We start from the raw sequence: 851515 nt of genomic DNA, 5'->3' as shown, positions 1-851515 counted from the left end.
AACAGATGATGCAAAACTTGGAAGTATTGTGAACTGTGAGAAGGGTAGTGTAGAACCTCAAAAGGAATGGGAGGCCAGGTGGCTGATGAAATTTAATGCAGAGAAGCATAAAGTGCTTCATTTTAGTAGGAGAACATATAGAGATAACATAAAATACAGGGTACAGTTCTAAAGGGGGTGCAGGAGTAGAGGGATCTGGGTGTATCTGTGCAGAAATCATTAAAGGTGGCAAGACAGGTTGAGAGTGTGCTTAATAAAGTATAGAGATAGGCTAGCGAGTGGGCCACATGAGTGGCCTTCCTTCATCTCAGTGGGCTGCAAGATTGAAATTAGGCATGTGCACTAACCATGACCCCATGAATAAGATTAATACACGCTGAATATTTCATAACAAGTTATAGAAAATGTTTCCATGGCTTCCTTCAGATTTAGAAGCTGTTGAACACATGGGGCAGAACCTACCTAAAATTTTGCTACATGAGAGGAATGGTGTGTTTCATAATGTCTCTTAAAATTGTTTTTTTTGCAACTGATATCACCTCTTTACAAATTAAGCAAAATGACCTCCCTTTCTGTTCAATAACAAAATAATCCAGCTCCCAACTCTCTTTTACCATTCTGCCCTTGTCATTGATTTTCCTCTTTTTGACCACTTCTTCTTCCTCTGTACTTTTTGATTTTGCACTTGATTCTCCTTTATCATGCCACGTCAACACAAAGTGATCCATTATATAATTTGGGGCAAATTAAATTACTGGCAAGAGTAACATAAGAAAGTGCAACCTCCCACGTCCATTGTGTCATAACTAAGACGGTCTCCCAGGATAAGGTAATTTTGCCAATAGCACTTGCGTACCTAGAATTTGCGGGGCATGCCAATTAAACTGTAGCAGTGCTTTGATTGGACGCAGAGGAAGTACATGGCTCTCACAGTCAATGTTGTGCACAATCAGCATGCACCTCATTTCATGTGCCTTGCTTTGCATGCATATCACTTTAGTAATACCGGTAGGAAAAAAACGATGTGGACAGAAACCAGCGAAATCCGGCAACCCTCTGCGTAGGCAACGGTCAACAAAATGTCTTGCAGGCAGCACTCAGAACCCTGATGGACCGCATGCAGCCTATGGGCCGCAGGTCACCCACCACTGGTATACAGTATCCTGCGCTTTATTACTAGGAACATAAAGTTCAAGGACGAGGAAGTTATGTTAAACTTGTATCGAATACTGGTTTGGTCTCAACTGGAGTATGCGTCCGGTTCTCAGTGCCACACTTTAGGATGAATGTGAAGGCATTAAAGACAATACAGAAAAGATTCGTGAGAATGATTCCAGGGGTGAGGAAATTCAGTTACATAGATATATTGGAGAAGTTGGACCTGTTTTCCTTGGAGAAGAGAAGGTGGAAAGGAGATTTAATAGAGATATTCAAAATCATGAGGGGCTGAACTGAGTAGATAGGGAGAAACTGTTCCCATTGGTGGAAGGATCAAATAAGAGGGCACAGATTTAGGTAATTGGCAAAAGAAGTAATGGCACCATGAGGAAAACCTTTTTTACATTGTGAGCTGTTAGGATCTGGAATGTACTGTCTGAGAGTGTGGTGGAGTTCAACTGAGCCATTCAAGAGAGACTTGAATTATTACCTGAAAAGGAAGAATGTGCAGGGATACGGGGAGAAGGCAGGTGAGTGGTACTAAGTGAATTACTCCTTTGGAGAGCCAGCATAGACAGGATGCACCAAATAGCCTCCTTCTGTGCCATAACCAGTCTGTGATTCTGCCATAATTGATAACAGAAATATTCATGGAACATCCTCCTCCTGTTCATTGCTTAATTCACAAGTGGATGCAGCTGAACTGTAGAAATTTGACCTGATTGATTGGTTGTGGAATCACTTAGCTCAGTCTATAGCATGCTGCTTCTGCACTTTCATATATAAGTATTCCTGTGTGGCTTCACCAGATTGGCACCTTATTTTCAGATATACCTAGTGTGGCTTCTTTCAGATTCTTCCACATTTTCCATTGAAATTGTTTTGATCATGTTGGATAGTTGGTGAAGGAGGGGTGAGGGATGTGCAAGGCTACAAGATTACCGATTGTGGTGGTAAGCAATTCTGCTGCTATTAATAGGCAACAGCATCTCTTGATGTTAAATCTCTTCTTAATCTATCCCACTTGGCAAATTGGTACTACCAAATGGCACAATGGAGTGTGTCCTCACTGTGAAGACAGGACATGGTTTTCACAATGACTGTGTTGTTGTCACTCTTAACAGTGCTGTCATGGACAGGAAGATTGATGACTGTGGTAATCTGAGGTGCAATACGCCTTTAAGAGAATATGAGCTGATTGACCACATGACTGTATTACCCAATGGCTGTGTAGCAATGGCTACAATGTGAATCAGTAGTTTAGATTAGGGTCTGGTTTGAGAAGCACGCATTGTGTTAGAGCTCTGTTACTTGTGTAAATAAACAGCATGTGCTTCATTTTATATTGGTCTCTGTGTCTGCCGTATATTGTTTGCCAACTCACCCACTGGTAGATAGGCGTGCAGTCGTATTTGCAAGCAAGTCACACACGGAACATAACAACTGGCGATGAGAAAAAACATGACCAGGTCAACGAGGCAAAGAAAGCTGTGAAAATTCCACTGCATTGAATCAGCCATGCTTTGCAGGGCAATTGTAAGTACAGCCCTCATAGCCATCGAAGTTATTTCCCTCCAGTATACCACAGTTTGGCCGTATCGAACCATTTTATCAGACCATCGATGACTGGTCACATTATATTGCATTCTTCTTTTTGACCAGCGACATATCAGAGGAGGAGAAGAGGCAAGCGATCCTTTTGTCGACATATGGCAGTAAAACATACGGCCTAATTCGTAGTCTAACGGCACCCAACGCCCCATATTCCAAGAGCTTTGATGGGTTGGTAAATCTTGTGAAAAGCCACTTTCATTCGAAATCCTCGATAACAATGTAACGTTTTAAATTTAATTCAAGGTGTCACGCCCCTGGAGAGCCAGTCACTTGCTATGTAGCAGACTTCAAACAACTGACAGAGCACCATGAGTTCGGGACATCGATTAACGACATGTTAAGAGACCAATTGGTATGTGGAATTAACAAATACGCTATTCAAAAAAGATTGTTGTCAGAAACAAATTTAGACTTCAGCAAGGCGCTGGAGTTGGCATCCGCAATGGAAAGCGCAGTCAGGGATTCAAAAGCAATCAAGGGAGTACAACATGGAGCCGTCCATCGTGCCAGGAGGGAAGCACAGGTTAGAAATGACACAGAAACACTGGGCTCCGCAGAAAGGTGGGAAACAAGCACCATTAACAGATCAGCAAAAAGCAATGGTTTAACAGAGAAAACCCACATTAGTAATGGCAGAAATGGAACTATACAGTCTGCAAACGAACAACAATTTAAAAGAATCAAGTGTTTCTACTGCCATCGTAATGGGCACATTATGCGATATTGTAGAGACAAATTGACACAAAATTTTAAACAAAAAGGTAGAAATCGTGAAATCCACATAATCGAGGAACCAGAAGAAACAGTCAGATATTTATTCACTGCACAACAGTAAAAATGGGTAAAACAGAGCCAATCTTCGTGACAGTGGACGTCAACAGAAAATCCATCCGAATGGAAGTTGATATAGGGGCATCCATGACAGTTACAGGGGAACATACGTTCAAATATCTGAATGGAGGGGGTCACTCACTAAATCTGGAAAATTCAGATGCTAAATTAAAGACGTATACTGGAGAAGACATATGAGTAAGAGGTATATGCAAGATTCCAGTACAGTATGGAAGCTAGTCTGTTAATTTACCCCTATAGTGGTAGCAGTGGGGGGTCCAAGCCTATTTGCTTGGAACTGGCTTAAAGAAATAAAGTTGGAGTGGACCGAGATTTTTCAACTCAGAATGAAAGATCTACAAGAATTATTACAGAAATTTGCCTCTGTGTTCAGGGAAGAGCTTGGAAAGATTCAGGGATTGCAAGCTAAAATCCACGCGGATCCCAGGGCAACCCCCAGATACTTGAAGGCGAGGCCAGTCCCTTATGCATTACGAGAGAATGTTGATGTTGAATTAGACAGGCTAGAAAGTTGGGAGTCTTACAACCTGTACAATTTTCTGGGCAACACCCATAGTTGCAATACTAAAGCCTGACCAGAGTGTGCGAATATGCAGGGACTACAAGTTGACCGTTAACAAAGTGGCCAGACTTGACAGGCATCCTATACCGTAAATTGGTGAATTGTATTCCAAGCTGGCAGGAGGAACCGCATATACAAAACTCGACATGAGTCATGCTTACCAGCAAGTCGAGCTAAATTCCCTCTCGGGATTTTGTGACTTTCGACACACATAGGGGGTTATACCATTATGCCAGATTAACCTTTGGAGTCTCATCGGCTTGTGCTATTTTCCAACGGACTATGGAAAATTTACTTCAAGGTCTACCCATGTGGTGTTTATCTCAATGATGTCCTAGTAACAGGATTAACTGATGAAGAACACCTGGCTAACCTGGAAGAGGTATTGAAGCATTTCCCACAAGCCAGAGTGTGTTTGAAAAGAGAAAAATGTATCTTCCAAGCAAAAGAAGTGGTTTACCTGGGTAATAGGGTCAACGTGCAGGGCCTTCACCCAGTAGAAGACAAGGTGAGAGCTATTCATAAGGCACCAGCACCGAAAAACGCCATAAAACTCAAATCCTTCTTGGGAATGGATAACTACTATGGCCATTTTCTCCCAAATTTGTCAACAGTACTGGCTCCATTATATGGGTTACTCAAGAAAAACCACAGGTAGACTTGGCAAGCTCCACAACAAAAGGCTTTTACTACAGTAAAGCAGTTGCTACATTCATCGGCCCTGTTGGTACATTTCGACCCAAAGAAAGAATTCATTTTGACCTGCGATGCATCCCCTTACAGAGTAGCGGCAGTACTTTCCCACTGGATGGTGGATGGCTCCGAATGGTCCATTAGTTACGTTTCAAGAACACTCAGTGTGGCAGAATGAAGATATAAATAGACAAGGTTTATCCGTTGTCTTTGGCGTTAAGAAGTTCCACCAATACATCCATGGTCGCCACTTCACCATTGTATCTGATCACAAGCCACTACTAGGCTTGTTTGGGAAAGACAAGGCAATACCCCCAATTGCCTTGGCACGCATTCAATGGTGGGCACTGATTCTAGCTGCTTATCCACCGGCTGGGGAGCCAGATTGCAATGCCAATGCACTGAGCCGATTACCTCTAAAAGACAGCAATGTAAACATCCCCATTCCTCTAGAACTTATCTTGTTGTTAAGCTTTCTGGATTCGTCATCAGTACATGCCAAACAAATAGGAGAGTGGACAAACCACGATCCAATTTTGTCTCACATCAGGGAACAAGTCTTGCAGGGACGAGATGAAGTCGGACGAAATGAAGACCAATTTTAATAAGAGATATGGGCTCATCTGCCAGGATGGCGTCTTACTGTGGGGAGCAAGAGTCATTGTGTCTCCCAGAGGAAGGCAGCCATTATTGACCAAATTGCCTAGTGCTCACTCCGGTATCCCTAGAATGAAAATGTTGGTGTGCAGCTGCCACCTGGCAGGTGGCCAGGATGGACACAGAAATCGAAAATTTGGTCAATAGCTGCATGCAGTGCCAACAGATGCAGAAATTGCCCCCTTCTGCTCCACTGCATCCCTGGGAATGGCCAGGAAGGCCTTCAGTCCACCTCCACATTGACTATGTGGGGCCTTTTTTGGGCACAATGTTCCTCTTGATTATAGATGCTCACTCGGAGTGGATGGATGTATATGAAGTGAGATCACCCACATTTGACAGATGGTGTCAGTTTTGCGATACATGGGTTACCAGAGATAATAGTGTCTGATAATGGAATGCCATTCACCAGTGGGGAATTCCAAAGATTTACAAGTCAAATTGGTATAACACCACACCATATACCACCCTGCTGAGAGGGCAGTCCAGACCTTCAAGCTGGAATGAAAATACTGGATGGAGACTCTGTTACAACTAGATTATCACGTTTCCTACTCAGCTATAAGACTACATCACACATGACCACCAGTATTGCCCCCACAGAGTTATTAATGAAGAGACGCCTCAGGACAAGTTTGAGTCGCATATGGTCAAATTTAGGGGAAGTGTAGAGAGAAGTCAGGAAGCCCAGAGAATTGGACACAATTACCACAGCTGTGAAAGAAACTTCACTATTGGAGACACAGGTTTTGCAAAGAACTTTGGAGATGGGCCCAGATGGCTATCAGGTGAAGTTAGTGCTGTGACAGGACCCCTGTCCTATCACATATCAGGCAAAAGTTGGATAATTAGGAGACACATAGATCACCTCAGAAAAAGAGAAACAGATCTACAAGAAAGGATATGCCAAGCATTCCTGTTGGCAGATACACCACATGTAGAAGGAACTCCCTTTGATTTAGAAGTATCTGTAGGATCGTTGAGCCTGAGAGATTCAAAGAGACAAACTCACCAGGCTGCTACTGGAGAGCCTAGTGGATAGATGGCTCCTGAGAGGGTGGCCTCAGGTAAACCATCCAAAGTCGTAGAACTATGATGTTTGACACATTTGAAGAAGCCTCCAGAGAGACTGAATTTGTAAATAGTTTATTTATGTAAATAGTTGATATATTGTAAAGATTGTTAATTGTACTTTCGAATAAAGGGGGAGGGATGTGGTAATCTGAGGTGCAATACACCTTTAAGACAATTTGAGCTGATTGACCACATGACTATATTACCCAATGGCCATGTAGTGCAGGCTACAATGTTAATCAGTAGTTTAGAATAGGATCTGGTTTGAGAAGCACTCATTGTGTTAGTGCTCTGATACTTGTGTAATAAACAGCATGTGCTTCACCTTATACTGGCCTCTACGTCTGCAGTATATTCTTTGCCAACTCACTCACCAGAAGATAGGCGTACAACTGTATTCGCAAGCAAAGCAACCCAACAGAAGGAACATAACAATGAGCATGAGGTCAAGTAAATTATCCTGTTGTTTTGAGTCTCTCACTACCTACCACAGGCTCAGTCTGACAGCCTGGTTAATGTTAGTGCTACCATACTACCCTTAGTGATGGGCATTCAAGTTCCCCACCAAGAGTGCATTCTGTGCCTTTTCTACCCTCAGTGCTTCTTCCAAGTGGTAATCAACATGAAGAGGTACTGATTCATCAGCTGGGGGAGGTCAGTAGGTGGTAATCAGCAGAACATTTCCTTGCCCATTTGACCTGAAGACTTGAGCCTTAATGGGCCAGTGTTGAAAATTCCCTGGCAATCACCACAACCCCTGCACCCCCAACAACTGCAGCCCCATATCTGCTGGGTTTGTCTTGCAAGTGGAACAGGACATACACAATGATGGTTGTTGGAGGAATCTAGAAGATTGGTTGATAAGAATGATTCTTTAAGTATGAATGACAATGTCAGGATGTTGCTTCACTATTGTGAGATGGCTGTCCTAACTTTGGCACCAGTCCCCAAATGTTAGTATGGAAAACTTTGCAGGGTTGATTGAGCTGGGCATGTCTTTGACACAGGATTCAGGAAAATCAGTCAGGATTTTCGTATCTCTGTTTTGCATTGTTCACCTTCATTGCTCTCCATTTCTCTCCTGGTGTTTGACAAGGTGTTTACTAAAACCGCTTTCACAGCCATATTTCCTTCCTCAATGACTGTCTCCGTTTCCGACTTGCCCCACATGGATTTCAACTGAAACTCCATCCCTCATGTTTCGAACCCACCCAGGATTACAGGTATCTCCGGGACATACAACGCTCCTCGGACTGCTGTTCTCGTCGCATTCTGAGATCCGCACTCAGTGCCATGCACCGCCATATGAACACACTTGATCTCTCCCTCCAGCAGCACCACTGCACCCTTTTTCAAAGCTGCACGTGCCCCCAGTTTAATTTTATTCTTCATCTCATCCGACGCCTCAACAAGAAACTTTGTCTCTTTCTTTCAGGTGCAAAGGAACGCAAGCTCCAACAACTCATCGACACCAACACCCATTCAGGATCCTCCACCCCTGCCTGTCCCTCTGTCCCCATTCCGTCTTCCAATCCCAGCCCCGGCCGTGTATTCACCATACCCCCTAACTTTCCCCTCTCTGACGCTGAATGTTCAGTGCTCAGCAAAGGACTTAGTTTCATACCCTTACGCCCTCATCTCAATGAATTTCGGGCTCGGCATGTTGCTGAACTCTTCTTCCGCCGCCTGCATGTCCATGCTCACTTCTTTGGGCAGGAGTCCTCTCCCCATTCAACGGATCCTTTTACCCACCTCCAATATTCTCCCTCCACCTGGACCTCTCCCTCTGGATTCTTACCTTCTCTTGATCTTTCCATTGAGAACTAATGTCGGCGTGACATTAGTCGTCTCAATTTCTCTGCTCCTCTCACCCACTCTAACCTGTCTATCTCTGAACTTGCTGCACTCCGTTCTGTCAGGTCCAACCCTGACATTGTCATCAAACCCACTGACAAGGGTGGTGCTGTTGTTGTCTGGCACACTGACCTCTACCGCGCAGAGGCTGAGCGCCAACTCGCAGACACTTCCTCCTACCTCCCCCTGGACCATGACCTCACCACTGAACATCAAGCCATTGTTTCCAGGACTGTTACTAATCTCATCTCCTTTGCAGATCTTCCTTCCACAGCTTCCAATCTGATAGTCTCCCAACCTTGGGCGGCCCGCTTCTACCTCCTACCCAAAATCCACAAACAGGACTGTCCCGGCAGACTGATCATGTCAGCCTGTTCCTGCCCCACGGAACTCCATTCTCTCTCCCTTTGTCCAGTCCCTTCCCACCTACATCCATGATTCCTCTGATACCCTACATCGTTTCAACAATTTCCAGTTCCCTGGCCCCAACCGCCTCCTTTTCACCATGGACGTCCAATCCCTCTACACCTCCATCCCCCACTGGGATGGTCTGATGGCTCTCTGCTTCTTCCTCGAACAGAGGCCCGAACAATCCCCAACCACCACTACTCTCCTCCGTCTGGCTGAACTTGCTCTCACATTGAACAATTTCTCCTTAAACTCGTCTCACTTCCTCCAAATAAAAGGTGTGGTTATGGGTACCCGCATGGGCCCCAGCTATGCCTGTCTCTTTATGGGGTATGTGGAACATTCCTTGTTCCAGTCCTGCTCCGGCCCCCTCTCACAACTCTTTCTCCGGTACATCGATGATTACTTTGGTGCTCCTTCACGCTCTTGTCTGGACCTGGAAAAATTTATTAATTTTGCTTCCAATTTCCACCCCTCCATCATTTTCACATGGTGCATCTCTGACACTTCCCTTCCTTGACCTCTCTGTCTCAATTTCTGGTGATAGACTGTCCACCAATATCCATTACAAGCCTACCGACTCCCACAGCTACCTCGACTACAGCTCCTCACACCCCGTTTCCTGTAAGGACTCCATCACATTCTCTCAATTCCTTCGCCTCCGTTGCATCTGTTCTGATGATGCCACTTTCAAAAAATGTTCCCCTGACATGTCCTCCTTCTTCCTTAACCGAGGTTTTCCACCCACGGTGGTTGACAGTGCCCTCAACCGTGTCCGGCCCATCTCCCGCGCATCCGCCCTCACAGAATCATCTTAGGGTCCCCTTTGTCCTCACTTATCACCCCACCAGCTTTCACATTCAAAGGATCATCCTCCGCCATTTCCTCCAATTCCTGCATGATGCCACCACCAAACACATCTTCCTTTCACCCCCCAACAGAAGGTGCAACACCTGCCCCCTTACTTCCCCTCTCCTCACTGTCCAAGGGCCCAAACACTCCTTTCAAGTGAAGTAGTATTTCACTTGCACTTCCCTCAACTTAGTCTACTGCATTTATTGTTCCCAATGCGGTTTCCTTTACATTGGAGAGACCAAACACAGACTGGGTGACCGCTTTGCCGAACACCTTCGGTCTGTCCGTAAGTATTACCCAGACCTCCATGTCACTTGCCATTTCAACACTCCACCCTTCTCTCATGCCCACATGTCCGTCCTTGGCTTGCTGCATTGTTCCAGTGAAGCTCAACGCAAACTGGAGGAACAGCACCTCATCTTCCGACTAGGCGCTTTACAGCCTTCCAGACTGAATATTGAGTTCAACAATTTTAGATCATGAGCTCCCTCCTCCAACCCCACCCCATTTCCGATCCTCCCCCTCCTTTTTGTTTTTTCCAATAATTTATATAGGTTTTTCTTTTCCCACCTACTTCCATTATTTTTAAGTGTATTTCCATCCGTTGTTTTATCTCTACCTTTTAGCTTATTTCAATCTCTTCCCCCCACCCCACCCCCAATAGGGCTATCTGTACCTCGCTTGTCCTGCTTTCTATCCTTAATTAGCACATTCCTTTAGATAATATCACCACCTTCAACACCTCTTTGTCCTTTTGTCTGTGACATCTTTTGGTTATCTCCACCTATCACTGGCCTTCTATCCAGCTCTTCTTGTCCCATCCCGCCCCCCCAAACCAGATTATATTTCACCTCTCTTCTATTTTTACTTAGTTCTGTTGGAATCGAAACGTTAACTGTGCTCCTATCCACAGATGCTGCCAGACCTGCTGAGTTTTTCCAGGTATTTTTGTTTTTGTTATGTCTTTGTCACATCCTGATTCAATACTTAGGGCACAGGCAAGTGGTCAGTCTGGTTTTATTTATTTTTTGTTTCTTTCAAGTAGTTTGATACAGCTGAATGACTTGCTAGACCGGTTCAGCTGTGAGTCAACTATGTTGGTGTGGAACTGGAGTCACATAGAGGCCTGACCAGGTAAGGATAACATCTTTCCTTCCCTAACCAGTTGCTGGGCCCAATGTTGTATATGGAAAACAATATTTAAAAAATTACTGAAACTATCGGACTATTGCTGAAGTTTCTTCTTTACCATTACCATTGAAATGTTTAAAAGGTTTTTGTGGCAAATACTTTGCAATTGTTTGATTTCCTACCCCAGCTGCCTTAGTGCCACAATTGAAACTCTCCAACATCTGTGCTTTTTTGGAAGAAGAATAACAGAGGAATGCCAGGTAGGTCAGCCTGCATCCCTACCATGAAAGTGTACAGACAAAAGTGCACATACATCCATTTGTACAAAGAATAGTGCCTGTGGAAGTTTCAATTCACCAGGTAAAGCATTACAAGGTTATGCTATGTACTGACCATGACAGGCATGACCTGCCATTGACTGTGTAAACCAAGTGTTTATGCATTGGGAATATTTCAAGCTGCCAATGAGGATGTTATGAATGTTAACCAATCAGCTGTGCATAGATGTATGAAGCAGGTCACAGCTGAATTGTTTGCTTGAGTATCACATCTCATTTCCCCCATGAAAAATAGACAGTAGCATGATAAGACTCTGCAATGTTACAGACTGGCCAGCTTCCTAAAAGTGCAGGGGATTGTGGTTCTCAAGGATTCTATTTTTGCAGTGTTCATCACTTCTACAACCATCAGCACCAGATTGTGCAAGTAAAAGCTTGCTTTTTTGTGACAGCTGTCACATTGCCTTTCATTTTAGGTCCACGGTTTCACCAATACTGATCATGAAAACAAGTCTCAGGAATGTTCCTTGGGGATTAAGACTAGCCTCTACAACCACAGCTTACGATATCTCTGTGGCAACTGTGGATTCCAGCTGACTGCAGACATGACAAGGTGCATGCATCCACCAGCGTCATCGAGCACAATATTTGCATGCCAAAGCAGCAATTCAGGTGGTTGGATCAATCTGATGGTTACCTGCAATAATGCCCAACAAGAGGTTCTAGGATTGTTGCTAGCTATTGGGGAAGTAGGCCCCACGAGCAGCATGGAAGTCAGGGACTTGGAACAACCTGAAGATCCAGTAGAAGAGAAACATTAAATCCTCCATTGGCACAGAATTTGTGCATTGCCTCCTCCAACAGGCAAACTTCCAATCAGAAACATTTCTAATGCTTGCACTTCAACTATTATAATGAGGTTGACCTCAGAAATTGTAATGGTGTCAGCCTCCAGGATGCTGTCCTGATGCAAATTACAGGTTAGGCACAGTCGGTCAAAAAATCTAAATTCCAGTCAAAGATTCAGCATTCCCAATTTTAATTGCTTTACTATTGGTGGCCATGCCTTTAGCTGTCCAGACCAAAAGCTCTGGAATTTACTCCCTAAAATTGTTCAACTCCCTACTACCTTTAAGACTCACCTTAAAACTCACCTCTTTGACTAAACTTTAGCCATCTGCCATATTTTTTACTTATGTGGTTGAGTATCAAACTTAGTTTTATAATGCTCTGTGAAGCACCATGGGATTTTTTAGTGTGATAAAGGTGCTATATAAATATAAGTTGTTATTGTTAAATAATTCAGCAAACGTAAAAATTGAACTCATCTACTCCAATGGTATGTCAGTTTGCGAATATTAACATTCCACCTAAAGCGGGTTCAGCCACAACATCTTTGTTTTGGGTTTAATTGATTTCTGAACAAGGCAGAGATAAAAACAAAGAAAATCCATCCAAATAGCCATGCCTCATTTAATATGTTAGATCTAACGCTCCCTAAAATTATGAAAGATAATTAGATAAATGTCTCTGTTCTAAATAATATGAAGTGGCAAAGCTTTTGTTTGTTAAATAGTAAGTTTTGTGGCACACTTATTTTTTTCTCATTTATGGGATGTGGGAACCATTGGAAAGGCCAGCATTCATTGCCTATTCCTAATTACCCTTGAACTGACCTTGCTAGGTCATTTCAGAGGGTAGTTAAGAGTCAGCCAAATTGTTGTGGGTATGGAGTCATATGTAGGCTGGATCAGGTAATAATGGCAGATTTCCTTCCCTAAAGGACATTAGTGAATTAGATGGGTTTTTACAGCAATCAATCATAGTTGCTTAATATTGCAGATTTATTAATTTAAATGCACCAGTTGGCATTTGAACCTATATCTCTAGAGCAGTAGCCTGGGTCTCAGGGTGACTAGTCCAGCAATATTACCACTTCGCCACCATCTCCCCATAATGATGGTGTCGGTTGAAGTTCAACATTCTTAGGTAATGTTAACCAAATTAAACCCTGTTCCAATAAATCACAGGCTAATAATTTAACTATTATATCAGTAAGGTTCTTTATGTCAGTTATGTCTTTATAGATTTCTTTATAGACCTCAGCTTTAAATTCTAGAACATAGTTGGTAAAATGCTTTGAAACATTTTTACTTAAATTTGTTCAAAAACTTCTCATTTGTTTGTTTAGTGCTGCAGCAGGTAGCTATCAGATTAGTTATGGCTCAATTCAGAACTTGAGCGAAGACAAGGATGATCAAAGCCCATTTGGCCCTGTTATGGGACCATGCCCTTTTCTTTTTGAAAATATGACTTTACAACTTCAACTGATTGGAAATTCTGCAATTTGAACTGAGACAGAACAAACTGCTTAAAAATGCAAGGCCACATTCCAAGGTGAAGGTCAGAAACCAACTAATCACCCTCAGGAGAGCGTGAAGAGAGAGTCACTTCTTATAATCCAGACATCCACCGAAACTTGTAACTATCTAATGAAGAGACGTTAAAAATGCAAAATATTGGATATTGAAACAATGACTACCACAGACAGACCCATGCAAAACCTCTTGGAAATACACAATGAGTTAAGTATTTCAAGGCAAGGCTGCCAGCCACCAAAGAGAGATTGCAAGTGACACCAGTAGTGTTCAGAAAGTCTTCAGCAAAGGAAACAAGCTGGGGACTACCCACTCTCTCCAACTCTCTTTTGGAATAAGTGTGTCACCCGGTTTGAGAAGCCAACTCTACCAGAAATGCACCAGTAAACCAATATCTCATAATAATTGCAATATTTTCTACATCTGACCATTTCCAAGAAACCAGCTAACCTAAATTGGCCGCAACATTTAAAGTCTACACCTCAAGGGCAATCAAAGGACACTTAACTGTAAATTCTTTTCTCTTTTTTATTGGATTCTAATTCCACTTGTTTCTGATATATGTGTGTGTGTGTGCCCTCATGACTACATGAGGGCCGCATGCTTGACATCACGTATTTATTATTTTTCTCAGGTTTAGTGGTAATTAAGTTTGATCTTTCCTTGACTCAAGAAAACCTTGTTTAATTGGCTCCATATTGTTTACAGCTTAAATAGTTAAATATATTCTGACTTGGAAATGACATATCCTCATGAAAAAGAAACTTAAACCTTTGTTGTGACCAACCGAGGAGATTGAATAGAGGGGAGCCAGTTCACCCCTTCTCACCTGGTGATAATAGGCCCATAGATGATCATTCCTCTTCCATCTTAACTCCTATCACAATATCTAAAACCTCAATATTTTTTCCCTATATTCCAAACATTTGTCACACTTCAAGTAAGGAAGTTCTTCCTTACATCTTTTAAAAATTACTTTTCATTAACTTCCATTTACATTCTCTCGTGCTACCTTCTGGACTTGCTTTGAGGCTGTAGTCTGATACAATATTTTATATTATTTCCATTATGTCAGAAAAGGCCACTTCTCATTAATTCCTTGTATTGCTCTCCGCCAATATTGTCCTTCATCCTTCCAATCCCACATTTTTCTATATCTACTTCTCCACCAAGTCACTACAATGGCACTTCCAAATTCTCAACCATCTGGTCTTTGGACCTCCATTCACTGCAACATTTCTGCAACTATCAACCTGCTCAATTACATCCTCACCTCCACCTTTGATCCCCTTTTCTTCATTAAACCCATTACTCTTTCACTCTGGCTGTTCCCTCTGGTATGGCCCTCAACTCCACTCAAGTCCAAGGAATGCAGACATTAATGTTTGTAGTGGACAACTGATTTATCAATTCTCTGACAGATCCGGCTGGACCACATAAAATACTAAGGGGTCCTGTTCTCCCTGCCAAACCACTCACTATTCTAGGATCACCCTGGAATGCAAAGATAACCCCAGCTTCTCTTCGCCACTACATATTATTTATGGCTCCTCCTCCTCAAGTACTGTCCTCCTTCTTCAAATCTGTTGTCATTTCCCCTCTCCTCGCAAAACCCAACTTTGATTCCTCTGTCTTTCAAAACTCCTACCCATCATCAATCTCTCTTTCCTCACCTCTCAATTTCACGCCCGCCTTTCCCGCAGCTCCATGTTTCAAACTTCCAGTTAGATTTCCATTTCTGCCACAATATTGAAACAACCCTTATTAAAGTCATAAATTACATACCATGTGATTGGGACTGTGGTAAACTATCCCTCCTCAGTCTTCTTGACCTGTCTGTAGCCTTTGGTGCAGTTGACCACACCATCCTCCTCCAATATCTCTCCTCCATTCTCCAGTTTCCCTCATCTGGTTCCATTCTTATCCATCCAACCTTGTCCAGAGTGTGAAGGAATCTGGTCACGAGGGTGCAAAAGATTAAAAAGAGTTCAATCTTCCTATGAAGGCTTAAAAAGTTAAAAGAGTTCATCTTTCTAAAACTGCATTTTCCTTAGCAAAGAGATCCCTTCTCTTATCTCATCTTCCCAAGCATACTATATGGGGGACATAACTCCAAAAGTCATGAGAGCTTACTGAAGGATAGCTTTTGATAAGGTAGTTTTCTGCTGACAGCCCAGAACAACAGTCAACTGAATTGTGACAAACTGAGCAAATCCAAACCACAGTCAATTGAATTGTGGCTAAATCACATACCTTGAAATCACATTAAGAGGAATTGTGAAAAAATGAACATCATAAGGCTTGCAGCTTACAAATATATGGCATAATTGGAAATTAAAGGGAGACCAGCCTTGGTTAAAATTGGGGTACAATAGCTATATTTGGAAATAAGCTAGAAGAACAGAGTAAATACTGGAAGTTTGCATTGGGTTTTTAGACTTGCTGGATTCCCTTCAGCATCTCCCAGCAAAGATATGGCCAATAGAGCAGGGAAATGATGATCCTCCTTTTAACTGAGTCAGAGGCATCTCACTAACTCTATTGTCTTCTACTTACTTGGGGATTTAAGCTAAACGTTACTTTAGTAATTAATGATATCCTACTTAAACGTTTTACTGTAACAATATTTGAATTTAAAAATTGGATTCTCTACCAGAAATAAGATTTTTGTATCATGTCCTAACAGTTGTTAATGTTGCAAATGATGGCCTTATCATGCAAATGTGAATTGCATGTTTTGTTATTCAATACATTTCTAGCTTAGAATTTATATAGTCTCATAGAGCATGATTTTCTGGCCCCGCCCACTGCCGGGATTGTCTGGTCCTGTCAAAGCCTCCCACAGCAGGTCCCGCCACGACGAGGCTGGACTATCCCGGCATAGTCTTCTGTATCACAAACTCAAAAATTCCATCTCTGTACACTCTTTGATGAAGAGGTACATTACTGAGGAGAGATCCCTGGACCCTTGCAATATCTGGAATGTTATATTCTGGCTGGAACTTGTTTAAAAAGCTAGCTGGAGGATGGTAATATTCTCAATTTGTTCCTTTCCATTGGGGACACTTAGACTAGATCTTCAGACTTATTCAGTGTCTTTAGGATTTGGCTTCATTAAGTTAAGAGTGAATATCTAAGAAGTATGCCTGATCTGGGATAGTCCCAAAGGGGCTAGAATTATAATGCAATACAAGAGAATCACTTACAATAGCTTCTCCTACGCCTTTAACTCTGGAGTCCCCCAAGGATCTATTTTTGGCCCCCTTCTGTTTTTCATCTACAAGGTTGGCCCTCCATGACATCATCCAGAAACACAACACCAGGTTCCAAATATACAATTATGGCACCCAGCTCTATCTCACCACCACCTATCTCAACCCCTCCATTGTCTTTGATTTGTCACACTGTTTGTTGAACCTCCAGTACTGGATAAGCAGAAATTTTCTCCAACTAAATATCAGGAAGACCACAATCTTTGTCTATCACATTACATGAAAAAAATGTGAGCCTGAGAGGGCCATTTGGCCCTTCGAGCCTGCACCTTCGTTCAATAAGATCATGGCTGATCTTCTATCTCAACTCCACCTTCCTATACTATTCCCATTTTCCTTAATTCCTTAGTAACCAGGCATCTACTGACCTCTGTCTTGAATACACTAAATGACTGAGCACCCACAGTTCTCTGGGATGGTGATTTACAACCCTATTGAGTAAGAGCCGCACGATCAACGAGGGGAGACTTTGGCCCGAGTGAGACAGAGACCAGGTGAGTATATTTGGTTCAAAGTAGGAATTTAACTGATAAACCTTTTTCAAGTTCAATTTTGGAGTAAGAGTCAGATTCTGTCCTGGAACTAACAACCCAGAATTGACAGCCTTTAAGTTAAGTAGCTTAGTTAAACAGGCAACTGTCTTAGTGGTAGTTAACTGTCAATCACCTGAAAGCCCTTTGCCTGAAAAGGGCCTAAATTAGGTGTTGATAATTGTAGCGGGAAGCTAGATTAGAGAGTGACTCATCACATATCTAAAAAAGAAAGGGATTTTTTAAGTGCACAATCCGTAAGAGGCGATCAGTGAGGGGAGACTTCAGCTTGAGTGAGACAGAGACAGAGACCAAGTGAGTATATTTGGGAATTTGGTTCAAAGTGGGAATTCAGTGCATGGGGGAAAGATGTACATTAGGTAAGGTTTACTGTAAGAAGTGCAACTTAGAATTGATGCTGGGAATTGGGTAATTAAGGGAGTTAGGGATGGAAAGGAAAGAGGTGCTCCTTTGCTTTCTGCTTTCCACCTTTCTCAGCAAGTGGTTGTGCTCTGGTACAGGAGAAGAAGCTAGTTATTTGGTGAGTATCTGGTAAGTGACTAAGGTTTATTCTATTCCTAAGGTTCAAAATAGTCTAGCAACTGGTGGTAAGGTTAATAAAATATATAAAAAAAGTAAAATCTAATAAATCAAATAAAATAATTAAATAGTTAATTAGAACACATTAAGGATGTCAGAACAGGTGATGTGTCACAGCTGCAGCATGTGGGTACCCCTGGATGTCAGTTTGCTCCAGGGAAAACATGTCTGCTGTAAGTTTTTGAAGGTTGAGCATCTTTGGCTCAGAGTTTATGAACTGGAAGCTGAACTACAGACACTGTGACACATCAGGGAGGGGGAATATTACCTGGATTCTTTGTATCAGGAAGTAGTCACACCTCTTATGACACGGTCTTCTGATTTGGTCAGTGGTCAGGGACAGGAGAGTATGACTGCGAGTGAGGCAGGTAAGGGGACTCAGAGGGCAGGAGTGCAGGAGACTCAGTCCTTGCAATTGTCCAACAGATTTCAGGTTTTTTTGCCTTGTTTGGATGAGAGTGAGGGCTGCTGGGTGGATGAGCTAATTGGCCATGGCATCATGGTACAAGAAGCTATTCAAGTTGGGGAGAGAAAAAAGGAATGTAGTGGTAGTAGGAGATAGTATAGTCAGGGATTGACACCATTCTCTGCAGCAAAGAGCGTGAGCCCAGTCGGCTGTGTTGCCTGCCCAGTGCCAGGGTTTGGGACATCTTGAGCTCGGGGCTAGAGATCAACTTGCAGTGGGAGGCGGAGGACCCAGTTGTAGTCCACATAGGTACTAATGTCATAGGCAGGAGGAGGTTCTGCATATATGACCACCTAGGCACCAAATTAAGAAGCAGAAACCTAAAGGTCATAACCTCTGGATTATTAACTGAACCTAGGCAAATTGGCATAGGACAAATCAGGTTAGGGAGATGCATCTGTGGGTCAAGGACTGGTGAGGGAAAAGTGGGTTCTGGTTAGTGGGGCACTGGCACCGGTACTGGAGAAAGTGGGATCTGTACTGTTGGGACAGTCTATGCTCAAACTGTGCTGAGACCAGTGTTCTTGTGAGCCACATAACTAGGGAAGTAGAGAGGGTTTTAAGCAAATAGTGGGGGCAAGGGATCAAATTTGGGAAAATGTGGTAAATCAAAGAGCAGAGACAAGGCAAAAGAAAAAGGTAGTTTTACAGGAAATGAAAAACAGATCGTGACAGGAAGGGGTAGTGAGTACAAATCTAACAGTAAATCAACAGATGAAACTAGAGTTTATAAAAAGAATAAAAGGACCAAACTAAAAGCTGTATATCTGAATGCACATAGCATTCGAATCAAAACAGATGAACTGACCACACATATTGAAATAAATTATTATGATTTGATAGCCATTACGGGGACATGGTTGCAGGAGGACATGGATTGGGATCTGAATATTGAAGGGTACAGAGTATTTAGGAAGAACAGGAAGTGTGGAAAAGGTGGAGGAGGTTATTGATTTAGCACAGTTGTGAGGGATGACCTAAGTTCAGGAAACCAGGATGTGGAAATGGTTTGGGCAGAGATGAGAAACGGTAAAGGCAAGAAGTCACTTGTGGGAGTTGTGTACAGGCCCCTGAACAGTAACCACATGATAGGATGAAGCATAAAGGATGAAATAATTGGAGCTTGTCAGAAAGATAATCATGGGAGATTTTAATTTACATATAGATTGGAAAAGTCAGCTGGGCAAATGTAGCCTAGATGAGGAATACATTAAATGTTTTCGGGATAGTTTCTTAGAACAGCATGTTCTGGAGCCAGCCAGAGAGCAGGCTATATTAGAGCTGGTATTGTGCAATGAGATGGGTGTACTTAATGATCTCATAGTGAAGACGCCCCTAGGTAGCAGCAACCATAATATGATTGAATTTTACATTCAGTTTGAGGGACAGAGGAGTGGGTCTCAGACTATGTTTTTAAATTTAAATAAGGACAATTGAGGGCACGAAAGCTGAGCTGGCTAAAATGAATTGGAAAATTAGGTTAAGGGATAGGTCAATAGAGATGCAGTGGCTAATATTTAAAGGGATATTTCAGAATGCACAGAGTAGATACATTCCAACAAGTAAGAAAAAATCCAAGGGATGGACACACCATCTATGGGTAACTAGAAAGGTTAAAGATAATATCAAACTTAAAGAAAAAACATATAATTATGCAAAGACAGGTGACAGGTCAGAAGATTGGACAGCATATAAGGAACAGCAAAGATTGACTAAAAGACCAATAAGGAGGGAAAAATTAGCGTATGAGAGAAAGCTAGCCTGAAATATAAAACCAGTTTTTATAAATATTCAAAAAAGAAAAGAGTTAACAAAGTGAGCGATGGTCCTATAGAAAGTGAATCTGGAGAATTGATAATGGAAAGCAAGGAGTTGGCAGATAAATTGAACAGTATTTTGCATCAGTTTTCACTATGGAGGATACAAGTAACATTCCAGAAGCAGCTATAAACCAGGAAATAGAAGTGGGGGAGGAAGCCAGGAAAATTACAGTCAACAGAGGAGTGGAATGAGTAAATTGTTGGAGCTATGGGCTGACAAGAGCCTGGATCCTGATGGACTTCATCCTAGAATCTTAAAAGAAGTGTCTGGTGAGATAGTTGATGCATTGGTTTTAATTTTCCAAAACTCCCTAGATTCAGGGAAGGTCCCATTAGATTGGAAGATAACAAGTGCAACTCCATTATTCAAAAAAGGAGGGAGAGAGAAAGTGGAAAACTACAGGCTAGTTAGCTTAACATCTGTCGTAGGGAAAATGTTAGAAGCTATTATTAAAGAAGTTATAGCAGGGCACTTGGATAAGCTCAAGGTCATCAGGCAGAGTCGACATGGTTTTGTTAAAGGGAAATTCTGCTTTACCAACTTATTGGAGTTCTTTGAGGAGGTAACATTTGTTGTGGTTAAAGGGTGACCGGTGAATGTACTGTACTTAGATTTTCAGAAGGCATGTGATAAAGTGCAACATCAAGGTTATTGCAGAAAATAAAAGCTCATGGTATAGGAGTAACATATTGGCATAGAAGATTGGCTAGCTAACAGGAAACAAAGTAGGCATAAATGGGTCTTTTCCAGGTTGGCAAGATGTAAGAAGTGGTGTGCCACAGGGATCAGTGCTGGGACCTCAACTGTTTGCAATTTATATAAATGACTTGGATGAAGGGATGGTTGCCAAATTTGCTGATGACACAAAGATAGGTAGGAAAGTAAGTTGTGAAGAGGATGTAAGGAGGCTACAAACTGACATAAATGAATTAAGTGAGTGGGCAAAGATCTGGCAAATTAACTACAAAGTGGGAAAATGTGAAATTGCCCATTTGGCAGAAAGGATAAAAGAGAAGCATATTATGTCAATTGTGAGAGATTGCAGAGCCCTAAAGTGCAGAGGGATCTGGGTGTCCTAGTGCATGAATCACAAAAGGCTAGTATGCAAGTACAGCAAGTAATTAGGAAAGCTAATAGAATGTTGTCATTTATTGTGAGGGGAATTGAATACAAAAGTAGGGAGGTTGTACAGGGCCCTAATGAGACAACATTTGGAGTACTCTGTACAATATTGGTCACCTTATTTAAGGAAGGATGTGAATGCATTTGGAAGCAGTTCAGAGAAGGTTTACCAGACTAACTCCTGGAATTGGTGGGTTGTCTTATGAGGAAAGGTTTGACAGACTAGGCTTGTATTCGCTGGACTTTGGAAGAGTAAGAGTTGATTGAAACATATAAGATCCTGAGGGCTCTTGACAGGGTGGATCTAGAGTGGATGTTTCCTCATGTGGGGGAATCTAGAACTGTTTAAAAATAAGGGGTCACCCTTTTAAAACAGAGATGAGGTGAAATTTTTTCACTCATCGGTTTGAGAGTCTTCGGGCAGAATCTTCAGGTTGGCGAGTGGGGGTGGGGCCTGCTCGCCAACATGCAAAATTATGCGGGGTGATGTCGGGTGGAACTCCCGACGTCACCCCACGTCATTTCCATTTTCAGGTTGGCTGGGTCGCGTCTGAGTCAGCTGCGCACCCGCCGACCTGTCAAAGGCCTATTGAGGCCTTTGAAAAAGTAATTAAGGTCGTTAATGGACCTGCCCGTTCAACCTTAAGGTTGGTGGGCAGGCCAGGAGTCCTGGCAGGCTTAGAAAAAAGTGTGAAACCTCATCCATGGGGGGATGAGGTTTCATGAGGGTGTTTAAATTTTTATCGCATCTTTCAATAAAAGTTATGGACATTTCCCAACTCATGTGACAGTGTCACATGAGGGGACATGGCAGGGAAATCTTTTAAAACTCTTCATTTAAAATTTAAAATCTGAGCCAATCTACCTGAGGCATCACTTAGCTTCAGGGAGATCTGTGTGCTCTTTTGCGCACGTGTGAAAGAGCGCACTCCCGGCTGAGGGAATACCCCCCCACCTTCAACACCTCCACCCACAGAGTCCCAGGATCACAGAATGACCCAGGCTACAGGAAAGTAATGTGGAGGTAGCAAGGGCAGGGGGTGGCTCTCAGTGGGGCCCCCTTCCTGATGGCGAGTCCGTTGATCAGAGGCATTCAAACTAGCACCCCCAACCTCCACCCCCCCCCCCCCCCCCCCCCCCCCCCCCCCCCCCCCCCCCCCCCCCCCCCCCCCCCCACCACCACCACCACCACCACCACCACCACCACCACCACCACCCGCAGGTATGACAAGCTGGCTGCACATTTTTACATGTTGAGTAGATGCATGTTGACAGGCCTACCCACTGTGGGTTAACACGAGCAGCAGTGGGATGAGGTCCTTAAGTGGTCATTAATGGCCTTGAGCCTCAATAATCAGCAGGGTGGGAAGGTTGGCCATGGGCCTTCCTGCCCACAATTTAATTCTGATGGAGGTGAGAAGATGGCAGAGTTTCGGATCACCCCCATTACATGCCCTTTCCACCTCCAAGCTCATCACCAGCAAGGGCACAAGATCCACCCTCTGTATTTACCTTGTCAAGTCCCTTAAGAATTTTTTACATTTCAATTAGATCACCTCTCATTTCCCTAAACTCTGGGGAATATAGGCCTAGTCTATTTAAACCCTCCTCAAAGGACAATCCCCTCATTCCAGGAACTGGCCTATTGAACCATTGTTGCACTGCCTCCAAGGCATGCATGTCCTTCCTTAAGCCACCTACTACAATCCTCTCCTTGGCCATTGTCTAAGGCTAAACTAGATTACTTGCAGCCTGATTACTAATGTCTTGTTTGATGCCTAGATGAGCTTCTGTTCTCATATCCACTCCATTACTAAGAATGTCTGCATCCAGCTCCACAATATGTCCTATCTCTGCCTCTACCTAAGCTCATCTGCTGTTGAAGCCATGCCTTTGTTACCTCTTGACTTAATTAATCTAACACACTCCTAACTGACCACCCGTATTCCACCCTCTGAAAACTTGAGCTCATCCAAAAGTTGCCTGTCTCTTTACTTGCACCAAGCCTCATTCATTTATCACCCCAGTGTTCGCTGACCTACATTGGCCCTTGTTCTAGCCACACCTCAATTTTAAAATTCTTATCCTTGTTTTCAAATCCCTCAATAGCTTCACCTCTCCCTATGTCTGTAATCTCCTTCAGTTTTACAGTCCTCCAAAATGTCCTTCAATTCTGGCCACTTAAGTATTCTTGATTTTCATTGCTTGACCATTGGCAGCCATGTCCTTAAGTGCCAAGGCCCCAAGCTTTGAAATTCCCTAAACTTATCCCTGTCTCTACCTTACTCTCTTTCTTGAAAACACTCCTTACAAACTACCTCTATCACCAATTTGTCCCTGTGAAGTGCCTTGGGATATTGTGCTAAGTTAAAGGTGCTATATAAATACAAATAATGTAAAATACCTACTTCATCAATCTTTTCTTATGGCCTGAATTTTCGGCTCGGCAAGCGGGGGTGGGGCCCGCTCGCCGAGGCGTAAAATGACACGTAGTGATGTCGGGTGGGCATCCCAACGTCACTGCGCGTCATTTAGATTTTCAGTTTGGCGGGCATGCAGCTGAGTCGGCTGCATGCCCGCTGAACTGTCAAAGGCCTATTAAGGCCATTTAAAAATCAATTAAAGTAATAAGCTGAGCTACTCGTCCAGTCTTAAAGTTGGCGGGCAGGCAAAGAGCCCAGGCAGCCTTCACATTTTTCATGGAACCTCATCCACAGGCAGGGTGAGGTTTCATGAAAGGTTTATAAATTAAATAAATGTTTTCATTAATTTTCATTGACATGTCCCAGCTTATGGGACACTGTCGCATGACACAGCAAATCCTAAAATTTTTTCTTTTCTTTATTTAAATTTTTGAAACTTAAATTAATTGGGAGATTTCTGAGCTCTGTGGCCCACCCACGTAAAATGGCGGCGCAGACCCGATCAGGTTCATGCCTGCCCCCACTCACCCCTGCACAAACCCCTGAAGGGGGGGAAAATTCTCCCCTATATGTTAAATTAACTACTGTGCATGCTGGAAATCAGAAATGCTAGAAAATGCACAGCATGTTAGGTAGTAGCTATGGAGAAAGAAACAGGGTTAAGGGGCTGGATTTTATGTGCCTCCTCTGGGTGTGTTTTCGGTGGGGGGTGTGCATATAAAATTGGGCAGTTGCCAAGCCCACCACCCTCCCACCCACCCCCAAGTTTACCCCCATAACACGGTAGGTGAGCGGGCGCCAAAATCAGCAGCCCACCTGCTATATGTAAATAAATAATTAAGAGTCAATTGAACTTGTAAACAAGCCAATTGACCTTGAAAATACGCCATTAATATGGTTGGCATGGGTAGATGGGCATGAGTAGGAAGGCTGTTTTTTTAAAAAGGTTTTTAAAAGGGTGGAAAAGAAGGGGCTACATGATCTTCAGGAGTGTCCTTTGCCCTTCCTTCCTACCTACTTACACTCCAAAACCCACCTCCCCACCCCCCTCCCTAAGCTGTCCAAACTCTCCCCACCCAATACCCCACTCCAAGGACCATTGAGCCTTCCTTTTGGGACTGCTTGCAGTCCTGGCAGTACCCATGAATGAGCTCTTGCCGCTGCCAGGACTGCTGGAGCTGCTGGCCAATCTGATTGGCCAGCAGCATCCGAGGGCGGGACTTCCTCCCCATGAAAGGAGGACATCCCACTGTGAGCCAATTTAGCCTCCCCAATTATGTATTATGGCTGCAGGGTGAGTAGGCTTCCGACTGACTTTTGTCCCTCCCCCCCATAAAATGCAGCCCAACATTTCATGTCAATGACCTTTGATCAGAACTAGAAGATATCAGAGATAACAGATTTTAAGCACATATAGACCCAAGGAATAGGACGGGTGTAATGAGCAAAAGGGGAGGTATGTGATCGGGAAGCTGAAGACTCTGATCCAGTGACAATAAAAGAACAGTGATATGCATTCTATATGCTGCAGCCACTGTGTTGAGGGTGGAGGGATGGACTTCAAACCTAATGGAAGAGGTCCTGATCAAGTGTCCTGAATGGTGTTGAGCTTCTTGTTTGTTGTTGCAGCTGCACATATCCTACCTGTCAGTGAGTACACTATCACAATCATGACTTGAGTCTTGTTGATGGTGGAGAAGATTTGAGAGGTCAGGAGGTAAGCTATTCATTACAGAATACCCAGACCTGAATTTTTGCTGAGCCAGAAGGGCTTCACACTTTAGCCAAAATGGTGCTGGAGCACGGAAAACAGAAATCCCGCCCCCAAACCCCACACCCACCATGTTTGCTGGGAGGAGGTGATTTAGCAGGACTTATTTTGCCCATCCACAGTTCATGGAGGCAGGTGCATATTTAAAAATGCAGCTGCCTTCAAACAGGAGCAATTTTGGTTTTGAAGTTTCAGAAACATGACTCATGAGCTTTAGATACTTGACGAAAATGACTATCTACCAGAGTTCTTTGCAGAGGCCAGGTACCCCTTTAGGAGAGGCCATGTACCCCTTTTGGATATGAACATATGAAATGGAACAGAAGTAGGCCATTCGGCATCTTGAGCCTGCTCCACTATTCAATAAGATCATTACTAATTAGTTTGTGTTTCGATTTTCCACATTCCCATCTACCTCCAATAACCTTTGGTTCCTTGCCTAACAAGAATCTATCTACCTCTGCCTTAAAAATATTCAATGGATTGTTAAGAGTAGACAAGAATGTGTGTAAAAAGTGGATAAGCTCTGTGGAACTGTCAAGCTGTCAAGTCATTTAAATCTCTTGCCCTTTGAATTTTGGGGAAGAAAAACAGCCAGCCTGGAGTTGAAAAAAATCAGTGCTTGCAAAATTTCACTTGATGTTTGTTGACAAAAGCCTGAGCGCTATTATTATAGTATTATTTCTGCCCGAGTGCTTTCACACCTATCATTATCACAGTGCGGGCCCTTTAAGTTCACAGTTTGATTCACAGTTTCAAGTGGTTATAAAGAGATTAGCTGGGGCTATGAATACAAATGTGTGTTTTTATATTGGATTAAGTACTTGGAGGAAATGTTTGTTGTTGTAAGGGATTAAGTACTTGAAGGTATTCAAATACACTGAATGGGTTTTTATCAATAATAGTGTTTTTGAATATAGTAAAGTCTTTTAACTTTATTTCATCTCACCATGGCTCCTAAGGTCTGCCCATGGTGAATGGAGGGTGTAAGGGCAAAGGGTGGCGAGTGGGGTCATAAGTTGGTATGAATTTGGCATACACACTATAAAGGGATATGGGGATGAATGGAGGGTCATGGGTTGGTTTATTGGCATTAAGTTGGCATGGAGGATATGAGGGGCCATGCGGGTGGATAGAGGGGCATAGGTTGGCATGGAGGGGCCAAGGGGGATGGGTGGGGGACGTCAGGTGGCATGAGTTGGTATGGGTGGGGTATGGAGAGTGTGTGGGGGTGAGGGAGTGTGAAGGGTAAGAGCTTGAGGGTTTTTGGGTTCATTGTTTTTTTTTGCAACTGGGGCAAAGTTGCACAGCACCAAGGTGGCCCTTTTAACCAGCCTGCCTTGGCACTCGGCAGTCCCTGTGGCTGCATCTGAACATTTTCTGGGGGCAGTAAGCCCAACACCAGTTAGCACCCATCTTCCCACGCCCCCACTTCCCAAAACAAAAATCCAGAATCCCGACTCTGCACTTCTAACTCAGGAGCACAAATTCAGGCCCCAATTTCTACCTTGATCTTTTAGCCATGTTGTTTATATAACTCATGTAATTTAGCTTCAGATTAGTGGTAGATCGCTCTGGCCCCCACTCATCCAATTCACGCCCCCAATTAAATTCAGGCTATTGAGTCCAGTCCATAAATTAGTGTTAAATAATTGCAGTGTAAAATGAGCCCACCCATGCAATATAACCAGCTAAAGTCTCCATATTTCATACATGACTCATTAGAAAGCATAGTAAGTGCTAATTATATGGTTCAATTTCTTCTTATCAGCATTGTGTAGCAATTCTAAGTTATTAATTTACTTCTGAATGACACTATTATGATTTACACTAATTTGTTCTATAAGAAGAATTTGTTGACTAAAAGGAAAATATCTGCTGAAGTATTGGAAATTCATCTTCATTTATTCTATAGCATTTGCTCGGTCTTACATTTCCTGTATGTATTTCCTGTACTTACAATGGTGCTCTGTAATTTAAATTTGAGCCTGTAATCTAGCATCTGTGTTGCTGATTGCTGGAATGATGTTTCAGCTTCAGTCTCCAACATTGGTTAACTTGAGTTTAGTGGCCAGAAATTCAGTATCAAGATCATCGCTGTAAGATCTTTCATTCACTACTACATGAAATATTAATCATACTGACATTTGAAGAAGTTTTCATAAACTTAATTTTCATTGGACTGCCTGTAAAATTGTCTTTAAATTCCTAAGATTTCATCCATCACTATAAACAAAATTGATATAACATCATAATTATAATAGAATCACAGAACTTTAAAGTGATTGAATTTGATTTGAGCAAGTTGTTTCATAATTTGGTAATATTGAATCTTAATTTATGTTCACAATAAAATGATTAAAATTATGCTATAACGATATCTTATTCATGTGGAGGAAAATATGTTATTTGGTAGTTTAGTTAGAAAAGGTTAAGTGAAGTTAATCTTATATGCAAGTCAGTGGCTGTTAATTTTTATTTTTAAAACATTTTACTGTTATATGAAATTTGTCCACTTAAGCTTTATAGATAGGCATTTTATCAATTACAATTGAGAGTGAACCAAGTGACTTTGAAATGCTTCTAAAATCTGGAATAAATGAAAAGATGAGAGTAACAATGAAAACAATAATCATTAGTACATTCTTTGTTAATATGCATCATGAGGTTATCACTTTAGTATACATGGTGTGAAACTTGTTTTTGAAAGATGTGAATTACAATACACAATACTTAAATGAAATAAACAGCCTTAATAATGTCACATTCAGAGTAAATTTACATAAGCCATTTGTATGCATGAGACATGGTAGCAATTAGTGAACAAATTTATTTAATTGGAGAAAAATTAAAGATACTCTACAATTTAAGCAAGCCCTAAAGATGGCTCCTGTTTAGAAATGCTGGAATTGCCCAAGGAAATTGACATAAAAATCTCTGAAGCGTAGGAGATATTTTTCCTTTTGATAGTATTTTCTTGCCTCCATGTGATGCATTCGCAGCATTACAAAAATAATCACTGATGGAGCCTTGAATGTTTCACCCAATAAATAATGAACAAGGGAAATATGCATATATTGAGATAAATACTAAAGAAACACTAGAGGGCTTACTCACCCCATTACAGTGAAGACATGCTGCACTGCTTTTGAAGTTGGGTCAATAATTCTAATCCAAGTCATTTGTAGCCCAATAAGACCACCGTGTGGTAATACATATTAAAATATGTGATCTGATATGCTGAAAGGTCTAATTTCCAACTAATTTAAGAGTTTTTAGTAATAATAATTACTGCAGGATTCTTTAAGAGAATGTTTGGCTCAAGCAACCCAAGTAAATATCCTAAAGGTTGAATGAAATTAACTTACTGTATTTATATTTGTGTAACATTCACAAAAGCAATTCTAATAGTAGCAGGAAACCATTTTATAATTATAAATGAACAAAATATGAATATTTTATAGTCAGTGTGTATTTTGACTTGCTACCTTATCTTTTTTAATTAACTTTCTTCAGATTTGTGAATGTTGTAAGTGAGTTAACTGACGAAATAGAGCACTTGTCTCCATTCATTTGCAGACTAAACAAGTGTCATACTTACAAATATATGACTCTGAGTGTCCAACTTATACTTTATTGTATAAGGAACAAAAGATCAACATGTTTATTTAAAACTCCTCTGCCAACTATTGAACACCTCTTAGATGAATTCAGTTTGTTTTTACTTAGCACCAGTAACAGTAACACTGCTGCTGGTTTGATGCACATTTTTAGTTTAACTTATTACAATTTATGTTAATTCTGGTAATCTCAATTTTATGTCCTTGAAAAAAATCTGATGCATCAGCTGTTTTAACTTGGTAGAAATTAATCCAAGCTGGTAAACTGTGCACTCCATATGTGTTTGAATATATATTTTACAAGTTGGAGTTAGAGCAGTGTGTAATCTAGCCATCAGTCTAATTGCAGTAAATAAAATGTGCATATCCTGAGATCGATTAGAGGGCATCTATCCCTGCAGATTAGCAGTTCCCCGTAGTTGGGCAGCAGGAAATAAATGTTTTTCTCATCTCTTTATACTTGTAACATGCTGAAGTGTGATGTTCAAAGAATGTCAGATTACATAGCATATATATATAGCAAATGTATATATATATTTGATAAATTCTTTTAGCATGACTGAGGGGTTATCTCAGTTGGCTTGATGGCTAGAGTGTGGTCCAGAATAACACCAACAATGCGGGGTCCGATCCCCATTCTGGCTAAGGTAGACTTATTTTGCTCCATCTGCCCCTCCCCATTTTTTCAACGGCATAAGGCCCATCATATTTCTACCTCTCTCCAGTTCCAAAGAAGAGTCATATTGGATTTGAAACATGAACTATGTTTCTCTCTCCACAGATGCTGCCAGGCCTGCTGAGTTTTTCCAACATTTCCTGGGTTTTTTCAGATTTCCAGCATCCACAGTATTTGCTTTTATTACCACAAATGAGATAATTTGATTGTTCTTTTAGTAATGTTGGTTAAGATATAAATATTGGCCAAAGTTGGCGAAAAGCCATTTCTTCACATTGGATCAGCTCCAGCTCTAGTTGTCTACTGCATGTACACGTTAATTTTTGATGGTTGAGCAGCCTTTTTCTGGAGGCACATGCAAGGCATTCAGATGATAAAAATTGTCAGAGCACCCACCCAGCCAGCCCTATGGCTAGTAAATATCTCTTCTTGTGTGAGTGTAATTCATTGCAGCATGCATGACAATGGTACAAGCTCAAGGCCGTTATTTTAGGTTTTAGATGCCATAGTGCACACTCATTCTGCACTGTGCAAAAATTGTGAGATTTGTTTGGATGTTTTGCAAGGTATGCCTGTGAGAGTTCTGCATTTTTATTATTGCAACATGCAGTATTCCTCAATGTTGATAAAGTATGCAAATATGTGTACACTTACTTTAGCATTCCCCCTCATTCCAATAAACTTTTTCCTTATTTGAATCCAGGACCTACCAAACTTGGAAGCTTCATTCATTCTGTCTGTTACCTTCATCCTTGCAGTCAGTACCTTTGCCTTAACTTGAGGGTGGCCTTTTGCTCCACAGAGGAAAATTCTAGTTTGTTGCACTTCCTGCAATAAAACCTTGAATGCCTCTTTAAATCCGTTCTTGGGATGTGAGCATAATTGGCAAGACCAGCATTTATTGCCTGTCTCTAATTGCCCTTGAACAGGTGCTGGTGAGCCACCTTTTTAAACTGCTGCAGTCCATATGTTGTAAGTACACCAAAAGTGTTGCATGGGAGGGAGTTCCAAGATTTCGATCCTGCGACAGTGAAGGAATAGCAATATAGGCAATATATAGCGTGTAACTTGGCAGGAAACTTGCAGGTGGTGATATTCCCATGCATTGCTGCCATTGCTCATCCAGGAGGTAGAGGTTGGAAAATGCTATCAAAGGAGCCTTGGCAAAGTGCTGCAGCATATCTTATAGATTGTGCACACTTTTGCCACTGCGTGCAATGATGGAGTGAACATTTAAGGTGATAGATAGGCTGCCGATCATGTGGGCTGTGTTGGCTTGGATGCTGATGCGTTTCTTGACTGTTTTTGGAGCTGCACTCATCCAGGCAAGTGGAAAGGAGGCAGGGTGGGAGAGGGTAGTTGTTGTAGTATTAGGCCATTCAGGACTGTAAGGGTTAATGTGGGGAAACAGTACTGCCTACATTATGATGTAGAGAGTCACTTGGGAGAAGTAGTGTAGAAGGGAGTCTGATAGAAGTTGGCATGGATATAGTACCTAGGCAGGACTGTATCCTATATATATGTACATAGCTGTGTGTTATTAATAAACAGTTATTGTTCAAACATGCAAGCCTCACGACCTCTTCATGGGACAACATACAACCTTACATCATGGTGGCAGCACAGGAAGAACCCCAAAATCCCTTAGGATGAAATAGTAAAGAAATTGCTGTCTGACCTGAGAGTAGTGTGCCTAACTTGAAGACCTCGAATACACAGCTGGAGATTGAAGCTCCATTACAGCCTTGGAGGCTGAAGGGCAGAGGAAAGATCCAGTATGCAGTGTAAGAGGACTCCACCAGAGCACATGGAGGTTCGTTACTAGACCTAATTGAAAGCAGAGTTAAAAGACCTAGCCAGATTGCGAAGGGGTGAGAAAACTCCCCAAAAAAAAGCTGAAATAAGCTTTTAAATTTGGAACAAAAATCAGGAAGCACTAGAAAACCAATTGTCTCAATGAGCGTGGCTTGAAGAACGCTGCAGCCCAGATCCAGACTATAACACATGCACTATAACACATGGTGACCATGCAAATGAAAAAAAATTAAAGAGATGTCAGAGCTAAAGGTTGGGTTCAGTTTGATTCTCCAAGCCTCAGAAAGCAGTGAGCTGGTCAAAACGATTCATTCAAAAGATTTTCTGCAGAATTGCTGAAGTTTAAAACAGTCCATACCACAAAGGGAGCCCATCAAATCCTAACAAATGTGGGAAGAGAAAAAAACAATTGCTGCAGTGCCATTTGAAAAAAAAATTAAAGCTGTATTCTCCTGTGCTGAACACAGCCATGGATGGTAAATCAACACTGCCAGACCAATTAAGGCAGATGAAAAAGCCAGACCAGGTGCAAAATTGGGCATTATGGAGAAGAAGATTTTTAAGACATACGATAACATCAGGTTTGAATAAAAAAACCGAAGCTGAACAAGTGAATACGCTATTCAGCAGGTCCAATAGCTGATGGTATAATTGCTAGGCAAGGAATAAATGAATTTTCCGTTAACTTTGAAGAGGTCATGAAGCCCTTTGACACCTACTTTAACCTAAGAAACAATAAGATTTTGGAGCAAGCAAAATTTAAGAGAGTCCAAAAGCTCAGGGAACCAGTAGATTCTTTCATAAATGAGGTATACAGATTGGTTGAAGGCTGTGACTTTATGACAGAGCTCGTAGAGACTGAGTAGTGGTGGGAGTGGCTGATGATACTCTTTCAGATGCACTCCAATTTAAAGAAGTTCTGACTTTGGAGAAAGCCACCCAAATTGTCAAACAATCGGAAGTCCGCCAGCAAAACCGATCCACTTTGCATGGCGAAGTTAAACCGAGGTGCAGAGCAACCCCAACAGTCCAGCTCATACAGCCACAAAAGGGCAAAGAGACTCCAGGTCAAGAAAATCAATACCCAAGCAAGACACAAAATGGTGGCAGACCATGTCAGTGCTGTGACGCCAAAAGACCTCACAGGCGCAAGCAGTGTCCAACAATTATTGTGCAATGCTTTCACTGCAACTGCCTGGGACACTTTGAAAAGATGTGTAAGTCAAAAATCTTGAGACATTCAGAGGATCCCAAACGAGTCCATAAGATAGATGAGCCACACCAAGAAGTCCAAAAATGCTTCTTGGGAGAAATTAAGGATCCCAGATTCACATTTTGGGATACTGACATATCTGTAAATGGTCACCTCACGAATTTCGAGTTAGGCACAGGAGCCAGTATGACGGTTCTGTTGGATCAGGAACTGTGGCTAAAAGATGTCTGGCTACAGATGACAGACACACCACTGTATGGTCCTGGAGAAATCCAACTACCAGTCATAGGCATGATTCAAGAGCTGTTCCAGTATGGCAACAAGCAAATAATTGTCTTCCACAATCAACCCTTTTCATTCCTGAGCAGAGATGCCTGTGTTGCTCTCAGCTTCTTTTAAAATGGCAAAAAATGGCAAAACAACCACTGTAGCCAACTATGCTGAATTGGAGACTCATGAAAGATCCAGCAATGCTGCTGGTTTTGACTGGGACTTCAGTTCAGAATTGCCTTCACTCTTTTCAGAGTGCAGCTCCTTTGTGAACGGCAGAAAACACTCTTCTTTGGTCAGATCAGCCAAACCTCCAGATCAGCCAAACCTCCAACATACTTAAAACAGAAGATAGAGAGGAGAAGGAGCAGCAGCAGAATGTTGAGCCTGACCTTCAGAGTCAAATAGTTGCTGTCACAGAACCAGAAAAAACTACAGCAAAGAAGCTGGAGCTTCAAGCTCACACACACAACATGAAGTCATTCTGGAATAAGAGAGAAGCAACCACCAACTCACCAAGGCAAAACTCAGGGAGGTACAAGTGCATATGAAGAAACAAAATGCAGCATTAAAAGCCAAACTGCAGATTGAGTTCAAGAATAAGGAACATATGGACATAGGGAGGTAAACCTTCACTTCCAGGAAGAACATGGTGAATCCCCATGAAAAATAAAACCTGAGTCCAGTCTACGAATGAACAGAGCAAACTTTCCCTCCAGAGGGAGATTGATAAGCCAAGCAAGGAAGACAGGTTGTCGATAAACAAAATTACAACACTAAGGAGCACAAGAAGCGATCCTGATGTTGACACCTGAGTATTTGAAACATCAAGTACTACAACTTCAACTCCAGACCAACAAAGTCAGCCCAAAGCAGATGAGACTACCACTGCTCCAAACTTGAAAAGAACAAGAGCTGGAAGAGTCGCAAAGCCTCCTGGCCATGTGAATCTGTAAAGTCAAAGACTTGGAGGGAGAAGGGGTAGGGTGTAAATATTATTGTAAATACATTTGTGTATCGACTTGGGGGGAGGTGTAGTATTAGGATGTTCGGGACTGTAAGAGTTAATGTGGGACTGGGGAAATAGTACCACCCACATTATGATGCAGAGAGTCACATGGGTGTAGTAGTGAGTCTGGTAGAAGTCAGTATGGTGATAGCACCTATTCAGGGCTGTATCCCGTATATAAGTATATAGTTATGTGTTTTTAATGAACAGTTATTGTTCAACCATACAAGGCTCTAGGCCCCCTTATGAGACAACATACAACCTTACAACAGGTGTCCCTGAAGGTAGGCCCTATTGTTGGGGGATGAAGATAATCACTGCGGTCATGTCCTGTTGTAGCAGTTGGAGGCGAAGCGCTCACTGTGGTCAGGGCTATTTGTGGGTGAGAGGTGTTCACGATGGTTAGGCTCCATTGTCAGGGTTGGGAGGTGCTCACTGAGTGCAGGCCCCATTGTGAGGGGTGGTGGGGGAGGTGCTCACTGAGGGCAGGTCCCATTGACGGGATGGGTTTTGCTGAGGGCAGGCGGCACCCTTGCCACCCGGGGTTCTTCTATGGGCCATGGAGTTCCCAATAAGGAGGGCCTCCCTGCCTCCTTCCCAGAGCCCTGCCCTCAGTGACAGGCCCCTGCACCATTGGAGACTGGATAAAGCCCTTAATTGGCCACTTAAATGGCTCAGTTGTGCTCCCAGTGGGTGGCTCGTCTGCTACCTTTCCCACCACTGGCAAAATGACTCTGTCCCCAATGCCTTCCCAAGCAATTTTGGCAGCCTTCCAATTGCCCAGGCAATCTCCAAGGGAATGCTAAAACTCAGCCCATAAGGTGTTAGGGCTTAATTGCATTTACATTGCAGAAGTCTTTTGAACTATAATAATAGATTTCAGTTGAATAAACAACAATACTTCAAAAGGTTTACCAGCTTTTTATTGCATGTTGCAGAGCTGCCCAGTAGCTCTTACAGAAGATTTCTTGTAAACATTACTGAAAATGTAATTTCTCCCAAATGCATGCCAGTAATGATTTTCTTGGTTCAATGGGTATTGATATTAGGCAAGGGTACAGGCTTTAAAAGATTTCTACATTGCAACATTGGATACACTTCAAAAGTATGTCATTGGAGCGGAGGTAGTGGCGTAGTAGTGTTGTTGCTGGACTAGTAATCCACAGACGCAGCGTAATGCTTTGGGGACCTGGGTTCAAATCCACGCATAGCAGATGGTGAAATTTGAATTTAATAAAAATCTGGAAATAAAAGTCTAATGATGACGAGGAAACCATTGTTGTAAAAACCCATCTGATTCACTAATGCCCTTTAGGGAAGGAAATCTGCTGTCTAGCCTATGTGTGACTCCAGCAATGTGGATGACTCTTAACTGCCCTCTGAAATTGCCTAGCAAACCACAGTTGTATCAAATTGCTAAAAAGCCTCAAAGGAACGAAACTGGACAGACCACCTGACATTGACCTAGGCACTGAAAATGGCAAACCCAGTCCTGTCAACCCTGCTTACTAACATCAGGGGGCCCGTGGGCTTGTGGGAGACCTGCCTCACAGACTAGTTAAGCAACAGCTTGACATAGTCATACTCATGGAATCATAACTGTCCTTGGATATGTCCTGTCCCACCAGCAGGACAGATCCAGCAGAGGTGGTGGCACAGTGGTGTACAGTCAGGAGGGAGTTGCCCTGGGAGTCCTCAACATCGACTCTGGACCCCATGAAGTCTCATAGCATCAGGTCAAACATGGGCAAGGAAACTTCCTGCTGATTACCACATACTGCCACCCCCTGCTCTCAGCCAATGATTCAGTACTCCTCTACTTGGAGTGGGCACTGAGGTGGGGTGGAGATTGTACTCTGGGTGGGGGATTTCAATGTCCAACACCAAGAGTGGCTCGGTAGCACCACTACTGAATGAGCTGTTCGAGTTCTAATGGACATAGTTAGACTGGGTCTGCAACAGGTGGTGAGGGAAAAACAAAGTTGATCTCATCCTCACTAACCCGTCTGCCACAGATGCATCTGTCCGTGACAGTGTCTATAGGAGTGTCCACCACACAGTCCTTGTGGTGACGCAATCCTGTCTTCACATTGAGGATACCCTCCATCGTGTTGTGTGGCACTACCACTGTGTTAAATAGGATAGATTTCGAACAGATCTAACAACTCACGATTGGACAACCATGAGGTGCTGTGGGCCATTGGCAGCAGCAGAATTGTATTCAAACACAATCTGCAACCTCATGGCCTGGCATGTCCCCCACTCAACCATTACCATCAAGCCAGAGGATCAACCCTGGTTCAGTGAAGAGTGCAGGAGGGCATGCCAGAAGCAGCACCAGGCATACCTAACAATGAGGTGTCAACCAAGTGAAGCTATAATACAGGATTATTTGCATGCCAAACAGCATAAGCAGCAAGTGATAGACAGAGCTAAGCAGTTCCACAACCAATGGATCAGATCTAAGCTCTGCAGTCCTGCCACATTCAATCGTGAATGGTGGTGGACAATTAACAGCTCACTGGAGGAGGAGGCTCCACGAATATCCCCATCCTCAATGATGGGGGAGCCCAGCACATCGGCGCAAAAGATAAGGCTGAAGTACTTGCTACAATCTTCAGCCAGAAATGCCAAGTGGATGATCCATCTCAGCCTCCTCCAGAGGTCCGCAGCATTGCAGATGCCAGTCTTCAGCCAATTTGATTCACTCCATCTGATACCAAGAACCAGCTGAAGGCACTGGACACTGCAAAGGCTATGGGCCCTTACAATATTCCAGCAATAGGACTGAAGACCTGTGCTCTAGAACTTGCCATGCCCCTAGCCAAGCTGTTCTAGTACAGCTACAAGACTGGCATCTACCCAACAATGTGAAAAATTGCCCAGGTATGTCCTGTACACAAGGCAGGACAAATCCAACCCAACCAATTACTGCCCCATCAGCCTACTCTTGAACATCAGCAAAGTAGTGGAAGGGGTCACTATCAAGCAGCACTTGCTTAGCAATAATGTGTTCACTGATGCTCAGTTTGGGTTCAGCCAGGGCCATATCAGCTCCTGACCTCATTACAGCCGTGGTTCAAACATGGACAAAAGAGCTGAACTCCTGAGGTGAGGTAAGAGTGACTGTCCTTGACATCAATGCCGCATTTGACCGAGTGTCGCCTCAAGGAGCCCTAGTAAAACTGGGGTCAATGGAAAACTCTCCACTGGTTGGAGTCATATCGAGCACAGAGTGGGTTTTGCTAGTTGGAAGTCAGTCATCTCAGCTCCAGGACATCACTGCAGGAGTTCCTCAGTGTAGTGTCCTCGGCCCAACCACCTTCAGCTGCTTCACCAATGACCTTCCTTCCATCATAAGGTCAGAAATGGGGATGTTCGCTGATGATTGCACAATATTCAGCACCATTTGCTACTCTTCAAATACTGAAGCAGCCCATGTGCAAATGCAGCAAGACCTGGACAATATCTAGGCTTGGGCTGACAAGTGGCAAGTAACATTCATGCCACACAAGTGTTAGGCATTGACCACCTCCAACAAGAGAGAATCTAGCCATCGCCGCTTGATGTTCAATGCCATTACCATCTCTGAATTCCCCATTATCAACATCCTAGGGGTTACCATTGACCAGAAAGTGAACTGTACTAGCCATATAAATACTGTGGCTACAAGAGCAGGTCAGAGGCTAGGAATCCTGCAGCGAGTAACTCACCTCCTGACTCCCTAAAACTTGTCCACAATCTACAAGGCAAAATCAGGAGTGGGATGAAATACTCTCCCCTTGCCTGGATGAGTGCAGCTCCAACAACACTCAAGAAGCTTGACATCATCCAGGACAAATCAGCCCGCTTGATTGGCACCCCATCCACAAACATTCACTCCCTCCACCACCAACGCACAGTAGCAGCAGCGTGTACCATCTACAAGATGCACAGCAGAAACTCACCAAGGCTTCTTAGACAGCACTTTCCAAACTCACAACCACTACCATCTAGAAGGACAAGGATACATGGGAACGCCACCACCTGGAAGTTCCCCTCCAAGCCACTCACCATCCTGACTTGGAAATATATCGCTGTTCCTTCATTGTCGCTGGGTCAAAATCCTGGGTCTCCCTCCTTAACAGCTCTGTAGGCCCACCTACACCACACGGACTGTAGCCATTTGAGAAGGCAGCTCACCACCACCTTCTCAAGGGCAATTAGGGATGGGCAATAAATGCTGGCCAAGCCAGAGAAGCCCACATTCCTTGAATGAATAAAAAAAATTGTCTGTGAAGCACTGTGGACTTTCTAGAGATTGTGAAAGGCACTGCTTAAATGCAAGTATTTCTTTCTTTATACCAAGATCTCTCAAGAAACACCATAAGAGAGAAAAAGAAACACAAATAAATTCAAAAATCTTTATACCTTATCAGCTGTGTTAAATTACATTAAGATTTCAAGAAGTTTCTGTCCATGCCTTCACCCCGAATTTTTTTAGCTTCTTTAGATCATTATTTCGGGAATACCCTGTACTATATTAGAAATATCACTGATTATATATCGACAGAGGAGCGGAGTTGACCTATCTCTACATATCAGTTTTCATCTGTATTTAAAATTTAAGCAAATTACAGTGAATATGAAATTCATGTTTATTTTGGTCAGAATAAGATTTGAATAAATCTTTTGTGGCCTTGTGTCTCTCAAGGAAGCAGTATCATAGGCCAGAATTTTCCAGCCCCATTGGCGTTGGGTGGGGAAGGAAAATAAGGCAAGAAGGCCAAAAATCAGTTTTACGCCATCATGAAACCAGTGTGCAATCATCTGCTCCACCCATTAATGGTGGGCCACGTTTCCTGCCGCTGCACATCAGTAACGTCATTTTAATGTATTTTATTTGCATCTAATTATAAGCCCTGCTCGCATGAATCGTTCCCCTACACTGGATCATCTGGACACATCAGCATAATTGCATGCCGACATGTTTCACAACTGTACATAAGTGATGTGCACCTGGCAACCTGCACTTCCAGGGGATCTCGGAGATGAGTGTACACAACCTTGCACAGCACTCACGAGCATCATCCATAGGACATCAAGGATGATGTGCCGCATATTCAGTCAGGGGAGGGCACAGACAAGTCGCTTTTTCCTGGCTGGCTTTCAGTGCGGTGTTGGGGCAAGGGCTCCAGTCCGGGTCTGGCAGAGGGGTGGAGGGGGTGAGGGCAAGGCAGCACAGATTGAAGGAAGTACACAAGCGCATGCTGGGTTTTGGGGGGGGGTTGCGGGTGTATGGTGAGAGAAGCAGCCACATGTCTGCCTGTCAAAAGTGCACATTCTTCCGCAGCTGAGACCATTCAGCTGCAGCTCCATTGACATGCAAGGCCTCTGTAGCTTTTATGCCCACTTAAGCAAAACAAAAGCATGAAAGTGCCACCAAATGCTCCAGAACTTTTCATTCTTTGGATGCAGATTACAAATTAATGTAGAGTTTATGGGAACAATTGGCTGATTTGGCAAGCTGTAGAATCCCCTTGTGAAAGATGGCCATTTCACAGTCACTGGTGGAGATGCTCACAGCCCCTTATAATGTCTTTATTAAGGTTTGGACCAGTATCCATCGAGGTTCAAGCTAACAGTGTAGTCTTGCAGTGCGGGTTAGGAGAATGCCTGTGCCTGAGCATGCAGTCCAGTGGCCGAAGCTGCCGCCAATCAGTCAGGTGGAGTGGGTGTGTTTTCGGATAGCCAATGAGTGCACTACACTCTGACAATCTAAGTGGTGGCCAGCACTCTCCTGCATGCATAAAGGGGCCTTCAGACTTAACCAAGAGAGGTTCTGAGGACACATATGCTAAACTTCTCTTTGATCCTGCAGGAGCAGAACATTAGGATCATGGAGCTTGGTGATTTAGCAGTATGCCTCATGGCTAACAAGAAGCAGAGAAGAAGAAGAGTATGGCAGAGGCACCTTGGTTGGCAAAGGGAGGAGCACCTCCCTCAAGATGAAGTGGCGGCAGGGTCTGCTGCAAACACAACTAAAGATCTACAGAGAGCCATCGCTCGTAGGTGCCTCGATAGACCCAGGGTCTAAAGACAGCACTTGTCATTCCTGCAGGTGATTGAGAACCAGTGTCAACAAAGACTGCTAATGTCTAGGGAACTGGTTGATCATATATGCCATCTGCTGCTGGATATGGTGCCATGGTGACATGGAGGCCAGTGGCCGTGAAAGTGACCACAGTGCTCAATTTATTCGCCAGTGGCTCCTTGCAGGGCTCCACAGGTGACCTGTGCATGATCTTGCAAGCCTCCATGCACAACTGTATCCAGGAGGTCATGGACATCATCTTTGCGAAGGCACAGAACTTTGTGCAATTCGCCCAGGATCAGGAAAGCCAGGAAGCAAGAGCGATGGGATTTGTGTAGATCTTTGGTTTTCCACAGGTGCAGGGTGCCATCTTCTGCACTCACATAGCACTTAGATCTTGATGGCAACAGGCAGACAACTACGTCAACTGCAAGAGCTTCCACTCACTGAATGTTTAGCTGACATGCAACCACCACAAATGCATCCTACAGGTCTTTGCACAATCCCAGGGAGCGTCCAAGACTTCTACATCCTTGGCAGGCCACAGATCCCTGACATCATCCAGGCTACCCATATAGGACTTGGCTGATGACACCTGTACGGCAGCCTCAGACTGCCGCACAGCAGCGGTATAATGAGCCTCGTGCCATGACCCAGACAAGCAAAAGATAGGCATTTTGAAAATGAGGTTCCGGTGCCTCAACAGATCCAGTGGAGCACTGCAATACAGTCCGCCAAGGGTATCATGGATCATTGTAGCTTGCTGAGTGCTGCACAACCTGGCGCTGCAACAGGGGGAGGACCTGGCTGAGGAGGGGTTGGAAGAGCTGCGTATCTCCTCCAATGAGGGAAATGTTGAAGGGGATGACTCAAAGACGAGTTTACTGGAAATGAGACTATTGCACTGGCCAGGCGAGGCAGGCATGCTCGGGAGGCCCTCATGGCCACAAGAGGATGATGAGATGCAGTGAGGACAGTCCTGACATCCTCACCTTGCACCTGGGAACATTTGACTCCTGTGCAGCTGATGGTGGCACACAGACCCTCAGTGCTCAGGCAGAGACCCCAATAGTCGCTAGATTCCAAGATGATGGCGATATGCAGTGAGGATGCTCCATAGATCTTCACATAACCTCTGAGAATACCTGAGTCCTGTCTGACTGAGGGTAGTTCATTTTTGCTCTGTGATCAGAGTCATATCATAGAGACACAGCTGTGAAACTTTAAATGCACCTGATCCTTTGTCAGCCTTCAGCACCTGTCTCCTTCAGGAGTACAGCATCACTGGTCATAGATGCTGAAGAAATGGGGGCCAGCCCCACCTCAAGCACAGACAGAATGACGAAACTCTGTGACACCTCCCATGACATTCTGACAGCAATGGCAAGCACCATTCAGGTGCAAGCATCACTAATGTGTCCCATGAATGTGAAGCCAGACCATCACTTTGCTCTGAAGGTTACACACTGCATAGGGAAGAGGCTCTGGACTGAGACATCTGCCCTTATCTTGTGTAGGAATCAAGATTTCACATCTGAGTGACATGAACACTGCTCATCAGGACAAGCAGCCATAGGCAAGGAGACATTCTTGGGAGTTTATTTGCAATAGTGAACATTAATACAGGTGATTAACACCTCTACCCAGGCTGTGCTTGCCTTGTTGCCGTCCGGTGGCAGAGGCCCCCAATGGGAGGCCCTCTACGGAGGTGTCCTCCCCCTTTCTATCGGGGACCTGGGTTGGAGGGTGTTGCATGCGGCAGTCCCTTATAATCGTAGAATGCATACGTTCACGGACTCCCAGGACACCTGCCCTTTTTGTGGTCTTGTGGAGTCCATGGACCATGCTTACGTAGGGCGTGGTAGGCTGCACTCCCTTTTTAGGTATTTGAAAAACCTTTTATTAATGTTTTGTTTGCACTTCAGCGCCACGCTCCTGATCTATGGACACCCGGTGCGGAATGGGGTCGGGAAGGAGGAGGACCTCCTCGTGAACCTGCTCCTGGGCCTGGCCAAGTTGGCTATTAACAGGTCCAGGCAGCGGGCGATCGACGGGGGAGTCCAGCCCGATTGTTTGTCCCTCTTCCGCGGCTACGTTCGCGGCCGGTTGTCCCTGGAGATGGAGCACACGGTGTCTGCTGACACTCTCGAGGCCTTGCGTACTCAGTGGGCACCGCGGGGACTGGGGTGTTTTATTGACCCCTTTGATCATATTTTGGTTTAAAGTTTGTAAGTTTCCTTTAAACTTTGTTCTTGGTTCTACAGCTGAGCTGAATTAGGGGCTGTGCTTGATTTATCCTAATTTTGTTAATTTAGTTTAATTGTTTTGACTCAAAGAGTTACATCTTCTTAACCTTCCTAACCCTATAGCCACATCTTGGTGCTCCCCCCAACATCCACAGCGGAGGTGGAGGCAGCCTGCTGACTGCTACACCCTGTTGGTGATGACTTTGGCAAGTCTCTTCTAGAGGGCCAAGACCTGGAGGGCCCTGGCCTGCTTCCAGGATCCTGCTGTGTGGCCATGGCACCCTGTTTGCCCAGTGGAGCTGAGCTGCTGGGGTCACAGGAAAGGGGGGGGGATTCAGATGGGCTGGACACTCCCGGAGTCACCTGGATGGATGGCCCAGGGACATGCACCTGCTGGTCCTCCTCTCTACGGGTGGCTGACTTCTTGAGGAGAAGGGGAAGCTGGAGTGAGAGCGAGCCATCCCACAACCCTCTCACTTTGACACTGTTGGAGGCCAACTATGACATCAGTAATGGAGTTCAGCCCACGCAGCAGTGCAGGACGGATGCCCTGGACCAATGTCTCCATGGCAGCCACCATCCTACCAGTGTTGACCTCGATGCATTGGCATGCGGGCGCTTCACCTCAGACTGAAGACAATGAACTCTTCCATCGTGCCTTACAATCTGAGGAGTGCAGAGGACATCCCTTACTGATGTTCCCGAGCTTGCCTTTGCAGCTGCAGCAACTGAGGTATGACCGAGTACAGAGGCTCATCACCTGACTCAGACTCAGCAGGTTTCTGGCCTCCAGGAGGCCTCGAAGTGTCGGAAACCTGTGAAGTCCTTGCTGCCGCTTGCAATGGATCAGACAGTGTGAAATGCTCACCAGATTGTGGCCCTGAGTCTACTCTAGAACTAGGTTCCAGTGAGGTTTGTGTCTGCGCTAGTGGAGGGTGTAGGTAAACACTGTGACGGGTCTTCAATTATCAGATTCTTCTTCTGAAGTGTCTTCAGGGGTGAGTCAAAGACCTGGAGCATGGACCCCCTTGGCTGCTTCCCAGATGTGCCTGCAAAGGTAAGGAGAGATAATTAGTGCATGGCAGGGGAGTGCGAACAGGGGAACTGACTCATAGCATGGTTGTCTGATGGATGTTGCGCTGCTGGTGCTCACTTGGTTGAGCACTGTTAGCCTTACCATCAGCACAGGAATGGTCCAGATCATTACCGGCCAGCTGGATGACTCTATTTTCAAAGTCTATAAGGACTTTCATTTCAGGCATTCCTCCATCAGTCTGCTGCCTCTCCCTTTCGTTGTGCGCCAGCTTGTCCTGCATGAATACAGATGGAGTGTGTGTAATCAGGACATATGCCAGATCAGATGATCAGGATCCCTGGCTTGTGTGAGTAGTGAGTGATGCCATGGATGGGATGAGGACACAATCCACAGGGCAGATGAAGGTGTGTGCGAAAGTGAATGGTAATAGCTCTTGATCTGGCAGTGAGTGAGATCCCTGTAGATGTCTGATGGGATTGTGAGTGCGAGTTGAGAGTAGTTAGAAGAAGGGCTTACCCTGGTGGAACGGAGGAGATCATTCATCCTCTTTCAGCATTGGGTGGCTGTCCTCTTTTGCAGGGCTTTGGCACTGACCACTGCTGCCACTGCCTTGCTGGATTGGTGACCTTGCTTGCTCGTCTGACCCCAGAGCAGGGGGAGAGCCTCCTCGGCTTTCACGGTGAGCCTGCACTGTGTCCAGTAGGTGCCTGAGGGAGGCTAAATGTGGGGAAAGTGTATTTCCTCCCTTTGGCAGCCATGACTTTTCAGCAGCTTCCAATCCCTTAGAGAGTGCTAGTTCTGTGCAGGGGCACTCTTTAAATATAGCGCCCATTTTACTGATGACCTGAGGGGAAGGCGGGGTGTGCAAATCAGAGGCGAGAGAAAGCCAACTGGTGATTCCTTAGCAACTAAGCTATCATGCTTTCTTCTTCATTACAGGACTACCCCTCACACAACAACAGGTGTTACACCTGTGGAGTTATTGTTGAAACGCCATCTCAGGACAAGATTGTGATTAATAATGCCAAATTTAGAGGGAAAAGTGGAAAGGAGTCAGGGAAGCCTGAAAACCAGACACGACTGGCATAGTTGTGAGAGGAAATTTACCGTGGGAGAGCCAGTATATGTGAAAAATATCAGGGAAGGTCCAAAGTCGTTACCGGATGAAATTAAGTGCGGTGGCTGGATCTCTATCTCACCAAATGAAGGCAGAAGGCTGGATCATCCGTAAACATTTGGACCATTTAAGGAAGAGAGAGACAAATCATCAAGAAATGGTTCCACCAGTGACCATGACTGAATCTGCACTTTCTGTTGAAGATGCTCAACCCAGGACTGACAAGTCTGATGTTCCTGTAGGAGTTACAGAACTGCAAGTGCCCACCGAAGCACCTGATGTTCAGGCAACTCTGGAAAAAGAAGTTCCTGACAAAGAATCTGAAGTTATGGAGCTGCGACGTTCCACATGTACCAGGAAACCACCTGAAAGGCTGAACTTGTAAAATTCCTTACCCAGTGTAAATATTATGTTGTCTTGAAAAAGTAGTAATTATGGGTTTTATTTAGTGTAATGTACCTTTAAGAATAATATTTGTTAGGGAAGATCACATGATCTGTACTAACCAATAGGGGAGTAGAGTGGGCTATCTCCGCAGTCAGTGTAGAGACAGATTTGGAGTTAAAAGCACATGTGTAGTTGCTGCTGAGTATATTGTAAATAAACATACTGGGCAGAATTTTGCCCTTGGCAGGCGGGCTCAGTGGGGGCAGGCAGGACAGTTGGGGAGCCGACTGCCGCCCATGATCAGGGCCAGAAGGCAATTTCATGCTGGGCAGGCCAATTATGGCCTGCCCAGCATGAAAGGCAGCTGGGGAACCTTGGAGAAGGGGCAGGCCGGGGGTGGTGGTGGGGGGGGGCCAAGGGCCTGATGTCCGCCGGGTGCAATGGAGACATCGTGGCCAATTCAAAAGCAGCATAGGCAGCCCCAGGGAGGCACCCTGCATTGGAGTTGCAGCAGCGACATGGCTGTGATCCAGAAAGAAGAATCCATGCGCGTGGTGAGGTCGGCGGGGCAGTCGGCCCCGTATTTCACTGACGAGTGCCTGGCGACCCTCCTGGAGGAGGTGGCTGCCAGGAGGGACACCCTTTGTTCCCAGAGATGAGAGGAGGAGGCCACTGCACCTCACCAAGAAGGCATGGGAGGAGTTGGCATCTTGGGTGAGCAGCCACGACATGGTGAGCCGCACATGGGTGCAGTGCCGGAAGCGTTTCAATGATATGCTGCGCTCAGGAAGGGTGAGTACCGTGTTGGCATGGGTCAGCATGGAGAATAGTTAACCATTCCCCCATGGACCTCAGAGGTGTTAGAGTCTGAGTGCCACCTGTCAATGATGCCAGGGTTGGCCCAGGGGTTGAGCCCTGGCTGCTTGGACTGAGTGCCTTGTGGCTCGAGGGCCACGAATTGGATGTGGCATGTGAGGTATTCAGGTGGGATTGGCCTGGTTGCAATGGCACTGCTGGTGCCAGTGGACTAACCAGTGCTCCTGTATCCTTTCAGGAGAAGACATCCAATAAAAATATCAGGAGGTTGCGGACTGGCGGGGGACCCCCACACCTCCTCATCCTCACTCGCTATGAGCAGGAGGCCTTGGATCTCAAGAGGTGGCATGTACCTCGATCAACCAGCCACGGTCAGGTTGGTTGTCAGACAAAGGTAAGAGTGCAGTGCACAGAGGTGAGAATTTCAGACTGTGCAACCATACTACTGTAGTCTCATTGATGTGAGCCTTGAACCTGGAATCCCCATTGATCATCGAAAGACGAGGGCACCATGAAGCTGATCTCCATTGTCTCACCAGGGTGCCTGGCATGTATAGTGACAGTGTGATGTTATTGTTCTTCCTTACATTCACCCACAGACATTCACACTGAGGACGCTGAAGGACCCACCCCTGACCCCGGAGGACCACTATGCTCCCCATGCGCCTGCGTCATACCCGCTCTGTCATGCAGGCACCAGCGCAGATGCCAGCATCTCGGGTGGGCATTAGATCGCCATCTAGTATCTTGGTGCATGTTGGTGAGGGCATTTCACATTCGATGTCCAGGCTGAGGCAGAGAGTGCCCAGGGCGCCGGCAGTAGGAGGACTGCTGGAGACCAGGACAATGCTCAGCTGAAGACTGATGATGGGCCTCTGGAGTTGTCCATTAGGCAGCAGATGCTGGAAGACCAGCAGAGCATGCGGGAAGATCTGGCAGAGATACATGAGGGTATACGTGCCATGGTATCTGTGATGGAGGAGTTGCTGCAGAGCATGACCACTGTGTTGACCCTCATAGCCGAGCGCACTGCCTCCTCCATGGAGAGAGTTGTGACTCATGGAGAGGCTGTTCCAGGGCCAGAATGAGGGGTTCCTGGGGATGCACTCAGACCTCTAAGCCCACACACAGGCAATGGCCTCATGTCCGTGTGTAAGATGGATGGGGCACCCTATATCCCAGCTAGGTGCCCGTCCATAAAAGGTGAGCAGGGAACTCCCAGGGTGACCTCACGTTGGTGCACGAGCTGCCTGTCGTCTCTGTGAGCTCCTCTCCGGGCACTCCAGATGATGGCAGGAGCTCCTCCACCCCTCTGCCAGTGACCATGGCATCTGATGAGGCTGTGGTGACTGGGGAGATGTCAGCCGTGGCACTGGACACTCCCTCCCAGGCGGGGCCAGTACAGCCTCCACGGGCCAGAGGACGACTGCCAAGGTCATCAAGACCAACAAGTCAGCAGAGTCAACACGCTGTCTCCAACGCCAGTGCCAGCAAGGGGGGAGCACCTAGATGTAGCACCCGCTACATGTAAATGTAAAGCATCTTAAGCACGAGATGTGCTTATCACATGTGGTATTTTGTTCCTCCATTTTGCTTTGAGATTTTTAATGGTGACAGATAACACCGGTTAATGTTTAGTTCAGCAGTCTGTCACATGCAACATTAAATGAGACTTAATTTTTTTGCTATTGGCCTGAATATGCTTCATTTGTTCTGTAGGTGTAGGGTCGGCCATTATGTAATGATGGATGTGTGTCTCTTGAAACTTTATTGCACAGGCACTGAGTGTATGTTGGGGGCCAAGGAAATGCTCCTCCCTGGAATCAAGCATGGAGGCTGCAGCTCTGATATGTGATGGTGGTTCCTATTTAGTAGCCTAGCTAAAGGAGCATTGGATCAAAGTGTCCTGGCTGTCCCTGCCTCCCTGGAGGTTACTCAGGTTTGCCTCCACGCCCTCAGCACTCACCTCCCCCTGCTTGTCCTCGGACTCACTACTGGACTCATCATCTGTGGCCTGTGGAGCTGCCTCAAGATCCTCTTCCTCCAGTGGGTCCCCCCTTGCCAGTGCCAGATTGTGGAGAGCACAGCATGCCGCCACTATTTGTGACACCTGCTCTGAGGGGTATTGCAGTGTGCCCCCGGACGGTCCAAGCATCGAAAGCGTATCTTGAGAAGACCAATGGTCCTCTCTACCACTGCCCTTGTGTCTCCTGTTGTACCGCTGCTCAGCCTCTGTTCTTGGGTGGCAGAGAGGCGTCATGAGCCACCTTTTCGGGGAATAGCGCTTGTCACCCAGCAGCCATCCATCCAGTCGGGCTGGAGCACTGAAGAGCCTTGGCACCTGAGAGTGTCTCAGAATGTAAGCATCATGGGAGCTGTCAGGGTATCTTGCACAGACTTGCTGAATCTGCATCTTGTGATCACACAGTATCTGCTCGTTCATGGAGTGGAATCCCTTCCTGTTGATGAAGGCACCCTGCTGACCTGCTGGCACCTTGATGGCCACATGTGCAGTCCACGGCATCTGGATGTGGGGGAACCCAGTAATCGCTACGAAGCCTCTGGCTCTGCCTGGCTGGCCTCGTCCATGCGGAAATGAATGAATGTTAATACCTGCCTGAACAGAGCTATCACCACTTTGGCGCAACTGTGGACAGCTGATTGGGACACTCCACACAGATCCCCCCACTGACCGCTGGAAAGAGTCGGAGGCATAGAAGTTGAGGGCCACTGTGACCTTCAGAGCCACTGGCATGAGGTGTCCACTCACACAGTCAGAGCTCATCTCAGGCCTGATCCTTTGACAAATGGAGCTAACGGTCTCCCTGGAGAGGCGGAGCCTCCTTTGGTATCGCACCTCAGACATATTGAGGTAACTGCATCACTGCCTGTAAACCCTGGCAACAGGATAGTGTCATCATCTGCGACTCCTTGCACCTTGGATTTCCTGCTGACCTTGCCCCCCACTGTGCCTGCGCCTCTCCGACCACTGGTCCCTCCCCTGGAAGCTGCATTGGGACACCTAGCCTCCTCGTCCTTCTGCCCCTCTCTTCCTCTTCAGAGGAGGTGCCTCCAGCAGAGACCACCATCCCCATTACCAGGTTTATTGAAGGCCGTCTGATACTTGGAAGTGTCCCCATAGTCTAAATCCTCCGGGGGGCTGGAAGACAAGAATGAGTCCGAAAGTGAAGCCTAGAAATGTTTAGAATGAAGCTCTGAAGTGAGATGAAGATGTTCAGTTCATATAAGCAACCAGCAGCACGCGATCTCTAAAACTCCTCATTGTTCACATTGACAATGCTGCTTCTTATCCCGCCCATGGATGAGCTTTTGAGAATTGTGGCCTGCCCGCCTGCCCGTGCATCAGCTGAAAAATCACATAAAATCGGCAACAATTGGTGTGTCAAGGGCCTTAACTGGCCTCTTAATTAATGACAGGTGCACCTCTGTCTCTGCTATGCACCTGCCAAGCGAAATATCACGAAAGTGCACATGATGTCAGGACACTTGGCTGACATCAATGGGTGTTATTTCACGTTTGAGGGGGTCGGGCACACACCCACCTGCCAAGTGAAAAATTCTGCCCAGTGTTCCCATTCAAGAAGTGTCTGCAGATCAACTCAATTACATATAGGCAACTTGGCCACCCTACAACAGCTACCTTCATTCCAACTTTTGTCAGTATAGCTGGATTATTTTCGACTTTCAATTCTACAAGCTTATTAATGCAAATTGCACATCCTCTTCACTATTTCTATAGATCTACTTTCACCTTCCTCTAAGAATAAAGGCAAAATATTTATTAACATCTCTAAATGTTTCGAAATAGTTCCACCCTTTGGCTAATCCATTTACTTATAAAAAGCCCATTTTTTTCCTTTACATTGATTATCTGTTTCATACTCCCTGTTCGCTTTCTTAATTTTCCCTTTTGGTTCCTTTCTATGCTTATTATATTTTGCATGGTTTTCTTCTGTATGATCTTCCCTATATTTATCATACGTCTCTTTTGAGAACATTAATTTTGCCCTAACTTCTCTTAATTATTCATGGAACCTCAGCCTTTGACACACTCTTTTAATACCAGTCAAAATATATTTAACCAGTATCATAATGATCCTCTATTTAAATATCTCCCATGGTAGGTCTGCTATTTGAAATGCCATTTTTTCCAGCCAATTAATCTGTGTGGGGCCTCCTTTCATTCAACTGAGCTAATTTATAGTTCAACGCCTTTATCTTAAATGCCACACTTTCTTTATCGATTTTCAATGTAAACCTTATTATAGTCTCTATCTGTCATGTTGTCCTTCCATCAAATGACTTACATGTCCTACTTCCTTACCCAGCGCCATATCTAGCACTGCAACCTTCCTTGTTGAAAATATACAATTCTGCAAAGGAACATATCCACTATACCATACAGTATCCAGCAATCTAAAGACCAACATGGAAAATAATTTGAGTCATTTACCAATATTTAAATGTCTAATTTTACGCTTGGAAACTAGTAAACCAAAATCAAACAGTTACTAGGTTTAGTGCTCCTTTAACTTCATTTTACCCGGGGCATCGTATTGTTCACTAGGGAAGACCTAAGATAATCACTTTTCTTGGGAAAGAATTTTTTTTAGAAAACACCACCACTCCCACAGAGGGATCTCGCAGTGTGAGAATATCTATCTTTGGTGCCTCATTATTAGGGCTGTTCTTGAAATTGTTCCATCTCTTTGACTTGTATGGGGTTTGGGATACTTCCCTTCATCATTTTCTACCATCTCAGGTGCATATTTACTGATAGACTTTAGAATATCAAGTTTGCATAATTACCATGTTTTAGTTTGAATTTCCCCTGTGACCTGGTTAGTATGCATAGAAATTGCTGTGCACATTTTCCACATATTGTAATGTGTTCTATTTACCATTTCAAATCCAATGTGCACCTAAATCTGCACCTGCAGATATGGACAGAAAAGGAAATTTTAAAGTTTAACCTCTGATTTATCAAATATGCAACATTAATAATCCATCTCTGGGGAAAATATTCCTTTGTTTTATTTATTACAGTAGTATAGCATTGCAATATTGCAGAATATGTTGATACATTTGATATTTTTATTGTACAAATATATTTCATATTATAAGTTACAAAACAAAAGTTCGAGGTGAGATTTAGTGATATTAAGCTCATAGATGGAATTTTTAAATAATTAAATACTTAAGAATATACTGTGCTGTTCATTTCCAAACGGATGCTTACATTTTATCCGAATTTTGCTTCTGCAGACGATGGAATGAGAGACCTGGGTTCAATTCCAGCTTCAGCTGTCATTCATACTTAAACTTCCTCCAGATGGCAAGTTGTTGATCTCAGCTGTTATCCTGAGAAGAGGCAAGGTAGCTAGCTGACAAAAGAGGGAAAAATCAGCAGGGGTGCAACCTTGGCTTATACTTCAACATCCCCACTGACTAGCCACAGAGTGACACTGGCAGATGTCATGTAAATGATGGTAGTTGTCTGTGATCACCTCAATCAAATGCATGTGCATGTCCATGGAGACCATGAAGTGAAAGATCCTAGGAATGAAATCATATTCAAGTAGTCATATCAGTTAATTTAGACAACGTTAAAACTGCTGAATCACTGCATTTATTTGTACACAACCAGTGATGTTTCACCAACCCCTTAAAAGCATGATACTAATAACTGGAAGAACATATAAGGGTCGATTTCAACTCTGCTTGCCCTGTGAAAGATGGGCGAGAGGGCAGTTAAAATGGCCCATGGGACTTAACTGCACTGACCCAGTTGCCTTCTTAATCTTCTCTGAGCAAGTGAGTGTGACGGCCATCAATAACAGCGAGGTCCACTTTTAAATATGCAGATTGTCTTTCAATAATGTTATCAGAGCTTAATAGCATTTTAATTGCAGGTCTGGTTAGGGCTAAAAATAAAAAAACTGCGGATGCTGGAAATCCAAAACAAAAACAGAATTACCTGGAAAAACTCAGCAGGTCTGGCAGCATCGGCGGAGAAGAAAAGAGTTGACGTTTCGAGTCCTCATGACCCTTCAACAGAATTGAGTGAATATTAGGAGAGGGGTGAAATATAAGCTGGTTTAAGGTGGCGGTTAGGGCTGTTGGATTTTGTCATTGCGACCGGGTCCCACTGACAGGCTTGAAAGCAAAGGGCAACCCTGCTTTGGCAGCCTTTCGATCCCAGGACTGCATCTTGTCATTAATATTTTGGACTTCTCCTGGACACAACGGCTTGTATTGTATGGGGGGACCATGGCAAGGGAAGATGGGGGGTAGTGAAGTGCCCATCATCTTTCTGCAGCCATGCCATCTTGCCAGTGGCAGAGGGAAGGCGGAGGATGGCTCTCCACCCAAAGACCAATTGAACCACTTAAGTAGCCAAAGGAGGGAGGGGGCTCTTCCCATCACCACTGGCATTTTACCAATGGTGGGGGTGGAGGCCCTCTCCCACATTGGGAAACCACCTGGTAAACCCTGGTGGCTGGCCAGCGAGCTCTGGAGGGGGACCCTCCTCCTTGGGCACCCTTTAGTCCATGGAAGGGGCCACCTGCTGCCAATGGATGCCCACATGGCAATGACACTGCCTGCCCTCACCAATGCCCCCCACCCCCTCACTGGGGCCTGCCTGACAAGCCTCAGTGTCCTCAGACCCAACCTACCGGGTTGTGATGGCACCATCCATCCATCCATGGCATCCTCTTCTTCCAGGTGCAGTCCCAGAAATGCCCACTGCCCCAGTAGCAGTGCTGAGCTGCCACCCTCCAATTGGCTTGTGGGACCAGGAGGAGAAGGAAAGTTCCTTTGAGTCCAACAATGATATTTTAGGTCTTCAGTGCCTTGATCCTGCCCCCTCACAGATGTCCTCTTGGTCTCTTACCCCATGATATCCCATTCCTGCCCAGCAGCCAAATGCCATTTTCTGGTGGGATCCTAACAGGGTTTTTGCAGATGTGGCTGAGGAATTAAATCTCCGAAGCCATCATGCTGAAAAAATACAGACAGTTTCCTGTACACCTCCACTTCCGCCCAAACGACACCTGCCCCAAGTTTAAAACAGGCCTACAATATTCCATACACCTGTGCTGTTTCATTGCAGGATTGATTTTATGTCAAATTGCATTTGTTTGAAAACCTCATCCAGAAGGTGGTGCCACAGGCTTTTCACTGACTACAGGGCTGCATCATTCATGGAAGCTTGCACATCATTTTCAGGCACTGGACAGAATAATCCTCAAGCACTAAACCTATAAAACTATAAGTATTTTTTTATATTAAAAATTTCCCAGCTAATGAAAGTTTGATTATATTGAATAACCGAAGCTCACAGCTTGCTATCTGTCTGTGGTAAATAAGAATTTATCAATGTGTTATTCTAATTCTGAGTGTAATTTGGTATTGTTTTCTTGCCATGTCCTGCCAATGTAGAAAGGAACACTGATCCCAATAGACATAGCTATCATTCTGCACTGTTTTCAGCTGTGTTGAGAGGAATCTGTTTTCAGGCTGACTACAGTGTTCACATGAATGATTTTGTTGTTTCTGAGTTTTGTTGCATTATGACATTTTGGAATCTCAATTCAAAGTATACCTTCAGAGCTTTATTTCTCAAGTACTAAGCACAAGAATTTCATTGAGTTCATTTACTGCAATATGGTTTTTCTAAAGGCTACACCCAATTTATCTTCAGTTCTTGTCTGTAGTGCCTTTTCTGCTGATTAACTGAACAGAGACTGAGCAATTTGTCATTAATTAGCCTGATGAAGCACAAAGAAGTGAGCTGGACTGTAAATTTCTCTTCAGGCAAAAGACAAAAAATTGCAAATAAGAACAGCTTCCTGTGCCTGCCAAAGTGATGACACTGTGAATGCAAATTAGCATAAGCTATGCTGACAACTGAGCTATTTCTGTCTCTACATTATGGCTGCTAGGCACACCAGCTTTAGGATGGCTACAGCTGCACTGTGAAGATCTGATATTAATCCTGAAGTAGTAAGGGAAAGATAGAGCATGCAGGGTGGAAAGAATTTAGTGGCAAAACGGTAAAAAGAAATATTGATATTTACTGGTGCAAATGTAATATGAATTCCTCAAACAAAAAGCATTTTAGATCAACACCCTCAATGTCACCATATACACCAATTGTTTATTGAATGAATTGTGCAGGCTTTTCACATAAATAAGGGAACCACCATATCCTCTGACCTTAGTTCAGTTACACTGTTAATTATATAAGCTTAATGCTTTTGTGAACATTCATTCCCTGGTATTCATTGCATAGCACCTCCTTACCCAGAAGAGGCTAGCCTAGGTGCCTGCACACAATTATCCCCATCTGTTCACAGTTTTCCCCTGTGATGTAGGCTGATAGCATCATCTGTCATTCTCTGAGAATGGTGCCCTCCAACTAGTCACAAAGCAATACAACTGGCAAACGTACCACTCTCATTGCCAAAGACTGTGATCTTCTTGTTGCCAAGTCTTGTCTTTCACACCATTCTCTAAGTTTTTCTACAAATGATCTCAATTTTTGAATCACTTTGTCAATTCATGATTTTTTATGGGGCTTTTAATTTTTGAAAAGTGTTTGACACAAACACTCTCACCTTTCGAACTTTTTGCTATAGTGGTTTACACCAATGCAGACATTCAACATCAAACACTGGCCAGGCTCCTAAGATCTCTGCAAATCAATAAGGTTTGCATTTATATCAATAGTAATAATATCAACAATAGTCTTTCCTTTTACCCTGCTGGATATAATACATATGTCTGGCTCTTCGTCAGGCTGCAATACTTGCCTGACTTTCAGTTAGATGGGTCACCGAGAGAATATATCACTGCCCTCTTTGGGAAAGGCATACTGGTACAATTTGAACTTATTCCCAACATCTTTCTCAAGCTCACCACTAAAGGTAGCTTCCACAAGTTACTTGATGTTTTCTACAATCAGAAATTCAGAAACTTAACCTTATCATTCAATTTATGGAACAGTGTGTTGCATGGAAAATAACTACTTTTATTGTTGACTTGCTGTTGGAATAATAAGTACAGATTTTTGTGACTGGAAGTATATTGGTAGCTTCTGACGTGGCAGTTAATAATGCTGCAATATATACTTTGAGGATCAGTCTGAAGTGAGAGAAGACAGCGTACTTTAAGGAATCTAGCAAGGTAAAGCTACCCAAGTGTATTCAGTAGATTGCCCAGGATTGCATGCCACAAAGCATTTCTTGTGAACTTGTTCCACATTAACTAATTGCTCAGGTCAGGTCCTCACAAAGTTTTGCAGTTCTTCCATTACATCAAATGTAACACTATATTTCAGCAGAATATATGTTCATGTGCAACATAGAAACTTGACACACTTACAACTTTAAAAAAACATCACATATCAGATCATCATAATGCAATGAAGCTGCATGTTGTGCGGTCAGTTACTCACTCAAGTGGCAGATACCGTCGCTGTCGTCATGAACGTTGAATTTTGAAATGTCCTTTTAAATCCAAAGTGAAAGAATTTGTGAAAGGGTGTAATTGGAATTCCTAGAAAACGCTCCAGCTAGGAGAAGTGTACATGTGACTTCAGGTTGCTATGGGGATAAGAGTTGAGAAGGGATGAGGTGTTGAATTACCTTTTTAGCATCTCTCACAGAAACTTGCAGAACTTAGCTACTGCTGAGAAGAGGGGAGAAGAGAATTGGAAATCTTCCAGGAACAGGTCTTCTCTGTTCTGTAGGAAATGGCGGAGGAGCAGATGTAAAACACTCTATGGGAAAAACAATATTACCAGAGCTAACTAAAATGTTTTAAGGGGTCGGATAAGGGAATCTCTGGAATTCTGGATCATCAGGACTATCGTGACCTGAGGGAGAGGGGGATTCGTTGAGGTGTGCTTTGCTGGTGATAATCATATCCGGGAAAATTTGGGACGGAGTGGAACGATTATTGATGAACACTGGAAGTTTCAACCTGGTGTGGTGGGGAGAGGTGAATCTCTGCTGGAGAGCTAGGAATGACTTTGAGACTGTCCCTTTAATGTTAAATATCTGCCAAAAGTGTGATGTAGAGTAAAAACATTTGGTAAGGCATCTTTTGGTTGTTTGTTAGTTAATGTGAAACTTAACTATTTCTTTAGTTTGATATATCATTTCCCTTTTAATTAATGTTTGATCTAGGTTCATTTTTATTTGTTTGTTACAATAAAAGTCTTAAAAAGTGAAATTTTGTCCTTTGGTTATTTCCATTGACATTGTAGTGATTCTGTTCATTTAAAAAGTTATTGGTCTCTATGAGAATCGTAACACTGTCTAAGTTACAATATGTGAAAAATATTTCTCTGCACAATAAGATGTTACATAATGCAGATGCTAACTGGAGCAGAGCTCAGAAGTCAAAACCCTCGATTTCCCTGAAGACAGCATATAAGTGCCTCATATATAAGGGCCAGGAAAAGGTGGGGAAATTTAAAACAGCAGGCTTTTTACAAGCTTTGATAATACCATCCGGCTCTTATGTCTCCCTTCTCACTCACTCCCACTCAAGTGTACACACAACTACAGAAACATCATGTACAATTAAGTGTCTTATAATGCAAGTTATAGTTGAAGATATATTTTGGAGCCAGGACTCTAACATTTGTTCCTTTTCTTTCATTGTAGGCCTACAAGTGGCTAGTTATGCCAGAAGAAAACAGCAACATATAGCACCCTGCATCATCCTTGCCAAAATCAACAAGCAACAGCAGAGCTACACATTTCACAGAGGCTAAAATGAGTGATTTTAAGGATCTAGCAAAGAATCATCTCCAAACAATTTCAAAAATACTTATTTTTAATAATTATGGAAGCATTGAAAATTTTGGAATAAGACAATCTGTACCAAAAAGGCACTGTTAATTTGGAACAGAATAAATCCTGTTGGCCTTTAAGAGCTCTGTTGTACATGGAGCTTCCCTTGATCCCATTCTAAATGAAATTTGAAAGCAAACAGTGCAACTCTGGTATAAAAGCCAGGAAATTGTGGCAGGTATGCATTTGAATATGTTTAGATGAATTGTGAGACCTTAATGAGCCTTTGAAATAAAATATACGGTAATACTTTGGCAAACAAATGCAGCTGTCTAAACTGTTTAGAAAATTGTAGGTTTAAGAAATTAGATGTAAAACGTGCCTAAGACTCATTTGCACAAATTTACAATCCCTTAATGTCCATTTTGAATCTGCATAACTGCATAATAATCTATGTTCTTGTGTCTGAGCCAGCAAGTTGACCTTTAACTAACATGCAACTTTCATTTTGAGTGTGACATTTTCTTAAAGCTATTAAATTAAAAGAGAAAAGGGTGAGAAAGAGAAGCAATTGAATAATTCTTTTTTGGCACAATCTTATCATGCCAACTCACAGGAAGGAGAGGATCATACAAGAAGGAGATGCACGCCAAGGCATTTGTACATTGAAATCAGAGATGTTGTGACAGAACTATGCAATTAATGCAACAAGATCTTGAAACCATACTAAGGACAGGGACAGCTCTATTATTGGCTATCAGGGTGACAGCTACAATACAGTTTATGCCAAAATTGTATTCTAAGCATCAGCAGAGAATACATGATGAATCTCCAAAGCTTCAGTGTGCAGCGGCATCATGCAGGTGACAAATGTATTTTCTTGGTTTGACCATGGATGGGTTCTGGAGGACTAAGACTATCCATGGAACCCCTGGCTTATGACTACTTTAGCATACTAAGGTACAAGAAGAGATTAGGAATGTAAGGAAACACACACAACTATCAGCTGCAGCAGATCATTAGATGTTAAAACAAAGGTTCAGGTGACTCAATGCTGTCAGGGAAATTCTGATGTGTAACTCAGTTATCCCCAATTATTGTAGTCAGCCTTGTTTTATAAAACCTTGCCCATTAAATGTTCATTTTGGCATGGATCAATGAGAAAAAGAGAGGCAACCTCAAGTGAAGGGCAGAAGAGGATCCCAATCAAGAGCCAAAATAGATTTCAGGAGAACCAGCTATTTAACCAGAAGTCTGAAAGCAGGCTCTACTATACAACTTGACTTGAGAGCCAATACTATCCAATAAAGAGCAGTGATTTATACAATATTTAATACTTTCACATAACAAATAAACCCTACCATTGCATTCAACTTAACTTCAAGACTGATGGATAGTTCTCTTGTTCTCCATAAGTAGAGAGAAGTTGAACAATAATAAAATCAGATGGATCACCCTGCAAAGATCTAAGCAACAGGAATAAAGTCAACCCTGCAAAGACCTTCTCACTAACATCTGGGACTTATGCCAAAATTGAGAGAGGTACATATGGACACAGACTGCTTCAGTGTCTGAGGAGTTGTGAATGCTACTGAACAATTATTGGTGACCATCTGCACTTCTGACCTTATGGAGGGAAGGTCATTGATGAAGTGGTTGAAGAGACTGGACCAGTGAGATCATAAGAAATAGAAACAGGAGTAGGCCATTCAGCCCATTGAGCCTGTTCCACCATCAATCAGATCATGGCTGATCTTAGAATTGGGATGCTTTTTGTGTCTTCTACTGTGAGTACTGATACATGTACAATCCCCTGAGTTACTCCTGCAGCGATGTCCTGGGGCTGAGATGATTGACCTCCAACAACCAGTCATTTTCCTTTGCCTGAGGTATGACTCCAACCACTGGAGAGTTTTCCCTGATTCCCATTAACAAATTTTGCTGGGGCTCCTTGATGCAACACTCAGTCAAATGCTGTCTTGATGCTTGGAGCAGTCACTCTTACTTCACCTCTAGAATTCTGTTCTTTCATCCACTTTTGGACCTCCAATGCTGTAATGAGGGCAAAAGCCAAATGGCCCTGATAGATTCCAAAATGAGCATTGGTGAACAGGTTATTGTTGTGTAAGTGGCACTTGAAAGCACTGTAGACAACAGCTTTCATCACTTTGTTAGTGATCACGGGTAGTCTGATGGGAAGGCAATTGGCCAGATTGAATTTGTACTGCTTTTGATGGACAGGACATAAATGGTTAATATCCCATATTGCTGTGTAGGTGTCAGTGTTGTAGCTGCCTTGATACAGCTTGGTTAGGGGCGCTCTAGTTCTGGAACACAAGTCCTCAGTACTACTACCTAGGATATTGCTAGGGCCCACAGACTTTGCTATATCCAGTGTCTTCAGTTGTTTCTTGATATCTCAAAGAATGAATCAAATTGGCTGAAGACTGGCATCTGTGATTTTGGGGACCTCAGGAGGAGGTCAAGAGGGATCGTCCACTCAGCACTTCTGGCTGAAGATGGTTGCAAATGCTTCAGTCTGATCTTTTATACTGGCATGCTGGTTTACCCCATCACTGAGGGTGGAGATTATTTGTGGAATCTCCTCCCCCATTTAGTTGTTTAATTGTCTACCACCATTCATGACTAGATGTGGCAGAACTAGAACTTTGATCTGATCCATTGATTATGGGATCTTAATCTCTGTCTATTGCATGCTGCTTTTGCTATTCAGCATACATGTAGTCCTGTGTTGTAGCTTAGCAGGTTGGCACCCCATTTTTACGTATGCATTGTACTGCTCGTGCCATGCTCTTCTACACTCTGTATTGAACAAGTGTGGATCCCCTGGCTTGATGATAATGGTAGGGTGAGGGATATGCTGGGCCATGAGGTTACAGATTGTGGTTGAATACAATTCTACAGCTCCGGATGGTTCACATCGCCCTCTGGAATGCCTAGTTTTGAGCTGCTAGATTTGTTCTGAATCTATCCTGTTTGGCATCCCATTTAACACGGTGGTAGTGCAATGCAGCACAATGGACGGTATCCTCGGTGTGAAGATAGGACTTTATCTCCACAAGGACTGTGCAGTGGTCATTCCTATCAATAATGTCATGGACAATGCATTTTTCTCAGGTAAACAGGTGAGGCCTAGATCAAGTAGCGTTTTCCATCTTGTTGGTTCTCTCACCACCTGCCACAGGCCCAGTTTGGCAGCTATGTCCTTCAAGACTCTGCCAGCTCTGTCAGTAGTGGTGCTACCAAGATGCTCTTGTTGATGGACATTGAAGTCTCCTACCCAGAGGACATTCTGTGCTCTGCTACCCTTCAATGCTTCTTCCAAGTGGTGTTCAACATGGAGAAGCATGATTCATCAGCTGAGGCAGCATGATAGGTCGTAATCAGCAAGAGGTTTCCTTGCCCATGTTTGACCTGATGCCATGAGACTTCATGGGTTCCAGAGTCAATGTTGAAAACTCCCAGGGCAACTCCCTTCCGACTGTAAACCACTGTGCTGCTACCTCTGCTGTGTCTGTCTTGCTGGTGGTCTAGCATATACTCAGGAATGGTGATGGAGGAGCCTGGGACATTGGTTGTAAGGTATGATTTGCTGAGTATAACTATGTTAGGCTGTTGCTTGATTAATCTGTGGGACAGCTCTCCAAATTTTGCCACAAGTCCCCAGATGCTAGTAATGAGGGATTTGTAGGGTTGACTGGGCTGAGTGTGCTGTTGTTGCTTTCAGAACATTCGTTGATGTTGGGTCCATTCAGTTTTATTCTTTGTTGACTTTTCTGTAGTGGTTTGGTAAAACTGAGTGGCTTGCTAGACCATTTCAGGGGGCAGTTAAGAGTGAACCATATTGCTGTGGATCTGGAGACACATGTAGGCCAGATAAGATAAGACCAGCAGATTTCCTTCCCTAAAGTGAACCATGACATCAAAATTTGGCCTTGTTGTCAATAGTCATGCTCTATTTTGTCATAGGGCTCAGGTACACCTGGCACAGTTCACTGCCATAGTAAGAAGCCAACATTACTGCTGCTAGGATACTGGGCACTGACCTGCATAATTCGCTGCATGTAGTCATACATCAGCTGAATATTTAGGGGGGAAATCTCTTTTATTTGCCTCAGAATTCACATTCATTGCCCTCAAAGTGATGTGTGTGCAGTCATTGGCACGCTGCAACATAGGAAAGCCTGAAGTCCGAGTTAAACCATGTCTTGTTTTTCTCTGTTAAGAGAGAATGAACTGTATTCGATTCTGTTGGAATACAGAGCCTTAGTGACCTCTCTTACGCAACGGTGCATGTCAATTTGGGAAATGTTGTAAATATCACCTTCCCCAGCCTGGAAGCAGGCTGACACATAAACATTAATGACCAGTCACCTTCATAGCCCCTGACAATGGCATCCACACCTTGCTCTGAGTTAGTGTTTATGGCTGCAGTAGGTGGCAGGTTTCAATGAGGACTGCCTTAGTGAAGTGAGGACATCTGACATATCCGGGATACCCTGCTCCACTCCTCCATCACCCCCTGCTCTTCAACCCCCACCTACGGCACCTCCCCATGCATACACAAAAGATGCAACACCTGCCCCTTCACTTCCTCTCTCCTCACTGTCCAAGGGCCCAAACACTCCTTTCAAGTGAAGCAGCATTTCACTTGCATTTCCCTCAACTTAGTCTACTGCATTCGTTGCTCCCAATGTGGTCTCCTCTACATTGGAGAGACCAAACGTAAACTGGGCGACCGCTTTGCAGAACACCTGCGGTCTGTCCGCAAGAATGACCCAAATCTCCCTGTCACTTGCCATTTTAACACTCCACCCTGCTCTCTTGCCTACATGTCTGTCCTTGGCTTGCTGCATTGTTCCAGTGAAGCTCAATGCAAACTGGAGGAACAGCACCTCATCTTCCGACTAGGCACTTTACAGCCTTCTGGACTGAATATTGAATTCAACAAATTTAGATCTTGAACTCCCTCCTCCATCCCCACTCCCTTTCCGTTTCTTCCCCCTCCCTTTTGTTTTTTCCAATAATTCATATAGATTTTTCTTTTCCCACCTATTTCCATTATTTTTAAATCTATACCTTTTATGCCCTTTTAGTCGTATTTCACCCCACCCCCACTGGAGCTGTACCTTGCGTGTCCTGCCATCCATTCTTAATTCTTTTAGATAATATCACCACCTTCAACACCTCTTTGTTCTTTTGTCTGTGACATCTTTTGATTATCTGCTCCTAACACTGCTTGCTTGTCCCTACATCCACACCCCCCTACTTCTCTCCCCCCACCCCCTCCCCCCACCTTAAACCAGCTTATATTTCACCCCTTCCCTATTTTTACTCAGTTCTGTTGAAGGGTCATTAGGACTCAAAACGTCAACTTTATTCTTCTCCGCCGATGCTGCCAGACCTGCTGAGTTTTTCCAGGTAATTCTATTTTTGTTTTGGATTTCCAGCATCCACAGTTTTTTGTTTTTATTTTTATATTTTTACATCTGACATATTGTTCCTCGCGAGGTTCAGGTAGGAGAATTGCTTCCTAAACACCCTGGTTTGATATAGCCTCCTGTGGAGAGCATTCCTCTTCCTCCTCTCTGTCCCAGCAACTTATCTTGTTTTTGTGTTGCCTTTGCTCATTCTCCCTGTCATATGGTCCAAAGGGAATGAAAACTACTGCACCCATGTCTGGGAGTAAGTGGTTTGTTCATTAGCCTTGATGTCAGAACAAGACCTTCAACACCTGCCACAAAACTCACTGTAGATCTTCACAACTTCAAAAGAACTCTAGAAACCACCAAACACTAATCATCAGAAGAGCCAGTAGAAATCAATTAGCAACTAACCTATAAGTGGTTCATAATCTCTTTACATAGCACTTATAGGGCAAGGGGGCTAAATGCATGTTCAGCTGAGTGTGTTTAAAAAACAGCATTAGCTGGAACACTGAGCTTTGAAATGAAAGCTAAGCACTGACTGAAACTATGCTGCTTACTTTGCATATTTCCAGCAGATACTCCCTACACGAGTAATAATAGCCTCACCAAAACGTCATCGAATGTAATTCACATCAAAAGTGGCTGTGCAGGCCATGGATGCCATTCTGGAGCCAAAATGCACTCACTGCGCAAAAAACAGCACTAAGGAGCTGAATTATGTGGCCAGAATCTTTCGTGTGTACTTGAAAGGGCAGGCAGGACCTCAGTTTAAGATAAAAACAAAAAAACTGCGGATGCTGGAAATCCAAAACAAAAACAGAATTACCTGGAAAAAGTCAGCTTCTATCACTGCTTCTATCACTGCTTGTTTGTCCCTACAACCACACCACCCCCCCTCCACTTCTCTCTCTCTCTCTCCGCGCCCCCCCACACACCTTAAACCAGCTTATATTTCAACTCTTTCTTGGACTCGAACTCAAGTTCTGTCAAAGGGTCATGAAGACTCGAAACGTCAACTCTTTTCTTCTCCGCTGATGCTGCCAGACCTGCTGAGTTTTTCCAGGTAATTCTGTTTTTGTCCTCAATTTAAGATCTAATTTGAAAGGCAGCACATTCATCAGTGCACAACTAATGTGTCAGCCTAGACAATGTGCCTCCTAACTCAAATGCAATAGTGCTACCACTGGATCAAGGCTACCACCCTTCAATTTATGCTTTCTATTATAACCATTCCATGCCCAAACATCAAGATTTTGTTGTTAACTAGTTTTACACTTTTTATTATTTTTGGTGCACGCTTCAAGCCATTTTCAGTAACAGTGAGATCTGTGCAGATGATGAGGTACTTTGTTAGTTGCCTGTAGGTTTTGATTAAGCTTTAATCACTTTTTGTAAGCATACATTTAGCTCTTTTCAACTCGATTTCCCCTGTTATTCATGACTCCGGGACCTATACCCACCCTGCCAGTGAGCATACAGGTCATCTGCTTCCTGGCCACTCACAAACTTTCTTGAAGCCTCCTGGAACCACTGTGACAGTTGCTTGGAGATGACTTGCTATCTAATTTCCCTCCCCCATAAAGAAGTGACTGGCATTGATTTGCATGGCAACAGACCTGCGATTAACAAACGTTGCAGAGCGGTAAATCAATGGCACAATCTCATGTCTCATAATTCTGCTGTGCTGCATGTTGGAGTTATACCAGCATGCCAGCCTGTGCATTATTATTTTTGAGATAGTTGGTTATTCATAGGGCTGGAGCAGAACATTAGGTGCCTTGTTTCATATTTTGTAGATTTCCCACAGAGCAAGTTGCTTTTAGCTGTGGGCAGTAAACACTTACATTCAGAGACTGAAACCATATAAATTGATACATGCATAATATTAAGGAAGCATATGCCTCATAATTATATATGTTGCACTTACAGATGGTACAGAAAGCATTGAATTCATCTGTTTTGTACAGAAAAAAGACTTACATTTATGTAGAGCCTTTGAAAACCTCAGGACATCCCAAAGCATGTTATAGCTAAATAAAGTAGCTTTGAAGTATAGTTTGCACCGCCCTGCCCCCCACCCCCGGCCCTCCCAAGATGGTGCAATGTCGAGCTAATTTCCCAGCAAAGTTTTGCTGGTGTTGGTTCTAGAGGGTGTCTATATCATTGATTTTTTTTCAGTATGTGATGGATGGTGTGCTCTCTATCCTGGATGACTCCTTTTCTTTTCTGTAGAAGCATACTTTGTATTCTGCTCAAAATGGTTATATAGTACTGGATGAGGTATTAGTATAATTAATAAGTACACTTGGTTTGTGAGTTTCCAAATGATTTCATGAATATTTATTTTATAACTCAAAGGCTTGCTAGATCAAGATGCTTTTGGAATAAAATATTAAAATGACTACACTACTAAATGTAGAGTGTTCCAGTATCTTTAGCCGCTGTGCAGTTCGCCATGCTGTTTTCTATTGCTGACAAGTGTTGTTTCTAACAGAGCTCCCAGATAGTAAGTGTTATTGTGCTGTAAGTGTTGAAATAAAGCTCAAACTAATCAGTCTGAGGAAGATAAGTGATAACTTTCCCAACCTGGCAGCGATACAAGTGGATAAATCAACAGAAGTTCCTGCAAAGATCTGCTACCAATTTTTCAAAATTCTCCCTCGGCATTTGGGCATCACTGGCAAGGTGGCATTCATTGCCCAAGGTTGTGGTGGGCCACCTTCTTGATGCAGTCTGTGGTTGTAATTGTTTTGATACAACTGAGTCACTCACTTGGCTAGTTGAGAGGGTAGTTAAGAGTCAACCACATCGCAGTGGGACTGAAGTCGCATAAAGGCCAGACCGGGTAAAATCAACACACTAGTGAGCTAGCTGGGTTTTTACAACAACTCGACAGCGTGATAGTCACTCTTACTACTTCACCAGCTTTTTTTATTTTTAGATTTTTTTAAAAACTCAAATCAAATTCTCAACTGAGGTGGGACTTTACTCCATTCAACTACTAGTTAGTTTCTGGATTGCAGGGCCTGTAAGACAATTATGACACTACCATACTCTGAAAATCAGTTGGCATAGGAGTGGGAGGGAGTGGTGGGAGAATGAGAAACCTGTAACTAAATAAAACTATTGGCATGATTGGACCATGGAAAACACTTTTATTTCAATTTCATTAACCTCATCCTTTACATAAAACATCATGGGGATTATCTTTGCCAGGAGATGAAAACAGACACTAAATAGGTTCTGTGCTTGACACCAGCCTGTTTGAAAGTCTGGATTTAGCAGACAATTTTGGACCTAATTGCTCATTATCATAATTTGAACTTGCCTGGAGCTGCTAACTAAAAACCAACATGTTTAGCAATCAAATACTGACTAGATGCAATTTTTATGAAGCATTATATGGGAGGGTATAACCATTTCCCATGAAAGTGTGCAATGCTCTGGCTGGCACACAGTAGCATGTTGCAGGGTTGTGCAAATGACCAAGGGGGAGAACACATAGGTTCTTGGATACAGCACTGGGGGTGGGATTGGAAGAGGGATGTTTTGTGCCAACATTGGAATAGGACACCTCCTCACTCAGCTTGTCATCCTGTCTATCTCTCTTGCAGCAACTGATGCTGCTCAGTCTGGCCTCAAGTCCTCATCTCATTCCTCGTTCAGACCAAGAGGACCCTTAGCAAGATGCTTGACCAAACATTCAATGTAACTCCTGTAAGATGTCCAAGAAGGTAGAGTGGCACCGCAGTTATCCTTTCTAGGTGAAATCCTCAAAGAATTGCTGCAATAAGTTTTGCTCAGTTCTGGGTAGACTTTGTTATGAATGTGAGGTTTTAGAACATGGTTATGCTTTGGACTGTCTTTTTAAACTTAAGGTAAAGAAGAATGCCCTGAAAAAGAAGGGAGTGTGGTGTTCTGTTGGACTCTGTCTAGCAACAGACCAGGACCAGAAGTTTTTGCCCGGTGTGCGGGCATGCGCCCGACACGCTCGAGACTAAAATGACACGCGATGGCAATGGGCGAGTGTCCCGACATCTTCGCACACTCACGCGATATTTCGGTCAGCGGGCACACACGGGAGTTGGCAGCATGCCTTCCAACAATTAAGCATATTAAGACCCTTAATCAATTAATTGAGTAGAATTTTTCGCTGTCCATCCAACCATTCAGTTAGCAGGCAGGCGAAAAAGCCAAGCGACCTTTGCATTTTTAGCGAAATCTCATCCACGGGTTTGACTGGTGATTAAAAAAAGAACAAACTTTTTACACTCCTATTTGACATGTCCCTGCTCATGTGACAGAGTCACATGAGGCGACATGTTTTCATTATTTTATATAGCTTTATTTTTATTGTTAAAAGTCTTCAGCTCCCTAAGGCAGCTCTGTGCCCCAGGGAGCTTTTACTGCATGCACACATGCGTTTGCATGAACTTCAGCGCTCGCACTCCTCCCGACTCCACCCTGGCAGCACTGAGCATTGCAGCGGCGTTTCACGCTGGTTGGCCGTTAATTGGCTAGCCAGCGTAAAATCATGGATGGGGCCGATTGCGGACGGCGGTGGGCTTCGCAACCATTCCAAGGCCTGCCAGTCATGCCTGCCCAGCGAGGGCAAAAATTCTGCCCTATATGGTAGTTACCATGGGGACAGGGGCCCCAGGTCAAGTCTTACTGAAACCTAAGTGCCATATTTCACACCTGAAGACAGAGAGGCAGCCGTTTTTACTTTGTACAGGCTTACAGACTCCCAAGCAGTCTGATTTTTAAAAATCTGGACACAGAGAGAGAGTCCCAGAGAGAGAGAGAGAGAGAGAGAGATAGGAGGGCAACAGCTGTTGTGAGCAGCAGGGAAAGCTGTGCTATGTTAGCTACCAGGCAGAAGGTTGGTGAAAATTTGTCCTCTGGTTGAAGAAAGCAACCTGCAGAGATTTAGGGACATGGAAGACTATTTTGGTGAGGTCAGTAGGAGGAATCACCAGAGTGGGCCTTGTTGCTGCAAGTTGGTACAGAGATTTTCAGAAGACAAAAAGAAACAACTTTTGACTTATGACTCAGTGAAACGTTGGAAGCTGGGAATAACTTTGGACTGTATCGCCTAAAGACTGCAACTCTCTGGCGGATGTGCTATAAAGCAAAAATGTGACATGGGGTTTTCAAGTGTATTAAAACACGAATAAGCAATTTTTTCCCCCGTAGTTTAGAGTATTAGTTGCCTACTAAGTAATGTTTATCTGATGTTGATGTTATGATTGAATATCTGGAGAACTGGAGAAAAGCACTGCAAGACTGGGGGGATGAAGATCAGTAGACCAAAGGCCCAATTTATAGACTGCCGGTTAGACCCTAGAGAAGAGGTTCAGAGAGAAAGTGTAAAGATTATGGGCAAAGACTTGGAGAAAGGGAGTAACTTTAAGCATCTGGGGTCAGTGGAGGTAGAAGCTGGAAGTATACACATGGAAAATGAGCAATGGATTTGATCTAGTTGGAGTTTTTGGAAGAAGTGCAATTGGGTATTTTTTTTCTTCATTAATGGGATGAGGGCATCGCTGGATAGGCCAGCATTTTTTGCCCATCCCTAATTTCCCTTGAGAAGTTAGCGGTGAGCTGCCTTCTTGTACCGCTAGTCCAGTTCAGTTTCTGGTCAATGATAACCTCGACATGTTGATTATGGGGGTTTCAGTGATAGTAATGCCATTGAATGTCAAGGGGTGATTCTTTCTTGTTGGAGATGGTCATTGCCTGACACGTGTGTGTGGCGCAAATGTTACTTGCCACTTGTCAGCCAAAGCCTGGATATTGTCTAGGTCTTGCTGTATTTAGACATGGACTGCTTCAGTATCTGAGGGGTCATGAATGGTGCTGAATATTGTGCAATCTTCAGCGAACATCCCCACTCCTGACCTTATTATGGAAGGAAGGTCATTGGCGAAGCAGCTGAAGGTGGTTGGGCCAAGGACACTACCCTGAGGAATTCCTGCAGTGGTGTCCTAGTACTGAGATGATTGGCCTCCAACAACCACAACCATCTTCCTTTGTGCTGGATATGACTCCAACTAGCGGAGAGTTTTCCCCCTGATTCCCATTGACTCAATGTTAGGATTCCCTAATGCCACACTCGGTCAAATTCTGCCTTGCTGTCAAGGCCAGCCACTCTCACCTCACTTCTGGAGTTCAGCTCTTTCATACATGTTTGAACCAAGACTGTAATGGAGCTGAGTGACACTGCTGGAACCCAAACTGAGCATCAGTGAGCAGGTTATTGCCATTTGATAGTATGGTTGATGGCCCCTTCCATCACTTTACTGATGATCGAGAGTAGATTACTGGGGCAGTAATTGGACAGGTTAGATTTGTCCTGCTTTTTTTGTACAGGACATACCTGGGCAACTTTCTACATTTCCTGGTAGATGCAAGTATTGTAGCTGTACTGGAACAGCTTGGCTAGGGGTGCAGCGAGTTCTGGAGTACAAGTCTTCAGTAATATTGCCGGAATATTGTCAGGGCCCATAGTCTGTGCAGTATCCAGTGCCTTCAGTATAAGGCACCAGGCATACCTAAAAATGATGTGTCAACCTGGTGAAGCTGCCACACAGGTCTACTTGTGTGCCAAACAGCAAGCGATAGACAGAGCTAAGCGATTCCACAACCAACGGATCAGATCTAAGCTCTGCAGTCCTGCCACATCCAGTCGTGATGGTGGTGGACAATTAAACAACTCACTGGAAGAGAAGGTTCCACAAATATCCCCATCCTCAATGAAGGAGGAGCCCAGCACATCAGTGCAAAAGAAAAGGCTGAAGCAATTGCAACAATTTTCAGCCAGAAGTGACAAGTGGATGATCCATCTCGGCGTCCTCCAAAGGTCCCCAGCATAGCAGTGTTCAGTCAATTCGATTCACTCAATCAACCTAAATTGAAAGGAATAAAAATTACAGAAGCATGAAATGTACATTGAAGTGCAGCCTTAATGCACGAATCAAGTAAGAAAGATAGTTCCAGCCTACACTTCCCTTTGTTACCAACCCCAGATTCCCTTCATTTACTTCCGCAGTCAGGTAATGAGCTGGAGGACAATTGGTCGATCATTTACTTCCCAACTGAAAGATCATAAATTCAAATTCCAGGGTTTCAGTAGCCAACATGACATTGGCTGTCCCAATTTCTCTGCTCTCTTCACTCATTCTAACCTGTCTCCCTCTGAACTTGTGCACTCTGTTCCCTCAAGTCCAACCCTAACATTGTCCTTAAACTTGCGACAAGGCGGTGCTGTTGTTGTCAGGCGCACTGACCCCTACCAAGCAGAGATCTAATGCCAAATCTGGCACTTCCTCCTACCTCCTCCTGGACCACCAAACATAAAGCCATCATTTCCAGGATTGTCACTGACTTCATAATCCCCAACCTCATAGCCCCCACCACGAACAGCCCACTCATAGCTCCTTCCCAAAATCCACAAAAAGGACAGCCCTATAAACCCATCATTTGAGTCTATTCCTGCCCATTGAGCTGATTCCTTCTTATCTCAATGCTACGTTTTCAACCCTTGTTCAGTTCCTTCCCACCTACATCCATGAATCTTCAGATGCCCTCTGCCATTTTGACAGGTTCCAGCTTTCTGGTACTGTCTTTTTTTTCACCATGGGTGTCCAATCCCTCTATACCTCCATCCCACACCATGACAGCTCTCCACTTCTTCCTTGAATTGAGGCCCAACCAGTCCCTGTCCACCATCACCCTCCTCCACTTGGCTGAACTTGTTCTCACATTGAAAATGCTTTCTTTCAATTCATTTCCTCCACATAAAAGGAGTTGCTGTGGGTACCTGCATGGGTCCTAGCTATTCCTGCCTTTTTCTGAGATATGTGGAACATTCTCTGTTCAGGCTCCCTCCACACCTCTTATTCCAGTACATCGATGACTGTATCAGTGTTTTGCATCCAATTTACACCTTCACATGGCCCATTTCTCTTCCCTTCCTTAATTTTTTTGTCTCCACTTCTACGGATAGGCTATCAAGCAATATTCCATCTAAGCCCACTGACTCCCACAGCTATCTTGACTACACTTCCTCACAGTCCTCTTCCTGTAAGGACTCTATCCCATTCTCCCAATTTATCTATCTTCACTGCATCAGTTTGGATAATTCAACCTTCCATACTAGTGCATTTGTTATCATTTCCTTTTTCTTCAGCCAAGGATTCTACCATAACCCCCAGCACAATGGTTGTTAGGGGCCTTGACTATGTCCATTCTATTCCATGCACTTCTGCTGTCACCCCTTCCCCTCCCCAGCAGAACTATGATAAGATTCCTCTTGTCCTCACCTTCCACCCACCAGCCTCCTATCCAACAGATCATCGTCCACCATTTCAGTGCCCCCGCCCCATTTTGTGTCGTGTTCCTTTGCTGGTTTGGTATTTTGTCTCACTTCTTTCTTAATTCATTTACTTTGCCACTTACATCTGCTGTAGGCACATATTTTGTTTCTTAACTTGTCCCATTACCATTCCCTTTGGCTTTGCACCAGGAAATGTTTTGTTATTTAATCTGTCCTGCCCTCGACTCTATCACAGACTTGCCCTTTTGCTCTTCTTTTCACCCTCCCACCCTTTCACTTACTCAAGATCTATCACATTTCTATTATCAATTCTGATGAAAGGTCACAGGCTTTAAATATTAACTCGGTTTCTCTCTCCACAGATACTGCCTGATCCATCAAAAATGACTGTATTTTCATACCTAATCCTTCTTCTCACTTCTGACCACCAACTCACCTCACACTTACCTCTGATTTACAAGTTGCAGATGGTGTAAGAGATTATCTCTTACTTTCCCCTCCATCTCACACTACAGCCTTAGCCATTGTTCCTTTCACTTTTCAGACAGCCAAAAAGTACAAATTGGCTATTTGGTGTGGGAACAGCATTAGGACAGTGATCTCATTTTATGCTTTAGCCACCAGCTCAGATACTGGCACTATATATGATTTAGAAGACAGCTTAGACGCAGGATCCCCATATGGTGAGACACTGGACACAAGTAACCTGTAGCCAGGACAGGGAGCCAGGGCAGCGCAGGTGGCAGTTTGCCAGAGGGTGAGGTTCCACCTGGGTTCTGCTGCAGAGGGCTCAGATGACCACCTTGTTGGGGCAGGACACAGAAGTAGGCTGATAGGTATGCAGAATTAAATGTGTGGTGCATTGGCAAGTCTGCCAGAAAGCTTGTGGTCAATATAAATGAGTTAAAATGTCCATACAGCAATGCGCACAGTATCCGTAATAAAATAGGGAAGCTGAAGGCAATCATACATTGGGAGAAATTCATTTGTAGGGATTACTGAGACATGGCTACAGAAAAATCAGGACTGGGAATTAAACACTGCAGGGTATATTGAGACAAAAAAGAGGGAGAAGGGGTGGTAGAGTAGCTGCAGTTATTAGGGATAACATAACGGCAGTAGAAAAAGGGGCATAGCTAACAGCAAGAAAAAGAAAGAATCCATATAAACAGAGATAAAACATAATAAAGGATCAATCATACTAATGGTGTAGTCTACAGACCCCTGAATTGTGGAAGGGAGGTGGAGGAAGAAATATGCAGACAAATTAGGGAAATCTGTAAAAAGACAGAATAATGATCAAGGGGGATCTCAATCACCCCAATATTAATTGGAGAGAAGAGGTATGTGAAGGGGATAAGGGAATGGGGTTCCTAAAATAGGTACAGGAATCCTTTCTAACTTAATATGTAAAGTTCAAAAAGGCAAGATTCACTACTGGATCTAGAATGAGCCGGAACAGGTAACAGAAGTAAAAGTACATGAATAGCTAGACAATAGTGACCATAATGTAATAAGCTTTAACATGAAGATAGAGAAGGCCATGAGTATGATTTTAAAAAAAAGGTAAATAAATTGGAGAAAAGCTGATCTTGAGGGACTGAGGATATAACTTGGAAAAATAAAATGGCAACAATATTGGAAAACAACAATGTTGAACAATGGAAAACATTTAAAATAGCATTCAACAGTGTGCAGGAAAAATATATTTCACTAAAAGGAGATAACGAATTAACATTAGTGCAACTCCATGGATAAATAAAGATATAAGGGAATAATTGAGTGTTAGGTAAGAGGCATACATGAAGTATATAGGCATCAGAGGAGGGAATGATCAGAGAGAATATGAAGAGGTTTGGAGAAAAGTCAAAACAAATTAGGAAGGCAAAGGGGAACAATGAAATTAAATTATCAAAGAACATAAAACAAAGTAGTAAAATATTTTACAGCCACATCATAAAAAGGGAAGGCAAGATGGAAACAGGACTATTAAGGGATATTAGGATAATACCACAGGGAACAATAGAGAATGACAGAAACATTCAATAATTAATTTCCTTCACTATTTGCCAGGGAGATAGGACAGGAAGACATGACATTGATGAGATGAGCAATGAGATAGGTACATTTAAAATTAGAGAGGGGCAGTATTGAATAAACTAATCAAACTCAAGGCCCTGATCCAAATTTATTGCATCTGCGTATTTTAAAGGAATCCTGAGACGAGATGGCAGAGACATTACTATACGTGTTTAATAATTCACTAGAAAAAGATGTAGTGCTAAAAGACTAGAGGATAGCTAATATAATTCCTATATTTAAGAAGGGGGACAGAACATGTCCAGGGAATTCTAGATCACTCAGCTTAATTTTGGTGGTAGGAAAAATAACGAAATCCCTACAAAAGGAGAGAATAGAAAAATATCTCAAAACTAAAAATATAATAATGAATAGTCAGTATTGATTTTAAAAGGGAAAATCTTGCTTGATCAACCTTTTTGATGTTCTTTGAGAAGGTAACAGGAAGTGTGGACAATAGTAATGTAGTAGATGTAATTTACCTGGATTTTCAAAAGGCCTCTTTTAGCTCTCTAATAGACTAATCAATAACGTCAGAAAATATGGAATCAAGGGACAAGTGGGGGAATGTATTGCTAGTTGGCTTCAAGACAAAAAACAGTGAGTGGAGGTAAAGGGCAGTTATTCAGAGTGGGAGAAGGTGGGAAGTAGTGTTCGATAAGGATCCATGCTGGGACCACTGCTATTCACAATTTACATGAATGATTTAGACTGTGGAATTAAAACCAAAATTTCTAAATTTGTGAATGATACCAAATTGGGGACGATAGTCCATACTAAGGAGAACTGTAACAAATTAAAGGAGGACGTTAATAAACTTGCAGAATGGGAAAATAATTGGCAAATTAAGTTTAATGAGGATAAATGTGAGGTAGTACATTTTGTTAGGAAGAATAGGTGGTCACTTATTACTTGGAAGATGCAAGCCTAGGTGGGGAAAGGAACAAAGGGAACTTGGGTACAAATACACCAATCACTAAAAGTTGTGCCACGGATTGTCAAGGCCTTAAAATAAAAACAAGCATTAGACTTTATTTCTAGAGGCATAGAATTGAAAAATAGGGAAATTATGCTAAGCTTGTATTGAACCTAAGTTGCGCCACGTTTAGAGTACTGTATGTAGTTCTTGTTGCCATATTATAAAAAGAATATAGAAGAACGAAGGGTGCAGAAAAAATTTACAAGGGTGAAACTTCAGGAAAGGATTGACAAACTGGTTCTCTATTCTTTTGTAAAAAGAAGGCTGAGGGATGACCAAATAGAGGTCTTTAAAATTATGAATGATTTGGATATGGTGGATAAAGGGAGAACTCTTGTGGGCAACAGCATAACTGGAGGCCAATATAAGATAGTGACCATGAAATCCAACAGGGGATTCAGAAGAAACTTCTTTACCCAAAGAGCGGTGAGAATGTGAAACTCTCTATCATTGGAAGTGGTTGAAGTGAATAGTATAGATGCATTTGAGGGGAAGCTGGGCAAGCAAATGAGGGAGAAGGGAATGGAGGGTTATGATAATAGATTTACTGAGGAATGATAGGAGAGGGCTTGAGTGGAGCATAAATGCTAGCATGGATTGATTGGGCTGAATGGTCTGTTTCTGTGCCGTACATCCTATGCAATCTTATGTGAAGGAGCATGGAGGAGTCTGGAATCAACTTGATACTGGGCTTGCACAGCTTGGAGACCAAAATTTTAAGGACTGAAGTGGTGAACAACACCATGAGCACATTTGTAAACATAACTATGATGCAATGTCTGATGACCAATATCCTGACTTCCATACAGCACAAACAACTTCCATCCAAAGTCGGCGTGCTGTAGTAGAAGTTCAGACTCCTGTCATCATGGCTGTGGATTATAGTGTGCAAAGGGGCTTGCAGGGTATCAGAGCAGTTCAGTGATCTTTCTTTCAACAGATTGGCAAAGGTAGTCTGGAGGATGAGTTCAAAGATTGTATTCAGACTGTTTCTTAGAACAATACTTTCTGGAACCAACCAGGGAACAGGCTATATTAGGCCTGGTAATGTGTAATGAAACAGGAAAAATTAATAACCTCTTAGTAAAAGATGCTCTGGCAAGAGCAATGATAACAGATTTTACATTCAGTTTGAGGGTGAGAAATGTGGACCTAAAACTCATCTAAAGACAATTACAAGGCTATGACAAGAGATGACAATAATGGACCAGGAAAATAGTGCAAAAGATGAGACAGTAGAGAAGCAATGGAATGTTTATAAAGGGATAATTCACAACTCTCAACAAAGATATATTCCACTGATAAAAAAAACTACTGAGAAAGTTAGCCACAGATGTGCATCCAAGGAAGTTAAGGGTGATACCAACTTGGAAAAAAATGGCTTGTAATGCTGCAAAGGTTAGCAGTAGACAGAAGGTTGGATAGTCCTTTAGAAACCAACAAAGGATGACTAAAATATAAAGAGCGAAACATTACAGTATGAGAGAAAATTAGTAAGAAGTATGAAAACAGTAAAAGCTTCTGCAAGCATATAAAAAAGAAAACAGTATTCAAAGTGAGCATTGGTCCCTTAGAGGTTGAGAATGAGGACTTAATAAAGGGAAACAAAGAAATGGCAGAGGCTTTGAACATGTGTTTTGTGTCTATCTTCCCAGTAGAAGACACAAGAACCATCCAGGAATAAGAGAAAAATCAAGAGGCAAAAGGGATCGAGGAACTTAAAACAATCACTATCACTAGAGAAAAAGAGAAAACTAATGGAACTAAAGGCTGATAAGACCCCTTGACTTGAATCCTGACTTGAATCCTAGGGTCTTAAAGGAGGCAGCTGCAGAGATAGTGGATGTATTGGGTTGTAAACTTCCAGAATTTCTAGAATTAGGCCCCAACCGCGATTTCACGCTAGCTGGCCAATTAATGGTCAGTTAGCGTGAAACGTGCACTGAAATGCTAAGTGCTGCTGGGGTAGGGGCAGGAAGAAGGTGGGCACTGACCGAACTGAGGGTGTGGGTGAGCGCTTCTAGATGGATCCCTGAAGGCAGGTAGTTTCCCCAGGGAGCTGCAGACCTCTACAGAATAAAGGAAATGACAAAAATGCTGTAAAATATGCCCATGCGGCATAATCAAGCACCTGAAAGCACATCTAAAAAAAACAGACCCCAGTTATCTCTTTTTATTTTATTTCCCCACGGAGATTTCATCCCACCCTGGACCGAGGTGTAGCAAAAATATGAATGATGCCTGGGAGAATGGCCCGTCCGCCAAGCATACATGTGGACGGGCCATGTAAAATCGCTGTTAATGGCGTCATTAATGAACTTAATTGCCCCCTCTTAATTGTTGAGGGCCGTGCTACCAACTGCTGTGCGTGCCCACTGAGCAAAATATCGCATCAGTGCGCAAAGATGTTAGGATGTTCACCTAAGGTCATCTCGTGCTATTTCACATCCATTTGTGTCGGGTGTGCATCCGCCCGCCCGCAGGATGTAAAATTCTAGCTTATGTACTTAAAATTAAATAAGGGCAATTATGAGGGCATGAAAGCTGAGCTGGCTAAAGCGAATTGGCAAATTAGGTTAAGGGAAATGTCAATAGAGATGCAATGGCTAATATTTAAGGGGATATTTCAGAATGCACAGAATAGATACATTCCAACGAGTAAGAAAAAGTCCAAGGGATGGACACACCATCCATGGTTAACTAGAAAGGTTAAGGATAATATCAAACTTAAAGGAAAAATATATAATTGTGCAAAGGTAGCTGGAAGGCCAGAAGATTGGACAGAATATAAGGAGTAGCAAAGGATGATTATAAGATTAATAAGGAAGGAAAAATTAGAGTATGAGAGAGAGTCAGCCAGAAGTATAAAAACAGATAGTAAGAGTTTCTATAAATATTTTTTAAAAAAACAAGTTAACAGTGAACATTGGTCCTATAGAAAGTGAGCCTGGAAAATTGAAAATGGAAAATAAGGAAATGGCAGATATTCTGTATCAGTCTTCACTATAAATGATACAAGTAACATCCCAGAAGCAGCCATAAATCAGGAAATGGAAGGGAGGGAGGAACTCAGGAAAATTACAATCATCAGAGAAGTGATACTGAGTAAATTGTTAGAGCTGCAGGCTCAGAGGTGCCTGGGCCCTGATGGACTTCATACTAGGGTCTTAAAAGAAATGGCTAGTGAGATAGTTGATGCATTGATTTTAATTTTCCAAAACTCCCTAGATTCGGGGAAGATCCCTTGGATTGGGAGATGGCGAATGTAACTAAATTATTCAAAAAGGGAGTGAGACAAAAAGTGGGAAACTACAGGCCAATTAGCTTAACATCTATCATAGGGAAAATGTTAGAAGCTATTATTAAAGCAGGGCACTTGGATAAGCTCAAGATCATCAGGCAGAGTCAACATGGTTTTATAAAAGGGAAATCATGTTTAACCAGCTTATTGGAGTTCTTTGAGAAGTAACATTTGCTGTGGATAAAGGGAAACCTGTGGATGTACTTACTTAGATTTCCAGAAGGCATTTTATGAAGTTCCCCATCAAAGGTTATTGTGGAAAATAAAAGCTCATGGCAGGACTGTCGCATGAGGGGAAATTGGTTCGACTGGGCCTGTATTCACTAGAGTTTGGAAGAATGAGAGGGGCTCTGATTGAAACATATAAAATTCTAACAGGGCCAGACAGACTGGATGCAGGGAGGATGTTTCCCCTGGTTGGGGAGTCTAGAACCAGGGGCCACAGTCTCAGGCTACAGGGCAAGCCATTTAGGACAGAGATGGAGAAAGAGTTCTTCACTCAGAGGCTGGTCAATCTGTGGAATTCTCTACCACAGAAGGCTGTGGAGGCCGGGTCATTGAGTACATACATGAAAGAAATTGGTAAATTTTTGGATATTAGGGGCATCAAGGGGTATGGAGAGAAAGCAGGAATATGGTGTTGAAGTAGAGGATCAACCATGATCATATTGAATGGCAGAGCAGGCTTGAAGGGCTGAATGGCCTATCCCTGCTCCTAGTTTCTATGTTTCTAGCTAACAGGAAGCTGAGAGTAGGCATAAATGGGTCTTTTTCAGGTTGGCAATGTGTAACGAGTGGTGTGTGACAGGGATCAGTGCTGGCACCTTAACCGTTTACAATTTATATAAATGACTTGGAGGAAGAGATGGATGGGATGGTTGCCAAATTTGTTAATGACACAGAGAGATAGGAAAGTAAGTTGTGAAGAGGGCATAACGAGGCCACAAAAAGATATGGACAGGTTAAGCAAGTGGGCAAAGATCTAGCAAATGGAGTATAATGTGGGAAAATGTGAAATTGTTGATTTTGGCAGGAATAATAAAAGCAAAGCATATTATCTAAATGGTGAGAGGTTACAGAGCTCTGAGATGCAGGGGGATCTAGGTGTCGCAAAAGGCTAATATGCAGATACAACAAGTAATTAGGAAAGCTAATAGAATGTTTATTGTGAGGGGAATTGAATACAAAAGTAGAGAGGTTATGCTTCAGTTATACAGAGCACTAGTGAGACCACATCTGCAGTACTGTGTACTGTATTGGTCACCTTCTCAGAGGGTTGAGAGTCTTTGGAACTCTCTTCCTGAAATGGTGGTGGAAGCAGAGTCTTTGAATATTTTTAAGGCAGTGGTGGGTAGATTCTTGGTAAGAAAGAAGGTGAAAGGTTATCGGGGGTAGGCGGGATGCAGTTTTAAGGTTACTATCAGGTCAGCCATGATCTAATTAGATGGCAGAGCAGGCTCGAGGGGCTGAATGGCCTATTCCTGCTCCTTGTTTGTATGTTCCTTGCGGAAGCTGGCCATGGACCAATCAATGGTGGAGGCATTTACAGCCCGTTTCAATGCCAACATTCAGGTTTGGACCAGTCTCCCCCATGGTTCAAGCTAACAGCGCAGGCTTACAATGTGGGTTAGGGGAATGCCTGCACCTGAGCTGAAAGCACAGCATGCAGGCCAATGGCTAAAGCTGCGTCCAATCAGTCAGGTGGAGTGGGGTGGAGGTGCTTGGGATTTCTGGCAACCATGCAACGCACTAAAATCTGGCCATCCAAGAGCTGGCCAGCACTCTCCGGAATGCTTTAAGGGGCCTCCAGGCTTAATTAAGAGTGGTCCTTGGTACACCCAAACTAATCCACATGTCTCTCTCTTTCAGCCTGCAGGAGGAGTTTATCAGGAGCATGAAGCCTGGTGAGCTAGCTGTATGCCTCATGGCTTACAGAGAGCAGAGACAAAGGAGGAGAGCAACGGAGATGCTTGGCCGGGCAGAGGGAGGAGCAGCACCCTCAGGAAAAAGGAACGGCCGGGACTCCACTGAAGAGCCACAGCGAACCGAAGCTGGTCGACGCTTAGCTAGACACAGGGTCTATAGATGCCGCCTTTCATTCCTGCAGATGACTGAGAACCAGTGTCACCGAAGACTCCGCATGTCCAGGGAACTGGTCAGTCACATGTGCCACCTGCTGCAGGATTTGGTGCCACGGGGGCATGGAGGGTATCCACTGCTAGTGGCCGTGAAAGTGACCGTGGCGCTCAATTTTTATGCCAGTGGCTCCTTTCAGGGCTCCATGGGTGTCCCCTGTGGGATTTTGCAAGCCTCCACCCACAAAAGCATCTATAAAGCCACCGACGCCGTCTTCGTGAAGGCATACAACTTTGCACACTTTACCCAGGATCAGGAAAGCCAGGAAGCAAAGGCACTCAGATCTCCGTGACAATAAGCGATCCATTATGTCAACCGCAAAGGCTTCCACTTGCTGAATGTGCAGCTGGTGTGCAACCACCACAAACGCATCCTGCAGGTCTGCACAAGGTTTCTAGGGAGTGTCCATGACTCCTACATTCTCAGCCAGTCACAGATCCCTGACGTCTTCCAGGGTCCACAGAGGCTGCAGGTTTGGGTCCTTGGTGACAAGGGCTACCCACAGAGGACGTGATTGATGACACCCATGTGGCTGCCTCAGACTGCAGCAGAGCGAAGGTACAATGAGTCTCATGCTGCAACTCGCCCCTTGTTGGAGCAGACCATCAGGATGTTGAAAATGAGGTTCTGTTGCCTGGACCAGTTTGGTGGAGCCCTGCAATACAGTCCCCAAAGGGTGTCACGCATCATCATCGTCTGCTGCGCCCTTCATAACCTGGTGCTGCCGCAGGGAGAGGAGCTGGCTGAGGAGAAGATGGAGGAGCTGCATGTCTCCTCCAATGAGGAGGATGTCGACAGGGATGAGGGTGAGGGAGTCCTCGAGGGCGAGGATGATGGCGATGAGGCCATCGCACTGGCCAGATGAGGCAGTGGCGTTTGGGAGGCCCTCATAGCTACTAGATTCGTTGAGGGTGATGACGATATACAATGAGGAGATAATGTCGATCCTCACTTTGCATCTGTGAACTTTTGGCCCCTGTCTGGCTGATGGCCACGCACATACCCTCTGTGATAAGGCTCCTGTCATGGAGATGTAGCAGATGCCCATATAACCTACATTCCAGGAGAATGATGACAACATGCAATGGGGACACTCCATAGATCCTCACACAGCTTACATGAATGTCTGACTCCTGTCTGGCTGATGGCAGCTCGCTTGCGCTCTGTGAACAGGATCATATCATGGAAATGCAATGGGAAAACTTTAACTTCTCCTGGTCCTATGGCATCCTTTGTGAGCTGAACCCTTCAGGAGCACACCGTCACTGGACACAGATGCTGATGAGATGGGGACCAGCCGCATCTCAAAGATGCTGGGAGAACACAGAGAGAATGACCACCGGCCCAGGACATTCTGGCAGCAATGATAAGCCCCATCGAGATGCAGGCATGACCATTGTAACCAGTGTCAGTGAAAGCAACCATCAGTTTGCTGGGAAGGTTGCATAAAGCACAGGGAACAGGCCCTGGACTGAGACACCTGTCTTGATCTTGCTCAAGGACCAAGGTTTCACATCTGAGTGACACAAACACTGCTTGTCAGAACAAGGCAAGGAGGCATTCTTGAGAGTTTATTAACAAAGTGAACATTAGGTACAAGTGATTAACACCAGTGCCCAGGCTGTGAAACTACATCTTCTTAACCTTTCTAACCCTGCCACTACGTCTTGGTGTTCCCCAGGCATCCATAGCAGAGGTGGAGGCAGCTTGCTGACTGATACACCCTGTCTGTGATTACCTTGCTGGGTGTCCTCGGCAGGGCCAAGAACTGGAGGGCCCCGGCCTGCTTTCAGTGTCCTGTTGTGGGGCAGTGGCACCCTCCTCGGTCTGTGGAGCTAGATTTGCTGAGGTCACAGGAAGAGGGGATTCGGATGGGCCGGACACTCCCGGAGTAACCTGGATGGATGGCCCCGGGGTGAGCACCAGATTATCCTCCTTACTATGGGTGCCCGAGGGCCCCTGGCTGACGCCTTGAGGAAAAGGGGAAGCTGGAGTGAGATCGAGCTGCCCCACATTTCTCTGGCATTGACACCGTTGGAGGCCAGCTATGGCACCAGTGATGGAGTTCAGCCCACGCAGCAGTACAGGACCGATGTCCTGGACCAAAGTCTCTATGGCAGCCACCATCCTACCAGTGTTGACTTCTGTGCATTGACATGCAGTATTCTCACCTTAGACTGAAGGCAGATGGACTCCTCCATCATGCCTTGTAATCTGAGGAGTGCAGCAGACATCCCTTCCTAACTTGATTTTGCAGCTCCAGCAACTGAGGTATGACTGAGTCTAGAGGCTCCTCATCTGACTAGGACTCAGTAGATTTCTGGTCTCCAGAAGTCTTCCAGGTGTCGGAAACCTGGGAAGTCCCTGCCACCACCTGCTGTGGATCAGAAAGTGCAATGTGCTCATCAGATTGTGACCTTGAGGCTACTCTAAAACTAGGTTCCACCGAGGTGTGTGTCTCTGCACTTGTGGAGGGTGTGAGTGAGCGCTGTGACAGGTCTTCAATGAGGGTTTCAGCAGATTCCTCTTCTAAGGTGTCTTTGGGGCTTGAGTTGAGAACCTGTGTTGTGGACTTCCTCAGCTGTTTCCCAGATGTGCCTGCGAAAGCAAGGAGAGATAATTAGTGCATGGCAGTGGCCTGTGAAATAGGACACATCACTCACAGCATGGCTATCTGATGGATGTTGCACTGCTTGATCCTTACTTGGTTGAGCACGGCTGACCTCACTGTCAGCACAGGAACGGTCCAGATCTTCGCCGGCCAGCTGGATGGCTCTATTTCCAAAGTCCGTGAGAACCTTGATTTCAGGCAATCCTCTACCAGTCTGCAACATCTCCTTTTTGTTGTGTGCCAGCTTGTCCTGCATGAACACAGATGGAGAAAATGTAAGCAGGGTGCCTGCCAGGCCAGCTGATAAGGATGCCTGGCATGTGTGTGTGGTGAGTGGTGCCATGTACGGGATGAGGACAATAAAAGTGTGTGTGAGAAAGTAAATGGTGATGATCCTTGAACTGGCAGTGACTGAGATCCCTGTGGATGTGTAATGTGTTTGTGAGTGTGTGAATTGAGAGCGATGAGGAGAGTAGCTTACCCTGGTGGAATGGGGGAGATCATTCATCCTCTTTCGGCACTGAGTGCCTGTCCTCTTTTATAGGCCGTTGGCACTGACCACCACTGCAACCACCTCACAAGCCAGATTGGTGATGTTGCTGCCCTTCCTGCGGCCAGACTGGAGGCAGAGGACCTCACGACGGGCCTCCACGACATCCACAAGGCATGTCAGGGATGGGTTGCTGAATCAGGGAGCTGCAGTCTTCTTTCCTTTTGGAGCCATGTCTTCTTTGCATCAGTCCTGGGCTGGAAGCACTGAGAGGTGTGCACATGGCTGCACTTTAAATATGGCGCCCAGCATGAGGAAATGGCGAGGTGAAGGCGTTGTGGCGAATTGGAGGCCACCTGCCAGCGAAACAGCGTGTTTCCCCAGAATGCATGATTAATGAGACGGGATTGGGATGATAGCCATTGCGGCCAGTGGGTAAAACATTCTCTTTTCCGTCTGCCACCACACATTGCAAGTCTGGGACAATTCCACCCTTGAGAGTATTGTGAGCAATATTCCTTCCTACTTGCAGTGGAACCGGTTCAGAGAAGGCTCACTAGGCTGATTCCTGGAAAAAAAGGGATTGTCTTATGAGGGAAGGCTGAGCAGGTTGGGCCTGTACTTGGAGTTTAGATGAATGAGAGATGATCTTATTGAAACATAAGATTCTGAGGGGGCTTGATAGTGTAGATGCTGAGAGGATGTTTCCCGTCATGGGGAATCTGGAACTAGGGGGCATAGTTTAAAAATAACAGGTCTTCCATTTAAGACTGAGATGAGCAGAATTTGTTTTCTCTCAGATGGTCGTTAGTCTTTGAAATTCTCTTCCGCAGAGAGCAGTGGAGGCTGGACCATTGAATATAATCAAGGCCAAGTTAGATAGATTCTTGATTAACATGGGAGTCAAAGGTTATGGAAGGCAGGCGGGACAGTCGAGTTAAGGCCACTATCAGATCAGCCATGATCTTACTGAATGGCGGACAGGCTCGAGGGGGCCAAAATGGCCCACTCATGCTCCTATATCTCATGTTCTTAAGTACTGCGGAGGCTATTTTGGATCTCTGAGGCATTTAGTTACAATGTGCAGGCATACCACAAATCAAAAGCCATCCTATTGCTTTCCATTCCATTCCAATATCCCATTCTATTACAAAAGAAAGCTATATGAATGTGTGCAGACACAGGCTATTTTGACAACACTGAGCCGTTATTTATTTGCTTTAAGACTGTGAAAATTGAAGATATACAGATTTTACAAAATGCACTCCCTAAGTTTCCATTTCATTCCAATCAATTGCCATCTTCCTTCGACAAAACTTGTCGCAGCAGCAATGAACTGCAAGAAAACAAAATAAGCCAAAGCAAGTGTTTTTGCCACAGGTACACATCACTGAAATGAAACAAAGGAGATTAGCCTTTTTGAGTGCAGAATGGGCAGAATTATACGTTCCACAGATGGGCACGTGCCCGACCTGAACGGGCATAAAATCGCGCGAGATGACATCAGGCGAGTGTCCCGGCGTCATTGCGCACTCGCGCAATATTTCGCTCGGCGGGCACGTGTGGCAGTCAAAAGCATGCCCTTAATTAGCAATTAAGCCCATTAACGGCACAATTGTCAGCGATTTTTCGTAGCCCATCCAACCTTATCATTGGTGGACAGGCCAATCGGCCAGGCGGCCTACACATGTTTGATGAAACCTCATCTAAGGGTGAGGTGAAATCGCTGTTCGGAAACAGAATAAAAAGAAATATCTGGGGACAGCATTATTATGAGATATGCTTTCAGGTGCTTGATTGTGCTGCATGGACATTTTTTGCAGCTTTTATGTGCTTTATTTTATTATTTGCAGGTCTGCAGCTCCCTGAGGCAGCTGTCAGCCTTCAGGGAGCTGAGTGGAAAGGCTCACCTACGCCCACAGTGATGTCTTTGCCCACCCTCTTCCTGCCCCCACCCCAGCAGCGCTGAGCTTTTCAGTGCATGTTTCACACTGGCTGGCCGTTAATTGGCCAGCCAGCGTGAAATCGCAGTATGGGGGCCAATCGCATACGGGGGGGGGGCCCATTGCCTGACTGCTCCCTGACCCACCGATTGCACATGCTCGCCAAGGGAAAAATTCAGGCCAATGTCTTTTGAAACTTGGATGTTTGTTAACTGCTGAAAATGTTTTTCATTTTGCCATTCCTAAAACATGCATCTGGTCAATCCAAAAACTGCTTTAGCTTATAAATTAATAAGACACATTGACCCAGATATGTGGAATTCAAGACCTCTGGACAGACGAAGCAGCTTGATAAAACTTTTATTCAAATCTAAAATGAAAAACTTTCTCCTTGATAAATACTCTTAGTAATAATAAAGTAGCAAATATCTGACCATTGGTCTCTTATATCATTCACATTCTTTATACTATTAAGAACTTGCCATTTTATTAAGTTTTAGCATCACAAAATTTAACAGCCTCTTTAATATTCATGATATTAATATTATACCGCATCCTACGTTAATAAAATTTGTGATCCCAATATTAACCATTGCACTAAGGCTCATATTTATTAAAAGTTTTTTTTAAAGAATTCAGAGTCCTAAGACATGTCCTTTTCATCACATACTGAACCTAGAAACATTAAAAGCAAATTCCCTGGCTTGGCTTGTTACAGTTTTTAAATTTATTTAACCAGTCAATTTTGTGAGCAGAAACACATAAATTAAGATACAAAAATCTAATCATTACTGCCCTTGGAGATGGTATTATATTAAGGATGATTTTCATTAGTCACATTTTAATATGGAGTATAGTATGCAGATGATTGGGGGGAAATTGGAGTTCTGATTCCTAATGAACAAAAATTAAAATATTCATTAAATTCATCAAGTGAAAAGGACTTAAAAATTGATGAAGTGTTCCTAGATAATTTGAAACAAAAGGTGGCATGAAGCATCATGTAAAGGGTAGAAACTTTGTAAAGAGTATAAACTTTGTGAAGGGTGGAAACTTTGCCCATTCATCAAAGCAAGTACTAGTAGCCTATGAAGGAGCAGAAAGTATGTGGCTCCTACTCAGGGACAGCAAATTCATGAGCAGAAAATAATAAGAAAGAATTAACTTGAATATTTATAAACTGTCTTTCAACAACTTCAGGATATCCTAAAAAAGTTATAGGCCAGTAAATTTGTTTTTGTGCAGTCGCTGGAAACTACGGCTTTGAGTCAGAATATTGTGGGTTCAAGTCCCATTCCAGACTCTTGCTGAGGCTCCCAAACAGTGCTGAGGGATTGCTGTACTGTTGGAGGTGTGATCTTTTGAATGAGATCTTAAAATGAGGTCTCATTTGCTCTCAGATGGATGCAAAAGTTGCCATAGCACTATTTCGAAGAAGGACAGACCCTTAAGCACCATAATGAAAAACAGGACTCACATATCACCCCACCAGCTTCCGCATTCAAAGGATCATCCTCTGCCATTTCCACCAACTCCAGCATGATGCCACCACCAAACACATCTTCCCTTCACCCCCCCGGCGGCATTCCGCAGGGATTGTTCCCTCCGGGACATCTGGTCCACTCCTCCATCACCCCTTATATCTCAACCCCATCCCATGGCACCTTCCCATGCAACCACAGAAGGTGTAACACCTGCCCCTTCACTTCCCCTCTTCTCACTGTCCAAGGGCCCAAACACTCATTTCAAGTGAAGCAGCACTTTCACTTGCACTTCCCTCAATTTAGTCTACTGCATTCATTGCTTCCAATGCGGTTTCCTCTACATTGGAGAGACCAAACGCAGACTGGGTGACCGCTTTGCTTCAGTCTGTCCATAAGCATTACCCAGACCTCCCCGTCGCTTGCCATTTCAACACTCCACCCAGCTCTCATGCCCACATGTCCGTCCTTGGCCTGCTGCATTGTTCCAGTGAAGCTCAACGCAAACTGGAGGAACAGCACCTCATCTTCCGATTAGGCACTTTACAGCCTTCTGGTCTGAATATTGAGTTCAACAATTTTAGATCATGAACTCTCTCCTCCATCCCCACCCCCTTTCCGATTCCGCCCCCCCCTTTTTTCCAATAATTTATATAGATTTTTCTTTTCCCGCCTATTTCCATAATTTTTATATATATTTCCATCCATTGTTTTATCTCTACCTTTTAGCCTTTTTCGATTCCTTCACCCCACCCCACCCCCACTAGGGCTATCTGTACATTGCTTGTCCTGCTTTCTACCCTTAATTAGCACATTCCTTAGATAATACCACCACCTTCAACACCTCTTTGTCCTTTTGTATGTGACATCTTTTGGTTATCTCCACCTATCACTGGCCCTTTATCCAGCTCTACTCGTCCCACCACCTACCACCGCCCCCCCACCCCCCATCCCCAATCTTAAACCAGCTTATATTTCACCTCTCTTATATTTTACCTTAGTTCTGTTGAAGGGTCATTCGGACTCGAAACATTAACTGTGTTCATCTCCGCAGATGCTGCCAGACCTGCTGAGTTTTCCCAGGTATTTTTGTTCTTGTTTTGGATTTCCAGCATCCGCAGTTTTTTGCTTTTATATTATCTCAATGCTGTTTATGGGATGTTGCTGGGTACAAATTAGCTGCCTACATTACAGCAAGTGACTACACTTCAAAAAAAACTACTAAAAGGCCATAAAGCACTTTGGGGCATCCAGGGATGGTGATTCAACTTGATAAATGCAAATTACTTTTTTTGTAGGTAAATGCAAAAGCCAATTTGTTTGCAGAAGTTTCACAAATACCTAAAGAGATAAATGACAGCAGGATACTTTGTCAGGATATTCTTTACTGTTCTTATGTCTACCAGAACAGGAAGATTTAATAGTTTAATTTAGTTTAATATCTTATCCAAAAGATAGCACCTCTCTCAATCCAGCATCACAAGGCTCATTATGTGAATATGTACCTGCAAGCCGTACATGAGTAGTCAATATTTATATCCCATGCAGGAGCAGCAAATATAGTCCCGACAACTTATTGTTATAGAAGCAATTTACTTGCTACAAGCAGTACAGTGTAAAGCCAATACAAAAACAAAAATAAAAATACCTGGAAAAACTCAGCAGGTCTGACAGCATCTGCGGAGAGGAACACAGTTAACGTTTCAAGTCCGTATGACTCTTCATAATAACAACCGATCACCAAGTTTGAGACCAAGCAAACCTAAAATACTAACATATTTTCATCTTCATACATCCAATTATAGCCAGATCATGTTTTTGGATGTATGCTCCAGTCTACACGTATGGCTCAGCTCTTGTAACACATGTGGTTCCAGTGATTCTTTTAGATATTTTAATTCACTATATCTTTGCTTGTGTGACCATGAGATTTCAATTTAACTTGGAAAAGTTTATCACATGCAGTACATAAAAATGAATATCGAACAGAGGAGAGGGTGTTGTGAAGCAATCTGTAAATTGGCTAGTAGTGGGGGTTAACAAGGTACAAAGAATTTATTGAACTGCTCAAAATAGCCAGCCCACTTAATACATTTAAAGTGCTGCCTATGTAATTGATTTCTGTGGTAATGAGAAACGGTGAATGCTATTTGTCCAATATAGGTAGTTGCCTGTGATAAGCATGGGGACCCTGAGTTATATGTAAAGACAGTAACTATCTATAAACCATGTACAAGCAGTAAACACCTACATTAGATGCAGAAGAAACAAGTAACTATGGAGTCAATCTGTGCTATAAGGCACTAATGATTTGCCAGGGTTAAGATTGGGTCTTTCACTGAAACATCAGTTAAGCCCACATTAATGCAAAATATTATCATGGTAAAGAAGTTGAAGCCACTGCTAGGAATAGCCACCCAGAGACCCATTAAACAGCTGATTGTGACTTAAAATGGTGGCTCGTGCATATTTTTCAATATTCTGTTGTGGCATGTTAGCATCAATGGCAAGACCAGCTCATCCTTAATTGCTCTTTAGGTGATGGTAAGCTGCCTTCTTGAATTGTGTTGCATGGCTTTTTTTTTATTCATTCACAGGATGTGGGCTTCGCTGGCTGGGCCAGCATTTATTGCCCATCCCTAGTTGCCCTTGAGAAGATGGTGGTGAGCTGCCTTCTTGGGCCGCTGCAGTCCACATGATGTAGGTACACCCACAGTGCTGTAAGGAAGGAAGTTCCAGAATTTTAACCCAGCGACAGTGAAGGAAGAGTGATATATTTCCAAGTCAGGATGGTGAGTGACTTGGAGGGGAACTTCCAGGTGGTGGTGTTCTCATCTATCTGCTGCCCTTGTCTACATGGTAGTGGTTGTGGATTTCAAAGATGTTGTCTAAGTAGCCTTGCTGAATTCCTGCAATGCATCTTGTAGATGGTACACACTGCTGCTACTGTGTGTCGGTGGTGGAGGGAGTGAACGTTTGTGGATGTGGTGCCAATCAAGTGGGCTGCTTTCTCCTGGACGATATCAAGCTTCTTGAGTGTTGTGGGAGCTGCACTCATCCAGGCAAGTGGGGAGTATCCCATCACACTCCTGACTTGTGCCTTGTGGATGGTGGTCAGGCTCTGGGGAGTCAGGTGGTGAGTTATTCATCGCAGGATTCCTAGCCTCTGACCTGCACTTGTATTATCAGTATTTATATGGCTAGTCCAGTTCAGTTTCTGGTCAATGGCAACACCCTGGATGTTGATAGTGGGGGATTCAGTGATGGTAATGCCATGGAACGTCAAGGGGCAATGATTAGATTCTCTCTTGTTGGAGATGGTCATTGCCTGGGCCTTGTGTAGAGCGAATGTTACTTGCCGCTTGTCAGCCCAAGCCTGGATATTATCCAGGTCTTGCTGCATTTGGACATGGACTGCTTCAGTATCTGAGGAGTCGCGGATGGTGCTGAACTTCGTGCAATCATCAGCGAACTTCCCCACTTCTGACCTTATGGTGGAAGAAAGGTCATTGATGAAGCAACTGAAGATGGTTGGGCCAAGGACACTACCCTGAGGAACTCCTACAGTGATGTCCTGGAGCTGAGGTGACAGACCTCCAAACAACCATCTTCCTTTGTGCTAGGTATGACCCCAACCAGTGGGTAGTATTCCCCCTGATTCCCATTGATTCCAATTGTGCTAGGGCTCCTTGATGCCACACTCTGTTAAATGTGGCCTTGATGTCAAGGGCAGTCACTCTCACTTCACGTCGGGAGTTCAGCTCTTTTATCCATGTTTGAATCAAGGCTGTAATGAAGTTATGAGCTGAATGGCCCTGGCGGAACCCAAATTGGGCATCAGTGAGCAGGTTATTGCTAAGCAAGTGCCGCTTGATGACCCCTTCCATTAATTTACTGATGATCGAGTAGACTGATGGGGCAGTAATTGGCCGGGTTGGAGTTGTCCTACTTTTTGTATCTGGGCAATTTTCCACATAGCCAGGTAAATGCCAGTGTTGTAGCTGTACTGGAACAGCTTGGCTAGGGGTGCAGCAAGTTCTGAAGCACAGGTCTTCAGTACTATTGTCGGAATATTGTCAGGGCCAAAAGCCTTTTCAGTATCCAATGCCTTCAACTGTTTGTTGTTGTTGTTGTAGAGTTGTGGAGACTGGATCGCTGAAAGGGAGACTGGATCACTGAAAGTTTTTAAAGAGGAGGTAGGTAGATTTTTGAAATATCAGGAAGTTGAGGGCTATGAGGAGCTGGCATGAAAGAGGAATTGAGGCCTGGGGCAGATCAGCCGTGATCTTGTTGAATGGCAGGGCAGACTTGAGGGGCTGAATGGCCTACTCCTGCTCTTATTTCTTATGTTTCTTGATATCATGTGGAGTGAATCGAATTGGCTGAAGACTGGCATCTGTGATGCTGGGGACCACCGGAGGAGGCCGAGATGGATCCATCCACTGGCACTTCTGGCTGAAGATTGTTGCAAATGCTTCAGTCTTACCTTTTACACTAATGTGCTGGGCTCCTCCATCATTCAGGATGGGGATATTTGTGGAGCCTCCTCCTCCAGTGAGTTGTTTAATTGTCCACCACCATTCACGACTGGATGTGGCAGGACTGCAGAGCTTAGATCTGATCCGTTGGTTGCAGGGTCGCTTAGCTCTGCCTATCATTTCCTGTTTATGCTGTTTGGCACATGAGTAGTCCTGTTTTATAGCTTCATCAGGTTGATACCTTATTTTTTTTAGGTATGCCTGTTGCTGCTCCTGGCATGCTCTCCTGCACTCTCCATTGAACCAGGATTGATCCCCTGGATTGATGGTAATGGTAGAGTGGAGGATATGCCGGGCCATGAGGATGCAGATTGTGTTCGAGTACAATTCTGCTGCTGCTGCTGCTGATGGCCCACAGCACCTCATGGATGCCCAGTTTTGAGTTGCAGGATCTGTTCGAAATCTATCCCATTTAGCATGGTGGTAGTGCCACACAACACGATGGAGGGTATCCTCATTGTGAAAGCGGGACATCATCTCCACAATGACTGTGTGGTGGTCATTTCTACCGATACCGACAGATGCATTTGTGGCAGGTAGGTTGGTGAGGACGAGGTCAAGTATGTTTTTCCCTCTTGTTGGTTCCCTCACCACCTGCTGCAGACCCAGTTTAGCGGCTATGTCATTTAGGATTCAGCCAACTTGGTCAATGGTGGTGCTACCGAGCCACTCTTGGTGATGGACATTGAAGTCCCCCAGCCAGAGTGCATTCTGTGCCTTTGCCACCTCATCCACCAAGTGACGTTCAACATGGAGGAGCACTCATTCATCAGCTGAGGGAGGGTGGTACGTGGTAATTATCAGCAGGTTTTCTTGCCCATGTTTGACCTGATGCCATGAGACTTCATGGGGTCTGGAGTCAATGTTGAGGACTCCCAGGACAACTCTTTCCCAATTGTATACCACTGTGCTGCCAACTCTGCTGATGGGACAGGACAAAGCCAGTGACGGTAGTGTCTAGGACATTAACTGTAGGGTGTGACTCTGTGAAGATGACTATGTCAAGCTGATGCTTGACTAGTCCGTGAGGCAGCTCTCCCAATTTTGGCACTAGCACCAGATGTTAGTAAGGAAGGCTTTGCGGGTTGACAGGGCTGAGTTTACTGTTGCCATTTCTAGTGCCTAGGTCAATGCCGGGTGGTCTGTCCAGACTTTGTAGCTGTTTGATACAGCTTGCTATGCCATTTCAGAGGGCATTTAAGAGTCAACCACATTGCTGTGGGTCTGGAGTCACATGTGGGTCAGACTGGGTAGGAAGGCAGATTTCCTTCCCTAAAGGGAACCAGATGGATTTTTACAACAATCAACAATGGTTTCATGGTCATCCTTAGACTTTTCATTTCAGATTTTTATTGAATTCAAATTCCACCATCTGCCGTAGCCAGACTCAAACCCAGGTCCCCAGAGCATTACTGTAGTTTCTGGATTACTAATCCAGCAACAATACCACTACACCATCATCTCGTTTTGGTGGCTAATGCTTCAACTAATGCGCTCTTCTAATAGTGATCAGTTGTTTGGGAGTAAGCACAGAATTGATGTTGATTTCAAAAGTTACTGCAAGAGCTATTCACCTTTCACTATACATTGCTGCTGGAACTGTGAAGGTCTTTGAAACATATTGGCAGGCTGTGTGGACACTCTGTCAATACTTCACCAATACTTCAGCAATATTCATTCTAGAAATTCTCCGAGTACTTCACCGAAAAGGAATAAGTGCTGTGCTACTCCTTGTTATACATCTAAAAACAGTCCACAAGAGAAACTGAGTGCTTGATCTTGGCCATCATGTGACGGGTCCTACATGTCTGAACTAGAAATAGGACGAGGACATGAGGCCAAGCTGGACACCACCAATTGCTGCAGGAGAGAGGGACAGACAGGTGAGTCAGGTAAGATTATGTCCCTCCCTCCCACTGGTACAAACATCCCTCCTCCATCCACAAGGACATCCAATGCCACATCTGAGAGCTTTTCTGCCCTTTCCCTTGACCCCTGAGGCATCCTGCAATGGGCCATTGTGTGTCAGTCGAAGCATTCCACGCCATCAGTGGAATGTGGAAATAGGTTTGAGATGCCGATATACAGTGCTCCACGAAAATTAGGTCTCATCAGCACTTGAGTGCTAAATCTCCAGGTTTCTGGTTTAGCATCTCCTGGCAGGTTCGAATTATGGTAACCAACAGTTAGGATCAAAACTGTCTGCTGCATCTGGACTTTCAAACAGGCATGTCTTATTAGCAAAGAACCCATTTAGCACCTATTTTCATTTTTAATCATAACATAAGAACATAAAAACAAGAAGCAGGAGTAGGCAAGTCAGCCCCTCGAGCCTACCCCGCCATTCAATTCGATCATGGCTGATCTCATTTTGGCCTCAACTCCAATTCCCCCCCCTCTCCCCATAATCTTTCAACCCCTTACTAATTAAAAATCTATCTCCTCCTTAAATTTATTCAGCGTCCCGACATCCACTGCACTATGAGGTACTGAATTCCACAGATTCACGACCCTTTGAGAAACGTAATTCCTCCTCATCTTTGATTTAAATCTACCACCCCTTAGCCTAAAACTATGGCTTCTCATTCTAGAATGCCCCACAAGGAGAAACAATCCACTCCACGCCTACTTTGTCTATCCCTTTTAGCATCTTATATACCTCAATTAGATCTCCTCTCATCCTTCTAAACTCTAGCAAGTACAGACCTAAACTGCTCAATCTCTCCTCATAAGACAAGCCCCGCATCTCTGAAATCAATCCAGTGAACCTCCTCTGAACCACCTCCAATGCAACTACATCCTTCCTCAATGGGGCCAAAACTGTGCACAGTACCCCAGATGCAGTCCCACCAATGCCTTGTACAGTTGCAACACTTTCCTATTTTTATACTCTATTCCTTTAGCAATAAATGCCAAAATTCCATTTGCCTTCCTTATTACCTGCTGTACCTGCATTCTAGCTTTCAGCGATTCATGTACAAGGAAGCCCAGATCCCTCTGCACTGAAGTATTCTGAAGTTTCTCTCTATTTAAATAATAAATCGCCTTTTTATTCTTCCAACCAAAATGGATAACTTCACACTTATCCATATTAAACTCCATCTGCCAAATTTTGGCCCATTCACCTAACTTATCTGTTTCCATTTGTAAATTTCTTATTTCTTCATTGCAACTTACTTTCCCACCTATTTTGGTGTCATCTGCAAATTGTAAATAGTTGGAGCCCAAGTACCGAATCCTGTGCACCCTACTAGTTACAGCTTGCTAGCCAGAAAAAGACCCATTTATCCTGATTCTCTGCTTTCTGTTGGTTAGCCAATCCTCTATCCAAGCTAATAAAATACCCCTAACTCCGTGTGATCTTATCTTGTGTATTAATCTTTTGTGCAGCACCTTATCAAAGGCCTTCTGGAAGTCCAAATATACTACATCTACAGGATCCCCATTATCAACTTTGCTTGTCACATCTTCAAAGAATTCTAGCAAATTAGTCAAACACGATTTATTCTTCATAAAACCATGCTGATTCTGATGGGTTGTATTTTGACTTTCCAAATGACCCATTACTACTTCCTTAATAATGGATTCCAACAATTTCCCAATGACAGACGTTAAACTAAGTTGTCTATAGGGCATTATATTAGCATTTTTCCAATCCACTGGAACCTTTCCAGAATCCAGGCAATTTTGGAATATTATAGCCAATGCATCCACTACCTCCACTGCCACTTCCTTTAAGACCCTGGGATATAGGCCATCAGGTCCTAGGGACTTGTCACCCTTTGATCCCAATAGTTTGCTCAGTGTTTTTTCTCTAGTGATGGTGATTGTTCTAAGTTCCTCTTTCTCTATACCCTCTCCACCAACTATGGTGCTAGTGTTCTCCACTGTGAAAACTGAGGCAAAATATTGATTAAGTGTCTCTGCCATTTCTGCGTTCCCCACTATTAACTCCCCAGTCTCATCCTCCAAGGGTTAACTAACCTGTATTCCATTGTGGAACAATGAGTACATACATTAAGTCCCCATTTAACATTGTTTCCAGCATCAGTTAATTCTCATTTAGTGTCATAAGTTTTGTTTTAACATTGTTTCATGCCGGTCTGACGTAGGGCCGTTATTGGCGCTATTTTGGTGTGGCTTCTCCCTCCCTGACCAATCCCCTCGCTGCAGCACCCCTTTCAGCCTCTCCTTCACTTTGAGTGAGAGCTCTGGAGATGATTGGCACGGGGCAGGAAGAGCACTTCAACTGGAAGAAACTACCTGTTGCATTGAGTTTGGGAACCTGCTGAAGGGGAATGAAGTACAAAGGGTCTGTCGCATTATAACTGAGAGAAACACAGAAATAAAGAACGAGTGGCATTGACACACAACTTCCTTCCAGGTTAGCAAATTGCTTCTGTAAACTAATTCACTGCTCCAGAGTTGGAGCTTGGAGTTGGTTGGCTGCTGAGTATTTGTGGCTGTGAGATGCTGGGCTACAGGTTCCTGAGGGGATGTCAGGGTATCGTTGCTGCCGCCATCCTTCACTGTAGCTACAGGTGGGTCAGTACTTGCAGCACCAGCAGGTTATTCTCAGGGAGGGAGAGCAATGCCACTGCTAACAGCCTTCTCAGCTCAGCTCCATTCTTACTCTCAGCTCTCCCTTTCCACCCCCACCTGGGTTTTAAAGACACTGGGAGTGGCTCCCATGTGCATAGTGTGGGCAGGGGTGGATTAACTGAGGCTTAACTGAGCTCTGAAGAAGAGTCACACGGATTCAAAATGTTAACTCTGTCTTTCTCTCCACAGATGCTGTCAGACCTGCTGAGTTTTTCCAGCATTTTCTGTTTTTGTTGCAGATTTCCAGCATCCGCAGCATTTTGCTTTTAACTGAGGCTTGCTGCCCTGCTGGCTTTACTGTGGCGAAAAGGAGTCGTCTCCCAGCCCGGCCTCGCAAACATATTCAATCCATTGATGACTAAATTGTCTCATTGTTGGGATCAGGGATCTGTTGTCAGGAGGTTTCTGATCAAAAAGGGGTGACGCTGACCACAAATCCACTTGAGAACTTGCCTCACCATAAGTCGAAGCTGCTCCTCCTGCCTCTCACTGCTCATCAGCTGAGCCTGCACTCACAGGCACTGTTCAGGAGAGAGAAGCAGCGAGCAGCAGGTCCGGCAAGAGAAAGGATCAGTGAGAGGGCGAGTCAGGGAGCTGGAGAGGCCACAAGTCGGGGAGTCAGCAGCAAGAGGGTGGGTTAGGGAGCTGGAGAGGCTGCAAGTCGGAGGGTTGGTGAGATGAAGGATACACAATGGCCAGAGATCAGGATGTGTGGCAGGCGGGAGTTTCGGGAAGCAGGGTTGGCGGCGAGCAGCATCAGCAGCAAACAGGAGGTAAGTAGAAAGTTACCATATTTCTTACATATTTTTAGATTTATTTTATTTTACAAGTTATTTCATTTAGCAATACAGGAATTTAGCAATGTAAAGTATTTTGACTTACATGGTATAATGTTTTACTTTTTCCTGATAAGGTCCACAGAACCTTGTCACAGCTTTTACGTTCGTTTTAATTGGAAGACGTGATTCGCTTAAAGTTGTTTTGCTTGAAGGTGCGATTTTGAGGAATGCATCTACAACTCTAAGTGGGAACTTACTGTAAATCCACACAGGAGCAACAGTTAGTGACATTAATAGAAAATGCTGGAAAAACTCAGCAGGTCTAGCAGCATCTGTGGGGATAGAAACAGAGTTAATGAAGGGTCATATGGACTCAAAACGTTAACTGTTTCTCTCTCCACAGTTGCTGCTAGGCCTGCTGAGTTTTTCCAGCATTTTCTGTTTTTGTTTCAGAATTCCAGCATCCGCTAAATTAAATGCAGAAGCAGCAAGTAATGACATTAGGGTGCCCATTGGTGGAGCTCAAGAATACTGGACAGTCCCCTGCCGACCCCAATGCATACATGCAAAAATGATTAACAATCGAAGGTCAATTCCCAACATCAAGTAAACAAATCACAACCTGGGAATTTGAAGAACATAAGAACATAAATAGAAGCAGGAGTAGGCCATTTGGCCCCTCGAGCCTGCTCTGCCATGCAAAAAGGTCATGGGTGATCTGATTGTGGCTTTAACTGCACTTTCCTGCCTATCCCCCAAGACACTTGACTCACTTGTCAATCAAAAATCCATCTAATTCAATCTGAGAGAAGAAATTCATCATCTCCACCTTAAGTTAGATATTACTTTATTTTTAAACTGTGCACCCTAGTTCTAGATTCCCCCACAATAGGAAACATCTTCTCAGTATCTACCCTGTCAAGCCCCCTCAGGATGTTATGTTTCAATGAGATCACCTCTGATTCTTCTAAACTCCAGTGTCCACAGGGCCAACCTGCACAATCTTTCCTCATTAGATAAATCCCTCATCCTAGGAATTAGCCTAGCGAATCTTCTCTGAACTGCTTCTAATGCAAGTATGTCCCTCCTTAAGTAAGGTGACCAAAGCTGTACACAGTACTCTGGGTGCAGTCTCAACTGTATACAACTGTATAGTTGTAGTAAGGCCTCCCTACTTTTATACTCCAATTCCCTTGTAATAAAGGCCAACATTCTTTTGCCTTCCTAATTATTTGTTGTACTTGCATGCTGACTTTTTGTGATTCATGTAAGAGGACACCCAGATTACTGCAGCATTCTGTAGTCTCCCTCTCCATTTAAGTAATATTCTGCTTTTCTATTCTTTCTGCCAAAATGGACCTCACATTTATCTATTTAATACTCCATCTGCCAAATTTTTGCCTGATTCATGTAACCTATCTTTATCCCTTTGCATGCTCTTTGTATCCTCCTCATAATTTACTTTCTTACCTTTCTTTGTGCCATTAGCAAATTTGGCTACAATACAGTTGGTCTCTTCATCCAAATCATCAATATAGATCATAAATAGTTGAGGCCCCAATGCTGATCCCTATTTGTTAGTTTGCCATCCTAAAAAGGACCTATTTATCCCAGTTCTCTGTTTCTGGTAGTTAACCAGTCCTCTATCCATGTTAATATATCACCCCCAACACCATAAAGTCTTACTGTGTGCAAGAATGTTTTATGTGGCACCTTATCAAATGCCTTTTAGAAATACAAATACACATATAATGGTTCGCCTTTATCCACCCTGCTTTTTACATTCTCACTGAACTCTAATAAATTTGCCAAACCTGGTTTCCCTTTCACAAAACTATGTTGACTCTGCCTGATAGTATTATGATTTTCTAAATGTCCTGCTACTACCTTTTCAATAACGGATTCTAGCATTTTCCCAACTACAGAAGGTGGGGAATATGTAGGGAAATTGATTTTTCATTATTAGTTTTAGTTTAGATTACACATAATTGAAGTATATTATTAGATTAGCCTAATATATTATTCTATTTAAACTGTAACCAGTGGAGGACTTTTGTATCTCAGTATCATGCGACTCTGTTTAGCTTCGCTTGACAGAGAAGTGCACCACAAGACTTTAGACACACTGATGAATTAATTACAAAACAGCCACAAAGAGAAGAACATCACCTAGCAAATGTCCCCTAAAAACAGTCAATGATTGGGGTTTGATTTAATTAGGAACTGGCACCAATTAAGCAAAATCTGAAACAATGATCTCAAGGTATTATTCATGAGGGCATGACAGCATACTTCCCCTTTACTAACCAAATGGGCAAGGAAGATACAAAACATCCTTTTATCTTAGCAAGAAGTCATAACAGTAGCAGAAACAAACTATAATGAGGAGGGTGGTCCTATAAGTAAGTGGCATTTTTAAGGAACCAACCAAGGGATAGTGGGAAGTAACATCAGTTAATGACCACCCTTGAGGACCAATCACAGATTGATCATGTGCCTCTTAAGCCAATTAGAAAATTGCAATAGCATCATCACTGATCATGCTGTGGATTGTGGCTTGGAAAGGGTTAATAAGCAGCAGCTTTCAGTGACCAAGGTGCGCTGAATTTGAACCTGAAGACTTGTCAACTGACAGCAGAAGACCAGAGGACTCTACAAAGAGAGAGAGAGAGAGAAGACCCACATCACCCCGTGCCCTGGGCTGAATTGGAAAGCAAGAGGCGCATTGAGCCAGTAAAATCGTTGCCTGGTTTGTTAAGTGTAACTTTTGTTGCTTAATAAATGTTTCCGGAGTTACATCACTAAATTGTCTCCTATTGTCCGAATGGTTAAAGTCTCAAAAGAACAAATTAATATTGAGTAAGTGGATATGGAAGTTAAATACCTCCCAAACACCTTATCAAATGCCTTTTAAAAATACAAATGCACATATAATTATTCCCCTTTATCCACCCTGTTTGTTGCTTTCTTGAAAAACTCTAATAAATTTTCCAAACCTGATTTCCCTTTCACAAAACTATGTTGACTCTGCCTGATAGTATTATGATTTTCTAAATGTCCTGCTACTACCTTTTCAATAACGGATTCTAGCATTTTCCCAATGATAGATGTTAGACTAACTGGCCTATTGTTTCCTGCTTTTGGTCTCTCTCCGCTCTTGAACAGAGGTGTTACATTTGCGGCTTTCCAATCTGCTGGGACCTTCCAGAATCTAGGGAATTTTGGAAGATTACAACCAATGCATTATCTCTGCAACCACTTCTTTTAAGACCCTAGCATACAGACCATCAGATCAAAGGGACTTGTCAGCCTTAAGTTCCATAAGTTTTCCCATTACTTTTTCTGTAATGATTATGATTGCTTTAAGTTCCTCCCGCCCTTTTGCCCCTTGTTTCTCTACTATTCTTGGGATTTTTTTTGTGTCTTCTATGGTGAAGGCTGATACAAAATACTTGTTCAAAGTCTCTGCTGTTTCCTCATTTCCCATCATTAATGTCCCAGTTTCACCCTCCATGGGACCTGCGCTCATTTTGGCTACTCTTTTTCTTTTTATACACCTGTAGAAGATTTTGATTTTGAAGATTTTGGATAGTGTAGCGAGTGAACATGAGAAGAAAGGACTGAGCATAAATTGTAAGAAAACAAAATGTCTAGTAGGTTCGAAAAAGAAAATCATACTGGAATGCAAGATCACAGTGAAGAATGAAAAGGTGAAACAGGTAGACAAATCTTGTTACCTAGGAAGTATGTTAACATTGATGGAAAGCATGACCAACATATAAGATGAAGGATTGGAATGACCAAAGATGCATTTCAAAAAATTAAAAAGATATGATCAACTCAAAATTAGCCATGAAAACAATGCTAAGAATATTACGTCACACCAACTTAGACATAAGGAAGTGAGTGTTGGAAAATCAGTGAAGTAAAGTAGAGAAGACTGCAGTGGTTCAAGAAGGCAGCTCACCATCACCTTCTCAAGGACAATTAGAGATGGGCAATAAAAGTGCTGGCCTAGCCAGCAATGCCCATTTCCTGTGAAAGGATTAAAAGAAAGAATTGAGTTCAAAGAATTGTGATTTTTGAGGCGAATAGTGAAGATATCTTGGACAAGTCACACTACTAATGAAGAGGTGCTCGTAAAAGAACTCTGTTGACCAAGATCAGTAAAAGGCAATTGGAATTTCTGGGCAGGTAATAAGAAAGCATGATTTAGAAAGTCTGATGCAGATTGGGAAAGAGCGATGGTAAAAGAGATCAAGGTAGACAAAGAACAATCTTTTTAAAGACCCTCGCAAACTGTATGAATATATCATCAATGAAGATGAAGCACACCTCAAGAGCAAGATTAACATGGATGTCCATGGTCACCTATACCCTTTTAGGGCATAGTACCTGAAGAGAGAACAGAGAAGCTTTTACCATGTGTTTTTATATTTCTTGCTAGTTTTCTCTCATACACCAATTTCTGCCTCTTTATTTATATAGCCCTAGAATACATTAAATATGTATTTGCATGGAGAATGCTAAGTCTTTATGAAAAACTGCCCTTAGCTTGAAAATTCAGCACACATTTTTTGAAGGTCACTGTACTTTCTTAGTCAAAGGTTTGTCATTAATTGTTGTAAGTTTACAGTACAAAATGCATTAAACATGAAGAGCATAAACTATATCTTGTACAGTCCTATTTGTCACGGGAGTGATGTGCTGGATTCATCAAAGGCTGTTGAAAGAAAGTTCCCGGCTGTTTTGTTGATCACGAATACACATAAATGAGGAGTTTTCTACACCTTACCTGAAAACGCATCATTCACAGAAGGTGCAAATGTATAAAGAACTGTGATAAGTGCTCAGCATTAGGATCAACACTGCATGAATGAAGGTTCTGTCATCCCCCAGGTACACTTTGTCCAGACACTCAATTTTTCTTTAAAAACTTCACAAACATGGACTCCTTCAAATTTCTTAGCCGCTGAATCAAATTTATTTTGAACTCTTTGCAGAACTAAGAACAATTTACTTAAATAAAAGCAAAATATTGCAAATGCTGGAAATATGAAACAAAAACAGAAAATGCTGGGAAAAAGCAGCAGGTCTGACAGTATTTGTGGAGAGACGAACAGTTAACGTTTTGAGTCCATGTGACTCATCTTCAGAACTAAAGAGAAGTAAAAATGCAATGAAATTTATACTGTTTAAGTGGGGTGGAGCAGGTGAAGCTGGATAGAAGGCCAGCGGTAGGTGGGGGCAAAGAAGAGATTGACAAAGATGTCATGAACAAAAGGATAAAGGGGTGTTAATGGTAGTGGTACTGGCTAAAGGAGGTGCTGATGGTGGCATTAAGGTAAGAAAGCAGAATGCAATAGGGCAAGGGTAAGCACTCTGGAAAGAACAACATGAACAAGTGACAGGTAGTCCTTGTGGGGGTGGGGTGAGGGGAGGGGACGGTGGTGAGGAAAAAAGATCGAAAATAGGATAAAAGGTGGGGATAAAACAATGAATAAATGAATAAAAATGAAAATAAATAAAAGTGGATAAAAAATAAAAATTAAAAATGAATATTGAAAAAAGGGGGTAAAAAAGGGGTAAGGATAGAGGAGAGAGTTCATGGTCTGAAGTTGTTGAACTCAATATTAAGTCCAGAAGGCTGTAAAGTGCCTAATCGGAAGATGAGGTGCTGTTCCTCCAGTTTGCGTCAGGCTTCACAGGAACACTGCAGCAGGCCAAGGACAGACATGTGGGCATGAGAGCAGGATGGTGTGTTGAAATGTCAAGTGACAGGAAGGTCTGGGTCATGTTTGCGGACAGTCCAAAAGTGTTCCACAAAGTGGTCACCAAGTCTGCATTTGGTCTCTCTAATGTAGAGGAGACCGCATTGGGAGCAGTGAATGCAGTAGACCAAATTGAAGGAGGTGCAAGTGAAGCACTGCTTCACCTGAAAGGAGTGTTTGGGCCCTTGGACAGTGAGGAGGGAGGAGGTAAAGGGGCAGGTGTTGCACCTTCTGCGATTGCATGGGAACGTGCCGTGGGAAAGGGATGAGGTATTGGGGGTGATGGAGGAGTGGACCAGTGTGTCCTGGAGGGAATGGGCCCGATGGAATGCCGACAGTGGGCGTGAGGGGAAGATATGTTTGGTGGCGGCATCATGCTGGAGTTGGCGGAAATGGCAGAGGATGATCCTTTGAATGCAAAGGTTGGTGGGGTGAAGAGTGAGGACAAGGGGGTCCCTATCATGGTTCTGGTAAGGAGAGGAAGGCATGAGGGCAGAGGTAGATGAGTTGGACACGGTTGAGGGCCCTATCAACCACAATGGAAGGGAAGCCTCGATTAAAGAAGAAGGAAGATATGTCAGAAGTGCCGTTTTGGAAAGTGGCATCATCAGAACAGATGCGGAAGAGGCGAAGGAACTGAGAGAATGGGATGGTGTCCTTACAGGAAGCAGGGTGTGAGAAGCTGTAGTCGAGGTAGCTGTGGGAGTCGGTGGGCTTGTAATGAATTTGGTGGACAGTCTATCACCAGAAATTGAGAGAGAGATATCAAGGAAGGGTAGGGATCTCAGAGATGGGCCATGTGAAGGTGATGGAGAGGTGGAAATTGGAAGCAAAATTGATAAATTTTTCCAGGTCCAGACGAGAGTATGAAGCTGCACCAAAACAGTCATTGATGTACCAAAAAATGAGTTGTGGGAGGGGGCCTGATCAGGACTGGAACAAGGAGTGTTCTACATAGCCCATAAAGAGACAGGCATAACTGGGGCCCATGCGGGTACCCATAGCCACAGCTTTTATCTGGAGGAAGTGAGACAAGTTAAAGGAGAAATTGTTCAGTGAGAGAGCAAGTTCAACCAGATGGAGGAGTGTGCTGGTGGATGGGGATTGTTTGGGCCTCTGTTCAAGGAAGAAGCGGAGAGCCCTCGTATCATCCTGGTGGGGGGTGGAGGTGTGGAGGGATTGGACGTTCATGGTGAGGAAGAGGTGGTTAGGGCCAGGGAACTGGAAATTGTTGATATGACAATTTACTGCTGTTTTAGAGTTTACAGCATTGGAAGAAAAGCTACTTGCAGAGTACAATTGTATTTCGTCAGGAAGCAAATAGTCTGCCTATGGAAGACAATATGGAAGTTAGAAGATCTTCACACAGACCTTCCTTCTCTCTGCAGTGTGAATTTCAAAATAAAAAATACTGGAGATAAAGGTGCCGAATATCAGACAGTGGATGAGCCAGCTGAAAACCTCACTGTCTGGTCAAACTAGGTGGATGGCCACCCTAACTACAGTCGATACAGGAGCAGCAAGTAACTACATTCTATGCTCTGTTATCGTTGTTGTGGATCTTATATGAGATTGACTTTAGTCAGGATTTATAGATACTGCTGGAGACAAGGCTGTTGGGTAAACTTTAGCTTTTGTTAAACATTCTACTAACTTTGTACAGTACAAGGCTTAGCACGAGGCTCTACATAGAATGATCTCTCAGCATACTGATGGCATGTGATCTTACATCACTGATGATATAGACTGTCTATTTACATATTTAGCATCAACCCTTTATAATACACATGTAGGAGCAACAGGTAACTGCATTCCATAGAACAACACCAACACCTTGTGTGAACAACAGTCTGCGTGATATAGCACCTTTCATGTTGGTAAACAACCCAAGGCGCTTTCAGGGTCAGTGATCAAACAAAATTTGATGCCGACTAATTGAAGACATTAGGATAGCTGACCAATATGATTAGTTAGAGATGGTGATTTTAAGGAACATCTTAAATGAGAGGGAGATATGTAGAGTTTTAGGGAAGGACTTCCAGATCTTAAGGGACTTCCTGATCTTAAGGCCCAGGCTGCTATTAACAATGGTTGAGCAAAGACACATGGTGATGCACAGGAGGCCAGAATTGGAGTGCAAAAATCTGAAGGCTTGTAGGGCTGGATGACATTATAAAGAGATGGAGGGATGAGGCCATGAGCAATTTGAAAACCAGGCTGAAAATTTTAAAATCTGGTCATTGCCAGACCGGGATCCAATGTAGCTCAGGAAGTGCAGGGCAATGAGTTAAAGAGGCTTGGTGAGAGTTAGGTGAGCATATGTTTAGGTACATCATTGGCTGTAAAGTGCTTTGATATCTTCTGAGATTGAGACAGGTGCTTGATAAATGCAAGCCTTTCTCCACCGACGCTGCCAGACCTGCTGAGTTTTTCCAGGTAATTCTGTTTTTGTTTTGGATTTCCAACATCCGCAGTTTTTTTCATTTTTTTGTTTTTATTTCTTTCTTTCTATTGGATGTAAATTGTGGTTTTCATACGGGCAGTTTCAGAAATGTGGCAGGGGTGGAAACTTAATTGGTGCAGTTCAAACATTGAGCTGTGAGAAAGATGGGCACAGATATGAGAGGCAACAACATCTTCAAGCATAAAAACAGAAAATGCTGGAAAAACTCAGCAGGTCTGGCAGCATCTGTGGAGAGAGAAACAGAGTTAACATTTCAAGTCCATGTGGCTCTTCAGCATTTTCTGTTTTTATTTCAGATTTCCAGCATCCACAGTATATTGCTTTTAACATGTGGAAGGACTTGGAGAGGAAAGGGAGACTGGATTTGGTATGGTAGTTTGCAAGGACAGACAGGTCAAGCATGGATTTTTTTCAGATGGGGGATGAGGATGGCAGATTTGAATGAGAGGGAACTATTGAAATATCAGCTAATAAAGGGGGCCCAGAAGAGAAGTCTGGTGGTCAGCAGTTTGGTGGGAATAGCATTGAGGGAACAAGTGGTGGGTCTCATGGATAAGATGACGATGAGATGTGAATTAGGAGAGAAACGAGGAAGATTAGAAAGATTAGCCACTGCATACGTGGCTGATGACACCAGTGAGGCAACTTCAGAGTGAGGCAGAGGAGTGCTACAATCAAGCTTATGCATCCAACAGCCATCATCGAGCATAACATTGGGCTTCTTAAAATGCACTTCACTGACTTGATTAGACTGGAGGGGCTCTGCAATACCCAGAGGGTGTCGCTAATAATAGTGGTCTGCTGGGCAGTGCACAACTTGGGGCTGCAACATAGGCAGGCATTGCAAGGGGAAGAGCATGAGGAAAATCAGCCTTTATCAGATGAAGTGAATGTTGGAGAATAAGGAGGAGACTATAAATCCAAATGAACCTTTCATGGATGCCATGGCCATGGAGAGACGTGCAAGAGATGCCTGGTACAACCTGATCTACACAAGGTTCACACAACAATGACACATCTGCATGACTATTGCTCCATCATGTGACCTCTATTGCCTTCCTGGGTGTAGACCTAACCCTGCCGTCCTCCCTTGCTGAGTTAACTCTAAATTTGCATTCTCTACTATCTAGAATAGAATAGGGAGTGGAGTTTCATCTCACAAACTCACTAGTGAATGCTGGTATCAAGGACATCTTGGAGGCACATGGACATTGATGTTAAATCCTGCTTGCCCAATTATTCTGATCCAGCACAATTGGTCAAGTGCTTTGAATGTATCAGCACCTGTCTTATTTATAGCCGCTGAGAGTTAAGTGGACCAATATCCTCTAGAGTGCATAAATGGGGTTGCAGCTGTGACTGCATTTAAAGCCATGTCCCTCAGGATGATCATCGCAAAAATAACAATTCACAGAACATTTAATAAAGACTGCATAAAAACTCAACATATCTCATTCAGGAATAATGTCTGCATCCCTATCTCCTGTCTCGCAATCTCATTGTGAGAAACATGGGACAAGTCCCAAAAAGTCTCAATAAATATGAATGATCACAGAAAATAAATTATATTGTGTATATTTTAACAACTGAGACCAACATGGAAAAATCACCTGTGCCACTTTAGTGCTCATGCTTCTTTCAATTTTCTTTTTCTATCACTATGTCCAGGTGCTACCCCGGCATCAGCAGCTGAGGTGGAGACAGTCTGCTCAGTGTCATGCTTGTTGTCTTGGGTGACCATAGCGGGCGTCCTCTGGTGTCATGAGGCCTTAAAGGCTCCCACCTACTGGGGGTCTCCTGCACAGGTGCAGGGGCATTCTCCTTGGCCTTGCTGGTTGGAGCTTTTGCGATCAATGGTGGAAGGGATACAGATAAGGTGTTATTAACCCTTTAGCTCTTCTAAGCTGAAGGCTTCAGGGCAGCTGGCCTGTGCTCCTCCTCCAACAGTGCCTGTGATAGCACCTCCCTGTCATTCTGAGGGGAGGGGGCTCCTGGTGGTGCTTCATCCCCCTCTCGCCCAGCCAGAGTTGCACTGAGCCCATGGCTAGAGTGATGGAATACAGTTTATACGGATCGAATGCTTGACCTGCGTCTCCACCGCAGTCACTATCCTCTCATGGACGAAGCCATGCTTCATATGCCTGGGACATGGCAGAACTCATAGCTAGCATGAATTCTTCCATACCCCGCACAAAGCTGCACATAATCCCTGGCATTGCTACCATTTGCCTAGCCACTGCTGCATGTCCAGCAGGCTTCTTATGGCTGCAACCAGAGGCCTCTCATCAGCGTGAGGCTCAGCAGGGCCCTAATCACCAGCAATTCTCCACTCATCTGGGGACCCAGCTGTCACATCCTCTCTCACCTGCTGGGACATGTCTGTGGTGTGCTCACCAGATTATGCTCCCAACTCCACATGTGGCCTCTCCGTGGACCGTGTGGGTGTAACTGTGTTGGCGGAAGTGAATGATGAGGCACATTTTTTTAAAATGCATTCACAGGATGTGGGCTTCACTGGCTGGGCCAGCATTTATTGCCCATCCTCATTGCCATGAGAAGGTGGTGGTGAGCTGCCTTCTTGAACTGCTGCAGTCTGTGTGGTGTAGGTACACCCACAGTGCTGTTAGGAAGGGAGACCCAGCAACAGTAAAGGAACAGCAATGTATTTCCAAGTCAGGCTGGTGGGTGAGTTGGAGGGGAACCTCCAGGTGGTGGTTTTCCCATCTATCTGCTGCCCTTGTCCTTCTAGATGGTAATGGTCATGGGTTTGGAAGATGCTGTCTAAGGAGTCTTGGTGAATTCCTGCAGTGCATCTTGTAGATGGTACACACTACTGCTACTGTGCGTCGATAGAGGGAGTGAATGTTTGTGGGTGTGGTGCCAATCAAGCAGATTGCTTTGTCCTGGACAGTGTCCAGCTTCTTGAATGTTATGGGAGCTGCATTCATCCAGGCAAATGGGGAGTATTCCATCACACTCCTGACTTGTGCCTTGTAGATGGTGGACAGGCTCTGGGGAATCAGGAGGTGAGTTACTCGTCGCACGATTCCTAGCCTCTGACCTGCAAATGTAGCCACAGTATTTATTTGGCCAGTCCAGTTCAGTTTTTGGTCAATGGTAACCCCCAGGATGTTGATAGTGGGGGATTCAGTGATGGTAATGCCATTGAACATCAAAGGGTGATGGTTGGTTTCTCACTTGTTGGAGATGGTCATTGCCTGACACTTATGCTGTGTGAATGTTACTTGCCACTTGTCAGCACAAGCCTGGATATTGTCCAGGTCTTGAAGCATTTTGGACATGGACTGCTTCAGTATCTGAGGAGTCACGGATGGTGCTGAACTTTGTGCAATCATCAGTGAACATCCCCACTTCTGATGGAAGGTCATTGATGTAGCATCTGAAGATGGTTGGGCCCAGGACACTATGAGGAGCTCCTGCAATGATGTCCTGGAGCTGAGATGACTGACCTCCAACAATCAAAACCATCTTCCTTTGTGCTGGGTATGACTCCAACCAGCAGAGAGCTTTCCCCCTGATCCCCATTGACTCCAGTTTTGCTTGAGCTCCTTGATGCCACACTCAATCAAATGCTGCCTTGGTGTCAAGGGCAGTCACTCTCACCTCACCTTGAGAGTTCAGCTCTTTTGTCCATGTTTGAACCAAGGCTGTAACCCAAACCGGGCGTCAGTGAGCAGGTTATTTCTAAGCAAGTGCCGCTTGATAGCACTGTTGATGACCCCTTCCATTACTTTACTGATGTTCGAGAGTAGACTGATGGAGAGCTAATTGGCTGGGTTGGATTTGTCCTGCGTTTTGTGTACAGGGCACACCTGGACAATTTTCCACATAGCCGGGTAGATGCTAGTATTGTAGATGTACTGGAACAGCTTGGCTAGGGACGCGGCATAACGCTGCATCCTCTGGGGCACTGGCAACTTTGTCCCTTGAGGCGGGGTCTTCTGGCTCTTGTCTTGGTTGTGGTCTGGTCCTTGGATGTTGATGATCTATAGTGGAGAACAGAAAGAATTACATCACAGTTTGAGTGTTTCACATTTATCACGTCCAATCTATGTGTCCATATGCCAGCAGTAGGATGGTTGCCTCCTCCTCTTTACTCCTGGCCGGTTCAGCCTCACCGCCTGCCACCGATCTCGCTCCCTTCTCACCAGCGATCTCCATTGTCTCCTCGTCGCCGTCTGTGAGGAACCTCAAGTCTGGAACTCCTCCTCCTGTGTCTCCTCTCCCAGAAATTGTCATACAGGACAAGCAGACTCTCAAAGTGGAGAGTTAGCGACATGTCAAGTGACACTTAACCTTTGTCTGCCTGCATCCCCATCATAAACACTGACCTGTCATTCATATTTTGTTTCCAAGCGCACACAAAAAGCAAACTTCCAAATGCTTTCGCCTCAATTTCCATGCGCACTAAGGTTTATCACACACTCACTCTTCTAGCAGAGCTGCCCAATCGCACATATAGATTATTGATGGTCACACAAGAGATTCCTTTTGAATTTGCAATGCTGGCACTTACCCTTGTGGATCAGAGCAGGTTGTTGACCCATTTCCTGCACTGGACCCAGGTTTGGTGCATGACCCGATGATTGCTCACCTCCTCTGCAGACCTCCTCGGTCTGGCGGGAAGGCCAGAGAACACACAGTGACACATCGGTGAACTGCAGGGTGGGTCTGCTCATCTGTCATCATCTTTTCAAAGAATATGGCACTCACAAGCACTGGATCATACTGGCAGTGATGCACAGCTTCCCTGTTTGAATAGGAGCCTCTCTAATAGGCCACCCAATAGATGCAACATTGTCAACAGTTGGCGGGTTTCACCAATGAAAAGCCTCCTCATGCCACTAAATCGCACATGTTTTACATGCATACCACTGGCGCTTAGAATTTTCATTATAATCATCTGGGAAAAGGCAAAAAAAGAGAAAGTGGAAGTGGTGCTCAGTTCCGGTTATGATGTCAGGAACGACAGGCTGTTGACCAAATGTCAGCCATTGTATACTTTTCCAAATATTTTTTAGCTGTCATGGACTGAATTTTATTTTTCATTTTAGCACATTACTGGGGAAAATATACTGTGGGGAAAAAATTGTAGAGTTTTATTTATTTTTGTACTCAGTTTGAAATAAAAATTTGGAGAAGTGAATTTCTCTAAAATTTCACTTTTGTTGCACTAAAGCAGAAGCCAGTTAAAAATCTTTACTGTTATGGGTGGATTCTTTTCAGTTGAAGTGTTAACCTTCTTAAAGTAAATAGTTAGTTTTTATTAACATATTAGCTAGTCATTTTGATTAAACTTGCTAAGTGCCCGTATGCTGTTCACCACAGCTTAATTTTAAGGCCTTGAAGAATAATGAATGTTCAAGAACAATTGCAAGTTTCAAGCTTATAATTGTCATCTGATCATGGAAAATTGAATAAGCAAACACCAGTGTTTTAGGCCAGCTGGATTTTGGGTTTACCAAATACAAGTGGTTTGAGGTGACACATGGGAGAAGTTCCCAGCCTGTCATCTTCGGGGGTGGGGGGGCGGGAATGAAGGTGCATTTCACAGAAAGATTCCAAAACCACCAAAAACAAAAAAAATGAATGGCAACAAAATAATGGCAACATGGTATATAATATTCTAAGTCATTCCTTCTAGTTCATGCAGATATAAACAAAGGGCAGAATTTTGTCCATGTCGGGCAGGCTCAGTGGGGGCAGTCGGGAAACCGACAGCCGCCCACGATCGGGGACAGACTGCAATTTCACGCTGAGTGGGCCAATTAAGGCCCACCCAGCATGAAACGTGAGCGGCAGTGCTCAGCGCTGTCTGTGCGGGTCGGGGAGGAGAGAATGGGGGGGAGAGAGCATGCGGGGCGAGTGCGAATTTCACGCATGCACGCAATTGCATGCTTGAGAATCTCCCTGAGGCACAGAGCTGCCTCAGGGAGATGAAGAGTGTTAAAAAAATTAATAAATGAAAAATGTAATAAAACATGTCCCCTATGTGACTCTGTCACATGAGTAGGGACATGTTAGTAATTAAATTAAAATTTAATTAAATTTTAAGTTCTTTATTTCACTTTTATTTGCTTTAGGAAGCCTCATCCCAACCATGGACGAGGTTTCCTAAAAGGTGCAAAGGCCACTTGGCCTTTTCGCCTGCCTGCAAGGTTGGGCAGGCAGCGGAATATTTTGTTCAATTATCTTTTTAATGGCTTTAACAGGCCTTCTAATTGTCGGCAGGCACGCTGCTGACTCCAGCGCATGCCCGAAGAAATATTGCACAATTGCGCATTGATGTCGGGACACTCGCCTGCCATCAACAGGCGGCATCTTACACTTGAGCGGGTGGGATGTGTGCCTGCCCGCCGAGTTAAAATTTTTGCCCATTGTTTAATGTAACCAAGGAACAAAAATATAGAAAGTAGGCAGCTGAAATTACTGTGCAGTATTAGTTGAGAAAAGAAGTGAGCAGGATATACTGTTATTGGTCCCATGGAGACCAATTAAAAAGAACCAAATTTACTGAATGAGCCCAACAAGAAAACCAACAGACAGGATTTTACTTTTTATAACTTTTACTTTAACAATCAAAACAAAATCAATATAAATTAAATGTAATTCACTGTCTACATAGATTATAAACTGCACCTTAAATAGTAGATACAATAAAGATGGATCTCATGGACTCACTGCGTAGTCCACTTACAATTTATAGCACCAATTTCAGCCACAAAGTCTTTCAAATCTCTGAACTTCCTCCAATAGAATTCCAGCGCTTTTCCTCAAGAATTCAGCCACTGATTCTGATTCCACAGCAACTCCCAACCAACCCGAGTTGCATGGGCATTGCCATCACCAAAACTTCTGCAGATCCTCCTCATCTCTGTTCATGACAGCTTTGATGTTGTGGATCCACTAGAATCACCTTTATCTGAACCTTCAGTAACAACCCTGTGAACTGTATGGCTAGTTCTGGTCAATCAGTTCCTTTAAAGATAACTGAAGTAGTGACAGTAACCTTATTTTTCCTCATCTCTGCTCCTAGATCCAGCCTTCGTACTCACCTTTCTCCAACTGCACCACAATCTCTCCCGAACCTGATCATGTGGGCCAGTTTTTGCACCGCACCACAAGTCATCGCTCCTAGCCTGCCATGTCCCACCATCAGAGTCTGATTGCTTGATCCCCTAAACACGCTGTTAAGCCTGGGACAGGGACCGGTGCAGGTGGTGCTGCTGCTCTCTCTGGCCGAACTCCAGCTGCACACTGCCCCTGCCTCCGCACATCCGTGCTTCTCACCTCCACCCAACGGCTCACACCAACCCCACACACAATAACATTGGACACTATCACAATACACTATTTAATCTCGGCCCGAGATCATATATTTTGAATAACTTTCCTTCATAATTCTATAAATGTCTGGCAATGACATCTACACAATAGAAAACTTAGCTATCTATATTTTATTACAATTTCTAATGATCAATTAGATAACGATGTGAATAATTGCTCTTCCTCATGTTCTAATTTTGCATGCCTTAGTAAATGTAGTACATAGAACCTCAATGCCAAAGGAACTGTCAATAGCTACTCCTTGAAGGAATGCAGAAAAGTTGATTAAGCATCATGTGATTGAACTGGTTGTTTGCTAAACCACATAGCCAGGTTGTTTTCACATTAGCACTTTGCATTATTACAATTATGATTTCACATAGTCTGTGATCAAATACATAGTTTTGAAGATTGTTTACAAATGAGTTAACCTACCTCTAGCAGTTCCTCAGAAACTTTGAAATGACTACGCATTTTTACTGCAAAAAATTGAAGTCTCTAAGTTTACTTGACAGATCAGAATTTTCAATTGCATTTTACTTGTTTGAGAAACCCTCCTTTCAAGATGATATACATGATTAATATTACAACCATAAGCATACCTTCCCCAGGGACCAAGGACTCTTCTTGTTTATCTTGTCCACTGAAATGATGGACAGGTCTTAAAAGAGAAAAATCAAAGCTTTAAATCCTTCCACAGGTCAAATGCATCCACCTTCTTAAATATAGTATGAGTTTATTTTAATTAATGAATAAAAACTCTGTACCTGCTACTTGATTTAAAAAAGAGCATCAACTCACCAAAGTGTAAGCCCAATTTCCTTAGAGAACTTATAATGGCTACCCATAGTGAACATGAGGAGCTTTGTTAGTAGTACAGTAAGGGCTAAATCCTAAAATCACGTGCTCTTTGAATGAATCAGTCATATATTTTGAATAAACGTTAGTTAGAATCATATTAGTGTGATAGTGCTCAGAGTGAAAGAATTGTGAAGTGATATTGACTTCAAGAGTTCTCAGCTATCTTTTCTCCAGATATGGCCATTGTTATAGTAGATAGCAAGCAAATATTTTCAGTGTAGCTAAAAATGTACATAAAAACACAGAGGACAGGGTAAGTCCATTGCTACAAATACTACAAAATCTTCTATTCCACATAAATTTTTGCTGTTTATTCAGTTTCTCCTTGAATTTTCAAACATCATCAATACTCCCCTAGCAGTATTCCATATTTGCACTAATCTTTGTTGTAGGTTAAAACTTTTAAACTGCCTGTTCACTTTTTTTCTTCTGTGCCCGAGTCTGTATCTCCATATGAGAAATAATTCGAGCCTATACTCAAGACACAGCATTAAGGTTTCTGAGTAACATGGTATAAATAGTCTAAAAGAAATCTGACGGCTAACAAAACAAAAATGCATATAACACTATTTCTCAGATCTTTAAAGGCAAATCTTAGCTTTGACAATAAGGAGAAACAATAAATATTAATAAGCTCAGCCTTTGTATTATAAATATCTTCACCAGTTTCTAGGATATTGTCCTTTCCACTATATACTGAGTCATTTCAAGGACATTAAAAGCAGAAATAATTAACCATCGCATATTTTGAAACTTAAATCATTTTACTGGTAGTTTGTTAAACTTGTTTATGCAAAGCATGAATCTAATGGGCCATAACACACTTTTGGTAGAGTATATCATTTAGGAGATAATTTAAATTTTCAATTACTTGGAATTCAGGCAAGATTCAGAAAGAAAGGTTTCTGAATTAGAATCTGGAACATTGACATTTATGAGGTTCCAAAGTGCAATGCATAAATTGGATACATCTCCATAATTCTGTTCTCCATGTAAGCAAGGTTACAGATGCAATGGAAGCTTGCGAAATCTGATTCATGTTGTTTTGCATGCTGCATGTTGGGTTTGAGTACATAAATCTCCTCCTATGTTACTGAACTTATTTAAAGTAAGGTGGGTTTCTTAAAGGGTTATTATTTAAACATGCAACAACCAAAAATCTTACTTTATTTCACTGGGCTATCAATCCCTTTGACTTTGAAAAATGAGAATTTGGCAAGTGTCATTAAGCAATCTTATCCTAAAGTCTTAATTGGTTGTCTGGAGCAATAAGATCTGAACGTGAAGTGGATCTGTCCTTCAGCTATTATTCCCTACCTATTATGTGAAGGATAAAATTGTCTTGAGTATTGTAACAAATGAAGCTTGGATGGAGATGGGGGAGACACTATTCCTTCTCTCTCCAAATCAAGAAGCCTTTCAAAAAGAATATAAACAGAATAAAACGTAAATGAATGAAAATCTTTAAAACTCCCTTCTCTTGTTAAGGACAAGGAAAGGCATACCAAAACAGTTTTATACAGGAGGAAATAATTAAGTGTTCCACCCTATTGCAAACATCTGAAACTATCATTATTGAAACAATTAAATTTACCATACATTAGATATAATAATGACCAAATGAGAATGTTAGATTTAACCTCAAAAAATTGTCACACCAAATCAAATATAAGGCACAGGTCAAATGCGGCTTGCTAAAATAGGAACTGGTGCAACCCCTCCATCCCAGTATGCCATATATAAATAGTAACATATTCTATTTTCCCTTTTGATTCTTTATGGGACTAGAAGATGGTCCACTATTTGATAAAATTACTTTGTGATACTGCCCAGCTAAGAATTTCTCAGACTACTTTCAATGGGCCTTCATATAAAGGGTCACATTTAAATTAAAATCCTGTAGCAGTATATTGTCTGTGTAAACACTCTGCAAATGATTTGCTAATCTCATCAATGAATTCTCGGTTCATCTATAATTTCTCACCTTTGCGAAATAGCATGTCATTTTCCCAAAGTGTTTTTGTCTTCTTTTGAAAATGAAGGAATCTTTGGAATCCTTGGCAATATTAAGAAGTATCGGGATCTGTGTGCAGGTAAACAATCCAGTAAAATCTGTATTAGGAAGAACATTTTTTTCTTCCTTTTTTCAGTAATTCCTATGATCCAGAGTTGCTTCTACCAGGGCCTGTTTTCAAAGTCTTCACATGAGTACATTTATTTTGTTGTCCAGCATGGAAAATCTCTGTAAAACTGTTTTCTCTGTTCTACCTCTGATGGATCAATGTACTGCAGTTGTAAAACCACTTGAGGAAAGGTCAAAAATCTAACCTGTATGAACTTATTTCATTTGAGGGCCTTAACTAATTGTATTCAGAGGGTTTTGGAGGTCTTTGTACATGAATCTCAGCAAGTTAGCATGCAGGTACTGAGAGCAATTAGGAAGTCAAATGGTATATTAGCTTTTATTGCAAGGGAGTTGCAAGAGGAAAGAAGTCTGGCTACAATTGTCTAGCACTTTGGTGAGGCCACAGCTAGAGTTGTGTGTACAGTTTTGGTCTCCTCACCTAAAGAAGGTATACTTGCCTTAGGAAGGGTGCAACTAAGGTTCACTAAATTGATTCTTGGAATGAGGGGGCTGTCCTGTGAGGAGAGAACAAGTAGAATGGGCCTATATTCTCAGAAATTTGGAAGAATGAGAGGTGATCTCATTGAAATGCATAACATTCTTAGAGGGGTTGGCAGGCTAGATACGGGGTGCCTGTTTCCCTTGGCTAGAAAGTCTAGAACCAGGAGGTATACTTTCAGGATATGGGGTTGGTTACTTAGGACTGAGATGAGGAAAAATTTCTTCACACAGTGAATTGGAAATCTTTGGAATTCTCTACCCTAGAAGGCTGTGAGTGCTAAGCCAATAAATATCTTCAAATTGAGATCAATAGATTTGTGATCACTAAGGGAGATGAGGGATATGAGGTTGGGTTGGGAAAGTAGAATTGATGTAAAAGTTCAGCCATGTTTTTATTGAATGATAGAGCAGGCATGATGGGTTATAAGTCTTACTACTGCTCCTATTTCTTGCCAAGGTTTCCCTTTAACTACGACATACATGAGTCAGCTTTAGTTTTGGCGCAATCTTCTTTGGACTATTTTGATCATGACATCCTTGTGGGGACAAGAGGAGCATTTGCCTCCTCTGACTACATATTGGGAATTAAATGGAGTCTAAAAATAGGGGAAGTGCTGTAAAAACATAATTATGGTACTGCTCTTTCCATATCTGACATAGCAATTCAAGTTAAAAACTGACTAGTAATTTCTTAGTGCAAAAATATTATGGTGGAATTTTCCTGATATCTTTAACAAATTGCTTTTGGAGTCCAACATCAGCCAGGTTGATCTTGCATCGATTTCTGCTTGATCTTCTATCACTTGATGAAAAAAATCTGTTTCAGAGATACCCTGAAAGAACACTCATTTAATAAAGTGTATATGAACATGCTGTAGTTTGAGGAAGTCTGCTATTTCTAACAAGCACTTTTGGTGCTGACATGAAACCAAAATGGAAAAAAAAATGTTCTCGTACATTGTCAAAACCCTTTGAAGGTTATGTACTAAATGCACAAAGCCTTTGGCTAATAGCCAGTCTCTTAATCACATTGGTTTGGGGAGGTTGATCTGAGGGGCGAGAGAGGCACCGTAATTGGCAGAAGCAAGGGTGAAGGCTTCCATGAGGGACGGGTGAAGAGCACTCCAGCTCCTTCTGGTACAGGTTATCAAATGCACTTAGCTTCTGGAGTCGGTAGCTCTCACTATCATAATGCTGCCTGACTTTCCAAGCGTTGGGAAGCTCAGCTGGCAACTGTTAAATTTAAATCAGGCTCATAATTGCACTGAGGACCCTGGTTTAAATATGTTCATGAATTGCCTTCTCTTGGACAGACCAAGCTGTCCCTCCACCTTAAAATTGGCAGCAGATATGCATGCATTGGGGTTGGTGCTGTGTTTACCTTTATTTAGGATTAACCACTACCCCCACCCCATCTCTTCTTACCTGGCACGGGAGCCAGGAGTTGGAGCCATTTGTTCTTCCCAGTCTTAGTAGCTGGGGTTTGACTTTTTAATACTTCTATAACTTAAGTGATGCCACTTAACTATAACTCATTCCCAAAAGCTTTCCATTGAATTGTGGCCAAAATATTCTTAAATGTGACCTGAATATTCACATTCCTTTTTTGGTGAGCAAGATAAATCTGGAAATAAATGTTATTCAAGTTTATTCATCTCTTTCCCATTATTTATATGTCAGTTTCTAATGTTAACTCTGCTGCATCTATAGATAACTTGCCCAGTAGTAATGGGTCTCTGATAGTTCAAAACACATTATAGATCAACCTGATTTACCAACAGATTATCTACAATACAACCAGATTTAGTTCCCTTGCACCTGATTGACTGAAAAACATGAGTCCTGAAATTCTGATATATTACTAGGGAAAACTTTCTGGGAAGTAGCTGGCAGTATTTTGGGAGGAAAGAGGATCTACCTATTTTATCCCCATTTAGGTTCTACTCCAAATTTGGTCAGTAATGAGATGAGGGAGGCTAGATGTGCTCACTCTAGCAAGAGTGCAGTCATGCAAATGATAGGTTTAGGCGAAAATGACATAATTGGTTCTATATTCCATATTTATTGCGCCAAGAACCACTCAGCTGACTATAAAACAGAGAGCTTAGAACATCCACTGATGAAGGCTGATGCTGGAATGTTAAAAATGGATTGCTATGTTTCAGTATGCTGTTGGATAGGTCTTTCTGTCAAAAAGATTTGCTCTTTATTTCTGAGGTGCTTAGCTTTATTTAGAAGTCTCACTAGAAACTGTTTCCTGTTTGGTGAATTTTCCTAAAATGAAAGAGAAGGTTACAGTATGGCTGCTAACTGAGATTCCATCTTTATGGCACATACTTTGGAGGAGGAACAATAGAAAAGTCAAGCTCATACAGCAGCACTGTAGGAGGTTAGACCAAACATAGATAGCTCGCTCCAGGGTGTTCAAGCTCAGAAGATCTCCCTTGAATATATCACTGCAGTAAAGCATAAAGAGTCTGTAGATCAGCCGAAAAGACCCAGAAGAGCTTTGCTGCATCCTACAGGGAGATCTTCAAATTTCAACATAAACAAAGTGCGTGTTAAAATGAAAATTTAGAATAATTTGGAATAAAGTTTTAACACATCTGCACGACTATTCCTCCCTAGATAGGCCAGTTAGGCCAAATTGCTTTTTTTAGTGCTATAAATTCTGTGTAACTTACTTAGTGTGGGATTATATCTATTAAAATAATCATTACGTTTATGTTTAACTAATAAACTCTTTTAAAGCAATGCTATTGCTTATTTCATTTAATCCCGCTGAGCCCCAGTTGGTACAGCATGCTTTTGAGGATTGAACAATTTGTTGGGTGGGAGCATAGCCGTTGTTAAGAGACTGCAACGGTTAAGATTTAACAGTGGGCTTCACTTAAAGCAGAGCCAGTAGTTAAGTCATGGCACAGCCATTTTAACTATGTATCCACCCCATTTTGAGTGGGCAAGATGGGCTAACATTCTCCGAAAATATTTCTGTTTCAGCTGGCATGTGTCACATATAGTTGTTACATCTTGTTGCGACTAATCAAAAGTCGTTTCTTTTTTTTTAAAAAAGGGTAATGATGGGGTGGGGGGAAATGCACAACTCTTGGGGTACACATTTAATTAGCAGGGTGAGTTTGGTTCTGTAGTTCTGCTTCTGAAAAGTCTACCATCAGTGGGAACCAGGGAAATTCATTAGTGCGGCAGGCTTTGAATGGGGTGTACCACTGCCAGAGAAATAGGAAGAAGAACAGCAGCAAAGTCTGAAGCAACAGCATCTTTGGCCGGGAAGGGGTCAGTAACTGCCAGGGCTCCCAGATTCTCAGGTGGATCTCTAGAGGTGTTGCCTGCCAAAACGAGGACTCAAGATTATTCCTCGTTCCGGATTTTACATTTCTGACCTCTAGAGATAAGAGTGCTACCAACTGAGACAATCTGGTACACTCAAAATAGTGACAATATCTATTGTGTTTTCTAAGAAGATTTTCCTTTGCACAAGCAGAGCTAATCAAAAACAATCAAGATGTGAATTAATTAAGAATTTTTGATAACCCAATTTCAGAAAAATTCAGTCAAAATGTTGGCTTTCAGAAAAGGGAAAAATATTTGACAATCTGAATTCTTTGATCCAAGAGTAAAATAAAACTTAATGCATTAATAAATAAGTATACATTGATAACGCTTTATCTTTGAAAGAGGAAAAAATGTTCAACATTTTCTGTTTGAGCTGAACTTCTATGCAACGTTGTGTAGTAAAACCAACTAACATGGAGACAGTGTCACTATTTTGAGTGACACTACACAATGCACTGGATTAATGGAGCAATAACGGTGTTCCCAATGACAGGATGCAAGCTAGATCTCATCGTAAACACCCACAGCACTTAGATTAGAACACTTCTGGGGAAGGGAGGAGATGGCGTTGGGGGGAAATATAATTAATATTCTTTTAAATAGGGTTGAGTTGTCTTGTTCAAAAAAAGAAGTTGTATTTATATTTTACAGCCTCAGGATGTCCCAAGCACCTCACAGCAAATGATGTACTTTTTGATATATAGGGCGGAATCGTCCCAGATTCGCACAAAGTGCAGTAGTGGGCAGGAAAAAGGGCATTTTATTTGTCAGCAGCAATGGCGGGTTTTTGCACCGCATCGTCCCGTTCCCAGCACTGTTAATAATGCATTCATGGGAAATACTCCAGATTGCTGGCAGGCGGGCTCAGATTTGCCCACCGTGCTGTGGCCTCAGATTTTTCTCGCTCCAGGCGCCATACTTAAAGCCTTCTTCATGTCAACAGACCAGGGCTACTGCAGGCAACCGATGGCCCCGAAAGCAAGAAGACAGCAGCCCCCAAATTTAATGACGCCTCTCTGGGGCACCTAGTGGAAGCAGTGGAAAGCCACTGCAATATCCTCTGCTCCCGCTCTGGTCTGGGAGGCATTGGCAGTGGCAGTCAGCACTACTGGAGCACAGAGGGGGTCAGCCATCCAAATGCAGGATGAGGATGAATGCTCTCATCTGTTCTGCAGGGTAAGTCAATCACCTCATCACTCTCAGCTCATACATTCGCAACCCATCACACATCCACAGGGCTCTCACATCTCAAGTGACAACATCACTAACTCATACACACCTTCACTTCTCCATCAGGATCATATCCTCTGGAGCTCGTGTCCTCATCCAGTCCATGGCTCCATTCACCACACAAACATTCCATGCATTTTGCTCACACACTCTCTCGATCTGTTTTCATGCAGGAGAAGCTGGCTCAGAGCAGCAGGGAGGGGTCTCAGACCAGAAGTGGAGTGGGCTATATTAGGCCCCTCATTCACTTTGAAGAATGCCTTTGTGCTGACTGGTGAGGACATGGACCATGCCTCCAGTGACGGTGAGGTCGGCAGTGAACACCCATGTGAGGATCCTGCACCACATCATCCATCTCTCAATGCAACTGTGAGTGCTCCCTCTCCTGCTTTTGATGCTGCTTCGCTGCACTAATTATCTCTACGTTGGTTCACAGGAGCTCTACCAAGCAACCGATGGCCTCAGCCAACCTGTCCCTCAGCTCCATCTAGTCCTCACCTCCAGCCAAGAGGACATCTCCTCCATTGAAGGGCTGGAAATAAGCAGCCTGAGAGACACATCGCAGCGCTTACCCACACCCTCCACCAACACAGACACACAAACCCCGGTGGGACCTAGATCTAGAGCAGGCTCGGGTTCACAATTTGGTGGTCACCACGCGGACATGTGTCTGCAGCAGGAGGAGGCAGATTCAGCCAAGTTCCCTGGCACTCGGAGGGCTGCTGGGGAAGAAGCATCTGTGAGAGCTGAGTCAGAAGACGAGACTCTGGATTCAGCCTTCCAACTAATCGTGGAGAGTCAGCAGAAAGAGGGGGAACATCACGCAGAGCTGTTTGCAGCCCTCAACACAAGTTGGAGGAGTGTGTCCACCTGCTCTCTGATGAAGTGGTGCCCACATGTGCACATAAGGAGGTCTCCATGGGAAGGATGGTGGATGCCATAGAAATACTGGCCCAGCAGAATGCAGAGATGTGCGCAGACCTGCATTTCATCATCGTTGCCATGGGTGAGTTCCTGCAGGGTCTCTTTGACATCACTTCAGGTGCTCCTTCCCCTCAAGGAGTCAGGCCGGGGCCCTTGGGCACCCGAAGGGAGGAGCAGCAGCAGCTAGGCACTCCTGGGTCATCCACTCAGGAATCTCAGAGGTCACCTGCTCCCTCCAAGTCCCCTTTGTCTGTGATTCCCCTCAACATCATCCTCTGTCACAGCGGAGGGCACAGCTGGACCACAGGATGACAGCCAAAGCAAGCCAGGACCCTCAAGGCCTCGGCTCTCCAGGGAATGCACGCCAAAGTCATCAAAGGCAACAGGGCCAACCATTGCAGAAGCTGTCTTCAGCCCTGTTGCGGGTGTCAGGGCAGCACCTAGAACAAATGGTAGGCCTAGAAAAGTTAAGAAATTCTGATCACGTGGTTGCATGGATGAATACATTTTATCACTTTATAATCTGAAAATACATTCATTTTCACTGAATACTGTGCCTCAAACACAAGCAGCTGAGATGCACATAGCCAGACCAAGAGTGATTCTGGAGGGAGAAGTGTGTGTGTGGCTGGGCCTTTCGGAGTCTTGTGCAAGCATTCTCCCGTGCACGCAAAGCCTTCATCCATCACACTCATCTCACTGCCCTGAGCATTTTCAATGCTGCCTACTGGGGTCCTCTTTCAGTTGTCCATCTGATTCTCAGGATAAAGAACTGTAGCTATGAGGGTAAATTGGAGAAGTTGGGACTCTGTTTCTTGGAGAAAAGAAGGCTGAGAGGAGACTTGACAGAGTATTCAAGATCATGAGAGGTATGGACAGGGTAAATAGTGAGAAATTGTTCCCATTCAAGAGAACATCAAGAACTCGAGGGCACAGATTCAAAATAATTGACAAAAGGAGTAAATGTGATGCGAGGAAAAACATTTTCACCCGGGGGTGGTTGGAATCTGGAACAAACTTCCTAAGAGGGTGGAGGAGGCAGGTTCGATCGAGATATTCGAATGGGAATTGGATTGCTATTTGAAAAGAGAGAATGTGCAAGGTTACGGGGATTAAGGCAAGGGAGTGGGACTAGGTGGAATGCTCTTTCAGACAGCCATTGCAGACTGGATGGGCTGAATGGTCACCTTCTGCACAGTGATACTGTGATCTGAGTTGACCTGCATCTCCACCCACCCACTGATGACACTCTCATGCAGTCCAACACGAGACTTTGCTCACTTTTGATTTGAAAACCATGATTGTAGTCAAATTTTTGCTCAACTCCCCTGTCCTTGCCCTTCCCCTAATCAACCATTTTCTTTCTCCCATTACTGTTGACCCCCCTGGCATCACCTTCCACCTCTCCAATGTTAGCTACCAACCGAAACCTTGTCTTTCCAGGATGTTCAGGTGAATGTGCACATTCCCTGCCTTCCTGAGAATCACAACCCCATCCACATTAACCTCCCCTACCTCCTCCTTCCCATACCTAGGGTCTGTATCTGCCTCCAAGTCCCCACCAACCCCCTTGCCATCCCTTCTGCCGCTACCAATGTGCCCTCACCTTCCCACCCTTCCAGTTCACTCTGCCCTCTCATACTCACCACTCCCTCCTACCATGCTCACCCTCACTTTGCTTCACACAAGGCAGTCATTGACTCCACAAACCCCTCCCTTGCACATTCACCTGGACATGCCCTGCCCCTTATTTCTTCCTTCACCCTTACTCCCTCCTCCACCTGGACACCTTCACACTCTCTCCTCCCCCCGAACACCTACCCCTCTCCGAACTCCCTTCTTCCCCCAGGTACCTTCCCCCCTCCACCGAACTCCTTCCCTTACGCCGTATTCCCCTCTTGTACTTACCTCCGCACTTGCCGCATTCTCCCCCATCACACCCTCCTCCCCCAGCCCAAAATCACCCCTCCCGATAACCTTGTTCCTCCCGCCATCCTTACATCCCCAACTTCACCCCATCCCCCCCAACCTCACCCCCACTGAGATCTACCCCCACCCCCCCCCCCCCGCCCTGCCCCCACCCCCCACCCCCACCCCCACGCCACAACCTCACCCCTCTCCCCTGGACACCTTTGCCCATCCCTGCCAACCTCAGCAACCACCCCCGTCACACCCCAGTCAAACCTAGACCTTCCTCTCCCACCCCCCCAGTACACCTTCCTCTCCCACTCACATCCGGACCTTCTCCTTCCATCCCTCACTGATCATCCGTGGCAGCCCATGGCCAAGAACATGATGTTCTAAAGCAGATCTGAAACATCAGCGGAGACCTCCCACCTTCCGTGAGCTGCTTCGCGGTGGAGTCACGTCCATGAGAATCCACTCAGTATGTGATGCATTTGTTCCTCCAGGATCCAGTTGCTGTTGGGCTACAGCATCTTCTGCGCCTCAGAGTTCCGCAACAGGGTTGTAAAATTCCACCCATTGTGGAAGAATTGTGATGCATTATTGAAGGAGTTTGCTAACTTATTGGATTTTCAAGGGACCGGTGCTGGATCCTGTGATATGGAGGTCAGAGGAGTTGCTTGGTCTGTCAAGAAGGGAAGACAACTTAAGTAATGGAGATTCTAGTTACAGTTCCGCTTGGCCTGCAGCATTGTATAGAAATGGGGCACAGGCAGCAGAGAGAGGAAGCAGTGCGTAGAGAGATTAGGAGAGAGCTCTCAATAGAAGGCTGCCCCACCAATAAATGCTGGCCTAGCCAGAGATACCCACATCCCATGAACGAATAAAAAAAGCTTCTCCTACCTCAACCTCAGCCAAGAGCAGTGTATGAGGTGCGTGTATTTCAACAAGGAAGCGGTGGCTGAACTGTGCCATCTCCAACAACCTGACCTGCAGCTGCACAGCAGGTTGAGATAGCGTTGCCAATGGCAGCCAAGAAATTTAGGGCACCATGCCCTAATTTTTTACACCAGTGGATCCTTCCAGGCAGGAGCAGCTGGCATCACAACCTCTCACAATTTGCTGTCCTTCGCTGCATTACGGAGGTGACAGAGGCCTTGTAGGAGAGACAGCTTTAACATCTACTCACTGATCAGAGAGAAGCAGGAGAAAAGAGCCTGTGGATTTGACAGGCTGACGGTGATACAGGGTGCAATCGTCTGTACGCAAGTGGCTCTGAGAGCCCCACGTCAATGTTTCATAGGGGCAAAGTCCAGTTGGTGTGCACCCATGACCAGTAGATCCTCTTGGTGAATGTCTGCTATTCTGGCGGCAGGCACAACACCATCATCCTGCGGCAGTCAGTCACATATTTAAGCTATCATAAGGAACCAGGGGATGGCTGTTGGGTGACAAAGGGATATTCACCCCAGAACCTACTAATGATTCCCCTCTACCACCTAACCAAGCAAAGAAACCAGATCTATAATGAGAACCTTGCAGGAACATTGTGGAGCAAACTATGAGTGTCCTGAAGCAACAGTTCTGCTGCCTACACCATTCAGGAGGCACCGTTAAGTATTCACCATAGCGTGACACCAAGATCACAGTGGTCTGCTGCATCTTCCACAATCTTGCTCTCATGAGGATGCAACGCTTGCCACTAGACCTTTGGAAGGTACCTTGGGAGGAGGAGGAGGGGCAAGAGGATGAGGAAGTGGAGGCATGCAGGTGGCATTTAGGACCCTATTGCTCTAAACTGATTGCCCAGATACTGATACCCCAGTTACCCTAAGACATCATCCTAACATCACAGTTGCTCCACCTTTCAATACATCTACTACTGACCATCACACGTCCTCTTGGCCAGAATCCTGAAATAGAAGCCACCAACAAAATAAACATTGTAATAACAACTTTATCCAACAACCCTTCCAACAGTACGCACAAAACTGAACTATTCACCATTGTGCATTTCTTTAGTGTATGTTTTGCCTTTACTTCAAGGCAGTCCTACACTAGAGTCTGCAGCATGGTTGATGGCCTTCACAGGAGGAGATTACAGATGGCCATGCAGGTGATTTTGAGCAACTCTGGGCCTTGTTGGCCAGGTCTCAGGGCTGAATGTGTGCCAGAAGTCTTCCCTGACTGGCTAAAAGGCAACAGAAAGGGCAATGGCGGAGTGACAGTGGGGGTGCAGGACTGCTGACATCCCGAGTGAGGATGGAGTCACTGCTGCTCTCTACCCTTTCTCATCACACACCATCTCTTCCCATCCACCCCTACAACTGATGTATCCACAGCAATTGTAGTAATTTGCTACAATACAGATTGCTGAACTGCTGTTTGAACCTTTGAGCACCGAGATCCATAGCCATGATGAAGGCAATCTATGACTTATGGAAACCAGCATGGATCTCATTACCTCAGGCTGAGATAACCGGCAGCACTCAGGTTTTGGGTGTCTTCTGCCTATGCTGCAGTGGAAACTGAGACATTGGTTGACCAGATGCTGCATCACAGGTGGGTTAGCAAGTGCTGTCTTGGAGTCGGTCATCACTTCCATGTTGGAAAGAATTGACTCCGACCTCTGTGTGAAGTCCTGTGCCGAGTTGGAGACATACAGCTCCATGATCCTTGACAGTCTGAAGAAGCTGTCTGGAAGACCAGCCAATGCAGCAAGCATCTTGTCCTGCATGCCCAATGTTCTCCTCTATGCCACCCAATTGAAGTCTTCATCTGAGTCCTCTGCAGCAGAGCTCATCTGTGACCTCACTCACTGGGGAGCTGGCACATAACTATCCCTTTGCCCTGAAGCTCACACATGTCTGGTGACTCACCACATGCTGATCATATCTCTATACTACTCTCTATTTGAGCTGCAGAGGACTCAGATGAAGACTTCAACAGGGTGGCATAGAGGAGACTGTCAGATCAAGTGACATTGCTTCGTCCTCAGATGTCAGCTGTGATCCTTCATCAAGAAGCTGCACTGCTGGTCAGTTGATAGTTCTTGGTTACCTGAAAACATAAATGCAAAAGGGATGAAGTGAGGAATGAAAATAGGGAGGAAAGCAAGAGGTCCATGGCTTCACCACCTCCTGCTCACATATCATATCAGACAGCAATATGAAAGTGGGCTGAGAAAAGCGATAAGGCAAGGACAGACCATCATCCTGAATGTTCATGGTGATCAGGTGCAATGGCCTGAGTCCCCATGATGCAGAGCATCATCTTTTCCAGAGGGCTCAAGTGATGCCTGTCCCCCATTGGTTGTGCGCCAGTACCTGCAGCTATGGCCAGCTGGTCTTGCAAGAGAGAAGAAAGATTATCATTGAGTGTGTTACACCCAGTTTGGGTGATGTGCCTATCATAGTTGAATAGCTGGGAGCTATATAGCAGCAGTGAGAGATGGGTTTGAGGTTGACAGCATTGGCAGGTGTATGAGGATGAGATCGAGTATCCAATTTCTGATCGCTACAGACTGCTGATAGGTGAATGATGGGGGTGTGTTGTATTGAGCAGCTTGAGATGTTGGTGGAGCAGTGGGCAGAAGACGTCATCTGAAAATGCATTCACTGACCTTGACTATCTGTGTGAGGTCATTGTACTTCTTCTGGCACTGCAATCAGGTTCTCGGGCCACAGTCCTGGAATTGACCTCCCTGGCCAACTTGCATCAATTCCTTTCTCAGGGGTGTGCCTTGAGGGCCTCCTGGGCCCCAGCAGAAACAGGCCATCTCTCCTTCTTTCCACTTCTTACATTAATACCTCCAGTGCCACATCAGAAAATCTGGGACCCCTCTCTGCTGATTCAATTTTCTGTGCTTTTGCTTCTATCCAAGTCTTCCACAGACAGTCTGCAGCAGCCGCTGTCCAATGAGTGCAACTTCCCTTTAAGAGGTACAGGCTGACTGACTGCTATTCACGCATGTGCTGGAGCCCCCTTTAAGCATGCAGTCTGTCAACAGCATGTTCCACGCTGGACTGCCTGCTGAAATCATTTAGACGAGGAGAAACACAAAGTTTATGTGCTGCCTGCCTCAATGTGACAGGGAGCCATGTGATTGTGCATTGCTATCCCCGCACTCAAAAATGGACTGTGATGAATTTTTCTCCCTAAGTGACTAATTTCTTAGAAACTCATGATATTGGGACATTAATTTCCAGAAGGCACACGCATAGAAATCAACTCAATGCCAGGAACATTTAAACATTACAAAGCTGTATTTTTGAAATGGCATTAAAAACATGTTCCATTTTTATGTTCTTCCAGAATATTTTTACTGATGAAATCTCAGAACCTGGTTTCTTTTTTCTGATGGGCTGATGTTAATGGCGAGCTGTAGCCTGATGATTTCAACCTTCGTGTTTTTCCAGCAGCCAACAGTACTTTAACCAATGCATCCAGATCACTGCACAGCTATATTTTTGCTCTAATGCTATGAACATTATTTTAACAAACTTCATGTAACGACTCTGCATTTGGCTTGATGCTTAGCAAGTCAGCATCCTGCAGCTTCGCGTTTGATCGGACCTCTGCAAGCGTGTATTCTTGGAGAATATTTCCATTCTCAAAAACAGTAACCAGGAGATCCTAAAGACAAGTAAAATAATTGTGTTAGTTATTTACAAGGCTACATTAACATTTTCTCTACAATTTAAAACTTATGCCCTAACTCTAGGGAAATTCTAACAATTTCAACTTGTATTATAATCTTGGAATCATTCCATTACTTTGTCGTTAAAAGAGTTTTCAGCTCCCAATGTGTAGTTTAGATGTTATTCAAACATAAATAACGCATCTGCATTACAGAAATGCTTAAGAGTGAACCTTTTCAAGCAAGTATCAAATGTGCCAAATTCAGGAAGTGGACACTTCAATCGCCAAGCAACCCTAATGGTACAACAAGCTGTTCAGTTGACATTTACAACTGAGTATGCTGAGAAAGCAAAACAGATTAAAGGGATGAACGTATTTCTCCTACAAGAGACTGAGGTCATCAGAGTTCAGTTAGCCTGGTGTCAGGCGCACTGCTTATCTTGAATACTGTGTCATGAGAATTCTGTATACTATAGCTTTTTACTAGCTTACCAGTGTGTTGTTTCATTATACTGCCTTCTACAACAAAAGACATTGGTTTTCTTTTGGTGGCTTTGCATTACCTTTTAAAACTTAGGACAGAAGTCTCCCAAGGGTGTGTCCAAAGTTGTACAGAGCACCTCAAACAGTAAAGTTTGAAAGTCACTCCTATATAAAGCTGAACTTTGTATATATTGTGCTGTACTTGACCCTGAAAGCTGACTCTTTTTGTTTTCATGAATGATTGATCAGATTTGAGCTATCCCTGCGGATAATCAGATTCATCTAGAAAATGCTGCCAAATTTCACCGTCAAAGAGTTGCAGCTGTTAATCTCGGTTATAGGCACATAAACCTTTCTCTTTCTTTTACTTTGCTTATCCCTCCTCTTCCCCTCGAGTTTGGTCGCCTTTTCAAAAGAAAGGATACAAGAATGAAAGTCGTTAGTTGCCCATACCTCCTCCGGATTCCCCTTCCCTTCTTGTATTGTTTCAATGATTCCTTCTGGATTTCTCCTCAGAGTTAGCTGGCCCCTCTTTGAACCTTTGATAGGATCGGTTACTGGCTGTTTATAGACATCCAGCTAATGATAACACACACAAGTCGTTAAATGCTGAACCAAGGGCAGGTGTTGCTGATTGTCACTTTTGTAAAGCACACACGATTAGTGAATAAGCAAAACATATAAAATCGCCACCCTTCATTGTTCTTTAAAAACAGAATTGTTCACAAACAGCAAATATGGCTCATAAAAATAACACTTGCTAATTGATTAATTACATGTGCAGACATAGGAATTAATGGTGATCTTCTGACCTATGACATCTATCACTGACAGAATTTGGGGGAGTGGGGAAAGGAAAATTGGGCTGCTGGTGCTTCTGCCCAGCTCCTGGTGAACTGGTACTCAATGGCAGTTGCACTCTGGACGTACCCCTTGTGAATTTCACTTGTTTCAATTTTGATCATGAGCCTAAAACAGCACTCAGCAAACATTCTAAGGAAGCTAGTGTTTTTTCCCTGCTGATTAGATAGACTTTCCTGCCCCAGTACTTTGACTCATGCTTGGCCTAAATAGCCAAGTGGTTATGGTACTGGGTTTGTAACCCCCAGATCAAGAGTTCAAATCTCACAATGGCAAACTATGAAACAATGTAACTTCATCTGAAACAGATGGAAACAGGTTTACTCAAAAGAGTATCAAGAGTTCAAATCTTACAATGGTAAACTATGAAACAATGTAACTTCATCTGAAACAGATGGAAACGTGTTTGTGCTCAAAAGAGTTACTTTGACTCATGAAAGACCGATGTTAAAAGGGGAAGTGCAATTCCCATTTTAAATAATCTACAAATATGCCAAACCAAACAACAGTATTCTCTAATGAAAACATGTGCATGTCAACTACTAACTCGAAATGTAAGCAGCATTGTGATTTTACACAATAAATGGTAGGATACTGAAAAACTTAGAGGAATCGCGGGACCTTGGAGTGCATGTTGAGAGATCCCGGAAGGTGTGGGATAGGTAGAGAAGGTATTCAAGAACCATAGGAGGTACCTGCCCTTATTAGCCAAGATATAGGATAAAAAAGCTGGAACTGTACTGGTTAGGCCACAGCCAGAGTATGACATGCAGTTCTGGCCACCATATTCTCAGAAAAATGTGACTGCACTAGAGAGGGTACAGCAGAGATTCATGTTCCCAGGATGTGGAGAATTCTAGTTCCGAGGAAAGACTGGATAAGGTAGATTTGTTTTTTTTGGAATAGAGGAGGCATAGGGGTAATCTATTTGAAGTATATAAAATTATGAGGGGTCTAGATAGAATGGATAGGCCTTATTCATCCTGGTTGAGAGAGGGCATAGATTTAGGGTTAGAGGTAGGAGGTTTAGAGGGGATTCAAAGGGAATGCTTTTCACCCAGAAGATGGTGGTGAAACGGAACTCACTATCTGAATAGGATGGTGGAGGCAGAATCCCTCATAACATTAAAAAAATACTTGAACATGCACTTGAAGTAACCTACAAGGCTACGGACCAAGAGCTGAAAAGTTGGATTAGGCTGGATGGATACTTGTTGGCTGGAGCACACACACGGTGTGTCAAATAGTCTCTCTCTGTCCTGTGAATCTCTATAAGTCTATAATTCTAAGTCTATTCATATAGAAAGCTTTGAAGTTATTCAAGGCAATCAAAATGTCTTTATGACAAAAACAAAAATACTTGGAAAAGATCAGCAGGTCTGACAACATCTGCAGACAGGAATACAGTTGACGTTTCGAGTCCGTATGACCCTTCATCAGAACTAAGGAAATAGAGAAATGGGTGAAATATAAGCTGGTAGAAGGGGGTGGACAGGTAGAGCTTGATAGGGGGCCAGTGATAGGTGGAGGCAAAGAAGAGATTGCCAAAGATGTCATAGACAAAAGGACAAAGGGGTGTTGACGGTGGTGATATTATCTAAGGAATGTGCTAATGGGGACATTAAGGGTAGCAAGCAGGACAAGCTGGTGGCAGATGGTCCTAGTGGGGTGGGGTAGGGGGGAGGGGGGAAGGGATTGAAATAGGCTAAAAGGTGGAGATAAAACAATAGATCGAAATAAATTTCAAAATAGGTGGGAAAAGAAAAATATATTTGTAAAAAAAATTATAAATTATATATCTCCACCTTTTAGCGTATTTCGATCCCTTCCCCCTTCCCCCCATCCCACCCCCACTAGGGCCATCTGCCACTAGCTTGTCCTGCTTGCTACCCTTAATGTCCCCATTAGCACATTCCTTAGATAATATCACCACCATCAACACCCCTTTGTCCTTTTGTCTATGACATCTTTGGCAATCTCTTTTTTGCCTCCACCTATCACTGGCCCCCTATCAAGCTCTACCTGTCCCACCCCCCTCTACCAGCTTATCTTTCACTCCATTTCTCTATTTTCTTAGTTCTGATGAAGGGTCGTACGGACTCGAAACGTCAACTGTTCTCCTCTCCGCAGATGCTGTCAGACCTGCTGAGTTTTTCCAGGCATTTTTGTTTTTGTTCTAGATTTCCAGCACCCGCAGTTTTTTGCTTTTGTCTTTATGACAAGTATATGCAAATATAAATGTAAACCAAAAGGTGCAATTTTTGAATCATCTTCAAACCATAAATCAAACATGCTTTTTCAGTCCTTCAACATCATTTTAAAACATCCACTTTGTGATGATTGTGTAATTAAAGGGCAAAGTGGAACACCAGAGCCCACCATGGTTTCAATGCCATTTATGAAAGATTGCTGAAATGGGAACAAGACCTGCTGGAAGGGAGCCTTGCCCATTGGAAATGCACAATTAAAATACATCCACACGTTGTCCATGACTTTCTGACCATAAAATTGAATGATCGGACAATCACATGCAGTGCATGCCTAATTTCCAGTCTGCACTGCATAATCTTGTAAAATTATGTTAAAAACCCCAATATATTTTAAATATACTGGTGAACTGGAAAACATATCCACGCATCAAAAGTAATCAAAACTTGGTGAAATGTATGATAGTTATTAAGGTGACAGATGTATATTCAATGAGGTAGCACAATTTGTGGGGGTGTAAAAATAAGGCATAACTTTTTTTTCCACTCTCTGTATAATCAGAAGGCAGTTGGCTGATATTTTCTTGTAATACCCATTCACATTCTTAAAGTCTTGGTATGCCACCAACTGTATTCCTTATTTGAGATTTTCTTATTATTTGTAACTCAAGCCAGTAAGCATTTTTACCCCTTTTCCACTTAGTTCAACATAACTACATTTGAAAGAGCAATTCAGTGTATCTCTGTTGAGCTTTTGCAGAAGAGCACCACCACATCCAAAAATAATATTTTCTGTACTCCAGTGTTCATTTTTAAGAGCTGTTAGGATCTGGAAGACAAAATTAAATTCCTGATTTTAGTAAACTTTTACAGTAAACTTTTATGGATGAAGTTCAATTATGAATCTAATAAAATACTGAATAGAAAAATCCATGTACTTTTTCCATGGAAAGAAGATTTATTGCATCTCCTTGAAAGACTCGGATGAAAGATGGTAGTAGCTTATAGCCCTGAAGGTTCAAGGTACTTCCAAAGACTTCTTCTAGAATTCTTATGACCTGCAGGTTATGAGAAAACATATTCATTGCTTATTCTTTGCTGAATAATATCTTAAGACATCAAACTGTGGCCTTTTTAATTTTAAAGATCGACATAAAACCTGTGCATCACCTCTGCTAGATCATCAACGCTCATAAATGTTAATTAAGTTAATAATTTAGGCATGACAATAGCAGTAGCTGGCTATGTAAAAAGCTTTGCATTGTTTACATGGTTACACAAAAGTATTCTGATAATGGTCTGTATTAAGCTATTCATCATGCTTACCTGCATGGACCATCCAAGAATAAGGTGACCTATCCCTGTCCAGATTACCTACAGGATTTCCCAATCAAAAGATCAATTCCTGCATAAAAGGAGCATGTCATGTGGTGATTGAGTGATGCTTATATGCTTGGGTTCAAATTCAGCCCAAAGAAGAAAGGAGACGAAGCCTTATCATTGTACCAGCTCTGGACACCCCAAATTTTTATTTAAAAAAACATTGTTGAGATGTGAACATTGTGGGAAAAGCTGACGGCAAAGCTGACATTTAGTGCCTACTCCTAAAGTCACCGGCGGGTTAGCTACTTTGGCGTGGGACTGGAGTCACGTAGAGGCCAGATCAAGGAAGAACAACAGGTTTGCTTTCCTCAAGCACATTAGTGAACTGGTTGGATTTTTACCACAATCTAAGGGTTTCACTGTCATTGAAACTGAATTTTTAATTCCAAATATTTTTTGAAAATGTATTTAAGTTTTCAAATTACCCTGGTGAGGTTTGAACTCATATTCTGTAGATTATTAGACCCGTCTTCTGGGTTACCAGTCCAGTAATATAACCACGACACTATCATACCCAAAAAAAGGCTGAGTAGTCTAAACCCAATTCCTAGACAGTATGAGGCTAGATCATGAAAATACTGCCAATTGGGTGTATATTGATCATCTAAAGGAGTTGAGGTATGGAATAAAAGTTATATTAGTGTAGTAAAGGTGCTTTTCTGAGATCGAGTCTGAGATATATTGTTGGAGTAGAGCAGAGGGAATTTTATTGCTTGATGTCCAAAATGGAAAATGTTCCATTCCCCAGCACTAATCACACCTGGACAATCACAAACAAGAAGAATATTGCTTGGGGATGAGTAGGATAATTCCGCTGCAACATCTTGCTCTTCTTTAAGAAGTCAAACAAAGTCTTTAAAATCTCTCTTGCCTTGCAGAGGATCATGGAAAGTTACATCCCAAATCCTGTATTTCAGGCAGTGAAAATATCAAAGAAGCATTCAACTGACACTATAGTGTGATTATCTGAATAAATGCAACTGTGATTCACAAGCTTTTTGATCAGGAGCTGCAAATCATTTGCTCACCCAGCAGCAGCAAAGCTTTTACTATGTTCCTATGCACACCACTAAAGGGTTTTGTCAGATCTATTCGTTCAAAAACAAAAGCACAGCATACAACAATGCAATGTAATATATGCAGCCATGAACTGAAAGACACCCGCTTTAAAAAAAATCACCAACACAGCAAGAAAGAAAAGGAATACTTGCAACAAATTTTATTTGTTTGGCCAGTAACTGAAGCACATAAGGTCACAACGTCCCATATGACCAGCAATTATAATCTTTTATTATGCAAATATCATTATGTTGGTTAAATGCACCTTAAAATTATACAGATAGTCAATTTTTAACTACAAGACCATTTCTCCCCATTCCCAGCCCCCTGCGACATAATTCCCTCAGTCAGCATTACAGAATCTAGCATGTGGACATCTCCACACACTCTGCCAAATTTTGACTAATATTCCAGGAGCTGCAGCAACTGTGTCTCACCTAAGCTAGTTTTCTCTCTCTCTATACAATGGGTGTAATTGTCCCAGATTTGCACTAAGTTTGGTAGCGGGCCCGCTGGCCGCAATGGCGGATTTTCACGCCGTATCGTCCCAAACCCGCCACATTAGTTATGCATTCCCGGGAAACACACTGTTTCCATGATGGGCAGGCTCTCGTTCGCTTGTCACGCCATCACCCCGCTGCTTCATTGCTCCAGGCACCATATTTAAAGTCTAGCCATGTGCACGTATCTCAGTGCTTCCAGCCCACAATTACTACGGGGAAGCTGTCCGCAAAAGGAAAAAAGACTGCAGCCCTCAGGTTTAATGACGCATCACTGGAATGCATTCTGGACGTGGAGGCCCGTCGTGAAGTCCTCTACCCCTGCTCTAGCCGCAGGACTGCCAGTGGAATCACCAATACGGCATGACAGGGGGTGGCCAGCACCAATGCCTGCAAAAGAGGACAGCCACTCAGTGCCGCTACAGGATGAATGGTCTCATCCGTACCGCCAGAGTAACTCACTCTTCTCATCACTCTCAATTCACACACTCACAAACACATCACACATCCACAGGGATCTCACATCTCAAGAGACAACAACACTAAGTCTCACACACACCCTCACATCTCCATCAGCCTCATACTCTCTCCAGCTTGCGCACTCATCCTGTCCATGGTTCTGCTCACCACAAAAACATTCCACACAGTGCCATGTGTCCTGCTCACAATCTCTCCAACTGTTTTCGTGCAGGAGAAGCTGGCTCACAACAGGAGGGCGAGTTCTCAGACCGGGGGTGGAGTGGCCCACATTAGGCCCTTCATTCACTTTGAGGAGCGTGCTATCATGCTGATTGGAGAAGGTGTGATCCGTTCCTGTGGCGATGGTGAGGTCAGTGGCGAACACCCATGTGAGGATCCTGCACCACATCCTCCCTCCCTCCCTCAACTCAACTGTGAATGTTCTCTCTCCTGCTTTTGACTCTGCTGCCATGCCCCATTATCTCTACTTCGGTTCACAGGAAGCTGCGCCAAGAGACCGACACCTACAGCCAGCCAGTCCCTCAGCTCCATCCAGGTCCTCACCTCCAATCAAGAGGACACCCCCTCCATTGAAGAGCTGGAAATAAGCAGCATGGAAGCAGCGCTTACCCACACCCTCTACCAGCGCAAAGACACACAGCTCGGTGGGACCTAGATCTGGAGCAGGCTCAGGTTCACAATCTGGTGGTCACTGCGTGTAGGAGGCTGGTTCAGCCGAGCTCCCTGGCACTCGAAGGACTGCTGGGGAGGAGGCACCAATGATGTCCAAGTCAGATGATGACCCTCTGGATTTGGCCTTCCAATTCATCCTGCAGAGTCAGCAGAAGCCAGGGGAACATTACACAGAGCTGTTGAAAACCCTCAACAGAGTGGCAGTGAGTTGGAGGAGTGTGTCCGCCTGCTCTCTGATGAAGTGGTGCCCACATAGGCATGTATGGAGATCTCCATGAGGAGGATGGCAGGCACCATGGAGACCTTGGTCCAGCAGAACACAGAGATGTGTGCAGGCCTGCACTCCATCGCAGCAGTCATGGGTGAGTTCCTAGCAACGCGAGGGGGAAATGGGGCACCTTGTCGTCCCTCCAGGTGCTCCTTCCCCTCAATCAGTCAGGCCAGGGCCCCCAGGCACCTGAAGGGAGAAGGAGCGGCAGCTGGGCACACCTGGTCCATCCACTCAGGAATCTCAGAGGCTGTCCTCTACCTCCGAGTCCCCTTTGCTTGTGAGCCCCTCAACCTCATCCTCTGTCACCCAAGGGAGCAACTGGCCGACGAGTGATTCTGGAGAGAGAAGTGTGTGCGTGGGGCAGGGCCTTTTGGAGCCTTGTGCAAGCACTCTCCCACACACACACACACACACACACACACACACACACACACACACACACACACGGATCCTTCACGTATCACACTCACCGCAATGTCCTGAGCATTTCCAATGCTGCCTGCTGGGGTTCAATTTCATTTGTCCATCTGAGCTGACCTGCATCTCTGCCCACTCACTGATCACACCCCCATATGGCATCTGATCTCACTCAGCACGACTGTTGTTTTACTTTCACTTTGGCCAGCATGGTCTGGATTCGCTTTTTCATAAACTCCCCCATCTTTTCCCTTCCCCCAGTCACCCATTTCCTTTCCCTAATCACAGTCAACCCCCCCCGGCATCACCTCCCACCTCCCTTGTGGCCTACCAGTCACAACCCTTTTCCTTCAGGGATGTCCAAGTGAATGTGCACATTCCCTTCCTTCTCGCAAATCCCACCACCATCCACATTAATCTCTGCAATCTCCTCCTTCCCCACCCCCCCAGGGTCCGTGTCTGCCTCCGAGTGCCCACCAACCACTCTCGCCATCACTTTCAAATGCTACTGAAGCCCCACTCTCCCACCCTACCGGCTCACTCTGCCCTTGGTCATTCTCACTTTCCTTCATACCACATTCAGTTCGCTCCCCAGGAGGCAGACATGGACTTATCAGACCCCTCTCTTGCACGTTCACCTGCACAACGCTCCCCCTCCAGAGCCCTTCCCCATTTTGTGCCTCTGCATCCCCGAGAACTCCTTCCCCACAGAACCATTTCTCCCCTCCTTAGTCCTCCTACCCACCCCCGGAAGTCCTTCCCCACCACCCCCCCCCCCCCCCCGCTTTCCCCTCCCCCATCCTGACTTCTCCCTCCACTCTTACTTTTTCTGCCACCCTTGGGCCTTCCCCAATCCTGACTCCTTTCTCCAGCCTTACCTCTTCCTCCAGTCTCACTTCTTCCTCCAGCCTTACTCCCTCCCCTCTCCACACTCCCTACCCCCAGGCTCCCTCCCCTATCCACACTCTTTCCTCCAGCCTTACTCCCTCCCCTCTCCAAAATCCTTCCTCCCCCACCCCCAGACTCCCTGCCCTCTTCACATTCCTTCCTCCCCCCCAGACTCCCGCCCCTCTCTCCACACTCCCCCTTACACCTGCCTCCCCATTTGCCGTCTTCTTCCCAATTACCCCCTCCTCCCCCGTTCTCTCTCTCAACCTCATCCCCCTTCATTTCCCCATTCCGAACCTCGACCCCCACCCGCCCCCCCCACCCCCCCGCCCCGGACACCTTCATTCTCCTGTTCCCAACCTCATCCCACGGCCACCTCTTCCTCTCCCATCTCCCCAACCATCATCCGTTGTGAGCATCAAAGGTGACTTTCCAACTTCCCTGCGCTGCTTCGCAGCTGAGCCATGTCCATGAGAATCCATCCAGCATGCAATGGACGTTCCTCCAGTGTGCTGTTGCTGTTGGGCTGCAGCATCTTCTGCTCCTCGGATGTTTGCTATGTGAGCAAGGTGCTGAGTCCCGACTTCTGCACGTCACATTTGTCAAGATATGTTACACTGGTGTGTTTGCCCGCCGACCTGGGCAGACGGTCCAGCGGGCGACGGGGATGATTCCGGCGGGCTGGCCTTATAATGATATGCTGATGTATTACAATGAGGTTCCTGACGTTCGATGGCCGAGAACGCGGCTCACCATTAGCGGACTGAGCAGATGAACGCAAACTGGTTTCACGCCGTCATGAAACCGATCACATCATATTGTCTGCTCACACCACAGAACGTGCCCGACGCCAGCAGGCATGGAAAGTCCTGGCTAATATCTCTGACCTGCCTAGACAACCAGACCATGGCAGTAGACTTTGGGGTGGTCCATGAATGTCTGTCATGGTCGCAAAGATCTCTGAAGTACAGGATCAATTTAATAAATTCAATAAATTCAAATCTTCTGGAGAAAAATATAGTAAAATGATAAAATATACATGTAGTTAGATGTGATAATCTAAACTATTCAAAACAACTTCTAAATGTACCAAATAGTAAATCTCTTCATGCTTGTCTTTAACATAAGTTTTACCTCCAGTTCTGCATTTCCCTGAGTAACATAAGTGACATGTACTAAATAATGCCATCTAATTAATGCTATAAAGAGGTGATTTCATTTTGCCAATATGCAACAATGTGTTCACTCTGACGTACATTCACTGACTGAACTGGACATAACTGTAGTTGTAGACAGGTTATATCTACCTACAACAGGAGTTTACTGACTTGAAACGTTGAGCTTGTACCAGTAGCAGCACATTTAATACACATGCTTACCTATATTAGAATCTGGGCTGTTACTTCCAGCATTTGTACGGGAACAATATTCCAAATGCAGAAATATAAGTCTGGTCGAAAAATCACAGTCGTTATAATGGCATAAATTCCTTAATACTAGTCTCTAAAGTACCTTCATAATGGTCTCTACAGGATCCCCTGAATCAGGTCGTATAATCACCATTGAATCCTCGTTCCTTTGCTCAACACAATCTCTGAGATCATCTCCCCAGATTTGCCTACAGGCGTTGAAAATGTCATAACTGTCACAGACTATTGAAATAGGAGAGGATGGAAATTGTCTGAGCATATATTCAAATGCATCCTTTTCTCGACTCCTTCCCCAAGAGATGATAGTACTGTGAAAGTAAAAAATTGGATGTAAGTGTCTTAAAAGAACAAACATAAATTGTTTAAAACATGTAAATAAACAAGGTCCAACTGTGAACAGATGTGTCTTTACTGTTAGGAACAGTGATTATCCTGATCAACTGAAAAGGTAACTTGTGCCAATATAATACCACTTCATGATAACAAGGGAAGTTTACGGCCATATAAAGTTGTCACTGGATTCAAAAATACAAAATCAAAGCAAGCAAAATATTCTTTATGCCCCTCCACAAAGGCAGGCAGGAGCCCCATGAATACATGTAAATTAGGCCCCTCCAACGCAGTTTTAACAGAAAATTATGCCAAATGTGCAACTCACCAGTGAAATATAACGGAATTGGTCTTTCAGAGCTATTGAAGTCATATTTCAAGGGGCATTTATTGATCAGAGCATGCGCGTATCATTGTGCACTTTTTATTACCAGGATTATTAGCTTCCAGAATGCTTCCTTCTGATTTTTGCTTTTGCCTTATTTGCCCTCAGTAAGCTCCATCTGCTTAACATCAATGCTATTATTGCCAGATTGTTTTGGATGTTGGAAGAGGTTGGACAAGATGAGCAGCTGCCACCTCAACAACCAGCACCAATAGCAGCTGTGCCCATCGCAAGACAGCAGTTAAGGAAGACTGCCCACAGGCTGGTTGATCTGATGTTGACTTCAACTCATACCTGTTCCCCATGACCCTTGGCCCACCTATAGATCAAGAATCTGTCTATCTCAACCTTGAATATATTCACCGACTTAGCCTCCACAGCTCTTTGGGCTAGAGAATTCCGAAGATTCATGACTCTCTGGAAGAAGAAATTCCTCCTGATCTTTGTTTTAAATGGGAGATCCCTTATTCTGAAAATATATTCCCTAGTTCTCAATCCCTGCCCAAGGGGAATCATCCCCTCAGCATCTACCCTGTCAAGCCCCCTCAGAATGTTATATGTTTCAATAAGATCACCTCTCATTCTTCTAAACTCCAATAAGTATAGGCCCAACCTGCTCAAACTTTCCTCAAGACAACCTTTTCATCCCAGGAATCAACCTAGTGAATCTTCTCTGAACTACCTCCAATGTATGTACATCCTTCCTTAAATAAGCTGACCAAAACTAGAGCAGCATTCTAGGTGTGGTCTTATTAAAGCTCTAAACAGTGGTAACAAAACTTCCCTACATTGATATTCCATCATCCTTTCAATAAAGGCCAACATTCCATTTAGCATCCTAATTACTCGTTCTACCCGTATGCGAACATTTTGTATTTCATGTATGAAGATACTCCAATCCCTGTGTACTACTGAATATATCGCCATTCCTTCACTATCATTGGGTCAAAATCTTTTTTATATATTCATTCATGGGATATGGGCTTTGCTGCTGGGCCAGTATTTATTGCCCATCCCTAGATGCCCTTGAGAATTTGGTGGTGAGCTGCCTTCTTGAACCCTGCAGTCCATGTACTGTAGGTACACCCACAATGCTGTTAGGAAGGGAGTTCCAGGATTTTGACGCAGCGACAGTGAAGGAATGGCAATATATTTCCAAGTCAGAATGGTGAGTGACTTGAAGGGGAACTTCCAGGTGGTGGTGATCCCATCTATCTGCTGCCTTTGTCCTTCCAGTAGTGGTTGTGGGTTTGGAAGGTGGTGTCTAAGAAGCCTTGGTGAATTCCTGCAGTAGATGTTACACACTGCTGCTACTGTGCATCGGTGGTGGAGGGAGTAAATGTTTATAGATGTGGCGCCAATCAAGCGGACTACTTTGTCCTGGACGGTGTCCAGCTTCTTCAGTGTTGTGGAAGCTGCACTCAACCAGGCAAGTGGGGAATATTCCATCACACTCCTGACTTGTGCCTTGCAGATGATGGACAGGCTCTGGGGACTCAGGAGGTGAGTTACTCATCACAGGATTCCTAGCCTCTGACCTGCTGTTGTATTATCAGTATTTATATGGCTAGTCCAGTTCAGTTTCTGGTCAATGGTAACGCCCAGGATGTTGATAGTGGGGGATTCAGTAATGGTTATGCCATTGAATGTCAAGGGGTGATGGTTAGATTCTCTGTTGTTGGAGATGGTCATTGCCTGGCACTTATGTGGTGCGAATGTTACTTGCCACTTGTCAGCCTAAGCCTGGATATTGTCCAGGTCTTGCTGCATTTGGACACGGGCTGCTTCAGCATCTGAGGCGTTGAGAATGGTGCTGAACATTGTGCAATCATCAGCGAACATCCCCACTTCTGACCTTATGATGGAAGGAATGTCACTGATGAAGCAGCTGAAGATGGTTGGGGTGAGGACACCACCCTGAGGAACTCCTGCAGTAATATCCTGGAGCTGAGATGACTGACCTCCAACAACCACAACCATCTTTCTTTGTGCTAGGTGTGACTCCAACCAGTGGAGAGTTTTCCCCCTGGTTCCCATAGACTCCAGTTTTGTTAGGGCTCCTTGATGTCACACTTGGTTAAATGCGGCCTTGATGTCAAGGGCAGTCATTCTCACCTCACCTCGGGAGTTCAGCTCCTTTGTCCATGTTTGAACCAAGATTGTAATGAGGTCAGTAGCTGAGTGGCCCTGGCAGAACCCAAACTGGGCATCAGTGAGCAGGCTTTGCTAAGCAAGTGCCGCTTTATAGCACTGTTGATGACTCCTTCTTTACTTTACTGGTGACCATGACTGATGGGGCAGTAATTGGCCGGATTGAATTTGTCCTGCTTTTTGTGTACAGGACATACCTGGGCAATTTTCCACATTGCTGGGTAGATGCCAGTGTTGTAGCTGTACTGGAACAGCTTGGCTAGGGGTGTAGCAAGCTCTGGAGCACAAGACTTCAATACTATTGCCAAAACATTGTCAGGACCCATAGCCTTTGCAGTACCCAGTGTCTTCAGCTGTTTCTTGATATCATGTGGAGTGAATTGAATTGGCTGGAGACTGGCACCTGTGATGCTGGGGACTTCCAGAGGAGGCCAAGGTGGGTCATTCTGGAACTTCCTTCCTAACAGGACTGTGGGTGTATCTACACCCGATGGACTGCAGTGGTTCAAGAAGGTAGCTTATCACCACCTTCTCAGGGGAAATCAGGCATTGGCAATAAATGCTGGCCCAGCCATTGATGCCAACATCCCATGAATGATTTTTTTTAAATCTGTAGTCTCTCTCCATTTAAATAATAATTTGCTTTTCTCCTCTCCAATTTTTTCACATTATACTCCACCTGCCAAATTTTTGCCCACTTAGTTAACCTAATTATATCCTTTTGCAGATGCTTGGTGTCTTCCTCACAACTTGCTTTCCTACCTATCTTTGTATAGCTTGTTTGGCTACAATACAGTCGGTCCCTTCATCCAAGTCACTAATATATATGGTAAATAGTTGATGCCCGGCAAAGATCCCTATGTCACCCCAGTAGTAATAGCTTGCCATCTTGAAAATGATCTATTTATCCCAAATCTGTGTTTGGTGTTAGTTAGCCAATCTTCTAACCATGCTAACATACTAATCCCAACAATGAGCTCCTATCTTGTGCAGTAACCTTTCATATAACGTCTAATTGAATACCTTTTGGAAATCCTAATACACTGCATCATAAGACCATAAGATCATAAGACATAGGAGCAGAAATTAGGCCAATTGGCCCATTGAGTCTGCTCCGCCATTCAATCATGGCTGAGAAGTTTCTCAACCCCATTCTCCCACCTTCTCCCCGTAACCTTTGATCCCTTTACCAATCAAGAACCTATCTATCTTGGTCTTAAATACACTGGTTCCCCTTTATCCACTCTGCTCATTATATCCTCAAAGAACCCTCATAAATGTGTCATATGCGATTTCCCTTCTGTAAAACTATGTTGACTTTGCTTGATTGTATAATGATTTTTAAAAATGTCCTGCTGCCTTAATAATAGATTCCAGCATTTTCCTAATGATTGATGTTAGGCTAAATGGTCTATAGTTTCCTACTTTCTGTCTCCCTGCTTTTTTGAATAGGGGCATAATATTTGCCATTTTCAGATCCACTGGGGCCTTTCAAAATCCAAGAAACTTTGGAAGATTGCATCCAATATGTCTGTGGCAATATACAGTAATATACAGTGAGGAGGCAGTAGCCCTGATAACATCAATCCCGGACTCCAGGAAGTCACATGGCATCAGGCCAAACACGAGGAAGGAAACCTCCTGCTAATTACCACCTACCACAACTCCTTCAGCTGATGAATCAGTGCTCCTCAAATTGCACACCACTTGGAAGAGGGTAGCAAGGATGGAGAATGTAATGTATACTGGGTAGGGGACTTCAATATCCAGAGTGGCTCAGTAACACCATTACGGACTGAGCTGACTGAGTCCAGAAGGACATAGCTGCTAGGCTGAGCCTGTGGCAGTTGGTGAGAAAACCAAAAATAGAGGGAAAAACCTACTTGATCTTGTCCTCACCAATCTACAAGTCACTGATGCATCTGTCCATGACAGTATTGGTAAAAGTGACTCCAAACCTTGTGGAGATGAAGTCCTGGTTTCACAGTGAGGATACCCTCCATCGTGTTGTGTGGTACTATCCCTGTGCTAAATGGAATAGACTCAGAACATATATAGCAGCTCAAAATTTGTGCATCATAAGGCACTCAGAGCCATCAGAAACAACAGAATTGACCTGGCATATCACTCACTCTACTATTATCATTAAACCAAGGAATCAACCGTGGGTCATTGAAAAGTGTAAGAGGGCATGCCAGGAGCAGCACGAGGCGTATCTAAAAATGAGGTGCTGACCTGATGAAGCTGAAACATAGGACTTCTACATGCAAGCTAAACAGTGGAAGCAGCACATGACAGACAGAACTAGGTGATCCCACAATCGTCAGATCAGATCAAGGCTCTGTAGTCCTACCGTATCCTGTCGTGAATGGTGGTGGACAATTACACAAATAATTGGAGGAGAAGGTTCCGTGAACATTCCATTCTGAATGATGGCAAAGCCCGATACATCAGGGCAAAAGTCAAGGCTGAAGCTTTTGCAACTGCCTTCGACCAGAAGTCCCGAGTGGATGATCCATCTTAGTCTCCTCCTGAGATCCCAAACATCACAAATGCCAGTGTACAGACAATTTGATGTGATCCACTTCAAACCAAGAAACAGCTGAGCACACTTGATACTGCAAAGGCTATGGGCCCTGACAACATCCCAGCAATAGAACTGAAGATTTATGCTCTCAAACTAGTTGCGCCCCTAGCCAAGCTGTTCCAGTGCAGCTCCAACACTGGCATTCCAACAATATGGAAAATTACCCAGATGTATCCTGCACACAAAGAAGTAGGACAAATCCGATATGGCCAATTACTGCCCTATCAGTCTACTCTCAATCGTCAGCATAGCGATGGAAGGTGTCATTGAGTGTGCTATCAAGCACTGCTCACTGATGTTCAGTTTGGGCTCTGCCAGGACCACTCGGCTCTAGACCACATCATAGCCTTGGTTCCAACATGGGCAAAAGAGCTAAATTCCGGAGGTAAGGTGAGTGTGATTGCCCTTGACATCATTGCAGCATTTGATTCAGTGTGGCATTAAGGACCCCTAGCAAAATTGAAGCCAATGGGTCAAGGGGAAAACTCTCCACTGGCTGGTGTCATAATTAGCACAAAGGAAGAGGGTTGTGGTTGTTGGAGGCCAATCATCTCAGCCCTAGAATATTACTACAGGAGTTCCTCAAGGCAGTGTACAAGGCCCAACCATATTCAGCTGCTTGATCAACAAGGTCAGGAGTGGAGGAATTTTTTATGATTGCACAATGTTCAGTATTGCTGAAATTGGTATTTTTGCGAAATGTCCTGATAAGTGCAAGGCGAAAAGCTTAGAAATGTTCTTTTGTAACTTCTCCAACAATGAAGCATCTGTGTCTGCATGCAGCAACACCTGGTCAATATTCAGGTTTGGGCTGATAAGTGGCAGGAAACGTTCATGTCACACAGCACCAGGTAATGACAATGTCCAACAAGAGAGAATCTAACTCCCTCTCTTTGACTTTCAACTGCATTACCATCAACATCCTGGGGGTTACAATTGACCAGAAAATTAACATTGGACAGGATGTTTTGGATGGTGAAGTTTCCGCCCCACCACCCGGAGAGTCAGTGGGGAGCACATCCCTACTGGCTGCCCTGTAGCCATTTGGCATTAATTGTTTGGATATGGGATTTCCACCCTCACTTGAGAGGAAGTCCTGTTTCAAAGAGCTGCCAGCCAATCAGCAGCACCAGTAGACGCAGTGGCTAGGACTGGGACTACAAGCAGTCCCCAGATTCAAAGTCCTGGAGTCCAGGACCAGGTAAGTGCAGGTGGTCTCAAGATAGGGTGGGGAGATTAGGCCTGGGGAGGTGGGGAGATGGGGTTGGATGACTTGATGGAGAGGTCAGGCAGGGAGGAAGCGCAAGTGGGCCCAGACCTTTGGGGGCGGGGTGGGGGGTGGGGGGGGGTGCGCGACATAATGCCTGATGTTGAAAGGAGGCTGCTGAGGGGATGCACCCAGCACCCTTCCTGCTCAACACCAGAACAGTGTGACTAGCCAGGCTTCCCCCAGCTCCTAATCTCTTCCCACCAGCCTGAAAATTGGAAACAGCCCATAAGTGCTAATTAATTGCCCATTTAAGGGTCTCAACTGGAGCAAGGGTTGGCAAGCCAGCCTAGGCCTTGCCCATTCCACCATAAAATTGCATACAGGTCGGGACGTGCAGGAGACCAGTGAGAAGACCATCTGGGAAATTTTATGGGCACCCCCCCCCACCCCGCCTGCACGTTCACCAGAGGGGACTGTAAAGTTGTGCCAATTAAGACAACTTCTAAGTCAATGACAGGCTGATAATGTAGACTCGATCCGTTATAAACTATACTGCAGAACAAAATGACAAATAAAATGTGCGAATTTAATTCCCAAAATAATAATTGTCCTCCATTCAATTTCCACCTATACTGCCTAATGTCTAGGGTGTTTTCCAAACTCGCCTGTGAAGTGCATTCCTCATGGTCTCAGCAAAGCTAGCAGAGTGCAGCTGTTCCTTCTTTGAACGTATTTGAGATGCTCAAAGGCCACTGACTTCAACTAAAAACTGACTTCAACTAAAAACTAGCTGAAAATTTCAGAGTTCCACCTTGGTGTTTTTAAATTTTCAGGTACAAATGGGTGGCTTTTGCAGGACACTAATTGTACCAGGGCTATGTGCCATAACCAGAGGCACGGAAAGAGATTTACTGGAGAGAGTTCATAAAACTGCCAAAGAAATTTTTAATTTGTGAGGGACTAAGACCTCACACTCTAAACTTTTATAAAATATATATAGACATCATCATTGCTATTTCATAATTTTCTTTAAAAACTGAACAAAGGCCCTTAAAATGGCTGAATCTTTGTCTGTCTGTCTGTCTGTGACCCCAAACAAAAGAAACCACTTAGCAGTTTTACACCTCTTTTCACACCTTATTATCTCTGAGGTGCCACCAGTGACCAACTGTGGACTGCACAATCCCACTTCAAAGGGAGCTATACAAAGGGCTTCTGCATTTAATAACCCAGGCTGGCAGATGGAGACTGATGGTCTGCTAAGACAAAAGACCCCACATCTTTTCTTTCAATTCGTAATGATGAAGACCTTTAGCAATGTTTGAAACCCCGCCACTTCCCAAACGATGGATACACATCCTTTGTTGGAAACCGGGTAGAGAGGTGGGGGTCATGTAACATAGGGTCTGGCTTGTTGAACAAGTTAATATAGCCTTGCTGAGCTGAATAGCTCATTCTGTTCTTTATCATCTGACTCGCAGCCTCACAGAAAAGGAGCTCTGCCTAGGTGGAATACCTGGCCCCATCGACACTGCTTCTGCTGGAAATTCTGTACCACCACCGACAAGACTGATTCATCGCTACGTGTTTATTTCATCGTGTGAAGTCAGCATGTGAACAAGTGAATTATACAGCATTGGCTTTCAACCCACCGACCTCCATGAAGGAATACCTCATTGGACTTTGATTCTGGACTCTGGAACCCACATGAAAATATTTATTTTCTCTGTGGTATCTGTATGACAGAACCTTCTCTCTATCCCTCTTTTTACTGTACGAATGCGAGGGGTTGACATTGTGACTCTCCTTTCCGTGTTTTGGGTGTGTGCAAATAAACTAACCCTTTGAATTCACCTATCTCGAGTTTGCTGTAGAGTTATAAATAAAAAATTGGTTCACACCAAAACCAAGGGGTTAAGAAATACGCCACCACTTATAAAGGGGAAACAAATCAAAAACACCTTTCTGTTTACGGACTGGTGGTGTGAGGAGAAATTAGTGCTGTTTAAATTAGACCCCATCCTGTCCGTACAAATTTTAATTCTTACAGTGCTAGGAGGAAGAAAGTACTTCTACTGGGCCCATAAAAAATCTTCTGTCGCAGAACTGCTGCTCTGAGGGAACAGCTCGCCACTTGGAAGCCTGACCTGCTACCTGACACAGTGTGGAAACCAGCCAATGTCTCAACAGCGGGCTGATTTGGGGCAATTCTATGGCTGCTGCAGCTCACTGCCAGCATTTTTATGAGGTCCGGACCTCAAAATACAAGTCTCCTTTGTGTACAACAGTGAAACTCATCGACACCAACACCCATCTAGGACCCTCCACCCCTGCCTGTCCCTCCATCCCCACCCTTTCTTCCAATCCCAACCCCAGCCGTGTATTCATTATACCCCTTGACCTTCCCCTCTCCGATGCTGAACGTTCAGTGCTCAGCAAAGGACTTAGTTTCATACCCTTACGCCCTCACCTCAATGAATTTCGGGCTCGGCATGATACTGAACTCTTCTTCCGCCGTCTTCGTCTCCGGGCTCACTTCTTTGGGCAGGAGTCCTCTCCCAGTTCAACGGATCCTTTTACCCATCTCCAATATTCTCCCTCCACCTGGACCCCTCCCTCTGGATTCTTACCTTCTCTCGATCTTTTCATTGAGAACTGTCGGCGCGACATTAGTCATCTCAATTTCTCTGCTCCTCTCACCCATTCTAACCTGTCTCTCTCTGAACTTACTGCACTCCATTCTCTCAGGTCCAACCCTGACATTGTCATCAAACCCGCTGACAAGGGTGGTGCTGTTGTTGTCTGGCGCACTGACCTCTACCTCGCGGAGGCTGAGCGTCAACTCGCAGACACTTCCTCCTACCTCTCCCTGGACCATGACCCCACCACTGAACATCAAGCCATTGTTTCCAGGACTGTCACTGACCTCATCTCCTCTGGGGATCTCCCTCCCACAGCTTCCAACCTGATAGTCGCCCAACCTCGGACGGCCCGCTTCTATCTCCTACCCAAAATCCACAAACAGAACTGCCCCGGTAGACCGATCGTCTCAGCTTGCTCCTGCCCCACAGAACTCATTTCTCGTTATCTTGACTCCCTTCTCTCTCCCCTTGCCCAGTCCCTTCCCACCTACATCCGTGATTCCTCTGACACCTTACGTCACATCAACAATTTCCAGTTCCCTGGCCCCTACCGCTTCTTCTTCACAATGGACGTCCAATCCCTCTACACCTCCATCCCCTACCAGGATGGTCTGAGGGCCCTTAGCTTCTTCCTCGAACAGAGGCCCGAACAATCCCCATCCACCACTACTCTCCTCCGTCTGGCTGAACTTGTTCTCACGCTGAACAATTTCTCCTTCGACTCCTCTCACTTCCTCCAAATAAAAGGTGTGGCTATGGGTACCCGCATGGGCCCCAGCTATGCCTGTCTCTTTATGGGGTATGTGGAACATTCCTTGTTGCAGTCCTACTCCGGCCCCCTTCCACAACTCTTTCTCCGGTACATCGATGATTACTTCGGTGCCGCTTCATGCTCTCATCAGGACTTGGAAAAATTTATTAATTTTGCTTCCAAACTCCACCCCTCCATCATTTTCACGTGGTCCATCTCTGACACTTCCCTTCCCTTCCTTGACCTCTCTGTCTCAATCTCTGGTGATAGACTGTCCACCAATATCCATTACAAACCCACTGACTCCCACAGCTATCTCGACTACAGCTCCTCACACCCCGCTTCCTGTAAGGACTCCATCCCATTCTCTCAGTTCCTTCGCCTCCGTCGCATCTGTTCCGATGATGCTACATTCAAAAACAGTTCCTCTGACATGTCCTCCTTCTTCCTTAACCGAGGTTTTCCACCCACGGTCGTTGACAGGGCCCTCAACCGTGTCCGGCCCATCTCCCGCGCATCCGCCCTCACGCCTTCTCCTCCCTCCCAGAAACATGATAGGGTCCCCCTTGTCCTCACTTATCACCCCACCAGCCTCCGCATTCAAAGGATCATCCTCCGCCATTTCCGCCAACTCCAGCATGATGCCACCACCAAACACATCTTCCCTTCACCTCCCTTATCGGCATTCCGTAGGGATCGCTCCCTCCGGGACACCCTGGTCCACTCCTCCATCACCCCCTACTCCTCAACCCCCTCCTATGGCACAACCCCATGCCCACGCAAAAGATGCAACACCTGCCCCTTCACTTCCTCTCTCCTCACCGTCCAAGGACCCAAACACTCCTTTCAAGTGAAGCAGCATTTCACTTGCGTTTCCCCCAACTTAGTCTACTGCATTCGTTGCTCCCAATGTGGTCTCCTCTACATTGGAGAGACCAAACGTAAACTGGGCGACCGCTTTGCAGAACACCTGTGGTCTGTCCACAAGAATGACCCAAACCTCCCTGTCGCTTGCCATTTTAACACTCCACCCTGCTCTCTTGCCCACATGTCTGTCCTTGGCTTGCTGCATTGTTCCAGTGAAGCCCAATGCAAACTGGAGGAACAACACCTCATCTTCCGACTAGGGACTTTACAGCCTTCCAGACTGAATATTGAATTCAACAACTTTAGGTCGTGAGCTCCCTCCCCCATCCCCACCCCCTTTCTGTTTCCCCCTTCCTTTTTTTTCCAATAAATTATAAAGATTTTCCTTTTCCCACCTATTTCCATTATAAAAAAAACCCCACTAGAGCTATACCTTGAGTGCCCTACCATCCATTCTTAATTAGCACATTCGTTTAGATAATATCACCAACTTTAACTTTAACACCTATGTGTTCTATTGTACTATTGTCGTTGACATCTTTTGATGATCTGCTTCTATCACTGCTTGTTTGTCCCTACAACCACACCACCCCCCTCCACCTCTCTGTCTCTCTATCTCTCCGCTCCCCACACACACACCTTAAACCAGCTTATATTTCAGCTCTTTCTTGGACTCGAACTCAAGTTCTGTCGAAAGGTCATGAGGACTCGAAACGTCAACTCTTTTCTTCTCCGCCGATGCTGCCAGACCTGCTGAGTTTTTCCAGGTAATTCTGTTTTTGTTTTGGATTTCCAGCATCCGCAGTTTTTTTGTTTTTAACCCACAAAGAGGGTTCATTAAATGAATTAGCAGGAAGTGTATTTTTTGCCAGTACTGTTTCAGGGAAACATACTCATCGGGGCAAGAGGAAAGCATTTCAAATAATATTATGGGGCCTTTAATGTGCACCAAATCACCAGAACGGGCAATTGGTTACAACCTTATTAACCAGTTAGTTCCACCAACAATCAGTACTCCCAGAGCAGCATTGTTAAATTATATGATTAAATCTGTGATGGACTTGAACCTACAATCTTTTGACTCAAAAGCAACAGTGCTACCAACTGAGCCACACTCAAAATTACAAGATTGATGACAGTTTACAGCAATCGAATTATCAGCAAATTCCTGCAATGATAATTTATGAAACAACTTTCACTTCAAAAAACTAATGTGATTTTGCACAGCAGTGTTACATTTAGTAGTACAGCCAGTTACAAATGGTGATTATTTATGGCAATTTACAAGAAATAATTATTAATCACCAGATGTAAATTCTGATAATAATGTTACAAAATATACATTTTAAGAAAAGTTATTGGTTTATTTATTAAGTTCATGGCCCTTTCCTTAAACCAGACGGGTGCCAAGTTCAGTGCCTGAAAGGAACATAGTTCAATTGTTCAAATAATTTAACAATGCTGCTCTGGGAGTACTGATTGTTGGTGGCACTAACTGGTTAATAAGATTGTAACCAATTGCCCGTTCTGGTGATTTGGTGCACATTAAAGGCCCCATACACTTGGCCTAAATAGCCAAGTGGTTATGGTACTGGGTTTGTAACCCTAAGATCAAGAGTTCAAATCTTACAATGCCAAACTATGAAACAATGTAACTTCATCTGAATAGGAACAGATGGAAACGTGTTTGTACTCAAAAGAGTTAAAGGCCCCATAATATTATTTGAAATGCTTTGTTATTGGAATCTGGCCTTTTAGGAAAAGTCACTAGGACAGTGGTAAGATGATACAAACAAACACAGGATACAGATAAATTAAAGATCTAAACAGACACGTCAGATGTCATGCAGTTGAGCTCATTGTCAATGTATTAATTGCAGTGATATGCAAGGTATAATAAAATTGCATTAAAAAGATTATCAGTTACATCTGCACCTTGCAATGAACACATGGAATTAATTCAAAGCACACAATCATACTTTACCTACAGTGAAACAATTCAAAAATAGTTTGCAATAACAGAAGTCATAACTATCAGATAACGTTGTTAAGATCCTGCACCAGAACACCAAATGTTTGGTACGATCCGTTTAGGAACCAGTAGCTTTTTGTTGAAGTAGACAAAATTTAAGGTCCAAGACACTTGCTAAGAGAATGAGGCCACACGATTCGACGAGTTTAGAACAAGTAAAAATAATCTTTACAAGTTCAGAAAGAAAAACAGTTACATTTTCTATCTTATATTCTATCATTCAGGGTTAATATGAGATACATGTGAATTAACAGGCAAACTGTAGTTGAAGACACCACACTGCACAATAAATGGCAGATGTGGCCAAAACAGATTCAAGAACCCACCCTGACATCAATAAACATTGCAAGTAAACCAATCCCTTTGAAACTCTGTCTCTCTCATGAGGGATTCCAGTTTTCAATATCAAAGGTCTCACCTTGGAATTCTCTCTAAAGGTTGCTCCAACTCGGACGGCCTCAATGACAGCTCACCTTGCAGGGTTTCAATCTTGTCTCTCAAGACTTCATTCCCCTGGATTCCCGAGTCTGCACTCCAGCACCAACTCACAGGCACAACTTCAGCTTAGTCCCGGGACATCGCTGCAGGAGTTCCTCAGGGTAGTGTCCTAGGCCCAACACTCTTCAGCTGTTTCATCAATGACATTCCCTCCATCATAACATCAGAAGTGATGACTGCACAATGTTCAGCACCATTTGCGACTCCCCAGATACTGAAGCAGTCCCTGTCCATACATAGCAAGATCTGAACAATATTCAGGCTTGGACTGATAAGTGACAAATAACATTTGCACCACACAAGTGCCAGGCGATGACAATCTCCAACAAGAGAAAATTTAAACATCGCCTCTTGACGTACAATGGCATTACCATCACTGAATCCCCCACTATCAACTTTGACCAGAAACTGAACTGGACCAACCATATAAATAGTGTGGCTACAAGAGCAGGTCAAAAGTTGGAAATTCTGCAAAGAGTAACTCACCTCCTGACTCCTTGAAGCCTATCCACCATCGACAAGGCACAAGTCAGGAGTGTGATGGAATACTCTCCATTTGCATGGATGAGTGCAGTACCAAGCATACTCAAGAAGCTAGACATCATCCAGGACAAAGCAGCCTGCTTATTTGGCGTCCCAAGCATCATCTTAAACATTCACTCCCTCCACCACTGATGCACAGTGGCAACAGTGTGTATCATCTACCAGATGCACTAGAGCAGCTCACCTAGGCTCCTTTGACAGCACCTTCCAAACCCACGACCTCTACCAACTTGAAGGACAAAGGCAGCAGATGCATGGGAATGCCACCACCTGCAAGTTCCCCTTCCAAGCCACTCGCCATCCTGACTTGGAACTATATCGCCATTCCTCCATTGTCGCTGGATCAAAATCCTGGAACTCTCTCTCTGACAGTACTGTGGGTGTTCCTACAATACATGGACTGCAGCGGTTCAAGAAGTAAACTCACCACCACCTTCTCAAAGGAAATTAGGGTAATAAATGCTGGCCTAGTTGGAGATGTCCACATCCCACAAATGAATAAAAAAAGCTCTTCAGCTGTGCTGAGCAGAATACTACTGCTCTAAATGGGTAGCTTCACCCTTATGGCCTGCAGCACAGAATCACCAACCTTCTGTTGCCTTCTTACATTATCAGGTCTTCTTCTGAGCCCCTATTATTTTAAGTGTGCCAACCACAGCCCTTTTTCTGCTTGGACCCTCTTACTCTGCTCCTTTATCTTCTTAATTAGAACCTCTCCCTGTCCCCTGCCTGGGACTCCTCTGGATTATGGCGTTCTGCTCCCGGTCACTTTATCTAGCTTTCACGCTGTTTCTTTTTCTTTCCTTCAGGCAGGCACACTGCTGTCAGGGTGGCTGAGCCCTTTAACTGCTGGAATATGCATGCATCGCCTGCTCCTGAAGTCCGTGCAGGCACAGAAACCCCTGTTGGGATTTGCAGTTCCCAGCCGCTAAATTAAGTTTGGACCTCACAACAATGTGTACACAAGCAGGTTAGTGCCTAATGTATGTTAAGGGAATTAATTAGTTGCAAGCACTTGGTTAAAACATTTTTCTATCCACATATGCTTACAGCAGATTCATCAGCTCATATTGCAAAGTGCATAAATAATCCCCATTTCAGGACCCGCTGAACAATCTGCCCTTTAATGCTCATTACCTGTGTTCTGCTGCTGGGATTGAAAATCCAGCCATTTGGCAGCTGTAAAACTGTTGAGCCATCAAGAGCCCTGCCACTGTGTTCGTGCTTTGGAAATTTACCAGATGGGCCGCACCCCCGAGAGCTGCAGACTGGAAGGAAAAGTGAAACAACAAATTAAAACTAATAACAAAAACCAATCAGGACCTGCTCAAAGAGTCAGGGACACTTGCACAGCTTTTCTAAACCTTTACCATTCACATTGTTTTCAGTATCAACTAGAATCATAGGGTTAAATTTCAACTTCTAAAAACCCAAACTCTGGCGGTGGGTTAGTTATTTAAATATTATAAGGAGATTGAGAACCTCACATTCAACCTGTTTACGTGGTATCACAGAATGGAATCACTAAGTGGTTACAGCACAGAACGAGGCCATTCAGGCATTTGTTTCCATCCTGGCTCTGTGCAAGAGCAAATCAGCTATTCCTGGGGCAGCATCTTCCGGTCAGCGAGTGGGGGCAGGGCCCGCTTGCCGATGTGTAAAATGACACGGGGATATGACGGGCGTGAGTCCCAACATCACCCTGCGTCATTTAGATTCTCAGATCAGCTGGCACACAGCCACCTGCCGAACTATCAATGGCTTATTAAGGCCATTAAAAAACTGATTAAGATGATTATTGGATCTGCCCGTCCAACCTTAAGGTTGGCGGGCAGGCCAGGAGCCCAGGCAGGCTTTGGAAAAAACATGAAACCTCATCCAAGGGCAGAATGAGGTTTCATGAGGGTATTTAAATATTTAATGAAATATTTCAATAAAAGGTATGGACATGTCCCAACTCATGTGACACTGTCACATCAGGGGACATGGCAGGGAAATTTTTTTATCACCTTTATTTAAAATTTTCAATTGGAGCTGAACTCCGAGGCAGTACTTGGCCTCAGGGAGATCTGTGTGCTCTTTCATGCACAAGCGTGAAACAGCGCACTCCTGGCTGAGGAAATCTCCCCCCTCTCGCACAGGGAGCACACAATGCTTCCTGGTGGACTTAACGCTGGGCGGGCCGATCAGAAGGCCACCCGCCCGCTCCTGCACTTTTCCCCCGACGGGGAAAATGTTGCCCCAAGTTCCCGCCCTTTCCCCATAGCCCAGCAATTTTTCTCCCTTTAGTTGTTTATCTAATTCCCTTTTGAAAGCCGTGAATAAATCTGCCTCCACTCAGGCAATGCATTCCAAATCCTAACCACTCACTGCATAAATATGTTTTTCCTCATGTCGCCATTGCTTCTTTTGCCAATCACCTTAAATCGGTGCCCTCTGGTTCTCAATTGTATGACCAATGGGAACAATTTCTCTCTACCAACTCTATCTAGACCCCTCACAATTTTGAAAACCTCCATCAAATCTCCTCTGAACCCTCCCTTTAAGAAGAAAAAAAAACATCTTCTCCAATTTACTGTAACTGAAGTCTCTCATCTCTAGAAACATTCTCATAAAGAAAGGTTCACCGTAACATTTGTGTTTTTGAACTCTATGTGTCTATCTAGAAAGCTCAGGATCCCATATGCCTTTTTCACTACTTTCTAAACCTGTCCTACCACCTTCAATGATTTGTGTACATATACCCTAGGTGTCTCCACTCCTGCACTTTTAGAATTGTACCCTGCAGGAAAGATGAAGGGTTTGAGAAAACACCCATATTGCATGTGAACTTGCTGAGAATTTGGAGATACTGGCACACATTGAATCAGATCTAGTCTACATTCAGAGAAAGCGGAAGCAGTTCACATATGAAGCAGATGAGAAGCCTATTCAGAGCCCCAAGGAAAAATTCAAAGTGAACTTTTATTTTGCACTTCTTGACACAGGAATACAATTGGTTGAATAAAGATTTGTACAGATGCATCAAATTAGTGCTGCATTTGGCTTCCTCCATGATGTTCAGTTTACAGAGCAGCACATCAAAGCAGATTGTGGAACATTGCTTGAAGCTAGAGTAGGCTTTAAAACCTGGGGACTCCAAAGGTGCTTCAGATTTGTGCAATGAATTGCGAGCCATTGCAAGACGAGTTCCAAAGTGTGCATCACTACATGATGTATTAAACTTTGTATGCAAAAATAAGCTGAGAGATGGTGTCCCTAGCACTTTTATTGCTCTCTGCATCCTCTTGGCATTCCCTGTTTCTGTGGCCAGTGGTGAGCAAAGCTTTTCCAAGTCAAAGTTGATCAAAATATACCTTAGTCCTCAATGATGCAAAAAAGGCTTGCTGCGCTATCCACCTTGTCAACAGAACATGCAATTGCTCAAAATATTGACCTGAAGGAACCGGTTTCTACATTTGCTAAACTGAAAGCGTGGAAAGGTAAATTCTAAATCTTGAACAACTTCCATGAAAACACATAGTGCAGTATCATGTCATCTGAGCCAATATTATACATTAATGCATTGTGCCCAGAGGGTGGTTGGAGTCTGGAACAAACTTCCTGAACGGGTGGTGGAGACAGGTTCAATCAAAGTATTCAAAAGGGAATTGAATTGCTATCTGAAAAGAATGAATTTGCAAGGTTACGGGGATAAGGCAGGGGACTGGGACTGTTCTTCAGCAAGCCAGTGCAGACTCAATAGGCTGAATGGCTTTCTTCTGCACTGTAAAGATTCTGTGATATATCCTGTGAAAAGTGTAGAACAATGGGAGTGTTACGTACAATCGATATCATAATACAGTTTTTCTTGTAAAATAAACCTGTAATTTATTTATAAACACAGAATATGAATATTTATTCATACTAAACTAATGCAGAATAGTTAATTAATGTTGGGCATGCACGCGGAGTGGAATGGGTGGTGCCACCGGTTGAATTGCTGGTTCCCTGAGTTTTCACATTTTCAATTCAAACCATTCAGAAAGGAGAGCACCTGGGTGATGATCTCATGATGCGGATTGAGGTCTCGCTAGACATGCGGGAGTGGAGTGCACAAATTTAACTGGCGCCGAGGCCAAAGAAGCTGAGAAGCAGAGAGGCTTATGGGAAGATGAGGTCGGAGTGAGGGCAGCCATCAATAACCACTACCCAACATTTTGACAAGTTTTAGCAGTTCCGTGAGAGTAGTTCAATTTTACTGTATTCATTTTCAAAAGTTAATTGTGGGGCGGGGAAGATGGGGGGGTATGCACCAGACTGAAATGTTCACCTAGGGCAGCAAATACCCTTGAACTAGCCCTGCCCCCATATACCCCCAGGTTCCACTATTCCTGCACGTTTAGAATTGTACCTTTCATCTTTAATGCCTCTCCTTGTTGTTTCTACCAAAATGAGTCACTTCACAATTCTCTGCAGTAAAATACATATACCACATCTCTGCCCATTCCACCAATCTATGTCCTCTTGAAGCCTATCACTATCCTCTTCACAATTAATAATACTTACAAGTTTTGTATCATCTGCAAATTTTGGAATTGTACCCTGCACGCTCAAGTCTGGTTCATTAATACAAATAAAGTAAACCAGTGGTCCTAATATTGACCCCTGGGGAACACCACTTTATATCTTCCTCTAGTTGAGGAAAAAAAAATTGCCACTAGTCTCTGTTTCCTGTCACTTAGTCAACTTTGTATTCATCCTTTTATTCCATTGATTTTAACTTTGCCGACAAGCCTGTTATTTGGCACTCATCAAATGTCTTTTGGAAGGCCATGGCCAAAATTTTCCGTTTGGTGGGTGGGCAGAGCAGGAGCAGACGCGGACCGACCAGCGCTCGCAATCGGGGCCGCGCCACTATTTTTTGTGTGGGCAGGGCAATTAAGGCTCACCCAATGCTTTTCCGACTCCCATGGGTAGCGGGAGTGTGCGGGCGACAGCGGGCATGCACAGAATACTGGGTCCAATAGCGACCGGCAGTCTATTTAAAAGAAGGCCTGGCAGCCTCCTGTAGGCTGCTCACAATGGCCACCTCGAGATCCAACTGCAGGGGGTCTGCTGACCAAGGCAGTCTGGAGGGAACAGCAGAGGAGCATGGCAGGCTGCAGGGTCTGCCACAGGAGCAGGGCAGGCTGCAGGGTAGGCCAGCAGGGGGGGGGGGGGGGGGGGGGGGGGGGGGGGGCGCCAATGTGCCCCTTGCTTTCCTGATGATTGCCTTGCTGCTCTCCTCGAGGAGGTGGCAGCACAGCGGGACGTGTTGGTCCCCCAGGATGGGAGGAGGAGGCCCCATCCCACATGACTAAACGTGCATGGGAGGAGGTGGTGGAGGTGGTGAGCTCCCGCGACGTGGTGGGGCGCACCTGGATCCAATGCCGTAAGCGCTTCAATGATTTGTTGCACTCTGGAAGGATGAGTACCATGTTGGCATTGGGCATTTAACCCAGTAGGTAGCCTTAGCCTTTGAGGGCACCCCCCCCCCCACGCCCCCCCACCCCCCACAAGTCTTACTGTCGTGACTGCATTGAATCATGTTGGCCATTTCTCGTACACTGGGTGGGCATGCAGATTGTGCCCATGCTTACATCAGCCTGAGCGGTTCATAAGATGATGAGTTCTCCCCCGCATCATGTATTGCTCTTAGTCGCACAAGAGTAGTCTGGGGGCAACCTGCAGGTGATGCAGCTAGGTGCATACTCAGAACTCCAACACATGTCCTATTCAAGGTGATGAGATTGTAGAAGGGAAGCCTCAAGGTCTCATGGCCAAGAGCCATCAGCTGCCCTCGACGCTACACGGAGTTGCGCCTCCTTGCTATGGGAACAAAGGCCGTATGTTTCCTAAAGTGATGGACGCAGAATGTGTCCAAGGTGGCCGTTTGGGGGTGTTGGGAGCAGGTGTACTATCTTTGTGTGGCTGATCAGCAGTAGCATGGAGAGGATGCACTGGAGGTCTGATATGGGCCACTGTGGTTGGGGTGCGGCATGCGCGTGCAGAGTCCATGTGTGATTAGCTACAATGAATGGTCTTCTCTGTTTTTCAGGAGAAAAGTGCTCACAATGCACGTGAGCGTTTGCGGACTGGAGGTGGCCAGGCCCAGCTGATGATTTTAAGCCGCATCGAGCAGGAGGCCCTGGAGCTTAAGAGGCGCCATACACCCAGGTCCATTGGTGTCAGTGAGGCTGGGGTGGAGCGGCCAGGTATTTGAGGTCAACACTGACATCTGCTCTGTCTTCCCACCATCCATAGCACTGATGATGAATCGTTATTGTTGCAACATTGCTCATTCACAGACTGATAGAGTCAGAGGTGTGGGTCATTGACAAAGGTCCGTCGTCCCTTCGAAGATGCGCGTTTCAAGTACCTTCCAAAGTGTTCTTATCCCATTTCCAGCCATATCCCCATGGCCTTGTAAACTGCACATCCAAATAGTTATTACATGTTAGGTGGGTTTCTATGTCCACTACCCTTTCAGGCAGTGCGTCCCACATTAATGTGTGCAAAAGTTGCTCATCACCTCACCTGTCAGCCTCATGCCCCTTACCTTAAATCAATGCCACCAGGTTACTCATCCCTCTGCCAAGGGGAAAAGTTCCTTTCTGTCAAACCTATCTATGCCCCTCATTATGTTACAAAGCTCAATATTGTCACCCCTCAATCTCCTCTGCTCCAGGGGAAATATCCCCAGTCTATGCTATGTGTCCTCATAACTCAAACTCTCCAGCCCAGCGTGCATCCTGGTCAACAACCTCTGCACTCTCTCCACTCCAATCACATCTCTCCCGTGAAACGCATATCACAACTGCACGCAGAACTATAGCTGTGGCCTAGGCAGCGTTTTCTGCACTTGCAACATGACCTCCCTGTTCCTATATTCTATTCCTCAGCTAATAAAGGCAAGTCTGACATTTACTTTTTTAAACACCTTATGTACCTGTTCCGCTACTTAATGGGCCTGTCGACATGCCCAGCAAAGTCCCTTTGATCCTCCTGACTTTCCACAGTCCCACCATTCCTCGTGTATTCCCATACCTTTTTTCTCCTGCCCAAGTGCATCACCTCACACTTATCCACATAACATTCCATTTGGCATTCCTTAGGCCATCTGACCAGCCTGTCTGTTTCCGCCTATAATGTTAAGGTCTCCTCCTGACTATTTGCCACCCCACCAATATTCATCTCCATAGGTTCTGGAAGGTTGAGCGCATAATGAACCGGGGGAAAGGGATGAAGTGTGTCACTGTGTGCACGCTAACTGATCCACTGTCCTTGTTAATTTCAGCATCATCAGAGCATGGCCGCCAGGAGGAACTGCAGATGCCCCCTCTCACACCTGAGGGCCCTCAGCTGTCACCCGTGTCACACCATTTCTGCGAGGCAGGCACCAGCGCAGATATTAGCGCATCTGTGGGCATTGCAACATCGGCTAGTGTCCCGGGGCACAGTGGTGAGGGCACTTCACAACTGCTGGAGGAGCTGGTAGAGACAGAGTATCGATGGCGCCAGCAATCAGAGGACTGCAGGGGACCAGGCACATGCTGAATTGGGGCGTGATGATGTGCCTCTGGAGTCATCCATGACGCAGCAGCTGCAGGAAATGCGCCCAGGTGTGCGGGAACATCTGGGAGTGTTGCATGAGACTATGCTTCACTTGGTGTCTGTGGTGGTGGAGTCCAAGCAGAGCATCACCGATGCAGTGAGCCTCATGGCAGAGCGTCATGCTTCCTCCATGGAGAAAGTGGCAACTCTCGTGGAGAGGGGCTTCTAGGAGAACAAGCAGCTCGGACCTGCAAGGCCTCACAGTGCCAGTGGCACAGCATGTCATTGCCAATGTGGGAGATGGTGTGGGCTTCAAGCTTCCCAGCTCGTTGCCATCCATTGACGGTGAGCAGGAGCGTCTGGGGCGACCTTATGTCGGCGGAGCAGCTGCCTGGCGTATCTGCAGGCTCGGTGCTAAGGATGAGGGCAACAGCTGCTTCGCCCCTCTCCCAGTGACTGCTTCATCAGGTAAGGCTGCGACAACTGGGGAGATGCCAGCTGTGGACCTGGCAGCTCCTTCCCAGGCAGGGCCAGCACAGGCTCCATGGACCAGAGGACGACCTCCAAGGTCATCAAGGCCAACAGGACAGCAGAGTCAGCAGGCTGTCTCAGATGCCACTCCAAGCAATGGGGCGGCACCAAGACATAGCACCCGTAAACGTAAGCATAAGGCACCTTAGGCACACCACAGGTTTCTCACTGGTGCTTTTGTGTTGGCTCTGGATTAGGGAATTTTTATTTGTTTATGCTTGTAAAACATTTTGGTTTGATTCTGTGTGACCTTATGATGGTGAAAATTAAAACCAGATGTGTTACAATGGCTGAGGGTGGCTCCTTTGTTCTGCATTTGTATGTTTTACATAAATATCCTGAGTGTTTGAGTGAACATTGAGGTTTATGTCCAAATCCCTTAGTTGCAGCTGATGAAGTGGCAGATGTAGCACTTAAGTGCCGACTATGGAAGTGCCAGTCAAGGCTGGTCCTCCTGATCCATTTTTGTGGAGCTGGCTGAAGGTTCACTGGATTAAAGTGTCCCTGGTATCCCTGCCTCCTTGGTGTAGTCCCAGTTCAACGTTTAGCCCTCATCATTCCTCTGTGCTTCCTCATCCTCAGAATCAGTGCTGGACTCATCGTGTGCAGCCGCATCCACTGCATCAATGTCTTTATCATCCACTGCATCCCCCCTTTCCCATGCAAGATTGTGGAGAGCGCAGCATGCAACCACTATCACCGACACATGATCTGGGGGGTACTGGAGTGCGCCCCCTGAGCAGTCCAGGCACCGGAAGCGCATCGTGAGAAGACCGATGGCTCTCTCCACCACAGTCCTTGTGGTGCCATGGCTCCTATTGTACCGATGCTCAGCTTCTGTTCTTGGATGGCAGAGAGGTGTCATGAGCCACCTTTGCAGGGGTAGCCCTCATCACCCAGCAGCCATCCATCAAGCCGAGCCGGAGCACTGAAGAGCCCTGGCACCTGGGAGTCTCTGAGGATGTAAGTGTCATGGGAGCTGCCTGGGTACCTTGCACAGACTTGTAGAATCTGCATCCTGTGATCACACACTATCTGCATGTTCATGGAGTGGAAGCCCTTCCTGTTGACGAAGGCACCGGGCTCACCTGCTGGTGCCTTGATGGCCACATGTGTGCAGTCAATAGCACCCTGGACGTGGGGAAAGCCAGCAATGGCCGTGAAGCTGGCTTGCCTGGTCCTAGTGGAAGTGGATGAAGGTCAATGCCCGCCTGAATAGCACGTCTGTAACCTGCTTGACACAAGTGTGGACAGCTGATTGGGAGACACCGCAAAGATCATCCACTGAGCCCTGGAAGGAGCCAGAGACATAGAAGTTGAGGGCAACTGTGACCTTCAGAGCCTTTGGCATGGGATGTCCGCCCACACAGTTAGGAGAAATCTCAGGGCTAATCATCTGACAGATGTAGTTGACTGTCTCCCTTGTCAGTCGGAGCATCCTTCGGCACTGCACCTCAGTCACACTGAGGGAGCTGCTTCGCTGCCTGTATACCCTGGCAGCAGGATAGTGACGCCTTCGGCGGCCCCTTCCACCTTGGACTATCTCTTGGCCCTGCACCCCTTGTGCCTGCGCCTGTACTCCCAAAGGTGGTTTCCCTGGAGGCTGATTGTGCACTCCTGGCCTCCTCCTTATACTAACCCTCCCTTCCTCCTCAGAGGAGCTGCCTCCTGTGGACATATCAGAACCCATATCCAGGCTGAAGGGAGGCCTCTGGAAAGCCGTAGGCCTTTTAATGATTACTGACTACAGAGTGCTGAACTGAAGGTTCAGGGTACATAGAAAGCTGCTGGAATTCGTTCTGAACTGCTACAGATCACACAGGCACTTTCTGCAATAAGTACTCACAGACTAGATTGATAACCCCACTGAGCCCTCTTATTCCGCCTGTGGATGAGTTTTATTAAGAAGTCTCTAACCCGCCTGCCCATTGCGCCGACCCAAAGATCGCACAAGTGCCTGAAAATCACCGTCGATTGCCGATTTAAGGGCCTTAACTAGCCCATTAATTAATGGCGGGTGCGCGTTGAACTTCATCGCCCGCCCACCAGGTGAAATATCGTGATGGCGGCAGTGGCGTCGGGACACTCGCCCGATGTCACCACGCGTCATTTTACAAGCTGACGTGCAGGGCTCGCACCCCACCCCCTCCCCCACACACACACACACACCCCCCACACACACACACACACACACACACACACACACACACACACACGTTAAGCAGAAAATTCTGCCCCATGTCCACCGCATCAATCACACTACTCCCTTCCACCCTCTCTGTCACCTCAGCAATACTTAAATATAGGTTACTTAAAGCAAGCCTGCATCTCTGCAAGGCAAGCTGCATTCTGGCTGCAGCAGGCGCTGAACAGGTTAAAGAAGAGTTTGAGCAGACAGAGAAGTGAAAATGGTGCAACAAACAAAAGAATGTGCTCCAGCAATCTCTGGTGCAGCACTAGAGGGCTTGCTGAAGGTGGACCAGAGGAGAGAGGTCCTCTTCCCTCAGGCAGCCACAAAGCTACCAGACAGACACAGTGGCAGCAGGTAGCCCTTGAGGTCAATGCCAACAGACTAGCTATATCACATGGATGGCAATGGCTCAAGAAGGCAGCTCACCACCACCTTTTCAAGGATAATTAAGGATGGGCAACAAATGCTGACCCTGCCAGCAACACTCACATTTCATGAAAGAATAAAAGGTTTCCTTGATCATGTTTGGCCTACTGTCATGAGACTTCATGGGGTCCAGTGTCAATGTTGAGGACTCCCTGGGCCAAACCCTCCTGTCTGTATAATATTGTGCCTCCACTTTTCATGGGCCTGTCCTGCTGGTGGGTCAGGACATGCACAGAGATGGTGATTGGGACATTGGCTGTAATGTATGATTCGGTGAGTATGACTATGTTAGGCTATTAGTGACAAGGACTTTGCAGTGTTGACTAGACAGGATGTGCCTTTGTCATTTCCAGTGCCTAAATTGATGCCATGTGGTCTGCCTAGTTTCACTCTTATTCAACATTTCTATCACTGACAAAACAGAGTGGTTTCCTTGACAATTTCAGAACATAGTTACTAATCAATCACATTGCTGAGGGCCTGAAGTCAGATGTAGGTCAGATTGGGTGAAGATAGCTGATTTCCTCCCTTGAAGGACATTAGTGAACTACTAATTAGGCTGGCTTTTATGACAATCTGGTAATTTCATGATCATTGCTTTGTATTTGAGTCGAGCTTTGTATTCTGGGGCAGAATTTTATGGTCCCAGGCAGCAGGTAAGCAGGCTTGGGAGGCCTGTAAAATTCCCATAAAATTGCCCAGGAGACCTTCCCACTGTTCTCCCAATACTGAACTGTCCGCAATTTTATGTGGCACAGACGAGGCCTAGGGCGGCCTACCTACCCTCACCCCAATTGAGGCCCTTAAGTAGCTAATTATTAGCCCCTTACTGCCTGGCCTCAAGTTCAAAGGCTGGGTGGAAGCTCACCCTGCTCTGGCTTCAGGTAGGAAGGGGGTGCTGCCTCTCTCAAGGGCACCTGGACCATCCCCCACTCCCCCCAAGTTGCTCCCTGCCTCACCAGTGTTTTCATCAAGACCCCAACCCCTTTCTCCCCATAGCCCTGCCATAAGACCGCCCCATACTTACCTGGTCCTGGACTTAGAATCTGGGGACTGCTTGTAGACCCAGCCCTAGACATTGCTGCTGGGACTACAGAGCTGCCGGCTAATCAGATTGGCTGCAACTCTCCAAGGTAGGTCTTGCAGAAGTGAGAGGCAGAATCCCCTTCTCCAGCCAATTACTGCTGGGAAGCTGCTGTGATCGGTGGGGATGTGTTTTGTGCTGACTCTTCAGGTTGCAAGACAGGAAACTTCACTATTCGACAAATCCTGCCCCAGATTCACTCACTTTTCCAGAACCACTTCATCCTATTTAGGGTGTGGGGAGTCGGAGCCTATTCCAACAGGCAATGGGCGCTAAGCAGGGTACACCCAGGATGGGACACTAATCCATCACATGCACACACACAAACACACACAGTGGGGGACAATTTACCGTAGCCAATTCACCTAGCCAGTATGGCTTTGGACGGTGAGCAGAAACCAGAGCACCCGGAGAAAACCCATACAGACACGGGGAGAATATGCAAACTCCACAGGTACCTGAGGTCAGGATCGAACCCAGGAATCTGGAGTTGTGAGGCAGCAGCGCTAACCACTGCTCCACCCTCCTGCCCCAGATTTATTAATTGAATTTAAATTACCTGGCATTAGCCCAAGCCTTTGGATTACTAGTCCAGTAACACTATCACTTTGCTAATGTTCATTACTTTGCTAATTTGAACCTACCTGACCCAAGCCAACCCTGTGTTACAGTTTGCTCCTTAATAGAACTTTTGTAGCTGACATGAAAGAATAAGACAAGGTCATGCTTTACATACTTTGGGCCAAACTTTTAAATGGTGTTAATCATTTGACTTCAGTGAACATTACAGATGCACAATTTTCCTTTTCTTCACCCTGCTCCCCCCTCCCCCCACCCCAGCCCTCTTCTGCCTGGCATCCCCCCATCCCCCACCTTGTCCATGCAGCACAGACTAACTAATGTAACTGGATCATGCTGAGTGACATGAAGCTCTTTATCTGATCAATGGATAGTGATATAAACAGAACTGAGCTGTAGCAGCAGTGACCTTTTCTTTAATGACATGCTAAATGACTTTGCCAGTTTCATTTGCTATACCCACAGGTGCTAAATTGGCTGAAGGACACAGCCAGAGTTATACACCAGGGTAGGTAACAGTTTCCCATTTTAATATCAAATTATTGTCAGTTTCATTAATCCTAAATTAAACTGAAATAATTCCAAGTTGATTAACACCATATTCACACATAACTAATTCCAATAACAGCTACACTGACATTGGATCATGAGTAGAGCTAAAACAGTATGAGTCTGCAATTAATAGACTGATCTTTCTGACTGTGTTGCTTCATCCAAAAGTTCAGAGCACAGGCCTGGGTGCAAGGCCTATAGTCCAGGACTCCACTTAGGTTGAGACGAAACAAACAAGGGAAACTGGGAAGTTGTGAATTTGGGCTTTTAAAGCCTAAAATTTAGAAGGAAGGAAAGACAGAGAGCCAAGAATTTCCTCATGTTTTGGGGAAGAATGATCAAGGAGTGGATTGTGTACACGAAACTTGAACTCAAACCAGGAGGGGGAAGGTTATGCAAGGCTGCTAACCTGAAGCTCAAAAAGAATAAAATTTAAATGAAATCAACAAAATTGTGAAAACTAGAAAAAGGAAGAGAGAACTTGGGGGTTACAGTAAGGGATCGATTGTCTCATTGATCACTTGCTATTGTATCCTGTCCAGGAGTGGAACAGAAGGGCCTGGAATTTCATCCGCAAGTTGGGTGCGCAGATTCAGGAGAATTCCCAGCTTCACAACCTGACTTTAAAAAATGTCTACCCACAAGTCAGATTTTTGGTCTGGCTGTGGGAGCTCCTGAAAGGTTGGTCGCCCATATAACTTCCTGTTTCTCGGAGGAGATGTCACTGGATAGAAATTGCAGCTGCAGTGACTGTAGCAGGAGAGCCCGCACATTCCTGGATTCAATGCAGTAGAAGTTCAGAGACCTGCTGCGTTCTGGCAAAGTGAGTAGCTTGGCTCATCCACACAGAAGACCAAGGAAATGGTCACATCTGCATGCTGTAGCTAAGATGGGAGAACTGGCACAAACCTCTGCTTCAGCAATGAGGCTTGTATATGCAAGCAGCTCATGTAGGTGCACAAAGAACACATGAATGAGCACCGAGATGCACAGACACATATTTCTGCTTGCACAATATATCTGGCTAACACAAATTCATATTGTTGTTCAGGTTTAAAAGGGTGAAGAACACCAAGGAGATGGCCCAGATTGGGAATGGATCAGCCTGTCTGAGAACAATTCGCTCAGTTGAACACATGGCCATGGAGATTGTCAAGATTCCTGAGCAGCTATCTGCTGGTGACGGTGAATCACCATTATCAGGTAATAAAGGTAACATTAAAAGTACCTTGGTGCATGGTGGTAATGGAGGAGATCATGCTGTCACTTCACTGAGCACAAAGGGACCTTGGCATGAGTGGGAGTGCAACAATGGGGTTGAGTCATAAGGGTGCAAAGCATGCTTTCACAACGTGAAGGGCCATACCTAAATATCTCATTTTTCTGTCTCGCACAGGTCCCAGATCTGCTCGCTCACCTCCCTCTGGGCCACCTCATCCCTCATACATCAGGAAGACGAAGAGATGTCCAAGGACGTGGTGTCACATCTCACTAGCCCACACTTCGCGTGCAGTTGATGGCACAGGGTGAAGGGCAGAGCAACAGAGTGCAGGAGGAGGTGTCAGGTGCGCACAGTCCGCATCAGAGAGAGAAAAGTCACAATGATGGACAGGAATATGGAGTCTCAGGAATTGCCTTTTGGGGCACAGTATTTGTCCAGTCAGATGCAGTTGCCTGGACATCCAGCAGAGTTTCCCATGGCAGTGGGAGCTCTTGGACTGTGAATTGAGGAGTCCATCACCATCACGAGATCCACATTGTCCTGGGGGCTTAACCACATGAGCTCTGACCATGAAAGATTGGCCACTCTCATGGAGAGACACATGCAGCAAAACTCAGAATGGATGCAAGGGCAATGTCTCAGCTAGGAAAGGGTGCATGCCTCCCTCAGCAGCCTGAGATCAGTCTGGCCAGGAGTATGATTGCTGACATCCATGAGGAGCTGCATACCATTAACAGGGCAGTCAAAATATTGGCACAGTGGCTGCTGGAATGGACAACTGCTCTCCACCAGCAGCCAGCCCCATCAACCCCACCTGAAGGTCATTGAGGGTGAAGATACCACAAGTTTCTCATTTTCTTCCACCTAACCACCCTCTCCATCAGAGCCCTCATCTGCTCCACAGATGCCAGTGACCACAGATGCCCATCCAAAGCTGCTGAAGCTGCAGTCTGAAAAGAGGACCCCAACAGGTGCCTGCACGACAAGGTAAACAACCACGCTCCTCATAGACTGAGAAGTGAGCAGCCTGCCTCCACTTCCTCCAAGGCAATAAGGGGGAAACTTCGTAGAAGTGTGCCTGAGTGCAAGGTACCGTCTCACCTGGAGCATTAATGGGATCGCCATGGTTGCACTTTTCACATCGCATATATCACATTTGAGCACTTCTTGAATATATTAACTTACACATGTACATGACTTGGTGTGTGTTTGTACACTACAGAGCTCTAAAAGAATGGTAAAATTATGAAGAGGGTTCTTACCAATAATAAGGGCAGCATACTGAGGTGCATCTTGACATGACATCAACAGGAGCAAGGTCGCAACTGATTTGTGATCTATTTAAGGGTTTCTTCCTTCTCTGCTGTATCACAAGAATCCAAAGGTAAAAGGCTCAAGCACATACAAGATGTTCCATGTATCTTTTATTATCCATCCAAGCTTGACTTTAAGGGAGGCTCAATGATCAGGCTCCAAGAAGAGATGCTGGGCAGCAGGTGCATCTCAAGCATGAGTGCCTGTTCCAAGGATTCATCCACATGGCAGTGTTACACATTGATCTAGGTGTAAGCAATTAGCTCGAGAGACCATGTATGCTCCAGGTAATATTGCTTGTTCACTGTCCTAACAACTTTGGCTGCATTTGCCTTCCATAGATATATGGAAGCCAGGAATGTTGCATGTGGTGCCTGCTTCAGAAACTGGAACATTGGCCAGAATGGGTGGTGCACAAGTTCTTTCAAAGAGCTGATGCTGCACAGTTAGGGGCTCATCATGCGTGATTTGCCTTATCTGCATGCTTGCTGGAACATTAAACCTTATATATGCTGATAGGATTGTAAGTATTAAGTCGTGCCACTCTCAGCATTGTAGACATGGTTTGATTAGGAACAAGGTGGTGGCTTTGGCATCTCATTTACAGGCACAGGCACTCATGTGACGGAGCCAGGTTGTGAAGGACTTATTACAATGTATGTTTGCAATACAATGAGGCCCATGGTTATGATGGTGAGGGTTGAACGTGACTGAGTCAAACTCATTGATGCTGATTCTCTCCATTGTCGGGGATTGGTAATCCTTGAATAATTGTGGTATCAATGTACAAGATTCTTTAGGTGGAAGTTGCTCACCAGGAACTGGATAATAGCAATTGTGAGATCTGAGGACTATATGATAATCTATTTTGCACAAGCACTTGCTTGGCAATGATTCCTCCTGCAGGTCAGCCCTGGCTCCATGTCCATGCCACATAGCTGCTCGTCCACTGGCAGCCTCCTCATCCAGTTTGGAATCATCAAAATGGACAGGGGCTTCCACACCTCCTCCTCAACTTCCTCCTCCTCAGAGGTTGGAGCTCTGCTCACAACCTCATTGTCATTGATTTGGAAGCCCCTACACTGCGCAATGTTGTGCAGCATGCAGCACACCATTACTATTCTCAATACCCATGCTGTGGCATATTGCAGAGCTCCACCTGAGCAATCGAGGCACTTGAAGAGCACTTTTAAAATGCCAATGGTCTGCTCAATTGTACTCCTTGTGATGACATGGCTGCTGTTATAGTTGCCCTCTCTGTTTGCGGGCTCCTAAGGGAGTCACTAGCCAGGTTCTTAAGGGATAGCCCTTGTCCCCTAGAAATCAACCACACACCTGCATGGTTTGCTGAAATAGCTGAGGGTATTGGGAACCACTTAGTATGAAGGAGTTGTGGCAGGGAACCTTGCACACACTTGAAGGAAGACCTTGTTGTGGTCACAAGGCCCGGACATGAAGTGAGCGTAAGGACTTTCATTGATGCAAGTGTCCGCACGCTGAGCTGGGGCCTTTATAGCAACATGGGTGCAATCAATAATACCCTGCGCCTGAGGGAAGCCTGTTAATTGGGCAAAGGCCATGGCTCTCTGCATCCGAGTTAGCAAAGCAACAGAGAAATTAATGTGATTCCCCCAGACAAGCAAACAGGGCATTAGTTACAGCCTTAATGCAGCTATGTGCTGTTGGGATATACCGCACAGTTCTTGTTATGATCCCTGGAAGGAGCACGAGGCAAAAAAATTGAGAGCTAATATTACCTTTACAGACACTGGTAGACATGGGTGTTGATGGAGTGTAGCTCGAGTTGTTCCTGGACCATGCAACATATGCCTGCACCACCTCACGGCTTAACCGTAGTCACCTTTGGCATTGGTTCTCTGTCATATTGAGGTATGATGTCCTAGGTCTGTACATCCTTCCCACAGGGTAATACCTGCTTGACCTGCCTCTCCTTCCTGGTGCACATGCAGCAGCCTTTTCCTCTGCCCTCTGGCTGTTAACGTTGACTGGCTTCTACAGCATCTATTGGGTGAAGATGGGTGCCATGCCCATCTTCTATCTTCCTTCCCACAAAAAGATATGCGCCCTTCTCCAGCACGAAGTTTTTCTGGGCACCTGGGTGCACAAGTCAGTGATAGCAAACATAATTGCCCTGTGAGACACCAGCCTCACCCTCCTATTCCCTTGGTTTACAGCGAAATAGTTGGTATTGAGTTTGTGCCAATTCTGGGGCAATGAAGACAAGTTTCAAGCTAATTCCACAGGGGTACCTGCACCTCACCAAAGGGGTACCCTGGCTATCCAAAGTAGTGCACAAAGTTCAGACCTGCTCTTACACTTTGGTTCCACATTTCTAGCCTACCAAGGCAGCTGATGATTTAAATGGTCAGCTGTCTCAGTGAAACATGCATGCCCGAATCACACCTCGCCCGCACAAAAATGGGAAATGCCATGTTTGTGGGTGAGACTTGCGATTTCCAGACTCATCTGCCGTTTTCTCCACATCAGAGGTTCTCTGTCATGGAGAACATCCAGGTCAAGGTGTGAGAATAGGTTCCCAAATATGGAATCAGCATTCCTATGTTGGATGGACTTGGGTGTTGAAGAGAGTTGTACTGAGATAGCATATTGTCATGAAGACCGATTAATGGATACCTTTGTCACTGAAGCTGTTACTAAAACAGCCATTGTAATTCTGTTGACAATATTGGCATTAGTTGAACTAAATTGAAGAGTACCAAATGCTGGAGTGAATATGTAGGAAGACAATGAATGCGAATGCAATTTCTGTAGTATCACTGGGGGTGGCATAACAGAGGCCTAACACTACCTTGCTCGGGCATGCAATGTTGCCAGTTGTTCCCAGTGTGGACCGCAGGGCAGAGCCTCTTCAAAAAGTCCTATTTGCACAGGAAGATTGTGAAGCAGCTCAATCTTGATATCAGTCAGCCCAACGACACTAAATAAACAAAAATCTTTCTTCTTCTGTGTAGCAGAATTCTTCTGCGACCGTGTCCTCCAGTAAGTGAACTCTCCTTGATCCCCAGCCTGGCTGCAGCCTATTTATGCCCACATGTCGTACCATGTGCTGACCCCAGCTCTATACTAGCCTTCAAGCAGCACAGTAACAGTATCTGAGCTAGTGGCTGAGAGTGTCAGGTTAAGTGAAAGGAGCCCTTCATTCGTGCTTTGCTGAATAGCCAGCAATTCTTACATGTCAAAAGCAGGAACTGAGAAGGAGAAGGTTAGGGTAAGGTGAGGAGCACGAGGTCGTGATCATATAACCTGAAGCTTGCTCATCTTGCTGGATAGCAGGATGACAGTGAACTGGAAGTTGAGCAGGGGCATAAGGTAGGAACATACTGTCATCCTACACATTCTCAGTGACACCGGATGACACGGGTTCACTGCCATCCCCATGATGCTGATAGCTATCTCCTCCACCAATTCCATTCTGATAGTTTCTACTGCCTGTTGCCTTACCCTGCAAAAGAAAGAGCAGATTGTCAGTGATTGTGTAGTGTTGTGTTTGGGTAATTTGTCTGCCATAGCTGAATAGCTGGAGCTATATGGAGTCAGTGAGAGATGAAGTTGACAGCATTGGTGAAATATTTGGAAATGAGTCCTGTGTGCTAGCGATTGTTGATGGGCGAGTGATGAGGGTGCATTGAGCAATACGAGAGGCTAATGGTTTGGAGGATATAAGATGTCATGTGAAGATACTTTCACTGAGCTTGAACACCCGCGTGAGGTCATTAGATTCTTGCGGTGTTGCTGTCAGGTCTTCGGTTCTAAATGCCTTCCCAGCCATCTGCACCCACTCCTCTTTGATGGGCCTTGAGATCCTCCTGGCATCCCACAGAGCCATGTTGTCTCTCCTCCTGCCCAGCTCCTCCACATATGTCTCCAGCACCACATCAGTCATCGTGAAATCCTCTCTTTGCCCTGTGTTTAATTTTCCATCATTTAAATTCTAATGTTATTCAATGCTGCTTCTCTTTAAGATGAACAGCCAGCCTTTAAGAAGAGCAGGCTGGCTGCATCACATGGTATCTGCACAATGCTGCTTGGCTCCCCTGCTGAGTGCAGATATATCCACCAACATGAAGGAGGAGGAAGCAATGCAGGACCCTCTTGATTACATGCTACAATTATGCAGATGAAGTGAGGGCATCAAATTTGCCTGCTGCCCACCTCGGGTGGAACTAGCATGAGAGGGCTAAGTGCTCAAAATCTGCCCAAAAGCACACAAATGTCTAGCCAGTTATTTTTATACTCCTCTGATTGTCATGTCATTGAAAAGAAATGCTTGCAGGAAGAAGCTAATACTTGAATAACCAAATGGAAAGGACATTAGGCAGTGTTTATGACAAGCTGGGTATCCACCGGTGCCAACTTTTAAACCACAAATACTGGTATAGAGGCACCCAATTTCCACTAGAAAATCAAGTGTCAGTAAATCATTATGATGTTCTTGCCAGCTTATACAGTAAGATGACAAAGAGAAAAAGGGGGAAAAGTTACAGTTTATTCCATTTATTTCCTACACATTATGATAGTGTCGCAGTAGTTTCTGAAGTACAAATGTGACAAACTGACACACCTTCAGAAAACAAATCTATAACTTGTTTAAATGAAGGCCTGGATTGCTTTACCCGACTGTCTTGCAGACAGGTTCTAAGCAATTTTCATTAGCTACAAGGTGGAATAGAGTTTAACTTCATCTGACAGCTGTTGACCCACTAACTGCTATAAGTCATATTAGTCCAACATTAGGTTGCTTAGAAATAAGTTTGTTTGCCTGCAGTGAATTCTGTACTTGACTTCTAAGGGATGGAACAACAGCACCATAATCTCAAGTGAGAGGTGAAAGTCATAACAAATCAAAAATTTCAGGCAGAACTCAGGAATAGTCCAAATAAAATAGCAAACGCTGGATCTGTTGCAAAAAAAAAGCTAATGTATCTGATTTATTGAAAATAGAGATCATTATGTTGTAGGAGAAACACAAGGTCACATGTGAACCACGACAGGCTGAAAACAGCATAACACATGCAGTAGCCAGATTAGTCCCATGGTGAAAGAAAAATCCTTAGCTGGTGAAGGATACCTGAAGAACATACCCGTCAATTGACCTTCAGTCAGTGAGAGTCACAAACTGCAACCAGCAAATGATGACCAACTTCTCTAACCATACAGAGATGGCAAGGTTGAAAGTGCTGTCAAATGAGTCTATGTGAAGGTTAGTTTGAAACACAAAGTAAATATCTGTGAGCAAAAATTATCATGCTATTGTTAGATAATCTTCCATGGCAATCCAAATAGGATGTCAAGAACAAGTTAGTCATAAATGAAGTGATGTTGCGAGGTGGCAGAAAAATTCGACCAGAGTTCACAGATGTAACTCAGGTTCCATTTTTATAGCCATATATTTTATTCTTATAGTGGAAACTACCTGTGCAAATGAAGTAGGTGGTAAGGACACCTGCCTAAAACCAGCAGGGTTCTTCTTTAAATGTGGTGATTGGCATTTGAGGAAGTCATTGGGCCCACACTGCAAATTTAACTGACAGCCTGCGCTGGGAAGCTGTTACACTAACATTGCATGGCAGTAAAACTGCAAAGAGAATGCAGGGCCAGAAAAGGCCCAAATAGATAACGTTATTTTTAAAACTTTTCACAAGAAAAATTTATGGTTCCCCTGTTCAAGGCTTATCCGGTTTCCCAATGGAATTCCCTCCTGAAACTCAGTACCTGTAACTTACCCGAGTGTCAGCTATCATTCAATGGATTCCCACTACCCTGTCCTTTCCCCGTAGCCCTGCAGTTTTTGTTTCTATTCAGATAATTATTCAATTCCCTTTTGAAAGCCTCAATTGAATCTGCCTCCACCAAACTCTCAGGCAGTCCATTTCAGATCCTAACAACTTGATGCGTAAAAAAAAACTTATCCTCATGTCACCTTTGGTTCTTTTGCCATTCACCTTAAATTGGTGCTCTGATTCTCAACCCTTCTGCCAATGAAAACAATTTCTCCCTATCTATTCTGCCCAGATCCCTCATGGTTTTGAATACTTCTATGAAATCTCCTCTTAACCTTCTTGTAGTGATCTGATATGTAATATACCTTTAAGACAAGTATTGTAATGTAAGGTCACATGATCTTAATATCCAATAACAGAGTAGCACGAGCTACCTGTTATGTGGGACAGTCTTGAGTTAGTCACTGAGGAGTAAAGACAGAGTTTTATGTTGTGAGTATACAAGTATTGCTGCTGAGTTTAGTTTGTAAATAAACTGCATGTGTTTATTCTAACAACATCCCCTGATGTTCTCTGTCCCTGTACCAACTCAGTCACCCTGAAATAAGCATTTAGCCCCAATAGCCAAGGGCACTGGATCCAACACTTCTCTTCTGAGGAGACCGGCCTCAGCTTCTCCAGTTTATTCACATAACTGAAGTCACCTATCCCTCAAAACATTCTCACAAATCTTTCCAGCATTCCTCTAGAATAATTGTGAAAGCTTTAGAAAGTGTGCTGCCCAGAATTGGACACAATACTCCAGTTGAGGACAAACCAGTGTTTTATAAAAGGTTCACCTAATTTTCTTGCTTTTGTCCTCATATGGACAGGTTTTTGGATTGGAACCCCAAGGTCAGGGTCAAATGGAAGCCACAGCCCCACATTTTGTGGGAAACAGTCATCCGGCAGTAACTTTTCCCGAATTGGCCAACTAGTGAACATAGGGCAGGCTGGACAGTTTTCCCTGCCAATCTTGGATTCTGATTTACCAGGGCCAGATTGGTCTTACCTTACTGGAATTGGACCCCAAATTTATTACTTTTACTTTGGATTGCTCTTGTCCTTTTTCATAGACAACCCAAATCTTATTATACCATGAACACCATCCCTAAATTTTTCCCTGTTGATATGTACATTTCATTGAACTTGAACATTTCATTCCCCAGAACCAGATCAAGCAATACCTCATTCTTCATTGGACTGGAAACATATGGATCTAGAAAATCTTCCTGAACACATTTCAGAAACTCTTCCCCTTCTGTCCTTTACACTACTACTATCCCACACTACATCAGAAAAAGAAAGACTTGCATTTATATAGCACTTTTCAAGAATACCGGATGTCTCAAAGTGCTTTACGCCAATTAAGTTCTTTTCTGAAGTGTAGTCAATATAGTAATGTAGGAAACAGATTAGGATAATTTAATTCTCCCATTATAACTACTCTATAGCTTTTGCACTTCTGTGATTTCCTCACAAATTTGTTCCTCTATATCTTTCTCATTGGTTGGTAGCTTATAGAGCATAGCAGTGTAATGATACCTCTATTGTTTCTTAGTTTGAACCAAATACATGCAGATCTTGACCCCTCTAGAACGTGTATTCTCTCCAGCACTGTAATATTCCCCATAATCAATAATGCCACCCCCTCTCTCCTTTCTCGCTTTCCTGAACACTTTGTATCCAGGGATATGAAACATCCTGTCTGTGAAAACCAGGTCTCGGTATTATTTTAAGCTTTTTCAGATCCATGCATGGAGTTTTTGTCAGCCAGTATATAATGATCTTATTGACCAATAACATAGTTCCATTGTGATCTAAAATCATATATGAGCATTTTCTCTAACATCTTGATCCGAATAACGTTCATTATTCAGGGAGGTGGTGGCTTAGTGGTATTGTCAGTGGACTAGTGATCCAAGGTAATGCTCTGGGTCTGCCACGGCAGATGTGGAGTTTTATTTCACAAAAATCTGGAATGAAAAATCTAATGGTGACCATGAAACCATTGTCAATTGTTGTAAAAACCCATCTGGTTCACTAATATCCTTTAGGGAAGGAAATCTGCCATCCTTACCTGTTCTGACCTACATGTGACTATAGAATCACAGCAATGTGGTTGACTTTTAAATGCCCTCTGACCAAGGCAATTAGGGATTAGACAATAAATGCTGGCCTAGCCAGAGATACCCACATCCCATGAACAATTTTTAAAAAAATGGATAGACACATATACTGGAGATTAACTTTATTGGGGTCTGTATGAACAGTCCATTCATAAGGATGTGCATTAACCTTCTGCAGGAAGTTCACTCCCTCAAATACAAAAATCAACACACTCAAAGATTAAGATAGAGTGCTGCTTTATTTATTGATAAACATTGATATTTATGACTAAAGGTACTTTCAGGGTCATGAGATGCAAAGCTTCAAGCTTCAGTTGTTTTAATGTGTCAGCTTATGACTGGGTGCATGATCCAAAGAAATAGGCATCCAACCTTGTAAAGCAGGCATTTAATTGCCAGTGTAGGATCTGACATTCTCACCCGGATAGGTCATTCAATCCATCAGGCTTAGACAACTGTTCATTAACTTCTGAAAATAAGTCTCCATCGTTTTCACCGGGATGCACTTTATTACAACACTTAAATGGACAATTAACTTACAAAATTAATACACCTAAAAAAGGTAAACAAGCTGACAGCTACTTCATCAAAAAGGAATTAATTTCCTCCATGTATTAGGACTCTTTGTGGCAGAGAGAAGATACAATGGAAGAAATACAATTGAAACACTTAAAAGACAACTGATACCATTATCTTTAGAAGCAAGCCATTCTGAAAAATGTTAGAATTTATAGGAAGCAAAGGAAATAGAAGCCATATTTAGCCCAAGTAGATGAGGGAGTGTTTCTGATTCTGCATCCAGGCACAGCCACAACCAAAATAATTAGATATGTAAGGGACTAAGACCTCACACTGTATAATTTTAGATATCACCATGGATTTTTCTAAACTTTTAAAAACTGAACAAAGACCCTTAAAATAGCTGAAACTGTGTCTTTGACTCCTGAAGAGAAGAAGCCACTTTGCAGTTTTGTAAATCTCATGTTTCATTATGTCAGAGGAGCTACGAACCATCATCTGGGGACAGCACAGCCCAGCTTCAAAGAGATCTAAACAAAGGCCATCTGCATTTAATAATGCAGGCTGGCCAAAAGGAGATGGACCGTCTGCTAAGACAAAGGCTCCTCAACCTTTCTTTCACTTCCTTATGGCTAAGACTCTTTGGAATCCAGACAATGGATACACATCCTTTGTCAAAGATGGTACTGAGTTGAAAGTCATGTGACATGGGCCTCTGGCTTGTGGAACCAGTAATATTGCCTTGCTGAACTGCAAAGCTTAGCCAGCTATTTACCATCTGACTGGCAGACTCACAGAAAAGGAGCTCTGCCCAGGTTGAACACCTGGCCCCATCTACACTGCTTCTGTTGGAACTTCTGTACCATCACCTACAAGACTGATTCATTTCTACGTGCCTATCTCACCGTGTGAAGTCAACACTACATAGAAGTGAATTCTATGACATCGCTTTTTCAGCCCACTGACCTTCATGAAGGAATACTTCACTGTGCTATGATTCTGGACTGTGGAACCCACGTGGACCAATATTTATTTTCTCTGTGGTCTCTGTACTGTAAATTCTTCTTTTCTCTCTCCCTCTCTTTACTGTCTGAGTGTGGAGGTGACATTGTGACCCTCCTCCTTCATTGTGTGTAAATAGACTAACCTCTTGAGTTCATCCAGTCTCAAGTTTGCTGCAGGGTTATTAATAGAAAAATGTATTGCACCAAAACCGAGGGGTTAGGAAATATGCCACTACATAAAAAGAGGGAAACAAATCAAAACATCTTTCAGTTTACGGATGGGTGGTTAGAAGAGAAATTAGTGTTGTTTAAATTAATACCCCTTCTGTCCATAATGGTGCATTTCTGTAAAGGACTTCATCCAGTTGTCCCTCTATTTTAAATTGACTAAAGAATAATCAGGTTGATTTGCTCCAATAATCCCATTTTTTTTTAAATATTCTGTGGATCTAGTTTCTCCAAGATACTGGAGGCAAATCAAAGAAAATCAACCTTCATTAGTAAGCACAACACTGTCATTTTCACTGGAACTTTCTATCTTATAAACTAAATTCCTGCATTGTAGAAGCAAATCCTTTGACTCAGGTCAATACAGAATCACAGAATCTTTACAGTGCAGAAGGAGGCCATTTGGCCCATTGAGTCTGCACTGGCTCCCTGAAAGAGCATCCCACCTAGTCCCACTCCCCTGCCTTATCCCTATAACTTTGTACATTCTCTCTTTTCAGATAGTAATCCAATTCCTTTTTGAATACCTTGATTGAACCTGCCTCCACCACCCTCTCAGGAAGTTTGTTCCAGACTCTAATCACCCTCTGTATTCTCTCCAATGCCTTCACACCCTTCCTCAAGTACAGTGCCCAAAACTGGACGCAGTACTCCAGATAAGGCTTAATTAGTGTCTTATACAAATTCAACATCACCTCCTTACCCTTGTACTCAATGGCCCTATTAATATGGCCTAAGATACTATATGCTTTATTAACTGCTCTCAACATGTCCTGCAATATTCGATGACTTATGTACATAAACACTGAGGTCCCACTATTCCTGCACCTCCCTTAGAGTTTTTTCCCTTTATTTTATACTGTCCCTCCATGTTCTTCCTGCCAAAATGAATCACCTCACACTTGTGCATTGAACCTCATCAGCCACTTGTCTGCCCAATCCACCGTGTCCTTTTGAAGTTCACTACTATCCTCACAGTTTACAACATTTCCAATCTTCATATCGTCTGCAAATTTTGAAATCATGCCCTGAATACCTTAGTCTAGGTCATTAATATATATCAGAAATGCAAGGGTCCCAACACTGACCCCTGAGGAACTCTACTACAAACCTTCCTCCAATCTGAAAAACAGCCATTTATCTCTACTCTCTGTTTCCTGTCACTCAGCCAATTTCTTATCCAAGTGCCTACTTTCCATTTTATTCCATGAGCTAGAATTTTGCGCACAAGTGTTATGTGGCACTGTATCAAATGCCTTTTGAAAATCCATATACACCACATCAATAGCATTGCCCTTATCAACCTTCTCTGTTACCTCCTCAAAAAATTCCAGCAAGTTAGTTAAACATGATTTTCCCTGAATGAATGGCTTTCCTTAATTATCCTGCACTTGTCTAAGCATTGATTTAGTCCCAAACCATAGTTTCTATATGTTTCCCTAGCACTGAAGTTGCTGGCTTTATCTTTGCACTCCTTTTTGAACAAGGTTGTGACATTCACAATTCTACAATCATCTGGCAACATCCCTCTGTCTAAAGAAAATTGGAAGATTATCACTAGTGCCTCCACAATTTCCACTCACTTCCCTCAGTACACTTGGATGCATTTCATCTGGTCCTGGTGCTTTATCAATTTTAAGTAAAGATAGCTTTTCTAACACCACCTCCTTTTCAATTGTAAGTTCTTCTCGTGTACCAGTTACCTCATCTCTCACCTCGGCATGGATAACATCCTCTTCCTTTGTAAAGAAAGATACAAAATGCTTGTTTAATACATCTGCTATTTTTCCTGCCACCATGTGCAAATCTCCTTTTTTATTCCTAATTGGCCCTACTTTCTTTTACCACCCTTTTTTATTTATATACTTTGAGGACTTTGGGATTTCCTCTTATATTAGCTTTTTATGCTCTCTCCTTGCTTTTCTTATTGGTTTTTCCACTTCCCCTCTGGTCCTGATTCTCCATATTCAGCTTGATTCTCCATTGTATTTTCTACCTGACATCTGTTGTATACACACTTCTTCTTTTTCATTTTCACCTCTACCTCTCTTGTCATCCAGGATGCTCTCGATTTATCTGTCCTACCTTTCCCCTTCAAGGGAATATACCTTGACATTGCCTGAAAGTGGCCCATTGCTCAGTCTTTTCTGCCAGCATTAGATTCCAACTCACTCGACTCGGATGCATTCTCATCCCTATAGCTATGGAATTCTCTACCACGGATTGCTGTGGAGGCCAAGTCAGAAGAAGGAAATGGATAGATTTCTGGACTCTAAAGGCATCAAGAGGTATGGGGAGAGCACGGGAGTACGGCGTTGAGATATAGGATAAGCCATGATCATAATGAATGGTGGAGCAGCCTGGAAAGGCCGAATGACCCACTCCTGCTCCTATTTTCTGTGTTTCTATACTCATTCAAGTTGGCTTTCCCCTAATTAATTATTCCTGCTCCGGATTGCTCCTTTTCCTTCTCCATGGCCAACCTAAATCTTATAATAAAATGGTCATGTCCCCTAAGTGCTCTCCCACTGATATTTGATCCACTTGGGCCAACTCATTCCCCAGAACCAGGTCCAACTGTGCCTTCCCTCTCATTGGATTGGAAACATTCTGCAGCAGAAAATTATCTTGAATGCTTTCTAGGAGCTCTCGCCCCTCTTGTACCTTTCAACTATTCCTATCCCAGTCCATATTTGTATAATTGAAGTTCCCCCATTATAATTGCTCTATGATTCTTGCACCTCTCTGTAACTTCTTTGCAAATTTGTTTCTCTACATCCCTTCCACTAGCTGTTGGTCTATGTACTACACTGATCAATGTTATTGTTCCTTTTTCATTCCTTACCTATAGCCAGAGATTCCTTCTGTGACCCCTCTGGAACATTGTCTCTCTCCAGTATTGTAATGGCATCTTTAATCAAAACTGCTACGCACCCACCCCCCCACCCAACTTTTCTTCCTTTCCTGTATCTCCTAAACACCTTGTACTCATGAATATTTAACACCCAGTCCTGCCCTTCTTTGAGCCAGGTCTCTCTGTTATAGCAATAATATCAGAATTCCATTTGTCAACTTGTGCCTGCGGTTCACCAGTCTTATTAACCGTACTCCATACATTCACATACATGCACATTAACCCTGATTTAGGCTGTTTTTACTTACCCCCTTACTCTGACCCCATCTAAGGACTTACTATTGTCTACTCTAACTATATCAAAGTCTCCAAGTATCTTATTTACCTTGATACTACTCTGATATATCCTCCTTATCAGTTAATACTTCTCTATTTCTCACTGCCAGTTTCTCTCCTCTCCAATTTGAATTTACCCTCAGGTTCCCATTGCCCTGCCAATCTAGTTTAAACCCTCCCCAACAGTACTAGCAAACCTACCTGCGAGGACATCAGTCCCAGTCATTTTAAGGTGCAACCTGTCCTCCTTGTATAGGTCCCACCGTCCTCCTTGTATAGGTCCCATCTGCCCCTGAACCGGTCCCAATGCCTCCCAAATCTCAGGCCTTCCTTCGTACTCCATTTCTCCAGCCATGTGTTGAACTGTTCAGTCTTCCTCTTCTTATGCTCACTAGCATGTGGCACTGGGAGTAACCCTGAGATTACTGCTTGAGGTCCTGCTTTTTACTTCCCTTCCTAACTCTACAAAATTTGTTTTCAGGACCTTATCCCTTTTCCTACCTACATCATTGGTCCCAATGTGGACCACTTTCCCCCAAAAGAATGTGCTGCAGCCACTCTGTGACATCCTTGATCCTGGCACCAGGATGCAACATACAATTCTGGAGTCACGTCTACGGCCACAATACCACCTGTCTGTTCCCCGAATTATGGAATCCCCTAACACTTCCACTCTTCCTCCACCCCTACCATACAGCTGAGCCACCTGTGATGCCAGGAACTTGGCTCTTGCTTCAGTCCTCCAAGGAACTATCTGCCCCACCAATATCCAAAATGGAAAAATGATTAGAGAGCGAGAGAATATCAGGGGATTCCTTCACTATCTTAGATATGCCAGTCATTACCTTTTCCCTCTCTGCCTGTGTTCTTATTAGCTGCAGTGTGACTACCTCTATAAACATGCTATCTAGGTAATCCCCAACATTGTGGATATGTCTGAGTGATTCTACCTGCCACTCAAGCTCAAGTTTCTGCATCTGGTGACACTTCCTGCCGATGTGTCTTTGTGCCTGCATGACTTCCCACATCCCACAAGATGCACATTCCACATGGCCGAGCGGCATTGACATACCATAAACTTTGTATAAAATGTTAACTATAGTATGGTATAATATAATAACTCACCTGTTACTTACCAATCATCTCCTCTGTGCCAAGTCCGGAAAGGCCTATACTTACCAACCAACTTACGGGCCTCTTGTGACATTACTTTTAGATATTTTTTTCTCCATTCGCATCGTTTTCAGATTCCTGAATGCCTCCTCACTTGCGCCTTTTTCAGATTTCTGACTGCCTCCCCACTTGCGCCTTTTTCAGATTTCTGACTGCCTCCCTACTTGTGCCTTTTTCAGATTTCTGACTGCCTCCCCACTTGTGCCTTTTTCAGATTTCTGACTGCCTCCCCACTCACTCCGTTTTCAGATTCCCAACTGTCTGTCCTCTCCAAAATAAGTTATTGAAGCAATTATGGTCTGACACAATTGGGTAGCAGCACAAATTCCCTTGCATACAAAAACATAGGGCTGGATTTTACAGGGCAAAGAAAAGTTGGTCAGCAGCTGAAGCACCAAAAAAAGCCAGACCCACAACCAGTGGGCTAAACTGGACGAGAGTGGAAATTCCATCCTTCAGTGGGAGGAAGACCATACCCCGCCCACAAGAAGTGCCAGCCAATCTGATTGGGTAATGGCTGCCAGAGACAGACAAATCCCAGGCTTTTAGGGCAGGAGGGATCCATGAGTTCAGGACAGTCGGGGGAAGGAAGAACTGTCTTGGAGGGCAGGCGGAGAGGAATGAAGAGGGGTGACCCTGATGCACACAGAGCACCCCCCAGAATGATGTGTCACCTATTCCTTCCTGCCCTTTTTCAACCTGGCCATGTACTGCCCACTCCTGCCTGATAGCCTACACGATAATACAGTTGGCGCTATGTAATGTCCCAGTCAAATAGCAACAAGCTCAAATGACCTTTAATTACTTAGTTAAATACGGCAGGCGGGTTGCTGATTTCAGCACCCGCCCACCTAGCGTATATGGGAGACAGGTTGGGGGTGGGCAGGAAGGTGGTGCGCTAAGCACCCTTTGTATTTTATTTCCCCCCAACTGACAAAAATATGCCTGGGGTGGTGAAGGGAAGGGGCATAAAATTCAGCCGATGGAAACAGTGAAACCAACTAATTTGAACAAATTATCCAAATAAAATCTACCAAAAACTGCCCCATTTGATTGAAACACCTCCAAGTTCATGTTTGCTATATTTACTGCCCAGACATTATTGCCATCATGCACATCGGAATGGTTTATTGGGTCATCCCAAATCAAAATTACATGATAAAATACCAAAGACAATTATACCCAACGTTGAAATGAAATGTAAAATAGTACCTCTTGTGAAGAGACTCCCCTGTAACCAAAGTCATGAAATTTGAACTCCAGACCATCCAGACTTCCTGATGTTTTGTGTAAGAATAGAGCTAGAATCTTCTTGAATTCCCTGGATATGGTAGCAACAGTGATAGGATACCAGACCTGAACCAGCATGGTCTGTTGAGAGAAAGCATATAGATTTATTTTTGTTAAATTATTACTGGAGAAAGCTTGAGCCTTAATGGAGTCTATTTAGCTCATTTTAACTCACAGATTTTCAAAGTCAGAACTCCACTACTTGTTTTAGGGCCAGTGATGTTAAACATTCGTGAAGCTTCCAATGGATAGTGCAGAGAGAATGATGGTGGAAAATGGAGCAAGTATTAGTTGTGTCCACTCCCTTACAGCCCAACGTCAAAAATGCAGGTGGGATAGCATTAGCCACTGGAGTTCCTACTTGCCTTACCTCTCATGGTCCCAATATACAGTGTGCCTACAAGAGGCTGAAATTAGGTCTACAAAAATAATTCAGGTAAATTTTATGACCTGGAACACTGAAGAAACACAGATTCTTCCACTTTTGAAACTGATTTCCAGTCTTCACTAAAATTTCTAACTTGACCTGTTGCCTCTGCCTCCGAGGGCTTGTCCAATACCATATTTTCCCAAATGCCACCCCAATGTGGGGTTAGGGTGGGGGGGGGGGTGAAGGTGCAAAACAACTGTACCAATCCAGGTGCAGACACCTGATAACAAATGCCAATGACCTGCTCCCTAGAATTCTCACAGGATCAGGCATCAAGGTTTAATGATAAACAGTGAAAACAAACCTCAATGTAGTTTGTCAACCAAAAGCATTTGGGATCCGTATTCTCTACTGTAAAAAGGACATTCCCACGAGGAATGATGCTTCCTTCGGGAATGGCTTTAATACGAACAGGTAAATATCCATTGTGTTTCTGAAATAAAAGAAGATTTCAAGGCATATTCAGATAACATGTTTCAGTTTAAGAAGGATCATATTGTACTACTCTGAAGAAACATCATAAGGACTAGAAACTCTGTTTCTCTCTTCAAAGATGCTGCCAGACCTGCTGAGTTTTTATAGGATTTTCTGTTTTTATTTCAGATTTCCAGCATCCGCAGTATTTTGCTTTTATTTCATAGTGTAGTGCATTTCATTATATTTTCTAGTAGTACGACGTTCTATTTCACTCAATGGGACGTGAAAACCGCCTTAATAGGTGGTGCACAAATGCACTGTGGGAGCAAACTGTAGGCTATAATTTCAGATATAGAAAAAGCAAGATTGAAGAAAGACAAGAAGTCAATCTAAATCAATTGTACAAACAATAAAAATAATGAAAAAAATTTCACATATTTTTGTACACTTCAAAAAACATTTTTTTCAACCACTGAAAGTTTCCACCCGACTTAGGCATATGAGTAGGCCATTAAGCTCCTACAGAACATCAATGTGCTCCAGTGCATGGGTAATATGTTTTAAAATCAAGTCCCAAAATTACATCAAGTAGGGTCATTGTTAACTCCTAGGATGCATCTTTGACAGAGTGGAAAAGGTTCAGTACAAGGTCTGGATTATACGGAATAATACAAGCACAGCTGTTACTGCTGAGAGATCATTTAAACCCCAAAACAATAATCCCCTATTTAACAATGGCAACCCAAACTCAAGGTGCACATCTATTGATTGGTATTCAAGCATGAAATCACATTATTAAAAAGTGACATACCTGTAATTACAGTTTAACTGTGAAACTAATACATAATGATTTTGGTAAAAAAAATTCTGCATCATGAATTTCATATACTCAGGGTTCATCTAAATGAAATTGTTTGCACACACTAATAATTTTTCTAAAGGGATAGTTTTCTACCGTTATAATGTATCGCCATCCTTCCTCGTGAAAAACAGACTGCTTGAAATGAAGCTCATAGATTTGTTTGGCTTGTTGAATTTTTTCCTCTGTCACAACTGAACCTGTAGATTTATCAACAAGATAAAATGGTAATATATCAGGGCAAGACCCTTATGGTGGAAGGTCTTCCAAGAGACAGTTACCCTCAGTACAAAGTGGTAATTCAATGAATACCAGAATGAATCCATTCATCAGCGCAAATTGAAACAGTTAGGTACTGATTGTACTCCCCTAGCCATATGGGGCACAAATCAAAATTGTGCTCCTCTTGCACCAGCCAATTGTTAAAAGACAAAATAAAAACTTCAACATTTAGGCAAAAGAAAATTAAATGCTAAAATATGGTCAACAGTGTAAACTGCAATCTACTTCAGTCATATTGCTGCTTAACATGGTCATTCCATATATGCAAGAGGGGACCCAGGGACGGCAATACATTCACTTTACCCTCCCAAGTCCCTGGAACTATTTGTAGCAATTGAAAATGGAAATGAGGCTGTAATGGTCATAGGATTGCAGGCGATCATGATATTAGATTATTGAATGCCAGTAGAAAGTAGATTGGTTATTGTGGCAGCGACAAGCTGCAACTGTACTTTGTAGATGAAACTCAGATTATGCAAAGGCTTGGTCATTTCTTAACTCACTGGAAATGATGCAAGAATAGGTACAAATGAAACTCATACATAATTTCTATTTCTATTCCACAAGATCACTGGTAAAATCTAGCAAATATCTGGGGAGGATATTCAGGAGTTATTCTGCTGCCATAACTGACCTGGGTTGCAAAAGTGTCTAATTTCATGATTAATATGTTTTCAAAGTATAACTTTTAGTTTGGGGATTGAAGTTTTAAATGTAACATAATGGAAGCACCTGGTTTGGCAAGAAGCTGGTAAACAGACCCAAGATAATTGCCATTCAAAGGATGGTCCATGTTTACTTAAAGAGGTCAAGGGTGGAAGTGTGAAAACATTAAACAATGGGTCACCCCTCTCTGAGTTTCTTCATAGAGATGTCTACGGTTGTCTCCATAATTATTCATGTGTGTCTCAGGATCAAAGTAAGGTTTAAAAGCAACGGGTAAATAAAGGAAGATCTTAAAGTATCCATATACTTTTCAGATTGAAGGACAGATTTGAAGTTGGAGGTAATGGGTTTGAATTTCTACCTGGAACATCTGAGGTATATCACACTGCCATGGGAGTAGGTTGCATGGAGGTACGTTTTGGGTTTATCTGTGTGTTTTCCCATAGAAAATGTTAAGTCAGCTCAAAAGCAGTTTTGAAACAGAAAGTTTATGTCTGTAGCTAGAACAGCTTGGAAACAGGCAATTGAAGCCAGAGAGCAGCTTTCAGAAACAGAGAGAAAGAATTTGCCAGAAGTGGTAGACTAGAATCAAAAGGGCTATCAGAAATCAGGGGTATTTCAATTGGAGTCACTAAGCAAAGGGGAAGTGAGGCCCATGCTTGAGGTGGTGTGTTCACAATCATGAGGTGCTCAAGGAGAGTTGAAAGGTCGCTTAGCTGGATGCTGGTGTAAGGACCTCAAGAAATCTCATACCTTGGAGAATAGCAGCAACACTGAGGAGAATCAAAGTCAATTCCTGAGAGCTGTGGGACGCTTTGGTTTAATTCCATGAGAAGAGGAACCCTCAAGATCCTGTGAAGAATAGGGGCACGCCTGGATAGAAATGAAAGTAGAACAGGCTGTGTCCTGTTGAGATTTTCGGACTTAAAGAGCAAGTGTTTACAAAATATAGTCTCAAGTTAGAAATACTTGCTCTGTTTGACTTGTCAAATGTGAAACCTTGTAGTGTAATTCTTTCAGTTAATAACTGGGAATTTCTTTTTAAAGGTTAATGATCTCTCTCGAGATTATAATTCCTGAAAAAAGAAAAGAGACCCACATCCTAGACCCACTGAAAACGATAGTGGGGGAGCAGGCTGAACAAGAGTACAACAAATAAGTGAAAGGAATAAGATTCAGAAAAAAAATTACAATTCAGGAAATATTTTTTACAATGTCAGCAGACAGCACTTTACAAAACAAAAACAAAATGCTGAAGATACTCAGCAGCTCAGGCAGCATCTGTGGAGGAAAAAGAAAGTTAATGGGTAGAATTTAATCAAGCCTGTTGTGATAGGAAACATAGCGGTCGGGTCCATTTAATCATCTCCTGGCAGTGGCAAAAATTCCCGCAATTAAGTTGTTAGTGGAAACAGGTCAATGTGGGGAAAATTGCCTATTGGTGGCGTGATGTTAATTAGGCTCATCACTGAGTCAATTGACACCAATTATTTCTGAACCCACCAGGATTTATTGGTGGCTCAGAGATTAAATGCCAGTGGCATGGCTTTCCTGTGCCTCCCAAAGGCTGCCAGGCAAAGACATTCCCTGGTGCTTTCTTCAGGGAAGGGGCCAGGTCTTTTTCAAAGAGACTTCGTGCCCGATTGAGGGTTAAAGCATCACGAAGGGTGGGCAGCTGGAGAAAGCCACCTCTGCCCTTGCCTGAAACCCCCAAAGAAAGCGATGCCCCTGCCCTTGCCTTCAACTCCCAGTGGCGCTGCTGGCAATGGAGAGCTGCCAGCCTGTAATTGGCTGGCAGTCTGAGAGGTGAAATTTCCACCGCCGGTATCCAAAATCCTGGGGTACGACCAACACCAGACAGTTGGGTCTCCCCCACAGAAGCAATGCATGTTCCCCATCGGTTCTCCAACAGGTAGTCAGGATCAGCATTAGGAACGTTAAATCCTGCCCAATGTTTCAGGTCTGTGACTTTTCATCAAATCTCACAGACCTGAAATGTTAACTGTCTCTCTCCCCACAGATATTACATTTCCTGCTTTTATTTCAAATTTCCAGCATCTGTGGTATTTTGCCTTAACCTTTTAACAAAAGCCTTGTGGCAGACAGGAAGTTTGAATTGCTGGTATAGTATGAGGCCTTTTAAAAGGAATCTGCAGCATAGCTAAATTTCTAGGATGATTTTCATTGAATTCGGCCTAGTTAAGGGTGTGTCCTACTGCATCCTGCCTCCCAGCTAGCATATAAAAATACAAATAAGATCAGAGGTTGTACTAAATTGTGATTGGTCTACTCAGTTGTTTTCAGTCTTGATTTTTTTCTTTAAATCCCTGGTCAACAAATATTTTACCTGATAAATATTTCTTCAGGATATACTGTAATCCAAAGAACACAACTTCTTTGAACTCATCATCTTTTCCTTTACGGCATTCAAAATAAGAGTAGATTTTACAGGTGTCTGGTGGATACTGTTTGAAATGAGTAACCTGAGAAAACAAAAGAAGACCTTTAGTGTCAAAGAGTTAATTAATAGTTTTAAGTTTCAAATTAAAATCTTCCCACCTCAAAAGTAAACATTAGAAAGGCAGCACGATCATCTCCCACAAGTTTTTTAAAAGATCAAGGTGTCATAGTGCAAGGATGGAGAGAAGAGAAAGCCAGTGAAAAAAGGAGCAGAGAGAAAAAGAGAGCAGAAGAAAAAGCAAGAGAGAGCAGAGGTGTGAGTGAAGCAAGAGAAAGTAAAAAAAAGTATTTGTGTAGAACAGCCGTACTACACGGTTAGACAGACAATTACGAAAGATCAACTATATCAGTTCTGATCAAAAATCAAACTATGATCCCCCTATTGTTATCTAGCACTGGCTACAAAGAACCATTTAATAGGCAGACCCTATATTAATATTAATATGAAAACATGGCATGAGTATAATCTGACAACTGTAAAAATCAAGATCATGATTCTATTTGCTGCATGATCGAACAATTCCAGTCGCTGACATTCTGAAAGCTTCCACTGGCAGCAAGAAAGCCCACTAGTTTCAAGCAATACAGTTCGCTAATATGTAAATTTGGGTCCTATGATGGCCAAGTCACCTATGGCTAAATTTTCAATTTCCCAACTGACCAACCCTTCATCCTTTATGTACTGTGAGATTTCTGTAGCCATTGATTTGTTCAAACACCCCATAATTTCCACCGTTGTTGCTTATTAGGTATTTTAACACCTATACTCTCTCCCATTCTGTTCCTATCCCCTATGGTCCCTTTGCTTCAAGTCTAGAGGCTGCAGTTGAGCATATCTGAACTACAACTCGCTGACCTTGAATGAAATTTCGCCAGGCGATCAGGAAAAGGCAGAAAATACACAAAGCTTATTTTTTAAATTATTTTTGTGTGGCCAAGAGGAGCAAAGATGCTGATCCAGGTTGCACAAAAATAATGTAGACAACATCATTTTTAACAGTAAAAGCAATTCTGGACAGTAAATCCCCTCCAAGTCAGGCATGATCACAACTTGGACAAATATTGTCATTCCTTCAAATATAGTTGGTCAAAATCATGGATCCCCCTATCTTACAGCAGTGTGAGAGTGCTTTCATATGGAGCGGTTTAAGGAGAAAAAGGCCCACCAGCACTTTCTCAGGAGTGACCAGGGATGGGCAATAAATGTCAGCATTGTCAGCAATACCCATATCCTGAGAATGAATTAAAAATACTACAATACTTTAAAAAAAATTAAGGTACTTCCAGAATGATAAAATAATGTTGTGCTACAAAATACAGCTGCCAAAATGGCAATAATAGAGGGCATGAAACTAAAATGTCAGAGGTTGTAAATATTTTCAAGCAATAATATTACCAGGATAGACCATTGATTGCTAATGGGTAAAATCTTTGCCCTCACAATTTTAAGAGATAAAAGAGATCCAAGCTAGTCAAGCGTAGCATAGCTTTGTAATAACCACCTGTTTTTTTTTGTACAATCAATAGTGAAAATTGCCCTGAAAAGGAAGCATAATCTTTAATCTAAGGTTACCTTTACACTGCAAGTGAAGTAATATGACAAAATGACTGCTTCACAACACTAAAAAGTGATACTTAACTTTGAAGTTAAGGCCCAGCTTGACTCCAGAGAAATGCAGAGGGAGGCTATCTTCCTCTTTATTCCACTTTCCAACAGTCAGGTTGGGTCTCGACTTTAGATTCACAGTACCGCTGCACCAAAACTGCAGTTTTTTTTTGTTCTTGGAGCATGGATTGGCAAGACCACACTTATCGCACATGCAAATACAACTACAACTTATACTGTGCAACTTGTTTCTCCTGTTAAAAGGTAACGAAATGATCCTACCCCTTCAGGAATAAGTTAGAAGTAATTTTACACTGCTGACAGTTAAACAACTGCTCTCCAGACAATGAGATTTTAAGATAAATATTTGAGGAATTTGCCACAAAAACCGTTGAATTGTGCAGTATTCTTTTAACTTTAACTGAGGGACCCCACGGCATGGCGTTATTGCTTCGAATTTACATAAATGATTCGGCTTCAGAATTTCAATGCAAGTTAGTTAAATTTGGCTGAGATGAGGGGAAATTTCTCTACTCACAGGGTGCTGAATCTTTGGAATTCTCCACCCCAGAGGGCCGTGGAAACTCAGTCATTGAGTACGTTTAAGATAGAGATTGATAGATTTTTGATGAACAATAACATAAAGGGTTATGGGGATAGTGTGGGTAAAAGGCATTGAAGTGTTCGATCAGCCTTGATCGCATTGAATGGTAATGGAGGCTCTATGGGCTAAATGGCCTTTTTCTGTTCCTATGAAGAGGGTATTCATAGTTTAAGAGGAAAGCAAAACAAGTTCTCAAATGCAACTTTCAAAAACAAATGTAATTTTCTTTAAACCAATAAGAGTAATTTGAGTGAAAAGGAAATATTTCTGTAAAGAAAAAGAAAAACTTGCAATTATATAATGCTTTTCAAACTGCCAGGCATCGGAGTACTTCCAGCCAATGAAGTAGAGTTAAAAGCAAAAAACCGCGGATGCTGGAAATCCAAAACAAAAACAAAAATAAAAATACCTGGAAAAACTCAGCTGGTCTGACAGCATCCGCAGAGAGGAATACAATTAATGTTTCGAGTCCATATGACTCCTCAACAGAACTAAGGAAAAATAGAAGAGAGGTGAAATATAAGCTCGTTTAAGGGGAGGGGTGGGACAGGTAGAGCTGGATAGAGGGCCAGTGATAGGTGGAGATAGCCAAAAGATGTCATAGACAAAAGGACGAAGAGGTGTTGATGGTGGTAATATTAGCTAAGAAATGTGGGGACATTAAGGGTAGAAAACAGGACGAGCAAGGTACAGATAGCCCTAGTGGGGATGGGGTGGAGGGAAGGGATCGAAATAGGCTAAAAGATAAAACAATGCATGGAAATACATTTAAAAATAATGGAAATAGGTGGGAAAAGAAAACTATATATAAATTATTGAAAAAAAGGGGGATCGGAAAGGGGGTGCGAATGGAGGAGAGAGTTCATGATCTAAAGTTGTTGAACTCAATATTCAGTCCGGAAGGCTGTAAAGTGCCTAGTCAGAAGATGAGGTGCTGTTCCTCCAGTTTGCGTTGAGCTTCACTGGAACACTGCAGTAGGCCAAGGATGGACATGTGGGCATGAGAGCAGGGTGGTGTGTTGAAATGGCAAGCGACAGGGAGGTCTGGGCTATGCTTGCGGACAGGCCGACGGTGTTCCGCAAAGCAGTCACCCAGTCTGCGTTTGGTCCCTCCAATGTAGAGGAAACTGCATTGGGAGCAACAAATGCAGTAGATTAAATTGAGGGAAGTGCAAGTGAAATGCTGCTTCACTTGAAAGAAGTGTTTGGGCCCTTGGACGGTGAGGAGGGGGGAAGTAAAGGGGCAGGTGTTGCACCTTCTACAATTGCATGGGAAGGTGCTGTGGGAGGGGGTTGAGGTGTAGAGGGTGATGGAGGAGTGGACCAGGGTGTCCCGGAGGGAACGATCCCTGTGGAATGCCGCCGACAGGGGTGGGGGGGATGAAGGGAAGATGTGTTTGGTGGTGGCATCATGCTGGAGTTGGTGGAAATGGTGGAGGATGATCCTTTGAATGCGGAGGCTGGTGGGGTGATAAGTGAGGACAAGAGGGACCCTATCATTGTTCTGGGAGGGAGAGGAAGGTGCGAGGGTGGATGCGCGTGAGATGGGCCGGACACGGTTGAGGTCCCTGTCAACCACCTTGGGTGGAAAACTTTGGTTAAGGAAGAAGGAAGATATGTCAGAGGAACTGTTTTTGAAAGTGGCATCATCAGAATAGATGCGACGGAGGCGAAGGAATTGAGAGAATGTGATGGAGTCCTTACAGGAAACGGGGTGTGAAGAGCTGTAGTTGAGGTAGCTGTGGGAGTTGGTAGGCTTGTAATGGATATTGGTGGACAGTCTATCACCAGAAATTGAGACAGAGAGGTATAATGAAGTAGAGTTGTTTTTTTAAAAAACCTGTATATATTGTGTATATGAGCAACAAATGTTAAATTGGACTTTATCAGTACTAATGACATGCAAACATTTTTGCACGATTGCACTCATAATTTTTCATTCATCCTAGGCAGTTTCAAACACCTGCTGAACCACAAAAATGGCTATATAGATTCCAAATTGACAAACTGGTACTGATCATACTCTGAACCATCATTTTGAGCAATGCTCGAGATAAGGCAGCAGCACTCTCCTATTCACCAGCCCACTGGTCTTTGTGTTTCAGCAACAAATGCTTCAAGGCACAGATATACCATAGCCATTTTTCATCCTGTCATTCCAGCTCACCTGGGGAGAAACAGGGCTAGCGGTGTTCCCCCAGGAACTGCCATAGATTACCACCTGTAACTTCTCTGAACTACTCCCAGTCTTCATTGGATGTACAGTACTCAGATGCCTGGTCGTTTGAAAAGCGTTATATAACCATATGGATTTTAAATCAATACTGTATCCTAGTCAAGAAACATTTGTTTAAAAGTGTCAGTCAAGATTAAAATAACCAACACATGTTTAGATCCAGCACATTTTGTGTGCTTACACTTAAGAGTTAGCAGCCATAAATAGTAGAGCTTCTGCATAGAAAATGTAAGCAATTCCCCAGCTGTTCTATTCCAGTTGCAGTCACTGCCTGTGATGGATGTATGAAGTATCACTATTGCTCATTGCATGGCTGCAGCCTGATCAACCCCCACTTCGCCTTAATCCCTGACCCCAGGACAGAGGTAATAAACAGACGGACAATCAGCAGCTGACGCCCGGCTCCGTACCCAGTGCCTGGTCCCCGGGAACTAGCGGTGACACCGGCCTTTCACTGTACCTTGTAGGAATCAGTGGCCAACAAGATGTTGAAGGCGAAGGGAGCAGCAACGGTGGGGGCTTCAGCCATCGCCCTCGCCCCCGCAGCACTGAACTCTGGCTCTCTCTGGCAGACTGGGTAAGTGTCAGCTCAGGCTGGAACAGAGCCTGTCCAAGTCCAACGTCAACCCTGATGTAGCGTCACAGCCCAGGGCGGAGCCGTGACAGAAATGAGCGTAATCCCGGAGTGCCTGCTCCCCAGGGGTGGGGGTGGAGTGCGGTGGGGAGGGGGAAGAGACACGGAGTGATCCCGGAATGCCGGCTCCCCAGCTGGGAGGAGTGATCCCGGAGTGCCGGCTCCCCGGGGGGTGGGGGGGGGGGGCTGGTGGGGAGGGGGAAGAGACCCGGAATAATGATCCCAGAGTGCCGGCTCCCTTGTGGGAGACCCGGAGTGATCCCGGAGTGCCGGCTTCCCGGGAGGGGGGTGGGGGTGGGGGACGGAGAAGAGACCTGGAATAATGATCCCAGAGTGCCAGCTCCTCGGCTGGGCGACCCGGAGTGCCAGCTCCCCGGGGGAGGGGAGACCCGGAGTGATCCTGGAGTGCCGGCTCCCCGGGGGAGGGGAAACCCGGAGTGATCCCCGAGTGCCGGCTCCCCGGGGAGGGGAGACCCGGAGCGATCCCCGAGTGCCGGTACTTGTGTTGAAACTGCTGTGCGGGATGCGAATTTTACTTTGCCAGCTGATTTGGTATTGGACAGTTTTTCTTTACCCTGATTGGTTTGTTTTTCAGTGCCCTGATTGGCCATTCAGTCAGACTGTTTTGATTGGCTAATCCGGGATTCCAGGGACGCGCTCAGTTTGAACGCGCTTTCGTGATGCGCGGGGCCTAATGAAGGTGAAGAAGAAATTGGTGTGAAAAACTCCATTTACCCCGAACTGTATCAGATCAGAAAATGTGCTCGAGGAAAAAATCTCTCTGAAGAGGAAGGCGAGATGCTTGTGAAATAATCAGGGGTAATGTAATTTTATAGATCACACGGGGTTTTTTTGGTGCATACTGGGGCTGAGGTAATTTATAGGAGGTGCTGCGGGTAGTTCACAGGATTTACTGGGGGATAGTTCACAGGATTTACTGGGGGATAGTTCACTGGAGTTACTGGGGGATAGTTCACTGGAGTTACTGGGGGATAGTTCACTGAAGTTACTGGGGGATAGTTCACTGGAGTTACTGGGGGATAGTTCACTGGAGTTACTGGGGGATAGTTCACTGGAGTTACTGTGGGGGCAGTTCACTGGAGTTACTGGGGGATAGTTCACTGGAGTTACTGGGGGATAGTTCACTGGAGTTATTGTGGGGGCAGTTCACTGGAGTTACTGGGGGATAGTTCACGAGTTACTGGGGGATAGTTCACTGGAGTTACTGTGGGGGCAGTTCACTGGAGTTACTGGGGGATAGTTCACTGGAGTTACTGGGGGATAGTTCACAGGATTTACTGGGGGGCTAGTTCACTGGATTTACTGGGGGATAGTTCACTGGAGTTACTGGGGGATAGTTCACTGGAGTTACTGGGGGATAGTTCACTGGAGTTACTGGGGGGGCAGTTCACTGGAGTTACTGGGGGCGAGTTACTGGGGGGCGGTTCACTGGAGTTACTGGGGGGCAGTTCACTGGGGTTACTGGGGGGGGTAGTTCACTGGGGTTACTGGGGGGTGCAGTTCACTGGGGAGCAGTTCAGTGGAGTTACTGGGGGGCATTTCAGTGGAGTTACTGGGGGGCGTTTCAGTGGAGTTACTGGGGGGCATTTCAGTGGAGTTACTGGGGGGGCATTTCAGTGGAGTTACTGGGGGGGCATTTCAGTGGAGTTACTGGGGGGGCATTTCAGTGGAGTTACTAGGGGGGGTAGTTCACTGGAGTTACTTGGGGATAGTTCACTGGAGTTACTTGGGGGGGGGGGCGTAATTCACTGGTGTTACTCGGGGGGTATTTCATTGGAGCTACCGGTGGGTTATTTCACTGGAGTTACCAGGGGGGTATTTCACAAGAGTTACCGGGGGTAGTTCACAAGACTTACTGGGGATGTAGTTCAAAGGAGTTACTGGGGCAAAGCATGGCGATAAGGAGTGCACCAATACCAAATTTTACATCTGTGACATGCGGAAGGTACTGACACTTTTGTACCGTTCATGCAGAACTATTGTTAGGTATCACTCTGTTATTTAAATGTGGGTAATTATTTTTGTCCTATGCTTTTTAGTCAACTTCTCAGAATATAGTAGATTTGCCACATTTGGAGTTCTTGAGATGGTGAGCCTGTTGTCAATCAATTAGAAAAAGTTTACTTGTGACACTTCCATGAGGGTAAATTTTTGCCAATCTCTGCTCTTGATGTGCCATCTCAGATTGTGGGGCTGTGCATTGGAGAAATTGGCAAAGAGCCATTTTCATTCCAATTTTCCTGTTAACAAATCAATTAGATTCGTTACAGATGGAGCTGGAGAGTTTTGTCTGGAGATCAACTACATTTGTTCCTTACAAGTAATTATTTCAATAAATTAGTTTTGTTTATAGGTATCAGTTGCAAAGGAACGAGCACATTTTTACAAGCCTTAGACCTTGGCTTTGAATCTAGTGCAGAATGATTGGGTTATGGGTGCCTCTTTCTGGTAGAAAATATCTTAAGTGAAATAAGTTGCTTCTTAAATACAACTACTAGGTTAGGGAGATTTTCCTTTAATTTAGGAATAGCATCCGTTTCATATCATGGAATTTGCTGGCTGCATTTTCTGCTGTTCCAGAAGCAATCCTAAGCGGAGAAAATTCAGACCAAGCTGAAGGGAAATGCCAGAGCCTCAGCCTGCCATTTTCAATTTATTATTTGGATTGCTGTTCCTGAACCTAGAAATGGGGGCCAATACTGACTGGTTGTATGATGCAAAGCCCTGGAAGCCACAGCAAAAGTCTCCAATTAAAACAATGGAAAGGACAAGGCAGACATGATTTTTATATCACTGCTGTTGTTGTAATGTTCCTTTAAGGGATAGCCAACATGCCATCACTTTAAGGGAAGCATGTCATGTGATTCAGCCTCAGTTTCATTTCGGCTTGGAGCAGAACACAGACACTCTGCAGCTCTGATGTCTGCAAGCTTTCTATCCATGTATATATGTTCACGTGTCTAGAATTAATAAATGAACCTGCAACAGGTTTGCACAATCCCTTATGAGCAATTGGTGTCTTTTTTATCATTATAAAAACACATGACATGGTGTGTAGCAGTGGTTCCTTCCAAACGGCTTACAGGTACGACATGGTGAATGGTTTTAAATTATGTTACATGTTTTGGTCAGACCACAATGGAGGCGAAGTGTCATAGCGTGTGGACAGTGTAGCGTGCTGCCTGTGCAGCAAAGCTTTGAAGACACAGTGCCAGGACAGTGTTCAAATAAAAAGCTGGTAAGCAGACTAATTCCCCTTGGTGAGTAGGCCAAGACATCAAGAGGGCCAGCACCGGGTTAGTTCAGTCGAGAAAGGCGAGTGACCAGAGTGAGGGAGAGTCAAACAAAAAAACCCAACAAAAAAGTCATAAAAATTGGGCCAGAGAAGGTTGCGATTATAATGGGCAGAGCTTCGGAAAAGCATGCAAAAGCGGCTACAGCGACACTCGTTCCAGATACTATTGGAGAAGGAAGGTCAAAGGCATATTGTCAAAACGTCCACTAAATTCCCCAGTTTAAAGAGGAATGAAAATGACCTACTTATACAAACTTAAAATGTTTAAACAGAGTACAGAGTTATGGTTTCTTGATTCAAGTGTAAATGAACAAGAAAAGCAAGCCACAAAAATTTGCCTAGCAATTGAGAACAAAGGCCTACATGGGCTGAATACTACAGGATTAACAGCAGAAGATCTAACGGATCCCTAAAAGATATGGACATTGGAAGACTGGTTCAGTATGAGATTAAACTTCTATATTCATCAACTAGAGTTCATGTCATTATAAGGGACAGCAACATGCCATCAGTTTAAGGCATATTACAACAACAGTGTGGCTATGAGTGTCCTCAAATTAAATAGGAGACAAACTTGGGTAATAAGTCACCTAATCAGTCGCCCAATTAGTTTGGAGTTCCATTTAGCCAGCTGGTTTTTCACATGATGTGTAATGCAAATACTAAACTCTTATGTAACTGTGCACGAATGTTTCCACTTTTACATGAATTAAAATGCCATTTTAAATTAACTCAGTCTACACATGATATTTAATACAAAATAAGAAATGTTGCTAACTACACTATGGTTCATTTTTGTGTGATTTATCGCAAGGTTACAGTGGATTCTCCGAACCACCTCTGTCTGTCTTTATGTAAGACAAGATTGTGCACAATCAATGGGAGAGGCTCCAGGCCGGGAGTAGAGAGCTGGACATCAAGATCCTCACTCCATTCGAAAGCCATACGTTGGAGCCTGTGGGAGAGGACGTGGCTGAAGCAACCCCATGGAGACAGCGATGTTCTACTGGTTTACCTTCCCAGAAGAAGGTGTAACCACCACCTTGTTCCTTGAGCTGGCCTTCCCCTGCCCACTGGGTCTCACTTGGGGTGGCAATGTCAATGTTGAAACGTCTGAGCTCCCAGACAATGCTAGCAGTACACCCTTCTGGTCAGCCACTGTTGGGGTTGTCCATGAGGGTCCTTACGTTCCAGGTCCTGAACTTCATTTTAAGGGTGGGTGGAAGATGCCTGTGTGTGAGTTCTTTTAACATGGGTTGGCTGTTGCACACCTTCTACCACAGGGGCTTGACGGAGCAAGGCCTTAATCCAGTGGCAAAGGGGTCCAGGACGACTGTAGACCAGGCTACGCCCCGGGATCAAAATATAGTGAGCACAGCACACAATCTGTTCCACAGCAGGTGGAGACAGGGACAGCCAAGGTCACCGGCACTTGGAATCTGCTGAAGTTGAGTCTGATGATGAGCCTCTGGACTCGGTCCTCAATCGGTTGGTGGAGCTGCAAAGACAATCACAGGAACATCAGGAAGGGATGTCTGGAGTACTCAGATAGCAAGGGAGAATGGGAGGAGTCAGTCGGCCTTCGGTCTGAGGTGATAGCACTGGCATGCTGACGCACCGAGGTCAACACTGACAGAATTATGGCTGCCATGGAGACCTTGGTCCAGGACGTCGGTCCTGCACTGCTGCACGGGCTGACATCGCTGACGCTGTAATTAGCTTCCTACAGTGTCAACATGAGAAGGGTGCAGGGCAGCTCGATTTCACTCCAGCTTTTCCTTCTCCTTGAGGAGTCAGCCAGGGGTCTTCGGGCATCCATTGGGAGGAGTACCGGCAGCTCGACACCCCAGGCCATCCACCCTGGTGACTCTGGAAAAGTCCAGTCGATCCAAATCCCCTCTTCCCTGTGACTCCATCATCTCCAGATCCACTGGCCGAGGTGGGTGCACCTGGCCCTCAGCAAAATACCCAAAGCAGGCCAGGGTCTTCCAGGTATCGGCCGTCCAGAGAACACCGGCCAAGGTCACTACAGACAGAGTATAGCAGTCAGCAGGCTGCCTCCATCTGCACTATGGATGTCAGGGGATCACCAAGATGTAGTGGCAGGGTTAAGAAAATGTAACTCTTTTAGAGTTAAAACAATTAAACTAAATTAACAAAATGAGGGACAAATCAAGCACAGCCCCTAATTCAGGTCAGCTGTAAACTAAAGACAAAGTTTAAAGGAAACTTACAAACTTTAAACCAAAATGTGATTAAGGGGGTCAATAAAGCACCCCAGTCCCCATGGTGCCCACCGAGCACCGAAGGCCTCAAGAGTGCCGGCAGACACCGCGTGCTCCCTCTCCAAAGACACCCGGCCGCGAACGTAGCCGCGGAAGAGGGACAAACAATCGGGCAGGATTCCCCCGTCGATCGCCCACTGCCTGGACCTGTTAATGGCCAATTTGGCCAGGCCCAGGAGCAGGTTCACGAGGAGGTCCCCCTCCTTCCCGACCCCCTTCTGCACCAGGTGGAAAATGTAACTCTTTCGAGTTAAAACAATCAAACCAAATTAACAAAATTGGGATAAATCAGGCACAGCCCCTAATTCAGGTCAGCTGTAGAACTAAGAACAAAGTTTAAAGGAAACTTACAAACTTTAAATTAAAATGTGATTAAAGGGGTCGATAAAGCACCCCAGTCCCCGCGGTGCCCACCGGGCACGGAAGGCCTCGAGTGTGCCGGCAGACACCGCATGCTCCCTCTCCAAGGATACCTGGCAGTGAATGTAGCCGCGGAAGAGGGATAAACAATCAGGCGGGACTCCCCCTTCGATCGCCCGCTGTCTGGACCTGTTCATGGCCAACTTGGCCAGGCCCAGGAGCAGGTTCACGAGGAGGTCCTCCTCCTTCCCGACCCCCTTCCGCACCGGGTGGAAAATGTAGTTGAACCACATGGGCACATGTGTTAATCACTTGTACATAATGTTCACTATTTTAAATAAACTCCCAAGAATGTCTCCTTGCCTATGGCACCTTGTTATGATGAGTGGTATTCGTGTCATTCAGATGTGAAACCTTCGATCCTGCAAAAGATAAAGGCAAGTATCTCAGTCCAGGGTGTCTTCCCTGTGCAGTGTGTAGCCTTCAAAGCAAAGTGACGGTCTGGCTTCAAACTCATTGGACACATCAGTAATGCCTGCCCCTCGATAATGCTTGTCATTGCTGCCAGAATGTCATGGGCAGATGTCGCAGAGTTCCGTCTTTCTCTCTGTGTGCTCTCAGCATCTTTTGAAGTGGGGCTGGCCCCACATCTCTTCAGCATCTGTGTCTGGTGACGGTGTGCTCCTGAAGGGGTCAGATGCTGAAGGCTGACAAAGATCAGGTGCTTTTAAAGTTTCACGGCTGCTTCTCCAAGATATGACTCTGATCATAGAATGCAAGCGAACTGCCGTCAGACACACAGGATTCAGACATTCACAGAGGCTATGTGAAGATCTATGGAGCGTCCTCACTGCATGTCATCATTAGTCACCTGGAATCTTGCGATCAATAGGGCCCCCACTGCGTCTCCATGACATGAGCCTGAGCACTGAGGGTATGTGTGCTGCCATCAGCCGCGCAGGAGTCAAACGTTCACAGATGCAAGGTGAGGATGTCAGGACTGTCTTCACTGCAATTCGTCATTATTCTCCACGAATTTTGCAACTTTTAGGGTATCACAAATGCACCTGCCTCGTCTGGCCAGTGCGATGGCCTCATCACTGGCATCCTTGCCTTTGAGGACCTCGTCACCCTCACACATTTCGACGTCCTCCTCATCAGAGGAGATGTGCAGCTCTTCCATCTCCTCCTCAGACAGGCCCTCCCCCTGTTGCAGCACCAGATTTTGTAGCGCATAGCAAGCTACTATGATGCACGATATAATCTGGGGACTGTATTGCAGGGCTCCACCAGACCTGTTCAGGCACTGGAACCTCATTTTCAATATACCAATTGTTTGCTCCACTAAAGTCCAGGTTGTGACAGGCATCTCTCTACTGTAGACTAAGGCCGCAGCATGGGAGTCATCAGCCACATCCTCTGGGTAGCCCTTGTCTCCGAGGAGCCAACCCTGCAGCCTCTGTTGACTCTGGAAGATACCAGGGATCTGAGACCTGCTGAGGATGTAGGAGTCATGGACGCTCCTGAGAATCATACTCAGACCTGCAGGATGTGTTCGTTGTGGTCACACACTGGCAGAGCATTCAGCGTGTGGAAGCCCTTCCGTTGATGTATTTAACTGCTTGTTGCCACAGAGATCTAAGTGCCACATGAGTACAGTCGATGGCACCCTGCACCTGTGGAAAACCAGAGATCGCTGCAAATCCCAGCACTTTTGCTTCCTGGCTTGCCTGATCCTAGTTGAAATGCATAAAGTTTTGTGTCTTCACGAAGATGGTGTCCCTTGTGGGTGGAGGCTTGCGAGATCTCGAACAAGTCGCCTGTGGAGCTCTGGAAGAAGCCACTGCCATAAAAATTGATTGAGATGTCATCCTCACTAGAGAACATAGTTGTTCTACATTGGTTCTACTTGTTCACCCTAGCCTATCACGTTGTGTGAAGCAGAGGTATGGCACTAAGCTCAGGTCTTGCATCCTGGCATCCATCAAGCCAGAGATCTCCCAAGCCTTGGATTCGATTCACTGTTAGATGACATTCATGCATCTGCTGATGCCAAGGCTCCCTGCACTGCTGCTTCCTTCTTCTGGGAGCGCTGGACCATTTCATCTTCGCCTAACAACACCAGACTATAACTCCCCTCCTTCACGCACACAACAGGTGTCTTTCCTATTCCGTATCCAAGCAGGCTGATCAGATAAGCATTTTCTTAGAAAATGTTCTTAGTAATTTTCTGATAGATCAAGACCGCCAATACATGGCTAAAGTTCATAAGATAGCTGCTGCTTTGGATGATAATGAAAATGGTAGCATCATTGGCACTTGTTTAGAAGAGAAGGGGATAAGGAACCTCCTGAGGTCTCATTGGCATCAACTGCACCCTGTGTACAGATCCGTCAGTCACCCTACTTGACACATTCTTTGAGCATCATGCTATTTGGGTGACTATGCACAATGGAGCCACTGGCAACATGATCCATACTTCCACAGCTATGAAACTTGGTGTCCCAGTCAGGAGTTTATCCCAATCTGCTCACTGGGCTGATGATTCATTGCCCTTACATGTTGTTGGTGAAACACTTTTCTCTCTGTCCAGAGACCATCACAACCTTACCTTTGAAGGCCTGGTCATGGAGAACTTTGATGTTGAGGTATTTGCAGGTACTCTGTTCATGGAAACCAATAGTGTGTCAATTCGACTGGTCAAACCCCTCGTTCTAGTAGGTGACTCTGCTGCCTAAGTTTATGGATCTATCTCATCCTTCCTCTAGCCCATGCAGAGTGAAATGAGCCCATGTCCTTGGCACTCCCTGAAGGTCGTCAACAATCTGGTGAGGGGGTTTCATTGAGATGACACCACCTGATGATCTTGCAGGCCTCAGGCCTTTGCAGACCTTTGTAATTGAACCATCCTCTCTCCCTTCAGGACCAAAGTGCAACAAGCCACTTAACACTTGGCCTCCACCACATATTTTGACTGGCTTTGCTGACAAGATTTCCATTGTGAATCTCTCTGTTGAACTGCAAGTCCTGTCTTGTTGTGAAAATTTTGCTTGGATAAAACCTGTCTTCACCCCCAGCAACCAAGATTCCCAGCCTTTTCAGGATGACATGACACAGCCACTTACCAAGCAACGCAAATATAAGCACCATCAACTGTTTTCAGAATCTGTTCCTGTGGATCTGGATCACATTCTGCCTCAGCACACATATTCTCAATTCCACATGCTCCTTCAGGAATATGATGACCTCCAGCATTCTCAGGTTACATTGGCAAGGCTGGACTCTTCAAAGCTAGTATCAACATGGGACCTGTACATCCTCCATAACAGAAGGGTTGCCTTCCCCAGTATGCCAAGGACAAACGTGCTGAGCTGCAATGAAAATTTGATGGCCTTGGAGTCTTTGCTTGGCTTGAAGATATGGGGAATCACTGTGAAGCACCTTACTCATCATTTCTCATGAAGTCAGATGAGGACTTTTGACTTGTCACAGCATTTGCCAATATTGGAGGCTATAGTAAGTCACAGCCTTCACTCATGCCAGATGTTGACTCAACCTTACCCAAGATTGCCCAGTACACATCATTGCAACAGACCTAACCAACACCTTTTACCAGATTCCATTAGCACAATCTTCCATGAAGTACTGTGGAGTTGTCACACCCTACAAAGTTGTTTGTGTATACACTTGATCTGCTGCAGGCATGGCTGGATCTGAAACTGCCCATGAGGAATTGACATGCCTTGTCCTAGGTGATCGTTTAGTGGAGGGCATAGTCGCCAAACCTGCAGATATCCACTACTGCGGTGGTAACAGTCCTGAAGAACTCACGACATGCACTGCATGATCTGTCACGATGTGACCTGTGCCTATCTGCCCCTAAAACTATTATCTACCCTAGGACTGTAACTATTCTGGGATAGATTTGGTCCCAGGGCACCTTGCAAGCTAGCCCACACCATGTGATCACCTTCTCTACCTGGTGTCCACCAGAGAAGGCTTCTGGCATGAGATCTTCTATCGATGCCTACAAGATGCTTTCAAAAGTCCTTCCTCAGCGTGCCTCTTACACAGCCCCCTTGGATGTTGCTGCTGCCGATCATCAGTCCAATGAAAGGATCAAGTGGACGGATGATTTCTGCACAAACTTTCATTTGGCACAATCTGCTCTTTCATCCACTAAAACCTTTACCCTTCCCCATCCAGATGATCAACTCTGGCTTGTCACAAAAGCTTGGCATTGCATCCACCCAGTATATGACCTGTGGCAACAAACTCAAACTTGTCGGGTTTTTTTCAGTGCCAAACTGCGTGGTTGTCAAATTGCCTAGTTGCCTTGTGAAATTGAAGCTCTGTCCATCACAGCTTCAATCAAGTACTTCAGCCCATATTGTGCGTTCCAAGAATCATCCTTGTTTCTTCACAGACAGCAAATCTTGAGTGCAGGCCTTTGAGAAACTGTGCAGGGGAGAATTTTCTGCCAGTCCTTGCGTCACTATCTTCCTTTCCATAGTCAGTTGGTACCACACCTCCGTCAGACACCTAGCTGGATCTGGTAATATCCCATCAGATTTTGCAAGCCACAATGCACCTGACTATGAGGACCCCATGTGCCAAGTCTGTTCCTTCATACACCAGACATCAGATTCCACTGTTCACCAGATATTCATTGATGATATTATGTTGGGCTCCATAAGACTCCCTATCACCAGCAGGTCAGCATGCCTAGTTATCCAGTCTGCACGTCCTTTCCTCATCGCAAGCATGCCCAACTATTGCAAGGCACTTGCCCTTCAAAGATGCTTACTAACATTTGTGATGTCAAACGCTACCACCGGATCACTACCATTGCATGAGATGGTTTGCTTGTTGTTCAGCACAGTGAGCCCCTTACCCCCTCCAGGGAATACATTTATCATTTCACATGATGTTTTGGCAGGTCTTATCACTGTTCTCCACCTATGTTTTGGTCATTGGACATGTCATTAGGGGCAACAAGGGGTGTGGAGAGAACGCAGGAATATGGCGTTGAGATAGAGGATCAACCATAATCATATTGAATGGCGGAGCAGGCTTGAAGGACCGAATGGCCTACTCCTGCTCCTAGTTTCTATGTAAAGGCAGTCAATAATAAGCCGATGTTCAATTCCTAACCTATGCTAAATCAACTGATCTCAGAAGGCATTGCTATAAGAATGATACAATGGGCCTCGGGTCCTTGACTATGGAACATAAATTCAGCCAGAATTAGGTTCTCTCTCTAGAAGAACTAGGTTCTCTTTCCTAGTATCGGTGCCTTGGTATACCAACGTCTGCATTTTTAGCGAGCTTCTTTTGAGGGGTATATTGAATGCTTCTGTGGTGAGAAGCAAATATCTGATTGTGTGATTTTCATGTCATGAGAAAACAACGAGCCAGAGCTAATTGTCTTTTCACAAAACAAAGTTCTTTCCTTCTATATCAGAGTCTGACCAACAAACTACTTGACAGTGCATCAGCACATTTCTCCAAATCTCCAGGATTAGACAACTGAGTTTTTACCGATTAGAATGATGTTACATCCTTTTAATGTTTAACAATCATTTTTGTGTTAACAATGCTACAATGAGATGGGAGAGGGAATAAATCAAACACACAAGCTGCCTGTTCCACCAACCAGGGGGTGCCAGTTTTGTACATTGGACTTGTATTTGATTATCTTATATTATTCAGACAGCTGGAAGGTAATGCATCATTCAGAATTTACAATTATGGCTATAGAAGTGACTTTCTGCTTTTTTCACTATAAAATCATCCACCATTCTCTCCTCAAGTCACTCCTCATGGGCAGCCACTTTTTCTACTTGCCATGACTGACTTCCCTAAGTTGATATTTCTGGAACAAGTATTCACTATAAGTAAACACGATTGAATTCAAAATTCTGACAGAGGTTCATTGACCTGAAATGTTAACTCTATTTCACTCTCCACAGGTGATGTCTGGTTTATTGAGTTTTTCCAGCCTTTTCTGTTTTAATTCAGATTTATAGCATTTGCAGTTGTTTGCTTTTGTTTTCACTATTGAAAATTTATTTACCAAGGCAATGTACTCAGGATACCAACTCTTCTTCCTGCTTCTCACCTTGTTATATGATCACCTGATTCCAATCGTTACCATCTATCTGCTAATGGGATGACCTCTCCCTGAATATGCCTTTTTTAAGAAATAGAGATAGTTTAAGTAAGTTATATTGGTATCTGTGGCTGTCAGGAATACGTTTTAGCTTTAAAGTTTAAGTTTGATTTGTATTTCTGTATTTGTGTTTTAAGAGAGAGCCAAGTTGAGTTTTAGTTTCACTTTAAAAAGTGCCTGCATTTCAAATGAGCGTTTACGACTGTAATAGAAGTTAAGCGAACACAAGAGTATAAAACTGAGCTGTTGCCCAGCAACAGGAGTCCAGAGAGGCAGGTCCCTCCCACCGACATATACAAAAGAAACTAGAAACAGTTTTTAAGTTCAATTTTGCAGACAGCTGCCAGACAGAAGCAGCCTAGAAGGGGCAGATAGCCAGTCCCAAGCTAAAGTTGGTTGAAAGTAGCTGCCAGAGAGTGACTGGAGAAAAGGGGACAGACAGCAAGTCTCAAGCTAAACAAAAGTCCTTGAATCCAGGGGAGTGGAACAGGAGAAAGTCCCAAGAAGACCTTCTAGTCAAAGGAAGGACGGCAAAAAGATCCTGTTAAGTGAAATTAAGAGTGAAGGGCAGAGAAAGGCTTCAAGCTTAAATCTCCAAGCTGCAGGAAGCAGAGCCAAAATAATAAAGGCTTGTGAGAAGTTAGACGGTCCAAAGAGGCAACTAAAGGTCTGTAACTCCTTGCTATGGGCATGTGAAGCAGTGGTGTGCTGTTGGCGGCTGAGTCAGTGAGAGAGAGTACGTGGAAGAAAGCTTGAATGCATCGGAGAGGAACATCGGAAGAAGAGTTCGAAACCCTGGAGGTGAACCCTTGCAGAAGGTATCTGAGAGAAAATATCAGTTTGGGAGAGGATTCCAAGGTGAGTTCTTGGAGAGTGGAGATTGGAAACCCTCATGTGAAAGACAGAGTTCAGGGAATCTGGTTGGCTCATGGTGTGACAAACATTTGGGGAGAGTTGGAGGAGAGATCCATAGCATCTGGTTGAGGTGGCAACTGTCACTTGGTTTCAGAGTCTGGTGTGTTTGATCACAGGTTGCCAATTGGTTTACATGGACTGTACTTACTATGAACATTAGAGCATAAGATAGCTTTTGTAATTTGTGTTATCCTTACAAACCTGTATGTATCTGTGAAGGTATAGTTGTGGGTGAAGGAGTATTGTAATACAGTTCATCTTTTCTTGTTTCATAAATGTTTTATGCTCTTGTTAAAAGTTCATTAGCTGATTCCGGTGACTCTGTTCAGTAGCCCCTCTCCACATATGTAAACAAACAAATAAAAGTTAGGATCTATCCAGCTGGGTTCCACCCTGGGATCAGGTTTGCCCAGTGATAACCTCAGCTAGGGATCATAACACATTCCAGATATCCCTCTGTATGTGATAGAGTATATTCTGCTGTACCTCAAGTTTAGTAACTTTTAGCTGAGTGAATAACTAGGCAATTTTTGCAAGCATGCTGCTCCCACCATCCTTAAGATTACAACTGCCATTGTAAACCTATTAAACTACATTTAGCTTTTGTTGCAATCATATAACATTTTAAGGCAACCACCCCCCCGTAGTGTCTCCCTCTGCTCTTGTGCTCCTCTTGCTAATCTACTGCACACTAGGCAGCATACACCAACTACTACATAACTCCTCAGCATGAAAAGAAATTAAAATTTCTCATTTATCATTCAAAGCTTCAAGCCAAGTGTTCCTTCAGTGCCGAATTGGACCATACTCCTCCCTTTTAAATGTGTCATTTTTTTTCTATTAGAATAAAGGGTAGTCATCATTTTTTTTAATTGCATGGAGAGGTTAGTTGGAAAACAATTTGTCTAACTCCTTACCCCAGGTAATCTGTCAATCTAATTTAGGGCAGGAGATCATCATTCTGTCATTTTATCCCAGGCTCCAAATCAAGATTACAGCATCAACTTCATTACATAGGCACGTGTCAGTGTTCCATGCCAAATAAAGGAACAGTTTTGCAAATCTTTATAAACAGTTATTTCCTGTGGTATTTCCTGTGCTGCCACATGGAACACTTCTCCCAACCTCAATGGTCCGGATTTTGCGATTACTGACAGAGAGATGGCACTCACTGTTCATTTTGCTTACAGCTGCCCACAGACATTTTTTGACTTTTATGTAGTATTTCACAATAATTAGAGAACCATTTCAGTGCAGCGCCTTCTACAAGGGATCTGGGACCTGTGTGAACAGGACAGTCAACAGCATTTCAGTTTAATCAATCAGATTGAAAAATCCTCACAGTCATGCAGAGCCGAAGCCAAGAAGTATAAATAGAATATTTAATTCAATGCAAAATCATATACAGAAAGCAAAGTAATGAGAGAGAAAGAAACATGGGATTAAGAGGAAAAAAAGAGACAGGAAAAATGTTTACTTTTTAAAATCTCTAACAATAATTAAAATCTGAACAAATGAGACTCCAAGCTTATACACATCAATTTTCACTGCCAGGGAGGTGGTTTGACAGTAATTAAAACATCATCAATGTTCCCTCTAAGTTGCATGGCTGACAGGCCATGTAGCAATCTGAAACTCCCCTTGCAGGCCGCTCACAAATCAGCTCCTTTAAATTAACAGGGCCGCACATTTAAAGAAATTGCCCCCACACTTGAGAAAAAGAATTACAGGGAACATTGCTTATCACAAAATTTAAAATTCAATTACACTTGAATGAATGAGCTCTAACTTTTCCTTGTATGTTTAGTGGGTGCCTAGTCGGTAAGACACACCTTTCACGTATTTTAAAGTCAAAGGTCACGGTGAGATACCAGTGTAGTGAAGCTTGTGGAGGAGCAAGGCAAATCAGCCAACAATTTCCTGATATCTGCATTTCATTGCGCATGTGCGGACTCTGGAAGTTGTTGTCCAACATAAGGCATAACAATGACTGTGATAATGTGTCCATTCTTCTCACCACAAAATTCAGGCCATAAAATCTGGTTGCTTCCCAAAACTTGATTGTTTGGTATATCTGCCTGCTCAGTCAGGGTTGAAGTACAATGTCACAAATGTCTGACCTCCTACATGTTGCTGCTTCAATATGCTGCTGCTCCTGTGTGTGGAGATTGTAGAATGAAGAGAGACAACATATTAGTTACCTTCTTATGATCTTAATTTCTCAGAGCATTCGCCATTCAACGCACTCCCTCCTTTCATCTCTGCAGGCTTTGATGAAGGTTTCTATCTAGAATTCAAGGTGCATCATCCAGTTAGATAATGTAGCCATAAGTCAAAGTGAATGGACAGCACAGACACATGGCCTTTTACAAAGGACAAACCAGTCGGTCGTATGTTAACAATGAGGCTTGTGACATCACATTTTGCATATTGAGCATAAACTGCTTGATCAATAAGATTAAGATAGATTCCTGCAGTACGTAGAGAATATTTGCATTCAAAGAATGAATGCAGGTAATTGTTAAATAGGGTACAATGGAAGAAATAAATTCCGTCATCCAAATAGCCTTCAAAACAAGGAGAATTATCTACAAGCCCATTAGTGATGAAAATCACCCAGTTGGGTGGGACTGCACTCAACTGGTTCCATTCTTATCTATCTAATCGTAGCCAGGGGAGGTCTTGTGGCACAGTGGGTAGCGTCCCTACCTCTGAGCCAGAAGCTTCGGCTTTGAGTCCTACTCCAGGACTTGATGGCCACAAAAGGTGCATTCATAATGTGGCCAAAAAGGTTAATTGTTAACCTTTCAACACACTGATGGCAGGCAGTAAGAGCGGGAGAGACTCCTGGTCACCTTGGTGTGGAGTGGAACTCCTCAACCTCTATCCTCTCAATTCAACAACCTGTTCCAGGAAAACGAAGCTACACAAAACAGACATAAGTATGTGCTTCTTCTGCCTCATGTATCTCTAGACCACAGGAAATTTTCCAAGTCTAAGGGCAGAATCATCGCAGATTTGCACTAAGAGCAGAGGTGGGCAGAAAAAAGGACATTTAACTTGCCGGCCGTATTGATGGCTATTTGTGCTGTATCAGCTCATTCCCACCTCATTAATTATGCAGCAACAGGAAACATTCCATCTCGCTGGTGGACGGTCTTTGATTTGCCTGCCATGCTGTTATCTCGCCACTTCCTCACGCAGGGCACCATATTTAAACTGCAGCTGCGTGCACACTTCTCAAAGCTTGCAGCCAGGAGGGCACTGGTGAAGACATGGTCCCAAAATCCTAGAAGAGTTCAGTGACATATCCCTGGGACGGCTTCTGGACACCATGGAGGCCCTCTGCGGTGTCCTCTACCACTGCTCTGGCCGCAGGAGGGCCATCAGTCTCGACTCCAACTTGAGAGCTGGTGGCATTGGTGGTCAGTGACAATGCTGCACACAAGAGGTCGGCCATCCAGTGCAGAAAACAGATGAACAATTTCATCCGTGCTGCCAGGGTAAGACAACCATCTTATCACCCTAAATTCACACACTCAAGGCCATCACACATTCGCTGGCATCTCCCTCACTGCCAGCTCAAGTGACGTCACCACTCACTTTCTCACACCCTCACATCTCCATCTGGCCTCATCTCCTCTGGAGACTGCCTCCTCAGGCTTCATCATCTTGAAGTCACTTGCACAGATTAACATGTGCCCCCACTTTCCCCAGTACAGCCCTTGACCTGCAGCCTCTGCCCTTGCTTGAGGCCACTTCTCCCCTTCCCCAAGCAAGCCCTAGCCCTGCAGCTGTTGAAAAGCCACCATGGCTAGTTTCTTAGGTAGATAACTGTCCATGAGCCCCCTGAAAAGTGATGTGGTGCTACCTGTGAAGCCTGGTGCTAATGACCGTGAGTGCTGCCCAAAGAAATGTGGACAAACAACCTCGAAGTCCCGAGCAAAGTGCAGCTCACCAGGTGCACGCCGCTTATGTACAGCTGTGAAACATGTTGGCGTGCAATCACACTGACATGCCCAGATGATCCAGTGTGTTCGGATGATTCTGGCAAGCAGGGCTTATAATGAAATGCAGATATATTAAAACGACATTCACAACGTCTGGCAGCAAGAAACACAGCCCATCTTTAACAGGCAGAGCTGATGATCGCAAATTGGTTTCACGACGTCATGAAAGTGATTTTTGGCCTTCCCACCATATTGTCCGCTCGTGCACGCCATGACGTCCGACATCCAACTGGGATGGAAAATTCTAGCCTCAGTCCAATAATAACCAGAGACTTACCTGAAATGACTTTGCTTCCTGCTCCAGCATTGTTACCTCTGGTGACCCCCAAGAATCTATCCTTGGCTCCTCACATTTCTCATCCGCATGATGCCTTTCAGAGACATCACTGCAAAACACTGCGTCAGTTTTCACATGTATGCGGAGAACACACAGCTGTGCCTCATCACAACCTTTCAATTCCTCCACTGTCTCTAAATGGTTGGAAAGCTTGTCCAACATCCAGTATTGGGTGAGCAAAAATTTCTTCCAATTGAATATTGGGAAGAAAGGAGTTATTTTCTACAAACTCTGCTCCTTAGCCAGCAACTCCATCGCCCCTCCAGTCTGAGGCTGAACCAGACTGCCCACAAATGTGGTTTCATATTTGACCTTGAGCTGAGCTTCCAACTACACGTCCACACCATCACTAACATTGTCTATTTCTATCACTGCACTATTGTTCAACTGGAATGCAACCTCAACGAAGTGCTGGATGTTTGGTGAGTTGAGGGAGCTCGGTGAGGGAAGCACCCCTTTGCTTTTTCTAACCTTTTCACCCAGTAGGATTGGTTCTTGCTCTACTACAGGGAACAGATTAGCTGTTTGGCAAGTAACTGGTCAATAGTTAAGGTCTGTTCTTAGTGCTTTGTGTTAGGGACAGTGTGTTAATAGCTTTGGACACAGGAGTTAAGGTAGATCCCTTAAAAAAAACTAAAACTTTAAAATTAAAATAAAACAAAATAATTAAACACCTAAAACACAGATGTGTAGTTAAGAAATGTGACTTTTAGTTGTCAGTGCTCCTAGCATTTAATAAGCAAAGTAAATTGTAGCATACATAGTAATTACTTTAATTAAGAAAGTAATTAAATTAACTGAATATCTTAAGTAACAATGGCAGGACAGGTGTTATGTTGCAGCTTTGCAGTGTAGGAACTTTTGGACGCCAAGGCAATCCAGGACAAACATGTCTGCAGAAAGTGTAAGCAGCTATAGGATTTCCAGATCAGGATTATTGATCTGGAAGCTGAACTGCAAACACTGCACAAAACATAAGGGAGGGGAGAAATATCTGAACATTTTATTCCAGAAGATGGTCACACCTCTTAGAATAGAGTCATCTGTTTTAGTTAGCGGTGAGGGACAGGAGAATATTACCATGAGTGAGGCGGGTAAAGGAACTGAGCAGACAGTAGTGGGGGAGCCTCAGACCTTGTAATAGTCAAATAGATTTGAAGTGCTCCCAATCTGTGGACGAAAGCAAGGTCTGCAAGCTGGATGAGCAGGCTCATCATGGCACCATGGTACAGGAAGCTGTTCAAGCAGGAGGAGCAAACAGGAATGTAGTCGCAGTAGGGGACAATATAGTGAGGGGGATTGACACTGTTCCCTGAAGCTAAGAATGAGAGTCCAGAAGGCTGCGTTGCCTGCCCAGGGTTTGAGACATTTGTTCAGGGCTGGAGAGGAACTTACAGAGGAAAGGGGAGGATCCAGTTGTCATGGTACATGTAGATACCACCGACACAGGCAGGACAAGGAAAGAGGTTCTGCATAGTCAGTATGAAGAGCTAGGCACCACATTAAGAAGCAGAACCTAAAGGTGATAATATCTGGATTATTACCTGAGCCGCGTGCAAATTGGCATAGGGCAAATAAGATTAGGGAAATGATTGTGTGGCTCAAAGACTGATGTGGGAGAAGTAGGTTCTGGTTCATGGGGCACTGGCATCAGTACTAGGGAAGACGGGGCTGTACCTCTGGGACGGCCTACACCTGAACCATGCTGGGACCAGTGTTCTAGTGAGCTGCTTATCCAGGGAAGTAGAGTGGGCTGCAAACTAAACAAGGCAAGGGTTGAGGGATCAAGCTTGGGTAGATGTAGCAAATCAAGGAGTAGAGTCAAGGCAGGAGAGCAAAATAGTAAATGAGGGTCAGAGAATGGCAGCAAGGGACAGAGAGAAAAAAACCTATCAACACATCAACAGTCAAGACTAGATGTTACAAGGAACAAAAAGACAAAACTAAACGATCTGAATGCACGTGGCATTCACAATAAAGTAAGTGAATTGATAGCACACATTGAAGTAAATAAATATGATCTGATAGCCATTACGGAGACATGGCTGCAGGATGACAAGGATTGAGTCCTGAAAATTGAGGGGTGTATGACCTCAAGGAGAATAGGAACCTGGATAAAGGTGGAGGGGTAGCACTGTTAATCAAGGATGGTATTGGCGCAATAGTTAGAGATTACCTTGGTTCAGGAGTTCCGGATGTAGAATCAGTTTGGGTGGATATGAGGAATAGTAGGGGAAAGAAGTTACTAGTGGGAGTGGTGTACAGGCCCCCTAACAGTAACACAATGTAGGACAGAGTATTCAAGAAGAAATTGGGTGCAGGTGACAAAGGAACGGTAACAATCATGGGTGATTTTAATCTACATATAAATTGAAATAATTAGATTGGCAGCAGTAGCCTGCATGAGGAGTTCATAGAATGCTTTCAAGATAATTTCTTAGAGCAGCACATTCTGGAACCAACCAGAGAGCAGGTTATTTTAGATTTGGTATTGCGTAATGTGACAGGATCAATTAATGACTTCAGAGTAAAGGCACCCCTAGGTAACAGCTACCACAATATGATTGAATTTTATATCCAGTTTGAAAGGGAAAAGAATCAGTCTAAGACTAGTATCTTAAACTTAAATACTGGCAACTAGTTGGGCATGAAAGCTGAGCTAGCTGAAGTGAACTGGGATACTAGGCTAGAGGATAGATCAATAGAGCAGCAGTGGCAGACATTTAAGGGAATATTTCAGAATACTCAGAATAAGTATATTCTTACTATGAAGAAAATTCTAAGGGGAGGACCCACCATCTCTGGTTAACTAATGAAGTTAAGGAAAGCATCAAACTTAAGGAAAAAGCATATAACTGCACAAAGATGAGTGACAGGTCAGATGATTGGTCAGAATTTAAAGAATGGCAGAGAATGATTAAAAGGTTAATCAGGAGAAATAAATTAGATTATGAGAGGAAGCTAGATAGAAATATAAAAACGGATAGCACGAGTTTCTACAAGCATTTTAAAAGGAAAAGAGTAAATAAAGTGAGTGTTGGTCCTCTAGAGAGTGACAATGGAGAGTTAACAGTAGATAATAAGGAAATGGTGGATGAAATGAACAAATATTTTGCTTCAGTCTTCACTATAGATGATACAAAAAATATTCCAGTAATAGCTGTAAATCAGGATGAGGAAGGGAGAGAGGAACTTGGTGAAATTGCAATCATTAAGAAAGCAGTATTGAACAAACTGACGGAGCTGCGAGCTAACACGAGTCCAGGTCTTGATGGACTTCATCCTAGTTTCTTAAAAGTGATAGCTAATGAGTTAGTAGATGAGTTGGTGTTAATTTTCCAAAATTCATTAGATTCTGGAAAGATTCCATCAGACTGGGGAAGTGTGAGGTCATGCACTTTGGTAGGAAGAATAGAGGCATAGACTATTTTCTAAATGGGGAGAGAATTCAGAAATCTGGAGTGCAAAGGGACTTAACTTGCAGGTTGAGTCGGTAGTTAGGAAGGCAAATGCAATGTTGGCATTTATTTTGAGAGGACTAGAATATAAAAGCAGGGATGTGCTGCTGAGGCTTTATAAGGCTCTGGTCAGACCTCATTTAGAATATTGTGAGCAATTTTGGGCCCCATATCTCAGGAAGAATGTTCTGGCCCTGGAGAGGGTCCAGAGGAGGTTCATGAGAACAATCCCAGGAATGAAAGGCTTAATATATGAGGAACGTTTGAGGACTCTGTGTCTATACTCGATGGAGTTTAGAAGGATGAGGGTGGATCTGATTGAAACTTACAGAATACTGAAAGGCCTGGATAGAGTGGACGTGGGGAAGAGGTTTCCATTAGTAGGAGAGACTAGGACCCAAGGGCACAGCCTCAGAGTAAAGGGAAGACTTTTTAGAACAGAGATGAGGAGAAACTTCTTTAGCCAGAGGGTGGTGAATCTATGGAATTCATTGCCACAGAAGGCTGTGGAGCAGGTCATTGAGTGTATTTAAGACCGAGATAGATAGGTTCTTGATTGGTAAGGGGATCAAAGGTTACGGGGAGAAGGCAGGAGAATGGAGTTGAGAAACTTATCAGCCATGTTTGAATGGTGGAGCAGACTCGATGGGCTGAATGGCCTAATTTCTGCTCCTATGTCTTATGGACTTATGGACTGGAAAGTAGCAAATATAACCACTATTCAAGAAGGGAGGGAGGCAGAAAGCAGGAAACTACAGGCCTGTTAGCTTGACACCTGTCATGGGGAAGGTGTTAGAGTCAATCATTAAGGAGGTTATAGCTGGGCACTTAGAAAACTCAAGGTAATTGGGGGAATCAGCATGGTTTTAAGAAAGGGAAATCATGTTTAACCAATTTATTGGAGTTCTTTGAAGGAGTAACATGCGCTGTGGATAAAGGGAAGCCTATAGACGTACTATACTTGGAATTCCAGAAGGCATTTGAAAAGGTGTAAGTTATTGCGGAATATAAAAGTTCATGGTGTAGGGGGTAACATACTAGCATGGATTGAAGATTGGCTGCTGGTAGAAAATAGAGTATGCATAAATGGGTCTTTGTCTGATTGGCAGGATGTGATGAACAGAGTCCTGCAGGGGTCGGTGCTGGGGCTTCAACTTTTTACAATTTATATCAATGAATTGGAATCGGGAACAAAGGCACTGTAGCTAAATTTGCAGATGACACAAAGGTAAGTAGGAAAGTGTTGTGAGGAGGACATAGGAGGTTGCAAACGGATATAGATAGGTTGAGTGGGTGAGAAAAAATCTGGCACATGGGTATAATGTGAGAGAATGTGAAGTTGTTCACTTTGGCAGGAAGAATAAAAAAGCAAGAGTATTACTTAAATGGAGAATGACTGCAGAATTCCAAGGTGCAGAGGGATCTAGGTATTCTAGTATGAGTTACAAAAAGTTAGTATGCAGATACAGCAAGTAATTAAGAAGGCAAATGGGATGCTATCCTTTGTTATGAGAGGAATTGAATATAAAAGTAAGGATGTTATGCTTCAATTATACAGGGCATTTGTGAGACCACATCTTGAATACTGTGTGCAGTTTTGGTCTCCTTATTTAAGAAAGGACATAAATGCATTAGAGATGGGTCAGATGAGATTTACTAGATTGATACCTGGAATGAGTGGATTGTCTTATGAGGAAAGGTTGGACAGACTGGGCTTGTTTCCGCTGGAGCTTAGAAGAGTGAGGGGTGACTTGATTGAAGTATACAAGATCCTGAATGGTGGTTGTGGAAAGGACATTTCCTCTTGTGGGTGAATCCAGAACTAGGGGGCACTGTTTTAAAATTAGTGGTCACCCTTTTATGACAGAGATGAAGAGAATTTTTTTTTCTCTGAGAGTGTTGTGCGAATTTGAAACTTTCTGCCTCAGAAGGCAGTGGAGGCAGGGTAATTGAACATTTTTAAGGCAGATAGTCAAGGGAATCAAAGGTTATCGGGGGTAGATGGGAATGTGGAACTCAAAACAAACATATCCATGATCTTATTGAATGAAGAGCAGGCTCGAGGGGCTGAATGGCCTACTTCTGCTCCTATTTCGTATGTTCATATGTAACTCTGTTACTTGCTCAGCTCATCAACTAAAACTCTCATTCATATCTTTGTTACCTCAAGACTAATCTATTCCAATATATTGCTGCCTGACCTTCTACATTCTACCCTATGTAAATTTGAGGTCATCCAAAACTCTGCTGTCCTTGTCTTAACTTACACCAACTTTCGTTCCCCCTGTGGTCACTGATCTACGTGGCTCCCAGTTAAGCAACACCTTGATTTTAAAATTCTAATCTTTGTTCTCAATTCCCTCCAAAGCCTCACCCTTTCCTTTCTCTGTAATTTCCTTCAGCCCCACAATTCTCCAAGATATGTACTCCTCTAATTCTGGATTGTTAAGAATTCTCAATTTTAATTGCTCCATCATTGGTGGCTGTGCCTTCAGCTGCCAAGGCCCCAGGCTGTGGAATTCCTTCTATAAACCTGTTTGCCACTCTACTTCTCCTTCCTCCTTAAAATCTACCGATTTCACCAAGCTTTTGGAAAACCAGATGGGACTGGTTCCGTTGTGCCCAAGTAACTTGCTCTGATTGCTGACAACAAGCTTAACTAGCAGACTTATTTTACAGTGTTTAACAAGACAATAAGACATTATGTAGGGGAAGAATCCGCTTGGCTGGTGGAATTTATTCTGTACAGTGTACCATATACAACTATTATCATGGCCTCCAACTGACCAAATCCAAAATTCCTGAGGAAGGAACATATACATTGAATAGAAACATAGAACCATAGAATGGTTACAGCACAGAAAGAGGCCATTTGATCCTTCATGTGTGTGCCAGCTTTCTTCAAGAGCAATTCAACTCGTCCTACTTCCCTGCCTTTTCCCCATAGCCATGCAATTTGTTCTCTTAAGCCACTATTTAATCTACCTCCAACACACTCTCAGGCAATGCATCAAGATCTTAAAAATGTTTTTCCTAATCCATTTCACTATTTTGCCATTCACCTTAACTCAATGTCCAATGGTTCTCAACCCTTGCACCAATGGGAAGTTTCTCACTCTCAGTTCTCCAGACCCCTTATGATTTTGAATACCTCTATCAAACCTCCTGTCAACTTTTTCTTCTATAAGGAGAAAAGCCCCAACTTCCTTCAGAATGGCTGTGGCCTTAACCTGGAGGAAATTGAGAGATTTGTCTTTCAATTGGCTTTCCTGAGTCATAGGAGAATCATTAATGCAATGGCAGGATTTGGTTCTCTTCATTATCCTTTTCAGGCTAGAATCATCTGGATTTTAGGCTGTATTTTGAACACAGCAAAATGCCCTATCGATGTAACAAACATAAGCCTGTCTCTATCCTCTCTTGTTGGGCTTCACTGCTATTTTTCCTTCGCTTGATTAAGCCATTTACTTATTAAATGTTATCTTTGGATCATCTTATCTTGTAGCTCTCTTCAGGTCTGTCATATTCTTCTCAATACTGTTCTAGGACTTGTGTATACTATAGAAAACATTAATCCTGCCTGCCAATATAGGTATGCTGTTGCCTATAGTCTTCTGGGGATGGTGACTCGGAATGCCAAACCATCACAATCTTTTTACACTCACATCATTTTTCCACTCCTATGTTAAAATGGTAAATCTAGACTCTAAAATGCTAACTGCATTGTTGTTGGGAGCAAATCAAGCTTTTCCATATTCTAAGGTGAATGACGAAAAGATAATGGGCAGGATTTTTAGCTTGGCGGGTGTATATTTGAGAAATGCCAGAAACAACTTTATGTTATTAAGGTTAAGGGAACTTAAAAACAAATCAATGAACTTTAACTGATTAACTTTATGTGCACTAAACTGACAGATGTTACTGCTGGTAAATAAAGCACTTCTTTCAAGGTAACTATGGTTCTTCTAGATCAGTTATAGTGTGTGGCGAAGGATGTGGGTGGGATGGAGAAGCATATGGTGAAACACTTTTATTGTTTCTTACTTCCTCTTAGTATCCTCTTCTCTAGTGCATCCATGTTTTTTTGAAGATGTAAGTGTGAATTTCTCAATAGGAAGTATTACTACTGTTGGCAGGAATCAGATAACGCAGGCCAGCAAATTGGGTGGCCATGATCTTGCCCAGTTGCTACTTAACATATGCAACAATATTTCCAGTAGGGCTTTCTGCTTGTTATATTCAGCATTGTTTTTTCGCACAAACTTCATCGTGGATGTACTCTGCACGCTATTGAAAGCTAAAACAGGACCCCGAAAATTTCCAATTTTTAATGCAAGTTGCACCGAGCTGTTAGAATCCAGGGCTAAAGGAAAGCAGCTGATTAAACTTCTAGTTTAAAGGACCTGGGAAAGAATTGAGAATCCATCTCCTTCTGAGTTCACATATGAACCTGAACATCATTGCTAGGGTGGACTACTGGGTACAATGTATCTTCAACAATGAGTGAAATGGAATTAAATAAGCTCCTTTTGTTTGTCACCAAATTCCCTTGAGTTATCTCCAAGAACCTGATACACACTATTGATAACAGCGACTCATTGAATGGACACTTCCAATGAAGGTTCAACAATCACACTCAACATTTTCTCCTTATCTACCAGGAGTCCATATGCAATGCAAGAAATTTGTAGGAACCTCAATGGATTATGTGAAACTGACTCCCATCTGTGGTTAGTCATTACAAATTGTTTAATGGTTTAGACTTCTAGTAATGCAAGTGGGTTACATTCTGGAGACAGCTTATTTTATTAATAAAACATTTAACGTTTGTGAATGTGGTCTCAGTCTTAATAGGCAGTGATCAAATTAAATCTCACACAGTCCATTTTAGCTCAGTCCAGTAAGCCACAGTCTTCATCTATATTAAAAACCACTTATCAAAAAAATTAAAGAAAAACTTTCAAAACAGAATCATTGCCATGTATATTTCTTCTCATTTCATTTTACTAAGGGTGAAAACTATGAAAACAAAATTGGTTGATGCTAAATATTGCATATTAAACCCCAAACTTGATGACCAAAGAGTACATTCATGCCTAGTATCAGAACCTTTAACTGATCTTTGATTCTTAGTGATTGAATGTCCACATGTTCTCCCCTAATCATCCACTTTAAACTTGGCAGCTCAGTGTTTATATTTTTGCTCTGGGTTTTCTATGGATCCTGTGAATTTACAGTGGATGATGGGAAGAACCCCAACAGAGGTTAATGGTTCTAGAGACACCAAGCCATATACTTTCAGTGTGTGCACTTAATCCCCCAACCCCGATTCCCTGGATGGAATTGGTAAAAATATGAAAGCAGACCCCTACTCACTTTAAATTAATCTACTTTCAGTTTAACCATGGCAGGTTTGGGAAAATCTGAGTTACCCACTGTGGAGAAACGGGTCAAATATTTTAATATTTAAATGAAGCTCAGTTCCTCAGATTTTGACAACTATTTGAATTTTATGACTGGGCAGAGTTGCTCAGGGTTTGGAAAACCCAGCAGTTGAAGGTAGGCAGGAACTGTCAGATCTAATAGATAATTGCTTGTGAACCAGGAGGAACACATGTGCTTCCCCTCAGACCTACATGCAAATGTTCTGCCAACCTGTCTTTCAACTCACAATCAACCAACCCAACCCATGATCTCTAAGCTGTGAATTCTCCCCTGCATGCTCTCTCCCTCCCTCCTTACTGCTGTGCCCCTCCCCCCACCCCATCACCAACCACAGATCTTCTTCAATGGGAGATGATCCCGATTGTGGCCTTCTAACACAGGATTTCCCACCTGGCAGCTAAACAGCCTTTAATCTGACTGGCTGCCGGGCAGAAAATGGAAAAAAAAAAGTCTAAGCAGGCCCTGATCTTAATTGCGCAGAACCTCCACTTTCACAGTATTTCCAGGTTTCCTGGCCACAGGCATGTATTCCCACCCCCTGTATAAATATCAGGGCCAAAGTTTCAGTGAGTGAAACATATGTTCATGAATAACAGTTGTTAATTCTATTATCCTCCAGAACATTTTGACACAAATGGGTGCATCAGCGTCAGAAGTGAGTTACAGGCAATAATGATATGCTATCAAATAATGAAAAATAATGTCACAGCATTTGAGGCAGTAATGACAGCGAAACTGTCAGTATTCGCCACCATTACTCCTCTGAAACTGAGCAACTTCTGGGATCTGCACATGTACATTTAAACTCAGAAATCCAGAAGCTGCCATCAGTGATTCTACACATCTCCAGAAATGCACTGTTAAGATTGCCCAGTCTGCAATTAATTAGAAAACACTGATCTGATGAGAACTTGCCTTTTTACCTTGTTTAACAAGGTGTAATTGAGTTCTTATTGATGTACTAAGTTCATAATTATTCCTGAAGAACTTCTCTGGCCTTGAAATTTGATAATTTTATATTTGTGGAATGTCAAATTTCTCTGTTATGATAAAACATCCACATTTTTTAAGTAGAATGTAATTAAAAGTGAAGGGTATTAGTACTTTTACTTTGTGGTTTGCTGACAGTGAGAAGATTTTGCTGTGATTGGAGGCTTACCATGCTTGGTGGCACCATTGCTGTTAGATGGCTGGAGATTCCCTTGACTTAGTGTCAAATTCAAACTGACATCAGGAAAGGGGATATCCATAACAAAGAGATCACTAGATCTTTGTGGGCAGCTTTCTTCAAGTTAATGACAAGCACTGTTGCTTTGCAGCTGACCATGAAATCTGGGCCAATAACAGAAATCACATATAAAGTAAGAATACCTCTGAATAAAGGCAACTTCCTGATGAGCAATTGTCACTGTATTCTTGTATAACAGATAGGAATGTATGATGTTGACAGAAAGCTGCAGAAACAGTGATGGGCAATGAACAAAAAGTACGTCACAAAAGTTGCACCATTTCAAGTGTTACCAGAAAGTGTATGATATGCTACTGAGTTACACACAGCTGCATGTATCTGCCATGCACTTAGGTAATGGCAAATGCTTCAAAGCCACACTTCATATAATTCTCAAAATTGAATAGGAGCAGAAATAATGTTGTGACAAACAATAACCACACCCTGATACCAGAATATCTTAGATATACCAACTGATTTCTGTTCATTGACCAAATTAGTAGGAGGTGGTTATATTTGTTAAACATCTCAGATAAGTACTAACAAAATATAAAGTGCTGGAACTCTTCAGTGACCATTTGTGGTACCTGGAATTTAGTTCCACAAATGCATGCAAGCCAAAGGAATTGGTGCACTTTTAAGCGCTGCTGAAATAAAACAATTACCACTTTGATTTACAAAGCATTTCTCAACTAATTCATTACTTTTGAAATGCAGTCACTGTTATGCAGGCAAGCAGCAGCCAATCTCTGCTTAGCCAGGTTCTAAGATCAATAAATGAGACAATTAACCAATTAACTTATTTAGAGTATTCATTACGATATAAGTATTGGACAGGACACTGGGAGAACTGAGAGTGTTCTTGGAATAGTGCTTTGAGATAATTTTGATTCGCCTGAGCAGGCAGATGGTGCCTCAGCTTGACATTTCATCCTAAAGATGACACCTCTGACAATACAGCACTCCCTTAGCATTGTACTAAATTATCAGCAGATTGTCTGCTTAATTCCTTTATCATGAGCTGGAACCCATTATTGGCCGATGCAGAAATCTGAGTTCTTGGATTTCATGAGATGCAGAAATCTTAGTTTCAGCTAAGCTAGTAAGCAAGAGTAAAATTGTAATAGAAAAATATATGCTTTTCATCTACAATAATATCATTATTCTGAGCCTTGTTCCTATCCAAAAATAAGTTAATGAAAAACAAGATTTCTGATTAATTTTTTTAAGACTTTCCAAAGGACAACCATCACAAATTCATGCCTAATTGCAGAAGGTGGCAATAAATATGTCTGGAGGAGGTTTGGGCAAACTTTGTCAGGGCTGTTCTCACTCCACCACTGTAACATCAGCGGACATCAGCAGTTTAGCACAAACTCATTTAGACACAGAAATTTGTTGAAGTTAAGTCCACAGGGCAGGAATAACTCTCAGTACTGCCATTTCTCAAAAAGATTGCAGCAAAATTACACTCCACCTGCATCTGGATTACCTTTTGAATTGACAGAAAAGGGGATGTCATTGACCCTTTTTATGAGAAAAAGCAAAATATAGCCCAAAGGACTAAACCACTAAGGAATAACTCAAAAAATTGCCAACTATTGATATCAGTCTATATTTTCATTTATTAGAGAGGGGAAAACAATTCACAAAATCACACAGAAGAGGCCCTTTGGCCCATTGAGTCTGCACCGACACGTGAGAAACAACTGACCTACCTACCTAATCCCATTTACCAGCACTTGGTCCATAGTTTTAAATGTTGTGACATGCCAAGTATCTCCACCACCCTCCCAGGCAGTGCATTCCAGACCGTCACCACCCTCTGGGTAAAAAAGTTTTTCCTCAGATCCCCCCTAAACCTCCTGCCCCTCACCTTGAACTTATGTCCCCTTGTGACTGACCCTTCAACAAAGGGGAACAGCTGCTCCCTATCCACCGTGTCCATGCCCCTTATAATCATGACCTTGATCAGGTCACCCTTCAGTCTTCTCTGCTCCAATGAAAACAACACAAGTCTATCCAACCTCTCTTCATAGCTTAAAAGTTTCATCCCAGGCAACATCCTGGTGAATCTCCTCTGCACCCCCTCCAGTACAATCACATCCTTCCTATAATGTGGCGACCAGAACCGCACACAGTACTCCAGCTGTGGCCTCACCAAGGTTCTATACAACTCCAGCATGACCTCCCTACTTTTGTAATCTATGCCTCGATTGATAAAGGCAAGTGTCCCATATGCCTTTTTCACTATCCCACTAACATGCCTGTCCGCCTTCAGAGATCTATGGACACACATGCCAAGGTCCCTTTGTTTCTCAGAACTTCCTAGTGTCATGCCATTCATTGAATACTTCCTTGTCAAATTATTCCTTCCAAAGTGTATCACCTTATGCTTTTCAGGGTTAAATTCCATTAGCTACTTATCTGCTCATTTGACCACCCCGTCTGTATCTTCCTGTAGCCCAAGACACTCAATTTCACCGTTAACCATCCGTCCAATCTTTGTGTCATCTGCAAACTTACTAATCCGACCCCCCCACATTGTTAACTATGTCGTTTATATAAATGACAAATAATAGGGGACCGAGCACAGATCCCTGTGGTATGCCACTGGACACTGGCTTCCAGTCATTAAAGCATCCTTCTGTCTTCACCCTCTGTCTCCTACAACTAAGCCAATTTTGAATCCACTTTATCAAATTACCCTGTATCCCATGTGCATTTGCCTTCTTTATAAGTCTCCCATGTGGGACCTTGTCAAAGTCTTTGCTCAAATCCATATGAACTACGTCAACTGCACTACTCTCATCTACACACCTGGTCACCTCCTCAAAAAATTCAATCAAATTTGTTAGGCATGACCTCCCTCTGACAAAGCCATGCTGACTATCCCTGATCAAACCTTGCCTCTCCAAGTGGAGATAGATTCTCTCCTTCAGTATTTTCTCCAATAGTTTCCCTACCACTGACGTGAGACTCACTAACCTGTAGTTCATTGGCTTATCTCTACAACCCTTCTTAAATAGCGGAACCACATTAGCTGTTCTCTAGTCCTCTAGCACCTGCCCCGTGGCCAGTGAGGAATTAAAAATTTGAGTCAGAGCCCCTGCGATCTCCTCCCTTGCCTCTCTCAGCAAGTCTGGGACACAAATCATCTGGACCTGGAGATTTGTCCACTCTTAAGCCTGCCAACACCTCCAATACCTTGTCACTCCCTATATCAATTTGCTTAAGAACGTTGCAGTCTCAACTCCCCAAGTTTAATACCTTCGTCCTCATTCTCTTGGGTGAAGATGGACGTGAAGTATTCATTCAACAATCTAGTGATGTCCTCTGGCTCCACCCGTAGATTGCCCCCTTGATCCCTTATGGGCCCTACTCTTTCCCAGGTTATCCTTTTTCCATTGATATACTTATGGAATATCCTGGGATTTTCCCTACGTTTACTAACCAGAGCTTTTTCATCTCCCCTCTTTGCTCTCCTAATTGCTTTCTTAAGCTCCACCCTGCACTTTCTATACTCCACTAATGCCTCCGCTGATTTGCTTCCCTTGTACCTGCTAAAAGCCTCTCTTTTCCTTCTCATTGTAACCTGAATATCTCTGGTCATCCATGGTTCTCTGGGCTTGTTACTCCTTCCTATCACCCTAGAGGGAGCATGTTGAGCCTGTATCCTCCCCATTTCCTTTATGAATGCCCCCTACTGCTCCTCTGTAGATTTCCCCACAAGTAGCTGTTCCCAGTCTACCTTGGCCAGATCCTGCCTTATTTTACTAAAATCCACTCTCCCCCAATCCAAAACATTTTTTTTCAACTTGTCGATTTCTTTGTCCATAACAAACTTAAAATGTACCATGTTGTGGTCGCTATTACTGAAATGCTCACCCACCACCACCATAGCCACCTGTCCAGCTTCATTCCCCAGAATTAGGTCCAGTACTGTGCCATCCCTTGTTGGACCCTCTACATATTGACCTAAAAAGTTCTCCTGTACATATTTCAAGAAATCCACTCCATCCAAGCCCTTAACACTATGTCTATCCCAATTAATGTTGGGAAAGTTGAAATCACCTAATAGAATTACCCTATAGTTATTGTTTTTGCACACCTCCACAAATTGTGTGCATATTTGCTCCTTAATTTTCCGCTGACTATCTGGGGGTCTATAATAAACACCTAACAATGTGGCTGCCCCTTTTTTATTCCTAAGCTCTATCCACAAAGCTTCATTCAATGCCACCTTCAAGATATCATCCCTCCTTACTGCAATAACAGACTCCTTAACTAATAATGCAATGCCTCCTCCTCTTTTACCCCCTCCCCTGTCTCACCTGAAGGTTCCATACCCGGAATGTTGACCTGCCAATCCTGCCTCTCCCTCAACCATGTCTCAGTGATGGCTACTATTGATTTCACAAAATTTAAAGCAGGTATCAAATATGGGGCAGTTTTTCATCTTCCCATTGGAGAGGAAAGTATGGTGAAAGTAAGGGAGCATAGCCTGCTGTGGTGCCAGTAGTCACTGTGATATTGCCAATGATACAGGTCAGTCATGTTATCAGTAGTTCCTCTGCATTTAAATTGGGGTCCCATCTTACAAGTAGAAACCAATCTTCAATTTTATCTTGGAAAAAAAGTCGAAGCCACTGAGAATTTGACCTGCACATGAAGCTGACTGGCCATTTGCAGCATTATTTAAAGGGACCATGATATGACAGTTTTTGAATCACTGGACATTATTGGAATCTCACCAAGGAATAATGCTTTAGAAAGTTCCAATTCTGCTACTAGGCTGTTCCTGCAAATTCCAAACTTGGAATTCACAATGCGAGGCAGCTATGCCTCTGACGACTGCTTCTGGATGATGATGCTGCACAGCGATGTCTGGATACTATTCTGATATTCTGAAATGGAAGGCGATGACAACTTGCAACATTTTCACCTCCAGTTCGTCCCAAGCTGCAGCAGGTGACATGGCACACGTCAGTCAGTCAGCCGTTCCCTTCTGCTTCAAGAAGGTGATAGATGCCACTTTCCAAAGTGCTAGCACATACTTCAAGTTCACCTCGAACAGCAGGAGACAACTGGAGAGGCCGTTAGACTGTGAAATCATAGTACGATTCACCCAAGTGCATGAATTATAGATTGCAGACATATTGCCATTTGGACCATGAGTCAGTGGTATTCAGGACAGAAAGGAGTATTATTACTGGCACACATAATTGATTACATCAAATAAATGAAATCACTTTCACTGTAGGAAATTATTCCTCTTAATTGGTCTTTGCACATAAAATATTCACTTGAAAGTTACATAAGATATTGATTGACCTCGTACAGAATTAGAAGGAAGACCATGGATTAGCTAGCATTAAAAGTGAAATAATTTACAATGTTTGTTGCAACATATTTTGTCACACTTTTATGTCAACTGTTTCTAGTAGAAATTTTACATTGACATTTATAATGGAAACATCTAAGAAAACTTCTCACACAGTCTAACCACTGGGTTTATTTGTGCCATTTGTGAACAGCTTCACAGAGTCTCTAAGAAAACTTTAAGTCTTTGTCCATCATTTTGTTTCTTTTTATTTATTCATTTACAGGATTTGGGATTGCCTATCCCTAACTGCCCTTGAGAACATGGTGGTGAGCTGCCTTCTTGGATTGCTGAAGTCCCTGTGATGTAGGTACACCCACAGTGCTGTTTGGGAAGGAGTTCCAAGATTTTGACCAAGTGACAGTGAAAGAACGGCAATATATTTCCAAGTCAGGATGGTGAGTGGCGTGGAAGGGAACTACCAGGTAGTGGTGTTCCTGTGTACCTGCTGCCCTGGCTCTTCTAGATGGCAGTGGTTGTGAGTTTGGAAGGTGCTGCCTAAGGAACCTTGGCAAGTTTCTGCAGTGTATCTTGTAGATGGTACACACTGCTGCCACTGTTTATCAGTGGTGGAGGGAGTAAATGTTTGTGGATGTGGTGCCAATCAAGCAGGCTGCTTTGAGCTGGATGATGTCAAGCTTCTTGACTCTTGTTGGAGCTGCACTCATCCAGGCAAGTGGAGAGTATCCCATCACACTCCTAACTTGTGCCTTGGAGATGGTGGACAGGCTTTGGGGAGTCAGGAAGTGACTTACTTGCTGTAGGATTCCTAGCCTCTAACCTGCTCTTGTAACCACAGTATTTAAAAATATAAAAACAAAAAAACTGCGATAAAAACAAAAAAACTGCGGATGCTGGAAATCCAAAACAAAAACAGAATTACCTGGAAAAACTCAGCAGGTCTGGCAGCATCGGCGGAGAAGAAAAGAGTTGACGTTTCGAGTCCTCATGACCCTTCGACAGAACTTGAGTTCGAGTCCAAGAAAGAGTTGAAATATAAGTTGGTTTAAGGTGTGTGTGTGGGGGGCGGAGAGATAGAGAGAGAGAGAGAGGTGGAGGGGGGTGGGTGTGGTTATAGGGACAAACAAGCAGTGATAGAAGCAGATCATCAAAAGATGTCAACGACAATAGTACAATAGAACACATAGGTGTTAAAGTTAAAGTTGTTGATATTATCTAAACGAATGTGCTAATTAAGAATGGATGGTAGGGCACTCAAGGTATAGCTCTAGTGGGGTTTTTTTTTTAAATAATGGAAATAGGTGGGAAAAGGAAAATCTTTATAATTTATTGTAAATAAAAAAGGAAGGGGGAAACAGAAAGGGGGTGGGGATGGGGGAGGGAGCTCACGACCTAAAGTTGTTGAATTCAATATTCAGTCCGGATGGCTGTAAAGTGCCTAGTCGGAAGATGAGGTGTTGTTCCTCCAGTTTGCGTTGGGCTTCACTGGAACAATGCAGCAAGCCAAGGACAGACATGTGGGCAAGAGAGCAGGGTGGAGTGTTAAAATGGCAAGCGACAGGGAGGTTTGGGTCATTCTTGCGGACAGACCGCAGGTGTTCTGCAAAGCGGTCGCCCAGTTTACGTTTGGTCTCTCCAATGTAGAGGAGACCACATTGGGAGCAACGAATGCAGTAGACTAAGTTGGGGGAAATGCAAGTGAAATGCTGCTTCACTTGAAAGGAGTGTTTGGGTCCTTGGACAGTGAGGAGAGAGGAAGTGAAGGGGCAGGTGTTGCATCTTTTGCGTGGGCATGGGGTGGTGCCATAGGAGGGGGTTGAGGAGTAGGGGGTGATGGAGGAGTGGACCAGGGTGTCCCGGAGGGAGCGATCCCTACGGAATGCCGATAAGGGGGGTGAAGAGAAGATGTGTTTGGTGGTGGCATCATGCTGGAGTTGGCGGAAATGGCGGAGGATGATCCTTTGAATGCGGAGACTGGTGGGGTGATAAGTGAGGACAAGGGGGACCTTATCATGTTTCTGGGAGGGAGGAGAAGGCGTGAGGGTGGATGCGCGGGAGATGGGCCGGACACGGTTGAGGGCCCTGTCAACGACCGTGGGTGGAAAACCTCGGTTAAGGAAGAAGGAGGACATGTCAGAGGAACTGTTTTTGAATGTAGCATCATCGGAACAGATGCGACGGAGGCGAAGGAACTGAGAGAATGGGATGGAGTCCTTACAGGAAGCGGGGTGTGAGGAGCTGTAGTCGAGAGAGCTGTGGGAGTCGGTGGGTTTGTAATGGATATTGGTGGACATTCTATCACCAGAGATTGAGACAGAGAGGTCAAGGAAGGGAAGGGAAGTGTCAGAGATGGACCACGTGAAAATGATGGAGGGGCGGAGATTGGAAGCAAAATTAATAAATTTTTCCAAGTCCTGACGAGAGCATGAAGCGGCACCGAAGTAATCATCGATGTACTGGAGAAAGAGTTGTGGAAGGGGGCCGGAGTAGGACTGCAACAAGGAATGTTCCACATACCCCATAAAGAGACAGGCATAGCTGGGGCCCATGCGGGTACTCATAGCCACACCTTTTATTTGGAGGAAGTGAGAGGAGTTGAAAGAGAAATTGTTCAGCGTGAGAACAAGTTCAGCCAGACGGAGGAGAGTAGTGGTGGATGGGGATTGTTCGGGCCTCTGTTCGAGGAAGAAGCTAAGGGCCCTCAGACCATCCTGGTAGGGGATGGAGGTGTAGAGGGATTGGACGTCCATGGTGAAGAGGAAGCGGTTGGGGCCAGGAAACTGGAAATTGTTGATGTGACGTAAGGTGTCAGAGGAATCACGGATGTAGGTGGGAAGGGACTGGACAAGGGGAGAGAGAAGGGAGTCAAGATAACGAGAAATGAGTTCTGTGGGGCAGGAGCAAGCTGAGACGATCGGTCTACCGGGGCAGTTCTGTTTGTGGATTTTGGGTAGGAGATAGAAGCGGGCCGTCCGAGGTTGGGCGACTATCAGGTTGGAAGCTGTGGGAGGGAGATCCCCAGAGGAGATGAGGTCAGTGACAGTCCTGGAAACAATGGCTTGATGTTCAGTGGTGGGGTCATGGTCCAGGGAGAGGTAGGAGGAAGTGTCTGCGAGTTGACGCTCAGCCTCCGCGAGGTAGAGGTCAGTGCGCCAGACAACAACAGCACCACCCTTGTCAGCGGGTTTGATGACAATGTCAGGGTTGGACCTGAGAGAATGGAGTGCAGTAAGTTCAGAGAGAGACAGGTTAGAATGGGTGAGAGGAGCAGAGAAATTGAGACGACTAATGTCGCGCCGACAGTTCTCAATGAAAAGATCGAGAGAAGGTAAGAATCCAGAGGGAGGGGTCCAGGTGGAGGGAGAATATTGGAGATGGGTAAAAGGATCCGTTGAACTGGGAGAGGACTCCTGCCCAAAGAAGTGAGCCCGGAGACGAAGATGGCGGAAGAAGAGTTCAGTATCATGCTGAGCCCGAAATTTATATGGCTGGTCCAGTTCAGTGTTTGGTCAATGGTAACCTCAGGATGTTGATAGTGGGGGATTCAGCGATGGTAATGCTGTTGGATGTCAAGGGGCGATGGTCCGATTCTCTCTTGTTGGGGATGGTCATTGCCTGGCACTTGTGGTGCAAATGTTACTTGCCACTTGTCAGTCCAAGCCTGGATATTGTCCAGGGCTTGTTTCATTGGACATGGACTGCTTCTCCCTCTGGTATATTTATATTTCAAGTTTATCTTGTTTATTTCTCAGTTAGTTTCTGAAATTTATGCAGTCTGTCAGCCTGTAGTCTGTTTGCTCCCCTTTTTAATTAAAACTTTGATGGGAACTGGAATGGGCCAATGGAATAGGCCTTATGCCTCTGCCACTATCCAGTTCTATCATGGCTAATCTGATGCTCAGCTTTATTTACCTGTCTTTGTCCCAAATCTCTTGGTACCCTTAGATAAAGGCATAAGAACATAAGAAATAGGAGCTGAAATAGGCTATTTGGCCAATCTTCTACATCAACTCCACCTTCCCACACTATCCCCCTATCCTATCATTCCCTTAAATCTATTGATCTCAATCTTGAAAAGCCTCGACAATTGAATATCCACAGCTCTTTGGGGTAGATAATTCCAAAGATTCACAGCCTTTTGAGTGAAGAAATTTTACTTCATCTCGGTCCTAAATGTCTGACCCTTATTCTGAAGCTGTGACATTGTGTTCTAGATTCCCCAGCCAGGGTAAACATTTTCTCTACCTTATACATCTTATATACCTCAATTAGCTCTCCTCTCATCCTTCTAAACTCTAGGGAGTATAGGCCTAAACTGCCTAATATCACCTCATAAGACAAGCCCCACATCTCTGGAATCAATCAAGTGAACCTCCTCTGAACCGCCTTCAATGCAACTACATCCTTCCTCAAGTAAGGAGACCAAAACTGTGCACAGTACTCCAGGTGCGGTCTCACCAATGCCTTGTACAGTTGCGACAACACTTCCCTATTTTTATACTCTTCCTTTAGCAATAAATGCCAAAATTCCATTTGCCTTCCTTATTACCTGCTATACCTGCATACTAGCTTTCAGCAATTCATGCATGAGGACACCCAGATCCCTCTGCACTGAAGCATCCTGAAGTTTTACTCCATTTAGATAATAAGTCGCCTTTATATTCTTCCGACCAAAATGGATAACCTCACACTTATCCATGTTAAACTCCATCTGCCAGATTTTGGCCCATTGACCTAATCTGTCCATATTCGTTTGTAAATTTCTTATTTCTTCTTGCAACTTACTTTCTCACCTATTTTGGTGTCATCTGCAAATTTAGCTATAGTACCTTCTATCCTTGAATCCAAGTCATTAATCTAGATTGTAAATAGTTGGGGCCCAAGGACTGAACCCTGTGTCACCCCACTAGTTAAAGCTTGTCATCTAGAAAAAGACCGAGTTATCATATGGAAGGAGAGGAATTTCTCAGAGTATTTTGTCCCTCAATGGCCCTGAGTTTTCCTTTGTTTATTTACCTCTCCCAGGAGATTACTGTGGGTGGATGGGAAGTGTCTAGTCATGATGTTCTAAGACATCATGAGTGGGGTAGGTTTGGTGGACCAACTGGTCAATTCCTGCCCATTGTTTTTGTATTTTTGTATAGTCTTTTTGTTCACTTTTTTCATACCTGTACACTAAATCCTATTGTTCTTCCACAGCTCCTAGCCTCTCAATGTAAAGAAAATATTCAGATTCCTCTTTTTCAGATCCAAAGTTGATGACCTCACTCTTCCTCACATTGAACTCCATCTGTCATATATTCTCCTATTCACTTAGTCTGTCTGTCCCTTTGTAACTTCCCGCTCCTATCCATGCAACTTTCTGTGTGTCTTATCTTAGTGCCATTTGCAAGTTTGGATGTACAACTTGATTTCTTCATTAATATATATAGTGAAAAGTTGGGGCCCATTACAGATTCCTGGAGAAACATCACCTTGCCAATCAGAGAATTAACCCTTTATTTCTACTCACTATCTCCTACCTCCCAACTAGCCAATGACCAAGATTAACTCTAATTCCATAGGCTCTCATTTTTGTCAATAATATTTTGATTGGAATCTTATTAAATGCCTTCTGAAGGTTCGTATGGCCAACATCTATAAACAATCCCCTATCCATCATATTAGTGGCCTCTTCAAAAAAACGTAACTAAATTAATCCGATATGACTTAGCCCTCACAAACTGATGCTACTCTTTGAGCAGCTGATATTTGTCCAAGTGATCAGTCATTCTGTCTCTGATGATAGATAATTGATAGCTCTGTAGTTAGCTGGTTTCTCCCTCCTTCCTTTCTTAAATAATGGAGTGACATTTGCAATTATCCAATCCAAAGGCACAATTCCTGAGTCTAGAAAACTTTGTAAAATTGTGACAAATGCACCTGCAATTTCCCTAATACATCTTTCACTACTCTGGGTCAAGGCCTAGATATTTGTCTATCTTAACTCGTATTATTTTCTGCAGTACCATTTTTTTACTTAAACTTTTCAATTTGGATTTTATTTAAATCAGAATTTTTCCTCCACCCCTAATTGTTGTTGTCTTGTTGTCAACAGTTCTTCACATCTTGAACAACAGAAATGATCACAACAGAGAATTCAGCAAAAAGTTCGAAAAGCCTTTGCTTGTAAATTAATCCAACTGTCAACACCAGTCTCAGTTCCCCTAGCATAGACTTTCTTGTCCTCAACCAGTGGAACCAATTGCTTGTAACAAATCTTGCCCTTGTGCTATGGCCATAGTGGCTGGATCAGAGTTCTTTGAGGAAAATCTCTGACACCACCATGTTAGGAGGAGGCACAATGCAGTGAAATACTGCAAAAATAAATCTACGTATTCTCTTATCTAGAACATGAGGACTAGACACTGTAAGGTAACTATAAACATCTTTAAACCCCATTCATAAGCTTGTGCTCAAATGTTTGGTTCTTTACCATTGTCGCATTTCACTGTAGAGGAGCATATTAACCTTCTTCCAGGAAACCCACAAATTCTAGCACTTTGTCCCAACACCCACTTGCTGATATTTGGCTCCAAAATCTCCTCCCACTGAACATTATGCTCAACACCTAAAGCCCCTTCCCCTTTGGAGCATAATTTTCAATACTTCTATACTTCCCCGATTCAATGTTGACACTCCTCCCCTTCTGGTGATAATTTTCAATCCCGCCCATCCCAAATTCTCACCGAGCATCATGAATCCCCCATCCCAGTGAGCACTGATTCCATAGAGCATCATTTTCCCCACCCAGCTCAGCTCAGTGAGTAGCTTGCCCAGCATCCAAAACTCATATCAATGGGTTTCTAAATATTCTGCAGTTAACAAATTAATTTGAACGGGTTCTAAAGAAGAGTTAAATATATTTACTCATCTTTCCTTGCACGGTGCCTGATTTTTCCCTGTACCACAGAAGCAGAGAACAAGAGGAGGAGGAAGGGATAGGAGGGGATGCAGATGGTAGAGGAGAAGAGGGAAGGGAAGTGGAGGCACAGAGGAAGAAGAATTAGGAGGAGGAGGAGAAGTGGGGAGAGAGAAGGGCTATAAGATGGAAGGAAGGAGAGGAATGTTGGAAGGAGAGAGATGAGGTAGCGGGGGTTTGGAGGGCATGGTGCAAGAGCAATGTTAAAATTATCCTGTTCCTTACCTCCCCCTTCATAAAACTGCAACTAATTCAACAGGAGCACCACTTTTCTGCAAGAATATCTGAAGCAGCTGTAGATTCTTGAGTGTCCACAGTTGGAAGGCCAGAATGATAAGAATGTTGAACTGGAAGCTGCATAAGGTTGTGGCAGGGGCTTTCTTGAGGGAGGTGACAAAGACAATCAGTGCTATTCCCACTTGTTCAAGAACTGCCACATTGTGTTGGATGAAGTGCAATTTTAGCTAAAGTAGGCACAGATACTAGTATCAATACACATCTACCATTCATATTGCCTTCTTACTTAGCATACTCTTTCTCTTTTAGGTAAACTCTGGCTCGAATCTTCCAAAGAGCAGCAATCACTGTCAGATTGCCATTCCACTCCTACTTTTCTGTGCCACACTGAAGCTCCGCATTTCTGATCGGAACTTCTGGTCCTGGCTTCTTCGGAAACGCAGAATGCATTTCCAACTTATTCCTCATACTGCTGGATTGTTGGGGAAAGACAAGCCATGCCCCTTTTTATGGCACTGGCTGCCACATTCTGAAATGTGTTAACTAACACACTGAAAAGCTGGGACACTTAAACAGCTTTGTGAGTTAGTGTATGGGTGAATGTGTAGGTAGGTAATGGTAGGTGAGGTAAGAGGGTAGGGTGGGTGAGGTAAGTGGGAAAGGGGGTATGATGTGCGAGGTAAGGGTATGGAGGTGTCAGTTGTATAGGTAGCCAAGAGTTATATTAGGATTTTTCTATTTAATGTTTCCTGGGTAACTATCCAGTTAAGTCAAAACCGTCCAAAGTCTCCGACTGTAACTCAGAGTTGGAGATTTCTTGGAGGGTCCTGGGGAGCAGGGGAATTGCTGATTGGAAATTCAAATTTCACAGGCAATTCCCATGGAATCAGCGTACTGGGACTTCTGAGGGGTCCCATTGTGCATCTTGGGGAGGTATGTCCGGTCTCTGGCAATCTGGAGACCAGATGATCTGGGCCATTACTGTAAAGAGAATATTCTCAAAAGACTCAAGTACCATCCTTAACCAACAGCCACTTTGTCAACTCACATAGTTGATTACAAACCTCTCTGCCGATCTTTAAGTGCAATTCACTTAAAAGGGTCAACGCACCTGTCTTCAATATTTCTTGAATGCTCATGTCGGATAAAGGCCCACATCATTCACATGCTTTTAACATTCAGTTCCCTCCCATCAAAGGAGAAGCTAGTCCACATTGATTAAATGAAACACACAGCTGTGGACAAAGAGTGCTATCTCTCAAAACTATGAGTCTGCAGTAGAGGACATCATAAGCCGACAGACAAAAGAGTCTGTGGGAAATGCTGAGGTTGGAGATGGGTGATAACTAATGCTAACAAAAGCTGGGAAATATTTATCATAGATAGTCTCAGGTTTTTAAATTCGTTCTCTACACCTGGCTATCATTTGCAAGGCTGGCATTTGTTCCAGCAGTGCACTGTTATTATGTATATAGAAGTGGCATAAGTTCTAAGGCACTACTAAAGAACTGTCTTATTTGTGAATAATTAGCTATCTAGAATCAGGGACTTGCTCATGATCTCCATTAATTAAAATGCTCCTGGGCTCAATTATTGCTTTCTTGAGAATATGACAAAATAGGTTATGAAGTACTTTGATAATACTTCGGACAGCCACAAACTTATTTTCAGTTTTTACAGTCCCAGCCATATCCTGATAGTCAATTACATTCAAGTATTGAGGAAATCCTAAATTATTGTGGAAACTGATTCTACTGAAACATCATATCAAACTAGGATTTTTTAAAACAATGTTATGTGTTGTATCATGGAGTATGTTTCTGATAATGAAATACGCATAATTTTTCATCTCTATATATATGTCTCCCTGCTTTGCTTGGGCTAATGTGACAATGTAAGGTGGAACATAATTACAAAAATAAAAGTTTTTCACCATTACATGGAGCTTTTCTGAGAATTGTGATGTTTAGAATTAACTTTTGACATTACAGCCATAATTTGTTGATGACAGAATCTTTCAAAGTGGTTCTTGATATGTTAACAGGTTTCCCTGTTCTTTTGATTGCCTGGCTGACCATGCTATCAGACCATCTTTTCTATAAAACTAGACCTGCAAACAAGTGCTTGGATAGAATGGGGTCAATTTTTCAATTAACGAGGGCATTGAGGAACATAATGGAAAGTTAGTCATGCTATGTTTCTCTGCAGAACTGATTATGATCTGTTTCATATCAGCCCAATTGATATCTGCATCTTTTAGTGCTTGGATCCAACGGCTAGAGCATAATATGTCTTAGGTTTCAACATGTTGCTTTAGACCACACAAAAATTACTGCTAGTCATACAGCTAAACCTTCCACTTGGGATCCCTTTGAATATAATCTTTGATACAGATCAATATTGAAGTAATTGAATTAGACATGGTGCCCCCATCTTAGCTGTTTACAATGATGAAGTACATCAGATCATAGCATTTGAACAAGAAAACAGGGTGAAAAATCATAGTGTCCTTTTTAAAGTGTGCATTGTTGGCAATCAGACTGACAGGTGCAAGAATTTCCTCTCTGAAACAGGTGAAAGTATAGAAAACAAATGGAAATTATGCAAAAAAGACACAATAACATCTACTGTATCACTTCTTTACAGTAACATTGAGCATATTACAGTTTTGGAAGAACAACTATAAATTGTGCATTGAGTTGCTAGGCTGTGCCTTGAGGTTAAAAGGTTGCAGTTTGATGATAAAACAGTTTTAGGAGATGTTGTCAGTTACTTTAATATTTTTGAATCACTTGAGCGCAGTGAATTATTAGGCTAGCTTTATGGTTGTAGTTTTCAGTTGCCAGCACCTTTGTTATTGCGCTTTTCCGCCATATATCTTTATTGTTAATTCAATTTTGAGGACCAAAGAAACCCAAAATGTCTGGTCAAAACATTAATATAATCTATTGCATGCAGAGCCCATGAGATTGATACCTAATAATACTCACAATCGACTCATCGGGTCTTGTAAGCATGACATCTTGACTGCTTACGCTAGCCTTGGCAAGACTAGGTAAAAGTCCCTAAGGGGATCCAGTGTGCTGTATCTTTATAGGGTTAATTGCATCTATCTAACCTGATATTACTACATAAACATGTCCCATCTAAGTGCGATTAGTACATAAATAGGTTTACCTGAAGACACTATGGCTTTTCTGCTCCCTTCCTGCATTTGAAAATATGCATTATTGCTCTTCTTTGTTCATTGTCCTCATACATGAGTGATCACGGAAGTCAGACATGGCCATCGCTTATGTATCTCTCTATTTATTAGAGAGAGAGAGATCTATTCATTCCTTACACTTCCTTTTAGGCACAGTGGGTACTCCCTTTGTAATCTTATTGTAAATGCTATTTGAAGGAAGGAAGATGGTGAGGAAGAACTTTTGAACACCAAGGAAATGAAACACTTTTGTAGGAGGCTGTGATGAAGGTTGGCTCTAAGTTAAGTTATAGCATGTTGCCTAACTTATTGATGGCTTCTTTTATCACATACAGTTAAGGAATTGAATCAACTGAAGGTAGGAGTGCGTCAGTCTGTACAATGGGATGTGAGGGCATCAGCGGGCATATGCTGTGTGTTTCTGGCACTGCCTTTCTCCATTCCTCCACTTCAACTGCTTCCAAAAGGCAATGATAATGGGAATTGCCAATGAGAACTCATTGCTGCCTTTTTAGAATGAGGGTGAAGCCCCCACAGCAGAAGGCGTGAAGGTAGATGATAAGTCAACCGTCAACCACATATTTGCATCATCCCTAAGACTGCCCTATTTCCATCTCCGTAACATTACCTGAATCTGCCCTTACCTCAGCTCATCTGCTATTAAAACCCTCATTTATGCCTTTGTTATCTCTAGACTTGACTATTTCAATGCTAAATCTGGTCTGCTTGCCACAATCTACCTTGCAGGAACTTGAAGTCATCCGAAACTCAGCTGCCCATGTCCTTACTCGCACAAAATCCTGGTCACCTATCATCCCTGTGCTCGCTGACCTACAATGGCTCCCGATCATGCTACATCTTGATTTTACAATTCCCATCCAATTGTTTTCACATTCTTCCACGGCCTTGGCCCTCTTCATCTTTGTAATTTCCTCTGGCCCCAGAACCTTCAAAGATATCTGTGCTCCTCTAATTTCGAACTCTTGGGATGGAATTTTCCATGCCCATTGACGTCGGGTGTGCTCAGCGGTGTGAGCGGACAATATGGCAAGAAGGTCAGAAATCAGTTTCAAGACGTCGTGAAACCAGTTTGCAATTGTCCACTCAGCCCTTCAATAGCAGGCCATGTTTCCCGCCATTGGATGTCAGGATCTACATTGTAATACATCTGCATATCATTATAAGGCCAGCCTGCTGGAATCAACCCCTACCCATCCACTGGATCGTCCACCCACGCCCAATCACATTGATGTGTTTCCCAACAGCATACATAAGGCATGCGCTTGGCATGCTGAACTTTGAAGGGAACTTGGAGGTGAATGCACAGTAATGTTGCGCAGCACTCACCCAGGTCACCTGTTGGACCTCAAGGTTGAGACACGTTGGAGTGGGGTGGGGGGGGGGGGGGGGGAAGGCCTATGGTTGTGGTGCATTGGAGTGGGGTGGGCAAGGCTGCTCTGTGGTTGAAGGTAGTGCACAAGCAGGTGTGGGGTGGGGGGGGAGGGAAACAGACACGCGTTAGGGAAATCTTGTGCAAAGTGATCATCCTTCCACAGCTGAGACAGTTCAGACGCAGCCACATTGACATATGTGGAGTTGGGTCTGTAACTTATTTGCCCACTCAAGCAATGCAGAGGCATCAAAGTGCCACCAAGTGCTCCAGAGCTTTTCACACTCGGGCACAGACTGCATTTTAATGAGCATTTTAGTGGACTGCAGAACAGTTGAATGACTGGGCACGTTGTACAATCTTCTTGCTAAATCTGGCCACGGATCAGTCACTCGTGGAGGAGCTCATGGCCCCTTGCAATGTCATAATCCTGGTTTGGACCATCCTCCACCATGGTTCAAGCTAACCGTGCAGCCTTGCATTGCGGGTTAGGAGAATGCCTGCTCCTGACTCGAGAGCACAGCATGCAGTCCAATGGGCAAAGTTGCTGCCAATCGGTCAGATGGAATGGGGTGGAGGTGAGTAGGGTTTCAAGTAGCCATGCAGCACAATAAACTTGGCCATCTAAGTGGTGGCCAGCACTCTCTGGGATGCATTAAGGGGAATTCAGACTTAACCAAAAGAGGTTCTTCGAACATCCATGCTAACGCATGCGTCTCTCTCTATCAACCAGCAGGAAGAGTACATCAGGAGCATGGAGCCTGGTGAACTAGCTGCATGCCTCTTGGCATACAGAGAATGAAGATGACAGACAAGAGAGCAACGGAGGACCCTGCCTGTGTGGAGGGAGGAGCACCCTCAGGAAGAAGAGACGGCTGGGTCTTCCGCACATGTCACCGAAGAGCCACAGTGAGCCATTGCTGGTTGATGCCTAGCTAGACCCATGGTCTAAAGATGCTAGCTTTCATTCCTGCAGATGACCAAGAACCAGTGTCACCAAAGATTGTGCATATCTAGGGAACTGGTTAGTCACATCTGCCAGCTACTGCAGGATTTGGCGCCGCAGGGACATGGAGGGCATCCACTGCCAGTGGCCGAGGAAGTAATAGCAGCACTCAATTTTTACACCAGTGGCTTCTTTCAGGGCTCTACAGGTGACCTCTGTGGGATCTCACAAGCTGCCACCCACAAATGTATCCACGAGATCACTGATGCCATCTTCACGAGGGCATACAGCTTTGTGCATTTCACCCAGGACCAGGAGAACCAGGATGCAAGAGCAATTCGATTTGCCCATATCTCGGGTTTCCCACATGTGCAGGGTACGATCAACTGCATTCACGTGGTGCTCAGATCTCCACCGCAACAAGCAGTCAACTTTGTCAACCACAAGAGCTTCCATTCACTGCATGTGCAGCTGGTGTGTGACCACCATAAACGCATCCTGCAGGTCTGCGCACGGTTTCCAGGGAGTGTCCAAGACTCCTACATTCTCAGTCGGTCACAGATGCCTGATGGTTTCCAGGGTCCACAGAGGCTGCAGGGAAGGCTCCTCAGGGAGATAGGCTGCCCATAGAGGATGCGGCTGATGACACCTGTGCGGTGGCCTCAGGCTACGGCAGAGCGAAAGTATAATGAGGCTCATGGTGCAACCGGCAACTTGGTGGAGCAAACCATCGGGATGCTGAAAATGAGATTCCAGTACCTCGACCAGTCTGGTGGAGCCCTGCAATACAGTCCACAGAGAGTGTCATGCATCGTCGTTGTCTGCTGCGCCCTTTGCAGCACCAGGTTGTAACGGGGAGAGGAGCTGCCTGAGGAGAAGATGGAGGAGCCGGAGGTCTCCTCCAATGAGGAGAATGTTGATGGTAATGAGGGTGAGGAGGTCCTCGAAGGTGACGATAATGGGGGATGAGGCCCTCGCACTGGCTAGACAAGGCAGGCGCGCTCGGGAGGCCCTCATAGCTGCCAGATTTGTGGAGGATGATGATGACGTGCAGTAAGGAGACACCATAAGATCCGCACATTGCATCTATGAACATTTGACTCCAGCCTGGCTTATGGCAACTCACATACCCTGATAAAGCTCCTGTCATGGAGATGCAGTGGAGGCCCTAATAGTCACTTGATTGCAGGAAGGTGATGATGACATGCAGATGCGGACACTCAATAGATCTTTACATAGCCACTGAGAATGTCTGACTCGGCCGTGAAACTTTAAATACACCTAATCCTTTGTCTGTCTTTAGCACCTGATCCCTTCAGGAGCACAGCGTCACTGAAGAGGTGTGGGCCAGCCCCACCTTAAAGTTGATGAGAGCACTCAGAGAGAATGACGGTACTCTGATGTCTACCCATGATATTCTGGCAGCAATGGCAAACACCATCAAGGTTCAAGCGTCCAAGGAGTGTTAGGCCAGACCATAACTTTGGTCTGAAGGCTGAACAAAGCACAGGGAAGAGGCCCTGGACTGAGACACCTGCCTTTTATCTTGTGCAGTAAGGTTTCCTGAGTGACAAGAACAATGCGATTCAGAACAAGGAGCTATAGGCAAGGAAACATTGTTGAAAGTTTATTTACAATAGTGAACATTATGTACAAGTGATTAACACCCGTGCCCAGGCTGTGTAACTACATCTTCTTAACCTTCTTAACCCTGTCTCTATGTCTTGGTGCTCTCCGGACATCCACAGCAGAGGAGGAGCCTGCTAACTGCTGCACCCTGTCTGTGATGACCTTGATGGGTGTCCTCTGGAGGGCTGGGACCTGGAGGGCCCCGGCCTGCTTTTGCGGTCCTGCAATGTGGCAGTGGCACCCTCCTTGAGCTGTGGAGCTGGAGCTGCTGATGTCACAGGAATAGGGGATTCAGATGGGCTGGACACTCCCAGAGTCACCTGGGTGGATGGCTCTGGAGAATGCACCTGCTGATCCTCCTCCTTATGGGTGCCGGAGATCCCCTGGCTGACTCCTTGAGGAGAGGGGGTAGCTGGAGTGAGATTGCGCTCTCCCACAACCCTCTCGTGTACACACTGTTGGAGGCCAACTATGGCATCAGTGATGGAGTTCAGCCTGAGCAGCAGTGCAGGGGTGACGTCCTGGACCAAGGTCTCCATGGTGACCACCATGCTACCAGTGTTGACCTCGGTGCGTTGCATTGCCAGCGCTATCACCTCAGCCTGAAGGCGTATGGACTCCTCCATTGTGCCTTACAATCTGAGGAGGGCAGTGGACATCCCTTCCTGATGTTCCCGAGCTTGCCTTTGCAGCTCCAGCAACTGAGACATGACCAAGTCCGGAGGTTTGTCACCTGACTCAGACTCAGCAACTTTCTGGCCTCCAGCAGTCCTCCAAGTGCTGGGGACCTGGGAAATCCCTGCTGCCTCCTGCTGTGGATCAGATAGTGCGTTGTGCTCACCAGATTGTGATCCCAAGGCTGCTGTAAAGCTAGGTCCCACTGAGGTGCAAGCCTCTATGCTGGTGGAGAATGTGGGTGAGCACTGTGTCAGAAGTTTCTTCAGGGCATGCTTAGAGGCCCTGTGTTGTGGACTCTGTTGGCTGTTTCCCAGGTTTGCCTGCGAAAGCAAGGGGAGATAATCAGTACATGGCAGTGGCCTATGAAACAGGACACATCACTCACAGCATAGTTGTCTAATTGATGTTCCACTGCTGGATCCTCAGTTGGTCGAGCACCGCTGACCTCACTGTTAACACAGGACCGGTCCAGATCCTCACCAGCCAGCTGGATGGCTCTGTTTTCAAATTCCTTGAGGAGCTTGATTTCAGGTATTCCGCCAACGGACTGCGACCTCTTCCTATTGTTGTACGCCAGCTTGTCCTGCACGAATAGAGATGGAGAAAGTGTGAGCAGGACGTCTGCCAGGCCAGATGATAAGTTCAGTGGTCCCATGGACAGGATGAGGACAGTGTGTGAGAGAGTGAATGGTGATGCCCCTTGAACTGGCAGTGAGTGAGGGCCCTGTGGATATGTGATGGGTCTGTGAGTGTGAACTGAGAGTGATGAGAAGAGTGATTTATCCTGGAGGAACAGAGGAGGTCATTCATCCTTTTGTGGCATTGGGTGGCTGTCCTCTTTTGCAGGGCATTGGCACTGACCACCGTCTCCCAAGCCGGATTGGTGATGTTGCTTCCCCTCCTACGGTAAAAGCGGGGTTGAGGACATCACGGCGAGCCTCTATGGCATCCAAAAGGCGCTCGAGGTTCGCGTCATTAAACCTTGGGGCCACAATCTTTTTGCCATTCGGGGCCACATCTTCCGTGCAGCAGTCCTGGGCTGGAAGCACTGAGAGGTGTGCATGCGGCCGCACTTTAAATATGGTGCACAGCATGATGAAGAGGTGAAATGATGGCATGGCAGGCGAATGAGAGCCTGCCCGCCATCAAAATGGCGTGTTTCCCAGGAATGCATAATTAATGGGATGATACAGCGTAAGAAGCCGCTATTGCGGCCGGCAGGTAAGACATCATTTTCCCTGCCCGCTCCTGCACTTAGTGCAAATCTGGGACGATTCCATCCTTGATTTTAATTGCTGCACCATTGATGACTGTGCCATTAGCTTCCTAGGCCCTAATCTCTTAACTTAATTCTTTCTTGCACCTCTCTACCTTTCTTTCCTTGGTTAACAGCCCTGTGGGTGTATCTATACCACATGGACTGTCGCGGTTCAAGAAGGCAGCTCACTATCACCTTCTCGAGGGCAGTTAGGGATGGTCAATAAATGTTGGCCTATTCAGCAACACCCATATCTCATGAAAGAATAACAAAAACACTCCTGAAAATCTACTTCTTTGACCATGCTTGTAGACATCTATCTATGTGTCTTTATCTAGCTCAGCATAAAAGTTTGCTTTATAACACTCTTGTGAACTGCTTTGGGACATTTTATGACCGTAGAGGTGCTTTTTAATATAAGTTGTTGTTGTTCTTACTCAGTATAACTGACAGAATCTTCTGGATTTAGATTTTTAAAAATTCATTTACAGGATGTAGGCATCGCTGGCTGGGCCAGCATTTATTGCCCTTAAGAAGGTGGTGGTGAGCTGCCTTCTTGAACTGCTGCAGTCCCTGTGGTGTGGGTACACACACACAGTGCTATTAGGGAGGGAATTTCAGGATTTTGACCCAGCGACAGTGAAGGAATGGCGATATATTTCCAAGTCAGGATGGTAAGTGACTTGGAGGGGAACTTCCAGGTGGTGGTGTTCTCATCTATCTGCTGCCCTTGTCCTTCTAGATGGTAGGGGTCGTGGGTTTGGAACCCAAGTGCCTGCCTAAGGAGTCTTGGTGGGTTTCTACAGTGCATTTTGTAGATGGTACGCACTGCTGCTACTGTTCATCAGTGGTGATGGGAATGAAGGTTTAAGGTGGCGGATGGGGTGCCAATCAAACGGGCTGCTTTGTCAAGCTTCTTGAGTGTTGTTGGAGCTGCAGTCATCCAGGCAAGTGGAGAGTATTCCATCACACTCTTGACATGTGCCTTGTAAATGGTGGACAGGCTTTGGGGAGTCAGGAGATGAGTTACTCGCCACAGGATTCCTAGTCTCTGACCAGCCACAGTATTTATGTTTCTAGTCCAGTTCAGTCTCTGGTCAATGGTAACCCCAGGATGTTGATGGTGGGGTTTCAGCGATGGCAATGCCATTGAATGTCAAAGGGTGATGGTTAGATTCTCTCTTGTTGGAGATGTCATTGTCTGGCACTTGTGTGGCACAAATGTTAATTGCCACTTGTCAGCACAAGCCTGGATATTTTGCAGGTCTTGCTGCATTTGGACATGGACTGCTTCAGTATCTCAGGAGTTGCGAATGGTGTTGAGCATTGTGCAATCATCGGTGAACCTTCCCACTTCTGACCTTATGGTGGAAGGAAGGTCATTGATGAAGCAGCTGAAGATGGTTGGGCTGAGGGCACTACCCTGAGGAGCTCTTGCAGTGATGTTCTGAAGCTGAGATGATTGACCTACAACAACCACAATCATCTTCCTTTGTGCTAGTATGACTCCAAACAGCAGAGCATTTTCCCACTGATTCCCATTGACTCCAGTTTTGCGAGAGCTCCTTGATGCCACACTCGGTCAAATGCTGCCTTGATGTCAAGGGCAGTCAGTCACCTCAGGGGTTCAGCACTTTTGTCCATTTTTGAACCAAGGCTGTAATGAGGTCAGGAGCTGAGACATCTTGTTGGGCACCAGACATGGTGGTGGCTGGCTGGATGCCAGCCATCTTATATAGCTGGTGACAAAATGAAAGGTGCAATCCATACCACAGAGCTTGCTAGATCTTTGCGGGCAGCTGTCTTGGAGATCAGCAGTGAGCATCGTCACTTCATCGCTGACTGCAAATCCGGGTCATAACTTCCTGATGATATCTTCGCCTCATTTAATGATAGCTGAACATTTTAGAGTGAGCACTTCCATCATGGGCCAGGATGCTGGTGGAAAATTGGGCAAGGGCAAACACCAATAGTGATCTGGCATAACTCCCTGCTCCATCCTCCTGCCAGGATATAACCTGAAAATTATGCAGAAAAGCAAGTCCAAAGTATTCAAAACTAAGAATACTATGTTGAAACACAAATTTCTTAATATCTTAATGCGCTACGAAAATTGCTTTTACATTTTATGAATGGGTCTGTAAAATTATTTGCACTGCCTGTCTTATTATTACTTTGCAGCAGGGGGAGTAGAGGGTAGAATTCCGGTGAGAACTACTTTTAGAGTGAAAGTAATCCACTCAAATGTTGGGTTGTTTTATGTGAAACATTTAACAATTGTGTCTCTAAGCACGTAGAAAACCTGCGGAATTTAAATCATATGAAAGGATGTTCGGGAAGCGATGCCCCGTGATTGGAATGAAGATTCCAGTAGAAAATCCGCCTGTGTGCACATATTCATATGAATCCTAACAAGTGCTGTGTATTTGTGTACTATATAGTGTTATATTGTGTCATATGGTTACGGAATGCTCCAAACTTAACTTCTTGATGTGGGTATTTTGTTTCCGAGAATGACTGAATTCACACAATCTACTTTCACCCTCTGTTTACAAAATTACAGATCCTTTTTAAACAAAATGAATTATCCCAACAGTCAGGAAATTATTTTTGTTTATTTCCTTTTTCTTTGTGAACTGTATCATATTTATAAATTAACAGTTTAAATAAAGTGGGGATTGAATTTCAATTACACCAATTTCCAATGAAACTATTTATTTTACTGTTCCAGTTCAATACTTTGACATGAGATATATCCCTCCTCGGGTACAGTGCATGTGAAATGTTGTTACATATTGTGAGTCGAATCAGATCTTTAAGCGAATCATCTTTGCAGTTAATACATGTTCTCTTCTGTGACTGACCTAATTATTTTTTTTCGCTTTTAGCTGCGTTGCAGACCTGTAGCAGGAAGTGGTGGCTATCGATCACATTTTATTGACAGAATCCGGCAGGCAGAAAGGGATTGTGGATGAATAAAGCCTCGATCCTGAGCTTTGCACATCCCTAATACCTTCTGTCGGTGAGAGGAGAGTTAAATCACAAAAACGTAAGCAATCGGCTTCCTGCCTGCTGACAATCCGTGCAAAGCACAGGAGAGCTCGCTTCCTCTCTTGCCTGTATTTACTCGCACACGGTGTCTGCAGTTGCTGTTCCTCTGCTCTATTCTGTGTTTGAGTGTGTGAGTGAGAGAGTGTGCAGGTAACGCACCACGATGTTGGACCCATCGTCTAGTGAGGAGGAATCGGAGGAGATAGTAGAGGAGGAGAGCAAGGAGGTGCAGGCTCCGGCCCCGGGCAGCCGGTTGTCCCCGAGCAGGACCAGCGAGAGCAGCGGGGGTTTGCAACCCAGCAGCCGGAGCAGCAGCATTCGACCGTCCAGCCCCAGCCCATCGGTGGTGAGTGAGAAAGAGAAAGAGGAGCTCGAGAGGCTGCAGAAGGAAGAGGAAGAGAGAAAGAGAAAGCTTCAGTTGTACGTTTTTGTGATGAGATGCATCGCCTACCCATTCAATGCCAAACAGCCCACAGACATGGCGAGGAGGCAGCAAAAGGTAAGTCAGCCTAGGAGGATGAAAAATCCCTGTCTCAAAGCATTAGCAACCTTTCTAGTCACAAGGGGCACCGATCTTCTGCAACAGCTTTTAACCTCGTGTTAAAAATGCAAGCAGTTTTTGACATTGCTGATGCCTTAGATCTGTCGTCGGAGATGCTGGAAACTGATCGATCTGAGTGCTTATTTTGCTTCTCACTGCGGTAACAGTCCTCATCCAGTTACAGGGCGCCCAGAGGAGCCAGTCTGCAGAGAAGCACTTTATTGCACTTGCGCCCTTTAAATAGAACCAATAATTAGCAGTTCAAGGTGACTTCTTAATGATGGCGGGGAAGCTAAGCCAACTTTGTGGTTGCTTTTGGCTTTATGGCTCGGTTTCAGAAATTGTAATCAAGCTAAACTCTGCCCAGCTAATGCAAAAACTTGATTTCAAACGCATCGTTATGACAAGATCTGTGAATTGCCCTTTGTTCTCAGAGATGCGCACATTTTATCATTGCCCAGCAGCACATACTGGCATGTCGAGTAAAACAATGCCATTAAATAACCCACGTCGCAAATCGACCGTGGCTCTATCTGCTCATTTTTAGGAACTCTATCGCAATAGACAAATAATCATACCTGCACTCTGATGTGGAACATGGGGCGTCATCATTCTCATGTATTGATCACTGTCACCGCCAAGTGGCGCTCACAATGGTCATTACTTACAACGCAACATTTCAAATTCAACACTGGTAATAGCTGTATCGAACTCAAATATATTACTTTCAGCCGCAATATATAGATTAAAGAATATGTTAATACAATTAGAACACTTCATAGTTTATGGACCTGCACTAGCTTGTCACCGTGTAATTATAGACTGCATACCGTAGTTGTTACTACAGATCATTTCATCCTACCCTGGGATAACGACCTACTTGTACTGCATACAGTATTTAATGTCCCTACTGGCACAGTTGTCATCTGGACTTGTCTGATTTGCTTTAGGAAATATTATGCCTGTTCTTTGCAATTTGGCTTAGACCCTTATCTCGAAAAGTGCAGAACTGAAAAAGCTTTACTCTTGCTGGGTGAATTTCAGTGTTCCACACTTAATACGCAAAGAAATTGTAAGCAGTTATTTTAGATGTTACTTGGGTAAGCCACATCTTGTACCATATGATGAATTATTTTGCAGGAAGGTAATTTAGTGTAAAACTTCACTAATCTAAAAGGCTTGAACAATAAATTGGTAAAGTCACTGTAAATCCCAAGCTCTGAATAAATAATGTGCCAATTTATTGTTTGGGTAAAAAAGTAATATTGATACACTTGACATTTGTGTAAATCTCTTGTAAATTAGATTGTTGTAGATCTGCAAAACAAGCCTTTAACTATTTTGTCAAAACATCAAACTAAGTTACAATGGAACATAATTTAAAGATCAAAGGAATCTTGGTCTGTTTTGGTGGAGAGATTAAATGTATGTCTTACACTCTAGCAATTATGTCCGAAATATAACCATCACTTATTAGGCTTCACAAATTGCAGTGTGTTGCCAAAGAGTTATAACACTGCTAGGAAGAACAGAGAAATCATTTATATACATAACTTATAAGTGGATAACCTAATATAATACCACCCCAATTCCTTCCAATAAAGGGAAAATCCACACCTATCGTAAAAGATAAAGGTCAATATTATAGAACTTCTATCCATCAAACATCTGTGTTCATTTCAGCTTGTATTCTGGTGTTCACAAATATATTTTCTTCTTTCTCATTTGCACCCGATATGTTTATCTACTGTTACTCAATTCCTCCAGTGCCATTGTAGTTAAATAACAGCTCCATCCCATTTTCAATTTAATAAATAAAATGACTTCTCCCTTATCCATACTGTAAGTCTGTATCTGATTTCAAAACAGCAGAGGAAGCTTGAATTGAATTTGGGAGGGGGTGAAAGGAGAACTAGAAACACCCAACAATAGCAGCTGATAGCAATGCAGTGATAAAGCATTGTTGCTGGGAATGTCACCTTTTGCTTGGAGAGAAATTCGAGGAAGAAAATAATTTAGCATAACACTACACCACCCCTCGCCCCTTTATTCACTTTTCACCCCAAACGGTGTCAGAATTTTTTGTCTTGATCTACAAATTTTAAATTTATTAATGATTGGTAATGAGTGGTGAAAACTATTGTTCTTTGGAGGTTGTTAATCAACAATTAAATACGTTTGTTGTATAAGTACGAAGCAGTTTGAATTGAATGATGCAAGATGCAGAAATTCAGGTTTAATTCTACATGACCCGTAGAATTACTAATAGTGCAGAAACATAATTTATGCCCTTGGTGAATTAAGCTGTTGGAGCACCCAGCAATAAGGTTTCATTTTATAAGATTTCTTGGATGTAGAATTTACTTCTGCTTTTTTTTTTATCAATTGCTGGTTACTTATTGATGGACTATAATGACAACATCACAAATGTCTTAATATGCACTGTGACTATCTTTTATGCATCTGACAATTATCATCTACAATAATGGTGATTAGGGCCTAAAATGAGTGAAAGTTAATATATCACAGCTTTGATCATGCATTGGACAGTATGTATACAGACAATATCTTCTCTAGGTACTAATACTGGCAGTAACATTTACTACCAAGGAGGTGGAATAAGATAATTCAAGGCAGGTCCATGCAATTGCTCATCCTTGTTCCATTGTTCCAGTTTTAAAGTGATACTGGAGAGAGGGCCAACTGGAGCTTAATCTCAGCTTTCTAGTATCAGCAAGTTTAAAAATAAGATTCTCTTCCCTTTGGCAGAGCTGGTATGGGTACCGTAACATAGTGGTTATATTACTGGACAAATAATCTAGAGATAAAAACAAAAAACTGCGGATGCTCGAAATCCAAATAATCTAGAGACCTGGATTAATGACCTGGAGATGAGATCAAATCCCTCCATGCACAGGGTGTACCTACACCACAGGGACTGCAACAGTTCAAGAAGGCAGCTCACCACCACCTTCTCGAGCAATTGGGGATGGGCAAAAAATGCTGGCCCAGCCAGTGACACCCACATCCCGTAAATGTATAAAGAAATGAGAGCCGGAGAATTTAATTTCAGTTTTTTAAATAAAGTCTGGAATAAAAAGCTACCTTCCTTTGTTAAATACCACATGCAAAAAAATAAAGGACCACGTTGAAAAAATTGACTGGCTGCTCACAAGAACAGTTTAGAGGGAACATTGAGTACCAGTAATGGTGACCATGAAATTACTAGATTGTCATTTATTTTTTTAAAATGGTTTACATCATAATGTCCTTTGAAGAAGAAATCTGCTGTCCTTACCCAATCTGGACCAAATGTGAGTCCAGACTCTCAGCTATTTTGTTGGGTCTCATATGCCCCCTGAAATGGCTAGCAAACCACTCAGTTGTGTAGGGATAGGAAATAAATGCTGGCCTTGCCAACAATGCCCACGTCCCTGAATGAATTTTTTTTTAAAAGTCCTCTCCTTTACTGGGGTAAATATATTTTAATTTTTTTAACAGGATTCCATGAAAGTTGGTCTAAACATTGTAAAAATACCTCTGAATATGCATTTGTTTATTATAGTAGATGGGTTATGCCAGAAAATTAACATTCATTATACCTCATTGAGAGAAAAGTCTAGACTAGATGTTCTAGAAAATAAGAAACCCCAGCAAGTGACATTGAAGCAGCCAACTCATTTTGGATAAAAACAAAAAACTGCGGATGCTGGAAATTCATAACAAAAACAGAATTACCTGGAAAAACTCAGCAGGTCTGGCAGCATCGGCGGAGAAGAGAAGAGTTGACGTTTCAAGTCCTCATGACCCTTCAACAGAAAAGATCTGTTCTGTTGAAGGGTCATGAGGACTCGAAACATCAACTCTTTTCTTCTCCGCCGATGCTGCCAGACCTGCTGAGTTTTTCCAGGTAATTCTGTTTTTGTTTTCAACTCATTTTGGAGTTCATTTGAGTGTCATAATCTGCTTAATTTTCAGTGAAATTTAACAATGATGCCTGAACTCATTGGCTAAATTATTTCTTGGCAATAACTGTCGGTTGTCTTATAAAAATATGCACAGTATATATACTCAAATTATTCTTTGACTTAACTGTACTATATTTAAATACAACACATCTTGGTATGTGTTGCATCCACATTATATTTATTCTGTTTCTTGTTGTCTTTATTCATGTTCTTCCTTCGCATCTCATTCTCCTTTTATTTTCTCGTCCTGCTTAAAATTCTCTGGATCTTTTCTCCTCAGTATCCATTCAGAAACTGAATCCTGCAATTGAAACAGATCAGGTTGCCCAACATCATACCTGAATCACTGGTCACTTCCATACAACATTTGCTGAAGACAGGACAAAAACTTACTTCTAATCAAGTGACCTGAAACACATTTAATTGTAACAATTACACATGTTACAGTGCTTTCTTGGAAATTAAAGGACTTGTTGAGGTTTGATTGTAATACGTAAACTTAAGGACATGCGCACATTATTCCAATGATAATTCATTGCTTTGCATTTTTCACCTTCCATTTAAATGCATTTAACAAAGTTTTAGCTCAACAGTAGTAGAAACTGCTTGCATTATATAACACCTTCAATGCATTGGAAAAAAATGTCCTGAGGTGCTTCACAGAAGCATAAAAACAAAGTGCTGAACCATTGAAGGAAATATTGGGAGGGGTGATCTAAAGTATGATTAAGGAAGTGGTTTTTAAGGGGATTTTATGAAAGAAATAGAGAACATGGTGAGGTTTAGGGCGAAGATTCCAGAGTGGGATCCTAGAGAGTTGAAGACATAGGCATCAATGATGGGGTAGAGTTTATGGAGGTGTAAAAGAGGCTAGAATCAGAGGAAGAGGGTTTGGAGTGGTGAATTAGAGCAGCTTAAAGAGATGGGAAAAGCTGTGAAGGAATTTAAACATCAGAATGAGAATTTTAAATTTGAGAGATCAATGGATTGGGAACCATTGCATTTTTGTTAGAGACTTGGTGTGGGATAAATTATAGTCAACAGAATTTTGGATAAACTGAAGTTTACAGAGGTTGGAGGATGGAAGGCAAACCATGAGAGCATTAGAATAGTGACAAAGAAGTGGATAAGGGTTTCCACAACATACAAACTGCTGTGAGTGTGTCTTATTGGTCTTTGTAATAAAAGGGTTGGAAGCTCAGCTTGGAGTTGAATAGGAAGCTGAGGTTACTGTCTGGTTCAACGAGAGACTGTGACCAGGAGGAGGATGACATTGCAGTTGATGTTGAGAGTATAGACTTTGTACGAGGTTTACTTTGGTCTTACCAACGTTTAGCTGCAGGAATTTGCTTTCAATTATTTTTGTTCCTTTTACCTATCACAGCTCTTCTGAGAATGCAAAGTAGAAAAAAAAATGGATATTCAGTACAATCCTTAGCTCTTCTGAGATTCCACGTTCATCTGCAAGATATTTCCTCCATTAAATGCTAAGAGAAACTTCCAATGCACCAGCAATAAAAACTGCCAAATTTAGGAGTCCAGAATGATATACAATAGAATTGTATAAAAGTTGAACTATTTATCACGTACTTTTGGTAGAATATAGTTTTCTCTGTTCACTTTTTAGCAAAAAACATACTTTTACTCATAAAATTGCCTACTTTCTCTCTCCCTCCCACTTAGATTTCTGCAGATCGACCCATCTGTAAGGTTCAGGGATATCTTAAGGGAAAAAAACACTGTTAGCTGATAATACAATGGCTTGCTATGCACTCGTCTGCTCACAAAGTATCTCCGTGGCAACATGAATCACATAGGCCTCGTATCCAGGTAGAAATGCTAATTAGCTATCCTTTAGATCCCGAACTCCGTCCTATCTTGAAATTAAATGGACAATTTAAAGTATAACTGTCTATAAAACCTGACATTCCTCATACCTCCCAATGAGACTTGGAGATGAACAGTTTACCCAGAATAATCACAGATGCCCCTGCCTTTGTCCACAGTTGTGAACATTCTTCCCAGTAAATCAATCTTGGCCTTGCTGTCCTCAAAACAACCTAGCCACCCAGGCTTGTTGTTAAGCAGGATTTGGAGCAGATCACATGAGCACTTTAATACTCCATTTTATGTTTAAAAAACAGTCTCAAAACATAATAAACTTAAACTTTGTAACAAAGGAGACATTAGGTAAGCTGATAAACTTAGTCAAAGAGATAGGTATTAATGAGTGCCTTAAAGGAGGACAGTGAGGTAGAGAGGTGCTGAGGTGTAGGGGAAATTCCAAAACTTGGGGCCTAGGCAGCTAAAGGCACAGCCACCAGTAGTAGAGTGATTTAAAATTAGGAATACTCAAGAGGCAAGAGTTAGATGAGCACAAATATCTCGAGGCTAGGCAAGATTACAGAAATGGAAGGGCATCGTTCTAAACTTTTATAAACTTAATTTATCATATGAATTTATGCAGTTTAAAATAAGCATAATTAGTTTTATGAACAAATGAAACCTGTGCATGTTTATAAAGATGTAATCTAAAGTATTGAGATAATGATGTAAAACTTTGAATGAAAGATGATCCATAATTAATCTGAAATCTTGCATTTGTTTCCTTTTTATAAAGACATGATGTTCTGATCTAGAAGAGGTAGGGTGAGAGCGTTGATTCAATTCTGATCAGTTTTGTGCTAACTGCAGATTTCAGTGCACCTTATGTCCTTGATGTGCAATCATATTCACACACTAATATTAACTTGTGACATCCAGAAATGAATCAGGAAAAAATATGTAATCAATTGCTGTGAATCATTTGAAATTAAGATTTCAACAAATTTAGCATGAATCATGAAATAGATTAAAATACATTTGTTTGTGAAGTTTTCTTTATTTTACATTGAATATAAAGTGGACAAAAAATTTATTAACAGGCAGACTACTTTGAACTTCAGAAAAGCCATAGGAGGTTATACCAACACTATTTTTGGCTACTGTGGACACAGTGCTCACAGAAAAGCATTAGTTTAGCTCTGGGAAAGGAAAACAAGAAAAATCCATGTTTCTGGTAAATGGTGTCAGAAGCTGCATATCGCACACTCCTGCTTTTGAGCCTTAAGAGTGTTGCTACTTGACATGTCTCAGTAGAACTGTGCCAGCTGCCCACAGTTCAGTTACTTTCTATGGTCGACTAGAGCAGTCAAATATCTCAGCACTACATTTTGTCATCCATAAATAATTTGCATAAAACAGTATTAGAAAACATACTTGGACGTTACATTTTACCCAACTTGTAGTGATTGAAAGATAGAGTTAAAATTAAATTTATTCTTTTAGAAGATTTCCTATCGTTTTTAAACATAGATGAAGAGCTCAGCCCAATAATGCAGAGTATCACCAAGGTTGAAAAGCATGAAATAAAAAGATGATGCAACCCAGAAATTCAAGAATTTCTGAAATTATTAAAAAAGTTCTTGGAATTGAGGCAAACAGAATTAGGCTTTTTATTAAATATTCTTTTTCTCATTTTGACTTGTTCCCCAGTGCTTAACAATGCTACTATTTTGATATTGCTGTTCCATTCATAACATACTAGAAATAAAAGCCAGGTTAGCAATTGCCATATATATAGTCAGCTTGCTTTATTGGTGTGTATATTTTTGATTTTGTTTGAGACCAGTAACTTTTTTTTACAAATGTCTGAAATCCCAGTTATTTACTGAAGGAATGAAGCCACAAGAATCCACTGTTTAAAACAAAACTTTTAATATGAGTCAAACAAATGACAAACACTAAATACTTATCTTGGGTAACCGCCTAAACTCTAAAACGCAGAATTAACATAAGTTAAACATGAATTAATAGGCAAATTGTGGTCGATTATAAATGACACTAAATGGCAGATTCAACTAAGACAGATCTTATGAATTGGCTTGACAGTCCCTTCAACATATGTCATCAATCCCAGTCACAAAAAGTCCTTTTAAAGTTCTGGCTTTCTCACATAGAAGCTCCTCTTCTAGGATTTAACCTGGTCCCCAGCTGACAGCAATGCACAGCCAACCCAAGTTCCACAGGCATGGTCTTCACCAAGAATGGCACACGTTTGCAGAACCTCAACTCTGTTTACGATGGTCTGAATGGTGTAGATCCACCAATCTTATCTTTAGGTAACAGAAATAGCTGCAACAACTGTATATTTGCCTACTCTCAGTTTCTAGATCTAGCCTCCATTGTCTTCAGCCTGCCTGTAATGCACCACTGGGATCATCGTCTGAATTGTGATGGCTTTGTGCCCTTTCATGTGATTTCAACCAGTTTAGGTCTCCCAGGAGTTTTGGTTTCCAATCTTGGTTTCAGTCTTCGTTTCATTAAGAACTGGAAGGCTCAGTTCCTTTCTCGGTTTCACTTTTCAATTTCCATTTTCAGTTAGGGTCTGTCTCAGAAAATACAAGCTTTGAAATAACAGATTCCTTCACAATATAGAAGACCTTTAGCATATTTAGATGTAGTACTGTCTATCTGTTCAGTAAAAGTGATTCATCGTGACTAAGTACCATATCATGAATGGTTTGATTGATGTCGAACTGTCCTGTCGTCATAATAGTATTTAATTAATCATGCATATTGAATAGGTGTGCCACTGATATACAGATTATAAACACCATGGGGAGCATGATATTTCTGGTTATTTGACTGTTCTGCGGTGTAGAAATATTAATGATCAGCCAAGAAACAACTGACATCAAAATAAATGTATTGAATTTGTGTAATACACTCAAATTTGGGGTTTTGGTATAAAAGAAGTGGCATTTCATTTGTCTCCATAATTAATTCAGGTGGAGTTGCTTTTGAAGGATTCTTCCTTATAGGTTCTGCCATATGTCAATACTGCAGCTTTTAGTGTTATCCTTGTTAAAATATTCAAAATGGTACACTTTCTCATAAGGCAAGGATCCCATGACTTCTGTTTGAACTTTACTATGTGTGTATTTGGTGTAGCATTGAGTGAGGACTGGATTTTGCTTACAGCAGTGAAGTAACTGCACTTGCTGCTGGCTCCAAAGAAAGCAATCCACAATCAACGTTTCATTTAATTTTTTTTTGGAATGCGTGGGTGATTTATTTATGTGAATGCCCCCCTTAAATTTTTTTCATGTGGCAGTGCGCATATGGTACCTTAGAGGCTGACTTGTGCGTAGCCTGCATGGAGCTTTCGGCTTGCTACATGGCTGCACAGCTTACGGGGAACATTGCCCACAAAGATCTAGCGCACTGTGTGGCATAGACTTCCACTTTCTCGACAGCAGTTTAAATCTGGTGTCAAACCAAGGGGATCTCTTGGTCTCCAGCAGCAGTGATGTTAGTAAGTAGCCGATAACATTGAGGTATTCTCACAGGCAGAAAATTAGGAAGTTAAATACACTGCATCCCTTCACTTTTAATTTAAATTTTCACATAGCAAAATAAATGATTGACTGGTTAAGATATAAGCTAAAATGTTATAAACACATTTTAAAAACATTTATAAATAGGTGGAATTTTTTTATAATGGAAAAAATTGAAGTTCAATAAATATAATGGCTTTTCGGGTGCAATGTGTGTGTGTAACAGTAATTTTGACATTAGATGCTGCAAAAACTCAGCTACAACTCATTCAACACCATGTAACAGTTTCAAGGATTTTTACAGTGAGACCACATGTATAATAGTGAAATGTTCATCAATTTGATTGTTTTGGGATTGTTTTCTGTGGGAACTTCAATATGCATTCTCTGGAGGAGCGTAGAATCACTGACAGCAACTTATGGATTTTCACATTATTTTGCGCATGTATGGCTCCCATCATTTTCAGTGGAGTAAATATGGTGAATGCTGACCATTTCATTGCCATTGCCACCACTAAATCCAGGCCATAGAATTTAGAACATGGAACCAGGTCTTGGAAACTTCATGTTCAGCAGTTTGATGTTTTACTTTTTTTACCTGTGAACAATACAATATTTAATGTATCACATTAATGTGCCTTCCAAGTTCCTTCTAATATAGATTTTTTTCATTAATGTTTGAAACAAAGAATTAAAACACACTTTTAGCTTTGGCTATAAACCCGTGTAATTCTACAGTGTGCTTTGAATACTGATACAGAGATCATGTTTATTTTATATTCATTCATGTGATGTGGGAGTTGCTGGCAAGGCCAACATTTATTGCCCATCCCTTATTGCCCTTGAGAAGGTGGTGGTGAGCCCCCTCTTGGATACAACTGAGTGGCTTGCCAGGCCATTTCAGAGGGCAGTTAACCACATTGCTGCAGTTCTGGATTCACACATAGGCCACACCTATCTTTACAAAATCAAAATACTGCAGATGCTGGAAATCTGAAATAAAAACAGAAAATGCTGGAAAAGCTCAGCAGGTCTGGCAGCATCTGTGGAGAGAGAGAGAGAGTAGCAGAGTTAATGTTTCAAGTCCATATGACTGAGTTTTTCCAGCATTTTTGGTCTTTTTTACAAAATTCTGGCAGTTTCATGGACACCATTATTGATACTGCATCTCATTGCAGATTTATTTAATTAGTTAAACTGCAGCTGCCATAGTGGGATTTGAATTCATGTCTCCAGATCAGTAACCCTTGTTTCTGAATTATTAGTCCATTGTGAGCGATGTGCTATCATACTCCATGTGATAGACAGCTTTATCTTTTTTTGACATCGTCACTGCTTTACAGGACTGCATTTATTAAATAACAGTATTTTCCTTAATTCTGTAGTGTAGCTAGCAGAGAGAGTAGCCTGAAAGTGTGTTCTTGTGGATTACTTACAGCTGTTTCCTTTTGTTATCAGACAGCTAATTCAGACTTGCATAATTCATAATTACAAGGTGTTTGCACTTGATGATAAAATAAACTGATGTTTAATTTACAGTTTCATGCAGGATTTATTGGGCTCCCCAGATACACAAATAGCTATGTTAATTGAGAGCTGCAGCACCAATGTAACTCTGTTGCCACTTTTAAAAAGTTGTTTGTCTTTTGAAGCATTATGTTAGAAATGGGGTTTGCATTGAAGGCATGTGTTTGTTGGTGTTTCTCTTGAGTAGATTAGTCTGAAACTGCAAAGGATGATTCTTTTACAGCATGCCAAAAACTGATGACTGTTCTGCAGAGAAGCAAGCAAGACATGTCTTTTGTTTCTATTTTTGAATATGACAGCTATTTTGTCTGTTAGTGAATTCATTTTATTGTCCATACACAAATACATGGTGCGTGTATATGTTGCACATTAATATATGAAGAAGCGTGATTTGACTCAATGTGCAGAATTCAGGTGACTACTAAAAATGAAACTCCTTGCTTCGTTGTTTGCAAAAGTAGCAGATGTGTTTCCTGATAACTGCAATCAGGATTTGAAGTCCTAGGCCATGTCTGCATTTACATCAATTAAACCTCAATGTTAGTTAAGATATCTGCTGGATAGTATAGGGTATATATTTGTTTTGTATAGTTGAGAAGGAATAGTGCATAAAAAGATTTGAAAGAACTTCCACAATTTTTATACAGCTTAATATCAGACAAAATTGTAACAAAAATAAAATCTAGCACAGTTATATAGTGCTGGCCGTGTCAAGTGACACTGGCGATCTGACTCCAATTCTTTTTCCGCACAAAGCTAGAATAATAAATTATAGAATATAAATTAGGATTTCCTTTCAAAGAAAGAATATTTAAATTAGGTGCAGCCAAATTGAGAACTTATTTAGAAAATTAGGACTTCCCATTTAACACTAGAAAATAAATCAGATGTTTTAAAAGGAGGGGTAGGCAGTTAGTGAAGTTTGGGCTAAAGTGGGGATTGCTCTAAATAGTTATTAGCTGTTTGTGTTTTGTTTTAAATTGTAATAAATTAGAAATGGTCAAGTTGGTAAAAGCAAGAGAGAGAAATTGTATGCTGATTAAAATCCACAAATCTTAAACATAATGGGCTAGGAATCTCATGAATATTCCTAATGTAGCTACAAATATACAAAATAAATTTTGAAACACAAAACCATCAGAGTTTCTTTTGACACGCCTTGTTTTCATCAATCTATGTGAAATCTGGATTGCATGTTCTCCATTCTCTTATTTCCTATGTTATTTATCTCTCATATCCCTTCTCTTAATGTCTTTCACATTCCCTCCCCATCCGTAATTTACTCTTTTTTATTTTTGCGCTCTCTCGTTCCCTCAATCATGCTTCTTTCCCTGCCCCTCTATTTTATTCCCTCTGTTCCTTCTCTTTCATTCTTTCTCTCTCTCTCCTTGTCTCACTTAATTTTGTTGTTTATAAGTTATAATTTTAGGTATATACCCACACAATAAACACCTGAAAAATCATAATCTGTCTTTTCTCTTTACCAATATTGACACATCTTCAGCTTTAATTTAAAAAAAAATGTTTTTAGAAATGCAACCTTGAATTTAGGACCCTAATTTCATTGGGATGTTGTGACGTATCTGAATATGGTACGACATCCCCAGCATTAAGCAGTAAATATATTACAGTTAGTTCAAATCATATATGTTCCCTGGTCTAGAACTGTAGAAAATCTCAAGGCTGGAAGACATTGTGGATCCATGTAATCTCTTTTCCTTCTGTCCTACGTCACATTCAATAATGGCCTGAATTTTGCGGTCGAATTAACAATGAGGCCATAAGCACTCAATTATATGGAGTAAATCGGACAGCAACTTCCTGAATTCTCACATGCCCAGTTAAACACAGAAACTGGGAATTTATCATGCGAGTGGCCATACTTCTCTCAGAAGCTCTTCTATACCAATATCTCGCCCAGAGATTCGGCATTCAAATACATGGAGTACTTGAATTTGCAGAACTTACATGATAGATACACACTAAACATACCAGGAAATGTTAAAACTTATTCATTAGTGTAAATTAATTTTTAATGGCTTGTTAAGTCTTAATTACTAACAAACATCTCTTGGGCACAGAAAAATAACTTTTACAAGTGTGGATTCTCATTACTTCTGCTTTTAATTTTTTTTTAATAAATATAAAATCTTAAACATATTTTGCATTTCTTTTACCTTGGTCATTCTTCTCTCTTTCGCTTTCTGTACACAGTTTAACATTGAATTTAATATTCTAACTTACACTTTGGTTTAGACTCTGTATGACTCAGTAAGGTTTCTTCAATCTGATGGGTAAAGGAGACATCCTGTTAGTTGTTCACATAGGTCTCAGATTCCCTGTTTAGATTGCTGCCCTCTAATGCAAGTTCCAGCATAATAGCCCACAGAAAATCTAGACATGTGTGAGTGGAATGAATGACCAGCGCCCTGGCTGTAAAATCTGGAACATTATGTTTCTCTTCAAGCTACTAATTCAATTTTTCCGTGAAGAGAACTGAACGACTGGCTCCTACAACCTTCCATTGGTAAACTATAGTAATCACCTTTTCTAATGTTTGTCTCTGTAAACTTGAGTTACCCAAAATCCTGCTGTCCATATGTTGATTGCATCAAATCCTGTTCAGCCATTACCTACATTGACTCCTGGTCCAACAGCACCTCAACTTTAAAATTTTTAACCTGGTTTTCAAATCCCTCTGTGGCCTTGGCCCTCCCTATCTCCGTAAGTTCTTCCAGTTCTATAACCCACTGAGGTTTCTGCACTCCTTCAATTCCTGCCTCTTGTGTAATGCTGATTTTAATTGCTTGAGCATTGGTGGCTGTGCCTTTAATTGCCTAGGTCCCAAACTTTGGAAGTTCCTCCCTAAGTTTCTCTACCTCTCTCCTTGCTTTTAAGATGTTCCTTAAAAGCTTAAACTTTGATCAGGACTTTGGACACTTGCCCTAATAACATCTTATCAAATTTTGTTTGATGTTGCTTCTGTGAAGTGTTTTGGAATGTTTTACTATGTTAAAGGCTCTAATTCGTGCACGTTGCTGTTGTCCTGCCAGAATCTACCACATTTCAACTTGTAATCCTATCCCCTTGTTCTTGTTTTATTTCAATTCAGCTTAACTGATCCTCTATATCCCTGAGTCTTATTAATTTTAAAATCTGGAACATATCCCTCCATAATCTTCTGCTTTTCAACATAGAGAAAGAATATTGTTATGACAAATTGCAGATTTTCTTATTCTGTACTTTTAAACATCAGAAATGAGTGCATAGCCAGGGTAGCTCATAAAACATTGAGTCAAACTTGAGTCACAGAAGAGCCACACAAAGTTCACAAGATGCCGTCTGCCAGCCCTAATAAAGATTAACAAGGCACGCGCACCCTTCTTTGGCAAAAAGAAAGCCATTCTCATTCAGTGCAAAGCTGTGTTAACAAGATAAATGGTGCAAAGTAAACGCAGACCTTGTAGAATCATACAGCACAGAAAGATGATAGTCAGCCCATTATGTCTGTGTCTCTTTGAAAAGCTATCCAATTAGTCCTACTTCCCTGCTCTCCACCATAGCCCTGAAAATTTCTCCTTTTCAAGAGATTATCTAATTCCCTTTAGCAAATTCATAACTGTACTAACGACAATTGCCTATGTAGCTGAAGGTGAAGTACATTGAAATCTTCTGGGAACTGAATCATTTACTAACTTCAACATATTTATCGTCAATCAGTTTAACTGAGCTATACCTATTTGAGGTTGTTGAACATTGATTAGAATTAGTGCCTTGGGCATATTTGTATTCACATTTTGAAATGTTAAGCTTTAAGCCACAGGAAATCAAAAGCAATTTATTGACCAGGCACATACAGAACCATACTGCTGGCTTGTTAAATGCCTTTCAAAACTATGATTATCTAAGCAACAGTTCTCAGTTGATATAACTACCTGAACAGCCAGCATCCAAAAGAGAGAACTTTTTAGCTGTTTAGTTTATTGATCAGCCTTCCACCAATAGTTTTGCATAATTACATCCTAACTTGTCACTGATATTTGTTACATAAATAAGACGATTCTTCTTTTCAATTTGTAATATTTCAGTCATAAATTACTTTTTTTTCATTGTTATGTTTTCCCCTCCCCTCCTAACAGCATTGATTCCCTGCTGGAGTAGTTTCTTTGTGTACCTAGACAATGACCAATGAAACTGCTCTAAATGACATTTCTTACCAAGTGGCCCAATGCAGGTATTGTGCCCTCCTATTGATTGTCAAATACCAATTGTAGACACTAGCTGGCTTAAATGATGGGATTGCTATTTGTGGAATTTAAGGCTATATTTCAACAAGGTAAATAGCAGCAGCAACAACTTACATTAAAAGGTGCTATGTGTATATATAAGAAAATGTCCCAAGGTGCTTCACAGGTACCTTTTATAAAGCAAGATTTGACACTGAGCCACATAATGCATTATTAGGTTAGATGACCAAAAGCTTGGTCAAAAAGATCGGTTTTTAAGGAGAGTCTTAAAGGAAGGAAGGCTGTGTGACAGAGGATTCGGAAGGGACATCTGGAGCTTAGGGCTTAGGTAGTTGAATGTATGGCCATCAGTGGTCGAACAACTAAAGTTGAAGATACTCAAGAGGCCAAATTTAAATGAGCGCAGATATGAGGGTTGTGGGACTGGAGAAAATTAGCGATAGGGGAGGGTGAGGCCTTGGAAGGGCTTGAAAACCACAATCAAAATTTTGATTGACTAGGGAGCCAATGTAGGTCAGTGAGCACAGGCATGATAAATGATAGGATTTGTTGCAGTAAGGATTCATGGGTGGTCTTTATTTCAGAAAGCAAGTGATGAAGGATAGAACTGAAACCAATCTTTATATTTATTTACAGTTACACATTACACCTCCTAACCCAATTTAGTCTGTGTCTATTTATGAATGTCCAGTTAATGCACCCCATTTGCATACAATTAAACGCAATTAATATATTATTAACAGGGGCAGCAGAGCTTTGGATGTTCTTAAGTTTATGGAGTGTAGCATGTTGGGAGGCCAGCCAGGTGTTGGAATAGTCAGGTCTAGAGGTCACAAAGGCATGATTGAGCATTTCAGCAGCAGATAGACAAGGGATGAAGTCAGGTGAAGTTGCAGAGATGGAAATGGGTGCACTTAGTGAAGGTGCAGATAGAAGCCTAGCTCCGGTCAAATATGACACCAAGGTTGCAAACAGCTGGTTTAATCTTAGTCTTCAGTGAGAGGAATGAAATCAGTAGCTAGAGAATGGATTTTGGAACGGGGGCCAATGACAGTGGTTTCAGTTTTGCACATATTTAATTGGAGGAAATTTCTGCTCATCCAGTACTGGGTGTTGATTTAAGCAGCCTGATAATTTAGCAGTGGAAGAGTGGATAGTGTGATGGTGATGAGATAGAGCTGGGCACCATCAGTGTACATGTGAAAGTTAATGCTGCTTTTGGATAATGTTGCTGACGGGCAGCATTTACAATTAAACACCATTAATATATAATTAACGGGCAGCAGGGTTTTGGATGTTAATTTTATGGAGCTTAGCTGGACCTCAGAAATATCATTAGTGTTGAACCTCTTTTTTGCAGTGGATTACTTGATCCTTGGTGAATGATATGCACATTTTGTTGAATAGATCTGTGTGGTTTCAATTAAACATGGGAAGGGGCATGAATGGATCCCTGGGAGATACCAGAGGTAATGGCGCAGGAGCGGAATGCGAAACCATTGCAAGTGATACTCTGGCTATTGTTAGATAAGAATGGAAACAGTTGAGAGCAATCCTATTGAATTACAGTGCAGAGATGTTGGAGGAGGGTGGTATAGTCAACCTTGTCAAAGTCTGCCACAGATTGAGAAGGATGAAGAGAGATTATTTACCATTGTCACAGCTAAATAGTGAGTTTGGTAATAGCTGTTTTGATACTGTTTTGAACTCCAGAGATGAGGTGAAGTGACTGCCCTTGACACCAAGGCAGCATTTGAATGAACCTGGCATCAGGAGCCATAGAAGTCAATGAGAATTGGGGGAGAACTCTCCACTGGTTGGAGCCATATTAGCACAAAAGATGAAATTACTTGGAAAAACTCAGCAGGTCTGGCAGCATCGGTGGAGAAGAAAAGAGTTGACGTTTCGAGTCCTCATGACCCTTCGACAGAACTTGACTTCAAGTTCTGTCGAAGGGTCATGAGGACTCGAAACGTCAACTCTTTTCTTCTCCGCCGATGTTGCCAGACCTGCTGAGTTTTTCCAGGTAATTCTGTTTTTGTTTTGGATTTCCAGCATCCGCAGTTTTTTTGTTTTTAGCACAAAAGATGATGGTTGTGGTTGTTGGAGGAAAATCATCTCAGTCCCAGGACATCACTGCAAGAGTTTGTCAGGGTCATGGCCTAGGCCCAACCATCTTCAGCTGCTTCATTAGTGATCTTCCTTCCATCATAAGGTCAGAAGTGAGGATGTTCACTAATGATTGCATAATGTTAGCACCATTCGCGACTCGTCAGATGCCGAAGCACTCTGTGTCCATGTGCAACAAGACCTGGACGACATTCAGACTTTGGGTTGAAAAGTGGCAAGTAACATTTGTGCTGCACAAGTATCAGACAATTCCCATCTCCAACAAGAGAGAATCTAACCACTCCCCTTGACATTCAGTGGCACTGCTATGCTGAATCCTTCACTATCAACATTCTGGGGGTTATCATTGACCAGAAACTGAACTGGACTGACCATATAAATACTGTGGCTACAAGAGCAGTTCAGAGGCTAGGAATCTGCATTGAGTAACTCACCTCCTAACTCTCCAAAGCCAGTCCATCTTCAAGAAGGCACAAATCAGGAGTGTGATGGAATACCCTCCGCTTATCTGGATGACAGCTCCAACAACACTCAAGGAGCTTGTCAATATCCAGGACAAAACAGCCCACTTGATTTCCACCACCTTCAGCATTCACACTGTCCACCACTGATGCACAATAGCAGCAGTGTGTACCATTTACAAGTCTCCTTCAACCGAACCTTCCTAATCCATGAGGGGCCATTTGGCCCCTCAAGCCTGCCCTGCCATTCAATAAGATCATGGCTGATCTTCCCCAGGCCTCAACCCCTCGTTGTGTCAGCTCCTCATAGCCCTCCACTCCCTGATATTTCAAAAATCTATCTACCTCCTCTTCAAATACTTCCAGTGACCTAGTAATCCCAGAATTCTCTGGGGTAGAGAATTCCAGACATTCACTAACCCCTGGGAGAAGAAATTCCTTCGCATCTCAGTTTTAAATGAATGTCCCCTTATTCCGTAACTATGTCCCCTAGTTTGAGATTCCCCCACTAATGGAAACATCTTCTCAACATCTACCCTGTCAAGCCCCCTCAGAATCTTGTACATTTCAATAAGATCACCCCTCATGAATAAAAGCCTAACCTGTTCAGTCTTTCTTGATAAGTCAACCCCTTCATCCCAGGAATCAGCCTAGCAAATTTCTTTTGAACTGCCTCCAACGCCAGCATGTCCTTTCTTAAATACGGGGTCTAAAACTGTACGCAGTACTCCAGGTGTGGGCTTACCAACGCCCTACACAGTTGTAACAAGACTTCCCTATTTTTAAACTCCAACCCCCTAGCAATACAGGCCAAAATTTCCATTTGCCTTCATAATTACTTGCTGCACCTGTATGCTAACATTTTGTATTTCATGCACAAGAACACCCAGATTTCTCTGTGCTGCACTATTTTGGAGTCTCTCTCCATTTAAATAATAATCTGCCTTTTGATTCTTCCTACCAAAAATACATGACCTCACACTTTCCTACATTAAACTCCTCTGCCAAGTTTTTGTCCACTCACTCCACCTATCCCCTTGTAGATTCCTTATGTCCTCATCACAACATACCCTCCCACTTATTATTGCATCATCAGCAAATTTGGATACATTACACTCTGCCCCCTCCTCCAAGTCATTAATAAAGATAATAAGTAATTAAGGCCCTAGGACTGATACTTGTGGCACTCCATTAGTTACATCTTTCCAACCTGAAAAAGACCCATTAACCCTGACTCTGTCTTCTGTGTGTTAACCAATCCTCAATCCATGCTGATATGTTACCCCCAATACTGTGAGCACCTATCTTGTGCAATAGCCTTTTATGTGGCACCTTATCGAATGCCTTCTGGAAATCCAAATATACTACATCTACCAGTTCCCCTTTATCAACTCTGCTTATTATATCCTCAAAGAACTCTAGCAAATTTGTCAAATATGATTTCCCTTTTACAAAACCATGTTGACTCTTTGTTTGCATCTCAATCTTATTGACAAAGAAGTCCATAAACAGCTTGCACCTATTTTTGAAAGTGAAGTGGAGGAGACAGAGAGGATATTAAGTGTTTGGTTCACGCTGGAGAAAATAATCTAGGGGTTATCTTTTCCTTCCAGGCTGATCCTGGTATAGTGAGCAGTTTTAGCAGGTGAGAGCTGAACCTGACTGTGCTTTATGTGGCCCAGCCAGATCCAGTATTTAATGACTAAAACAGGCATCTTATCCATTCAAGACCGCACCTTTAAGTCCGTGGGGTGCAGTGGTGAGGGCTGTACAGAGTGATTGGCCTTGTAACAACCTAGATAGCCTCATTATATGTGTTACTAGGAGTAACTGGATGAAGCATGCACCATTCATAATATACCCAGTTGGATTTGGTGATGAAAAGGAAGAAACCGAAAGACATTCGTAAATTATTTTTGAGGCCAGGAGGCCTCCTCAGGAGGAGTGGGATGTTTTTGCAAGAATATCAGTCCATGCTGCACCACTTTCCCCACTCCCCATCCCCATTGTTGCAATCACCGCCTCGCTGAGCCAGCCTCTGGGCTGCCTGCTAATGCCTACAGAATGCTGAATGGGGTATGAAGATGGCTAGGGAAGACAGCTCCCAGAATTTGGATCCGAGGACCTGGCAGCAGTGCCACAAGAAGACTAATAACTTCACACGGATGGTTGAGGTCAGTGAATACTCTTCATGTGACATTTCCAGGCAGCACCCTGTCATTGCCAAGGATGGAAGAATCTGCCTCCAAGCTGGCAGAGGGCATCATGCAGAGCTTGCCTTCTGTGCAGCATTTTCTCCATCTTTGCGTCAAACTGCAGACCCAGAGGTACTGCCATTGCTCCGTCCATACCTTTTTCAACCTCTGTGTACAGGTCACCAAATCCTTTGTCCTCCCTTTTGAATATGCAGCAACACTCTCTGCCAAATTCAGGAACACACAACACATCCAGAAATACTTCAGAATACTTTCACACTTTGCAGTAGCAGAAGTTCTTTATCTTATTGCAAGTTGGGTGCCTGGCCCCTGAAATATCATTAGTGCTGGACCTCTCTTTTGCAGTGGATTACTTGATCTTTGGTGAATGATATGCACATTTGGACAATGGATGTCACATCAGTCAGTACGACTGTATAAGATCAGGATAGCGCCTACTCAGTTCTGCTGCATGCACGGAACATATGTGTGAATGCCCTTCTTAAGATGGAGTGCTGACCAGGCTGTGCTGGAAATGGCACACTTCCCCAGGAGTGGGATGTACTTTCCTATAGCTGGGGGAGGTGACACTACGGAAATGAATTCTGTATCTGAGGCAAGCATCTCATTATCTTTGATGTATTTAGCTCTCCTATTAAATTTGGATCTGTTCAGGATGTGCCCACAATTATACCAACACTATCCTGACTCCGTTTCGGTGAACATTCATTCAGACCGAAATGGTCTTAATGGAGGAAAGCTGAATTGTTAGGTTAGATCTTTGATTAGTCTGTTAATCCTGTAGTGAATACAATGTTGTAATTCAGGAGGGTATAGGTTTCCTTCTTCCTTTTGTTGCCGCGGTGGAGGCAATGGAATTTGTGTTCCTAGCTGGTGTTTTAGGTTGTTATGGAATCATTAGCTGGTGAATATAACCATGATAAAGTAACAGCTTTATCATACTGCAGAATTAACATGCTCACTGCTTTATAGTTGGCACAGTGGGAGAATCTTGCCACCCATAGTCAATGCATAGGAAATAAAACATGTATCAATGAGAAGATGAGAAACATCTGGAAATTAGACACTGGGATTGCTGCAGTCATGAATACTACTACGTCGTTGATGACAGTTGTAAAATTTAGCCCCATTTGCTTTAACTTAAAGAAGCTGCTCTTGAAAAAGAAAAACATTTAGCGACCAGCTTAGTAATTTTCATAGTGCCATTTATATGTGGATAAATAAATGATCTATATTTTATCAAACTCCTGAGCTTGATCCATCTGTTTCATTTCAGTTGGAACACCCCTTTCATTAGGTAGGCAAAATTAATGATATCTTATAATGGATAATAGTGTTAAGTTTGTGACCAGTTCTGATGTTTTATCTCCACGATTGGTGCATTACATTGTTTAATATATTAAAATATAGAAAATATTTGCATAATTTATAGACTATACATTGGCTTTCACAATGTTTCACCGTTTAAATGTGATATTGTTAATTTTGTGATATACTACCATAGGTGTGCTTTTGTGTAATTGATTTTCTATGATCATGTCGTCTTTTTGTTCTTTAACGAGAAAACTTGGCCATAAAAAAGTGGTAAATTGTATGATTCTAAAACAAATCTGTTTTGAAAATAAAATTAGTGATGTTTGGCAACAGAAAGATAGCAATTTGTCTTGAAGCCATGGTGTTGAGTAATATGTGTGCTAACTTTATATAATTATAAAATAGGCATACGGATCATGTTGACTTGAATGTTTGTTTATTTTTACAATTTTATTTCTTTCTGAATCCATGCAGTATTGCTGCTTTGTTTGAACTGTGCCAGTACAACAACAATTTGTTGGTTGGTTGACTGTATACTCTTAGATGAATAGACTTGTTCTACCAGTGCTGAGTAATGAGCTGGTGGAAGACCTCTACAAAGGCATTACCAAATTAATGTGTGGTGAAAGCTGCTAATGGATGAGGCAGTTTGCCAGTATTTTGTAATTTTCAGCCTCTGTCCTCCTTTAGTGCATACATTAACCTCTAAATGCTTCTATTTCTTGCTGATATGCAATGTTAGGACAATTCAATAATAACCTATTCTGAGTACTGTAGTTTAATTTGTACAGTACAGAATGAACTTCCTATTAGTATGTTTTGATCCTATTTCTAAAAATAGAAACAACTGCAGGCAGTGCATTTAATTACCTCAGCACCAGTAATTACAGTAACTGGATCTGTTTCAATACAGTATTAGTTACCTTTTGACAGTCTTCACAGAGATCTAATGGAGCAGCATAATGCATGATGATTTGTAACAGTTCCTGTTCATTTTAAGTGCGTCAGCATGAGTTGTGTCTATTCATAGTGCATTGAATTAACAGTATATACTGTGCTACAATTGAGCTTTATAAGATTATGTTTTGGGATTGTGTCTTTAACTTAAGGTAAAATGAAGGGGGTCATTTGAAGTGTACCTGACAGCAAGCGTAGATGGTTTAATTATTAGAAATTAAAGGGAACCCAGACTGTTTTGCTGGGATGAAGGTGCTTGGTGTTTATGCAGCAACCTGTGTACTAGCAGTGGGATAGACTGTGAAAGTCTCAGAAACGTGTTCATAATTTGGGGTTGTAAACAATTGTGCTTCAAACTGTCCATTTAGTTCCAAGGTGAAAAAAGTTGCACTCTCGAGGATAGCTAATTAGCATCTCTACGTGGATACAAGACCCATATGATTCATGTTGCCGTGATGATGCATTTTGAGATGGGAAGGGTGCAGAGGAGGTCATTGTGATATTGGGTTACAGGCTTTCCTAAAATATCACTGGACATTATAGACAGAGTCCAAGCGAGAGAGAGAGAGAGCTAAAGCTAGAGCCCAGTTGTGTCTATAGTTCACCATGCTGAAATGCAGGTAGAAGCTTGTGCTCCGATTGAAAAGTCCAAATTTGTGAGGAGTTGAAATGAAACTGGAGGATTCACCTAGCTTTAGCTGGAGGGAGACACTCCCAGTAATACATTCACTGTGAAGGACAGTTCTGAGATTAAAAGTTACTAGGCTGAGAAAGGAGAAGAGCAGAAGTAAGCCTCTGGAGCTAAGAATCATTTTGGACTGATTCTGGGAAACTTGAATGTCTATTTAAAGAACAGTGTAACATATAGGACAGTGTAACATGTGAAGTGCGTTCTTTCAGTTGTGCTAAAAATAGGAAGGAGGGATATTCCATTCTGTGCTTTTTAAAGTATAAGTTGCTTATGAAGATAGTGTTTAGTTAATAGTTGTTAGTCCTTTGTTGCAGCAAATGTCTTAAATCATGAAATCTTCTCATGGCATCCTTTCAGCCATTAACAGGATGTTCAGATTTTTTCGTTATCGGTCATAACAGTTCAGTTAATTTGATGTTTTATTTTATTTTTTAAAAAAAAGCAAGCTCTTAAATACTTTGTTATGAATAATCTAGTTCATAACATAAAAGCAGGAGTAGGCCATTCAGTGCCTTGAGCTTGCTCTGACATTCAATTAGATCATGGTGATCAACACCTTTTTCCCCTATTTCCCCATACCTCTTGATATTTTTACTATCAAGAAATACGTCAATCTCTGCTTTGAACATATTCAAAGACTGAGCCTCCAGAGCCCTCTAACGTGGAAAATTCCAATGATTTACCACCTTCTGAAGGGAGAAATTCCTCTCATCTTAGTCCTAAATGGCCTACCTCTTACTCTGAGACTCCGTCCCCTGGTTCTAGACACGCCTCCTTCCAACCATGCCTCTCCCCAGACAGGGAAACATCCTTCCTGCTTGTACCTTGTCAAACCTTGTAAGAGTGTTTTACTTAGATAATGTTTGGTTCTGGGAAGCTTATTGTGTGAAAGTAGGGTAACTAAAATGACTGGGCTTTAGAGATTGCCAGAGCACTTAAAGGAAAATGGCAGTTCAGACGATTACTCATCTTTATTAAATAGTTATAATAGAAGATTTGGAGCCATAAAACAGCAGGTGGGCTTACTTAGCTGGAGATGTGATGTCTACGCTGCTTGCAAAGAAGTGCGGTCCAGAGAGATGTTTTGTTATACAAGTTACAGCTAAATTAGTTTAAAAGCTTTCAATGGATCCTGAAAAGCTACATTGTCATGGAAATGGGTGGAACTTAAAGTTCTGCAGTTTCAATTTACCTGTGTGTTTGCTAGGAAAGATGTTGATTGCAGTTTGGACCTCATGTTTGCATCTCGTAGAGAAGTTCTGGGAGCTGTGAGCAGGCTCCAGGCATTGAGGGCTCAGCAAAGTCCTGGGGAGCTGAGAGAGTGGCGGAAGGTCATTGGTACCGTGCCAGGCAGTTGGTGTTCAGAAGCCCTGGGTGCCATTTATAACTTGGTGCAGCTGGGAGACTGCAGTTCAGAGAAATTTGGGCAGTGCCAGCTTATCGAAGCTAGAAGTTTGCAAAAGAGTTGGAATTCTAATGGTAATTAGAGGCGGGAGTGCAGCTTTGTGAATTCCAGAGTCAGGCGGAGAGATTGAATCATCAGGGGGTGAGCAGTCATTGAGGTATTCTGAATCGGAATGGTTTTTGAGGGAATTCAAAGGCTAGATCTCCCAAAGTGAAGAGTTGAAATCCATCATGAGGGAGACAGAGTTTTAACGAGATATTCTGACTCTGTGGTCACTGACATCTGGTGGGTGGGTTGCTGAGAAATCCTTGGGGTCTCCCTTGGTCACATCTGCCATTTGATGTGCAATGTGGGTGTGTTCCACTGCAATTTACATGTTAATTCACATTTACCTCATGTTAATTCTGAATGTTAGATATAAGATAGATAGATATTGTAGATTGTTTTACTTTTCTAATTTGTATAGTAAAGTTTATTTTGTTTGTTTAAAACAATGGAATTTTGTGGCTTTATTCTCCCAATGGGTAAACTGAGATTTCAGGCTTTGTCTACGTTAAACAAAAGATTACTGATCCCTAACCAGATCATAACAACTTGGATGGTTGAACCCTTTGGTTGTATGAGGCACATCCACTTGAGCTTAATAGCAGGTTAACAAACTTCTCTCCACAGGAATATGTATGGGGCTACTTTGATAAATTAATCTTCTTTGATCCCATTTTCTAGTGGTAATACCGCAGTGCTACATCTGAAATCTCATCTGGAATGCTTACAACCTAATTGCAACCTGATTAGAAAACTTTTCAGGGGTGCACTAGAGATGAGCAAAAATCCTAGTGACATCTAACGTATATTGTTGATTTTTCTTAATGTTGACAGGCTGTCTAATTTGGCCATTGTGGAACTCATATTTATACTATCCATTGGAATGCCACCTATCCATTGACAATTGGTTATTTGAATATGATGAACATGTGTTGGGAACCATTAGCCAACTAATTGAAAATTAAGCTCATAATCCAAAATTGATGCTCGAATGTTTAATACAACCTTGACCTACAGTCCAGTATTGACCTTGTTGAAATATGCAGTTGTTTGTTTGTAGTGAAAAGCTATCTTTACAAACCTTTTAATCTTGGATTATTTTTATGCAGTGCTCATGTCTTGTGTAGCATCTGGCAGAGATACTTTTAATTTTTTGGTTTTACATTAAAAAGGCAGCTTATTTTTCTCAATTCTGGCTGGATACAAAATTCACCAATTTCAGAAAAATGGGCCTGTGGTCTTGACACTACCCTCCATTGCTGATAAATGGACAGCTAGAAAGTAATCCAGTTTGAAAATTAAATGGTAATTGATTTTCCCTCCCCAAATTAAATCTTTGAGGTGATTTAAGCCTCTGTATTGAAGTGTATAAATATAGTCAAAGGTTAGCAAATAGAATGACTTCATACTGTTGTGTTTGGACCCTTTACCACTGGTGAATGATGTCTCATCAAACCAGTCTGTATTCAAATAATATTTAACTGCATTACAGACATATTAGAAACTTTAAATATGGAAGAATACAATTCAACCACATAGCTGTTTAAGTCAGAAGGAGGCGAAATAGTGAAGTGTTCAGACAAGTTGGAGGGTGGGAGGAGTCAGCAGTGGATTTTAACCCTCCCTGGCTGACGATATCTGGGTGGGCGAGCGTTTAAAATCCATTGGGTGACTATGTCCTACCTGGATCCTATTGTTGCCAATTTTTACTTGGATTTCTAGGTGGATGGCTAACCCACTGCGCAAAGCTACTGGAGTCCTTATTTAAATATGCAGACTGGGGATTCAACAATGTCATTTACTCCAGCCTGAGTGATGATGGTTTGTCGATAGAGTTCAGAAGCAGGAGAGGCCATTTATGGTATTTTTCACTTTTTCCCTTTGTGGATCCATGAGATGCAGGATTGCAACTCTGGACCTGGCAAGGAATGTTAAGCGCTTCTCTGCCCCAGACTCCACCCTATTGCAGGATGCCCCCATAACCCTCATTCCCACACTTGCTGGAATGTTGGAGGCAAATGGACGGTTAAAATCGCTTTGACCACATTCTGTCTTGCACAGGCAGCAAACTAACTGACTCCCGCAGGTTCTCACTTGGAGTTAAAACCATCCTGTCATGTCATCCATTCAGCATTTGTATTGCTTTGGCTTATATTGTGGTGTGGAATGAAATCTAAAAGGATGGTACAAAATGTGCCTTTCTTTATTCAATGCACTGTATGTTTATAACAATATCTAAGTGTTGTACACTATCATCCAATTCAGAAACATTCAAAAATAAGTTTTTGTAGTATGAATATAATTATTATTGTAAACTAATTCACATTGTTGAGTGCTAATAGAAAAGTGAAATACTGCAGATGCTGGAAACCCAAAATAAAAAAAGACAATATTGGAAATATGTGGGGGGTCAGGCAGCAACTGTGGAGAGAGAAATGGAGTAAATGAGCTAAATTTTGTCAGAATGTAAGTGGTCCCGCCACCAAGACTAAAAGCACTGGTGGGTGGCAGGACCTGGGGCTCTGTTTTACCAGTGGCAGCCAATTAACAGGCTGTCACTGGGATGTCATCCAATTGAGTATGATGGTGGTCCTCCTCCACTGTTGAGGCTGCAAGACAAGGAAGAGGGCGCCTCCATGGTCAGGCTCCTTCAAAGACAAGCTAAGTATGGGTCTTGGGAAGGACACTGGAGGATGGAATTTGGAAGTAAAGTTCATCAAATTTTCCATTTCAGGGTGAGAACAGGAAATGGTCTTGGCTTAATCCCCTTATGCCCAGAGCTCAATGAATCTTGAGTTCGGCATGTTGCCGAACTCTTCTTCCATCGTCTTCACCTCTCACCTACTTCTTTGGCCAAAAGTCCTCTCCCCACTTGGTGGGCCCTTTAACCCATTTCCAGTATTCTCCCTCCACCTGGACCTCTCTCTCTCTCTGGCCTCTTGCCTTCCCTAGCTCTTTTCATGAGAACTGCTGGCATAACATTGGATGTCTCAATTTCTCTGCTCCCCTCACTCACTCTACCTGTCTCCCTCTGTACTTGCTGCACTCCATTCCTGTAAGTCCAACCCTAAAATTGCTATCAAAATAACTGGCAAGAGTGGTGGTCTTGCTGTTTGACCTCTACCTTCCCCTACTTCCCATTGGACCATGACCCCACTCGTGAACATTAAGCCATCATCTCCAGGACTGTCACTGACCTCCTGTTCTCTGGAAATCTTTCCTCATAGACTCCAACCATGAACCGCCCGCTTGTATCGCCTTCCCAAACAGGGCTGCCCTAGTAGACCCATCATTTCAGCCTGTTCAGCCCCACTGAACTGATTTCATCCTAGCTCTTTATTTTTCTTCCCATCTACACTGGGACTCTCCCAACATTCTCCACTTTTAATAATTTCTAGTTTCTTGTCCCTAACCATCTTCTTTTCACTATGAATGTTCAGTATCTCTACATTTCCATCCCCCACCTTGATGGTCTGCCAGCTCTCCACTTTTTATCCTTGAGGGAAGACTCTTCCAGGCCCATCCACCAATACCTTCCGCCACCTAACTGAATTTGTTCGCATATTGAACAACTTGCCTTTCAACTCCGCTCATTTCCTTCAAATAAAAGGTGTTGCTATGAGTATCTATGTGAGTCCCAGCAATGCCTTTTATGGGATATATGGAACATTCTTTATGTCATTTCTACTCGGGTACATGCCCTCGCCTTTTTCTGGTACATCGATGGCTGTATTGATGCCATTTCCTGCTCCCGTCTTGACCTATAAAATTTCAAAGACTTTGCTTTCAAGTTCTACTCTTCTCTCAACTTCCCATGGTTCATTTCCAGCTCTTCCTTCCCTTCCTTGGCTTTTCTCTCTTCATTTCTAGGGATAGGGTATCAACAAATATTCACTATAAGCCCGCTGATTCCCTCAGCTATCTTGACTACACTTCTTCACGCCCTACTTCCTGCTCAGAACCTATTTCATATTCCCAGTTTCTCCATCTCATCTGTTCTGACAATGCAACTTTCCATACCAGCACTTCAGATATTTTGTTTTTCTTTAACCGAGGATTCACTCCACCATGGTTGACAGATTGTACAACCGTTGCTGTCCCATTTCCCTCACTTATTCTGCTCTCACTCTTTCACCTCCCTCCCAGAACTGGAGTAGGGTTCTCCTTGTCCTTACCTTGCATCCCCACACCCACCGCCATTTCCGCCACTCCATGTTATCACCATCAAACACATCTTCCCCTCCCTTTTAGCATTCCAAGGGGACCATTCTCTTCCCGATACACTCCATAATCACCTCAACACCCTCTCCCTTACCCATGACTCCTGCAATTGCATGGCAAGCTGGTGCAACAGCTGTTCTTTAACACCATTCTTCACTGTACGTCCTCAAACACTCCTTCAAGGTGAAACAGCAATTTACTCCCTTCAATTTGATCTAATTTTAATTTTATCCAATCGTAGCCAGCGTATCTCTTACAATAGCCTTTCTTCCTGCTCCTGCACCATTATCTATGGTGTTCCCCCAGGCTGCCCCTCAATGACATCATCTGAAAGCACAGTGTCCGTTTTCACAAGTACACTTAGGACATCCAATTCTACTTCACCACCACCTCTCTCAACTTCTTCATTGTTGTTAAATTATCGGATTCCTGATCTGACATCCAGTACCGGATGAATAGAAATTTCCTCCAATTAAATATTAGGAAGGTTGAAGACGTTGTTTTTGGTACCCTCTCTAACTCTGTCCTCTGCCCTTCTCTGTCCTCGATATTCCAATGATGTTTAATGAAGCTCAACACAAGCTTGAGGAATAACACCTCATCTTTCGATTTGGCTCTCTGCAACCTTCTGAATTCAACATTGAGTTCAATAATTTCAGACCATAACCACTGCACCCATTATGTTTCCTTTTCCTTTGCAGGTTTTTGTTTTACTGTCTTGATTTTCTCTTTCTTTGCTTTCACAAGATAGCTGATGATCATTCTGTCATTCACGCCTTCTCAAGAAACATCTTGTGTTTCTTTACTTGTCCAATTACCACCCTTTTTGGCCTTGCATTGCCAACTCTTTTTGTCATTTAAGTCTTCTGCCTTCACTTGTATTCCTTTCCAACCCTTCCTCCCTTTCTCCTTTTCTCTTGCTTAAAACCCTTCTACATTTCTACCTTTTTCTCAGTTCTGATGAAAGGCCATTGACATTAAATGTTGACCCTATGACTTTCTCCACTGATACTTCCAGATCTGCTGAGTCATTCCAGTAATTTCTCTTTTTATTTCATGCCATTGATCATCTTGGGCTGACTCATCAGACATAAATTTTCAAAATTAAAGGGACAATGAAACCAATATTGGCCGAACAACTTGAGTTTGCAAAAGTTTGTTTGTACTCAATTCATTGTTCAATTGATGTGGTAAAATCTATGTAAGGAATGATAATTTGTGCAGAGCTGGAATTTCTAAATGATTGTCTAAGTTATTATTTTGAAGGCCTTTTGACTCTTACGGATCCGAAGCAAATATTATCAAAGATTTTGCAGGACCTGTGTCTTTGATTTGCAAATAATTGTTTAAAGGTCTGGCAAATGACACTCAAAGTGAGATGCTGTTTTTAAAAAAAAATCACTTTTCAGACAAGGGAGCTCAAATGAATGATGGGATATTAGTGAATTAGTAAACCTTTGGGCGGAATCATCCCAGATTAGCACTAAGTGGGGTAGCGGACATGAACAAAGACATTTTACCCACCAGCTGCAAAGTGGATTTTCACATCGTACTGTCTCCTTCCCACAGCATATAAACTACACAGTCACAGGAAACATGCCTGATCGCTGGCAGGTGGCCTCCGATTGGCCTGCCACGCCATGACTTCATCGTTTCCTCACGCCGGGCGCCATATTTAAAATGCAGCTGTGTGCACGCTTGCAGCCCAGGACTTCTCCAGTCAAGACATGGCCCCAAAAGCCAGATTGCTGCCCCCCCCCCCCCCACACCACCACCAGCACCACCACCCCAGGAAGAGAGAAACACAGTCTGTCACTGACGGGCAAAGCGGACAATCGCAAACTGGTTTCACGATGCCATGAAACTGCCTTCTCGCCATATTGTCCACTCGCGCCTGCCATGAGCCTGCTGCCAACGGGACAGGACGATTCTACCCTTTCACTTTTTTGTTTGCAAATAACAATTACAAAGTCTCTGTATTTTAATAATAATAGTGATTTTACAATACATGGCACAGCTTGTCAAATGGTGTATAGTTGGAAGTGCCTTTTGGATGATCTAAGTAGTTTTTGCTGGTATCAGCATTATGAAGATATTGATTTATCGTAAAAACCCAATTAATTCACTGCTGTCACTTAGGCTCAAAGATCTGCAGTCCTTAACCCAATCCGGTTGAAATGTGACTCCAGTCTGATACCTACATGGTTGAAGCTTAACTGCCCTCTGAATTAATCAAGCAAGCCACTCAGTTGAGACAAAGCACTATCTAGCTGTTGTCCTGGACAGAAAGTATGTGCTCTCTTTACTGCCTGTGATCAGTATATTTGGTGTAGAAAGAGGTGTGTGTTTTCTCACTCCTTGGAGTGTTTATTTCAAGTAAATTCAGCAGCAATCTTTTGAGAGATTAAAAATAAAGGTGATTATTTATTCTCACAGCCCCAAATTAAACACTGCATCAGACACATTTGTTCATTTTCTCTCTTTTTTTCACCTCTCTCGTTCTCTCTCCTTTTTTCTCTCTCTCTCACACACTCTCTCATGCACGCATGACACAGATAAAGATTGTGCACCTTCACAGATTACAGGTATTTCAGTCTCTGGTTTACGGTCTCCAGTCTCCTGTTTGGCAAGGCTGTAGTTGCCTGGATGGTTTTAATGACTTCAAGTTGAAGCAAGGGTCTTGTAAAGTGAAGCGTTCAGGTTGTGAGGTTTCTTGTCAAATAGCTAGGAGGTTGGTTCTGAGGTGAACTTGAAACTGATACAGGTTGGGGGCAAGGAGTCACTCCCTCTGTTGGGATCTCCTGCTTTCAAGATATTGTTGTTAGCTGAAAAGGTAGCTAGTTCATGATCTGGCTTTCTGACGAATTGACAAGTGATGACTGATTGCAGGCAGCTCTTAGCTGATTTTTAAAAGCTGACAAAAACATGGCTGCCCTCAAGTGGCTTTTACAAGTTCAAGCCCATATCCAAACAAGAGTGGTATTTCTGTTCCCATCCTGTGTTGTGGGTTAACATCTGAGGTTTTGAAGCAGTCATCATGGTACAATGGGACATAATAGGGGCCATTCACTTCCATCTGCCACCCACTGCGTTTCGATCTTTTTTTTTGTCCAGTTTGACACATGACGAGAGGCAGTCTTGTAACTCCAGAGCCTTTTGTGTTGGCCTATCCTTAAACAAAAGGATGTATGAATTCCCCAGATGGCTGTGGATGTTCATATTTAATTAGATATTCGACCGTGACTTGCTATCTCTGTAGCTCAAATGTCAACGGTCACAAGATTTGTAGCAGTCATTTTAATAGCTTGCTTGTGTCCAGTTTTTAGAAGTATTCTACTGAAAGTTCATAATATACTGGGCATGATATAGTTCGAGCAGACAGCCCACCACTACCTCAGGGCAACTTTGGAATGAATGTCATTGCCGTGAAATGTTAACCCTGTTTCTCTCTCTCCATGGATGCTGCCAGATCTGAGTATTTCTGGCATTTGCTGTTTTTTTTTTCAGTTTTCCAGCATCTAAAGTATTTTGCTTTTGTAACAAATTGCCAGCGATGCCACATTCCAAGAATGATTTTTTTAAAATCCAAACAAAATAAAACATTGCAGATCCTGGAACTCTGAAACAAAAGCAGAAAATACTGAACCACTTAGCAAGTCATTCAGAACAGGTGAAGAAAGAAAAACTTTTGTTCTGATGGGCTATAACAATATTTTCTCTCTCTTCGCAGATACTGTGTGACTGAGTATTTTTGATTTTGTTTCTATGTAAATCTGAAATTCTGATTGTTGCTCAAGCACTAGTTTTTCATGGTTAGGTTTCCAGATGATGGAATTTGAACTCAATAGAAATCTGGAATTAAAAGTCTAATTGTCTAATCCAATGTTGATTGTTGTAAAAACCTATCTAGTTCACTTTAGGCAAGGAAATCAGCTGTCCTTATCTGGCCTACATATGGCTCCAGACGCACTGCAATGTGATTGACTGTTAAATGCCCTCTGAAATGACCTAACAAGCCACTCTGTATCAATCTGCTAAAAATTCAGCAAATAGGAATGGAACCAGATGGACCACCCAGCCTCGACCTAGGCACTGGAAACAACAATGGCAAACTCAGCCCTGTTGTCTCTGCAAAGTCCTCCTTACGAACATCTGGGGGCTTGTGCCAAAATTAGGGGAGCTGTTCCACAGACTGGTCAAGCAACAGACTGACATAGTCATACTCATGGAATCATACCTTATAGATAATGTCAGACACCAGACACCACCATTGCTATCCTTGGGCATGTCCTGTCCCACCAACAGGACAGACCCAGCAGAGGTGGCGGCACAGTGGTATACAATTGGGAGGGAGTTGCCCTTGAAATCCTCGACATCGACTCCAGACCCCAGGAGGAAGCACTGAGGGTGCATCCTTTTCTACATAAATGCAAATTATTGATATGTACATGCTCATGCTCCAACTTTACTTACACTTTGTATTGTATATAGAGAGCCAACCGACTCCAAAAGGAAAGTTTTACTGGTACCCTTCATTTCCAAATTTTACTGATTTTTCCTTTCTGGTCTGTAGCTGATATTTTGAAAACATTTGTAGTATCGGTATCGCTGTGCCAACACCACCATTGAATTTGAATAATGGCCGTGTCCAAAAAGAGAAGCACATAGAGCTCAGATTATTTTGATTGATGTGAAGTCTGTTATAGAGGGAAATAGCAGTTTAGAAATGCAACCCAAGCAAATTCGAGCAAGGATCTAGTTTTATTCTACATTCTTTCATTCCCGCCCATAAAAAGTTAGCACTGGATTATGGAATACTTTCCTATTATAGACACCCAGCAAAAAGTAGTTCCATACTGGCTACAGTACATTCAGATGCAAAGTCACGTGCCCTTCAATCATACTGATATTCTGGGTGCTGTTTTCAGGTTGTAATATTTCCATTTTCTTGCCATCCTGGTGGAATCTCTTTCGTGAAACTTCCAATAAAGGGCAAGCTGCCTGAATTGTGGTAAATCTCAAAAGTTTAAAAACACCAGCTACAGTGGGATGGGCTCTCCGTATACAGTACAAAATGTAAGTAAAGCTGGAGCATGAGCATGTACGTATCAATAATTCACATTTATGCAGAAAAAGATTCAGTATGTTTCATAGAGGTGCAACCAAAGAAAAACCTAGCCAAAGAAGGAACCATTGGATAGATGACTAAAAATTTGGAGTTGAAATTGGTCTAGGGCATAATGCAAAACAGGCAATAGCAAATCAGCAGCCTGTTTTACACCCTGCCTGAATTCTCATTTCTCTGTTTGCATAATTGCTGAAGACCAATTTCATTCCCAGTTCATTAACTTGGCTCACCCATTCCCCAACATAAATGTTTTCTATTTGCCCCTCATGCATGAGGGAGAAATTAATGCTTCATTATTAAAAAAATTTTGTTAAAAGTAATTTGGACTGAAAAGTAATAACAGTGTAAGCTAATGGTCATCGATAAAGCCTATGACATTCAAAAATGTTTCATTCTCTAAGATATAATTTGAAATGATTCAGTTTGAATTCATTTTGTTTGGTACTAATGTGAACATCTGAAATAACCACGACTATGTTCTTGTCAGCTGAGTATCTCATCAAATTCCCTGTGGAAGAAGCAGTCTGTGCTTTTAGTACACTATCTGTTTTAGAAGGTTAGATGTCTCAATGCTCAAGTTATCTCTATCTTGTACATGTGGAAGCCATAATTACACAAATGAATGGTAATCATCTAGCTGGTTGAATCACTGGATCAAGCCATTGTATTATTTGAAGATCAGGAAAAACTGCTTTGTCATAAAATATTTTTTAAAAAGCCCTGATTACATCCCCGTCCACTTGGTGGGAATGGTACGTGTTGGGGGTGGAGGGAAGGGATTAAAATTGTGTGTGATATTAGCTACATTGCATCCAAAACATTCATGCCAGTCACACTTTTAACAGATGATTTATTTTTCCTTAATTTGACGCTAGGTGAGTGTGGGTCCAATTTAAACGTAAAAGTCACATTCCACTGACATTATCCAAACTCTTGTCAATTTCGGGTTAAAATGAGGCAAATCCCTGCCAGTCTATAATGTTTCAGCAAAACTGGTGGAACTCTTGAAGGTGTATATATAAAAAAAATTGTTGTGGTTAGCTTCCCTCGTGTGTAGGTTATAATTGTCATCAGGGCACTGCACCACCAGCCAGCAGCATTTGTGAATAAGAAAGGTTTCCTCTTCATCGATATGCAGCCAGTGGCCAAATACAGAAAAATCATCTGAGGTAGCTATGGATGTACCACAATGCATTTATTGTGAGCCAGTCTACCAACCATGATATTTGCCAATGTGACAAAATGGTTGCTACAGGTCCAGGGATACTCCTCACTGGTGTGGCTGCTGATTTGTCCAACTCCAGATGCCCCAGAGTTGGCCTGTTTGATTTCCTGTTTTGGTGAAGTGTTAGTCAATGACCTATTTTGCTTGGTGGGTTTCCCCATTTTGACTGCAACAATGCCAAGTGGAGATCTGCTTGTATTTTCTTAGTCTTTTCTGCTTTTCTGAAGGGATAGTAGAGATATATGGCTTCCACAAGGAATTAATTGCCAGGAGAAGCTACAGAAATCTGAACACTATCTTTAAGTTAATGATTTAAAAGGTAGAACCTTAAAACCACGAAGATTATATACAAACACAACTTGCGGCACCTGATCAATGAAACAAAATTTTCTCACTAGTCATTGAGATGCTTTTTTTTAAATGGCAATTACACATTCCATAGCTGGATCAACAAATGTTTGACATTTCTACCAGTTGAGTGGATTGTTATCTACTTGAGAAGGTCTGAGGGATCAGTGCTGCATAGGTGTTGTGATTGACTGATATTTTGCATTACCATGAATAGCATTTAACTTATGTGCATTCCCATGATTTTGTAGAAGTTCACTAATTTCAACAAAATGCAGCCATTTTTCCCATTTTCTGAGGAAACACAAGCTTTGGTCTTTACCACAGAATAGCAGTGGGAGAGGGAAATATGGGAAATCTGGCAAAGAGTAAAAGGGTGGAATCATCCGTGCCCTGCTGGCGTTGGGTGCGCTCAGTGGCGTGAGCGGACAATGTGGCGAGAGAGCCAAAAATCAGTTTCACGATGTCATGTGCGATGTCGCGATCATCCGCTCAGCCCATCGATGGCAGGCTGCATTTCCTGCCATTGATGTCAGGAACCTCCATTGCAATACATCTGCTTATCGTTATAAGGCTAGCCCACCAGACTCATCCCCACCCCACAACCAATGCAGGATCGTCCACCCCTGTCGACGTGATTGTATGTCGACATGTTTCACAACTGCACATTAATGGCGTGCACTTGGCAAGCTGCTCTTCGCTTGGGATTTTGAGGTTTGCTTGCCTATCTTGCTTTCGGCAGCACTTGCAGTCATCAGTGCCAGGCTTTGCAGACAGCACCATTGCACTTTTAGGGGGGCTCATTGGCAGGTCTCTACCTACCAGGCCAACCATAAAGCGAGGGTGGCTTTTCAATGGCTGCAGGGCTAGGGCTTGCTTGGGGAAGGGGGTGAAGTGGCCTCAGGCAAGGGAAGAGGCTGCAAGGTGAGGGCTGTACTGAGAAAGGGGTGTATCCCAGGGTTTGTGTGGAAATCTGTGCGTGGCCTCAAAATGATGAGGGCTGAGGAGGCAGTCTCCAGAGCAGATGAGGCCAGATGGGGGTGTGTCCGTGCGTGCATGTTGTCCTTTGAGCTAGCGGTGAGTGAGATGCCAGTGACTGATGGCCTTGAGTGTGAGTTCAGACTGATGAGATGGTTGCCTTACCCTTGACAGTATGGATGAGATCATTTATCCTCCATCTGCATTGTTTGGCCAACCTCTTCTGTGCAGCATTGGCACTGATCACCACTGTCATCGCCCACCAAGCCAGAGTGGTAATGTTGCTGCCCCTCCCGCAGCCAGAGCAGGGATAGAGGACATCACGGCAGGCCTTCACGGTGTCCAAAAGGCGCTCAAGGGACACTTCACTAAAGCAGGGGCCTGCAGTCTCCTTGACTTTTGGGGCCATGGCTTATTTACAGCAGCCTTGGGCTGGAAGCATTGAGAGGTGTTTGTGTGGCTGTACTTTAAATGTGGTGCCTGGCGTGATGAAGCAGCAGTCAGACCGCCTGCCATAGAAACAGCATGTTTCCTGGGAATGCATGATTATAGCAGCGGGCTTGGGGTGATACGGCATGAGATGCCGCCATTGCGGCTGGTGGGTAAAACATCGTTTTACCCGCCTGCTATCACACTTAGTGCAAATCTGGAACGATTCCACCCAAAGATTACCATAGCTCAGGAATACGGCAGAAGAAAGATAGCTGGACCCTAGGGGCATGAACCACCTCGCTGGCTGTATACTTATAGCTCCAGCCAAAATCACCTCTGCTCTCAGTAGCTCTGGTGCAGCCAATCTCCATTACCAGCACCTGCATGAGAGAAAATGGGTGTAGTAGTTAAGATCTAAAGTTGATGAACTCAATGTTGAGTCCAGAAGGCTGTAAAATGTTTAACAGAGAAATGTGGTGCTGTTCCTTGTGCTTGCATTGGGCTTTGGTAGAGCTATGTAGGAGGCCAAGGACAGTGTGGGAGTTGGGTGGAGAATTAAAGACACAAGCAACCGAAAGCTCAGGGTCATACTTGTGGACTGAACAAAGGAGTCCAGCAAATAGATTACTCAGTCTGCATTTGGTCTCAACAGTGAAGACAACCACGTTGTGAGTAATGTATACAGTTAATTTGGAAGATGTACAAGTAAATCACTGTTTCATGCAAAAGAGTGTTTGGGGCACCAGACTGGGAAGGAAGGAAATGAAAGGCAGGTGTTGAATTCCTTGTACTTGCATGAGCAGGTGCTGAAGGAAGTGTAGTGGTTATTAGTGGTTATGGAAGAGTGGATCAGGATGTCATGGAGGAAACAATCCCCCAGATGGGAAGAGGAGAATGGTGGTAGAATTTCCTGTCAATGGTGGAAATGGCAGAGGAGGATCTGTTGGATGAAAAGGGAGGATCTTATCAAAGTTATGGGAGGGAGGGAAAGCAGTCAGGGCATAGACATTGGAAATAGGACAGACACAGTCAAAGGCCCTGTCAGTCATGGTGGAGGGGAACCTTCAGCTGAGGAGAAAGGAAGACATTTCAGAAGCTGTGGTGTGGGATGTGACATTGTCAGAATAGATACGATGAAGTAACTGATTAAAATGGAAGAGCCCTATTGGGAAGTGGGGTGGGATTATAATTGAAGTGGGTGGATTGTTAGCAACATTGGTAGACCACCTATCCCCAAAAATTGAGTTAGAGGAAGCCTGGAAAGGAATCTACAAAGACCGTGGTACATAAGGCACCTGTCATGGTGCATAATACAGAATGGATTACAAAGGGGGTATGGCACCATACTGGAGCCAGAGGTAATGCCCCTATTCTACCATTTCTAATTGATTTATTTAGAGTTTCTACTGTCTTAATTTGATTCTTTATATGTGACTTAGAATACATACCATAATATATATATATATATATATATATATGATGAATGTCATTAGGGCTTCCTATATCATTCACTTTCCTACCTATTAGTCATCTTAAAATTATACTCTTGGAAGGTTACCCTAGTGCCATAATATTGTGTTGCTTAGCTATTAGAAGATTGTCATTACTTAATGGCACTGCGTAAGCAAAAGAAAGTGATGTGTGTGCAAATGTGAAAGACCAAAAGACTTGACATATGATGAGAGAGTCGAGCCAAATTGTGTTTCAAATCTAATTTGGAAATTACAATCAATTTGTCAGAATTCATTATACAATTAAAATGTCTGTCACATGCTTAAAGCTTGTACACTCCTCAGTCAAAAGACATTTTATTGGCTTGCTTCTGTTTTTCTATATATATTCCTACATGGAAGAGTTAAAACTAATTCTTTATACCTGTCACTTGTTCTTGTGAAGTATTTGATGATTGAAAAGGATATTAAATGGGGAATAATGGATAGCCAGAAGTGATTACAAAACAACAGTGTCATTGAAGGACTCAGTTGATGTTGTAAACCCACAGATGAAATTACAGCTTTGAATTCATGCCCATATCTCCATTATTTTTCTAATGCACTGCCAGATCATCCATGGCATTGCACACAATAAGTGAGAGGACATGATGGTGGATTTTAACTGTCCCAGTCAGCTGCCCAGCAGAGCAGGTGGGCCAGCTGCCTAAGTTTCTTCAGGTGGGAGATCTGGTATGTTTCAAGGACCAGGTCTCATTAAAAGTGCTACTGAAAAGCTGCAAATTATGAATGGGCAGCCTGCTGCAATTATGGTAGTAACTGTGGTGGAGCCCAGGGTGGAAGTGGCCCATGTTGTTCTTGCACATTTTTGCGCAGAGCGCAGTAGGCCATCAAATTACATTAGGATTCTATGTATATCACAGGATGATGATTTGCATAGTTTAATAAGGCTCCTACTCGTCCAGCTGGGCTGTTTGGCTAACCAGTGCAAAAATTGGGTGGTAAATTCATAACTTCCATTTTAACTGCCCAATGTCCACTCTTGCTGAGCGAGACAGAGATTTTTAACTCCCTCTTTTAATATATTGGAAGCATTATACAAGTTGCATGCACTTCTCCAACACAACATCAATGTATAAACGAACAAGCTACTTTATTCTCATAGTAAAATAAGTTGGAAGTCATTTACCCCCCAGAATTGATTCCCCTAAATTGGTGCAGTCCATGGTTGAATCCTGGGTGAGTTTGTAATGAAGGCTAGTAACACTGCAGTTCCAGGTTTCCAGCTTTTATATTCACAATACACTTAAGTTAGAATAAGAGTTATTAAGCTATAGCTTTGCCAGAGTCAGATGAGATAGATGGTATTGAGGAGTTTGAGCCTGAAGAATGTGAAGAGTTTCAATAATGCAGCTGGGACATTATGCAGTGTTTTTGTTTTGATACAGTATCTGCTTTTGAGCGTAAAACCACTGGGAGATTTTGACACCTCAATCACCCATCCTTCTTGGGAGCGGGTGTACTATATCCTATGGGCATGTATTTGTATGATTACAACATAGGGGTAATGGAGGAATAGAAACTGCACAGTCAAGTAATGTACTCCATCTCCAAAACAATATACAGACAATGCAGGGCATATGAGATTCTTAGTGAGGGGATGTGTATAAGAAGCATGCACCATCAAATAGGAAGGAGGGGATTTCTGCCACATGCTGCATGAGGACCTGAATTTCTGGCTATAACTGGCTTTACCCTTCACTTTCATGGTACAGGAACATTTCAGGCAGGCTTGGTCAGATGACTGAGGGACCTCATAGGAGAGCTTGGGAACACATTACCTTTGACATTCTAGCAGGGCAGCAGCGAGACAAGGTCAGCAAGTTTCAGGGAGGTGTTGACTTTCCTGCTGTTAGGGTGCAGCAGATGACTCCTACATAAAGTTCCCTCAATCAGAAGGGCTTCCACCCACTGAATGTACAGGTTGTGTGTGACAACAGGCAAAGGATCCTACACATTAGTGCGAAATGTGCTGAAAGTTATCACAGTGTAATCATCCTTTAAAATCATGTCATTGGATCGCTTGTGGATAACTAAGCCTGCTGCCTCTTTGCATGGATAATGACTCAACTAAGATTAGCCAGAATAACAGCAGTGAAACACTACTACAAGGCATTTACTTCCACAATAATTCTCAGTGATTCATGTGTGTTAGAAGTGGACCTTTATTGCCACAGTAGGGTGAGAGGCTCTCTACAGTACTCCAGCTTGTGCATCATGCCAGGTTGTAGCCTTTAGAGGCCTGCACAACTTTTGCCAAACGAAATGTCCTGAACTTAGACTTGCAGGGAATGCTGCCTGGGTTCTTTGGAGGCAGAAGCACATAGAGGAGAGTATATCATAAAAGTTCAGAGTAACTGCTCCTAGTGGAATCCAAATAAAGCACATCACTGAAAAGTTTTCTATTTTCGCTCACTCTGCCTTTTACACCAGAGCTTTGCCATCTTCATTCTCCAAATTCAAACTAAAGGACTAATCCTTCAATGTATTCACTTTAGACATGAGAACAAATCTGTCTTCTTTGTTCCTTATGAATAACAAACATATGTTCAAATTCTGCTTTAATATAACAAAGCCTAAAGCGAATACAAGCCAACCTATTCTTTCCCACATTGTGCTTCTTTCTTTCTTTCATATATTTTTTGCTGCTGCTAGCTGCAAGAGATTGTTGGTTGGTCATGTTCTATAAAGAATCATGGAATGAAGATTGTCTTCCTCTCATGATAGCTCGCTTCTGTAAGTGAGCCATTCTGGGCTGCACCTCCACAGCTTATTGCACTACCATTATTTTTGGAGGGCGAAAAGTGAGCTGGTGTTCTGGTCAAGCCATTGAACGTTTTCTGCTACTGATCTACTGTCCTTGGCACTAATTCCACCTCTCTCTACATTGCACAAGTGTCTGCCATAGACACCCAAAACTCAATCTCTCCTGTATTCTATTTCATCTTGCATGATTTGCAGTTTGGACATAATGAAGTTGTGGTACCTTTCTCTTCCATGATGTCTTCTTTGCCTCCCTCCTCCAGGTTGTCCTAAAATCACACAGTCAAAGAAAGTCAATCTAGCTGACAGTCGGCTCGGAATGAAGCATAACTCCTTGTGATTCTGTTGCTCCCCCAAGCTGCTGCTGTAAACTTCAACAAGAACAAGCTTTTTAAAGGCTGCACTCTAATTTCTGTACACCCCAATTTACTACTTCAATGTGAATTTAATATCAATCAAGATTCCAAAGTCTGTCCAAGTTTAATTGCCTGGTAAATTCATCTCTAGACCACATGTGGAACTCATTTTTCTATTGCCAATGCAGTTCACAGTGTGGAAGTTTGTTTTCTATCTTTCTCTCACATGCGCATGCACACATACACATGTATATAAATAAATTTGTATATGTGGATCACAAGCCTTATTTGGATGAAAGTGTAAGAGGCGCACAGTCAGTGAGGGGAGACTTCTGCCTGAGTGAGACAGAGACCAAGTGAATATATTTGGGTCAAAAGTGGGAACTCAACTGGTAAATCTTTTTCAAGTTCAATTTTAAAGAAAGTGTCAGATTCTGACCTAGAACTAGCAGCCTTTAAGTAGGTTAAATAGCCTGGTTAAACAGGCAACTCAGTTAACTGTCCATCACCTGAAAGCCCTTGCCCGAATAGATGTTGATTACTGTAGCAGGAAGCTAAACTAGAGAGTGACTTATCTATATAAGGGATTTTTAAAACGCACAGTCTGTAAGAAGTGCATGGTTTGTGAAAGGAGACTTCACCTGAGTGAGACAGAGACCTGGTGAGTATATTTAGGAATTTCATTCAAAGTGAAATTCAGTGCATAGGGGGAAGGGGGTGCTTTAGATAAAGGTTACTGCAAGAAGTGAAGTGTGCTGTGTGGGGAGTTTGGGGAAAGGTGGAGGAAGTGCTTTTTTTCTTCTCTTTTTCAGTCTCCAGTATTTGATTTTCACTATGGTGCATCAGAAGGAGCAGGTAAACCAGAAACTGGCATCATTAGTTTTATCAGTATTATAAGGTTACTGGCAATCTATTTGGGAGGTGTAAGTTTATTAATTATAATTAATTAGAAATTATTAACACACATTGGAGATGGCAGGGGAGGATGTGCAAGCTTCTAGATACTGGTGTGATCTAGGGCAAACATGTCTGCAGTAAGTGTTTGCAGCTGCAGGAACTTCACTCCGAATTATTGAGCTGGAGGCTGAGCTGCAGACACTGTGGCATATCAAGGATAGGGAACACTTTTATTACAGGAGGTGGTCACACCCCTTAGGATAGAGTCTTCTGATTTGGTCAGGGGCAGGAGGGTGTGACTGAAAGTGAGGCAGGTAAGGGGACCCAGAGGGCAGGAGTGCAGGAGCCTCAGCCCAACAAGTTTGAGATTTTTTTCACCTTGTTTGGATGAGGGTGGGGCCTGCAGGGTGGATGAGCTAACTGGCCATGGCACCATTGTACAGGAAACCATTCAAGTGGGGTGAGAAAAAAGGAATGTAGTGGTCGCAGGAGATAGTGTAGTCAGAGGGATTGACACTGCTCTCTGGAGCAAAGAGTGAGAGTCCAGATGGCTGTGTTGCCTGCCTGGTGCCATGGTTTGGGACATTGCTCGGGGCTGGAGAGGAACTTGCAGTGGAGTGGGAGGTCCCAATAGTCGTGGTCCATGTTGATACTAATGACATTGGCAGGACAAAGAGGAGGTTCTGCACAGTCAGTATGAGGAGCTTGACACCAAATTAAGAAGCAGAACCTCAAAGGTCATAATCTCTGGATTATTACCTGAGCCACGTGCAAATTGGCACAAAACAAATCAGATTAGGGGGATAAATGTGTGGCTCAAAGCCTGATGTGGGAGAAGGGGGTTCTAGTTCATCGGGCGCTGGCACTAATACTGGTACCAAATGGGAAAGTGGGATCTGTACCATTAGGACGGTCTACATCTGAACCGTGCTTGGACCGGTTTTCTTGCAAGCCACATAACTAGGGAAATAGAGAAGGGTTTAAATTAAGTAGTGGAGGCAAGGGTACAAATTTGGGAAGGTGTGGTAAATCAAAGAGTAGAGACAGAGCAAAAGAGAAAAGTATTATTATGGGAAATGAAAAACAGGAAGTGAGTACAAATCTAACAGTAAATCAACAGATGAGACTAAAGATAATAAAATGATAAAACTAAAGGCTTTGTATCTGAATGCACGAAGCATTTGAAACAAAACAGAGGAACTGAGAGCGCACACAGGACTAAATAAGTACAATTTGGTAGCCATTGCAGGGATATGGCTGCAGGAGGACATGAATTGGAACCTGAACATTAAAGGGTATAGGACATTTAGGAAGGACAGGGAGTGAGGAAAAGTTGGAGGGGTGGCTCTGTTAGTTAATGATGATATCTCAGTCACAGAATTGTTATGGTATAGAAGGAGGCCATTCGGCCCATCATGTCTACACTGGCTCTCTGAGCATTTTAACTTAGTGCCAATCTCATGCCTTTTACCCGTAACACTGCACGTTGTGTTCTATTTAAATAATCATCTAATGTCCTCTTGCATGTCTCAAATGAACCTGCCTTCACCACACTTCCAGGCAGTGCATTCCAAACCCTAACTACTCGCTGTGTGAAATTAGCTGTGGTATTAGCACAATATAGTGGGGTGACTCAAGTTCAAAAAACCAGGATGTGGAAATAGTTTGGTTAGAGATGAGAAATGGTGAAGGCAAGAAGTCACTTGGGGGAGTCGTGTACAGGCCCCCTACTAGTAACCACATGATGGGATGGAGCATAAAGGAAGAAATAATGGGAGCTTGTCAGAAAGGCATGATGATAATCATGGGAGATTTTAATCTACATATAGATGGAAAAAGTCATATGGGCAAAGGTAGCCTAGATCAGGAGTCCATAGAATGGGGATAGCTTCGTAGAACAGCATGTTCTGGAGCCAACCAGGCAGCAGGCTATACTAGACTCGGTATTGTGCAATGAGATAGGATTAATGAATGATCTCGTAGTGAAGGCACCCCTAGGTAGTAGCGACCATAATATGATTGAATTTTACATTTAGTTTGAGGGACAAGGGAGTGGGTCCAAGAGTATGTTTTTAAACTTCAATAAGGGCAATTATGAGGGCATGAAAGCAGAACTGGCTAAAGTGAATTGGAAAATTAGGTTAAGGGATAGTTCAATAGAGATGCATTGGCAAACATTTAAGGGGATATTTCAGAATACACAGAATCGATACATTCAAACGAGGGACGGACACACCATCCATGGCTAACTAGAAAGGTTAAAGATAGCATCAAACTTAAATATATAACTGTGCAAAGATAAGTGGAAGGTGAGAACATTGGACAGAATATAAGGAACAACAAAAGATAAATAAGGAGGGAAAAATTAGAGTACAAGAGAAAGTTAGCCAGAAATATAAAGACAGATAGTAAGAGTTTTTATAAATATTTTAAAAAGAAATGAGTTAACAAAGTGAACATTGGTCCTATAGAAAATGAATCTGGAGAATTGCTGAATTGCACAGGTATCTTGCATCAGTCTTCACTATAGAGCATACAAGTAACATCCCAGAAGCAGCTGCAAGTAAAGAAATGGAAGGGAGGGAGGAACTCAGGAAAATTACGATCACCAGAGAAGTGGTACTGAGTAAATTGTTGGAGCTGCAGTCTGACAAATGCCCAGGTCCTGATGGTCTTCATCCTAGGGTCTTAAAAGAAGTGGCTAGTGAGATAGTTGATGCATTGGCTTTAATTTTCCAAAACTCCCTAGATTCATGGAAGGTCCCATTAGATTGGAAAATAGCAAATGTAGCTCCATTATTCAAAAAGGGAGGGTGACAGAATTGGGAAATTACAGACCAATCAGCTTAGCATCTACAAAGGAAAATGTTAGAAGCTATTATTACAGCAGGGCACTTGGATAAGTTCAAGGTAATCAGGAAGAGTCAACATGGCTTTTTGAAAGGGAAATCATGTTTAACCAACTTATTGGAGTTCTTTGAGGAAGTAATGTGTTGTGGATGAAGGGAAACTGGTGGATATACTGTACTTAGGTTTCTAGGCAGCATTTTGATAAAGTGCTGCATCAAAGGTTATTGTGGGAAATAAAAGCTCATGATATAGGGAATAACCTATTGACAATGTTAGAGCATTGGCTGGCTAACAGGAAGCAGAGAGTAGACATAAATGGATCTTTTTCAGGTTGGCAAGATGTAATAAATGGTGTGCAACAAGGATCACTGCTGGGACCTCAACTGTTTACAATTTATATAAATGACTTGGATGAAGGGATTGATGGCATGGTTGCCAAATTTGCTGATGACATACAGTTAGGTAGGAAAGTAAGTTGTGAAGAGCACATAAGGAGGCTACAGAAGGATGTAGCTAGGTTAAGTGAGTGGGCAAAGATCTGGGAAATGGAGTATACTGTGGGAAAATATGAAATTGTCCATTTTTGCAGGAAGACTAAAAGAGAAGCATATTATCTAAATGGTGAGAGATTACAGAGCTCCAAGATGCAGAGGAACCTGGATGTCTTAGTGCATGAATTCCAAAAGGCTAGTATTCAGATACAGTGAGTAACTGGAAAGCTAATAGCGAGGGCAATTGAATACAAAAATAGGGAGGTAATGCTTCAGGTATACAGGCCACTCGTGAGAACACATCAAGGGTACTGTGTACAGTATTGGTCACCTTATTTAAGGAAGGATATAAATGCGTTGGAAGCAATTCAGAGAAGACTAATCCCTGTAATGGGTGGATTGTCTTATGAGGAAAGATTGGACAAGCTAGACTTGTATCTGCTGGAGTTTAGAAGAGTAAGAGGTGACTTGATTGAAACATAAAAGATCCTGAGGGGTCTTGACAGGGTGGATGCGGAAAGAATCTAGAACTAGAGGTCACTGTTTAAAAATAAGAGGTCGCCCATTTAAAACGGAGATGCGGTGAAATTTTTTGCATCATGAGTCTTTAGAACTCTCTCTTCCTGAAAAGGCGGCGGAAGCAGAGTCTTTGAATATTTTTAAGGCAGAGGTGGATAGACTCTTGGGTTGGAATCATCTCAGTTTGCACCAAGCGCAGTAGTGGGCAGGTTACCCACCAACCGCAATGGTGGCTTTTCCATGCCGTATCGTCCCAAACCCACCGCATTAACTATGCATTCCTGGGAAATACGCCATTTCTGTGGCGGATGAGCTCTCATTTGCCCATCATGCCATCACCTCGCCGCTTCACACCGGGTGCCATATTTAAAGTCCTGCTGTGCGCACATCAATGCTTCCAGCTCAGGACTGCTGCACAGAAGACATGGCCCTGCAGCCCCCAGGTTCAATGATGCAACCCTTGAGCACCTTTTGGACACAGTGGAGGCCAGCCATGATGCCCTCTACCCCCTGCTCTCGCTGCAGGATGGGCAGCAACCTCACTAATCGACTTGGGATATGGTGCCAGCAGTAGGCTGCTGCAGGGGCCTCCCAGGTATTCGGTGCTCAGAGGACTGCTGCAGGCCAGAAATTTGCTGAGCCCAAGTCAAATGACAAGCCTCTGGGCTCGATCTTGTCACAGTTGCTGGAGCTGCAAAGGCAAGCTTGGGAATATCAGGAAGGGATGTCCGCTGCACTCCTCAGATTACAAGGCACAACGGAGGAGTCTGTCTGCCTTCAGTCTGAGGTGATAGCACCGGCATGCCAATGCACCAAGGGAGGTCAACACTGGTAGGATGGCGGCCGCCATTGAGACCTTGGTCCACAATGTCGCTCCTGCACTGCTGCGTGGGCTCAAATCCATCACTGATGCCATAGTTGGCCTCTTAACAGTGTACGTGATAGGGGTGAGGGCAGCTCAATCTCACTCCAGCTACCCCTTCTTAGTCAGCCAGGCGCCCTTGGACACCCATATGGAGGAGGATCAGCAGGTGTACCCCCTGGGGACATTCATCCAGATAATTCCAGGAGTGTCCGAATGTCCTCTTCCTGTGACCTCATCAATTCCAGCTCCACAGGCTGAGAGGGATGCCACTGCCACACAGCAGGACCCCGAAGGTAGGTCGGGGCCCTCCAGGTCTCGGCTTCCAGAGGACGTTTGCCAAGGTCATCACAGACATGCATAGCAGTCAGCAGGCTGCCTCCACCTCCACTGTGGATGTCCGGGGAGCACCAAGACGTAGCGGCAGAGTTAGGAAGACTAAGAAGATGTAATTCTTATAGAGTCAAAACAATTAAACTAAATTAACAAAATTGGGATAAATCAGGCACAGCCCCTAATTCAGGTCAGCTGTAAAACCAAGAACAAAGTTTAAAGGAAACTTACAACTTTAAACCAAAATGTGACAAAAGGGGTCAATAAAGCACCCCAGTCCCCGCGGAAGGCCTCAAGAGTGCCAGCAGACACCGCATGCTCCCTCTCTAAAGACACCCGGCCGCGAACGTAGCCGCGGAAGAGGGATAAACAATCGGACGGGACTCCCCTGTCGATCGCCCGCTGCCTGGACCTGTTAATGGCCAACTTGGCCAGGCCCAGGAGCAGGTTCACGAGGAGGTCCTCCTCCTTCCCGACCCCCTTCCGCACCGGGTGGTTAAGAATATGTAGTTGCACAGTCAGGGCATGGGTGTTAATCACTTGTACATAATGTTCACTATTGTCTATAAACTCCCAAGAATGTTTCCCTGCCAATGGCTCCTTGTTTTAATGAGCAGTGTTCATGTCACTCAGATATGAAACCTTCCTGCATGAGATAAAGGCAGGTGTCTCAGTCCTGGACCTTGCCTGTGCTTTGTGCAGCCTTCAGACCAAAGTAATGGTCTGGCCTCGCACTCACTGGACTTTGGTGGTGCTTGACATTGCTCCCAGAATGTTGTGGGCAGGCATCACAGAGTTCCATCACTCTCTCTGTGTGCTCTCAGCACCTTTTTTAAGGTTGGTCTGGCCCCCATCTCTTCAGCACCTGTGACCAGTGACATGCTCCTGAAGGGGACAGGTGCTGAAGGCGGACAAAAGGTCAGGTGCATTTAAAGTTTCATGGCTGTGTCTCCATGATATGACCCTGGTCAGAGAGCACAGAGAGCTGCCCTCGACCAGACGGGAGTCAGATATTCTCAGGCTATGTGAAGATCCATGGAGTGTCCTCACTGCATGTCGTCTTCATCCTCCTGTAATCGAGTGACTATTAGGGCTTCTACTGCATCTTCATGACAGGAGCATTATCACAGAGGGTATGTGCATTGCTATAAGCCAGACTGGAGTCAAACATTCACAGGTGCAAGGTGAGGTCCTATGGTGTCTCCTCACTGCATGTCGTCATCTTCCTCTACAAATCTAGCAGCTACGAGGGCCTCCCGAGCACTCCTGCCTCGTCTGGCCAGTGCAAGGGCCTCATCCCCATCATCACCACCTTAAATGACCTCCTCACCCTCGTGCAACCTTCTCATCAGATGAGGCCTCCAGCTCCTCTATCTCCTCCTCAGCCAGCTCCACCCCCCTCGAAGTGCCAGGTTGTAAAGGGTGCAGCAGGTGATGACGATGCATGACACCCTCTGCACCCTCTGTGGATTATATTGCAAGGCTCCACCAGACCAGTCCAAGTACTGGAACCTCATTTTCAGCATCCCGATGGTCTGCTCCACCAAGTTGCGAGTTGCATCATGAGCCTCATTATACCTTTGCTCTGCTGCAGCCTGAGGCCGCCACATGGGTGAGGAGCCATCACTGCTGCTTCTGTGGACCCTGGAAGATGTCAGGGATCTGTGACCGACTGAGAATGTAGGAAATGTGCACACTCCCTTGAAACCTTCTGCAAGATGCATTTGTCATGGTCGCACACCAGCTGCACATTCAGCGAATGGAATTCCTTGCGGTTGACTGCGTGTTGCGAGGGAAATCTGAGCGCCATGTGAGTGCAGTCAATTGCACACTGCACTTGTGGGAAACCCGAGATCAGGGGTAAATGCCATCGCTCTTGCATCCTGTCTGTCCTAGTCCCAGTTGAAATGCATAAAGTTGTGTGCCTTTGGGAAGATGGCATCCATGACCTCATGGTTGCAATAGTGGATGGAGGCTTGTGGTATCCCACAGAGGTCACCTGTGGAGCCCTGAAAGGGGCCACTGGCATAGAAATTGAGCTCTGCGGCCACTGGCAGTGGATGCCCTTCATGTCCCCTTGGCGCCAAATTCTGCAGCAGCTGGCAGATGTGTCTGACCAGTTTCCTAGACACTGGTTCTCGATCATCGGCAGGAACGAAAGGCGGCCTCTATAGCTCCTGGGTCTCGCTAGGTGCCGACCAGCGACGACTCGCTGTGGCTCTTGGGCGGCATGTGCGGGAGTTCCAGCCACCCCTTCTTCCAGAGGATGCTGCTGCTCCCTTTGCGCAGCCAGATGCCTCAGTCGCTCTCTTCTCCATCGCCTTCTCTCTCTCTAAGCCATCAGGCATACAGCTAGGCTCTATGATCTTGATGATGTAGTCCTGCAGGATAAAAGAGAGAGACATGTGGGTTAGCATGGGTGTTCTAAGAACCTGTCTTAGTTAAGTCTGAAAGTGCCTTAATGCATCCAGGAGAGTGCTGGCCACTACTTGGATGGCCAGAGATTAGTGCATGACATGGCTACCCAAAACCCTATCCACCGCCCCACTCCACCTGACCAATTGGTGGCAGCTTTGCCCATTGGACTGTATGCTGTGCCCTCAGCTCAGGCGCAGGCATTCTCCTAACCCAGGCTGCAAGGCTGCACTGTTAGCTTGAACTGTGGGGGAGACTGATCCAAACCAGGATGCTGACATTGCAAGGGGCTGTGAGCGCCTCTGCCAGTGACTGCTCCATGGCCAGCTTTAGCAAGGAGATTGGGCACGTTGTACAATCATCCAACTGATCTGCGATCCACTAAAACACTGATTAGTTTGCAGTCTATCTGCGCCCAAGGGATGAAAAGCTTTGGAGCACTTGGTAACACTTTCTTGCCTCTGCGTTGCTTGAGTGGGCAGAGAAGTTAGAGACCCGACTTCAACCATATCAATGTGATTATGCCCGAACTGTTTCAGTTGCAGAGGAATGGTCACTTTTTATGCAAGGGTTCCCTAATGCATGGCTGCTTCCCTCGCGCCACTCCCATCCTGCACTTGCTTGTGTGCTACCTTCCACCACAGGGCAGCCCTAACCCTAACCCCCTGCCACTCCCCCCACCCAAGTCGCCTCAACCTTGAAGTGCAACTGGCATCCCAGGCTAGCGCTCTGCAACGTTACTGTGCATTCACCTCTGAGTTCCCCTCAAAGTGCAGCCTGCCAGGTGCACGTCTTTTATATGCTGTTGTGAAACACGTCAGTGTGATTGTGGATGGATGATCTGGCAGGGCAGTGGAGGGGGGGTGGTGGGTAAGAGCTAGGGCTGGACTTATAATAATGTGCAGATGTATTACAATGTGGTTCCTGACATCCGATGGTGGGAAACGTGGCCCGCCATCAACAAGCAGAGCGGATGATTGCAAACTGGTTTCACCACGTAGTGAAACCAATTTTTTTTTTGGCCTTCTCACCATACTGTCCGCTCATGCCACCGAACATGCCTGATGCCAGCGGGCACAGACAATTCTGCCCTTGGGAAGCAAGAGGGCTATTGGGGGTAGACTGGATGCAGCTTTGAGGTTACTATCAGATCAGCCATGATCTTATTAAATGGCAGGGCAGGCTCGAGGGGCCAAATGGCCTCTTGTTGCTCCATGTTTGTATGTCCGGCATCATTATTTTAAGCTACCTTTTTCATAGAAACTTTCAATGGTAGATGTTGATATGTAAACTCTTTTTAAAGATATAATTATTGCCTTCACCTTCATGGCTTGTTGATGAAGCAATGAAATCACTGAAAATTATTTTTGGAAAATAAAGTTTGTCTGCAAATCTTTTTCCCAATCCACAATAAAACTTTAAACCTAAAAATGAAACTTTATTTCACAATAGCTATCAAAATGTACTGCAGAATTATTTGTATCATTAATAGCTTCATCAACATGCTTACCCCACAGGGTAGGTCAGTCTCAAAAGTTTAGATTTGACTGGATATTGTTACCTCAAACCAGTTGGGAATAGTTTATATTTATTAGATTCAGACCTTATTACTCAGACTTGTTCCAAAGTTGTGGCCTGGATTTTGCAGTCAGTTATGAAGCAATGGCATTCGCCACTTACTTTTAAGGAAGCTTTGAAAAAAAATCTAGTCATCTCTGGGGTATGGGGAGATGGTGGTTTAGAGGTAATGTCACTGAACTAGTAATTCTGGAGCCTAGGCTAATGCTCTGGGGACATGGGTTCAAATCCAAACATGGCAGCTGCTGGAACTTAAATTCAGTTAATAGAAATCTGGAATTAAAAAAAGGCTAATGCCAGTAATGGTGGCCATGAAATGATTGGATTGTCATAAAAGTCCACCTGGTTCACTAATGTCCTTTAGGAAAGGAAATCTGCCATCCTTACCTGGTCTGGCCTACATGTGACACCAACTCTAACTCTTAATCACCCTCTGAAATGGCCCAGCAAACTACTCAGTTCAAGGGCTATCAGGGATGAGCAACAAATGCTGACCCTTCCAGCAACACCCACATCCCATGAAAGAATACATTTTAAAAAAAAAATCCCCCTTTCAAGATGGAAGTTTAAATCTTACGCAAGGTCAAGGGGATGCCTTGCCATGCAGCAGGAGTGATGGCTATTTATGCTGCTTGGTGATAATCATATTGCAGTATTCTCACAGACAGCAAACCAGGAAGTTAAAAACACTTAAAATCCTTCAAAGCAAAATAAATGTGGAACTATATTAAGAAACTTAAAAATATAAACAGACTTTTTAAGAAGAAAAAGTTTTTAAAATTGTTTTTTTTTTAAACTTCGAAAAAATTTGTCATTCTATAAATAGAAAATTAGTTTTTCTGGTGAGGGTGTTTAACAGTAATAAAGAAGTCAGTACGTCTCATTCAGCAAGCTTTAATGTTTTGAGGCTTTTTACAGCAAGACTAGCAACGTAGAAGTGAAGATTTTTGTCAATTCATTAATGCAATGGAGATTGCAATCTGTGGGAATCCCTACAATGCATCATGTGGAAGAGCATGGATGCACTGACAACAACTTCTGGATTTCTGCATTATTCTCTGAACAATTGAGCTAAGTTGCTGTCAGTTTCAGTGGAGTAATAATGATGGCAAACACTGACAATTATGCCATCATTATCACAACAAAATCTGGGCCTATATGTAAATTAATGTTACTTAATAGTATTATAAAGGAAGCTATAATTCAAGACACAAAGTTAAAATACAAGGTTTACATGTATAATGTAGCAAATAAAACGTTGAGATACAATCTGTTAATAATACAAGGTTCCGCGATGATTAAACTTGCAGCGATCTGAGCAGGTACAGGTCTACTTTAAGAAATGTTCTAACATTCTGTGTTTTAGACCCACCTTTTATATAGACTAATCACTCATTATATTATTGGAAGTCTGACGTCCAATTTTCTGCCTGCATATAGATTAATTTCAGTATTTCCCAACCCAAACAGCCTCCTAGCTACTCCCTCTCATTCCACAATTAGCAGAAAAAGTTAACCATTGGTTCCAAAACTATGATCCCATAAACATAAGTTAACTACAGGAGACAGTGTGTATGTATGTATGTATGTATGTAGGTTTATTAAAGACTGTTCACAAACTGGTGCAATAACAACTACGCATCTAAAATCCCTATTCCAAAGAAAAGCCTGCATAAAGTACTATTCACGCACAAGTTAGAGTTTTCTCCCTTCTGTGCTTTGAGTATATACTTTAAGCATATCCTGATTTTATGATTTGACAGATAGGAAAATCTTTACTCCAGCATACAGTTTTGGTTGGAAATTAGCTCCAGGAGAGAAATTAAAATGATCACTGCAGCTGATATCATAGCATACTGCACCACTGGCATTATTGATCATTTAAACACCACCTCTTTCAGATTGGTGATTTTAATTTGCATTGTATTCCCTTTCTTGATCCCCTGCTTTGCATACTATCTGAACCCTTTGCTATGCCTTGTTGCTTGGTTCCGCTGCTGTGGTCCACTCTTTATCTCCCTGTTTCCTAGATCCATCGTGTAGTTGTATGCTCCACACTTGTTCTCAGCTCAACTCTGCGATTATCCTGAGTTGCCCCACCTATGCTGCTTCTTGCTTCTTGCTGCATAGCTGCCCCTGCTATAAGCCATTCCCACCTCAGGATGACATCAGTTTAAACATAACAACCATCTCTAGAACCCAGGCTACGCATGATATGGGAGATCAGTCACTGTATAAATAAAAATGTTATTTAGGAATTATGTTGTTAATTTTTAAAAGCCATTTTCATTGTTTTATGTCATAAGTTAACGACGGTGGGTGTTCTCAACATTATGGTGGTATTGAAAGTGTAAGTGCTTTGAATATAATAACTCGATATAAATTTATGTTACCAGGGTGATCCAAAGCAAAAATAAGGATCCCAACATTGGAACCATACAAAAATAGAAACTTTTTAAAAGTTCTTTGTTAAATATACCAAGCACCTTTTTGTAAAAACGAAAGCAAGATGCTGAACCCAGAAAAATAATTAAAATATCAGTTAAAAATGAGCTGGAAAACGCTTGCCATTGATTGTGGCTGCATGCAGTCTGCAAAAAGGCGGCACTCTGAATTCATCAATTAATGTCAAAACTGAGAAGAAGATTGCCAAAAAAGATTTCCTTTTAAACAAATTCTGCCTCTATAAATTATAAATGGTCTACTAGAAGTTCCCATCCACTAAGGCATTAGCAATCCCTCACTGGTTGATTTCTAAGGAAATAAAAATCAGAAGGGATGTAAAATGGGTGAATTACTCGCTCCCATTTTCCACTATTGCACAAAATCAAGATTCACCCCTCTGTTCTTTCGCCCACCCTCCAACTCTGACACAAAAAGTGTTCTTGGTTTTGATTCATGCAACATCACAGGAGATCAGCTAGTATCTTAAAAATTTATCCTACTCAATTACATTTTGCCATATAAAGGCTGACCTTAATCCCCCACTTCCCCTGGATTAGCTCAGTTGGCTAGATGGCTAGCATGTGGTTCAGAATAACGCCAACAGCACAGGTTCGATTCCTGTTCTAGTCGAGTGGAAGGCAATGGCAAACCACCACTGACAAAAACTGCCAAGATAATAAGCTCGGGATCAAGAATCATCAGACAATGAGCCAAGGACCTCTGTTGAGGAAAAGAACACATGAATGAAGAAATTAATCTAACCCTCCTCTGTCCCTCCTGATGGTAATGGGGTGCATGGAGTGGGCTTTAAATCGCTGCAGTGTGGTATTCATTTTCTCCACGTTCCCTACAGCATGTTAACAGGCACATTTTGGGTAGCCTATGTGGATCCTTGTCCTAGGCAGGGGAGGGCTTCATAGATATGCAAACATCGGAGTCTGATGATGTCATTAAGACTCAGTTTGACATTGTGACACAGGTGTATCCTTACCTTGCTCCAGATCTGGTGTCGCAAACTGTCATTAGATGGGTATAGAAAGGCAGACATACTGAGGAGAATTGGCTTAGCAGCTTCAGCAGTGAAAGATCAGGACATAATTTGGATTTAAAAGAAGGGGAAAACCCAACAAAAGCACAGATTAATCAGATCTGACCACTCTAATGCTTCTGTCTATATCCAAAACGTGGTTTCTGCTTAAGCAAGACCTCAAGAGATTAGCTATGCTGAGAATTAAATAATATGATTTTAGCTGCAACACACACATAACAAGAAGAACTTGAGAGGATTGATTTCATCATGGAATGTATTACCCATCTCAAAGACAACAACCCTATAAAGCAGACATGGGGATTGGAATTGATGTCAGGAAAAGAAGGGACACCAATCTGCTCTAGAGACAAAAATAGAAAGGCAGGAGAAGGAAAAAGAGCAACATGAACCACCAGTGTTCCTAGCTGCCAGAGCTCTTCAATGGAATCTCATCTAAGAGTGCTTCACCTGAACCAGCTCTCCCACCTCCAATCCATCAAAAGTTCCACAATCCTTATCACCACTGTCCTTATTACCAATTGCCTCCTTTCAGTCCAGCCTTTTGGGGCTTTCTCTCGTTTTATTACAAATATTAACACCAACACAAATTCTAGATCTTTTTAAAGTTCAAGAACGTCATTTAATCTGTGCCAAATATTTAATGATAATGATTAAGAATCAAACTCTGCAACCCCTTAGTACTTGCCTTCTGTGCTCATTTCTATTCTAGTATTTCAGTGAACTATTTTAGTATTTCCCCAGTGACTGCAGCTTGGGAGATGGAAAGTTGCAAAGCTTCCATTTTGGACACATCAAGGCCTTTATTTGGTGACCCTGACCAGCTTTGACCTTGAAAGCTTGGTTGTAGACTGCAGTATTTCTGCAAGGACCAGGGCAGTTTGTCACAGCTAGCTCTATAGCAATACTAAGAGGCCTGGCAGAGTGAGTGGTGTAGACCATCCTGAGAGAGGACATCAGGTGCCTCTCCCATGAAGCTATGGATACTCTCCTAGTGCTGCAACTCCGCTCTATGCAAGAACAGAGTACAGGAGGGATGTGATGCTCTGGAAGACCCTGCCAACACTGGCCTCCAAAGCCAACATAGCAGCCATCTGAGCTTCCATAGCAGTATTGTGCGTTACAACTCGGATAGCCAGGGAGTGAAGGATAGAACTGGAGCTGAGTCTTTGTACACTTTCAAGCCTTCATTTGCAGAGATACACATTACATATTATGCACCTCCTATTCAACCACCTGAGCACAGGTGAGTCCCCAGGTAATACCCACAACCTGAGTAAAGTTAAACACCCAATAAATATACAGTTAACAGAGTAAGCTGTTATAGAAGCTTTCAGAGCAGGCTCCCTCATGGTGGGTGCCACTGCCATGTTCATAAAGTGCACCACTGGCCCCATGTTGTAGAAAATGATAGCCATACTCTGTTCAAAACTCCAATACAACTTTGAGCTGCATTTCTTCATGCTTTGAACTCGCTGACAGGCTGCCTGGTTCACTTAGTAATTACTGGTGGATTCCCATCAGCTTTTTTCAGTAAACTGAGCCCTCAAAGTTAGCATCAGAGTCAGCAGCAGCAGTGGATTTATGATCTCGCTCTTTAGTAAACTGGCACCTTTTAGGATTCAATCCCTTGCTCTAGCTTGTGCACACTTGTGGCAGGTAATTCACTTCTAACCCACCTTACAAAGTATTTGTGGTGCCAGTCTCTTTGCAACTCCCTGTTGGGAGCACAGCGTTATTGGATTTACCGATATATTCAATATTTGTGATTTGTTCAGTGGGGCCTAGTGCTTGTCATAATATGCATAGATATTGAAAAAAGAAACATGCTGTCTAAGCTTTTCGTTTTGCAATCATCAGGACAGATGCAAGAATACCAATTTTTTTTGGTTAAAATATTATTACAGTACTCCCCCATGAACTTTTTCTGCATATGTTGTGCATAGTGTAGCATAAGCTGGCGTATGTTTCAAAAACTTAACACATTTCAGGATGGAGAGATCATATTTGTGACATTAGTTCAACTCCTTGATGTGTTGACATTTTATCACACTCCACAGCTTCTGTCTCTTGTAGCCCATTGTGTTTTTAAGTATCTTTATTCCCCTCCTTGGATAAAAACAAACCAGAAGGATCGTAGAAACATAGAAAATAGGAGCAGGGGTAGGCCATTCGGCCCTTGGAGCCTGCTCCGCCATTCATTATGAACAAGGCTGATCATCCAATTCAGTAGCCTGCTGCCACTTTCTCCCCATATCCTTTGATCCCTTTTGCCCCAAAAGCTATATCTAACTCCTTGAAAACATACAATTTTTTGGACTCAACTACTTTCTGTGGTAATGAATTCCACAGGCTCACCACTCTCCGGGTGAAGAAATTTCTCCTCATCTCAGTCCTAAATGGTCTATCCCGTATCCTCAGACTGTGATCCCTGGTTCTGGACTCCCCCACCATTGGGAACATCCTTCCTGCATCTACCCTGTCCAGTCCTGTTAGAATTTTATAGGTCTCTGAGATCCCTCCCTCATTTTTCTGAACTCCAGCGAATATAATCCTAACCGACTCAATCTGTCCTCATATATCAGTCCCGCTATCCAAGGAATAATTCTGGTAAACCTTTGCTGCACTCCCTCTATAGCAAGAACATCCTCCGATAAGGAGTCCAAAACTACACACAATATTCCAGGTATAGTATCACCAAGGCCCTGCATAATAGTAGCAAGACACCCCTGCTCCTGTACTCAAATCCTCTCGCTATGAAGGCCAACACACCATGTGCCTTCTTTACTGCCTGCTGCACCTGCATGCTTACCTTCAGCGACTGGTGTACGAGGACACCCAGGTCACATTGCACATTCCCCTCTCTCAATTTATAGCCATTCAGATAATAATCTGCCTTCCTGTTTTTGCTAGTAAAGTGGATAATCTCTCATTTATCTGCTTTATACTGCATCTGCCTAGCATTTGCCCACTCATTCAGCTTGTCCAAATCACACTGAAGCATCTCTACATCCTCCTCACAGCTCACCCTCCCACCTAGCTTTGTGTCATCTGCAAATTTGGAGATATTACATTTAGTTCCCTCATCTAAATCATTAATATATTGTGAATAGCTGGGATCCCAGCACCGATCCCTATGGTACCCCACTAGTCACTGCCTGCCATTTGGAAAAAGACCTGTTTATTCCTATTCTTTGTTTCCGGTCTGCCAACCAGTTTTCTATCCATTTCAATATACTACCCCAAATCCAATGCGCTTTAATTTTACACGCTAATCTCTTATGTAGGACTTTGTCGAAAGCCTTCTGAAAGTCTAAATAAACCACATCCACTGGCTTGCCCTCATCAACTCTACTAGTTACATCCTCAAAGAATTCCAATAGATTTGTTAAGCATAATTTCCCTTTCGTAAATCCATGCTGATTCTGTCCGATTCTGCCACTGTTTTCCAAGTGCTCAGCTACTAAATCTTTTATAATGGACTCTAGAATTTTCCCCACTGCATGCCAGATCAGTAGGAAAATGCTTAAGACACTGTCATGTCTTTTTTGCTGTGTATGGAAAAATAATTTGAACATATCAGTTACCTGCTTTGAACAGTTACTATTGCACCCACAAAAATAATACATTGTAATACCCTCAGTAAAATGTATCATTTTGTGGCTATTCAGATTGTTTGTTCACTTCCATATGTTCTTTTGTTTTATGGAAAGAAAAAGTTAACAGATGGATAAGTCTTGCCCCTATTTCTGGCAGATTCCATTTTTGTCAGCAGGGTAAGAGGTAGGGGTGGGGGTATGAATCACACAGGCGGGAAGCTCTAACTCAGCAGGGCCATTTGAAATTGGTGCTACGTCAAATGGACCCTATTTTTACTGTTCCAAGGGTTTTAACAAAGTGTGAATCACAAATTTATGGAGGAGAAGTAATTACTCTTAAAGACAGATAAAGTCTGTTTAGGTGTCATTATCTGAAGCTATCTAAATACTCACCTGTTTAAAAATGAGAAAAAACAGTCTGTAGCTTTCATTTGGGGTAAAAAGAAAGGACAACTGCTGCAGAAGTATATTGATTGACAGGCCATCTGGTGTAGTTTAGCAAAAACTATTAGCCATCTGTTCCTGCAGTTTTGATAGCCTTCATTGTTGACATGTGAAAGGGGCTGTACTACTGCTGTGTCCATTGAGTCTTTGGCTGACTTTCAAAAGCTCAAAAACCACTTAACTCAGCAGGTAGATGAGTTCAAATTTTGATAGTTTAAAAAGGCTATTAAAGGATTGGTTGTCTTTGATGTGGTTACAGCATTTCAAATCAAGGACCTTTCTTCAGAATTCTGTTATAAAAGTTCTAGGAGCAATTTATAAATTATCCAAGTGTATCAACAAAAGTCAGACCTCTTAAGGGGATGTTTTGAACAATACTCTGACTAAGCTTAAATTTACATTTCACATGAAGAGAAACTGTTTACATAATTTTTTACACTGAGGTATTTATTGATGTATGTGAAAGAACCTCTAATCTGCTAACAGGTCTCGAACAGAGCCACGGGTTAGAAGCATTACATGCTGCTAAATGACTGAAGCTATTTGTTAAACTTGCAACCATTATCCATTAACGGTTACAACCATGCGTGTGAGCTCAGAATCTATTGAATAAATTGGTTAATGGTCAAATTTGTGAATGTTTTGGAAATTAATATTTTTGTCATAAAACTGTCAGAAGGCTTGGCAGTAACTTCCTCAGCGGCTGCTTTATAATGTATGCATATGGTTATCTGGTATTTGAGTATTTAGTTACAGAAATAATTATTTGTTAATTGGCAACATTTAGATTAGATGGTGGAGCATGAAATGTGGTGCAAATGTTGCACCTTCATGAAGACTTGCATGACTGGGGAAGGAAGGGGATCAGGTCAGAGATTACATGTGATCCGCATCCAAGTTTTATGATATTCACCATATGTTAAGATGTTTAAAATGTCCGATAGTCATCATGTTTGCTAAGTGCATTCAAAATAATGGTGTTTACCATGTTATTGCATGTAGTGACCAGAGCAATTTTCCCTGCCCCCATGTTGTTTTTGTTTTCTCGTGATATGGCAATGGTAAACCATGATAATTATGGTAAATGTATAGGAAAATGGCTTAAACATTCGCAATATAGTTATTTTACTACACAGAAAATATATTCATGGAAGAAGACAGAGTTCATGTAATGCTAAAATATATCATGATTAACAGTGTACTGAGATACTTTTAAGCTTCATTCAAGTTGTGTACTAAAATTAAACTGCAGTGTGCCTTTGTTCTGTTTAATCAGATTTCTCATCAGCTTTCTTACAGCATTTTATTCTGGGAGGAAAAGAAGGTTAAAAGATAGTTTGCACAGTGCTATTACATTTTTCTCATTATTTGACACTTGATAACTGAAGTACAGTTCTCAGCAGCAGTGACACATTGTGGACTGTCATGAGACCAAATTTATAGTACAAGTAGTAATTGGTTCTCCTGGATGCCAATATTGATATTACCTCTTTATTAGTTCCAATAAGTTAGGTATCTATTCATATGTTGGGCTACACTCACCATAAAAAAACTAAATTATTTCTTTCTTTGGTGCTGAGGTAGTGGAAACAAAACTATTCTTGTTTTGGGAATTCAATGGCACAATAGGCAATATCTATGTTTTTTCATCCTAGGACTCCAGGTTTCAATCCACCTGAGGCTGGTGGGATAAAAATCTGCTTTCCCTGTCACTTGGACAGGTCCTGTGTGAAATGAATTTGGGAATACTCAACCCAGTCCCCAAGGAGCGCATAAAACTAATTAATAATTAGGGGGACATACATGAATTTCCATGTATGCAGACATAATTCCAGGTTGGTATGTTGCCTCCATGTTGCAAAGGTCAAGGATATGATTGAGTGGCTGCAGAGCATTCAAAAGGGAGAGGGTCAACAGCCAGGGATTGTTATCCAAATTGGTATAAACAACATGGATAGAAAGGGGGATGAGGTTCTGCAGGCAGATTTAGAGCTAGGAAAGAAGCAAGACCTAATTTCTAGATTACTCCTGGTGTCACACGCTAGTAAGTACAGAAAAAGAAGGATGGTGCGACAGAATGCATGGTTGGAGAAGTGGTACAGGCGGGGATGGCTTTTGATTCCTGGGGCATTGGAATGGGTTTTGGGGGAAGTATGCAGTCGAATGTGTTGAACAGGGTCAAGATCAATATTGTCGTGGGGTGGTTCACTAGAGAGGATTCAAACCAGCTTGGCAGGGGGGTGGGTTGGGAACCTGAGTGTTATGTTTTTTACCCCAAAACATGAAGAAACGAGACTCATGATTTCTGTTAGTGTAGGAGCATTTATTCAAAGGCAGCCTGCGTGCTTTCTGAGCATGTGCAGCAGCTGCTCTCTGTTGACATTCTAGAGGACTGTGCCCTCTAGGTTGGCTGAGAATATAGTGAGCAGCTTCACAAATGCAACATATTTTTCCCTAGAAGACTAAGGAGCCTATTTTGAATAAACCTAGTTATTTCCTAGAATCCAGATATTCAAAATTAGTCCATTTCTTTCCTAAGTACAATATGGAGGTCTCTTATGACAGTGCCAAGATTGACAAAGTCGTGGTTGTGGTTCAGTGCAATCATCTTGATGAGGTAGATGCTCAACATTGTGATCGCTAATTAGAAAAGAAAATGTATCCTCATATTTGCAATTGTCAAGTTCTCTAGATCTGCTTGCGACCAAGTGTCACATTCCAATTCATGTTATCATCCAAGAGATAAGCATTGGTACCAGGGGTCTGTTTGATCTGCTTAGGTTGTTTAGAGATAACTTGAGCTTGTGGTTACGATTCAGTCATGTGATGTGAGCCCAATTTGACTGCAAATTGTGGTTTCCTTGCAAGCATTTGCTTGTCGGAGCTTTGCCCTGTTGCATCTCCATTTCTTCTGCTTTTGCTCTGACGTTCATGTTGGATAGCAGTGACCGCTAAAGAATAGGCAGACTTGTGCAAATATTATGACCAATCATAAATTCAGCTGGTGTCTTACTGATCAGAGAGTGTGGTGTGGATCACCTATGTGTGGAGTTGGATATGAATGGATTGTTCAAACCTTTTCCTCCCTGATATACTAGTTCTCAGACTGTCCTTGATCACTGTGTTGAAACATTCAACGCCACCATTCAATCGTGGGTTGTATTGCAATGCCAGATGGTGGTCATTTCTGTAGCTTGCTAGGAACTCTGTGTACTCACTGGAAACAAACTGTGATCCGCTGTCCATAGCAATAGTCTCCGGCAAATCCCATTTTGTAAATAACCAGTCTAAAACGTAAATGACCACAAGTGGTGGTTATTGAATTTGTTGTGGCACTTTACGGTCACTTGTTGTACAGATCACGAACAACAAGCAAAAGATGTTGATTGCTAGGGACTGCTTTTACTTCTCTGAAAATATCAACTTTGTTGCCATGGATTTGTTGGCCTTGGGGTTAGTCGTAAGGGTCACCAGACTGTTTCACAGGATCGTTGTTTCATCTGAACAACATCCATGTGTCCTTTATGTGTAAGATGTAATACATGTTGTTGCGCTTTCAGGATAACCGCTCGAATTCCATGTGCAATACAATTGTCATCTAACAATGAGTTCAATGCATAACCTGTAGTATGGGACCAGTTCTTCCTTTATTTTGCAAGGCCTGTCTGTTTTTAAGCGCTGGCTTACTTTCTGCAATATGTTGTCTGCCACCGATTGTGCCTTCAAATCCTCTCCCATCACAAGATTCTCAGTCCTTTACGAAATCACCCACCATTACATAGTTGTCAATGTCGCCAGTAGCTTCACTAACACTGTCTGTGATAGTAGTGCGGCTAAGCATGTCAGCTACTCAGTTGCTTGAACCTGTGAGATACTCAATCTTGAAGTTGTACTGATGAAGATGATCAGACCATCTGTAGCTGTGTAGAGTTCGATGATGTAACTAACAATGTAGTCAGCACTTGGTGATCAGTGCAGAGAGTGAACTTTCTAGTATAGGGATACATGTGCCAATGTTCACAAGTGTAGATACAGGTTCGTGCTCCCCACTCTCCAGTGGAGTATTTGCATTCTGTTTCCAACAATGGGTGTGACACAGACGTGGTCAGTCATGCGATTCCTTCAATGTACTTTGAGAGTACAGCCCCTATTGTGTTTCTTGACACGATTGTTGTAACATATATTTCTGCAGGTGGGTTTAAATGCGCAAGGACTGGCGGAGATGCTGTCTTCACTTTTAACATACCAAGCGCTGTTTGCTGTCCATTTCCAGAGTTTATCTTTGTGCAGTAGCTTTTGAAGAGGCTCCTCAATTTCCGCATACTAGGGCACAAATTTTGTTAGAAGTTGGTTGTACAATGGAACAATGTTCATGTTAGATGGGGTCGGAAATGCATGAAAGACTCTGACGTAGCCTTGTGTAGGCTTTACACCAGCCACTGTCACTTTGAATCTGTCAGAATATGCAAATGTGCATTTGGCCTTATTGAGTGCCAAATTGTGTCATTTGAGTCGTGTAAGCACTGCTGATAACCACTGATTGTGTTCTGCTTTATCCCTGCCATGGACGATGACATTGCCTGGAAGGTTGAGCGTCCCTTCACCATCTGATAAGACTGAAGAAGCGATCTTCTGGGGCACACTAGGTGCTAAATTCAGTCCGTAGGACGTTCTGCAGTACTGAAATGCACCTTTTATGAGTAATAAAAGCTGTAGGATGTCAGCTTCACTCCGCTAGTGATATCTGAAGACAACTACATTACATGAGCTTCATGAAGACTGGACTTATGAAATGATGCCAATAGTTCTTGGATTGTAGAGAGCGGGTACTTGTTCAGAACGACTGCTTTGTTGACAGACTTAACACAGTCTTAATCTTGGTTCATTCTTGCATTGCATAATGCCTAGGTTTGACACCATGGGAATAAACCGATTCACTCAATGATAGCTTCTGCTTCAAGTCATTTCACATTTCGGCTCCTATGACACTTGGGCATGGATTGCAAGATGGCAACCATTCAAATTTTGAAAAACTGGCAGAATTGATGTATTAACATGAGAAACATGACATGCCAATCACCCCAAATCTGATGAAGAAGGAAGGATAATGTTGTGCGTAGTCCATGTCATCAATCATGTTAATGCGTCCTCCAGTGGTGTCTGCAAATTTGAAGCTAAGCTTATCAAACAGATTTACCACCCATAATATGAACTTGTCTAGGTTGACATTTTTGTAATACTGTGATATTTCCCAAAACGGGAATAATCGAGTCATAAGCTTGAAAAGTGTCTGAAGGTCTGAAGAAGGGTCGTACGGATTTGAAATGTTAACTCTGTTTCTCTCTCCACTGATGCTGCTAGATCTGCTGAGTTTTTCCAGCATTTTTTGTTTTTGTTTCAGAATTCCAGCTTCTGCAGAATTTTGCTCTTTATCTTGAAAAGTGTCTGTTGCAGGAGTGAAAGAAGGTTATGAAAAAATAACAACGGTGGAATTTATTGCTCAATGTGGATACATTCACATCCACACCAGTGAGGAATGACCCTGAAATGCCCACGATCTCAATTGTGCAAACTTTAAAATGGCCCCAGTGCATAGGACTGTGTACTTTACTGTCTGCGATAGTATACACAGCGTATTTTGCTCTCGGGAATAGGTTTCTCCATGGAACAGATTGGTGAAGTTGTCGTCTTTGACTGCATGCCTTTGTGAAGCGATTCATCTTTGAGCATGAGTTGGATCTTTCCCCTGGTGCTAGAAGTGGTGTTGTGAATCCATGGGCAGCTCCACAATTTTGATGTATTTTTGAGAGTATCTGTCCATGATGGGGCACGTGTTGATGAGACTGCTGAGGTCTCTTTGTAACATTTGCATTTGAGCTGTTTGGGAAAGCGGTGCCTGCGACCGTGAGCTTGAGGGTGCAGTTATGTGTAACATCTTCAAATCCAACATGGTGGAATCAATTTGGGCGCCGAAGGTTGTGACCTTTTCCAAAGTCAAAACCGTCACCCTCCATGAGTTGGCATTCACTAATTCATGGGATTGAAATTTTTTTAATTAGTTAGGCACAGATTAGTTCATTAGTTAGTGTGCCAAATTTGCATGTCAACTGGCACAATACTGTATATATTGTTTGGTGGTTCACCACTTTCTGGCACCTTTAGCCAATGTGTATAGTTAAATCATCCCACTTTTCTCCAGGCCAAAGTATTTCTTGAGTTTTAGTGCTATATGTCATGTATTAGCTGTGTGAATATATGTTAGCCCTCTGCTTTGAGGCAATGCACAAGTATTGCCTTCTTGTGGGGTCACTGCTAAACCCATAGCCGTAGTAAGCAATTAGGTTTTTGAAGCCTGATATCCATCTGTCCCACGGAATTGGCAGAGCCCCATGATAGTCTACCACTGGGACTGGTAGATTTAAATTACTTGCCATCCTCTATTGCCAGATGCTAGTTTTTGTACCCCAAAATGTGAAGAAACTAATCTCACGAGTTGTGTGTGTGAAAGTTTTTATTCTGGTTGGCTGCGCACAGCCAGCATGTGTGGCAGCTCCTCTAGGGTTACATTCCAGGGGACTGCACCCTCTAGGTTGGCTGACAGAATAGTGAGCAGTCTCACAAACATAACAGTGAGCATTGATGTAGAAGGGACAGTAGCAAAGCTGGAAATGGAAGGCAGAAAATTAGTAAGCGAATGTAGAAAGCAGAGGAAACAAAAACTAGAAATGGACAACAAAGCAGTTTGGCGGGTATTTGGCAGAAGCATATACTTCAATGCAAGAATTCTGGTAAATAAGCCAGATGAGCTGAGGACATTGATCGATACTTGGATTTATGATATCATAGCTATTACTGAAACATGACCTAAAGAAGGGAAGGAATGGCAGCTCAACATCCCAGCTTACAGGATTTTTGGACAAGATAGAGAAGAGTATTAAAAATTAAAAGTTTTAATGACCATAATTCAATTAGATTTAGCACATCTATGAAAAAGAAGATAAATAGGCCAGGAGTAAAAGTTCTCAATTAGAGAAAGGCCAATTTTACTAAGCTCAGATGTGATTTAGCAAACGCTGACTGGAAACAGCTATTTGAAGGTAAATCAGTGTCAGAACAGTGGGAGGCATACAAAGAGGAGCTAGTGAAGGTTCAGAAAGGGTGGGACTCCCAAATCTAGACCCCCAAATCTAGACCCCCCAACCTGGATGCCAAGGAGCACACACAATAGGATAAGGGAAAAAGGGAAAGTTTATGTCAGATACTGAAAGCTCAATACTGCAGAAAGCCTTGAGTATGTAAAGTGCAGGGGTGAAATTAAAGAGGAATTAGGAAAGCAAAGAGAGGGCATGAAAAAATATTGACAAGTAAAATCAACGAAAATCCAAAGATGTTTCCGAAATACACAAAGAGCAAATGATTACTAAGGAAAGAATAGGGCCTGGTAGCGAGTCAAAAGGTAACTTGTATGAGGGATGCTAATGAATATTTTGTACCTGGTTTCACAAAAGAGGGGAGATGGAGACATTATAGTTAAGGAGGAGAAGTGGGAAATATTGGGGGTGTGAGGAGCATAGTGAAAGAAGAAATATTAAGTGATTTAGAAACTTTGAAGGTAGATAAATCACCAGGCCCAGATGAAGGGTAGGTCATGTTGGACTAATCCAGTTGAGTCCTTTGAGGAGATCACTAGCATGGTGGATTGTGAAATGGTATGGATGTTGTCTAGATGGACTTCCAGAAACGTTTTTGATAAGGCTTCACAATGGAGTTGGTATTCCCCAGCATTTATGGCAGGTATATTAGTATTAACAAAATTAGCTCAATAAAAGCAGTGGATGGTAAAACCAAAAGGTTTTGAATAAAAGCAGTATCATTAACCAGTTGGTTTCTAGCTACCTTGTTCACATAGGAGTCATCAACCTCCAGGGCTGTTACAAGAAGCAAAGGAGAAAATAGTGAAGGCTCTGGCCATTTTCCAATCCACTATCTATCTCTACAGGTGCATTGCAGGAGAACTGCTAATGTTGTACCATTGTTTAAAAAATGGAGGAAGAGATAAATGGAGGTATTACAGGCCAGTCAGTCTAACCTCCGTGGTGGCCAAATTAGGAACATAGGATCATAGAACTTAGGAGTAGGCCAAAAACAAAAATACCTGGAAAAACTCGGCAGGTCTGACAGCATCTGCGGAGAGGGATTCAGTTAACGTTTCGAGTCCGAATGACCCTTCATCAGAACTAAAGAAAAATAGAAAAGAGGTGAAATATAAGCTGGTTTAAGGAGTGGTTGGGACAGGTGGAGCTGGATAGAGGGCCAGTGATAGGTGGAGATAGCCAAAAGATGTCATAGACAAAAGGACAAAGAGGTGTTGACGGTGGTGATATTAGCTAAGAAATGTGCTAATGGTGACATTAAGGGTAGAAAGCAGGACGAGCAAGGGACAGATAGCCCTAGTGGGGTGGGGTGGGGGAGGATTGAAATAGGCTAAAAGGTAGAGATACAACAATGGATGGAAATATATTTAAAAATAATGGAAATAGGTGGGAAAATTAAAAATTATATAAATTATTGGAAAAAGGGGGGTCGGAAAGGGGGTGGGGATGGAGAAGACAGTTCATGATCTAAAGTTTTTGAACTCGATATTCAGTCCGGAAGGCTGTAAAGTGCCTAGTTGGAAGATGAAGTGCTGTTCCTCCAGTTTGTGTTGAGCTTCACTGGAACATTGCAGCAGGCCAAGGATGGACAGACATGTGGGCATGAGACCACCCTGCTCTTATTGAATATTGGACTGAATATTGAGTTCAACAACTTTAGATCATGAACTCTCCCCTCCATCCCCACCCCCTTTCCGATCCCCCCTTTTCCAATAATTTATATATTTTCTTTTCCCACCCAGTTGTGTGCAGGAGGAAATCTAATTTTTTTCCTCTATTTAAAATGGGGAACCTGACCTCAGCAGGGGTAGATGTGTGTTTTGCACACTAGGCATACCTGTCACAAAAAAAGCCAGAGAAAAATGCCACAGGGTCAGGAATGAGGAGGAAAATTGAATTTCCTACAAAAAAACCTAAGTGTGGCCATTCGCGCACCCAAAAAAGTGCCTTCACACCCAGGTGAAAATTCAACCCCATGTCTCTCATATACCAACCAATTATCAACTAATGCCACACTTGCAACACCTTGGGTTCTCACCTCTGCAAATATAGTCCCCATACTTACGTTTATTATAACTTAGAGAAAATGGTGCTTTCCATTTTCTACTTCCATTTAAGTCAATTACAAAGGCACTGCTTAAGTGCAATGCCTATTTTGGGCAATTCAAAAAGCTTTTCACACCTCATTAAAATGCAATTGCCTTAATTATTTAATCCACTACTTAATCATTTTAAAAGCTTCAATGATTTCAGGCCAATTGAAGTGTTTCTCAAATGTCTAAGTTTGCACTGTTAAGAATTCATCTGAAGAGTTGAGTGCATCAATACTGCAATGCTGCTGTTTCTATCAGAAGTCTAGTGAAATAGACGGGATCACACAAATATGCCAGCCATAACTCAGGCTGCAAGATTTTTGTCTTTAAAAGTACTGTGTCCCTCTCCTCTTTAGGATGTTGATGATTCCTATGTGAACAAGGTAGCTAGAAACCAAACTGGTTAATGATACTGCTTTTATTCAAAACCTTTTGGTTTTACCATCCACTGCTTTTATTGAGCTAATTTTGTTAATACTAATATACCTGCCATAAATGCTGGGGAATACCAACTCCATTGTGAAGCCTTATCAAAAACGTTTCTGGAAGTCCATCTAGACAACATCCATAACCATTTCACAATCCACCATGCTAGTGATCTCCTCAAAAGACTCAACTGGATTAGTCCAACATGACCTACCCTTCATAAATTGATGCTACTGTCTTTGATCAACTGATATTTGTCCAAGTGATCAGTCATTCTGTTTCTGATGATCGATTCTAGTAATCTTCTCATAATTGACACTAAACAATCAGGTCCATAATTTTCCAGCCTCCCTCTTAAAATGCAAAGCGCACTCCATTACTTATTAACCCACAGGCATAGTTCCTGAGTCTAGGGAGCTTTGAAAACTTATGACTAATGCACCTGCTAGTTCCTACATTACATAAGAACACAAGAACTAGGAGTAGGCAATTCAGCCCCTCGAGCCTGCCCCACCATTCAATACGATCATGGCTGATCTCATTTCGGCCTCAACTCCAATTTCCCGCCCTCTCCCCATAACCTTTCAACCCATTACTAGTTAAAAATCTATCTCCTCCTTAAATTTATTCAGCGTCCCAGCATCCACTGCACTCTGAGGGAGTGAATTCCACAGATTCATGACCCTTTGAGAAAAGTAATTCCTCCTCATCTCTGATTTAAATCTACCACCCCTTAGCCTAAAACTATGGCCTTCCATTCTAGAATGCCCCACATGGGGAAACATCTGCTCCACGTCTATTTTGTTTATCCCCTTTGGCATCTTATATACCTTAATTAGATCTCCTCTCATCCTTCCAAACTCACCTATTTCTTTTCATATCTATTTGTGGAAACTATCAGTTCCTGGAGATTTGTCTCTCTTCAGTCTCATTGTTTTCTCTATTACTATTTTTTAAAACTTACATTAAATCCATTAAGTCCCCCACTCATCTTATTTTAGGTCCCCTTGTATCTCTGGTATTTTGTCCTCCTCCTTCATATGTGAATGTGTAGAGTTCACACGCCCAAATTTGGTGGATTGGCGCACTAACTAGTGAACTACTAATAAAGAATATTTTCCAATAATTGAAAAAAATTCCAAACTTGGATACCCAATTAGCCACCTGTGGTTAGTGGCTAATTTACTAAGCAACCCTGGTAGAGCTTAGTCAAGACTGCCAAGTGGGAAAGTATCTTGGTAAGTAGATGTTTTTGGCTTTTATGTCCTTTTCAGCAGAAAATGGATATTAACTCTGGGGATAGATCATTTTTCAATTTTTACCACAAGGTATCAACATCAGACAATTCCAAGTCTGATATTACATCAGTTACATTGTTTTTACAGGACAGAAGCAGGCCATTCAGTCCAATCAATCCATTCCGTTGTTTATGCTCCACTCAAGTCTCCTCCTATCTTTTCTCATCAAAATCTACCATAATAATGCTCTATTCCCATTTCCCTCATATGCTTGTCTAGCTTCTCCTTAAATGCATCTATAATTTTTGCTTCAACCTCTCCCTGTGGTAGCAATTTCCACATTCTTACCACCCTTTAGTTAAAGAAGTTTCTTCTGAATTCCCTATTGGATTTCTTGGTGACTCTTATATTGATGGTCTCTAGTTATGCTCTTCCCCACAAAAGGAAATATTCTCTCTATACCCACATATCAAAACTGTTCTGAAATTTTAAAGGTCTCTATTAGTTCACCCAACACCAATTAGCCAATCTTTCCCCTTAGTTAAATTTCTCCTTTCCTGACATCATCCTGCTCCATAGCCTCTCTAGTACGATCGGATCCTTCCTGTAATGCTGTGACTAAAACTGTGTGCAGTACCCTTGCCACAGCCTACCTTGCTCTTACATTCTCTCAGCTAATAAAGGAAAGCATCCCATATGCCTTCTCAATCATGTTATCTAACTGTCCTGCTACCTTCAGAGATCTGCAGACATACAATTCAAGGTCCTTCCATTCCTCTACACTTTTCAGAAACCTACCAGTTATCGTGCATTCCCTTGATATAAAATATCCTATCAGCCTGTGTGTTTTTTATTCTTTCGTGGGATGTGGGCGTCGCTGGCTAAGGCAGCATTTATTGCCTGTGTTGTCATCGCTTCTACTGTGATTTAAATGCCTCTGGCTGATTAAAAGAAATTGGTTTTGTCAGTTGAAAAAAATCTACACTTAAAACAAATCTAACCACCTGCTCCCTTTCATTGAATGACAGGCGCTCTGCTTTGAAATTAAAATGAGCCCCTGATCTTCTTTCCTTCCCGGAGAATCATTAATTGTTTGGACAGCTGTGGCCATTATCGATGCTTGACTGAATTACAAGTGCTAATGGGTTTCAGCAGAGTAGGTGTTCCATTCATCCATGAATGAATGGCAGTTTCAAACAGCTGTAATAACAGATTGCACCTTTTGTGTATTTGGATTGTTGACACAAATTAATAGGATTACAAATATTGCAAGGGTTTTTTTTCACATGGCAGAATGCAATTTTTTTTCTCAGAATCAATGATATGGAGGCTTTTATGAGAAGTTTATTTTTTCCCCCAAGGAATGTATTTTCCATTGATATTGCATGGAATTGGAAGGTAGTGCTTGCTGGGTGAGTGGTAGTGGAGGATTCATGGGGACATAGTGGTGGCATGGGTGATCTGAGGGGGAACATTATCTGGCGTGAGGGTGGATGGGGGTGAGAGAGGTGAGGTGTAAGTTTTAGGGGGGCTTTAAATGGCGTTGGAAGCTGGGAAACTGTGTTGGAGAACCAAGGCAGGCCTTCTAACCGGCCTGCCTCCACACCCACACTCCTAAAGTTCTCCAATCCAGCTCGCAAATGCACTGTGAACCTAACCCTGGTATGAAAAGACAAAAATGGCATGTGAAGTCGCACATGGGCCCAGTGTGCGGTTTCTGAACCACGGGTGTGCACAGGTCAGATTTTCCCAAGCCCAGGGGAAAATTCAGCCCATGGTGTAGTGATTAAAGAGTTAGTTCTCTGGTGGGATGTGACAAGTGGGATCTGTGCCCAGGGACCTGTACTCAGCTTTTCATTATATATGTGTGGTAGAAGGAATAGAGAGTTATACATCCAAGTTTGCAGACGACACTAAGTTAGGAGGTGCACTGAGTTGTGTGGATGGGAGGAGGAAGTCATACACAGACTAATTGAATGGGCAGATCTATGGTAGCTGGAATGCAAAAGTAGGGAAGTGTAAGGCCATCCACTTCGAATGTGAAAAAGACATCTAAATATTTTAACAGTGTAGACTGGAAGTTCCAGAGGAAATGTAAGTGTCTTGTACAAAGATCATTTAAAAGTCCATGCACAGCACACTAGGTAAACAAAAATGTTAATGGAATATCGGCTTTTATCTCGAGGGGATTGGAATGTAAAAGTGAGGAAATCATCCTTCAGTTATGCAGAGGCTTACACACTCCACATTTGGAATACTGTGCTCAATTTTGGACACTGAATCTGAGAATAGATAAATTGCTCTTGGTAGCTGTATACACAGATTCACCAAAATGTAACCATAATGACGTAAGGTGTTAAATTATGAGGACAGGTTGCATGAATTTAGCTGCATTCCTTTGGAGCAATGTGAACTGATGCAATTCAGATATTTAAAACCTTCAAATATACATGTTGAAAAAACACTTTGAAGCACAGTTTTTGAAATGATTATGTTTCTAAAATCCCAGTAGTTGTTAAAGCCATTTTAAATACTTTCCATCTCCCCCTCGAGAGGCACAGCTGGATAATGTCATCACAATAGGTCACAGGTCAAATTTGGGTCAATCTGCAAATCGATGGTGAAGACAGGGAAAGTACATTCTGATATGATTTATCAACTTCAAAAGGTTAATTTTCAGAGTGGAAAGACACTTGTGTCGTTATTTTGAAATAGTGGGTTCCTCAGTGGTTGATACTGCAGGGTCTATAATTTTTTGATTAATGTGTTAGGTTGTTTATCTGCCGACAAGAAAGTGCAGCAGTCTAAAGTAACCAGCAGCATTACAAATAACTCAGTACAAAAGAATGCCACACCTGTGATTGCTTGACTGTGCAATCAGTGAGAGATTGAGCAGGAGACACATGTTTCCTGCAGAAAATGAGGGAGAAACAGAAGGGCCTGTATATTGAGGTCTGTTTAATAGATTTGGTACCATCAAGTTTTCAACCAGTTCTCTCTAGTATGAACCTGCATGGCAAGAGGAAATTCAGACAGGGTGAAGTAGGATTTCTTTATATGATGTCACTGTTGAAATATTTCCAATTGCTTTGGGAGTGATTGTTATTGCAGTGCTGCATTACTCAAGCATGAAGGAGAAACTGAAAACATTACGCTATATTTACAGTGATGAACTATGGGGATATTAACACTCCAGTTTTAAAAAAATCAAAATGTTTAGTTCCAATTATTTAGCTGAGACAGGCAAACACCCTACCTCAGGGGAAAAGTACAAGAAAACACAAGGCAAGACTGGGATTTGAGCTCTGCTCTAATGCTTTAGTTAAGAATGATATCAGAAATAACAACTTGCATTTATATTGCATCTTAGCATTAATGTCACTGATGACTTTGAATCCTTAGTTATATAAAAGGAATTGTATACCTGATCCACCTGAGGAAAAGGATGGCCCAGTGAGGAAGTTAGTTAATCAATTTTTGGTGGTGGTGATCAGTTTGGGGCTCTCTGTCCTTTTCAAATGCAATTTCATCCACATTATGCCCTGAATTGAAAAAAACTGCAGAAGAATAAGTATGCTGTCAAAATTGCAGTTATTGACAGAATATATTAGCCTGTGGAGAAGACCTAATGATGATTCCAGAGGCCTAAAGCATTGCAGGTTTGAATGAAAAGGCCCAGTGGATTATCAGTATGATTTGCTTAGAGAGAATGCCACCAAAAATAGATTTAAAGCAAAACTTTTTGTATAGCAGTATTGCTGTAGCACTTTCCTGCCCCTTCAACCTGATTGGTATTTAAGATTTTGATGTTTATGCCTAGTTATTTATTCTTCTTGTTTGTCTTTTCCAGATAAATAAGCAGCAACTGCAGACAGTTAAAGATCGCTTCCAGACTTTCCTGAATGGAGAAACACAGATAGTGGCAGATGAGGCCTTTATCAATGCTGTGCAAAGCTATTTTGAGGTAAGATAATTTTTCTTGTAATATTTTGAATGTAAGTTAATTGCTCAAATCCTACGATATGAGAAGAGTCCTCTGACTCAACTTACATTGCTGATGCACATCAGAACCCTGAGGAAGTCTTGATGTGCGCACATTCGCGATGCTTACGTGGAAAACCTACCCTGCCTGGATTGCCCATGATTCCAACTGCAGTGGGATCAGATGGCCAGAACCATGGAGACTTGGGCTGTTTGCGCTATACTTACCCTGCTTTTCACGCAGATTTACTTAGAGCTTTTCATAGCAGGAATAAAACCAGTGAAACTCTAAGTAAATTAGCTGGAGTGTCAAAGCACTCCAGCACCCATCCTGGCAATTTTAACCCCCACTCCCAACACTGTTCAGTCCACACCACTTGCCCCAGCAATGCTCACCTACCTCCCAACAATGTGGCTGCTCCCCCCATCCCCCTGAGGTCACAGGATACTTGGACTGTAAATGGAAAGATGAAGGAACGATTGTGCTTTAAACACTGCTTCAGCCTCAGCATGCTGAACTTTCAAAGGGCCAGTGAACAAGTGCTTAACTGGGTACTCGTTTGAGAAAGTGTTGCCCAGATCGCCTGCAAAATCACTGTGGATTAGGTCATCTTACATGTGGCGGTATAGTAAGAGGGATCCCCACTACCTGTCCATCAATGCATTTGGTACTGTGGAGACAAGGAAGAGGGGCAATAATGTCACAAAGAGCCAGGAAACTGAATGCAGTGTGTGGTCAGCTGACCCAGCCATCCATGTGTGCTTTGCACATCCCTCCTGACAATGTTGACCCCCCCCCCCCCCCCCCCCCCCCGGCTGTTCTAGCAGTGTTTACCCTCCTTCCTGGCAACGTACAACCCCTGCACCCCTGAACAATGTTTACCTCCCCCGCACCCCTTACATTGCTCACATACTCCAGACCTGGACAGTGCTCACCCCCTCCCACACCCCCTCTCCCAGCTCACCTCCCGGAATCCCTGGCTCCTGTCCAGCTGATGTTGGAAGAGGCAGCATTGTCAGGGTGGTTGAGGATTTTTGTGGAGTGATGGGGTGAACACTTTCGGGTTGAGAGAGCTGGTGAATATTGTTGGTGGGGGGATGAACATTATCTGAGGTTGAGCGAGGGGTGCATAAACATTGCCAGGGATGAGAAAGGGAGATTAAGCACTGAGGTTGTGAGAAGGGGGTGAACATTTTCGGGAGTTGAGGGAGGGGGTGAACACTGTCGAGGATGAGAGGGGAGTGAACACTGTGTCGGGGCTGAGGGAAGGAGGGTAAATATTATTGGGGATGAGGGAGGGGGGGAACCTTATCAGGGAGTTGAGGGTGGGGAGACGAACACTGTCAGGGATGAGAGAGGGAGTGAACATTGTCAGGGGGTGGGGCAGTTAGCACTGTCAGTGTAGTGTGGGGTTGCCGTCTCCATTTTAAAACATTGTAAATCAATGAACCAAAGACAGACCTTAAGGCTATGCTGAAATTATGTCTGACAGTTTGCCTCCCAACTGTGTTCATCCCTGCATCCCTGCTGGAGCTGGCATCAGAAGATGTGAAGGCTCCAGTATAAAATGGTAAGTGGGCAGTTTAAGTCTCAGTCAGTGTTGGATACACCCTCACCAACACTGACTGGAAGATCTGGGCCTATGTTTCTTTCAGCTCAGTTATTGCTCACTGATTTTAAAAAGCAATAATTAGACATTGCTTAATGCCATAATTTGGACATTTATCTAGGAAGTATAAATTTTATCCTCCAGATTTGAACACCCTTGAGAGATATCGCTCACTTATTGTTGTTTTATTAAAACATCACTGATACAATAGGGAACATATAGTAAAATCTTCATTATCCAGCATGTGTGGGGAATGGGTGATATCGATTAATCAAAAATGCCATTTAACAAAGAGTTCCATTTACTAATGGAATATAGCACAATGCTTGTTTCAGGAACTAAAATACAAGTACTCAGGAAGTAAAGAACAGTATTATTTTTACTTCTAATCTTCAGTACATTAAAACATAAAGTATAAAATAATACAGTATACAGATGGGTTACGGATAATTTCAGAATTGTTTCTGGTTAGTAAAGTGATGATTCGTATTAGGGGAACTTCAGAGAGCCCAGTTAGAGAATTCTGGTTGGTAGAGTGTTGGACAGCAAAGTTTACTGTATGTCCTTTTTAATGTTGTGATGTTCACTATTGCATCACATGCCAGAAGGCCACAATAAGGAGAATTTAAATGTACCAATGAAATCAGCCTGCCTCTTTATTGAATTCAGCAGTCACATAGATTTTAAAGCAAAGTATTTAAATAATGAATTGCCATCAGTGAATAAGTGTTTCTGTTATGTATATTTACTCAGTCTTTAATTAAGGAAAAGGAATGTTCTCCAAAGCAGGCTGATGGACCTGGCAGGGATAAATGCACAGGCAGCGAGTCAAACAATAAAACTCACCAAAACGGCCAACGACCTAATGACAACTTCAGGTCCATTTCTGCCACTAATTGTTCCAGACTCTTTAGTTTATCCTCACAAATTATTCACATTGCTGTTTCACGCGCTCTCTCTCTCTCTGTTCTCCCTGTATCTTCCATCCCTTTGTCAGTTACTTTCTCTCATTTTGTCTGGAACATTCACTCTGCAATAACATTCTCAAGGCTCCATTTCCCATTCAATCTATCCTAACATCCTGCGCCTGCATTCTGTTCACCAACTATATGTTTAATGATTCTAATCTCACTGTTAATTTGTTCAATATCTGTGGATAGGCCAAACATACATTTCTTTTATAGTTAGGAATTAATTTTACTTTAAAAAGTTATTTATTTGATTGAGGAATGCATTGTGTATATACAGTATTTCAACTTAAAATGTTGTCTTCTCTGACAATGAATGTCCAGAAGAACCCAACTCCAGTTTATACATTAGTTCTTAGGGGACAATCTGATTTGCTTACCATTGTTCCGCTTGAAGTTGCACTTTTCAGCAACGTGACTATGAAGTTAAGTGAGGAATTACTGGTTAAGGGTGCCATTAACAATTCTGTTACATTACAATTACTGAGCTCTGATTATCCACCTACTTTAAATGTGCAATTTAACTATATCAAGGTAGAAACCTATTATTAGTATCTTCATTGTCAGAAATTTCTAATTGCACTTTTAACTCTTGTTGTCATTCTCTCCTTTTCTCTCTGAATGCCTCTTACATAATTTCTTTAATTGATATTTCTATATCTCTGTTTGTCTGTCTCTTGTTCTTGTACTCTGTCTTTGAGTCTTTGCTAAATTACCTTTTTGTTCCTCAAACTTTTTTTATTTATCTCTTTCCTCTCTATATATCTCTCCTGTGTTTCTCATCATACACTTTTCTCTCGCAGAGCTCTGGAATCTAAGGATTCAGCCCTATAATATTGTAGAAGTGATCTTGTCTTGACCTGGCTCTGTGGGCCACAGTGCTTGTTTTGTTGAGCTTGCTGATGTACTTCAGCCTCAGGTACAAACCTGTAGTTCCAACCTCCAGAGATTTTGCTTTAACCCCTTATTTTTCCTTAGGAGGGAATGAACAGAAAGGCTGGAGCCAGGATAAGCAATTGAGGAGGCAGGCCTTACCGAAGCAGGGTCAAGAGGGTGTAAAAGGGGAGAGTGGTCTGCTTGGGTCTGAGAGCTGAGTGAGTGGGCAAATGCATGGCAGATGCAGTATAATGTGGATAAATGTGAGGTTATCCACTTTGGTAGCAAAAACAGGAAGGCAGATTATTATCTGAAAGGCTACAAATTGAGAGAGGGGAATGTGCAATGACAGCTGGGTGTCCTCGTACACCAGTCGCTGAAGGTAAGCATACAGGTGCAGCAGGCGGTAAAGAAGGCAAATGGTATGTTGGCCTTCATAGCGAGAGGATTCGGGTACAGGAGCAGGAATGTCTTGCTACAATTATGCAGGGCCTTGGTGAGACCACACCTGGAATATTGTGTGCAGTTTTGGTCTCCTTTTCTGAGGAAGGATGTTCTTGCTATAGAGGGAGTGCGGCAAAGGTTTACCTGACTAATTCCTGGGACGGCGGGACTAACATATGAAGAGAGATTGAGCCGGTTAGGATTATATTCGCTAGAGTTCAGAAGAATGAGGAGGGGAATCTCATGGAAACCTATATAATTCAAACAGGACTAGACAGGGTAGATGCAGGAAGGATGTTCCTGATGGTGGGGGAGTCCAGAACCAGGGTCACAGTCTGAGGATACAGGAGAGACCATTTAGAACTGAGATGAGGAGAAATTTCTTCAGCCAGAGAGTGGTGAACCTGTGGAATTCACTACCACAGGAAGTAGTTGAGGCCAAAACATTATATGTTTTCAAGAAGGAGTTAGATATAACTCTTGGGGTGAAAGGGATCAAAGGATATGGGGAGAAAGCAGGAACAGGCTATTGAGTTGGATGATCAGCCATGATCATAATGAATGGCGGAGCAGGCTCGAAGGGCCGAATGGCCTACTCCTATTTTCTATGTTTCTATGAGAGGGACGAGTTGGGAACTCAGTGAGTGGGAGTAAACTAGAGAGCTGAAACTTGATTGGTTCCTGGAAAGAGGAAGATGCTGGAGCCATTTTGGTTCTAAAATATGGTACCAATGTATGAAGCTGAGAAATGGCACATGTGCAGCGTCCCTACTTGCATGAAGTCAAGTTCCAATGCAAGTATCATTAGAAAAATGACAGTTGCTTTGTTTTTTAATGTGACTGATTCCTCAAAGCTCCAGCATTTTATAAAATAGACCTCATGAAAATATTTTTCTGTGATGTTTGTAATGAAATAGTCTTTTGGTGGTACAGAACTGGCGTATTGCTGAAAAAAGAGACATGCTGAAGCTTTTCGTTTTGCGCTCATCAGGATACTTCGCAAGAATGCTAATATAAGGGGAAAACAAACTGACTTGTTCCTCAGGGCAGTACCTTGACCAATCAGGGTCAAGCTGCCTGGTTTAAATGTCAAACAATACTCGGCAGTTAATTGTCAGTCACCACCACTAGTGCATTCTCCATGGCAACGCCTCTCCCAATAAGAGTCCACTTGCCAACCAATCAGCACTCTCTTCTCATACAGTATAAGTTGCTGTTTTCTCCTTATATTGGTATTCTTGCGAAGTGCCCTGTTGAGTGCAAGACAAAAATCTTCAACATGTCTCTTTTTTTTCCAGCGATATTTGTAATGGACCTTTAATCTATATTCATATTAAAGTCCTCACTTTGCTTGCAGCTCCCAGCCCTGTCCTGCCTGCTCACTCCAATGGTTGCAGGAAAGTGCAGCATTGAGAGTTGGCAGTGATGAAATCCTGTGCTAGGACAGTGAAAGTCCAGCATTGGGTGAAGGTTGGGAATGACCTATGGTTGAGGGATAGGATGTAGAGCTGAGGAGTGGCAGAAATCAGGCTGAGAGCTAGGGAACAAGATCTGGAGCTTTTCAGAGTATAAGGGAGCTGGAACATAGAGCTGCAGAAGTCGGGGTTGTAACAAGTGGAGAACGATAAGACCGGGTCTCCATAGAGTGTGTATGGCACAGGTTAGTTGAAGAAGGAAAGGAGAACAAATTGTCTGGGTATTTATCTCAGCGCTGCATGCGTGAACAAATGAGCCTCCATCTTTCCCTACATCATAGCAATGACTATATTTCAAAGTGTTTCATTGCCTCTGCAGCAAACCTGCATCCAAAGCTAGCAGTGAGAGAAGATCATTGCATAATAATAGGGATAGAGCATTCCAAGCCCTGGCTACTCATTGCATACAAGCTTTTCCTCAGGCCATCTCTGGTTCTGTTGCCAATCGCCTTAAATCTGTGTCCTCTGATTATTAATCCTTCAGTTATGAGAAACAATTTCACTTTATTTACCCTATCTAAACCCCTCATGATTCTAAACACCTCTATCAAATCTCCTTCTAGCCTTCCATGCTCAGAGAACAACCCCACCTTCTCCAGTCCATCCATGTACTTGTAATCCCTCATCCTTGGAACCATTCTAGTAAAACTTTTATATCCTCTCCAAAACCCTTACATCCTTCCTAAAATGTGGTACCCAGAATTGGACAAAAGCACTGTTTTTTCAACTTCTTTATCTGCTATTCATAGATCAATCCTTATTTTGTCGTGAAATATTTGAGAATTTAATTTGAAGCATTGTTTTTGTAAAATTTTTTTTTTAGTAATATCTAAAAAAAAGTAATCGTAATGACTTGTTTAAATTACTTCATATATCCCAGGTGTTTTTGAAAAGTGATCGTGTGTCCAGAATGGTGCAAAGTGGTGGATGCTCTGCCAACGATTCTCGAGAGGTGTTTAAGAAGCATATTGAAAAGCGAGTTCGAAGTTTGCCAGAAATTGATGGCCTCAGCAAGGAGACAGTCCTGAGTTCCTGGATGGCAAAGTTTGATGCTATATATCGTGGTGAAGAGGATCCACGCAAGCAGCAAGCCAGAATGACAGCTAGTGCAGCATCGGAGCTGATCCTCAGCAAGGAGCAGCTGTATGAAATGTTCCAGCAAATTCTGGGGATCAAAAAGTTTGAGCATCAACTACTGTACAACGCCTGTCAGGTAAAGGCATTTTTTTTTGTTTCCTATTATGGCCCACCCTATTGACTTAATGCACTGTAGGAAAGCAGATTGCTGTCACTATTGGGTTCAGTTATTTAGTGATTTGTTGTTTCAATTTGTAGAACAAATTTGTAGCCAGTGGCAGAAGTTTTTAGAGACCATGATCATGAGATCTCATCTGGTTACAAAATAAAAATGAGGAAATAAAAATATTTCAATGTCTGAGCAATGTTATCTGCAAGCTGTCATTGTTAGAGCAATGTCACAAGGAAGTTCCAACCATCAATGTCATTAAAAATGTCAACATTTCTGGGGTCCATTGTGTTTGCTGTTGAATGAGCTGTCACATTACTGTTTCTTTTATCTGGCAGCCAAAACAAAATATTAGTCACATAACTCATTCCACTTGTTGAAATAAAAATTTAAATTTGTGTGGATGGAAGAATATCTCAGCAATTGGTGTCTATGTCAGTACATTTTTTTAAGTGCAGTGAAAATGTCATTATATTTCATTGAAATTTTTAAATTAAAATTGTGTTGGGAAATGCAAAGGAATGATGGTGAATTGGCAACTTGTTTTTCACTTTGTGAATGATAAAGTTTCAGATCATGGTAAGAATCTGCCTGAGTTTGGAATTTGAGGAGGAAGGATAATATAAGTAAGGGATGCGTGTGTTGTGCCATGTCCACAGTGGAAGGTGATAGTTATTGGCTGAGATTTGTTGACTCAGGCCACTTAAGGCCCCACGTATTATTGTAATGAGAATTAAAAATATTCACAACTATAAGCATTTGATGACAGCAGCAATTAAGCAGGTAAAATTTATTTTATCTTTCAAGTGAGTTCCCCAACACACAACCCCCCACCCCCAGTTCATCACAGGAGTAATTTTTACCTAAAGTAATACAAGCAATTACTTTTTTCACTTGAACAGACAGAAACTAAGTCTTGGGGAAAAAGGTCAAAATTGATGTTATAAGTTGGGTCATTTAAATGGACATGTAGGTTATCTTGTGTCCTCATCAACATGATAGAGGACACAGCACACAGTGAAATTTTCTTGTGTGAGTTTGGTTTTTACATCATGAATAAGTTTTGAAACAAAAACATAAAACCATTGCTATTCCATGTATACATGCAATATGTTTTTGTCAGGATAATAGTCGTCCAAATATCAATACAAACCCCTGTCAAAATACTCTGAGTGGCAGCTGCTCTGTTTAGACTGACTCTACAAGTACACTGTTTTGGGACTAGGATCGAACAACATTTTTGATAGTTGAAAATTGCTCCAAGCCTGGAAACTTTTGTCAAAAAATTCCATGTTTATTGTCTGTGAATTGAAAGAAATTTCCTATGAAATAAAAAAAAACTGCGAATCCTGGAAATTTTCAGTAAAATAAAAATTGCTGGGAATATAAAACAGATCTGTCAGTATTTATCAGAAGGAACCGCAGATTAATGTGTTCCTATATAACCTTATCAGTTCTAATGGAGGGCACGCACTTGAAAAATCATAACCTGTCTTTTTTCTGCTGACCAACTTGCTCTAAATCTTCAGCACTTCCTGTTTTTATTTGAAATGTCCTGTCAACTGCTTTCAAAATTATCAGTTACAAGTCAGTTCCAGTTTCAAGAAGTAATTTTGCCCAGGGATTTATACCCAGGTGATGCAGTTGCTTCTGGATTGCATGTTAATTTTTTTTTAGGCATTTTGTTCTCTTGACGCAAGTGTTTCCATTGATGTAATTTAGTGGCAAATTTTGATGAGTGCTTAAAGGGAAAACACAACTATCGCTTTTTTCCCCCATAATACATTTTCTGGGAGAACATTGAAACCAGTTACAGAATTCAGAGAGCGGGTGATATGAGAAAGAAAGAAACTATTTATCTAGCACCTTTCAGGATCCTGGGATGTCCATAAGCATTTTCATCGCCAATTGTTGTAAAATAGAAAATGTGGCAGCCAATTTATGCACAGCAAGGCCCCACAATCCCTGGACACTCTCTATAGTGATGTTGATGGAGGAGTAAATATTGGCCTGAACCTGGGGAGAACACCCCTGCTCTTTTACTAGAACCATGGGGTCTTAGTTTAACATCTCATCCGAAAGACGGATGCAGGCCAAAGGATCGCAACTTAGATTCACAGGTCAATCATTCCAAACCAGGAGCTCAAATTTCTGGGTGTGTCGAATAGATATTGAGACATTGAAGTTTGGAGGTGTAAATGTGATGCTGCCCTTAACTCTCTGATGCTCACTTTCATATTATGGCTGGATGGAGACTAGGGCCCTAAAATTACATTGTCGGCAATCATGTACAAATGCTTAAAATAAATGGGTTAATGCTCTGCTACAATAGAGTACAAAGTCATTTCAGATAAACTCGTTAAGTGTCCATTGCATATTATTCTATAATTTCAAAGCCTAGTGTTTTTATGCAAGTTGATTATGAGGAAGCAGTCTGAATGTGGTTTAAAAGAACCCAGAATGATTCTGCTCCAACCCTGCAAGATTTTTTGAGCATGTATTAAAATAATCACTTCGTAAATTTTTGACATAATGATCCAAAACTTGTTGTCTTGCATTCCCAGATTCTGATTTCTTTGGAATATTGGAACAGGAGTAGACCATTTATTTCCTTGAGTCTGTTTCCTACCAGACATGAACCAGCTCCCATCAATTAATTTTTCTTGCTGGTTGCTGCCTGCCTTAAAAGTAACAGTCAGAGCCTTAAACACTCATATTCCCAGAGTAACAAAACCTTGAAGCTGGCAACTGTAGCCCTGATTTTAACTCCAGCTAGGTGTTGGGTCATTTGAGTGCATGACTGAGGGCCGAATCCAACATCATTAGGGAAAGCTACAAGAATTTGTCACTTGAACAAAATTGAGCTGATCATAAAAGGCCAACATGACTTTTGAATTTGTTCTGGGACGTAAGCAAGGGATGTGGCAAGGCCTGAATTTATTGCCTATCCTTAACTGCCCTTGAGAAGGTGATGGTGAGCCACTTTCTTGAACCGCTGCAGTCCTTGTGGTATAGGTGCACCTAAGTGCTGTTAGTGAGGAAGTTGCAGGATTTTGACCACAATGAAGGGAACATTAGTTTGGTTCCAAGTCACGTGTATAAGAGAGAACTTGCAGGTGGTGATCTTACCCCTTGTACTACCTAGTCCTTCAAGGTAGTAAAAGTCACAGGTTTAGAAGGTGCTGTCAAAGGAGCCTTGACAAGTTGCTGCAGTCAACATCTTTTAGACAGTACACACTGTTGCCACTGTGCATTGGTGCTGTAGGGAATTAATGTTTAAGGTTATTGATGGGGTGCTGATCATGCAGGCTGCTTTGTCTTGGATAGTGTCAAGATACTTGATTGTTGTTAGAACGGCACTCATCCAGGAAAGTGGAGAGTATTCCATTCCACTGCTGATATGTGCCTTGTTACGCGATGCAGAATCCAGAGCCTCTGACCTGTTCTTGTAGTTACAGTATTTATATGGCTGGTCCTGTTCGGTTTTTGGTCAATGATAACTCCCAGGATGCTGATGAGTGGGGGGATGTGGCAAATTCAGTGATTATTGTGGTTGAATATCATGGGGAGATGGTTAGATTCTCTCTTGGAGATGGCCATTGCTTGGCGTTTGTGTGAAGTGAATATCCCTTGCCATGTATTAGCCCAAGCATGAATATTGTCCAGGCCTTGCTGTATGTGAACATGGACTGCTTCAGTATCTGAGGAATAGTGAGTGGTACTGAACACTGTGCAATCATCAGCTAATGTACCCACTTCTGACTTTATGTTGGAGGGAAGATCAATGATGAAGCAGTTTAAAGATGGTTGGGCCTAGGACGCTACCATGAGGAGCTCCTGCAGTGATGTTAAAGGTACGTCACGTCTGACTAATCTAGTTGTGCTTTTTGAGGCAGTCCTAGTAAGATAGATGGGGGATGTTATCTATATAGATTTCCAGCAGGCATTCAGTAAAGTGGCATATGGAAGATTATTGGCAAAATGAGAGCACATAGAATTGGAGGTAGCCTTCTGACTTGGGTTAGAAATTGGCTGGGAGGTAGGAAATTGAGTGACATAGAGGATATGTACAAGATGTATTAAGTGATGTTTCCCAGGGATCTGTTCTGGGCCTCAATTTTCATCATATTTATGACTTGGATGAAGGAATAGAGAATTGTAGATCCCAGTTTGTAGATGAGTTAGAAGGTACAATAAGTTGTGCAGATGGGAGCAAGAGGCTGCAAAGGGAATAAAAATGGAGTGAGTGGACAAAATTTTAACAGGTGAAGTTCAATTTGGGCAAGTGTGAGGTTATTGCATTTAAGCTGAAAGTTAAATTTGAGTATTTCCTAAATGGTGAGAAATTAGGAACAGTCAAGGAGCAGAGAGATTTTTGAGCCCAAGTATACAAATAATCATTTAACACTAGTAGACAAGTACACATAGTTCTAAATTCCATTTTTTTATTTCAATAAGAATATGAAGGAAAGTTAAGTTTTAGTTATAGATAACCTTGGTCAGACCCTATCTGGCGTACTGTGTTCTGTTTTGAGCATTGCAATCAGGGAGGATACATTGGCCTTGAAAGGAGGTACAGCATATTCACCAGAGTATCAAAATATCAGGGATTAGAGGGTTAAATAGTGTTGCATAAATTTGATTTTTACTCCTTAGAGTACAGAAAGTTATGGGTGGTTCTGATTAAGGTATTTAAGGAGTGAGAAATATTTGATAGGGAACGTGCAGAGAAGCATTTCCGCTGGCAGGGAATCAAGATCAAGGGGGATGTAATCTTAAGATTAGTACTAGTCCATTTCGGAGGGAAGTCAGGAAGCAGTTTTTCAGATAAGAGTAGTAGAAATCTGAAAACTTATTCCCTAAAAGGCTCCACCTATCACTGGCCCTCTATCCAGCTCTACCTGTCCCACCCCCCTCAAACAGTTTCTATTTCACCTCATTTCTATTTTTCTTTAGTTCTGTTGAAGAGTCATATGGACTCGAAACTTTAACTGTCTTCCTCTCCGTCAGACCTACTGAGTTATTCCAGCTATTTTTGTTTTTGTTTCAGATTTCCAGCATCCACAGTATTTTGCTTTTCCCTAAAAGGCTAGGAGTTGAAGACAACTTGATAGATTTTTGTTAGGTGAAGGTTTTGCGAGATATGGAGCTATGGTGGTTAAATGGTATTGAGGTACAGATAAGCAATGATCTAATTTAATGGTGGAGCATGTTTGGAGTTAATCCATCTACTGCCAGCATGAGTTACTTACTAAGCACAGGCACCTGATCCAGCAGGAAGTCGGAGCCTGCAGGAACTTGCCCAGTGAAGTGTAGACTCAGAATAAGCTTCTCTTCAGATAAAGACAAGAAAGTGGCTTGGTGCTGGGTATGGACTCCTATGAGCAGCCCCAGCCCCCTCAGCTGCTGTCTTCTAATAGCCCTGTTGTTGCTCGTGCTAGTCGCCTACTTTGCTGCTGATACTACTCCCTGCATCACTTCTTATTCCATCCAAATGAATCTGGTGGTAATAGTAGATAAAGCTTGCTGATGGTATGTGATAAAGGCCAGAAATGCCAGAAAGAAAGAAACAACCCGTAAGTTGAAAATTCTCCTGACAATCCAATCAGCACAACAGTATACAGATTGTATGATCCAGTTACTTGCGGGTGTGGGTTTCTTTGAGTCCTGCTTTAGTGGTGCTGAAAGACCAATCCTGCTATTTTCACTGGTAATTTCTTACTAAAACAAGCTTGGGGTCTTAATTGTATTATAGAACTGAGTTGCATGTATTCATGAGGCCTCTGGCTAAAATGGTGGCCAGCTGGAATTTGTGATTTCAATAAGCCCATAACAACGTAAAACAGGATAAGAGATGATATATAGAATTGCAGTTCTAAATCGGGGCACCTGTCAAATGGTTTATCATTACTAATCTTTTTGCTGTAAATTTCTGTTGTGTAAGAATATTTAGTCAAATTAGGTACATCTGTATTTGGAGTATGATCCAAATAAATGGTGTTTTATTAGTCAAAATGTTTTTCTAGATTTGCAACTGCTGTCCTTTGAATTACAAAAGCATTTTCTGCATTAATATGTTACTCTTGTCAGCTTGAGAGAGATTGGGAAATTGCTGAGGATTCTCTTTGTTCCCACTTTGGTTTAATAAAAAACTTCCTAAAACATTTGCTGAGAATTGTTGTAGAGTGTAGCATGAGAAAGACATCACCAATATATTTCATAAACTTAGGGATTTCAAAATAGCAGTCTATTGGATAAAATTCAATTAATTTCCCAAACTGGCATTGTCTGACAGTTACCCTATTTTAACCATTGCATGGGTCACCATCATTGACACCACAAATGCCTGAATTTGTGGTTTGGTTCCTTAATAGCAAGATGGCTTCAAAATTGACTATTAAGGGAAATGGCTATGACTAATGTAGATCATGTACTTTGCAATAAAGTAACTCTCGCCCACAAAGGGCGGTATTAGAATATATATAACTACAGCTACAGTGCGTGTCAACCTTTGTGAGGCAACCCTGTGTGTGCACAAAATCATATTTTTAGTTATATTTGCTGCAGGACTGAATTAATTCAAGCTATGTTTATTCCTTTAACCTGACAAGTTATCACATTTTAGGTTGCGCTCATTTATTTCATAGTTTTATCTATATCTGGTCATTATTGTATTGCTGTTTGTGCATGCTTGCTGTATACACATTGGCTGCTCCATTTCCTATATTACAAAAGTGACTACACTTCAAATGTATTTAATTGGTTGTAAAGCACTTTGGGATGTCCTAAGTTCATGAATGGTGCTCTAGAAATGTAAATTCTTCTTTTTCTCTTTTCAACTAACATCACTAAAACAGCTTATCTTGTCATTGTTTCCCCTTTTTGCTTCAAATCTATCTCAAAGCTTGGTGCTACAGCACTCACATAGGCTGAAGGGACTCCTTCCTTTTCATGCCTACAGCCATGCCAAAAACAACAGATATTTATGTGGTGCTCTTCAATACTTGTAATTTTTCAGACCCGCAGATATTGTTCAGCAATAATTATCACTTATTAAGTTGCTCAAAACTCATGTATTCCTGAATGCACTTGCCTTAACTTTCCATCTATCTGTAATGTGGGACTAGTGGAAAGTTACGCCAGGTCCATGCCGTTACAGTGATTTCAATGCTGAATCTATCCAGGATGGCTACAACACTGCACCCTAAGTAGGAGCATGGCATTTCTGACAGCAACCTCTGAATTTCCTCACTTAACTGCACAGGTAGGGATGCCAGAAGTTGCTGTCCGACTTATCCTGTAATAATGGCAAATACTGATAGCCTCAACTTTATGATTCCAGTGAAATCTGGGCCGTAGGAACTTTAAACCTGAAGTGTTAGGACACCGGGAGCTAGTGTAGTTCAACAAGAACAGGAGTGATGGATGAATAGGATGTAGCGTGGATCAAGGTACGGGCAGGAGTGTTTTGAATGGGTTAAAGTTTATATATGGTGAAGAATAAAAGGACAGCAAGGAAAGCATTGAAGTATTAGAGTATGGAAATGCCAAAGATATTGATGAGGGTTTTAGTGGAGGCTGGAGGTGGCCAATGATATAGTTGAAAGCAGGTGGTCTTTTTGTAATGGAAGGGAAGCTCAACTCAGGATCAAATAGTATGCCCAGATTGTGAATAACCTCATTCAACCTGAAACAGTGTCATTGGAGGTGGGGATGGTTGTGGGGAGAGGGGGTGTGGTTGGTGATGAAACCAATGACAATCCTTTGCAGTTTGCGATGGAGGCCATCATGTCTTCAGTGCTCCCAATGTATAACTGGAGGAAATTACTGCTCATCCGAGACTACGTATTGGACAATCAGTCTGTCAATACAGAGGCATTTGAGAGATTGGCACAGGTAGAGCTAGGTGTCATCAAGTGTACATGTATGTGCAACTTGTGCAACATGTCCAAGTGGCCCTGTGTAGATGTGGTATAGGAGGGATTCAAGGATAAATCCTTGGGGTATGCTGGATATAAGAGTGGGAACAGAAGGAGAAACCATTACTAGATATGTAGCAATCAGATACTTAAGCGTATGGAGCCATGTGAACCCAATACCACTGAATTGAAGAAGGGAGGAAAGATGTCAAGTGAACTTCTAATTAGTATTACTGCTAAATTATGGTATGTTTATGTTGCAGATCCACAATTACTAAGAACTGAGTTCAGGTGACCTCAGTTCAAGATACTTATAGCCACCAAAGGAAGGACACTTACTTTCCATTGTCCTGGACTTGGTATCTTGCACAGCTAACTGAGCTAAAAAGATATGCGTTCTAGCCCACTGTCATTAGCAAGCCTCAGCATTTCTTAATTTCATAAAATTACAGATACTGTTGTCCTTAAGTTCATTCTTCTATAACATCGCATCTTATGGGTGTGCACCATGAATTTGTCATTTCTAGTCAAATTCAAAAGCTTCCTGGGTGAAATGCATTAACAGATGGTGTGCTGAGCTAACATGTGGCCATGTGTTCAGGCTGATAGCATGCAGGGACAGCAGATTTCTGTTGGCATGGTGTCAAACTAGCATGTCTTTATGAATGAACAGGAATTTTCTTCTACTTTCATTTTCAGGGAGTGGGGCAAGTAACCTTTAAAAAATAAAATGTCAGATGTCATCATGTTAGCGTAACTGTTGTGGTGCACTGCACACAAACCAGTCACGGCACCCTGAGGAAACATATTAATGGGAATGTTCATTTAATGTGACAGTTTACATTTCTGAATGCATTTTAATAGAACACTAATGGTTGATAGCAACATTGCCAACATATGCAATTTCGTCAATGATACATTAAAGCAATAGTGCAAAATTAATATGTGATTTAATGGGATTGAATTTTTTTCTTTTTTCATTATATCTGAATGGGTTGTATGCATTAAAACAGGAATGTAAAAACCAATAAATCATCAACAGAATCCTGAGTGTTGAAAAATACTGTTACTAGATTGTGTTTGTTGCTTTGTGTTTTGTTTTAAGTCATTGCTTTAAATAATCCATTATTATACGACATTCAAAGCAAAGAATGTTATTTTGTTGACATGCAGAATACAAAGTATTGCGACTTTTGATGAGAATGGATTAGATTTAAAGGTTACTAATTATTTCTTGTCCTTCACTTTCTAATAGATTTTTGTTAATTTATTATACTGAAGGAAGGTAATCAAAATAATTGGGAAGTTCTGTAATACTTATCCTTTAAGAAACTTCAGATTAGAATTGCATATTCTAAACTAAGGGATACCCAATCCTTACTACCAGCAGCAGTTTGCCCCTACTATTGACAACCACTAACATCGCAGAACACCATGCCTGCTGTTCCCACTATTTGCCTGAAATTGGCCAAATCAGCATAAAAGATGAAGGAATTTTAGATGCAAGTTGGGTTGAGTTTCTGAGATTGCTAATGCTAGTTTAAAAAGCATGGTGCTGGAAGCTGGTCCTGCCCACCACATTGGCCACATCCCCAAACCAAAATAATTAGCATGGCAAGCTTCCACTGCTTGTGTCCATTTGCGAGTGTTAAACAAGGCTCGTCAAACAAAACATTTTGTTTCAGTGCAAAGCACAGGTAGGTACATTTAATTGTTTTAATGTTGAAAACTTTTAAATCCACAAAGCAACTGACTACTATATATCAATGGAACCAATAAATGGTTCAGCATGGCTTTTTTTTTAACTGTCATTGTCAGCAATTTAAAATCCAGTTGCTCTTGGGTAGGTGGAGGACCAGACACTGATTAAAAATGCTTATTTTTGTGGAAAATCCATTTTAAGCTGTTTTAACAAAACTGTACCAGGTTAAACATATCAACTAATTTTTTAATACAAGGAAAATAAATAAACAATTATGTTCGGTTAGGCTGAATGATTTGTCCTGTATTTACATTTTACCCTTGTGATTATGCAAATTAGTTTGAGCAGATGTTTCAGCTGTAATTCCAAGCGCTGTTGATGCCCAGGTTGCTGATTGCACCTGAAGCAGAAACTCTATATTTATTGATCAGCTTTTGTTTTCTATTTCTTAATGGGGTGTTTATCATTGAAATAGTTCATGGGGATAAATTGTGAGGTACTGCATTTAACAGGATATTGCACAATAAATGGTAGGATACTGAAAAGTGCAGAGGGGCCTTGGAACGCATGTCCACAGATCCTAGAAGGCAACAGGACAGGTGGACATGGTGTTCAAGAAGACATATGCAATACTTTATGAACTGAGGCATAGAATATGGAACAGGGAGACTTTTTACAACTTTATAAAATACTTGTTAGGCCACAACTAGACAGCTACATACAGATCTTATAATCACACTACAGGAAGGGTTTGATCGCACTAGAGTGGGTAAAGAGATTTATGAGGATGTTGCCAGGATTGGAAAATTTTGGCTATGAGGAAAGACTCGATAGGCTATAGTTGTTGGTTGTTTCCTGGAACAGGGGAGGCCGAGGGGAGATTTACTCAGAGTCGTAGGCCAGAATTTTCTCGTTGGTGTGCGGAGGCGGGCCCTGCATGCCAACGTGTAAAATGACGCGCGGTGATGTCGGGCGAGCATCCCGATGTGACCATGCGCCATCACGATATTTAGGTGGGTGGGCGCACGATGTTCTCCGATGCACACCCACCATTAATTAATCACCCAGTTAAAGCCCATCAGGCAGCAATTGTCTGCTATTTTTCGGGGCCTGTGCGACCTTCAGGACGTTGCACGGGCGCAATGGGCAGGCGGGTAGGACACGTTTATATAAATCTTGTCCACAGGCAGGATAAGAGGGGTGAGTGGGGGTTGTGAGTGGTATTTGTCAGATATTTAATTGTGAAAGTTACTGATTCTTGCCTGTGTGAGCAGGAATACTTCAAAACTCTTACAGCTGCTTGGACAGGAGTAACAGCCTTCAGGTCAGGGCTCCACAGTAAAGATCATTTCTGGGGCCTGCAGGTTTCAGGAAACCTGGGAATGGGAGTTGTGCTATCCACTAGAGGCACCTCCTATGAGGAGGAAAGGGGTCCACATTCAGCTACCAGGGGAGCCACCTTTGAGAGGACAGGCACAAGGGGCGCAGGGCCAACAGGAAGTCCAAGATGGAAGGGACTGCAGAAGATGCCACTATCCTGCTGCCAGGGTTTACAGGCAGCGAAGCAGCTACCTCAGTATGTCTGAGGTACAGTGCTGAAGGATGCTCCATGTCTCGAGGGAGACAGTCACCTCCATCTATCAGATGGTAGGTCCTGAGATCTGCGCCAACTCTGTGGGTGGGCACCCCATGCCAGTGGCGCTAAAGGTCATGGCTGCCCTCAACTTCTATGCCTCCGGCTCTTTCCAGGGGTCGGTGGGTGATCTTTGAAGAGTCTCCCAGTCAGTTGTCCGCGCTTGTGTCAAGCAGGTCACAAACACTCTGTTCAGGTGTGCATTGACTTTCATCCACTACCGCTGGGTCGAGGCCAGCCAGACAGAGCGAGCCAGAGGCTTTCCCCGCATCCAGGGTGCAATCGACTGCACACATGTGGCCATCGGCCTTCATTAACAGGAAGAGATTCCATTCCTTGAACGTGCAGATAGTGATCACATTGCAGATTCTGCAAGCCTGTGCAAGGTACACAGGCAGCTCCCATGATGCTTACATCCTCAGACATTCCTAAGTTCCTAAGTGCCAAGGCTCTTCAGTGCTCCAGCACGATTGGATGGATGGCTGCTAGGCAACAAGGGTTATCTCCTCAAAAAGTGGCTCGTGACACCTCTCTGCCATCCAAGAACAGAGGCCGAGCAGTGGTACAATAGGAGCCATGCCACCACAAGGGCCGTGATAGAGAGAATCATTGGTTTTCTCAAGATGTGTTTCCGATGCCTGGACCGTTCAGGGGGTGCACTCCAATACTCCCCAGGTTGTGTGTCGCCGATGGTGGTTGCATGCTGTGTGCTCCACAATCTTGTGCTGGAAAGGGGCAATGCTGTGGATGAAGAAGATGTAGAGACAATGGCTACGGCTGCACATGATGAGTCCAGCAGTGAGTCCGAGGATGAGCACACACAGGGAAATGCTGAGGGGGTGGACACTGACCCAGGCATACTCCAGGGAGTTAGGGACACCCAGGAGGCTTTAATCCAACGAACCTTCAGCTAGCACACCACAGATGGACCTCCAACACAAGCCAGGGCTGCAGGTTCCGTGCTTGATACCTGAGTGCAAAATCTGCCTAGATAGGAACATTAACTAAGGGCCTTGTCAATAAAGCTCAGTGTCACACAACTCGTTCATAAAATCATGGGTAACCGTCCACCTGCAGAAGAAAGGAATCACCCTGAGCCATGCTTACACATCAAAATTTAATGATATAACAAACTGAAGTTCAGAAAAAAAAATTACAGATGTGTTGCATATCACACCAAGTGGTCATTAATGAATAATGGGGCAACATAAAAGCAACAGTGAGAAACCCGTGGTGTGCCTAAGATGCCTTAAATTTATGCTTATGGGCGCTATGTCTAGGTGCTTCCCCCTTGCTGGCACTGGCATCTGAGACAGCCTGCTCACTGTGCTGTGCTGTTGGCCTCAATGACCTTGGCGGCCGTCCTTTGGCCCGTGGAGCCTTTGGCCCCTCTGGGAGGGAGTGGCCAGTTCCACAGCTGGTATCTCCCCAATTGCCGCAGCCTCATCGGATGCCATGGTCACTGGGCAGAGGGGCAGAAGAACTTCTGCCCTCATCTAGAGCGCCCTGAGAGGGAGCCTGCTGCATTGACGTGAGGTTGCTTTGGACCTTCCTGCTCACCATAGATGGATGGACACTGACCTGGAATACTTGGTGCCCAAACCATCTTCCACACTGGCACTGACCAGCTGAGGTCAATGCCACTGTGAGGGTTTGCAGGTCCGAGTGCATTTCCAGGAGGTCCTGATTGTCCTCCTGGAGGAGCCTCTTCACGAGAGTCACCACTCTCTCCTGGAAGCACGGCGCTCAACCATGAGGCTCAATGCATCAGTGATACTCTGCGTGGACTCTTCCAGCATGGGCACCATGCCACGCATCGCCTTGTGTATCTCCGCCAGATCCTCCCGCATACCCCTGCTGCACTTCCAGCATTTGCTGCCTCATGGATGATTCCAGAGGCACATCATCAGCCACCGACTGAGCATGTGCCTGCAGTGCTCCGGTTGCTGGCACCATGGGCACTCTGTCTCCGCCCACACTTTAAGTGAGTGTTAAGTGCCCTCACTGCTGTGCCCCAGTACGCTAGCCAATGATCTAATTCCCACTGAGGTGCTGGTATCTGCACTGGTGCCTGCCTGGCAGAGATAATGTGATGTCAAAATATTCAGGGCCCTTGGGTGTAAAAAGTAGTCCCTCTGCCTCCTCCTCCCAGCGCTACTCTGGTGATGCTGAAAGGAAGAACAAGGACATTTGATTAGTTAAATTGAAGACTATGTTAATTTGCATGCCTGGCCCCCAGATCACTATGTGCTCATTCTTCCATAATCAATGGTCAACTCATATTGCAGACATCAATCACTGATCATTCAGCAGTGCCCTGGCTGCTGGGACACAGATGGTGACCTCAGTGCTTGGCAAACATGCCTCCCCGTGCAACCACTGCCTCACCGCCATCGATGGGCCTGGGCGCATGGCGCCTCTCCAGATCCTTGGCCTCCTGCTCGAGTTGAGTCATGATAGCCAACTGGGCCTGGCCTCTGCCAGTTTGCATTAGTTTGGCAGAATTGTGTACAGCCTTCTCCTGAGAAGGAAAGAAGAGCATTGATTAGTCCAGCCTGTACCTGGATTCCCATCGCGTCCCAAGGAGGCACCAGCACATGGAGCGCAAAGGTCTGCAGATGGATTGGTGCCCTGCCACCTGAAAGCTCCACTCCCAGCATGTTAGCACCCTGACTTTGTCATGCTTCGCAGTTCCTTCACTATGCTTCGGTGCAGATTCTTGAGTTTGTCCTTGAATCTATACTCTGGGTGTCAATGTTACACTTACTGCAGTTGCAGAACCCATCTGAGCAGTACCGCCTCAGGGCGAACAAGGCATGGGCAATATCCGCTGGCCCACCTAGCGAAGGAAACATGCCATGAAGAATTCAAGAGTAGTTGGGGGTGCGCCTTGGGGGGGAAAGGCTGACGGCTGCATTAAGTGACCTCTGCCAACATGATACTTGCCCTTCCCGAGCGCAGGAGGTCATTGATTCTCTTGCGGTACTGGATCTACGTGCGTAGTCTCCCTCCCCCGCTCGAACCCTATAGCCCTGCAGGTTTATTTCCTTTAAGTGCCCGTCCAATTTCGTTTTGAAATCATTGATTGTTTCTGCCTCCACCACCCTCATGGGCAGTGAGTTCCAGGTTATTACCACTCACTGCGTAAAAAAGTTCTTCCTCATTTTTCCCTGCATCTCTTGCCCAAACCTTAAATGTGTCCTCTATCAGCTAATTAATGGGAACGGTTTTTTCTTGTCTACCTTATCAAAACTTGTCATAATCTTTCACATTTCTATCAAATCACCCCTCAATTTCCTTTGATCCAAGTAGAACAACCTCAGCTTTTCCAACTTAACCTTGTAACTAAAATTTCATCACTGGAACCATTCTGGCAAATCTTTTCTGCACCCTCTCAAGGACCCTCACATCCTTCCGAAAGTGTGATGACCAGAACTGGGTGCAGTACTCTAGTTGAGCCTAACCAGAGCTTTATAAAGGTTCAGTATAAATAATTGAGGTGTATAAAATTATGAGGGGCTTGGAGTGAATAGGAAAGACCTAAATCCCTTGTCAGAAGGAGCAATAACCAAGGGACATAGATTTAAAGTACTTGGTGGAAGATTAAAGGATAGCTGGGAAGTTTTTTCACCCAGAGAAAGTGGGGGCCTGAAACTCGTTGCCTGGGTGCTAGGTATACAAACCCTCATTGCATGTAGAAAGCTCTTAGACATGTACTTCAATGTCATAACCTATAGTGTTATGGACCAAGAGTTGGAAGGTAGCATTAGGCTGGATAGCTCTTTTTTGCTGGCATGGACACAGTGGGATGAATGGCTCCTTCTGCACCATAAATTTATATGATTCCAAGAGAGTATCCTAGAGAATGAATGCTATTTTTAGCTGATGCCTGATTTCAAATATTGGGATGAAATTCTTTTAATGAAAAATTGCTCTTCAGTTGCCAATATCTGTTTACCTTTAAGGTCATGGTCCCACGCATCTTCTCTTAGGCTTTTCAGTTCACATTCTCCTGTTTATAGTCAATTGACTCCATCTTCCTACTTGTTTTCAAGTGGCAACATGTGTAATAAATAGTGCATTAAGATCTATTTGGAGAGCCAGTTATTGAACATCATACATTCTGACCAAAAAAACGGAATCAACTTTGAATGCAAATTTATACAGTGAGAATCCGATACACCATCCGATAGAAGGAAAATACAATTCTGTTACTGAAATCAACAAAAAAGCAAACCTCAATGCAAATCAAATTGTTAATTGAATCAGTCTTCACAATGGGAGTTTCACAGGAAAACCCTATTTAAGTCAATGAAACTATCTGTAAATTAAATAAATGAGCCAATCTGATCTAATCTTTAAATGTTATGGTCTAGATAATATGGTACGCAGTACAGACTTATTCATACCTACAATGTGTTTTAATGCATTTTTATTACATGTAAAATAATACAGAAAACAAACTTTGTTTTAAAAATACCCATATGAATTATATGAGTTGGCGATAAAATATCCCATTGTTTAAGAGCTGGAAATTGTGAATTAAGGTACTTTGAGTCCCTGCACAGAGGATAATCACTGAACTGCATGTACTACATGCAGATGTGGCACTCTGATTTTTCATAATTAAATTTAAGGCAAACATGCTGTTCCATTGAACAAAATAAATTAAATTCATCATTGTAATATATTCTCTAGCGAGAGTTGATAAATATCTTCTCAAAGAATTTCGGATAGATTTTGATGGATTACACCTGAGGAATAGTCAATTAAATTCAAGAGCAATGTTAAAATTTTATTAGTGCTGGATTTACACCACTTTGTCTTTAAAGTTAACAGGTAATGTGGGTTGGTTTATATTAACATTCGGTGATTATTTGGTAGGTATTTTTTTTTTCTTTAGTTTGGGGATAGACTGTTTATAAAGCGATCTACCTAAGAAGTATGAAATGAAAAAGACTAAGGCTGGAATTTTCTTTCCCCGTTGGTGTCGGGTGTTATAGCAGGCGTGAGCGAATGATATGGCAAGAAGGCCAAAAATCAGCTTCATGACATTGTAAAACCAGTTTGCAATCGTCCGCTCCACCCTTCAATGGCGAGCCGTGTTTCCTTTTGCCGCACATCGGGAACATCATTTTAATATGTCTATATGCCCTGCTCACTGGAATCATCCCCAAATACTGGATCACCCTGGCATGTCAGCGCAATTGCATGCTGACGTGTTTTACAACAACATTTAAAAGGCGTGTACCTGGCGGGCTGAACTTTGAGGGGAACTCCAAGCTGAGTGCACACTAATGTTACGCAGTGCTTGTGAGAGTCGCCCATTTGACTTCAATGAGGAGGCACCGCACATTCAGTCGAAGGCACAGGTCACGTTTTCCCGGCTGTCTGACAATGCAGTGCCAGGGCAAGGGCTGCACTGTGGTTGGGGTGGGGGAGGGGCACAAGATAGCATGATCTGATGATAGTGCACAAGCACATGTGGGTGGGTGTGGGGAGAAGTGGCCACGCATTAGGGAGACCTTGTATAAAGTGAGCATTTTTCTGCAGCTGAGACAGTTCAGGCGCAGCTACATTGACATGCTTGGAATTCGCCTCTAGCTTTGCTGCCCACTCGAGCAACGCAGAGGCATGAAAGTGCGACCAAATGCTCCTGAACTTTTCACTCCTCAGGCACAGACTGCAAATTAATGAACGTATTAGTCGACTGCAGAACAATTGGATGACTGGGCAAATTATACAATCTCCTTACAAAAGCCAGCCATGAACAAGTCACTGGTGCAGGTGTTCACAACCGCTTGCAAGGTCTTCACTGAGGTTTGGACCAGTCTCCCCCATGGATCAAGCTAACAGCGCTGCCTTGCAGTGCAGTTTAAGAAAATGCCTGTGCCTGAGCTGAGAGCACAGCATGCAGTCCAGTGGGTGAAGCTGCCACCAATCGATCAGGTGGAATGGGGCAGAGGTGGCTGGGGTTTCAGGCAGCCATGCAGCACATTAAATTATAGCTATTCAAGTGGTGGCCTGCACTCTCCGGCATGCATTAAGGGGCCTTCAGACTTAACCAAGAGAGTTCCTTAGTACACCCATGCTAACGCACGTGTCTCTCTCTTTTATCCTGCAGGAAGAGTACATCAAGAGCATGAAGCCTGGTGACTTAGCTGTATGCCTCTTAGCTTACAGGGAGCGGAGGAGGAGGAGGTGCCTGGCTGGACAGAGGGGGCAGCAGCACCCTCAGGAAGAAGGGGTGGTTGGGGCTCCTGTGCACGCCGCTGAAGAATCACAGTGAGCTGTCATGGGTCAGCACCTAGCTACACCCAGGGTCTACAAACACTACTTGTCGTTCCTGCAGATGACCGAGAACCAGTGTCACTGAAGAGTGCGTCCGTCCAGGGAACTGATTGGCCACAGCTGCCACCTGCTGCAGAATTTGGCACCATAGGGACATGGAGGACATCTACTGCCAGTGGCCATGAAAGTGATCATGGCACTCAATATTTATGCTAGCTCTTCCTTTCAGGACTCCACAGGTGAGCTCTGTGGGATTTCACAAGCCTCCATACACAAGTGCATCACGGACGCCATATTAACAAAGGCCTAGCAAGCCATTCGGTTGTATCAAACCGCAAAGGAATTAAACTGGTTTGACCACCTAGGCACCGGAAACAACAATGGCAAACCCAGCCCTGTTGACCCTACAAAGTCCTCCTTACAAACGTTTGGTGCTTGTGCCAAAATTGGGAGAGCTGTCCCACAGACCAGTCAAGCAACAGCTTGACATAGTTATACTTGTGGAATCATACCTTATGGATCATGTCCCAGAAGCCACCATCACCATACATGGATATGTCCTGTCCCACTAGCAGGACGGACCCAGAAGAGGTGGCAGCACGGTGGTATACAGTCAGGAGGGAATTGCTCTGACAGTCCTCAACATCGAATCCGATCCCAATGAAGTTCATGGCATCAGGTCAAATATGGGCAAGGAAACCTCCTGCTGATTACAATGTACTGCCCTCCCCCAGCTGATGAATCAGTGCTCCTCCATGTTGAACATTACTTGAAGGAGGCACTGAGGGTGGCAAAGGCACAGAATGTACTCTGGGTGGGGGACTTCAATGTCCATCACCAAGATTGGCTCAGTAGCACCATCACGGAATGACCTCGCCGATTCGTAAAGGACAGAGCTGCAAGACTGGGTCTGCAGCAGGTGGTGAGGGAACCAACAAGAGGGAAAAACGTACCTGACCTCATCCTCACCAACCTGCCTTCCGCTGATGCATTTGTCCATGACAGTATTGGTAGGAGTGACCACCACACAGTACTTGTGGAGACAAAGTCCTGTCTGCATTGAGGATACCTTCCATCGTATCGTGTGGTACTACCACCGTGCCAAATGGGATAGATTTCGAACAGATCTAGCAACTCGACTGGGGATCCATGAGGCACTGTGGGCCATCAGCAGCAGCAAAATTGTACTCAACCACCATCTGTAACCTCAGCCTGGCATATACCCCACTCTACCATTACCATCAAGCCAAGGGATCAGCCCTGGTTCAATGGAGAGTGCAGGAGGGCATGCCAGGAGCAGCACCAGGTGTATTTAAAAATAAGATGTCAACCTGGTGAAGCTACATCATAGGACTACTTGCATGCCAAACATCATAAGCAGCAAGTGATAGACAGAACTAAGCAAGTCCATAACCAGTGGATCAGTTCTAAGCTCTGCAATCCTGCCACATCCAGTTGTGAATGGTGGTGGATAATTAAAGAACTCACAGGAGGAGGTTCCACAAATATCCCCATCCTCAGTGATGAAGGGGCCCAACACATCAGTGCAAAAGTTAAGGCTGAAGCATTCGCAACAATCTTCAACCAGAAGTGCCAAGTGGGTGGTCCATCTAGGCCTCCTCCTGAGCTCTTCAGCCATTTTGATTCACTCCATGTGATATCAAAAAATGGCTGAACACACTCGATACTGCAAAGGCTATGGGGTCTGACAATATTCTGACAAAAGTACTGAGGATTTGTGCTCCAGGACTTGCCATGCCCCTAGCCAATCTGTTCCAGAATAGCTACAACACTGGCGTCTACTCAGCAATGTGGAAAATTGCCCAGATATGTCCTGTATACAAAAAGCATGACAAATCCAACCTGGCCAATTACTGGCTCATCAGTCTACTCTCAATCATCAGTAAAGTGATGGAAGAGGTTATCAACAGTGCTATCAAGTGGCACTTGCTTAGCAATAGCCTGCTTACCAACATTCAGTTTGTGTTCTGCCAGGGTCACTCAGCTTCTGACCTCATTACCGCCTTGGTTCAAAAATGAACAAAAGAGCTGAACTCCAGAGGTGAGGTGAGAGTGACTGCCCTTGACACCTAGGCAGCATTTGACTGAGTGTGGCATCAAGGAGCCCTAGCAAAACAGGAGTCAATGGGAATCATGGAAAAAATTCTCCCCTGGTTGGAGTCCAACCTAGCACAAAGGAAGATTGTTGTGGTTATTGGATGTCAGTTTTCTCAGTTTCAGGATATCACTGCAGGAGTTCCTCAGGGTCTTGTCCTAGGCCCAACCATCTTCAGCTGCTTCATCAATGACCTTCCTTCTATCATAAGGTCAGAAGTGCGGATGTTCCCTGATGATTGCACAATGTTAGCACCATTTGCGATTCCTCAGATACTGAAATAGCCCATGTCCATATTCAGACTTGGGCTGACAAGTGGCAAATAACATTTGTGCTACACAAGTGCCAGGCAATGACCACCATTGCCCCTTGACGTTGATTGGCATTACCGTTATTAAATCCGCCACTATCAAGATTGTGGGGTTACCATTGACCAGAAACTGAACTGGACTAGCCATAATAAACACTGGCTACAAGAGCAGGTCAAAGGCTAGGAATAGTGTGACGAGTGACTCACCTCCTGACTCCCCAGAGCCTGTCCACCATCTACAAGGCACAAGTCAGGAGTGTGATGGAATACTCTCCACTTGTCTGGATGAGTGCAGCACCAACAACACTCAATAAGCTTGACACCATCCAGGACAAAGCAGCCTGCTTGAAAGGCACCCCATCGAACATTCACTCCCTCCACCACTGATGCACAGTGGCAGCAGTGTGTCTACCATCTACAAGATGCACTGCAGAAACTCACCAAGGCTCCTTCGGCAGCAGCTTCCAAACCCATGACTTCTACCACCTAGAAGGACAACGGCAGCAGGTAGATGGGAGTACCACCACCTGGAAGTTCCCCTCCATACCACTCGCCAAATTGACTTGGAAATATATCACCATTCCTTCACGGTCGCTGAGTCAGAATCCTGGAACTCACTCCCTGACAGCACTGTGGGCGCACCTAAATCACAGTGACTGCAGCAGTTCAAGAAGGCAGCCTACACAACCTTCTCAAGGGCAATTGGAGATGGGCAATAAATGCTAGCCTAGTCAGCAACACCCACATCCCATAATTGAATATAAATAAAAAGATCTCCCCTGACTTTGTGGAGCCTCACAGATTTTGTACTGCCCTTGCAAAATGTATAAGACCTATAATTCCAGCAATATCACAGCAGGAGCTATTAGGATGTTTGGTTGATTGTGCTGTTGCATGTTTACTCTAACATCAACGTGACTGTAACTGAAAATAAGGGCCATTGATCCAAACTTGGGTCATTGTTAGATTGTTTCTTCCTGGTTCCTAGCCTTAAAAAAGTTGTGTTTTAGAATGAATAAAGTGGCACTTCATAAATGGAACATTAAAATCATGCCCTATCTGCATCAGAATAGAATCACTCACAGGGATCAAGGCAACAGAGAGTGCTGCCCATGTATTTCTAACCAGCAATCTACTTAACATTTTATCTTTAAATGCTATACTGTAATAGGGAAGCAGTCTGTTCAAGCTAATAACTCAACATCTGAAATAATGGGAATACTTATAATTGCAATTATTGCTGTATTGAGCAGAAGCTGAAGTCCACTCTATATGAAATGAAAACTTCTGGGACAGTTAATAAATTACAAGGCCTAATATGGAAATCTCCAGTCCTAATCAGCATCATAGTAGGGTGGCTCCAGCTCCTCAGGAGGTATTAGTAGAACTCCACCTCTTCCATGGTACAGATTTTTTCTGTTTACCTGATAAATTTGAAGAGGGCCATGAATCCCATTGTGTTAGTGTGTGGCAACCAGGACCAGGACAGAATTCCCAAGGGTAACAATTGCTTTCAAGCAACAAATAGCCATGTGATACGTGCTGTGCTGTTGTCAGCTGTTTGGGTAAAATACTTTTGGAAAGAGGTGAGTTCATTTGGTGAAATGATACAGTGACAGTCTGGGCCACAACAACAACTGACACTTTTCTAGCACCTTTTAATGTAATGAAACATCCCAAAAGACACCTTGAGGACATCTATGTAGCACCTGTGTAAATATTTTTTATAATCTTCAACTTCAATAATTTTGCACAGATTTGAGAGAGACTTTGGTCTAGATTTTCATCCTGTTTGCCACCAGTCTTGAAGCAGATGATGGAGCAAAGAGCCCTACCACCAATTCCTGGGAGAGTCAAAAAACCTGTTGCATTTACTTTTATTCTTTCATGGGAAGTGAGTGTCACTGGCAAGGCTAACATTTGTTTCTCAACCCTACTTGCCTTTAAGAAGCTGGTGGTGAGCCACCTTCTTTAACCATTGCAGTCTATCTCTGTAGGTACACCTAGAGTGCAGTTAGGGAGAGGGTCCTGTATTGTGACCCAATGAAGATAAAGGAATGGCGATATGGGTTAAAGTCAGGCTGGTGTGTGGCTTGGCGGGAAGCTTGTAAGTAGTGCTGGTGTTCCCATGTACCTTGTCCTTCCAGGTGGAAGAGCTTGTGGGTTTGGAAGGTGTTGTCAAAAGAGACTTGACAAGTTGCTGCAGTGCAACTTGCACAGTAGAAGCGGTATGGTGGAGGGAGTGTTTTAGATAGTGGAGGGGGTGCTGATCAAGCGAGCTGCTTTGTCCTGGATAGTGTCAAGCTTCTTGAATGTTGTTAGAGCTACACTCATCCAGGCAAGTGGAGAGTATTTCATCACACTCCTGACTTGTGCCTTGTAGATGGTGGACAGGCTTAAGGGAGTCAGGAGATGAGTCACTCACTGCAGAATTCTCAGTCTCTAGTCTAGTCTTGCAGCCACAGTATTTATATGGCTGGAACAAGTAAGTCTCAGGTCTATGGTAACCCCCAGGATGTTGATGGTGGGAGATTCACTGATGGTCACGCCATTGAATGTTAAGGGGAGATGGTTAGATTCTCTCTTGTTGGAGATTGTTATTAGCTGGCACTAATATAAAACAAAAATGGAAAATGCTGGAAAAACTCAGTAGGTCTAGCAGCAGCATCTGTGGAGAAAGAAATAAGAATTCACTTTTCAAGTCTGTATGATTTCTTCAGAGCTGAAGAGAGGTAGAAATGTGATGGGTTTTACATATTAAAGAGAGGGGTGAAGCAGGTGGAGCAAAATAGGTCAGGAATAGGCTCAGGAGAGATTTGACAAAGATGTCATTGGCACAACAAAAGGAGTGATAATGATAATATTAAAGACTAAGGCAGGTGCTAATAGTGGTATTAAGGTCAGATAGCAGAATCTGTTAATAGCAGAACAAGTGTCAGCGTTCTCGGAAAGCAGAACAGAAGAATAAGTTGCAGACTGGCTCTGTTGAGGAAAAAAATATCAAAAGGGAGGACAGAGTTCACGGTTTGAAGTTGTTGAACTTGATGTTAAGTTCGGAAGGTTGTAAAGTGCCTAATCAGAAGATGAGGTGCTGTTCCTCCAGTTTGCATTGAGCTTCACTGGAACACTGTAGCAGGCCAAGAACAGAAATGTGAGCATGAGAACAAGGTGGTGGATTGAAATGGCAAATGATAGAAAGGTCTGTGTCATGCTTGCGGACTGAGTGAAGATGTTCTACAAAGCCCTCATCCAGTCTATGTTTAGTCTCTCCAATGTAGCGGAGGCGCATTATGAGTAGTGAATGCAGCAGACTAAATTGAAAGAACTGCAATTGAATCACTGCTTCACCTGGACGGAGTGTTTGGGGCCTTGGATGGTGAGCAGGAAGGACAGGTGTTACACCTTCTGCGATTGCATGGGAAGATACCGCGAGAAGGGGATGAGGTGTTGGGGGTGGTAAAAGATTGGACCAGGGTGTCGCAGAGGGAATGGTTCCTACAGAATGCCTACGGGGAGTGAGTGGAAGATGTGTTTAGCGCTGGCATCATGCTGGAGTTAGCAGGAATGGCAGATGATGATCCTTTGAATGCAGAGGCTGGTGGGGTGAAAAATGAGGACCCTATCATGGTTCTCGAGAGGGAGGGGAAGTGGTGAGGGTAGAAGTTCAGGAGACAGGTCAGACACGGTTGAGGGCCCTGTCAACCACAGTGAGGGGAAACCTCAGCTCAGGGAAAAGAAGACATATCAGAAGTGCAGTTTTGGAAGGTAGCATCATTAGAACAGATGCAATGGAGGTGGAGAAACTGGGAGAATGTGATGGAGTCCTTACAGGATGCAGGGTGTGAGGAGGCGTAGTCGAGGTAGCTGTGGGAGTCAGTTGGCTTGTAATGAATATTGGTAGATGGTCTATTACCAGAAATGGAGACAGAGAAGTCAGGGAAGGGAAGTATTGGAGATGGGCCATGTAAAGGTGAGGAAGGGGTGGAAATTGGAAGCAAAATTGATGAAATTTTCACGTTCAGATGATAGCATGAAGTGGCACCGATGTAGTCATCAATGTACTGGGAAAAAGAGTTGTAGGAGGTGGCCTGAGGAGGACTGGAACAAGGAATGTTCCACGTGCCCCACAAAAAGACAGGCAAAACTGGGGCCCATGTGGGTACCCATAGCCACACCTTTTAACTTGGATGAAGAGACAAGTTCCTTTTTACTAGGTGTGTCTCCAACCAGTGTGAGTTTTCCCTCTGATTCCCATTGACATCAATTTTGCAGGTTTTAACGGAGTAAGTGCCAGATGATGACTGTCAGCAACACTATCCATCATTTTGCTGATGATTGTGAGTAGACTGATGGGACAGTAATTGGCCAGATTAGATTTGAGCTGCATTTTGTGCACAAAATATACATGGGCAAGTTTCCATATTATATGGTAGATGCCAGTGTTGTAGCTATAATCGAATAGCATCACTAGGGGTTCACCTAGTTCTGGAGTACAAGTCTTCAGCACTACTGATGGGATGTTGTCAGGGGCCTTTGATGTATCAATCATTTCTAGATATCATGTGGGGTGAACTGAATTGGCTGAAGACTGGCATCTGTGACTGGGACCTTGGGAAGAGGCCAAGATGGATCATCCATGGGGCACTTCTGACTCGACTTTTTTCATCATCTTTAGATGTGGCAGCCTACATCACCTGCCATACTGCCTGCTTATAAGATGTAAATGATACACTGATGCCAACATCGAATTTCCATTCCCTACTGCCTCTAGCCTGCCTTAAAAAATCAGCACCTCAATGAAAGGTGCTTTCTTGTTTGCTAAGTGGCATTGGTACTGTTATAGACCATCTTACTGGTTAGTGTACTTGGTGAGATCTTGGTGTAACAGCAACAACTCCTACTTATATGGCAGTTTTAATATAATAAAATATCCCAAGGTGCTACACAGAAGCATAATCAAAGAAAGTTTGACACTGAGGTCTTAATGGAAGTGAGAGAGGCAGAGAAGTTTAGGGGTGGAATTCCAGAGCTTAAGGTACTGGCAGCTGAAGGCATGGCCACCAGTGATGGAGCAAATAAAATGGAGGATGTTTATATGGCTAGAATTGTCAGACCACAGATATCTCAGAAGGTTACAGGCTAAAGAGGTGACAGAGAAAGGGAGGGACAAAACCATAGAAATTTGAAAACGTGTGAGAATTTCAAAATCAAGGAGTTGCTTAAACAGGAACCAGTGTGGGTCAGTGAGCACCGGGCTAATGGTTGAACAAGACTTGATGTGAGTTTTAGATGGGTTCAGGTTTACGGCGAGTAGAACATGGGAGGCCATCAGGAGCGCACTGGAATGCCCAAATCTAGGGGCAATGAAGAATATTTTGTTTTTGCCTTATGGGGCTATTTCCATCTCCACTTTACTATAACCTTCAATATTGATTTGATGCTGTGGGCATTCAGCTACGAAACACAGCACTGGTATTTCCATTAGTGATTCCTCTGTACCTATTATGAAGAGCAAGAAAAGGAGAGTGAAGAAGGGCAGTGCGGTAAGCAGGCAGCTGATGAGTTGATTCAGGAAGAAATGGCCTAAACTCAGAAGGAACACCTTTGACTAAACAAAATTGGTGCCAGCTATCAATTTGGCTTTGCTTTGTGGTTCCCATTGAGCAAATACATCAGCCCATTCATTTACTGACATGTAGCTCTTTCCACAATTACCAAGGCTTGCGCTTAGAAATGATTCTGTTACACTTTCTCACAGATAACCCCCCTCATCTTGCCCCACATCATTCTGCCTGCATTCCATTAGTGATTAGAAACATTTTAATGGAGAGAAATCTGCATTTTTTTTTAATCACTGCCCTAGTCGATTAAGCCTATATTTTCTAGAGCTTAGAAGAATGAGAGGTGACCTCACTGAACCATATAAAATTCTTAGAAAGCTCAACAGGGTAGATTCTGAGAGAATGTTTCTCCTGACTGGAGAATATAGAACTAGGGATCACAGTTTCAGAATAAGGGGTTGACCATTAAGCAGATGACTGATATTAAGCCAGTCTGTCAGCAAACTTGGTGTCATATTTGATCTCGAGATGAGCTTGGACCTTATTCGCACTGTTACTGCCTATTTCCACCTGCATAGTGTCACCTGACCTTACCCCTGTCTCATCTCATTTACTGCTGAAACCCTCATTTCATGCCTTTGTTACTCTAGACTCATACTCAAATATTCCAATGCACTCCTGGCATGCCTCCCATATTCCAACTTCCATTAACCCATATTATAACTTCCAGCAACTTGAAGTCATCCAAAACTCTGCTGCCTGTGTCTTAACTCACAGCAGTTCTATTCCCCTGTGCTTGCTGCTCTACTTTGGCTCCCAGTGAAGTGATGTCTTGATTTTAAAATTCTCACTCATGTTTTCAAATTCATCCAAGGCCTTACCCCCCAACTCTGGAATTTCCTTCAGCCCAACAATCCTCTGTGATATCTGCACTCCTCTAATTCTGGCCTCTTGTGCATCTCCAATTTTAATGGCTCCAGCATCAGTGGTCCTGCCTTCAGTTATCTAGGCTCCAAACTCTGGTTAACCCTCCCTACACCTCTCCACCTCTCTACCTCACTTTCCTCCTTTAAGACACTTACTTTTCTCTTTTACAGTTGAAGAAGGCACAAAATAGCTGCCATGACACTAAACTGCCGCAGCCAATTTAATGCTGCAACACCATCATGCTTCCTCTCTTACATCAACACCAAGCTCTCCATAAAGACTGCTAGTGGCACTGGATTCCCATTGGTACTAGAATAGAATTGATTGAGAAAATCAGACAGGTTTAAAGCAAAGTCACACTGGTGGCTGGGATTGCAATGGTGGCACACCTGTGGTGGTGAATCTGGTAGATGAAAATCTAGTTCCATGACTTTTAGTTTAATATACGATTATTTTGGTTTTTTCATTAACCTCTAGTGGAACATTGAATCAATAATCTATGTAGAGAAGTAGCAGTAGCCCTCATTCTGGAAACAATGAGCTAAGCTGTCTTCTACCTTGTCATCTTTTGACTTGAACTTTTTAAGATTTCATGACCATATATGCTGAAAAAGCAATGAAATGCAATGAAATGTGAAAGTATTACGTTGGAGAAGAAGGGAGTCAAACTTCCCAATTTTTAAGTGAATATTTATTACATGGAGAAGAGGTTCATTTAAAGGTCTACTGCTCTCGTTGTGAGCAATCTTCCATGTATTTATTTATACCTACTAGTTGAGAAATTTGTGAAATAGGTCACCCATATCATGTGTTCATGCTGATTACAATTACCTGGAAATCAGATTTTTGCATCATTTATAATCATTGATTAGAATAAAAATCGTAAATGTGAGCTCAATGCACTGGATTTCATGGTAAAGGAAAGTTAGAAGCAGCAGAGTTGTCACTTATAATGAACACCAGACATGTACAGTTATATCTGATTTCTTTGAATTTGTTTGTCTTTAAGTATAAGAACCAGATTTATGTGCTTCAAGACTTTTATTTTGGCTCATAACATTGTTCTGACAGTTTGGTTTGCATAGTATGTGACACTTGCATAATGGATCTGCTGAATTCAACAATGACCCTTGCAGCATTGATTCTGTGTTTTCATTTCAAACCAAAAGCCTGAGTTGAAATCTCGTGACAGAGGTTGAATTTCCTTCTTGGTAGAAGACTGTTAGGAGGCTCGAGTTAGGCTGTGTCCTTGAGCTGATTCTAGTTTCAGGCTTTTTTTCCCTGACATAAAGGATTTGGGGAAAAGAGCTACTTTTAATGTTGGATATTAAAAACGATTGGATATAAATTTGTCATGGGCAATAATAAATTGGCAGCCCCTTTTTACACTACCTAATTTGTTTTTCCATTGAAGTCCACTGCTGAGACAAATTTATACCACATTGTGCACTTTCATAAATTTAAAAAGGGCACCTGGACCAAAGGTAGTTGAAATGCTAAACAGAAGATGTTTCCTGCAGAGCTGAAACAGGAATTAATTAGCATAACTAGGCATTGAGAAGCACTCATGCATATGGTATCGGGAAACCCTTTGATCTTTGTCTGCCTATGGAAAAAGAGATAAGAGAGGGACAGAAAAGCTTTTGGATGTGTAGCCTGTGAGAGCAGTGAGGCATGGTAAACAGAGTTGTGAGGGCCTTATTTTAAGCGAAATGCAAGAAGATAAACATAAGCTAAGGAACAACATTCACTAATGTAGGGAAACATGGCAAATTTTTAATTTGGTGTCATTATGTAAATTAAAGTCACACTGATTAAGTCAAAGGGTGGGGTTTTCCGGCCCCGCCAGCAGCGGACATCATGGCAGCCAGGACCAGAAAATGTGGAGTGCAGCCAAAGGTCAGTTTCCCGCCAGCGTGAAAAAAGTTCACATTTTCTGCTCCTAGGTTTCATGGTGGGTCAGGTTGCCCACTCTGACATGTTGGGAACCACATTTGCATTCCTTTCCATCTCATGAATGCTCATTAAAAACCCAGCTCACTGGAATGATGCCCTCATTCCAAATCAAATGGCCATGCTGGCGGCTAATTAAACCGCCATGAATCATGACTGGATATAACGGACATGCACCTGGCGAACTGTACTTCACTTGCAACTTCGAGATTTGTGCCCGCAATGCTCAACTACTTTTCAATGCACTGCGTTTGTGACTGCTCCGACTCTATGCCAAGGCTGCTCAGGCAAGACCTGTGAGAAAACAAGAGGGTGGGGGGGGGGGCGGGGGTAGTGTTTATAAGGCACACACTGGACTTGGGGGGTGGGCAGTATTGGTGAGGCAACACAGAGGCAAGGGAAGGGGGACAGGGACACATGACTGGGGGTTGGGGGGTCGGTTGACTGGAGCACAGGAGGAAAGAGGTGGACAGAGACACATGACTGGGGGGGAAAGGAAGATGGGGCATAACTGAGGCAATCCTAAGGCTGTGCGCAATGTATAGTCGAGGCCAGAAGTCAGAGGCAGTTCTGGGGCTGTGTGTACTATACTACAAGGCTGTGCCTGGCATGCATGTCCTTTTCCCAGTCTAGTGAGGGGGTAGGCCTGTCCACCCTGTGTCAGTCATGCATAGCATGATGTCAGTCCCTCTGTCCTGGGCATTGGTGGCTTGGTATTGGGCTGCAGATGGCACAGTCACAATCAGGGGAGGCATCTGCAGCCTGTAGATGGGGAACTGGTAACTATGGGGGGGGGGGGGGGGCACTCGATGGTCTCATGGATGGGTGTCTCAGGTCACTGTGCATAGGGTATCAAGATGGAGAGAGTTCAGGTTGACACGGGGCATCAGGACATCAACAGAAGATGGTTCAAGGTGGAGTACAGGGATTTCCTCAAGAATTACGCAGTGATCTGTCACTCGCAGTCATGGATGCGAACCTGCGAGTCAGGTCATCTTTGTCTGCACAGAGAGAGCTTCAGCAGCACCATCGTCTGATCATTGACAAGCACTCATGACCCAGCCTTTGTATGGAGCTACCCAAATCCCCGTCCAGCAATGCTTTGGCATCTGTGGCCCAGCAAATGTCGACACTGTTTTTATGTATTACTTAGTAACTTCGTTGGTAGTAAAGAGCTTATATCAGATGTATTGGAACTTCGCTCTGATCCCATCCCATCCCATCTGAGGGCTCCACATTTTCATTTCAGCAGTTTCAGATAAGCACAAGGAAACCTGGCGCATTGATGTCATTGTGATGATGAAATAACCATGTTGATTGCCCATGGGAGAGCTGTCTCAGGGATTATGTCAAACCACGCTAGCCAGACCTTTAGGTTCAGGGCAGTATCCTCCCATTTAACAGTCTGGCATCTGTGGCCCAGATACACACCTCTGATCTCGCATAGTCGTTGCCGTCTAGCAGACATTTCAGGAATCACCAAGTGCTAACTAGGCCTGTAGCTCTGTATCGTGCAGGTGGAGAGTGGAAACTACTACAGGGGTCATGGCTAGCTGTATACCCAGTCACGACATCATGCTAAAGGCTGCCATGAGGACCTAAGATCCAAGATTATTACCTGAAATGTAACTCACACTCAAACCTGGCAGACATTACGTGGGGGGCCATTGAAAAATGCACCAAGTTAGATTGATTCCAATGCGGCTCAACATTACTACCTATAAGATCCACATTGACCAGTTTTCAGTGCAGCAGCATCAGGGGAATAAGCAAAACTGCAAAACTTATACTCATGAAGCCACATGATTTGATCCTCTGATGTAAGTCTAAGATATGCACTGCCCAACCATCATGTTGATAGAGCAAGGGGCTTTGCTTACTTTGCTGCTGTGGATATAAAGGCAACTCATTGTACTGAGATTGTGTGAAATAAACCTGGGGGACGTGATGGGAGACAAGTGAGGAGTGGGAGGCAACTGTTACACTTCTATCACTTCGGAGCATTGCATCAGATAGAAGAACCATTCACTAAATGAGAATTTCAAATGAGCAAGGTATATTTACAAATGTGCAAAACATACACAATGAGTGAACACCCACACCACTTTTGTGCTCTCAATATCTCTTAATTTTTTTTATCCTACCACTATATCTGGGTCCTTCCCCAACATCCATAGCAGAGGTGGAGGCAGCCTGCAGATTGCTATACCCTGTTGACTGTGATGATCTTGGCAGATGTCCTCTGGAGGCCCAAAGCCTGGAGAGCCCTGGCCTGTTTTGGGCCTCCTGCTATGAGGCAGGTGCATCCTCCATGGCCTGAGCAGCTGGAGTTGCTGGGGTCGCAGGCAGAGAGGACTTGTAGCAGCTGGACAGCCCAGGAGAGTCCTCGGAGGATTGCCCTGGTGTATCTGGCTGACGGTCCTCCCTGTGGGTGCCCGAGGACCCTTCCCTGGCTCCTTGAGGAGAAGGGGCTCTTAGAGGGAGATCGAGGTGCCCCAGCCCCTCTTGCATAGCCACTGATGGATCCCACACATGGCTGTAGTGATGATGTGCAGGTCCTCGTGCTTATCCAGCAGAACCTGAGCATTCTGCTGGACCATGGTCTCCCTGGCAGTCGCCACCCTTCCAGAGGTGACCTTGATGCGCTGACATGTCAGCGCTACGACATCATACAGAATATGGAAGGACTGCTCTATCCTCTGTTCTAATCTATTGAGGGCCTGTGACAACCCTGCCTGCTGGGCTGTTGTCTGTCGGAGCTCCAACATCTCTCTGAGGGCTGATTCCATAGGATCATCATCAGACTCGGTCATAGCAGAAGACTTGCTTCCAGCAGTCCTCCATGTCGGTGACCTTGGCAGTCACTGCCTCCGCCTGCTGTGGACCCAAACCTGTGCTGTACTCATTAGATGGTGACCCTGAGACAGCTTTAAAACTAGGTCCCACCAAGGGACCTGTGTCTCTGTGCAGGTGGGGGAGGGTGGTGGTTGCAGGTGAGTGCAGTAACGACTCAACATGTAGAGGGTCCTCAGGATCCTCATCTGAGGTGGTCTGGGGGCTGGGGTTGATGGGCTGGCTGGCAGTGTGTCCTTTTCTTGCTGTTGGTTGTAATAGAGAGAAGAGGTGATTGGCTGGATAGTCACCTATATTAAACAGCACTCACAGTTTCAGAGGATGGGTGAAGGTGACTGGATGGGGCCTCACTGGCTTGTTGGGAGACGCCGGTCTCGCGCTTGGTGTAGGAATGGTCCCTCTCCTCACCAGCCAGCTCTGCCTGCTCCTCAAAGGGCATGAGTGTCCCGAGTTCTGGCATTCACCCTCCTGTCTGGGATCTTTCCTTGTTTTTGTGGATGGTCTTTTCCTGCATAAAGACAGATGGACAGGCTGTGAGCTGGACAGATGCTGAAGCAGATGATAAACTTGCCTGCCTTCTCTGCTTTCTGAGTGAACCTAAAGTCTGAATGTGTGACTTGTGCAGGATGTGACGAGATGAAGATGTAAAAGTGTATGAGAGAGAATCTTTGATGATGTCCCTTGTGCTGGTAGTGTGTGAGATTCCTATTGACTGTGATCCCGCAAATGCCAGATGGCCTTGTGAGATCGAGAGTTGAGATTGAGGAGAAGGTTGACTTACCCCAGTGGAGCGGATGTGATCATCCATCCTTTTCCTACTCTGGAGAGCAGCCCCCTTCTGAGGAGCACTGACACTGACTGCCCTGATGACCTGCTCCCAAGCCTTGGTTGTGAGGTTGGTGGACCTCTTGCTCACATCACAGGGGGGCAAAGGATCTTCTGCCAGTCTGCCGGGAGGAGTGCCACCAGTGCCTTGCTGCTGAACTTGGGCGTGCACAGCGTTTGTCTCTTCCTGGGACCATCACTCGCTACAACAAGTGGTGGGCTGCAGAGAGTGAATTTGTGCATGGATGCCATTTAAATATGGTGCCCAGAAAAATGAGCCGATAAGGTAACAGCGAGGTGGACGAATCCCAGCTTGCCCTGCCACGAGATATGATGTCCTTCACGTTTATGTGTACATAGTGAGGTGGAAAGCAGATGACCTGGCACAGAAACCTGCCATCCTGGCCGGCAGGATCTGCGCCACCTTTCCCACCCATCACAAGACTTAGTTTCCTGAATGGAAAATTCTGTCCAGTGAATCTGATCATAACTGTGTATATGCATTTGCAGCTTAATGATTCATATCAAGCCTCATTTCAGAGTAATTGTGGAAATATATGCCCAAACAAAGTAGATCAGAAGGGGATGCTGTTGTAGCTTACCTGAGTCCCACTATTTATTGTACAGGTGGATATAGGGCAGTTCAGTTAACTGTCTTTAAAGTAAGATGCTCAGGTACTAATGGGAGCAACCGTTGAGTCCAAGAAAGCAGCTACAGTAGATTCAAATTCATAACAGACTGCCTTGAGTTTTATTTATTCATTCGTGGGATGCAGGTGTCACTCGCTAAACCAGCGTTTATTGCCCATCCCTAATTGCCCGTGAGAAGGTGGTGGTGAGCTGCCTTCTTGAACTGCGCATTTGTTGTGGAACACCCACAGTGCTGTTAGGGAGTTCCAGTATTTTGACCCAGCAACAGTGAAGGATTGGCGATAATGTAAGTCAGGATGATGTGTGGCTTGGAGGGGAACTTGCAGCTGGTGGTATTCCCATGCATCTGCTGCCCTTGTCCTTGTAGGTGGTTGAGGTCATGGGTTTGGAAGGTGCTGTCGAAGCAACCTTGGCAAGTTGCTGCAGTGCATCTTGTTGATGGTACACACTGCTGCTATTGTGTGTCGCTGGCGGAGGAAGTGAATGTTTAAGCTAGTGGATGGGATGCCAATCAAACAGGCTGCTTTGTCCTGCATGGTGTCCAGCTTCTTGAATGTTGTTGGAGCTGCATTCATCCAGGCAGTTAGTGAGTATTCCATCACACTCCTGACTTGTGTCTTGTAGATGGTGGATCCAGGCTTTGGGGAGTCAGGAGGATGTGAGCTACTAGCTGCAGAATTCCCAACATCTGACCTGCTCTTGTAGCGACAGTATTTATATGGCCATATTTATATGGCTGGTCCAATTCAGTTCCTGGTCAACAATAACCCTCAGGATGCTGATAGTCAGGGATTCAGCCATTGAATGTCAAGGGGAGATGGTTGGATTCTCTCTTTTTGGAGATGGCCATTGCCTGGCACTTGTGTGGTGTGAATCTTTTTTGCCACTTATCAGCCTAAGCTTGAATGTTGTCCAGGTCTTGCTGCATATGGACATGGACTGTTTTAGTATCTGAGGAGTCATGAATGGTACTGTTCATGTACTGTGACTCTTTGAGAAGCAAACGCAAATGCTACAGTAATGAGGCTGCTCAAAAGTCTGGAGTAGCATTACCCCTGTAACATTGAAGCTACGGGAATCAATTTTTTAAAAAACTTTTAATTCTACTTGTCATTTCAGATCTTTTTCCCATTCTCTCTCCTTTTCCAGTGTTATTTTAATTTTTTAACTCTTTCAGCTTTTTCACCTCACTTATCTTCTCTCTACAATGCTACTCTACAATAAAGGTGTTCTGAATTTTTAAAAATCATCTTTCTGCTGGATTTCACTGAACACTTTAGAGTTGGAGTAGTTTTCAAAAAATAGGTTTGACTTGGGCTTATAATAAGGTCGAACAAGTTTTTATTGAACCAAAAGACTCCGGGGTTACAGGCATTAAACCAATGTTTGGCATATATTTACTAATAAAAACAGAAAGGGGTTACCAACAAATAAATAATACTTTGTATTGTGACTAAAGGCATTTAGGCATTTAATGAGCAATAGATTTATGCTACACATACAATTAGCTAAACTTCTATGTAACGTGGCAAAATGTGAACTTGTAGTGATTACATTTACATCATTGCGTAACCCCCTGCCCTTGCGGCATCCATGCTCCAAAAAGATTGCTGCATCTTGAATTAAGCAAAAATGGCAAGACCTTCTACATTCCAGAATAAAACTCCAACACAGCATAACCTCCATATTCAAGCAGTACTTCCCAGGAAGGTTTCAGATCCAATATCCAAGTTGACCAGTATTATGACACAGCAGATGGTGAAGGCTGGGTTGTTCAAATCCCAGAGGGAAACTTGAAATGACAGTCATAACCCATTTTTGCAATTTGTATGTTTTGAGTTGCAGGCTTTGAATTCGGTAAAAATAAGACCACCGAGTCTCGAGGTTTTTTATAAAACTAAATTAAACATTTATTAATACAAAGATTGTAAGCACATACATTTACCTATAAAATTACTACTATAATAATGACAAAAATCCCCTAATTAATTTGACTCTGTTAGAACCCCAATAAGGCAATAGTAAAACACACAGATTTAAACAGACCCCTGGCAAAGCATACCCTGGAAAGTTGCATTTAAAGTGAGTTCCTTTCAGCTCTGGGTCCTTGCAGAGAGACTTGAGGCTTACAGGCTGGAGGCTTTAAATCTTAAAATCCCTCCTCCTTTCATCAACAACCTTCTTTTCCTTTATCTTCTTCTTTGAATGCAAATTCTCATTGTCACTAGGTTTTTTTTAAATTTAAATCTTCTAACAATAAAACCCTTTCATAGTACCCACTTTACTAATAAGCTTTTTTAATAAATAAGCATGTTGTTTCTGAGCGTCATCTGGTTTGGTGTAATATTTCACCCGCTCTTTTGAATGGTCTATTTAAAAAAGCAAATTGTCCCCTTTACACCTCAGCACCTATTTCCCTATGTTTATCTAATTACCATTTCAAACCTACTTCTTTTATATACATCAAAGCCTCTAGACCAGCTGGCTTTAATGCAATTAAGACACATACATGTTGACACAGACACCACTAAACTCTATTTTAAAATAATTTCCAATAACATTATAGGCATTATTATATCTTTTTGGCACCAGTGTCCATTAGGTCTGCATTAGAATTAGTCATAACATCACCGTATTAGTGAGGAGCAATGCTACGTGGTGACCCCTGCTGGATTTTTACATGTTTTGATGTTGAGTGAGCACAGGATCTTGCTTGGCTGCAATGTCCTTCTGGCCCTGCAAGACTGACATATAAATAGCAGCCACGTGAGAGTTACTGGCTCATGGAAATGGATCTTAGTCATTGCCTTCAGGAGAGGAGGAAATTGGAGGAAAAATCAAATATGACAGTCTTTTCTTGCATTTAAAACCTTAAATAGCTGTAACAGGATCACAAACACAGTGACAGCACAATACATTTCTAGGATATGTGTACTTTTCCATACCAATATTCAAAGGTTTCCAATATTAATATTGCCCTTCCCCTGCTTTAACAAATAATTCACTGCATATACCATAACAATCCTCAGTAAGAACTACATTTCTGGCAAAGTCAAGAGGCTTAGCAGTTATTTGTTGTAAAATGTTATTTAAATATACAATAATCAAGTTTTAATGAAGGTTCCTGCTGCTCCAGTGCATAGCAGTAACCATTTTTGATTGTTGTACCGCTGAGGCATGGTAGTTATGTTCATAGGTTCATTGCCCTTGGGTATTTTGAAGGATTTTTTTAATATATGATAAGAATAGCATTCCAGATGTGATCATGATTATGTTAACAGCACCATTTATTTATATTAAAAGGAAATTACATGAATGAAGAAAGGTTGGACAGACTAGGCTTGTTTCCACTGGTGTTTGGAAGAGTGCGGGGTGATTTGATTGAAGCATACAAGATCCTGAACGACCTTGACAAGGTAGACGTGGAAAGGATGCTTCCTCTTGTGGATGAATCCAGAACTAGGGGGCACTATTTTAAAATTAGGGGTCACTCTTTTTGGATGGAGATTAGGAGAAATTTTTTCTCTGAGGGGTGTGCGACTTTGGAACTCTCTGCCTCAGAATGTGGTAGAGGTGGGGTCAAGGCAGAGGCAGATACATTCTTGTTAGGCAAGGGAATCAAAGACTATTGGGGTTAGATGGGAATGTGGAAATCGAAACACAAACAGATCAGACATGATCATATTGAATGGCGGAGCAGGCTCGAGGGGCCGAATGATCTACTCCTGTTCCTATTTCTTATGTTCTAACATAGTCTTCCCACTCGACATCCATGAATCTGGTGTGTGCTGCCATTGAAAATGGTGGTAGCCATAGGAATATAAAATGAGGCTGTGGTTCACCCAACAATTTAAATATTGGCCATGGCAATTGTAAACCCCAGCAAGTTAAGAAAATCTCATCTTTTTCCCTAAATTTCTAACAAATGTTGCTATGCATTTGCACTGCATTAGATAATATATGCACAGATTAGATGTCATAAGAAATATCAAAGCAGAGCCCAAAACTATGAATAAATTTATAGAAGAGAGATAACTAACTTACTGATAAAATCTATTATAGGCAACTTTTCCCCTGAAATCATGCTTTTGTAGATCATGCTGGTAGATTTCAAGCTAGCTGGACAGGATACAGTAATGAAGTTACTCATAAGAAAAGAGCAGAAAATATGAACTAGTGCACATTGTGCTTTACATCTGGTGGTGGACGTTTTCTCAGAACCCAGTTCATTTCATATTATATGGTTGATTGATTCACATTTTGAAATGCAGCAAGGTTAACCACCTCCCTCATACCGGCAAAATCCTCCACATTTTCACCCAACCTAATTGGATGGTTGCAATGATCCAGTCTGTGACCTTCCAGTTGCAGCGCACATTAAGTTTGGATTTGATATTTACAAGGAGGCGGGGAGGGAGTGGGTGAGGCCAGAAATAGCTGAAGAGCTGAAGAACCTTGCGAGACTGGGATGTGGAGATCCTGTTGAACTTGATGGCAGGACCTCATTAACATTTTGTAGCAAAAATGACCAGATCTTCTACATCACAGAATAAAACTCAGCACAGCATATCCATGCCCCGCCCTGCAATTGGACAAGTGGACAGCCTGGCCGGTAAGTGGAAGTGCCAATGGTAGGAGGCTACGGTGGGAGGGAGGGATGGGTCAGAAGAATGGCTGAAGGCTGCTTTGAGTGTTCTTGGGGAACATTCCTGCTCCTCCAAGCCCACAAGGAGTGCTGCAAAAGTAGTTACATTGGGGACCTGACAGCTCCTACTTCCCTTTCATTGCCAGGCTTCCCGATCTCTGGGTAACCTTAGCAGTAGCAGCAAATTTCAAATCGGGACCCCAATGTAAATATTTTAATTGTGTCTCAGTCACCACCCCCACCCCCCAACCCCCAAACACCTGCCAAATGTTTAAAAAGTAGTATGCATGTTGAGGTTATATTCTGTATACTTTACTATTTAACTGCCTCTACTGATCCCCTCTCACCCAGCATGGGAGTTTGTATGGTTAATATTGAAGCCTTAGAATTAGCCAGTCGGGTAAGTTTTGATTCCAATACAGTGAGGATGAGGCTGTAGGATGTTGTACTTAGGCTTTAGCAGAGATAAGCTAGAAAATTCAAAGTAACAGTGATAATAGTTATGATAAAAGGAGAGACAAGATAGGTTACAAAAATAGTTGGGGGTAAAGCTGGGAGAATTTTCACTTACAAACAACAAGCTTGCTTGTATCCTTTTCAGGAGTACAAGAGAGGTTTCAGAAGCTCTTGGATATGGAAGTAGAAAGTCTTGGATTTTGGCTTTATAGGGAATAAAACGTTATTGAAAGGAACAGCAAATCTCATTTAACTTATAAAAATAAATAATGTAATTTTCTGTAACATTTTCACATTAGAAATATGTAATTATGTTGAAAAATACATCATAGTGTTTGTCTCTACTTTTGTAACTTATCAGAAACTCAAATGGTGATGAATATATTTAATTTATAATGGCAAAATTATTATGGTTAGAGCCCCAATTAAACTCTTCCTTAACTATAATGCTGCTGGATAGGAACCATATACAATGCATGAGCATAATTTCTCCCCAAATAATTGAGTTGAAAGTTTGGTTACTAGTATATAATAGAGAAAACATGAGAGTAATAGAGACCATCAGGAAAAGCAAGTGCATTTATTGAAAAATATTGATGTTTGATATAATTAGGATCAACTGTAAATAACCAGAAAATAGCATGAGATTTATATAGAATTAGATAAAATGTGTAGCAGAGAAACAGGTCATTCACCCCAGTGGGTCTTTACCACTGTTTATGCTGAACACCAGTCTCCTCTCACCCTGCTTCATCTAACCCTATGGCATAACCTGTTATTTGGTCCCTCTTGATATCTAGCTTACCCTTAAATGCATCATATGTTGTGCAATACATCTCACTCATGAGTAATAATACATTGCGGTTGGAGCAGTATAACCCCAAAGCATTTTAGTACTACTGTATTCATGGTTAATCCACAAAACAGAATTTCAGCAATGAGTAACTTTTGTAGCTATAATGTAGTAACAAAGATGTCTGACATTACTGCTCTAAACAATTTGAAATGAGTCCCGAGCTATTTAAAGGAAGCAGCAGGGTAATTGTGGCTTATCACTACTTGAGCTCTCTGATATTTATGATGCTTGTCACTCAGTCAGGCTCTGTATTTAGTCTTGTTCATTTTCTCTTCCTGCTTGAACAGGGTTTTTGAGTGCTGTGCATTCTAATCTCCCTTGCCTCGTGGGTGTTTTCTAATGGCTCACAGCTGGTTTGTGCTTTTCATTTAATCTATCTGATAATTTTAGATAAAGAGTTTTAAGGGAAAACAAGTGTACACCTGCAGCTGGTTAGTTACCTTTGATTGTAAAGGATCAGTTATAGTTAATTAAAATCAAGCAATCCATTTGGACTGGCTATTGAGCAATAAGCCTTAGTAGTTTTCTACATTCAAAACATTATTAATAGATGGATTTAATTCAAATACAGCAAAAAAAAAGGCTTCAGCTGAGCTATAGTGCAGACTGGCAGGTTAGTGAATGCATCATGTTAATTTTCTGATTGGAATTCCTTGCGTTAATTTGAATAGTCCATTGATGACACATGAAAAAATTGCCCAGAAAGCTTGGCCTGTAACACGCTCAGCAAGGGAGCAGGGAACCTGGAACGAAAGCAGCATTTCAAGATGAAACTCAACATGAAAGGACAGGTTGTGGTGGTGACAGAAAATTGATTAATTGTTCAAAATGGTACAGCAGAAATGTCAACAATAGTACCACTTTTGCGGTATGAAATTGGGATCTGTAGCACCTGTTGTTTGGGTGCTATGGATGCTGTTTGGGGACCAAACTGGCATCTGCATTTGGAGCAAGTCAGCATGATGCCATATTTGTGAGGGTGTTAGCATGCATGCAGTGAACAGGTACTGAAGTATGCAGAGCAAGTAGAAAATGATGTCACTCAGCTTGCAAGATTGATTTGAAGCCATTTTGGAGCTCACACTCCAAGTAACACCCTTTTAACCTCACGCAGTTGCAAGAAGGGATCATCAACTGCTTACAGGTTCATTGCTGATTTTCTACCGGTTAGTTGCTTCAATTCTGCAAATGTTGGATATGTTTTATAGCAGTTTCAAAGTCTAAAGGGAGTGGTGTGGCAAGTGCTGAAGGGCTTTGTGCTGACTTTTTGGCTCCTAAGCAAACCAGTTGCCTCCAGACATGGGTGCAATAGTAAGCATGCCCCTTGGGGGAAAAGCCTGATTTGGAGAATGAGCAGGGGCACATGGAACAGGACAAGCTCCTGGAAAAGGGAGGGGGAATCGGGGGGGTGGGGGGTATGGGTGGTGGTCAGGAGAAATGGCCTCCTGATGAAAGCTTATCTGCCTAGGGAGATATTCTCCTCCCTGAATCTAGCGAGGAACACTATGTGAGAATCTTTGCTTCAGTAAGACGCCTTCACTGAAATCTGCCATCTGCTACAGCCCTACAACTTCTGCAAGGCAGGGACTGCATTGCCAGTGGCTGTGAAGGTGACCGTAGTGATGAATGTTTATGCAGCTGGCTGCTGCTCGAAGCTGGAGATATTTGCGACATCTCACTGCTTGCATCCACTGTTTTGTAAGGAATGTCTCTGACCCTCTCTTCATTAAGTGCTAAATGTCTTTAATTCTCTCCTTCTAGAGACAAAAAGTCAAGTGAACATGCAGCGTTGTTAGGATTGCAGGTTTTCCCAAGGTGCAGGATACTATTGGCTACACGTGGATTGCTTTGGAGGTGCCACATGTCAACTCTGCCATATATTGGAACCAAAAGGAATTCTACTCCCTCAATGTCCAGCTGATCTGCTTATGCAAATCAATGCCCAGTATCCTGGTAGCAGTCATGACGCTTAATTCTGCAATAGTCTGTTGTGCCAGCTGCATTTCAGCCACCACAGCAAACCAAAGGGTGGCTACTGGGTGAGAAGGGCTATCCATTGACCGCTTGGTTGATGACCCCAGTGTGCAATCTATCCATACAATGAAATCCATGCTGTCTCATAATGTATGAGATCAGATGATTGGTGTGTGGAAAAAGTTCTGGAGGAGCTCTGCACTACTTAGCAGAGTGGATGTCAGTGGAGCATAAACAACAGCACAGACCAGATGGGCAAATTGCCTGTTTCTGTGCTGTAAATGTCTATGCAATCACATTGGTTTTTGGGATCAATGCTACTTGCTGCACATCCTTGCCATCATGAGGGGACAGTGCTTGCTGTCAGCTGTATAGCAAGCTGCTGAGGAGCACGAGGAGGAGGAGCAGGCAACCTTGATGGTCCCTTTCTGACTGGACTATTCATGAAGAACTTATCTAAGTGTGATACCAATAATTGCAACCTCAATTTCCTCATTCACCAACCTTCCATCTGCTGATCATCACAGGGTCTGCTTAGCGACAATGCAAAAATAAAACTGCCACAATTACAAATCCAAACCAGATTTATAAATGAAATCGTGCACTGTTGCATACGAAGTCAACCAATCAACCATCTAAAATGCAAGCAGAAAATGCTGGAAAGCTCAGTGGGTCTGGTAGCATCTATGGAGAGAGAAACAGAGTTAACTTTACATGTCTGTATGACTCCTTCAGAGCTGAAGAGAGGTAGAAATGTGATGGATTTTATACTGTTGGGGGGGGGGTAGCAAAATAGGAGGTCAGAATTAGGTGGGAGTTAGGAGAGATTTGACAAAAATGCCATGCACTCAAGACAAATGGAGTGTTAATGGTATTGTTAAAGACTAAAGAAGGTGTTGATAGTGACATAAAGATCAGATAACAGAATGTGTTAATAGCCAAACAAGTGTCCATGTTCTGTGAAAGCAAAACATATGAACAAGTGACAGAATGTGGGTGGGGTGGAAGGGAAGTTGGGGGGAAAAAATTGGATTAAAATGAGGTCAAGATGGAGGAGAGAGTTCATGATCTGAAGTCGTTGAACTCAATGTTATGTCCAGATGGCTATAATGTGCCTAATCAGAAGATGAGGTGCTGTTCCTCCAGTTTGTGTTGGGCTTCACTGGAACAATGCAGCAGGCCAAGGTTGGACACGTGGGCATGAGAGCAAAATGGTGAGTTGAAATGGCAAGCGACAGGGAGGTCTGGATCATGCTTGCGGATTGAGCGAGGGTGTTCCACAAAGTGGTCACCCAGTCTTCATTTAGTCTCCCAGTGTAGTGGAGACTGCATTGGGAGCAGCAAATGCAGTAGATCAAATTGAATCTCCATTCAAGTGAAATGCAAGTGAAATGCTGCCTAACCTGAAAGGAGTGTTTGGGGCCTTGGACTGTGAGGAGGTAAAGGGGCAGGTGTTGCACTTTCTAAGACTGCATGGGAAGGTACCGTGGGAAGGGGATGAGGAATTGGGGGGGGGTGGGTGGGTGGAGAAGTGGACCAGTGTTTCACGGAGGGAATGGTCCCTACGGATTGCTGACAGGGGGGATGAGGGGCAGATGTGTTTGGTGGTGACATTATGTTGGAGTTGGCAGAAATGGCAACGGATGATCCTTTGAATGTGGAGGCTTGGGTGGAAAGTGAGGACAAGGGGATCCCTGTCATGGGGTTCTGGGAGGGAGGGGAAGGTGTGAGGGCAGAGGCGTGGGAGATGAGTCGGACACGGCTGAGGGACCTATCAACTACAGTGCAGGGAAACCTCGGTTAAGGAAAAAGAAAGACACGTCAGAAATGCCGCTTTGAAAGGTAGCATCAGCGGAACAGATGCGATGAAGGTGAAAGAACTGCGAGAATGGAATCCTTACGGGAAGCAGGGTGTGAGGAGCTGTAGTCGAGGTAGCTGTGGAAGTTGGTGGGCTTGTAATAAATATTATTGGACAGTCTATCACCAGAAATGGAGACAGAGAAGTCATGGAAGGGAAGGGAGGTGTTGGAGATGGACCCTGTGAAGGTGAGAGAGTGGTGGAGATTGGAAGCAAAATCGATAAGTTTTTCCAGGTCCAGACGAGAGCATGAAGCGGCACCGATATAGTCATCAGTGTACTGGAAAAAATAATTGTGGGAAGGAGCCTGAGTAGGACTGGAACAAGGAATGTTTCACATACCCCACAAAAAGACTGCATAACTGGGGCCCATGTGGTTACCCATAGCCACACCTTTTATTTGGAGGAAGCAAGATAAGTTAAAGGAGAAATTGTTCAGTGAGAAAACAAGTTCAGTTAGATGGAGGAGGAGAATGGTGGTGGTTGGGGATTGTTTGGGCCTCTGCTCAAGGAAGAAGCTAAAATCCTTCAGACCATCCTGGTGGGGGCAGGAGATGTAGAGGGACTGGACGTCAATAGTGAGGAAGAGGTGGATAGGGCCAGGAAACTGGAAATTGTTGATATGATGCAGTGCATCAGAGGAATTGTGAGGTAGGTGGGAAGTGACTGGATAAGGGGAGAGAGAATGGTATCAAGATAGGAAGAAATGAGTTCTGTGGGGCAGGAACATGCTGATGGGTCTACCTGGACAGTCCTGTTTGTGGGTTTTGGGAAGGAGGTAGAAGTGGGTTGTGTGGGGTTGGGAGACTGAGGTTGGAAGCTGTGGAGGGAAGATCCCCAGAGGAGATGAGGTCAGTGACAGTCCTGGGGTCAATGACTTGATGTTCGGTGGTGGGGTCATGGTCAGGGGATAGGTATGAAGAAGTGTCTGAGAGTCGGCGCTCAGCCTCTGCAAGGTAGAGAACAGTATGCCAGACAACATCAGCATCACCATATTTGGAGGTTTGATAACAAAGTCAGGGTTGGACTTGAAATAATGGAGCCATCTGAGTTCCCTTAGTTCCTGTCTTCCATGCTCCTTTGCCTGATCCAGTGCCCCCATGCATTGCTAACCCAATGGCTTCAGCATAGCTGGTGAAGATCCAGACTTCCTGTGGAGAGTTCTATAAATAGCCTTGGAGGACAACCTGGAGCAGCCTTGGGCATAGAAGGTCCGACTGTGGATTGCACCATCTCTGCATAGGCAGCAGCAGTCTGGGCTGGCTGAGTGAAGGGCAACAGCAAGGCACTGATGGAATGTGAGGACAAATGCTGCCTCCTGAGAGAGGACAGCAGGTTTGTGCTCCATGGAGCCACCGTCACTCCTCTAGGGTGGCTCTTCAGCAGTCCAAGTAATTTGTAGGAGGACTGATTGCTTCACTGCTGTGGCATCTTGCAAGCATACTGTAATCCACAGTCTGAGCTTGCGTGGCAGCAAGCTGGTCTTGCATGATGTCAGTCTGAGTGTCTACTGCAGTCCTTAGACTTCTGATGGAAGCTGCTTGTGCTGCAATGGAAGCTGAGATATCGGCCATTGGACCCTGAATCATGGCTGGGTTGGCAAGTGTGTTGATAGATTTGACCACTATTTCCATGCTGGTAAGGATGGGCTCCAAGCTTCACAAAACCCTTTGCCAAATTGTTCAATTCCTCTATGGCATTGAACACAGGTCTTCTGGCAGGCTTTCCAATGTGTCACGCTTTTCATTGTGCATACCCATCAGCATTCTTCTGTATGCTGGCCCATCTAAGTGCTCATCTGAGTCCTCTGCAACAGAACTTGTGCAAGACTTCGCCCTCTGGCGAGCTGACATTTGCACTATCCTTGTCCCCTGTCCTGACTACAGATTATAGACCCATGCATATTTGACTTGCCTCGTGCAAATCTCAACTCAATATGCTATCCTTTAAGATGCATGCAATGTCAGTATCTGAGCTGGTGGCTGCGAGTGGGAATTTTAATGATGGTGTATTTTTCTTCACTGTTGTCTTTCTGTTCCTCTGTTATCTCACCAGATTGCACCTTTTGAGTATCTGAAAGGAAAAAGACACAGATAAGATTGTAGCGCACAGATGCTTAAGGGGATTGTGCGGTTTGTGGGGAGGGAAGTCAGTGGTGCATGTTTATACCATCTGCAGCTTGTAAGTCAGAAGAGAGAATGGAATGAGGGGACGTAGATTAGATATGAGGATACCATTGTCTTCATTAGTTTCAACCACTCCACTGGCCACAGCCTCAGAAATAGCTCTCCCAATAATGGTTGGCACTGCCTCGCCGATGTGGGTCAGGACATGCAGTAATACCTGTTTCTCTTGGTTAGTTCCTGCCGTCTCTGGTTATATGTTATCTTCTCTTGCAAGAGAGGGAACTGTGTCAGTGAGTGTCCTGCAATCTGTTTGACCGGTGTGGTTGTCATGGTAGAATAGTTGACAATGTATTCGAACTTAAGGGAACCAGAATTCATAAAAGGAGCCAGCTGATCTTCTGCCTTCTCAAATTGGCTACTTCAGAGCATCGGCTTGGGATCCTGGCCTTAGAATGGCTCAGGCCTCGCTAGTAACAATGGATGGGTGCTGAAAATTAAAGTCATCCCCTTTGTGTATGTTTTTCAGTAGATCAATCATGACTTGATCCTATTAGTTGCAAAGCATTCTAATATAATTACATTTGCACTTCCTCCCATAATTTACTGTATGTTGTAGAAAAGGTCTTGAAATCAGTCTGCATTTAGCGTTCTTATAATTTTTTAATTAGATACTTAATTTCCTCATTAATAGGCTGTCCTTATCCTTCAGTGTGTGAATCACAGACTGAGATAGGAAAAGCAATGAAGGGTGTACATGAAGAATGACCGCAATCTGTTAACTTTTTGCTGCCATGACCTGATTTATTTACACTTTGGATAGGGTGCTGATGAATGTTTTATGTGAATGACTATTCTGACATATATTTACCTACAAGATTTAATGGTCGAATCTGTGGACCTCTAGTCACTAATTATAAAAATGACTTTTTTGAGTGTGTAAATATAAGCTATTGGTGTTTTTAATATAATTTTTAATTAGTATTATGGCAAACTATACATATAAATGAAAGCTGTTAATAAATAATCTGTTAAATGTTAATAGGTTTTCGATACATTACAGATATGGACCAAAAGAGAGAAAATTGCAGTTGTATTAGTCAGAGCCAAGTAATGGAAAGTGTCAGAAAATTATAAGCCCATGATAATATAGAAATTGTTCTGTCTAATGTGCAATTAAATAGTTGTCTTTTAAACTAAGTTTCAGCTTTTAGATATCATTCAAAGATGCATCAATGTAATTTATTTTGTATTAGTAACTTGCTTGAATACATAGTTTATCCGGGCTTTTTTTAAACTGAGGTGTGACTGGTAAATAAGAATGTCTGACCCTTCATGCAAAAAGATCATCTATGTAACTATTGTATACGCAATTAAATTTGTGTTGAAGTGGTTTCACCTTTGCATCCATGTAAAGTGTATGCTGTAGTGCAAGCATCATCTTTTCCACATATGTAAAGCTAGTAAATCATTGTGAGATCACTTCTAGCAAACAATTGGAGACTGCTTCGTTTTTAACCACTTGAAGTATAACTTTAGTAGAGCTGGTACAAAATCAGGTTTTAAATCTTTCTAATGTAAACAAAGGCCTAAACGACAATGATAAAAACTTACCTGAGATTCAGATGATAGTAATCATGAGTTCTGTGCCTACATAACCACAAACATAAAACAAACTGGTTCCTGACTAAAGATAATAGTGAACTAATGCATCTTGGGAGGGTCTGGGGGTCTATTACCCCCACATCACTGTCAAAAGGTAATATTTTCAAATTACTTACCTGCAGTATAACAACACTTGCATTCTCATTGCTGGTTTCTTTTCCAGCCATTCGCACATGCTGTCCCTATCTATTGGGACACAAACTTTGAGAAAAGACTGAAAATGTTGTCGCTTTGTGCCTAAAGTTTCTAATGCAGAATCACAGAAGCTTGACCATGGTTTTATGCCATTACCAGTTATTAAACTCTATACAGTTTGCAGAAGTCCCATCCCAAGAAAAGTAGACTCTGACAACTTAGGCAAAAGTACTAAGAATACTGTGGCCATCATGGACACTGGAAATAAGAATGAGGAAAAAAAATAAGGATGTGGAACTTAAAACCTTCAACTTTAAAGATAAATTACCAACAAATAGAGGTAAGATTAAAGAGAAACCATCCAAGGCAGCTGAGCCTTTGAGTTCAATTTCCATTGTGCCAACAGGAGGCCTACAATCCTAGACCATATCATCCACCATGATATTTCCTTACAAAAAAAAGTGATCAAAAGGCTAATCTCTCATAATTGTAAAATGTAATCAATCAATACCCTAATTTGTTAGCAGATCTAACTAAAATTAAACTTGCAATGAGACTGGAAATTTGCCAAAGAATAATTAAAGCGTTAGGAAAAGTATATATTTTGTTTACTGCAGAAGCAGATGGCTTACATAGTAACAGGAGGCAAAGAATTAGCAGCAGGTTCTTTGCCATCAGTACTTTAACATAGCCTAGACACACAATCAGAAGAAACAGTGAGTTAAATATGATCAATATATATATTAGTTGCTTTGAAAAGATTTATTATTTTCGATATGTGCCATAAAAACTGGTATTGCAATGTAAGCATATCTTTCTTGCTTCGTTTCACGCTCTCTAATATACTGTTTTTGGTTTCCACTTTTTGTACACTTAAGTCTCTGATTTCACCTGTCTCCAGTTGCTCAATCAGGCTGAAACCTACAACGCACAACCTTGGAGTTCTAGTCAACCTGAACTAAGCTTTGAATCCCACAGCCTATACATCCCAAAGAAAGCCTATTTCATTGGGCTCTCATGTACCATCTGATATAGGCTGCAACTCATTCAATACATCACCATCTGTATCTTATTACATACTGAACCCTGCTCACCTATTCCTCATGTCTTACAGACCTTCACCAGTTCCCTTTTACAAAAGTGCTAATTTCAAAATCCTGGACTTCATTTTTTTAAATTAAAAAAATGTTGCAAATCCTTCCAGCCCTATTTTTCTACTTTTCTGATACTCTGTGTTCAGTTCCTCCATCCTCTCCCTCATCCTCAATCACAGAGCCAGCCTCCATTACAGCCTCTCCATTTTGAACATGTTCTTAATGTATCAATCTATAAGTAAAAACCTCCTTGAAACCTATCTCTTTGACCATACCTTCGTTTGCCCCTCATAATTCTGAACTTCTACTTGTGTTTTCCAGGTCTATCTGCTATGCGATATTTTACTATTACTGTTGTTGTAATCACTCTCTTCACCGTGAGTAATAATCACTATACTAACAGTAAAGTCTGTCGTGGATACAGAGTATAACAGCAACTCCTTTTATATAGTGCCTTTAACAAGAAGACCCAAGGCACTTCAAAGGGGCGTTATAAAACAAAAGCAAACCCTGAGCCATATTAGGCGATATTAGAGCAGGTCATCAAAAGCTTACTCAAAGAGGTATGCTTTAAGGAGTGATTTAAAGTAAGTCAGAGAAGTAGAAAGTCAGAGAGTTAGAGGTAGAATGGGAAGCTGAAGGAATGGCCATCAACGTTTAAAATCGGGGAAATTCAACAGACCAGAAATAGAGGAACACAGATATCAAGGAGGGTTGTAGGGCTAGTGGAGGTTACAGGTATAGGGAGGGACAAGGCCATAGAGGGATTTGAAAACAAGGATGAGCATTTTAAAATCAAGGTGCTGCTTGACTGGGAGCCAGTGTAGATCAGCGAGCTCAGGGGAGATGTGTGAACAGGACTTGGTGCGCATCCTGGAACAGGATGAGAGATGTATACAGTTTGGCAGTCCTGGAACAGAGTGTGCCATGAAAGACAGGGTGGTGCTGGAAAGGAGTCCTGGACCAAAGGAGCTGCCTGACAACAGCATTTTAACTGGCTCCTGACCAGGTGACCAGGGTTTTGTGTGGTAGCAGTGAAGGAGAAAATTCCTGGCCTGCAAAGAGAATACATCGAAAATCTCTTTTCCCTGTATCTCTATGACCTCTCTCTATCTGAGGAAACCCCTGTAAAAAGGAAAAGGTGAAAAACCACTATTAGAAGCTTCGAAAAGCAGGTTCTCAGCCAGTGAACTAACTAATGAAAGTGCTGGAAGACCATCTTGTGTCTTCAACAAGAACTGAAAGGAATTTGGAAGACATCGATCAAATCAACCCATCAAATCCTGTTCTCCGGATTGGTGCTATTGAAATGTTTTGCCCCACCCTTAAAATCCATGATTTGTGTGCCTTATGTGTCTTGTAAGTGTGTGTATAAGGATTTAAGAAGGGCGGAGAGTTAGAAGTTAGCAGTTTATATTTCTTTCTTTTGCCACTGGTTAATGATAGTTTGTTCAATAAGCAGTTATTTACCTATTAAATTTACAAACCTGGTGCTCATATTCTGTGAACCTAAATTAAATAGCTAGGTAGAATTCAGACAATCTGGTGGTTTGGCCAAACTTTTCACATTTGTTGTGGCTCGGGGAGCAGCAAGGTTTGATATTGCAGCGCACTATCCCCAGTGAGTGGTGACAGTAGAATGTGGAAGGCCAGGAAGGAGTGAGTTGGAAATGGTCAAGTAGCATAAAGAAGCTAGCAATTGTTTAGCTACTAATGACAAACATCAATTTTTAAACAAAATGAAGTTTAAATGGAATGGCCTCCTAATGAACACGTACAGTTGCACTTGATTTTAAAATATTTTAAGCTAATCTCATTATCAATAATACACTTAATTGTAAACGTTTAGAAACCTGAAAAGCTAGACTGGAAAACTCTCTATGCTTTGCAATCTGTTTGTTAATTAAGAGTACCTACTTGATTCTCCTGGGTGAAGACCTGACATATGCTGGAAAATAGCTTACTTAGTTTTAAAACTGTCACGTTGGAAATTTCATTGCTGCTGTGGACCATTTTTGCTCTGGGATGACCAGACACTTGTTTTGAAAGTTGTTAACTTCCCATATAAAGCAATATATTAGATGTACAGAATATTAACATGAAACTTTGCAAATTACAGTGGGTTTGTTAATTTAGCTATAAATCAAAGGGACCAAATAGTTAGCTTTAGTATATTAGAATAGCATTTAATATTTGCCTAAATCCAGGATGAAAAACAGTTTACGCATCAAAAAAAGTCATAAGTCTAGCTCACACACACACACACACACACACATGCCCCAATTTTAATTCTGCCTACCCAAGGGGAACTCTGTAGGGTACTTATGGTTGTGTTCTTGGCTTGCTGCCACCATTTCAACTGTGCACTTTTTGGAGTTGTCTGAGGCCGACGCCAAAGGCAGGTGTGGTCTTCATGAATACATGTAAATTTGGTCCTATGATGCAATTCAGACACCAACACCATTTTAACTACAAACCACAAAAGCCCCATTCAGTGCTCAACCCACCAGTAAAATGTGATGTGATTGGTATCTCAGAGTCACTGACACAATATATGAATACTCACCTCACCTGCAACTAATAGGATCATAGAATCCTTATGCCATTGTGCTGTTTGGAACATCAGGAGAGTTTTCAGCTTACAGATCAATTTTATTTTTTTAAATGATTTATTACAATCAGTAAGCTTTTATTTATTTAACTTTGCAATTTCATTTGGTTGGAGGAACACTTAAGAGGAGGAAACAGCCTCAGCAACCAACAGCAGGGTCCACCAGAAGACAGCAGGTACGGGAGGCTGTAGGAGACCATACCCAGCATACATGTGTCGTTTTTCTTTTTGTTTTGGATCAATCTAAAGAGCAGGGCTTCAGAAGTCTATGCTTCCCCAGGCAGGCTGTTGCTGACCTCTGCAGCCCCTACAATGGGACTTGCTACCTGCTTGCCAGACCAGGGGCTCATTCTTTTCCAGAGACTGTCAAAGTTACCATAATCGCTAAATTCCTTGCCACTAACTCCTTCAAACCTGCTGCACACAGCTGTGTGAAGTAGGTCGTTACACCTGTGCAACAAATGTATCCACCAGGATTATTATTGAGCAATCGCCATAAAGAAGCTAAAACAGAGTTTGAGGTGTCCCATTAGGTCTGAGGTGCCCTATGATGTATCTCACAAAGTAGTATCATGACAGTGTGCTGAATCCTACAAAAACTCACATTACAGAGAGACTTGCATTTGGAGGAGGCTTAGTAGCAATGATTCAATGAGAGGAACTTGGAGGAGACGATGAAGCAACAGAAGGAGGGGAGAGCCACCTAAGTGCCTAGTGACGAGATACGAGGAATAAAGTAATTTCACACGGATTACGGTTATCTGCTCATTCCTCTGTCCTCAAAAGTTACCCAGAACCTGTCTGTATTAATAGTCCTTGTTACATCTTTGACTAAACCCTTAATCCTATACTAAAGAACCATTCAGCCAATTTATCAATAACCTACTCTCAATGCTGTCTCAGAAGCTGCAATTTAACCACACTACAAAGTGTCAAATTTGATAGATGATTCATTTACTAAAACAACTATTATCACATCTGGTTAGTTCTTTTCTTGAGCCCACAATCTTACTTGAGGTGTTTACAGTCAAATACACAAAACCTCCATCAAGGAAAGGATGGAAATGTCATTAAAACTCTGTCATTTCTACAAATAATAATTGTATAGATAAGACTACCTTTAAGCTAGTTATGGTTTAACATTTTAGTGGTCTTGTTTGAAAACTCTCAGAATAGCGTATGTAGCTGAGTTACCTTGGGAGTACATCACTGAATTCTACCTCCTTCCTTCACACAGATTTTTCTCCTCAAACAAGTATGAGTGCACTTTCAACCAGCTGCAGCTATACCAAGCTTGAAGATCTATTACACCAGATACCTGACCAATATATCAAATACTGTAATAAAAACTCAGGGGTACATTTTGCTATTCTTCATACAAGGTAGCATAACAACTTTAAGGGGGTAATATCCGATTTTGCCTGCCATAGGGGTAAGTGGCAGATTCCCTGTCTTAATGATATATCCATCATTTTATGATTGATAATGTATCATTTGCATAGTTGATGGAATGTATCATTATGCCTTTAGATCTCTATCAATAATATTGTAAATTTTTTTGTAGCTATATCACAATAGATCTACATTTTAAATCAAAAGGAATTTCCAATCCCATCTTGATTGCTTCAGCTCTTCATAACTCTACATAAACTCTAACTTTCTGAGGAAGCAGCTGGGTGGAAAATCTTCCTCTAACTGAGGTTCTGTTTTTCTCTACTGCTACTGATACCCAATCCTAGATCTTAGTCGTGACCCTGGCAATTCTACAGCTGGTGCTGACATGATAATAAAGTGGTAGTGCTGCTAATAAGTCTTGCAATTTGTACAATGGTATCAGGGTTAGCATGTTTAGATTTGTTTTGGTTTATTTCATTTAATTTTATCAGTATAATTGTAATGAATTAAAATTGAGAATGGTGAACTAAAGTGCATACAATCAATTGTCAATGAGATTTATTGATTTTATTTAATGGATGCACTTCACCTTGTTTTTTAGGTGAATTCAGGCTGCGACTTAAATATTAACATACAATTAATTGAATGCCTTTGTCCTTTTCAACAGGTTTTAACTATCACTAAAATATTCGTGATCAATATGTCTTTGTAATACAGATTTTTTAAAAAGACTCTTTTAGAAACCTGAAGTAAAAATTTTTTAAAATGGAAATGTAGACCAGTTCTGACTGCATCTAAAAAGAGAAAAGACATGTTAATGTTTTGGTTGCAAACCCTGTGTAAGAACAGACCAGATGAAAGGGTCAGCACCAGAAATGTTAATCTGCCTTTTCTCTATTTAGATGTAGACAGATATGCAGTGTAGACAGATATGCAGTGTATTTCCAGGATTTTCTATTTTGTTTTTAGTTATTAGGTATAGTTCTTGAAAAGAGCCAAAATTAACATAGAATAAATGCTGACACGTCTTCATATTCAACCTAAAATTAGAAGACTAATATTGATTTACATGAATTCATTTCAGATTTACATTTTCCTTTACTGGAGTTTTAGGAGAATAAAAACATCGCTATGTTGAAAATGCATTGATTTTAGATTGTAGATTCAGCAGTGTGAGGAGAATGCTGAGAACACCTTAAGTAAAACTTTTTGTATATAATCAAGTACCAAAATAGGTTTCCATTAATCATTCTTCAGTGATTAACCTCAGTTGTGTAAGTCGCAATTGATATCCATCTTTCCTAAAGTAATTGTAAATATGTAACATCATCTTTTGTGGTCAACTCAAATGATTTCACCTTTTGTTAGTAGATACTGTTAATATTTTGTGTCTCTTTCTAATATATGATCAACACAGAGAATTAGAATAATCATGGGTAACACAACAAATTTGTGATTTGGGCCTCAAATGTTGTAGCACTGTCTCCAACAATTTTTTGCTTTGAGCACAGTATTCCCAGCCAGAGGGCCAGATTGCAAAATTTGCCCCATATATTTACTTCAAATGCTTGATTAATGTCAAGTTCCTATTTTAAATCTAGCTAGGCCAGCATTTATTGCCCATCCCTAATTGCCCTTGAGAATATAGTAGTGAGCAGCTTTCTTGTAACCAGTAGTTCTTCTCTTGGCCCCTTGTGTTAGAACATGTTTTTGCACTGCATAGAATCTGTTGGAGCTTCCAGAAAAAGCTCAAGGGGAACTAATATCTAGGGGGAAAGGATAGTTTTGTGCCAACTCGCTGGTGGGCAAGTTGCACTTGAGTCCTGCCACAGAGGACTCAGATGAGGACTTTGATGGGGCGACATACAGGAGAATGCTGATGGGCATGCACACTGTTATGATACAATCAATGGTAAATGCTGAGTTGTTCAAATCCTAAAGGGAAGCTTGAAACAACTGCAGCAAGTTGTTTTACAGTTTATAAAATTCAGTAGTAATAAGACCACCAAGTCTTATAGGTTTTTATAAAACAAAATTAAAATAATTTATCTTATTAATAAATGTTTAAATACATGAATAGATCTACAAATTGCTACTATGATAACTTCTAAATTCCCTGAACAATCTAATACCCAGTTACACTTTCATTAAGGCAACAGTAAGACACACAGATTTTAAAAGACCTAGGCAAAGAAACATACCCTGAGCAAGTCGAATTCAGAGTGAGTTCTCTTCACTTCAATCCCTGGAGACAGCAGCTTGAGGCATAGATGCTGAAAGCTTTTTCACACTTGTAAGATCTTAAAAATGTCTTCCCCTACAGTTTCCTTTCATTTATACACATCTTCCTCTTTGAATGCAAATACCCATTGTTTCACTATCTTTGATTTTATCTCGCTGATAATAAAACCCTCTCATAACTCTTAAATTTTACTGGTAATCTTTGGGAAAAATAAACACACTGTTTCTAAACTTCACCTGGCTAGGTGACACATTTCACTCCCTCCTTTGAAAACAATATTGTCTGGTTTATTTCAAAATGCAAGTGTTCTCTTGATGTCTGTTTCTAAACTTCTCCATGTTTACCTAAATAACATTTCAATCCTAACTCCTCTTACATCAAAGCACCCAGACTAGCTGCCTCTAATTCAATTAAATCTCTCATACACACACACACACACACACACACACACACACACACACACACACACACACGGACACATAGACATATCCCACTATTCCACAATAAATTCCAATAATATGAGAATTATTATATCGTCCTGACAACACTGAGATGCTTGGCGGGGCCTCCCACACATTCTGTTGTCACTGTCACGGAGCATGGAGGATTCTGGTTCCAACTTGACACAAAGCTATGATGCGTGTCTGTTGGCTGATGGCTCAGTTTCCACTGCAGTGCAAGCAGAAGCCACCCAACATCTGAATGCTGCAGGGGAAGCTCATTCTGAGGCCATGATGAGATTTCTGCTTGTTAACGTGCAAGCCCAGCTTGGTGCAATACAGGCTTAGACTGCGCCATCATGGATCTCAATGCTCAAAGCATGCAGGCTCTTACAACAGTCCAGCAAAATGTCCACCAGCAGATTGTTAGGATTGCTGAAGCTGCACCCTGCTGAGTAGCAGTGGATCCGTGGGGCACAAACCTTCTACCCTCTTTCAGGATGACAGCATTCATGCTCCCACCACTCCCACTTTGCCAGTGCCCTTCCTGTGTCTTCTGAGCCCACACTGCTGTCCATGCTGAGCTGGTGAACTCTGAAACCAGGCCTATAAAGCTCTGATTTGCTCAGGTTTGCCTTGCCATGTCGTCAGCAGCCTTGCAGCAAACATGCTGCAGCCACTGGGATATCATCGTGTAAGAGAAGAAGGATAGCAAGGACACCTACAGGGCAGCTAAAAAAGCTAAACCTATGCTAAGGGATTTGAATACAGTGGAGGAAGGGTGTGTGCAGCTGCCCCCACCCTCTCAGCTGCTCCTGTGTGATCCCAGAAACAAGGAGGATCCAAGAGGTCTGGGTAGCTTTGCTGCTGCAGTGGATGGTTGGTACAGGGTATTTCCCTTCTTTTACCCTCTTCTATAGTCTACACTACATTACGTTGTGCCTTATCCACCAAAAGTACCAAATATTTGTTTGTGTCGCCTTCCTTGCTGCATTGGACTTTGCTTTTCCTTTTCAACATCCGTCTGTCCTCTGTGAGGTAGAGGGTAATTGAGTTCACCATGAGAAGGGGTGGATAGGGCTTGAAGCGAGATCTGTAGATCGAGGGAGGACTTTACTGCCAGGAATGGGCAGGTTGTCTTATGATGGAAGGCTTGTATTTCCTGGAGTTTAGAAGAGTAAGAGGTGACTTGATTGAAACATAAAAGATCCTGAGGGGTCCAGACAGGGTAGATGTGGAGAGGGTCTTTCCTCTTGTTAGAGAATCTAGAACAAGGTGAATAAGGTGAGAGTTGCCTCACAACTTTTGAATCCCACAGCACAGACATGAAGGTACTGTCACCAGGGTGAATAGTTCAGTTCTGTGTGTATTATTGAAGCGAATTGAATAAAGTTGTTACAGAATTTTTTGTGTTGGTTGGTCTTATTTCATGACAGGAGTTTAGAGGTGATCTCATTGAAACATATTAAGATCCTGAGGGTACTTGACAGGGTGGGTGCTGAAATGTTTCCCCTTGTGGGAGACTAGATCTAGGGGACACAGTTTAAAAAAGAGATGAGAAGAATTTTTTTTGAGGGTCTTGCAACTTTGGAACTCTCTTCCCCAGGGAGCAGTGGAGGCAAGGTCAATGAATATTTTTAAGTGGAAATTAGATTCTTGACCAACAAGGGAGTCGAGGTTATTGGCGGTAGGCAGAATGTGGAGTTGAGGCCACAATCTGTCCTTAATTCATAAGTTTGTAGGTTCAAACAGGGCTCAGTTTAATGTTTCACTCAAAAGACAATACCTCTGAGAGTACAGTATTCCTTTAGTACTGCTCTGGGAGTGCCAGATTAGAATTTGCTTTTTGGAGTGCCAGTTGAACCCACAACCATCTGACTCATAGGTGCAAGGGCTACCCACTGAGCCACGTTCTAGGCAAGACTTCCTTCACTGATTCCAAATGAAAGCAAAAGAGTTGCACAGCTATAACTCCACATTTCGAATTAACCCACAAAAACTGTGCAGGACACTGACTGGGAAACTTCTCACAAAGTCTCTGATGTTTGTGTAGCTCAGACTATACAAATTTAGTCACTGTGGAAAATCTGTAACTTGAAAACAAAGGTCAAATTTCTAAAGTGTCAATCCCACTCTTAATGACATCATGATATACTATTGTTTTAACACCTTGCGTACAAAATTTGTTCATTATTTTAGGACAAAAGGTTAATTTTACTTTAAAGCTTACTCTGCAGCAATGAGGAAAGATTGGACGGGTTGGGGTTGTTCTCCTTGGAACAGAGAAGGCTGAGGGGAGAACTGATTGAGATGTACAAAATTGTGAGCGGCTTGGATAGAGTGGCTGGCAAAGGCTTATTTACTTTGGTAGAGAGGTCAGTGACTAGGGGGGCATAGATTTAAAGTGATTGGTAGAAAGACTAGAGAGAAGATAAGGATTTATTTTTCACCCAGAGCGTTGTTGGGGTCTGAAACTCAGTGCTTGATAGGGTAGTAGAGGCAGAAACCCTCAGCTCATTTAAAAAGATATCTGGATATGCACCTGAAGTGCTGCAACCTGCAGGGTTATGGACAAAATGCTAGAAAGTAAGATTTGGCTGGGTAGCTTGTTTTTAGTTGGCACAGACACAATGGGCTAAGTGGCCTCTCTCTGTGCCGTAAACTTTCTATGATTCTATGACTGTGACCAAGCGGGTGCAGTGGTGATCTTTGACAGATGGATTGAAAGATGGGGAAATGGGGAGCAACTGTATTGTGGGGATGACATCTCAATGGAATGGGAGTCTCTGTATCTGCTCACAGACAGACTGTCAAAAGTGAATGGGTTCTGGATGCCTTCACCCTGTCTTCTCCACCTCCATCCAAGGTGGCCTCAATGCCTGGTAGGAAGGGATGCACCCTTATGATAGCAGGATTATTGAGAACATAGCAGATCAGTATGAACTCGAAGACTTCAGTGAGTAAGTGGTCCAAGCAATGAAACAGTTGCTTTAGCAAGCTAATGTTTTGCTGCTTGGCTCTCATCATAGACATACTGCCCTCAGATGGTTAGGTAGTGGAGGTCTGTCATTAGCCAGGTACTGAGCTGGTATCCCTTGTCACCTAGCAGCCAGCCTCTGGTTCTTGTGGGCCAAAGTTGGCAGCTGTGGCTGACTGATATGATATGAATGAGTCATTCACCAAGAGGATGATCTTGGCATTGTGGCATACCAACTGGATGTTAATAGCATGGTATTCCTTGAGATTGCAGAACATCTCTTTTCTCAACTTGTGGGGCATGCAGGACCAGGTGTATGCAGTTGATTACATCCTGCACCTTTGGGAGCCCCGCTACCCTATAAAATCCACGTGTTCTCTCCTCCTCCTTCTCTTGGCCAGTGAGAAGACAATGAAGGCCTCTCTCCATCAGTGCAGGGCCTTTGTGACATCCCTGATTCAGCAATGGATGTGTTATGGACCAGGAGAGAGATATGGGATAATTTTGCCCTTTTCTCACCTTTTGGGCTGCATGCAACAGATGTATTTTAGAGAAGGAGTGTTTTAACCCTTCAAGTGCTGAGACGTTAAAGAACAGACACAAAACAGGCTTTCTTTTAAATTAAAATCAAAAGAAAGAGTGAACATTTATTTTTCACAGCACCCAAAATGTAAATGCAACAAACGCCCACTTCTCATTCATGTCGGATACACACGCCTATGAGGAGAGATGAGTTCTAAATATGTAGCATGCACTTAATTATCATAAAGAATTTTTAAAAAAAGATATCTTCTAATCAGTATATAAGATGGCAGTTGAAACATTGCAGGCCTGAAGGATTTTTCTTGATGCACTGAAGAAAAATAAAGATTGGAGGTTTCTGGTGATGAGTAGATCACACCGGTTCACCCCGAACTACAGCAACTTGGGCTTTCCAGTTGAAGTTAATCAAGCTCATGTTGTGAAGAACTATAATCTTGGAAATAAAACCAATAAACCCCCATTCTCTGCCTAAGGTAACTTTTGAGGCAGGGGCCCCCCTTTTGTTGAGCGAAAGACGGCTTCCCTCTAGCCACACTGAGTAAATGGGCTGCCCTTGTTGATTAAGAAGATATTGGCTATCTCCAGCAATTTTGGTCATGTGACAACAGTATTGATGTATTTCATTGCTTACAGAAGGGATAATGGCAGATGTAATTGACACAGTTGGGGAATGAATGATATCCCATCAACATTCCAGTAATGAACAGCCGACTTGAATGTCTTCCCATCTTCATGGAGCCAGCAAGTCTAACAGCCATTGTAATTTGAAGTCTGGAAAAACTCAGCAGGTCCGACAGCATCTACGGAGACGGGCCTTCTCCATCTCCGGCACTGCGATTGCCATGTGGTTAAGGCAGCCCAGCTTCCAGAGGACATCCCGGATCCCAGAGCTGTAACATCCCCGGGATGTCCTCTGGAAGCTGGGCTGCCTTAACCACGTGGTGATCGCGGTGCCGGAGATGGAGAAGGCCCGTCTCCGCAGATGCTGTCGGACCTGCTGAGTTTTTCCAGGTATTTTTGTTTTTGTTTTGGATTTCCAGCATCCAGTTTTTTGCTTTTATCTTAATAATTTGAAGTCTCTTCAGTTGAAATGAAGAGGGCAGTAATCAACACCTGGGAAGGCTATTTACATTTTAATGACTTTCCAGACAGATGTCCAGGTATATAGTCCCTGCCTGTATAGAAACCAGAAAAGAAATCACTTGACTTTGTTGTTCCTTCTTTTGAAGGTAATTGTCAATATTTCAGGCTGCCTTTTAGGTAAAGTCTCCATCTTCCTAATGTAAAATACATATCTTTTTATTTCTGTTGGACTGTGGATTAAAACTAAACAGCTGCGGTTTGAAGGACATGTCTGCTGGAGCAGTGCAAGGGATATATACAATGTTGCTGTCCTGGAACAGTGTACCATGAAAGACAGGATGGTGTCGAGGAGGAGTCTGGTCTAACAAGGGGACTGTCTGGCAACAACGTTTTAATTGGCTCCTGACCAGATGACCAGAGTTTGTGTGAGAGCAGTGCAGTGGAATAGCTCCTAGCTTCAAAGGAAAAAGGCCTAAAACCTCTTTCTCCTGTGTGTGTAAGATTCCAGTAATTCTACAATAATAGCTAGCTGGCTTTTTCTTTTCACATCTCTATAACCTGCTCTCTCTCTGAAAACCTCTAACAAGAGGCAAAGGGCAAAATCACTGTTAGAGACCTTGAAAGGCAAGTGCTCAATCAGTGAACTGAAGACTGAAAGTGCTAGAAGACCACCTTGTGTCACCAACAAAAACTGAAAGGAGTTTGGAAGACATCGATCAAAATCAACCCATTGAATCCTGTACTCTGGAACTGTTTTGCCCCACCCATAAAATCCATGTTTTTGTGTGTATTATGTGTCTTGTATGTGTGCATAGAGGGATTTAAGAAGGGGTAGGGTTTAGGTTTTAGAGTTAGAAATTAGCAGTTCATATTTCTTTCTTTTGTCACTGGTTAAAGACAACTTTTTGAATAAACAGATATTTACTTAAGTTTACAAACCTGGTGCTCGTATTCTGTTAACCTCAATTAAACAATTAGGTGGGTTGATCAAACTTTTTCAAATTTGTCGTGGCCCGGGGAGCAGTGGGGCTTGATTTGCAGTGCACTATCCCCAGTGAGTTGTGACACTAATAAGTTTCGTAAGCATATGATGTGACTTTGGCAGATGAAATACAGTGAGATGTTGCTAATGTCACCTGCTCCTTGAAGGGATCCACTGGTCTGGAAATTTAGGGCCACGGTGACCTTGACTGCCATTGGCAGTGCTGTCCTTACCCTGCTCTGAAATTGCAAGGTGGGGTTATAGGAAGTGGCACAGTTCGGTTGAAACACAGGCACTTCTCAAACAGTTTTTGGCTGTAGTGGAGGTTGGAGAAGTGCTCCCAAAAGAAAATTCTTTTGAGAGCCCCCGCCCCCCCCTCCTCCTTCACCCCCCCTCCCCCTCCTCCTCCCTGTGTTTCCAGCTTCCTCTGTCAGCTGCCTGTGCTGCTTTTCCAAATAATACTGCAGCCCAAGAGGTACTGCAGTTATAGCCCCCATTACAGAAGTAGGCTTTCTCTTAACAAGTCAACCAACAGCCCTGACTTCCATGTCAAGGTCCAGCATCACACCATGGAAAATGATAGTGATTGTGGTTAACTAGACCTGCGCTGTGCAAAATGGAAGATTGTACAGAAAGTCAGCATTAGAGGCTGTTGATGCCACGAACCGCCTACTCTACATGCTTCCTGTGCATGCACAGCACGCCTGCTATAGCACCTTGTCAGTGAGAGCCTACTGTGCGAGCTGCACCAGAAGTAATCTGAAGCATTCTGGTTGCCAATTTTTGGCCTTGGAGCTTTTATAGTGCTGGAACCAGCAGTGCTACTGAGCCAAATGTTGCAGCCATAAGGCTAATGGACTCCAAAATTGATTAAATGGGTTGTTGGTTTACTTTGCAATGCAAACACTGTAGCATAAAAAGTTAGCGTACTTCTCTCTCTCTCTCTCTCTTTTCATGTCCTTTTTTGCTTCCATGCAGGAAAAATGGCAAGGAAGCATTGACAAAAAAAAAACGAAAACAAAATACTCTTCCTTCGGGGCCAGCGCTGCTCTATCACTTATGTCCAGTGTCTTAGACACAGTATCAGCATGCATGCTTACGTAGCCAACTGTCATGAGGAAGAAATCAATTTGAAACTCTGATCAAATCCTCCAGCTTTCATAGTACATGCCATCCTTGGAACGATAGTGCCACTCTCGTCTCCTGAGTTAGAAGGCCATGGATTCAAGTTTCACCTCAGGTGAAAAGTCACAGACCTGAAACGTTAATTCTGTTTTTCTCTCCACAGATGCTGCTAATCCTGCTGAGTATTTCCAACATTTTTTGTTTTCATTTCAGATTTCCAGCATCTGCAGTACTTTGCTTTTGTATTATTGGTTTTGGAGGAGTTGGAACGGCGATAAGGATATTGGTTACCATCAGAGAAACTAAGCATTGGCACCTGATATTAAAGTATTGTTAGGCAGCCTTGTTTGCAGCAGTGATCTTTCTTGATTTTCCTGCATTCTACCCTCCATCAGCTTGAAGTCATCCAAAACTGCCTATGTCTTAATTGGCACCAAATTCCATTCCCTATCAACCCTGTGCTTGTTCACCTATATGAGCTACTAGGAAAATGATGCCTTGATTTTAAAATCCTGGTCTTTGTTTTCAAATGCCTCCATGGCTTGGCCTCTCCATTTCTCTGTAATTTCCCCTAGTCCCACATCCTGCTGAATTACCTGCAATCTTCTAATCCTGACCTCATGTGCATCCCCAATTTTAATCGCTCCACTATTGGTGGAAGCCCCTTTAGTTACCTGAGCCCAAACCCTGGAATACCCTTCCGACATCTGTCCATCTCTCTATCTTGCTTTAAGACACTCTTTAAAACTTACCTCTTTGACCAAGGTTTTGGTCATCTAATGAATATCTCCTTACGTGCTCAGTGTCATACTTTGTTTTATAATGCTCCTGTGAAGTGCCTTGGGATGATTTCTTATGTTAGAGGTGCCATATAAATTGTAAGTTGTTAATTACATGATACTATTCTGGCTTCTTGCAATATACCTTGCCTTTCTAGAGTGATTAAAGGGGCAGTGTTAGTCAAGGTATGCTGCAGAATAAAAGGCTACAGTGGCCTTATTCATGGGTGTTTGTCTGAAAGTATGACCATATATTTGATCATTTAAAAATACACTTTAAACCATTCATTACTTTCAGTAGAAGAGCAAGGGTATTATAGGATTTAATGCTAAGCCACAAAGCAAAGTTTCAATTCCTGTTTTCAAAATAGCAGCTCTAATCAGGATGGTAGCCAATATATGGGAGTTTGTTTAAAAAAAAAATTCATTCTTATCTTCCAAATAATTCTGAATCCCAACAATAATTTCATTCTAAGAGTCAAACCTGAAGTATTATTTTAAAATTCCTGTTTGTATTGCACAGCAACTTAATCTCCTAAATATAATTGATACGGCATTTTTCATTCATTCTTGTGTAATCCTCAGTAAAAAAAAAATGCGGCAATAACCTATTTAGGGAGTTGGAAGGAAATAGGTTCTTTTGTATGGCAGTAGTCTGCAAAGACAGATAAGTTGAGAGTAGCTTTTTGAGAAGTAAATGGTGATGGCAGCATTGAAAGGGAGGAGGTACTTGTAGACAGAAAAGTTAATTACAATGTCAGCTAGTGCAGAAACCAGGAAGGGAATTTAAGTGGTTAGCTGTTTAATGGGAACAAGGAGAAGAAAGTGGGTCTTGTGGATCAGTCATTTGGGAAAATAGAAGAGAAACTATAAAGAGACATGAGTTTATGGATGGTGAGAATGGGGGCAGGTTTTGCTTGGCAGGAAGCAGCAGTTAGATTTGGTCAGGGCAGGTCTGAACTTTTGTCTGGATAGCCAGGACAGGTAGGTTACCCCTCTGGATATAGTCCTAAGATATCTTTTGGGGAGGTCAGATGACCCTTGGGATTCTAAAAATAGACATCAATGTGTGTAAAAAGTACATAACCTCATTGGAACTGTGAAACTCTATTAGAACTATCAAAAATAACTGTTAAGCATCAAGAGGGGCTGTCAAAAACAGCTGTCAAAAGTGTTAGGATGAACTGTCAAAGGGAGCTGTCAAGGCATTTAAAACTCCTGCTATTTAAAATCTTTAAAATAAACTGCCTGGAGTGTTTAAAAAAAATTGCTTGCTACTTCACTCTGTTGACATAAGCCTTAGGGTTGCCATCACTGGATTAGTGCTGTGTGACTGATTTCACAACCATCTATTAAACAGCATGAGCCCTGAGGTCTGCCCATGGTGGATACTGGTTGAGTTGGCATGGTAGCTATAAGGGCAAAGGGTGGTGGGTCAGGGGCATAGGTTGGCATGGATTGTCTGAGGGTCCTTGGGACAGGCAGAGGGGCACATGTTGAAATGGAAGTTATGAGGTGACCGTGGGGGGAGGTGGTGGGTGGCATGGATGGGGAGTGTTTTTTTAATTCATTTATGGTATGTGGGCATTGCTGGCTATGCCAGCATTTATTGTCCATCCCTAATTGCTCTTGAGAAGGTGGTGGTGTGCTTCCTTCTTTAATCACTGTAATCCATGTGGTATAGATACACCTACTGAGCTGTTAGGGAGGGAGTTACAGGATTTTGATCCAGCAACAGTGAAGGAATGGTGATGTTTCTCCAAGTTAGTATGTTGAATGACTTGGAGAGGAACTTGCAGCTGGTGATGTTCCCATCTCCCTGCTGCCCTTGTCCTTCTATATGGTAGTGGTCATGAGTTTGGAAGGTACTGCCTAAGGAATCTTGATAAGTTCCTACAGTGCATCTTGTAGATGGTAGACATTGCTGTCACTGTGCACTGGTAATGGAGGGAGTGATTGTTTGTGGATGGGGTGCCAATCAAGCAGGCTGCTTTGTCCTGGATGGTGTCAAGCTCCCTGAGTGTTGCTGGAGCTGCACCCATTCAGGCAAGTGGAATATTCCATCACACTCCTGACCTGTGCCTTGTAGATGGTGGACAGGCTTTGTGGAGTCAGGAGGTGAGTTACTCACTACAGGATTCCTAGTCTTTGACCTGCTCTTGTAGCCACAGTATTTATATGGCTAGTCTAGTTGTTTCTGGGTCAATGGTAACCCCCCCAAGATGTTGATAGTGGGAAATTCAGTGATGCTAATGCCGTTGATTGTCAAGGGTTGATGGTTAGATTCTCTCTTGTTAGTGTTGGTCATTGCCTGGCATTTGTATGGTGCAAATGTCACTTACCACTTGTCAGCCCAAGCCTTGATATTGTCCAGGTCTTGCTACATTTGGACATGGACTGCTTCAGTATCTGAGGAGTAGCGAATGGTGCTGAACATTGTGCAATCATCAGCGAACATCCCCACTTCTGACTTGAGGATGGAAAGAAGATGATTAATGAAGATCTGAAGATGGTTGGGCCTAGGACACTACCCTGAGGAACTCCTGCAGTAATGTCCTTGAACTGAGATAATTGACCTCCAACAACTACACCATCTTCCTTAATGCTAGGTATGACTTCAACCACTGAAGAGTTTTCCCCCTGATTCTCACTGACTTTAATTTTGTTAGAGCTTCCTGATGCCACACCCAGTCAAATGTGGCCTTAATGTCAAGGCCAGTCACTGTCACCTCACCTGGGGGGTGAGGGAGTGTTAGGGATGAGGGCTGAAGGGCTGGTTTATGTTTTTCTGTATTTTTTTAAAACTTCGATATAGTGCCAGTGCACTGAGGCAGGCCTTCCACTCAGCCTGCTTCCACATCTCACATCCCCCATGCTCATTCCGGGGTTGCTTGGCCCACCTCCCAGGGAACCCTGTCCCCGCAGACCAAAAATCTAACATTCAATTAGACAATTATTGAAGTCGGGTTTGCAGAGCTGGGAATTCTCTCGACTTTGCGTACCCAAATGGAAAATCTAGGCCGAGGTATAGTCCAGCCAGATCTGGTGGGTAATCTAGTTGTGCGTCAGATTGTAACCCTCAGACTGGAGCAAATGTTTATTAATTCCTTTTTCAATAGCTGGTCTAGATTCTGCTTCTACTTCAGTTCCTAGGATTGCATCTATGTCCAAACAATCCTCTATATTAGTTGTGTTAGCTTCTCCTTTTGTTGATAGTCTGATATTTTTGTGCTCTTGTTATCAAGTTCCTGACAACTGGAATATTTTTCCTCTATTTACCTCATCAAAACTCTTAATTTTGAATTTTGGTCCTCTTTAACTTTCCCTGTCCGAGTGAAAAGTTTTAATTTCTTTAGTCTTTCACTATACTCAGTCTCTCATCCATGGTTTCAACATAGTTAATTAATCTGTTCTGCATCCTCTTTATGGTTTGACATTCTTTCTGAAAAGGGTGCCAAAACTATTCTAACATTGGTCTAACCAATGATTTTTGTAATTGAATCATCATTCCTTTGCTTAGGTGCTTGATTTTAGGAAATCCCAGGATTTTTTTTTTAACAGCTCAATTTGTCTTCCCACCACTTTAAAGATCTGTGAATCTTATCTGAATGTTTCTGCTCCTCTGTTCCAATTGTGCATATGAACACCCCTATTCTTCCTCAAAAAAAAGTATTACCTCATATTTTTGTACATTAAAATTTTATCTAACATACATACAACCCCAGTCTTTACCTCTGTCCTCTTAAAGATGCACAAGTCCTCTTTACAATTAATCACACTCTAGGGAGGATGATAAATGTTGGTGATATGTTGGACACTACCTCTCCACAGACACATTAGTCACACCAACTGTTGTTTAATTTCTGTACTGCACTTTATAGAACAATATGATTAACTACCCACCAATTTGTATGATTTTGAGCCTCTTGAGTAATTTATTCAAGTGGTTCTTTCCTGAGGATAATCTACAGGTTTGGTAAATAGGACAGGGAGAGAGTATTAGTTTGACTTTAACGGATTACACCAAAGAATCAAACTGACAAGTCAATAGGCATTAACAACATTAAATTACAGGTCCCTGTATGTGAGTTAAATAGTTCATGGTACTTTTTTTCCAGATAGTACAATGTATTTATGCCTCTACTGTTTCTACTTCTAATTTATTAATAAAAACAAGCTTTGATAATCTGTGTTTAATCTATATTTTTACCACCTTTTGTTGTAACTAATTCATAGAGCAGCTGAGGAAAAATGAATTTCAAAATTAGAAAATTAAAAAATAAGAAATTATTGTTTAATTACAGCATTCACTAATAATGAACAAATATATCCAACAACTGAATCTGAGATGGATTATCTAATTATATTCCCTCTATTAGTAGTAATTACCATGAATTTAATATTTACACCTACCATAGGCCACTCTGATTCAACAATTTCTCCAGGAAAACTGATGTCTTTCATCTTCACAGTAACTCTTAACTTAGTGTGGTCACTGTGTGAATAAAATATCCAAAGTCGTAAGATCTGGTGCCTCCTCAAAATCGCAGTTCTTTATGCATAAACTCAGACAGGGATTGGAGGCAAGCAATTCAATCGTGTGAGATATCACAGATAAACCCAGTCCTTCCCTTCCCCAATAATTCACTCACTTGGTTTTCATCTGAGGGGCTGGGTGTCACATAATGAAAAATGCAACTCTTTCTTCCCTAATTGGTGGTACTGCTGTCAATTCTATAGTGTCCTCTTAACAACATTTCCAGCGAAATAGGGGTCAAACCCAAATCTCAGCATGACTGTAACATTCCCTTTCTCAGATCTACCAATAAGTGCCAACTTGCTCCTCATTTATACCCTAGTGAATTCACTCAGTATAAAGTGAGGTATAGGTAGACATGTCTGTGCACCATAACAGGCTAATTACACCCACACTGTGGTGCTTGGACAGGCATTGCATTCTGCAGAATATCAGTTCAAATTTTCAGCACTCAAAGTCAAAAGAATTGAACCCATATACCATGCAGCAATAAGAGTTGTAGTATTGATAGGACAAAATACACCCTCTGTGCTATAAAAAAAATATTTTCTCTCCATAAAACAAATTAATTCTTATATAAACTACCTACTTCCTGTGAACGAAGCACTTCAGTCTCTTCAGTTTGATTTAACAACACTTTCTAACACAGTGAAAAACAGCATTCATACTTGTTTGCAATTTCCTAATGTTAAAAATCTTTCTGCTGATTAAAATCAATTAACACTCATTTTATCTATCTGCGGACTTGTGGTACAAGCTGACCATATTTGCCCTGAACATCATCTAAGCAGAACACGGCAGTTTTTCCCCCTGATTTTTCTATTTCATCTTTACATGATTGTCACAATCTGTACGCGTTTAGTTTGTTAGTTTTAATTATTAAGCAGTTATTTCCTCCTCCAACCTAAAAATTAAACTTGTTAATTTTCTACAGTGTTGTTATGAATCCTTCAATGGAAATCCATTGCTTGGTAGATGAGGATGTTGAAATGAAAAACTGCCATCTCTGCAGCCTTGTCTATTCAAATACAACCTCAGGACCTCAGTGATCTCAGGAGCAAAACCATTACCAGCAAGAAATGGCAACAAGGAAAGTGATCATTGTGGAGGAACTTAAGTTTGCCAACTAAGAAGCAAAGCATATGGATAGGTATCTGTGGAAAGGCATGTTGCATGGCTACTCATATTCAGTAATCTTTTCGTGCACTAAGCAAATGTTCTGATTTTTTAAATTGGGAACCATGACTCTTAATTAAGAAAACACTATATTTTGATTTATTTTTGTCGAGCATTCATCATCCACTTCTAAGATGTTGCTGTCAGGTTTTGATACTTTCCAGTAAATGTTTGACAATATTCTCTTGTTGCCCATATTTCTTTTCCTCAGCCCCTATCACTTCAGTCTTAGAAAGAGATTCCATGAATCCTGTAGATTTTGTTAGTGAGCATCTTATCTAGAAATCCTTGACTGGAATCACATAACTTGATTATAGTATCAGCCATTGAAAATACTTTTCCCCAAAGGGAAGAAAAAGACTTTCTTGTGAAGAGCTCACTCGAGAAGCATTCCTAAAATTAAATGTTACTTATCTTCAGTGTGCCTTTGTTGGAAATTTATGGATTTTTGCTGACAGATATATCACCTGCTTGTGTAGTAAAGTAGAATATCATTTCAATTTGCAGTCGTTATTAACAAAAGTGTACAGGTGAAGTGTGTAATTGTGATTGTGGTATTGAAAACTTAGTTTGTTGTCCTAATAGTTATATCTGTAAGTGCACTGTTATTCTAAGACTGAAGGCCCCAAATATGGTAACGTTCTTTGTTTTCCTAGGGTCCTAGAGTACTGTGGTCTGAGGTTTGTAATTAGTATTACTGAACTTGAATAAGTTCAAAAAATGGTATGGTTCCAAAATAAAGAAGAAAATTGAGTGGCATAGTTAGTACTGAGAAAGACTCTATTAAAATACAAAACATTAACATTAATGCTTGTCTAAATGACATTAATTGTAATATAGATAATATGAGATGGTGCATTATGGTAGGAGGAAAAAGGAGACCACCTTCTTGGAAAATAAAAGTTTAAATATGGTAGAGCACAACAGGATCTGGTGAAGAGATTCACAAAATATAAGGGGCAGCACAGGTGAACAAAGCTATATAAAGTGCAAAATAGCTGAAAATTATTCAGAAGTAGGGAAGTTATGGTAAACTTCCATCAACTTTGGTGAAACCACATTTGGAATACTGTATACAGTTATGGTATCCATATTACAAGAAAATTATAGAAGCACTGAAGAAGTTGCAAAAAACATTTACCAGGATGATAACAGAATTGAGAGGATACAGCTATTATAAATGATTGAACGGGATGGGTCTTTTTCTAGAAAACAGGCGACAAGATAACCTGATGGAGGCCTTTAAGATAATGAAAGAGTTGAATAGGTTAGATGTAAAGGAGATGTTTCTACTTGTAAAGGAGTCCAAAACTAAGGACCATAAATATGTGTCACTAATAAATCAAGTAGTCTCAGCTGTGGTTTAGTTGGTAGCACACTTACCTCTAAGTCACAAGGTTCTAGGTTCACGTGCTGTTCCATAGCTTGAGCACTAAAATTAGGACTGACTATCCATGCAGTAGGGAGGGAGTACTAGAGATGCCATACTTCAGATGAGATGTCAAACCAAGGCCTGCCTGCTCAGATGGATGTAAAAGACTCTATGACACTACTTCAAAGAAGAGGAGAGGGAGTTATCCCAGTGTCCAGGCCAATATTTATCCCTCAATTAACATCACAAAAACAGATTATTTGATCTTTACCACATTGTTGTTTTTGGAAGTTGTCTGCCATGTTTCCTACATTACAGCAGTGACTACACCTCAAAAGCATTTCATTGGCTATAAAATGCTTTAAGATGTCTGGTGTTCCTGAAAAGCAGTATACAAATGCAAGTCTTTTTTTTCAATAAGGAATTTAGGAGAAACTCCTTAACTCAGAATTGTCAGAATGTGCAACAGGTTGCTCCATTGACGGGGTTGAGGTAAATTTGCCACATCAAAGATTACTACACAAAATAAGAGCTCATGGTGTAGGGGTAACATATAAGCATGGATAGGGGATAGGTTAGCTAACAGGAAACCGAGAGTAGGCATTGATAAGTCATTTTCAGGTTGGCAAGATGTAACAAGTGGAGTGCCTCAGGAGTCAGTGCTGGAGCCTCAACTATTTACAATCTATGTCAATGACTTGGATTACTGGACTGAATGTATGATTGCTAAATTTGTTGGTGATACAAAGATAGGTTGGAAAGTAAGTTGTCAAGAGGACATAAAAATTCTGCAAAGGAATATAGATGAGTTAAGTGAATGGGCAAAAATTTAGCAGATGCAATATAAATGTGGGAAAATGTAAACTTGTCCACTTTGACAGGAAGAATAGAAACACTGTATATTATTTAAATGGAGAGAAGTTGCAGAACTGAGGTACAGAGAGGTCTGGGTGTCCTGGTACATGAATCACAAAGTTCGTTTGCAGGTACAGCAAGTGATTAGAAAGGCGAATGGAATATTGCCAATTATTGCAAGGGGAATGAAATATAAAAGTAGGGATATTTTGCTACAGTTGTACAGGGCATTAGCGAGACGGCACATAAAGTACTGAGTACAGTTTTAGCCTCCTTATTTAAAAAGGATATAATTGCATTAGAAGCAGTTCAGAGAACTGTTCATTCAACTGGTTCCTGGAGGAGGGGTGGGTTATCTTATAAGGAAAGGTTGGGCCTGTATCCATTGGAGTTAAAGAATGAGAAGCAATCTTGTTGAAACATAAAAAACGGAAAATAGGGAAAAGGAGAAGCATGCAATGTGAAAAGCAATTAATGGCGACAGCCCAGATTAACATGGTGCAGGAATTGTCCTGCAAAAGACACACAATGCCATTGGTGCAAAAAGGTGGGGCATTTTCAGGCAGTATGTCACAGTAGAAAAAATGGGCAGAACATTCAAAAAGAAAAAGTTTTAAAAGAAAACAGAGTCCATGAAGTTGAAGGTTCACAAGACATAGAGATTCCCATAGGAGAGATTTAAGAGGTAAGTGGAAACTTAAAGTGCAGAATTCCTGGTAGCATGTCACAGGGCACACTTTTTAATTAAATACCGGAGTTGCAGTTTCAGTTCTTTCACACACTGAACCATCGTTAAACAAGAGAGTTCTTCAACTATTCAAAAAAAGCCACATGATCCAGGAAGAACAGAGCTGAAGGTTCTGGGAGAATTTCATAGCTACTTTACGGCACAGAGAGAAAGTAATTACTGAAGTTCTGTAGGTAATTCAAGATCAGATTCGTTCACCTTTAAGCACAAAAGCATGTATGAAATTTGATCTAACTTTGGAGACTTTTAGAGTAGAATTCCCAAAGTAACAGGACTGGGAGAGCTAAAAACAGCGTATTGTATAACACTAAACCCAGAAGCGAAACCAATATGCTTATATATGCCCAGAAAGGTTCTACGTCAATTACTTCCAAAGGTAAAGAGATTGACTCAATGGTAAGACAAGGAGTCATTTCACCTGTAACAGCGCCAATGAGTTGGTGCTGAGGAATGGTACCAGTTCTGAAACCAAACAGTTCCATAAGTATGTGTTGATCTCACACAACTCATTAAAGCTGTGAAAAGAGAAGTCCTTCCAATGGTATCAGTAACTGAGAGTTTAGCAAAATTAGGGAAGAGCTCAATATTCTTTCATTTAATTGCAAACAGTGGATTCTGACAAATACCACAAGAAGAGGACTCCAAACTTCTCTCAACTTTCACAACACCATTTGGAAGTTTCTGTTTTAACAGGTTACCCTTTGGAATCACATCAGCACCAGAGATCTTGCAAAGAACTATGTCAAATCTTTTAGAGGGCTGACATGAGGTTGTTTGCCACATGGATGATTGATACGTGAGAAGATTACAGGAGGCAGCTTTGACACTCAACAGTAAGTGCAAGTTTTCACAGACAACCTTCAGGTTTCTTAGTCACATAATCAGTGCATCAGGAATAAAGGTTGATCCACTGAAGACCAGAATTAAAAAAGAATTTCCAGCTCCAAGGAACATTACAGTTACACAGGTTCATAGGAATGGTGAATCAAGGGACATAATTTCTGGAAAAAAAAAACTTGAGTTCACTGAGCCACTATGCCAGTTGTTACACCAAGACAATGAATGATGTTGGGAAGAAGCATACCAGAAATTATTCAGCAAAATCAAGGAGAGGTTGATGTCATCAGAGATATTAGCACATTACAATCTGGAGTTATCTACAATAATAGCAATGGATGCATCCTCTACAGCATTGGGCACATTACTTTTTCAGGTACAAAGAGATGGAAAATTCAGACCAATCCATTACGCTGTTATTAACCGATACAGAGAAGAGATATGCAGTAATTAAAAAGGAAACATTAGCAGCCACATGGGCATGTGAGAAATTTGCTGACTACGTCTTAGGCCTTCACATTATGATAGAAACAGACCACAAACCTCTAGACACAGTGTTGAATTCGAAAAAGTTTGCACCGCTGCCGTCAAGAGTCCAAAGATTTAAATAAGTTGATGAGGTTTGATACTCACATGGTATATGTTCAAGGGAAACAACAGAGCCCAGCAGGTGCGTTATCACACATTGAAACAGACAGAAAAATGTGATATTGAATTTATGGAAGAATCGAGTAGTTTGCAATAATGACAGTCCATGCATTACCAGCAACTACACAAAAATTGAATGAAATCAAAGAGACTCAAAATTCAGACGAGGAATGTAAGCAGATCTGAGAATTTTACATTAGATGATGGCCAACATATATACCACACGGTCCTACCCTGAGACCATATTTTGAGCAGAGAGCACATTTGACAGTGATCGATGATTTACTGGTATATGGTGATAGAATAGTAATCCCAAGAGCACTGAGACTTGAAATCTTATAACGTCTACATCAAGGTCATTTAGTCATTACCAAGTGCAAACCAGAGCTCAGTATTCTGTTTAGTGGCCAGGTCTGTCAAAGTCGTTGGAAGAAATGATATCTGGATGTATCACATGTACAATTCACAGACAGGAAGCAGAAGAGCCACTAATGCCATCATCATCCTACAAGGCCATGGGAATGCCTAGGAATGGACCTCTTTGAGCATAAAGGGAAAATGTTCATAATATTATTAGATTACTACTCAAGATGGATTGAAATGTAACAGTTACATAGGCACACATCAGAAGCAGTGATAACAACCTTGAAAGACATTTTTGCAGTCCATGGGATTCCTGATATTGTGATACCAGATAACAATTCACAAACAGAGTTTCAAGAGTTACAGAATTATTTGAAATTGTCACAGAAGTTCACCACAGTTTCCTCAGGCTAATGGAGAAGCTGAGAGAGGTGTCAGAACTGTATAAAGTCATTACTGAAAAAGAAAAAGGATTTTCAACTAGTGCTGTTGAGTTATAGATCCCAACCTTGTAGAATGGATTGGCTCCATGAGAGTTACTCATGAGGGCCCCGTCTTGCTTTGGCTGTTCTGTGTGCCAGCTGCTCCCTTCTTCGGTGACAGGGGATGAGGTTGAGGGAGTCACAGGCATAGGGGACTCGGAGGGAGCGGACAGCCTCTGAGATTCCTGAGTGGATGACCCAGGGGTGACAGCTGCAGCTCCTCCTCCCTTTGGGCCTCCCGAGGGCTCTAACCTGACTCCCTGAGGGGACGGAGCACCTGGAGGGATGTCGAGGTACCCCATTTCCCTCGCGCGTTGCCATTGTATGAACTCACCCATGGCTCCCACAATGGAGTGCAGGTCTGCGCGCATCTCCTCGTTTTGCTGGACCAGGGTCTCCATCCTTCCCATGAAGATCTCCATGTGGGCACCACTTCATCAGAGAGCAGGCTGACGCACTCCTCTGACTCGCATCCCATTCTGTTGAGGGCATCCAGCAGCTCTGCCTGATGCTCCCCTACCTTCTGCTGACTCTCCACAATGAGTTGGAAGGCCAAACCAGAGGCTCATCATCTGACTCGGACCTCACAGATGTCTCTTCCACAACAGCCCTCAAGTGTCAGGGATCTCGGCTGAAACTGCCTCCTCCTGTGGACACATGTCCATGTGGTGACCACCAGATTGTAAACCCAAGCGTGCTCTAAATTTAGCTCCCACCTAGGTGTGTCTCTCTGTGCTGGCGAAGGGTGTGGGTAAATGCTGTGGCAGGTCTTCCAGGCTGCTTATTTCCAGCTCTTCAATGGAGGAGGTATCCTCTTGGCTGGAGGTGAAGACATGGACGGAGCTGAGGGACTGATTGGCTGAGGGTGTTGGTTGCCTGGCAGAGCTCCTGTGAACCAAAGTGGAGAAAATTAGTGCATGGCAGCAGACTCAAAAACAGAAGAGAGAGCACTCACAGTTGCGTTAAGAGAGGGATGATGTGGTGCAGGAACCTCACAAGAGTGTTCGCAGCCGACCTCACCATCGCTGCAGGCACGGTCCATGTCCTCAACAGTCAGCACAATAACACAACCCTCAAAGTGAGTGAGGAGCCTAATGTGGGGCACTCCACCCCCAGCCTAGGACCTCTCCCTACTGTTGTGAGCCAGCTTCTCCTGCATGAATACAGATGGGAGAATGTGAGCAGGATACATGGCACTGTGTGGAATGTTTGTGTGATGAGCTGAGCCATAGGTGGGATGAGGACGTGAGCTCCAGAGGATATAAGTCTGATGGAGCTGTGAGGGTGTGTATGAGAGTTAGTGGTGTTATCCCTTGAGGCTTGAGATCCCTGTTGATGTGTGATGAGTTTGTGAGTGTGAGGTGAAAATGATGAAGTGGCTTGCCAGAGTAGATGAGAACATTTATCCCCTTCCTGCACTGCATGCCTGATCTCCTTCGTGTTCCGGTGGCACTGACCGCCGCTGCCTCCTCCTCCCAGGCTGGATTGGTGTGTCTGGTAGACCTCCTGCGGCCAGAGCGGAATAGAGGACATCGCAGCAGGCGCCCCAGAGAGGCATTACTTAATTTGAGGGATGCTGTTTTCTTTGCTTTTGAGGCCATCTGTCACCTGGAACAGACCTGGCCTGTAGACATGAAGTAAAATTTCTGCTGGTGTGCTTTAAATATGGCGCTCAGAGCAAGAAACTGCTGAGGTCATGGTGTGGCGGGCAAATCTGAGTGCACCCATCAGCGATCCAGAATGTTTCCCATGAATGCTTTATTAATGAGGCGGGACATGCCAAGAATGGGGCCAGATGGCATGAAAACCCCCCATTGCGGCCAACGGGAAAAACATCTTTTCTCATGCCCGTGTCTGCACTTTGCAAATCTGGGTCAATTCTGCCCCAAGTCTCATAAAGGGTTAACTGTAATAGTCTGTGATATTGTAGAAGGAAGTGACACACATGTGAGGTGAGACTCTGGGTCAGTCTAAAGTGATAGTAAAGAGGAAAGCATGATCAGAAGCTTGTAAGATTGTTCATCATAATCTGTAAATATATTAAAATAAATGTTAGAACGTTTATAGCTAGCAGTCTTCAGAAATCATTGAAACTACTCCAATCCAACAACACGATAATATAGTAGATGAATTCTTGACTAATAAGGGAGTCAGTGGGTAATCAGGAAAGTGGAGTTGAGGCCACAGGGGCCATAATCCAATGAGCCATGATATTTTTGAATGGCAGAGCAGGCTCGAGGAGCCAAATGGCCTACTCCTACTCCTAATTCATATGTTTGTATTTAAGGGGATCCATTTAAGAAGAAGCTTTTTAAGATCATGAGAGATAAAGGAATAAGGATATATTGATAGGGTGAGATAAAGTAACATTGGAGCTACTATGGAGCAAAATCACCAACATAGACATGTTAGGTTGCATGCCCTGTTTTTGTGCTGTAAATTCAATGTAAAATTAACAAATAGATGGACTCCAGCCCATTAAATCAGTAATGGAACAACTACCCATCACCTAAAGAATGCATTTCCACATTGCTAATGTTTCTGCAGCAAGAAATCTCCCTGTACAGTTTCTAGCTGCAGACTTATAATCTGCCAGCTGTGAAATGGGATTTAAGTTATTTACAACAATGCTGAACTCCACCTTAAATTGCTCAGATTATCCTTTCATTCGAGTTTTCTGTACACAGACTTTGATAGAAAGACTAGTTAGTATGACAGAAAGGAACAATAAAGTATACCCAGTAAACTGCTAGATTGGAGAATCTATTAGCCGCTACAGTAATGGGCAAGGTTAATGACTTAAATTAATCTGCCTGATTACGGTGCCATGTCTGTTCATGTCTAGGTAGCAAAATGAACTAGTTGGTGGGGAGCTGGTGCTTACGTTGTACTGAAAATTTAAAACATAAGGAGTGAAAGCCTTTCATTACTGTTTGGACAGCCATTAAATAAAGATGTGTGAGAAAGGCACTGATTCACAGAATTGTGCAACTGTTATTTTTTTTCTGAAGTAAAACCTAATGAATAACTTGCCTGTGTGCCTCTGTTAAAAACAATCACTGAATCAAATAAAGACAAAGAACAGCAATGTTGTATGAGGTAAGATTCTACCCTCACTGCCCCATGCTAAAGCTTCAGAGAATGTCAAAGGAGGTTTAGCCTTTGGACATATAGTGTGCAGGCCCACTGGCTTGAGGGCACGTCCTGGCACTCATGAACCAAACTCCCTGCCACAGGTGAATAGCTCCACTGCCTCGTGAATACCTTGGGGAGAGCTAAAGCAAAGGAAGTAAACCGTGCCAAAAAGTTTGATGTGGAGCCCAAAGGCGGGTTCATGATCTTTCCTATAACTCCTGCCACAAAGCCGATGCCAAATGCAATGATTTTCGTTCCTTTGGACTCAGCTGGGGAGGTTGAGAGGAGAACCCTACATGTGGGTAGCCCAGGGCCTCCATAAATTTTGCCTAGGCTTGCCCTGGAAATGACACTCAAGCTTCACTGTAGAGCATTAACACAACATGGAAAATAGCAGTTATGAGCTATAAGCCCAATTCAGCTGGCATAGAGAACAAGTGTTACGAGCTGTCCTGAATGCTGCGATGGACCATCGCGTCCCACTGGTCAGCAACTACTTACCTCAAGTCGGGTACCTCCCCGACTAGTAAGGTGCTGACCCGCCCTGGCCCATCTGCTTCAATGGGAACTTGGAGCTTACAAAGTACAAGTACAACAAGCAGATGGAATCCATCGGACCGGGCAAACGAACAAAAAGAAGATGCCAACTCTTTGGTTGGCAAGTTGGAACATCAGAAGCATGGGCTTGGGACTGACAGATTACTTGCAGTTGGTTGATAACATGCGCGATATATCTGTGACCAACGTGGAACTTGATAGGCTGAACATTGACATAGCATCCCTGCAAGAGACCAGGCTCACCAAGAGCAGATAACTGAAAGAAAAATATTATAATTCATCTCACAGGGAAGAGTTCAGAGGAAATACATTAGCAAGGCGTAGGCTTTGCTGTAAGGAACTCTCTATTCTCAATTATAGAACCTCCCACAATATGGTTCAGAATGTGTTTTCTCCAGCCGCCTCTCAACTCAAACAGGGCCAGTTAACCTCATGAGTATCTAGGCTCCAATGTTGTGCTCCACCATAGAGGCGAGAGACCAGTTCTATGAGGAGCTTGATACTATCAGCAAAATCCCTAAGTCAGAACATTTTTATCTGCAAGATTTCAGCATAAGTGTGAGCTTAGGCCATGAGGCATAGCCCTCCTTCTTTGGACATCATGGACTGGGAAAGAGAAATGAGAATGAACAGAGGCTACTTGAACGTTGCTGCTACCTTGAGCTTTGTGCAACTAATGACCTTTTAGAACAAACCATGCCACAAGATGTGCTGAAGAAGATCAGGGTATTGGCACCAGCTGGATCTGATCATCACCAGATATGACTCTTTGAACAGCACTGGTTATGATACAGATATAGATCACTCCCTGATGTGCACTAAGGTGATGATGCAACCCTTGAAGCTTTCTCACTCTAATCAGAAAATCAGGCTTGGTATCAGCATCAGCCAAACTGCCTACCCAAATAAAAACCAACAATTCCATGACTAGATTGAACAGACATAATCTGGCATTCCCACCCAGAGTGCAGAAGCGAAATGGAAACATGAAATCACCATCTACAACACTGCACTCTCCACATATGAGAAGCAGGAATGGGAAAATGCTGACTGGTTTAAGGCTAACATCATTGTGATGGAACCTGTTATTGAAGCCAAGTAGTCCATTCTCATTAATTACAAGAGAAATCTGAGCGAAAAAACTCTAAATGCTCTAGGAGTCACTCGAAGTAAAGTCTACAGACTGCTTGGCGGTGCACCAGTGACTACTGGTTACAATTCTGCCAGAACATCCAGATGTTCTTTGACACAGGGAATGTCAAGAGCATCGCTGGCTGGGCCAGCATTTATTGCTCATCCCTAATTGCCCTTGAGAAGGTGGTGGTGAGCTGCCTTCTTGAACTGCTGCAGTCCATGTGATATAGGTGGACCCACAATGCTGTTAGGGTGGGGGTTACAGGATTTCGACCCAACAGTGCAGGAATGGCGATTATAGTTCCAAGTCAGGATGGTGAGTGGCTTGGGGGAGAAATTCCAGGTGGTGGTGTTCCGATAGGTCTGTTGCTCTTGTTCTTCTAGTTGTTAGTGGCCGTGGGTTTGGAAGGGATCAAAAAGGCAACAGGTCCATCAGTAATGAAAACAGCTCAATTGAAAACAAAGGCACCAACTGTAATAAACAGCAGGAGAGATGGGTGGAACGCTATCTTGTCACAGAGGAAGATCTAGGCACCATAGAAAGCATGTTTGTCATGGCAGAGCTGGATATCGAACTCTCAGCAGAGGTACTTACCAAAGCTGTTGACTCACTTACCAGGGGCAGAGCTCCAGGTGCTGATGCTATACCACCTAAACTCATTTAGCCTGCAGCATTTGCACAAACCTTTCTCTCTCTGCTGGAGGAAGGGACGGTGCTCCAGGATATGCATGATGCAAGGATTGTGACTCTGTACAAGAACAAGGGTGACTGCAGCGATTGCAATGACTATCGAGGCATCTCTGTGCTGAGCATCGTGGGAAAAGTATTTGCCTGTATTGCCTTTGTCAGACTGCAGATCTTGGTTGAACCCATCTACCCTCAACTCCAGTGTGGATTCAGAAGTGGAAGATCTACAATTGACATGATCTTCTCAGTCCAGCAGCTGGAAGAGAAATGCAGTGAACAAAGGAGACCAATATGCATTGCCTCATCAATCTCACCAAGGCATTCGACCATGTGAGCAGAGGTGGTCTATTTAAGATGCTGGAGGAAATTGCCAAAGCTGCTCAATGTGATCACCTTTCTCCATGACAACATGATGGGTAAGGTCAGCTAAAACGGGGCAACATTGGAACCCTTTGAGATCAGCAGTGAGGTCAAACAGGCTTGTGTTCTGGCACTGGCTCTCTTTGGTATATTCTTCTCTTTGCTGCTATCATATGCCTTCAGGTCATCTACAGAGGTCCCCAAGAAAAGGGAGGCCAGCGAACCTTCTTACCCACCGTCTTCCTCCACAGCAAATGTAGCAGAGACTGCATGCTTGAGAGAGACTCCTCAGCCACATTAGGTGATGCTAAACACAGCTGACCGCCACGCTGCAAACCATCATCACATGAGATGGAAGGCTACCATACATGCCTCAGCATCCTACTACACGTTCCATATTTTGGCATCCTTGTTATCCATCCCAGGATCTGTGCACTTGAATTAATTAGAAAATAATCTGTCTCCACCTTTTATACACTGAATACCGATATGTTGTGCTGCCATATATACCCTTCACGCAGTTCTTTTTGTTATAGATGCGTGTAGATGTAGCCCAATGTAATGTTCTGGAACTATGTGAGAGAAAATGTAAAAGTACACAATCTAAATGCATTCCAAACTGGGTGTGTTACTGGAAAACACATTACTATGAAATTATTCATTTCTGTGATTCTTTTTTAAATTTAAGTAACTCAAATGACATAAAGACATGTAATAAATTAATTCACTGCATCAACGATTATATCCACTGAATAAAGTAACAAAAGATAAAAGTTAATTGTATCAATTAAGGAAGGAATAAAATATCAAATTAATTGCTAATTTTTTGCAAGTGGAAAGATCATACAAGAACTTCCTGCACAGAGCTGGGGTTTTGACATGTGCATGCTACAGATTGCAGCATTTAATTGCTTTGATAATGCTGCACATACAATCTTGGTTTCTTTTGGATAATTTTGCTCCTATAAATCTGTATATGCTTGTGTCAGGACATGTGTATTTATCTTATTAATCTGCACCTTTATGTATTTTTAATTTTTACCAGCTCACATCTATTGATCTTTTTTGCCCTCGAGATGTGGGCTTGGTTCACAAGGCTGGCGTTTATTGCTTATTCTTTGTTGCCCTGAGAAGATGGTAGTGGGTCTACTGTTTAAACTGCTGGTAAGTGGACTGATACAAAAGAGTGGCTTTCTGTGCTGTTTTGGAGGGCACAAGATTCCACCACATTGGTATGGAAGTAGAAATACATATAGGCTCGACCTAAGAGTACAGGGTAGATTATAGGACATGAGGCAGTTGTTGGAGCGAAACAATGAAAGAACTTATGAAATGAGGTGGAATTTTGAATTCAGCGTGGTGGGATTGGGAGCCAATGAAGGTCTGAGAGTGAGAGTAAATGGTGAGTGGGATTTAGTGTGAAGCGCGATTGAGACTCTGGAGTTTTGACCCAAGATAGAATTTATGAACGATGGCAAGGAGAGCACTGAAGAAATTGGAGATTGGAATCTGGGGATACAAATGTGAGTATGAGTTTTAGTGACAATGGGGGATCCAAGTTTATGACAGAAGTGGATGGTGTATAGTTGGAAATAATCAGGGTTGATGATGAATTAGATGAGGGGTTTGAAGTTCAGCTCAAGGCAACTAAGACATTGCTATGGCTCACCACCTAGTTAACCTGAATTAACAGCTGGTAAGAGGAATGAAGTTTGGGATAAGAGTCATGGAAGGTTTTGTGGACAAATAGGTGGCTTTGCTCTGATCTGTAACATGAGGCTTGAAAAAATGGAAGTTATTATGGAATGGTGGGTGGTGGTGAAGAGGTAAAGCTGGGTTTCATCAGCATCCATATGAAAGTTAGCTCCATGCTTACAGCTAATATTAATAAGGGATAACATAAATGAGTAAAAGCAAAGATAAAGATTGATCCCTATAGTGCTACAGATTGCAGGGGCAGGAGAACATAAGAACCAGGAGTAGGAGTAGGCAATTCAGCCCCTCGAGCCTGCCCCACCATTCATTACGATCATGGCTGATCTCATTTTGGCCTCAACTCCATTTTGCCACCCTCTCCGCATAAACTTTCAACCCGTTACTAATTAAAAATCTGTCTATCTCCTCCTGGCATCCACTGTACTCTGAGGTAGTGAATTCCACAGATTCACGACCCTTTGAGAAAAGTAATTCCTCCTCATCTCTGATTTAAATCTACCACCCCTTAGCCTAAAACTATGGCCTCTCATCCTAGAATGCCCCATAAGGGGAAACATCCGCTCCATGTCTACTTTGTCTATCCCCTTTAGCATCTTATATATCCCAATTAGATCTCCTCTCATCCTTCTAAACTCTAGCGAGTATAGACCTAAACTGCTCAATCTCTCCTCATAAGACAAGCCCCGCATCTCTGGAATCAATCTAGTGAACCTCCTCTGAACCGCCTCTAGTGCAACTATATCCTTCCTCAAGTAAGGGGACCAAAACTCTGCACAGTACTCCAGGTGCGGTCTCACCAATGCCTTGTACAGTTGCAACAACACTTCCCTATTTTTGTACTCTATTCCTTTGGCAATAAATGCCAAAATTCCATTTCCTTCCTTATTACCTGCTGTACCTGAATACTAGCTTTCAGCAATTCATGCACGAGGACACCCAGATAACTCTGCACTGAGGCATTCTGAAGTTTCTCTCTATTTAAATAATAAGTCGCCTTTTTATTCTTCCGACCAAAATGGATAACCTCACACTTATCCACGTTAAACTCCAACTGCCAAATTTTGGCTCATTCACCTAACCTGTCCATATCCATTTGTAAATTTCTTATTTCTTCCTTGCAACTTATTTCCTACCTATTTTGGTCTCATCTGCAAATTTAGCTGGAGGACCTTCCACCCTTGAATCCAAGTCATTAATATAGATTGTAAATAGTTGGGGCCCAAGGACTGAACCCTGTGGCACCCCACTAGTTACAGCTTGCCATCCAGAAAAAGACCCATTTATCCTGACTCTCTGCTTTCTGTTGGTTAGCCAATCCACTATCCAAGGTAATACATTATCCCTAACTCAATGTAACCTTGTGTATTAATTTTTTGTGCGTCGCCTTATCAAAGGCCTTCTGAAAGTCCAGATATACTACATCTACAGGATCCCCATTGTCCACTTTGCTTGTCACATCCTCAAAGAACTCTAGCAGATTAGTCAAACACTATTTACTCTTCATAAAACCATGCTGACTCTGATGGATTGCATTTTGATTTTCCAAATGTCCCATTACCACTTCCTTAACAACGGATTCTAACAATTTCCCAACAACAGATGTTGAACTAAGTGGTCTATAGTTTCCTCCTTCTGCCTCTCTTCAACGCCCCCCCCCCACCCCCGGCCACACACACAGACACACACACACACACATACACACATACACACACACTTTTTGAATAACGGCATTATATTAGCATTTTTCCTATCCGCTGGAACCTTTCCAGAATCCAGGGAATCTTGGAATATTATAGCCTACCTCCGCTGTCACTTCCTTTAAGACCCTGGGATGTAGGCCATCAGGTCCTGGGGACTTGTCACCCTTTAATCCCAATAGTTCGCTCAGTACTTTTTCTCTAGTGGTGATTGTTCTAAGTTCCTCCTTCTCTATATCCTCTGCACTACCTGTTACTATTGGGGTGGTACTAGTGTCCTCCACTGTGAAAACTGAGGCAAAATATTGATTAAGCATCTCTGCCATTTCTGTATTTCCCACTATTAACTCCGCAGTCTCATCCTCTAAGGGACCAACATTCATTTTAGCTACACTCTTTCCTTTTATATACTTATAGAAGCTTTTGCTATCAGTCTGTACATTTTGTGCTAATTTTCTTTCATAATTTACCTTTGCTCTTTTTATTATTTTTTAGTAACCCTTTGCTGATCTTTAAAAGTTTCCTAATCTTCCAGCCTGCCACTGACCTTTGCAATTTGGTATGCCTTAGTTTTCGCCTTTAAGTTATCTTTAACTTCCTTGCTTAGCCATGGATGCTTTTTCCCCCTCTTACCAACTTTCCTCCTCATTGGGTTATATTTTACTTTGGAGGCAATGAATATCTCCTTAAATATCTGCCACTGTTCATCGACTGTCCTACCTTGTAGTTTTCCCGCCCAGTCCACTGGGGCCAAATCTGCCCTCATACCTATGTAGTTACCTTTGTTTAACTCCAGAACACTAACATGGGACTCAACGTTTCTCGCACTCAAACTGAACTTGAAATTCCATCATGCTATGATCACTCTTCCCTAGAGGATCCTTTACTGTGAGATCATTAATTAATCCATCTCATTACACAAAACCAAATCCAGAATTGCCTGCTCTCTGGTTGATTCCACAACATATTGCTCCAAGAAACAATCTCTAATACAGTCTATGAACTCTCCCTCAAGGCTACCCTTAGCCCAGTCTATATGCATATTAAAATCATCCATGATTATTGCCGTGCCTTTCTTACATGCTCCCAGTATTTCCTGGTTTATACTGTGCCCTACTGCTGAACTACTGTTTGGGGACCTCTAGATTACTCCCACCGGGGACTTCTTTCCCCTGCTGTTTCTTATTTCTACCCAGACTGACTCTACGTCTTGCTCTCCAGTGCCTATATCATTCCTCACTATTGCACTGATCTCTTCCTTTACTAACAGAGCTACACCACCTCTTCTTTCCTGCCTATCTTTCCAAAACACTGGGTACCCTTGGATATTCAACTTCCAAACCTGTTCTCCCTGTAACCACGTCTCATTAATCGCCACCAAATCATACCTATTTATCGCTACTTGCGCTGTTAACTCATTAGTTTTATTTCAAACACTACGTGCATTCAGATACAAAGCCTTTAAGTTTGCCCTATTGTCAATTTTCCTACTCTTATATGATTCTTTGGTGCAATGTGGCATTCACACACACTGTCCCTTCCTTTCACTTTTTGATAGCAATCAGCCTCGTCACTAACCTGTATTCTTACCCTCTCCTTAAACTTTGATTTTTTATATTTCCATGCAACTGGCCCCTCCCCCCCATTACTTAGTTTAAAGCTCTATCTACAACCCTAGTTGAGCGATTCGCCAGGACACGGTCCCAGCATTATTCAAGTGGAGCCCGTCCGAACGGAATAGCTCCTTCTTTCCCCTGTACTGGTGCCAATGTCCCATGAATTCGAAGCCACTTCTCCCACACCAATCTTTGAGCCATGCATTTACCTCTTAAATAAGAATAAGCCATTCTGTATTACAATCCCATTGGGGAACTGTAAACCAAAATGACCAAATTTACTGAATAACCCTCAAATAAAGAAATTACCAACAAGAATCTACTTTTTGTAGCTTTCACTTTTTAACACGAATCAGAAACAAAGTAAATTAAACATGAGTTTACAAATAGAAATGTAAATTTCACTTTAAATAGTCGATATAACAAAGATACATCTTACGCAACCACAAGCATTCACATCACTCCCCGTACATTGTCCTGCAATATGCAGTTCTTTATTCACACAGGGTAGGTCAGGAATCCTATCCGACAACAACCTTCATCTTCAAGTTTCAATGGTATGATTATCATCAGCAAGGCACACTTCTGTGAACCCCCTCTCCCTTGGGTCACAACAGTCCTGATGGTGTAATTTTCCAGAATTCCTTTTCGACCAACAAATCAATAACACCCAAGTTCATGGCTTGGCAACTTCTGGGAAAACACATAGCTCCTAAGTGCCTCCAAGCTATTCACACAACTTTCCAGGTTTTAGACCTTTTTTGCCAGCTCACACAGTACCTCTAAGAGCTCCTGCCCCCGTTTCTGACAAAACATAAAAACTGATCTTACAAGAATTCTTTGTGTTCCTCTTTCTGTTCTGTCTCTTACTGCTTGCCCTTTGTATCTGTTTTCCGTGTGCTGATTGGCATCCGTATCTCTACTTCCTTCCTGTTGGTACTGCTTTCAGATCAAGACGCGCCCAGTCACATGGACCAGTATTTCTTATTATTAAGAAAGGTACAATTGATCCTTTTACAATTGAATCAAACTCTTAAAAATAATTTTTCAAACATTCTTTAAAAAAATTATAAATTCCACAGATATTTTAAAAGAATTACAAATTTTCTTTACTATACTGCTTCTGGGTCAAAGGTCGTCACAATAGATGACGATGGATTGGCTATATTGGAACATGTGGCAGTGAACTGCAAAGTGGTTCTGGTTGGTTTCACATGAGTTTCCATTCTTGTTGGGGAGTCTGCATCTCTTCCCTGTAGCTACTTCAGTTTCTAATGTGCACCGTGTTATTCAGGTACTTCTTCTCCTATGTTGCTGCGCCATTATAAACCTCTTTCATGTTACTAGCTGGTTTGCTGGTGGATTGTGATTGGTTTTGTTAATTAGATTTTTTTTAGTTATATGAAGATTGATCCCTTATTATGATCCCTGCTGATGTTAATACTGGACAAGTCAGATCCCAGAGTGAAACCTGGCTTGATAGATCCTAATTTTTTCTCTTGGAAACCATGGTGGAAAGTTACTGAACAAATTCTCAAGAGTTTACTGGTGAACTTTTAACATAAAGGATAAGACATTTATTAAACAAGGGGAAAAAAACTATATTACACCAGATTAAAAAGGTTGGAAAGATCTCAGTACAAACGCAAAAAAATGATTCAAACACACACCATACCTATTATCCCAGCAATACCCTTACAGGCACAAAATCCCAGTGAAGATTTACCACTATCTTAACACCAAGGCTTCTTGCTTGGGCTGGCCCAGTTGTGAACAGTTTTCTTCCAGAGGATTTCTAAGCATTCATTAAATACTTTTTCCCCAGCTGCTATCTCTCCTTGAGACACCCAAAACCTCATTCGAAACTCACTGTTACTTCAACTGCAGAGCAAACACGAGTTCCCTAAATTCGGTGCCTTGCAGTATTTCTTATCAGAGAGCATGGAACTCCTGTCTCCACTCTCTGACATACACACTCTGACCTTCTGTTCTGTCTTTCTCTGTCTCTGTGTGTCACTGACCCCGCCCGTCACTAGGCAACAGCACAGTTTTATTCCAAAATCACTAAACTACTCACCCCTTTTTAAGCCATTTCAAGGGTTGTAAAATCTCATTAAAAATGCATGTATAAAAAATCCTGAAAACCTGACCTTTTTTCGAGGAGGCTCTCGAGACTTCCCAGCACGAAGCTCACAAAAAACTAAATAAAACTGAAACCATGTTCCACCTTTATTAACACACAAACAGAAATATAAATTAAACTTAGAAGTTACACATTGTTTCTAACACCCTTCATTTTAATTTTAAATGGTGAGTTAAGCCTGACAGTCTTATTGAAGACCTGTCAGAAGTTGAATAAGACTCAAAGTAGTGAGCTAAAATATTTTAGAACAACTTTAACTTTGCACAGCTTTCATAGATAAGAAATATAATGAATCATTGCATCAAGGAATGCTCTTTGAATATATTTTAGATGCACAGTTAATTTAACATACATTACAGAAATATTGACTGCCACTAACCCAATAAGAAAAGACCTATCAACCCAAGAGTTACAGAAGTGACTGTCTATTCTAATCGCTGAACCTGAAAACAACACGGTTGAGGGTCATATCTGTAACCTGAGGAGCAGCAGTTTATTTTATAACATGGTGAATATTTTATAATCCACATTGTGCAAGAAAGATCTCTTGCTCTCAACAACTGCAGAATTGTGCATTTATTTCATTGGCCTGAATTTTTCCCGCGTCGGGTGGGAGCAGGCTCGGAGCCGACCACCGGCTGCGATCGGCTCGGCACCGCGATTTCATGCAGGTGGGACAATTGAGGCCCACCCGGTGTGGATCGTGAGTGGTAGCGTTGAGCGCTACCTATGCAGGAGGAGGGAGAGTCCAGCACTCTTTCACACATGCACGTAGAAGAGCACTTCAATCTCCCTGAGGCACAGAGCTGCCTCACGGAGATTGAAGTGCTTTTTAAAGAAATTATTAAAAACACTTACATGCCCCCTCATGTGACTGCATCACATGAGATGGGACATATTTTTATCTTTCAAAAAAAAGTTTTTATTCTATGTGTAAAAGCTTTAGAAAACCTCATCCCGCTCGTGGAGTGCAGACAGGAGAAGTTGCTGTCAGTTTTACACAGTAACGGCAGTGAACGCTGGTAATTTTACCATGATTACAATTGTAACTGCCAAGTTCCCCAACAGTGCAGAACCTCACAAGCTGAGTGCAGGGTGGAAAATTAAAACCCCAACCTTGTGAGAACTTCATGGGCTGCTAAGTTTCTGATGGGTAATTTGATGCTTTATTACCAGCCAGCATAACCTCATTTTGGCATATATATTGAAGTTAAGTTAAAGTTTTTTTGTCTTTGGCACTACTGATAAAAGTTGATGTAGGGGAATCACAGAATATGACTTTCCCAGCATGGACTGTTTAAGTCATTTGAAGAGCTCTCTCCAAGTATATATATATTGTTTTGCATTTTTAATTATCCCTTGCTGTGTTTAGATGCATCCTTTTGTTTGGTATTCTTCCATTTTTGTTTTTCTTTTCCTTGTTGAAATCTTTTTTCTCATTAGTCTTAGTTACTGGTGACATTTGAATTTCACCTACCAAATGCTTAGTTGAAATTGAAAAAGAGGAATGTAAGGGGTCAACAAATGTACGTGCAGCATTCAAATTACACCTATCACTATCACATGCCTTGCATTAATAGACTCCTCCACATGTACCTGAACTAAGGACCTCAGATGTTTACCATACTGAAGGAAATCATTCAGCACATTGCAACTGAAATGGCTCTTTACTAGAGAAATTCAAAGCTGATACCACTGTCATGTTCTCCCCCCATAACCATGTATCTTTCTATGCTTCAATATTTATCCAATTTTCTCTTTTAAAAAATGCAATCCTGGCTTTTCCGACTATTCCAACTACCTTTTCTCCTCAATCTTGTCATAATTTTAAATCGATGACACCCTTATCACTGATTTATCACTAGAGGAAATGATCTTTCCTTATTCACTCTGTCAAAACATTTGATAATTTAACAGCCTCAGTTAAGTTTGCTGCAGTGAAAGTAGTACCAGTATTTCACATCTTTCCTTACTGTATTTTCCCATCCCGCAGCTGGTGGATTGACTTTGTATGATTTGCGTGGTTTTATGTCCTTTCGATAATGGAGTACCCAAAGCTACACACAGTATTGAACCGGAACCTAACCAATGTTTTGTACAAATTTATCATTACTTATTATATGTCCTTATTTAAATTCCCAGAATGCTGTTGTTTCTTTTCATGGCTTTATCTACCAGCACTCAAACTTTCAGGGAATAATTTATTTCTTGTACTCAGTTATTGCCATTATGCACAAGGTACATTAGTTCCTGAATTAGGTTTGTGTCATGCTTGATAGGTCCTACCAGAAATATGTACAGTAGGCCATCTTAAAGATAAGTAGACTTATCTTTATATTCATCCTGATATTAGAGGGATATGGTGGTGTAGTGGTAATGTCATTGGACTAGTCCCCTAGAGGCCCAGGCTAATGCTATGGGGATACATGTTCAAGTCCCACCATGGCAACTAGTGGAATTTAAATTCAATTAATAAGTCTGGAATTATAACCTAGTTTCAGTTATAATGACAATTGTCGTAAAAACCCATCTGGTTCATTAAGGAAAGAAATCTGGTGTCCTTTTCTGGTCTGGCTTTCATGTGACTCCAGACCCAGTTGACTCTTAAATGCCCTCTGAAATGGCCTAGCAAGGTACTCAATTTTATCAAATGCAAAGGAATGAAACTGGACTGACCACCCAGCATCAACCTCGGTGCCAGAAATGACAATGGCACACCCAGCCTTGTTGAGGTTCTCCTTACTAACCTCTAGGAGCTTGTGCCAAAATTGGGAGAGCTGTCCCACAGATTAGCCAAGCAAGAGCCTAACACAGTCATAATCTCAGAATCATACCTTGCAGACAATGTCCCAGACACCACCATCATCATCCCACCAACAGGGCATACCCACCAGAGGTGATGACACAATGGTATACAGTCAGGAGGAAGTACTCCAGGGAGTCCTCAACATTGATTCTGAACCCCATGAAGTCTCATGGCATCAGGTCAAACATGGGCAAGGAAATCTCCAGTTGGTTACCGCCTACCGTTCCCCACCCCACCACCAACGCCGTCCACCCCTCAGCTGATGAATCAGTACTCCTCCATGTTGAGCACCACTTGAAAGAAACACTGAGGGCAGCAAGGGCACAGATTGTTCTCTAGGGGCTGGGCGGAGTGGGGGTGGTGGCCTGAATGTCCATCACCAAGAGTGGCTCAGTACCAGCACTACTGACCAAGTTGGCCAAGTCCTGAAGGATATAGCTGCTAGACTGGGTCTGCAGCAGGTGGTGAGGGAGCCAGCAAGAGGGAAAAACCTACTTGACCTCGTCCTCATCGATCTACCTGTCGCAGACGCATCTGTCCATGACAGTATTGATAAGAGTGACACTGCACAGTCTTTGTGGAGACAAAGTCCTGTCTTCACATTGAGGATACCCTCCATCGTGTTGTGTGGCACTACCACTGTGCTAAATGGGATAGATTTTGAGCAGATCTAGCAACTCAAAACTTGGCATCCATGAGGCACTGTGGGCCATCAGCAGCAGCAGAATATATACAACCATAATTTGTAACCTCATGGCCCAGCATATCCGCCACTCTACTATTACCATCAAGCCAGGGATCAACCCTGGTTCAATGAAGAATGCAGGAGGGCATGCCAAAATCACCATGCATTCCCAAAAATGAGGTGTCAACCTGATGAAGCTACAACACAGGACTAGTTGCATGCGAAACTGCAGAAACAGCATACAATAGACAGTGTTAAGCAATCTCACAGCTAACGGATCAGAGCTAAGCTCTGCAGCCCTGCCACATCCATTTGTGAATGGTGGTGGACAATCAAATAACTAAGTGGAAGAGGAGGCTCTGCAAATATCCCCATCCTCAATGCTGGGGGAGCCCAGCATTAGTACAAAAGATAAGGCTGAAGCATTGGCAACCATCTTCAGCAAAAATGGATGATCCATCCAGGCTGCCTCCTGACAAGCCCAGCATCACAGATGCCAGTCTTCAGCCAATTTGATTCACTCTATGTGATATCAAGAAATGGCTGAAGGCACTGGATACTCAGGGCTATGGCCCTGACAATATTCCAGCAATAGTACTGAAGACTTGTGCTCCAGAATTAGCTGCACCCCTAGGCAAGCTGTTCCAGCACAGCTGCAATCCTGGCATCTACCTGACAACATGGAAAATTTCCCAGGTATTTCCTGTACACAAGCAGGACAAATCCACTCCAGCCAATTACCACTGCATCAGTCTTCTCTCGATCATCAGCAAAGTGATGGAAGGCGTCATTGACAATGCTGTCAAGCTGCACTTACTTAGAAATAACCTACTCACTGATGCTTAGTTTGGGTTCCGCCAGGGTCACTCAGCTCCTGACCTCATTACAGCCTTGGTCCAAAAGAGCTGAACTCCAAAGGTGAGGTGGTAGTGACTGCCGTTGACAGCAAGGCAGCATTTGACTGAATTCGGCATCAAGAAACCTCAGCAAAATGGAAGTCAATGGGAATCAAGGGGGAAACTCTGCACTGGTTGGAGGTCAATCATCTCAGTCCCAGGACATCACTCCAGGGGTTCCTCAGGGTCGTGCCCTAGGCCCAATCGTCTTTGCCTGCTTCAGCAATGACCTTTCCTCCATCATAAGGTCAGAAGTGGGGATGTTTGCTGATGATTGCGCAATGTTCAGCACCATTCATGATTCCTGAGATACTGAAGCAGTCTGTGCCCATATGCAGCAAGACCTGAACAACAGTCAGACTTGGACTGATTAGTGGCAAGTTACATTCACAGTACACAAGTGCCAGACTATGATCATCTCCAACAAGAGAGAATCCAACCATCTCCCCATGACATTCGACGGCATTACCATTGCTGAATCCTCTCTATTAACACCCTGGGAATTAACATTAAGCAGAAACTGAATTGCATCAGCTTTGTAAATATCACTACAAGAACAAGTTAGAGGCTGGTAATTTTGTGATGAGTAACTCACCTCCTGACTCCCCAAAGCTTGCCTACTATCTACAAGGCACTAGTCAGGATTGTGATGGAATACTCTGCACTTGTCTAGTTGAGTGCAGCTCCAACAACACTCGAGAAGCTCTACACCATTCTAAACAAAGCAGCCCAATTGATTGGCACTTCATTCACTACCTTCAGCATTCATTCTCTCCATTAATACCGCACAGTGGCAGCAGTTGTGTAATATCTAAAAGAAGCACTGCAGCAATTCACCAAGGTTCTTTCCACCTTCTAAACCTTCAACTTCTACCACCTCGAAGGACAAGGATAGCCAATGCATGGGAACAGCAACACTTGCAAGTGGCCCTCCAAGCCACACACCATCCCTACTTGGAACTAAATCGCCATTCCTTCACTGTTGCTGGGTCAAAATCCTGGTACTCCTTCCCTAACAGCACTGTGGGTGTACCTACACCGCATGGACTGCAGCGGTTCAAGAAGACAGCTCACCAGCAACTTCTCACGGTCAATTATAGATGGAAAATAAATGCTGGCCTGGCCAGTGATGCCCATATCTCATGAAAGAATAGAATTTTAAAATTGCTTTCTATTTACTTCAGGCCTGTCTTTTGGATGATCTGAACTGTCTACAGAAAAAGCACGTTGGAGGAGAACTGCCAATGGGAACACCTCCATCAAATCTCCTTTCAACCTCTTTTTTTAGAAGACTAGCCCCAGTTTCATCAATCTATCCAGATAACTGAAATCCCTCATCACTGCAACTGTTCTTGTCAATGTTTTCTGGATCAAAAGGGTCTCCCTAAAGGCTTCAAATCCTTTTTTTTATTCTTTCAAGGGATGCGAGCATTGCTGGCAAGGCCAGCATTTGTTGTTCATCCCTATTTGTCTTTGAGAAGTTGTTGGTGAACCACCTTCATGAATTGTTGCAGTCCACCTGGTGTAGGTTCCTAACAGCACTGTGAATGTTCCTACAGCATATGTACTACAGCGGTTCAAGAAGGCAGTACACCACACCTTCTCAAGGGCAGTTAGAACTGGGCAATAAATGCTGGCCTAGTCAATGATGCCCACATTGCATAAACGAATATTAAAAAACAGTATACCTGCTGTGCTAAGAGGAAGGGAATTCCAAGATTTTAACCAAATGACCGTGAAGGAACAGCAATATATTTCCAAGCTAGGATGGTGTGTGGCTTGGAGGGAAACTTGCAGGTGGTGGTGTTTCCATGCATCTGTCCTTGCCTTTCTAGGTGGTAGACGTTGTAGGTTTGGAAGGTGCTGTCGAAGGATCCTTAGCGTGTTGCTGCATTGCATCTTGTATATGGTACACACTGCTGCCACTGTGTATTGGTGATGCGGCAAATGAATGTTTTAGGTGGTGAGTGGGATGCCCATCAAGCAGGTCACTTTGTCCGGGATACTTCTTGAATGTTGTTGGAGCTGCACTCATCCAGGCAAGTAGCAAGTATTCTATCACACTCGTGACTTGTGGACAAGCTTTGGGGAGTCAGAAGCTGAGTTACTCTCTGCAGAATTCCCAGCCTCTGACCTGCTCTTATAGCCACAGTATTTATATAGCTGGTCTACTCAAGTTTCTGGTCAATGGTAACTCCCAGGATGTTGATGTTGGGGGATTCAGTGATAGTAATGCCACTGAATATCAAAGGTCAGTGGTTAGATCCTCTCTTGTTGGAGATGGTCATCGCCTTTAGAGGTGTGAATGTTACTTGCCACTTATAAGTCCAAGCCTAAATATTGTTCAGGTCATGTTGCATGTGGATACGAGCTGCTTCAATGTCTGAGGTGTTGTGAATGGTATTGAACATTGTACAACCATTAGTGAACATCCCCACTTTTGACCTTTATGATGATGGAAAATCACCTGGAAGACGGTTGAGCCCAGGACACTTCCCTGAGGAACTCCCTCAGTGATGTCCTGGAGTTGAGATGATTGGCCAACAACCACAACAACTTGCTTTGTTCCAGGTATGACTCAACCAGTGGAGATTTTCCCCCTAATTCCATTGACTTCAAATTTGCAAGGGCTGCTTGATGCCACACACGGTCAAATGCCACTTTGTCAAGGACAGTCACTCTGATCTCCTGAAGTGTGGTGCCAATAATTGGACACCAGTTGAGGCAAAACCAGTGTTTTATGAAAGTTCATCATAACTTCTAGCTTTTGTGTTCTATGCCTGTAAATATTTGTAAAAAACAGGATCCCATATGCCTTTTTAACCACTTTTTGAACCAGTTCTGCTACCTTCAGCGATTTCTGCTCATGTACCTCTAGGTCTCTCTGTTCCTGCCATTCCTTTAGAATTACATACTTTATTTTATATTGGTTGCCCTTGTTCTTCCTACAAAATGCATCCCTTCACACTTTTCTGCGTTAAATTTAATCTGCCCCATTTCTGTCCATTCCACCAGCCTATCTATGGCTCTTGAAGCCTATCACTATCTTCCTTGCAGTTCACGGTGCTTCCAACTTTTGTTTCACTTGCAAATTTTTAAATAGTGCCCTGTACTTCCAAGTCGAGGCCATTAATATAGATTATGGAAAGCAATGGTCGTACTTCACCAACCCCTGGGGAACCTGAGTATAAACCTTCCTCCAGTTCATAAAATGGCTGTTCTCCATTACTCTGTTTCCTGTCATTGATCTAACTTCATATCATGTTGCCACTTCCTTTTATTTCATGAGCTTCAACTTTGCTGGAAAGCCTATTATATGGCACTTTATCAAATGCTTTTTGGAAATCCATTTATACATTAGCCACATTATCCTCATCAAACCCCCTGTTACCTCATCAAAAAGCTCAATCAAATTTGTTAGCCATGATCTGCCTTGAACAGATCTGTTCTGGCATTCCTTAATTTATCTGCACTTCTCCAAGTGATTATTCATTTCGTCCCAGATTTTTGTTTCTCAAAAGTTTTCCCACCACCCAAGTTAAACTGATTGGCCTGTAGTTTCTGGGCTTATCCTTACAGCCTTTTTTGAACAAAGTTGTAACATTTGCAGCTCTCCAGCCCCTCATCTTCCTTATCGGCAACCAGGGACAGGGCGACTGCATTGATTTAGTTCAAGATGCAGTGGAACTGTATTTTTACTGGAGAATGGTTTTCAGCCCCAAATTGGGCCCACCTCTTTTCGTGCACCTAATTCTACAGCATCAAAATGAGTGCTGTTGCCCACCAGTCACACTAATGTTGTGAGCAACATTGGTTCATTTTGCTGTGAAGAAAATAGTTTGCTGTTTAATATTGAGCCATGGCCCTTTAAAAACTCCTCACTCACCAGATTTTCCATTTCCCGGCCAAGTGCGTGAGAGGCCAATCTCTCAGGCAAGCTTTCCTAGCATCTGTAGCCTTTTCAAATCAAGGGGAGGAACTCCCAATACAAAATTGATGCAATCTACACCTGAGCTGTTGGTCTAGATGTGTTTGCACTATTGGTGAGCAAACTCCATTTTTGGCTATCTCTCAAAACCTGGACTAATGGGCCAGATTGTGGTGAAGCAGAGTATCTAACACCACCTGCTACCATTTAGACTTGCCCTTGCATGTTTAGGCTTATAAAGATTTTTATGTGACACATTGCTGAACGTGCAAGCTGATCACGTTGCATTGAGGGAAGCAGGCATCTGGGACCTGAGTGATCAGGGCAGGCGACTGTGTATCTCCTTAACAAATCAGATTGAAGGCTTGTAAAATTAACAATGCAAGGACGATGAAGGAAATGTAAATTACAGCGGATGAATTGAATGTCTTACCAGGTACAGAAAGAGAAATAAAGGGAGGGTAAGAAGGATTCAAATAAGGAAAAAATTATTGACACAGAAAGAAAAAGCAAAAAAAAATTAAAATGTTACATTATTTTAAATCTTCACAATTAAAACTTGAAGTAGTGAGACCCAACCCCAGTAATAGTTAATTTTCAGTGCTAGAGAGGTTCACTGGTGATAATTAACACTTTACCACATCATTAAAGGGCACAGTTACTCTATTATTTTGACAGCAACTTATGGCCTAATGTGCCAAAAGTATTGATCGATGCATGCCTCTGCCCATTTGCGTCTAATGTCAACTTTACTTGCTGCATCAAATCTATGCTAAAGTGTGGTATTAAGCTGGTAATCAGTATTTAAAATTGTGCTTCAGGAATCTTAAAACTGACTGTCACAATCATTTTGAAATTAATTTCTTTGGTTTCAACTGTGTCGATTTTTGGGTTAGGTGTACTTCAGCAGGAGATCAGTGAGTATAAGATTTCTCTTAAAAACTGTCTACTAGTTTGTTTTTTTGAGAGTGAATGTGGCAGTATGCAGACAAAAATTGTCACCGAAGTCTCTTGCTGTGGTTGGCCAAAGCTTTAGAGCATGATTTTTCCAGAAAACTGGAAAAGCACCTCCACAGTGGCCAAAATGGGGTCTTAAACTGAAACATTGGTTTAGCCCACATTTTGTGCGAGATGCCAGCTTGGTAAAGGAATAGAAGCACACATTAGGAACTGCTGCCTGGAGGATGGTTAAGGGGATGATTGCCATTTAAATTGCCTGCTAGCATTCATTAAGGAGGCTACACAGTATTTTGCAGGAAAGCGATTGACTTAACAGTGACTAACTATCGGAAGTAAACAGTTCATTGAAGAGGATTGCAAGGTATATCATGTTTTACCTCGTTGCTGGAGGTTTGAAGAGGACTTTTGAACTCCATCAGAAGACTTTCTTGGGACAATTTGTCAGGACTTCACCAACATTATCAACATTTTATCCCCAAACTTCTCTAAGGATTTCGCCTAAACAGAGTAATTATCGCGCTATTCTACCTGATAGAAATCACAAAGAGAAAGGATGATTGATTGAGGAATAGGAGGGCATGAGGCCAGGCAGAGCAGCCAGGACAGAGGGCCAGTAGACAGGCAAGGCACAGTCCTTCCCTGCCACTCACCCCCCCGCCTCCCCATTGTTGGTATAGGACATCCCTCCTGCATCAGAATCTCCAGTGCTGTGTCCAAGAACCTATGTCCCCTGTGACTCGTCACTTGACTTTGAGCCATCCTGAAATATCTCGCTGTGTCAGCCAGCAAATTCCACGCCTTCAGTGGAAGTGAGTAAGTGTAATGCTCTATGAAAATTGTGTCCAATCAGTGCTTGGGTGCTAAATCTGCAACTGCATGGTTAGCACTTACAGGCAAATTCAAATGATGGTAATCAGCAATTAAGACCAAATTTGCATGCTAAATCCAGAACAAATATGTCCTATTAGTATTACACCTATTTAGCACTTGTTTTCACCTCTTGGCCAAAATAATTTTTGTAAACCCTACGGATTAGAGCCATGAATTTGATTGATGTCTTGATCAGAAACTGTTGAGGAGATGTATAGAATCTCAAAGTCTAAGCTGTAGAGAATTATACATTCCAGAAATCTAATGACTGGCTTAGAGCCAATTCTTGCTTTCCAGGTCAACATTGCACTTGAGTTATTTCTTGATAATTGAACTTAGAAATTCTCTCATTGTAAAACTGAAGACGTACAGAATAAATACATGGTTGTATGATATTTTTAAGAAGGCAAAAAGAAGCGTAACAATAAGCATTCAGCAAAGCGTATAAGATGCGCAATAACAAAATTTGTAACTATGAACATAAAAGCATTAGGTCATTTCAACAACATAAACCAAAGAGCTAAATGTTACAATGAAATGGGTGGTTGGGCTGTGTGATTGAATAGATTTGGAAGGGAAAGAAGATACCAAGAGTCACTCTTTCAGCCAGTATTGTTTTAGACTTTTTTTTAAACTGTCTTCTTTCAAATTTGGATTTAATGTAATTTTAGGAAACATAGATATCCTTTAATTTGAAACGCATGCCTGAAATTTCCATGGTTGAAACTGGAAAAACAGCATAATTAGCCATTTATATGTATCTGCAAAGTTTCCACTAATGATCATCTACCAAAGTTAAGGCAGGAGATCAGGAGAACCATTATGGAAATTTGACCTGATGTTATACATTTTATAGGCAATATGCAGTGTATATAATGGATGTGTTGCTTTTCTCCATTATACAATGTCAGCATCTTTGACATCAAGACAGTTGAGACTTAAAGAAATTTGAATGTTTACAAGGTGATTATTTGGAGTTTTGTGATAATCACTGAAGCTTGCAATCGTTGATGTACTGACATCCCTTTCACACAAGCTCGAGCTATGCAATCTAAAAATCTCACTAGTTCAAAGCAATGACCTGAATTTTAACTCTGGTGGGTTTTGGGCAATTGAATAGTGACTTGAGTGCAAAACTCATCCTCTGCAGAGAATTTGAAACTCCGGTAATGTTGGCTCTTGGGCCTCATTTTTATTTGACTGATGTTTCACTCACACAATGGGAAGCACGAAGCTTCTCCCCAGTAGTTGCCTTGACAGTACGGCTGACCCACGTTAAGCATCTTGAATCTCTAAATGTTTTTAAAGCAATATGCTTTGTTATTTGTTGTGATTTTACCCTCATTCTTTCTTTTATTCTTCACCCTCTGCACTTCTCTATAGATGTGCTACACATTATTGTTTTAGAGTGATAACTGGTAACTGAGAGTAGAAGCAATTGCCAAACTTTCAGCACCATCTATTCCCTGACTTAACTCTACCATCATTGAACATGATTCTGTGAAAGCAACAAGGATTATTTTTCCATTGCATTTGGATAGTTAAAAATAACTTTTTGTACAGAGTCAACTATTGTAACGCAGTTTGCCACACACTGAAACATTTGGATTTGAGATAATATTTTAAGGCAGGATTTCCCACCCACCCTGCCTGCCGGCGGGATCGTCCAGTCCTGCCGAAAGTCAGTAGATTTTTGGCTGGACCGCCGAATCTCCCCCAGCAGATCCTGCCACGATGGGGCTGGAAAATCCTGGCCTTAGTCTTACCCAAACTCGTATCACCAAGCTTCAAAACTATGGATACAGGTTGGCACGTTAAAAATCATTCTTTGATACAAAAGGTTAATATGCATTAGGATGTTATAAATGTAAACACAAAGAAATACACGAAACAACTCGAAGAAATACATGAGCAACAAATGAACCATTTGTCATCATATACAAGATTTCTGCCCTGATCATGCCACTAAGAAAGCATTTATTTATCAAAATTTAAGCAAAGTTGACACACAGTAGTTGTATAAAGAATTATGAATGCATACTGGTATTAAACCTGGAAAAGTTGGATTTATATTACATCGACTAGGGATTGAAGCAATGGTCATCCTATTCCGTACTGCATAGCACTAGACCAGGTAACTTATCCATTAAACTATTAGGGTAGTCCCTTTTTAAATGAGTGCATTAATCACAAAGGCTTGGTGATGAATTTTGGGAAATCGATACAAGACACTTCCTAAAGGATTTCCTAAAGGACAGAGATTTCTTGATCAGACAGTTGATTAAGCCCTTTTTCCACAAGGAAGTAAGCTGACATTCATGGTAAATTACCTAGACTGCCCTTAGCATTACCTGCCATTGAATTCACAGTAGCATTTACAGAGAGCAATTAGCCAGTCCACCTGACCTGTGTCAAATCTAAAAGAAGGGAAAAAGCAACTTAAAAGGAATGATGGATTTGTTCTTATAATTAAACAAAATGTTAAGTTTTCTACATGCAGTTTCTTGAGCTGAGGTATATGTTTAGCACAGGCTTTGTATCCGGAGATGCCTGAGCATCTTTTTTGTTAATATTTCATGTAAAGGTATGTAAATATATTCATTATTTATAAAAGCAGGGCAGTGGAAGTGCCAATTTAAAGTTCTCATCCTTATGTTTAAATTTCTCATGGCCAAGCCCCACAATATCTCTTTGCCTCCTGCCCCCTGCCTTACAAATGGCACAGAATTCTGCATTCCTTTGACTTTGCCTCTTAAATCATTCAACTACTTATGACCCCAGGCTCTCTATCTCTGTTTCCTCTTTTAAAACCTTCCTTAAAATGAACTCTTTTCGTCAACCCTTCTCATATGTCTCTGTTACGTGCTTTGAGACATTGAAAGAACTATATATGCAAGTTGTTATTAATAACTGAATATTGTTCAAACAGAACATTTAAAATTTAAGAGATATTTCAGTCTCACTATTCCGGATAAACGGAAAATCGTTGATTTTATGCAAGCCTGAAGTGTTTCCTCATCTGCAGATATACATTTTGAAACCAGTTTTGCAATTACCCTTCCCTCCCAGAATATTGAATCTGGGCTTTAAACTAATGGTCGGGGGAGGGTTCACGTGAGGGGAGATTTGGAAAGGAAAATGAAGGGTAGCAATGCAGTTAATGATAACCAGAGTGTGACAAGAAGTGGGAGATAGATTTGGAAGTGTTTTACTTGAAAGCATTTAGCGTTCATAACAAGATGTATGAAGGAGCACAAATAGAAATAAATGAACATAATATGATAGCCATTACAGAGATAGGGTTGCAAAGTGATCTTAACTGGGACCTGAATATTCAAGGTATTAGACATTTTGGAAAGATAGGAAGCAAGGAAAAGTAGGTATGCTGACTCTGTTAGTAATGGATAAGATCAGTACAGTGGTGAGAAATGATTGTGGCTCAGAAGAACATATTGTAGTAACAGTTTTGATAAGAAATACCAAAGGAAAGAAGTCACTCGTGGGAGGGGTTTATAGGCCTCCTGACAGCAGTTACATTGTAGGATAGAGTATAAATCAAGAAATAACGGGCAGTGGGGAGTTGCAAGAAAGGTACTGCAATAATTGTGGGAGATTTTAATCTTCATATAGATTGGGCAAATCAAATTGGCAAAGGTAGCCTGAAGGATGTGTCCATAGAGTGTATTTAGGACAGTTTCTCAGAACAATGCACTCTGGGAACAAGGAACAGACTATTTCAGACCTGCAGTGTGCAATGAGACAAGATTAATTAATAACTAGTTAAAGTGACAGGTAGGAGTGATCATAACATGATAGAATTTCACATTTTGAATATCTACTTCATGGTTAATGTTAATATTTTAGAGATAATGTTTAGTTCTCCAAAGATTGTTGTTGTGAAGGTAAGGTAACTAAAATGCTGGGCTCTAGAGATTGTCAGAACACCTAAACGAAAATGGCAGTTCAGAAGGTTGCCCATGTTTGTTTAATAGAGTCAGAGTAGAAGAAGTGGAGCCCTAAAACAGCAGGTGGACTTACTTATCTAGAGAACTGGAGATGTGATCTCTGCATTGTTTGCAAAGAAGTGCAGTCCAAGGAGATGTTTTGTTTTGGGAATTAGACCAAAATTAGTTCAAAAGTACTGATTGAACCCTGAAAGACTACATCATCATGGAGATGGTTGGAGCTTAAGAAGGTTCTCTGGTTTCAAATTTTCTGTATGTTTGCTGGGAGAGGGTGACAGTTGAAGTTTGGACCTCATGTGGTTTGCAGTACACAGAGAGGCCGCTAGCAGGTTCCAGGCAGTTAGGACTCAGAGAAGTCCTGGGAAGCTGAGAAATGCGGAAGGCCATTGGTTCCATGTTGGAGAAGGTTAGGACTCAGAAGAAGCCCTAGGAGCTATTTATAGCTCAGTGCAGCCGGGAATCTGGTGTTTGGAGAAATTCAGGGCAAGTGCCAGCTTAGTGAAACTAGCAGTCTGTAAATGAGTTGGAAGTGTGTGGGTAATTAGAGGCACTCAGCAGGAGGGCAATTTTGTGAATCCCTTGGAACGCAGTCTCAGGAGAAGAGATTGAACCATTGGGGGCGAGGAGTCATTAAGACAGTATAATTCAGAGCAGCTTTTGAGGAAATTCAGAGGCTAGATCTTCAAAAGTAAAGGGCAGAATTTTCTGTGTCCCTTGACGTCAGGCGTGTTTGACGACATGAACAGGCAATATGGTGAGAAGGCCAAAAATCGGTTTCACGACATCATTAAACCATTTGCAACTATCCGCTCTGCCCAGAAGACGTTGGCCATCCAATGCAGAAAGAGGATGAATGATTAGGGGAAGGCAACCATCTCATTCTAAACTCACACGCTCAAGCCTGTCACACATTCACTGACATCTCACTCACTACCAGCTCACGGGACATCATTACTCACTCTCTCACACACAGTCTCACATCTCCATCTGGCCTCATCTCCTTTGGAGATTGTCTCAGCAGCCCTCATCACATTGAGGCCACTTGCACATATCAGCTTGTGCCCCCACACAGACCCTGGGATACCCCACTTCCCCAGTACTACCCTAGCCCTGCAGCCTCTTCCCTTGCCTGAGGCCACTTCTCCCTTCAGTGGCAGGACACATTTCCCGCCATCAAACATCAGGAACTTCATTGCAATGCATCTGCATATCATTATAAGTCCATTTCGCCAGAATCATCCCCCCACACTAGATTATCCAATCACGCCGACATATTTCACAATTGTACATAAGCGACTTGTACCTGGCGAGTTGCATTTCACCCGGGACTTTGAGGTTTCTTTGCCAGCCTTACTTTGGGCAGCAGTCGTGGTCATCAGTACCAGGCTTCACAGACATCAGTTTTAGGGGGTCTCTACCTACCAGACCAGCCATAAGGCAGTGGCTTTTCAATGGCTGCAGGGCTAGGGCTTGTTTGGGGAAGAAGGAGAAGTGGCCTCAAGGGAAGAGCTGCAGGGCGAGGCTCTACTGGGGAAGTGGGGTATCCTAGGGTGTGTGTGGTGGCACATGTTGATATGTGCAAGTGGCCTCAAGGTGATGAGGGCTGATGAGGCAATTTCCAAAGGAGATGAGGCCAGATGGAGATGTGAGGCTATGTGTGAGACAGTGAGTGATGATGTCCCTTGAGTTGGCAGTGAGTGAGATGCCAGTGAATGTGTGACAGGCTTGAGTATGTGAGTTTAGAGTGATGAGATGTTGCCTTGCCCCGATCATTCATCCTCTTTCTGCATTAGATGGCCAACCTCTTCTGGGTAGCACTGGCACTGATCACCACTGCCATCGCCTACCAAGCTGGAGTGGTAAGATTGCTGGATCTCCTGCGGCCAGAGCGGGGGTAGAGGACACCATGGCAGGCCTTTACGGCATCCAAAAGGTGCTCCAGGGACATGTCATTGAATCAGGGGGCTGCATTTCAGGGCCATGTCTTCTGTGCAACAACCCTGGACTCGAAGCACTGAGAGGCGTGTGCATGGCTGCACTTTAAATATGGCATGAGGAAGCGGTGAGGTGGTGGCAGCCAAATGAGAGCCTGTCCGCCATTGAAACGATCTGTTTCCTGGGAATATTAATGAAGCGGGATTGGGACGATATGGCATGAAAGCCTGCCATTGCGGCCGGCAGGTAAAACGTTATTTTTCCTGCCCTCTACCGCACTTAGTGCAAATCTGGAATGATTCCATTGAAGTGTAGAATCCCTTGTGAGGGAGATAGCGTTCTAACGAGATTTTGTGACTCTCGTTTTTGTGATTTTGTGATTCACTGATGTCCTGGTGGATTGCTGAGAAATCTCTGGGATCTGTCTTGGTCACATCTGCCGTTTAATATGTAATGTGTTAAAGAGGGTAAAGAAACATTGGCAGATGTTTAAGGAAATATTTCATAACTCTCAACAAAGATATATTCCATTGAGAATAAAGGCTATGAGAAGGATGTACCATTTGTAGCTAACTAAGGAAGTTAAGAATGATACCAAATTAAAAGAAGACATACAATGTTGCAAAGTTTAAAGGTAGCCCAGAAGATTGTGAACATGTTAGAAACCAGCAAAGGATAACTAAAGCAATTGAAGACGGAGAGGAATATGAGATTACATTAATAAAAAAAGTATATATATATATATATATATATAAATGAGGAATTAATGTTCTGGTCTCCTTGCTTAAGGAGGGGTATTCTTGCATTGTTCAGAGAAAGTTCATTAGGCTGATTCCTGGAATGAAGGGGTTGCCTTATGAGGGAAGGCTGAATGGCTTGGGTCTTTGCTCAATGGAATTTAGAAGAATGAGAGGTTATCTTATTGAAACATATAAGACTCTGAGGGGACTTGACAATGTAGACTCTGAGAGGATGTCCCCTCTCATGTGGGAGCCTAGAAATATGGGATACAATTTAAAAATAAGGGGTCTTCCACTTAAAATGGAGATCAGGAGGAATTTCTTTTTTCAAAGGGTCTTTAGTCTTTAGAGTCCTCTTTGCCAGAGAGCCGTGGAAGCTGGGTCATTGAATATGTTTAATGTTGAGCTAGACAGATTTTTGATCATCAAGGCAGTCAAGGTTTGGGGGACAGGCAAGAAAGTGGAGTTAAGGCCATAATCAGATCAACCATGACCTATTGAATGGCAGAGCAGGCTCGATGGGCCGGACAGCCTATTTCTGCTCCCATTTCTTATGATCTAATGATTTTATGTAGGTCAAAAAGATCAAATAACTTGTTTTCTTCTTGCAGAGGAGCATAATCAACAATCAAAGGGATGTTGAGAGGAAAACAAGTTCATTACAATGTTCAAAAAAGGCGGAGGTGCTGAGCGGTATTAGTCAGTGGCTCTTGGAAGCTGCTGTGGCCTAGTATCAGTGGGTGGCTAGGGAAGGCTGTAAGCTGCACTTATTTAAACATTCAAGTCAACAAAAGAACTGCTTGAGAAGTGAACACACTAGGTTTTAAGGTCAATTTGTGGGCAGTTTGGTGTGTTTATGTGAGTTATTCGCAGTATGTTACACTTCAACCTTATTAAACACTAGCTTGCCTCTATCTTTCAATATTTTGCTCATAGATTCACCAATTTTACTTTATTAGGAATTTGTAAGCTTGACATCATTGCCATTTTATTCTTATAAAGGGAAACAAAAGTACTTGCTCATGATAGAAGTACAATACCTGGATGACACATTTAATGAATTCCTAATGTTATGTAAAGCTTACTGTGTGGGTTGACTGCCCTGTGTAGTTTGTCTGAGTCATGTTTACATAAATTAATTTCTACAGATTTAGGCAATTATCAGCTTATAAGTCTTGCTTCCTAACTCCTCAAATCTTGTTCCCTGTAAAGGTGAGACCAAGTTGAACCTGATCCAAACATTCGTGCTTGTTCATGAGTGTCAGGTGTATTGCATTAGCAATTTTCATTATTAAATCAATAAGAAGATTGATTTATTTGGAGTGTTAGAGGATGGATGGTAAAATGGCTTCACCGGGTACAGTGCAGCTGCATATAAAACAAAGGACCGATTTCCCTGTCCCTCTCACACCCTCAGACAGGAGCAGGGCACCCAAAGTTGTCTTCTAATGTTATGTCCAGGATTTCCTGTCCCAAGACATAAGCATGGCCTAGGAGCACCCCATCACTGCCCTAGCTGCCATCAACAGCCAGAAGATAGTTACCGTGTGTTAACATTTGGGGATGTCGAGATAAGTGAGGGTGAAGTGGGTTTATGGAGAGAAATTAGACAGCTGCCTTTTGAGATTATTACCTTTGACCAATGCAGCTGCTCTGAAGAAACACCGTGTGATAGCAGAGCCAGACTGACTGGTTTTGTAGGGGGAAATTATGCATTTAATAGAATAAGCTCCCTGCAAGTGACTGGCACATCAGTCACCCTGGTTGCAAATCTCCTTCATACATTTCTGATGAAGTCTCTGTTAACATCTGTAAAACAAAACTAAAAGAGCTGCCCTTTGAGATTTTTGATAAATATAATTATGTAAATGTAGTGATTGAAGATATATCTTTCCTACTGCCTATTAGGTACCCACTTGTTTTTGGAGTCGCTATCACAGAGGGGAATAACCAGATTGTTGTAACTCTTTCGAGTACAAACACGTTTCCATCTGTTCCTATTCAGATTAAGTTACATTGCTTCATAGTTTGCCATTGTGAGATTTGAACTCTTGATACTCTTTCGAGTACAAACCTGTTTCCATCTGTTTCAGATGAAGTTACATGTTTCACAGTTTGCCATTGTGAGATTTGAACTCTTGATCTTGGGGTTACAAGCCCAGCACCATAACCACTTGGCTACACCTGATTGTTCACTTGGCGAACGAGCCCTAAATGCAGGTAATCCGGGGGGGTGGGGGGGCTTTCTAGTAGAAACCTGTCTGGTACGTCAAGTCATTACAGTACAACAAATAACTGCCTTTAGGACTATAGAAAACAATTAGCATAGCTGATTGAAGTACAAATATTAGGCATCAGTACATCATCATTATACATTGCTCATGCTGTTAGCGGAAAAAACTGAATCATGATGCCCTGTAAAGGGTGGTGGGAATTGTTTTAAAATCATTTTAAGAAGGGGGAATAACTGATGTAATTTACATTTGTGAGCAGAAAACAGTAGAATTCTTTCTCAGGGTATTTCAATGATATCCATTTTTAAATTTGAAAAATCTGGACATTCTGATTACTTGTGCTAGTTTTATCAGCATAAATTGGCGTAAACGGCAAAAGATGGAATTTTAAGCACAGTTAGCATTCAGTGCAACTTGATTTTCTGTCTTATTTTGCGTTAGTTTTAAAAGCATCATGCTGGAAGAAGGCCCTGCCTACAAGTTTGGGACAAGTTCAAATCCCACCTTGTCGATGGTGTAGTCCTTGATGTGAGATTGACCAACACCAAAGTTGCAGTTATTCCTGGTGGCCTTCAGAGTGTTGTTCAGCCCTTAGAGGCATGGCCAATTTTGTGGGCAGGGCCTTCTTTGAGAATGTTTGACGCTGATTAAAAATACTAATTTTTGTCCATTTTAATCAAACTTCTCTAAAAGATCACTCTTGAATATATGTAGGAAAGATTTTTAAAAACAAAACGCAAACAGTACTCAGTTGTATTGGTTTAGAGCAGATTTTGCATTCACCGATATTGAAAAAATATTGAGTGGAAATCCAGGAAGGGAAGGGGGCATGGTAGCACTTTCCAAAACTGGCTCAATTTGCTCTGTAATCACTGATTCCACCCAAAGCAGGAACTCTACCCCACAATGTTTAATTTAATTCCTCCTCTGGCTTAATCACATAGGGGTTTGGTGACAGCACTCTACACCAAATCTCAAAGCCACAGACTTGAAACAAGCTGGGGCCAAGTGTATGCTCCATTTTCTTTCCTTCCTTTGCATTAGCTGAGTCATACTGATTTTCTACTTGTTAATAGAGGGAAAACTAAGCCCTTGGCATTGATAATAGCTTAATCTCTGGCGCTGGAACTTGAGCCAAATACTCTGGTCCAAGATTACATTCTTACCCTTGGAAAAACAGTTCCCTGCATTTTAATGTCAGGATATAACTGGGAACTGTTAGCCCATCCATGTAGAAAATACCCCTTGCAATGAAAAATGTAAAAATGTATCATTGTTGCATTATGAAATCATATTCAAAGAAAAATATTTCAATAGCTTTTACTAAATTCTGAATAGTATAATTTTTCTCAACCTGTGAGTCATAAGAGTAATGATTATGGGTCTTGAAATGTTCCAGAGAATTCTTGTTTAACATTCTTGTCTACTCATGTACTGTTGGTGTAAGGGCAGCCAGTGTCAGGGTAATCACAGCAAGCAGCATTGCATAGCATAAAAAATTCAACAGTGACAATTCAGAGTCATGGAGGGCTAAATTCGATTAGTCCCCAAAAATGGGCATGGGTGCCTGGTGTTTGTAATGCAGGCAGCAAGCTAACTTTGTGCTGCATTATCATTTAAGCTCTGCATCCAGCTAGCAGCAGCCACATTGTTCATTGGCTGCACCAGCAGGTAGCCAGTACCCTGGGTGGCTATCATCACTTAGAGCTAGCCTGCATCTCTTAAAGAGGAGGTAGGTGTATTTTGGCTGAAGCAGATGTTGAGAGTTGTGGTTGAAGAGAATCTGACCTGGGAAAAAGAGTGAGGAATGGCACAACAGGGCAACGTGGACTCCAAGGTTTTCGGACACTGCACTGGAAGTTTTGGTGAAGATCATAGAAAGGAAGAGAGATGTCCTGTATCCACAAGGGGGAATAAAGCCCTTCAGACAATTAACCAGGCAGTTGGAGGAAGCCAAGAAGAGTGATAATGAAGACAGGGCACCATCACTTGATCTCATACACTTGGCCACCATCTCAGATACTGACACTTAGCATATCTTAGAAGATAGATTAGAGGTGGGATCTGCATGTGGCAAGACACTGGGCACGACTGGGCTTGCAACCAGGCTAGGGGCAGGAATAGCAAAGGTGCCAGCTCACCTAAGCTTTCTTCTGCAGAGGACTTGGCTGAAGACCTCAATCAGACAACCCACAAAAGAATAAAAACAAAAACAAAAAACTGCAGATGCTGGAAATCCAAAACAAAAACAGAATTACCTGGAAAAACTCAGCAGGTCTGGCAGCATCAGCGGAGAAGAAAAGAGTTGACGTTTCGAGTCCTCATGACCCTTCGACAGAACTGGAAGTTCTGTCAAAGGGTCATGAGGACTCAAAACGTCAACCCACAAAAGAATGCTGATGGTCTGTGCAACAAAATGCTTGGTGCATTGGAAAGCCTGCCAGAAAGCCTATGGACAATGCCAAGGAGTATGGAGGCTTTACAGAGGTTGGAATTAAACAAAAAGTTACTGGTCCCTAACCAGATCATAACGGCACTGACAATGGCTCCATGGAGCAAGTATTCATCCTTCCACTTGTGCCACTTTGCCAGTATGCTTGTTGTTGCACATTAGCCAGCCAGCCCAGACCACTGCCACCCATGCCGACATGGTGCAGTCTGCAGTCAGTTCGTCGAGGCCCAGAGATGCTCAAGGTTGTCTTCCAAAGCCATCTGCAATTTTATCCACTGAAAATCAGGAGCCTTCCATGCAGCAGCTGCTAGCACTCAAAAGGACAGGTAAAGGTTCATGGATGACAGGTACTAAGGGAATGCAAGAGGCGTATTAGTTGACTTTTGTATGCAAATATATGATCTTGCTTATAACTTTTGGTTTGGTATGTTTTTGTGGTAGTGTTTATTTTTGCTTTGTAGACAAACAGGCACTATGATGGTCAGTTACTGAGGAAAGCTATGTGTGGAATCGATGGTAAATATGAAATTGTAGTATCACTCTCGAATGAGTTCTTTGCAACCAGGCCATCCAGAAAGGGACTGTCTAGGTTACCTCAGGTTCTCTCCTCCTGCTCCTGAGCCGTTTAGCTGGTGACAAGGGTGGTCCCTTCATGATGATAAAGTTGTGCAGTCTGTAGCAGACCAGCACAAATTTTGATTACTCTCTCTGCCAAGTTGTGCAAGGCTCCTCCAGAGCAGAAAATGTATTGGAATTGTTGTGTCAGTACACTGATACCCTGCTCTATCATATGTTGTATGACAGCATGGCTCTCATTGTGTGTGTGTGTGTGTGTGTGTGTGTGGGGATTTGGGGGGGCGGGGGGGCTATGCACCAGAATGTTGATGTTCTTGCTGCTACCTGGTACCTGGTTAAGAGAGGGCGTCGGCTGCAAGTTGACCTCCAAAATGGCACCGCTAGCCTCAGATCAGGGTTACGTGCTGATTTGGCATCATGATCTGCTTGCTCTGAATATTTCTGTTAGATGTTCATTACATGTGTACTTATCTCTGTATCTAAGTGTCATTTGAAACAATTTGTCCCAGAAATGTGCACGTACACTGTGGATGCCACTTTGGAGTGTCAAGATCACTTGAAGTGGCAAAAACCACCCAATTTCTTGGGTCAGGGTCCTTAATTTCCTTTTTTACAGCAGTGACCGTGAATCAATACAAATTTAAAATTGTTCTATTGTATTTACAGCTTGATAACCCAGATGAGCAGGCAGCTCAAATCAGGCGGGAGCTGGATGGGCGTCTTCAGATGGCAGATCAAATAGCAAGGGTGAGTTAAAGGACAGCACAAAATATCAACAGAATTTCGTCCCATTCTTTGCACTGCATTTTCTTCCATATGCTGTTTTTACATTTTCTTTTGAGAAATAGTAATCAATTTAATTTTCATATCTGTTGAACTTTTGTGAAGCATTGTTATTTAAGAGAATCTGGATCCACTGAAATAGATGGAAATTGTCTCTGCTGATTTCTGTAAAGCACAAAAGTTAAAAACTGTGACGATTATCTTGAGCAAATAATTGACCCTACTGCAAGTTATATCACTTAGTAGAGCTTACTGACTACACTGTCAAGATTTATCCCTTGGGTGGTTTCTGGTGAATGCAATGAAAGCATATCAGGACTTCAGAGACATCCGGGAGAAATAAACACATGCTGAGAACTACTATGTAATCCAACTGTTTAAATTTAACCTTTAATAGTGAACTGCTTTTTCTTTGTCTAGTTACAGCACGATTTCAAATCAATTAAAAATAACTTGCGCCTAATTTGAAAAAATAGTCAAATACTTACCCTCAAAATTGGCATGAGAATTTAATTGTAACACTGCAATCTGCAAAGGAATTTGGATAGGTTAAATGGGTGGGCAGAAATTTGGTAGATGGAGTTTGATGTGGGAAATTTTGAACTTGTCCACTTGGCAGAAAGAATAGAAAAGCAGCATATTATTTAAATGGAGAGAGATTGCAAAACTTTGAGGTACAGAGAGACCTGGGTGTCCTAGTACATGAATCAGGAAAAGCTTGTAGGTACAGCAAGTGACTAGGAAGGCAAATGGAATGTTGTCATTTATTGCAAGGGGAATGGAAAACAAAAGTATGTCTAGCAGCATTTGTGGAGCGAGAAACAGAGTTAACGTTTCGAGTCTGTATGACCCTTCTTCAGAGTGAAGTTGAAATGTGATGAAATTTATACTGTTTAAGGTTGGGGGGGTGTGGTGACACTGGTGGAGCTGGATAGAAGGCCAGTGGTAGGTGGGGACAAAGGGATTGACAAAGATGTCATGAACTAAAGGACAAAAGGAGTGTTAATGGTAGTGGTTAGTGCAAAAAAAAGTTCTGATTGTGGCATAAAGGTAGGAAAGCAGAATGTGATAATAGCAGAACAAGGGTAGCACTGTGTGAAAGAACAATATGGAACAAGTAACAGATGGGGGTGGGATGGGTGGGGGGAGGGGGCAGTGGTGGGGGAAAAACGGATGGGAAATGAGATAGAAGGAGGGATAAAAAAGGGGACAAAACCATAGATATATGAATAAAAATAAAAATAAGTGGATAAAAAATAAAAATGAATGTAGAAAAAAGGGGATTTTAAAAAAAGGGGTGAGAATGGAGGAGAGAGTGCATGGTCTGAAGTTATTGAACCCAATGTTAATTCCGGAAGATTGTAAAGTGCCTAATCGGAAGGTGAGGTACTGTTCCTCCAGTTTGCGTTGGGCTTCACAGGAACATTGCAGCAGGCCATGGATGGACTTGTGGGCATGAGAGCAGAATGGTGTTTTGAAATAGCAAGCAACCAGAAGGTCTGGTTCATGCTTGCGGACAGACCGGAGGTGTTCAACAAAGTGGTCACTCAGTCTGCGTTTGGTCTCCCCGATGTAGAGACCACCACATTGGGAGCAGCAAATGCAGTAGACCAGTTGAAGGAGGTACAAGTGAAGCGCTACTTCACCTGAAGGAAGTGTTTGGGTCCTTGGACAGTGAGGAGGGAGGAGGTAAAGGAGTAGGTGTTGCACCTTCTGCGATTGCATGGGAAGGGGATAAGGTGGAGGAATGGACCAGGGTGTCCCAGAGGGAACGGTCGCTATGGAATGCTGACGGTGGGGGTGAGGGGAAGATTTAGTTGTGACATCATGCTGGAGTTGGCAGAAATGGTGGAGGATGATCCTTTGAATGTGGAGGCTGGTGGGGTGAAAAGTGAAGACAAGTGGGATCTTATCATGCTTCTGGGAGGGAGAGGAAGGTGTGAGGGCAGAGGCGCGGGAGATGGGTCGGACACAGCTGAGGGCCCTGTCAACCACAGTAGAGGGGAAACCTTGATTAGGAAGAAGGAAGACATGTCAGAAGCACCATTTTGGAAAGTGGCATTATCAGAACAGATGCGGCGGAGGCGAAGTAACTAAGAGAATAGGATGGTGTCCTTACAGGAAGCAGGGTGTGAGGAGCTTTAGTCAAGGCAACTGTGGCAGCTGGTGGGCTTGAAATGAATATTGGTGGACAGTCTATCACCAGAAATTGAGACTAAAGGAAAGGAAGGGAAGTGTTAGAGATGGACCATTTGAAGGTGATGGGGGGGGTGAAAATTGGAAGCAGGTATTAATAAATTTTCCCAGGTCCAGATGAGAGCATGAAGCGACAATGAAACAGTCATCGATGTACCGGAAGAAGAGCTGTGAGGGGTGGGGCCTGAGTGGCAATGGAACAAGGTATGTTCCACACACCCCATAAAGAGGCATAACTGGGATCCATGCGGGTACCCATGTCTCACTTACTCCAAATAAAAGGTGTGGCTATGGGGACCCACATGGGTCCCAGTTATGCCTGTCTCTTTATGGGGTAAGTGGAACCCTACTCAGGCCCCCTCCCACAAATCTTTTATCGGTGCATTGATGACTGTTTCATTGCCGCTTCATGCTCTTGTCCAGACCTGGAAAAATTTATCAATTTCGCTTCCAATTTCCACCCCTCTAACCTTCACACAGTCCATCTCCGATACTTCCTTTCCCTTCCTTGACCTCTCTGACTCCATTTCTGGCGATAGACTGTCCACCAATATTCATTACAAGCCCACCGACTCCCACAACTACCTCAATTATAGCTCCTCACACCCTTCTCCCTGTAAGGACTCCATCCTATTCTCTCAGTTCCTTCGCCTCCGTCGCATCTGTTCCGATGATGCCACTTTCCAAAACAGTGCTTCTGACATGTCTTCCTTCTTCCTTAACCGAGGTTTCCCCCTTACTGTGGTTGACAGGGCCCTCAGCCATGTCATACCCACCTCCCGCGCCTCTGCTCTCATGCCTTCTTCACTCTTCCAGAACCATGATTGGGCCCTCCTTGTCCTCACTTTTCATCCCCACCAGCCTCCGCATTCAAAGGATCATCCTCCACCATTCCCACCAACTCCAGCATGATGCCACCACCAAACACATCTTCTCCTCACTCTCACTGTCAGCATTCTGTAAGGACTGTTCCCTCCGAGACACCCTGGTCCACTCCTCCATCACCCCCAACACCTCATCCCCTTCCCACTGCACCTTCCCATCCAATCACGGATGGTGCAACACCTGCTTCTTTAATTCCTCCCTCCTCACTGTCCAAGGGCCCAAACAATTCCTTCAGGTGAAGCAGCGCTTCACTTGTACCTCCTTCAATTTGGTCTACTGCATTCGCTGCTCCCAATGTGGTGGTCTCTACATCGGGGAGACCAAATGTAGACTGGGTTACCGCTTTACGGAACACCTCCAGTCTGTCCACAAGCATGACCCAGACCTTCAGGTCGCTTGCCATTTCAACACACCATCCTGTTCTCATGCCCACATGCTTGTACTTGGCCTGCTGCAATGTCCCTTTGAAGCCCAACGCAAACTGGAGGAATAGCACCTCATCTTCTGATTAGGCACTTTACAATCTTCTGGACTTAAAAATTGACTTCAGCAATGAACTCTCTCCTCCATCCTCACCCCCTTCTTTATCCCCTTTTTTCTACATTCATTTTTATTTTTTAACCACTTATTTTGTTTTTATTTTTATTTGTTTATTCGTGGTTTTATCCTTTTTTTATCCCCCCTCCTATCTCATTTTCCATCCTTTTTTTCCCCCCACCATGCCCCTCCCCCCACCCTATCCCTGACAGGGCTAACTGTTACTTGTTCCATATTGTTCTTTCACACAGTGCTACCCTTGTTCTGTTATTATCACATTCTGTTTTATTACCTTTATGCCACTATCAGCACCTTTTTTTTAGCGCTAACCACTACCTTTAACACTCCTTTTGTCCTTTAGCTCATGACATCTTTTTCAATCCCTCTTTTGTCCCCATCTACCGCTGGCCGCCTATCCAGCTCCTCCTGCCCCATTCCCCCCTTAAACAGTATAAATTTCATCACATTTCCACTTCTCTTCAGCTCTGAAGAAGGGCCATATAATCAGGCTCAAAATGTTAACTCTGTTTCTCCCTCCACAGATGCTGCTAAACCTGCTGTGTTTTTCCAGCATTTTCTGTTTTTGTTTCAGATTTCCAGCATCCACAGTATTTTGCTTTTATAAAAGTAGGAATGTTTTCTACGGTTGCACCAGGCATTGGTGAGACCACATCTAGAGTACATGATGAACGTACGAATTAGGAGCGGGAGTAGGCCCCTCGGCCTGGTGGCCTGCTCCGCCATTCAATAAGATCATGGCTGATCTGATTGTAACCTCAACTCCACATTCCCACCTACTCCTAAGAAACTTTCACCCCCTTGCTTATCAAGAATCTATCCACCTCTGCCTTAGAATCATTCAAAGACTCTGCTTCCATCGCCTTATGAGGAAGAGTGTATTGAAGAATCATAACCCTCTTGAGAGGAAAAATTTCTCCTCATCTCTGTCTTAGATAAGTGACCCCTTATTTTTAAACTGTGACCCCCTAGATCTTCCCACAAGAGGAACATTCTTCCCGCATCCACCTTGTCAAGACCCCTCAAGATCTTATATGTTGCAATCAAGTTGCCTCTTACCCTACTAAACTCTAGCGGATACAAGTCTAGCCTGTCCAATCTTTCCTCATAAGACAGCCCATCCATTCCAGATGTTAGTCAAGTAAACCTCTCTGAACTGCTCCCAATGCATTTACATCCTTCCTTAAATAGGAGACCAATACTGTACACAGTACTCCAGATGTTGTCTCAGCAATGCCCTGTATATCTGAAACATATCCTCCCTACTTTTGTATTCATTTCCCCTCACAATAAACAAAAACGTGCTATTAGCTTTCCTAATTACTTGCTATACCTGCACATTAGCCTTTTGCGATTCATGCACTAGGACACCCAGATCCCCCTGAGTCTCAGCTCTACAATCTCTCATCGTTTAGAAAATATGCTGCTTTTTTATTCTTCCTGCCAAAATTGTCAGTTTCACATTTTCCTACATTATACTCCATTTGCCAGATCTTTGCCCATTCACTTAACTTATTTATATCCCTTTGTAGTCTCCTTATGTCCTTTTCACAACTCTCACTTTCCTACTTAACTTTGTGTCATCACCAAATTTAGCAACCAAACTTTTGCTTCCTTCATTCAAGTCATTTATGTAAACTGTAAGAAGTTGAGGCCTCAGCACTGATCCCTGTCACATATCACTTGTTACATCTTGCCAACCAGGAAACAACCCAATTTTTAACTGCTCTCTGTTTCCTGTTAGCTAGCCAATCTTCTATCCATGCCAATATGTTACCCCCTACATCATGAGCTTTTATTTTCCACAATCACCTTTGATATGGCATCTTATCAATTTCTTCTGAAAATCTAAGTATAGTATATTCCCTGGTTCCCCTTTATCCACAGCACATGTTACTTCTTCAAAGAACTCCAATAAATTTGTTAAACATGATTTCCCTCTCACAATCTCTGTCTGATTGCCTTGAACTTTTCTAAGTGCCCTGCTTTAATGTATTTTATAATAGCTTCTAACATTTTCCCTGTGACAGGTGTTAAGTTAAGTGACTTGTGGTTTCTTGCTTTCTGCCTCCTTCCTATTTTGAATATAGGAGTTACATTCACTATTTTCCGATCTAATGGAACCTTCCCCGAATCCAGGAATTTTGGAAAATAAAGCCAGCGCATCAATTGTCTCACTAGCCACTTCTTTTAAGAATCCAGGATGAAGTCCATCAGGACCTAGGAACTTGTCAACCTGCATTTCCAACTGTTTGCTCAGTACAAATTCCCTAGAGATAGTAATTTTCTTGAGTTCCGCCCTCCCTTCCATTTCCTGATTTACGACCATCCCTGGATGTTATTTGTATCCTCTATAGTGAAGACCAATGCAAAATACCTGTTCACTTCATTTGCCATCCCCTTATTTTCCATTATTAATTCCCCAGACTCACTTTTTATGGGATCAATGCACATTATGTTAACTCTTTTTTTTTTTAAATATCTATAGAAACTGTTAGTAACTGTCTTTATATTACTGGCTAGCTTTCTCTCGTACTGTAACTTTTTCCCTCCTTATTAATCTTTTAGTCATTCTTTGCTATTTTTTATATTCTATCTAATCTTCTGACCATCCTTATGAAATTATATGCTTTTTCTTTAAGTTTGATACTGTCTTTGACTTTTTTAATTAACCACGAATTGCGGATCCTCTCCTTGGAATTTTTCTTTCTCGCTGGAACGTATCTATTCTGTATATTCTGAAATATCCCTTTAAATGTCTGTCACTGCATCTCTATTGATCTATCCCTTAACCTAATTTGCCAGTTCACTTCAGCTAGCTCTGCCTTCAAGCCCTCATAATTGTCCTTATTTCAGTTTAAAATACTAGTCTTAGACCCACTCTTCTCTCTTTCAAAATGAATGTAAAATTCAATCATATTATGATCGCTGCTATCTAGGTGTGCCTTCACCATGAGGTCATTAATTAATCCAGGTCTAGTGTAGCCTGCTCTCTTGTTGGCTCCAGAACATGCTGTTCTAAGAAACTATCCCGAAAACATTCTATGAACTTCTCATCTAGGCTATCTTTGCCCATCTGATTTTTCCAGTCTAGATGGAGATTAAAATCCCCCATGATTAACATAATATCTTTCTGATGAGCTCCAATTATTTCTTCTTTTATATTCTGACATGCTGTGTGGGTACTGGTTAGGGAGTGGGTACATCACTCCCACAATTGACTTCTTGCCATTATCATTTATCGGTCATACATCTTGGTTTCCTGAACTTAGGTCATCCCTCTCTAGTGTGCTAATACCATCATTAATTAACAAAGCCACCCATCCACTTTTTCCTAGCTTCCTGCCTTTCCTTAATGTCATGTCTGCTTAAATATTCAGGTCTCAATCTATGACCTCCTGCAGTTATGTCTCTGTAGTGGCTATCAGATCATACTTATTTATTTCTATTTGAGCTATCAGTTTACCTGTTTTGTTTTGAATGCTACGTGCATTCAGATACAGAGCCTTTAGTTTTGTCCTTTATTTTTGTAACCTCTAGCCTTATCTGCTCATTTAGATTTTGATTTGTACTCTGTCCCTTCCTGTCATGGTCTGTTTATCCTTTCCCATATTTATATCTTTCTCTCTTGCCTTGTCTCTATTCTTTGATTTACCACATCTCCCCAGATTTGACCCTTTGCCCCTATTATTTAGTTTTAAATCCTCCCTACTTCCCTAGTTACACGGCTCGCTAGAACACATGGACCCAGCACGGTTCCCAATGGTACATGCCCCACTTTCCCCAATACTGGTGTCAGTACCCCAAGAACCGGAACCCACTTCTCGCACAGCAGTCTTTAAGCCATGCATTCATCTCTCTGATTTTGTTTACCCTATACCAATTTGCACATGGCTCAGGTAATAATGATTCTCTATGCATGGAGATTCTCCATGCAGAACCTCTTCCCTAGCCTTACCTAAGATGTTGGTACCTATATGGCCCATGACCACTGGATCCTCCCCCTCCAACTGCAAGTTCCTCTCTAGCCCTGAGCAGATGTCCTGAACCCTGGCACCGGGCAGGCAACACAGCCATCTGGACTCTCACTCTTGACTGCAGAGAACAGTATCTGTCCCCCTGTCCCCCTGACTATGTTGTCTCCTATCACTACCACATTCCTCTTAACTACCTACACTTGAATGGCATCCTTCACCATGGTGCCATGGTCAGTCTATTCATCCACCTTGCAGTCCTTCACGTCTTCCACACAGGTAGCAAGCACCTCTTACCTGTTGGACAAAGTCAGGGGCTGAAGCTCCTCCAATTGTACTGTGTAAAATTTTGTTCTCCTTATTTAAGAAAGGATATAAATATGTTAGAAGCAGTTCAAGGAGGTTCACTCAACTGATATCTGGGATGGTGGGGGGTGGGATTATCTTACAAGGAGAGGTTGGACAAGCTGGGCCTGTATCCATTATAGCTTAGAAGATTGAGAGGTAATCTTATTGAAACATCTAAGATCCTGAGGGGACTTGACAGTGTGGATTCTGAAAGGATATTTCCTCTTGTGGGAACTAGGGGACACAGTTTAAAAATAAGGGGCCTCCCATTTAAGAAGAATATTTTTGTCTGTGGGTCACGAATCTTTAGAACTCTTTTCCCCCAGAGAGTAGTGGAGGCTGGTTCAATTAATATTTTTAAGGCAGAGGTAGACAGATTCTTGACTAAAAAGGGAATCAAAGGTTATCAGGGGTAGGCGAAATGTGGAATTGAGGCCATAATCAAATGATCCATGATCTTATTGATTGGCGGAGCATGCTCAAGGGGCCAAATGGTCTATTCCTGCTCCTAATTCATATGTACGCGTGTAATCTAATTTTTTTCTACCCTCTAGATACAAAGATAATGGTTGATTTCTGGAGTGCTCTTATCATTTGCTGTAAGGGTACATATAATAATGCACTACTTCCCCATAGCATGCAATGAAATAAAACCTATTAGTGCTTCAGTTCAAAGCAAATGATTCAATCCAGGAAGCTTGCTGTATATCACTGTACGTCATGGCATTTGCCACCATCAAAGTTATTGTTGAGAATAAAATTGAAGCACTAGAGTTTGTAAGCAGGACAGAAAGTATCTTGGGATAAGATTACAATGATAAATTGCTCTAATGTTATCTTAAACCATTATCACGTTACTAAATTGAAGCGCAATCCACCCTATGCCTTATCCTACATGTTTTTATGATATTGTTTGTGGTGTACTGAAGAAGCCTTTGATAACTTGAGTGTATGATAAAATAATGCTGCATGTTAATTATAATTGGTCAAGTGGTACAGTACATTACAGCATCAGTGCCAGGTTATCACTGACAAGGCATTCATCTAAATGCCCCATCTGCCCGATGCATTAACAGTTTTTTACATGCACACAATGCAATTTCCAAATACACCCATGGTTGAGAACTTCTTCAAAGCTCCTCCCATTTCACTGACATAACTACCGCACTTTCAGTGGTTATTCTATTTACACATGTATGTAGGATTCCTGCTGCATTTCTGGCAAAGTTATGAAAGAAGAGTAAAAGCAGCTCTGCAAAACCCCAGGTCTTTGTTCCTCTGCATTGGTGACAACATTTTTTTGCTTTAGTTTTAATTTTTGGAATATTTATATGCTAATGCACTAACATTGGATGGTAAAATAGTGGAAAATCCAGTCCTTTGTGCCTTCAAAATGACGATCCATATGTCACATATTGACATTATGGGTGGTATTTAATGCCCTCCCCTGAGATGAGATTGAAGGCAGGGAGGACATTTAATTGGGTATGATGATGGCAGGCGGGGACCCTGCAACCTTCCCGTCTCCACTCCAATTAAATATATGGCGAGAAGGCCCATGGATGGCCTTGCCACCAATTGTTTCCTTTATGTGGGCAATTAATGCCCAATTTAGGGCCTCTTCCCGCTACTGCTGGTATTAACCCAATGGCGGGCGGGCCTGATACCACGCAGGGAGCACAACATGCAAAGCTGTGCAGGTTGCTTGTGGTTTCCCTGGGATGGGGGGTCCCTCATTCAAAGGCATCAATTCCAGATCAAGGACCCAGCATCGCAAAGAGGGGGCTTGCTGAAAGCCACTCACTTCCCTTGCTGCTGCCCCCCTAAAACTCCCTCTCCCACAACCCCCATCCTGCTATCCCTTCCCTCTGTCCTGGGTCACTCCTTGATCCTGGGCCTCCGGTGAGTGTGTTTCTCGCAACAGCCACTGCCTTTCTGGTGACGCTGTTGAGTAAAGGAGCTGCTAGCCTCTGATTGGCCAGCAACTCTCAGATGGGCAGGACTTCCTGCCCCTGGGGCCCTGATCCCGTGAAAAGCCTGCCAGTGACCTTTCAACTGTCTGGCTCATAATATGGCAGGCTTTTCCAGGAGGAGGCTGCGCGGGTCTCTTGCTGGCTGTCTAGTCACTTCTATAAAATTCTCACTTTTATATAATATTAAAGATATTGGACACACTTTTGCTATGCCATTTGCTAAATCATTACAGACTGTATTTAACCAGCCCATGTTGCAAAATCCAAAAGAAATCATCTACTGTTAGATGTGATTCTGCAATAGGGCAGCACTTGTTGAACAATCCTGAGAGCACTAGTAGCTCCACTAACAAACAATTTAAGATAATCCATCGAGCACATTTACGCTTGCTAGAAGTGACATGCATATGCAGGAACCTGTTCTCTGCAAACATAAGGAATATGTTCAAGCCTTGCACCTATTTTGAATTACCTGGAAGCATGGGGGGGGCCTATCGTTCCCTATTGCTTTCTCCATGGCAATGCCTTGGCTAATCAGACTTGCCTTGTCAACCAGTCAGGCGCCCTTTTCTCCTATTGTATAAATTGTTTGATCGTTTGAAATTTGGTATTCTTGGGTTTGTCCTGATGAGTGCAGGACGATATGCTTCAGCAACATGTGTCTCTTTTTTCAGCAGAGTCACTGTTTTTATAGTGATCAAAATTTAATCAAACTAAAATTATCAGTAAGCATTGTATTCATTGGCATAGATTACTCAAAGTATAGGTGCACCTGTAATGCATTTCGAAAGTAAAAGTTTTTCTTATACATTACCAGCCTATAATTTTTCTACACACTTTACTAAAGAATTATCCAACAGTTAGGAACACTAAAGGTCATATAATACATGTTGAATGGGGAATTCAAAGACAGGGAGCCTGCGGAATGGGGTGTGAATGCTTGCGCCTTCTCCGTATTGGCTTAAATGAACGTTCCCTGGTAGAGTACATCAGTTATGTTGATGCTATATTGCACCTATGGTGACATTGGGCCAAATTTAATGCCGAATGCATTGCATGTGTAAAAGCAGGAAACTCAGAGCTGCAAAAGCATTGGCCCTCATTGAATATGTAATTAAGCTGACTCAGGCAGGCAAATTGCAGGAAAGACCAAAAAGCCCAAGAGAATTTGGGTGACAATCAATTCTGGGCTTGAAACTTCGTATTAGTTGTTTCACCCCATTTTGCTGCTAGGAAAGTTACTTTTTCATATTATGCCCCCTTAAATTGTGCTGAAAATGACGTGGATTTTCTAGGAATGTGTTTTCTTTTAAAACACTATTCTAAATATGAGCAATGTGCATTAACAATGATTACAATTTCATCTTTATTTGACATATATTCTGGGTTAAGTAGCCAATGGAGTGAAGATTCATGTTTCTTTGCAGTCTGCTTAGCCAGTGCTAAAAAAAATTCTCTCTTCTCATTTATAAGACTAGTCCTTCTCCTCCCCACTGCCAAATTAGGCTAAACTTCTATAGTTGGCTTGAACACTTGGTGAAACATACTTCTGCCATCGCCAGACTGTGGTCCCGATAATATTGTTGAGTTTCTGCTTGATTTAGAACTAAAAATAACTTTCCTGATTTATGTTGAGCCCTGATTTTTAAACCATCATCAACTGTAGGAAAGCCATCCCACTAAACGATACTTAAGTCTGCTGCCTTCTTCCAATCTACAACTTTTGTGATGTTCTTGTTCTGTCAGATCCCATTGGGAAAGCTAATAAAGGCCACAACTTTTTTAGGACATCATTAAAGCTGGGTAATCTTGAAAACCACAAGATCAAAAAGTACACTCAGGACCACAAATCATCCTTTTTCCATTCCCATCTGTGCCTCTACATGAATAAATAAAGCCACTAAATAAAGGAAGCGTTTCCTTCAGATTCAGCTCACAGAGGAAACTCTTCCCATGCCAGCTTTAAATGTTTCTGTTGTCAGTGTTGAAGTGCTACAATTGATGATGAAATCATTATATGCATTTATGGTCCCGACTTTCCACCGGGGTTCCCCTAATTGTCTATCATGACCTCTGTGGAAGATCAGAAGAAACCGAGAGAAACTGTATTTGTGTCCTTTGTCTGAATCTCTGTGGATCTTCCACCAAAGTTAGGGTGGATGATTGGCAGACCCCCATAGAAATTCAACTCCACTCCCTGTTCACTGATCCATAACCATTATAGCCACTGATCGAAGCTGCCAGTTGCTGCCCTCTGTTATCCATCACAAATGCATTGACTATAACCAGAGTCCTTTGTTCTGCAACACTAAATACACATAGTCAGCCTAGTGGTTATGGTGCTGGACTAGCTGTGTTGGGTTCCAATCCCACCATGGCAAATTGTGAAATTAAATTCAATAAATCTGGGAATCTGTGGGGTTGCACCAGCGATCAAATTCTTGTAAAAATCCAACTGATGCACTAACATCCTTCAGAGAAGGGAGTCTGTCATCCCTGCTTGGTTTGCTTGGCATGTGACTTCAGTCCTAAACTATTACATTGGCTGGAATTTTCCGCCTCCGTTTTGCAGCGGGCATGTTCAGTGGCGAGATCAGAGAATCTCGTGAGAAAGCCCTAGTCATGTTTCCAGATGACGTAAATCCTGGATGCGATGGTCCCCTCCTCTCATCAATGGTGGGCTGCGTTTCCCACTGACGAATGTTAGGAACTTAATTGTAATAAACTTGCATCTAATTATTGTGGCCACACGTCGGAACCATCCCACCTCACCAAATTTAAATCCCACGTCGGTGTGATTTCACAACGGGCTGATTTACAACTGCCTTTAAAAGATGTGAACCTGACAACCTCAACTTTGAAGTTAATTCAGAGGTGAGTGCATACAACTTTGTGCAGAGCTCACAATGATCTCAGCTCCTTGGATTCAGTGAGGGGGCACAGGCAAGTCTCTGCAGTTGGCTTGTGGTGCCGGGGAAAGGGTGACAGTGCAAAGGGGGTAGGATGAGAAGGCAACCTCGGGGCAAGGGCAACAGTGCAAAGGGGGATGTGGGAGAAGTCAACCTCGGGGCAAGGGCGACAGTGCCAAGGTGGGGTCATGGCAATACCGACTGAAGTTTGAACACAAACACATGGAGCAGGATGGGGGTGAAGGTGAAGAAAACAGCCGAGCTAATGGCAAAACATGTCAAAGATGAGCACTTGATCACAGCTGAGAGTGTTTAACTTGAGCTCAATTGACATGCTTGGAGTCAGCTTAATCAAGCAATTATGCCCATTCAATCAGCACTAATTCCTCAGTGCCAGTGATTGCTCCTCTACTTTTCACCCCTTGCGTGCACACATCAAACTTGAATGAGTGTCATGGTGCTGCAGAACCATTGCATGACTGGGCAAGCCTAAGGATCCTGTTGGGGCAGGCGGCCGTCAAACACTGATGGAGAGGTGCACGCCTCGTCCCTTGCATTACTTTTCATTTGACATTAAAAAGCCACCCTCATGGTGCAAGCAAACCGCGAAGCCTTGGAGCCCAGGTTAAGAAAATGCCTGCGCCTGAGATGAGAGTTCAGGATTCAGTTGAGTGGCTGACGCTGCCGCCACTCGGTCATATGAGGCAGTGCTGAGTGGGGCATGGTGAGCCATCAAACTCTAAACCCTGGATATCCATGTGGCATCCTGGAATTTCAGCTGCATTAATGGGCCTTGAGAGACAGCCACAGGCGGTGACTTGACCAACAGTGGTTCTTAAGAGACAACTGCTGACCTTCGCATCTCTTTCTTTAATACTGCAGTGGGGAAACCATCAGGAACTGGAGCCTGGTGATCTTGTTGTCTGCCTGATTGCTGATAGGCAGGAGACAATAAGGAGAAGAATGTGATGGAGGCGCCTGGGAGACCAAGAGCCTCCTCCCCACGCAGAGGATGAACCGCACGGAACCATTGTTCGTAGGCGCATCACTGGACCCAGGGTATACAGACTTCACATGTGCTACCTGCAGATGAGCGAGAAGTGAGCAATGTCACCAATGCCTGCGCATGTCAAGGGAACTGATCTCACACACATGCCACCTTCTGCAGGATTTGGCACCATGGGAACACGGATGACATCGACTGCCAACTGCAGTTAAAGCTTCTACCACACTCAATTTCTACAGCAGTGGCTCCTTCCAGGGCTCCACAGGGGACCTGTGCAGGATCCCACAAGCCTCCACTCACGATTGTATCCAGGAGGTCACGGATGCCCTTTTTGCCAAGGCACATACGTTTGTCAATTTCAACAGGGGTCAGGCAAGCCAGGAAGCAAGAGCACTGGAATTTATTCAGATTTCCAGATTCCCACAGCTGCAGGGTGTCAACGACTACACCCATGGCTTTTAAATCTCCCTGGCAATGAGCAGTCCAATATGTGAACTGCAAAGGGCTCCGCTGCACACTCTCAATGTTCAGCTGGTCTGCGACTGCAACAAACAGATCATGCAGGTGTGTGCAAGATACCTCGGAAGCGCTCGTGACTTGTACAACCTCAGCAGGTCTCAGATCCCTGACATCTTCCAGGGACCACACAGGATGCAGGGTTGGCTCCTTGGGTCAGGGGCTACCCACAAAGAATGTGTCTGATGACACACGTGAGAGACAGTATAACAAGGCTCATTCCGCAACCCAGAGTTTGGTTGAGTACACCATTAGCATCCTGAAAATGAGATTCCAGTGCCTGGACAGATCTGCTGGAGCACTGTAGGACACTCTCCAGAGACTGTCACGCATTATAGTGGCTTGCTATGCGTTACACAACCTAGTGATGCAAAGCGGGGAGGACCTGGATGATGAGATGCAAGAGTTGCACCTCTCCTCCGATGAGGAAATCGAAGGAGTTAAGGGTGATGAGGTCCTGGAAGGCAAGGGTGCAAGCGATGAGGCCATTGGAGTCACCTAGGTGAATGGCATCGGGGTGTGCATCTGCTGACCTTCCTCACTGTGCCTGAGGGCCCTATGCTGACTCCTTGAGAGGAAGGGACAGCTGGAGTGAGATCAAGATGCCCTGCCTCCTCTTGTATTGACACTGATGGATGCCTGCAAGTGCCTCAGTGATGGGGTGCAGCTCCTGCAGCAGTGCAGGACCAATGTCCTGGCCCAAGGTCTCCATAGTGGCTGCCATCCTACTAGTGTTGGCCTCGGTGCATTGACATGCTGCAGCTATCACCTCAGACTGAAGGTAAACAGACTCCTCCATCGTGGCTTGTAATCTGAGGAGTGCAGCAGACATCCCTTCCTGATGTTCCCAAGCTTGCCTTTGCACTCCAAAGACTGAGAAATGACCAAGCCCAGAGGCTCCTCATCAGACTCAGACTCAGCAGATTTCTACCTTCCAGCAGTCTTCCGAGTGCCAAAAACCAGGGAGGTCCCTGCCTCCACCTGCTGTGGATCAGACAGTGTGAAGTGCTCACCACATTGTGACCCCGAGGCTACTCTAGAAGTAGGTCCAAGGTGTGTGCCTCTGCACTGGTGGAGGTTGTGGATGAGCTCTGTGATGACCCTTCTATTAAGGTGTCATCTGATTTCTCTTCCGAGGTGTCTTTTGCGGCTTAGCTCGAGGACCTGGCTCGTAGACCCCCTTGGCTACTTCAAGATGTACCTGCGAAAGCAAGGAGGGATAATTAGTACATGGCAGGGGATTGCAGAACAGGGGAACTCACTCACAGCATGGTTGTCTGATGGATGTTGCACTGCTGGATCCTCACTTGGTTAAACGCCGCCAACCTCACCATCAGCGCAGGACCGGACCAGATCATCGGTGGCCAGCTGGATGGCTCTATTTTCAAAGTCTGTGAGGACCTTGATGTCGAGCATTCCTCCACCAGTCTGCGAGCTCTCCCTTTTGTTGTTGCCAGCTAGTCCTGCATAAATACAGATAGAGCATAAGCAGGATGCCTGCCAGGCCAGATGAGAAGGATGACAGGCATGTGTGGGTGGGAGTGGTGCCATGTATGGGATAAGAACACAATCCGCAGAGCAGATGAAGCTGTGTGAGAGAGAGTGAATGGTGATGTCCCTTGAACTGGCAGTGAGCGAGATCCCTGTGGATGTGCGATGGATTTGTAAGTGTAAGAGTTGAGTGATAAGAGTGGCTTACCCTGGTGGAAGGGGGGAGATCATTAATCCTCTTTCGGCACTGGGTGCCTGTCCTCTTTTGCCACCGCCGCCACTGCCTCCCATGCTGGATTGGTGACCTTGCTTGCTGGCCTTTGCCCTGAGCAGGGGTAAAGGACTTCACAGCGGGCCTCCACTGTGTCCAGGAGGTGCTCAAGGGAGTCGTTGCTAAATTTGGGTGCAGTATGTTTTCAGCAGCTTTTGATCCCTTGGAGAGTGCTAACTCTGTGCAGGGGTGCCCTTTAAATATGGTGCCTGAATTACTGGCGGCCTGAGGTGATGGTGGGCGGGCGAATCAGAGGCTGCCCTGGCCGCAATCCGATGTGAAACCTGTGCCTCTGTATTCTTAAAGTGTCGCACGATGCGCCGGAAAAAGTGGCCATTACTGTCGGCGGGTCAAACACCCAATTTCCCTGCCTGATATCAGATTTTGCTGTTTCTTTTGGGACGACTCTACCCATTGACTTTTAATGTTGTCTGAAGAAGCTTAGTAAATCACTGGTTGAAAACAATAGCTATGAATTCATCATTGCCACAAAGACTGTAGCTGTTCAATGTGAAGGCCCATTGGCACCTTCTCAGGGCAATTATAAGAAAAGAGAGAAAAAATTGTATTTATATAGCGCTTTTCAGTGGAATGTATTCTATCACGCTGCTGACTTGTGCCTTATAGATTGTGAACAGGCTTTGGAGAGTCACAAGGTGAGTTATTTGCCTGACAATTCCCTGCCTCTGACCTGCTCTTGTAGCCACAGTATTTTTATGTCTGGTTCAGTTCAGTCTATGGTCACTGGTATGCCCCTAAGATGTTGATAGTGGGGGATTCAGCAATGGTAATGCCATTGAAAATCAGGGTGATGGTTAGATTCTGTCTTGCTGGAGATAGTCATTGCCTGGCACTTGTTTGGTGTGAATGTTACTTGCCACTTATCTGCCCAAGCCTGGATGTTGTCCAAGTCTCGCTGCAGATTGGCATGGACTGCTTCCGCATCTGAGGAGTTGCTCTGCATTCTCTGTTTACTGCACACCTCACTTACTAACTTTACCCGAGGTGCTCTGAATGGTTTTGTGAATATGCTAGAACGTTTTCACTTGGAACTTTTTTTGAGCATTCACCTTTGACAATATTCATTGCTCAATCCTGCTAATCATATTGACTTTTTGATAACAACATCGTTCAAAAGAAAGGGTTGAAAAGGCTGAGTCACTTTTTGTAATAAGACTGGGAGCCTGTGATATCATTGCTGAGCCTGCTGCTGATTTGCTTCTTCTGGGAAAAGATTCCTTATTCTGTTATGGAATATGAAGGCCACAAGGACAGTCAAAGTTCCTTAAAATGCCAAGATTGGTGTGATTTCCTTATTGTTTGGATGTTTAGCTCAATAGACGTAAGAGGTAACTTTTGTGAAGAATGAGAATTATTCCATATAAAGTTAATCGAATGCTCTTTTGCTTTGTGAATTGAATGTAATGATATTGCATAACATTGTTGTCACTGTTTTGTAGGAACGCAAGTTTCTAAAGTTTGTGTCAAAAGAAATGGAGAACATGTTTATTGAAGAGCTTAAGTCATCTGTAAATCTACTAATGGCAAATCTGGAGAGTATGCCTGTTTCTAAAGGAGGCTCAGAATTCAAACTCCAGAAGCTGAAACGCAGTCATAATACCTCCATCATCGACATGGGGGAGGAAAATGAAAACCAGCTCTCCAAATCTGATGTTGTACTGTCTTTTACACTTGAGGTGAGTGGATAGCAAATATTAGTTTTGTACAGTTGTAAAGCTACAATAATCTAATTTGTCAAATAAGTTTTCCTTGTTCTTCCCATTTTATGATATTGTTTGCAGCCTAAATAGATCTACCTAAGACTAACCTACTAGACACGTAGTATATTTCTGGCCTCTGGCTGGGTGACTAACATTGTAATTAAAAACAAAAACAAAAACAGAATTACCTGGAAAAACTCAGCAGGTCTGGCAGCATCGGCGGAGAAGAAAAGAGTTGGCGTTTCGAGTCCTCATGACCCTTCGACAGAACTTGAGTTCGAGTCCAAGAAAGAGTTGAAATATAAGCTGGTTTAAGGTGTATGTGTGGGGGGCGGAGAGAGAGAGAGAAACAAAAATTGAGATCAGCCTTTCAACTGCTTCTGCCATTTCTGTCCCTCTCTTAAGGTCACCCATTTCCCTATCCCAAATTTACATCTTTCTTTAATTTCTCTCCTATCTCACCTCATGTCCCCTTCAAGCTCATCTTGTCCATGAGACCAGCTTTCTGCTTCCTCGACCCTATTACCATCAAACTGCTGCCCACGCAATTTCACTTCCTGACTCCCATATTTGCTGATTATTGTTAACGGTCCAATATCCTCAGGTATGCCCCCCCCCCCCCTCAAATCTGTTATCATTATCCCTCCCCTCAAAACCCCACTTTGACCCTTCTGCACTTGCAAGCAGCAACCTGCCTTTCCTCTTGAAAATCCTTGTATTTCCAGCAGATCCATGTTTGAATTACTCAACTGTACCCATGACAGTACTGAAACAACCCTTATCAAAGTTACAAATTACATCTTATATGATGGTGATAATTGTAAACTTTCCCTTCTTATCCTTCTTAACCTGTCTGCAGCCTTTAACGAGGTTGACCACAATCTCCTCCGATGCCTCTCCTCCAACCTCTAGCTGGGATGGACTGTATTTAGCTGATTCCATTCTTACCTATCCAGTTGCATAAAGATTCACCTGGAACGGTTTCTCTTCCTGCTCCCACACCATTACCTCTGGTATTCTCCAAGAATGTATCATTGACCCTGTCCTATTTCTCACCTACATGCTGCCCCTTGACAACACCACACATAAGAACAACATTAGTTTCCACATGTACGCTGACGACACACAGCTCTACTCCATCACCTCCCTTGACCCGTCTACTGTCTGATTTGTCCAACACTTGGCACTTGATGGGCAGAAATTTCCTATAGCTAGACATTGGGAAGAATGAAGCAGTTGTCTTTGGCCCCATCACAAACTCTGTTGCATTGCGAGAAGTTGCATTAAAATAAATGACTGCAAACATGGAAAGAAATCAGTTGAAGATTTACATGATGAAAATTTTGCTGCACTTGTTCAGTGAATGTGAAGTTGAAGTTGGGAGATGTCTCTAACATATGGGTTAATTTCATTCAAACTGGGATGAAAGAATTTCCTTTCTGGCTCTAATAGACCTCTTAAAATATGTTTGTACAATTTTGTACAAGTTCTAATGAGCATGAGCCTATGAAGCTGTCATAAATCGGCATTAATTGCAGTCTCAAGAGGCTAAAAGGCTGGGTAGCATATGAAATGAAAGTCATATTGGGGCAGTGGCTGAGGTTGGGGATAAGACATGTTAATTTACTTGTACTTGACCTGCAAGTGCCTTGTACTCTGCACAAAGGTTGCAGATTTATTCTTGCCATTGATATGTCTCACTTGAATGTTTATAAATAATTTCACTGAAATGAAAAGGTATAATGATTTGAAAGATTGAAGTTGCAGTATTAAATGATTTTGTTTCATAGGTAGTGATCATGGAAGTGCAGGGTCTAAAATCTTTAGCACCAAATCGCATTGTGTATTGCACAATGGAAGTGGAGGGAGGAGAGAAACTGCAGACTGATCAGGCTGAAGCTTCTAAACCAACGTGAGTGGCTTTGTAATTTTGTTTTACATGTATTGTGGATTAAGCCTGTCTTTTTTTGCCAGCTAGGTACCGTATGCCTTCTCCAATCTGTGATTCAGTATTTCATGATTGCAAAATTCACAAAAATACATGGATGCTCCTTGAAAGATTAACGATTTTTTTAATCCTGTGGGTCTGCAGCACACAATACACAAAATGTGTGCAGTTACTGTGTTTTGAAGATGTGACTAACGTAAGTGGACAGGGGAATATCTATATTTATATGGACTTCCAGAAGGCATTTGATAAATCCTGCTTAAGAGCCTGTTAACTAAAGTTCAAGTTCATGAAATTGAAATAATTATTGACCTGGTTAAGAAATTGACCAAGCAACAGAAGACAGTGAATGGGGATAATGACAGGTACTCTAGCAGGATGTGATATGGCCTCAATTATTTATCATATTTGTTAACGACTAAGATGATAGAATAGGAAGCCCCATTTCCAAATTTGCCAACAACACAGAGATAAAAACAAAAAAACGGCGGATGCTGGAAATCCAAAACAAAAACAGAATTACCTGGAAAAACTCAGCAGGTCTGGCAGCATCGACGGTGAAGAAAAGAGTTGATGTTTCGAGTCCTCATGACCCTTCGACAGAACTTGAGTTCGATTCCAAGAAAGAGTTGAAATATAAGCTGGTTTAAGGTGTGTGGGCTGCGGGGGGTCGGAGAGAGAGATAGAGAAGTGGAGGGGGTTGGTGTGGTTGTAGGGACAAACAAGCAGTGATAGAAGCAGATCATCAAAAGATGTCACCAACAATAGAACAAAAGAACACATAGGTGTTAAAGTTGGTGATATTATCTAAACGAATGTGCTAATTAAGAATGGATGGTAGGGCACTCAAGGTATAGCTCTAGTAGGGGTGGGGAGAGCATAAAAGATTTAAAAATATTTAAAAATAATGGAAATAGGTGGAAAAAGAAAAATCTATATAATTTATTGGAATAAAACAAAAGGAAAGGGGAAACAGAAAGGGGGTGGGGATGGAGGAGGGAGCTCAAGACCTAAAGTTGTTGAATTCAATATTCAGTCTGGAAGGCTGTAAAGTGCCTAGTCGGAAGATGAGGTGTTGTTCCTCCAGTTTGTGTTGGGCTTCACTGGAACAATGCAGCAAGCCAAGGACAGACATGTGGGCAAGAGAGCAGGGTGGAGTGTTAAAATGGCAAGCGACAGGGAGGTTTGGGTCATTCTTGCGGACAGACCGCAAGTGTTCTGCAAAGCAGTCGCCCAGTTTATGTTTGGTCTCTCCAATGTAGAGGAGACCACATTGGGAGCAACGAATGCAGTAGACTAAGTTGGGGGGAAATGCAAGTGAAATGTTGCTTCACTTGAAAGGAGTGTTTTGACCCTTGGACGGTGAGGAGAGAGGAAGTGAAGGGGCAGGTGTTGCATCTTTTGCGTGGGCATGGGGTGGTGCCATGGGAGGGGGTTGAGGAGTAGGGGGTGATGGAGGAGTGGACCAGGATGTCCCGGAGGGAGCGATCCCTACGGAATGCCGATAGTGGGGGTGAAGGGAAGATGTGTTTGGTGGTGGCATCATGCTGGATTTGGCGGAAATGGCGGAGGATGATCCTTTGAATGCGGAGGCTGGTGGGGTGATAAGTGAAGACAAGGGGGACCCTGTCATGTTTCTGGGAGGGAGGAGAAGGCGTGAGGGCGGATGCGCGGGAGATGGGCTGGACAAGGTTGACACAGAGATAGGCAGTATTGTAAACAAAGTAGATGAAAGCATAAAATCACAATGATATATTCATGGATTAATTGAATGGGCAAAACTGGCAAATGGATTTCAATTTAAGAAAATGTGCGATTGCCACTTCAGAGCTAGAAATTATAGAGCAGGGTACTTTGTAAATGGGGAAAATCTAGAAACAGTGGAAGTCTGTATACATTTAGATCATCATAATGTCATGAACAGGTACAGAAAATAATCCAAAAAGCTAATGGATGCTGACCTTTATATAAAGAGACCTGGGATACGAGGTGGTAAAAGTTATGCTCCAGGCAGACAACGCTCTAGTTAGACCACACGTGTAAAACTGTGAGCTGCTCTGAGAACCACACCTTAGGAAGGACTTATTGGCCTTGGAGGGAGCTCAACATTGATTAACCAGAATGTTATATGACCTCCAAGGGTTAACTTACAAGGAGGGATTACACAAACTAGAGTTGTATTCCTGGAATCTAGAAGATTAAGAGGTGATTTGATCAACATTTTCAAGATGTTAAGGGGACTGATAGGTAAACTGGGTGTTTATGGCTGGGGACATTGTTTAAATTGAGAACCAGTCCTTTCAGAGGTGAAGTTGGGAAACACTTCTACACGCAAAGGGTGGCAGAAGTTTGGAATTCTCTTCTGCAAGCAGTAAATGATGCTAATTCAATTGTTAATTTTAAATTTGAGATAGATTTTTGTTATCCAAAGTTATTAAGGGGTATAGGGCAAAGGGGTATAGGGCAAAGGCGAGTATACAGAGTTAGGTTGCAGATAGACCATGATCTCATTGCAAGGGGAGCAGGCTTGAATGGCTAAATGGCTTACTCCTGTTTCTGTGCTCTTTGGGGCTTGGTTGGAGGACTAAGGCAGAATGTTGCCTTTTTATCCAACCCATTATCATTGGGATTAAATACCTCCATTCGGCAGTGCAGAACTGCTTCAGATTTATGGAATAAGCAGTTTCTGTGGCATTGAAATTGGATGGGACTGGAAATTGTAAAAATGCAAAGATGCTGTAAAGCATATAGCCTCAGAGGCTGAGACTAAGAAACATTGTCGAATGATAAGGGAGCTGTACATTAAGATATGGTGTAGCTAACTCAAAGTGCCATCTTAGAAATGATAGTTCTTCTCAATAAGTGCATGTTTTAAAAATAATATTCTTTAACTTTCAAAATTAGTTTCAATATAATTTATCATTTAAAGAGACACGTGTTTCATTGTTGGGACAGAAATTCAGGTACATTTGTAAGTAGCATGCAGCTGTCCACTTTCACTTCACTTGTGAATTCGAGATGAAAGCAACATTCAAAGCCTACCTGCAACAGCACTGCTCCAAATCGTCAACAATGCCAAAGCTGCTATTTAAGGCAAGACTACCGGGGGTGCCCAGTGGGGCTGCTCACAGTGAGTGCTGCGCTACACCAGGAGGACTGTGCTCTGTGTGTGTTGCGTGTCTCAGGCAGGGCTGCATTCTACCAATAGAAACCAGCCTGGCGCCTGGGGTGGTGGGGAGGTTGACAGAGGCATGAGGGTAGGGGTGGGGTGGTTGTTTGGAGGGGTAGGGGGAAGGGATGATTGGGGGTGGGGGACCTGGAGCCCAACAAAGAAGGGGTGAACGCAGACATGGCAAGGGGGTTGGTGGGCTTTGTATGGCACTAGTGGGAAGGGCTGCATGCAGACTCTAGAGTAAGGATGGGGGGTTAGTGTAGCACAAGAGGGAAGGGTTGCACACACACTCATAACTCAGCGGGGGTTAAGGCTTGCACAGAGGGAAAGGTAACACAGAGACTCATGGATTGGGGAAGGGAAATGGTATCATGGCCAGTCCTAAAGGAGCAGTGGGGCTGAGTGACAGTTGTAGTCCCAGGACTGAGGACAAAAGGGGGGGTTGAAAGATTAAAGGCAGTCCCGAGCACTGTGGACCTCATAACCAGGTTGAAAGATTAAAGGCAATTGTGGGGCTCTGTGAACCTCACAGTCAGCTTGAGAGATTAAAGGCAGTCCTGGAGCTCAATGGGGCATGCTATAGGGCTATGCATGGCATGCATGTCATGATTCCACTCCAGGGAGGGACAAGACCTGTGTGCTCAATGGGGTTCAGGCACAGCTTGGTTTGCAAGGTGTGGAATTTGTCCCTCACTTGGTGGCCATGGAAGTGGCTGGCTCAGTACTGGGCTGCAGATGGGATGGTCATGGTCAGGGGAGGCATATGCAGTCTGTAAATGGGGAAAACATAATAAAGGGGGGGGGATATGCAAAACTCTCATGGTGGGGGTGTGGTAGTCCCCTCTGTATGTGACCATGCACACAGCCTCAAGATGGGGAGGGGTGACATCTACACGGGGGCATCCAGAGTGATGGGTTCAGCAGGGAGGGCAGGAATGCCCACGACAATAACTATGGGCTCCAAGGTTACTGGGGGAGGCTGGAGAATAACCAGAAGGCAGCCTATCTGCACATTGTGGGGTTCGAGGATGATCAGAGGGATGTGAACAATGATGGGGGTTGGGGGGAGGGTCGAAGTTAGTGAAATAGAAGTGCAGCACCACTATCGTGAGACCCCAGATCAATGACACAGTTTAAAAATGAAACTGTAAAGAAATCTCCATGGAAGGGCTCTGAGGCTATATGGGAGGAGCCTACGGCTGGACTCGGGCCCTTTCAGGGGACACACGCATACTAATTAGATTCTCAACATTGAGATGAAGGGTCACCTTATAGAGCTCATGAACCCTTTATTGAGAACTGAGAGTTTGGAATCACTAAGTAATGGTGCACTCTTACACGAAACAGCAATATTCAATAGGCTCACATTAAAGGTGGTCTCATTGAACATTTAAATGTCAGGAATGTGAGAAGGAAAGAGGCATCCAGCCATTAAGGCATCACTGCTTCTGGATAGCTGCAAGATGCTCAATCAAACCCTGTAAAGTGCATTGTCCAATTGACATGAGTTAGGGGCCAAAAGGCATCCAGTCATACAAAAACAGCACTGTGGGTGTACCTACACCACATGGACTGCAGCGATTCAAGAAGGCAGCTTACCACCACTTTCTCAAGGGCAACTAGGGATGGGCAATAAATGCTGGCCCAGCCAGTGAAGTCCACATCCCATGAACAAATAAAAAAAAATGCAGCACTGAGGGCAGCTCCCATTATTAAATCCTTCTCCTTTCTTTCAACAGATAGATCCAACAGATGAATGTATATAAAAGTAGACCTTCTATAGTAGACCTCCCACTCTCAAGACAGGATTAATCTCTAATCCAAATCAGACATCATATGAGCGCCTTTCGTAACTAGCATTGCTGTCCTCAAGCCTGTTACACCCTCAATGGACTTGAGACGTCAGGTTGTTGGGGCGGCTTCTTAGGCACCTATGACCTGTGAAGGAGCGCCACAGCCACAAGGCTGCGACAGGGATAGGTGAGTAGCACAGACACAGCACTAGGGCATGACAGTGGCTTTCTGGTTGAGAGTGGGATGTTAGGAAGGGAATTTCAGGATTTTGACCCAGCGACAGTGAAGGAAGGGCGATATATTTCCAAGTCAGGATGGTGAATGACTTGGAGGGAAACTTCCAGGTGGTGGTGTTCCCATCTATCTGCTGCCCTTGTCCTCCTGAATGGCAGTGATCGTGGATTTGGAAGGTGCTGTCAAAGGAGCCTTGGTGAATTGCTGCAATCTTGATGGCAGTGCTCAGATTGCAGAGGAGGATGGAGGCCTGGCGCCATCTAGCACAGCTTAGAGAGGAGTCCCGGCCTGAGGTGCATGATATAGGGGAGCCCCAGGAAGAACCAGAGGTTGAAGAGGTCAGACCCATCTCACGGAGGTGACTGGCACAATCAAGGGTATACTGAAGATGCTTTTCCTATTTGGAGGTGAGTGAGAGACAGTGCTGTGCATGTCTGCGATTGTCAAGAGCTGTGCTGGTTAATATCTGCAGTGTGCTGCGGGAGGATCTCACACCGCATGGACTGGTAAGCCATCCTGTCCCCACTATCCCCAAAGGTCACCACCACATGAAATTTGTTTGCAAGCGGCTCATTCCAGGGATTCACAGGGGACCTATGCGGCATATCTCAATCCTCTACACATAAATTTATAAAAGAGATGACGGAAGCCCTCTAAATAAGGTGCATCATTATATAAAGTTCACAATGGATGATGCTAGCCAGGCTGCTAGATTTCTGGGATTTGCAGCAATCTCAGGCTGCTCTATAGCGCAGGGTGAAATTGATTGCACAGATGTGGCTTTATGATCTCCCTGGCAAGCCCCTGATCTGCATTAACAGGAAAGATGCATTGTATTTACAGTGAATGAACACCGGGGCCCCCATAGTGATCACAGATTTTTTTCGTTTTTCTAACCCGACTGCTATGTCTCGGTGCAGCAGAGGTGGAGGCAGCCTGCTGGCTGCTATGCCCTGTTGACTGCGATGACCTTGGCAGGCATCCTCTGGAGGGTCAAGGCCTGGAGGACTCCAGTCTGCTTTGGGTCGTGTTCTATAAGGCAGGTGCACCCTCCTCAGCTACTGGAGTTGGAGGTGATGGGGTCACAGGCAGAAGGGATTGGCATCGGCTGGACACTGAGTTACCTGGGCCAATGGCCCCAGGGTGCCGAGCTGATGGTCTTGCTCCCTGTGGATGCCTGTGGGCCCCTGCCTGAATCCTTGAGGAGAAGGGTCTCTTGGAGGGATGCACCCTTCCCCTAACCTAGCCACTGATGGATCCCACCAATGTCTAGAGCAATGGAGTGAAGTTCCTAGTGAAAATCCACCAGGATCTGCTGGACTAAGGTCACCAAAGGGCCACCATCCTTCTCATGGAGACCTCGAAACACTCGCATGTCAAAGCCACGACATTAGACAGAATGTGAGCGGGCTCCTCCATCCTTTCCTCTAGCCTGTTGACTGCCTCTTGCAACTCTGCCTGATGTTCCATCTCCTGTCATTGCAACTCCAACATGTGCTCTATGGCCATTTCCAGAGGATCACCATCTGAGTTGGACTCAGCGGATGCCTGTTCTGCAGCACTCCTCCAAGTGCCAGAGGCCTGATTATAAATGCCTCCAGCTGCTGCAGAGATGTGTCAGTGAGGTGTTTTCCAGAATGTGACCCTGAGCATAATCTAGGTCTATGACCCATTGAGGTATGTCTCTGCATTGGTGGAGGCTGCAGGTGAATGCAGTGACAGGTCTTCATCTGAAGCATCCTCCTCTGAGGTGGCCTGGGGGTTGAGGCTTATGGTAGCTCTGGTGGTCTGTCTGGGTCTATTGGTGTCTGTAAGAGAGAGAAGGTAGATTTAGTTCATGAACAGGCTGAATACGACATTGCATGTCACTCACTGCAAATGTCAAGATGTGGCCAACTCATAGAGGGCTTATCCATACTGGGTTGCTGGGAGAGGCTGACCTCTCCTTCAACACAGGAGCGATCCCTATCCTCCTCTGCCAACGCGGCGGCATCCTCCTCGAAGCGACTGAGCTCCACTATGTTGGCTGTCCCTCCTCCAGTCCAGGATCTTCTCCCTCTTGTTGTGGGCAAGCTTGGCCTGCATGAAGGCAAATAGATTGAATGTGATGAGAATGGATGGAGCAGGGTTTGGGAAGCATACATGCCTGCTGTGTGTGCTGAGCCCTCCCATTAAGGGCTGAATATGCTGTTTGTGCAACATGATAGATAAGATGCTGGTGATGTTAAATGTCCATGAGACATTCAATGCTGATATCTGTCCCATTAATATTTTGTGAGATCCCTGAGGAGTGTAACCCTTTGAGTTCATGATGCCATTATGAGAGTTTGAGCTTTGAGTGAGCTGAAGGTTGACATACCATGGCAGAGCGGGTGAGATTATTTTTCCTCTTCCTGCACTGCAGGGCATCATGCTGGCAGTTCCCCACAGCACAGACCACCTTTGCGACCACCTCCCAGGCTGGCGAGGTAAGGTTGGTGGACCTCCTGAACCATCCCAGTGTTGGCAGACACCTTATTAAAGCCTCCAGGGAGTATTGGCTAAACTTTGGGGCTACACTGTTCTTTGTCTTGGGGGCTATCTCAGGGTTGGTGGAGAACACAGCTGGGCTGCAGAGAGTAAAGATGTGTGTTCGGGTGGCATTTAAGTATGGCACCAGGACCTTCAATCCCATTAGGTGTCGGCAGGGTGAATGCATCACTGCCCACCCTTGCCACATGATCCAGAGAGCTGCTCGCCAATGCATAATTAATGAGCTTCCAAACATAAAATCAGGTGCGATATACCACCCCATTGCACAGCGGGAAGTGCGCTGCTTATCCCGCCCATCACCACACTTAGTCTCCGGAGCGGAAAATTTCGCCTCTGTTTTCTGTCATATGACAAGAGCATTTCATTCCATTGTCCTCACAAATGGGTTCTGATCTCTAGGCCATTGTCAAACAATGAGGTCTGAGTATCACCTATTTATATCAGCATGATAAAATTGAGTTTTTTTCTCACCTATGATCTGGATTTCAGCTCTGGAGTTTAATTCTGCAAGCAGTATTGTGAAACTAGTTTCTTTGATTATTTGGAGAAGGGCAGTCATTAACCACAGGAAGGGTCTTTTGCATTTTAATGACTTCTCAAAGATATGTCCAGAAAGGTCATTTGCATTTTAATGACTTCGTCAAGACATGTCCAGACATGAAGATTAGCTCAGGGGATCTTGTAATTCCATGTGTATTGGCAGGAAAGAAAAGATCGCCTGACCTCTCAACTCCATTTTATTTTAAAATAGTGTCAATTTCAGATTTATACTTAAGTCCATATTGCATGAGTGTGGCACTCTTTCCATCAACTACTCGCTGAAGTAATAAGTTCCACATTCTCACTAGTCTTTGGGTAAAGAAGTTTATTTTGGATTCCTTACTGGGTTTCTTGGTGACTGTTGATGGCCTCTAGCTATGCTTTTCCCCATGAGCAGAAATATGGTTTTCGCATCCACTCTTTTAAAACCTTTCATAATTTTAAAGACCTCTACTACATCACCTCTCAGCCGTCTTTTATTCAAGAGAAAAGGGACCCAACCTGCCACTTCTTTCCTTATAAGTATACCCACGCATTTCTAGTATTATCCTTGTAAATCTTCTCTGCATCCTCTCCAGCGCCTCTATATCCTTTTTATAATATGGTAACTAGAACAACACACAGTACTCAGTGTTGTGGTCTAACCAAGGTTTGAAACAGGTTTAACATACCATCACTACTTTTCAATTCTGTCCTCGTAAAAAAAAAATAAATCCTAGTGCTTTAGTTGTTTTTTTTTTAAGGCCTTGCTAACCTATGATGCCATTTTTAATGTTTGGTGTATTTGTACCCTGTGATCCTTTTGTTCCTCTATCCCATCTAGGAAGAAATGACTTGCCTGCCAAAAGGTGCATCCGCACGTTTATCTGTGTTGAACTTTATTTGCCACTTATTGCCCATTCTGCAAGCTTATTAACGTCTTCCTGCACTTTTGCTGTCCTCTCCATTATTGAGTATTCCCCAATCCCCTGCAATTTAGAGTCATCTGCAAATTTTGAAACTGTGCTTTTGATTTCAAAGTCCAAATCATAAATGTAAGTTGTGAACAGCAGTGGTTCCAACACTGATCCTTGTGTTTACTCCCTCTCACTGCTTTGTCTTTGAGCCAGCTGCAATCCATTCTGCTATTTGTCACAATAGTTTATATGGTATCTGTAAAGTAACTTGATATGGTGTAATTAAATTATAGTAAGAGATGAAATTTTGTAACCAGACAAAAGTAATTTTATCCTTAATCAGCATTTTCCCAAAAAAGTGAGCTCTTCCTGAGCCCAGCAAAAAAAAATCAATAATTAAGATTGGAAATGGAGATTTCCACAATCCCCTCAATCTCAATCTCTCTTATCGCTTGCTTTTTTTGCTCTCGTGCACCACTTTGGATCCTTTCATCTACAGTACAGGACTTAGATAGTGTTAGTGAGGATGGCACAGCATGCAATTCCCAGAGCTCAAGGGAGTTGGAAGTATGAAGAATGGGTGCAAACAGTCCACCACGCAGCAGAGGCTGAGGAGAAATCTACCCGTGACTTCTGAGTTGTGGGATGCAAAATGTTGGAATAGAAAGGTGTGCAAGGAGCATCACACCTGCATACAAGCTCGATGTCAGTCTTCGAGTATGTAGGAAATGACAGCTGTGATCTTTGACTTTCCAGTCCTCATTTGCAGTAACATTAGAGAAGCTTTTACTTTATAGGCATCGATGGCATGTGTGTAAGTTTCACTGGAACCTGAGACAGGTTCGATGTCTCCTCCAACATGGAAGTACCTAGGTTGCTCTGGTTGTAGTAGGGGAGAGATTATATAGTACTCTGCACACAGACTTTGAGCCCCTAGGACCAGGATATAAGCAGCTGCCTCGGTTTTTAATCTCAAAGCTGCCATGAGACAGCAATGGCAATGGTTGGAGATGATTTGGATGAGGCTGCTTGGTATCCATTTCTCAATTTAGCAACAAATGCCTGATATTTTCCCTTCCCTTGAGAGCACCATCCCAGTGTGGGCATATAGGAGGTGACACCAGGCAGAAATGCCAGAGATGCAATCAGCAGTGACTATCTGCCAGGGCACATTTGGACACCCAAGGAAAGTATGTCTAAGGAAAGTTGAATTAATGTTAAATTCACTCAGGAGCTCATTGTATTCTAAGACAACATGTCCTTATATTCTTTGTTATTCAGAGAGGTTAATTACTGTTATGAATTTGAGTCTGCTACCTGCAAAGTTCAATGACATCAGTGATTCCAATAAGATGTCTGAGCATTAGTTTTATGGGAGTTGACTCACATAGACCTGTGTATACATGTACATTAACATAACCAGAGAATGTAAAAAAAACACTTCCTTACAAACGGAACAGGATATTTATCTTCTGCATGTGTTTTTTTAATCTTCATAAGTGGAACAATTTAATTAGATGAAGTAAAAAATGGCTCAAGTCGCAAGCTGCTTTATTCCACAGCAAGGTGAAATGTACAGAGTGATAGGTAAGACCAGAGTTGTTTAATTCAAACAGTACAGCTTACATAGAGTATTGCCACTACTAATGTCTCCCAGTAGCCACATCATACCTTGCATCAGTACAAACTAGACTGTAATCAGCTAATGTCAGAATTCATGAGGAATTAAGAAACGTCATCTGCTCACTGAGATCAGATTACAGGCGTGCACTTCACGTCTTGTTAGCTACTGTTTTATACTCATAGTACAATGCCTATTCCCAGTTTATTACTTCCTGTTTGTTAACCATGTTTGTCCCAATGACAGATAACAATATACTGTAGTCTTGATGTCTGCAGCAACATTGCTGAATTTTGCCTGATTTTGTTTGGTGGCTGAGTAATGGGGAATACTGTGCAAGCATGCATCAGAACTGTTTTCATAGTCATCGAGTTATCACAACATTCAAGTGCAAAGTGGGTGGATTAAGTTATATTAAACAGTGAGAGCTTTCAACTGCACACCATTAGAAATTTTCCAGAGGTTAATATGATCATATTTTTGTCATTGCAGCTAACAGTTTTGTACATGTTAAAAGCAGCATGCCATTAATCACTGCATCACATTTCCAAACAAAAGGATAAGCACGTTTTCAATGTTCGGAAAATATTAACAACGGTTGTTACTTTGCTAGCACGCTGGAAGGCAGGGTGAGTCACTTCCACTGTTAACAGAACAACCTTATTATTAGTTCTACTTTTACATTTGTACAATATGCCAAAAGAACAGTTATCAGCGCTCAAGGCTGTGCTCTTAGTTGCAACCCATTCTTACCCTGTTTGTTTTCTGTTTGATGTTATGGCAGAAGGTTTTGTTGAAAACAAAAACCTAAAACATCGCCATATGTTTCCAATAATTTGTACTGTGGTAGTCTTATTTCAGAAGGGTATTAATAAAGAAATTTTGTACTCCCGTTCTCTACACGGAAGAGACAATTATTCTGAAATGCCCATTTTTAATGCATTTGAATCCTATCTTTATTCGGGCCAGGTTGCTTGACAGCTCACTTGGAAGACTACATATTATTGTCAGCAATATTAGTAGACTTAAGTATAACATACTTACATTTGCTAATTTAATGAAGTCATTCACCCATTTAAAATAATTGACTTAATCCATTTGTTGAAATAACAGGCAAAATAATGCCTTACGAACATATTAAACATTTATTTGTTAATATCACTAACAACAATTTCAAACCTATAATAGTTAACTCAAAGAAATAATTTTGCATTTATAGAACTGCCACTTTGTTACATAATCACTGTAGTCAAGATATTAAGGACAGATGAAAAAGAGACAAGATTAAGTCAATCTACTTAAGTATCAGAAATCAAAGTAGCCCATCTGAAAACTATTAAATAAATCTGTTAATTAATATCTGAGTTTTAGACTTCTTGCATTCTTATTTGTAAAGCTGAGTTATATCCCAATAATTTTTTTTTAACTTTTTTCAGTCTTTGGTGTGGATTTTCCTCAGCTATTCCAACCCAAATATAGCTATACCCAAGAGCCAGCACAGGCACAATGTCGTCCTCCTGTGCTGTATTATTCTATGAGTTTATGAAATCTGGCAGGATGATATCCAAAATAGCAGAGGTAATTGATCTAACCACAATTTCCTTATCACAATTGCTCACGACCTATTTCCTGTCCTTTAACATGCAAATATTGGCAGGTGGGTGCAGGGTGTAATTCCTGGCCAATTATTCCCCCTCCGCCCCACGACCATTTCCCAGAACCATCTTGTAGATCAGGCATAGTTGCCATTGCTGAAAATGCTGTTGACTTATTAGAGCCCTCAGCTCCCTCAAATTGTCATGATAACTCATCTTCACCAAACTCTGGGTGTTCACCAAACAGGGTTGATTTAGGCTGACTGCCTTCCTGGCCCTCAGATAGGTCATGGAGTGGGATTGGGGTGAGCAGGTGGCAGGTGTGAAGGGGAAGAACAAGAAAGGAAGATTGTGGGCTGACAGTGGCTCACAGGAGTATTCTGGAACCAGGAAAAACACTCCTGCTTCTAATTCAAAAGCCACGAAGCCTGTCTGGGAAATCAGCATTACCCTGCAAGATCATGTGTTACAGATCTGTAACCACCTGAATATTGACAAAATGGAAGCCTGAGGATCTTAAGCACCATGGCATTGTACCTAAAGATCTAGATGGCTATATGGTTTCCATCAATAATCTCTGACACTGTGGGAAAACTGCAAAATAAATGAACTGCCGTGCCCTTCAATCCCATGTTGTTTTCCTGTAGGGAAAGTAATGAGACTGTTTGCCCTCCTGAACAAAGCATCAGAGACATGTTTGACTGACCTGTGCACTGAGTATTGACTGATGTTGTAAACATACCTGTGGTAGCTTGGAAGGAGCCTGAAACATAAAAGTTCACAGAGGTGGTGATCCTGATTGGCACTAACAATGCTGTCCCTATGGTGGAAATTGTCTACTTGTCAAACAGCACAATTGCATCCAGGAAAGCTGTAAACACAATGGAATCCCATTTTAAAGAATGTGATTTTTTACCTGTTCTCGTTTCCAAGTAGTTTATAATGGTTACAATGATTTTCCGATGCATTCAGTTTATGCTGAGCAAAAGGAAAGGCCAATGTAAGTTGAGCAAGGCTCCAGCAAAACCCTGACTGATTTTCTGATCTCCATATGTGATCATGACTTTGTGTTGGGATCCTCCAAGCTGGAGCAGGCGACATCTTTAACGTCTTCCAATCATCATCCACTGCTGTATAAGGGGATGGGCTGGGGTGATTGATGCTCTTTATGCTAGGAGAGGGCAAGATGTGGTGTTCTCTCTGACTAGAGAAAAGCAGGCAGAGTGTGCATGTGACTTTGCCAGAATAGTGGGCTTCCCCGTGGTTCAGGGTGCCATAGATTGCACACACATGGCTTTGTTGGAGCTGCATCTAAATACAGAGATGTACGCAACCACAAAGGATTCACTCCCTGAACGTGCAGTTGATGTGCCACCATGCTTAGTATGTTATGCTGGTGAACACCGTATCCTGGCAGCAGTCATGATTTTATATTGCACCAACCCACTGTTCCCTCAATAACTGTGGTGCATAATCCAACCACACGTGTGCAGCATGTTTGTATTGAGAACCATGCTTCCACACAAAACATCATAGAGTAGAACATTACAATACTTAAGGAACAGTTCCACTGTCTGGACCTGGAGTGCTTACCAGAGTGTATGTCCTGATTCGTGGTGGTCTGCTTGAACCTCCATAACTTCGCCGTCATGAAGATATCTCTACCACCAGGTTATGGTGAGGAGGAACAGGAGGAAGTGAGGAGGCAAGCAACTCATCCCCTTTCCACCCAGACTATATGCGATTTCCCCATATGACTATGGTGCTGCTGAATCCATCTCCAATCTCCTATTCCGCCAACATAGACACCTGACCTTCTGTTTTGTCACTGACCATTCAACTGTTCACTTGGTCACAATGCTGAAATAACAACCGTTCCAAACCAACATTACGAAAGAAACTATTCAATATTCCATACAAAATACAACCAATTAACCTTATGTATTTCTTTAGTGCCTGTCTTGCAGGTGTTATTGCCTGGCATTGCACTTCTAAGCTCCAGCATGGCTGGCTGAAGGCTGCTGACTTTTAGTGGGGGAAGACTGCAGATGACCTTGCAGGACGTCCTCGAGCATCTCTCGGCCCAGAAGGCCCACTTTCTGCCTGCAGCACCTCAGCATGTAGCAGCTGGGCTGATGGGTACTAGCAAGGGTCCTGGCAGAGTGGTCAAGGACAAATGCGGCCTTCCTGAGAAAGCAGAACAGGCTTGTGTTCCACAAAGTCACTGACACTCCCGTGGGGTGGCACCTCTGCAGCCATAGTAATTTGTTGGACCACAATTTGTTGGACTGCTGTGAGAGCTTGATGCTTCCTTTGAGCACTGGTATCTGCAATTATGATGGCAGCAACCTGAACCTGCATGGCAACAAGATGAGATTTCATGACCTCAGCCTGACCTTCAACTGCAGCACTCCAATGTTGGGTGGCTTCTGTTCTGATATATATATGTACTTTTAAGGGAGGACACTTTAAACTGCTGTCAATCACTACCACCTCGACGAAGGATGTGATTAGTCCCATGACTTGGAGTCAGTTTCCAGCAGCAGATGGTAGGAGTCAGACATGTTATACTTAGTGTCCTAGTTAACATTGTTTGTATATAGTCTTATCTTCAAATAAAGAACCCACCTTATTGCTTCACCAGTCCTTATCAGGTGATTGGCACATTTATGTCAAATAAAAAAATATAACAGCTTCTGCTTGTGCTGCATTGGAAACTGAGACATCGGCTGCAAGTTTTTTTAAATTCATTTTATGGGACCTGGGCATTGCTGGCTAGGCCTGCATTTATAGCCCATCCTAATTGACCTTGAGAAGGTGGTGGTGAGCCGCCTCTTGAACTGCTGCAGTCCATGTAGTGAAGGTGCACCCACAATGCTGTTAGGGAGAAAGTTCCAGGATTTTGACTCGGTTGCCCAAGGTAAGATCAAATGACGATGTTTCATCATAATCAGTCTCCTGCACGTCTTGGACTTCACGCTCTGTGCCATTGCCTGACCAGATAGTAGTTCTTCAACACTCAATAGAAGAAAGGTACAAGGGTAAGGTTGTAGTGGTGGAGGGTGAGGGGAGCTAGAGGTGCACCCTTAAATCAGAAGAGACTCTGAATGAAGTGGAAGTCAGAAAATGGATTTGGTAGGAACATAGTTTCAGCTGCACCGCTGTCTACAGCCTCAGTCATGGTTACTCTAATGATGGCAAGTACATCTTTTCTCTGGGGACAAGCAGCCCTGCCTGTACCCTACCAGTTGGGTGCAGCTGTGAGTGCCATCTTATCCTACGAGAGAGAAATGTGTCATTGAGTGGACTGTCATGGTTGAATAGCTGGCAGTATGTGCAAGCTAAGAGATGTGGGTGTGAGGCTTGCAGCAGTGTAACATGTATGAGGGTATAATGAGGCTATGAATGTTAGGTATGAGTCATGCTAGGTATAGAATGTTGATAGATAAGTGAATGGAGCAATGTGTGAAACTTGTGCTTTATTTATAAGGATTTAACATTTGAATTTGAACATTCACTGGCCTTGACCACTCATGAGGGCATTCAGATGCTCAGGGCTAGACTGCTTGCATTGACAATGATGGCTCTCTGCTCCCACTGCCTTCTCAGTGTCCATCTGGGGAGGGCCTCCTGTGGGGAGGGGGCCTTTCTTGTCCTCCACCTCCTGCATCAGAAAACCTTGCAGCACACTCTCTGCCCTGTTGTGCCCTTTTCACTCTTACTCCTCACCGCCACCTTCTCAAAGGTAACTAGGAATGGGCAATAAATGCTGGCCTGGCCAGTGAAGCCCACATCCTGTGAATGATTTAAAAAAAAATCTTCCCAAGCTACTTCCGGCAGGTACAGGCTGGCTTTAAGTTGTGCAGGTTCACTTTAGGGGGTGCTAGCCTTGAGGTGTGCAGCCACTCAGCAGTGCACCTAATGTCAGGCTGCATGCTACTATTATTAATTAGCAGGCAACACAAAATTTACCCACTACCTCCATTGCAACAAATTGCAGATTAATCACAGATTCTGACCCCTGCGCCCATTTTTGGGCCTGGTCGAATTTTTTCTCCTCTGTTTTGGGACTGATTGGAACAGTTTTACTAAAACATTTCAGATATCATTGGTGTTTTAAATTATCAGTATTTACACGATGGTTATAGTGTGGAACTTGCTACTACATGGGAGCAGTTGAAGCAAATAATGTAGATGCATCAAAGGGAAAGCTAGAATCACACATGAGAGAGAAAAGAACAGAAAGATCTATTGCTGTGACAAGATGAAGTGGGAGGAGGCTTGGGTGGAGCAGAATTACTGGCATAGACCGAATGAGCCTGTGTCTGTGCTACAAATACCCTGTAGTGCTATGTAAATACCTCCTTTATTATCATCTGAGCTATAATTTTGTGTCTGAGGATTTATTTCAAAAATGTAGCAGTTTCACTATGAAAGTGGCCTGATAGATCACATAAACCGTGATTTTAGTCTCTAGGATTTTTGTTTTGTATGCTGGGAACGAAGGGTTTGGAACTCCACAGATTCATGATAAGCAAGGTGATAACTTGATCTTCCGGTAACATGGCGTTTTCAGGTGTAGGAACATTATCAAATGAGTCCTTAAAAGTGGCAAAAATTGAAAGTGCCCTCTGCTGCAGGGATCTTGAGGGCCAGTGGCAGTTTATTCCCTCATTATGGTATGCATTTCAGGACTCAGCAAGGTTAATGGAACTTTGTAATTGATAAGGTCACTGTTTCTTGTGGTTTGAGTGTACTGTAAAATGCCACTGTGCCTACAGATCAGTTACGTTACACACTAAAATCCTGTTTATAATACCCAGAATGAATCTGTTGAGTTACATCCCTTAATTTTTTCAGCGGATATTATTTTTGTGTTTTATTAGTTTGTTTTAACTCAGCAGTCATTACTTCCCCATTGCTTACACATGCATTTAATAGTGTCTTCTACCTATAAAAACATTTCAAGTCATCTCATAAGCATATAATCAGACAGTAATTGAACTGAGCCATTGAATGAAATGTTAATATGGGTGACTAAAAGTTTTGTTAAAGCGGTACGGTTTGGGACGAGACTTAGTGGAGAGAAAGGCTTAGAGATTTACTGAATGTGGCATTGCTCCAAGGCAGCAGTTTCATCCATTCCTGCTTCACTCAAGTTGTTCTTGCTGCAGGGTTGTTCTTTAGCCTGTCCGCTGATTTTGTATGAAATCAGACCTATGAGAAACGGGGAGGCTTGTGAAATTCTATGTACAATCCAATCCACCACCATGTTGAAGCCTGACGAGAGAGCTTGTTGTACATTAGAGCCCAAGGCCACCATAACAGCTGGCTGAATGTTCACAAAAGAAACACTGACTGGATTCAGAAGCTTGGATTCAATTGCAGATGTCACTGGAGATGAAATAGATTGTGGTCCTGATAAGCGGTTTTGCACAGATCCAGTAGTGGACTTTTTCACAATCAATACTGGACCTTGCAGGGTACTTTGTACAATATAGAAGTGCTGCAGAAGAACATCCTTTTTTGATTGATATTCCGTCCTTATGAGATTCTATAGGACCGCCTATAGAAATTGAAGGGGAACAATTGTTAAATACATGGTAATACTGTACTTTTGTCTTTGATAGTGTATCTGTGTATGTATCAGCTATTATGGGGAGAAAGAAAGTAACAGAGAAAGGATGATAATACTTAACTTTAACCATCCCCCATTGATCAACAATGGCTTCCGAAGTTGCTTCCTGGAAGTGACACAAGACCATAAAATTGAGGGACGTGGATCCATATATATCTGCCAGCAGTAACGCATTGTTGAAATTTTAGAAGTCTCAAGGACACAAATCGTAACTTCCAATCGTCTGTCTGTGTCTTAGTGTATCCACCAGAAAATGGGCTTGGGTCGTTGTTATGACACAGCCAATGGTAAATGCTGAGTTGTTCAAATCCCACAGGGAAACTTGAAACAACTGCCACAACTTGTTTTGCAATTTGTATAAATTTTGAGATGTATGCCCTGAATTCAGTATTAATAAGACCACCAGGTCTTATAGATTTTTACAAAACTAGATCAAACATTTATTAATAGAAGATATGACATTAAATATGTACACAAATCTACAAATTACTACTATGATAACTTCTAAATCCCCCATTCAATCTAACTCCCAGTTAAACTTTCTTTAAGGCAACAGTAAGACACACAGATTTTAAAAGACCCTGGCAAAGAAACATGATACCCTGAACAAGTGGCTTTCCAAGTGAGTTTTCTTCACTTTGGTCCTTTGAATTCAGCAGCTTGAGGCATAGATACTGAAGACTTTTCATGTTTGTTAGATCTTAAAAATGCCTTCCCTTACACACAGCCCTTGCTCCTTCTATATATATATATCTTTCTCTTTCAGTGAAAATACCCATTGTTTCACTATGTCTTTGGACTTTATCTCCCTGATAACAAAACCCTCTCATAGCAATAAGTTTTATCAGTAATCTTTGGGAAAAATAAACAAACCATTTCTAAACTTCACCTGGCTAGGTGACACATTTCACCCCTCCTTTGAAAACAATCTAGTCTGGTTTATTTCAAAATGCAATTGTTCCCTTGACACCTATGTTTCTAAACTTCCCCATGTTTATCGAATTGACATTTCAAACCTAACCTCTCCTCTTAGATCAAAGCACCCAGACTAGCTGCCTCTAATTAAATTAAATCACACACAGACAGACACATCCCACTTTACTCTATTTCACAATAAATTCCAATAACGTTATGAGAATTATTATATATTCTTAACAATCATGCTTTTGTATTGGAAGAATTTCTTCAAGGACCATCTAGTTTGATAAGATTTCCAATTGTAGTTTGCTGCTGAACATTGTGCTCTGTTATAGCATTGGCATAGTTATAGCATTGGCGTATATGTAAAGGAGCAAAAGAGCGAAGGTAATATGCAACAGGGTCAGGGGAAACACTTTGTGACATTCATACTTTGCCCATCTATTTGGTTTAGGAAATGCTGCATAATCTTCATGTGGCAGATTTTTTGATGCCTAAAAACTTCTGTCTCCATGTGTGGTGCATAATATATTGGCCATCATCACCTCCTAGACTTCGCCTGTGGGGATGGAGCACTGGAATACTGAAGAGAACAGTTCTCCTTTGGCACATCTCTAGCAGCAGTTTCCCTAGTTTGGTATCTATAAATTATGCAGCTCTTCTTGATGCAGTTCCCTAAACCTTCACTTTTAATGTTTCAACCTGTACCCCTGTAACTCTGCAGCAAATGAAGTTGCCTTTAAATATGTGGTGCAGCCTTTTTAAAAACTGCTGTACCGATGCAGGGTTCCCATCTTGCCAGCCATGCAGCTGTCTAACAGCAGGCTCAAATTGCACTGAGAACTTGGTATGCATACTTAATGAACAAAACTTGCAAGTTACAGCTTAATTGGATGTGCCAACTTTGAGCAAGGGCAAATTGCACATTGCTCAACTACGGACACCTCCACACTAAACAGATGATAGAAATCAACAATCCTCAATCATGCTTATGTCACAGGCAGAATTTGTGTGTACCTTTTTACTGTCTGTGATCAATATGTTTGTATTTAAGGGGTTTGTTTTCTTACCCCGAGTGATTGTCCAAATTAAATAATTTCAGTGGCAAGCTGTTTTGGGAGTTTAAAAATAAAGGTTATTTATTATCACACACTTATCCCAGTTTGAGATGTGACGTCTCACTTGCCCGTCTCACACTCAAAGATTAGATACAGACGAAGGAAAAACAATATGGTTACAGCTTATAATTAACTTGGCCTCTTTCATGGCTGGCCTCTTGTTTCTTAGATGAAGTTGATGATTTAGTTGAATGGAAGGTTTTGTAAAACGGAGGATTCTCAGAAGGCTATGGGACTTCTTGTAGTCGAATTTCCTGGGGGTTGGTTCTAAGGTGAACATGAAATTGGAGCAGGTTGGGTGAAGTTTTCCCACTTTCAAGGTATTGCTGTTTATTACCTTGGTTGCTTGGTTGACTTGCAGCTAGCTTGATAGCTTTCTAGTGGAATTCTGTAGAACAGCTTCTTGCTGGTTTTTTTAAAGTGGACAACAAAATTGCTTCCTCGTCATGTGACTACTACAAGATCAAAGGCCTTTTCCAAGGTGGGTGGTTAGGTCGATTATATGTCTTGTGATGTAGATTTCACACCTTGAGAGTTTGAGACAGCCAGTGTCTTTATATTTGAAACACCCATTCAATTGGATAATACCCTTTTAAATTAGCTTCAGGAAAGGTATTTGATACAAAATTGGTCTGGAAGATTTCTTTTTTACCCTCTTGAGACAGGGGATTGGTTTCAATCCATGAGAAGACAGGTGATCCACAGGTGACCATCTTTTTGCAGTCTTTTGAGGTTCATTTCAAAATATAAAAATGAATTTGAAGATCAGAATATATTGGGACATGACACACGCTCATTAATTCTTCTGCAGCTCCCAGACATGGGAGAAGATATAATTCAAAATATTAGTCTTAAGTATATTTGTATTGCCTACTGTCCTAGAACAATAATTAAAATCTGGTTAAAAGCAAAGAAACTGAGGATGCTGGAAATCCAAAACAAAAACAAAAATACCTGGAAAAACTCAGCAGGTCTGGCAGCATCTGCAGAGAGGAGCACAGTTAACGTTTCGAGTCCGAATGACCCTTCAACAGAACTAAGTAAAAATAGAAGAGAGGTGAAATATAAGCTGGTTTAAGGGAGGGTGGGACAAGTAGTGCTGGATAGAGGGCCAGTGATAGGTGGAGATAACCGAAAGATATCACAGACAAAAGGACAAAGAGGTGTTGAAGGTGGTGATATTATCCAAGGAATGTGCTAATTAAGGGTAGAAAGCAGGACAAGCAAGGTATGGATCTGTATCTGTACCTTGCTTGTCCTGCTTTTTACCCTTAATTAGCACATTCCTTAGATAATACCACCACCTTCAGCACCTCTTTGTCCTTTTGTCTGTGACATCTTTCGGTTATCACCACCTATCACTGGCCCTCTATCCAGCTCTACTTGTCCCACCCCCCCTTAAACCAGCTTATTTTTTACTTAGTTCTGTTGAAGGGTCATTCGGACTCGAAACGTTAACTGTGCTCTTCTCCGCAGATGCTGCCAGACCTGCTGAGTTTTTCCAGGTATTTTTGTTTTTGATTAAAATCTGGTTGCTCAGCAAAAAGGCCCTGTCCTTCCTACCATATAGACATACATAGAATTTACAGCACAGCAAGCCATTTGGCCCAACTGGTTTTTGCTGGTGTTTCTGTTCCATATGAACCTTCTCCCAACATACTTTAATTAACACTATCCACATATCCTCCTATTCCTTTCTTTCTCATATGCTTATCCAGATTCCTTTCATAACCATCTATGCTATTCACCTCAAATTCCACATTCCAACCGAGTGGTAAAGGTGCTCCTCAATGCTTTATTGGATTTATTAGTCACTATCTTATATTTACAGCCCCTGGTCTTGGACTCCCCACCAGGGGAAACATCTTTTCTACATCTACCCTATCAAACTGCATCAATATTTTAAAGATCTCTATTAGGTCTCCACTCAACCATCTAAGAGAAAAGAGCACCAGCCTGTTCAGTCTTTTCTGATTAAATCTCAGTTCTGGTATTGACGTAAATCCTTTTTGCTCCTTTCCTCCTGCCTCTATATCCTTTTTGTCACATGGAAAGCAGATCTGTTCGCCATAGTCCAAGTGCTGTCTAACTAGGTTTTGATATAAGGTTAACTTAACCCCAATACAAAAACAAACTACTGCAGATGCTGGAAATCTGAAATAACTCAGAAAATGCTGTAAAAATTCAGCAAGTCTGGCAGCATCTGTGGAGCGAGAAAAACAGTTAACATTTCAGCCTGATGACCTGTCATCAGAACTGGAAAAAGTTAGACATGCAACAGGTGCTGTTGTTGTCCGGCGCACCAACCTCTATCTGGCAGAGGCTGAACACAAACTCTCTGACACTTTCTCCTACCTTCCCCTGGACTATGACCCCACCACTGAACATCTAACCATCATTTCGAGAAATGCCACTGACTTCATTTCTGGAGATCTTCCCTCCTCCTTCCATTCTCATATAGTCCCCCAAACCTTAACAGCCCACTTCTACCTCCTTTCCACAAACAGTTCGGTCCTAGTAGACTCATCGTTTAAGCTTGCTTCTACCCCACTGAACTGATTTCTTCTTATTTCAAATTTATCTTTCTCCCTTTGTCAAACTTCTTTCCACCTACATCCATGACTGTTCTGATGCCCTCTCATCGTTTTAACAGTTTCCAGTTTTCTGGCCCTGACCGTCTGTCCCTTTTCCACCATAGACATACTATCTCTCTACATTTTCATCCACCGGATCAGCCTGAGAGCTCTCTGTTTCTTCCTTGAATGAAGGCCCATCAAGTGCCTCCACCTGGATGAATTTGTACTCACATTGAACAATTTCTCCTCTAACTCTTTCATATAAAAGGTGTTGCCAAGGGTACCCTCAAGGTTCCTAGCTATGCCTGCATTTTTGTGGGGTATGCTTTGTTCCAGTTCGACTCAGGTTCCCTCCCTCACCTTTTTTTCCAGTACATTGATCTCTGTATTGGTGCCATTTCCTGTTCTCACCCTGAACTGGACAATTTGTTTCCAATTTCCACCATTTTCGCACCTGCATTTGGTCCATCTCTGATCCTTACTTTCCTCAACTTCTGCATCTTCATTTCTGGGAATAGGCTACCAACCAATAGTCACAATAAGCCTATTATTACCCCAGCTACCCAACTGACTACACTTCATCACACCCAACTTCCTGTATTCCATTTTCCCAGTTTCTTCATTTCCATGACACCTGTTCTGATGATGCAGCCTTCCACACCAGTGCTTCAGATATGTCTTTTTCCTTCAAGCAAGGAATCCCCCACCATAGTTGACAAGGTCCCTCAACCATTCCCATCCCATTTCACTCACCTTTGCTCTCACCTCTTCCCCTCCCTCCAAGAACCATGATAGGGTTCCCTTTGACCTCAGCTTCCGCCCGACCATCCTCCATGTTCAACGGATCACCTTCCACCATTTCTGCCACCTCCAGCATGATGCCACCACCAAACACACCTTCTGCTCTCCTCCCTTTCAGCATTCTGTAGAGACTGTTCTCTCTGTGATACCACTCCTCAGTCACTCTCAAATCCCCTTCCCCTTTCCGTAGTACCTTTCCATGCAAGTGCAAGAGGTGCAACACCTGCCCTTTCACCTCCTTTTTCCTCACTGTACCAGGCCCCAAGCACTCTTTTCAAGTGAAACAGCAATTTACTTGTATCTCTTTCAATTTAGCATGGTATATTCATTACTCACAGCATTGTCTCCTCTACATTGGTGAGACCAAAGGCAGATTGGGTGATCACTTTGCAGAACAACACCTTTCAGTCTGTAAGCATGATCCTGAACTTCCAGTCACATATCATGTTAATTCTCCACCTTATTCCCACTCTAAACTTTCCATCCTTAGCCTACGGCAGTGTTCTAATGAAATTCAATGCAAGTTATGGGGCTACAGCATTTCATCTTTCAACTAGGTTGAGCTCAACAATTTTAGATCATTAATCTTTTTTCCCATTTTGTTCTTTTTTCTTTGCTGGCTTTGCTTTTTCTTCTCTCTTTCTCTTTTTCTCTTGTTTGCTTTTGGATGGCAGTGTTCACCATTCTATCATTCAAACGTCATTTAAACACATCTTTTTATTTGTTCCATTACCACCAGCACTTTGGCCGTTTAATCTCCCCTGCCTTCCAACCTACTGCAGACCTTCCCTTTTGTTCTCTTTCCCACCCTCCCCCCTTTCGTTTGCTTAAAACCTGTTACATCTGACTTTTTCCCAGTTCTGATGAAATGGCATTCACCTGAAACTTTAACTCTGTTTCTCTGTCCACAGATGCTGCCAGACCTGCTGAGTATTTCTTGTATTTTCTGTTTTTATTTAACATAACTTCCTTTTTTTCCAATTCAATTCATCTAGAAATGAACGCCAGTGCTTTGTTTGCATTTTTAGCCTTTCTAATTTCCATTGCTAATTTTAATAATTTGTGAATCTGTACCCCTTACTTCCTTTGCTCCTCTAACTCATTTAGTCTGTTTGTTTCCAACAAGTATGTTGCCACTTTATTCTTTCTGCAAAAAATGATCCACCTCACATATATCTGTATTAAAATTAATTTTCCATTTACATTCTCATTCTGTATTTACACGCACATACTGTACTGGGGTTTCCAAATTCCATCTTAGTAGTGATTTGGTTGTTCCTGAAATTTTTAGTTTAGAATGCGTGAAACTGTGGCCCCAATTTTAATTAGCCTTGCCTGGCAGAAACCAGGTCTGCGGGGCAGTTAACATAAGCAGCACGACTTGCCCCTTCCAACTCCACTGCCTTCCAGACAAGTCTAAATATTAACCTGCTCTTTTGAACAGGCGAACAAGTCACCAGTCCAAAGCTTGCAGGGTCTTTTTTAAAATATGATGTCAATGGGACCCAATCTGCTATTTCAATCCAGGGCTTGAGTAGAGCAGCTGTCACAACTTTCCAGTCAGATTAAACCTTTTCAAAGGGGGAAATCATGGGCCAGAAGAGGCCCAGGCAGGTTTAGGTTTCCATGTTAGGTCAGGAGTGGAATAAAATTGGGACATATTTTTGCAAAAGAAACAGAGCTCTAAATGTTTTCTTTAAATGCCGCGATCCACACTTTTTAAAGTGAGAAAATAGAAGTAGTGACAAACTGTGCTGTTTCACTGCATGATTTACTTTTTGTGATGTTGGAAACCTCGCCATAATTTTCGTACCTGCAGAATGACAAACCTTTGTAATTGGAAACCGTAATGCCATCTAGAGGTATATATCATAATGACATACCGAGACATTGTCAAGTAATGTCTGAAACGTACAATGGGACTTCTCAATGTTTCTGTATCCGTGCCCAAAGTCACCTAAAAATTCTGGTTGATGAAGCCCACACAGTGTGACTAATTACACTTGTAAGGATCAGCACCTATTAAGATATATGGCATTCAAATAAGAGGTGCATGTTATTTATGCAATTAATGTAAGGTGTTAAATAGATGCCAGAAGCTGGACTGGATTTTCACGGAGTTGGGGAGACTTCATGAACCTTTAAAAATGGCAGCCAGGACCCAATTCTGGGATTACCGACCCCATTCCCGGGGTTTCCAATTTTTAACAGTGGCTTTTAAGGGTTCAGGTCACACCCTGCATTCCTGACCTGGCAACTTTAGATCATGAATTCTCTCCTCCATCCCCACCCTCTTTCCAATTTCCACCACCACCCCATTTTTCCAATAATTTATATGGATTTTTCTTTTCCCACCTACTTCCATTATTTTTAAATGTATTTCCATCCATTGTTTTATCTCTACCTTTTAGCCTTTTTTGATTCCTTCACCCTATCCCACCCCCACTAGGACTATCTGTACCTTGCTCGTCCTGCTTTCTACCCTTAATTAGCACATTCCTTAGATAATATCACCACTTTCAACACCTCTTTTGGTTATCTCCCCACCTATCACTGGCCCTCTATCCAGCTCTACTTGTCCCACCCCCCCTTAATCCATCTTATATTTCACTTCTCTTCTATTTTTACTTAGTTCTGTTGAAGGGTCATTCGGACTCAAAACGTTAACTCTGCAGATGCTGCCAGACCTGCTGAGTTTTTCCAGGTATTTTTGTTTTTGTTTTGATTCCCTGTGCTTAACTGGAAGTCTGGCTCTCTTATTGTTTGGAGACTGCCTGTAGTCCCAGCAGTGTCCACTGCTTGAACCTGGTGCTGCTGAGAACACAGCTGCCAGCCAATCAGATTGGCTGGCAGCTCACTAAAGCAGGGCTTCCTCCCCAAATCGGGGTAGAAGTCTGGACCTTAAGCAATTAATGCTGCTTCCAGCATAAAATAGCTGCAGGATAGCCAGCTTTTTTGGTGAATGGGCTCCTGACCAACTTTTCACTCATGGGCGGGGAATATGGGACCCCATAAAATTCAACACAATGTTTTAGTTCAATGAGCTTTCATCAGAACCTTTTAGTATTGTCTGAAATCTGACACAATATCTAAGTTACACTTTGCTTCAGCTATAATGTAGCCACTGAAAAGTTAAAGCAGTTCATGTCAACCACATGAAAGTAGCTCTGTCTATGACTATTGGGTCAACTCACAATGCCAGATGGTGTCATTGGACCCTGCCTTTTGCATATTTATGAGGTTCTCTCCCACCTGCAGTGAACTCCTTGGACATCTTCCAAAACCCTGCAGTAAAAGTGGTGTTGGGGTGGAGTGCAGTGTAAGCGGGGAGGTGACTGCACTGCGCCAATTTTAACTCCCACCCCCACCCTGTTCTCCTTGGACATGGGTGTATTGGGGATGAGTGTTTAAATCAGAGCTTTAGATAGAAAGGTTGTACTTTGGCAAGAATTTTTTTATCAAAAAACAGAATTGTACCATTTATTCAATCAGAACAACAGATGTTTATCCTCCACCTGGAATTAAAGAACCACTGAGTGGCTTGCGACCCATTCTTGAAGATTAACATAAGAACCTAAAAAATAGGAGCATGAGTCAGCCATGCAGCCCCTGGAGCCTGCTGCATCATTTAATAAGATCGCGGCTGGTCATTTACCTCAATTCCACTTTCCCACCCAATCCCCATATCCCTCAATTCACTTAGAGTCCAGAAATTTATCGCTTCTAGTTTTGAACATGTTCAACAACTGAGAATCTGCGGTCCTCTGAGATAGAGAATTCTGAAGACTCAAAATCCTCAGGGCAAAGCAATTGCTCCTCATCTCATTTATACATGTCTGACCCCTTATCCTGAAACTATGGGCCCTAGTTCTAGACTCTCCAGTTATGGAAAACAACCTGTCAGCAACTACTCGGCTAATGGGAAGCAGAGAGTAAGCATAAATGGGTCTTTTTCAGGTTGGCAAGATGTAATGAGTGGTGTGACACGGATCAGTGCTGGGACCTCAACTGTTTACAATTTATATAAATAACTTGGATGAAGGGATGGATGGGATGGTTGCCAAATTTGCTGATGACACAAAGATAGGTAGGAAAGTAAGTGGTGAAGAGGACAAAAGGAGGCTACAAAAAGATGTGAATAGGTTAAGTGAGTGGGCAAAGATCTGGCAAATGGACTATAATGTGGGAAAATGTGAAATTGTCCATTTTGGCAGGAATAATAAAAGAGAAGCATATTATGTAAATGGTGAGAGATTGCAGTGCTGTGAAATGCAGAGCGATCTGGTGTCTTAGTGCATGAATCCCAAAAGGCTAGTGTGCAGGTACAGCATGCAATTAGGAAAACTAATAGAATGTTATCACGTATTGCGAAGGGAATTGAATAGAAAAGTAAGGAGGTTATGCTTCAGTTATACAAGCACTGGTAAGACCACATCTGGAATATTGTGTACTGCATCGGTCACCTTTTTTAAGGAAGGATGTAGATGCGTTAGAGGCAGTTCAAAGAAGGTTTATCAGACTAATACCTGGAATGGCAAGGCGGGGTGTGGGTTGTCTTTTGAGGAAAGGTTGGACAGGCTAGGCTTGTATCCGCTGGAGTTTAGAAGAGTAAGAGGAACTTGATTGAAACATATAAGATGCTGAGAGGTCTTGACAGGGTGGATGTGGAGAGGATGTTCCCTCTTGGAGGAGAATCTAGAACTAGGGGTGACTGTTTAATAATAAGGGGTCACCCATTTAAAATGGAGATGAGGCAAATTTTTTCTGAGAGGATTGTGAGTCTTTGGAACTCTCTTCCTGAAAAGGCAGTGGAAGCAGAACCTTTGAATATTTTTAAGGCAGAGGTGGATAGATTCTTGGTAAACAAGAGGGTGATAGGCTATCGGGGGTAGGCAAGATGCAGATTTGAGCTTACTATCAGATCAGCCATGATCTTATTAAATGGTGGAACAGGCTTGAGGGGCTGAATGGCCCTGCTCCTTGTTCGTATGTTTTCATACCCTCTCAGCATCTTACACATTCCAAAAAGATCACCTCTCATTGCTCGAAACTGTAGAGAGTATAGGCCGATTCCACTCAATCTCTCTCCATGTTCTTCATCCTTCAAGGTTAAGATTACCATGTCCATCACCTGGGGTGTTTGGTACAGTTTCAGTGAGTGCATAGAGACTGCTAAGGTCAACCTATACCTGGAAGATTCTGCTGCAAACATGACAGGATACCGCAAACAATTGAGTTTTGAATGAGCTGCTGGCTCAGGATCTCGTCTCCTTGCATTTTCTCTCTGCCTCTGATGTGTACTAGCTTTCAAAAGAGGCCACACCCTCTTTTATTTGTGCAAAGATCCTGGGTAAGCTTCTCCAGGATTATGAGACGAAATCAAAGCCTTCAGAGTGTCCTTGTAGCACTTCCTTTGACCACCATGAGAGCACACCTCAGAATCAAGCTCTTCATAGAAGATTCATTTTGGTAAGTGAGTGACTGGCATTCTGGCTACGTGACCAGCCCAACTCAGTTGTGACCATCTCAATATGGTGTGGATGCTTGGTGTGGCACCTCAGTGTCTGGTATTTTGTCCTGTTATCTGTTCTTCAGCTTCTGAAGGCAGCTCAAGTGAAAGTGGTTGAGCTTCTTGACATGGCCCTGCTGGTACACAGTCCAAGTCTGGTACACGTAGAGCAGAATGGGCAGGGCTATTGCTCTACAGACTTTCATTTGCTAGGCATACTTACTCTTCTTCTTTACCAGGGTGATGTTCAAAGACTGCCGAAGTCTACACTTCCTTTGGTAATTCTGGTATGTGGCTTGTCATTGATATAGACAACTCGAGAGAGTGTGCTGCTGAGGTAACTGAACTTATCCATTGCTGACAGATTCTGGTCATGGACTGAAACCTTGGGCTTGAGATGGGGCTCCCCTGGGGCAGACAGGTACATCATTTCAGTTTTCTTGGTGCTGTTTGTAAGGCTGAAGTTGTCACATGCACTGAAGAACAAGTCTCTGCCATGTTGCATGCCCAGCTCTGATCTAGCAAATAATGTGCAATCTGGCAAACAGGAAATTGCATTAAGGCTTTGTGCCTTAACACAAGGAGCATTCGCAATAAAGTAGATGAATTAACCACGCAAATAGATGTAATCAGGTATGATATAGTCGGGATTACGGAGACATGGCTGCAGGGTGACCAAGGATGGGAACCGAACATCCAGGGGTATTCAGTATTTAGGAAGGACAGACAAAAAGGAAAAGTTGGTGGAGTTTCATTGCTGGTTAAAGAGGAAATCAATGCAATAGTGAGGAAAGCTATTAGCTCCGACGATGTGGAATCTGTATGGGTAGAGCTGAGAAACATTAAGGGGCAAAAAACGTTAGTGGGGGTTGTATATAGACCCCCAAACTGTAGTGGTAATGTTGGGAATGGCATTAAAAAGGAAATTAGAGACACATGTAACAAAGGAACATCTGTAATTATGGGTGACTTTAATATGCATATAGATTGGGCAAATCAAATTAGTAACAATACTGTAGAGGAGGAATTCCTAGAGTATATACAGGATGTTTTTCTGGACCAATACATTCAGGAACCAACGAGAGAACAGGCCATCCTAGACTGGGTGTTGTGTAATGAGAAAGGAATAATTGGCAATCTAGTTGTGTGAGGCCCCTTGGGGATGAGCGACCATAATATGATAGAATTCTTCATCAAGATGGAGAGTGACGTAGTTGATTCTGAGACTTGGGTCCGGAATCTCAATAAAGGAAACTACGATGGTATGAGGCGCGAGTTGGCTATGGTGCATTGGGAAACATTACTTAAAGGGATGACGGTGGATAGGCAATTGCAAACATTCGAAGAGCGCATGGGTGAACTGCAACGATTGTTTATTCCTGTCTGACGCAAAAGTAAAACAGGAAAAGGGGCCAAACCATGGCTTACAAGGGAAATTAGAGATAGTATTGGATGCAAGGAAGAGGCATACAAATTAGCCAGAAAAAACAACAGACCTGAGGATTGGGAGCAGTGTAGAATTCAGCAAAGGAGGAAGAAGGGATTGATTAAGAAGGGGAAAATAGAGTACGAGAATAAGCTTGCAGGGAACATAAAAACTGACTGTAAAAGTTTCTATAGGTATGTGAAGAGAAAAAGATTGGTGAAGACAAATGTAGGTCCCTTACAGTTAGAAACATGGAAATTTATAATGGGGAACAAAGAAATGGCTGACCAACTAAATACATACTTTGGTTCTGCCTTTACAAAGGAGGACGCTGATAACATACCAGAAATATTGGGGAACATAGGGTTTAGTGAGAGGGAGGAACTGAAAGAAATCAATATTAGTAAGGAAATGGTGTTGGAGAAATTGTTAGGATTGAAGGCCGGCAAATCCCTGAGGCCTGATAATCTACATCCCAGAGTAGTTAATGAAGTGGCCCTAGAAATAGTGAATGCTTTGGTGGTCATCTCCCGAGATTCTATAGACTCTGAAACAGTTCCTACAGATTGGAGGGTAGCTAATGTAACCCCACTATTTAAAAAGGGAAGCAGAGAGAAAACAGGGAATTATAGACCAGTCAGCCTCACATCGGTAATGGGGAAAATTCTAGAGTCCGTTATAAAAGATTTAATAGCTGAGCACATGGAAAAGTGGCAGAATTGGACAGAATCAGCATGGATTTATTAAAGTGAAATAATGCTTGACAAATCTACTGGAATTTTTCGAGGATGTAACTAGTAGAGTTGATGAGGGGGAGCCAGTAGATGTTGGACTTTCAGAAGGCTTTCAACAAAGTCCCGCATAAGAGATTGGCATGTAAAATTAAAGCACATGGGATTGGGGTTAGTGTATTGAGATGGATAGAAAACTGGTTGGCAGACAGGAAACAAAGAGTAGGAATAAACAGGTCTTTTTCTGAATGGCAGGCAGTGACTAGTGGAGTACCGCAGGGATCGGTGCTGGGACCCCAGTTATTCACAATATATATTAATGATTTAGATGAGGGAACTAAATGTAATATCTCCAAATTTGCAGATGACACAAAGCTGGGTGGGAGGGTGAGCTATGAGGAGGATGCAGGAATGCTTCAGTGTGATTTGGACAAGCTGAGTGAGTGGGCAAATGCATGGCAGATGCAGTATAATGTGGATAAATGTGAAGTTATGGTAGCAAAATCAGGAAGGCAGATTATTATCTGAATGGCTATAAATTGAAAGAGGGGAATGTGCAATGAGACCTGGGTGTCCTTGTATACCAGTTGCTGAAGTTAAGCATGCAGGTGCAGCAGGTAGTAAAGAAAGCAGATGGTATGTTGGCCTTCATAGCCAGAGGATTCAAGTACAGGAACAGGGATGTATTGCCGCAATTGTACTGGGCCTTGGTGAGATCACACCAGGAATATTGTGTGCAGTTTTGCTCTCCTTATCTGAAGAAGGATGTACTTGCTATAGAGGGAGTGCAGCGAAGGTTTACCCGACTGATTCCTGGGATGACAGGACTGACATATGAGGAGAGATTGAGTCGATTAAGATTATATTCGCTAGAGTTCAGAAGAATGAGGAGGGATCTCATAGAAACCTATAAAATTCTAACAGGACAAGACAGGGTAGATGCAGGAAGGATGTTCCTAATGGTGGGGGAGTCCAGAAATAGGGGTCAAAGTCTGAGGATATTGGGTAGACCATTTAGGACTGAGATGAGGAGAAATTTCTTCACCCAGAGATTGATGAGCCTGTGGAATTCATTACCACAGAAAGTAGTTGAGGCCAAAACATTGTATGTTTTCAAGAAGGAGTTAGACATAGCTCTTGGGGTGAAAGGGATCAAAGGATATGGGGAGAAAGTGGGAGCAGGCTACTGAGTTGGATGATCTGCCATGATCATAATGAATGGCAGAGCAGGATCGAAGGGTCGAATGGCCTACTCCTGCTCCTAGTTTCTATGTTTCTATGAAGCCTTGGTCTTTGCCTGGAGTTGTCTCAGATTGAGCAGCTTCCTGTCCATGCGATATCTGATTTTGAAGCTAGGATCACCATCACGGAAGGCATTGAGGAGAATGGCAGAGAAAAACATGCTACAGAGGGTTGGGGCCAGCACGCAGCTCTGCTTAATTCCATTAGTCGCTGGGAATGGCTCAAAAGACTCACCATCATCCAGGACACATGCGAACATGCTGTCATAAAACATTTGAACCATTGGGATGAATTTCTCAGGCCATCTGAATTTCTCTATTATCTTTCAAAGCTCTCATGGCAAATAGTGTTGAAAGCTTTAGTCAGGTCAACAAACATGGTGTAGCAGTCTAAATTCTGTTCGTAGCATTTCTTTTGGAGCTGTCTAACAGTAAGCACCATTTCAATGGTTGCTCAGCCTTTCCTGAAATTGCACTGGCTCTCTGGTAGCAGATCCCAGTCAAGATGATGCAATAAGCACTCAGGAGGATTCTGGTACAAATTTTGCCAGTGATGGAGAGGAATGAGATTCCGCTGTGATTGCCACAAGATTGGCGAAGCCTTTTCCAGTTGTATAGATGGACAATGGAGACATCTTTGTATTCTTGCGGAATGGTTCCTTGCTCCCACATAGACTGAAAAAGTTTGGTGACTTTCATGGCCTCTGGCTTTGTAGACCTCAGTTCCCAGAGCTTTGCCATTAGACATGAGCTTTATAGCTGTTGTATCAAAGGAAGGACAACCTTCATAACCCAGCATTCACTCAAGTGAACCTCCATCACACCTGCCACTTAACGTGTCTATGTTCCTTTGCAGACTTTTTCGGTAAGAAATTTGTTCTTTTGGCAGTGCTACACAAACTTTCGTCAATTCCCAGGGAAAGGCAGCCTGGATGCCGCTCTTCTTTGTGTCCTCCTTATAGCTTACTTTCCCACCTAGCTTTATATCATCACCAAATGTGATACAATTATTAATGTGAAATATGAATAACTAAGGCCCCAGCACTGATCCTCGCAGCACCCCACTAGTTACAGTCTACTAGCTTGAAAATGACCTGTTTATTTCTACTGTTTTCTGTCACTTACCCATCCCCTTGCCATCCATCCCCTAGCCATACTAATATATTACCCCTAAGCCTTTATCTTGTGCAACAACCTTTTGTTATTACAATTTTTTACCATACTGAATGTCTTTTGAAAATCCCAATATACTATATCTACTGGCTCCCCTTTATCTAACCTGCTAGTTACATCCTCAAAAATACTATTAAATTTGCCAAAAAGTAATATCCCTCTCATAAAACAATGTTAACTATGCTTAATTATATTATGATTTTCTAAGTGCCCCGTTACCACTTGCTTATTAATGGATTCCAGCATTTTCCTAAAAACTGACATCATGCTAATTGGCCTGTGGTTTCCTGTCCTTTTTTGAATGGCAGTGTTATGTTTTCTAACTTCCAATCTACTGGGAGCATTCCAAAATCTAGGGAATTTTGGAATATCATAAACGATGCATCCACTATCACTGCAGCCACCTCTGTTAGAATTCTAGGATCTGGGCCATTAGGTTCAGGGGACTTGTCTGCTTATTAGTTTCTCTAGTACTAATTTCTTTACTAATATTAATTACTTTAAATTCCTCGCTCAGTTAGACTCCTCGTTCCCAATTATTTGTGCTACGGCATGGTTTTTGTGTGCTCTATTGTGAAGACAGATGCAAAATATTTTAAAATTTCTCTGCCATTTCCTTATTCGCTACATAATTTCTCCCATCTCTGTCTTTAAGGGATCCGTTTGTACTTTCACTACTCTTTTTTACATTCTTGTAGAACTTTTACAATCAGCTTTTTATATTTCTTGCTAGCTTACTGTCACATTCTATTTTCTTCCTCCGTCAGATTTTTTATCATCCTTTCCTGGTTTTTAAAGCTCTCCCAATCCTCAGGTTTACTACACTTGGCAAAATTATAAACCTCTCCTTTTAATCTCTTAATCTCTTCAGCCATGGATAGATCACTTTTCACATGGAGTTTGTATTTCTCACATTCGTTGAGAATTATCAAGTATTTCTTTGAATGTTTTCCATTGCTTAACTATTGTCATAACTATTATCCTAATTTTCTAATCTACCTTAACTAACTCACCCCTCATACCTATGTAATTGAATTTATTTAAGTTTAAGACGCTGGTTTCACTTATGTATGTCGAACTCATTGTGAAATTCACTATATTGTGATCATTTTTCTCCAGAGATCTTTTAATATGAGATTACTAATTAACCTTGTCTCATTAGAGTCATAGGGTCATAGAGGTCTACAGCACGGAAAAAGGCTCTTCGGCCCATTGAGTCTGCATTGGTCAAACAAGTACCTAACTATTCTAATCCTATTTTCCAGCACTAGGCCCTTAGCCTTGTATGCCATGGCATCGCAAATGCATTACACAAGATAAGATCCAAATAGCCTCTTCCCCGGTTGATTCCAGGATGTATTGTAGGAAAGTGTCTTGAATGCCTTCCATGAACTTATCCTCCAAACTATTTTTGTCAATTTAATTTGTCTAGTCTATATGAAGATTATAATGCTTCATAATTATTACATTACCTTTGTTAGAAGCTCCTTTATTCCTTGATCCAAAAGTATAGCTACTGTTAGGAGGCCATCAGTGTTTTCTGCCCGTTGTTATCTACTCAGAAATATTGATTTTACTTCCTGACCTTCTGAGCCAAAATCCTTCCTCACAGCTCTCCTTATATTATCCTTTTTGAAAATGTCAGATACCCAAAATATTTGGTTCCCAGCCTTGGTCACCATGCAACCAGGTCTCTGTAATGGCTATTAGAGTAAACCCATTGACCTCTATTTGTGTGATCAATTCATCAAGCTTGTTACAAATGTTTCATGCATTCAGGTAAAGCATATTTAATTTTAAATTTTTACCATTTTTCCCTGATCTGTCCTTCTTCACTGATGAACTATTACTGTTAAACCATCTGTTCCTTCCTATCATACTCTGCTTATCTTTGAATGTAGCGCTGCTCCTTGACCTTGATTTTTCTCTTTAGATTTATGAATTCCCCTTCACCTGAACCCTCCCCCAACACACCTTTTTAGTTTATAATCCTTTCAGTAACCTTAGTTATCTACTTTTGATTTATTAAGACACTGATTCATGCACAGTTTAAATAGAGCCCAATACAGTTCTCTCTTTCCCAGTACTGATACCAGTGCCCCAAGAATCAAAACTCCTGACTGCCACACCACTCTTCGAGCCGTGCATTCAACTCTTTGGTCTGATGCCATGTCAAATTACGCATGACTCAGGTAATAATAGAGACTATTTCCTGTACTGTTTGGCTTATTAATTTGTTCCTCAAACTCCTTCAGTAGAACTTCATTTCTATTTCTACCTGTCTAGGTCTATCTATGGTTCCTATGTGGACCATGACAACTGGATCATTGCCCCTCATGTCCCAAGTTCTTTTCCAGCTGCAACGAAATAGCCTTAAACCTGGCACTGGGCAGGTAACACAGCCTGTGAATTACCAGTCACAGCTACAGTGAACAGCATGTATAATCCAGCCTACATTAACCACTTCCACTACCATCTTCCCTTTACTCTTCCCACTTGAACAACCTCCTGTATCATGGTGCTATGGTCAAATTGCCCATCCTCCCTGCAGTCTTTGTTCTCATCTGTACAGATAGCAAATATCTTGTGCCTTTTGGACAAGGTGAAAGATTGAGGCTCCTCTGTCACTGCATTCTAGGACCCCATACCAGCCTGACTTGGAGTCGCATCCTGCTGTCCTTGGTCACTAATCAAATCTAAACCACTAACTAACAGATGTTACTGTCTTCTGGATCAAAATATCCAGATAGGTCTTTCCCTGATTCCTGATGGATGGTGATGTCTGCAGCTTGGACTCCCATTCAGTGTCTGAGCTGAAGTTCCTTGAGTACTGATACTTACTGCAGAAACGGTCCCTCAGTGTCTTGCTGGTTTCCACCAACTTCCAAATGCTGCAGCTACGACACACCACCTGCCCTGTAATAACTATCTAACCTTGTTTTATACATTTAATTAGTTAAGGTTTTTATTCACTCTACTTCTTGTTTTATTAGCTAATTAGTTTACATGATTTGTTGATTCAATGAAGTAAGTTATATTTTCCCAGCTCCTAGTTTAAACCACTGCCTCAACTTAAAGAGCAAATAAAAGTAGTACTCACCAACCAATCACCTACCTGTTGTCTTGAAACATCAGACCTTGATTATTTTTTGCTCTCCCTGCCGGCTCTTGCTCCTTTAATCTACATCTCTCTGTGTTGGTCCCACTCTTGCTGTTTTCTCTCCCTCTCTCCCTCTCCCTGCTCTCATTCCTTTTATCCCACCTCCTGTCTCTCTCTCAGTTCCTGGCCCTGCCCTCGCTATGCTCTCTCTGCTCTTGCTCCTTTTATCCCCATTTATCTCGGTGCTCAGCCCACTCTCATACTCCTCACTAAGCATAAGATTCCATTGACACCACCCCCATCGCAGGGAGCCACCAATGTACAATGATGGATGATAATTCCAATTGGCATGACAACTGGCTTCCAGGGCATTCCTCTTACCTACCTCTGGTCCCCAGCCTTAACTATTCACGAGAAATAAAGATCAAACAAATTGCTTCATCACGTTTACTCATTTGGTCCCAGCACAAGCATTGTCATGTGAAGAAGCATGTATGCATCAGTATATACCAATGCAATCATATTGTACAGTGATTTCATAAAACACACATGAATACACATTTTTAGAACTGAATAAAACTAAGAAGATCTGTGATTTGAAAAACTGCTGTGCAAAGATTAGTAATGAATGCATTAAATAAAAGAGTTAGCACCTTTGTTAAAATTACAGACAAATACATTTTGTTTGTTACTAATTTCATGTAGTGTATTATCAGCCGATTTTTGTCCACATGTATATTTGAGGTAAAGATTTTAGAATTAACTCTTAGAATACTGTAATTATAATTTCCATCCCCAAGTTTATGCTTACAATGTACCAATGACAACTAACCAGTAATAACTGCCTGAGACACTGAGAGACCATCAGGATATTTTTCCCTCCAACCAGAAGAGGTTCTGAGAACCAGGCATAGCATCTCCAATTTGGCATTCCTTTGTTTGCCATGATAACATAGGAGGAGAGGATGAAGCAAAGGAAAGGATGACTTTACAGGTCACACAAATGCTTTGTAGACATTAACGACAGCTCTGTGTCAGAACAGTGCATTTCATCAAGAACTGAGCTAGATACTACATGTTGACCTGCAGCCACAATCATCTGGCAATCTAGTTTTGCTTGTGGCTGTGGGGTAAACTAACTATGCCAAAAACATTGTCCTAGTTACATGGTCCTCCAACCTGCTGCTGCATGCTTTAGCAATTCTTAGCTTTTTAAAGACTACACCCTACTTTCCAAATACTCTCGGTGCCCTACTCCTCAACAAGGTTGGAACCACAAATATATATTTAAATGAGCTCACTTGCAATTTACAGCAGGTTAATGCTGGAGAGGATGAGCCACCCCCAGTCCTGGCTCAAGCGTGTTCCCTTGGAATTTTAGAGTCCTGACTTGTTTTGGATAATGTAATGAAAACTGAAAGGCCAGTACAGCAAACACTTCACCTAAGTTATTCAGCCTCATGACATGTAAGACAATGAGATACAAATGGTCATTTCTTGGCTTTTTTTGCATTTTGTTGTATTCTTATTTTTCTTCCCTTTAAAATTATTTACATGTATAATTTTGTGGTAGAAGCTAGCATTATGTTGGAGGTTTAGTAATAAGCTAATTCCGACACTGAGCCGCCTAGCCATTCGGGCCTGGTTGAAAAGGGGAGCAGGTAATTCCTGGAAAGCCTTGCACAAACTATCAGCAGACCAGTTTTTTTTTGAGTCTTGCTCCTTCTGACCACATGAAAATAAAAATAAAAGCATTCTTCAGCTGTTTTTTAAGCACCTCCAGTGGTTCTTTTTAGAGGCCACTTATTAGGCTGCACATTTTAAATAGCTCTGGAGGGAGAAGAACGCATATCCACTTGTGGATTAAAAGGTTAAATCTTGAAGGCAGGTTGCATACACTTGGCTTGTATTCCTTTGACTTTAGAAGGTTGACAGTTGAGCTAATTAAGTTCTTTAAAATGATAAAGAGATTTGATAGGATAGATATAGAGAACTACTTCCACTGGCAGAGCAATCCAGAACAAAGAAGTAAAATCTTGACCAAGAGTTGGGCCACTTTGGAGTGTGAATAGAAAGCACTTTTCACTCAAAGGGTAATGAAAATCTGGAAAACACTGCTTCCAAAAGAATGTGAGTCTGGGAAGAGTGTCCTCTGCAATCACTGTTGCCATGAAGCAGCCTGGGAAGAGTGTCCTCTGCAGTCATCATCACTGGGAAGCAGTCTGGGAAGAGTGTCCTCTGCAGTCACTGTCGCCGGGTGAAAAAAAACAAAGAGTGACATCATAGGAAAACTGTAAGCTCATTGGTTGGTAAGTAACTGCTAGTTTGAACTACCTATTCTAAGTTGCTTTCAGATTAAAGGTAAATAGGAGAAATATTTTACAGATTGATAAACTAAAGACCAGTAGGAAAGTTTAAAAACAAATTGAAAAACTAATTAAATAAAATAGAGATGCAGGGCCAGACGATGTGTTGTAGCTGCATGATGTGGGAGCTGGTGGACCCCATTATGATTCCTAGTGACCATTTCTGTAGCAAATGTTGGTTGCTCAACGAACTCCGGTTTAGAGCTGATGAGCTGGAGTCTGAGCTTTGGACACTGCGACACATCAGGGAGGGGGAGAGTTACCTGGACATTGTGTTTCAGGAGACAGTCACACCCCTTAGATTAACTACCTTAAATTCGGCCAGTGGTCAGGGACAGGAGGATGTGATTATGAGTGAGGCAGATAGCGGGATCCAGGAAGTAGCACTACAGGAGCCTCAGCCCTTGCCTTTATCCAACAGGTTTGAGATTCTTGCTCCCTGCGTGGACAAGAGTGGGGACTGTAGGGAGGATGAGCAAACTGACTATAGCATCGTTGTACAGGGAGCCATTCAAGTGGCGGGGGGGGGGGAGAAAAGAGAAATGTAGTTGTAATCGGCGATAGCATAGGGGAATAGATACTGTTCTCTGTAGCCAGGATCAAGAGTCCCGAAGGCTGTGTTGCCTACCTGGTGCCAGGGTTAAGGATGTCTCATCTGGGCTGCAGAGAAACTTGGAGTGGGGGTGGAAAGATCCAGTTGTTGTGGTCCACGTAGGGTACCAACGATATAGGTAGAATGAGGAAAGAGGTTCTGCTGAGGGAATACGAGCAGCTAGGGGCCAAATTAAAAAGCAGAACCAAACGGGTAGTAATCTCCGGATTACTACCTGAGCCACAAGCTAATTGGCACAGGGTCAATAAGATTAAAGAGGTAAATGCATGGCTCAAAGATTGGTGTGGGAGAAATGGGTTTGAATTCATGGGACATTGGCACCAGCACTGGGGAAAGAGGGAGCTATTCTGTTCGGATGGGATCCCCTTGAATCATGCTGGGACCAGTGTCCTGGCGAATCGCATAACTAGGGTTGTAGATAGAGCTTTAAACTAAATAGTGGGGGGGAGGGTTCAGTTGCATGGAAATATAAAACATCAAAGTTTAAGGAGAGGGTAAGAGTGTAGGTTAGTGACAAGGCTGATTGTTACCAAAAAGTGAAAGGAAGGGACAGAGTGTGTGAATGCCATATTACACCAAAGAATCATATAAGAGTAGGGAAAATTGACAATCGGGCAAACTTAAAGGCTTTGTATCTGAAGGCACATAGCATTTGGAATAAAACTAATGTGCAAATAGAGATAAATAGGTATGATTTGATGTCGGTTATTGAGATGTGGTTACAGGGAGAACAGGTTTAGGAGTACTCAGTGTTTTGGAAGGATAGGCAGGAAGGAAAAGGAGGTGGTGTAGCTTTGTTAGTAAAGGAAGAGATCAGTGCTATAGTGAGGAATGATATAGGTGCTGGAGAGCAAGACGTAGAGTCAGTCTGGGTAGAAATAAGAAATAGTAAGGGAAAGAAGTCCCTGGTGGGAGTAATCTATAGGTCCCCAAACAGTAGTTTAGCAGTTGGACACAGTATAAACCAGGAAATACTGGGAGCATGTAAGAAAGGTACGGCAGTAATCATGGGCGAATTTAATATGAATATAGACTGGACTAATCAAATTGGCAAAGGTAGCCTCGAGGGAGAGTTCATAGAGTGTATTAAGATTATTTCTTGGAGCAATATGTTGTGGAACCAACCAGGGAGCAGATTATTCTGGATTTGGTTTTGTATAATGAGATGAGATTAATTAATGATCTTATAGTAAAGGACCCTCTAGGGAGGATTGATCATAGCATGCTAGAGTTTCAAGTTCAGTTTGAGAGCGAGAAACTTGAGTTCCACATTGGTGTTCTGGAGTTAAACAAAGGTAGCTACATAGACACAAAAGATTAATACACAAGTCAAGATCACACTGAGTTAGGGGTAATATATTAGTTTGAATAGATTTGGCCCTAGTGGACTGGGCATGAAGACTACAAGGTAGGACAGTTGATGAACAGTGGCAGATATTTAAGGAGATATTCAATTCCTCCCAAGTAAAATATGTTCCAAAGAGGAAGAAAGATGGTAAGAGGGGGAAAGAGCATCCATGGCTAAGCAAGGAAGTTAAAGATAACTTAAAGGCAAAAACTAAGGCATACCAAATTGCAAAGGTCAGTGGCAGGCTGGAAGATTGGGAAACTTTTAAGGATCAACAAAGGGTTACTAAAAAAAATAATAAAAAGAGCAAAGGTAAGTTATGAAAGAAAACAGCGCAAAATGTAAAAACTGATAGCAAAAGCTTCTACAAGTATATAAAATGAAAGAGAGTAGCTAAAGTGAATGTTGGTTCCTTGGAGGACAAGACTGGGGAGTTAATAGTTGGGAACGCAGAAATGGCAGAGACGCTTAATCAATATTTTGCCTCCGTTTTCATGCTGGAGGACACTAGTACCACCCCAATAGTAACAGGTATTGCAGAGGGTATAGAGAAGGAGGAACTTAGAACAATCGCCATCACTAGAGAAAAAGTACTGAGCAGACTTTTGGGATTAAAGGGTGACAAGTCCCCGGGACCTGATGGCCTACATCCCAGGGTCTTAAAGGAAGTGACAGCGGAGATAGTGGATGCATTGGCTATAATATTCCAAAATTCCCTGGATTCTGGAAAGGCTCCAGTGGATTTAAAAAACGCTAATATTCAAAAAAGGGGGGAGGCAGAAAGTAGGAAATTATAGACCAGTTAGTTTAACATTTGTCGTTGGGAAGTTGTTGGAATCCATTATTAAGGAAATAGTAATGGGGCATTTGGAAAGTCAAAATGCAATCCATCAGAGTCAGCATGGTTTTATGAAGAGTAAATAGTATTTGACTAATCTGCTAGAGTCCTTTGAAGATGTGACAATCAAAGTGGACAATGGGGATCCTGTAAATGTAGTATATCTGGACTTTCAGAAGGCCTTTGATAAGGTGCCGCACAAAAGATTAATACACAAGATAAGATCACACTGATGTTAGGGGTAGAGGATTGGCTCACCAACAGAAAGCAGAGTCGGGATAAATGGGTCTTTTTCTGGATGGCAAGCTGTAACTAGTGGGGTGCCACAGGGTTCAGTCCTTGGGCCCCAACTATTTACAATCTATATTAATGACTTGGATTCAGGGATAGAAGGTACTATAGCTAAATTTGCAGATGACACCAAAATAGGTGGGAAAGTAAGTTGCATTGAAGAAATAAGAAATTTACAAATGGATAGGGACAGGTTAGATGAATGAGCCAAAATTTGGCAGATGGAGTTTAACGTGGATAAGTGTGAAGTTATCCATTTTGGTCTCCATTTAAATGGAGAGAAACTTCAGAATGCTTCAGTACAGAGGGATCTGGGTGTCCTCGTGCATGAATTGCTGAAAGCTAGAACGCAGGTACAGCAGGTAATAAGGAAGGCAAATGGAATTTTGGCATTTATTGCTGACGAATAGAGTATAAAAATAGGGAAGTGTTGTTGCAACTGTACAAGGCATTGGTGAGACCGCACCTGGAGTACTGTGCACAGTTTTGGTCCCGTTACTTGAGGAAGGATGTAGTTGCATTGGAGGCAGTTCAGAGGAGGTTCACTAGATTGATTCCAGAGATGCTTATCTTATGAGGAGAGATTGAGCAGTTTAGGCCTATACTTGCTAGAGTTTAGAAGGATGAGAGGAGATCTAATTGAGGTATATAAGATGCTAAAGGAGATAGACAAAGTAGATGTGGAGTGGATGTTTCCCCTTCTGGGCATTCTAGAACAAGAGGCCATTGTTTTAGACTAAGGGGTGGTCGATTTAAATCAGAGATGAAGAGAAATTACTTTTCTCAAAGGGTCGTGAATCTGCGGAATTCACTACCTCAAGAGTGCAGTGAATGCCAGGATGCTGAATAAACTTAAGGAGGGGATAGACAGATTTTTAATTGGTAACAGGTTGAAATGTTATGGGGAGAGGGAGGTTAATTGGAGTTGAGGCTGAAATGAGATCAGCCATGATCTCAGGGGCTCGAGGGGCTGAATTGCCTACTCCTGCTCTTAGTTCTTATGTTCTTAAGTGAACACTGTCTCATTTGAAGTTTTAAGACTGGGATCAATGGATTTTTGTTAGGTAAGGGTATCGAGGGATATGGATCAAAGGCGGATAAATGGAGTAGAGATACAGATCAGCTATGATCTAATTGAATGGTTGATTTGAATGGAGCAGGTTCAAGGAAATAAGTGGCTTTGTTCTGTTTCTATCTTTTTATAATATCTATTATTGTGCTAAATAACTCCAATCGATGTATTCTGTTGGTATTTAGCTACTGGAGCAGACTGAAACTCCTCATCACTGTCTGCGACGAATAATTATTATTCAAGAATGTATGATAACAGTAATGTGTTTTTCTTAAATGCTTTCTAAATTACAGATAATAATGGGTATATATTCTCAATTCTGTTTTGAAACTCTTGCACATTGGTCTGCATTTGCATATAGTCACAGGTTATTCAAAGGAATTATTGTACCTTATAACAATGAATACGGCAACACTATCTGCTTTCTTCAGAGGAAGATTGCAGACTGAAGGCGTTCATTTGTGCAAGGAAAATGCTAAATTTACACAAAGAAGAGGCCGTGTTTTCAGGTATTTCGAACAGCTTAAAATAAATCACATAGAGTATCAATGGGTATTATGTTGAATTGGTTTAGTGGAGATCAAATGTCTGAGCAGTAACTGAAATGCCATGTGACTGATTCTGATGAATTGAATGTGAAAAATTCCCAGTTGGACATTGACTTGATTAAATACAGGTTACATCTGAATTTGAGTTCTTTGATGAAATAACAAGAGGGATGATAAAGGTAGTGCAGTTGATTTTGTGCATGTGGACTTTCAAAAGGCCTTTGTTAAAGTGCCACATAACTTGAATTTGCCTGAACACAATCCAATACAAAGTAGTTTGATTGGCACTTTGTGCACTCACCTAAGCATCCATCTCCTTCATCAACATATCATGGCTACTGTATGTACTTTCTACAGCACACACTGCAGCAACTTGCCAAGGTCTGTTTGGCAGCACCTACCAAATCCATAGCATCCACCATCTAGAAGGCCAAGGGCAGCAAGTACATGGAATCACTATCACTATCACTTTGAAGTTCCTTCCCAAGTCCCATACCACATTGCTGGTTCAAAATCCTGGAACTTTCTCCCTAACAGCATTGAGGAAAACCTTCGTCACATGGACTGAAGTGGTTTAAGAAGAAAGTCACCCCTCTGTCTTTCCAAGGCCATTTGGAGATGGGCAATAAATGGCAGCCTTGCCAGTGATGCCAACATACCGAGAAAATCACTTTTAAAAAATTCATGCAGGAAACTATTAGAGATGATTCAAGGATATTAAATGAAGGGAGATGGTAATAAATTGGATTGAAAACTTGTCAGAAGGGAAAAATTAGAAATTAGGGGCAGAATTTTACATTCGATGTGTGGGCGCGCACCTGACATGCTGGAACGTAAAATGACACGCGATGACGTAGGGCATGCATCCCGACGTCATTGCGAAGTTGCATGATATTTCATTCAGCAGGCATGCACCACAGTTGGCTGCACGCCCGCCAATAATTGATAGATCAAGTAAGGCCATTAACCCGATAATTGACCTGAATTTTACGCTGCCTGTCCAACCTAACGGTTGGCAGGCAGGCAAAATGGCCAAGCGGCCTTTACATTTTTTAGGAAACCTTATCCACGAGCGGGATGATATTTCCTAAAGCTATTACAAACTAAATAAAAACTTTCTTTGAAAAATAAAAATATGTCCCATTACATGAGGGGACATGTTTCATTAAATTTTTAATGTATTTATTTATTTTTATAAAAAGCGCTTCAATCTCCCTGAGGCAGCTCTGTGCCTTAGGGAGATTGAAGCGCTTATTCACGCACATACGCGAAAGAGCACTGGACCCAACTCTCCCTCTTTCCCCTGCCCATACAGGTAGGGGTCAGCGCTACCACTCGCGCTCCACATTGGGCAGGCCTTAATCGGCTCACCTGCATGAATTTGCGGTGCACAGCCATTCACGGGCGGGTGTGGTCAAGCGACCTCCCCAGCCTGCTTCTGCTGAGCCTGCCCGACCAATGTATAATCCTAGCCTAGGAGTTAAGATCAGTTTCTCAAAGTTATTGTGAATGGGTAGCAGTAGATTTTGTCCTATAATCACTGCTTTTCACTGTGTAGATCAATTGGATATAAGCTGGACAGAATTGTGTCTAAAGTGCAGGTGATACTCACATAGGAAGGATAATTAATAATTTTGGGAATCAAAGGAATCTACAAGAAAACAGTTATTAGATGGTCGAATTAGTACAAAAAAGCAGTAGCTGGAATTTGATGTTAGCAAATGTGTGGTGATACACTTTGTTTTAAAAATAAGTATACATTGGGGGAGAAGGTAGTGTGATGTAAAAGAGCAGAGGGAATTGGAGGTTCACATTCCCAGGACTTTAAATGCAACACATTAAGTAAATAGGCCATAAGAAAAAACTGATGAAGTATTGGATTTTATGGCAAGAGGAATAGAATGTAAAAGTCAAGTTGTGACGGTGATAAGATCAGAAGAAATAGGAGCAGGCTGATTTGTTTGTGTCCTCAACTCTATTTTCCTGCCTGCCCTCCATAACCCTTGACTCCCTTGTTGATCAAAAATCTAACTCGGCCTTTAATATACTCAATGATTGTTCTCTGGGGAGTTCCAAAGACTAATCACTCTCTGAGAGAAAAAAATTCTCATCTCCATCTTAAATGGGAGTATCCTTAATTTTAAACAGTGTCCCGTTGTTCTAAGATAAAAGCAAAAAATTGCGGATGCTGGAAATCCAAAACAAAAACAAAAATACCTGGAAAAACTCAGCAGGTCTGGCAGCATCTGCAGAGAGGAGCACAGTTAACGTTTTGAGTCCGCATGACTCTTCAACAGAACTAAGGAAAAATAGAAAAGAGATGAAATATAAGCTGGTTTTGGGGGGGGGGGGGGGGGGGTGGGGGGGGGGGGGGGGGGGGGGGGGGGGAGGGGGTGGGGGGGAGGGGGGGGGTGGGGGGGGGGGGGGGGGGGGGGGGGGGGGTGGAGGGAGGGGGGGGGGGGGGGGGGGGGGGGTGGAGGGAGGGGGGGGGGGAAGGGGAGGGGAAGGGGGGGACAAGAAGAGCTGGATAGGTGGAGATAATCAAAAGATGTCACAGACAAAGGACAAAGAGGTGTTGAAGGTGGTAATATTATCTAAAGGAATGTGTTAATTAAGGGTAGAAAGTAGGACAAGCAAGGCACAGATAGTTGTTCTAGATTCCCCCATGAGAGGAAACATCTCGGCATCCAATTGTAAACCTGTGTAAGACCTTACTGAGACCACAATCGGAGTATTGTGCAGTTCTGAGCTCCACACTATAAAATGCTCAGGCAATTGAGAAGATATAGCGCAGATTTACGAGGCTGTTACCTGGTATGAGGAAATTTAAATACAAAGAAAAGCTTTGTAAAAGTGGGCTGTTTTCACTTGAACAGACGAGGATAAGGGATGAATTGACTACAGTGTTTAAAATTCTGAAACAATGTTACAGAATAGATAGAAAAAGACTTTCTAGTGATTGAGGAGTCTAGAATGGGGTTCATTGAATTAAAATAAAATGAGAGATTTGGGATAGAGAGCAAAAGAAACTCCTTTTAAAAAGGGCTATAAGGCTGTGGAATGCATTATTGGAATTAGTGATTGAAGCAGAGACCTTGTCAAGATTTCAGAATAAATTAGATAAATGGTTGGGCAAAAGGAGGATGGAAGAGTAGAGGAAAAGAATAAGCATATGCACAGACTACAGGTCACATGGAGGATAAATACCAACACTGACTGGTAGAGTTGAATGATCAATTTTCATTTAATAATTTCTGTGAAACTTTTCTTGTTGTGAGGACCATTCCCTCATGTTCCTGATTCTAATGGGCGAGCACCAACTTTCCAGCTGTTTGGGTCCTGAAAAGAAAAGTTTCAATTATTGAAAGTCTGAAAATAAAACACAACACGCTGGAAATACAGAGCAGGTTCCTGAAAGAGAAAAGAAGATCAATGCTTCCATTAACACCTTCAATGTAATAAATGATCTCATCCAAAGCAATAGCCCCTCAGATGTTGACTGGCCTGCTATATATTAATATCATTCTCTGTTTCTATTGGGTCAGATCATGTTGTCAAAATGACGTGAGGCTAATGCGGCTCACCATTATTTATTCATGCATGAATGTTGCAGCAACTTCAGGCAACGGTAAATGCACAGTTAAATGCAAATATCCAAAAGTTTTTGTCTGAGTGATGCCGCTCCATGATTAACTTTACAAAACCATTTTACTTTCTGCCTCACCATTGACTTGCATTGAATGGCGTGAGTTGCTGTATTCGCACGATAGTTACGAACTAAATCTATCACAGGTATTTAGGGTTAGTAATTAGTAGCATGATTGCTAATTACTGCCAATAAAGCTCTTTTTTTTCTATAACTCTTTATCCAATCTTTCTTCCCCCTCGTTTTTCACTTCCTAGGCCTGATATGGCATAGAATTTATCCCCTTCATTCACTCTGCGGCTTGGTCCTTCTATTTTCCCCTTAGTCTTTAAGTCTCATTGGTTTAGAAGATACCCTGCTGCTTACCACATACAGTCAGATCCCAAATGTCTTCCTACTCCTGCTCCACCATTATCAGCTCACATTTTAAGCAAATTTGTCGCCAAATAAGTTTGAACTGAAGGGTGCAGGGGCAACCCTAACTAACGCAGGCACCAGTAGATGCCCTGCTACGGCAAAATCTAAACCAATAAGTGTTTCTGCCTGCACTGTTCTTACTAACTTTGTGGTGCAGGTAGATATGATTAAGTAAAACTTCAAAAATGCTTCTTGAATTCTGTCTTTTATTTGTAGCCATTAACCTGATCAGCAGCCTTTGAAAGTCATGGGTGGAAGGTGGGTGGGGTCTCTGAATATATTTAGTTGCATGTTTCAGTTGTTAGTCTTGATGCTGCTACAGTGTAATAGTTGAGCCCATTCAATTATTAGCAAATTTATGAACTCAAACATAGTTTCAAGTGAGATAGTAAAGCTCAATCAATCAGTGATGACAGGAGTTCCTTGTTTTGCATTGTAGATATTGACAAGGTAGTTATGTTAAAGACTATCTAAAGGGAACTAATTGCATTTCTATTTGTTCTTCACCATGTAGTTTCCTTTTAGCAATGCATGTAACCCCTTGGAAATGCTTTACAGATCTCCTACCAGTAACTTAGATGTGATTCTGGCTAAATTTAGCAACTACATGGATTTTAAATCCTGTGCACATATGCTGTGTATTCTTCAGGAATACAAATTAGATTTTTTTCCAACAGATTCATAGTCTTGTGCTGACAGTTGCCATGGCAACTAATGACATAATTCCACGTTCCATTCTGCTTCAGATACAGTCCTTGAAAGGTTTAGATTCATCACTGACAAATTTTATTTTAAATCTGATTTTTATTATTGGATGTATTTGTGTATTTTTTGCCATGTTTGCAAAGTTGCAGTGCGATATTTACTATAATTTTCAAAGGCTTATGATCTTGAGGTTCAATATTTTCTTTTCAGACGAAATGCTGTAAAATTACAGTGGTTCTAGTGCGTTCCTGGACTCGTAGTAATGGCATATGGTCTGGTGAGCTTCAGCCAATAAAAGATGTGTCATTTTTATATGTAAAACTAACAGCAGCCAGATAAATTGTGTTTGTGGAAGCTAAATTAATTATTTCAGCTGTTTTGTGTGTGATTCTGTTATCAACTCAAACGTACTGGAGTAACCCACAGTTCATTGTTTTTCTTGCAATTAAGACAAATGTATGAATTTGCCTCACAGATTTGGCTTTTATTTTAGAGTACCATCTCAATGTAAACACAGGTAAAGACATAGATTGGAATCATTCCCATTCAATACTTGGTCTAAAAAAAAATGCCAGATGGTGTCATTAATGCAGCTGAGCAAATCTGATCTAACTGCAGCGAGTGACATCACATGCCAGTATCCTTAGTTACATGAAGTCATGATTTAGAAACTGATTTGTTCTTTAACCACTAATTCACACAGCATTGACGTTATTCCTCATTCGGTTGTCAAAATTTGGGAATTATCCACAAATTCTGAAAACTAAATTGTTTTTCTATGTTTTAAACAAGAGGCAAGAAAATGCTGTTTCTGTATACACTGTTAACAGGTCAGAGCCATGGACTGAATTTTTTTGGTCATTGGGCACGTACAATTGGCGGGCCTGGGAGCGGATGGGAAAAGGGCTACCAGCCACGTTTGCCCCCTGACCACAATTTCACGCCGGCTGGCCAATTAACGGCCAGCCAGCGAGACGCGCACTGAAATGCTCAGCGCTGCCGGGGTGGGGGCGGGAAGTGGGCAGGTGCCGACATAACTGAGCGTGCAGGTGAGCGCTTTGAGAGAGCTCTCTGAAGGCAGACGGCTGCCCCTTGACTAAAGGACATGACAAAACTGCTGCAAAATATGTCCATGCAGCACAATCAAGCATCTGAAAGCATACCTCATTAAAAAAAACCAGTACCCAGATATCTCTTTTTATTGTATTTCTCCACGGAGATTTCATCCCATCTTGGATCAAGGTTTGAGCAAAAGTGTGAATACCGCCTGGGAGAATGGTGCATCCGCCAACGGTAAAAGTAGACGGGCCATGTGGAATTGCTGTCAATTGCATCATTAATGGGTTTAATTGCCTACTTAATTGTCAGCAGGTGATCGCCGAGCGAAATATCGTATGTGAGGACGCCAGGACGCTCGCCTGATGTCATCTCACACTTTTTCACGCTGTTTGGGTTGGGCATGTACCCGCCGGCAGGGATGTAGTATTCTGGTCATGAGCTTTCAAACTAATGATAACAAATGTTAGTAATGTAACTATAAACAACTTGTTTTAGTTAAACTGTGATCATGGGACTGGAGGACAAATCGTAAAATTGACAAGTAATCGGAAAATTATTTTCCATGTCACAGGGATATGCAGGATGGAGTCACAGCAAAATCCGTTTAGTGTTATATAGACTGACTCTTTCAAAAAGAAGCAGGAAAATTATTTTGTTAAGCACAGGACCAGAGATTAAAAGAATAGGTAATAGAATTGATGAGATTTGTAATGGTTACTGGGTTGCTAAGACTACAAAAATATCCATGAAATGCAACCAGTCAGGGATATAATATTGAACTAATTTCCTTCAGAATTAAGGAAAATGTACATACTTTTGTTGCCAAAAGTTCCATACCTCAATTATTCCCTGTTCCCTACCACTTGCTTATAGCCTGAACCTAAAGCTATCCTCAATTTTGGGCTAACCTCAACCTTCATAGCTAGTCCATCACCAACATTTCCTCACCTTTGAAATAATAAACATCTCTCCCTTGGCTCACCCTTACTCATCTACAGCTCTTTGACATTTCCAGGCTCAATTTTCTGCTGACCTCTCAGCCTGTCTCCCAAAACTGGAGTGTTTCACTACAGCAAAGGTGCCAAGGTGTATAAGTTAATGTTATATTATCTTATCTGAGTCATACAATATAGGTGAAAAGCCTCAAGCATTTAAATTACTTTGAGACATGAAATGCCAAACTGCATCCGGCCTGCTGTAAGGAAAGGCTCAATAAGCTGAATCAATGTATTTTGTTACGATATTTTGATGTTTGAAAGAAAGAAAGCCTTGCATTTAGATAGCATCTGTCTTGGCTTCAGGACATTTTAAAGTGTTTTACAGCCAGTGAAGTGCTTTTGAAACGAAGGGTGGAATTGTTTATGCCCATAGGCGTGTTCACTGGTCATGAAACCAGTTTGTGATCGTCTGCTCAGCCTGACAATGTCGGGCTGCGTCCCCACCATCAGATATCAGGAACCTCATTGTACTACATCAGCATATTATTATAAGGCCAGCCCAATAGACTCATCCCCCCCAGCTGGATCGTCTGCCCATGTTGGCGGGGAAACATGCCGATGCAGAACACGTCTTGACAAATGGAACGTGCAAAAGTCAGGGCTTACTGCAAGGGCTTTGCTCACATCATGGACATTCAAGAAGCAGAAGATGCTGGAGCTCAACAGCAACAGGATTTTGGAGGAATGTCCATGGCATGCTGGGTGGATTCTCATGGACATGATTCCGCTGCAAAGCAGCTCATGGAAGTTGGAAATTCATCATTGATGCTCACAACTGATGATGATCGAGAGGGTGGGAGAGGAAGGTTTAGGATCGACTGGGAGAGGAAGTGGTGTCGGGGACAGGGTATGAAGTTGGGAGGGGGGAATGATTATGTCGGGGGTGAGGTTGGGAGGGGGGAATGAAGGTGTCGGGGTTAAGGTTGGGAGGGGGGAATGAAGGTGTCAGGAGGGTGAGGTGGGGAGGGGGGAGTCGAAGGTGGGGGGGATTAAGGTTGGGAGGGGGCGAACAAAGGTGTCAGGGGTGTGGGGTTGGGAGGGGGGAATGAAGATGTCAGGGGGAGGAGGGAGTGTGGAGAGGGTAAGGAGTCCAGGAGGGGGAAGGAGTAAAGCTGGAGGAAGAAGTAAGGGTGTCTGAGGGAGTTAGGAAGGGGGAAGGAACGAGGCTGGAGGAAGAGGTGAGGCTGGAGGAAGGAGTCAGGAGGGGGGGGAGGACTGAGGGTGGTGGAAGAAGTTAGGGTGTCTGAGGGAGGCAGGAAAGTGGGGCACTAAGCGATGGGGGGGTGCAGGGGTGGGAGCTCTAAGGGGTTCTGGGGAGGAAGGGGTCCGGAGGGGGGATGTCCAGGTGAACATGCAAGGGAAGGGTCTGATGTGTCCGTGACTGCCTCCTGGGGAGTGAACTGAGGGTGGGCGTGGTTTGAGGGAGTGGTGGGAATGACCGAGGGCCAAGTGAGGCAGTAGGAAGGGAGGGTGAGGGTTCAACGGTAGGGACAGCGAGGGTGATTGGTGGGGGCTTGGAGTCAGGTATGGATCCTGGGGGTGGGAAGGGGGAGGGTCAGGAAGGTAAATGTGGATGGGGGTGGGACTTTCAGGAGGGTAGGTAATGTACACGTTCACCTTAACATCTCTGAAGGAAAAGGGCAGTGGCTGGTAGGTCACAGAGGGGAGGTGAAAGGTGATGCCGGGGAGTCAACCATGATGGGGGAAAGGAAATGGGTAACTGGGGGACGGTCAAGGATGGGAAAGCGAAAATAAAACTGAATTCGCACCATGCTGTCTAAATCGAATGTGAAACAAGAGTCATAGTGGATGAGATCAGGTGTGATCATGGGGGTGTGATCAGTGGACGGGCAGAGATGCAGGTCAGCTCAGGTGGACAACTGAAAGAGAACCCCAGCAGGCAGCATTGAAAATGTTCAGGACATTGAAGTGAGTGTGATACGGGAAAGATCCACGTGCATGGGAGAGTGCTAGCATGAGGTCCTGAAAGGCCCTGCAGCACACACACTTCTCCCTCCAGAATCACTCATGGGCCAGCTGCTCCCTCTGCGGTGACAGAGGATGAGGTAGAGGAGCTCATAGGCAAAGGGGACTCGGAGGGAGAGGACAGCTTCTGAGATTCCTGAGTAGCTGACCCAGGGTGTCCAGCTACCACTCCTCCTCCCTTCGGGTGCCCAAAGACTCTGGCCTAACCCGCTGAGGGGAAGGAGCACCTGGAGGGATGTCGAGGGGCCCCATTTCCCTTTTGCATTGCCATTACAGGTACTCACCTACGGCTCCTGTGATGGAGTCCAGGTCTGTGCGCATTTCCACGTTCTGCTGGACCAAGGTCTCACTGCTGTCTGCCATCCACCCCATGGAGACCTCCATACCCGCATATGTGGACATCATTTCATCAGACTGCAGGCGGACGCACTGCTCCGACTTACATGCCACTCTGTTGAGGGTTTCCAATAGCTCTGCATGATGTTCCCCTGCCTTCTGCTGGCTCTCCAGGATGAGTTGGAAAGCCTAACCCAGAGTCATCTCGCTCGGACCTCACAGATGCCTCTTCCCTAGCAGTACTCTGAGTGCTGGGGAACTCGGCTGAACCTGCCACCTCCTGCTGTGGACGTGTGTCCATGCGGTGACCTCCAGATTGTGAACCCGAGCCTGCTCTAGATATAGGTCCCACCGGGGCATGTGTCTCTGCGCTGGTGGAAGGTGTGAGTAAGCGCTGTGATGGGTCTTCCAGGCTGCTTATTTCAAGCTTTTCAATGGCTGGAGTTGGGGACCTGGAAGGAGCTGAGGGACTGGCTGGCTGAGAGTGTCGGTCACTTGGCAGAGCTCCCTGTGAACCAAAGTAGAGATAATTAGTGCATGGCAGCAGAGTCAAAAGCAGGAGAGAGAGCACTCTCAGAGGGATGATCTGGTGCAGGATCCTCACATGGGTGTTCGCCACCGATCTCACTGCTGCAGGCAGGGTCATGTCCTCACCAGCCAGCGCTTTGGCACACTCTTCAAAGTGAGTGAGAGGTTTAATGTGGGCAGCTCCAACCCCGGTGTGGGACTTCCCCCTGCTGATGTGAGCCAGCTTGTCCTGCATGAAAACAGATGGAGACTGTGTGAGCAGGACACATGGCACTGTGTGGAACGTTTTTGAGGTGAGCAGAGAAGTGGACAGGATGAGGAGTGAGCATGAGAGGGTGGGAGCCTGGTGGAGATTTGAGGGTGTGTGTGAGAGTTAGTGGTGTTGTCCCTTGAGGTGTGAGTTCCCTGTGGATGTGTGATGGGTTTGAGAGTCGAGAATGATGCGAAGAGCGAGTCACCTTGGCAGAGCAGATGAGACCATTCATCCTGTAGCAGCACTATGTGGCTGTCCTCTTTTGCAGGGCATTGGTGCGGTGCTGACCACCACTGCCACCACCTCCCATGCTGGATTGGTCATGCACCTGCTCATGCTGTGGCCAGAGTGAGGTAGAGGACATCACAGCGGGCCTCCATGGCATTTAAAAGACGCTCAAGAGACGAATCACTAAACTTGGGGGCAGCAGTCTTTTTGTCTTTCTGGCCCATGTCTTCCGTGCAGCAGTTGTGGTCTGGGAGCGCAGAGTTGTGCGCGTGGCTGATGAAGGGGCAAGATGATGGGAGGTGGATGAGAGCCCGCCTGCCATGGAAACAGCATATTTCTGGGGAATACATAATTAATGTGGCGGATTTGGGACGATACAGCGTGAAAAGCTGTCAATGCGGCTGGTTTTACCTGCCCACTAACGCATTTATGCAAATCTGGGACGATTCTGCCTTTAGTCACTGTTGTAATGTATGCAAGATATGCCAATATGCACACAAGCTCCCACAAATAATAATGTGACAAGATATAGATACTGTTTTAGTGATATTCTGTAAAGGATAAATATTGACCAAGACACCAGGGAAAACTTCTGTGCTCTCCTCAGTGGAATCTATTATGCCCACTTAAGTGGGCAGATGGGGCCTCAGTTTAACATCTCATTTGAAAGACAGCGCCAACGACAGTGCATCACTCCCCCAGTACTGCAAGAAGCATTAGGTATTCTGATTTTATAGATGCAGCCAGATGTCAGAAAGTCCAAGAACTAATCTTCATTTTGGAATATGCTGACTAAAACTCTGGTTATTGACTGACTTCATTTTATCCCCTATCTGCAAAGGCAACACTGAAAACCACACAGGGAGCATGTAATAGCAATTACAAGAATTCTAGTAATGATGGGACCATAAATGGTGTCTGTGATCGAGGCATCATGGTTGATCAGAAATTGTTACAGTGAAGAGTTAATTTTTTCTGCAGATCTAAGAAAGAAATGCCAGAATATGGAAAGATTATTATTCATGTTCCAGTGAAAGGTTTCCTTTGCTTCAGTACTCATGCTGCTGATGCATCAAATTAGAATCTGCTTTGCCATTAGTGGTTAGTTTAGAAAGTAGTGTAAATGATTGCAATCAGAAGGCACCTGTGATCCTCTGGTATTCCTCATTCCTAAAACTGTTTATAAAGGTTTCAAAGTGTTCATAGTAACTCAGCTGTCATGGTGAGACATTAAGCAATACAGATGGGTTCTGGTCTTTTTAAAGTGCCTTTTGGAAACTTATTTTGTAGAGCAGGTTTGAATTTTGCAGCAGTGCTTAATGATGGGTGAGCAGATAACCACCATTGGGAAGTCCAACCCAGTGTTCTGTACACACCATATTAAAAGTAAAAAAGTTATGGAAATTTTGTGCCAAGCACTGCATCCACAAGTTGTAAACTCTATTGTATACTTCTGGATGTTTTATGCATCTGCAAAGTATGACTTGTTGCACCACAACACATTCTTCATAGGACTCCAAAACAACATTATAGCCTGTTCACCAGGCTTAGAAGGATTGTCTGTCTATTGGCAAATGGCTAGGGATTGACCATTATCTAAGGTTCTGCATTGCCTTGGCTTTCCAAATCTGGTGTTCTTGACTGGGAATCGGGTAGAGGACATCATGGGCAGAATTTTGCCCTTGGTGGGCGGGCGGGCCTCCACCAGCTCGGCAGCGGGTGGGCAGCCGAACTCTGTCACTGAAACGGGACCCGCCGCCATTTTAAGTGTGTGGGCCAATTATGGCCTGTCCGGCGGTCGCTTCCTGTTCCAAGGGGGAGGAAATCCCCAATTGTCAAAGTACACTCTTTTGCTCAAGCGCAAAAGAGCGCACTGCTCCCTGAGACCAAATGCTGTCTCAGGGAGATTACTGACAGGTAAAAAACGCCAAAAAATAGAAAAATATTAAAATTATTAACATGTCCCCCTCATGTGACAATGTCACACGAGATGGGACATGTTAATAAGAAACACATAAACTTTATGAAACTTTTTATAAACGGACATGAAACCTCATCCTGCCAGTGGATGAAGTTTCGTGTATAATCAGGAGCCTGCTGGGGCTCCTGGCCTGCCCGCCAGCCTTAAGGTTGGACGGGCATGGTCTTTAACAATCTTAATTAGCCTGTCAGTGGCTTTAATTGGCCATTGACAGGTCGGGAGGCGGACAGCTGATTTCGCTGTCATCCCACGTCATTTTCCCGTCGGCAAACAGGCCCCCAAATCGCTGACGGGAAAATCCTGGCTGTCCACTGCAGTAATTTTGACGGCCAGTTTTGCCAAATTATTTTGGGCAAGCTGCAAGTATCAATAACTGCTCTGATATAGAAGGTCATCTGTTAGGGAAGACAGAAAGTAGCGTGTTGCAGTGTGATTTTAAAATCTGCCGTGGTCCTCAACATACTCCCATTATTGAAGAGCTATGCAAATACAATCATTGTATCAGAACGTATCTATATAATGCATGATCACTAACAACGACGCAGAATGGGCTGCAGGATAGCCACATGATTACCTTTAATGCCCTATACTTAAGAATTCAACAACCTGTTTACTTCAGGTAACCATGTCATGCCCCTGGTACTATTTGGTGGGTAAGCAAATAAAAGGGTAGGTCACACTGACCTATGTTTGATACACATTTTGGCAACATATTGGCTCATGCTGCAGACAAGTGCTAACCTGGCCTGAAAGGTGGCAAAGGAAGGCAAAAGAATTCAGGGGAAGCTAACTGCCATGGGCTATGCTGCCCTTATAATGCATGCCAGCTGCAGGTGTTCTTCCAACATATAGCACAGACATCCAACTTGTTCCAGAGCCTTATAAAGCCAGATCTACAGGGTCATTGTCAGAAAGTTGTGCCAGAGTCTATACATATGGCTGGGTGCATTGTAACAGTGTGGCCATTCTGGTCCTGATACCTTCTGACCTCCCTGACATTGCGTACTTCATCTTGTATCAACTCAGCCATGAAATACAGTATTTGTGCTTCAAAACTAAGCCCCATCATTCACTGTAACTTGAAATGCTGATTATGACTGGCAGGTCACATGCTTTTCCTTGTTTTAAGGACAACCCCCTGAAAGTTTGTATTCCCAAGAGCTCTACTTACAAATCTGCTATTTGTTTTGCTAATTTTGTTCTGCATTGAAGTGTGAGAAGCAATGGAAATGCTTCAATTACAGTTGGATTTCCAGCTAATTAACAGAGAATGTTTGGTTATTTAGGTTCCACATAGACATTATCCACTGTTGGGATAAAGAGATAAAAGCTCCAACATTTTAATTAATAAAATATATATGGCTCCCCAGCACCAATTCTGCTTCAGTGCTACTAACCTTAGTGACTATAAAATTATACGCTGACTTACTGTTTCACAAGTCAATTTATCTGTACGCTTAAATGATTCCATGTTCAGGGTGTGGTACTGAAAGTTCAGAAGCCTCAAAATTTATGACATCTCAATGCCTGTGAAATGCTAATTTTTTGATTCATAACCAAAAACATCATCTGATGTGACCCTTTTTAATAGTAAAGCAATAATCTGGCCACTGTCCTTTTTTCTTATTGTGACCATTCATGCATACTAAATGGACCATAAGCGATTTAAAGCAATTGTTATGTGTTATTTAATTTCCCAATTAATCACAGGTTTGCATTGGTGCAGTCCAGTCTTTTGTTCGTCTCAAACTGTTAATTCTGTACTGTAGCTGCAGCATAACTGACTCAAAGCAAAAAAAAACTAGCTTTTTAAATCTAAGGCATAAATTCCTAATAATGGCTTTAAAATCAGGGATTTATAAGTGAAGAGGGATGGAGCCTGGTGGGTTGATAATTGTGACCAAAACCCAGAAACGTGGGCCACCCAGAAATCCTGCCATCATTATAAATTTTTGTCATTCTTCTTCTGACCTGCAGCCAGCCAGATTAAGAGGCTGTCAGGCTGCCTTACCGGAAGGCCTGCGCTGGTTAGTCATAAAAGGGGAAGCAGAGAAAACTGAGGGAGGGAGAGATTGTGGAGGTCAGGGAGAGATAGTAGGATGGTTTGAGGAATTGTGTCAGCTGATTACCAGCAAGGAAGCAGGTTAATTTGATGGGTAGGGAAGCATGCTCCATCCAGCTGCATTTGTTTCTCGAGCCCGGGGAAACCTCTGATAAAGTTTGAAACACTCCGCCTCATTACTGGCCTGCCTGATGAAAGTAGGTTAATTGCCTGCCCCCTAACCAGCTTTCTTTAAAACCAAAAATAAGAGTGATAGAGGCAGGTTGAGTTCAAGTTTCTGATTTCTGAAAATTTTAAAGCCCATCCTCCCCCCACCACCAACCCCAGCTCATCTTCTGCCTAACCTTGGGATTTAAAACTCCCCTCATGGGCCTGAAATTTCATGCCTATATTTGGGGGGATGGGGAGTGGCAGCAAGTACAGAGGTGTTGTAGCCGTCATGCCAGTTTGCTGGTACCATCCTGCCCCTGGGCCATTTTTCTGGAATTGGGTTGGGGGTCAGAAGGACTGGAGTCAATTGAAATAAGTTAATGGCCTATTGTCAGAAGCCAACTGGAAAATTTCTGTTGGCCTGTGAGGGCCCCCTCCCCCCACAGCCGCAGCAGCAAGAATGGGCCAGCAGTCTCCTGGTGGCAGAGTGGGGAATTAGAACTCCAGACAGGCCTTGAGGCCATTTTAACACTCCACCCTGCTCTCTTGCCCACATGTCGGTCCTTGGCCTGCTGCATTGTTCCAGTGAGGCCCAACGCAAACTGGAGGAACAGCACCTCATCTTCCGACTAGGCACTTTACAGCCTTCCGGACTGAATATTGAATTCAACAACTTTAGGTCTTGAACTCCCTCCTCCATCCCCATCCCCTTTCTGTTTCTTCCCCCTTCCTTTTGTTTTTTTCCAATAAATTATATAGATTTTTCTTTTCCCACCTATTTCCATTATTTTAAAATATTTTAAAATCTTTTATGCTCTCCCCACCCCCACTAGAGCTATACCTTGAGTGCCCTACCATCCATTTTTAATTAGCACATTCGTTTAGATAAATCACCAACTTCAACACCTATGTGTTCTTTTGTTCTGTTGTCTGTGACATCTTTTGATCTGCTTCTATCACTGCTTGCTTGTCCCTACAACCATACCACCCCCCTCCACTTCTCTCCTCCCACCCAACACCCCCCCACCCCAAACACACACACACACACACACACACACACACACACCTTAAACCAGCTTATATTTCACCCCTTCCTTGGATTCACCTAGTTCTGTTGAAGGGTCATGAGGACGCGAAACGTCAGCTCTTTTCTTCTCCGCTGATGCTGCCAGACCTGCTGAGTTTTTCCAGGTAATTCTGTTTTTGTTTTGGATTTCCAGCATCCGCAGTTTTTTGTTTTTATCTTGAGGCCTCCCTGCCTGTCTGGCTATAGCTGCAGTTGCAAGCTGCCTGTGAAGAGCTTCCCCTTCCCAAATGGTGGTCCAGCTGCTGATGTTTTTTTTTAAATTTCAAACTTCAAAAAAGTTTCAGAGAAGGCTGCCTGAAGATAGAGAGTGAGCCTGTCCTCTGGCCCCTAATCAGTGAATTCAGGGAAAATCACTGTTTGATGATTGTTTCCCAAGCAGGTGCGGGGTTGTGACATTTGACCCTGATGGCCGGGTCCTGACTCAAAACCCCAAATGCTGCCCATGATTTCAAAAATTCACTGGGAGTGAACGTGGTCTTCAGCAGTCACTTAAAATGGATAGTAGTGAATTGGAAGTCTGTTTTAAACCCTGCCCCTTTTCCTTCTATTGATACAGGAAATCTGAAATAAAAACAAAAAATGCCGGGAATACTCAGCAGGCCAGGCAGCACCTGTGGAGAAAGAAAGAGAGCTAATGTTTCAGGTCAATGACCTTTCATCAGAACTCTTTCTATTCTTCTTCCTGATGATGCCTGGTGGGGTGAGATGCCAATTCATCATTGCCTCTTTTCACACTACTATCCATTACTTCCCCCCAAGGAAAATCATGGGAGCAAATAGAATAAAGTTATGGATTAGTTTAACTCCTTTGGGGAGTTACTATTCTTATAGTACTGCTCGGATTGATAAGGCCTGAGTAATGATAGTTAATGGCAGCCTTTGCTGGCAGTTTGATTAATCCATTTTTTTCACGCATTGAAACAATTGTGAGAGAGACTCCCTTTAAGATTTTGTCCTGCATCCAAGAAAATCTCCCATGGCAGTTGTTAACCTATTTTCAGTAATATATTCTTTCCCTTCCTCTCTGTCTTTTTAAGATCTCTTCGAGTTTTCTCTGTGGATTTTATTAGTCTTCAGGAAAGCCATGCTCAGTCAAGAAGTTTATGTATCATTCATTCCTTTAAAAAACACTGTAGCACTAGAACTGTGCCTTGAAACACTGAAATTTTGTATATGTGCAAGCATTGGAACACTATGCATTTTCTCATGCAGTCTTTGATTTGAAAATCATTGCAAAACAGGATCAAAGCTTCGATCTACGAGAGCTTTTCCACATCGTTGTTAAGGGCAGCCTTTACTTTGGGGTAGATTGATCCCTGCACCTGAATGATTAGGCCCAAAGCTCAGCTGATATTAGGCCTTGGCTTTAAGCTGCATCTGTATGTTCTTTGAGTTGTTATCTTGCAGCCACTGAGAGCAAAGCTTGCAAGTGGATAGAGTCGAGGGCTGGAACCTGTTTGAAGAGAGAGTTTAAATTGTATTTGGTTGAAAAACCAAGTTGGGGGGTGCAGTCTGAATTTTGTGCACAAATTTGATTTGAATTTCACACCAAATTGCAATTTTACGTCCAAATGAAGAGACGTGATCTTTGTATGCAGGGTTTGTAGGGTAAAAAAATGTCTGCCCTGCTTACTGGTTACACCTGTCCTGCTCGCTCGTCGTGCCTTCTCTGCTCGCTCGCTCGTCGTGCCTTCTCTGCTCGCTCGCTCGTCGTGCCTTCTCTGCTCGCTCGCTTGTTGTGCCTTCCCTGCTCGCTCGCTCGTCGTGCCTTCCCTACTCACTCGTAGGACCTATCCTACTTACAAAGCAGTGGTGGGCTTCACTTGCAAATTTTTCATACCTGATGTATGTGACTAATGTTTTCTTACCCTTTGTATTCAGCTTACGATCCATAGAGGAGTTATTCCCTCTTTATCTCGGCTCAGTACCTGGGGATAGGGCAATAAAACTGCATGCCCAGCAGAGTGCTCACTGATATTCCTGTGCTTGTTCCCATGTAGTGCTTAAATGTCTAAGGGGATAAAGTGCTACGGGTGACTCAGTGATACCCGTGAAGGTAGAAGCACATAGGCAAGATAGCAACCAAATGTTGCTATACTTTCAAAAACTATATTTTTCAAATTCCATTGATACATGGGAAAGCAAATTCTGCCAAAGCCAGTGTCCTTTATCACTACTGAACGTAATATAATAGAGCTTGTTGCAGCTTCTACATAAACTGTGTTGCATGTTGTTTTGTTTGGTTTTTCATTTTACAAGCTTCTGATTTAGCAGCAATGGATTCTCATCCATGAGTTCTATCAGGATTACGGGAATGTTGTGGTTGCGTTACTGGCCTAATTATCCAGATGCCTGGATGATAATCTAGAGTTCAGCTCCCACCTTGTTAATAGTTAGAGTTTGAGAATCTTAAATTTAGAAATGCCACCACCAGGGCAACCAGGGATGGACAATAAAAGCCGGCCTTTATTGAGTTGCTCTCAACCCAAGAATGATTTTATTTTTACATGATCAACTAGTAACAATGAAAATATGAATTGTATATCAATTTGAACTTCATATTGCAAGTATTGAATCTTTTAAATGTAGGTTGTACATTTATGTTGCATGATTTTGCTGAAGGTATTGCTTTTGTATTTCTTAGTAACTGCATGTAGTTTGACCTTTTGCCCCTTGTTATTATCCTGTATCTGACTGATTTTGCATGCAGAAAAAAGCCCATTCTGTTTTCACTGTGGGTGTTAATAGAGCCAATCTCTGGGACAAAGGTAAATTTGCAGCCTTATTAATCTCAAACAGCAGCAGGATGCCACCTGCACACATTCCCACTGAATACCCATCGGCTTAATGAACCCGTGGGGGTTTTACATAAATTTAACCCCATACTCACATCAGATAGTAATTAGGACCAACACAAAACTCTATGCACTTAAATGGATCAATCTTTAACTTCTGCCAAGATGGGTCTGAGGTCAGTGAAGTGACGGCTTGAGGCCTGAACCCCATTGACATGCTGCCACTGAGTCCCCTGCAGTTCACCTGCTGTGTAAGGTGCTGTAGGTGGGAAGTGCGAGGTGGATGTTGCCTCGGTCCCATACGCAACAGGCTGGTAGCAGAGGTTCTGGGGTGGGTGGGGAGTTGAGTGATCAATATGCTGCCTTCACTGGGCTAACAGCGAGTTGAACTTTTCATGGGAGCCCCAAGAGAACCACACTAAGGCTGCTCAATGGGCACTGCTTGCATTCTACTCATTTGTACCTGAAAATTACAACTGACATAGGGAACTGATTTGGCATATTTATGCTGTTTCAGGCAGAGCAGGCTGCTCGTCCATTTCAAATGCACCTGAAAAATACATTGGGCATCAAATAGGCCTTGGGGACTGAGGTGCCACCTCACAATCTGTCACTCCCCTCCCTACCCACCCGACCCTCCCACCGGCCCCCCACTATGCCGTTGCAGGCCACCCACCTTAACAATGAGAAAGGCTGCTTGAATTAGATGAAAAATAAAGTGGAAACATGGGTGTCCTGTAAATAAATTTCAGGTCTGCCCAACATATGATCAGTTTTTATTTCCTGCAATAAAAGCAAAGTGTACAATTTTTTTAAGCAACGATTGATTTACAAGTTGGGGGGCCTCAACATGAAGGCGCCCTTGGTTGTCTGCAGCAAATAAGTGTCATAAGTGCTGAAAGCACAGGATTTATTTCTTAGAGCCTTGGACTGTGTAATCAGAAAACTTTGATTCTTGACACTTTATTTGATTCATTTCCTGATATTTTGGAACCCATTGGAATTTTGCCTTTAAGTAGAACCACAGAATTTACAGTAAAGAAATAGGCCAAGAAATCCAACCATTCATGCTGGTATTTATGCTCAAGCCTTCTCCAATCCCTTCTCATCTAACTCTGTCAACCTAACTCTCTTTATTTTTCCCTTAAATGCTCATCTAGCTTCCCCTTAAATACGTCTATATATACTGTTTGCCTCAACCGCTCCATGTTAGTGAGATCCACATCCTTACCACTCTATGGGTAAAGAAGTTTCTTCTGAATTTCCTATTTGATTTTTTAGTGATCATCTTATATTGATGGCTTCTAGTTTTGCTCTTTCCCACAAGCGGAAACACATGGGATTGAATTTTCTCGGCCCTTGGAGACAAGGTTTGGGATAGCTCTTTGGTGTAGCTCTCCCCACATTCTCATCTCTGAGGGACTTAACTAGGAGATGGTTTGGATCAGAGTTGGCTGCCCACACGAAAGAGAGAGGCAGCTAATTTGAGAAATTAAGGCCCCACATAGGGGCAATTTTGTGATGGTGCCAGTAGTTTCCCCACCACTGGAACGACCCCCCTCCCACTCTCTCTTTGAGGGCACGAGGTCACCAACTCATCGGAGGCTGCCTCCTGGCAGCAGGCCCAGTGGCCATTAAAGCCAGAGAGTCCATGCCCCAGTGATGAGGGTGCAAATCCACGACAATTTCTGTCATTATTCCATCGGCGAGGTTTATTCTGCACTCTGAAAACCCTACTGGCTTCAGGCCTCTTCATTTGCTGACTTCTCTGCAGGCAGCCAAAGGTGCCTCCATACTTAGGTCCCCTCAGACTCATCTACATGCATCAGCAGTGCCCATCTCCTGTGGTGGGGCTACTGGTGCTATATCGCTGCGAGCCCTCAGATTAGACCTCCTGTTTTTCCGGTCTGCCTGTCATCCTAAATTGGACGGGGCTTCCAAAGACAGCTTTGTGAAAATTGCAATGATGTCCCACCACTGCCACTTCCAGATTCCTGACCTGGAATTGAGGTTGACGTCTGGATCGCAACTCATTCGGGAAAACCATGAATCATTTTTGCACCCTCTCCGGTGCCTCTTACAGTGGTGACCAGAACTCCCAAGTAATTGTAATTTTATTTTTTTTTGACCAAAATGTAATAAGACACACACCTATGTTGGTCTATCCAACCAAAAATAATTTATTGCGGTTGATGAAACAACATTTTAAATATGAAAAAATAGTCGTACAGACTTTACAGCAAGGTTCAGTTTTCAAATGCAGAAGCACAAGTCTATGTTGTTGAGAAAACTTTGTGCCAAAAAGCTACCATCCAACAAATCTGACTGGTTGATATTGGCAGCCTCTAATTCTAGTGGAAAAGTTAACTTCTATTGAGAAACTAAAGCTGACACATTGGGTGGTATTTAATGGAGGTGACGGGAGTCTCGTCCGCTGGTTGGAGAACTGGCGAGAGTCCCTCATCACTTTGGGTGACCAGAAGTCTCCGTTTTTCTCAGGGAGTTCTGGTTTTTAATCAAATGTCCCAGTGTCCTGACAATTTCCTTAAAATTGCTGAAATGTTCCGGTTTTCAGCTTTGCCCTCCTATGAACCATAGATTTCAGTCAGCACTTCATCTTTTAGCAGAACATCCACATCTCTTCTCTTCTTCTCTCCTCCCCTTTCCCTTGTACTCTATTTACAGTCAGCAAACCCAAAAAAAAAATGCTCACACTGCTGCACCCTGGGAACCGCAATTCGGTCCCACTCACCGACCATTAAGCAGCTGCAGCGGGACATTCCCACATGCACAGAAATGATTCTCACCTATCTGGGATAATTAATGGGACTCCAGATATGACCATTTTCCAATCTGCACTCACATCATGTTCACCTGGAAATGCAGCAATATTGTGCAAGGGGAAACCCAGGGAGTTCAAACTCCAGGAGTGGCTCCTAGACTGCCTGTTCCCCCACTGAGCAAATCCCAAATAATGTGATTGAAATCCAGTTTCCTGGAGTGCTCCTTTAAAGAGGAGAAATTTCTTACACCTGAACTCTATCCAACCAATAAAATCAGATGTTGATGTGGAGTAAATGTTTTAACTCAGTGCGTGTCAGCTGGGGAACCTCCAGATCCCTGGTCAGTGAGTCCTGGTTTCTCACTGAAAGTGAATGTTTGTGAAATAATCAGGGTAATGGTACTGGTGATAATTTTTGGAGGCACTGGGTTTATGGAGGTAACCTATAGGAGATCATGGGGAGGAAATTGTTGTAATATGCCTTTAAGGGATATCAGCATGTCAGCACTAGAAGGGAAGTGTGTCCTGTGATCCAGTCATGGTTTCACTTTTGCTTTGAACTGAGCACACACACAGCTCTGATGCCTTCAAGCTTTATGCCTGTATATTGCTATTCTCACGTGCCTAGTCTTCATAAGTGAATTCTCAACATGCTTACCCAATTCCTGATAAGTGATTGGTGCCCTGTGTCTTGTACAGTAAATAAGCACAAGGTATTATATGATTATAATAACATGACATGGTGATCAGCGGGGGTAAAACAGGAGACAGCAAGATTAAGTACAAGTACGATATGATGAATGGCCTTAGGTCATGCTACATGGAATGAGAAGACCCTCGACATTTTGGTCAGACCACAGCAAAGTTGTAACATTGGAATGTTGAACACGCAGCATGGTGACTGCAAAGAAATTCTTTGGAGACACAGCACCAAGCTAGTGCTCAAGTCAAGAGCTGGTAAGTAGACAGATCTCTCGTGGTGAGATTGCAGCACATATTCTGTCAGGAGTTGCTAAACAATAAATGAATAAAAAGCAAAGACCTCATTACTCTGTGGTGCGTTCCCACCACAACTCATCTTCTTGGGTGGAGCTTTGGAAAAGTGCGCAAAAACAGCTACAGCAACAGGGCTCTGAAGAAGTGTCATACAGACTTGAAGCGTTAACTCTGTTTCTCTCTCCACAGATGCTGCCAGGCCAGCTGAGCTTTTCCAGCATTTCCTGTTTTTATTACAGTGACACTCATCCCAGGTACTACAGAAGGAAGGTCAAAGGGATATTGTCAGAATGTCCACGAAATTCCCCAGTTTGAATTGGAATGCAGCTGACCTACTATGTGAATTCAAAATGTTTAAACAGCATACAGAGCTACAGTTATTGATTCAGGTGTGTCTGAATCAGAAAAGCAAGCCATAAAGATTCACCTAGCAATTGGGAATGAAATCCTGACATATTCAGCATGTGTAGACTAACAGAAGAAAAGCTAAAGGATCCCCAAAAGATATGGACTACATTGGAAGACCAGTTCAGAATCAGTTTAAACTTCTGTATTCGTCGACTATAGCTCTTGTCATTTCGACAACAGCCTACGGAACCCATAGACCACTTCAGCAGCAGATGCAGAAAAAAGGGCATGTACCGTGAGTTTTCAAAAACAAGCTAGCAGACAGAATTGTTGAATTGATGATCACATCCACTCCCATGGAAGCATTCCAGAAAAATCTGCTGCATGACCCCAAAACTTATAGCATCAAAGAGCTAGCATGGACGTAAATACAAAGCAATCCTCGCAGGTCGACAAAGCTTACAGGCCCTAAGTACCACCCCAATTGTTGGCGCACTTACTAGAACTCCCAAACCTAACAAGATGTGGAAGGTGTGGACTTCTACATGCACCAAGGAAATGGCCAATTTTTTATCAATTTTGGAAGGCATGTGGCAGTGCACTAGCACAAAGGCTGATGCAGCTACAAAGAGCCATGCACTGATCTAAACAGACCATACACAACAAGTACCCTCAAGCAATAAGACTGACCACCATGCATCCTGTCAGAAACATATACGTGAGGCGATTGACAAAATTGAAAATGATGTTCACAACAAGGTGAAGAGCGTTGAACACGTGTTTCACACCGTCAATCTCATGGAAAACATAGATGCCATCAGACTGTCCAAAATGTGTGCCAAGATTCAAATTACCAGTCCTAAGAAATTTGATAGCTACTCATTATTGGCCAAGATTGGCACGGGGCAAGTGCCAACATACTATCTCTGCAAATTCCAAAAGTCTTGTATCCATAGACGTAGAAAGCCATGGCGAAACTGACTACTGTGAAACTTGCAGCGTACAACAGTTTACTAATTTCATTTGCAGGATCCATTGTCCTGGAGTGCAAGTACTATTGATCCTCCTGGGTGTCCCAGGTGTTCCACATCATGGAAACTAAAGGCTCAGTGATTGCAGGCCTACTGGTGTGTCATCACCTCACACCAGTCACAATGGAATCAATTAGACACCACAAGGTAGGTCAACCTCAGAGATTACTCCTATTATCTTAGTTCATGATCTAACATCAAAATAATTAGAATGTTTTGACAAAATTGGCAGATTCAAGGGAGCTGAAACATTACACTTGCAAGAGAATCCAAGTCCATCAATTGATCTACCACGTAACTGCAGCACCCACATACAAGACAAATTAAAGGTCAAACTCAACAAAATGGAGAAAGACAATCATTTTAAGAGTACAAGAGCACACTGGTGCAGCTCAATCATGTATCATGAAGAAGGACAGATCATTGAGAGTATGCCTCAATCTACAACGTCTAAATGCAGCATTGAAACATTGTCCTTACAAAATATCCACATTAGAAAAGTTAAATTTGAGATTTCCAGGTGCAAAATTCTTCTCGAAGCTTGATGCCAAGCGTGGTTACTGGTCAGAACATTCCACTGAGAAATCCCAAGAGCTTTTCACATTTTGTACCCCGTTCGGATGATACTGTTTTCAATTACTTCCTTTTGGGCTGTTAGCCAGAATCTCTTTCAAGCTCACATGGACCACATCCAGTATCCCACAGGAAGTATGTGGCAACCAGCGGGGGTGACAAGGATTTGTTTAGTATTAAGGTCCTATGAAGTTATTACACACAAAAACACATGGTGATGTGTAACTGAGGACAAATCGGATCCATTCCCACCTTACAGTCCTATTACATCTAGGACAAGATCCCAAATGCAACCAGGAGCAACATCCAAGAATGACAATCCCACAGATCACTGTGAACAATTAAAGTAACCTCCAGACAACGTTACCATTACAAGATCTGGGCATACCAGCAGATTACCTCTACGCTTTCGAAACTCTTAGATGCAGCGGTTCTATGCGCGCATCTAATGGTAACTAAACATGAACATGTATTGTAATTAATTATATTTCTAATGGGGGGGGTGGTGGGGGGGGCGTGGGGAAGCAAGAAGAAAGGGCAATGCTATAATATGCCTTTAAGGGATATCAGCACAATATCACAAGAGGTGGTGTCATGTGATCTAATGTTAATTCCACTTTTGCTTTGAGAAGAGAACAAACACAGTTCTGATGCCTTCAAGCTTTACATCTATGTACACCTGTTCTCTTGTGCCTAGTCTTAATAAATGAATTCACAACGTGTTTACCCAATCCCTTATGAGGGACTGGTTGTTGTGTCTTGTACGGTAAATAAGCCCATTATATTAACACAACAGGAATCAGCCTCTGGGTGATGACAGAAGATTGACAGCGGTGTCAGCCAACTGCACATGAAGAGGTAATTGGATGGCGCTCATCAGTAAACCACCAATCAGCACTGAACAACGTGGCAAGCAAGTTTGGTTGAGCCATGGCATGTTCAGTCAAACTTCTTGCTGAAAGATCTTGCAATTTCCTGCTGGTGGCTCTGGCTGCAAACAAAATCTCCCAGTTTAAAATCCAGCTTCTGGCTGAAAATGTTTATTGTTATAATCCAGTGTGCAAATGAAAATAAACGAGCCTTTCAAATGGAGATCGGTCTAACCACTTTGCATTGCACAGTAAAGTTAGAGAGGAATAGAGATCTGGGATCTTGTTGGAAATGAAGCCTTGATTCATTTTTTTTTAAAGAAAATGGGGCAAAATGTCATTGAAACAAAAGTCCCTGGCTTTTCAATAATCGGGTGTCTTAATAGGGTTGCCTACTCTGGCAGGCCATATTCTGCGAGATCTCATTACGTGACCCCCCCACCTTCAACTGTCCACTGCCCCCCCTAAGATTCCTGCCATTGGTTACCTAACATGTGCATCATCATGGAGCCCCGCCTTCCCAAAGCTTTTCAATGAGTTCCAGTTTTGACTTTTGAAATCTGGCCACCCTAGCATCACCTCTTTTTGGGAAGGCCCGCCAAATTAAGTGCCAATCAGGCACGTAATTCGGCAGCAGCAGGTCTTCCCTGGGATCATGGATCTGGGGGCAGAAGTCCTCCCTTTCGAGAGATGCCAGCCAATCAGAGGCTGGCAGCTCCTCGCTGCTTGGCAACACCACTGGTACCACAACCACCTAAGGTCCAGGTTTGCTGTTGGACCCAGGAAAAATGAATGATGGTGGGAGTGGAGTCACAGAGGAGGGGCTTGACAGCAAGAACAGGGGGTGGCTCTCAGTGGGATCTTGCTTCCTGATGCCAAGTCCCTCAATCAGGCACTGAGTACCATTGAACAAAGGATCCCATCTGGAATCCCGCAAGCAACGCTGACAGGGTTTGCTTTTCGAGTTTGCCACATGGTGAGTCCCTTGCCTGCTGCTGGGTGCATACCAGGAGAGTGGGATGAGACCCTCAAAATCCTTCCCACCACTGTCTTAATCGGGGAAGAGACGGGAAGGCAGCGGGGTTCCCACCTGCCACACTTCTGCCCGATTAACTGCCCCTGCCACAAAACTCATCTTTGGGGGAGGGCATTAAATTCTACCCATTGGGTTTGAATGATCATTGGTAAGCTTATAACACTGACAATTTGCATGTACTGTACAGAAATAGCCTGAGTGCAGACCACCATCTGTTTTCCATGTGACAAGCCCTTGTATTAGGGGAAAGAAGACCCATAAAAGGTTCATCCTATTTCTGTTAAATAGTCTGTTCTCACTCCGTAGTAATAATGAGAAAACACTTAGCTTCTTGGTCAGACCTTTGATGTGGATAAGCTTAAGAAAATCCCTAATTAAGGGAAACAAATATGAGAACACTCGTCAGTGAAATAGGATATTATCCTGCTGTCTATGTAGAGTAAAGTTAGAGGTGCCATTATTAACATTGCACAGGGAAAATAGAATCTCAGCCCCTATCGCAAAATCCCAAAGAAAACAATGGTTTATAAAAAGCTTGTATTGAAACGAGAGAGAGTTAGATGTATAATGAATGAAGGAAGGTGGAGCAGGGTCAAGAATGTACATGTAGGCCAGCTTTACAGTATCTCAGGAAAGTTTTATTAGTGAACCTTAATGAATGTTGGTATCCAAAGGGGAAAATACCCAGAACCCTGCAACATCTTCTCCTTCAAGTGTTTATCCAACTCCCTTTTGAAGGCTACAATTGAACCTGTATCCATTGCATTATCAGGCTGACAGAGCATTCAAAATGGTAACCAGCTCATTGTACAAAATGCTTTTCCTAATGTCGCCTCTGGTCTTCTACCAATCATCTTAAATCTGTGCTCTCTCGTTATTGATGCTTAAGTCAAAATTTCTCATTATTTCTAAACATCTAAACTGTTCATTATTTTAAATACCTCTATCAAATCTCCCCTTAGTCTTCTATGTGTTAAGGAGATCAATCCAGCTTTCTCTCTCTGTCCACATGACTGCAAATCCTCATCCCTGGAACCATTCCAATAAATTTCTTCTGTACCTTCTCCAAATCCTTCATTTCTTTACTAAAGTGTGGTGCCCAGAACTGAACACACCACTTCAACTGGCAGCAATGATCTGACCTTGTACAGTGCAGTAATGGTTCTGGTTCCTCCCCTCTGCACTGACTGATAGCAACATACAAATAAAGTCACCCTTTGCAATCAATGATTCCTTACATTGGATATACAACTTAAACAGGCTATTTGGCCCAACCAGTCCTTGCTGATATTTATGCTCCACTTGAGCCCCCTCCCATCTCTCCTCATCTAAGCCGATCATTGTAACTGTCTATTCCCTTCTCTCTCATATACTTACCCAGCATCTCCTTAAATGCATCTATACTATTTGCTTCAACCACTCCCTAGGGTAGCAAGTTCCACATTCTCACCATTCTTTGGGTAAAGAGATTTCTTCTGAATTGGATTTCTTAGTGACTTCTTGGTGACTATCTTATAATGGCCTCTAGTTGTGCTTTTCCTCGCAAGAGGAAACATTCTCTCATAATTCTTTCATAATTTTAAAGACCTTTATTAGGTCATCCTTCAGCCTTTTTTCAAGAGAAAAGAGACCCAGTCTGTCGACCCTTTCCTGTGGTTTCATCATTGTAAATCTTCTCTGCACCCATAGTGTGTCTATATCCTTTTTTAATATGGCAAATAGAACTGCACGCAGTATTCCTAAGTGGTCCAATGGAGGTCTGATACAGGTTAAGCATAACTTCCCTACTTTTCAATTCTATCCCTCTATAAATAAAGCCCAGTGCTTTGTTTGCTTTTTTATGGCCTCACTAACCTGTGGTGTAACTTTTAGTGATTTATGTGTTTTTACTTCAAATTCCTTTGTTCCTCTACCCTACCTATACTTGCACCTTCCATGTCATAAGTGACCTCCCTATTCTTACCAAAATGTAACCCTTCATATTTAGCTGTGAACTTCATTTACCAATTGCTTGGCATTACTTCCTTGTTGTTGTCATTTACCATATGTACAGTCTTTATACAGTCTTGATTTCTCACACTCGTAATCTTAAATGAAACAGTTTTGGACTCGTGACCTTTTCAGCTGCCCAAGTAATTTGTGTATTTTCAATTGGTTAATTTTATCTGGTGGATCCATATCTGCTATTTAATGAACTTACACTGTAATTATTTGTGAAATGCAACTGGATTTGCTGAAAGATGAGTGAAAATAAAGACCAGGAAAGTAAATTAGTCAAAATCAAAATGTGGGTGCAATATTCTTGATAGAGTTATCTATAAAATGTTTACCTAGATTGACATCACATCTTCTCTTCACCACCCTCTCTCCCCGACCCTGGCCTCGCCACTGACCCTTCACAAGCTTTTTCATGTATCCTACTCAGCAAGCATAGAGACAACATTACAGTAATTAATTCTGTCAGAATGAAGCCAGCATGTTTTAAGGAGGCTGTGTATTTCACCTCCCTACTTTGCTGTGACTCTGCGTGGACCTGTTTCAGGTTTAAATGTTGTGACAATTACCTGCTGTGCTTAGAGCTTTTCTCTTTTCACTTTATTCCATTTGACCTTTTCTGATTTAACTCTATTTCATTCCCCAGCTGTGAAGTAAACCTTAGCTTTCAATTCCGAACAATGTAAACATTTTGCAATTAGCATTTTCTGTGCGGATGCTTTTTAATTGAAAAAAATTATGTTTGTGGTTCAGCTTAACGTTTTGTTATTTCAAAGCCCAACTTCTGATTTTATACTGTAGATTAAACTTCACAATGTCAAAGGCTGATCAGTTGCTTGATCCAAAATTCTGGTGTTTAAAAGAGACTAAATTTACCATTTCTAAAATGGTTTCTTTTCTCCAGCTGGGGTACCCAAGGTGACTTTACCAGCACACACCCACTTCCTGCAGTAAAGGTGAAACTCTTCACAGAGAGCACTGGTGTGTTGGCTCTGGAGGACAAAGAGCTTGGGCGGGTAAGTGCTTCTTACTTCCTGCAATAAATGATTTATGCCATTGAGACAGTGCCAAGTCTGTACTGATTGCATTTAGAGTCTGCAGCCAAAGAAGTGCTTTGCAATCCCAATTGCACATTCATGATATATCACTCCAAATCTCTCACAGAAATAACAAATAAGTAGGAACTGCCTTTTTTTCCTAAGCTATTAGAAACATCTTAATAGGAAAGCAATGGATGCATCCTATATAAGGACTGATCTTTTGTTCGGAGATGCGTATAATACTGAACGTTGCAGCCGGCAGCCAGTAAATCTGCCACTTTAATGCTTGTCTGTTCACCCCCTAATGCAGAATATTTTACTCTGTATAAGAGCCTTTAACTCATTGCTTTGTGAACCAGACCACTTTAACTGGAAGATTTGTCTTTAAAATACCTTGAAAAGATACTACCAGTTTTCAACTCCCCTCGGCCCTTAACTGCAGGACTACTGGCCTGAGTTAAAATCGGGTTAGGGCTTCCTTCTCTGTGATGTTAAAACACATTTGATAATAATGCATAGAATCAACGTTGATTTGTTTTCCACTCACCGAATAATATGCTACTGAAGTAACTGCTATGAATCGCAGTATAATCTGATTGTAGAACACGGCTAGCAACATTTAAAGCTCAGTATATTGGCTAAGTAAATAGCTTACAAAATAGAAACCAAATTCCCAATTTCAACTCAGGGTAAGAATGCAACCATACTGGAATGAGGCTGGAATCATTTTAAGTCCAAGGTCTTTTGTCCAAAGCAATGTTGAGTCTTCTCCTCAAATCTCAGCAGTAATCAGCCCCTGACTGGGCAGGAGTAGGTGTTTTAGTGGCAGCAAGCTGTCACAATGGATTCATGGAATCTGACCCCAACAGTCAGCTTAGGGGAGTTCCAGAGGTAATGTCAGGGACTGGAGAAGGAAAACCTAGGTCAATGGAGCTCAAAGGTTTCCTTGTGAGCGTTGGAGAAGCTATCAAGGAAACATAACGTCTTATATAAAATTCAATTCTTAGCCACCCTCTGGACATACGCTGCTTAACACCAGTTTTCCCTGATGAGGATGGTACTGTCTGCCGAACATGCAACTGTGCACTAAAATCACGTAGGGGCCCTATTTATGTTATAGGGCGCTGACTTTTGCATATCTATGAGGTCCTTGCCTAGATGCAGCAAGGACTTCCAATGTTGCTCAAAACGGTCTGTTATGTTGCAGATTGTGAGTGCACAAGAAACAGGATTGATTGCACAGTGCCCCGATTATAACTCCCTCCACAATGGCAGACCCCTCTTTTGTTGGGTGGGAGCTGTCAGAGATGGTCTAAAGTGGTTCTCAAGTTTATTATCTTCTATTTATCCCAATTGGCAAGCAGTGATAACTTAGCATATTCCAGTCTATGTATTAGAATTTTGTAACATTACTAAAAGGAAAAGAAATCGCAAATGATAGTGAACTGATATCCTAAGTATTTAGAATACAATCGCCTGTGATTATAATTTCTAATATACCTTGAAGATGATGCATATGGCAGACAAGAATGAAAGAAAGTGTAAGAGGCATACAAAGAAAAGATAAAAGTACAGAAAGACAGAAAAAGTAGAAGACAAGTAGAAAAATAGAGAGAATTGAAGAAGAACTAGAGAATGTTATACCTGCAAGCAATGACATTGGTGATCAATAAGTACCTTTAGAAGAAAATGCTTTATGTACATCAAGTTTGTCAGCTATGTTGAGGATTTCAATACATCGAATCAGTCATTTATCAAACAAAAAAATGTGAGAAATGGACAATATATTCATCAGCATCTCATAGAATCATACAGCACAGAAGGATACCATTCAACTTGTTGTGCCTTTGCTGGCATTCTGACAGAGCTTTCCAATTAGTCTCACTCCCCTGCTCTTTTCCTATAGCCCTGCATTTTTTTTCCCTTTGTAGGTGGTGATCCAATTCCCTTTTAAAAATTGCTTATGGAATCTATTTCCACCACCCTTTCAGGCAGTGAATTCAGGTCATAACAGTTTGCTGAGTAAAACAATTTCTCTTCATCTCCCCTAGCTTTTTTGCCAATTATTTTACATGTGTCCTCTGATTACAGATCCTTCTGCCTGTGGAAACAGATTCTCTGTCCAATCTTATCAAAAGACCTCATAATTTTGAGCACCTCTGTTAATCCTTCTGTGCTCCTTGGGAAACAATTCCTGCTTTCCTATTCTCTCCTGAAACACTCATCCTTGGTATCATTCTAACAAATCTATTCTGCACCCTCGCCAAGGCCTTCCTAAAATGTGCTGCCCAGAAATGGGCACAATACTCTTGCTGAGGTCTAACCAGTGACTGCATCTGAAACAGAAAATGTGTTAACTTGTCCATAAGTATATGGTACAGGTGTCATTTAAAAAATAATTACTGTTCTATCCAGTGATAAGTAATATTCAAAAGATGATGCACCTTTCTGTTGTGAATATTTAAACTACCAATTAAATAGACTAGTTTTGCATACATAATAAAGATTTGTAATCAGAACAGAGTTGTATTATGGTGATTATATAATCACTGATGAGTTGTCTGCACTGCAGATGTTTTGCTGTTTCGGAATCGGTAACTAATTAACCTCAAGCAGAATACAAAGGTAACAGACTCAGACATCCAGTCATTGGGAAAGCCACCCAGTGACATATAGAGCCATCAGCCACAGGCATAACCACCCATTCACTGAAAAAGCCACTAAGACACAGTTATAGTCACTAGTCACAGGTAGAGCCAACAATGCAGAGGCAGAGCCAGCAGCAACAAGCAGAGATCCCAGTACATCTGTAATAGAGATGACAATTACAAATAGAGAGATTCATCAGTGCAGGTTTAAGGGATAAGTCAGTAAAATGCAAAGATGTCTATAACGAAGACATTGATGCAGTTGTAACAGAGAAGCCAATAACAGACAGGATTAATGCTGGCCTAGCCAGCTACACCCACATCCTGTAAAAATGAATAAATAAAGCAGATGCCACTCGTAGACATAGACACAATTACAATTGTAGCAGAGACATAAGCCATAGACAGAGTCAGTAGGAACAACAACAACTTGTATTATTATAGTGCCTGTAACATCATAAAATGTCCCAAGGTATTTCACAAAGGCATTATTAAACAAAATATGAAACAAAGCCACATGAGATATTAGGGCAGATGATCAACAGCTTGGTCAAAGAGGTAGATTTTGAGGAGTGTCTTAAAGAAGGAAATTGAATTAGAGGCTGAGCGGTTTGGGGAGGGAATTGCAGAGCTCAGACCTCAGGCAGCTAAAGGCACAGACACCAGTGGTGGAGAGATCAAAACTGGGGATGCTCATGAGTGCAGAATTAGAGGAGCACAGATATTTTTAGCATTGTAGCGCTGAAAAGGATTAAAAATATAGGGAGGTGCTAGGCCATGGAGGGGTTTGGAAACAAAGTTAAGAATGTTAAAATCCAGCTATTGTTTAGCCAGGCGCAGTGTAGGTCAGTGAGCACAGGCATGATGAGTGAACAGCATTTGGTGGTTAAGCCACATATATAGAAAGAAAGAAGCTTGAGTTTGAAGGGGGTACTTTTCATGACCTCAGGATTCCCCAATATATAGTCAGTCTTGTACTTTTTGAAGTGTAGTCACTGTTGTAATGTAGGATACCAATAGAGCTGTAACAGAAATCCCAATAACCAGCAGAGACACCACAAATAGGCAGAGACAAGCAGAAAAAAAATTTCAGACAATGCATTAATTATTTGTAACTGTTATCTCAGTGTAATTTCAGGACCCAGGACACTGGTAAGATAAATATACAAATATAGCTATAATTGACACCAGTAATACAGGATCCAAAATTCTGGGTCAAATTTTCACTCCTGAGTTTCTCCCAACTTTCAATCCTGATTCAGGAGAAACTTCCCTGAATGGTCTGATTTTCATTCCGGGGGAGGGGGTGTATGTGCTAACTGGAGTCATGCCCGCTGCCTCTGGAAACAATGCAGAGACGGCCACAAGGACTGCCAAGTGCCAAGGTGGACTGGTTAAAGGCCCACCTCAGTGTCTGGAACTTCATCCCAGTTATAATAAAAATAGTGAAACGAAAACAGCCCTCACCCCTCACATCCCCAAACCCACTCCCTCAAACACACACCCCATGCCCCATCCATGCCAACACATACCAACCTCCAACCTATGTTCCTTTGCGCGGCCCCTCATGGCTCCTCATACCCTCTGTGCCATCTCATGCCCCTCTACCCATTTCCCCTAGGCTCCATGACCTCCACATCACCTCATGCCCCTCTACCCTTGTGGGCCCTCATATCTTGCATGCCACCTTAGTGCCATCTCATGCCAAACCATGACCTCACTCATCCCCATAGCCAACTTAGTACCAACCTATGCCTTCATCCGCCATCCTTTGCCCTCACACCTTCTATGCCAACTCACCCAGTATCTACCACAGAATCACAGAATCATTACAGTGCAGAAGGAGGCCATTCAGCCCATCATGTCTGCACCAGCTCTTCAGATGAGCATTATGACTCAGTTCCATTCTCCTACCTTTTTCCTGCAACCCTGAACATTGATTCTATTTAAATAATCATCTAATGCCCTCTTGAATGCCTTAATAGAACCTGTCTCCACCACACTTCCAGGCAATACATTCCAGACCTGAATCAAATCGCTGTGTGAAAAAATTTTTTTCTCACATCACATTTACTGCTTTTGCAAATCACTTTAACTCGGTGCCCTCTCGTTCTCGACCGTTTTACAAGCGGAAGTAGTTTCTCCCTATCTACTCTAACCAGTCCCCCTCATGATTTTGAATACCTCTATCTTCTCTTAGCCTTCTCCTCTCCAAGGAGAACAGTCTCAACTTCTTCAATCTACCTTCATAACTGATATTCCTCATCCCTGGAACCATTTTTGTATACTCTTCTGCATTCTCTCCAATGTGTTCACGTCCTTCCTAAAGTATGGCGCCCAGAGCTGTACACAATACTCAACATGAGGTCTAATGAGTGTCCTATACAAGTTCAGCATAACCTCCTTGCTCTTGTACTCTGTGCCCCTATTAATAAAGCCTAGGATACTGTATGCTTTATTAACTGCTCTCTCAACCTATCCAGCCACTTTTAATGACTTATGTACATATATACCCTCTGTTCCTGCGCACCCTTTAGAGTTGTATCCTTTATATTGTCTCTCCATGTTCTTCCTACAAAATGAATCACCTCACACTTCTCCACATTGAACTTTATCTACCACCTATCTGCCTACTCCACCAAATTGTCTATGTCCTTTTGAAGTTCTACACTGTCCTCCTCGCAGTTTACAATGCTTCCAAGTTTTGTATCATCCGCAAACTTTGAAATTATCCCCTGTACACCAAGATCTAGATTAATGTACATCAGGAAAAGCAAGGGTCCCAATACCGACCCCTGGGCAACTCCACTACAAACCTTCCTCCAGCCCAAAAAAATCCATGAGCCATGACTCGCTGTTTCTTATTACTCAGCCAATTTTATATCCACGCTGCTTCTGTCCCTTTTATTCCATGAGCTATAACTTTTCTCACAAATCTGTTGTGCGGCATTAAATCAAATGTATTTTGGAAGTCCATGTACACCACATCAACAGCATTACCCTCATCAATCCTCCCTGTTACCTCTTCAATAAACTTCAGCAGGTTTGCTAAACACAATTTTTCCTTAAGAAATCCATGCCGGCTCTTCCTAATCAACCCACATTTTTCCATGTGATTATTAATTCTATCCCAAATAATTGTTCCTCAAAGCTTCCCCACTGACTGGCCTGTAATTGTTGGGCTTATCCTTACAACTTTTTTTTGAACAAAGGCGTAATGTAAGACCAAAAGATGACCATAAATCGTAGGAGCAGAAGTAGGCCTTTCGGCCCATTAAGTCTGAGCCACCATTCAATATCATAGCTGATTTGATAATCCTCAATTCCACTTTCCTGCCTTTTCCCCATAACCTTTGATTCCCCTACTGATTAAAAATCTGTCTACCTCAGCCTTGGAAATATGACCCAGCCTCTAAAGCCCTCTGCGGTAAAGAATTCCACAGATTCACTACCCTCTGAAAGAAGAAATTCCCCCTCATCTCTGTTTTAAATGGGCGACCTCTTAGTCTGAGATTATGCCCTCTGGTCCTAGATTCTCCCACAAGGGGAAACAACCTCTCAGCATCTACCCTTTCAAGCCCCCTAAGAATTTTATATGTTTCAGTAAGGTTACCTCTCATTCTTCTAAACTCCAATGAGTACAGGCCCAACCTACTCAACTCTCCTCATAAGAAAATCCCTCCATCCCCAGGATCAGCTTAGTGAAGCTTCTCTGGACTACCTCCAATGTCAGTATATCTTTCCTTAGATAAGGGGACCAAAATTATTCACAATATTCCCGGTGTGGTCTAATTAGTGCCTTGTATTTTTTTTTAATTCATTCATGGGATGTGGGCATCGTTGGCTGGGCAGCTTTTATTCAAATTTCCCTTGAGAAGGTGGTGCCTTCTTAAACTGCTGCAGTCCATGTGCTGTAGGTACACCCACAGTGATGTTAGGAAGGGAGTTCCAGGATTTTGACCCAGGGACAGTGAAGGAACGGCGATATATTTCCAAATCAGGATGGTGAGTGACTTGGAGGGGAACTTCCAAGTGGTGGTGTTTCCATCTATCTGCTACCCTTCTCCTTCTAAGTGGTAGTGGTCATGGGTTTGGAAGGTGCTGTCCAAGGAGCCTTATGGATGGTATACACTGCTGCTATTGTGTGTCGTTGGTGGAAGGAGTGAATGTTTGTGGATGTGATGCCAATCAAGTGGAGTGCTTTGGCCTGGATGGTATCCAGCTTCTTCATTGTTATGGGAGCTGCACTCATCCAGGCAAGTGGGGAGTGTTCCATCACACTCCTGACTTGTGCCTTGTAGATAGTGGACAGGCTTTGGGAAGTCAGGAGATGAGTTACTCATAGCAGGATTCCTAGCTTCTGACCTGCTCTTGCAACCACAGCATTTATATGGCTAGTCCAGTTCAGTTTCTGGTCAATGGTAACCCCCAGGATGTTGATAGTGGGAGATTCAGTGATGGTAATGCCATTGAACATCAAGGGATGGATGGTTGGATTCTCTCTTGTTGGAGATGGCCATTGCTTGACACTTGTGTGTCGCGAATGTTACTTGCCACTTGTCAGTCCAAGCCTGGATATTGTCCAGGTCTTGCTGCATTTGGACATGGATTGCTTCAGTATCCGAGCAGCCGCAAATGTGCTGAACATTGTGCAATCATCAGCAAATATCCCCGCTTCTGACCTTATGATGGAAGGAAGGTCATTGATGAAGCAGCTGAAGATGGTTGGGCCTAGGACACTGAGGAACTCCTGCAGTTATGTCCTGGAGCTGAGATGACTGACCTCCAACAGCCACAACTAGTGCTAGGTATGACTCCAACCAGTGCAGGGTTTTCCCCCTGATTCCCATTGACTCCAGTTTTGCTAGGGCTCCTTGATGCCACATTCAGTCAAATGCTGCCTTGATGTCAAGGGCAGTCACTCTCACCTCGCCTCAGGAGTTCAGCTCTTTTGTCCATGTTTGAACCAAGGCTGTAACGAGGTCAGGAGCTGAATGGACCTGGCGGAAACCAAACTGGGCATCAGTGTGCAGGTTATTGCTAAGCAAATGCCGCTTGATAGCACTGTTGATGACCCCTTCCATTACTTTACTAATGATCGAAAGTAGACTGATGGGATGGTAATTGGCCGGGTTGGATTTGTCCTGCTTTTTGTGTCCAGGACATACCTGGGCAATTTTCCACGTAGCCAGGTAATGTTGTAGCTGTACTGGAAGAGCTTTGCTAGGGGTGCAGCAAGTTCTGGCGCGCAAGTCTTTAGTACTATTGCCAGAATGTTGTCAGGGTTCATAGCCTTTGCAGTATCCAGTGCCTTCGGCCGTTTCTTGATATCACGTGGAGTGAATCAAATTGGCTGAAGATTGGCATCTGTGAAGCTGGGGACCTCCAGAGGAGGCCAAGATAGATCATCCACTCAGCACTTCTGGCTGAAGATTATTGCGAATGCTTCAGCACTATCTTTTGCACTGCTGTGCTGGGCTCCTCCATCATTGAGGGGGATGGGGATATTTGTGGAACCACCTCCTCCAGTGAGTTGTTTAATTGTCCACCACCATTCACGATTGGATGTGCAGGACTGCAGAGCTTACATCTGATCCGTTGGTTGTGGGATTGCTTACCTTTGTCTATCACTTGCTGCTTATGCTGTTTGGCATGCAAGTAGTCCTGTTTTATAGCTTTAACAGGTTGACATCTCATTTTTAGGGATGCCTGGTGCTGTTCCTGGCATGCCCTCCTGCACTCTTCATTGTATAGTTTTAGCAAGACTTGCCTATTTTTATACTCCATTCCCTTTGAAGTAAAGGCCAACATTCTATTAGCCTTAATAAAAACAAAAAAAACTGCGGATGCTGGAAATCCAAAACAAAAACAGAATTACCTGGAAAAACTCAGCAGGTCTGGCAGCATCGGCGGAGAAGAAAAGAGTTGACGTTTCGAGTCCTCATGACCCTTCGACAGAACTTGAGTTCGAGTCCAAGAAAGAGTTGAAATATGAGCTGGTTTAAGGTGTGTGTGTGGGGGGCGGAGAGAGAGAGAGAGAGAGAGAGGTGGGGGGGGGTGGTGGTGTGGTTGTAGGGACAAACAAGCAGTGATAGAAGCAGATCATCAAAAGATGTCAACGACAATAGTACAATAGAACACATAGGTGTTAAAGTTAAAGTTGTTGATATTATCTAAACGAATGTGCTAATTAAGAATGGATGGTAGGGCACTCAAGGTATAGCTCTAGTGGGGGTTTTTTTTATATAATGGAAATAGGTGGGAAAAGGAAAATCTTTATAATTTATTGGAAAAAAAAGGAAGGGGGAAACAGAAAGGGGGAAACAGAAAGGGGGTGGGGATCCCCACTTTCCCCCTTCCTTTTTTTTCCAATAAATTATAAAGATTTTCCTTTTCCCACCTATTTCCATTATATAAAAAAAACCCCCACTAGAGCTATACCTTGAGTGCCCTACCATCCATTCTTAATTAGCACATTCGTTTAGATAATATCAACAACTTTAACTTTAACACCTATGTGTTCTATTGTACTATTGTCGTTGACATCTTTTGATGATCTGCTTCTATCACTGCTTGTTTGTCCCTACAACCACACCCCCCCCCACCTCTCTCTCTCTCTATCTCTCCACCCCCCACACACACACCTTAAACCAGCTTATATTTCAACTCTTTCTTGGACTCGAACTCAAGTTCTGTCGAAGGGTCATGAGGACTCGAAACGTCAACTCTTTTCTTCTCCGCCGATGCTGCCAGACCTGCTGAGTTTTTCCAGGTAATTCTGTTTTTATTCTATTAGCCTTCTCTATTAACTGCTGAACTTGTATGTTAGCTTTTTGGGATCCATGCATGAGGGCCCCCAAATCCCTCTGTGCTGCAGCTTTCTCCATTTAAATAATATTCAGCTCCTGTATTCTTCCTGCCAAAGTACATAGCCTCACATTTTCCCACATTATATTTCATCTGCCAAGTTTTTGCCCATTCACTTAACCTGTCTATATCCCTCTGCAGACTCTTTGTGTCATCCTCACCACTTGCCTTCCCAGGTGTTTTTGTATCATCCGCTAACTTGGCAATAGTACATTCACTTCCCTCATTAAATCATTAATATATATTGTAAATAATTGTGGCCCCAGCATTGATTCCTGTGGCACTCCACTAGTTACAGTTACATAATGTTTGCAATTCTCCAATTCTCTGGCATCTCCACTGAGTCTAGGGAAGACTGAAAGATTATGGCCAGTGCCCCTGCAATTTCCGCTCTCACTTCCTTCAATATCCTTCGATGCATCTCATCCAGTCCTGGTGCCTTGTCAACTTTAAGTACCAGCAGTTTATCCACTATCACCATCTTTCAATTTTGAACCCTTCGCTATGGCCTGGGTAGCATCTGCTTCCTTGGTAAAGACAGATGCAAAGTATTCATTTAATACCTCAGCCATATCCCCTTCCTCCATGTGTAATTCCCCTTTTTGGTCCTTAATTGGCCCTACTCCTCCTTTTATCATCTTTTTACTACTTAAGTGCCTATGGAAGACTTTGGGATTCCCCTTTATGCTAGCTGCCAGTCTTTTCTCATAATCCCTCTTCACTTCTCTTGTTTGTTTCTTCACCTCTCCCCTTAACCTTCTGTATTCAGCTTGCTTCTCAATTGTATTTTCTACCTGACACCTGTCATAAGCACATTTTTTCTTCTTTATCTGAATTTCCATCTCCTTTTTCATCCAAAGAGTTCTGGATTTGTTTGCCCTACCTTTCCTTTTTGAGGGAATATACCTTGACTGTGCCTGAACCATTTCTTCTTTGAAGATAGCCCATTGTTCAGCTCCAGTATTTCCCGCCAATCTTTGGTTCCAGTCTATCCAGCCCAGCACCATTCTTGTGTCATTGAAGTTGGCTGTCCCCAGTTAATTATTCTTACTCTGGATTGCACATTGTCCTTTTATACCATCATCCTAAACCTTATGATACAATGATCACTGTCTCCTATATGTTCCCCCATTGACACTTGATCTACTTGGCTCACCTCATTTCCAAGAACCAGGTCTAGCGGTGCCTCCTTTCTTGTTGGACTGGACACATACTGCTGTAGAAAATTCTCCTGAACAGACTGTAGGAACTCTTGCCCCTCTCTGCCCTTACACTACTACTATCCCAGTCTATATTTGGGTGATTAAAGTCCCCCATTATAACTACTCTATTATGTTTGCAAGTTATTGTAATTTCCCTGTGGATTTGTTCCTCTACATCCTTCCCACTAGTTGGTGGCCTATAGACTACACTGAGCAATGTAATTGCACCCTTTTTGTTTCTTAGCTGTAGCCAAATTGATTCTGCCTTTGAACCCTTTTTCTGCAGCACTGCAGTGCTTTCCTTAACCGATACCACCACCCCACTTATTTTTCTTTTTACTCTATCTTTCCTAAAGACCTTGTACGCAGGAATATTTAACATCCAGCCCTGCCCCTCCTTAAGCCAGGTTTCTGTTATCGCCACAACATCATAATTCTGCCTGTCATTCATCAACCTTATTTACTAAACCCTGTGCATTCACATGCATGCAGTATAACCCTGATATAGACGTCATTACGTTCTCCCCTTACTCGAACTCTGCCTATTAATGCACTATTCTCTATTCTAGTTCTCTTTGTCTCTCCCAGTATTTTGTGCATCTTAGTATTACTCTCTAATATTCTCTTCTGGCTCCCACACCCCTGCTGAGTGAGCTTAAAGCCGCCCCAACAGCACTAGCAAATGCCCACAAGGAACTCAGCCTGCTCTGTTCAGATGCAACCCATCAGACTTGTACAGATGCCATTTCCCCCAGAGCCAGTCCCTGTGCCCCAGGGGAATCTAAAGCCCTCCCTCCCACACCATGATAAAGGAGATAGAAATTAAGATAAAGAAGAAAAATTGTGCTTATGACAAGTGTCAGGTAGAAATTACAATTGAGAACCAAACTGAATACAGCAGGTTCAGAGGAGAAATGGAGAAACAAACAAGAGAAGTGAAGAGGGCCTTTCAAACCACACAGTCAGTAAAGGACATGCGAGGAGACAGGTGACTGCGCTGGATTGACAAGAAGATCGAGTGAGTAGCGAATTAGGCTCACATGGAAATTCGGTGCACAGGGGAAAGAGATGTGTTGTGCATAGGAATTATTCTAAGTCAGGAATAGGAGCAACTGACAGAAACAGACCTGGGTGTAAATTTCACCTTCCGACCTCAGATTGAAAAAATTCAAATAGTGACATCACAGGAAAACCATAAGTTCATTGGTTGGTAAGAAACTGATATTAGGGAGTGTCTTTAAGTAAGTGTAAATTAGAAAAGTGTATTATTTTTAAAGAATCAGCTATTTGGATTTGAGTAAGAAACACCAGGAATAAGAGGAGGTCTAGGCCAGTAACATAAAGTAATACAAATAAACCAAAGTAAAATAAAGTTAACAAAAAGGAAGTAAAGTTAAGACATGGCAGGGCAGCTTGGTCATGTGGAATGCGTGTCCTTTAATTTGTGCTAAATCATGGACACGACTGGTGACCTAGAGTACCACTTGTATAGGAAGTGCTGCTAGCTGCAGAAACTTGAGCTCCGAGTTTCAGGGCTTGAGCAGTGGCTGGAGTCACTGGCGCATCTGCGAGGCTGAGAGCTATGTGGATAGCCCGATCAGAGAAATGTTCACACTGCAGTTTAGGAGTATGGAGGCAGAAAGGGAATGGGTGACCATCAGGCAATCCAGAAGAACCAGGCAGGTAGTAAAGGAGTCCCCTGAGGTCCTGCTCACTAATTGGTTTTCTGTTTTGGAGACTGGTGAGGGCATTGGTTCCTCAGAGGATTGTAGTCAGAACCAAGTTTTTGGCACCATGATTGGCTCAGTTGTACAGGAAGGGAGGAAGAAGAAAGGAAAAGAAATAGTGATAGGGGATTCATTAGTTAGGGGAACAGACAGGCATTTCTGCAGTCGTAGACTTGACTCCAGGATGGTGTGCCAGGGTCAAGGATGTCACTGAGAGGCTGCAGGACATACTTCTGGGGGAAGGGTGAATAGCCAGAGGTCATGGTCCATGTTGGTACCAATGACTTAGGTAGGAAGGCAGCATGTGGTCCTGCAGACAGTATTTAGGGAGCTAGGCAGAAACTCAGCAAGCAAGACCTCAAAAGTACTAATCTCCAGATTACTCCCAGTGCCACATGCAAGTGAGTACAAAAATAGGAGGATAAGGCAGATGAACACATGGCCAGGAATGTGTTGGAAAAGTCAAGTCTAAAGGTAACAAAGACATGGATGAGAGTTTCAGCAGCAGATGAGCTGAGATGTTCTGCGCAATAATGAATATATCCAAGTACTGATGTAACTTACTGTTGTAAACATATAAAATGCCAAATAGCAAAGTCAGCCATAAATAATAAAGATATCCAATTAGAAAGCAGATGGAGGGAAGCAGATGCTCTTAATAGGCAAAGAAGTTGACAGAAATGTTTGAAATTTTGACCAAAGTGAAACCAGAGCATCCTCTTCAAGGTAATTGATTTCCTGCTCCTCAACAATATTTCTAGGTCTTTCAGAAGTGCCAGTACAGAACTACACCTAATCTGAGCAGACATATGCTGGGTGAAAGGAATGCATAATGGACAAAATTCAAAATTTCTAATAGAGCTAAGGAGTGAACAAGACAAATTTGTTGTCACCCCTCCTCCACCCAAACCCTCCTCTTCCCCTCCTAATTAGGATTTGAAATCGAGTTCAATGGGACAGAAACCTAATGAATTCAGGTTCTGCTTTTTAATCCTGGTCCGTCATGGCTCTAGTTTCACTCTATCTCACCCGAGGAATTTTGGCCCCTGATACACCAGCAATAAACAGACCCAGAAGAGCAATAGTAACAGACAAATACTCTAATAATAGACAGACATATACACCAGAGACGGGCAGTTGGACACAGCAGAGACGGGCAGTTGGACACAGCAGAGACGGGCAGTTGGACACAGCAGAGACGGGCAGTTGGACACAGCAGAGACGGGCAGTTGGACACAGCAGAGACGGGCAGTTGGACACAGCAGAGACGGGCAGTTGGACACACCAGAGACGGGCAGTTGGACACACCAGAGACGGGCAGTTGGACACACCAGAGACGGGCAGTTGGACACACCAGAGACTGGCAGATGGACACACCAGTAATGGGCAGACAGACAGAGGTAGCAGCAAGACACAGACGGACACACTAGCAATACACATGAAGACATACACAGCATACACGCTAGTAATATACAGACAGACATGCCAATAATAGATAAATGCACAAGTGTATCAATAACACAATTACAACAGTGATAAACAAACGCTTATGTGGAATTGTACAGGTACACATCAGCACTAGACAGATGCACAAATGCAGTTGCGACACAAGATACAGTAAAGGTAAATGCACATATAAAACCACACAAACAAGATTACCAGTAACAGCTATACAAGTTCATCTGTAACATACAGTTGAACCAGCAATACATAAACAAAGGAATACAGCTGTGACAGGTACTCCAGTAACAGCAAACACAAGTGAACTATAGTAGACGGACATCAAATTAATAAATGCACACGTAAGAGCAACTGTAACAGACAGAGACACCAGTAAATGTGATGGAAACCCTATTTAGACTTAAGCATGGTATTTGACAAAGTTACATTGGAGGAGCAGTTAATAATTCTGCAGAATTAATTTCACAACTAAACATAAATGAACCCAAATGATGAAAATAAAATTAAACAGAATTGCCTCAACTGACACATTTCTTTTCATTAACATTCTCCATGGTGAATGTCATTAAATTTTGTAGAAATGGGTTTATTTCTTAATTGTTATTGATGAATCCCACCTGTGCTACTGTTCTTGTTTCTGCAACCATGCAGATTTCATCACATCGTTATAGTATATATCTTAGATCCAAGAAGGAATAGCATACTATTCCTTAGTTGTGACATGTCTAGCCAGATCTGAATGTTAATAATCCTGCCTCCCAATTTTTTTTTCCATGGCAAACAAATTTCAGTTATGTGTTTCCCAATGACGGTAATCCATTTCATAGTTACACTGCACCAGTCAATGAAATACTATTGCTTGTGTGTTCTTTTTCAGGTTGTTTTGCATCCTACACCTAATAGTCCAAAATCAGCTGATTTACATAAAATGGTTGTTTCAAAAAACAGCACTGATCAGGATCTGAAAATTAAATTGGCAGTTCGAATGGACAAACCACAGAATATGAAGCATTGCGGGTAAGTATGCAGCCTGTAAATTACAGTACTTAAAATAAGGGATGGGGATGTTGGTTTAAATAGAATAATATCATTTAAGACTCATGACATTTGGTTGTGTGACTATCATATTTAAACTGTTCAGTCATATCCAAATATTGAAATCAATTCAGACCCTCAGCCGCACTTATGTTCATTCTAAATAAGTGCAGTTACAGTTTTGATGGTATGTCTTGGTTACAAATGCAGTGATAGGTATCAGCTTTAGTTCAGCCTGTAGCAAAAATGATTTGATATTTAAACTTAGTTTTAGGATTTTATGCTCAATGTTTCATTTGGCTCTCAAGTCCTTCTACTTAACTCGTTAATCATCATTTAACTACTGGTTCATCCGAGCCATAATAAGGACTGAACTAAACACACAATTTGATTATTACGGGATACTACTTTATCTCACTGTAGTAATAGATAATACTGTTGTCAATGTGACAGTACAAGCCACAGTGATAATTTGGTTTTGGGGTTATATTAACATAGCATTTGCTGTTTAACCTAATCACCCACAACTTAATTCAGAAAGTTAATGTTAGCTAAATTTGGGTGGGAAGCAGTGGTGTAGCGGTATTGTCACTGGACTAGTAATCCAGAGACCCAGGGTAATGCTCTGGAGGGTAATGCTCTGGAGACGTGGGTTCAAATCTCACCACGGCAGGTGGTGAAATTTGAATTCAATAAATAATCTGGAATGAAAAGTCTAGTGACGACCATGAAACCATTGTCGATTGCCGTAAAAACCCATCTGGTTCACTAATGTCCTTTAGGAAAGGAAATCTGCCATCCTTATCTGGTCTGACATACATGTGACTCCAGACCCACAGCAATGCCCTCTGAAAATGCCACTCAATTCTCAAGGGCAATTAGGGATGGGCAATAAATGCTGGCCGAGCTAGCGATGCTCCCATCCCATGAACGAATAAAAAAAAATTCAACATAACTCATCATTAAGTAGTTAGTTGGCAATCAGATGGCTGGTAATGTTAACTGTCTGTAGTGTAGCAGAGAGCTCTCATACTAGTCCTGTTTCAGTCTATAGCTTGGATAATAATGTAAAAACATGCACCACAAGTGGTGCTAATGACCCTGAGCTCCCTCTAATTTGACCTCCACTTCATTGCTCTGTAGAACCTGGTCTCTGCCAAGACAAACAAAGCAGCTTCTTGGTAAATCTTAAGAGCATTTTTGCCCCTTTAAGAGGCCAATTGTCCCTTTTAACATTTTAATGGTAGAGCTACTGTACCACTGCCAGGATATTGCAGCCAATAACAGGAACCCTCGGCAGTTACCAAAAAGTCTGTTCTGTTTGAACAGACAATGCATCTGTTCGAACATTTAAGGACAGAATATTGAGTTCTGAAAATTAATCAAGGGTTGGGGCTGTTCCTGGGTCCTGATGCCACACTGGCTGTTAGGACATCCACCTGGAAGATCTGCCAAGAGGCAGCCAATTCAGATGCCACCTCAAGGTTTGCTAAGGATGGTGGGCAGGTTTCTGAGGCTGCAGGCCCAATCAGAGGACCTGCAGCCTTGGAAAGCCAAAGTCCCCACTGCCAGAAGTGCACTGCTGCAGCAGGATGGGGATCATGAGGGCGTCTCCATCTTGAGGCATCCTCTGAAGAAGATCGAATTTTTAATAAAATGAAATGTGGCCGCAGCTGCCAGGCCACCCTTCCCATCCACAGTATTGCCAGTGGCTGGAGTTGTGACCCTCTGATGGCTATGGCGGGAGTAAGTGTAGGAGGCCTTGTGGGTCCCCTCAGGCCTACTGCCAGCAAGCTGCCTCCAAGCACATAATGGACCTATCCCCCAGTGAAGGGCTCATCCACTGCCAGGAAGATCCCAGTGGAGATCTCAATCAATCCACAAATTTGTTCGTTCATGGAATGTGGGCATCACTGGCTATGCCAGCATTTATTGCCTATCTCTAATTTCCCTTGAGAAGGTGGTGTTGAACTGCCTTCTTAAACCACTGCAGTCTATGTGTTGCGGGTACACCCACAATGTTGTTTGGAAGGGAGTTTCGGGATTTTAACCCAGCGACAGTGAAGGAATAACGATTCCAGTTCCAATTCAGGATGGTGTTTGGCTTGGAGGAGAACTTGCAGGTGGTGGAATTCCCATGCATCTGCTGCCCTTGTCCTTCTAGGTGGTAGAGATGATGGGCTTGGAAGGTTCTGTCATAGGAGCCTTGGTGAATTGCTGCAATGCATTGTGTAAATTGTACTCACTGCTGCGATTGTGTGCGCCAGTGGTGGAGAGAATAAACACTGAGGCTGGTGGATGGGATGCCAATCAAGCAGGCTGCTTTGTCCTAGATTGTTTTGAGCATCTTGAGTGATATTGGATCTTCACTCATCTAGGCAAGTGGAAAGTATTCCATCATACTCCTGACTTGTGCCTTGTAGATTGTTATCTGGCTTTGAGGAGTTAGGAGGTGAATTCTCATTGCAGAATTCCTAGCCTCTGACCTGGTCTTGTAGCCACATTATTTATATGGCTGGTCCAGTTCAGCTTCTGGTCAATGTAACCCCCAGGATGTTGGTAGCAGGGATTCAGTGATGGTAATGCCATTGAATGTCAGGGAGAGATGGTTAGATTCTCCCTTGTTGGAGTTGGAGTGCTTGGCATTTGTGTGGCCTGAATGTTACTTGTCACTTATCAGCCCAAGCATGATTGATACCCTAATTTTGCTGCATATGGGCACTGACTGCCTCAGTATCTGAAGAGTCACGAATGGTGCTGAACATTGGGCAATCATCAGTGACCATCTCCACTTCTGACCTTATGATGAAAGGAGGGTCATTGATGAAGCAGCTGAAGATGGTTGCACCTGGGACACTACCCTGAGGAACTCCTGCAGTGATGGGACTGAGATGATTGACCTTGAAGAACCACAACCATCTTTCTTTGTGCTAGGCATGACTCCAACCAGTGGAGAGTTTTCCCCCTGATTCCCCTTGATTCCAGTTTTGCTTGGGCTCCTTGATGCTACCCTTGGTTAAATGCTGCCTTGATGTCAAGGGCAGTCACTTTCACCTCACCACCTGAGTTCAGCTCGTTTGTCCATGTTTAGACCTAAGCTGTAATGAGGTCAGGAGTTAAGTGCCCCTGGCAGAACCTAAACTGAGTATCAATGAGCAGGTTATTGCTAAGTGCCACTTGACTGCACTGTCAAAAACACTTTCCATCACTTTGCTAACGATTGAGAGTAGACCGATGGGGCAGTAATTGGCCAGGTTGGATTTGTCCTGCTTTTTGGGCAAGATACACCAGGGCAAATTTCCACCTTGCTGGGTAGATGTCAGTTTTGTACCTGTACTGGAACAGCTTGGCTAAGGGCTCACCTATCTCTGAAGCACAAGTTTTCAGTACTATTGCCAGATTGTTGTCAGGACTCATAGCCTTTGCAGTGTCTGGTGCCTTAGACGTTTCTTGACATCACGTAGAGTGAATCAAATTGGCTAAAGGCTGGCATCTGTGATGCTGGGGGTCTAAGGAAGAGGCCAAGTTGGATCATCGACTCGACACTTCTGGCTGAAGATTGTTGCAAATACTTCAGCCTTGTCTTTTGCACTGATACGTTGGGCTCTCCCATCATTGAGGATGGGGATATTTGTGGAGCCTCCTCCTCCAGTTCATTGTTTAGTTGCCCATCGCTATTCACCACTGGATGTGACTGGACAGCAGAGCTTAAATCTGATCGTTGGTAGTGAGATTGCTTAGCCCTGTTTGGCATGCAAGCAGTCCTGTGTTGTAGCTTCACCAGGCTGACACCTCATTTTTAGGTATGTCGGTGCTGCACCTGGCGTGTCCTCCTGCACTCTTCATTGAACCAGGTTTGATCCCCTGGCTTGATGGTAATGGTAGAGCGTGGGATATGCCAGGCCATGGGGTTACAGATTGTGGTTATATGCAATTCTGGTACTGCTGAGGGCCCACAGTGCCTCATGGATGCCCAGTTTTGACTTGGAACTCCTAACAGCACTGTGGGTGTACCTACACCACATGGAATGCAGCGATTCAAGAAGGAGGCCACCACCTTCTCAAGGGCAATTAGGAATGGGCAGCATTTGCTGGCCTAGCCTATGATGCCCACACCTCATGAAAGAATAAATAAATAAATGCTTCCAATCCTACCATCAAGCCTGCCCCTGCAGGTCCAGGAATATTCTGTCCGACTGTTCGTCTGATATCCAGTACTGGGTGAGCAGGAATTTCCTTCAATTATATATTATAGAAACAAAACAGGTATATGTGCAGCTAATCTTTACAGGCTGCGGTGTTGTCAGTATTTCCTCTACCATTGTTAATGTTTTCAGGCCTGTCATTTAAGCAGAGTTCCACACACAATTCAATCACAACAGACAAATGCTGAGTGCAGCCATTGCAAAACTGATGCAATATTTCTTGGTGACTCTCTTATATTGATGACCTCTAATTATGCTGTTCCCCACAAGAGCTGTTGACCGCATGATCCTGTTGAAATGTTGACAACCCAATGATGAGTACAACTTGGAATGAATGCCACCATTTGTTCAAAGCTTAACTATGTTTTTTACGTTCCTGATATTTAGCATTTTAACTGACAGGATTTGGTTAGAAATCCAGCTACTATGATTAAAAAGATGTTCATCATTTGCAAGGGAACATTTGTTTGATCAAAAGATGGATTCATTTGAAGAGCACATGAAGTGAATGTGAATGAACACACGAATGATTGGATCATTGCAGATATATTTCACTGACAGTGATGTGTGCGCAAATGGGAATCTAGTTGGAACTTGAGGAATGATTCTGGACCAGGAGAGGCATGAGCACCGAGGTTTAGCTAAGGTGTAACTGAACAACTTGGCAAATTGAGCAAATATATGGAGGAAGGATTATAATTGTTAAGAAATGGTAAAAGGAATTGTGTCTGGAAGGCTGAACGACCATGCACTTCTTGTCTGCCAAGACCTTCAAACAGACTACACTTACTATTTAAAATTGTGTATTTTTTATCTCCAGGTTGGTCAAATCTGATAGAAAATAAAAACAGAAAATGCTAGAAACACTCAGCAGGTCTAGCAGCATCTGTGGAAAGAAACAAGAGTTGTGGGGTGGAACCTTCTGCCAGAGCGGTGAGCTTGGAGGTGGGAAGGTCACTTAATTAGGCAGGGTGATGGTGTACCTGAACCCTGCCGCCATCCTGTTCTGCCGGAATTAAGTTGTGGATGGGAAGGTCCACAGTCAACTTTCTCACCCCACTGCCAATTAAGACCCTTAAGTGTCCAACTGATGACAATTTACAGGCCTCTTCCTGCAGCTGCTGGGATTAACTCAGCTCCAGATGGGCCTGCTGATGTGCGGCCTGCACAACTGGTAAAAAAAAAAGTGCCTGTTACCTGGGGAAGAGAGGGGATCCCGCGATCAAAGGCACTCAGCGCCTAATTGAGAGAATGAGGATCTTGCAAGGGGGGTTACCTGCTGACAGCCACCCCCCTGCCCTTGCTTCTGACCCCACCCCCCCACCACCCCCCATGACTCCCAGCCCGAGAAACTCCCACCTTCCCCCCACATCATTTACCCTTCTTCTGGGTCCTGTGACTCCAGGAGGGTGCTGTTCTGACAGCAGCCACAGCCTGTGCTGTGGGAGTTGTCAATCACAGGAACTACTAGCCTTTGATTGGCCGGCAGCTCTGTGCAGGTGGGACTTCTGCCTCCAGGGATTTGAGGAAGGCCTAAAAACAAAAAAACTGCGGATGCTGAAAATCCAAAACAAAAACAGAATTACCTGGAAAAACTCAGCAGGTCTGGCAGCATCGGCGGAGAAGAAAAGAGTTGACGTTTCGAGTCCTCATGACCCTTCGACAGAACTTGCGTTCGAGTCCAAGAAAGAGTTGAAATATAAGCTGGTTTAAGGTGTGTGTGTGGGGGGGCGGAGAGATAGAGAGACAAAGAGGTGGAGCGGGGGCGCGGGGGTGTGGTTGTAGGGACAAACAAGCAGTGATAGAAGCAGCTCATCAAAAGATGTCAACGACAATAGTACAATAGAACACATAGGTGTTAAAATTAAAGTTGGTGATATTATCTAAACGAATGTGCTAATTAAGAATGGATGGTAGGGCACTCAAGGTATAGCTCTAGTGGGGTTTTTTTTTTAATTTATATAATGGAAATAGGTGGGAAAAGGAAAATCTTTATAATTTATTGGGAAAAAATATTTGCCTTCCTCCCCTATGGGGAGACCCTTTCGCTGGCCGCCTGGCCAGCACCTCGCTTCGGTGGCGATCCGACGTGTCCCAGTGCATTGACGTGGCTAGTCGGTTGTGGAAGCATCACACGGGACGGTGGGTTGTCGATCTGATGTATTCGGGGCACCGTTGGACAAATTACCATTTCCTAAAATTTTTGTAAACTTAGGGTTAGTGCCTCCACTATTCCACCCCCAGCCTTCCTCAGTATTGTGGGATACTTGCTATCTGGTTCTGGTTACTCCTACAGTCCCACTTCAATCTTCCACTGTAAAAACTGAGCTAAAAAGACCATTGTTGCTTTACACTGTTGAATTTAGCCCTTTGTCTACATATGATTCTTAAGAACATAAATATTAGGAGCAGTAGTAGGCCAATTTTTTTTTTCCCAATAAATTATAAAGATTTTCCTTTTCCCACCTATTTCCATTATATAAATAAAAAAAAAACCCCACTAGAGCTATACCTTGAGTGCCCTACCATCCATTCTTAATTAGCACATTCGTTTAGATAATATCACCAACTTTAATTTTAACACCTATGTGTTCTATTGTACTATTGTCGTTGACATCTTTTGATGAGCTGCTTCTATCACTGCTTGTTTGTCCCTACAACCACACCCCCGCCCCCCCGCTCCACCTCTTTGTCTCTCTATCTCTCCGCCCCCCCACACACACACCTTAAACCAGCTTATATTTCAACTCTTTCTTGGACTCGAACGCAAGTTCTGTCGAAGGGTCATGAGGACTCGAAACGTCAACTCTTTTCTTCTCCGCCGATGCTGCCAGACCTGCTGAGTTTTTCCAGGTAATTCTGTTTTTGATTTGAGGAAGGCCCACTGGATTTGCCTGATTGACATAAGATCCGGTGAGCCTTCCAAAGAAGAGGCAGCGTGGGTCTGTTGCTGGCAGGCAAGACCCTCACAGCCAACGGAAGATTTCACCCAATGTTTCAGATCAAGGACATTTTTTCAGAACCGTTCAAATTTTATTCCTGAGGTCCTCAGGCAGACCAGTAGGGAAATCAGTGCTATCTAAGGGCCCTTTAAAAATTTCAAAACCAGTTGTTGACCATAGTTGATTTACACTGTTTAAAAAAAAACACATTACAACAATTTTTCACCTTTGTACTTTGGGCAGTGATGTTCAGCCCCTACCTCCCCCTCACCCCTCCCTCATAGTGCCGATCAAGAATTCTAAAGTATACTGCAATTTTCTGACCATTTCTTTATTACAGACAACATGAGTCATTAGTATGCTCTGATTGTGCACAAGGTCCATCCTCGGTGCACGAGATTTTACGAAACTTAGACATAGGAGGTTACCAACAATTGAGGCACGACAACTAGCTCATGATTTTCTAGTTTGTCCTCTGTCCTTTTCTTCGGCAGGGATTTAAAATCATCCAGTCCCTTGGTCAAATTACCATTTCCTAAAATTTTTGTAAACTTAGGGTTAGTGCCTCCACTATTCCACCCCCAGCCTTCCTCAGTATTGTGGGATACTTGCTATCTGGTTCTGGTTACTCCTACAGTCCCACTTCAATCTTCCACTGTAAAAACTGAGCTAAAAAGACCATTGTTGCTTTACACTGTTGAATTTAGCCCTTTGTCTACATATGATTCTTAAGAACATAAATATTAGGAGCAGTAGTAGGCCAATCAGCCCTTCAAGCCTGCTTCACTGTTCAGTGAGATCATGGTTGATCTGGTTGTGGTCTTAGCTCCATTTTCCTATCTGCACCCTAAAACCCTTGACTTCCTTGCCTATCAAAAATCTATCTACTCAGCCTTGAATAAATTTAAAGACCCAGCCTCCTCTAACTTCTGGGGAAGAGAATTCCACACCTTAATAACCTTCTGAGAGAAAAAAATGTCTTTTCATCCCTGACTTAAAAGGGAGACCTCTTATTCTTAAACTGTGTCCCCAAGTTCTAATTTCCCCCGCAAGAGGAAACATCATCCCAGTACCCACCCTGTCCAGTTCCCTCAAGGCCTTATATGTTTCAATAAGATCACTTCTCATTCTTCTAAACTCCAATAATTATAGGCCTAACCTGTTCAATCTTTCTTCATAAGATAGGCCCTTCATCTCAGGAATGAATTGAGTGAACCTTCTCTGAACTGCTTCTAATGCAATCTTTTTTCAAATAAGGAGACAAAAACTGTACACAATTCTCCAGTTGTGATCTCACCAAGGCCCTGTACAGTTGCAGTAAAACTTCCTCACTTTTATATTCCATCCCTCTTGCAATAAATGCCAACATTCCATTTGCCTTCCTGATCATTTGTAGTACCTGCATATTAACTTGGTAATTCATGTACTAGGACACCCAAATCCCTCTGTACCACCAAGTTCTGCAATGTCTCTCCATTTAAATCACAGAATCTTTACAGTGCAGAAGGAGGCCATTCGACCCATCGAGTCTGCACTGGCTCTCTGAAAGACCATTCCACCTAGTTCTAAATAGTATACTGCTTTTCTATTCTCCCTGCCAAAATGGAAAAGTTGACATTATACTTGATCAAATTTGCCAAAAATGTCAAATTTTTTGCCCATTCACTTAACCTAACTATATCCCATTGCAGACCCTCTACCTCCTCTTGACAACTTACTTTCCTACCTATTTTCGTGTCATCAGCAAATTTAGCTACCATATATTTGATCCCTTCATCCAAGTCATTGATAGATTGTAAATAGTTGAGGACCCAGGACTAATTCCTGTGGCAGTACACTAGCTACAGCTTGCCAATCCAAAAAAGACCCATTTATCCCTACTGTCTGCTTCCAATTAGTAAATCAATCCTTTATCCATGCTAACTAATCCAAAGCTAATATGTTCCCCCAAAACCATGTGCTCTTATCTTGTGTGGTAACCTTTGATGTTGGACTTTATCAATTGCCTTTTGGAAATCCAAGTACACCACAACTACTGCTTCCTCTTTATCCAACTTAAATGTTACTTTGTCAAAAAACTCTGATTGATTAGTTAAACACAATTTCCCTTTCACAAAGCCAGGAATACCTAAAAATTAGGTGTCAACCTGGTGAAGCTATAACACAAGACTACTTGCATGCCAAACAGCATAAGCAGCAAGTGATAGACAAAGCTAAGCAAACCTACAACCAGTGGGTCAGATCTAAGCTCTGCAATCCTATCACACCCAGTCATGAATGGTGGTGGACAATTAAACAACTCACTGGAGGAGAAGGCTCCACAAATATCCCCGTCCCCCTCAATGATGGGAGAGCCCAGCACATGAGTGCAAATGACGAAGCTGAAACTTTTACTACAATCTTTAGTCAGAAGTGCCAAGTGGATGATCCATCTTGGCCTCCTCTGGAGGTCCCCAGCATCACGGATGCCAGTCTTCAGCCAAGTCAATTCACTTCATGTGATATCAAGAAACAGCTGAAAGCACTGGATACTGCAAAGGCTATGGGCCCTGAAAATATTCCGGCAGTGGTGCTGAAGACTTGTGCTCTAGAACTTGCTGCACCCGTAACCAAACTGTTCCAGTACAGCTACAACACTGGCATCTACCCAGCCATGTGGAAAATTGCCCAGGTATGTCCTGTATACAAAAAGCAGGACAAATCCAACCCGGCCAATTACCGCCCCATCGGTCTACTCTCAATCATCAGTAAAGTAATGGAAGGGGTCATCAACTGTGCTATCAAGCAGCACTTGCTTAGTGATAACCTGCTCACTGACGCCCAGTTTGGGTTCTGCCAGGACCACTCAGCTCCTAATCTTATTACAGCCTTGGTTCAAATATGGGCTAAAGAGCTGAACTCCCAAGGTGAGGTGTGAGTGACTGCCCTTGACATCAAGGCTGCATTTGACCAAGTGTGGCATCAAGGAGCCGAGCAAAACTGAAGTCAATGGGAATCAGGGAAAACTCTCTGCTGGTTGGAGTCATACCTAGCACAAAGGAAAATGGTTGTGGTTGTTGGAGGCCAGTCATCTCAACTCCAGGACATGACTGCAGAAGTTCCTCAGGGTAGTATCCTCAGCTCAAACATCTTCAACTGCTTCATCAACGACCTTCCTTCCATCATAAGGTCAGAAGTAGGGATGTTCGTTGATGATTGCACAATGTTCAGCACTGTTTACGACTCCTCAGATACTGAAGCAGTCCGTGTCCAAATGTAACAAGACCTGGACAATATCCAGGCTTAGGCTGAAAAGTGGCAAGTAACATTTGTGCCACACAAGTGCCAGGCAATGACCATCTCCAACAAGAGAGAATTTAACAATTGCCCCTTGTCGTTCAATGGCATTACCAACACTGCATCTACCACTATCAACATCCTGAAGGGTTACCATTGACCAGAAACTGAATTGTACTAGCCATATAAATACTGTGGCTACAAGAGCACATGAGAGGCTGGGAATTCCGCAATGAGTAATTCACCTCCTGACTCCTCAAAGCCTGTTCACCATCTACAAAGCACAAGTCAGGAGTATGATGGAATACTTTGCACTTGCCTGGATGAGTGAAGATCCAATATCACTCAAGATGCTCAAAACCATCCAGGACAAAGCAGCCTGCTTGATTGGCACCCCATCCACCACCTTCAGCATTTACTCTGTCCACCATTGGCGCACAGAATGGCAGCAGTGTGTACAATTTACATGATGCATTGCAGCAATTCACTAAGGCTTCTATGACAGCATCTTCCAAGAGCACAATCTCTACCTCCTAGAAGGACAAGGGCAGCAGATGCATGGGAATTACACCACCTGCAAGTTCTCTAATGTTTTTACATTATTATCCAAGCTATAGACTGAAACAGGACTAGTACAAGAGCTCTCTGCTACTCTACAGACAGTTAACATTGCCAGCCATCTGATTGCTAACTAACTATTTAATGATGAGTTATGTTGAATTTTTTTTTATTTGTTCATGGGATGGGGGCCTTGCCGACTCGGCCAGCATTTATTGCCCAACCCTAATTGCCCTTGAGAACTGAGTGGTATTTCCAGAGGGCAATGAAGAGTCAACCCCATTGCTGTGGGTCTGGAGTCACATGTATGTCAGACCAGATAAGGATGGCAGATTTCCTTTCCTAAAGGACATTAGTGAACCAGATGGGTTTTTACGGCAATCGACAATGGTTTCATGGACATCACTAGACTTTTCATTCCAGATTATTTATTGAATTCAAATTTCACCACCTGCCATGGTGGAATTCAAACCTGTATCTCCAGAGCGTTACCCTGGGTCTCTGGATTACTAGTCCAGTGACAATACCACTACACCACTGCTTCCCATCCAAATTTAGCTAACATTAACTTTCTGAATTAAGTTATGTGTGATTAGGTTAAACAGCAAATACTACGTTAATATAACCCCGAAACCAAATTATCACTGTGACTTGTACTGTCACATTGACAACAGTATTATCTATTACTACAGTGAGATAAAGTAGTATCCCATAATAATCAAATTGTGTGTTTAGTTCAGTCCTTATTATGGCTCGGATGAACCAGAAGTTAAATGATGATTAACGAGTTATGTAGAAGGACTCGAGAGCCAAATGAAACATTGAGTATAAAATCCTAAAACTAAGTTTAAATATTGAACCATTATTGTGACGTACTGAACTAAAGCTGATACCTATCACTGCATTTGTAACTGAGACATGCAGCAACACTGTAACTGCACTTATTTAGGATGAACATAAGTGTGGCTGTGGGTCTAAGTTGACTTCAATATTTGCATATGACTGAAGAGGTCTACTCCCCAAAGCCTGTCCACCATCTACAAGGCACAAGTAAGGAGTGTGATGGAATACTCCCCTCTTGCCTGGATGAGTGCAGCTCCCACAACACTGATGAAGCTTGACACCATCTAGGACAAAGCAGCTTGCTTGATTGGCACCACATCCACAAACATTCACTCCCCAAACAACGATGCACTGTAGCAGCAGTACCATTTACATGACCACTGCCATCTAGAAAGACAAGGGCAGCAAATACATGGGAACACCAGCACCTGGAAGTTCCCCTCCAAGTCATTCAGTATCCTGACTTGGAAATATATCGCCGTTCCTTCACTGTCACTGGGTCACAATCCTGGAACTCCTTCCCTAACAGCACTGTGGGTGAACCTACACCCCATGCACTGCAACAGTTCAAGAAGGCAGCTCACCACCACCTTCTCAAGTGCAATTAGGGATGGGCAATAAATGCTGGCCCAACTAGCTAAGCCCACATCCAGTGAATTAATTAAAGAAAAAGCCATGTTGGGCTGCCTGATCACATCATGATTGTCTAAGTAACATCCTGTAATCTCCTTAATAATGGATTCTAGCACTTTCGCAATTACAGATGTTAGGCTAGCTGATTTGTAGTTTCCAGCTTTCTACCTCCCTCCTTTTTTGATTAAAGCTGTTCCATTCGCTATTTTCCAATCCGCTGGGACCCTTACAGATTCTAAGGAATTTTGGAAGATTATAACCAACGCATCTACTATCTCTGCAGCCACATCTTTAAGTCCCGAGCATGTAGGCCATCAGGTCCTGGGGACTTGTCAGCCTTTAGGTCTAATAGTTTTCCTAGTACCTTTTCCCTGGTGATGGTGATTGTTTTAAGTTCATCCCTCCCTTTCACCCCTTGATTTTCAATAATTTTGGAAAATTTTCTAAGTTTTCTACCATGAAGACGGACACAAAATACTTGTTCAACACCTTCGCTATTTCTTTGTTTTCCATTATCAATTCCCTGGACTCACTCTCTAGAGGATTAACACGAGCTTTGGCTCCTTTTTTCCTATTCAAATACTTGCAGAAAATCTTGCTATCTTATTTTATATTACTAGGTAGCTTTCTCTCATACTCTGCTTTCTGCCTTTTTATAATCTTTATAGACATTATTTGCTAGTTCTTAAAATCTGCCCAATCCTCTAGCCTACTACTAATCTTTGCAGATTTGTACAATGTTTCTTTCAATTTAATACTATCTTTGACTTCCTTATTAAGCCATGGATGATGCATCCTTCTCAAAGAGCCTTTCTTTCTCACTGGGATAAATCTTTGTTGAGATTTATTAAATATCTTCTTAAAAGTCTGCCACTGCAACTCTACTGTCCTAACTTTTAACTTAACTTTTCACCTTAGTCAGCTCTGCATTCATATATCCATAGTTACCTTTTATTTAGGTTTAAAACACTAGTCATGAACTCACAGTTCTCGCTTTCAAACTGAACATGAAATTCTATCATGCAATCGCTGTCACTTAGAGACTCCTTTGCATGAGGTTATTTATTAATCCTATCTCATAGCACATTACCACATCCAGGATAGCCTGGCTCTAGAATGTACTGCTGTAAGAAATTATCCCGAAAACACTCTGAGCTCATTTTCCAGGCTACCTTTGCCAATCTGATTCTCCCAATCTACATGTAGATTAAAGTTACCCATAATTATTGCGGTACCTTTCTTAATGCCTCATTTATGTTCTGCCCTACAGTGTAACTACTGTTAGGGGGACTATGAATTACTCCCGCAAGTGAATTCCTAACCTTTACTATTTCTTATTGCTACCCAAACTGATTCTACATCCTGATCTTTCAAGCTAAGGTAGTCTCTCAGTACTGAACTAATGCCATCCTTAATTAACAGAGCTACCCTACTACCTTTTCCTAGCTTCCTTTCATTCCGATATGTCAAGTACCCTTCAACATTTAGGTCCCAGCCTCGGTCACCTTTCCACCATATCTCTGTAATGCCTATGCCAGGTCATACATATTTATCTCTATCTAGGCTAACAATTCGTCCCTTTTGTTACAAAAGCTGTGTACATTCAGATACAGGGCCTTCAACTTTTTCTTTACCATATTTGCAATCTCCAGCCTTAACTTCTGTTTCTTCCTGTCACTTTCTGGTTATCATTACCTAAATTGCTGTCCTGTTCTTTTACTACTTTATTTCCATTGACCTGACTATATTTTCTCTTACTTGATCAACTCCCCCCACTATTTAGTTTAAAGCCCTCTCCACTGCTCTTGTTATGTGATTCATCAGAACACTGGTCCCAGCACAGGTGTAGACTGACCCAATGGTACAGCTCTCAATTTCTCCAGTATTGGTGCCAGTGCCTCATGAATCAAAACCCATTTCTCCCACACCAATCTTTGAGCCATGCACTCATCTCTCTAATTTTATTTACCCTACATCAATTTGTTGGTGCTCAGTTAGTAATCCAGAGATTATTATTCTATTTTTAATTTATCCCATAATTGTTCATGCTCCCTCAGCAGAGCCTCTTTCCTAGTCCTACCAATGTTGTTGGTATCTATGTGGGCCATGACAACTGGATCCTCCCCCTCCCACTGCAAGTTCCTCTCCAGCCCAAAGCAGATGTCCCAAACCCTGGCTCTAGACAGGCAATACAGCTGTCTGGACTCACTCTGGGCTGCAGAGAACTATGTCTATCCCCCTGACTATACTAAACCCCACTATTGCTATATTCCTATTTAATCCCTCCATTTGAATGGCTTCCTGTACCACCATGCCCTGGTCAGTTAGTTCATCCACCTGGAACCTCCTCATCTCATCCAAACAAGCTGAAAGAACCTCAAACCTGTTGGACAATTGCAAGGGCTGAGGCTCCTATACTCCTGCCCTCTGGGTCCTCTTACCTGCTCACTTGTAGTCACACCCTCTTGTCCCTGACCACTGACCAAATTAGAAGACCCTATCCTAAGGGATGTGACCCCCCCACCCCGGTACAAAGTATCCAGGTAACTTTCCCCCTCCCTGATGTATTTCAGTGTCTGTAGCTCAGCCTCCAGCTCTATAACCCTGAGCCAAAGCTCCTCAGGCTGAAAACACTGTAGACATGTTTGCCCTGGAACACACTGCTGTCCAGGAATTCCCACATTCTGCAGTTGCAACATATCACCTGCCCTGCCATCCATAATGCATTTTAATTAACTAATTAATTATTTAATTTTATTTAACGATTTATTTTCCTTTTTTAATTTAGTGCCTCCCCTTACCACCGTTTACTGTACTAATTTAGTAGTAGAACGCACTTTTACAACTAAAAATATTTAAAGATTTATATTTGTCTAGTTTCTAGTACACTCCCCCTAGGAGCAGTCATTCACTAACCAATCAGCTTATGGTTTTCCTGTGATGTCATTGTTCACTTTTTTCAAACTGAAACTCCCAGCCCTCCTCCCCAAGTCTCACTCTTTTAACCTCGCTCTCCCGAAGCCTCACTGTTTAAACTCCTCTCTCCCAAAGTCTCACTCTTTTAACCTCTCTGTCCCAAAGTCTCTGTTTTAACCTGCCTGTCCCAAAGCCTCACTGTTTTAACCTCTCTCTCCCAAAGTCTTGCTTGTTCTAACCTCTAATCCGAAGTCTCGCTGTTTCAATCTGTTCTTTGACTAGCATTCTACTTCTTAAGTAATTATAAAAAGCCTTTGCTATTTCTCTCTAAATTGACTACCAGTCTTTTTCATGCTCCCTGGCTAGTTTCGTTATCTCTCATGGTGCTACCCTCTGTGTTTTTGGATTACTTTGTCACTTTTTATACTTCATTTTGTCCAGTTCTTCCACCCAACCATGTATCATTGCTTACCAGAATATATTTAATCTGTGCCTTATCCATCTTGCATTTCAGTATCTCTCATCTTCATCTGCTGTTTAATCTCCACTTTTTTTCAACCACTTAATCTAGGATAGATTTCCCCTTTCATTAAGTGGAATTAGCAAATTTATAGTCCAGCACCTTTACCTTGGACTCCTCTTCCTCTTTATTTGAAAATGAATCCAATTAAATTATGGTATTTATTTCTCATGTGTTTCCTACTGTCAGGTTGTTTGCTTGTCCTGCATGATTATATAATGAACCAGATCTAGCAGGACAACAAGGAAAGTCCTGAATGCATTCAGGAAACCCGTCCTCATTTTGACCGCAAATGATTTTTAAAATCCGAGTCCATTTTAGATTAGATGAAGAACCGTTAATGTAATTGTATGACTGCTGCTCTCCAACTTGCCAACAAGGATGGCCATTTGTGGAGCACAGAGACATGCAGCAATAACTAGATTTTTTTTTCTGGAGGCTTCCCTTGAAGTGTCTGTTTCAAATAGCTGGAGTTCTGTTCAAACGTTATGGGCCTTTATTAGTCTTGTGCAAAGTTTTGCAGGTTTCATTGTTGTGCAGTCTGCATGTAAGGTGTGGACTAAGTCTTAGGCTGATAACGCAGGACTTCAGCACTTGGCCTTTCCATAGCATTATTAATCCTTTAGCACCACAAGTTCATTGCTTTCTTTGGTTATACTTAGCTTTTGACAGTTCACAGGAAATTGATTAATGTTTCCAGGGAACTTAATGGTGGTAAACGACCATTCAAAAACTGGCTGCCCTGACAATAAAGTTAGTTATGATATTTTGGTAATTCTACTAATAAGGCATTTATGCCTCAGTGACAGAAGCCTGGACTACTAATCAATTTTCTCAGCTGACAGTGTTTCACTTGTCAGGAAGGTTTCTTGATCGATAACTGGTTAAAATTATGGAGAGGCCTACAATCCACATTGTCTGGCTGAAATAAAATAACTGGAAGTAAGCAGACTGCAGGGAGAAATGAGAGAAAGTGGCTTGGAAAATATTCATGAGAGAAAACTAACTTTAAATTTGGGACATTGAAACTGTTTTGACAATTTTAGAATTAGCCTGCAGGAATTTGAAAAAAAACAGTCTTCTACTGTCCTGATAAATGTCAGACTACAGTCTTACACTTCTGTTAGTGGAGAGTAATAGCACCTGAAATTGCAAATGCAAATTATCACCAATACATGTTCCTCCTACTCAAAAGTCTTGTTCAACTGGTGTCAGCAATGCTACACTACAGACACAGGCAAAGTCATTTCATTGGGACAAGCACAGAGACCAATCTTCCCAAACACAGTGAATGATTCCTTACATGACAATGGCTAAATCTTTGTCCATAAAATACATTACACTCTAACATTCTTCCCAATACATGCAAGTGTTATATTTATTACTGGCTGTGAACTGGCAAGGTCATTTCACAATGGCACCTTTAAAAACTCTGTTTACCACAGTGTCCACAGTTCTGTGCACGACTAGATTTTAGATGGAGGAGACGCAGTGTCTAGACAAGAACTGGTGATTTATTTGCCTTTCAGTTGCAGTTCATTTCAGAGTTTTGTTTCATATCTGTTACAGGCAAAATGACCTAAAAAGAACTGATTAATGCTCCTCGAATTGAGACTTAACTGGCTGTGTGCAGACAGATTTGCAAGTAGCTGGCATTTAACAAAAACGGATGCATCACCACTAGAAGATATACAGAAATTAGTTTTTGGTTTGAAAGTGCAGATTATCATTGTAGTCAATAATCCATCATGTGCTTTTAACAGTGAAATGGGAATCAACAATGATTCTTAGGGACAAAATATTGTGCATACAACAGAACAAGCACCAATTAATTGATCAATTGATTTACACATTACCTTAGCTGAAGAGAAGAAGGAAAAGCAGCAATGATTTACTGTATTGGGAAACAATTCAGAGCCAGAAGAAGTTTTTAAATTCAGTCCTTTGCATCAACAGTATGTTCACACTTACATAAAACAATAAGTTAGTCCAATACTAACAGATGAAAAACACCTAGTGCAAATCTGGGACGATTCCATCTTAAGTGCAGTAGTGGTCAGGAAAAAGGACAATTTACTGCAATGGCGGCTTTTCACACCTTATCGTCCCAATCCCGCCTCATTAATTATGCATTCCCAGGAAACCCGCCGGTTTGATGGCAGCTGGCTTGCATTCATCCACCATGCCATCACCTCGCCACTTCATCACGCCGAGTGCCATTTTTAAAGTGCAGCTGCGCACACACCTCTGCTTCCAGCCCACAACTGCTGCAAAGAAGACATGGCCCAGAAAGGCAAGAAGACTGCAGCCCCCAGTTTAATGAAGCATCCCTCGAGTCCTTTTGGATGCAGTGGAGGCCCGTCGTTATGTCCTCTACCCCCACTCTGGTCGCAGGATGGGCAGCAACATCACTAATGGAAGGCGGTGGCCAGTGCCCTGCAAAAGAGGATAGCCACCCAGTGCCACAAAAGGATGAATGGTCTCATCCGAGACAAACACCTCGGTGGGACCTAGATCTAGAGCAGGCTCGGGTTCACAATCTGGTGGTCACCACACGGACACGTGTCTGCAGCAGGAGGAGACAGGTTCAGCCGGGCTCCCTGGCACTTGGAGGACTGCTGTAAAAGAGACATCTGTGAGGTCCGAGTCAGATGACGAATCTCTGGATTTGGCTTCCCAACTCAACCTGGCGATTCAGCTGAAGGCGGTGGAACATCATGCAGAGCTGTTAGAAGCCCTCAACAGAGTGGCACACAATTCGGAGGAGTGCATCTACTTGTTCCCTGATGAAGTGGTGCCCACATGTACGCATGGGGAGGATGATGGATGCCATGGATCCCCTGGTCCAGCAGAATGTGGAATCGTTGTAGCCATTGGTGAGTTTCTGCAGTGGCAACATGAGAGGGAAATGGGACACCTCGATGTTGCCCCAGGTGCTCCTTCCCTTCCAAGAGTCAGGCCAGGGCCCTCAGCACCCGAAGGGAGGAGAAGTGGCAGTGTATGACACTTTAGAATCTCAGAGGCTGTCCTCACCCTCTGAGTCCCCTTTGCCTATTTGCCCCTCAACCTCTGTCACTGCAGAGAGAGCAGCTGGCCCACAGGAGGACAGCAAAAGCAGCATTTATTGCACATCTATAGTTGCCTTGAGAAGGTGGTGGTGAACTGCCTTCTTGAACCGTTGCTGTCCATGTGGTGTAGGTACATCCACAGTGCTGTTAGGAAAGGAGTTCCAGGATTTTGACCCAATGACAGTAAAGGAACAGCGATATATTTCCGAGTCAGGATGGTGAGTGACTTGGAGGGGAACCTCCAGGTGGTGGTGTTCTCATTTATCTACTGCCCTTGTCCTTCTAGGTGGTAGTGGTCATGGGTTTGTAAGGTGCTGTTTAAAGGAGCCTTGGTGAATTCCTGCAGTGCATCTTGTAGATGGTATACACTGTTGCTACTGTGCATTGGCGGGGGAGGGAGTGAACGTTAATAGATGTGGTGCCAATCAAGCGGGCTACTTTGTCCTGGATGGTGTCCAGCTTCTTCAGCGTTGTGGGAGCTGCACTCATCCAGGCAAATGGGGAGTATTCCATCACACTCCTGACTTGTGCCTTGTAGATGGCGGACAGGCTTTGGGAAGTCAGGAGGCGAGTTACTTGCCACAGGATTCCTAGCCTCTGACCATTAGTTGACCATTTGGGTTGACCTGCATCTCCGCCAACCCACTGATCACACTCCCATGCAGCACCTGTTCTCACCCACCACAACTCTCATTTCACTTACAATTTAGCCAGCATGGTGGTGCTACAGTTTTTCTTGCGCCTGCCCACCCTCCCCCCCACCCTCTGTCCCGTCCTTTCCCCTTTACCAGTCACCCATTTCCTTTCCCCCATTACTGTCAACCCTCCTGGTATCACTTTGCACCTCCCCACCATCACCAACAGCCACCACTCTTTTCTTTTGGAATGTCCTTGTGAACAAGCACATTCCCTTCCTTCCTGAAAATCCCACCCCCATCCACATTAACCTCCCCGACCTCCTCCTTCCCACCCCCAGGATCTGAGTCTGCCTCTGAGTCCCCAACAATTACCCTCGCTGTCCCTTCAACCGATACCATCACTCCCTGTCCCTCCCACCCTACCACCTCATGCTGTCGTAGGTCATTCTCACCATCCCCTCTTACCATGCCCACCCTCAGTTCGCTCCCCAGGAAGCAGTCATGGACTCATCAGACCCCTCCCTTGCAAGTTCACCTGGACATGCCTATCTACCCCCCCCTCCTCCTCCTCCTCCATCCCCTCCCCTCCATCGCACCCATTCCCTCCACAGACCCCTTAGCCCCCTTGGTACTCCTTCTTCTTCTTCTTCCCCCCCCCCCCCCAAAAAAAAAAGCTTTGATACTCCTTCCCTCCTTGTACTCCTTCCCGCCTTGGAACTCCTCCCCCTCCTGCCTGGACTACCAGTACCCCCCACTCCCCCCAGGACTTCTTCCTCCACCCTTACTTCTTCCTCCCCTTTCTTCCCCCCAGGACTCCTTCCCCTCTCTGGACTCCTTCCTCCCACCCCCGACTCCTCCCTCCTCCCCCGATGCCCATCAGAATCCACCCAGTATATGATGAACATTTCTCCAGGGTCCCGTTGCTGTTGGCTCCAGCAGCTTCTGCTCCTCGGATGTCCACGATGTAAGCAAGACCCTTACGGTAAGTCCCAACTTGGACATGTTCTGCACCGGCATGTTCCCCCTCCAACCGATGTGGGTGGATGATCCAGCGTGTGGGGATGATTCTGGTGGGATGAACCTATGCAGATGTATTACAATAACGTTCCCAATGTCCGACAGCGAGAAACGCAGCCCAGGCAGAACAGATGATTGCAAACTGATTTCATGATATTTGGAATTTTTGGCCTTCTTGCTATATTGTCTGCTCACACTGCTGAACACACCCGACACCAAAGCGCTTAGTAAATTCCCCCCTTAGTGTGTTATAGTAAATAATTAAAGATTACATTATATTCTTCTCTTCAGTCCTGATTACCAGAAATAATCAATACAAGTTTTGTGTATGGAATTTGCACTATAAATCAATAGTTTCAATTTATTTTTGTTATAAAAGATAAATGTAGATTACCTTAATGTTTTGGAAGTACTTCATAAATTGCCTTGAGCAATTTTAAAAGAAAACAATATTTTGTTTGTATACCATAATATACATGTGTATATATCCTTAAATAATACATCATGCCATTTACAAAAAAAAGGATCTTTCAATATGTAAATTTATGCCCAATTCAAAATGACCTGAGACCAGTGAGGTGCAGGAACCAATATTCATGGATTTGTAGGTTATCTTAGCATATTTTATGTAATAATTGCCTCTGTGGAAATTGTATCTCTTGCTCTGCCCTACCCTTCCAATCCCGTAATTGAAGGGAAAAACTTGACGCTGCAAGCCAGGTACAATCTGTGTTTAATGATCTATGCTGTGGAGAGCTTTGCTTTTCAAGAAAATGGTTTCTTATTTAAACAAATACTACCTTGTTGCTCATGTTGAGACATTAGTGCAACATGAGTGGTGGCATAGTCCTAGTGAAACTGTAAGGATGATGTTCAAGCCAATCTGTGAAGACATGGTTATGATTTTTTTCCTGGTGAATAGGTGTTGATATAAGAGTTCATCAACCGTTAGAATGGATTTTCAGGAAGGCTTTTTGAGACCAGGACACTGAACACATTAAACAACTGGATGCAATGATGGGAAGGTGGATTGTACAGTTTTGAAAGGATAAGATCAAAGAGGCTAAAGTTTTTTGGATTGTTTTATGGTAGGAAATGTGTTTGCCGGTGGCAAGCTATAACAAATAATCTTTTGTAGTTAATAGATGGAATTGATTTATTGGACTCTAAATGTCAAAAATCACTGCACTCATCTAATTCTTGGCCCCCTTAGCATCCCTGATTTTAATTTCTTTACCACTGGTGACCTTGCTATTATCTACCTAGGCAATAAGCTCTGGAATTTCCTCCCTAGATCCCCCTCCGTCACTCTTCGCTTTCCTCCTTAAATAATTAAAACAAACCGTTTTGACCAAGTTTTTGGCCATCTGCATTCATGTCGCCTTTGTTGCTCAGTGTCAAATTTTGCTTTACAATGCTCCTGTGAAGCACCTTGGGAAATGCTGGGATATCATGACATGCACATAACAGAAATTAATTAATATTGGCTGGTTGCATATCTCTAGGTGAATTCTCATGTGTAATTTAAAGCATTCCCTTGGAATGAAATTAGTAATGAAATGCCAAATATTTTATTAAAATACTTAATATCACTTTATATACCATTTCCACTGACCGGCATTGGTTCCCTGCTATCTTCATCTTTAGATCTCTGGATGATCTGCAGACTCTCCTTGGTTCTGTGATTCTGGTCTTTTCTGAATCTTCCCTTCCATCTTCACACCATTGGTGAAGAAGCCTTTCTGTTCTCTGGAACTTTCTCCCTAGCCCCTGTGCCCCTCCATTATACCTTCAGAAACCTCCTCAAGACCCATTGTTCTGTCCAAACATTTTGTCTTCTACCTCTCACAACATGGCTCAGCACCTGCTCCTTTATTTTGAGCTTCCATTTTGTTTTCTTCTCATCTATCTAAAGCATTTTGGAATGTTTACTGCATTAAATACACTATATAAGTACAAGTTGTTGTTGGCTTCAGAAAATAATTGCCCGAATCGCAACTTTGTAAAGCAAGATTCTTTGCTCTTTTGGATGTTTTTGACCAGCACCATCTCCCACTATAATAGCTTTCAATCTGGGTGAAGTTATTGGCAGTGCAAATATGTAAATTTACAAAGCTATTTATACACAAATGTTTTTGCACTGTTGGATCCTAATTTGATTTTAGCAGAACAAGGAATGGTTTGCTCTCAGCACTGCTGCAATAATAACAGGCAGAATTTTCCTCTTTGGAGACTAAGTGCAATGGTAGGTGAGAAAGCAGGCATGATTCTCACTGGGTCTGGGACTCTTTGGGTCCTAGTTCTATAGTAGGCTTGGGGTCACTATCTGGTGATCACCTCACCAAGATGTGTCTGCAGAAGGTGGAGGCAGTGACAGCCTCTGCAATCAGCCCTGAGAGAAATGTTGGCGATGCATAGACAGGCAGGAGAACATAAGGCAGAGTTGTCAGAGGCCATTACCAGACTGGAACAAAGGATGGAGGAGTCTGTCCTTGTTCTGTTTAATGTCGTGGCTCCTGCATATGAGTGTGCAAGGTAGTGGTCAACTTGGGATGCAGGTCCAGTAATTCCTACTGAATTTGCACTCTGACCTGCACACCATCACCCTAGTGATGGACTAGGTGAGGGGTGGTGGGACACCTCAACTTCCCTCCAGGTGCCTCTTCTCAAGAAGTCAAGGAGAGGCCCTCTTGCACCCAAAGGGAGGAAGAGTGCCAGCCAGACACCCGGGGGGGGGGGGGGGGGGGGGGGGGGGGGGGGGGGGGGGGGCATCCACTCCAAGGGTGTCCAGTTGCTCCAAATCCCCTCTCTCAACTCCAACTCCAGCAGAACAGGCTGAGGAAGTTGTACCTGCTCCAGAGCAGGACAACATTGGCAGACCAATGCCAACCAGGCCTCAGGCTTCCAGAGGATGCCAGCCAAAGTCCTCTTAGACAGCAGGGCATAGAAGGCTGCCTCCACCTGCTGCAGATGTCAGTGCTGCATCTAGATGTGGCGGTAAAGTTAGAAAAATTGAGAAGTTTTTAATGCACAATGCTGATTTGGGTGTTCATTCACTGTATTAAATCTGCACCACCGTAAATATATTTTGCATTTATCCCTCTCCAAGTCTCAGGGTATCGAATGGCTAATCAATGTGATGCAAGGCTTCGCATTCAAGGGTACAGAATGAATTCCCCTACCCCTGCAATTATCTCCCATCTTGTCCCTCAGTTCCATGAAGTCTCACTCAATTGCATCACAGTCAATCGCCTTTAGTTCCACATGACCAGCATGAACAAAGGCACTTCCTATATGGAAATGATGGCTGGACAATACACATGTAACCTTTGCTTCTCAGATATTTATTATGTGACCTCATGAGAATTGTTTATGAAAGTTAGTGATGCTGTCGCACTGAAGTCTGGTTTGTGGATGTTATAAGTATTTATCACGACCAATGTTAGAGTCTTTTCACCCAAGTGCACTTTGCAATGGCATTTATTTTATGACTGAGTTTTTGGGAAAAGCACTATTCATTGTCGAGCACCATAACCTTTCAAGCCTCCCTGCAGCATTTTTTCCATCTCCGCATTTAAGGCTAAACGTTATTCCTTTATTAGTTCCAACTCTCCCCATGCGTGATGCTGAGTGATGGAAGTTGGTTCCATTTCCTGACATTTGAAATGTCTGCTGGAGGGGAATGAGTGTGTGCTGTCTGAGGTGTATGGTCATCCTGATGAACCTATCTACTTAACTTTGAGGATTTTACTTTGCTCCTGAATGGCTGTGTAGCGGTGCTTCATGGAATCCTTCTGTGAAGTCACAGAACGCAAATCTATATGGAATTCATTGCATGACTGTGCACTCATTGACTGCGGGCTCATAAAAAGGATTTGCCTTTGTGGGATGGACAATTTCGAGAACTATAATGATATGAAAATGATGCTCTGCTACATCTCCTGAGTGCTCATCAATATCTATGAAAGGAATAAGTTGTCATTGACTGCTAAGTAAAAACTGACTGAGCCACGTCTCCCACAAATGCCAAGACAGTGCAGGACATAGACTTGGCAGCCTTCCTACGAATGTAGGATAATATGTTTGTCAGTAACCAAAAACTGGTCCTGCTGGACCACTCTCTGTGAGGACAAAGCTTAACATAACTCTCAGCTTTGGGTGCACGATAGATCACTGCGACCGATGTCTGATAGCATCTCAGGGCTCCGTATCAAAATGAGGACTCTGCATTAATCATGCATGAGAGCTGACATTTGGAAAGATGGTACTGTCTGAATGTAGCTCCCTCTTGAGACAGTCAACCACTACCCATTGATGAATGTTAAAGCCACCTTGCTAAGCTGCTGTTTTACTGGCATTAGTGCATCCATGTGTGCAATAATGTTTCAGCTTCTTGAAAGATGCCATGACTGCCGACTTGTTGCCACCGTGATTGAAAGGACTGCACTATGATCTGTGTAAACCAATGAGTTAGCAATGCAGGGAACCTCTAGAGAGCATTCTTCTTTAGTTATAGAGTGAAATGCACAAAAGTAGCTGCTGCTGCTTCTGTCTTGTAAATAAAGTTCAATGTTTCCACCAAGTAAAGTTGCCTGGAAAATCAACTCTCTAATAAACTGGCGACGAGGATAGTTCAGATCCCTCACCCAGCGATTGTGAGTACCTGAGATAATTAAAAAGAAAGGAAGGTATACTCATCCAAGATGCTACAGTTTGGCAGAATCGATCCCTTTGAATGAGCCACAGACGACTGGTCTTAATATATAGAATGTCCTGCATTCTACTTTCAAGCCAACTAAATCACCGGGGAGGAAAAGAGGAGAGTTTAATTCAAAGCTTGATGGCCCCCAGCACCCCTGATTCAAAGACCTTCAGTGAATTAGTAGACCTTGTTAAGGGACATTTCCAACTCAAGCCCTCAGTCACAATGCAGAGGTTCAGGTTCAATTCCTGGAATAGAGCCCCAGGGGAGACCATTGCTACCTATGTGGCAAAATTAAAACAACTAACGAAATATAGTGATTTTGGTGAAACCCTGAATGATATGCTCAAGGATCGTTTGGTGTGTGGCGTGCAAGAGGGTGCAATTCAGTTGGCTGAAGTGGATCTTGATTTTAAGAAAGTGTTAGAAATAACGCTTGCGATGGAAAGTGCTGTAAAGGATTCACAAGTAATTCAAGGTGCGCAAAATGATGCTGTTTTCCTGGATGGGCAGGAATAGTCAGCCAAAAGTGGCGTGAAAAGCCGGGACTCTGCTGCGAAGCAGAAAACAGCCACCACTAACCGAAAATTTAGAGGAAACAGCTTAGTAGCAGCGTCGGAAATTAATTTTTATCGATGTGGAAACAATCATACTCTTAATGATTGGCAGTTTAAAAAGGTGGAGTGTTATTGCAAAGTAAGAATAAAACAGGCTTCCAGGCAACAAACGAAGTCCAGTGAAGTATGTAGTGTGGAAAAGCCAGAAACAACCAATTCTGACATTTATTCCTTATTCAACATGAAAGTTGAGTAAACAGAGCCAATTACTGTCACATTGCAAGCGAATGATAAATCCTTAAAAATGGAAGTAGACACTGGTGCTTCTACCAATGTAGTAGAACACATTTTCAGATATTTAAATAAAGGTGCACAACAATTAAATTTGGAACAAAGCTCTGCCAAGTTGAAACTGTACACAGGTGAAGAAATCCAGGTGAAAGGTATCACCAGAGTACATGTTCATCATAGACACCAAATAACACAGCCACCAGTGATAGCATTAGAAGGTAGAGGACCAAGCCTACTAGGTCAAAATTGGTTGAGGGAAATCACCTTGATTGGCCAGTGAGATTTCAAAAGGAAGCAGGAAAAGTTCTTGAGGTAGAAAAGGAACAAGGCAAGGTACTTCAGAAAGAGCCGGGAGAGTCCAAGGACCACAACTGGATGAAGAAGACCATAAGACATAGGAGCAGAAGTAGGCCATTCAGTCCATTGAGCCTGCCCCACCATTTAATCAGATCATGGCTGATCTGACAACCCTCAACTCCACTTTCCTGCCTCTTCCCCATAACCCTTGATTCCCTTACTGATTAAAAATCTGTCTATCTCAGCCTTGAATATACTTAACCACCCAGCCTCTACAGCCCTCTGTGGTAAAGAATTGCACAGATTGACTACCCTCTGAGGGAAGAAATTCCTCCTCATCTCTGTCTTAAATGGGTGCCCCTTTACTCTGAGATTATGCACTCTGGTCCTAGACTCTCCCACAAGGGGAAACAACCTCTCAGCGTTTACCTTGTCAAGCCCCTTAAGAATTTTATATGTTTCAATAAGGTCGTGCCTCATTCTTCTAAATTCCAATGAGTACAGGCCAAACCTACTCAACCTCTCCTCATAAGAAAATCCTTCCATACTCAGGATCAACCTTGTGAACCTTCTCTGGACTGACTCCAATGCCAGTATATCTTTCCTTAGATAAAGGGACCAAAATTGTTCACAGTATTCTAGGTCTGGTCTAACTGGTGCCTTGTATAGTTTTAGCAAGACTTCCCTATTTTTATACTCCATTCCATTTGAAATAAAGGCCAACATTCCATTTGCCTTCCCTATTACCTGTTGAACTTGTATGTTAGTTTTTTGGGATTCATGCACATGGACTCCCAAATCCCTCTGTGCTGCAGCCTTCTGCAGTCTTTCTCCATTTAAATAATATTCAGCTCCTGTATTCTTCCTGCCAAAGTGCATAATCTCCCATTTTCCCACATTATATTCCATCTGCCAAGTTTTTGCTCACTCACTTAACTTGTCTATATCCCTGTGTAAACTCCTTGTGTCATCCTCACCACTTGTCTCCCGACCTATTTTTGTGTCATCTGCAAACTTGGCAATAGTACATTCACTTCCCTCATCTAAGTCACTAATATATATTGTAAATAATTGAGGCCCCACACTGATCCCTTTGGCACTCCACTAGTTACAGGTTGTCATCCTGAAAATGCCCCCCCTTATCCCAACTCTGTCTTCTATTAGTTAGCCAATCCTTTATCCATGCTAATATACTACCCCCAACACCATGGGTTCTTATCTTATTATGGCCCCTTGCCTTAAAAAGGAGCGTGTAGTCATTCAACAACCTGAAGAAATGAAGACTGTCTTAAACAACAACATGGAAGAACAGCAGGAGAAACTCAGCTCTGCTGAATTATAAAATTCAAGAATGAAGTGAGTGAGTTTCGCAAAGAAAAGGAAAACCTGTTAAAAGACCTTCACACACTACAAGGGTCCCTCAGGTCAAAGTTTGTACCTCTGGAAAATTAAGAAGAAAAATAGAATTTAACATCACTCTGAACAAACTGAAGAGCTAGTTGGCAGAGAAGACACTGCATTGTTCAAGGTTCCAGGCAGATACAAGAAGGAGACAGAAGAGCTGAAGAGTCAGCTGAATGAAACTAAAGAGGCTTAGAAAGTAAAAGTAGTAGAACTTTCCAAGATGCAAGTAGATGATGAAATCATGGGTGGCTCAACTACTGAACTAAGACAAGTTGAGATTTCACCTGAGAGATACCTGGCTGACAAGTGAAGTAAACAAACTGGCCGAGACTAAATTCTGTGGTAGAAAGAAGAAGACACGTAGGAAGAGGATGCAGAATTATTGATGAGGCGCTGTCTTCGAACAAGGCTAAGCCTGATACTTCCCAATTTGATGGGGAAGGTGGAGAAAACTCAAGGGAACCAAAAAGCGAGTCATGATTTGCATAGTCGTGAGCGACAATTTATGATTGGAGAAGCAGCATATTTCGGTGGTGGACCAAAATGGTTACCTGGTAAAGTAAGCTCTGTGACTGGACTCTTGTTGTACCACGTAGAAGTGGAGGGCCAGTTCACCCGTAAGCGTGTGGATCATTTAAGAAGAAGGGTGATACTCCAACAAAATGCTGTTCCACCTGTAACCATTGCTGAACCTGTGGTTCCTGTTGAAGTTGCTCAACCAAGGATAGACATGCCCGATGTCTCTATCAGAATGGAAGACACTGAGCTGCCTGTGCCTAATGAGGTACCTGATAATGCGGTTCCAGAGAATGTGGTTCCTGTAAAAGAATCGGAAGTCACGGAGCTACGATATTCCACACAGATCAGGAAACTACCTGAAGGACTGAACTTGTATGATTGCATGACTTATGTAAATATTGTAATGCCATGAGATAAATATCCTTGTAAATACAAAAAATGCAGAAAAGTTAAAGGGGAGGAATGTAGTAATTATAGTTTTGATAAACTTAGGACTGTAGCTTTAAGAATAATGCTGTGTTGTGAGATCACATGATCTGTGTAAACCAATGGGCTAGCAGCACGGGGAACCTCTAGGAGAGAGATTTACTTTAGTTATAGAGTGAGATGCACACATGTAGCTGCTGCTGCTGTTTTGTTATTAAAGTTCAATGTTTCAACCAAGAAAAGTTGCCTGGATAATCAACTCTATAACAACAGTGTGTAGCTGCTTAAGGATGCACACTAGTCAAGTGCTTATCAAATTCCAGAGTGGCCACATGTTTCCTAGGCTACTACACCTTCCAAGGATAACCTCATCGTTAGGGTTGAAGGTGACGTATGCTTTCTCCATGATCATTGTGAAATTGATGACCTTTCGTGAAATATTGAAGGTGACAATTAAGGTGTTGCTGTGTTCCCTGCATCAAAACATGAAGAGAATTGTGATCGTGAAACTTGTCGTCACCTTATTCCTCTTGAAATCTTCTTGCTATGAGGTTGTCACGGGCACGCCTGCCACATCATGCCTGTACAATGGCATCCTCACGTGGCTCATCTGAATCCTCACCCACTTCAGATTCAGCCCCTTGTAAGTCCTCCTCATCCAAGGAGATGTCCAGCTCCTCCATGTCTCCCTATAACAAACCATTCCCCCTTTGCAGCACCAGGTTGTGCAGGACATAACAAACAACGTTGATGTGGGACGCTCTCTAAAGTGCTTATTGGAAAGCCCTGGCTGACTGGTATAAACATCTGAAACACCTCTTTAGTGGCTAATAGTCTGCTTAATTAAGGACTCTGTGGCTGAATATGCATCACTGTATCTCTCCACAGATGTCCCCTGTGGCCAATGAATGGGAATCATTAGCTATGTCTTCTGGGAGTACCCCTTAACTTCAAGGAGCCAACCCTGTAAGCACCAAGTTCAAATATCTCTGGACCCTGGGAGTGACTCAAAATGTACGAGTCGTGTGAGCTCCCTTGGTACCTAGAACAAACATGCTGGATCTGCTTTCTGTGATCATAAATTAGTTGAATGTTCCGAGAGTGAAATACTTTTCTATTAATGAATCTCACAGGCTGCTGCCAGGAAGCTCTCAAGGCCATGTGTGCAGTCGATGGTGGCCTACACTTGCAGAAAGCCTGCGATTGCAGCAAATCTCACAGCTCTGGCAGCCTGGCTTGCTTCATCCATGCAGAACTGCATGTAATGGTAAGCTTTGTTGAAAAGGGCATCAGTCACCCCTCTTATGCATTTATGTATCACCAATTGTGAGATTCCACAAAAGCTCCCAGTGGAGCACTGGAAGGATCCACAGGCAAAAATGTTCAATGCAGCGGTAATCTTCAAAACAACCAGCATTGAATGTCCTCCAAGTCTGTGCTGCATCAGCTCCTCATGAGAATGTGGTAAATATGAGCTATCACATCCCTAGACAAGCCAAGGGGCCTGTGGTACTGTCTTTCATTCATCTCCATATATGAGCTGCATCTTCTGTAGACCAAATGTCTTTGTGGATTTGGCCCCTCCTCGTCAGCATCTGGGCCCCACTGGTACTTGTTCCTGAGGGCGATAGTTTTCCCTGAGCTGTGCCAATCGGCGACGGGCCATTCTTCTCCTCATTCTAATCAAAGATATCAAGAAGGCAGCATTGCCTGCAGCCTGCATTCTCCACTCTTCCTTGTATCTGTGAAAGGATCCAATTGAGCATTCAATGGTAGTACCTGTGGAATGGTGTCCCTCTATATGCAAGATAGGAATGCAGTCTCTAGGCCTTGACTTTCCCTCAGTCTGCACATCAAATTCCAAGACCACCCTTGTAGGCTGATATCATCCTGGAGAATGATACGTGGCTGAGCTTTTCTTTCTGACATGATTGCACATTCACAACAAAGGTCTTAGTTAGGGTCAAAAGACCTAAGTCCTAGGATCCACAGCTAGTCTTGTGTTGTTGTCCTCCAGTGGCCTTGACAATAACTGTCGCTACCCGATCCTTGCATTTATGTTCTTACTACAAGCATGGTGCCTTGAATGCCATGACCAATGCACTGGGAACAGAGAAGCTTGTAGGACCCAAGCTGACTCGGCACAGCAGACATGGCTGCTGTGATTGATTTTTTTTGACCCTACGTCCATTCTGTAATGCCGCTATAAGGACCACTTAAGAACATATGCACTACAGCACCTCCACTTAATGGATTTTCCCCTGAGTCTGCACCATTTGTAAAGGAGACAAGCTTTTATTGTCCAGCACTCAGCTGAGCCATGCTCTCCATGGTTTAAAATAGTTATAGGGTGCCCCTTCAATTGGCCAAAAATTGCTGTGCTGAACTTCTCCCACATGCCAGAGACCCCTCCCTGATTGATTTGTTTTCTAGCTTGTTTGTCGACCTGAGTCATTGTTCGATGAAGTCGAAAATGGTGCTGCTGACCTTTGTCTGGGAGACCAGCTTCCAGATTTCCCCCTCACCCACCAAGTTCCTCTCATCCTCCTAATGCCCCTTCCTCCTGTCACTATCCACCTCCCCCTGTTACTCTTGACCCCATCATTATCCATGTGGATATTCATGTTCTCCCCCTGAACCCTTTGATGTTGATACCCCCATGCTCTTTGTCGACCTGACCCCTCCACTTCTTAAGGCCACTTTTCAGGACCATCCCCCCATGAGTCCATTTAATAACGCCCCCCATGACTTTTCAGCTACCAACTTACAGGACCCAGATGCCTCCCCTGAACATTACTGTTCCCTCTGCCTCACAATACCATAACTTGAACTCCCAGGACGAAATTCCTTAGATGCGTGACTGTCACTGCCTGGAGAGGCTTTCCCCTGTCCAAGACCGACACCAAGACATGTGTGCCATGCAGAGCACCCTAATATGTCTTCACTGTCCCAGGACAGTCTCTTCAATATGCCTCTGACAGTGTGGCCTCTGGCCCAGGACAGTCTCTTTAATATGCACCCAACAGCGTGGCCTCAGCCCCAGGACAGTCTCTGACTCTTCCTTGGACAGTCTTACAACTCTTGCCCCAGGACAGTCTTTCATTACTCCACTCTGTTCCTTGACCACTCCTTAGTCCTGCTTTGGTGTCTCCCCTCCCGTGTTCCCCGTACCCCTCTCCAGTTCTGCCTCGGTCTCCTCCCTCTTTGCTGGTATTGGCCGTTCCCAGCTTGTCAAAGCTTGTGATACAGGCACCCAAAATCTTGCAGCAATGCTGAAGGAAGACAGCCTCAAAGTTGTTGATGAAAAAAAGCTGGCCAGGTGTGTGCCACTTTATGCAGTTGGGAAACAGACCATTCTAAATTCTCGCTGGCCGGGCATTTAATTTGAAGGGGGAGCATCATTCTGGCAAGCTGGCCTTTTAATGAGCACTCGTGAGATGCAAATGAATGCAAACGTGATTACTGACATAGACCAGCGGGAAACTCGACCTGCCTTTAACCCGCCATTAAAGTCGGGAAGACAAAATTCTGAGCTAATTTCCTGCTGGCGGGAAACTGACTTTTTTCATCACACCAAATTTAGTTCCCTACCCGCCACAATTCCTGCTGCTGATGAGAGCGGAAAGTTCCACCTCCAGCTTATAGTTAGATAACAACTTTAATGTGGGAAAACATCACAGTGCACCTCATAGAGGGGAGATTGGTCACCTGAGGAGCAGTTAGAAAAGATTAGAGCGACATCAAAACAATAGCTCTCTTTGAAGGTGTGGAGAGATATATCAAAGTAGGTGGCTTTAGAGAGAAAATTCCAGAGTTCTTGCTAAGTAAATTTTCCATTTGCATATTTCTGGTGTGGAAGCCTTGCCCTATGAAAACTTGATTTTGGGAAATCCTACATGTGTGTGTTTGTGAGGGCATTCTTTCCATTCATTAATTTTAATGGGTAGAGCATAATGGCTACACATGCAAAAGTTTCTAATGTGTACTCACTGTATATGAGATCACAGATTCATAGGCAACAGACACTCCCTGGTGCCATACCCAAGTGATTGCTGCTCATTCTTTACGTATGAACTTTCAGTGGGCTGTTCAACCGTGAGGCATATCCTATCCTCAACTGGCTTCCACTGGACTCACATCCAGTCTGGTTGAATGTAGCTCCAACAACACTCAAAGCTTGACACCATCCAGGACAAAGCAGCCTATTTGATTGGCACCCCATCCACACATAAAACTTTCATTTACTCCATCACTGACATGCCATATCCACCATCTACAAGATGCACTGCAGCAACTTGCCAAGGCTTCTTTGATAGCACCTTCCAAATCTGTGACTTTGATTGGTAGAAGAACAAGGGCAGCAGACACATGGGAACACCACCACCTGTAAGTTCCCCTCCAAGCCACACACCATCCTGACTTGGAATTATACCGCCATTCCTTCTCACTGGGTCAAAAACCTGGAACTTCCTTTCTACAAGTATTATTGGTATACTTACAGCACATGGGCTGCAGCGATTCAAGAAGGTGGCTCACTACCACATTCTCGAAGGCAATTAAGGATGAGTAGTAAATGCTGGCATTAACAGTGATGCCCACATTCCATGAATAACTAAAATAAATGAAAAGATCCTGTATAATGAGTCCTCGGTTCACAACTGCTCATTTTTCTCCAATGGTCTTTTCTCGCCGGTAAATAAGTTTAAAGTGATAAAAGGGAAGAACATCAACTGCATTAGTTACAGTGCTATAGCAGATGTTCATCATGTCCACTGCAAAGTTGCTGAGAGATGCTTCTTAACTCAAGTAACTTCATCCATCAGCCTAGAGCCACCCTATCCTTGAGAATGCTATACCTGCACCCACAAGCAGTCTGGAAAGAAGGGAAGACTGTGGGTGGAATCGTGTGGTGGCAATGGGGGTCTAGGCTGCCAGCTGGCAAGAGTCCCTCCACCTCTTTTCAGGAAGGCCTGCCGCATCTTGTTCCACTCAGGCACTTGGCAGGTCAGCAGCAGGCTGTTCACCCCGCCCCAGAATCAAGGACCCCAAGCATGGGAAATCCCGCCAGCTGGAAGCTGCCAGCCGATCAAAGGCCAGCAACTCTATTGAAAGCAGCGCCATGGGCGAGGGGGTGGCTGCTGCTGGTACAACACCCACCCATGGCCTAGGATTGTTGCTAGAGCCCAGGCCCATAAGTGATGATGGGAATGGGTTATGGGGTGGAGGTTCAGCAGCAAGGGCAGGCCCCCCACTTCCCAATGCCTTGGTCCTTCAATCAGACACCAAGTGCATTTGAACGAGGGACTCCCCCCCCCCCACCCCCGGGTTCCCGCAAGCAACCCTAACAGAGTTTGCTCCCAACACGGTGAGCCCCACCTCCACCCCTCCCCCGGCTAATACCTGTGGTTGTGGGATGAGGCCCTTCAGTGGCATTAATTGCCTCATTTAAGGGCCTCTGGGCGACAGGGCAGGAAGGCGGTCCTCGGCCTTCACACCATGAATTTAGTCAGGGTGGAGGGGTCCCACCCTACCACCTGATTCAATGCCATCCGCCACCAAACTTACCAAGGGGGAGGGCACAAGATCCTACCCTATATTTGCAAGGATATAAGAATTCTGTTTGACTGCAATTTTCCAGAAGAATTTATGATATTGAAGTTTGCCTCTAGAGAAGAGTTCTTTCTGAACTGGATTAATTAGCTCAGCAATCAAATTAGTTAGGTGTATTGTAAGAATTTTTGGTCTCATTCTCTTTTTAAAATTAGAGGTATGACAGCTTCCGTCTTTTAGTTAATTCACTAACCCTGTGCTTAGCCTGGATCTGTCTTGAAGGTAATGAAGGTTAGAATCTGTACTACTCTTGAGTGTGGATGTTGTAATTGTGGGGGGAGTTTCATGGAGCTTGCAAGACTGGGAAACGTGGTAGGTTCTGTTGAAGGGTCATGAGGACTCGAAACGTCAACTGTGTTCTTCTCCGCCGATGCTGCTAGACCTGCTGAGTTTTTCCAGGTATTTCTGTTTCTGTTTTTGTTTTGGATTTCCAGCTTCCGCAATTTTTTGCTTTTATCTCTGTGGTAGGTGGGGTGACTCAATTAGGCAGTGGATGAAACGCCGCTTTCCCGGAAGCAGATTAACATTCAGAGATTAAGTCAGGGGCATGTTTGTGGCGAGTCGGGCCTCCTGCCATCCAATGACGAGTTTGTACTTGTAATACATTTGCATGCCATGAATACTGATTATATTTTTAAAAATTTACAATTACATCCGACCTTCAAGCTTAAGTCAGCAGTGCCCAAATATCTTGTGGCACCCGGTTCAGGTTCATTTAAAGGTGACGTGCAACAGTCGGCTTTGTGCAGTTGTTGAACTCTGCAGCACGAGGGAGGGACGCAGGAGGAGAATGGCAGCTTCTTTGGAGGCTCGGGACTGGCAAGTCAGGCATGAGGGGGAGGTGTAGAGTGGTGTCGGGGGCATGGAGGAGTAGAAAAGAGATCCAAGGGAGGACAGAGGGTGGGGCCAAGGGCATGGAGGAATGAAGAGTGCAGGGCCTGGTCTCCTGGGTGTGGTGAGGACAGTCAGTCAAGGTCAGAAAATCAGTGGCCTAAAGGGCAGGGTCAGTATTGTCCATATGTGAGTCCATCTCAGGGTGTTGGCTGGCAGAGTCCTTACAGGGCTTTGAATTCACCTACAATATTTCAATTGTCGCCACTGAGAGTGATCTCAAACAATGCCCTTTACAGCTCAAAGAAGGGAGGGCCAGCTGAGCCTGCAAGTTCAGTCATGTCCCACAGAGTGGCGACTACAACACTGGACACTAACATGAATATACGTTAAAGAGTGAACACAAAAACACAACACTGTGTCTTCCACAATAAAAGGAATGCCTCAAACTTCCCTGTAACCATCAGTGCGTGCCAACCGTGAGATGTGTCTGTCGATTTAGCTTTCTGACAAAGCAAGTTTCAACAAGTAATGATGGTGCACACCTGAATAAAGAGAATACAATGTAAGATGAAATATCTGCAAGTGAAATTTAAATTTGGAAAACACCTATGTCTGCTTTGTGCCCTCATTATGTCTTTATTAATAGCTATAGAGTTAGGCAGGAAAGTTGTGCACAGCATCCCTGTTTGCTTTTTATAGCCCAACCGTACTTGTTGCATTGTCAGATGACAATGGGCTTCACCATTGAAAAGCTTCCCCATTGCATGACCGCATGTGTTTCCTGTGCAGGCTGCCGGCACTTTAAATTCTAATTGGAATCCTATTGGAATGGCAAAAGCAACAGAGCAAGAGTCACCCACTCCAGCTCCTCTGTCAGGAGCTTCCCTCTGAACTGCCGAGCAACCTGTTCAGCAGTGTCAAATTGCTAGGATGGAATGAAAGGATAAAACAGGATGGACCATTCAGCTGCAATGTCAGTGGTAAATCAGGTCACAGTGAGGGCACACCCAACAGAATTGACCCTGTAAGGTCCTCCTAACTAACATTTGGGGATTGATGTCATTGTTTGGAGAGCTGTTGCACATCCTGGTCAAACAACATACCATAGCCATATTTATAGAATCATTATTAACAGCCAATGTTCCAGAATCTTACCTTCCAATTTCTGGTATGCCATGTCCCATTGGAGGGGGCACAATGATATATAGCTGCTTTCACAACAAGGCATAAATCTGATTAAAGACTCTTTACTTACCTTGGTGAGTGTAGCTCCAACAACACTCAAGAAGCTTGAGTGTATCCATTACGAAGTACTCCACTTGATGACCACCCCACCTGCTGGTGGACTGTCTCTACCATCAGTATACAATGGCTGCAGTGTGCATTATCTACCAGATGCACAGTGGCAACACACCACAGCTTTTCCCAAATTGGTGACCTCTTCTGCTTAGAATAACAGGGACAGCATCACTTCCCAATTCCTTCTCCAAGCCACACACCATTCTAACTTGCACATTAATCACTGTTCCATTACTGTCACTGGGTCAAAATCCTGGAATGTTCTCCCTGACAGCACTGCGGATGTACCTACACTACATAGACTGTAAAGGTTCAGGAAGGCTCACTACCACCTTCTCAAATGCAACGCTGGATGGAAACTAAATGCTGGCCTTGCCAGCAACATACACACCCTGAGAATCATCCTGGCAGAGCTAGATAGATCCTTGATTAACCAGGGGGTGAAAGGTTATCAGGAGTAGGCAGGAAGGTGGGGTTGAGGTTACATTCAGATCAGCCATGCCTTATTGAATGGCAGAGCAGGCTTGAGGGGCCAAGTGGCCTACTCCTGCTCCTAATTCGCATGTTTGTATGAGAATTATTTTTTTAAAACCCCAGGTGGATGGCACTCACCCTTTCATGACTTCAGGTACAGGAGGAGGAAGAGGATGTAAGCCATCTGGGAATCCCAGCTGCGTTGGTTCTATCATCTCTCAGGACAGCAGCACATATCAGACCTTCAGCCATCCCTCATAGTACTACCCCATTGGAATGTGGGAAAGGCCACCAGGTTTCCAAGGGGCCAGCTGACATGAGACGTAGGCCACCTTAGTCCAGTCAACTTTCTGTAGAACATGAGCAGCCAAACACTTTACAATCCTGATCCTCAAATGGCACCTAAAAGAAGCAAGAGATTAGGTAAAAGAAAGGCACACGTCGGTTCACGAGGGAAAAATAGTGTTGAGAAAGTGGTGGCTGATTTTATACGCTTTGGAGTTTGCTGTAATAAAAAAGAATGTGCACAGGTTTGTTACTTTATTATTGATGGAGGTTGGAGTCATACAAGAAACCATGTATTCATATGGTGCTTATATTTCACTCAGGAGATGGTGATTTGCATTGTCCTGTAGAGGCAAAGAAGACGAATGTATTGTCACATTGTAGGATAAGTGCTGGGTTGAGGAAAGGTTGTTTTATACGAGAGGGAAAGAGGAATCGAACATAAAAGTAAGGATGTTATGCTTCAGTTACACAGGGCCACATCTCGAATACTGTGTGCAGTTTTGGATTCCTTATTTAACGAAGGATGTTAATGCAGTAGAGGCAATTCAGAGGAGGTTTACTAGATTGTTACCTGAAATGAGTGGGTTGTCTTATGAGGAAAAATTAGACAGACTGGGCTTGTTTCCACTGGAGTTTAGAAAAGTGAGGGGTGACTTGATTGAAATATATAAGATCCTAAATGGTATTGACAAGGTGGACGTGGAAAGGATGTTTCCTCTGGTGAGTTAGTCAAAACTAGGGGGCACTGTTTTAAAATTAGGGGGCGCCCTTATAGGACAGAGATGAGGAGAATTTTTTTCTCCTGAGGGTTGTGTGACTTAGGCAAGGGAATCATAGGTTATCAGGGGTAGATGGGAATGTGGAATTAGTAACACAAACAGATCAGCCATGAACTTATTGAACGGTGGAGCAGGCTCGAAGGGTCGAATGGTCTACTCCAGCTCCTGTTTTGTAGCCCCTGTTTAAGGTTGCGCTGTCAAAGGCAGGTTTTGTTCCACAAAAATGAAGGCTTGAGTGATACTTCTTGCAGTAAATGTTACCTGTGTCTCCATTGCTCCATCCTCTGATACTCCTCCTCCAGGATTATACCCAAAGGGGTGCCATCACTGCTTGTACTATGGTCAGGTGCTGTGGTATGAAACTCTGCCAATGTTCTAACCTCATTCAGACCAAGCACTATATGCAGAATGGCAAAAAAAAAGGTTTTCAGATATGTGCCTCACCTGCAGATATTTCTGTTTAAAGATCACCAGTTTCTTCCCAGTCAGGATCACCTCACTTCTTCTCGAACTGCCAGTCCTAGGACCTTCGCGAACTCAGTGCAGCTTATCTTGAGTTAATGAGAATGCAGAAAGCTCAAAGCACTTTGAAATATATAAATGAGGCCAATGCTGACACACTAATCGGATGGTTGAAGGCTCCAAAATTCCAAGGAAATTTAGGGCTAGATTTTCTGGCAGACGTTGGGACCCAGAAGTCGGCCCCATATGGGAGTCCTGAGCCCACCCATATAGCAGCATGTCCACCAGCACAATTTTCTGGGAGGCAACCTCCTAATTGGCTGCCTCTGTACTCACCGCCTGCATAGAAGTGCTCAATTAATGTGACCTGAAGTGGGTGGGGGCATTGGGTTGGAGGGGAAACCATTCCACAGGATTGTTAACGGATGGGGCTGTGGCCCTGTCATTGGGGCATAGAGTCTCTGACTTCACTGGCCTTTTGGCCTGCCACCATTGATGCCACAGCTTGCTTGAGCTGGTGGCCCTCAAACACACCCAGAATGGATTAACAGTTCGGACCTGTACTCTTATTTCCCAGTTTTTACTGTTTCTTCATTCTGGGCAGTGGAGGACTGTTCTGACATCATGAAAATACCAGTGTTGACACTAAGTGGCTTATACGTGGAGCCTTAATGAATAAACTGGCTTCCCATGTCCATGCACCAGGCAATTGACCTGACTTCCAGCGCGCCTGGGAAAGTTCGCTGAAGGGGGAAATGTGTCGGGGAGCCGGCCCGCTTTGACTCCCCGCTATTTTCTATTTTCCTGGCGCCACCCTGCAGCTCTGCCTACAAAGGGCTTGGAAAATCCATGCCGTTGCGTCTTATAAAGGTGGAAATTTGGCAGAAACTGCTGCCATCTGAAATTCCTTGCAATGTAATTTATTTTACTGTCCCTGTGAGATACTTAACACCAGGAAAGTTGAGGAAATTTACCCCTAAATCTTCATAGGAGTGAACTAGTGCCTTAACCATCTGTTAGGATTCCTGCACCAAGTATTTTATCCATCTGAAAATTTAGAGCCTAATATCCACTTCTGTGAGAATAAAGTCAAAATCAGTCAGATGATCGAAGTAGATTTAGTATTCAGGTCGTAAGCATTATGTGATATAATCGGATCTTCTGCTATATGGACAGTTCTTCATCATCTACTACTACATATATTTTCAAAATGGGGATTGGTGATCCCTGATGCCATTATTTTTCCATTTATTCATCATCATATTTCTATACTTTGCTGCATTAATTAATTAATTAACTTCCGAATGTATGAACTTTTGCTCGGAGAAAGAGTAAGAAGAGAGACCACACAGTGTCTACAGTGTTCATTATCTTCCATGTCATCATGATAGGCCTCCTGGAGGAATGCAGTCCCTTTCCCACTCCTTCCGAAGGAAGTTAAAATCTTCCCTGTCAGCTTGGAGCTAAGTCCTTGCACAGTAAGATAGATCAGTTTTGCACTGAGTTTTGTGATAGAAGTGGATTAATAGGGAACTCCTAGAAAATAAAGTGGAAAAAGAAACGCTAAACATCACCTGAATGTATGTAATAAAGAAGCAGTGTCTGCAAAAAAAAATTCTAGATAAAAGCTGTGATAAATATAATCAGGTTTCTTCTCTGCATGTTTAATATCTGGAAGGTACTGTTCATGGATCAGGTTAATACTTTGTATTCATCCTAAAAATATTCTAAGAAATGTGATATTTCTCACCAAATAAGCTGGAATTATTTTATTACTTATGATCATGCATTTAAATATACTTGTACTTCTGCAAATCAGCTGATAATATAAAGCTCTGCTCATTCAAGGAAGTTATTTTTTGTCCTTCTTCCATCCAGCAGAGGGCAGTCTTGGTTCACTCAGGAGTTGAGCAGGAGCTGATACAAATCCATTCCCTAAATCAAATTCACTGCATCATTTTTTTAAATTTTTCAATCAAACAGGCATTTCCTACCTCATATCAAAGTCATTTTGTTGCTGCCTCAGTGCATCATTTCTGAAGAATGACGTGTGAAATGTCAGTATGATTAGTTTTGCTAAACAGGTCACCAATTTTCTGTCAATTTTGCATCCAGCGATCACTGATGTGTGTTATTAATGCTTGTGAGCTTTATTTATCATGATGATGCAGAATCTTCAGATTCTGTTCCAAGGCTGTGGTATGCTCATAATTCCCAGCCTCAACTGTAATGAGCTTTGTTTGTTCAGCTATCGTTCTAATTGTACTCAATGACACATGTGATCTTTGTTGAGATGACTGAAATGTCACAGAGCTAGTTGTAAAATATTAGGCTGAATCCTAAGGTACATTTATTTAGGTATACAGGGCTAGCAGTTTCGACAACCCTTCAGACGGTTGATTTTGATCTTTTCTTTCAAATATCTGCTACTATCAGAAAAGCATGAGAAAGATGGGAACAACTAAAGATCATCCAGATACTTTACCCAACCTTTAACTCTATGTAATTTAGATGCTCACGTGACTCGGCGATAGTCTGGCATCTGTTAAGCACCCATTTGAATCAGGAATTTGACCATTTTAGTTTCAAATTGCCCAAGCAAATAAATATTCCCTGTACTAAATGCTGCTAAATTTGCCTGTGGTTGGTAGGACCCTAGCCTCCGAGTCAGAAAGTTGAGTTCCAATCCCAGTGCAGAAACATGAGCACAAAAATCTAGGCTGACACTCCAGTGTGGTACTGAAGGAGTGTTACTCCATCAGAAGTGTTTTCTTTTGCAGGAGTTGTTAAACCAAAGCCCCAGCTGCCCTTTCAAGTGACGGTAGGCCCATGGCGCTATTTCAAAGAGTGGGGGAGTTATTCCTGGTGTCCCAGATTCCTCAATCAACATCTCAAAAAAGTAATGGTATGATCATTATCTCATTGCCGTGTGTGGGAGCTTGCTGTATGCAAATTGGCTACCATGTTTCCTACATAACTACACTTCAAAAGTTCTGAAATAACTATAAAGTGTTTGGGACATCGTGAGGCCGAGATAAGTGTTCTGCAAATGTAAGTTGTCTTTCTTTCACAGTTCTTAACTCCAAAGCTTTTGCAACTCAGTCCCAAATTCCATTCAGTGAGTTGTACCTGGTTGTGCCATTGCACCTAGCATCATGTGGAGAGCTGAATGCAACAGAATTTTGTCAGCCTATCCATTGGTAGATGTATTGGTGCAAACCCTCTCTAAAATGGGAGAGATTTGCTAGAGTGCTCAAAAATTAGAACGCAGGCTTTAAAAAAAACAGTTCTGGCTAAAGATTTCAGCAGCATGCTACATATCAGTAGCGAAATGTTTTGATCCCTCAGTTTGCTGTCAGGTGGTTGCACTGCATGGCTCAAATGTGTTTATGCCACACTTTTCAAGAATATTTACCACTGCCGTATCTGGCACTGACAGCTGAAAGAGGGATGTGGCAAAAAAGAACAGAAGAAAAATATGGTATTTTTTGGTTGTATAGAACTTGAGTATTGCTGAAAAAAGGGACATGTCAAAGCTTTTTGTCTTGCACTCATCAGGACACTTTGCTGACTGGTATTAATATATGTATGTTAATGTATTAGTACACATGGCCCTGTTCTTTCCATACAGAAAGAATTTGTACACACATTGCGCCTGTTTCGGCTAAACAAAATAAGTGACAGTCATTCGCTGACTCATTCCTCAGGGCAATGCCTTGACCAATCAAGGTCAAGCTACCTGATTTAAATTTCAAACAATGCTTGGCAGTTAACTGTCAGTCACCATCACTGGTGCATTTTCCATGGCAACCCCTCTACCAATCAGTCCACTTGCCAATCAGAACTCTCTTCTCATAAAGTATAAATTGCTGTTTTCCCCTTATATTGGCATTCTTGCGAAGTGTCCCAAAAAGCTTCGACATGTCCCTTTTTTCAGCAATACGTTATTTTTTTCTAGCGTGATCACCAAATCTCCTCGAGGAGAGAGAGCATAGGAGAGGCAGAATGCTTGGTCTCCATGAGAGTAACCCTTAATAAGTCGCGTCTCATACCATATAGAGGGAGATGACATTGACACTAAGTACCTTCTCTCATCTCTGGAAATGTCCATCGGTTTTGCAATCATTGACTTAACCAGGGCAAGCAAAGTAATACATCAGTCAATTTCTCTTTTCTGCCCTGGGCAGCAGAACATTCATTATCTTTAATTAAAACCTTTCCCACTGCACTCCTATTTCAGAGAGGCAATTACTCTCACAGTAACACTGACATTTACAATAAGGTCTATAAATTTAGCTGTATAGCATTCATCTTGTGGGTGTTAATTAACATACTAGACTCCCAATATGGTGGGCAGGAAGCAATCGCACATTTCTGGCCAGGGGTGTACCACCTGCCATATTGATGAAGGAAGAAAATAGGCATCCAGAGACTGCACCGAAAGCAGGCATCAGATTCTTTGCATGCGCAAATCAGAGACCAAATGCCTGCTTGCGGCCTCCACTTAAACAACTACTTATATTGATATAGCGCCTTTAACACAATTAAATGTCCCAAGGCGCTTCACTGGACCACTATAAAACAAAGAATGACACCAAGCCTCAGAAGACAATATTGGATCAGATGATCACAGGTGGTTTTAAGCAGCATCTTAAAGGAGGAAAACGAGGCAGAGAGGTGCCGGGAGGGAATTACAAAGCTTGAAGCCTAGAAAAATTAACACAAGAATTAGGAGCAGGAGTAGCCGTTCGGCCCTCAAACCTACTCCACCTTTTGATAAGATCGTGGCTGATCTGTTTGTAGCCTAAAGTTCACTTTACTGTCTGTCCCCCATAATACATGATTCCCTTGTTGATGAAAAATCTACCTGACTCAGCCTTAAATATATTCAATGACCCAGCCTCTACTGCTGCCTTGGGAAGAGAATTTGACAGACTAATGGCCCTCTGAGTGAAAAGTTTCTCGTCATTTCAGTCTTAAATGGGAGACCCCTAATTTTTAAACTGTGCCCCCTCTACATTCCCCCACGAGAGAAGACATCCTTCCAGCATCTACCCTGTGAAGGCCCCTCACAATCTTATGTTTCAATATGATCGCCCCTCATTCTTCTAAACGCCAGTGGGTATAGGCCTAACCTGCACAACCTTTCCTCCTAAAATAACCCCTTCATCCCAGGAATCAGTTGTGTGAACCTTCTCTGAACTGCTAATGCAATTATGTCCTTTCTTAAGTAAGGAGATCAAAACTGGACAGACTACTCCACATGTGGCCTCACTAAGGCCCTGTACAGCTGTAGCAACACTTCCCTACTTTTATACTCGATTTCCTTTGCAAAAAATAGCAACATTCCATTTGCCTTTCTGGATTTTAGCATATTCCCTACCACAGATGTTAGACTAACTAGCTTTTGGTTTCTTGATTTCTGACTCCCTCCTTTCTTGAACAGAGGTGTTATAGTTGCAATTTTCCAATCTGCTTGGACCTTTCCAGAATCTAGGGAATTTTGGAAAATCACAACCAATGCTTCTACTATCTCTGCAGCCACATCTTTTAAGACCCTAGGATATAGGCCATCAGACCTCGGGGACCTGTCAGCCTTTAGTTCTAACATTTTGTCCAGTACCTTTTCCCTAGTGATTGTGATTGTTTTAAGTTCCTCCTTCCATTTTACCTTTTACCGCTTGATTTGTAATTATTCTTAGGTTGTTCATTGTGTCTTCTACAGTATCTGGCACAGACACAAAATACCTGTTCTACAGTTCCATCATTTTCTTGTTTCCCGTTATTAATTTCCCAGTCTCACCCTCTAGGGGACCAACACTACTTTAGCAACTCTTTTCCTTTTTAAATGCTTGTAGAAACTTTTACTATCTTTTTATATTTCTAGCTAGCTTTCTCATTCTCTAATTTCTTCCTCCTTCCTTTTTTGTCGTCATCCTTTGCTAGCTTCTGAAACCTGTCCAATCTTCTGGCTCACCGGTAATCTTCACAGCATCGTCCATTTTTTCTTTCAATTTGTTACCATCCTTAACTTCGTCAGTTAGCCATGAATGATGCATCCTTCTCATAGAGTTTTTCCTTCTCAATAGAATATATCTTTACTGTGAGCTATGAAATAATCTCCTTAAATGTCTGCCAATGTTTTTCTACTGTCTTACCTTTTAGTCTATTTTCCCAGTTTGCTTTAGCTAACTCTGTCTTCATACCTTAGTAATTGCCTTTATTTAAGTTTAAGACACTAGTCTTAGGCCCACACTTCCGTTTCTCAAACTGAATGTGAAATTCTATCATGTTATGATCGCTGTTGCCAAGAGGCTCCCTGATATAAGATCACCAAGGCAAATTGAACGCACGACTACAAATGGTGGAGAAATTATAATCGGGAATGCACAAGAGGTCAAAGTTAGAGGAGCATAAATATCTCAGGAGGATTGTGGGGCTGAAGGGAATTACAGAGGTTGGGAAGAGGGAGGATTTGAAAACAAGGATGAGACTTTTATAATCAAGATGTTGCTTGACTGGGAGCCAATGTAGGCCAGCAAGCACATGGGTGATAGGGAAACATGACTTGCTGTGAGTTAAGAAATGGGCAGCAAAATTTTGGACAACCTTAAGTTTACCGAGGGTAGAACGTGGGAGACCAGCCAGGGATGTTTAAAATGATCAAGCCTAGAGGTAACAAAGGCATGGATGAGGCTTTCAGCAGCAGTTGAGCTGCATGGGTGAAGTCGGGTGATGTTACAGAGGTGCAAATATGTGGCCTTAGTGATGACATGAACATAAGGTCAGAAGTTCATCTCGACATCAGATGTGACACCAAGATTTTAATCAACTGGCTTAATTTCAGACTGTTTCCAGGGAGTGCAATGGAATTGTTAGCTAGGGAACAGAATTAGGAGTGGGGGCCGAAAACAATGGCTTCAATCTTACCAATATTCAATTGGAGAAAATTGGTTTGCACCAAAGTAGCCAGCATCAATACTGGTTACACTCAGTAAAAGCAGACCTTGACACACCTTGACACAGCCTGCAATGTATGAGGTAAGTTTTCACATTCACTTCCCTGAATCTGAAACCAGGAGGAACAAGAGTGTCAAATCCCATGAATAAATGTTAAAAGGATGAGCTGCATTCACTGGTGAAGCACATACCATGTGCCACCATGAATAGGTAGTGGAGACAAGAGGATAAACAAGAATTTGCTGGCTCCAGGAACAGCTCCGATATATTCTTCAGCTGCCGCGCTCAGTGATCTCACCTCCATGAGCCATATGTTTAAAAGAACTATGCTGTCTGAAGCACTAACATTTTCTACAGCCAATACAAGGTTCCTAGGAACCCTGGATGGTCTGTTGGCTAGTATGTAGCACAGTGGGACAATCTCTTGCCACTGTTCACATTGTTGAAGTCTTGGGCTCCAACTGGCTCTGCGCAATATGCAAGGCGGTTAGATGAAGAGACCCATTATATGTGGCCTCATTCTCCTCATTCCTACCCTATGCTGTACTACACAATTCACAGGGCATACTGAGAGAGTCACCAGCTGGAGGAATATGGCTGGAGGAGACACTGTTGAAGCTGCTGTCTCTCAGGGTGACATAACATTACGCTTCTCCAACTTCCCTTGTGACAGTAGATATGGCAGAAAGTGAATAGCCTCTGCAATATTGAATGTAGAGCGATTAGTTTCATGGCTATCTCATGGTCTAGCTCAAGGAGGCAGCGATGCACTTTCATCCCAAGGTTCTTCTATTGAGAAACAGCAGCTAATATCTTGACACTGCAACTGGAGGAACATCTGGAAAAAACTGATTCAGGAGTGCAGAAATCATATTCTGTCAACAAGGGATGCACCAGTGTAAGGAGCACTAAACGTATGCATTGCAGAATTAAACTTGGTTGAAATTTATTCATCCACTGTGCACCAAGAGTTTTAGAGGATGAATTGGTATAAAGTTTTGACAGAGGAGAGAAATGGGAGCCATGGTTGTCTACTTCGTACAGATATAATTTTCAGGCGAGTTTTTTAATTTGCTGCACAGTGCAGATTTACAGAAGAAAGAAAGAGAACAGAGGGACATTCATATATAGGGCAGATGGTACTTGGATGAATCTGGTGTTTGGCTGTGGCTTCCTTCAATGCCCTACAGTAAGAATCTTTTCTGGGTGTTTGTCTTTAACTTGCTCAGGTCTTGGCTGTGTCTGCCTTCTTCACCAGCTCCATGCTTATAAACCTGGATAACAAATTTGTGCAGCTGGCAGAATATGACAATAATCTATGGAAACTTGGAAGGACTGTATCCTATCATAACCCCCACATCTGTCCAGCCACCTAAAGCTCTGTTTCAAGAACCTTGGCATGTGTTCGGTGATGATTTTAATGGCTACATGGGCATGGTTGTATTTGCAGTGATAATCCTTTGTAGAACAAATCTGCAGCACTCAAATTTCAGTTTCAAGTCCTAGCATTGCAAAATTATGAGTAGCCCTTTAAATGCTGACTTCAACTTTCCCTATAAAACTCAACCTATACCTGTGACACATACACAAATACACACCACACTGAAATTAGACAAGAACTGCATTACAATATTAGAGTCACTTAATGATAAGCTGATCGTTTACAATGATTTTAATATTCCTATTTTTGGGGTGCGCTTTGCACTTTCCCACTCTGCCTCAAATGTGTATGCATATGACCATACAGTACGGGCAGATTGTTAGCAATCAGATTATTTGCTTATTTCCTGATCAACGCAGACTTCCCGTTCTGTGCCAGCATCAACAACTGTCATGATTCAAAAGTATACCCCAATACTCCCATGGGATCTCCATAATGCACCACTGTGCATAAATAAACCTACTTGGACATTATGTCTGTGAATCTCATATACCCTAATATTCTATTAAGTTTTGGCAATTGCAACAGAACAATACATTGATAATTTGAACATTTGATAATTAGCATACTGAGCTCTTTGTCCTGCTCCATAATAGTATCATAGCCTGAGCTGTGCCATCATATTAAGTATTTTTTGTGGAAAAATACTAAATAATAATTATTGTTCATCTCACCCAGTTGCAATGTATCTGTTTCAATGATGCCTGTATCCTGCTTTCCTATACTGCTTTATATAATTTGAAAATACAGATATTCTATTTGCAATGCTTTCAACAAGCTTATTAATGAAAAATACCTGCTGTCCAAATACCGGTAGCTTTGTGTGTTAAAAATGTATCTTACAGTATGTATTTGGGTTATAAATTGGAATACATAGTTAAGCCTGAACACTATCCGTAAGATATATGCAGAATAGTTGATCAGGATGCAGTAAAGTTGTGACTTTACTCCTGATGTTTATCTACACTTATTGACACTCACAGTTCTACAGAGAATTTTCTATTTGATGAAATTCAACCTTATGACTAATGTCACACAAAAAGGAGAGGGAAACGGGGAGGAATTCAGTGTAACAGAATGAGCTAAAGGTGTGAAAGAGCCAAAATGAAGTGGATCAATGGCAGAGTTCAGCCTCAGTACCTCCTGCAGCAATATATAACGTTTTTAAAAACTCTAACACCAACTCAATTGTAAATTACTTCCTTTATAAAACAAACCAGAAACATGTAAAGGGAACTGGACAGAAGGAGTGAGATTTGGAGGCCTCATCACAGAGAGCAATCAGGTGGCTGTTAGGTTCCTTAGACACTAGTGCTGTGAGATGCTGAAACTGAGAAAATGATCCAGAATGAAAATCCAAAACGTAATACAGAGCTGTCTGTACTGGCACCCCACCATACCAACAATAAATGTTTGAGGTGTAGAATTGTCCTATGCCGTCTTACCGTGGAGTGATGTGAAGTGCTTAGAATTCAGGATGACTTCCCCTTCTCATGTTATTCTGAGCCGCAGTGTCAGTGTCATTTCTGACAAACATGCTGATATGCCAGTACCAAGGTGTGGGCTTGAAAGAGCACAAGTTAATAAATTTGATGTTTTTTTTTAATGGCTATCACTAAACGATGGAAAATTAATATTCAATAACCCTGCAAGTGATGGTCACTTGTGCATGCAAAGAACTTGTGGCATTGTTTCCTGTTAAGTGTGAACTTCTACTGATGATCTAGCTTACTTATGCCAAATCCTGCAGTGGCCTCCTGCTGGGTCTGAATCACAGCATATCAGCAGGCCATAAATTTAACATTTGACGTTCAGTATGTCCTCCTCACATTTACACCACAAAAGCATTCAGATTTGTACAATACAAATCAAACTATCTTGGCAGCAATGCTTGCTTTCAAGTAGGTGCGGTACTGAATGCTCCTAAAGACATCATCAGGACCTACTTTAAATCCCTATGCCAGAAGTAAACCATCCAAAAATGGCATTGCATCACTTATCAAAAGAGCAGAAAGAAATGAAAAGATGGAATAGTTCTGTTAATAAAGGATGAAATAAGTACATAGTGAGAAACGATCTTGGTTTGGAGGATCAAAATATAGAATCAGTTTGGGTGGTGATAAGAAATAGCAAAGGAAAGAAGTCAATGGTGGGAGCGGTTTATAGACCCCCTAACCTTACACTGCAAGACAGCATATAAATGAAGAAGTAATTGGGGCTTGTAAGAAGAGTACTGCAATAATTGTAGGAGATTTTAATTTTCATATAGATTTGACAAATCAAATTGGCAAAAGTAGCCTGGAGGATAAGCTCATAGAGTGTATTTGGAACAGGTCCTTAGATTAATATGTTCTGGAACCAACCAGGGACCAGGCTATTTTAGACCAGGTAATGTGTAATGAGATAGGATTAATTAATGACGTAATAGTAAAGGATCCTCTAGGTAAGAGTGATTATAACATGATAGAATTTCATAATCAGTTTGAGGGTGAGAAATTTGAGTCTGAAACTAGTATCTTAAACTTAAATAAAAGCAATTGCAAGGGTATGAAGACAGAGTTGGCTAAAGTGATATTGGAAAATAGGTTAAAAGGCAAGAGAGTAGAGAAGCAGTGGCCAGCATTCAAGGAGATATTTCATAATCTTCAGCAAGGATACATTTCATTGTGAAAAAAAGACTCTGAGAGGGATGTGCCATGCAGGGCTAACTAAGGAATTTAAGGCTAGTGTCAAATTAAAAGAAAAGCTGTACATTGCTGTTAAAATTAATGAAGAATGGGAAAATTTTAGAAACCAACCAAGTATGATTAAAAAACATAAAGAGGGAGAAATTGGAGTATGAGAGAAAACTAGTACGAAATGTAAAAACAGACAGTAAAAGCTTCTACAAGTATCTAAGAGAAAGAGAGTAGCGAAAGTGAGTGTTGGTCCCTTGGAGGGTGAGACTGGGGAACTAATAATGGGAAACAAGAAAATGGCAGAGACTGTGAAAAAGTATTTTGTATCTGTCTTCATAGTAGACAAAAATCATCCCAAGAATAGTGGAAAATCAAGAGGTAAAAGGAAGTGAGGAATTTAAAACAATCATGATTACTAGAGAAAGAGTACTGAGAGAACTAATGGGACTAAAGGCTGACACGTTCCCTAGATCTGATGACCTGCATCCTAGAGTCTTGAAGGAAGTAGCTGCGGAGATATATGGATGTGTTGGTTGTAATCTTCCAAAATTCCCCAGACTCTGGGAAGGTCCCAGCAGATTGGAAAGTTGCAATGTAATACCTCTATTCAAGAAAGGAGGGAGACAGGAAGCAGGAACTATAGACCAGCTAGTTGAATATCTGTCATTGGGAAAATGCTAGAATCGATTATTAAGGTGGTGGTATCTGGACATTTAGAAAGTCATAAAACAATCAGGCAGAGTCAATATGGTTTTGTGAAAGAGAAATCATATTTGACAAATTTATAGGAGTTCTTTGAGGATGTAACAAACAGGATGGAAAAAAAGGGGAAACAGTAGCTGTAGTGTATTTAGATTTCCAAAAGGTATTCAATAAGGTGCCACATAAAAGGTTACTGCACAAGAAAAGAACTTATGAGGCAGCATTTCCCAGTCAGCGAGTGGGGGCGGGGCATGCATCCCGACATCACCCCGCGCCATTTAGATTTTGAGTTCGGTGGGCGCGCAGCCGACTCAGCTGCGTGCCTGGTGACCTGTCGACAGCCTATTAAGGCCATTAAAAAAGTAATTAAAATGATTAATAATGGACCTGCCAGTCCAATCTTAAGATTGGCAGGTAGGCATAGAGCCCAGGCGGCCTTCTGAAAAAGCATGAAACCTCATTCATGGGCGGGATGAGGTTTCATGAGGGATTTAAAATGTTCAGAAAATGTTTAAATAAAAGTAATGTACATGTCCCAGCTCATGTGACAGTGTCACATGAGGGGACACGTCAGGAAAATTTTTTCTTACCTTTAATAAATTTTAAAACGTTCAACCAACGTCCCTTAGGCAGCACTTTGCCTCAGGGAGATCCGTGTGCACTTCCATGCACATGCACGCACGAGCACACAGACCTGCTCAGGGAATCCCCCCCCCAACCACCCGCATAGGGACAGCGGCCTAATGTCACCACCATTCATTTTACGCATTGGCGAACGGGCCCCGCCTCCGCTCGCTGACCAGAAAATTCTTCCCCACAAAAAGTTAGCATGCAGGTACTGCAATTATTAGGAAGGCAAATGGAATGTTGACCTTTATTGCAAGGAAGATGCAGTATAAGATAGGGAAGTCTTGCTACAGCTGTACAGGGCCTTGGTGAGATGCACCTGGAGTATTATGTACAGTTCTGGTCTCCTTACTTGGGAAAAATTTACTTGCATTAGAAGTAGTTCAGAGAAGGTTCACTAGGTTGATTCCTAGATGAAGGGCTTGTCTTATGGTGAAAGGTTGAGCAGGTTGGGCCTATACCCATTGGAGTTTAGAAAAATTAGGTATCTTATCGAGACATAAGATTCTGAGGGGGCTTGACAGGGTAGATGCTGAGAGAATGTTTCCTCTCGTGGGAGAACCTAGAATTAGGGGGCAAATTTTCAAAATAAGGATTCCCCCTTTTGAGATGGAGATGAGGAGGAATTTCTTCTTTCAGAGATCGTTGGTCTTTGGAATTCTCTTCCACAGAATGCATTGGAGGATGGGTCATTGAATATATTCAAGGCTGACATGAACAGATTTTTAATTGACAATCGAATCTCAGGTTATGAAGGACAGGTGGGAAAGTGGAATTAAAGCCACAATCAGATTTTTTTGAATGGTGGAGCAGGCTTTATGGGCCGAATGGCCTACTCCTATTTCTTATTTATGATCACACATCATACTGCCACTAAGGCCTCCTGAGATGGATGATCTAAACACCTGCCTGTTCCAGGTGAAAGCAGGATACAGGCATCATTGAAACAGATACATTGCAACTGGGTGAGATGAACAATAATTATTATTTAGCATTATACATGATAAACAAATTGGGTTCCAGATGTGGCACTGATTATACTCTGCAATGCTATGCAAATTTTTACCAGTCAGTGTCTGACAGGTGATCCTTCAAGGGACTGCTGGAGGCCACTCACTCAGAATGGGGCAGGAATTGCTTAATCTTGTTTATTGGTGCGAGCAGGACTATGTCCCCTCAAAAAAACACCAGCTGCTGCCAGCCCATCAAAGTACTCCTCTGTGATTACCTCTTCTGCAGCCTCCCACATGGATGTTGCCAATCTCAAGCCCTCCCAGAACCAGTGAGCTGCAGAGGTTGGCACCTGTAGCTCACTGGGGGATATAACTGAGAACCGGTCCTCAAAATGGCTGGAGCCTTAAGCCTGCAAGAACTGATGGGAGGCTGGTGTACTCTGCCCAGGCCCCCTGTCCCTGAATGCTCGCTCTTCACCAATAGTTAAAATGGTCACCAAAGTTTCTGTGCAGTGTTCTTGTTAGTATTAAGTGTTGTCATGTTCACTCGGTCACAAGGCCACTTTCCTGATATAATGAACTCAAGAAGGTTGGTGCAATTTTTTAAAGATATGTAGAAATGCAGAAAGTACTTCCTAAGTGTTTACATCAAGTGGTTTCAATCTCATCTGAAGGTTTTGAATTCCAACTTGGTTATTTCCTATGGAGAGAAGTGGGGAGAGAAATTAGACAAAATATAAATCTCAAAAATCCCTACAATAAATCTTCCATTAGTTTGTTACATTTCCAACTCAGTGAGCCTTTATCTGTCTATATGTCAATCTCTTTATCACTCTCTGTCTGGAAATGTCTGAATTGAGTCTTTTGTGTTCAAAAATACAAACATGAGAAAAATAAAGTCAGGCAAATGAGTCACACTTCTAATTTCTGACTTCACTGATTAGATACAATTTAGCAATTAGTTTTTGTAGCCTTAAAAGCATAAGCATGGTTAAACACCAAACAAAGAATTTCAGCTCCAATCCTTCTAGGATATGGCCTGATTCCCAGCCAACCTCAGCATACAATCAACCCGAGTTCCACGGGTACGGTCTTCACCAAAAATAGCATACATCTACAGAACCTCTTCAACTCTGCTTATGATGGTTTGGACGGTGTAGATCCACCAATGTTATCTTTAAGTAACAGCAACAGCTGCAGCAACTAAACCTTTGCTTATTCTCAATTTATGCACCTAGCCTCTGTCTTCTTAAGCCTGCCTGTACTGCTCCTTTGAAGTCATCATCTACTGAGCTCTCATGGCTCTGTTTCCTTTTATATAGTTTAAACCAGAAGTTTTGATTTCCAACCTCAGTGTCAGCCTCAGTTTCCTTAGCAACTGGGAGGGTCAGTTTCCTTTCTCAGTTTCCATTTTCAATTAGGGCCTGTTCAAAAAACGTAAACTTTGCCCATAGATCCCTTCACAATTGTTAAAAATTAAACATGTGCTAACCATCTCAAAACTTCATTTTTAAAATCTGTTTCTGAATGTACTTTTCTGTGGTTTGTTTTCCAGGTATTTATGGACCATTGGTAAAAATGTTTGGAAAAGATGGAAGAAAAGATTCTTTGTTCTAGTGCAGGTAAATAAAAATGAATATTCTAAGTGTCTTTGACTTATAAATTAGTGACGCAATTTACAAGAAGCTTACTGCCAAATATGTATTTTTTTTATTAATCCACAATCTCATTTTAAGTATTTTCCTTCACTTGCTCATGTTAAAAGTGTCATCTGACTGACAGTTATAATAGTACGTAGCAAGTATATGGGAACTCAGCTATGTTTGATTATAATTTAAGAATTGTCCATAAAGTGAGCTGCCAGAAACAGTGTGAAGACTTGGCAGTGCCTTTCTGTTGCTAAGAGAGGAAAGTGAGGAAATTGATCTAATAGGGGCTAGAAATACATGGTTGCATACAGGGCAGGGTTAGCAATTAAATACTGCAGGCTATAATATATTTAGAAATGATAGAGAAGGATGAAGGGAGTGATAGGGCAGATGTGTTAATCACAAACAATACTATCGCTGTAACAAGAAAGGATGTAACAAACAGAGGTATAAATGGAATCCATATGGATTGAGATATAGGTCACACTACTAAGGGTATACTCCACACCACCAAATAGTAAAAATCAAGTAGAAGGAGAAATTTGTAGGCAAATATATAAAATAAGTTAAAAAAAAATCAACCATGATTATGGGGGAATTTCAGCTACTCCCATCTAAACTTACAGGGAAAGTAGGTGAAAGGTGAGAAGGGGATGGAGCTTTTTACAGGATGTAGAAAGACCCCTTTCTGCTCTAATATGTAACAAACCCAATAAGAGTGGAAGCAATGCTGGACCTAATAATAGGAAATGAACCAGAGCAGACAAGAGCAGCTATGGAGAAGGGATCACAGTATGATGAGGTCTAAGTTGATAATTAGGAGACATATGGATTGCACAATGATCAAAGTAATAGATTGAATAAAAGCTAACAATGTAATCAATCATACTGAATTCTTTGAAGAACTAACAAAAAGATTCTACAACGTTACCTGATGCTGTATACATGAACTTTCAAAAAGCTTTCTATATGGAAGTGACTCACGACATTGTTAGGGTGTGTGGTGTCAGGGGTCAAGTAACAGATTGGATTAAAAGACAGTTAAGTGACAACTTCATCAAGCAGGCAAAGTAAGCCTGCCACCCCGCCCAATGGAAGCATTTTGAGGCCCATCATAGTAAGGCATTGATATAATTCCATCAGCAAGCTGATATTTGGAGTGCTCAATGATCAAAGGCGGCTGAAAATCTGATAACTCCATCTTTGAGTGCAACCAATCCAGACAAGTTAAACTGGGGAGAGTCAATATCAAGAGAGGGCCCTGGAAGATTGGGCACCACATGGGTTGATCTTTGTGAGGTCAGGAATACTCCTGCCAACCCCGCAAAAACCATTTAAAAACTTGGTGAGATTTTTTAAGTGGCCTGCAGCCGTACTAGTGAACACCCCTTAGGCTTCTGATTGCTAAATATCGATGAGTGGGTCACGTGCAGCACACACCATTGGTAATTTAGAGTTGTAATTATAAGACCCCAATTCACATGGGTTAATGTGATGCCTACCTCTTTCCAGTATGTGCCTGGGCAACCCATTTCTAGGCCCCAACCTAAATATTGCAACACCAGCGTTGGAAAGAATGGGGTAGTAATTGTTGTACCGCTGTTATAATCTCACAACTACCCTGCTCCTGCCTGGCAAACGAGATGAAAATTAGCCTCATTTGTTTACTGTGGTTGCCAATATCCAGAAGTAAACTTAGGCCTTTTTTAATGTCTAAAATATGTTGGAACTAATATCCGATATAAACCATCACTGATTAGGATAGCTCAAATTTACACGGAACATTCTCTTGGTGGCCTTCGCCTTTGTTCTGAATCTCAAACACTCCCTTCAGGTCAGATAGTCTGAGGTGAAGTCCAACCTACACAACAAAATTTCAAGAAAAACAAAAAGACAACCAAAAATTGACTCTAAACCACGTAGTTCATCTCATACATTACTGTCAACTAATTCCCAGAAAGATGTGAAAAGGAAGTTATTGCATTTTAGAATATAGTTAAAAGAATGACTTTGTTTTCAGGGAATTGATTCATGTGAAACCTAGATTGCTGAACAAGTTAATCCCACACATGATATGGTCAGCACCTTCTGAGTTACTGCAGTTAATCCATATTTTGAATTTTATTCCAATCTGTTAATTTCAGAATTACAATGTGTAAAATGAAAGTTTTTTTTTAATTGGACTACATGATCTGTTCTGCTTTTCAGCGCCCACATCGCAAGAGCTGAAAAGGTTAAGCTTTTTCTGCCAGTTAAGGGTGAATGTCACTTTTGTGGCAGTCCCAGCAACTCTGAGATGTCTACCAGACTGTTTATAACCAACTATTCAATCTCAAATTGAGCTTTAAACCGCATATAAAAAGATAGGATGCTGGAAATACCAGCACCTATGGAAAGCACAGAAAAATTAACATTTCAGATATGATCTTTTCATTGGAACTGGAAGAACAACATTAAAAAAGAAGCACAGCAAAAGGAGTGGGAAAGAAAACATACTCATACATACATGCATGTGCACAGCATGTAAGAGAGGAAATAGAACAACCCTATAAAGTTCTCATGTGGAAAATGATGTAAATAGTGAATGATAAAGCCATGCTATTTCCTTGTAGCTGTACCCATCTCTTTCCCCCACCTCAGTCCATTTGCTTCTGACTTCTTGACTTTATCACCTCCAGACTTGATTACTTGAATGTTTTTCTGGCTAGCCTCCCATTTTCCATCCTCTGAAAATTTCAACTCATCCAAAGCTCTATTGTCGATATCTGACTTTATCCCAAGTCCCTGAAACCCATCATACTCATCCTTGCTGACCTACATGGATCCCTGATTCCCCCAGCCAGAAATTTAAAATTCTCATTCCCCTGTTAAAATCCCTCCAAAGCTATGTCCCTTCCTGCTCCCTATGTAGCCTTTACCAACTTTTCTTATCAACCCACCCCACCATCTCTTCATTCTTCTAATTTAGGCTTCTTCTGCATCCCACTGCCTTCTGCTTTACCACTGACATCTCCCTTTGCTGTTTCTTTTATAATGTTTTTCTTCCAGTTCCAATGAAAAGATCACACCTGAAATGTTAATTTGCCTGTGCTCTCCATAGGTGCTGGTATTCCCAGCATCCCAGAAGAGATTTAAAACTCGATTTGAGGTTGAATAGGACATGGTGGTTGTAAACAGTCTGGTACAGCCTAAGACAATGACCACGGAAGGGGATGGAATTGGGGCAAGTATATAAATTTTGTGGCAGGGCCAAAAATGCCAAATATGGCTCTCTAATCTCCTCTACCTCGCTGTTTTCCTCTCCATTTATAAGATCCTTCTTAAAATCCATGTCTTTGATTAATTTTTTTGTCAGTCCACATAATCGCTCCATCTTTAGTTCAATGCCCATCTTCCTTATATCTCTGTGAAGCACTTTGGAGTGATTTTCTCTGTTAGAACGGCAATATAAATACCATTTGTTATTATTATTGCTACTGACTCTGTTCCATTCCAATTGACATTCACAGTGTAACAAAGCAAACAAGCTACAGGTTCCGTTACCTCCCTTCCCACCATCTCAGTACAACCACCATGGACCTTCCGGGTTTCAACAAATGGATTAATTGTGCAAAAGTCAGGACACTGAAAGCAGAGAAAGTGCCCTTTGAATGAGCTACTATTTGTAACAGTGCATAATGAACAGCAGGTGGTAGCACTGAATTAATATGGTCAAAACATACTGGCAAACTCTCTTTCTAGTTTACACAGATCTCTTAGTACTTTGTGTTACAACGTAAGATGCAAATATTAAAGCTGTTTTTCATCAGCAATCTTACAAAATGATTAAGTATGAAAATGCTAGTTAGTTAGTTTGTTCAGATTCTTTTATATTGGATCTTCATTTCCAACGTCCGTAGGTTATTTTGTGGAGTTACTAGTATTCTACTATGTAAGTGTGCTTATTCAGTGTATGTCATTGGTCAAATTGTAGTTAGCTTTAGCTGAACTGACATGGTTGATGAATTTCTCACTGTCGTGTTGGGAAAATGTATAAGCCTACCCTCCATAAAATGGCCCTTTTGGTAAAATATTTTGTTGATGCACTGATTTAACTGTATCATGTGACCTTTTTATGTCAAATACCTTGTACATTCCAAGGATGTTATTAGCCCATTTCAGTTGCAGTTGCAACACTAACTTTGCACTATTGTTTTCAATCATAGACAGTAGTGAAGTAATTAAGGTTTTATTTAGTGTGTAATGTACCTTTAAGAATAATACTAGTTAGGCAGGATCACATGATCTGTGGTAACCAATGGGAGTAGCAGCACAGGCAATCTCAGCCATCAGTGTAGAGTTAGAGTTGGAGTTGAAAGCACACGTGTAATTGCTGCTGAGCATTTTGTAAATACACTTAATGTTTCCAACCAGAAGTGTCTGCAGATCAACTCTATCACTAATAGCACAACTGAGCCACCCTACAACAAACTGACGACTAGGATAAAACATGATTGAACAGAAGAAACCAAGTTAAAAAGAAATCGGCACTGTGCCTTGTCCAGTGATTGTAAGTAGCAAGCTCCATTAGAATTGAAGAAGGTATCCGCTCTCGAAACACCACAGTTTCGGAGAATTGATCCTTTTTAACCAGCCACAGATGGTTGGTCTCAATACATAGAATGCCTCACGTTCTTTTTTCAAGTGAATGAGATTATGGGGGAAGTGAAGAGGCAAGTGATCCTCTTGAGTACTTGTGGGAGCAAAACCTACAGCTTGATTCAAAGTTTGACGGCACCCAGTGCCCCAGATTCAAAAAATTTTGAAGAATTGGTGGACCTCATGAAGGGTCATTTTCAACCAAAGATTTCAACCCTCGGTCACGATGCAGAGGTTCAGGTTTAATTCGTGAAGTAGAGCCCCGGGTGAAATAAATGCATGCTACTTGGAAAATTTGAAGCAACTAACGGAACATTGAGAGTTTGGTACAACTCTGAACGACACGCTCAGAGATCATTTAGTATGTGGTGTGAAAGAGGACCTTATTCAGAAAAGATTATTGTCCAAAGTGAATCTGGATTTCAAGAAGGCGCTGGAGATAGCACTAGCAATGGAAAGTGCAGCAAGAGATTCAAAAGCAATACAGGGTGCACAGAATGGTGCCGCCCTCCACATCGGGCGGGAAAACTCAGCCGGAAGAGGCATGAGAAAACGAAACTCTGCAAGGAAGCGGGAAGCAGCCCCCTCTAGCCAAAGAATAAAGGAAAATAACTTAGCAGCGAAATTAAAGAATCATTTTAATAGATGTGAAAACAAACAGCCTTTTAGCGATTGGCAGTTTTTAAAAATCGTATGCTACTATTGTCACAGAAATGGACATATAATGAGGCAGTGCAAGGAAAGATCCACGTAGGCTTGTAAACAAAAGAAGAAGCCCAATGAAATCTACAATGTAGAAGAGCCTGAAACAACAAATTCAGACATTTACTCATTGTATAATCTGAACATTGGAAAGACAGAACCAATACTTGTCACAGTGAAAGTAAATGGCAAATCTGTTAGAGTGGAAGTGGACACAGGAGCTTCCCCTACAGTAATTGGGGAACACACCTTCAGAGATTTGAATAATGGTGAACATTAATTAAGTTTAAAAGAAACAGTCGCCAAGCTAAAAACATATATGGGTGAAGACATTCAAGTAAAAGGCATAAGTAGAGTAACTGCCCATTGTGGAAGCCAATCGGCAAAGCTACCTTTGATGGTGATAGCAAGTGAAGGGCCAAGCCTCGTGGGACAAAATTGGTTTAAAGGAGATTAAATTAGAATGGTCTGAAATTTACCAGTTGAGAGCAAGTGGGCTACCAGAGCTACTTAGAAAGTATGCCACCATCTTTAAGGATGAACTGGGGAAAATCCAGGGCCTGCAGGCCAAGATTCATGTGGATCTGGAAGCAACCCCTCGCTTCATGAGGGCATGACCGGTGTCATACATCCTGCGAGAAAAAGTTGACATTGAACTGAACAGACTAGAGAAACTGGGCATTATGCAACCTGTTCAGTTCTCAGAATGGGCAGCACCCATAGTCCCTGACCCTAAACCAACCAAAGTATCTGAATTTGTGGAGACTACAAATTGATGGTAAATAAGCTAGACAGGTACCCCATTCTGAGAATCAAAGACCTGTATGCCAAGCTGCCAGGAGGGACAAAGTACACAAAGCTTGACATGAGTCATGCTTATCAACAACTAGAGTTGGATAATGCCTCTCAGGCATTTGTCACAATTAATACCCACAAAGGGTTGTACCAATATACACGATTGCTTTTCTGTATCTCCTCTGCTTGTGCCATCTTTCAGAGAACAATGGAAGGCTTACTGCAGGGACTGCCCCAGGTTATAGTGTATTTAGACGATGTATTGGTGACAAGATTCACTGAGAAAGAGCATTTGGAAAACTTGAAAGAAGTCTTAAAACGTTTCTTGCAACCTGGAATGTGTTTAAAAAAAGAAAAGTACATGTTCCAAGTGAGGGAGGTAATCTATTTAGGTCACTGGGTAGATTCACAGGGCCTCCAGCTGGTTGAGGAGGAAGTGAGAGCCATAAGAGAGGCACCCCAGAGCTCAAATCACTCCTAGGAATGATCAACTATTATGGGCGGTTCTTACCCAATTTGTCTACAGTGCTGGCCCCCCCCTGCATTCTCTACTCAAAAAGAACCAACATTGGTCTTGGGAGGCACACCAGAAAGAAGCTTTCATAAAGGTGACAAAGTTGTTTCACTTGTCCAATCTATTAGTGCATTATGACCAAACGAAAGAATTGGTTCTGACATGTGACGCACCTCCCTACAGAGTGGGAGCAGTGCTCTCTCATTGGATGGACGATTGCATGGAACAGCCAAGGGGTTACGAATCAAGAACGTTCACCACAGCGGAAAAGGGATACTTGCAGATAGAAAAAGAAGGCCTGTCAATCATCTTTGGTGTCAAGAAATTTCACCAGTACGTACACTGGTGCCATTTTACAATTGTTTCAGTCCACAAACCATTGCTAGGATTGTTTAGTGAGGACACGGCTATACCACCCATAACCTCAGCAAAAATACATCGATGGGCCTTAATTCTGGCTGCTTATGAATACACTTTCGTACATAGGCTTGGCAATCAAACCGCAAATGCTGATGCCCTTAGTTATTTGCCCTTAGAAAATGATGAGAAAATGATGAGCATGTCCCAGTTCCACAGGAGCTTGTTTTACTGTTAAATTTCTTAGATTCCTCACCAGTATGTGCTCAACAGAGAGACTCGACAAGCTAGGACACAGTCCTATCTCTGGTACGAGAACAAGTGTTACATGGTTGGTCACAGGAGCCCGTATCTGGTTAAATGAAACCATACTTCAACAGAAGACATGAATAACCAGCCAGGATGGCATCTTATTGTGGGGAGCACGAGTGATAGTTCCTCCAAAAGGAAGGGAGACACTTTTAATTGAGCTACACAGTGCTCATCCAGGAATTTCCCGAATGAAGACCATAGCAGGCAGCTACCTATGGTGGCCTGGAATGGATGGCGAAATAGAGAGTTTAGTAAAACACTGCGTGCAATGTTAGCAACTGCAGAAGTTGCCAGGGACAGCTACATTACACCCGTGGGAGTGGCCAGTTTGGCCCTGGGTGCAGTTACACATTGACTACATTGGACCTTTCCTGGGAACAATGTTTCTGCTCATTGTTGATGCCCATTCAAACTGGCTGGATATATATGAGGTGAAGTCACCAACGTCGGCCGCTACAATTGAGAAAGTATGTCAGAATTTTGCCATTCATGGACTACCAGAAGTAGTAATTTCTGATAATGGCACAGCATTTATGGGTTTATCAGCCTCAACGGGATCAATTGTGAAAACTACACCATACCACCCTTCCTCAAACAGACTGGCCGGACGGGTGGTTCAAGCATTCAAGGCAAGCATGAAAAAGCTAACTGGTAATTCCTTGGCAACCAAACTAGCATGCTTTTTCATTACAGGACTACTCCTGACAGAACAACAGGTGCCACATCTGCAGAGGTATTGTTGAAACGCCCTCTCAGGATGAGATTGAGCTTAATAATGCCGAATTTAGAGGGGAAAGTGGAAAGGAGTCAGGGAAGCCAGAAAACCAGACACAACTGGCATAATCACGAGAGGAAATTTACCGCAGGAGAGCCGGTATACGTGAAAAACTTAGGGGAAGGACCAACGTGGTTACCGGGTGAAATAGGTGCGGTGACTGGACCTCTATCTTACCACATGGAGATGGAAGGCCGGATTATCCATAAACATGTGGACCATTTAAGGAAGAGAGTGATGAATTGCCAAGATTTGGTTCCGCCAGTGATCATGACTGGGTCTGTGTTTCTTGTTGAGGATGCTCAGCCCAGGACTGACATGTCTGATGTTCCTGTAAGAGTTGAGAATAGAGAACTGTAAGTGTCCACCAAAGCATCTGATGTTCAGGCAACTCCGGTAAAGGAGGTTCCTGACAAAGAATCTAAAGTTGTGGAGCTGCGACATTCTACACGTACCAGGAAGCCATCTGAAAGATTGAACTTATAAATTCCTTACCCTGTGTAAATACTATGTTGTCTTAAAAAATATGTATTGTAAACATAATATGTATAGTCAAGTTAAAGGGGAAGGAATTGTAGTAATTATGGTATTTTTTTTATTGTAATGTGCCTTTAAGAATAATACTTGTTAGGCAAGATCACATGATCTGTAATAACCAATAGGAGAGTAGCGTGGGCTACCTCAGCAGTCAGTGTAGAGTTGGAGTTGAAAGCACACATATAGTTGCTGTTGAGTATATTGTAAATAAGCTTAATGTTTCCATTCAAGAAATGTCTGCAGATTAACTCTATCACTATTAGTACAACTTGGCCGCCCTACGATAGTAGAAAGAGTTTTTCCATCTTTTGATGCCCTTGTAGTGGTCTTCTACTTGTTTGAGACTTTTACCGTTTCCTTTACATGGAATAAAATCATAAAATCAAGGTTATTGAGGAAAACATCCAGGGTGGTAGTGGTTTTATTCCTTTTCTCAAACTTAGTTACACTGTTCCAATTGTTTTTCAGTACAACGTGGTACGATACCTCACTTATTGAAATATATCTCTTATATACAGCTTAGATGAATGAATATGATACCCTATTTATAGGTAGCTTGTGGATGACTGATGAATTCTTAACAAGTATCAATTCTGAAGTGATTTTTTTGTGTTTGCCCTTTGATTTCTCCCCCACCCCCTCACCCACTCCCCATCGCATCACTTTGGATTCATACTACTACAGGTTGTTTATTTCTGATTCTCTATTAATAGGCAGCTTTCAATAAGTACCATTTGCCTCCTCGGGTGAGCTGAAGCTTCCCTCACGTGACCATTTCCAGTTCCTGGACTGCTAGTTGCAAGGACCAATTGTTCTGTTTCTATTCATAAATAATAAAGCAATTTTATTAACTATAGTTCCATATCTGTTGTTGTGATCCATGTAGAGACTGATAACTTTTATAAAGATATTTGGATTCCTGGTGACTGACTTAAAGGCATTTGATGACGAGATGTGAAATTTTAAGACTTATAATGTAACAAACCAACTAATACTCTAAACGACAGAAAAGTTAACCCATATTAATGCTTTAATGAGACTGATAATCCCACAACATATACGTTACAACACCTTCTCCGCAGGATTACAGTCTTTATAAGAAACAGTCCACAGTCATCCCCAGCTTCCAATGTGTTCACATTTGTCGAGTCGTAATGCAAGTGACCATCGAAAGGAGCTTTCCTGAGTTTTCAGAGAAGTGCCAAACCAGCTACCAACAGTAAGACCCACTCTGGCGAATTCTCCTCCTGGTCTTGCTGGGGAAAATCTTCCGAAGTCTTTAGATTGTCATAGGATGTGTTTCTTCGCCCAGAGATCCTCCTCCTGTATTCCACCTGGTAGCCTATAAAGGACTCACAGCCTTCTCCATGTTGCTGGCCATGCCACCTGCAGCCTTTTATCTCTGAGAGTTTTCTCTCTCTCCCTATTTCTTGTTCTGTTCAAAAACTCAGAGACCAAAAGTCTGCCCGCAATTAGCCCAGTTGCTCTTGCTTTGATTTCAGGTGTAAACATTTCATAACTTGCTCCCAGTAAGTCTCAACCTGGGCACCCCCTGTCCCCATGGTATCCAAGCAACTCAGGGTTATTGTCAGGCAGAATTCAAAGCAGATCACCTGACCTTCAATCCTCCATTTTACCTTGATTTGAAGATACAGTCCCAAAACATAATTATCTTATAAAACCCCACATTCATAACATTATTTAACCCTTCAGACTTAAGATTCCTTCAAAGTTACTCCCCTTCTCTTTTTGAAGATGGCGATTCATGCCATGGTATTGCTCTAAAGACACTTGCTCTGTTACCTTGCTCTAATGCCCACTCTTCAAGCTTGAACACTAACAGTGAACACTACCAAACTATATGACTGTAGGTGATCTCATAGCAATGGCAAATCGTTTCATCATCTAACGTCAATGCATGTACATGTACACAGCTATTCCAGCAGGGTTTAATGGCCTGTAATCCCAGTCTGTATGGTAGCATAGTAACCCATTAGTAACCCAGAGGCCTGGATGAATAATCCAGTGCCATGAGTTCAAATCCCATCATGCAGTTAGGGAATTAAAATTCAGTTAATTAAATAAATCTGGAATTAAAAGCTAGCTTCAGTAATGGTCACTATTAAACTAGTGGATTGTTGTAATAGACCATCTGATTCATTTATGTCCCTTAGAGAAGGAAATCTGTTATGGAAACAGTCGCTTACTAGTAGAGAACTTGAATATTGTTGAAAAAGCAGACATGTTCCCAAGCTTTTTGTCTTGCACTCATCAGGAAAAAATCCAAGAATGACAAAATTTCAAATGATCACAGTAATGTATACTACAGGAGAAAAGAGTGCTGACTAGTTGGCAAGATGACTCTGATTGGCTTAAGCATTGTCATGGAGAAAGCAGTGGTGGACTAAAGGAGAGGCTCGAGGCTTGAACATTTTCTTTTCACAGAGAATGGATCCCTTCGTATGAATGTATGTTGCTTCTAGCAAACGTAAATGAGACACGTTACAGTCGTGACTGATTATCTTAAATTGGTTGTTAGTGTACCAAGAACAATTCCCTAGCTGACAACACTGAGGGAATACCTTCTTTACAAAGACTGCAACAGTTGAATATGTTGGTTTAGCAACAGGCAAGAAATCCTGCCATTGTCAGAGACAGCCTTATCTCATAAATGAATAAAAAAAAGTCATGAGGGAGCATCGATGCCAAAGAATTGTCTGCCATATTTCAGAATATCAGTTGCATAATTTTAGATCTTTCCTTGGTATGAAAAAGTTATTTGACAACCAAGTGGAAGAGCATTGGCTTGCAACGTGCAGAATTCGCAATTAGTTATCCATGGTGGGGATGACATTGCTGTGGCCACCTTGCCATCCAACAGGTAGCTAGTCATGCTGGTGGCTTTCTCTGGCCCAGATTCACATTCAGCAATTGGAAAGTTACTGTTCTTGGGTCTGGAAAAAAACTATTATTTGCCCTTGATAGTGTCAAATACTTTCATGTCATTGCTCTTCATGATCCCCATGACTTCACTGCCACCACCCCTGAGATAAACTAACTCAGCAAAAACAAAGGATCAAATATATGGGGTATTGCCAATCTACATTACTCTGTACCAAATTACTTGGTACAAATACGGAACCATTTGGGGATCACAATCTTTTTAATCTTTTAAAACTGCTTCTTAAACAAAGTCACTCCATAAAATAACAAAAGCTGATACAGTATTTAGCTCCTTGGTGTTAGCCTTGGTTCACGGGTAGCACTATTACCTGCTTCAGAGATTTGAGCACATAATCTAGGCTGACACTTCAGTGCAGTGCCCAGGGAGTGCTGCACTGCCAGAGGTGCCACTTTTTCAATGCGATGTTAAAATAAAGCTCATCTGCCCTTTCAGATGGATGTAAAAGAACCCGTAGTATGAGGAATTCTCTTGGTGTTCTAGCTAAATTTATCCCTGAACCTGCATCACTAAAAAGCAGATTAGCTGGTCATATACCTCATTCCTATTTGTAGAACCTTGCTGTGTGCAAATTGGCTGCAGTGTTTTCTTACATTACAACCATGTCTGCACTTTAAAAGCACTTAATTGATGGTGAACCACTTTGGAAAATACTAAGATTATGAAAGGCATTATTTAAGTGCAAGTTCTTTCTTTCTTTTAGATTTCATATAATGTCAAGGTTAGTCATTTATCTTGTCAATTATTCTCATATCTGGCATTTATTGAAGTCATTTTTTTACAAGGTTCTCTTACTGAAAGATGAGAAAATAGTGACTGATAGGAGGAGGTACTTCAATGGAACTGGAAGAACTTGAAAAGCTTCCAGGTTCTTCCTGATAACTGCTATTGATGAAAATTAAGAGGAGATTAAAAGAGGCATTCAAAATTATGAAGGCTTTTATGAATAGGGAAAATATTTCCAGTGGTCAGTCATTAGAGGGCATAAATTTAAGATAACCACTAAAATTATTAAAGGAGAAATTAGAACTTTTTTATGCAGAAACCTGTTAGAACATGGAATGCTGTACTAGAAAAAGTGATAGAAGCTGAATGCATAATAGTCTTTTAAGGGGAAGTGGATCAAATTTTTAATATTCTTTCATGGCTGGCACTGGCAAGGCCATCATTTGTTGCCCATCATGAATTTCCCTTGAGAACGTGTTGGTGAGCTGCCTAATTGAATCCCTGCAGTCCACGAAGTGCAAGTACACCCACAGTGCTGCTGGGAAGGGTGTTCCAGGATTTATATCCTGCACCAGTGAAGGAATGGCGATATAGTTCCAAGTCAGGATGGTGAGTGACTTGGAAGGGAACTTGCAGCTAGTGGTGTTCCCATGCCTCCACTGTCCTTGAAGGTGAAAGATTTATTTTTTAACAATGGTGATATATAACTTCACTACTAAGTTTGGATAAGATGGAATGAAAAATGTATTAGGTGGTTTGTATCCCACCTGAGGAATATATGTATAGTTCAGCTGTATATGTATAGGACAAAAGGATAAACATGAGCACCCTCCAAGACACAAAAATGTCAAGTATAGAGACCATGATAAGCTCATATCAGCTGCAATGAACGGGACATGTCATTAGAATGCCCGACTCAAGACTGCCCAAACAGGTGCTCTACTCAGAGCTACACCATGGAGCCTGTTCACATGAGGGCCAAAGGAAACTTTTTTATTCATTCACGGTTTGTGGCCTTTGCTGGCTGGGCCAGCATTTATTGCCCATCCCTAGTTGCCCTTGAGAAGGTGGCGGTGAGCTGCCTTCTTGAAACGATGCAGTCCATGTAGTGTAGGTACACCTACAGTGCTGTTAGGAAGGGAGTTCCAGGATTTTGGCCCAGCGACAGTGATATCCAAGGCAGGATGGTGAGTGTCTTGGAGGAGACATTTCAAAGACAACCTCAAAGCCTCCATGAAGGTTTACTCTATTGACATCAACACATGGGAAGCAGATGCCCACTCGTGACCAGAATGGCAATTCATCATTAAAAATGGTGTCAAGACCTTAAATCATCAAGAGAAGCCACTGAGAGAGAATGGCGAGAGAGACGGAAAGTGAAGGCAGTTGCTCAAGCCAACAATCCGCCACCACCACTACGGGTTGACAACAAATGTCCTCACTGTGGGAAAGCCTGTAAGGTTAAGATAGGGACCATAAGCCATCTGCAAACCCACAACCAACACTGACATCTCAATTAAACTCAGCCATCCACAAGGAAGAATTTTCTCAAAACGAGGGATTACTGATGATGATAATGTGTATTGTAACAATGTGTACTTACCATAAATTGTTCTACCCAGTATATCAGAGCAGGTATTCAACCAGCTTCATAGAATTCAAGACTGCAATGTTAATTTATTAGACATGCGAAATGTACGTGGCACTTGCTGCCAGTAAAACAGGACCACATTTAGCTGTACTTATTAGTCATTAGAAAAAAAGTTATACAAAATCCTGATGCAATCTATCATTAGCAATGGTTTGCTAAATAACTAAATGAGAGCATCAGCTGCTTACAGCTTATCTAACGGCTGTGATGTAGAGTCGTTGGCAATTAAAGTGTTGAGACGTTCTTGACAGAGTTAGTTTTAGTTACTGAGGCTCTAGAGCTTAAGATGGCATTCATAAGGAATGAGGTAACCCAAAAACCATGAGGTAATCCAAAGAACCTAATTTGCAGTCAAAGTTAATGTCCATACATTTAAAATCTTTAAATAGCAGAATGCTGTGTAAGCACCTAGCCTGAAGCCTGGAGAATCCTATGTTTTCTAACAGCTTTTCCTTTCAGACAATCCAAAACTTCATTGCCAAATGCTGGCTGGGGTCTGATGCAGTCTGATGGTATCCTGAAGGCATATTGAGGCTCACAGAGCCTGAAAGAGACCCTGCGGCTCAGTGACTTGCATCAGGAACATGACATTGAATTCATCGTGTTGTCCAGAAGCAAGCTAAGAGGAGTGAGAGCTGCCATTTACAGCAGTTCTGACAACAATTGCTCTGATGACTGAGATTTAAGGATTGCTTAAACATGACTGGCACCAAGGCGGTCAACTCACATTGTTTGTGACAGGATGTCACTCCTAACATTTTGTGATCTGAATGATAGAGTGCACAAATATCAACACAAACTATAGCCCAACACAACACTATAGGTTAGTTCAGAACCCTAACAAGTGCTATCTTCAGAAGGATTCACAAGGTGAGCAGCTGTGCTTTGTTGACACCTCTGCCACATGAGTCTTTTATAAACTTGGTAAATATGTACAGTAGTTTAAAAGTCAGTAGGAAATTCAGCATTTATTTGCAATATTGTTTTTATTCTGATATGCAGCTCCACAAATTACTCTGCAGATATTATGATTATACAATACCTGATTAGTAATTAAGGAGAATCTTTAACATGACTGTTATGATAATTAGTTCAATGTCTTTTTTCAATTCTGCATCCCTAGGAATAACCTTGTTTAACTACCAAAGATGTTCTTTTTCCTTTCATTCATTCCCTTTGTAAGTTATTACTTCCAGCAACTCCTGCCTGTTATGTCCATTGTTCTTGAACATGAGGTGCACTTTTCAAAAGGTAAACGTGAATTAAATAAGTTCTTTTACAAGGTCATCTAACAAACCAGGTAAAAATGGCAACAAGCATCACATGTATGGGGTGGCAGAACTACTACTACCATGATGTAATCTGCTACAATAGCAATACAGCTTAACAGTTATCATGAAATATCGTAATGGTTCCTCAGTTTCAAAAGTTAATTTTGAAAGCATTTTATTGCAGGGTACCTGTGTTAATCTCTTCAATTAAAATACATTTTAGTCCATCTGTTTTATGTTTGTGCTTCATTAGCTTTAAGGAAATAACTAATTACTCTGTGGGAATTTTTTGAGTATACACCATTAATGGAGAGCTTCGTCATGCACCAGAACATAACCATTGTTTTGAAAATCATGGATGATGCACCTCACATTTCCTGACATGTGCTGGCAATTGACAAGATGTCTCATCACTGACATGTACTATGAAATTTTCAGCAAATGTGTAGATTTTGTTATGAAGCTTGGTAAGTTTAAAGGAAAGCAGAACTATTTTCATCTGTTTCTCTTCATTTATTCAGGTCAGCCAGTATACATTTGCAATGTGTAGTTACCGGGAGAAAAAAGCTGAGCCTCAGGAATTGCTGCAACTGGATGGATACACAGTGGATTACACTGACCCACAGCCAGGTGAAAGGCTTCAGTGCACAACTATTAAATCAATTCAACACTGACATCTAGAGAAAGTGATGTAACATGAAACAGCTGCATAGCAAGTGGCTTTTCTTTGGCTTTTTCTGACTATTTCATCATATCACCATATTATCACACATAACAAAAAAAGGACTATTCATAATTCTAACAGCTATCATCCAGCTTGCCATTGTCCAAGATTTTCATTTTCTCTGCCTTGGCAGTAATCTGCCATGATGGATCATTGCCTTAAGTAGAATACACCTGATATAAGGCCCACACTATCGTGCCTACTCTTGGAAACTTCCCTCCCCACTGTCTTCCTATCACTCAACAAGATGAATTAAAAATTTACAATCCCTTGCACAATATCATCACATTTTGCATCTGTATTCTTTCCAACCATGTCATCATTCCATATACTTCACTTTTCCTAGTTTTGACCTTTGTCTCTTTGCCTTTCCCTTCTATTGCACACTCAGTGGCAGAGCTTTCAGCCTTCTTAGTCCTGTACTCTCATACTCTCAAACTCTCTCCCTAACTACTTCTCAGCCTTATTATCTCTGTTACCACATTCAGAGTTCTCCATGAAACCTATCTTTTTACATCTGATCTCTCCACAGGTGTCTATTCGCACCTTGGGATGTTTTGGAACATTATCACTGCTATGTATTTACAAGTCATCATTGTAACAGTGTAATTAAATCAACTTTAACCTATGAATAGCTAAAGCATTGAAATTTTAAACCAGGTGCATTGATCCCATCAATATACAAAAAGTTGCTGACAAAAGATCTGAAAATCTTGTAAGGTGACATTTATTTTTCACCTCATACTTCATTCATCTATAATATATAAAATTCTTACATGTGCATGCACTTTCCTGTCTCTGAAAGTTTATTTCCTGCTCTCATATATTTATCCAATTTCATATCAACATTTCGCATTATAAATTTTTATGTCCACATTGATAACAAAATTGACTGTGTAATATTGTGAATACTGTAATTACATCCTCCCTCCAGTGGTTGTGCTATAGTACTTCAGTTTTACTCCTCGGCCTGCAGTGAAACCATTAAGCGCTCCGATTCCTAAATTGCAAGCAGTTTTGACATTTAACTATAAATAATGTCAAATCAAAGCATATTATAAAAATAAGGAAATAGTTTGACTTTAAAATTTGGATTGAATAAAATCTGTACATCCTGTTGTCATTACCTTCTGCCCTTTAATTCCACTTCCATTTCAAGATTCCATTTGCTCTGTACTCACTGTGCAACACTATGGGAAATAAACTAACCATATACTAAAGGTCTTGCACATAGCACACATTTCTTGTTAGCATCAGTTACTTCTTTGTCACACTTCAGATGTCACCTTTTCACTATATCCTTGCACTCAGGCAAAACACCACAGAAGACCTGTTCTCTTCATAAAATGTTAATGTTTTAAGAATTAATTTGATGCCTTTCTAGAGGTGAGGAAATGAGTGGTATTGGAAGAAAGTAAGTGTATGGATTGACCTATGAAAAAGCACAGGACTATTGAGTCAGTGTCTGGCTTTTGTAGACTAACTTCAATTACAACTGTACAAGTATAAACAACTTCAATTACAACTGTACAAGTATAAACGCAATGTACTTTAGGTGTTAATAAAACCATTGAATAAGTATGTCATATAGAAGGGTGTTGCAGCACAGTGGGCCAGTGGTGCTTAGTGCAGGGTAGGCTGGTTCAATTTTCAATCTCAGCCATGCTGCTGAGGAAAGATGAAATCACATGTCAGAAATCAACGTATAAGTAGAAGGAAAGAAAACTAGTCAACAGATTTCTACTGATATGCCTGCTTACAGCAAAGAGTAGCACTAGTGGTGTCTGGGAGCATCCTGGCCACCCATTGTCTGGTGCAGGACACAGGAAAGAGCAGAAAATCAGAGCAACAAGAAGGTAACAAATCAGAGTGAGAGGAAACCTATACTCAGTAAAACTGAATAACAAAAGATGTGTTTATAGAACATTATTGAGCACTGGTGTCATTCTTTAACATCTGTAATGTAACTAATTAGTTCACTCACGCACACCTTTCTGTGCCAAGTGATTGAGCCCTGTGCTGCTGATTCATGGTTAAATTCAGTTCTAACATTGCACTATTCCATCCCTTGCCTGTAAACTATGCATAATTACATCAAAATGAACTAACTGCAGGTAGTCTATAGGTTTTAGAGAAAAAAGACTTGTGTTTATATTGTGTCTTTCTCAGGTGCTTTACAGCCAATGAAACACTTTTGAAGTGTAGTCACTGTTGTAATGTAGGAAGCACTGCAGCCAATTTGTGCCAAGCAGGCTCCCACAAACAGCAATGTAATAATGACCACATAATCTAAGTAATGTTGATTGAGGAATAAATATTGGCCTAGACAGCAGAGCCCTGCTCTTGTTCAAAATAGTGCCTGGGATCTTTTATGTCCAACTGAGAGGGCAGATGGGGCCTCAGTTTAATGTCTCATCCAAAAGACTGCACCTTTGACTGCAGCACTCCCTCAGTACTGCACTGGTGTGTCAGCCTTGTTCTTTTGTGCTCAAGGCCCGGTATTGGACTTGATCCCACAAGCTTCTGACTCAGGTCAGAGTGCTACCAACAGAGCCACAGCTGACAATTTTGCAAGAATTTAGGATAATTTTTAAAAATTCATAGAAGTAATTGTAAAGTTCACAAAAGTAAATGGTAATGGGGAGAATTGAATTACCAACCACCTGAAAATGGGCAACTCATCATTAAAACTCTGATGAGGGCTGTGATATCTATTTTTCTCCCTGAAACAGCTTTTAAGCAGGCCTATAAATGGGTGCCCTGCACTCCTGTCCAAAACAGGCGGGAGAGAGGTTATTTAATAAGTGAATATGGGTTCTATGTTATTTCCCATTTACCTTTTTGCCACATTGCTGCAACAGGTTAATGCCTCCACCTCCCCCGGAAGTAATTCCTCTGAGCTATTTCCCTATTTCTGTCCTGTTCTCTCTGTTTCCTAGCCCCTGGCTTCCCCATCCCATTCCTATTGATTTGTTTGTTTTGTTTCCAAGACCTGCAATCCTGTGTAATACTAAATAGCAAATTGCCAAACTGTATGCAATGACCTGTTACGATACTATCCTGTCCAGACTCCAGGAAAAAAATGGAATGGAGTGGCCCTGCCAGGTGCATTGTCACGTTTCATATGGGTGAGACCACTTGGCAGATGATTCTATGAGTAAACTACTGAAAGTCCCAATGGTAAAATTGGACTGAGTTTTCTTGCACATATTTCATTGATGTCGAGCTGTTCAGACAATGCTGACTCTAAAGACCAGAGCTTTTCATTTCAAATATATGTGGTTAGAAATCAGAGGTAGTATGTAAAAGCAAAAGGATTGCAAAATTGCATAGGCTTCTTGGTCCTTAATATGTTAAATAAGTGCTTCACAGTTACTAAAGTCTGTTAAACAAGTGATAATATCCATTGTATGTGTCACACAAGCTTTTATAACCTGCAATATGGAGAATTGTCCATGTATTTCAGTGCATCTTGCACAGTAGATTCCATTATTAGCTTTTTAAAAGTATATCCAAGCATTTTTAAAAAAATGCTTTCATGAGTGTTTGACTTATGTATGAGCAAAAATCAGTTTGGGATGGATGTCTCAAAAGTGGCAACGGCTATGTGAACCCATACAAATGCAGTTCCTGCGCTGTTTCAAAGGTGCATTTATTATAGTAATGTCTGCTGATTTAGGAATGCAATTGTATACTCTTCTCATAATTGTTAAATAATTTATCATCTAGGTTTGGAGGGTGGTAGGGCATTCTTTAATGCAGTTAAAGAAGGAGACACTGTGATCTTTGCCAGCGATGATGAACAGGATCGCATCCTTTGGGTTCAGGCAATGTACCGTGCAACTGGTCAATCCCACAAGCCTATTCCTCCAACTCAAGTCCAAAAACTTAATGCCAAGGGAGGAAATGTACCCCAGCTGGATGCTCCCATCTCCCAGTTTTGTAAGTTATTAACTGTATTTTCTGTGAAATTGCATGTTGCATGACAGTTTGTTGTACTTCTTTTGATAATAAAACTTAATGGGCACAAAGCTAAAATATTTGTCTAAAAGCTACTATACTATAGAATGGGCTTTCCATGTCCCTCAGGTATTTTTTAGAGTGTGTGTCCATACTAATATTTAAACTAAAAGTTTAGGGAAAGAAAACTATTTGAATTAAGTTCTTGGTGCTTATAGAGGAAGCATGTTTTGAGGAAATGCCCCATAAGCATAAATGTTATGAAGGAGATTACCTGAAGCTTTTATTGGTGTCACTCAGTTACCACTTGTTGCTCCATTTTATGCTTTCAAACCTAATAGTCAATGGATACTTTGGGTAGAACTCCAACTCCTGTGATATCACCAACTTCTGTTGACATCTCTTTTAGAAATACGTGCCTAAGATTTTTCTTCTATTCTTATATTAACCTTTGAACAAAGATTTCAATATTTTTCCTACCATGAACTGATCTATGGTTTCCTAGATTAGTTCTACCTTCCTTTTTGAAGGTGGGCATTGCATTTGCTGTCTTCTGTCCTCGAGTACACTTTGTTCTATTGAGTTTTTATATATCGATACTAGTGCCTCTACTATTTTCTCCATAGTTTACTTGGGTAACTGCAGGTGCAGTCTATCAACACTTATGTTTTGTTGTTCTTCAGTTCTGGTCATCATATTGCAAAAAGAATATTGGAGCACTGTAGAGAGAGGAGAAAAGCTTTACAAGGATGTTACCAGAATTGAGAGGATCCAGTTATCAGGAAAGATTGCGATTGGTTATTTTCTTTGGAAAAGAGAAGACTGAAAGGAAACCTGATAGATACCTGTAAAATTTTGAAGCAATTCAAGAGAGTGGGTATGGAAAAACTGTTTCCACTCATGGGTGAATCAATAATTGGAAGCATATATATAAGATAGGCACAAGGAGATCAATTAAAGAACTTAAAAGGACTTTCTTTACACAAACTGGTCAGATTGTGGAACTTTCTGCCATATGGAGTGGTTGAAGTAGATGGTATTGATGCATATAAGAGGAAGCTTGATGCATGCATGAGGGAAAAGGGAGTAGGACATACGGGGGCATGGAATGGGTAATTAGAATAGGAGAAGACTCAAGTGGGTGATAAACATCAGTATAGACCAGGTACTATCAAATAGCAAGGGAATCAAGGGATATTGGGATTATGCAGGAAGTTGGAATTGAGATAGAAGATCAGCCTTTAGTGAATGGCTGAGCAGGCTTGAAAGGCTGCATGACCTACTCCTGATTCTATTTCTTAGTTTTTATGTTCCTCTTTGTAAGCCTTTCAGTGAAAGCTGAAGTAAAGGTTTGACTTCCACGGAGTTATAGCCTTATTCAGAATGGCATCGACACCCTGGATCCAGAAGTCCCACACCATTTCCAACAGATCCTATCTTTGCCAGTAGGGGAAAGGGGGTGGGATGTGATTCACACAGTGGGAAATCCCAAATTCAGTCCTGAGTTCAAACAGACCCCATTTTCGCTTATCGTGCAGTGTGCAACTTATGATTTTCTAAACTAAACCAACATGCTTGTAGAAGCCACATAAGGGCTGTGAAACTGTCAAGCTGCGAAGTTATTTAAATCCACTGCCTTTTAAAATTAGAAAAAAACAGCCCTCCTGTGTCTTTGAGTTGAAAAAAAAATCGGTGCGTGGTTTCAATAGCTACTTGTTGACATAATCCTGTGGGCTATCATTATAGCATTATTACTACATGACAATTTCCACAGCCTATCATTATCTCAGCAAGGTGTCCTAAGTTCATAGCTTGATTGACAGCTCCAAGACGTTATTAGGAATTAGCTGTTTTTTGATGTGGGGTTATGAATACAAATGTTTGTTTTTATAAGGGATTAAATACTTGAGGGGATTTAAGTGTATTGAAAGGGCCTTTATCTAAGTCTATACTCAGAGCTTTATTTCATCGCAGCATGGCTCCTGAGGTCAGTCCATGGTGGATACTGAGTGAGTTGGCATGGGGGGTGTAAGGGAAAAAGGTGGTGGGTGGGAGGCATAGGTGGGCATGAGTTGGCATAGGGGCTACAAGGGGCTGTGGGGATGAGTGCTGGGTCATGAGTTGGCACTAGGGTTGCCAACTTTGGCTGGACATATTCCAGGAGAGATCAGTGGAAATGACATCAGGGAAAGCTCCTGGAAGTGACGACACAGAAAGCCAGCGACATGGCATGAAAATCTATTTAAAAAACAAGTCACGTCATCTTTCAAAGTAGCTTCCTTGAAATCTTTCTGATATTTTGATGAAAAAAATGGTGAAGTTTCAACCCTGTGGAATGTAAAAGTGTCCAGGAGATCATGTATGAACAGGTGCAATTAAATCAATATTCTCTAAATTGGGGGAAAAATATTTCTCTCAAACCTCAGAGTTCCTCTTACCTGCCGTGAAACTCTGCCAGTCTTTAAAACCAGTGTGGTAACCTTTTCCTCCCGGCATCGAGCAAGGCACTGAGGGTGGAGGTGGACATGTGCAATTGCTGTGTCAGCTACCTGCATTAAAGTTGGCACGGACCAGACAAACACAAAAAAGAGCTTCCCCTGCTCCCTTCGCTGCTGATGCTGTGGTACATTTTTTAAAATTAATTCATGGGATGTAGGCGTCATTGGCTAGGCCAGCATTTATTTATTGCCCATCCCTCATTGCCCTTGAGAGGGTGCTGTTGAGCTGCCGTCTTGAACTGCTGCAGTCTATGTGGTGTAAGTATACCCACAGTGCTGTTAGGGAGGGAGTTCCAGGATTTTGACCCATGTTGATGTCATCATGCAAATGTACATGCTGGATACTGGCAAACAAGGAAGCAGGCACATTTCAGTCTCCCAGAGTGCTTTCTTTGGCCACCAGGATATTGATGCCGATTCTGGTAGATTGCCAGCTATTCTGGGAGGGTTGGCAACCCTAGTTGATACTAAGTTGGCATATGTGTTATAAGGCACTATGGGAATGAGTGGAGGGGCGTTGGTTGGCATGAAGGGTATGTGGCCATTGGAAGGCGGTTGGGGGCATGGGTTGGCATGAGTTGGCATGGGTGGGGCATGAAGAAGTGTGAGGGATGAGGTCTAGAGGGCCTAATATTGAATAAAACAACTGGAACAAAGTCACAGAGAACCAAAGCTGGCCTTTTAACTGCCTCGATACTTGGCAGCCCCTGTGTCCACCTCCGAACTGTTTCTGGGGGTGGAGGGCTCAACTTTATCTCACACTGCCCCGTCTCTCCCCAGAACGAAGAACCCACCATTCAGTGCACCTTTTCCTGAGGTGGTTGTGGCAAGCCGAAATATTTTCTGACTCTGTGTACCTGGCTTGATAGTATCTGTTAAATATCTCTTCCATTTCATTGTCAGATCCAGTCATTATTCATTAGACTGAAATATTATGATGCTGGAAGAGAAGAGTTCGATGCAAAAAGCCTGATCCATTAACTTGTAAAGCAGAAAATGGAGCAATAAAAGGCATCAATAAGTAGATAGGTATCCCCTTGTCTACATTTGTATATGGAGAAAATTCTTAGAGTATATTCCCCTGGTAAATACTGTAATAGCAGTAAAGGGAAGATATGCACTTAATGAAGAAAGGTTGATGGACTAGAAATTGGATCACGCTGCGCTCATTGTACAAGTGTAAATTGGCACCAGAGTTTCCAATATGGCAGGTGGCATGGCTGTGCTTATTCAGCACTGAAAGTATAGATTGGGATCATTCTAATAGATAAGGATTCTACACTGCAACACAATTGGAACGTCAAACCAGGACATGGGCAACACTACCTGTGGCTATCTATCAATGTCACAGTAGCCCATATCTTTAACATAAATATCTCCCAGTTTGTTGCACACCATTCTAGGTCCCTAAGGCAGTGTGTGAGCTGCCATTGAAACTGTCATCTGTCAGCAGTGGTCAGTCTTGGTGGCTGCCTCTCTCATGTTTATACAGCTAACCGTTTCTTTCACGTCAGACAGGATGGTCTCCGTGCACCATGCCAAGTCTTGACAAAACTGGACTGTTGCATGCTCTAAGGCATTGAGCATGAGTTTACTGACAGGCTGTCCAATGCACCTTGCATTTCCTTGTGTTTTCCCATCAGCCTTCTTTGGTAGACTATGCCCTTAAAGTCAGTATTGAATCCTCTGCAGAGAGCTAATGTGTGATCTTGCCCTCCACCACCATTGGCACCTATGGCCTCCTATCCTTTTGCTCTAGGTCCTTGAGATTGTGGCCTGGAATTCATCATTTGAAGGCTACTCCTCTAATTAGGGTGTGCATAGTGCCTGTCTCTCAGCTGGTACTTGCAAGGGTAAACCATTGCACCTTTGAGAAGGTTGGCATCTTGGTTCTAAAGTGACACAAGTGTCTCAATACTTTCAGCACTTGCAGGAGAGATGAGTGGCTGCTGGAAGCAGTTGAAATGTTCATTGGAGAATATGTAGAATGAAATAGAAGTGAGGAAGGGAAAAGTTGATAAGGTATGAAGAAACCTTGTGCGACATTTCCTCTTGCTGTCACTCTCCAAAGTGAGAAACCACCATGGGAAACGTTTTGCAGGCATGTTCAGCCTCCTCCAGTCAACACCACCTTCCTCATGTGTGGCCATTTCCTGCAAGAGGTAAGGACGTGTATTGGCCTTGTGAGCTGTTTTACAAATCTCCCTGTCATGGTTATATAATTTGTACATTGTGTGTGAGGAATGAGGTGTAGGGAAGTGAGGGTTGCAATAGTGGTGTTGAGCATGAGAGCAAGAACAGAAGGAGATGGATTCTGGTGCAATGATTGTAGGAGAGTCATGGAAAGCAGGGGAGGGAAGTGTTGTGAGTAGTAGGGCTGCAGATGATGCATGTGTGAGGAAAGAGTAATTACGTGAGAAGTAAAATTTTTACCTTGACAATTCTGGTGAGATCATCGCACTTTTACCAGTATTGCAGCCATATACCCTGGAAGCTAAGCTCCAGACATTGAGCTCCCCAGTGACCTCTTCCCACTGGCAGCAGAGGTGTTACCTTGAGGGCTTACTGTCCCTAAGGGAGACCAGGATCTCCCTCCTCCTGTTCATTGCCTTGACCAGGGCCTCCAACACTGCATTAGAAAACCTGGATGCCCTCTCAGTGCCTCTTGCAGCCTTTTTTGAACATGCATAATTTCTTTGTTGTCTGCAATCAGAGTGCACTTTCCCTTTAAGAGGTGTTGGCTGCCTTTAAGTTGCACCAAACTCACAATTTCACCCTGCCTGCATTTAACATTGTCCTTGCACCCACATGGACAGGCACAATAGCCCCCACTGCAACAGTTTGCAGGTGTGATCGAATTTCTAGGCTGATGTGCCAACAGTTGAACTCTTGATTTCAAAATCACAGGAAGACAATATCTAACATTGCTAAAAGAAAATAAGAAAATTAATGTTACTATTAAAAATAAGTTCAACTGCATTCATAGGCAATATTATTAGGTTAGGTTTATATATGATATGACCTTCAGGTTTAAAAAACATTAAATTGTCCTAGATTAAAATAATAGATCCTGCTATTCATGCAAACTAACATTACAAGTTTAAATGTATGTTTTTGAGACAAATAATTTTCTGAAAAAAAGTCAACTGTTCATTTTATATAAACAGTTGGAAGGTCAACTGAGTGTTTACTTATTTAACTGAAGTTTGGGTACCTGCAGCTTTTGAGGGAAATTGTGCAACACGGTAGTCATTATGAATTCAAAATCAGCAATACTTTCGTTGAAGCTTTAATAGGTCATTGTAAGTACAGTTATAAGAGAAATATTTTATATGAAAGTTGTTAGATTTAATACATATTTAAACATTTTGCCACTTCAGAATTTTACATTTTTAACATTGCCTTATTAGCAGATGGTGATGTTTATTAGCAGATAAAATGTTTCAGTTAACTTACAGTTTAGTAGTTATCTATAAAGATTGGAAGTATGATAATATTTTGTCTGTTAACCCTTTGACTCCCATAAAGAAAGGGGATGGATCATCCACAAGATTTGGTCCTTATTTGCAGAGAATTCACTGACTACTTTCTTGCTCAAAGCATTGTTATGTTGTGGGCATTTTTCTATGAAAGTGTGCAATGATTTCTTTTTTTTATAATATCCTTCTCATAGAATACCTAAGGGACATGCTTACACAAAAATAGGCTTTAATAAATGTATGCAGTCATACTCCAGTCAAAGGGTTAAAAAGGAGGCAATTCAACACACAAGCATTTGATAACCTTTGTAGACAAGGAAAGAATTTGCTGTAAAATATTTTGGAACCTGTCCTTGAACTAAGATTGTGCTATAATATATACTTGTCATAGAATTTCTTGATAATCCACTGCCAGATGTTTTTAAATAACCTTACCGTAATAATCCTATCACATATCCTCCAGTGTGAATATTATCATGCAGTAATGACACCGAGTGGTCTGGCACATGGTGCCAGATTAAAATGAACCCCAAACCGAATAAATTTGTTACAATGAAATTAGTATTATATATTATAGGAAATGTAACTGATAACTCTGAGTGACTGTGAAGCAGTATTCTAATCAAGGCTTTTTGTTTGCTGCCCTGAATTTTGACATTATCTGAATAGTTGAACTCCTTGATTTGGTCATTGTCTTGTAATCATTTCTGTTATTCATTATTCTCAATGTAAACCATGCCTCTGCACCATTTACTCTGCTATGCCCCTATATCCAGTAGCTTCAGCATTAGGCTTTGCCTCAAGCTGTTCCTTTATAAAGCTGTTGAGGGGGCCAGTTAGATGCTTAGTTTAAGTCTATAATGTTAAGTGATTGATATAGCAGTTATACTTTGATGGGAGTGAAAGTTATAAAAGATAGATCAAGCAAATCATGTGAAAAAATATATCACATGTATTAATAGTGCATGTTAAGTGTAACTGTGCTGAGAATCTGAACAAACAGAAAATGTTGGAAACACATAGGTGAGTCAGTATCCGTGGAGAGAACAGCATTTTATATGTTGAGTGTAGACTATTCTTCAGAACTGAAAACTAGGAAGTGGACTGTTATATTAATATAAAGGAGAAGAAGAAAATATATGTATATATTTATACATGGACAAACACAGAGAGGAATCTGGACAAACATATTAAGACATTAAAGAAACAAAGGATGTGTAAATATCTGATCATGACCCATCAAAAAACACCCCTACCCCTCCACCTCTGCTTTCTAGAGGGATGGTTCTCTCCTGCCACCCTATTTGTAGTTGTCCTTCTCAAGGCACCTTCCTTTGCAAATGTAGATGATGCAACACCTGCCCATTCGCTTCTTCACTCACAGTTATCCAGTGTCCTGAACACACTTTCCATGTAAGAGAGCAACTGATGTGTACTTGCTCTAATTTAGCATATTAGATTCACTGTTTACAATTGGTCACCTCTGTAATGAGGAAACCAAATGAAAATTAGGTGACCTTTGCTCTGTCCTCAAGTGAGCTTGTGAGCTTCCTACACCTCTTCATGTTAACTGTCCCTCCCATTCCCACTCTGACCTCTATTATTGAGCTTCTAAGAAGTTTCAAGAAGTTTCAAGAAACAACAAGTTTCAAGAACAATGGGCTGAATTTTGCTGTTGGCGAGCAGGGGGTGGGGCCTGCTTGCCAACGTGCAAAATGACATCGGGGGTCATTGACAGGATCATTAAAACAATTAAAGGACCTGCCCATCCAACCTTAAGGTTGGCGGGCAGGCCAGGAGCCCCAGCGGGGAATAGAAAAAACATAAAACCTCATCCATCGGCGGGATGAGGTTTCATGTAGGGTTTAAAAAAGTTTAATAAAGTTTTAGTGAAATTTATTAACATGTCCCATCTTGAGTGACATTGTCACATGAGAGGGACATGTTAAGGATTTTATTTTCTATTTTTAATGTTTATACAGGTGTCAGCGATCTCCCTGAGGCAGCACTTAGCCTCAGGGAGATGTGCGCTCGTTCATGCGCATGCGTGAAAGAGCGCACTCTCGCATTTGGGGAATTCCCCCCCCCCCCCGCCCACACAGGAAGCGCATAGCGCTTCCCGCCGGACGTCACACTGGGCGGGCCAATTAAATTGGTGGCAGGACCCGCTTCTCTGGCTGGGATCAGCTCCCGCCTGCCGGAAATTGGATCAGGCCCGCCCGCCCGCCCGGTAGGCAGAAAATTCTGCCCGGTATTGCAGCATACTTGGCCTGACCATCAATTGCAAAAGCTTTGTAGTTAAGCTTTACCATTATTTGAAATCTGTTTTCATTTGGTGAAGACTGCCAATTTTCACCTCTGTAACATCATCCAACTCTACCCCTGCCTCAGCTCATTGATGCTGAAACCCTCATTATGCCTTTGTTACCTCTAGATTTGACAATTACAATGCACTCCTGACTGGTTTGCCATTTTCTACCCTCCATAAACTTGACATCATGCAAAACTCTGCTGCCAGTGTCTTAACTTGCACCAAGCCCCATTTACCCATCACCCCTATGCTCGGTGGCCTATATTGGTTCTTAGTAAAGAAACACTTCAACTTTTAAATTCCCACTCTTGTTTTCAAATCCCTCTATCGCTTTGCCCTTTAAGATATATTTGCTTCTTCAATCCTGGCCTTTTAAGCATCCCTGCTTTTAATTACTTCACCAATAGTCACCATACTTTCAGCTGCCAAGGTGCTAGCCTCTAGAATTTCCTCTCTAAACTTTCAACCTCTCTATCTCTGTCCCCCTTTAAGGAGCTCCTTAAAACCTATCTCTGTAACCAAGCTCTTGGTCACCTGTCCTCATATCTCCTTATTTGGCTCACGTCAAGTTTTGTTTGATAACTCTCCTGTGAAACACTTTAGGACATTTTGTTTTAAAGGCATCATATAAATACAATTTCTTGTTGACATCTGACCCCAGGTTTTCTGTTTTGCACATTTCTCAGACTACCCATTTCCTGAACTCTTTACCTTTGTTTATATAATGTCTAAATGTTTCTACCTCTTAATATATATGTATATAGAGTAAAATCTTCCCATCTTCCTCTTATTTTTCAGTTCTGAAGAAGCATCTGCACCCAAAAAATAAGCACACCCATTCTCTCCACAGATGCATTGTGTTTCCAGCGATTTTTGTTTTTGTTAGAAGTAGTGCATGTTGGATTCAAGTACTTTTTGTACATTATTACCTGCAATATGTAGGTTCCAGAATCCTTTGCACAATTTGTGTTGCCAATTATAACTCTTATTTTACCTGCCCTGTTGGACCATATGGCCCATGGCATGTACTCACATGAGAGTAAATAGTGTTGCTATATTTTGATCTTAACAGTGGATTTTCATGAAATGTGTTTAATGCCTTTTCAACGGAGCACTAAACACATACTTTTGCTTAATATTTTATATATAAATAAAAGGTTTAAAACTGTAACCCAAATGAAAAAGTCATGGTGAAAGTGCATCTTCAAAGATCAACAAGCAATTACTGTACATAACCCTCATCAAAATTGATCATTATGTTTTGTGTTAGACTCTGTGTGACCTTTTCTAATACATGTTCAGCCAGCTGTCTACTTTTCCTGTTTATTTAATGATAATTAAATTCCTGCATGTAGGCATATTTCACCTTAAAGAAATCTGTTTCAAATGACATCTGTTGTGTTACTAACATACAGATATTTAGTGCAGTTGAAGGGTTTCATGCTGCCAATTAGTCATATTTAATGAAACAAGAAAAAGTTGCATCATTGCAAAAATATTTTACATTGAGTTTTGTTTGCTGCTCTTCATAGTTTATCAAAAGTTTATGTGTTGATATCTGACCTCCTGTGCAATGTACTGTCTGAATGTAAGACAGTCCATACTCATTGATAGATACACAGTATTTTTTAAAATTCTGTAATTTGTATTATTATTGAATTCGGTTTTGATCAATTCAATGACAATGCCACAACAATAGAAATTATGTTGAGCAATTAGTCACTTACAAACTGGACGTCTTCTATGTTTACGTATTGTGTATGCAAATTTGATCTGTATGGTATAAAATTTCTTGGTGATTTTAACCACAAGAGAAGTGTTTTGCTAGATGTTCTGTTGTCTTTTCTTTTCATTATCTTTTTCTTTGCTTGAACCCTAGTACTTTGAATGACACTACCTGCTGCTAGGTTAGGGCTCCTATCTGCTTTCCTAAGCCTTGTTGCTAGTCTTTATGTTGTTCTGGTTTGTTCCTTCTTACCCTGCTAACTTCTAGCTGGACTAAAGGGTAAGTGCTTCCCTGTAGCTGGCACAGGTCAGATAATCAGCACTGATTATCTGACAAATGCAATGTGTTTTTTCTTCTCAAGTCTATCATGTTTAGAATTCTGTAGTTTATTACTCATATTTCCTGAATTTAGGTTTGACATGAAAGCTTCCATACTGCAAATCCAGATGCATGCGGTATTTGCATAATTGCCCTCTCTCTGGCTTTTATATTGTAGTCAAAGGTTCCTCTTAGTAAGACTTAGATATTTCTTAACATTTTCTAACCTCCATGCAATGTAAACATGAATTAACATGACAAAAAGATGTCAGTAATATATTTGTTCAATTATCTCTACAGTTAATTGACCGTGTAATGCTTGAAAACAGATTGCCTTGCACAATGATATCATAATGCCTGCTTCTTCACAGCAATGATTAGCACCACTGTGGTAATTATAGTCTACTGCCAGGATAAGCACAACAAATAAACTCCACATTTATATACCAGCTCCGGTTTACTGTATTCTTTCCATACTTATCAAGCAACATGTGTTGTATCACATGAATATTAGTATGTAAAGTGTTACAATGCATGTGGAAACAGAGGTATTATGACATTGCTACAAAATTAGCTTTCACTAAGCATTATACTACATCAAAAGTATTTAAGTATATTAATAGTACTAATTTTCTTGAATTAGTAGTTGTCATTCAAATATGTAATAAATTTCAATTCCTATTAGATCCATCCAATTTTATCCAAGAAAAAGCTTGAAATATGATTTCCCATTTATAGTAAAAAGAGATTGGGGTATCCAAAAATATTTGTGTTAAAAAGGACATCATTTTATTACTTTACTTCACTGATGTCTATTACAGCTTTTTAAGTAAAGTTATAACATCAAGCCTTAAGAGATCTTAGCTTTGGAAGTTACTGCATGGAGTTTAGTTAATGAAGGTTATACTCATAGGAGACAATAGCAAAGGTTGTGGGAGTTGGCAAATATGTATTTGGAGTATTCCGAATGCAAAACCGAGGAGTAGGTGGTGCCATCCCTCCTTATCATGAAAAATACTCCTGTTTACTCATAGACTTACCGTTGAATAGCAAGCAGAAAATTCCAGCATTTAAGACAGATCTTATTTGTTTCTGTTTGATGCCTGACAAATATTCTGTATTTTGTTTTCTTTTGCTGTAGTGCATTTTTGGTGGAAATACAAGGTAATTGTGAAACTCTAAATGGTGCATCAAGCTCCCCCATATGAAAAATGCAAAGCAGTATCCATGTATTTGCACCAAACTTTGTTGCTATCCTGTTAGATTGGTTTGGTAGTTTTGTATGCTTTAAATGCTACATATTTTATCATCAATACACTGCTGTACTTTTAGTATTTTCAAATTGCAATTGCTCCATTTGAGGAATGCAGTCCCACAATCTAGTGAATTTAATCAATTCACTTAATGTGCATGTTTTTTCTTAACTGCAGTACACTATAAGCCACTTACTTTCAAGATACCAATGAAATGCCTGAGTGACTAATTTAGAATTTTACAAATTCATATAATTCAATTTTTATTGATATTTGTGAATTAAGGAAGGACCTGAAATAAGTTTTACTCAAAATATAGATCAATATTAAATAACCAGTCAGTGCCCTGTCTGTGTCTAACTTTGAAAACTGCTGGCTATCTGATCTGCATCACATTTTAAAAATATTTTTTATTGTTTACTTAAAGCAAAGTGCTTGCAGATCCTTAAAGGATCCAACTAAAAAGATATAATTAGCATTTTCTGGGCCACTAGGAAATGATGGTGTCCTGCAGTATGCCCGTCATGTTCTTGTTATGTGCCTTTATCAGAATGCTGAGATGTGACAAGGAGAATGTCATCCAGGCCAACAAAATAGATACTGTATTTTATTAAGAAAACATCAGAAATATGCCATAGCATTTGTGTTTAATTTTTTTATTTGTTTGATGAATTAATAAATCTCTAACTATGATGGTGAAAGTAAAAAGGTACGTATCTTTGATATTTACATTTTAAAATGCTTAAAATAATGTAGATCAGTTTCTCATTAGAGCATTAGACCCCACAGAACATTCTCGCAGCTAGTATCTGAAAATGGATAGCTGCCATCAATCATTGTCATTTCTTCTTTTCACTTCTCCAGCTGAGGTTGACTAGTGTCATTGTTTGTTATTGTCCAAAACAGATCTTCATTCTTTTAATGTCAAAGAGATATGACATGTGCGCATTTACCAGAGGACTGTGAAAGAAAGTCACCTTTTTCATGTTTGACATCTCATTGTGAACTTTCTGCCGGAAATGTTAATAAATTTGTATGACAACATTAATTGTCTCTGTGCTGATAAGTTAAAAAGCACTGCAGTTGAGAATTCACTACACATTATTATCTTACAGTAGGAAGATTGATATTTATTAAAATAATTTATTATTTAAAGCCTTCAAATATTGCCACAACCTCTTTGACAGCCAGTAGCTTCCAGAGTGATTTTTTAAAAAAATGCAATTTAGTATTAAAATGTTGTTTCAAAAATTTGCAAACCTTTAATTCAAAGATCATTTTTTGTTTTTAGGGATAGATAATTATCAGTGTGACACATTAAACAGACAAGTGGAAAGGATGCTGTCCCACACTGGAGCAACACAGTTTAACTTATTGCAGACTAAAAGATTTCAATTAATTCTAAGAAATCTCTTAAAGTGCACTGATTATGAAACCTGGTGTTATTTAATATATGCATATATGCTGTGTGAAGTACATGCGTAATTCTAGTATAACTTGGTATTAGCTGATAATTGATGGTGCTTTACAAATATCATTTGTAATCCTATATTATACAAATATACATACATACACTGACATATGTTTTATATTATATATGTGTGTTTATATATATATATATAAAATTATCAAGCAGATTAAGTTTATACATAATAACAATTCACAGTGCCATAAAAATGAAGTTTTAACATTCTAGCACAGCCAACACACAGATACAAACCTGTTAAGTTTGGATTATTTCCATTATTATTCAATGAATGGAATGAGGATAATTATCATGAATATACTTATTACAGTTATTTACATTCTGGATTTACCTTTTAGTTTTAATGCTTGTTAAACTGTAAAATGTATCAAATGGTTAATTTTGATGATTTTTAAAATTTAAAATGCTGAGCATCATTATAAATGTTGATGCTGTGATTGTTGACTTAATACTAAAAATTATTTGCTGATTATTTCCTGTTGAATGCGAAACATGAGCTTTTGCCTTTTTTTTATAATTATCTTATCACCTAGAGTCAGACTCGCTCCTCAGGACTGAAGTAATATTTCTGCATCCAAATAAAGAACACATGAATATAAATAATATTTTCAGAGACTTATATAAATTAACAAATTATTTACTGTCTCAAACATTTTTCAAATCCTACCCATTAAACTGTTAGCTATAGGTTATTTACCAAAAATAATCTTCACCAATCTTAAATACATATTCAGATTTTGAGAGCTGTAAAAGGGAACATAGCAATTAAAGGATTCGTCTTTTCTGAGGTATGCTAACAGTACCCATGACCCAGAGAAGTCATTCTCTATACAGTGTCACTGGATTGAAATATCAGCTGTAGAATTCTGCCTGAATCCAATCACAAAGCAAACTTCACTCACAAGCTTCACTCTGTATCTGACTTGATAATGCACATGCTACTGTACCATTCTTACTTCTACTTTGCCACAGAAAGGCTGTGCTTAGTGTGTATGAAAAATGGAAGGAATTTTTTTAAGAGAGTCTGATTCCCTGGCAATACTAGCTGTGACTTTATGTGAGATATTAATGGGTCTGGATCTGATATAAACCCACAGCATTATTGTCCACATTGAGCTGTCAAAATACACCAGCAGAGGTTGTTTTTTAGTAAAAGCAGCAGTTCGGAATAAAATTTCTATTTATGTGATCACTCAAGTATTTGAACTGTTCGATTGCCTTTATGATATGGTGCCTCTTTATTATCATTTCATAAAATTATCTTTAACTGTCTCTCGGTATTTTTAAAATTTTATTTCTTCAGTATTTTTACAGTTTTGGATTGAAAATGTCCACAAAAGTTCATTTTTAAGTCATCACCAACTGATAAAGGAATAAATTGTTAATTTTAAATGCCTATTTTATTTATAAACATCTGAATGAGAGATAGTTAAGTATATAAATAATGGAATTCAGGGCACTGAAAATTCATTTCATTCGAATGATTGCATGTTACTGATGAGTGTTAGTATTTCTTTTCTTGATGGGGTATTTAAACCTTTATAGAATAACACTTAAAAACTTTTTTTGCAGTTTTCCGTTAACATTTACTAAATAAGATACATACACAAAATGAGAAGAATATGAATGTCTGCAGTAGTGTGACTTATATTACTTTTTTTTCATTTTCAAGTTTAACTCATTTCAAACCACCATTATTTTATTTATTTTACCTGTGTAACGACACATTGCTCCATTATGAATTGATTTTCCCTAAACAGAATGCTAGTCTTGACCATTAATAATAAATGACAAAAGTCACTCAGTTAGCACTAAAGCATTACTGCTTCAGAAATGCAAATGGATAATCTTGTGGCCTGTATATAAATTAAAACCTGAGGATGTACAAGATTGTGTTAAGAGGGAAAAGGATTTAAAACAAATTTTTTACTTGCATAGGATTTGGAGAAAAACCCTTATAATGGGAAACTGACTGTATAATAGACAGTGAAATCTGTCTTTGATTTGACTGACAGGTACAAGAAAATACTAGTGACTAGGGTGATTTCTGACCACACCCAGAATGGCTTCTGTTTTTGTTTCTTTGGCTGATTATAGTATTTTAGCTATGCATGTTGAGATTAATTAGTTAGTCCCTAGGTGGTTGTGTCTACAGGCTTCAGTTTGAAAAGAAAGCATGAGTGTTCCTACTTCATTAATTCATAGCAAATAGCAGAATGTAACCTTGCTGTGCCAGTCCTTTCTGTCTTTTTGTTTAGCAGTACAGATATAGTGTCAGACTGTTTTCTATCATGAATCCATTTTAAGCTGCAATGAAGTATTCTGAATCATTTCATTGCATGTATTAATCATCTTTGATTTTTCAGTCATACCCCAACTCAAATGAGTTGTAAAGATTACAATTACCTCTTGCTTTATTGATGCCATTAACTTGATATAAACAATAAATTTTGCATTTAAAATGTAATCTGTATGTATTTAAAATGATTCCACTTGATATCACTACTTCCTTCTGTTGATTGTACTGTTATCTCACGTCTGTTTTGTCCCTCCTTCACACAAGTTAGTCCCCATAACCGTACTAACAAATGTCATCGTGTATATGGAATAGACCAGCACAGATGTTGTTAGTGCAGCTCCTCAGTCAATCCACCAGGAGGTGCACTTGAGCAAAAAAGATCGACATTCAGGTATCTCAGCCTGGACTGGAAGATTTCTCCTATATCCCCTCCCCCAACCCTCCAGGATGCTCGAAATCAACATTATTGATTTGTCCACGTCTTGTTAGCTTAATTGAGAATTTTATATATTTCTAAATAATTCATTTTGAAAATGCAAATAAGAAACTAAAATATTATACCCAATCTAAACATTCACTAACGTTGTTTGAGAACTGGTTTCAGTACAGTTTCCCAGGACAGGACTGGTCCGTTTTATGGTTCTAATCTTAGTCCTGCACCAGCATATTAATTTTAAGACTGATTCTATTGTAAAACAATTGTGATCTCAATTTTGTGACATACAGTATGTACTCTTTCAAATAAAATATTCTCGTTTAACTTCTCAGTTAAAATTTGACACAAACTGCTGTGACCAAAATGGACCAACATTGGAAACCATATCAGTTCTATTAATTTTTCTGGTACCTAGTGGCAAAACAATCCTTAAATAAAATCTGAATTGGAATTGAATTCTGTGGAATGGCAGAATCTATTGTGTAAAATATCTTACAGTAAAAATATGTTAATTAGATATCAGTACACATCGTATGGGACTTGATGGATATGGTTGTTTGTGTAATGTGCAATGTATTTTTACATTTATGTTGTACTGGAATTGAATATCATGTTCCAGAGGGATAAAATCTTTTGCATGAAAAGTTTTTTGAAAGTAAAAATTGAAAGATTAATCAAGCCCAGGTAGTTAAAAGGATAAATAATCCTAAAGAGCTTGCTTGCTCAATTTGTCTGCTTAATTATCATCTTTGAAGTCTTTCCCTAAGTATACTCTTTTCTGTATATGTGCCTGGAAAACAGATGCAGACAGAGCGCAGAAGCATGGGATGGATGAATTTATCTCTGCCAATCCTTGTATGTTTGATCATGCTACACTCTTTGAAACGCTACAAAGGCTGACTCTGGACCACAGACTTAATGATTCCTATTCTTGTTTGGCAAGTATATTACTCATTTATAAAATTATAATGCTTTGAATATAATGGGAAAATTATTTGAGCTGGCAAATTTTCATTCTATCCTAAATAGATATAAAAGATCAAAAAGCATACACTGAAGTGGAGCAACCAAAATCATACATACTAACTTAATGGCAACACAAACATTCTTTATTACTCTTTAGGAGATTTCAGTTCTGTTTCATAAAATTGTAGCTATTTTTGCTGCAAATTTCTGCATTTAAATTGGGCTTGGATTTTCCTTCGTTACCCCGCCTCCGGTTGGGAGGGGCAGTGGTGACAATAGAGTGAAGAATCAGGCACATTGACTCTCTCTGCTACCTCATCAAAAAACTCAGTAAAAGTAGTTAAACACAATTTGCCCGCAACAAATTCATGCTGGTTTTCCTTAATTAATCCACATTTGCCCACGTGTGTGTTATTTTAGTCCAGGATTATTGTTTTTAAAAGCTTTCCCACCACTGCGATACACTGATTGACCTGTAGTTGCTTGAGTTATTGTTACACACTTTTTTTAAACAAGGGTATAATACTAGCATTTCTCCCCTCATTTGGCACCATGCCCTCCCATTCACCCCATGCACCCACCTCCCCCCCCTCCCCCGAACGTATCTAAGAAGGCTTGGAAGATTACAGCTTGCGTCTGCGCAATTTCCACCCTTACTTCCCTTGGTATCCTTGGGTGCATCTGATCTGGTCCTGGTGGCATCAATTTTAAATACAATAGCCTTGCTAATGCCACCTCTTTATCAAATTTTAGCCCATCCAGTGTCTCAACAATCCCCTCTTTCAATATGGCTTTGGTAGCACCTTCTTCGCTGGTACAGATGCAAAGTACTCATCGAATATTCCAGCCATGCTCTCGCTGCCACCATGAATAGATCCCCTTTTTGATCCCTAATCGCCCCTACTGCTCCTTTTACTATTTATATAACTAAAGAAGACTTTTATGTCAGCTGCTAGTTTCTTCTCATACTCTCTCTTTGCTCTGTCTTATTTATTCTTTCAATTCCTCTCTTTACTTTCAATGTTCAACCTGTTTCTCACTGGTATTATCAATATGACAGCTGTCGTATATCTTCCATCAACCAGGGAGCTCTAGCACTGTTTATCCTACCTTTCCCTCTTGTGGGAATGTACCCTCATTTTACCCCAACTATCTGCTCATTGAAGGCAGCCATTGTTCAACTACAATTCTGGCTGCCAGACTTTGATTCCAATTTAATTGGGCCAGACCCATTCTCATCCCATTGAAATTGGCTCTCCCACAAATAATTATTTTTATTCTGAATTGCTCCTTGTCCTTTTCCATAGTTAATTTAAACCTTATCATACTATGGTCACTGTCCCCTAAATGTTCCCCTTCTGACTTAATCCACTTGACCCCCCTCATTCACCAGAACTAGATCCCCCTTCTTTGTTGGACTAAAAGCGTATTGATGTAGAAAATTCTCCTGGACACACTTTAGAAACACTTCCCCTCTAGGTCTTTTGTGTTTATAAGTTTAATATTTGAGCTGACATTATAAATCAGGCCTTCCCAAACTCTGTGTCATGAGACAAGATTTTGGGGTCGCAAGCTGAGAGGCAGCAATAGCAGTTGTGGAGCTCAGACTGATTTCTGGCAGCTGTGAGGCCCTTTAAATCGTTGCTTTTTCTGTTGGTGGGCCTGGCCTAATGGACCATTCTCTGAAGCCTGAATGCTGCTGCAAAAAAAGCCTGCTTTTGTTTCTTGTTTGAGGAAAGCCTGCCTTTTCATCAGCTCCCCCCATGCTCAACTTCTGTTCCCCCACCCGCCCGATCAAGCTTCCCCTTGCTCAACAGCTGAAGCCATCCTCCTACCCCTGCCCAATTAACAGCTGAAGCCTCTCCATTCCCTCCCACCCAATAGCTGAATCCTTCTACCGCCCCCCACTCAACAGCTGAAACCTCCCCACCTCCACCCCACCCAACAGCTGAAACCTCCCCTGCTCTCCCTCCACCCGCCCCCCCAACCCCAACCCCCACTCATCAACTGTTGTACTTCCCCCCAACTTTCACTCTGGAGTCACACAAAGTCTGAGGCATTAAAATAGGGTCACACCAGGGAAAAAAAATTGGGAAGCACTGTTCTAAATAGTTCTCTCTCCTCAGACATGTACCCCTCCCTTTAAAAATGGATGCATCAGCCCCTTTTCTTAAAAAAAGATCTATCCTTGGACTCTCAGTTCTTGCAAGCTATTGCCCAAATCCAATATCCCTTTCCTGTCTAAAGTCCTGAATCATGTTTTTGCATCCTAGACCTGTACTATCTCTCCTGTAGCTTCAGTAACAAACAGCAAAAGGCTGTGAATGTGACCATGGTGCATTATTCTTATCTGAAGCCTCTGATGTGATCAATTGTATCATCTTTCTCCAGTGTTTCTGGTAAGCAGCTAAGTGGGACTGCAGTTTATTTTTATTATTAATTCACTGGATGTGGACGTTGTTGGCAAAACCAGCATTTATTGTCCATAACAAAAACAGAATTACCTGGATTTTGGATTTCCAGTATCCGCAGTTTTTTTGTTTTTATTTATTGTCCATACCTAATTGCTGTTTTTTTTTTTGAAAAATATACTTTATTCATAAAATATCTGAAAGAACATTACGAAATATTTCTAAATGGCCATCACAAAAAGTGCAATCATATTCAACGTTTACACATGGATCATGAGGTGCTTTAATACAATCAATGAATATTATAGACATTTCAATATGGTCATTACAGACAGTCAGACAGTGAAATTATATTGGAGTTATCGACATACATCATGTTGCACCCTGAATTGCTTCAATACAATTATAATGCATTTGGTGTTCACTACATACATTCATTGTGAGCCGTACGGCCCAAGGGGCCTATACTATTCCCAGCCCTTCGGTGCACTATGGCAGAAAGGTCTTAGACAGCGACCTTCCACCTAATTGTTGTTTAGAAAGCGGTGGTGAGCCTCCCCCTTGTGAACTGAGTGGCTTGCTGGGTAATTTCAGAGGGCAGCTAAGAGCCAACCACATTACTGTATACTTAGAGTCATACACCAGCTAGAACAGGTAAGGACTTTAGATTTCCTTTCTAAAAGGACATTAGTGAACAAGATGAAATTTTACAACAATCTAGTAGTTTCATGGTCACCATCACTGATATTAGCTTTTTATTCCAGATATATTTAATTAATTGAATTTAAATTCCCCGGCTGCTGTGATGAGATTTGAACACATGGGCAGAATTTTCCTTTCAGCATGCGGGCACGCACCCGACATGTTGGAATGCTAAATGATGCGTGATGATGTTGGGCATGAGACCCGCGTCATCGCAAAGTCACGTGATATTTTGTTCGGCAGGCGCGTGCTGGAATGGACTGCACGCCCGCCGATAATTGATTAGCGTTTTAAGGCCATTAACCAGGTAATTAGCCTGAATTTTATGTTTCCAAGGGCGGGATGAGGTTTCAAGAAGTGTTTAAAAATTCAAGAAATTTTTTTTTTAAATTTGACATGTCCCCTCATGTGACAATGTCACACGAGGGGACATGTCTGAGTAATTTTCTTTTTTCTTTTTTCCAATGTTTTATTATTAAATTAATCTCCCTGAGGCACGGAGCTGCCCTGGCTCTCTCTCCTCTCCCCACCCGCACGGGTAGCGCTGAGTGCTTCCGGGCCCTTAATTGGCTCACCCACATAAAATGGCGGCACACAGCCGATCACAGGCGGTGATTGGCTCCACACCCACTCCTGACCGGCCCGCCTGACGGGGAGAAAATTCTCCCCCAGGAGTTTCCCTATGATCCATTCCTTTCACTTCCTCAAATACTACTCCTTTATGATATTATCTGGAGATAAGGGCCTTGATTTTAGCTATGCTGGCAAGTAGAAACTAGTTGGTGAATGGGATGGGGGTAGAGGCGGTGGGAAGCTTACATACTAATTTCTTGTCCTAACCTGACACCCGTGCATCCAATACTGCACCCAGCCCAAGTCTGCAGGATCCTCTTTAAATATGGAGATCAGGTTCCAATAAAGTTGGGAACCAATCCACTATTTTAACCTGAGGCCCGAGCTGGAGAGCAATAATGGCTTCTCCACCAGGCCAGACCTGGCAGAAAGAGCCAGGGTCAGAAGACGTCAGCAAGGTAAGTGTTTTAAGTTCTTTCCTCCCACCTCTCTTGAACTGGAATTTTCCTGCGAAGCCCCACCAATCCACTTACATAATGCTGGGGACTGTTCGTCCAGGCCTTCTGCAGTGGCCTCCTCCTACCAGATTTTTCAAGACTGCAGCCTCACCTTGCTGACTACCTGGCCGTTAAAACAGGCTGAGATTATCAGCTGCTACTTCCGAATGGGCATGCAGCTCAATTTACTGCATTCCTGCTGAACTTAAAATCAAACTCTCCTGTAAGCTTCACTAATGATGTCAAACTCTACCTAAACACCACTTCTTTCAGTCCCTTCACTGCCTTGATGTTATCAAACATGTTGTCTGACATCCAGTTTGGATAAGGCAGAATTTCTTCCAGTAATACTGGAGAGGCCAAACCCATCATCTTTGATCCCTGCCACAAACGCCATACGCTCACCCCAGTGTTTCAAACTGAACCAGACTGTTCACAACCTTCACATCCTATTCAACCATGAGCTTGGCACTGATCCCATATCCACTTCCTCACTAACCACTTCCAGTTCTGTAATATTGACTTTCTCCAACCTTACTTCAGCCCATCTGTTTCCAAAACACTCATCCATGCCATTGTCACTCCCAAGCTCATCTGTTCCAGCCATCCCTGCCTTCAGTGGTCTCTGTTAACTCCCGGTCCTCTAATGTGTGAAATTTCAAATTATGTTTCACGTTTTTAAATTCTCTATGACCCCACCCCTCTCTATTTCTGACACCACAAGGCCCCACCAAACTCTCTAATTCTGTACATCGATCTCTCCTGCATTCTCCCTTCCTTTCATCCCATCTTTGGTGGATGTGCCTTGAGCTCCTGAGGATCCATGGCCTGAGGGTCCTTTCTGAAACTTCACCGAGTCCACCTTCCTCTTTTCCTTTAAAACCTATCCTTAAAACCTATCCCTTAGACCATGCTTTTGGTCACCTCTTCCAATTTTCTTTTCAAGTCGGCATCCATTTTTTTCTTCATGTTCCCATAAATAATTTTGACAGCATTTTCTACATTAATGGACTATATATAAAGCTGTTAACCTTCGTAGCACACTCACCTCTGAGACAGAAGATTATGAGTTCTAGAACAACTTCCAAGACTGTGTGTATAATCTAGCCTGTTGTTTCAATTCAGTACTGAGGGAATGCTGGCTGTTAGAGGTATGGTGTTAAATCAAGGCTCAACCTGCCCTTCCAGATGGGCATAAAGTCTAGAACAAGAATGGAAAGTTCTCCCAATGTCCTACCCCTCATGAAGTTGCCACAGTACTGTCTGGGGACCTAAACTATTTTCATGTTTGGGCCTCATTTGAATGTATCTGGAAAGATATGGGCAACAAATGAGGACTTTGCTGTAGCTTGTCATTTGTGGGAGGGCAGGAAAGCAACTTGCTCCTGCAATGAGTAGGCCTGCAGGAGAAGTCTAGAAGAAGAGGAAAGGTTGATCCCAGGGCAGGTGTGCACGGGCTGCCACCCCACCCCATCCCCACCCCACAAAGTTTCTTCTCTGCTAGATGTAATCTTCTGGTTGGATGGGATTGGATAACCTCAATCCAAGTTCTAGTGGGCATAGAGCCACAGAACAGAGTTGCTCAGAATTAGTCGCAATTTTGTACTTATTTGGCAATCTCAAAGTACAGCAAAAGGACTCTTATCTTACAAATGGCTTTGCCATAATGGAGCTTACAGTGCTTGATGCTCAAAGTGATAAATTGTTCCATTCCGAGCAACAAATCCCTCACATTGATAACACAAAATTGCCCCAAAAGGTGTTCCATTTTGCTTGCAGCATAGCGACTTAATTTTACTATAAACTTTTATAAATGCTTCTGTTCATAACTGTTTCTGTTTTCTAATGTAGGAATGATACTTCAAATGGCAATTTACTAATTATTGATTCACATGTCTACTGTAATATAAATGATGTTCCAAAGAGTCATTAACAAGATCAAATCTGTTACCAAACTTTTGAGGTATTTCAATTTTCTGTTCCACAGGGCTGGTTTAGCCCTGGCCAGGTATTCGTGCTGGATGAGTATTGTGCACGTTATGGCACCAGAGGCTGTCACAGACATCTCTGCTACCTCAATGATTTGCTTGAAAGGGCAGAAAATGGAGCAATGATTGACCCAACCCTGCTTCACTACAGCTTTGCCTTCTGCGCTTCACATGTTCATGGCAACAGGTAGAGTTCAATTACAGTGTAATTTAAGAGACCAAAGTCATTGTGATGAACAACACAGTGGGGTTTGTATTAGTTTTATGCAAAAGAGATGAACATTTATAATCCAATATTTGTCATGGTAAGACGAGGAGAAAATGACTTTCTGAGAACACAGGAAGCTTTTTACCATTCAATGGTCGTGCCCATTTTTTCCATTTGACACTGACACATAACATAGCACTGGCACACCAATACCCTACTCTGCCTTTGTTTTATTTCCAAGCAAAACATTTATCAGACATATATCCATGGTGTTTAAAGTATTAGATGGAGGTGACACCATCCAGATCAAATGGAAGAAGATTCACTTAAAGTATGAAATGGTCATAAGGCAGTAACAAATCCCATAAACAACTTCACATCTGAAAACTAAGCAATACATATCACCATAGAGCATGTTAAAGGCAAGTATGCAGATAACTCTGATGTTGTATTGAAGTGTAAAAATATATGTTCGTGTAGGCTGCATAGTACAATAGAAAATGTTCATTAGTAGAAAAAGTATTTAAGAGGGCAGCACCGTGGTGCAATGGTTAGCGTTGCTCCCTTACAGCTCCAGGAACCCAGGTTCAATCCTGACCTTGGATAGCTGTCTCTCTGGAGTCTGCACATTCTCCCTGTGTCTGTGTGGGTTTCCTGCTGGTGTTCTGGTTTCCTTCCACCATCCAAAGGCTTGCTGGTTAGGTGAATTAGCTATGGTAAATTGCCCCTCAGTGAGTGTGTGCCCTGTGATAGACTGGCGCCCCGTCCTGGGTGTACCCTGCCTAGCGCCCATTGCCTGTCGAGATAGGCTCTGACTCCCCACGACCCTGAATTGGATGAAGTGGTTCTGGAAAAGTGAGTGAGTGTATTGTAAGAATTTGAAGTAGGGGATCCCTCACATGCTGCAATTTATAAGAATTAGTACGCACTCCTACATGATAGATAAATGTTGTTTTAGTGGAATAACTTAAGAAGTCACCATCTTTATTTAACCATAGTTAAGTTCCATTTGGATTTACTCAACGCTTCACGTAAACTAACACTTAGTGATATGCTAGATGATTCGGCAGAAGATATTTATTTCATTTTAATTGAATTTTTTTTACAGGTGTAGCTCTTGTTTTAGAAGTGATTTTGTTGGCTCCTGTTTTTCACTCATTTATTCATTATTCCTTTTCCATGTTTTCTTTAGTTTGTTGTACTTTGATTTTTCTTTATTTCTTTCACGCTTCCTTGGTTCTGTTTCCGCCTTTCTACAAACCAACTATCATTTAAAGTGTGAAAGTGGCAGAATTACTTGTCTCAAAGCCAAGTGTAGATGGTGAGGGGGATAAATCACTCAATCCCAAAGCAAATGAGCCAGAGAGTGACCTAAAAAAGGACAGAAAGGAGTCCAGAAAAGGTTCTAGAAAGGATTCCAAGGCGCAACCAAAACCTGAGCCAAAAAGGTAAGTGCCATTTTGTGTAGTTAAAGGTGGTGTTAAGTGAGAGAAAACTGCACATTTTACATAGCAATGATAGTAGCTAATGTGAGCAGAAATGGCAACAGGTCTCTGTGGGTACATTTTCTTTCCTCTCCATATTGATTTCTTTCATTATTTCCATTCTTTGATTTCCTCCTCCCCCTTACTGTAATATATATCATTTCCCAACCAAGAGATCTTTTTCAAGATCTCTGTTAATCTTGTTCTGTAGCTGGCCTTAAGGAGGTGTATGATTATTTTGCTAATTCACTTGACCTCCAATATCTGATTCTCCTTGTGGGTAGATGCTTCATTTTTGCACTGTGTCTAGCTTTGACAGTTGATATCTCAGAATTGCTATATAAAGAATTACAAATGCAAAGCATACCCCAACTTAGCATATTGGTATACTAATTCTCTGAGTCTCTAAGCCACCCAAGCTGGTATTTGACACCCTCATTATTCAGTTTTGCATATGTTTAATATCACTGTAAGTATTTTATACATTGCGTTATATAAAAGGTGCTCTTGAAAAATACCTACAGAGGATAAAGAAAATGTCTTGTAACTGAAACCACCTCCAAGGCTGGCTTAGAAGGATCAACATGCCAGGTTTACATGTCACTGTTTCACAAGAAATCCTTTGCATAAATGCATCATAAAAAATTAGAAGTCCACATTAGCAGAAACATAGACTTAAAATACTAAAAATATGGATGTTAATATTTGAAGAAAGATTTATAGGCACTAGAAATAAAATAAAGTCATGTCTGAATGTTAGTCTTTAACCAGTATTATTTAATGCTTTACCTGAGTATCCATGGTTATGAGCACCTGAGCGCATAGAGATTCACAAAAGTAAATGACAGGTAGCATTTGGTAGGCATACTTAAAAACAAAAGAAACGCTAATTTTTATAATGAGATTTATTCAAGTCCTCTGTGATCATTAGAACACAGCTCAGAAAGCAAAAAGTTGTTCTTCAAGCATTTGATGTCTTCAGTTGAAATAAAAGTGTAGCCATTTATATTGAAATAAACAGGGTCAAATGTAGGTTTAACTGCATGTAGATTTTAATATCTGCTAGAGATAAACATTTTTTCATGTGACGGAGTTGCAGTAAGTTGTCTGTTTGTATTGTGTTATTATTGGGTCAGACAGTGAGACAACAGTAGCTTGCAGTCAGTCAGATAGTACAGAGCGAATGTGATTCAGATGTTACAGGACAGCCTGAAGGTCAAGACTGACAGAATGACAAGCTGTCACCAAGAAGAAACTAACTAGCTGGTGTCCTAGGTTCCAGTACACTGAAATGGTCTTGCTATTTGATCAATGTCAATGTAGAAAGTAACAAAGGTTTCTCTACAAAATATGCATGTTATTATTTGAAAACCTTAGAAGACATATGAAAATTGTTTGGCCTAAATGATGCAAAATATTGCCATGCATACTTTTTTGGGAAAGATATTTTAGAAAATTCAAAAGAAATAGTTAATAATAAAATCATCAAACACGGAGACTATTATGAAAAGATCTGTCAAACGATGGAATTAATGTTTTAAAAAGTAATATTTCATAACTCCATTTAAAGCAACTTTGCAGAAACATTTTTGTAGTAAATTCCACTGTAAGACAATTTGAGATCTGTTTTTCTCCCTGTATATGAATAAATAAATATTGACAATAGCTCTAATAGATACAGTGTATTGTTTTGCTATTGTGCTACTTTAACTTTTAAAATTCAGACTTCATCCTTATCGTTAAGTCAGATTTTCATATAATTAAACCAAATATAATTCTGCACGTGCAAAATGTTAAAAATTCTTTTTCTTATTTTCTCCTCATTTTGTAAGAAAGATCCACTAAGCCATGAAAGCTATAAAAAGTAGCATAGCGGGGGCTTGATTATTTGTAAATTTTGACAAAAAACATTGGAAATTTTATTATTTGTGACATGGCCCGAGATAGGAGACTGTGAGGAGAGTGAAGCTGACAGAACTGGTGCTAACCACTGTGACAAAGACTTGAAAAGCAACCAACATGACATCTTTCCTATCACACTGCCGAAAATGTCATCTTTGTGAACGACAGTGAGAAAATGGTTTGCCGAAGTTTTGAAAGGTAGAGTCGAAAGACGCACATCATGTCAGATGTAATATAGTCCGCAGCTGTTTGAGAAAGGAAATCCTAGTGGCCATGATGGGTTTCAGTTGGCAGGCCCTCCGAGACATCGAAACCACTCCAAAAATGGCTACAATTGACCTGTGGATTGTACTACTCTTGTGGTCAAATGCTCGGTTTCCATCATGAGTTTTGCCGCATAATAGCCAGCTGTTAGCATCTGCTTTGAATTAAGGCTTGGATTTCTGCAATTATTGGAAGCAAATAGAATGTAAAAAAAGAATCTAGTTTAATATTTCAATATATTTATGTTTTACTTTTTTTAACCACCTTATTAACCTTTATTAACCTCTTAAATGCACTGTGATGGTATTAGCTTAAATATTTCAGGAAGAAAATCCAGCCCATTTTGTGAACAATATAATAAATGTCATTTTGTGTTACATGTTCAACACGGCTTTTAGCTCAGGTACCCAAATGTTCTGCAACTGAATAAACTGGGAGGAGTTTCCATCCAACTGTAATATTAAAGCAAAATGTACTAGGCAAAGTTTATCTTGTCAGTGTACAAATATTGATTTCTTTTTTGTGATTTATGCCCATTTTCATTAATATCTTAGTAATGCTTTAATAATTAGCTCTCTATTAGCAGGTGAGAATCTCAAATCTCAAGCCAAGGGCTTAGCTTAATGTTTTAAGATCTCATCATTCTATATTTGAATAAAAAAGAATTGCAGCACATAGCACTTTTAGCAGTAGAAAGGGTACATATTTGGACTTGAGAAGTCTTTAATCCAACATTTTTTTGGATTGTTTAGCCAAACCTGTACCTTGTTGAAAAGGTCCTGAAATTATGAGGCATATTTATAATATTATATCCATACTGTTTTTTTACTTAAAAGAAAATGTGTAGCTTGTAACAAATAAGCTTCACCAAAATAAGCACAAAAAGAATTTGCTTTCCAAGCTCTAGAATAGAATTTCATGTGGGATGATTTGCCATATTAACAGCTTTCTAGCTTATTGGTCACTGCGGCACTGCAGTATAGTTGGTAATTTCTGAGCCTAAGGTCACAATGATGCTTGCAAATAAAGAGAAATAAAGCTGACCAATTAACCCCTGACAGGAGGTTTATTAGAGGTTCTGTAATCCTTTATCATGCTTTTGTGTTGCCAAACAGGCTGGTGCTGGGGATTTGCACAGCTTAAAGTGTACACTGAAGGAGGCCTATGGAAAAGGACTGTTTATTCTATTCACAGTCTACTCACACTACAGAAAGGGAGACTGAGCTAGTGTGGACTGGATAGCAAAATACAAATCCCTCTACTTTGCTTTTGACTGAAGAACCTGGTAATGTTGTTTGTCTGGGCTGTTGCTTCCTTTCGTGAAAGGATTAGGTCGGCCTCTTTCCCTCTTATTATGGATTATTGGCTGGTGTAAATATTCAGGAACTATCCATATTGTTTAACCTGAAGTTGTGAAATAATAAGGAAATGCTTATTTGTGCAGGACTGAATTTGTTCTCTTTTATAAAACACACTTCATCCAAAACTTAAGCCATATGGGAAATAGCCTGGGAAAAGCAACCTGCTTGTCGTTTTAATGATATGTTCCCTGCTTACTAAGTAGAAGAGGTCAAAAAGTGGCACTAAGTATTTAACACAAAGATATTTGAATTGTGAAGTGCAAGTTTTTTTTAAAAAAAACAAAGTTTGCCATCCTTAAAATCCAAAAGAATGAAAATCTTTTTTTAACTTGTAGCTTCTTTTAGTTCAATGAAGATGAAATACACACTTTTAAAAATGTAAATCCTTTATTTTATGTTCACAATATGCAAGCATGCTTAAATTACTTCTTTTAGTGCTATTATACTAGATGAAAAGATTCCAGTAGTGCAGGTTAGCCTCTGAAACAAGGTTGCTATTTTAAGGTATCAAACTGGGAAGGAATGCCACTATCAGTTTAAAAAATTTAGGCAATTTCATGTCAGCATGCTTTACTCATCAGAAAATGGACCATACTTACAAGTCTCCCGCCCTACACAACCAGGGTGTTGGTGGCCTGAAAATGAATCATAGAAGCATATTGCCCTGTTACTGGTCTGCGGTGACCATTGCTGTTCTGCTGGGGTCATTGAAGTAGGTGATGGGACAACCACTTCAAGAGGGTGCCAAGCTAATTGGAACATTTAAATTGAGATCATTTGATGTCACTTGGATTCTGATGCCAGTTCTGGACTGCGCTGGGTGGAGCATGCTCCCTTGTAGCTCCAGCCTATATCAGTTAGAGCCTGGGCTAAAGATGAGACATAAGGTACTCTATATTTTTGTGGGACCAGGAAGAGAGGAGTTTCTCCAAGCCCCACAAAGGATGTCTGGGCACTACTGCTGATTCCCCCTTCCCTTTTCAGCCAGATATCAGTTGGGCCTGGCAGGTGGGCTGCTCCAGGGCTCTTGATTCTCTAGATGCATCCCACCATCCCAATGTTAATGAGGCTTGAATCCCAAAATGGACCAGGTCTCGTGTCGTGACTGCTAGTGGCTTGCTGCTACGTCTCACCTGCTAGATGCCCAAAGCCTGCTTGGAGGGAAAATCTGCACCAGAGTCTTTTTAATAGCCAGGATAACATTAAATCAATTTCTAGCCTGTGTCTTTGTTCCATAGCTCCAAAGGACCCATGCATCAGCCCATATAGAACCATAACAAAGTACAATGATTTATATGCCTTTAAACGTAAGTTTTGAGCAGTATTTCTGCATCATAATATAACTGTATTTAATGGCAAAAATAAAACCAATTATTATTTAATTATATTTTGTTAATCTGTTGTAAAATAATTCAGTAAGTGATTAAAAGCAGACCTTCCAAATGAAATTTAGCTTTCCTGGATTGCTGGAGAACTCCAGTACAAAAGCATAGAAGTATATACTATTTATACCACAGCCTTAAGAAGTGGATATGTTTTAGGTACCAGGTGAATGGTGCAAAGGTAGAAATGAGTGAATATTAGTTTGCGAGTTTCCGGTTGAGAGTAGAATTATGAAAGAACAAAGCTAAATGTTATTTTCTCTCTTTCCAGGCCTGATGGAATAGGAACTGTAACAGTGGAAGAAAAAGAATGTTTTGAGGAGATCAAGGAGAGACTGCGCATACTACTTGAGAATCAGATTACTCACTTTAGGTGAATACAAACAGATAGAATGTCTAGCTAGTTGGTGCACTTTCTACTTTTTGCAAATAATACAAGATTGTGTCATTTTAGTGCTGAGTACAGCAAAAGATAACTTAATGGCCCAGATCTTCTGATGGAATGAGCAGTGAACTTTCAGACATTTGCTGCTGCTGTGCTTCAGGACCTGGAGGAGGTCCCGACCCGCACACATGTGTAGTACTTACCTGGCAATTTCAAACTTCGGGTGAGCAGAGGCACATTTCTCAGAACCCTGCATGGCTGCCTCCAATGCTGACCTCACCATTGTAGACTTGGGCTTGATCCACTGAACTTGCCCAGAAAGTTACCCCAGGATACTCGCACCTGTTCATCACAGGCACTGGACTTTAGTTGAAAGTGATCAGGTCAAAGCTCTGCAATCCTGCCACATCTAATCATGAATGGTGATGTTCAATTAAACAACAAACCGGAGGAAGAGACTCCACAAATGTCCCCATTCTCAGTGATGTGCGAGCCTTAAACGCCCATGCAAATGAAACATTTGCAACAATCTTCAGCCAGAAGTGCTGAGTGGAAGATCCATTTCAGTTTTCTCCTGAGCTCCTCAACACCTGGGATGCCAGAGTTCAGCTAACTCAATTCACTCTAGGTGATATCAAGAAATGGCTGAAGGCACAGGATACAGCAAAGGCTAATGGCCCTTACAACATCCTGGCTGTAGTACCAAAAACTTGTGCTGCAGTACTTGCTGTTCCCAGACCCAAGTTGTTCCAGTACAACTGCAATGCTGGCATCTGCAGACAATGTGGAAAATTACACAAGAATGTCTTGTCCACAAAAAAGCATGACAAATCTCATCTGGTCAATTACTGCCCTATCAGTCTATGCTCAATCATCAGTAAAATGATGGAAAGTGTTGTTGACAGTGTTATCAAGTGGCACTTACTCAGCTAAAAACCTGTTTACTGATGCTCCATTTAGGTTCTGCCAGGGCCACTCAGTTCCTGACCTCATTAGAGCCTTGGTCCAGACATGGACAAAAGAGCTGAATTCCAGAGGTGAGATGAGAGTGACTGCACTTGACATCAAGGCAGCATTTGACCGAATGTAGCATCAAGGAGCCCTAGCAAAACTGGAGTCAATAGGAATCAGGGGGAAACTCCCCACTGGTTGGAATCATACCTTGTACAAAGCAAGATGGTTGTGTTTGTTGGAGGACAATCATCTCAGCCCCAGGACATCACCGCAGGAGTTCTTCAGGATAGTGTGTAGGCCCAACCATCTTCAGCTGTTTCATCCATGACTTTCCCTCCATCTTAAGGCCAGAAGTGGAGATGTTTGCTGATGATTACACATTGTTCAGTTCCATTCACAATTTCTTAGATCCTGAAGCAGTCTGTGCCCTTATGCAGCTAGACCTGGACAACATTCAGGCTTGGGTTGATAAGCAGCAAGTAACATTCCCACCCATGCAAGTGCCAGACAATGGCCATCTCCAACAAAAATGAATCTAACCACCTCCCCTAAACATTCCAACCCCATTACCTTTACTGAACACCCCGCCATCAACATCCTGGGGGTTACCATTGATCAGAAACTTAACCAGCCACGTAAATACTGTGGCTACAAGTGCAGGTCAGGGGCTGGAAAATCTATGGCAAGTAACTCTCCACCTAACTCCTCAAAGCCTGTCCACCATCTGCAAGGTACAAGTCAGGAGTGTGTTGGAATACTCTTTATTTGCTTGTACAACTTCAACAGCACAGTGGCTGTAGTGTGTACCATCTACAAGGTGCACTGCAGCAACTCACTAAGCTTCCTGCGACAGCACCTTCCAAACCAGCAACCTCTAACACCTAGAAGGACAAGACCAGCAGATGCATGGAAACAACACCACCTGCAAGTTCCCCTGCAAGCCACACACTATCTGAACTTGAGACTATATTACCATTCCTTCATTGTCACTGGGTCTAAAACCTGGAACTTCCTTCCTAACAGCACTGCAGGTGGACCTACACCACGTGGATTCCAGCAGTCCAAGAAGGCAGCACCACCTTCTTTAAGGCAATTAGGGATGGAAAACAAATGCTGGCTTTGCCAGCGAAACTCACAACCCAGGAGTGAATTTTAAAAAATACAATTCAATGGGTGAAAAAATGGAGGCTGAGCATTCAGCTACCTTTTCTTTAATTCCGCGAATTAATCATCAGCAAAGTGATGGAAAGTGTTGTTGACAGTGTTATCAAGTGGCACTTACTCAGCTAAAAACCTGCTTACTGATGCTCAATTTGGGTTCCGCCAGGACCACTCAGCTCCTGACCTCATTAGAGCCTTGGTCCAGACACCACATGGATGCGTAAGTATTGTAATGCAGAGTAAGTTACCGTTCTTTTAATCTACACTAATAATGAGGCTGGGGTTATTCAGTGAACTGTGCTTTTTGTGGTCTACCAGGTTACCCAGGATGAAAATTTTAAAATATCCTGTTGGTAAGTAATTAATAAAATCTGTCTTGCTAACAGGTACTGCTTTCCTTTTGGACGACCTGAGGGTGCATTAAAGGCTACCCTGTCTCTCCTGGAGAGGGTGAGTAGTTAATATTTTACTGTGTGAATTTCACATTATCAGGAGTAATTTATGGTTAATGTGTGTGGTTAAAGCATAATTATCCAATGCCTCTAAGAATTCCTCCTAAATACTGCAGATATTGTCAGGCCCAATCTTTAGGGGAGAGATATTAATTGCTGTCCACTCCAACTTCACCAGGTGTCAGGGAAAGTCACACGGGACAAGTCATAAAGAGCTTCCATTTCCATAATTCAGGACATATATATAATGTACTGTCATTTCTATAATTGCAAAGGTGCTGATGAAGGATATAGTAACTCCTGTTCCTCAAGAAGAGGTTAAAGTTGTAATTCGGAAATGCCTGGAGAAAGCTGCTCTAGTGAACTACACAAGACTTTCTGAGTATGCCAAAATTGAAGGTAAGTAACAGAGTAATTTCTTATGAAAGCAGTTCACTGAATGAAGCACTTGGGGACAGATTATTCAGAAAAATCCATATGTAAATGAGTGTTTATTCAGAAATGTTGTATTTTTAAATGTATATAGTCCTGAAAATAAAATTTGGATATTTTATAAGCAAATTATACACTTTTTAGTGACTTATAGTTAGTGCTAAAAGATTTATGAGCTGTGCATTGCAGATCTGATCTATTATTATTAGTGTCAGTTATTCATAGCACACTACATCGGAAATAAATTTATTTTTTGTTGAAGAACTTAAGAATCAATGATAAATTTAATGTGCAGTGTTTCAACACACAATGTATATACAAACTCAAACCACAATATCTCTAGAATTATGAATCCTGGCAGTAATCTGATTTGTCATAATTCATTAGTTTAGATTTGGGAATCTCTAAAAAAAAAGTGACCTTCATTAACAGATATATTATGCAACAAAAACAGAAATCTTGAGTACAGCTTAACAACATTTTACTATCACCAGCACTTATGAAAAGAAAGTAAACTTATTCTGCACCTTCACTGGAATTTGAAAGAGTTCCAAAGGGCAATTGCTTATATTGTGCTGTGTGGTGAGGTAAGAGAATATTAACATTAGATCTACTGTCACTTACACTCATGTCCAAGAATGTCAGAAATATGGGAGATCTTATTATGGTGTTGCACTGTATTGGATATATTATGGGCTATGGGCCGGGTGCAGGAAGGTGGGATTAGAAAGGGCACCTGGGTGTCCTCGGGCTGGCATTGACAAGATGGGCCGAATGGCCTCCTTCTATGCTGTAACTTTCTATGGTTCTATGGAGCATTAATGCACAGTGCCACACAATGAAGAAGCACAAGTTTGTCTTCCAATACTTGCTGAGTTCCTGATTTCAGTTATGTTGTTGTCAGGTCAAGAAAAAGGCACAACCTCAAAAACAGAATAAAAATAGGACAGGAACGCATCCACAGGCCACAATCACGTATCATGTTTGGGGCCTATATAAAAGAGCTTTTTGCTGGAAGCCTGGGACAGGATAACCCAACCTCCCATCCATGGTCATTTCAGCACCTGGATAATGTAGAAGAAATGAGAAGGGAAGAGAATTAAATGCAAAGGCAGTGAATTTCAATATGCGTCCTCCCACTTTTCTGCTGTATCTTCGGTGCAGGAGCTGTGGACCGCCCCCCTCCCCCCACAAAATTACACTATTTACACTGTTTTTCCAGGATTTTTGTAATTCTTCAACTGAAATGCCATCAAATGTGCTGGAGTACTTTGTGGAAATTCAGTCTAAAAAACTTAAAATAGAAAGTCACCTTCAAAAGATATGAAAGAGAGAATCTCTTTTAAAAAAAAAGGATTGATTTGTGTTTTCTAATTCAAATCTGTCTAATAAGTACTATCTGTACAATGATAATTTAGCAGCGTGTCTGTTGAAGTCAAGTTCATATTTGATTTGTTTATGGTTGTTATATTTACTGATTTTTAACCTTCTGTTCAACAGGATTTTGTGAATTTATATAATGTTCATGTGAAGATGGGGAGGGTCTAATTTTTTTTACTTTCAAAGCAAGATATGAAAGTGGTAATTGATCTTGCTGACTATAGCCCTTATGTACCGATACATTTTCTTTTTAGTTTACAAATTTTTTAAATAATTGACATGCTTCAAATTACTTTTAATGTTTGACCAATCTATCCTCACTCCCTTGCTTACACCATTACAGGTCAACAGTTTCTACAGGTGAATCACTAGTTTCTTGTAGCTGATATGAGTAAGACATTTCTGCAAGTTAAATAGACCTGACACCAAGATAAGAAACAAACTATAATATCTCTTAGTGTTAAGACCTGTAGAATGATCCATCAAATGGCAATCAGCCATAATCCTGCCTTTATGGAAACTTCTAATTTTTAAAGAGCAGAAGTATGTGAAGAGGTGCTTAAAGGTGCCAGGCACTTTGTATATTTTGTAAGGTAACGGTATTTTTACAGGTTGTTGTCACAAAGTTAATTGTGTACTAAAGGGAGAGTTTTCATTTATCAGAAGTAGTTAGGCAGCAAAGAGCATAAATGTTTGAGTTAAGAATTGGGCACTAAAGGCATTTTGTAGAATAGGTGGAGGATTTGGAGTTTAATTTATTTTGATATGTTGAGGTTCAAAATTATATTTCTTATAGTTTTGTCAGTAACATAAAGTTGTGGAATAATGTAAACAAACTAACATCTTTTTATTGTTTGAAAATGTTAGATTCTTACTTAGCTGGTGAGATCTGCAGTTCTCTGCAAGTTTAGACAGAGCTGAGTGCATTTCTAGTAAGCTTGAGCACAAGATCGGTATGTGTAAGTAAAAATGCATTCAATTCCAGTGTAGATCCCATAGTCTTTGATTATTTCCCTTTTGTGCCTCAATTCTTTCTGGTTCCATTAATGTACCCTCTTTTGCACTGTGACTTTTAGGTCTGGGAATACTATGAAGCAACCAAACACTTTTTTTTCCAGCTCTTTGTTCAGAGAAGTAATTCATTCCGCACTACCTGTTCTTTTCTGCTTCTCTCCTTTCTTGTTTATTGACTTAGTCACTTTTTTATATCCTAAAAAAGTGACAGTAGAAGTACTTAGTGGCCAGCATGCAGGGATTGTGGTCTCAGCAACCCAGCATTCACCAACTGCATGTACCAGGCTTCCTTACATGGGCATAGTCCATTTTGTACTTTATTGAAAATAGCTCAAATACACTGCCTGAAATTTTAAAATAGGCCAGTATGTTCCATTCCCTGTTGTTTCATTATTAACATGCAAGGATTTTATTCAAAGCTCAATTGGCTCAATAGATGGTATCCTTTTGACAACATGGTTTACCATGTAATCAATTAAAGTCAAAAAGCATCTTAATAGTACAATAATGGCCTAACTGTAGAAGTATCAATCAGTTGGGAAAGTGCTTACGACTATGCCTATGAAGAAATACCTGAGAGTGGTGTAGATACTAAAAGCATTTGCATTTAGTATCTTGTAGCCTAAATCAACAAAATTCTGTTTTCCTTTATTCATTATGTTTTATCATTAACAGATTACAAAATCTGAAGAGATTTGTCAAAAATCATAGTCACAGCTTCTTTTGTGACTCATGAGCATGCTGAATGGTTAAACCTGAATTATCTACAAATTCAAATATCTTTTTCTACTGTCCAATGAATATCCCAAACAACGCCAAAGCTTTTTATTCTTTCTGACCTAATATAATTTTCCTCTGACCTATGATCTCTTTACTTCTGACCTAAGCTTCTTGCATGCCCAAATCCTCTTTTATAGGGAAAAACAGAGAAATGTATGAGCATCCTGTCTTCTGCTTGGCCTCTCAAGTGATGGATTTAACCATTCGTGAGTACTTACCACATCCTTTCCACACTGTCTCTCGCTCTTTCTGTTGACATGATTTTCACGCCAGTCAAAGCCAGTCCCTGACCAATCCCACTCTTGCATTTTTCCTCCCTCAGCCTCCTTGTCTGTTGCTTCTGTTTGTGATCTCGAATGTTTGAAGTCCAGCTTTTGATCTACACCAGGTTTTTACACATGGCCCATTGTTTGTGATGAACTCAAAATATCTGTAAATTTTTAAGTTATTGTTATTGTCTGTGACTTGAATGCATTTTTACTTTGCTTCTGTGTATTCCTGAGTTGTAAGCACTTGTCATTAGTACACTATACAAAGCCAGGACTCGCATTTCTAGCCAATATCACGGAACTGGCCGTGAGAAATGAGCTGTTTATCACTGTGGATAAAGGCATTCTGTGAGATCTTTGTGGATATTTTAACTTTAGTCTGTCTTGTCTGTGACTAATTAAACAAATGTAATCATATACATACATGTTCTTTTTACATACCTTAATCTTTTCTCAATTTCAAGCTGCTGAAGGATCATCTGATTTTTTTTACATTTTAGGATTCAGTGATTCACTTCTATCTTGAGTCCATTGCTTGCCTTCATCTTAGAATCTTAATTGCTGACTATCCATCTGTGTGGTGCACCAGTATTGCCCTTTGCGTGGAAGGCTTTTATAATAGCATCCATTCTGTTGAGGGGAGTTGGAGGCATTGGGCAAACTTTTTGCACGTCATTGGTGCCACACATCTAGGGTGTAGCTTTTGGTTCACTTGCTCATTAATCGTGCATATTTGTCTTGTTTTTCTCCCTTTCTCTCCTTGTTGCTCTCTCTTTCATATAGACAATCAAAAGGATCCAGGTGAACTATTGTATTCTACATCTTAATGTAGTAGGACAACATCATTAGATTATTTCTAACATCTGAAAATAATTTTGAGCAGCCTAACTTCTTCTGAGGTACTCTTCAGCAGGCTCAATTAATATTTAATGAGTCTCTGGGGTAGAAACACTTAAGGAGTTAATTTGTGCTGTCTATATATATAGAAAGTATGGAATAGTATTAGTAGGCAACAATTTTATAGCTTTAGAGGTAAACAATCAGGAATTTTAATTAGTTTGCAAGTTACATCATCTTCAGAGTTTATTATAATAATTAAAGTAAATTAAAAATTAAAGTACATCAAATTATATTTCACCGATCAAAACAGCTGTAGCAACAATAGCTATCTTTAACATGACATTTTACTAATGCTATTAATCATTCAATAATTTTTGTTCCTAAATTTTCCAGTGGCCACATGTTAAAACAAATCAATTTTATTTCTGACAGCGGGTCAAAAATAAATTGGATAAACAATTGCATTTTACACATATAAATAATGAACATGATATATCTTACAATGAAGAGTACCACATCTTTGCTATTTGTTTATTAAGCACATAAAATGTCTTTAGTTCCATGATCTCTGCGAACTTATAGGGCAGAATTTTACGACAGCGGGATTTTACATTCAATGGGGTTTATAACGGCCCGCTGCATTTTACGGCCCCATCCCCGCTGAAACCGGGGTGTAAAGTTCTGCCCATATACCCTGAAACATAGCTCTGGAGAGAGTGCAACTTGCAGTTTTATTTTTAATGTTGATCAGCATTTAATGCATTTATGTGCACAAATTGCAGCATAGTTTTCTGTACAAAGTAATGTTTGACCTGTACAAGAAGATCAGTTATAATGAAGTTTTGTTTCAGTTGTGTTTTATTTTACTGACATTAGTTTTTTAAGGATCTTTGCCTCTTCTCTGAATCATAGTAAAGTATGTATGTATCATCTGAGCCAAGGAAATACTTCTTCCAATTGTAGATATAGTTGATTAAAATGCCCAATTTACCTTTTAAAGCAAAACAACCTGTACATAGCCTACATCAGTGTATGACAGATTCATAAAGAGCCATTCAGCAACTACGTATTAACAGTTAGACTAGAAAGTTCTGGTAATATTAGATCTTACTTTAGGACAGGAGTTAAGAAAGTCATTACATGAGGACATCAGTCACAAACATTTTGAAAGCATTGTAATATTAAGACTATAAGTAACATGCCTGTCTTTTCATCTGGGGTTAAGTTCTGATTTTACCATTTGTAGGTATTGACCAAAGCCAGTAATCTCTGAGTGTACTTGTGGAGCGTCAAACTGGGATTTTCCAGCCCCGCCTGCCACCAGGATCTTATGATCCCGCTAAAAGTCAGTGGACTTTTGGCTGGCCTGCTCCCGCAACAACGGGGCTGGAAAATCCATTGCAAGTCTTTGCTGGTGCTTGACCAATTCTTGAGAGCTGGGCCCCAAAACTCAATGGGCCCAGTTTCATCATAAACCAGTTGTAAGTTTGATAGAAGGGCTCAGGACCTAGATGTGCTGAACCTCAGTTCAGGCTGCTACTTTTCATTGGTGCCTACAGGTGCAGACCCTCAGACTTAGACTCAGCATGTAGCTTGGCTCAGTGGCATAAGAAGAGCTTCTGTGCTAGAAAGGGGGCTCATCTGGGGGTCCAGGCCTTCGTCCCAGCAGAAGTAATCTTCTCACCACCCTCCCCCATCCCAGTTCTAAGTTGGACCTATGAATATAGTCAAATGATCAGTGACATTGGCAGGCTAACAGCAGCTAACAAACCCCAGCTCCTCCTTTTGCAGGTGTCCAAGATATGCCCATGTTAATCAGAGCACAGGAAAGTGAATTCTTCCTGATTCCAAATATCTTAGTAGGATTATAGGCAGAGGTCAGTACCCTGTTGGCAGAGCATGGCTGTATATTTTCATTGCCATTAAATCAGAAACAGTATAAATATAGCTGAGATCAAAGATTGTAAACGCAGCATAATGTAAACTGATAGAGGAAAGAGTAGGTGAAGATCCCTTAATTTTAAATTCCTTTAAAATATATTTTTGTATGACATGCTGATATTGTTAACTTGGCATCATCCTGGTGAAAAACATATAATTTTGGCTACTGTGGGGAAAGAAGCAAGATTCTGTCAGGTCCAAGGGAAAAAAGTCCAAGCTGTTGTTACAAGTCCATAAACTTCTCTGTAGAAGTCAGAAATAAAGGACACATCCTGGAACACTGATACCTGGATATATTCATGGTTCAAATCAACAACAACAGCTTGCATTTATATAGTGCCTTGAATGTAGTAAACTGTCCCAAGATGCCATATAAGAGCGTTATTGCAAACAGTAAACAAAATACTTTTGTGGGACTATCAAAAATCCAGTGAATACCTCCATACCTGGAATACACTAAGCTCATTGTAATGATATTTTCATAGTATAAAAACCCATGTTATACTGCATTGAGAATGGTTAACATATGGATTTTCAATTAAATCAAGTTAGTGACAGTGACTTAAAGTAAGGATGACCTTCTGGTCTGAATTTCTATATTCATATATCAGAATTTATTCTTGCAATCCCAATGGAGCTACAGTTAATCCTTAATTTACCTACCCTAAACTTTGATACAGATTAGTAGAAATTGGAAGAATATATAATTTATGATTGTGATAATGTTGCACATATTATGAACCATTTGTAAACATTATTCGTATTCTTCTGTTTCCTCGGAGGCTCAGATGTTATGTTACAATGATAGAGAATAAGGCGAGCCGGTTAAATCTTGATCTTACAGTGCATGTGAATAATTCACTTTCTCTTTAACAATGTTAAATCAGGTACTTTGACAAATATATACTTTAAAATATTGAAGTAATTGTTGTACACTTTTGTACACAATTGTAGGATACTTCATAAATAGTTTTTGTACTGGGACCATTTTATTTGTTGTAGTTACTCAGCAACAACCTGCCCATTGATATTCAGTTTGCGTTCTGCCAGGGCCACTCAGCTCCTGACCTCATTACAGCCTTGGTTCAAACATGGACAAAAGAACTGAACTCAAGAGGTGAGGTGAGGTGAGAGCGTCAGCCCTTGACATCAAGGCAGCATTTGACCAAGTATCCATCAAGGAGCCCTAGCAAAACTGAAGTCAATGGGAATCAGGGGGAAATGCTTCACTGGTTGGAGTCATACATAGCACAAAAGAAGATGGTTGTGGTTGTTGAAGGTCAATCATCTCAGTCCAGGACATCACTGCAGGAGTTCCTTAGGGTAGTGTCCTAGGCCTAACCATCAATGACCTTTCCTGCTTCATAAGGTCAGAAGTGGGGATGTTTGCCGATGATTGCGCAATGTTCAACACCATTCACGACTCCTCAGACATGAGTCAGTCAGTGCCCATATGCAGCAAGACCTGGACAACCTTCAAGCTTGGGCTGATAAGTGGCAAGTAACATTCGTACCACACAAGTGCCAGGCAATGACCATCTCCAACAAGAGAGAATCCAACCATCACCCCTTGACGTTCAGTGGCATTACCATCGTTGAAACCCCCCATCAACATTCTCAGAGTTACCATTGACCAGAAACTGGACCAGCCATATAAATGATGTGGCTATAAGAGCAGGTCAGAGGCTGAGAATTCTGCAGAGATTAACTCACCTCCTGACTTCCCAAAGCCTATCCACCATCCACAAGGCACAAATCAGGAGTGTGATGAAATACTCTCTGTTTGCCTGGATGAATGCACCTCCAACAACACTCAAGAAGCTCAACACCATCCAAGACAAAGCAGCCCACTTGATTGGCACCCCATCCAATTTCAACATCCACTCCCTCCACCACTGACGCACAGTGGCAGTGTGTACCATCTACAAGATGTGCTGCAGCAACTCACCAAGGCTCCTTAGCCAACACCTTCAAAACCTGCAATCTCTACCACTTCAAAGAACAAGGGCAGCAGATGCATGGGAACGCCACCACCTGCAAGTTCCCCTCCAAGCCACACACCATCCTGACTTGAAACTGCATCACCGTTCCTTCATTGTTGCTGGGTCAAATCCTGGAACTCCCTCCCGAACAGCACTGTGAGTGTACCTACACTACATGGACAGCAGTGGTTTCAGAGGACAACTCACCATCATCTTCTCAAGGACAAATAGGGAGGGGCAATAAATGTCAGCAACACCTACATCCCATGAAAGAATTTTAAAAAAACTACTTAATTGTAAAATTGTTCATTCTTGATAACTGGAGAAGCAAACTTGGGCAGGATTTTGCCCTTAGCGTGCAGCCTCGGCGGGGGCGGTCAGGAGGCTGACCACTGCCTGCGATTGGCTCCACACCCCAATTTTACACGGGCGGTCCAATTAAGGCCCACCCAGCTGGAATGCAAGCAGCAGTGCTCAGCACTACCTTTGTGGGCAGGGGGAGGGGGGCAAGCAGGCTGAGTGCGACCTTCACACATGCGCGCAAGTGTGTGCTTCATAATCTCCCTGAGACATAGACCTGCCTCAGGGAGATGAAGCACTGTTTTTTAAAAAAATAAAGGAAGTAAAGTAGTCATAAAACATGTCCCCGCATTTGACTCTGTCAGATCAGCTGGGACATGTTTTTAGTTCAAAAATAAAATTTTTATTTGATGTTTATTTGCTTTAGGAAACCTCATCCTGGAGTTCCCTTCCTAAACCTCTCTTTTTCTCCACCTTTCTCTCCCCCTGAAACACTACTTAAAACTTTCCTGTTTGACAAGCTTTGTTTCACCTAAACTAATGTCTCCTGCTTTGGCTCAATGCCAAATATTAATAATACAAGGAAAGTTCTGCTTCTTCCAATAATCTACTGTTTAAATTAACAATTAAATAAAGCCTTCAGGCCTTCCATCACAGGTCTAATATGTTAAGGTCCTATGTAATGAAATTAATAATAACCTTGTCTTGCATCATGTAACACCTAAAAAAGAAATCAGATATTGAGCACTGATATTGGTCTTGACATTCTCCAGTTTGGAGAAATGAGACATAAAGCATGTTGCCCAAACCTCTAATGGAATCACAAATGAAATTGACAAGGTGTCACATTGCTTAGAGGGAAGTGTAAGATGTGCAAATTTATAAAAGCAATGAAAAAGCAGAAACCTAAAATGACATACTTGTGGTAAAGATCTTTTTATGCTTGGAAGCAACTATTGAGCCGCTTGTGCACTAGAAATTTTGAGAAGTTCAAGAATGTACATGTGGATTACAGAATAGTGTAACAGCACAAAGATAATTTCAGCAAGGAGCTCTGCCAGCCACAAATAGAAAGAATACAGATTTATATGACACCTTTCACAACCTGTGAATTTTACAGTAAGATAGAATTGTTATGTACCTATAGGAAGGTATCAATTTCATCCACCACCAGCAAGTTTGAAAAATCCTGTTCATATTGTCTGTGATTTTCCAGTATGCGACTGACAGAAAGTCAGGTGCCTAAACACCAATGAGGACTAAAAACCTTGCTAATATGTGACCTGACTGTGTTTATAAGCACTGATTGTTTATAAGTGCATGTTAGAGCAAGCAGTATCGGTGAAGTACCCAAATGGGCATGTATACCATATATACACCCGAACACCAATCTAAAGCAGAAGCCAGCATAGATGCACATAGTGATACAGATTAAAAGGAAGATAAGGAACCAACAACTGATGTGTTCAGCATTATTGAGAAAGGAGTAATCATGGTAGTGATACACTCAGCTTTGGACACAAAGGAAATCAATACAATCCTCACAACTAGCACGAAAAATTATAATGGAAGTAGCTTAGTGGAGACTTTTTATAATGGTGAAAAAAACTCCATAAATCCAAACTATATTTTCTGATAAAGGGGTATAATGTATCTTAATTTTCAGGTAAAGATTTTGGGATGAAACATTGCCCTGCTGAGTCTCTGCTCTGTTTTCCATCCACTATAATTTCCAATCCAGATGATCAGCCATTTCTTTCACCCACCCCTTCAGCAGCATACACAAATCAGATGGGATGTTAGAAGACATCATGGCTGTTTTTTCAATGCTATGAGTGCTGCTCTGCCTCCAAAATGCATCTGCAGTGCACTCACAACGCTTCTGGTGTTGGTGAGGGTATTAGTGCGCAGGGAGTGACAGCTGGAAGTATGCAGAGTAAGTGGCCAGATCATTAATTAAGAAACAGATAAAAAAGTTGTAGGGGTAAATTTTTATGGTGTTCTTTCACTCTTCCACTGTAATTTTGGTGTTTACATCACTTTTTTAGAATATCCAGGGCTTTATAACTTCATCACTAGAGTGGTTTTCCTGATGGAATTCTTCCATTTAATATTAACTGCAACCTTACAATTTTTACATATATCTCAGACTTAATTGTATATTTTAGGATTTGTCTTGCATTGGCAAGAAAGTTGAATAGCCTTTGAAATGGCTCTCATCAACTGCAATTTTTAACCCATAGTAAGGTATAATATAAAGAGGTATGGGCTTTTCTGAATGCAATCTTGATCAAGGATGAGGAGGAGGACAGGAACAAAGGGGAATGAGGCAGTTTAATAGAAGGAGCAGGGCTAACCTGTTATTGTGCCCCACAAAAGTCTATAGGCCTCAGTAATCTAACAAAAGAATGAGTGAGGAGGTTTGCCTTTGCAGACTTCGATTCATTAAACCATGAATGACTTGTTCCAGTTTCTGCACACTGATGTACAGCCCAGGTGAACCACTTGAATGCACTGCAAGTTGTTGTCAAAGCCTATATAACTAACAACTTTTATGCCACTGGCTCCTTCCAAGCTGCAAGTGGCAACCACAGCAGCCATGCATTCCCACATCATTAATAACGTATTCTGCAAGCCCGAAGAATTCATCCATTTTGGGATGACTTCTAGACAATAGTATAAGAGGGCCTGCAATTCTATAATGGTGTTAGTTTTCATAAAGTTCAGACATGTAATAGATGGCATCCACATTGCATTACTGGCATCTAATGTGAACACATGGGAGTGATTTCATGGAGGTGGCAGGAAGATTGAGTTGGGAAGCTTCCTGACTCGACATACCTATCTCCTTTAAAAGGGACCCTGCCCACCATATTTTTGTTCCGGGCAGGCAGAGTGAGATGAAGTTGGGCCTGCTGCATCCAGAGGTAAGCCTGAGGTGGCAATGGAGGTGGGCGAATGGCCAGACAGGCAGGATAGAATGCCCACCTCTGTTTACTGGGGCATAGGCCCAGTTTTGAAGATAAATGTCAGGCCCTCAAACCCTCACCCTTCCTCACCAACACCCGTCCCCCTCACCCACTGCCCATTTCCTCTACACACTCTCCTCATACCCTTGGTGCCTCCTCACACCCTGAGTGCTTCCTCATATCCCGCTCATATCCCACATGCCCTCTCATACCTCCCCCATATCCTGCTCATACCCTCATACACCCCCATGTATCCTCCATAGCCACTCACCCAGTATCCACCATGGTCAGATCTTAGGATGTTTTGAAATGGACATTAAATAAATTTCTAACAAAATGTCCTTCGAAAACACCATACTGAAAAAAAACTCTCTTTCTAAAAAGTCATTCCAAAAAACCTAAATCCTCTCAAGTGGTCGACGTTGTAAAAAAACAAACCAACATGTGTGAGCGCACTGCAGATGCTATTTTGGAGGCAAAGCAGCACTCATAGCATTGAAAAAGCAGACCATGATGATAATGTGGGGACGTTTTTTTCCCAAGTAAAGGTTTTTTCCCTTTTAAAGGACTCTTGACATATAAATCACTTCACATTATTACACTAGACATCCCATGGGTAAAGTGTTCTTATGCATGAAAAAATGAAGAAAAGACTGCTTGGGATTTCTAGTCTTGTAATAGTCAAATTATCTTTTCAGGACAGAATCTTATAATCAAACACTGCAGTAACAACATGTCTAACTTACAATACAGTATCTAACTGTTGAAACAAAAATAGAAAATGCTGGATAAACTCAATAGGCCCAACAGGAGGGAGAGAAGAGTGTGAAGGCAAAGGCGCAGGAGATGGATCAGACATGGTTGAGGGCCCTGCCAACCACAGTGAGTGGAAAACCTTGGTTAAAGAAGAAGGAAGACATGTCAGAAGCATCGTTTTGGAAAGTGGCATCACTGGAACAAATGTGATGGAGACAAAGGAACTGAGAGAATGGGATGGAGTCTTTACAGGAAGCAGGGTGTGAGGAGCTGTAGTCAAGGCAGCTGTGGGAGGCGGTAGGCTTATAATGAATATTGGTGGATAGTCTATCACCAGAAATTAAGACAGAGAGGTCAAGGAAGGGAAGGGAAGTGTGGGAGATGGACCATATAAAGGTGATGGAGGGGTGGAAATTGGATGTAGAATTGATCAATTTTTCCAGGTGTAGACCATGAGAGCATGAAGCAGCACCAAAACAGTCATCAATTTACCGAAAAAAGAGTTGTGGGAGCAAGCCTGAGTAGGACTGGAACATGGAATGTTCCACATACCCCATAAAGAGACAGGCATAACTGGGGCCCATGCGGGTACCCAGAGCCACACCTTTTATTTGGAGGAAGTGAGACAGGGAGAAACTGTTCAGTGAGAGAACAAGTTCAGCCAGATGAAGGAGAGTAGTGGTGGATTTGGATTGTTTGGGCCTCTGTTCAAGGAAGAAGCAGAGAGCCCTCAGACCATCCTGGTGGAGGATGGAGGTGTAGAGGGATCGGACGTCCATGGTGAAGAGGAGGTGATTAGGGCCAGGGAACTAGAAATTGTTGACATGACGGAGGGCATCAGAGGAATCATGGATGTAGGTGAGAAGAGACTGGGAAGAGAATTGGAGGTGTCCTCAGCTTGTTCCTGCCCCACGGAACTCATTTCTTCCTATCTTGACTCCGTTCTTTCTCACCTTGTCCACTTCCCTGCTTCTTCCTTGAACAGAGGCCCAAACAATCTCCATCCACCACTACTCTCCTCCGTCTGGCTGAACTTGTTCCCTCATTGAACAATTTCTCCTTAAACTTGTCCTACTTCCTCCAAATTAAAGGTGTGGCTATGGGTACCCACATGGGCCCCAGTTATGCCTATCTCTTTATGGAGTATGTGGAACATTCCTTGTTCCAGTCCTACTTAGGCCCCCTCCCACAACTCTTTTTTCAGTACATTGATGACTATTTTGGTGCTGCTTCATGGTCTCATCTGGACCTGGAAAAATGTATCAATTTTGCTTCCAATTTCCACCCCTCCATCACCTTCACATGGTCCATCTCCAACAAATCCCTTCCTTTCCTTGACCTCTCTGTCTCAATTTCTGGTGATTGACTGTCCGCCAATATCCATTACAACCCCTCCAACTCCCACAGCTACCTTGACTACAGTTCCTCACATTCTGCTTCCTGTAAGGACTCCATCCCATTTTCTTAGTTCCTTCGCCTCCATTCAGTCTGTTCCGATGATGCCACTTTCCAAAAAGGTGCTTCTGACGTATCTTCCTCTTTCTAAACCAAGGTTTCCCACCCACTGTGGTTGACAGGGCCCTCAACCATGTCCAAGCCATCTCCCACGCCTCTGCCCTCACACCTTCCTCTCCCTCCCAATACCATGCTAGGGTCCCCCTTGTCCTCACTTATCATCCCACCAGCCTCCGCATTCAAAGGATCATCCTCTGCCATTTCCGCCAACTCCAGCATGATGTCACCACCAAACAAATCTTCCCCTCACCCACCGCCCCCCACACCCCCCACCCATCGGCATTCCGTAAGGACCGTTCCTTCCGGCCAATTAAGGCCAGCCCAGCATGACCAAAGCATGGAAGTGCTATGCACTCCCTGTGTGGGCGGGGGGGAATCCCGAAACCCAAGAGTGCGCTCTTTTGCGCATGCACACGAAAGAGCGCACTCATTGCACTCATCTCCCTGAGGCTAAATGCTGCCTCAGGGAGATCGGCTCTATAATAAAAAATACTAAAAATAGAACAAAAAAATCCCTAACGTCCCCTCATGTGACACTGTCACATGAGTTGGGACATGTCCATAATTTTTTTAAAAACTTAAATTAAATTTTTAAAAATCTACATGAAACCTCATTCCGCCCTTGGATGAGGTTTCATGTTTTTTCTAATGCCCACTGGGGCTCCTGGCCTGCCTGCCAACCTTAAGGTCCATTAATTAGTTCAATGACTCTGTCAATGGCCTCAATTGGCCATTGACAGGTCAGCTGATTTTGCTGAGCCCCCGCCTACCTGAAAATTTAAATGGGGCGCGGTGATGTTGGGAGCTCCGCCCGACCTCACCACGTGTCATTTTACGTGTTGCCGAGCGGGCCCCACCCCCCGCTCGCCGACGGTAAAATCCTGCCCATAGTTTTATCCCTACCATTTATCCTATTTTCAATCTTTTTTTCCCACCAATCCTCCCACCCCACCCCCACCAGGGCCAGCTGTCACTTGTTCATGTTGTTCTTTTCAGAGTACTTATCCTTGTCATGCTATTATCACATTCTGCTTTCTTACCTTAATGCCACTATCAGACACCTCCTTTAGCCCTTACCACTACCATTAACACTCCCTTTGTCCTTTTATTCATGACATCTTTGTCAAACTCTCCGTTGCCTCCACCCATCACTGGCCTTCTATCCAGCTTCACCTGCTCCACTCCCCTTAAACAGTATAAATTTCATCACGTTTTTACTTCTCTTTAGCTCTGAAGATGAGTCATATAGACTCGAAACGTTAACTCTGTTTTTCTCTCCACGGATGCTGTTAGAACTGCTGAGTTTTTGCAGCATTTTCCATTTTTGTTTCAAATTTCCAGCAGTATTTTGCTTTTATCTAACTATTGAAACTGAAAGAACTTTCTTTTTTGCATTTCAAAGCCTGTCAATGGAATTCCAGGAGCAGGTGACTTTTTGGGGTGGGGGTTCCCCCATGGTTGACGCTGTCTCTGAGAGGCCATGAGCCATGTCTACTTACTGAATGGGCCAGACTCCACTATAAATGTGAGAGTGGGATGGGGGTGTGGTGTTTAAAAAAACTGCCCACTTCCGCAATGGCGCCAGCAAGGGCAGGATTACGAAGAATTCCCCATGCCAATGCAAAATTTGTGGGAATTGCCACAATGGCTTTATTTTTGCACCTCTTATTCCCGCCGCTCCCAGGTTTTTCTGGAATAAGACCCAAGGCATTAAATGATATTAAGCATCTGAAGTATATATCATGGGTATAGATGGGTGCAGACAGCTAATAGGATAGAGAGCAGAGGTGCTAAAGGAAGACAGTAATGGGAGATAGATGTAAGGGTGTTTTTTATTCTATCATGGGATGTGCGGATCGCTGGCAAGGCCAGCATTTGTTGCTTGTCCCGAAAATTATCCAGGATTTTGACCCAGTAAAGGAACGGTGATATAGTTCCAAGTCAGGAAGGTATGTACCTTGGAGAGGAACTTGCAAGTGGTGGTGTTCCCATGCATTTGTTGCCCTTCTTATAAGTGATACTGGTTGCAAGTTTACACGGTGTTGTTGAAAGAGCCTTGACAAATTGTTGTTGTGCATTTTGTAGATAGTACACACTGCTGCCACTTTGTATTGGTGGTGGAGGGAGTGAATGTTTAAGATGGTGGATGGGGTGCTGATCAAGCAGGTTGTTTTGTCCAAGCTGGTGACAAGCATCTTGAGTGTTGTTGGAGTCGCACTCATCCAGGCAGGTGGTGAGTATTTGATCACACTCCTGACTTGTGCCTTGCAGATAGTGGATGTCTTTAGGGAGTTGCGGGGTCGGGGGTGGAGATGGGGTGAGTTACTTGCTGCAGAATACGATTGGTCCAGTTAAGTTTGAGAGAAGCTTGTGAGAAAACTCCAAACACAGTTTGTAGGTGGAAGAAATAGAAAACCATTGAAATAACATGCTCTGCATGCCAACTTATCTTTTGGTTTAAGAATCGAGGGTGATGGTTTTGGGGTTTCTTTACTGCCTAAGAAAAGGAAGCAGTGGTAATTCTCTTACATTATCTACCATTGTTAGGTTATTGGACTTCTTTTGACATTGAGGTGACCCTGTGACTTTCAGCAGGGCCGATGGCACTTGCTACCAGTAGGTAGAAGTCCTGCCCTTCTTACATAAATGCAGTGTGGTTAACTTGGCAAGTTCTGCAGCCAAGAAGTTTTAGCCCTCCCAACATTTCTCCTAATATATTATTTAACAAGAATATTAAGTTCCTTGTCTTCTCCAAACTTAAGTCCCATTGTAGCTTCTGTGTCTATCAGTCCATACAAATGCATCTAATTCTATAATATTTTGGAATATTGACCCTTAATTTTTCCTAATTTTTAATTTTTTTGATATCCCTTGCTAGAACTATTTACTCAATAGCTCTTCTTCTTTCCCCTTTTCTGATGGTATCTAAATCTGAGGCTTCTATTACAATAACTTCCTCTTCAGTCTCAAACCTGGACCTTCCCTAGACTACTGGTTTATTAGTTTTTTAAGGGACAGGAATGTTGAAAGCATTGATTCATTAATTGCTCCTTCTTATCTTTATTGACCAAGCTATGAGTGATCATAAAGTTCCAAACGCAGGGATGTCACCTAATTTTCAACATCACATCCTGGGTGTTAATCTGACGGAGTAAAATTGCACCATCATTGTAGAACCTCCTGAACACCTCATTGTCTTCAGTGGAAGTGGAATGTATACCAAGTGGGTGCTACAATGCATGAGCAATCCATTCTGCTAGATTATTGTCCATGAAATGAGTCCCCATTGATCCTAATTGTAGTCATCAGGAAAATAAACAACAAGCATACATCGAAGAAGTAAATGATAAACAAAATACCTGATTTAACAATAGATTTGAAAGCTATTTTCTAGGATAGAATTATTTTTAGAATTTTGATTTCCTGTGCCATTTCATTACTAAATTCAAATAGTTTCTGTAAAGAAAACCGTATAGCTGAGTATTTGAGTGAATTGCAGTATTTAACATAACTTGAATAAAATAACGCCAGCAAAAAGAGAATTTGACTGTAATATTAAGACAAATTTCATGTGTTGTGCTTAAATTATCTGCTATACGGTGCATTGTTGAGATCTTTCGAAACATCTAGTTACAACTGTAATTAGCAGTTACAAGATTACCTCCTGAATTATCGTAACTATGCATATATTTCTTTCACTATATGAGTTTTCCATTACTTGTATCATTGCTCACTCGGTCGCCTGCTTGCTTACTTTACCTGTCTCTTTCACTCATGCATGACAGCACGACGATCTTGGCCTAAACCACCGCCTGCAATTCCACCCATAAAAACGTCGCAAAACATTCTTAGTCAGAGAATCAGAGGCATGCCTAAACAAATACCAAGTACTGTTACAGCTTTTTATTTTAGTTGTTTGATTTTTTTTTTGTAATTTGTTGTTTTTAAACAATATTTTCCTTTACTTGCCTTGGTTACATTGAGTTTGTTACAAAAATATATGGTCTGATAGAAACTAATAAAAAATTGCTGTTTCTTTTTTATGGTTTGTTGAATTTCAACTTAGATCCTAGAAAGTAATACTCTTGCCTTCTTTGTTGAGCATTTGGTGCACACAACATTCACAAATATAGATGTCAGCACAAACTAACAGTGTTGCTGCATAATATATTGCATGATGACTTTAAGTTCTTTAAGTAAACAGTGTTGTACAGTAATATTTTTTTGGCAGCTAACAGTGTTCCAATTAGATCTTTCCTTTGGTGTTCTAGCTCTGTTTCAAATGGTGCCTTTTTACCTAAGGTTCTTTTGAATCCGTTGAGGAATTTTTCATGAAGCTCACCATTCAAACTCCCAAAAATATCACTGGATCCAAGCGAAAATTTAACAATTTACAAGAAATTGGATTGTTTCCCCCACATTAATGTCCTAAAGCATATTTACATTTTCATAGGTTTATCGGAATTTTTAAAATCAGAACATGAGTTTGAATCTGGATAGAATCCTAGCTGGAGCATTGTACTGGAATAAACGATATAGTATATATTATCTATTTTTTAAAAAATAAAATGCTTTTTTTAAGTATGTATTAGGTTAAGTACTTAAAATATGAAAGTACAAAAATTTAGAAATTGCTTTCTTAAAAGAGGGCGTGTGACTTGAGAAAAATGTAGTTTGTATGATGTTACTCATTTTTAATACTATTCACCACAGAAAATGTAGCACAATTAGTCACTCCCATCAAAAAACTGGAAGATACAATTCGTCTTGCAGAACTGGTTATTGAGGTGCTACAGCAAAATGAAGAGCACCATGCAGAGGTGAGTGTTGCACCTACTCGACCATAGACTATATGTTATGGTTTGAAGCCATTTTAGGGAAGTTGGTTCCTAATGAGAAAAATCAGTTTGATAATCCCTTGATGTTACTCACCCCAATCATTTTGTATATCTTTATTTACTGGGGTGATAGTTTTCTTCTAGTTGTTGTGGTGGCAACATTATAAATCGAGCATGTCCTCTTGAGTGGTATTTCCAGTGAAATCATAAAGTTATTATTTTAGAATACTTTTACAATCTTGCTCAAAATAACAAACTTCTTTCTGCTATATTTGTGTTGCTACAAAATAATGGCCAGATGAAATCTTATATCTTGGAAGCTCTTCAATAATAAGATGGTTTATATCAAAGAACCTGGATCTAAACTAGGTGTGATCATTGACTGTACAAATTCCATTCCTTCCAGCAGATGTTGTACAATTTGCATGTGGATACTATCCAGCTTGTTTAATCTCCCAAGGCAGGTGAATCACCATGGTACAACTTCTGAGAAGATAAAGCTCTATGAAATTCCTTGGCATTCCTTCCCTCCGTGGTCTTTTCAGCATGGCTAGCTTTTAAGATTTTAAGTGCTGGAATATTGATAAAGAAGCCTCAATAAAAAGTACATTATTTAAGTTCTCTAAAAATAGCATAGTGGACTACAACAAATAGAACTGCTGTATGTATTGGTGCTGGGTTTAACTATTCTAAGCTGTTGCCAAGCCCCAGACTCCTGATCCTCTTCCAGTATCCCAGTGTTGCTTTAACATTTCTCAAGACGTTTAACGTTGACCTGTAATATTTTATTCAAAGATAAATTCTGAAATAATGTCTGAGTAGGACAAAGTTAAATCCCAATTGCCTTGGTTGCTCAACACAATTGAGTGGCAATTTCAAGATTGGATGGCTGTAACGCTTAAATGGATTATGTACTGTTAAGTCAGGGCTATGATGTTGTAGCTCTGTTGTCAATACATGTTCCCTTCAAGCTTGACTTCCCTGTTAAGAGCGCACAATAATTTCTATATCATTAGATAATTTGCCTGTGTGCATAATGAAAGCAATGATATTAAATGCTAAGTAGTTTAACAATGGGGTAGCATTCAAAACTGAAATATGTTGTTTGTTTCTATAAAATCCCCCACTTTATCAGACTGATGTACATGGTAATGGAATATATTGCCTTTTACTCACACTGTGTGTGAGTATATGTATGAATTCATAGCTTCTGTGCATACCAGTTAATTTTTGCAGAAGTAAGCAGATTTAATTACGCCACACTGAAACTTGTAAAAGGTATATTTGCCCTCAAGGATTTCTAGCATGTCTGTAATGTTTCCATCTGTTAAAGCTTTTGTTTCATCTCTGAAATTAATTTGATTATATTTTTCAAAAAATTACTGAGATAAGTAAATTCCACAAAATGGCCTCCTTCTTCATAGTTATAACACCAAACATTTGTTATACCATTGCTAACAGTGTCTTTAGTTTTAAATATTTCTGAATGTTGCTTCATTTTCCAATGTGACTACTTTTTGCTGTTTATTTCTACTTTTTTGGATTACATTTAATTTTATATTGTTAGTGTGTACATGTTAACCTATAGAAAAAAGTGTGAAACTGGAGTATTGAATCCATAGTGCCTTTATTATATGGTACAAAATTAATGCACCAGTCCCAACTAATGCTTGATTTGCATATTCAAATTTCCTCCCTACTGTTCAATCAATATTGGATTACTACAGGGAAAAGAGGTATGTGACTAATCTGAATGAAATGAGTCACCTCCCCATATGTCTCGTGCATGTCCTAAAGATACCATCTTTCCTAATGGGATTTTACCTGGGTCTTCCCTGCTCCTACTCTTTTTCCAAATAGTCTACTACCAACTGCCGACACAGTGCTTGTAAAACTGCTATTTGCAATGAATAACGAAAATAGTTGCTTGGGCTGGCCAAACAGCCTCTGCATGTATTAGTGGAAGCTATATCAAGCACTGGAATTGCATCCTAACACCATTCTTCACTTTTGGAAACTTCCCTGAATCTACTATATTAGCCTGTATAGATTTGATAACTTTGAGTCCCAGTTTTGGTTTATAATGCAGAATGATGCATCAGTTCATGTGCAACTGATTATGTTAAATATAATTTTTCAAGTATAGAGTAATTATGATGTGAGTCAGCACTCAGTTTACAAAAAAAGTTTTTTTAACTATGTTTTTGCTGTTTCTACCAATGTGACTATGGATGATGAGTCATGCATTCCACCATGTTGTTGCAAGATTATGTAGTTTACTGAAAAAACTGTGATTTGGATAGAGGTACATGAATTGAAAAACTGCCTTGAAAGTAGGCAGTCTGATTAACATATGGACAGGTTAGTGCCTCTATTAAAGTACTCCACATAGGAACTTTATGTGAATGCAATAAGCTATGATTCCACTCCATAGAAAAATAGCCCACTATCATTCATTATGTAGGCTTACTAATGAAGAATCGACATTTAGTAATGAAGATTGGCCATTAGGGTGGTAGTGAAGACTGCCAGTAGATATAGAACTGTACTTCAAAACAAATTAATACCATCAAAAGAGAGGAGGGAAAGGGAAGAAAATATTTAAAGGAACATAATGCTATGGTAATTGTTGCATTAAAACCAAGATAAAAGTAAATAAATTTTGTGATAAAATATATGTAATTCATATTAAAAAGCACTGCACCACATGTGGCGTCAATACACATAAGGTAATTTTCCAAAATGCTTATAGCTGGGTGAGGCTCTCCTCTCACCAGTTGATCAAGTAGGAACCGCACTCTACTGACTGTTGCTGTGACAATCCAATTCACCAAATGATTTTTCACACCAAGGTCTGTCCATGATTGTTTCAAAATCGCAAACAGTCAATAAAAAACACCCCTAATGGAGCATTTTCAGAGCTATACAATGGTGGACCCTGGACCCACCAGAGAGAAGGAGGTAGTGGTGGGCCTGATCAGTACCAGTAACAGCACTATGATGTCACTCCATAGAGAGAGAAGGGGCCTGGTAGCAGTATCCTCTCCCTTCATTCCACCCCCAACGCTTGTCTGCTAATTGGTTGCAGTTGTGGCAAAGGCCCTCAAGGAACACCAGTTCCAATCTTTTGGACATTTCTGTAACAACCATAGGGATTTTTCTCTTTATATTATTGGACTGCCTGTTTGGTGGCATGAATGCCATGGCAAAGTGCTGTGGAAAAATTTTAGAAACCAGCAAAGAATGACTTGAAAAATAGAGAGGGAGAAATTGGAATATGAGAGAAAACTAGCAAGAAATATAAAAACAGACAGTAAAATCTTCTGAAGTATATGACAAGGAAGAGAGTTGCTAAAGTAAACATTGGTCCCTTAGAGGGTAAGACTGAGGAATTAATAATGCGAGGCAAGGAAATGGCAGAGATTTTTAACAAGTATTTTGTATCCATCTTCACAGTAGAAGACACAAAAAGCATCATGAGAATAGTAGGAAATCAAGAGGCAAAAGGGAGGGAAGAACTTAAAACAATCACGATAACTAGAGAAAAAATACTAAGAAAACTAATTGGACTAAAGGTTGATAAGTCTCCTGGATCTGATGGCCTGTATCTTAGGGGTTTAAAGGAAGTGGCTGCAGAGATAGAGGATGCAATGATTATAATCTTCCAAAATTCACTAGATTCTGGAAAGGTCCCCGCGAATTGGAAAACCACATGTGTTACACCACTTTTCAAGAATGGAGGGAGACAGACCGCAGGAAACTATAACAAAAACAAAAATTCCTGGAAAAATTCAGCAGGTCTGACAGCATCTGCGGAGAGAGATACAGTTGACGTTTCGCAGGAAACTATAGGCCAGCTAGTCTAATATCTGTCATTGTGAAAATGCTGGAATTCATTATTAAAGAGTCTGTAGCAGGACATTTAGAAAATCATAATATCTCCAGGCAGAGTCAAAATGGTTTTGTGAAAGGGAAATCATGTTTGACAAATTTATTAAAGATCTTTGAGGATGTAACAAGCAGGATGGATAAAGGGGAAGCAATAGATATGGTGTGTTTGGATTTCCAAAAGGCATTTGATAAGGTGTCACATAAAAGGTTACTGCAGAAGCATAGAAACTAGGAGCAGGAGTAGGCTATTCGGCCCCTCAAGCCTGCTCCGCCATTCATTATGATCATAGCTGATTATCCAACTCAATAGCCTGCTCCTGCTTTCTCCCCATACTCCTTGATCCCTTTCGCCCCAAGAGCTATATTTAACTCCTTCTTGAAAGCATACAATGTTTTGGTCTCAACTAATTTCTGTGGTAACGAATTCCACAGGCTAACCACTCTGTGGATGAAGAAATTTTTCCTCATCTCAGTCCTAAATGGTCTACCACATATCCTCAGACTGTGACCTGGTTCTGGACTCCCCCACCATTGGGAACATCCTTCCTGCATTTACCATGTCTAGTCCTGTTAGAATTTTATAGGTTTCTGTGGGATCCCCCTCATTCTTCTGAACTCCAGCGAATATAATCCTAATCGACTCAATCTCCCCTCATATGTCAGTCCCGCCATCCCAGGAATCAGTTGGGTAAACCTTCGCTGCACTCCCTCTATAGCAAGTAAATCCTTCCTTGGATAAGGGGACCAAAACTGCACACAATATTCCCGGTGTGGTCTCACCAAGGCCCTGTACAATTGCAGCAAGACATCCCTGTTCCTGTACTCGAATCCTCTGGCTATGAAGGCCAACATACCATTTGCCTTCTTTACCGCCTGTTGCACCTGCATGCTTACCTTCAGCGACTGGTGTACAAGGACACCCAGGTCTCTTTGCATATTCCCCTCTCTCAATTTATAGCCATTCAGATAATAATCTGCCTTCCTGTTTTTGCTACCAAAATGGATAACCTCACTTTTATCCACATTATACCGCATCTGCCATGCATTTGCCCACTCACTCAGCTTATCCAAATCACACTGAAGCATCTCTGCATCCTCCTCACAGCTCACCCTCCCACCCAGTTTTGTGTCATCTGCAAATCTGGAGATTATTTAATTCCCTCATTTAAATCATTAATATATATTGTGAATAACTGGGGTCCCAGCACCGATCCCTGCGGTACCCCACTAGTCACTGCCTGCCATTCGGAAAAAGATCTGTTTATTCCTACTCTTGGTTTCCTGTCTGCCAACCAGTTTTCTATCAGTCTCAATACACTACCCCCAATCTCTTATGTGGAACTTTGTCGAAACCCTTCTGAAAGTCCAAATAAACCACATCCACTGGCTCCGCCTCATCAACTCTACTGTTACATCCTTGAAAAATTCCAGTAGATTTGTCAAGCATGATTTCCCTTTCATAAATCCATACTGACTCTGTCCGATTCTGCCACTTTTTTTCACATACTCAGCTATTAAATCTTTTATAATGGATTCTAGAATTTTCCCCACCACTGACGTCAGGCTGACTGGCCTATAATTCCCTGTTTTCTTTCTGCCTCCCTTTTTAAATAGTGGGGTTACATTAGCTACCCTCCAATCTGTAGGAACTGTTTCAGAGTCTATAGAATCTTGGAAGATGACCACCAACGCATCCACTATTTCTAGGGCCACTTCCTTAAGTACTTTGGGATGTAGATTATTAGGCCTCAGGGATTTATCGGCCTCAATTCCATCAATTTCCCCAATACCATTTCCCTACTAATACTGATTTCTTTCAGTTCCTCCCTCTCACTAAACCCTGTGTTCCCCAACATTTCTGCTATGTTATAACCGTCCTCCTTTGTGAAGACAGAACCAAAGTATGTATGTAGTTGGTCAGCCATTTTGTTGTTCCCCATTATAAATTCCTGTTTCTGACTGTAAGGGACCGACATTTGTCTTCACCAAACTTTTTCTCTTCACATACTTATAGAAACTTTTACAGTCAGTTTTTATGTTCCCTGCAAGCTTACTCTTGTGATCTGTTTTCCCCTTCTTAATCAATCCCTTGGTCCTCCTTTCCTGAATTCTAAACCTGAATTCTGCTCCCAATCCACAGGCCTGTTGTTTTTTCTGGCCAATTTGTATGCCTCATCCTTGCATCTAATACTACCTCTAATTTCCCTTATAAGCCATGGTTTGGCCACCTTTCCTGTTTTACTTTTGCGCCAGATAGGAATAAACAATTGTTGCAGTTCACCCATGTGCTCTTTGAACGTTTGCCATTGCCTATCCACCGTCATCTCTTTAAGTAACGTTTCCCAATCCATCATAGCCAACTCGCGACTCATACCATCGTAGTTTCCTTTATTAAGATTCAGGACCCAAGTCTCAGAATCAACTACATCACTCTCCATCTTGATGAAGAATTCTATCATTTAATGGTTGCTCATCCCCAAGGGGCCTCGCACAACTAGATTGCCAACTATTCCTTTCTCATTACACAATACCCAGTTGAGGATGGTCTGTTCTCTCGTTGATCCTCAATGTATTGATCCAGAAAAACACAGAAGATAAAGAGCTCATGGTGCTGGGGATGATATAATTGCATGGGTAAAGGAAACAAAGTGTCGGGTTAAATGGGCCATTTTCACGTTGGCAAACTGTAACTAGCGGAGTGCCGCATGGTTTAGTGCTGCAACATCAATTATTTATGATCTATATTAATGACTTCGTTGCAGCAAATTTACTGATCATATAAAGATAGGTAGGAAAGCCAAGATATGAGGAAGGTACAAAGAATCTGTAAAGGAATATAGATAAGTTGAGTGAGTGGGCAAAAAATGGCAGATGGAGTATAGTGTGGGTTAATGTGAAGTTGTCCACTTTGATAGTAAGAATAGAAAGACTGAATGCCATTTAAATGTAGAGAGGTTGAAGAATGCTACAGTACAGAAGGATCTGGGTGTCCTTGTACATGAATCACAAGAAGTTAGCGTGCAGGTACAGCAAGTAATTGGGAAGGCAAATGGAATGTTAGCCTTTATTGCAAGGGAGATTGAGTATAGATGTAGGGAAATCTTGCTACTGCTGTACAGGGCATTAGTGAGACCACACCTAATGTATTGTGTACAGTTTTGGTTACCTTACTTTAGGAAGGATATAATTACATTGGAAGAAGTTCAAAGAAGGATCACCAGGCTGATGTCTGGAATGATTATCTTATGAGGAAAAGTTGAGCAGGATAAGCTTGTATTCATTGGAGTTCAAAATAATGAGAAATGATCTTATTGAAACATATCAGATTCCGAGAGGGCTTGACAGGGTACATACTAAAGGGACATTTCCTGTTAAGGTGGAATACAGAATTAGAAGACATAGTTTAAAAATAAGAGGTCTCCCATTTAAAACAGAGACTAGGAAGAATATCTTCTCTCAGAGGGTAATCAGTCTTTGGAATTCTCTACTCCAGGGAGCTGTTATACTCAAGGCTGAGTTAGACAGATTTTTAATTGACGAGGGAGTCAAGGGTTATGGGGGACAGGCAGGAAAACAAGAGTTAAGGTCACAGTCAAATCAGCCATGATCTTATTGAATGGCAGAGCAGGCATGATGGACCGAATGGCCTACTCCTGCTCCTATTCCTTATGATCTTGCCATGCATCTAATCATCCCAAACCTAAGGAAAGGAACCGGAGTTGAAATGAAATTGGAGGGGTGGGAGAAAATCCCACCCAACCAGAACTTCATGCCAAAGAGGAGAATCCAGGGCTTCATCTTCAGAAACAAATGCACTTCAGGGAATTTGTTCTCACCTGTCATTACCTGAGGACTTATGGACAGAATCTTCAGCTCGGCGAGGGGGGACGGGGCTGAGTAAAATGACGCGCGGTTATGTCGGGTGTGCGTCCTGACGTCACCGCATGTCATTTAGATTTTCAGTTCTGCACCCACTCCCGCACAACCCACCCACCGATGGGGAGAAAGCTCCCCCCTATGTTTATAGGGCGTGTGTTTTTAGCCTGTTCTATTCTCCTTATTTGAGATTTTCTGGCCTCTATATTTTAGATTATTAGACCATAAGACCATAAGACACCGGAGCAGAAATTAGGCCAGTCGGCCCATCGAGTCTGCTCCGCCATTCAATCATGGCTGATAAGTTTCTCAACCCCATTCTCCCGCCTTCTCCCTGTAACCTTTGATCCCCTTACCAATCAAGAACCTTTCTATCTCGGTCTTAAATATACTCAATGACCTGGCCTCCACAGCCTTCTGTGGCAATGAATTCCATAGATTCACCACTCTCTGGCTAAAGAAGTTTCTCCTCATCTCTGTTCTAAAAGGTCTTCCCTTTACTCTGCGGCTGTGCCCTCGGGTCCTAGTCTCTCCTACTAATGGAAACATCTTCCCCACGTCCACTCTATCCAGGCCTTTCAGTATTCTGTAAGTTTCAATCAGATCCCCCCTCATCCTTCTAAACTCCATCGAGTATAGACCCAGAGTCCTCAAACGTTCCTCATATGTTAAGCCTTTCATTCCTGGGGTCATTCTCGTGAACCTCCTCTGGACCCTCTCCAGGGCCAGCACATCCTTCCTGAAATACGGGGCCCAAAATTGCTCACAATATTCTAAATGTGGTCTGCCCAGAGCCTTATAAAGCCTCAGCAGCACACCCCTCGAAATAAATGCCAACATTGCATTTGCCTTCCTAATTACCGATTCAACCTACAAGTTAACCTTAAGAGAATCCTGGACCAGGACTCCCAAGTCCCTTTGCACATCAGATTTCTGAATTCTCTCCCCATTTAGAAAATTGTCCATGCCTCTATTCTTCCTACCATAGTGCAAAACCTCATACTTGCTCACATTGTATTCCATCTGCCACTTCTTTGCCCATTCTCCTAACCTGTCCAAGTCCTTCTACAGCCTCTCCGCCTCCTCAATACTACCTGTCCCTCCACCTATCTTTGTATCATCTGTAAACCTAGCCAGGATGCCCTCAGTTCCTTCATCTAGATCATTAATGTATAAAGTGAAAAGTTGTGGTCCCAACACTGACCCCTGCGGAACTCCACTAGTCACCGGCCGCCATCCTGAGAAGGACCCCCTTATCCTCACTCTCTGCCTCCTGCCTGACAGCCAATCTTCCATCCATGCTAGTACCTTGCATCTAACACCATGGGCTCTTATCTTACTGAGCAGGCTCCTGTGCGGCACCTTGTCAAAGGCCTTCTGGAAGTCCACGTAGATAACATCCATTGGCACTCCTTTGTCTAACCTACTCATTACCTCCTCAAAGAATTCTAACAGATTTGTCAGGCATGACTTCCCCTTGAAGAAACCATGCTGACTTTGCCCGACTTTACCATGCACTTCCAAGTATTCTGAAATCTCATCCTTAATAATGGACTCTAAAATCTTACCAACGACCGAGGTCAGGCTAATCGGCCTGTAATTTCCCATCTTTTGCCTCACTCCCTTCTTAAACAGGGGGGTTACATTAGCGATTTTCCAGTCCTCTGACACCTTCCCTGACTCCAGTGATTCCTGAAAGATCACCACTAACGCCTCCACTATCTCTTCAGCTATCTCCTTCAGAACTCTGGGTTGTAATCCATCTGGCCCAGGTGATTTATCCACCTTCAGACCTTTCAGTTTTCCTAGCACCTTCTCCTTGGTAATGGCCACCATACTCACCTCTGCCCCCCGACTCTCTTTAATTTTGGGGATATCACTTGTGTCTTCCACCGTGAAGACTGACACAAAGTACCTATTCAGTTCCTCCGCCATTTCTTTGTTCCCCACTACTACTTCTCTAGCGTCATTTTCCAGCGGCCCAATCTCCACTTTTGCCTCTCTCTTCCTTTTATATATCTAAAAAAAACTCTTGCAATCTTCTTTTATATTACTGGCTAGTTTGCCCTCATATTTAATCTTCTCCCTCATTTCTTTTTTAGTTCTCTGTTGGTCTTTGTAGGCTTCCCAATCCTCTGGTTTCCCACTGCTCTTCACCGTATTGTATGCTTTCTGTTTAGCTTTTATGCTGTCCCTAACTTCCCTTGTCAGCCATGGTTGCCTCGTCCTCCCTTTGGTATGCTTCTTCTTCCTAGGGATGCATTTTTGCTGTGTCTCCTCAATTACTCCCAGAAACTCTGCCATTGCTGTTCCACTGTCTTTCCTGCTAGGTTCATCTCCCAGTCAATTCTGGGCAACTCCTCCCTCATGCCTTTGCAGTTGCCTTTATTCAACTGTAATACCGTTACATCTGATTCCAGCTTTTTCCTCTCAAATTGCAGGGTAAATTCTATCATATTATGGTCACTTCCTCCTAAGGGTTCCTTCACTTTAAGCTCCCTTATCAAATCTTCCTCATTACACATCACTAAATATAGAATTGCCTGTTCCCTAGTGGGCTCCACCACAAGCTGCTCCAAAAAGCTATCTCATAGACATTCTACAAATTCATTTTCTTGGGATCCACTACCAACCTGATTTTCCCCGTCTACCTGCATATTGAAATCCCCCATGATCACTGTAACCTTGCCTTTCTTTCACACATTTTCTATCTCCTATTGTGTCTAGTGCCCCACATCCTGACTACTGTTCGGAGGCCTGTACTTAACTCCCATTATGGTTTTCTTGCCTTTGCGGTTCTTCAACTCTACCCACACAGATTCTACATCATCTGACCCTACATCATTTCTTGCTATCAATTTAATTTCATTTCTTACTAACAAAGCAACCCCACCCCCTCTGCCAACCTGCCTATCTTTTCGATAAGATGTATTTTCGATGATTATTCCCATTTGTGAGACTCATATTTCTATGTCTTCTGGGTCACCTATTCTAGCCTTGATCAATAGGTATTGTTTTTGTTAATGTGCTGCAGTATAATGCAGAGTGAACAATTTTGTTTGAAGTTGCTGGACTTACCTGACACCTGCATTGGGGAGCTCTATCATCTTTGATTAAGTAATAGCAGATCATATTTTCAGACCTCATGTAGGTCCAAGTTATAAAATGCTTTATTTTATGAAATATAAACAAATGAGTAGCAAACAATGATAATATTTATAATAGAATTCTTTCTATATCGATCCTTTGAAAAAATAGTAAAAGTCTGCAATTTAATGCTAAACTATTCTTTTATAGAACGCTTTGTATATGCATAGTGCTTCTGGTATTATTACCACTGCATGAATTAATACTGGTTTAGACTATACTGAAAATTACAGACTAGTTACTAGGACTTCTTAGATTTGAATGACCATTGACTACAGTCAAAGTAACTATATTCCATGGAATTGAATGAATCAGACAGCCTTAGTTTTTCTATATCAGATTAGTTGCTCCCTTGAAACATTAGGGGTTGGGGTTTTCAGCCCAGGATAGGGAACCTGAAGTGAGGACCAAGTCTGGGTTCCAGACACACACCTGTATTTTTTAAAGGCCAGGCCAATCAATGGCCCATCTCCCAATTAAGCTGGCAGGTCAATGGGAGGCCCTCCATTGCTAACATGTCAGCAGCTCCACCAACCAAGGTAAAAGCTGCAGATTCATAACAGAGAGAGAGAATGAGAGAGGTGGGGTGTGGGGGGACTTCAATATGGGGGCGCCCTCTGAAGCAAAGATCAGCATTTTGCATATTTAAAAATGCCACAACTGGCTGGCTGTAATCATAGAGGAGAACCTCTCCACAGGATGACTGTGGCAGCAACTGTAGCCCGGCAGCCAAGACTGTTGCAAGTCGGGGTCCCTCATGGGATGAAGCCCAAGCCCACCTTTCCCGAAGTGATCCCACCATGGTTGCCAGCCTGTGGTCCAGGCCGATGCCTCTTGCCCACATTGTTGACTGGAAAACCCATTCAGCTTGGAAATGAGGCTCTAACAGGCCCCATAATTTGCCCTAATTTACATCAATTGGCCACACATTGTTTGCAGGTGGATAGCTGTTCTGACCCCACTCTATCTCTCTAAAAATGTCTCTGAGTCGAAATCATGCACCAAATCCACAGGACAGCCATTGGCACAAAACTATGGACCAAACTACATCCGATTCCAACCCTTATGTGCTGTTCAAATTCAGCCCAGTACTCAGAAACTTTGATGCAAGGTTCTGGTACATCTGGTTTATGGACTGTAACTAGATTTAAATGGACAGTCTCCAGGTCAAAATTAAACAACAAACTACACCAATCCTACCAGGGAATGTGAGGGGCCACTTGCCTTTGGCATTTCTTCTTTACAAGTTACCAAGCAAGGTCACCTGCTGCATGCTGTTCTACAGATGTGGTCAAGAAATTGGAGCTGCAATGGTCACTACAACATTAAACTATGCCACAGAATTCTTCCAAACTCTGCAGGCAACATATGCCAGAATGCAGTTAATTTCTCTATGAAATGAGTGACTGTTTACCAAAGCGAAGCACCTTTATTAATTTCCCAGTGAGTTGGAGACACCAACTTGAAAGACCTGTTTACCACCTGACAGACTTGCCAAGAGCTCCTGGTATTTTATTTAGAAGATATGTAGCCATCAACTCCATTGTATACATTAACAGAAAGAATCTCCACTTTATGAATGTACAGACACTTGCTAATTCCAAAGTATCATCCTTCAGGATATTGCATGGCATATGAAGAGCTACTGCGATACTTTCACTTTGGAGCAGGCAAGGGGGCTTGCATTATTTGACAGTCTGAGTGATTGAATAGATAAATCTTAGGAGACTCAAGCTGGTTTCGTAGCTCAGCTACTGACCACAACCAGAAATGATCACAAAGCAACAAATTACAGATACAATAAGACCCATGCTACAGCTGAATTTACTGTGGAACTTGTAATAGGTTAATTGTTTAGAATATTCAGGCAGTGAACTGCACAAAATCTAGGCAAAGCCTCCCAAGACCTGCGTGCAATCAATCCACACGGCATTTCTGATGTAGGCAAATTCCACTGCTACCACACTTCTAAATGATTCCCCAGTTTGTGAAATTCAGCAGTGATGAAGTCATTTATCTGGGAGCCCAAGATCTCAATCAGTGGTCTGATGAAAGGTCATTGAGCTGAAACGTTAACACTGTTTCCCTATCCACAGATGCTGCCTGGCCTGCTGAGCATTTTCAGTATTTTCTGTTTTCATTTCAAGATTTCCAGCATCCATAATATTCTTTTTATCTCAAATTGTTTACTTCTCACTTGGGGAAGATTCCTTTGAATGTTAGGTGGAGAGATAAATAGCACGTGCGCAACCTAAAACACTTATGGAATCTTCCCTGATGATTTATTTAGTTTTACCCTCAACCTAAGCACTTGAAACAGTCACACATCCATAGTAAATTCATTCTATCCTTCAGCTTTATGTTAGCATTATTTACAATAAAAAAGTATGAAATTGCAGCCAACAAATCTAGTAGTTTATAGGCTAGCACCAGAAAATAACCACCAATGTAACTGTAAATGTAAATGTAAATGTAACTGTCAAAAACCCAACTTTTTTAAATGTCTTTAAGGGAAGATAACCTGCTACCCCAGTTATTCTGGTCTACATGTGACTCCAGCCCCATACTAGGTGGTTGACTTTAATGTCTTTTGAGGTAACTAGGAATGGGCAATAAATACTGCCTAGTCTATTTTAGCAATATTCTGAGTCAAAAAAGGAAATATTTTAAATATTGGAATCACAATTTTGAAACTCAGGGCTATATGTAGTGTAGAAATAGTGTACACGTTGTTGAAATAACATGAGATTTGACCTTTTCCTTCTCCCAAGGTACCCATTATATCTGAGTGTCAGGAGCTTCAAAGGCTGTAACTCAAAGATCTATTGTAGCTTTTCGTATCTTTAGGATTCCTGGGAGCATAAAGCTCTTGTAGATGATACACAGAGCTACTGTTTGGACATACTGTCACAAAGTAGTAGGATGCAGGTTTGTAACTGCAAATGCCCACCTGCTGAGTTTCTAGTATTGGCTGTGCTGTCAGAGGAAGGCACCAAGCAGAGCTCAGGAGCTCCCCCACAGGGAGGGAGAGAGGGAACTAAGATCGGAGGATAAGTCACTAGATATTATACAAAGTGCATTGGCAAAGGGCTGGGAATATACCACCTGTCCACCCTCACTACATAACCTTGGGGAGGCCTAGAGAATAGAAGAGAGACTAGAATATATAAAAGGTAAAATAAATACATGCTTCTATTCTATCTACGTGTCCCTGGTTAGCTGCAACATTTTAATTTCCAGGCATCATTTGCAGGTCTAATTATATTCGTGCTTCCAAAATATTTCACTTTTAAAACTTTGATTATTAAAATGACATGAGCAACAAAATTTGTGGAACAAAAGCTAAAACTTACTTTTTTAAAAGTGCGCTGAAGGATACAATGAATTCCTGACTGGAATGGAATAAATGAATTTATTATCTCAATACAAAGATAGCTTTTCAGTACCTTTAGTCATTTCTATTAGAAGAAGGTATCAGCATTTTCTTGAGTGAGGTTTTCTCCCCTCACGGCATCTCTGGGCTCATCCTGTACATGAAACCCACCTCCAGCTTCCTTGGACAAACCAACACCCTTCCTGGACCCCATGTTTGCTGACATTCTCGCTGATTCTCTCTCCTCATGTGCGACTGCTCTCCCTTTCAAATCAGCTGTCATCACCTCCTTCCTCAATAAATGCACCTTGACCCTGCTATCCTTTCAAATTACTGCCATATTTCCAATTTCACACTCCTCTCCAAAGTCCTTGGATGTGTTGTCACCTCCCAAATCTGCATCCACCTTTCCTGCAGCTCTATGTTTGAACCCTTTCCACAGCACAGAAATGGCTTTTATCAAACTCACAATTGCCATCCTTTGTGACAAAGATAAAGTATCTGTCCTCGTCCTTCTCGACTTGTTTGCAGCTTTTAACTCAGTCAATGACACCATCCTCATCCAAACTCTTCCTCAGTCATCCAGCTGGATCATCCAGGCGGCCTGAATTCATGAGAGGCTAATATAATATAAGTCCAAGCCAACTATCGCTACCTGCATCTCTTAAAGGGGAGGTGCATTTTGGCTGGAGCAGGTGTTGAAAATCATGCTGGAAGTCAGTTTGACCTGGGAAAGGCACAGGGATAGCACAACATGACATAGAGCGTTCTCCAACATTCTTTGTGCAGCACCAGATGCCTCAATGCAGGAGGTTGACAGGAGAAGAGAGGTCCTCTATTCACAGGGGGCCAGAAGCCCTTCCAGCCATACTCTGAGAAGGCAATGGAAACCGATGGCTGTGCAGGTGAATTCCAGGAATGTAGCCCTGAGAACCTGGATGCAGTGCTGAAAGAAGTTCAGTGTCCTCACATGAATGGTCAAAGCCAGTGAATGCATCTTCAAATGCCATCTCCTACCAATTGCACCACCAGCCTCACACAGCATTCTATGCAATACACCTCCAATATTCACCTAACAACAATGCCTATCAATGATGACTCAGACCACACACAGTATTGCTGCAAGCCCACACCCATATCTTACAGCTTGCACAAACTGCCAGTAACTCAACCATGACAGGCACATCACCCAAACACATTGCAAGACACACAATGACATACTTCCCTCTCTCTTGCTGGACAAGGTGGCACACAACTGCAGGCAGCAGCAGCTAACTGAAGGGATAGGCAATACTGCATTTCGTTACTCCAGTGGAGGGTACTATGCTTGCCATCACTGAAGCAGCTATGACTGAAACCATAGAAGGTGATGGAATGCTCATACATCATCCTCCTTTTTACCTCCCACTTGCCCCCTCATCCCATAATCTCTTCTCATTTACAAGCTGCAGATGATTTAAAGATATATCTCATGCTTCCCTCATTCACCTCACCGGAGCCCTACCTTTGTGCCATGTTGCTTTCAGAACTACAACCTAGCAAGGCAGTGGTGCAGGAGCAAGAAGTGATAGAGGAAGAACAGTCTGACGATGAAAAATCACTGTGACTCACTATGACACGTGCAGCTACTAGCACAGATACTTGTGCACACTTTAGTGGGAAACTTGGAGGTGGGATCTGTATGTGGTGAGACAGCAATCATGAGTGGCCTGCAGCCAGAACAATGGGAAATTATAATGCAGGTGCCAGCTTGCAGAGGACTCACATGATGACTTTGATCGTGAAGAGCATAGAGAAAGGTTGATGGGCAATCACACAGAAATGCTTGGTACACTGGCAGGCCTGCCAGAAAGCCTGTGGTCACTGTTAAGGAGGATTGAAGAGTCTGGTATTAACCTTGCACAGAGCCTGGAGCCCATCCGTTCTAGTGTGGAATTGGTGGCCACATCCATACAAACATATGTGGACCCAACGATGATGCAACATCTGATGGCTAATGTGTCAGCTGTTATTGCAGGAGAAACAGAAACTATACAAAGTCTGAGTACTGCAGTGGAAGCACAGACTAACATCGTGCCAGCTCAGCTTGCTGCAATGCGCGTTCAGACTTCTGCCATCATGTCTGTGGATACCAGCTCCCCCAGGGGAGCCCAAACCTGCTGCACTCTCTCAGGATGATAATATTTGTGCCCCTAAGCACCAGTGCCCTTGCGGCTGCCGGTCTTCCAGCTATGTCGAGATGATGCAGTGCGAAGTCAGGCCTTCTAAAACCAGAGCTGCTCAAGGGTGTCATGCAAGGCTATCTGCATTCTTCGCCCACTGCAAGTCAACAACCCTTCACCAGCTATCCAGCAGCCACTGCTGCAGCACTGTGTAGGAGCACTATGCCAGGCAAAGGCACACAGAAAACAAACACAAAAGGAATGCACAAGAGTCATTAGTTGACTTTTGTTTTGAACATTGGATGGTTTGTTTGGTAATATTGGTTTGGAATGTTTGTGTCGTGTTGATTTTCATTTCAGCATTGTAACCAAGAGGATGCCGTGATGGTCAGTTATATGGGCATGGTAAGGTGTGGAACTGTTATTGAATGGGTAATTGAGATTCTGTTCACTGATACTGCAACCGGATGAGCCAATCACAGACAGATCAACCAGAAAACAGATGCATTAATTGCCTTTTCCTCTTCATCCTGCTCCTCTCCCTTTTCCTCCTCCTCCTCCTCTTCCTCATCCTCCTCAACTGCTCTTCATATACCTGGTGACAAGGGCCATGCTCTCATTGATAGTGAAGTTGTGCAGGATGCAGCAGATCACCATGAGTCATGACACATATTCTATAATGTTGGGTTCATCCAGAGCAATCCAGGCAGCAAAAGCATTGCTTAAGTACTTCAGTGGTCTGCTTGATGGTATTTGGCATGGCAACATGACTGTCATTATTTACATGATGCCCACATTTGTGTGCAGTTGTGCATGGAGTCTTGAGCCGGGTGAGCATCGGATAGCCCTTGTTGCCCAGTAGCCATCCTCTGGTCCCCCTTGGTGACTGAAATGCTGATGACACTGTGGACTGATGCAGAATAAAGGCATTATGATTGCAGCCAGAATAGCAAACATTGACCTGCTTGTTTTGCTGAGTATGGTCACATGCCAGCTGTTTGTTGAGGGAGTTGAACCCTTTGTGATTGAAATGCCTCTCTGATGCGGTGACCCCAAAACAACTTGTGGTATAGTCACTGGCAACCTGCACCATGGGTAAGCCTGTTGTCCTGACATGCTCTGCCTCTTCTCTCTGGAGAGAAGACAATCTGTTCCACTCTTTGTATACAGTGCGTCAGTCACCTCATTTAAAAACAGTCAGGTTGGAGCCTGCACAAAAGATGTTCAGGGCTTTGGTCATCTTCATAGCCATTGGCATTACCATCAGCATCTGGCTCTGAGCTGCAGATTTGACTGCAATAGGTGACAGATTTCAGTGAGAACCTCCTTAGTGAAACAGAGAAGGCACACAGACTGTTCCTTGCTGAGGCTGAGGAAAGAGAGTTGCTCTCTGAAGATCCTAAGAGAATATGGCCTCCTGCTGAGAGTCTTCTTCCCATCTTCCTCTTCCTCCCTCTTCGAACAGCTTGTCCTCCTCTGTGCCACTTCTGCTTATTCTACCTGTCATGCAGTAGGCCAAGGGGGATGGAAATACAACAATCATGTCTGGCTGCAATCCTTGAAGTCAGAACCAAAGTGCTCACCACATGCACACTGCTCCCCGTAGACCTCTGTAAATGACAGTACAAGTACCAAACACTGCTGGTACCTCAGCAACAGCCAGTAGAAATCAATCAGCGACTAACCTGAGAGTGAAGCCCTAATGGGATCCTTCTTCCTGCTGAGCTTATGCTCAGCTATGTGAGGTTAAGAGAGGCATTAACTGAACCTTCAGGTCAAAACTGGCACTGCTGCTGTCAAATCAGCATTACAAGCTGACTACATCATAATCTGCCTACTCTGCATACTTTTGACATGTGCTTCTAGCTCTAGTGCTACCAACACCCCAAAACAGTATCCAGTGCAGCCCATCCCAGAAGTGTGCATACTGTTTTGGTTGTGAAACGGCGCATGCAGTCAAAAATACAGACGCTACTGAATCAATTTGTGCGGCTAAAACATCCAATAGGCCCATTAGCCTTTTGCAAACCTCATCAGACACTGCACTGGATTTCCTGTCCACTTCCAATGTGGTGTTAAACTGAAGTAATCTTAGACTATCCTCCATGAGTTCATTGCTTCATTGCTGGTCAACCTCAGCCCGGACTCCAGATTAACACTTAGTTTAACATCATTGTGAAGTAGGAATCACGTAATATTGTCACAAAATTTGCAATGTAAATTACACCATTAAATACATATGAAAAAATATTTTCAGTAAGAGTCACAGCTATTTTCTTCCAGCTTTCAGCAAGGTCAGTTAGACTTTAAGTCCAAGTGGACAAAATAAATCGGCCCACCTGTGAGCACAGTTGAATTCTACTATGTCTTTTGGGCAAACAAAAAATTGCAGCTAACCAAATTTGAATATATCAGGACCGGCAAAACCACTACTAACTATATAAAGAGAAAAACTGCTAACCATTTCTGCGTGTCAGATAGCGTAAAAGAAATGTCTATAGCAAGGTTCATGTATGGATTTGATTAACATTTAGGGCAAAATAGAGACGGATCTAAAATCAGGTTTGTTTATGAAACAAGATTGGGCAAACTTAAAATGTAAAATAGCCTTTTTAAAATGTCATGACACTTGATAATGGAGTATCTTGACAATTGCTGTTATTAAATGTAGGTGACCGGTTATATTTAGTTATTGTAGTCACATCCAAGGCAATTCTACTGGCCCAAAATCTTTAAATCTCAATGCTTAAGGAAATATACTCTTGCTCCTGTTTGTTCCAGATGGCCCAATGACCATTATCAGCTTGCACTTCCAACAATTTGCAACACAAATTTTTTTTCAAACTGAGGAATGAGGAATCATAACAAACATGATGCTGCATGATGCCTCACTCCAGGAAATTCTAGGCCATTTAGTTTATTCTAGCTAGATAATGGCCCCACGGTGCCATCTATCAGTTATTTTTTTTTTTACCAAACCACAGATTGGGAGACCTAGGTTTGACTCACAGTCTTGGCTGACATTTCCACTTGAGTTCTACTAAAATACTAAGCACCAATCTTAGGTAGGTCTTGGCCAACAGCAAGGAGCAGAGGTGAGCTGTCAAGCTGACAGGATAGGAAGAGACTTGTTAGGGTTTAATTCAGGTTGTGATTTAGAGCCCTCTACTCCTTGGCCTTAGAGAGACATTACCAGAAACCATTGAAATGTGCAAGGTGCTCACTTGTCATCCCAGCTGGAATCCAGCATGAGCAACCTCAGAAGATTACAAAACATGAGCAGAACGTTAATTCCAAGGACTTTTTAAAAAAAATTCAATCAGAATTTCAAATATAATGTCATATATATGATCAGTTATTAAAAATGTTGTTGTTAATGCCTTATTAGGCCACAAGAACATATACAGAAGAATCTATGTTACATGAGACTGGCATTATGTTGCCACAGCATTATTGTATAAAGTTCCATTGCTGGCACTGCTCATGTTGCATGTTACTAGCCAGCAACAGATACACAACAAACATGCATGCATTTTTCAGCACATTCACATCTCAGTCACCTAGAATGTGAATGTAAGTCCCCAAAACTCATTGGAAGCCTGCCTTAAAGGCTGGAAAGCATGCACAAGTCTTAGCTGCATGAATATCTGGAGTGCAAACTAAAAATAGCCAAAATAACTAAAGAAGCATTGTCTTGTAGTAAGTTGGTAAATGGCATGACTTCAGTGAGTTATTGTTAAGAGAACAACAAAAAAAATCAAACATTTACTGTATTTGGATTATTCTACCTGTATATGTTGCTCAGACTGCAAATGATTGTAATGTCCTATACTGTATAAAGTTTGGGAATACAGACCCTACTTCTCCATCGGAATGAATTGGATTGAGAAAGAGATTTAGAAGACGACTGTTATTGAAGCCTCATATCAGGATGCTTGTTTCTTTACAATAACTCCTTTGATTCCATAATATGAATACCTACCCTATAGAATTAGACTCAATCCAGATTACTACAGAGCTTAATGAAGTGGTTAAAAGGTATTATTTGTATCCATTCTCATTTTTTCCTCTGGCTTTGTCCTTCGAAGGCCTTTGCTTGGTGGTCAGATTTGATGGTTGAACATGCAGAGACCTTCCTATCACTGTTTGCTGTAGACATGGACGCTGCTTTGGAGACACAAGCCCCGGACACCTGGGACAGCTTCCCATTATTTCAGCTGCTCAATGATTTCCTGCGGAGTGATTGTATGTATCACATTTTAATAAAATGTTTTAAAAACTGTTTTACTATTATTTTCTTGATCCATTCTTAACATCTATATTACAACAAATCTTGATCAGTTTATATTTAGCCAGAGAAGACCACGTAACGGGGTTTGAGAATGTGTGGAAGGATCAATAAAGTACATGCTGGAGTCAAGGCCTAGAAATTGGACCTGTAGAGGCATAAGGCAGGCACAATCTAGGCCAATTTTTGGAGACTAACATTGTGCAATATTGAATCAGACTATTCTTCAGTCAGCCACCCAAAACATGGATTAGGCCCTTTGCATACGCTAATGAATAGACTAATGCTTGATTTTAAGACCCTCTTGAGAATTGGCCTACTAAGTTAGCAGGCACGGAGCCTTCCCCACTCAGGTTTTCCTCACAGCGAAAAGGTCTAGCATTTGGCCACCACCTAAAAAGTAAGTCCAAAAAAATTATCACTCTTCCCCGGAGCTGCACAGAACTCATGACTGCTGTTGGCCACATTCGGCTCCCTTCCCACTGTATTTCACTCCCCCTCCATCCCTCCTTGGCACTTACTGGAGGCTGCTGCCGGAATTTGTTTCCACAGAAGGACACACTACCTGTGGTGGTACAACAGGCAGCAGCAGTTCACGTTCATTTAGACAAGGCTTGAGGAAAATTTCAGGCTAGTCTTTGGCTTCTCAGTTCAGGCACGTGTTGCAGATGTACTGCTGTCTTCATTCCTTGAAACCAGGTACTGAAAACTTTTTTTTCCATGGTGACTATGATAAACAGCTGATAATTGTAAACTGTTTTTAAAATATATCCTGTCTACCATTCAGGTTCTTCAGAGAGTACTACCCAATGTTGTTATCAAACTGCCCTTGTAGAGGATGTATCACAGATTCACCAGAATGATATGAGGGCTTAAGAGGGTTAACTAATAAGGACAGTGTTTATAAACTTGGCCGGAATTCCCTTCAATTTAGAAGATAAGGTGCTTAAAATGTTTTAAAAACTTTACTAGAGTAAATGTGGAAAAACTATTTCCCCTCCTGGGGCATCAAGAACAAGGGGACACAAATGTAAAATTAGAGTTAAGTCATTCAGGAGCAAAATTAAAAAGCACTTTTTCACATAAGAGGTAATAGAAATTTGGAACTCATCGCCAAAAGGTCTAGGTCCTGGACATTGGAACTTTCAAGAATAAAAAAGATTTTCAGTAAGTTAAAGGTTTAAAGACATATGAAACAAAAGGAGGAAAATAGAGTTGAGGTACAGATAGCTATGATCTAATTCAAAGATGGAACAGGCATGAAGAATAGAATGGACTACTCTGGTTCCTAATCTTCTATGTTCCTAATAATGCAACTTAATAAAACTGTTTATTAATTCTCAATTTTAGATAATCTATTAAATGGAAAATTCCACAAACACCTTCAAGATGTCTTCGCTCCTCTTGTGGTTAGATATGTCGACTTGATGGAGTCATCAATTGCACAGTCGATTCACAGGGGCTTTGACCGAGAATCATGGGAACCTGTAAAGTAAGGGCACCTCCTTTGATATATTTTTGGTTTGGATGCTGATGGATGAAGATTTACACATGGTGACTAAATTTCCTGCAGTCAGTGCCAAGATATCAACTTTTTATGTGAACAAGCATAGCATCTTCAAACTGAAATTCTTGATGCAAAATTAAATTAACTATCAGCATTCAACTTAAAGGAAACTTCCAGGTTGTAGAATTAGAAAATGTTTTTCAATTTGCTATAATAATTTTGTTGATTAAGTTTTGGTTGTTTCCACATTATCCAAAATGTTTACTTGAAATAAGTAAACATCCATTTATAGGATTGCTTTCCCCACCTTTCTGTTTCTCAGTGTGTAAGATCTTGGTGTCCCAGTGCAGAAACTCCAATGCCTAGACTGAAAACTGTGTGCTAAAACAAAGGCAATCAAAACCTATGTTTGCCATGAGTGGGAGCATAACTCGACAATTATACAGTGTTTCATTTGTTTAGTTGGTGTAATCAGAACACAAATTCATATGGTTGGAAAGTTTGGGTGGAGACATGCCAATTAAAATTTAATTTAGTTCTGTGAGGTACAATATGGGAATAATTTAGTGGAAAAAGAGAGATGAGGGTTCCAGTAAACAAATTAAAATAATAAAATGAGAAGATCATGAGTTTTGAAGGTAAAGTACTTAAGCTCTGATCAGAAACTTAAAAATGAAAAAGTCTATTAGAGCCTGGGGTGGTCCTTTAAATATTTCACATTTAGATTGCCTGACTAAGTTTTAAAACTGCATTTAGCAGTTATGTCATGTGATGTATACAGATACATGAATTAGAAACCATGGGGGTAATTTTCACTTTGGATGCAGGGAAAGTCTGCTGAAAATGACCCCCTATCCTTCTGGTTGCATATTGCACAGTTGAACAAATTGTTTTGTACTTTATAGCATTTAGCAACCTATATTAATATGCCAGTGTATTATCAGCCCAGTAAAAGTGTGAATAAGAATAAAGGAAGTACAAACTTACATTGACAAAATTTCTCTAATTTTCCTTTCATGACTTAGTAAACTAGCCCCCCAATCTGAAACTGAGCCAATATAACCAGCAAGGTTCTAATTTTGTGTAGGTATAGTTGTTATCTCAATGAATTAGCAACAGAGGTTCTGAGTTCAACTTTGGCAAAGTTAGGAAACTGAATTATTTAAATCTGAACATTTGTGTAGAGTCATAGGCTATGGAATTAAATAAGAACTCCACATCTGTCTTCACTAATGAAATGGACATTATTGAGAGGGAAGTTATGGAGAGGATAGCAATAGAGAAGATGTACTAAAAACATTAGCATTACCGAAAGTTGGTATGTCACATGATCCAAATGGAATGCATTCTAGGTTACTAATGGAAGGAAAGATAAAAATACCAGAAGCATTGGCCACAATCTTTCAATCCTCATCAGATTCAGGACCAGTGCCAGAGGATGGAGGAGTTCTAATGTTATACCACTATTCAAGAAGGGGGCAGAGGGATAAACTAGGATACTACTGGCCAGTCAGCCTAACAGCAGTGGTTGAAAGTGTTTGGAAACCATTATCAGGGACAAAATAAACTTCCATTTGGACAGGTATCGGTTAAGGAAAACCAGCATGAATTGATTAAATGAATTGGGGGTGATGACAGGTTTAAGGCTGTGAACGGGTAGGAAGAAAGGGGGGTTCTATCTTAGGGGAGTCGTTTTCCGATCAGCAAAGGGCAGTCCTTGAAGATAACCCCCCCCCGACCTTCCTTCCTGCCCTTTTAAGAATTTATTTTAAAAATTGGGCTGCCCACTCCCCATGCCAAACATTTTTTGGTATGGGCAACATATTATCAGGGTCAGTTGGCTTGGTAACAAGCCTAATTTTCTGTTGATTATCTATTTAAATATGGCAGGCAGATGCTGATTTTGGCGCCCATCCGCCCCCCCATATTAAGGGGGTGAGCTTGGGGAAGGGTGGGAAGGTGGTGGGGTGTGGGCACCCAACCTATTCTATGTGTCCCCTGCTGAAAACACGCCTGCGGGGGGACATAAAATGCAGCACATGGTCAGAGTTCCTATGAAAATAAAATAGTACCCAAAGTTCTTGATATTTTTACCCTTGACGTAAATTGTTTACGTACATTCCGGTAAAGTTTTATTTGTGTTCTTTTGGTAACCAAACAGGAAAATGATACATTATGTTAATTCACACTTCAACACAGAGTGCAGCTTTTTTGATTTAAATATGGACATATGTCTAAAGGTTTCAATTAACTGAACATTAACTGTGTGTTGGCAATGAAATCCATACAATTTGGTAGGTACCATAAGTATTTATGGCATCAATACAAATAAGTGTAGTTGTAATTTGCTAATAGGGTATATTTTCAGATTATATTGCTAAGTATTGGATATCCTAGTAGTGCATTGTGATGCTACTTTACAACCTGTTATTCCTGTTCAGTTTAACAGTCTACCCTCACAGGTAAATGTAAAAGATTCCATGACACTAGTTTAAAGTTTAAAGACCCTGAGCAGAATTGTCCCCCCGTCGAGGGGGCTGTGCGGGGGCAGGCAGGACCGGGCATGAACCCGAGCGGGTCCGCGCTGCCATTTTACGTGGGCGGGCCAATTAAGGCCCGCCCAGTGTGACATGACGCACACCTGAAAGGTATTCCCTGAGTCAGGGCCTGCGCTCTTTCGCACATGCGCGCAAAAGAGCGCAGAAATCAAAGTTTTCTGAAAGCTAAATAAAGAAAAGAAAATATTTTAAGACATGTCCCCTCATGTGAGAGTGTCACATGAGCTGGGACATGTCAAGGAACATTAATGAAAAACTTTATTTAATTTATAAAAACTCCACGAAACTTCATCCTGTCTGTGGATGAGGTTCCATGAAAAATGCGAAGGCTGCCTGGGCTCTTCGCCTGCCCACCAACCTTAAGCTTGGACGGGCAGTTCATTTAACTATTTTAATTAGTTTTTAACAGGCCTTGGCTGTGCGCCAGCCAAACTGGAAATCTAAGTGAGGCGCAGTGACGTCGGGATCCACGCCTGATGTCACCACGCGTCATTTTATGTATCGGTGAGCGGGCCCTGCCCCGCTTGCCGACCCGAAAATTCTGCCCCATGTAATTATTTTTGGCAATGCTGTCAAACTTATGCAAAACGCATGTCATTAGTGCCTATTTAATGGGCAGATGGATCCTGTCTTCCTCTGCCCTGCTGCCAACAGTATCATAAATTGTAATAATGTGGAGGCAAATCTGACTCTTTCCTCATTTTGCCACGAAATGGTACTGCACCCAAGCTTCCTTTGATGTCTGTCCCTGACCATGCCCGAAGAGAGCACAGTGATGTAAATTTAACGCAAATAAATGTCAGGGTATTGCAACCAATACCCTGACAATCTTTAACAGGTGTAGTTCACAGGCAAACTGTCCCATTATAAATGTATTGCTAATGATTCCTGAGCTGCTGTTTAGACCTAATACATCTTAAGAAACAAGCTGACCTTTATTTTTGGCTTTTCAACAAACACTAATTTTCTGGGTTTAGGACTAGTAATGTAAGAGCACTAGGGGACTAGACTGATCAAGCTGATCTTTACGGTTCCAAGTTGAATTCCTTTTTTTGATCGACAAGGGAGTCAAGGGTAATGGGGAACAGACAGGAAAGTGGAGTTGAGGCTGCAATCAGATCAGCCATGATCTTATTGAATGGCAGACCAGGCCCAAGGGACTGAATGGCCTACTCCTGCTCCTAATTCTTGTGTTTTCTTTGAACTCAGTATAAACCCAAGGCATCAGTGCTTATGCAATGCTGAACCTTAGATTTTTTTTAAATCCAGATACTCAGGTGTATACCATTGACTCCAGTGTAGTGAATCACCAAAATGAGGTTCATCATTGCTTGGAGACATGTGACAAATGAAAGTGTCAGAGGATGCACTTCTAACCTGATGTTAATACTACTTTAAATACTGGCTGAGTTTCTAGTGGGATAAATTTCCACAAGCAGATACCAGAAGAATGCAATTTATTGACTATAGACATGGTAATTTGAAAAAGTTGCTGAAAAGGTTACCGGGTTGTTTTGGTTCCAATGCAGGTACCCATTTGTTTTATGACATGTTTGTGTATTTAAATACTCAGTAAGGTTAAAAGTAAGAGTTGTTGCTAACATTGCTAGGAATTTGGAATATTTGTATTTCACTCCATTAGTGATTTATTTTTGGCCTCTTCTGACATGGTAACAGTTCTGATTTTCGGTTATTTCTTTATATTGTGCAATTTTAACAGTTTGAAAAGGCAATAATTATATTAATTCCAAAGTTTTGTATTTAACTTGCATTTCCATGAGCCATACATTGAATTCATATAAACCAATGATGTTTACTTGCCCATTACAAATTAATAAACAGAAGATTTTCATTATTCATTTTATCATGATTATTAAATGCTTTTCTAACAAAAAATATTAATTTGATGCTAGTTCTGGAATGAGGGATTCCTTTAGCCTACTTACAACACAATGGTTGAGATTTTTTCTACACTTCAATATACTGCATATTTTTTTTGCAGGGGTACTACGCTGGGGCATAGACAGATATTTTTGGGGTTATATGTTATGCACATAAGGTGAAATTTAAAAGAAAGCTTCATTAATCTGGCAAGCGGTGCTTATAAAGGCAGAAACTGTGCACACAAATCAAAGAATCCTCCACATTCAGGGAAGCTGTGAATGGACAAAATGATGATTTTTATTTAGTGATTATTTAAATATAATAACATATTTCATGCCACAAGCTATGTTTTTTTTATTTCTGTCAATAATCTACTTATTTGCTTCTAAGCTTCTTGATGCGTGGTATTCCCTTCCTTATTTTCTCTAACTCTGCTTGTTTCTTGCTACTGCAGGCTCAGAAAATCCACAGCAAGCACACATCTCCCATACACATACTTAAATAACATGTTTTTTTGTGTAATTAGCTCTTTATTGCTGTGAATTTTTTGATGGTTTTGCAGATTTATTTAAGGGTGTCACATGCTTCCACATCTGCATCTACATTGTCACTGTTATGGTATTTTCTTTCTGTCTGTTTCTTCCACAGGAGTTTAACAAGTAATCTTCCCAATGTGAATCTACCAAATGTGAATCTCCCCAAAGTACCAAATCTACCAGTTAACCTCCCACAAATGCCTAGTTTTTCTGCTTCGTCATGGATCGCCAATATATATGATGCTGAGTGTGTATTCAATACACGTTAGGTCTGATTTGTCACTTATAGTAACCTGGCATGAATCTGTCCTTTGTTTCTTTTTTTTTTGCAAGCAAGAAGTTGGGTAAGAATAAATTAAACCAGAAATGCTATTAACCCTTCAGCGGGGATATCCTTTTTAAATTTCTCAAAAAAGTAGCGATTAATGTGCTTCCATATTTAAAAGATTAACATTGCCTTTTCCTCATTTACAAATAATGTTGAAGTTAGATTTTGAACAAGCATTTTTCTCCAAGATTTTGGAAAATGTATAATTTTGGAAGCCTGTACCTAATAAAAATCTGATTCAGAAATGTTTGCATCTATTGGGAGTGGAAAATTCTCTCAGCAGCGTTTTCCAATTTCATGTATATGCTGGCCCAGCAGGTCTCACACAACACTGAAGATATATTATATCACACTTTATTAATCATCAACATTTATAAAAATATATAGTTCTAGCACAGCTCCTGTGTGGTTGCAAGTCACCTGTTTGCCATACTTAGCATATAAACAACTTATTGCAGTACTCAGTGTCTCACAGATCGTCAAAGGTACCTGCCAAAGCTTTAATATTTTATTAGTTTTGCTGAGGCAGAATTCAGCACCCTTAAATCTCTGTGAGTTGGGCATGATATCCAGCGGTTTAACTGCACCAATGTTTGGCTGCCTATACCACTGCTGTATAATTAGGAGCTAAGCAACAATATACAAGAACAAAAGAGTTTAGTTTTGGTTCATAAAGATGGTTGGTCCCTTGTAATTTTTGCATTTTTGTAAATGCCCTGATTTGAATTATTTAAAAGGAAACATTTTAACAAAGTGATGTGTAAAGTTGTTAACATGAATGCACATTTAACAGTTTAAATGTGTTTAAATTGCTCAAAGCACAGGATACAGCACTGCAAAGTGGAATCATTCCAAAAACAATAAAAAGCATTTTCATGCCGGGTTGACTATATGGGAGACTAGATTAGGAAACGCGCGAAAATGGAAAGCATAAGTGCTTTTCCATTTTCCTCTGTTTGCATGCCGTGTGATAGTTTGGAAAGATATGGATCAATCATTGGAGGAAAACTAAGTTAACAACCATAATCAAATCTTATTAGAATCTACCCCATTCTCATTACAAGGCTCTCAGTTCTAGCACTATCTCAAATTTTAGACTACTGGATGTTGACACTCAATGTATTAGTGATATATTTTATACCATGTTATGAGACATTTAATATAGCATGCAACTCATTATAACATGCATAATATTTGGCTCCTGAGATCTATTATATTGAGGATGGAGTGTACTTTTTATAGTGCTTGAGATAAATTAGTCAGATAACACATACAGCTCATAATCCTCGATTGTGTGGTTGTGCTCTTAGTTCTCCAGAAGTAATGGCTTTAAACTTCAGTATGCTCGCAGAAAGCGCTTTGTTGTGACATGGATATGTTATGTCAAAATTAAATAGACTAAAATGCTTGATTCTATATCTTTCCAATGGAACTGGACTATTTCCAATCCCTTTCAAGCAATATTTCCAAACCTTTTCATGTAGTAGATAAATTACTTTAACTGTAATTGCTGTAGACAACTGATAAGAGTCCCAAAAACAAACGAACCCTTTTAGGAATATGTTCCTGTCACCACAGAGTTCCCAGAAGGTGAGGGTTACCTTGGCATGCTGGGATATGGTCTCATCCCACGGTAGCTTTCTCCACGCTCTGAAGCATTCATTACTTCAGTGCAGCTGGCATCCATCATATTGGAAACGCACGCTGCCATATGTTGTTTCTGAAGATGATGCCAGCAGTAATGGTAATGCATGGTGTGTACAACATCTAAAAAAAAAAGTACAGTGTTGGCATTAGTGGTTTGCGAGGATGCATTTCATGAGACAAGAAAATGTGTTTCAAATCTCACAGTGAAGCCAAGCTGCTAGAATTCTGAATTAAAAGGGTACATTTCATCAAAGGTCATTATTAGCCTACATATTCTGATGATGTTCAGGATTTTCTGTGGAGAAGCATATTTGAATATTTCAAAATCATTTAGTCATATTGCCCCAAAATATGACAGCTATTGGCTGAATGGCCTAAATTATTACAGGTCAAGGGAATAGCAAACCCTCGCCCACCACTAGTTACCACTAAGCCACCTGATCCCCAGCAGGTAGTTGTTCTTGTTTTTGAGAGATATGTCAAGTATGCATGAAAACACAACACAAAATAACCACACATGCCCCTGTGGTTATAAACCCAGGTTACTTTTTACCATACACTTTTAATAAACATATTTGTTCTCTAGCAATTTCTAAAACTTTTCCTTTGCATATGGATGAATTGTTAAGTGTTACATAGCATGAGACTACAAAGCAGATAAGGTGTATGATAAAAAAAATCCAATCTTTGACAATGGAGACCTTATACCCAACATCTTTCCTTTGCTTAAGACTGCTGTGTACCCCAGGCACTAGTCTCCATAATCGATGGCAATAGCCTGAGACTGAGTCTGATAACTATTTTCCCTGTTTTTGCAGCAATGGCTCAGGAACCTCAGAAGATTTATTCTGGAAGCTGGATGCTCTGCAGACCTTCATTAGAGATCTGCATTGGCCAGAGGAGGAGTTTGCAAAACACCTGGAGCAAAGACTAAAGCTCATGTCCAGCGATATGATTGAGTCATGTGTTAAAAGGTTAGGCATTTTACAGAGGAAATGGAAAGCAAACCCAACAAGTATTTGTCTGAGAGCATAATCCCTACTTAGTGGATTATCTGTAAGATTTAATTATAGTTAACGATTGCCAATTTAGAAAGAAAGGAACCCTTGCTGTATTACAGCAGCATGCTTGACATAGCATGTCAATCAATTACTGTCAACAGTTCAATATTATGTCTATTTGCAGACGTAATCTGATTTGGATATTACATGGGAATGTTCACTCGTTACAAAGTTAGGGAGGTGGTGTGAAGTATGATGCTAGAATCTCACAAGCTGCCTCAACCAGTTTCATTTGAGGTAGAAGTAAAAAGTAATTGGAATATTTTAGTCAGTACTGTACAGAAGAATAGAAAGATATGTTTGGAGGCCATTTGTAATTGACACTTTATCTGTAAAGTTATGATGAATACATAATTAAAATAATTAATATTTTGAATAACAAGTACTGTTTGTATGCTTGTAAACATGCCCCTGACAAATGGCCCCTAACGCTATTTCAGATTTCAGATTTTAAAACAATCATTTCTTTCATAGAACTAGGATTGCGTTTGAAGCCAAGCTACAGAAAACAAGCAGGTCAACAGATTTCCGTGTCCCACAGTCAATATGCACCATGTTTAACGTGATGGTGGATGCCAAGACACAGTCCACAAAGCTTTGCAGCATGGAGGTCGGCCAGGAAGTAAGTTAACACTTTTCCACAAAAATGATTATTTCCAGTAAGGAGCTTACACTATAATTCAGATTCAATTGTAGCACATTATTACCAAATTCTAACTTTTAAAGCAAAATATTTATACTGCATGTAAGGATGATTTATAGTCTGTATAACTCTTTAAACATTACAGTATTTTCTAAGATAACTACGCTAACCCTTTGAATATAATAACTGTGTCACAGTTTACAAAGCATAATTTTTTCCTTCTTCAAGAGTATCTGCGCAGAACAATCTCTTTAATTTCGTTGTGGAATAATATGACATAGAATAAAACCTGCAACTACTTAATACTTCTGAATTGACAGGATTAACAGAATAGCATGTTTCAAATAATAGCAATTCCAGTTCTCCCCCCCACCATAGCTCTCCATTGGAAGTGTAAGATCAGCAAACATACCTCTAACGATTTTTCTTTTGTTATTGAAATTTTATTCAGTAACTGAAGTTTGATCTAATTATTCATTATTAAAAATTTTCTGAGTGTTTATTTAGTGTTTGTTTCTTTAATAAATTATTCATAGAATTTATACACAGGGCTCAGTGGAAATGACATATAATTGAAGCAGAATTCAACAAACATCCAAAGCTGAATTCTTAAGTTCAAAATGCAAGCACTTTGAGGGCTGAATTCAAGGGTAAAATGGGTATCCTTGAGTAAAGGAAATACTTTAATTGTATCAACTTTCTTAATCAACAACCGTAGAATCGTACAGTACAGAAAGTGGCCATTCAGCACATTGTACCTGTTCTGGCTCTTTGAAAGAGCTATCCAATTTAGTTCCACAACTCAATTTTTTTCAATAACTACAAATTTGCCTCCTTCAAGTCAATTTCCTTTTAATTGTTCCTTTGGTATTTGCTTCCACCAAACTTTCAAGCAGCACATTGCAGATCTTAACAACCCTCTGTATGAAAAAAAAACTTCTTATCTTACATAAAAGCAAAATACTGCAGATGCTGGAAATCTGAAATATAAACAGAAAATGCTGGAAAAGCGCAGCAGGTCTGGCAACATCTGTGGAGAAAGAAACAGAGTTAATGTCTCGAGTCCGTTTCGAGTCTTCTGAAGAAGTCATATGGACTCAAAACATTAACTCTGTTTCTCTCTCCACGGATGTTGCCAGGCCAGCTGAGTTTTCCAGCATTTTCTGTTTTTACTTCTTATCCCCTTAGTTCTTTTGCAAATTATTTTAAGTTTATGATCTTTGGTGACCAGAAGAAACAGCTTCTCCCTACTTACTCCATCAGAAGCCTTTAGAATTTTGAATATGCCTATTAGGTTTCCCCTAAATCCTTCTCTGAGGAGGACAATCCCAACTTCTTCTGTCCTCGACATAACTGAAGACCCTCCCTGGCATCATCATGGTCAACATCCTCTGCACCCTCCCCAAAGTCTTGATATCTTTATGAAAATGTATTGCCCAGAATTATGAACAGTAGCCCAGCTGAGGCCTAACCAGTGATTTGTAAACATTTCTCATAACTTTCTTGTTTTGTATTCAATACTCTGTTTACAAAAGCATATGTACAAGAAAAATGACAAAACTATCAAAGAGAAGGTCCTTGAAATTTTGTGTCTCCCAGCAATGGCAAGAAATGCCAGCTACATTATTTCTGTGGCACATCTACCAGGCTCCTACCTCATTTACAGTGGGGACTGAGAAAAGCCCATGAAACATTAGGACCATGATCTTTGTGAAAATTATATTTTTCCTGCATTAAATGATAGCAACCTTTTATTAAATGATGCTCTTTAATCAAATTTATACATCAAACCTTTTATTATTTCAAACTAATTACAATTAATTAATAAGGCTAATTAAAAAGTGAGCTGTGCATCAATCAGATGAGAGTAAATATGGCTTTCTTTCAAAATAAAGATATAATGTGCCATTGTTCATCTGTTAAACTATAAATTAGTTACTTAGTTGTAGAATATATGTACTCGGGAAATTGAACTGTTGTTGGCTGTGCTAGTTGCCTATCAGAAACATGTTATATCCTGAAGGAAGTAATTCTCACATTGAAAAGCTCTTTCTGGAAATTAATAGGTAACTCGGCACATGTAACACTGTGCCACTGTTTTCTCGATTGAAAGTTGATTTGTGAATTATTTAAACATAACTCCAAATGAATTACAATGGATGTATTATTGAGACTGAATCACTGGAATAGTTTATATAGAGATGAAGTATAATGTTAATAAACTAAGAACTGTAATTTTAGAACTTATTTTTAATGCTTTTTACTGATTTAGTATTTATTTGTATTTAGTTCTGTAGGCCGTATTATACTGTTGGATAATAGTATACAAACACTTAAACATATTTATCTGAAATGCCACTCTATTATTTTAGGGGAGGCATTACCCATTCAGATGAGATAAACTTATTCTTTAACTAAAACAGAGGAGAGAGGCCGACACATTAAACGTTTGATGCCAGCATTGCACATGGTAACTTCAGGGACATATACTTTAAAGTTAGACATGAAGAACAAGTTGCATTCTGCTCTCAGGTCTTTCCCCTTGGTTTTCTGAAATGCTGTTAGAGGTGCATAAATGTGCCAAGTGATCATTCATTCCTGATTCTTGCTTACTGTGGGCTGGATTTACAAACAAGGGCATGCTCATAGCAAATGCCATACATGCTCTGAGAAGCCCTCACTGTGACTGAAGGGTGATAAAGTGGAGGAGAAAACTGTGCACGTTTTATTGGGTGAAGACTTGACATGTCTAGGCCAGCAACTTGTTTTAAAAGTGAATATCCCATTTTGCCCATGTGTTTTTCTGTTTCTTTTCAGCGGCAATACCATTCTAAAATTGATGAGTTGATTGAAGAAACTGTCAAAGAAATGATAACTCTCATGGTTGCAAAGGTACAGTGCAAAATGGCTATTAGGGCTGTTTTAGAAATCAGAAATCTGAATAAGACGCTTAAGAGTTAAACTCGGTAGAAAATTTCATGCAGGCAATATTCAGAATTGGACATTTTAAATCTCAGAGATAGTAGCTAGTTCCATGGATTCACCACTTTTAAAATGGAACTTTCAATTGCCACTCTTTAATTTCTTTAGATGTTTAATGGAATGATTAGCAAGTTACTGGTTATTACTGTAATCATTGCTAAATGCTACTTGTTGATGTTAAACACATACCACCACTACAACAGAACCTTTCAGTATGTAGTAATGAATTTAAAAATCATACTGTAGGTGTTCCTATTAGTTTTTTAGATTCCGTTATACAGAATTGAGTAGACATAGAGGCAATTTATTAAAGTAACTGAGAAATGGTGATAATATATCTGGTCAAGATTATATTCAGATGAAAATTAATGATCCAATTTACAACAGTAGTAAGATATATACAGCAAATCATTGGACAATGAAAGTAGCAAAACATGGAGTTCATTCATGTAAATTACATATGCTACAATAAAGCAAGACATAAGTTAAAACTTAGATTCATCAACCTTGTCAGGTAACAATTAACTTTTTAAGATTAGAAGAAACAGAACTGTTATGCCCAAATAAGTTAATGTGCTTCTAATCATTTTCTCTCCTTAGTTTGTCACTATCTTGGAAGGAGTGCTGTCTAAACTGTCCAGATACGATGAAGGGACTCTCTTCTCATCCTTTCTGTCATTCACTGTAAGAAAAAAGTCTTTGTGTTAATTTGTAATTAATAGACATTTCTTCTTGTTCAGAAAAAAAAATGGAAACATTCTCAGTGTTCAGTCAATGTTGCTGCATTTACATTGCAGGGTGTACAGTAGAACCTCTAGTAGACATGCTCCCGATTACCCATCTTCCTGATTATCTGCCAGAATTTTGTAGAACAAACCCATATGTGAGATTTAACCTTATTTTACAGCTTGCTAACCTTACAACACAAGAAGGATTAAATTTAATTTGTGCTATTTGTATTGGAGTTCTCTCCATTCATCTTCATGTCTAATGTATAACCTAATGCGTAGTATTATTCATGTAAAAACATGACTATCTGGTAATCTATACAGTCCACTTCTATTATGACTGTCAATGAAGGTTCCACTCTAGTCATTTTCTGAAGTACAATAAGACACATGTCTTAGAAAATGTTTCTTAAATGTCTCAAAAACTACTCACTAAGTTAATATATTTTTGCTGTGTGTTTAGGCTAAGAAATGTTTTTTGTCATCTTCCTTCTTTCTATTTTATTTTAAAGGTGAAAGCAGCTTCCAAGTATGTGGATGTCCCTGTAAGTGAGACTATAATTCTATCAGCTCCTGTTGACGTGCAAGTTAAATCCCTGAATTTTAAAACGTGTAGATGCTTGACAATAAAAGAATAGGTCACACATTTTACTTAATTAAAGTTTGTTAAACTCAGGCACAGATTTATAGAGAGAACTAATGAAACAAGCTGAGACTTATTCTGTCCTTAAAATTGATTCAAATTATTGTTTTGCTGCAGCCTTACTGGATTTGAGCTTATAGGGAGGCAATTCCTCTGACATGCAGAAATATTAATAACAGTCAAGTTAAGGCAATTTTTCAACCAATTTTCTTATCTTCAGTCTTGAAGGTATATTTCTATTGGGATGCTGCTGATCATAGTAACTTTGCTAGAAGAGCTACAAAAGCTCCAGACAAATTGTCTGGTTTTTCCCCTCCCTTGGCTGGGGCATTGAGGCAATTCACAGCACTCATTATCCACTACTAAACATATAAGAAATGTCTTTACTCCCCAAGTTAGCCTCTGGATCAACACTATACTTCTCCATTTGGAGTGTGGGTGTGAGCATCTATGCTAATAGCATAAATTAAACAGGGATTGTGTCTTGAGAATGAAGGTGGGCACTGCACTTGCAGTTATTATCTAGCTGTTATTAATTCCCTAATTATTATTCAGCAGCCTATTTTGCCCAGTAACAGGATAGACATGTTATGTTTTTTAAAAATGTATAGAGTAACAAGGAAGATTTTTCAGTAAACACAAACTGCTGCAGATGCTACAGGAACTCAAGCAAATACTGTCCACAGTCTGAGAACCAAGTTAAAGTTTCTCTGTGTCCTAACTTTTCTGGATACTAAATCAAAGTGATTATTACTGCCTATCTGTTACCTGTGGAAGAAGACAAATTTAAGTTTCCAGGGAAACTTTTTAGAAGGCTGTTTGGTTACTATTTTATGGGTATTTATATGGGCCATGATTTTATGGCCCCTTTGGCCCAGTGGGGTATTATGGTCCTGCCAAACTGAATGGAGATTTAAATGGCTCGCTGCATCCGCTGCGGACAGTGATACAAGTCTAATTTAAATGTTTATTTTCTGATCCAGGGGATGTAGGTGTTTGTAGTATATTTATGATGAAAAAATATCAGGAAAAGCCGGCTGTTTCTTAAAGTTCCTTCAAAGGAATATACTTTAATTCTGCTAGGAAGCCCAACCATTGACACTTGGGAAATAGTTCTCTCTTCTGAAAAACTGTAGTGTTTTAGTGTAAATACTGCAAAGTAAATCTGTTTAATAAGGATAATTTGTTTGCTGAGAATCAAATCAACAGTGATTTAATAGGATGTTCTGCCCATCCAATTAGCAGTGAATGGCTTTGAGAGAGAGATTGTACTAATAAACACATTTTCACCTGGCGCATTCTTGAATTATTTCCCTGTCATGGAAGCAGCAGGTGCAAATAATACTGCCATGATCCTGAGAGCCAAATATTATTCCTTTGCTCTGTAATTGTTTGCTTTATGTAAAAATCTTACAGGCTTGCCCCTTCCTAAACCATATTCATTTGCACCCTGGAAACTAGACTGAAGTGTGCTAACTAACTGCAATTTATGGTGACTGACAATCAAATATTCTACTGAATGGGTACCCTGTGGTCTTAAATATATCTCATTAGCAAAACCAATTCACAGCAATAGCTTACCGGTATATACTTAGAGTGGAAACTGTAGATATCTGAATGTCACCTTTTGAAAACAGCCTGTATTACAGCCTGCTAATGAGTTTATATGATTGTTTTGTGGTATAAGAAAGCTATAAATCTACAAGTGAGTTTGAAGATTGCATCCTCTGCATTGAGAAGAAAAAACAGGTGATAGTTGATTATTTCTTACTGACAAAGTTGTGTGAATTAACGGCCTTGGTTACAAAACACGAGAAAATTACACTTTCTGATTCAAAGCTAATAAAAATGAATTATAAATACAAAGCATCTTATTAACCTTCACAGTCATTCACAATTCTGTCTGTTTAACAAGTGTTATTACACTTAACGTACATAAGTGGCCTAGGTTTGCTTATCATAATGCTGACAATAGCCCATTCATTTTAATTGGATTGCCATAGGTATTATGATCAGAAAACCTAATCCAGTCAGTCTTGTTTCATTGCCATGCTGAAGACTGGCATTTGCTAACAATTGCAGGGGACTAATAACAGACACCTAAATTTGATTGTATTTTTTATTCAGCCATAGAATGTGGGCATCGCTGGCAAGGCCAGCATTTATTGCTCATCCTCAATGCCCTTGAGAAGTTGGTGGTGAGCTGCCTTCTTGAACCACTGCAGTCCATATGGTGAAGGCACACCCACAATGCTGTTAGGGAAGGAGAATTTAGTCCAGCAATGATGAAATACAAGTGATATATTTCCAGTTCAACATGGTGTATAACTTGGAGGGCAATTGGAGGTGGTGGTGTTCCCATGCCCCTGCTACCCTTGTCCTTCTAGGTGGCGGAGATCGTAGGTTTGGAAGGTGCTGTTGAAAAAGCCTTGGGAAGTTTCTGCGGTGGATCTTGTAGATGGCTATACCCTGCTGCCACAGTGGTGGAAAGAGTTTCAATCAAGCAGGAAACTTTGTCCTGGATGGACAAGCTGCTCAAGTATTGTTGGAGCCACATCATCCAGGCAAATGGAGAATATTCTGTCAGACTCTTGACTTGGACCTTGTTGATGGTGGAAAAGATTTGAGGAGTCAGGAGGTGAGCCACTCACCATGGAATACCCAGCCTCTGATCTTCTCTTGTAGTCATGGTATTTATGTGGTTGGTCCAATCAAATTTCTGGTCAATGGTGATCCCCAAGATGATGTTGGTAGAGAGCCCAATGATGGTAATGCTGTTGAATGTCAAGGAGAATATGTTTCGACTCCCTCTTGTTGGAGATGGTCATTGCCTGGCAGTTGTGTGGTGTGCATGTTTTTTTGCCACTTAGCAGCCCAAACTCGAATTGTCCAGGTCTTGCTGCATATGGCATGAACTGCTTTAGTATCTAAGGAGTTGAGAATGAAAATGAACAATGAGCAATCATCAATGAACATCCCCTCTTCTGACCTTATGATAAAGGGAAGGTCATTGATGAAGCAGCTGAAGGTAGTTGGCCTGGGTCACTTCCCTGAGGAACTCCTGCTAAAGTAGACAGGGGTTGAGATAACTGGCCTCCAGCAATCGCAACCATCTTCCTTTGTGTTTGGTATGAATCCAGCCACTGAAGCATCCCCCCCCCCCCCCCCCACTGACTACAATTTTACTAGGGCTCCTTAATGCCACATGCCGTCAAATGATATTTTGATATCAAGGGCAGTCACTCTCACCTCAGGAATTCAGCACATTTATTTACGTTTGGACCAAGGTCTGGAGCTGAGCAATCCCAGCAGAACCCAAATTAAACATCGAGGAGCAAGTTATATTGTTCAGTGAATGTCACTAGCACCTTCAACAGCATCTTCTAGCACTTTGATGACTGACAATAGGTTGATTGGATAGTCTTGGCTGGATTGGATTTGCCCTGCTTTTTTGAATTGGACAGACCTAGGCAATTTTTCACTTTGTCAGTGGATGCCAGTGTAGTAGTTGACTGAAACAGCTTAGCTAAGGGAGCGGCTAATTCTGGAGCACAAGCCTTGAACAAGTATAACCGGGATGTTGTCAGGATCCATAGCCTTTGTCGTGTCCAATGCGCTCAGTTGTTTCCTGATACTTCCTGGTGTGATTCGAATTGATAGAAGACTGTTATCTGTATTGCTGAGGACCTCAGGAAGAGGCCAAGTTGGGTCATCGACTTGCCACTTCTGGCTTAAGATGGTTGCAAATGCTTCAGTCTTTTTTGCATTATGTGCTGGTCTCTACCACCACTTGGGTTGGAGATGTTCATGGAGCTTTCTCATCACAATAGTTATTTAATTGTCCATCACCATTCATGACTGGATATAACAGGACTTCAGAGCTTTAATTTGATCTATTGGTTGTGGGATCACTTTGATCTATCTACAGTGTGCTACTTAAGCATTTTGGAATGCATGTACCCCACTGTTATAGCTTCACCACGTTGCCACCTCATTTTTTAGGTAAGCCTGGTGCTGGCTCCTGGCAAGCTCCTCTACATTTCTCTTTGTTCAGCGTTGGTCCCCTGGCTCGATGGTAATGTTAGAGTGAGGGATAAGACAGACCATGAGGTTAAAGGTATAAATATAATGAAATATAATTCTGCTGTTGCTGATGGACCACAGCACCTCATGGATGCCCAGTTTTGAGCTATCCTGAATCCGTCCCTTTTAGCCCAGTGGTAGCGCCATACAACATGATGGAGAGTGTCCTCAATGTGAAGACAGAATATTAGCTCCAGAAGGACTGTGCAGTGATCACTCCTACTATCATGGACAGATGCACCTCCAACAGGTAGATTGGTGAGGATTAGGTCAAGTTGATTTATCCCTTGTTTTGGATCGAGCACCACCTGCTGCAAGCTCAGTCTGGCAGTTATGTCTTTCAGGACTTGGCTAGCTCAGTCAGTGGTGGTGCTATAGAGCCACTCTTAGTACGTTCTGCGCCCTTGCTCCCCTCAGTGCCTCTTCCAAGTGGTGTTTAACATGGAGAAATACTGATTAATCTGCTGAGGGAGAGCAGGAGGTGGTAATCAGAGGATGTTGCTTAGCCCATGTTTGGCCTGATGTAATGAGACTTCATGTATCCCAGAGTCAATATTAAAGGCTCCCTGGACCACCCCATCCTTATGGTGCACACTGTCCCACCAGCTCTGGTGAGTCCATCATGCCAGTGGAACAGAACACACCTAGGAATAGTGATTGAGGAGTTAGTTGAAAGGCGTGATTCTGTGGGTGTGATTATTGTTGTTACATTGTCAAATTGTCCTCTTTTCAAAGAGTTTAAGTTAATTTATAACTTTCTTTTATTTCTTTTAACCATTTATTAAGATATCACTATTCTTATTTGGACAGTCTAGAGATACTGCTTTTTTTTGCTATATATAAATGACTTGGATATTAGAATACGGAGTAAAATTTCAAAATTTGCCAGTGATACCAAACTTGGAGGAGTGGAAAACAGTGAAGATGATATGAATCGTCTGCAACAGGAATAGATAGGCTAGCAGAATGGACAGACAAGTGACAGATGGGATTTGATACAGACAAGTGTGAGGTGATGCATTTTGGCAGAAGGAATAGGGAGAGGCAATATAGACTTAATGGCACAATTCTAAAGATTCCACAGACAAAGGGAACTGTGAGTGCATGTGCATCAATCTTTGAAGATGGCAGGGCATATTGAGAGAGTGGTTAGCAAAGTGTATGGGATCTTGAACTTCATAAATAGAGGCACTGAGTGCAGAAGCAGGGAAATTATGCTGAACCTTAAGCTCTGGTTAGGCCCCAACTAGAGTATTGCATCCAGTTCTATTCATCGCACTTTAGGGATAAAAAGGTCCTTGAGAGGGTGCAGATGAGATTTACCAGAATGGTTCCCGGATTGGGGGTGTTTTAGTTACAAGGTTAAGTTCGAAAGGCTGGGGTTGTTCTAGTTTGAACAAAGAAGATTCAGGGGAGATTTGATAGAGTTGTACAAGACTATGACAGGCTTAGATAAGGTAGACAAGGAAAAACTCTTCCCGTTAGCTGTTGATACAAGGACAAGGTTGTTGTACTATGCCTTTAAGGGAAGCATCATGACATCACTCGAAGTAGCCGTGCAATTCAGTCTTAATTTCATTTTTGCCTTTGAGTAGAGCACACACACACACACAAACACACACACACACACACACACAGCTCTGCTATTGATGTCTTTAAGTTTTCTATCCATGTATACCTGTTCTCGTGTGTAGTCTAAATAATTTAACCCAAAATGTGTTTACCCAATTGCTTATGAGTGATTGGTGCCTTATACCATTGTAGCAACACAACATGGTGCTCAGCAGTGGTCAAACAGCGTGGCAGCAAGATTAGGTACAGGTGCAGCACAGTTAGCAGCCTTAGATCATGCTACATGGCATGAACTGACCCTTGATGTTCTGGTAAGATTGCAATGGAGCCGCAGCATCGGAGAATGTTGAAGTCACAGCGTGCTAACTGCACAGTAAAGCTTTGAAGATACAGTGTGGGGATGGTGCTGAAGTAAAGGGCTGCTAAGCAGACTGATCGCTTGTGGTGAGATTGCGGCGCATAGCCTATCAGTTCAGCGAGTGGGATAGTGCATTGAGAGGACCAGCGCCAGGTTAGATCAGTCAGGACGGGCAAGTGACCAGGGTGTGGGCTGGATCGAAAGCAAGTGAGGGAGAGTCAAACCAAAAAATGTCATAAAAATCAGGCCAAAGAACGTTGCCATTATGACAGTGGAGCTAAGGAAAAGCACGTGAAAGCGGCTACATTGACACTCATCCCAGATACTATAAGAGAAGGAAGATCAAAGGGATATTGTCAGAATGTTCACAAAGCTACCCGGTTTGAATTGGGATGCCGCTGACCTACTAACTGAATTCAAAATGTTTAAGCAGCGTACAGAGCTCTGGTTTCTTGATTCGGGTATATCTGAACCAGACAAGCAAGCCGTTTGCCTAGCAATTGGAAATGAAGGTCTACACAGGCTGAACACGGCAGGATTAACAGAAGAGCTAAAGGTTCTTGAAAGATATGGACTAGATTGGAAGACTGATTCAGGATCAGGTTAAACTTCCGTATTCATCGAATAGAGTTCATGTAATTTCGACAGCAGACTACAAAATCCATAGACCACCTCACCACCACATGCAGAGAAAAGGCTATGTACTGTGACTTTTCCAACGCAGAGCCAGCAGACAGAATTGGCGAGCGCATCCATTCCCTTGGAAGGGTTCCAGAAAGATCAGCTAGACAAGCCCAAAACATATGGCATCAAAGAGCTGCTCGAGAATGGACATAAGTAAGAAGCGATCTTTGCAGGTTGATGAAGCTTATAGGCCCTAAGTGCCACCCCAATTGCTGGAGCACCTACTGGAACACCTCAACCTAGCAGGACATGTGGAAGGCATGGCCTTCTGCTTGCACCAAAGAAATGCCAGCCTTCCATCAATTCTGTAAGGCATGTGGCAGAAAGGGCCAATGGCAGTGGCAGTGCACTAGAGCAAATGTTGATGCAGCTGCAAAGAGCCATGCACTGATCCAAACAGACCAACGGTACACAACAGATACCTCCAAGCAATAAGACTGACCATCCAGTATCCTGTCAGAAAGACATACAAAACAGATTGACAAAACAAAAAATGATGTACATGACAAGATAAAGAGCAGTGAATACATGTTTCACACCATCAATCTCATGGAAAACATAGATGCTGTCACACCATCTGAGGTGTTTACCAAAATTTGAATTATCTGCCCTAAGAAAATTGGTAACTACTAATTTTTGGCCAAGATTGACACAGGGGCAAGTGCAAACATACTACCTCTGCAGATTCTAAAAGAAATATACCCACACACATATAAGGCCTTGGCAAAACCTACTACTGCAAAACGTTCAGCATACAATGGTTACTTCTTCCATGTGCAGGATCCATAGCCCTGGAGTGCAAGTATTATCAATTCTCCTAGGTGCCACAGATGTTCTACATCATGGGACTAAAGGCTCAATGATTGTAGGTCTGCCAGCATGCTGTGACCAAGCACTAGTGACAACCCATGGATTCAGTCAGACTCACAAGGCAGATCAATCTCAGAAACTACTCCTATCACCTCAGTTTCTGACCTAATATCAAAATATCCAGAATGTTTTGACAAAATTGGCAGTTTCAAGGGAGCTGCATCATTACACTTGCAGGAGAATGCAAGCCCATCAATTGATCCACCATGTAAGCGCAGTGTCCACTGACAAGACAAATTGGAGGTCAAACTAAACAAATAGAGAAAGACAGGGGTAGAAGAGTACATTGCGTGCGTCATAAAGAAGGATGGATCATTGAGAGTATGCCTCGATCCAGACCATTTAAATACAACTTTGAAACATAGCCCATTCAAAATACCCACATTAGAAGAGTTAAATCCGAGATTCACTAGGTGCAAAATTCTTCCCAAAGCTTGATGCCAAGCATGGCTACTGGTCAGTACGTCTCACATAGAGGTCCCAAGAGCATCCTACATTTCATACCCCATTCAAATAATACTGTTTTTAACAACTTCCTTTTGAGTTATCTGTTAGCCAGGATCTCTTTCAAGCTCACATGGGCTACATTGCATGCACTGTACCAGGATGCATCTGTAATACTGATGACATAGCTATTGTGGGCAGAACAAAGCAAAAACATGACCATAATTTGCACTTATTGATGCAAGCAGCACTTAAAGAAGGATTGGTGTTCAATGGCCTGAAAATGAACATCAATGTGAGGCAGATCAAATTCTTAGGTTCTATTTATCCCAGTGCTGGCATATATCCTGAACTAGGCATCTCCTGGCGAGTCATTTTTAAAGACAGACAGGTTGTCAAACCAGAATTTTTGTGACCTAATATTTTTCAACAACTTTATCACTCACACATGGGCATAGATCGGACAAGATGACTCGAAAGAGAACCAGTCTATTGGCAGGGTGTGAACAATGACATTGAAGTCATTGCGAGGCATGTCAAAGCATATGCCAAATCAGCACAAAGCACCACTGATTCCGCATGAAGTTCCTACCCATCCTTGGTCCAAAATCGCATCTGACTTCTTTCATGTCCATGGCACTAATTTCATTGTCATCGTCAACTGCTTTACCAAGAACCCCATTATTCAACAATTGCACAATATGTCAAACGCAACTGTCATGCACACTCTAAATGCTGTTTTCAGTTTATTTGGTGCACTTAGAGAGATCATTCCAGATAACAGTCCACAGTTTATTGCTAAGCCATTTCAGGATACATGTGAGAAGTGGAATATCATTTACACTACTACTTCTCCTCAATACTCTAGATCTAACAGCCTAGCTGAACAAATGATTCGCAAGGTGAAATCCCCAATTCTCAAATGTAGACAGACTGAGCAAGATCTACACTTTGCAATGTTATAACTGAGAGTGACATCCTTTAAGTGCAATTATTCCATCACTGGCAAAGCAGACCAGTATGCACCAATTTACCTACTCTTACTCATTCTACTCTCTCAGAAACTAGAGAGCAGTTTTTAAAACCGCAAGAGAAGTTGAGCAACATGCACGAAAAATACAGGTACAGAATTGTCAAGTTTACCGTTGGTTCAATAAGTTTAGGATCCCACAGAAGGTACGTGGCAACCAGCCAAGATGACAAGGATTTGTTCAGGACCAAGGTCCTATGAAGTCATTACACACACAGGTGCAATGGCAAGACATAACTGAAGGCAAATCAGGTCCATTCCAGCCCCTCAGCCCCTCCAGACAGTCCTATTGCATCGAGGACAAGATCCCAAATGTAACTAGGAACATCCAAGAACAACACCCCACAGATCAATTAAGAAAAATCTCCAGACAAGATTACCAAGATCTGGGCATACCAGCAGCTTACGCTTATAGTTTAGAGACTAATAGATTCCTTAGTTCTATACACTGATTTAATGGTAACTAATAATGAACATGTATTGCAATTAGTTATACTTCTTCAGAAGGGGGGCAAGTATCTTTAAAAGGGGAATGTTGTAATATGTCTTTAAGGGATAGCAGCATGACACCATTAGAAGGGAAGTGTGTCATGCAATCCAGTCTTAGTTTCATTTTTGCCTTTGAGCAGAACACACACACAGCTCTGCTGTTGATGTCTTCAAGCTCTCTATCCATGTATATATGTTCCCATGTGCCTAATTTAAATAAATTAATCCATAATGTGCTTACCAAATCCTTTGAGTGCCCTTATATCATTATAACAACACAACGGAGGGGACATTGATTTAAGATTTTGGGCAAGGGATGCAGGGGGAATGTGAGGAAGAACTTTTTTATGCAGCAAGTGGCGATGACCTGGAAATCACTGCCCATGAGGGTGATGGATGCAAAAACAACCATTGATTTCAAAACGAAATTGGATGGGCACTTGAAGTAGATAAACTTGCAGGGTTGTGGGGATCAATCAGGGAAGTGGCATTGATTGAATTGCTCCCAGAGGAGCTGCCATGGACATGATGGACTGAATAGCCTCCTTCTGTGCCACAAATGATTCTACGACTTGTTTTGTGGCCAGTGCAAAGAACTTCCACAGGCAATTCCCAGGCTTCATATTACCTGAAACTTGACTATACTCACAGTAATCTGGAAGTTAGCTTGGCCCAGGCAAATAATAAAGCCAGTGACCTACAGACTCTTTTGCTTCCATGTGTACTTTAGGAGCAGTAACATAGAACCATTCTGACTGACAGATAAATAACACTGTCAGATTGTATGGCCTGGATTCTCTTCTGAGTTACCATCTTATTTGGGGGAGCAAAGAAAAGAAAATGTGTTCTTAAAAGGTTGCTACCTCAAATCCTCACAAAATTTGCACCTGGATTCTCCTCCCAAAAAAAATCAGTTCCACGTAAGGCCTGTCACCAGCCTGTTCTGCATTATTTGAACCCTTTTCTCCTCCATTTTTGGTGGCAAACCAGCCCCAAATAATCACCACCTTCAAATCAGAGACAGTAAGAATTGTTGTAAAATATGGAGATTCATAGAAGAGGGCATTTTGTATGCTGCTACTTGAAGGCTGGTGTTTTTTCTTGCCTGCATATTGATAGTTTTAGTACTCCTGGGTTTCAGTTAGGACTTTACTGCTACTTTTACTACACAAAGTATTGTTTTGCATTTTAAAGATTAATTTCTTAATCGCAATGCCTTCATTTTAATGTGATGAAAAGGAGGCAGATGAGCACCTGAAAAAGTTTGATGCCTCTTCATAAGGCATCACCAAAAGTATCTCTTCCCTACACGTAGACGTTCACAGTTTGATTTTAATCCTTCCCCCACACCCTTACCCAGGGGGAATAATGGGAAAAGTCAAAATTTTAGGACAAGTTGACATGCCATCCTGTGATCACTCCATTCCTGTTCACTGTCATCTTATCATCATCCACTTTCAGTGGGAAGACCTACTTAACATCAAAAATTTGCTGACTGCTGCTGTCATCACACCAAGACATAATCATATCTAAATGCCGGAGGGAATCCTGTATTGGCCACAGCTTGATAGTAGAATAACAGGTGGAGGTGCCAAATTGCCAGGAAAGACCAAGATAAATTTCAAAAAATGCTTCTGAAAGAACTCTTTGTGGGCCAAGCAGGGAATGAGCACTCTCCACAATGAGTTCCTCGGCCTCTCCTTCCTGGCTTCACCCTAATCACCATGGAACCCCACTCCCCTTCTCCCCAGCCCCACAGACCAGCCTCACCCTAAGTCACCATAGAACATTCCTTCCCCCAGCCCAGCCTCATCCTAATAGTCATGGCAACCCCCCTTTTCTGCCCCTCTGTTCCATGCAGCCTCCACTCGACTGGCTACTGTGGACCATTTTCACAATCTCTTGCCACCAAATTGCCACTCCTGCTTGCTAGCCAGGTAGTGGATCTGGAACTTTTATTTAAATGTGTGCTGCCGTTAACATTGGCAGCACCTCCCCATCCTGGGTTGTCAGTGCACTACACTATTTGGTCTTCTGTGCACTGTTCCTGTCCCTCCCCCTTTTAAAACTTGAGTCTCACTTACTTTTGTCCTATAACCAAGAAAGGCTTACTTAGGCATGGCCACTAAGTGAGTAAGGAGAGAAAATGGAAAAGGTGAACTAGCAATTAGCCGCCAGATCAAGGATAATGTAAATGAGAACCTAGGAGTTTCAACTAATGGGGATTGATTCAAAAAACAAGTCAATACATAGCTGTATGTTTCCTACCTTTCACCCAACCTCCCACCCCACCACACATACATACACACACACACACACACATACACACACATACACACACACATACACACACATACACACACACACACACATACACACACACGCACATACACACACACACACATACACACATACACACACATACACATACACACACATACCACACACATACACACACACACACACATACACACACACACATACACACATACACACACATACACACATATACACACACACACACACATACACACACACACACATACATACACACGCACATACACACACGCACATACACACATGCACACACACACGCACATACATACACGCACACACACACACACACACATACACACATACACATACACACATACATACACACACACACACACACACACATAGGGCTGAACCTTCTGGCTGGCATGTGGGTGGTGGAGTCCGCACGCCAGCGCTTAAAATGTCGTGTGCTCACGTCACGTGAGTGTCCCGACATCAGCGCACAGCATCGTGATGTTTTGGTCGGCGGGCGCGCTATGCAGCGGGATGTGTACTCGCCATTAATTAAAGGCCCTGTTAAGGCCATTAATTCTTCAATCAACCAGGATTTTGAGGGGCCCGTGTGAACTTCAGTTTGGCGCACGGGCCCAACGGGCAGGCGGGTAAGTGAGTTTTTACAAACCTCATCCAGTGACGGGATGAGGTTTGATATCGGAATTATAAAATTGTAATAAAGTTTTTGTGTATTTCATTAACATGTCCCATTTTCACATGAGCGGCACATGTTAATGATTTTTAAAATTTTCTATTTTTAATGTTTCAGTGCCTTTCAGTGATCTCCCTGAGGCAGCACTTTGCATGCACGAAAGAGCGCACTCTGACAGTTGGGGAATCCCCCCCCTGCCCGCACAGGATGTGCAGCACTTCCCATCAGGCAGCCCGCTAGGCAGGCCTTAATTGGCCCGCCCACTTAAAATGGCGGCGGGGCCCGTTTAAGCGGTGGCGGCTGCCCACCCGCCACCAAGTCGGTCGGGCCTGCCCACCTATCAAAGGCAAAATTCTGCCCATACTTTCTGAAAAATCCCTCACTTTCAAAGAATTAAGTTCCTTCCTAAGAGTCTGCAATTCCCCTGCCATTGACCAATTCCCATAAGTTGTAAGTACACAGATTGATAAACTCAAACTCCAAGTAATCAAGCTCTGTTTACTTTAAATAATAATATTTTGCAAGAGGTACTCACTCTAATTTCTAATGTACTATTGCTAAGTGGCATGACATTGAGCAGTAAATAGCAGAGATGGTTCCCCTGCAGTCTGAGAGACTTAAGGCATGTCACATTTCAAAGTAATAAGAATAGAAACTGCTTCAAACACTCAGCAGGTCCGGCAGCAAAGCAGAGTTACCATTTTTAGGTCAATGACCTTTCATCATAGACCTGATAGTTCTAATGCGGTTTTGTGAAAATGTTAAGTTCAAAACATCTATTGGGGCATTGATAACTTGCACTTTGGATGCATCTAAGATCCTTAAAAGTTCTCCTAGGATCATAATATTGCAGGAGTTTCTTGGGCTACACTGGGTCCTGTAGGTTGTAAGAAATGTCTTGTCCCATCTGTTTTTATTATGAATAATGGACTCTCCCATTTATCAACCAAATATGTGGAAATCATCTCCACTGCCTCCACATGAGATTGATGCTTCTGAACTCTTGTTTTTTTAAAGACTATATTCCTGAGATCTGGGTCTCTAAGCTCCTCATTTGAGGACACTTCCACAGGAGAACAGCATTATTGGGCAGAATCTTGTTGAGGCCTCAGGTTCTCACCTGCCGGCTGGTGAGCTGACGAGAGACCATGCTGCCTCTTGTCAGTGGGAGTTCCCCTGGGATCAAGACCCCAGGGGTGGAAGTCTCACCTACTGAGAGCTGCCAGCCAAACAAAGGCTGGCAGCTGTTTGCTCAGCAGTGCCAGAATCCCAGACCACAAGTGAGTAATGTTGCGGGTGGGGAGGTGGCGTCATTTGCAGGGTTGGGGTCACAGGGAGAGGGGTGCAGGGGATCGGCAGCAAGGGTAGAGGGGTGGCTCTTAGCAGGGGACCCCTTCCCAATGTGTGCAAGCCCTTGATCAAGCATTCTGAGTGCCTTTGATCAAAGGGCCCTCACCCCACCAGAGGTGCGAAGATAGCTGCACAGTTTTACCTGCCCTGCAAGCTGCATGGTGATAGGCCCGTTTGAAGCTAGGTTAATACCAGCAGTGGTGAAATGAGGTCCTTAAGTGGTCACTAATTGACCACTTAAGGGCCTCAATAGGCAGAAGGGAGGAAAGGTCAACCATGGGCCTTCCCTCCCAGAACATAATTGTGGTGGAGGCATGGAGGCAGGAAGGCAGGGGCGGGGGGGATCCAGCCCACCTAATGACATGCTCTTCCCATCCTTGCCACCAGCGAGAACACAAGATCCCAGCCCTGGTCTCTTCCACACCAAGGTCCTCATTCTCACTAATGCTCACTGACTCGCCTGACAACAACCCTCTATTTGTTTAACTAATTCCTTACATAGTATGACTTTAGGCAGACACATTGCAGATAAAATGGCAGGGTGAAGTTGGTGCCAACTTGGCAGCAGCTGTTGATTGAGAAGCACCTGAGAGTCCATCAGAGTGAAGCATTGTATTTCCCAGTCTGGACCACTAACATCTCTGCAGGCATCCTACCACAGAACCACTACAACAGAGCTTCATGCCAGCAGAAGGAGAGGGAACTGTGCCTGCTGATTTCTCAGCCTTGCTGCTACAAGCCGAGCCTTCAAAGTCAGGGCCTGGTGGCTGCAGAGGATCCTAACTGTTTGCAAACCGGAAAAGAAGATTGAAAGAAAAAATGGAACACTTGCCTTCCCGTCTTCAGCCTACCCTAAAACACTTCCACTGACGCTGAGTGGGGATCTGGCGGCAGGTCACAGCATCGTGTTCCATGCCTTTACACTTAGATGTTCATTGAATATTGCATCAGGAAAAAGAGAAAATGGCCAGGAACACTTTGCCTCACCTCACTGGCAACACGTCAAAGGACCTGTCCCCTACTGCACGCCTCACCTCTGCCTTAAAAATCATGGGTATCATGAAGCAGAGGCCATCATAATTAGTTTCGGCTCCATTTTCCCTGACATATGTGGCTCAAAAAATGGGACAGCACCTGGAGGCAAAGGTCAGGAAAGTTGACACCTACACAAATGTGTGGTGTGTTTGCGAATGATAGGAAGAGATTTTCAAACACCTTTTCCTGAAGATACTGCACTTTTACCAAACTGAAAATGTTATTAGAAACATTTGCCACTTCTGAATATCTTCAAGCCATGGTTACCTTAATTTCTTTTATACCTTTGGTATAAAAATCGCATCCCTTTGTGCAACTGCTAAAACCGTTGACCATCAGCTTCCATACTGATGCAGTGACACCGCTTAGGGACAGCCACCAGCACCAACTTTGCCGTACGTACAAATTAACCTTTGTGAATTGTTCAATAACATATGTACATTCCTAACAATTCAAAATACCTGGCTGTTAGCTTTTAGGCAGTATCCCACTCTATGATTTAGCTGAATCTTGTAAATTGCTTGAGATAATTGATAATTACTCACTATCAAGCAACTACTGTATATTTAAAACTCTCCAGTAGAAATGAAGTGTGAAGTCCTAGCAAAAGGTACTTAGTAAGAGGAGATAAGTGTGGTAATGTGTTAAATTTAAAGCAGTAAGTTATATATTCTACTTATATCCTCATTTAGATTTTACTTTCTTCCCTCCGCTTTTCACATTATTTAACCTTTCAACTTTGGAGGATAGATAGACAAACTGGCCTGAGGTCCATGTACACTTAGCTTAGGATTTAATTTTTAGGAGGCGGGTGAGGGTGGCCTGAGTTACCCATTACCCTTTTTTTGTATAGTTTTAATTAGTTTCTCCATGACTTTCATGGCTGAAGTTGGAGCCAGCATTTAAGAAATCAGAGGCAATTATCTATGTTGAAAAGCTATAACCCTATGCCATCATGTGACCCAGCTATTAATGTTGAATCCTGCATTATTGCAGTGAGTCAAATAATAGAATGTAGACTGGAACTATATAGGTTGTAAGCAGGAAAGAATGTATCATTTACAAAAATGCTCACTTTATAATGAAAAGTATAAAAACAACAGAAATAGATATGGATATGTGCAGAAAGAAACAGATTAGCTGAAGTTAGATTATCTGAAAACTTCAGTTTGTGTAATAACATTAGCGAGCTTTCTTCTTTTTCTTCAAGATTAAATAGCTGAAGGCGCTTTCTATGGTCAAGTTAGGTAACTGTAGTGTTGAATGGGCTTTGTTTTTGCTACATGCCAATCACCATCAGAAACCTCATTCACATATCATTAAACTGTCTGCTGTTTGACAATTGCTGGAAATCTCTTAGTTTGCGCTCTGCAATAAATACTATCTAATGTAATTTTGCATTTCTTTTTTTCTTACCAGAAACCTGGGATGGATTTGGCAGATGCCTACGTGACCTTTGTGCGCCAGAGTCAGGATATCCTGCGTGACAAGGTCAATGAGGAGATGTATATAGAAAGGTTATTTGATGTAAGTAAATGCCTTCTCCTCCTTGCTAGTCAGGGAGGAGACCATCCAAAATGTGACAATACTAAAGAAAGAGGGATAAGTCACATTTTGAGACAAATTCAGTGGCTGTTTAATCTTTTCTGTCCCTCTGACTCAGGCTCTTCTCTGCCTCTCTCTGTCCTGACTCTGCACTGTAATCTACCATGTATGTTGTGTCAGCTCATGGTCTGTCTGCATGTGACTTCTGTCACAGTGCTTTCTTAGGAGGAAGTTTTATTAGCTCAAGTCTATGAGCAACTTTGTAAGAGATGGAACAATATTCTCCCCAGTGCACACAACATATATAAGTAATATAAAAATAAATGCTTGTTTTTATTTCTGTGTAACTGTTAGCTACCCATAAAGAAATATACTTATGTGTTTTTGAGTGTCATCAATATATAGAATACCGATAGTCATGAATTCACGAAGCTAAATGTTCATGATATCTCTTAATATAGAGATCCTTGTGCAGTAAATGGCAAAAATATATTTTTCACATTTGGAATAGGTAAACTCTGGCTAAGGTTATCAATTGCTTTGAAAGACTTAAGATAACTTTGACAGAATTATTTATGAAATTTAGTGCATTAGTGTATTTAGAATACCTATAGAATATTTAGAACTTATTTGTCCATTGTGTCATTTGGTACACCACTGCTTTCTGTCGTTTTGTTGGTTGCAATGTGCACATAGATTTCATCACACCATTGTTGTTGCTCCTCTCTTTTAGAGTTTATCTATTTAGTAAGGTTATTAGCAATATTCTGTAGTGTTTAAAGGGACATATATGGCAGTGTACTTTCCTTCAAAGTATTACATGACATTTTTAAAGTTATTTATGATGTTTCATTTTTTTAGCTTCTGATTTAAGTGGCACTTTTCTGATTGAGGGCTTTGTATAGTAAGACAGTTTCATATTATGTTACCTTGCTAATATGCTTTTATAATGGCTGTGTCAAATGTCCAGTTTCTGTTCAAAAAATTCCTTCCTATCCTTTATTCCTTTCTAATTGCTTTCCATCTCTATCCTTTCTTTCATCCGTTCTCCAATAATTAAAATGAAACTTATCTCTCATATCCAGTGGTTTGTCACATTGTATCAAGCGGCACGATTTTCAGTCAAATAATCTTCCTGTGTACATCTACTATCATGACCCACATCTTACAAGAATGTTTCATACATGCATAAAGCACTTTAAGAGCTCCTCAAATCTCTATGCATGGATGCCTAACAGGGATTTTAAAGATTGTAAGAAATGGGGAAAAAAATCACCCATCCGGTAGACATTGGAGACATGGTCAATCCAACTAAATGACTAACTTTCAACTGCCATTGTACCATGGAAATCACTAACTTTGTTATTGAGTAAATACTGTCAGTCAAGCATTTCAATGGTGAGTCAGTTGTTATGTTGGTTGATTCTGTCTAATGTCTAGTTAGTATGTCATTTTCTCCAATTGTGTTGTAATAAACTGCCCAAAAGCATTTTTTGATTTTTACTTTATTCCTCCATTCCCCCAGCCTATTATGTCCATACCATTGCCAGCTGTCAGGTGGCTCGATGGTCTCTAGCTGTATATTTATCCATCACCACCATCATCAATACAGCAATATATCTGGGTGACAATAAGTGAGATTTGTAGGGTGGGGGCTAGTCCTTAGCAGCTTACAATCCTTTCTAATAATGTGTAGGAGAACTAGTTAAACTCACCAAAGAAAGGAATGGTGTTCCAGTAGTAGTACCCCTTAGATTCAAATGGAAAGTCACCATTTAAGAGTATCTGCTATCTTTATGATCTACATTTATGTGCAATTAAAACAACATATGAGTTGGTCTACAAATAGCAAGCAATGCTCAATAGTTGTGTAATTCTAAGTAAACTGTTAGACTATTAAGATAACAGCACCAGCATTTACATGTTCTTGTATCATCTATTTTGTCATAGCTTACTTGCTAAAACCCAATTATTGAAAATGTCCAATAATCTTTTGATTGCTGTGTTTTGGTGCATTGCATTTGTATGCAACCACTTTAATGAAAATAAACCACCACAATCTGAAATTCAAATTAGACAAAAGAAAAAGAGCAATTTTGAGCAATTTGGAAAAAGGTTTGGAGGCAATTAGCTATGTTCCTAGCTGTATTCAACGAGTACTTTCTCTTTAAAGGTGGCATCTGAAAAACGTTAGAAAATAAATTTATGATTGGCAAAAATGAATTAAAGATGCTACTGGGCAGTATCTTTCTACTGGAAGCACAGCTAATGGGAACAGCTTTAGTATTTGCTCCCTGTGCTGTAATTACAGCTACATTCTATTTAATAATTCGGGAATTTGTGCCAAAGAGATTATAAAATTATGCAATGCTTCTGAGAGTATAATCTTGTGCACTAAGTACTGATTGATACATTGCAGCATGTTTGCTTTTTCTAGTTTATACAGTATATTAGAACATGACTGGCATGTTTAATTCCTACATATATTTCATAAAATTTTAATGTGAATCAACTGGTTTCAGATTATGATTTGAAATAGTCTTATGTAGATATGTTTATATTCCTGGTTAATTAAAAAATGGACAGGTCATATACTAAAGAAATATGAAATATGTTATACATGAAAAAATGTGAGAGCAGACACATACCATGATTTTGAGTTAAGCATTTAGAAATACAATTTATTTGGGATCAATATGTTAAATTGACCTACTTTCCAAATTTGTGAATGGACAGAACTGATTTTCTATGGGCACAGTAAAAGCTAACATAGAGAATAACCAAACTGTCTCGAATTACCCTGAATATAAAACAAACCAGTTAGGATTTGTATCAAATATTAATACAGCTGAATTCTGAAATAATTGTGTAATTACAATACATTGCATCTTTCTCCTTCATTTTTCTTTCATTTTCCCTCATTGCCTCTTCCAGTATTTACCTTTTGTGACTTACCATCTTTATTTTCTACATTTTAAAAGAGGATGGATGATGTTAGTTCTGTCATGTACCTGAGAATATTTGAGGTAATCCTTCAAGAACTTGAATTTTAATTCACTATTCATAAATTATTTTAAACCATTCTGCTGTTTTATTTTTGTATTTAAGTGCATGTTTAAAAGGGATCTCTTAGCAAGCAGTGATATATTATTGTACACAAATTTGCTGTACAGTACTTTTCAGGTATCTGTGCTTTCAGGAGATTATGTAGCTTCTAATATTACTTTCCATGTTCTTTATTTTAATCTCCTTTGGGAAGGAAATTAGGTGACCAAGTCAACTTTGGAATTCTGTTGGACCTCATAATTTCATTTCATTGCTATATTCAGGGTCACTGAAATCACTTTAATGTGCTTTGCTTCAGATGTAGGAAAATTAATTCATTGTTTTGAAAAACAGCAGGTAATGGTGTCTAGTAGAACTATTTCAAATATATCTATCCTTTTCTTTTTCCTTTTCAGAGTAGTATTTGTTTGATAAGAAGTATGGATATTAGTAGGGTTAAATTCAGTCTTTTGAACAGTTCAGCAGAAATGAGTCTCCAGTTTCTATACTGTTCAGCATAATTCGGATTAAAACCGGAGATATGGGGGAGATAGTGGCATAGTGGTCATAACATAGTCACTAGACTAGTAATCTGGAGGGCTAGGTTAATGCTCTGGGGACATGGGTTCAAATCTCAACACAGCAGCTGGTGGAATTTAAATTCAATGAATAAACCTGGAATATAAAGCTAGTCCTAGTTATGGTGACCATGACAATTATCTTTGATTGTTGTAAAAATCCATCTGGTTCACTAGTGTCCTTTAGGGAAGGAAATCTGCCACCTGGCCCAAATATGACTTCAGACCCACAGCAACATGGTTGACTCTGAGCTGCCCTCTAAAATGGCCTAGCAAACCACTCAATTCAAGGGTAATTAGGGATGTGCATCCAATACCCACATCCCATAAAGAATAAAGAAAAAAAAATCTCAGTCAAAGTTTTGGAAAAATATTGCTCACATAAATGTTATTAATAAATGTCCCTATCCATGTGTTAAAAATTGATTCGTACTACAGAGCGAGATATTTTGTATGATTTTCAGGCATACATATATGGAGGGGTCATTTTAACCTACCCTGCTGGGCAGGAAAGGTGCAGGCTTGGGTTTGGCACCAACTATACACCCAACCCAATTTTAGTCTTCATTGACCTAGATAGCTGAAAAAGTCCTGATTCAACCTTTGGCCTGCTAATTAATGTGTATTTTGCATTAAAACTGATTGCTAGGAAGGAGCTCTTAACAAAAGCTTTTCACATCAGTAATTATGACCAGGATGCACTGCCTACATCAAGTGTTAAGCAGGCACAGCTGACACCAAAATCAGATGGTTAAAAATTACAGAATATTTCTAAAAATAGTCAATACCTTATAATGGTGCAAGCTTTACTGCAAATCACTGTAGTCATAGCATCTGTGGGGTTTACTGTCAGTGAACAAATTAAAAGTGTCTGATTCAATCTTTTTTAACTGTTCTCAGAATTTGCCCATTCCCCCTTCGAGCTTTACAAATCATAACATACCTGACAGTGTCTTTAAATTACCTATAAATTAGCCTTTGAAAGAGCTTTATTTGTGGAACTACTTAGAATGCTATAGCTGGAAAATATGACTTGTTACTGTGTTTGATAACAGTTTTATGCAGTATTTCAGTATATTGGGTGCAGTTTATTGGATGAAAATAACATAAGTAGGAAGAGACTTGCAGTGAGTGGCATAACTGTAAGGACCGTAAGTACTACAATTTTGTTAAACATATCATTACTTAATGGCACCAGACTGTGTTTAAGCATTTGAGTTGTCATCACTTTCCACTTGTTGGATTATGCCCCAATTACAGAGTAATAAGCCTTAAGTGTTACTTAATGATTTGTAATTTTGGTTTAAATGAACAGTAAATTTTCTGTTTAAATTAACTGAGAAGTGGTTATGATATAGAATTTATTTTGCTTCAAAAAACCTTTTTAGTACCCTTTTCATGACATGTGGCAAATTCTTTGAAATCAACTGGCCTGAAATATTACCAACAGTCACTGCAATAAATTCAGTTATTTGCTTTCGATGAAGATTATAATAGGCAGTTATTTTTCATCGACGCAGCAAAACTTGGCACACAAAATGAAGCCTGTGACAGTACAAAAATATAATTTTCCTCATTTATCGTATGTATAGCTGAGCTGCAATTGTCTTAAAAAAACCTCTGTGTAGAAATAACTTAAGCTGTATTGTTCTGTTATTACCTACTTCATTATGCAAAGATAACTTATAATACTGCAAACAGGCTATTGCAATTTATGTTGTGGTAATTTGTGATGCACTTTAGGATATGCCACCTAAGAGGCTGGTACCAAAAAGGCTCCTTATATTTCTGCATATGTTTCCATGTATGTTGCAGCATCATATAATGGCTTCCAAAGTTTCATCCTGTCAATAATCTGTTACTTGTACTGTTCTATTCACCAGTGCAGTTGACAGGACCTCGGGAGTGAAATTAGTCCTGGGCAGTGATGTTAAACAGACGATGGTGCATCAGCCCCATTTTATACGCTTCAGGATTTCCCTTTCCAATTTCATGGGAGTCCAAATAACATCAAATTTGCATATATTAATGAGACTCCTACCAGAGTCAAGCAGGCATCTCGGCAACCTAATAAACAGCGTAGTTAAGTTGGTAATGGATAAGAATTGAGTGGGAATAGGTTGCTAAGTTTTTTGAGGTGATTTTACCTGACCGGCCACCCCATTCCCAACAAGCGAGAGTGGGTTGGATACTACATAAGTAAATGGATAATAATTTTCCAGTGTTTATGCTTCTTTCACAGTTTGCTTCTCTCCACCCTGTCAGCTGCAGGACAGTACTCATCTGGTTCCATTCCTACTTATCTAATCATAGCCAGTGTATTGCCTGCAATAGCTTTTCTTCCCACTCACGTGCCATCACCTCTGGTGTCTCCCACAGTTCTTATATATACTACCCCTTGGCATTATCATCTGAAAACACAGCATCAGTTTTCACATGTACACTGACAACGCCCAACTCCACCTCACCACACCTTACGACTTCTCCACTGTCGCTAAATTATCAAACTGTTTGTCCAACTTCCAGAATTGTATGAGCAGAAATTTCCTCCAACTACTATTTAGCAAACCAAACTCATTTCCTTCAGTCACCGCGACAAACTCTGTTCTCCAGCTACCAACTCCAACCCTCTCCCTAGACCTGCCTGAGGCTGTACCAGACTGTTTGCAAACTTGGTACATTATTTGACCCTGAGGTGAGCTTCCAATCACACAGCCATGCCATCACTAAGACCACCTAGTTCCACTTCTTTAACATCACCTGACTGTATGTCAGCAACAAATCTGCTTCTCTCATGTTCCTTTTGGGCTGTAACTTAAAACCTAATGATCTCAATCCTGAATTTTATTTTTTTAATTTTTTAAAGAAAATCATGCTTTGCTTTCTGATAATTCTAAGTTGTGCATGATCAAGAATGAACATCAAGCTGCCTGTTAGTAAAAAAGGACAGCTGATCATTTATGACATACTCATCTGTCGCATACCTCATACCTGTCTCAGCTCATCAGCTGCTGAAACCCTCATCCATTCCTTTGTTACCCCTAGATTTGACTGTCTTAATACACAAATACAAAAGCAAAATACTGCAGATGCTCAAAATCTGAAATAAAAACAAAAATGCTGGAAATCCTCAGCGGGACAGGCAGCATCTGTGGAGAGAAAAACAGAGTTAATGTAAGCTACTGAGTATTTATGGCATTTTTTGTTTTTTATTTCCATCTTATCACAATCCTGGCAACCTCCCACATTCTACCCTCTGTAAACTCTGCTGCCTGTGTCCTTACTCATATCAAGCCCCACTTATCCATCACCCCTGTGCTTGCTGACCTACATTGGCTCCCAAGTGTCTCATGCTTTGCTTTATAACATGCCTGTGAAGAATGTTGAAACGTTTTATTACAGTAAAGATGCTATATAAATACAAGCTGCTGTTATTGTTTCTGCTTCATGTTTTTCAGATATAGCTGGAAACTAAAGCAGTACCTTCAGAAAGATATAGCTTTGTAGTTAGCAAAAATTCAGAGATGTGTTTAACTTGCTAGTACTTATAGAATATGATGGTTGGGAAAATTGCAGTTGACATTATATAGCACTTGTATATTCAAACATCTTTTGAATTAATTCCATATTGGCTTAACGCTAAGGTAAGGTTTCATTAAATAAAGGCCAAAGTATAATCTTTCATACTTAATCACTTAGAAACATGAAGCACGGAAGAGTCACAAGCCAGAACATTTAAAACTGAAAATGGGTTGAATGCAGTGTAGCCCAAAAGTTTAATGTTGGACTCTTGCTACTTTTTAAACTGTTTCTTTATTATATTAGCAGTTTTACATATTGTGCACGGTTCCTGGGATGGTCAAGAATGTATTAAGTTTGAATATAGCCAAAACCTAATGTATACTTAGATTATACTTACTTCTTAGCCCTCCTAGCTCTCAAGATTTGTACTTCCAAGTTGGCATTGTAGCAATATGCTTCACCCCACCATCTACCTGAGATTTACTGAAATCAGGCCAATTTTGTTTTACAGTTACTTGTAGAATCTTTTTTGACTTTAAAGAAAAGAAAAAAACATTTTGCAGCTAAAATAAGTTCCTTCTTTACCCTTTTTTGATTTTTGATCCTTACATTTTTGTATTATTGGTAATTCACTAGTCTGATTTGTAAACTTAATTGTGCTGTCCATTTTAGATTTATCTGTGTAGCTGGCTATCCTCCATGGCGTCCTCTGCTGGCTACCTATCTGTTGGTTTTGGCCCCATGCTCTCAGCGTTCACCTGTGGTTGCCTATCTTATAGTTCCTTTTCCCATTAGCTTCTCTGTCTACTTGTTTCCTTGTCCCTCATGGCCTTTTCTATCCACTCCAGTTTCACTCCCTTTCTCCTCTGTGCAGTTGACCCTGCTCTTTTTCTGTTTCTCCAATTCTCCCTTTTTCAGCAGCTCACTCTGTCCATTTAACATTTTCTTTTATTCCATTCCACTGTGATTTCTTCTGTCCATGTAGGCTGTACTCTTCCATGGCTCGTTTTGTCTGTTTATACACCATTCTCTGTCCACTTTGGTGTTGCACTGTCTATATTCATCAGTGGCTGCCTTTTCTCTTCAGTTCACCACCTCTACAGCTACCTTTCTTCATTCCTCTCTGATCTTACTCTGTTCCTGAAGCTTTGTTGGCTTCGGATTTTCTTTCTGTATACTCTCTACTTTCTCCACTACTTCATGAGTTACATCATCCAGTGACTTCCTGCAGTTGATTCCTCTCCCCTTTTTCCCCCTCTGATCAATGGTTCTTTTTTTCCACCTGACCTCTGCTGTCCCTCTTTTCTTTCATCTAAATCTACTCTGCATCAAAATTTTTATTCAAACAATAACCATCCTTCACTCTATTTTCACCAACTCGTCCACGCCCACTACTGTTGCCGAGGTATGTGAAGTGCCCATATACTTCAAGAGTCTCTCCTTAAAAATATATGGGAGGTGGAAGACTTGACTGACCAGCTGTGAATTGATATATGAGTTTTGTTTTGGCAACATTCAAGGACAGACTGAATCTCTTGTTTGCAGAATTGAAAAGATCAAGTGGATTGCAATTCTGGTGCAGAGTGAGTAATGACACTGCAGTCATCCACAAACTGGTTGTCAGTTTAGTTTTGGCACGTAGATGACCAAGATTAAAAAGTTTTCCATCTCAATGCTATTTAATACTGACACCAGAGGGCACTTGATCTCTGATGAGCTGAATGGTTACTGCCAGGTAGATTGTAAATAGTTTGGGAGCTATCACACAGCCTTGGCTTGACCCAAGTCCAGACATCTATTTCAGATTTCCACTTAATGGCTGGAATTTTCCAGCCTCCCGCCCCCCCCCCCCCCCCCCCCCCACCCCTCCTCTTCCAGCAGCCCGTTCCTCTACAGCCATTGAAATCTCCATTCACATCAGTGTGGTGTCAGGCTCCTGAGGCTGCTCTCCAGTTGCAAGCTTCCTGCTGGATACAGCAGCATACAAGCCTCGGGCTGGTGGCCCTTTAAACATGCCATTAGCAGCTTCTTCCAACTGCTGTGGCGCCATGGCCATTGCCTTGAGTCTTGTCCCCCAGATGTAGCGTCTTCGGCAACCCCGCCTGTCAACTGCTGATTGACCATCCGGCATGAGATCACTGTGCCATCTGCTTCTGATTCCACCTCCGCAACCCCTTCAATACAGCTAAAGCACTGACCCATGTTTCAGTTTTTTGAAGTGAATGGTCACTCCAAAGAGACAATTTAATGTAAAGGATCCAGCTCCAACAAAATCTTTATTTGTTTTAGCTGGCCACAGATGCAATTTTCAAGACTGGGGACATCAGTTACACAGCCACAGTAACTAGAGCTATAGCTTTTGAGCCACTTTCCACAGATACATCCCCCAATACTGTAGCCTAAATTTCCAATTCCATCATTTAGGTCAAGATAATCAAATAGGTCTACTTTTTGCAATTTATCACCTGATTCTGCAGTAGATCAAGAGGGGCAAAGCAAAATTTCACGATTCTCATACTAATGAGGCAACTAGTTGCTCTTTCTCAAAGGGGAGATTTTCTTTCTGAGATGGAAGGAAGATTTGGTACACAAATGTCCCCAGCCTCAAGTTGAATAGGTTGGATAAATGCCTGGGTTTATCAAAAATGGATAATTGCTCTGTTGTTGAGCTCACGAAAAGGGTCTTTCTTAACCTGAATCCAAGGACTCTGAAGTATTGAGGTAGTTTCACAGAATCTGGACTCAAGTGCAGTTCTGTCCTTATGCACTCCACAGCTCCTTCAGCTTGCCATGCCTTAGAGTGTGGAATGGAGTAAGGATTCATCCCATGCTGTCATACGTGTTGCGAAATGAATCTGGATCAGAGCTCCTCATAAGGCTATTGCTCCCTAGAGAAATTAAACCAAATTTTTCACAAGCATGTGAAACCTGCTTTTGAACCCAGTCTCTGTGGCCGTACCTGGTCTTCAATTGCAGTTTTTTTTTAAGATTTGGAGATGCAAATTAGCTTTAGTATAAATAACTCACTTAATATTGTGTGTTAATGACACTAAAACATAAGGGAGAAAGATGAGTTGGTTGAATGAAGGTCATGTCTGTAGCTTGTCCTCTGATCTCAGCCCTACAGATATTGGAGCAGCACAGTAAATGCTGTGCAGTTTTCTAGTTTCTAGTAAGAAAGGTACATCATATCTACTCATTTCTTTGTTAGTCTACTGTGGCAGAATCCCATATAATATTAGATTACAGTTGCCTAGTTGGAATTTAACTTTCAGTTCAACTTCAATACATACATTTTTAATATTTGTCAGTCAGGTGGTTGATATGTAAAAGCAGCTTTAGAAAACACTAACCCAAACCAGCCAAATTCGGGGATGGAACTGAGCAGCTCTGACAATGAGCAGACATCTTAGGACAGGGTAGATATGGCATTAAGCAGCTTATTTTTATACTGAATAGAAAAGGTCATGTACAATGTTTCTGGAACAACCACTAGACTCATTGACACTTTTGGGACAGGTGCACTGTTTATTATTTGAAGTACTGACTTTAACTCTGTGCTATGTAAAAAAGGGGAATATTCAGTAAGACCCATTTTCAGGATGTGTGATTACCTGCTCTGATTTGTCTTGTTTTTTTGTTTCAATAATGCACACAGGCCGTCAACATTGTAGATGAGCTAACTTTATTGATAACACATTTCCTAACAAGCACACATCTGCAGTACTTGAATTCTATCAAGACCGGTTCCAACATGTGCTATCTGACTTTCAATCCCCAGGTCAGGTGACCCCATTCCTAGTACAGAGTACTGTATAGTATCTAATACTGCAGTCCACAACCGCAATCAGCTATTATCATGACATTTCCCTTTTTGAAAAAAAAACTTTTATACAACTTAAGTACACAAAGGGCAGAATTTTGGGCTTGGTTGGGTCGGGTGGAAGCAGTCAGGAAGCCAACCACCGCCTGAAATTGGGGCCAGACCAAAATTTCATGCCGACAGGCCAATTAAGGCCCACCCAGCGTGAAACGCACGCAGCAGTGCTCAGCGCCGCCTATGTGGGGGAGCAGATTAGGACAGCAAGTGTGCAAGTTCATGCATATGCACAGGTGCATGCTGGAAAAGTTCCCTGAGGCAGCTTCAGGGAGCTGAAGATATAAAAATGAAAAATAAAGAATTATAAAATGGTAAAAAAAAACATGCCCCCTCATGTGACTCTGTCATATGAGCAGGGAGATGTTCTTAATGAAATGTTAAAATTTTCATTTTATTTTGAATCTCAGAAAGGACCATTCGGCCTGCCATGTCTGCACCGGCCCTCCAAATGAGCATTATGACTTAGTGCCATTGCCCTGCCTTTTCCCCGTATTCTTGCACATTGTTTCTATTCAAATAATCATCAAAAGCTGTCCTGAATGCCTCGATTGAAGCTGCCTCCACCACACTTCACGCAGTACATTCCAGACCCGAACCACTTGTTGTGTGAAAAAGTTTTTTCTCATGTCACACTTGCTTCTTTTGCAAATTGCTTTAAATCTGTGCCTTCTTGTTCTTGATCCTTTTACAAGTGGGAACAGCTTTTCCCTATCTACTCTGTCCAGCCCCCTCATGATTTTGAACATCTCTATCAAATCTCCTCTCAGCCTTCTTCTCTCCAAGGAGAACAATCCCAACCTCTCCAATGAACTTGATAGCTGAAATTTCTCATGCTTGGTACCATTCTTGTAAACCTCTTTTGCACTCTTTCCAATGTGTTCACATCCTTCCTATAATATGGTGCCTGCCCATGGATTAGGTTTCCTAAAATGTGGAAAGGCCGCTTGGCCTTTTCACCTGCCCGCCAACCGTAAGGTTGGACAGGCAGCGAAAAATAACATTTAATTGGGACTTTAATGGCCTTAATAGGCCTTTTAATTGTCGGCAGGTGCATTGCCAACTCCTTGTACAATGACGTTGGGACACTCGCCTGAAGACATCGCATGTCATTTTACGTTCATTCGGGTTGGGCATGCGTCCACCCAACAAGCCAAAAATTTGGGCCAAAGTCTCTTATCTATTCTTTCCCACTCTGTTTTGATCAATCTGTTTTGTCTTCTACTCACCTTTGTATCTTTTTTTTTCACAATTCTTCCACTGGATGTTTCTGAATGGTGACAGACATGATTTTGAAGGACAAGAGGCCTTCTCCAGCTGTGTGTCACTATCAGCCCTTGGATAGTTTTCAGGACTCTCAGGCTTTGTCTGGTTATCTGTAGTTTCACCGGTGAATTCTGGTTTTTGATCTTCCACTACACTTTCTGGTTCAGAGCAGGGTTGCATTTCATTTGTTTTCTGTGAGAATTTCTGGTTTCTCCTGTACTGTTGTCTCTTTGGAGCCCGCACTATGTAAGACTTTGGTTCTCCTGTGATTCCTGTGACAAGAGCAGGATTCCAGATCCCTTCATGCTGAATCCTCACTGTCTCTCCCATGTTCAGGTCAGGCAGAGGTCAGGCACCTTGATCAAAGTACAGTTTCTGCTTCTGCGGTCTCAGTTTGAGCAAGTCCTGCATGCTGTAGTTCATTGGCTGTGGAAATAACAGTTGGGGCACAGTTGTAATCTTCTCCCCATCAGGAGCTGTGCTGGGGAAGATCTAATGGAGTATTCCTGAAATCCAGCAGAGCCAGGTAGGGGTCTCTTCCATCCACCTTTGCCTTCTTCAACAGGTGTTTTAAGCTCTGCAGGTAACGTTCCACCATTCCGTTAGATTGTGGATATCTGGGACTTGACGTAATGTGGCAAAACTCCCAGTCCTGTGCAAACGTGTGAAACTCACTGCCTGAGAATTGTGGACTGTTATCTGAGATAAGCGCTTCAGGTATGCCGTGGTGAGCAAAAATTGATTTTAAATGATTTATTACAGTGATGCTGAAACTATCATTTCTCAGCAGCACAGACTCAAAAAAACTTTCATTAATAATCTACTGCTACTAGGTATTCACTGTTGTCAAATGTGAACAAGTCTGCTCCAATTTTCTGCCAGGGCCTCTTTGGAACACTGTGTGGTTGAAGTGATTCTTTTTGTTGTGACTTACTGTACTTTTGTCACATTCACTATTTCATAAATTTGTGCTCCCATTCCAGACCAATACATTACATCTTGAGCTCTTCTCCTGCATGTTTCTATGCCGAACTGACTTTCATATATGCGCTGTAGCATTTCTTTCCTCAGTGTTGCACGAATTATGATCTTTTCTCCCTTGAAAGGTATTCCTTCTGTTATATGAAGTTCCTCACGAAAGTTCCAGTACTCTTGTACAGCAGAAGGTGCTCCGCTCCGATGTGTGGGCCAGCCAGTTTGCACAACCTGCCACAGTTTTCTCAGGGTGGCGTCGTTCTTGGTCGTTTCCCTGATCTCATCCAGGTTGGTTACAGCTACAGCTAAGTTCTCTGTCAGCATGTGAACCTGTGCTTCCATTTCTTTATCCTCTTCCTCCGTGATGGATAGGTATGCATGCGACAGTGTGTCTGCGATCTGCATTTCCTTTCCTGGTTTGTATTTAACGCTGACCTGGTACTTCTGCAGACGCATTAGTAATCTTTGGATTCTTGGTGGTGCACAGTTCAGGGGCTTCCAAAGGCTTATGGCCAGACTCTACCTCCACGTCTTTGCCACACACAAACTGGCAAACTGGAAGCGTTCTAGGCCAAACAATTGCTAGCATTTCTTCCTCTATTTGGGCATACAGCTGCTATGTTTCAGTCATTGCCTTTGAAATGTTTGTTACTGGTGCCTCATTTTGCAAGCGGACAACTCCCAGGCCAGTCTTTGAAGAGTCCACTGAAATCTTGACTGACTGACTGACATCGTAATAGTTGATGTCTCGGTCAGTGTTCTCTTCAGACTGGTCAAAGTTTCCTGGTGACTTTGTTCCCAGTGCCATTACACGTCATTTTGTAAAAGTTCTCTGAGAGGTGCTGTCAGGTCTGACATGTTCAGAATGAATTTCCCAAGATAGGTCACCATTCTCAAAAACCTCTCCAAGTCTTATGTTCTGGGGATTGCATGTTCACGACTGCTTCAATTTTACTTGGGTCCGGCTTCTGTCCATCATATGTTAGCAAATGTCCCAAGTACTTGATTTCATGAATTTTTGCACTTTTTGCATTTTTCCTTCTTCAACTTGAGGTTCCTTTCTCTAGCTCTGGCCAGCACCTGCCTCAGTCTGTGGCCGTGTTCTTCTCATGAGGCTCCCCAGACCAGCAAATCATTGATATAGGTTTCCACGCCCTCTAACCCTTCAGACAGCTGCTTCACTGTTCTGTGGAGCACCTCTGGAGCTGAATTAATACCAAAAGGTAAGTGTAAAAACTTGTATCGCCCGTATGGTTAGGAACTGCATTCATCTAGCTTAACCTGCCAGAAGCCTGAACTTGCATCCAAGACTGAATAGTATTTAGCAACAACTGGCTTACACATGATCTCTTCTACTGTGGGCAACTGGTAATCCTCTTTTTGTACTGCTTGGTTTAGATCTCTGGGATCCAGACAGACTTGCAAATTCCCATCTGTTTTATCTACAGTTATTATTGGATTAACCCACTTTGTCGGTTCTTCAATTTTCTTGATGATGTGAAGTTTCTCCATTCTGTACAGCTCTGCTTTTAGTCGGTCTCAGCATTACCGGTATTTTCCTGGGCGGGTGTATTTTGGGTGTCACAGTTTCGTCAATCTTGATGGTGTGTTCTCCTTTTAGGCAGCCAATCCCCTGGAACACATCTTTATATTCGCTCAGGATGTCATCAGTGGTGACAGTTGTTGTTCTCTTGATTAGTTTCAGATTTTCACGAGCTTTGATTCCAAGAATGGTTTTTGCATCAGTTTTCACCACTATGAATGGAAGTGCTTGAGACTGTATTTTGTAGTTCACTTTAAGTGTGCACTTGCCTCCTACTGCAATTTTTTCACCTGTGTAAGTAGAAAGCTTCACTTTGTTTTTTTTAGCTGCTTTTCTTTGCTTATCTTATGATGCAGGCTTATGGGAATGAAATTTGCTTGTGCACCTGTGTCAAGCTTGAACATTGCCATCATGTTGGCAATTTTTATATCAAACTTCCATTTGTCGTCTTTGGAATTTGTTGTTACTGCACCAACGAAAAGTTCAGGTTTTTTTGTCTGTGTCATCATCTGCAATCGCGTGCACGTCCTTCGATTTACACATCTTAGCAAAGTGATTTAATTTATCACAGTTCTTACACTGCTTTCTGTAGGCTGGACAACTATGTGGTAAATGCTCTGTTCCGCATCAGCTGCATTTAAATGTTTTTAAAGCAGTTTTGTTCTTTTTACTTCCAGACTGTCTATTTGTTCTTTCCCGGGGCTGTTTCTGTTTAACTGCATCTAACTGCTTGAACGTATGTGGCTTATCATCATCTGTCATCTGTTTAATCTGGAATTTTGTTGTCTCTGCCGCTCTGCAGATATTTATTGCTTTCTCCAGCGCAAGATCAACTTCTCTCAAAAGCTGTTCCCTCGAGTCATTTGCGATCCCACAAATTATTCTATCTCAGATGAGTGATTCTTCAAGCTTTCCAAATTCACACGATTTAGCTCATTTTCTCAGCTCAGTTACCTATTCGCTAATGTTGTCACTGCTTTGCTTGCATATAAAAAAATCAGTATCTTTCATTTGTGATGTTTTTCTTAGGGCTGAAGTAGGCTTAGAATTTTTCATTATTTCTTTCAAGTCATTTCGTTTCTCATCACTTTCAAACGTGAATGTGTTATAGATTGCGAGGGGTTCTTCCCCCGTTATGTGAAGAAAGATGGAAGACTGGACCTGAGGGTCTTTTTTATCACTGCCCGTCGCTGTGAGGTGCAGCTTGAGTTGCTGCTGGGGTCACCTTTCAGTTTTTGGCGAGATTTCCCTCCAAATTGAGCTCTGTCGGTGGTTTCAGAGCCTCCATTGTTGCATTTAGTTTATTTCTGACACCATGTCTTGTTTTTTGTTTCAGTGGTGCACACAGGCCTTTGATATTGTAGCTGAGCTAACTTTATTGATAACACATTTTCCTAACACAAACACGTACCTGCAGTAACTGAATTCTGTCAAGACAGGTTCCAACATGTGCTATCTGACCTTCAGCCGCCAGGTCAGGTAACCCCATTCCAAGTACAATGCACTTTATAGTATCAAATACTGGAGTCCACAGCCACAATCAGCTATCATCATGGCACCTTTGAGACAGACAGCATACGCACTTCATAAATGCAGCCTGCTTCTCTTAAACGGGAGGTGAACTCAGGATACTGCAGCTGCTGCAACAGTCTCAGGAAGGCTTGAATGGAAGGAAGGAGACAGATACAGGAGCAACAGGCAAGAAGAAGAGCTCCCAGGTTCTCAGAGTTAATGCTGGAGGCTTTAGTGATACAGATGGAAAGGAGGAGAGAAGTGATGTTTCCACAGATGCCAGGAGGGCCTTGAGGCATATCCTCTGAAAGGAACGGAAGCAGGTGGCCATGCAGATCAATGCCCAGAGTCTGACTCTGAAGACTTGGTTGCAGTGCCACGCTTGGGGTCAAGGTCAGTGAATTCATCTTCAAATGGCATCTCCTACTCGTTGTGCCACAATGTCTCATGTTGCTCAATGCACCATAGCCCCATCACTCACCCAATCAGAACTCATGCCTAACATTCAGATACTCCATTTCACGCTCACACACCAATGTTGCCAGCTTCACACTGAGTTGAGAGTGCCTGCCCTTAGCCAAGCGTAGCATCAAGGAGCCCTGGTAAAACTGAAGTCAATAGGACTCAGGGAGAAAACTCGCACTGAAAGACATATTAGCACAAGAAAGATGGTTGTGGTTGTTGGAGGTCAATCATCTCAGCCCCAGGACGTTGTAGGAGTTCCTCAGGGTAGTGTCCTAGGCCCAAACATCTTCAGTTGCTTCATCAATGATCTTCCTTCCATCACAAGGTCAGAACTGGGGATATTTGCTGATGAATGTATGGTGTTCAGCACCACTCACAACTTTTCAGATACTGAAGCAGTCTGTGTCCATGTGCAGCAAGACCTAGGCAACATTCAGGCTTGGGATGATAAGTGGCAAGTGGCACACAAGTGCCAGGCAATGATCATCGCCAACAAGAGAGAACATCACCATCTGCCCTTGACAAGCAATGGCATTACCATCACTGAATCTCCCCACCATGAACATCCTGGGGGTTATCATTCACCAGAAACTTAACTGGACTAGCTATATAGATACCGTGACTATAAGAACAGGTCAGAGGCTAAGAATTCTGCAGCAAGTAACTCACCTCCTGACTCCTCAAAGCCTGTCCACCAAGGCACAAGTCAAGAGTGTGATGGAATACTCCCCACTTGTCTGCATGAATGCAGCTCCAACATCGCTCAAGAAACTCAACACAATCCAGGACAAAACAGCCTGCTTAATCAACACTTCATCTACCACCTTAAGCATTCATTGCTTCCACCACTAACACATAGTGGCCGCAGTGTGTACCATATACAAGATGCACTGCAGCAACTTGCCAAACTTCCATTGACAGCACCTCACAAACCTGCAACCTCTACCAATTAGGACAGGGGCAGCAGATGCATGGGAACGCCACCATCTGCAAGTTCCACTCCAAGTTACACACGATTCTGACTTGGAACTATATCACTGTTCCTTCACTGTCACTGGACTAAAACCCTGGAACTCCCTTCCTATCTCAAAATTGAAACTCTTGTGTGTGAAACAGCTCAATAGAGGGCAAAGTCACACTCAAGTTCTGCTGCAGAGGCCTCAGAGGAGGACTTCATTGGGGTGGCGTATGGGAGAATGCTGATGTATATGCACACCAAGATGCTTAGGCAGGCCACCCACAGAGCCTGTTGTCATTGTCAAGGAGCATGGAGAAGTTTGGCACGCAGAGCTTGGAGCCCATCCTTCCCAGCTCCAAGACAGCAGTGCTGTAGTGGAAACTCAGACTGAAGTCATGTGACACCAGCTTGTTGTCATGCCGGCTTAGACTATCGCCTTCATGGCTGCAGAAACCGGTGCTCAAAGGGCCTTTCAGGGTCTCACAGCAGATCAGTAATCTGTACTCCAGTAGATTCGTAGGATTTCTGAGGCACCACCCTGTGGTGGGTAGAATGGTAGTGTCTCCATGAAGTATAAACCTGCTGCACTCTCTCTCAGGATGACAACATCCATGCTCCCACCATTCCAGCAGTGTCCTTGCTGTTGCTCCTTAGCCAGACCAGTCACTGCTGCCCATGCCAAGGTGGTGCAGTCCAAAGCCAAGACCTCAGGACCCAGAGCTGCTTGAGGGCCATCAGTCACAGCAGTAACACTGTGCTGGAGCACTAAAGCAGCCAGAGGCACTCGTTAGACAGGCACTGTGGGAACGCAAAAGGTGAATAATTTAGTTTTGTATGTATTTTTGGAAATGTTCTTATGGAATGTTATTTTTTGGGATTCTTTTAGTTCAGGATTTTGACCAAAAGAACACTATGATGGTCCACAGCAAAGGGATGGAAAGGTGGAGAACTATAGAGCATGCCTGATAAGGAAATGTGATGTCAGGGGTACTGGATAAGTGGCTAGTAAGTAGTTGGTCACAGACAGCCCATCTGGAGTGAAGGGGTCCCGGATTCATTCTCCATTCCTCTAACTCCTCCTCCACGCACAGCTTCCCCTCTCTGCTGCCTGGGCTCCATTTCAAGTCATGCTGCAGCCAAAGAGAAACTGCTACTATAGCCCCCATTACAGAAAGCAGGCTTTTCTTCCTGACGGGCTTTCCAACTCCTCTGACCTCTTTCTTGAAGTCCAGCGCTACTCTCTTGAAAATCCAGAAAATTTTCCAATAACACCCACCCAGTCCTTCTACTCACTCTGCAACAACAAAAACATCAAAAGCATCTCACCTGGAATTCCCATGGTGATCCTTTTAAATCATGCTAGCGGGGAATCCCTTGTGCAGCTGAATGTATGTTCATCTGGGAATGTTTAAGAGAGGGTAGTAACAGGACCTGTGAGGGACAAATCTGTGAGGCAGATCTGGCACCAAGTCAGCATTAGACGCTGTTGACATCATTATCTGCCCACTCTGCATGCTTCCACCACCTGCATTGCACGGCTCTGCCAGCATCCTTACAGTGCCATACATGCTTACATATGCTTTTAATTTCATCTCCAAAAACGGAGTAACAAAATCTTTCAAAATAAAGTTCATCCATTGTCCTTAGTTGGGCAAAGAAAAAATATTTATGAAAACATAAGGGAAATCTCTTGGAAATTGAAATACTCAAATTAATTAGCGTGAAGTTTTAAAATTAAGTGCATACATCCTTCTAAAAACATGCTTTTAATATTTCTTATAATAATGACTCTGATATTCATGTACAGAGTAATTATGCAAAAACTAAAATGATTGTAAATCTGTGAAAACACTAAAAAAATCAAATAGTTGTTGTCAGCTTCTGTTAAAATCTAAAACTGAAAACTCCACAGAAAACCAGCCAGATGGGTCACAAGGGTCTATTCCAGTACTGTACATTTCAGTGTCTGTACACTTATAACTTTAAAACAAGTAGTGTTAATTTGAGACAAAAGATATGTAAGCATGTGTTAAATTCCTGCACCTCAGTTAGTCTAACTAGAAACACTTTATTATAGAACATGATGATGAATATCAAAAAGCAGCAATAAATAACAGTTTTGTTTGTATTTTATTTTATTTGTTTCGTGTTTTGTCATAAATAATATACGTCCAAGGCATTGGTTTTGTATCCCATACAAAAGCATGTTAGGTTAAAGGGAACATTAAAGGGAGAGTACTTTGTATGGATTTCCTATTCCTAAGAAAATATTGTTCTGTGTGCAAAATATAGGCAAAAGAGGATATTAGAATGTACTGTATTATGGTAAGGTACTACCGAACAGTAATTTGAATGGGTCGGATCATACAATAAAGCTTTGAAGGTTATCGAGGTAACACAAAAATTAATTTATTTTGCTTCATGTAGTCATAGAGGAACAGCCTGTGTAGAGATAAGGATCTAACAGCTGTGCTAAGCTGTAGCTCATCTGCTTAAACCTAGCGGCCTCCTTGATTACAGATCAAAAGCATTCTCTTTAGCTTTCATCAGATACACTGCTATGATCTGTAAGGTAGTTTTCTTAACAGGCAAGGTGCCAGTTTGAAACAGACAGATTCTAAAACTTGACAGGAGATGATACACGGATTAGATAGGTCAATTATATACTTAATCTGCCTTTGGAGGATTAGATGGTCATTGATTTGGTTTCTGCATATGTCTTAACCTTAACAGTTACCAGATATGGTAGGTTTCCTTGGGCCAGTAAGTACTTAATCATTCAGTGATTGGGCTTACTGCCAATGTGCCAGGAATTGGAATGTCATGGTTATGCATCCAAAAGATGAAATACAATTTTACAGCTTCAAATTTATAAAACTCTAACATTAATGAATAAAGGCAATGATTTATCTGAAGCCTTTTTTTAAAGGCTTTGATTTTTTTCACCCCTCCCACTTTTTTTTGCTTCTTCTTATGATATTGACTGATGCTGGAGTAAATTTCCACTTGCATGATCACCCACTGGTGCCTCACTTGAGTAGCCATTGTTTGTGCATAACAGTTAATATTAACAAGCTATTTGACTACAGTGTATGTCACAGCCAAGCCCAGTCTTGCCCCTCTTGAATTTTTTAAAAATTATTTTTAATTTCTGGGAAAGTAACAAAGGACTTGATGTGAACATTCTTACAGCATAGTCTTCAAATGCAGATCCTCTAATTGGACTGGAGCTGAGCTCTGCCAGGAGGTGGGAGCAGTCTACTGAACATGATCATGAAAGGCAGATGGCCGCCATGACAGGGCCTGCTGCAGAGGAGAGGAGGCAGAACATTGGAGGAGCAGCAGCCTCACTGTGCAGAAAAGCAACCAGGCGGCCAACTAAAAAGTACTGCGCCTGATCTTGCACAAAAAGCCCTAGTGGCAAAATTTTTCCTCATAAAAAAAATTACTTAATTGTTCCCTGCATTGAACTCTGTTAGCTGTGCAGTAATGTGCACCATACTGTTCAGATTTGGTGATTTGTGAATTGAAAATTGCCATCTGGCCCTCCTCAACCGATTAACAAGCTCCCCAAGGAGCTTAACAGGCCATTAATTGGAGTCGAGGGGGTTCCCGACTCCCCCACCCACCCCTATCCTCACTATGAAAATACCTGTGCATCTCGGAGGTGTCGGGACACTGACATGCCATCTGGGAGCACCATCTTCAAAGTGCACCCGCTCCCTTTCCCGGACCAGGGAAACTGAAAACCCAAGCCAAAATGTCACCCTTCATTGTTTCTCACTCCACTAATATCACACAAAAAAATCAAGATTAGCTGGTCGTTCATCTTCATGCCATTTATGGGATGTTGCTGGCACAGAATGACATTCCAAAAGTAATTCAATGTGCTAAAGTGCTATATAAGTACTTATTACTTCAGGGGCATTTAATTATGCCATGTAAACAGGCTGAATTGTACTTTACTTCAAAAAATGTTGCTAAACAAATAAAATGAAATATAACTATTATTACCCAGTATAAAATAATTAGAAGTTAAATAGACATTTTGACATGATAAAGTGTATATGCAAGTATTACCTCTAAAGTAAAATAACTATTAAGGGCAGTACAGAAGTCATTTAGAACAAATTGTGAAACCCAAAAGGAAAAGTCAATGTATTGCAATAAACCATGAAGAAAATCACAAGATTTAGTCTCCCACAATGTTTAATTTTGTAACATGATATTGTAATCCTCAAAAACAAAGGTTACGAAAAATTCTTGTTTTCCTACATTAAGACTCAACACATGACCCGAAACTCTCTAACTCTGACCCTCACGGTATGTGTTCTGCACATGCGACCTCCTTTACTTCCCCTCTCCTCACCGTCCAAGGGCCCAAACACTCCTTTCAAGTGAAACAGCATTTCACTTGCATTTCCCTCAATTTAATCTACTGCATTCATTGCTCCCAAGCGGTTTCCTCTACATTGGAGAGACCAAACGCAGACTGGGTGACCGCTTTGCAGAACTCCTTTGGTCTGTCTGCAAGCATGACCCAGACCTCCCTGTCGCTTGCCATTTCAACACTCCACCCTGCTCTCATGCCCACATGTCCGTCCTTGGCTTGCTGCATTGTTCCAGTGAAGCTCAACGCAAACTGGAGGAACAGCACCTCATCTTCCGACTAGGCACTTTACAGCCTTCCGGACTGAACATTGAGTTCAACAATTTTAGATCATGAGCTCTCTCTTCCATCCCTATCCCCTTTCTGATTTCCCACGCCCTTTTTTTCCAATAATTTATATAGATTTTTCTTTTCCCACCTATTTCCATTATTTTTAAATGTATTTCCATCCATTGTTTTATCTCTACCTTTTAGCCTTTTTCGATTCCTTCACCCCACCCCACCCCCACTAGGGCTATCTGTACCTTGCTTGTCCTGCTTTCTACCTTTAATTAGCACATTCCTTAGATAATATCACCACCTTCAACACCTCTTTGTCCTTTTGTCCGTGACATCTTTTGGTTATCTCCACCTATCACTGGCCTTCTATCCAGATCTAATTGTCCCATTCACCCCCCCCCTTAAACCAGCTTATATTTCACCTCTTTTCTATTTTTACTGAGTTCTGCTGCAGAGTCATACGGACTCGAAACGTTAACTGTGCTCCTCTCCGCAGATGCTGCCAGACCTGCTGAGTTTTTCCAGGTATTTTTATTTTTGTTTTGGATTTCCAGCATCCACAGTTTTTTGCTTTTATCTTAGATACGAAGAGGTTTATTTCTCCCAATCATCTGCTGTAATAATGGTAGGTGAACCATGTAAACCCCAGAAAAACAGCAGAGTTTTTCCAAGGTTTGCTGCTTTTCGACCAAAGTTATGGTACACGAGTGACAGAACACCAATGGATAGTCACCATCAGATTGTTAAACTTTATGGATTGTTCTAGTGGTGTAATTTCCTTTTCTTTTAAAATTTGCTCTTTTAATACTTCCCATAAGCTCAACTTGTTCCCTGCTCAGAAATCTGTATTATTTTTTACTTCCCCTTTAAATGGCTGGTTCTCTGTATGTTTCTCTCTCTTCTGCTTTTTTCTTCCTTGCCCATTCTTCTCAGTAATCTTCTCTTTTATTCTTTTCTTCTTTTGTGTAGGAGGAATGGTGCAGGCTGCTTCAGCTGCCACTCATTTGTATATTATTCCAGCACATTCTGTACCCTAACTGTGTTCCTCCTCTCCAGTTCTGTTTCAGCTTATATCCCTTTCCACTTTCCCTCTATCACTCAAGTGAATGTTTCCACTATCCTCCCTTTGTTCTCATAGCCTTTGCATTTGCACTCTCTAGCCTCAATGCCCATATCCTTGCTCAACTCCCACTTTCTTTCTTATTGTTTACTTCTGCACTTTTTCCATTTTAATTTCTTCCTGCTTTTACCTTAAATTTAGATTCCCTATGTACTGACCCAAGCTTCTAACTTGATTCCTTTAATCATACCATCTTCAGCCATCCCCAGATGAATCAACTAAACATCTCCATTCTTTGACTCGCCCTTTAACCTTGACCCTCATTCCTTCCAAGCCACTAAAAGTTAACCACACTTCGACCAATGTCCCTATCGCCACCACCTCAACCCACATCCTATCTTCCCCGCCAGTTGTATTCAAAATTTTTCAAAGGATTACCTACCTGCCCACACACCAGAGTCTAAAACCTAATTTTTGTCACTTCCACTTTAAAACGATCAAGGCCAATTTTTTCTGCCACCATGTCAGCTGCCTAATTTTCACCAGTTTTGAAAATGGCCTCTGCCTATAGCATCTGCCCTTGCAGTCTAATCTTTACCAACTAGCCCATCAATTTTGAAAGCAGTTGTATTTGCAAAGTTGAAAGATAGAAAAAACAAATTCACACACACAGGTGGAATTTGTTTTGGTTAACTGTATAAATTCTGGATATTTCTTAAAAGGCACAGCTATGCAAACTTCAGCTCTGCACCAACATTTTAAAATTACCCTGGCTTTCCGATTCAATAAAGTGTAAAGTTGCATTCAGCACAAACAATAAAAGCAATAGTGTGGCACACCCGCATGATTTCATCTCACATGTCTTCATTCTTCACCTCTATTTGCAAGGAGAACTCATTTTTACATCATCCTGCAGTGAGAGGATAATGAGTTCTTTTGCTTAAAAAAATTCCACAATAGATTTCACTTCTCTCCCCCATTGATCAAGAAGAACCCAATTAAACAGCTTTTGACATCTCAAAATTTCAGTATTTCAGCATCATTACATACAAAATTCCACAATACGTTATTAATAAATCATACTTTTGAAGCTACAATCATGTTAATCTTGCTCCACTAAGAAGTCACCAGGTTTCATTCATTTCTGTGCTGCTCCCTGCTTGACGTCACTGATCTCTTGACACCACTGTCAGCTCATAATATTGCCTGCTGCTTCATATTCGGTAGAAAATGCCAGTTCCATTCCAGTACTACTTATAAGCATCAGAACCCACACCTTCCACAGTCCGTCTCCCTTGAAACTCTGATTGCATAGAAAATGATGTTTACCACTCCCTGCTTTCAGAGCTGCGAATGCTACTCTAGAGAGTAGAGCACCACCAATGATGTTGAATGGCCAAAGGGCCACACTTGAGCAACAAGAGTGGATATATTCATGTTTTTGCTGCTATTAACTATTTTGCCACCAGAGATCTATAGTCTTAGTTAAGTCATGTTTAAAGTAGCATTAATATCCTCACAAAATCAATTCATGACAAATGCCTGGAACAGCTTTTAACAATATTAGCATAAAACAAAACAAGCGCTTATTTTCTAGAGGGTCATTCATAATTATAGTCATTTTTATAATGGGTCAGGGCTGATATTTTATGTGTATATTGCATAAAAATGTCAACTTTTATCATTATTTCCAGTGTATTCCTTACAATAGTCTTTGTACCCTTGAGAACTTGAGAAAGGTATGAACTTTGCTAATAAGGCAAGGATTGTTTTTCTTCTTTTATTTTGCATTCTCTCAACCTCCTCTCCTGCAAGGATTGACTTGCTAGAATACAGTTCCATGGATGTTGTTGGAGCTAGTGCATGTTAGAGACTTGCTCTGATCTCTGACCAATCTTACTCGTTATACAGCCTAACTGGCTGAACATCTGGTTCAGCGAGATTTTTGGAATAAATTTCTAACATGTACATGTTAAATCATTTGTTATTTTATAACAAAGATGTGAATTTGCATTTATGGAGCATTTAGTAAATTTCGCCCACAATAAACGGCCAGGATTGTGTCAGGCCAATGGGACTCTTGCCCATTGGTCATAGAACCCCCTTCAGTTCCATTAGGGAGGCCCGACAGAATCAAGTGGTTAAGTGGCCACTGTCGTGCCTTCCTAATTGAAGCCCCTGTGGGCGAAAGTCCCACCCACCAAGATCTGCCAGCCAATCACAGGCTAGCAGCGCTTCATGTAGCTGGTGGGAGTGATGGCAGCTGGCGGCAAAGCACCCACCAGCAGCCCAGGATCTTCAAGGGATCCCAGACCAAGGGTGAGTGAAGGTAGGTGGGGGTCACATGAGAGGGGAACCAGGAGGGTAAAAGTCAACAGCAGAAGGTGGCTTTCAGCAGTCAGCCCCCTATCCAATGCCAGGTCCCTCAATCGGGCATAGAGTGCCTGATAGCGAGGGACATTCCCTGGGAGGCCATTGGCAAACCTGAGAGGGTTTGTTGGGTGCCCTTCTAAAGGCACAGGAAAGCCATGCGGCCTCCACTTAATCCCTGAGCCACCACTAAATTGACTCATTAATAAACCAAATTGACATCCCCACTGGCAACAGCCGGGAAGTCCGCATCAGCCCCTCCTGCCCTCTGACTTAATCAGAGGGGTCCAAGCCACCTTTGGGAGACTGATGCAGGGCCTCACCCATGATTAAGTGGGCCAGCAGCCATGTTTCCTGCCACGATGGGCTGTATTAAATGCAGCCCCACATTTGGTCTTCGAAATAAGCAGATGTGGTGCACCATTTTGCATAGACTGAGCATTAGCTTGTTAAGTGCTTATTAAGCAGCAATTAAAGGGAAACTTACACATTTGCTTAGCAGCAGCTTCATTCGCACAGTGTGCTAAGTACCCACATTCAAAGCAGATGTTATAGCAGCAGAGGGAGCTGAAGAGTTTGAACTGGTAAACATAATTGGATTGAGCTCAATTAATTTCAAAACGGGAAACCTTACTGAACACTGCAACATGGGTCTAATCTTGCCTAAATAGCCAAGTGGTTATGGTACTGGGTTTGTAACCCAAAGATCAAGAGTTCAAATCTCACAATGGCAAACTATGAAACACTGTAACTTCATCTGGAAACAGATGGAAACGTGTTTGTACAGCTTGGCCTAAATAGCCAAGTGGTTATGGTACTGGGTTTGTAACCCCAAGATCAAGAGTTCAAATCTCACAATGGCAAACTATGAAACAATGTAACTTCATCTGAAACATGGGTCTAATCTTTGTGTATCTTTGCTGAGTACTTTAGAGGGAAGTCAAACAAACATAACCCAGGAGCTTCTGGTCTGTATTCACTTCCAGGATTGTAGGGTGGAATTGCCCCAGATTTGCACTAAGTGCAGTAGCGGACGGGGAAAACAACGTTTTACCCACCGGCCGCAATGATGACATTTCATGCCATATCGTTCCATTCCCAATGCATCTCACCTCATTAATAATGCGTTCCCTGCAAACACAACAGGTCACTGGTGGGGCGGCCTCTGATTCACCCGCCGCACTTCAGGCCTTCAATAATCCAGGCGCCATATTTAAAGGTGCCCCTGCACAGAGCTAGCTCTCCTGAAGGGATCGGAAGTTGCTGCAAAGTCATGGCTGCCAAAAGAAGGAAACAGCTGCCCCCAAATTTAATGACATCTCCCTCAGGCACTTACTGGATACTGTGGAGGCCCACCATGAAGTCCTCTATCCCAGTTCAAGGCGAAGACCAGTACGCAAAGTCACCAATCCACCATGGTGGTCAGCGCCAACATCCTGCGAAAGAGAGCAGCCACCCAGTGCCAAAAGAGGATGAATGATCTCCTCCTTTCTGTCAGGATAAGTCATTCTTCTTATCACTTTCAACTCTCACACTCACAAACCCATCACACCGCTAAATCACCAGGCTCCATGATTCTGGTGTTCTCCTCCTGCAGGAGACAGGTGGGTTAGCATAGGTGTACTGAGACCCTCTCTCAGTTCAGTCTGGAGGCACCTTCATGTATGCAGCATGGCTAGTGTGTAGGCTGTCTGAAATCCCACCCACCTCCGCTCCAGTCCGCTTTTGTATTGGGTGGCAGCTTTGGCCATTGGACTGCATGCTGTGTTCTCACTGCCCACACTGTTAGCTTGAACCATGATGGATACTGGTCCAAACCCTAATAAAGACAGTGTAAGGGGCTGTGAGTGCCTCCACCAGTGACTGCGCCATGGCCACCTTTCGCAAGGGAATTGTACAGCTTGCTCAGTCTGCCAATTGCTCTGCTGCTCCCTAAAACACACATTAATTTGCTGTCTGTGCCCGAGGGATGAAAGGTTCTGGAGCATTTTGTGGCACTTTCCTGCTTTAGCGTTGTTTGAATGGGTAGAAAGGCTTCAGAGGACCGACTCCAAGCACATCAATGGAGCTGCAGCTGAACGGTCTCAGCTGCAGAAGAATGCTCACTTTTGACAAGCCTTTCCAAGTGCGTGGCCACTTCCCTCTTCCCCCACTACCACCATCAGCCCCACCCCGCCACCACCCCACCAGCCCCCCCAGCATATGCTTCAGTATTTCCTTCAGTCTGTCTGTGCTGCCATCACCCCCCTCCCAACACCAGCACGTGCTTATCTTTCCTCAGTCTGTCTGTGCTGCCTTGCCCCCCACCCCACCGCTCATACTTGAGTCTTTCCTTCATTCAACCTGTGCTGCCTTTGATCCCCACCCCCGGCATTTGCTTGAGTCTTTTCTTCGGTCCGTCTGGGCTGCCTTGCCCCCCATGCACACCCCCTGCCCCTGATCTGACCCACACTGGAGCCTTTGCCTTGGCACCGTACTGAAAGCCAGCCGGGAAAAAGCGACTTGCCTGTGCTCCCCACAAGCATATGGTGCATCTTCATGGATGTCCTACAGGCGATGCTCGCGAGCACTGCGCAAGGTTGTGCACATTCACCTCAGAGTTCCGCTCAAGGTTCAGGTCGCCAGGTGCACGCCATTTAAAGGCAGTCTGAAGCACGCCATTCTGAAGTCACGCTGACATGGTAAATTTGTCATGGGGGGATGATTCTGGCAATCAGGGCTTATAATGAGATGCTAATGTGTTAAAATGGTCTTCCCGATGTCTGGCGGCAGGAAACACGGCCCGCCATTGACAGCTGGAGAGAATGATTGCAAACTGGTTTCAGGACAGCGTAAAACTGATTTATACCCCTCTTGCCATATTGTCCCCCCCCCGCAACCCCCTGCTCCGGCCTGCCTTAACACCCAACACCGATGGGGCTAGAAAATTCCAGCCATAGTGTGCGCCAGACACTGAACCTCTCAGAGGGACAGTGCATGCAGGGACCATGTCAATCTGAGGATGTAATCACAAACCTCCTGCAATCAATAATACAACCAACAGCAAAGGCTTACACTCACATAGTGCCTTTAAATGTAACAAATATCCAAAGATATTTTGCAGGAAAATATAGACGCTGGGCATCAAATCAGATTTAAGTTACTGGAGGTAAGATTGGCCGAGTAGCAGTATATATTGTCTGACCCAAGGGATGTTTCCTGTTGGTGCCTGGAAGTTTAGCACAGTGGCAACTTAGGCTTCAGCTGACAGTTAAAGCCAGATGCTGCTCTGATTTATTCCAAGACTCTATCATCAGTCCACTATTTTTATTCTTCTACATGCTGTTTCTCAATATCATTCCTAAACATGGGATTAATTTTGGGATTAACATACCAATGATACCCGCCTTTACTTCTCCACCACAGAATTGCCACTGTCTGATTGCCTACTAAACATATTATCTGGATGAGCGTGGACTTTCTCCAGTTCAGCACTGGCAAGAAACTTTGAACCTTAGGTATTGATTCCATCCTCCTCCCAGATGTCTCTAGCTAAATGGAACAGTGTGTAATCTTGGCATTTTATTTCACTCTCAGTTGAACTTCGAGCACCTAATTTGGTTTATCACTAAGACTGCTGTAATAACGACGGAAGAGCTCATGTGCTCAAAACCCTGAGGCATCACAGAGCACATGCTCTGCATGGATTTCTCCATTGTCTGCCCATGGTACCACAATGTCTCAGGGATGTCCAACATTTGAACTCATCTGCCTCTGATCTCCTTGTTTGTGACACCTGAGGCCCAGCAATGCTGTCTCTGAAATGCCTCGCCCCAGCAAAAAGGCCAGCAACAACTAAGCTGCTACATTCTACTCCATCTTCGCAGCTGGTCCTGTAGGAAACATAAGAAGGTGGCAATGAGAAGTTGAGCTACTTAGCAGATGCCTCAGCAGAGCCAATAGATGACAGCAGTTCTACAGCCACAGGAAACACTGGGTAGGAGTGTTGTCCACGCACCTCACCTGAAGATAGTGCTATCAAACTCTGCTGTCCACGGCCTCCCGTCTCACCACCACCCCTTGTATGACACAATTGAACTCTAGCAGTTTCCAGCGCCGCCTTCTCCATTGGGGTTAGAGTGTGGAAGTCTGGCACATCACCACCCGCCTGAGACATTTCCTTGGTATTGTGGGCTCTCTTCTCCTACAGGATGAGGAGAAAGATTTATGAGTAGGCTGCCTGTTCCAGAATTACATTCTCATGAGATGTTGTTTTCCTCAGTGGTGCTTCTTGTTCAATTCTGGCCCATCTGTGAGGGTTGCTAAATCCTCAGTGATGCAACTGGCCACTTAATCTGACAAAGTTAAGGAGAACTATGATCAATCTACCTGCTCAGCTCGTGCGTACACTTGTATCTACAGAGTTAGAGACCTGTCACCTGGGTGCCGCTTGTCATTCACCTTTCAAGACCTTCTCAAGCCGTTGAATCTTTTCTACACTGGACCCACGCCCTTCTGGTCACTCCCCGCCTGAAGACCTCTCCACCTCCATCCAGGTCATCTCTGGATGTATTTTTTCTGTCAGACACTGGGAACAGGATATGTCTCCTGTATGCCACTGCATTGGTTAAAGCCTACAGGACCCTTGGTGCCATCCGTGGACACCTACCCATGCCAGTGCTGGCCTTTTGAGGTCCCTGCTACTCTGTCGCATCAGTGAATGGCAAACGCAGTCATGGCTGTCATTCAACCTTTCAAAGAGTCCTCGGTAATGAAATTCCCCTATGCAGGCTGCTCCAAGTGCAGCTAATTGGGCACAGAACTCATCCCTGAGGTGAGTTTGCATATGAAAATTGTGTTGTTTCACTGACGTTGACAGGATATGGGGTCAGGACCTGGAAACGATCCTGGCATCGGGTTCCTGACCCCGGATTGAAAATCCAACCTCTAATTTGAACATTCATTCAGCATATTTTAGGATGTGGCATTAGCTTCCTACTGAGGAAGAAGACACATCTGTTGTGTGGCATTTCTTGCAAAACACCATTGGCTATCCACATGTTGCCATTCATGTAGTTTTTATTATTATGATATGTGGTCACTGTTAGAAAATACAGCACTCAAATGTTCATTTTTTAAGCAATGCTTACAATGGACAGATTCCTCATTGAGTCAAGTGTTCCACCAAAGTCAGTAGATTGCAAGGTTGGTTCCTGGAAAACAATAACTACTCAATCCAAACATGGCTGACAAAACCTGTGTGAGATTTCATACCTTTCCCAAAGGGACTTTCAACTCTACATATTTGTAAGGCAGAAATATCAAATTTACCTTTTTCCTTTTAAACCATTATGTAATTGTGCCATGTAGTAAGAGTATGTGAATTATAAAATAGTCTACTCTCAGCAACAGCCAGCCTTCTTCAGCCTCACTCTGTTCCCTTGCCAGTGATCTGTGACTCACCCTATTTTCCCTGTGCCAAGTCACTAAGGCCCTCTTGAATGCCTGTGCTTGAGCTTTTGTATGCTACAACTGTTGTAAATGATGCTGAGTTGGACATTGCTGTGCCAAGAAACAGGTTTTATCCTCCTCCTTCTCAGTTTGGGGCTTTTCACTGGAAATAGAAAATCCCACAATATAAGCATAAGGTGTAAGCATATTGCAGTAGCAAAGTGGTTCTGAAATCAAGCAGTCATTTTGGGGCAAAAAGTAGTGTTGTTCTGGCGTAGAAGGCTGGAAGTTTGTGCATATGTTAGAGATGCCAGAGTTACAGCCATTCTAAAATACACAGTAAATTCTGGTAAGATTGGCTGCTGACAAAAGATTCATCCATCACAGGAGGATTTTTACAGGACTGGTGAGTGCAAAGGTGGAATACTGCTCACACACTCCATCTCCTTCTTCTCATTGGCAACATGTTGTTGGACTTTCTAGATGAAAAGAAACTGAAGAGAAGCTGTAATATTAGGTGGGTACCATGATGGTTCCTTTGGAGCTGTTTAAGGCACCCAGTCATGTATCTTGTCAATTTGTTTGTGCTCTCAAAGTACAAAGACTTGCTGCACATGGTCAAGGCAAACTTCCAGCTTTCATTTTTCTTCCTATGTCTCTATCCCCAACAAGTTTGAGCAGCCAACGCCCTGGAATCTCCAAGGTTACATCCTCATGAGAGTTCAGTGATCTGTTGTCAGGGGAACAAGTTGCTCCCCACCTGTGGCTTGAGATTCCTGGTGATTATGAGCCACCTTCTCCTGTTAAGAGAAAAGAAAACTTGTTTATTGCAGCAAAATCTTTTGATATATAAGGTTAGGACTGCCACACATAATAGAGGGTTGGGGGAGCAGGTTGCTTACCTTGGCTGCTCTGGTGAGATCAGACTTATTCCTGCACTGTAAAGAAGTCTTGGGGGTTCAAGTAATGGCAGTTACTTCCACAGCCACATGTTTAGCAAATCTCCTGATAGTAATCAAAAACAGTTTAGCAATTCTGCTCCACCTCTCCATTAAGAGGACTTCTAGGTCATATGCCCTGATGTTTACCACTCACCCCTTTGTTCTGGCTCTCATTCTTCTAGTCCAGATTGCCTGCTTCCTCTAGCGGTGCCATTGCCCTTTTAAGCCGTAGCACAGCACTGCACTAGATCTCATTCACAGCCACACCTCTGGCATCTCTGAAGCATTGTAGGTTGGATTACTGAACTTGCACCCTTCTCAGTATTTAGATTATCTGACCATGCCTTTTACACTGAGATCAGTGCCACAATATCACAGCTGGTGGAAGTCCTTGCCCATCTTACTTCAATTGGTGTGCAGTGCTGTCAGGCTTTAAGACTAGCATATTTCTGTGTTTAGCAGTGGTAAAAATGCACTGCAGTAGAGTCAGTGGTGCAGGCAGCATATATGCATATTATTTCTCCTCCAACATTGATGTCCTACAACTCAGTGATTGACATGTAAGTCTCACCAATAGTGGTTAAGTGTTTCCACTTGGTGGATGCCATGTCTCGTCTCCTGCCTGCAGCTCACCATGAATACAGGTTCTGTCTGGAAAGAAACGAACTGTATGCATTCAATCAGATTTGATTTGCTGGATCATAATGATACCAACATTTTTATATGCATAACTGAAATATAAATGACCTTGCCAGATTATCAGAAAAGGGAAATTAATCATTTTTTTCAGTCAGTTACTAAAATCACAGAATGATATAACACAGAAGGAGGCCATTTGATCTATCTTTCATGTGCTGGTTCTTTGGTAGAGCAGTCCAACTTATTCCACTCCCTGCTCTTTCCCCATTGCCCTGCAATATTTTCCCTTCAAATATTTATCCAATTCCCTTTTGAAAGGTACTATTAAATCTGCTTCCACCACTCTTACAGGCAATGCATTCCAGATCACAACAACTCATTGTGTGAAAAAATATTTCCTCATATCACCTCTGTTTCTTTTGCCAATCACCTTAAATCTCTGTCCTCTGGTTATTGACCCTTCTGCTACTAGAAACAGTTTCTCTACATTTATTCTACCAAAACTGTTCATGATTGTGAACACTTGTATCAAATCCCTTCTAGGCCTTCTCTTAACTTGCCCTGCTATCTTCAAAGATTTGTGTATATACACCCCCAGATCCCTCTGTTCTTACATCCCCTCCAAAATGGTAGCATTTAGTTTACATTACCTCTCCTCATTCTTCCTACCAAAATGTATCATTTCACATTTCTCTGTGTTTAATTTCATCTGCCATGTGTCTGCCAATTTCACCATGCCCAGTTATATTCGTATTTTATCGGGAAATCTCTCCTGCTTACAACTTCTTTCTCAGTTACGTAATCAGCTGGAATATTTTTCAAATGCCTTCTTTACCTTTTGAATATACTGCAATTAGAATCATTGAATCATAGAATGGTAACAGTACAAAAGAAGGCCATTCAGCCAGTCATGTCAGTGCTGGCTCTCCAAAGGAGCAATTCACCTGGTGCTACTCTCCTGCCTTTTCCCTGTTCCTGCATTTTTTTCCTTTTTGGATAATGATCCAATTTCCTTCTGAAGGCCTCAAATGAAACTGCCTCCAGTACAGTCTCAGAGAGTGCATTCCAGATCCTAACCGCACACTGCGTGAAAAAGTTTTTCCTCATGTTGCCATTGTTTCTTTTGCCAGTTATCTTAAATATTTTGGCTCTCTGGTTCTCGATACTTGCACCAATGGGAACAGGTTCTCCCTAGGTATTTTGTCCAGACCCCTCATGATTTTAAATACCTCTATCAAACTCCTCTCGATCTTCTCCAAGGAGAATAGTCCCAACTTCTCCAATCTTCCTATGTAACTAAAGCTCCTCATCTCAGAACCATTCTCGTGTATCTTTTCTGCACCCTCTCTAATGCCTTCGCATCCTTCCTAAAGTGTGGTGCCCAAAACTGGACACAATACTACAGTTGACGCCGAATCAATAGGTTCATCATAACTTCCTTGCTTTTGTACTCTATGCCACTATTGATAAAGCCCAGTATGCCGTATGCTTTATTAGCCTTGCTATCAACCTGTCCTGCCACCTTCAATAGTTTATGCACATATAGACCCAGCCCCCTCTTCTCCTGCGCACCCTTAGAATTGTACCCTTTATTTTATATTGTCTCTCTACGTTCTTTCTAAAATAAATCACTTTACAGTTCTCTGCATTAAATTCATCCGCCATTTGTGCACCTACTTCACCAACTTGCCTATGTCCTTTTGAAGTCCTACACTATACTCCCCATGGTTCACTATACTTCCAAATTCCATATCCTCTGCAAATTTTGAAATTGTGCCTTACACATGAAGGTCTTGGCCATTAATATGTATCAGGAAGAGCAGTAGGGTCCTAACACTGATCATTGGGAAACTCCACTATAAACCTTCCACTACGCCGAAAAACAACCATTCGTCACTACTTTGTTTCCTGTCACTCAGCCAATTTCATATCTATGTTGCTACTGTCCATTTTATTCCATAAACTTTAATTTCGCTCACAAATCTGTTGTGTGGCACTTTATCAAATGCTTTTTGGAAGACCATGTACACCTCAACAGCATTACCCTCAATAACCCTCTCTGTCACTCGAGCAAGTTAGTTAAACATGATTTGTCCTTAACAAATGCATGCTGGTTTTCCTTAATTAACCCTTTAAGCCCAAATGAGTATTAGTTTTGTCCAGAATTATCATTTCTAAAAGCTTCCCAGCACTGAGGTTAAATGGACCGGCCTATAGTTGCTGGGATTGTCTTTACACCCTTTTTTGAACAGGGGTATAATATTTGCAATTCTCCAGTCCTCTGACACCACCCCTGAGTCTAAGGAAGATTGGAAAATTATGGCCAGTGCCTCTGCAATTTCCATTCTCACTTCCCTCAGTATCCTTGGATGTATCTCATCTGGTCCTGGTGCCTTATTAACTTTAAGTACAGGCAGCCAATCCAATACCCCCTCCTTATCAATTTTAAATACTTCAAATGTCTGAACTACCTCCACTTTCACCATGACTTGGGCAGCATCTTCCTCCTTGATAAAGACAGATGCATTTAATTTAACAAGTCAGCCACGCCCCTTGCCTCCATGCGCAAGCCACTTTTTGTCCCTTATTGGCTCCATTCCTCCAGTTAGCACCCTTTCACTATTTATATGCGTATTGAAGACTTTTGAATTCTTTTCTTTGTTAGCTGATAATCTTTTCTCATACTTCTCATGCCTCTCTTCTTTTTCAATTTCCCTCTAAACCTTTTAGGCCTGGTTCTCAATTGTATTATCCACCTGACATCTGTCACAAATACAAGTTTTCTGCTTCATCCTAATCTCTATCTCTTTTGTCTTCAAGGGAGTTCTTGATTTGTTTGCCCTACCTTTCCCCTTTGTGGGAATATACCTTGACTGTGCTGAATTATCTCTTCTTCTTTAAAGGCAGCCCATTCTTCAGTTACAGATTTGCCTGTTAGTCATTGATTCTAATTTATCTGGGCCAGATCCACTCTTACTCCATTGAAGTTGGCTTTCCTCCAGTGAATTATTCTTATTTGGATTGCTCCTTGTCCTTTTGCATAGCCAACCTAAACCTTATGATACAATGATCACTGTCACCTAAATGTTTTCCTATTGACATTTGATCCAATTGGCCCACCTCATTTTCAAGAGGTCCAGATCCAGCATTGCCTACTTTTTTGTTGGATTGTAAACATGCTGCTGCAGAAAATTCTCCTGAACACACTCTGGGAACTCTCGTCCCTCTGCACTACTATTTGTCCCGGTCTTTTTTCGGATAATTAAAGTCTCCCATTATAACTATTTCATAATTCTTGGACTTCTCTTATTTCCTTGCAAAATTTGTTCCTCTACATCTTTCCCACTAGTTGGTGGCCTATTGACTAAGCTGAACAATGTAATTGAAACTTTAACCAAATAGATTTTGTTCTTAACCCCTCTGAAACATCCTCTCCCACCAACACTGCAATGTTTTCCATAATCAATACTGCCATCCCTCTTTTCCTTCCTTTGCTATCTTTCCTGAACCCCTTGGATCCAAAAATATTTAATGCCCAATTCTACCCTTTTTTGAGCAATGTATCTGTTATTGACACAACATCATATTTTCACGTGGTTATCTGCATCTGCAACTCGCTAATCTTATTTACTACACTCCACACATTCACATATTGAAACTTATTACTTTCCCGCTTATGTTGAACCCACTTAATGCCTTACAGGTAGTACTAGAGTAGGTAATAGTGTCTCCCAATATTCTTTGCACTTTAGTATCCCATTCTAGTTTAACCTCTTAGTTCCCACACCCCTACCAAGTTAGTTTAAACCCTCCCTGATAGCAGTAGCAAAGGGCACCGGAAGGAAATTGGTCCCAGCTCTGTTTAGGTGCAACCCATCCGGCCTATACAGTCCCCATCTCTCCTAGACCTGATCCCAATGTACCAAGAATCTAAAGCTCTCCCTCATGTACTATCTCACCAGCCATGCACTCATCTGCTCTATTCTTCTATTTCTGTACTTGAGCATAGTATCAGGAGTGAACTGGAGATTACAATTTTTGAGGTCCCGCTTGCTAATTTCCTATCTAGCTCCCTAAATTCTGACTGCAGGACCACATTCCTTTTTGTACCTATGTCGTGAGTACCAGTGTGGACCATAACTGCTGGCTGTTCACCCTCCCCCATCAGGGTGCTCTCCAGCATTCAGTGACATCCTTGACCCTGGTACCAGGGAGGCGATACGTCATTCTGGATTCATGGCTGCGGCCACAGAAACGCCTACCTATTCTACTAACTATTGAATCTTCTATCACCATTGCTCTTCCTGTCTTCATTGTGTCCCCCTGTACAGTTGAGCCAGCCATGATGCCATGGGTTTGGGTCTAGCTGCGTTCCCCAGATGAACAATCACTTTCTTCAGAACTGAATACTGGTTCGAAGGTAAGACACACTCAGTGGACTCCTGCACTACCTGCCTATTTCTTCTCAACTGCCTGGTGGTCACCCATTCCACTGTCCCTGCATACTCTTAAGCTGTAGAGTGACCACATCTATAAACATGCTATAATTATGATCCTCGGCCAGACCTGGGTCGTGCAGGCGTGGGGTGGGGGGTAGGAGGAGATCCAGCTAGGGACCAATGACGTTTTGTTTAAAGTAAATAAAGTTTTATATTCAGGCTGCTTACTAAGTGAATAAAGCCACAAGATTCCACGGGTTTTGAGCAAACAAAAATAAACTTTACAAGTTCAGAATGATGAAACAATTTACAATATCTATCTTATACTCTAACATTCGGGGTAAATATGAGATACATGTGAATTAATAGGTGAACTGTAGTCGAACACACCCCACTACACAATGGACGACAGATGTGACCAAAACAGATTCCATGGATTTCTCAACAATCCACCCAGATGTTTGTCACATTGTAGCCAACCAATCTCACTGAAGCTTTGTCTTTCTCACGAGGGTTTCCAATCTCCACATCTGAAGATCCTTCCTTGGAATTCTTTCCAAAAGTTGCTACTATTCGGACAAACCTCAAGAATGACCTACCTTGCAGGGTTTCAATCTTGCCTTCCGAGATTAATTTCCCATTAGTCACAGAGCACACTCAAGCTTCACCCTCCAAGCACAATCTCATATCTTTGGCTGTGCCAAGCAGAACACCACTGCTTTAAAAGGGTTCTTTTGTCCCAACAACCCACGGCATCGAGTCACCAACCTTCGGCTTCCTTCTCGGATTTTCAGGGCTCTCTCATGTCCACTTTGTTTAAAGTTTGCCCCCTGCAGCTCCTCTAATTCGGGACCTCTTTCTCTTAATGGGCCCTATTTCTGTTCCCTTTCTTTGTCTCTTACCTGGGACTTCTTTTTGGGACCTCTTCCTGTCTCGTCATATGTCCTGCTCCCTGGGACACCTACTCCATATCAGGTCATCTGACCCGCCTTTTTCACGCCGTTCTTTTTCTTTCTTCTGCACAGACGTACTGTGCTGGTCCTCAGTCTAAAGAACATAAAAAGGTAGCACTGCGCATGTGTGGCCGGTTCCTGGCCGACACGTGCAAAAGGTTTGAAAATCATTGGGAATTGGAGTTCCCGACCTCTGAACTAAAGAAGGTGAGTTTAGGTTCCATCACACTGTCCACAAACTGTTCAGTGTTAGGTGCAGTGACGTCAGCTGCTGCTCAAGCTCGAAACCCGAAGCTCAAGCTGCTGACAATTCCTGCACATATGGCTCTAGGTCACAGAAAATGTCCCAGAGGTCCCTAATGGAACAGAATGTGCACTCCAGAGGTTGGAGCTGCCCTGGCCATTCCCCTATCTGTTAAATAATAAAACTTAAAAAAACTATGAACTCACCAGCTACTCACGTCTCTTCTTCTGTTGTCCTTTAAATATAGGGAGGTTAATTGAAATGCTTTACTTCACCCTATCAAAAAAAACTAACTGGATAAATTAGACATAACAATTCTCTTTAGTGTACGTATTTGGGTAGGCATGGCTAATGCCTGAGTGCTTTTTGGAAAGTGAATCCTGGCAATGTAAATAACTACCCAGTATAATCATATATAGGAATGGAAGTAATTGGCACTCACTCATTCATAGCTTTGCAAATTGGAGATCATCTCACACATATACCATTATGTGTGACAAAGGATAAATATGGGATTGGAGCTCTGGGAAATTGCTTCTCTTGCCTGGCGATTTTGTGTTCTGTGGGGTACCCTTCAGACCCATAGAGGAAATTCCAACATTCCCTCCCAGTCCACAATTATCCACGGAACTTGCTTTGTGTAGCAGCATTTCTTAGTTTGTCTTGCTGCTTCCATTAGAACACAGTCACACAATGCACTTTCACCTCACCTATTACTTCTGAACTAGTGAACACGTGATTCAGGATTCTTAGAACTGTGTGATCCATTTCTTAGTGTTAGCAGTACTACACCCATGAAAAACAATGTGTAATCAGCATTAGTGTGTATATGCCAAAAAAGACTTAAAATAAATTCCCAAATAACACCCAATGAATATGCAGAGAAGAAATTAGAACCTCTGAAGCCTACTCACACAGATCTTTCAGCACATCTCACTGACCAACAATCAGGAGCAAGAACCTTGTTTGTTAGTTCCCTCCTCTAGCTCTGGCTCTTTTCTGCCTTTTCTGAAGCAACACAAATCAGGAAACACATTTGGAATCCGGCAGGTCTGTGTAGCACAGCATCACACCGTGCGGTACATTTAACCACTCTGTGAGCTGAGTAATATGCTTTGCGATCGGGAGCATGATGGGGTCGGGCGCCGTTTATGATATCATCACACCGGCTTGCGATGACACAGTATGTGGGCGGGTCAAAAAGTCAGGAACCCCCCAGCATTATTTAAAGATCTATTAAAAGTCAATTCAGCTAATTGACTAGCCATCTCACTGCAATAATATAGCCAGAAGGTAATAATGGGCTTTCAGGGTGAGATTTACGACAGGTGGGGAATCCATTTTTTTAGGGGCAAGCTTGTTTGGGCGGGTTTTAAAACTGCAGCTGAGACCAAAGTTTCAGCTTTGCAGTTCTAACTAAGTTACCTGCAGGGACTGTTTATTTGAATGTGCAGAGTGACATGTTGAATATTTTTCATGAGGAGGAATCTCCTGTCATTCAGAAGGGTCTTTTGATTGTCCATTGAATATTCTCCTGTCCGTAACCCAAGGGTGAGGGCTGAAAACTCTCAGAGACAGATGTGGATTGTGATCTCAGTTGGAGACAACCTCCAGTAAGGAGAAGAGAAAGGTTAGGAGGAGGAGTAGGGTGAGAGGAAGAAGGGAACAAAGGGATATTCTGGGTACTGTCGTTCCTCAGGAAGGGGACAGAGCAGTGCCGAACCCTGATGGTCAGGAGGAATCCAGAAACCCTCATCAGAGGTGCAGATGAACTTATGCCACCCCAAATGTATACAGGCAGCGATTCAGCTACCTGCAACTGAGTGAGACTCAGTGCAGAAGAAGCCTCAGGCTTTCAAGGGTGACTGTGACATCACTATGTGAAATGCTCGCAGGGGAGATCTCATCCAACTGCCTTGGGAGTTAACCGATGCCTGTTGCATTGAAAGTGACAGTGGCACTTTACTTGTTTGCAACAAGCTCATTCCAGGCAGCCTTTGGAGACCTCAGTGGGATAACACAGCCTGCTGCACACCATTGTGTCAAAGCGTTCACAGATGCAATCTTCCAAAGGGTTCGGAATTACATTTCGTTCACACAGGATGTCCAGAGTCAACTGGATAGAACCCAAGAATTTGCAGCGATTGCAGGTTTCCCAAGGGTGCAGGGAACCGTTGACTGCATGTACATAACCATTAAGGTTCCTGATGGAAAGCCATGCACTTTCATAAACAGAAAGGGCTTCCACTTGATCAATGTGAAGCTGGTGTGCGACCATAATCGGCGGGTCATGCAGGTGTATGCCAGGCACCCAGGCAGCAGTCATGACTCTTACATTCTTAGGACCTCAGATTCCAGACCTTTTCACTGGCCCGGATTCCTTGGAGGGATAGCTACTAGGTGATAAGGGCTATCTGCTGAAAAAATAGCTAATGACACCTGTGAAGATGCCAAGAACTGATACAGAGAGGAGATACGATGAGAGCCACAGCAGAACCAGGGCCATAGTGGAGCAGACCATCGGTCTCCTAAAGATGCGATTCCTATGCCTGGACAGATCTGGAAGTGCATTACGTTACTGCCCCTCATGTGTGCCCTGATGGTTATGGTTTGCTGTGCACTCCATAACATCGCCATCCAAAGAGGAGATGCCCTGGAGAATGATAACACACCAGCTGACATCCAATCCTTTTGAGGATAAGGGTGATTATAAATTGAGGGACCATGGCGTTGCTCCTGCTGATGATCCTGGCCATGATCAAGTAGGTGGCCATGACACAAGTGATGCCTTAATATGGCAAGGTTTCTATTGTACATCTTGCGACTGTTACAGGAGGGGTTTAGTAAACTCTTGGCCCTCCTTTTCCCAGTGCTCGCATGAGCCGGCCACGTCGATCATATGCTGCACGCAAGAAGGCACCAAGGACGGCCTCACTGAATCTGGAGACAGCTTTGCCCTTTCTAGAATGCCTCAACCCCTCACTCCGATGGTGCAGACATCTATGCATGGAAATACGTAATAAATGTACAACTCCTCAATGCCAAAAGATTGGAGACTTGCTGATTTTTAAAATTTCTGCCACCTATGAAGATTGACGCGGTTGGCTAAAATTTAAATTGACTAACCTGACCAGACTGGAAAATGTACAAATCCTCACTATGTATAGTGGATGCAGTCGATTGATCATCTGATGGGTCACCTGACACCGTCCTGTGCCAGGGGACCCTTTTAAGTGCTGGCCATTACCTTTTTCCAGATCACGGCCTGCAGCCTCAGCGACCTGACATCCTGCCCTCCAGCACTCATTAGTTGAGATGACAGTTTGTAACCTGCCTTTGCCACTAATTCGTGGCAATTACCGTATTATCAGCCGTGTACTGATGGCGAGCCTGGAAGTCAGAATGCCACCCACTTCCAGGCGTGGAAGCCACCGTTAGCGCACTTACCAAGGCCTATAAAGACAGCTGGAGGCTTCCCACATAAAGGTAAAGTTTCTATACCTTTGTTGTTGAAACGTTTTCTCTTGCGGTTCTTTCAGAAGCCCCTTCTTCCCCATTTTGTGAGACCTGTACCTTTACCAGAACATGTAGACTTAAAAGAACCACAAATGTATCCACATCGTGACCTATAATTGACACACGTTTCTTGGATTGTTGCCAAGCCCTTTTGAAATCCACAGTAGCTTTTCTATAGTAAAATCATTAAGTATAGAATTTGTAACTTCATTCAAAGAACATTTTAATTTAAAAATGCAATCTATAATTTAATACATCCCACTAATGGTCATTTATAAATTGGAAAAGTGTAAAATGTAATTTTTACAAATATGATCTGGAAACAGATAGGTATTTTAAATACTGCCAGTGTCCATGCTGACACAGTTACAGTCAATGAATCATTGAGGATAAATTGTTCTTGGCATTCTTTGGGTGAAAAATTTGGATTAAGGACCAATTTCAGGCCATGGTCTCTTGTGCCAATATTCCATGCCATTGCTAAATTAGAATTAAGAACTTTCAAGTATCCAGGATGCATAACTGAAAATGGCAACAATACAAATCAGAGTCTCAATGCCTGTTTTATTAATTTTGAAACTTTTCATCAATTTGGTAGAACACTGGCAAATTCAGTTTTTTCAAGCTTACCAAGGCCTGTAAAGACAGCTGGAGGCTTCCTATACAAAGGTAAAGTTTTTATACCTTTGTCGTTGAAATGTCTTCTCTTGCAGTTCTTTCAGAAGCCCCTTCTTCCCCTCCATGGTTTCATTCACTAATTTCCAACTTCTCCACTAGCCCTCCACTTGTCACAACACATATACTTCTGCTGTTGTTAGCCTATTCAGCAATACCCCTAACTCTGCTTTTGATGACACAACTCCACTAAACCACTCGGTATTCAATGCTGCCATTTCCCTGTATAATTCCTACCTTTGCTTCTTCAATTCTGGAATACAGAAGACCCATGACTTGCTGGGTTATTTATCACCAGGTCTGACTGGTCCATCTCAAGCAATACTGGGCTTCCTCTACAGCCAAATCCCCCTGCTGCTAGAAGATCATTCCAGAGGATAAGGACAATACCAGATTCCTCAATAATCAACAGCCTCCTTTTAATCCCTTCCCTATAGTCCCTCTTTCTTCATTTCCAATGTCAAGTATGAACAGCTTGGAATTTTTTTTTTCTCTGATTGTGGAAATTCATGTAGCTATCTAGGACATCATCTCCTCCTCACTTGTCACCAAACCCGTAGTCCCTTTCTTCACCTCTATCCCAAACCCTTATCATTCTGTAATTTTTTTCACATCCAGCCTCGCCAGGTTGGTCCCTGAGATCTCCTTCCAATCCAGCAACGCCCTTTACTGCCAAGTCCTAGCAACACCACCCCCCCCCACCCCCGCCACCATTTCTCTCCCATTTAAAGCTGCCATCAAGACCCTTTCCCCAAAGAACTTCTTTGACCCCTCAGTTGCAGTCCACTGTCTAAAACAATTGCATCGCCTGAACAAAAGTTCAACACTATACCAGCATTGTTCTTTTAAATGCAGGATCTGTGAGCTCCAGCTCCCTCGGATCTTCTGATACTCTAACCAACAATATCTGATTCCTCATGCGCCATCACCAGCTGCTCCTGCCCAGTTGTGCTCTGTGGGTCACTAAGTGCAATCCTCTCTGGCTCATTTTCTAACTTGTTTGGAGTGGATATCTCTGGCCTGGCGCTTGGGATGGATTTAAGTCACAGTGGATGCTGCAAAGTGCTGGAGGGCCGTGTCTTGCAGCAGAACATTTGGATGAAGAAGAACAGAGAAGATTAGAATAGTTTCCTGAGGAGTGGAGTTCACATCAGTTTAGTTGACCTGAAGGTTTTATGATGCACTTCATAGACAATTAATGCTGGGCACACTAAGAAGAGAAGTAGAATGGCATGATGCACCTTCAGTTGGCACCTGCATCCCTGCTTCCCAATACAAACTCCCTCCCTTCTGAAATTTTTTAATGCTTCTTTTTGATAGCAGGTTAATGGTCTGAGGTTTTGTATGTAGGGGGATGGGGGTGGGGTGGAGGTAGCTCCTGTTGCAGCTCATTCTTGCCTATTACAGGCTGTCTTCTTGTTGAAAAGGAATGTAAAAAGTGAGAATTACTTCTTGGTCCATGACTTACAATAAAAAAAAGTGTCACCATGCAGTCCACAACAGATGAGATGACAAGTTTAGGCATCAAACAGTTATAGGGTTGATTTTCTGCTACTGGCACAATTTGCATTTTTGTGCTATTACTGGACCAAATCTAGCCAACAGCAGGTCCAATTTACCACTTTGGGTCATTTGAATAATTATTCATAGCTGCCGAGGAATGTTGGTGCAAGACATTTCGATATAATGTAGGCTATGGAAGAACATGCAGAAGAACTTTGCATCATTTTTGTCCCACATTACATAGAGTTTACAGCGACGGGCCATTCAACCCAACAGGTCTATGCTGGTTTTTAGGCTTCACACGAACTTCCTTCCATCCACCTTCATCTCTCCTATCAGTATAACCTTCTATTCCTTTCTTTCTCACCCATTGTGTCGTTTGCCTCACCAGCTCACGCACACACGGGCCATCAGCTCTTCCCCGTTCCCAATTCGTGAATGCATAACTCAAACCTGACTCTGCTACTCTGAAAAAACACTTTCCTAAGGGTCAAAAAGCCAGTGGAACACAGAGTAGGTGTGTGGTGTTTGGGAGGGGATTGGTGGTGTTGTGGAAGAGGGCAGTGAAGGAGAAAGCAAACTGTTACCAGATTGTAAACCTGATGCTGGGGAAGGAAGTCACATTGATTGGAATAGAGAAAAAGGAACACAGCATAAAGAAAACAGGGCAGAATTTTCTGTTCCTGCCAGTGGCAGGAATTGTGGCCGGCATGGGAACTAAATTTGGCATGATAGAAAAAGTCAGTTTCCCGCCAGTGGGAAATTAGTTTGGAATTTTGTTCTCCCGACTTTGATGGCGGGTTAAAGGCAGGGGCAGGTCTAGTTTCCTGCTGATTTCTGACGGGAACCACATTTGCATCTCATGAATGCTCTTTAAAAGGTCAACTCGCCAGAATTATGTCTGCCCCTCCAAATTAAGTGCCTCGCCGAGAATTTGGAACCGTCTGTTTCCCGACTGTATATAAGTGGTGTGCATCTGGCAAGCTTCATTTTACCAACAATTTCAAGGTGCATAGATGTTGCTTTCTCCTTCTTGGGGACCTCGCATAACTTCACTCAAGTGCCATTAGCAAATACTGCACCAAGACTGGACAAGGGAGGCAGGTGAAGACTGGAAGTAGGGGTTGAGTGGAAGGTTGGAGCAAAGACTGGACAGAGGAGGCAGGCTTACGGGGGAAATGCTGGGGAGAGAGGGGGTGATTGTTTCTGGGGAACTGGGGGTTGGGGAGTGTCTTGGAGAGCGGCATGAGTGGTGTCGACAGTGGGGTCCGGGGGGAAGAACTCAGGGTACTGGTGATAGGAGGGAACAGTCACAGTCGGAGGGATGGAGTGCTATAAGGTGGCAGGTCCAGGGTGAGAGTCTGGTAGGTGAAGGTTTCATCAGGTGAGGCATAGAGGGAGACAAGGCAGGTTCAGGTAAGACGGGGGCAGGATCAGGATGGACATGGGGATGGTAATTGGTGTCAGCTCTGAGGGGAGGAAAGGCTGGAGATGATGGATTGTGATAGGGTCCAGGGTAACATGGGTTCAAGGGTGATGGGGGAGAGGATGGTAATATTGGGTGGGTCTGAGATTATGGGAGGAAGTTGGTATGTGACAAGGGGACGGTAGAAGGTGGAGCAAGTTTGGAAGGTGATGTGCACCATTTTTCTAAACTGACCTTGACCATGCAGTTAGTCAGTCAGTGAAATCCCTTGAGGCAGGAGGAGGGCCTTTTAGGGTAGGTAGAGTTCAAGGTCAGCACAAATGGCCAACTAAAGGGACACCCTAATAATTATGAGGCAACTGGATGTCAACCATGCTCAGTTATGCTCTCCTCTCTGTGGTGAAGCCCACATTGCAGCAGGTTTGTTCCCAACTCATGGGTCTCTTAATGTCGAGATCCCAACAAGGTGTGGAACTGCTGTTCATTCTGTGCCATTTGCCATCGGCTGCAGTCAGAGGCAGGGATGAAGGGAGGGAAGGAGGTGGAATGCCTCCAAGGGATACGACTGGTGGAGGGCAGCCAACTCATGACTCCAAACCTCCATCCTCCCAGGTGAATGGTCATGGCTGACAAGGGATCATGCAGTTAGTCTTTCTGTGCCGCCAAGGCAATGGTCTCTCTATAGGCTCTTGAGGGTAGTGAAGATGAGGGGAAAAGTGTCCACGTGAGGCTTCTTGCACATGGCTCTCATCACCCTGGTCAAAGAGCAATGTCTCCATATGCATTCATGTATTAATGGGAGGAAGACACTTCTCTGTCCCTCCAGGATGTCCTTCACCTGGCCTCCATCTAGACATGGCACCCCCACCCCACCCCTTCCAGGCAAAGGGCTTAGCGCTTGTGTGCTAGCTTTGGTTTGGAGAGAAACCTGTGAAGCACATGCTCACTAAATGTATCGTTTCAGTTCATTCACACGTCCACTGAGGTGTCGATGCAAGCTACAGACAACCCTGCCTTGGTGATGGCTGTCATCCAGATGAGGAAAAGGAGGGCCCATCCTCATTTGGCATAGGGTCATGAGGAGCAAGAGCCTGAGCAGCAAGAGGCAGCAGGGCCTCTATAAGGTCAAGAAACTGATGTACATGGCCCACTGCAATGGCGAGCATTGGCCAGACCATGGGTGTACCAGCGACAGTGCTCTGATGTAGAGATGAGTGAAAGACAATGTCAAAGGCGCCCTCATTTGCCCCGGGATATCGTTGCTCACATCTGTGAGTTTCTCTAGCACGAGCTGCAGCTACAAGATTCTTTAGGAGTAATGTGGAACTCCTGGCCTGCAGTGAGTGAAGGTGTTTCCAATGCCCTTTAAATATGGCACCAAGACCTTTGACCCCATACAATAACCCTGCCCACCCTGCCGTGATATTCACCAGTGCATAATTAATGAGCTGAAAAGTATAAGATCACACGTGGCCCCCGCCCTGTTGCCCAGTGGAGAGCATGCCAACTTGCCCGTCCACCACTGAACTTAATCTGCAGCTGTGTGACTATCTGCTGCAGTGAATCAAGACCTACAAAGGAGTTCATTGATGGTCCTATAACAACCCAACTATGAACATACAAAATAGGAGCATAAATGGCCATTCGGCCCCTCAAGCCTGCTCTGTCATTCAGTAAGATCATGGCTGATCTGTTTGTGTTTCGAGTCCCACATTCCCATCTACCCCCGATAACCTTTCATTCCCTTGCCTACAAGTATCTATCTATCACTGCACTATCAATTCATTTACTATGCGCATTCAGACACAGAGCCTTTAGTCTTTGTGTTATCTTTGCGACATCTAGTCTTGTGCATTCTTAGGTTTTTTTCTCTCTGTCCCTTCCTGCCATTCTCCAATCCTCATTTCCCATTTTACTCTTCTCCTCTCATACCTTGTCTCTACTCTTTGATATACCACATCATTCCATACTGTGTACCAATGAGTGAGTAGTGGAATGCATCATGCTTTCTCAGGTGTATACCTTCAGTGTAGTCCTGGGAACTAGCCCTAGTTAATTGTGATTGACCCAGGAATGTGGAATCATGCATTGGAAGTACTTACAGTCCAAGCTCCCTATCAATGTCAAACTATTGAGAAAGACACAAGGCTTCATGGTCTGGTGGAATGTTCAATGCACATGTATGGGCTGAGGCTGCAGGGATCACAAGAGAAACATGGAGGAAACTGACTATCAGCTTTAATTCTACTGAAAGGCAAGGTCAGATTGGAGACACAGGTAGTATGAAAATGTTCCTCCACAGAGCTACATTCATTCACTTGCCTGGATGAGTGCAACTCCAACATCACTCAAGAAGCTCGACACCATCCAGGACAATGCAATCAATTGGTACCCCATCCAGCACCTTTAACATTTACTTCCTCCAACATCAGGGCAGTACAAGATCACTGCAACAGCTCCCAAACTCACAACCTTTGCCACTCAAAAGGACATGGACAGCAGGTGCACGGGAACGCCACCACCTCCAAGTTCCCCTCCAAGTTGCAGACCATCCTGACTTAGGCATAATCGCCGTTCTTTCATCATCACTAGGGCAAAATTCTGGAACCCCCTATCTAACAGCACTGTGGGAGCATTTTCACCACCTGCAGCAGTTGAAGAAGGCAGCTCACTGCCATCTCTCAAGGGCAGTTAGGGATGAGCAATAATTTTTGATCTTGTCAGTGGTGCCCATATCCTGTAAATGAATAAATATATTTTTAAAAATACATGATTCAAACTCTGCCACAACCCATGAAACAAGTGGAAGGAAATAGCTCACCTATTATGTAGTCCAGAATCATCATCTTTCCTTCTCATTCTTCAGCAGTTTCTTTTCTAGTTTCTTCTCTCCCTGCTGTTTCCCTTATCACAGCTCTCACTTTAAATCTGTTCCTCTCATTTTTCTATTTTTCCCTCCATATTTTTCCTCTTTATGGCATTGTCTTCGGTCTTATTTTCCAGATGACCTACCCCCTTTCTGCTGGGTTTTCAAAGCTTATCTTTCAAATTCCTGCCATTAGTTCAACTCCCTGAAATACAAAGAATCAACCAAAGTCTGCAATTTAACATAGCATCAGACAACACCTTCCTTGATGATAAGCTTCTATTTGTCCATCTTCAAATTCTCTCCTACCAATATGATGTTCAAAATATTTTTACATAACCATTCATTTTTATATCTGATAATAGGTTATCCACAGTAATTTATTGCAACATTAATAAATAGTAATAATGCTCTTGGGTTGCTGTCTGATGTTGTTTATGATCATGAAAGCTCATTACTTACATATCATCTCATGTTTAAAACATGTTTAAGGGAGACTGTCTTTCAGTTTTATTGCACATGATTTGTTCTCCTGGCTCAGTTCCTAAGTCCCAATTCAGTAACATGAACTTAAGGTTGAAAAACCTGAACAATTAGTACCAATCTCAGTATTTGGATTTTAGTAAATTGTTTTGTTCAGTTGACAAAAAGCAAAACCAATTTTTTTTAGAGTTTTTAATACAATCGGACTGTGGTACAATGACTTTCAGTTTGCCAAACACCATTGATCCCAAACAAAAATTGATCTAAGTCCAATAATATAAATAGACTGGGCGCTTTCATAATGTTGATGAGACACTGACAAAGCACATTCTACCACGAGCAGTTGTGAGATACCCGTTTAATAAAGGATTTTGAAGGAAATTAAGTTTTTTTTAATTAGCAAATCATGTGCCAGTTAACCTCCAAACCTCAATTTGTGGTGTGGAATTAGAATAACTTGAAGTTCGTGTTCAATGAGCCCTATTGTTTCTTTCTCAAACAAATCAGCTAATGTCAGTAAGCACAGTTATCTTCATCACTAAACAGCCTTGCATGGTTAACTGTGTCCAAGGAGACGCAGTGTTTAAAATTCAATAATAATATAGAATGTATTTGTTTCATAATGCCTGCTGGAAGAAAAGATTCTTGTGACAACGACTGATTTAAGAAACAAGGGTTTCGTTCAGAAATGAAGTGTTCTCTGTACAGTGTGTGTATCTATAGTGTGGTTCTTGCTTGTACAAAGCAGGATATGGTGGCATTTGTTTGATTAACTTGCTCGACAAAAGTGACAGCTGCTGCGGGTGCATGTAGATGAGCTGCACAGTGCGGTTCCGCCTTTGTACATCTGTCAGTATAAAGGGAAAAATAAAGAGTGAAAAGAGACAAATTGGTCCCAAAAGGCAAGCTATTCAACTTAGGAGGTTTCTTCTATTAAGATGCACAGTGTGAATCTCGAGTACTTGGTCGCTTATTTAATTTCATTTGGTCTGGAGGCTGACACCACACATGTTTCATTGAAGTTCTGCTCCTGAACTGAGTTGGGGAAACTTTTCTTTTACCTCAAACCTTACCAGGCAAAGATCCAATATGACGTTGTCTAACTGCTGCTTTTAAGCTGGTATATAATAAATTTGTTTTTCATGCTTGGATTCTATTTTTGCTGCCTCACCAAGTTCTTCTAAATTATAATACACTTCAATTTTTAGAATTTATTTTTGTGCTTAAATGAGTGGGTGTACCACAGAAGGAAAATATTTCAAATAATAAATTATGCAATAATTACAGAGAAGAAGCAGTGAAGGCAATGCAGATTAACAATGCATTAGTTTTTACTATAATAGTTGGAAGGGTGGTGTTCTAATTTGTATAGAGTATGGACAAATGTGATGCAGTTTCCTTTTAATATGAGGGAATGCAATTACATATATATACATTTCAAATGTTACTGGAACACATTGAGAACATGTCTTTCAGTTGTTTTCCATCTGCAAAATCCTAGTCAATACTTCTCGATTGTATTTTTAAGGCCATATTTGTGCCATATATATGCATCATAAGGAAAGGGATATTGTGTGGATGATGCTGAAGCTGTTTCTAAAAGCTTATGCTGCTACAACACAATAATCTGCACAGAAACTAATTATTTTACACCATTAAAAATAAATCCAAGTAGTTAAAATGTTTAAAGTATTCAAATTTTAAACCTACAGGTCATTTTTCAAATTGATTTTTTGACGGGAGGGTGAAATAGATTCTTCTCCTTCCCTAGTTATTTGATGTTTGCACATTCTATGCCTGTAGAAACTATAAAAAAACTGAATTAACCTCCATGTGCAGCAAATTACTCTTCACAATGGCACTTACACAGGGAGCCTGATTGGCATCATATAGCTGTGTGTGAAAACACTGAAAATAGCAGCATTTTCACAAAAATTGCAAAGTGCAACTGCAAAAACCAGTTTTGCAAAAAAAAGCTCTTGAAAGAAGATCTTTACCTTTGGTTTCATTGCTACAATTTATCAATCACAAAGAATTCCTGACGTATCAAATTCCATGAAGATTATTTTTTGCTGATCACTGTTCTCTAGTAACATGAAACTGTAATATACAAAGTGCACTTCTGAAGGAGTTATACCCATCCTTTTTAGCTCAATGTATACATGGCAGAAAAGGCCTATGCAAGGATGCATGGTGTATTTTATTTATTTTAGATGGGGTATTGTGTACACAATAGCTGCCTATTAGAAATGATTCAGCAAAAGCTCTACTTTGATATTGTAGAAGAGTTGGCTTCAGTAGGAGCTGATCATCAAACGATTCCCATTTTAGAAGTTTCCATTATGCTGCCTTTCTAACGAATTTTATTTGTAACCCCTTTTTCAAGTTGTGTAGTCTCCCCTGCTGATCACATTGTGTCAATGAGGCAATTACAGCAGTTTGAATCCTTTAGCATTTCTCTGACACCTTGGATCCAGAGATTATCTCAAGATGCCCATTCAGCTTTCCCATGCAAATCTATGGCCTGGGTGAGAAGAAACCAGACTGGCCCTGGATTTCCCTAGTGCATTATTTATCACAATTCTAAGTAGATTTGAACTGCTTGGATTGCCTTCAGTTGGATAGAAGGTTCTGAAATGAGGGGTCACTGGTGTGGGTTTCTATGGTAATTGAGTAGTATTGCCAATAGTTTTCCTCTCATGAGCAATAAAGCACATAATAATAGACAAACAACAGTGGTTAAAGCAAGCAGGTAGGATTACTATGTCCTTTTGTCGGAAGTATATAATGTGATGTAGTCAGATTTAAAGACTTCTCAACCCCCCAAATCCACCCTACAGGCACCTGCTGTGTCATTTTCTAAGCCTAATCTCCATCCGCTAACTACAGGCCTCTTGCTAATTTGAGGCAAACGGCCAGATTTGCTGCTGAATAGTGTAGTGAAAAGCCTTAACTCATGAAAATCCTCCAAAAAAAAGTGAGCCAAATATAGCACTTGCATGACAAATCCATGAGATTTTCTAACACAGGATACCATTGACTAACTGCATTTCTTTACCCCAACATTAATAGTTTACAAAAATTGCAGAACTTCCACACTGCAGCAGCCGCCCCCACAAAACTTGTCACTTCACATTGCTGTCAGTCACCACAATAACAATCATTTCATGCCTCCTGCTAATTGCAAGCACAGCTGGGGCCCAGCAGGGTGCTCTTGCACAGTCCCAGGCCTTTATACCAGTCCCAATCTGTTCTGTAGCACACACACGCACACACACACACACACACACACAAGATTACTAGCAAAGGCAGAAAGAGGCAGAGTCACAGGTTGCTTATAATCCACTTCCCCACTAAGAATTCAAGCCTACTAGAATTCCTGTTTTTGTTTTAGACTATACAAAAGCTGCAGTGACCTTAAGTCACCAGAATTTATCTTCTGAGTGAGAAACACAACTCCTTCAGGTGCATTAAGCTGTGGCACTGCATCTGGCTTGGTGCATTCTGTTTGCGGCACCCCTGGAGTGAGTTGCAGCTTCCTGTAACATGTAAAATATGAGTGTGAACTCAAGGTTCATGGCAGGGAGCAGGGAGACTGAAGCAGGAGGTCAGACAGCCTTTCAAATCTGGCTGTAGAACAAGGTTGCAGATGTTCCTGTGTAAGTGTAATGACACCAGCTCCCCGAGAACACAGGAACCCAGTGCTTCCTTCTCCTCATTTTCACGATTGACTGCCATAATCAGTATGCTGCTTGCAGATTTATTCAAATCAAGTTTTAGTTTATATATTCAGAGATCAGTATGGCATCAGTGTAAGTTATGATGTTCAATTTAACAGGGTTCACCCTCTATTAAAGTTAAGGTCCTGTGTATTAAAGGAGAACACTTGTTAGATTTCTTTACCATACATTTTATTACCTATGACAGTAACCCTGAAGAGTGTTACATTAGGAAAATATTTCAATTTACATTACTTCTAATTCAGAAGCTCCATTCTTTAAGTTGGTTGGTGAGATGTGGTCAACATTTTCCTTAAAAGATATCTTTATTGGGGGACTGTACAGAAACCAAACCTCTGCAAATTGAATATGTTTTAATTTCGAGTTGACAACATTTTCAAGCTGTTTCAGGCAAAATAACTCAGTCTTTTACCAAAAGAACTGGTTCAACCAAATGAAGCACTACCATAGGAACAATTTCAACCCTGCAATAACGGAGCAGGCAGATAATTAAAATTCACTGCAGAATATTTACCATTCAATTCATGCTGTGTTCCTGTTGGCTACCATTTTAACTGAGCACAATGTTTTTAGATAGCTGAAGTGTCCACCAGAAGTAGGCAGGGACTTCATCAGTACATGCAAATCAGAGTACTGTAACATAATTAGGATCCTGACATGATTTTAACACAAGTACCAGTGTTCAGTCACCAAAACCTAGTTGGATTGGTGTGTCAGAGCCACTGAAGATGTATTTAAAGGGTTATTCAGCTGCAGGTAATTGGAGCATTGGATCTTTCTACCATGGCGTTGCTTGGATCGCCAGTTGAGTTTCCAGCTTCCAGAGGTCTTTATCTAATAATTTTGTACCTTAGTTACACCAAGTAAGCTCTCCCTCTGCTTATCAATGGCAGTATTATTACCAATTTGATTTGGTTGGAAGGAGAGGTGAGGGGCAAGAGAACTAAAGTCACTTTAAAACACATGGCTGAATTTTGTAGAATGTGTGGCCAAATGTTGTCATACTGGGGATTGTAACAATTACATTGAATTAGATAGAATGTACAACTTAGAAACAGACCAGGTGACCCAACCAACCTATGCAGATGTTTATGCTTTTTAAAAATAAATTACTCTTGGGATGTGGGTGTCACTGATTTGCCTGACAATTATTCCCTATCCTTAATTGCCCTTGAGAAGATGAGAGTGAGCCACTGTCTTGAACCCGTGCAGCCCATGTGTGTACATACACCCACAATGCCATTAGATAGGGAGTTCCAGACTTTTGACCCAGTAACAAGGAACAGAACATATTTACAAGTCAGGATAGTGTGTGACTTGGAGTGAAATGTGCAGGTGTTGGTGTTCCCTTGTGCCTGCTGCCCTTGTTCTTCTAGGTGACAGAGGTCAAAGGTTTGGAAGGTGCTGTTGGAGCTTTGGCGATTTGCCGCAATACATTTTGCAAATGGTACTCACAGGTGCCACGTGCATGGAGTGAATATTTCAGTTGCTGGATGAGTGGCACTCAAGCGGGCTGCTTTGTCTTGAATGGTGCTGAGCCTCCTGAATGTTGTTGAAACTGTACCCATCCAGGCAAGTGTGCCACATAAGCCTCCTCCCACCTCTCTTTGTCTGACCCTATTAGCATATCCTTCTATTCTTTTCGCACTTGTGTTTTTCTAGCTGCTTCTTAAATGCATCTATGTTTTTGCCTCAAGTGTCCCTTGTTGTAATAAGTTCTGCATTCTAACCACTGTTTGGTAAAGAAGTTTTTCCTGAATTTGCTATTAGATTTCTGAGTGGCTATCCTCAAGTGGAAACATCTTCTCAAAGTCTATCCTATCAAACCTTCCATATTATTAAAAATCTCTATCAAATCACCCCGCAGTCTTCTCTTTTCTGGAGAATAAAGTGCCACTGCAATTCCTACCGATTATTGATGAACCTTTCAGGAAGGTGGGCACAGATATTATAAACTCTACGCTTGTAATCAGTCAGTCATGGAAATTATGCATATTAGTCAAATACTGCACATCGAGGTATCCAGTAATTATTGTGTCAATGCATTGTTTCAAGCATTTATTTCAGTTGGGTTTACAGAAGACATTATTCTGATCAGTAGTCTAGTTTCAGATATCTCAAATATCTGCTCTTTTGTGGCAACAGTGCCAAGTGAAACCACTTTGTTCGGCTCCATATCATTCTCAAATGAATGTAATAAAAGAATGACTTAAGTATCATATAGGTGTTGCTGAAGTTACCTGTAGTTATATGGACCTGTCTATGCTGACCACAATCACTTAGCGTGATTGTATTCAACCCATTGACAAAAATGCATGCCTTTTGCAATAGGCCATCACCCTGCAACTTTCTGTCTCACAAGACAAGAATGCAAATTCACTGTTAAGTTTGAAATAAATGCAGCTAGATCCCCATGAGCATCTTGTCACTAGCATTACCAAGCATGATGAGGGGAAGTAATGGTGACAATAATGAAGCGTTTTTTGTCTGCATTGCATCATAATTTGTCATCTTTATTTCTGTCATATATATGTATATGGAGTCGCTTGCAGCAAATGTCTCAACATGTTTAGATACTATTGCACCAAAATATTGCTCCCACTCTAGCACCACAAGAATGGTGCAGCAGCACTCTCACCCATCATAATTTGTGCTTTTGACCCCAATCACTTATCAGGGCTAAGGGATATTTGCAGAAATTGCCCAAGACCCTTCTGCCATTTGCAAAGCAGTTGAGGCGCCTGCCTCACAGGGGATAGAGACTGGCTGCAAAGTCTTGTTACAGCATTAGGAAACCATCTGTGGAAAAGGAAGAGTTGAAAGGGTGCAAAAAAAACTTCAAAATGTAGTGTACAAATGATGACAAAGGGAGACCCAATACGATATGGAAATTATTAAGTGACCAGGATAGATAAAGTAGATTATGCTAAAGTGAATATCTATTAGATATTAGGAGGAACTTCTTTACTCAACAGCAATGTTTGGAGTAATCTACCAAGCAGAGTCACAGAAATAAAAACAGATGGACATTCAGAATGCAATTCGATGTTATGGCTGGAGGGTTAAAGTACTGAGGAGTGCACTTTAATTAACTGAGTGACCTTCTCTCATTTTGATTTTTCTTATGTGTTCTTTAGCACTTCCACACTGATGATTCTAGATTGTGGTGGGATGACTGAAATGCTATTGCTTATGTACCCATGGATATTTTGACTTTCCTTCCCATTTTACTCTCTCTTTTAGGTTCTGGTGCACAATCCACCCATGTCCAAACTCTTTTAATATAAACTCTCAGCTGGCTACCAGATAAAACACACAACCAATTGCAATGGCCCTGCTAATTTTCCTTCTCTACCCCTAAGAAACTGCTTACTCTTCACTCAATACCTTCCCTGGTATCACAGCCAAAACTCAGAAATCCCCTTGTTGAGAATTATGGTTAGAATTCTATGGGTAGAATTTAATGCCCTCCCTTGAGGTGAGTTTGGTCACTTGGTCGGACAGAAGGATGGAGGGTGAGGACTTGCAGCCTTTCCACCTCTGCCCCGACAAATTCCAGGGTGGGAAGTCTCATGAACGATCTTCATGCCCCACCAATATTGAGGCCGTTAAGTGAGCAGTTAATGCCCATATAAGGGCCTCATCCTGCCACCTCTGGTATTCACCCAGTGGCAGGGAGGGGACTTATCATCTGGGAAGCCTGAAAAATCAACCCCATCATGGTTGCTTACGGGCTTTCTGGGGAAGTCCTTCATTCAAAGGCACTCAGTGCCTGATCAAGGGACCTGGCATTGGGAGGGAGGGGAGGGGAATCACTGAGAGCCAACACCCAGTGCCCTTGCTGCTGATCACACCCCCTGTGACCTGCACCCCTTGAGCCCCATCCCGCGCTTACCTGTGGCCTGGGTCCCTCAGCAACCCTAGGTCTTGGGCGGGTGCATTGCCAGCAGGAGCCACTGCTCCTGCTAGCGCTGCCAAGCAATGCATGGCTACAGGCCTCTGATTGGCCAGCAGCTCCCTCGGACAGGATTTCTGTCTGGTGTCCTTGATCCCAAGGAAGGCCTGCACTGCCCTAATAATGCCTGATTGGCACTTAATTTAGTGGGCTTTTCCACTGGGAGGCAAAATGGTGCTCTTGCAACTCTTCAACCAGTAGGAGAGACCCGCCATCGCCTCCGTTAAATACCGTCTTATATCTTTTCCAAGGAATCGATTGATTGTTATTGTACTATTTGCAGTTTTTACCAAACACAACATCATCTATCCCAAAATGGGCTAAATTCAGGTGTTTGTGAATAATTCCGGAAGTTATTTTTGTGCTGTTTAAGGTATCACTAATGTATAATACTTATCAATAGTTGCAGATAAGTCAGTAGCAATGGAATGTAAGTGGGCCAGTTACTGGGTGAGAAATTAGATAATGACCCCATTTCAGCACCAACTGGGTGCAGTGAACAATCCAAAAGTAAATTACTGTGGATGCTGGAAATTTGAAATAAAAACAGAAAATGCTGGAAATACTGAGCAGGCCTGGCAGCATCTTTGGAGGAAGAAACAGTTAACTTTTCAGGCCAATGACCTTTCATCAGCATAGGGAAAAGTTGGGGATATAATAGTTGGTGGGTCAAGGCAAAGGTAGTGGTAATGCAACAAGTAAAGAAATAAAAGATATGTCTGGAGTAAGTATAAATAGCAGAATGATGAACCGCTGCCATCTGAAAGCCAAAAGAATAGAAAAACGAGTTAAGACCAAAACCTGCAAAGACAAAGGAAACAAAATGGGGGTCAAAGTTACAGACTGAAATTGTTGAACTCAATGTTGAGTCCAGAAGGCTGTAAAATACCTAATTGAAAGATGAGGTGCTGTTCCATGAGCTTACATCGAGCTTCACTGAACACGACAGGAGGCTGAGGACAGAGGTATCAACATAAGAGAAAGGTGGAGAATTAAAATGACAAGCAAGTGGTAGCTTGGGGTCACACTTGTGGACTGAATGGAGGTGTTCCACAAAACATTCACCCAATCTGCATTTGGTCTCCCCAGTGTAGATCGGGGGCCCAGTTAACTCAGTTGGTTAGAGTGTGCTGCTTAACGCCAGGGGTGTAAGTTCAATCTCTGTACCGGCTTAGGTAATCCTTGGGATCTGCCTCTACTACTTGCCCATTGTGATATCATGTCAGAAAGATGCGCGGAGAGCCATGTTTAGCAACCCTCAGACAACAAAAGAGAGTGTAGAGCAGTCTGCATTGCGAGCAGTGAATACAGTGTTGAAAGAAATAACAGTAAATTGCTGTTTCACCTAGAAGGAATGTTTGAGCTCTTGGACAGTGAGAAAAGAGGATGTAAAGGGCAGGTTTGCATGGAAAGGTGCTGTGGGAAGGGGAGGGGGTGTTGGGAGTGATTAGGAGTGGACTAGGATGTTGTGAGGGGATGGTCTTGTCGGAGATTAATCACACCGAGGCATCATTAATACATAGAAACATCATTTATTACTTGTGCACAAGGGAGAACAATACGAGAGCTATTGTGCCGTCTCAAAGCAGAATACACAAACACTTGCTTAAAAGCATTTTACAACCAATCAGTAAATTTTGCACATCTCAATCCACTTATTTACATACGTTAACTGACCAATCCATATTTTAGTTAATTTGCATTCCTACACAACAGGTGCAGTGCCTACCCACTTGGTTATCACAACTTTGATTACATTTAGCCCGCGAGAGACACGTGGGATGTCTCAGGGCACACCCTACAGTAGTCAGACAAGATGGTATTGTTCTTCAAGGTCGCAGTATTTTTCTCTTAGGCCTAAGAATTTAATTCAATTTCTCCATTAACCCTTTCAGTACTAAGTGGGTTCCTTATTTGTCTAGGCCACCACAGTCGCACAAAACAAGGAAAGGGGAAGGAGAGATATGTTTGGTGGTGGTTTCATGCTAGAGGTGGCATAAATGACAGAGGATGATCCACTGAATATGAAGGCTGGTGTGATGTAAGATGAGGAAAAGAGGAGCCCTAACATTGTTCTGGGAAGGAGGGGAAGGGTTGAGAACAGAAGTGTGTCAAAAAGATTGGACATGGTAGAGGGCCCTGTTAACCACGGCGGGGGTGGGGGGGTGGTGGAATACACAGTTGGGAAAAGGATGACATATCAGAAGCACTAGTATGGAAAGTTGCATAACCAGATCAGGTGCAACAGAGATGGCTAAACCAGGAGAATCGAATGGAGTCCTTATAGGAAGCAGGGTACGAGGTTGAGCTGTCTGTGGGAGCCAGTGGGCTTAAAGTGAATATTTGTTGATAGCCTATTCCCAGGAATAGAGGCAAAGAAATTGAGGAAGGGAAGGGAATAGTCAGATAGACCGTGTGAAGGTGAGACAAGGCTGAAAATTGAAAGCAACGTTGAAACTTTATAGTTTAGGGCAGGAAATAGCACCAATATAGTTATCAATATAGGTAATCTTAGCAACACCTTTTTATTTGGAGGAAGTGATTGGCGTCAAAGGAGAAGTTTCCCAATGTGAGAGCAAGTTCAGTCAGATGGTGCATGAATATTAGTTGGCCTCCATTCAAGGAGGAAGTGAAGAGCTCTCAGACCATCCTGGTGGGGGGATTGAGATGTAGAGGGATTGGGCATCCATATTGAAGATAAAGTGGTTAGGACCAGGAAAGTGGACAGTGACAGAGGACAGTGGAAGAGTCACAGATGTCGGTGGGAAGAGACTGGACAAGGCTAGAAAAAAGAGTCAGGATAGAAAAAAGTCTGTTATGAGGTAGGAACAGCTTGAAACAATTGATCTACCAGGATACTGTTTGTGGATCTTTGGAAGGAGGTAGAAACATCCAGGATGTTTCCTGTGAAAATATCACCCTTCTGTACTGAAAGCCAACATTAGACAAAACCTAGCAAAATACATTTTACCTTTTTTGTCAAATTAGACTTCTGCAGCAGAACCCAACATGTCAGAAACATCTGAGTTGTGGCATGAATAAGGGCCAAGGCCCAATTTTTATAATGGCCGTCTAAGAAGTTGGAGGCCACACAGGGAAGATCTCCAGAGGAGATGAGGCCAGTGGCAAACCTGGAGACAATGGCTTGATGTTTGGTGGTGGAGTCTTAGGGCAGAATTTTACGAACCCCCGTCAGTGGGTTTGAAAGCAAGGGGCTTTTAAAATGCAGCGCATTGCCTGCCCACTACCTACCCTCCCATCCCTGACCTATCTCTGGTTTTACAGAAAGCGGTGGAGGTGTCTGGTAGCTCACCTGCCTTTGGCCTATTGAGGCCCTTAAGTGGCCAATTAATGGCCACTTAAATGCCTCATCTTGCCTTTGCATCCAGTTGGCTGGCAGGTCTCTAAGGTACTTCCTTCCCAGATGAGGGCAGAAGACTCGCCCAAAGCAATTAACTCCCCACCAAATGTTAAATGGCTGCAGGGCAGCTGGTATTTATGGGGATGTGTTCCCACCAACTCTTATCTGAAAAATCCTCCCCATGGAACAAGGGGAGGCAGGGGGAAGTGTCAAAAGAGTTTGCATTTGTCCGTGGAAGGTAGAGGTCAGTTCTTCAGCCAACAACAGCATTGCCTTGTCAGCAGGTTTGATGACGATGCTAGGGTTAGACTTAAGAGAATGGAATGCAGCAGGTTCAGAGGGAGAATGGTTACAATGAGTGAGCAGAGCAGAGAAATTGAGACACATTGGTAGTTCTCAATGAAAACACACAGAATTGGTAGAAAACCAGAGAGAGGGATCCAGGTAGAGGGAGAATACTAAGACAGTTAATAGGGACCAATGTGCAATGGGGACCTACTGGCCAAAGAACTTGAGGCAAAGAACTGCAGGCGAAGTCGACAGCAGAAGAGCACAGCATTATTGCAGGGAATAATCCTTGTGCTGGAACAGGTAAGTTTGAGCCCAATCGAAACTGAAATCTTGGCCTCATTTAAATTAGACTGGTGAGCTATAGACACCTGCAGGCATCTTGTCGCTGAAGCTTACATCAATTTAAGGCACTGTGACAGTCGCCCTCTGGTAAGTCCTAGTAGAGGAGAGAGGTGATTGAGTGGAGGTCAGAAATGGTGTTCAAATTTGGTGTGGAGCCAGGAAGAGTAGAAGCTTTCCTTCCGGTTTCACATTCAGGACGGTATTTTTCACAAAGCAAGCCTTTTTGATTGTGATCTTTAAGGATTGCTGATTAGGCCACATGTAGACATAGAGGAGAATCTTCGGGTCGGCGAGCGGGGGCGGGCCCTGCTCACCGACGTGTAAAATGACACCGTGTCATTCAGATCCTCAGTTCAGCGAGCGCACACCAGAGTTGGCTGCACACCTGCCGAACTGTCAAAGGCCTATTAAGGCCATTTAAATACCAATTAAAATAATTAACTGAGCTGCCTGTCCAACCTTAAGGTTGGCGGGCAGGCGAAGAGCCAAGACGGCCATCGCATTTGCCATGAAACCTCATCCACGGGCAGGGAATGCTTTTAAAGTTTAATAAAAATTTTTACTAAAATTCATTGACGTGTCACATGAGGGGACATGTCTTAAATTTTTTTTAATTAAAATTTTTAAAAATCAATCTAATCTATTTCTGCGTTCCCTGACTTTCCCTCTTCCCCCCCACCCACACATGGAGCATGTCACGCTGGGCGAGCCTTCATTGGCCCACCCACGTAAAATGGCGATGCCCAGCTGATCACAAGCGGCAATTGGCTGCATGCGTTCCTGCCCAACCCTCCCAACGGGGAGAAAAATCTCTCTATAGTTACCTGAATGTCCCCAGCCTGATGCTGGTGTTCCCAATTTTCAGGTTGGCCCAAAATCGGGGAGTCCTAAAATAGGTTATGGGCTGTATCTTAGCATAAGCAAAAGGCCTAACTCCTGTTTCAGGAATAAGCCCTGGACACCTATTCTGACCTTATACCAATATGCTGGGTATCGCAATTCTGGTGCAGAATGTGCCAATACAAGCCATTCACCATTTTGGATTCTTTGGTGCCCATTTAATGTATGTATTTCTTAAATTTGTGGAAGAATTAGTAAAATTTTTCATCTAGAATTATATGATTGAAGAATGCAGCAGAATAATTCCAAGAGAATTTACCTATTTGTGCAGTGCTGTAAAACTTCAGAAATAGGATGATGTAGGACAGAATAAGTTAGATTGACCTGTACCAAAACATTTTAGGAAGTTTTGTGGTGCAGTGGGTAGCGTCCCTGCCTCTGAGTCAGAAGCTCCAGGCTCAAGTCCCATCCCAGGACTTGATGGCCAAAGAAGGTGCATTTATAATGTGGCTAAACAGGTTGATAATCAACCTATAAATCCTTCCAACATATGCCAATGGCAGGTGGTAAGAGCGGGAGAGATTCCCGGTAAGCCATGTGATGGAAAGAAATTTGGAGCCTCTACTATCACTATTCACAGCTCTAGGCTACAATGTGCGTGTAAAAGTGCATGTCACCACAGGAACTCGGACTTCTGAGTGATCTGTAAAACACCACCACCAGCGCTTTAAAAAGTAACTATGTCCTGAGATTATTTATCTCAAAGAGCACAATTTGGTACTTGCAGTGCATTTCAGCAGCAATGAGATGGAAGTAGTAAAGTAATGCTGAAGAATTCCTGGTGCACTGTCAGGCAGCTCTTGGAGGCTAGTATTAATGCTGCACATATTCATGTTAACACAGTATTTTCTTTAGAGGCAGATGATACAAGATTATTCCCATTATGAGGTTCAGAGAATTCACAATAGTTTCATTACAATGAACTTCAAGTTCAGTCTGATTGTCCCTAACTTGAAAACAGCTGCTTTCATACAAGGTCACCACAATGATGCTAATATGTTGACATTATGTTGTTACAGCATTTGAAAAATGTATGTTTCATTTGTTAGTAATTTTTTAAGCATGCATTCGATAAATGCTGTAATACTTGTTTGCAAGGAGAAACAAAAGTGGAAGAATTAAATGCTGTTACTTTCAATATTGTATGTGATTAGAATTTATTATGGGGAGCAAACCAGCGTGGAGAAATATTTCTCTGCATACAGTTTCCCCACAGAACCGCTAATCGAGACAAATAAAAAACCTACTCTGTTTTGTGGACATTCCAAGTAGTCACAACTGGAACTGTACTCGGAAATGTTAGAGCTTTGGAGTGATCATCTTAACAAATGAGGGGGTTCATTATGTAAATCAGCAGCCCTAGGAGGAAAATATAAGCAGATCAACTGAAATTGCTCTTCATCTAATGTCACTCTGTTGCAGTTCCATTTGAACAGTTTTTTTTTACCACACTGAGGTGCCCATTCTTCATGTGTGAAGCCACAATTTAAATGCCAGCAGCATTTGGAAGGCAACAATAAACCTGATCCTGTCCTTACCCAATACCCACAGATTTCCAACATTGATACTGGGCAGAAGCCAGGATCAGAAACTCGAACAGTCTGTTTTCCCTTGCCTATCAAAGAATGATTAGGCCAATTGGTATCAGTCCCACCATCGTCCCCAGCTAAGACCTTCTAATTATGCACAAAAAAAAAGAAATTAACTGTGGAATGTTCCTGGTTTATATGGCTCTATGCATTGTTTCATCATGGGGAGCTATTGTTAAACAATATAACAGTATTTTCAACAGAAAGTGACCTGCATGTATGAATCTGGGATACTGAGGTTGTGCTACACTACCATTTGTCCCCGTTTAAGGTAGAATACAACCAAAATGGTTTGTGTGATCTTATTCTTGTAATTGTCTCAGGCAACCAGCATCACCTTTTTCAAAAAAAACAGATGATTTGGTCATTATCTCATTGCGATTTGTGAGACTTTGCTGTGCACAAAGTTGGCTGCATTATAATGAGGACTACACTTCAAGACTGTTTCATTGACTATAAAGCACTTAGGGGTGTACTGAGGTCGTGAAAGGCGTTATATTAATAAAAGTTCTTCCCTTCTTTCTAAGTAACAACAGTGCTGGAGTTGTCTGTTTATGTGATTGGAACAGCTGAATACAAATTCACAACAATTATTGTTATTGCAGAAACTACAAAGAGGTTTGTTACAACCTAAGTTCTTTATGTTTTGTGCCTCGAATGCCATTCCTGGAGAGATCAGTATAATCATTCATCCATTTGCTGTAATACTGAGACCCCTTAAACGCATATCTCACACTATTAACCCACTGTAATTCTTATGCTGGAGAATTTTGCCTTTTTTTTCAGCAATGGTACACTAGTTCCATGAATGTGATCTGCACCTGGCTAACAGATCGTATGGACCTACAGCTCCACATCTACCAGCTAAAAATCCTCATCAGGCTCGTCAAGGTGAGAAAGCCCTTTTAATAAATGTAGCAAATAACTCTGACTTTTGCAATACTGAATATATGTCCACAGAACTATGCCACCGTTTCACTAATCTCGTAAACCTGTCATCTATTTCAAATGGTAGAGTCTTGGAAGCACTCCAGCCATAATATCATTCACCCATAAACTACTAAAGCTATTCTAATTTTTCAATTAAAGGTAAATAACAAAAGAGGTAACATCCCTTTATATTAGAGATTGTAGCAACTTTGGGCTCAGTTTTGCTTCTTGTGCCAGTTTTTGCCACTTGTCTTTTTTGTGCTGGGATGACAAATAGTCCTGAAGCACTTTTTTCACATTTACTTTCAGTGAAATTGAATATTCTTGAAACACAAATTGGAGTTCTTATTACTGACTATGGGTTAGCAATTTTGGTCCTTTTAGCTCAAATTAAAGGAAAAGGTGCAGTTCCGCTAGTGATTCATAACAAAGGCAGCATGTAACTGAGGAATACAAACATAAAGGTTCCAGGTTTGAATTGCAATCTGCGCTGACTGAATTGCCTGATCTAACTTGTTGTGATATTAGGGCATGCTACAGTTAGCTTCAATATCCCCAAGCAAAGAATCATAGAATAATACAGCACAGAAACAAACCATTCAGCCCATCATGCCTTTGCTGGCATTTTGAAAGGGCTTTCCAATTAGTTCCACTCACCTTCTCTTTCCCTATAACCCTACAAATTTTTACTTTTCAATTATATAGCCAATCTGTCTCTGAAAGTTTCTCTTGAATCTGCTTCCACCCCCTTTGAGGTATTCTAGATCATAGCAACTGGCTACATTAAAAAAAACCTCATTTCTCTGGTTCAGGAATACTCTACGGACCTTTAAAAATGGGAGGTTTGATCCAAATGCAGAGTTCCAGCTCCCGTTTTAACAGATCCAATTATTTGCTAGTAGGGGAAAGGGGGTGGGGTATGTTTCGGACATGTTGTAAACCCAAACTCAGCATGGCGATTTGAACTCAGTTCTGCATGCAAACAGACCCCATTTTAGCTAGTCCAAGGGCCTTAACCTATAGTGTGGGAGTCATGAACTGATGAAGTAGACATAAATGCTCTTGAAGGGTGAATAAGTTCTGTATAACTGTCATGATCTGAAGTTTTTTAAATGCTCCACTCTTGAAACTTCAAGTAAACAGGCTTCAGCTGTCAGTGAGAGTTTAAAAAACACAGCCTGTGCTGGTTAGCTTTGATTGACAGGCATAGGTTAGCAAAAAAAAGTAGCGGTTTCAAGAGAGGTCTTTGTTGACATTTCCCCAGTGGCTATCATTATGTCATTATGAATGCTTGGTGGAGTTTCAAAAGCTACAACTATCTTAGGGTATTCTCAGTTCACAGTTCGATCGACATTTTAATGAGGCTATTAAAGGATTACTATCTTTGGTGTGGCTTGTGAATAGAAGTTTGTTTTTTAAGAGATTAACCACTTGAGTTTTAAAAGTTTTGAATGGATTTTATGAATGGGAGTTTTATTCACTATCAAGTGCGTTGGAGTGTGAACTTTATTAGATTGTTAGAAGTTTATTTTTTCTCATCTCCGCATGGCTCCACATGGTGCTTCCAAGACTCTACCATTTGCCCATGGTGGATACTGGGTGAGTGGCTAAGGAGGTGGCATGGAGGGGCAAATGGCCATGGGGGGATGGGTGGGGACTTGTATTGGAATTTATTTGGCACGGAGGGTATGAAGGACCATGGGTGGTGATGGTGGGGGTAAGAGGTGAGCACTAGAGGACCTAACAACTTCTAAAACAACTGGGACAAAGTCCCAGGGAACCAAGATGTAACTTCTAACCAGACCACCTCGGCACTCACCCACTCCCTGAGGCCACCTACATCTGCTTTAGGGGTTGGCAGACACTACCCCATGTCGGCTAACTCCAACCACACCCTTTCCCCCCCATCCAAGTGAAAATTGCACATTTCAGGGTACTGTTTACTGAGACGGGTCTGGCGAGTCGGGAAATTTCCAAACTCCAGCTACCCAACTCAGTAGCCAAAATCCAGCCCTATATCCTTTAATTACCACGCCTCCTCCCAGTAGAAGGAGTCCTTACTTACTCTATCAAACCCTTTGTATTTTGAATATCTCTATCATATCTCCTATTTATCTTCTCTGTTCCAAGGAGAACAAACCCAGCTTTTCTAGTTTCTCTCCATAACTCATCCTTGGTATAGTTCTAGTAAATTTTCTCTGACCGCCTCCAAGGCCTTGACTTTTTTCTTATAGTGTTGTGCCCAGAATTAGCCACAAGATTTAAGCTGTGACTTAACCAGTGATTTATAAAGGTTTAGCTTAACTTCCTTGATGTTGTATTCTATGTCCCTATTTACAAAGCCAAATATCTTGTATTTTTTTTAAACAAGCTTATCAACTTGTCCTGCCACCTTCAAAGGGTATAGAAGGGTAAAATCAGTCAGGTTCCTGTTTCTGATAAATATTTATTGACCTTTGTCCTTTCCTCCCCCCTTTCTGAAGGGATAACTTGCCAAAACCTACTAGCTAGACTGACACATGGAGCTCGCCTCTAGTGTGAGATATTGGATGCAATCTACTTTTTCAAGAGAGATAAAATCCCTCATATTTTCCATTTTCATTGGTCTCCTCAAGTCACACATCGTAGACAGTATTGCACATGGGGGAAAAAAATTCCATGCATGATGTTCTAAAGTTAAAGGAAATGTATGAGGATAATTTTAACTTTTGATGAATGTAAGTTAGTGGTATTGGATCAGTTACCCCTTATACACTTTGTCCCATTTTCCTTTTCATTAGAAGTGAACCTTGGGTAAGATGTATAACAGCCAGCCTATCCAATATTGCCCTGGAATAATTAAACCAATCAGATGCTGCAATAGTTTATCTCTGGATGGATGAACTTAAATATACAAAAATGCCATCTTCATCCGTCATTATCTTGTGATCTTCTGTAAATAAATGAACAAGCTCGAGAGACTTTAACCTACTTTCGTTAAAAGCAAAAAACTGCGGATGCTGGAACTTTAGTTCCTTTTTTAAAAGTTAAGCACAATCCTACTGTTTATGATGCTCATGTAGAAATTCCAGCAATGTTTTTCAGACAGTGGTTTGTATGCTGGATCTATAGTGTCACTGTAGGAACAAGAGCCTCTTATAGCCCCAGTCCAACTTATTGCCACCTCATGGCCCCCACTCATCCCCAAGGCCTCTTCTAGCCCCGATGCTAACTCATGTCAGCTCTTGACTCACCACCACCACCCTTTGCCTTTACACCCTCAATGCCACATTACCTAGTATCCACCATGGGCAGCCACAGGAACCATGCTGAGATGAAACAAAATTAAGTTGTAAGTATCTATTATAGACTTCACTATATAAAAAAATTCTCATTCGTGAAAGGCTGTTCAATATATTTGAATCCCCTCAAGTGCTTAATCCCTTATAAAAACAAACATTTGTATTCATAATCCCACATCAAAGACAGCTAATCCTTTAATAATCTCTTGGAGCTGTCAATTAAACCATGAATTTACAGCCCCCTTCTGTAATAATGCCAGGTTGTGGAAACAGTCAAGTGGTAATAAAGCTATAATGATAGTCCTTTGGATTATGTCAACAAACATCTATTGAAACTGTGAGAACAGATTTTTTTACTGTCACATACAAAGTAGGCAGGTTTTTTTCAAACTTTAAAAGGCAGGGGATTTAAATAACTTAACAGATTAACAGTTCTACATACTGTATATGTCCTTCACGAGAATTTCTATCTCCACCATAAAGTCCTGGAACACACTATGGGTTGAGACCATTCCTGGAGTGAAAATCGGATCTGCTTGTCCCATACACTTGAGTTTAAATGGCCCAGCTGATTCATAATTCATGGCTGTGCATTTCATAACCCATCCCTTTCCATTAAGCAAACATGGGATCTGCTGAATATGAAGGCAGGACTTCTAGATCAGACTCTCATCCACTATTTTTAAAGGTTCCCGGAGTCTTCCTGACTCTGCGAAAATCCAACATTTCTGTCTCTCTCCCATTGTACATTAACCAATGAAAGGGCTATCACCGTAGTAAAAATGTTTTTTTCCCCCTGCAAGTGTGCTTCCAGCAGGAATTTCTGAGCTTAAGTGTTGCATCATGTTGTGAAAATGAAATGAAATACATGAATTGTAACGTATATTGTGTATGCTTAGCACTGGTAGTGTTGGGTGAGAGTTGTTTAACCATTGGGAAATTTAGTTTCAAAACTGCAGAAAATAAGCAGAGAGATTAGGTAAAGCATTGCTTCAAGTGCTTCAAGGGAGCTTTTGTGAGTTCCTTTACTGACCATTTAAAATTATAAATAAAGCAAATGTTCAGTTGAACGTAGCTGTATTTTAGTTCTCACAAAAGCTACACACTCCCTGTGACAGCCTTGGCTCAGTTGTAGCATTCTTGCCTCTTAGTCAGGAAGTTATGGATTCAAGTCCTTCATCAAAGGCTTGAGCGTATAATCTAGGTTAGCCTCCCAGCGCAGTACTGAGGGAGTGTTGTGTGCTCACAGGTGAGTCCGTTGAAGTAATTCAACAAAAGATTGCTGGCCCAAGTTTAAAGGATTGGCAGCAGTGCCATCTTTTGGATGAAATGTTAAATTGAGGTCCAGCCTGCCCTAAGGTCAACATAAAAGATTTTATGGCAATTATTCAAAGTAGGAGATCTTCCCAGTGTCCTGACCAATATTTATCCCTTAACCAGCATGGAAAAATAGATTATCTAGTCATTATCATATTGCTGTTTAGGTGCAAAACTGCCTTCCACGTTTCCTACCTTACTACAGTGACTACACTTCAAAAGTACTTCATTGGTTGTAAAGCACTTTGGGATGTCCTGAGATCATGAAAGGTGTTATATCAATGCAAGTCACTTCTTACTTTCTTCCTAACTCTAACCCTAATAAACTTTCTAAAAAATCTAAAATATTTTCTTTTCACTCATTTTCCATCACTATTTCCATCACTCTATTCCATCACGTTAAACTACCATACATAAATTGCTATTCCTAATCCTATTTCTTAAACATACCTCTGATTGGTTCATTCTTCCGCATGACTCACTTAATTGCTGGTACTCCCAGCTGCTGATTTGCATGCTCAATCTGCAGAAGGTGCAGCTGGCCCCCATCTCATCAACATCTGTGTCCAGTGACAGTGTGGCCCTGAACAGTTTAACTCATGAAGGATGCCATAGGATCAGGAGAAGTTAAAGTTTCCCCGCTGCATCTCCATGATATGACCCTGTTCACAAAGCGCAAGTGAGCTGCCATCAGCCAGACAGGAATCAAATGTTCACAGATGCAATGTGAGGATCTGTGGTGTCTTCTCACTGCATGTTGCCATCATCCTCCACGGATCTAGCAGTTATGAGGGCCTCCCGAGCGTGCCTGCCTCATCTGGCCAGAACTGTCATCCTCGCCTTTGAGGACTCCCTCACCCTTGTCAACGTCATCCTCATTGGAGGAGATGTGCAGTTCCTCCATCTCCTCCTCAGCCAGCTCCTCTCCCCACTGCAGCGCCAGGTTGTGAAGGGCACAGCAGGGAACAATGAAGCGTGACACCCCCAGTGGACGGTATTGTAGGGCTCCACCAGATCAGTCCAGGTGTCCCTGACCTCATGGATGGTTTTGTGACATCCCACAGAGGTCATCTGTGGAGCCCTGAAAGGAGCCACTGACATAAAAATTAAGTGCAGTGGTCACTTTCATGGCCACTGGCAGTGAATGCCCTCCATGTCCCCATGGCACCAAATTCTGCGTCAGGTGGCAGATGTGACCGACCAGTTCCCTGGACATGCAAAGTCTTCGACGGCACTGGTTCTCGGTCATCTGTTGGAATGACAAGCACCATCTATAGACCCTGGGTCTAGCTAGGCACTAACCAGCGACGGCTTGCTGTGGCTCTTCAGTGCATGTGCGGGAGCCCCAGCTGCCCCTTTTCCTGAGGGTGCTGCTCCTCCCTCTGTCCAGCTAGGCACCTCTGTCACTCTCTTCTCCTTCATTTCCATTCTCTCTAAGCCATGAGGCATACAGTTAGCTCACCAGGCTCCATGATCCTGATATACTGCTCCTGCAGAATGAAAGAGAGAGACGCGTGGATTAGCTTGGGTGCATAAAGAACCTTTCTTGGTTAAATCTGCAGGCCTCTTAATGCATCCCAGAGAGTGCTGGCCACCACCTGGATGGCTAGAGTTTAGTGCACTGCATGGCTGCCCAAAACCCCACCCACTTCTGCCCCACTCCACCTAACCGATTGGTGGCAGCTTTGCCCACTGGACTACATGCTGTGCTCTCAGTTCAAGTGCAGGCATTCTCCTAATCCACACTGCAAGGCTGCACTTTTAGCTTGAACCATGGAAGAAGACTGGTCCAAACCTGAATGACCTTGCAAGGGACTGTGAGCGCCTCCACCAGTGACTGCTCCATGGCCAGCTTTCGCAAGGAGATTATACAATGTGCCCAGTTTTCCAACTGTTCTGCAGTCCACTAAAATGCTCATTAGTTTGCAGTCTGTGCCCAAGGGGTGAAAGATTTGGAGCATTTGGTGGCACTTTCAGGCCTCTGCATTGCTTGAGTGTGCATTTAAGCTGGAAACCCAACTCCAAGTATGTCAATGTGGCTGCATCTGAACTGTCTCAGTAGCAGAGGAATGGTTTTATACAATGTTTCCCTAATGCGTGGCCGATTCCCTCACCCCCCAGCCCCACCCCTGCATGTATATTTTTATTCATTCATGGGATGTGAGCATCGCTGGCTAGGCCAGCATTTATTTCCGCATCCCTGAGTGCCCTTGTGCAGAGGGCATTTAAGAGTCAACCACATTGCTGTGGTCTGATGTCACATATAGGCCAGACCAGGTAAGGATGGCAGATTTCCTTCCCTAAAGGATGTCAGTGAACCAGATGGGTTTTTACAACAATTGACAATGGTTTCATGGTCATGGTTAGATTTTTAATTCAAGATTTTTATTGAATTCAAATTCCACCATCTGCCGTGGCGGGATTCGAACCTCAAAATTGCTGAGAGCACACAGAGAGAATGACAGAACTCTGTGCCGCTGGCCCAGGACATTCTGGCAGCAATGATAAGCCCCTCAAGGTGCGGGCATGAATGATGTGACCAGTGACAGTGAAGACACACCATCAGTGTGCTGGGACGGTTGCACAAAGCACAAGGAGGAGGACCTGGACTGAAACACCTGCCTTTATCTTGTGCAGTGACCAAGGTTTCACATCTGAGAGACACGAACACTGCTTGTCAGAACAAGGAGCCATAGGCAAGGAGACGTTCTTGGGAATTTATTAACAAAGTGAACATATGTACAAGTGATTAACACCCATGCCCAGGCTGTGCAACTACATCTTCTTAACCTTCCTAACCCTGCTGCAACATCCACAGCAGAGTTGGAAGCAGCCTACTAACTGCTACGCCCTGTCTATGATGACCGCGACTGGCATCTTCTGGAGGGCTGAGACCTGGAGGACCCAGGCCTGCTTTTGCGGTTCTGCTGTGTGACAGTGGCACCCTCCTCAGCCTGTGGAGCTAGAGTCACAGGAAGAGGGGATTTGGATGGGTGGACACTCCCGAACTCACCTGGGTGGATGGCCCCGGGGTGTGCACCTGCTGACCTTCCTCCCTTTGGATGCCTGAGGGCCTCTGGCTGACTCCTTGAGGAGAAGGGGAAGCTAGAGTGAGATCGAGCTGCCCCGCACCCGTCTCGCATTGGAGGCCAATTATGGCATCAGCAATGGAGTTTAGCCCATGCAGCAGTGCAGGATCAATGTTCTGGACAAAGGTTTCCATGGTGGCTGCTATCCTACCTCAATCCATTGACATGCTGGCACTATTACCTCAGACTGAAGGCGGACGGACTCCACCATCGTGCCTTGCAATGTGAGGAGCGCGGCGGACATCCCTTCCTGATGTTCCCTCACTTGCCTTTGCAGCTCCAGCAACTGAGGTATAACCAATTCTAGAGGCTCATCATCCGACTCAGACCCAACAGATTTCTTGTCTCCAGCAGTCCTCCGACTGCCTGATTCCTGGGAAGTCCCTGCCTCCACCTACTGTGGATCAGACAGTGAGATGTGCTCACCAGATTGTGACCCCCAAGGCTACTCTAAAGCTTGGTCCCACCAAGGCGTGTGTCTCAGCACTGCTGGAAGGTGTGGGTGAGCGCTGTGACAGCTCTTCAATTAGGGTTTCAGGAGATTCCTCTTCTGAGGTATCTTTGGAGCTTGAGTCAAGGACCTGGGTCGTGGGCTGCCTTGGCTCTCTTGCAGATGTACCTACAAAAGCAAGGAGAGATAATTAGTGCATGGCAGTGGCCTGTGAAACAGGACACATCACTTATGGCATGGTTGTCTGATGGATGTTGCACTGCTGAACCCTTGCTTGATTGAGCACCGCCAACCAAACCATCAACACAGAAATGGTCCAGATGCTTACTGGCCAGCTGGATGTCTCTATTTTCAGTCCACAAGGATCTTGATTTCAGGCATTTCTCCACAAGATTACAGCCTCTTCCTCTTATTGTGTGCCAGCTTGTCCAGCATGAATACAGATGGAGAGTGTGTAAACAGGACGCCTACCAGGCCAGATGACAAGTATGCCCGAGATGTGTGGGTGGTGAATGGTGCCATGGACGAGATGAGGACAGTGAAGGTGTGTGAGAGGATGAATGGTGATGTCCCTTGAATTGTCAGTGAGTGAGATCATTGTGGATATGTGATGGGTTTGTAAATGTGAGATTTGAGAGTGACAAGAAGAGTGACATACCCTTGTGGAAGGGAGGAGATCATTCATCCTCTTTTGGCACTGGGTTGATGTCCTCTTTTGCAGGGCATTGGCATTGACCATTGCTGCCACAGCCTCTAAGCTGGATTGGTGATTTTTCTGCCCCTCCTGCGGCCAGAGTGGGGATAGAAGACATCATGGCCAAAGCGTTCAAAAGGTGTTCCTGGGATGCATCACTGCATCAGGGCCTGCAGTCTTCTTGCCTTTCAGGGCCATGTCTTCTGTGCAGCAGTCCTGGGTTGGAAGTACTGAGAGATATGCACATGGCTGCACTTTAAATACAGTGCCCCACGTGAGGAAGCAGTGAGGTGACAGCGTGGCGAGCGAATGGGAGGCTGCCTGCCAGCGAAACAGCGTGTTTCCTAGGAATGCATAATTAATGAGCCAGGGTTGGAACTAAATGGCGTGAAAAACCGCCATTGCGGCTGGCAGGTAAACCGTTCTTTTTCTCACTCGCTACTGCACTTAGCGTAAATCTGGGACGATTTCGCCCCTAGAGATTTAAACTTTCAGTTGATAGCTAAAAGAATGACACAACAAGATTTCACATTATAACGTCCTTCTACTGTAACAAATGACTAAAAGCACTATTAACTAAACTCAACTTCTTTTTCTGGGCGGCTTATACTTTAAACTACAGAAAGGAACATTCCCCTTTTATACTTAAAACTCATCACACTCTCCACAAAATTGCAGTCCTCCTAGCAAACAGTCCACAGCTGCTCCCAGCTTCCAATGGGTTCAAATTTCCCTGTTTTGCTGAATAGTAACTTTGAGTAACAGCCTCCAGACCCTTCCCTTAGCTTTTAGAGAGTTTCCTAAATCCACTGCCAAGAGTAAAGCCTGTCCCAATGATTCTTCCCCTCTGGTCATGACAGGACGAATCTTCCGGAATCATTAGATGGCCGTGGAATGAATTTCTTTGACTGGAGAACATCTCCCTCCTGCATCCAGCTGTGGCAGTTTGCAAAGCCAAGCAACCTCTTCTCTCTACTGACCACATGAAACAGCTGCCTGTCTGATATTCGTGGATTTTCGGGAAGCCTGTGGCCTGATCTCAAAAATGGCTTCCTGTCCACTACCCCCACGGCAATGTGAAACACATTACCCTTGCACCCAGAAGAAATGCTGATTAACTACTCTTGATGCTAACTCTCTTTCATCTTTGAAGTAAATGGACAGGTGACAGACAACTGTTTACAACCTGACACTTTCAACATCTTTCTGAGACTTTGGGAGACTCAGAGTCTACCATTATGAACACTCAGTTTGCTGCCATTGTCTCCAATCATGAACACCATATGCCATTGCTCCAGGAACGCAATCTGGGCCTCCCTTTGATCTTTAACCACCCCAGGTCTATTGTCAAGCAGAAGGCAGAACATGCCCCCACCCCCTCCATTTTACCTTAAATTAGAGAGACAGTTCCAAAACATAACTGAAGTGTTTTGTCACTTCCTAACAATTAAGAATACACACACAGCTATCTGCTTCTGAACTCTAACTTCCTGTATGAAAAAAAAAGGTTCCTTTATTCCTTATTCTCCACCAGAGGGCAGTACATCCGGGACTTAGCACACCCTACTGTCAGGGTTTATTTAACAATCCTTTTTAACTAAACTGTCCTTTTACAAAAAAGCATAAACATTAAACACAAACATCACATTTCCTCCCGCTTTAGCCAGGAACAAATCGGTCAGGTGGTTTGCAGATTTGCTTTCATCTAGAGAGGAGTGTTGTCTTAGGTATTTCAGTTTGTTTGCTTCAAAATGGAAGGTTCTGTTGTTCAACTTGTATCTGTTCAGGTTCAGCAGTTACAGCTACAGGTGCTACAGGTTTGTCAGTTGAATCAAATCGGGTTTCACCAACTGGAGCCGATGTTTCCCAGAAATCTTCCACTGTGACTGGAGATCCCTGGAAATTTGGTTCCTTGGATTTAGCTTTTCTAATCTGGTCAGTGTGTCTCTTCCAGATTTCACAGGAAGGTTCAACATCTTAGGGCAGCGGTCCTCAACGCTTGATGATTCTTCCCAGGAGCCACTTTGGTATCCCATAGTAATTTCAGACCCAAACAGACTGATCTAGATTAAGCTGGTTTACTTGTGTCATGTGACCTTTTCTGATCAAGTTGCCTTGAACCAATGTTTCCTTTCAAATCCGGACACAGCAAATCCATTCTGGTATGCAGTCATCTTCCAAACATCAGTTCAGCAGGTGATACACCTGTTGTTGAATGTGGAATGTTACGATATATCATCCAAAAGTTCTTCAGCTTCAACTTCCAATCTCTTTGCGTCCTCCCCTTCAATATGGCTGTTTTGAATGTACGGACAAAGCACTACATTTCACCATTTGAGGATGAGTGGTAAGGTGAGATCAGAATCTGCTTGATCCCATTGCTTTTCAGGAATGTTTGAAATTCACATGATGTGAACTGTGTGCCATTGTCAGACACAATCTGTTCCGGTAATCCAAAAGTAGTGAACACATTCCAGAAAGCATCAATGTTCTTTGCTGAAGTAGTTGACTTCATGGGAATAACATGAGGCCTCTTTGTGAGGGCATCCACCACAATCAGGAACGTATGTCCGAGAAGTGGTCCAGCAAAGTCCATATGGGTGGTCAGGCCAAGCCCAAGGATGTAATGGAGCAGGTGCAGGAGAAGACTTCATTTTACGGCATGGAAGGCAATCACTGACCATGCCTTCAATGTCTTTATCCAGGTGTGGCCATCATACATGTAGACAAGCTAATGCTTTCATTTTGATGATTCCCATCTGACTGAGGTAAAGTTTTTCTAATTCTCGTGTTTGGAATTTTGGAGAAATAACAACTCTGATTCCCCACAACAAACAACCGTATTGCAAAGTCAGCTCAAATCTACCCATGTAGTAAGGTTTAAACTCAGTAGTCACTTCTTGAGGTACGCACAAGCCCTTCTGTATGTACATGTAATCTTTGAAGAGCACAGCATCCCTCTGTGTTTCAAGACAAATTTGATCCGCTTTAACGGGTCACATGTCTCTCTGGTTCACATTGAAAGCAGTAACTTCACTTTGGGCTTTGGAGCTGTGATGTAACAGAAGTCTGGAAAGTGCGTCCGCATTTCCATGATTTTCAATAGAGCGAAATGTAATTTCGTTCTGGTAAGCAGATAAGATCAGGGCCTACCTTCGTAGATGTGCAGCGGCGAGCGTCAAGGTTTGTAACTTCAGGCTAAGCAACCAGGTCAAAGGCTTGTGGTCTGTAATTAATGTGAATTTACACCCATACAAATATTAGTGGAACTTCTTGACTCCATAGATTAGTCTCAGAGCTTCCTTCTCAATTTGGGCATAATTTTGTTCTGCTTTGGACAATGTGCATGAGGCGTATGCAATGGGCTTTTCACTGCCATCAGGAAATCTGTGGGAGATGACAGTTCCAACACCATATCCAGATGCATCACAAGCCAGGCTGACAGGTAACTTTTCTTTGAAATGTTCCAGGACTTTAGCAGAAGTGAGCTCTTGCTTGAGTTCCTTGAAACTTTCCTAACAGACTTGTGACCAATCCCATTTTGCATTCTTCTTCAGCAGATTATTCAGTGGTGTTGCCTTGGTAGCCAAACTGGAAATGAACTTGCCGTAGTAATTCACAAGTCCCAAAAACTAACAAAGCTCCCTAACATTTTTGGTCTGAGGTGCATTCACCACTGCCTCCAACCTTCTGGGTGAGGTTGAAGGACCAATTTTGTTGATCACATGTCCCAGGTACTCCACTGAGAGCTTCAGGAACGAGCATTTGGATTTCTTACAGCAGATGCTGTATTTTTCTAGACTACGCAGGACCCTGCCTAGGTTTTCTAAATAAGTTGGGGAGGTTTTTCCCAGTGATGAACATGTTGTCTTGGAGGCAGATTACGCCAGGGAGGCCCTGCAGTATTTTGTCCATGGTTTGCTAGAATAAGGCTGGTGATGACGTGATTCCAAAAGGAGTCGTTTGTATTGAAATAGACCTCTGTGTGTGCTGATGGTTGTATACTTCCTGGAATCTTCACTCAGCTGCATTTGCAAATATGCCTATGATAGGTCAAGCTTTGTGAATAATTCACTTCCATTCAGAGCAGTGAACAGGTCCTTAATTTTCAGTAGCGGGCACTGATGCGCTTTCAGGAAAGGATTAATTGTGATTTTATAGTCACCACATATTCTGATAAACCTGTCATCCTTCAATACTGAGACTATTGGAGCTTCCCACTCTGCATAACCAACTTTCTCAATTATCTGAAAGTTTTCAAGTCATTCTAGTTCCTGCTCGATTTTCTGTTGCATTGACTAGGGAACTGAACTTGGTTTGAAGAACCTTGGAGAAGCTTCAGCTTTCACAGCAAGTTTGGCTTCAATGTGTTTAATAACTCCAAGACCTTATTTGAAGACATCAGTATGCTTGTCTAACAAGGAATGCAACATGGGTTGCAATGCACTTTATTTATTTTATTCCAGTCCAGCCAAATTTCTTTTAGCTAGTTCCTGCCCATAAGCGATGGACGATCCCCTTTCACAATAAGTGGCAACCTTGCTATTTGATTTCCATATTTAGCTTGAACAGATATTTTTCCAAGTATACTCACAGGCTTACCAGTGTAGGTGCTAAGCTGGAGGAGGGTTTTCTCCAATGGGCATTTCTTAAACATTCTCCCATGTCTTCTCTGAAGCAATAGTAACAGATGCTCCAGTGTCAACCTCCATTTCAACCATTTAAGGCAATGCCAACTTTTAGTCCTTCATCTAGTTTCAGATGAGACTGAATGCAATACAATTGCTCTTCTGCATTGTCGCTGCTAATTTCATTTTCTGTCTCATCTGGACTTCCATTACTTCTGTATTTTGTTTCCAAGTAATGCGTCTTTTTAAACTGCCTGTTTATTTTCAAGCGCAATTTGTCTGTGCTGCTGTGATGCCCTTTTCTTGGCGGTACTGCTTTACTGTGATCAGCCTTTAATCTACATGTACCCTGCATGTGTCCTTTTTCCCACAGTAGTGACAATAAGTGGTTTTCCACTTACAGGCTTCTGCATTGTGCCCTATTCCATTACAGCGGTAACACGTTTGAAAGCGAGTATACCCTGACTTTACTATTTAACTTCGGCATTGTTAGAACGTGCTTTCAAATCTCCAGCTTGTTTCTCTGCCATTTCTCTGCTTTGCGCAATCTTGAATGCTTTCTTCAGTGTCAACTCTTGCTCCGCTAACAATATACACTGGATTCTTTCATTTCTTAGTCTGCAAACCGAGCGATCATGCAATGCTTCTTCCAGGTCACCTTTAAAGTCACAGTGTTCCACTAATTTTCTCAACTCAGCCAGGAACTGGGAAACTGACTCACTTTCATGCTGTTCTCTTCAGTAAAACTTGAATCTCTCGACAATCATTGCTGATCTGTGATCAAAGTACTTTTTCAAAAAGTCCACAAGCTCTTTAAAGCTTTTATCTGCTGGTTTGTCAGGAGCAAAGAGATTTCTCAGTAAAGTGAAATTTTTCATTCCAATGACTATAAGAAACACTGAAGCCTGCTTTTTCTCTTCAATATCATTTGCAATGAAATACTATTCTATTTGCTCAACATAAATTACAAAGTCCATACTAGCTAGATCAAAAGCCTCTAAAGGCCCTAATAATGATGATCCCAACCTCATCGCTATTTGAAGTGATTTGTCACTTCTTAACAATTAAGAATACACACACAGCTATCTGCATCTGAACTCCAACTTCCTGTATGAAAAACAGAAGTTTCCTTTATTTAGGTTCCTTTATTCCTTATCCTCCACCAGAGGGCAATACATCCGGGACTTGCACACCCTACTGGCAGGTTTTATATAACAATTCTTTTTAACTGAAATGTTCTTTTACAAAAAAACATAAACATTAAACACAAACATCATAATAACATTCTTAGAGAACCTCATAATTGTAACACCCTGCCACCCAACTGTCTTCCCACTATGCCCTTAACCAGTAAGGTCTTTAAAGTGCTTATTGCACCATGTTGTTTCTCACCAATCTGCTTATAACTAAAGAACCAGTTTCCACACCCACCAAGTTCACTGCCCATGCTGCTTCTGAACTTCATGTGTGTGCCCATTCACCCACCAACCCACCCCCCACCTTTCCCCAGCCATAAATGTTTACCTCTCTTCAATCACTTAGGAACCAGCTTTAAGCCTTTTGAAAGAGCTTAGTGCACTTTTAGTGTGCACAGTCAGGAAACACACAAATGGACAGGGTAAATACAGAATTGGTAAACGCTTTAAACTAGTAAGAGGGGGAGAGATTTACAAGAAATGTAAGCAAGGCAAATGTAAACAAAACAGGGCAGGAAAACATAGGAAAGAATAAAGTAAGAGAGGACATTGATAGAAAGAGCATAAATAGAGTTATCGAACAGAAGTTTAAAAGATGTTTAAACAAATTGAGAGAAAATCCTATTTAAAATGAGTTAAAATGTCTGTACTGCATTGCATACAACACCCATAATAAAACAGGGGACCTGGAGACAATCATGCAAATTACTGAGACATGGCTACAGAAAAATCAGGACCAGGAATTAAACACTGCAGGGTATAACATATTTAGAAAAGAAGAGGGGGGAAAAAAGGGAAAAGGAGTAGTTGTATTTATTCAGGATAACAATGGCAGCAGAAAAAAGGGACATAGCTATCAATAAGACAGAAATAGAACCCACATGGACAGGGATAAAAGGTAAAAACAGAGCAGTTACACTAAAAAGTGTGGTCTATAGACCACCTATTAGTGGGAGGTGGAGGAAGAAAAATGCAGACAAACTAGAGAATTGAATAAAAAACAGAATAATAATCATGGGGGATTTCAACTACATAATATTGATTGGAAAGAAGAAGTAGGGAAAAGACTTCTTTCAAACTCAATATGTAAAAAGCCTAACAAGAGGAGATCCATTGTTGGATCTAGAATCCATTATTAAGGCGGTAATAGCTGAACATTTAGAAAATTGGGGAGAGTCAATGTGGTTTTGTGAAAAGAAAATCATATTTGACTAATTTATTAGAGTTCTTTGAGGAAGTAACAAGCAAGGTGGATAAAGGGCAACCTATATGGTGCTCCTGGATTTTTAAAAGACATTCAATTAAATGCCACATTAAATGTTACTAAACAAATTAAGAGCTCGTGGGTTAGAGGGTAACATATTAGGATGGATAGAAGATTGGTTAGCTAACAGGAACCTGAGAGTAGGCATAAATGAGTAATTTTTGGGTTGGCTAGCTGCAACCAGTGGAGTGCCACAGGGATCAGTGCTGGGCCTCAACTATTTACAAAGTACATCAATGACTTGGATGAAGGGACCGAATGTATGGTAGCTAAATTTACTGATGACACAAAGATAGGTAGGTAAGTTGCCAAGAGTACATAAGGGTCTATAAAGGGATTTAGATAGGTTAAGTGAGTGGGCAAAAAATTGGCAGATGGAGTATAACATGGGAAAATGTGAACTTATCCAATTTGGCAGGAAGAATAGAAAAGCAATATATTATTTAAATGGAGAGAGACTGCAGAACTCTACTGTACAGAGGAATCTGAGTGTCCTGATATATAGCTCACAAAATGTTCGTATGCAGGTACAGCAAGTGATTAGGAAGGCAAATGGAATGCTGGTATTTATTATGAGGGAAATTGAATAGATAATTGGGAAGTGTTGTTGCAGCTGTACAGGGCCTTACTTAAACCGCATCTGGAGTGCTTAAGAAAGGACATAATTGCATTGGAAGCAGCTCAGAGAAGGTTCAATTACTGGGGTGAAGGGGTTAGCTTATGAGGCAAGGTTGAGCTTGTTGGGATTCATACCCATTAGAGTTTAGAAGAATGAGAGGTGATTTTATTGAAACATATAAGATCCTGAGGAGACTTGACAGAGTGAATGCTGAGAGTATGTTTCCCCTTGTGGGGGGAGTCTAGAACCAGGGGGCACAATTTAAAAATTAGGGGTGTCTCCCATTTAAGAATGAGATGAGGAGTAGTTTTTTTTTGTCAGTCATTAGTCTGTGGAATTCTCTTCCCCAGAGAACAACAGAGGCTGAGTCACTGAATATATTCAAGACTGAGGTAGTTAGATTTTTGATTGACAACAGAGTCAAGGGTTAAGGGGCAGAAAGGTAAGTGAAGTTGAGGCCACAATCAGGTCAGCCATGATCTCATCAAATAGCTTGAGGAGGCTTGACAGGCCAAATGGCCTACTCTTACTCAATTCTTGTGTTCTTGTAATGGTGAATTAATAAATAAGATAAGAGAAGTAAAGGTGGGGGAACGTCTAGGCAACTGTGACCATAATATATGTAGAAGTGGCACAGTTTCAGAGGTTTCCTCAAGTACCAACAACAACAATATGAACTGCCAGTTCTGTGGACATCCATGCCGATCCCACACCTGAATCTTTGTTCATGAGAGGACCCACAGAAGATGATGAAATTGTTTACAGCTTGGACACACTCAAACAATGAGCTGTCTACAATGACCAGAATATGCTTTAAAATGATGATGGAGAAGTGCATAAGTATGATGAAAATCGGGTTAATAGATTGGAGAAAAGCTGATTTTCAGGAGCTAAGACTAGGGGAAAAATTTCCCCCTGTCGGTGGAGGGTTGTGTGGGGGCAGGCGGGGCGTCCCCAACTAGGGCATGCTGCCATTTTACACCCAGCATGTTGCTCGCCCGAATGCGCTAAGCGCTCCCTGTGTGGGCCGGGGGGGGGGGATTCCCTGAGTCGGGGCCTGCGCCCTTTCATGCACCTCTGTGCCTCAGGGAGACCAGTTTGATATTTAAAACCTGAAATAAAGTAATTAAGAACTTTTAAAACATGTCCCCTCATGTAACACTGTCACTTGAGCTGGGACATGTTAAAGAATTATTTTAAAATTTTTTATTGGATTTTAAAACACTTCATGAAACCTCATCCCATCCGTGGATGAGGTTTCATGAAAAATGCGAAGGCCACCTGGGCTCTTCACCTGCGCGCCAACCTTAAGGTTGGACAGGCAGCTCATTTGATTGCTTAAGTTAGTTTTTAACATGCCTTATAGGTCTTTGACAGTTTGGCGGGCGTGCAGCCGACTCGCCGAACTGGAAATCTAAATGACACATGGTGACATCAGGACACCCACCCACCGTGCGTCGTTTTACATGCCAGCGAGCAGGCCCTGCCTCCGTTTCCCAACTGGAGAATTCAGCCCTAGAACATGGGAAAATAAAATGGCCAACAATATCAGTGACTTGGAATAACAGTGGCAAATATTTAAAATGCTGTTCAACAGAGTACAGGAAAAATATATTCATCTGAACAGAAGAAACAAACTAAACATTTGTGTGAATCTATGTATGAATAAAGAACAATTGAGGGTTAGGAACTTAGCATAAACTAAGTACATAGGCAGCAGAGGAGTACATGATAAGAGAAAATACGAAGAGATTAGGTGGGAAGTCAAAAAAACAGTTGGAAAAACAAAGAGGAACTATGAAATTAAATTATTAAGGACCGTAAAATGAAATTGTTAAATATTTTACAGGCACATCAATAAAAAGAGGATAGCTATGGTAGGAATAGAACCAATCAGGGATAGACATAACAATACCAAAGGTAACAATAGAGAGATGGCAGAAACATTAAATAATTATTTTGTTTGAAAAGCAGTTCATATTTTCCAATTACAAAAATACAAGAACAAAAGAACTAAGAGTAGGCGTAGGCCATTTGGCCCCTCAAGCATTCTCCACTATTTAATAAGATCATGTCTGATCTGATTGTGGCCTCAACTCCACTACCTTTCTGCCCCTATAACCCTTGACTATTTATGTGCGAAACAGAATAGGTAGACATAACATTAAATGATGAGATGAGTGAAAAGGTAAGTGCATTTAATAAACTGAATAATCTCAAAGAGGTTAAAGCCCCTTTTCCAGATGGGTTTCATCCACATATTTTAAAATAATCTATGGAAGACATAGCAGAGGCATTACTACTCCTATTTAATAATTCTTTAGAAAAGGGTGTAGTGCCAGAGGGCTGATGGATAGCTAATATAATTCTTATAGTTAAGAAGGTGAACAGAACACGTCCACGGAATAATAAACTAGTCAGCTTACCATCAGCGGTAGGAAAAATAACGGAATCCCTACCAAGGGAGAGAATAGAAGAACCTCCAGAAAAGACCAATATAATATTCAACATAGATTTCAAAAGGAAAAATCATACTTCTCCAACCTTACTGAATTTCTGAGGAGGTAACAGAGAGAGTAGACAATGGTAATGCATTAGCTATTATTTATCTGGATGTTCTATAATTATTTCCCATAATAGACTAATGAATAAGGTCAGCGGATGTGGGGACAAGGGGCAGAATGGATTGCTAACTGGCTTCAAGACAGAAAGCAATGAGTGGGAGTAAAGGGTAGTTATTTGGCAGAAGGTGGGAAGTGACATTTTACAAGGTCAGAGCAGGCACCACTGCTGTTCACAATTTTCATTAATGATTTGGACTTTGGAATCTAAAACACAATTCCTAAATTTGTGGATGACACCATTTTGCCGAGGGGGTATAATGCATAATGGGTAAATAATTGGCAGATGAAGTTCTGCATATATAAATGTCAGGTAGTACATTTTGGTTGGAAGAATAAGGAGAATGCTTATTATTTTGAGGGTACAAGTCTAGTTGGGGAAGGGGAACAAAGACATCTTGGAGTACAAATGTACCAATCACTATAAGTTGTGCCACAGCTTAGAAAGGTAATTTAAAAAGCAAACCAAGCACTAGGCTTTATTTCAAGAGGGTTGAATGCAAAAGTAGGGAAGTTATGCTAAACTTGTATTGAGCCTTGAATAGATAATATTTAGAGAACAGTCTGCATAATTACAAAAAGGATATAGAGGCATTAGAAAAGATCCAGAGAAGATTTACAAGATGATCCCAGAAATACATGGGTATCCCATACTAGGAAAGGATTGACAGCCTGGGTCTCTTTTCTCTTGGAAAAACCAGGTCGAGGCGGGGGAGGGGGGGGGGTGGGGTTGGTGGTGTACCTAGTAGTGGTCTTTAAAATTATGAAAGGTTTTGATAGAGTGGATTTAGAAAAAATGTTTCCTCTTTTGGGGAAAAGCAGTACATGAGGGATCCACAATCTAGGAAGGTTGGGGTGGCCTGACCTTGGATCTGGCTTCTTCCATGTTCCCAGAGTACAGAACTCTCATGTACTGGTCCCAGTCCTTTCCCAGTACATCCATTTTCTAGAACTCCCAGTGCTGCCAAACCTTGAGACCCACCTGTCTTAATATTTCCCACCCAATTCTATGGCACCCCAGAAGCCCTTCCAATGCCTACAAATTTGGAAGATGTCATTTCTAACAAATCACCCTACTCCATCTAAATCTTTCAAATCTTTCTACAGTGCTGCCAGAGCATACAAGTCTTCCCAGCCTAGTTTGATGCATCGCAGAAATTCCTGTTCTGCCAAATGCAAAAAAAACCCCTCCACTCTTAAACATCACAATGCCCAGCCCTGATTATTCTCAGCATCCCACACCAAGGTGCTTCTAAGTTGCAGTCCTCTTTAACCAACTATACAAGCCCAGGACATCCCCCATTGCTGCCCAACCAGAGGTGGTACTCCTAATTTTGCTAGGACAAAATTATATTTTTATATTTTTTAAGCCCACATTAGCTGGCAGCTCAGTCACACAACACCAATCTCAACGATTAGGTGGCACCTAAAACAATTTGCTTCACTAGTTCAAAAACTTATTAATTTTCTTTGTAAATGGCTATATGAAAAATTGTTGGTTTGTTGGTATTTAAAGCTTGGAAAAATTTTTTCTTTCCTCCTTGTTTCTTCCTTGCATTCCTCCATCATTTCTGTTTCTTTCACCTTGCATTCAATTTCTCATCTTCTTAACATACTTCTGTCTGTCTCTCACCTCCTTCTCTTCTGTCTTTTTCATCTTCTTATCAGACTCTTCACTTCTTTCTGTATCCCCACCCCTTTTCATGTTTTGTCTTTTCCACTTCTTTCTCTTATGTCTATTTCTGCCGACACCTTTGCTTTCATTTTCTTCCCTTTTGTTTCTTTCCTCTTTCACTCCCCTTCCGGTTCTTTTTTTCTGGTCACCTACTTCCCTTTGTATGTATTTTTCCTTCTATGTGTCTTTCTCATTCCTTTATGTCTAGTCCTTCCCCCCTGTCTATCTAACTACTCATTCCTTTTTCCCTACATCTTTAATTCTTTCCTTTTGCATTTTCTCTTCTGTTTCTCTCTTCCACTTGTGTGTGTAATTCTCCTCTTTCCTGTTTGTGTCTCCTTTTTTCTCTCTTCTCTCCTTCCCTTATCCATTTTCTTTCCCTCGCTTCCTTTTTTCTACTTTATTAATTCCTTTTATAGCTTGAAGTTTTTCTCTTTCTCCATTCTGTTCATTTTTGGTACACTTTTCTCCTTTCTCTCCCTGTCTAATGCTTCTCTCTTTTCTCTCTCTTTTGATTCTCCCTTTCCATGCACTGTCTTAACTCTCTCCCAGTTTATTCCGTGTTTCTCTTTTCTGTTCCTTACCCTCTTCTATTTCGCGCCTCCACTTTCCTACTTGCCCTTTTCTCAACTTTTCTGTTGCGTGCAATGTGGGGAAACTGTGGGTTGAAGGAGTCCAGATACCAGATGGAAGCAGGCAAGACTGATGGTCATTGAATCTATGGCCAATGAAATTGCTGTTTAGAGTGGGCTCTGAAAAATCACGCTGAATGTACAGAAGTGAATAACAACACTACAGCACTGGTCAGAGTGGAGCAATCAGCCCGGGGTCAGTAAACCCCAAGCCATGCATGTGCTGAATGACTTTCCTACAAGCCACACTTTATAAATAGACCTATTTCTGAGCTGCTTTGCATTGTGGTTCTTATTGTTCACTATCGATGTCCCTCTTCCTGGTGAACAAGTTTCTTATTATTCAGGCAGCTACTAGATTGCAACTTGATAAGTTTGCAAAAAATCATGACAGGATGTCTACCTCTAGGACACCTCTCGCACTCCAAAATGTTGCAGCATGTCCAGTACTTATCTGAAACTACTGCATCCACCTGTTTATCCCCAGCTTTCAAAAAGTACAAATTGAATGCATAGGTAAACTAATACATAATAATCAAAATAATTGATTTATATTGGCCACAGAACATTGAACAAAATTGCAGAATTTGATCTTCAAAACATCTATTAAATTCTGCCATTTAATAAAAATGTAATATGATCATAAATAATGACAATAATGCCATGCGTTTTAGGGCATAACACCCAATTATTATAAAACTGTGTGCTCCTTGACTCACCACAAGCAATCTCACAGCAGATCTACAGTTACATCATTTAATAATTTTTAATGGATCGGAACAAATGTTTCAAGGTCAGTATTACCTGTAGAATTCAGTTTGTAAAAATAGGTTAAAATCACTGTGCAATATTAAAAACTATTGCATTCATATGCAATTCTTCCCTCTGCTATTACAATATAGGTATTAGCTCATTTAAAGTAAACATATAATGCCTTCATTGAAGAATGTCACATAAACCCATTAATGTGTTCAGTATGAATATCACACAATGCAATTTCGAAACAAAAGACGCTACAAAGATTATTCCTGCTGAAACATCCCTCAGAAGATTCTTAATGCCCAACCAGAAACAAATTTAGCCTTAACTGGTATTTGAGCGTCCCTTTCCTCAAGTTTCACCAGATCTTGGCTAAAGACTGCCAGGAAAAGCTGACACAACTGGCTAAGTTCAATTATTGATGAGAATACAATGAGACTGACTTAAACTTCAAACTAAAAGGAGAAGATAACAAATAAATAGGTTACTGGCACAAAATTGCAAGGTCACTTGGTGTTAAATCTATTGGAGCCCAAGCCTGCTTAAATTCAAACATCATTTAGATTCAGTACTGAGCTCCTTAAAATAGAGGCCAGCAATCCATAAGTTTGAAAATACAGGCCATAAGTTTGTTGTGGCAGTAACGAGGTATTTAATCAGCCTGTTGCTGAAGTGCTGTCTTTTCTACCTAATCTTTACCGATACATTTCCTTTTGTTTTCTCTTCTTAAAAGTCTCCCCATAACATATGCAGTTCCCTAGGGAAATGGAGGAGTTGAGGATGAGCTGTATGTCTCAATTGTCCCATTTTAATTTGGACATCCTAACATTAAACAAAGCTACTGAGAAAAATAGGTATTAATTGAAAGATACTAGGGGCCTTTATCCCAATTGTTGAATAGTATCTATACCTGATGGATGCCAACTGGATAGAGTAAGGTTGATCCCTCTGAGAAGGGCTAAGGGCACATTAGTCTTTCTCTGTCTTCAATGATGGTAAAGTCCAATTGCAGATTAAGTTTACAGCATATAAAATGTGCCCAAAGTTCTGTTTTATGGTTCAAATTTTCTTAGTATACAGTGGAAGGACTTTGTTTGACCTGTGTGTGAGATCCAGATGCAAGCCATATTTGTGGCAAAAATGGGGATAAGTGGCAGGGCAGAGGGTTTCATCCTACATAGCACTCTGAAAGGAGAATCATAACTGTTTCCCAAAGCCTTTTTATGAAGACCTGAATTAAACAGGTGACAGTAAATGGACCTGATATGTGGCATGACACTTGGATTTCTAGGACATCCAAGATGCTGGCATACCACAAACTGCACTGCATAAGTCCTTCCATAAAGCTAAATGCAGATGTCTGTCATTCAGTGGACGAAGCAACTGAGACATAGGACAAAGAGTTTCATGACAATACAAGGAAGTTGGATATAAAAATAGGTATTTCTATATACAGCAGTTGGTGCTATCTTAATTAAGTTACATAATGACAAGTAGCTGCTACTGAAGTTACAGAAGTCCAGCTGGTGGAACCACCATTCAATTGCTTATAGTATGTGTCCCCACTGTGGACAAGAATGTACTCGCAGATTTTATTGTGCATTGTGCCTATTCCTTGTGCAGCATTTGTGGTATGCTTGTTAATGACTAACTAGTGACTATCGCCTTTGGACTTGGTTTGGGGTCAAGGTAACTCCAAGAGAAAATTCCAGGCAATGGAATTGCAGTCAACTATAGCAAACTCTACTTAATACGTGAGCCTGACAGGTTCGCAGTATTCCATTGAAATTTTGAAGATTGAAAAGCCAATCCAACTCATTAATGAAACCTCGGACAGGATCTTCTGGTTGACAAGCGGGAGTGGGGCCTGCTCGCCGACACGGTGGAACTCCCGACATCATCCCACGCCATTTCCATTTTCAGGTCGGTGGGGGCGCAGCCAAGTCAGCTGCGCACCCACCGACCTGCCAAAGGCCTATTGAGGCCATTGAAAAACTAATTAAAGTCATTAATGGACCTGCCTGTCCAGCCTTAAGGTTGGTGGGCAGGCCGGGAGCCCTGGCGGGCTTTGGAAAAAGCATGAAACCTCATCCATGGGTGGGATGAGGTTTCATGAGGGTATTTAAATTTTTATTAAAGGTTTCGATAAAAGTTTTGGAAAAGTTCCAACTCGTGACAGTGTCACATGATGGGATGTCAGGGAAATTTTTTTATCATTTGTATTACAAATTTTAATTCCGAGCTGATCTCCCTGAGGCAGCACTTAGCCTCAGAGAGATCTGTGCACTCTTTCACCCACATGCGCGAAAGAGCACACTCCCGGTTGAGGGAAACCCCCCCCCCCCCCACACACCCAGGGAGCACATAGCGCTTCCGAGCAGACATCATGCTGGGCAGACCTTAATTGGCCGGCCCATGTAAAATGGCGGCACACCCCCGATTGGGGATGCCGATTGTAGACACGCCCACCCACTCCCGCACTCCTCCACCCCCCGCAACGGGGGCAAAATCTTTCCCCTAAATAACTAGACCTGCCGTTGAGAGCTGGGATTCAGAAACTAAAACAGAGAGCTGAGAGCAAGTTGTCCACTTGCCATTTCTGATGCAAATATTTTGTAGGAAAATGCTGGAGAAAATAATCTGGTGTACCTATTATGGAAAGAAGTGATATATTTCACCTATGTACGAATTTCCTGTGGATATTTGCATGATGGAACCATATATTTCCTTTTCTTGATTCTATCATTTTTTGCAGTGCTTAATAAAAAATGTGCCCAAGTTGAATTAAATTATCTCTAGGAGCACAATGTTTTGCATAATAAATTACATTAATATTTAGATTTGTATCCTGCCTAACTCCTAGGTAGGTTGTGGATGTGTACAGGCAGGAACATTAAAACTCTTTGCAACACCCCTGGTGCCACAAACACTGTGTTTGCACTTCTGTTTACACTAAGTATGGGGATATCCTTTCAAATTAGCATTGAAGCAGTGGTAAGTAAGTATACAGTAAGTTTAAGTTCAATATTAACCCAGATATTTAAAATGAAGACATTTACATTTTTACCATTCAGTGAGAAACATCTTTAGGACTCATGTAAGCATCTTGGTCATACTTTATAACATTTACGATAATGCAATGCTTAAGATTAAGTTTACTGTATGAAGATGATTATAACTGCCATTATGTGTTTTTAAGATTACTGTGCATTGTCCAAAATAGTATAAGTAAAGAATTATTCTTGACATATAATGATGCTTCTGCCAGTTAATAGAATCAAGGCCTATATCTTTGGACTCTTGTAGAAAGCTTATCGAGACTTCCGGCTACAGGGAGTACTGGATTCAACCTTGAACAGTAAGACCTATGAGACAATTCGGAACAGACTGACTGTAGAAGAAGCCACAGCAAGTGTTTCTGAAGGTGGTGGTCTCCAAGGGATTACCATGAAGGACAGTGATGAAGAAGATGAGGAGGAAGATTAGATCACAGTTAGATTTAGAGGCTAAATTTTGACATAGCCTGTTAACAAATGCATGTACCACTCTGTTATTCAGTTAGCCACAATAGGATCTTGTTTTTCAACTCCATGTAATTGAAATGAGAGAACTGTTATCAGTCAGATTGAAATTTTAGCTGTGTGAAAAATTTAGCACTTATTTAAACCATTTATTTCTACATTAATTTCTATATGTTCATAAGCAATATGGAGTAATCATTGTTTGATAATGTTAAGTGAGATATGTAGGAATATTGCTAGGTGTGTCCCTGTTAAAAATGCAGAACCTATTTGGCGCTTCATCAATGTAATGTATATATATATCTTGATGGTAAAATGTTGTGGAGATGAGTGAGTTAGGTAATTTTATTTATTTATTAATATTTCTTTACTGGCTGCCAACTGCTTAAAAAGAAAATGTCCTTGTATTAGCGTGATATATAAGTTTTATTAATAACCCTAGTACATTTTTGTTTGACATTCATTTTTCATTCTTGTGTATTTTCTTGCTAAATTCCTCCTTGAATGCATTTCTATATATGCAGACGAGGCATGCAGAAGAAGGTGTTGCAATAGTCTTATTTTAAGATGCTTTCTGAATTGAGTTTATCCTTTGCCATTTATAGAAATGGTACATTTATACCCAAATTAAAAACACCCAGTCCTATATATAAAGGAAGTATTATGCAATGTATATGGGATAATCCTAATGAATTATCTCCAAAAATCAAAAATGTATTCAGTTTGTTCATCTGTCTTTTTATCTTAAGCCACAAAGTTGAATTTAAATGCTCTCTACTGAACAACTTTTTTTCAAATGCTTTATTTGAGTAATGTGAGATATCTTCACTTTGTTTCTCCATTCTTTTCATGCACTTTGTTTCAGTCGGTTTCTTGTATATATAATGCTGTATAATGCATGACAAAGGGATTTCATTTTCCTCCAAAAGCTATTAGTTTCTGTGTGAAGTAGCTGGTGGTGGAACAATCCATCTTGCTTTGGCCTTATAAAAGCCCACAGCTGTAACATGGAAAACTCTGGATTCTTAGTAAATTAATTGTACAAACATCTATCACTTGCGTTTTTTTAAAGTGTCTTATAAAAATATGCTATTCTATACTATCACAATGTCCTTACACAATATTTTTTGCTGTGAGCACAAAATTGAGAATTAAACTACAATCGACAGTACCAGGGGAATACTGAGTTCAAGCCAGTTTATCACTATCATGTTTAAAAGCTATTGTGAGTAATGACCTACCAAATCTTATTTTGGAATAACACCAGCTATGGGTGAAGGTTCTGTGTCAACATTTACAAAAACTACTGAACCATTTCACTTCAGAGCAATACTGTACATTTGAGTTTACTAGGTCTTGGGCAAAGATGATAATGAAATTCACCTTTAGGTTCTGTTTCACCCAGTATTAAACATCCAGGAAATTCACTACCTAATGATCAATCAACCATTAAATTGCAAAATGGAACCTAGAGCATTTGTATAAACACGTATATCACAAATGTATAAAATTAATTTATGACCTTTTCTGCAAGTACGTTCAATATCTGAGACAAATTTTCATGTCTCGCCAACACTGGTTTATTATTTATTTATTTATTTAGTAATAACTTGATATTTTAGATTGCTATTATGGCATCAAGGCTCACAAAGCTCAACTACTCATGTTTGTCATGCACAATTACAATTGGCGGAATTTTCCCAGATTTGCACTAAATTCGGTAGCGGGCAGATAAAATGACATTTTACCCACCAGTCACGATGGTGAGTTTTCACACCGTATCATCCAAAAACCACCACATAATTTATTAAGGCCCAGGAAATGCGCTGTTTCCATGGTGAGCGGGCTCTTATTCGCCTGCCCACCATCAACCCGCCACTGCATCTACCGGGCGCAATATTTAAATTCCAGCTGCAAGCACACATCTCAGTGCTTCCAGACCACTGCTGCTGTGCAGGAGACATGGCCCTGAAGGTGAAGAAGACTGCAGCCCCCAGGTTCAGTGACGCATCACTCAAGCGCCTTTTGGATGCCATGGAGGCCCTTCTTCAGTGCTCTGAAGAAGAGTAATACAGACTCGAAACGTCACGTCTGTTTTTCTCTCTTCACAGATGATGTCGGATCTGCTGAGTTTTTCCAGCATTTTCTGTTTTTGTTTCAGCAACAGCGCTAACCTGGCTTGGGAGGCGGTAGCAGCAGTGGTCAGCCCCAATGCCCTACAAAAGACGACAGCCACCCTGTGCTGCAAGAGGATGCATGATCTCCGCTGTTCTGCCAGGTGAGGATCCAGCAGTGCAAAATCCATCAGACAACCATGCTGTGAGTGATGTGTCCCATTTCACAGGCCACTGCTATGCACTAATTATCTCCCCTTTATTTCTTAACAGGGCATTGTTGCCAGTTTAATGCATCTGCCAAACAGCCAATGGAATCCATGACCCCGTTACAGTCAAGCCCCGAAGAAGAGGAATCTGGAAGTACCCTCCCTGAAGTCCCGTCACAGCACCCATAGACACCCTCACCAGCACAGAGACCCACACCTTGGTAGGACCTGGCTTTAGAATAAGCCCGGGATCACAATCTGGTGAGCACATTGCACCGTCCGATCCACAGCAGGTGGAGGCAGGGACTTCCCAGGTTTTTGGCATTCAGAGGACTGCTGGAGGCCAGAAATTTGCTGAGTCAGATGACAAGCCTCTGGACTCAGTCATGTCACAGTTGCTGGAGCTGCAAAGGCAAGCTCGGGAATGTCCGGAAGGGCTGTGTGCTGCACCCCTCAGATTGCAAAGCATGATGGAGGAGTCTGTCCGTCTTCAGCCTGAGGAGATAGCACCGGCATTGCAACTCACCGAGGTCAATACTGGTACGATGGCGGCCACCATGAAGACCTTGGTCCAGGACTTCGCTCCTGCACTGCTGCACGGGCTCAACTCCATCGCTGATGCCGTTGTTGGCCTCCAAAAGTGTGTACGCAAGAGGAGTGGCAGAGCAGCATGATCTCACTCCAGCTACCCCTTCTCCTCAAGGAGTCAGCCGGGGGCCCCCAAGCACCCTTGGGAAGAGGATCAGAAGGTGCACACTCTAGGCCCATCCATCCAGGTGACTCCATGAGTGACTGGCCCATCCGACTCCCCTCTTCCTGTGACCTCAGCAGCTCCAGCTTCACAGACCAAGGAGGGTGCAACTGCCACACAGCAGGACCTGAAAGTAGACCGGGGCCTTCCAAGTCTTGGCCCTCCAGAGAACGCCTGCCAAGGTCATTACAGACAGCTCATTGCAGTTAGCAGGCTGCTCCCACTCCACTGTGGATGTCCGGGGAGCACAAAGATGTAGCAGCAGGGTTAGGAAAGATAAGGAGAATTAGTTGCACAGCCTGTGCAAGGGTGTTAATCACTTGTATATACTGTTCACTATTGTCAATAAACAGCCAAGAATATCTCCCTACCTAAGGCTCCTTGTTCTGATGAGCAGTGTTCTTGTCACTCAGAGGTGAAACCTTTCTGCACAAGATAAAAGGCAGGTGTCTCAGTCCGAAGCCTCTCCCCTGTGCTCTGTGTAGCCTCCAGACCAAAGTGATGGTTCGGCCTCACGCTCCCTGGGCACATTACTGATGCCTGCACCTCGGCAATGCTGGTCATTGCTGCCAGAATGTAGTGGGCAGGCACCACAGAGTTCTCTCATATTCTCTGTGTGTTCTCAGCACCTTTAAGGTGGGGCTGGCCCCCATCACACCAGCATCTGTGACCAGTGATGCTGTGCTCCAGCTCCTGAAGGGCTCAGGTGCTGAAGGCGGATGCAGGATCAGATGCTTCTAAAGTTTCATGACTGTGTCTCTATGATATGACCCTGCTCACAGAGCGCAAGTGATCTGCCCTTGGCCAGACAGGAGTCAGACCTCCTCAGATGCTATGTGAAGATTTATGGTGTCTCCTCACTGCATGTTGTCCTGCAGTCGAGTGACTATTAGGGCCTCCACTGCATCTCCATGACAGGAGCATTCTCAGCAAGAGTATTCACGCTGCCATAAGCCAGACTAGAGTCAAACGTTCACAGATGCAATGTGAGGAGCTATGGGGTCACTTCACTGCATGTCGTCATCATCCCTCATAAATCTAGTAGCTATGAGGGCCTCCCGAGTGCGCCTGCCTCATCTGGCCAGTGTGAGGGCCTCATCCCCATCCATCGCCGCCTTCGAGGGTCTCCTCACCTTCAACCTGGTCAGCGTCCTCCTGATCAGGGGAGACATGCAGTTCCTCCATCTCCTCCTCAGCCAGCTCATCTCCCCGTTGGAGCATCAGGTTGTAAAGGGCGCAGCAGAAGATGACAATGCATGACACCCTCTGGGGATTGTATTGCAGGCTCCACCAGACTGGTCCAGGCACCGGAGCCCCATCTTCAGCATCCCAATGGGCTGCTCCATCAAGTTGCAAGCTGCAGCATGAGCCTCATTATACCGTCACTCTGCTGCAGCCTAAGACCGCCACACGGGTGTCATCAGATGGTCTCTGCGGGTAGCCCTTGTCCCCAAGGAGCCATCCCTGCAGCTTCTGTGAACCTAGAAGACTCCAGGGATCTCTGACCGACTGAGGATGTAGGAGTTGTGCACACTTCCTGGAAACCGTGCACACACCTGCAGAACGTGTTTCTGGTGGTCACACACCAGCTGCACATTGAGCGATTATGCCGTTGACATAGTTGATCGTGTGTTGTGACGTAGACCAGAATGCCATATGAATGCAGTCGATCGCACCCTGCACCTGAGATTTGGGCAATCCAATTGCTCTTGCATCCTGGCTGTCTCGGTCCAGAGCAAAATGCACAAATGTGTGCCCTCACAAAGGTGGCATCTGTGACCTCATGGATGCATTTGTGGGTGGTAGATTGTGAAATCCCACAGAGTTCGCCTGTGGAACCCTGAAAGGAGCCACTGGCGTAGAAATTGAGCAGCACGGTTACTTTCACAGCCATTAGCAGTGGATGCCCTCCATGTCCCCATGGCATCAAATCCTGCAGTAGCTGGCAGATGTGACCAACCAGTTCCCTAGACATGCGCAGTCTCCAGCGACACAGGTTCTCGGTTATCTGAAGGAATAAAAGGTGGCGTCTATAGTCCCTGGGTATCGCTAGGCACCAGCCTGCAACGGCTCACTGTGGCTCTTGGGCAGCGTGTGTGGAAGCCCCAGCGCCCTTCTTCCTGAGGTTGCTGCTCTGCCTCTGCACAGCCAGGAGCCTTAGTCGCTCTCTCCTCTGACGTCTTCGCACTCTGTAGGCCATCAGGCATACTGCTAGTTCATCAGGCTCCATGATCCTGATGATGTACTCCTGCAGGCTGAAAGAGAGAGCACATGGCTAGCATGGCTGTACTAAGAACCTGTCCTGATTAAGTGTGAAGGCCCCTTAATGATTCCCAGGGAGTGCTGGCCACCACTTGGATGGCCAGGTATTAGTGCGCTGCTTGGCTGCCCGAAACCCCACCACTTTCACCCCAGTCCACCCGACCGATCGGACTGCATGCTATGCTCTCAGTTCAGGCACAGGCACTCTCCTAACCCGCGCTGTAAGGCTGCACTGTTAGCTTGAACCATGGGGGAGACTGATCCAAACCAGGATGCTGACATTGCAAGGGGCTGTGAGCAAAGTGACTGCTCCATGGCCAGCTTTAGCGAGGAGATTGTACAATGTGTGCAGTCGTCCAGCTGTTCTGCCATCCACTAAAATGCTCATGACTTTACAGTCTGTGCCAGGGGTGGGGGTGTGGTGGGGTGAAAAGTGCTGGAATATTCGGTGGCACTTTGATGCCTCTGCATTGCTTGAGTAGACAAATAAGCTAGAGGCCTGACCCCAATCATATCAAGGTTTGCCTAATGAGTGGCCACTTCCCTCGCCCACCCCACCCCACCCCACCCCACCCCAAATGCTTGTGCACTATATTCAATGGCAGGCTCTTGCCCCCCCACCCCATTAGCCACCTCAACAACAGGGCTGCACTTGGTCCCCACCCCTCCACAAATCACCTCAGCAACAGCGCTGTACTTGCCCCACCCGCCCAGAGTCCCTCAAGCTTGAAATACAGCAGGCAACCCTGGCGAGCCCTGCACAACGTTACCGTGTACTCACCTCCAAGTTCCCCTCAAAGTGAAGGCCGCCAAGTGCACGTCGCTTACCTGTTGTTGTGAAACACATCGACGTGCTTTCCCACCGACGTGGATGGACGATCCAGCAGGGGGGATGATTCCGGCAAGCTAGCCTGATGGGGATATGTTAACAAGGTCCCTGTTATCCAATGGCAGGAAACCCCGCCCACTGTCATTGGGCTAAGCGGACGATCATGAACTGGTTTCCCGCCATCGTAAAACCGGTCACACCATATTGTCCGCTCATGCCACTGAACATACCAGATGTCGGCGGGCATGGAAAATTCCATCCAATGTGTTGTATTGTGTGATAATTCTGATGTGAGATACACAGGAATATTGTTGGCTGTAACCCTGTGAAGTGTAGAACTTATTTCATGCTTTATCGACGTACTATAGTAATAATATGGATTTTTGGGGTGACTTTTCTGTGTGGATTGTCCCATTCATCCTCTGGAACATTGGAAGAAATGCCACAGGGACCTTGGAAAAATGGACTAAATGTAGCAGTTTTAACAAGGCTTCCATGACTTTTACCAAGATTACAAAGGAAAATGGGAAAACTCTTGGGGAGATTCCTCTCCTATACACATTAACAGTCTTGGATTTAAGCACACACTGCCCATCACATCTTTCCATTCTTCTCATCAGTCATGGTTTTTTCTCATTCAATTATAATCAAATTTCTTCCAGTTCGTCCTAAATTTATTCTAATCTAATGTTATAATTTTATTTGCAGTCATCCACTCATTGTTCTCATATGATGCTTATCCTGCCAACTGCATCTGTGGGTGGAATCAGCCATTCCCATTTGCAGTGGACGTCATGGTGGGCAGGCACAGAGAATCCAGTGGGAGGGGCAGAAATCGGTTTCACGCCGGCGTGAAATCACAGTGGGATCATCCAATGGCATCCGCCATAGCGGATTGCGAATCCCGCTGGAAGCCAGCGTGAACTCGATTTGCATCCTGCTAATGGGATGCAAAGTAAGGCCCAGCTGGTATCATCCCCCACCACCACCACCCCCCCCCCCCCCAAATGCTTGATTTACTGTTATGCCAGCGGGAAAACACGCCAGTCCAGAACATGTCTGGGCAAGCGTGATGCGCAGAAGCCGGGTTTAACTTTAGGGCCTTACTCAGATTGCAGACATTCGAGGAAAAGAAGATGCTGGAAGCCTACAGCTATGGGACCCTGGAGGAATGCTTGCAACACATAGGGGGTAGATTCTTATGCACATGGCTCCACTGCAAAGCCTCTCAAGAGCGTGGGAGGTCTCCACGCAGCAGCTTTGACTCCGCTGTGGCTTCAGAACTTCACGGACTTTGCCATGGGCTGGTACGGGTGAACAGCAAAGGGTGGGTGAGGGGGAAGAGGAAGCTTTTGGTGTGATTGGGAGAGGAAGGTGTACCAGAGGGGGAAGAGGGCCATTTTGGAAGGGAGGACACGAAGGTTTAAGGGAGGGGGTGTGAGGTTAAGGGGCGAAGGTGTTACGGGGGTGAGGTTGGGAGTGGAAGAGGCAAAAATGTCATGGGGAGTGATGTTGGGAGGGGGAAGGAGGGTGTCCGGGGGGAGGAGGGAGTCAGGAGAGGGTAAAGTGTAATGGGAGAGAATGGTGCAAGAGGGGAGGTATGTGTAATGGGGGAGGAAGGTGTAAGGGCGCAAGTCCAAAGGGGGGAATGTGTCCATGGATAGGAGGGAGTATGTGGGGAGGGGGGGGAGAAAGGAGTAAGGGTAGAGGAAGGAGTTAGGGGTTGCAATGTCCAGGTGTACATGCAAGGGAGGGGTCAGTGGAATCAATGACTGCCTCCTGGGGAGCAAACTTGGCAGGCATGGTAGGAGGGGATGGTTAGAGTAACGGGGCCGAGGGAGCTGCTAGGGTGGGAGACTGAGTATGCTGGGAGATGGTATCAGTAGAAGAGGCAGTGAGGGTGGTTGGTGGGGACATGGAGGTAAGCACAGACATGCAGGGTGGAAAGGTGGAGGTCAAAGGTGCTGCCCTGACATCCACAGCAGGGGTGGAGACAGTCTGTGCAATGGTTGGCCCTGTTGCCTCTGGTTATTTTGCCATGCGCCCTCTGGAGAGCCATGGCCTTGAGGGCCCTGGCTTGCTTTGGTTACCCTCTTGTGTGCAAGCTGCTCCCTCTGTGGTGACAGAGAACGAGGTTGAGGGGGTCACAGGCAAATGGGACTTAGAGGGAGCAAACTGTCTCTCAGATTCCTGAGTGGATGACCCAGGAGTGTCCAGCTGCTGCTCCTTCTCCCTTCAGGCGCATAAAGGCTCTGGCCTGACTCCTTGAGGGCAGGAGCACCTGGAGGGATGTCAAGGTGAAAAAAACAAAAACAAAAATACCCGGAAAAACTCAGCAGGTCTGGCAGCATCTGCAGAGAGGAGCAGAGTTAACATTTCGAGTCCAAATGACCCTTCAACAGAACTAAGTAAATATAGAAGAGAGGTGAAATATAAGCTAGTTTAGGGGGGCGGGGGGGGAGGGGGGCAGTGGGACAAGTAGAGCTGGATAGAGGGCCAGTGATAGGTGGAGATAGCCAAAAGATGTCACAGACAAAAGGACAAAGAGGTGTTGAAGGGGGTGATATTATCTAAGGAATGTGCTAATTAAGGGTAGAAAGCAGGACAAGCAAGGTACAGATAGCCCTAGTGGGGGTGGGGTGGGGTGAAGGAATCGAAAAAGGCTAAAAGGTAGAGATAAAACAATGGATGGAAATACATTTAAAAATAATGGAAATAGGTGGGAAAAGAAAAATCTATATAAATTATTGGAAAAAAAGGGGGTGGGAAATTGGAAAGGGGATGGGGATGGAAGAGAGAGCTCATGATCTAAAATTGTTGAACTCAATATTCAGTCCGGAAGGCTGTAAAGTGCCTAGTCGGAAGATGAGGTGCTGTTCCTCCAGTTTGCGTTGAGCTTCACTGGAACATTGCAGCAAGCCAAGGACAGACATGTAGGCATGAGAGCAGGGTGGAGTGTTAAAATGGTAAGCGACAGGGAGGTCTGGGTAATGCTTGCGGACAGACCGAAGGTGTTCTGCAAAGTGGTCACCCAGTGTGCGTTTGATCTCTCCAATGTAGAGGAAACCGCATTGGGAGCAACAAATGCAGTAGACTAAATTGAGGGAAGTGCAAGTGAAATGCTGCTTCACTTGAAAGGAGTGTTTGGGCCCTTGGACGGTGAGGAGAGGGGAAGTAAAGGGGCGGGTGTTGCACCTTCTGCGGTTGCATGGGAAGGTGCCGTGGGAGGGGGTTGAGGTGTAGGGGGTGATGGAGGAGTGGACCAGGGTGTCCCGGAGGGAATGATCCCTGTGGAATGCCGCCAGGGGGAGTGAAGGGAAGATGTGTTTGGTGGTGGCATCATGCTGGAGTTGGCTGAAATGGCGGAGGATGATCCTTTGAATGCAGAGGCTGGTGGGGTGATAAGTGAGGACAAGGGGGTCCCTATCATGTTTCTGGGGATGTCAAGGTGCCCTGTTTCCCCCTAGTGTTGCCACAGCAGGAAGTCACGCATGGTTACTGCGATGGATTGCAGCTCTGCGTGTATCTCCTCATTCTGCTGGACCTGGGTCTCTGTGGTGTCTGCCATCCTTCTCAAGGTGACCTCCATACACCACATGTGAGCACTGCTTCATCAGAGAGTAGATGGATGCACTCCTCCAACTCGCGTGCCACTCTGTTGAGGGCTTCCACTCTGCGTGATGTTCCCGCACCTTCTCCTGACTCTCCACGATGAGTTGGAAGGCCGAATCCAGAGGCTTCTCATCTGACTTGCCCTGACAGATGCCTCTTCCCCCAGCAGCACTTTGCTGCCACCAGCTCCCAGGCTGGATTAGTGATTCTGGTGGACCTCCTGCGGCCAGAGTAGGCCTGGATGTAACCTTCCATTACTTCCAGCAGGTGCCCCAAAGAGGTGTCACCAAATTTGGGGGCTGCCGTCACCTTTGCTTTCGGGGCTGTAACCTGGAGCAGTCCTGGTCTGTAGACATGAAATAGGCTGCGCTCTAGTGTGCTTTAAATATGGCACCCGGAACATGGAAGCGTTGAGATCACAGCATGGTGGGCAAATCCGAGCCCGCTCACCAGCGATTCGGCGTGTTTCCCATGAATGCATTATTAATGAGGCGGGACGCACCAGGAAGCAGACAATACGGCACAAAAACCCGCCATTGCGGCCGGCGGGTAAAATGTCGTTTTTCATGCTCACTACTACACTTAGCACAGAATCATCCCAGAATTGCACTTTATCTCACCATCAAGAAAAACATTCCACCTACTTTAAGGTCTTATTTCTTCCACCTGATCCTGTTTTTCGAAACTTGAACTATTTTGAATTTTTAAAATTTGCTCCTATATTTACATTTGCCCCTAACTCACATGGGTAAATTTTGGAAGGCCCAGCTGCAGAAACTCTCAATCAGCCAATGTATGTCAGCAAATTACAAACATGCTGTCTCTGTTCAGCCCCTTGCCAACAGCTTTCCTCCTAGGTATGGGCTTCACTGACTCCAGCCCAGTCCTGTCAACAGCACCTCCATCAACTGCTCAACCCAGCATAGCACCTTCCCCAGTGCAACAACTGCAAGTTGACTGAACAATTCACCTCTGCTATGAATCACTTAATCCTCACTGGCTTGCTCAACAATTAATTACATTCCAACCGTTTTTGGTAAAACCTTGATGCCTTAGACATCGATTACTTTTATCATGCCTCCTCAGTATTTCTCTGAATGAGACTAAGTGGCCACATCCACCAACAGCATCAAAATGAACAGGCAATCACATCCGTGAAATAAGTGTAAATGCCTGTTTTGCCAGTCTAGCCAGCTCAGGACCTGTACACCAGCCTGCTTGCTCCTCATTATTTCCCAGAAAAGGTGCCTTCTAAACCTAGCTTTCAAAGGAAAGGTGTCCAGATTAAAGACAGCTCTTGCCAGAACCAGTTCTGCCCTCACAACCCAGCATACAGTCAGGCCAGGTATTCTCCCGGGTATTCTACTCAAAAGTATACATTGAAAAGGTTCTGCAATACTAAGGTGATGATCTGTCCTTTCAATTTAAGATACAAATCACACATGAATTTAGTGTTCATGCTAAAACCCCCTCAGTCATAATGCTAGAAACTGTACGGCTCTATTTTCTGTAATATGTTCCTTGCTATTATTAATTACAAATATATTTACTACATCGCAGTGTAATACAGTGTATTAAGTCTACAATCTACAACTAACCTATTAATGCCTAGATATCACTCACCAACAGAATTTTTCCAGATCACATCCAGCCTACATCTCCAGGAATTTGCTGCTCAAACTGTCAATATGGGTGGAATTTTATGCTCCCCCACTGCCCCCTGGGAGTGGGTTGCCAGGCGGGGCTGGTGTGGCAAGGAGGCTGTGATTGTTACTACCCCCTGTACTAGCATTTCACTAGTGTGGAGGAGATATTGGGCAGCCAGCCAGCCTGCCCGGCTTTGGGCAAATTGAAGCCCTTAAGTGGCCAGTTAATTGTCACATAAGGGCCTCTTGCCACCACCATTGATATTGTACCAGTAGGGTGTGGGGCCTAGGCCACGAGGCCAGGTTTTACCTTCTTGGGGCTGAGGCAAGGTCACTCCTGTTTGGGCACCCTGTGCCCAACGGAGGCCCTGCCTCCATGATACCTCACCTATTCTCCCTGCCCTCCTGAATCCTGGGCACCCTCCCCTCTCACTGGGTCTACCAGACTGGCCCTGGCGAGACAATGGGGGAGACAATGGTGTAGGGCGGAATCATCCCAGATATGCACGAAGTGCGGCAGTGGGCAAGAAAAAGGATGTTTTACCCACCGGTTACAATGGCGGCTTTTTGCGCCTTATCATCCCATTCCCGGCACTTCCCACTTCATTAACAATGCATTCCCAGCAAAAAATGCTGGGTCGCTGGCAGGGCAACCTCTGATTTGCCTACCACATCCTGCCATCACCTCAGGCCTTCAGTTATCCAGGAATCATATTTAAAGGGTGCCCCTGCACAGAGCTAGCACTCTTTAAGGCATCAGAAGCTGCTATAAAGTCATGGCTGCCAAAGACAGGAAACATGCTGCCCCCAAATTTAGTAATGCCTCCCTCAGGCACCTACTGGACACAGTGGAGGCTCACCATGAAGTCCTCTATCCCCACTCTGGGCAAAGTCACCAATCCAGCATGAGAGGCAGTGACAGCGGTGGTCAGTGCCAATGCCCTACAAAAGAGGACAGCCACCCAGTGCTGAAAGAGGATGAATGATCTCTTGCGTTCTGTCAGGGTAAAATACTCTTCTCATCTCACACTCACATACCCATCACATATCCACAGGGGCCTCACTCACTGCCAGCTCAAGGGACGTTACCATTCACTCTCTCACACACACCATCATTGTGTCCTCACCCCAACCATGGCACCACTCACCACCCACACATACCAAGCATCTTTATCATCTGGCCTGGCAGGCATCCTGCTTACACTCTCTCCATCTGTATTCATGCAGGACAAGCTGGCACACAACAAGAGGAAGAGGTTGCAGTCTGGTGGAGGAATGCCTGACATCAAGGTCCTCACAGACTTTGAAAATAGAGTCATCCAGTCGGCCAGTGAGGATCTGGACTGTTCCTGTGTTGACGGTGAGGTCGGCGGTGCTCAACTAAGTGAGAATTCAACAGTGCAACATCCATCAGATAGCCATGCTGTGAATAAGTTCCCCTGTTCTGCACTAATTATCTCTCTTTGCTTTCACAGGCACATCTGGGAAGCAGCCGAGGGGGTCCACGACACAAGCCCCAAAGACATTTTAGAAAAAGAATCTGATGACACCCTAATTGAAGACCAATCACAGTGCTCCCCCACACCCTCTACCAGCACAGAGACACACACCTCGGTGGGACCCAGTTCTAGAGTAGCCTAGGAGTCGCAATCTGGTGAGCACATCCCAGTATTGCATTCACAGCAGCCGGTGGCAGGGATGTCCCAGGTCCCCAGCACTCGGAGGCTAGAAATTTGCTGAGTCCAAGTCAGATGAAGAACCTCTTGACTCAGTCGTACCTCAGTTGCTGGAGCAGCAAACTCAAGCTTGGAAACATCAGGAAGGGATGTCCGCTGTGCTCCTCAGATTGTGAGGTACGATGGAGGAGTCCATCTGCCTTCAGGCTGAGATAAAAGTGCCGGCATGCCAAAGCACCAAGGTCAACACTGGTAGGATGGTGGCCACCATGAAAATCTTGATTCAGGATATTGGTCTTGCACTGTTGCACGGGCTGAACTCCATCACTGACGCCATAGTTGGCCTCCAACAGTGTGTACGCAAGAGGGGTGCTGGGCAGCTCAACCTCACTCCAGCTTCCCCTTCTGAAGGAGTCAGCCAAGGGCCCTCAGGCACCCATAGGAGGAGGTTCAGCAGGTGCACACCCCGGGGCCATCGACCCAGATAACTCCAGGACTGTCCAGCTCATCCGAATCCCCTCTTTCTGTGATCTCAGCAGCTCCAGCTCCACAGGCCACTGCCATACAGCAGGACCTCAAAAGCAGGCCGGGGCCCTCCAGGTCTTGGCCCCCCAGAGGATGCTTGTCAAGGTCGTCACGGACAGGGCATAGCAGTCAGCAGGCTGCCTCCACCTCTGCTGTGGATGTCCAGGGAGCACCAAGACGTTGCACCAAGGTTAGGAAGGTTAAGAAAATGCAGTTGCACAACCTGGGCACGGGTGTTGATCACTTGTATTAATGTTCACTTTTGTAAATAAACTCCCAAGAATGTCTCCTTGCCTATGGCGGCTTGTTCTGATGAGCAGTATTCGTGTCAATCAGATGTGAAACCTTGATTCCTACACAAGGTAAAGGCAGGTGTCTCAGTCCAGGGCCTCTTCCCTGTGCAGTATGTAACCTTCAGACCGAAGTGATGGTCTGGCTTCACACTCACTGGGCACATTACTGATGCCTGCACCTCGACGGTGCTGGTCATTGCTGCCAGAATGTCGTGGGCAGGCGTCACAGAGTTCCATCATTCTCTCTGTGTGCTCTCAGCACCTTTGATGTGGGGCTGGCCTCCATCTCTTCAGCATCTGTAACCAGTGATGCTGTGCTCCTGAAGGGGTCAGGTGCTGAAGGCTGACAAAGGATCAGGTGCATTTAAAGTTTCACAGCTGCATCTCCATGATATGACTGATCACAGAGGGCAAGACAGTTGCCCTCAGCCAGACAGAAGTCAGACATTCACAGACGTTATGTGAAGATCTATGGAGTGTCCTCATTGCATGTCTTCATCGTCCTCCTGGAATCTAGTGACTAATAGGGGCTCCACTGCATCTCCATGACAGGAGCCTGAGCACTGAGAGTATGTGCGCTGCCATCAGCCACACAGGAGTCAAACATTCACTGATGCAAGGTGAGGATGTCACAACTCTCCTTGCTGCATCACGTCATCGTCCTTCATGAATCTTGAGGCTATGAGGGCCTCCCGAGCACCTGCCTCGTCTGGCCATTTCAATGGGCTCATCACCAGCATCCTCGCCTATGAGGACCTCATCACCGTCATCCCCTTCGACATCCCCCTCATCGGAGGATATGTGTAGCTCCTCCATCTCTACCTCAGCCAGGTGCTCCCCGCCATTGCAGCGCCAGGTTGTGCAGCACGCAGCAAGCGACAATGATGCCTGACATCCTTGGTGGACTGTATTCCAGTGCTCCACCAGACCTATCTAGGCACCGGAACCTAATCTTCAAAATGCCTAGCATTTGCTCCACCAAAGTCCTAGTCACGACATGAGCCTTCTAATAGCATCACTCTGCTGGAGGCTGAGGCTGCTGCACAGGCATCATCAGCCACGTCCTCTGCGGGTGGCCCTTGTCCCTGAGAAGCCAACCCTGCAGACTCTGTGGATCCTGGAAGATGTAAGGGACCTGAGACCTGCTAAGGATGTAGGAGTCATGGATGCTGCCTGGGAATTGTGCGCACACCTGCAGGATGTGTTTGTGGTGGTCCACACCAGCTGAATATTCACCAAGTGGGGACTCTTGCAGTTGACGTAGTTGACTGCTTGTGGAGATCTAAGCGCTACATGAGTGCAGTCGATGGCACCCTGCACCTGTGGAAAACCTGAGATCTGCGAAAATCCCAGTGCTCTTGATTCCTGGCTTTCCTGATCCCAAGTGAAATGCACAAAGTTCTGTGTCTTCACAGATCATCCATGACTTCCTGGATACACTTGTGCAAGGATGCATGTGAGATCCCACACGGGTTACCTGTGTATCCTTGGAAGGAGCCACTGATGTAAAAATTGAGCACTGCAGGGTCATTTTCACGGCTACTGGCAGTGGATGCCCTCCATGTCCCCATGGGGCCAAATCCTGGAGCAAGTGGCATATGTGATTGATTAGTTCCCTAGGCATGTTCCCTAGACTAGTTCCCTAGTCTTCAGCGATACTGGTTCTCATTCGCCTGCAGGAATGAGCTATATAGACCTTGGGTCTAGCAAAGCGCCTACGAGCAACAGCTCGCTGTGGATCTTCAACTGCGTGCACAGCAGATCCTGCTGCCCCTTCATCTTGAGGGATGTGCTTCTCCCTTCGCCGATCCAGACGCCTCCACCGCTCTCTTCTTCTTCTTCTCGTAAGCCTTTAGGCATACCACTAAATCACCAGGCTCCATGATCCTGATGTTCTCCTGCTGCAGGATCAAAGAGAGAGATGCATAGGTTAGCATGGATGTACTAAGAACCACTCTTGGCTAAGTCTGAAGGCCCCTTCACACATGCCAGCAAGTGCTGGCCACCACCTGGATGGCAAATGCGTAGTGCACTCAATGGCTACTCAAAGCCCTACTCACCTCCACTCCACTCCATTTGACTGATTGGCAGCAGCTTTGGCCATTGGACTGCATGCTGTGCTTTCAGCTCAGGCATAGGCATTCTCCTAACCTGCACTACAGATCTGCACTGTTAGCTTGAACCATATGGATACTGGTCCAAACATTAATGAAGATATTGTAAGGGGCTGTGAGCACCTCCACCAGTGACTGCACCACGGCCAGCTTTTACAAGATAATTGTACAACTTGCCCAATTGGCCGATTGCTCTGCTGCCCCCTAAAACAGACGTTAATGTGCAGTCTGCGCTGAAGGGGTGAAAGGTTCTGGAGCATTTGGTGACATTTTCATGCTTCAGCATTGCTTGAGTGGGCAGAAAAGCTTCAGAGGCCCGACTCCAGGTGTGGGGCTGCAGCTGAATGGCCTCAGCTGCGGAAGAATGCTTACTTTTGCTAAGCGTTTCCAAGTGCATGGCTGCTACCGTCACTGCCCCCCTCCCCCCACACCCCCTGCATGTGCTTGGATATTTTCTTCAGTCTGTCTATGCTGCCTTGCCACCCCAAACCCACCACCCCCCCTCCCCACCGGCTTGACCCACACTGAAGCCCTTGCCCCCTGGCACCACACTGAAATCCAGCCGGGAAGAAGCAATGCCTGTGCCCCCCCCACCCCCCCGCCCCCCCCTCAAATGCTCAGCTCCTCTTCCTTGATGTCATACAGGTGATGCTCGCAAGTGCTGCGCAAGGTTGTGTGCTCCCTCCTCCGAATTCCCCTCAAAGTTCAGGTTGCCAGGTGCATGGCTTTTAAAGGCAAGTCATGAAGCAGGCCATTCTGAAGTCACACCAACATGGGCGGTAAATTTGACGTGGAGGTATGATGCTGGTGGGCAGGGCCTATAATTAGATGCAAATGTTTTAAAATGATGCTCCCAGTGTGTGGCAGCAGGAAACACGGCCCACCATTGATGGGTGGCGTGGACCATTGCAAACTGATTTCATGATGGCCTAAAACTGGTTTTTGGCCTTCTTGCCATATTGTGTCCCCACCCCCACCACCACCATCCCCCGCCCGCCAGGAATCCCGACACCAAAGGGGCTGGAAAACTCCGGCCATAGTGTTAATGTCACTGGGCTAGTAATCCAGATGCTCTGGCTAATGTTCTGAGGACATGGGTTCAAATCCCAGCTGGTGGAATTTAAATTCAATTAGTAAAATCCGGAATAAAAAGCTAGTCTCAGTAAAAGTGACCATTGTTGATTGTCGTAAAAACACAACTGGTTCACTAATGTCCCTTGGAGAAGGAAATCTGTCATCCATACTTGGTCTGGCCTGCATATGACTCCAGACCCACAGTAATCTGGTTCACTGTTGCAGCAATGCCCACATCCCATGAAAGAATAAATTTAAAAAAAACTCCTCCCTCCCTGCCATTTACCTGGATGTTCAGTTTCAACAATGATCACCGTTAGGAATTGGGTACAATCCCAGCAGTGGCCACCACTCCCTGTGGTTGATGCTGGAACTGAAGAGCTGCCAGTTGTTTGATTGGCTGAAAGCTCCTGGTCCAACAGCCACAAAATCAGCTCAGGGCTTTCTGGCCATGCAGCAGTGAGCTCGCCGGGGCGGGGGGCTGATGGAACCACCTCCTGCATGTAAAATTACAAAAGTGCATTGTAATATAGGTTGGAATGTTTCTCCTCCTGACTCACAGGAATGAATTTTAACCCCGCCCTCTCCCTGCCCCCAAGAGGAGTGGAACAGTGGCCTGGTGTCAATTAAATGGTATAAAAATGGGAAATTCAACTCCTTTGGCTGCAGGTGTTTCCACTTCCTGTTTCACCAGTGAGGGTTGACGGATAGACAAGTCGCCTGCTCTCGAGAGGAAGGTTGAGAATTATACTATGCCAATGAGTTGAATGTCGCAGAATTTAACAAAGATTTCGATGTAACCACTACTGTTTGGGTTTCCCAGGGCTCAAGAAATCCAGCCGCTAAAGGGAGATGGGAAGTTCTGGAAATAACAGGTGATTGCTTTTCCAGCACTGCTTGTGGGCCAGGCAGAGCAAGACTGCTTTACCTTGGCCCACCCAAGCTAATGTGCACACCCTCCCCAAATCTCCAGATGCACTATCATGATTAGCTGATGCAGTTCCCACAATCCTATCTCCAGACAGCACCACCCCACCACGATCTGATCTCCATACATGCTTCAGCAATCCAATCTCCAGCCAACATCCCAGTCTCTTACTCCATACCCCCACTCCTTACGATCTTTCCCTCCCTCTCGCCATTCCTCAGCTGTGACCTTGTACTCGCCAACAGCAGACAGCCTCTTAAGTTGGCCAGTTGCCAGGTAGAAACTGAGCACAAATGCTCAAAATGTGGTCCTGCCATTAAATTCAGCAGGACTCTACATTTTCCATATTTACCGATTTCCCGGTTGCTGGCAGGTGCCTCCGCTCCCTCCCCACCTGCCTATAAATGTTGGAGCTATACTGATAGTTTCTCACCTATCCATACTTGAATATATACACAGCCATATTTATGATTGATCAGACCCATAACATGCCAACATGATCTACTAACACAACCCTCATAAAACCTTAGCAGAATACAATATAAAAAACTCATCTACTAATCTATCATTCATTCATTCTTCCACACAATTCAACCTCCTCTGCACTTCCCAACCCCAATTCCAATACCTTATTCCAACTTGTTCATCAACAAACCTTTTGGCTGTGGGCACCACGTGGGAAATCAATATCTCTTGCTGCTAAAATGTAACTGATGTGACTGAATTAAAGTTACAGTAAAGAGGGAAAAAATAAAACTGCACCAACTTAGGGGGAGCCACTGCCCCAGCCTTAATATGTATGCCCCAATCCTAGATGGTTACCTTTACCTTCGTCAGAACATAAGCTCATCACTAAATTGTTACCTGGAGACCTCTTCGTCCTTTGCAGCTAGATAAATCAGCTAATCTAAATTTTCTGCTCCTGAGAGAACTGTCATATCAGTCACTGCGACTGCCCCAAGGGTTAGAATTTGGGATCAGCTGATACAACTGGCTGAAAACATGGACAAACAGGTTGCCAACAATGAAGCTCCACCAAAAAGAATGATCAGGAAAGCCTGATCAGGAAATGAAGGATATTTGAATTAATGCATCAGCTACCACCTGAGAAATACCTTTCATGCCCAAATTCTACTCAACACCTCCACATGGGAAACTTCAACAACTATGGATATGATGAATGCAATCATTGGAAATCAGCCAGAAAGGTGGATCAGTAGGAAATAGTCAAAGGGAAAAGACAAACTACAGGGAATCAAAGGGAGGGGCGTATAGGGAAAGATATGCAGAGCATTGGGAATTTGATGACCGACGAGAGTTAAGCTTTGCAACCAACTAGTCAGGTGGACAGGGACAGCATTGAAAATTGGTTGGACAGGTGGAGGGGGGAAGAAGCCATCGGAAGTTGGACAAGGAGACACAGGAACAGTATCAGTAATAAGGCAGGCAAAATCAATAATTGAGTACACAGAGGCAATGCTTCAACTTCAGCTCTGCTTCCCCAGTGTACCACTCAAGTTGATAACAATGTAATAATTTGTCGCATTCATACATTCATAAATATTAATTTCTTAATTAAAATGGATGTTTCTGAAACCAAAACTTTTTTTGACTCTTGAAATTTGTAATGCATCAGGTGCAATAAACATATATACCTAGGGATTTAAACAAACCTGCCTTGCATCAAATTTTTAACATTTAATAGTCTATACTATTACATTCAATTAATAATCAGTTTTTTGAGCATAAGGGATGGGGCTAGAACAATTTTCAATTTGGACACTCCCAGGATACAGATGGCATTGTTTGATATAGAGTAAATCTGTGCCATGGACTTGAGCATATTGAAATGGAGATTGGATTGCGTGTCTAAATTCATTTTGTAGAGAATTCTTGCAAACAACAGATAATGAGGACTCTCATCCTTCAGACTGAGCTAGATTTGAATCCAGATTCCAAAGCTGAAAAGTCATTATCCAACCAACTGCAATGCCCAGTTTATGCACTATTCAACATTTTTTAATGTGTGAGTCATAGGCTTTTGTAAGCTCTGTATTCACAATAGGGTAACAACTTTAAGAAGTTATATAAAATGTCAGAATGGCCAAGGTAAGGCACAGCTTTAAGAAATTGTTGACCTGAATTGCCTTTAATCAGAAATGATCCAGGATCAAAGTTCAGATGAGGAGAGGTGTTTGAAGAAGGAGGAATTGAGAGTGAGAAGGTGTAGGCTGGAAAGCAATCCCTGTTACTGTCTAAAGGCACAGCTGCCATGAGTGAATACAACTCACCTGTTATAAACTCTAGCCTGCATACTAATTAATCACTGGGTCCTGGATCTGCTTCAGCTTGCTACATTATCCAGAACAAGAATCTTTTGAACTGTATTCTTCTGTGCTACTGGACTATGCATGTCTCCTCACAGAACAATACAACATTACAGCAATTCTCTCAGAAAGCATAGCCTTCTGCCATGCAAAGCACTCTACTAAACAAAATTGTTTTTTTGATATTTAAGGCAAAATGTTTAAACTCATAAATTCAAGGATAGTCAATAACTAGCCAGCAATGTCTACATCCCTTGTAAGAATAAAAATAGATAGATAAGTTCAGCCAATTTATGGAGGATGATTTAAAAGGAGGATTTTAGGGGGACAGGTTAGCAGAATGAACTTGGAAATCCAGCTCTGTGACATAAAACAAGGTATGTAAGAGTTTTCAGAAAAATGAACCATTAGTAAGGAAGATCTCCTTCACTCACTTTATTATTTGTGAAGCATTACCTTTTCTTTAACCATTGAATAATGTCATATATTCTTCATAGAGTAAATTCAAAGTGAGCACAATTAGAGAATTAGTGCTTCAGTGCTATTGCTCTATTTCTGTCTTTCTGCAGAAGTTTTGGAGGACTAAGTTACCCTTATCTTTACAAGTTTACACATATCTTCAACTTTGCCACATGATCAGTGAATTATTTAAGCTTTGAAAATGATACTGAAGTATGAAAATTATATTCTCTTTCTGATCACTGTTTTTTGAGCTATAAGGTGTTAATAATTTTACTTTAATGTTTGAACAAATGAATCTAAGGACAAACTTGACTATAATTGACTATAATTTTGCTTGTGCTTGTGTGCATAGCACAATAAAAATGGATGTGCTTCATTTGATAGATATTGACAGCATTGAGCTATCTCAGTTCAGACAAACCGCACATGTCAGATGCGATGTTCATATTGAGTGAAAAATGGACCTCAGAAGAGAAATTGTTTATTATGATTTTTCTTAAATTACATTTTTAAAAATGTTTATTTTAATTGTCAATAAGTTCCTTTTTATCAGACAGTTCTTTTGGAAAGAAGGTTCCTTGGTTAGGTCAAGTTAAATTTGGAGATGTTGAAATTCAGGTTAATCCTGCCAAACTTGTCAGAGTCATGACCTAGCTCTCAGGCAGCAGAGAGTTTTATTCCATCTGTTCTGGTTGACTTCAAACACATGCCCCAAACATAAGGGACAGGTCCTGACATAGTAACATTCTTGTCTCAATTATCAATCCAAGTTTCCAACTTTTAAAGAAATACACTCTCTTTCACTTTATTCACTGCATTCACACACTATTATCTTTAATTACAATGATCTAAACCGCCACCTCCCCCCACAACTCCCCCCCCACCACCCCCCCCAAGGTTGTGCTGTAAATAGCCTGCAGCATAGTCCAAGTAGTTTCCTTTTTCTGAATGGCATAACACCAGAGGATTTAAAAAAAAAATCTATTTATTGTTTCACGGGGTGAGGGCGTCGTTGGCTAGGCCAGTATTTATTACCTGTCCCTAATTGCCCTCCAGAAGGTGGTGGTAAGCCGCCATCTTGAACTGCTGCAGTCCATGTGGTGTAAGTACACCCACAGTGCTGTTAGGAAAGGAGTTCCAGGATTTTGACCACTGACAGTGAAGGAATGGTGGTATAGTTCAAAGTCAGGATGGTGAGTGACTTGGAAGGGAACTTTGAGGTGGAGGTGCTCCCTTGTTTCTGCTGCCCTTGTCCTTTGGAAGGTGTTGTAGAAGAAGCCTGGGTGAGTTGCTGCAGTGCATCTTATAGATGGTACACACTGCTGCCACTGTGCATCAATGGTGGAGGGAGTGAATGTTTGAGGTGGTGGATGGGGTGCCAATCAAGCAGGCTGCTTTGTCCTGGATGGTGTCAAGCTTCATGAGTGTTGTTGGAGCTGCACTCAATCAGGCAAGTGGAGAGTATGACTTGAGCCTTGCAGCTGGTGGACAGACTTTGGGGAAGTCAGGAGGTGAGTTACTAGCCACAGAATCCCCAGCCTCTGATCTGCTTTTGTAGCCATAGTATTTATATGGATGGTCTAGTTTAGTTTCTAGCCAATGGTAACCCCAAGCTGCTGACATTATTGGATGTACTTTAAAATAAAAGTCATATATTGCCTTTATGGCAATGTTTGACTCACAAGGGGAAAGGGGGCTTTCATAGTTTAGGTAACATCCGAAAAACATCAAGCCTTGCAATTGTTGCAGAAAATCTACTTTAAAAAACTGACCTCTATGTCTGCTGCCTGAAGCTCCTAAGCTTACAACATAGCATGGAAATTTACTGACATTTTTCCATTCCACATGCCTGCTGGAAGAAACAAGACCTGTGTATTAATGAGATGAGAGTGTCACCCTCCCATCTGGGTGACATTTTATCCCATAGGGTTTCCCAGAATGCCAGCTAAGACCAAAGGAGAAGCTCTTTCTCAATCAAATGTTGTTGCACCTCAAGTTGATTTCCAAGAAGGAAAGTAAAGATAGTGGCTCCACTGTGAAATGTCAAGCTTTGGTCTTCTCATCCAAAAAAGACACAGACACTTGTGCCTCACAACCGGTTATCCAGAATAATTTGCATCCGTTGGGCCCTACAGCTCTTTGAAACTCAATTCCTTCAACATGAACTGAAACTCAGCCATCACACAAAGCACCATCTTTGCCAAGAATATTATGTGGCATTCTAACTAGACAGAAAGCTTGCTAGTGTGGTGATTAGTTACATGATTTCAGCAGGTTAAACTCCTCCAGAACCCTGTTGTATGCTTGGGTTTTGCTAAAGCTTGGTCCTTGATAGTCTGCACTTAAATTCTCTAAGGTTAGTTAAGTGGGATGTGATAAGATACACCTTGGATCAGGCAAATAGAAATTCAATATGAATTTCTCAAAAGTTTAGTTTGGAGTTTTAAGCTTAGCAACATAGGCACTTATGAACAGAATAAGATTTTTTGGTTTGTCAAGCCTGTCCTGCCATTCAATTAGGTCATAGAATAATCTGTGCCTGAACTCCATTTATCTGCTTTTGAACCATATTCCTTGGTACCCTTAAGTAATAAAAAAACATGTTACTTAAAGACTTGAACATTTCAATTGACTCAATATGTGCAATATTTTAGGGGAAAGGAATCTAGATTTCCATTACCCTTTGTATGAAAAAGCGCTTTCGATTTAACTCCCGAATAACCTAGCCCTAAGCTTAAGATTGTTCTGGATTCCCCCTCCAGAGGAAATAGCTTCTCTGTATCTAACCTATCAAATTGTTTTATCACTTTAAATACCTCAATTATGTCATCTCTTAACCTTCTAAATCCAAGGAAATATAAGCCATGATTTTCAGAACTTGTTCACATATCATGACCCTTTAAGCCCTGGCATCATTCTGATGAATTTGCATTGTACTCCCTCCAAAGCCAGTATACTCTTCCTAACTTGTGAGGTTCAAAACTGAATGCACCACTCCATATAGGGTCTGACCAAGGCTCTGCACCACCAAAGCATCCCTTCCTCCTCATTGTATTCCAAACCCCTTGAGATCCATGCCAAAATTTCATTCCCCTTTTGATTACTTTTTTAACCTGTGCACAAGTTTTTAATGAATTATGTAACTAGTCACCCAAATCCTTTTCCTCTTCCGCTAGCTAGTCTCTCACATTAAGATAATATTCTGATTTTTCTTTCTTCCCCATATTAACTTCCATGTGTCACAGTTTTGCCAACTTATTTAATCTGCCCATGCCCTTTTGTTACTTTCTGTTTTCATCTATATAATTTACTGCCTCTCCTATCTTAGTGTCAATAAGCATGCATTGTAATAAGAATCTGTACATCAGATCCTTAGCTGACTAAAAATGTTATTATCAAGGCAGGAGGCTCAATGAATTCCAATGAATTATAAAAAATACCTTGGAAAGACAAAATAAAGTATGAAGAATAGTAGCATATACTGCAGCTTGTGCACAGTGAGTCTTCCTCTGATGAGCCAAGGGTATTTTCAAACTGTCTTGTCTATTGAGCCTCCTACTAAATATACAAATTTCAACTGACTCTTTCCAATGATGTGTGCTTTGTAGGAGCCAACATACAGAATGCACCAAGGATTGGGCCTTTGCATCAGTAATATAGTGAGCCAGAGCTTTTCAAACAAATTCCAAAAATTCTTCCATGGTTAAATAGCTTAGAAGTTTTGGACTTTTAGTAATGTTTTTATAGTGGAGGCATCTAAGATACCGTATCCAATGATCTGAGCTCAATTGTTTATAGATGTTTTGCTAATATATTATGCTATTGTTTAAAATACTTTCACTGGTTGATGCAAAATGACAATTGCCTATAAATAAGGAATCCCGCAGAAGCATAGAGGTGAACAGTATGAATTGGGTACAAATGCATCTTTACAACGCTGGGCTGTTCTTCAGGTTGAGCTGTTGACAAGATCCAGTGAACATAATTTGAGAAGGGGTTAAAGTATTGTATAAATAAAATGGATCAGAAAGATTTTTGACTATCCATAAGCATTTAATGAGCCAAATTGAAAATTCACAGATGCTAACGTTGGTAGCCAAGGCCAGAGTACAATATTTGACACATTTAAGATTTACCTACAGTCTGTAATAGGGAGATGGTAATGTTTCTATTCTGCAGACATGAAATGAAATGTCCTGAAGGATCTTCTTCATTTGAATCTAATTTATGATCTATGCCACAAAAAAATATATATCTCCAACACCGTTCATTGACACAGTAGACAATGTTTACATTTACAAGGACCAAAAGATAGAATTATTTGTAAGTATTGTAATAGAAAAGAACAAAATGTTGAAGCGACAGGGCTATGAATTACCAATGTGAGTAGATATCACCAAGAGGTAATGAGGATATTGATATATTTTTGCTCCATGTCTAATTCAAGCTGGGCTTTAAGGTTCTTAATGGACCAATGAGTAAAGACATCATTCAGTTGAATTTAAAGCTGTGTCTAAAGTTTTATGACTCTGCAAATTTTTTCAACAATGGAGATATTCTCAACACCCTGGCTGGCTAAGGGAAAATAGGTCAAGGCTTTCTTCCAGAGTGCTACCAAGTTGCCCATAGTGACACCCTCTTTGTCAGAATATTCTGATGCACGTTGTTCAGGTTAACATATGAAGAATGTGTATTTCAATAAGGTATCAGAGGCCTCTAGCAATCTCTGGAACCAGATCCCAATAACAGTCAGCCTCTTTAGGAAAGAAGGAGAAGAAGTTTTTAAATAATTAATGATATTATTAAGTGGTTTAGCATCTTTGAAAGTAGATAAGTCACCAGGCCAAGATGAAATGTATCCCAGTCTGCTAAGAGAAGCAAGAGAAGAAATACAAGAAGTTCTGATTATCATTTCCCAATCCTCGGAAACTACAGGCATGGTACCATATGATTGAAGGACTGCTAATGTTTACATTTGTTTAAATAGGGAGAAAGGGATAGACCAGGTTTGCCCAATATACAGCCTGCGGGCTGTGAAGCTCCTCCATGCAGCCCCTGGAGCTAGTTTTCAAAATGCTATCAAACAGATAGGTTTGAATGGAAGATTCCATAAGGAGCTGCTCCTCCAATCCCAGGCCATTTCTCTCCCATATTTGCTGCTAATAGGCTCACATGAGCCTATCAGCAGCAAATGTGGAAGAGAAACAACCTGTGAATGGAGGAGCAGCTAACACCAGCAGCGGTCAGTTCAGGGCCCATGGAGCAGAGGTGCCAGGGAGTGTGGACAAGGGAGCGGATATGCCGGGGAGCATGGACAAGGGAGCGGATGTGCCAGGGAGCGTGGACGAGGGAGCGGAGGTAGCAGGGAGTGTGGACAAGGAAATGGAGGTAGCAGAGAGTGTGAACAAGGAAGCAGAGGTGCTAGGGATCGGGGCCCAGGCATCTGCTGGAGTGGGGCAGATGGCAGCCAGAGTGGGCCCAGGCGGGCCAGATGGAGGCGTAGAGAGCAGAGGTGCCAGGGAGCGGGGCTCAGGCAGCCTGGAATAGGGCTGAAGCATCCAGAGTGGAGCTGAGGCCTCCAGACTGGACCCAGGCAGCCTGGAACAGATCCCAGGCAGTGAGGCAGCCAGAGTGGGGTTCAGGGAAGTTCAAGTGGGGCCCAGGCGGGCTGAGGCAGAACACGAAGCAGCAGGAGCAGCGCCCAATGACATCTGAGAAAGTGTGACGAGACTGTGTGAGAGAGAGAGTGTGAGAGGGGTTGAGAGAGAGTGTGAGGGGGTGAGTGAGTGTGGGGTGATATAAAGAGAGAGTGTGAGGGGAGTTGATAGAGAGTGTGGGGGGTATTGGGAGAGAGTGCGAGGGCGGGGGTTGTGAGAGAGTGCGGGGGGCTTGAGAGAGAGTGCAAGGGGAGGTAGGCGGGAGAGTGCAAGGGGGGGTTGGGAGAGAGTGCAAGGGGGAAGGGTGAGAAAGAGTGTGAAGGGGAAGGGAGAATGAGGAGGTGAGAGTGTAGGGGGTGTGAGAGTGTGTGGGGGGTGTAAGAGGGAGAGTGTGGGGAGGTGTGAGAGAGAAAGTATGAAGGGAGAGAGAGAGAGAGAGAGAGAGAGAGACAGTATGAGGGGAGAGGGAAAATGAGTACGAGAGGAAAGGGAGAGAGGGAGTGTGTGAGGGGAGTGTGTGTGCAGACGCAGAGTGTGTCCATAAGTCTGCGTCACTCCCAGTATCAGCGTTCTCATTCACCCTCATCCACACACTCCATCATGCACTCTCATCCACTCTCACAGTGGGCAAGGGTGAGTGAGTGAGCACCTTGAGATTTGGAGTGAACCGGGCACACACACACACACACACACTCACCCTATTATTACTCATTGTTTATTTGCTCAGCAAGTTGTTTCTTTTCATACCTCAGTTTTACTTTGAAATTCATGTTTAATGTTGTGCCAAAGTTTATCCTTCTGAAATTCACTGATTGGCCCCCTGGGTGAGAAAAGTTTTGAAATGTGACCCCCACCAAAGCAAAAAGGCGGACAAGCCTGGGATAGACTGAGTAATTGCAGGCCCATCAGCCTAACCATGTTGCCGGATAAATTATTGGAAAATGTTCTGAGACAGTATTAATTAACCAAGAACAGTCAGCATGGATTTGTTAAGTAAAGGTTGTTTCTGACTAAATTGATGGAATTGTTTGAGGAGGTAACAATGAGGGTTGATAAGGCTAAGATGTAGTATATGTGGATTTAGAAAGGCTTTTGACAAGATCCCACATGACATATAGGTTAGAAAAGTAAAAGCCCAAGGAATCCAAGGGAAGGGGGCAAGTTGGATCCAAAATTATCTCAGTGGCAGAAAGCAAAGGGTAACAGGTTCATGGATGCTTTTGTGACTGAAAAGCTGTTACCATTGTGGGTTCTGCAGGGCTCAGTAATAGGTCATTTGTTTTTCATGGTATATATTAATGATTTAGACTTAAAAGCAGATGGCATGATTAAGAGCTTTGCAGATGATACAAAAATCGGTTGTGTGGTTGATAGTGAGGAAGAAAGCTGTAAACTGGGGAAAGATATCAATGAACTGGTCAGGTGTACAGAAGAGATCAATCTGAAGAAGTACGAGATAATGCATTTGGGAAGGACAGACAAGGCCAGGTGAATGCATCATAAATAGTGTGATCCTGAGAAGTGTGAAAAAGCAGAGAGATCTTGGAGTGCACATCCACAGATCACTAAAAGTAGCAGGACGGGTGGATAAGGTGATTAAGGAGTCATACAGGTTAATTTCCTTTAATAGCCAAGGCATAGAATATAATAGCAGGAAGGCAGTGTTGGGGCTGTATAAAACACTAGTTAAATCACAGCTAGAGAAAGAGAGAAGTAAGTAGACAGAGATAGAAATGCATTTGCGTAGGGACACTTCCAAGAACAAATCACAAACACCAACAGAATTTTGTCTTTGGTGGGCGGGCGGGTGGGCCCCACCGGCTCGGTGGCGGGTGGGCAGCTGACCCCCGCTGTCAAAACAGGGCCCACTGCCATTTTGAGTGGGTGGGCCAATTAGCACACGAAAGAGCACATTGCTCCCTGAGACAGCACTTATTCTCAGGGAGCAGTGCGCTCTTTCGCGTGCTAATTGCTGTCTCAGGGAGATTAATGATAGGTAAGAAAAGTCAAAAAATAGAGAAATATTAAAATTATTAACATGTCCCCCTCATGTGACAATGTCACACGAGATGGGACATGTTAATAAGAAACACATAGTTTATTCAATTTTTAAAAAACGGACATGAAACTTCATCCCGCCAGTGGATGAAGTTTCATGAATAATCTGGAGCCAGCTGGGGCTCCTGGCCTGCCCACCAGCCTTAAGCTTGGACAGGCAGGTCTTTAACAAGGTTAATTAGCCTGTCAGTGGCTTAATTGGCCATTGACAGGTCGGTGGGCGGACAGCTGATTTCACTGTCCACCCGCCTTCCTGAAGATTTAAATGGACCGGGATGACGTCAGGGGTTCCTCCCAATGTCATCCCGTATCATTTTCCCCTCGGCAAGCGGGTCCCGCCCCCAAATCGCCGAGGGGAAAATCCTTCAACAAGTTTAATGTTTGTAGATATTTCTTAGGTGTGCTGCAATAGTCAGGATGCCCTATAGTTCTCTCAAGCTCTTGCCTTTTCCTCATTGCTATCAGAAAGAGGGAATACACTAATGAGCCAAACCGCAAACTCCAACCAAACTTGCCAAGCCTCAGGATCTTCTCCATTGCTTTGGCAACCCGAGTTTCCCCCATCCCAGTGATGCCAAACCAAAGCAGCCTCACCACAGTGTTCCAAACTTCAGGGCCCTCACCCCAGTTCTATCAAAGTCAAATCCATCTCCCATTGCTATCAATGTGCAGGACCTCCCTGCTGCCTGCCTCCTTCCATCCAACTAAAACCCAGAACCATCCTCAATGCTACTAAAAAGATGAACTCTATGCTCCCTATGCAATGCAATAAATATCAGTCGCTGAAAATCTACACTCATCCAGTGGACTTTGAACATAAAGCAGCTGTACTAAGCTACCTAATGGTGGAACGGTGGATGTAGGCTCACCTGAGTTCCAGTTCTTGATTGTCCTCTGGGCCCCAAACAAATAAAGTAAAAATAAAGGAAAGCTTTAAAAACATGTACTTGGATGTTTTTTTGTTACAAGGTGGTGCAGGGTACGGTGAGGATTGATTGGGGTACTCAATTTTCTTTCTCTGGGTTAAACTCCTGCCCTATACCAGCAACAAATGGCAAATTTTCCAATATTTGGGTTGAGGGTGTGTGTGCCCTAAACATACCTCAGCAGTGTGGATGCCACCATTTTCAGTTAATTTAAGAAATCTTCCCCAGCGCTTTCAATTTTGACACAGGCTGAGCCAGAGCAACCAGGCAGGTAGGATGTGCCACTGCAGATTTTTGACCCCCAGCCCCGAGATATCTAACTTCAGCGACAATGAAAGAATGGCAATATATGCCCAAGTCAACGTGGTGTGTGACTTGGAGGTGAACCTCCAGGTGATGCACCTACTATCCTTATCCTGCTAGGTGGTGAGATCATAGGTTTGCAAGGTGCTTCTGATGAAGACTTGATGAGTTAATGCAGTCATCCTGTAGATAAATAGCACACGCTGCAGCTATAATGTACTGATTCTTAGTTTTAAAACTGGCAAGAGCAGCTCATTTTCAGTTTTCATGGGACAGAACAATTTAATGAAAGTCAATTCACAAAACACCATTAAGAAAACTCAGTCTCTGTAAATCAGTAGCAATGCTATGTGCTATAGGCACTCATGTTGTTATGTAAGTAATAAATGACATAATATCACAATATGTTAGAAACAGGGGACAAGGTGAGAATACTTAATGAGTGTAGTAATTAATATTGGTGCCTACTAAGGAAGAGGATGCTGACAAAATATCAGTGGAAGCAGAGAATTTAGAGGTATTGATTGAGGTGAAAATTGATAGGCAGGATGTACTGGAAAGATTGGCTATGCTTAGAATGGATAAGTCACCTGGTCCAGAAGGCTGGCATCCCATGTCGATCAGAAAAATGAGGGTGGAGAAAATGGAAGGGCTTGCCATAATATTCCAAACTTCCCTAGACACAGGCAATACAGAGAATTAGAAAGTGGCAAATGTGACATGCTTATTCAAGAAAGAGTGTAAGGATGTTCCTAGTAATAGCTTGGTCAATATAATATGAATCGTGGGTAAGGTTTTAGAGACAATAATCAAGAAAAAAATGAACAGGTACTTGGAGAGGTTTGAGTTAATTAGGAAGAGCCAGCAGAGATTTGTAAAAGACTGATCATATTTGACCATACTAATTGAATTTTTTGATGAAGTAATAGAGAAGATAGATGAAGGAAATGAGGTGTATGTTACCTATATGGATTTTAAGAAAACATTTGACAAAGTACCAAATAAAAGGCTGGCAAACAAAATTAATGTTTATGAAATAGGAGGGTCAGTGTCAGCTTGGATTAAAAAAATGGCAAAAACCAGTGAGTCACGGTAAGTGTTTTTTTGTCAGACTGGTGGATGGTAGATAGCAGGATACCCCAAGGGTCAATGTTTGGATCACTGTGTTTTTTTAATATATAAAAAAGATGTCAGTACTGGTTTACACAGCAAAATTTCAAAATTTGTTAATGATACCAAATTTGGTGATGTGGCAAACAGTGATGATACCAATCAACTGCACCAGGACATAGAAAGGTTAGCAGAAGTGGCAGATAAAATTTAATACAGAGAAGTGTGAAGTGAAGCATTTTGGAAGAGAGCACAGGGACAGGCAATATAGACTTCATGGCACAGTTCTAAAGTGCGCATGGGCAGAGGGACATCAGGGTTAATGTGCATAGATCTTTGAAGGTGGCAAACATTTTGAGAGAGGAGTTAGCAAAGCATATGGGATTTTGGGCTTCATAAATAGAGGTATTAAGCACAAAGCAGGGAAGTTATGCTGAATGTTTATAAAGCTCTGGTTAAGTAGAATTAGAGCATTGCATGCAGTTCTGGTCACGTCACTTTAGGGAGGATGTGAAAATCCTCGAGATTTACCATAAATGATTCCAGGGATGAGGGAATTTAGCGACAAGGTTAGGTTAGAGGTAATGGTGTTTTTCTGCTTGTAGCAAAAGAGATTGGGGGGAGATTTGATAAAGGTGTGCAAGATTATGAAAGGTTTGGATAAGATAGACAAAGAAAAGGTGTTCCCATTCGCTGATGGTGCAAGGACTAGAGAACACAAAGTTGAGGTTTTGCGCAAGAGATAGATGGCTGATTTGAGGAAGAACTTTTTTATGCAGCGATTAGTATGACCTGGAACTCACTGTCTATGAGGGCAATGGAAGCAGAGATGATCAATGATTTCAGAAAGAAATTGGATAAGCACTTGAGGGGGAAAAAAAGCTTGCAGCTCCATGGGGATAGAGCAGGGAATGGGATTGACTGGTCTGTTCTGCAGAGAGGCAGCATGGACTCACTGGGCAAAATGGGCTCCCATTGTGCCTTAATAAAGTTATGGTCAGAATTTTTCCAGCCCTTTAGGAATGGACTGGGAGATGGGAAGGCTGAAAAAATGGTGTGAAAAGATGTTGGGAGAGGGTACCCAACAACTTCCCACTGCTATGCCATTTTGCCAGAGGCGGGAAACTTGGCTGACTGCCCAGCAGTTAACTGAGCCATTAAGTGGCCAATTATGGGTGATTTCCCACCTTCGCAAGCATTTTACCCACATCAAGGGGCTAGCCACCATGTAGGGAGATCACTCTGTGAAACGTGGTGGCTTCCCAGTGGGCTACAGGAGGTGTGGCCCTACTTTTTGGGCACTCCAGGGCTGATGGACAGATCCCTAAGCAGCAATGGCCTTCCAGTGGCAACAGCACAGCCTGTGCACAGTGAACCTTCGAGGGTGTCGGGCCATTTAGGTGCCCTCTCTGTGTGGCTGCATCCTCATTCAGAATGGCTACCACTTGCCGTATACTGCTGAGACTGCTGAGCTACCAGCCCTCCGATTGGCAATAAGCCTCCCCAGGTCACACCACAGGCCAAAGCATGGTCGCCTCCCATTTTGGGATCCAGCAGTGGACTTCTGCCGCCTGCACAAAATTCAGCTAAATTTTATTATTTTAATTTGACTCTATAGCCAGGATTTTTCAGTCGGTGTGCGGGGCCAGGCCCGACACGCCAACATGTAAAATGACATGCGATGAGGTTGGACGTGCTTCCTGACGTCATCGCGCTGTCTCGCAATGTTTCGTTTGGCGGGCAACCTAATGGTTGGCAGGCTGGCAAAAAGGCCAAGCGGCCTTTATGTTTTTTAGGTAACCACATCCACGAGGGGATGAGGTTTCCTAAAACTTTAATAAATCGAATAAAATTTTTTTCTGAAATATAAAAACATGTCCCATTTCATATGACACAGTCACATGAAGGGACATGTTTCATTAAATTGTTATTCCATTTATTTATTTATTTCAAAAGCTCCTCAATCTCCCTGAGGCAGCTCCATGCCTCAGGGAAATTGAAGCGTTCTTTCATGCACATGCGCGAAAGAGCGCTGGCCCCAACTCTCCTTCCTCTCCCCGCCAGCACAGGTAGCGCTGTGCACTACCGCTCGCCTATTACGCTGGGCGGGCCTTCATTGGCCCACGCACGTAAAATGGCAATGCAGAGCCGATCACAGGTGATGGTCAGATCCGCGACCGCCCTCACCCGCTTCCACCAAGCCCACCCAATGCGGGTAAAATTTAGGCCTATGACTGGCTGTCAATTTGATATTGTCCATTTTATACATTGCACCAAGTCAAACTCACCCCAATAAGCAAAAGGTTACACTGTGAAGAATTAAAATTCTGTCAGTGTTAGGTCGGAACATCTTAAAATTGATCTTAGCAAGAAAATTATCAGAAATGTTTTCGCAAAGCCAACTGTGAAAGAAATTAACAGTTCAATTAATATTAATGCTAAGCTTCACTTGACATGGCAGTTAGAATTTGTTATTGATCTTTGTAATATGCATATGGTTTGTTAAATTTGGAAAACTGACAAAATTGCTGTGGTTCAGTTTAGTCAGCACCATTAATTAGAGTGTTTCACTGCTCACTGGTGATAATAACCAAACATGACCTGAGTCTGATTGAAGCTAGAGTTTTAAGAGGTTCTTGATTAACCACTTTATTTCAAATTGATGTCTTGTCAACAATGGGCTGTATCCATTTGCACATAATTTATCATTTCTTACTATGTAAAATGACCTTATGTTGCTGAAAGGCCCAGAAACAAAAGTGTCATTCATTGCACTTTAATTGAGAAGAGCTGAACTGGCCGACTGAAAATGTGTTGCAATGGGTCAATGCCAGCCTCTTCGGCTATAGATGGAATTGTACTGACAGGAAGCAAAACAATATATAAAATATTTATGAAGATCCTATTTAATATCAAAAAATATGTGTTAGTACAAAAGAATGTTCAATCTTCGCAACAAAAAGCAGTTTCCACTTAGAGGAACACCCTACATGTTACAGAAGTTATGACATTGTCCTCTCGCACATAGTGAAATAAATCTTAATATCACTCATGTTTTAAGTATGTGACTCAATTAATAGATTCAGCATCTATTGTTAACTGACATGGCCTAGCAGAAAAATATGTGGGGTGGAATCGTCCATGCCCGTTGGCGTCGGCCATGCTCGGTGGTGTGAGCAGCCAATATGGCGAGCAGGCAAAAATTAGGTTTCACGATGTCGTGAAACCAGCTTGCAATCATCCGCTCAGCCCTTCGATAGCGGCCGTGTTTCCTGCCATTGGATGTCGGAAGCCTCATTGAAATACATCTGCATATAAGGCCAGCCTACCAGAATCATCAGAATCATCACCAACACCCCTCCCCCCAACCACCAGCACCACCCCCCACCAAACACCACCACCCCTCCACCCCCACCCCCACCCCCACCCCACAGCTGGATTGTCAGCCCACGTTGGCGTGATTGCACACCGACATGTTTCACAACAGCATATATAAGGCGTGTACTTGGTGGGCTGCACTTTGAGAGGAACTCGGAGGTGAGTACACAGTAATGTTGCACGGCACTCACCTGGGTCACTTGTTGGACTTCAAGGTTAAGGCGCATTGGAGGCGTGGTGGCAAGGGCTGGCCTGTGGTTGAAGGTATTGCACAAACACGTGGGGGCTGGGTGGGGAAGGAAGCAGCCACGCATTAGGGAAACCTTGTATAAAGTGACCATTTCTCTGCAGCTGAGACAGTTCAGACACAACCACATTGACATGCATGGAGTCGGGCCTCTAGCTTTTCTTCCCACTCAAGCAACGCAGAGGCATGAAAGAACCACCAAGTGCTCTAGAGCTTTTCGTACCTTGGGCACAGACTACAAACCAATGATTGTTTTAGTGGACTGCAGAACAGTTGGACAACTGGGCAAGTTGTACAATCTCCTTTTTAAAGCTGGCCATGGAGCGGTCACTAATGGACGCGCTCACAGCCCCTTGCATTGTCGCCATCCCGGTTTGGACCAGTCTCCCCACCGTTCAAGCTAACAGCGCAGCCTAGCAGTGTGAGTGAGGAGAATGCCTGTGCCTGAGCTGACAGCACAGCATGCAGTCCAGTGGCCGAAGCTGCTGCCAATCGGTCAGGTGGAGTGGGGCGGAGGTGCTTGAGGTTTCAGGCAGCCATGCAGCGCACTAAACTCTGGCCATCCAAATGGTGACCAGCACTCTCTGGGATGTGTTAAGTGGCCTTCAGACTTAATCAAGAGAGGTTCTTAGTACACCCATGCTAACCCACGTGGTCTCTCTCTTTCATTCTGCAGGAGGAGTATATCAGGAGCCTGGTGACCTAGCCGTATGCCTCATGGATTACAGACAATGGAGACAACAGAGAAGAGAGCAATGAAGGTGCCTGTTTGTGCAGAGGCAAGAGCAGCACCCTCAGGAAGAAGGGGCAGCTGGGGCTTCTGCATATGCTGCTGAACAGCTACAGTGAGCCGTTGTTGGTTGGCACCTAGCTAGACTCAGGGTCTATAGATGCCGCCTTTCATGCCTGCAGATGACAGAGAACCAGTGTCACTGAAGACTACGAATGTCTAGGAAACTGGTTGTTCTATCTGCTGCAGGATTTGGCCCCATGGAGACATGGAGGGCATCCACTGCCAGTGGCCATGAAAGTGACCATGGCACTCAATTTTTATGCCTGTGGCTTATTCCAGGGCTCCTCAGGTGACCTCTGTGGGATACTACAAGCCTCCACCCACAAATGAATCCATGAGGTCATGGATGCCATCTTCACGAGGGCAAATAGCTTTGTGCATTTCGCCCAGAATCAAGAGAGCCAGAAAGCAGGAGCGATTGGATTTGCCCAGATCTCGGGATTCCCACAGGTGCAGGGTGTGATTGACTGCACTTATGTGGTGCTCAGATCTCCATCCCAACAAGGGGTCAACTATGTCAACCATAAGGGCTTCCATTCGCTGCATGCACAGCTGATGTGTGACCACCATAAACGCATCCTGCAAGTCTGCGCATGGTTTCCAGGGAGTGTCCACGACTCCTACATTCTCGGTTGGTCACAGATCCCTGATGTCTTCCAGGGTCCACAGAGGCTGCAGGGTTGGCTTCTCAGGGACAAGGGCTACCCGCAGTGGACGTGGCTGATGACACCCATGCGGGGGCCTCTGACTGCAGCAGAGCGATGGTATAACGAGGCTCATGATGCAGCTTGCATCTTAGAGGAGCAAACCATCAGGATGCTGAAGATGAGGTTCTGGTGCCTGGACCGGTCTGGTGGAGCCTGCATATAGCCCACAGAGGGTGTCACATATCATCGTCGCCTGCTGTGCCCTTTACACCTGGCACTGCAATGGGGAAAGGAGCTGGCTTAGGAGGAAATGCAGGAGCTGGAGGTCTCCTCTGATGAGGAGGACATCGATGGTGCTGAGGGTGAGGAGGTCCTTGAAGGCGATGATGTTGGTGATGAGGCCCTCGCACTGGCCAGACAAGGCAGGTGTGCTGGGGAGGCCCTCGTAGCTGCTAGATTTGTGGAGGATGATGATGACATACAATGAGGAGACACCATAGTTCCTCACATTGCATCTATGAACATTTGACTCCAGTCTGGCTTATGGCAGTGTGCATATGCTCTGTGATAAGGCTCCTGTCATGGAGATGTAGCAGAGGCCCTAATCGCTTGATTGCAGGACGATGATGACAACATGCAGTGAGAACACTCCGTAGATCTTCGCATAGCCTCTGAGAATGTCTGACTCCTGTCTGGCCGAGGGCAGCTCGCTTATGCTCTGTGATCAGGGTCATATCCTGCAGATGCAGTTATGAAACTCTAAACACACCTGATCCTTTGTCTACCTTCAGCATCTGACCCCTTCAGGATCACAGCGTCACTGGTCACAGATGCTGAAGAGATGGGGAGGCCAGCCCCACCACAAAAGTGCTGGGAGCGCACAGAGAGAATGACGGAACTCTGTGATGCCTGCCCACTACATTCTGGCAACAATGACAAGCACCATCGAGGTGCAGGCATCAGTAATATTGTCATTATCCACAGCGGAGGTGGAGGCAGCCTGCCGACTGCTATGCCCTATCTGTGATGACCTTGGTGGATATCCTCTGGAGGACCAGGACCTGGAGGTCCCTAGCCTGCTTTTGGGGTCCTGCTGTGTGCCAGTGGCACCCTCCTCAGCCTGTGGAGCTGGAGCTGCTGAGGTCACAGGAAGAGGGGATTCAAATGGGCCAGACACTCCCAGAGTCACCTGGGTGGATGGCCCTGAGGTGTGCACCTGCTGATCCTCATCCATATGGGGAGCCAAGGGCCTCTGGCTGACTCCTGGAGAAGAAGGAGTAGCTAGAGTGAGATCGGGCTGTCCTGCACCCCTCTCGTGTACGTACTGTTGGAGGCAACAATGGCATCGGAGATGGAGTTGAGCTCACGCAGCAGTACAGGAGCAACCTCCTGGACCAAGGCCTCCATGGCGGCTACCATCCTACCAGTGTTGACCTCAGTGCGTTGGCATGCCGGTGCTATCACCTCAGCCTGAAGGTGGACGGACTCCACCATCGTGCCTTGCAATCTGAGGGGTACAGCGGACTTCCTGATATTCTCGAGCTTGACTTTGCAGCTCCAGCAACTGTGACATGACTGAGTCCAGAGGCTCGTCATCAGACTCGGACTCAGCAAATTCCTGGCCTCCAGTCCTCTGGGTGCTGGAAACCTGGGAAGTCCCTGCCTCTGCCGCCACCTGATGTGGATCAGAAAGTGTGATGTGCTCATCAGATTGTGACACCAAGCCTACTCTAGAACTAGATCCCACCGAGGTGTGTGTCTCTGTGCTGGTGGAGGGTTTGGGTGAGCACTGTGACAGGTCTTCAGGGAGGGTTTCAGCAGATTCCTCTTCTGTGCTTCTCTGGGGCTTGACTGGAAGCCCTGGATTGTGGACTCTCTTGGCTGTTTCCCAGAAGTGCCTGCAAAAGCAAGGAGAGATAATTAGTGCATGGCAGTGGCCTGTGAAACAAGACACATAACTCACAGGGTGGTTGTCTGATGGATGTTTCACTGCTGGATCCTCACTTGGTAAAGCACCTCTGGTCCAGGTCTTTGCCAGTCAGCTATATGACTCTATTTTCAAAGCCTGTTAGAACCTTAGTGTCCAGCATTCCTCTGCCAGTCTGCGACCGCTCCCTCTTGTTGTGTGCCAGCTTGTCCTGCATGAATAGAGATGGAGAGAGTGTAAGCAGGATGCCTGCCAGGCCAGATGATAAGGATGCCTGGTATGTGTGTGTTGTCCACTCGTTCAGGCGAGTGGTGCCATGGATGGGATGAGGACAATGAGGTGTGTGTGAGAGTGTGAATGGTGATGTCCCTTGAATCCTCAGTGAGTGAGGATGTGTGGATGTGTGATGGGTTTGTGAGTGTGTGAGTTGACAGTGATGAAAAGAGTGACTTACCCTGGCAGAACAGAGGAGGTCATGCATCCTCCTGTGGCACTGGGTGGCTGTCCTCTTTTGCAGGGCATTGGCACTGACCACCACTGCCACTGCTTCCCATGCTGGGTTAGTGAGGTTGCTGCCCATCCTGCAGCCAGAGCTGAGGTAGAGAACATCACGGCGGGCCTCCACTATGTCAAAAAGGTGCTCGAGGGACGCATCATTAAACCTGGGGACTGCAGTCTTCTTGCCTTTCTGGGCCACGTCTTCTGTGCAGCAGTCATGGACTGGAAATACTGAGATGAGTACACATGGCTACACTTTAAGTATGGCGCCTGGTGCAATGAAATGGCGAGGTGAAGGCATGGCGGGCAATTGAGAGCCCGCCCACATGGGAACGGTGTGTTTCCCAGGAATGCATATTTAATGCAGTGGGTTTGGATCAATACAGCATGAGAAACCGCCATTACGGCCGGCGGGTGAAACATTGTTTTACCCACCCACTACCACACTTAGTACAAATCTGGGACAATTCCACCCACGGTCTCTTCTTTATATCATCCCAGCCCCCACCACACCCAAATGACCTGATCATTATCAAGTGCTCACTACATAGGAACTCAAAATTGCGTTCCCATGTCCTACCATTCTGCAGTACAATACACTGCTTTAATTTTTTTTTCAACTGGCATTATTTTCTTACAGGTATGCGATACAAGGATCTAAAATGAAGGCATGTCAATATCAACAGAGCACCTTCAATTTCAGAGGTTGCCTTGAAAGAAGTGTAGCAAAGGTTGCCCTTTTTGGGACCCTAAGGAAAGGCATTTGGCTTTGCATACATTGTTTGATACATCCAATGCTGCATCCAATTGGCAACATATGGGTGAGAAATAGGTTACTAGCCTTGAGAAATCTTTCAAAATAAGGCCACCGGTATTTCATTATATCAAGATAACAAATCATACCAACTATTGTACAAAGTCAAAATGACCCCAGTAAGAAGGAAGTTACCCTGTGAAGAATTAAAATTCTGTCAGTGTTAAGGTTGGAACATATTAAAATTGATCTTAGCGAGAAAATTATCAGAAATGTTTTCACAAAGCCAACTCTGAAAGAAATTAACAATTCAATTAATATTAATGTTAAGCTTCACTTGATAGGGCAGTGAAAATTTGTTACTAATCTTTGTAATATGCATATTTTTTTTTAAATTTGGAGAGCTGACAAAGTTGCTGTGTTCAGTTTAATCAAATTGCAGTGCCAATCATGGCTCAGCTGATTGCATCACTCACATCTGAATCACAATGTTCTGGGTTCATAGTCCCACTACAGGACTTGAGCACAAAATTAAGGCTGGCATTCGAGTGCAGTACTGAGGGAGCACTGCACTGTCAGAGGTGCTGTCTTTCAGATGAGACATTAAGCCAAGGCCCCATCTGCCTGCTTCGATGAATGTAAAAGATCCCATGGCACTATTTTGAGGAAGAGCAGGGGTGTTATTCCCTGGTGTCCTGGCCAATATTTATCCCTTAATCAACATCATAAAAAAACAGATTATTTAGTCATTATCACATTGTCATTTGTGGGAGTTTGTTGAGTGCAAATTAATTGCCGCATTTCCAACACAACTGTGACTACCCTTCAAAATGCACAACCTTGGCTGTAAAGCACTTTGAGGTGCCCAGAAGTCATGAAAATTGCTATATAAATGCAAGTCTTTCTTTTTTTGTTTGACTACCGAGTGTGCTATGATCCTGTTGATTTATGACCGCAGTTGCATGCTAACCCTCAGTAAAACAGTTTTTTTCAAGCTTCACAAGCATGTCCATACTGCGACATCTTGTACAAAAACAGAATTACCTGGAAAAACTCAGCAGGTCTGGCAGCATCGGCGGAGAGGAAAAGAGTTGACGTTTCGAGTCCTCATGACCCTTCAACAGAACACTGTGACATCTTGTTGATGCCACATAGAACTGGGATTGTTGTTGCATCACCATTTGAGAAGGTATGCCCCCAAACCAACCTCACGAAATAAACAAACCTCACAACGTATGTATGTTTACTTACACAGAAGCCAGGGTGCAGGGTTTGATTCTTGGAAAAAAATTGATAAAACCATTCCCTGATATGGTCGTGTAAGTTCCAACCAACATTTAGCATAAGCTGGGAACCAGCTCACTCTCCATCTCTTCCTAAAGACCAACACCCTGACTGGCTGAGAAACTCATATGTCTCCATTATCTTCCCAATGATTATTGCTGTAATCTTCCCCTATGGTAGCCCCAATTCTGTAGAAAAGAAAAGAAAAAAACTGTTGCAAATACAAAAAAGAGACATAGGTAAGAAAATGGAGGGAAAAAATGAAAGTGGAAAGTAAGAGAAGAAAGGAAAGGAAGTAAAAGAGGGAAATAAAATCAAAGAAGAAGGGAAGGATGTTAGGTAATTTTAGTCTAAGCTTCCAGTCCGGAAACCCACAGGGTCAGGCTGGTTTTATACGTGGCCTGATTTTACTCTCCAATGGGCGATAATATTGAGTATGATGTAAAACCAACATTCCACCTAATCCTGCGGGCTTCCACCCAGAGAGTTAGATTAAATTTGCTTCTGTGCAGTGCTGAAAATCTTTCAAGAAATACAATGGAGATAAAGCACAAAGACTACAATTCTCTCTAGCTAGTCTGAATAATTTATATGTCCTCTTTAGCTACCACTAACTCTAACCACTAGCTCATTAGAACTTTCTCAACTCTAGGTGGAGATGGTTCTGACATCTCGATGGAAAGATGCAGTGTCCCTTCACAATGCTATATCCCTTACCTATCCTAGGGAAGTCTTGCAAGAAGTTCATAGGATTCTAATGGTGACATGTGTACTGTCATTCTTTCCTGCTACATCAACCAGATCAAGTAGTTGAAGATTACTGTGGTCATAATTTTCCAAAACACCTCAATAATTACGTGTTTCTTTGCAGCAGGAACTCTGACAACCTTAAGCTCTACAATGCATTTATCTTAGTGTTCTTTTCTCTGATTTGCCATACCTTTGACCAGTTGAGTTAATAACATCTTAAGATACTTAATATCAGAGTTTACTGAAAAGATAGCAGCTGTAATGTCACTTAAGGCACAAAATTTATGGTCGAAAGCCTCAATGTGAGTAAGAAGACAACTTCAGAACACTAACAGACAATGACATGCATAGTGCCACATATGGAGTAGAGGATGAATTAACACTGAAGAGATAAATTTCTTAAGGCCACTTTTTTCTTGATAAATCTTGGGAAACTTCAGGGAATTTAACTTGAAGATGTTGTTGGATCAAAGTTAATTTAGCTGGAGTTCACTTAAAGCACTGCCATGCAAGGCTGCGTTTTAAAGAACATTGATAATAAATAATGATAGGGGATTTTAGGAACAAGGATTTGTATCAGTCAGGGAAGCTTCCCTTGAAACATCTGAGTGGGGGAGGTGGTGGAAGGGAGATTCTTACTTTCACTTTCCATAGAAAAAATAACCAAAGAAAGCATAATTGCTAAATAAAGATTTGTCTCCACGGTATTGTTATTTTTCTCAGAGAAACACAGCTAAAGCCAGAATTATACACCACCATAAGTCTGCAGCCAGTAACTGTGGGGTGCATAGCATGACTCCAGCAAGACCATAGCTATATTACAAGCAATTTCAGAAAGTCTGTCTGCCAGGAAAGAGCTTTACATGTATGTGCTTGCATGCATTCACGAACCTCTGCTTCCTAGTCCAATTTGTAGTATCTCTTTCTTTTATAATATGAAGTAGTCTGTATGCCATTTTTATAAAGAGATCCCATGGGGCATCTGAGCACTTTTAAAACCTGGCTTGACACCACACCAGAATTATATCCCACTCAGTATGAAACTCAAATGAAATGAGACAGCCATGTGGAAGGGGTCTAATGCCCTTTGGCTTTGGTGCACTCAAGAGTCAGATCAAGATTTGAATTTCAGTTTTATATTTGAACAACCATTGCATTGCAGAATGTTTCCTTGGAACATGAATCACTTTAAGACATTTCTGAGAACTGTGGTAAAGCACAATATAGATAGAAGTCTTTGTTCTGCCAGCTTTGTGTTGTTGCACAACCAATGTAAAAATGGAAGTATAATTTCAGCCTTAATCAATGTAGTAAAAATAAGTTACTCTCCTACTTACCTATTTTGATTGAACTATCCAGTTGAGCAAGATTCAGGCCTGCAGACTTCATGCAAAGCTGCAACAATACTTAGTTTTAAAATATGCATAGATTTGTGTAACTGCAAATGCAAAAATATATTGATTCACTTAACAACAGTGAAAGCACAAAGATCACAGTCTCAGATCAACCACATTAGTTCACTTGGATTTTTTTTTTATGGTTACTGCTTTTCATTTCTAAATAGTATTTCTTCCGAAGTTTCATAGGACTGAAAAGTAAGCAAAAAATTTAATAATCCATTAATTGAAATTAACAGGTTAATGTCATATTTCAGATTTTGGTCATATTTTTATTTAGTCATTGGCGCAATTGACTGCATCTGACTTCTAGATCTTTAATAAAGCAATAGCATTCACAAAAGTAATACACAATTACAAAAAGTACTTTTAAAATCAATTTCTAGGAAATTCTATGTTCAATTTATATCATTTAGAATGTTTGGGGCATTGTGGAGTTGTAACTAAGGTAACAATGCTCTCTGAAGGTTAATTATCCAAAATGAAAAATACTTAGATGTGTAAACATCTTCCTAGTTCATTCTGGCCTTCTAGATATGCATCCAATATTTAACTTTTAATGTTGTAAGTATCTTCTCCTTTTCTTGTCCTATGTCCAGTGCTGATGAAGAAATAGGTTTGGATTAAATTAATTCCATGGATTAAAGATATTGCGATTTGGGTGTTTTTGACCAGACAGAGATTGCAAAAATGAATTTAAAGATGAAATACAATCTGGTAGTGGATTTCCTTAGTCTGATTAAAATCATTTGAGGTCAGATAAAGAAACATCTTGAACAGAAGTTAGTCCAAGATTAAAATATAAAGTGCATAGATCAAAAGATTAACCATGCCACAATAAAGCTGAGTTAAATGCATAGATAGAAGGAAAAAGCCACATGGCAAAATGGTTCTTAGTGATTTATGTTTAGATCCTAATCATTATAGACCAGATACTGGGGTACTGTACTTTGAAGGTTAGGATATGTTTCTAACAACTATACATGATAGTAACCACAATATATATTTCAAGTATAAACAAACCAAACTTTTCAGATACTACTCTGTGTTGATTTCAGTCATTGAGTAAAATGTAAATCAATAATGATGAAATAAACATTAAAATATTGTATGTATGTGTCTTTGTATGCTCTAAGAATGATTTTTATAGTGTTAATATCGTTGTAATGTCAGATTTTTTTTTAATTTTGGGATGCCAAAGTGTTTCTGGAGTTAGTTGTCACTAATGGGCCAACAAACCAGCATGGTTTACAGAAAGATATGGACGTATTGGCTGTGCAGTGGATCTTGCCCTTAGTGGGTGAAAGAAAAGGCAATGTGATTTCAG

At 42.6% G+C, this 851515-nt stretch overlaps 2 protein-coding genes across 3 annotated transcripts; one reads left to right on the top strand and one right to left on the bottom strand.

The window, feature by feature from the left end:
• Positions 1-126078: 126078 nt before the first annotated feature.
• Positions 126079-192104, bottom strand: nampt2 (nicotinamide phosphoribosyltransferase 2). The gene is made up of 11 exons (XM_041192052.1): positions 191949-192104; positions 186930-187065; positions 183731-183834; positions 182663-182791; positions 181851-182009; positions 152258-152388; positions 137207-137432; positions 130963-131082; positions 130713-130853; positions 127410-127535; positions 126079-126467 (listed from the first exon to the last, which is right to left on the bottom strand). The coding sequence occupies exons 1-11, from the start codon at positions 192015-192017 to the stop codon at positions 126327-126329; spliced, it is 1482 nt and encodes a 493-aa protein (XP_041047986.1). The 5' UTR covers positions 192018-192104; the 3' UTR covers positions 126079-126326.
• Positions 192105-244390: 52286 nt separating this feature from the next.
• On the top strand, positions 244391-807964 carry cadpsa (Ca2+-dependent activator protein for secretion a). Of its 2 annotated transcripts, XM_041192085.1 has the most exons (29): positions 244391-244846; positions 318432-318545; positions 324816-325148; positions 433685-433765; positions 451386-451622; positions 453437-453558; positions 526051-526162; positions 540969-541108; positions 594601-594667; positions 610456-610564; positions 614388-614600; positions 631226-631362; positions 637561-637748; positions 639047-639217; positions 644434-644535; positions 647049-647112; positions 647390-647513; positions 666006-666112; positions 686668-686824; positions 688218-688359; positions 693465-693599; positions 696146-696301; positions 696863-697010; positions 699849-699923; positions 700614-700697; positions 701254-701286; positions 717702-717809; positions 781747-781851; positions 807423-807964. In XM_041192085.1, the coding sequence occupies exons 1-29, from the start codon at positions 244511-244513 to the stop codon at positions 807600-807602; spliced, it is 4080 nt and encodes a 1359-aa protein (XP_041048019.1). In that variant the 5' UTR covers positions 244391-244510; the 3' UTR covers positions 807603-807964. The 2 variants fall into 2 exon arrangements, with proteins under 2 accessions (XP_041048019.1, XP_041048018.1); XM_041192084.1 differs by lacking the exons at positions 639047-639217; positions 693465-693599.
• The last annotated feature ends 43551 nt before the right edge of the window (positions 807965-851515 follow it).

This window comes from Carcharodon carcharias, chromosome 7 (assembly GCF_017639515.1).
Source record: "Carcharodon carcharias isolate sCarCar2 chromosome 7, sCarCar2.pri, whole genome shotgun sequence".
In the NCBI taxonomy this organism is placed as follows: domain Eukaryota; kingdom Metazoa; phylum Chordata; class Chondrichthyes; order Lamniformes; family Lamnidae; genus Carcharodon; species Carcharodon carcharias.
This window is presented reverse-complemented; position numbering and strand designations above follow the sequence as displayed.

Coding starts and splice junctions, on each gene's coding strand:
- nampt2 (XM_041192052.1), bottom strand. CDS start 192,017: ATGGCTGAAGCCCCCACCGTTGCTGCTCCCTTCGCCTTCAACATCTTG. Junction 152,389..181,850: donor GGGGAGTCTCTTCACAAGAG/GTACTATTTTAC, acceptor TTTTCCTTCCAG/TCTGCAGCTCTCGGGGGTGC. Junction 130,854..130,962: donor ATCTTCTTTCCATGGAAAAA/GTACATGGATTT, acceptor TTTGTCTTCCAG/ATCCTAACAGCTCTTAAAAA.
- cadpsa (XM_041192085.1), top strand. CDS start 244,511: ATGTTGGACCCATCGTCTAGTGAGGAGGAATCGGAGGAGATAGTAGAG. Junction 647,113..647,389: donor CCCTGTCTCTCCTGGAGAGG/GTGAGTAGTTAA, acceptor ATAATTGCAAAG/GTGCTGATGAAGGATATAGT. Junction 717,810..781,746: donor ATATAGAAAGGTTATTTGAT/GTAAGTAAATGC, acceptor CTTTTTTTTCAG/CAATGGTACACTAGTTCCAT.